At 50.5% G+C, this 1,062,888-nt stretch overlaps 366 protein-coding genes and 7 non-coding genes across 373 annotated transcripts; 184 read left to right on the plus strand and 189 right to left on the minus strand.

The window, feature by feature from the left end:
• Window positions 1–5,504: 5,504 nt before the first annotated feature.
• PC9H_003938 (uncharacterized protein) lies at window positions 5,505–6,575 on the plus strand (the record flags this gene model as incomplete). Its single annotated transcript, XM_036773530.1, has 4 exons — window positions 5,505–5,634; window positions 5,687–5,817; window positions 5,871–6,238; window positions 6,299–6,575. The coding sequence occupies 4 exons, from the start codon at window positions 5,505–5,507 to the stop codon at window positions 6,573–6,575; spliced, it is 906 nt and encodes a 301-aa protein (XP_036635003.1).
• A 2,217-nt stretch (window positions 6,576–8,792) lies between these two features.
• Window positions 8,793–10,370, plus strand: BIO2 (biotin synthase; the record flags this gene model as incomplete). The annotated part of the gene is made up of 9 exons (XM_036773531.1): window positions 8,793–9,033; window positions 9,093–9,113; window positions 9,172–9,442; window positions 9,495–9,549; window positions 9,604–9,746; window positions 9,805–9,880; window positions 9,940–10,114; window positions 10,171–10,187; window positions 10,242–10,370. The coding sequence occupies 9 exons, from the start codon at window positions 8,793–8,795 to the stop codon at window positions 10,368–10,370; spliced, it is 1,128 nt and encodes a 375-aa protein (XP_036635004.1).
• A 680-nt stretch (window positions 10,371–11,050) lies between these two features.
• PC9H_003940 (uncharacterized protein) lies at window positions 11,051–12,083 on the plus strand (the record flags this gene model as incomplete). Its single annotated transcript, XM_036773532.1, has 7 exons — window positions 11,051–11,175; window positions 11,235–11,309; window positions 11,367–11,426; window positions 11,484–11,545; window positions 11,604–11,692; window positions 11,747–11,899; window positions 11,958–12,083. 7 exons carry the CDS (start codon window positions 11,051–11,053, stop codon window positions 12,081–12,083), a joined length of 690 nt encoding a protein of 229 aa, XP_036635005.1.
• Window positions 12,084–12,265: 182 nt separating this feature from the next.
• Window positions 12,266–13,340, plus strand: PC9H_003941 (uncharacterized protein; the record flags this gene model as incomplete). The annotated part of the gene is made up of 3 exons (XM_036773533.1): window positions 12,266–12,357; window positions 12,418–12,598; window positions 12,648–13,340. The coding sequence occupies 3 exons, from the start codon at window positions 12,266–12,268 to the stop codon at window positions 13,338–13,340; spliced, it is 966 nt and encodes a 321-aa protein (XP_036635006.1).
• A 386-nt stretch (window positions 13,341–13,726) lies between these two features.
• PC9H_003942 (uncharacterized protein) lies at window positions 13,727–22,536 on the plus strand (the record flags this gene model as incomplete). The annotated part of the gene is made up of 49 exons (XM_036773534.1): window positions 13,727–14,061; window positions 14,112–14,354; window positions 14,409–14,526; window positions 14,579–14,936; window positions 14,994–15,095; window positions 15,174–15,451; window positions 15,509–15,551; window positions 15,602–15,642; window positions 15,695–15,895; window positions 15,948–16,079; window positions 16,133–16,150; window positions 16,197–16,409; window positions 16,455–16,569; window positions 16,621–16,923; window positions 16,977–17,007; window positions 17,058–17,070; window positions 17,132–17,306; window positions 17,356–17,414; window positions 17,471–17,576; window positions 17,629–17,668; window positions 17,718–17,825; window positions 17,881–18,070; window positions 18,125–18,174; window positions 18,226–18,327; window positions 18,376–18,495; window positions 18,545–18,578; window positions 18,631–18,763; window positions 18,816–18,874; window positions 18,923–18,962; window positions 19,020–19,204; window positions 19,251–19,412; window positions 19,466–19,471; window positions 19,523–19,722; window positions 19,777–20,021; window positions 20,078–20,197; window positions 20,244–20,368; window positions 20,420–20,641; window positions 20,693–20,740; window positions 20,787–20,980; window positions 21,028–21,115; window positions 21,169–21,197; window positions 21,257–21,380; window positions 21,434–21,473; window positions 21,532–21,590; window positions 21,641–21,696; window positions 21,755–21,809; window positions 22,075–22,266; window positions 22,341–22,479; window positions 22,529–22,536. 49 exons carry the CDS (start codon window positions 13,727–13,729, stop codon window positions 22,534–22,536), a joined length of 6,057 nt encoding a protein of 2,018 aa, XP_036635007.1.
• A 457-nt stretch (window positions 22,537–22,993) lies between these two features.
• Window positions 22,994–24,068, minus strand: PC9H_003943 (uncharacterized protein; the record flags this gene model as incomplete). Its single annotated transcript, XM_036773535.1, has 4 exons — window positions 22,994–23,243; window positions 23,298–23,728; window positions 23,783–23,810; window positions 23,866–24,068. The coding sequence occupies 4 exons, from the start codon at window positions 24,066–24,068 to the stop codon at window positions 22,994–22,996; spliced, it is 912 nt and encodes a 303-aa protein (XP_036635008.1).
• A 155-nt stretch (window positions 24,069–24,223) lies between these two features.
• Window positions 24,224–25,191, plus strand: PC9H_003944 (uncharacterized protein; the record flags this gene model as incomplete). The annotated part of the gene is made up of 4 exons (XM_036773536.1): window positions 24,224–24,304; window positions 24,378–24,701; window positions 24,768–24,999; window positions 25,058–25,191. 4 exons carry the CDS (start codon window positions 24,224–24,226, stop codon window positions 25,189–25,191), a joined length of 771 nt encoding a protein of 256 aa, XP_036635009.1.
• Window positions 25,192–25,422: 231 nt separating this feature from the next.
• PC9H_003945 (uncharacterized protein) lies at window positions 25,423–27,616 on the minus strand (the record flags this gene model as incomplete). Its single annotated transcript, XM_036773537.1, has 3 exons — window positions 25,423–26,863; window positions 26,919–27,250; window positions 27,281–27,616. 3 exons carry the CDS (start codon window positions 27,614–27,616, stop codon window positions 25,423–25,425), a joined length of 2,109 nt encoding a protein of 702 aa, XP_036635010.1.
• A 177-nt stretch (window positions 27,617–27,793) lies between these two features.
• Window positions 27,794–28,182, minus strand: PC9H_003946 (uncharacterized protein; the record flags this gene model as incomplete). Its single annotated transcript, XM_036773538.1, has 2 exons — window positions 27,794–28,001; window positions 28,061–28,182. 2 exons carry the CDS (start codon window positions 28,180–28,182, stop codon window positions 27,794–27,796), a joined length of 330 nt encoding a protein of 109 aa, XP_036635011.1.
• A 328-nt stretch (window positions 28,183–28,510) lies between these two features.
• PC9H_003947 (uncharacterized protein) lies at window positions 28,511–29,284 on the minus strand (the record flags this gene model as incomplete). Its single annotated transcript, XM_036773539.1, has 4 exons — window positions 28,511–28,743; window positions 28,795–28,833; window positions 28,896–28,958; window positions 29,011–29,284. 4 exons carry the CDS (start codon window positions 29,282–29,284, stop codon window positions 28,511–28,513), a joined length of 609 nt encoding a protein of 202 aa, XP_036635012.1.
• A 1,338-nt stretch (window positions 29,285–30,622) lies between these two features.
• Window positions 30,623–31,494, minus strand: PC9H_003948 (uncharacterized protein; the record flags this gene model as incomplete). The annotated part of the gene is made up of 3 exons (XM_036773540.1): window positions 30,623–31,180; window positions 31,237–31,344; window positions 31,405–31,494. 3 exons carry the CDS (start codon window positions 31,492–31,494, stop codon window positions 30,623–30,625), a joined length of 756 nt encoding a protein of 251 aa, XP_036635013.1.
• A 908-nt stretch (window positions 31,495–32,402) lies between these two features.
• PC9H_003949 (uncharacterized protein) lies at window positions 32,403–34,028 on the plus strand (the record flags this gene model as incomplete). Its single annotated transcript, XM_036773541.1, has 5 exons — window positions 32,403–32,745; window positions 32,820–32,888; window positions 32,942–33,163; window positions 33,228–33,632; window positions 33,682–34,028. 5 exons carry the CDS (start codon window positions 32,403–32,405, stop codon window positions 34,026–34,028), a joined length of 1,386 nt encoding a protein of 461 aa, XP_036635014.1.
• Window positions 34,029–34,817: 789 nt separating this feature from the next.
• CHT1_1 (Chitinase 1) lies at window positions 34,818–36,685 on the minus strand (the record flags this gene model as incomplete). The annotated part of the gene is made up of 13 exons (XM_036773542.1): window positions 34,818–35,089; window positions 35,152–35,339; window positions 35,402–35,421; window positions 35,479–35,510; window positions 35,563–35,594; window positions 35,647–35,712; window positions 35,774–35,863; window positions 35,920–35,959; window positions 36,007–36,217; window positions 36,271–36,373; window positions 36,429–36,464; window positions 36,526–36,533; window positions 36,590–36,685. 13 exons carry the CDS (start codon window positions 36,683–36,685, stop codon window positions 34,818–34,820), a joined length of 1,194 nt encoding a protein of 397 aa, XP_036635015.1.
• Window positions 36,686–37,242: 557 nt separating this feature from the next.
• On the minus strand, window positions 37,243–39,476 carry CHT1_2 (Chitinase 1; the record flags this gene model as incomplete). The annotated part of the gene is made up of 15 exons (XM_036773543.1): window positions 37,243–37,346; window positions 37,393–37,442; window positions 37,496–37,649; window positions 37,697–37,754; window positions 37,879–38,021; window positions 38,078–38,265; window positions 38,315–38,334; window positions 38,385–38,434; window positions 38,486–38,574; window positions 38,628–38,717; window positions 38,771–39,015; window positions 39,069–39,152; window positions 39,206–39,284; window positions 39,334–39,341; window positions 39,399–39,476. The coding sequence occupies 15 exons, from the start codon at window positions 39,474–39,476 to the stop codon at window positions 37,243–37,245; spliced, it is 1,440 nt and encodes a 479-aa protein (XP_036635016.1).
• Window positions 39,477–40,016: 540 nt separating this feature from the next.
• On the minus strand, window positions 40,017–41,435 carry CKA1_1 (Casein kinase II subunit alpha; the record flags this gene model as incomplete). Its single annotated transcript, XM_036773544.1, has 8 exons — window positions 40,017–40,081; window positions 40,131–40,279; window positions 40,331–40,479; window positions 40,541–40,705; window positions 40,759–40,842; window positions 40,891–41,160; window positions 41,215–41,291; window positions 41,354–41,435. The coding sequence occupies 8 exons, from the start codon at window positions 41,433–41,435 to the stop codon at window positions 40,017–40,019; spliced, it is 1,041 nt and encodes a 346-aa protein (XP_036635017.1).
• Window positions 41,436–41,496: 61 nt separating this feature from the next.
• On the plus strand, window positions 41,497–42,135 carry PC9H_003953 (uncharacterized protein; the record flags this gene model as incomplete). The annotated part of the gene is made up of 1 exon (XM_036773545.1): window positions 41,497–42,135. The coding sequence occupies one exon, from the start codon at window positions 41,497–41,499 to the stop codon at window positions 42,133–42,135; it is 639 nt and encodes a 212-aa protein (XP_036635018.1).
• A 724-nt stretch (window positions 42,136–42,859) lies between these two features.
• PC9H_003954 (uncharacterized protein) lies at window positions 42,860–44,746 on the plus strand (the record flags this gene model as incomplete). The annotated part of the gene is made up of 7 exons (XM_036773546.1): window positions 42,860–43,041; window positions 43,101–43,188; window positions 43,248–43,328; window positions 43,380–43,932; window positions 43,985–44,321; window positions 44,373–44,467; window positions 44,667–44,746. 7 exons carry the CDS (start codon window positions 42,860–42,862, stop codon window positions 44,744–44,746), a joined length of 1,416 nt encoding a protein of 471 aa, XP_036635019.1.
• A 689-nt stretch (window positions 44,747–45,435) lies between these two features.
• PC9H_003955 (uncharacterized protein) lies at window positions 45,436–47,977 on the plus strand (the record flags this gene model as incomplete). Its single annotated transcript, XM_036773547.1, has 14 exons — window positions 45,436–45,668; window positions 45,724–45,760; window positions 45,811–45,957; window positions 46,009–46,071; window positions 46,127–46,409; window positions 46,463–46,592; window positions 46,647–46,711; window positions 46,775–46,903; window positions 46,969–47,045; window positions 47,096–47,276; window positions 47,326–47,519; window positions 47,586–47,747; window positions 47,797–47,841; window positions 47,894–47,977. The coding sequence occupies 14 exons, from the start codon at window positions 45,436–45,438 to the stop codon at window positions 47,975–47,977; spliced, it is 1,830 nt and encodes a 609-aa protein (XP_036635020.1).
• Window positions 47,978–50,401: 2,424 nt separating this feature from the next.
• On the plus strand, window positions 50,402–51,950 carry PC9H_003956 (uncharacterized protein; the record flags this gene model as incomplete). Its single annotated transcript, XM_036773548.1, has 3 exons — window positions 50,402–50,586; window positions 50,734–51,463; window positions 51,522–51,950. The coding sequence occupies 3 exons, from the start codon at window positions 50,402–50,404 to the stop codon at window positions 51,948–51,950; spliced, it is 1,344 nt and encodes a 447-aa protein (XP_036635021.1).
• Window positions 51,951–52,526: 576 nt separating this feature from the next.
• PC9H_003957 (uncharacterized protein) lies at window positions 52,527–55,289 on the minus strand (the record flags this gene model as incomplete). Its single annotated transcript, XM_036773549.1, has 5 exons — window positions 52,527–52,805; window positions 52,863–53,363; window positions 53,422–53,442; window positions 53,503–55,062; window positions 55,134–55,289. The coding sequence occupies 5 exons, from the start codon at window positions 55,287–55,289 to the stop codon at window positions 52,527–52,529; spliced, it is 2,517 nt and encodes an 838-aa protein (XP_036635022.1).
• A 949-nt stretch (window positions 55,290–56,238) lies between these two features.
• On the minus strand, window positions 56,239–59,392 carry PC9H_003958 (uncharacterized protein; the record flags this gene model as incomplete). Its single annotated transcript, XM_036773550.1, has 12 exons — window positions 56,239–56,768; window positions 56,816–57,050; window positions 57,141–57,360; window positions 57,418–57,456; window positions 57,522–57,836; window positions 57,891–58,073; window positions 58,120–58,166; window positions 58,217–58,396; window positions 58,447–58,588; window positions 58,640–58,878; window positions 58,939–59,026; window positions 59,079–59,392. The coding sequence occupies 12 exons, from the start codon at window positions 59,390–59,392 to the stop codon at window positions 56,239–56,241; spliced, it is 2,532 nt and encodes an 843-aa protein (XP_036635023.1).
• Window positions 59,393–59,540: 148 nt separating this feature from the next.
• VMA7 (H(+)-transporting V1 sector ATPase subunit F) lies at window positions 59,541–60,124 on the plus strand (the record flags this gene model as incomplete). The annotated part of the gene is made up of 5 exons (XM_036773551.1): window positions 59,541–59,591; window positions 59,647–59,728; window positions 59,788–59,870; window positions 59,922–60,009; window positions 60,072–60,124. The coding sequence occupies 5 exons, from the start codon at window positions 59,541–59,543 to the stop codon at window positions 60,122–60,124; spliced, it is 357 nt and encodes a 118-aa protein (XP_036635024.1).
• Window positions 60,125–60,275: 151 nt separating this feature from the next.
• PC9H_003960 (uncharacterized protein) lies at window positions 60,276–61,603 on the minus strand (the record flags this gene model as incomplete). The annotated part of the gene is made up of 5 exons (XM_036773552.1): window positions 60,276–60,364; window positions 60,415–60,463; window positions 60,524–61,060; window positions 61,117–61,277; window positions 61,336–61,603. The coding sequence occupies 5 exons, from the start codon at window positions 61,601–61,603 to the stop codon at window positions 60,276–60,278; spliced, it is 1,104 nt and encodes a 367-aa protein (XP_036635025.1).
• A 256-nt stretch (window positions 61,604–61,859) lies between these two features.
• On the minus strand, window positions 61,860–62,450 carry HHT1_2 (histone H3.1; the record flags this gene model as incomplete). The annotated part of the gene is made up of 4 exons (XM_036773553.1): window positions 61,860–62,030; window positions 62,092–62,241; window positions 62,297–62,352; window positions 62,411–62,450. The coding sequence occupies 4 exons, from the start codon at window positions 62,448–62,450 to the stop codon at window positions 61,860–61,862; spliced, it is 417 nt and encodes a 138-aa protein (XP_036635026.1).
• Window positions 62,451–62,744: 294 nt separating this feature from the next.
• On the minus strand, window positions 62,745–63,875 carry PC9H_003962 (uncharacterized protein; the record flags this gene model as incomplete). Its single annotated transcript, XM_036773554.1, has 4 exons — window positions 62,745–63,323; window positions 63,379–63,549; window positions 63,601–63,797; window positions 63,851–63,875. 4 exons carry the CDS (start codon window positions 63,873–63,875, stop codon window positions 62,745–62,747), a joined length of 972 nt encoding a protein of 323 aa, XP_036635027.1.
• Window positions 63,876–64,047: 172 nt separating this feature from the next.
• On the minus strand, window positions 64,048–65,107 carry PC9H_003963 (uncharacterized protein; the record flags this gene model as incomplete). The annotated part of the gene is made up of 4 exons (XM_036773555.1): window positions 64,048–64,092; window positions 64,152–64,471; window positions 64,528–64,600; window positions 64,655–65,107. 4 exons carry the CDS (start codon window positions 65,105–65,107, stop codon window positions 64,048–64,050), a joined length of 891 nt encoding a protein of 296 aa, XP_036635028.1.
• A 237-nt stretch (window positions 65,108–65,344) lies between these two features.
• On the plus strand, window positions 65,345–74,259 carry PC9H_003964 (uncharacterized protein; the record flags this gene model as incomplete). The annotated part of the gene is made up of 42 exons (XM_036773556.1): window positions 65,345–65,655; window positions 65,712–65,966; window positions 66,022–66,133; window positions 66,184–66,446; window positions 66,546–66,649; window positions 66,699–66,910; window positions 66,961–67,044; window positions 67,095–67,427; window positions 67,483–67,723; window positions 67,780–68,178; window positions 68,232–68,275; window positions 68,337–68,511; window positions 68,565–68,636; window positions 68,687–68,819; window positions 68,872–69,246; window positions 69,298–69,480; window positions 69,533–69,566; window positions 69,622–69,736; window positions 69,787–69,804; window positions 69,852–69,910; window positions 69,964–70,194; window positions 70,245–70,286; window positions 70,343–70,479; window positions 70,535–70,706; window positions 70,752–71,004; window positions 71,052–71,171; window positions 71,228–71,349; window positions 71,399–71,495; window positions 71,548–71,666; window positions 71,716–71,837; window positions 71,885–71,981; window positions 72,036–72,057; window positions 72,110–72,182; window positions 72,242–72,395; window positions 72,445–72,654; window positions 72,709–72,871; window positions 72,924–72,997; window positions 73,105–73,204; window positions 73,512–73,783; window positions 73,854–73,925; window positions 73,980–74,055; window positions 74,114–74,259. The coding sequence occupies 42 exons, from the start codon at window positions 65,345–65,347 to the stop codon at window positions 74,257–74,259; spliced, it is 6,396 nt and encodes a 2,131-aa protein (XP_036635029.1).
• A 357-nt stretch (window positions 74,260–74,616) lies between these two features.
• Window positions 74,617–75,729, minus strand: MED6 (Mediator of RNA polymerase II transcription subunit 6; the record flags this gene model as incomplete). The annotated part of the gene is made up of 5 exons (XM_036773557.1): window positions 74,617–75,111; window positions 75,165–75,247; window positions 75,305–75,396; window positions 75,464–75,606; window positions 75,658–75,729. 5 exons carry the CDS (start codon window positions 75,727–75,729, stop codon window positions 74,617–74,619), a joined length of 885 nt encoding a protein of 294 aa, XP_036635030.1.
• Window positions 75,730–75,973: 244 nt separating this feature from the next.
• Window positions 75,974–78,159, plus strand: PC9H_003966 (uncharacterized protein; the record flags this gene model as incomplete). The annotated part of the gene is made up of 8 exons (XM_036773558.1): window positions 75,974–76,095; window positions 76,156–76,255; window positions 76,313–76,349; window positions 76,406–76,698; window positions 76,753–77,225; window positions 77,297–77,397; window positions 77,461–77,573; window positions 77,656–78,159. 8 exons carry the CDS (start codon window positions 75,974–75,976, stop codon window positions 78,157–78,159), a joined length of 1,743 nt encoding a protein of 580 aa, XP_036635031.1.
• Window positions 78,160–78,709: 550 nt separating this feature from the next.
• On the minus strand, window positions 78,710–79,773 carry PC9H_003967 (uncharacterized protein; the record flags this gene model as incomplete). Its single annotated transcript, XM_036773559.1, has 2 exons — window positions 78,710–78,996; window positions 79,053–79,773. 2 exons carry the CDS (start codon window positions 79,771–79,773, stop codon window positions 78,710–78,712), a joined length of 1,008 nt encoding a protein of 335 aa, XP_036635032.1.
• Window positions 79,774–80,433: 660 nt separating this feature from the next.
• Window positions 80,434–80,525, plus strand: PC9H_003968. The gene has a single exon. It is a non-coding gene; the product is annotated as a tRNA-Lys (tRNA).
• A 611-nt stretch (window positions 80,526–81,136) lies between these two features.
• Window positions 81,137–81,232, minus strand: PC9H_003969. The gene has a single exon. It is a non-coding gene; the product is annotated as a tRNA-Lys (tRNA).
• A 213-nt stretch (window positions 81,233–81,445) lies between these two features.
• On the minus strand, window positions 81,446–84,285 carry MCM5 (minichromosome maintenance protein 5; the record flags this gene model as incomplete). Its single annotated transcript, XM_036773560.1, has 12 exons — window positions 81,446–81,475; window positions 81,536–81,875; window positions 81,945–82,073; window positions 82,128–82,243; window positions 82,304–82,387; window positions 82,439–82,675; window positions 82,729–82,812; window positions 82,865–83,010; window positions 83,066–83,273; window positions 83,329–83,910; window positions 83,958–84,084; window positions 84,140–84,285. The coding sequence occupies 12 exons, from the start codon at window positions 84,283–84,285 to the stop codon at window positions 81,446–81,448; spliced, it is 2,229 nt and encodes a 742-aa protein (XP_036635033.1).
• Window positions 84,286–84,468: 183 nt separating this feature from the next.
• Window positions 84,469–85,626, minus strand: PC9H_003971 (uncharacterized protein; the record flags this gene model as incomplete). Its single annotated transcript, XM_036773561.1, has 1 exon — window positions 84,469–85,626. One exon carries the CDS (start codon window positions 85,624–85,626, stop codon window positions 84,469–84,471), a length of 1,158 nt encoding a protein of 385 aa, XP_036635034.1.
• A 797-nt stretch (window positions 85,627–86,423) lies between these two features.
• Window positions 86,424–87,578, minus strand: PC9H_003972 (uncharacterized protein; the record flags this gene model as incomplete). Its single annotated transcript, XM_036773562.1, has 1 exon — window positions 86,424–87,578. The coding sequence occupies one exon, from the start codon at window positions 87,576–87,578 to the stop codon at window positions 86,424–86,426; it is 1,155 nt and encodes a 384-aa protein (XP_036635035.1).
• Window positions 87,579–88,684: 1,106 nt separating this feature from the next.
• PC9H_003973 (uncharacterized protein) lies at window positions 88,685–89,842 on the minus strand (the record flags this gene model as incomplete). Its single annotated transcript, XM_036773563.1, has 1 exon — window positions 88,685–89,842. The coding sequence occupies one exon, from the start codon at window positions 89,840–89,842 to the stop codon at window positions 88,685–88,687; it is 1,158 nt and encodes a 385-aa protein (XP_036635036.1).
• Window positions 89,843–91,027: 1,185 nt separating this feature from the next.
• On the minus strand, window positions 91,028–93,995 carry DSK1_2 (serine/threonine protein kinase, CMGC group; the record flags this gene model as incomplete). Its single annotated transcript, XM_036773564.1, has 6 exons — window positions 91,028–91,242; window positions 91,295–91,460; window positions 91,520–93,222; window positions 93,274–93,629; window positions 93,696–93,737; window positions 93,805–93,995. The coding sequence occupies 6 exons, from the start codon at window positions 93,993–93,995 to the stop codon at window positions 91,028–91,030; spliced, it is 2,673 nt and encodes an 890-aa protein (XP_036635037.1).
• Window positions 93,996–94,652: 657 nt separating this feature from the next.
• Window positions 94,653–96,935, plus strand: PC9H_003975 (uncharacterized protein; the record flags this gene model as incomplete). Its single annotated transcript, XM_036773565.1, has 6 exons — window positions 94,653–94,750; window positions 94,805–95,188; window positions 95,261–95,579; window positions 95,634–95,779; window positions 95,836–96,023; window positions 96,079–96,935. 6 exons carry the CDS (start codon window positions 94,653–94,655, stop codon window positions 96,933–96,935), a joined length of 1,992 nt encoding a protein of 663 aa, XP_036635038.1.
• A 326-nt stretch (window positions 96,936–97,261) lies between these two features.
• On the minus strand, window positions 97,262–98,704 carry PC9H_003976 (uncharacterized protein; the record flags this gene model as incomplete). The annotated part of the gene is made up of 9 exons (XM_036773566.1): window positions 97,262–97,378; window positions 97,436–97,504; window positions 97,570–97,670; window positions 97,717–97,809; window positions 97,869–98,103; window positions 98,166–98,254; window positions 98,316–98,441; window positions 98,494–98,570; window positions 98,628–98,704. The coding sequence occupies 9 exons, from the start codon at window positions 98,702–98,704 to the stop codon at window positions 97,262–97,264; spliced, it is 984 nt and encodes a 327-aa protein (XP_036635039.1).
• A 2,480-nt stretch (window positions 98,705–101,184) lies between these two features.
• PC9H_003977 (uncharacterized protein) lies at window positions 101,185–102,677 on the plus strand (the record flags this gene model as incomplete). Its single annotated transcript, XM_036773567.1, has 2 exons — window positions 101,185–101,992; window positions 102,049–102,677. The coding sequence occupies 2 exons, from the start codon at window positions 101,185–101,187 to the stop codon at window positions 102,675–102,677; spliced, it is 1,437 nt and encodes a 478-aa protein (XP_036635040.1).
• A 784-nt stretch (window positions 102,678–103,461) lies between these two features.
• Window positions 103,462–106,035, plus strand: PC9H_003978 (uncharacterized protein; the record flags this gene model as incomplete). Its single annotated transcript, XM_036773568.1, has 9 exons — window positions 103,462–103,620; window positions 103,674–103,781; window positions 104,064–104,194; window positions 104,247–104,458; window positions 104,511–104,740; window positions 104,792–104,927; window positions 104,989–105,197; window positions 105,351–105,525; window positions 105,593–106,035. 9 exons carry the CDS (start codon window positions 103,462–103,464, stop codon window positions 106,033–106,035), a joined length of 1,803 nt encoding a protein of 600 aa, XP_036635041.1.
• Window positions 106,036–106,680: 645 nt separating this feature from the next.
• Window positions 106,681–108,372, minus strand: CDA2_1 (chitin deacetylase; the record flags this gene model as incomplete). Its single annotated transcript, XM_036773569.1, has 5 exons — window positions 106,681–106,856; window positions 106,972–107,250; window positions 107,302–107,390; window positions 107,440–107,986; window positions 108,039–108,372. 5 exons carry the CDS (start codon window positions 108,370–108,372, stop codon window positions 106,681–106,683), a joined length of 1,425 nt encoding a protein of 474 aa, XP_036635042.1.
• A 1,076-nt stretch (window positions 108,373–109,448) lies between these two features.
• On the plus strand, window positions 109,449–111,065 carry PC9H_003980 (uncharacterized protein; the record flags this gene model as incomplete). The annotated part of the gene is made up of 10 exons (XM_036773570.1): window positions 109,449–109,547; window positions 109,610–109,665; window positions 109,716–109,767; window positions 109,820–109,888; window positions 109,941–110,046; window positions 110,106–110,314; window positions 110,369–110,407; window positions 110,467–110,507; window positions 110,566–110,818; window positions 110,892–111,065. The coding sequence occupies 10 exons, from the start codon at window positions 109,449–109,451 to the stop codon at window positions 111,063–111,065; spliced, it is 1,098 nt and encodes a 365-aa protein (XP_036635043.1).
• A 203-nt stretch (window positions 111,066–111,268) lies between these two features.
• Window positions 111,269–112,268, plus strand: PC9H_003981 (uncharacterized protein; the record flags this gene model as incomplete). Its single annotated transcript, XM_036773571.1, has 4 exons — window positions 111,269–111,491; window positions 111,551–112,034; window positions 112,093–112,156; window positions 112,206–112,268. The coding sequence occupies 4 exons, from the start codon at window positions 111,269–111,271 to the stop codon at window positions 112,266–112,268; spliced, it is 834 nt and encodes a 277-aa protein (XP_036635044.1).
• Window positions 112,269–112,477: 209 nt separating this feature from the next.
• On the plus strand, window positions 112,478–113,329 carry PC9H_003982 (uncharacterized protein; the record flags this gene model as incomplete). The annotated part of the gene is made up of 6 exons (XM_036773572.1): window positions 112,478–112,577; window positions 112,633–112,656; window positions 112,714–112,737; window positions 112,793–113,018; window positions 113,079–113,139; window positions 113,192–113,329. The coding sequence occupies 6 exons, from the start codon at window positions 112,478–112,480 to the stop codon at window positions 113,327–113,329; spliced, it is 573 nt and encodes a 190-aa protein (XP_036635045.1).
• Window positions 113,330–113,505: 176 nt separating this feature from the next.
• LEA1 (U2 snRNP complex subunit) lies at window positions 113,506–114,420 on the minus strand (the record flags this gene model as incomplete). Its single annotated transcript, XM_036773573.1, has 4 exons — window positions 113,506–113,793; window positions 113,862–114,197; window positions 114,249–114,292; window positions 114,342–114,420. 4 exons carry the CDS (start codon window positions 114,418–114,420, stop codon window positions 113,506–113,508), a joined length of 747 nt encoding a protein of 248 aa, XP_036635046.1.
• A 142-nt stretch (window positions 114,421–114,562) lies between these two features.
• Window positions 114,563–117,255, plus strand: PC9H_003984 (uncharacterized protein; the record flags this gene model as incomplete). The annotated part of the gene is made up of 14 exons (XM_036773574.1): window positions 114,563–114,591; window positions 114,644–114,744; window positions 114,800–114,883; window positions 114,942–115,216; window positions 115,265–115,290; window positions 115,340–115,385; window positions 115,437–115,470; window positions 115,524–115,834; window positions 115,898–116,026; window positions 116,079–116,197; window positions 116,248–116,453; window positions 116,506–116,771; window positions 116,835–116,901; window positions 116,969–117,255. The coding sequence occupies 14 exons, from the start codon at window positions 114,563–114,565 to the stop codon at window positions 117,253–117,255; spliced, it is 1,980 nt and encodes a 659-aa protein (XP_036635047.1).
• Window positions 117,256–117,759: 504 nt separating this feature from the next.
• PC9H_003985 (uncharacterized protein) lies at window positions 117,760–118,740 on the plus strand (the record flags this gene model as incomplete). The annotated part of the gene is made up of 4 exons (XM_036773575.1): window positions 117,760–117,898; window positions 117,953–118,164; window positions 118,218–118,370; window positions 118,441–118,740. The coding sequence occupies 4 exons, from the start codon at window positions 117,760–117,762 to the stop codon at window positions 118,738–118,740; spliced, it is 804 nt and encodes a 267-aa protein (XP_036635048.1).
• A 63-nt stretch (window positions 118,741–118,803) lies between these two features.
• On the plus strand, window positions 118,804–120,433 carry CDA2_2 (chitin deacetylase; the record flags this gene model as incomplete). The annotated part of the gene is made up of 5 exons (XM_036773576.1): window positions 118,804–119,131; window positions 119,197–119,743; window positions 119,797–119,885; window positions 119,942–120,232; window positions 120,285–120,433. 5 exons carry the CDS (start codon window positions 118,804–118,806, stop codon window positions 120,431–120,433), a joined length of 1,404 nt encoding a protein of 467 aa, XP_036635049.1.
• Window positions 120,434–120,681: 248 nt separating this feature from the next.
• Window positions 120,682–121,098, minus strand: COX19 (Cytochrome c oxidase assembly protein cox19; the record flags this gene model as incomplete). The annotated part of the gene is made up of 3 exons (XM_036773577.1): window positions 120,682–120,784; window positions 120,841–120,952; window positions 121,014–121,098. 3 exons carry the CDS (start codon window positions 121,096–121,098, stop codon window positions 120,682–120,684), a joined length of 300 nt encoding a protein of 99 aa, XP_036635050.1.
• An 864-nt stretch (window positions 121,099–121,962) lies between these two features.
• PC9H_003988 (uncharacterized protein) lies at window positions 121,963–123,170 on the plus strand (the record flags this gene model as incomplete). The annotated part of the gene is made up of 4 exons (XM_036773578.1): window positions 121,963–122,190; window positions 122,242–122,395; window positions 122,666–122,734; window positions 122,788–123,170. The coding sequence occupies 4 exons, from the start codon at window positions 121,963–121,965 to the stop codon at window positions 123,168–123,170; spliced, it is 834 nt and encodes a 277-aa protein (XP_036635051.1).
• A 598-nt stretch (window positions 123,171–123,768) lies between these two features.
• Window positions 123,769–126,065, plus strand: NPL4 (nuclear protein localization protein 4; the record flags this gene model as incomplete). The annotated part of the gene is made up of 7 exons (XM_036773579.1): window positions 123,769–123,771; window positions 123,821–123,901; window positions 123,957–124,075; window positions 124,133–125,339; window positions 125,395–125,637; window positions 125,688–125,814; window positions 125,869–126,065. The coding sequence occupies 7 exons, from the start codon at window positions 123,769–123,771 to the stop codon at window positions 126,063–126,065; spliced, it is 1,977 nt and encodes a 658-aa protein (XP_036635052.1).
• A 601-nt stretch (window positions 126,066–126,666) lies between these two features.
• Window positions 126,667–128,319, plus strand: PC9H_003990 (uncharacterized protein; the record flags this gene model as incomplete). The annotated part of the gene is made up of 5 exons (XM_036773580.1): window positions 126,667–126,688; window positions 126,745–126,834; window positions 126,892–127,197; window positions 127,259–128,135; window positions 128,187–128,319. The coding sequence occupies 5 exons, from the start codon at window positions 126,667–126,669 to the stop codon at window positions 128,317–128,319; spliced, it is 1,428 nt and encodes a 475-aa protein (XP_036635053.1).
• A 556-nt stretch (window positions 128,320–128,875) lies between these two features.
• PC9H_003991 (uncharacterized protein) lies at window positions 128,876–130,494 on the plus strand (the record flags this gene model as incomplete). The annotated part of the gene is made up of 3 exons (XM_036773581.1): window positions 128,876–129,268; window positions 129,324–129,558; window positions 129,623–130,494. 3 exons carry the CDS (start codon window positions 128,876–128,878, stop codon window positions 130,492–130,494), a joined length of 1,500 nt encoding a protein of 499 aa, XP_036635054.1.
• Window positions 130,495–131,455: 961 nt separating this feature from the next.
• Window positions 131,456–136,798, plus strand: PC9H_003992 (uncharacterized protein; the record flags this gene model as incomplete). Its single annotated transcript, XM_036773582.1, has 17 exons — window positions 131,456–131,663; window positions 131,743–132,074; window positions 132,130–132,819; window positions 132,875–133,140; window positions 133,201–133,466; window positions 133,524–134,020; window positions 134,071–134,137; window positions 134,190–134,228; window positions 134,280–134,296; window positions 134,353–134,899; window positions 134,949–135,220; window positions 135,281–135,398; window positions 135,448–135,510; window positions 135,563–135,675; window positions 135,731–136,347; window positions 136,398–136,509; window positions 136,565–136,798. 17 exons carry the CDS (start codon window positions 131,456–131,458, stop codon window positions 136,796–136,798), a joined length of 4,458 nt encoding a protein of 1,485 aa, XP_036635055.1.
• Window positions 136,799–136,952: 154 nt separating this feature from the next.
• On the minus strand, window positions 136,953–137,905 carry MTQ2 (S-adenosylmethionine-dependent methyltransferase; the record flags this gene model as incomplete). Its single annotated transcript, XM_036773583.1, has 6 exons — window positions 136,953–137,138; window positions 137,191–137,400; window positions 137,454–137,521; window positions 137,576–137,634; window positions 137,696–137,780; window positions 137,839–137,905. 6 exons carry the CDS (start codon window positions 137,903–137,905, stop codon window positions 136,953–136,955), a joined length of 675 nt encoding a protein of 224 aa, XP_036635056.1.
• A 167-nt stretch (window positions 137,906–138,072) lies between these two features.
• PC9H_003994 (uncharacterized protein) lies at window positions 138,073–140,330 on the plus strand (the record flags this gene model as incomplete). The annotated part of the gene is made up of 15 exons (XM_036773584.1): window positions 138,073–138,126; window positions 138,188–138,222; window positions 138,273–138,321; window positions 138,376–138,474; window positions 138,525–138,599; window positions 138,651–138,739; window positions 138,792–138,809; window positions 138,862–138,906; window positions 138,961–139,080; window positions 139,139–139,518; window positions 139,574–139,635; window positions 139,694–139,779; window positions 139,854–140,070; window positions 140,127–140,166; window positions 140,221–140,330. The coding sequence occupies 15 exons, from the start codon at window positions 138,073–138,075 to the stop codon at window positions 140,328–140,330; spliced, it is 1,479 nt and encodes a 492-aa protein (XP_036635057.1).
• A 128-nt stretch (window positions 140,331–140,458) lies between these two features.
• On the minus strand, window positions 140,459–141,863 carry PC9H_003995 (uncharacterized protein; the record flags this gene model as incomplete). The annotated part of the gene is made up of 3 exons (XM_036773585.1): window positions 140,459–140,891; window positions 140,951–141,575; window positions 141,632–141,863. The coding sequence occupies 3 exons, from the start codon at window positions 141,861–141,863 to the stop codon at window positions 140,459–140,461; spliced, it is 1,290 nt and encodes a 429-aa protein (XP_036635058.1).
• A 174-nt stretch (window positions 141,864–142,037) lies between these two features.
• On the minus strand, window positions 142,038–142,628 carry PC9H_003996 (uncharacterized protein; the record flags this gene model as incomplete). The annotated part of the gene is made up of 2 exons (XM_036773586.1): window positions 142,038–142,495; window positions 142,553–142,628. 2 exons carry the CDS (start codon window positions 142,626–142,628, stop codon window positions 142,038–142,040), a joined length of 534 nt encoding a protein of 177 aa, XP_036635059.1.
• Window positions 142,629–143,161: 533 nt separating this feature from the next.
• PC9H_003997 (uncharacterized protein) lies at window positions 143,162–147,469 on the minus strand (the record flags this gene model as incomplete). Its single annotated transcript, XM_036773587.1, has 9 exons — window positions 143,162–143,273; window positions 143,328–143,593; window positions 143,675–143,928; window positions 143,979–144,160; window positions 144,209–144,384; window positions 144,435–144,560; window positions 144,619–144,939; window positions 145,001–147,262; window positions 147,314–147,469. 9 exons carry the CDS (start codon window positions 147,467–147,469, stop codon window positions 143,162–143,164), a joined length of 3,855 nt encoding a protein of 1,284 aa, XP_036635060.1.
• Window positions 147,470–147,682: 213 nt separating this feature from the next.
• Window positions 147,683–150,927, plus strand: PC9H_003998 (uncharacterized protein; the record flags this gene model as incomplete). The annotated part of the gene is made up of 7 exons (XM_036773588.1): window positions 147,683–147,961; window positions 148,013–148,414; window positions 148,463–149,719; window positions 149,777–149,899; window positions 149,955–150,018; window positions 150,083–150,761; window positions 150,813–150,927. 7 exons carry the CDS (start codon window positions 147,683–147,685, stop codon window positions 150,925–150,927), a joined length of 2,919 nt encoding a protein of 972 aa, XP_036635061.1.
• Window positions 150,928–151,146: 219 nt separating this feature from the next.
• Window positions 151,147–151,931, minus strand: PC9H_003999 (uncharacterized protein; the record flags this gene model as incomplete). The annotated part of the gene is made up of 4 exons (XM_036773589.1): window positions 151,147–151,230; window positions 151,285–151,422; window positions 151,479–151,669; window positions 151,730–151,931. The coding sequence occupies 4 exons, from the start codon at window positions 151,929–151,931 to the stop codon at window positions 151,147–151,149; spliced, it is 615 nt and encodes a 204-aa protein (XP_036635062.1).
• Window positions 151,932–152,385: 454 nt separating this feature from the next.
• On the minus strand, window positions 152,386–154,458 carry PC9H_004000 (uncharacterized protein; the record flags this gene model as incomplete). Its single annotated transcript, XM_036773590.1, has 1 exon — window positions 152,386–154,458. One exon carries the CDS (start codon window positions 154,456–154,458, stop codon window positions 152,386–152,388), a length of 2,073 nt encoding a protein of 690 aa, XP_036635063.1.
• Window positions 154,459–154,678: 220 nt separating this feature from the next.
• On the minus strand, window positions 154,679–156,457 carry ALG10 (glucosyltransferase; the record flags this gene model as incomplete). The annotated part of the gene is made up of 9 exons (XM_036773591.1): window positions 154,679–154,923; window positions 154,982–155,124; window positions 155,174–155,233; window positions 155,297–155,438; window positions 155,486–155,614; window positions 155,675–155,825; window positions 155,873–156,176; window positions 156,235–156,323; window positions 156,374–156,457. The coding sequence occupies 9 exons, from the start codon at window positions 156,455–156,457 to the stop codon at window positions 154,679–154,681; spliced, it is 1,347 nt and encodes a 448-aa protein (XP_036635064.1).
• A 140-nt stretch (window positions 156,458–156,597) lies between these two features.
• PC9H_004002 (uncharacterized protein) lies at window positions 156,598–158,241 on the plus strand (the record flags this gene model as incomplete). The annotated part of the gene is made up of 9 exons (XM_036773592.1): window positions 156,598–156,642; window positions 156,743–156,764; window positions 156,827–157,131; window positions 157,185–157,279; window positions 157,336–157,398; window positions 157,454–157,854; window positions 157,908–157,991; window positions 158,048–158,076; window positions 158,131–158,241. 9 exons carry the CDS (start codon window positions 156,598–156,600, stop codon window positions 158,239–158,241), a joined length of 1,155 nt encoding a protein of 384 aa, XP_036635065.1.
• Window positions 158,242–158,983: 742 nt separating this feature from the next.
• PC9H_004003 (uncharacterized protein) lies at window positions 158,984–161,799 on the plus strand (the record flags this gene model as incomplete). The annotated part of the gene is made up of 6 exons (XM_036773593.1): window positions 158,984–159,031; window positions 159,113–159,441; window positions 159,493–159,635; window positions 159,688–160,334; window positions 160,393–161,309; window positions 161,364–161,799. The coding sequence occupies 6 exons, from the start codon at window positions 158,984–158,986 to the stop codon at window positions 161,797–161,799; spliced, it is 2,520 nt and encodes an 839-aa protein (XP_036635066.1).
• Window positions 161,800–162,574: 775 nt separating this feature from the next.
• On the minus strand, window positions 162,575–164,197 carry PC9H_004004 (uncharacterized protein; the record flags this gene model as incomplete). The annotated part of the gene is made up of 3 exons (XM_036773594.1): window positions 162,575–163,712; window positions 163,761–163,977; window positions 164,029–164,197. The coding sequence occupies 3 exons, from the start codon at window positions 164,195–164,197 to the stop codon at window positions 162,575–162,577; spliced, it is 1,524 nt and encodes a 507-aa protein (XP_036635067.1).
• A 154-nt stretch (window positions 164,198–164,351) lies between these two features.
• PC9H_004005 (uncharacterized protein) lies at window positions 164,352–165,350 on the plus strand (the record flags this gene model as incomplete). Its single annotated transcript, XM_036773595.1, has 3 exons — window positions 164,352–164,461; window positions 164,523–164,927; window positions 164,987–165,350. The coding sequence occupies 3 exons, from the start codon at window positions 164,352–164,354 to the stop codon at window positions 165,348–165,350; spliced, it is 879 nt and encodes a 292-aa protein (XP_036635068.1).
• Window positions 165,351–165,970: 620 nt separating this feature from the next.
• On the minus strand, window positions 165,971–168,227 carry PC9H_004006 (uncharacterized protein; the record flags this gene model as incomplete). The annotated part of the gene is made up of 7 exons (XM_036773596.1): window positions 165,971–166,090; window positions 166,141–166,416; window positions 166,464–166,641; window positions 166,690–167,279; window positions 167,343–167,667; window positions 167,722–168,026; window positions 168,084–168,227. The coding sequence occupies 7 exons, from the start codon at window positions 168,225–168,227 to the stop codon at window positions 165,971–165,973; spliced, it is 1,938 nt and encodes a 645-aa protein (XP_036635069.1).
• A 151-nt stretch (window positions 168,228–168,378) lies between these two features.
• On the plus strand, window positions 168,379–170,468 carry PC9H_004007 (uncharacterized protein; the record flags this gene model as incomplete). The annotated part of the gene is made up of 7 exons (XM_036773597.1): window positions 168,379–168,540; window positions 168,604–169,398; window positions 169,454–169,717; window positions 169,774–169,984; window positions 170,033–170,301; window positions 170,358–170,402; window positions 170,463–170,468. 7 exons carry the CDS (start codon window positions 168,379–168,381, stop codon window positions 170,466–170,468), a joined length of 1,752 nt encoding a protein of 583 aa, XP_036635070.1.
• Window positions 170,469–173,197: 2,729 nt separating this feature from the next.
• MCM3 (MCM DNA helicase complex subunit) lies at window positions 173,198–175,933 on the plus strand (the record flags this gene model as incomplete). Its single annotated transcript, XM_036773598.1, has 5 exons — window positions 173,198–173,973; window positions 174,023–174,635; window positions 174,690–175,175; window positions 175,226–175,668; window positions 175,732–175,933. The coding sequence occupies 5 exons, from the start codon at window positions 173,198–173,200 to the stop codon at window positions 175,931–175,933; spliced, it is 2,520 nt and encodes an 839-aa protein (XP_036635071.1).
• Window positions 175,934–176,066: 133 nt separating this feature from the next.
• On the minus strand, window positions 176,067–179,081 carry PC9H_004009 (uncharacterized protein; the record flags this gene model as incomplete). Its single annotated transcript, XM_036773599.1, has 10 exons — window positions 176,067–176,556; window positions 176,610–176,848; window positions 176,910–177,412; window positions 177,460–177,724; window positions 177,772–177,885; window positions 177,939–178,071; window positions 178,127–178,249; window positions 178,306–178,524; window positions 178,578–178,852; window positions 178,905–179,081. 10 exons carry the CDS (start codon window positions 179,079–179,081, stop codon window positions 176,067–176,069), a joined length of 2,538 nt encoding a protein of 845 aa, XP_036635072.1.
• A 418-nt stretch (window positions 179,082–179,499) lies between these two features.
• On the minus strand, window positions 179,500–181,711 carry PC9H_004010 (uncharacterized protein; the record flags this gene model as incomplete). The annotated part of the gene is made up of 14 exons (XM_036773600.1): window positions 179,500–179,715; window positions 179,768–179,820; window positions 179,870–179,904; window positions 179,957–180,051; window positions 180,112–180,133; window positions 180,198–180,348; window positions 180,401–180,411; window positions 180,463–180,871; window positions 180,923–181,046; window positions 181,103–181,129; window positions 181,188–181,268; window positions 181,323–181,386; window positions 181,441–181,561; window positions 181,615–181,711. The coding sequence occupies 14 exons, from the start codon at window positions 181,709–181,711 to the stop codon at window positions 179,500–179,502; spliced, it is 1,506 nt and encodes a 501-aa protein (XP_036635073.1).
• A 952-nt stretch (window positions 181,712–182,663) lies between these two features.
• PC9H_004011 (uncharacterized protein) lies at window positions 182,664–183,586 on the plus strand (the record flags this gene model as incomplete). The annotated part of the gene is made up of 6 exons (XM_036773601.1): window positions 182,664–182,855; window positions 182,909–182,975; window positions 183,024–183,048; window positions 183,102–183,167; window positions 183,216–183,519; window positions 183,569–183,586. 6 exons carry the CDS (start codon window positions 182,664–182,666, stop codon window positions 183,584–183,586), a joined length of 672 nt encoding a protein of 223 aa, XP_036635074.1.
• A 199-nt stretch (window positions 183,587–183,785) lies between these two features.
• Window positions 183,786–184,532, plus strand: PC9H_004012 (uncharacterized protein; the record flags this gene model as incomplete). Its single annotated transcript, XM_036773602.1, has 5 exons — window positions 183,786–183,885; window positions 183,943–183,967; window positions 184,026–184,091; window positions 184,151–184,451; window positions 184,515–184,532. 5 exons carry the CDS (start codon window positions 183,786–183,788, stop codon window positions 184,530–184,532), a joined length of 510 nt encoding a protein of 169 aa, XP_036635075.1.
• A 179-nt stretch (window positions 184,533–184,711) lies between these two features.
• PC9H_004013 (uncharacterized protein) lies at window positions 184,712–185,863 on the plus strand (the record flags this gene model as incomplete). Its single annotated transcript, XM_036773603.1, has 6 exons — window positions 184,712–184,919; window positions 184,969–185,016; window positions 185,072–185,088; window positions 185,149–185,356; window positions 185,408–185,496; window positions 185,555–185,863. The coding sequence occupies 6 exons, from the start codon at window positions 184,712–184,714 to the stop codon at window positions 185,861–185,863; spliced, it is 879 nt and encodes a 292-aa protein (XP_036635076.1).
• A 206-nt stretch (window positions 185,864–186,069) lies between these two features.
• On the plus strand, window positions 186,070–189,057 carry PC9H_004014 (uncharacterized protein; the record flags this gene model as incomplete). The annotated part of the gene is made up of 16 exons (XM_036773604.1): window positions 186,070–186,321; window positions 186,380–186,531; window positions 186,586–186,806; window positions 186,859–186,892; window positions 186,949–187,118; window positions 187,176–187,432; window positions 187,483–187,558; window positions 187,616–187,654; window positions 187,705–187,863; window positions 187,920–188,038; window positions 188,092–188,119; window positions 188,169–188,345; window positions 188,396–188,562; window positions 188,621–188,790; window positions 188,855–188,929; window positions 188,988–189,057. The coding sequence occupies 16 exons, from the start codon at window positions 186,070–186,072 to the stop codon at window positions 189,055–189,057; spliced, it is 2,166 nt and encodes a 721-aa protein (XP_036635077.1).
• A 438-nt stretch (window positions 189,058–189,495) lies between these two features.
• On the plus strand, window positions 189,496–190,143 carry PC9H_004015 (uncharacterized protein; the record flags this gene model as incomplete). Its single annotated transcript, XM_036773605.1, has 3 exons — window positions 189,496–189,527; window positions 189,590–189,761; window positions 189,814–190,143. 3 exons carry the CDS (start codon window positions 189,496–189,498, stop codon window positions 190,141–190,143), a joined length of 534 nt encoding a protein of 177 aa, XP_036635078.1.
• A 424-nt stretch (window positions 190,144–190,567) lies between these two features.
• On the plus strand, window positions 190,568–197,754 carry PC9H_004016 (uncharacterized protein; the record flags this gene model as incomplete). Its single annotated transcript, XM_036773606.1, has 17 exons — window positions 190,568–190,622; window positions 190,739–191,118; window positions 191,169–191,323; window positions 191,372–191,684; window positions 191,739–191,958; window positions 192,014–192,105; window positions 192,160–193,410; window positions 193,458–195,495; window positions 195,547–195,919; window positions 195,967–196,213; window positions 196,264–196,445; window positions 196,496–196,661; window positions 196,722–196,794; window positions 196,848–197,036; window positions 197,094–197,161; window positions 197,222–197,503; window positions 197,557–197,754. The coding sequence occupies 17 exons, from the start codon at window positions 190,568–190,570 to the stop codon at window positions 197,752–197,754; spliced, it is 6,282 nt and encodes a 2,093-aa protein (XP_036635079.1).
• A 665-nt stretch (window positions 197,755–198,419) lies between these two features.
• PC9H_004017 (uncharacterized protein) lies at window positions 198,420–200,962 on the plus strand (the record flags this gene model as incomplete). Its single annotated transcript, XM_036773607.1, has 10 exons — window positions 198,420–198,476; window positions 198,533–199,096; window positions 199,154–199,326; window positions 199,382–199,457; window positions 199,508–199,533; window positions 199,583–199,814; window positions 199,864–200,079; window positions 200,132–200,155; window positions 200,207–200,441; window positions 200,493–200,962. The coding sequence occupies 10 exons, from the start codon at window positions 198,420–198,422 to the stop codon at window positions 200,960–200,962; spliced, it is 2,073 nt and encodes a 690-aa protein (XP_036635080.1).
• Window positions 200,963–202,611: 1,649 nt separating this feature from the next.
• Window positions 202,612–203,014, plus strand: PC9H_004018 (uncharacterized protein; the record flags this gene model as incomplete). Its single annotated transcript, XM_036773608.1, has 2 exons — window positions 202,612–202,854; window positions 202,922–203,014. 2 exons carry the CDS (start codon window positions 202,612–202,614, stop codon window positions 203,012–203,014), a joined length of 336 nt encoding a protein of 111 aa, XP_036635081.1.
• A 481-nt stretch (window positions 203,015–203,495) lies between these two features.
• PC9H_004019 (uncharacterized protein) lies at window positions 203,496–207,482 on the minus strand (the record flags this gene model as incomplete). The annotated part of the gene is made up of 18 exons (XM_036773609.1): window positions 203,496–203,774; window positions 203,824–204,165; window positions 204,216–204,310; window positions 204,361–204,598; window positions 204,657–204,742; window positions 204,792–205,056; window positions 205,116–205,349; window positions 205,411–205,527; window positions 205,584–205,648; window positions 205,695–205,749; window positions 205,806–205,842; window positions 205,896–206,126; window positions 206,194–206,408; window positions 206,469–206,620; window positions 206,671–206,861; window positions 206,914–207,056; window positions 207,152–207,268; window positions 207,330–207,482. The coding sequence occupies 18 exons, from the start codon at window positions 207,480–207,482 to the stop codon at window positions 203,496–203,498; spliced, it is 3,015 nt and encodes a 1,004-aa protein (XP_036635082.1).
• A 352-nt stretch (window positions 207,483–207,834) lies between these two features.
• Window positions 207,835–208,657, minus strand: PC9H_004020 (uncharacterized protein; the record flags this gene model as incomplete). Its single annotated transcript, XM_036773610.1, has 4 exons — window positions 207,835–208,038; window positions 208,089–208,197; window positions 208,254–208,571; window positions 208,626–208,657. 4 exons carry the CDS (start codon window positions 208,655–208,657, stop codon window positions 207,835–207,837), a joined length of 663 nt encoding a protein of 220 aa, XP_036635083.1.
• Window positions 208,658–208,905: 248 nt separating this feature from the next.
• PC9H_004021 (uncharacterized protein) lies at window positions 208,906–210,401 on the minus strand (the record flags this gene model as incomplete). The annotated part of the gene is made up of 6 exons (XM_036773611.1): window positions 208,906–209,540; window positions 209,592–209,676; window positions 209,729–209,853; window positions 209,921–209,947; window positions 210,011–210,123; window positions 210,181–210,401. The coding sequence occupies 6 exons, from the start codon at window positions 210,399–210,401 to the stop codon at window positions 208,906–208,908; spliced, it is 1,206 nt and encodes a 401-aa protein (XP_036635084.1).
• Window positions 210,402–211,375: 974 nt separating this feature from the next.
• On the minus strand, window positions 211,376–215,837 carry SSK2 (Suppressor of Sensor Kinase (SLN1); the record flags this gene model as incomplete). The annotated part of the gene is made up of 5 exons (XM_036773612.1): window positions 211,376–211,724; window positions 211,778–212,090; window positions 212,150–213,879; window positions 213,931–214,155; window positions 214,216–215,837. The coding sequence occupies 5 exons, from the start codon at window positions 215,835–215,837 to the stop codon at window positions 211,376–211,378; spliced, it is 4,239 nt and encodes a 1,412-aa protein (XP_036635085.1).
• A 136-nt stretch (window positions 215,838–215,973) lies between these two features.
• On the plus strand, window positions 215,974–217,903 carry DRG2 (Developmentally-regulated GTP-binding protein 2; the record flags this gene model as incomplete). The annotated part of the gene is made up of 13 exons (XM_036773613.1): window positions 215,974–215,991; window positions 216,106–216,144; window positions 216,243–216,404; window positions 216,460–216,528; window positions 216,594–216,705; window positions 216,763–216,914; window positions 217,031–217,094; window positions 217,150–217,187; window positions 217,246–217,306; window positions 217,356–217,452; window positions 217,505–217,628; window positions 217,685–217,823; window positions 217,890–217,903. 13 exons carry the CDS (start codon window positions 215,974–215,976, stop codon window positions 217,901–217,903), a joined length of 1,089 nt encoding a protein of 362 aa, XP_036635086.1.
• A 354-nt stretch (window positions 217,904–218,257) lies between these two features.
• On the plus strand, window positions 218,258–219,831 carry PC9H_004024 (uncharacterized protein; the record flags this gene model as incomplete). Its single annotated transcript, XM_036773614.1, has 9 exons — window positions 218,258–218,405; window positions 218,457–218,622; window positions 218,691–218,712; window positions 218,776–218,797; window positions 218,855–218,956; window positions 219,013–219,073; window positions 219,129–219,178; window positions 219,234–219,418; window positions 219,472–219,831. 9 exons carry the CDS (start codon window positions 218,258–218,260, stop codon window positions 219,829–219,831), a joined length of 1,116 nt encoding a protein of 371 aa, XP_036635087.1.
• An 88-nt stretch (window positions 219,832–219,919) lies between these two features.
• Window positions 219,920–225,273, minus strand: ATG26 (Sterol 3-beta-glucosyltransferase; the record flags this gene model as incomplete). The annotated part of the gene is made up of 19 exons (XM_036773615.1): window positions 219,920–220,312; window positions 220,366–220,556; window positions 220,607–220,984; window positions 221,035–221,227; window positions 221,280–221,303; window positions 221,362–221,398; window positions 221,450–221,610; window positions 221,663–221,770; window positions 221,819–222,331; window positions 222,382–222,488; window positions 222,537–223,458; window positions 223,505–223,702; window positions 223,756–223,869; window positions 223,921–223,988; window positions 224,040–224,069; window positions 224,122–224,508; window positions 224,568–224,703; window positions 224,754–224,947; window positions 225,003–225,273. 19 exons carry the CDS (start codon window positions 225,271–225,273, stop codon window positions 219,920–219,922), a joined length of 4,425 nt encoding a protein of 1,474 aa, XP_036635088.1.
• A 357-nt stretch (window positions 225,274–225,630) lies between these two features.
• On the plus strand, window positions 225,631–226,718 carry PC9H_004026 (uncharacterized protein; the record flags this gene model as incomplete). The annotated part of the gene is made up of 7 exons (XM_036773616.1): window positions 225,631–225,671; window positions 225,720–225,753; window positions 225,804–225,848; window positions 225,897–225,922; window positions 225,977–226,345; window positions 226,396–226,641; window positions 226,697–226,718. 7 exons carry the CDS (start codon window positions 225,631–225,633, stop codon window positions 226,716–226,718), a joined length of 783 nt encoding a protein of 260 aa, XP_036635089.1.
• A 578-nt stretch (window positions 226,719–227,296) lies between these two features.
• On the plus strand, window positions 227,297–229,136 carry PC9H_004027 (uncharacterized protein; the record flags this gene model as incomplete). Its single annotated transcript, XM_036773617.1, has 7 exons — window positions 227,297–227,324; window positions 227,369–227,396; window positions 227,482–227,552; window positions 227,609–228,025; window positions 228,079–228,492; window positions 228,548–228,864; window positions 228,927–229,136. The coding sequence occupies 7 exons, from the start codon at window positions 227,297–227,299 to the stop codon at window positions 229,134–229,136; spliced, it is 1,485 nt and encodes a 494-aa protein (XP_036635090.1).
• A 274-nt stretch (window positions 229,137–229,410) lies between these two features.
• On the minus strand, window positions 229,411–231,357 carry PC9H_004028 (uncharacterized protein; the record flags this gene model as incomplete). Its single annotated transcript, XM_036773618.1, has 8 exons — window positions 229,411–229,606; window positions 229,660–229,748; window positions 229,805–230,239; window positions 230,291–230,428; window positions 230,486–230,687; window positions 230,739–230,815; window positions 230,864–231,048; window positions 231,099–231,357. 8 exons carry the CDS (start codon window positions 231,355–231,357, stop codon window positions 229,411–229,413), a joined length of 1,581 nt encoding a protein of 526 aa, XP_036635091.1.
• Window positions 231,358–231,533: 176 nt separating this feature from the next.
• PC9H_004029 (uncharacterized protein) lies at window positions 231,534–233,371 on the plus strand (the record flags this gene model as incomplete). The annotated part of the gene is made up of 9 exons (XM_036773619.1): window positions 231,534–232,362; window positions 232,420–232,456; window positions 232,522–232,532; window positions 232,583–232,590; window positions 232,652–232,957; window positions 233,022–233,053; window positions 233,116–233,195; window positions 233,253–233,264; window positions 233,313–233,371. The coding sequence occupies 9 exons, from the start codon at window positions 231,534–231,536 to the stop codon at window positions 233,369–233,371; spliced, it is 1,374 nt and encodes a 457-aa protein (XP_036635092.1).
• A 40-nt stretch (window positions 233,372–233,411) lies between these two features.
• Window positions 233,412–234,561, minus strand: PC9H_004030 (uncharacterized protein; the record flags this gene model as incomplete). Its single annotated transcript, XM_036773620.1, has 7 exons — window positions 233,412–233,481; window positions 233,534–233,590; window positions 233,641–233,714; window positions 233,764–233,842; window positions 233,894–233,963; window positions 234,016–234,278; window positions 234,332–234,561. The coding sequence occupies 7 exons, from the start codon at window positions 234,559–234,561 to the stop codon at window positions 233,412–233,414; spliced, it is 843 nt and encodes a 280-aa protein (XP_036635093.1).
• Window positions 234,562–235,274: 713 nt separating this feature from the next.
• Window positions 235,275–236,893, plus strand: PC9H_004031 (uncharacterized protein; the record flags this gene model as incomplete). Its single annotated transcript, XM_036773621.1, has 11 exons — window positions 235,275–235,341; window positions 235,392–235,444; window positions 235,497–235,513; window positions 235,567–235,632; window positions 235,714–235,850; window positions 235,903–236,068; window positions 236,172–236,314; window positions 236,399–236,465; window positions 236,548–236,575; window positions 236,631–236,763; window positions 236,817–236,893. The coding sequence occupies 11 exons, from the start codon at window positions 235,275–235,277 to the stop codon at window positions 236,891–236,893; spliced, it is 954 nt and encodes a 317-aa protein (XP_036635094.1).
• Window positions 236,894–237,152: 259 nt separating this feature from the next.
• PC9H_004032 (uncharacterized protein) lies at window positions 237,153–238,121 on the minus strand (the record flags this gene model as incomplete). Its single annotated transcript, XM_036773622.1, has 4 exons — window positions 237,153–237,404; window positions 237,466–237,724; window positions 237,777–237,918; window positions 237,980–238,121. 4 exons carry the CDS (start codon window positions 238,119–238,121, stop codon window positions 237,153–237,155), a joined length of 795 nt encoding a protein of 264 aa, XP_036635095.1.
• A 265-nt stretch (window positions 238,122–238,386) lies between these two features.
• LAS1 (rRNA-processing protein las1) lies at window positions 238,387–240,085 on the plus strand (the record flags this gene model as incomplete). Its single annotated transcript, XM_036773623.1, has 6 exons — window positions 238,387–238,497; window positions 238,547–238,858; window positions 238,905–239,260; window positions 239,316–239,636; window positions 239,691–239,784; window positions 239,858–240,085. 6 exons carry the CDS (start codon window positions 238,387–238,389, stop codon window positions 240,083–240,085), a joined length of 1,422 nt encoding a protein of 473 aa, XP_036635096.1.
• A 299-nt stretch (window positions 240,086–240,384) lies between these two features.
• PC9H_004034 (uncharacterized protein) lies at window positions 240,385–241,734 on the plus strand (the record flags this gene model as incomplete). The annotated part of the gene is made up of 5 exons (XM_036773624.1): window positions 240,385–240,676; window positions 240,732–240,927; window positions 240,985–241,171; window positions 241,226–241,488; window positions 241,548–241,734. 5 exons carry the CDS (start codon window positions 240,385–240,387, stop codon window positions 241,732–241,734), a joined length of 1,125 nt encoding a protein of 374 aa, XP_036635097.1.
• Window positions 241,735–242,107: 373 nt separating this feature from the next.
• PC9H_004035 (uncharacterized protein) lies at window positions 242,108–245,983 on the minus strand (the record flags this gene model as incomplete). Its single annotated transcript, XM_036773625.1, has 7 exons — window positions 242,108–242,409; window positions 242,462–242,759; window positions 242,817–243,884; window positions 244,119–244,795; window positions 244,848–245,339; window positions 245,398–245,581; window positions 245,642–245,983. 7 exons carry the CDS (start codon window positions 245,981–245,983, stop codon window positions 242,108–242,110), a joined length of 3,363 nt encoding a protein of 1,120 aa, XP_036635098.1.
• Window positions 245,984–246,225: 242 nt separating this feature from the next.
• On the minus strand, window positions 246,226–248,683 carry PC9H_004036 (uncharacterized protein; the record flags this gene model as incomplete). Its single annotated transcript, XM_036773626.1, has 14 exons — window positions 246,226–246,263; window positions 246,316–246,477; window positions 246,534–246,599; window positions 246,657–246,714; window positions 246,781–246,856; window positions 246,910–247,246; window positions 247,294–247,372; window positions 247,425–247,527; window positions 247,576–247,702; window positions 247,758–247,772; window positions 247,833–247,899; window positions 247,955–248,242; window positions 248,301–248,320; window positions 248,380–248,683. The coding sequence occupies 14 exons, from the start codon at window positions 248,681–248,683 to the stop codon at window positions 246,226–246,228; spliced, it is 1,740 nt and encodes a 579-aa protein (XP_036635099.1).
• Window positions 248,684–249,758: 1,075 nt separating this feature from the next.
• On the plus strand, window positions 249,759–251,789 carry PC9H_004037 (uncharacterized protein; the record flags this gene model as incomplete). The annotated part of the gene is made up of 10 exons (XM_036773627.1): window positions 249,759–250,007; window positions 250,060–250,195; window positions 250,247–250,295; window positions 250,351–250,488; window positions 250,548–250,834; window positions 250,890–250,990; window positions 251,049–251,222; window positions 251,280–251,503; window positions 251,555–251,600; window positions 251,652–251,789. 10 exons carry the CDS (start codon window positions 249,759–249,761, stop codon window positions 251,787–251,789), a joined length of 1,542 nt encoding a protein of 513 aa, XP_036635100.1.
• An 87-nt stretch (window positions 251,790–251,876) lies between these two features.
• On the plus strand, window positions 251,877–253,671 carry PC9H_004038 (uncharacterized protein; the record flags this gene model as incomplete). The annotated part of the gene is made up of 6 exons (XM_036773628.1): window positions 251,877–252,073; window positions 252,128–252,162; window positions 252,224–252,317; window positions 252,367–252,518; window positions 252,579–253,374; window positions 253,437–253,671. The coding sequence occupies 6 exons, from the start codon at window positions 251,877–251,879 to the stop codon at window positions 253,669–253,671; spliced, it is 1,509 nt and encodes a 502-aa protein (XP_036635101.1).
• Window positions 253,672–253,839: 168 nt separating this feature from the next.
• On the minus strand, window positions 253,840–255,658 carry ERG5 (RNA polymerase C-22 sterol desaturase; the record flags this gene model as incomplete). The annotated part of the gene is made up of 6 exons (XM_036773629.1): window positions 253,840–253,900; window positions 253,952–254,271; window positions 254,321–254,984; window positions 255,039–255,113; window positions 255,164–255,277; window positions 255,330–255,658. The coding sequence occupies 6 exons, from the start codon at window positions 255,656–255,658 to the stop codon at window positions 253,840–253,842; spliced, it is 1,563 nt and encodes a 520-aa protein (XP_036635102.1).
• Window positions 255,659–256,597: 939 nt separating this feature from the next.
• Window positions 256,598–257,529, minus strand: PC9H_004040 (uncharacterized protein; the record flags this gene model as incomplete). Its single annotated transcript, XM_036773630.1, has 3 exons — window positions 256,598–256,793; window positions 256,841–257,415; window positions 257,464–257,529. 3 exons carry the CDS (start codon window positions 257,527–257,529, stop codon window positions 256,598–256,600), a joined length of 837 nt encoding a protein of 278 aa, XP_036635103.1.
• Window positions 257,530–257,782: 253 nt separating this feature from the next.
• Window positions 257,783–258,676, plus strand: PC9H_004041 (uncharacterized protein; the record flags this gene model as incomplete). Its single annotated transcript, XM_036773631.1, has 5 exons — window positions 257,783–257,920; window positions 257,972–258,053; window positions 258,101–258,171; window positions 258,222–258,266; window positions 258,593–258,676. The coding sequence occupies 5 exons, from the start codon at window positions 257,783–257,785 to the stop codon at window positions 258,674–258,676; spliced, it is 420 nt and encodes a 139-aa protein (XP_036635104.1).
• A 208-nt stretch (window positions 258,677–258,884) lies between these two features.
• On the plus strand, window positions 258,885–260,064 carry PC9H_004042 (uncharacterized protein; the record flags this gene model as incomplete). The annotated part of the gene is made up of 3 exons (XM_036773632.1): window positions 258,885–259,170; window positions 259,235–259,487; window positions 259,539–260,064. 3 exons carry the CDS (start codon window positions 258,885–258,887, stop codon window positions 260,062–260,064), a joined length of 1,065 nt encoding a protein of 354 aa, XP_036635105.1.
• A 225-nt stretch (window positions 260,065–260,289) lies between these two features.
• On the minus strand, window positions 260,290–261,360 carry PC9H_004043 (uncharacterized protein; the record flags this gene model as incomplete). Its single annotated transcript, XM_036773633.1, has 1 exon — window positions 260,290–261,360. The coding sequence occupies one exon, from the start codon at window positions 261,358–261,360 to the stop codon at window positions 260,290–260,292; it is 1,071 nt and encodes a 356-aa protein (XP_036635106.1).
• A 180-nt stretch (window positions 261,361–261,540) lies between these two features.
• On the plus strand, window positions 261,541–262,873 carry PC9H_004044 (uncharacterized protein; the record flags this gene model as incomplete). The annotated part of the gene is made up of 7 exons (XM_036773634.1): window positions 261,541–261,574; window positions 261,633–261,672; window positions 261,720–262,184; window positions 262,241–262,361; window positions 262,422–262,530; window positions 262,589–262,647; window positions 262,706–262,873. The coding sequence occupies 7 exons, from the start codon at window positions 261,541–261,543 to the stop codon at window positions 262,871–262,873; spliced, it is 996 nt and encodes a 331-aa protein (XP_036635107.1).
• Window positions 262,874–263,076: 203 nt separating this feature from the next.
• On the minus strand, window positions 263,077–265,153 carry ROK1 (RNA-dependent ATPase rok1; the record flags this gene model as incomplete). The annotated part of the gene is made up of 9 exons (XM_036773635.1): window positions 263,077–263,146; window positions 263,205–263,366; window positions 263,419–263,494; window positions 263,552–263,919; window positions 263,970–264,164; window positions 264,215–264,281; window positions 264,339–264,603; window positions 264,654–265,019; window positions 265,073–265,153. The coding sequence occupies 9 exons, from the start codon at window positions 265,151–265,153 to the stop codon at window positions 263,077–263,079; spliced, it is 1,650 nt and encodes a 549-aa protein (XP_036635108.1).
• Window positions 265,154–265,252: 99 nt separating this feature from the next.
• On the plus strand, window positions 265,253–267,345 carry CCA1 (CCA tRNA nucleotidyltransferase, mitochondrial; the record flags this gene model as incomplete). Its single annotated transcript, XM_036773636.1, has 9 exons — window positions 265,253–265,429; window positions 265,489–265,740; window positions 265,798–265,914; window positions 265,949–266,113; window positions 266,166–266,229; window positions 266,286–266,747; window positions 266,806–266,931; window positions 266,983–267,083; window positions 267,139–267,345. The coding sequence occupies 9 exons, from the start codon at window positions 265,253–265,255 to the stop codon at window positions 267,343–267,345; spliced, it is 1,671 nt and encodes a 556-aa protein (XP_036635109.1).
• A 285-nt stretch (window positions 267,346–267,630) lies between these two features.
• On the minus strand, window positions 267,631–269,101 carry PC9H_004047 (uncharacterized protein; the record flags this gene model as incomplete). The annotated part of the gene is made up of 3 exons (XM_036773637.1): window positions 267,631–268,167; window positions 268,221–268,966; window positions 269,029–269,101. 3 exons carry the CDS (start codon window positions 269,099–269,101, stop codon window positions 267,631–267,633), a joined length of 1,356 nt encoding a protein of 451 aa, XP_036635110.1.
• A 729-nt stretch (window positions 269,102–269,830) lies between these two features.
• PC9H_004048 (uncharacterized protein) lies at window positions 269,831–270,660 on the minus strand (the record flags this gene model as incomplete). Its single annotated transcript, XM_036773638.1, has 4 exons — window positions 269,831–270,052; window positions 270,106–270,394; window positions 270,449–270,540; window positions 270,589–270,660. 4 exons carry the CDS (start codon window positions 270,658–270,660, stop codon window positions 269,831–269,833), a joined length of 675 nt encoding a protein of 224 aa, XP_036635111.1.
• Window positions 270,661–271,429: 769 nt separating this feature from the next.
• VAC8 (Vacuolar protein 8) lies at window positions 271,430–273,784 on the plus strand (the record flags this gene model as incomplete). Its single annotated transcript, XM_036773639.1, has 10 exons — window positions 271,430–271,463; window positions 271,511–271,597; window positions 271,654–271,890; window positions 271,960–272,082; window positions 272,140–272,262; window positions 272,324–272,446; window positions 272,505–273,008; window positions 273,061–273,183; window positions 273,232–273,390; window positions 273,444–273,784. The coding sequence occupies 10 exons, from the start codon at window positions 271,430–271,432 to the stop codon at window positions 273,782–273,784; spliced, it is 1,854 nt and encodes a 617-aa protein (XP_036635112.1).
• A 1,613-nt stretch (window positions 273,785–275,397) lies between these two features.
• Window positions 275,398–277,035, plus strand: PC9H_004050 (uncharacterized protein; the record flags this gene model as incomplete). Its single annotated transcript, XM_036773640.1, has 7 exons — window positions 275,398–275,869; window positions 275,922–275,953; window positions 276,006–276,181; window positions 276,238–276,254; window positions 276,311–276,571; window positions 276,628–276,942; window positions 276,992–277,035. 7 exons carry the CDS (start codon window positions 275,398–275,400, stop codon window positions 277,033–277,035), a joined length of 1,317 nt encoding a protein of 438 aa, XP_036635113.1.
• A 3,260-nt stretch (window positions 277,036–280,295) lies between these two features.
• On the minus strand, window positions 280,296–281,198 carry PC9H_004051 (uncharacterized protein; the record flags this gene model as incomplete). Its single annotated transcript, XM_036773641.1, has 1 exon — window positions 280,296–281,198. The coding sequence occupies one exon, from the start codon at window positions 281,196–281,198 to the stop codon at window positions 280,296–280,298; it is 903 nt and encodes a 300-aa protein (XP_036635114.1).
• A 457-nt stretch (window positions 281,199–281,655) lies between these two features.
• On the plus strand, window positions 281,656–292,032 carry PC9H_004052 (uncharacterized protein; the record flags this gene model as incomplete). Its single annotated transcript, XM_036773642.1, has 43 exons — window positions 281,656–281,690; window positions 281,755–282,045; window positions 282,148–282,220; window positions 282,271–282,765; window positions 282,822–282,988; window positions 283,036–283,150; window positions 283,204–283,428; window positions 283,579–283,784; window positions 283,841–283,968; window positions 284,024–284,159; window positions 284,213–284,237; window positions 284,381–284,539; window positions 284,590–284,911; window positions 284,965–285,074; window positions 285,127–285,263; window positions 285,326–285,338; window positions 285,389–285,465; window positions 285,515–285,590; window positions 285,640–285,907; window positions 285,962–286,130; window positions 286,182–286,198; window positions 286,252–286,378; window positions 286,430–286,491; window positions 286,559–286,772; window positions 286,832–286,857; window positions 286,907–287,009; window positions 287,059–287,177; window positions 287,227–287,290; window positions 287,356–287,572; window positions 287,620–287,745; window positions 287,799–288,045; window positions 288,103–288,227; window positions 288,280–288,350; window positions 288,697–288,837; window positions 288,890–288,910; window positions 288,967–289,411; window positions 289,484–289,720; window positions 289,814–290,001; window positions 290,048–290,189; window positions 290,239–290,427; window positions 290,481–290,649; window positions 290,703–291,001; window positions 291,049–292,032. The coding sequence occupies 43 exons, from the start codon at window positions 281,656–281,658 to the stop codon at window positions 292,030–292,032; spliced, it is 7,560 nt and encodes a 2,519-aa protein (XP_036635115.1).
• A 197-nt stretch (window positions 292,033–292,229) lies between these two features.
• Window positions 292,230–296,369, minus strand: PC9H_004053 (uncharacterized protein; the record flags this gene model as incomplete). Its single annotated transcript, XM_036773643.1, has 17 exons — window positions 292,230–292,364; window positions 292,417–292,509; window positions 292,571–292,665; window positions 292,733–292,807; window positions 292,867–292,907; window positions 292,960–293,184; window positions 293,239–293,502; window positions 293,566–293,799; window positions 293,851–294,030; window positions 294,081–294,268; window positions 294,302–294,517; window positions 294,571–294,931; window positions 294,985–295,200; window positions 295,259–295,371; window positions 295,429–295,879; window positions 295,931–296,279; window positions 296,342–296,369. 17 exons carry the CDS (start codon window positions 296,367–296,369, stop codon window positions 292,230–292,232), a joined length of 3,264 nt encoding a protein of 1,087 aa, XP_036635116.1.
• Window positions 296,370–297,342: 973 nt separating this feature from the next.
• On the plus strand, window positions 297,343–298,008 carry PC9H_004054 (uncharacterized protein; the record flags this gene model as incomplete). Its single annotated transcript, XM_036773644.1, has 1 exon — window positions 297,343–298,008. One exon carries the CDS (start codon window positions 297,343–297,345, stop codon window positions 298,006–298,008), a length of 666 nt encoding a protein of 221 aa, XP_036635117.1.
• A 112-nt stretch (window positions 298,009–298,120) lies between these two features.
• On the minus strand, window positions 298,121–299,304 carry PC9H_004055 (uncharacterized protein; the record flags this gene model as incomplete). The annotated part of the gene is made up of 3 exons (XM_036773645.1): window positions 298,121–298,837; window positions 298,897–299,104; window positions 299,183–299,304. 3 exons carry the CDS (start codon window positions 299,302–299,304, stop codon window positions 298,121–298,123), a joined length of 1,047 nt encoding a protein of 348 aa, XP_036635118.1.
• A 304-nt stretch (window positions 299,305–299,608) lies between these two features.
• PC9H_004056 (uncharacterized protein) lies at window positions 299,609–303,046 on the minus strand (the record flags this gene model as incomplete). Its single annotated transcript, XM_036773646.1, has 7 exons — window positions 299,609–300,424; window positions 300,476–300,601; window positions 300,658–301,317; window positions 301,369–301,427; window positions 301,477–301,677; window positions 301,733–302,907; window positions 302,961–303,046. The coding sequence occupies 7 exons, from the start codon at window positions 303,044–303,046 to the stop codon at window positions 299,609–299,611; spliced, it is 3,123 nt and encodes a 1,040-aa protein (XP_036635119.1).
• A 1,141-nt stretch (window positions 303,047–304,187) lies between these two features.
• On the plus strand, window positions 304,188–305,457 carry DIC1_2 (Mitochondrial dicarboxylate transporter; the record flags this gene model as incomplete). The annotated part of the gene is made up of 9 exons (XM_036773647.1): window positions 304,188–304,212; window positions 304,264–304,303; window positions 304,359–304,627; window positions 304,678–304,841; window positions 304,895–304,911; window positions 304,965–305,083; window positions 305,136–305,182; window positions 305,236–305,370; window positions 305,425–305,457. 9 exons carry the CDS (start codon window positions 304,188–304,190, stop codon window positions 305,455–305,457), a joined length of 849 nt encoding a protein of 282 aa, XP_036635120.1.
• Window positions 305,458–305,722: 265 nt separating this feature from the next.
• Window positions 305,723–307,785, minus strand: PC9H_004058 (uncharacterized protein; the record flags this gene model as incomplete). The annotated part of the gene is made up of 13 exons (XM_036773648.1): window positions 305,723–305,769; window positions 305,829–305,939; window positions 306,000–306,019; window positions 306,070–306,100; window positions 306,155–306,232; window positions 306,285–306,401; window positions 306,459–306,690; window positions 306,742–306,962; window positions 307,076–307,194; window positions 307,248–307,288; window positions 307,347–307,363; window positions 307,415–307,511; window positions 307,567–307,785. The coding sequence occupies 13 exons, from the start codon at window positions 307,783–307,785 to the stop codon at window positions 305,723–305,725; spliced, it is 1,350 nt and encodes a 449-aa protein (XP_036635121.1).
• Window positions 307,786–308,896: 1,111 nt separating this feature from the next.
• PC9H_004059 (uncharacterized protein) lies at window positions 308,897–311,802 on the plus strand (the record flags this gene model as incomplete). Its single annotated transcript, XM_036773649.1, has 6 exons — window positions 308,897–308,999; window positions 309,055–309,294; window positions 309,351–309,409; window positions 309,462–310,100; window positions 310,162–310,287; window positions 310,339–311,802. 6 exons carry the CDS (start codon window positions 308,897–308,899, stop codon window positions 311,800–311,802), a joined length of 2,631 nt encoding a protein of 876 aa, XP_036635122.1.
• Window positions 311,803–312,061: 259 nt separating this feature from the next.
• SUB2 (Suppressor of the cold-sensitive snRNP biogenesis mutant brr1-1) lies at window positions 312,062–314,139 on the plus strand (the record flags this gene model as incomplete). Its single annotated transcript, XM_036773650.1, has 9 exons — window positions 312,062–312,222; window positions 312,277–312,344; window positions 312,397–312,807; window positions 313,217–313,335; window positions 313,386–313,517; window positions 313,567–313,676; window positions 313,735–313,884; window positions 313,937–314,079; window positions 314,129–314,139. 9 exons carry the CDS (start codon window positions 312,062–312,064, stop codon window positions 314,137–314,139), a joined length of 1,305 nt encoding a protein of 434 aa, XP_036635123.1.
• Window positions 314,140–314,396: 257 nt separating this feature from the next.
• On the plus strand, window positions 314,397–324,333 carry PC9H_004061 (uncharacterized protein; the record flags this gene model as incomplete). Its single annotated transcript, XM_036773651.1, has 60 exons — window positions 314,397–314,480; window positions 314,536–314,672; window positions 314,728–315,024; window positions 315,076–315,140; window positions 315,193–315,581; window positions 315,636–315,755; window positions 315,807–315,848; window positions 315,899–315,922; window positions 315,973–316,012; window positions 316,063–316,411; window positions 316,461–316,507; window positions 316,561–316,622; window positions 316,683–316,990; window positions 317,045–317,090; window positions 317,139–317,170; window positions 317,219–317,441; window positions 317,493–317,524; window positions 317,577–317,720; window positions 317,770–318,070; window positions 318,121–318,185; window positions 318,238–318,334; window positions 318,386–318,486; window positions 318,535–318,872; window positions 318,926–318,984; window positions 319,036–319,055; window positions 319,106–319,155; window positions 319,203–319,299; window positions 319,353–319,466; window positions 319,516–319,577; window positions 319,629–319,657; window positions 319,715–319,772; window positions 319,826–319,970; window positions 320,021–320,036; window positions 320,087–320,172; window positions 320,224–320,358; window positions 320,411–320,459; window positions 320,532–320,596; window positions 320,654–320,705; window positions 320,752–320,852; window positions 320,905–321,149; window positions 321,197–321,226; window positions 321,279–321,381; window positions 321,431–321,489; window positions 321,541–321,887; window positions 321,938–321,990; window positions 322,040–322,104; window positions 322,157–322,194; window positions 322,246–322,288; window positions 322,338–322,372; window positions 322,425–322,436; window positions 322,486–322,564; window positions 322,616–322,648; window positions 322,698–322,821; window positions 322,879–323,113; window positions 323,163–323,682; window positions 323,732–323,824; window positions 323,884–323,934; window positions 323,985–324,068; window positions 324,121–324,213; window positions 324,272–324,333. The coding sequence occupies 60 exons, from the start codon at window positions 314,397–314,399 to the stop codon at window positions 324,331–324,333; spliced, it is 6,885 nt and encodes a 2,294-aa protein (XP_036635124.1).
• Window positions 324,334–324,877: 544 nt separating this feature from the next.
• On the plus strand, window positions 324,878–327,523 carry PC9H_004062 (uncharacterized protein; the record flags this gene model as incomplete). Its single annotated transcript, XM_036773652.1, has 1 exon — window positions 324,878–327,523. The coding sequence occupies one exon, from the start codon at window positions 324,878–324,880 to the stop codon at window positions 327,521–327,523; it is 2,646 nt and encodes an 881-aa protein (XP_036635125.1).
• Window positions 327,524–328,115: 592 nt separating this feature from the next.
• PC9H_004063 (uncharacterized protein) lies at window positions 328,116–329,931 on the plus strand (the record flags this gene model as incomplete). Its single annotated transcript, XM_036773653.1, has 6 exons — window positions 328,116–328,179; window positions 328,235–328,399; window positions 328,454–328,554; window positions 328,667–328,788; window positions 328,847–329,791; window positions 329,868–329,931. The coding sequence occupies 6 exons, from the start codon at window positions 328,116–328,118 to the stop codon at window positions 329,929–329,931; spliced, it is 1,461 nt and encodes a 486-aa protein (XP_036635126.1).
• Window positions 329,932–330,887: 956 nt separating this feature from the next.
• On the minus strand, window positions 330,888–331,484 carry PC9H_004064 (uncharacterized protein; the record flags this gene model as incomplete). Its single annotated transcript, XM_036773654.1, has 5 exons — window positions 330,888–330,923; window positions 330,981–331,240; window positions 331,294–331,314; window positions 331,375–331,387; window positions 331,452–331,484. 5 exons carry the CDS (start codon window positions 331,482–331,484, stop codon window positions 330,888–330,890), a joined length of 363 nt encoding a protein of 120 aa, XP_036635127.1.
• A 1,096-nt stretch (window positions 331,485–332,580) lies between these two features.
• Window positions 332,581–334,482, minus strand: GAS1 (1,3-beta-glucanosyltransferase gas1; the record flags this gene model as incomplete). The annotated part of the gene is made up of 5 exons (XM_036773655.1): window positions 332,581–332,942; window positions 333,003–333,754; window positions 333,807–334,019; window positions 334,071–334,272; window positions 334,323–334,482. 5 exons carry the CDS (start codon window positions 334,480–334,482, stop codon window positions 332,581–332,583), a joined length of 1,689 nt encoding a protein of 562 aa, XP_036635128.1.
• A 198-nt stretch (window positions 334,483–334,680) lies between these two features.
• On the plus strand, window positions 334,681–334,768 carry PC9H_004066. The gene has a single exon. It is a non-coding gene; the product is annotated as a tRNA-Lys (tRNA).
• Window positions 334,769–334,812: 44 nt separating this feature from the next.
• PC9H_004067 (uncharacterized protein) lies at window positions 334,813–335,598 on the plus strand (the record flags this gene model as incomplete). The annotated part of the gene is made up of 1 exon (XM_036773656.1): window positions 334,813–335,598. One exon carries the CDS (start codon window positions 334,813–334,815, stop codon window positions 335,596–335,598), a length of 786 nt encoding a protein of 261 aa, XP_036635129.1.
• A 183-nt stretch (window positions 335,599–335,781) lies between these two features.
• Window positions 335,782–337,844, plus strand: PC9H_004068 (uncharacterized protein; the record flags this gene model as incomplete). Its single annotated transcript, XM_036773657.1, has 7 exons — window positions 335,782–336,072; window positions 336,400–336,500; window positions 336,552–336,570; window positions 336,629–336,795; window positions 336,848–336,871; window positions 336,925–337,452; window positions 337,505–337,844. 7 exons carry the CDS (start codon window positions 335,782–335,784, stop codon window positions 337,842–337,844), a joined length of 1,470 nt encoding a protein of 489 aa, XP_036635130.1.
• A 438-nt stretch (window positions 337,845–338,282) lies between these two features.
• On the minus strand, window positions 338,283–339,866 carry PHO85 (negative regulator of the PHO system; the record flags this gene model as incomplete). Its single annotated transcript, XM_036773658.1, has 7 exons — window positions 338,283–338,734; window positions 338,784–338,862; window positions 338,914–339,129; window positions 339,196–339,621; window positions 339,676–339,704; window positions 339,763–339,775; window positions 339,831–339,866. The coding sequence occupies 7 exons, from the start codon at window positions 339,864–339,866 to the stop codon at window positions 338,283–338,285; spliced, it is 1,251 nt and encodes a 416-aa protein (XP_036635131.1).
• Window positions 339,867–341,042: 1,176 nt separating this feature from the next.
• Window positions 341,043–341,612, plus strand: PC9H_004070 (uncharacterized protein; the record flags this gene model as incomplete). Its single annotated transcript, XM_036773659.1, has 1 exon — window positions 341,043–341,612. The coding sequence occupies one exon, from the start codon at window positions 341,043–341,045 to the stop codon at window positions 341,610–341,612; it is 570 nt and encodes a 189-aa protein (XP_036635132.1).
• A 69-nt stretch (window positions 341,613–341,681) lies between these two features.
• On the minus strand, window positions 341,682–342,340 carry PC9H_004071 (uncharacterized protein; the record flags this gene model as incomplete). The annotated part of the gene is made up of 2 exons (XM_036773660.1): window positions 341,682–341,877; window positions 341,958–342,340. The coding sequence occupies 2 exons, from the start codon at window positions 342,338–342,340 to the stop codon at window positions 341,682–341,684; spliced, it is 579 nt and encodes a 192-aa protein (XP_036635133.1).
• Window positions 342,341–342,920: 580 nt separating this feature from the next.
• Window positions 342,921–343,343, minus strand: PC9H_004072 (uncharacterized protein; the record flags this gene model as incomplete). The annotated part of the gene is made up of 3 exons (XM_036773661.1): window positions 342,921–343,062; window positions 343,120–343,178; window positions 343,245–343,343. 3 exons carry the CDS (start codon window positions 343,341–343,343, stop codon window positions 342,921–342,923), a joined length of 300 nt encoding a protein of 99 aa, XP_036635134.1.
• Window positions 343,344–345,350: 2,007 nt separating this feature from the next.
• PC9H_004073 (uncharacterized protein) lies at window positions 345,351–346,868 on the plus strand (the record flags this gene model as incomplete). Its single annotated transcript, XM_036773662.1, has 9 exons — window positions 345,351–345,366; window positions 345,416–345,528; window positions 345,585–345,630; window positions 345,687–345,841; window positions 345,901–346,156; window positions 346,212–346,381; window positions 346,436–346,471; window positions 346,532–346,726; window positions 346,776–346,868. 9 exons carry the CDS (start codon window positions 345,351–345,353, stop codon window positions 346,866–346,868), a joined length of 1,080 nt encoding a protein of 359 aa, XP_036635135.1.
• Window positions 346,869–347,021: 153 nt separating this feature from the next.
• Window positions 347,022–348,181, minus strand: UTP5 (Small subunit (SSU) processome component; the record flags this gene model as incomplete). The annotated part of the gene is made up of 3 exons (XM_036773663.1): window positions 347,022–347,486; window positions 347,535–348,092; window positions 348,143–348,181. The coding sequence occupies 3 exons, from the start codon at window positions 348,179–348,181 to the stop codon at window positions 347,022–347,024; spliced, it is 1,062 nt and encodes a 353-aa protein (XP_036635136.1).
• Window positions 348,182–348,803: 622 nt separating this feature from the next.
• On the plus strand, window positions 348,804–351,093 carry MDV1 (Mitochondrial fission protein; the record flags this gene model as incomplete). The annotated part of the gene is made up of 8 exons (XM_036773664.1): window positions 348,804–349,298; window positions 349,354–349,477; window positions 349,532–349,692; window positions 349,745–350,230; window positions 350,284–350,572; window positions 350,626–350,735; window positions 350,788–350,904; window positions 350,956–351,093. The coding sequence occupies 8 exons, from the start codon at window positions 348,804–348,806 to the stop codon at window positions 351,091–351,093; spliced, it is 1,920 nt and encodes a 639-aa protein (XP_036635137.1).
• A 298-nt stretch (window positions 351,094–351,391) lies between these two features.
• Window positions 351,392–352,564, plus strand: PC9H_004076 (uncharacterized protein; the record flags this gene model as incomplete). Its single annotated transcript, XM_036773665.1, has 3 exons — window positions 351,392–352,120; window positions 352,170–352,289; window positions 352,343–352,564. The coding sequence occupies 3 exons, from the start codon at window positions 351,392–351,394 to the stop codon at window positions 352,562–352,564; spliced, it is 1,071 nt and encodes a 356-aa protein (XP_036635138.1).
• Window positions 352,565–352,796: 232 nt separating this feature from the next.
• On the minus strand, window positions 352,797–364,027 carry PC9H_004077 (uncharacterized protein; the record flags this gene model as incomplete). Its single annotated transcript, XM_036773666.1, has 18 exons — window positions 352,797–353,047; window positions 353,098–353,379; window positions 353,432–353,624; window positions 353,678–353,838; window positions 353,891–354,946; window positions 355,001–357,399; window positions 357,447–358,153; window positions 358,202–360,092; window positions 360,144–360,599; window positions 360,648–361,001; window positions 361,050–361,125; window positions 361,176–361,463; window positions 361,518–362,770; window positions 362,820–362,914; window positions 362,962–363,046; window positions 363,096–363,660; window positions 363,718–363,964; window positions 364,022–364,027. The coding sequence occupies 18 exons, from the start codon at window positions 364,025–364,027 to the stop codon at window positions 352,797–352,799; spliced, it is 10,365 nt and encodes a 3,454-aa protein (XP_036635139.1).
• A 166-nt stretch (window positions 364,028–364,193) lies between these two features.
• Window positions 364,194–364,782, plus strand: SME1 (mRNA splicing protein sme1; the record flags this gene model as incomplete). The annotated part of the gene is made up of 5 exons (XM_036773667.1): window positions 364,194–364,232; window positions 364,284–364,310; window positions 364,369–364,431; window positions 364,597–364,678; window positions 364,730–364,782. The coding sequence occupies 5 exons, from the start codon at window positions 364,194–364,196 to the stop codon at window positions 364,780–364,782; spliced, it is 264 nt and encodes an 87-aa protein (XP_036635140.1).
• A 255-nt stretch (window positions 364,783–365,037) lies between these two features.
• On the minus strand, window positions 365,038–365,446 carry MGR2 (subunit of TIM23 translocase complex; the record flags this gene model as incomplete). Its single annotated transcript, XM_036773668.1, has 3 exons — window positions 365,038–365,181; window positions 365,232–365,325; window positions 365,376–365,446. 3 exons carry the CDS (start codon window positions 365,444–365,446, stop codon window positions 365,038–365,040), a joined length of 309 nt encoding a protein of 102 aa, XP_036635141.1.
• A 312-nt stretch (window positions 365,447–365,758) lies between these two features.
• Window positions 365,759–366,970, plus strand: PEX10 (peroxisome biogenesis factor 10; the record flags this gene model as incomplete). Its single annotated transcript, XM_036773669.1, has 6 exons — window positions 365,759–365,810; window positions 365,862–365,939; window positions 365,992–366,072; window positions 366,120–366,406; window positions 366,457–366,858; window positions 366,905–366,970. The coding sequence occupies 6 exons, from the start codon at window positions 365,759–365,761 to the stop codon at window positions 366,968–366,970; spliced, it is 966 nt and encodes a 321-aa protein (XP_036635142.1).
• Window positions 366,971–367,081: 111 nt separating this feature from the next.
• PC9H_004081 (uncharacterized protein) lies at window positions 367,082–367,588 on the minus strand (the record flags this gene model as incomplete). The annotated part of the gene is made up of 2 exons (XM_036773670.1): window positions 367,082–367,269; window positions 367,327–367,588. 2 exons carry the CDS (start codon window positions 367,586–367,588, stop codon window positions 367,082–367,084), a joined length of 450 nt encoding a protein of 149 aa, XP_036635143.1.
• Window positions 367,589–367,893: 305 nt separating this feature from the next.
• Window positions 367,894–370,445, plus strand: PC9H_004082 (uncharacterized protein; the record flags this gene model as incomplete). The annotated part of the gene is made up of 4 exons (XM_036773671.1): window positions 367,894–368,231; window positions 368,287–368,419; window positions 368,469–369,420; window positions 369,472–370,445. The coding sequence occupies 4 exons, from the start codon at window positions 367,894–367,896 to the stop codon at window positions 370,443–370,445; spliced, it is 2,397 nt and encodes a 798-aa protein (XP_036635144.1).
• A 981-nt stretch (window positions 370,446–371,426) lies between these two features.
• Window positions 371,427–373,001, plus strand: PC9H_004083 (uncharacterized protein; the record flags this gene model as incomplete). Its single annotated transcript, XM_036773672.1, has 5 exons — window positions 371,427–371,432; window positions 371,482–371,571; window positions 371,629–371,682; window positions 371,732–371,809; window positions 371,862–373,001. The coding sequence occupies 5 exons, from the start codon at window positions 371,427–371,429 to the stop codon at window positions 372,999–373,001; spliced, it is 1,368 nt and encodes a 455-aa protein (XP_036635145.1).
• A 939-nt stretch (window positions 373,002–373,940) lies between these two features.
• PC9H_004084 (uncharacterized protein) lies at window positions 373,941–376,330 on the plus strand (the record flags this gene model as incomplete). Its single annotated transcript, XM_036773673.1, has 16 exons — window positions 373,941–374,083; window positions 374,138–374,175; window positions 374,231–374,240; window positions 374,293–374,346; window positions 374,402–374,428; window positions 374,478–374,486; window positions 374,543–374,632; window positions 374,685–374,866; window positions 374,950–374,967; window positions 375,024–375,096; window positions 375,151–375,201; window positions 375,261–375,339; window positions 375,394–375,437; window positions 375,488–375,816; window positions 375,876–376,032; window positions 376,087–376,330. 16 exons carry the CDS (start codon window positions 373,941–373,943, stop codon window positions 376,328–376,330), a joined length of 1,548 nt encoding a protein of 515 aa, XP_036635146.1.
• A 278-nt stretch (window positions 376,331–376,608) lies between these two features.
• Window positions 376,609–378,502, minus strand: PC9H_004085 (uncharacterized protein; the record flags this gene model as incomplete). The annotated part of the gene is made up of 3 exons (XM_036773674.1): window positions 376,609–377,027; window positions 377,083–377,261; window positions 377,316–378,502. 3 exons carry the CDS (start codon window positions 378,500–378,502, stop codon window positions 376,609–376,611), a joined length of 1,785 nt encoding a protein of 594 aa, XP_036635147.1.
• Window positions 378,503–378,852: 350 nt separating this feature from the next.
• Window positions 378,853–380,963, minus strand: PC9H_004086 (uncharacterized protein; the record flags this gene model as incomplete). The annotated part of the gene is made up of 12 exons (XM_036773675.1): window positions 378,853–379,064; window positions 379,120–379,170; window positions 379,230–379,307; window positions 379,358–379,501; window positions 379,556–379,671; window positions 379,735–380,142; window positions 380,201–380,237; window positions 380,300–380,331; window positions 380,385–380,574; window positions 380,640–380,658; window positions 380,720–380,835; window positions 380,897–380,963. The coding sequence occupies 12 exons, from the start codon at window positions 380,961–380,963 to the stop codon at window positions 378,853–378,855; spliced, it is 1,470 nt and encodes a 489-aa protein (XP_036635148.1).
• Window positions 380,964–382,629: 1,666 nt separating this feature from the next.
• Window positions 382,630–383,845, minus strand: PC9H_004087 (uncharacterized protein; the record flags this gene model as incomplete). Its single annotated transcript, XM_036773676.1, has 3 exons — window positions 382,630–383,319; window positions 383,376–383,512; window positions 383,569–383,845. The coding sequence occupies 3 exons, from the start codon at window positions 383,843–383,845 to the stop codon at window positions 382,630–382,632; spliced, it is 1,104 nt and encodes a 367-aa protein (XP_036635149.1).
• A 310-nt stretch (window positions 383,846–384,155) lies between these two features.
• On the minus strand, window positions 384,156–384,917 carry PC9H_004088 (uncharacterized protein; the record flags this gene model as incomplete). Its single annotated transcript, XM_036773677.1, has 2 exons — window positions 384,156–384,849; window positions 384,901–384,917. 2 exons carry the CDS (start codon window positions 384,915–384,917, stop codon window positions 384,156–384,158), a joined length of 711 nt encoding a protein of 236 aa, XP_036635150.1.
• Window positions 384,918–385,264: 347 nt separating this feature from the next.
• PC9H_004089 (uncharacterized protein) lies at window positions 385,265–386,171 on the plus strand (the record flags this gene model as incomplete). Its single annotated transcript, XM_036773678.1, has 5 exons — window positions 385,265–385,324; window positions 385,398–385,498; window positions 385,553–385,622; window positions 385,678–385,986; window positions 386,034–386,171. The coding sequence occupies 5 exons, from the start codon at window positions 385,265–385,267 to the stop codon at window positions 386,169–386,171; spliced, it is 678 nt and encodes a 225-aa protein (XP_036635151.1).
• Window positions 386,172–386,307: 136 nt separating this feature from the next.
• PC9H_004090 (uncharacterized protein) lies at window positions 386,308–387,534 on the minus strand (the record flags this gene model as incomplete). The annotated part of the gene is made up of 8 exons (XM_036773679.1): window positions 386,308–386,368; window positions 386,428–386,572; window positions 386,634–386,786; window positions 386,841–386,889; window positions 386,946–387,026; window positions 387,137–387,299; window positions 387,433–387,452; window positions 387,502–387,534. The coding sequence occupies 8 exons, from the start codon at window positions 387,532–387,534 to the stop codon at window positions 386,308–386,310; spliced, it is 705 nt and encodes a 234-aa protein (XP_036635152.1).
• Window positions 387,535–388,098: 564 nt separating this feature from the next.
• On the plus strand, window positions 388,099–389,570 carry PC9H_004091 (uncharacterized protein; the record flags this gene model as incomplete). The annotated part of the gene is made up of 6 exons (XM_036773680.1): window positions 388,099–388,223; window positions 388,283–388,408; window positions 388,465–388,564; window positions 388,620–388,731; window positions 388,798–389,351; window positions 389,406–389,570. 6 exons carry the CDS (start codon window positions 388,099–388,101, stop codon window positions 389,568–389,570), a joined length of 1,182 nt encoding a protein of 393 aa, XP_036635153.1.
• A 2,254-nt stretch (window positions 389,571–391,824) lies between these two features.
• On the plus strand, window positions 391,825–393,309 carry PC9H_004092 (uncharacterized protein; the record flags this gene model as incomplete). Its single annotated transcript, XM_036773681.1, has 4 exons — window positions 391,825–391,983; window positions 392,036–392,240; window positions 392,294–392,847; window positions 392,905–393,309. 4 exons carry the CDS (start codon window positions 391,825–391,827, stop codon window positions 393,307–393,309), a joined length of 1,323 nt encoding a protein of 440 aa, XP_036635154.1.
• Window positions 393,310–394,421: 1,112 nt separating this feature from the next.
• PC9H_004093 (uncharacterized protein) lies at window positions 394,422–395,474 on the minus strand (the record flags this gene model as incomplete). Its single annotated transcript, XM_036773682.1, has 2 exons — window positions 394,422–395,327; window positions 395,385–395,474. The coding sequence occupies 2 exons, from the start codon at window positions 395,472–395,474 to the stop codon at window positions 394,422–394,424; spliced, it is 996 nt and encodes a 331-aa protein (XP_036635155.1).
• Window positions 395,475–396,827: 1,353 nt separating this feature from the next.
• Window positions 396,828–399,582, minus strand: PC9H_004094 (uncharacterized protein; the record flags this gene model as incomplete). Its single annotated transcript, XM_036773683.1, has 12 exons — window positions 396,828–396,939; window positions 396,995–397,091; window positions 397,141–397,238; window positions 397,302–397,585; window positions 397,652–397,831; window positions 397,883–397,964; window positions 398,023–398,285; window positions 398,339–398,472; window positions 398,525–398,647; window positions 398,698–399,145; window positions 399,201–399,225; window positions 399,278–399,582. The coding sequence occupies 12 exons, from the start codon at window positions 399,580–399,582 to the stop codon at window positions 396,828–396,830; spliced, it is 2,151 nt and encodes a 716-aa protein (XP_036635156.1).
• Window positions 399,583–400,073: 491 nt separating this feature from the next.
• Window positions 400,074–401,482, minus strand: PC9H_004095 (uncharacterized protein; the record flags this gene model as incomplete). Its single annotated transcript, XM_036773684.1, has 6 exons — window positions 400,074–400,337; window positions 400,389–400,447; window positions 400,533–400,839; window positions 400,983–401,063; window positions 401,277–401,398; window positions 401,446–401,482. 6 exons carry the CDS (start codon window positions 401,480–401,482, stop codon window positions 400,074–400,076), a joined length of 870 nt encoding a protein of 289 aa, XP_036635157.1.
• Window positions 401,483–401,670: 188 nt separating this feature from the next.
• PRP16 (DEAH-box RNA helicase prp16) lies at window positions 401,671–408,921 on the minus strand (the record flags this gene model as incomplete). Its single annotated transcript, XM_036773685.1, has 25 exons — window positions 401,671–401,730; window positions 401,783–401,908; window positions 401,960–402,043; window positions 402,096–403,642; window positions 403,964–404,017; window positions 404,174–404,250; window positions 404,310–404,439; window positions 404,497–404,586; window positions 404,637–404,761; window positions 404,815–404,958; window positions 405,007–405,320; window positions 405,372–405,534; window positions 405,591–405,738; window positions 405,789–406,155; window positions 406,207–406,268; window positions 406,321–406,452; window positions 406,509–406,581; window positions 406,630–406,787; window positions 406,842–407,045; window positions 407,137–407,524; window positions 407,576–408,081; window positions 408,133–408,267; window positions 408,322–408,490; window positions 408,539–408,723; window positions 408,777–408,921. The coding sequence occupies 25 exons, from the start codon at window positions 408,919–408,921 to the stop codon at window positions 401,671–401,673; spliced, it is 5,586 nt and encodes a 1,861-aa protein (XP_036635158.1).
• A 1,322-nt stretch (window positions 408,922–410,243) lies between these two features.
• On the minus strand, window positions 410,244–410,444 carry PC9H_004097 (uncharacterized protein; the record flags this gene model as incomplete). The annotated part of the gene is made up of 1 exon (XM_036773686.1): window positions 410,244–410,444. The coding sequence occupies one exon, from the start codon at window positions 410,442–410,444 to the stop codon at window positions 410,244–410,246; it is 201 nt and encodes a 66-aa protein (XP_036635159.1).
• Window positions 410,445–410,920: 476 nt separating this feature from the next.
• On the minus strand, window positions 410,921–412,547 carry PC9H_004098 (uncharacterized protein; the record flags this gene model as incomplete). The annotated part of the gene is made up of 7 exons (XM_036773687.1): window positions 410,921–411,000; window positions 411,093–411,397; window positions 411,454–411,505; window positions 411,554–411,632; window positions 411,714–411,875; window positions 411,927–412,000; window positions 412,058–412,547. 7 exons carry the CDS (start codon window positions 412,545–412,547, stop codon window positions 410,921–410,923), a joined length of 1,242 nt encoding a protein of 413 aa, XP_036635160.1.
• Window positions 412,548–414,417: 1,870 nt separating this feature from the next.
• PC9H_004099 (uncharacterized protein) lies at window positions 414,418–414,842 on the plus strand (the record flags this gene model as incomplete). The annotated part of the gene is made up of 2 exons (XM_036773688.1): window positions 414,418–414,663; window positions 414,699–414,842. 2 exons carry the CDS (start codon window positions 414,418–414,420, stop codon window positions 414,840–414,842), a joined length of 390 nt encoding a protein of 129 aa, XP_036635161.1.
• A 14,182-nt stretch (window positions 414,843–429,024) lies between these two features.
• On the plus strand, window positions 429,025–430,307 carry PC9H_004100 (uncharacterized protein; the record flags this gene model as incomplete). The annotated part of the gene is made up of 2 exons (XM_036773689.1): window positions 429,025–429,369; window positions 429,429–430,307. 2 exons carry the CDS (start codon window positions 429,025–429,027, stop codon window positions 430,305–430,307), a joined length of 1,224 nt encoding a protein of 407 aa, XP_036635162.1.
• A 4,087-nt stretch (window positions 430,308–434,394) lies between these two features.
• On the minus strand, window positions 434,395–434,942 carry PC9H_004101 (uncharacterized protein; the record flags this gene model as incomplete). The annotated part of the gene is made up of 3 exons (XM_036773690.1): window positions 434,395–434,560; window positions 434,713–434,812; window positions 434,858–434,942. 3 exons carry the CDS (start codon window positions 434,940–434,942, stop codon window positions 434,395–434,397), a joined length of 351 nt encoding a protein of 116 aa, XP_036635163.1.
• A 1,169-nt stretch (window positions 434,943–436,111) lies between these two features.
• PC9H_004102 (uncharacterized protein) lies at window positions 436,112–438,991 on the minus strand (the record flags this gene model as incomplete). Its single annotated transcript, XM_036773691.1, has 7 exons — window positions 436,112–436,157; window positions 436,211–436,502; window positions 436,567–438,312; window positions 438,376–438,525; window positions 438,587–438,745; window positions 438,800–438,845; window positions 438,938–438,991. The coding sequence occupies 7 exons, from the start codon at window positions 438,989–438,991 to the stop codon at window positions 436,112–436,114; spliced, it is 2,493 nt and encodes an 830-aa protein (XP_036635164.1).
• Window positions 438,992–441,126: 2,135 nt separating this feature from the next.
• On the minus strand, window positions 441,127–444,293 carry PC9H_004103 (uncharacterized protein; the record flags this gene model as incomplete). Its single annotated transcript, XM_036773692.1, has 8 exons — window positions 441,127–442,788; window positions 442,839–443,472; window positions 443,527–443,586; window positions 443,638–443,700; window positions 443,751–443,813; window positions 443,866–443,931; window positions 443,992–444,066; window positions 444,133–444,293. 8 exons carry the CDS (start codon window positions 444,291–444,293, stop codon window positions 441,127–441,129), a joined length of 2,784 nt encoding a protein of 927 aa, XP_036635165.1.
• Window positions 444,294–446,061: 1,768 nt separating this feature from the next.
• On the plus strand, window positions 446,062–447,989 carry PC9H_004104 (uncharacterized protein; the record flags this gene model as incomplete). Its single annotated transcript, XM_036773693.1, has 11 exons — window positions 446,062–446,118; window positions 446,168–446,194; window positions 446,247–446,286; window positions 446,343–446,410; window positions 446,465–446,807; window positions 446,867–446,997; window positions 447,054–447,317; window positions 447,370–447,444; window positions 447,503–447,614; window positions 447,674–447,830; window positions 447,881–447,989. 11 exons carry the CDS (start codon window positions 446,062–446,064, stop codon window positions 447,987–447,989), a joined length of 1,383 nt encoding a protein of 460 aa, XP_036635166.1.
• Window positions 447,990–448,292: 303 nt separating this feature from the next.
• Window positions 448,293–451,312, plus strand: PC9H_004105 (uncharacterized protein; the record flags this gene model as incomplete). Its single annotated transcript, XM_036773694.1, has 22 exons — window positions 448,293–448,616; window positions 448,668–448,722; window positions 448,785–448,872; window positions 448,928–449,030; window positions 449,085–449,187; window positions 449,235–449,252; window positions 449,310–449,413; window positions 449,468–449,552; window positions 449,602–449,648; window positions 449,702–449,799; window positions 449,849–449,915; window positions 449,964–449,988; window positions 450,039–450,273; window positions 450,332–450,432; window positions 450,486–450,524; window positions 450,580–450,626; window positions 450,686–450,697; window positions 450,751–450,773; window positions 450,823–450,895; window positions 450,953–450,993; window positions 451,054–451,201; window positions 451,253–451,312. 22 exons carry the CDS (start codon window positions 448,293–448,295, stop codon window positions 451,310–451,312), a joined length of 1,896 nt encoding a protein of 631 aa, XP_036635167.1.
• A 215-nt stretch (window positions 451,313–451,527) lies between these two features.
• PC9H_004106 (uncharacterized protein) lies at window positions 451,528–453,364 on the minus strand (the record flags this gene model as incomplete). The annotated part of the gene is made up of 2 exons (XM_036773695.1): window positions 451,528–453,229; window positions 453,279–453,364. The coding sequence occupies 2 exons, from the start codon at window positions 453,362–453,364 to the stop codon at window positions 451,528–451,530; spliced, it is 1,788 nt and encodes a 595-aa protein (XP_036635168.1).
• A 614-nt stretch (window positions 453,365–453,978) lies between these two features.
• Window positions 453,979–455,159, plus strand: PC9H_004107 (uncharacterized protein; the record flags this gene model as incomplete). Its single annotated transcript, XM_036773696.1, has 2 exons — window positions 453,979–454,229; window positions 454,292–455,159. 2 exons carry the CDS (start codon window positions 453,979–453,981, stop codon window positions 455,157–455,159), a joined length of 1,119 nt encoding a protein of 372 aa, XP_036635169.1.
• A 167-nt stretch (window positions 455,160–455,326) lies between these two features.
• On the minus strand, window positions 455,327–457,680 carry PC9H_004108 (uncharacterized protein; the record flags this gene model as incomplete). Its single annotated transcript, XM_036773697.1, has 10 exons — window positions 455,327–455,679; window positions 455,734–455,857; window positions 455,909–456,483; window positions 456,544–456,768; window positions 456,822–456,844; window positions 456,895–456,981; window positions 457,034–457,085; window positions 457,136–457,160; window positions 457,211–457,238; window positions 457,289–457,680. The coding sequence occupies 10 exons, from the start codon at window positions 457,678–457,680 to the stop codon at window positions 455,327–455,329; spliced, it is 1,884 nt and encodes a 627-aa protein (XP_036635170.1).
• A 223-nt stretch (window positions 457,681–457,903) lies between these two features.
• Window positions 457,904–458,756, minus strand: PC9H_004109 (uncharacterized protein; the record flags this gene model as incomplete). Its single annotated transcript, XM_036773698.1, has 7 exons — window positions 457,904–457,987; window positions 458,034–458,105; window positions 458,154–458,321; window positions 458,378–458,463; window positions 458,524–458,530; window positions 458,593–458,694; window positions 458,742–458,756. The coding sequence occupies 7 exons, from the start codon at window positions 458,754–458,756 to the stop codon at window positions 457,904–457,906; spliced, it is 534 nt and encodes a 177-aa protein (XP_036635171.1).
• Window positions 458,757–460,097: 1,341 nt separating this feature from the next.
• On the minus strand, window positions 460,098–461,640 carry PC9H_004110 (uncharacterized protein; the record flags this gene model as incomplete). The annotated part of the gene is made up of 4 exons (XM_036773699.1): window positions 460,098–461,153; window positions 461,206–461,311; window positions 461,369–461,424; window positions 461,476–461,640. The coding sequence occupies 4 exons, from the start codon at window positions 461,638–461,640 to the stop codon at window positions 460,098–460,100; spliced, it is 1,383 nt and encodes a 460-aa protein (XP_036635172.1).
• Window positions 461,641–462,231: 591 nt separating this feature from the next.
• PHY1_1 (Light-sensor Protein kinase) lies at window positions 462,232–465,151 on the minus strand (the record flags this gene model as incomplete). Its single annotated transcript, XM_036773700.1, has 14 exons — window positions 462,232–462,556; window positions 462,609–462,748; window positions 462,800–463,263; window positions 463,314–463,514; window positions 463,561–463,771; window positions 463,823–463,852; window positions 463,905–463,983; window positions 464,039–464,066; window positions 464,120–464,204; window positions 464,260–464,513; window positions 464,570–464,628; window positions 464,685–464,836; window positions 464,893–464,925; window positions 464,987–465,151. 14 exons carry the CDS (start codon window positions 465,149–465,151, stop codon window positions 462,232–462,234), a joined length of 2,226 nt encoding a protein of 741 aa, XP_036635173.1.
• A 380-nt stretch (window positions 465,152–465,531) lies between these two features.
• On the minus strand, window positions 465,532–468,271 carry PHY1_2 (Light-sensor Protein kinase; the record flags this gene model as incomplete). Its single annotated transcript, XM_036773701.1, has 5 exons — window positions 465,532–466,536; window positions 466,696–466,788; window positions 466,891–467,213; window positions 467,268–468,009; window positions 468,062–468,271. The coding sequence occupies 5 exons, from the start codon at window positions 468,269–468,271 to the stop codon at window positions 465,532–465,534; spliced, it is 2,373 nt and encodes a 790-aa protein (XP_036635174.1).
• Window positions 468,272–469,023: 752 nt separating this feature from the next.
• PC9H_004113 (uncharacterized protein) lies at window positions 469,024–469,950 on the plus strand (the record flags this gene model as incomplete). The annotated part of the gene is made up of 5 exons (XM_036773702.1): window positions 469,024–469,122; window positions 469,150–469,244; window positions 469,294–469,341; window positions 469,394–469,646; window positions 469,699–469,950. The coding sequence occupies 5 exons, from the start codon at window positions 469,024–469,026 to the stop codon at window positions 469,948–469,950; spliced, it is 747 nt and encodes a 248-aa protein (XP_036635175.1).
• Window positions 469,951–470,187: 237 nt separating this feature from the next.
• Window positions 470,188–470,569, minus strand: PC9H_004114 (uncharacterized protein; the record flags this gene model as incomplete). Its single annotated transcript, XM_036773703.1, has 3 exons — window positions 470,188–470,218; window positions 470,275–470,372; window positions 470,426–470,569. The coding sequence occupies 3 exons, from the start codon at window positions 470,567–470,569 to the stop codon at window positions 470,188–470,190; spliced, it is 273 nt and encodes a 90-aa protein (XP_036635176.1).
• A 278-nt stretch (window positions 470,570–470,847) lies between these two features.
• Window positions 470,848–474,346, plus strand: PC9H_004115 (uncharacterized protein; the record flags this gene model as incomplete). The annotated part of the gene is made up of 10 exons (XM_036773704.1): window positions 470,848–470,865; window positions 470,915–472,063; window positions 472,113–472,414; window positions 472,466–472,568; window positions 472,685–472,766; window positions 472,829–472,958; window positions 473,015–473,365; window positions 473,426–473,504; window positions 473,553–473,656; window positions 473,713–474,346. The coding sequence occupies 10 exons, from the start codon at window positions 470,848–470,850 to the stop codon at window positions 474,344–474,346; spliced, it is 2,952 nt and encodes a 983-aa protein (XP_036635177.1).
• Window positions 474,347–475,832: 1,486 nt separating this feature from the next.
• PC9H_004116 (uncharacterized protein) lies at window positions 475,833–479,461 on the plus strand (the record flags this gene model as incomplete). Its single annotated transcript, XM_036773705.1, has 11 exons — window positions 475,833–475,937; window positions 476,073–476,691; window positions 476,754–476,815; window positions 476,871–477,440; window positions 477,496–477,709; window positions 477,763–477,933; window positions 477,999–478,090; window positions 478,218–478,355; window positions 478,436–478,606; window positions 478,660–478,890; window positions 478,943–479,461. The coding sequence occupies 11 exons, from the start codon at window positions 475,833–475,835 to the stop codon at window positions 479,459–479,461; spliced, it is 2,892 nt and encodes a 963-aa protein (XP_036635178.1).
• A 994-nt stretch (window positions 479,462–480,455) lies between these two features.
• RPS29 (40S ribosomal protein S29) lies at window positions 480,456–480,744 on the minus strand (the record flags this gene model as incomplete). The annotated part of the gene is made up of 3 exons (XM_036773706.1): window positions 480,456–480,464; window positions 480,524–480,623; window positions 480,683–480,744. The coding sequence occupies 3 exons, from the start codon at window positions 480,742–480,744 to the stop codon at window positions 480,456–480,458; spliced, it is 171 nt and encodes a 56-aa protein (XP_036635179.1).
• A 280-nt stretch (window positions 480,745–481,024) lies between these two features.
• On the plus strand, window positions 481,025–481,107 carry PC9H_004118. Its single transcript has one exon. It is a non-coding gene; the product is annotated as a tRNA-Lys (tRNA).
• A 449-nt stretch (window positions 481,108–481,556) lies between these two features.
• Window positions 481,557–483,671, plus strand: PC9H_004119 (uncharacterized protein; the record flags this gene model as incomplete). Its single annotated transcript, XM_036773707.1, has 6 exons — window positions 481,557–481,759; window positions 481,823–481,901; window positions 481,958–482,072; window positions 482,128–482,546; window positions 482,599–482,746; window positions 482,800–483,671. 6 exons carry the CDS (start codon window positions 481,557–481,559, stop codon window positions 483,669–483,671), a joined length of 1,836 nt encoding a protein of 611 aa, XP_036635180.1.
• Window positions 483,672–484,118: 447 nt separating this feature from the next.
• PC9H_004120 (uncharacterized protein) lies at window positions 484,119–486,300 on the minus strand (the record flags this gene model as incomplete). Its single annotated transcript, XM_036773708.1, has 10 exons — window positions 484,119–484,504; window positions 484,584–484,624; window positions 484,683–484,704; window positions 484,772–484,811; window positions 484,873–484,915; window positions 484,969–485,068; window positions 485,130–485,191; window positions 485,249–485,662; window positions 485,712–485,987; window positions 486,155–486,300. 10 exons carry the CDS (start codon window positions 486,298–486,300, stop codon window positions 484,119–484,121), a joined length of 1,530 nt encoding a protein of 509 aa, XP_036635181.1.
• A 241-nt stretch (window positions 486,301–486,541) lies between these two features.
• Window positions 486,542–487,313, plus strand: PC9H_004121 (uncharacterized protein; the record flags this gene model as incomplete). Its single annotated transcript, XM_036773709.1, has 3 exons — window positions 486,542–486,700; window positions 486,755–486,857; window positions 486,913–487,313. The coding sequence occupies 3 exons, from the start codon at window positions 486,542–486,544 to the stop codon at window positions 487,311–487,313; spliced, it is 663 nt and encodes a 220-aa protein (XP_036635182.1).
• Window positions 487,314–487,696: 383 nt separating this feature from the next.
• On the plus strand, window positions 487,697–488,748 carry PC9H_004122 (uncharacterized protein; the record flags this gene model as incomplete). Its single annotated transcript, XM_036773710.1, has 3 exons — window positions 487,697–487,895; window positions 487,967–488,234; window positions 488,295–488,748. The coding sequence occupies 3 exons, from the start codon at window positions 487,697–487,699 to the stop codon at window positions 488,746–488,748; spliced, it is 921 nt and encodes a 306-aa protein (XP_036635183.1).
• A 1,962-nt stretch (window positions 488,749–490,710) lies between these two features.
• Window positions 490,711–492,639, plus strand: PC9H_004123 (uncharacterized protein; the record flags this gene model as incomplete). Its single annotated transcript, XM_036773711.1, has 1 exon — window positions 490,711–492,639. The coding sequence occupies one exon, from the start codon at window positions 490,711–490,713 to the stop codon at window positions 492,637–492,639; it is 1,929 nt and encodes a 642-aa protein (XP_036635184.1).
• Window positions 492,640–492,895: 256 nt separating this feature from the next.
• Window positions 492,896–501,535, minus strand: PC9H_004124 (uncharacterized protein; the record flags this gene model as incomplete). Its single annotated transcript, XM_036773712.1, has 35 exons — window positions 492,896–493,310; window positions 493,364–494,236; window positions 494,287–494,386; window positions 494,441–494,464; window positions 494,520–494,561; window positions 494,613–494,872; window positions 494,923–495,327; window positions 495,384–496,075; window positions 496,125–497,105; window positions 497,159–497,242; window positions 497,291–497,416; window positions 497,472–497,508; window positions 497,560–497,629; window positions 497,678–497,709; window positions 497,762–498,012; window positions 498,086–498,207; window positions 498,259–498,302; window positions 498,356–498,418; window positions 498,474–498,657; window positions 498,714–498,743; window positions 498,797–498,929; window positions 498,982–499,303; window positions 499,357–499,422; window positions 499,478–499,520; window positions 499,571–499,583; window positions 499,634–499,661; window positions 499,721–499,737; window positions 499,802–500,037; window positions 500,096–500,108; window positions 500,165–500,200; window positions 500,256–500,364; window positions 500,418–500,549; window positions 500,603–500,781; window positions 500,836–501,269; window positions 501,331–501,535. The coding sequence occupies 35 exons, from the start codon at window positions 501,533–501,535 to the stop codon at window positions 492,896–492,898; spliced, it is 6,801 nt and encodes a 2,266-aa protein (XP_036635185.1).
• A 408-nt stretch (window positions 501,536–501,943) lies between these two features.
• Window positions 501,944–502,857, minus strand: SEC4 (GTP-binding protein; the record flags this gene model as incomplete). The annotated part of the gene is made up of 6 exons (XM_036773713.1): window positions 501,944–502,064; window positions 502,116–502,323; window positions 502,376–502,484; window positions 502,559–502,678; window positions 502,733–502,765; window positions 502,825–502,857. The coding sequence occupies 6 exons, from the start codon at window positions 502,855–502,857 to the stop codon at window positions 501,944–501,946; spliced, it is 624 nt and encodes a 207-aa protein (XP_036635186.1).
• A 277-nt stretch (window positions 502,858–503,134) lies between these two features.
• On the minus strand, window positions 503,135–506,090 carry ARP5 (Nuclear actin-protein involved in chromatin remodeling; the record flags this gene model as incomplete). The annotated part of the gene is made up of 14 exons (XM_036773714.1): window positions 503,135–503,410; window positions 503,472–503,626; window positions 503,679–503,859; window positions 503,913–503,962; window positions 504,021–504,168; window positions 504,220–504,408; window positions 504,465–504,506; window positions 504,558–504,674; window positions 504,723–504,803; window positions 504,857–505,081; window positions 505,132–505,231; window positions 505,284–505,473; window positions 505,529–505,637; window positions 505,713–506,090. The coding sequence occupies 14 exons, from the start codon at window positions 506,088–506,090 to the stop codon at window positions 503,135–503,137; spliced, it is 2,241 nt and encodes a 746-aa protein (XP_036635187.1).
• A 202-nt stretch (window positions 506,091–506,292) lies between these two features.
• PC9H_004127 (uncharacterized protein) lies at window positions 506,293–506,794 on the minus strand (the record flags this gene model as incomplete). Its single annotated transcript, XM_036773715.1, has 2 exons — window positions 506,293–506,702; window positions 506,758–506,794. The coding sequence occupies 2 exons, from the start codon at window positions 506,792–506,794 to the stop codon at window positions 506,293–506,295; spliced, it is 447 nt and encodes a 148-aa protein (XP_036635188.1).
• Window positions 506,795–507,039: 245 nt separating this feature from the next.
• PC9H_004128 (uncharacterized protein) lies at window positions 507,040–508,165 on the minus strand (the record flags this gene model as incomplete). Its single annotated transcript, XM_036773716.1, has 4 exons — window positions 507,040–507,298; window positions 507,351–507,502; window positions 507,559–508,047; window positions 508,109–508,165. 4 exons carry the CDS (start codon window positions 508,163–508,165, stop codon window positions 507,040–507,042), a joined length of 957 nt encoding a protein of 318 aa, XP_036635189.1.
• Window positions 508,166–513,594: 5,429 nt separating this feature from the next.
• PC9H_004129 (uncharacterized protein) lies at window positions 513,595–514,773 on the minus strand (the record flags this gene model as incomplete). Its single annotated transcript, XM_036773717.1, has 6 exons — window positions 513,595–513,894; window positions 513,947–514,010; window positions 514,060–514,272; window positions 514,325–514,379; window positions 514,432–514,509; window positions 514,566–514,773. The coding sequence occupies 6 exons, from the start codon at window positions 514,771–514,773 to the stop codon at window positions 513,595–513,597; spliced, it is 918 nt and encodes a 305-aa protein (XP_036635190.1).
• A 1,303-nt stretch (window positions 514,774–516,076) lies between these two features.
• DOT1 (Nucleosomal histone H3-Lys79 methylase) lies at window positions 516,077–518,127 on the minus strand (the record flags this gene model as incomplete). The annotated part of the gene is made up of 6 exons (XM_036773718.1): window positions 516,077–516,256; window positions 516,314–516,417; window positions 516,474–517,265; window positions 517,316–517,398; window positions 517,447–517,549; window positions 517,602–518,127. The coding sequence occupies 6 exons, from the start codon at window positions 518,125–518,127 to the stop codon at window positions 516,077–516,079; spliced, it is 1,788 nt and encodes a 595-aa protein (XP_036635191.1).
• Window positions 518,128–520,153: 2,026 nt separating this feature from the next.
• Window positions 520,154–526,319, plus strand: PC9H_004131 (uncharacterized protein; the record flags this gene model as incomplete). Its single annotated transcript, XM_036773719.1, has 6 exons — window positions 520,154–520,885; window positions 520,938–521,057; window positions 521,125–522,042; window positions 522,096–525,236; window positions 525,287–525,793; window positions 525,843–526,319. 6 exons carry the CDS (start codon window positions 520,154–520,156, stop codon window positions 526,317–526,319), a joined length of 5,895 nt encoding a protein of 1,964 aa, XP_036635192.1.
• Window positions 526,320–526,779: 460 nt separating this feature from the next.
• Window positions 526,780–528,815, minus strand: PC9H_004132 (uncharacterized protein; the record flags this gene model as incomplete). The annotated part of the gene is made up of 9 exons (XM_036773720.1): window positions 526,780–526,852; window positions 526,917–527,191; window positions 527,280–527,393; window positions 527,522–527,655; window positions 527,744–527,991; window positions 528,093–528,188; window positions 528,406–528,513; window positions 528,561–528,608; window positions 528,706–528,815. 9 exons carry the CDS (start codon window positions 528,813–528,815, stop codon window positions 526,780–526,782), a joined length of 1,206 nt encoding a protein of 401 aa, XP_036635193.1.
• Window positions 528,816–528,983: 168 nt separating this feature from the next.
• Window positions 528,984–529,895, plus strand: PC9H_004133 (uncharacterized protein; the record flags this gene model as incomplete). Its single annotated transcript, XM_036773721.1, has 5 exons — window positions 528,984–529,040; window positions 529,093–529,187; window positions 529,245–529,292; window positions 529,340–529,592; window positions 529,644–529,895. The coding sequence occupies 5 exons, from the start codon at window positions 528,984–528,986 to the stop codon at window positions 529,893–529,895; spliced, it is 705 nt and encodes a 234-aa protein (XP_036635194.1).
• Window positions 529,896–529,988: 93 nt separating this feature from the next.
• Window positions 529,989–530,072, plus strand: PC9H_004134. Its single transcript has one exon. It is a non-coding gene; the product is annotated as a tRNA-Thr (tRNA).
• A 1,316-nt stretch (window positions 530,073–531,388) lies between these two features.
• On the plus strand, window positions 531,389–532,870 carry PC9H_004135 (uncharacterized protein; the record flags this gene model as incomplete). The annotated part of the gene is made up of 11 exons (XM_036773722.1): window positions 531,389–531,454; window positions 531,507–531,527; window positions 531,590–531,608; window positions 531,662–531,878; window positions 531,943–531,964; window positions 532,014–532,089; window positions 532,137–532,217; window positions 532,269–532,356; window positions 532,413–532,533; window positions 532,582–532,614; window positions 532,673–532,870. 11 exons carry the CDS (start codon window positions 531,389–531,391, stop codon window positions 532,868–532,870), a joined length of 942 nt encoding a protein of 313 aa, XP_036635195.1.
• Window positions 532,871–533,446: 576 nt separating this feature from the next.
• On the plus strand, window positions 533,447–534,661 carry PC9H_004136 (uncharacterized protein; the record flags this gene model as incomplete). The annotated part of the gene is made up of 5 exons (XM_036773723.1): window positions 533,447–533,636; window positions 533,687–533,761; window positions 533,814–533,868; window positions 533,924–534,127; window positions 534,187–534,661. 5 exons carry the CDS (start codon window positions 533,447–533,449, stop codon window positions 534,659–534,661), a joined length of 999 nt encoding a protein of 332 aa, XP_036635196.1.
• A 1,201-nt stretch (window positions 534,662–535,862) lies between these two features.
• Window positions 535,863–537,295, plus strand: PC9H_004137 (uncharacterized protein; the record flags this gene model as incomplete). The annotated part of the gene is made up of 5 exons (XM_036773724.1): window positions 535,863–536,183; window positions 536,239–536,322; window positions 536,385–536,690; window positions 536,743–536,930; window positions 536,983–537,295. The coding sequence occupies 5 exons, from the start codon at window positions 535,863–535,865 to the stop codon at window positions 537,293–537,295; spliced, it is 1,212 nt and encodes a 403-aa protein (XP_036635197.1).
• Window positions 537,296–537,575: 280 nt separating this feature from the next.
• Window positions 537,576–540,600, plus strand: KU80 (ATP-dependent DNA helicase II subunit 2; the record flags this gene model as incomplete). Its single annotated transcript, XM_036773725.1, has 11 exons — window positions 537,576–537,752; window positions 537,807–537,861; window positions 537,913–538,044; window positions 538,097–538,268; window positions 538,319–538,919; window positions 538,969–539,363; window positions 539,427–539,647; window positions 539,706–540,232; window positions 540,299–540,324; window positions 540,378–540,537; window positions 540,589–540,600. The coding sequence occupies 11 exons, from the start codon at window positions 537,576–537,578 to the stop codon at window positions 540,598–540,600; spliced, it is 2,478 nt and encodes an 825-aa protein (XP_036635198.1).
• Window positions 540,601–540,926: 326 nt separating this feature from the next.
• On the plus strand, window positions 540,927–545,852 carry PC9H_004139 (uncharacterized protein; the record flags this gene model as incomplete). The annotated part of the gene is made up of 12 exons (XM_036773726.1): window positions 540,927–541,037; window positions 541,093–541,183; window positions 541,232–542,811; window positions 542,863–543,599; window positions 543,648–543,840; window positions 543,892–544,115; window positions 544,183–544,197; window positions 544,249–544,456; window positions 544,516–544,857; window positions 544,915–545,184; window positions 545,237–545,389; window positions 545,445–545,852. The coding sequence occupies 12 exons, from the start codon at window positions 540,927–540,929 to the stop codon at window positions 545,850–545,852; spliced, it is 4,332 nt and encodes a 1,443-aa protein (XP_036635199.1).
• Window positions 545,853–546,034: 182 nt separating this feature from the next.
• On the minus strand, window positions 546,035–548,195 carry PC9H_004140 (uncharacterized protein; the record flags this gene model as incomplete). Its single annotated transcript, XM_036773727.1, has 6 exons — window positions 546,035–546,575; window positions 546,637–546,968; window positions 547,023–547,836; window positions 547,886–548,002; window positions 548,057–548,123; window positions 548,174–548,195. The coding sequence occupies 6 exons, from the start codon at window positions 548,193–548,195 to the stop codon at window positions 546,035–546,037; spliced, it is 1,893 nt and encodes a 630-aa protein (XP_036635200.1).
• A 223-nt stretch (window positions 548,196–548,418) lies between these two features.
• On the plus strand, window positions 548,419–549,861 carry GET3 (Golgi to ER traffic- protein; the record flags this gene model as incomplete). The annotated part of the gene is made up of 9 exons (XM_036773728.1): window positions 548,419–548,488; window positions 548,539–548,556; window positions 548,616–548,683; window positions 548,745–548,883; window positions 548,948–549,041; window positions 549,095–549,245; window positions 549,301–549,408; window positions 549,465–549,603; window positions 549,671–549,861. The coding sequence occupies 9 exons, from the start codon at window positions 548,419–548,421 to the stop codon at window positions 549,859–549,861; spliced, it is 978 nt and encodes a 325-aa protein (XP_036635201.1).
• Window positions 549,862–551,862: 2,001 nt separating this feature from the next.
• PC9H_004142 (uncharacterized protein) lies at window positions 551,863–553,740 on the minus strand (the record flags this gene model as incomplete). The annotated part of the gene is made up of 5 exons (XM_036773729.1): window positions 551,863–551,988; window positions 552,038–553,084; window positions 553,136–553,228; window positions 553,295–553,353; window positions 553,407–553,740. The coding sequence occupies 5 exons, from the start codon at window positions 553,738–553,740 to the stop codon at window positions 551,863–551,865; spliced, it is 1,659 nt and encodes a 552-aa protein (XP_036635202.1).
• A 2,504-nt stretch (window positions 553,741–556,244) lies between these two features.
• Window positions 556,245–557,883, minus strand: PC9H_004143 (uncharacterized protein; the record flags this gene model as incomplete). Its single annotated transcript, XM_036773730.1, has 5 exons — window positions 556,245–556,301; window positions 556,361–556,462; window positions 556,527–556,676; window positions 556,730–556,919; window positions 556,970–557,883. 5 exons carry the CDS (start codon window positions 557,881–557,883, stop codon window positions 556,245–556,247), a joined length of 1,413 nt encoding a protein of 470 aa, XP_036635203.1.
• Window positions 557,884–558,340: 457 nt separating this feature from the next.
• On the minus strand, window positions 558,341–562,324 carry PC9H_004144 (uncharacterized protein; the record flags this gene model as incomplete). Its single annotated transcript, XM_036773731.1, has 7 exons — window positions 558,341–560,865; window positions 560,922–561,078; window positions 561,138–561,316; window positions 561,372–561,557; window positions 561,619–561,685; window positions 561,817–561,953; window positions 562,021–562,324. The coding sequence occupies 7 exons, from the start codon at window positions 562,322–562,324 to the stop codon at window positions 558,341–558,343; spliced, it is 3,555 nt and encodes a 1,184-aa protein (XP_036635204.1).
• A 5,257-nt stretch (window positions 562,325–567,581) lies between these two features.
• On the plus strand, window positions 567,582–567,959 carry PC9H_004145 (uncharacterized protein; the record flags this gene model as incomplete). Its single annotated transcript, XM_036773732.1, has 4 exons — window positions 567,582–567,588; window positions 567,643–567,742; window positions 567,827–567,857; window positions 567,915–567,959. The coding sequence occupies 4 exons, from the start codon at window positions 567,582–567,584 to the stop codon at window positions 567,957–567,959; spliced, it is 183 nt and encodes a 60-aa protein (XP_036635205.1).
• A 1,477-nt stretch (window positions 567,960–569,436) lies between these two features.
• PC9H_004146 (uncharacterized protein) lies at window positions 569,437–570,902 on the minus strand (the record flags this gene model as incomplete). The annotated part of the gene is made up of 5 exons (XM_036773733.1): window positions 569,437–569,715; window positions 569,825–570,030; window positions 570,092–570,207; window positions 570,268–570,733; window positions 570,785–570,902. The coding sequence occupies 5 exons, from the start codon at window positions 570,900–570,902 to the stop codon at window positions 569,437–569,439; spliced, it is 1,185 nt and encodes a 394-aa protein (XP_036635206.1).
• A 353-nt stretch (window positions 570,903–571,255) lies between these two features.
• On the plus strand, window positions 571,256–572,596 carry PC9H_004147 (uncharacterized protein; the record flags this gene model as incomplete). Its single annotated transcript, XM_036773734.1, has 8 exons — window positions 571,256–571,273; window positions 571,330–571,401; window positions 571,466–571,609; window positions 571,714–571,786; window positions 571,840–571,890; window positions 572,228–572,374; window positions 572,436–572,468; window positions 572,520–572,596. The coding sequence occupies 8 exons, from the start codon at window positions 571,256–571,258 to the stop codon at window positions 572,594–572,596; spliced, it is 615 nt and encodes a 204-aa protein (XP_036635207.1).
• Window positions 572,597–573,311: 715 nt separating this feature from the next.
• Window positions 573,312–575,258, plus strand: PC9H_004148 (uncharacterized protein; the record flags this gene model as incomplete). The annotated part of the gene is made up of 6 exons (XM_036773735.1): window positions 573,312–573,464; window positions 573,525–573,625; window positions 573,688–573,839; window positions 573,891–574,310; window positions 574,366–574,609; window positions 574,661–575,258. 6 exons carry the CDS (start codon window positions 573,312–573,314, stop codon window positions 575,256–575,258), a joined length of 1,668 nt encoding a protein of 555 aa, XP_036635208.1.
• Window positions 575,259–575,632: 374 nt separating this feature from the next.
• Window positions 575,633–579,084, minus strand: PC9H_004149 (uncharacterized protein; the record flags this gene model as incomplete). The annotated part of the gene is made up of 14 exons (XM_036773736.1): window positions 575,633–575,756; window positions 575,818–576,031; window positions 576,105–576,195; window positions 576,252–576,463; window positions 576,514–576,927; window positions 576,981–577,119; window positions 577,176–577,181; window positions 577,238–577,358; window positions 577,417–577,602; window positions 577,661–577,713; window positions 577,771–577,881; window positions 577,951–578,002; window positions 578,051–578,927; window positions 579,015–579,084. 14 exons carry the CDS (start codon window positions 579,082–579,084, stop codon window positions 575,633–575,635), a joined length of 2,670 nt encoding a protein of 889 aa, XP_036635209.1.
• Window positions 579,085–580,196: 1,112 nt separating this feature from the next.
• On the plus strand, window positions 580,197–582,593 carry PC9H_004150 (uncharacterized protein; the record flags this gene model as incomplete). Its single annotated transcript, XM_036773737.1, has 10 exons — window positions 580,197–580,385; window positions 580,437–581,145; window positions 581,198–581,274; window positions 581,348–581,478; window positions 581,514–581,632; window positions 581,727–581,776; window positions 581,832–582,026; window positions 582,090–582,337; window positions 582,396–582,493; window positions 582,547–582,593. 10 exons carry the CDS (start codon window positions 580,197–580,199, stop codon window positions 582,591–582,593), a joined length of 1,863 nt encoding a protein of 620 aa, XP_036635210.1.
• Window positions 582,594–582,846: 253 nt separating this feature from the next.
• TOP2 (DNA topoisomerase 2) lies at window positions 582,847–588,391 on the minus strand (the record flags this gene model as incomplete). The annotated part of the gene is made up of 17 exons (XM_036773738.1): window positions 582,847–583,231; window positions 583,289–583,899; window positions 583,953–584,069; window positions 584,123–584,434; window positions 584,488–584,724; window positions 584,784–585,064; window positions 585,114–585,459; window positions 585,506–585,691; window positions 585,747–585,911; window positions 585,961–586,065; window positions 586,113–586,226; window positions 586,284–586,599; window positions 586,649–586,742; window positions 586,792–587,731; window positions 587,783–587,965; window positions 588,015–588,254; window positions 588,308–588,391. 17 exons carry the CDS (start codon window positions 588,389–588,391, stop codon window positions 582,847–582,849), a joined length of 4,716 nt encoding a protein of 1,571 aa, XP_036635211.1.
• Window positions 588,392–589,055: 664 nt separating this feature from the next.
• PC9H_004152 (uncharacterized protein) lies at window positions 589,056–592,395 on the plus strand (the record flags this gene model as incomplete). Its single annotated transcript, XM_036773739.1, has 23 exons — window positions 589,056–589,408; window positions 589,475–589,526; window positions 589,579–589,650; window positions 589,703–589,729; window positions 589,779–589,870; window positions 589,919–590,066; window positions 590,115–590,355; window positions 590,406–590,466; window positions 590,523–590,559; window positions 590,611–590,647; window positions 590,698–590,764; window positions 590,815–590,835; window positions 590,884–590,943; window positions 590,995–591,125; window positions 591,177–591,214; window positions 591,267–591,313; window positions 591,363–591,524; window positions 591,577–591,645; window positions 591,698–591,838; window positions 591,926–592,022; window positions 592,072–592,191; window positions 592,245–592,304; window positions 592,360–592,395. The coding sequence occupies 23 exons, from the start codon at window positions 589,056–589,058 to the stop codon at window positions 592,393–592,395; spliced, it is 2,169 nt and encodes a 722-aa protein (XP_036635212.1).
• An 849-nt stretch (window positions 592,396–593,244) lies between these two features.
• On the plus strand, window positions 593,245–594,732 carry PC9H_004153 (uncharacterized protein; the record flags this gene model as incomplete). Its single annotated transcript, XM_036773740.1, has 6 exons — window positions 593,245–593,300; window positions 593,360–593,502; window positions 593,569–593,643; window positions 593,696–593,750; window positions 593,802–593,999; window positions 594,048–594,732. The coding sequence occupies 6 exons, from the start codon at window positions 593,245–593,247 to the stop codon at window positions 594,730–594,732; spliced, it is 1,212 nt and encodes a 403-aa protein (XP_036635213.1).
• Window positions 594,733–595,001: 269 nt separating this feature from the next.
• PC9H_004154 (uncharacterized protein) lies at window positions 595,002–595,802 on the minus strand (the record flags this gene model as incomplete). The annotated part of the gene is made up of 6 exons (XM_036773741.1): window positions 595,002–595,071; window positions 595,136–595,246; window positions 595,298–595,305; window positions 595,365–595,489; window positions 595,541–595,684; window positions 595,742–595,802. 6 exons carry the CDS (start codon window positions 595,800–595,802, stop codon window positions 595,002–595,004), a joined length of 519 nt encoding a protein of 172 aa, XP_036635214.1.
• A 223-nt stretch (window positions 595,803–596,025) lies between these two features.
• PC9H_004155 (uncharacterized protein) lies at window positions 596,026–598,023 on the plus strand (the record flags this gene model as incomplete). Its single annotated transcript, XM_036773742.1, has 11 exons — window positions 596,026–596,341; window positions 596,399–596,599; window positions 596,655–596,724; window positions 596,781–596,871; window positions 596,925–596,981; window positions 597,047–597,242; window positions 597,295–597,412; window positions 597,466–597,545; window positions 597,596–597,650; window positions 597,707–597,854; window positions 597,904–598,023. 11 exons carry the CDS (start codon window positions 596,026–596,028, stop codon window positions 598,021–598,023), a joined length of 1,452 nt encoding a protein of 483 aa, XP_036635215.1.
• A 793-nt stretch (window positions 598,024–598,816) lies between these two features.
• Window positions 598,817–599,960, plus strand: PC9H_004156 (uncharacterized protein; the record flags this gene model as incomplete). Its single annotated transcript, XM_036773743.1, has 3 exons — window positions 598,817–598,946; window positions 599,004–599,839; window positions 599,892–599,960. 3 exons carry the CDS (start codon window positions 598,817–598,819, stop codon window positions 599,958–599,960), a joined length of 1,035 nt encoding a protein of 344 aa, XP_036635216.1.
• A 209-nt stretch (window positions 599,961–600,169) lies between these two features.
• PC9H_004157 (uncharacterized protein) lies at window positions 600,170–601,742 on the minus strand (the record flags this gene model as incomplete). The annotated part of the gene is made up of 6 exons (XM_036773744.1): window positions 600,170–600,440; window positions 600,499–600,806; window positions 600,891–601,162; window positions 601,229–601,451; window positions 601,520–601,597; window positions 601,653–601,742. 6 exons carry the CDS (start codon window positions 601,740–601,742, stop codon window positions 600,170–600,172), a joined length of 1,242 nt encoding a protein of 413 aa, XP_036635217.1.
• A 413-nt stretch (window positions 601,743–602,155) lies between these two features.
• Window positions 602,156–602,891, plus strand: PC9H_004158 (uncharacterized protein; the record flags this gene model as incomplete). Its single annotated transcript, XM_036773745.1, has 2 exons — window positions 602,156–602,410; window positions 602,469–602,891. The coding sequence occupies 2 exons, from the start codon at window positions 602,156–602,158 to the stop codon at window positions 602,889–602,891; spliced, it is 678 nt and encodes a 225-aa protein (XP_036635218.1).
• Window positions 602,892–603,737: 846 nt separating this feature from the next.
• Window positions 603,738–605,026, minus strand: PC9H_004159 (uncharacterized protein; the record flags this gene model as incomplete). The annotated part of the gene is made up of 2 exons (XM_036773746.1): window positions 603,738–604,186; window positions 604,240–605,026. The coding sequence occupies 2 exons, from the start codon at window positions 605,024–605,026 to the stop codon at window positions 603,738–603,740; spliced, it is 1,236 nt and encodes a 411-aa protein (XP_036635219.1).
• A 4,020-nt stretch (window positions 605,027–609,046) lies between these two features.
• PC9H_004160 (uncharacterized protein) lies at window positions 609,047–610,436 on the minus strand (the record flags this gene model as incomplete). The annotated part of the gene is made up of 9 exons (XM_036773747.1): window positions 609,047–609,094; window positions 609,144–609,236; window positions 609,287–609,339; window positions 609,397–609,468; window positions 609,584–609,649; window positions 609,707–609,733; window positions 609,794–609,910; window positions 609,970–610,018; window positions 610,077–610,436. The coding sequence occupies 9 exons, from the start codon at window positions 610,434–610,436 to the stop codon at window positions 609,047–609,049; spliced, it is 885 nt and encodes a 294-aa protein (XP_036635220.1).
• A 951-nt stretch (window positions 610,437–611,387) lies between these two features.
• Window positions 611,388–612,114, minus strand: ISA1 (Iron-sulfur assembly protein 1; the record flags this gene model as incomplete). Its single annotated transcript, XM_036773748.1, has 3 exons — window positions 611,388–611,463; window positions 611,516–611,751; window positions 611,809–612,114. The coding sequence occupies 3 exons, from the start codon at window positions 612,112–612,114 to the stop codon at window positions 611,388–611,390; spliced, it is 618 nt and encodes a 205-aa protein (XP_036635221.1).
• Window positions 612,115–612,430: 316 nt separating this feature from the next.
• Window positions 612,431–614,172, minus strand: PC9H_004162 (uncharacterized protein; the record flags this gene model as incomplete). Its single annotated transcript, XM_036773749.1, has 4 exons — window positions 612,431–613,290; window positions 613,342–613,848; window positions 613,897–613,996; window positions 614,050–614,172. The coding sequence occupies 4 exons, from the start codon at window positions 614,170–614,172 to the stop codon at window positions 612,431–612,433; spliced, it is 1,590 nt and encodes a 529-aa protein (XP_036635222.1).
• Window positions 614,173–614,498: 326 nt separating this feature from the next.
• PC9H_004163 (uncharacterized protein) lies at window positions 614,499–616,447 on the minus strand (the record flags this gene model as incomplete). The annotated part of the gene is made up of 6 exons (XM_036773750.1): window positions 614,499–615,505; window positions 615,559–615,633; window positions 615,690–615,820; window positions 615,870–615,884; window positions 615,940–616,057; window positions 616,117–616,447. 6 exons carry the CDS (start codon window positions 616,445–616,447, stop codon window positions 614,499–614,501), a joined length of 1,677 nt encoding a protein of 558 aa, XP_036635223.1.
• A 190-nt stretch (window positions 616,448–616,637) lies between these two features.
• PC9H_004164 (uncharacterized protein) lies at window positions 616,638–617,877 on the plus strand (the record flags this gene model as incomplete). The annotated part of the gene is made up of 6 exons (XM_036773751.1): window positions 616,638–616,697; window positions 616,837–616,866; window positions 617,304–617,462; window positions 617,513–617,614; window positions 617,668–617,764; window positions 617,816–617,877. The coding sequence occupies 6 exons, from the start codon at window positions 616,638–616,640 to the stop codon at window positions 617,875–617,877; spliced, it is 510 nt and encodes a 169-aa protein (XP_036635224.1).
• Window positions 617,878–618,675: 798 nt separating this feature from the next.
• Window positions 618,676–626,039, plus strand: VPS35 (Vacuolar protein sorting-associated protein 35; the record flags this gene model as incomplete). Its single annotated transcript, XM_036773752.1, has 16 exons — window positions 618,676–618,765; window positions 618,819–618,915; window positions 618,963–619,269; window positions 619,327–619,618; window positions 619,670–620,167; window positions 620,225–620,370; window positions 620,427–620,715; window positions 620,755–620,838; window positions 620,890–621,009; window positions 621,059–621,541; window positions 621,591–621,740; window positions 621,792–622,049; window positions 622,971–623,020; window positions 623,077–625,310; window positions 625,364–625,967; window positions 626,021–626,039. 16 exons carry the CDS (start codon window positions 618,676–618,678, stop codon window positions 626,037–626,039), a joined length of 5,721 nt encoding a protein of 1,906 aa, XP_036635225.1.
• An 819-nt stretch (window positions 626,040–626,858) lies between these two features.
• On the minus strand, window positions 626,859–628,938 carry PC9H_004166 (uncharacterized protein; the record flags this gene model as incomplete). Its single annotated transcript, XM_036773753.1, has 4 exons — window positions 626,859–627,960; window positions 628,017–628,132; window positions 628,181–628,490; window positions 628,541–628,938. The coding sequence occupies 4 exons, from the start codon at window positions 628,936–628,938 to the stop codon at window positions 626,859–626,861; spliced, it is 1,926 nt and encodes a 641-aa protein (XP_036635226.1).
• A 348-nt stretch (window positions 628,939–629,286) lies between these two features.
• PC9H_004167 (uncharacterized protein) lies at window positions 629,287–631,522 on the minus strand (the record flags this gene model as incomplete). Its single annotated transcript, XM_036773754.1, has 10 exons — window positions 629,287–629,705; window positions 629,767–629,911; window positions 629,993–630,300; window positions 630,352–630,543; window positions 630,606–630,776; window positions 630,825–630,926; window positions 630,981–631,233; window positions 631,285–631,317; window positions 631,371–631,421; window positions 631,496–631,522. The coding sequence occupies 10 exons, from the start codon at window positions 631,520–631,522 to the stop codon at window positions 629,287–629,289; spliced, it is 1,701 nt and encodes a 566-aa protein (XP_036635227.1).
• Window positions 631,523–632,065: 543 nt separating this feature from the next.
• Window positions 632,066–633,727, minus strand: PC9H_004168 (uncharacterized protein; the record flags this gene model as incomplete). The annotated part of the gene is made up of 9 exons (XM_036773755.1): window positions 632,066–632,118; window positions 632,226–632,507; window positions 632,558–632,749; window positions 632,804–632,974; window positions 633,037–633,138; window positions 633,190–633,442; window positions 633,496–633,528; window positions 633,588–633,638; window positions 633,677–633,727. 9 exons carry the CDS (start codon window positions 633,725–633,727, stop codon window positions 632,066–632,068), a joined length of 1,188 nt encoding a protein of 395 aa, XP_036635228.1.
• A 1,509-nt stretch (window positions 633,728–635,236) lies between these two features.
• PC9H_004169 (uncharacterized protein) lies at window positions 635,237–636,498 on the plus strand (the record flags this gene model as incomplete). Its single annotated transcript, XM_036773756.1, has 4 exons — window positions 635,237–635,754; window positions 635,841–636,156; window positions 636,203–636,223; window positions 636,475–636,498. The coding sequence occupies 4 exons, from the start codon at window positions 635,237–635,239 to the stop codon at window positions 636,496–636,498; spliced, it is 879 nt and encodes a 292-aa protein (XP_036635229.1).
• Window positions 636,499–636,605: 107 nt separating this feature from the next.
• Window positions 636,606–637,347, minus strand: PC9H_004170 (uncharacterized protein; the record flags this gene model as incomplete). The annotated part of the gene is made up of 2 exons (XM_036773757.1): window positions 636,606–637,090; window positions 637,158–637,347. 2 exons carry the CDS (start codon window positions 637,345–637,347, stop codon window positions 636,606–636,608), a joined length of 675 nt encoding a protein of 224 aa, XP_036635230.1.
• A 1,653-nt stretch (window positions 637,348–639,000) lies between these two features.
• On the minus strand, window positions 639,001–639,999 carry PC9H_004171 (uncharacterized protein; the record flags this gene model as incomplete). Its single annotated transcript, XM_036773758.1, has 4 exons — window positions 639,001–639,582; window positions 639,633–639,767; window positions 639,824–639,886; window positions 639,940–639,999. 4 exons carry the CDS (start codon window positions 639,997–639,999, stop codon window positions 639,001–639,003), a joined length of 840 nt encoding a protein of 279 aa, XP_036635231.1.
• Window positions 640,000–640,189: 190 nt separating this feature from the next.
• PC9H_004172 (uncharacterized protein) lies at window positions 640,190–641,963 on the plus strand (the record flags this gene model as incomplete). Its single annotated transcript, XM_036773759.1, has 6 exons — window positions 640,190–640,270; window positions 640,323–640,705; window positions 640,758–641,040; window positions 641,092–641,334; window positions 641,382–641,766; window positions 641,815–641,963. 6 exons carry the CDS (start codon window positions 640,190–640,192, stop codon window positions 641,961–641,963), a joined length of 1,524 nt encoding a protein of 507 aa, XP_036635232.1.
• Window positions 641,964–643,103: 1,140 nt separating this feature from the next.
• Window positions 643,104–645,768, minus strand: GUT2 (mitochondrial glycerol-3-phosphate dehydrogenase; the record flags this gene model as incomplete). Its single annotated transcript, XM_036773760.1, has 7 exons — window positions 643,104–643,205; window positions 643,262–643,860; window positions 643,914–644,049; window positions 644,105–644,892; window positions 644,954–645,117; window positions 645,171–645,351; window positions 645,423–645,768. The coding sequence occupies 7 exons, from the start codon at window positions 645,766–645,768 to the stop codon at window positions 643,104–643,106; spliced, it is 2,316 nt and encodes a 771-aa protein (XP_036635233.1).
• Window positions 645,769–646,342: 574 nt separating this feature from the next.
• On the minus strand, window positions 646,343–647,948 carry PC9H_004174 (uncharacterized protein; the record flags this gene model as incomplete). Its single annotated transcript, XM_036773761.1, has 3 exons — window positions 646,343–647,340; window positions 647,419–647,888; window positions 647,941–647,948. The coding sequence occupies 3 exons, from the start codon at window positions 647,946–647,948 to the stop codon at window positions 646,343–646,345; spliced, it is 1,476 nt and encodes a 491-aa protein (XP_036635234.1).
• Window positions 647,949–648,029: 81 nt separating this feature from the next.
• PC9H_004175 (uncharacterized protein) lies at window positions 648,030–648,990 on the plus strand (the record flags this gene model as incomplete). Its single annotated transcript, XM_036773762.1, has 4 exons — window positions 648,030–648,332; window positions 648,387–648,442; window positions 648,525–648,834; window positions 648,892–648,990. The coding sequence occupies 4 exons, from the start codon at window positions 648,030–648,032 to the stop codon at window positions 648,988–648,990; spliced, it is 768 nt and encodes a 255-aa protein (XP_036635235.1).
• Window positions 648,991–649,090: 100 nt separating this feature from the next.
• On the minus strand, window positions 649,091–652,282 carry PC9H_004176 (uncharacterized protein; the record flags this gene model as incomplete). The annotated part of the gene is made up of 12 exons (XM_036773763.1): window positions 649,091–649,213; window positions 649,273–649,467; window positions 649,535–649,909; window positions 649,974–650,236; window positions 650,291–650,414; window positions 650,475–650,621; window positions 650,674–650,857; window positions 650,916–651,079; window positions 651,132–651,494; window positions 651,542–651,697; window positions 651,750–652,065; window positions 652,119–652,282. 12 exons carry the CDS (start codon window positions 652,280–652,282, stop codon window positions 649,091–649,093), a joined length of 2,574 nt encoding a protein of 857 aa, XP_036635236.1.
• A 409-nt stretch (window positions 652,283–652,691) lies between these two features.
• Window positions 652,692–654,261, plus strand: PC9H_004177 (uncharacterized protein; the record flags this gene model as incomplete). Its single annotated transcript, XM_036773764.1, has 4 exons — window positions 652,692–652,835; window positions 652,931–653,647; window positions 653,701–653,905; window positions 654,041–654,261. The coding sequence occupies 4 exons, from the start codon at window positions 652,692–652,694 to the stop codon at window positions 654,259–654,261; spliced, it is 1,287 nt and encodes a 428-aa protein (XP_036635237.1).
• A 228-nt stretch (window positions 654,262–654,489) lies between these two features.
• On the minus strand, window positions 654,490–655,571 carry URA1 (dihydroorotate dehydrogenase; the record flags this gene model as incomplete). Its single annotated transcript, XM_036773765.1, has 2 exons — window positions 654,490–655,344; window positions 655,404–655,571. 2 exons carry the CDS (start codon window positions 655,569–655,571, stop codon window positions 654,490–654,492), a joined length of 1,023 nt encoding a protein of 340 aa, XP_036635238.1.
• Window positions 655,572–655,755: 184 nt separating this feature from the next.
• URK1 (Uridine kinase) lies at window positions 655,756–658,101 on the plus strand (the record flags this gene model as incomplete). The annotated part of the gene is made up of 15 exons (XM_036773766.1): window positions 655,756–655,877; window positions 655,934–655,986; window positions 656,048–656,067; window positions 656,133–656,198; window positions 656,257–656,361; window positions 656,426–656,537; window positions 656,588–656,643; window positions 656,706–656,800; window positions 656,855–656,921; window positions 656,971–657,159; window positions 657,223–657,396; window positions 657,445–657,473; window positions 657,529–657,706; window positions 657,760–658,027; window positions 658,082–658,101. 15 exons carry the CDS (start codon window positions 655,756–655,758, stop codon window positions 658,099–658,101), a joined length of 1,554 nt encoding a protein of 517 aa, XP_036635239.1.
• A 120-nt stretch (window positions 658,102–658,221) lies between these two features.
• TRS31 (TRAPP subunit trs31) lies at window positions 658,222–659,112 on the minus strand (the record flags this gene model as incomplete). The annotated part of the gene is made up of 4 exons (XM_036773767.1): window positions 658,222–658,332; window positions 658,388–658,512; window positions 658,566–658,762; window positions 658,811–659,112. 4 exons carry the CDS (start codon window positions 659,110–659,112, stop codon window positions 658,222–658,224), a joined length of 735 nt encoding a protein of 244 aa, XP_036635240.1.
• Window positions 659,113–659,209: 97 nt separating this feature from the next.
• Window positions 659,210–662,187, plus strand: PC9H_004181 (uncharacterized protein; the record flags this gene model as incomplete). Its single annotated transcript, XM_036773768.1, has 5 exons — window positions 659,210–659,344; window positions 659,411–659,531; window positions 659,592–659,598; window positions 659,650–660,703; window positions 660,757–662,187. 5 exons carry the CDS (start codon window positions 659,210–659,212, stop codon window positions 662,185–662,187), a joined length of 2,748 nt encoding a protein of 915 aa, XP_036635241.1.
• Window positions 662,188–664,442: 2,255 nt separating this feature from the next.
• PC9H_004182 (uncharacterized protein) lies at window positions 664,443–665,444 on the plus strand (the record flags this gene model as incomplete). The annotated part of the gene is made up of 4 exons (XM_036773769.1): window positions 664,443–664,463; window positions 664,563–664,673; window positions 664,723–665,247; window positions 665,403–665,444. The coding sequence occupies 4 exons, from the start codon at window positions 664,443–664,445 to the stop codon at window positions 665,442–665,444; spliced, it is 699 nt and encodes a 232-aa protein (XP_036635242.1).
• An 850-nt stretch (window positions 665,445–666,294) lies between these two features.
• Window positions 666,295–667,715, minus strand: NUAK2 (NUAK SNF1-like kinase 2; the record flags this gene model as incomplete). Its single annotated transcript, XM_036773770.1, has 4 exons — window positions 666,295–666,622; window positions 666,672–667,012; window positions 667,070–667,513; window positions 667,566–667,715. 4 exons carry the CDS (start codon window positions 667,713–667,715, stop codon window positions 666,295–666,297), a joined length of 1,263 nt encoding a protein of 420 aa, XP_036635243.1.
• A 481-nt stretch (window positions 667,716–668,196) lies between these two features.
• On the plus strand, window positions 668,197–670,078 carry PC9H_004184 (uncharacterized protein; the record flags this gene model as incomplete). Its single annotated transcript, XM_036773771.1, has 7 exons — window positions 668,197–668,533; window positions 668,592–668,650; window positions 668,701–668,771; window positions 668,827–668,972; window positions 669,022–669,305; window positions 669,365–669,617; window positions 669,672–670,078. 7 exons carry the CDS (start codon window positions 668,197–668,199, stop codon window positions 670,076–670,078), a joined length of 1,557 nt encoding a protein of 518 aa, XP_036635244.1.
• A 259-nt stretch (window positions 670,079–670,337) lies between these two features.
• Window positions 670,338–671,260, plus strand: PC9H_004185 (uncharacterized protein; the record flags this gene model as incomplete). The annotated part of the gene is made up of 4 exons (XM_036773772.1): window positions 670,338–670,457; window positions 670,526–670,769; window positions 670,818–670,906; window positions 670,958–671,260. The coding sequence occupies 4 exons, from the start codon at window positions 670,338–670,340 to the stop codon at window positions 671,258–671,260; spliced, it is 756 nt and encodes a 251-aa protein (XP_036635245.1).
• An 845-nt stretch (window positions 671,261–672,105) lies between these two features.
• Window positions 672,106–674,558, plus strand: PC9H_004186 (uncharacterized protein; the record flags this gene model as incomplete). The annotated part of the gene is made up of 14 exons (XM_036773773.1): window positions 672,106–672,237; window positions 672,299–672,317; window positions 672,373–672,395; window positions 672,448–672,565; window positions 672,620–672,655; window positions 672,716–673,036; window positions 673,100–673,387; window positions 673,449–673,530; window positions 673,586–673,806; window positions 673,864–673,934; window positions 673,994–674,091; window positions 674,137–674,294; window positions 674,374–674,403; window positions 674,458–674,558. The coding sequence occupies 14 exons, from the start codon at window positions 672,106–672,108 to the stop codon at window positions 674,556–674,558; spliced, it is 1,698 nt and encodes a 565-aa protein (XP_036635246.1).
• Window positions 674,559–674,740: 182 nt separating this feature from the next.
• On the minus strand, window positions 674,741–676,504 carry PC9H_004187 (uncharacterized protein; the record flags this gene model as incomplete). The annotated part of the gene is made up of 9 exons (XM_036773774.1): window positions 674,741–674,763; window positions 674,810–674,924; window positions 674,981–675,306; window positions 675,371–675,677; window positions 675,733–675,822; window positions 675,877–676,142; window positions 676,198–676,305; window positions 676,380–676,420; window positions 676,476–676,504. The coding sequence occupies 9 exons, from the start codon at window positions 676,502–676,504 to the stop codon at window positions 674,741–674,743; spliced, it is 1,305 nt and encodes a 434-aa protein (XP_036635247.1).
• Window positions 676,505–677,318: 814 nt separating this feature from the next.
• Window positions 677,319–678,673, plus strand: PC9H_004188 (uncharacterized protein; the record flags this gene model as incomplete). Its single annotated transcript, XM_036773775.1, has 4 exons — window positions 677,319–677,366; window positions 677,418–677,855; window positions 677,907–678,250; window positions 678,304–678,673. 4 exons carry the CDS (start codon window positions 677,319–677,321, stop codon window positions 678,671–678,673), a joined length of 1,200 nt encoding a protein of 399 aa, XP_036635248.1.
• A 1,373-nt stretch (window positions 678,674–680,046) lies between these two features.
• On the minus strand, window positions 680,047–681,027 carry PC9H_004189 (uncharacterized protein; the record flags this gene model as incomplete). The annotated part of the gene is made up of 5 exons (XM_036773776.1): window positions 680,047–680,103; window positions 680,169–680,687; window positions 680,742–680,846; window positions 680,918–680,938; window positions 680,995–681,027. 5 exons carry the CDS (start codon window positions 681,025–681,027, stop codon window positions 680,047–680,049), a joined length of 735 nt encoding a protein of 244 aa, XP_036635249.1.
• A 726-nt stretch (window positions 681,028–681,753) lies between these two features.
• On the minus strand, window positions 681,754–682,726 carry PC9H_004190 (uncharacterized protein; the record flags this gene model as incomplete). The annotated part of the gene is made up of 5 exons (XM_036773777.1): window positions 681,754–681,810; window positions 681,870–682,388; window positions 682,445–682,549; window positions 682,610–682,630; window positions 682,691–682,726. 5 exons carry the CDS (start codon window positions 682,724–682,726, stop codon window positions 681,754–681,756), a joined length of 738 nt encoding a protein of 245 aa, XP_036635250.1.
• A 2,616-nt stretch (window positions 682,727–685,342) lies between these two features.
• On the plus strand, window positions 685,343–686,385 carry PC9H_004191 (uncharacterized protein; the record flags this gene model as incomplete). Its single annotated transcript, XM_036773778.1, has 6 exons — window positions 685,343–685,374; window positions 685,426–685,477; window positions 685,526–685,569; window positions 685,626–685,956; window positions 686,016–686,189; window positions 686,248–686,385. 6 exons carry the CDS (start codon window positions 685,343–685,345, stop codon window positions 686,383–686,385), a joined length of 771 nt encoding a protein of 256 aa, XP_036635251.1.
• Window positions 686,386–686,514: 129 nt separating this feature from the next.
• On the minus strand, window positions 686,515–688,568 carry ALG1 (mannosyltransferase; the record flags this gene model as incomplete). The annotated part of the gene is made up of 8 exons (XM_036773779.1): window positions 686,515–686,730; window positions 686,788–686,863; window positions 686,916–687,030; window positions 687,084–687,564; window positions 687,625–687,787; window positions 687,858–688,006; window positions 688,060–688,250; window positions 688,307–688,568. The coding sequence occupies 8 exons, from the start codon at window positions 688,566–688,568 to the stop codon at window positions 686,515–686,517; spliced, it is 1,653 nt and encodes a 550-aa protein (XP_036635252.1).
• Window positions 688,569–688,700: 132 nt separating this feature from the next.
• HEM3 (porphobilinogen deaminase) lies at window positions 688,701–691,270 on the plus strand (the record flags this gene model as incomplete). Its single annotated transcript, XM_036773780.1, has 5 exons — window positions 688,701–688,908; window positions 688,964–689,538; window positions 689,595–689,677; window positions 690,070–690,633; window positions 690,688–691,270. 5 exons carry the CDS (start codon window positions 688,701–688,703, stop codon window positions 691,268–691,270), a joined length of 2,013 nt encoding a protein of 670 aa, XP_036635253.1.
• A 414-nt stretch (window positions 691,271–691,684) lies between these two features.
• On the plus strand, window positions 691,685–692,633 carry PC9H_004194 (uncharacterized protein; the record flags this gene model as incomplete). The annotated part of the gene is made up of 8 exons (XM_036773781.1): window positions 691,685–691,754; window positions 691,820–691,896; window positions 691,969–692,073; window positions 692,150–692,170; window positions 692,229–692,321; window positions 692,388–692,398; window positions 692,453–692,504; window positions 692,565–692,633. 8 exons carry the CDS (start codon window positions 691,685–691,687, stop codon window positions 692,631–692,633), a joined length of 498 nt encoding a protein of 165 aa, XP_036635254.1.
• A 488-nt stretch (window positions 692,634–693,121) lies between these two features.
• Window positions 693,122–694,821, minus strand: PSD1 (phosphatidylserine decarboxylase 1; the record flags this gene model as incomplete). Its single annotated transcript, XM_036773782.1, has 6 exons — window positions 693,122–693,388; window positions 693,448–693,608; window positions 693,666–693,952; window positions 694,031–694,512; window positions 694,566–694,738; window positions 694,797–694,821. 6 exons carry the CDS (start codon window positions 694,819–694,821, stop codon window positions 693,122–693,124), a joined length of 1,395 nt encoding a protein of 464 aa, XP_036635255.1.
• A 990-nt stretch (window positions 694,822–695,811) lies between these two features.
• On the plus strand, window positions 695,812–699,783 carry PC9H_004196 (uncharacterized protein; the record flags this gene model as incomplete). Its single annotated transcript, XM_036773783.1, has 7 exons — window positions 695,812–697,210; window positions 697,265–697,446; window positions 697,503–698,452; window positions 698,508–698,580; window positions 698,634–698,753; window positions 698,808–699,398; window positions 699,454–699,783. The coding sequence occupies 7 exons, from the start codon at window positions 695,812–695,814 to the stop codon at window positions 699,781–699,783; spliced, it is 3,645 nt and encodes a 1,214-aa protein (XP_036635256.1).
• Window positions 699,784–700,007: 224 nt separating this feature from the next.
• On the minus strand, window positions 700,008–701,501 carry PC9H_004197 (uncharacterized protein; the record flags this gene model as incomplete). The annotated part of the gene is made up of 5 exons (XM_036773784.1): window positions 700,008–700,939; window positions 700,993–701,094; window positions 701,147–701,355; window positions 701,420–701,448; window positions 701,499–701,501. 5 exons carry the CDS (start codon window positions 701,499–701,501, stop codon window positions 700,008–700,010), a joined length of 1,275 nt encoding a protein of 424 aa, XP_036635257.1.
• A 1,147-nt stretch (window positions 701,502–702,648) lies between these two features.
• On the minus strand, window positions 702,649–708,401 carry PC9H_004198 (uncharacterized protein; the record flags this gene model as incomplete). Its single annotated transcript, XM_036773785.1, has 6 exons — window positions 702,649–704,021; window positions 704,105–704,243; window positions 704,292–706,050; window positions 706,104–706,278; window positions 706,632–706,651; window positions 706,858–708,401. 6 exons carry the CDS (start codon window positions 708,399–708,401, stop codon window positions 702,649–702,651), a joined length of 5,010 nt encoding a protein of 1,669 aa, XP_036635258.1.
• A 4,429-nt stretch (window positions 708,402–712,830) lies between these two features.
• Window positions 712,831–713,112, minus strand: PC9H_004199 (uncharacterized protein; the record flags this gene model as incomplete). The annotated part of the gene is made up of 2 exons (XM_036773786.1): window positions 712,831–712,995; window positions 713,056–713,112. 2 exons carry the CDS (start codon window positions 713,110–713,112, stop codon window positions 712,831–712,833), a joined length of 222 nt encoding a protein of 73 aa, XP_036635259.1.
• Window positions 713,113–729,866: 16,754 nt separating this feature from the next.
• Window positions 729,867–734,151, minus strand: PC9H_004200 (uncharacterized protein; the record flags this gene model as incomplete). Its single annotated transcript, XM_036773787.1, has 9 exons — window positions 729,867–731,091; window positions 731,194–731,825; window positions 731,873–731,997; window positions 732,048–732,215; window positions 732,264–732,934; window positions 732,989–733,054; window positions 733,104–733,160; window positions 733,294–733,353; window positions 734,093–734,151. 9 exons carry the CDS (start codon window positions 734,149–734,151, stop codon window positions 729,867–729,869), a joined length of 3,063 nt encoding a protein of 1,020 aa, XP_036635260.1.
• Window positions 734,152–750,765: 16,614 nt separating this feature from the next.
• On the minus strand, window positions 750,766–754,629 carry MSH4 (MutS protein msh4; the record flags this gene model as incomplete). Its single annotated transcript, XM_036773788.1, has 26 exons — window positions 750,766–750,876; window positions 750,935–751,083; window positions 751,139–751,176; window positions 751,230–751,270; window positions 751,317–751,335; window positions 751,386–751,436; window positions 751,493–751,512; window positions 751,564–751,676; window positions 751,730–751,830; window positions 751,886–751,973; window positions 752,031–752,038; window positions 752,093–752,234; window positions 752,290–752,301; window positions 752,355–752,400; window positions 752,448–752,514; window positions 752,560–752,618; window positions 752,669–752,905; window positions 752,954–752,995; window positions 753,086–753,280; window positions 753,330–753,418; window positions 753,470–753,508; window positions 753,561–753,631; window positions 753,682–753,876; window positions 753,931–754,003; window positions 754,056–754,266; window positions 754,330–754,629. 26 exons carry the CDS (start codon window positions 754,627–754,629, stop codon window positions 750,766–750,768), a joined length of 2,517 nt encoding a protein of 838 aa, XP_036635261.1.
• An 86-nt stretch (window positions 754,630–754,715) lies between these two features.
• On the plus strand, window positions 754,716–755,336 carry PC9H_004202 (uncharacterized protein; the record flags this gene model as incomplete). Its single annotated transcript, XM_036773789.1, has 1 exon — window positions 754,716–755,336. The coding sequence occupies one exon, from the start codon at window positions 754,716–754,718 to the stop codon at window positions 755,334–755,336; it is 621 nt and encodes a 206-aa protein (XP_036635262.1).
• A 90-nt stretch (window positions 755,337–755,426) lies between these two features.
• Window positions 755,427–757,178, minus strand: PC9H_004203 (uncharacterized protein; the record flags this gene model as incomplete). The annotated part of the gene is made up of 6 exons (XM_036773790.1): window positions 755,427–755,671; window positions 755,724–756,393; window positions 756,454–756,744; window positions 756,795–756,907; window positions 756,970–757,052; window positions 757,111–757,178. The coding sequence occupies 6 exons, from the start codon at window positions 757,176–757,178 to the stop codon at window positions 755,427–755,429; spliced, it is 1,470 nt and encodes a 489-aa protein (XP_036635263.1).
• A 128-nt stretch (window positions 757,179–757,306) lies between these two features.
• PC9H_004204 (uncharacterized protein) lies at window positions 757,307–758,000 on the plus strand (the record flags this gene model as incomplete). The annotated part of the gene is made up of 3 exons (XM_036773791.1): window positions 757,307–757,452; window positions 757,510–757,631; window positions 757,690–758,000. The coding sequence occupies 3 exons, from the start codon at window positions 757,307–757,309 to the stop codon at window positions 757,998–758,000; spliced, it is 579 nt and encodes a 192-aa protein (XP_036635264.1).
• A 119-nt stretch (window positions 758,001–758,119) lies between these two features.
• On the minus strand, window positions 758,120–759,192 carry PC9H_004205 (uncharacterized protein; the record flags this gene model as incomplete). The annotated part of the gene is made up of 4 exons (XM_036773792.1): window positions 758,120–758,302; window positions 758,360–758,425; window positions 758,483–759,021; window positions 759,072–759,192. The coding sequence occupies 4 exons, from the start codon at window positions 759,190–759,192 to the stop codon at window positions 758,120–758,122; spliced, it is 909 nt and encodes a 302-aa protein (XP_036635265.1).
• A 158-nt stretch (window positions 759,193–759,350) lies between these two features.
• On the plus strand, window positions 759,351–759,896 carry PC9H_004206 (uncharacterized protein; the record flags this gene model as incomplete). Its single annotated transcript, XM_036773793.1, has 4 exons — window positions 759,351–759,453; window positions 759,512–759,536; window positions 759,593–759,701; window positions 759,756–759,896. 4 exons carry the CDS (start codon window positions 759,351–759,353, stop codon window positions 759,894–759,896), a joined length of 378 nt encoding a protein of 125 aa, XP_036635266.1.
• A 49-nt stretch (window positions 759,897–759,945) lies between these two features.
• Window positions 759,946–760,767, plus strand: PC9H_004207 (uncharacterized protein; the record flags this gene model as incomplete). Its single annotated transcript, XM_036773794.1, has 1 exon — window positions 759,946–760,767. One exon carries the CDS (start codon window positions 759,946–759,948, stop codon window positions 760,765–760,767), a length of 822 nt encoding a protein of 273 aa, XP_036635267.1.
• A 102-nt stretch (window positions 760,768–760,869) lies between these two features.
• Window positions 760,870–763,607, minus strand: PC9H_004208 (uncharacterized protein; the record flags this gene model as incomplete). Its single annotated transcript, XM_036773795.1, has 15 exons — window positions 760,870–760,887; window positions 760,940–761,289; window positions 761,366–761,540; window positions 761,592–761,761; window positions 761,810–762,072; window positions 762,134–762,212; window positions 762,261–762,291; window positions 762,345–762,438; window positions 762,492–762,649; window positions 762,707–762,850; window positions 762,922–762,941; window positions 762,993–763,072; window positions 763,129–763,274; window positions 763,339–763,396; window positions 763,459–763,607. 15 exons carry the CDS (start codon window positions 763,605–763,607, stop codon window positions 760,870–760,872), a joined length of 1,935 nt encoding a protein of 644 aa, XP_036635268.1.
• Window positions 763,608–764,010: 403 nt separating this feature from the next.
• Window positions 764,011–764,761, minus strand: PC9H_004209 (uncharacterized protein; the record flags this gene model as incomplete). Its single annotated transcript, XM_036773796.1, has 3 exons — window positions 764,011–764,028; window positions 764,084–764,158; window positions 764,213–764,761. The coding sequence occupies 3 exons, from the start codon at window positions 764,759–764,761 to the stop codon at window positions 764,011–764,013; spliced, it is 642 nt and encodes a 213-aa protein (XP_036635269.1).
• Window positions 764,762–767,648: 2,887 nt separating this feature from the next.
• PC9H_004210 (uncharacterized protein) lies at window positions 767,649–770,125 on the minus strand (the record flags this gene model as incomplete). Its single annotated transcript, XM_036773797.1, has 7 exons — window positions 767,649–767,835; window positions 767,910–768,091; window positions 768,149–768,628; window positions 768,683–768,721; window positions 768,771–768,928; window positions 768,982–769,505; window positions 769,908–770,125. 7 exons carry the CDS (start codon window positions 770,123–770,125, stop codon window positions 767,649–767,651), a joined length of 1,788 nt encoding a protein of 595 aa, XP_036635270.1.
• A 451-nt stretch (window positions 770,126–770,576) lies between these two features.
• On the plus strand, window positions 770,577–772,415 carry 6PGD (6-phosphogluconate dehydrogenase, decarboxylating; the record flags this gene model as incomplete). The annotated part of the gene is made up of 9 exons (XM_036773798.1): window positions 770,577–770,658; window positions 770,710–771,126; window positions 771,184–771,450; window positions 771,506–771,717; window positions 771,772–771,834; window positions 771,886–771,970; window positions 772,025–772,170; window positions 772,227–772,305; window positions 772,360–772,415. 9 exons carry the CDS (start codon window positions 770,577–770,579, stop codon window positions 772,413–772,415), a joined length of 1,407 nt encoding a protein of 468 aa, XP_036635271.1.
• Window positions 772,416–772,615: 200 nt separating this feature from the next.
• On the plus strand, window positions 772,616–774,669 carry PC9H_004212 (uncharacterized protein; the record flags this gene model as incomplete). Its single annotated transcript, XM_036773799.1, has 7 exons — window positions 772,616–772,874; window positions 772,950–773,263; window positions 773,329–773,586; window positions 773,662–773,760; window positions 773,831–773,956; window positions 774,025–774,254; window positions 774,309–774,669. 7 exons carry the CDS (start codon window positions 772,616–772,618, stop codon window positions 774,667–774,669), a joined length of 1,647 nt encoding a protein of 548 aa, XP_036635272.1.
• Window positions 774,670–775,184: 515 nt separating this feature from the next.
• On the plus strand, window positions 775,185–776,241 carry PC9H_004213 (uncharacterized protein; the record flags this gene model as incomplete). Its single annotated transcript, XM_036773800.1, has 5 exons — window positions 775,185–775,217; window positions 775,294–775,314; window positions 775,409–775,513; window positions 775,563–776,096; window positions 776,188–776,241. 5 exons carry the CDS (start codon window positions 775,185–775,187, stop codon window positions 776,239–776,241), a joined length of 747 nt encoding a protein of 248 aa, XP_036635273.1.
• A 1,304-nt stretch (window positions 776,242–777,545) lies between these two features.
• YOP1 (ER membrane protein DP1/Yop1) lies at window positions 777,546–778,230 on the minus strand (the record flags this gene model as incomplete). Its single annotated transcript, XM_036773801.1, has 3 exons — window positions 777,546–777,680; window positions 777,732–778,076; window positions 778,141–778,230. 3 exons carry the CDS (start codon window positions 778,228–778,230, stop codon window positions 777,546–777,548), a joined length of 570 nt encoding a protein of 189 aa, XP_036635274.1.
• Window positions 778,231–778,515: 285 nt separating this feature from the next.
• PC9H_004215 (uncharacterized protein) lies at window positions 778,516–778,846 on the plus strand (the record flags this gene model as incomplete). The annotated part of the gene is made up of 3 exons (XM_036773802.1): window positions 778,516–778,527; window positions 778,574–778,686; window positions 778,735–778,846. The coding sequence occupies 3 exons, from the start codon at window positions 778,516–778,518 to the stop codon at window positions 778,844–778,846; spliced, it is 237 nt and encodes a 78-aa protein (XP_036635275.1).
• Window positions 778,847–779,151: 305 nt separating this feature from the next.
• TRR1 (thioredoxin-disulfide reductase) lies at window positions 779,152–780,486 on the plus strand (the record flags this gene model as incomplete). The annotated part of the gene is made up of 6 exons (XM_036773803.1): window positions 779,152–779,214; window positions 779,268–779,403; window positions 779,476–779,779; window positions 779,832–779,887; window positions 779,943–780,043; window positions 780,127–780,486. 6 exons carry the CDS (start codon window positions 779,152–779,154, stop codon window positions 780,484–780,486), a joined length of 1,020 nt encoding a protein of 339 aa, XP_036635276.1.
• A 584-nt stretch (window positions 780,487–781,070) lies between these two features.
• Window positions 781,071–788,038, minus strand: PC9H_004217 (uncharacterized protein; the record flags this gene model as incomplete). The annotated part of the gene is made up of 7 exons (XM_036773804.1): window positions 781,071–781,158; window positions 781,217–782,279; window positions 782,327–782,597; window positions 782,652–785,569; window positions 785,621–787,126; window positions 787,183–787,281; window positions 787,330–788,038. The coding sequence occupies 7 exons, from the start codon at window positions 788,036–788,038 to the stop codon at window positions 781,071–781,073; spliced, it is 6,654 nt and encodes a 2,217-aa protein (XP_036635277.1).
• Window positions 788,039–789,987: 1,949 nt separating this feature from the next.
• PC9H_004218 (uncharacterized protein) lies at window positions 789,988–792,563 on the plus strand (the record flags this gene model as incomplete). The annotated part of the gene is made up of 14 exons (XM_036773805.1): window positions 789,988–790,116; window positions 790,166–790,184; window positions 790,240–790,262; window positions 790,314–790,431; window positions 790,488–790,523; window positions 790,576–790,896; window positions 790,947–791,267; window positions 791,317–791,398; window positions 791,461–791,597; window positions 791,664–791,747; window positions 791,808–791,857; window positions 792,124–792,268; window positions 792,386–792,415; window positions 792,469–792,563. 14 exons carry the CDS (start codon window positions 789,988–789,990, stop codon window positions 792,561–792,563), a joined length of 1,590 nt encoding a protein of 529 aa, XP_036635278.1.
• A 259-nt stretch (window positions 792,564–792,822) lies between these two features.
• Window positions 792,823–793,297, plus strand: PC9H_004219 (uncharacterized protein; the record flags this gene model as incomplete). Its single annotated transcript, XM_036773806.1, has 2 exons — window positions 792,823–793,075; window positions 793,140–793,297. The coding sequence occupies 2 exons, from the start codon at window positions 792,823–792,825 to the stop codon at window positions 793,295–793,297; spliced, it is 411 nt and encodes a 136-aa protein (XP_036635279.1).
• Window positions 793,298–794,410: 1,113 nt separating this feature from the next.
• On the plus strand, window positions 794,411–796,212 carry PC9H_004220 (uncharacterized protein; the record flags this gene model as incomplete). Its single annotated transcript, XM_036773807.1, has 6 exons — window positions 794,411–794,888; window positions 794,948–795,105; window positions 795,155–795,193; window positions 795,247–795,726; window positions 795,783–795,964; window positions 796,026–796,212. 6 exons carry the CDS (start codon window positions 794,411–794,413, stop codon window positions 796,210–796,212), a joined length of 1,524 nt encoding a protein of 507 aa, XP_036635280.1.
• A 317-nt stretch (window positions 796,213–796,529) lies between these two features.
• Window positions 796,530–797,495, minus strand: PC9H_004221 (uncharacterized protein; the record flags this gene model as incomplete). The annotated part of the gene is made up of 4 exons (XM_036773808.1): window positions 796,530–796,790; window positions 796,846–796,906; window positions 796,967–797,200; window positions 797,263–797,495. 4 exons carry the CDS (start codon window positions 797,493–797,495, stop codon window positions 796,530–796,532), a joined length of 789 nt encoding a protein of 262 aa, XP_036635281.1.
• Window positions 797,496–798,155: 660 nt separating this feature from the next.
• Window positions 798,156–799,691, plus strand: PC9H_004222 (uncharacterized protein; the record flags this gene model as incomplete). The annotated part of the gene is made up of 1 exon (XM_036773809.1): window positions 798,156–799,691. The coding sequence occupies one exon, from the start codon at window positions 798,156–798,158 to the stop codon at window positions 799,689–799,691; it is 1,536 nt and encodes a 511-aa protein (XP_036635282.1).
• Window positions 799,692–800,119: 428 nt separating this feature from the next.
• On the minus strand, window positions 800,120–801,699 carry PC9H_004223 (uncharacterized protein; the record flags this gene model as incomplete). Its single annotated transcript, XM_036773810.1, has 4 exons — window positions 800,120–800,155; window positions 800,214–800,469; window positions 800,529–800,620; window positions 800,668–801,699. 4 exons carry the CDS (start codon window positions 801,697–801,699, stop codon window positions 800,120–800,122), a joined length of 1,416 nt encoding a protein of 471 aa, XP_036635283.1.
• Window positions 801,700–802,371: 672 nt separating this feature from the next.
• Window positions 802,372–804,203, minus strand: MCA5 (Metacaspase; the record flags this gene model as incomplete). The annotated part of the gene is made up of 10 exons (XM_036773811.1): window positions 802,372–802,488; window positions 802,548–802,625; window positions 802,903–803,010; window positions 803,064–803,110; window positions 803,165–803,227; window positions 803,280–803,426; window positions 803,499–803,580; window positions 803,631–804,033; window positions 804,100–804,117; window positions 804,169–804,203. 10 exons carry the CDS (start codon window positions 804,201–804,203, stop codon window positions 802,372–802,374), a joined length of 1,098 nt encoding a protein of 365 aa, XP_036635284.1.
• A 2,687-nt stretch (window positions 804,204–806,890) lies between these two features.
• On the plus strand, window positions 806,891–809,223 carry PC9H_004225 (uncharacterized protein; the record flags this gene model as incomplete). Its single annotated transcript, XM_036773812.1, has 12 exons — window positions 806,891–807,090; window positions 807,148–807,240; window positions 807,291–807,324; window positions 807,370–807,499; window positions 807,548–807,702; window positions 807,756–807,859; window positions 807,910–807,959; window positions 808,020–808,269; window positions 808,322–808,543; window positions 808,625–808,700; window positions 808,750–808,911; window positions 808,966–809,223. 12 exons carry the CDS (start codon window positions 806,891–806,893, stop codon window positions 809,221–809,223), a joined length of 1,734 nt encoding a protein of 577 aa, XP_036635285.1.
• Window positions 809,224–809,331: 108 nt separating this feature from the next.
• On the plus strand, window positions 809,332–809,964 carry PC9H_004226 (uncharacterized protein; the record flags this gene model as incomplete). Its single annotated transcript, XM_036773813.1, has 3 exons — window positions 809,332–809,428; window positions 809,461–809,606; window positions 809,728–809,964. 3 exons carry the CDS (start codon window positions 809,332–809,334, stop codon window positions 809,962–809,964), a joined length of 480 nt encoding a protein of 159 aa, XP_036635286.1.
• Window positions 809,965–810,182: 218 nt separating this feature from the next.
• On the minus strand, window positions 810,183–811,835 carry PC9H_004227 (uncharacterized protein; the record flags this gene model as incomplete). The annotated part of the gene is made up of 4 exons (XM_036773814.1): window positions 810,183–810,936; window positions 810,986–811,008; window positions 811,058–811,631; window positions 811,681–811,835. 4 exons carry the CDS (start codon window positions 811,833–811,835, stop codon window positions 810,183–810,185), a joined length of 1,506 nt encoding a protein of 501 aa, XP_036635287.1.
• A 635-nt stretch (window positions 811,836–812,470) lies between these two features.
• On the plus strand, window positions 812,471–814,378 carry PC9H_004228 (uncharacterized protein; the record flags this gene model as incomplete). The annotated part of the gene is made up of 6 exons (XM_036773815.1): window positions 812,471–812,812; window positions 812,860–812,996; window positions 813,055–813,193; window positions 813,240–813,839; window positions 814,066–814,248; window positions 814,298–814,378. The coding sequence occupies 6 exons, from the start codon at window positions 812,471–812,473 to the stop codon at window positions 814,376–814,378; spliced, it is 1,482 nt and encodes a 493-aa protein (XP_036635288.1).
• A 29-nt stretch (window positions 814,379–814,407) lies between these two features.
• PC9H_004229 (uncharacterized protein) lies at window positions 814,408–815,452 on the plus strand (the record flags this gene model as incomplete). The annotated part of the gene is made up of 3 exons (XM_036773816.1): window positions 814,408–814,747; window positions 814,833–814,987; window positions 815,036–815,452. 3 exons carry the CDS (start codon window positions 814,408–814,410, stop codon window positions 815,450–815,452), a joined length of 912 nt encoding a protein of 303 aa, XP_036635289.1.
• A 626-nt stretch (window positions 815,453–816,078) lies between these two features.
• Window positions 816,079–816,523, plus strand: PC9H_004230 (uncharacterized protein; the record flags this gene model as incomplete). The annotated part of the gene is made up of 3 exons (XM_036773817.1): window positions 816,079–816,323; window positions 816,380–816,417; window positions 816,477–816,523. The coding sequence occupies 3 exons, from the start codon at window positions 816,079–816,081 to the stop codon at window positions 816,521–816,523; spliced, it is 330 nt and encodes a 109-aa protein (XP_036635290.1).
• Window positions 816,524–816,799: 276 nt separating this feature from the next.
• On the minus strand, window positions 816,800–822,671 carry PC9H_004231 (uncharacterized protein; the record flags this gene model as incomplete). Its single annotated transcript, XM_036773818.1, has 15 exons — window positions 816,800–817,775; window positions 817,824–817,997; window positions 818,052–818,254; window positions 818,618–819,037; window positions 819,087–819,184; window positions 819,235–819,364; window positions 819,411–819,629; window positions 819,680–819,799; window positions 819,859–819,986; window positions 820,039–820,627; window positions 820,680–820,757; window positions 820,809–820,975; window positions 821,034–821,594; window positions 821,641–822,366; window positions 822,413–822,671. The coding sequence occupies 15 exons, from the start codon at window positions 822,669–822,671 to the stop codon at window positions 816,800–816,802; spliced, it is 4,848 nt and encodes a 1,615-aa protein (XP_036635291.1).
• Window positions 822,672–823,616: 945 nt separating this feature from the next.
• On the plus strand, window positions 823,617–825,442 carry TRM2 (tRNA(m5U54)methyltransferase; the record flags this gene model as incomplete). The annotated part of the gene is made up of 5 exons (XM_036773819.1): window positions 823,617–823,938; window positions 824,010–824,297; window positions 824,351–824,550; window positions 824,599–824,663; window positions 824,713–825,442. 5 exons carry the CDS (start codon window positions 823,617–823,619, stop codon window positions 825,440–825,442), a joined length of 1,605 nt encoding a protein of 534 aa, XP_036635292.1.
• Window positions 825,443–825,583: 141 nt separating this feature from the next.
• PC9H_004233 (uncharacterized protein) lies at window positions 825,584–827,789 on the plus strand (the record flags this gene model as incomplete). The annotated part of the gene is made up of 15 exons (XM_036773820.1): window positions 825,584–825,762; window positions 825,819–825,913; window positions 825,971–826,011; window positions 826,076–826,096; window positions 826,151–826,189; window positions 826,243–826,322; window positions 826,481–826,569; window positions 826,620–826,825; window positions 826,877–826,932; window positions 826,986–827,067; window positions 827,121–827,227; window positions 827,284–827,366; window positions 827,432–827,442; window positions 827,489–827,589; window positions 827,639–827,789. The coding sequence occupies 15 exons, from the start codon at window positions 825,584–825,586 to the stop codon at window positions 827,787–827,789; spliced, it is 1,341 nt and encodes a 446-aa protein (XP_036635293.1).
• Window positions 827,790–827,888: 99 nt separating this feature from the next.
• Window positions 827,889–829,188, minus strand: PC9H_004234 (uncharacterized protein; the record flags this gene model as incomplete). Its single annotated transcript, XM_036773821.1, has 13 exons — window positions 827,889–827,933; window positions 827,981–828,058; window positions 828,118–828,188; window positions 828,242–828,275; window positions 828,326–828,331; window positions 828,403–828,474; window positions 828,526–828,539; window positions 828,597–828,650; window positions 828,716–828,746; window positions 828,813–828,872; window positions 828,937–829,007; window positions 829,058–829,082; window positions 829,144–829,188. The coding sequence occupies 13 exons, from the start codon at window positions 829,186–829,188 to the stop codon at window positions 827,889–827,891; spliced, it is 606 nt and encodes a 201-aa protein (XP_036635294.1).
• Window positions 829,189–829,843: 655 nt separating this feature from the next.
• PC9H_004235 (uncharacterized protein) lies at window positions 829,844–831,381 on the plus strand (the record flags this gene model as incomplete). Its single annotated transcript, XM_036773822.1, has 6 exons — window positions 829,844–829,909; window positions 829,995–830,069; window positions 830,156–830,299; window positions 830,355–830,571; window positions 830,634–830,933; window positions 830,993–831,381. The coding sequence occupies 6 exons, from the start codon at window positions 829,844–829,846 to the stop codon at window positions 831,379–831,381; spliced, it is 1,191 nt and encodes a 396-aa protein (XP_036635295.1).
• Window positions 831,382–831,624: 243 nt separating this feature from the next.
• Window positions 831,625–832,656, plus strand: PC9H_004236 (uncharacterized protein; the record flags this gene model as incomplete). The annotated part of the gene is made up of 3 exons (XM_036773823.1): window positions 831,625–831,979; window positions 832,036–832,309; window positions 832,362–832,656. The coding sequence occupies 3 exons, from the start codon at window positions 831,625–831,627 to the stop codon at window positions 832,654–832,656; spliced, it is 924 nt and encodes a 307-aa protein (XP_036635296.1).
• Window positions 832,657–832,878: 222 nt separating this feature from the next.
• Window positions 832,879–836,757, minus strand: PC9H_004237 (uncharacterized protein; the record flags this gene model as incomplete). Its single annotated transcript, XM_036773824.1, has 20 exons — window positions 832,879–833,386; window positions 833,448–833,486; window positions 833,538–833,694; window positions 833,751–833,798; window positions 833,846–833,897; window positions 833,953–834,102; window positions 834,156–834,282; window positions 834,340–834,401; window positions 834,454–834,552; window positions 834,591–834,644; window positions 834,675–834,852; window positions 834,911–835,137; window positions 835,198–835,372; window positions 835,431–835,543; window positions 835,608–835,762; window positions 835,816–835,924; window positions 835,985–836,155; window positions 836,202–836,338; window positions 836,494–836,584; window positions 836,716–836,757. The coding sequence occupies 20 exons, from the start codon at window positions 836,755–836,757 to the stop codon at window positions 832,879–832,881; spliced, it is 2,694 nt and encodes an 897-aa protein (XP_036635297.1).
• Window positions 836,758–837,796: 1,039 nt separating this feature from the next.
• PC9H_004238 (uncharacterized protein) lies at window positions 837,797–838,460 on the minus strand (the record flags this gene model as incomplete). Its single annotated transcript, XM_036773825.1, has 5 exons — window positions 837,797–837,885; window positions 837,937–838,012; window positions 838,063–838,160; window positions 838,220–838,349; window positions 838,401–838,460. The coding sequence occupies 5 exons, from the start codon at window positions 838,458–838,460 to the stop codon at window positions 837,797–837,799; spliced, it is 453 nt and encodes a 150-aa protein (XP_036635298.1).
• A 1,652-nt stretch (window positions 838,461–840,112) lies between these two features.
• On the plus strand, window positions 840,113–841,541 carry CHS7 (Chitin synthase, class 7; the record flags this gene model as incomplete). Its single annotated transcript, XM_036773826.1, has 6 exons — window positions 840,113–840,257; window positions 840,393–840,473; window positions 840,525–840,628; window positions 840,681–840,791; window positions 840,848–841,222; window positions 841,299–841,541. The coding sequence occupies 6 exons, from the start codon at window positions 840,113–840,115 to the stop codon at window positions 841,539–841,541; spliced, it is 1,059 nt and encodes a 352-aa protein (XP_036635299.1).
• A 4,544-nt stretch (window positions 841,542–846,085) lies between these two features.
• On the minus strand, window positions 846,086–848,357 carry PC9H_004240 (uncharacterized protein; the record flags this gene model as incomplete). The annotated part of the gene is made up of 4 exons (XM_036773827.1): window positions 846,086–846,676; window positions 846,736–847,492; window positions 847,544–848,072; window positions 848,126–848,357. 4 exons carry the CDS (start codon window positions 848,355–848,357, stop codon window positions 846,086–846,088), a joined length of 2,109 nt encoding a protein of 702 aa, XP_036635300.1.
• A 4,140-nt stretch (window positions 848,358–852,497) lies between these two features.
• On the plus strand, window positions 852,498–857,038 carry PC9H_004241 (uncharacterized protein; the record flags this gene model as incomplete). The annotated part of the gene is made up of 28 exons (XM_036773828.1): window positions 852,498–852,552; window positions 852,612–852,776; window positions 852,841–852,924; window positions 852,987–853,046; window positions 853,106–853,156; window positions 853,219–853,268; window positions 853,339–853,437; window positions 853,489–853,543; window positions 853,616–853,656; window positions 853,716–853,898; window positions 853,955–853,976; window positions 854,028–854,131; window positions 854,202–854,286; window positions 854,361–854,514; window positions 854,568–854,731; window positions 854,789–854,844; window positions 854,907–855,156; window positions 855,314–855,541; window positions 855,597–855,650; window positions 855,711–855,874; window positions 855,930–856,026; window positions 856,079–856,126; window positions 856,162–856,364; window positions 856,427–856,486; window positions 856,539–856,566; window positions 856,626–856,645; window positions 856,700–856,876; window positions 856,940–857,038. 28 exons carry the CDS (start codon window positions 852,498–852,500, stop codon window positions 857,036–857,038), a joined length of 2,856 nt encoding a protein of 951 aa, XP_036635301.1.
• A 1,127-nt stretch (window positions 857,039–858,165) lies between these two features.
• On the plus strand, window positions 858,166–860,351 carry PC9H_004242 (uncharacterized protein; the record flags this gene model as incomplete). Its single annotated transcript, XM_036773829.1, has 6 exons — window positions 858,166–858,414; window positions 858,462–859,136; window positions 859,207–859,621; window positions 859,699–859,882; window positions 859,946–860,141; window positions 860,190–860,351. The coding sequence occupies 6 exons, from the start codon at window positions 858,166–858,168 to the stop codon at window positions 860,349–860,351; spliced, it is 1,881 nt and encodes a 626-aa protein (XP_036635302.1).
• A 795-nt stretch (window positions 860,352–861,146) lies between these two features.
• Window positions 861,147–862,762, plus strand: PC9H_004243 (uncharacterized protein; the record flags this gene model as incomplete). Its single annotated transcript, XM_036773830.1, has 9 exons — window positions 861,147–861,239; window positions 861,329–861,358; window positions 861,412–861,459; window positions 861,528–861,835; window positions 861,919–862,201; window positions 862,250–862,321; window positions 862,373–862,444; window positions 862,499–862,605; window positions 862,666–862,762. 9 exons carry the CDS (start codon window positions 861,147–861,149, stop codon window positions 862,760–862,762), a joined length of 1,110 nt encoding a protein of 369 aa, XP_036635303.1.
• Window positions 862,763–864,799: 2,037 nt separating this feature from the next.
• PC9H_004244 (uncharacterized protein) lies at window positions 864,800–865,417 on the plus strand (the record flags this gene model as incomplete). Its single annotated transcript, XM_036773831.1, has 1 exon — window positions 864,800–865,417. One exon carries the CDS (start codon window positions 864,800–864,802, stop codon window positions 865,415–865,417), a length of 618 nt encoding a protein of 205 aa, XP_036635304.1.
• Window positions 865,418–868,485: 3,068 nt separating this feature from the next.
• Window positions 868,486–870,020, plus strand: PC9H_004245 (uncharacterized protein; the record flags this gene model as incomplete). Its single annotated transcript, XM_036773832.1, has 9 exons — window positions 868,486–868,572; window positions 868,625–868,654; window positions 868,710–868,757; window positions 868,815–869,110; window positions 869,165–869,432; window positions 869,493–869,564; window positions 869,625–869,696; window positions 869,746–869,858; window positions 869,927–870,020. 9 exons carry the CDS (start codon window positions 868,486–868,488, stop codon window positions 870,018–870,020), a joined length of 1,080 nt encoding a protein of 359 aa, XP_036635305.1.
• A 1,864-nt stretch (window positions 870,021–871,884) lies between these two features.
• Window positions 871,885–874,992, minus strand: PC9H_004246 (uncharacterized protein; the record flags this gene model as incomplete). Its single annotated transcript, XM_036773833.1, has 11 exons — window positions 871,885–872,139; window positions 872,195–872,367; window positions 872,456–872,675; window positions 872,795–872,982; window positions 873,042–873,522; window positions 873,577–873,692; window positions 873,775–874,079; window positions 874,134–874,241; window positions 874,294–874,367; window positions 874,425–874,717; window positions 874,776–874,992. The coding sequence occupies 11 exons, from the start codon at window positions 874,990–874,992 to the stop codon at window positions 871,885–871,887; spliced, it is 2,430 nt and encodes an 809-aa protein (XP_036635306.1).
• Window positions 874,993–875,941: 949 nt separating this feature from the next.
• PC9H_004247 (uncharacterized protein) lies at window positions 875,942–877,023 on the plus strand (the record flags this gene model as incomplete). The annotated part of the gene is made up of 6 exons (XM_036773834.1): window positions 875,942–876,073; window positions 876,130–876,169; window positions 876,234–876,380; window positions 876,431–876,680; window positions 876,746–876,857; window positions 876,922–877,023. The coding sequence occupies 6 exons, from the start codon at window positions 875,942–875,944 to the stop codon at window positions 877,021–877,023; spliced, it is 783 nt and encodes a 260-aa protein (XP_036635307.1).
• Window positions 877,024–877,323: 300 nt separating this feature from the next.
• On the minus strand, window positions 877,324–878,051 carry PC9H_004248 (uncharacterized protein; the record flags this gene model as incomplete). The annotated part of the gene is made up of 4 exons (XM_036773835.1): window positions 877,324–877,564; window positions 877,617–877,676; window positions 877,729–877,941; window positions 878,002–878,051. 4 exons carry the CDS (start codon window positions 878,049–878,051, stop codon window positions 877,324–877,326), a joined length of 564 nt encoding a protein of 187 aa, XP_036635308.1.
• A 490-nt stretch (window positions 878,052–878,541) lies between these two features.
• PC9H_004249 (uncharacterized protein) lies at window positions 878,542–879,243 on the plus strand (the record flags this gene model as incomplete). Its single annotated transcript, XM_036773836.1, has 1 exon — window positions 878,542–879,243. The coding sequence occupies one exon, from the start codon at window positions 878,542–878,544 to the stop codon at window positions 879,241–879,243; it is 702 nt and encodes a 233-aa protein (XP_036635309.1).
• A 213-nt stretch (window positions 879,244–879,456) lies between these two features.
• Window positions 879,457–881,471, minus strand: PC9H_004250 (uncharacterized protein; the record flags this gene model as incomplete). Its single annotated transcript, XM_036773837.1, has 10 exons — window positions 879,457–879,525; window positions 879,583–879,961; window positions 880,026–880,098; window positions 880,147–880,264; window positions 880,314–880,338; window positions 880,389–880,479; window positions 880,533–880,632; window positions 880,682–880,792; window positions 880,847–881,126; window positions 881,188–881,471. 10 exons carry the CDS (start codon window positions 881,469–881,471, stop codon window positions 879,457–879,459), a joined length of 1,530 nt encoding a protein of 509 aa, XP_036635310.1.
• Window positions 881,472–881,847: 376 nt separating this feature from the next.
• On the minus strand, window positions 881,848–882,892 carry PC9H_004251 (uncharacterized protein; the record flags this gene model as incomplete). The annotated part of the gene is made up of 6 exons (XM_036773838.1): window positions 881,848–881,937; window positions 881,991–882,102; window positions 882,166–882,415; window positions 882,466–882,706; window positions 882,762–882,803; window positions 882,854–882,892. 6 exons carry the CDS (start codon window positions 882,890–882,892, stop codon window positions 881,848–881,850), a joined length of 774 nt encoding a protein of 257 aa, XP_036635311.1.
• A 1,253-nt stretch (window positions 882,893–884,145) lies between these two features.
• PC9H_004252 (uncharacterized protein) lies at window positions 884,146–885,384 on the minus strand (the record flags this gene model as incomplete). Its single annotated transcript, XM_036773839.1, has 1 exon — window positions 884,146–885,384. One exon carries the CDS (start codon window positions 885,382–885,384, stop codon window positions 884,146–884,148), a length of 1,239 nt encoding a protein of 412 aa, XP_036635312.1.
• A 543-nt stretch (window positions 885,385–885,927) lies between these two features.
• PC9H_004253 (uncharacterized protein) lies at window positions 885,928–886,415 on the minus strand (the record flags this gene model as incomplete). The annotated part of the gene is made up of 3 exons (XM_036773840.1): window positions 885,928–886,041; window positions 886,106–886,310; window positions 886,363–886,415. The coding sequence occupies 3 exons, from the start codon at window positions 886,413–886,415 to the stop codon at window positions 885,928–885,930; spliced, it is 372 nt and encodes a 123-aa protein (XP_036635313.1).
• A 1,124-nt stretch (window positions 886,416–887,539) lies between these two features.
• On the minus strand, window positions 887,540–889,401 carry PC9H_004254 (uncharacterized protein; the record flags this gene model as incomplete). The annotated part of the gene is made up of 2 exons (XM_036773841.1): window positions 887,540–889,016; window positions 889,085–889,401. The coding sequence occupies 2 exons, from the start codon at window positions 889,399–889,401 to the stop codon at window positions 887,540–887,542; spliced, it is 1,794 nt and encodes a 597-aa protein (XP_036635314.1).
• Window positions 889,402–891,166: 1,765 nt separating this feature from the next.
• On the plus strand, window positions 891,167–891,689 carry PC9H_004255 (uncharacterized protein; the record flags this gene model as incomplete). The annotated part of the gene is made up of 2 exons (XM_036773842.1): window positions 891,167–891,350; window positions 891,397–891,689. 2 exons carry the CDS (start codon window positions 891,167–891,169, stop codon window positions 891,687–891,689), a joined length of 477 nt encoding a protein of 158 aa, XP_036635315.1.
• A 737-nt stretch (window positions 891,690–892,426) lies between these two features.
• Window positions 892,427–893,782, minus strand: PC9H_004256 (uncharacterized protein; the record flags this gene model as incomplete). Its single annotated transcript, XM_036773843.1, has 1 exon — window positions 892,427–893,782. The coding sequence occupies one exon, from the start codon at window positions 893,780–893,782 to the stop codon at window positions 892,427–892,429; it is 1,356 nt and encodes a 451-aa protein (XP_036635316.1).
• Window positions 893,783–894,634: 852 nt separating this feature from the next.
• PC9H_004257 (uncharacterized protein) lies at window positions 894,635–896,050 on the minus strand (the record flags this gene model as incomplete). The annotated part of the gene is made up of 7 exons (XM_036773844.1): window positions 894,635–894,802; window positions 894,849–895,127; window positions 895,183–895,323; window positions 895,374–895,464; window positions 895,517–895,573; window positions 895,626–895,873; window positions 895,928–896,050. 7 exons carry the CDS (start codon window positions 896,048–896,050, stop codon window positions 894,635–894,637), a joined length of 1,107 nt encoding a protein of 368 aa, XP_036635317.1.
• A 1,645-nt stretch (window positions 896,051–897,695) lies between these two features.
• Window positions 897,696–898,438, plus strand: PC9H_004258 (uncharacterized protein; the record flags this gene model as incomplete). Its single annotated transcript, XM_036773845.1, has 2 exons — window positions 897,696–898,054; window positions 898,111–898,438. 2 exons carry the CDS (start codon window positions 897,696–897,698, stop codon window positions 898,436–898,438), a joined length of 687 nt encoding a protein of 228 aa, XP_036635318.1.
• A 417-nt stretch (window positions 898,439–898,855) lies between these two features.
• On the minus strand, window positions 898,856–900,009 carry PC9H_004259 (uncharacterized protein; the record flags this gene model as incomplete). The annotated part of the gene is made up of 2 exons (XM_036773846.1): window positions 898,856–899,116; window positions 899,401–900,009. 2 exons carry the CDS (start codon window positions 900,007–900,009, stop codon window positions 898,856–898,858), a joined length of 870 nt encoding a protein of 289 aa, XP_036635319.1.
• Window positions 900,010–900,410: 401 nt separating this feature from the next.
• Window positions 900,411–901,626, minus strand: PC9H_004260 (uncharacterized protein; the record flags this gene model as incomplete). Its single annotated transcript, XM_036773847.1, has 4 exons — window positions 900,411–900,554; window positions 900,605–900,832; window positions 900,886–900,966; window positions 901,024–901,626. The coding sequence occupies 4 exons, from the start codon at window positions 901,624–901,626 to the stop codon at window positions 900,411–900,413; spliced, it is 1,056 nt and encodes a 351-aa protein (XP_036635320.1).
• Window positions 901,627–901,790: 164 nt separating this feature from the next.
• Window positions 901,791–902,791, minus strand: PC9H_004261 (uncharacterized protein; the record flags this gene model as incomplete). Its single annotated transcript, XM_036773848.1, has 6 exons — window positions 901,791–901,856; window positions 901,907–901,947; window positions 902,004–902,085; window positions 902,139–902,302; window positions 902,357–902,670; window positions 902,727–902,791. 6 exons carry the CDS (start codon window positions 902,789–902,791, stop codon window positions 901,791–901,793), a joined length of 732 nt encoding a protein of 243 aa, XP_036635321.1.
• Window positions 902,792–903,740: 949 nt separating this feature from the next.
• PC9H_004262 (uncharacterized protein) lies at window positions 903,741–907,350 on the minus strand (the record flags this gene model as incomplete). Its single annotated transcript, XM_036773849.1, has 29 exons — window positions 903,741–903,827; window positions 903,877–903,948; window positions 904,005–904,201; window positions 904,261–904,342; window positions 904,397–904,405; window positions 904,467–904,497; window positions 904,545–904,553; window positions 904,609–904,639; window positions 904,876–904,918; window positions 904,975–905,002; window positions 905,052–905,068; window positions 905,130–905,163; window positions 905,220–905,286; window positions 905,339–905,416; window positions 905,470–905,543; window positions 905,602–905,610; window positions 905,672–905,732; window positions 905,780–905,894; window positions 905,948–905,977; window positions 906,030–906,299; window positions 906,358–906,540; window positions 906,600–906,667; window positions 906,721–906,755; window positions 906,808–906,821; window positions 906,883–906,951; window positions 907,009–907,076; window positions 907,126–907,144; window positions 907,199–907,226; window positions 907,289–907,350. 29 exons carry the CDS (start codon window positions 907,348–907,350, stop codon window positions 903,741–903,743), a joined length of 1,890 nt encoding a protein of 629 aa, XP_036635322.1.
• Window positions 907,351–908,449: 1,099 nt separating this feature from the next.
• PC9H_004263 (uncharacterized protein) lies at window positions 908,450–909,659 on the plus strand (the record flags this gene model as incomplete). Its single annotated transcript, XM_036773850.1, has 5 exons — window positions 908,450–908,622; window positions 908,676–908,853; window positions 908,905–909,110; window positions 909,158–909,287; window positions 909,342–909,659. The coding sequence occupies 5 exons, from the start codon at window positions 908,450–908,452 to the stop codon at window positions 909,657–909,659; spliced, it is 1,005 nt and encodes a 334-aa protein (XP_036635323.1).
• A 98-nt stretch (window positions 909,660–909,757) lies between these two features.
• On the minus strand, window positions 909,758–911,091 carry PC9H_004264 (uncharacterized protein; the record flags this gene model as incomplete). Its single annotated transcript, XM_036773851.1, has 3 exons — window positions 909,758–910,120; window positions 910,193–910,963; window positions 911,017–911,091. The coding sequence occupies 3 exons, from the start codon at window positions 911,089–911,091 to the stop codon at window positions 909,758–909,760; spliced, it is 1,209 nt and encodes a 402-aa protein (XP_036635324.1).
• Window positions 911,092–911,237: 146 nt separating this feature from the next.
• PC9H_004265 (uncharacterized protein) lies at window positions 911,238–911,777 on the minus strand (the record flags this gene model as incomplete). Its single annotated transcript, XM_036773852.1, has 1 exon — window positions 911,238–911,777. The coding sequence occupies one exon, from the start codon at window positions 911,775–911,777 to the stop codon at window positions 911,238–911,240; it is 540 nt and encodes a 179-aa protein (XP_036635325.1).
• Window positions 911,778–912,455: 678 nt separating this feature from the next.
• Window positions 912,456–914,932, minus strand: PC9H_004266 (uncharacterized protein; the record flags this gene model as incomplete). The annotated part of the gene is made up of 4 exons (XM_036773853.1): window positions 912,456–913,139; window positions 913,192–913,741; window positions 913,808–914,613; window positions 914,675–914,932. 4 exons carry the CDS (start codon window positions 914,930–914,932, stop codon window positions 912,456–912,458), a joined length of 2,298 nt encoding a protein of 765 aa, XP_036635326.1.
• Window positions 914,933–915,455: 523 nt separating this feature from the next.
• On the minus strand, window positions 915,456–916,523 carry PC9H_004267 (uncharacterized protein; the record flags this gene model as incomplete). Its single annotated transcript, XM_036773854.1, has 4 exons — window positions 915,456–915,665; window positions 915,719–915,966; window positions 916,020–916,095; window positions 916,146–916,523. 4 exons carry the CDS (start codon window positions 916,521–916,523, stop codon window positions 915,456–915,458), a joined length of 912 nt encoding a protein of 303 aa, XP_036635327.1.
• A 516-nt stretch (window positions 916,524–917,039) lies between these two features.
• PC9H_004268 (uncharacterized protein) lies at window positions 917,040–917,549 on the plus strand (the record flags this gene model as incomplete). Its single annotated transcript, XM_036773855.1, has 1 exon — window positions 917,040–917,549. The coding sequence occupies one exon, from the start codon at window positions 917,040–917,042 to the stop codon at window positions 917,547–917,549; it is 510 nt and encodes a 169-aa protein (XP_036635328.1).
• Window positions 917,550–917,694: 145 nt separating this feature from the next.
• Window positions 917,695–918,984, minus strand: PC9H_004269 (uncharacterized protein; the record flags this gene model as incomplete). The annotated part of the gene is made up of 9 exons (XM_036773856.1): window positions 917,695–917,764; window positions 917,813–917,974; window positions 918,036–918,226; window positions 918,280–918,404; window positions 918,452–918,486; window positions 918,540–918,665; window positions 918,716–918,777; window positions 918,833–918,845; window positions 918,899–918,984. The coding sequence occupies 9 exons, from the start codon at window positions 918,982–918,984 to the stop codon at window positions 917,695–917,697; spliced, it is 870 nt and encodes a 289-aa protein (XP_036635329.1).
• A 692-nt stretch (window positions 918,985–919,676) lies between these two features.
• PC9H_004270 (uncharacterized protein) lies at window positions 919,677–921,500 on the plus strand (the record flags this gene model as incomplete). Its single annotated transcript, XM_036773857.1, has 7 exons — window positions 919,677–919,829; window positions 919,883–920,019; window positions 920,077–920,215; window positions 920,268–920,905; window positions 920,958–921,130; window positions 921,190–921,379; window positions 921,437–921,500. The coding sequence occupies 7 exons, from the start codon at window positions 919,677–919,679 to the stop codon at window positions 921,498–921,500; spliced, it is 1,494 nt and encodes a 497-aa protein (XP_036635330.1).
• A 286-nt stretch (window positions 921,501–921,786) lies between these two features.
• PC9H_004271 (uncharacterized protein) lies at window positions 921,787–923,158 on the plus strand (the record flags this gene model as incomplete). The annotated part of the gene is made up of 5 exons (XM_036773858.1): window positions 921,787–921,941; window positions 921,996–922,172; window positions 922,221–922,429; window positions 922,482–922,869; window positions 922,918–923,158. 5 exons carry the CDS (start codon window positions 921,787–921,789, stop codon window positions 923,156–923,158), a joined length of 1,170 nt encoding a protein of 389 aa, XP_036635331.1.
• Window positions 923,159–923,244: 86 nt separating this feature from the next.
• Window positions 923,245–926,235, plus strand: PC9H_004272 (uncharacterized protein; the record flags this gene model as incomplete). Its single annotated transcript, XM_036773859.1, has 17 exons — window positions 923,245–923,456; window positions 923,513–923,874; window positions 923,925–924,136; window positions 924,209–924,238; window positions 924,303–924,351; window positions 924,406–924,476; window positions 924,544–924,637; window positions 924,697–924,778; window positions 924,835–924,865; window positions 924,932–925,177; window positions 925,241–925,299; window positions 925,353–925,397; window positions 925,454–925,538; window positions 925,588–925,611; window positions 925,663–925,932; window positions 925,998–926,054; window positions 926,107–926,235. The coding sequence occupies 17 exons, from the start codon at window positions 923,245–923,247 to the stop codon at window positions 926,233–926,235; spliced, it is 2,058 nt and encodes a 685-aa protein (XP_036635332.1).
• Window positions 926,236–926,699: 464 nt separating this feature from the next.
• PC9H_004273 (uncharacterized protein) lies at window positions 926,700–931,097 on the minus strand (the record flags this gene model as incomplete). Its single annotated transcript, XM_036773860.1, has 23 exons — window positions 926,700–926,819; window positions 926,880–926,936; window positions 926,989–927,135; window positions 927,208–927,267; window positions 927,324–927,347; window positions 927,398–927,482; window positions 927,531–927,575; window positions 927,626–927,684; window positions 927,755–928,000; window positions 928,069–928,099; window positions 928,161–928,242; window positions 928,311–928,404; window positions 928,472–928,542; window positions 928,599–928,647; window positions 928,694–928,723; window positions 928,788–928,999; window positions 929,054–929,379; window positions 929,435–929,562; window positions 929,740–929,956; window positions 930,005–930,398; window positions 930,452–930,660; window positions 930,714–930,890; window positions 930,943–931,097. 23 exons carry the CDS (start codon window positions 931,095–931,097, stop codon window positions 926,700–926,702), a joined length of 3,018 nt encoding a protein of 1,005 aa, XP_036635333.1.
• Window positions 931,098–932,423: 1,326 nt separating this feature from the next.
• Window positions 932,424–932,978, plus strand: PC9H_004274 (uncharacterized protein; the record flags this gene model as incomplete). The annotated part of the gene is made up of 1 exon (XM_036773861.1): window positions 932,424–932,978. One exon carries the CDS (start codon window positions 932,424–932,426, stop codon window positions 932,976–932,978), a length of 555 nt encoding a protein of 184 aa, XP_036635334.1.
• A 603-nt stretch (window positions 932,979–933,581) lies between these two features.
• Window positions 933,582–934,724, plus strand: PC9H_004275 (uncharacterized protein; the record flags this gene model as incomplete). Its single annotated transcript, XM_036773862.1, has 1 exon — window positions 933,582–934,724. The coding sequence occupies one exon, from the start codon at window positions 933,582–933,584 to the stop codon at window positions 934,722–934,724; it is 1,143 nt and encodes a 380-aa protein (XP_036635335.1).
• Window positions 934,725–934,932: 208 nt separating this feature from the next.
• PC9H_004276 (uncharacterized protein) lies at window positions 934,933–936,976 on the minus strand (the record flags this gene model as incomplete). The annotated part of the gene is made up of 8 exons (XM_036773863.1): window positions 934,933–935,987; window positions 936,038–936,097; window positions 936,153–936,217; window positions 936,273–936,317; window positions 936,375–936,443; window positions 936,508–936,583; window positions 936,636–936,864; window positions 936,917–936,976. The coding sequence occupies 8 exons, from the start codon at window positions 936,974–936,976 to the stop codon at window positions 934,933–934,935; spliced, it is 1,659 nt and encodes a 552-aa protein (XP_036635336.1).
• A 231-nt stretch (window positions 936,977–937,207) lies between these two features.
• On the minus strand, window positions 937,208–938,965 carry PC9H_004277 (uncharacterized protein; the record flags this gene model as incomplete). The annotated part of the gene is made up of 7 exons (XM_036773864.1): window positions 937,208–938,148; window positions 938,197–938,256; window positions 938,311–938,375; window positions 938,431–938,475; window positions 938,530–938,598; window positions 938,647–938,722; window positions 938,776–938,965. The coding sequence occupies 7 exons, from the start codon at window positions 938,963–938,965 to the stop codon at window positions 937,208–937,210; spliced, it is 1,446 nt and encodes a 481-aa protein (XP_036635337.1).
• Window positions 938,966–939,638: 673 nt separating this feature from the next.
• On the minus strand, window positions 939,639–942,484 carry PC9H_004278 (uncharacterized protein; the record flags this gene model as incomplete). Its single annotated transcript, XM_036773865.1, has 12 exons — window positions 939,639–939,883; window positions 939,946–940,557; window positions 940,618–940,669; window positions 940,720–940,774; window positions 940,828–941,114; window positions 941,170–941,298; window positions 941,351–941,377; window positions 941,432–941,501; window positions 941,554–941,603; window positions 941,666–942,073; window positions 942,122–942,286; window positions 942,338–942,484. The coding sequence occupies 12 exons, from the start codon at window positions 942,482–942,484 to the stop codon at window positions 939,639–939,641; spliced, it is 2,247 nt and encodes a 748-aa protein (XP_036635338.1).
• A 425-nt stretch (window positions 942,485–942,909) lies between these two features.
• Window positions 942,910–944,397, minus strand: PC9H_004279 (uncharacterized protein; the record flags this gene model as incomplete). Its single annotated transcript, XM_036773866.1, has 4 exons — window positions 942,910–943,430; window positions 943,489–943,516; window positions 943,573–943,592; window positions 943,647–944,397. 4 exons carry the CDS (start codon window positions 944,395–944,397, stop codon window positions 942,910–942,912), a joined length of 1,320 nt encoding a protein of 439 aa, XP_036635339.1.
• Window positions 944,398–945,366: 969 nt separating this feature from the next.
• On the minus strand, window positions 945,367–949,050 carry PC9H_004280 (uncharacterized protein; the record flags this gene model as incomplete). Its single annotated transcript, XM_036773867.1, has 12 exons — window positions 945,367–945,401; window positions 945,472–945,612; window positions 945,673–945,888; window positions 945,912–947,416; window positions 947,469–947,585; window positions 947,635–947,765; window positions 947,830–948,182; window positions 948,233–948,372; window positions 948,428–948,779; window positions 948,825–948,862; window positions 948,914–948,964; window positions 949,016–949,050. The coding sequence occupies 12 exons, from the start codon at window positions 949,048–949,050 to the stop codon at window positions 945,367–945,369; spliced, it is 3,114 nt and encodes a 1,037-aa protein (XP_036635340.1).
• A 144-nt stretch (window positions 949,051–949,194) lies between these two features.
• On the plus strand, window positions 949,195–950,034 carry PC9H_004281 (uncharacterized protein; the record flags this gene model as incomplete). Its single annotated transcript, XM_036773868.1, has 3 exons — window positions 949,195–949,271; window positions 949,326–949,906; window positions 949,955–950,034. 3 exons carry the CDS (start codon window positions 949,195–949,197, stop codon window positions 950,032–950,034), a joined length of 738 nt encoding a protein of 245 aa, XP_036635341.1.
• A 1,865-nt stretch (window positions 950,035–951,899) lies between these two features.
• PC9H_004282 (uncharacterized protein) lies at window positions 951,900–954,020 on the minus strand (the record flags this gene model as incomplete). The annotated part of the gene is made up of 10 exons (XM_036773869.1): window positions 951,900–952,061; window positions 952,118–952,351; window positions 952,423–952,534; window positions 952,585–952,633; window positions 952,685–952,745; window positions 952,799–953,004; window positions 953,055–953,094; window positions 953,149–953,626; window positions 953,674–953,876; window positions 953,928–954,020. 10 exons carry the CDS (start codon window positions 954,018–954,020, stop codon window positions 951,900–951,902), a joined length of 1,638 nt encoding a protein of 545 aa, XP_036635342.1.
• A 2,276-nt stretch (window positions 954,021–956,296) lies between these two features.
• PC9H_004283 (uncharacterized protein) lies at window positions 956,297–958,347 on the minus strand (the record flags this gene model as incomplete). Its single annotated transcript, XM_036773870.1, has 9 exons — window positions 956,297–956,321; window positions 956,380–956,566; window positions 956,617–956,822; window positions 957,256–957,300; window positions 957,354–957,602; window positions 957,656–957,858; window positions 957,914–958,002; window positions 958,059–958,137; window positions 958,189–958,347. 9 exons carry the CDS (start codon window positions 958,345–958,347, stop codon window positions 956,297–956,299), a joined length of 1,242 nt encoding a protein of 413 aa, XP_036635343.1.
• A 371-nt stretch (window positions 958,348–958,718) lies between these two features.
• On the plus strand, window positions 958,719–960,898 carry MSE1 (Glutamate--tRNA ligase mitochondrial; the record flags this gene model as incomplete). Its single annotated transcript, XM_036773871.1, has 13 exons — window positions 958,719–958,853; window positions 958,909–958,981; window positions 959,032–959,069; window positions 959,122–959,169; window positions 959,224–959,394; window positions 959,445–959,624; window positions 959,674–959,823; window positions 959,874–960,047; window positions 960,104–960,264; window positions 960,319–960,367; window positions 960,418–960,535; window positions 960,586–960,740; window positions 960,797–960,898. The coding sequence occupies 13 exons, from the start codon at window positions 958,719–958,721 to the stop codon at window positions 960,896–960,898; spliced, it is 1,554 nt and encodes a 517-aa protein (XP_036635344.1).
• Window positions 960,899–961,226: 328 nt separating this feature from the next.
• PC9H_004285 (uncharacterized protein) lies at window positions 961,227–963,411 on the minus strand (the record flags this gene model as incomplete). The annotated part of the gene is made up of 10 exons (XM_036773872.1): window positions 961,227–961,454; window positions 961,510–961,602; window positions 961,658–961,901; window positions 961,952–962,036; window positions 962,092–962,246; window positions 962,313–962,449; window positions 962,515–962,588; window positions 962,645–962,673; window positions 962,723–962,840; window positions 963,261–963,411. The coding sequence occupies 10 exons, from the start codon at window positions 963,409–963,411 to the stop codon at window positions 961,227–961,229; spliced, it is 1,314 nt and encodes a 437-aa protein (XP_036635345.1).
• A 155-nt stretch (window positions 963,412–963,566) lies between these two features.
• Window positions 963,567–969,902, minus strand: PC9H_004286 (uncharacterized protein; the record flags this gene model as incomplete). The annotated part of the gene is made up of 8 exons (XM_036773873.1): window positions 963,567–963,702; window positions 963,752–963,880; window positions 963,932–966,929; window positions 966,985–967,986; window positions 968,040–968,155; window positions 968,318–968,832; window positions 969,061–969,457; window positions 969,514–969,902. 8 exons carry the CDS (start codon window positions 969,900–969,902, stop codon window positions 963,567–963,569), a joined length of 5,682 nt encoding a protein of 1,893 aa, XP_036635346.1.
• Window positions 969,903–970,304: 402 nt separating this feature from the next.
• TRS33 (Trafficking protein particle complex subunit 33) lies at window positions 970,305–971,165 on the plus strand (the record flags this gene model as incomplete). The annotated part of the gene is made up of 4 exons (XM_036773874.1): window positions 970,305–970,675; window positions 970,721–970,838; window positions 970,890–971,076; window positions 971,131–971,165. 4 exons carry the CDS (start codon window positions 970,305–970,307, stop codon window positions 971,163–971,165), a joined length of 711 nt encoding a protein of 236 aa, XP_036635347.1.
• A 1,029-nt stretch (window positions 971,166–972,194) lies between these two features.
• PC9H_004288 (uncharacterized protein) lies at window positions 972,195–972,708 on the plus strand (the record flags this gene model as incomplete). Its single annotated transcript, XM_036773875.1, has 3 exons — window positions 972,195–972,322; window positions 972,392–972,522; window positions 972,575–972,708. The coding sequence occupies 3 exons, from the start codon at window positions 972,195–972,197 to the stop codon at window positions 972,706–972,708; spliced, it is 393 nt and encodes a 130-aa protein (XP_036635348.1).
• A 2,560-nt stretch (window positions 972,709–975,268) lies between these two features.
• On the plus strand, window positions 975,269–976,113 carry PC9H_004289 (uncharacterized protein; the record flags this gene model as incomplete). The annotated part of the gene is made up of 6 exons (XM_036773876.1): window positions 975,269–975,363; window positions 975,423–975,509; window positions 975,563–975,623; window positions 975,679–975,840; window positions 975,891–975,992; window positions 976,051–976,113. The coding sequence occupies 6 exons, from the start codon at window positions 975,269–975,271 to the stop codon at window positions 976,111–976,113; spliced, it is 570 nt and encodes a 189-aa protein (XP_036635349.1).
• Window positions 976,114–977,115: 1,002 nt separating this feature from the next.
• Window positions 977,116–979,603, minus strand: PC9H_004290 (uncharacterized protein; the record flags this gene model as incomplete). The annotated part of the gene is made up of 5 exons (XM_036773877.1): window positions 977,116–977,212; window positions 977,273–977,754; window positions 977,804–977,903; window positions 977,955–978,063; window positions 978,118–979,603. 5 exons carry the CDS (start codon window positions 979,601–979,603, stop codon window positions 977,116–977,118), a joined length of 2,274 nt encoding a protein of 757 aa, XP_036635350.1.
• Window positions 979,604–979,840: 237 nt separating this feature from the next.
• Window positions 979,841–982,333, minus strand: PC9H_004291 (uncharacterized protein; the record flags this gene model as incomplete). Its single annotated transcript, XM_036773878.1, has 4 exons — window positions 979,841–980,326; window positions 980,377–980,476; window positions 980,524–980,632; window positions 980,692–982,333. 4 exons carry the CDS (start codon window positions 982,331–982,333, stop codon window positions 979,841–979,843), a joined length of 2,337 nt encoding a protein of 778 aa, XP_036635351.1.
• Window positions 982,334–982,534: 201 nt separating this feature from the next.
• On the plus strand, window positions 982,535–982,966 carry PC9H_004292 (uncharacterized protein; the record flags this gene model as incomplete). Its single annotated transcript, XM_036773879.1, has 3 exons — window positions 982,535–982,700; window positions 982,768–982,869; window positions 982,920–982,966. 3 exons carry the CDS (start codon window positions 982,535–982,537, stop codon window positions 982,964–982,966), a joined length of 315 nt encoding a protein of 104 aa, XP_036635352.1.
• A 499-nt stretch (window positions 982,967–983,465) lies between these two features.
• Window positions 983,466–985,817, minus strand: PC9H_004293 (uncharacterized protein; the record flags this gene model as incomplete). The annotated part of the gene is made up of 4 exons (XM_036773880.1): window positions 983,466–983,526; window positions 983,580–983,657; window positions 983,712–983,819; window positions 983,869–985,817. 4 exons carry the CDS (start codon window positions 985,815–985,817, stop codon window positions 983,466–983,468), a joined length of 2,196 nt encoding a protein of 731 aa, XP_036635353.1.
• A 1,998-nt stretch (window positions 985,818–987,815) lies between these two features.
• Window positions 987,816–990,815, minus strand: PC9H_004294 (uncharacterized protein; the record flags this gene model as incomplete). The annotated part of the gene is made up of 7 exons (XM_036773881.1): window positions 987,816–988,547; window positions 988,601–988,734; window positions 988,787–988,993; window positions 989,048–989,179; window positions 989,232–989,411; window positions 989,467–990,357; window positions 990,410–990,815. 7 exons carry the CDS (start codon window positions 990,813–990,815, stop codon window positions 987,816–987,818), a joined length of 2,682 nt encoding a protein of 893 aa, XP_036635354.1.
• A 1,219-nt stretch (window positions 990,816–992,034) lies between these two features.
• On the plus strand, window positions 992,035–992,769 carry PC9H_004295 (uncharacterized protein; the record flags this gene model as incomplete). The annotated part of the gene is made up of 3 exons (XM_036773882.1): window positions 992,035–992,375; window positions 992,433–992,499; window positions 992,551–992,769. The coding sequence occupies 3 exons, from the start codon at window positions 992,035–992,037 to the stop codon at window positions 992,767–992,769; spliced, it is 627 nt and encodes a 208-aa protein (XP_036635355.1).
• Window positions 992,770–995,066: 2,297 nt separating this feature from the next.
• PC9H_004296 (uncharacterized protein) lies at window positions 995,067–997,804 on the plus strand (the record flags this gene model as incomplete). The annotated part of the gene is made up of 3 exons (XM_036773883.1): window positions 995,067–995,771; window positions 995,822–996,988; window positions 997,049–997,804. 3 exons carry the CDS (start codon window positions 995,067–995,069, stop codon window positions 997,802–997,804), a joined length of 2,628 nt encoding a protein of 875 aa, XP_036635356.1.
• Window positions 997,805–1,017,924: 20,120 nt separating this feature from the next.
• PC9H_004297 (uncharacterized protein) lies at window positions 1,017,925–1,018,540 on the minus strand (the record flags this gene model as incomplete). Its single annotated transcript, XM_036773884.1, has 4 exons — window positions 1,017,925–1,018,090; window positions 1,018,136–1,018,250; window positions 1,018,302–1,018,356; window positions 1,018,412–1,018,540. 4 exons carry the CDS (start codon window positions 1,018,538–1,018,540, stop codon window positions 1,017,925–1,017,927), a joined length of 465 nt encoding a protein of 154 aa, XP_036635357.1.
• Window positions 1,018,541–1,022,234: 3,694 nt separating this feature from the next.
• Window positions 1,022,235–1,022,838, minus strand: PC9H_004298 (uncharacterized protein; the record flags this gene model as incomplete). Its single annotated transcript, XM_036773885.1, has 7 exons — window positions 1,022,235–1,022,240; window positions 1,022,291–1,022,301; window positions 1,022,356–1,022,415; window positions 1,022,468–1,022,597; window positions 1,022,658–1,022,677; window positions 1,022,727–1,022,736; window positions 1,022,791–1,022,838. 7 exons carry the CDS (start codon window positions 1,022,836–1,022,838, stop codon window positions 1,022,235–1,022,237), a joined length of 285 nt encoding a protein of 94 aa, XP_036635358.1.
• A 3,215-nt stretch (window positions 1,022,839–1,026,053) lies between these two features.
• Window positions 1,026,054–1,026,163, plus strand: PC9H_004299. Its single transcript has one exon. It is a non-coding gene; the product is annotated as a tRNA-Leu (tRNA).
• A 437-nt stretch (window positions 1,026,164–1,026,600) lies between these two features.
• Window positions 1,026,601–1,027,209, minus strand: PC9H_004300 (uncharacterized protein; the record flags this gene model as incomplete). The annotated part of the gene is made up of 2 exons (XM_036773886.1): window positions 1,026,601–1,026,828; window positions 1,026,877–1,027,209. 2 exons carry the CDS (start codon window positions 1,027,207–1,027,209, stop codon window positions 1,026,601–1,026,603), a joined length of 561 nt encoding a protein of 186 aa, XP_036635359.1.
• A 587-nt stretch (window positions 1,027,210–1,027,796) lies between these two features.
• Window positions 1,027,797–1,028,856, minus strand: PC9H_004301 (uncharacterized protein; the record flags this gene model as incomplete). Its single annotated transcript, XM_036773887.1, has 5 exons — window positions 1,027,797–1,027,844; window positions 1,027,904–1,027,941; window positions 1,027,992–1,028,457; window positions 1,028,535–1,028,783; window positions 1,028,845–1,028,856. 5 exons carry the CDS (start codon window positions 1,028,854–1,028,856, stop codon window positions 1,027,797–1,027,799), a joined length of 813 nt encoding a protein of 270 aa, XP_036635360.1.
• A 1,127-nt stretch (window positions 1,028,857–1,029,983) lies between these two features.
• On the plus strand, window positions 1,029,984–1,031,864 carry PC9H_004302 (uncharacterized protein; the record flags this gene model as incomplete). The annotated part of the gene is made up of 2 exons (XM_036773888.1): window positions 1,029,984–1,030,910; window positions 1,030,965–1,031,864. The coding sequence occupies 2 exons, from the start codon at window positions 1,029,984–1,029,986 to the stop codon at window positions 1,031,862–1,031,864; spliced, it is 1,827 nt and encodes a 608-aa protein (XP_036635361.1).
• Window positions 1,031,865–1,032,257: 393 nt separating this feature from the next.
• On the plus strand, window positions 1,032,258–1,033,091 carry PC9H_004303 (uncharacterized protein; the record flags this gene model as incomplete). Its single annotated transcript, XM_036773889.1, has 5 exons — window positions 1,032,258–1,032,385; window positions 1,032,436–1,032,570; window positions 1,032,625–1,032,745; window positions 1,032,798–1,032,926; window positions 1,032,984–1,033,091. 5 exons carry the CDS (start codon window positions 1,032,258–1,032,260, stop codon window positions 1,033,089–1,033,091), a joined length of 621 nt encoding a protein of 206 aa, XP_036635362.1.
• Window positions 1,033,092–1,043,476: 10,385 nt separating this feature from the next.
• On the minus strand, window positions 1,043,477–1,044,223 carry PC9H_004304 (uncharacterized protein; the record flags this gene model as incomplete). Its single annotated transcript, XM_036773890.1, has 2 exons — window positions 1,043,477–1,043,981; window positions 1,044,030–1,044,223. The coding sequence occupies 2 exons, from the start codon at window positions 1,044,221–1,044,223 to the stop codon at window positions 1,043,477–1,043,479; spliced, it is 699 nt and encodes a 232-aa protein (XP_036635363.1).
• A 4,768-nt stretch (window positions 1,044,224–1,048,991) lies between these two features.
• On the plus strand, window positions 1,048,992–1,049,946 carry PC9H_004305 (uncharacterized protein; the record flags this gene model as incomplete). The annotated part of the gene is made up of 5 exons (XM_036773891.1): window positions 1,048,992–1,049,327; window positions 1,049,376–1,049,567; window positions 1,049,621–1,049,717; window positions 1,049,772–1,049,891; window positions 1,049,939–1,049,946. The coding sequence occupies 5 exons, from the start codon at window positions 1,048,992–1,048,994 to the stop codon at window positions 1,049,944–1,049,946; spliced, it is 753 nt and encodes a 250-aa protein (XP_036635364.1).
• An 88-nt stretch (window positions 1,049,947–1,050,034) lies between these two features.
• Window positions 1,050,035–1,050,143, minus strand: PC9H_004306. The gene has a single exon. It is a non-coding gene; the product is annotated as a tRNA-Leu (tRNA).
• Window positions 1,050,144–1,056,553: 6,410 nt separating this feature from the next.
• PC9H_004307 (uncharacterized protein) lies at window positions 1,056,554–1,058,091 on the minus strand (the record flags this gene model as incomplete). Its single annotated transcript, XM_036773892.1, has 8 exons — window positions 1,056,554–1,056,589; window positions 1,056,639–1,056,974; window positions 1,057,034–1,057,099; window positions 1,057,164–1,057,427; window positions 1,057,484–1,057,618; window positions 1,057,669–1,057,731; window positions 1,057,782–1,058,026; window positions 1,058,079–1,058,091. The coding sequence occupies 8 exons, from the start codon at window positions 1,058,089–1,058,091 to the stop codon at window positions 1,056,554–1,056,556; spliced, it is 1,158 nt and encodes a 385-aa protein (XP_036635365.1).
• Window positions 1,058,092–1,058,181: 90 nt separating this feature from the next.
• Window positions 1,058,182–1,059,066, minus strand: PC9H_004308 (uncharacterized protein; the record flags this gene model as incomplete). The annotated part of the gene is made up of 4 exons (XM_036773893.1): window positions 1,058,182–1,058,390; window positions 1,058,443–1,058,539; window positions 1,058,592–1,058,820; window positions 1,058,876–1,059,066. 4 exons carry the CDS (start codon window positions 1,059,064–1,059,066, stop codon window positions 1,058,182–1,058,184), a joined length of 726 nt encoding a protein of 241 aa, XP_036635366.1.
• Window positions 1,059,067–1,059,818: 752 nt separating this feature from the next.
• PC9H_004309 (uncharacterized protein) lies at window positions 1,059,819–1,060,975 on the plus strand (the record flags this gene model as incomplete). Its single annotated transcript, XM_036773894.1, has 2 exons — window positions 1,059,819–1,060,551; window positions 1,060,611–1,060,975. 2 exons carry the CDS (start codon window positions 1,059,819–1,059,821, stop codon window positions 1,060,973–1,060,975), a joined length of 1,098 nt encoding a protein of 365 aa, XP_036635367.1.
• A 646-nt stretch (window positions 1,060,976–1,061,621) lies between these two features.
• PC9H_004310 (uncharacterized protein) lies at window positions 1,061,622–1,062,390 on the plus strand (the record flags this gene model as incomplete). Its single annotated transcript, XM_036773895.1, has 3 exons — window positions 1,061,622–1,061,962; window positions 1,062,034–1,062,100; window positions 1,062,151–1,062,390. 3 exons carry the CDS (start codon window positions 1,061,622–1,061,624, stop codon window positions 1,062,388–1,062,390), a joined length of 648 nt encoding a protein of 215 aa, XP_036635368.1.
• Between the last annotated feature and the right edge of the window lie 498 nt (window positions 1,062,391–1,062,888).

Below are 1,062,888 nucleotides of genomic sequence, written 5' to 3' on the forward strand. Positions count from 1 at the left end.
AAGCTGAGATGTGGCCGGGGTGTTTGTTGTCAGAGTAGGAGACTAGGAAGGATTTTTCAGGCCATGCGTTTTAAGGGGCGAGAAAGCGGCGTATCTGGACTGTGACCACATTCTGAGCTTGACGACTTCCAAAACCAACTTTAGGTAACGCTGGAAGCCCGTTCATGGGATCACATCTCGACTTTATCTCTCTCCACGCACAGAATATGTGAATCCCCTGCCGAAGATTCCTCCTGCTAGCTCCACGGTTCAGTACGCTCGGAAGGCACAATCGTGACTGAACGCCGCGACTCCAATAGAACATAGACGTGGCCAATTGCTAGATCCAATCCTCCGGATAGCCTCGAGATCGGCCACGAATTGCAGAAGATCTCGATGACTGAGGTAAAGGAACATCTACCGGAAGTATTCACCCCGATGGCAGTCTGGCTCCCAAGTGTTGGAAAGAGTGACCATCTTCGCAAAAAAGGCCAATGAACTACGCCGCCTGATGAGGCAGTAGCGACTCCCAACGCTGCTGTAAATCTTGTTGAAGTCTAGCCCTCAACAACGCCACGATGCCTGGGATGCCTTACAAGTGCAATCGTCCGTGCCCTCTAGCAGCGACAGCCACTGAGCCCCAACGCGTGTCACCCGACGTAAGTCCCCAACATAGACTGCCTCCGTCCACGTGACCCAGGCGCGTCACAAACGAAAAGATCGAGTCAGCGTGAGTTCGACGTTCCTTTTCCACCACCACCAACATGATGATTGGATATTGTGACAGATCGTGTGCTTCAATCCGTCAAGATCATCAAGTATTGTGCGGCTTCCATTTCGAGGCAGGAGATCAAGAATTCGTAATTGTTACTTCCAAGTTTGAAGGCATCCAAACGCAGCAAGCTATATTGTAGAAGTCAGCAACTCGGACCGCAGGATCAATTGCAATACCCTTGCTTACGACGAGTGATAATGGCCAAATCTGCCGATTCAGCAGAGCCGAGTTTATGGGTTTTGCAAGGATATGTGTCGACGCACCCCATGAAACGCCCCACGCATGCATAACTGCTTTGGAGCGGGGGTTCCATCTGGCTAACGACTGGACATGCCACCCTTAGAGATCCCGATTTATGTTGCCGAGTCACTGTCGCAGCTGGACGCCCGGAATCCTGCTCTCTCCAGACGACTCCCTTGGTCGTTCTTGTCGATCTCGGCCCCTAAGGAATGGATTGGCTTGAAGAACTTCAAAACCCTGTGCACCTCGTAGACTCGGTGTCCAAAGGCAGAAATCCCAGACCTTGGACGTTTGCTTGATATAGGACCCAGCCCGCGGGAGTTTATCCAGGTTTATGGTTCGTGAGCGCAAGAATGCCGTTGCGGTATGAGAGATCAAGTTTGCATATTGCACGGTGGGCTATGAGTGTGCATGAACGACCTGAAACCCAACACCCCAGTCCCCTCGATCCCCAAGCTTCGAGTGCTAGGAGAAGCGACCAGGTTCGGCGAACACCAGGATTTGGAACAGAGGTAACTCGGCAAGCAAGAAGGCTAGTCGAGGCCGCCAACCGCCAGTCTCGGAGAAGGAGGTCAGGACATTTGTGCTGGTTTCCTTAGTCCAGTGAAATTGGGCGATTGTCGCATAGTTGTAGGTGGAAGATGGTGGTTGTGGTCACAGTCACTGAATTTCCAATTTGGCGACGTCCACCCGTGGCGAACCGTTGAAACCAAACCCCGCCAACGTTTGACCACCCTTTCCACACATCCGCCATGGATCAGTCCTCGGGCGGCACTTCTCTAATATCTCACATTGGCCGACTTCGCAGCTTACAAGCGGTGAATCAGTCAATGAAAAGATGCAATGGATAACTCGCTTCTTCCTTCCGAGCACCCGCACATTTTTACACCGTTCAAAATCGTGTCAACGACACACTCGCAAACTACATCAAAACGGGATCAGCTGCAGAACAAACTGGTGCGCAGGGGCACGATCAAAACTGTATGTGACTTCTGAACTCTCCTTCAGACTACTCGATAATCAGTCGCCTCACTCAGCTAAGATTGAATACGCTTCTGCTTTCCCCGGTGGGGTCACTACCATTATCGTAAGCAGACGTTTAGACCTCCGAATACATCCAGATTTCTCCTTGCGCCTTCTTATATCTCAGATATTGGACATAGCGGCATTCAAGTCTCAAGATCTGGACTTCACGGAACGGAGATGAACATTAAAATCAACACTATGATACTATATATCGACGCCATTCTATTGACACCTCTTTCTCGAGATTCTCGAGTATTAATCAGTGCCGCTGCGTCGTACGCCCGCCGAATCAAGGATGCGCGAGCCTCGCTCCGTGCTTTAATATTACAGGTGAAGGGTTTCAGCGCGAACTCCATTCCAGGCGGCAGAGCAGGGAGGGGGCAAGCAAGAGAATGGAAATACGCGCAAGGTAGTTCTCTAAATCCATCGTACAGGTCCCGGACATGTACTGGCTGAAGTTGGACGTCCAGAGGAGGTTGATGGTGTCCATAGCCTAGGCATGAGGATCAGCGCTCAGCGCCCAACATAGGGTAGTCTTCTCACTATGTTTCTTGACGCTATCTCCGCCCCAGGGCAGATATGCTAGGCATAGATCCTATGTAAATAAATGCTTACCCTACCAGCACCGAATGGCAGGCTATCTCGCAAGCCTTCAGTACTCGCCCTGGGCTTCGTCCCGAATTCGGAAAGAAGACATCGTTCAGGTTTGAAGGCTTCCGGATTGTCGAATATCTCTGCGCCCATGCCCCATCAGCCTCTAGGTGAGACAAAAACTATACCGACTCACGTATACACCCCCGGAAGTGACCTCATTTCAAAGGTCGATGTAGTAACCACTTGAAGGACGACTCACATATGTTCATGAAGATAATCGAGCCTCGAGGGATCACGAATCCATTGTACTGTTTGATATAGAGGGGACAGTTAGAATCGTTTGGCGCAGAAGCAAAAATATGTGTGTGACGTACTTGAGTATCTCGCGAGGCTACACGGTATCCCGGACGGAGCGATAGGTCTGAATCGATGGAGCTGCAGCAGGCAAACTTCTCAAAAATTGTATGTACGAGGGAAATAGAATTGGGATACCTCTTTGATGAGTGTAGATACGGAAGATTGCCGTTATCTTCCAAGACAGGGAGTTGATCGTCCCGGAGAACTTGGTAGATTTCCGCTTGCGCCTTCGCCTGGACATCCGGGTAGCAAGCCATCACCATGACGAATGAAGGAACGAAGCAGATGTTTTGGTGCCAGCGTCTAGCAGAACTCGGCCTATCGCTCTGTCAAAATGGCCAATCAACCGGTAAGTATTCGACTCGAGGATTAAGCGTCACGAAGGTACCTCCAGATAAGGGTATAAAATAGCACACGCCTGACCTCCTCACGAATCAAGCCGAACTCATCCCGCGCCTCGATGACACTCTCCAGATAGCACCCCACCTCTCACCGCCTCCTCACACTGCAGGAACAAATCCCCATCCACCTTGTTCCTAATCCCCCTCGTCTCCTTGCTCAGTGTTTTCCACGGGGCCCATCGTTCTGGGAAGGATTGTATACGGCCGGAAACGATCTCCTGTCGAGAGGCCGTTCTTGTCTAGAACCTCCTTGATTGCACGTCCGCTGCTCAGGACCACTGTAGTTTGGTCAAGGACTTTGAGCTGTCAGACGGGTGTACGCATTCATCAACAACCAATGATTATACATCCGAATTCACTCAACTGAGCAGACGTCTCCATATTCAGCCGCCCATTGGCTGGATCTACATAAAATCTGCTCAGTAAAGATACCCCATCACCACGAACACGCTGTGGTTATGAGCTTACTGGAGGAATGGAAACGACCTAGGGGATTGCGGGATGTTTCCTGGGATTGGGGTTGTTGGCGGTCCGGGGGAGGCTGCCCTCGCGACGGCCGTATTTCCGGAACTGAAAGGCATAAACAATGAATGCGCCCGCCATCAGTGCGAGTGCACCAATGAATGCTGATACGCTGGGCACTGGCATTTGGATGTCTGGGTCGTAGACGAGCGGGTTGAGGTGGTGCAACTGCAACTGCGACAGGAGACGGCGCCAATGCTAATGATAATGCAAAAGATTCCTCTAGTCGAGTCACAAAGCTTGGGGGGAGAGTCCTGGGCCCGGGCCATGATACGCATCGCATCGACAAGTGAAGTCTGGGTCTGCCAATAGTGTTCGCTAACCTACCAGGAACGAGCAAAGGGATCTCTTGCATTTGTCTTGCATGCTCAAAATCCGCAGTGGCGTTTGAATGTTTAGGTTTGCGAAAGGAGATCATCCCCATTGTACGCCTCGATAATCAGCGTGTAAGTTGAAGCGGCATGTCGTCGTGATGATCGTATGATGCAGCCAAGATGCAGTCTTATCTCGTAGCAGCCTCGCGCCGGGCCAATCCAGTCGTTTCGAGGAAGACGATTGAACACAGTAACCATTATACATGGCGTCTCTATCAAGATGCGCGTCTGGACTCTGGAGCGCCGGAGACGGTCCTGACACCCTTCAAACAGGCCCAGAACATGATTGTATGTCGACCCGGCGATGGAACCATGAGTGGAGCCACCGTGACAAGGGTAGGAACGACTTTTCCGGGGAACTTGGAAGTAGCAAGTATTGCTTGAGTCACTGCAATGAGTCCGTAAGTCTGAGTTTGAATTGTCAGGAAGGCCACCTTCGCTACCTTCCCATCATGAGGTGGATGGACTGTGGTGTGTCCGCTGAAGCTAAGTAGCCTGCATGTCACGCTGAGACCAATGATATGCTCGCCATCTAGCATTGTAACGAACAGCCTTTACACCATGGCATGCGCTCGGAGTCCTGCAGTACTTCCTCGGCGGATACTAAGTGTCATACATGGGGTTATCAGAAACCGTTAGTTTCCACTGCTCTGCAGGTTTCTCGCAGAAGACAAGGGACATAGGCGCGTGTTCATTGAATTACTGGGATACATCTACAACTCGAGGCGCTTAGATAACATCCTATGGGAATCGATTCAATGCCCACTCGAAGTATTCAATGACATGAGAGAAATTCGATCATTTCGAGAGGTTACCGTGTGCTAATCAAAGGATCGTGGTTTAAAGGGCTCGCAAGGGTGCTCGCCTGCGCCCTACTCCTCATAATACAACCACGACCTTCCATGATGACCGGTACATTAGTTGGTACATTCGTGTTAATGACCGTGTTCCTTGCTTTTAGGCTTCGGAATTATGGTCACCGAGAACCTGGCCTTCCCCCTGGGCCACCAACAGCTCCCATCCTAGGAAATGTTCTGCAGTTTCCTAGATTATTTCCTTTCCTCCAGTGAGTTTTAGCATGTTGTGATCATATCTTATTGAACAGAAATTAGATTCAGCCAGTGGGCAGCTAAATATGGTGACATTTACTCGGTAGGGAGACTCGCGAGCTCCAAATCATCGACGTTGATCGTGTTCTTCCTTGGTTCCTCCTAGCTGAAAGTTCTTAATCAGACCATGGTGGTTCTGAGCAGCGGTCGGGCTATCAAGGACGTCTTGGATAAAAACGGCCTCGCAACCAGTGATCGTTTCCAGCCGTATACCCTTCTTCATGCAGAGGGGATATACCAAATATTTGACCCCGCTAGTAAGTGTATCAGTCTTGAGATGCTACATGCTGAGAGCGTAGTGTGCAAAAGGTTCACATCGGTGGAAAGCAATGCGTAAAGCAACACACACGCTCCTAGCACCTGAGGCACTGCGAAGCTATTGGGGTTCCCAACAAACTGAGTATTTACGATTACTCCACGATGTCCTTGAATCGCCTGAGGTACGTTTTCGCTGAAGATGTATATATCCATGACATACCCACACCCATGCCAGGACATCTTTACCCACATCAAGCGCACCACCGCATCCATAATGACAACCCTGATCTACGGCAAATCCATTCCCCATTACGCAGGCAGTAAAGCGGAATTATTCTTCGAAGGAACAAAATGCATCAATGAATTGCTTGCGCCTTTTGACCATCCACCTCTTGATTTCTTCCCCATCTTGAGGCACGTTCCGGAGCGTTGGGCCCCATGGAAGATGCTAAGCAAGAAGACAAAGCGAATCCGTGATGCATTTGACCAAGACATATTCCTCCAATGTGAAGAGGCCGTCCAAGCGGGCAAGCGGGCAGGGTGTTTTGTGGAGAATGTACTAGAAACGAAAGTTGAGCTTGGAGTGAATCGTGATGAGGTCAGGTGCGTATGATACCGCTTGCCTTTGGGATGATCTGGTCAGGAAATTGAGCATTTGGACAGAGCAATGGGCCGAGTTCTGCTGGATGCTGGCACCGAGACTTCTGCCTCGTTTCTTCATTCATTCGTTATGGCGATGGCATGCTATCCGGAAGTTCAGTCTAAGGCACAAGCTGAAATAGATCAAGTGCTCCGCAATGATCAGCTTCCTTTATTAGAAGATTACGACGACCTTCCATATCTTCAAGCGCTTATCAAAGAGGCGAGTAACTTCCATCGGTCTAGTCACCGCTCCTACATGGTTTCCAATTACCGCAGCTCCATCGATTCAGACCTATAACTCCCACAGGGATACCACATGCAGCATCACAGGATACTCAAGTATGCTTCTTTTGTTTCTGAATAGATATGATTCAGATTTCTGATGTTCCAACAGTATAATGGTTTTTTGATTCCCGAAGGCTCAATTATCTTCATGAATACATGTGAGTGACCGCTTAGAGTGGTAGGCTTCAATGTCAACGCAATCACCGTAAATAGGGGGTGTCTTCCATGATCCTGGCAAGTCCCGCTCATGGATAACCAGTGTGCTGTACTGATGGTACATTCAGAACTATTTGACGACCCGGAATCTTTCAATCCTGAAAGATATCTACTTTCTGAGTTCGGGACGAAGGCCGGAGCAAACACTGAAGGTTTCCGTGATAGTTTGCCCTTTGGCGCTGGCAGGGTGAGTAGCGGTCATGCATCGTAACTTTTGTAACTTCTTACGTTCTACTACACAGCGTATCTGTCCAGGAATGGACATGGCTTCAAGAAACATTGTGAGTAATCTGCCCTATAGTGGATGCCAAGTGCTGATTTCATCTACCAAAGGCAATGAATGCAATCAACCTTCTATGGGCGTTCAGATTCAGCAAAGACACGTCAGGATTATGTAGTATGGACTTGAAGAACTACCTTGTGCGAGTTTCCCTTCTAGTTCATTACCTATGTCTGATGTACTGTATTATATGTTAGCCTGGACTGGAATTTGCGCTGAAGCCTTTCACCTGTAATATAGAAGTACGGGGTAAGGCTCGGGCGTCCCTAATCAGGCAGGCTTATGAGGCCGCTGCAATGTGAATGTCACGGGCGCGCCGCGCAGGCTTGCCACAATGTCAACGTTTGAGCTCCGATTATGGCCCGACACTATTTCAGGCTCAGCGGCATGCCACTTCTTTCGTAGTTGCGCCTACTCCCCGACGTCATGATTGGCTGACGAAGGAGTAAGAATCGTGGGGCGGGGTCCCCCTATCGAGTTTATAATAAGTCAGCCAGAGGTAAAAATCATATATAATAGCCTGGGCGAAGTTCCTCAACCCCCCTCCCCCCCGAAAAATATACTTTCGACCCACCCATATCAAACATACCGGAACGAAGTTGCCCTTCCAACCTGATCTCTCAGTCAACTAGTTAGGAAAGATAGACCACTGCGGACGCCATGACAAGCACTACGACGGAACAAAAACGGATTTCGTATTCACGGGATATGGCGGCGCACACCAAAAAGCAGTGGCTCAATGCGAAGGTGTCCATGGAAAAGAAACAGCCTCGGAACGAATCTGCCCCCGCAGGAGAGGTGGGACATACCGGCGCTCCTACGACAAGTGGTGAGAGAGGATCCCAAAGGAAACTGTATGTGAGCTCATCACGATGCTCAAGGTATCCAGGTAATCGACTACGCTCAATCGTCGCCCAAGCGAGTAGGTGGATATCGTAAGCACAGAGCGTCACCCATGAGCTGAACGGAATCTCGATGTGAGTTATTTGTGTATACGTGCTACCATTAGTCTCACAGTTCATCGGAACAGGTACAATAACCAACTAAGCGTGACTGTCGAATATGGACCAAACCGACCCGGATATTTTTTCGCTTCCTTCAGCCAGTGTAGCGTCTATCGTACTTGTGAGATTGTATTAGTGCTGTATCATAATCATACCTCGTTGGCGACCGGATTATTCCCAATCCTAGGCTTGTAACTCCATTAGCCCATCCTCTAGGGCCCGGCCCTGGCCCCTGGGCAACGATGGACTGAGGTCATCGATCTCCAGCTAATGTACTCATGTTGGCTGTTAAAGCGTGGATATGGTCAACTGTCCGCGAGGCGATCACGTCAATAACAGTATCTTAACGCCGTTCTGCAGCCTCAAGGACGCTACTACTTAGTAACTTCTAAGTCCTCTTGCAGGGGAAAAGGGGAAGAGATAATGGTCGTGCAAACGAACCGAATTTGAGGGGAAATGTCCGTCAGCGTTCTTGAAAGTAAACAGTGGCGGCGCAGAGTCTGGACTCTGGATCAGCAGACACTTTTTGGGGAACCGATGAATCAAGAGGCGTTCAATTGTAATAACCGCCGGCAATAGCATATGCGCCAAGCCCGAAATCCCGCACTTCGTCCCCCTGAGTCCTTTACATTTTGCCCTTAACTCCACCCCCTCGTTCTTTTATCTGTTTTCTTTCGATCCAACCCGTCGACGTCTCACCGAGCACACTTTCCGCCTGCCGCCTTCCAAAATGTTGCAATCTCTTCGCGGTAGCACTCGATCATTGAAGCTGGCTCGGCAGCTCGCGACGCATGCGTCGCCACCTCAGCCTCCGAAGGCGAGCTCGGGACTTAGACACGATTGGTCGCGTCGCGAGATCCAGGAGATCTATGATACTCCGCTACTGGACCTGGTGTATAGGGCTGCTTCGGTGCACAGGAAGCACAATGATGGCCAGAAAATCCAGCTATGTACTCTGATGAATATTAAGAGTGAGTGTTTCGTCCGCTCTATTACCCGGCTCGTGCCAACTGATGGATGGCCTAACCAGCTGGTGGTTGTACCGAGGATTGTAAGTACTGTTGCTGATGCTTGATCGCTGGCGTTTCACCCGAGTTTCTCGGTTTAAGGTTCCTACTGTTCTCAATCGTCCCGCTACTCTACGCCGACGGAAGCCGGTCGGCTTGTCGATATTAAGCCCGTCCTAGAAGCAGCAAGAAAGGCAAAGGAAAATGGCAGCACGAGGTTCTGTATGGGTGCTGCTTGGAGAGATCTTGCCGGTCGTAAAAGAGGCTTCGAGAGGATCCTCGAGATGGTTACCGAGGTTCGTGGCATGGGAATGGAGGTGTGCACCACACTCGGCATGCTTTCCCCAGAACAGGCCAAGAGACTCAAAGAGGCGTAAGTAACCCCGATGTTGCCATCAACACGAGTCTCACAAAGTATTGTACAGTGGCTTGACGGCTTACAACCATAACCTTGATACATCTCGGGAATTTTACCCTCAGGTATGTGATCCTTTAGCTTGAACCTCCTCAATTGATTCACCAAGCGTGATCTAGGTAATTACGACGAGGTCCTACGACGAGCGGTTAGACACCATCACCGCTGTGCGCGATGCAGGCATCAGCGTATGCTCCGGCGGGATACTCGGTTTGGGTGAATCAGACGGGGACCGAGTTGGCTTGATATGGGAAGTTTCAAAGTAAGTACAATCTCCGCAACATTATGGTCGGGGGTTGTCATTTATCTTCGACGTAAAGTATGCCTGAGCATCCCGAGTCGTTCCCGGTCAACGCTTTGGTACCAATCCCTGGGACACCATTAGAGGGCAACGATGTAAGTCGTGCAATAACCATCACTTTAGATGTTCAATTAATCGACTTGCGACTCATTAGCCTGTTCCCCATCAAACACTTGTCCGAACCATCGCCACTGCTCGCATCGCGATGCCAAACACCATAATTCGGTTGGCAGCTGGGCGAAACAAACTTGATGAATCCCAACAAGTCCTATGCTTTATGGCAGGCGCCAATGCTGTCTTTACGGGTGATCACATGCTGACCACTCCGTGTAAGTCAATCAACATGTCCAAATGAGCACAAGGCTAACTGACGTTCTGTCATCAGGCGCACCCTGGGACGAGGTATATATCCATAGGTGCTTCCATGACATTGCTGTACACTGACTCTCTTTATAGGACAAGGCCATGATGAGTCGGTGGGGATTAGAGGGCATGCGTAGCTTCGAGCAACCGAATGTCGCTCGTAAGGAAGGTCCTAGACTAGAAACTGAACCCCAACCTCAAGAAGCTGGCATTCAGCTATAACAGACAACAAAATCTACTTACCCCACATGTGAGTGGACATGCTACTTCTTTTGTCGCTAACGAGCTGACTTGGAAGTGTCAAGATGATGTTGGAGACATTTTCTTAGGAGTCGGCATACCAAGTGTAGAAAATACGTGTACGCTTTGAATATAGATGAATTTAACCGTCCTCGCTGTGCCTGTTGAGCTGATCAGCCGGCGTGTTGCCTTTTTCATTGCTGGGTCAGAGTGTTCGCGGGAGCGGTCGGCAATATCAATCTTATCCGGTGCTTCTCGCCGGCAACTTGCTTGATTTACTGCAAGGACTGCTGTATCGGACGGTCTTCTACGCGATACGCCAAACCTCTAATTGACACGTCTCTGCATGGGGGCAAAGGCCCCATATCCCAGCTTACGGACGTCACTGCGGATGGGAATCGGAGGATTTTTCCCTATAGAAGCCAGCCAAACAGATAACATATGTACGTTTTTACGTCCAACGCAGGACCTGAATCTTACCCAGCAAAAATAGGTTTGGCGGACAGTTAATATTGTAGTTCAGACGCCGTCATGGTGAAGAATTTGACTGTCTTCCAAGTGACTTTCGAAGGAAGTCGCCTGATGATTATATGTGGCGCAGAGGCGTCGTCGCTTGAACGTCCCTCAGATGCACATCTGCTAGTACACGGTCGCGGCACAGCATGTACGACAAGGACGATGTCCATCACAATTCCGTTGGTTATTACACTACCGCTGGCAACGGGCTGCACCCCCCCTCGCCGTTGCATTTCCTACCTTCTCCACCGAACGGACTTTCCCCATCAAGGTGTGTTTTGTGACTAGTGCTCCCAAGCCTTCCACTCATGATGACAATCGACACAATAGATATGTCTCGGTCGCGGCGCAGGTTGTATATATTGGTGTCCATGCAGAAACACACAAACCAATACCCATGGTGGCGTACGTGTTTTCTTTCCCAATACGTCTCCATCGTCGCCAAGCTCATCATGACCACAGGCGCGTCTCGATGACCGATTATCGAGGAAATATTCTCTTGGATACCTATGTCCGACCCACGTATGTCGCACCCATTATCTTTCATGTGTATCGCTGAGCGTGGCCGGCTGAACCCAGCCATGTCGTCACTGAGTATAGGTCGTCGGCAACTGGATTACAATGCGAGCACCTAGCAACAGGTTTGTTCCTTGCCTCTTTCAGTAATATTGTGTCTCATGGCGATTCCAATTTCGGTAGCTCCTGCATTCGAGGATGTTCAGCGGCGGGTCTATGGTCTCATAAAGAACAAGGTGCTAGTCGGACATTCCCTATGGGTGTTCCTATCGGTGGGCATTTCTACTATCAAAAGGAGGGGAGATAATTGAGCAGACATTTTACAGGTGCTAGGACTCAAGCATCCAACCATACATACCCGCGATTTGGCCTTGTTCCTCCCTCTGCGACGAAGACTAAAGACTTCGAAGGCCGTGGATTTATCCATACTCGTCCATCATTTCATGGGGCGTAACGTTGGACTAGATTACGAAGACCCGGTAAGTGAACTGTGTGTTTATAAGTGACTGCTTGCTGACATTTGAGGCTTCATTACAGCTTGAAATGGCCCGCGCAGCTATTGACCTCTTCCGGTCCTGTGAAGAAGTCTTCGAGGACGTGATCAGAACAGGTGCATGGCCCTGCGACCTCCCCCCTGTCTCTTACGCAGAGTATTTTACTTAGAAACCTATGTTAACTTATTCATATCATATCGCTAACACTCTGTAACTTTATGTACTCGAGAAGTACCTTGTAATGTCGGACGCGCCCCTGAAATCACACATTGACTGCGGGAAATGCCGAATTGACTGGTTTCCTAAAACGACAATGCAAAGACTGACTTCATTTCTAACCTTGCAGCCAACATGGCCACGGACTTTATGGTTCCGGGACAACCCTCGACAAGCACCCAACGGTACTCATCGTTTGGACCTCCATTGCCATACGATGACGGGCTGTAAGCCAAGCTGTTTTCTTGCTTCTTGACGTCCTTGATGACATACCCCTGGACGTGTAGTTCATTGCCCTTGAGCGACCAAAACTCGTGGTACTATCCTTCGCACGGATATCAGTCAGACGACGAAGAGGTTCAAGCTGGATGGCGTCAAGGAAATTGGGGAAAGAAGGCATCGAGAGGCGCCAGATGGGTGCGCAGAGGCAAGATTGTGAATTGGGGGCCTGCCATGGACGAATGGGAGGTGAGTACACGCGTTATTGGCGTATACTATCCATTTTGAAGCTGTGTAGACCGAAGACCGAGCACGAAAGCGTCTGAAAGCGCTAATGCCGCAAGACAAGAGATCCCCTTCCCCGCCCGCTCTTCCACACCTCCGATCACCGTCGCCTCCCATAGGGCCCCCATACCCCGGTCCGACGGTCCAGCACCTCAGTTACACTGGATTCGTTCTTGACAAAGCTGTTATCCATACATTTCGTTCGAATCTACTGGACGAGCTCGAGCAATCGACGAACAGCCTTATCGAAGGCGAAACGACCATGCGCCGCGCCTTGGGAAGACTCTGGCAGGTCATCAATGAAGACTCAGAAGACAAGGCAAATCATGAGCCCCTGGTGCCGAAGCGCGAGGACGGCGACGAGAACGCAGATGAGCAAGACGATCACGCTCGAAGGTTAGCCCGAGCGCCTGACCTCACTCCTGCTGCCCACAAAATCTTTATTGCTCCATCTCATCCCAACGGAGTACCCCCATTGCACGAGCCGTCTCATTTTTCATCACCCGAATCTCAGCTAGAGAGCCTGGAAAAATCCCTGGCAACTTTACGCGACCTTCAAGACGACGGCAGGGAGTATGTTGAACGCCTGCAAGAAATCCGAGAAGGCCTTGGTGATGTCCGTGCAGACAGGAATGTAATTTGGGATATGGTCCGCGAGCGCGCCATTCGAGAGCTACAGGAGGTTGCCTCGAGCACAGCTACATAATTGTTCGGTGCGACGCCACCGTCCAGCCTATTTATGCTTTCTTAATTGCTTGTTCTCGGCGTGTGTGTGTCGATATTGTAATGAACCCTGTACGTAACACGCCAGCGCTGTTGTTGAAAATTGTGTATCCTTGATTCGTTCAGCTTTGTGGCCACCTTGAGGGGACTGTCCGCCCAGGGTACAAAAGAGCACCCTCCTAGTCGCCTCCTAGTAACACCACTTGAACTCCACCGCGCCACATTGTCATAGGCGCTTTTAAACAAACGTTCTCCAATCAGGGCCGTACTTCAAACGCTGTTCCCCCCGACCTCATCATTGACGCCTCCAATACCCATCAACCTATATCCAATTCATTACAAGATCACATTGCCGATTTACTTCCATTCATGTCTTATCCTGATATCTCCAAACTCAGGATACAGGATCATGCTTATCCAAATGACGACAATAAGACCAACGGTCTACTGAAGGAACATACTCGTACGCCCACCCTAAACGGCGCGAACGGACACGACCCGCCCCCTCCGAACGGCGTAAATGGAAATGAAGAAGACCCCTACATGCGGAAATTGAAGCTCTACGCACAGTCGCTTCCGTACGACATAGAGCCATACTCTACAGCCTTAGAAATCTTTGACATCATGCTGTTGCGCCTAACGGAATGCGTCGAGGCCAAGGACTATGATGTGGGCTTGCTTCAATGGGAGAGCATGATAGGCTAGTGAGTTACTGCACGCGAGCACCCCGAACTACCCCTAACCAGGTTCGCAGCTGGACGATGTTGAAGTATCCTATACCGAAGGAAAGAAGGATCAAGCTAGCGAAGATATTCTTCCATTTGAGCGTTACCCCCGGGATGCCCACGCAAATAGTTGCTGTCTGCGCGGACGCTTTCAAGACCTTTACGCGATCAAAGAACAAGCTGAGTATTGAAGACATGAGGCTGCCGTGGATGCCTATATACACTCTCCTCAAGGAGGACCTCTTCTTAAGCAGGAGGCAATTTGAGTATACGTACGTGTTCTCCTTGTCTCACTTCACCATCGTCTTCATATTGTTCCCATCCAGGCAACTATCCTGGTGTCTAGGTTACATAGCAGAGAATTCTCGGCGGTTCTTTCATCCTGCTGCCATTGAAGAGATGCTGTCGACCTTCGTTCCCCTCATAAATGGGACAGACCTTGACGTAAGGTCACACCACATTCGGTACGGTCGCCCGCTAAACCTTGACCATACAGAGCGTTTTGTCCGCGCAATATTATCTTCTTACCTTCTTGCCCGTCTCCCACCCACAGTCATACCTACCCATGCTTTCTCGCCTTTGGGAATCAGTGAATTCCTACAAGTATGACAACAGAATGCTGCAATTCCTCTCCACTCTGGCGGAGCTACATGTAGACCCTTCTATCAGTGACCCTCGCCGAATCTTAGAGATCCCAGACGATTCACGATCAGAGGGAGAGGGACGTCCGAAATGGAGTGGCAACAATGAAGAGCCCAGCAAGGAAGCACACTGGCCAGGGATCTACAAAGACGTCGGAATATTCAGTGAATACGAGTGGAGCCTTCTCATGTGTAAATGTTTATCGTCCATGGGTGAGCTCTCAGTTCAGGCCTAAGGTTGGGTACCCATTAATGCATATGCATTTGAAGAGTTACCGCTAGCTGACGGTGGCTCCCTGACCACCGGCCCTTCTGCTGATGCACAAGTTGGATTTGAAATTGGTCGCTTGCCAAAGCCAAGTTGGAGAATATGTATGTTGGGATAGCCGTCTGATCGCAAACTCCTCTGATCATTGATATCATCTTCCCACATATCATCTTCCCACATAGCTTCTCTGGCTCGCATTATCGTGTACTCAATGGCCACTGATGGTGTACCGACACCCGCATCAAATATGCCTACACCGTTTTATACGCCCTCAGCCTCAGGTTCAAGCACGCCTCAAATCCAGACGAGTACATTGGGAGAATTTCTCGCTGCACCACTCGGGAAGAAGTCCAGCAAGTCTTACTTGGCTGGCTCCAAGGCTCTGGACTCTTTAGTTAGAATGATTGCTTCGACAGAAAGTTTCTTTCACCCATCAAACTCAGGTGCTTGGACGGCAGATGTGCGTTTATTCAAACTTTTGACTAGTTCTTGCCCGGAGATTTGACGGATCATGTAGCTCTGCGCGTTTATCAAGTGTATTGTATTCGATTTCAATAAGCGTAAGCCTGTCCAATGTTGGAATCGTTGACCGTCTCAATCCTTTGTGTAGGGTGGCACGAAGAAGAGAAGGCTGACTGCAAAACGCCGATGGTAAGGGCAATTATCAGACATGTCTATTCGTTGACAACTTCGTCACTTGCAGAATCGGCGCTTGACACGATCAATGCGAAGAGAGCTCGTGAAGTCTCTCCGGACGGTAGCGCTCCTTGCTATATTTTCTCAAGATCCTGACACCGTGTCCAACATACAAAGTTGTATGAAATCTATGAGTCTCATGGAGCCTGATTTGATCCTGCTGCCAATATTGGAGAGGGCCGTGCCCTCGTTGGAAGCGTTAGTAGAGGTATGGTCTAGCCTTTCCAGAGGCACCCAATGCCCGCTAAAAGCCTTCCTAGACTCAGCGCACGATGGCCATAATCAAGGCTCTAGGGGCAGTCGTTCCCTCACTTGCATCCCGGCAAGTGTATTATGGTGGGGCGAAGCATCTCGTCAACATCATGCACCTACTAGTCCCCGGCATTGACTTAGTGAGTGCCCGTTCGTTCGCTTGCTCGCGCAGCTCAATACCTAAATGTCGCAGAACGATCCAACGAAAACAGTATGTGACTGGATCCATTTCCCTGCCTTCTCTAACGGCATCGTAGTTATGTACAACGGCCTTCCTAGCGGAAGTATCGCAATACATTTGCTTCGGTGACCTGACTGCTGGCGAATATCCAAGCAAACTCCTCGATACAGAGCCCACCCTCCCCCAAGATAGTTCTCCTTCTCCCCCGAGCCTGGACCTTTCTGACCTGGAGGGACTCGATTCGGAAGAACCGAGACTATCTATGGCAGAGGAGGATGCATTGCTTAAGGTATGTTTGAATGGCCCGAATGTCCATTAGCCTAACTCCCGATAGACAACCACTGGTGAATTTGCCGAATGGATTACTAACTTTGTTCGCCGGGTCATACAATTGCTTGAAAATCTTCCCGAAGAGGGAATGAATGGTTCAAGCGGTGGCGTGTCCGAAGGTTACAATTCAGTCTCTAACATTGTATGCTACGCACTGACAAGATTTACAGTCCAAGTAGTAGACGCGGTAGCTGGCGCTTGCCGCCAAATTTGTGTTCATCTCTCAGAACCACTTTATGACCTTGTCTTAAACATGGTGTTTAACTATGCGAGTACAACAGTCCGGTCGAACGCCGTCCGAGCGATCCACCAACTTGTGGAGTGTGTTGCGAATGCTGATCCCGAGAAGACCCTCGCCAAGTTCTTCGACATGTGTTACAACAATATTCAAGTCGAGCTAGAGCATGGAGCCAGTTCGTTAAGAACGACCGCTGCCTCGTCCCCTCTCCCCTCCGATGCCACTTTGCATTGGAGTAAGTCGTCTTTCCTCAGACCATTAGTAACGTCCCTGATTGGTGTAAATCAGACTTGGCCATCATGCGTGGCACAGTTTACAAGTGAGAATCTATTGGTTGCATTCATGTCCATTGAACTCATAAACTTCTAGCGACGGCCGTGCTGTACGTTTCCCTTCATCGCAAATATATATCCTCTGTCAGTTCAGTAACGTTGTTACTTCAGGTATTGAAATATCAAGACAAGTTCATGACGTTATTGCGTTTACTGCGCGACAAAACTTTCTCCAAGCGGGGATATTCATGGAGTGGTAAATTGCTCTGTAGCATGTTGCTCACATTGTCGCATACATACCCTCTGGAAAACAGATTCGTCAATCCTGATGAATGGACAAGTGAAGGTGCGGGGTTTACTGTCTCTGATCCTGCTGTGCTGAGACGCAGCATCAGACTTTCGTCGCAATCATCATAAATACTGGGGCAAGCTTTACACAATGGATGAAGTCAAGGCAAGTCTCAGATCGTCGGTTTGCACCAAGTAACGAAATCAATTGGTGCAATACAGTTCTCCTGGCATGTTCCGTCGAAAGAAGAGATCGATTTTATTCTTAGACTATTTCGAGAGTTGATAGAACCTACACTAGCCCGTTTGGAAGGACTTCTGGCTCCAGGTACGTTCTTGAATACAAATCCAGACTCCCACTTAAGGAACGCCATCGTTAGGCATACCAAGAGATGCAGTTTGGAGGAATGACTTCTGTCGGTGAGTGACGCATCGTATATCGTTCAGCATAATATAGACTTTTCTCCAGGCTTTTGTGCTTTGTGCGGAACGCATTTGCTGGTATCCCTACGCTTGCGAGGGAGGAACCCCTCACCACTGGAGACATACGCAGTAAAGCAGCCGAGAGTGATATACTGTGAGCCTTGCCGCCTCTATTGTTGGCATTGTTACATATCTTATTCCTCACCTAGCGACGAGATACCAGAGATGATAGCGCTTGTGGACCCGGTCAACGCTGGCTTCGCATTAGCAGATACTTCGGACTCTCGTCATAGGTACATCACCACCTTAAGGCGCCGCTTCGGTTGGTTCCTACACAACGCTTCGCTCTCTCTGCTCAAGCAAGGGGAAGAGAACACCGTAGATGCCGTTAATGCACTTGTGAGTAGGACGGCTCGCCCTCCTATCGTCCCCTCACATAACCATGTTATCAAGGTACGGTCGATCAGGGTATACATGCTTGAATATGGCGATAGCCGAGACAGGTTCGTATGCTCGGTATCATCCCTTTTGGTTCGTACTCACATGTTTTGCAGCTACTATATAAATCACGACCAGTACACCAGCGAGATGAACGTTGCCCGCCAGTACGGCGGACAGAAGATATGGCCCCGAGCCATCTGGGTTCGCAGAGCGCGGTTGGTACATCTTCTGACAATTCGTATTGATTATTGAACGTCCTTTAGGTATTACAACTCTTCAAGGTTGCGTTGGAACTCCATTGAACGTGCCCGAGGTGCATTGGAGGACAAGCTTATCGACGATGTGGTTGAATGGTGCATGTGGCATTATGCAACAATTCGACAGTTAGTGATGATCACATTACGATGTGCACATCTGTTGACCGTTGGATAGATCTAGTCAGTCCCTCTTAGACGCATTGTGCACAGTAAGCGGGTTGCTTCATCGACAAAGCGCAGTTACTGAAGGATTGTTAACAGTATTACGACGGCGTCCGACGTCGCACATTGCCTCGCTTGTATAAATCTTTGGACCCGGGGACAGATGATGATCGTATGAAGGGTGCCCTTTGGACCCTCCATTACTCGTCCTTCGGTAAATATGCCGTCTCCGGTAAGCCGACACACCGAAGGTTTTTGTCTCCATCTACTAAATGATTCTCCAGAGCCAACGCTTTGTCCAGAGTTGTTCAAGAAGCTGTTCGCCTCGCAACATAACGAAAAGGTGCGTCAAGGATGTGCGACAGACGTGCACGCAACTTACAGCCTGTAGCCTTCCATCCAAGATGCTGTCTCCTCCGTGGCAGATAACTGTGCGATACCTCCATTCAAGGAAGAATTGTTATTGTATTAATGCAGACGCTCTATAGGCATCGGAAGCTTTTCAGAACCATCCTATCTGGTGTATGACATACCGAATCCGGGGTTGGACAAGGCAGTCGCAGAGATGCGAGACCTGTTGCCACACGATCCTTCGTCAAAAGCCATTGTCAACCGTTGCAGAGTTCAGCGCATAAAGCGGATCTCGATGGCGAATGAAGCCGCCAGACAAACTGTTCGTCGCTATTCCGTACGCGACTATCAATTCTTACCCTTTGCAGATCTCCATTATCCAAGAGGTGGGTGAGTCAGAAGACACGCATTGGAAGTACGCGATCGCAGCGGTCAGATGTCTGCGTACGCTTAGTCGACGTGATGTACCTCTCAACCATTCGCTCCTGAAATTCTTCCTGGAAAACACGTACGACGAGCATCCCAGCGTTGTGAGTCAATAGGCCTTATCCGTCATTGTTAAAGCTAATACACGTCCGTCCAGCGCTATGTAGGCCACACTTTCCGTTGGATACGTTCTACCTTCTGATCACCCCCTCAGTACGCCCAGCGTGCGGTCATGAAAACACTGAGAAACCTCAAGTTGCGAACTTTCTGTTCGGATCCAGTCGACCTGGTGCTAGCGCGCAATCACAACCCATTGAAGCGAACAGTTACAGTCCAACCATCTCACCAGTTGACCTCCAAATACCTAGAGGCTTACAAGGAGCCCGTGAGTCTGGACCGCTCGTCACAAGAAGGGTCAGCATCCCATAGCTTGCTGTGGACGTACAATTGCTGAACCTAGCCAAATAGTATTTTCTACGAACACGATCCACCCGGATGGTTAGCCTGGCCTTCCAAGTTTAGCCTGCTAGCATTACCGCATCAGACGAAGTCAACTTTTCAGCCTTGGGATCGAACCAGCGAAGCTGCTGTTGCTACTCTGCGAACGGTGGCGATGGACCCCGAATTCTGGGAGAATCTGATTACTTACTACGCAGAAGAGACCGACGAGGTCTCCCTCACTCAAGATAATGTCTCCATTGTGAAATCTATATGTGAGTTCCCGCAGTTAGTGTGCTCGTAACATGTTGATGACATACTTTCTTGCCAGTCCAAGTTCTAGAGGATGAGCCATTGGAGACGCTGAAACCGCAGTTAGTCGCCCTCATTCAGGACAAAGACCAGAACAAACAGAGGGCAGCTGCGGAGCTCCTGGCTGGCGTACTCAATGGTAAGAGTAGCCGATCCACGTTTCGTATTATATTTACCGTCTTCAGGATCCAAGCATTGGCCGACAAGTAAACAAGAACAATTATGGAAGTGGTTCACTCCGTACATCACGAAGATCTTCAGACAAAACATACTCTCAGATACCTTGACAGTTTGGGTATCTTTCCTTGAGGTTCGATCGGACCATTCTTTTCGCTTTATCTGATACTGATATCACCATCAGTATATGTTCTACAATAAGGACCCACGCCGCGTGCAACCTTTGGTAGATTTCTTAATTAGTGAAGTCAAATCTCAGGATTACAATGGAGAGTCATCCTTTGACGCTATCAAAATCCTTTCGCCCTTCCGAGCGTTCTATTCGGAGTTGAACTGGAAGTTCTCTGCTTGGGCGGACGAGATCATGGATCGCTTTTGGAAAGAAATCAGTAGTGAACATGATGATGTGCGTCCGTTGGATTTACCTATCCGCGAACCTCTGATAAACACCAATTAGGTTCGTGCATATGTGGGCGAGATGTTGGCATTTTCGGCGAAGATCAAGGCACGTTATCTCCTATTCATGAATACTCAAACTGACGGCCTTCCAGTGGAGTCCAAAACCAACCATACCGAATGTAGAGACCTTCGTGAAGGAATGCCGTATTCTTCCAATCGAATTCGACATGATGGGAATGCGAGGGTATTATCACAAACACAGAGTAGCTGATTTGGTGGAGAAATTCGCCGTGTGGCGCGGGCAACGACTCTCGGGTGCTCGTGCATTTCAGTCGACTTACGATCGGTAAGCCTTCGTTTGTAAGATTATCATAATCGTCTAATCCGGCACAGCGTTGGGATCACAGTCTGCAAGTGGCTCTATCAATCACTTCATGATACGCATGCCATCTCTGTCTTCGATTACATACTTCCTTTATTGGTAAGTCAGCCGTTTTGATTTGTCTTGGCCCAATTCTGATAGGTACATTTCAGCCAGAGACCTTCCGATTCGCAGAAGGCGAGTGACAGTTGAATAGTTTTCTTGCACACTCCAAGCTCATCATACTAAACGTGCAGTCAGCGACAACGATGAACTGGCTTCGCGAGCTGGGATGTTACTGGTCAGGATGTGCGGTGTAACCCCACCTCGGCCACTGATCAATCCCATCCTGGATGCTATGTTCGACGCGATCCAAACATCACCAGTATGTGTCACACGCCTGTTGAAGTATGTCGTATGCTTATGCCCTTATTCAAGTCATGGAGGGTGCGACTTAAGGCTCTGCCTTTGGTTCAAGGTACGTCCACGTTGGTTCTGGACCAGATAACGACCTTACCGATCAATCGTATATTTAGTTTTCTACTTCCGTCAAGTCCCATTGATTAGCGAAATCAAAGTAGTGGAGATCTTGGAGGTTGGTAGTGGGCCTACATGACACACATCTGCCGCTGACTCCGCTCAAAGGTGCTCTGCCGTTGTTTGGACGATGAGATCGTTGAAGTGAGGGAAATGGCCGCCACGTACGCCCTCTTTCATTCACCCGCTGCGTTAAATTGACATTGATTGGTGTTCCTCTAGCACATTGTCTGGAATCCTTCGATTGTCCCCCAGACGCAGTGTGATCACATTGAAGGTAAGCCTTGCATCACAGTCGATGTGTTACGCATCTTCTATCTGCTTATCGTCGGCTGCATCATGAATCTTCTCATGCCGCGGCCTTCCCGAACCTGTCATTGGCTTCATAAACCTTCCTTCCTTCTCCATTGCGCCTCATCATGCGGACGGACCGTGCTGCCACCTCGTGGCACTTCATGGCAGCACACACAGTTCCCCGCTCATTGAACCACTTACGCGATGCTCAACTGAACCGACTTGCTAACCCGTATTCACGTTCGTAGGACCGCTTCGTCCGTCTAGCCAAAAACAGCCATATTCCCGAACGCCAGTCACCAGACTACAACAAAGCTTTGCGTCAGCGTCATGCGGCGATTCTAGGAATCTGTGCATTAGTGGACAGCTACCCCTACACGGTGGAGAAGTGGATGCCCGATCTTCTGGCCAATGTTCTCGCGGAACATACCTATGACCCAGTAAGCTTCTTACCCCCAGTTTATCGTTATGTTACTGCCTTCTATCTCATCACGTCCCCTTCTTCCAACTCCAGATCCCAATTTCCACGACGGTTCGAAAGTGTGCTAGTAATTTCAAGAAGACCCATCAAGATACGTGGCATGAAGATTCGAAGAAGTTCAATGAAGACCAGCTCATAGCGCTGTCAACATTACTCACCGGATCATCATATTGTCAGTTCGCTCAAAAACCTATTGGTGCCCACTCTCACTGATGTGATAGATGCTTAATGGCCGCGCATGAGGCCCAAGGACCACAGAGTGCAACAGACTGACCCTGGACATGGACCGAATAGTACTGCAATTCTCTGGAACGTACTGTATTCATTCTGATAATGTAGAGGTAGGGTTGGAATGTCGTGTATATCCAACGTAATGCCTATAGATTGTGCCGAGTAAGAAAGCACCCCCCGAGCAGAATTTAATTATATCGGATTGAGTTTTATGCATTGTATTATGAACAATGAAAGGTATTTCCTGCCTTAGCTGAGCTGACTACAACGATGGCCAACGAGGACAAATGAGTGAATGTTTATGGTATAGTGCAAACGCCTAGTGCCAGCAAGGCGCAAAGTCCTCATTATGAGTATCACCCCGCGGTGAAAACAGAGTCGATTCAGCAAATGAACTACTCTCGTCCTCCGCCCCACTCAATCCTAGGTCGCTGCTTGGAGGTGCCCGGATGATGTTATACTGTCAAACTTGGTATACGGTTCTGAGGTTCAAGCGTGCTCGGGGTGATAGGCCTCCTCATAATCGCCGGGGCAGGTGTACTTTCTCCTTCTTCGAGGTAAGCGTCGGGTAAGGCGAGACCAGGCTCCGAGGTTTCAGTGCCATCGGCGGTGCCACACCGTGCACCCGCCCCAGGAACCATGTCGATCGGTGCCATTCCACGGTTCTCGTACCCTGATTTGATACGATTATTTGACACCGATTCTCTGTCCACGAGGGAGTGTCAGGTTTGCAGAACAAAGACACAAAGGGGCACTCACCGTATTTCAGCAATCAAATCGTCGATGTCGTACCAAGCAATTGAAGAGTAAGCGACCCCACGCCACCAGCCCATCAGGTCGCCTGGTCCGATGTAGGCGTGGGCGTGGAGGTGGTCTGTGACTGGTATCTTCGTGTCCTTGAAAGGCGGAGTGATGAAGCCGATATGGAAGTCTGGATGAGAGTGAAGGGGGGTCTGTGGGGGTACAGCTGGTGAATTGAGTGTTTCATGTGACCTGCGTGCATAGGACGACGTAGGCGTCAGAAAAGCGGCTGCCGAAGGTGATGGCATCGAGGCGTTCGGGGGTGATGCCTCTGGGTATTGCTCGCTGGATCGAGGGTTCGTCGTAGGCGAACTGGGGGGTAAAAACGAAGTCAGGAGGCGAGTTGCGAGGTTTCTGACATTGACGAGGAGAGGTAGGTCTGTCGAGGACTGGGAAAAACATTAGCCCTTCCGTAAGAGAAGCCCGAAGAATCTCTGACGCACCAGCGTGTATATTGATGGTACATGCAAACTGTCGCACAAAGTCAATCAGCAGTCCATGAGCGGTGCGAAGACGGAAAACTGACTTGAATGCGATGATAATGTGGCCCTTGCTCGACACAGGGTTCGCCTTCTCTCTGTATGCCGTGAAGTTGTCGTCCCGCCAGAGGACTTCTGGTTGGGTGGATCCCACTGGAAACGACGGCGAGCGGGGTGAGTTTGAGGGCGCGTGGAGGGCGGTCGTCACGATGCCGCACATTGGGCATCCAGGCCTGGGCGCGAATGCCATCGTTGAGGGCGAGATGAGGTTTGAGGAAGAGGAACGAGTGACAGAAGCTTCCCGACGAACAACTGACAACAGTAACTCACGCACGTGACCCCTGCCGCCAATCCTAGTCCCTTGATATGACTGCGCAAGTCCGTCGAGTCGGGAGTCGGCCTCCAATGATATCGATATCGTCTGCCTTCAACGCTTTTAGAGAAGAACTAGATGTCCATCACGACAGGAGAGAGCGTCTCATCAAGGTCGTATCTTCCCCTGGATACGCCGCTATCACCGTCCTGAGATCATTTTGCAAATCCTACTGTATTTCTTCAGGCCAGCAGAGACATAACGAATCTCTCCAAAAAGACAATCTTCCTGCTGCATCGCCTGGCACTCGAATCGCTCGCTGACGCCGACGACGGCCGGCGCACATCTGCAGCCGCGAAGGGGTACGCCAACCTTTGCGAAGTCCAGTCACTCTACGCTAGCTTGCGAAACGAACTTGCTGGCGATCGGTTTTGGCGATATCACCAACAAGTGTCTCCTGGCTTGCAGGAATACATCGAGGCCCTGAGCTTCACCCATTTCCTGGAACACCGCTCGCTCATTCCCTTCGAAACGGTGCAGCGCTCGTTAAGCGATGCAGATCGTGTTCCAGTAAGTAAACTACCCCTGTTTCAATCACATTTGGTGCACGAACTAACTGTCGATCCTCCCAAGTAGTATCTCCCTCTGACGACCTCAGACTACCTGCTAGGCCTGTCCGACCTCACAGGCGAGCTCATGCGCCTCGCAATTTCCGGGATCGCCCAGCGCGGCGGGCGCAAGCAAGCAATGGAAATATGCACCTTCGTTCGGAACTGCAAAGCCGACTTCGAGGGATTTACGCCCCATGTCCGAGAGCTCTCGAAGAAGCAAGCCGTAACGTCCAGCTCCTTGGAGAAGATAGAAGATGGTTAGCACCGAGTCTTCTATTGCCGACAACATGATTTGCTCACAACTTGATGGGGTAGCTGCCTATGCCATCGTTCTTCGCGGTTCCGAGTACGACTTACCTCCTGAAATGCTCGACGATATCGTTGCTAGTACCATCGCTCAGAAGCGGCATGACTTCGGCCTGGATCACGGCGAGGAGATCGCCGTATAAAGCTATCAGACAAATAAATGTCACCCAAATTGTAATGGTATTCAACGAGCATTCGGTAATAAACTCGGTCCACGAGTCGTACAACAAGAAAGATACAACAACTATGTACAGTTACAAATGCGGCATACATCAACAAAACAACTACTACGGTGCTACAAACTACAACACACACACGCCAGATGTAAATGACGCTCGAACGATCTACCACATACCACAGAAGCTAACTTGAAATCAGCAGTTCATATACACCTTGACGCGAGCACTCCTCTCCAGCTCGAACGTCATGATTTTCAAGTCCCCTGCACTCGCACTATCATCGAGGGTCGCCTCGACGTTGGGAACCGCCGTCTTCCCGTCAACCAAGATAGAAACATCCTTCCATAATTGCAGAGCAAGAGATTTGTCCTGAATCAGGAGAGTCGCTTTGCCGGCGGGTAGATCGAAAGTATACTCGAACCTGCTCCGCGCGGTAGAGACCGTCTTGGTCGATGTATTGCCGACGATGTGTTCTTCGACAGCTGGTGGTTCAGAAACCACAGGTTTCTCCTTTTCCATACGCAGGGTCACCGGTGACGGCGTGCCAGTTTCTTTGGGAAGTAGCGCAGTCCTTTCATCAGCTTTCTCTGTGAGTTTCGATCTCCCATTTCCCATCTTTTGCGTCTTCCCCGCCCTCGCTCCCGCCCCAGACCCAAACAACAAATAAAACACCCTACAAAATATACTCCCAATGAACACCTTCGCCATATGCACGAACAGGCCCATGCACGCAATCACCATGCCCCGATTTCTCCTCATCCCCAACTGCGGAATCAACGCTCTCTCCGAATTCGAACTTGAATTCGAGCGGGGGATAGTAGATCCCGAGGATGCCGTAGTACAGGAAACATCTGATGAATTCGATATTGACGTCGTCAAGTCGGAAAACTGCGTAGATCCCGAGGTCGACGGCGTCAAGGGATCCACGGGATCTGATGTATTCACTGCGCGGTGCGGGGGCGATGGAGGGGGCGTGGGGAGTACGTCTGCGCCGTCTTCGCTGGGAGCACTGAAGGCGAGCGAGTGTGCCGTTAAGAACGAAACCAGCAACGATGGATCGTGTGGTGTTTCGGCTGGGCCGAGTAAATCATAGGAGGGTGATAGAACCAACTCAGCACCCTCTGGGCCCGTGGAAACCACGACTGTATGGATACCACCGCTAGCGGCAGAATATATGCCGGCGGTTCGCGCTTCGACAGAGACGATGGCAAATTGCTGCGTGTCTTTGGGCAGAAGTGAAGTCAACGTCTGGACGGGTATGGCGACGTCTTCCGGTACGCCAGAACGAGGAATGGTGGCAACTTGAGCAGGAGTGGTGGATTCCCCAGACGCCAATATCAACGAGGTCACACGGTCACTTTCTGGGCTCAAGATTCGAGCACTCGAGGAACCCCATGCGATAGCGTCTTGTATAGCTTGGTTGATGGAGGCATTGGGGCAATGGGTGTCGATGAAAGCGAGGCGGATAGTCCCTGAACCAGAGGCTGAGACGATATTGTCGGCACTTATCATAGAGAGATGGGCATCCGTAGATGCAGCTAGCAGGAGGGTCGGGGTTACAAGAATTTCGGGCGCCGGGTGAGGGATAGCTAACAATATAGCGGCATCCTCGATGTTTCTCGCAGAGTTTAGCGACCTAGACGTCTCATTATTAGCCGCTAGCTTTGCCAAATCAACATGAATGACCGCACCCATTCTTTGAGATGCCCAAGAGTGAGTACGTCGACGCCTTACCCAGCCTCAAAACTTCTAGGTCATTGTGCTGTTCACCTGTACCAATATCGCGGGCGAACGTTCGAGAGCTCGCCGAGTCGTCTGTGCCATCCAAAGCACTCCAACTTCCCGACACTTGCAGCAGCGTACCGTCTGACTGTGCCGCAAGCCTTGGATTCGAGCTGAGGACAAGCACACCATCCTGACCGTACCCTCCCAGCCAAGTCACCTCACCTGAAGAACTCGCCAGGCGATATGTGAATGAATACTGCCAGGTCCCCGCAACGTCCAGCGTAGAAGCGCCAGATAGCTAAATGGTGGTGTTCAGTGATAATGTCACCGTTTTGTTGTTGCTCGTCTCGCCCGCCGTAGAAGTACCGGAAGATTTCGCGTTGAAACGAACGACGCCCTCCGAACCCTCCACCGTTCCTGTTGGCACTCCTTCCTCCCGCTGGAAACTGATCTCGCCCCATTGACCAGCAGGCCGCCCAGCGCCCAGCGCCGGAATATCAGACCAGAGTTGAAGTTGTGCATTCTGCCGTTCAAGTTCGCGATACTCTTCAGGGTCTACAGTGACCGTGAATCGAAGGTGCACGACGCCGCCGTTATTGACAGGCACGAGCACTGAAGTCTTTCGTCCAAGGGCGGGGAAGAAGCTGGGGGACGTGAGCGCCATGGTCACAGTCGTTGTTGAGAACAGCGGGTTGTCGTGCAGGCAGGCAGCAGCGTGCCAAGTTGCAACGGGCTAGACGCTTCAAGCGAGCGCCCCTATACTCATTCATGATGTCATTCAACTTGGGTAATTTTACACGCGACAAGCAATACAATATACTGTTACAACAATTATACTCCTCTAAATTAGACGCCGTCTACTATGCCTACTATTCTGTGCGGGGACAGCAGGCAGGAGATCCGCCACTGCGGCGAAGAAACGTTCTGCATCTTCGTCGACCTCGTAGTCGCCCTCGTTGTCATCGACGTCGAGATAGATAATGCTATTGGCCTTCCTGATTTGCTCCATCTTCTGCTTCATGCAGATAGCACCGCCTTTCTTCCACCGTCTGGGAGATGGTGCTCAGCATGGACTAGCTATAAACGGTGGGACAAGGAGACGACGCACTCTTTACGGGCGTGCCAATCGGCATGCCTTACACCCCCTGGTTTCCAGTCGTCGTATCCGTTCGTCTGGAGCGCTTCGATGTGCTTTTGTACATTATTGTCGACGGTAATATTTGGCAGCATGGGTACATCCAATGAGAGGACCGTCCGACATACTGGACACGATGGTGCGTTGTTCTGAAAACAAGCACACACGGATGTCAGGAGACCGGCTCGACGTTTACGCGTACAAAGTTTTACGGAAGTTGCACTCACGCCGCATCGTTCTATCCACTGCCAGCCGCACTCCCCGCAAAAGGAATGCCCACACGGATTCCCTACATGGCTAGCAGCACTGTATGCCGGTGATTAGCTTCGTTGATTGGGCCTTCCACCCTATATATGCGTGACCACTCACAAGATGTCGCAACATCTATGACAACGTAAAGGCACACCAAACCGCATAGTTAGTTTACACCCCATTCACAGCCTGCTGAATATAGAAAGCGTGCACGCACATTGGACAGGTCAGTTCCTCCTGGAACGACGCGAGATATGCATCCATGCGCTCCCGCACTTGCGTCTCTGTGCTGGAATCCTCGAAAGTTTCTTGATGCTTGCCCTTCTTCCGCGGCGAGCCGTACATAAGAGGCGATCCAGATCGCTTCGCGCGTTTCTCGGGCTTGCAGGAGTTGGGTTGTAGATCTATCGCCGCTGATTAGGGTCTGAGCGTCGTAATGAAGTGACATAACGAACGACCGCTAATTATTGGTGCAGGAACTATGGGCGGCGGCGCTATGTATGTCGCAATGAGCATTATAGCTATCTCGATCTATGTCATGGAAGTCTCTACCGACCTGCAGTCACAGAGTGTCCGGTGGTCGCGGCAGGTTGCTGCTGCAACGACGTGGACGCTACAGCTACTAAGCTGTTCACCATGGGACGAATATAGAACCACACACATACACTCACCATTTCCTTGCATACCACGTTCTTCCAACGCATCCAGCAAGCCCAACACCGTCTCATCAAACCGAATCTCATCGCAAGAGTATTGCGACGAGTCCGGAGACCCAACCTCTTGATTCAGCCCTTCTAATCCCACTGCAGCCTCGGCCTGGACATCTGGTATACCTTGGGATGGTTGGGCAGCGATGGCATCGGAGAGTTCTGGAATGGTGTTCCAGTCGATATTATCGAATAAGTCAGGAAGTCCTCCGAACTCGTCGAACTCGTCGTCGGACATGGTAGAACGACGAGGATAACGTTATGTTGTGGTTCAATTGAAGTTGCTCCTGTCGCGACTGTCAATCACTTACATGCCAAATTAGGCTAATGAGTCACGTGGTTCCAGCGTTGCCACACTGAGCTTAAGCGCTTGAGCTCCTGTCTTCTCCTGTCCACTCCTGTCTCGTGCTGTCCTCCGTGTCGCTTTCTCGCCGATGACAGGACCCAACCTCGTCGGACAACACTGTGCATTATGTCAATGTATATTCTTCCGAATGCATATCCGGATTCCATACCGGCTCTTTCCATCGAAGCCCGGGATTAGTCTCACCCTAACGGTGACATTCAAGGTTCCAGAGTTCCAGGCTGCTTCTATAGCCTATAGCCACTAGATATGTTTAGTATGCACCAGTCTCCAGCCGGCAGCAATCGTTCTAAATACACTCCTTCCGAAGCCACTCCAGCCTGCATCCTCCCGTTATGGAGCTAACTCAAAATGCAGCCATGATGCATCCGTCCAGCATCCAGGCCCAGGATCAGTGATGCGTATGATCATGATGTATATAGCGAGCATCACGATGGAGGCATGTCAGAATGGATATTTGCATCAGCAACAAGTCTATGTGATGCTAAATTCGTTCGAGCGAAGGTGCCCGGGCCCCGAGAAGAGAGGAGAGAGGACACAGAATTAAGAAATGATCATGTCAGGCTTTTCTTAGACGAGTTACCATCATGGACGCTGGTCCCACCGGCGCGGGTCCCGCCTGACTGATTAATTTGCATATTCTTGGGATATACGGGATGTCGTTCGCTGCCTGACCCACACCGACAGTACTTCGACCGGGCGTGTACACCCAGGGGCCTGTTCAGGGGAGCAGGAAGAGGCATATCCCGAAAAATCCGAGAAGGCGTGAGAAGGTTATCGCGTTGCGTGGGAATCGTCTAAAAATAGGTGTGGCGAAGTGTCTTGGCAAAGGCGCTTATTGGACGGCTTACCTCTTGATAACGGCAAATACGTATGGCACAGCTGTCACCCAGAAAACCTCCAGACCAGGAATAAATTCAACCTGGAAGTTTTACATGACTACATACAAGGGAAGCAGTGAAAATTGTCAAATAAATATACGCAAAGGAGCGGTCATGCGGTTAGGCACTATGGAGGGGTGGAGGAAGGTCTTGGACCCAATGCACAAGCACCAAGAATAAGCTTGGTGACAGCGCATGGAAGAGCAAGATTAGCTTGCTGGCGGATGAGTGGTGGAGGTAAGTACAAGTACAACATACACGTAAATACATGCGATGATTAGACGTGGTTTAGTAAGATGCCTAGGCCTTTGAGAAGAGAGAGCCAGCGACGCTATACAGAGATGGCTGCCGGAATCGCTTGGTTTTGATGGCTCATCTCGGAATTTGAAGAGTGTCCATTTACCGAGGGATCGTCGCCGGCGTGTTCCCCGCGAGGCCCACTAGAAGATAATAAGGAGCCGATGGCCATAGAGGCACGTGAGCGGGGGGAGTACTCTGCAGAGTCGCTGCGAGAGGAGGAGTAGGGTGATGGCGGCAGGCGGTCCTGGGGTTGCGGATGATGGGATGGTTGAGATAGTAGCTGCGGATCATAAGGCGAAGGGTGCGTATGGTGGTTGGGAGGTGGGCTGGGTGATGACAGTCGATGGCGTTTCCGGGGAGACGAATGCGAGTTGTGATTAGGCAGGTCACGAATAGAATGCCGGGACGGGGGATAGGGCGAGCGGCTTCGTTGTGAAGGTGACAAGTATGGTTTCTCGTCATGGAGAGGGGGGGAATTCGTGAAATTTGGGGTAGGGTAAAAGTTGTGAGGAGGGGGAAGCTGTTCGGAGGCAGCGGTCGAGCAAACTTCGAGCATGGTCCGGTGGAGGGAGGCAACAGAAGCTAGCCGCTGCAGAAATTCAGAAGTTCAGTACACGGAACTACTGCCAAGTCACAGAAACTGACCTGGTCTTCGGCGGTCTTTGCGTTGAGCATCGCCAGAAGCATGTCGCGGTCGCCATCACCGCGAGAATTGTAGGCCCCGAGTATTTCTCGGAGAGTTGGCGGCGGGGGCTAGATGTATGGCACATTGAGCGGGCTGTGGTCCGGTCTAGGTCTCAGAGAAGGCATTACCTGGTTGAGCACGGTCGACGCGGAAGAGACCAAGTGTTTTACTTGGGACTTGTCGTCGGTATCGAGGATGTGGGATGAGAGAGGTGCCATTTAGCGGGGACCAGATTGGGGTAGAGTAGGGAAGGACTCATTCCTCCGGGATTTCTTAAAGGTGAGGTGAAGGCCAAGAAATCCTAATTTGATCTTTGGCTTGGCATTTTGGTCCAGGAATAACTCGCCTTCGATGATTATTCCCATTGAATGCAATGGAACGCGGCGATGGCGTCTAAAGAGGATTCCTGGCGCATTGCTGGCGGATGCTGGTACGGGCGGGCAAACGACTGGCGACCCCCGTAGTCCACCCAGCGTCGGCGCACTTGGGAGGACGGAAAAGGACTTGGTATGGGCTTGGATTTGTGTTCCCGTGGCTGACTGGCGGAACCGTGGACCCAAATAGCATCCAATCACGTTCAAAAGCGCACAAACGACCTGCCACTCTCTCCGTCGTTCTCAGCTCGGGAATTACCACAAAATACAAAAATAAAATAAAACATACGGCCGTCTTCTCTTCTCTGCTCTCTACTCCAGGAAATGTTTGAGTTATAGCTGGTGCTGGCGGCGGTCCTCCTATTTGTCATGAGGCAACGTTAATGCTTGGCTCTGCTAAAAATAGACTCTATCTGATACAGCAATCAGTGATTTTCCGTGCGACTCGTTCAAAAATAGCGTCCCCCTTGCGACTGGAGTCACCACCTGCAACCAGCGTGGCGTTGGCAGTAATAATACAGCTCGCAGCAGCTATTGCAGTTCCACGCCCCCTCCTCGTCGTACCCCGAAGCCTCTTAAAAGGGCTCAGAGGGGACCCCCGCAGCGTGCCCCTTCGTTCTCGGACGTCGACTGTTACATCGCTGCTAGGCACCTGTAGCCACAAACCCATTCAGATCCCACTGATCCCCCTGCAACACCCGCGGTCGCAGACCCGACGCCGACTTGCCTACTACTCGACCGCTCGCCTGACTATGTCGGATTCATTTTCGGAAGCTCAAACCGTTACCGAACTTGCTTCTGAAGCTGGGGCCAGCGCCGTGACCGAGTCCCCGAACCCAGACGCCCCACCCCCGCGTCCAAAGCCGACGAAGCTGTATTCCTGGCGTGCTAGAAACCCAGACGCAAAATTACTGTACATCCGCGACGTTGACATTGCTAATCTCGAGCTTGACCGCATGTCCACTCTCCCAGCTATAGGTTTCGATCAGGAATGGAAACCTACTTTCATCAAAGGCCTGCCAGAGAATCCTGTATCCCTCATACAGCTCGCCTCCGATGAGCTCGTTCTGTTGATACAAGTCAGTGCGATGAACGGTGCGGATTCAAACGCCTATTTCTAATTCGCTCGCAATAAATAAGTCATCTCTCACCCGCGTGGATGCATGTAGAAATACCTGAGAAACTTATTCAAATTCTTGAGAACCCGGATATTGTCAAAGCCGGCGTTGGTATACAGGGTCAGAGCATCTCTGCTTCATGGTTGGATGCTGCTAAAGTGTTTTCACTCCAGGAGACGTCCATAAACTATACAAAGATCACAAGGTCGACGTAAAGAATTGCGTAGATCTCTCCTTACTGGCCCGGTCGGCAGATAACCCTCGATGGAAAGGCAAATACAGCTCATCGATCGGACTATCCCGCCTCATCGAGGAATACGAGGACGAAACGCTGCAAAAGGGTAGAATTACCCGAAGTAACTGGGAAGCTGTCCTTAGCCCAGCGCAACAAATCTGTCAGTGATATATTCACGCCATCGTTTCGTGCTGCATCATAATCATGATTTATGTTTTACTCAGACGCAGCGAATGATGCGCACGCAGGGCTGACTCTTTATAACCGCCTCGGGGCTATGGCTCGAGGCATTGATACCCTAAAGCCGGTCTATTACACTTTCGATTGCGTTAGAGGCCGACTATGTGAACCATCTGGCGCACAATGGTACGCGTGGAACCCAAACTACGATCCCGGACCACCACCTCCCCCAAGACCGCCCAAGCCTCCGAAAATAAAGGAATTCCCTCTTGCCACAAATACCACAACAATCACATCTCCATCACCTTTGACATTATCATCATCATCATCACCAAGCTCCGCCCACCCTATTTCTGGTCCATCTTCCACGAATACGACCATCGTGAGCACAAACACAAATAGCCACACGCCTGCTAACGTGAATAACTTTACGAAGGCGAGTAGATCGGGTGGATACGGAACCCACCATTACAGTGATAGAGCTCAAAATAGCTTCAGGTCTCACCAAAATTCAAGTTCTGGTAACAGCAATGCTCCATACCTGCCGCGACGCCAAAGACTTGGTCCAGCGGCACCACAGGGCGAAGCTATGCCCATTCCTGTCCAACATAATCTGTGGTCTAATCGCTCCGATGATCGTGGGCATGCACCCTACTCCCCTACTCCTAGGCGATTCGAGGAACGAGGAAGGCGTGGCAGAGGAAGAGGAAGAGGCCAAGCGCGAACCCAAGTTCCCCATTCCCAACCAGATGCGTAGCCGGCTACCGGGGGCCGATGCAGGCAGACCCGCCCCAGGTGCACAAGACTTATGCCATGCATGTACCCAGTATATATCTATAGTGTAGACCTAGAGTTGGGTATCCTTACGACGGTTCTTCCTTCTACCACGCGCCCCAAACGCTCATCGTATACAATGCATGGTACTTACACACCGCACCCACAGGGCTAAAGCCCCCCTCACCGGGCTTCTCTCCCATCTATTTCTCCGAGTTCTCTTGGTATGTTACCACCACTGCTAAACATAGCGCACGCCAGCATGTGGACCATAACCCAGTATGCACGTTCCTCACGTCGCCATTCACTTGTCCTTCTTCTCTCGGCAACAGCGAGGTTTGCCCGCGTACATATGATATGATAGCTATCGGTCAGCGAGGGAATCAAAGATAGATTTAATTGGCGACGTGGTACGCGGAAGTTTCAAGTTGCCTACATGGAAGCTGGGGTTATTTTGGGAGCGGGTACCCATCTATGCCCATGCCCAGCTTAAGCGTGTTTGACAGGTATTGTTGCCGGTCTAGGCAGAGGTCGGGTGGCCATTTGTTAGTTCTCCTGCCGGTTTCTCAACGTTCTAGCTTTGTCCTACTGAAAGCTTGATCATATCCGGACGATCAATTGCGTTAGATGGACAGATAAACGCGATAAACGCCTCGAATCAATCGAACGGCGACCACTCTTGTACACTTTACATACATAGATATCACAAGTTACACGAAGAGAACCAATGAGGATTAAACAAAATACATACGAAAAAGCACAACTTCAGTCGGGAAACTGAAGTACATCTATGGCGAATAAGGTATTGAAGCATGTGTCGTCTCCGCCGGGTGAGAAGTTGATGTCGTCTTTTTGAGTTATCATAATCGGAAGAAGCGGGAGTTTAGGTTGGGGTGGATGACCGTCTGAGGCATTACCCTACCGCGCTGGGGACGAAGGATTTCCGGTTCGGCAAACGATGTGGTCGTAGGGGAAGGAGCGGGGGCAGGTGCAAGGGTTGTGGCAGGTGCACGGGTCGTAGCTGGCTCCCTCGTAGTTCCGGGTTGACGCGAAGGTACGGTGGTAGTGGGAGGCCGAGACGGTTGGTCCTGCACCAGTGCCTGCTTAATAGCTCTGTCGTAACGATTATTGGCTAGAAGAACAAAACGCCAGTTAGACAAAAGCGGCATAGGTGAATGAATTTGTTATGCTGACATCGTGCCTCCGAGGCATCCCAAAGCATGACGCCACCAAATGAAGGGTAACGTTTCTGGGCGTCTTTCGCTAAATTGATGAGCGTGTTGATGTTCACGTAACCATCGCCGGCAGCACTGGGTGCCCCAGGTGCGCCCAAATACACTTTAACATTTTTGTTAGGCGATTGCTTGCGTGCCCAGTTGTCCCTGCCGGGAGAAGTGAGGAGTAAGCATCTTCATTAAATCACCACGGAACACGTCTTTCATACCACGTATCAAAATTGAAATCCTGCCATCGATGGTGAGTCAGACCGATACACGAGGCGCGAAGTCACTGATAACACACCTTCGGTCTAGATGATTCACAGAAATTGTTGTCTAGCATTGGAGTGAGTTAATTCCGGCGGTAGTAAAATGAGTCGATACTCACAAAACTGGACGTAAACTGCGTCAAAGGATGCTCTGTCAAAAGTAGATTAATATCCAGTAGTGCTATAGTGCGGGGAGTGCGAACCCATTAAGAGCAGCACCAATGGCTTGGTCAGGGAACGGGCACTGAGGGGCTGCTGTAATGTAGTAGCTGGCGTTGAATGTTAACTTCGTTACTATCGCCGCATTGTAATGATCGTGAACGAACGAACCGCTTCCCACTACCATTCATGAAACTTCGTAACTCGTTCACAAATGCAGCATAATGGGCTGATGAGCCTGATTCGATATCTAGGTCGATCCTGATCAAGCATCAGAATCAAGAAGAGGCGACAGAACACCAATGAATGATCATTACCCATCCAAAACTGCACTTCCAAACGGACGCGTGTTGCTGTCTAGGATCACATCGTAAGCACGAAGAACAGATCACGGATACTGAGACAAGGAACGGACCACCGCCACAAATCCCAAATATCCCTAGCAAAACCCCTAGCCTGTGAATCACTATTGAAACCAACTTTCCCAGTGGCACCCCCAAGGCTCAAAGTAACAATTTTGCCTTTAGCCTGACAAGTCCGGATGTCCGAAGCGAGGAAGGAGCAGTCCGCGAGGTTGGTGCCCTTGAACGAACCACTGCCAGATTGGCTGCATATCTGTTCGTATGAGGTTTGATACCATCATGTGTCACCACTTAGCTTGGGCTCACATTCGAAAGATCCAACATGGGTTTACCCCCCTTGCCGAAGAACACGTAAAGGAACGCAAGGGGGAAGGCATCTATCGTATCGTCGTCACAGTAGAAGGATAGGCTAGCAGAGTGTTTCTTCAGATAACTCACATAGCCGGAACTAGAAATGAACATACCGCTGTTGGTTACCTCCGGAGTCCTGGCCCCAGTAACTACATAGCAAGAGTTCATTACTTCATTTTACCAAGGCAGTTGACCGGATCCACCACTCACACGGCAAGCTATGAATGGCGTTTTGTTAAACCAGCAGTTTAATGAGTTCAACGCTGTTACTTACGTTATCCGACCTGTCATTAGAAAACGCAGATACCGTGGCCAAGACACATACAAAGCTAAGCAGCGCAAACCACCTTGCAGCTGTCATCAAAGCCATGACCGGGGGAGCGCCAGAAGGAGGGCTGAACCAGCGTGCTCATATCGCCGAGTGGCTTTATAACGTTAAACCTCGGAGATGCACTGAGAACTAACTGCGGCGATGGACACGTAGCAGCCAATGTCCGGAAAGTCTAGTGTCAGCGCGCATAGAATTCTGACGGTACCGGGATCACCTGAGGCGCAAACGTTAACGGCAGACATAGGTACCCACACTCAGTGGAGTAAATTTGGACTCGCGAGAAATGGGTCACCTGTAGGCGCCGGTTACTTCTTAGTATGCGCTGGTAAGTGTCCCCTATTCGAAGCGATCCCTGCTTCCCCATCAACTCTCCCATGTGTTGCTGTGACGGCAGGTGTTCACGGCAGCCATATGCTCCACGTACAGATGGCTCGACTCGGCCGACCCACGCAGTCATCCACTATAATCAATAGCGCAATCTTCGCTTCTTGTTATTCATGGAACTCATACGTGTCAACAATACATCGATGATCAGCTAGGGTTCACATGTCTCATCGAAGTACCTGTACAACTGCATGGCGAAAGGGAGGAGTGGTCTAACGAGGCGAGAAGACCCGAGAGCTCTTGGTAGGAGCTGTTGGCTGAGACTCCCGCCTCGAGCCACTACAAAGACCGTTGTCAGTCCAGACATCAGCTGAACCTGTAAAATGTGTTAGCGGGGAGTAAATAAAGGATTATATACGAACCACCAGGGGTATCTCCTTGCGTCCACCATTTAGCGGTCCAAAGATGACCACTGAAATATACTCAGATGCATTTCCAGGGCAAGGGCAAGCTCCTGTAACGTACCCGAAAGAGACTTGTAGGCCACCAGTGTAGACTAAGGTGCTAGACCAAGCTTGAACACCACCACAACTTCCGCCAGGGGATGTCGGAGTAGAAGTAGGAGAAGTACCGATTGTCGTCGATGGTGGCGTGCTACCTGTACCTGAACACGCACTGACTAGATTGAAATGAGAATGAGAAGTCAATATACCACAGAGTACTCACTTGCACTCCAATCGCCGTTCGGATTGTTTGCCGGTTGGGAAGAAGCAAACCACTTCGCCTACACATACCATCACCGTAAAATCGATACTAGATGAGATAGATGGGTATGTACCTGCCAAATGTAGCTGCAGCGGAGGCAATAGTGATTTAGTAGTATAGAGGTGATAGTTGAACTTGCACACACACCCTCCGAAAGATACTTTCGATCCACCAGGATAGTTTGTCCCTGAGGCGAAGGTAGGGGCCGAACAAGACGGGAACTGGAAACCAGTGCCACCTGCGCCAACAAGCGCTGACTTTACGGCTTTGTCGTATCGATTATTCGCTATAAGAGAAAGGTAGTCAGAACAGACCGCCGCATTTCCATTGTGAGTGTAGTACCGTAGGCCTGAGAAGCATCCCAAAGCATGATACCTCCGAAAGAGGGAAAGCTCTTGCGCATTTGTACTGCAATAGAGCTGATTCTGTCGGGGCTTTGGTAGCCAGACCCAGCCGCCGAAGTGGAGGCCGGGGCGCCAATATAGATTTTGACATTCTTATTCGGACTGACAGTTCGTGCCCAGTTGTCCCTAACACGGAAATGAGTAGGACTAACGAAAAAAGTGCGCGCAGGCTCACCAAATGCCGAAATTCCAATTCTAACGTACGGTCAGAGTAGTCGGGAAATGAAAAATAAGTAGTAGCTTACTGATGCAGAGTCAAAGGCTTGCAAACCACACGGATTGTTGTAGAATTGAACTAGATAGATGGTTAGCTGAGATGAATTGAGATCAAAGCAATGATAGCTACCGTAGACAGCATCGAAGCTGGCACTGTTCAGTACCCCTCCTAATGCAGCATCTGGGAAGACGCATTGTGGTGCAGCGGTAATATAGTACCTATCAGATAATCCTCCAGCATCGTGCATCCCTATGATCGACTCGACACCTACTTCTTGCTAGAGCCACTAGACAGGGAACGGATTTTGTTGATAAAGGCCGCATAACCGGCCGAATTGCCACCCTCGATGTCAAGATCAATTCTGGTCGATCATGATTGTCATCTCCAGTTGTGATGTGATAGAGAACTGCATACCCGTCTAACACCGCACTACCGAATGGCCGTGTAGCGGAGTTTCCTCCTAAAAACATATCCCAGATCGTTTGCGCGAAGGTGGTGGCCTGTGAGTCGGTTTGGAAACCAACGGAGCCCGTCGCTCCGCCTAGACTGAGAGTGATGATCTTCCCCTTGGATTGACAAGTTGCGATATCTACGGCAAGGGACGCGCAATTTGGCAGCGAGGTCCCAGGGAATGTAGCATTATCAACGTTGTTGCAGGTCTGGCGGTACAATGATAATTAAAGATAAAACTAGAGCACCTGCCGGAACATACGTTCGCGAGATTGATCGAGGGTGCGCCACCAGTACCGAAGAACACGTTCAAGAACGAGATAGGAAATACATCGATGGAATCGTCCTAGAGCTCCAGAATCGTCTCATGAACAGCGAGCAAGAAGAAAGATAACGAGCCTGGCAGTAGAAGGATATTGGTTTCTGGAAGTTCGCGACATCGGAATGAGTAGCTCCATAGGAATTCTGACCCCAATAACTGTGTCGTTCTTAGAAGTATTGGAGTAATACATGCTACACAAACTCACACTGCCACCTTATGAACGGAAATCAGTCAAGTTCAGCCCTATTGAGTGCGAGCAATTTGGCTTACATTGTCAAATCGGCTGTTATCAAAGGCCGTAGATTTCAATGCTGAAAGGCAGAGAAAAAGGAGTAAGGACAAAACCATCGCGAACTGGTGAGCACAACGCAAGCCGTCCCGCTTTTGTAGGAGACCTAATTTCCCCTTCGATGTGCCCCGTCATGATGAAGGATAAAAGAACCATAGGTGCCATGAGGAATTGAGTGTAGGATCTTCGCGAGTACACGTATCCAAGGGTACCATATTGGTCGGTCTCATATCGCAGAGACGTTGACGGAACGGCTGTTCCAACGTGCACGAGGGTCTTACGGAGAAAAGTTCTCGTCAAAAAGAGACAAGGCTAATATAGCTAAAACAAGCGGGGTAAGTCTTCCTATCGTCGCCATGGTCTGTGATAGAAGATAAAGCACACGCGCGTGGAATAAAGATCATCACGTGAACTATGTCGAAGCAATGAACTACGTACGATGTGCCCGAAATTAGATGTTCTTGCATCTCAGACAGGAGTTGCGCCTAATGCTGGCAGAGCAGTGAAAGTAATTAAACATCATCTATATGTGTAATCCATATACAAGGTGAGCAAGTCGAGCCCGCGAGAAGTAGAAATAATGGATAGACATTGACAAATCATGCAGATGATGCGGAATCGCTTTCTCCATTAGCGACATTCACGCTGGTCGTGCGCACAGGATCTGGGAAGAGATTAGTAGATGATCTTGAGCGGGCAAATGCTGAACTAACCAAAGTACGGTTGTGCCTGTGCCTCGCGCGCAGTCAAACGAGCCTGGTGATCGTATTTGAGGAGCTTGTCTAGGAGGTCAATGGCTTCATTGGATATGTATCGTTGGTTTTCCGAGGTGATGAAACGCGTCCATGGCTTGCGGGGAAATCTAGGAAGAGATGTCAACACGAGGACTGCAACGATAGCGAGTATCATTAACCTGGTGATTAGTTCGCTATAGTGGGGGTCAAGACGAATGGTATATTTCTCAATATACAGGTATAGATCGTCCGTGCCAAGGACTTTCGCAATTTTGACCAATTGGTCGTAGTTGTCGTGGCCGTGGAAGAAGGGCTCCTTGCGGAATATCTAAAGGGTTTGACCCCGATTATGAGAATATTTCAGGAAATTTGCTTGGTAGGCCACATACCATAGATGCAAACATGCAGCCGAAACTCCACATATCAAGGCTGTAGTCATATTCTTGGAAGTCAACAAGGAGTTCAGGACCCTTGAAGTAACGAGAAGCAACGCGAACGTTGTACTCCGTTTTCGGGTGGTAGAATTCAGCAAGACCCCAATCGATAAGTCGGAGCTGGATAAACCTCAGGAAACGACAAACAGGAGCACAGAGATTAAGGAACGTACCTTGCGATGTTCATGATCTATCATAACGTTGTGGGGCTTGACATCTCTGTGCATGATCCCCTTTGAGTGGCAGAAGTCCAGAGCCTTGCTGAAACGTTAGCGGTATGCAAAGCCACCGAAAATGGACATTACCTTCAATAGCTCGAACATGTAAAAACGGACGTCTAGATCACTGAACCTTGGGTAGAGGACTTTGAAGTCGACATTGTGAACGTATTCAGTGATAAGACTTGGGATCTTTGACGCCGGATCGCGAACTACGTCTAGTAGTGCGACAATATTGGGTCCACCGGCGAGATTTTGCAGGATCTTAATCTCTCGCTTGATTTTCTTTTTCTTGACGGGCTTGAGGACCTTGATTATACACTTTTCTTCGGTCACGATGTTCACCCCTTCGAAAACCTACAAAGGTTTCACGGTCAACGCGACAAATGTTGGTTAACGTTCTAAACGTACCTCCGAGTACTTTCCACGGCCGACTTTGCGAACGATCTCATAATGATCCTGCGATCCCCACTGAACCTGCAGATTGTCTGAAGCACAGCACACACGTTAACGCCCTCAATTCACGCTTACCAGAAATAGGACGACGAACCATATTCATACCAGGAAGGACCAAGTCTCGAGTTAACATCGCAGTACACACGGGCCACCGATTTTGTTGAGGACCGGCCCATTAGAGAATTAGAGCGCAAAGGTGGAAGTGACTAGGAGAGGCGATGAAAGGACGTGATCCTCATGGCCTTGGTGCTTTTCCCACGCATTGCCCTCTGTATCAATCAGGACATCACAACTGTTGCTCAGCGCAGTAACATACCTGACGACCAGATGACTTCAAAGCCCCGCCACTGGCCAGAGAATGTCCAGTTTATTGACAAATACCACTATCACAAGTCCGTACCCCAAACTGTGCGTAGTTTCGTCCAAGGAGACCGTACTCGCCAAACAAATGCTTCTCGACCACCGGTGGTCATCCGAGCCATTGCATCCCCTTCGCACCCTGCAAACGGGCAGTTTGGCTTGTTTGCAGCCAAAAAAATCCCCCCTGACACTCATATCATGGATTACATCGGAGAAATACATTGCGACGATCGCCCCAACTCTAACTACGACCTGTCTCTCTATCGATATCCGGACGGCCTGAGTGTCGGCATAGATGCAAGTGTGGTAGGCAACGAGGCTCGATTCATCAACGATTTTCGCGGAGTCCAGCCCAGGCCAAACGCCGTCTTCACAGAGAAGAGGAATGGGGATGGAGAATTACGCATGAGCATATGGAGTTCAAAGGATGTAATAAAACGGGGGGATGAGGTTCTCGTGTCGTACGGCAAAGCGTGGTGGAGGGCACGATCTGATAATGCGAATAATATGGAGTAACATTCTTGATTCCGAGTGCTATCTTGTCTTGCTAATGAACGGATTGTCAAAGCAGGGACCAACCTTCGGATATGGAAGACTAAAAGGCTGCTCACCGCGCGCGACCCGGCACAAAGCTTCCGTCGACCCAACGAACATGCCCTAACTCAGGCAGCTGGCGGCTGAGGCACGTCATATTCTGAAATTCAATTTCGCTAGCACAGATCCTGGTAACATGACGTCGATAAGGGCCTAAGAAATATTGCACTGTCCCGTTAGGCACCGTTCATCCTCAGGGTGGAATTTTTAGTGAGTTTGGAGAAAAGAAAGAGCGAAAAAAGTTACCAAAACCCTTTCATATTTCGGCGACTTGAAACGCTGTCGAACCAGCTAGGTGGCGGCCGACCAGCGCGACCGGGCCCATGTTCGGATCGAGTGCTCTAATATAAGATCGGTTTGAAGCTAGAAGACGCGTCTGGAACGGCGTGTATGGATACATCGAGGAAGGGATAGTGTTCAATAGCGGAAAAGTCGCGTCCACAGCTGATAAGAGGCGTCCATTTCGTAAGGTTGAGATTAGGTATGGTCAGATTGGCGAACCAGGACAAGGGTCAGCGTCGTTGAACTTGAAAGGGGCGAGGTGCTGCAACCACGTGAGCGCATGCCGTCCAAACACAGCCAAATAGTCTGCAAGATTTCGACAGTCCCGAATCGAAAAGCTAAGACTCGACATTTGCCTTTGTTCATGCTGCCTCGTGTGCCTCCTCAGGGTTTCTCATATCTTGCTTTCAACTCCTGCCTTCGCTCGCGGCCAACGAACTCACTCAGGTTCTTTTCTCATTGGCCGAGGTGTACCCAGCATGAAGAAGGCACAAGGCGCCACAAAATACCGCTCGTGAAGCGTATTGGAGACAAGGTCGCTACTTTGTTTTAATCAGGTCACCTTTGTACTGATGCGCACCTCAGCGTTCATTACATTCTACAAGTCCCCTCGGGGCCGCAAAGGATCCATACCAAGTCCTGGGAGTGAAAAAGGATGCAAGTCAGGCGGAAATCAAGAAGACCTACTTCTCAGTGCGTTCTTCTACCACTATTCACGGAAACCTTGCCTAAATGTTGGTTCCACCATCAAGCTGGCTCGGAAATATCACCCCGACACCAACCCAGACAAAAGTGCTCAGGCGAAATTTCTCGAAATACAAGAAGCTTATGACGTTAGCCTGTACTTGACTTTCCCTAGCGGAGATCTGATTAGACATGTATAGATCCTGAAAGATGAGCAGAAACGAGCAAGCTACGATAAATACGGCGCAGCTTCGCAGCAACCAGGCTTCGATCCAAATGCGTTCAGTGGCTTTGGGGGACGCGCAGGGGGATTCCAGGACTTCGGCGCTGCGTTTGGAGGCGGAGGCGGTGGGGCGTCAGACTTGTTCAGCCAGCTATTTGGCGCGTTTGGGAACGCAGGACCTGGTTTCGGCGAGGCGTCAACGCGCGGAGCTGACCTGGAGGCTACTATCGGGATAAGTTTCCTCGAGGCTTGCAAGGGAACTGTGCGGAAGGTTAACGTGTCCCCCGTTGTCAATTGCAATACGTGCACGGGTACTGGCCTGAAGAAGGGTGCCAAACGGACAACATGTCGTACTTGTAACGGCACGGGAACTCGCACTTTCGTCATAGATAGCGGCTTCAGGATGGCCAGTACATGTCCAGAGTGTAGTGGGGCTGGGAGCAGCGTTCCTCTTGGTGGAGAATGTACCGTCTGCCACGGTGTTGGTAAGTTGCGGATGAAAAAATCCGTGCAAGTCGATATCCCCGCAGGTACGTTGCTAGACATTCTCTTTACTACGTTTGGTTAAACACTCTAGTACAGGTGTTGAAGACGGCATGACGATACGGATTCCAAAAGCGGGTGATGCCTCAATACGGGGTAGCGGCACCGGCGATCTATTGGTTCGCGTCAATGTCGCGCCTTCAAAAGTCTTCGTCAGGCAAGGGGCGAACCTATATCACAAAGCCAAAATTCCCTTGCACACAGCCCTGCTCGGAGGCCGAGTTCGCGTTCCAACTATAGACGGGGACGTGGATGTCCGCGTTCCGGGGGGCACTCAACAGGGCGAAGAAATGGTGCTCAAAGAACGCGGGGTTGCTTCTGTGTATGGTGGCGATAAAGGGGATCTCTTTATTGCCTTTTCGGTCCAACTTCCCAGGTAGGAGACGGCTGCCAACCTGTGCTGAGTTGATGGCTAACTGCAGTAAAGGTCACTCACTCCGCGACAGCGGGAACTATTACAAGCGTATGCTGACGATGTAGAGGGTCGTGTTCCGCGCAAGGAGACTGTGGTAGACCCTCCCAGTTCGTCTTCCAAGGATCCGGTTGATCATGATAACGGTACGACTTCTTTTACCCACTCGTCACCCTCATCTGGGGGATGGACGACTCGCGCATGGCAAAAGTTCAGAAGGCTCATTGGGATTTAATTTTTTATTGGCTTCATCCACTTTGACGGTACATTCGCATTCTCACCATGATCGAACCACGTCGACAATTCTAGATAAGGGACCCATCCATGAAGACGAAGACCCGTCAGCAGACCAGTCGGAAGAGGAGAGGGGGAAGCGCGCAACCGCATAATATATGTTATGACTTTGATAAATAGAAGCCTTTTTAATGCCACAAAAAATGACAAACGGAATAACACATAAGCGCCGAGCTTTGCAGTGGTACGCCAGCAACGGTGAGTAGTTCGATCGGTAAATTTGATATGATATTGTGTTGGTCCCTTCTCAACCCTTCTTTTTGTGAGGCTCGCGGCGATCTAATTCGAAGAGATCTATCAGTCGAACCGGTGGACTGAACTGCAACGAGGCGTTCTCAAACAGTCCTTTTCATGAACAATCCAGAGGCAGCTGCACCAGCTCGAGTCGATGCTTCTGGCCTGACTGTTCCTACTCTCACCTGGGGCTTTCGGGGGCATTCACGCTCGAAAGGCACTCTCTTTGCCTTGGCCCTTTCATCGACCCAACTTCCAATCCTGCCACAAAGACCAATCGCAAATCTCAAAATATATCTAAAGCCTAAAATCGGAGGATTGGATCTCACTGCACTCCGATATTGCACATTTACATGGGGCTTTTGAGGCCGAGGACTTCTTGGTCGAGCACTAAATATTATTTTTTTACCTGAGTCGCCTTGCCTCTTTCTCTCTATCCTATAAATGCCCGGCGTCACCATGACCTTCGAGTTCGACAACGGACCGCCTGCGGTCATCCCCCGGACGCACTACCAGTAGAACGCGACCCCTTCATCCCCCACCTCCTACCATGTCCAAAGGCGTACCCTTTATTTCACCGGAGTGGGCTCCTCCGCCCCCGACACTATCCTCCCATGACCCAAGCCCCCCTTCCCCATCGACTACGATCGCGACGAACCCATTGTCTAGTACCAAATCACATCGTTCATCTGTACATACCCTCGAGTCCACTACATCTACCATCCTCGAAGACTCTCAGCTTCCGTCTTTGACCACGTTCAGGCTTCTCGCTGCACACATTGGGTTCGTCACTTTTTCTAATCACCGGTCGCGTTCATTGATAGCAGATGCTCGGCAGGGCCGCGTTGACTCTCTTTCTTGCAACGACAGACGCGGTAAGCTCGTCGTCTACCCCAGTCAACGCTATGTCCTCAATCCTCGCTAGACCATCGTGTCAACATGTCTTCCTACTATTGCAAGCGACCTCAAGGCAACACAAACTGAATACACTTGGGTCGGCGTCGCGTATATGTTGACACAAACAGCATGTCAGCCCTTTTATGGACGTCTATCCGATATCGTTGGACGAAAGGTAACTTCTTTTATTAGTCTACAGCACGGCGCGCTCAAGGCGTATTAATAGGCTATACTTTTCTCGAGCATGTTCGTTTTTGCTCTTGGTTCTTTACTTTGCGGGGCTGCACAAGTGAGTTCGCGCGTGACTTTCGTTCCGACGCGTCTTACTCATTGCCTACCGACAGAACATTCTATGGCTCATTGTCGCAAGAGGAATAGCTGGTATCGGTGGCGGAGGCATCGTAGCTTCCGTCTGGGTTATTACATCCGAAATAGTCGAGGTCCGCAATCGTGCCAAGTGGTCTCAAGCGCTAAGCGTGACCTGGAGCTGTTCAGCGGTTGCAGGACCTATCTTGGGCGGGGTGTTTAGCTGTAAGTCCAGCCAATTCGATCACTTCGATTATATTTACGCGTTCGCAAAATTAGCCGGCGGTGATGCTACGAACCCACTTAGCTGGAGATGGGCTTGTGAGTTGCATAATCGTCATACAGCACGCCATCCAGCTTATCAGTACTGCTAGTCTATCTAAACCTGCCAGTCTGCTTATTTGGGGCCGTTATCTTATTTCTGTCCTTGCACGGTGTCAAGCTACAGTCGCCGTCGCACGCCTCCTTCGGTCAATTCTTGCGAAAGTTCGACTTTATAGGGTTGTGAGTAACGAAGATAATCTTCTGCGCCCATTTTTGTGACGATTGGAATCCCAGAGTAACCCTGGTCGCTGGTACCAGTTGTATCATCGTTGGATTTAGTTTTGGGACTGACAACGGATGTAAGTTGAATATGGGCGTCTGTCGCGTCGATTCCATTACTAATTGGCTTTGATAATTGGCAGGGACGTCACCATCCACGTTACTTCTCATTATCCTGGGATTGGCCATACTGGTCATTGGTGGAGTATACGAGGTTTTCACTACACGCGAAGCCCTTTTCCCAAAGCAAGTGTTTTGCAATAGCACTGCCAGTGGGTCCAAACTTGAAGCTTGTCTAGCCCTAACGTAAAGCTGATTCATTTCAACCTCCCTTTAGTCATCGTTTTCATCCTATCGTTCCTGCACAACGTCGCATTCAATGCAGGTACCTTCTACTTGGCTCTATATTTCCAAGTTAGTGTCAACCTCTTCATTATATGCCCTTTCTTATCACAAGGTCATAGGCAGTTACGGGGGCCTCACCATTAGAAGCTGGCTGGAAACTTCTCCCGTATTCCCTTGGGTCCTCGTTAGCTTCCATGCCTGCGGCGTGGTTTATCGGTTACTGGCAACTTAAGTCCAAGACCACCAGTGGCCAGAACATGGTGATTTCTCTTGGCCTCATCATTGCCACGGTTGGATTCGGTACGTCTAGACCTTGTCGGCGCCGTAGGCATCCCTTAAGTGTTTATAGGCCTGATGACCTTGTTGGACGAGCATTCGAAACTGTCCACCTATGTGACGTTTCCTTTACTCGCAGGAATCGGTCTTGGGATGCTATTCCACGCTCCATATCAAGTGTTTACGAGAGCTCTCAAACCTTCTGAACTGGCTTCTGCTACAAGTGCTTTCTTTTTAGTTCGGTTCACAGGAGCTACCGTTGGCTTGGTGGGCATCATATATTCGGTTATTCGACCGCTGGCTGACCCTTATCGCGCGCGTGCGCGGGTGTAGGCCGTCGCGGGTGCCGTTTTCCAGGACCGAACAACCAGTCGCTTTCCAGCAGAAATCTCACTCCATGGCTTAGGGTCTACAATAGACTTCAGCAGCTTGAATTCAATACAGCCAATGGAATTGAGAAACCAGGTGCTAAGTATAGTAGCATCTTCAATACAGGTACGTTACACGGTCCGTTCGAAGCCGTCGGATGCCTGACGTGCTGTAGACTATCTGGACAGTGTGTACACCATCGCTAGGAACGGCTGCACTGGTGGGTCTTTTCTTGCATTCTTTCTCACCATGCGGCTGATGGCCTTGTGAAGATATCGTTACTCCTGCCGAAACTACCCATCGACCTAGGTGAGGACGTTGTAACAGAGGAAAAGACCAATAGAACGGCCCATTAAAGATTCAAACCAAGATGTAAAATATTCGCATGGGTCACGACACTAACGATTTATATACCTATACTGAACACATTCGATACATAGAGATGTTACCTATTATTGACAGATTAATTGATATGTAACATGTACCATTTTGCTGCGCACTCCCAAGCGCACCAAAGACATCCCTGGTTGGCGAGAACGTATGTGCTTGCCTTGTTCTTTCCATCAGGGTTTACAGTCGGATATATCATATAACCAACGTGCACTCCGACTACGGATCTTCCACTTGGTCGTGTAATTGGGCTGGCTTCGCTTCGCAGGAGAATGAGGAACCGGTGCTTGAGAGGATAGTGGGAAGTCGAACAAGAAACGTCGGCCTTCGGTACATCATTCAAGGGCTGAAGCCCCAGGCTTGCACGAGAGAAGGAGACCCCTACGCCACATCCTCAGTGTGAATCCGAGTGTTGTCTTCTCCATATTTACCTTTCCAGAAAACTCCGCGTTCCCATACCCCACGAAGGGTCTGCATTCCTCCTTAATGAAGGCTGACCAGGATTACCAAAGTGCCCACAGAGATCGACAACCTAAGATGGATATTGCGTACTAGAATATCAATCTGAAATACGATGAGATTAAATTGGTGCCACCTACTTCACCATTAATGAAGGGCTGTTTGAGTGCGGTCAGTGGGTCAAGGCGGCCCTCTACCTCCGGACTATCTCATGACCAGCACGCTGCGCCGAGTACAGGCCAAAGAAGACGGTACCGGAGATAGCAAATCGACCAGGACTCAGCTGTGCATGGTCAAAGTTGCCATATTTCTGCAGTCTCTGCAGGCTTTAACTCCGAGTTTTCATCAAACCTGAGCGGCAGAACAGGCCTTGCCATTTAGGTCTTTACAGTCCCTCGCTACAGGCCAAGACGACGAGATAGCACATAGTGTTTGGACAGATATCTTACCCGACAACGCCATATGACCTAGTGTAGAATAGTCGATGGAATTAGATAGACTTCCACGGAGGAAAATACGGCTGCACCTATCGAAATCTACGTCTTGTGACAGACTCGAGGCAATGGCAAGTGATTGCGGCATGCTGAGCGGCTAGCATCAGGAACAAAACGGACAGTCGATTTACGTACGCGTTAACGATCATCGCTGGGAGATGAGGCGCATTGAAGATATCGGCCTGCGAGACTTTGATCAGCACAATGCAGAATGTGGTTAGTCTGGATTGTTCCTGATGTATGTCTTCTATGATCAGCCAGGTGTGATTGCTTTCGCAACAGCTGATTAGGCGCTATTCCGGGGTGCGTCACCTGTAAATACGCACCCACTTGAGAGCAAGATATAAACTTAACCTTGAATGTGGTAGGGTCCACTACGTCGAAGAACCACTATTGCATCCGATCTCTCGGCATCTTTCACTTACAGTGTGTTTTATGTCATAACGTCCTCGTATTTTGTGCCAGCATACCCAGGAGAACGTCGCAACTTGTTGCATGGGCCTTCAAGAAATGGGATTAGATCCCGTCGCAAGATCGTGAGCATTGTTCCCTCTGCTGGCCTTGCCTGGTTGTTTGCCTGCTGAGGGCCTTTACGGCTGTTCCAAAACAGGATAGCATAAGAATGGAGAGGTTGACTGAGCGTCAGCAAAGCCTCATACATACAGCTGCAGGGACAAAACCGTACCTAGGGGACGGCTGCGAGCAGCCTGAGATGGCCTCCGGGGTGATTGTAGCTCCTTGGAATTGCACCGTAAGTCCGTTCGACAATGGGGCAGGTTCGTGATCTATCATCTGAGAGTTAGTAGTCGAACAAAAGCCGTGCGTCTAGAAGCAGTGACGGCAGGGGGGTTCCACATCCGACTCAAGCTAGCCCCCATGGTTCATCACCCGACCCCTCATGCGAACTTGACGGTAGAAACTCGAGTTCTTCTGGCAAGTTGAACGACGAAGTGAATGATTTACTTCGTGTTATCGCTAACATTTGCAGTTGTTTATATCTAAGGGTCTTGCAGGGAACCGTCCCACCCAGATGAAATGCCCATCACTGTCCTTCAGAATGGCGCAGGCGGTTATCAGCCTCAATGGAATAATATTTATCGTTATCGTTGTGCTCTGCGGCGCGCTGCCTGATGAAATTTGGCCCCTATGAGGACTTTGGCTTGGTATGACCCAGTTGGAACCTGGAGCGATGCACAGCCAAAGCGGCACACGACCAGAGTGTCGAGCGCATTTTGCTCCTTCCACACTGACCACCATCATCTCTTGGCCGCGTTATCGGTCCTCTCTCATATGATAAGCAAGCTCCGAACAGAATATAAAGTTCTTCGTTCAGCGCACCGTTTCGTTTCCCAGTCCTTTATCTCAACCACCCCAGCAAATTCGAACCTTTTGAGCAAAATGGTTGAAACGTCGCCCGTCATTTCCCCAAGCATCTCCATGGCCTCCAGCAGGAGTCCCTCGCTGAATATGCTTGAAAGACGCCTTTCGACGAGCTCGATATCAAGTTTGACCGAGATGATAACGAATGTTGCATCTTCGTCGTCAATTTTATTGTCGGAGGAGCCGGCAGAAGTTGTTAAGGAAGAGGAATTGCGTCACGTCCCCATGAAGCTTGATGCCAGGTGAGCCATTGTTTCTCGTCTCAAATTCAAATACTGCCAATGGCAAAACCCCCGCAAACTGACTTGCCTACAGACGATTCTGAGCATGGTCTGGGTTTATCCATACCTAAGCTTCCCGTCACTGATTGCGTTATTCGTTAATATTAGACGCTACAAGGCACCAGCCTTTGCCGAAGAGCTGCTACAACTATTTCGTTCGCTCCAAGCTCCATCATGGACGAACCCAGATATCACAGCAGACAAAGTGCAGATCCGGAAAGTCTCAGGTTCCTTGACGAACGCAGTCTTCTTCGTATCATGTCCTACAGTAGCCCACATCCGAATAATGCTGCTACGAATTTATGGTGCATCTTCAGGTGCCCTGATTTCGCGACCCAAGGAGCTCCAGACGCTCCACATCCTCTCCTCCCGCTATCACTTTGGGCCTCGTGTGTATGGGACGTTTGAGAATGGGCGCCTGGAAGAATATTTTGACTCCACCACCCTCACTGCGGACGAAATGAAGGATCCCACTGTAAGTGGGTGGATAGCAGCTCGCATGGCTGAACTTCATTCAGTCGATATCGAGCTCCTTGAAGGCACCTCGCCCAAGAACCGAGGTGAAGGCAAAGGATGGGAGATAGGCGTGAAGCGAAACGTCCAAAAGTGGGTGGGCCCAGCTAGAAACGTCCTCGCACTCCCCAACATGCCCGAAGATGTTCGCACTGAGCTAGACATAGAGCGATTCTGTGTAGAATGGCAGCGATACATGCACTGGCTCTCCGCCGTAGAGGACCTTAACGGTGGTAGTAGACGAGTATTCGCTCATAATGACGCGCAATACGGCAATCTACTCAGGTTAGCAAAGCCCAAAGAAGGACTCCCGGGGCATCGTCAGGTACGTTTCTACCCTCGTTCCCTCCTTACCATGGCTAACCAATTGTCCAATCGCTTAGATTATTGTCGTCGACTTTGAGTACGCTTCTCCAAACCCTGCAGCCTTCGATATTGCGAACCACTTCCACGAGTGGACAGCCAATTACCATTCCTCGACACCACATATCCTCGATCCTTCGAAGTACCCTACCCCAGAAGAACGTCGGAACTTCTACGCTTCCTATCTGCAGCACTCGACATTCGCTGGGCACCCCCTGATCACCCCACCCGGGGCTGCGAACGAGATAGCTAAGGTCGAGAACCAGGTTCGAGCTTGGAGTCCAGCTTCCCATGGCATGTGGGCGGTATGGGGCATAGTCCAGGCGGAAGAGGATCTTCGCAACAACGTGACAGAGCCCGAGTTCGATTATCTGGGCTATGCGATATGTCGGATGGGTAGCTTCCGCAAGGAACTACAGGACCTTGGAATTGGACATTCTCTCGAGTGATATTGTCCTCTTTTCTTTCTCTCTTTCTACCTGTCGTGTACGTACTCTAGTGTTTATGGATAATATAATGCCTCACTGAGATCCTTTACTTCATCAGCGAATGAACTACAGATTGATTATCGGACATCCGGTGTATAGAGACAATCAGTGGGGGTAGATATGCAATGTACAAGAACTATATTGAGTGAGATCAATAAAAACATATGCGGGTGATGTTCGTAAATGCAATGCAGACGAAGGACCTAATGTCGGAGAGTGCGCATCGTGAGTGGAGACAGTAATTGTGAGAAGAGATGGGGGAAACATAGAGCTCCGAGTACTAGATTTTGGTACGCAAGACAGAGCGGGGGCGATCAATCACAGGATGATATGCTTGGGAGTAAGACAGCAAGGGAATGCGAGGACAGGCTTGTAGCAAATGGACTGGCCAAGAAAATGCAGAAAGTGAATAAATTCGTTAATGCAAGGTAATAAGAAAAGGGGAAAGCAAAAGAACATGGATTGCAGGAAGGTCGAGAATGTAGTGAATGAAAGGAAGTATCCGCTTGTGCAACTCCGTTGTTGGATTAGAAATGATCATGCCCATGCCTTTTCGTTGAGTCTAGAGGAGCCCACAGCGAGGTCGGAGGATGACCAAACCCCCCAGTTTCCGGCGCTGCCAGCGCGGACGTGACCGCCGATGCGAGAAGGGTGGCTGCTGCCGGTCGATGGCTCGACGGCGGAGGCAAGCCCGAAAGAGGACTGTCCGCCTGAGATGGGAGGGGAAGGACTGAAACTGCCATCGACATCGCTGCCACCCAGCGAGCGTCGTACGCTTGAACTGTTCGACACAGCTTTGATGCCCCCGCGCAACTGCTACAGACGCTGTCAGTAACATAATTCCATTTGATTGAATTGAAACCAGGAACTTACATGAGGGTAGCCCACAATCTCAAGCCTCGAGGCGAGGTTATGGCGTCCCAGATCAGGTCCTGCAGTCACGGGCGCAGGGCTCTTGTTACCGGAGTGGTCACCAGCGGGCATGAGAATCCCGTTGCTCGTGAATGTCGGATAAGCGGATTTGTTCTGCTTCGACAGCGACGGACCGTCGAGCTGCGTCGTGTCCACACGCAGGCTACCTGTTGGGGGACGAGAGTACTGGAGGTTGCTGGGCGGGTTCATTTCTACTGGAGTAGAAGGATTGTTGTTCTCTTGGCTGCGCTTCGCAGTGAGACGGGCAAGAAGTGACACCGATCCATCGTTGGGATCGCTGTTAGTACTGGCCGAACGTTCCCGGCCGTCTGGACGAGAGGGCTGCTGTCCAGAATCGGCGGTGGGAGTGCCGCCCGCGGCACCGGTCTGGTTGTTTGGAACTTCCGTGTGTATGAAGCAGCAACGCTTGCCATATGGACAAGAGCCAGATACCCAGAACGTCTAAGTATCGTAAGTCAGTATGGGCAGACATTGTCAGGCCAATTGAATGAAGGCTTACTCGACAAATTTCAGTCTTGTACTATGAGAAGAGGTTAAACTCAGCGTTATAGATGCAGTAAATCTCAATAAAATCACCAACCTTCGGGTGTCTGGATACGAGACGAATCTCGTCTTCGCCGTGCGCAAACTGGCACTTTGTGCCATACCTACAAGAACCCTTTTCTTCCCAGCTACGGCAAAGCTCCGTCTTGTACAATCCCAATTTCCTGTTGTTGGCGCTCGGTCCACCTGATGCATTGCTCGGAGAGGCGGGGCTCGATAAAGCCGGCTCTACGGCGGGAGGTAGGACTGAATAAGGACCAGTATATTGAGACTGAAGCCTGGCAGCAACCAGAGCCTGGGCCGTTGCGAGATCGTTGCGTTGGTAAGCATCTTGAGCTCCGTAATATTGGTTCGGATACATCCCCATTGTAGCTGGAGGTGCCATACCAGCGGGGAAGGGGAACCCTTGCATGTTGCCTCCCAAAGCAGCCAAAACGGCGGCATCTCTGATAGCAGATGGGTCCGACGCTGAGTGATGATGAGTAGCACGGAAGACGTTGTGCTGCTGTTGGACGCGCGCCACTGCAGGATCGTGAGGGGGGATCATCATGTCGTAAAGCTGTTGCGTATTCCCTAATGAAAGGTGTGTTGTGTGCGTAGGGAACGATGGGCTGGGCATCAGTCCGGGTTGGTTGAAGCCGCGGTGAGTCTGGCGATAAGGAAGCGATTGCAGATTTGCTGGGCGAGGAGGTGCATAAGCAGCAGCATGACCGCCCAACACAGACGGTTGGATCGGATTGTAGTTTCTTTGTTGCAAAGCGTAATCAATCTGAAGGTCGTCACGGTTGTGAACTGAGGCAAAGTTGTCCTGCGATTGGGCTAATTGGTAATCGAAAGGTGGCTGGAGTGGCTGAGGGCGATTTATTGCGCTGGGATGAACCAGCGTAGGATACGGTAGCTGTTCGTACTGTCTGTCGTTGACCGCTCCGCTGTCGCGGTAAGCAGCTCCCGGCCATTGTTGCTGCTGCGAGAAATGGTCGTCAACTTCACCCGCTTGCTGAAGGCGGCGAAGGTCTGCAGCCGATAGGCCGCCACTAAATGAGTGGGGACGTTCCTTTGTGTCTGCCCCGGACTTTGCAGAGACATGAGCGGGCGCCAGAAGCGTATTGCCTACTCCCGACATAGTCGACTCGTGGGAACTCGAAACGGTCGAGTCTGTTGATGAACCACGGGAGTGGGAGATGCTGATTTGATGATCGGAGGGATGAGGAGAAGAGTCGATGCTTGGATTGGAAGACGTTTCGAGCGGACTAGTTTCACTTAGCGGGACTACAGCTGATGACCCTATCGTCGATTTGGGTGGTGTTGACATCTGCCCGTGAACGTGGTCATCGGCACCACTGACGTCTCCGATGTTCAACTTGACGAGACTGTCGGAGAGGTCCCAGTTCGTCGCATCCGAGTCAACAAATTGTCCATTGCCATTGGACAGCCAACGGTTGTTCGAAGCGGGGGCAGATTTGTCCATCTGAATGGATGCCTCAGAGTCGGGGCGGGTGGGGTAGCTGCGCTTTTGGAGACCTCCTGCTGGTGTTGGCCTGCGCGGTGCAGACGATTGGATAGGCGTGTGGTCGTTTGGGAGCCTCATTTGCCAATTCTGCAGTAATAAGAGTAATAAGAGAGATGTCGACAACTCGCATATGGGTCTGACAGACAGGCGGAACGTACCTCTAGTACTTCTGTATTAATGTTAGGTAGTTCCTGGGGCTGAGACCAACGAGGGTCCGTATTCTTCCGCTGCTTTGTGAGGGTTGGGGTCGATTCGTCGGACGATGGGTGCAAGTTGCTGGTCGTTGTTAAAGATTTCGTGACAATGTCGTGCATTTAAACCTAGCGCCGCATGTTCGTCGGATGAATTGCAACGAGGAGAAGCTGCGGCAACATCACTCACCAAGAAGGCAATTATCTGTCGGTTCCGTTGCTAGATACAGGCTTGACGATTTCAATGAGGAGCCCAGAGAAGTTGGGGGCGTCCGAGAGCCGTTCAAGCAGCCAGATGGGTAAGTATAAAAAGACGTGAGGAGGTCGTGAGGATTATGGTTGAGCTGACAGAAATGGGGTCCTAAAGATGATGTTAGAAAGAAGGAAGGAGGCGAGGCGAAGGGGAGGCACACTTCAAGGTTTTTGATCTCCAGACAACGTGCCCTTCTCGCGGCCTTTTCCAAATAATTAATTCCTGGGCGTCTATGGCAATCCAGATGCCTGCGCTCGCAGGTCGTAACTGAGACTTGTAAGGTGCTGGTCGTGCTCGACGTTGGCGACGACGACCAACTGCAATTAAGATGAGAAGGGAGGTCAAGGTGGTTGGATGCGAACAAGCTCAACCCCAGCCTAAAGTGCGAAACGCCAGAATTGTCCCTTGCCTTTTTTGGACGTTACAATCAAGGGCGAAATCAAAACAACTGACTTTGCGCACAAATCGTACAGCCTCGCTCTGCCATACGGCTCCGCCGTGATGTTTTGACGGGAAATCTTTGCCAACAATGCCACTTCCTGTACAACATTTTCTAGTGTTTCTGCGCCAGGTATTGAAGCTTATGTGTGATGGAAACCCCTGAACATTTTGCTTCCGTTCCACCACTCCCCTAGTCACTCCCCTAGTCACATCTCAACAACTCTTATGCCTCATGTCTTCTGGACAACATGCTGATGGAAGACATGAGGCACCTGTTCCATCGATAGATGTTGATTATACTCATGCGCTTCTGACGATGGCCACTGACACTTGTTTAGATTGGGAATATATTGTACTCATTACAATGGAATAAATTTACTATGTCTCGTCCCTGGGCAGCCACCCATGCTGTAGTCGCCCCGCGAGATTCCCCACAGGGCCCGAGAGCCCCGCCTGACTCTTGAAGCTCTCCAAGAAATTCTTGATTAAATTGTAGTCCATGCCACCGTCGCCTTCAGAGTCACCATCTCCCTCGCCATCACCCTCTTTTTCTAGGGCAGCCTTGAGTTCCGCTTCCATCGCCTTCTCGATGTCTTCATTCTCATACTCGCTTTCGGCGCCTTCCATTATTTTATCAAGCCCAGACGCTGGCGAGAATTCAGTACGCTCCTTTCCTTTCCCCTTTTCAGCTGCTGTGTGCTGTCTAGGAGGCAATGCGGTTGATTTATTGCCGGAGCGAGAAAGTTCTACGTCGAGCGCCTGCATTACAGCGTCGAAGGAGTCGAGCTTCGAGTTTGGGCGCTGTTCCGAGGTTGACGTCCTTCCATTCCCCTCCTTCACAGTCCGGGGGGTCGTCTGACTCGATTTATTAACGGTCGGTAAATCTCTCGCGCTGGTGGGAACGAAGGCTAGAACTATATCAGAGCGAGGCTGTCTGAGGATGGAAATGGCTTACCGCCCCGATCAGTCCTATCCTTAATTATACTCTCCCATTGTTCATCGTTGATTCCTAGGGTTTGTCTAGCGAATTCGAGGAACTCCTCTTCCTCCTCGTCCATGTCGACTTCGATGTCGCCCACCAGCTGCGGCTGATCCTCTTCATCTTCCTCTTCTTCCTCTTCGTCGGTTTCATCATCCGAATCTACGACCCCATCGTACTGGTCGCGAGGTATGATAGGTTGTCGTATGGGCTTCTCGCTAGAAGACACGGAAGCTTGGCCGGTAGCACCCTTGTCCATACGCGAATCCGCATCAAGCTTGTCGATGTTATCGTCGCCTACCGTCTGCCTGCCTTCCGGCGTCCGTCCTGCAGCACCCCGTGGGTCCGTATCTCCCTCTGTATCTCCATCATGCGATGCCCGCGCGACCCTCTGTGAGTTGCTATGAAAGGACGCTGGCATTTTTCCGTATTCCGAAGGAAGGATCCCAGGTACCAGATTATCCATCGCAGCCTGCCTGTGTGCAGCATCTTCACGATTATCCGTATCTCTGACTTTATCGCTGCGATCATTAACGTTAATATCGGATTCATCGTCAGAATCACCCGAGTCAGTTGACGGCATTCCATCGCTGAATTCTTCGTCATCGGATGCCTCGCTGTAACCGAGCGGATGGAGAGGTTATTGTTAGTGGATGGTCAAGGGAGCAAATCGACAACATACTCTGCAAAGCGAGCTCCCTCGAGGTCGCCTTGGCCCTCGACAAATTCCTCCACCCTCGTGGCTAGACTACGTAATTTCGCCGCTTGTTCGTTTGCTAGTTGATCTTCGGCGGTAATGCCACCTGAATCGACATCCATAGCGGTGTCATCCTTGGCCTTGTTGCCACTCATGGAACGCTCAAGTATCTGATCAAAGCTATCCGAGTCGATAATCAGCCAGTCATCTAGATCTTCGCCTGATTGTACAGCTGGCACCGTGTCCGATGACTGCGATAGGGCTTTTGTCAAAGAAGAAGCGAAGGTCGGCCTGGAGGGCCTGTTGGTAGTCAGGATTTATGTATGGACACGTTTCAAGGAAACGTGGACGTACTCTAATCGGAATGTCAGGACGTAGACATCGGCAGCCTTCTTCTCAAGTTCTTTCCACAGCGCCGAGCCTTTTGCTTCGCCTCTGAAGTACGAGCTATTCTTGAGGTTGTCGATGTACTTCATGTAGGCCGGGTTGCCATCCAACGTTGACTTATACGCTTCGACCTGACGCAAACCTTGAGTACTTCGTTCTCTGGGTTCTGCGAGATCTTACCGAAGAATCATCAAACGGAAGAATTTTCTTAGTCTCCTGGTAGAGCATTTCGAAACCGCAGGCCTAACGCAAAATGAGGAATGTAGATCCACCTGAGCAGTCGAAAACCTTACCAGTTTCATGCCGACCTCGCGCCACCTTCGTTCCGGTGTCCCTTCCTTCTCGTTCCACCGACCGAATATTTTCGGTGGATAGAATTTTTGTCCCACTAGCTGGGCATATGCCGTTCGAGTCATTTTCACCAAAGTGAGCACCGAGGATTCTGGAGGGAAGCGGCTCATTTTGTGTGCAGCCTGTAGGGCAGGTTATTAGGGAGACTACGAGGAAAACAATCAATGCTTACACGCAACTGCGTAGCGTCTCTGGTATAGAAAGCTTCTACCGCCTTCTGAACGAGGGACGCATCAACAGAAAGAGCTCTAGCAATGTCTACAGGTATCCACGCCTTTGTCGTATGCATATGGTTCTTGGCTGCGGCTGGATAACTGCGTTGCATTAGATTCTTCTTACTGAACGGTAGAGCAGAGGGAACTCACCTTGATATCCTTTTCCAGACAAGTCTCTCAACCTCTGGAGGTGCTAGGGTATTGACGTTACGGTCAAAGATCAACTTGAGCGCATCTTCGACGGCGATCCACCCTTCATCATCGCTTCCAGCAATGCCTGCGGTCCCCTCGTCGTCCCTGTCGTGCGAACGTCTGCGCTTGCGCGGTCTAAAAGGCGGGGAGATGTGTGAGAGAGGAATAAGATGAAGGCGTGAGCCGTAGATCCAGACCTGTATAGTCATACGCGTAAATCCATTATGCATCTTACCATCGAAAGAGAGGGGGCGCACCCTGTTTTCTGAGTTGCCTGGGGTTACCCATTTCGGCAGGCCTTCAGCTGCTTCAATTAGCAGGAATTCACCATCAGAATCAAAGACGCTATGAGACCCTCCATCAGACAGTGAAATACATTGTGGGGAAAATGACTGACCTAATTGCTAGATCCCACTTCGCACTGATCTCTTTGAATAGCCAAACTACACACCACTCATCGTCAACGCAGTCTCCGACGCGCATCCTGCCCTTCAGACGCCATCGGTTCGCGACGTCAGGATCGGGGACTGCCCTGAGTTCGAATGAATCCTTGTGCCAGATAAAACTGGGCGGAAGCAGAGTTTCTACGAAGGATGGGATGCATGCTGCAAAAGAGGTCACAGAAACATGGTCCGCAAGCTCGGCGGGAGGGTAGAGCGTGTACTGCAAAGTATCGTCCGAGATCGTTGGGGGGCGATTAAAAATATCCATCGTATACTTTCTCTCTGTCGTGTAGAGGGCAGAACTTTGCGAGTGCACAAATGTGGAGAAGCCTGCAAAGTTCCAACCCCTGACTAGACTTGGATCAGAGCTAGCATCCTGAGATTGCCTTTTTTGTTTCTCTCCTCCGTCACCGCTCATGGCGACAAGTGCGAAGGAACGGAATCTGATAGCGGTCATCGGAGACGAGGTGAGAGTCTCTACGGGATGCCTTGTTGGGTTTCCTTGAATGAATTGCTGCCCAGGACTCCATCACGGGCCTACTGCTAGCGGGCGTTGGCCACATAAACGAGCAGCAGAAGAAGAATTTCTTGATCGTGGACGCTAGTACGTTGTTCAGAATCACTCGCAGATGACCGATCCAAATGTAGCCTGGTTGTTATCAGAAACTCAAGTGTCCACGATTGAAGCTGCGTTCCAGGAGTTCACCGAACGGAAAGACATCGCCATCCTCCTGATCAACCAACATGTCTGTTGGATCCATTTGAGACCTCTTTCCACCGCTGACCTTGATTAACAGGTCGCTGAGAAGATACGACCTACTGTAGACAAATACCAGCAAGCATTCCCAGCATTATTGGAGATTCCTTCAAAGGACCATCCTTACGGTGAGCTGTGGCAGGGACTCCCAAAATCATTGTATCCGAGCAATCACGACGTGCATTTCCAGATCCTTCGAAGGACTCCGTACTCAAACGCGTTCAGAAACTGTTTGGCGATTAACCTGGCATACTACAAATTCAATCCAATTCACCTCTACGTCCAGCACTTTCCATACCCTACAAATAATGTAATTGGCGCGGCAGATCTCGTCAGTTAACAAATCATGATACATTACACTAAGTGTGAAGGGGATGATGATGATGATAATGTCCTATGAATTCCATCGTATGACCGGCTCGTCTATCCTCACAGTCGGGGCGCGCTCAACGAAAACGCGTACCGAGTCCCTGGACCGCGAACCTGATTCGTCATAAGTTTCATGGCTCTGACGGATGTACATGTAAACTCACTCGGGATGTCGATCAACAGATAGCGGAACACGAAGTAACCATCGTTATTCTGGTGATGATGTCAATAGCTATCAGTGGGATGCTGTTTGCCTCAGATGAAGATGCATACCTTGATCAAATCAGCGTGTACTTCGCCCTCGGTCCATATTCTGCCGTCTGGTTCGGATGTAGCGGCCTCAGAATATGCTGATTTCGTGCCTTTCAGAGAGGAGAACATCCCCGTTAGACTCCATACCCCGCTATCCTGCCTTCTGGACATATCCTTTCCCTCGGGTGACAGTGATGGAGTAGGTAACGGCGGTGGAGGCATAGGCGAGCCGCTCAGATATTTGAAAAGTCTCTTAGCTCGTTCCGATATGTCCGCAGCTGTGTCTTTCACCCAAACGATACCATCATCTGTTGTCATCTTTGAGAATGACTCAAGAGTCTCCTTGCTCCAAGTTGACATCGAGTCAAAGTATGATTCGTCAGATGTATGCTGTGAACCCGGTGGCTTGCCCTGTATGTAAAAGTTCATGATCATGTGTTCTCGGCCTGTTGAGTCAACCATAATTTGGGACGAGACATGTCGATTGCGGTGCCGAGGACGGATAGCCGAGGGCGGGTTATTGTGGAAGGTGAATGGACCGTTCATATATTTTGCGACCTGTGCAACATTCAATTTTACAACATTCGATCGTGATGGGAAAAGGGAAGTCAAACCTGAGGAGAAGCCGTGATTCGTTTGCAAGCATCACCGTACAGCACCGTTGGTGAGTTCTTCGAAAAGAGCTCAGTAGTTAAGGAGTAGACCAGCAAGGCCGAGAACCCGGCTCCGAGCAAAATCACGGTCAGATTCGTCGTGCGAGCACCTGTGCGTATGACTAAAACGGTGTTAGGCTGTGAAGAATGATTCAAGAACGAAAACTCGAGGGGACGCACCTTTGCCTCCGGCACTGAGCTCAGACCATTTCTTGGCGGGCTGTCCACGATTTGGCGAGACTCCGAGTTGAAACGGGCCCGCAGACTCGAGTCGAGATGTACTCCGTCGTCCTGTGTCGAGCGACTGGGAAAGCGGTGAAGAAGCAATTGTAGGATCACGGTGGGTCGCGTAATGTCTGCTAGCGAAAGCACCCGACAACCATTTCGTGGCTCGAATGCCGCTTGACCTCGCAAAATGAGGACAGGTATGGAGGAAGGATATGTTCATGGTACTGGGTGAGATTGGCTTACCCCATATTCCAAATGAAGCGAGCTGAAAACCCAAACAAGCGACAACAACACGGTATTGTGCCACAACGCGATGCGCGTTATACTGCTCCACTTATACAGACAGTGAGTCCGAGTACGGAATCATGTTCATTTCCCCTAAACATTACTGCATGACACATAGGTAATTGTACAGACATAAATAATACTGGCACAGTGATCAACCAAACATGAAGGCAGGAGCCATATAAACGGACTCAAGACCTCTCGCCTCTAAGGCGTCGGGCCAAAGCAAGATCCTTGGGTTGAATGGTTACACGCTTAGCGTGGATGGCGGCAAGGTTGGTGTCTTCAAACAGCGACACAAGATACGCCTCGGCAGCTTCTTGGAGGGCCATGACGGCGGATGATTGGAAACGAAGATCAGTCTACAAAATAGGCAAGGGTGGATCAGTATGACGCCAATGTCGGTCCGGAGGCTTCACGAACCTTGAAATCCTGAGCAATTTCACGGACGAGGCGCTGGAAGGGCAGCTTGCGGATGAGGAGCTCAGTGGACTTCTGGTACCGCCTGATTTCACGAAGGGCTACTGTTCCTGGTCTGAAGCGATGGGGCTTCTTGACACCACCAGTGGCATTCTATTAAATGAGAGTAAGCAAAAGCCGCCGTCGCTGGGGATGCAGGGGGACGTACAGCGGTGGCGGTCTTGCGGGCTGACTTCGCAGCTAGTTGCTTACGGGGCGCTTTGCCTAGAGACAGGATACTTTAGAATTCATGAAGAAGATACTTGCTCGAGAACGGATGTACCTCCAGTAGATTTGCGGGCGGTTTGCTTGGTGCGGGCCATTGGTAGTCTGATATGCTTAGGCGATTTGCTTGAATGTACTTGTGAGGTGGTGGTCAGAAAGCAAGAGGATGCAAATTCAGTGGAACGCGAGTCCACCCCTTTTATACAATTTCTAATCTCCGAAATACGCGTCTTTGTTGATCACATTTGCAATCATGTGATCGGTCGCGTTTAGCAGGGTCGATTGAGGCAGCGTGATCTAAGCCCCTAACCGGTTGTCAGCGGTAGTCCCCGTAGTTCTTCTACAGGAAGTCTCAATTTAGCTCGGAAATACAGCCGTTTGAAAAAATATAGCTAGTGCTGCATAGGAGTTGCCGCTAACCGTCTTTTCTCTTCTTCAAGCATCTTGTTCTGGTCGAGGACTCGCTTCGGCACGATCCTCCTTCTCTCTGTTGTTGGCTTGAACTCGAGTCGCTCTACGCCGAGGGCCTTGAGAGTCTTCCTCTCTACAAGGCTGTATTCGTTAGGACTTTCCCGAGCAAAGTTGAACGGCTCCTTGAGAGAGACGGGAGGGTTAGTGATGACTCTTGGGATTCGCAGGTAGTTCTTCGACGCGGAGTGCATCATCAACGGGTGAAGTAACACAACATCTCCAATCTCTCCTGTCATCTCGATGAACTTGTTACACGTTTTGATTTCCTTCAGGTGCGACCAATAGTGGGGATCTTGGTCGTATTCTCCGGTGCTGTATTTCGTCGTGGATGGGGTGAACGATAAGCCAGTGGGCAGAACACCCTCTGGGTGCTCGGACAAGTACTTGGCTATCTTGTCCAAACCATCTGTGCAGATGAAAGTCCCGCCGCCGCGAGGTTGTATGTCAGAGAAAATCGGAATTACAAGGAGACCTTGCTCGGGAGAGTCAAGGAAATGAACCTGGTAGAAGTTAAAACGATTATCGATGATGGCAGATACCACTGGCTATACTAACGAAGAAATCGCCATCGACATGCCAGTTATCAAGATCGGTTGGACGCTTGTCTTCTTTCGCTTGTTCTAAGGCATCGGTACCGAGGTTGACGATAAAGCTATCGCCCCAGGCGCTACTTTCTTCGTCGATTCTGTCTTCGCCACCTAATAGATCAACGATGGCACCCCAGGCCTGGATAATTGGGTGATGGCTGGAGACGCCTCAGATAACAATGTCCCATACCTTAGGCGCAAACTTGGCCACTTGCTCTCTTTTGTGCCAAGGCATGTGGATTCTTTCCTTGTACCACGTAGTCTTATCGTCAGGATCGATGCCTAGGCGAGTCCACATAGATTTAGTCCATTCAGCGGCTTTCTCCTTCGTAAAAGCATTCTTGATCACAATGTACCCGTCCTCAAGAAACTTATCCACTTGCTCGGCTGTTGCGGGCTATAATAAGTAGACGAGCCACTGTTAATAAGAACAGACGAACGGCTAAGATATTTGTACTCGGCCATGGTGAGTAGTGAGAAGGGGGTCCTTACAATCAATCAAGCGTGAGTGTGGGGACTCGATATAGCCGGGGATATATCGGTGGGGCCTTTGCGACAAATGTTCAAGCGACCATGATTTGAAAGCAGTGTATATTTCCAGCAGAGTCAAGCCGCGATTCTATCCTATAAATACATGTCATTTTTCTAGGGAACTCAGGCGTTCCAGCACTGCCTTCTTGAGCTGATAGGGACAATTAGTCGTGATATAATCTCGTTAATAAATTAAGACGGAGGACATACCGGAGGGCTGGGTCCTTCCCCTGTAAAGTAGTGGAGTACCAGCTCCGTGGCTACCCAGTCGTTCTCTATAGCACCCATATCGCGGAATACGAGTGCGCGGGGACGACCAGGGGTAGGTGCCGAAAGGAAGACGTCCAGCGGCGTGTTCTTGGTTAACGCTGAATTTGGGAAGAGGGACTTCAACTTTCGCAGGGGGGAGCCCGCGGCCACTTCTACTTCCTCCGATATGCTTCCGTTCTGACGTCCAGTGACCATTCTGGCTTGTAGTGACCTCATGAAGGCGTCCCGAAGATGTGTGTAGTTAGTGTTTCTGGTAGGAACTGAATGGAATATAAGTTACTTTTGCTGAGCAAGTAATGTGATACAATGCCATTACCAATTCGTACTACGCATGCCGTATTTCGGACGATGTGCTCTGCTTTCTGCTCTGGATCAAGGTCCTTAGGGATCTATGGATGTGTTGGTTGATTTGTCTCCTGAGTAATACCAAGAAAGACATTGACCTTGAGATCTGGGTTTTCTAAGTCTGCGTAAAATCCAACAGAGTATACTTTGATTCCAAGAAATGAGACTGTTCTAACTCCTACTCCTAGGAGAGTGAGTTCTGGTAGCTTGATTTTAGAAGGCACTTGAAGGGAGTTAGGGAACTGAATCCCGGTCGCGGGGTCGGCTAGAAACGGGTGGTAAGTGTAAGGGTCTCCAGCAACATAAATTAGAGACCTACTTGTAGTTTCCACTGTCTTCGGAGGCTCTGGCACCTGGCTTTCAGTATCTAAATGGACCTTGGGCTGCAACGCAAACGCAGTGGCGAAGAGGCCCGCTCCGCAGAGAAGGGGCCTAATTCGCGTTGCCCGAGCGAAATTCGTTGGGGCATTCCGCGCTGACGATGTGAAGAAGGTGCGCCGTTTGCAGCCTGCAGCTTGTCGAACGAAGGGCCTCAGGAAATTGAACGACATATTGCAAGTAACGAAGGTTTCCTAAAGCGGGGTGATATGCCGATGTTGGCACGTGGCGTTTAGATCTATACCGTTCACTACCGTGACGCGTCCTTTCTTCAAGATCACTGATCCACTGCGCAGAATATCAAACGGATTATTCACAAAGTGAGTATCGTGACTCAGGTCAAGGACGCGTCATCTCTGGAAAGTAGCTTATATAGCTGCATCTTCATCAGTAGGCCTTCATCACACATAATGGACTTCGAATCACTACTGAAAGCCGCCTCAGAGGCGCTTGGCATAGATCTTTCCTTCGCGCAGGTTGGCCCTTCGTACCCCACCATGGAGGACGACGACTTCCCTACCTCACTGGACGATCAGGCCGGGTTGTCAGATATGGACAAACAACGTGCGACGCTCCAGACATACTTGAATGCGCTGCCGTACGAATGCGAATCGGTCGAATATATGCAGACGCGTCTGGAAGAGATCGTGGGCAAGATATTTGTCTCTGCCAAAGCTCAAAATTGGCTCGTCTTGACGACTTGGGATGGCATGTTGCAATGGTACGTCGTTGTTGCTTTGTTTGCCATGTAATCGGTTCGTCATGCATCTTGTATAGCTGGCTTTTGATGCGTTATCCCCTGCCCAAGTCGACAAGGGCAAAGCTCGTGCGATTGTATTACGAACTATGTATATTACCCGGGATTGAAAGCCGTGTCATTCGAAGCTGGGCGGATATGCTTTCTCGGCTACTGGCGAATAAATCAGGGGTGACGCGCAAATTGGAGTCCACTGACCTTGAGCTGCCGTGGAAGCCTCTATGGGATGCCCTTCAGAAGGAGCTTTGGCCAAAGAAACGCATTCAAGAACCCACGTGAGCTCACCATCCCTGCGTACTCTTATCTATGGCACTTACGCCCAATAATTAGTCGAAACGTGGTCAATATTCTTCTATATGTTGCTGAGCAATGTAAGGGATACTACCCTGTCACCGAAATACCAGAGATGCTCTCCACATTTGTACCAAGGATTACCAAAGAGGTATGTATTTTTGGCCTCGACGCTGGGAAAATCCTAATGATTCTTCTCAGTCGATAATGACTATGGTCCCTGTAATGACATCTTTTTTACCGCCTGGTCGTGTGGACCTCTACCTTCCAACAATCTTCGTTCTCTGGGAGGCCTTTAATTCGTTCACGGTAGACGATAGGCTCATTGAATTGGCGGGAGACCTTTCGGAGGAGCACATCGCAGGCACGGCGAAGAAAGATGGTGCTGAGTGGAGGGATGTTGGGATCTGGTCAGAGAGTGAATGGACTACCCTGATAGGCAAAGGTTTAGGATCAATGAGTTTGTCCATCCTCCTTACTCGTCGAACAGGTCTAACCAGTATACCCAAGATGTTCCCGTCGGTGCCATTGGAGTAACTTTACCTTTTATGAAGATAAACCAGATCACCTATTAATATGCTCACACAGGGATCTAACACAAGCGCTATGGCAGATATACACGGTGACATGCAGTCATTACGCATCAAGAAGTCTGTGAATCGACAAAGTACGGCCAATCATTTCTCTTTGTGCTTCAAATCTGAACATTTATGCAGGCGCTCTTGCGAAGATCATCGTCTACTCTATGTCAGTGGATGGGCCTGAACGTACTACCGCCTCTGCGACCCCCGCTGGCGACAGTCGATCATTGCCTTCTCATGCAATCGGGTATTTAGCAGGATCCAAGGCCCTAGACTCCTTGGAGAAGTTGATTACGTGCACCGAGTCCTTTTTCCATCCCTCCAACTCTGGGGCTTGGTCACTCTCAGTAGGTTGGGTTCATTTTTAATGGATCCTGAGGCTTATGTACCTTGTTAGTTAACAACTTTCCTGCATCGTTTGACTGCCGAATTCATACGAAGGGTAAAGGAGGAAGAACAGCCGTCTTGCATCATACCACGGGTAGGCGTGTGTATTTCTGTTCTCGCGTTTGTAGCTAATACTCCCTTGAGGCACAACGTTTGACGCCTGCCATCCGAAGGAACTTCGTCAGAATTCTCCGCACGCCAGCACTCATCGCCATGTTCTCGAAGGACCCCGTCGCTGCGTCATATGCGCAAGGCTCGTTGCGCACAATGGCTTTGCTCGATCCAGATTTAATCATGCCTGAGTTACTCGAGCGCGCCTATGGCGGCCTCGAAGTGGTCAACGAGACTCATAGGACGACAGCTGTTCTAGGGATGCTTTCTGGGATTTGCGTCCCTCTTACAAAGGAGCGCGTTTGGTTGGGCGGTCAGAAGCACCTCGTACCCCTTCTCGAACTATGCATTCCAGGCATTGACTTGGTCGGTCAACTAGCCACCGTGACAGTTCGCGCATATTGATGCTCATTTTCTTCAGAACGACCCAGTCAAGACAGTGTGTGCTACTATGTTCATCATTTCAGCCGTTCAGCATGTCAGGATTGGAGAACTTTCCTATCACTCTGGCCTACCTGTAGACAGTGAGGATCCGGCAGATGCGATGGAGATCGATGCGGATGCCCCTCCGCTCCCAGATGGGGTCGACATAGGCGAGGTGCAGAAGTTGAGCAGAAGCGAGGAAAGGTCTTTGACTATCGATAGCACCGCTGGCTTTGCCGGTATGTCGCCGTTTCACTACTCAACCGCGACCACGTTGCTTACGGCCTTTTGACAGACTGGGTCGCATCCCTCTTCCGCCGCGTCTTTGCTCTCTTCGAAAACCTCCCCGAAGAAGGTGGTAGAAGGAATACCACTGGCGGCAAGCAAGAAGAAAGCGTCCTGAAATCCATCAAGAGCATGCTCGACGTCGTGTGCCTCCACCTCTCCGACAAGCTGTTCGATCTCGTCTTGAATCTCGTTTATAACTACGCGACCACCAACGCGAAGTCCAATGCTGTAAGGGCGTTCGGTCAACTCGTTGCCTGTTTAGCACGGGTAAAACCGAAGGAGACAATAGCCAAATTCTTTTCGCATTGTAATATGCAGATTGAAGAAGAGTTGAAGCATGGCGCCTCGAGTGTTCGCACGACTTCAAGTCACACCGCGGTACCATCCGATACTACTTTCCATTGGAGTGAGCGAATATTCGACCGTGCAGCACACCTTATATATTGATCTCACTCTCAGACTTGACAATCCTCCGTGGCTGTCTCGGGTACGGAGGACCAGAGGTTAGTAAGGTCGTCTGCATAACAATTAGAAGTTACTAACCTTCATCCTCCTGTCTTTTAGTTGTTACGCTATAAGCCTCGAATCCTCCAGCTCTTCGCGCTTCTCGTCGACAAGACCAAAGGCGAAAGGGGCTACAGTGGAGTTGGACGTCTTATAATGCGTTCTTTGCATACTTTAGTTGGCACCTATCCTCTGAACAGCCGATTCATCAATACAGACGAGTGGGAAGACCAAAGTACGTTCATTGCCATTACTGAAGCTATCACTTCCCTCTAAACTCTGACGCAGACTTTGACACGGAACATTACAAGAGTTGGGGCAAACTATACGAAGCTAACGAAGTGCGCATAGAATGGCATGGTATGTTAAAGGTCCGCGTCATTCTTGTCTGTAGCTTCATGTCCGTCTAGTCCCTTCTCCCGAGGAGATCGCCTTCGCCATTGAAATTTTGGATACGGTCCTCTCCCCCGCTATGGACAAAGTCGAAGTGCTTATCGACAGCGCACCACGTTGGGATAGCATCGAGCGCAATGACTTCTGCCGGTATGGGAATTTACGCATCTTTCGCACTGATCCTAACGCCAACTGTATACAGGTACCTCCATGCATGCAAAGCTATGTGGAACGGCCTACCTACACTCCTCGAGGAGGGCCAGAAAGAGGTTGCAAACTCTGGCTTATACGATGAGGTCGAATCAATGGAACTTTCCATGACGCCTCTATCCTTGAACGCAGGGTTTGTCCTAACGGATCCTAAGGATCCTCGATATCGACATGTCTCTGCGCTTAGAGGGCGCTTCGCCACCATTATTAAGAAAGCCTCATCTGCTTTGCGTCAGAGAACAGAAGGCGAAGATCATACGGATGCAGTCATCGGCGTCGTCAAAGCTATCGATTCTTACCTGCTTGATTATGGCCTAACCAGAGGTACCTACGAATCCCTTTCTACAAGTTACTCCCAGGCAAGAGAGTAAGTGCCCATTACGTCATCTATCACTACATGTTCTAAATCTATGTCCAGCCTTCACCGCACTTGGCCGAAGCAGAAAGAAAATTCCAGGCTTGTCTTCGTGAAGCGAGCACAAGTTTACCATAGTGGCCGAGTATACATGCACTCGCTCTATCGGAAACGGTCGTCTGTAGACAATGGTCTTATTGAAGAGCTTGTCGAACTTTCTCTATCACCGTATACCAGAATCCGCCGGTGCGTCTAGTCGCACAAGAATATTCTTCGTTTGACCTGATTGACTTCTCAGCCAAGCACAGTCCGTGCTTCATAATGTCTGCGGCGTAGGTTAACGGATCTGCAACACGAAATGCTGCGACTGACATCTACTCGTATTAGTACTACGTTCGTTCTACAAGAATGATTCTACCCCATCTATTCAACGCACTCGCTAAGGGCAATGATCCTGACCGCATGAAAGGAGCCCTCTACGTTCTTGGTAACAAAGGCATTGGTATGATGACTCCACCTTTTGATGGCGAACTCACTGACGTACATTGCCAGCTGCCTACTCTCTGGCTGGTTAGTGTCGTAATCCTCCTATAGGCCCTCACACTCATTTCACGCAGACTACAAGTATCGCCAAAAGCATCTGCTAACCTTGCTTGAATGCCAACACGAGGAGAAGGTGTTGTGCACCCTTTGTCATACGGCTAAATATTAACTCAACATGAATCATAGCCCTCCGTGCAGAAGCTAGTTAGTAGCCTGTCTCAGGAATTATTAGCACACCTTTCCGAAGAGGCATTTCACACCGAGGCATACACGCTCAATACTCCACGCCTGAATGACGTGCTCCTCGAGTTAGCTGCTGAGTTTTCTGCTTCTTTTGTGAATCAACAACTTCTATCGGAAGCGACGGCTAAATCCTCCATCCGGGTTGCTAAACGAGCGGTGTTGTATCAAAGCACCGTAGGTTGCATTAGCTTCGGGTGTTTTCATTCATTTGACGGTGTTTTCAGGTCACTTCGATCCTCAATGTGGTGTTGAGCCCTCAAACGCATGTAAGTGTCGTGGTGTGGCACCGTGTGTGGTATCCACTGACACTTTGGATCTCAAGTGGAGATACGTGCAAATGGCTCTTAGATTTCTAGTTGGTCTTGTGCGTCGAGATGTTCCCACCTCGGCCGACCTGGCCAAAGTTTTCATGGAGCTCTGCACGAACCCTCAGCCATCCATTAGGGCCACCGCCCAGAGGTACGGCATGTTGTTTTAGATCATAACATAACCTTAAACCTAACATGCTCCGTAGGGCGGTCAACAAGATGTTGGCAATGGTGAAGATCCGAACTTATTCTAAGTCTAATGAAGAATTGTGGACAGACAACTGGTCGAGTCCCTTACGGAGAACGGTGCTCATCAAAGACCCGCAAGCATTCCTTGCCGGCTTAGACCAACCTTTGCGAGGCCAAGGAAGGCGAGACGTTTCACCCCTTGCAATCGGTCCGACCTAACTGTCGTTTAGTGAGATCCTTGTCGACAGAGTCCCCACCGGCTTTGTCTCGTGGACGCCCAGTGTAAAGGGATATGCTATCACCACAGGGAACTCGTCCCCCCTTTTGTGGAGCGCCGACTGCCAGCCGTGCCTTGATGCGACGAGGGCCGTGGTGGTGGAGGGTAAATTCTTCGTTAATCTAGCAACGCTTTGGGGTCAGGAGTCGGGCAGGACAAGCGGTATTACAGAGTTGCGTATAGAAAATGTGACGCTCATCAAAGCTTTGGGTACGGTGTCGCGCTGTCCCCTCTCGCCCATGCTCACCTCCAGGTAGCCATAATGTTGGAACGTGAATGCCTCGATGGTCTCCTGGATGTCATTGAACCACTGATCTTCGACCCGGATCGCTTCAAACAGCGAGCGGGAGTGGAATTCCTTGCCGGCCTCTTGCGAGGTACGTGTTTCCTACCCATCTGAACGTTCAAGCAAAGGTCCTCATGTCTTTACCAGGATCTAAACACTGGCTCCCTTCATCCAGTGATCGCCTTTGGACCTGGTTCATGTCTCGCTTAGATAGAATTTACGCTCAGATCAAACCAGATACGTTGGTCCTCTGGGAGTCCCTTTTTAGCGTATGTTGACGAGACATACTGTCGCGCTGGTGCTTAAGTGTCTCTTTAGTACCAATTACAGGACCGAGATCCCCGACGAAGTACGCCGTTGATAAAATGGGTCCTCGATCAACCTTTGGATTTCAGTCGCGAATCAGCATTTGAGAGTGGGTGTCCTCCTGTTTCGACGAAATACTACCTAACATTGAAATGACCCAGTGACGAAACAAATAACGCTCTTCTCAGCAATTGTTGATTGTTTGGGTTCCCGTTTCAACTCGTTGTCAGATAAATACATTACTCTATTCATGGACAATCTAGACATCGGATATGCTGAGGTATGCTGATTGCCTTCATGCCGTGTTCTTTACTAACAGAGCATTGCAGATCAGAGCATACATTGCGGAGCAGCTACACATGATGAATCGCAATTTATGGGAGCCTTGCTACCCTTCGACTCAGGCATTCTTGCAGGCTTGTCAGACCTCAAAGGATCCATTGCAAATCCGGTAAGTTGACCAAGTTTCGTTCTTAGTGCTAGCTAAATAAAGCATAGACAACCCACTTACGCAGTAGCCTTTAATGCCATCGTGGACAAAATGCCTCAATGGCGGACAGAACGCTTCCCTCCGCCGCGTGTGAGCCAATCACAAGTAAGTCGCCCAAACGTCTGCAGTAAACAATCAATTCTGATACTTTTCGCGCAGTACGACAAAGTTGGATTGACTCGTAAGCTTCTTATCAGTGATAGCAGAGAGCATCACATCAACGAGTCATATAGTTCTTCAGTGGATATGGACCTCTGCGCATGGTGCTCAGGCATCCTTGATCTTCCCATACGCCATTCGCTTATTGTGAGTCATACCCTCGAATCTACGTCACAGAAGGCTCACATATATCAACATTCTCAAAGGCCTGAGATACTGCGCATGGCTGAGCTCAGTGATAGTCCTGATCTACAACGCTATAGTACTGCTGTGCTTTATGTGATATCGGCGATTACGCCCCCGTCCGAGTATGTGGAAGTTATACTGAACTACTTCGTTGATGCTATCAAGTCATCCGCAGTGAGTGTACGCACCCTCGAACAGCTTTTGGGACTGACATCTTGCGCAGTCGTGGCGAATCCGCCTCCATGCCCTTCCCGCAATGGTCGTATTCTTCTACCGGAATCTATTGTCGATTTCCTTCGAGAATGTCTCGAAGATCATGGATTGTTTGCTTGCATGTCTGGCAGATGAAAACGTAGAAGTCCGAGGCATGGCATCAAAGGCTCTATCAGGAATAGTGCGCTGTTCTCAACGGCAGAGTATTGTGCCGCTCAAGGTTCGTCTTCGCTCACGGTGTGGTCATTGCACAAATGAACACTGGTACTTGCAGAATCGCTTCATTCGGCAAATCAGGAAGATCAAGCTACCTGATAGACAGAGCCCTGAATTTGCAGATTCTCTTCGAACTCTCCACTCAGCTATCCTTGGAGTATGTGCCCTAATTGAGAGTTTCCCATACTCGGTGGAGTCTTGGATGCCTCCCTTGGCAGAAGGTCATTCATAATTGCTTTCCTATTCTTTCTTCACTTCATGCCGTCCCCATAGTACTGGCTCCACATTCTACCGACCCTCCTCCTATCTCAACTACAATTCGACAGTGCGCGTCAGAATTCAAGAAGGTCAGTCTAATATTACCCTTTATCCATCGTGTGACCGCTGACTTCCTCATGTTTCGTCCACAGACTCACCAGGTAATTCTCATCGTGATTGTTACTTCTGATCATAGACTAACTTCCTTACTCAGGATACTTGGCATAAAGATCAGTTAGCGTTTGACGAAGATCAACTCCAGAGCTTGTCGTCAATGCTTGTTGGTACATCGTACTGTGAGTGTCCCACTTTGATTGTCACTACCCAGAGCTTAACCTTCCTCAGATGCGTGAATATTCAATATATGTACTCAGGAAATGAGATACCAGTGCATTGTCTACAGTCTGTATGTTAGATTTGTTATTAGAATTTACGTGGTCCCAATTGGGCCACGTGCTGGATACCGCTTCGCACTAGTCAAAGTTTCCAATGAACATTAGACGTTAAGCTGCAAAATGATCCATGGCGTGCTCATCTGTAAGCTGTACATCTCAGTAGACTTGGTGCCATTGCTAATAGCCGAATTGCTGCCCATCCATTTAGTCAATACTTCGGGAGTTGCCCGACTGACCAAGTTCTATACACCTCTGCATCAATCACCACAAACACTCGTCCAGAAGATATTCTCGCTGGTCAGCTCTCGCCCGCCAGGACTATGCAACTTCCTTGATGCGCCCGAACTTGAAGCGTTCTTGGGACCCAAGAAGAAAGACGACGAGAGATGGCGCGTGGTATACCGCAGCTACGCAACTCTGCACTTCGTATTTGTAGTCGATGGGGCGGAAAGTGAGCTTGGGATCTTGGACTTGATTCAGGTGAGGATTCATCCAATATACCACTCTGGTAAGCTTCTTGAAATTGACTAAACCAGCGGTGAACTTCTAGGTGTTTGTGGAGTCCCTTGACCGGACGTTCGAAAACGTCTGCGAGTTGGATCTTGTGTTCCACTTCGACGAGGTTCGCGAGTCTCTCATAACGCGTTGGATGTGACCGCTCACGGCCACGATTAAGGCCCACCACATCTTAGCTGAAATAATACAAGGTGGTCTCGTATTGGAAACAAATATCGAGGAGATTGACGCGTCAGGTACGTTCGGTCAAGTAGTCGTACCGTGATGTTCGTATGTTAATCTTACAATACCTAGTACATCAAGCTACCAAGGCAAGAAAGGACTCTTTTGCCTCGGCAAATCCCCTTGCACTCGGTGTTGGAGGCTTAGGTGTCCGTGGTGTCAACCAGACGCCTCTCGGATGGCTCACAGGAAAGCTAACCGGCGTCGGGGCGAGATGATACAGCGGGGTCTATTAGTATCTTATCAGAGCTGTATAATCCTATCTGTCAATGTCGAGAATGGCACCGTGCACATGTTTTATCATACTGATTCATACGACAAGCCTTCCGGCTATTGGCCAACTTAAAATGGGTACTGAATCAGCGCACCATAAATATGGGACCAAGGCGAAACTTTCCCAGCCGGCGTGGGGCGCACGTATGACCTTGAGAATGCCTAACTATTGTTATCATTACTGAGGCGGTCCTCCTCGAGCCAGTATAAAGGATAGCACCAGGAATCAGGGTTGGGGTTGTGAGTTCAATGTTCCTAACGAAGATGAAATGAGTGCTGCCTGGTAAGAATTTGCGGTGTGCTCACTCACTCTTTCTCTTCTTTTTCCCGGCGCCAGGAATACCTTTAGGCTGCTCCGCCAATCCTGAGTCTTTCTGGGGGACGCTCGGTATCGTGTCCGAGGCAGGGGTGACAGGGGTGGCGGGTGCGCGAAATCCGGGGAATGGCGCGGGTGTACCCATCTCCACGTTTTCGGCTGCAGCTGGGACCGACGGAGGGGTGACCTTGGAGTGCGCTGCTGTCGTTCGCATGGCGTTGAAGAGTAGCATCGTGTTCTGTTGTTTTTTTGGTCCAGCAGAGACTTCCGTGAGTGCTTTTTTCCCTGTGACCTTCTGGGAGTCTGACTCCGCTGTGCCCATTTCTTGGTCTCCGTCCGCATCAACGGTAGGTTTTGGATTAGAGTCATCTGGGATCGAGGGGTCCGCGATAGGCCATATAAATCCCGTCCTTGGCGTGTAATCAGGCCGGTGTCTGCGCAAGATGTTGAGAGAATTTTGAAGAGAATGAAGTGTCGCGAGCTGTGTAGTAGAATATGGGCAGAATTATCTCATCGAAGCATTCCTCGACCTACCAATCGGTTCGACAGTACTGTATAGATGTCAGGGGCCTGGTATATCCGGTTATTCGCGATAAAATATGCGGCTAGCGGTCGAACTGGGACAGTGTTACTATATTAGCCGTCAAGTGCAAATTCTGATTCAGAAAGCTCACCTTCGTCCGGAGAGAGCCGCTCGCGTTTGTGAATTATGAATAGCGAAGGAGGCTCGGCATGGACCAACGCAAATTCCACGCCGGTGAATCGTCTGGACGAGGAACGGGTGAGCCACTGCACCGTTCACGCGTTCACGCGGGGTTCCAAGTTGCACTCACCTCAGTTCCTCAGCTTCGTTCAACAGGGGCATCCCAGTGTGCATCGTTTGCATTCGAAGCACCTGGTTGTTGCTCTGCTTATCGTAGAACATGCTTGAGGTGAAGTAGTCGAACGCATTCTCTGCGGTCAACGGGCCATACGCCTGTGATGCGCATCAGTCGGGAGCAATTATCGAAGGTGAGTATAGAATTACTTGTAGCCATTCATGCCATATAAAGAATCGGTGACCATGGTCATCTTGCGGGTGTAGGTCATTGATGTCCATGGCGACAGTCACGGCAGTTCCAGAGAAAGAAGGGGATAGGGACTGGGAACATAACGGACGGACATCAAACCACCAGAACGGTGGGTAAATATGTGGCTTCTTGTGGCAGGTGCCCTCAAGACCTCTACCAATCTACTGTTTCCATTCCGCTACGCTGGTTTCGGGATTTCCTACTTTATTCTGAGGAAATGGCCCTCTACCATCAACTGCCACCTCTCCTTCATCGCCCCCCGAGCAGCAGGTCATGTCTGTGGCCCTCAAACGAACGCTGCGGTCAAGCAGCTCCTCAGCCGTACGCCGAGTCCTCCACCATGTCAAGAACCACATAGGTGTCGGTATCGTATGCGCTGTCGCATATTTTGACCCGTAAGTTATAGGATGTGGTTAACGATTGTCTATACTGCATGCTGACCAGCAGGGTCACAGGGGTAACTGGAGCGTAGACCTGCAAGCAGGCTCTGACTTCCACTATCGACCTATGCTTTTTGTCATACTCATGACGGGGCTAGGCGCAATAGTATTGCAGGTAAATGAAATGCTGCCCCAATAAACCATTGACAAACGGAGGAATCTCGTGGATTAGACTCTATCGTGCAAATTGGGGTGTGTTACCGGGATCGGTTAGTCTATTTACACACGGATCGTGTACGCGAAACTAAACAACTTGTTCCACCAGACCTGGCTTCTCACTGCCGGTTACTCCTGCACGATCGCCCGAAGCATACCCGGCTGATTCGCTACGGCGTTCTCTATCCTCTTTACGTGCTCTCGGAAATAGCGATCATATCGACAGACCTAGCTGAATTGCTAGGTTCAGCCATTGGACTAGTGATTATAATCCCTAACCTACCACTATGGGGAGCCGTCGCCCTGACCGCCGCAGATGTTCTCGTATTTCTCGCCATCAGCAACCCATCCACGGCACAGGGAAGACCGGCGAAAGCATTTGAATACACCATCATTCTATTAGTTGAGTCCATTATTTCCACCGATTGGCAGCGGGCGTCTTATCTTTGATCCAAGGTACTCGCCGTCCTGGCCTGCTTCATCGTCTTGATGGTGAAATCGCGCCCTGACTGGCCCGCTGTCTTTATGGGATACATTCCCTCGAAGGACCTTTTCAAGTCTGAGCCAAACGCGATATACACGGCCGTCGGGATACTGGGTGCCACCATCATGCCTCACGCGCTATTCTTGGGTTCGTCACTTGCGACTCAGGATCGCGTGGCTCTGGCTCCACCCCCGCCGCTACATCCCCCAGTTCTTCCGTCTTCGCAGCCCATTACTCATCGCACACTCAAGTCCCGTGTCAAGGACTTCGTCGTCCCCCTGTTCGCTGTTTCCCGCGCAGAACGTGCGGCAGCAGCACGGGACTACAGGACAAAATATGGCGAAAGAGAGAATAACTCTCTCGCGTTCATTCGCCAACACCTCCCACATGGTGTCATAGATATCATAACAAGCCTCCTTGGCATCGCCGTGCCCATAAATTCAGCGTGAGTGTATTTATTGTATTCATTCTGTTTCCAAGACCACCGAGAGGTTAACCTTTGTACCACTGATTTAGAATTCTAATTCTCGCTGCCACGGTATTCTACCAATCTAGGGATGGAGGCCCAGCGGGGCTTTTCGACGCCCATGATCTAATTAAGCAGTTTATTGGCAATGGTCAATCACATTTTCGTAATAACGTTTCTATACAAGAGCTCATAGTTGTTTGTTCTGCTCCAGGTGCTGCCATTGTCTTTGCGTTGGCGCTCATTTGTGCCGGCCAAGCGGCTAGTATCACTGCAACACTAGCCGGGCAGGTTGTCTCCGAGGGCTTCATAGAATGGCGCATATCGGTAAGCTCCATTCACCCCACCTCCGTGGAAACCATGTCAAAACGCTAATTCACATACCCCATCATGATTCGTTGTATCACAGCCGTTCTTTCGTCGTTTGATTACCCGTCTCATCAGCTTGATTCCATCTGTGATAGTCGCCGTTTCAGCCGGCCGAGAAGGCATCAACACACTCCTCGTTGCCTCGCAAGTCGCGCTCTCCGTCGTCCTTCCGTTCATCGTATTCCCATTGATATATTTGACATCATCCAAGGTGGTGATGCGCGTGCGGAAACCCGTACCCCCGTCCCCACCCTCGGAGAGTGATGATCAATCGGTTTCATCTGTTGGGATTGGGGCGTACACCGCGAGCCAGCTCCAGGTGATTGAATCTAGCTCAATCATCGTTAGTGACCGCGACAAGGTGGGTACGGAGAAGGAGAGTGTTGTGGAGTATCATGAGAAGACGGAGGAGTCTATTCAGATTCCCGAGTACGTAGACTATAGTAACGGATGGCCATTGATGCTAGTATCATACGGGATATGGTTCATAGTGTTATTGGCTAACACCTACGCCATCGTTGAGTTGGCGCTGGGTAGAACGTAACGCAGATTATTCGTTATTCATGTACCATTACCTCCATAGACTTCAAACATTGTTTCCAAACGTTGTATTTGAGCTATTGCAATATTGATTTTATTTATATATTTTTGAAACGATAACACATTCACCGCACTAACTGCGAAGCTGTGTGTACAAGACAAAAACAAAAACAGAAAGAAAGAGAAAAAACATGAAAGAGAGGAAGATAACAACGATAGATTAGTCCACGACGAGAGGAGAATATATTCAAGGAAATACGGGAGGTAGATAGAACGGGGAATGAGCGGCAACGATGATGATAGGGACAATTCATAGGTCACGTTCGTCTCGGGGCCAAGTATACGAGGCGGTACGATACGTGACACATATGTAGAGGCCCGACGCGAAGTCCAATATGTCGAGAAAACATAGCATACGAGACAGACGACGCTAGGGCCAAGACAACAAGCATGTAGCCTGCGAGGGAAGTAAGAAAAAGTCTACGACGACAGGGACAAGATGAACTTACAAAGAGCCAAATACGTTAACATCGAACAAAGGCGTCATCCAAGTTTCACTTCCCGCTGTGGCATCCGCAGGATGCCTCTTTGTCAAAGTAACTCTTTCCGCATGTCTCGCACCAAGCTCTCGCAGTCCTCGTCACTCCGACTGCCTTTTTAGTGGCGGAGGGATGAGAAGGGAGTACGGAGGCATCTCGGTGGATACTGATGAGGTGACGCCCTAAATCATGCTTCCTGCTGAATGACCGACCGCAAGACCGATGAGAGCAGGTGTATGGCTTAGACCTGTTCGGGTCATGAGTAGACATGTGGGTCTTCAAGTTAAAGGCTCGGGCGAAAGCTAGATAGAAACCTGTGTCAGCGACGAGAGCATTCAATGGCGTAGCAGAGACATACCACGAGAGCAAACATTGCATTTGTATTTGCGGCGGGGGTCATCTCCCTTGCCCGCTTCCTCAGCCTTGTCGGGAAGAGTGGGCAGCTGGGCAGAGATATGGGTCGGTGACACCGTCGACTGGGTACGGTAGGGCGAAGGGTAGAAATCTGCCGCATCACGGGTGCTTGGTGTGTAGTCTGAAAAACTACGGGGGATGTATTTCTCGTATGTTGCCTTAGTCACCCGACCCGGCGCTGGAGGACTGGTGGGCGGCGTCAAGGGCAGAGTCCCAAACGAAGTGGGATCCACAGTCGCTGGGCTGGGGGCGAAGTCGTAGGCGTTGAGATTGATTCGCTGCATGTCAACTTCGTTGAAGTCAGCTAGGGAATATGCTGAGCCACAGTAATTGGATCCAGCGTAGTTATTGTAGTACGGATCCGAGTAGGTCGAGTGCGGCGAGTCATACGCCGATTCGCTGGATACGGTGATAGTGGAGGGAGGACCGCACGTGGGGTTTTCGGACCTCAAGATACTGAAGGCGTCGCTGGAATTGACGGTGAAGAAAGGGATCTGGGAATCGTCTAAGCCCTCGAGGTTTGAATCGAGTTCGGTCTCAAACAGATCAGGGGAGGGGGCGACAATGTCCAATGGAGAGGTGAATGAAAGGAAGTCAAGGGCAGTATGTTTCGAATACTCGTGGCTGTTGAAAGCCTCGTAGTTGGGGGATTGCTGTTGGGACATTGCGATTGAATTTGACTGCGGTTGGATGCTCAAATACTGCTGTTGTAGGGAGTCAGAGGAGATGGTGATGGTACGGAAGAAAGAACAGTTGTCCCCTGTTTGTATTATGACTGCGCATTTCGCCTTACGTAATACCCCGGCTTTGCCTCGCCTTGTGCCTTGGGCGCGCCTTCTCGGTTTATCTCCCGCGCTGATTTGCTATAGGAACCATGTAGGAACAGCCGGCGGTGCCCATCGACAAGCTCTTGGACTAGGAAATGGAGTTCTTGGGCCGAATCAATTCATCAGCTCTCACGTCCCAGTTCTTTTTGCACAGCTTTCACGCTACTGCGGACGGTACAGCGGAGGTCGGACACGCACGACACGTAGTCTCTGGCCAGGACACGCAAGTTCGGCACACGGAAGCCTTGTGACATCCTGGCTTTGACTCAAATCTGGACCTAATCTGAGCCAAATCTGACTCAGGTGTCTTACTGCATGCTGTAGACTGACCCGATATAGTTTATGTGGTATGAGTGGGTCTTCCATTGGACTTGGTCGCCGCGAAAGCTAATATTAAAGCAGTGCAACCTCCATGATGGAATCACATTCGAATCACGAAGCATGCTTTGTCCAGCAGGCGTCTCGAACTTGGTAGTATCGGTCATACTGTTTCCATCAGCCCGCCTAGCTCAATCGGATAGAGCGTCAGACTCTTACTTAAGTCTGCTTAGGCGATCTGAAGGCTGCGAGTTCGACCCTCGCGGTGGGCTAATAAGCACCTTTTTGCTCGATTCGCGTACGTACCCAGAATAAAGCTCTAAAGATTCAACTTGACGACCAGACAGATATACTAAGACTCTCACAAGATGGTTATCCGAGATGGGCGGTGTACCGTCCGCAAAAACCATGACCCATTTCACATTGACGATAGTGGGTCTCGTTGTGCCTGTGTGGGTCATATCACTCACCTCTTCGAAAGCGGTGCAAGGCGTCACTGGAATCAACGTAACGCCTGGGGGCATCCATGATGTACGATGCCCCAAAAACCCGATGTACCTCTATATGTGATGAATGTTTGATATCTAACGCTCAGTGTAGGTGCGAAGTATCATGGACCCCTATATATTCAACGCTGAAACAGACAACAATGCAGCATGCATCTCCAACAATCACAACCAGAGATGCAAGGGATCTAGAACACTCAGAAGTTTGTTGTTAGAAAACGGGGTAAGCCCATGTGTCAGGCCTTAGGGTAATATACAACTTGATGTCGGTGGGCAAACCGGGTAAAGAAAAGTGGACCTGCGACGTCGTGATGTACTCCGAGCGTTTGCTTTGAGTGTTTGCATCCCTGCAGGAAGGATGCAAAAAGAGATCCTTTAGCCCACCGCGAGGGTCGAACTCGCAGCCTTCAGATCGCCTAGCCAATTGACTGACCGTAAAAGTCTGACGCTCTATCCGATTGAGCTAGGCGGGCGGATGTTTATTACTTCCGTTGAGGTACTATGACATCAAAATCTGCATATATCCTGACCATCAGTTATGGGGACCGTTTCTAAGGACTACAACCAAGGGATAATGTAGTGTACAACAACAGTGAGATTCAAACGGGTATAAGCAAAGCAATGGTGGAGACGACAATTTGTGTAAGACAAAAAGGAAGAAAAGAAGAAGGAAGATAGCAACCGTGCTAGACACCGACTCTGTGTACCACTTTTTTCTATAGAACGGGATGTTAGTCAGAATACTCGTCCGTCACAGATTATGCAAAACCACGTACCTGTCCGGAGAACCGTATAACTTCCCTCTTCTCCAATACGAACAACGTTCTCTCCAAGGCATGGCTCGAGTACCCCTGCTGGGTCACAAACTCCTTAACCAAACTCTGATAGCTCGTGCTCCATCCAACCGGCAGCCTCCTCCTCAGCTCCCGCTCAATCCTTGTCATCTCCTCATTTACCTCCCCGCGCGACAACCCATCCGCAGCCCCAGCAGAAACTGCATCCATGGTAGAGAACTTGAACAGCCGTATCGCCTCCTCGACGTGATGATTTTGAACAACGGGGGACAGCGTCATCTTTGCGAGAGACTCGGATATCCGGATGATCGCTTCCAGTTGACTGTGATCGTAGTAGGAATGGTGCATATGAGCTCACGTTTCGAAGGGGCATATCATAGAATAGACCTACCGAACGGTAATCGGAATGGAACTCCGTTCGTCATTATCCCGTTCAACTTTCTGCACTTCTTGTCGCAGATTGACGAAATGACTGCTCAGCATTTCCTGGGCATCGGGGGATAGACGAGGCGCGCATTTGCTATTAATTCGTGATATGAGTTGCAGTTTCAGCATGAAATAAGATCCCAAGTACCCTTTGCAATACGCGATGTACCGCTTCATCTTGTCCAAATCAATTTCTCCTTCCGCTTGCCCATCTTCAGCATTCTGCCGGTTCATGTGGATGTTCATAACGTGCTTCGCGATCATCTGTGTTTCGAAAGGTTACCATCAGAAATATTCAATGAAACGGTAAGGTACTGAACTCACTCTATCGCGTTGCTCGTTGTGTTCATCCTTCACGATGAAGATCATATCGAAACGCGAGAGAATAGTCGTTTGGAAGTCGATGTTCTAACACACAGGTTAGCACCGACCTGACGGTGGCCTGGGGCGGGATCTTACCTCGCCTGGACTACGGCCCTCATCATATCGACCAAAGACGGGATTGGCTGCGGCGAGAACGCTCGTCCGGGAGTTGAGAACGGTGGTGATTCCTGCCTTCGCGATGGATATCGTTTGCTGTTCCATAGCTTCGTGGATAGCAACGCGATCTTCGTCCCGCATCTTGTCGAACTCATCGATGCAAACAACACCTGTGTCTGCTAACACCATTGCGCCACCTTCCAAATAGAACTCCCTCTGTTTGATCCATAAGTACTACTGGTAGAAAATGCTCCAAGGTTCGTACGCACTGATATCGAGTCCCGTTGGACGGAGGCGGTAAGACCTGCAGCGCTAGATCCCTTACCCGACGTATACACAGCGATTGGCGCGACCTAGACAACGCGCGTCAGTTCAAGTCCAGTCGTAGCTCGATTATGGCGTTACCTTCTCTACGAACTTGAGAAGCTGACTCTTGGCAGTACCCGGATCACCCAAAAGCAAGACATTGATGTCCCCCCGAAGTCTCATGCCGTCCGGAAGCACCTTTCGCGAGCCGCCGAACAGAAGACACGCAATGGCCTTCTTAATGTCTGATGCCATACATTGTTATGACGAGGTACCAAGACGATCGCGACGCGTGCTTACCGAGGCTACCAAATATACTGGGGGCGACGCTCTTAGCGAATCTCTCGTAAAAGCCTTCGCTTCGAGCCATCTCGCCGAATTCCTCTTCCTCTTCCGCTGTGAACTGAACGCCGAATGGATTTGATCCCCCTCCCGCGGCCTGTGATGAAAGCTCCAAATGGACTACTCGAATATAAGGTTGCCGCGTCGCCGCGGGGCCAGAGCCTTTCTGATAAAATGTTCAGAGGTCAACAGGACGTGAAAGTGGTTGCGATCAATCTCACAGTTTTAGCTGATTGAAAGGTGGAGTAGATTCCAGTGGCGATCACACGCGACCCGGGAACAACTTTTCCTGTCAAATAACGATCGGCAGATAGCAGTAGATGACGAGGAAGCTCTCCAACAGGGACCATATCTGGGGCCTCCTGGAGTTTGAGTGTTTGCTGGTCGGCGAATGTTGATTTGGAGTGGATAATGAGGTATGGATCAAGTGGGCAGTCTTTCTTCTGCCCGTCAACTTCTGGCGCGTCGCAGATTCTGGGGAGTCCTCTATCGGAGCCCGAGCCCACACCACCCATGCCGCCCGAGGGGTATATCATTCGCACTGAATGACATGCTCGACATTGAAGGTGCAGCTTGGTAGCGCGTGACGATAATACCGAAGCGGAGATGACGATGCCTGGGACACGTACGAGTTTGTTCATGAGATTGGCGGTAAGATCGCGGAATGGCAGCAAGTTCAGCCCAGAACGCAATGTTATCTGGACCTTTGGTATTGTTTCAGCCGCTCTCTCCGTTCGCTCCTCCGATGTACCAGCCAAAGGAAAGAGTATTGTACGCGCCGCTCTGGCAGCAGCATTTTCGAACTGAGCTAGAGGTCAAGATAGTCCAGGTTACCGTATAGAACACGCACCAGTGGCAGTATATCCGCTGGACGGTCTTGTATGGCGTGGGCAAGCTCATCATTGAACAAGCTGATGTGTCGTAGATCCACTTCAAGGACATATTGCTTGAGGAGCAAGTTCGCCCTTAGCTTATCGCTATGTTTCGCCAAAAATGAGAATCATTCGCGACGAGTAAAAGGTAGTCACCGACCGATAAATGAACTCCCCTCCGACACGGTATTGAACAAGGAACTCAAGGAGTAGTTTCTCGGTTTCAGCGGGTGAATCGGGGGAGGATGCCGCTGGTAAGTCATGTACCGAGACTGTATAGACGTTATTCGCGTCGAAGCCAGACATAGTGAGATCTGAGAGACTGAAACGCGTGCCACGAGATTGGCAGCTAATTGGGTTTGATTTAGGGCAGGTCGTCACGCGTATAGAGGGAATACAGGGGCAATCGCACATAAATTCACAATAGTGGACACAAGGGCAGCTACCAAACCTCACGCAGAGTACATATACGTAGCGTAAGTAGTACATTCACTCTGCCTCTTTTTCCAACCTCTCCATTTCCTTTGCTTCGAGATGAGCCTGATAAATACCTCCCAGAATTGGTAGACCTCTAGCCTGCTCCGTCGAAGACGCTGGTTTGCACAGTGACGGAATGCTTGGCGTCTCGAGGAGCACGCCGTATGCCGATATATGTTCCTGTAAAGCAGTTTGAAGGAAGGCCTTCAAAGTCTTGGGAGTAGTGGGGGTGGCTGCAGAGAATGTCTGTCCCTGAAGCGAGACATACCCTAGCCCTGACGATTTGGCCTTATCAATGGCACCGTTTACAATGGTCCTGACGAGAACGGCTGGAACGAATGGCAATTTCCCGTAGAGTGTTGGGATCTCGTTCAAGGTATCAATACCCCACGCATGAGGGACGATGTCGTATGTGTTTGTGAGGTTTCCATTCCACACCTGGTATGGTGCGGGTCCTGAGGTGGTCAGAGGAAATTCCCCTGAGAAAAGGGCAGCAAATGGTCCATTTCCTGGGGACGGACCCGCAGTTGGGTATGTGAAGACGTTCCCCGGCGCGTTCTTTAGGAGCCCGGCCTTCAATAGAGCCAACGCGACGGATGGTGATAAGGCACCCCCGAGACTGTGCCCAGTAAATACGAGTCGGGACGTAGAGGGAATGGTGGACAGAAACTCGATGATGGTCTGCCCAGCGGGGCTCGCCACAGTCAAGAGAGTGGATATCCCGGTAGCTGTTCCATATGCAATGTACGGCTTTGCCTGATCTACCGAGGTTGCTTGCTCAGGAGCAGTGGTAATCCCGGTTTGCACCCAGCTATTGAAATCGACAACTTTGTTCACATACGCATCGATGACCAGGTTCTCGAATGAACTATCTGCAGTTCCAGCGACGGCCAAAACGTAGGTATCGTGAGCCCCGTCTCCAAAATTTGCAGATGGATTGTGTGCGATGTACCAGACACGGTCGGGTCCTGAGTTGGCATTGCTGGGGTTGAACTTCCATACTTTGGGTCCCCAGACGACGCTCCAATCGCCGATTTTGACGTTTGTAATGGTAGATTGCAGAGCCGCATCTATCTTGCCCTGTAGATCGGCCTGCGTACCCTTGCACGCCGACAGCAGATTGGACGCATTTGAGAGGACGAATACTTGCTGATGAATATTGTAAGACATGCTTTCAGTGCTTCAATTTCTAATCAGTAATTAATATTTCAATCCACGCAGATGGAAGTACCTTGACTCACAGAAGGGGGGATGCGTGGGCTTGTACTAGTACATCCCTTTACAGAGGCTTTTATGCCCAAGAATTGCACCGTCTTACCATAGATCGGGCCATGGAGCAATAATCACTTACGCAAAGCACACGAGTGACAGCACCAGTAGCGCTACATTGAGTAGAAGCTTCCATACAACTTCCATTGAGCGCGAGAGGCCTTCAGGATTGACGTTTACCTCTATATATCAATCGGAGTAAGATCAGCCCGGACATTTATGCTGCGGAGAGAGCCCATCGATGGCTTGTGTCAAACGGTGCCTTCAGATATAGCGACCGGCGTTGCCTCAACACCGGAAAGTTGTGTGGTGAGAGACCGTCATCAACCAGGGCAGTCCTTGGAGTTACTAGATGTCCCCAGGTCTAGATCGACAACTCGGCCTTAACAGGACACGAACACACGCACCTTGAAGGCGAATGTCGGCGGAAGGCACAGCGCGATAGTGTCCCTTTCAACCCCCTTGTCGATCCTAGATTATCGCTGGCGGCATTACATTATAATAGGAAAGGAACAAGGAGATGGAATATTGCTACCAGCACAAGTAGAACACTTACGCCATGAGTGAATAGAGTTGGGGGTAGGTGGACACGCGTAGCCAGGGGTACAGGGGAAGTAAGTCATAGATTCAAGAAATAACATGGCGACATGAGGACAGTTGCAAAACACTGTTCGCTGTGGATGGAAATGAAAAGATTTCTATGCCCCCTCCTTTTCCAACTTTCCCCTTCCGTTCCCTTCGAGATGTGCTTGGTAAAGTTCTCCGAAAATTGGCAGACCTCGAGCCTGCGCCATCGCTGAAGCTATTTCGTGAAGAGGCGTGATACTTGGTGACACGATGAGCAATTCGTAAGCTGCTATATGCTCTTGCGTGATTATTTGGAGGAGCTCATCCTTAGTCTGAGGTGTATCTGGAGCAGCTGTAGAGAATTTCTGCCCCTGGAGCGGGACGTACACCAAACCCGAGGCGTTGGCCTGGTCAATGGCATCGTTGACAAGACCCACGACCTTATCATTGAGTTCGGGTGGTAGTGTGCCATAGAGCGTTGGGATCGCTCTCAACGAGTCGATGTTCCATGAATACGGAACAACGTCGTGTGTATTCGCGAGATTTCCATTCCACATCTGATAGGCAGCAGGGCCATTGGAAATCAGAGGGAAATTCTCTGCAAACATAGTAGCAAACGGTCCGTTTCCTGGCGAGGGACCCGCGGTTGGGTATGTGAAGACATTCGCTGGCGCGTTCCTCAGGAGCCCACCTCTCAGCAGCGCCAACGCGACAATTGGCGACAAAACACCCCCAAGGCTGTGTCCTGTGAATACGAGTCGAGATGTAGGAGGGATGGTGGCCAGGAACTCGATGATGGTCTGCCCACCAGGGCTAGGGACGGTCACAAGGGTAGACATTCCGAGCGCTGCTCCGTACGAAAGGTACGGCTTCGCCTGATCGACTCCTATAGCTTCCAGAGGAACAGTGGTTATCCCGGCCTGCACCCATTGGTTAAAATCGACAACTTTGTTCACCATGGTGGCAATGGTGTAGTTCTCCTCCGAATCTGGTGCAGCCCCAGCGATAGCCAGAACGTAGGTATCGTAGGACCTGTCGCCAAAATTTGCAGATGGATTGTGCGCGATGTACCAAACACGATCGGGCGGAGTGCCTGCATCAGTGGGCTTGGACTTCCATACTCTGGGCCCCCATACGACTTCCCAATTCCCGATTATATCAGTAAGGGGTTGCAACTTCGAGTCTAACTTTTTCTGCAATTCGGCCTCCGTTCCCTTGTCCGCCGTTAACAAGTTGGAGGCGAGCGAGAGGCCGAAGACTTGTTGGTGGATGTTGAAAGAAGACATGGTTCTGGTGTTTCGATTTCTATTCAGCAATTAGCTCTGGGAGCATAGAGATATAAGGAGCTCTACCCACCTGCGGTGAAGCTTTGAAGGTCAGTTGTGACTGCCTTGAACGTCCTTTGGCAGAGGTCTTTTATACTCACCCATTACTACGCTGCTCGGCGGTTCTTACATTGCCAAGTATCGGAACTAGCGACGACGATACAGCACTAGGTCATGCAGCATCGTCGTACGGCACGATCATACAGCACAACCATACAGCACTGTCAATACAGCACTATCAACGAGTTACCAGTCTAGTTCTTCGAAGTCTAAGAAGGCGCGCAATGTGGCCTTGGTCGTGAAGCTTGAGTTTTTATATATACCCTATATGTTGAACGGCTCACGAGTCTTTGGCTCGAGTGAGATGATGCTTCTAAGTATAGCGATAGGCGTGTAATCAAGCCAGGCAGCTGGGGCATGAGCGCAAGCGATGGCGTCGGTAGGGTGGTGAACTTAACGTTACTAGTCTAGCCTCCAGGAGGAAGGTACTCGCAACTCGCGGTGTTCCATTTCATGTCAATTAGTCCAGTAATCGCTGGTGACATTTAATAGGATATAAGGAGTTGGAGGAGGAAGGATAAGACTGTGTGTCGGCGCAAGGCCTTGTGAGCCTAAGTGGAGTATCGTAAGCGGTAAATTCCATAAGTTCTATCATGATGAAGTTAGAAAGGGGCTCAGGGGGTGACAACGCCAGAAACTCCGGGTAGGTATTCGGTGTTCAACGAACCGTGAAAGAGGGTTCAATGCAGTAAATGAGTGGGTATCGTACGTCCAGTGGTATGGCATGTTTTAATGCCAATCAATATGTGCACTCTTACAGTCTATGTCGGCGGGATTGTACAGAGCGACGATATACCTCTCGAGTTCCTGTCAATCCGTTCAGATTCTAAATGGGCGGACAAATTATCGTACAAGAAGGAATAATGATAACTTGGAAACAGGCTCATTCTCGCCCGTGACGTAGTGAGGGGTAGTCGGACACTATGGATCCATGCATTCAAAGTACATCGTAGCGACATGAGGACAGTTGCAAAACACTACTTGGTGCGCACTGAGATAATGCGAATTTATTTTCCCTCTTTTTCCAACCTTTCCATTTCCTTCGCCTCACGATGTGCTTGATAAATTCCTCCTAGAATGGGCAGACCTCTAGCCTGCTCCGTCGATGAAGCCGGTTCGTGCGAAGGCAGGATGCTTGGAGCCGCAATGAATGATTCGTAAGCTCCCATGTGTTCTTGTAACGCCGTTTCGAGGAATGACTGTAGAGTCTGAGGCGTATCAAGAGCAGGTGTAGGGAATGTCTGTCCCTGAAGCGGGACGTACACCAAGCCCGACGCGTTGGCTAGGTCAATGGCGCCATTGACTATGGCCACGACTATCACATTAAGAAGAAATGGTAAGGTGCCGTAGAGTGTCGGGATAGCTTTCAAAGACTCAATATTCCATGCATGGGGAACGATGTCTTTCGTATTTGCGAGATTTCCATTCCACATCTGATAGGCCGCAGGACCATCAGTAATCAGAGGGAAGTTCTGCGCGAACAGGGCAGCGAACGGTCCATTCCCTGGCGATGGACCGGCGGTGGGGTAAGCAAAGACATTTCCTGGTGCGTTCTTCAGGAGCCCCGCTCTCAACAGTGCCAGCGCGACTGTTGGCGACAGAGCACCTCCGAGGCTGTGTCCTGTGAATACGAGTCGAGATGTAGGAGGGATGGTGGCCAGAAACTCGATGATGGTCTGCCCAGCAGGGCTGGGTACGGTCAAGAGGGTGGAGATACCGGATGCTGTTCCATAGGCAATGTACGGCTTCGCCTGGTCAACAGTTGCAGCTTGCTCGGGAGGATTGGTTATCCCAGTCTGCACCCAGTCATTGAAGTCGACGACTTCGTTCACGTAGGCGTCGATTACCAGGTTCTCCGTCGAATTATTCGCGGTCCCAGCGACGGCCAGGACGTAAGCATCGTAGATACCATCCACGAAACTCGCAGATGGGTTGTGCGCAATGTACCAGACGCGGTCGGGTCCCGAGTTTGGGTCACTGGGAGCGGTCTTCCACACTCTAGGTCCCCAAACGACGTTCCAATTGCCGATGTTATTTGCAATGATGGGTTGCAAAGTCGAGTCCAACTCGCTCTGCAATTCGGCCTCCGTTCCCTTGCTCACCGTCAGTAAGTTGGAGGCGAGCGAGAGGCCGAAAACTTGCTGGTGGATGTTGAGAGAAGACATGGTTTCGGTGTTTCTACGCCGTAATCGTAATCAGCTCTGAGAACAGGTAAGTCGAGCCATTTCTACTCACCTGAGGTAAGTAAAGCTTTGAAGGTCAGTTGCGACTGATTACTTTCGCGGCTCCAGCAGAGGTCTTTTATACTCACCCGCCATACACCGTCTTCTAAGCTTACCAGACTCTTACGCTGCCGAGTATCGGTCCTAGGCATGATGAGACAGCGGTAGAGATGCAGCACCGTCGTACCGCACCATCATACAGCACTGTCAGCGAGTTACCGGTTTAGTGCTTAGAAGTCGAGGAAGGCGTGCAATGCGGCCCCGAGTCTGAGCTCGAGACTTGTCATTTACCCTCATATGTTGAGTCTGTTGGCTTGAGTGGGATGGTGCTGCTAAGTATAACAATTAGCGCGAAATCAAGCCAGATAGCTGGCGCGTGCGCGTGCGCGTCGGCCCCGGTATGGTCTTATCGTTACCAGTTACTAGTAAGCTCTCAGGTGACGGTCGGTAAAAGGTACTTACTACGCACCGATGTTCCATTCTCCTATCACTTCACATGGATTGATCGTTGGCGGCATTTAGCGGGACATGAGAAGATGGACAAGGAAGGATGAATTGTGTGTCGCGAGGTCTAATAGGCTGTACAAGCGTAAGTAGAGTATCATGAACAGTAAGTTTGGTATGAACGTTGAAAGAGAGGGTGGGCAAGGGCAGGAGGGCAAGGGGTGGTACACCGGAAACTGGGGGTAGGTATTCAATAAACTAAGAACGGGTAATGCAACACATGAAAGGAAATGGGGTGTCGTAACATCTAGGGGGTATGACTGATGCAAGCACGAGTTTATACACCGAGGAAATGGAACAGGCGAGAGAAATTCGAGATGGAAAAGTGAGAAGATGAAGACTGAAGTCCATGTACAGAAAAAGAAATACAGTGTGAAGAATGTAGACATGGTGATGACAAGGAGGAGATAGATACCCAATAACATCAGTGTTCCCGAGTGGAAAAATGGGGGGAGGGGATTATACCCTTTCTAGAGAGTCTAGTGTATCGCCAATTGCCCGAAGTGCCTGTCGTAGTGTCGGGAGAGTGCAGTCGTGTCTATCGCTGTGTGGGAGGGGAGCCCAAAAAAGGGAAGAGCTGTGTTGGGGACCGTTGACGTGTACAGCAGTAGCACGGTAAGGTGTCTACCACTGATCCACCGGCTCATCTTCTGCGCAAGCTCGCATCCAAGTGTGATCGAGCATATCTTTAGCATCCTTGCGATCTTTCATATCGGGAGCAAGCATCGGTTCCAAAAAGTCGCACAGCCCTGTGGCATCGGCGTCGGTGTAGAGGTACTTCTCCATCATCACCCGCTTTAATGGCCAGGGCTTGAGTGTACGGATATACCGTAGAGCGCCTGCTTAACGTGTAAGCATATGGTAGCAGGGAGCCAACAACACAGAACTCACCGGTGGCATCGAACAATTCCCTGCTGTATTTACCGCCCATCTTGGCATCGACAGAGAAGTCACCCATGAGTTCGATGATCTGTGCCATATGATCATCATCCTTGGTAAACATCTCCCCCTGTCCTTGAGGATCAAAAAGGTATTCAGCCGTCAGAAGCTCGAAGATCTAACAGAAGGATGTTAACATAAACAGTTTGGCCAGTTTCGAGCGTAAGGAAAGCTTACCACGCATGCCACACTCCAGATATCCACTCGTGTGCCCCAGTCTTTTCGCCCAAGGATAGCCTCTGGCGCCCGGTACTGCCGTGTCTGGATGTCCTCTGTGAAGTGTTTCTGAGATGGTGTGGCGTTTCCTAGATCAGCGATCTTGATCCACACCGGGTGTACGGGGGGAAGCGACGTGACGTTCGTATCTATTGGCGGTAAAGGCGCAGAAAGGGGTGATGTCGCAGGTAAATCAAGAGAGGAGGCAGCGGGAGTGGGAGGCGGGGCTTGTAGTGCAGGTGTCATGGGAGTGGGGGTAAGAGATGCGGGTGACATCGAGCCAAACGATTGAGGATTGGGACATATTACACTATTAGCGCAACTATTATGATTGGGACTAGGTTTATCGAGCAGGTGGGCGGATAGATGTGAGAAATGATGGTTCGGGGATGGTCGTGTATATGGTTTATGTCGAAGGGCAAGTGGAACAGACACTGGAGCCGTTGAACGGGGAGCCGTCTGCGTAAGGAGGGAAGCCGGTTGGTTCGGGGTTTGTGAACTCGATTCACCATTCAGCTTGGGTGACTGGACTTTGTGATACTGAGCGCCTTCCGGTGGGTATGGCGTACCGCTCGGAGAGGGCCTAGCACCAGTCACAGTCGCCGATGAGCTAGTGGATACTACATGTGTCCCGCTTGTATACGGTCGTTCGCTACTTCCTGTAGTCGAAGAAGCGCTGGTCATGTGGAAGAAGTTTCCAGCCTCTTCGCCGTCTGCGCGCACTGACGCTGAAACAACAAGAGCAGGCGCTAGCGCAGCTGTGCCAGGATCCTTCCATGCACTAGCGACTGATAGACCCGAAGACGCATGACGCAAATCTTCCAGATGGGAGCGTCCGTTCTTGACTTTGCTACCACTCGGGGATATATTGGACGCAGACTTCGGCGAAGATGACAATGAAATCGGCAACCTGTCTCTCCATGATAGGGATGTACCTAGGCTGGAGGCAAGTCTGTCTTTCCATGAAGAGGACAATCCTGACTCGCTTTCGTGTTTGTTGATCCGTTGACGGACCCCCGCTGACCCCGCTTTCTCTCGAGTCACATTCGGTGAACCTTCTGACAGGCTAGAGAGCCTCTCCTTACTTGACAAAGGTTTGCCGATCGAGGCAAAGGAGATAAGAGCACTGCCGAGCGACTGTGGCAATGATGTAGCCGGCGTGCTAGCGACGCTGCTAAGACCAGGTGCCGTCGATACAAGTGTAGAGGAAATGGAGGAGGAAGAAGAGGACGTCGAGGGAGAAGAGGGATTGGCGTCACCACTCACAGGGGGCTTTGGTCTCGAGGAATTAGACATGGCGCCTAAACCCTTCGGTGCACTGGAACTAAGACTCGCTACTGTCCCACTAGCGAAGCCTATAACACCGCTGGAACCGAGGCGCGATATCTGCATCTGGGCCACGTAGCTGCCACTCACGCTATTGACGCCACTGCCTCCGTTGCTCAAGCTTCCATTCCCACTCTTACCAGCGCTGCGAACGGGGCTCGCTAGAGGTTGAGAATTGAATATCTGCACCTGACGTCTGGGGCGTTGTTGGTTCTGCGGAATCGAAACGCCGTGTCGGAATTTAGTGGGGAGGGGTACGCCGACCCTACGAGAAGTAGGTAGAGGCGATTGTGAGAGTTCATGATGAATGTGAGACTCGACGTCGGGAATAGAAATTACTATATTTCAAAGTCAAGTATCAGTTGAAGCATATGAAATTTGGCACGCACATATATTCTCCGGCTTTATATCAGTGTGGACAAGGTCGCATTCATCATGGAGATATTGAAGACCAAGAAGAACTTGCTTTGCAATTACCCTGACCAAAGCACGCGGAACGCCTTTTTTCTTGTGTCGCTCAATCAAAGCAAGTAAGTTCTCTCCGAGAGGCTCGAAGACAATGCAAATGTGCGATGCCTCCGGGGTAGTATGTGTGAATGAGTCGAGAAAAGAGACGACATGGGGGCGTCCTGGGTGATCAGGCGAAAATGACTCTACTCGTGATAGAAGTTTAATCTCGTCTCGGGCTGTCTCGGCGTATCGACCAGCTGACTTGACGACTTTGAGAGCAGAATGTCGTTCAGACCTACAAAGATGGGAGAGATTGCATTTTAGGGATCTGAATTGGCGCCAGCATAAAGTGCACACGTACTCAGCGTCTTTGACCAGCCAAACAGTCGAGAAATGACCCCATCTATGGATGGCGACATCATTACGTGCGGTGAGCAATGGCATATAAAGCGCAAAGGGTCAGAACGCACCCAAGCTTCCTCACGACCCGATATCGACCTTGTTTAAAGGAGTCGTTTACTTTAACGGGAAGATATCCCCCCGCGTTGTAATCTGCCGGGCTCTCCTCGTCCTTGCACGCTGGTTCATCGACAGGGAGGATTTTTGGGCCTGCGGTGGTCACGACGTATTGGTATTTTGCGCACGGAGGCTTCGGGGCCATAAGCTGGTTGCTGGCGAAATAGCAGGCCTTGGTCGAGTCACTGACGGAGGAGGGAAGAGATAGGAAGAGCGATGAACAGAGCCCTATCGCTGCTTTCGGCACCCGTCACGCTGTCACATACATCTTATCGCCAGGCTCCTAGCCAATCATCGTCCGACGATAACACTCGTGCTGACAAACGCCCATTCCCGCTGCTTGAGAGGCGGCTTGGACTCGATGCCGGCGAAACTACTGGTAGCAGAGGGCATTATTAGGCGTATACGAGTACCTTTCAAGCTATATATGATGTTCCGCAGTTAATCCCAACAAGTATGGTACTTTGGTGGTCTCGTGCCACGTGCCGGAACAGCAACATATCGAAAAGGCAATCTCTGCATGATCAATCTCGCAGTAATGCTTACGTAAGGTGGCTGTGCAATCGGATCGGGGATGACCTAAGTTGGCGAGACTCGACTCTAAGCCGTCTCTTGAACGCGACCATGTCAGCCAAGCTGACCTTCTGCCTCAGCCCATCATAATATTCTCACCTGGACTGCGACAACCTGTAGCTCACTTCTCTAAATTTTTGAATTTTTGTAGTTTCGTCTGCGCCAGGGGTCACTTCATACACCGCAATTCGGGTTTCAACCTTTCACGACACCTTGCACCACAACTAGCATGCCCCCCAGTACTATCAGACCGACAAGCAGCGCCGGATTGCAGAGCATATCTAGGGCATTTATTGGAGCCGTTGAAGATGAATGGCAGCTTTATAGGCATGTGCTATTTGTCTAATAGGGTTAGAACCTTCTGACGAATTGAATTCACAGTGATCGCTCTGAAGACTATACTTTGGGTTCCACGATAGGATTCGGAGCCTCCTCGATAGTGTACACAGCGCTCTTCCACCCCCCGGCGGACCCGTCTTCACCCAAGCCCGAACCCATTCCATGTGCACTCAAAGTGCTCGACCTCGACTCCCTTGCGCCACATCCGCTGTCCCTTCTGCAACGAGAAACCACATTAATGTCTCTATCCAAACATCCTAACGTCATCCGAGTTCGTGGAACCTGGACGGAAGGACACAAACTTTACATTGCCATGCGTCTCATGAACAAGGGTAGCGCTGCAGATGTCATGCGTTACGGCTGGCCCGGAGGCATGGAGGAAGAGGTCGTCAAATGCATCCTTCGACAGGCACTACAAGGCCTCAAGTGAGCCCGCCCGAGTCCGACCCACACCTTTATTGAGTGCGCTGACGTTCATCAACATTAATCAATCTCTAGCTACTTGCACGTAAATGGATTCATCCATCGCGATATTAAAGCAGCCAATCTATTAATAGACGATGATGGCACCGTGCTGCTCGGTGATCTGGGGGTCGCAGCTGACCTCTCCGAGGATTCTTCGTTCTCACATTTGCCCAGCGGCGCGGGTTCCAAGCGCAGGAACATTACGACGGCCTCGGCAGCGCTGGCAGGCGACAGTCGAGCCTCGAGTCTCATCAATGACCAACAGCATGTTGCCGGCAAACGTGTCGTACTTGTCGACTCACATGTCCCACAGCGGCCTAAGATGGGCAAACGGAAGTCGTTTGTCGGTACTGTACGTGGCGGAACCATACTTCTCCGGTTTTAGCATATCTGATACATAACGTAGCCGTGTTGGATGGCACCTGAGCTTATACAAGGGCGGCAATATGATGCTTCCGCTGATATCTGGAGCTTCGGAATAACAGCTCTAGAACTCACGCAAGGAAGACCACCCAGAGCGCGTGAGCCCTCCCAGAAAGTGCTTCTAAACATGTGAGCAAATCAGCATCGTCACACTTACCCACGGAGCTAAGTCATACCCTCCAAAGCATTCAGGAGGATCCCCCGACGCTAGATCGGGATGGGGGCACGTTCAAGTATTCGCGAGCGTTTAAGGAAGTAATCGATAGCTGCCTGATCAAAGACCCGTCGAAGCGGCCCACGGCCGAGCAGCTTCTTCAAACCCCGTTCTTCAAATCGGCGAAGAAACCTTCCTATCTTGTCGCGGCGATCCTGAGTGCGTTCTTCGTCACCTTACGATACGTACTTTTGCTTATTTACAAGCGTTTTAGAGGCATTACCTCCCCTTACCCAGCGCCAAGAGCGTCAAGCCATAGCCTCAGCCCAAACCCATCGTACAGTCGAGTCCTGGGACTTCGCGACGACAATCCACACGCCCACCACATCTGTGTACCGACGGCGCCTCCAAGATGACTCCGATCACTCGCACCACCTGGGCTCGGACGAGGACGTCAGCCTGATCGACATGGATCAGCACAGAAGCCATAGCAGTCTGTCATCCCGTGCGCACAACAAAGGGGTTTCGTGGCATGACGACACTGAGGTAGTCGAGGAAGATCCAGAGGAAGATGTCGATTCGGCGCCAGGCACGTCGCCTTCTGGTGAATCGACATCTGAACGAGTGTTCACGGAGGAAGAGGCGCCTTCGACTTCCTCGTCTGTGGATTCGCTCGATGCGAAGCACGTACCCCATGCTACCAACGAACCGGACGATGCAGAGAAGGTAATGCCATCCACAGCGCCCATGCCCATACCCATACCGGTCAGTTCCATAACGAGTAGATCAAATCTTCGATCATCCTCTTTACGAGAAGAATCGCTGCCTTCGTCGTCAAGTAGCTCTCAATTATCAGGCCCCCGTGACGAGAAGCAGCCATCGTCGCTGGCACCAGCTGTAGCACTTCCGAGCACTCAACCGACAGGACTCTGGGGTAAGCTGAAAGGCGTTCGGCGGCCATCATCCCGGGGTGGCTCAGAGAACTTGTCTGAGAAGAAGGGGAAGGAAGCTGTTGGCCCGGATGCGCCGAAGGAGAAGAAGTTGGGGAGCCGGTTTGTGAGGAAGGCAAGTGCTGGGAAGAGTGCCTTAGCGGGAGCAACGGCGCGAACCGCCCAGGCAGTTGGTGAGTAAATTAAACTGCTCAGTACCGCCTCTTCTCAATATCAGCTAATCTACTCTTTATTCAGGCCTGATGAAGTAGTGGAACCATCTTAATCTATTGCACCAATACGTGTGCACCTTGTATATGTTGTTACTTGCATCATCTAATACCTACACGTGTAGTAATTGTGTAGTTCATGCCATGTATGTAACCCTTGGTGTACATTTGTGCATTCTAGTATTTAGTATCTATTTATTTAATATGGACCATGTAGTACCGACATCTTTCTGGCATAATGCATCTTTATGTGTATTGTGTACAGTGCAAGCATCGACATCGACATTCTATGTAGTATTCAATGCATTCGATCCCAGTCTCCCATGGGCCCTGCGCGACCTGTACCCCGTCGTCGGGGTCCACCGAATCCTCGTTCATCTCTGCCAGATGTGAGCACAGTGTGTTTATCGACCAACTGCCAAGAATACGGATCAGCAGCAGGCAGACAAAGTAAATAGAGCGAAATGCGTACGTCGTTCAGGGAATTCAGCCCCTTCGTCATCGTAGACAAGAAAGCAGTCAACTGAACATCTTCGTATTCCTTAAAATACACAGGATCAGTTTCTTTGTACGAATGCATATTGGTAAGGAAATTGGATAACGTACAGTATCAAACTCCTCCCGGAAGTTCTTGTTTTCCGTTGCTGGCAATGAAGCGATCAGCGCCGAGAGCGAGCGGAGTGTCGTGTGATCCTTTGGTGCTTGCCCTACGAAGGTATTAACGACATTATGTTCCCGAAACGGATGCCGTACCTGAAAGAACGTTCTGCACATAATCTACGAGAACACCTATTCGATCGTGCAACATCTTGACTGCCGCGCGCTGTGTAGTGAGATGCGATTCCACTGCGCAAGTTGATCAAGTATCAACACCACGCTGCATGTGAAAGCAATTGAAAACTCACGACTTGTGCCACCTCCGCCTCCGCGCGCTGTCCAATCTACAGCGATACGCTCCGCCTCGCCCGTCTCGACATTGTACGCAGCCTCGATAAATACCGAACGCGACTTGCGGTCTTTGATCTCTATCGACGGCTCGTACGCCTTGAAAGGCAGCGTCTGCGCGTTGACATCCGAGGAAACATATGCCAACGTGGGTTGGAGGATTAGGAGCAGTGGGGTTGAGCAGTAGGTCATAAACTACAAATATCCACTGGAGATCAATACTCAATAGATAGGTGATGATACGGAGGAGAGCTAACTTGTTCATGTAGTGTGATGTGCTTTGCGGTAGGGAAGGCCGCGACGGTGTACCAGCCAATGAATTCGAGTGAGGGAAACACTTGCTTGTCTACAAGCACATGAGATTAGATTCCGCGTCTCGTAGTGAGCTAGATTTGGTGAATGCTTACATTGATCCCTTCTCGACACCAGGAATTCATGATCGACCTGCAGCGTTTCTTGATCCACCGCCAATTCGAAGGTATTCACAATCTCGACTTCGCGACCACTTTGCGTGCCAAGGAGCGCCCCAAGAACTGGACACGCAGTTAGCCTTCTGTATCGCGGTTGACTTCGATCCACACAGACCAAATGGTGAATTGGAGTTGGTTTGAAGCTTCCGCCGAGTCAAATGTTCAGAGATATTGAGGATGGGAAGTGGATGTCTGGGCGTTGATGAACTTCAGGCCGTAGTCTCGAACAGCGCGACAGACGATACTCACAGTGATAAAGAGAGGCCAGAAGTAGTTGTCGAAGGGAGAACTACAGATTCCTCGTCGGTTTCCATCATAGTGCTCATCGTCGGTGACGGTCACAGTGAGTACAGTGTTTCTATACAAGCGCCCAATAATCTACTCGAAATAGGATACCGATTATCCTTGCTCTCCTATTTCGAGTCACTAAGACACACCTGCTACTAATTCCTCTCGCCGACCCCCATTCTATACGACGTGTTACTCCTTCTCGCGCCCAAACCTCCGCTCAAATCGTCCGCCACAGTGAATACTTCGATACTCATCGTCTCGAAATCTACAAGCGAGCAAGAATTCTGGGGGAGAAAATAGAATAGATGCAAGTGATGAAAGACGACAAATAGGTCAAATGATGAGGGGCAACGAGAGGAAGACACTCTCAGACATCAAATAGCTGCGGTCAGGCCGGACGCGATGCAAACACTAACAGCAATCTTAACGGGCCCACGTCGTCGTTTCAAGTAAGGATGAAGCCAAAGGGTGTGGTGGTGGAGAGACAAGTAGAAAGAGGCATTCATACGGAACGAAAACTCACTCGCCCACATCAACGCTAATACGTACCACCAGCACTGGACATCGACATCGACATACCAGCTTCTCGTTCTTTTCGCGACGCGTTTCGTCTCATTTCCCTTCGTCCTACGCTTCGCATCCTCCATTTAGACACCAATAAAACTCACACAGAGCGACGACGACGACGACGAGCGTGGTATGTGAGCCTCGTTATCACCGGCGAAGTGCATGATTCGTGGTAGAGTTCAATCCGGAGCTATGGATAACACGACGAATGGCTGAGTAGCTTCGTTCCTCCCGTCACTCGGTTACTCATTCGTTCAGCTGGTCCCGCGGAATGGGATCGAGTTCAAATCGAGGGGCACGACACACGACTAGCACTCAACACCATTACGATGGACCGATCATGCAACGTGTTCGTAGCCCTACTCAACGCAGACTCTATGAAGGAGGCGATAAGAATACCGTTAGCACGTCCCACGCGGTCGTCACAAACGTGTCAAGTTTCAGTTCAAGCGTCAATATCATGGCTCGGCCACTTGGATTCGGTGATCATCAGTCAGACTTTGGATTCGGTTGACCTAGGTGGATGGGAATCGGGATACCGCTTAGGATGGAGTCTACCTCAATATGAGTTATTGTGACGAATCTGAACAAAAGTACCATGGAGGAAACCTGGAAGATGCCATATTTTTAGTGAGTGGAATTACCCGATGAATGGATATCGATCTAGGAAGTAACTCGCAAACGCTGGTGTTGAGAACCGGGATAAGCTACTAATGCTAGTGCCAGCTCGCTTTCTTGCCACTTGAGCTTGTGGCCCTCGATTTTATGAATTCAAAGACTGCTGCGACAGGCGACAGCTGGGATCAACACGATCTGTCAACGGCCACTTTTCGTACGTCCATATCAGAGGATGCACTTGCAAAGACCCACGCCATCCCCGACCCGATCCTCTTCAGCACCGTTTCTTATGCCATCGCGCACGACGTTCGTCTTCGTCTTCTGGCTGCACTCGAGGGACTGTCCGAAATCCTCCCCCTCTGTCCGCATATCGTCAGCTCTAACATCTTCCATTTGCTGGGGGTATTACCATCCGTGTCCTTGATTGGTAGGTTATGAAACCGAGGCGCCTCAATTACCCAACATCAAACCATCGGGAATGATGCCTGCCTTTGTCGTATACCGAGTTCCTCCCTAATACACCATGTGTCTAGTCTCAATTAACGTTGACCTCGGTCTTCTTCACCTGAGCAGGAGGCCCGCTCCGTCATGCTGTTTTTGGTGCACGGACATCCCCGATCTGGGGTACAGCCGCTCCAATGGGTGGCATTCATCTCTAGTAAGTACCAACCCTCCAGTGGGTCGAACAGTGCTTCGAGCCGAACTATAACAAAAATACCTGTTTTTGGCGATATCACGATCGTGTACTATGCTTGGTTGGACGATTGGCATGAGTGGTGGGGTTGGGTTGAGTACCGTGCCTTCAACAAGTCTACAAGTTGCATCGCGAACGCGCCCGCAAACCCCGAGTTTTTTCAAGATGGTATGGTGATTGGTGGTTTGGTGGTTGGCCGGTGCTGCGAGAATTCAACTCAGATTATCGCCGACGTACCCCAACTCAACGAAACTACGATAGATGTCTCTCTTGTTCTGTTAAGCGACCTGTCAGTTCTATATTTATAAAGCATAATTTTAGAGACGACCAATCTTAGGAGATAACTTATGAGATGGCCATCCTTGATTCGTTGGGATTTAGTCTACTGGATCATGTATGGAAGTTGTCTCCATCAAGCTGCACAGGCGCTGCGCAGTTGCGACCACCGCCGAACCAGCCACCCTTAAGGCTAGTTCAGTTTCAGCTCGCGTATCCAACAAATCAATCACACGAATCAGTATCACGGCGCTCGCGACGACTCGGACGACGTTAAGAGGCCCCTCGTCGTCGTAGAGGCTTACTGTGACGAAAGGTTTATCGACTACTGGAAAACTCCCACAATTACTTCGCGACCGCATGCCCCCGACAATCCGCCGGTTCGCCATTGCCTGGATTTTGATTTTCTGCTCTGTCACCGTATTCTTCACTCTCATCTTCTTTTACCACCATCACGAATGGCGGACGCTGGGCCTCACAGGGATCAGCGACGACGCCCAGAATTACGTACAGTCATCCGACGTTGACACCCATCATGCGCAGTCATCACATCCTGCAAAAGTCCTCATAGTTTCTGCGTTCTACCCACTCTCAAAATCCAAGCATCCAATTGAAAACTACAAGGCATGGCTCAACCGCTTTCTGCAAAACATCGAAAGCCCGGTGTACTTCTTCACCACCCCAGCAATGGAAGGCCTTATTCGCGGTTGTCGGGCAAACCACCCCATATACATCAACACGACGTTCGAAAGAGCCTTTGATGTGCCGCCGCTACATGGATTGGAGGGCGAATACGAGAAGATGCAGGCGAAGGATAGAGAGGGATTCCGACACTCGCCCGAGCTGTATTCTGTTTGGAACGCAAAGCCGTATTTCCTCGACGAGGCAGTGAGGAACGTGAACTCTCTTGATCCTTTTGCTCAGAATGCCCCTTCTCTGCCCACGTACAACTATGGGTTCTGGGTGGACGCAGGATCGTTCCGACAAGAGCACTTCTATCAGCGCTGGCCTGATGCCCAACGCGTCCAAGAAGTGTTCGAAGAGGGCAGCCAACTCACGGGGACGCCACAAGACGAACTGATTTTTTTCCCAATATGCACGATACCCGAGAGAGGATGGAAACGGTGGCGAGAAAGCGACGGGCCCGTCGATTTTGACTTTAGTGAAGGTACGTACCTTAACCATTATTCATTCTCTCTGAGCCCACCGACACTTGTATTCTAGGATCGTTTTTTGGCGGGTCACCGAAGGCGATATCGTGGTACGCGCAGACGTTCTACGCACAGCACGATAAATATCTCGCGAATGGGATCTTCGTAGGAAAAGACCAAACGGTAATCAATGCGATCATGTTCCTACACGCTAATAAGTTCGTTTCGGTTTGGGTTGGGCAACCTCCCTATCTCCTCGATCCGCACCCTTCGCTACCCCCGCCGAGTTCACCCTCACCACCGTTGGCGTCGGATTCTGACACCTCCACAGCTATGACTCCCCTCCAACGCCCGCGAATCTACCCACCACTCTCGCGTATCTTTTTACCTCTACTGTCGGTGCCGCAGACGTACTGTGGCCCTGAATGGTACCACTACGAATTCTTCCTTGCCTCCCCATCCGAACGGAGCTCTATGCTGGCACTTTGGGGGAATATAAGGGATAGCAGGATGAGGGGGGCATGGTGGGGGCGCAGGGGGTGGAACATCGCTAGCCTTCCTTCGTCGATGCGGATGGAACCAACGCGCAAGGATAGCGGCGGAGGCGATGAAAGCGTATGCCCGATGAAAGAGCTTATGAGCATCGAGAGTCTTCTAAAGACGCAGTTCGGCGAACGGTGGGTGCCCATCCGAATGGAATGATGGGCACACCTACCTCTCACGGCCACCCCAACGTTCGGAATCTAATGCCAATGAAGATGGCAAATCATCATCACTAATGTCCTCGGTAACTTATCAGCTTGTACTTTTAATAAATACTTTGTAGACACATAGATGATACCCTCAATCAATTATTGCTATTGACAAATTTAGGAAGAGAATTATAGACGTTCGCAACATTAGAGGCGTCGGCCTTCTTTCCCACGGTATCGAAACAGCTCATATGAGTCTCAAAGTAAAGGTTGTTCAACTTGAACATTGCTTCTACCCTTCGAGGGAGTCTACACAATCCAGGATTCCATTACGCATTGATATCTCACGCGGCGGGGATATCAGAATTGTAAATGTCCCATGTCGTTCAGGAACATTCTTCGAGACACAGCTGCGCTGGCAAAGGTTTCTCAAATCTAGCCTGCACTCAATTTATCGAAACGACAAGATATCGCTTGCAAGTGTTGATTCGAACTAGGGCCTGAAACTACTGGTGATCCCTTCCAACAGAACGACTCACAACATCCGGGACTGTATCGAACAGGCTCCCGATGGACTCCACCGGCCAATGCAGGACAGCAGTCGGGCAACCGCCCCTTTGCAACCGCTAGTGGCACTTCTAGCGCGGGACCCGCCTCGGACTAAGAACCTAACTGTATCCTGCCGAACTAATCTGTGCCGGCCTCGGGACCTTCGCATGTTGCTCGACACGTCGATATAATATGGACCATGAATGACCTAGTGATTCCTCGGTTTCCTTCTTCACTGACTCCCCATGTCAGAGAGGCATCCATCTGTGCGCTCGGTAGCTTCTGACGCCGTTGTGGAGGTTTTCAACGTCCGTGTAGAAGTGCCAAAGAGGGATGCAAACGGGAGGAGTAGATGGTCGGCCATATGTCTGGTCATGACATGTACCGCCGCCATGGTCATCAACGTGAGTGGTAGCCACTATAGCCGCCGCGTTTCTTTCCTAAGATCATTCCGTAGTCTGCCAACCTCGCGTATGTATCTATTGCGCTACCCGCTATTTCCAAAGACCTTTCTGTACCACTGGATGAACTGCAATGGGTGATGACCGCCTATGCTCTCACATCAGTGAGTCAACTCAGTGTCTCATATCCCCCCTAGTGCTGACTTCACCGAAGGGATGTTTCTTACTGATGATCGGGCGAATAGCAGATCTATATGGAAGAAAGCGTGTCTTTATGGCGGGCTCCGCATTCTCCATCATATTCACCATAGCCTGTGGGTTGGTCCAAACGAAGGAAAGCATGTTCGTCCTTCGAGCCTTTCAAGGCATCGGTGCTGCGGCGACGATCCCTGCAGCGGCAAGTTACTTCATATTCTGGCGGCCTTGGCACTCAAGCGTTTCGCTAGCTGGGGATCTTGGCCCATTCATTCCCTCCATCAAAGGCTCGCGCTCTCGCATTTACGACCTTCTCGACAGGGAACCCTCTTGGCGGTGGTTTGGGTATGACTCTAGGCGGTGTTCTGACGGAGTTCTCCCCGTAAGCCACGCCGTTCTTCGCTCTATCGACTTGCCGTAACGACGACCATCAGTGCCGGGTGGAGATCTAGCTTCTTCGTATTCGCTGGCATCTCATGTATTTGCATTGTCGGGGGGTATTTCTTCATCGACGCGGACAAGCCGACGACCGAAAAGAATGGACGGGTGGATTGGATTGGAGCTTTCCTTGTTACCTCCGGCCTGACCCTCTTAACGGTTGTACTCAGCCAAGGCGAGGCAGCTCCCAAACAATGGGCAACTCCGTGTGCGCCGCCCCTTCGCCGCCCCCTCCCCCGCTACTTACACCTCACTCATAGATATAATTGTCCTCATGATATTCGGGGTAATTTTCATGGTAACCTTCTTCATGTGGCAAGCACGGTTGGAGAGAATACAGAATGATCTTAACTACCCACGATCGTGGCTTACGCCGCCGCCTCTCATGAAGGTGTCCTTCTGGACGCGAGCCAAAGGACGGCTGGCAGCTGTCCTGTGGATAGCGGCGTTGACATTCTGCGTCTTCCGCTCGTGGCAATACTGGGTTCAGGTACGTATCCCTGTTGTCCGCCTCTTGAAACGAACCTCAAGTTTGCGATAGCTCTATTACCAGAATTATGAAAGGCTGTCACCCGTCGAAACCATGGTCCGCGTACTGCCCATGTTCATCATGGGTATTCTGTGCAACTTCTTCATGGCCCAAGTCATCAGCCGCGTACCTATTGTCTATATCGTCGGTAAATTCGCTGCCTATATCCTCCCCGTCTCCTTGTTTTACTTACCATGGAAACATCTCAGCTGCGGGGGCCGCTATCACCAGCACGGCAGCTCTCCTTTTTGCAATGATTGATCCCACTGCACCGTACTGGGCCTTCGGGTTTCCCGCGACCATCTTCTCAGTCTGGGGCGCCGACTTCGTGTTTTCCTCGGGCACATTGTTCGTCGCGAAAACAGTCGCTCAGCACGAGCAGAGTCTAGCTGGCGGGGTGATGCAGACGATGACTCAGGTGAGTAGACACCATTTCCTTTGCTCAGCCCCGGGCGGGCCGGCGCTAGTATGGTGTTCTCGATCGGACTACCTAACGAGATGACGTCCCTATACTAGCTTGAAACGCTGTGACTAAAGGCTATAGTGGAACAAGCTAACTGATGCGTTCTAGTTGGGCACCACACTTGGGGTACCAATTACAACTATTGTCTACAATCGCGTCGTCCAACAGCGATCGAGGGAGATGCGATGGAGGCTAAACCCAATGGCTAGCAACGCACCTCGCCCGGCCATGCTAGCAGGATACCGTGCCGCCCAGTGGTGCGCCTTTGCTTTTGGTTGTCTAGGTCAGTCGCTCTTCATACACATACGCACGCCCAAATATTGATGTTCGCCGCCTCTATGTGATCGCAGCAATCATTCTTGCGCTTATCTTCCTTCCTGGTGTCGGCATCGTTGGGCACAGAGGACCGCCAGGCCCCGCTCAGGAGGCCACCGACAAGGGCCCCTTCAAACCCACGCCAGCAGAAGACGAGAAAAAGCAGGACATCGAGTCCGGCAGCGCCAATCTGAGGGACGACGTGCCTTTCAGAGGTCAAGCCCAACATGACCGTTCCGACAGCTACAGCACCACGGGTGTCAGCACGGTGACCCATGTCTCGGATGCCGATTCCCTGTTTCCGTACTCCTACGGCGAGCCTATGCCGACTGTTCGTCATGGTGTAGACTTCTCGTTGATTGGGGTGAACGAGGAGATCGTGTTGAAGTTGGGGGATGGGATGAGCGTGAAGGACGAGACGAAGACTCTGGTAGAGGAAGATCCCCTGAATGATACCGCAAGTAAAGGACGAATGTAGAATGTCGGACTGATATCATCGATGGACATCTATTTGTGTATTTATTTAGTAGCATCGCTATCGTTATTGAAACATTGTACACAGCTGCGAGAGAGTCATTCGTTCTCATCGCCGTGTCAAGGGAGCAGGTTTTCGTGCGTTGACACTAACAAATCAACGCCTTGGCACGCGAACGTCGATGTGAGTCAGTACTCGGATGTAGCAACGAAATTTGTTGATTAGGGCGGTTTAGAGGGTACATTACGCATAACAGTGGTAAGTATATCTAAGATGCATATACTTGCGAACCAACTTGTGCAGAGAGTACGGCCGTATGCACCAGTCACCGGCTATACCCTCTCGTATGTGATGACCACGCATTCAACCTGTCTAGTGAGCGTAACAAAGAAAGAATGACGAAGGTGAAGGTATATATAGTAGTAATTTAATAAGAAAACGGCCAGGCATATGACAAAACGAGTGGGGGCATGGGATACATGGAAGCCTTGTACAAAGGCGGGGGTCCTTGATGTTATGTTGCTGTGTGAGAATTGTCTGCCGACTGCCGACGTGGACAAAGATGTGATGGAACATTGTAACGTGTGGTATGAACGGCCGCGAAAGAAGTTCTCCCGTGGGAAAGAACGAAGCATCGGGAGGGGTGAGTTACAGAGCGACTTGAACGAAGAAACCAGTTACTGCAGTGATGGCAGCAATAACACCCAAGGGGGTAAAGACACCAGTGGCAGAATTCGTGCCACTGGAACCTTTCACCGTATCCGCCGCGCCAGTGACTTGAGCTGAGCCGGGAGCGCCGGACGATAAGGTCGCTACGGCACCTCCTATAGAAGTACAAATATATCAGATTCTGGAACTTCAATTCTCAAGAAGTGGAGCAGAAATAGACGGCCAGGTATATAATGCCAGCAGAGACACGGCTTGAATGGAAAAACTCACCAGAAGCAACCGGCGGATTCGTCTTGTTGTCGTTCGTCTCCACATACGCGTCTCTCAGTGGCTTGTTCAAGCAAGTGATGACAGGCTCAATCTTGAACGGCGGTTGGTGCGCAATGGCATCAGGGAGGATGTAGCCTGTGGCAGCCTCGACAGCTTGGGGGAATAGGTCGTGCTCAAGGACGATGAAACCAGTATTCATCGTGGTAGCGTTTCCAAGAATGTTCTTCCAGTTGACCAAGACTTGTTGCACAGTGGTAATTCCTCCATTGATGTTGAAGTCTAGTGACACTCATGAGCTTAGGTCTACGGAGGAAACCCGGGAATTCTAACCATCAGTATCAAACGTTGCGTAAGGACCGATGCGCGTCCAGAGGACAGGAACCATTCCCATGGCCTTGGCGATAGCGCGGACACGGTCGCTGCAGAAGGTCAGTGAACGCGTGGAGCCATACAAGAAGGGATACTGACTCGATGTCGCCATAAGGTGGCCTGAACGTATTGGGAGTCACGCCTAACACATCCTTGATGGCCTTTCTTGACCAACCGAGCTCGGCAATGATCTCGTCGTTGGTCAACGTCGTCAGCGGGGGATGGGCCCACGTGTGTGCTGAAATTTGGTGACCTTCGATATGCATAGCTTGAAGTGTTGCGGGGGCCGATATTACGCGGGAGCCAACGGTGAAGAACGTCGATTTGATCTTTTGTTCAGCGAGGTATTGGAGTAGGTTTGGGGTGTAGAATGCGGGTCCATCATCGTAGGTCAGTCCCCAAGTCATCTTGTCAGGGCAACTGGTAATGTCATCATCCCGCGTGCAACCTCCACAGGTCCACCAGCAGTTGGTGGCATTCGAAGCCGCCTGAGCGTTCGCACCGCATCCACCAGGGAGGGTAGGCAGGATATTGGGAATTTGGATGCCAGATGCAGCTACTTCTGCGATCCATGCCTTGACCTCAGGACTGTCAGTAGGTGGAAGCTTGTCGAGCGGGGGGTAGTTGGAGGGAACGATTGAAGAGACTGATAGGCCGGTCAATGCCAGATCCACCAAATATCAATTATGATCACTTACGACTGGGTAGGCCAGGCGCCTCAGGCAAGCCGGAGGGTACAGTGCCTGCAGTATAAGTCGTGGCAAGTGGGACGGTAGCGGGTGACGGTTGTCCCGAGACGATCTGCGTAAGTGGTACGGCTGTTGGGTTCGTCGACAAGAGCGACACCGCGGGTGGAGGGGGTGCTACTACCGGCGGGGTTGTGGTCGCTGGTGGGCTCGGCGGCGGGGCAGATGCAGGGGTGGGTGCTTGGCGAGCAATCTTGGCGTGGCGGGCCAAGCGCAGATCCTCGTGGGCACTGTGGGCAGCAACGAGCAAAGGGGCAAAAAGGAGTGTGGTTGTTGCGAATTTCATGGCGGGTATCGTCTGAAAAGAAAAATGTCGAAAAAACACGGTTCGTGTTGGCCGTTTGAAAGAAACGTGAGGAACGCCCGACCATCTATTTATGCCTGCGTCTATTTATAGGCTGCATGCAAGAACAAACCTCAACAAAGTTCCATCTGGCGGACGATGCAGGTGGCTCTTTTGCTGATTGTTGCTACGTTTTGTATCATCATTGTCGTTAGTTCTCTCCGAGTGCACTCTTTAGTCCATCGTTGCGCAGATTGTTCTTCAGTATATGTGAGAGAGCGGTGCATCTTCGGCAGTTGCGACAGGTAGGAGGCTCCTGTCGTCTCACAGGAGTCAATTCAACTCCGAGTCTGTTGGTCGGATTCCTCGTCGTGCATATGTCTTCTTCAAGATTGTGGATGGTTCCCCATTGTGAGGGGCCTGAGGTGTATCGTTACTGGGGGTCTGAGGGTGGTGCCAAAGCTCCCAGTAGTCGAGGTAGTTGAGTGGTTGATAGGACCGGTAGTTGGTGGTAAATGCAGTATTTCTGGAGGGACGCTAGGCGATGTTACTTTGGGCGACATGAAGGGATAGCTGGCAAGTAATGGACAGGAGGCTCCTATCGTTCCCCTGAAGGTGAATTTAACTCGTGTGACTGCCGAGTCCGTTGATTGAATTCCTCGGCGTGCACGTTCGTCCCGTAGCGCGTGCACCATTGGCGTTGATGTGGGTATGGTCATAGATAGTCGGCCTCTCGAATCTCGATATCCATTTCTCAGTGCTCGTACTTGGGTTCATGTTATCCAAGATTAAATGCAGCCTTTGCAGCAGCGCTACGCTTCAACTGGGGTCTCGTAGGTATAGCTGCAAGCCGGGGTCGCTAACATCAACTTAAGGATATCGCCGCCACATGGTTCGTTCTTCATGGGAGTTCGCTTGACTATTTCGGATTTCATCCTCCACGCTTCGATCACACCACCACGGTTCTGAAAGGAACGGTGGCCGTCGTCGGGCTATAATTCGCTGTACAGTACGAGTATAAAAGCCCTCGATGTCCAAATCAACTTCTTTGCTCCCTCGAGTACCCTCGTTCCAAGATCATGATCTGGTCAACTCTTCTGGGGTTCATCGTTGCGTTCGCATCTTCGCAGTGGGTCTCCGCCGCCCCCTCCACCCACCACAGACATGTTGACATACAAGTAAGGACGATGTACACTTTCAGCCATCACAGAATGATCATTAACTTCGTGATTTTCCGAAGGGGCATCGCGGTGGGAGAGGAAACACTGTTGAGAACACCCTACCAAGTTTCGCCTGGTATGTCCGACGGCTAGGGAACAAACCAATGATGATCTGAACGCGTGCAGGGGACTCATCAACGGTGCTGAGACCTTGGAGCTCGACAACGGGGTCACCAAGGTAAATGTTGATTACTTCCAGATTGACAGTTGGCTGATAGATAATGTCATAGGATGGTGTTGTTGTCGTGTGGCACGACGAGGATATCGAGCCAGCCAAGTGTGTTGATACCAAGCCTGCGGTATGCAGGACGATTTCAGTTTGATTGTGTCGACGTTAACGCAGTTGGCTAGTTTCCTGGGGACCCCTTATTCCCTTATGTCGGGAAGTTCATCGCCAACCTTACGCTCGCGCAAGTCAAGACACTCGATTGTGGTTCAGAGCGCCTCGTCGACTTCCGTATGTCACACCATCAATTACAAACAGCTTATTATTAGATTGACTCTTTATTTATCCAGCTTTCCAATTAACCTACCCGAAGACACGTATTTCCACCCTCAAGGAGACGTTTGACTTCGTGGAATGCGCTGACCCTCAGCACAAGATTCTGTGGAACATAGAGTCGAAGATTGATGCGCAGTTCCCGAATCTGACGCGAGGCGTTCAGGACTTTGTGCAAAGGCAGCACGCTTTGTTCGTCGCCAGCCCGTACCGTCGCTCCATTACGGTAAGATAACGGACCCGAGTGTATTGGTGGGTGCATTGCTGATGCAGGATTCAGTTCCAAAGCTTCGACTGGAGATCTCTAATTGCAATGAAGGTAATCATTGGCTCGCAGCATTTGTAACGATTTGTCTGATGTCTGAAAATCCTGAACAGAAACTCGACCCAAGCTTCGTGACCTCGGCCTTGATCCAGGAGTGCGTCCATTTCCTTTAGCTACCAGCGAACGCGTCGAACTGACGGTTATTTCTCCAGCACCACCGCATTCGGGCCTAACAACACGACTTCACCGTGGTTAGCCGGTCTCAGACTGGACTCCTTCCCCGGTCCTTCTGTCGGCGCCCAAGTATCCCAAGCAGCGCACTCAATCGGTGCCGGCATCGTCTCGTCTTCCGCGACGGCAGCAGGCAGCCCCGGGGACCCTGCCCGACCCGGCTTTGTCGCCTTCACCGACCAAACCATGATAGACGAAGCACATAAGCTCGGGCTGACTATCAAGCCTTGGACGGTGCGTTGATTGCAGCAACTCAGCTGCAGTAATTGGTGGCCAGTGGACTGAGAAGGGGCTTATGTCTCTATAGGTCGATTCCTTGAACCTTGTGGAGCGGTTGGTGAAGATGGGTGTCGATGGGATCATCACGGACTTCCCTGATGGCGTTCGACGGTGGGCACAACAACAGGGTCTCAAAGTTGCACCCAAATTCTCACAAGAGAAGGTGCTTGCCTGCCTGGCGGCGCACACGAAGAATTGGTAGTACGAAATGCTCTATGATATGATCTTGAGTTCTGTACAAATACATTTTTTGATTGTCGAAACTTACTGAGGCTTGAGGAAGTAAGCTAAACCCTAACCCGAAAATAAGGGGCGGGACGGGAAAGACCGGATATAGCACGGCGCCGTCCGCCAGTCAGAGGGACTGGATTTACACCAACACCACTTTACCTTCGCACTAATACTATGGCCTCCGTTCGCGCCGTGAAAAAGGCGGTCACCATTGCGCCCACCGTCCGCACCCTTTCTTCAGGAGTCCCAGTGGCTCCTCTGCTCAACCTTGCGGCGCGCGACCTCAGTGCGGAGCACGGCCATGGCTCTGCAGCTCGTTCGGACGCACCCGCACGCTTCGCCAGTGGGGTCTCCCGCAATTCGCCCATAGGCATTGTTTCCAAAACCTTTGCCAATGGTATGTACAGAATCGTAGTCGAGTTTGGAACGGAGGAGGTGACAATTTTCGCCGTATAGCGCCGACCACCACCCACTACACCCCTCGTCTCATCCACACCTCCGCCGTTGTCAAAGACGCTTCGGATGTGCCCGATTTCTCTCCGTACCGCGCAGACAACACGTCGAACAACCGTGCATTCTCGTATTTCATGGTCGGCTCGTTAGGCCTCCTCTCCGCTTCCGTTGCAAAGTCCACCGTCACGGAGTTCCTCAAGACCATGTCGGCCTCTGCTGATGTTCTTGCCTTGGCTAAAGTCGAGGTGGAGCTGGGCAACATCCCTGAGGGGAAGAACGTCATCATCAAATGGCGCGGCAAGCCCGTGTTCATCCGACACAGGACTCAAGCAGAGGTTGAAGAGGCCCGCACATCGGAATGGAAGGCCTTCAGAGACCCGCAGAGTGACGAAGAGCGAACGAAGAAGCCCGAGTGGCTGGTCATGCTGGGTGTCTGCACCCATCTTGGTTGTGTACCCATTGGCGAGGCAGGTGACTATGGAGGATGGTGAGTTCTTGGAAACCTATTTCGTGTATTCGATACTAAAAACGCTATGCTACCGAAGGTTCTGCCCTTGCCACGGTTCTCACTACGATATTTCGGGACGTATCCGTAAGGGCCCCGCTCCTGTAAGTTACCTGCTGGGTATTCCGCTCTACATCTCACGCTGTTTCGTAGTTGAACTTGGAAGTTCCTGCCTACGAATTCAACGAGTTGGAAGGAAAGCTTGTCATTGGATAGGGTGTTGGTTAATTAGCATAGACTTGGGCTGTATAATCCACCGATACTCCGTAGACTTATCGCGGCCTTTTCTCAAGCACCTTTGCGTGACCCAGACCCCCAGTGGCATTCCGTGGATTTGATGACACGAAGCGGTAGTAGTCAGCGCTCCGCAACCCACGGTCGAGTTCCAACTCCTCGAGTCTCTTGACGATTTACCACCACCATCCATGGCTAAGATTGAGATATTGACACTATCGTCGTTGGCTAGTCTTGCTATTTCTCCGAATAGCTTGTATGTGGTTGCATATGGCTGGCTCTTCGGAACGTGTGAGTCGCTGAGCTCCGCTCTCCTTCCGTCCTGTCTAATGATGTTCCCCGGCAGCGGTCTGGGTCACTTTCTTTGGAGGTGCGTTGCTCGACGGATGATTAGCTGGGCCGTACTGAATGCGCGTATCGATAACAGGAGTTATTGCCTTCAAAGCCCTTCGTGCGTATCAGCTACTTTGTGCTTGCTGAACTCTTCGTATTCATCGCTCTTGTAGCTCGACAGTATTTCGGTGCTCTCCAGCACAAGACCTTCCCGATCTACTTCCTCCAGTCGATTGCCCTGTCCTCGTTCTTGCTCACCCGATGGGTATCTACGCACCCGGACGTCCTGACATACATCTCCCGACCAAACGTCGCTGATGTCGCCCAAGCCTACGCTTTGGGCTCAGTGATCCTCTTCCAGAGTGCCAACAAGTTTGTCATTGGCCCTTTGACGAGCAAGTGAGTCCTGGATCGCTCTTACCACGCCTCCATGAGCTACAACTACACCTCTTCCCTTAGGACCATGTTCCAGAGACAGAGGTTGGAGAAGGAGGAAGGCAAGGTCTACAGTGACGCTGGGGTGCGTAATGAGCTCTCATTCACAAAATGTTGGTGCTGATTGGAAACTATAGGTTTCTCCTGCGATGAAGGCGCTGAACCGGCGTTTCGGAATCCTGCATGGCGTGAGCTCATTGCTCAATCTTTCCGCCGTCATCGCGCTGGGCTTCCACGGATTGTGGATCGGCAACGCCGGTGTCAAAGGATACTAGACGTAGTGCGATGCAATGCAGCGCTCTTTCTAGAGATGATGTTCTAACAGCTTTCATGAAATATATCGTTGTGAATGAACTTTTGTGGTGTCAATCTAGACATAGTATCATCAACACTAAACCCGAGAGGCTGAGACGCGTTACACAGTTTGTTACATTTACAGTGTTCGCAAAGCCTATGCCCCTACAGACTCCATCTCCGGCATGTAGCCTTCCCGCAGACTTCGCTCCAGCTTCCGTATTTCTTCGACGGATGTGGCCTTTGCTATAGCTGCCTTGACCTTCTCTGCATCCTCTTTCGACATGAGTCGGCCAGCTTTGCCGGTTTGCATTGCAGCTTTCGGTTCGTCGATCGTAAGCGTGGTCTTTGAGGAATGCGTCGAGACGGTGGTGGATAACGTCGTCGCCAACGCCGTTGGTAAGTTATCGGCCGTCAGGAAGAGTGTCTTTGCAGTTTTACGTTCCTGCGCGTGCCAAACATGTTTTCAGCTCTCCAGACCAGACCGAGGCGCGCATCGAAGGAGGGACGCACCTTGTCCCGGATTCTCTGGAAATCCAAAACTCTTAGTCCAGGTATTCTCCACACAAGCCACTCGCGATACCATTTTTTCTCCCTGACGGGATTGCCCAGCAGGGACAGATACTGAAGATTCCTGGTATCCTTCAGCGGTTCGAGGTCTCCTAGTTCAGTGATGTTGTTGTTGGTGAGAACGAGAGTGGTGAGGTTTGGGACAGAAAGATGGAGTGAAGGTGAGATTGCTGCTATTCGGTTGTTGGCGAGCAGCAGAGTTTGAAGTCGCTTGAGCAATGGGAGATTGCCCAAAACATTAATGGCATTATCCGTGAGATCTATAGCATCGTGTTGATCCTAGGCCACTCCGTCAGGTTCAGCACTGCAAATGGCGCGACGTGCACGTACTCTGGTGACACCAAGATTTTCGATGGTGGGTATTTTGTAACCTGCTCTCAGGTTGATGAGTGCGATTGGGCGGCGAACTGGGGGTGTGCTCACCTCGCAGGTCGAGCTGCCGTTCCTTGATTGGGTTGAGAGCCGACTGGGCCTGTGCCAGGAGCTCGGGCGTAAGCTTCATCGTCGGAGACCACCAATTGTGGCCGTAACAGTAACAGTAAAGATCGTGCACGAACTCAAGGCAAGGCGCTGGCGCTTATTTTTCGTGTCAAACTCTTCACGTCCGTCCGTCGCGTTGCCTCCCCTTGCATTGGACGTCCACCATGAAGCCCATCCACCAAAGCCTGAATCTGTACGACCGTGGCCGGCGAATACAGCTATTTTTTACTGACTCCGTCTCTCAGGTATATAGATGGCGACGAAGCCTACACGTTCATTCCAACCGGGTCAGCGGGTGCCCATTCGCTGACAATTCAACGAGCCACGGGCGAGATTTATCTGGACCGTATGTAACTGCCACTTACTGAACGCAATGCCATTTACTAAATGAAGAAATGCAGAACCCAATACCACTATACCCTCCTCTGCTCAAAGGTACCATAAAACAATATACGGAATCATCGGCATAATATCATTATCGCTATGTGCGTCTGACGTTCCATGCTCTAGAACTCGTCTGAATTTTCCTTTGCACCAATTTAGCGGACTATGTCGTTGTTGCAACTGGCCGTGAGCTGCGCGGCCACCTCATGGGCCACGAAGTATACCGCGCGACGGACTTCGATGTTCTACCTCTGAATCCCAACATTTCCGTCATCAACCCGCCTCATCCCGTCGAAAGTCACTTGATAGCCCTTGTGCGCTCGCATTGGCACGGCGGACATTTCCTCTTCAGCTACGAATGGGATATCACGCGGAGGCTGCAAGCGCAATGGTTTGCTCAAGAGGAAGATGCAACAAAGGCAATTTGGGAAACTGTACGTCTTGTATGTCCCTTGGGACACCACAGAGCTGACTGGATGCAGGCCGACAACCGTTTCTTCTGGAATCGGTGGGTCGTGTGTCGCACGTTCGTAGTTCGTTTCTTATCATGGTTCCAGGTACATGCAAACACGACTTATTGATGCGTCAACGGCGAAACAAGATGTGAGCACTTCTCCTGCACCTACCTCTATCCATGCTAAGAGATGATTATAGCTGAGCCCTTTCATCCTGCCTGTCATGTATGGCAGTAAGTCGCAGTTCTTCCTTAGAGCCAACTACTTTCATCTCATATCCAACAAGCATTCGACATTCGCTCCGTCTTCCTCAACGGGCGTCACTTCCAAATTTGCCTTATCTCAAGACGCTCGAGATTCCGCGCAGGGACGCGCTACTTCCGCCGTGGAATTGACCAGGACGGCCATGTCGCCAACTTCAACGAGACTGAGCAGCTTCTTCTCGTTGAAGGTCCGCCCTCGGCAACGCGCACTCCTGACGAATACGCGTATAAAATGAGCTTCGTGCAGATTCGTGGAAGTATTCCGATGTACTGGGCCGAGGTCAACACCCTGAGGTATAAACCAGACCTGCAGATCATGGACCTTCATGATACTGTGAGCTTAACCTCTCCTACTGTTGGCTCAATAGTTTGCTCAATGAGTCACTTGTCATATTAGCTTGATGTTATGCGGCTGCACCTCCAGGAGCAAGTCGCGTTATATGGGGAACAGGCGCTGGTTAACCTCATCAACCAGAAAGGTCACGAAAAGCCCGTCAAGGAAGCCTACGAGCGCTACCTTTCAGAGGTTTGTCATTCGTTACCGTATGCATGTCGCCGCCTGTTGACTCTTCCTTTAGTTGAATCTCCCGAAGGTGAAGTATGAGTACTTCGACTTCCACACGGAGTGCAAGCACATGCGTTGGGATCGCATAAGTGTATTGATTGAAAGGTTGCAAGAGGACCTCGATCGACAAGGGTGCGTCACAGTATTATCCAGAGGGATATATTCTGACGCTAGTTACGAAGGTATTTCTATTTGGCAGATTCGAAACCTATCAAAGTCCAAGAAGGCATCGTCCGCACGAACTGCATGGACAATCTGGATCGCACCAATGTAGTCCAGGCCACTTTAGCCAAGCGGGTCCTGGCCCAGCAGCTTCGCACTTTAGGGATAATCCAGGAGTCCGAGGGCGTCGATGACTACGAGACACTGAGCAAAGAATTTAGAGAAAGTGCGTCCAGTCACCCGTGGCTTATAATTCATATAGCTCAACGAATTTGCAGTGTGGGCCGATCACGCAGACTTGATTTCCAAAGCGTATGGCGGATCGGGAGCTTTGAAGTCTGATTTCACCCGAACCAACAAACGTACAAAGAAGGGTTTGCTGGAAGACGGTGTCAAGTCGGTTCTCCGATACCTGAAGAACAACATGTTCGATGGGCCGCGACAAGACGGCTTTGACCTAGTCACGGGTGCATGGATACCACGGAAGAACCCCTCCCTCGCATTGCACCTCATCACGGATTCCAGGCCGCTGGTAACGCGATCGGTGAGACTATTCGCTTTATTCACCTATGCATCACCATTCAGGTGCTCATGTTCTGGTTCTCAGATGCCCGTGGTAGCCTACTTTGCGTTGTTCATGATCTGTGCTGGCCTGACACTGCCTAGAACCTCAGGTCCGTGATACGTCAACTCTGTCCGATATCTCAAAATATCTCTAATCTAATCTAACACTCCCCACAGACTACAATCTAGCCTACTACTTCATCATCTGGATCTCCGTTCTATCTGCCGCGCTCATCTTCATTGTCCTTTACGGCATCGACTACGTTTCGTGGCCCCGCCTGCTTCCGCCCACCGATGTCATCTGGTACAATGGCCCAGGCTATCGATCTGCCGACAACGGCAAGGGCATCAAAGGGTGGCCCATCCGCGTCAAGAATGGCGACAAGATTCCTACGAGGGGAAGGGGCGGCTTGAATGGAGGCGAAGAGATTGAGATGGGAACGATGAGGAAGCGCGTAGACTGAGTTTAAGTGGCCCATTTGGGTCCCCAGCTTGGGCAAAGCGTAATAGAGCGTACCCGGACTTCGATTATTCGAAGTCCGGGTGCGCTTCGCCTGCGCTGGGAGTCCGCATATCGTTTCTTCTTAATTATATGGGTACCATCTCTGTTTCATATTGCATTAATGAGCGTAATTATGACCTTGACTTGTTGTAGAGGAGTGTATACGGTTTGCCACTAGTGTCAGGTCAGTTTGCTTGCGGGCAGGTCCTTCAGGCCTACAGACTATTGGACGCCTTAGTAGCATGTTGGCTTTGCAGTCACTGGCTGAGGAATACAACGCCGCGCCTTGGGTGGCACGGTCACGATCATTTGTTTACGTAATCTGAATTTTTCGCAAGCTGTCTAGCGCTGCGACTGGGGCCACTGCACTTCCATTTCGTCTTCCCATAGCCTCTTATCATATCTATTCCACTGTACCAGTGTACTACCACCGACCAGCAAACTCAAAACTTCGCCCATAGACGGCATGGCTGGTATCAAGCGCGATTCTTCCGGCGCCGACGAGGAGAAGGGTGGCCCTCTACAGGACGTTGAGCTCAGCGATGAGGATGCCAAAAAATTGACTGTCATGCAGAAATCCCTCGCCAGGACTGAACTGGCCCTTGGTGAGCAGTTTCAACGCGTCCTTAGTAGGGTGAATTTGACAACGCGTAATTTAGAGCGCGTGGCTCAGCAAAAACTTAGCGCGGCTTACGCCAAGCGTCGCGAAATCGTCAAGTCCATCCCCAAATTTTGGCCGGTCGCGCTCATGAACAACGAAATGGTTGCTGTCCACATCCAACACAGCGCCGATCAGCTCGCATTGAGCTACTTGGAGGATCTGTGGGTTGAGAGAGACAAGGCTGAGCCTCGTTGTTACACCATTGAGTTTGTAGGTTATTTATTGCTGCCTGTTGACTACGATCATGCTGAACCATTATCCAGTATTTCAAGGAAAATCCTTATTTCAGTGACTCTGTGCTGAAGAAGGAATACAAATATGTGCCACCACCCGCGGCGGCGGACGAAACGCCTGATGAAGATGGCATCACCGAGTCTAGCCTGGACTTCTCATGGCAGCGTGATGTCTCCATTTCTGTGCGTTCACCATGCTGCAGGAACGTTGTTCGTGACATTGATCCTAGAATGCTCCACTCTTCCCACACAGGCCATTAAGATCAACTGGAAGGATGATTCCAAAAATTTGACCAAGTTATATCCTCGTGAGAAAGACGAAGATGATGATATCCCAGCCGACCCCGGCAGCTTCTTCAACTACTTCGAGCACGAAGAGGACTCCTTTGAGACTGGGATGGTCATAGCGAATGAGATATTCCCAGAAGCGATCGAGTATTTCTTGGGCACAGCAGAGGGTCAGGAGGATGACAGCGAGGATGAGGACAGCGAGGACGACGATGCCGAAGAGATTGATTTGGAGAAGCCGAGAACGAAGAAGAGAAAAGTATAGAAGCGTTGCAACACGGCTGCTCTAAATATAGGTCTTTGGATTTGTTTCTTCTTCACCACCAACATGTTCTACCTTGTCCTTGCCCTTGCCTATGTCAATCTTTTGACCGTACGAGCCCAATCCTCTCCGCCATCGTCTGCTCCGTCTGCACAGTCGTCTGTTGGTTCTGCTGTCGGTTCTGCTGCGCCAACGAGTTCAGGAGCGGTAACTTCCGCCCTCCCACCCCCAGCCACTACCTTCTCGTTCTCGCTGCAGTCTACTAACCCCACGGCGGCCCCGCTTTCTGAAATCGTGTCGGGTGCTCCCCTCTCAGCGACTCAACCACTGGCCTCCACAGCATCTCCTGGTGCTACACCCTCGTCCATTCCCAATGCACCCCCTTTGCCAGATCGTATGTTATTTATAGCTGATCTCAATTTTCTGATGACCCGAATTACATTTATCATTTATTTCTAGCTGCGACGCTGAACCCTGCCGCCTACCCTCCTCTTGATCGGCCGCCTCCAGTTGATAGTCCCGAAGTGCAGCAATGGAAACAGGAGGTAGCGAATTCGGGCATAACCATCCCCGGCTTTGAGCCAACCGTCGCGGGTGGTTGTCCTGCCAATCCGGGGCCCGTGGCCGATGCTTCACGGTGCTGGTGGACATGCGGTGGTTGCACGAGGGAGTCAGATGTGACTAACTGCCCGGATCAAATGACTTGGGGATTGACGTATGACGATGGCCCCGCGAACTACACGTCCAACCTCCTCCAATACTTGGATCAGGCGAACCTCAAGTCCACTTTCTTCGTCGTCGGCAGTCGAGTCATCTCGTTCCCCCGGACTCTCCAACTGCAGTACTTGACCGGCCATCAGATTGCTGTTCACACTTGGAGCCACCCGCCTCTGACAACACTGTCCAACGACGAAATTATCGCAGAGCTCGGCTGGTCAAGGAAGGCCATCAAGGATGTTTTGGGCGTGACTCCAAACATGATGCGGCCGCCGTTCGGAGACATCGAGTGAGTGGGATTTCGACCGTGAGGTGCGCCTCTGACGTAGCTTGTTGACCCAGTGATCGCGTCCGCGCTATCTCCGTCGCGATGGGCCTGACCCCCGTGCTATGGACCCGTATCTCCCCGCTCGCTACCTTCGACACAGATGGTAAAGCCTCACTTCCCTTATACCCGGAGTCGCGTTAATTAATACATTTTCAACAGACTTCAATATTGCAGGAGGAATAGCTTCCGTACAACAAGTGCTCCATAATTGGGAGGACATCGTGGGTAACGCAACTACCATGAACTCCGGTTTCATCGTTCTGGAGCATGACCTCTTCCAACAATCGGTCGAAGTTGCAACTGGCTACATCTTGCCTGATGCTTTGGCGCATCAACCTGCCTTCAGAATCGAGCCTGTCATCTCTTGCTTGAACAAACCTCTCGGGGACGCATACGTCGAGACAAACGATAACGCAACAAATCCCCCTATTGGTGGTGGCGCAGGTCATAGTAAGTTATTTGCAATTGTGCACGTCCATGCCGGCTGAGCCTGTCACTCTAGCTACTGCGGTTGTGACACTAGCCTCTGGTGCACCGGGCTCAGCTTCTGCCACGGGTGCAGCCTCTAATACAAACTCTGGGGTCAGCTTTGCGCCTTCGCCATTGGCATTCGTAGCAGCCGCCGGACTCCTGTTGGTTGCGTTCGCCTGATAACCTCCCCTTCATAAGGACAAACGATTTATGGACCGTCTCAGAATTTACCTTCAAAATATTTTGTATATAGCTTCTTTCATTTACCCTACTGTCGTTCCTCGTGTGCGTTGACACAGGACATTTATCTACATACTACCTAGTCTTTGCTTGACGCCATGCTAACTACTGGGACCTCACGAGCATACCCAATTGATTTTTGCGTTTATTCGATGGGTGGCCATAGCACGGCGTGAAACGGAATAATATTATGAAGGTTTCGCAATTGGACCTGGCTTGTCCTTGGATGTCGATGTGTTGGGAAGATTTGCGAAACCAAGGTTGTTCCACTCGTCACGCTCCATGAGACCCCTTCGAGGCGTATTCATCAGCCCGACCCTAGCGCGGGCACATATTATCAAGCTTACTTGTTCATCCGACAGTCTAGATACGTCTTGCCCAGCTCCCGGCAAGCCGTTGAAGTGCTATCGTTTGCCTTCAGACACTTCATGTATTGGACCATCTGGTTCTTGCATTCGCCTGAAAGAGTGCCAGGAAGAGGAAGGTCAGATGAGAAGAAAAGTTACCTGGAAAGACAGACCATAGTGGTCGAGTGGGAATGAACCACGATCCGGGGGGTTGGGCGTGAAACCGACGTTTATGGATGGGGGTCGACCGAAAGACATGTTGGTGGCTTTGCAGCTAAGACTCTCAGTGACTTGCAAAGGCCGGAGGTGGTGGCAGTGAACGAGGAAAGTCTCGATTAACGACCGAGAGATCACGTGGTAGTTTTCAGGGGGACTTTAGGAGCCCGAACTGTAGACCATATTTTCTTGTTTATGAATCAGAAGAAAAGACGTAGCAACTAAACTCAGCGACGAATTCTATGCCACGGATGCCATCCTCGTTATGCGATACTGCCTGATACTGCACGGTAGCGAACATGCTTGAGCGTGAGAAATCGAGCGCTTAACACGGTAACGCCCGGGGCCATTAACTTGAATCGGATCCACTCATTTCGAACGTTGATGACAGATTATGACTCCTAGCTTCCCCTCTGCTCAATCCTCGCCAAATCATGTCCTCGTCAATTGTCGACATTCAGATGTGATATGGCCAATGGCAGTGCGGTCCAATTCACGCTTCCTCGCTGGGCACGAACTGAGGTATAAATATGTTCTGAGCTGCCGCCGGTTCGGTGTTTAGAAAGCCAAGAACTCAGTCAGTAATTCGGAATTCCTGTCATCATGGGGTGCACCATCCCTCAGGGCCACGGAAGTTGTTGGCGAAGTACTTCCAGAATCGAACGTCCCGATTCTCTTTTTTTCGCGGTGGTCGGCGTCGACGACGCCAGGAAACAGCTCGATGTTATCCTTCGCGGCGTTCTAATACTCGGCAACTTACGTTCGATCGAAGATGGTGAAATACCACACTGGGGCTGTCGCAATCTCGTGCGGCTATGGCGAATATACTATCAATCACTATGTCAGGCCTTTCTACGCGCATTGCCTACTGGTTTATGGGCCTGCACACTCCTCGTGTACAACTCGATGCTTTCGTTCAAAAGTGAATCAAGCGCAGACTCTGAATCATCCCTCGGAAGCATACCTGGGACACTCCAGCCAGAGTTAGACTACTGGGAACGCCTAATATTTTCTTTTGATATGGACAGAGATGATCCTAATAAGGCTTCGCGTTCAGCGCGTCGTGGGCGAAGCCGCGGGCGATCACGCTCGCGATCTTCGACGCGCGGATTACCAGTACCAGGATCCAATGTAGTGAGTGTTTCTTTGTTCACCTCGGTTTCAACCGTTGAATTATTTGTTCAGCCAGATATTAGTGATGCCGCATTACTTGCGCAGTTTGCTTCTGCAGCAGCGCATCAAGCCAGTGGCAGCCAGGAGAACCCGTACGATAACTTTCTGCAAGCTCTTCAAGTATCTCAAGGAAATCCATACGCGGCATACCTCCATTCGTCGACTGGTATGCCTGGACAATACTATCCACCCGGTGGCACAAGTAGTATACCCTATCTGCCACCCCAAGGCGTCGCCTGGAGCCAATTACCATTCCAACCACCATTACCACCCCCTTATAATCTTCCACACAACCAAAGCCTTCCAAATTTTCCGCCATCTTTCTCCTCAAACTATCCCGTTACCCCCTTTCCCCACTCACAACCCCAATCGGACGCCGCGCAGGGGCCGGCCCCCTCTTCTTCGCATAGTCCACTTAATTCGTCCCCGTCCCCAGCCTCCCCTGCTAATGACGACGCAGCGGCGGGGGCGGAAGACAAGCGTCGGAGAAATACCATGGCCTCAGGTAAGGATACTACTTGCTTCATACCTCCTGACGGTCCGCTTACACCTAATTAGCGCGGTTCAGGATCAAGAAGAAGCAACGCACACTTAACCTCCAGCGGTCGGTATCCGATCTCACTGGTAGGGCGGAGGAGCTGGAGAAGGAGGCCGCCGACCTTCGCAGGGAGAATACCTGGCTGAAAGAGATCGTCATGTTGAAGGGCACTCGTGTGGCACAGATGAACGCCGCCCGTCGAGCATTAGCACAGGCGCCACCTGGCCAGTCAGACCCCTCAGGCTCGACTCCGTTACCATCAGCAAGCAGCAAACCTCAAGCCGCAGAGGCGGGGGGCCAGGACAAAGACGATGAATCAGATAGCGATGAATCAGATATGGGCGATGATAATGACACCGCAGCGCAGTCTAGCAAGGGCAAGGGCAAGGCTAAAGAATCATAATGGACTCTGCGGCATAGACCTTAATGACGTTCAACAAGGGGTCTGGACTATACATTTGGGTAACCTGGCGAGGCGCTTGTGTGTAGATTTTAATGTGAACAATTACAGTAGTGATCACTTTGCAAACATCTATCCCTTAGTTTCCTGATGTCGCCATTCCGGCATCCAGCTGCTCACTCAATATCCTCCATTTCGCCCGCGCGAAAATGAGGATACATGTACACCGTGCCTTCGTCGGAAGTATAAATTCTTCGTCAGTCCTCTCACAGACCATTCAAACCCTTCGTTAACCCCTCAGGCGAATAGTCTCGAAGACTAGGCCATCGTAGCTCAATGATCGTCACGGAAGATATTAGCAGCGTAGAGATTCCCCTTCCCTCTTAGCAACGAGAGAGGTTGAAAGTTACGTTGGGCGCGATGGTGTCATTCTGCTGAGTTGATGGCCAGATGAGAGACCATTAGGCGGTCACTATAGGAGGGCCTCCTGTCCAAAAAGTGTGATCGTGAAGCAGGCTGACTCAGCTGACGCGTCCAACGCGCGTTTAGATCTCGACGCAATCTCAGTCAAAGCACTCAAACTCACCTTCCACACACAACAATGGTAAGTGCTATGTTTTCTGTTCGAAGTTATATTGAACTATTTTCAAAAGCTAGTACGAGTACGATCCAAGGATGGCAACTTCAGGTTTGATCTCCAGCCGTCTGCCGATATATCAGAGCTGGTGTCCAAAGTACGAGTTATGCTGCGATCGTGAAAGCTGAAAGCTCATCGCGACCAATGTATAGATACTAGAGACTGCTCCAAATGCAGATCCTTCGACACTGACAATGTCGAATCAACCCCGAGGGGGCGAGCAGAATGTCTCTAATATCCGCGGTAGAACGTTACAGAGTCTTGGTCTGAAGTATGTTCATTTCCTCGAGGGATTATAGATGAACAGACATCTAACTTCTTTCCACAGACATGGGGATCTGATCTTTGTCTCGTACAAAGAGAAATCGTCGTCAACTCCATCCACGGCCGAGCCATCTACATCCACTGCTCAGCCTCCCGCCACCACCACGGTTGCTCAAGGAAGTAGGATATGGGAAACAGTGCAGGAGGATCCCGTAGACACATACTGGCGCTCCAAAGATGGGATGATCCCCCGAGGACGTGATGCCACGTTCTGTAAGCACGGTGCAAAGGGTATGTGTGACTACTGCATGCCTCTGGAACCGTATGACGCGGCCTATCATAAGGCCGAAGCCATAAAGCACCTTTCATATCACGCCTACCTCCGCAAGCGCACACCAAAGGGCAATCCCACCTCTGCCTCGATGGCCCTCCCACCTCTAAATCCGCTTGATTATCGCGTCAAAGTGCCATGTCCAAGTGGCGGGCATCTCCCGTGGCCAGCTGGTATCTGTACCGGTTGCCAACCCTCGGCGATCACATTACAGTCCCAGCCATTCCGTATGGTCGATCATCTGGAAATTGCCTCAATGGATATTGTGGACAGATTCCTCCAAGCTTGGCGCAAAACAGGTTTACAGCGATTTGGATGGTTGATTGGCAGGTACGAGCCGTACGATAAAGTCCCTATGGGTGTGAAAGCCGTCGTCGAAGCGATCCACGAGCCCCCACAGCAAGGCGAACTAGACGGGCTTACGCTGGGCTTGCCTTGGGAGGATGAGCCACGTATACTCGACCTTGCCAAATCAGCTTCACCACCGTTAACCATCGTAGGTTATATCTTCACCGATCTGGACCCCACTCCAGAAGATCGCACAAAGAACGTCTACAAACGACACGCTAACTCCTTCTATCTCTCCTCCTTGGAGGCTATCTTCGCCGCAACTCTGCAGAGACAGCACCCAACTCTTTCGCGTTCTTCACCGACCGGGAAGTTTGAATCCAGACTAGTTACGGCGGTATTGACTGCGACGGAAGACGGACAGGTGGACGTGGCTGCGTATCAAGTATCAGAGCAAGCTTGTGCGATGGTGGAGGCCGATATGATCGAGGCCAGCGTGGATCCAGGTATCGTTCGCGTAAAAGAAGAAGACAGGACGCAGGGATCTGCGAGATACGTTCCAGACGTGTTCTTCACTTACAAAAATGAATATGGTCTCGAGGTCAAGAAGAGTGCAAAACCGTGTTTCCCCGTCGAATATCTACTGGTCAACGTGAGTTCATGCGTCGATTGTCATATACAAAGTATTGCTCACTTTCTTTCATCAGGTCACTCATGGTTTCCCGCAAAGCCCATCGCCATCATTCAGGTCCACAAAATTCAGCATCGAGAATCGACACGGGATTGAAGAGCAACAAGTCGAGCAAGTCATGCAAACCCTCAGAGATCTCGGCGCTCTGAATATGCAACCAGGATCAAGTAATGACTTGCACAAGCGCGTTGAGTTGGCGAAGTGGCTGAGCGATTGGCATCTTGTTGCGTTCCTGGGAACTACCCAACTGTTCTCTGCGGTATGGTACTTCATTATTTCGCGACTTCGCGATCGCTCAAGGATCTACAGGAGGACATGAAGATCTTAGTGCAGGTAACATCGTCGCCAAGGCTTTTAGAGGAACCCCAGTCGTTGGATGCACTATTCGCCACTGAAGGCTGGCAAACATTCATGACGATTGTCCGTGAAAGTGCTCGTAGGTCTACCTCTCATACCCCCAGCGTGCATTTCTCATGCGATCTTTGTACAGCGTCGCGCCCTCCGCAGCCTACGGTGACTTCCGGCAACGATGACATCCCTCAGGATGTATTGGATCAAATTGCTGCTGAGGAAGCTGCTTCCCATCCCTCGGGATCGGGTTCCAGCGGCCTACGAATCTGCCCTCACTGTACCTTTGAAAACGAACACAGCGGCAGAGATTGTGAGGTCTGCGGATTGCCTTTGTAAGCTGGGGGGAACGATTACGAAATAAATGAAGACAGATAGTGTAGACGTACGAACTTTATATGACATGGATTGTGCATTCGGATACGCGGGTACACGCCACCTGTCGCTTCAATTCCGTCCACAATTCCCAAGCAATTCCAAAATCAAAGCGCCAGTGCCTGCCCTATTGGCCCTAGTGCGATGTAAGCGCGACGATAGGCCTCAAAGTGCGGGCTACCTGAAATCCAACTTCAAATACCCTGACTTGTGCCGTCTCCGCTTAGTTTCCGATTTGCAATACCCCAGGACCCCGCATCCCGGCCTCAGTCTCTGTTACTTTGCCCTGCAAATTACTGCAGGTTATTCTGCGCTTTGTACACCGTTTTGCCCAGGCACATGGGCCAGACTGGTATCCATGATGACAGAAACCCATCATGTCCGAATCATCCTGCCCTCGAACCCCCGGCATCCGTAAATTAGCCTTGTGGCGGGACATCCGATTGGCTGGATTAGGCGCCTAAGTGGAGACAGTCGGCACGCGACGTCCCATGGCTGAAAATAGCCCGACACAACTTGTTGGGGAGAAAACAGCCAGGGTCTCTCCTCCCCATTACGAACCCTCATGTCCTCCTCGTCGCCCCAAGGTGAGTTTGATGCCAGAGATCTAGCTGGACCGAGTATTGATCCTTCGCTGTGACAGAGAAACCCACGTCTATCATTCCGCTGGTATCGCGGGCTTTGCACCGAATCCGTTCGACGCCTCCACGAATAATTGCATCTCCACCAACTCGTATGCATCATTTACGCTGAAATATGTATGGAAACTGATTATATCTCGCGCATATAGAGCCCCGACGCGCAGCAGTTGCTATCATAATCCGTGTGGTCCCTTCGCCCGATGCTTCTTTCCCTGCTCCGCAGCCGGGCTCGTCGACTGCACCAACGACACTCTCCGAGTTTTTTGATCTTGAATGGGTCAATGACCCCAAAGCCTCTCCCGAAATCCTGTTTCTAGAGAGGGAGAACACGGCTGTGAATGAGTCAACAAACGAGAGAGTTAGGAGCTCCAGGAAGGTCAAGACTAGTGTTGAGAAACATGTAGCGTTTCCCGGAGGGCGGACAGAGGAAGGGGACGAAGGTGGACTCTACACAGGTGCGTTCATATATGCGTCAATCCTCTGCTCAGTGCTGAACCCCTCCACCTTGGTCTCCAGCTATGCGGCAAACCTGGGAAGAGATAGGCATTGACCTCGCGGAGAAACACTACGCTTGTGTAGGACAGCTCGACGACCGCGAAATCACGACGTCGCTTGGGAAACGACTCCTCATGATCCTTTCTCCCCATGTCTTCTTGCAACTGTCACCTTCCCTCCCGCCATCTCATCCCGCGTCATCGTTATCCCCTCCGCCACCCGACCCTGCACCAAACACCACTTTGCATTGGACACCACTAGAGTCATTAGTATCCAAAGAGGACCCACCGAGATGGAGCACTGTGACTGTAGATGCAGCTTCGAGGCTGGCGAGCAAGCATTCTAGCATGCTGAGGATCTTGATGAGATGCTTGGTGGGAAGCATGGAATTCCCCTCGGTCATCATTGAACCCGGCGAATCCATCTCTTCGACTCCTTCCAGCAATGGAAACATGCATGAAAATGGAAATGGTAAATCCCCGTCGCAAGATGTGGTGGAGAAGGGGATGATGAGACATCGCAACCCACGACCCCAGCTTAAACTCTGGGGATTGTCCCTCGGCATGGTTCTCGATCTCATGTCCTACATGATCCTCCCCTACCCGACACCTTCTGTTTCTCCTTCCTACAACGACAACTCCCTGTCCAACGGTCGCATAACGGTTGGGAAGAAGGCTGCCTTCTTTTCACAGACCATTCCCCTCCCACATCCTTATTCGTATGAGACTGGGGTTGATGGCATACGCGTAGAGATGGTTGCTCCCAGCTTGGCCAGCGTGTTCCCTAGGTTCTCGTACCCGGATGTCAACTTTTGGATCTGGGTCTTTGGAAGGAGGTACAGAGAAGTCGTAAGAGGATGGGAAGAGAGCGTGAGGTCGGGTGGGACAAACGATCGCAGGTATGGGTTTCTCCATGTTCGTGAATCTATTTGATGCTGAGTGATGCACAGGATCAACTGGTCCGGGTCCGCCTTGAGTACGTACTACGCGGCGATACGCAAAGCCCTGGTGGTCGTCATTGCTGCGAGGGCGCTGGGGATCTTGGCAGCTCTCCTGTTCACACTGTGGTGGGTATTTATGTAGATGCCACCCAGGCCACGGGGAGCGTCCATTCGCATCCCAAACTCCTAGACCGTTCGGCTATTATACGAACTGGATTATCGACCCGGACGATGAGCAAACAGAACAGAACTAGAACTTCTCGAGATGTAGCATTTGCGCATAATGTGCATACCTTCCTCCAAAGCTCCGCAACTTTTACTTATCACCTTTCTATCGCTGTTTATTCCTTGTCCTTCATACAACCACTGTTATTTTGCTACGCGAGGATATGTCACTTTCTTTAGGATCTTTTTCTCTGCCTTGGGGTTGAGATCGGGATGTTGTTACGATTATGAATATCAATGTGCATGATCGCTGTTGCTTACAACGCCCTGGGCTCTTCACGAGCAGTTCGAAGGTGATGAGGATGAAGGAACCGAGTAACATATTTCGGCATACTTTCGAAGTGCATGCATAACAATCGTTTAGCCGAGATTTAGCGCCCTTTAGCGCCCTTCAAACAATCCTCAGCATACGGCTCACGTTCCACTGCAAGCTACAGTGCTCAATATTGGAAAGATTTGACCAACCCTAACGCATGGCGTCGTTGCGGGGCTCCTACAACGACCCAACCTCCAACTCTGGCTGGACGTTTGTCCCCGCACCAGGCTCTCCAGAGTCAAATCTCAATGCCACCACACTAGACGTACCAGCAGTATCAGGTTCCGCGTACCAATGGTCCACTCGGCCGTCACATAACTCCATTTTCGATCTTTCACCTTCGCTCTCGCCGTCTTCGGATGACTTTGTCGCCATCGACGCTACGCTGGTGTTCCGATCACTCGTAGCGTCTGCGCTGCTGCAGTATGCGAGCTCGGCGATGGCCATGCCATGGGAGGTTGGGAAGATGTTGCTGCAGGTTCAGTGGGTTCCGCGGAACGTAGACGAGCCTGAGGAAGAAGTAGACCCAGCGGTGGAGGACGATGACAATGTGAGACTCCCTTCTTTTCCATGTACCTGAGGCCAGGCATGCTCATTCCTCAAAGTTCAGCGACTCTTCGCACGACGATGAGGCATATTTTGCGGACCCGTCCCATCCGTCGTCCCGTCGTGCACCTCCGCGTCCAGCAGACGAACAGGGGTACATCATCCGGCATTCGATCCTCGAGGAAGCGACGCGGCCAGAATACATCATACCCGTTGGCAGCGCCAATGGCGTCTGGGAAATGATCAAATGTCTCGGGAGATTCAGAGCAGAAGGGTGGTTCGCTCTCTGGAAGGGTAAGTCCCTCGAATGCACTCATTTTTCTTTCTAACTTAATTGATGACCATTGAATAAATACAGGACTGTTGACATCGTGTATCTCGGATGTTATCTCGACAACGATGCAGCCCGTTATCCACAATGTCCTGCTCTCAGTGTTTCATTCTTCACTGAGGTCTTCCTCCTTCGATCAACCACCTCTCCTCCTCCCGCTTGCCTCGCATGTCATCACCGGATTCATCCTTTCCCCTCTCGACTTGATACGCACGCGTCTGATCGTGCAGTCGTTCCTGCCACGATACAGGTCATACTCTGGTCCCCTTGATGCACTTTCGCAAATTCTACGCGACGAAGGTGGTTTGTCAGGTATCTACCTCCACCCGCACCTCCTCATCCCCGCCCTCCTCGACAACACCCTGCGTCCGCTCGTCTCTACCATCTTGCCTCAACTCATTCTCTCTTCGACCACCTCACGCCTTATCTCCCCCTCATCCAACCCGATAGCCTTCAACGCCCTCGAAATGGCCGCAGGCTGCGCGGGCCTCCTTATCACCCTCCCTTTCGAAACGGTAAGACGCAGACTGCAAGTACAGTCAAGGGGAAACGCAAACCCTATCAAAGGATGTGTGGAGCTGAGGCCCGTGCCGTACAACGGGGTCGTCGACACGTTTTGGCATATTCTGACTGAGGAGCGGTCGGATTTGCCTGTTCGGCGCACGAGCAGGCGCAGAGAAGGGAAAGGGAAGGCTCGAGCGGAGTCAGGTCCCTCGGCCACCGACAAGGATGGTGAAATCAACGCCAACCAAGAGGATGAGGGTGGGTGGCTGAGGCACACTGGTATCGGTCAGTTGTATCGTGGCTTCGGGATGAGGTTGGGTGCGAGTGCGATTGTCTTCGTGTTAGCATTCTTCACCGGTGGCGAGGATGTGGACGGTGGTTGGGCTGAACTTTAAATACTCACATTATTTGCTAGGCATAGTAAAACATTATTATCATAACGCAAGACTCTCATCTCACCTCCGCGCTCCGGCGTATACGTACTGCCGCCCACATCCTGGGTAGACCTGATCCGAAGTTCGGCGCGAACACTATGTCGCAGAATATAGAATGCACAGTTTGCGCGTTAATCATGATCATACAGTCGAAGCCCTCGATGAAGATACCATCAATACTTTGACTCAATCCAATCAACGGATTGATCAAGCTTCAAGCTTAAGAAGTAGCGAGGTCTCCGCAGAGATCGCGCCCGTAGAATTCGTCGTTCCATTTTTTACACAAACGTCGATAAGCACAGCAGTGCGCAGCCACCTGCACATCGGCACGAATGTATTGAACTTTTTGTGAGAAATATCACGATACTGCGCAAGTTCGCCGCGCTGTGCTATTGCCATCCACAATCCCACCATTGTGGTAGAGTCGACGAAGACGCGTCTTGCCTCATCCCTTATTGTACTCGAAGTCTCGAACCACAAGATTCGCGAACTAGAAGTACTTCCCATTGCAAAGTTAAACTCCAAGTATAGATCAGAGACTCGAGTAAATTGGGCACTATCGTTGTCGACGCTGCGGTCTGCATCGCCAACGCCATCGCCTCCAGTTGTACTCTGTGCACGGAACTCTCCAGAGTCTCCACTGACGTTTTGTGGCACCTGCCGGACACTTGCAGGCGTCTAGAAGTTGCCTCGTAAGGGACAACTTTCCTTCTTGGAGGCGTGTGACAGGGCCGTATTGCAAATAGGGGGACAGAGTGACATCAGGACCAAGCCATTACTCGCCTCGCCATTCACCTGCCGTTCCTTCTCCTTCTCTGACCTCGACCTCCACTCCTTCCCTTCCCTCCCCGACTCCCGACTCCAACCATTCTAACTCATTTGTAGCATAGCAGCCAGCTCATCGTGCACCCCGTCCTCCTCGATGTCGTCGAACGGCGCAGTGCCAGCGAACGGCAATGCCAACCAACAGGCTGCGGTGAACGGCCTTCTCGAACGTGATTCGAACAACGGACGCGTTGCGGTTCACCAGTTTGACCCAGATGCGACCCCGGCTGAGAAGGCCGCCTCCGCAGGCAAGTCTCGCGACAAGCTCAAGAGTGCCAACGACCAACCAGGGGCAGGCGAACAAGGTATGTTCGGGAGTCGGTCTCGCCTGCCTTCGTGCTGCCATGCCTCTGCGGCCACCTTCTAATAAACTCTAATTCTCAGAGGTTCACATTGATTCCGGAGAATCCAATGTCATACCAACGATTACAATCGAAGATCACGACACGGAGACACCAAAAATCACAGCCAAGGACGTTTCGCCAGCAACCGTAGCAGATGTAGCAAAGGACGAGAGCAGCAAAGTACCTGGGGCTCTGCCAGAAGGACGTGCACCGGAAATTCCGGACTGGTATAAGGTTGGTTGGAGGGCAACCTCGGGGATAGATAACCTACCTTTGGAAGAGGGCGAAGAGAAAGATAAAGGTGTTCTGGCTATGTTCCTTTCAGAGCAGTATTATGGCGACTGGTACCACAACGCTGCCATCATCTTCTTTGTAAGGATATCTTTTTCTGTCATTTATCCAACTCGTACTCATGGTTTTTCTCAAGGCTGTCTTCGCATCACATTTCATGACACGTTTTAACTTTGGCTGGGGATGGTTGCTTATCACGTTGGCTATATGCAACACCTACTACAGCACCTCTCTGGAACGTGTTCGGCGACGTGCACGCGACGACATCCAGCGCGAACTCGTTAAGACGCGACTTGCATCCGAACATGAATCCGCGGACTGGATAAACAACTTCCTCGACCGTTTCTGGCTTATTTACGAACCTGTCTTATCTGCTACGGTTGTCTCATCCGTTGACCAGGTCCTCAGTTCGAACACCCCGCCATTCCTCGACTCTCTGCGCCTGTCAACCTTTACGCTGGGAACCAAGGCCCCCAGAATAGACAAAGTGCGCACATTCCCAAAGACCCCAGATGATATCATCATGATGGACTGGGGCATCTCGTTCACACCCAACGACACGTCCGATATGACAAAACGCCAAGCGGAAGCAAAAGTGAACCCCAAAATTGTCCTTTCCGTGCGCGTTGGAAAAGGTATTGCGACCGCTGCCATGCCTATTCTGTTGGAGGATATAGCTTTCTCTGGTTTGATGCGCATCAGGTTGAAGTTGATGTCCAATTTCCCGCATGTCCAAATCGTGGACTTCTGCTTTTTGGAAAAGCCAGTAATCGACTATGTGCTTAAACCTATTGGCGGCGAGACTTTCGGTTTCGATATCGCCAATGTACGTGTTTCCTTCACGCGGGGGAGCACAGCACTTACACATGGTTTATTCTTAGATTCCGGGGTTGTCATCGTTTATCCGCGAAATGACCCATGCGACGCTGGGACCTATGATGTACGACCCGAATGTCTTTACCTTGAATCTCGAGCAGTTGCTGTCGGGTACCCCTCTGGATACTTCTATCGGTGTCCTCCAGGTCACTGTTAACTCCGCACGCGGTCTCAAGGGAAGCAAGATCGGTGGAGGAACGCCGGATCCTTACGTTTCTCTTAGCATTAACGCCCGCGAGGAGCTCGCCCATACCAAGTACAAGCACAACACGTGCGTAGAAATTCGTATGCTCGTCTGGACCCACAAGTGCTAATTATCAATGGGTCTCAGGTACAACCCGAGCTGGAACGAGACCAAGTTCCTGCTGATTCGGTCGCTCGGCGAGACTCTGTGCTTCAATGTCTACGACTATAACGATCATAGACGTGATACACTCTTGGGTGTCGCGAACTTTGATTTGTCGAAGTTGATCGAGGATGCCACTCAGGAGGGTATCGTTGCTCCCATTCTGAAGGATGGGAAGGACAGGGGAGACCTCCGGTTTGATGTATCCTTCTTCCCCGCGTTGAAGCAAGACGAGGAGACTGCGGAATCGAGTGAGTTGGCCAGTAATCGGAACCAGGAGATTTACTAACTTCGTTTGGCCATGGTAGCTGTTGGCATTGTTCGGTTGGTCCTGCATCAAGCGAAAGAACTCGACGCCACGAAGTCGCTATCGGGCGATTTGAACCCTCTGGCCAAGGTGTACGTGGGAGGCAACGCCACAGCTGTGCACACCACTGCTCGCTTCAAACATACCGTCAACCCGATTTGGGAGTCGGCGCACGAGTACCTCTGCTCCGACAAGTCCAACGCTACGATCACAGTGAAGGTCATCGATGACAGGGACTTCTTGAAGGATCCTATTGTCGGGTACTTGTCTATCAGGCTGCAAGATTTGTTGGACATGAAGGGCGAGGCGGGGAGGGATTGGTTCCCGCTTAGTGGGTGCAAGTCTGGGAAGCTGAGGATGAGTGCGGAGTGGAAGCCGTTGAATATGGCTGGAAGTCTGCATGGTGCGGATCAATACACGCCGCCGATTGGTGTTGTGAGGCTGTTCCTGCACAAGGCGACGGATGTGAAGAATGTTGAGGCAGCTTTGGGTGGCAAGGTTCGTTGTATTTGCTATTTTAGAATTTCGCGGATTAACTTTATGATCAGAGCGACCCGTACACACGCGTTTTGGTGAAAGGCGTCGTCAAGGGCCGCACTGAGGTCATCAACAATAGTAGGTGCCGTATGTTTGGTGGCGAGTAGGTTGACCCACAATGACCTCACAGACTTGAATCCCGTCTGGGAGCAGTTCGTGTACATACCAGGTGAGTGATCCCAGAAACTTGCGCGCAGCACATTGCTTATGTTTTTATTAGTACACTCACTCAGAGAAGTAAGTCAATACCGTGGCCGATTCATTCAGAGCGACATATTTACTTCAACGCGCAGAACTTGCTCCTGGAGTGCATGGACTACCAACACGTAACTCGGGATCGTTCACTCGGTTGGTGCGAGTTGAAGGTAGCTGACCTTGCCAAAGCATCAGAAGATCCCCGCTACCCCTACGAGTCCGTTGGCGTCGTCGAAAGGCAGGATCCTCTTCATTTGGACAAGAACATCTTCAAGGGCCATCTCCACTACGTTGCACAGTTCGTCCCTGCTTTGGCGCTGAAGGGTGTCAAGTTCGATACGAAGACCGACGAACGGTCTCGTGTCACTCAGGCTACTGATGATGACGAGGATGGAGGCTCTATTGACGATGGGTCGTCTGTGTCCTCATCTGACGAGGAGATGCAGGCAGTGCCTGAGGGTATTACGATCAAAAAGGAGACGCTCTCTCGCCACAAGCAGAAGAAGTCGGTCGACTCCGTTGGTACAACCGGGACCACTGGCACTGGAGGTACCGCCAATACAGACACAGCTGTAACAACACCCGAAGTCCAAGACCCATCGACCGACGTTGTTGAGCTGTCGAAGGAAGATCTCCTGAAAGAGCGTGGGTGCACTTTACATGTCTTTGCTTCTTGTCGTTGACCGCCTTGCAGAGTCTGGCATCATCATCTTCAACGTGATATCTGGGCAGCTGGCGAAGAAGGGTCGTTTGGAGGTTCTTCTCGACGATGGCTATTGGCCTGCCTTCAGCACCGTCAGAGCGAGGAGCACGCACACTGCCTGGGAGTATGTTGGGGAAGGCTTTGTAAAGGAGCTCGACTTCGGGCAGGTGTTGTTCCGCTTGAATGAAGCTGACGAAGGAGAAAAGGACGATATTGTGGCTGAATGGAAGGGCAAGGCAAAAGACTTCTTGGATTCAACACTTGTAAGCGCACAGCAGAACCGTGATTCAAGACTAGAATTTCTAACACGAATGATGGAATAGGTTGGCCCTACGAAGTTCACTCTCGCGGATGAGAATGGCCGCAATACCTCCACGGTTGAGGTCGAAGCTCGCTACGTGCCTGTTCCCGTCAAACTAGATCCTCGCGAGAGCATAAACAGTGCGTGTTCGAGTTCTTATGGGTTGGTGATGGTACTGATTTTGCTTAGACCAAGGTAACCTTCGCGTCGAGCTCCTGAGTGGGCACGACATCGTGGCTGCCGATCGTGGAGGTCAGTACAGTGTCTCGTATTCATCGTCTCCTACTCACATAGTGCTTTACAGGCAAATCCGACCCCTATGCTGTGTTCACTCTCAATGGCCAGCGAGTTCACAAGTCTCAGACGAAAAAGAAGACGCTTGCTCCGGAATGGAATGAGAACTTTGTCGTTGGAGTGGTAAGTTAGACTTTACCTCTTTCTCCAACTCTGTGTTGCTAAACCATTTTGCCAGCCTTCACGAGTGGCCGCCGACTTCACAGTGGAAATATTCGACTGGAACCAAATCGAGCAGGCGAAATCCTTGGGTATTGCCAAGATCGACCTTGCGGATATAGAACCTTTCACCGCCATCGAACGAACGCTCAACTTGACGTCCAACAAGCATGGCGAGAAGGGGCAGATCCGCATACGGCTAATGTTCCAACCAGAAATTATCGCCAAGTCTCGGAAGAACACATCCACATTCTCTACCGCTGGGCGCGCGATGACACAGATTGGTTCAATACCTCTTGGTGCCGGCAAAGGCGTGTTCCACGGTGTTACCGGTGTCTTCAAACGAAACAAGGATGATGACTCGGAGCCAGAGAATGACGCACCTTCGGGGCAAGCATCTCAACCAATCCCAACCGGCAACGGAGAGAATGGGAATGGCAACTTCACGGCATTCCCGACATCGGATTCCGGGGCTTCGATTGACAACGGCGGCGGTGGCGAACCTGGCACGTTGAGGGTGACCGTCCTCGACGCGAAGGATTTGCCATCGAACGATTACAAGCCGTACGCGATCATTCGTATCGGGGACAAGGAAGTGAAAACAAAGCATACTGGAAAAACGGCCACGCCTGAATGGTACGTTGATGCCTTCAGAGTTCTGGTTCCTTCGTTGATGTCTCTTCCAGGAATGAATCCTTTATTTTCACGGCGGGACAATTTACCCCCAAGTTATTCGCTTGGATTCATGATCACAAAACGATTGGCAAGGACAAACTGCTAGGTGATGGCGAGGTCGACGTAAGTGCTATCATTGATATGTATTTTCATCGTCCTGAAATTCTCCTTCCAACAGATCTGGCGACATATCCAGCCCAATGCCTTGTCTGCTGCCGATGTACTATTAGAGCTACGCGAGGGCCAAGGTCTACTCCGCTTGCGCCTGGAATTCGACCCAAATACCAACCCTCTCAGCAGTAGTGCTTCTGTACATTCTGGTGATAACCTCATGTCACGGACAATGTCTATTGCTTCTCCGTCGAGGTTTAGCCTTCGAGGTAGAAGGCCTGGCGCTGATAGCGATGATTAGCCCGCTCCTCTTTCATTTACCCAATATATCACCAACGTCTCGCACCTTCCTTCTCATCCCTTATGTTACTCATCATTAATCCCTTTCATTATTAGCGGGATAATGGACTTGTTCGCAATTACTGTACAACTAGTACCGTGCTTTCCGACAATGATCATGTTTGCACTTGCGAGCCTTGTTTCTCAAATCGTAAAATGTGTAAGTGCTCGCGGCCTGCTCGCCGTTGGAGAACAACCTTGCCTGCTAGGTCGTGCTCATTCAGCATGGCAGCCAGTATTCTTGGAATGTTGTTCTCTTTGACCGCGACCAGATAAAATCGTCCTTGTGGAGCGAGTAGTTCCTAGTATACATTGTTCAACACGACCCTTGGATATCTCCTCCAATGAACCTACAGGTGCAAGCTTCAGGAAGGTGTTCGTGAGCTCCATGCCATTGATCCCTCCTGCCCAAGCGCTTGCGATCGCTGGTGAGGATTGTGCAGATTCTGCTTCCACAGAATCAGTGGGTACATATGGCGGATTGAAGATTAGGAGGTCGACGCGATGCTTCAAACGTGTGTGCAGCGAACGATCCAAGTATGTGCCAACGGACTCCAGACAAACCTGCACGGAAAAGCCTCAGTGGCTAAGTCAAAAGCCCCTATGGCGCGACCTACTTTATTTTGTCGTCCTGTTGCAACAGTGCACTGGCACGCATGTGTGTTAATATCGGTACAGAGATACACTAGATCAAAGATCAATATCTGTACCATGTGTGCGACACCGGGGAGAAACGTACGTGCCGACGACGGTCCCAGTATGGTCCCAATAAAAGCCGAGACACAACCTGATCCCGAACTGCGTTGAGAAACGATGATTCGCGACACCGTTGCAGTGGATGCAAACTCCTTATTCCTACCCGATTTCCAAGCATATCAAGGGCCGTGAACTCTTGAGGTCCTCTGCATCGTTCTCCAATGCATCGAGCAGTAGAAATGTATCCTCTACAAATTCTCGCGTCAATCATAGTTTATAGAACGTTTGTGGATGGAATATGATTACCAGCTGGCTCGTACACACGTTCGAAGTCCTTCGCGGTGAGATGGGAGAGGTTTGGCGTTGGGATCATGGATGGCGCTTATTTGTCGGGCTTTTCGAGGTAAATCGATAATCTTATGATGGTCGCGCCGAGTCACTGACATGGACACTCAAAACTTTCGTGTTCTCCGCCACATTGAAATCCCATCTCTCCGGAAACCCCCATAGCGCAAAATTTTGCTGTCGGTTCTCTCTAGGATGGCTGATTCAACCTGGTCACCTTCTTCTTGGACATCTAAGCCAGTTGCGCAGGTATGGTTTATTGATCATGCATGGCCTGACGCCACACTGAGATTGATGGTGCTGGCATTAGGGCGTCGAGTACCCAGATGAACAGAAGCTCCAGAGGTACGTTTGACGTGGATCGTTAGTACTACGCGAAGTGACACCTGCATTAGGGTCCTGAGTAAGATCAACACCCTGCCGCCTCTGGTCACACCTTCTGAGGTATTGTGGCAATCCACTCCGCTCGGTGGGGTCAGCACTGACTTTCACCATAAGATCGAACGCTTGCGATACCAGTTGGGTCGCGTACAGAACAACGAAGCCTTCCTTCTTCACGCTGGGGATTGCGCCGAGAGTTTCGATGCCTGCACTCATGTATGTCATCTGCGCCTTGGTGAAGCTAAACTCTAATATGACCCATGAAGGAAAACATATCCTCGAAGATCGGTCTGATTCTCTCGTTTTCGTTGATTGTTGTCTGGGGCGCACGCTTGCCTGTCGTAAGTCGACAATATACAGTCTTCAGCTAGCTATTCAATTCCGAGGCTTAGGTACGTATCGGTCGAATTGCTGGACAATATGCGAAACCGCGAAGTAGTAGTACCGAGACCATCAACGGCAAAACTGTAACGAGTTTCCGGTACGTTGGCTTCCGTTCCGTTTGCATGCTCCATCGACTAAACGAGTCGCAGAGGCGACAATGTCAACGGGTATGTGCGTCTAGGCTACGAGCATCGTATCCTCTGGTTAAGCCACGTAAAGTCTTGATCCAGATGACCGTACCCCGGATCCTGACCGTCTGCTTCGGTAAATTATCGTCACGCATTTTCCATTGTTACTGTCTGACCATAGCTGCTGTAGAGCTTACTTCCATTCTTCCACTACTCTCAATTACCTTCGAGGTCTGTTGTCTTCTGGTTTTGCTTCGCTGCATCACCCGAGAGATTGGTCCTTCAATCATGTCCGGTCTCCTTCCCTACGGTGAGCATATTGCTCCCCAAGTTTATACCCCACTAAATGCATCTATACATCCTATTAGCAAAGAATTCGAACACATCGTCGAAGGTCTCTCAGACGCTCTCGATTTCAGTCGAACCATCGGCATCGAATCCATGCCTCCCTACGAACAAGGCGGCGCACGAGAAGCCGTCGGGGAAGTCGATTTCTACACCAGCCACGAGGGGTTGATGCTAGATTACGAGCAAGCTCTGACTCGGGAGTTCCCTTTGCCACCCTCGCTAGCGACAAAGGATAAGAAGAAGGGTTACTATAACGCTGGAGCACACTTTCTGTGGATAGGCGATAGGACGAGGCAGCTTACTGGCGCACATGTGGAGTATTTCCGCGGGATCCGGAATCCTATTGGAATCAAGGTTGGGCCGTCCATGGTCAAGGATGAGTTGGTTCGGCTCCTGGATAGTACGCTCTCTGCCCCATCCCTTACGTCCTACTCCAGCTCAATTGCATCAACTAGTTGTCAACCCCGACAAAGAAAGTGGTAGAGTTACTCTGATTACTCGCTACGGCGCAACGAAGGTAGTGGGGCTCTTATAGACCGAGTGACCTTAGGATGATAATGCATCTTCTTTCGTAGATTGATGATCACCTCGCCGGTCATATACAAACCGTCCAAGATTCAGGTCATCCCGTAATCTGGATATGTGACCCCATGCACGGGAAGTACGCATTTCCCCTCTCCCCTCTCCCTCTTCTACCTTGCAATACTGATATCCTTCCTTTCCCTGTCTACAAAGTACCCTTACCTCCAGTACCGGCCTCAAAACCCGCAACTTCGGCACCATCATCAGCGAGCTGACATCGTGTCTTCGCATCCACGCCGAATGCAATTCCCGTTTGGGAGGCGTCAGCCTGGAGTTTACCGGGGAGTTGAATGACGAGGGATTCAGTGTGACGGAGTGCCTGGGCGGGAGTATGGAGTTGAGCGAGGAGCAGCTGGGGCTACGATATCAGGTATGCACGTAATCTGTAGGTAGTGGGGCATGGTTCGCTGATCTTCGATCTTGTAGTCATTCTGCGACCCTCGACTTAACTTCGAACAATCCTTGGGTAAGAATAAGATCGAGCGGATGGTCTCCGGTTACTAAATGATAGTATGTGCAGATGTGGCCTTCCTCATCTCGAATCACTTCAAGAATGAACGCGACGGACGCAAGCAAGAACAAAACAACCTCCTTTACTCCGAGTTAGGTGGTCGGGAGCGTAAACCCTAGAAAGCCAAAAGTACACCGATGCTAATCGAATATATGTACAAGTACTACAATGTCCCAATCCTGGAATGGCATCAAATAAAGGCGTGACTGATCGTGATAGGTTCGTTCATTATTGGGGAGGAGCAGGATTATCGTCTGGCCTTGGTCTTGGACTTCGCGTTGGCGGCTGGGGTAGTGGTAGGGGGTGGATCCGTGGGGGTTGGCTCGGAGGCAGGGGGATCGCTAGCTGGGGGGTCGGGTTCTGCTGAAGGTACATCCGATGCTCTCCAAGTCCCGGGTATAAGAGCGACTGGCAAAATCCAGGTAGCCGTGAGGATAACACCCAAACCTTCATCATAAGACTTGATGGTGCTCCAGCTCCAAGCAATAAATCCACCGATGTACCCAATGAACGGGACTATACGCTGAATGACTAGCAACGCGGGTTGCAAGGGTAGCGGAATCATAGCCGTAGGAATATTGTCGACGATCCACTTCAGTGCCGTTGTGATCATTGCTGCGCGCTTGGTGGCCTCAAGCTGCCTGTCGTTCAGTATGTCCAACACGGGAGGGGGAAGGTACCTTGATTCTGAATGAGTGCACCGTATTAGGACTCAACTGGGATATATATATATACTTACAACTTGTAACCCCACCACATCGTCTGCACAGAGAGTGAAGTAGTGGAGGGGACCCAGACTTTCTTCCCTTTCACCCGCACTTTCTTGCCGGGGGCTGGCTTCTTGGATGGTCCCCATGGCCACCAGCCTGCTGGCGGCGGGCCCCCGCCTTCTGTTGTTGCTGCGCCTTCAGGGAGCAATGTCGCAGTCGCCGCAACTTCCAATTTAGAGTCCTTGGTTGGTACAAGCGGGGCATACAACATCAACGACCGATCATCTTCCTCCTCGTCTTCATCCCCGCCCTCCCCTCCGTCGTCCCCCTTCGGTGGATGGGTACGATGATGAATTGTCTCCAGGACGGACCAGACCGAGCTCCTGCCCTCCTCTTCCCCGTTCATCACAGGAGGGGAAGACAGCAAAGCGATCAACTTGTTATCCTTGATCGGGGTCGAACCTGGGGGCGGTATACATCTCCCTTTGGAATCCCGGGTAGGAGGTATCGGTTTGGGGGGTTTCGAAATGCGTTTATCAGGCTTTGTGCCCGGAGTTGGCAAGGAGTCGACTAGAGCTTGGATTCGGAGTGCAATAGCTTCTGCCTCCGGGGCATCAGTTATTGGCTCAGGTGCCAGCTCTGCAGGGTGTTCATCTAACAGCGAAGTTATTAGTACACTATCTATCTCTTGTATAAGAAAGAGAACCTACATCCATCGGTCTTTTTACCCCACAACTTGAACTTATTCGCCCAGGCGCTGGATTTGCTGGGATCGCCATTTCCGGACATGTTGTCTGCGTCTGGCGAGGCGTTGTCGTCTTGTCTATTTGATGAACTGGGGCTCGGAGGGGCGTTGTATTTGACGTTATCTGCGAGGGTACGAACCAGGCGGTTGAGAACGTATGGGACACTGAGAGCCCGTGAATCCGAAGAAAACGACATTGTATTCGAGGTACGAAGAACGGAGACCAACGTGCCACTGGATGCCCCCCTGAGGTCGCCGTCTCGGGCATTGGCATCAATGATCGTTGCAGCCTGCAGGCACACACATATCCTTCGGTTCGCACGAGACAGGAGATTACAGGGGTAGGTACAAGTAAGTATTCGACCTCAAACTCATTTGTCTTTGTCTCTCTTAAACAGTGCTTTTACAGACTCCATCCCTTTTACTTCTCCAGACTCCCATAGTCTAGCACCGACCTCCTGAGATTTGGCCTTGACGGCCTCAGACGCAACCGACACTGAGCTTCTGACAGACTCCGCCGTTTTGGGATCCCTGAGTGTAGCACCCAGTTCCTCGGATTTCACTCTGACCACCTCTGCCATAGTAGACGCGGTACCCTTGACTGACTCGACCACCTCCGCCACGTCGGAAGCTTTGGCCTCCCTAATCGTATTGCCAAGTTCTCCGGACTTCGTCCTGACCACCTCTGATACGGCTGAAATCGAGTTTTTCACTTCGTCTGGGACTTTAACGTCCCTTACTCTCCCCAAGAGTGCCTCGGTTTTCGCTTTTACTGTGGCGAGTCCGGTGGACACTGAGGCTTTGAAGTTCTCGACTATCTGTAGGATGCCTATGGGAGAGATTCGTTCAGTTCACGTCCTCTACGCTTCAACAGTATATTACTTACTCAGATATTTCATATAGAGAGTGCCCAGCGTCACGATTCCAACACCGACGCCTAGAAACCGGAGGTAGGATCTCATTGAAAAGGACGACAACACCAAGCCGGCACGTGCGAGGGAGGATGGTGTACGCGATGACGAGGAGGACTTTGTGCGTAACGGTGGCCACCTGCCAGTGGTTGGCCGAAATCGTGTCCCATACTGTCTGAGCAACAAGGGCTGCCACCGCGACGTTGGTCTCAGCGTCGAACGAATGTTCGTTCTTCGAAGGGGGAGTGCAGCGGAGCACAGCAAAGCAGACGTACTCATTGTGGAGGGAGGGGGACCGAGGCTGGCAGTACACTGTCCGTAACGTAGAGGACTTTTAAGGCGTGAGATCACTCGAGTCTCAAGGAGTTGCTGCCGGCGCTCTACGTCAATGCGCGGCAACAACGATGTTCGAACCTATATACACAACGCAGCCCAAGTAATTGCAGTTTGTAGAATAGTGAGTATGTATAGAGTACATGGTTCGTAAATAGTAAATAACGGAGTGAATTGATCTGAGAAGTAAATGTGGCTGAAAAAACGGTAATACACAACGTACAAACAAAAACACCAACGACCCAAACAGATTAATGGTAGACATCCTGAGCACCTATGCAGGCATCTAATAAACAAGCGTGATTGTCTTCGGCGCTGGTCTCACTAAGTCTGGAGACGACGGCTTCGTAGATTTTCTCTCCCCTAAACACCGGTCAATTTCCTATCTTTGAGCGAGGGTGAACGAAATGGGCGTACTGAACAGCACCATACACGACCTCAACGTTGCACGGTAATTGTTTGATCGCCTTCGGCCACGAAGCAAATATTTCTGGGATAAACGTGAAAGAGACGAAAACCTTGGCCTTGAGGGAGGGGTAGAGGAGCTGCGCTTTGGCGGTGAAGCCAGCGCTGTCTGTGGACGTGGGTATCTCGACGGTCACAGGGTATTTAATGGAGAGTAGATCTAATTGGGAGCGAATCTGTGTGCATGATGACCAATAGTCCGAAAGATAATGAACGACCTAGTACGAGGACAACGTACGTCAGTTCAAGTTCACGAATCGTTGCTGTTTGTAGAAGACCGCATCACGAACCTTGCGAACGGTCCAGTCTTTCTGCGTCTGCAGCAGCATGTCCTTCGCTGTCCGGAGGAAGAAATCGCTTAGATGAGGGTATTTATCCTTGAATTTGAGTTTCGCAGTATTCAATTTCTTGAGCTCGATCTGTGATATTATCGGGAGATGGTTGTTGCAGGGGATAGAGATCTGGTATCGCGAGGCATAAACGTATTCAAAAAGGTTGTGTGAGACCTTCGTCGCGTGGAACATATGCAGATCTTCCATGGCTTCCAGTTCGTCTAAAGACGGATGAGCTAGGAAGAGTCGGTACCGAAGGAGGAATACGTGCCCTTCAACCTCATAATCTCTGAGAGCGTGCTGCTTTCCTGGACATGAAGCAGACGCTTGGCGGTAGAAATTGCAGACTCTGATTCTCGTTGTTCTTTCTGAGTCTCCGCATACCTCTCCTGAAGGCGAGCCAACTGCTGTTTGTTCTCGCTAAGCTCTGCACGGAGGGCATCGACTTCCACTCTACGATCTGCATTAGTCGCGACATAGATGGCTTGTCAGCAAACGTACTCTTGTTCGGCGATGGAAGCTTTCAACTCGTTTAGGTAACCTTGGTCACTCGCCAGGATTTCGTCAACCTCCGCTTGCTCCTGCTCCAGCTCAGCCATGATTTTCTCGTATTCCTGTTCCAGGGAAGGCAGCATTTCTTCTGCTCGCGACGTAATTTGCCCGAGAACTCTAGCATCCTGCATGACCTGATGAGTGCCATCCACTCTCTATTGCCGGACATACTCACCGCTTGCAAGTCCTCCAGACCACTGCTCGCGATCTCTTTGAGGCCCTCGATCCATTGCAGTTTCCAATTGTACCACTCTCCTTTGGCCATTTCCCTGACATTTGTTCGGATGAGGTTAAGTTGATGCTACACAACCGCGAGTGTCAACAGAGCAAAGCGGCTGTCATAAACCGCAATCACTCACCCTCAGTTGATCCTTGCCCTCTTCGTCAGCACTCAAATACTCAGCAAACAATTCGGGCACCACTTTTGCTGCTTCTTCCTCCGTCTCCTGCATAACTACCTTGCTCTTCTTCATCCATGCATCGAGATCGCTCGCCACGCGAGTGTAGAGCGACAGTTGTGGTAAGTCGACTGTGGTGGCAATCGCGTATTCCGCGAGGGGAATATCAGCAGTTTGGCGCTCTGGTCGACCTGGTTGTGACATCGAGCGGCGTGGCGCGGTTAGCTCCTCCATGAACTTGATACCCGTTAGTTGGAAGAATTCCGCGATCGATATAGACGGCTACAAAACAGGAGCTATACGTTAGTGTTATTGCGCAAATCCCGTTACTTGATGAACTAACCAAGTTGTCGTCCGGATGGCCGTCGCCTTGAACCCCTTCTGCCCACAACTCTGTCGCGGCCGTGCTAGCTCGCAGCCTTGCTTGATCATCAGGCTGGCGTACTGGAATTTCTTCGTCCAGTTCCATAGACTCCTCATAATCATCCTCCCCAAAACCGTCTGCAGTTGACAGTCCTTCTAGATCGTTTGGAGCGCCAGGGGTCGCTGGGGGTGGGTCTCTGACAGGCGACGCCGGAGGGAGCGCACTAATAGGAACTATGGTAACGGAGGTTGGGTCGTTCGCAGAATTTGGGTCTTGTTCTGGAGGATGTTCATCCCTCGGTCTCGTTGGCATTTCTGACGCCGCATTTCTGTCGAACCGCTTCCACGCATCTGCCGCTGCCGCCGAACCCAAGCTCGCTCTGGCTTTACCCTTCCCGGAGCTTTTTGGTGAAGGTGGACGGGGACCTTGTGTGGTTTGGTCTGGACGGCTAATCGCTTCGTTGGCTCCTCCCTGCAAGGCTGCACCTACACTTTGCCGCCGAGCAAAGTAACCTGATGGCCGCCGTATTGCTGATCCGAGATGGGGTTTAGCAGAGGCACGAGATGTTGGAAGGGGTGCAGGCTTGGGTTTGTCATTGGAGTCCAACGCTACACGACGCGTAGATGGCCCCTCCTCATGGTCCTCTTCCGGCGTCTCATCGAGAGCTCGTTTCGCAGGGGCACGAGCGTTTGTACTGCTTCCAACAATTGCGTTGGTAGCTGGCGGCTGATGCTTCTTAGGAGACGGGCGCCCAGCCGGTGGTGCAAATGCCGCAGTAAATGTCGGCTTTGGCTTTACTGGTGAAGTAGGTTTGGGTTTGAACTTGGATGCTGACGCCGGGACCTTGGGTGGCGGCGCAAAGACGGGAGCTGGAGCGGCGTGGATGCTTTCCGGCTGTCCAGATGGTGGGTCGATGGGGAGTGTGGCGGGAACGCTTGGTGGTTGGAAGACCGGCAATCTCGCTATTTCTTGCGCTGGCGCTGGCTGAGGGGGGATGCGACCGTGTGTTGGCGTCGATTCGACCGGCAAGCCATTGATAGCCTGTATATGGCCATACCCAGAAGTAATCTCCATAGTTGAGTCGTACGCAAGACTAGGACGAGCACTAAAGCCAGCAAGACTCCCTCTCCCGATGATTTTGCTTAGATTGATCGTTTCCTCCCCTCGAAACCCATCTGCAACCATGAAGCTTCCTTCAGAGCTAGTGAACGAGTCCTCGTTCTGTGTACCTGGCGGAATAGACTGGGCCATTGGAAGCGAGTCTCTGGCTCTCATTAAACGTTGCATGGCGTCGTCGAGATTCATGTCATCTCCAGGGGCATGCGCAGCTAGGGGGGTAGCGTCCTCGTCTTCGCTCATTGGCGGAGGGTCGTACGGCACATCTCCCGAATGAGTAACGGCTCGAAGGGCGAGCCACGCTGGATCTTGGTGTGCTGGCTGACGAAGACCTTGGGTGATAGGCACTGTGAATTCCATTGGGATGGACTGTGTATCGTCGCCACCTGACACATTGGAATCATCTCGAGACATATCTTGGGACATATCGACGGAGCCGACTGATAGCTCATTATTGTTGCTAGCCGCGACGCTGTGAGCAAGCTCGGCCAATGGCGGCCGGTTTGCTTGAGCATTGACGCCTCCCATAGAAAGTGTCCGTCGCCGAATGATGTTAGCATCCAGCGCTCGGGTGATATCCATAGCGTCGCCGTCCTCATCCATCATGTGGCTGTCGTCGTCGGTATTGAAGTCGAAGTTATCCTCCTCGAAGTTCAATTCGTCGCTAACGATATGAGGGCCAATTTGAGTTAGGTCCATGTCCTCACTACCCGCCATTGAGTATCTCCCCGAACTTCGACGCCGATTCCTCGCATCTGCGCCAGGATAGGCGTTCTCGTTGGACAGCGTCGGGGGCTGGTTCACATATTGTTCCTCGTTCGGCTGCTGCTGAGGTGACGACTGTGGTGATGATTGTGGCGATCCAGAAGCATTCGTACTGCTTGTATGGTCTCCCTGGATCTCAAACAGCCGAACTTTGGCCGTTCGCGCAAAGCTCACTCTTCGTCCTAGCGATTTCCGTGACGTATTGTCGTGAATATTGGTGGTAAATTCCCGAGTCAGATCCATGGATTGCGTAGCATCCCCGCCCAACGTTGAATTCGACTGGCTAGGAAGTATGGATGACTGCTCGGCGTTTTGTGACGGTAAATTTATCGCAGTCTTGAGGATACTCTTTCGTGGGACCTACACTGAGTTATAGATCAAGATGACAGAGGTACTACTCTGTTGACGCACAAGTAGTCGTCTGGCCTTTGCAAGCGGACTGAGCTCGCCAGGAGCAACACTATGTGCTCTTCGTTTGTTGCGCTGAATGAAGGCGGGCTTGTTCTGATCGTTGATGACTGCTATTGATTTTCGTCTGTTACTCGGCGAGCGTTTTGAGGATACCATTGTGCCAGAAGCCACGCGAATGTGGCGGGTAGATGAAGGACGGAGTTCAACTCAGACATTTGCTCAACGCGATCGTTGACATAAACACGACCACGTGAGCGAGTGGCACAGAGTCATGTGATCGGGATGCGCGGTCACGCGAATGTACAATTAGCAGCTAGGCGTCTTCCTTTGATCTCAACCTTCATCAAACATCAGAACCGACCTCAAGCAATGCCTCCAAAAACAGCGACAAGGGCTTCGACACGCACGAAAGCCACTGGAATACCAACAACGACCAGAACGACTAGAGCTGCAGCGAAGGCAGGCTCTAGTACTCCTGAACCTCCAGCTGCGACCGCTGTGCCTAAGAAGGCTACATCACGGAAGCCCCTTGTGAATAAGAACGACGAAGATGTCGCTAAACCCCCGGCACGCGCGAAACCCACCTCGAAGACGAAGACCGTCAGCAAAATCACTCAGGAGGATAAACACGAGCGAGAACCTATTACGGTGCGATCTGAACATTGCTGTATCACAATGACCTTACTTACGTTTGAGTAGGCATTCCTTCGCATTCGGCCCAATCTGAACAACGATGATTCAGCCTCCCAGCCTTATCTCACCCATCTAAATGATACGTCTGTAAGGATGTCAGATCCAAACGCAACTGGACAAGCCGGCAGTCGTTTTCGTATATCGACCGTTCCCCCGTCCTCGGTTTACACGTTCTCTCACATATTTCCCCCTGACGTAACTCAGTCTGATTTCTTCAACAAGACGACACTCCCAATGGTGCATGATGTATTAAGTGGCCAGAACGGACTCTTGTTTACATACGGTGTTACCAACTCTGGGAAGACCTTCACGATACAAGGAGGTAATACCGAAGGGAGTGCTGGTATTCTCCCGCGAACTCTCGACGTGATGTTCAACAGTATCGATGGCTTGCATGCCGACGGGAAGGTAAGCCTATATATTCATCCTTGGTATCCTTTATTCATCAACAGGTAGTTTCGACCTGTTCGTCTGCATGGCATCGAGTCTGCGGACGCCAGCGATTCTAAACCACCGAAGACAGCACCAGCTCCGGCAGTTACTCAAGTACTAGGGCAAAACTTCGATGATGGGCTTTCTTCCGTTGACGCCGACAGAGACCCCACAGTCCTCAAGCTCGACCGAAATTACGAATATTCTATTTGGCTTTCGTATGCAGAAGTATACAACGAGAAGATCTATGATCTTCTTGATGCTGTATCAAACGAAACCACCCCAGCTTCTAACATTCCCCGTTCAAACAGCAACTCATCCCTCCTGCTGACGCGCACAGCACTCAATCTTCGACCATCTCCGTCAGATGACACAGGTTCCGATACACCTGGCAAATACATTTCGGGACTGAAGCAATTTCGCGTACATAATGCCACGGAGGCGAAGGCATTAGTCAAGATGGGCCAATTGCACCGACGCGTCTTTGGCACCTTAGCCAATCGCGAAAGTAGTCGAAGCCATGGTATCGTCATTCTGAAAGTAGTCAGAGGCCACAGAGGCGAGAGAGACGACCCTACGGCCCTTCAGATATCCCGGCTTACCCTTGTGGACCTTGCTGGTTCAGAGCGTACGAAGCACACCCACACAACGGGCGATCGACTCAAGGAAGCGGGAAATATCAACAAATCCCTTATGGTTCTCGGCCAATGCATGGAGGTCATGCGGTCGAACCAGCGGCGTTTGGCCGCAAGTCTAGCTCACGAAGGCTTCGGCAGCGACGCGCGGATGGACACCAGAGATGTGAAGAAGGGACTGGCCTTGGTACCATTTAGACACAGCAAGCTGACAGAGCTGTTAATGGATTACTTCGTTGGAGATGGACGGGTAGTCATGATAGTCAATGTCAACCCGTACGACACGGGCTACGACGAGAACTCCCATGTTATGAAGTTTTCAGCTTTGGCCAGGGAAGTCTATGTGACGCCAGGGCCCGCACCAATGCCGCGCGTCCCTCCCACTCCGTCGAAACTCCTTCCGAGGAAATCACAAACGACTAGGAAGGTTACCATCGAGACGAACGCGCCAGGAAGGAAGTCTAGTACTGCCGTACTCACGGTTTTGGAGGGTGAGTCCTATCAACATAACATCAAGATGAGGTACTCATCAAAGGTGACATTTTCAGAGGAAGAGCCAGATGAAGGCCAAGGTAACGACAGTGCCGAGTTCGCGAACCCTCTGGTCGACGCGTTGTTCGATGAGATAGAGGTTCTCCATGCGCAGGTGATAGTTGTTTTTGGGCCTTGCACATATTGGTTATTGACTACAGCCTACCCGAAGCTATTCGAATGCGAGCTGAAATGTGCGGTCATCGAGGCCGAGACGAGGGAAGAAGTCATGAAGGAGATGGAAGAGCGCATGCGCACTATGGAGAAGATGTACGCACGGAGGATCATGAACGAGGTATGTGTATCACCCTTTGTAGGGTTGATATGTCGATGACAAAGGCTGTATCCAGGTTGAACGGAATGAAACCAAGACGGACGCTAAGATTGAATTCCTACATCAGTCCGGACTCTTCAGTCCCGTTAAGCGCACCTTCGCTACAGTTGACGAGGACTCCGGTGAGGATGAGCAGCTGGTCAGTATCTCCCCTTCCAACCGAAGCTTTGCCTGAAATGATCACTGTGCAGAGCAACATTATCGAGGAAGTAGATGTGGAGATAGACCTTGTTGGCTCGGGCGAGGAGATAGTTGAGGAGAGCGAAGATTCAGACGTTGCCGATTCTAGATCCCCCTCGCCTTCAGTCCGGCCACAGCACAAGTCTGCGAACAACGCGCAAAGCAAGCCAGCGGCGAAGGTGAGGTATAGCATGGGTCGCAAAGAAGTCGTGCAAACACCTCCTGAAGGGCCAGCGGCGGTGAGATTACCTTCGGACGAGGAGGATGGTAACACGACGGGTACAGAAGGGAATACGGAGGACGGAGACGAGGGCGGGGAGGGCGAAAACGATGACGAGGAGGATGAGGAAGAAGGGGGTAGCGACGAAGAGGATGATGACGATAGCGACGATTGGCAGCCGGAGGAGGCCCAAAAAGCAAAGCCCAAGAATATCCGTTCGTCTCCACAGACGAAGCCTTCAGCATCAAAGGGGAAATCCGCCCAGGTCTCGGCCCTTCGAGAGAGCATTGACTCGCTTTCCATCGAGGATCCAGATGAACTAGTTGCTGCCCCAGCCGCCAAGAAATACAGACCACGCATCGAGAGCCTGGATGAAGGTCTTTCTGATGAAGAGGAGGACATTCCGAAGAAGAAGGGTAAACGGTATGTTATTCACCTGCTTCGAGTCTAAAAGTGCTTAGCCCACATGTGTAGAAAACTGGGAAAGAAGCCAGTACTGACAGAAGAGCAAATAGAAAGGGCTGCTGTGAAGGTCGACAGGCTTCAACCCAATGGTAACATTCGCAGGCTGACCGGGCGACTCGGATGAGCCCGTCTGTTGTCCCTTCAGTAATTGTACTTTCGATATCAATAGCCATGCCTATCCTTAATGCAAACCATACACTTGTTTCGTCTAATAGATATAACTCACTTCGTAACTCCACAAGAATTCCATGGCATTTCAGGGAGGAATGGATGTACATTGTAAACATATTCTTTACATTTTGCTTTCAATCTTGATTATCAGTCATATACAACGCCGAGTGGTTTACAGCTTGGAAGTGGAGGTGGCCTCAAGCAGGCGCTTCTCGGCTTCCTCAAAGTTGATGACGCTCCAGATGGCGTTGAGGTACTGTCAAATCATCAAGTCAACATTCAGCTCAGGAGGAAATAGGAGTTCACGTACATCAGCCTTTACGTTCTTGTACTGGAGGTAGAAAGCGTGCTCCCAGATATCAACGCCGATGATGGGGACATGGGTAAGGAGAGGATCCTGGTTAGCGGTGGTGACAACCTCGAGAAGCTTGGTGCTCGGGTTGTATCCCTGTATTCGTGATGGGATCAGCTCAGACGCCGAAGGAGGACGGTCGAAGAACGTACGAGCCATCCCCAGCCAGAACCTTGGATGCCGGCTGTGGTAGCATTGAACTCCTTCTTCAGGTTGTCCAGGGTGCCGAAAGCCTTGACGATAGCATCGCTGAGGGGGCCGGCAGCAAGAACGCCACCATTGCCTTTGCCCTCGCTCTTGGAAGGAGCAAGGTTAGTCCAGAAGAGCGAGTGGTTGATATGGCCTAGGGATCGGAGCGATTAATACATCGATAAGATCAAAGTACGGTGCCTTGGGAGCGTACCTCCTCCGTTAAACTTCAATGCAGCCTGGAGGGCGATTCTCTCCTTTGGAGTAGATGCCTTGGCGTAGGCGGCCTCAGCCGCGTTCAAGGAGTTGACATAGGTCTGATGATGCTTCGTATGGTGAAGCGTCATTATTTCCTTCGAGATGTACGGCTCGAGGGCATCGTAGGCGTAGGGCAGAGGTGGGAGTGTGTGGGCCATTGTTTTGAGATTCAAGAAGTAACTTACGATGAGGAGAGACCTTTCGAAGAGTGCCCAAGTTTATATCCCTGTCGGAAAGTTCCTGATCTGATAAGGCGGCCGGGTCCCTGTACTCCCGCTGAGTAACCGCACCAAATGTCACATGTGTATGTGAACGCAGTTGCGTCATTCGACATTCGTCAATTGCATTGCATCTTCGTACTCGGTACTAAGGCGACACTTTGCCAGTACGGTAGAAGGTCAGAGCGGGGATAACGAGGGTCATTAGCGATTACATTATCAAAGGAGGGTGGAACAAAACAGACATGAGGAGTTACATAGGTGATAAATCGTTGCGGGTATTGTACAGATCGAGGTATATACAGTAATGCAGAGACGGGAAGTCTACACACAAATCAACGTCAATACAAGGTCTTTAGCGATGTAACGCGTACTCACAAAACAAACAAGAAATTCATGCAGCAGCGTCTAGGAGATCGAGCTCAGCTTTAAGGATAGCAAGAACTTCCCGGTCCTGGTTTACATCTTCGAGAAGGATTTGAGCCTCATCTCTGATGGAAAACCATTTCGACGAAGCTTCTCGTGCAGAATATGCAGCCGTCCACTTGCAAGACTCGACTCGCAGCGCTCTTGCATGCGAACGTCTCAAAGCCTCTGCAGCTTTTGCCACTGCGTCGTCCACAGCCTCTGATTGAGCAGCATCGGTTTGCTGAAGGCGAAGTTCCAGAGATGCGATATAGACTTGACGCTCGCATTCAGTGCGTTCTCGCGCTTCCAACTGCTCTCGCATGTTTGTCTCCAAGCAATCGAGTTGTTGGGTTAAGTTCTCCTCGTCCTGTCGTCGTGTATTCTTTACGGTATGAATCTCCTTTTCCATAACCTGCATTTGGTACAAACGCTCTTTAGCGGTGTTCTCTGCGGCTGCAAGTTGTAGGCGTAGGAGGGTAACAAGTGACGCGTCGGCAGCACCATCTAGGTCTCTGTCGCGGGCTGGGGGTGAATAATGATGTACAGCGGGAGAAGGAGTCACGTCTGGGAGAAGGACCTGGGATATAGAACCGTACCCACTGGGGGAGTTGATAGAGCTAAGACACGGGCTCTCCGGGACGTCTGGCAGGAAGGAATTACTGGGAGCTGGAGAGATAAGACCAGGAGCAAATGGCGCAGGGATATCTGAGATCATACTCTCAACTTCTCCAGGTTCCAAAACCCTGGAGGCTTCCTCAGCGATTTGGTCCCAAGAGAGGATCGAACCACGGGCTGCTTTAGCGCTGCCCTGCTTTGGTGGACGAAGCGAAGGTGGACTATCATCAGAGGTGGGTGGAAGGGGTGACAAATAGGACATATTCGCCCTTGTCGGTAGGTTGTTAGTGTAGCCTCTTGTGGGGGTTTCAGGCTCTTCACGCTGTCGGCGAGTTTGGAGGCGGGGCATAGCAGGCGTAGGTGCTGCAAGGTGCGTTACGGGTGCAAGCAATAATTCGACATCGTCAGCGTCAAAGCTATCCTCACTGTCAACCTCAGAGATATGGGACATGTTGAGAACATCCTTAGCAGAGGAACGACTCTTAGTGGGGGTGATAGATGCTGAATGATGGCGCGAATGGCGAGCAAGCGGGGACTCTGAGGCGCTGGAGTAAGGTGATCCACGTTGAGAGCTATCGCTCTGCGAGACCACTTCTTTCACTGATCGACGCGAGCCTGATATGAGCTTCGAGCTGAGGGGTGTCTTGGGAGTACGGGGTGTATGCGAGCTAGTCGTTGAAGAGACAGATGGTGGTCTTATGGCGGAAACAGACGCAGATTTAGTGTGTTTAGCCAATCTTGACGGTGAAGACTTTGCCGATGACGATTTAGAGGACTTGGGGGTAGTAGGACGAGTGTCAATGGGTGTGGTTGCTGGAGAAAGATGAATGGCGTTACTGAGGTTGGCCTTTATGGCCGATTTGCGAGGGAGCGGACTGATACGTTGAACGTCCTTGTCGGTGGCGGCTAGCTTGTTGTCCACTTGCCTATCCTCGTCTGAGCTGTCGGGTCTCTTCTTGCCGCTCCTAGGAGGTGAAGGTATCTTGATTCCAGAATCATAAATGGCAGATTTAGGCCGATACTTCGGCAAAGCCGTCGACCCTCCCATTCGTGGGCGCAGTGACGACGAGCGCTTCACTCCCGCCTGCGGGGGAGAAGCCACATCAGAGGATGTCGCGCTGTCATCGAGTACGGCTTTCTGCATAGACATCCGGCGCCGAGTAATCGTTTTCGTCTCCGGAGAATCTTCTTTCTTGGAAAGAAACATGGGTTTAGAGTCACCCAACGAAGTACGTGGTGCCGACGGGGGTTGAAGGTGAATAGCACTCGAGCGGCGGGAATGAACCTCTTTTGTCTTCTTCGCAGCTTTCTCCCCGTCGCGAGCCTCCTTGTTAATTACATCTACCAGTGCCTTGCCCATAGACGCAAAGTTTAATGAGTGTCGAAGCGATGATCTTGTGGCTGGCTTCGAACGGGTGCCACTGCTTGAAGTGGGTTCAGGCATGTCGTCGACGCGGCAGGGGGGCTAGGATGTGGTGTGGTGGGAGGAACCACGAGTCGGAGTCGTCAATTTCGTGAAGAGTTCGTGTTAAATCGTTTCAGAGACGTCGCGTTCGATACAAAACGAGATTCACGAGACCAAGTTCAAACTCGGGTGGCACATGATCTGTTTGCATTTGTTTGGCATCAAGTTCTATTGCTTCCGAACATACCACTACGGTACACTACCACATAAAGCGACCTACTCCTTCGCGTTCCAAGTAAAGAAACACGTACATGGTCACGGCGTTGATCAAGGTATACCATGCCCCTTCAACGGCCAAGCCCCATGAAGGCGTGTCTACGATTTGGACCCTCAAAAGAATATACGGAATCAAGAAATACCGAGGCTCCAAAAGAGGGGTGGGCAGGAGAGTGGGCAAGACGCAGATCGGGAGTAACAATGTCTGTAAAATAGTCTGCTGCTTTCCTGAAAGGCCGTGTGGTTAAAGGGTCGATTGAAGCAGAAGTCAATGTGGCATACTCACCTACACGCAAAAACCACGCCCATGCACAAGCTAAGTAAACGGGGACTAAAAGATGCGGAATAGCAGGATGGAGCATGTAGATGCGACGCCAAACGTAGAAGGTATAATGGCGATTGTCAGACAGCAGGAAGGGGTGGTGAATTCTAAAAAGACATTCACATCATAGCGGGGAAAGGTAATGATCAAACCTACGTGAAATAATGAATTGTAACCGACATTGCGGCCATGATGAGTGTCGTTGAAACAATCCGTCTATAAACGAGGTGAAGTCGGCTGCGAGGCGAATGGACGGACACTCACTTTACGCTTCCGAACATGCGGTTCCATACTTCTGAAAGCAAACCTAAAATACCGCCTTCACCGCTTATGAGGACAGGCCAGCCAAAGGCCGTCGAAAACGCTACAAAGTAGTAGACTTGCGGTATATGCAATGAAGGTATATGATTTGACTTATCCCCTTGCAGGACGTCAACAGAGATCAGGGAGAGCTCACGAAAGACTTACCTAGCACGATCCCACCGTTCCATGCCACAAATGTTCCAAACGCTGCAAACACGCCTGCATATGGCAGGAAAGACGGTAGAATCTCTGGAAATACAGACGGGAAGCTCATAACAGTTTTGCTGAAGTCGCCTAAAAAGTAACGGACATGAGCTCGACATGCATGATCGGTCAACTCTATATTTCATATACCAAGGCTCGCATCCAAAGCCGGGGGATCGTGAAGAGAACTCCGTTTCTCGGAACCCTTCCGATATTTGAGCTCTGCTAATTGGCTGATACCGTATGCATAAAGTACCCAAACCACATTGGTTTGTCGGAACGTGCAGCTCACGAGCCCTAGCTAACATCCTTAGCCCCACAAGATCATGCGCGCAATACACGACGTACCAACGCAGCCAATGAATGTTTTCCTTGAGCCGCAAACACGATCATTGCGGTTACGGTCAAGACACTAGGCACCTCGGTGTAGTAGAGAAATCCGAAGAACCAAGCTACGGGGAAAGAGGAAAGCACGAGCGCTTCGATCGAGGGGGAGAGGAGAGAGGAGGGCGGTCTTTCCCTTTGATGAAAGCACAAAAGCTTGGTCAACATGATGGGAAGGGCCAGCAATGTGAAGGTTGTGGTGAGCCGCAGCATTGGCAATGTGCATTTGAACATGAATATACGCTTCAAGACCACGCTCATTAGATATCTGTTGGTAAGACCCCATTTGAATATATAGACTATACAGCGAATAGTCTGGTACTCACAGGCCAGGAGGCGTAGTTATCTTCGGATCCCAGGTCGCGAAGTCGCCCTCACAATACGCCTGCGCTTGTGGGACGTGGAACGGTTCATCCTGCAGAAACATTGAGAGAAAGTACATATATACATCACTTGAGTACATACCATGTAAGATTCGGTGACTACATGATTGAGTTCTTTGAGAACTGTAATACACAACCCACAGAATGCGATAAACGGAACGGACATGGAAGACGGTGACTTGGCCCGTTATAAGCGCCTAGGCCCGGAGTGAAACGTTAGTGCCCATCAATGGCGAAGCCCCTGTTCCCCTAGACGGAAGAAATTTGCCATTATCGTGCAAGGAGTCCCACCATCTCTTCGCCATTATGGCTGGGAGCTCTGGAGCGTGTGCATGGAGAGTGCTCCCGGCTGTGTGTATTCCCAAGGACGTGTTCTACACTTACCCAACGATTGCGCCTTCGCCCGTCCACATGACGAAGTATTGCTAAGGCCCTTATCCAATATTTATAGGCTTGCAATGCAAAACATACCAGTGAGTGAGTTTGCCCATCAATCACCCCATACTACTCATAAACAACGTAATGACTACCACAGAAACTGTGATCGTACCGTCCCAATCAGGGACTTTGAAACTTCAGCCAGCCCAAGAAGGGAAGCCCGCAGAGGAGCATTATCGCTACGCCCATCTCCTGCCCCACTTTTCTCAGGATCGATACCCGCCGCTTACACCTTATGAGCATGTCGATCCTGGCTTCCGGGCCCTGAAGCACCCCAACCCCCGGGCGTTCCTTGACAATGCGACAAGTGTTGTCGAATTGACGCCAAACCTTGGCACAGAGGTTCATGGCCTCAACCTAGCCGAGTTCAACAACGACCAGCGTGACGAGTTGGCCCTTGAGGTCGCCTAATTCCTTGCTGCCTTGTTATCGCAAGTCGCTGATGCAATGTATAGGTTGCGCGCCGAGGATTGATGGTCTTCCGGGACCAACAGGACTTCATTGATCGAGGACCAGAGTTCTATCGCGAGTGGGGAAGCTACTTTGGCCGGTAAAATATTTATACAGCCGTCAGATTTGTTCCCCCTCTCACCGTGACATTTCTAGCCTACATATCCATCCGACATCAGGGCACCCTCAGAACTACCCTGAGATTCACCTCGTCTATCGGTAAGAATTCCCTTCATCATATTACTCCGCCACTTACTAACAACAATACTTCTAGGGACGCCAATACGAGCTTCAATTTCGAGATCAACGACAGTATCACTTCGACTGTCTGGCACTCGGACGTCTCGTATGAATTGCAGCCACCGGGCCTCACCACTTTCTTCCTTCTGGCGCAGCCGACTACTGGTGGAGACACCCTCTTCACTTCGCAGGTATCGACGCTCAAGAAACTCTCCCCACAATTCGTTGCGTTTTTGCGAACCTTGAAAGCAGTTCATTCTGGCGTGGAGCAAGCCGACTTCTCTCGTTCTGGGAAACGGGGAGGGGTTGTACGCAGGGACCCGGTAGAAAATATCCACCCCGTCGTTCGAAGACACCCCGTCACAGGAGAGGAAGCACTCTACGTCAACAGGCAATTTACAAGACGTATCGTCGGCCTCAAGCGTGAAGAATCTGGTACTTTGTTTTTTTGTTCTCGTCTTGTTCTCGAGGCTTACAGCTATTACTAGAAACGCTCTTGACATTCCTATACAGCCACATCGACAAAGCTGGTGATTTGCAAGCTCGCGTTAAATGGACTCCGAATACAGTTGGTTGGTGTTCTCTCCCTCACATTCAATCCATATAGCACTGCTGACCATGTCTACAGTACTTTGGGACAACCGAGTCACAGCACATGTAAGTCGCTTTCTTGTTGCACATTGCGTCGCGCTCAACGAGTCCAACCACTAGTCTGCTATCGTTGATTATGGAGAATCTAAAGAACGCAGGCACGGTGCACGGATTACGCCTCAAGGTGAAAGGCCTATCCCGGCCTTGGATGGTCTTGACCTCAGCAATTAAATCTATGTATTACATATGTACTTTTCAAAAAGCTTGGAGTTCAAATGGTGGTAGCCCCTGTGCGCTTTAGTAGCTCCTGGAATTAAATTATCCCCAAACGGAGACAACGGGATCGTCGGACTCGTCCGTCACCTCCCTGTTTGCGGGCTATGGAGGGCCACTGGTCGGCTATGATGTCTAGATAATAGCTTTCCTCGCCATCGTGATGGAAGCTTCTGTTCGCTCGGTGTTGAGGGCGATGAGGGCGACACGAAGTGCCTGATAAGAAAGGGTCCGCTCCCAAAACGGATACACAGGTGAACATGCTTTTTGTTCTCGTGCCACCTGCATCGTTCCGAAGTCTCACAAGCTTTGGCTACACAATACGCGAAGACAATAAACCTGGGGACTCCTGCCATTTGGAATTAATCACCTTTCAAAATAGTTCCGTTACCTCCGCCAAAACCCTGATATTCAGGATTTGTATTGAACGAGAGCGCTGAATGGAATGTAAGTGGTCGTCGGTTTTCGTTGACTTTGAGCTCATTGCGAAGGCAGACCAGGTAGATTATCTTCTGTACCCAGTGTACTTGCTTATCTTGCCGGAAATCAAGACAATTGATGTAGATCTCGGCCACCCGAGTCAGAGACGACCGCTTTTTGTCTCTAGTATGACCGCGGGTACCTTCCGACCTATTGTCTAATTGTCTTGCATACTATTGAACCCCCTACCGCATTCGAAGACGAGCCAACCACTTTTGAAATGGCCACGCTATCCTATGCTACCCTTATTCTGAATCGTCCTCAAATAGTGCCCCGTCTCGTCGTATTTCCCTTCACCTATTCTTCACCCCCGATCCCCCTTCCCGCTTTGTCCATACCTCTGCTTTAGTCAGTGGTAGATATGAAGGAGACAGTCGCCTACTCTTCCTCGACGGAGCATGTCTCCGCGACGCTCCCCACGTTCCGTCCCCGTCATGTTCCCGACGTTCCCGAAGACGTCGACTTCTACATGGAACATTTGAACGATCCCAATTTCGACCTTTCCAAACGCCCACAGTCAACCGGTGGTATCAGCTCGCACACATTTGAGCTTGACCAGAAGAAGCGCATCTCGAGCTCTGACATCGACGCAGAGTCTCAATACGACTCAGAACGCTTCTCGGATCGTTATACGGAGAGAGCCGAGTCTCGTAACTCTACCGCTATTGACTTTGATGAGTGAGTACTCCGACATCGTCTCGACTGAATCGGACCTTACCTCATCTTCAGTGAGTCGCCTTACCCCGAAGTTCGGGCTGCCGTAGCAAGCATCGATGACCCAACCATGCCCGTGAATACATTCCGAATGTGGTTCTTGGGACTATTCTTCACAATCGCCGTGTCTGGCATGAACCAGGTCTTCTCTACACGATGTACGTGATGTTTCCAATTTCCCCACCTGCGCGTGGCTAAAGGACTGTTCAGATCCCTCCGTATACATTACTGGCATCGTTGCTCAGCTTATCGCTTTGCCTTTCGGCAAGGGTCTCGAGCGTATCCTCCCTACCACCCGATTCAAGACTTTCGGCTACTCATGGTCGTTGAATCCCGGACCCTTCAACATCAAGGAGCACGTCTGCATCACCGTCATGGCTAACGTTGTCGTTGCAGGCGCATATGCCACAGACGTTATTGCTACGCAGAAGATCTTCTACAACCACCAAGTATCGTATGCGTACGAAATCCTCCTTGTCCTTTCCACTCAGTGCTTCGGTTTCTGCCTTGGTGGTATCCTTCGCCAATTCGTCGTGTGGCCCTCAAGCATGATTTGGCCAGGTGCATTGGTCAACTCTGCCTTGTTCAACACACTCCACAAGAACTACGGCAAGAGCGACCGTGGACACGTTTCCAGGGAGCGATTCTTCTGCTACGTCCTCATCGGTAGCTTCGTCTGGTATTGGGTTCCGGGCTACCTGTTCACCGGCCTAAGCATGTTCAACTGGGTATGCTGGATTGCCCCAGAGAACGGTGTTGTCAACACGCTCTTCGGCGCTGCTTCAGGGCTTGGAATGGGATTGTTTACTTTCGACTGGTCTATGATTTCATATATTGGTAGTCCCCTCGTCACACCCGTGAGTCTTGATCGGCTTGGGCTATTCTGGCTTCCGCTAACTCAGCATTTCCATCCAGTGGTGGTCGGAGATGAACACTGCTGCCTCCCTTGTTCTCTGTTTCTGGGTTCTCGTCCCCATACTCTACTTCACGAATACTTGGTACTCTAAGTTCATGCCCATTTCCTCTTACCTCTCCTTCGACCGCACCGGCATGCCCTACGATCCCACTGCTATCGTCACCAATGGAGAATTCGACGCAGAGAAGTATCTCAGCTATTCCCCGCTTTACATGTCTACCACTCTTGCGATTGCCTATGGTGTTGCATTCGCATCCTTCGCATCCATCTGCGTCCATACATTCCTCTGGTTCCGTCGCGACATTGCCCGCCGCCTTCGCAGCAGCCTCAAGGATGAGCGCGATGTTCACTCTCGTCTGATGCAGGCTTACCCAGAGGTCCCCCATTGGTGGTACTTGATCATTGGAGTCCTCTCATTCACTTTCCTGTGCATCGCCGTCGAGATCTTCCCCACTCAACTTCCCATCTGGGGTGTTGTCCTCGGCTTCGTGCTCGCTGCCGTTCTCGCGTTACCAGTTGCGATGATCCAGGCTATCACCAATCAGCACGTTGCCCTCCAGGTCATGCATGAGCTCATCATTGGATACCTCCTCCCCGGAAAGCCCGTCGCCAACATCATCTTCAAGACGATCACATACATTGGCACGAACCAGGCTGTCGGATTCGCAGGAGATCTTAAATTAGGCCACTACATGAAGATCCCTCCTCGCACGATGTTCATGATTCAAGTCGTTGCTGCCGTCGTCAGCTGCTTCGTCGTCACCGGTGTTCAAGACTGGATGTTTGCTAATGTCGTCGACATTTGCACCCCGCAACAAACCAACGGCTTCATTTGCCCCTCGACCAACTCCTTTGCCACCGCTTCCCTCATCTGGGGTGGTATTGGACCAGCTCGTCTCTTCAGCGTTGGCAAACCGTGAGTGGCGTACCAGCTTATTTCTAGTTCATCATATTGACTCTTCCGTTACAGATATTCTGGCCTCCTATGGTTCTTCCTCGTCGGAGCTCTCGCCCCCATCCCCTTCTACTTCCTTGCACGCCGCTATCCTCTTTCTTTCTGGCGTTACATCAACGTACCCGTCTTCTTCGCGGGTGTCGGTGCCATGCCCCCTGCTACCGGAATCAACTACGCGTCATGGGCTCTCACCGGCTTCATCTTCAATTACTGGGTTCGAAGATACCACTTCCGCTGGTGGATGCGCTTCAATTACATCCTATCTGCGGGGTTGGATGCCGGTGTCGCGCTGTCGATGGTGGTCATCTTCTTCTGCTTATACTACCCGAAGGGTGGCATAAATCTCAACTGGTGGGGCAACACAGTATGGATGAACACGAAAGATGCCATGGGAGCACCCTTCTACATCCTAAATCCTGGCGAAACATTCGGACCAGAAACATGGTCATAACCGTTTCATTTCGCCTCCCCTCCCTCTATTCCACCCTCCCTGGTTCCCTCTGTTCCCCTCCAACAGAGCATGATAAGCATGCCTTCACGTACAACACATATAAGCGACACCTTCGACATTCTCATGACTGATGACTCTCACTTATACCATCAAATATATCGTGTATCATTCGGGCTTTGGATTTCCCTCTTCAACCTTTGTATTCGCACCATTCCTTCAACTTTCTTTCTGTTGCATTATATTATTCCCTACATTTCTGCCCATCGATATGGGCCGCATGCTTCTTTACATTCCTGTACACGATGTACCAAAATGACTGCAATGACATTTCGTTCGAGACGCATACTACCTGTACATGTATCTTAGTCTAGTGAGAGTCTTACATGTCCTCTGCGGACAACTCATAAGATAATGACAAGGTATACTCGACTCTGAAGAGTGATTGGATTTGACTTAGATCAGTTGGATCTACGTCAAATTCCAACTGAACTCGACTCAATTCCGTCCACGTTGCTGGGTAGTTCCTTCGCTCAGTCAGAGGGAGTACTTGCTAAATTCTCAATATGCCCGTCGCACCCTGTATCAAAACTTACGAGCACGCCTGTAATCAAGCATACAGATGCACCAACCGTTCAACCTGCATATGCCGTTATGGAAACGTGAGGACCCAAGATATATGATGGAGAAGTATGTCACAGCAGCCTGCAAAGCAGGATAGCAGGGATACATATAAGCGTAAGTAGTATTAACGTAGCGTACACAGAGTAATCGTAATTTACTCAGACGGCACCCCCCAAATCCGCACTTCACGGCCGCTGATACCCCAGACCTCCTTGCCATTTTCACCAAATGCCAAGTCCGCGACATCACCCGCTTCCTCGAACTTCGCCAACTCTTCCCAAGTCTTGTGGGCCAAGATCCTCAAGCCCTCGGAGCCAGCGATACCAAAGAATTGGGCACTTGGGTCATAACGAATTCGGTTGATTTTAAAGCCGTCACCGAGGGGAATCGAGGCAGTAGCCTTCTGCTTTCTTAAATCCCAAATAGCGGCAGATGAGAGCGAATCAGGGGCACAGAGATGGTAGCCGTTCTCAGAGAAAGAAAGGGTATTGACGGTGAAGGGTGAGCTCTCTGTTGGGGTCAGCGTAGCTGCTATTGAACCATCCCTGATATCGTAGATCTGGATGGTTGACGTAGGAGTGCCAAGAGCAACAAGCATGCCGTCTGGGTGGATAGCGAGCGAAGTGAATGCCTCGTCCGAAGGGGCCGACCGGAACACTTGTGCGAAATTGGTGAGGTCATGGAGCGAATAGGTCTTGTCAAGAGATGATAGACCAATGAGTGTGCTCGTTGGATGCACAACGAGACCAGTGAGATCGCCCTTGTGAGTGCGAATGGTGGACTTGGGTATGTATCCACCCGAAGCAGAGTCGTGCGACCAGATTTTAGCAATCTTGTCAGCACCCGCAGAAATCAACAATGAGGGCAGACCATCGCGTTCACGGAATGCGACGTGGTTGACCTTCTTCGTGTGTCCCTTCAGTGTCTCGAGAACCTTGTCCGTGTCTCTATCGTAGAGTTGCACAATTTTGTCGTTCCCTCCAGTTAAGAATTGGGATGGGTGAGACTGCGATACAGCAATACAAGTGATGCCAGCTGGGGAGGAAGAGTGTAGGGAAGGGATGGTATGTTTGGCGGTGAAGGTTTTCACGTCAGCGGGTGTCGAATAACCAACTGGCGGCTTGCGCTTCTTGCGGGCAGCGGACAGAGCTTGGTGTGTCTCGTCTATTTGTGCCATTACTTCTTTGGGCAGCGATTCAGCTGGTTGGCTTTCGCCCTCAGCCATCTCAACGTCTTCCGCCGCCGGCGCCGTGGGCGCAATCCCCATGGTTGCTTGCACATTTGCGAGAGCCCTAAAACGGGATTAGAGAGACTGAAGCTGACTTCACGATGGCACTTACTCTCGAGCCTGATCACGTTCTCGAATGAGTCGCGCCACGACGCGTGTAGCGGCATCCTGTTGATACAGAGCGTAGCTAAGCTCCTGGCGCAACGAGTTATATTGTTGCTTCAGAACAAAAGTCTCGAGAACAATCGCGTCGTACTCGTTTTGGAGAGACTGCAGCATAGCCGGGATGGAGGTGTGTGTTGGGGGGCGAGGTGCAGCAGTCTCGGGGCCTAGCAACTCGGTCAATTCCATATCCCCCATGAAAAGTAGATCATACATACTAGCTTTAATTACAATGAGGTCGGATTCCTCTAATTTGTCCCCCGAGATTGGGTCAGTACCATTTTCGTTTATGTACTTGAGGATCAACCGTTTTTCGTAAACCTTGCCCGACTTGGCCACGACGACGGGCTCTTGAGGGGGCTCCCCGGATATTGCGCAGAAAAACATGGCGGCGACGGCAAACGGATGGAGTCAACGTCGAGGGAGACAACAAAAGTTGACTTGCAAGTTTGTGTGCCCGTATTTGTTTCTCTGCCTGAGGCCTTGCGCACGAAACAAAGCACGCCGGCGCCCCTGAATCGGGACACTCTTCTCCTCAATCATGTCGAATAAACAAAAGCTCGCCCTCGCGATTATCGACTTTCTCAACCAAGCCAAGACGGATGGCTCTGTGTCCGAAGATGCGGCGGAAAGCTTAGATGTTGCAGGCATGTTCCATCGCGCTTCATCTCACTGCCACTAATTACTTCCGTGTACTAGTCCAATGCATCAGCGATTCCTTTCAAGTAGATCCATCGGACGCGAGCCAAGTGCAGAAACTCTCTGTGAAGCCAGCAACACTTCAATCTATATTCAATGTCTTCCTGCAGACCAAAGACAAAGTTGGCTCTGGTTCTGGAGAGGCTGCAGCGCCGACCTCTAAGACACCATCTGCCGCCGATAAGACGCAAGCCGAGAAATTTAAGCAAGAAGGAAACTCACTGATGTCTAGCAAGAAGTACGATGAAGCTATAGACTTGTACACGAAGGCAGTTAACCTGGACCCGACAAATCCGGTGTATTACTCCAATCGCGCTGCAGCCCATTCAAGCAAAGGTGATCACCTTTCAGCCGTCGGGGATGCGGAGAAAGCGATAGAAGTCGATCCAAAATTCACGAAGGCCTATCACAGACTAGGGTGAGTCTACAACGGCGTGCGCCTTCGAGGTCATCTACCTCTGATGTGCATTGTCACAGGCATGCTCAGTATTCCTTGGCTGACTACAAAGCTGCTGCATCAGCCTTCGAGCGTGGACTGGAGCTCGACCCTGCCAATGCCAGCTTCAAATCCGGCTTGTCCAATGCTAAAGCTCGGATTGTTCCTGATGATGACGATGCTCCTGCCGACACCGCTCCCGCTTCCGGTGGCCTTGGAAATATGTCTGGCATGGCCGACATGCTTCGGGGAATGGGTGGTGGTGCGGGCGGAGGTGGAGGTGGCATGCCTGACCTCGCCAGCCTCATGAATAACCCTCAAATGATGGCGATGGCCCAGCAGATGATGGCAAACGGGGGCCTTGCGGGTCTGATGCAGAATCCTGCTGTCGCTGATATGGTATAGTCGAACCCTCGTCTCCCGAACCATGAATAACCCCCCTCCCCCTTCTCGCAGATGAACAGAGTGCAAAGTGGAAATATGCCCAGCATGGAAGAAATCATGGCAAACCCTGCCTTACGCAACATGTAAGACCACAATTTCGTTCTTTTCCCTGGGCTTAAATTCCTTGCTTAGTGCAAGCCAATTTGGAGGAGCCGGGGGTCCTCCTGGACAATGATCAATGAACATGCCACGGCGCGAACATACTTGTTATGAGAAAGGAACTCAAGGTCACCTGGAGCGAGTTATCCACTTAATGAATGCATCGTTATAGGATCATCACGGTTCGAGCATTACTGAGGGCACGCAACTACTGCACATTGCAGATATAGGCCGCAATTCGATTACGATTAATGGAGGCATTATACCACTAGAGGTTGCCGGGTATTTCTGCAAGTGGATGGTATATACTCCTTCGGAGGTGCGTTTCGCACCACGTTCCTCGCCATCGACCTGGTGAGGGAGGGACTACGATTCTGCGGCTAACTGCCTGCCTGTACGCATGGCAGTCGCGGAGGGCCCAGTGTGCAGCAAGCTACTGAGGAACTAGATTATGCTTGTCCACAAGAACAACAACGAAGCCTCTACTTCGCTGATTGTGCTGGAGGATCCTTGCGCCTCATTTTCTTGGTCTTTTCGGGAAGCTGAGCCACTATGGAGGGTGGTACAACTTCTAGTTGTGCTGGCATGTCTTGAGGGTGGCCCTACGACAACTAGTGTCATACAGTCACCGAACAGATGAAAAAGGACATACATGTTTACGATGATAGCGTAGACCGCTGAGTTGACGGTAAGCTTTGAAGCAGCCAGGATGCTTGCATATAAACTTCCTGGCTGACTTGCCAGCGTCTTCGCCCTCTGCGGGTTCTGGGTCCGTCACATCGCTACTACTGGCTATAGAAGTAGAGAATCTCGTTGATAATGCTTGACGAAAATGTGCCGTAGATCTAAAGTCTGAAGTGAATAAGCCATCAGGCTCGCTATAAAAGGCGACTTGCATCTGAAGGTGGTACTGAAGCCCGTTGATACTCTGCAGGAGTAGGTTAGCTCTACTTCACTGGCTGATCAATTACTAACCTTCCAAGATTTCCCGCAGCCCGATAATCCACATCTAAAAGGTCGATCGCTCTCTTCGTTTTCATGATTCTTAACATGTTCAGACAGATCCTTTGACATAGCGAAGCAGGAGCTGCTACTACTTGAGTCAGTAGGCCAACAACAATCATATCCGCAAGCATAAGGTAGCACAGATGAACTGCAACACGTAAGCATGCAAGTTAATTCAAAATCAACTGCGGCTTACTCTAGAGTAAGCCGCAGTCTGGACGATAGACGATGCGGTTTCGTGTCTTCCATGATTCTTCTCATCTGTATGGGCGATTTTCTTTTCCTTGGTTGCGAGGACTCGGGTGGCGTAACTTGAAAGCTAGGCGTAGAAAATAAGAGCGATCCAGCAGGAGCAGTCGTAGATATAGGGGATGATGAGGGCAGCTCCGTAGTGGCGGTAAGACTCGGACTCGGCGTTTGGGATGGTAGGCCTAGAGGCGTTATCCCGCCTGGGGAAGATACATTACCAGGGCTCCCGTCGGGGAGAAATGCATCGTTTGGACCCATAGGCAATGCAATACGTAGCAATTCGACTTCAGAAGAATACGGGGACTGCTGAGAGAGCTCTGAGGATTGCACTAAGGCGCTGGCTTGGGGAGGCTCGTGGCTATACACATCGGGGCTGCTGTGGCTTCCATCGTTGTCCACCTCGTCAGGGTACGAAAGTGTTTGGGTGGCATCATTAGGGTGGGGCGAGAGCTGGCTTTCACTCATGAATGGTGTAGGTGTGTACTCGGAATGATCGACCAGCGTCATTTGACTGTCCATTAGTCCAACTATGCTTGGCTGGGGTGAGATTGTTGTAGGGGTTAGCAATTCCGAGTCGATCCCGAGTGTGTTGTCAGTCACGTTTGGCAATGGCCGAGGCGGAGGTGGTGGGTCGGAAAGTGCATTGCTGAGACTTGAGAAGGAGGATATTGTCATCGGTGTCAAGTGAATTAGACTACACTGGAGGGAATTATGTGGTTCAGCGTTCATGGAGGAGTAGGGATCCTGCGAATAACAAACTGAGTCCCATGGTGTACTCGCTTCTGCGTCCACCGGACTCGGAACAGGTACTGAAAAGTCCGGGTCTTGGTACCAAGAGGGTTCCGATGCAAAAGCTTGACTGTACGGGATATGGTCCCTCTGCTTCGCCGACATAGCTAACTTCTTTCTTTCAAGAAGTCGCCACCTAACAAAAGAGTCGTCAGTTACTGAAAACACGCGGCGGCATGAGTGAAGCCACCTGTTCCGGCAGGCGAGGCCACTCCGATTGAGTTCTTGCCCAACCTGACCCCATTTCCCCCCTATTTGAGCATAGGCTTGGACCAATTGTTTGTCCTCCTCAGGTGTCCATTCGTCCTTCCTCAAATTTGGATTCAAGGCCTCCCTATATCGCTTCGAGCACGCATCGTCGGTTCTACCCGGGATCTGTCTGGCAATGGCGCTCCAGCGCGGGCCCAGTGAGTTGTAGCAGTCCAGGAGTTTCTGATCCTCCGCTTGGGTCCACGCGCTTTTCTTGACTGTCGGAGAAAGCGAATGTAACCATCGCTGACGATTCAAGGTGAGTTAGCGAGCGACGATTGTTGAGCACTCTGTCTTCAGCACCTTTCGGCAAGCCTTGTTGCTTCGGCCTGGAACTGCCTGAGCGATGATCTTCCAGTTGTCGTTTTCACCATGGGCGTCGACAGCAGCCTTCAATAGAGAATCCTCTTCGGCGCTCCATGGTCGACCGACATTCCTTTCAGTCATTGAGCAGCAACAAGCATTGAGGATGATGACAATCTCAATTGGGCATTGTGGGTGGAAAGGCGGCGAGTGATGGCGTGACAGAAGAAGTCACGCAATTGGCGCCTACGCGTGACTCAAGACATTCGACTCCAGACAGTGGACACCGACGATAATGTCTCTCATTCAGGGCTATTCGTCCGACGAGGACGACGCTAAACTCCAAGGAAACGATGTGTTTGGACTCTCCGCTGTCCCATCGACGAAGAAAGTGCGTTTGGACGAACCTGTTCAACCCAAAATCACTGCCAACGCTGCCCCAGATGTCCTCGCCGAGGTAACGATTTGGAACGCTCTCATCTATGTGTGGGTAGCTTATGCGGCTTCGCATGCAATATAGGATCCTTTGAACCAAACATCTCTCGTTACACGACCTACGGACACTCAAATGAATGTCAATATCCCCTACAATGACATGATGTTACCACTTCAGGGCCCAGAAAACCCCTTCGGCGACCGCAATCGATTCTTGAACCAAAATGCGTTGGCTGGGCATGTCGAAGAACAGTCCATGACAGAGCACGCCTTTCGGGCGCAGCACCTAACGCATTCCATTCTCGGCTATTCCTCAAATCCTTCAATGGATCCTAACGCCCCCACGATACTAGGCTCAGTGGATAGCGCACAGCAGAATGGCTTTGCAACAATTGACACGTTACGAGCTTCCAGGACACAAAAGAAGGAGCTCAAGCGAAAACGGAAAAACAAGGGCGATTTAGACGTCGTTGATGGAGAGGGATCGTACGTCGGTCCATGGGCGGCATGGGAAGGCGACGAACCCCAGAGAGACTTCTTGGCGGGTGTTACTGCGGAAGATGAGGAAGACGAAGACGAGGAAGACGAACCAGAGCAGGCGGTCGTCCTCAAAAAGGCGAAACCAAAGCGGGGTGCCCCTGGTCAAGAGCATTCGGTGTTCCATGGGAAGTCTATGACCGACTATCAGGGGAGAACGTACATGTCCCCACCTGTTGCGGAGGCCCCCAGTATCCTTCGAGAGGCTGGATCGCAAGATTGCTTCATCCCCAAAGTTTGTATACACACATGGACAGGGCACACCCAAGGTGTCTCCGTCATTCGTCTATTCCCCGAGTCTGGCCATCTCCTTCTCAGTGGTTCGATGGACACAAAGATCAAGGTACGTCCGTGGATTGCCCGATCGTTCAGCTAAAACATATTTAATATTTGGCTAGTTGTGGGATGTGTATACGCATGGGAACTGCTTGCGCACTTTCCATGGCCATGTCAAAGCCGTGAAGGATGTTTCATTCTCCAACGACGGTCGCAAATTCCTCTCGTGCGGTTATGATAGGCAGATGAAGCTCTGGGACACGGAAACGGGGCAGTGCCTTCAGCGGTTTAGCAACGGCAAAATCCCGTATGTCATCCGTTTCCACCCAGACGAGGACAAGCAGAACATCTTCCTTGCTGGCATGTCGGATAAGAAAATTATACAGGTCTGCGTTATCTCCAACTCCATCCTACGGATCAACTTCTTACATGTGACTTTCAGTACGATATGAATTCGGGCGAGATTACCCAGGAGTATGATCAACATCTGGGTCCTGTGAACACCATTACCTTTGTAGATGAGAACCGCCGATTTGTTACCACCTCTGATGACAAGACGATCCGTGCATGGGACTTCGACATCCCAGTGGTCATCAAATATATCGCTGAGCCGCACATGCACTCGATGCCAGCTGTAACCCTACATCCATCTAGTGCGTCACTTGTGATGGTTTATGCTTGCTTGCTAACAGCACCTACAGAGAAATATTTTGCCGCACAATCGCTTGACAATCAAATCCTCATTTACAGTGCCGACAACTTCCGTCAGAACCGCAAAAAGAGATTTGCAGGACATTCGGTAGCAGGCTATGCATGCCAGGTTGGATTTTCGCCAGACGGAAAATGGATAAGTAGCGGGGATGGTGAAGGGAATGTTGTATTCTGGGATTGGAAAACGGGGCGAATAAAGTCGAGGTTGAAGGCCCATTCGAAAGTCGTTATCGCACACGAATGGCTGCCACACGAAACGGTACGGTGTGACCCGTCTTCACCCTGAACTTCCTACTGACGACCTACCTGTTTCAGTCGAAAGTTGTAACAGCTTCCTGGGATGGTCTTATCAAGTTATGGGTACGTACCCTACCATATGCCCACAGGTGATATGCAGACTAACGGCATATGCCTTCACAGGATTGATACCGACACTTTCCCTCAGAGCTTGGTTCGCATGTTCGGCCGCTACTTTGATCAAGCTCCTCCTTTGCGGTCTTGGGTTGTGGTCTACTCCTTCGACGCAGTACTGCTTGGCATTTTGACACACACCTCTATCAACCTCCTTTGCGGGTCTACCTTATCACCCTTGCATAACTCCTTCGCGACATGCGTATGCTCTACCAAGTATAGGTAGTATATGTTGATGTCATGGGTTTGTGCATTCTAGTCTGCCCCCAGTGGAAGATTCTTCTCAGAATAGATCTACTACCCCATGCGTTCATCGAATGACAACACCTGTGCTGAAGTTCTACCTGGTTCTATGGCCAGCCAGGCGTCTCTCGCCATCAGAACCACACATGTACTTCTCTTTCCTGAAACGGCCGACACGTACCTCATGATCAACCACCACCATACCCTTCCCCCCTCCATCATTGAGCCCTTTCCTGGCAATTACACGCTGTGGCTCCTGGACCAAGAATTGGAACCGTCCGTTCCAACAATAGTCCGTCGTAAGTATGCAGCGGCTGTCACTTCATGATCCCCCATCGACAGCCCATGCTGTCCTAGCGGTTTCTTGGAAACATGCCAGTAACCAACATGTGATGCAGAGGTAAAAGCGGGCAACGCCAGGTACGTCTCAATCGGCGACGCGAAGTCGATACGCAATGGATCGCAGTAGTCGTTACCTCCGCCCTCGGGGTTTGCTTCCCTCACCGATTGCTCACATCCGGCTTTGCTTCATCGGGCAAGGTTTGCATAGTGGGTCACCATAATAATAATCAACGTCGGAAAGGTACGCTTAAGCAGGATCTCATTGCTGCTCCAAACCCTAGGCACACCGAAGATAGTCGGTCGACAGGCACAGGTATGTAGTGGGAAGCGCATGCGTGGTGATCGAGTTCAAGTTAGGTTCCAGATAGCTGGATCGACACAACCCCACTGTCGACGCAAAAATACCCTCGCCCATGGGAGTATGATATCCGATCAGCAGCTTCTTGACCCGTAGAGTTATCCGTGCTGATGGGTTGTTAACAGGGGAACTGTCACCAACAGGGGATGAGCTACGGAATATCATCCATTATTTGTCGGGGAAACGGGCGGACGAACGGGTGCAGTCCTATTCCTTTGGAATGGCGTGCTGTCGGAATGCTCCAACTCACGTGAGACAAGTCCAGTACCGTGGGACGGGGTCTCGGAACGAGATTATGTTAGTCCACATGTAGATTCGGCTCCCTTAACTTGATACTGATCTCCCACCTCCTCCGCAATACTTAAAAAGCTACCTGTCGGTTGCTGCTCACCCTCATTCAATCGCTGCCTTGAATTTCGCTTGCTCTTCGAAAAAATGCTTTCCAAATACTCTGCAATCTTTGCCACTGTGCTCCTCGCAGCATCAACTTTTGCCGCACCTGTGAGTTTGCCCTCACCTAACGTTTCGCCCCATTGCTAAATACATATCATAGATCGACGCTGCTTCACTAGAGGCGCGGATACCACGTCCCCCATCCTGGAAACGTGGTAGTCCGGATTGGAGACGCGGTTCGCCTGACTGGCGTCGTGGTTCCCCAGATTGGCGTCGTGGAGGCACTCAACCCGACTGGTAGTTGACCACTCGTCTGTACTTGCAGTCGTGAGTCCCCTCACTCCCTTTGTTATCCCGCCTCTGATGATAATCCTTTAAGCTCGTCTACCTACCGCTGAAAACAAGTCGCGTTATTCTACATGTCATGATGATGCGCTGTCGCGTCAACAGCAAATATTTTTATACATACATTTGTGTTCCCCCTTGATCCGACAATCCTTGCTGACTTTACAAGTGCCCCACTTCCTCTGTATTACTTACTATCTATTACCACGAGTGTATTACTCTCCCCCAGCCCCCTGCCCTCCCAGCATCGTATAACCGTCACTTTTAATCCTAATTTTACCCACAAACAATACGTAGCATTCATCCTGCATCATGTCATTTGGCGCGAAGCTTTCAAAAAGTGCACTAGTGGAGTATTGTGCTGTATATCCTACACACTAATCCCAATAAACCCTTTGAAGTCGCACGTCACTACATATCTCCTCAAGCGTGATTGGCTAGTGATCAGGCGCGCTAGGGTCGGCCTCGGACATAGTAAAGACCATTTAGTTGACATAGACGAGCATAGGCCGGCAGTGAGCTCATAGAAAGCTGGAAATCCGCATGGGTGTTCGGGGATAAAAACCCTAAGACTTCGCTCAATTGGCGGTAACGTCTGCGGCCAAGTTGCGGAGTCCCTTGGCGAGCTGCACCATATTCGGGTCTCCTTTTGTCGCTTCCCAACGTTCCACGCACAAGCCCCGTTGAATAGAGTAGAATATAACAATAAGCAAAGCTTGCATGAGAAGCAACCAACATCAGAATTGCATGCAGTCAGGTCCCGTCGCCTGGGCCGCCTAATGGAAATACCGGATACAAACTTGAGGGGGCCAGCCGTTGCAGAGTAAGCGCGTTGCACGTACATATGGTTTCAACCTATTTATGAGTAATAATATAGTATTAGCCACTGCGTCGATGGTGCCTGTCCCCGGTAGAAACTGCGGGTGTTGACCGAGGCGACTCCTGTTGCGTTGCAAGGGGCTAAAGACGTGATCGTGTGAGGTTTCTTAAGTTTAGGGCAGGTCTTCTGGCGTTTAATGGACGCGTCTGTGTATCGCCTCCTCATCTCTGCTCCCCCTTCAACATGTCGTTCCCAGACTTCCCCGTGCTCTCTGATGATCTACTTCGTGACAGAAGCCGGCTTTTCGAAGAATTCTTAGACTCTGATTCACCAGTTTACAACTACAAGGATGAAATCCACCGCATGCTACGAACAGACAAATCGCGTCTCATAGTCAACCTCGACGACCTGCGCGACTATAATCGAGAATTTACAGATGGTCTACTCAAGCAGCCCGTCGACTACATTCAGGCCTGCGACGAGGCGCTACTTAATATTGTGCAACGAGTGTATGACCCAGAGAAACACGAAATAGAATCCAGGAGCTATCGCGTCGGTTTCAGTGGTTCATTCGGTGATCACCATGCCAGCCCAAGAACGCTCAATGCTTCAATGCTAGGGAAGATGATCTCACTCGAAGGCATCATCACACGTTGCTCGCTGGTACGACCGAAAATGCTCAAGTCTGTTCACTTCTGCCCCGAAACACGACTCTTCCATTCACGCGAATACCGTGACGCTACTTCGACTACCTCAAACCTACCCCCCACGAGCTCAATCGTACCACAAACTGACGACGAAGGACATCAGCTACAAACCGAATTCGGTCACTGTGTATTCAGAGATCATCAAAGAATCAGTATCCAGGAAATGCCCGAGCGTGCACCTGCAGGGCAATTACCTCGGAGCACAGATATCATCCTAGATGACGATTTGGTGGATAAATGTAAACCTGGCGACCGGATTCAGCTTGTGGGTATATATCGCAATGTCGGTGGTGGGTCAGGCGGTACGTTCAAGTGAGTTATCTCAACCATACCGCATGTTTCTGTGCCTGACATTATGAAGATCGTTAATTTTGGCGAACAACATCAATCTATTATCGACCAAGATTGGTGGAGGAATCGCTCAAACTCCCCTCACGGATTCGGATATCCGCACGATAAACCAACTAGCGAAACGCAAGAACATCTTTCATTTACTCTCCGAGTCTCTAGCGCCCTCCATATACGGACATGAATATATCAAGAAGGCCATTCTGCTTCTACTCCTAGGAGGCGCAGAGAAGAATCTACCGAATGGAACGCACATCCGTGGGGATATCAATCTCCTCATGGTCGGTGACCCCTCAACCGCTAAATCACAGCTCCTGCGGTTTGTTCTGGGGACGGCCCCCCTGGCAATTGCTACCACAGGTCGGGGTAGTTCTGGAGTGGGTCTGACAGCTGCTGTCACGACGGACCGTGAAACGGGCGAACGAAGACTCGAAGCTGGTGCCATGGTGCTTGCTGACCGTGGCGTCGTGTGTATCGATGAGTTCGACAAAATGTCGGATATCGATCGGGTCGCCATCCACGAAGTGATGGAACAGCAGACGGTCACAATTGCTAAAGCTGGCATCCATACAAGTTTGAATGCCCGCTGCAGTGTTGTCGCTGCCGCAAATCCGATATACGGTCAAGTGAGCATGCTTCTGTGATGGAGGTTCCTGGCTGATCATTAAACCTTTTGCCAGTATGACATACACAAAGACCCACATAAAAACATTGCTTTACCCGACTCGCTGCTCTCACGTTTTGACTTGTTGTTCATTGTCACTGACGATGTGGAAGCTACCCGGGATCGAATGATAGCTGACCATGTCCTTCGAATGCATCGATATCTTCCACCTGGCGTCGAGGAAGGTACACCTGTAAATGACAATCTCTCACAACCTTTGTCAATTGACGGCCCTGCGGCAAGTGCCACTGAGGCCGAAAATGCTGATACCAGCCCTTTCGAGAAGTTCGACCCTCTTCTGCACATTGGTGTTGGGGGCACCGGGAGGGCCACCCGTAGCAAGACGAAGAAGCACGAAATTCTTAGCATTGCTTTCGTCAAGAAATACATTCAATACGCCAAGAGCAAGGTCGCGCCGGTCCTATCCAGCGGAGCTGCGAACCACATCGTAGAGGTCTATGCTAACTTCCGCAACCAAGGAATGGAGGAGAACCAGAAAAATGTACGTCAGCGAGTCAGTCATGTTCTCCAATCGCCTCATAAATACTATAGACCTCCCCGCTCACAGCGCGAACGCTGGAAACTCTCATTCGACTAGCCACTGCCCACGCAAAGGCTCGACTATCCACTAAAGTGGAACTGAGTGATGCCCAGGCCGCTGAAACGATAATGCGGTTCGCCCTTTTCAAAGAAGTTCCCAAACGCCAGCGTAGAAAGCGCAGAAAACTAAACAGCGGTAATGCCAACAAGGGTCAGGGCGACGATGGATCTCAAGAAAGCGGCGACGAAACCGAAGACGAGGACGAAGATGGCGACCTTAACCCAATACCGGAGCGTATGTCGATGCCCCCTGGCCAGAAGCCAGTGGCTGCGCCAGCGAAGCAAGGTACACAAGATCCCATTTGGGGCGACGAGAGTCAAGATGTGCAAATGGAGATTGAACCATCTGCATCAACTAAACAACCTGAAGTGCCTAGGAATATCGATCCGGAACGGTATGTACTTCTCATGACAGTCTGTCACTCTACCGAGACTTACTCCGTGCCGTTGTCCCGTAGATTAAAACTATTCAGAACCCGATTCGCTGCCGTCAATGCAGCCAGAGAGGAGGAACAATACTTCGTAGCAGACTTGATTCAGTACATCAACGAGGGCCTTCCTAACGATCAACTTTTCGGGACCACGGAAGCTACAGAAGCAGCCTTGGCCATGCAGGATGAGGAGGATATCATGGTCAGCGACGGCATAATTTATATGTAGGGGCTTTTGCTATAGGTTTTGCTTCGTTCTTTGTCGTATGTGCCTTCTTGTTTTGCTTTCGAATGCATCTGTACCAATAGACATGTAGGATTCCGAATAGAATAATATGTTCACTGTACTGTGTGATAGACGACTACTGTGGACATTCCTGCCGGCAGCGCAGAATTCGCTGAACTTCCTCTCGCCCAAGTTGGTTTACACCGACAACTTTGGACGTTGTCGCACTCCATGCATCTCCCGCCTCGAATACCGTGTTTGTTAACTCCTCCCAGACACTACCCTCCGTGCTGACTATCCTAGCCGCTTGAAGCAAGCCAAGCCATGGGGCCTCTACGCGACTGCGGCTCATTGTCCCTCGTACGCCGGCATGACAAGTCTCTACCCAGAGTTCACATTCGGCCGAAATAGCTTTTGCAGCGCTCAGGTCGAAACGGCCACGGTAGAGTATACCTCGGCTCAGAATGTGTTCTGCGAGGTGTGTAGCTATATTCCGATATATAGTCGTGAGCATCGCCTCCGAAAGCAACGAACGCAAATATGTCAGATACGAGGACAACAATGCAACGGGGCCTAGGAGTGTTTGAGAAAGAGCTATTTCGTCGGCTCGCTCCTCGGGGTTCCGTCTACAACGGATGGGCTAAGGCGGAACCAAAGTCATGGAGCGATTGGGACGTACGAGGTAATCACGACAAAATGGGCCTTCAATCCATGATCGATCTCTGCACAGACTTGCTGAACAATCATGGCTTGGGCACGGTCGGCTACCTTCTTGTATCGAAGAACTAGCTCCTCAAATATCGTATCTTGCGGGGCCTCCCATTCATTTGCATGTGGGTCAGGAAGATTAGGATTCTCGGTTGCGCGGGCTCTGAGAGAAGCCCGACGGTTGATCTCGGTCCATAACTCCAGGAAGAACTGAAACAAAAGTTAACAAAGAATTTCGTGTCTGTTGAGTATTACTGAGCATTATGCTTACCAACTCCTCGCCCCAAGCTTCCATAGCGGATTCAATATATTTAGCACTGAGAAGTGCTTTGCAAAGTCGCTGAGCGCCTTCAACGCCGCTCGTTAGGCTATTTGTATCCATCTTAACGCCACCGTCGCCGGTACCCAACGCCACACCCAGAGCACCAGGTACTGCCCGGGAGAACACAGACGAGTAACTTTCGAAAGCGTCCAGAGAAGAAGCTATCCGGCCGAGGTAATGCTCAAGTAGAGGCAGTTGAACGGAAATCAAGAAACGCGTTCGCTGGGCAAAATCGGGCAGAGGCGAATACCGATCTGCGAAGGGATGGGTTAGAAATCTGAGGAGTGGAAGGGAACAATTCATACCGGTAACTTGCTCGACTAGGGCCTTTAACTGCCGTGCAGAATTTGTCGTTTTCAAGTCGTAATGACGGGACTTGTCGTCCTCGCCGTCGTCCGCAATTTGCCAGGCATCAGAAGATGATATGATTTCGTTGTATTGTTGCTCCGTAACTGGGCGGAAGTCAAAATGCTGGCATCCTTCTGAGGAGAACTCGTACATTTGTTTTCCCCGTCCACCCAAGCTTCGAACCAATCCTTCTGACCTAGGATGACTTCACTAATCCCTTCCCACCTATCTTCGTCTAGCTCGTGCTTCGCTGACGTGGTCAAAGATATTTGGAACCCTTCGTCTCTCAAGGCAGCGTCAAACGCAAGTGCTTGGTATATAGTGTGGGCTAGGAGGGAAGGGTGGGGCAGTAGAACGGGTACCGTGCGGCGAAGTTTCTTCGTAAGAATTGGGAGCAATAACGAGGTGAACTCATCCTGAAATAACATGAGTGACGGAATGGGAAGTAATCTGTAAATATTACCCATGCGTTGATACCTTGTATCTTTTCGGATGCCAAAAGGGTTTGAACGATAGTATCCATGAACGAGCGATGTTCGTGTGCAACATTCAAGACGTGCGTAAAGTACCATTCCGGCTAATTAATGCCAATAAGCCAACGGATATAAGTGAAGAAGGCGAGAGACAGACCTTGTCAAGTTTATTGGTGTCCCGAGAACCCTCGAAATGGTATTTGAAGCGCAGAGAGATTGGACGGACTAGGGATTGAATTGGATACAAACCTTCGCGAACAGAGCCGTCCAGGGAGACCACCTTACGAGCCCTTGGATACAAATGATCGAAATCAACGGGTTACATCAGAATAAGTCTTGACTTACAAGTCCTGTAGTCTTAGAAGGTTGACGAAAGCGTGTTCAAACGCCTGCCTGTGCTCTAGGGAGGCTGCATGGTACTCAACAGGACGAGGCCACTGTAGCGTCTCCGCCGCCGAGAGAAGACGTCTGCAATGTGAACATTGGATGATGCAAAATATACACAATGAACTGTGTAAACGTACTCCGCTAGAATGTCTTTTATGTTCTGCCACGTCCTGTCGCGCAAAGTCCGTAGAAATGAAATGAGGTGAAGCGTCTTAGTACCAGTAGAATCAGCGGCTGTTGAGCATTGCTCTGCAACTTGCTCAACAAAGTCATGTAAGGCACGGTATTGAGATATGGACGAAATAGAGATCGGCTGCGTCAGCGGTAAGTCGCGCGTCTGTTGCGCCGAGGCGTCGCTAGAACATGCAGTTCAAGTTTGACCTCGAACGTCCAAGACAAGTGTACTGACCTCAGCTTTACAGCGCGTTCTATTACCAAAACATACTCTTTCAAGTTACTGAGCTCGTCCAAGTCTCGGTGCAACGATTGTATATCTTCTAATAGAGTTGACGTCCGTTCGCCGTCGTCTGAGAAATGAGGCAGAAGATCTTCGGTTATATCTGCTAACTCATCGGCAAGTGAGTGTCGAACGAGGGAGAGCTCCTGTGCAGTATGCAAGTGAGCTGCCGCCAAGGCCCTGGTCCCAGTTATCGTGGAATCGACATTGACTTGCGAATTTGCAAGCTGAGCTATCAATGGTCATGAGATGGGCGCTTCACTGGTTATCAAGACGCACTTTCGACTCGAGAGTGTCGTGGTGTTGTTGAGCTTCGTTCAAAACGACCTCCAAGTCGCGTAAATCATCAATGATTTTGAGCCGACCATCCAAGAGCTCTAATGTCGCTTTGACTGATATTTCATCATCTGGCGCAGCGAGCAGAACCTTGATTTGGTCAGAGGTGGTGAGGTTCATGAGGAAGCCGTCTAGTGCAACTGCAAGGTCTGAATACTGAATTGTGACAAGTGCTAGAAGTGCTTCCCACGGCCAACCATTTCAGGGCTTCCTCAGGGCTTTCTTTACATCAAGTTGAAGTTGCAAATTACGATGTTCGACGGTTGGCGAGACGCAATCATAATAGCATTATAGAAATGAGAACAAGAAGCGTAGTTGTTTTAAAACGAGACACCGAATGAGGTGACTCTATGTACCCAAATCCTACCGTACTTACATACTTTCCAACGTAACCTAGGGCAAAACGAGTAGTAGGAAAACATAATGGCAGATATTGTGAGTCGTATACATAAGATGAAGAAATAAGCATGGATTCAAGTAGATGAGACTGCAGAGCTCCGACACCTCGCTAGTGCACAGACCAGCATCGGAAAAGGCTTCACGAATGCCGAGTGACACGATCAACGGTCCGCCAGCTGTTCAACAGTGTACGCCTGATGCTTGCCGACCCGGGTTGTACATACACATCGCGACCAGGAACCATGTACTCATGAGGAAGAATTCCGCGCAAAGTCTCGGCGGTACGTTCATCAGTAGGTGCGAATGGCTTATTCCAAGCACTGAACACGAAGATATCAGGGGTGGGGCAGTGGTGCTAGTAAGATGGTTTACATTAGCATGCAGAATTCCAGGGAGTGAGAACGTACTGCAGTTATTTCATGGATCTCCCGCTGGATGCGCAAGCAGAAACCGTCCAGATCTATAGTACAATCCAGCTTCAGTAGGTTGGCGAGGGGGTAATAGCTTACCGAGATCATTGGCATCGTATCCGAAAGGATCCTCACTGCAAGGCATGTTGAGTCAGACACTTTCAGTTCGAGAGAGAGCGACTCTACATTTCTTGGCCGATTTCCAAGAACCCGAGAAGCAGGAACGAAGAGAACGCCGTGGCCGGAATCACCAGGTTGCCAAACTTTGGAAGTATTTGGAACTAAAATCAATGGTGTAAGATTAAAACATGCCATCAACACATTCATTTATAAACGCGTACCGGCAGGAAGAAGAGGTAAAGCCTTGAACGTATCCAGTCAGTCGGGAACATATGTTGTGGTGTTATCATGTGCACAGATGACTGACCATAGTGACATTCGAAGATGCACCTGATATGCAAAAGGCAACGGAGTATTCCTGATACGGTCCAAGTTGGACATGGCCTCTTGGAGAGAAGATAAATTGTTGGTGAGAGCCGAATCGACTGGTGGTTTAATCAAATTTTGCCTCATGAGATCTTAGATTCAAGACCGTCAGGAATATTGGAACAAAGCTAAACCAGTTCTCACATGCAAAGTAACTGGGAGACGGAAATGAATCGCTGGGGGTTTGTGTATAACACAGAGCTCACCTCGAGAGATATAGACAGATTTCCATAGGAACGTTGCTTTCCATTGAGCCCATTTTCCTTTTCCTTCCAAGAGCATCCCTACCCATCTTCTGACGTTCGTCCGTCATCCGAGTGAGAGACGCGGTGCGGCGGAAGATGATCAAAGCGAGCCATTTGAGGAAACGGAAGAGAGGGATGTAATCGTAGATAGATGTCTCTGGGGGATTGCGCCCGGGCTTCAATGGTTGCTCGCTTTTGACTGTTGGTAGTACTTTCTCTGGATCGAATGTATCAAGTCCCTGCTTGCGCGGCGACCTTCTACTCAGTGTTTGGTACCAGGAGGCGTTGGTGGACTTGTCATCATCCATGATGTCGTGGTCATCCTTGGGTTCAGGAAGGGAAGTCGTATGCTGTGGCTCGCGGCCCCGACCTGCATCGCTGACATCCACATAAGGCATTTTACCCGAACCATGAAGTTCACGGAAGAGAGGGAGAATATCGTTTTCAACCTGCCGCGGAGCCTTCGTGTCCGCATACCGTGGCAAATGGCAGATGAGAGGGTAAAGATCCTCGTAATATATCCCAGATTCACCACGCAGTAGATGCTGTGATATTGTGATTAGATCCAAGTAACCTTCGAAACGTCTGCGCTAAGACTGACCTTGACAGCTACGGAGAATGCTTGTACCTTCGAAGTCGTACTCACGCATCAACGTAGGAGATAATATTTTTCATGAGCAGCATACCAAGTTGACCATGGTCTTCTTCTCAATGATAGCTTTCAATTCGTTGCGTTGTCTTCCCTCAGTGGGGACGTAGATCCAGATCTATGATCAAGAGTAATTGTACGCTTGATTCCATCCTAAGTGAAGAGCGCTTACAAATTGCGCCAAGTTTCTTGATGCTATGTTGATGTTAGTCCACATCTCCCTCCCGCCTTGATATCTACAAGCGCCTAATGGGAATAGATCTCAACGATTGTCACTGGATGGGGCCCACCTTTCGTACGCCGTCGATGTTCGGAAGGATACGACCACACCGAGGACCACACCCAATACTGTCAACAAGCTGCTGTCTATGCTTAGGTCGGTCGAAGTCATCGTCGACACTAAGTAGACCACTGTGCGTCGTTCCGGTGAGCCAACATTCTGAGGAGTCTAGAAGCCAACCTACTTGTGGCAATCGCAGAGAAGAATAGAACCTCCGGCCAGATGTCATTGGCGACGGTCGCGTTGAACTTCTTGAAGGACGAGGAGTTGTGGGCATCCATGCTCGACTGAAGAGAAGTGGAAGAGGGCTTGTAAGTCGTCAGCTCCCTCGTGGTCAGCGTTTAAGTACCGGATAGCACCGTGCGTGAGATGGGAAGATCACCTCGAATCCTATTGCACGAGGTAAGCCGTATCCATCAGATCATACAGCTAACGCCATTGGCGTCTTTTATACCTTCCTTCGCGAAGATTAGACACGCCTGACGCCCTGTTGCAGATGGGATAGCCAAATCTCGGCCCTGCTAGGAGGGGCAGCTTATAATTGCGGACAGTGGGGGTGCCACTTGAGCCAGACTAGAAGCATCTTGGGCATTGCTATGAAATTCACCGTGAGTAGTATAGAAGGGGAGGATGGGATCGTCCACACATATAGTAATACCTCGCTCGCGCGTCTCAGAACTGACGGGCATAATTGTCAGAATGCATCACCATGAGAGCGATTTGTCGGCACCAAGTTCAAGGTGGTCCAGGCAAGGAAAAGATGCACACGACACGTATCAGAATCTTAGGCATTTAGTAGCGCGAATCGTATTCGCTCTAGCGAGGTATTAATATAACGTGTGCGACTCAGTATGTTAGAGACATTACCTCCCACTTTATACAAAAGGAATCTAGAATCTAACTTGATGGATATAGATCCATGCAAGGTGGTACGCTCGCTGAGTTGAAGTTCTAGTCATAATGTCGATGTGAGACCTTATAAAATCAGATATATCACCCTCTGCGCTCAGTGATGTGAAACGCAAATTCAAGATGCTAGACGAGTTGGTGGAGAGTAGATGATGATGATAGTCACCGTGCAAGTATGCAAGTCACGCGTCACACGTCCGTTACCCTTCCCACGGACGGCGTCTATTCCCTACCGAACCTGAACTTCTTCGCCCTAACTCTCTTATCCGTGCAGCCCTCCACATTATTGGCAGCAGGTAGCTATATCCTTTGCCATTGACCACCATGCTCAGGCGGTATGTACACCTCAGGCATTTGATAGCAGGCCCTTTCCTTTCCCCTCCCTCCCCAATCGTATACCTGCAGCGCTGGTGTAGCGGATCCGTGGATTCAAGTCTAGACCCCAGCCGGCGACAAAATAAGCAATCTACCTCCAAGTTTGAAACATCACCAACTGGTAATCCCAACAAGTCATCAGTGAGTTCCGTTGCTTTCTCATCGTGAATGCAGTGCCGCTAATATCAATTAAGATGGTCAACGGTGACACAGGAAAAGAAGGTCCAATTGCTCTACCCCCAACAAAACGATTGGCGATAGGTAAGATTCTTCCCTCAACTGCCCCCAATGCCTTGACATCGTTTGCAGTGACTTGCATGGATGCACGAATCAAGTGAAACAACGATAACTTGATCGCAACATGCCTCCACTAACCGCTATCTTCAGCCCCTTCTCCCAGTTGGGCATAGACCTTGGCGAAGCTCACATTATTCGCAATGCAGGTGGTGTGGCGTACGTTCGTCATCTCTTCGTCACAGTTCAAAACTCAGTCAGTTTTAGTCGCGATGCCCTTCGCAGCCTCATTATTTCCCAGAGGCTGCTTGGTACCCGCGAAATTGCGGTATATCATCACACGGGTTGTGGACTAGTCACAATGACTACCCCAGGCCTTCAGAAGCTAGTCAAAGATGCTGATCCTACAAATGCAGAAGCAGGCAAGCAGATTGATAATATAGACTTCCTTGAATATGGACCAGATCTGGAGAAGTCTGTCAGAGACGATGTACAGTTTCTACAAAACTCGCCTTTGATCCTAAAGGGCACGAAAATTACGGGTTGGATTTGGGATGTTGAAACCGAGAAAGTAAGCTAAGAGGACCTACTTTGGTTGACCCAACTCACATGGTCCGCAGGCATCTCAAGTCGTTTAGACTCATTCTTGGCAGGAGATCACGTATCTATCTATAGTATAACCGAAAACGAATGTCTTATGCGTAATCATCATGTCCTACAATTGCGCCATCATTCACCTTGAATATTTCTCACAACATCGGGTGCTTTGAAATAGATAGAGATCCAAGATATAAAGACGTTACCTCATTCATTATCTCTCCCCCACATATTCTCAAGATGTCTCACTCCATCGACTTCGCTGCGAACAATGCACAGTATGCGTCAACCTTCACACAGGGTCATCTACCACTTCCTCCTTCCAAGAAGATTATTGTCGGTGAGCTTATCTTATCTACTACACTATTCTCAATGACTTAAAAATGAACTCTGATAGTGACGTGCATGGATGCTAGAGTCGAGTATGCAATACTCGTATCCTCATAAATTTAGCTCCACTAAATTAGCTGCTCCTTGCAGACCTGCAGGACAACTTGGTATCGGACTGGGTGAAGCACACGTTATCCGCAACGCTGGTGGCCTTGCGTAAGTCGTCAAGATTGCCGGTGCTCTTTCCAGTTGCTGACGAGCATCCATTAATGAAGCAAGGACGCTTTACGAAGCGTAGTCATCTCCCAGCGCCTTCTGGGCACGCGCGAAATTGCGGTCTTCCATCACACCGGGTGTGGGATGCTGACCTTTACGTCACCGGAAATCAAGCAGCTCGTGAAGGATGCGCAACCCGGTAACGCTGATGTCGCGGCGGCCGTGGATGCTATTGATTTCGGGCCGTTTTCTGAGCTGGAGAACAGCGTGAAGAGTGATGTTGAATTTCTCAAGGGGAACCCATTGCTCCTCGAGGGAACCAAAATCTCCGGATGGACGTACGATGTCACCAGTGGGAAGGTGAGATGTATAGTGAGCTGCTCTATGGGAACGCAACGCTGATACACACATTCTCTTTCTCAGATTCAGCAAGTCGTGTAATTTAGCTAGCTAAATACTTAACGAGCACGCGTGCAATGTACATTATTCTTCTCATCCTCTCATAGTCTCTTATGTCAATCTCTGTCCTCGCTCCCCTGTAAACCCCCTGTAAGCCCCTTAACACGTGGATCCAAGCTTTGCGATGGCGCGGCTGCCAACTTGGCGTGAACGTTCAAGCTATGTCTGATTCCAAACCAACAATAGTACCACAGCCAAATCCGCACGGCCTGGATATATCTGAGTATCAGGACGATGCACCCATAAGCCCAGCGGAAGAAGCTTCCCTGGCGAAGCTAAGCACTATATCACCTCCTGGATCATCAGGTCCAGTCATCGCGGTAGATCTAGACGATGTGCTCAGCCAAACGAATCATGTATTGGCAGAATGTAAGGCAGTTATTATACTCATCCAAGTGCAATGCTAAAACCATCCAAGTCCATAATGAAAACTACGGAACCAATATGGATATCTCCCATTTCTACTGTAAGTAGATCGTTAGGGTTTGCCGCAGTGAGAGTTGAACTGATTGTCGATATAGATTATTATTACTGGAAGGTGTGTAAGTGATCTTCATTCGCTATCATGGTTGTTTAATGTTGAAATCTTGGTCTTTAGAACCCGTTTTGGGGAACACCAGCCGAAACATATGAGAAGGTCAAAAGGTTCTACGCGACGGACCGTATATACCAGGCTGCACCAGTCCCCGGTGCTCGTGAAGGGGTGCAGTCATTGAGAGATATGGGTTTCAGACTGGTCATAGTGACGGCGAGGACACAAGACGTTGCCGAGCCGTCGTGGAAATGGGTGGATAAGCACTTCCCCGGTATTGTGGATATAGTTCCATCATAATCCCTTCTCTGATGCCTTCTTGTAGGGATATTCGACACGTTGATCTGCACCAATCAATTCAAGGATGCTGACAAGGTTGGGCATGAAATCGTGACGAAGCTTAGCAAAGGCCAGGTAACTCGCAGCCTACGTCCACCACGATCGTCCATAACTGACATTCACATTATCACAGGTCTGTAACGACTTGGGAGCTTGTCTTCTCATTGATGATTCGTCGGAGAACGCGATACAATGTTCCACTCACGATCCACCAACTCGTGTATTACTCTTCGGCGATTACCAATGGAACAGCAGGATTTCTGGGCCGCAAGATCATAGAGATGAGATGACCTTTGATATACGACTGAAGGCCGCTGGTGGTAAGGAATTTTGGAAGGAAGAAACGCTAGAGGTTCCTGAAGGCGCTCCGCTGCATCGAGTAAAGGACTGGGCTGAGGTTGTGCGTTGGATACGAAACCGTAGAGAAGAGGGTCATTTATAAGCTTTCTGTATGAATACAACTTGAATGCTCTTTGCACCTGGAGGCTATCTTGCGTGATAATTATCGGAACCCTGGGCGCCTAGAGGATCGCAATCACATGAAACAACTCTTATGATCGCGCCACACAACCAGGATCTCCACGCGCCAGTTGTACTACATGTTCAATCCTCCCCGCGACTCTGTTCGATAACTTTTCTCTATCGTAAATGGCCGCGCATTCGACACTCCGTCCGAGCAATCTTTCTGAGCATGTTGCGCTCCTGTCGAAGACCTACGTCAAGCACCGGCCGGTGGTACAGAAGCTGCTTACCCTTGGATTTGTAGTTTATGTGCTTGGTTCCACATATACGAGTCTATCTGGGAAGCCATCGTACTCTAAGAAAGGCAAGGAGAAGGCAAAGGAGGCCGCCGAAACCGCGGAGAAGGATCGTAGTTCGGGCAAGCCACCTCGGGTAGCAGTGAGCTCCCATTGTATTGTTACACACCAAGGGGGAACTGACCATCGGGTCTCGATAGGTTGATGCGTTATTCTACCAACGCTTGTCTACTATCCTACGCATCGTAATCCCCGGAATACGCTCGAAAGAAGCTATGCTACTTGTGATGCACTCCAGCCTTCTGATCTTCAGGACGGCGATATCCCTCTACGTCGCCGCATTGGATGGGAGGTTGGTTTGAGTCCTTCCTGGCAGTTTATTGCGTGGTCTAATATTTCTTAACAGAATTGTAGCTAGTCTAGTTCGAGCCCAACCATTGCAGTTCTTCCTCAATATCCTCAAATGGCTGATTGTTGCCATCCCCGCGACATGGACCAATAGCTGGCTCACCTATGTACAGAGCAAGCTAGCCATTGCTTACCGTACCCGCCTGACGCAAGAGGTCATGGGTCAATACTTCGGTGACAGGAAGGAAGGCCCCGACGGCAAGGTGTATTACAAGCTATGTAAGATATCGCATTCTCATCCCGTAAATAAATATGTCTAACCACCCCGAAGCGAACCTTGATGACCGCATAAAAAATCCCGACCAGTAAATACAATCTCTCGTCTCTGTTTCAATGATGCTAATGATTTTCTCCATAATAGGATGATCACCAACGATATACAACGATTTTCCACGCATCTGGCCGCCATCTATTCTAATCTTGCGAAACCAATACTTGACGTGATCCTCTATAATTACCAACTATCTCAGAATGTCGGTGCCGAAGGCCTGGTTGTTTTGACCCTCTTGGTACAGAGCACAGCTGCCCTACGTATGTGTGATTGCTATTCATCCCGTCATCACCTACTAAAATATGAGCTGGACCCAGTTCGATACATTACTCCTCCATTCGGGATGTATACGGCGCTTTCCGCTCAACTCTCTGGGAACCTCCGTCACAGTCACTCTCGACTGGCAGAGTTCGCCGAAGAAATTGCGTTCTTTGGCGGCGAACAGACAGAGAAGATGCTCATTGAGCGTGATTTCGCGACGGTGATAAAGCACGAAAACAGAGTGTTACAACGGAGATGGTGGTTTGGGTGCCTTGAGGAAGGGGTAATCAAGTGGCTGTGGGGAAGCTTTGGGGTATGGCTTCTACGTTCAGAGCTCTGTTTTTGCTTAAGAGCTGGTTGTAGCTTGTGCTGTGTGCTATACCAGTATTCTTCAAGGTACCCGGTGTGTCAAGCATCGACTTGGGCAGTCGCACAGAAGGTTGGTGCCATCTCTAGCATTCTCCCTCGTGCAGTGCTAAGCCCGCTGTTAAATTAGGCTTTGTCACCAACAGACGACTATTGCTCTCCGCTTCAGGTAAGTGCGTCTTATCTGCTCGTAACGGTCCAATAACCGAGATGCATTAGATGCATTCGGACGCGTGATGTATTCATACAAGGATTTGTCTGAGCTTGCGGGCTACACGGCTCGTGTATCGCAACTGCTGGACACAATGAAGGACGTCAAACAAGGCAAATTTGACAAAAGTCTTGTGAGCACGGCAACGACTGGAGAAAATGCAGAAAGTAGGTTGTTCTAATTTCCTCCTCGTCCTAAGGGCGTTTCTGATGGTTCTGGATAGTCCTCCGTGGGCGTGGTCAAGTCATTGAGTCAGAGGACATACAATTCGAGAATGTTCCTATCGTTACGCCGAACGGAGACGTGTTAGTGCGGCACTTGAGCTTCCACATCAAACATGGCGTACGCCTTTCATTCCCTTCTAGACTCCCCCTGCTCATTGAATTTGCCATTAGCAACACCTACTGATCGTTGGTCCGAACGGTAAGTTTTTGAAGAAGATATGAAAGGTTCGTTCTAACCTTTGGCCCAGGTTGTGGGAAGTCCTCACTTTTCCGTATCTTGGGTGGGCTGTGGCCAGTATATGGCGGTATCGTCAGAAAGCCACGGGCATCAGAATTCATTCTAATCCCTCAACGGCCGTACTTGTCCCTCGGAACTCTAAGGGACCAAGTCATCTACCCGCATTCTCAGGCTGAGATGGAATCCAGTGAGTGTCCATCCATATGGCTAGAAGTTTCCGTGCTCATACATTGACAGGGGGCATCACAGATGCTGACTTACTCCGTATACTCTCTGTAGTGCAAATGGATCATATCGTTGAGCGGGAAGGGGGATGGGATGCTGCTAAAGAATGGAGAGATGCGTTGAGTGGTGGGGATAAGCAGAAGATCGCGTGGGCGAGGCTATTTTATCACCATCCAAAGGTTAGTCTTACCTCCTTGTTGGACGAGCCTTGCGCCGACAACGTATCGTCGTTTATAGTATGCCGTTCTGGACGAAGCGACGTCTCTTGTACCGCCCGACGTGGAAGGAATGATGATGGACCATGCAACCGCGCTTGGGATCACATTGCTGACCGTCTCCCATCGACCTTCCCTTTGGAAGTACCATGCTATGATTCTGCACTATGATGGCCAAGGAGGTTATGTTTTGTACGTCATTGCCCTATTCCGGTGTTTCCCATATCGATTGGCTGGTTCCTAACAACCTCGGCAGTACCAAATTAGATGCGGAGAAACGCCTGGCTCTCCAAGAAGAGAAACAAGCTCTGGAGGCGAAATTACTTGAAGTGTAAGACTTTGCTACACACGCAGCCGGACACATCAGTTGACCTGAACCTATTTCTTAGGCCCAAGATGAAGGCACGATTGGAAGAGCTCCGCGCATTGGCGGAAGACCGTGATTCTCATCGTTGGTAAAGCTGGACGTAGGCGTTATAGCGGATCTTGGTAATTAATGAGCCCTCGAGGTCTCTTCGTGCATATGTATCATCATATCATCGTGTTGTCCATTGCGCCTAATTAGCTACTTGTACACTTTCATCCGCAAGCTATGGTGCACAGAGAACGTAGCCTATGGCTGACGTGCAGATAACAAAACGGAAGTCCGCACTCGGCAGCAGAGATGGCCGGAGACGTCCGCGCCGAGAGGATGATGTCAGTCGGGCCAATCAGGAGCGTCGGAAATGTTACAAATTTCCACTTAGTCTTGTACTGCCCCACCCTGGCTCTCTTTGCTCCCGTCGCCATCTCACACGACAAAACTCTGCTGCCCGCGCAGATTACGCCCTAGACTTTATAGACTTCCTTTTGGCTCAACTCAATTGTACATCCAAGCACTCTATCTATTATTCCAAAATGCACTTCTTCTCCCAGCTTTTCAACTACGAGTGAGTAATCTACATCTTCGCAATACTACTCGGTTGCTGATGTGCGTTTTGCGGCGCCTTAGGCACCCATGGTCTCATGTTGTCATCGGAATGTGGCACAAATACCCAAATCCACATTGCTCGCACGTCGTTACAGTCGATACGCTGTCGCGGACGATAGATCCAAAAACGGGGATCGTGAGGACGGAGAGAGTACTGGGCTGTAAGCAGAAAGCACCAACTTGGATAGTGAAGGTGAGCACAAAGTCTTTTTTACGTGGTCTTTTGCCAACACGATTCCCCGTAGCTCTTCGGCGGTTCAGAAGACGCTTTTGTCCGGGAAATATCATTCATAGACCCCGCTACTCAAAGAGCCACTATAACCTCCGTCAACCTCTCCCTATCCCAATTTGCGACATGTCTAGAGCAAGTACAATACTTCCCCTCATCACCACATCGCACGGCATTCTCGCAGACGGCAGAAGTCCAGGCTCGGCTGGCCTTATGGCGGATGGCGGCAGATGGCTTAGAAAAATGGCTTGTCCAGCGGTTTGAGCAGAACGCGCAGCTTGGGAAGGTCGCTCTATCTGATGTCCTCAGGACATTATGGGAAGAGCGGCATGCTGCGCATGTATAGATGTCCCCGGTAGTCAGTTTTCGTTGTTCTTTGTTTTGTGGTAGTCACCCTAGATATTTGCCTGAGTACGAAAAGAGCCGTTTGTGCCATAATATTAGGACGAATATTATATCCTGTAGTTTTTCTTATACCAATGCTCGATAGTTCGTTGACTAGGAGTTCTTGACACACAGATAAGCGCCCATGATCTCTTTTGTTTCTCAGTTATCTTGCCCGTCCGCAGTGACCTCTCCGACGTTTCTTGGATTCCCAACTCCACTATTTTCGATGTTTTTCTAGTGTGTTTGTGCAACAGTCAGTGTTTCTATATGTTACGGAAGGTACGCTGCTTTACACGTCGCCCTTTATGAGCGCAGCGATCTAGCATGGATTCACAGACGATACAGAATAACCTGTACTAACCAACTAAACCCTTGTACATACTATGGACGAACTTGTGCGGCACTGTATTCGTGAAATATCGTTTGATGGAGATTTGGGTGAGTCTACGATCTCCCTGTCCTCTCTCTCCGAGGAGGCGAGTTCGATTCCCTCCGTGGTAGACCTCGTCTACCTCGAGATTTTACCTCCGAAATTTGCTAATAGTTTATAACAGGTAGCGAACCTTCACGGCTTGACGTCTTCATCAAGGACTTCTATGAAAAACACCCTGGATACACCCAAAATATCGATCATAACTTCAATGCTTTCGTATGGTCCCTGGTCGTCCAGCAACCAACTATCAGAGTTGGGATCATCCCAAATGGACTGACTACGGAAGTATTCGTTGCCCCTCAGCCGAGTGCGATCAAGAAGGCCAAAGCCCAAGGCAAAGCTAAAAATGAAGTCACTGAGGAGGACCGACCGCGTCTCGAAGTCATTGCGGATGCAGCAACACGAAGCTTTAATGACCTCAAGGCAGAGTTTGGACAAGCCCTCCGAATAGCTGTTGATCCAGAAGAAATCTTTGCTGCCATAACTGGCTCACATGTCAAGGTAGAACCCTATCACAACCTTGGGGGAAGCCCATATTGAATTTCTTTCAGCCTCAGAAAATGACTCCTATGGTGTACACTGCCTTGCAGTTCATTACGCGGGGAAGAGAGACAGGTATTACCGTCGTTGAGCTAGGTCGAAATACGAAATATGATCAGAAGAGTTGCTTCTATCTTGTCAAACAACTGATTGAACTGAATCTCATGTACGTCTCAATGCACGCTGTGACTACTGTTTTCTGACGAGCTCAAAGAGTCAAAGTACGTCGTGGCGGCGTAGGGACGCATCTGTGTCTCCACAAACATTTCTACGACACCAGCCCGCGATGGAGAGAGGTTCGCGAAGAAGAGTCGAAAGCACAGCAACTCTTTCACGGAGCTCCAGAACCAGACGACGCAGGGGACATGGCCGAAGAAGCTGCGCCTCAGACGTTGTCAAACCTTGGGTTCACGCCAATTGACGCTAGGCACTTGTCTAGCCTACCACTCATACAGGCACGGGTAATGAAACTACTTAAAGCTTCGCATAACCACATACACGCGGCGAACAATATGTTGCTCAAAATCGTACGTGCCAATTTCGCAATTGATAGCAAATAGCAATTCTCAAGCCTTAAATAGGGCTTCGCTCATCCTACCAAGACCGACCGACGATTCTTCAACACGAGGATACGCGAACTCATTCAACTTGGGTTGATTGAAGTGATCCTTGTTCCAAGTCTTCGAAAGGGCTCAGAAGGGAAGATGATAAAGTGCTTCCGCCTGGTCACTCCAGGTTCGGCGCCCACTCCCAGTGGCGCAGTAGCTGCATCTATCGATGACGAGGAGGAAGACGAATTTGGTAAGTTTGTTCGGGATTCGAGACCAGCAGGTATTCCGCTCACTGCGGTAATTAGGTCGTGTCTACCGTCTTCGTACAAACACCACTCTTCACAAACAGGTGGTAGATCTTATCGAAGAGGCCGGGACAGGCGGAATTACCATGAATGTAGGCACGGTTGAATTTGTTATGCTTCTGCGTCTCATCAGGGCAACTACATAGGAATTGAGCGAGCGGCTTGGTCACTTTGACAAACGGACGATTGATCTTTTGCTCACCCGTGCAGAGAGGCAGACCCCTCCCACACACTTGGCCGACCTCGGGGTCGCAATCATCATGGAGAACTATGGACGTGAGCGCCGAAACAGATACTTCACTGTTGCTTCGTATCGTCAACTGCTCGAGAACGAAAACCTCGACCCCGCGAATGCTGGTTATGGGGATCTTGACCTATCGAACACGGGGGATTTTACGCCAGTTACCTCTGATCAATTTTACCTAGACGAAAAGCAACTAACTCAATATCACGATGCCTTCCTAGAGACTCATACTGACGAGAAGGTGGAGGATAAGAGGAAGAAAAAGAAGAAATCCAAGAAAGCAGCTACTGCAGACGTGGATGGAGAAGGGTCCACTCCGCCTAAGCCGAAGAAAGTCGTCAAGCCGCGCAAAGAGAAGCCCGTTGCAGTTGGCGATGCCGACGGAACTGAGGACTCGGGTCCTCCGAAAAGAGGTCGAAAGCGCCAGCAAGATAACGAAGGAGACGACTCTCGACCAAAGAAGAAGAGTAAACCTTCGGCGGCGTTGCAGGAGAGCATACAAGATCAGCCACAGTCGATCACGGAGCCGGATGCTCTAGCAGCAGTAGCAATGGACGTAGACGCGGTGGACCCTTTGCCCACCAGCGTACCCACAAGTTCTCAGCCACGGAAACGAGGAAGACCCCGCAAGTCTCAGGCCAACACTCAGGAACCCAGCGACCCACCAGCAATCACTGATCTCTCCCAAGGCAAGGATGAGAAGACCGTTTCGCTTCGTAAACGACGCCGTGGCGAAGACAGTATTGCCGCTGGTGGAGGAGACGCAACGTCGCCCGATGCTCGACCCAAGAGACAACGCACCAGAACAGCAAAAGCATTGGCCTCTCAAGAAAATGCTACGTCGATCTCCACTAATCAATCTAGTCGTGCCGCACCCACCGTTGACACCACCGTTGATGTTGCCAGCATGAAATCTACGCATCGTCCCAATGATTCAGAGACAGTTCCCGTTTCAGTAGCTACGACCCCGTTTGGAGGGCCTCTTTCGCCTATAACTCCTGACGTCGCTCAGCCAGAAAAGGAACCGCTTGTTGACACCCCGCATGTGCCCATCGAGGATACACCAAGCCCCCGTGCCGGTGGTTCAGGCAAGGCGTTTCACAACATCCCAATCGATCCTCTGCTTCTGGACTCTCAATCTCCAGTTGTCGTTGTACGTCGCTTTTGTTTATTTTAGTTCACCTTACTCAATGACCACAGGTTTCAGAACCGGCGTTGAAAACAGCGGCGTCGTCTCGCGTCCCAAAAGCCAATGTGTCACATATGCGTCGGGAAAACGAGTTCTATCAGGTTCTTGTCAGCTGTGGTGGAATCCTCAACATAAACTCCAAGGAGTTTACGGACGCTCACTCGGCTTTGGTTGATGTACTCTCCCAGTCTGGAGAACCCACTAGCGCTCCCCCTGGGACGCGGGTGGACAAGAGGACCGTGCTTGCGACTCTTGACAGTATGGAGTCCAAAGGGAGAATCAAGATGATCAAAACACAAATCATGACTCGCACTGGCGTTCCACGGCCCACGACCGTTGCCCGCCTTTCTGATGTTGATCCCGCCAAGGCGATTGAATATTTGAGCAACCTTTCTGACGTAGCTCCAATTGTCCCGGCGGCGCACATAAAGCGAATCGAGGAGCCAATAGAATATGGAGCCATCGAAAGGCACGAGCGAAGGGGTGTTCTCCCTCTTCAGCTTCTCCAAGAGAGAGAACCTGGCGACGCACAAGAACGCTGGAGCAAAAATGAACACAGAGCTGATCAACTCTGGCAATACGACGACGCTACAATCCACGAAGTCCTCTTAACGGAGCGCACCACTGTAGGACAATTCTACGGTTTTGTGGTTGGGAAGGTTGCAAGGTTACGCAAAATGCATCTAGCGACCTTATCCGCCCTCGAAAGCCCTGAGAGTGGTCCCAGTGTTGTGTCCCGCCATGATCGCATTGTTCACCTAGCGTTCTACAACCATGATCTCCCTCTTGGACTTTACCTGTCACTGTGCGCAGTGCTGTCTTACAATGAAGATCTGACCAAATTTTATCGAAGTGAGGGTGGGCCTGAGACAGCAGTCAAGGACCTGCCCCCGCCTTTGCATAGCATACTTCAGATCGGAAGATCAAGAGCTCGATCGCGGTTCCTGGACCTCATGGGATTGTTGATGTCCCTCCGGCTAGTAATACCTCTACAAGTCACCGACTCTCCTAGCCCTCAGATTCAATGCGCTGCGAACGGCGAGCATCCCACGGCGTTCGATGCGGCTCCTCTCGAGGGCTGGACTCCGAATACTCCAAGCCTCGCACCGTCTTATTGGCAGTTCACGGACACGGCACCAGTATTCGCTTGGTCGCGGTCTGATCCCTCTCCCATATTCCTGAAGACGGTCTCCGTGTCCTCGAGCAACGGCGCCGTGGAGTATTGGTCGCAACTGCGTGAGGCATGTTTGCAGAAAGGAAAGATGGTTGAAGATGATGTATTCCGCCCGACGCTGTCTCATCCCCTCAACGATACTTTGACGAAGTCCCTGCGCAGGCCTTCGTCATGGGCCGATGAATACTTCCTCACATGGCACCAAAGACAGTACCTATCTCGGGCTCTACAAGGCGGGACAAGGATCGAAGAAGTCGGTGACACTCCCCTGGACGTCGACGAAGAAAAGCTAGCATGGATCGTATCTGCTCCTGCCAACGTTGTGAAAAACTTCCTCTTCGATACTCGTAGTCAATACGCTAAGATTATCGCCAAAGCTCGCCTCAAGCGAGAACGTCTTGAAGCGGAGAAGGAGGCATCGGAAGCAGACAAAGTACTGCTGGCAGATATGGCAGCTGAAGCAAGAGCTCAAAGAGAATCTGAATGGGCTGACATGGTGGCAAGAGTGTACCCAGAGCCACTGAAAGGCTCTGCAGAAATTCGACTGCGACCCGTTCGGAAGAAGTTCTTGCAGGCTGTGTCAGTGAAAGACATGGGGTCATGGGAGGCTGAGATCCAAAAGACCTTACGAGAAGCGGCTTTAGCAGCGTCGAAAATCCTTTCAAAACACGCGAAGAGGCTTACTCAAACTTTACCTAGTGTTCCAGCTACATCTTCAGGACCGTCCAAGGGAACAAGCTTCTTATCCCCGCCCGTTGTTCACAACCTAATTGAGAAATCCGTGGCAGAATTGATAGCACAACAAGGTCCCGCCATTCCGGAGTCGAAGCGAACTCGCCAGAGAAAGAAGCCCAAGAAAGAGAAAGCTGACGGAGGTAGATATATTATATGCGTAACGTGGTTATATTTATCTAATTGTTCAACAGAGGACGACGAACCGCCGGGCACCAAGTATCGACGGCATCGCTTTCAATGGGATAATGACTACGAAGAGCTTGCCCGGGATGCTTCTGTCATCATCAAAGTCAGATGTCGCGACTTGCCCCGCCTAGAGCTCACTGCCTTGGATCAAGTCTTTCCGTCTGTTCCTCGCAACACCGTGCGCCAGCGGTTGGTCCATATCAGAGACACCCCTGGCAACGAAGCTTACCTTAAGCGGCTGGAGGAAAAGTGGTCCGACCTTTGGAGTAGGTACCGAGGTACCGACATACTACCAGATGATGATCCTCAAAGCGCCTCCAACTTCGATCTACCCAAACACATCGAGTTTCTCCGCAGCCATATCGACAAGAATGCATTGTACGTCCTCCTTACCGAACAAGATGGTAAATACTCATGGAGAATAGGCGTGTTGGTTTCACTAATACGACAAACTCGATAATAATACCCCAATCTGTGGATGAACTCCTGGATGGATGGGATGTTGTAGGACCTCCAGTAACTTCCACCACCTACGACTTCATGTGGAAGGGCGACGCTGAGGAAGGTCGAGAGAAAGCATTGTATCAGCAGGCTTTCTGCAAAGGAAGCATACTTCCGTCAACGCCGGAGGAGAGATCAGAAGCTACCTTTGTCGCAGAGGCAGCGCTCAAGGTACGTATATAGCGAACAGACGATCTAAGTTAATAATACGCGTCCAACAGATGGTATTCGGCACGCCCAACGAACGCTACAAACCTGACATGGCTGCGAACCTGCTTCGGGATATAGGTCAAGACGCCGTCTCATCTGCTACCAAGAGACTTCTCGAGCGAGGCATCCTGTCTAAACACATTCGAGATCCGAAAAGGGAGAAACCTGGACGACGTCTCAAAATATCTGATGCGTATGTTCTGTCTCGATCTCGCTCTAGAATAGTCATTAACCGTGCTCTAGAAATCAAAATGCACTGGGCGGTCCCATTCCATTTGACACTTTTCAGGACGCCGTAGCGCTAGACGAGGATGTATATCTGCAACAGGAGTCCTTCTGGCGGACGTGGCCACTATTGGGGACTGATGGTGACTTGATGTCGCTGTTACAGCAAGTATCCGATAATAAGGTAGCAGGGAAATTCATTCGTCTGTTGGAATGTAATTCTGATTATCAACTCTCCGTTTAGGTCGATTTTAGGATTGATAGCTCCGCTGCTCGGACTGCCAGGGCTGAGGTGGAATGGAACAGCAAAAAAGCTGGTATGTGGCTGAGTCGACGAATGATACACCCGCTGATCAGCCTTTGCTGCTAGATGATGATGACATTGAGACTGCTATCGAAGTTCGCTTTTTGGGTATGGACGTGGAAACCAATGCATCGCCATCCCCTTCGGCCCCTATGCTAAATGTCAACAACGAAACCGATCGTGCAAGTCATCACGGAATTTCATACGATGGCAGCATTGCTTCCTGTGGAAGAGTTAATCCTGGTCTGACGGACTGTCAGTCATGTTTGGCAGAAGCGACAGACATATTTAGCTCCACCTTGTCTGAGGCAGACGCTAGTGTTGTCCATCAATTATTGACTGCTCTCCAAGAAGCTGGGGAAAGGGGGCTTGCGCGTCCGGTATGTCCGGGGATAATGTGATGTCGTGATTACCTGGTCGCTGACTTCATCGTTGTCTAGGGCCAACTTGATGATTCCCATTCCTCAGAATATATATTGGAGCTTGTCGGGGGAATGACAGATGCGTTGGTCCCCCTAGCCTTTTGGGCAGGTTACGTGAAACCAGTGCTCGTGTCGCCCCGTCACCTGAAGGCCTGGTCGGTGCTCGTCTCGGAGAATCCAGTTAAGAGGGTATTGCCCAGACGATGGCGCGACATGTCGGGGCACAAAGTTACAGATGGGTGGGATGCAGCGCTGCGAGCTGTGATAAGTGCGATCCACTTTAGACCGGGCTTGTCAGTGGTACGTGGGGGTCTTGTACACTTCTCCTCGAGGTACTTACTTGATTCACATAGGCTGAATTGAAGTGGCGGCTACGACCGGTATATGACGGCCAAGAGATCAATGATGTCTTCCGGGCCCTACAAACAGATGGTTTTGTCAATGTCCTTGGCGTCGATCATCCGATGTCGTCGATCTGCAGTTTAGACGACACCGAGGCGGCTTCGACATACTGTTTCATTAATAGCTCAAAACATTGGTATATGGTATAAGATCTGTATGTTGATTTGGGGGAGTGTGGGGGTATCTATTTTGTATTTATCTAGTCTACGCACGCGAGCTTGTACACGGCCTGCCGTTGAGCCAGAATCGCATCAGTTTGATTGGTGGCCTTCACCGGGTAGCTCCTGGCATTATGTTTTTCATGGAGAAACCGATGATCCCATCAACAAGATGTAGGCTGATGTAGGCGACGCGGGCAGTGTCCAGGACAAAGGGTATTCGCATATGATACAAACAATGTGTGCTAATGTGTGGTAGCTACGGTGTTGGAGAGCGGTTTGATGTGTCTGGTTGGTCGAGGCTGGCCACCGCCATGACAACATGAGACGGAAATGGAGGACTGACCGTGGGAATGTCGAGATTAGTGGCAAGGACCTTTAATCTGTTCGAAGGCCACAACGTCCAATCTTGATCCCATTCCTCCCCTTCCCCCTTCCTCCTCCTTTCATTTCAAGGCTGGTCCATTCCCTCCGCCAACGAACGAATTTCGGTGGACGACCTTCCCGCGCCCTAGTGGCACTTTCACTCGCTTGCCATTCTTCTCATCGTCGAAACGGAGGGTATTATAATCTGTTTTTTGTTGGAAACATGTGAGTAACCGAGCCATTCGTGTACCCGATAATTCTCATCCTCTGTAGCTCTGTAACCTTATACAATGCGTGTCAAACAAATCTGGGAGTATGTTCCAATCCCCGCCAAGTTGAAGCTAGTGGTGAGCACAGATCGGTGGTGCTTTCACCGCAGAAATAGCTCAGCTAGCTTTCGCAGTCGGACAGAATCACTTCCACCCGGCTCACGCTGGGATATTTCCTCTTCTCATTCGCTCATTTCGTCGTTCAAGTTGCCATCCAAGCGAAAGCATTCACTATCAATGCCACTGCTGCATCATTCCTTTGGGACATAGTCACACAAGCGAAGACCACCAGCAACGCTTTCCCTGTCTTCCGTGGCTCCGAATTCCATCTTTGTGACTCCGTTCCTACCTCGATAGACACCAAGGACTGCCAATTGCTTTGGAAGGCGCAAGCGGGAAATTCAAGTACTCCGGCTGCAACCAGTTTAGCTTTTGAGAATGCCGTACCGACATCTTCTACCCCCATCACATCCCCAGTCTCGCTTCCCGCTGCTCTTGCTACGGGTGTACCCAGCACCAGCCCTACCCGTGTACCCTTGTCATCCGTTACCGCTGCCTTATCTACCACGCCCTCGTTTGCAAGTGCTACCACCACCACCGTCACACGCTCTGCCCCTGCTACTGCCCCCACTTCGTCAGCAGTCAAGAGCGATGAGTCTTCAGACGATTCTGGCAGTGAGTCTGAGGATGACAAGCCGGTAACAGTCAGTCACTCTTGTGTTCTCTGAGAGCGTTAGCTAAATAGATGGAATTAGGTTGCTACTCCCGCCGTTCGCCTCAATCCACGCGACGGACACAAACCGAAGATTTTGGCTCTAGTCGATGCTGATGGCATGGTATCGGTGACCCTTAGTGGCATGGGGTATAATGGTAGACAAGTGGTCCTCGATAAGACTTGTCTGTGGGCACTGAACTACCCTGTTTCCATGTATGTCACGCGCGTCGTTGTTCTTCCGCTTGCTCACATATACGCGCACATATAGCCTCAACAACACAAAGAGGGAAGATATCGTGTTCATTGCTTTCCAGTTTTGGGTATTAGGCATGTCCCTCGTCGCAGTAAGTGCCGAATAGATCTCATGTGTTATGTCAACTGAAGTCCTTGCTAGATTCTCAATGAATCTATTCCTCATATGTGGGTCGCACTTGGCTCGTTGTGCGACAACCTTCTCACTGCTCCCTAGTATTGCATCGCTCCTTACTCACGTTCTGGCCACTGGCTGGGCCGCGTTCCAGATATCCCATACGGCCGGTTTCCAGTCGAGCTTCAATCAGCTCATCACCAAAGGCGCCTGCTCTGGTGTACAACTGCTACCCAACTATTGGCAAGATCGCCATAATTCCGAAGTCCCAAGCTTAGTCCTTAACATCGTCGCTCTTTTGATCTCTGTTTTCCTCACGTGGCGACTCATCAAGGTAAGCACCCATGTCTTCTGTCAACATCTTTGCTCAAGAACTTGTTTAGCTCTTCGGCTGGCAAACTTTCAAGCGAGTCGGTGCATCATTGACCATCAACCGTGTCTACAAGATTGTGCTGTCCCTGTCGATCGCCATCCAAATATCCCTGTTTTTCATAGCTGTCACTGTTGGCCTCTGGATTGATCAGCTCTTCAATGGTGCCATTGGACAACTCGCTGCTCACAAGAAACTCTACGAGATTTTGTTCATCATCACCCTGATCGTGAGTCCTATGATCCTGATGTTTTTACCATTTGATGCCGACCGATTTATAGCTCATCCTCCCATGGCTAATTCTAGTGAGACCCCATTTTCACTCCCGATACCGCCATGATTGATCGTTGTTATAGGGCTGGTTCTCCGTTCGCCGAGAACTCCGCGTGCCGATGCTCGTCTTTCTGGGCTTGACCGTCATGTACATGGTTGGTTGGGGTGTGATGTTTATGTCAAACTCTTTCCGGTGGACCTTCGTTACTTGGCGCTTCTTCAGTATGATGGCGGTTGCTTCTGTTGCCCTCACCCTCGCCACTTTCATATTGGGCGTTGTATGCCGTTGCAACTTTGGCAAAGGCTTACCCCGTTACTGTATGTTCTCAGGCCTTCTGATCCTGGATCTTCATTGATCTCGCTTTCCAGTGAATTACCAAGAGCCACTGCCCGGCGATGACTTTGTCCCCATTCGCCCCGGCTTCGCAGGAGGTGATCCCGAGAAGGTCGAGTTTCCGTCTAATGAGAAACCCATCCCGACATGGTCAGTCACTTTCGGTCAAGGCAATGAGGTTCCTGTACCCCGCCAGATGTTCCCGCCTCCATATGCTGGAAACGGCACCCGCATGGGACCACGCTTCTCGAACGCCTCTTCCGAACCATTCGAGACCGCATCATCCATGTCATCTGTCAGGTATCCAACAGTAGCGCATACCCGGGACGATTCTCGCTCCACGTTTGGCAGTGATAGCGACCATGGGATGAACAGAGCTGTAAGAGAGAACGGAACTATCCTTTCCAGCCCAACCACTCTCCAATACTACTCCCTCGAGCGATCGCTTAGCCAGGCTAGCACAACAACCTCTGAGAGTGGTCGCAAGCGGTGGATCATAGAGTAATGTAATTTCTTCTTCGGACGGTACCGACTATTGGGCATTCTGTTCTACTTCTCACAACCCTTGTTTGATACACTTACTTTGCCCTGTGTTGTTGACAACATGGGTCTGCTTTATATATCAACATGTAGCTTATATTTCCTAGTGAACGCTTAGCACGATAACCTGATATCTGAATGGATAACGCAACTGACACCCCTTTTCGGCCCGCCAGGGCTGCCAGTCAAGCAGATCGAGTTGTTCACTACTACCACCATATCGCCAATGTTCCAGAGTCTATATTCTTCTTACGACCCCATCAACAAACCTGGGTAAGTGTGAACGCAATTCAGCGCGTAAACTATCATATTCACCGTGACGATCATTCATGTGCCTTTTCGTGAGTAGAATCATTCACTGCCTCGCTCCGCACTGAATGATCTGTATATGCGGACCAGATACGAGACAGTGGTAAAACGATGGCCGGTAATCATCACAGGCACCATTGATAAACTCTGTCCAGTAAACCTTGACTGTAGGCCTGCTTGATATTCAAGCCAACATCACGGAAAGCAAAGGTATTATCGAGCAGATCAGTAAACTGAAATGCCATATGGGCAGGGACACCCCTTGGAGTGAGTGAACGGTAATGAGGGACGCCATTCATATCTTTGACCAATCCTAGACCGCTGGTAGAGGATACAGACCCTATGATCGAGACGTATAGCGATGAATCAGACCTTCTGGCTGAGCAAGGCAAAAACACTTGGTTTGCTTTGGTTGCATGCGTAGTATGTCTTTGTTACGCGTGAGCATTACACACCAAGCTAATATATGCGTATAGATGCTACATGTAAGTGCTTGTTCTCATACTCGTATGCGTGTCGCAGGTACCTAACGTAGACCAGATACCACTTGCTTCGCAGTCCATTTGGCAAGACTCAACACTGGCGGGAAATCATCCATTCTTTAATCAAAAGATGGGTATGTTCAAGCAAAGCCAAGTGGCAATCCTTCGTATGTCCAAAGAGTCCTGTGCATCAGGTTGATGATCACTAAACCCGTCGGGTTGAGGCAGATCATGATACGATCCAGTTAGATCTATAAAACTTGACGTCCTGTTCAAAGGAACGATCTGGATGTGTCTGTGGTAAGCTCAGTTCACCGCCTTTGATGAATGATGTGAACGAACTCCCGAGTTGATAATACACAGGGGGCACGCAACCGTCAGTCAAACAACTGATCTTGCATATGTATATGCGTCGAGTGAAGCTTGTTTCTTAGGCTTCGTCACTGTTCACATTCGGGTATCGAGCAGTGAGCGTCTACAAACCGTAGGAAAGGGTGCTCAAGAAATTCATTATCCGAGATGACGAAGAAGCGGTATGGTTACATCTCGAGACTCTACATAACAGCCAATAGATTTTGCCTCAGACAACGGGACACAGAGTCCCTGGACGCTGTATTTGATAGGCTGGCCGGAAGCTTTCCTGTAGCCGGATTCGAGGTGAGGCAGCGTCCAACGGACAACCACGCAATGCACATAACCACTATCTTCGCGCACACAGCTCTTCACAGATTTCATGTTCGCTGACTTCTTGGTTACACGCACGCCTTTCGTTTCGTCAGTCGTCTTTCAGTATGTTCAATCTTTTCGACCCGCATACAGCAATATGTCTAATGGTAACTACCCCGGCCCCAACTTAATCCCATGGTTTGTCTCGGACGTCACGCCTCCCGACTTTTCGGTAACTATATCCTCATTACTGGATCCTTCTTTCTTCCCACCTCCCGCTACCGCCGACGAGACCGTCGATCCGTCGCTCCCCAGCGACCTCTTCCGCATGGTCTCTCGATGGCGGAAATACGTAGATGACGGAATGAAGCTTTCTATCCTCCTGGACACCTCTCTCGGGGTGTCTTGATTTGATAACACCGACTCTTTATTGGCTGATTTTTGGACCTCGCCGTACCCATACTTAGATATGGAGGATCTACTGCTCGACTGATCTAAACGATGTCCCTGTCAACGCCTACCGCAACGTCTACCCTGTTGGTCCCCAGACTGAGGCATGAGCGGCGGAAATGACCCAGCAAGGGAGCTAACGGCTTGATTGAACGGCGTCCAAGCAGGCCACCGTCAAGAGGTCATATATGAAACGGCGGCTTGATGGTAAGGTACGAGGATGAACCTACTCCATGGCCAGTACGCGGTTACTGAGTTACTACGCTGATCAAATATCACGGTTACTTGAGGTCACCCTTCAGTGATCAGCCTTGTAATAAACGACGACACATGGAAAGTGAATGGACGGCGCGTTTTCATTCGCCGAAGGAAGATGATACTGCTCCGCCAACAGACATTTCGTTCTTACTGGGGTCGTGATCTTATTTAACCAACGGCAAACCCCAAGGGCAAGAAAGTATAGATATATTGACGATGATATACACATTAACTATTGTAGGTATATACACAGGTAAGAACAGAAAGCTAAACCGAGTAAACAGACAGCCGAATAAACAGACAGTGAGTCGCGACCATAGTACCAATTTATGATTAATGAAGCCCCCCGTTTGCTGTCGGACGCGCCTCTCCAGAACCGTTCGTAACTTTGATGATATCGGCTTCCGATAGCGCATTTCGCAGCGCGTTCCCCGTCTCATCGATGGAGTGCAAGAAACGTAATAGTTCCCTGCAAAGTTGCCAGTCTTCTCCTTCGATCGCACGCTGCAAGAGTCGGACAGCATCGCTGTTGTCTTCGTCTAATTGCTCAAGGTTATGAAGCACCAGGAGATAGGACCCAGCGGTCTTCAGGCGTTGCGATTCTAGGCAAGTCTAAAGAAGCCCTGTGAGCTCAAGAACGTCCGACAAGGTTGAGTTATACCTCAAATAGTGCCTTAGGTTTCCCAACAAAATGGAAGAGTCGCTTCCAGCGAGTCACCTCGGTCTTACGCGCACATCCTACTACAACCTCTAAGGCATCGTCGAAGTGGTCCAAGAATTCCACGGCTAACGGAAGAACAGCACTCGAAGAAGACTCCCCAGAGTCCGTATCGTCTTCATCATCGTCCACAGAGGCTTCTGCTTCGACCACGGTGTGTAGAAGGATTTCCAAGGCGTGTGCAAAAAATACCAGGTGCTGGTATTGTGAAGCAAATGAAACGGCTTCCTTGAGCCGTCGAGCTTCTAGGAAGTACAGTAGGATATGGTGAAGGAAGAGATGAGACTACGAAAACGAGAGTAAGAACTGTGTCGCGTGCCGGTAATTGTACTCACGCTAGTTGCATGTCGGAACATGGCGAAGGGCAAGTTAGAACGAGTAGCGACTTCGATCTCGGCCCCTATCAGGATACCCTTATCCATGAGAACAGCTGTAAGGATTAAGTATGCTATATGACGAGCTAAGGGCAAGTGGACTCACACAAGGGGTAGAAGTCCAAAGGAATATTTACGCTTTCCTTCACGCTTGCTGGCGCGGTACTGGGGCTATCTGTGACACGAGACTCGATAGCTAAAGCATTTAGCCACACCCTCATCCCTTGACCATCATAGCCCCATAGCGAGTTTTCAAGAGCGCCTATACCTCGAAGATGTGTCCAGCAGAATTCAATGCGATCGGCGAATATTTGCATATCGTATTTCACTTCATGATCTGCAGTCTAAGGTTTGGCGTCGGTTAGTAGGCTATACGAGAGATTTGAGGCGCGAGAGATTTACTTTTCGCGGGCGTAGCAGAACAAGTTGGCCACCAACCATCATGAGGACGGTAGCCACCGACAGGTCGAAAACAGGATCCCCTAGTTCTACGGAAATGTGAATAAACGGCGATCTGATTGTGGCGAAAGCACACACGCTTCTGGGCTGTTGGAATCATCCAACTCAGCATACGTACTGCACTAGGGACCGCAATGATGCCGTTGAAAGTGATGCTCCCACAAAGGTGGAGTTTAATGGTGTCCGCGGTTGGGACAATTAGGTAGTGCAAGAGAGTATTATCGGCGCAATACACCAGCAGGGAATTGTCCACTAGCGACAGAATCACAACGTGGGCAGGAAGGGTTTCACGGTAGAGGATGTTCTGGCTGCTCAACTCGAGATCTCGGGAGTATAGGCGGATCTACGTAATCATTGGCGGATTAGCAAGGTCAGCGGGCGGGCACATGATGAGCGAAGTACCTGATGAGATGAGGCGATTTCAACAGCGGCGATTAAGACGTGGTGGAACCACAGTAGTCCTCCTCTGACAATGAATGCTTGTTCTTGAAGCTCATCGGCATAGGTCTTCCACCGACCCGAGGTCGAGCTGTAGTGGATCAAGCCTCGGCGTCCGGCAATCGCAATGAGTCTACCATCACTGCTTAGCGCAGAGTATCGTATAGGCCAATTCGTCGACAAGTAGCTCTGCGGTATCTGGGTAGGCCATATGTATAAGGACGTGTGCGTTAATTGCAACAAGACCGCTGATGATTACCTTGATATGTTGCCAAACGTCCGACTCTGGATTTATCACACTCAAGTCGGGTTGGTCGGCCCCTCGGTAGACCAAGGCACGGTCCTCCATCTGCAAAAAGGCATATCGTGTGTTATCCTATAATAATCTAGGGGATATGTCAGCAAGCCAATGAGAGGGACGAACGACCATACAGGCGACTGTTGTCCGGTAGTCGCACTCTTTGCGAATGGGATCACGAATAGTTGACCGTCGATCTCTTTATCCGGTCAGGATATACGGAAACGGGAGGCATGCCAACTTACTTTTGGGCGACGGGCGAGCCATCAACATCAATTCGAAGTTACCTGGCGCCCAGAACTGATGGTCCGCAAGTCAGAAACTATGTTACACAGTTCTCGGTCGATAGGACCTACCAGATTAAATACACCATTCATAAAAGTGTCTTGGAATCTTGTAGATAGTCAGGATAGAACGTTAGTAAACGAAACCGGCTCAGTACGCACTTATTTTCATCCACTAGATCATCCACGCCAAACCCACAGGCCAGACACCGTCCACCAACACTGAATATTCCCCAGCCATGGTCCCAACCAACAGCGAGCACATATCCATCCGAACTCCACTCCATCGCGCGTACAGCACCCGTCTGCTTGCCATAGTTCGGTACAGATATACTTTCCGACTCAAAAGGAACCCCATCTTGAGATTGGAAGTTCGTGAATAATAAAGCGCCACTACAACAAAGACAAAGGTCGATAAATCATATCACTCGGACGGCATGTATGTGCATAAAACACTCACCCTTGGGTCCCAACCGCTATTAGAGAGAATGTGCTATTCACCGCGATTGCTGTGGCACGCTTTGGGTTCTCGTACGTGGTCTCGTTTAATTCGCCCTCCTCATCAGGATCAAGCTGTCGACGCTTCTGCAGCCACCTGGGCATCTCGAAGTCGTATGTACAAGTTCCTTGCCATCCAACAGTCCCCTCGAGGGAGGAGCGCGAGACTGACCTGCCCTGACTCTGATGCGTAAATTAATGCGAATCACAGTACCCTTGTAGGAAAAGAGTTCTGACCTCACTCTCCTCGCCACCGGCGAGTCCAGATGGAACGGGATCATCCAGCTGTATTTGTCTCTCGTTCAGACGAACGAGGTATGCTCTTCCATCAGATGTTATCCATGCATCAATGCCACTCGCCCGCGAGTAAGCCATCTTAACAACAGACACTAAACAATGGTGAGGGGGAGCGTATATGCTGCAAAGTGGGAGGTCGTACCGTCAGGGTCTACAAGCCACGGCAACTCGTGGTCGTCAATGACCCATGTGTCGTGCTGCGTAAAGCGTTTCGGCGTCGGATTCTCTGCATCAACCTCTTCGTCCTCTTCGTCATAATTTGGCCAAGGTATACGCTGAACGGCAGGCGGGCTTTTGGTTGAGAACACGATGTAGTGCTTTCGTGGCGAGACACTGGGAACATCTACGATAAATAATCGATACGGGGTGTGCTCATATTACGTACCTGAGGAGACCACCATTAATATGAATAACTCCCTCGAACTGCAGCGATATAGATTGAAGAGGTAGACTCTCGCCGGGCCCGTCTAGGAACGTCCGTTGTGCGCTCTGCATCAACGATGCCGACTGGTAGCTAAGCTCATGGGGCTTATATTCCACTGAGATTAGGACGAGATGGGACTCTGTCGTCTATGATATGTCGGTCCCATCAGTATTAGTAGGACATGCGCATATATGCGCACAATACACACCTGTATGACGATTCGTCTGCCATCTGGTGACCAGTGGGCTGACAGGTTCTCTCCATGATCAATGATTGACGAAGGGGTCCTCGAGAGGAACGCAAGGACTGCAGAGGGCTGTGTCGAGTCTAAGGTCAGCCCTTCCGATGTCAAATAACGCCTATATTAATCCACATACACGGACGCGCCAAACCGATATACCATTCCTCGTCAATGTCGCGAACAAAGCTTTCCTGGGGCTCGGGGCCAGGCAAATGAGAGCCTCGGGTGGGATGTTGGGGAGAGCGGGAACGGTGGAGAGTTGCCTGGCTGCTGATGTGGGAAAGTACATGGTCCTGTCCAAGACACTCGAAAGCTACCTTGTAAGCCAGACACCCGAGTGAGCGCAATGCCACGACCTACTTATACTTTCAGCGACGTGGGCGGCCGGATGGTGACATATGGGAAGAGTCCTAAATTACCACAAGATCGCGACGTTGTCTCTCACGCAAAAGTTCGCAAAAAGCATGTCCTGATATTGGTTACTCAAATGCCAACTAATGATACAAATACAAGTTGCACACAATAAACGAAATAGCAAGGTCAGTAGCCAAAGGAAGCGGTACCAGATTACGAACTGAGTGGCGGGGAATCGGGGAAATAGTGGATCAAAAGATGTGCGGAGAGAAGCACGCGTGTACGAACTAAGGTCTGAGCCATTGTTTTAGACGCGACCACGTCCCCACGGGAGGAAGGTTCTGTTCTGCGCTGGCTTGTCGTTGATGAGCGTTAGCTGCATCAGTGTGGGCTTGGGGCAAAGGAGTCGGAACATCCGCTTCACCCAGGGCCATCGGCTGTAGACGGGACTGTCGCAGGAGGTTCAGTATGAGAGAAACTCCCTCTCGCGACTGAAATTTGTGTGAGCAAGATGAGATGAGAGGAAGATGAAAATACAGACCCTTTGCACATTTGCTTTAAACCGTGTCAGGCCGTGATTCTCAATCCGTTTGGTCAAGCCCCACCCGAACCCGGAAACTATCCTTGCCTCTGTGGTCTGGAGCGTGTTTCTAGATGCGGGAACCATTGAGCTGCAGGATCTAATGTGCGTGAAGCTGTAACTGACCCTTCGGGGGTCTGACAGAAGTGAACGTGCTCCTCGACCTGCATCACCTTGACATGGTCAAGATTTTTCGTTTTGCACTTGACCACCTGCCCGAAAGGGTCAACCTCGCTCTCCTCAATCACCCACGACTCCGCACGCGAAATTATGCCTTGAGGTGCCCACCGAGGCAAACTACCCCTCTTCAAAATGAGACGTGTTGTGACTAGCGTTCCCGAAGGTGTAAAGTCCCTTGAAATTACATCACAAGACGTTACGTGGGCAGCATATGGGTTGGGGTATCGCAGGAAAAAGGCAAGCGAAACGATGGACCAAGGATCGCTGAATTCGTGTTCAGTGGCTGCCTTGGAACGTCCGGGTCTCATTTGCACTCACTCGTACAGGAAGGACTGCGTAAAGATCTTCATGGCCAACGACCCCGGTTTTTGGGCACTGAGAGCGTTCTGAAGGGAATTTTGCGAATTAGAGTAATATTATCTGTGCGATTCGATACAAGAGAGGGTTTGTGAGTGGGAATGAAGAATGCGGGGTAAAAGAGACGGAAAGACTTTGAAGTGCTTATATCATCGCTCGTGGCTATGAAAGGAAATTGTCAGCTCCAGGCTAGGCTCGATCTGGTCGCATGACTAAAGTACCCCTGTCTACAAAGACTATCCTAAAAATAGCTTGTATCGACCACACTTCCAGTTCCAGCAACGACCACCTTCAGACCATCATGGGCGGGCCTCACCCAGATTCCATGCGGTCCTCCTTGGACCAACTGAATTCCCTCCTTCTCAACATCGCTAAGCGGTCGCTTGCTCGCTGTTTCTCCCATACCCACATATTCTGTGATGGTCACGTATTCTTCATGGGAGACTTCGTGCCCAAACCCTGTCAAATACGTCCTGGAAGCTCCAATCTTTCTAGCAGCCGCGATCGACTCTGCGAGCCCCATGTGCGACGTATGCGCCTGTAGCCGCAGGCAATCGAGCACGCAGACCGGCACAGGGGCACCCCCTTTGCCTTTTTGGATGATAGGGAAAACCTCCTCCGGAATGTGTGATACATCCGAAAGATATACTAGCGCATCCTGTATCTTGAATCCAAAACAGAGGTAGGGATGAATTTTGCTAGATGAAGCCTTCGAAGGCTCGGCCTCTGATGATCGTTGCGAGGTTAGAGGAAGCGACCTCGAGAGCGCCGTCGGGGTCGATGGAACGGTCGAGAATGGGCTGGACGGCACGGTTGAGTTGGGTGTTGGAAGATATGAAGGTGGGGGACTGGAAGAGAAATGGCGGCCGTGATGTACTGCAATACACGCGTCAGATACGGTAAATTAGGCACAAGCAAGCGGTTTACCTGAAAACGGCGTAACACTTATTCCCGTTTCTTGTATTTCGAAGGGAACTTTGTCGTGGATGATGTGCCATTTAAACTCGGGAACCTAGAAGCACCTGTCAGTGTCCCCATACTGTACCAAATACATCCCTACATACATCACCTCCGCCAGAAGCGAATTCCTTCATCACCAGATACGGAAACGATCGGTGGATTTCCGTGAACGTTGCCTCCGAAACATATACGTCAATGTGCGGTTGTATATGACAATTTAAAGTCCAGCCTGGGAGTTACAATAGAGTGACTGTCTTAGCTGCTGGTTATCTGGGAGTAGAAGATGATAGAAATACCTCGAAGGTCATCTAGTCCATTCATTGCTATCCCATGCCAGAAGAGAAGTTCAGCAAAGCTAGGACGAAGCAGGAAATTGTATAAGCTACCATCTGCGTGTGCATGCGTGATTAATACAGCATCTATCTTGCGCAGCCCGTGCTTGGGGAACCACTCTAAGGCAGCTGCCTGAAAGTTTTTCCCGACATCTATAACGATAGTCCTGCAAAAGTGGTGTGAGCGAAAGGGGCCTTAAGAAAGCATGTCGGTCAAAGCGTACACGATATTACCATCCTTGCCCCTGACTCGAACTACACCGCTCGTATTTCTGCGAGTGTTCTTCTTCCCCTCCGGAGTCAGGGTAGACAAACACGTTCGACAAGGTTTCTCTCCTGGCAACGCAGTCAAGCATTCGATATGGGGCAAGCTCGAGGATGTCCCAGTGCCCAGGAAGATAAAGTCCAATCCATCGTCTGCTTGTTTCAAGGTGGGGGATGACATCACAGCAATTATACAGTCAGATTGTCAACGGGGGATTCGATATGCGTGGTACCGGCGGTGCGAGAGGGTTGCGAAGAAGTGCGCGTGCGAAGGTCCAATAGCAAGGGAGCTATTATAGAGTTCGGCGCGAACGGGCTTTTTTCGTGTGGAGAAGGCCGCTTAACCAGTCGCTTTTATATCCCACACAACCTGAGCTAATTTCGTGCAATTCCCAAGGTTCGGCACAGATAAACGGACACGAATTACGAAATGGGGAATTTAACGACCTAGACAGGAATCTTGAAACTCCTAGATCGAACCTGCAGCTTTGCTCAAGGTTAAATGAGCCTCTCGTGACGATGGAACAGAAGGACTGCACCAAGTACAATTAAAAAAGTCAATACTCGAAACGGGTTGGTAGGAAGGCGAAAAAAGCAACCTTCTCTAGCCTGACACGCCTCGCCACTGCTTGCCATCATGTCGACATGCAAGCATAGCCATCGAACGCAAGGGAACACGTGCAAGCCGTGATGCAATTTTTTGCGAGATAGCGGCTTGATGGTGGCATTATTGTTGGGAGCATCGTCACGGTCTCGTAAAGGCGGCGGTATAGTTCACGATTTAAAACCGGTCAAAATGTTGGATCGCGCTGGCCAAGTGGTGAGCTTCATTGGTGGCACCGGCAAACAACTAATTGCACCCGTGGTAGGTCCAGCGCGGCGAAACAATTTGATTCCGTCCTAGGTAACAATTGAACGTGCGGAATGTAGGTATAATATCGTGAAAAATCGTCAAGGAAAATGGCTAGGCTACAAACTTGATGTATTGTAAGTAACACGGTGGCAGTATCGTACAACGTAAGGGTAAAAAGTCTATGTTTCACAAAGATGTCGTCAGGAACGTCCCGAAACCCCGTTCGCGGGAATCAGATCCAAAATAAGCATAGAAAAAGGTGGAGGTTGAACTAGCTGTCGGTGTTATGGCAGTGGTATTTCTCATTCGTCTGGAGAGGTGGAGGGTGATTCTCGAGTGATCTCGTCTACTTCCATGTCGTGTAGGTGCGCGGCTTGGCGCGCCACAGAGGCATTGTCGTACCCCATATCAGGCATGCTCTCGGTGCTAACGCTGCCTCCATTGCTTGCGAGGGTATCTTCTTCGTAGTACCGCAGCGCTTCACGGAACGCAAGCATCCAGGGATGTTCCATCAGCTCTGGGGCACTAGGCCGCCGCACTGGATCAATGGTCAGGCATTGTTTGATGAAGTCTATCCCGAGATAGCTCAGCTGGCCTGGTTCAGGCAACGGCGGGTGCTGAGTGGCAACTCCTATATGGAACATAATAGCCCTGCAAACATTGTTATGAGTTAGGCATGGTTAGAACGAAAGGATGCGAACTACCATTCGTTATCGAGATTACTCCAGGGCTTCTTGCCGGTAGCAAACTCAAGCACAACGCATCCCAGAGACCATATATCCATTGCCCCATGCCGACCCCGCTTATCGTTCTTGATGACCTCAGGCGACATATACATCGGCGTTCCTGTCAAACTATTCATGCCCAGGCCGCCCAAGTTCGCCACAACAGGCGCCGCAGAGGCACCGTCGTACGTGGATCGCCTGGACCGTTGAATGGACCGTTGGTTCTTTGCCAGAATTTTGGCAGCCCCGAAGTCAACGAGTTTGATGACCCCCATATGGTCTAGAAGGATGTCTGTCGACGGAGACGCCAGTTAGCCGGGTGGCTGCTCAGACAAGCATAATGCAACTTACTATCGGGTTTGATGTCTCGATGTACGATATTTTGAGAGTGTAGATATGTAAGGCCCTCCAGCATTTGCATCGTGTATACCTGAATGATGCCCTCATCCTCGATTCTCCCATGCACCAACAACGCCGCTAAACTACCTCCTTGGCAATATTCCTCAAATATGTACACCTTGTCACGATGCACCTCGATCCCATAGTACTCGACGACGTTCGGATGATGGAGCATTTCCATGACATTGAGTTCGTCCACGATCTGCTGGTAGAGATTAGGCAGGCCAGAGAGCTCCTGGAACTTGATTTCTTTGACAGCCATCAGTGAACCAGAATCTAAGTTGACTGCCAAATAGACGGATCCAAATGCACCAGCCCCGATGAACCGGCCTTGTTGCCAACGAATGGGGATATTTGACGTTGAGTTCGCCAGGAACACCAGCGAGCGGTCTTCCGGTTTCTCGTCATCAAGGACGCGCCCGAGTAAGCGATGCTGGGAAACGATGCTCTCTCTTTCCATCTCCAACTCTCCCAACGTGCCAGCGAGCTTATCCCAGTATGCGCGCACACTTCGGTCCTCGTAGGCGTAGATAGCGTCGTTGTCCAAGGGGTTACACTTCACGTCTACGTCTTCTGGTGTGGCCTCCGCAGATGTGGACCCCGGCTGGACGGTTCCCGCCTCTTGGAGATTGTCTTCCTCTTGCCGCTCCTTATTCTTCTTTGCTTCGAGAGCTTGCCGGGCGCCAAGAACATCAAAGTGGCCTACGAGCAAGCCCATACAAGTTGCGACCTTGACACGCAGCGTCTGGAACTGCTCGTCAGGTATAGCTAGAATATGATGACGCTTGGTACGTTGATGGGTGAACTCTAAGGCCATGACAGCCCATCTGAAAGTCCTACGATCTGATGAATCACAATCATCACAGATAAACGAAACCCAAGATATCGCGAGCTTAATCAAAAGACGTTGGAACTTCTGCAGCGCGGTCCGCTCCATGTATTTTTGGGCCTGCTGTCCGTGGTCTGAGGCAAATGTATACCAGTTCTCCATAAGTTCTTGACAACCAGCCGTCTCCTTTAACGAGTTGCGGACATGATGCACGGAGTCCACGATGGATTCTGCCAACCGATTGGTGACGCGACTGATTTTCCGTAGTTCACGATTCACAGTGGGCAAGTGAGCTTGCTGCTCAATGACACAGATAGGAGGGTCTATTTCGATCTCTTGGGGAGGAGATTCGCCGTCCATTTCGGTGTCGCCGTCCTCGTATGGGTAGAACAGGTCAGTGAATGTCTGCTTCGCCAAAGCTAACCTAGCTCTTGGGCCATCTGCTATCAGTCTGACTCGGTTGTCCTTGAGTTCTAGGTCAAACTTGGGCAGCGGCATAACGTGGACATGGCCCGTCCAAACGAAGTGTGAGCAAGGGGAAAGGAGGAGTACGTAGAGGCTCTCTTCGGGCTCGGTCTCGTCGTCGTCCGAAATATGTTCCACGTTATTGAATATCCGGTAACCATCGTCTGAGGATTCTTCGTCGACGTGGAACACTTTGATGAGCATTCTTCGAATGTCGTCAGGTCGTTCCCGCAGCGCCCGAGGGACAACGATGTATATGCCGTCCTCTTCGTAGACCGTGGTAAGTACAAGAACATGGTCTGTAGCAACAAGGGTAGCAATGAACTGATTGAGCGTAGCCTCTTCTAGACTGTATTCAGCAGAGTTGCTGAACCGCTGGGTAAGCATCCTTCGAATTCGTTCAGTACGAGCGACGAGTACGAGGAGCGATCTGTACTACCTAGCAAAGCGTTGGAGCTTCCTATACCGCAGTCGTACGCCGTCCAGGATTTTACCGTACCAACTAGCCATTTGTTCCTGGGTCATCTTCCTGCCGGCTGATTGAATGGGGTTGGACGAAGATGTCCCATTAATGACAGCTTTGCCCTTTGAATGCGATGATGGCACTCTAACTTGCGTCTCAAAGTAGTTTGTAACGCGAACCATCAACTTATTGGTGAGGGCACTAGGAACAGTTGAGTACTTGTAAGTAAAGTAGACCATACAAGTGCTCGGGAAGGCATACCATAGTTGCTCTGCGACGAGACGCGATCCATCCGCAGTAGTCATGCTCACATCATTGAACGTTGCCCATTGTGATTCCAGCACATCTGTTTCCTTGAAATATATCGCCTTGGTCCCGGATTTGAGCTTCCAGTGTATGAGCTTGAAGAACCACGCTAACGCCTCCAAAATGGTGTCTTCGTAGTCTTCACTTATGCATTGCGGTAGCTTCCACCTGCCAAGTGGGTCAGGGGCAAGGAAAGCCTCGTATTGTCGTTTCATTGTACATGCGACGCCAATGCCGAGCTTTAAGTCTTCAATCATCTGGTCAATGATGAGGACTTCTGGATCTTTGACCTTCTGCATATACTCCAAGCGGACGCGAAGCGCAGCCTGAGCTAACTTCGTGGGGAACGAGATGAGGGGAACGAGTTCATCCTCGAACGTTGGGAGATTCATATCTTCGAACAGTTCTGCTAGGTTCACCTGAGCATCACGGGCTGCTCCAATGAAGCCATGAATGGTGGTCAAGAAACCCTTCTCGAAATTTCGTTGTGTCAATTCTTCTTTCAAGACGCGTTCGACGAAACTCGTTCCGTCCGCAATATCCGTGGGACCATGCTTTCCAATAGGGATCTCGTGGTTCGTGTTGGGCTGCGAAACGTCCAAAACATCACTCCCTGTCCAACGACGGAGGAGGTCGATATGTCGGCGTAATGTGATGACGACTGTGGACCACGTATTCAGAGTATCGCAACGAGCATGGAAGTTTGGCGTATCGGCTTCAGGAAAATTGGTGTGGAAGGCCTTCTGGGTGGGATATAGCGAGTGTGCAACCTCGAGTCGGTGTAAAATAGCAGAAACTTGTTGGATTGCCGCGGCAGCCGGTATATCTCCTTCTCGAAGCTCGACGCGGAAAGAAAGTATGTCTTCCACGAGGACACTACAAACACGCAGACGGCGCTCTTTGAGATATTTGCGTTCGTCCTCGACGGTACGATCGTGGAGTTTTGCACGAATACCAAGCCAGATATTCAACCTGTCGTTCTGTTCATCTGTGGATCTTTCAAGGGCGACGGCAATGCGCGTTTTCTCGGATCTTAGAACATCACCTTCGAGTACTGAGGCTAACATGACCTGCCACTCTAAACGTTCGCGTTCTATGCCTGAAGAGTTGGTCGATCCCTCCATCGTAAGACCGACCACTGCAGGATCAGCCGCCAGAGGATTCTCCTCGTCGTCGCTATTGTCTCCTGTATCTACCAGCTGGCCGAGGCCACGCTGGTAGTAATGCATGTCCGGGTCATCTCGTGGATCATCTTCTATACCGAGCTCTGACGAACGATACCGTCGAACAAATTGCGAGTAAATATCAGGGAATTCGGGAGTTGATGAAGAGGCATGAGCTGCAGACGCATCCCTCAGTGATGGCTGATGACCACCGTTCGTACTGGGTGAAAGTGCCGTAGTAGCAGATTTGGTGCGAGATTTGTGTGAGCGATAGGAGGAAGATGCGGGGACAGCCAGGCGCGTCGAGGACTGGTGATCCCACGCAGCATCGTCTCCGTCGCTGTGGTCTTGTTCTGGGTGTGGGTAGAGCGTTGGCGTATGCCGTCGCATCTCGAATCCGCCGCGAGACGGCATAGCGATTCTGAACAGAGAGAGACGCGCCGGGCCGCCAAATCCGGCCGACAGTCGAGAAGAAGCGCCCAATCTTAAAGTTAACTTCATCTACACCGTAGCACCAAATTGTACTGAGCCTTCGGGAAACAAAGCAGCGATGGGTATTGTCGAGAAGGTAAGGTAACTATATACAGCACTCTGAACTTGTCCTGACGGTGGTGCGCTCAGATCAAAGAGATTGAGGGTACGCTATATTGCTTGCACTCTCCGTAAATGAGTTTACGTGAAGTTTCTAGAGGAGATGGCGAGGAGTGAGCACTCAAGATCAGTCACATATAGGCCATGTACTGACATCGACGGTAGCGCAGAAGAATAAGGTACATCCAGCAATTGGCTTGCGGCCTCTAAGCTTCTCATATCCTTCAGGCGACAGAATACCATCTTGGCTTACTTAAAGCCAAGCTGGCAAGATATCGAGCGCAACTACTCGAGCCTGCATCTAAATCCGGACCCGCAGGAACAGGTTTTGACGTGCAGAAATCAGGGGACGCGCGGGTGGCCTTAATTGGCTTTCCGTCTGTCGGCAAGGTATACCTCACCATTATCTGTAGATTCGACACTCATGCAGGGATAAATTTCTTAGTCAACGCTGTTAAGCAAAGTAACTCACACCCAGTCGGAAACGGCTGCCTACGAGTTTACCACATTGACTGTACGTAGGTGCACATTCCATGGTCATCTTAACTTGTACTTAGATCCACTCCGCAACGGTGGTAGGCTATCCCTGGTGTCATAGAATATAAAGGTGCTCGCATCCAGCTACTGGATTTGCCAGGAATTGTTGAAGGGGCTAGTCAGGGAAGAGGGAGAGGGCGCCAAGTAGTCTCAAGTTCGCTTCATCTACTTGCGTCCTATGACATTCAAACTGATCTTATTTATATTCTAGCCGCCAAAACGGCCGATCTCATCTTGATTATGATGGATGCTACTAAATCTGACGAACACCGACGGTTGCTTGAGGTAGAACTGGATGCCGTTGGGATCAGGCTTAACAAGTCGAAACCCGACGTTGTCTTCAAGCGACGAACGACAGGAGGAGTAAGTGCACCGCGTGGAATTAGTGTGAATTGACCTTGATCCCAACTTTTTGCCTTTAGATAACAGTGTGTATCCAATCCTAATAGCCACCCTCTGTCACTGATTAGCCTTTCTAGTTTAATACCACTGTCAAACTCACTAAAACAGACGAACGGACAATAAGGTTGATCTTGGCGAGTTGTACGTTTCCTCTGGACACGATTTCCGGTGATGCGTGCTCACGATAACCCGGAAGACAAGCTCCACAATTGCGATATTATGATCAGGGAGGATGTGCGTAAACATAGGTTTCTACATGGCTATCTTTCTCAGCTAAGGAATGGCCTTATAGATCACCACCGATGAATTTATAGACGTTCTGATTGGTACAAGAAAATACATGCCGTGTCTTTGTATGTCTCCTTCCAGACTACCATTCATTCTGACTCTAACACACCCTAGATGTATACAACAAAGTGGATGCAATTTCGCTGGAACAGCTGGACAAGATCTCTCGCGAACCTCATTCAGTAGTGATCAGCTGTGAGATGGACCTGAAGTTAGTATCTATCTCCCTGGTTAGCGCTCTAATTCACGCCCCACATGTATAGCATTGACTACCTCATCGATCGCATCTGGGACGAACTCGCGTTGGTGAAGATATACACGAAGAAGCGGGGTGCTCATCCTGATCTATCCGACCCAATCTGCCTCCGTAAGGGGGCCACCATTGAAGTAGATATTTCTCTTGTACGTGAGACGCAGACTGCAGATGCTGACTGGGTTGAAAGAACGTGTGTAACGGAATCCATCGGTCCTTGGCGGCGAACTTCCGTTATGCTCTGGTCTGGGGGAAATCAAGTAAGTTCTCGCCACACGCACAGAAGGTCAGCCTCTCGCATCAAGTGCAGGACGAAGATGTCGTTTCAAGTTGAGTTTCCTCCCACAGCTCCTGCAGTATCAGCAGCTTACTCTCAACTTACGATTCAATTGTAGTCTTCACAAAATAGAATAGATCCGAGTAGTTCAGCTGCATCTACGAATATGTACCATCAGATTATGAACATTATGAAGTAACTACGAGTACAGGTTTGATTTAGCACTGATGGACGTTATTCAGAAGACATTGGCACCTAGTTACGTATTCCCGATAGACTTGATTGTATGATTATGGGGCAGGTGGATGGAGCATACCCTAGACTGTACAAAGTTTGTTTCTCGGGTCGAACAACCATGTGGAGGCCCATCCCCATGTGCTCCAGGGCAATTCATTAGCATGATATGGGAAGGTGTGGGGCAGTTCTCTCTCTTCCCCACAGCCCACAACCATTGGACCGCCGCGAATTCGTGAAGAATTGAACGCTATGGCGAGGCACCTCTCTCGAAGCGCGATTAATTACGCTACTCATGTCGCCCCACGTCCTCAGTCGATCTCGTACACGAAGGAGGGAGCAGTCACCGTTTCGTATCCCACGCTGGCGTCTGAGCCTCTATCGTTGGGTGCTTCGATAGGTGGGGTTTGGTTATTGATGATCTTCGATGTTTTCTGAAAGTGTATTGTAGAAGAAGCATTCGGCTCTCACCCTAAATCTCTCGGTATCATCATCGTTCGCGACCTACCACCTCAATACCAGACGTACAGGGAGAGGCTGCTCAAGCTCGCGCATAGTTTTGCAACGCTCCCAGAGCCTACCAGAGAAAAGTATGCTGATCCAACCTCAAAATACAGGTAAGCACCAATACTCAGATGCTGAATTTAAAGAAATCTGATGAACGTTGGGCATTGCCTCATGGAAGTTTCGGGTGGTCTCATGGCAAGGTGAGCACCCGTTCCAAACTCGTAGGAATGGAATGGAAGTTTTGAATCCATTGAGGGTTTCAGGAAATCATGAACGGGAAGCCCGGTAAGCGGATACTTCAGTCTACAGTTTGTTCCTTCTCTCATGCCGATACGCTTGAAGATCTACTGAAAGGCTCGTATTATGCCAACCCAGTTGCGGACAGGCCTACAGTGTCATCAACCTTACGGGCCATGTACCCAGAGTACTACGGCAACAACATTTGTAAATTTCGAGTCTACGCATCATCTAAGGATGTCTGTCCTCAACATGCAATTTAGGGCCAGAGAAAGGGGAGAAAGGAATAGAAGGTTTCGAGGAAGCCTTCAAAGACCTTGGAGGGTGACGCAGTTCTGAAGTTCGATCATCGGTAGATGTACTGACTTCAGTGACATAGATTTGTACTCAAAGTGGGCTATGCATTGGCTGCCGCTTGTCAACCTTTCGGTAAAGAGACTGCATCTAACTATGTCGTAGTGTTGTCATTAACGCTCAAACCCAGCGTTGTCACATCTCCGCGACACGTCCGTATCATTGCCAGATATCATCGCCAACTCACAGACGACCAAGGCTCGCCTCCTTCACTATTTCCCTCCTGCCCCAGGTACGACTCCGAAGGAAGATGAACCTGTCGACAGTTGGTGTGGCTTCCATCTCGATCATTCTATCCTCACAGGGCTTTGTTCGGTAATTCTTTCCCTTCCATGTTTAGATGACGGAGACTAACCATGTTATCTCAGGCCATGTTCCTAGAACAAGGCGCGAATGGTGCAGTCAAAATAGTGGCTTCGCCGTCTCCTTCGTCAGGACTGTACATCCGTACAAGGGGCGGCGATCTAACCAAAGTCACCATCCCTCCAGATTGCTTGGCGTTCCAAACTGGAGAGGCGCTCCAGCTTGCCACTGGTGGAAAATTACGCGCAACACCTCACTGCGTCCGGGTAGGAGGCAGCGCGAATGCTGAGTCGATTTCTCGCGAGACATTCGCCCTCTTCATGCAACCAGAAGTCAACCAACAGCTTTCCCCATCACAAACTTTCGGAGAATTTAGCAAGCGTGTTTTCGATGAACATTACAACGAAGACTCTATGTCTAAATAAACATGCAGATGTACTCTACAATGTAATGGAGTAGAGGTGCAATAGTCGAAATATACAATACTACACGATAGATACAACGTGATCGCCATTAAGAGCGGGAATTAATAGATAGAGAACGACGGCGTGGAGAACCTGGATTGAGGGAGTCTGGTAAAACAGACAACACGGCTGCAGCGAGGCTATTACGCTTATTATGACATCGGTCTGATTTGCATTCACTATGCCGAGAGCTGTCGGAAGAGCGACGATCGTGGTCCTCTGTATCAGATATAACACTCCAATCCTCACTCGGGGCTCCTCGAGCTGAGTTAGAGGAGCTATAGCCGGAGGGTGGCTCGATACCGGACGAATGAGCCTGGTCCCGAATGGTGGACTCCTCAAGGTCATCGGTCGCGTCGTTGGCGGCCTGCTTCTTGATCAGAGACCTCGAATACTCCAAGTCTCTGTAAATGGCTTCAATGGCTGTGGCAACGCCGTTTTCCTGCACAAGGGTCATTAGCATACCATTAAACCGAAAGGGGTCAATAAACGTACCCCACGAATCTTTTCTCCCAATACCTTCGCGCGACTGATTTGCTTAACATCCGTAGTAGCCGTGACTAACGCTTCAGTCAAAGTCTCGACAGTGAGCTTCTGAACACCAGAGCCAACACCCAAGGCTTCGACCCTATCAGCCCAGAAATACTGGTCACCGAAGAAGGGTTTTATAATTGTCGGTATTCCAGCTATATTGAAAGGTAAGTCGACGCTTGGATAGATAGAACAAAAGACTAACCTCGCAAACTAGCCCCAGTGGTTCCCGCCCCGCCGTGGTGACAGGCAGCATCAATCCGCTTGAACAGCCAATCGTGCGGGATTGAAGAGATAGCGTATATGGAGCTGGGGAGAGGTTCTTCTGGTTCTGATGCATCTGATGTTTTGACATGGAGCCGATCCGACCATCCTTTCGATAACACAGCGCAGACCCCGCTTTGAACAACGGCATCGATTACACACTGCGTCATGACTTTCGGATCGGACACGACGATACTGCCGAAGCCAATGTACACCACTTTCTTGCCCTGTTGATGTGCCGAATCGATGAATTTCACCAGATCTGGCGGCGGCGTCCATTTCTTCGCGCTAACATCGGCGTCATCGAGGAACCAATACCCTGCAAATAACTCAGCCACGGCGACCGAAAAGCGGGGGATAATCAATTACCAGTAACGCGAATCCATTCGGGCCAATCTAGCGGAGGGGGCACAACGTGGGGGCTAAAATTGTAAAGGAAAGGTATTTTGTGCGGTTCCATCCTATCTAGACTGGTGCTCCCGAGGTGTAGAAGGTTGCGTCGCCATCGGTTTATCTGCCCAGCTGTGGCGCGCCAGAAGACTTGGTCGAAAATCACATAGGACTGAGGTAACCGTCAATCTATAGGGTAAAGGTAGATGCATGGTGGGACTCACCATGTAGTTGTAGCTGCCGCCCATCTTGATGCACAACAATATCAGCATATGCAGATACGGTTAGAATGATGAATGAACAAACCTTTCGCTCTGGTACGGCAAAAGCATGGGGATATGCCCTAAAAATAAAGTTACAGTAAACACATCGAATATTAATAGCAGATGCGCACCTAGTGCGACTCCATGTCATGGTAAAGGCCCGGAAATATGGAATTCCTAGCGCTTCGGCGATGTGATAACCACCCATAGCGCTTGGGCTCTCGATAAGCACATCAGTTCCTTGCGCCGCTTCCCACGAGGTTTTTAGAAGATCATCCAACCACCCCCGGAACTGCGTTATCTGTAAGATATAGAATGGGGTAAAAACAAGCATATGATCACACCTTCTGCATGGCCTCCTTCATGAACGAAAGTGTAAACATCCCATTCTCCACGCAAATACGCATTAACTCTGCAGGATCACCCCCCACGTAGCCAAATTCAAGCCCATACTGTGGATATCTTAGTTTCGGCTTCAACAGAGAGTGCATGTTACCTACAGATTCCACCCATTCCTTGAACTCGCCGTGAGTGGCGATGCGCACGCGGTGTCCATCGGCCATGAGTCCTTTACCAAGTGCTATATAAGGTTGTACATCACCCCGTGACCCAATGGTTAGGAAGGTAAAGTGCAAAGACTCCTTGGGTTTAAATGTTAGGAAGGTTGAGGATGCTGAGGTAAACATGACTGCGGGCAACGAATCAGTCATGTTCTCTGGGGGAGGTCTTGGATCAGGATCACTACTAGGAGATGGACGAGCGTCGAATTCCTCCAATATAAGGGCGTCGCGTTCCCCTTGAGTTGGCAACGGGGCATCACCAGACGCCAATCTCCTCTGGCAATCCTCGATCTGTCGATCAAGGAGAGCCATGAATGCATCCCGTTTGTCCTCTGCCCCGAACTCGAAAAACAACTCTTCGTGACCCTTAACGATGACTATGAGGCCGTGATGACCGAAGCGCGTGGCCTTCGATGTTTCTGTGGAAAGAACATCACGGATAGGAAGCGCCATCTGAGAATCTGAGTGAGAATATGAAATGAATATATATGGACATAACGTACCCGAGTTCTGACCGCCAAAGGCCCACTAGACTTGAAGCAGAAGTAGTTTGTGGAAACGTAGAGTCGTCCATACACTGGCAATAAACGAAAGATGTAGCCAGGGAAGTCTAGCAAAAATATTAGGGCAAGCCCAACGGACAGCAAGGTGTACATACACCCCAACAGGGTCTCCTTCTCATCGTAAGCAAACGCAGTCCTGAACTTCTCCTGAACCTCAGGATCGATGCCTGTATCTGGAGTTTGCAGTATACTGTACGCCATGTTCTCAACGCCGAATCGACTACCAGAAGATGCCATGCTTGATGAATACACCTCCCTCACGCCGGGCATAGTTTGCGCCGAATCCAAAGCCGAAGAGGGCATGGAGTTTGAGATGCCACTAAATACCTTGCGTGGGGTTCTGAACCACGATGGAACACCAACGCTCCAAGCACTCGAGGTAGTTGACGGTGGCTCTCTGCTCAATTCAGGATTGTTAGGAAATGTGCGCGAAGATGAAGTAGAAGGTGGGTACGTATGTTCGCCGCTCGGCGTGGTAGCAGCGGGACTTGACGATGTTGAGATAGATGGCTCTGGAAGAGGAAGGTGCAAATCAGGAGACGTCTTTGAATTGCGCTGCAGAGGCCCGGAAATTGGAACGAAAGAATTAGGCCTCCGGGAAACGTGAGTGAACTCGTTATCGTCTGAAATTTCTGGTGAGGTCGTAGCACGGGTGAGAGAAAGCGAGTCTTGGAATGGTCGTAGTAGTGACGTTAATCTAAATCGTGAAGAGGAAGATTGCGGTAGCTGAGCATCGGAAGGGGGGAAGCTGTTGACGTGAGGGGCAGGGGCAGGACGGATAGCGGTGGTATCTATGACGGCCTTGGGCGAGCCCGTTCCATGAGGATATACGCGAGCAGTCCGTACGGCTGTGCGAATTTGGTCCAGAGCACCAGGAAGGTCATTAAAATAGGCAAAGAAATAAGAGTCAAAGGAATATTGTCCCTCTTGATCGAAGACCTTGATCTCTATGGTCTCACTGAAGTCCATGGCCGAGGACTTCTCCACGTCGAGAATTGCTGCATAAGGTATAGCAATCTAGAACAGTTTCAGCAAGGATCGTCTTAACAAAGGTAACTAGTACCTTAACACTATCTCCCATGTTTTGGGCCTTGAAAATAACCTTCTTAATGGCCTTCACCCATTCGTCTCGACTTGGGATGGAATCGGCAGACAGCATGATAGTCTTCTGATTGGTCCTTAGCTTGATCTCCTTCTCGTTTACCGGTTCACACGAGATGGCATAGCGAAGGTCAGCAATGCCATGCGGGAAGTAAGGATCCTGATCGAGAATCACATTACATCATGGCCTGGAATGGGACAACGGGGGCTTACCGAAGAGGATTGATACCACGACAATGCATCGTTCTTCAAGACAAACCAATGCTTAATCCAGCGCTTGGTTCGCTGAGCTTTCTTGGTCAATGAGCCTGATTTCAGAATTTGGTCCTGTGGGTGTTGATCAGTACCTTAAAACTTACTATATAAGGGATAACGAACCTCTCGTGCAGGCATGTGCGCGAAGAAACAAAGGTAGGAGTTCGTGAGATACATGTAGCCTTGTAGGACTGCACGACTTTGTCAGGATGTACCTTACAAAATAAACTTTTATAACTTACGAACTGAGCGGAGTAGCCAACAAGGCATTTCTACGAGGATCTATCAGTTGATGACTCGATACTTCGTTATGAGTGCACTTACCAGCTAGAACTTCCTCTATACCATCTAGTTCAAAGACTTCCCTCAACTTCTCCGCGAGTAGCGAACGTCTCTGGAGTCGGACCGTAGCCATGCTACCAGTTCGTATTGGCACGATCCTTGACGGCCCGGGTGACGAGGTTGCCCCAGCTTGAGCCAAAGCCAAAGCTCGGGGCATGGGGGCGCCTACGAGCTGTGGAGTAGTCTGCTCGAAATCCTCTTGTTCCTCTGTTTCCTCCGAGTCCGAAGGACTTTCCGGTCCAGAATTTGACTCTTCGCTAATGCGCGAACTGCTGCGATGAAGCTTCCTCGTCGAAGCTCCAATATCACCTCGTCGAGAGCGAGCAAGCGGTCTGTATATTGCATGAATCGAGGATGCCATGGGTTCGGCTGTAGATGTTAGGCATGCTTGATGAGGAGCGTGTCAAGAACGTAAGCGTAAACGGCACCTTGCTTGCTATCTTCGTCGCTCTCGGAATCCAAGGCAGGTAAGTTGTGCTCCATTATGTCATCGTCATTGTCGGGATCGTCCGTCCAGGGGATGGCCTGAAGGGCCTGAATGAGGGTTTGTGTCCCGGCGCGCATCTGTGCATATGTCAGCATGCTGACTGACTTACGATCGACTTCAGACTCACAGAACCGTCTCCTCGGAAGGAAGACAAGGACGGCCTAGTCGGTACCAACAGAGGCGACGGTGGGGTGATGAAGGGGGAATCGTCTGCATGTTTCTTCGGCACCACGGTAGAAGAGGAACGTTTGGGTGAAGTAGGGCGCGAAGCGCTGGGAGTCGACGATGGAGAACGCGTAACCTCACCGGCGACGTAGGTAGCTACTCGACACGAAAATTCAGTGTAGTTTAGAAAGAAACAACGCGCATGGCTCACCATTAGGGACATCATCAGGCCTCTGCTTTCCCTTGGCCTTTCGGCTTAGGCTAAATATACGTCTGGGTCCTGATGCTGTAGGGCTTGTACCTGGAGAACTTGGAGTCGATGGTTTCCCGCTGACACTCTTGGAAAGTTTGTCAAATCTATCGACGGTCCTCTCTACCGCACGTTTCACAAGCCCTGTCGACGCTGATAAGTTCTCTCTTGGCTGCTCCTGTGCGGAGTCGTCGACAGCTTGAGGCGAAGTGTCGCCCGGTGCAACGGGCATGCTGGGGGCGGGCTGTGATGGTGATTTGGACATTGGACCGTGTCCGTAGCACTAATATCTGAATCCGCAGCGTCCCAATTGCAGCAGTCCTGTAAATGTGGTCCTGTGGAAGATCGCTAGCGCTTGTTACTCGAAAGACAGAGGATAAGCCCGATTAGGTCATCAAAAGGCGGCGATGCCGTTGGAACCCAATAGGCACAAACAACGGCCTCAATGCAGTCACGCAGCTCGGCACGCTTCTCGGACTTGGCGCTGCATTGGCGTAAAGGACACGAGTTGTGTATGAGGCTGGTTCTTTGCGATCCTCCAACATCTTTGACCTGAACGTCCTTTTACGAACATCTGCAGCACTCGAATATGCGAGGGGAAGTATGCATCGGCTCAGCTTCGTTTCTCTCGTAAGTAAATGACATGGTTCGACTGCAATTGACTAATATTCGAACCAGACTGGCCTCACTTATTCTGCTGATCTTCGTACATGTACGGTTCTTCACCACAACCGTCGCTTTGCGATCTAATCACCGTTCAAGATCGGTCAAATTAATACTTCGTCCGTAGGGAAGGGAGTTTCCATGGTAGGTCCGCTTCTAGTATGGATTGAACTGCTAATTGAACAAGCGCAGGTAAAAGTGAATACTTCGGGCTACGAGTACGTTCTTCGTCTTTCCACCCCCGGTCAGACCTTTGGCTAACATATTGCTAGTGATGCTTTAACAATCATCACCCTGGACCCCATCGTTGGTGTCCATGCTACCAACGCATCTGCCCCCCTCCAAGCCCGAACCGGCCTACGAGAATTATATCTGTTCGGACTCTACTCTTTCTGCGGTTATACAAACGAGACCGCCGGAGCCTGCTCGAATAGGACTGTGGGCATGCAGTTCAGACCGTATCCCATCCTTACATCCGACATGGCCGTTAATTATTCTGTTCTCACCGACGGCCTGTTCGACACGGCCTTCCAATCTCAGCAACCCACCTTCCGCGACTCTTCGTACCTCGGCGGTTCGACGAGGGCTGCGTACTACATGATCCTCTTGGGCACAATATGCACTGGCCTCGCCTTCCTTACGTGAGTGTGCGTGTTTTCGGTGATAATCCCGAGACTTACGATATTTATAGAGGCCTCATACGGCATGGCATGACTTTCTTCATTTCCACAGCGTTCGCATTAATAGGTAGCTTGTTGCTGTTGATCGGTGCAGCTATCTGGACCGTTGTAATCAACAAATCGGACGCTATAAACGATGTCATGGTTGGCAGTACACCGGCACCGTTGGGTATTATCGTTTCCATTGGTCCTGCACTTTACATGCTCTGGGCAGCCTTTGCTGTCTTGCTAGTCTCAGTCGTGCCATACATGCTTGTGTACGTCCATCTTTATTGCAGCCCGCTGGCATGCTCACGCGCCGTCTTGTTCTAGATGCTGCACATACCGAGGATAGTTGCTTGATGCAATGTCCAAAATAAAATTTGCGTTCTCATGCCACCTAGAATGTATTCATCTAGATGTTTATTTACGCTGCTGCGGACGTCTGCGCTTACGATATCTATAACGTACCTTACGATTGGATGACCTACTTACTTTCGGAAACCTCCAAAGAGTTGCCTTGTTTTTATAATGCTGTCATGTCGTTTCTGCTTTATGCCTTTTGGTTGTATGTGTGAGGTCCCGAATCATGGGTAAGACACCAAGGGGTACTCCATAACCACCGTCAAGGTGACACCCATGGGCTTGAACTGCTTGTGATAATAATGTTCGGAATATGCCTTCTTATCTTCGTCGCATTGTTGGTTTCTACTACTCTTATCTCTGTGGAATTCATGAGGCCGCCGTTCTGCACATCGAACCTAGTATAAATTGGAAGAACTGTGATTGGACGGCTAGCGCTGGATGGGCGGCCCAGTTGAAATATAAAGCCACGCCCCAGACAAATGCGATCCCACTTCTCCCATCAGCCATCAGGCTGCCGCTCGTTGCTCGTCCGCCACACGCTTCCCTCGCCCTCAACGAGCAAGGTTCATGGACCCGAAGACAGGGGTGCTGGCCAGTACGTTGCATCTGCTAAAGTGTCCGCAAACTGATAAGATAAAGCTTCTTCTCTCCCAGGAGACGCCAGCCAGTGAGTTTCATTTGATCCCCAATCACCTCTTATCTCTGGATACGGGCCTATAATTGACACTGACTCTTCTGTGCTGGATTTGTAGATTCGACAGGGGCGATGTAGCGTTCATCATCATTGCAGGCGCGATGGTATCTTTCATGATCCCCGGCCTTGGTCAGTGATATCTCCGTTGTCAACGCGCATTACTTCCTCGTTCTCATTTCTACCAGCCTTTCTGTACTCGGGACTGGCCAGACGAAAGTCCGCGCTCACGCTCGTGTGGGCGGTCGCAGCAAGCAATGCAGTCACCATCTTTCAATGGTACTTCTGGGGCTACTCCCTTGCGCTCTCTCGGTCAGCGACAAACGGCTATATAGGAAACCTGCGCCATTTTGGCCTTCGCAAAGTACTCGCGGAGCCTTCTCCTGGTTCCCCCCTCATCCCGGAGTTGCTGTACTCGTTTTATCAGATGGAGTTTGCTTGCGTAACTGTGGCGATCCTAATGGGCGGGATAGCGGAGCGTGGTCGGGTTTTCCCTGCGATGGTTTTCACGTTCGTGTGGATGACACTCGTGTATTGCCCGCTTGCTTGCTGGGCTTGGGGAGCCAATGGATGGGCATTTAAGTGGGGAGTGATGGACTATGCAGGTACGCATCAACGTATCCTGGTTATTCCTCTAATCTCGAACTCGCATCACTAGGCGGAGGGCCTGTTGAGATCGGTAGCGGAATCGGCGGTCTAGCGTATGCTTGGGCCCTCGGCCGACGGACCGAAAAAGAACTAATCAACTTCCGCCCACACAACGTCACTAATGTCGGTCTCGGTACTTTCATCCTCTGGTTCGGCTGGATCGCATTCAATGGTGGCAGCGCGTTCGGCGCAAATCTGCGTGCTGTCATGGCTACTTGGAATTCCATGGTCGCCGCTGCCTTTGGCGGGATGACTTGGTGTTTGCTTGATTACCGCATTGGCAGGAGATGGACTATGGTTGGATTTTGTTCCGGCACTATTGCCGGTCTGGTTGCCGCAACACCATCTTCTGGGTTCATCCACCCATGGGCTTCGTTAATTCTAGGTGTTGTTGCTGGCGCAATATGTAACTTCGCCACAAAAAGTGAGTTCCCATAGCATCTATACCACCGGTAAACAGTCGATTGACAGCTATGCAGTTAAGTTCTTGGTCGGGATCGACGACGCGCTGGATCTTTTCGCTGAGCACGCCGTTGGAGGGATCCTTGGTCTCTTGTTTAACGCACTGTTCGCCGATACGGAAGTCATTGCCCTCGACGGCGTCAATCTTGAAGTAGCAGGCGGCTGGATCGACCATAATTGGAAGCAACTATACATCCAAGTCGCTTACATCTGTGCGACTTGCGCGTATACGTTTGTCATGACGGCCCTCCTCGCAAAGGGAATCGACATCATCCCTGGGTTGAAGCTCAGGAACGACGCAAAGGGCGAGGAACTTGGCATGGACGAGGTTGAGGTGCGTAAATTGCTTAGGCTTCTGCGTTATCACAGAGTTATGACGCATTGCTTGGTATGTAGATAGGAGAGTTTGCGACTGATTATGTCGAGGCTCGCCGCGACTACTTGTCCTGGTACACACCTCAACCTTCAACGGACACTAAAGAGGAAGTGGATCAACATGTTCAACATGTCACAGCAGGGGATCGTCACGGTCGTCCTGACCTTGATGGAGTGTTCACCAACGGAAACGGTCGTCTATCATCGATAGCTGAAAAAGAGGCAGCATGAAAATTGGCTGAGGTGTCTCCTAGAGAGACATGCTTTCTTTCTTATGGGCGGGTAGCATAGAGAGTGGAGTCTATATAATCGTTATCATTCATTTGTTCGTTTTCATGCTGCAATGCAGTAGCAGCAGTATCACTAGGTTGGAAAAATCGTGTATTCAAAATAAGACATGGTCACAGTAGTACTGCGACATCAAGATATACGAGTCATCAACGAGTTAGATAAATACAAAAGATATACACCGCACAGCAAGAACACGAAAGCACGATGAAGTTGTTCAGCAATCCCAACCATAGACGAAGTCTGTATCGGTGTTCGAAGATGAAAGCGGTGCTTGAGCAGAAGTCCCTGAGTCCTCCTCGGCATGAGCTGATAGTCGGCGTCCGCAGATGCTCGAGCCAAATCGCTCGTTGAGCAATAAATCGACAATGTTACGTGCTGAGATTGTTTCGGTTTCCATAGTTGACATTAACCTGTCAAATTCAAGTTTGTTAATGCGAGGTAGAACGAGAAGGGAAATACGCACGGTTCGAAAGCATTGACGTAGTAGAAACCAGTGTCGAGTTTTACAGGCGGGAATGAGTCCGTGGGTGGGAGTTCGGGGTAAGCATCCCACTTGATCGTATCGTTAAGCGGTCATCGACATCGAGAGAAAAGGGCAGGCAGCTCACCTCTTTTCTAAACACCCAGGTCACCGAACCTGGGAATATTCTCTCCAACCATTCGTCCGACACCCTCTCTTTGGAGAATATCTTCACCGCCCACTCGTTCTCGCCGGCTTTACCATGATATGAAATCGAGTTGAACTCGGGGCCCCTACCACCCTGCCGTCTATTTTCATCGGTCGTGAGCATCATCCCCGGGACTTTGGAAGACAGCGGCAAGTTAAAGTACGTTGGGTTGAATGTAGAAGAGTTGGTAGTAAGGAGGGTAACGTGTAGGTGGACATATGGCTGGGGTTTGATTTGGGAGGCGAGCGTAGAAGGGAGTTGTATTTTCGAGGAATGGTAGGGTGCTGCGAGAATTACGCCTCTATAGCGTTTGGTGCCAGACGTGGTCTCAACCGTCCAGTCGTGGGATGAATCGTGGTGGGTAATGCTCAGGACCTGCATAAACAGCAAGTCAGCACTCCAACTACATTGCCCTATCGTACTCACAGTCGTATTCAAGTGCCCATTGGCGCCTGACCTTTTCAAAAACTGCTCAAAGACCAAGAAATTCCCTCCTTTGATTCCCACAGCACCAGTAGCGGCAAGACCGACAGCACCTCCGAGCATATGGATGAAGTCAGCATTCTAACAGAAGGTCATTAGTTGTCAACTAAAACCTAGTTCGAAAGCTTAATATCTCACTTGGCCATAGTTCACACGTGTTGTAGCCTCAACAAACTCATGCGCGTATTTCCTTGTTATTCCCTTGCTTTGCAAGTACTCGCTCGCAGTCTGCGCGACTAGCTCATCCCAGCCAAACGAGCTCGCTATATCTTGAATGTTGTCCCAATTCAGCGTCTTGTCCGAATACAGGCGTTGAAATTGGGCAACCATGCGATCAACACTAGACCAGGGTCAGGACGGTGGCAGGCAGATACATCATTGGAATACCCACATAGTTTGGGCGCGTTTAGGAGAGAGCACGCCGTATCGCCACATGAGCTTGAGCGTGTCCCACCATCCACCAGCAAACTACAAGAGTTTAGTTGTTTTCGCGCTACGGTAGTGACACGTACTCACAGAGAGCAGTATGTTCTCGCCATCCCAAACTCCTAGGTCGTTGTCCTCCGCGCTGAAGTCGTCGCGTGTAAGGTTGAACTCCTCCGACGCTCTCCACATGTTTTTGTTCGCGTTTACGAAGATAGAAGCACCAAGCTCGATGTGTGGTAGACTTGTGTCGTCGTGAGGGTAGACAACGGTGCTGCCTGGAACGTCGGGAAGCACGATGAAGAGATGAGGTAAGCGGCGCACTCACGACCGCCAATATACGACGATTGCTCATACACGTCAACCTCCACGTCCAAGCCAAACCGTTCCTTTGCTTTCGATATCCAGAATGCAGCCGACGATCCCCCTGCTCCTGCCCCGATGATAGCAATTCGTGGGGTCACATTTAACGGAGGAGAATCAACTTGGACGGACGGGACTTTTGCGGAGAAGAATGGGATGGCAAATGGGAACTCGAAGGCATTCGAGGCCCCAATGAGCAGACAAAGATGGGTCAATACCTTCATATTGAAGGGAAACGGGGTCGGCAACACGCAACTTTTGTCGCGCGCGCGCTGCTACTGAGGTTGCTGACAAAGCCCCCTGAATCAATGATATGTCTTAGAGAGCAGCGGCCGGTATTGCCGTATAGCATGACAGATCCACGAAATTCCCTGTTCCCACTTCTGTCTTACGTGCTTCCATGGCCTCGACGAGCCTCAGCATCCTCGCCATTATTCCCCCTGAAATTGCAGAGCATGCGCTCTCCATGTGTCGGGTGAAGGATGTTGTATCGTTCTCGGAGACATGCTGGGGAGCTTATCGAATTGTGCACGACCCCCCGCCGCCGCAACTTTGGCGCAGACTTTTCTTGACGAAGTTCGATGACCCGTGGAAGGCCTTTCGGATCGGTGACAAAGCTGACACAAGCGCCGTCTACAATTGGCGAGGGGTCCTCATTCGACGCTATCAAGCTGCACAAGTAGCCCATGGCAAAGATGTGCCACAGCTCAGCCGCAAAGACGTTCTGGAGGCATTCTTATCTGTCGTTTGGGACATCCCCCCGTTGATTGATCCCAAAGAAGACGATACATCTCGGAACGCCGTCTGGCTTTCGCTCACACTCCGAAATTCCAAGATCATCACGACACATCAGCACTGGTCCGACGAGTACCAACTAGAGGCACAACTGCGGGCGTACGTAGCTTTGGGAATCGATTCAGCCACGCACGGCCCGAAGCTGCGGTCGGTCTACTCCCGCCTGGAAGCCAGACGTACTGGCAGCAGGACGTATACGTATAATTTAGAGCACTATAAGGAACGCAACCATTACGGCCCGTATCTGTATTCGCCGAAGCGGAGGGTCAATTGGGTGCATGTTGAGGCGCTGATGAACGTAGTCCAATCCAATATACGTGAGATCCCCCATCAGTGGGCGCAAGAAGTCGCCCCGCCCGTGAATCTCGAGTTCCTTCGAGCGAATTCATCATCTACGGAGACTCATAATCCCGTTGATTGGGCAGGAGTCGAGGGTGGGTAACTCCCTAATTGCACACCTGTAGGATAGACTAATCAATCACATATTGTAGGTTCATGGGCGAGATATGTCTGTTTCATGGATTACAGGTGAGTGAGTTGGGAGGTTATCCAAACGGTCGGCGATTAATAGTATATGTCTCCTCCGCCACAAGGGAGCTATTTGGTGTGTACGTTTGTTCATTTGATCTACCCCCCTTCTCACCGTATTCCTAGCATTCAACGTTAGTGCCGCCGCCCCATTCCTATTGATGTCTTCGAGTCCAACCCCCCTTCTTCATGTAGTTCACGTCAATGTACGGCGGTCCCCGCAACCCAGCCTACTTCAACGACCCGTCTTTTCGCGAAGCTACTCGCCTCATCCGCCTCGACTTAAAACTAACCTCCCCGGACAAGCTCAAATTTCGAGGGTCGATGGATGCGGGGTACGACATCGCGGAGGAGCAGGGTGGGGAATCGGTTTCGTCGACCAGCGACCCACGCTACCCCACATTGTACTTCACCGGATCTTCTAGAGGCTCCATAGGAAACGAGGCCACTATCGAAGGCAATGTCAGACTCGGTGTCGACAAGGTGCCGCTTTGGAGATTTGTCAGTCGCCATGTTGATTACCCTTATGCCCTTGGTACTAATTAATTTGACCTGAACTCTTAAGGTTTCTATCTACGATGGACATGCGCAGTGGAGGTTTGTGTTTGTATCCCTCGTTCCCAACGATTTCGCAGGGTGGACTGACTTTGTTTCTGTAGCTCGGAAGGTGTGCAGATCGGGCATGTGAACAGTGCTATGGGCGTTGTCGGCGTATGGACGTCCGATACCCATGACGAAGGTTTGTCGATGTTTGTGCGTTGAACTTACAGACGCTGACTACTCGCCATCTATCCAGGTGATCCAGCTGGTGAGCAATTTCCGGAAGGCGTTCGTCAGTTACTGATATCTCGCACAGGTCCGTTCTGGTTCTGGAAACCTACACGACCGCTCGACGAAGCTAACGACTTTATGTAACACACTTGATGTATGTAACAATTAACTATGTAATATCGCCCTAGAGCATGGACTTGGCTCCCAGCGTGTTCTGGAAGTAATTGACGAGTTTGCCATATACTTCTTCGTATCTGTGGGGCAAAGTTAGGGCTCGCGTAGCAACGGCAAGTTGTGATGGCATACGCTTTGCGATTATCTTCGTTCTTCAAGTTACCGCGTGCTGCGGCCCACCCGTGAAACCTGAGTAGACGTCATCATGACGGTGAGAGCATAGGTGATGCTGGACATACATATAATCGTAGTTTTTGGAGTCGCATTGAGCTGAGAACGGCTTTTTGCTTAGAATGTCTACGATTTTGGTGTACTGGAAGAACAATTATTTCCCAACTGCAAGACATCAACTCGGGACTAACCTCATCAACGGGCTCGTCTTGAGAGATATAGATGGCCAAGGGGACCGTTAATTTGGAAGCGTCGTCGGCAGACAACATTCTGAAGATACTCCTGTGGGAATGGGGCTAAATGGAGTGTGAGGCGACCTACGCTGGATGGACGATAGACGAGGCATCAAACGGTGTGCCTTCGCCAGAGCTAATGACGACAACCTTTCCACCTGTGGAACCAGTCTTGACAGCCATACGTTAGGAAGTACGACACGCACATACCCCAGCAGAAGCCATACACGCCAAGTCGTTTAGCACCGTCGTTCTTGAGCAACTTACCGAAAGCTTCAAGTTTCTCCTTTGTTCTCTGAGGGTTGGCGGGGCCACCAAAGAAGTCTTGCAGGGCTTGCTTGTCTGCGTCAGACTTTGGTGGGAACCCGTCGATCGGAAACGCGCTATCGGGCTCGAAGAAATCGGGCATGTAGACCTTGGTCTTCAGTGCCGTTGCGATGATATCCGCGCCCTGCTGGGTCTGCGGGAAGAATCTAAGTTACGTTCGTTAGCATTGGAGTATATTAGCACGGTATATAATACTCACCCGAAGATATCAAAGACGCAGACAATGGCGTTATCACTCTCATCAGGACCGGTCACGTAGACTTTCTGAAAGTCTCCGTGCGAGGTGAACTTCCCTTTGGGCGTGTAGTCGTGGTCGATCACCGGGGGGATCGAGCAGCAAGCCTTGTTCGTGTTGTGCACGGTGGTTGATGCAGTGGTCATCTTGGCTTTGTTGAGTTGGTGAGCTAACAGACGGAGGCGTGATAACATGGATCGTCAACCAGTGGAACCGGAGGTCCGGCATTTTGTGACCCTGCCCCCTATAGACCTATAGAAGGCGGTTTACCGATCGTCACTGCATCCCATAGCGTAACCCATGTGACATCGTGAGAGTGCCTGACGTAATCAATGGACATCTTCGCGTCGCTCGGTCATTCTGACCTCTTACACCCCGACCACCACTACGCCAGCGCAAACGCTTCGACGTGGTAACTCAGTTTGATTCCAGACGACATGGGTATACCTGGAGGGGAAGACAAACTCGTAGCTCAATTAAGCCGGAGCGCCTCCCAGCTTTGTTTTTCGGCTTCCAGGGTTTCGACGGTGGAGTGGGAGGTGCTTGACTATGCGGCTAGTACATTCTTTGTTGTTTGTTTCCTCTCTCCTAATATATATACACAATGCTCGTCCACCGCTTTGCAATGCAGCTAATGTGTGCAATGTGGTTCACAGGCGGTTGTTCGGATGCCGTACAATGTTTCGCTCTAAGATCACTGCCTAATTGCATCGCCCCATTTCAAAGCACGGTAGGGCTGATGAACAAACGCCGATAGGGGGGCCGGGGATCTTCGTAAATTTTTCCAAAGCCAGGGTTCGAGCATGGAATTGATCGGACACAGTCTTGGAACTGAGATATAAAGCCTATTGACGTTTTGAGCGATTGTCTGCGATATCCATGGTTGCCCTGTAGTCGTGCTTAGCAGATGGTGTTTGCTGCAATAGTGCAGGATGACCAACTGCGGGGGCTGCAGTCCTGCAATTACAGCGCAAGTGAGTCGAAGTCCTTTTCCTAGTCTCGTTCTTATCATGGTCTCTTTCAGTGGCAGCACTTGCATTCACGGTCTGGGACATAGTCGTGTCCTTCGAGGACGAGGTGAGGCGCAAACTACTCGGTTAGTCTGCGTGGTACACTAACGTTCATTCAGGTGGAACAAATCTGGCTGTGAGTGTCTTTCGCTGTCGCACACCCTTTTGCACTCAGCTCCCCGTCATCAGGAGCGCATGGACGAGGTTAAAGTTCTTGTACATCTTCCTCAGATACTTTTCTCTCATAGCCCAAGTGTATGTGGGCGACCTTGTTCCTTGTTTCCATGCTAATCTTGCCCTACTTATCTCCTCCTCGGTGCTTGTTAATTATGACAGGATTGCCACGATCCTCACATTAGGATTAGCTGCGCCACTGTATCCAGGTCGTTCTGTTTGCCTACTCTTGCTATCTTTCCAAGCCATCTCCAGTCAAGCCTTGATGATGGGTGTACAGGTCTTACTTGTTCTGAGAGGTACGTGATTTCCAACGTCCGAAGACCATCTACCATCATTTGCTCTTCGCAGTCATCGCCCTATACAATCGTGTTCGTTGGCTTCGCACCTTTCTCAGCGTACTCTTCCTCGCCGAAGTCGTTTTGATGACCGTTTTCTTCGGTATCTCGTTGAGCAGCATGGATTACGGAGTACATTGCGTGATCACTGGGTTTCCGATCACGGCCACCGGGTTTCTGTGCGTGTTCCTCTTCGAGTCTTGCTCGCGCAGTTCCCAAATCCCTTTCCCCGCGAACTCAACCGCCTGCGTCCGCTTCGAACGAACTCTTACATTCTCACAGAATCCCCCCTATTTTGTATGAAAGCCTTCTGTTTGTCCTTACAATGGTCAAGTTCTATCAAGCCCTCCGTGATGGATGGGGCAGGCAGCCTGTAATCTCCCGGTTCATGAGTCACGGCATATGGGCGTTTGGTGCCCCCTTTGGTAAGTGGCCGTACCTATTAACCCTTTCATTTCGCCTCTTAGCCTTGCTTGCTCGGCGTTGTACTAATGGAACTCAATTCATAGTCATCTTGACCGTCAACACGCTTTGCATGGCCCTACTCAAAGGAGCTATTGCAAGCGTTGCATACTCGTAAGTACCATACGCTCATCTCAAGGCTTCCATGATCGTGAGGAGAATGCCGAACTGATCGCTGTTGATTGGGTTAACTTAGATGGATCATCGCTATTCCTCCATTCGCTGTGCGTGTTTCATCTTGTTCGAAAAGTACACCACTGACCAGGCATCCTTATCCAGGGTGCTCGTCTCATTTTAAGCATGAGCCATCTCTTCAGCCGCCAGCCTTCGATGCGGCGGACGACATCGCATGATCAGGTTCTATTGGATACAACCATTATGCAGATGACATACCCATCTCATACTGCAACCGGTTGGTGCTCACTGGCCTGGTGCCTTGAAGTTGCTGACCTTACGTTGTGATAGATGCCGGTTACGGCTCATCCTCATTTTCCTGGCAGCATGGCCAAGACCCGAATGCTATCTTGGTTGTGGACCGTTGACCATTTTGTTGTGTCTGAATTCTCGCGTTCCCAGCATTGTACTCCACCATCATGTAATTTCATATTTACATTCTGATCCTAGTCCCTCGCTTGCACAGCCATGTCTGTATCTGTATCATCCATAATATACCCCTCTCTACTAGATAACAGCTATCATCGTTTTGAAATTTGCATTCTTCATGAAAGATTTCGCGTCATAATTTACTACGGATTCTACCTACAAGTACATGGTCCCCACGCGGATACAGTGTGAGTATCATTAAAATTTTCCGTACCACCGCCTTGGGATGATTGTACTCGCCAGAAGACAGATCACAACTAACCCATACTCCATTATCAGGTCCATCACTAGCCATGGAATCCAGTCGCCGGTTGCAGTGTTAAACCGTCGTAGAGTAGGATTTGATGACGGTCGAAGCCCGAGCTCGTCGTCGGCTGACCATGCGTTGAGGATGCTGTACGCAGCACGCGTGCCAAGGAACAGAAGCGCCAACGTGATCCCTCGGAGCAGCTTTTAGGAAGGAGAACAATATCAATATCAATGGATCAGAAGTGCGGAACATCCTACGCACCGGTCTGCGCTCTGGCCGAAGGGTATAGCGATACGAGTAGCAAACGAGATGCGTGAAGAATAGGATAACCCATAACGCAGCGTATATGATAGCCCCCACTTCGCGTAAGATCTTTCCAATATTTTGAGCGCTTTCGCTGCTGGGGTCGTTCGATTGAACAGCTCCAGCTACGGATATAGCTAGTGCGGCGAGTGCGAGTATGGCAATGACTCTGAAGGATCGTATAGTTCGATTGCTCTCGCTGAAAGAGTGCTGACCGCTGGGGGGGCCGTGAAGATCGTGAACCAAGGACGAAGTGGAGGACGACGTACACGAGGCCAAGGAAGCCTATGATGGCTAGGGAGAGAAATGCAGGTGCCGCAACATCCAATGCATACGCTGCCCTGAATAGAGTGATCATTGTAGGTTCCACCAGTTGGCCTGCCAATAGTAACGCTCCATTGGCAATCCGAACTACCCGACGAATAGGTCAGTTCATGCTGCCCAGAAAAATAAAGATATGATTTGTGCATACCTAGGGAATGCAGAAACAGGAATAACCAGCCTGCATCGCGTCGTAACGCGTAGCGGCCCATCAGAACAATAGTGATCGCGGCAATGGGCACATAGAACCCAATTTCTGCCGCCGCAATCTGGCCGCGCTCGTCAAGAGGCATTCTGTTAGATTATAGTCCGATATTGGTATCTCGTAAATTCAAGTGTTTGGGTCGTTTTCTCGTAGATTTTGGGTCGTTAAGTGGCGTAAATGGGACGGGGTGTCGCGGGAGGTAAATGGAAGGGTTCAAGTTGAACTTGGTTGAAAAGTTGAACTTGCATCACACATGGCGCATAATTTTATCTAATCTAATCTCGAACGCTTCAGGCTCAGATAAGCGCCTCAGTGGTTTTCACACCGGATGAAGTTTGTTCGATTCAAAGACGATGAGGCTTCCACGGAGAGTACCCTGGGGTTCGCTGGACGACCTTAATCAGGTTTGCATCTGGATTTACTACGACGACTCTGAGGAATCGAAAATCTTGGCCATTCAAACGGTGCGTATTGGTATTTTCAGTCATTTGCGTTGTTAACAACGGCTTGCAGCTGTCAGCATGGAAGGCCACGACCGCCCTACCGCACGCATTGGACTCGACATTAGCCCTGCTGGCCGTGACACAGCAAGATAACTCACAAACGAACTCATCTTCGTATCTGTCCTTGCGCCAGAGCTACGCAGCAGCTTTGATTAGACTTGTGAATGGACTTGTGGATCCCCTACAACTCGGAGTGTACGCCAGGTCTATAGCTGCAATAGCTGCGCAGCTGGGCTTGCCCGCATGGTTAGTAGAGCTGAGGCATGCTGCAACGCATGAAGATCTACCAAGTCTTGAGCTCTTACGACAGGCTTCCAGAGAAGTTAGTACCATATCGTGTGTCAGGCGTGTATTTACTCGAATAATAGTCTTTGACATGGCTGCTCAACAACTACTTCCTCCCGATACTGAACCACTCGACATCTGCGGAACCTCAACCAAAAACTCTTCCTCCCCTTCTACCACTACTTAAACGCTACAAAACACTCGTAAAAGCAACGTTGCGCGATGCGTCGCTGCGCACTCGGTATAAGGCGAATTTATCGACCGTCCTGAAAGAAATTGAAGGGTGGATAGCGGATGCAAAGGTTGCAGCGAATATCGCGATCGGAGGAATTGACTGGAGCGAGACTGCAGAGGATGAAGACCCTCGGGAGAAATGGGCACTGGATAGGCTGAGCGACGTACTTCTGCTCAAAAGCGTGCTCGTTCCACTTTCGAAGAAGTAATCTCGATCTTCTAAAACTTTCGAAGTACAGCCTGACGAACCTTGTGTATAGGAAAAGAGTCTTCCCAGAGGATACATTTTACCCGCCCGTGTCTTCCATCTCCCTATGGACACCATTATTGGCACATCTATTCCAGTACCATGCTGATCTGCCCCGTGTATTGTGCGAAAGGACCGCATCATTTCTCGTCTCAGGCGACACAAGATCAAGCACTTCACATAGCCTGTGTCTCGCCCGCTGGGCGGCTTGGATCGTGGATAATAATAATGGAACTTCCGATGGCCGTCAGGATTCCGGTTTGCGAAGAGACATTATAGCTATTTTGCTTCAGGCCATAATGCCTGGCGCAGGGACCGACAGGGCGACGAAACCGTGAGTGCTGTGGCAATTATCCTGTTCTTCGCTGTTCTCAAAGTATGGAACCAGCATTTTCGCACTTCTCCAAACTCTGTGTGAAGGTGATCAAGATCTGGTAGACACGTACTCTGCACTCAGTGAGCGCGCCCGCCTACCTCCGAATGTATTTACGGTAAAGCAATTCAAAACACACGGATTCATGCGAACTTCAACCTAATTTCTGCCCATGTTCGTAGGAGTGGCGTCCTGATGATCTCGAGGTCATGGCGCATCGTCTTGACACCCTGACCTCGGTCGACGACACATACGATGGCAGTGCTTCTTCCTTGCGCGCCGGTGCACAGACGGCTGCACCGGTGAAAGAAGGGACGACTTCGGCGAACGCGGCAGCGGGTTGGAGGATTCTAGATGAGCGCAGTAAATGGAAGCCCACTCCAATCGGTGTATACTGCCCCCCATCGTGATGCTCCAGCATCTCCGTGTGGAAGCACATGGAGCAAAAAAAACCTGAATGTATTCGATGTTGTATGGAATACGAAACAGCGCAAAACAGCCTACATCATGGTCAGTTGTGAACCCTTCGATTCCGGATAGAAGAACCGTGGTTGTTATTCGATGTTGGTCAGCAGGTAATCTGTTTCTCTGAGTGCAACTTCCATTCTGGTAACGCTCCTGGAAGCAAACCGTTTCTCCATCACGCATCGTTATCTTATCTGCTTTCTACGCTCCCACATTGTGTCTACTCGTATTATCGCCCACGACGATGACCGTGACACCTATCAACACCTGCGTCCTCGGGGTCGGTTTAGGCGGCTTGACTTTCCATATACCTTTCATTCTCGCACTCCGAGACCTCTTCACCCTTCACTCTGTACTTGAGCGCAACCCAAGCACTCTTGGCGGTAAAGTTCACGAACGGTTCGGTGTAACCGCCAAAATACACCGATCCTTGGACGACGTATTGGCCGACCCTGAGATCGAACTAGTGATCGTCGCGACTCCGAGCCACACCCATTATGAATTTGCACAACGAATCCTGGAAAGCGGCAAGCACGGTGAGCAAAGGCTTGCGCGACATTGTGTTTAGCACGTTACACAGTGCGCTATCAGTCCTTGTAGACAAGCCCGTAACTGCGACAGCAGAGCAAGCTCGTGAGCTAGGACACCTAGCCAAGTCACAGAATCTGGTCATCTATCCGTACCAGAACGCCCGGTGGAATTCAGACTTCCTTGCTCTCAAGAAACTACTCGAGCTCCCAAGTTCTGATCCTAGGTCATTAGGGACAATAGTCGAGTTTGAGGCCCAGTAGGTGGTCCTTTACTTTTGTGCCGGATTAATGTCAATCCAACAAATTTGCAAAAGTTACGACCGGTATCGAAGGGTGTTAAAGGGAACCTGGAAAGATCACCCCCTTCCAGCCAATGGCCAACTGTATGACCTAGGGACCCACATCATTGATCAAGCTCTCACCCTTTTCGGCCGCCCGCTGAGGCTGACAGCATTCGTCCAAAATGCAAGAGGTATAGGACACCCGGATGTAGACGATACAGTGCGTCCCAACGCGTGGATATTGCACTTGCACACATTTGCTTCCTGTTTGTAGTTCTCCGTGTATATGCATTATCCCGCGGTGACTGCTATTCTTCGCGCTCAGATCCTCTCCGTCCGTTCAACGCAGCTACGCTTTCTCGTCCGTGGGACAAAGGGTTCGTACACCAAATACGGAGGGGACGTCCAGGAAAGCCAACTGAAGACGTTAAACGACCCATACACTGAGATCCACGCAGAAGGGTTTGGCAAGGAACCCGAATCTCTTTGGGGTTTAGTAGAAACCATCGGAGACGATGACCAGATCACTACAGATATGTGCGTGCATGTACACTCCTGCCCACAAGATTGTTTTATGCTAATCCCTTGATACGCAGCTGGCCATCCACTGATCCGGGAGCGTATATCGATCTGTTTAAGAACCTTGCGGCCGTTATTAGAGATGGTGCGGCTCCTAAGATCAAATGGGAAGACGCAACGAATGTGATAGAGATGGTAGAGCTTGCCCATCAAAGCTCCAGAGAAGGTCGTACTCTCGATGTTCCGAGCCATGAAATCCAGTAGTTATGAACATGCAGCGTTTCGAATACAAGGATAGACGTTGTATTCGAATTTTGACCGGATCGGAAGTTATCCAGATCTCAACGACCAGTCGACAACAACGACGGCACTAAGCTACACCACAAATAGTACTCTGCAACCGAGATATGTGAGAGTTGATAATGGTAGGCAATTAACTAAAGTAAATACGTCTTGCCGACTCTTGCGATAAAACACAGCGACCTTCGCAAACTTTACAAACTTCATGAAGGTATTACCACCGAGTTCTTGTAAGGATAAGGGTGTACTTGTACAAGATATGACTTTCATTACGCTATGGATAGATAATGTGTAGTTTGTGGATGCGCGTCGAGTCGCACAAGGAACTATACATGAATTATGCTCGTCCACCTTTCTTCTTCTTGTTGACGACCTTGAAGCCTCCCCACTCGGGCTGGGTCGGCTTCGGTTGGGCCTTTACGACGTCTGCAATCGATACCGGCTTACTCATGGCGTTGCCATTGACGTTGGTCTTCGGACGGGAAGCCACGTCAGCTTTGCGCTTACTTATGAACTCGGCTGAAAAGCGTCTGCCGTCAAGAGTGGTGCTATGGGCGTAGATGAGGTCGGAGATGATCTCGGTCGTCGAGGGATCTGGATCAAGGGGGAACGACAAGAGCATTTGCATGATTTCTTCGACTGGGGAATACGTCAATTAAAAAGCAGTGTTAAAGGATTACTGTGACCGTACCATTGACGGTGCTGCTGAGGCCTTTCAGCGAATCGCTCAGCCATTTCAAGAAGTCGTGTGATGGGTTCACAGGGTAGTCATCAATCTTGGAGGCAGCTTTAGCAACTGAAGCCGCGCTAGGTCTGGTAGTAGTTATGCCATTGGGTCGAGGAGTAGGCGCAGGTGCGGCGGGGGCATGAGAAGCCGCGGGAGTGATCGGAGGACGGGCAGGAGCAGCACCTGGAACGGCCTTTCCACTTGGCCCTACAACAGACCATGCGTTGCTCGCTTGGGCTGGCGGTTGAGCAGGACTTGTGGCCTATCAACACCAGTTGCATCAGCAGCGAAAGACGGGCAAACTACGGGAGGATCAAACCTTAGTGGTGCTTTCAGCATACCCTCTTTTCAAGGCTGCCGCGGCCGTCTCTTTGACAGCGAGCTTCTTACGACGCTCTTCTTCGTCCTGGATTTCCTTCATCGTCTTCTTGGTCGAAGGAGGCTTCACTGCAGTGGTCCAAACGGGAGGCGTAGTTGGCGCTGAGCTGCTGGCGGCGGCTCCAGCTAACACTTCTTTGCCCAAAAGATTACTACGAGAACCAGTTTGAGACGTGGGCAAACCCCAAGAGGCTGAAAATGGTTGAGCCTCGTCAACTACCGCAATAGCTCTTGCAGCCCGTTCCTTCTCGCGTTCAGCAGCCTTGCGAGCTTCTGCCTTCTTAGCTTCTGCCTCTTGAATTTCCCTCAAGCTCAAAGATACACTCGATGGCTTGCTTTTCTTCGAATCCTCTTCCGTTGCCCAAGCAGGTTGCTTCGCTCCTGCGGATAGCGTGGATGGCGGCGGCGACGGACTCTTGGTTGGTAAAGAGGGTACTGGAGCAGCTGGAGCAGCAGCGGGTTTCTGAGCCTGTTGAGAGGTACTCTTTCTCCGAGATTTCGCATTACCGATGGGAGCCACCGCAGCGGCGGGTGCAGCTGGAGTTTCGGCGGGCATGGACGGTTTGGGTGTGGCGACGGGTGGTTGCGCCGTCTGGGTGACAGAAGGAGTGTTGTTTTCGGCCGCTAGCTGCTGCTGCTGATTATTATGTTGTACGATATTACTAAAGGTAAGGCTGTTCGGCCCAGTGGGTTCTTTCCAAGCATCATCTTCAGCAACATGCGATGCCGCAAACCACGGCGAAGGATCATTGACATGCGAATTTGACTGGTTGGATTGGGAAGGGGGTGGATTGCGCTTCCATGCGGAGGGCTGAGAAACGGGGACGGGTGCAGCGGGGGCGGTATTCGTAGCTTTTGGATGAAGCGCGTCAAATGGACTCGGGCGAGGTGTAGAGTCTGCGGGTTTTTTCCAAGGAGCTGGCGCAACAGCGGACTCGTTGCTCGGTTCAGTGGGTTGCACCGGAACGGGGATGTTATCGGTGGCGGAAGGTGGCGTAGATATGGGGATCTGCGAAGGTATGGGTGGTAAGTGGCCTGTATATGACACGCCGTTGGAATCGACCGGGGGTACCGCGGGTGAAGCAAAGTTGGTATTTCCAAAAGGGACATTGGGGTTCATGTTGTTGAAGCCGTTTTCTTGTGGTGGCGGATGCATGTGCATCATTGAAGGCTGGCTCGAACCCGGTATACCGCCAGGAGCAGAGTAACTGGCTGGCAAAGACATTTCTGGCCCCGCACGCACTCCATATACTTCATAGCCGTTTGCAATGGATGGATCGGTTATCGAGGTCGACCATTGATTCGGTTGGTATCCCCCGTTGAAACCGTACATGTCTGCGGGCCGTCCAGGCGCGGTATTGCCATAAGGTTGTTGAGATCTCACACCATAGGTGGGATCTATATCATATAGTTCTCGACGAACGGGCGGATACGTAACTGAAGACTCTGGGACGGTAGCATAACCTACAGGCCGCACGCCCACCGAGGGGTCACCCATAGTATACGATCCCCTACTAGATGTTCTACCACCAATGGCATCAGGGGAATTGTTGCCAAATCGGCCAGCGCTGAAAGCAGACGAAGGAGATTCTGCGAAGCCCGCACCGTTGGTCAGGAATGAGTCAAGAGTTGAGGTACGAAGGTTCGCTAAAGGAGCTGGTTGGAATGGTTGACTAAAGGAATTGTTCGCTAACGGTATGCCAATACTATTGGGGGGCGCGCCCGCGTGTCGCATGAGGCCAGGGGGAGGCGGTGGTGGCGACTCCGGCGGTGACAAGAATGGTTTGCCCCCTCGCGCCTTGATTACCAGCTCATCGACACGTATCCAGTTTGCATCGGACTGGGTTCGCTTCGTAGGAAGGTCGGGCGTGAAATAGCCATCGTCGTACCATTTTTGCATTGTATCAGCCCGGAAGGGACCTGTTAAACATCTTGAATACGAAACTAACAGCAAGAGGGACTGGAAACTTACCTTGAACTTGACCTTGAGGATCTAAATATGACCACTCTACGCTGGCAAGATCTACCGAATCTTGCGCAGAGGTACTAGATGAGCCCCCCTCGACTGCACTAATAGCGCTAGTACCATTAGTCTCTTCCAGCGACAAGTCGCGTACGCCGTTGCTCAGGCCATGATCCTCGGCTTGAGTCATCTGGGAGGTATCACTTATTGATGAACCGTGTTCTGTTGTTGACGATGAATGATTTCCGTTTGGTTTGAGGCCTCCCTCGTCGGTACGTGCTGTCGAGTCTTCTGCCCCAGAGGGTTTCTTTTCAGCAGATGCGTCGCCAGGATCCAGTTGCTTGCTCTCTGATGCCTTGCGACGTGCTAACCAACCTTCTCCAGAGCCACTTAACACACCGTCGAATCCAGAGCGAGAACGAGGGGACACGAGGCCTCCATCACGGGGCGACGGCAGAGCTCCCGACACCTTCCGTCCCGGTATCGTCAAAGATGGTGCATCTAAGGAATTCGCAAGCGTCAAAGAGCACGTTTTTGGAGAAAGTCTCTACGTGAATACCTGAGTCCCTTCTCCGCCCCATTAACACCCCGAATCTGTCTCTGTGAGGGCTTGCTGCAGCTGTTGTATTAGAGTGGCCTAACCGAGGACGCTCCAGCCCTGTAGTTGTTGTGGACAAGAAGGTCGGGTGATCAGTAGTTGACTGGCGTCTACGAATTTCAGAGTTAAGAGGGGCTGCAAAAAGCTACAGAAGGAAACTTGTATGATGAATGGGAGGGGGACAAGTCAAAGGGGATTTTCTAACCTTCTTCTCTGCTTCATCCATTTCTTTGCATGCCACCGGGTCTGTTGCAATATCCCTCACGACTCCCTCCCACCTCTCCACTTCAATACCCAAGACGCCTCTACCTTGACATTCTTTATAGATCCTAAGCATTTCCTCCCTGGAATATCGAAATGGGTGTGTTTCATCTGGTTGGTCGGGCTGTGGCGGGGCCGCAGGAGATACCAGGGCAGAGTATGTCGACGCGCCGGTTGCAATGGGAAGATTATTGGGCGTCGGAGAAGGCGGACGCTGTGGTCTCGCTGCTGGCTGGTGCTTTGTGCGCATCCATTCGGGGCCAAAGTGCATGGTAGTGCTAGACATATCTGCTGTGCGACGACTTGGTGGTTTCAAGAAGTATGTGGAGTTGCTGGTAGCTAATGAGCTTTGTGCTTGGAAAATTCTGCTGTTTGCGGTACAAACGCTTTGGCGCCAAGTTCACACGTGCAATTATATTCAATGAGTTCCTCCTGACCTTAGGGCAGGTTTGATAGACAGCAACTGCTCATCTACGGCAATGTAGGCCATTACAAGAAAACAAAGCACACAACGCGAGTCCCAAGTATCTACTGCATTTTGATTCGCCATTTCGAAGTCGGAAGTGCTGTAGGGCCAATATCAGTATCCTGTGTGTTTTTCTGCTGTAAACAGCGCACCTTGGAGCTTCCGAGCTGTTGGAATGATGTAGGCGAGCAAGAAGGTGATACCGAACACCATACAAATTGCGGATACTATGTAGTATCCATCGCGCTGGATAACACACTCGCCACTAAGCTGTTTGCAAGTTGTTTTGCCAGTTTCGGTAACACACTCTAGAACTATTAAAGACTGGCGTTACACCAACATAGAGACGAAGGCGTATGGAAGGACTGACCTTTTGATTTTAATTCAAGGTTACTTCCAGGAAGTTTACATTCCGCGATGGTGAAAGTGTCGATTCCTGACAACAAACGCAGGTTTGAATGTTTATCCACAACTGCAGTATGAATATCCCCACCTTTAAGGACGAACCACTTCGGCCAGGTACCACCCATATTGGTGAACGTGTTGAGGAGCTACCAAAGCATGATTAGTACAATTACAACTAAGATTAGGCTGTCGATGATGTGATATTGTCGTACCGTCATATAGGTGCCCCCGATTAACGGGTCAGAAACCCTCGTGTGGAAGGCTGAGATTCCCACAAATTGTACAGTACTTTTCAAACATGATATCAGCGGCAGGAGGTGTGCCAAGGAAAAGACACCTACGAAGCGAAAGACGAGAGGACGGTGTGAAGGATCAGGAACATGAAAAAGCCCATGGAAATCGGCGGCGCAGGGAACCAGTTGATGAGCACGGTGGCTACGAGAGCTAAGCCGATGCGGGGCCAAAACGCGTATATCCATGGACGGAGTGGTCGGTCACCGCGAGACCATTTGGCCGCAAGCCAACCGCCAGCGATTTGGAAGGGGAAATCGATTAGGACGGCTATCGCTAGATCCTCCCGCTTGAAGCCTTTCTCAACCATCTTCAGAGAAGTTGAAGCCTCGTGTGCGGCAAAAGCGACTTTGGCAAAGAGATGGACAACGATAAGGGATTGCACATCTACGCAAGCGTCAGGGATGATAGAAACCCGAGTAAGCTCCACTAACGTTTTAACTTGCAGATAGCCCAGATTTGCTTGTACACGCCCGAGATACTCATGTCTGCTTCAGTCACAACCTCCTTGTCCTTCCCAGTTGTCCAGAATGAGTAAATACGGTTAAGAGCCATATCGACTGACCTCTCTCTTGAAAAGAATGAGCCATAGCGTCACTGCGTAGCACATCAAGCTCCAGAATTTGAGGTATCCGCTCAAAGTGAGGTGTGGTACGCCCCATTTCTTGCTAATGGCAAATGAACACTAGTGGGTAGTTTGGTAGAGGGTGACTTACGCGAACTCTTCACTATTAAAGGCCAAGAAAACCGTGAATGAGGCAAAGAATCCAGTATTCAAACCAATAGTTTGGCAAGTGGACGCGTAGGACAAGCAGTCAGGGGAAAGGAGGGTAAGTGCCCAACCTGGATGAGAAATATTAAATCGGCGACTTGACTACAACGATGAAGGAAGGCTCACCGTCAACGGCGATATCTGGGCACCGATATAACATGTTGAGCGGCGTACACTCGGTGATAAGATGGGTACGCTCACCTTGCGTAGCCGAGAAGAAGACGAGGGAGGTGAATACGACTGTCAGCTCGGTGACATAGTTGCCGGGCTATCGGGGCCCCCAGTTAGACTTATGCTACTTGATGGAATTACTATGTTCTTACGTCGTCCAAAAGTTTCTGCACATTGAGGGAAATATACATCATGAGGGTACCGACGATGAGCTGCATAGGAATGATCCATGATTTTCGGCGGCCAATGGACGTTGAGAACACGGAATCAACTATTGGTGACCAGAGCAATTTGAGCGAATAAGGGTAGCTTGACAAGGCAAAGGTGCCAAGCTGGGAATACGATAAGTGCTCCTTGAGCAGAAACGGGACAGATCCTAAGTAACAGTTAGATGAATGCACAAGGTCGTTACCTAGAAACGTACCGAGAGCCAGCCCCAGCTAATAAATGGTGTTTCTTTAGCCCTCGTAAATACGATAGTTCTGACCAAGAACTTACCGGAACTCCCTGAATAAGGTCTATTGGCGTTCCCGTCTCAGTTTCAGCGGTTCACAATCACTAAACATAGTACACTGACATAGAACACACAGGAGGACCATTCCTTGCTTGTCCCGCACGGATATTGCACGTTTGGTTTCTGACTCATGGCTTCTCGCCGAGCCATTGAAACCAGGCGCTGCCCGACGTCTCTCTTCGTCACCCAGAAGGTTCATCTCCAACTCGTCGTCGCCATCCTGATCCATCCTCGGTGTTCTTGGTGATATATGTATTTCATCTAATGAGGTAGTCATGACCCTTGGATCCAACATGTCCCCAGAGGAATCCGAAAGTGCCGTTTTGGACAGCTTCGCGCCCGATGCTCCTTTGCGACGCGCTGACATGCAATGAAAGGAAGGTGGAGAGAATTATCCGGACACCAGACCCGCCCGCGTCAGATTATATGTGATGGAGAAGTCGTTCGAGCTGCGCTGGCAAGTTATGGACGAGGTGAATGAAGTTCGGATCGTTTCAGCAGTCAATTGTACACGTGGTCATTTTGATCGTGTAGTCAAAATCCAAGTCCACAAGCGCCCATAACCAATCTTGAACTCAACTTCGACAGCGTCACTGCGCCGTTGCCACAATCGATCTACGCATCGTGCAAATTACGGCGCCGCTACTTGTTGGTCGCGTCCTGCTTCTTTTGCGATAGTCAAGAATCACACTACAGGTCTACGAAGTCACGCACGGCCCCGGTTTCTTCTGGGCGTCCGACCGGTATCACTGATGGGGCAGTCTTCCTGTGCAATTTCTCTCACCAATAATCGTTATCTCTGAACAAGAACTGGTTGCATCGCCACCCGACGGATATATCGCCTAAATGCGTAATGTCAAGGTTTCAGAGGTAATGCTTGCACGGAACTTTGTCAATTGCAAGTGGAAAACCCGTCAGGAATATGTAAGATAAACTCAACATATCCGTTCCATCTACCGCGATAGGAATTTGCCAGGCTACTCCACTAGACAGGACGGAAGCCAAGGTTGGCGATTTCCGCGGGGCGACACGCGATGCTGCTGGCTTGTACATCATCTCCTTGCTTTGTTGAACGCCGACTTTTGATGTATCCCCCATGCATCCCTTGCCTTAGCATTTTCAGATCGAAGTCACGCCGCTTTCGATCCAGATTTTCTTCTCCGTTACCTTCTTTGACTCAAGGAAGGTAATGACCACGTCGGCCTACTGTGTCGCCTTGACTTGTTAGCTGCCGACGATGTACGCCTCACCCAGTAGTCCGTTTCTGACAAAGCCCCGAATGGATATGCCTGGAACGTGTGTTGGTCCTGAAATCTCATCATTGGACTCCAGATAGTACGAATCTGTCTTTAACAGCTTGCACAGGAATATGGCCAAGTCCGTGACTCATTTTCTTTCTATAAAACCCAGCAGAACTCAAGAGATTATTGCCTAACAACAACATGTTCGCCATAATCCCCCCCTCCTACTGTATTCTCTTCGGTATCTTCTGTCTCATTGCCTACCCGCTGTTGAGGCACATCTGTCATGTCTTCGCCACCCGGCTCGCACTACGCCACGTACCTGGACCAACTTCGCCCTCAGCGATCTGGGGGGTGGAGTGGCTCCTCTATCACGATAGTCCAGGTGTCCATTATGTCGACTGGCACGCACGCTACGGCAAGATCGTGAAACTTATTGGTGCATTTGGGGTATGGCTGTTTTTCTCGAATCAATCAACAGATGTTGACATGTTGAAAATAGCACCCCGTCCTATCCATCACCGACCGTCGGGCTATATCATTTATCCTTGGCGAGGCCGCCTACAATTTCCCCAAACCTCATGGCGTACGTGCTTGGTTCAAGGCGCTCGTAGGAGAAGGCATATTGTGGATTGAAGGTGCTTAGGCCATTGAAGATTATTGATTAGTTATTGACCAATATCCTTCAGGCAAAGACCACCATGAAATACATCGTAGACATATTGCCCCGGCATTGAGGTGGGTCGAACTGTGACCCCGGCTGTGTGACTCGATCGCTCATTCCGTTCTATAGCCAGCAATCTGTTCGCAATTTTCTTCCAGTTTTTTACGAGACCTCTGCCATCGTAGCTTCCTATTGGTCGAAGACTTTAGATCAAACAACCTTCGATTACGCAGAGATCGAGGTAACCGACTGGGCTGGTCGCTTCGCGTAAGTTCACAAAACAATATCACTAAAGCACTGTTTAACTCATACATCATACCATCTAGCCTTGACACCATTGGGCGTGCCGCATTCTCGTTCGACTTTAAGGCACTCTCCGATGGTCCCAATGGCTTAGCTGAGGCGTTAGATGGTCTGACCAACAACGAAAATAGGCTCTCATCATTCTACATGCGGGCGCTATTCTGGGTGTTCCCGAGTATTCTCAAGATCGGAAAGAAAGGCAACATGATCAGGCAGACGAAGCGCGAGCTAGGGGAGATTTCCTCGCAGCTCTTGGCAGACACGCGCGCCGCTGACGACCCTGCCAGCAACACTCTGCTTGCTATGATGCGTAAGTAGAGTTATACTTACTTCCTTGGCTTCTATCTGCTGACTTCGAGCCACAGTTCGCTCTCCAACCGGACCTGACATGACAGAAGAATACGTAGTAGCTCAGATGCGCACGATCATATCTGCAGCGTACGAAACAGTCTCTGCTGTCATTGCAGTGCGTAGCGTGTCCCTTGGTCGTGCGGTTCCTTAACTAACATACTCATATCCTCTAGTGGGTGCTGTACGAGCTTGCTGTGCATCCTGACGTACAACAACAGTTGCGGGATGAAGTGTCTTTCCCGGGTGATCCATCATATGAACAATTGATGAACAAGTTCCCCCTTTTGGATGCTATTCTGCTGGAGACGCTGCGCTTGCATCCTGCTATCCTGGAAAACCATCATGTGGTAAGCATGTTCACTCCGGTGCTCTTCTTGACGCTTACACAATCTCCGTTGCCACAGGCCGCCGAGACAATTAGCGTATCCCTCAGCGAACCGCTGCCAGGAGCCGATGTGCCTCAGCTTGTCATACCCAAGGGAACTATCATTTCAATTCCAGTGAACGTTCTTCACACAGACAAACATATATGGGGACCTGACGCCAATATGTTCCGACCTGAGCGGTGGGGTGAGCCTTCACAGGAAAAAACATCGTTGCGAAGAGAACTCTTGGCCTTCAGCGAAGGGTAAGCTTATATTTATCAGACTCCGCGCGCTGACGCTGATGCAAACCGTAGCCCGCGCAGTTGCATTGGCAAGACGTTTGCCATGGTTGAAATCAAGGTACGTGCCCCCGACGAACTTCCCGCGGCTCCGTGCTGACGATGATCGCAGGCTCTGATCATCACTCTTACTCGCCAGTTTTCCTTTGCTAGTCCTTATGATATCGAGGCCTTCCAGAGTTTTGTTATCAGACCCCGTATCAAAGGACATGGATCGAGTTCATTGCCGCTTCTCGTCCGTAGAGTATAAATAATAGCATAGCAACCTACCGCTCTAAATCACGTTTCCTCCTCCCTCGTATTATCTACTGTATTTCGAATTTATCCATAGCATCGAATGGTACCAAATGTAACACGGAATTTGACGATTGAACTGATGTTTCCTAGTTGTAGTGGCTGTGGCGCGCGCGTAACGCCACCGATCACTCTGGTCATTCCGTTCACCACGGTCCCCCAACTCGATCACATACAGAAACCCCATTTAAATCATTACGGACATACGATGCTGTTCGGCGGCAAGAAAGGTGATCTCTGGTGAATACAGCTACGTTGTTATGACAATAACCACTCCATCCAAGCCTGTTTTAGCCCTTCTGTGCGCCTTAATATTCGCAAGGCCTGGAGTGCGTAATCATATTGGTTGTTGACCGCATGCTGTGGCTAATCGAATCGGGACACATCTAGTTCGTGACGGGGGAGCGATAGTGCGGACCCACGAGGAGTTCTACGAAGCAGATTTCTTCATTTGCAGCGCCCTTGATGATCCATGGGTGCAAAAGTGAGCACTTCACCCGCGATAGCAAGTATATGCGTGCTGACTTGGGAAGGTTAATGCGACAATCTAAAGTGGTGAGTTTATTGAGTTACTGCTTTGTTATCGCCCTAGAAGACGAGAAATATGAGGTGTTACATGCGGAGTGGGTACTACAATCCGTCGACGCAGATTTATTGGTGGGCGTGGCGCCGTACGTTCTGGATGGTAAGTTTCATACACGCCGAAGAAGTATCTCAGGTGCATATATCCGTACCCTACTCGTAGATTTCTTCTGCGAGCGCAACATGCCGCGTCAAGCAACTCACTATCCGAACCCTGAACGGGACATACCCCCTGAAGTTACGACTGTCGAGCTCGAGGCGGTAGAGGAGCCCAGCCATAGCAGGAAGCGCGGACATGACATAGCTGATCTATCCGCCATCGATATTACCATGCACCCTTCCAAGAGACCTCGAATACAAGTTGACGAACCCATAGTCAAGTTGGCTCAGGATCCCAAGATGGATGATAATGCAGCATCCCTACATAAAGCCGACACCACAGAGAATGTTATAACACGCCCTCGGAAGCCACTCCCCGTCCTTAATTGTCACGACCAATATCTCATATACGACAGGGACGTCGACTCGCGGAATACGATGGCGAAGAAGGGCGTTAACGAAAAGACTATGAAAGCTGTTCAAGGTGTCAAGACTGTGACCACCCACCATACACCCGGCGGCAGTGAACAATCTCAATCCACTACTCATGTCAACCTCAAGCTACCCCTCAGCTTGAAGAAGTCAGAGCCGTCAAGGGCTCATAAATTGGATCGGACGTTCAAAGACTCCCAAAAATCTTCAATTCAAACCGATAACGATGCTTCCAACGTCAGGTCCACAAGGCCCAGCACAAATATGACGACGTCCACCGTCTCCAGCCGTGCCACCGCAAACGACGAACAAGCGCCTGCGTTCAGCATTAATTCCAAGTTGCTCGAGAACAATCCCCTGCCTTTTATTACCTTCAAACGCAAAAGCAAATTCCCTGTGCTTCGATTTATTCCCCACCCATGCGCATGGTACCGCCTCGCATACGCTCTCCTACATCCATGCTATAGCTTGCTAACCAACACTCCCTTAGTTGTGACCGATCGCAGACGCCCCCAGGCTCTCAAGAAGAAACGGCTCGCAAATCAACAAAGGATGATTCTCCACCCTCGACATTCCGCCACAAGCTTCAGGAAGAGATCGAGAATCAACCCAAGGGGACTCCCCGATTCTCTGTCAAAGCGCTGTGCAGATCCTATCCCAGGGTGGACTCCGCAATCTTCAGACCTGGGACAGAACACGAAGGCAAGAAGTTTCGTGTCAAATAGGAAAGATTTGCAGGGATAGTATGAATTCATTCCAAGCATCCGGATATGGGCAGTCGTCTACTAAATATGTAACACTAACACGATCACGTGTGCCACAAGTACAGGGGCGAATTAAATAGAAGTCTAATAAGTATTGTGCTTTTGCAGAAACTCTATCGTTTACTTCGGTCATGGGCGGGGAGTAAGTTTGAGAAGACACCCGTCCTTAGGGAAGAGCGTGGCGATGATTCTGGGGAAAGGATTAGCTCTAAGAATCGTGTAGATGGCGACGATAACTCACTCTACTTTATCACTCTTCTCCGTAACGTGATGCTCGAAGTCGAACGACATGCAAGCAACGGCGAGCACAAGAGCGATGTTCATCGTGGCGTACTCCACACCGATACAGCGATGTGGGCCAGCACCCCAAACCATGTAGTTCTTCGGGTTGGCGTTGGCGCTGCTATTGGGGTCGAGCCAGCGATCGGGATTCAGGACGTCAGGCTCGGGGAACACCTCAGGATCATGGAGGGAATTGTAGAACGACGGGATGAGCATGCTTCCGTTTGGAACAACGTAGTCATCGGAGATGGGGAAGGCCTTAGTGGTTTTGTAGGGAACCTACCGGCATATGAGTATCTTCATATATACAGTGTAAATGGAAACAGACCATGGTGACAGGAGGCTTAACTCTCAGACTTTCCTTGACGAAAGCCTGCAGGTATGGCATCTGGTCGAGTTGCTCAAGGGTTATTGGGTTGTCGTAGTGTCCTTGTCTGACGCGCTCCTGCTCTTCCCTAACCTTGGCTAAGATGTCCGGGTGGTCAGCAAGATGCTGGAATCCATAGATCAAGCCGCTGCTCATGGCATCCTGCGAGGCGAAGAGGAAGGAGAAGACGACCATGGCGATCTCGCGGTCGCTCAAATCCTTACGGCCTTTGTACGATGGTTCGGATATAGTGGACATCCAGTGGTCGATCAAACATTCGGGCTCGGCACCGTTGGCGATAGCGATCTTGCTGTTGCGGGCGGCGAGTTCGAGCCAGTTCATCGCAATCTTCCGTGCTTGGATGGCCTTGTAGACCTTGGTGCCAGGGATGGCGAGTGGGAAATTGACGAGTTCAAGGGCTTGGGTAATGGCCCAGTACTTTTCACTGATTTCAATGGAGGCTTGATCAGGGATGTGATTACCGCAGAATACACGAAGGGAAGTGTCCATGTTCAAATGGCGCGAGATCATCATGATGGGCTGGGGATTGGGGTCCTTGGCCGCCGCGGCAAGCCATTCAGTGAAATGCTTGCGAGTGATGGCGTCCTGAATGTTGACGTAGATGCTGAGATAGAATTATGAGTTCCAGCGTACAGCGACGATGCATATTCAGACAAACCCTAGTGCTTTACGCGTGAAGAGCGTGTTAAGGACGCGGCGGAATTCAACGTGCTCCTTGCCCGTGAGGAAAACCCTAGATACGAATATAGCTTTAACAACGTGAGAGTAACCAGGGTAACTCACCAGTTATCAGGCTGCAAGATGGCTTTGGCGGAATGGACCAAGCATGGCTCAGCATACATTGGAGAGTTCAAGATTTTGCGCGAGTATTCGTTGGATGAGGCCATGACGATGAAACTTTTTGGAATCCGTCAAAAAAATAAATGGAGACCGTAGAATTATCACCAACATGTTGAAGACGCTGATGGCACTTAGAGCACCAGAGTTCCATTGCTTCATGTAGCCCTCCATGGTGGGCTTCATAGAGTCGGCGAACTTGCCGATGATAGGTATCGTCCATTTATCGCCAGGTAAATGCCGCTTCTTGTATCGGTAGACGGACTGCTCCAGCACGAGGAGCGACAAGACGATGGCAACAGTGGTATACATCCATGTTGCCGACCCATTGGAAGTAAACGAGAACAGGGTAACGGGGGAGAAATTGTGGAATTGCTGGGCCGACGTCGACGAGGGCATCGACGCGGCGGAGGAGTGGTCCTTGACGGCGTAAGAGGCCATCGTGGTGGTGGTGGTGGTGAGGAGAGAAGATGCACAACCGTGAAATAACGAGCTTGGAATTGAGTATACATAAAATGGTGCGATTAATGGTCAGCCAATCAGAACGCGCCGTGCCCAAAAATATCGTGTGCCGGGCGGCTCTGCCGACGGACTTACGCTAAATTCTGTTGTCAGCACTTGGTCTACACCGCGAACGATGACAGTCTGCCCATTGCTGAAGATTTTTCTTGAATCGCAGAGTATGTGGCGGAACCGGTCAGACTAGCCAGGTTTGGACGACCCGCTGACATCAAGCTTACAATCTATCTCGGCGCTCAGCGCTCAGAATGGAGTAGGAAGGGCTTCCGATTAATACAGCGGCGTAAGAGTTCCTCAGCACAAAGGGTCACTAAGCTGACCGGTTGGTTGCTACACAGAGACTTTCGAGGAGGGGTTTTCGCTTCAATTAGAGCGCGACGGTACTCCCTGCTGCTCCAGCCACCTTCGGGCACAGCGCCGAGCATATCTGGCGTTAGACGTACGCGACGTAGATTTCAAGGCCTGGACGTGCCGCCCATCGGTCTAGCATGCACTAGTGGTGCAACAATGTATTTGAAAGGATGAAATTTCTTCCCCCTGTAAGCAATAACGTATTTCAACAATTCCCGCTTCAATCGCCGTCTTGCTATATATTTCCGTTCGGATAGAGCACGAAGTTCACCGCCGTGTGGCATTGAAGAGGTAGGTATCTCCTTCTTGCTGAGAATGGCCGTGATACATGGTTTAACTTTTAGCGTTGACGATCGTGACTTCGGCGGGTCTGTCTCTTTGTTCGCCGATTCGAATTGAAACCGGGCTCTCGGCCATTCCTTCCAAGTTCATGCGATGACAAATTTGCTTTGCTTCGAAGTCAAATTTTGACTGATCGCTTTATACCAGGGCGACCAAGAGCTCCTAGCCTCACATAGAAGCACTAAAGGAATAATAATTTTGGAGCACGTCGTTGTAACACTTGCTTCGCTGAGGAGGCTTGTAGCGTAAACGGTGGTCTCGCGAGATATTCACCACCGGTACGCCCCACTGCGACATGATGCCATTGATATATATATAGAGCAATTTCACAGGGAAATACATATGTGCAAGGGAACGAACAAAACTACAAAGAAATACAGCATACATAGAGAATTTCAAAACAAGCCCCACCATCTTTTTATGACGGCTGTCGGTATCAACCCGTCATCCTCGTTACCAGTGCCATTAATTCGTTGTGGGAGGATCAAAGGCTTGAGGCTGACAGCGCTGCGTCTACGCGAAGCCTTGGTGCGTTTCCTCAGACAGGCGAGGATGTGCCACAGGAATCCGAAAAGACGCGTTAGCCATGTCGTTGGAATGATATGTGTATCCGTCATGCCGTTATATTTATTGGCGAGTAATAGCGGTTTGGGGACTAGCGGCGTCGATTCAGTAACCGTTGCAGCCGAACGGCGGGAATCACTGTATTCGGATCTCAGCATATAAGCTTGAAGAGAGTTCCGCTTCGACTGTGGTGTGGGCGACAGTGGCTCTGCCGTGGTTAGCGTCGGCGAAGACATGGGCGACGATGACTGCGAGCGATGTGAATAGACGGATTCCGGAGAAGCGGGGTCGAAGTCTGGGACAATAGCGTGCTCCTTGTCGTAATCGCCGTTGAGCGCGATAGTGCCGTACCCTAAGAAGAGATGCGAACGACGCTTGGATGACTCGCCGAGGCTCTCAGGTTTGGGCATGATCCTGGATCTCTGGTGACCGTCAGGCAAGATCCACAGAGGTGCGTACACCGCGCTCACCTGGAGCTTCCTGGGAGAAACGAGGCCATCGTCGTGGACGGAGGCCGTGGATTTTGTTTCTGCCATGGTGGTCGTCCTGATGCCCAGATGGTGACCGCACGGAGGATAGAGGCAATGTGATAAAATGTCCGAGTCCCCTGTGGCATAGGGGCTGGTTATATATGGGAAGCCGTGGGACTCGATCACGTGGTCCCCGCCGCGTCTCCAAACTGGAATTCCTTCCTCGACGTCATTCACGTCATCCCTACTATGGTGCGGTATATAAAGGTTTGGTGGATGCGGAATCCCAGAAACAATTCTTTCTTCCAACCCACCCAAGATGCTCTCACAAATCACCACGTCTGCCCGCCTTTCCACCCGCGCGTTCGGCGCCAGTGCACGCAATGCGCGACTCTTCCATTCATCGTTCCCGGCTTCCAAAACGATGGTTGAGAAAGTATCAGAAGTAGCAAGCACAGTGAGTTTACTGTATCTTCATACACCTGCACGATATTGATATACCTGATAGGTGAACAAGAAAGTTGGTGAAACGCTCGCCAGTACCATTGAGACGGGCGAACAAGCAACACAGGCCACGAAGGAAGCAATTGGTCGGTGTTGTTCTGGGGTATATGGTCGTGTATTAACGCACCGACAGGCTCGAACGCAAAAGCCGCGAAGGAGCAAGTGGATAAAGCATCAAACATGGCTGGTCAAAAAACAAACCAGGTTTGTACATCTTCCGTGTATCAGCTGGTTTTCGCTTCACACAAAGCCAGGCTGCCGCTGGAGCTCGTGAAGCCAAGAAAGACTTCGAGAAGGAGGTTCGCAAGTAATGTTGCAGTGTCGTGCACCAGGACAATCATACCATATGAGATAAATCTGTATTGTTAGGCATGTCGCTCATTATACAAATAATTTACAACGTCAACTGTTTTGTCTGTTCTCAATTATCATTCAACACGCAGTGCTATTGGGTCCTTGATCCAAGTAATCGAATCCGTTTGCCAACGATCATGATGCATGATGCAGGACTGAAAATGAACTCCGCGAATGTCGATCACTTTGAGTTCACTTTCTAAAGACACCCTGACAAAAGAGAAAGTCCGATAATGCGGGCGCTGGCGCTCATTCGCTCTCTTCTCTTTAGCTTCCCGAACGCCCCGAACGCCCCGCACTGGGCGACAGACCGTCGAAAGTCGTTTGGCCAACGTTTGGCTCTATCTTCTTCTAGTCACCCTTTTTATATCAAGCCACAACTGCGCAACTTATCGGTCTTCCTCCCCCGGCGGGTAAGCGGAGTCTCAGGTATCTACCAATAATTATGGATAATCAGTCTTGCATGTCACTAACGCTGGGACACGGTTGCTAGTCTGCATCGCAACTTACTTGTGACCAACACTCGTTCAACTCTCTAGAATCAACCACTTATTGCCATTCCCATGCGGTTACCGACGCTCATCCAGTGGTTTTCTGGTGCAAGCATAGTCTTAGCGGACTTTGTCAACACGACGATTGACGACAAATACGGCGATCCCGACACCGGGGCTCTCGTGACTTACTCTCCGGCACTCAGTTGGAACGATGGTTCGACATGCAAGGCGTGCACGGCGCGTTTCGACAAGAGTAAAACCTACATGGGAACATGGCACGATGGGACTTTCGCCTTGACGAATGCTACGAACCCCACGCCGGGTGCAATACTTACAGCCTCAGTACCATTTACTGGTGCGTGTTTCGCCCATGACATTTCCATCGCGTTAATTGTGTCGCCCGAACGACTCGTTATCAGGTAGCGCGGTGTACGTCTACTGTATCCTCGGCCACAGCTTTGAGGGCCCAAATACTAACACCGATATGACGTTCTTGCTCGATGGTCAACAAGTTGGGACCTTCAAGCAGAAGCCGAACGGAAGTTCCACCTGGGACTACGATGTCCCCGTCTACGTCAATGCCTCCATTCCCTACGGCGCCCATACACTGTCCATAGAGAACGGCCACGCTGGGGAAAAATCGTTGGTCATCCTCGACTACGTCGTTTACACGTTCGTCGCCGCCTCGTTTTGATTTTACCAAAGCTAACCGGCGTCTCGCAGACACGAGGCAGCGCCCGAGAAGTCAAGCAGCAAAACGGCGATTATTGCCGGCGCGGCAGCCGCCATCGTCGTCGTGGTGCTGATAATATTTGCCGCCGTATACTTCACCAAGCGCCGAATGCGGGGGAAGCATACACGGCAACTCCCCCTCGACCTGACGGAGCAGTTCAGGCCACCACGGGAGGATGATCCGTCGTGGCGACCAACGCCCCTTGACTTCACGCCCCCGCCCTCGCGGCATCCCTCCGCGCAAAATCTCCTGATGCACAGCCCATCCTCGGAATATGAGAACACAGAGACTGGGTCCGTTATGACGTGGCCAAGACGACCGGTGTCTGCGGGGTCGTCGGTGGTCCCAAAGTTGCCTGCAGAGGGATACCTGGCTCAGGGTTCTCCCAACCCACCGCTCTCAGAGAAGGCTCAGTTGGCGAAGCTGCGGTTGCAGAACCCGTCTGAGGATCAAGAGCTCCCTCCTCCAGCGTACAGCCCAGGACCATCAGATAGCTATAGCGCATATAGACAGTAACCATTATTAGGACTGTGGTCTACTGTCGCAGAATCTGTCACTCAGTCTGAGCTCACACTCGCTTGCCCATCCACTCTTTCGCATTTATCATATTCATGGCCTATTTATCTGGTGTAATGGTTACTTTCACGTTGTGTATCTATCGAGAATTGGTATATATAGCTATTATCTACGATCGAAAGCTGAGTTCTGTCAAGCGAGGATGATTCATTGCAAAGGCGGGGATTAAGCCAAGAAAAGTGCGGAGAACAAGACACCGAAGATAGACGTGATGGCGGAAAAGACTACATAGGTTGCGTCGTTGCTTTCACCGTCTTTTTGCGACTGCGAGCCGCCGCTTTTGCTTGTGCTGGAAGGCGACGCTGTGGAGGATGCCGATGTAACGGCTAATGAAACGGGCATGACACTGCTAGGTGTATATGTGTATAGGGCGCTGCTCGAGAATTGCTTGCAATTGCTGCTGGCGGGGACACGGGGTTGATAAGGGACGGAAGTGATAGGGCCAAGAGCTTCCGGTGGTTGTGTGTAAGTCAGAGTCCGTCCGTCCTGCGTGTACACGCCCGGAAAGTCCTGGTTCTCGCCTTCGCACGATTCGAACACGCCTTCCTTCGCGTTGTTGGGCGCGTTATAGGCACACCCGATGCGGTCGTATATGTGCTGGCAGTAATTGGCTGCATGGGGGCCTGACGGGTCGCACACCTTGAAGCAAAAGGCGTTGCCGCCCATGAAGTTGTGCCATTCGATGACTTGCTCGTACATGTCTGGGTTCTTCGACCATGCGTTGGAGTACACCAAGCCGCCTAGAGGATTTCCACGGAGGTCCGCGCCATGGGGGTCCAGCTCGCCGCCCGAATCGCCCGCAGCAATGTCGATAGCCGTTTGGTCGATGAATCCTACGACTTGGACATAGTCGGGTGTGCGCATGAATTGGACGCCTTTCAGCGCGCCAGGGGGGATACGCCGCGTTCCTCGTCCGGGTTGAGAGCACCAAGCGACTTCCTCGCCTTCGGTGTCCGCGATCAGGGAGTCTGCTTTGGAGGGTGCCCAGAGGCAGAAGTCATCGACGGCGTTGAGGAATGATGTTTGACAGAGAGATTCTTGAGATTCAGTGGAGGAGTTGCACAAATTGTAGCCGAATTGGGTGCCTCTGAGAAGGTTCTCGGAGTCGGCCTGGTAGGGTAAGCCAGTTGGGTACGAGAAGCGCTTTGAAACCAGTGGTGTCTGAGGAAATCGCTCTTGCGCGGCCACAGCGAGAGTACTAGAGATAACAAGGACGCTGATAAGGTGTATCGCCATTTCGTTATGTGAGAAGAGGGAAGAAGGGACTAAGAAACTGTTGCACTCAATGATACTTATATACTGGACCCGGATATCACGTGCCTTACCATAGCAGTACCGGTGATACTCAAATTTATACCGCTTGTTCCATGTACTCATTCATTCTTCCTCCCCGATAGTCCACTCTTTTGACGATCCATGTATCACGCTAACTCTATTAGAATCCTGACTGGTGCGCATATTCTTTCTTTTCTTTTGCGGTACGCTCACCGAGCTTCGTCCCCTTGCAGGCAACAGTCACCCCGAGCTCGCCCAATCTGTGGCTGAGCGGTGAGCGAGACGCCTTTCGTATGGGCTCTGAAGTTCATTTCACCTAGACTCGGTGTCCCCCTTGTGTCCACCACAGTCAGGAACTTCTCCAACGGGGAGGTCGATGTCAAAATCACCGAATCAGTTCGAGATGAAGACGTCTTCATCATCCAGTCCGGGTGCAAGGACGTCAACGACAACCTCATGGAGCTCCTCATCCTCATATCAGCGTGTAGAACAGCTTCTGCTCGCCGCATCACTGCTGTCATTCCGTGCTACCCGTACGCAAGAATGGACAAGAAGGATAAATCTCGGGCACCAATCACGGCGAAGCTAGTGGCAAATATGCTTGTCGTAGCCGGATGCGACCACGTTATTACCATGGACCTACATGCCAGCCAGATCCAGGGATTTTTCGACATCCCTGTTGATAACCTGTGGTCGGAGCCCCTGATGCTCTCATATATCAGACATCGCATACCTGGCTGGCAGGATGGCATCATCGTCAGTCCGGACGCTGGCGGTGCAAAACGGTGAGCTATACTCGTCCCCAATGATGCTACATAATCTCAGCCTCTTCTCGTCTCAGAGTCACCGCCATCGCGGACAAGCTGAATGTAGAATTCGCCTTAATCCACCGGAAGCGGGACGGGAAGTCAGAAGATGCTCCGGAGCGCATGGAACTTCTTGTTGGGGATGTCAAGGATAAGGTAAAGTTGCCCGAGCGTCCCGTCATTCTCCTAAAGTTTCTCATGACATGTCGGAATCAGGTCGCCATCTTGGTTGATGATATGATTGATACTGGGAAGACTCTTATCCTTGCTGTCCGGACTCTAAAAGAAAAAGGTGCCAAGGCCGTTTATGCCGTTGTTTCTCATGGTGCGATTTCATTCGTCAGGGTGTAAGCTGTTCTTGACCCACTGATCCACGGCATTAGGTCTTTTCTCTGAAGCAAACATGAGCGTGTTAGAGGAACTACCTATCGAGCAACTCGTGGTATGCCCAACAGTCTTCGGTATGATTTTGCCCCCTCCCCTGACGACCACCCCTATAGGTCACCAACACCATTCCTCAAACTCAACACCAAAATGCCTGCTCAAAATTATTGACCATAGATATCAGCCCGACTTTGGCCGAGTCAATTCGCAGGACCCACAACGGGGAAAGTATTAGCTTATTATTCGGAGAATGGGCAGAGCAGGGAAACATCACTGTACTATAGATCGCACCACAAAAGTTGTATGTAGCAAGACCTAGATTATTTGATTTGCTATTTGAGAATGCATGTTCACTAGAATGGTTCAACAACCGCAGTGACCTCCGATCCAAAGTAGGAGACCCAATCGCGCAGCTGACCAGATGCTGATAACATGCATGTGTCACGTAACTTGTTACTGTTATTTAGGACCATACAAGCAGACAAAACTAGTCTGCTTTTGACTCATCCTTTGCAGCGGGTTTCTTTGCTCGCCTTTTGGAACCGGCAACCATATCCCTGCCGAAGGTCCATAATCAACGGGCGAGCACAACGAAGTCGACTTATAGTTGCTCACCTCTTCTTGATTGCATCGTTCCGTCCTATTTTTCTGGCAGAGTTCACTACCTCGGCTCGTTTGACTTTCCCCATGGACTTCCTCTTCATTTTCGAGGGCTTTGGTAACTTGAGCATCCATTCAGGCACTGTTGAACCCGATTGTAGCAGTACGTTGGCAATGCTAAAGACGGCACAGGTTAAATTTGGGTTGAGTATGGCATCGTGCAACTTACGTTTTCAGGTGCGGTGCATCGTCGTCTGTGAAATATGTGACGGCCTTTCCTTCGCGGCCAGCTCGCCCAGTACGACCTGAGAAACACACAAGTTAGTCGTTGCGGAGAAATCAAAGAGTGGTGCGTGTCTAACCTATTCGGTGGACGTAACTTTGCACACTAGTAGGGAAATCATAGTTGATAACCTCTCGCACGCCCTTGAAATCCATGCCACGAGCCATAACTTCTGTACTGATCATCACCCAGCTCTCCCCCTTCCGCATACGAGACATGGCGTCCTCTCGTTCCTTCTTCGTCATGCCCGCGTGGAGGCAGTCCACGTTCGGAATGTTATTCAATACGAGTTCCTCTGCTAATGACGATGCTCGAGGCTGAGTGGAGGTAAAGACGAGCAGCGGGGGGTTGTATGGCTGCGCTAGGTATTGGAGGAGACTGGGGAGCTTGGAATGGTCGTCTCGAACATATGTAAGTGTTTGTGTAATCAAGGGCAATGGCGTATCTCTGCAGGAGCACAGTGAGATTTGATCGAGTAAGGAGAAAAGGAAGCTGACTTGAGACCGACGACCACTCGTATAGGGTTATGGAGCATCTCCATCGCAATTTTTTCCGCGCCCGCAGGTAAGGTAGCACTGAAAACGGCCTTTTGGATATCCGTACGAGAACATGCGGCGACGATCTCCTGTGTTTGCGACAAGAATTCGGCGTCAAGCAGGCGATCGGCTTCGTCGAGGACAAGATGTCGAACACTATGTATAGATGTTAGAGGAGTATAGCGAAATGCGCCGAAGTGACGTACTTTTTGAGATCGAGGGTCCCAGCTTGCAGCGACACTACAAGACGCAGTGGGGTGCTGATGATGATGTCTAAGGAGGACAACGGATCTGAATAGACGTGCATTAAGGTTTGCTTATAATACTCACCGATTTTATCCCTCACGCTTTTGTCAGCCAATGTGCTGGCCGTGGCTTTGCTGAACAAAACAATCCTCCATTTACGACCCTCAGCGAGCTTTAGACACTCGTTATGGATTTGATGCGCAAGTTCTCGTGTAGGGGCGACAATCACAGCACGAACACCACTTCCATCTGCTTTCCCGTTAGGAGTTTTCAAAGCTCCTAATATTGGGAGCAAGTAGGCGATGGTTTTTCCGGTACCAGTTGGTGATATGGCAGCAAGGTCTCGAGACTACTGGATTATGTTGTTGATTACTGGGAGGTGCATACTCTAGTACTCACATTAAGCAAAATAGGTACCCCATGGGATTGAATACCAGTCGGTGTTGAGAACCCATTCTTTGATAAATTGGAGAGGAGTTGATTGGATAGGCCGTATCGTTCGCCTAGTTCCTCAAATGTTTCAACAGCTTGAGGAACCTCTGAACCCTTCGCTGTGACGCGCTGCTTGGCTACCAAAGATTGGGCTGCCGCTTCGTCAGGTCCTGGCGAGAGCTTGCGTTTCTTGCTTTGAGCTGTCTCCTTGCTGGGTGCTTTTCTTTTACTAGTGCTGCCACCTTGGGCATACTTAAAGAAGTCTAGTTCCGCCGGTAGTTCAGATCCATCAGTTTCTTGGGTATCTTTGTCGACTGAGATAGAGGCAGAGCCCTACGAGGGAATGTTAGCAATAGTATTGACGACTTCTATGCAAGGATGCGCACCTGGAATAGTCTCACGTCGTTCTTGAATCTCTTTTTATCAAAATTGAGCCCCCCTCGAGAAAGTAATTGAAAAGCTTCCATGGTCAGTGAAAGAAATGCTTCTTCCATGGGCGCTTGCTTTGGCTACGGCGAATGTTCCCTTGGCGAAGACTTGCAACTCGACTTAGAATACAGAGGCCAATGTCGCTTCTTTCTCGCAATTCCTACCCAGTAAAACCTCCAGAACATTTGCAAGTCATTTTGACTGACATCGAAGAGCAAATCTGCGTATTAGTAGACGGATGCACGAAACATCTCAAGACCGAGGAGGGGATTGAGACGACGTGTAGAATCGCGGGAGGCTGGGTTCGCGATAAGGTCTGTATCTGTCACCCACCTGTAAATCCTTGCTGAAGTGAAGCCATTTGTTGACGCAGTTATTGGGCGCGGAGAGCAATGACATAGACATCGCGCTCTCCGACATGATGGGGGAGCCGTTTGCTGAGCATCTAGTCAATTTTGCTCGGACCCAAGGCGTCGTAGCCTCAGAGGTCGCCAAAATCGAGAAGAACCCCGACCAGTCGAAGCATTTGGAGACGGCGACGTTCCGCATCTTAGATAGATCCATCGACGTTGTCAATCTCCGGAGTGAAGAATACACTGGGGACAGTCGCATACCGAACCAAGTTGTGAGTACGTCTGACCCTCGCCCAAGGTATACATTTGCGTTCAACTCCTGCCTTTAGACATTCGGCACACCGTTGCAGGATGCACTGAGGAGAGACATCACTATCAATGCGCTCTTCTATAATATCCACACGCGGTTAGTAGAGGACTTTACTGAAAAGGCCCGTCCATATTGGGTTCATCTCGTTGAAGTGAGCTGAACTCCCGTAGGGGATACATGATCTGAAGAATGGCATTGTTCGAACGCCATTACCGCCGAGGGAGACATTCCTCGACGATCCCCTACGCGTCATTCGATGTGTAAGGTTCGCCAGTAGGTTTGATTTCGCCATGGAACCCGAACTGGAAACTGCTGTGAAGGATCCACTCATTCAGGTGACTTGATGCCTCAGACGATTTTTCCTCTCAGTGCCTGACATATCTACAGGCCGCTTTACGCACGAAAGTTAGTCGGGAACGTGTCGGAGAGGAACTAACAAAGATGGTGAAAGGTGAGCCATTCGCGTCCGACATCAAAATATTCGCCAGCTATAAGTAATCTCTCAAGGTCGTAATCCGCGACATGCCATACAACTTCTGCACGATCTATCGCTATTTGCCTCCGTATTCTCAGTACTTCCCAACGAGATTTCTTCCGCGTTATCTAGCCCCGTACAAGATAACGCCAGTGGACTGAAGGCTGCCGTTCTCCTTGATACCCTCCTCCACCCTTCCCCCAGCAAACTACCCTCCGTTCACCCGACTATGCTCTCGACTTCAGAAGACGCTTCTTGCACAGCTAGACTATTCCTTGCCGCAGCGCTCACGCCTTACAAGGGCATCACCTACTCAGATAGGAAGAAAAAGCCCCATCCAGCAGTCGAAGCAGCCATCCGGGAGTCGCTGAAGCTTGGAACACAAAATCACTTCTTGGATGGAATCCCTGCTTTGTTCGCCGCAGCAGAGATACTGCGGCTCCCAAGACTAGATGACGATAGATTTACCTTGCCTTCTGATCGCGTGGCAATCGGTACTAAATATGACTGCAAAACTAACATTTAAATTACTGACTTCCTCCTCTTATGTAGGGCTACGCTTACGGGACAAAGTCGTGCACAACCCTAATACTGGTAGTCATTGGACGTCGTCGTTACTGTTCTCACTCGTCCAGGACCTGTTACCACATTACGATCTTGAGAATGATATTTTGGACGGTACGTACAACGATCTGTAACTTGCTTCCACGAGTTGATGGCCTGTGGAAGTTAATCGCGCATCCGAAATTATCGCGATATATAACTGCTTTGTTGACCGTGTGCTTGAGCTCAAACTCCAAGATGCAGTAGACGCTAGGCCAATCCTTGACGTATGTTCAACCTACCATTCTCCGTTGCTTTGTGCTCAACAGTTGCTGCGTGCAGGGTCGCGAAGTTAGTGCGGCACTTGGAGCGCAACGTGCTGGTCCCTGGCTAGGACAGGTTCTCACCCAAGTGGTCGAGTGGCAACTCGGGCACCCACATCAAACAAAGGATGACTGCGTCGCGTGGCTACGTACGCAGAAAGCTGAAGGCAGAGTTCAGATCAATCAACCTTCCGAGCCAGTCACAAAGAAGTTAAGGACTAAATAGCGAGATTCTGGGCGATTGTGATTGTCAAAACGCTGTCAGATGGCGATGGAGCTTGTTAACCGGCTTGTTACGTGTTACATACAGTCACTAGAGTACAGAATGCAGTCTAATAGATACAGGAACAGAAGTACAGACATTGGGATGCGGGATAGACGAGAGGTAAAGCGGATGAGGTATGAGTCACTTGTAAGTACGATAGATATTACAATAGAAAACATGTGGAGGATGTGAAAGGACGTGAAGTAGTACGGGTATGAGTATGGATATGAATTGATGTTACATGGCTTAAGGGTTTGTTACATCCTCGACGAACCAGTCGTTGTAGTTGACTGGCGCCTCGTTGGAGGAGAAGAAGTCGGCAAAGTTATAACCGTTGTCGAACAGGGCGCCCAGGTCTTCAATCTTCTCTCCAAAAGACGCGACTGGGGATGTGATAGGGCTGTATGAAACGGGGGAAGGAGTAAGTGCCCTGGGCGCGCTGGAGTCACCGCTCCCAAGCTGGTTATGCTCGGGGGCAGGTGTCTCCTGTTTGTATTTGGCAGGCTCGGGGGATGGTGCGCGTGCACGGAGGGCGGTGTGCGACCAGTCGCCACCGAAGGCCGCTGCGGGCTCCGGGGTAGCAGCGGGGGTATCATAGTTGTAGAAAGTTGTGACGGGCTGGAAGGCTTCAGAGAATGGATTGCTCAAATGGAGAGGGATGTCGAAGCCCGAGCCCTGAGAACCGCCATTGCTGAGGGGATATGGGAGGGGCTTGAAGCCGGGAAAGGCCTCGGCGGTATAGAATTCCACTGGGAACAAAGTGTCAAGTTCCTCGAATGTAAGCTACCGTGTGCAAGTCAGTAAATGGATACTGAATAGAAGGTGATGAAACTAACCTGCGCCATACTTTCATTCAAGTCGAGGGGAGGGATATTCTCGGTGGGAACATAATCGTCAGTTGATTGACAAAGGTCGGGTAGCTCGACGACCGGAGACTCCTTCTTAATGGGCTCTGGTGACATCTGAATGAGGGGAGGGAGTTGGGCGGGGCTATCAACAGGACCATCTCGATCGGGCTCGTCGGTGGTCACCATCGCACTGGCCAACTCGTTACCAACGATGCCTTGCCTGACGAGACTAGCAACCTTGATGCAACGATCTTCTTCATCTTTTCGCTTGGAAGGCCTCCTCTTAGGCGGGGCCGCCTTCTTGAAGTTTGGGGCGTACTTATAGTCGGGATAGCGACTGGCGTGGAGCATCTTCTCGGCATAAGCGAGACGATGGAAGTCGGACTTCTCAACATCAGACATGCTACGCCATACCTCGCCTGCCTGTTTGCTGATGATGGCGTGATTGTTCTCCGGGGAGCTCTCGTTCTTGATCTTCACGCAGTAGTGAGAGCGGAACATCATGAACGCATTCGGAGGGCGGGGGATGTGGTCCGGCGCGCGCTTTCGGGAGTGGGATCCTCGCCGAATGGGAAGCTGGGTTGGTCGCGGAAGGGTGGTCCTTACGGAGGTATCGTCGGGCTCTGAGATCAGAGGTGATACGGGTGAGAGTGAAGGGTAGCGGAGGACCATATCGGGTGAGACGCAACCCGGTTGGGGCGAGTCAGGAAAAGCAAATTGTTCCCAGCCATCTTCTAAGTTGAAAAAATATCAATTAGTTTGACGGTCGAAAAGGAGTAATATTTGATATAATCACCGTTGTAGCTAGGGGGAGATTGCTTGGACAAGCGTCGAGAGCGACGAGCAGGGATGTTTCTGGTGGCTGGCATGATTGTTGGGGGGGGAGCTGACGATGCAAGTAACTGTGTAGTTGAGTAGAGTCTCGCATCGTCAGCTCCCTCCTTTTTGACCTTGCTCACCACGACGAAGCTCAAGCAGCAGAAAACAAGACCCCCGCTTTAATATCACCTCAAGGCAGCCTCATGGCGAGCGCTCTCCCAGGCAGCGCGTCAACTCCTGATATGGTATACCTCGAGGGATTTGCCCTGATCGACGGAGGCATTTCATGAGATGGATCGGAGTTTGAATGGGCCCACCACTTCACAAATTCACGTCCACGTTTACTGATAATCTTCAATCATGAAATAATATCTTGTCCATCGCCTCACTATCGCTTCATATATTCCCAGTGATCCCCTCAATCGAGCAGCGGGGCTCTCTGAGACTGTTCTATTCCCCCAATCTATCTATTGTGGTTCGGGACTCTGGCTTCTAGTTCAGGACTATTAAGTGTCATTCGCATTGCCTCATGGGCGGGCCGTCACGCTCCAGTAGCTGGCCCTCGTACTCGGTCACGATCACCTCAGGGCAATGTCATCACCATCTCCTACGTCCGACGGTTTGAGCGCTACCAGTGTAGCGCCAGCTCTTCAAGGAACTGCGTCATAGTCGAGACTTCGAGATAGTTTTCGTATTGACTAAATAAAAATGTACTAGGCACAGAATAAATAAACACGCAGACATGCTTGGATAGCTATTAGGGAGCAGATGAGTTTGTGTCATTGCAGAATATAGTTCAACCATATCCCGAAGTCCTTGAGTTCGTCGTCACATAGTTTGTGCTTGAGGGAATCATAAACTCTAAAGGTTACTAAGGCAGACGACATCTTAAAGTCTGTGCACAGCGCATTGAGTCCGTCAGAAGCCATGGACAACGGAATCTCCTTATCAGCTCCTCCGTGACACCATAGGATCGGTGTAGTCGGTGCGGAGTGCAGCATCTGTAAAAGTAGAGTAAGCGACACAGGTGACTGCGACACTATATTTCACTTACCCTTAAAGCCTTGGTAGGAAGCCAGCCAGATAGACTTGCTACCCCGGCGAGATCATGCAGCGACGTAAGGGCAGCTAGCATACTGGTTGCTGCCCCTTGCGAGAAGCCAGCTAGTACAATCCTCTTGGGATCTATCCCGCAATGGACTTGCCACAAGATAAAACGCTCGACGAGTGCTATCGAGTGTTCGACTGCCGACTCGTCAAATTCGTCGTTCCCTGGTGGAAGCTGATGCACATCGAACCACGCGGGGTGCTCGGAACGGTACATAGAAACATATCTAGTAGGTCTTTGATAAACAAAGTTAGTATGCGGGCTATCTTCGGGTTGTGGTGCGACTTACGCTTGTGGAAAGATCCACATTGTATGCGGTAGCTGGCTTGCTAACGCCTTGTGCATAGCAGCATGCCATGTAGCGTTGGAATGCCCGAGCCCCTGTAGAAGCCGTCAGTAACCATTCAACCTCGCGTCGCGAAAACGTACATGCAGAAATATTATGGATGAACTGTGGCTCGCTTGAGGTTCAATGACTTTAAATGGGGGTAGGCCTTCCATGGTAGGGCTAGGTAGACGGGTCGAGTTTGTTGGCTACATCTTCTTCAGAGCCGCTCATACTTATGCAAGGGTAGACCTTCCGAAGAGATCGTTGGGCGCGACTCCCGCAGCCGATGTATCCTGTAGGCTATGTGGGTTGTGCACGTCAATTCGGTGGTTGGATACTGCGGAGGTGCTGCGATACGAATGACTCAAATCACGACGTTTCGAGATCTGAACGCTATGTAATGTAATCTTCGTGAAATGGCTGTCAAGGCAGTGCAGTGTTGTTCACCTCCGCAGCAATTTTAGCTTGACTACAATCCTTGAGCTTTCTTCCTTATATTATCCAGCGAGCGGTATTGAATAGACCAGAGGAAGCATACGTACCAAGAAAAGGAAGTTCCTCCATACTGGAAAGTCATCGCCGCGGATGGCTTCAGTCAATTGCAACCAGCCAGGATGGGCATAATGGGTGATAATATGCTCATCCAAATGGCCATACTTTATTTCAGTGTATACATAACATATCAGACTGTCTGGCATTGTTGGTTGACGAATGGATACCATCGTGTACTGAGACTCAGAGAAGAACTTAAAGAAAGTTCAGGAAACTGTGCACGTGATACTGGCACGTGGTTACCGGCAGTTTCCACCAATCCATACGCTTGTCGACGGCGTTGAACGACTTGAATTTAGCAGTCCTCCTCGCCCCCACTGTAATTCGTGACCTCGCTCCTCTTGCCTTTGATCCATCTACCTTCCTTTTTCAACTAACTACTCTGGTATCATGGGTAATGTCAGCAGTTGCTGCGAGTCTTGCTGTAAGGCCTTTGGTTGCTTGCCCTTCACTTGGCTGAGTTCGGTTTAGTTCATTCTCGCAAGTCCCAGTCGTACGAACCGTTACTGCTCGAGAACGAAAGAGAGGCCGTAGCGGACCTGTTGCAGTTCCTTGAGAGTGCGTTGCACCCCAATCTTCCTGGTTCAAGGTGCTCACGCTCAACGTGCTTGCAGATCGCACAACCACCAACTTCTTCGAGGGACCGCCTCTGGACGCCCTCACCACTCTCTCATTCTCCGACAATGTCGACCTGCAGCGCAGCGCCGCTCTTGCCTTCGCCGAAATAACGGAGAAGGAGGTTCGCCTTGTCGGTCGTGACACCCTCGACCCGATATTATTCTTATTGGGCAGCCATGACACGGAAGTACAACGAGCTGCAAGTGCAGCGTTAGGCAATCTCGCAGTAAACGGTGAGGCAAACATGGGCCTGATATCGGAAATAGGCTTTTCGCACCATCCTAACTTTGCCCGCGTTCTAGTTGAGAACAAGCTTCTCATCGTCAAATTGGGTGGCCTCGAGCCTCTAATCCGACAAATGCTCAGCCCGAACGTCGAAGTCCAGTGCAATGCAGTGGGCTGCGTAACGAATCTCGCAACACATGGTAAGCGTCTATTTGATTCTCCATGAGTTTTGGTGATAAATTTCCGTCCCTTATGAGATGATAACAAGACGAAGATCGCGAAATCTGGGGCCTTGGTTCCGCTTACCCGCTTGGCTCGTTCCAAGGATATGCGTGTTCAGCGAAACGCAACCGGTGCCCTGTTGAATATGACGCATTCAGGTAGGTCTGCACGCATGGTAGTCACCTTCTCCGTTGCCGGCGTGTCTTATTATCTTCTTAGACGAGAACAGGCAACAGCTCGTGAACGCAGGAGCTATTCCGGTTCTCGTCAGCCTTCTTAATTCTCCTGACACCGATGTCCAATACTACTGCACGACTGCGCTTAGCAACATTGCTGTAGATGGTATGCAGGCCTTCGCCCACACTTCTTAGTCCGCGGATAGGAACTCACATCGTAATAGGTGCAAATCGGAAGAAGCTCGCCCAAAGTGAACCCAAACTAGTGGCAAGCTTGGTCGCTCTTATGGATAGTCCGAGTCTCAAGGTTCAGTGCCAAGCGGCGTTAGCTCTCCGTAACCTCGCCAGCGATGAGAAGTACCAGTTAGAAATCGTGAAGGCAGATGGTTTACAGTCTCTTCTTCGATTACTTCAATCAAGCTACCTTCCCCTTATCCTCTCCGCGGCCGCCTGCGTCCGAAACGTGTCCATACATCCCCAGAACGAGTCGCCTATCATCGAGTCTGGATTCCTTCAACCTCTCATCAACCTCCTGTCCTTCAAGGACAACGAAGAAGTCCAATGTCACGCGATCTCTACTCTTCGTAACTTAGCGGCTAGTTCGGAGAAGAACAAGACTGCGATTGTGAAAGCAGGGGCTGTACAGTCCATCAAAGATCTCGTCTTGGAAGTCCCGATGAACGTACAGAGTGAAATGACTGCGTGTGTGGCGGTGTTGGCGCTCAGTGGTAAGTTCAGGCCGTCCTTGCCACGCAACAGCCATGTTAATATGTTTTCCAGATGAATTGAAGCAGCAGTTGCTAGAGATGGGCATCTGTGAAGTGCTCATCCCTCTGACAAATTCACCAAGCTCGGAAGTTCAGGGCAACAGCGCAGCAGCATTGGGCAACCTCTCTTCGAAAGGTGTGTCCTCTAGTTCTTTTTATGCGAGTTATATCTCACTGCTGGTAGATGGTCGTATTACGAATGACGACTACTCCGCCTTCAACGACGTCTGGGAAAAGCCAGACGGCGGCATGCATAGATATTTGTATAGATTCCTAACGAGTCATGACGTGACGTTCCAGCACATCGCTGTGTGGACAATAGTGCAACTATTGGAATCCGGCGGTATGGTTTTGCCTGATCTATTTGTTTGATCGGCTCTTACTTTTTACCGGCAGACCCTCAACTTATCAGCAACATCCGCAGTTCCAGCCTCCTCATCCCGAATATACGTAACCTCGCGCGCACTCCTTCCCAGTCGTCCTCCCCCGACGGCACGCCCGGCTCACATCATTCCCGTGCTGCGTCGTTCCAAGAGACGGAGACGGGTGATGGGCAGAGCGAGATATTGCTCCTTGGAAGACGGATAATCGAGATCATTGAGGGAGATGCGGATCCTATGATTCCATCAAGTGCCTCGCACTCTCATATGCAGCCCGGGTCGTCCATCGCGAGCTCGGCACACGAAGAACTCAGGAAGAGTGTACGAGAGGCATTCTCTAGCGGTTCACATAGATGATCTTGCTAGGTAACTCCTCTTTTTCCCGTCATATCACATTATGTTCTGTTTATTATCCCTTCCTCTCCTCCTTCTATTCGTTCTTCTCTTGCCGTGGCTTCTGAGTCGTCTCTTGTGGGATCGGACACGTACTCTTGTATAATTCGGCTTGTGTCTGGCGATTTTTGTGTTGATTTATAGTCGGACAATGCCCGCCTTGAAGGCGGTAGGTTTGGTGGGGCATTGGAGACTGTTTACGTCTGCATATATATGTCCTATTACCCGTTACTACGGTTTTGCAATCATCTTATATGTATACGATTCTCGCCATGCCCTCCATCGCACATGCAAGGTGCAAAGCGGGTATCTGCGAAGACCCATCGAAGGCAAGCCCTTTTTTTGGCATGACCTTTGTTAAGAGTGCTCGGCTTGATGCTTCAGTCTTCAATTCCCGTCAAGTCAGCCAAAGCGACAAGACACGTTCGGACTATACAAGACACCGATGGCTAGATACATATAACAATAAATCGCCGCCGTTACATCAAGACCACGGTGAGCATATGTTGTCCTCAGTGCTGACAGGATTTACTACTTTGACTGAAATATCGGGACACTGGCTGCCATCCGGATTCTTTGCTCTATCCCCTTTGTGTCTGTACGATCAATAATGTTGACCCTATGTTGCTGAAAGGGGTGTTTGATGAAAGCTGCTTTGACTTGGTTTCATATCCTCGTGCATTAGACGCGATAATTATGGAGAACACGAGTTCATGATGCTTGGCCAAGTAGAAAAAGGCTGAGCAAATGAAGGAATGTGTACCGCATCGTACTCAAGAGTGCTGTGAGCTGGTGGTTTCCACGAGTTGGAGATGAAGCCAAGTTCTTGACTTCGGACACCGCTAACAATCCGTTCTCGCTGACAAGAGCAAGGACGATAGTCAAGACGACAGTGTAGCAACATACTTCGAATTTATGCAAGTCAGCCAGCAGCACTGCACAATGCCTCGTGTCATGGCCAAGATAAGCACGGCGGCTCTGCCCAAGCTTTGGCCTGAAAGTGAAAGAGTGAGACTGCGACTCACATTGCAGAAGGAAGAGATATAACACATTTTCCGTGTACCGCCTACACTTGTGACGAAGTTTCCTAGAAGAAGGAATAATGATATTTTGTGGTATAATACGACAACGCATTTCCGTTACCTTATTTTGGACAAGCTGCTTGCGGAGTTTGGAAATCGCTCGCGGCTGCCGAGAACAATGGTATCCACTGCCAGTGGTCTCCGGAATCCTTCAAAATCGCTGCTGGCGAGGCCTGCTAGGACATTTCTTCCCCCCTTCGCTCTTGTTTCGAATTCTCTTAGATTTGTTCCGTTTACACGCGCCTCGTGGGCCACTTATTTCTTCCACGACCTCCGCATCACCCAATCCGAGGCCTCACCTCCTGCAGCTGGCCGGAACGACTTTGCCTGAGTTCTATAGATACCTCCCTTATAACCGGAAACCCATCTCTTTTCTCCCTTTTATAAGGTCACTCCCCCTCTCGGACCTTGAGTTCGTCTTTGGTTGAGCCAAGACCTACCGCCGCCCATCTGCTATCATCTTCATAGACGACCTTCAGCTTCGCCACTTACGACATGCACATCACATCGCTGCCACTGTATTTACTTCTTCTCATTGCACAGGCGTCCTTGACGCTCGCCGGACCTCGTGCCGTCCTGGAACGCGCTCATCGCTTCGCCCTTCGTCGCAGCCATGGTCTCGCAAGCGATCTTCGCCTGGCATTCGGAGCTGTGCCACCCCAGAAGCGTCAAGGGAGGGTGTTGATGAAACGGGGTGTTTATTGCATAGCTGGACCTGGCAATTCAGGATTGAGTCACGGCCCCACTTCCAGTGGTACGGGGAGCACGGGAGACAGTGGAGGGAACGTAGGAAACGGAAATAGTACGTCTGTGTCCTCCGGTAACCCAAGAGGCTCCTCTACGAGACCTGCATCTACTGCTCGCCCCACGAATGTCGCCCCCTCGCCATGGAAGCTGGCCGAGTCACACGAGGGATCAGATTTCTTCCGCGGCTGGGACTTCTTCACCTCCGCAGACCCCACGAATGGTCCGCGACCCTCTCTCATCTTCATTCCCATTGACTTATTGATATACTTTAGGCATCGTTGACTATATCAACGAAGCCGATGGCGTAAGTTCATCTCCAATCCGTTGAGATATTCATTCATAACCGTACTGTTCAGCGAAGCGCTGGTATCCTCTCGGTGAACAATAACGGTAACGCCGTCATGCGCGTCGAAACTACTCCCACTGTCGCCGCGAACAGAAAGAGTATTCGCATCACCACGCAGAGCACTTGGAATGGAGGCCTGTTCATCATGGATGCCGTCCACATGCCCACCGGGTGTGGAACCTGGCCGTGAGTCATCCCCTCTTCCCTCGAGGGCCGAAGCTAACAAAAGCTTGTCGGATCAGTGCATTCTGGAGTAACGGTAAGCAACTCCCAAATTTTAAACTTTTGATGAATTAATGGACCGTTGATTGATAGGACCGGACTGGCCAAGGGGAGGTGAGATCGACATCGTTGAAGGCGTGCACGATTACACGAACAACCAAGCGACGCTCCACACATCGCCCGGCTGCCGTCTCCCATCGAGCGACACTTCGAATCTGAAGATCTCGGGGTCTCTGATTGCCGGCCAGGACTGTGCTGCTGCCAGCACGAACAACGAAGGGTGTGGGATCCGCGCGCCGAATAGCAATTCTTTCGGGGCTGGATTCAACTCGAACGGCGGCGGCGTCTATGTTAGTGCGTACAATACCAAATATCTGATCCTGTCTTTGTTGCTGATGATGATCATGTAGTGCAATGGGATAGCGATGGTGTGGCCATATATTTTTTCCCTAGAGGCTCGGTGCCCGCCGATATCACCGCCGGGGCACCTCAACCGACGCTGTGGGGGCTGCCTCAAGCGCGGTTCCCTGCGTCTGGCTGCAACCCGTCGCAGTTCTTCAACAACCATCACCTGATCTTCGACACGACATTGTGTGGTGACTGGGCGGGGGGAGTATGGAATGCTGCTGGGATTCCCGGACAAGAGCAGAGCTGTGCGCAGCGTACGGGGTTCTCGACGTGTGAAGCGTTCGTACGAGCGAACGGTGCATCATTTAGTCAAGCGTGTAAGTGCGATCCCTGGAATCGATGTGTGGCGTTACTGATTGCGTGCAGTCTGGGAAGTGCAGAGCGTCAAGATTTACCAGCGACAGAATTAGACTAACACTTACGACTTATTATTATCGATATCTTCGACTTACGATCTGGCGACAATGCGCCGATGTTCTTTCCCCTTCGTTGTACAACCCCGTCGTTTACATACGCACACTTGTATTATTCGGCGCAATCATACAATCACTCATTGGATCACTAACTATACTTACCTGTACTGTCTTTGTAGCTATATACTTACTTACCTTATCTATATCTTCTGTCTTTTATTTGGGCGAGCCACTGGCGAGGCTGGCTAGCATTCAGATGTTACCAGTTCTGGCTTATGTGTAGATCTGTATCAATGGTATCTTTATGACAACAGAGGGGACATGGATAGGCTGGCCGAAACCAGCCTCTCTTCGAGAGTATGACAATCGATTATCTTAAAAGAGAGGACTGAATCGAGATACCACTGTGCCACGTGCAACTACCGCGACTTGTCACATTTCAGTCACATTTAATGCTAACATACATCTTGCAGCCGCTTGCGCTTCCGAGTGCGTTCTTAATATTCAAGGTTCCAAAGCTTTATCATTCAATAGCCCTCTGCTACTACGAGAAACGACGCTGAATCTCTATGCCAAAGGTAAAGTTCTATGCTGTCAAAGTTGGAAGGGAAGGCCCGAAGATCTACGATTCTTGGAATGATGTGCGTTCCTCTGCCGGATATTTCAAACTATGTCGGGTCCTTATTGTTTCAACGTCAGTGCAAAGCTAATGTAGGTTACTCGAGGTTGAGCGCGCGAATGAGAGGATGCTGATTGGTGTCCCCAGACAGCTGGATTTCCGGGAAGCACACACAAAAGCTTTCCCTCAAGACGAGAGGCGGAGGACTGGCTAAAGGTTCCAGTACCGTGTAAGTTGCCCTCGCCCCCTGTACTCCATGAAATTGAATACCTTCAGATAGATGCGCAAGCTGCTCCGAAGACTCTTTCGGGTACACAGCGATTCCACCCAATTACAGCTGGCCGAAGGCACTTGGGTTCCATACCACCCAGGGCTACGCCCTCTACGGCACCTGACGAGGGTGAAAGCGTTGATTTTGATGCTGACGTGATCCCATTGGAACCTCAGACACCGGATGTGAAGCTGTCCCCTGAGCAAGCAGCAGTGCTGAACAAGGTCAAGAGCGGAAAGAGCATCTTCTTCACTGGTTCTGCTGGTAATTTCGCCCGTCATCATCACTGCGATGTGTACTTTGAATTTACGACACCTTTCGCAGGTACGGGAAAGTCGGTCCTCCTGCGCGAGATTATTCGCACTCTGGGCGGGAACAATTCACGTTCATTGGCCATAACAGCGTCAACTGGGATAGCTGCTGTCAATATCGGTGGCACAACTCTGCACTCGTGGGCTGGCATAGGGCTTGGTCTCGAGCCAGCGAAGAATCTGGCAGGAAAGTTCCTCGGACAGGGGAAGTTTAGGCCGGTACTTGATCGATGGCGCGCGGTGAAGTATCTCATTATCGACGAAGGTGCCGTACATATTTGCTTTGATTGCACACGATTTTGGTCGCTGAGGTGATGAAGTATCGATGCTGGATGGCGCCTTATTTGATACACTGGTATGCCAGGTCCCAATTTATTTACAGGAGTCTGGATTCTGATTGTATACATGCAGGAGACTATAGCCCGCCTCGTGAGGAGGAACGACGAACCGTTTGGCGGTATACAAGTCTCAACCACTCCTCATACTAGACGATCCTCCGCTGATACCACGATCATCAGCTAATCCTATCCGGCGATTTCTGCCAACTCCCTCCCGTGCCGAACGCAGGGAAGGATGGACAGAAGCTGCCCGTCGCGTTCGCGTTCGAAGCGGAGTCTTGGGACAGATGCGTCGGCCGCCCGATCACGTTAACCAAGGTTTTCAGGCAGAAAGACCAGCAATTCGCGAATATGCTGAATGCGATGCGGTTTGGGAACCTCAAACCGGAGATCGTTGAAGTCTTTCAGGGACTTTCGCGACCTGTTGAATATGACGATGGGATAATGCCTACTGAACTGTTAGTAACGCAAAGCTATTGCTGGTTGTCACAGGGGTGCGGTATGCTGATGTTCATGCAGGTTTCCTACTAGGGCGGAGGTGTCAAACGCGAATCGGACACGTCTGGACGCGCTGCCCGGTCGACCGCTGCTATACCCTGCGTGTGACATACCGGGAACGAACTCGAATGGACAGCCGGTCCACTTTGACGCAATGGCGCGCTTGCTTGAACGACTTGTCGTACCAAAGGAAGTGATTCTCAAGGTAGGTCGGTCTTTCTATATGTTGCGGATGACTAGACCTTAGCCCACTCTCTACAAGGTTGACGCACAAGTAATGTTGGTTAAGGTATTCAACCTCTTTATTTATCACTCATCCATCGAGAATCCATCACCCTGATCGTAATCATCCTAGAACATGCTGCAAGGCGAACTGGTGAACGGCTCGGTGGGCAGAGTTACGCGGTTCGCGTCGGTGAAGGACACCGCGAAGACGAACCTCGGTGCGATCCTCAATCCCGAGGATAAAACTGCGAAGGCGGAGATACAGACTGAAAGTGAGCGTCTGTGGCCCATGGTGCGGTTCACGAATGGCCGGGAGATGCTCTGTGTCCCGGCAGAGTTTACTGTGAACAACGCGCAAGGGGGGATGGAGGCTAGTCGAGTGCAGGTACGCAGATATTATGTTAGTCATTGAGGAGGGATGGTTGATGGATTAATTTATGGCTCGTGGAAGGTTCCCCTTATCCACGCCTGGGCTCTGAGCGTGCACAAGTCGCAAGGCCAGACCTTGGATAGAGTCAAGGTTGACCTACGGCGTACCTTCGAAAAAGGGCAAGGTGAGGTCTTGAGCCGTGCTATAAATATCTGCCTTGACTCATGCTATCATCTTACGCCTTTGTAGCGTATGTCGCGCTATCGCGTGCCACGAACATGGATCATTTGCAAGTGCTGAACTTCGACGCGTCCAAGTGAGGTTTGAGTGTTGACATGGAAGTAACTCACTGATTGTTGTAACTTGTAGGGTTGTCGCGCACCCGCGGGTTATCAGTTGGTATCAGGACCTAGAGCTCAAACATGAAGCGTTTCATGTGGATGAGTTCGACGAGGACGAGATGGACGACGAGGAAGCTATTGCGGCATATCATTCCTTTTAATGGCACACTGCTCGACATTCTTCAATGCACTGCCATGCATAACCCACCACCGGATTCTTGGATGTATTTATACATGATTTACAATAAAGATTACCACAGACAACGTATATATTAAAGACCGCATTATAAATTACCCTCCGACTTCGGTTCTACTTTGACATTCCTATCTCTCAGGTAAGCCTTGAGGATACACCCCCCCTGTTGCCCATCTTTGCTTGCATTGCACCCCTTGCAAGCTCTCCCATGTCGTATCATTAAAACGTGTAGCCCATACTTGAGTTCGTCGGGAATTTTCAGGTCTAGGTGCGCTTGAGCAAGCACTCGGTTGGCCTTTGGGGGCACCCATCCCAACAACTTGCTCAAACGATACACGTGAGTGTCCACGGCGAACGAGTCCCGACCGAGGCAGAAAAGCAGGACGCAAGACGCAGTTTTGGGGCCGACACCATCGAAGGAGACGAGGTCGCGCATCACTTCCGGGTCGGAGTACCTGGGTTTCCCGTCTACCATTTCCGCTAGGTATTGGAGCGAGTATTCGCCCCTCTTCGCTTTGATATCCTGCAGAAGCTTTTGTATAGTCGCAGCTTTCTTGTTCGCCATTCCACCCATCCTGATGGCTTCCACCACATCTGACTTGGGCGCGTCGGCGATCGCAGCAAAGTTATTACGCCCGAAGGTGGTGTCTAGGCTCCGTTTCGCGGTCGAGGAGTTCTTGCCACTGGTGTTCTGAGAAAGGATGGTGCCAATTAGCGCGTCGATGACATTGTGGGAGTGACCGCAGGATTTGGCGGAGTTGCTCGAAGCGGTGGGAGAGGGGGCTTTGCGTATGAGATCACGTCCGTTGTGCGCGTCCGCAAGGACGTCAAAGACCTGCCGGGCCTCAGACGGTGTGGGGTGCGCAAAGTCTGGAAAGGGCGAAGTGCTCGAGTACGCGTCGAGTTCTTTGAGCTTCTTGGATTTACGCGGGGATTCTGGAGGCTCCAAAGTGTCCGTGAGTTCAGGAGATGGTGAATGGGGACGTTTCATGTTCTTGTGGCGTCAATGCGGGAATGTCTGTGTGACTGCTGGGGAAATCAGGGAATCCCAGCGCCGTGCATGTGGTCGTCAAACGTCTGGAGTTGAACTCCACAATGTGTGATAGTTTGAAGCCTCTTTTTCTATCACGTGAGGCCCTCTAAACATATTGAAACTCGCCGAACAACCCTTCGTCGTTCCTGGTCGTTCCAAGTGTTGTATTCTTGTCTCTGGAAATCTCACTGTTTGTCAATGGCAGTGGTGTTTCTCATGTTGTCGTATGGATGTGTTCTCGCGGCGGTCATGTGATGCCGTATTCATGTGGAATCGTGACTCGAAAACTCCGCGACGCTCGGGAATCGCGCCTTCTCGTATCAAACTTGTTATCGCGACGGTTCCGAGCAAGGTTGGTTCCATATAACGTAGAACCTCCCACTGTCAGGTCGCCCATTACAGGAACGCCCAGATAATGCTCAAGGACTTTCTACTCAAGCCCAAGCATCCGTGCGTAACCTTTTCGAGTTATTTATTTTCCTCGGCTCAACTTGGCCTGACAAATTTCGATCAGAATATACGAAGATACACTTCTCATCCCAGCGTACTTCGCAGCTTTCTCTGCGTCACTCTTGCTAATTCACACATGCTATCTGGTGGTGTCGCAACTACTGCGTTCGTCGCGCCCCGACGATGATGCTCAGAATGAGATCGGCGAACAGCAAATATCCTCCGGATTTGCTGCAGAGGTCAAGGCCCATGTAGCTTCGCACGGAGGCTTGAACATCTTTGCGTATAAGGTCGCCCGACTCGTAGGGTGCCTGTCGTTGCTCGGTCTTTCCATTGCGACGTTAATCATGGACGAGTACGAGATGGAAGACAAACAGCAGCTAGACTATGGATATGGTGACCAGGTACCCCTCGGGTGGTTGGGAACGCTAGCGAAGTGGGGAGGGAAGAAGCGCAGGCATCGAAGGAGAAAGGAAGTCGAACAGCTCACATATAACGAATGGCTTCAGTTTGCCATGTGCATGGCATATGTGAGTTATATTTCGAAATATAAAGTGGCACAGACCCTTATGTCGACTAGCTATACGCATCTCTGCTGGCTTTATTGTGCTTAACTACGAAACCATTCCAAAGAGTCAAGTCCGGTTTAACCCCCCTCATTTCGTGGCTTCCTACCAACCTCATCCTCTTACTCCTGGTCACTTTCGGGGTCTACACATACCGTGATTTATATCCCCTATGCACCTACACACTCTCCCCAGTCGACTTGCCTGCGGGTTTTATCAAAGAGAACGCGGTCCTCGTTAACCTACTGTGGGCCAAGATCGCTGTTCTTTTCGTGACCGCCATAGTGATTCCGTTAATCATGCCCCGGACGTATATTCCTGTGGACCCGAAGAATCCAAGCACGAATCCTTCACCAGAGCAAACATGCTCGCCGCTATCCTTCATTCTGTTCGGTTTCTTGGATGAGGTTATCTTCCTTGGATACAAGATGCCCCATCTCCCCGTCGAGAAATTACCCCCATTAGCGGACTATGACGCGTCTAGTTACCTTAGGATCAGGAGCTTTAAGGTATGTATAGCACTATACACACTAGCCGCTTCAACGATCGCTAATCTAACGTATAGAATATCGATCCCTTCTCCCCTCAAGCTGACAAGAAGCTCAGGAAGCGCCATCTCTTCTGGAAGCTGATGAAGACTCTTCGCAAGGAGTATGCGTTGCTTTCAAGCTTGCTCCTTTTATACGCCCTTGCTGGGTTTGCGGCTCCGATCGGTGTGAACAGACTGCTTCAGTACGGGTTATACTTCTCTCCGCTCGCTGATCTAACACCTCGCGTAGCTACATGGAAAAGAGGGGAGAGGACGCCTTCGTTCGACCATGGACATGGTTACTTTGGTTATTCCTCGGTCCCATGATACAGTCTGTCTCTTGGCAGGCTTATATCTTCGTCGCGGTATGAATAAAATCACCTTTCTTGAAGGTGTGCGTCTGATTTATGGGACCTAGACGCGTAACCTTGTTCGAGTAGAGGCCATGCTCACGCAACTACTTTTCGAACACGCTCTACGAATCAGAGTCAAGGCCGAAACGAGCTCAAGCAGCTCCGAGGGGTCCGTGAAGGATGCTTCAGTCGCCTCGTCATCGAGCAACTCAGGCTCTTCTACACCTGCTGCGTCAACACCCGCCCTACCTGCACAAGAGTGGACGGAGCCCGGGCATGAGGAACGTGACGTTTCGGTCACAAGTACTTTGATCGCTTCCAATGAAGACGGATCTCCTACACCGAGCACGAGGGATAGCGTCGGTGCGAAGACTCTAGTCGGAAGCATCAAATCCAAACTTCGTTCCCGCTTCTCAAAAGACAAGAATGGAAAGAAGGAGCCTAGCAAAACCGCTGCAAAGGCACCAGAAGCCGCCACTGATTCGAGCGAAAGCGGCGATGGGAATCTAGTTGGAAAGCTCAACAATTTGGTCTCCACCGATCTGAGCAATATCACCGATGCTCGAGACTTCATCTTCCTCCTCATCTACGTCCCCATCCAGGTGGTTCTTGGTATAACCTTCTTGTATGTGATTCTAGGGTGGAGGTAAGTGTCATTCAGACGGCGAGTTAGCAAGGTCTATTTGACTGACGAGGATCCAGTGCATTCGTCGGTCTCGCTGTCATGCTTCTTCTTTTCCCGGCCCCGGGATATGTTGCCCAAATCATGCAGAAATATCAGCAACAGAGAATGAAACGCACTGATGCGCGAGTTCAGAACGTTACTGAGAGTAAGCTGTTTCGTGTCACCTTCTACTCCGAACATCTATAACCCTGGTTGATTAGCAATGAACGTAATCCGCATGATAAAACTCTTTGGCTGGGAGCGCAAAGTGAACGAGAAGATCGCCGAGTTCCGTGAGGCGGAACTCACCTGGATCTGGAAGAAGCAGATCCTTGAACTGCTGAACAATAGCATCAAGTAGGTTCTCGTCCCGCTATATGTATCTACGAGTTTCTAAGAAAGTGCGTTAGCAATGCTATCCCGGTCGCCATCATGGTCGCCACCTACGGAACCTAGTGAGTGGTTTGTCGCGTACAACGGCATCGCTCCTTGCTAATTCATATACTGCCCACCCCCTTCAGTGTGGGTGTCTTCACCTTATGATCGTTAGCACTCAATGAGACTTAACTTTCATTTAGACGGTCATAATGAAAGAAATCCTCACCGCTTCCGTCGTATTCAGTTCCATGGTAGTCTTCGACATTTTGCGAGAACAGTTGCACATGTCGATCTGGACCTTGTCTACGGCTGTACAAGGCAAAGTCTCTCTGGACCGAATCAATGACTTCTTGCAGAATGTGCGTCCTTATATCGACAGTCAGACGTCAAAATGACAACTTCCTTGCAGACCGAGCTTCTTGACGAGTTCGCTGAAGAATCCTCAGGTGATGATGGTACTTCGTCTACGAACAACGCGATGGCGATCGGCAATTCGGATGTTTCGTACCTCTCGCGACCCCCCGCAGAACGTTCTCAGGATATCGGTTTCAGTGACGCTATGTTCGCTTGGTCTGTGGACGACAAGAGGATCAATGACGGAGCTGCGACTCCCTCGAGGCGTAAGTTTGTCCTAAGGGTTGACGGAGAGTTGATCTTCAAGCGGAACGCGATCAACATCATCATTGGGCCAACTGGCTCTGGTAAAACCTCCATGTTGATGGCCTTGCTCAGTGCGTTTTTCTCCTTACCCCCTGTATACCCCTGTATCTCATGTGGGCGATAGGCGAGATGCACTTCATGCCGTCTGGTCCGAGTTCGTGGTACAACCTTCCTAGAGATGGAGGTGTGTCCTACGCTGCGCAAGAATCCTGGGTCCAGAATGAAACAATTCGAGTTGAGTCGCCCCTTTACATGCCTGTAGACATATGTTGACTGCGTTGCGCAGGACAATATTCTGTTCGGCGCGCCATTGGACGAAGAAAGATACAAAAAGGTTCTATATCAATGTTGCCTAGAGCGGGATCTCCAACTCTTCGATGCTGGCGATCAAACTGAAGTAGGCGAGAAGGGTCTTACGCTGAGGTGCGTTCGTCCTTCCCTATTCTACAGAGACCAAGCGTCTTGACCTCGATACCGTCGATCAGTGGTGGGCAGAAGGTGAGGCGATCGGTAAGGTATAAACACCAGTGTGCTAATGAGTTGCGAAGGCTCGCATCACTTTGGCCCGGGCTATCTACTCGCACGCGGAGATCATCTTGTTGGACGATGTCCTGGCAGCTCTGGAGTCCGTGACTTGTTTTCGTCCCTTTCCGCCTGACTTAACCCTCCTCTAGCGTCCACACGTCTAAATGGATTGTTGATAAATGCTTCCGGGGTGACCTCATCAACAATCGCACCGTCATCCTTGTCGTTCGTACCTCGTCCGCTCCTCTTGTACGTCGTGTCTGATAGATTCTAGACACACAACGTGGCATTGGCAACCCCCGTGGCTGGATTTGTTGTCTCTCTTGGGTCTGATGGACGAATCGTCAGCAAAGGTGGTGTGGCCGAAGTACTGGCCGACAGCGACGCTCTCAAGCAAGAGGTCGCTGTAGAGCAAGCGGCTTTGGCAAAGGCTGAAGAAACTATCGATGACGCGCAAGTAGATCCGGAAGATGCAAAAATCGCTGGAGGCAAGTTAATCGCCGCCGAAGAGGTCGAGCTTGGACATGTCGGGTGGCCTGCGAGTATGTGGGACAATCTATGCTCCCTGCGCCTGAATTGACATCGCTATCACTTAGTCAAAATGTACTTGGTTGGTCTGGGCGGTAACCATCCATTCATTTTCTTTGTTACAGTTCTCGGCGGCTTGCTCATGACGGAGGGCACGTTCTCGTTTTTGACGTGGTTCTTGGGTCACTGGGCGACCCAATACGAAACGCACGACCCCTCTGAAGTCTCGACAAGCTAGTGAGTGGCTCGTGGCCTACTGTTCCTCCAAAATCTGATATTTGCTCGAAGCTATCTTGGTGTATATGGTTCGTCCTTTGCTCCTTCCGAAAACAGCGGTCTCATCACTTTTCCTGATCAGGCTGCATCACCCTCGTCTCAATGACCTTTTACACCTTAACAATCCTTGCATACATTTATGGTACCTTGAGGGCTTCGCGAACCATCCACAAGCAACTTATAGAATCGGTCCTCGGAACTACGCTCAGGTAGGTTCTGAGATTCTTGTTTTGTGGACACACCTTGAATTCGAGACCCAGGTGGCTCGATATAACTCCAACATCCCGTATCGTGACTAGATGCACTCAAGACATACGAGCTGGTAAGCGCGTCCCACAAAGTCCCACGTCCCCCCGGGCTCATGTTTCCGATGATTTCACTTCTCCCAGTCGATGATCGTATCTCCCAGAATTTGGACTGGTTAACCGAGCTAACCGTTGGGATGCTTATCAAGTTTGGCGCCGTGCTCCTGTTCACTCCTATTTTCATTGGACCTGGCATTCTCGTCGCCGTTCTAGGCGGTTGGCTGGGACAAGTGTATATTGCGTCTCAACTGTCGGTCAAGCGAGGGATGTCCAATGCCAAGGCCCCCGTAATAGGACAGTGCGTACTCTGATCTCCTGATCATTCAGAGCCACCTGACTGAATTTTCCCCTCGCAAGCTTCGGAGCAGCCATGGCGGGCATAAGTATGTTTCGTTTTGTTTTTAGCGAGATTATGTCTTACATTCACCAAAGCATCCATTCGTGCCTACGGGGTGCAAGAGGCCTTCAAGGCCGAATCCCTAGTCCGTATCGACAAGTACACCCGTGCGTCCAGGACGTTCTATAATCTCAATCGGTGAGTATATCAGTATCATAATCATATCCCTGTGCCCAACGAACGATAGTTGGATATGTATCCGCATCGACGCTTTCGGCAATTTGTTCGCTGTGGCCCTGGCTGCCTACCTACTTTACGGCGTTCGTCAAGGGGCAAGCAATACGGGCTTCTCGCTCAATATGGCTGGTAGGTCGTTCGTGCCCATCACTCTACTCCAGGCTTAGGCTCTCTTCAGTGGGATTCAGTAGCATGATCTTGTACTGGGTACGCGTGTACAACGAGTTCGAAGTCCAAGGCACGTACATTAAGCAATTGCTAGCTATGCACAGAATCTCATTAACGCTCAAATATATTTAGGAAATAGTTTGGAGCGGATCCAAGGGTACACCAACATCGACCAGGAACCCAAGCCAACGCAGAACGGCACACCTCCAGCGTATTGGCCTGCTAGTGGAGATCTACGGGTTGAAAAACTATCGGCGAAGTACTCGGCAGATGGTCCCGAAGTCCTGCACGATGTATCTTTCCACATCAAGTCAGGAGAGAGAGTCGGGGTAGTCGGAAGAACGGGCTCCGGAAAGGTAGGGACTCATCACCTTTCTGCCCTCGGAACTGACTAGTCTTTCAGAGCTCCTTGACATTGTCTCTTCTCCGTTGTATACCCACCAATGGGGAGGTGTACTTAGATGGAATGCCAACGGGTTCCATAAACCTTGATGCTTTGCGTACCAACATAACAATCATCCCTCAAGTTGTAAGTTATATATCTCGACTTCAGGATCTGTTGGCTCATTTTGATACGCACAGCCCGAACTTTTGAGCGGCACCCTGCGACAGAATCTCGATCCCTTCTCGCAATTTGATGATGCAACATTGAACAGCGCCCTCCGCGCCGCTGGACTCTTCTCTCTCCAGACTGATGATGACGAAGGTCGCATCACATTGGACAGCCCGATCGCCAGTGGAGGCAGTAATTTGTCTGTTGGTCAACGCCAGATATTGGCACTCGCTCGGGCTATCGTCCGTGGTAGTAAGCTTCTTATCCTTGATGAAGGTGAGAGAGAGCCTCAGATGTTGCCCATACAAGACTTACCTAAGTGCGATTCTCTAGCTACATCCGCCATCGACTATAAGACCGACTCAGTTATCCAATCATCCCTTCGCCACGAGCTTGGCAACATCACATTAATCACCATTGCTCATCGTCTCCAGACTATCATGGATGCCGACAAAATTGTAAGCCACAGCTCGCGTCCTCAGTGGTGGAGACTACTCAACGTGAAACTAGATGGTCCTCGACGCTGGAAGGGTTGTTGAATTTGATTCACCTCAAGAGCTTTTGAAAAATCCGAGTGGCAAGTTGCGGGCTTTGGTAGATGAGTCAGGGGATAGGGAAACCTTGATCGCCATGGCGGAAGGGAAATCAACCATTTGAGGACGTGATATAGATCTTTAACCGTATATACTAATACTTCGCTTTATACTTCTTGTGCCTACCAGCTTCGAATCATGAGAGGAGTTCAGATATCGTCGAGCATCCCCTGTCAGTAAGTTGGTCACGTGACCTTCAACAGGACACGAACTTCAACGACAGTGCACATTGGTGCAACTTATACTTTATCGTCGGTGTAACCTGAAAGGTATGCCACACAAATCGCGTCCTGGATGATTTGCGCATTAACTATCACGAAGTCCAGGACTTAAGGTTCACCATGGATAACATCCCAGCGTCAAGGCCCTCTTCTGATTCGCATGCCCCATTAACAAATAATCAAGGACCAATACCGCTCTTCGATCTGCACTTGAAATTTCTTGCAGATTCATATGTCGCTTTCTTCCTAGAACGGTGTGTCTCTATTGAACTTATCAAAATGCCGGCGTTGATCTCAGCTATGAAGCAAACGTATCGAAGAAGCTTAGTGGGTGCTACACGCAACGCTGCGATTGTGCGCAAGCTGGCTAACTCGTGGTTTAGCGTCGACTCTCTTATGAGACTGCATAGGAAGGCGAAATCACTTGATGCGTTCCTCGATGATCGGTCCCCCAACTCTCCTGTGTCCCCACAGTCTCATTCAGTATATCACGACCAGTTGACCACGGCGCGTTCAGCATGGTCGGAGGCTCGAGATAGTGTCGAGCGCGAAGCGCAAACTCGACATGCCTTTCTGAATACCTTGAACATAGACTGTCTCAATCCACTTGTCTCTCTGAGGGAATCTCAAGAGCGAACACGAAAGCGGATTAAAGAAGATCTCAAGGACTCGTCGATCAAGTACCAAGAATACGCGGAGAATGTTTTACCGAAGCTCAGAGGACGATACGTGAAGCGATTCGCAGAAGTTGAAGAAATTCGAGGGGACGGTCGGAAACCTGGGAATCTGAACGGGCAAGGTTTGTCGAATCCCTATGCAAATCTGAGCGTCGTTCCTCCAACAACCGCCCCTGCGTATACTGGTTCCTTCCCTGTGTCCCCCACTACATCACTACCTCAGCAATCCTTCGCAGCCAACGGCGGTCGTCCGACAGTCACCTCACCCCAGCCCCTCCGTGCTCTAGATAGACGCCCCTCGGGTTCCACACGACCAAGCGCGGGCGGGCCTCGCAATAGATCTCCAAGTACGTCTACTCCCTTTGCAGATCTCGCCCAACAAGGCAAAAAACAGCTTGGGCACTTCATCACATTTCTCGATCGCGATAAATCGATGAAAGGCTCCAACAAAGGCGAAGAAGTCAATTTCAAGGACCAGTTTAAAGACACACTCAAAGACGGACTAACCGCTGTCCGCTCCATGAATGTCTCTTCTGAAGCAGGGGCTTTGAAGTTAGTCAAAGCGAAGCGCGAAGCCGAAGAGGCTGATAGAGAATATCGCAAGGGCGTCCATTGGCTCGAAACGCTGAGGCTACGAAAGCAAAAGACGATGGAAGCAGGATACCAGAGCCTGATCACTTTTGTGGAAGAAGAAGCGCAGATCGTGAAGAACGTACTTGGCCGCTACGCGGACAATGTCATGTAAGGCATCTACAATTGTCTCGCGCCGTCAACTCACTTCTTCCAGCGCCACAACTACCACTCAGACTCAGTTGTACACCCATTTGCGAATGGTTGTCGACAAGGTGTCCCCAGAGACAGATGTCAAACGAATAGCTACAAGGATTCCTCCCATCGAAGACATCGTGCCCGAACCGATTCTCTACGAGGTATTTCCTTACACCATCACGGTGTACATTTGATGGAACTCTATTCTAGCATGGTCAAGTCGGTGAATGCAAGGACCTTCTGTTTGGCTTCAGCCTTTCGGATTACGCGACGGCTAAGGGCTTACGTGATGGCGAAGTGCCCAAGATTGTTCGGATGTGTATTGAAGAGGTGGATCAACGTGGATTGGAAATGGAGGGTATATACCGCGTTAGCGGGCGAGTAGCAGTGATAAAGGACGTGAGTGTCGAGACCATTCATGTGTATTTGTCATTCTGACACACTCCGCGAAGCTTCAACATACCATCGAGAAGGATGAAGCTTCCTTTGACTTCGCCAAGAGGAATCCGCGTGACGATATCTACGCGGTTGCTTCGCTACTCAAACTCTACCTGAGAGAGCTGCCTGAACCTCTTTTCAAATTCCCTCTGCAAGACCGCATTCAACATACTGAGTCCCTTGGTTCGTACCCGACCAACCTCACGCTACTTATTCTTCATTCTTTCCCCCTTCAGCCGCGCATAAATCAAACAACTTCCCCCTTCTGAGATCAAAACTGAGGCGACTTCCTCCTGTGCACCAGGCTACACTGAAGGCCCTCTTGGAACATCTCGCTCGGGTTGCGGCGAGGCAAGAGAAGAATAAGATGGGCCCAAAGAATCTCGCCATCGTATTCGGTGCAGTGGTCTTTGGTGAGGACGAGAACATGGGGGTTGGAGATGGGTCCAAGGACGACGGACCTGGGGGAGGACCTACCGTACCGATGGACAGCAAAGCCATGGGACAAATGCTGCTAGACATGTCTTCCTGGAAGGTAGGCTATTCATCCTGCCTCGAGGCTCAATATTGACCCGTTCGCAGGATACACTCATGGAAGACATGATCACCCATGCGCATATATTATGCTCAGATGAACACAGTCAACCGCGCACACCGAGGATGGAGCCAGCGAATCTCATGCCGCCTCTCCCAGCTGCGGTTACCCAAGATCCATATGATTCATTACCAAATCCCTACCCTTCTACTTCTACTCCATCTTCACAACCCTCGCCGAATACAGTGAACGATGCACCCCTCCCTCCTACCCCCCTTGGTGATCCAGAACCTATCGCGTACGGGTCAAAGACAACGAGAGTCCTTTCACAACTGGCCCCTTCGACTCCACAGAAATCTCACCGAAAGACAGCGAGTACAAGCACAGCGCGTGTTGAAGAACCTCTCTCGACACCTCAGAAAGCCAATACGAATACATCGGGTTCGGAGGATTTTACACCAAAGGTACCTAATAGACCCGCTGGTAGCATACATCCTTCCGCTCGCAGTGGGCGCGGAGAGAACGGTGGTAGTAATGCCGATGTGCCGCCTGCCTTGCCTGCTAGGCCGCCTCGTACACACTCAAGGAATCCTTCAACGCAGTCACAGTCGCAGGTCACGCCAACACCTTCATTATTGACGACGGCACCGCCTGCAGGTATTTCGGCTCCCTTGGGCATTGACTCCGCCGTATCCACATCTTCCACCGCTACCCAAGGTTCTATTGCGTTCCCCAGGACAGTTGACGCCCCTCCATCCCCTACTCCGCACCGAGTATCTATTCAGCGTCGAAGTTTGCAGGATACCGCCCCCGCCATCGAGCATGTTGGTGATACCAACAGGACTCCTCCCGAAACACACCCAATGGGGGCACGGCCTCCTTCGGCGGTGACGCCTAGGACAGATTACAACCCCGAACTGCCACCAGAGCGGTCTCCCTCAGCGGATTCGGACGGCTCGTGGATATCGGCTGTTGACAACACTGGTGACATGGATGATGTGTATGAAAGTTGGCCTTCACAGCACCATTGATTCAATATTCGTGTTTCTCTTTGGTGGTTGTAATTCTTCATTAGTGTGTTGGGAGTATCATTGTAGCATTTTATATAATTTGCGAGTGAAGCAAGGAGTCTTGTACAAGTTATAAACTTATTGAACTGTTTCCACTTTTTTATATACCACATACAAGTTTGCTGTTGTGTATAGTATTATGGCTTTCTAAGACACTGCTAGGGAGAGTCAAGGGATACTATGATGGCATTTCGTCTATCCGCAAGCCATTTGTTATACAGTGCCTTGCCCAACTCCTGCCCTAATGCTCTTGATAGTGGCCACGGAACAGCATTGCCAATTTGTCGGTGCATCTACATTGGAGATATCAGTATTTGTGAGTCAAAATATCATGTTATAGCTAACAGTGATGATGTTATTGCCAATGGCCTGGAATTCAAAGTCATCAGGAAATCCTTGGGATCTTGCGAGCTCCCGGACAGTGACCATCCGCTTACACTAGTGTATTTACAGAGGAGTCAATATCTGCAAACAAGTAGGAGTTAAATAAGCTCCTCACATAGGGATTTAGCACTTTGCTTTGTTTTGCTGTGGGATTGATGTTTGTTATGGTTGTGGAAAACCATCTGTCTTGATCTAAACGGCCATATAAGCCTAGAGTAAGATTAATATAGTGCCTTGAACTATAGGATTGCAGGCAAGGCTGAATTGAATTAAGTACCTGCTTTATAGCCACTCTTTGCAATGGCTGATACTGGATTTGAGGTTTGCCATTCATGCATATCCACAGGCAAATCTACAAGGGTATACCAGCCAGAATGCAGCACAGAAAGCCAGAGTAAAAGGCATGCTTACCTCGGTAATCAGCTTTGGCCCATAATGGTATACTTATCACTCTAAGTGGCATTAGAAATGAGAGAGGTGAAACCTTGACCATGATGAACGTACCGTGCAACAGTAGCTGGAATGAATACCTTTGTATACTGCTGAAGGTTTGACGGTTCATTGAGGCGACACTGAACTTGGAATGTGGTCCTTGCAGGATGAAAGTAGGCAGCTTCATGTCCAGTTGGTCCACACCATGGCTCTGTTTTCCAGCATGGTAAGGCAGGAATACCTAACCGCCTTCGTTCATGATCTTCAGCAGTAATCTTGTCAGGATCAGGGTGTTTCCTATATTCCTTGTCTAAGAAGCTCTTTAGAAGAGAAAGAGAAATGAAGACATACCAGTCAAAGCGTGGTAGATCAGAGATTGCATCACCAACAGTGACGAATGGATGTACATATGAGCCTACAGTTTGTATAATTGGAGATATCTTGATTCCAATTGGACAATTGATGGTGAGAGAGTCGTTGGAAGGGAAATAATGAGAAGGTTGAGGAAAGCCTGGTAAAGGATTACCCATTTGAGCAGCAATGATGAAGAAGCGGACTCGTTGCTGTGGTGTTCCATAATGAGCTGCTTGAAGTAAAGCAAAATGATATTGGTATCTTTATGACAATTTGAAAATTAAGCATTGGATTCCATCAAAAATAACTGAATGAATTGCTCACCCAAGTTCATCCAATGCTCTAAGCAAAAACTTGAGCCCACCCATGTCAATGCCACCTGCTACAGCGTGCTTGCCTGCCTGCTCTGCTTTGATGTTGAACTGGAGAAACCCCCGAACATTTTCAAAGTAACAGTATTTTGGCCGCAGAAAGTCAATATAAGACAATGCAGTCAAAATCAAATTACTTCGGGGGTCATTCACTTTCTTGAACTTGTTAAGCCCAGAATGTGACTGACTGTAGGAACTATCAATACACACTGTAATTGAAGAAATATGACCAACATACCAGGGAAACCCAATGGTCATCATGTCAATATCTTCGGGCTTGAGAGGAGCAGGAACTGGTGTTTTGCCATCAAAAAGCTGGGTTGGTGTCTCCAACCCATGCCCCTCACTGTCTTTGATGAAGTAGTGTAAGATGAGATTGGCGCAATTGTTGTACATCTTCACTTCAGAGGAATGTCCCCTAGTAAGAAATGAGATGAGATAGTACCATATCACATAAAATAAACTTACATGAATGTTTGGGCTGCACTTGGAGAAATCTCTACTGCATGTGTCACTTCAATGAAGGCGGCCCCCTGGGTCATGCCAGCACTGAATGCACCACATCCTCCAAAAAGATCCAAGGTTCGTAATTGAGTTTGAAGTTGTGCATCCACAAAATTGGAGTACAAGTCACTTCGCACAGCTCCTCCCTCAAGCTGTACCAGATCATTTGGGCATTGTGGACATACCCGACGTTCCCACCAGTTATCTATCTGGCCCTCTGTCCATGACGCAGGATGAAGGGATGAGAAGCAGTAGCGGACATAAAAGCGATGAGGGGAATTGCTGATGAAGTCGTGCCACTTGAGTATGGCAAACCCTTCATGTGGCGGAAGGACAATACATGGCTGAATGAAGGATGTTACAGAGACATCCTTTTTCTCATCACTGGCAAAAAGTTCCTTCTAACTCAAATCAGTTTGTCAAAGTTAAGATAGAAAATTATGGATTGACTTACCTCATCCTTGACATAGTTCGGTGGAAAATCTTGAATGTGAACAAGGCTGGAAATACGCCCAAAGCAGCGTATACATGCAAAAACTTGATTGCTTTTCTCGAAAAAGCTGACAACTTGCCCAATATCACAGAGGCCAGATGGACCTTCTGAAAGAACTTCAACGAAGTCACCTTCATGATATGTATGCCCCAAGTATGCAACACCAGGTGGTGTTTCAAGGCGTCGAATCTCCTTCCCATCTTCCTTCTCTCTTGCCATCATGCACACAAAACAGTTTTCAGGTGGTAGTTGTGCAGCTGCAGTGTCTTCAGCCAAGTTATCAACAGCAATAACTGTTGCTGTCTCATGTTGGTATTTTGAACTATGAAGAAAACAGTGAGAACAGCATACAAAAAGAATTAGAATCAGTATGACCTATAGAAATAATCCTGTGGTGGTATTCGGCTGGAAGGCTGGTAGTGAACATTGACAGTCTCAATCAGACAGTTAATGTCAACTGAGCTGCACAAATCATTGAGGTACAATTGCTGGGGGTTTGCAAATTCCTCCATGACTGTATAGGAACCATGTTCAAACCACCGAAGATGTGCAAGGTCATCTTCGGCACTAAGGGAGATGATTCGTGCAAACCTAAACAGTGATTGCTTAGCATAGAGTTAGAAACAATGAATCATTACTGAAAACATACCAGAAATAGGTTGCAATAGTTGCGTCGAGTGGTACATCCTGGACATCCAGTGGTAATGGAAGTGTTTTCACCTCTTTTCCTTCACCTGGTACTACAAGAACAATATCGCCAACCTTGTTGAAAGGGATGTCAGTGATTTGATCTGTCTCCAATTATTGATTGGCACTTACCTTGAATGAATCACCGTCAAGATCAATAGCACTCAACCAGCTATTGTCCTTGTCCATCCGGTACATGCTTTTCTTACGCCGTCGCTCATCAATCTGATGTGCCTTTCTTATCAGAGACCTGACCTTAGCCAATTCCTTCCTTTGGCGCCAGTCTTCTTCTTCCTTTGACGGGGGCGGGAGCCGAGGACCGATTACGACAAGGCCGTCACCAAAACTAGTTCCGGCTAGTTGTGCGATGAGAGGGGTAACATGAGTGGGGGTTTGATTCTCTGATAGCAGTACGAAAGAATCAATATTGAGAGCTCGAGCTTTCGCGGAACGAGAGGGGGGTGGAGACGATCCTGCTGGCTGAGCGGCCGTATAGTGGCGGAAATGCTGAAAAAAAGGGCCATATCCAGGTGAAGGTTCCTGGAGAATATACCATGCCTGCGCCGTCTCTAGCCAAACAGCGCTGAGATATTTGTTAGTGGGGGTTATAGTGTTGAAACTCCGGACTACTTACTCGTTTTCGGCATCAAGATAATACCTGAAGAGGGACCCCAGCCTCACGAATGGCATTCCCGCCTCCTTCTCTTCGTCCTCTCCTTCATCTTCATCATCCCCCTCCACGAAGGCGCTAACGAATCCAGTAGCGACGAAATCCCGGTCTTTTGTCGCGTCTACTTCCTCCAATTCCGCGATCGACACCATTTCGGAATGGTGTCTTGGATCGAAGACCGAGAAGTAGGTGAGAAAGCGGACTGGTTTATCAGTCGCACCGGGTTCAGGTGGTTCTTCTCCGCTGATAACCAGGTCCTGATCGTACTCGTCGATTTCCGGTCTACCGGCATCAGACGAATAAAATGCTGGTTCTAGAGGCAATGTCAGTATCACATCGTTCTGAAATAAACGGGGCAAGGGACATAATAAATACCTGGGTGACTCTTCTGATTGGGGGCCATTTTGATTTGGGCCAGATCCGGTGAGGGTCGATGGAACGTTCAACGAGCTATAGAAGACTTTGACATCAATTACAATGGACCGAACTGCGATCAAAGTGATACTTACATGACGGGCGCTGTTCAAGTTTGATGTTACCAAGTATACCGCTGGAGTGAGATCGTGAGGAGACAGGCGGCCGTCAGAAGCCAGAGGAATTTCGAAGATCAAGAGGGATAGTAGGGGTTAAACGGGGTCGATATGTCTATGTTGCGTAGAGCGGTCGAGTTGGATTTGGTAATGTAGAATTGTTGGAATTTTCAATCTTGAATTTGACGGGGATACGCGTTCGTCAATGTTCAAAATTGGTTCAAATTCCAAGTGAGAGTCCGAAGTTGTGTGCCCTTGTCAGTTGTGAGTAATTGAATCCACGCAGTCGGTGCAAGCTGATGTACCGTGGCAGTTGTCGCTGTATCCGTGAATTGTTACACTGACTGACAAGCGTTGGAGGTTAGGCGCCAGCACAGCCACAACGTCCGAGACATCCTATACTTAAGAGTTCTATTGGAGTCACTCTCTGCTCTGTAAATTGACGTTCAAGAAGGTGTATGGCTCCAACAGAAGCGAGTAAATACTACAGACCACCACCGTCCCAGCACATGGCGTATACCCCGCGAGGGTTCATGTAGTCAAACTGATAGTGTGCCAGCGACGCCACCCGAACGTCAGACGCCATTCAGTCTTCCTACCTGTTCATCGACACTCTGACCCTCAGACAGAACATGGGCAATGGCTGATAGTTGACATAGTGTTCATTAGTATATCAACCCTGTTCTGCAGTGGTGTCCCACTAATAATCGTGCATTGCGCAAGCGCGCTGATGTGATCCGTCGAGCTTCTGACTAAAGAGGATCAACTCACCATTATCTCGTATATAGGCTGGGTTTCGAGCTTATTTCTGTCCAATCTCAAGTCCCAACTCGGATCATCACAGTCATGCGGATTCTTGTTTTCGGAGCCACCGGAGCGTCGGGCATCCTCATTGTTCGCGAGCTCCTCGCCAAACTGCAGTCACCAACCGTTGTCATCTACGCACGCTCGCCCGAAAAGCTTCCTGAAGACATAGCTACCAACCCTCAGGTTATAGTCATCAAAGGCGAATTGGATGATGAAGATGGACTAGACAAAGCGCTCGAAGGCAGCGACGTGGTCGTCTCAGTATTGGGACCAATCGTGACCAAAGGCCCCTTCCATCCTTCGGGAACGCCCTTAGCTAAGGCGTACGAACGAATCATTGGTATGATGAAGAAGAAATCCATCAAGCGACTTCTCGCTCTTGGGACTGCGTCGAACGCAGACCCCGCCGATAAATTCAGCCTCAAGTTCTCCACTCTCGTGGCAGGCGTCGCCACCTTTGCAAGAAACGCCTACAAGGATGTGGTTGCATGGGGGGAATTGATTCGCAAAGAGGATGACTTGGAGTGGACGCTAATGAGGGTCGCTATCTTGACGTCGGGGGAATCGAAGGAATATGCTGCGGGTTACATTGGGGCCTCAAACATTGGAACTTTCTTGTCTCGAGCTGCGTACGCTGCATTTGTCGTTGACGAGATTGAGAGGAGGGAATGGGTCAGAAAGGCTCCTATGATAGCCTCGGTATGAATGGTACGTTTCGCAGTTCACCCATTAGTAGTTGTACAACGTGTAGATTCGGCCCTCAGAACGCATATGATCATTGCAGATGAATTATATTAAGAATGAGATACTGAGCAGATTAATGCGAGCCTGGCATCCAATCAACCGTTTTCAATAGATCCTCCCATTTGAACTGTTCTGGGTTTTCATGAAACAGTTTGAGCAAGCGTTGGGGTTCGCTCTCCCGAGAGCCACTCGCACCTCCCCATAGGTAGAAGCGCTGCAATGCCATTAGCAGCAGATGCGCATCTTCCTGTGAGATCATGAAGTTCCCCGAGCCAGAGCCAGCTGGCGTGACTTCACCCCGAAGGAGTACAGTCCCGTGGGATCCAGCCAGGTCCGTATAATTCGTGGCAATCAAGTACGGAGTGGCAAACGACTGGCGAAGCTTGTATTCTTGCAACGGCGTGAAGAGGACCGTTGAAATTGGGGGGTTTGCAGGCGGCGTGGCATCTGAGAGTTTCCCGGCAAATGGGTCGATGGCCACGGCAGGATGGGGAGGAGCGTCGTGGAAAGCCCATTGGAGGTAGTAGAACTCGTACGCGCTTTGGTCCTCAGCTCCCGGTTCTGTGGTTGTTCCAGTGCTAGGGCGGCGTATTGGCACAACGAACGAAGGGTATCTAGAACCTACGTCGGCCATTTTCTGGTACAGATCCAATGGTACCGACGCACAGACATAGCCACGGCCGGTACCCCCCGACCGTGATGCATGGTACGCAGTCCATAGAGAGGCTATTTGCTCGGGTTTATGAGGAGACGAAAGTAGCTTCTCCAAATTCAGGAATGAATTCAGTGGCTGGATGATCCCCTATGTCAGCTTCGTCGTTCGTTTCCCTATAACCAAGGATATCGTACCTTGATCGGAGATTTATCCTTTCGTTCCGAGCTGCCGGGCTTAGTCGCCCCCAAGGTCTTTGAGGAACTCGCAGAAGCGGTCGACCCCGACCCCTGCGCCGATTTTTGGGCAGCGCGTTCTTCTTCTAGCTTTTTCCTGAGCTGCAGTCGCTCCGCTTCCTGCTTCTCCTTCGCCTTGAGCTTTAGTTCAGATACACTCAGACCGCGTCTATCCTCCAGCGCATAGTGAAAGATAGCAAGGCGAACATCAGCTTCCCGCCAGCTTGAATTATGATTCATTACTCACTCCGACGCGCGCTGGCGTAATTTCTCTGCATATTTAGATTCGAATGCAGTTGTGTCAACGTGTATACGCCGTCGCGAGTAGTGGGTAAGAGGTCGGGAACAAAGACGGAGTGACCGGAACATCGTGGACAGCTCAATGAAGTGGACAGAAATGAGCGCCTAAGTCCAGCTCCCCTTTATCGCCCCTCTTCTACTCCTAGACCCTCCGTTCAAGAGCGAGTTAATGGAGCTAGAAGGCTTATTTGGTGCGAGCATTGTATATGCAGTTACAAGATGAATGGGCGTATGTGGTAATTATGAATTATATTCCTACTTTGCAAAATTGAACCCATGGGAACATGTCAAGAAAATGGTTTGCCTGGGTACGTCCGACGGTTCCTCGCGTATATAAGGCTCCAGAATGAGTGAGGTTCGGTGCTACAGTAATTCACGCCTCAGGAGGAAGCTCAACTAGTCCAAACCAAGGTGAGCGCGTGTCTGGGAATGCGGTGTCGGCGGTTTCATAGCTTCCAACGCTGGATCGAGAGCACCGAAGTGCGACCTCCTCCGTATCCTTGTTGACCATGTTCAATTTAGCTGTTGGGACGAAGGAAGTGTGCCGGCTTTCAATGGTGTACATCCCCCCTAACTGTGTAATGCTATCTTTGTTACGCATTGGCTGCTCGTCGTACTCGCGAATCAATTCCCGCGCGGCCAATGTGTGTATGGGTGGGGTTCCTGGGTCCGTATCTTCCAGGCCCGAAATATGAACGGGGACTACGACTTCGAAGTGTTCGCCGTGTTCGCCTAGCTGTCCTGTGATGGTGACTCCTTGCGGGATGGAGATTTCCTTGACGGAGACGATGGCATATACACAGAACCTCGAGCCAGCATGCAGATCGCATATCAACGAAGGCGATTGCTGAAGAGCGCTTCCCGCAATATCCTGTCGAACGCTTGCCATGCTACATGCTAGGGACTTGGATTGTAGGTTCTCGAGGGGGATTCCCCAGTTGATAGTTACGCCTGTTATAATTGGAGCTCTACCGGCGTGGAAGAGGCGGGTGCATTGAGTCCATATACCATCCGCGTGGGGCGCCAATAGGCAGACGCCGTTACCAGTCTTCGCTATGGCCATGCACAAGTCCTTGGCTACAGTGACACCTATCCCAAGGGTGAAGACACGTATTGGGGCTGACGTAGGCGCTGCCTGCATTGCAATTCGCACATCTTCGAGTGTCGCTTCCCTGTCCGCAACCTTAGCCTGTAGGACTTAGTGACATTGAGATCAACGCATGGACACATCATAGCATACCTCCCCATCCGTAAGGAGAAATATTGACGTTGGCATAGCTCTGTTTGCGCGTCTGAACGCAGCTTGAAGCGCGCCTCGGATGTTCGTACCACTCTGATAGGTGGTCAAACCTCGCACATACGTGAGCTGCCGGTTTCCAGTAGTTATAAAAGGTACCAGTAACAGCGCAATCGGATGCTTACTGCGTTAGACAATGCCTGTGGCTTAAAGACAACGCTCTGCGGGCGATGCTGATCAACGTGTTGGGCGAAGGAGAGTACGTTGAACTTTGTCCCTTCGGTCGGAAGAGACCGCAATAACTTGCACAAAGTCTCTTTTGCTGTCTCAATGCGAGATCCACGCATGCTGGTGCTACGGTCGATGACAAACAAGTATTCTTGCGACGGCAGGCGCGGGATAACAGATTTCGGCACCACAGTTAGGCAAAACGCGACCGTGTCCATACCACGGTGGGAGTGCTCGTCTCTGACCAAGGGTTCTGCAAAGCAGCGCGGCGCATCCAGCCCTTCGGCTTGAATGTCCAATACAAAATCCTTGCTGAGGGATTTTGTGGACTCAAATACGATTCTTGTCCTTTGACGGCAGAAAGTGTTATCTTGATCGCTGGCGGTATATGGTTGTTCGCTTGTCTCCAATCTGTGGCTGGGGCTGATAACTTGAATGAGGTGGCCGGCCGTTTGAATGTCAACGCGAATGCGGAGAATAGGCCTTCCTTCAGCTTGCCTTCCTTCAGCTTGGGTGGAATGCCTATGAGAGCTAGAAGGTTTTCCAACATGCTCAGGGATGATGAATCGAATATCATCGAGATTCGCAATGTTATCACTAAAGAGAGACTCGACATACTGGATGCACTGAGTAGCGATAGGGTTGGAACCAATGGAATATCAACGTACGTTTAATTTGACTTCGATGGTTCCGTTAGAAGGTATTGATCCAACAGGCATGATAAATGCTGGACAAAACTGATTAATATACGTGGAGAAAGGACGCTAAAAACTAACTATTTTGGCCTTCAATTCTGTGTTCGTGGGGACCCTCTTCCGAGGCCTGGGATTTCCAAGTGGTAACTTCGCCATTGCTTTTTCGTGTTTCGAAGGCACATATAGTCGCATTTTGCGGAACCGAGAACATAAACTTTGCTGGACCCGTACCTGATGAAGTCTCGTTGCAGTAGCTTTGAGTGATAGATACTCGTGAGGAAACTACAAAAGGCAAACGTCGATCACCTCGCACAGCTAGTTCAGAATGGCACCTTACCGTCTAAAACCATAGCATTTATCTGGGCGTCGATCAGAGGGAGCCACGCGAATGAGTTGGTTTGAAGATCTTCACTAAACACAACCTGGCTGACGGGGAGGCGACTATGTGTGGATCGTGGCCATACGACAGCTTGTGGGGGAGAGGTTTTGGGTGGGACATGGAGTCTGCGGGGAATATCTTGAGCCACCAAACTTCTGGCTGTTGGCCGACCATGGATGTCGGCAACGTGATTGGGCAAGTGGGCCGTAGCTGAAGGTCGTGGCTCTCTTACCCTACTACCCAATATGCTCGTCTCGGGTGGGTTGGGCGACGTCGACATCGCAGGAGTAATCCGGGGAATTTTCTTGGCGTAGTTGAGGGGTCGCGTTGTGGCAATAGGCTGCGGAGAGGAGATAGAGGCATGTCTAGTAGGAGGATAACTATCTGAGAAGACCCCGGCAATCATGGGTGTAGGTCCTGGGCCTACAGCATTGAGAGGCGTCATATCACTTTGATAGGGAGTTCGTGACACGGGTACGCCAGAGTGGGATACCGATCTTGGGCGTCTCCCCAGTGGTGCACTGACGCCTGAGTCGACCTCCGGATGAACGTCGGCTCGCGGCACTGAAGCAGGAGATTGATCAGAGGTTATTCTCGGCAACGATATAGAGGCACGTCTAGGGGGCGGACGTCCATCTGAGAGCAACCCCGTTCTATACGCAGGACCAACACTATTTGGAGTTGTCTGATCATTTAGAAAGTCTGTGCTCATTATAAGTATGCCGGATCGAGATATTGATGGAGAATGTTTCGGCAATGGCGGACTGAGGGGTAATGTAGCAACAGTAGTGTCAGCGGCCGGATGAGCGGCGGTGTGGTTCGAGCTAGTGGCGAGAAACGGCGTGCAAGGGGATGATGTCTGGAACAAGCTGTGTCCTGTTATTGGGATTGGGATATTCCGTTGCCACGTCGTTTTGTCGCGGCTGACCCTAGGTCCTGCGACGAGATGGCGGCGGCGATAGTAGCGCCAGAGGAACATAGTGATAGCTAGCAAAAGCAGAGCACCAACACCTCCTAGAACGCCTCCTACTATTGTTGGAGTTCTGCTGGGAGGCGTTGGCGTTGTACTAGGTGGTATCACGTTAGGTGGTGTTAGTCCAGGTGGACCCGCGATGGGTTGTCCAATATCTTGTCTAAAGAAGGCAGTGAATACACGCGGACGAAGTATGAGCAACCATGAGCCCACGTATATAAGACCGCGTCCAGTAAAACTAGAGAGCGAGTGCCATTGACGTGCCCATTTTGTATGGTAAGGTTGTGTGCGCCGGGCATTAGGTTTGTTTGAGAAAATACAGTTACGTTGTATTCATAGCCCGCAGGCCCTGAAGAAGCACGAGAAAAAAAACCGGAAACTTGTCCATCGAGAAGGAACGTCATGTTGGAATTCGTAGTATGACTCCAGCCGAGCTGGGCGATTGCACACAAGACGTACACCGCCGTCCCTTCGTAGGTACTAAGTAAGATGAGGGATGGGAAGATCGAACCAGATACGAACCATTGAAAACGACCGAGGCGGACGGTATGATTGTAGCATCATCACCACAATCAGCCAATGGGTCAAAGAGAGACTCAGTCCAAGATCTCTAACTCGTAGTCAGTTTCGAAGCTCTAGTGCGATCGATTACACGATTGAAACTCACGTTGTATACATTACTTGCCTCTAGATGTGCGGTGCAATTTCTACACTTCACTCCGTCTCTCCAAGCACCCTTAGGAAAGTATGTGATGTTTCGGTTGGTCGTCGGATCCCCGTACGTGTCGTCGATTGTGAAATTCATGAGGGAAGCAGCAGTGCACCTGCAAGACAGTAGAATAGAGAACCAGATCAACCGTATTTTGGGGTTCACTCACCTTCACATCTGATGCTCTGGGCTGTTTTTATGAGAAGGGGCCTACATCGTAGCTGTACAAGGCGCCGAGGCGCTGAACAGGCCTCATGGGAAGCCTCAAGGCCAGCCGTGGCATCTGCAGAAGACTAAGTTAGAACCAGACTCGGAATCACGTATTTGACTTGAATTTCAATATTCCGCAGTCGCGTCGAACTGGAAAGTACATGCCTGCGATGTGTGGAGCATGTCCACGGATTTATGGTGCCGATGGTTCCGCGACCCTTCCGGTCCGCAAATTGCCGCCAGTCACTGGCATTTGTCGCTCACCAACGTGCCGAATACTTACGCGCATCGCAGAGGCTGGCCAACCTGCTCACGACTCCCATCTACCCCCATAACATAGCTCTGCCAGACTCCAATCGTGCTCCTGCGCGTAGTCGAAGGCAATGGGTGGCAATGTTCCTTTCTGGTGAGTGACAAATTTTCTCTGCAGTGTTCTTCTCCTCATGGTTGTCCTTATGTAGGTTTGGAGGTTAGCACGCGCTCAATATTACGGGAAAAGAACCTGACCTAACCCGACTACCATGCTACTAGGCGTGGCGGCTTCAAGTATGCACACTATGTCCGTTGCCTAAAGAGGATGCTCATTTACCGCGATAGTGGCTGCCAGTTGCACACACCCACTGGATCTGACTAAAGTGTAGGTTCTTCGTACTCTGTGACCACTTCTCCACCTTAAATCCTGCCTGATCTAGTCGAATGCAGACTCTGGATTCTACAGGAACCAAACATCCCTCCGCACTCGTGGTGCTTCGGACATCTATTAAGAAATCCGGTATCCGAAGCCTCTACACCGGTCTGTCGGCTTCTCTCTTGAGACAGATGACCTACTCTCTCGTTCGTCTTGGGAGCTATGAGGAAATGAAACGTCGCATCTCCCAACGCGGCAAGCCTTCGACACCACAGCTTCTCGCCGCGGGGTGTTTAGCGGGTGCACTCGGAGGCATCGCAGGGAACCCAGCCGGTACGTTGGTATTGCTTGCTGATCGACGCTTCTTATTCCACCCCATCCAGACATAGTATTAGTCCGAATGACGAGCGACTCCGTCAGACCGCCTGAGCAACGGTATGGCTATTCAAACGCACTCACGGGTCTAGTGACACTTGTAAAAGAAGAGGGTATCAAGGGTTTGGGAAGAGGTCTCGGTACCAATGTGGCAAGAGCTACATTGATGACTGTAAGTCAGATGATTATCTTGTCCCAGCCTACCCCTGAACAACATATAACCAGGCATCCCAAGTTGGATCGTAAGCAGACTCAGCATTCTATTTTACTGGTATGCCACCCAGAGCATTTTCAGGTATGATTATTTCAAGAGCACGTTGTTGAGTCGACCTATCCCGATGCTCGACTACCAGTTTCACGATGGACTGCTTTTGCATTCCGTAGCCAGCTGCCTTGCTGGTACGGTAGCGACCAGTGAGCCTTCTATTAAACTATGATTGAGGAAGTTGACACGAGTCGACTGCAGCCGTCTGCTCGCCTGCGGACGTACTTCGGTCACGACTTATGGCTGCTGTTCGTCTACCGATATTGGAGATGCTCTTACCAAGCTAACACCTATTTATCAGTCCGGCAATGCGACTTTCTTAGAGGTTCTGAAGACATCCCTTCATGAAGAAGGACCACGGTTTTTGTTCAAGGGCTGGACTCCAGCGTTTATCCGATTAGGCCCGAACACTGTCCTCCTATTCGTCTTCTTCGAGGTCAGCATTATCACCTCAGCGCCCATTCTCTGGTCAATGACAGATGTCTTTTAGCAACTGAAAGCGGGCTGGAAGAAAATGTTATAACTCGACCGCCTTTTGTCTCCTGTTGTCTTGCTTTACATAACTTTATAGATTTCGATCTCTAGATTTCGCAGAGTATATCCATACCTACATACCACGCACACTTTGTTCACTCATCAGCCCAATCTGTAGTGGCTTAGATATCACATCGTATTAATATTACAATGTACATGGAAAGAAATGATTGATCATCGATCAGCCTTCCAACCGTGCTGGCCATATCCAGATAGATCCCTTTTATAACACTTTCGTGGTCTGGGCGGATCGTTCACGTCTGAGTGTAGACAATGATCTTGTCCAAGTCAGCAGCGTAGTCTGCGTATCACGAAATCGATGGGTCAATCGTAGAGAACGAGCCACGGTTTGATACTTACTGCTTTGTCCGGCGCTGAACGTAATCGAATTCGCACCGCTGCGAAGGTTAAGCTTGACGGGGACAGACAAGATGACGTTACCACCACCCGTGTTTGGCTGGTCAACCGATACTGCAGATTTCAACGTATCAGTAGGCGGCCAGCACTCCGGAATTAGATGACTCCACGTACCTGCAGCGCCTCCGTTGACGCTGGCAAGTCATGTTAGTACAGCGAAAGGCACACTACACAATTTATTCACCTCACGGTGGTGTTGCGCCAGCTAGAGTCACCTGGTTGGACAGCCGAGTAAGGATTGTGTCCTGTGGGGGAAAGAGTGCACTTACCATTTGCGTAGTAAAGTGCAACCCATTGGTTCGCACCAATGCCCTGAACATTGTTGATGGTGATAGACCCTCCGTTCCCTTTCGTTCTAAGTGTCAGATATCACAATATATCATCGAGCTAGAAATTTACCTAGCCATCCGACTGCACGTCCGCCGGAGAACGAGCTGCTTGAAAGAATACTCGCGGAACCGCTGATGGCCCCGTTCTCAGCCTCGTAAGAGGTTCCAGAGGCAACTGAATATGTCCCTAGGTTATTACTTATCAGTAAGGTAAGACCAACATGTCGTTGAAACGTATACTTACCCGCATTCAAGTCCAAACTCCAGACGTCTGCTTGCACGAGCTGAGGCTTCCCACTCGCCCAAGTGAGTGGTAGCCAGATGTATCGACTGCTGCCAAGCAAAGAAGGGCGCCAGCGATCGCCCATGTATATACCATTTTGACCCAGTGGTAGATCAAATGTATTCTGGGAGAAGTATGTGCGAACGGCTTGCGGGCCGATATCCGCTTGAGAGGACCACGTTCCAGAAAGTGACTAACCTAGGTGTTAGCTGATTCGTGCGTTGATAGGGATTTCGTAGCTGACATTAGCGGTGAAGAACTTGTTAGGATTGGGATCCCATCCAGACGTGTGAGAGGCGAACAGATAATATACACCGTTGCGTTTGATAATACCAGGTGCCTCGAGAGTGGATCCTGGAATGGTGTTCACCTGAGCGGCGATGTTGTAATAATCCGCGTCCAACCTAGAGATCTTGAAGTTCTGGTTGTTGTCTGATGCGTACAAAAGATATGCTGTACGAGCGCCTGATGTCCATAGAATAAGATCATGAAGTATAGGTGCGGATTCCACACCCACTATCATCTATTAACAAGTTGGATAAGTAGCGAAAGAATGGAACTGATGATAAAGAACGTACCGTCTTGGAATAACCCCATGTCTCGGGATTCAGCTCCGAGAGGCTTGAAACTGGAACGAAAAGTGAACGGGCCGCAGGGCGACTTTGCTGTCGCTACACCGACTTGTGCGGCTCCATAGCTAGAGATAAGGGATTAAGCGGTGGTCAACCGTCATGGAAGAATGTTGATCACTTGGAAGAATCCGAATGAAACCACATTACATATTCATTGTTCTGGTGGTAACTCAGTCTCGGTCAACTCGTTAAAAATGTTCAGCTACATGGTCCAAACCTTCTGATTGAAAATAACTTCCAAGTACTTGTCAGAAAGTTCCACGCCTCACAAAGGGTTGTCTTTACCTTTGGGACGTTCCACGATGTTGGAGGTGGATATCATGGTCCCGCTGACGGGTGTGAGAGCGTCATTTTGTCTGGACCAGTTGACGAGATCGCTGGACTGTTGACAATCAGTGAGGTTTGATCTAAAGCCGGGTTAGTAGGGAGTATGGTACCGTGTAGCACGAAACAGCTCTGAATAGAGCACTGTTGTGGGCCTTGTCTTCCCCGTGCCAGTACCAGGTTGAGCCAACCTTAAGGAATCCGCCTCCGTGGGCTTGAATAACGTTGCCACTGGTATCCGTCCAAGTAGCACCAGGAACGATGACAGCCGAGTGCGCCAACGGTAAGAGAGATGCGACAGCTAACAGCACATAAGAGGAGAGAACCATCATGTAGCTGAGGGACGTACAAGGTCAGACTTAAGCACATACTTTATATGCGTGCGCGGGGTCGGTAGAAGTGTCTGGTGCCACCGGAACGAAGATGGAAGGACTCCGGTTGATACCAGCGACGAGCTTGGCGGGGGTGGTGAATAAGAGTCACGAGGGTCTCTAACCAGCAGCGATATCCAATTCAAATGTAGCGTTGAGAAGCACAATATCTGTGCGGACCGGGAAAAGCGCGTGGAATTCTGTTCAGTTTTTGCAAATCACATCCCATCGGTGATATCATGGATCATGAGAGAAGTCATATTCCCGCGCGACATGTGTCGCCACACGCTTATCTGTTTTCCCCACCGCGCGGAGCGACGACGCGGTCTGTTGCGGGTGATGTTATGACCACGTAGACGGTCCGTTGGATAATACATGTTCCTTGAGAAGGATAGAAAAACATATATACGGTACAACTGAAGGTCAGAACATATCTTAGGTCAGAGTCTTGGGACAACGTACGAGGAGTCCGAATAGCAACTGAAGCTGTGGCATCTACCGTCACGAACGGTTCTGGGGATGAAGACAGCGATCGGCATAAAGTAACAGCCAATAGGTATACGAGATGGTCATATTTCCATAATGTATTCAGGATGACTACGTCTCAGCCCATAGACGGCGCCAACTCGGCAGTTCAAGAAGAAGAATGTGGACTACGCTTTCGTTGGTGTGATCGGTTGATTAGGCACTACTATCAGATAAGATCAATAATGCTTGTCGGGCCGCTGAACTTCGCTTGTCCTAGGACTACGTACAACAAGGTCGTTGTAACAGGCCAGCATTGTATATCGTGGACCCACGCCGCATTGATTCCTGGGGTGATTCACTGCTCGAGGCAAGAAGGCGACTCCTTCTGCTGCGGCGATGCGCAAAGTATCTGTATTTGGTCGCTGGTGATGTTCTTTAGCTTAATTCTGATATTCTTGTCATTCTTGACCTACAGCATCCCAAGTATGGCGTCCTTTGATACCTCAAGCTCAAGTACCTCACCTGGCAGTGCAATGCTGTTTTTCTACACGAGGCATGCATATAAAGAGATGCCTCCCCGCGACCAAACCATTCGATTCCCGACATGGATCGCTACAGTGGTATCGTGCATAATGCTGGCCGTACAGACGGAACTAAGGTTTACCTCCCCCTCGAAGAAGTCCGTGTTCACGCCCTTCTCCTCGACGGTGAGCTTGAAAGAACTCTCGCTCAACGTTATCACTAACTTCCATGATGGAACAGTTTCCGCGAAGGTCACAATTGACCAAGTCTATTCGAACCCATCCGACACCGCTACGAGTCGAGCGAAATATCTGTTCCCTGTCCCAGCAAGCGCAGCTATATGTGCGTTCGAAGCGCGTAAATCAGATGGCACAGTTATCGTTAGTAAATGCATGGACAAAGACCTAGCGGCGGAGAGACATGAGCGTGCTATCCGTGATGGGAAGTTTACGGGCCTACTCGAAACAGTGACTGATGATGGTCAGTTTCTCCTTTGGAATATCTCGCAATGTCGCACTTACCCGACGCCTCACCAGTCTTCACCATCTCCGTGGGGTCTATCCCTGCCCAAGAACGTATAGAAGTCAAGGTCGTCGTAAGTGACCTTGAGGCGGCTCAAAGTATCATAAATACTCACTTAGGAACAGTATGTGATGACCCTGCTGAATGATGACAATGTCGATGAAATCCGCTTCCAACTTCCTCAACATGTCGGCGACCGTTATGGGACGCCACCCGCCGCCCTTAACGATGCGGCTGGAACTTCCACATCTACCCGCATTCGCATCAGCATTGACATCCAAACGTCAGGTCGCCTCCACAGCGTTATTAGCCCTAGTCACGGACATGATATCAAAGAAAAAAGATACCCGACACATCGAAACCGCACATCCCGACGCAGAACGACTGTGACATACAGATCCAAGATGTATCTCAGCAAGGACTTTCTACTCATTATTCACGCAGAAGGACTTGGCGCTCCCCGCTGTTTCGTAGAGGTGGCTAGGAAAACGTCCAGGCTGGGCTCAGATACGATCGCTTTCCATCTCACAATGGTACCAAAGTCCATGTTACCTCCGTTGCCTTGCCAAGAGTACCTATTCTTGATTGATCGAAGTGGGAGCATGACTGGTAACCGCGTGGAGACAGCGAAAGAGACACTTGTCACGCTTTTAAAACTCCTCCCTGCTCAGGGCACGCAGTTCAACCTGTATAGCTTTGGGAGTACAGTGCGTAGATCTTATCCTCAGAGTTTGACATATGATCAAGCAACGATGACCACGGCAGTGAGCACCCACTTCACACATTTCAAGATCGATTGTCACTTGACGTTCGTTGGCTTGTCAGGTCACCGAAGTACGTGGCATGGATGCGTCCTTTGGGGGCACGGAAATTCGTTCGGCTCTCAAAGAAGTGTTCCAGACCCGTAACCGGACAATGCCTACCGCAGTCTTCGTGCTCACTGATGGAGAGGTAAGTTTCAACGTCGTTCATTTTCACTGCTTGCCCTAATTCTACCATTAGGTCCACAATACGCAGATAGTGATTCAAGACGTCGGAGACGCAGTGCATGCAGCAACGACTCAAGCTCCCCTGCGCGTATTTACGCTGGGCATAGGCGATGGTGTATCTAGTGCTCTTTGTGAAGGAATTGCCCGTGCAGGCAACGGGGTTTGCTTATTCGCGACACATAACGAAGACATCTATGGGAGGTGTGCACGCCTCTTTCAGGCCGGACGAACCCAGTTTATTGAAGATGTCACGGTCGATTGGGGCATTCCTCCCGAAGGTCTACGCTCGCCTACTGTCAAATTTGCATCCGACGACCTCAAGGGAATGGTCCAACTCCGTGCCCCTCCGACATTGCAACAATCGCCTCCAACCATCGAGAATTTGCACGCTGGTACGAGGATCAGCATAACCGCTATCCTCACTGTAGAAAGTATCTCCATCCCGGATACGGTCCGGATCGAGGGTCGACTCAGTGACACGGGGGAACCGTTCGAGATGGTTGTCCCCGTACGCGTTGCGCAGATTGCAGATGCTGACCCAGGTCAGCCACCAATTCATACCCTCGCTGCTCGCAAGTTAGTGCAGGATCACATCGAAGGACGTGCACCACTTCCTTTATCAGAGACTCCTGGTGTACCTCACGATGCTTTACGAAAGGCGGCTATAATCAGGCTAGGCGAGAAGTATCACATTGCGAGCCGCTATACGTCCTTCGTCGCAGTCCAAGACGGGGATGTGGACAAGTTCGAGCAACCAATACGAACGAAGGGGTTCCCCCAGACAAGCCATAGACACAATACGACGGTGAACGCAGCTGCTCATATCCCGACAGGAGATTTGCAGCCCAAGAGGACCATCACATCGATTTTCAGTGATATGTTCAGAAGATGGTCTTTTATTCCCCTATCCCTTCTATCCGCTGGACAGGGGATCTCTCCGGATCAGCCGCCTCAACACCAGAACGAGGATGGACATGGAGACCACGACGATGGCTACGAGTCTTACCAGACTTTCTCAACCATGAGTTCATTGGAGTCGCGCTCCGATTGGATCTCGAGCGACTGGAGCGAAAGTCGACCTTCTACACCCCCTCCTTTATCTGAGGCAGATAAACGCATGCAACGTAGTCCTTCTCCGGCATTCGACGCTTCTACACAGGTTCAGCCCCCTCCGGCCTCAGCCCCGGTTCCACCAACGTCACAACTCAAGACCGAAGTCGTAAACTTGATTCACGTACAATCCTTTGATGGCTCTTTCTCGAGCGAGCAGCTCCGCCAAATCGTGGGAGAAGAGGCAGTGAATGACGCTAGAGGACAAGGTGTTGAGCCCGTAGTATGGGCCACTGCGCTCGCTGCAGCATTCTTGAAGAAACATGCCTTCGGCCATACGGAATTGTGGACCAAGCCTTTAGAATTTTTACGCAGGTATTCGGGATCAGAGCACATTCTCGCTAGAGCGATTGAGGCATTGGGATAGATTAGAAACAGTGTCTATTAGCATATATCAGCCTGCATATGTATTGATGAATGCTCCTAGCTCTGGCCGTTGTGGATTTCAAGTTCAAAGGTAGGTGATCTAGCTCGCACGATCACGTAACTGGTCCGTGCGCCCGTCGCGGTCGCCAATTTGAACCACGCCACAGGCTCAGCGCTTTTTGACTCGTGCCTCCACAACCTTCACTCTTTCTTCTTTTCTGTGTCCCGTTCAACTCATCCACTCCCCACTTCTTTGCAAAATGAGCGCCAACGACAACGAGGATCTAATTGACTACGAGGATGAGCACGATATCGTCACCAACGGTGCTGGTTCTGGTTCCGCCACAAACGGGGCTGGAGCAACAGATGGCGAGGGTAAAGAGAAGAAGAATTTCTCTGGGATCCATTCAACGGGGTTCAGGTACTCTCATCTTTTTGAGTTGGTGTAAAACGCGTATATATCGTTTGTTCAAAGGGACTTCCTCCTGAAACCTGAGCTTCTCCGCGCTATCAGTGACCTTGGTTTTGAACATCCCTCTGAAGGTTTGTCGCAACCTATCTTGATCAGAACGATGATTTAAACGCGTTTACTTAGTCCAGCAAGAATGTATCCCTCAAGCTGTCCTCGGAATGGACGTCTTGTGCCAGGCCAAATCTGGACATGGAAAGACGGCTGTTTTCGTCTTGGCCACGCTCCAGCAACTCGAACCAGTCAACGGCGAAGTTTCCGTTCTCGTCCTCTGTCATACTCGTGAACTGGCCTTCCAGATTAAGAATGAGTACACTCGCTTCGCCAAGTACATGCCAGATGTTCGTGTCAGCACCTTCTTTGGCGGCACACCGGTTTCAAAGGATGCCGATCTCCTCCGCGACAAGACAAAATGTCCTCACATCGTCGTCGCCACCCCTGGTCGTCTCAATGCCCTCGCCAGAGACAAAGTTTTGGACGCCAAAAACGTGAAGCACTTCGTCCTGGACGAGTGTGACAAAATGCTGGAACAGCTTGGTTAGTCATGCGATTTCGACCCTGTCCAATACCCTCCACCATTTAAGTTCATGGCTCTTCGTCCGACGACATGATTGCTCGATTGTTACGCCTGTTTGAGCGACCACTGGCTGCGGATCTCTTTGGTTGGACACCAGTCTGCACGGGAGAGGGGTGTGTTCTGATTGGGGTTGGGAGTCCATTCCGACAAACTTCAACAACGAGGCTGTTTTGGCGGGACCTGGAGACCACCGAAGCAAGTCTGCGTATCGGAAAACAACCGAGGAAGACCGCGACCGAATTCGCTCAGGGATTCGACTTTTACGTTCCGTTTTCCACGATTATCCCACCTGTCGTTTTGCTTGTTTTATTTTCTGCTTGCCCCAATCCGTGTCGAAGCAAATATCTGATAACGACCACCTCCCAATAGACATGCGCCGCGACGTCCAAGAAATCTTCCGGATGACCCCTCACCACAAACAAGTCATGATGTTCAGCGCCACTCTCGCGAAAGACATCCGTGTAACATGCAAGAAATTCATGGCCAATGTAAGTGATCAACAACATTATTTGCGTTCCTGAAATAATGAAGTATGTAGCCTCTAGAGATCTTTGTAGACGACGAAACGAAGCTCACGCTGCACGGTCTGCAACAGCATTACGTGAAGTTGGATGAGAGTGGGAAAAACAGGAAGTTAAACGACCTATTGGATAACTTGGAATTCAATCAGGTATGTTGCCATGAAGTGAGGTAGCTCGAAACGTCTAACATTCATCAAGGTTGTCATTTTCGTCAAGTCTGTTGCTCGTGCCATTGAGCTGGACAAATTGCTTGTTTCTTGCAACTTCCCTAGTATCGCTATTCATTCAGGTCTGCAGCAAGACGAACGGTAGGCAACTTTTAGGTGCTCATTCATTATCCAGCATTGAACTATTTTTCTACTTTAGTATCAGTCGGTACACTGCGTTCAAGGCGTTCGAGAAGCGTATACTAGTTGCCACTGATATCTTCGGCCGTGGTATCGATGTTGAGCGTGTCAATATCGTGATCAACTATGACTGTCCTCCTGATGCTGACAGTTACTTGCATCGTGTTGGGTGAGGCTTTTGAACCCTGCTCTCCTCATGGGGTCGCTGACACCTTTCACAGCCGTGCTGGCCGGTTCGGAACAAAGGGTCTTGCAATTACATTTGTGACTTCCGATAGTGATCAACAAGTCATGGCTGCGATCCAATCGCGATTCACAGTCGCTGTACCAGAACTGCCGGATCACATCGATCCTGCGAGCTACAGTATGTGTTTTCTTATTTCTGTCATGGCATTGGCTGATTCCTGGTGTAGTGACGTCTTGAGGAGACTGATATCCGTGTTTCTATATTGCTATTGCTGATTTGTGTACTCGTACATCGATTGTTAACCTTTGAAAATTTTACACTTGGGCATTCCTGATCATGAGTTGATGCTTGACAATGAGACAATGACGGCGGTTGTTTGCCACGGTACACAAGGTCAAATAGCTTTGAAAGTTACTTACAGTGTGCATATCGTTCCGCCGCTTTGCTTTACTTCCTAGGTTCCCTCTTACCCCTCTGGCTCTGGCTCGGGATCCATGAAGAGGAAGTTCGCAACCACTCTTCCTACGCTTTACTTTCGTGACAATGTCCTTTCAATTCCTGGCTACACTTTCGAGAAGGTCTGGGATCTAAACTCCTCACTTACGGAACGCACGCAGTTTACAGCTCATTCAGGCTACGCCATGGGAGGACACAGGAAGCATGACGCTCCTCGCTGAGGGAAGCAGTCTCAAGGATGGATCAAGTATCATTGCGAAGATATCACCGGCCCACTCGAATGGTTCCATGTGTCTGGAGCGGGAAGCCCATATGTGCGTTTCTTGAGCTTTGCCCCATTGTTAGACCTCATTAAACGGCATGAAACAGATTGTCCAAGGTTGCGGCGTCGCCAGACGGGCATGCTGTCACTCTGCGTATGATAGACTACCTCAAGATACCGCCCAGTGGCGGAGATCACGTTGTACTCCTCCTTGCACACCCCGGTCTCAACGTCCTTGGACGCTATTTACCGCCCCCTAAAGTTAACGACCTCCTCCTCGCTGACGTGGACAGAATACGTCCAACTTCATCTCATGCCGACGTGTATATGATGGGCGTAGAAGAGCCAGATGTATTCGAAGAAATTGAGGCATTCGATATCATGGATTTGGCTACATTCCTCGAGTGCGTCGGTCACCCTCTGCTCACTAACATCTAATTGTCGTTTGTCAACAGGTTTGCGATACAGGCTACTCACTGTCTTGAGACCATGCACAAAGTCGGTATCACACATAGGGAAGGTGAGCTGTGGCGGTACCTTTATTGAATTTGTTGTTTTACGTTGCTTTACAGTGCGCGCCAATGCTTTCCATCTCAATTCACATTCCGGTCTTGTGCGTTTCGTGCACTTTGGCAATCGCGCGATTTCCTTGGAGAATTTCGGTTCCCCTTCATCACTAGTCCTTCGCGCCTTCGATGAACGAGAGAAGCTTAAGGTCAAGGAAGCTCTTTGTTATCTGGCGCCCGAACAAACTGGCAGTATCGAGACTATGACACAGGACCATAGGACGGATTTATATTCTTTAGGTATAATGTTCTGGACGTTGCTTGTGGGCCGAGGTCAGATGCCTTTTGAGGGTGGCCCCCTCGAGTTGCTGCATGCTATAGTTCAGAAGCGAGCCATGCCGGTGCACGAAGTAAGAAGAGACGTTCCTGAAGTGCTGGCTTCCATTGTAGACAAGGTCAGTGTCAGAGACGTCTGACACCCCCGACAAGATGTCTAAATTTCAAGATAGCTATTGGCCAAAAACCCAGATAATCGATATCAAAGCGCATACGGGCTCAAGGTAGACCTTCTCGAATGCCAAAGAAGGCTACTCGCTACAGTCTCAATGGCTTCGGAAGAGGCTTCGGAAGTAAGCTTTGGTCCATCTCTCTGCGGCGTTTTTCCGACCCAGTGGTTTCAGCTCATTCCCTCGTTCGACATTGCTATCAGTGACCGATTCATGGTACGTACTTGCAGCAATCACAAGTGGATACACTCTGAACGAGTCCGTAGGATTTCACGATGCCGATCACACTGGTGGGGAAATCCTCTGCAATAATCACTTTTCCCTGACTCAACGTTCACAGTTCGGAAGAGACAAAGATCTTGAAACGATCAGGAACGTCAGTGAGTAACATCGTTGACTTTCGACTTCGCTCTAGTTCATAAGCCTCTAGTCCGCAATGCCTCGACGAGCTTTTCTAGATATCATGCAGCTTCAAGAGGTCTAATACAGATTTCTTCCACTGGTAGCTTAGATACAGGGACTGGCCTAGGGACTGGACTGGGGACTGGTGTCGATAGCAACGAATCCGTGTCATCAAGTGAGTCGTCGACGCAACGTCCTGCTGATGGCAGGCCCCAGACAGCCAACTTAGATGGGTCCGCAGCACACGACAGTTCACTGTCGACAAGCTTGAGTCCCAGCTTGGGGCCCAGCGACGGATCTGGCTTACGGCGGGTCGGGATATCGACTAAACACCGTGTCCCCAGGGTTCAGACGGTCGTGATCGTGGGGCCCCCAGGGTAGGGTTTCAGGGTTCACGCATGTTGTCATGCTCACTGTGTCATCCAGGATTGGAAAGAGCTCCATGATTCTGGCCAACCAAGCAAAGTGGAGAGGTACGCGGGGGTATACGTCCTTTGATTTTCATCCGCTCAATAGCCACTTGTAGCCCACGGCCTCTGGGGTCAAGCGAAATTCCAAAGTGCTGAGTCGGCCCCTTTCGCAGCGCTGGTCAGTGAATGGCCCATGCTTTTGTTATATCTGCTCACCTATATTTTTCTGTCATGATAGCTTAGCTGTTTATCATCAGTGTTGCGACAGCTGATGGTTTTCCATACCGATTTACATCGCTTCGTTTCTTCGCTCAAAGAGCGCTTAGGTCCCCAGCTGCAGAATATTCCCCTCTTATACCATGGAGTCCCAGAGCTGCATGATTTGCTTGCCCAGTACGACATATCGATTGAGACGCCGAACGAGTCCCTCTTGACGGCTGAGCTGCGGGCACGGTTTCAATCCCTCGTAGAGAACGTTTTCAGCGTGATTGCCGAGACACGATTATTTGCTCTCTTTCTGGACGATCTTCATGAGGCTGATGATTCGTATGTCCTCATAGGTTTCACTTCATTTCCCGGCGCACTGATGCGTACATATAGGACATTGGACCTCATCTCGACGCTAGTCAATTCAAGGAGCAGGATGGTAAGTGAAGACTCTAATGTCGCATAGCCTCGTCTGATGTCATCCTAGCTGGTGCTTGCAACATTACGATCAGATAAAGAGTAAGCCAGATCATACCTTTGCTACCGTGTCCTTATACGTTAGTTCAGCGACATCGTGGCCAAAGTGAAGTCGATGTTTCATAGTCGTGCTAAACCGACATGGATTCACCTCGAACCACTGAATTACTCTTCAGTCCTCTCCTTGGTCTCCAAAACATTGCACCGAGAAAAGGATGATTGTGCGCCATTGGCCACTTTCGTATACTCGGCTTCATCTGGTAATGCATTCTCTGCGCGAAGCATCCTTACAACATTACAGCGGCAACATCGTGTGGGTCACTTTCGGCTTAGACCATTTCTCATTCTGACGCAATCGTTGTAGATTGAGTTTGACTGGGAGCACAACTATTGGAAGTATGTTGTCGGCTACGGTCATTGATGTCTTGAAACTAAGTCCTTATCCTAGATACGACATGGAATCTATTGAAGCCAGTCTCGCCGATCAGAAGATATCTGATCCTACCGATTTGACTTTCCTTACCTCACAATTCCAAGAACTACCGGAAGAGGCGAAGAAGTATCTACACTGGGCGGCCTTCTTCGGCGAAACGTTCGTTTGGTTGTCTTCTTTGTCTGGAGTTTCGTTGACGGAATAGCAGTTTCAAAGTCACCGAGGTCGCTCTCATGATGGATTGGGAGGATTCTAGTGGGAGCAGTGGCAGTGACTCCGAGGCTGAACATAAGTGGAACCCTCACAAGGCTGTATCCAAAGTTCGTGATAAAGGATTGAACGATGGCCTGAGAGGGTCCATGAAGGGTCTGAACCTTGCTCTCACGGAAGGTTGGCTAATACAGCGAGCTAGAGATATGTGCAGCTTTGCACATGATCGATACAGACAGGCTACGCAGGCAGAGGTGGAAAAGTTAGATCCTCACACCGTAGCTATGATGTCATTACGGGTGGGCGCCAGCTTGCCTTTGGTTATGGTGCGATACTCATTCTGTTTTAGATCATCCTCATGATGCTCCATGAAAGTCCCATAGACGTCTATCGTATAGCGGAGCACGCAAAACGGTATGTAGCGGTCCACCCACTTGATTGTGTATGTATGTTAACCTCGATTCAGTTGTTTACCCCTCCTCCATGAAAACCCTAAGCGGGACGAACTTCTGGATGTCTTGATCGATGCAGCCGAATCAGCGTGGGCACGCGGCGCACATGAGGTATGTTACCCACGATGGAAGAATTCTTTTCCTCACCTCGCCCACTGTTAGCTTGCCTACCACTCGTTCACCAACGCACGGTCATTGTTGAGGCCCAACTCATGGGAGGACAATTATCAGCGGACGTTTTTACTACTCATACGAATAGCCGCGTGCGTGCGTACCCGACGATGCTCACCTCCACACTGATAATCCGATAGGCTTTCGACATGGAAAGGGGACTACGAGGCATCTACGAAGATTATAGAAGAATGCCTCGGCCGTTGCCAGAGCAATGAAGACAAAGCGAACGTATTACGAATACGATCTCGCAACAGTTTCCTAGGAAGTCGGTTCGCGGACGCGCTAACTGATACCCTGCAAGCCCTAAAGCTGCTTGGAGTGGAAGTTAATCCAACTCCTACTAAAAGAGAAGCAGACACCATGTTTGAGAAGGTAAAAAACGAGATACTCGCGGTTGGATTTGATGAGATCTTGAACATACCTCGTGCCACGGATGCTAAAACCGAGCTAGCTATTGCGCTCTTGAATGACGCTGGTATGTCTTGCACTGTGACATCGTTGACTCATTTCTCAATACTAGGCTTGCAGGGATCAACGCCTATTGGCATCCGTCCCAGCATGCATTCATGGATATAATCGGCCTGACGGTATGTTGAATTATGCTTAGGCTGCTATCAGAAGTTGATGATCAGCAACAGACCATTCAATTGGCGCTTAGGTAGCCTCGTCCTTCGGCATTCATTACTGTTTTCTCTGAATTATGCTCAGGTTTGGTATGTCCCCCGGCACGGCACTCGGATTCTTCTGGGCCTTGGGAGGTAAGGTCGTTGCATATCTCTTCTTCGGGTGTACTCAATTTGTTCAGCTGCAGCTGAACAGCGCGAATTATATCGATTTTCGTCCGATATGGCTAAATTAGCCCTACGAATTGCGGACCGCCACGGAACCAGCGGCGAACGGTGGTGAGTGGTTATCAATTTGTGGGCCAGATTTGGAGGTCATGTATATGTGCTAGCCGAGCGCAAGTGCTTTATTGCTCCATGGTGTCGGGCTTCGATAGCTGCCATATCCGAGCAAATGTCGCCGTTATGGACGAAGCTATCCGTTTAGGCAATAGCGCTGGCGATAGGTACGTCTCAACAATTCACCATATCCGTTTCGCAGCTTACGTCAAATAGGGTGTATACGGGATTTGCCACTATTCACTCTATCTTAACTCGCCTGTATATTTGCGAACAGCGTACGCCTTGCATTTCCATGCAGATGTTGGTTATACTGATATTGTTCCTAGTATCCGAGCTTGTTATAGCTGCTGAAGAGGTAGGCGCCTCGTCTAGTTTCGAGAACTGGTGTCTGACGTGGTTCCTTTTACGTCAGTGTGTCACCGATGTCAAATTATTGACTCCCGGCAGCGACCAGAATATCTTAGCCAAGGGTAGGTCGAACCATCTCCACCTTCTATTCAATGATAACGTCTTATATGCGTAGGCATTCTGAACTGTATTCGCGTCCTTGGGGGTTACACATACTCTCAATCCATAGATACTGTCTTCGATACTGAGAATTTCAAAGAAAGCGAGTATGCTGCCTCCATCTCTACGACTTCTGGCAACGTTGCCATTTCTTTGTCCTGGTTAGTCCTTATCTTCTATTTTTTTTCCTGCCGTTGACGGGCGCATGTAGGTATAACGCCTTCAAGGTATATTCAAACTCATTCCTTCTCCTGTGAAACACTAACACCGGCATCAGGTAGTCGCTTTCTACTGTGTAGGCTTTATTAGAGAAAGTGCCGCCTTGGGATTCGAAGTTTACCGTACCCGTGACAAGCACCCAAAGTAGGCGCAAACATCTCATCTCCTTTACATCGCGCTAAAAGTTAGCCAAAGTCACCGCCACGTGCGATACTCCCTCTTCTTTCACAGCTTGGCCATGATTGCTTGCATTAGAGGCGGCCAGTTAGATCAGGACGATCGCGCCACTTACTTCAAGCAAGTAGAGCTCAATCAGCAATATATTCGAAAGTTCGTTACAAGCGTGTGTATCGTTCCAAGTTTGACTCAACCAGATGCACAGGTGGCTGTCGCCAAGTCCGGTCAACACTAGTACCTGGGTCGCAATAGTAGTACGTTCCCGAACCCCCCGAGCCTGACATCATTCACTACTATTCACTACTGAAATGTATATTTATCGTCAGGATGCAGAGATGGCCGCCATTCGTGGATACGCGGACGCGTTCAAGCTTTACGACATTGCAGTGAAGTTAGTCTTCTGATACTTAGATCTACACAGCACACTGACTCTTTCGGCTTGAATCAGACTAGCTGTCAGCAATGAATGGTTGCACGAAGAAGGATGGGCATTGTACTTGGTTAGTCCATCATATCTTCTTGAACCTTCTCTCACGTTTCCTTTAGCAAGGTTGCCACTTTGTCAGGTGTGGTGTAGAAGGACTGGGGAGCGAATTGCAACGCCGCGGCATATCACGCCAAGCTCAATGGGGAGCTCAGGGTATTGTGTTGGTATTTTTATCATAGATTGGGCTCTGGGACCTTATCTTTGGCTGAAAGGAACTACCTGAACTCCGTTGTCGGCGCTCGCTCGCAGTACCCACTGAAGCGGCCGATATTCTCGTCGGAGGTTGCTGTCCAAACTGAAAACATCGCGGCCGGGATCATAAATCAACCATTGGTTATCTATGGCAACCCGAAGCCCGACTACGGCGACGAGCAAGAACCAACCCTCAGCGAGGCTGATCTTTCGTCCATTCTCAAGTGGAGTCAGGATATTTCTAGAGACATTCAGCTTTCCTCCGGTTAGCTCTTTTCTAAATTTGCAAACGCTTGTCTGATTTTTTCGCAGCTCTACAGCGGCTCACCGAGATAGCAACAGGCATGTACACTATTTACGAATATGTCAGCGCTAACTAACAGGCGATCGGTAGAGGCCTCCGTTTCTCAGAATACTTGTGTTGTTATGGCGAGGGAGGCTGGGGACTACACGGTGGCCACGAGCATGTCACCCCCTCAACCTTGCCAAGTTCATGAGTGAGTCTGATAGAACAGGATACATCATTAGACAACTCACAATCAGCAGAAACGCTCGACCCCTCAGAACTATCGCTGATCCACTCCAACGAGCTATCATTCAGCACAGTGAGTCCGCTGTTGAAGTCGCTACACGACAATCTTATTCAATCACCATAGCGCTCAATACTAAGGATCAAATATATTTGGAGGACGCCTCTACAGATCCCCGTTTCTCTGCGGAGGCCAGTCAAACGCCGCAACGTTCTGTCATCTGCATTCCTATCTTCGGAAATCGTGGGCAGACGTTCGGTGTTATCTACTTCTCCTCAAAATATCCATTCTCCAAGAACACCCTGACTATACTGACGCTGCTCTGTCAGCAAGCGAGCGTTAGTATCTCCAACGCCTTGCTATTCAAGTCGGTGCAAGCGGGCACAAGGGAGAACCTCAAGATGATCGCGGCGCAGCGAGACGCTCTTGAAGCCGCGCGGCGGAGCAGAGAAGATGCTTTGAAGGCGACAAAGGTGAGGAATCCCAGCGCGGACCCGCAAATACCGAGCTTATCTCTTGCTAGATCAAGAGCAACTTTTTGGCTTCGATGAGCCATGAACTTAGGACGCCTTTCAGGTGCGTGTCCGCATCACTGTCGAAGTAGTTTACTTAAAAATATGTACAGTTCGTTCTACGGCCTCTTGGATCTGCTGAGCGGTACGGAGTTGAACCCAGGGCAAGGAGAAATCGGTATGTGTATACTTGTCGGGCAATCGTTCCCTTGCTCTAATTATATACACAGTTCAAACGGCGAAACAGTCTTGTGAACTTCTCCTCAAGGTGAGTAGCAACAACTTTGCGTACGACATGTCTGAAGCGATCTCAATGTAGATAATCGACTCCATTCTGGATTATAGCAAACTGGAAGCGTCTGGTAAGGATCGACGTCCTCTCATAATTCAATTCTACTAAACCACACAAAGCGTTGAAACTGGAGCCCAGTGGATTCATGGTTGAGGTATGCGAAACACGACTGTGACGTCACAACTAATAACTAAACCTTCCCCTAGAATATTATTGCAGTAAGCGATTTCTCTGTCTTCTGCGCCTTTGTATATTTAATCGTCTCAGGACTGTATGGAGCTTCTCCTTCCTATGGCGGCCAGGAAACTAGACCTCTCATTCAATATCGAGCTCGATGTCCCAACCTGTATGATCTTTTCCCTGGCTCATGAACTCGGACTTACTCCTATTCATGTAGGGGTGTACGCTGACTATGCTCGTATCAGACAAGGTGGGTACACGCTGCAATCACTGGCGCACAACATCTCACATGTCTGTAGTCTTGATGAACCTGATTGGAAACGCTGTCAAGTTCACCTCGGGAGGATCAGTGAAGGTCATATGCTCGGTTGATCACACGCATCCGTCGACAACAGAAGAGGCTCATTTGAGATTTTCTATTCAGTCCGTCCATCTTTCTGTAACTTTCTTTCGTCCATCCATCTCACGGTTACACCTCAGGGATACTGGCATTGGCTTGTCATCAAGTGACGTAGAATTACTCTTCGTGCCTTTCCAGCAAGCGGATAATTCTTCCACCCGTCGCTTCGGAGGCACCGGGTTGGGCCTGTCTATATCAAGACAATTGGTGAAGCTCATGGGTGGCGCTATTGGCGTGCAATCCGAACTCAATGTTGGCTCGACGTTTTGGTTTACTATTCCGGTTAAAATATATAATGCTGACGAATCGCGTATGGTAAGCATTCATCAATCCCACCTCCAGCTACTTGGCTGATGCGTGGCAGGCGAATCTCGAGCTCGAGGAATTGCGCGCGTCATTAGTGAAGCCACAGCCACCTCGCATTCTACTCTCATCGGCTTCGGAAGCCACACTGTCATTTTTCAAGAATATTTTCCAAGGTTTCAACATCATCTCCGCTAACTCAGTACATGAATCCGAGGCACAGATACGCAATATTGATAATTTTGATTTTCCGCCTTTGGATTTCGTTATCCTAGACGACCAATCGGAGACCCGCGTGGACGAATTCGTTCGATTACTCCACTCAATAAAAAGTAGGACCTTGCAGAATACGAAGGTCATCCATATGTATACCCCGACCACAAGTCAACCTGGAGAGTCGATATTCAGCAGCAATACTCCAGGTGTCCATAAAATGACGAAGCCACCCCGGAAGGCGCGGTTGTATCAGATCCTCGCGAGTTTGAAAGAAGGGGGAAGCCCTGTACAACCGAACCCCAAGCCTGTGCCCGAACTTGCTAGTGCTCCGCGGACGTTGTATGGCAATGTACTGGTTGCGGAAGGTTCGTCTACTTCTGATCTTGACATAGCATCGACGCTGACAAAAAGTAGATAATCCAATTGCGCAAAATCTGATTGTCAAACAACTTCAACGATACGATCTGATCGTTTACCCGACGAGCAACGGCGAGGAAGCCTTGAATGGTAGATATCGATATCTGCGCACGTCGTAGTATATTCACACTTCTGACGTTCCTATCTAGAATGGCAGGCGCACCCGCCTGGTTTCTTTAGCGTCGCTCTATTTGACCACCGTTCGTCTGTTTGGTCAGCTTGTCGATTGCGCACTCATCTCTGTTTCTAGACATGCCCGTTTGTGATGGTGTAGAAGCAGCGAAACGACTGCGCTTCCTGGAAAATAAACGGGACGTACCGACGATGTTGCCCAGTAAGTTACGAACCTGACTTGATAGACCCTCGTATCTAACTCTGTTCACTAGTCGTAGCACTCAGCGCAGATTGCCAGGAATCGACGAAGCAGCTGTGCCTGAGTGCCGGTATGAACGCCTTCTTTAGCAAACCTCTACGCAAAAGTCAGAAATTCCGCACGCTATTCTACCACGCTTGGAGTGCTGATTTATACTTTTTCAGACGATCTGCTTTCCCTGCTTTCTATGTTCCCGTCACCAGGTCCCGTCGCTGGCCCAAGCTAACCCGCAGACAAACCATCTTACGCTTTATACACGACGCGATACAATCCTCCATGCCGCGCACATACACGGACTATGTTTCCCTGTGACAATATGTATACAACAGCATCTTGTAGAATCTCCACTTTGTCTAGGCTCGCTATCTCAGTACTCTGTCCTTGCATTGCTATCCATCTCTAAACTATTTTTTCATTTATCGTCCTCCCATTCTCTCATCCAGGAAGTAAGTTGACAGTCGACATGACTAATCTAGTTTGGTCAGCACAAGGCGGGGAAAGCGGAGAAAGCGCTGGAACGTGCTAGAACATACGCGCATCCCGACGCGTCAGCTAGAACATTATGGGCTGTGCGCCGCGCGTCCAAGCCAATCCGTCAGCTGCTCAGCTTCTCGAACGTCCTGGTCGCGATTGCGTGGTCAAATAATACGCGCGTCCCGTCCCCCCATGACTCATCCCACAGCAGCGGATATGTATAAAAGGCTTCCTTCCGAGGGCGAGGGGCAGAACACTACTTTTAACAAACCAATCAACTCAACTCCTAAACAATAATGTTTCACCAATACCCATACCACCCCTCTCCTTATGCCTCCTACCGGCACCCTCAGGTCGACTTCTTCGGCAGCACTCGTCGCACCGACCCATCAACATTACGGGATCGCTACCTGGCGGCGGCGGCGGAGGCCAAGTTGGCCGAAGCCCAGTATCTGGCAGCAGAGGCCGCTTCGCAGCGCCTTCACGGTCCATATGAGCCAACTGCTCACGCTGCTCCTTATCCTGACCATCCTCGAGTGGCCTATCTCGGCTATGAAGAAGAGTCTGCCAGGCTTCAGGCAGCGTTAGATGCTCAATTGGCTCAAGCTGCCCGAGCGAGGGCTCAAGAGCAAGAGCTCCTCCGACAGAAAGAGGAACTACTTGCTGCACTTGCTCTCAAGCAAAGACTCGACAAAGAAGCCGAAGAACATCGACTTGCTGCCCTTCATGACGAAGAACGTAGGCGAGCCTTAGCTGAACTTACCCCTCAAAGGCTGGCGAAGGTACGCATAATGAATCACATCTGCAAGGCACACCACTTACACCCACTTCAGAATCACTCAACTTGCGTTTGCGCCGGACATCATGAGTTCAAGCGACATCCTCATCTCCGGTATCACCACCAGGTGCATCATGCGCCGGTCCCACGCCAGTGCGGATATCGACTAGCACTGCCATCCGACGAATGTGGGTCCCTTGCGAGACCATCCCTCCAGTCGAGTGGCGGAAGCTTTGATCTCCATTCACTCCTTACCGCTCTGCTCGACGCTCAGGCCCCGGACGCTTCTCGTCGCCTGGTTCCCGCCGCTCCCACCACTGCCCCATGCGCTACTGGCAGTGACCAGCCCGAAGTTCCAACCGCGGCCGCATCCACTGGAGTCCCTTTCGTGGACCTACTCACGCAACTTATCGACAATGCTACTAAGAGTAGCGCTTCGGAGCCTCCCAAGTCCGCGTTCACGCCCCTTGCTATGCCTGTCGAACGTCCTGCACCCGAAGCTCAGCATCGTGAGGTCCAGAGCTTGCCAGATCTCTTGAACATCCTCTTTCAAAAGCCGGCCGCGTCAACCACTCAGGCCAAGCCTTCCTCAGAGCCCAAAGTCGATGACAAGCAACGTCCCCAGGTTCAGAGCCTCCCCGAGCTTCTGAATCACCTTTTCCAACCGGCTCAGCCATCCGCGCAGGCTCAGTTCTATGCCGCTGCCCCCTCGGCGTCCTCAAAGGGCGCCCAGCACGAGACGTCCAACCTTCCGGCAGAACATCCAGCAAACAAGCCTGCTGTCGAACCCAAGGCTGACAGTAACGAGCGCACTCGGGTCGAGAGCCTCCCCGACCTATTCAACCTCCTATTCCAGAAGCCAGTTCAGCCCTCCGCGCAGGCGCAGTTTTACGCTGCTGGCCCCTCCGAGCCTCCTACGAAGCCCGAACAGGTAAGCATCAGCGATGTCATTTCGTTGTCGGATACTTACATCGCGATTCTCCAGACCAAGGAGCAACCTCGGACGCACACCCCAGTGCAAGATGCGACTCCCAAGCCTACAACGCAGTCGCTGAAGGAACAACTTGAAGCCCGTTTGAACAACGAATACGCCACCGAAGTGAAAGACACCATTCAAGCGCTTCTTGCTTCTCTTTCCGACACTGGGCCTCGCCATGGCAAGGGAAAAGGAAAGGAAGTGGCTAGCGAGGCAACACCAGACCCAACCGTGTCTGATGTTGCAAAGTCCATTCAAACCGTTCACAGCATCGAGACCGCTTTCTCTACCCTCGAGAACGAATTCGTCTTCCCCGCTCAGTTGGACTTCACCCCTCCCTCCTCGCCATCCACCCTGGTTTCCCCTCTCCCTGGCACAGAGAGCACCACTGTTAGCGATTCTGCGATCCATCATCTTGCTTTTACTGCTCGCAACCAACCTTTGCGTTTTTATGAGCATGCTCTCGGCGAACTCCTGTCGCAGCTCGATCGCATCGACAGCTTCGGCAACGAAGAATTGAGGGCAAGGCGCAAGGAGGTTGTGGGCAGGGTGGAGAGGGCGCTGGAAGAACTTGAGAGAGAGGTCGACGCCCGATGGCAGATCAGACAGAAGAAGCTAGCGAAGGAACAAGAACAAGCATCAGAGGATGCTAGTGCTCCTAATAAGGCGGAACCTCCGGTAGACGTTGTCGAGGCAACTACCGCGACAACTGAAGACTCACAGACCGAAACGCCACCTTCTCTCGTCGTAGTACCTCCCTCCTCTCCTTCGACTCAGCCTTTCAACACCCCAGACGACAACTCGCTGCTGCCACCTGTGGAATTAGACGTGAAGCAAGTCGCTGACGTCTCTGCAGAGGATATTATCCCCTCTATCCTTTCCCAGGTCGACGAACGTGTTGCCGAGTCGCAGGAACTTCCTGCGCCTTCGCCTTCGGAGGCTCCCCTTTCGCCTGAACCAGCCCCTGTAATCGAGACCGAAACTAGTGAAGACATTGCGCCTCCATCTGCAACACCTACCGCCGACTCTTCTACCGCTACTATCAAGCCCGCCCATGATCAAGAGGAGAAGGCAGCGCCCATTGATACATTTCTACTCCCTGCTCAGCCTGCATCACCGGCCACAAGCAAAGCAGACAGTGTAGTTGACGTTGAATCTGCAAGCGAATGGTCGGAAGTAGAGGCGTAGACTCAAAACCACGGACCTTCTCATCTATTTCTCATTTACTTCTTTCTCATCACCCCATCATGTATAGATATGATTCCTCATTATATTGTGTATAATATATTTAATATATTAATAGCATTCCAAAACCACATTGCCTCAAGCGACGGTCTGCCACCACAATTCATACAGTCGGATTGTGCACCCCCTTGCCATACATTCCGTTGACGTTCTCGTGCTTATGCTACGCCTGCGCCGCTTGTGAGGAGTATGACGAATGTATGATTACTGAGCCCTTCCTCCCCGTCGGCCTTGGCGGGTTGATAGGAAGTTCACGGCTGACGCGACGCGTATGTTTGCGCAGCTAAATAATCAACTGAAATTCCAGTGAAATATTTCACCATTGCATTTTGAGCCCATACAAGTTCAGTACACAAGGAGCAAAGCGTGGGTTAGGAGGTGACTCGGAGGAAGCTTGATCACGGAGAAACGGGGCCGACTCCGGAGGCGGAATCGGATGGGAAGATCATTGTACTGCCTCGTCTTGTCCGGATGGTCCAATACATAAGCCTGCCGAGTTCGCAGCAGCACCCCCTCCCGTTGCTCATTTGCATTCATGAAGCTGAACAGTCCTTTACCACAACCACTTCCGAAGGAATGCGAGAAGGCCGCGAAGATATGTGAGTCGCATCAGGTCGGCTCGCAGCTATTGCGACTAACGACTCAACGATCCAGTTAAATCCTTTGTCGATAGCGGCAATAACGGGCTGGATGGAGTTATACCTCGACACATCCTCGAGAATGCGAAGGGCTTTGCGATATTCACGATATTCAAAGCGGGGTTCCTGTTCTCTGCGCGAGCAGGGAGTGGGATAGTGATTGCAAAGCTAGATGATGGAAGTGCGTAGCCCGTTGGTCTGCGTGCAGCTGGAGCGTACTGAATCCCAACTTTAGCGTGGTCGGCACCAAGTGCCATCGGTACTGCGGGTGTAGGTGTAGGGGGTCAAGCAGGGGCAGAAGTCACCGACTTTCTGGTGGTGTTGAATTCACGTTCGGTGAGTCACTAGCAGCACTATCACTAGCAGCACAAGCTAATCACTCGTGGCATCAAGGCTATAGTATGTTCGATCGTTCGTTGCAAGTGCACGGCACTGATAACACTGATAGGCTTCGTTCATGGCCGCTGGCTCGCTAACATTAGGTGGCAATATGAGCATAGCACTGGGGCCCCTAGGCCGCAACGGTGAAGCCTCAGGATCCCTAAACACAAAGGGGAAAGTCGCCGCCATGTATGTCCCACCCGCCTACTACATGTTCCCGCAACGTGCGTACTCACCCCTCCCCCAGGTACAGCTACTCCAAAACCCGAGGCCTGTTTGGGGGCGTCTCGGTCGAAGGGTCCGTCATCGTCGAGCGGCAGGACGCGAACGCCCAGGCGTACGGGTCGTCCGTCACGGCGAAGCAGCTTCTGTCGGGGTCCGTCGACCCCCCGCACTGGGCGAACAACCTGGTAAAGACGCTGGAATCGTGCACGGGGCTGCCTGGGAACAGAAAGTGGGTCGAGGAGGGCAACACGCCGCGCGGCGACAGTGGCTACGCATTCGGCTCGATGGGCAGTCCTTCTATCGGTTCGAGGAGCCCATCCATCTTGTCGAAAAAGAAACCCACGAAGCCGGCGTTCCCGCCTGCCGCATGGGGCTCATCGAAAGACGAGGGGTCCTATTTCTCGTCTGAATTCGAACATACTTCGCCGACCTCTCAGCAGCGGAAAGCAACAGACCCCTTCGCAGAGTCGCCAGTGACGAACCCTACCGCACGCTTCGAAACGCGCTTCGACTCGGATTACACAGTCGAGTCGCCGCCAATGAAACACCCAAGACTCTCATTCTCCTCTAGTAACGCTTACGACTTCGGACAGGGTATGCCTACCCCTAACCTCGGCCACAATCGATCAACTAGCGTCAAGAACCCCATCTCCTCTCCGTCTTTTAGCCCGACATCCAAATCCCACTCGAGGAGCTTCTCCCATGTCCCCCCTTCCTCGGGTCCTTTCTTCCCCTCCAGCGACTCGGGCGACGATTACGGCGAGAATGAACAAGACATTTTCAGCACTACGTCCCCGAAGCCGTACATTCAACCAAAGCCAGAGCTGATGAGGCCTTTGCTACCAGGGGAAGGCGTAGCGAGGGCCATTGCACTGTATGATTTCAACGCGGTGGAGGCAGGGGATTTGTCATTTGCTAAAGGAGATATTATAACGGTGATCAAAAAGAGCGATAGCAGCGATGATTGGTACGTCGCCTCTTGCCTTTCTTTCTGTTTTCTTTTCGTCATGGGGGCGATATTGATACTTCGATATTGCGTCTAGGTGGACGGGGAAGGCTGGCGGGAAACAGGGCATATTCCCTGCCAATTTCGTCGAACTCGCCTGAGTGCTGTAATCTGTTTTTATCTGTTCGTCATGCTCAATGTATCACCCGCACGCCTGTGTATTTTTGAATTCGCAGAATAGCTGTATATCTTGCTTGTGGAACATGTTCTCTGCTTGTTGACTAGACCCAATGTGTGCGCTTTTGTGATACGGGGCGTCTAGATTCTAAGCCTACACCTTCATATCCGATAACTAACAAGCAAATCTCTAGCAAACTATGACTGGGGCTGAAGTAGAAGGTGCGTAGATTGATTTTTTCAGTAGCCAACATTGAATGAATGTATCGCCGTCTCAAGGCTGAATATTTCAGAACTAGATGATTGCATTTGGTATTACAATCGCCCAGATAACAGGTGATTGCGAGAATATAAGAGGCGATACACATGGTACATGGCAGCAAGCAACATGCGAAGAAATAGGACGGTCTTCGGTCTGTAGAGAGAAGAGTACAAAATTCCTACATGAACGCATCCTCCGAACACTGCACTTGCACTGACTGCTACGGACCGGATGAAACACTCCCCAGGACGAGCAAGGTCAAACAATCGTGTAGTTAGCATACGGTCTGGATTATCACGAATGAGCGACGTACCGGGGACAACGGTCCCCCGAGCATTCTCTCCAACTTCTCCCCCCGCGGCGGTCGCGCTTGGTCTTGACGTCTGGGAATCGAGGCTCGAGGTCCTGTGGAGGTCGACACGAAGAGCACATCCCTGCTTGTCGTCAGCATCCCGCAGCATCCAGGAAGAATCACGACTCACCCGTCCTCCCGACATATCCTACAAACGCTACCCCCGCGCAAACTCACACTGACTGCTACTGACACGCCGAATGAACCTCCCCAACGCAAGGCAAGGCCAAACAGTGATGCACGGTAGGCCAAAATGTACCCGAAGGCCACGCCCGCTGCTGGTACGTGCCGGTACATGGGAGCCACCTCGCATCCTCAGGACACGATCAGCGAAGCGCGAAGGCGGTGACAACGTCGCCCTCCTGAAGGCGGAACACTAGTCAGCATGGAATCTGGATAACAGCGGTTGGGCGACTTACTGCGTACGAAGCCACCCGAGCTACGACCTCCCGCGCACCCTCCCCAACCGTTGACAATCCACGCCGGGGAACGCACCACATAGTGGACGAACCGAAGCGCAGACGACAAAGGCGGGAGGTGGTTGCTTGGCCCCATCCCCAGGCAGTACCCAAAGGCGGGATGGTGGAATAGAACCGCAACCCTCTCCACACGACGTGCTCAATCCGCGGCCGCCTCCACCCTAGAGAAATGTCAGTTGTCTTCTCATCCTCCCGCCGAGCTATGGACAAGACGTAAGCTATGGCGAGGACGATGAGACAGGCGTGTACTCACCGATGAGCGAGACTGGGCGAGCTAGAGGGAAAAGGAAAGGCGTCAGTGCTTGGGTGGAAAGGAAGGGATGGTGGGGGTTACCTGCAAAGAGCTGCTGAGGAAGGATGGTGAAGCAGCGAGGTATTTATATGTTGTCGCTGGCGGGAATCAAAACAAACCATCACAATGGCTCGCCATGCCAGCCTCCCCATGGTTGGACGGAAGGAAATCATTCGACGTCATTGATCCCAGCCACCGGTAGTTTACCGCCGCACCTCGAAGTTTGTAGCGTCCTGGCTATTGGAAAAATCTTCATGTATCTTCCAGTTTGTCCCCGCCTTGTAGAGAATTGCGGCGTGTGGCATCTATAATTTTAAATTGGTCCCGCCTTTCCAGACATTTGCTCTGCAATGGTTTACTTCCTGGAAGATCGACAGGAGTTAGGGGAGCCATACATTATCACCGAAAGGGAATTTTTGAGACTCTCTAGAACATCGCATTTTGGAATAATTGAATGTTGCCTTTAAGTTGTGTTCCACGCACTCTCAGCGTGCCTCTTCTCCGCGACCTCTTGTTGCCTTCGATGTTCTGTGATTTCCCGGCACCTGTAGCCTTATTAGGGGTCTAGGGGGACCCTCGACGCGTCGCCACTGAGCGGTTTAGATAATGTACGGTTTGTTTCATGTCCGGCATCTTGCGTCTAATCCGACGCCTTCCCTCGAGTCTAGCGTCGCTTCGACTATACCCAGGTAGGCCTTTCTGTCATAGTACCCTAATATTCAATGGCTGTTTGCGTCCACTCTAATCGATGCCCAAGTGAGAGAGATACTATCTGCCGGCTCGGATAAGTGCAAACGGGCTCTACTACAACAACTTTCAGGCTGTCTACACTGTGGATGATGCTCATCACCTAGATCTTTACAATCACACACCGAAGGTTGATGTGTACATGAACACTTTAAATAATGAGCGTTATCGTAAATGAACCTTTCCTAACCTAAACAAGATACGTAGTATCATCATCAGAAATGGTACTGCATGCAATATATAGGAGCGTGGATAAGATTGAAATGAATAGGATGGTGGTATATATATTTAACGTAGATAGTCTGATTCTCGAGCTCCATACTCCCCACGTAACAACGAAAAGAAATAGCTGCACTAAGTAGTGTCCGATTTCATTCGCTGCGAACAAAGCCACTCCACTTCCTTCGTACATACATAGATGAGTCCAATTTTATGCAATAGCCCGGAGTTAGCAAGAGCGATAGATATAGCGCGTAGTGTGCTCGGATGTCGGTGGAGGCATTAGACCAAGACCCAGAAGGCACTGGCGAAACCAACGGCAGCCATAGATCCCAGGCCCAGAAGCGCACGGGCATCGGTGATCAAAGGAACAGCGCCATTGGAGTTATTATTGCCGCCGCTCGAGCCACCGTTGCTGCTGCCTCCTCCCCCGGAGCTTCCACCAGAGCCTCCTGTTGTGGCGGGGGCACTGGGCGTGAATGTAGCCGAAGGGTTGGAGATACACGAGGAAGCAGCGGCGTTGGCAGCGGACGCTGACGACGGAGCAGCGCTGTTGACAGTCGCGTTGCCGCTGAAACTACATGACTGTGGGTTGCGGTTGTTGATTTCATAGTATTGGCTCATCACGAAGGAGAGTTTGACGGCTGATTGAATAAAAAATCAGTAACGGGCAATGGTGAGCGGAAAGGGGTTGGTGGTCTTACTAGGGTCGCAACCGGAGAGACGGCCGTAAGTGCCCGTGGTGCCATTTCCACCAATGTCGTTGCAGTTACCTCCTTGTTGACCAAGGAGACTGCAGGCCGTGCCAATGAGTTCACCAGCGATGGCGCTGTAGTTGGATGTTTGAGGAGTGAAACGGCAGCTAAGAGTACTTTGCAAGCAACCGCAAGCAGCTTCATTTGGGGTTGGCGGAATCGTGGTTGAAGCGGCGAAAGTATCGCTCTCGGCGGGGCAAGAGCCGAAAGTCGTGGCGGCACTGCTGCGAGCCGGGGAGTTGGGCCCGCTGGCTTGATTGTATTGAGTCCTCAAGCGGTCGAAATCATCGCTCGTGGTAACGGTATTGCCGTCGACCGTGACCATGCCGAATTGCCCTTGAACACTGGAAGCCGGGAAGTATGAGAAAGCGACACCACCGGACCAAACGTCCGACATCTGGGAACTGAAGATGGCCTGGGTTTCTGTCCAGAGACGTGGGGGCGAGGTGATGCAACCGAACTCGCTGAAGTAAGCAGCGACATTGAAGTTGGCAAAGTTCCTAGTTGTACCGGCGTATGAGCTTTCGAAAGAAGAGTCCCCACACCATTCGTAGTCGTTCAAGCCATAAAGATCGATAGCCGTAGCATCAGAGTTGCCACCGGAGGCATCACAAGTGAGATAACTGGCTAACGCATCGCGCCATGTAGACGCGCCATTAATAGCTGCATAGCCAACAAGTGCCGAGGAAGACTTGGACGAGCTGCGGATGACATAAGTCTGGAGGCAATGCTACCACGATGCACTTTACTTACAGGTAAGCCCTGATGTCACGAGCAGCGGCTTTGACGTAGGGGGAGACACCGGTTGCTTCTTGGACAACGACCTCGTTTCCGACGTTGAAAGCCAGGACGTTGTCGTACTTGGAAAACGTATCAATCGTCCTGATATACTGATCGAGAATATTTGTTGACCATGAAGGAGACACGCGGTCGATGGAGCCATTGAGAGGGAGTGCCAAGTCGATGCTAAAAGTCGAGCATGAGTTGGCAGACATCGTCAGAGGAAAAGCAACGTACATGGTGTAGATGCCAGCGGCGCTGAAGGTCTGCATGCAATCGTCATGATTGAGCGACGAGTTTACACTGTAGACCCGGACTGTGTTGACCCCAAGCTGTTGTAAGAAGGGCAAGTCACGCCTACAGGCATCCGGCAGGGCCAATGGGTCGATGAAGGTCGACGGCTCTCCGAATGCGTTGTCAGCGCTCTCGACAACAGCACCTGCGCCCATGAATTTAGCGGCCACAACTCAACCGGAAAACAAGGCATACCCTGCTCCTGATAGGCAATGCCCTTGATGTAGAATCTTGTTCCGTCGTCCTGGTAGAGGTACCTGCCTGAGCGGGAGATTTTTGCTATCGCATCGACGCGAGAGACAAGGATAGATGCGACTGTGGCGAGGGCAGTAAAAGCCCGGAAAGAACCCAGCATGATGGGTGCTGAATTAGAGGAAGAAGAGGATTAAAGTGAAAGGAGTGGGAGATAGTTGAGAGTTAGGAAAGAAAGAAATAGGGCATCGCCGCCCAGCCATCGCCCAGGTCGGCCGTGAGAAAAAAGGGGTAACCAGGCCGCACTAATTTAGCGCTCGCAAAAAACATTCACAATGTCTGAAGTATTGATTGCCTGCAAGCCCGCCTAGCTCAATCGGATAGAGCGTCAGACTCTTACATTAGGCGGGATCATCTGAAGGCTGCGAGTTCGACCCTCGCGGTGGGCTACTAGGAACCTTTTTTACCGTCTTCAGCGTTCAAATTGGCGACCATGTCTCTTCCTCCCATTTTCTACCACCACTTTCGCAAACCCCTGCCGTACGCCCAGACACTCGCATTGCAGGAGCGCCTCCACGCCATCCAGCTTCGAAATCGCAAAAACTCACCTCCGTCGCATAAAGACCTCCTGCTCCTTCTGGAACATCGTCCAGTATACACTGGCGGCCGACGGCAGACATCCGAGCAGACAGCATCTGACCGAGCTCGCCTCACCCAGCTTGGGGCTGATTTCCAGTTGATCCAGCGCGGAGGGGAGACGACGTACCATGGACCAGGCCAAATAGTGGGATATCCCCTTCTCGATCTCTCGCGTTACTCGCCAGCGATGGGCATTCGCGACTATATCTGCCGCATGCAAAAAACAATGGAAGGTCACTTCCTAGAGAGCCACGGCGTACAACATGTCCCATCAGACCACACGGGTGTGTTTCTCGACGCACACACCAAGATCGCAAGTATTGGCGTGCAAGTCCGGCATCGATTGACGAATCATGGGTTCGCGTTCAATGTGACCAATGAGCCTTTGGCATGGTTCAACCAAGTCGTGGCGTGCGGGCTCACGGACGTGAAGGCTGGAAGCATTGAAAGTGCAAAAGGGCAGGAAGTAACGGTGGCAGGCGAAATACCTGCGTTGGTGAAGTTGTTTGGAACAGTGTACCAGCGGGACATGTTGCCATTGGATGTAAGCCAGGATGAAGAGATCATTCGGGAGATCGCCAACCTGGAAGCAGAGGCCAACGCAGCAGGACCATGGCATCGTGCGCCACACAGTGTATAGTCGTTGTAATGTCAACAAACAGATAGATATATTGATGGTAGAACAAGATAATCGGAAGCACCTCTCCCAGCACGGTACGCCGCTCGGTCAGTGAAATTCAGTCGGAGCTGCATGCTGCAAATTTCCGCTTGCACCTACCCCTGTTGGAAACTTCATATCCTCTGCTCGAACCCTCACTACACCATGGCTGCTTCTCCAACGCTCGCTATTCGGGCGCCAGGATCGCCTCCATCTATCAAGCAGGAACCTTTGACTGTTGACGCAACCCCAAACTTCAAGATCTCTGCCGACTCTGCGTTGAATGGGTCTAGTGCTGATGCTCGGGCTGCTGACAACGAACGCCCACCCACTACTGCATCTCCTTCTCCGACTGTCCAGGAGCCAGAGTCCAAAGAGTCCAATGCTCGAGGCGGTAGTGTTGCTGACTCCAGTGGTGCCGGCAAAGGCGACTCTTTTCGCGACAGACAGGCCAAGGTGCTTACTCGGTCTCTTCTTATTGTTTCCTATTCTTGTTCTTGTCTCGTCCAAGTCGCTGTGCCTACATGGAGTCGTCTATATAGTTCTATGCGTCGAGCCGGGGTGCCCTCGCTGCCAGCGCAAGCAGAAAAGCGCGTTCTCAACCAAGATCTGAAGTTCGCGCAGCTTTTGCTTGAAAGGGGTCTTGCGAAGTTTTCTTCGATCTTTTCCCATCACCCATGCTGGTCTGGACGGCGATCTCTCCAGCTGATTTAACGGCTTGACACTTCGCTACTATTTTATGACTGTCCGAAGTTTTCGGGGTGTTCATCGTTTCGCCTACAGCCCAACAAGGTCTACATTGGTGGCCTACCTACGAATACCCGAATCGAGGATCTGCGTTCTTGCTTTGGCAAAATAGGGACAATAGTTCAAATTGAACTGAAGTAAGTTACTAGATTTCTCATTAAATTTTGCAGCTTATATATTGATAATAGGATTGGTTATGGCTTCGTTGTGAGTGTCCATGCTTAACATGATACATTAGTCCCCTTGCTAACATAGATTGATGTAGGAATTCGATAGCACCGAAGCCGCAGAAGAAAGCGTTGCGAAGTACAACGAAGGCTACTTCATGGGTAACAAAATTCGTGTTGAAATATCCCATGGCGGCAGGGCCACACGTTCAACCGCTGAAGCCGGAACGTGCTTCCGCTGCGGTGACAATGGCCATTGGGCAAGGTAACATGTTCGTTTATACGATTTTCATCCCGATCTGACCGTTCAGTCACAGGGAGTGTCCCAATGCCCCGCCTCCGTGAGTAGCCGATATCGATCCCTATGTTCCTTATCCTTATGCATGGCATCTAGCGACGCAAGAGAATCTCATAGCCGTCGCTCTGAGCCTCCTCTTATTGACCGGATTCAAAGGGACTATCCGCCTCCTAGAGACCATCCCTCATATCGTGATGACTATGGACCATCTGGACGACTTCCACCTCCTCCAAGGGACTCTAGGTACTATGACTATCCTCCTCCTCCTTCGAGGGACTACCGTAGGCCAGTGTCACCTGCAAGGGACTATCGAGACTATCCACCGCCTCCCCCGTCTAGCCGCGGTAGGGACTACGACGACTATCGACGTGCTCCTCCTGTACATGATCGTGATAGATATCCTCCCCCTCCCCCTTCTGACTATCGTGGCAGCCGATATCCTCCTCCGCCTGACAGTTACCGTGGCTATGCTGCTCCTCCAGCATCCTACCCTTATGACCGATATGAGAGAAGATCTGTGGATCGCTATGTAGGGCCTCCTGCTCCTCCTCTTACTCCAGTAGGACGCCCGCGTACTCCCCCTCGCCATGCTCGGGACGATTATGACCGACCCCCTCCTCCAAGGTATGTACATTTGCTTCTGGCGAAGGCTCTTTTAGTTACACGAAACTTTTAGGGACTACCCTGAGTATCGTGGTCGACCAATCACTCCTCCACCTCCGCGTTACCCTCCTGACTATGCAAGGACTGGTAGCGTGGAGGTTAGTACTCGGTATAGGTATGATGGCGCCAATTCTTCTCTGATGATAGGCTCTGACGCTCTTGTTGTAGACGCCGCTCGGAGAGTCCCCCTCCTCGTGGAGCGTACGAACCTCCGTATCCAACTGGCCCTCCTCGGGATCCATATGCTGCCGGCTATGGGGCTCCTCCGCGCGCTGGCTCGCGAGACTACCCACCTTCTCGAGGCCGCGAAGTTGATTATCGACGACCTTGATCTCCTCGATCTGATTCGATGACGCAAAAGTACATTCACTATCTTGACTATCTATCTTTTCTTGCTTCGATACTTCGAAGAACTGGAGCTGCAACTGCTGTATATCGGAGGTGGCTGGTCTTTGGTCTTGTTGTGTTTCTTGTTTTTCGTCTGCGCACTTAGCGATGTCAGATCTAATAGTTTTAGCTTTTACATATAGTTATAGCCTTCTGAATGTCCACTCTTGATCGTTTGAAACGCCGAAGTTCACCCTCGCACGACTGCTAACCACAACAAATTTGGTACCGAATGCAGTAGTGGACCGTAGCCTGTAGTAAGATTACACGAAGTACATTCACAAAAGAGAGTGCTGCTGGCTTCGTTCTCTGGAAGAAAATACACTATAAAACTGGCAAATAATATGTACTATTCCCTGAACAAAAGAGTCCTTTATCCGACAATCTCCATGCATGACAGCACACTACCGACCGGGGTGAGCATATTGTGGTGGGTAGGCTTGGTAGGCTTGTTGTTGCTGCGCCTGAGCCTGAGCCTGCATCTGTTGCGCATGGGCTAGCGCGGCTTGCTGCTGAGTTGCTTGCGCATTTTGCATCTGGGCCTGCATCTGGGCCTGTTGGGGGTATATCGTAGCCACTGGGATTGCCGCTGCTCGTTGTTGTTGGTGCTGAGGAATCTGCTGGGGGATTTGTTGTGGTTGCTGGTGTATGTGCTGCTGCTGCTGTTGCTGTTGCTGCTGCTGTGGATGGGGATGGACGTAGTTGAAGCTGGGAGGCGCCATGGCTCCTGGGGCGGTGTTAAGGCTGTAAGGTATTTGACTGGTAGTAGAGGTGAAGTAGGGATGAGAAAGGGCCTCCGAAGCGCTAATACGCTCAGCAGGGTCGAATTTGAGCAGACGCTCCAGGAGATCGATAGCTAGCATTACCTATCAGACCTATTCAAAGTATGAGGTGATTCAAAGTACCTTGTGGTGACGCCTTGGGAAGGATTTGTTGGAAAGGCATCTTAGGGTATCGAGGGAATTGCTTCAACGTAACCTCAGGCTTTGGGCATGATTAACTACTGTCAGAACGAGGCGAACGATGTAGGCTTACTGAGTCCTGCGCGATCTTGCGTAGGGTTGCTTCGCTTGGGGTGCCAATGACCCTCATGATATGGAGAAGCTGGTCTTGGTTGTCTCTGCCTCGGAAGAGAGGCGTCCCAGAGATCATCTCGGCGAAAATGCAACCACAGGACCATACATCGATCGAAGTGCTATAGGTACGGGAACCAAGCAGTACGTCTGGAGCACGGTACCAAAGGGTGACGACCTAGTGCATGAGCGGTGAATAAAACAGCGGCGAACCGCGGTAGATGAACAGCATCGGTTTACTCACTTCGTTGGAGAAAGTATTGACAGGTACACCGAAAGCCCTCGCCAAACCGAAATCGCCCAACTTCAGCTCTCCTTTTCGGTTGATGAGCAGATTCTGCGGCTTCAGATCTCGATGCAGAACTTGGTTTTCGTGACAGAATGCTGTTCCTTTGAGTAATTGAAACATAAAGCTGCGAACAGTGTTCGGGTCGAGCGCGCCGCGGTCGCCGTGCTGGTCCATGTATTTCTTCAAGTCCTGGTCGGCGTATTCGAAGATGAGAGTGAGTTTGGTTTCTGTGTGTATGACGTCGTATAGGCGGACGATGTTGACGTGCTTGAGTTCCTTCATCAGCGAGATTTCGCGGATGGCGGTGGATGGTGTGCCCTCTTCTGCATCGAGGTGAATCTCCTTGAGGGCGACGATCTCGTTCGTCGTCCGCGACCTCCCCTACGCCAGGGTCAGCGATGCGACTTGGGCGATCTCGGCATAGCAGATACGCACCTTGTAGACGGTTGCATAGGTGCCCTCGCCTAAAGCAACGAGAAGTCAGTCCTCCGAGACGGCGCCCTACGATGTGCAAGCACGTACCGAGTTTCTCTAGCTGTGGAACAATATCAGCGCCCCGCACGGAGCACGGAGATTGTGAAGAGACGCACTTGTATATAATTCATTCTTTCTTCACGCTGGGCCATGATAAGAAGGGGTAAGATAAAGAGTTTGGAAGGCGGGTTGAAGCAACGCTGTTATATACCTCTGCGTTGCGATTGTCTTGCTGGAGAAGAATAACGGAAGGCGACTACGCCCACTAACTGAACGACACAATTATATATAAACTTCCGTATTAGGCAATATACTCAAGAATTCTGATTTGTCGAAAATTCACCATTCCGCCAGTCTCAATCGTGGAGCTCCATGTAAAACTAAGTGATTATTGACGTTTTGATGCACCGATGTCTCAAGCGGAACCGCAGTCGAGTATGCAGGCAAGTCAACGAGAGTCATAGCCAACGGCGGGCACATCGGATTCCAACTACAGAGGCGGCGATCTTGGAATCTGTGGGTTAATATCGATGTCTAAACCACCGAAACAGAAAACTTTGGCGTGAGATGTCCATGACAAAAGGATCAAGCAATCTGTCACTAAGCATACTTTAGGTACGCAGGTTCATATGGCACGCACGAACGCCCCAAGAAAAGATATATCGTAGCGCCAAATAAAACAAAAAGGTCGCGCCTCACGGAGTCGAATTATGCTAGCAACTGTGATCCACACTGCATACTACGGTTGTTACCAAACGGAGACAAGTGTTGTGCTGGTCGAACCGTCGAACGCCTCACTTTGCCACACCGTAGCCAACAAACAAAGGAGGCCCTTGCAGAATCAGTCATTTACATGCCAATTTCCTGGCAAGGCAGAGGTCTAATGCTGTATTGCTATTGAGGGTGTATGCTGGAGAGATAGAAGGGTAGGGTACACGAGCTGCATAACATTTGAGTAGCGTGCCGAGGACGTGACACGCACCAAAACCTAACTGAAGTCCGTATTGTTGAACCTTAAAGAAAGTAGAAAGTCTGACGAAATATTGTTTGAGGCGCTTCAGCGGTATTGTTTGCCCCTGTTTGTCCAGAGCCAACTAGCGCGGAGAATGAACTCCGTACTTGTTCACAAGTCAAGCTAAAGATCGTTCGGTACACAACGACGAGATCGTTGAGTCGCTTTCTTACGGCCGCAACGTCAACGCTGACCCGACCTTGACTTCTCGCATCCCCTCTGTGACTGGAGCTGAAACTGACTTTGTGACTTGAAACTGGGAATTCCGAATGAATCAACACCCTGCGCCGCTGGTATTCACTGTATACTGATTGCAATGGGCAAACGGCAAACTTCCACAGCCTCTTCAGATGCTGTTTCCCTTGTCCTATCCCCATCTCTCTATCTCGGCCCGTGTTCAGCAGCTTCGTCAAAGCCCTTCCTCACATCCAACGCCATCACACACGTCCTGAGCATCGGTACCACCCCCGCAGCCACAGTCGAATCTGTCGCATACCATCGCCTCTCCTTAACCGACTCGGCGACGTCTTCAATAGAGAAGATAGTCGACTCTGCCTGCGACATCATTGACTCTGCATTGGCCTCCAAGAATCCGAATGGGGGCCCGGGAAAGATCCTTGTACATTGTTCAGCGGGCATCTCACGCTCCCCCACCGTAGTTGCTGCGTACTTGATGAAGAGACAAGGCATGTCTTTGAAGGAGGCACTCGGGCGCATTGTTCGCGTTCGACCGCAGATTTCGCCTAATGCTGGGTTTCTCAGGCAGCTGAAAGAGATGGAGGTGGAGCTGTTCAATACAGCATCGTTGGGGGTTGAGGAGCTACCAAAGCAGAAGAAGGATCGGATAGCATTATTCGCGGACGTCGATATCTCCTTAGCAAAGTAATGCATCGCAAGTTCGGTTGTTGTTGTAATTAAGTAGACGATCTCATATCATTACATGTTCGGGCGAATGTCAAGGACTAGTACCCCAGTTTGTAATGTCACTGACCATATCGGCCGCCTGCCGGCTGGAGCCGTATTTCTGGGTTTGGGGATTCCACGATGTATGGACATCAATGAATATGAGGGGTTCCCCTGCTCCCTGCTTCACGAACCCCTGACAGTCCTGCAAGCCGATATTCTCTGCACTCTGGCATCCACCCTTTACTCTGTGCATAGACATATACACATCAGCGCGCCACGCCAATATTCATCAGCAACAGAGAAAGAAGAAAGATAAGTTACGCACCTGGTATAATCCCTGTCGGATTTGCTATGGGGGATATTTTGTGTCTCAAGTGCCTTCCTGAAGGGTCTTGGTGGTTGATGGAAATCGAACGGAGAGCCATCCACCCAATCGACGATGAGTGCAAAGCCCTCAGTGGCCCTCCCGGTGCCCTGCTGGACAGTCCCTTGAGTGAAACGCGGCTTGCCCATGGGCAAGCCCTTCACGTCCGCCCTCTGATAGTCATCCTTCAACTTCTGGAGCTGGCTGGTGGTGGAGTAGACCTTCCACGCATAAATCCCAACATGCCAGATTCCCAGGCCCTCGTTGCTCTTGATCCTGTCCTTCGCGAGCAGTATCTGAGTCTTTGGGCCACCCGAATTGTATCTGAAGGTGACATCCGACATAACTAGATGCATGAGAGAGAACGCGTTACTGCCAGTCAAAGCGAGGTGAGTTGCGAGGTGCTCTCACCGATGATGCCTTGAGGTGCAAAGGAGTACCGGCAGTTTCGTGACGTTGTCTTCTCTTCCTTGGAGTTATATAAGGGTTGGAGAATGGAAGATAGAAATTGATGGAAGGTAGAATTTACCAGAAGTTGATTCCACCGCGGCGGAACTTGGACAAAGGGGTAACGGAATGCTGTATTCCCATCCAGAAGCACACCTCCAGTATCAAGTCAAGTCCCCAGTCTAGATGTCTCGTCAGATACCCACATGGGCACTGTAGTTACTAATAATTCTCGACGCTTTGGGCACATACATAGAAACAACTTCGCTGCGTATTGACGTTCTTCGGGTCAGGGTGACGCACGGACACACACTCCTCCGTGCGTATGATCCTCGATGCGTAGGTTAGCCACTTCCTTTGGCTGATACGCTCCAGCTTCGCCGTCTGGCAGGATAAATGTTCGCACGTTTGACGTTTATGCAACATACACCACATAATGACCTTGTAATCGCATCGACAGACATGTGTAACAGCCGATCAGAAGAGTCCAGATAGGCCGCTAGCTTCAAAGTTCTCTGAGGGTACAGACATCAGTACCCACTTGAGGCCGTCGTGCTCATACATGGGGTGAATAGTGCCGTGGCACCCGTCCTTCATAATGAATTCCTGAAACTCCATCCTTTTATCCGGTAGTTAGAAAATACGCAGAGCAAGGAGAGGACACATAATGCCTTACAGTTTGGAGAACTCTTCCTCATCTCCGGGGCTCAAAGACTTTCTGAAGAAACGAGTCTGCTGGGTCGACCGTTAGATCCTCGAATAATGGTGAAACAATATAGGGATTGAAGGGGATAAGCTCACGGTCAAGTTGTTATCTTTGGGAGCGAGCTCCTCGACGCCGCCGAATTTATCGACCGTGCTCACGACGTCGAAATCTTGGTGCTGGTACTCGTTGAACATGGTTGTAATGATTGAGCGTGTCTTGCGAGTTCATTATGTAGTGATGATTGAAACTCCGATCCGATCCATCAGTCATTCGAGCCCCTTAAGGGAGCTACTGGTACTTGGTGGGAGAGGCAAAATTGTAGAGTGCGACAAAGGGGAGGAGCACCAGTACCGTATCAATATGTCTGAGAAACCGGATCTAATTGAGGCACTGATGAATTGTGAGGGTTTGAGCATTCAATTATTCACCCCCTGTCCTCCTAACAGAACTCCTGTCAATAAAGGAATTCCGGGAAGTAAACATTGCGTTCGTCAGGAAAATCGAGAACAGCGTACAAAAGGCGGAATCATTTGACGTTGTAGTTGATACATGCAGCAAGTCTTCTGCAAGGCGGGACAAGCATTTCACACTTATACAGCCCGCCTGAGTAGCTAGATGCCATAGACGAGGAGACCTTGGGAGTTGGTCAGCCTCGGATTACCGATGGCTACTCGGGGACGACTTAATGACGTCGAATGATTTCCTTCCGTCCAACCATGGGGAGGCTGGCATGGCGAGCCATTGTGATGGTCTGTTTTGATTCCCGCCAGCGACAACATATAAATACCTCGCTGCTTCACCATCCTTCCTCAGCAGGTCTTTGCAGGTAACCCCCACCATCCATTCCTTTCCACCCAAGCACTGACGCCTTTCCCCTTCCCTCTAGCTCGCCCACTCTCGCTCATCGGTGAGTACACGCCTGTCTCATCGTCCTCGCCATAGCTTACGTCTTGTCCATAGCTCGGCGGGAGGATGAGAAGACAACTGAAATTTCTCTAGGGTGGAGGCGGCCGCGAATTGAGCACGTCGTGTGGAGAGGGTTGCGGTTCTATTCCACCACCCCGCCTTTGGGTACTGCCTGGGGATGGGGCCAAGCAACCACCTCCCGCCTTTGTCGTCTGCGCTTCGGTTCGTCCACTATGTGGTGCGTTCCCCGGCGTGGATTGTCAACGGTTTCGGAGGGTGCGCGGGTGGTCGTAGCTCGGGTGGCTTCGTACGCAGTAAGTCGTCCAACCGCTGTTATCCAGATTCCATGCTGACTAGTGTTCCGCCTTCAGGAGGGCGACGTTGTCACCGCCTTCGCGCTTCGCTGATCGTATCCTGAGGATGCGAGGTGGCTCCCATGTACCGGCACGTACCAGCAGCGGGCGTGGCCTTCGGGTACATTTTGGCCTACCGTGCATCACTGTTTGGCCTTGCCTTGCGTTGGGGAGGTTCATTCGGCGTGTCAGTAGCAGTCAGTGTGAGTTTGCGCGGGGGTAGCGTTTGTAGGATATGTCGGGAGGACGGGTGAGTCGTGATTGTTCCTGGATGCTGCGGGATGCTGACGACGAGCAGGGATGTGCTCTTCGTGTCGACCTCCACAGGGCCTCGAGCCTCGATTCCAAGACGTCAAGACTAAGCGCGACCGCGGCGGGGGGAGAAGTTGGGGAGAATGCTCGGGGGACCGTTGTCCCCGGTACGTCGCTCATTCGTGATAATCCAGACCGTATGCTAACTACACGGCTGTTTGGCCCTTCCTCTCCACGAGGAGAGTTTCAATCGACGTTCCTGTAGCAGACAATGTGAGTCTGCGTAGGCGAAGGGTGACCGGTGAGTACCCGAGTCGTCATGATTATCTGTACGGCCTATGGGCTGCGAAATGCTGACAACGAGCAGAAGTTCATGCCGTTCGCGTTGACCTCCGCGTGACATCAGGCTCGGGAATAACATCGCAACTTTTAAGAAGTTAGCGACTTTCTTCCAATGTTGCTACCCGCCATGTATAATGCCATGTATAACGTCAAATATCTTCCTGTCCTCCATGTCCTCGTAAGAAATGATGAAATTACTGGGCGATAAGACAATTGCAATTATCTCTTGAGAAGAATTTACTTACGGTTCTGTGTCCGAGTAGTCTGAGTTAACCACGTATCACGTGATCTGCCGTCGCCAAGTTCTGACCATTGCTCAACTTTCTTGGATACTTGGATACTTGTTTAATGCCAGAACTCCCAGGTAAGACAACAATGAGCGGCGTTTCTCAGGGCTTACTGACCATTAGTAGAAGTTGAACGGGCTGCTGCTCTCATACGCGAAATTGGCACAGGAAAGCGCATAGACCGCGTTGAGACCGTTCAGGACGACATCGTCTTCTCCGGTATAAGCCACAACGAATTTGTAAGGAACATGAAGCTTCCTCTATATACGCAAAATCTTTAATGGAAAGATCTTAGGCTCATGAAATCACTGGCCGAACCATTCAAGATGCAAGGCGCTACGGTAAAGCTACCCCTGAATTAACTATCAGGTTCTAACTTCGGACTGTACTCCTATAGGGAAAGTGTTCTACGTTCAACTCGATGGCGAGGGCAGACTACCTGTTCTCCACTTTGGAATGACGGGAATGCTTCAAGTCAAAGGTCAATTAGCGACATATTATAAGGAAACACCACGTTCAGCTTCAACACAATGGCCGCCACGATTCATGAAAGTGAGATGGCAGTCCTACTACTTTCACGAATCCACTTAAATGGGAATCCTTTTGCGTAGTTCATCTTACATCTACACGACCCCGTCTCTGGAGAGACAACCCATCTGGCGTTCTTAGATGCTCGCCGACTTGGTCGCATCCGTCTCTGTGCTTCGCCTCTGGAGGAACCTCCAATATGTGACCTTGGATACGATCCCATAATATCGATGCCTCCTCTCGCCGAGTTTCAAGCCAAATTGTTGAAGCGCACGTGTCCGATAAAGGCGTTGTTGCTTGACCAATCGTTCACCGCTGGTGTTGGGAATTGGGTTGCTGGTCGGTGGATTGCTGTGTATTTCATAGTTGGCGAAAATTCATGACGGACCTACAGATGAAATTCTTTATCACGCTCGCGTACACCCCGAGCAAAGGTGTAACACGTTACTCGAAGAACATATAGCTGCCATTCATCACCACACCGCTGAAGTCTGCAAACTAGCCGTCGCGGTCAATGCAGACGACACCAAGTTTCCCGAGGATTGGCTTATGAAACATAGATGGGTACGTTTGAATATATTTCAGTATTATTGGCGTTCACCCTCTTGCATCCATTAGGGCAAAGGCAAAAAGAAAGCTCACACTCTCAACTTGGTACGCCCAGCATCGATCTGGTTTATAGAGTTATCAATTTATTCCTTCGCGGCTATTTAGCCTTCAGGAGGTCTGGCTACCATCAAATGGGTGACAGTTGGAGGGAGGACTTCAGCATTTGTTGAGGAGCTTCAGCCGCTCAGAAAACCAGGTATAAGTGTAAAGGATGCTGAAGAGGGTAGTGAGAGTGATTTACCAGACTTAACCGATTCGGACATGGAAGACCCTCAATCTGTACAACAGGCAAAGCGCAAGGTAAATTATATATTCCCTCTAGATCGTTCACCCTCACTAGGAAGGATAGCGACAGCCACCTCGTCGTACGTCTCGGCATTTCAAGAACCAGGAGACCTCCAAGCCAAATCCTGGGTCAAAGAAGCGTGCTAGACAGTCGTAATATTTCATTACTGAATATACAGTTTATGCAAATCACAATATCTAAGTACCGATATGCACGTTTATAATTTATGTAGATCAACGCAAGTGGAGGGAATATGATGCCAGATGAACAAAGCAAGATAAAGCATCTTCCTCATTTTTGTGACGACGTTTAGTCGCTCTCGTCGTCCTCGTCGTCCTCTTCAGCCTCGTCATCAATGAAACCATTTAATGTCGGTCCCTCCTCATCCTCATCGTCGTCTTCTTCACTTCCATCGTCCTCGTCCTCTTCCTCTTCTGACGTTTCCTCATCTTCCTCGTCGCTGCCACCACCCAACTCCACATCTTCTATACTTCCACCTTCGTCGCCGCTGTCGGCATCCACCTCAACATCCATTTGTACACCTTCCTCCTCACTCTCGCCCTCCACGTATTGTCTCGCCTTCCTCGCCCTCTGTTTCGTGGCCTTTTTCTCTCGTGGGATGCTAAGAGGTGTAGGAGCAACTGATGAACGCATTTCGATTTGTGTCAACACCATGTCCAGTCGCCCGTTTAATGATAGAAGGCTTTCTTGTAGTGCAAGCCGCCGTGTCAAGGTCGCGTGGAGGCCAGAGAGTCGAGCAATCAAGTTTGGCATCTACAAAAATTGGATCATCTATCTTTTCGAGGAAAGGAAAGGACCAACAGTCATGAGATGGCCACTGTGGATGATCAAAACCGTTCTTATCCAAGTTATGAGTGCCGCGCCACGTTGAGAGCTTGCACCACCCCCACGTCCTTTCACATTTGCCCCTCTAGCTCCTCTGCCCAGCCGTTCGACACACGCGTCGATAAGTGACACAGCTAATTGAGGGGGCAATCGTCGAACGGTATTGTTGATGAGAATTGGATCGGAGTGAGATAGACAGGTCTCGGTTAGTTTAGCGTCTGAGGAGTGCAGTGCTTGAATGAGTGTGCGTGTCAGCGAATTCGCGGGCACTAGCGGTTCCGCCTTTGCTTTCGCATCGCGACCCGACTTGGGGGCTTTTTGGCCGCCATCGCTGTCCTCGTCTTCAGATGAAGTGGTTGGCTTTCCACCTGAGAGTGCTGTCAGTCGCTGACCAAGGCTTAGCTCGGCAACGTCAACATCTAGATCCCCTTCGACAGTTTGCGACAGATCGTTGTCGGCTTGTTCGTCGTGACCGACTTCTGCACCGAACCCAACAGAAGCCGTGCCTTCTGCATATCTCCTGATTTTAGTGGCCTAAATAGGCTTTATAGTTGTGCAAAGTGACTAGAATGTAATTGGCTTACCGGGGAGTTTTTAGTCACACCATTGGCTGTGATCTCCATCAGTGTCTGCTCTTGGGCGAAGTCGCCAGAAATTAGAATTACCTTCAAGGCTCTTGATGGTCTTTTTCCTTTTTGGTTATGACCCATATAGGATTGAAGTCATGTGATCAAGGTGACAATGTTCGTGGGAGGATATTGCTGTGTTTGGCCGGTCAAGTTCCCTGCCATGTCCGAGTTTAGTTGAACGCCGGTGGTCGCTGTTGCCTACCCGTCTGTGTCAAAGCGTTCTCGTCTCGGTTTTCTTCTTCACCACCACGACGTTGGAATCGCCGCATGGCATCCGACTCGCGTAGTCGTCCATCGTCCGAAGATGCTAAACCACGACCCGAACGTCTTCCATTGGAAACCTCGAACAATTCGGAGTCAAGTACAAGCAAGTTGAGCCTTGTACAAAAGGTCTTTATGGCTCCTTTCAGTCATAGGAAGCACGATTCCACGCGAATATTATCAGACCGTGCGTGATTCTATTTGTTATTACCTAGAAACCCCACTTGACATCGTCATATTCTCTCTGTGGAATGTCGTACTTGCAGTAGCACCTATAATCATGACACCGCGTATGATGAGTACGGTATCGTCTTCTAATCGACCGCGTGCTTCGGTGGGATCCTCGACTTCACGTATGGATTTCGCGACACTGGGCCGTGCTCCACTTCGACTTGGAATTGGGACGCGGCGCATAACTTCGCGTGACCTTCAAATTGTTGAAGCAACGGATGAGCTTTTGGAAACCGAAATTCCTGAGCCTGACGGTCTGGCAACTAGTGTTAGTTTATTGCGTGGTTTCAAGGCGACGATACCCAGTGCGGAGCAAGGACGTTCGCGGCGACGGCAAATGCGGAACGTGGACACACCGAAGCTTGGATTACGCAAGATGGGCATGAGTGCCAGAGGCCTCTTGAGAGAGGGGGATGAAGATGATGGGGACCATGCTGATCACGAGGGCCAGAGTGTTGCTAGCGAGGAGGATATTGTCGTCATTGGGAAGGCTGGCAAAGGGAAGAGGCGCAAGAGGGGGAGGGAAAGCTTGAGTACGGCTAAGACGCTTGGGAGGGATGAACTCAGCAGGCAGAAGAAAGAGATCATGAAAGACAAAGAAAACATACATGTCAAAAGGGTGCGTAGCCTCTACTGTTGGTTCAGGTGGTGCTAATGCCAGTTATGTTATGAAGAGCTTGATCAACAACGAAATTGATGAAATCACTCGCAAAATCCAAGCTTTGGATTCAATACGAGTCAAACTCGAGCAAGACCTGCTTAAGCTGCAGGAAGAAGACTTGGAGCTTGATGATGAATGTAAGTCTTTGGATGTCTAGAATTAGGACACGCGTCTCTAAGCGTTTGCCATAGTAGAAGGAGTTGGGGAGAGACTCGAGTTCGAAGAGTCATCACATAAACCCCAGAAAGCGTCTGCTCAGCCGCTGCAGCTCCCACAGAGTTCGCGGCGTCGCAAAGGACCTGCATTCCTCCCCTCTGAACACGATGAACTACCCCCAGGCGTAGCTTTCATGGTACGTCTCGTCTACTATCTCTGCTATTCAAAAATCCAACTGTCCTATAAAGACTCTGGAAAGCCACACCACTCCCATCACATCCCTTGACTTCTCGGAACCCTATGGTACACTAGTGAGCGCCTCGCAAGATGACCCGCAACCACGCGTTTGGGACCTCTTCTCCGGTACTGAGATAGGGCGGCTGCGGGGTCACGTTGGGACGGTGAAGTGCGTTCAAGTGGAAGATCATGTGTGCCTAACTGGAGGAGAAGACGGCTGCGTACGATTGTGGGATCTGCGGAGGGTTGATGAGGATGAAGAAGGTTGGGGTGGTGAAGGGGAGATGGTTAGTCTGAGCGACGTGGCGGAAGAGGAGGAGGAAGGCGATATCAACGAGTTTGGGGTCATCGAAAACTCCAGCGAGGGCGAGAGTAGGTCAAGTGGCATCAGAAACGGAAAAGTGGGTGCTACTCCGAAGGACAACGACCCTTGTGTCCGAGTCCTAGAAGGTCACAGCAAGGCCGTCACTTCGTTGTATTTTGAAGACAACTGCCTGGTAATTCTTTGTTGCTTTCGTTTTGCTATGTAGCTGAGCCGTTGCGCTTCTAGGTGACCGGTGCGTCGGACAAGACACTTCGTCAATGGGATCTTCAAACCGGACAGTGTGTGATGACAATGGACATCCTTTGGGCTATCTCACATCCACCGCCAACATTCCCGGGCAGCTCCAATCCCCTCTTTTCTGGCGCAGCAGCAGCAGCCGGAACATTCGCGGTCCCCACTCCTCCCTACGCCGACGGAAGTTGGGATATGTACCAGGACTTCGTTGGAGGAGTTCAGTTCTGGGGCTACGGTTTAGTGAGCGGAAGTGGAGATGGTGCTGTCAGGATGTGGGATAGTAAGTTTATGGACTATCATAATCTCTGTCCTTATTTCTAACCGATCATTTAGTGCGAACCGGACAGTCACATCGCACGCTGGTCGGACATACTGGGCCTGTAACTTGCTTGCAGTTCGACGAGTTACACATTGCTAGCGGTAGTCTTGATAAGACTCTCAAGGTCCGTTCATCAACCTTTGTACGTCACTCACACTCTGATCCTGTCTAAATAGATCTGGGACTTGCGAACGGGAGGCATATTCGAGACGCTTAAATACGATCACGCTGTCACGGCCCTTCAGTTCGACAGTAGGAAGGTCGTTGCGGCCACTGGGGAAAATGGCGTGAAGGTGAGTTACGCGCTGCTTTCGCTGAACCTAAGACTGAGCCAGAACCTGTAGATTTACAATCGGACTAGCATGCAGCACTCGATGCTGTCCACTAATGGACACACCAGGCCTGTCGAGCGCCTTCGATACATGGACCGGTACCTTGTATCTGGGGGCAAAGACTCTACCGTAAAGGTCTGGTCGCTGTAACGATTGCCCCTCTCTTTAATTAAGAGCTTTCGATTTGCTATAAAGAATACCTAGCACAGCTATCCATAAACACAATCCCAGATGTACCATATTATTCACTTATTCACTTACATTTATGGTTTTCGACATCATATACGTAGCGATAGAACAATATATTTATCTTCTAGAGTTGACATCTTTGGATCCAAACAACGCCATGTGCTGGCAGATCGGAGTCTAGCAGCTTGTGTTCGATCACCTTCATAAATGTGAGTGTCGCAAATTACCTGGCCGCAAGAATTGTATAGATGACAAGCAGATGCCTCCAGGTAGCTCACGTCAATTTACTATTCGCGTGCCTGCTACTTCTGCAAACATTGGACCTGGGTTTGACGTTGTCGGCCTCTCGCTATCACTTTACCTGACGCTTTCTGTAACCGTCGCACCCCCTGACGAACAACCGTACACACTCCCAACGATAACTCATTCTGGAGAAGGTGCTGACGAAGTACCCTTGGACGCTTACAAGAACCTCACCACCCGCGTGGCCCTCTATGTGCTACGGTGCCATAATATCCGATCATTCCCATCTGGCCTGAAAATACACTGCAATAACGAAATTCCATTTGGACGGGGTCTTGGGTCATCTGGTGCTGCTGTTATAGCTGGGGTCCTTCTTGGAAGCGAGCTGGGGCAGTTAAGCCTCAGCACCGAACGCCTGCTCGATTTCGCATTGATGGTCGAACGACATCCGGACAATGTTACCGCCGCACTAGTTGGCGGATTTGTCGGCTCCTACCTAAAGGAACTCGACAGGGAAGCAACAGAGGCGGCGAGTGTGCCCCTGAGTGAAGTTCTCCCTGAATATCCACCAGACGCTGGCGAAGAGTGGGGTTTGCACCCTCCTCAACCGCCGCTTGGGATCGGTCATTATATCCGGTTTGGCTGGGCAGAGGAGATTAAAGCTGTCGCGATTATCCCCCAATTTGAGTTGAGCACTGCAAAGGCTAGACAAGTTTTGCCTGAGCAGTACTCCCGCAAAGACTTGGTATGACCTCAAGTCCGCCCTAAGGCCAAACCAGCTAATACCGTCTTAGGTTTTTAATCTACAACGTCTGGCGGTGTTGACGACGGCTTTGGGGCAATCACCTCCTGACCCGGGATTGATATACGAAGCTATGAAGGATCGCGTCCACCAACCATATCGCAAAGCATTAGTATGTTCCCAAGTCGCTGGCTTCATGTCATTGATGCGTTAACGGCGTATTAGATACCTGGTTTACCAGAGGTCACATCATCCATCACTCCGTCTACCCATCCAGGTCTATTGGGAATATGCTTGTCTGGTGCAGGACCAACGATATTGGCCTTGGCTACCAGTGGCTTTGAATCCATTGCCGAGGATGCTCGTGCTATTTTCAAGGAGAAATCGGTCGAGATCGAATGGAAGCTACTAGAGGTGGTTGGAGGTAGCTCTGTATCTCAAGCATAAAGCAACATTTTGTGTATCTTTAGGTCGTAGATATAAGCACGCTCACACCATCGCGGGTAAATTTCGGACAGCAAAGCGGTGGGTGCATTATCCGTTTCGTATGTATCGTTAAACCGTAAACCGTAACATATCATGAGTAAGTCATTAGATAGGTATCGTGATATGGGTATGCAAGTGTAAAGGAAAGATCTAGTAGTGGGCGTGCGTCCGTATTGATAATCGTTGATACAAATTAACCGCCAGCAGTCAAGCAAACTGCGCGAGTGGAAACCAAAGCGCCAGCACTAAGGTCGAATGGCAAGTCTATGGTGAACAAGACGTCGCTCCTATCTGCGTTCAGATAGACCGGGAGATTGACAAGATTCTCGTTGGATGAGGGGTCGACCTGAACCCAACGGATCTGCGAGGCATTCAGTCTGACGGCAGCTCCATCATTGAGCTCAAGCCTATCCGACACCCAAGCAGCCCCTTCCAATGCCAACCCTATAAAATATTGAGAATACGGTGAAGAACGATAGCCCGCGAATACATACCATCAATGATGAATGCTTCAGGGTCGTTAACGCGTTCGATATCAAGTCGCATATGCAATGTTTCGAGACTCCATCTCTTTCGATGAGCCACAGCTTGTCGAGTCGCCGTGATGTAGGCTTCCGGGAAGAAGAGACCTCCGAGCCAGACCTCTACGTTGTCAAGATTTTCAAGGCCAGAGATGGTGTCCAACTGTGAAAGTCTGCGAGCAAAGTCCGAGACCCATCCTGATACAGTCATCGCCTTGTTGACCTTATAACGACGCCAATGGTCGGGGATTGTACCTAAACAATGTTAGTTCATTCGGCTGTCCGTGCCTCGGTATAGAGAACTTGCCTTTGGTAAGGGTACTCATCAATGTTCGCAAGTGATTCGTCTGCTTGAGGTCCCCTTGACAAACTTTGGTGACGTCACTGAGGTCTTTCTGCACTTGGTCGAGAAGTTTACGTCCAATGAAACCTTCTCTAGCAAACAAGCGGTAGAGAGGATCTTGACTTTCAGCGTTCTGACTGGTGAGAGTGTTGAATTTCTAGAGGCACTAGTCAGTCTAACATCCAGGCTAACGCAAGATGAAATACTCACCGTTGGCAGCACTCCAAGCCATTCACGGCAACGCTCATATAATGTTCTCATCCAAGCAGGTTGTTGTGATGATTCCGCCTTTGAAGGCCCACTGACTGTGGCCCCATCATCATCGTCAGTCAACATCCGCATTTTACGAAGTTTCCCCAGGAGCTCGTTGCCTTGGAAGAAGAGAGATTAGAACGCTCTTTTCTGCAACAAAAGTGAGTTCACCTTGAGCGATGGCTATAACTCGTTCGGCCGTCGGAGGTAAGCTAAGCCAGGACGGTGGCTCGCGATCCGGTAAACCGTGAACCCAAGTAAGGAAGTGCTCCATTTTGGTGCCATCGGGAATGCCCAATACTTCGTCTCTACCCAGGCTTGGTACCAAAGCGAAATCAACATCGTATGCTGATGCGGTGAATAACCCGTCAACGAAGGCATCCAGGATTCGCTGATCGAATTCACTATCTACTCGGCCTCCGTAGACGGACTGCTTGATAAGAGACCGAAGAGCATCCCACGGTATTGTGGCTGGATTGATGTTTGCTCTACCCTTTGACACAGAAGCGAGCCAAGTGTCGATCATGCCAAAAGCAGCCGACATATCGGAATCGTTGAAGTCATAGATCTTGCTCCAACCTAAGGGCGCATAGCGGAGTCGTTCTTGTATAACGGCATGGAACCAAGCGAGGAGGAAGTACAGGCGAACTTTCTCAGCAGGTCCTTGAGATAATCGCGCAGAAGGAATGGAGCGCAACGAGTCAACCAAGTTCGCTTTGATCCCAGGAGGAGGTTCGTTCATGATTAAACGGGATTGACGGAGAATGTTGACCGGAATTGAAGGGTTGGCTTCCATGGTAATGAATAGACGGAAGTTGCGATTAGGGTTAAGCGTCTGAAGCTTCTTCTCAAGTTGACCTAGCCACGAAGGCGCGAGGTGGACGTTCTTCAGTAAGACCCAAGTTCCTTGTCGAGATGCAGTAGCAATAGCCTGGTCAGCAAGCGTGAACCCTTCTTGAGAGCCCATGGCCACAGAAGCAGAGCGGCTTCCTGTGTTTTTGATGAGATTCTCGACTTTATAACTTGCATCATAGCCTGTGACAGAGACCAGCGCTATTGGCGATGTAGGGGGGACCTCATCCGTGACCATACTACCCAAGTCGAAGCTGGCTTCAGCTGAAAGGTCGAGGTCGAACGCTACTCGAACGAAATTTGCTGTAGCTTGCAGCAAGCGATCGGGCCTAAAGCATTTGATGATCAGTAACGCGCGTATGGCCTCCATGACGGCTGGTTTGGGTGTTAGTGTCAACGTAGATCGTGAATGATGAACTGACTACGTACGAGTTCCAGGCGACCACGGCGTTGGCACACAACTCTCTGGTACGGCGGAAGATAAGAAAGGGAGCCAAGCATCTTCGTTTTCAATGAGGTGTGATTGTACGGGCTTGAAGATTGAGTGTTTCGCGTAGTTATCAAGTCGGTGGATTTGTTCAGTGGTAAGGACGTTGCTTTGAGTAGAGGAGTTTGAGGTAGTCGCGACGCCTTCCCCACTCTCCAAAAGGAATTCAAGTTCGTCACCAATCTCTTCGATGCCGCGAAGTTTCACTTGTGCCAGCAGTACTGCCAACATCACCTGGTCGCGGTGGAGAAGCGCTCTTGAGGTACGCCTGTATAAGACCAAGAAGAGGTCGTTGAGCAAGATATCCCGGCGCTGACCATAGTCCGAGACGTTCTTGAGATTTGGGTTGTGGTGGAGGACGTAGTCGAAGATGTCGAGGAAGAAATGCAACGAGAACTGATAGAAGTGGTTCACGAGGTTCAGCTGTTCCAAGACAAAGAACACCGAACTGCAGGCTTGGGCCAATGGAAGATACTCCGCCGTAACTTGCTCTACTTCTTTCATGACAACTTCTGTTTCCTCTACTTTGGCGGTGATATCCGCTGCTTCTCGTTTGAGGGTTTCCAAGGTGTCGATGACTTTGTCGTCATCAAGGATGTTCCCCGACGATTCGTTGAGGGCTTGCAAAAGCAATTTCTCGAGAGTCCGAAGACGTAGTTTGAATTCACCTTGAACCTTCATGAGATCTGTTCGTTTGCGCTCCGTGTCTGGCCGCTCAACCTTGAGTACCTGATCCAAGGACTGACTCTGGAGGCTGCTACGCGTCATGGTGAAATTGACAAACGTCACACGACTGCAGATATCTGGGGAGAACTCTACCGATGGGTCCCTAGTGGAGAGGAACATTGTGAATGATGGGGAGAAATCGATGTCCTGGTTTCCTAGTCGAATAAGGACACGACCGCCGGTGCGTCGGATCTCTTTGTTTAGAACGGCATTGAGGATAGGGTCAAGGTGCTCGACGTCTTGAATCAAGAGAGGACTACCGAAACGAAGAGCACTCTCTAAAACCTTGAGGAACGCGTCGTCCAAGAAGCTGGTGACAGTGATTTTGCGCTCCTTGTATTCATTAAGCAAGAATTTCGTCGCTTGGCCTGTAGGATCGATGATGAGAGGGTATCGGTTGAAACGTTTGAGCATGATGGCATTTTCGGTAGTGAGGTTATCAGAGGGTAGCGACTTGGATTGCCAACTTAAACGATCGTCCGCAGTGGATAGATATTCCGTGAAGGAGAGTTCAGGTTTGAACTTGACGTTCGCCTCGACCAAGTGGTTAGACCATTCCTGCCACATGACCTCGCGATAATGCTGGTCGAAGAAGCCGCCGTACGCAAGGAAAGCAGCAGAGAGAAGGACGTCTCCGACGATAGTACTCATCTCAGCATCGAAGGTACGGCTTCCGGATTCCCATCGGCCACGCTCGGAAGACAAACTCTCTAGAAGTTTCATGCTGCGGTCTACTTTGCTCTGTACCCTCTCCATTTCCGACTTGATAGCTTGCGTTTCGCTGATGAGAAGCGCGTATTCCTCTTTGTATGTCTTGATCTTCGCCTCTAGCTCAGCTATCATCTGGATAATGGCAGCAGCCTGTTTCTTGGTCGTCTCTGCCTGGGTTTCCAATGATTGCACCTCGTTGCGCAGTGGCTCCACCTTATCCAAGATTTCGGAGAACCGAACCTGGGCGATTACCCATTTGACAAGAGGCCCACATGCTCTACTTGCGCGCTGGACTGTCTCGAAGTTGAACGATGGCCTACTGAGGAAATCCTTTTTCATCATCTCGCGAACTTGCCTGGTCATCTGGTTTGTCGTATCGAAATTGACAATCCGCTGAATGAAGTCGTCTCGACGAATAATTCCTTGCACGGTTCGCCAACTATCGATTTTATGGCCGAGGACGGTGCAGACAGATTCCATGGCAAGCTTGACAGCTTCTGGGGGATTAGCCATAGCACGAACCTCTTGAAGGTGCTGGCGCTTGATGTTGCCGACGGCTGATTGAGCATCCAGCACTGCAGGCTCCGCATCGGCCAAGTCTGCCATAACCACGGCCCGTCGTTGTTCGATATGGCGATCTTGCTCTACCAAGGCTGCTTGGATTTGAATGGAGGCAGATTTCTTTTGCTCAGCTTCCTGTTGGTCGGCTACCATGCGTTTCAGCTTCTCATTAGCTTCAGCATCCTTGGCCTGGAGTTGGGAGCGTTTCAAAGCAAGACTCTTCCGCAGCTCTTCGACCTGAGTCACAGTATCGCGGAGCTTATCCAAACCAACGTGTAGATGGCGTTGTTGCTCTTCTAGCTCGTCGCGCTTCTCATTGTACAGTCGTACGTAGTGATTGATGCTATTGGCGGGTTCAGTTACTCGAATTTCAGATAGTGCGAGACTCACAAATCAAGGTAGTGCCGAGGTGTAACATAGTTGTACCGGCCTTGACGTCGACTGAGTCGTTGATTAATGGCGTGCAGCGAGGCATGTACGTGTACGAGAGCATTGACCACGGCGGTACGGTGGGTGGGTGGAATTTGTAAGCCCCTGTAGGCAATAGGAAAGTTGACAGGGGGGTTGTAGGATGGTAAATCCATATCAAGAGTGTGGGTGAACTCCATCCCGACTTGATAGAACGCCTGGTCGGACCAATCTCCGAACCAATCAAGAACACAGCGATTGAACAGAGCTGGCGAGGTTGCGGCTCTGGAAGCTAAGCCATTGGCAGGAGGGTTCATCGTGAACACGACGTGCAGATTTTTGGCGACCTGCTGCGTGAACCAACGATACAACTCTTCGTGCGAGTCTAGCATCAAGCCGTCACGTTGTGATCCCTCTTTGCACGCTGTCATGAGCGCCGCATGTTCATCCCCTTCGAATAGACCTGGAACTTCTGCGTTCGCCAATAACGTGTTCATGCGTTCTAGGAAACCAGAGTCGAGCACGTTGGACTCGTCCATGATGAAGCAAATTTTCTCGCTTTTGCATCCTGCACGTCTAAGAACCGTCCGAAGATCTTCGTCAAAGTCATCACCGGTATACTTGTTCGAAACCTTGATTTGGAATATGCTCAAGCCGTTCATCCAGGCTACGAAACGGGAGAGCGTTGTCTAAAGAAATCGTCACTATCAATGATGGTGTGACATAAAGTTGCTTACCTTGCCACTTCCACTGACACCGATTAGCAGAAGATGTCCTTGTATTTGTCGGAACACACGATCAATCCGCAGGACATGATCCAGTACGTCATTGAAGAGGACCAAAGGTACGTCCAATTCCTCTTCATAGAACACTCTGAGGCGGGCTTTCGTATATTCTCGAAGCGTCTCCCTGTCGACTGGGATGTAGTGTTTGGATGTCCAGTTGGAGAACAGAATTGGTCGTCCCAGCGCTTCCTCACGGTTGATAGTGGGGAAATGTTCTGTCGCAACTGAATCAATGTTTTCATCGGTCCATTGTTTCTCATCCTCGGTCACAAGTCGATCTTGGAAAAGACGTAGAGCCTCATGAGCCCAAATTCGGACCAAACCCTCGACCGAGAGTGTTTCAAGGGGTTTGATCGCCTCATATATACCTCGCACCCACCGTGTCAGCTCACGAGGACTGTACACATAATGGGCTTGTACGTCCGTGGTAAACCTCTTCTGAGATGCAAGGTAGAACGTCACCATGGCGTCTGTAAGGGGTTCCGCGTACGCCCTCAGAGAAGGTAGAACTTTAAGGGCAGCACGATTATACGTTCCATAGATCTGTTTGAGAGAGATTTCGCCAGGATAGTCCACCATGACAAGAGGGGCGTGACGGAGGAATCGATGCGTAAGGGGCACTCGACCGGGGTCTGTAGGAGGGTTGCAGGCACCGACAAACTGGATTCGTTCGAGTTTCACCCATGCCATGTCGCTAGAGCGCCAAAAGCCGCCACATTCTACGAGCTGGCGAATGAAAGAGATAACGCGTTGGGTACCGTACTTGTCTGGAGCTGGAAGATTGATTTCATCGCAGAACACGACAAGCCATCTTCCAATTTGAACAGGAGAAAGGAGGACGCCGTTCGGAGTCTTCCGATACTCGCAATATTGCTCGAATGTCTTCAAAATCAACTCCGGAGTAGTTGCACTGGAGAAATTCAGGCCAACCACCTCCATGTCTGGCAGCTTTCTGAGAGCACTGAACAACGTCATGGTCTTCCCGGAACCCGGTGGCCCACACAACATGAGGGGCTTATGTTCAGATAGCCACGAGTATAGCACTTCCTCATGTCTGACCGTGTCGATCGTAGGTACGACGACGTCTGAGGCAGTAACTGCATGGGAGTCGATTTCGATGCTGGGTACTCGAGACTGCCAACCGGCCCATTCTCCAGTGTTAACTTGAACGTCGAAATCGATGAGAGAACTGCCTGAGGCCATTGGAGGCAAATCAATGCCAGTCCGAGTGCGTAGAAACTCGCCCATTTCCGCGCGAAGGTCCAACTTCGCATCCCCAGAAAAGGCCCAAATGATGCTGATCAAAAGCCTCTTGGTAACGTATTGTTCAACACGCTCAGGGGCCAGAGGGAAATCGGAGTGTTGGATGTTGTACTCGATGACATTGCGGACTGTCTTATTGATCAGCGAAAAGAGAGTGTTCAGGGCGCGTGTCACGGTGAAGTCCATAATATGTTCGATTGATTCTGCGAATTCGAGAGCCGAGCTAACGAGATCGCCAGGTTCGAAGTAACGCTCCAAGATAGTCGCGATGAGTTTCTGCGTGTTGAGGTGCGGGGATGACGCGGCATCGGTGGCGCTTGGCTCAGTACGACGGCGGAGAGTGTCGGCAGCGTCTTCATCGTCTGCATCAAGAGGGTTCGTGGACAATGTGGCCAGGTAATTTTGATAGACCATCGACGGCGTGACCACGTCGTCGCTAAACCAAATCATCCCGCAACGACTGACGGTGGCGAGGGTTGCATATCTGAGATGCTCGACCTCGAACATGATCCGTACATTAGGAGGAAGATTCAGACGTTCTCCGTTGGGTAACGTCAGGAGCTTGTTGTCGTCCAGAACACTATGATGAACGAGTTAACTTCCAGCTTTTAACCCCAAACCAATCACGTACCTGTTCAAATTCTCGACCCATTCTGGATCAACGTCACCGTCAAAGATAATCCAATGACGTTTGCTGCTCTCGCCACGGACATCATCGACGATCTTACGTAGGATATGCGTGAAAAGACCATCATTCCATTCTCGCGTAGTTGGATCCAATGTGCCGTAGAGCGCATCCTTGTGCATGGCCTTGGGATCAATAACATATGACACGCCCTCTGTTCCATCTAGTCGGGCCAATGCCGCAAGCAAAACCTGCCAAGCTTGGGTCTTCCCGCTTCCAGACGGGCCAACCATCATCAGTCCATGTTGGATCTTCTGGATCTGATATAGCTGCAGAATCTTCGCAATCCAACGATCTCCTGTCTCCAAACGGCGGTCAGCGCAGACCTTAAGAATTTCTTGCCTGAGGGCATCTAAATCCACGGGCTCGTAGTCAACGCCCGGGAACACGTCTGCTAAGAGACTGGGAGGGGATTAAACATAGAAAAAACACTTGTTATAGAAGTAGTACCTTGTTAGAAGAGGAACATCGTCAGCGACCAGCTTCGGAACGATTGTCTCAGTGACACTCTGAATGAGGATAATTTGCTCTGAAATGATGTCGGAGAGGCCCCCGAAATTGGGATCTTCGGACTCGGCAGCCTTGTCACTTATCAGGCGTTCACGTTTAAGGATACCAGCGCTGGACAAGACGGCTTTCAACGCCCGCAAACCGAAGTCGTAATGGGGCTGAGGAGAGAGTTGTTCGTCGCAAAGGTTGAAGAACGGGACGATCTTCGACGCGAGAGATTCGGCGGTACGGAAACCTTGAGAGAACAACATGACCTGGGCGATTAATTCTCGATCGGGTCGTGTCATGGCCATTCTGAAGTGGGATTTAGAGGCTTCGCTGACAATTCGAAGTATGACTTACGGTCTGAAGAGCTTCGTAAGATTTGGAGGGAGTTGAGAACGACCGGCATAATTAGGGTTAGTCGTGATGAATATACCTGGTAAAATATAAGCACTGTGTCCATGGCTAAAATGAACTTGCCCTTACCCATATTCTTGTTGAGTTTCAAACTCTTGCCAACAAGTTCGATCTCCGTATTGGGATTCTTCGCTACCAAAGAAAGACCTTGTTGGATAGTCTGAACTTGCTGCGAAACGGCACTAAGAATGCGCTCTTCCAGTCGATTGAACTCGTCAAAACATCCCCAGGCACCGACTTGACACAACCCAATGAAGATTCGACCCATAGCCTGGAAATCGAAGGTTTCGTCACAGCAGAACACCAGCACAAACCGACCAAGTTGAACTCCGAGAGCCTTGACGGACTCGGTCTTGCCTATTGTGGTATATGTTGGACAATACAACAGACAGAAATATATTAGAAACACACCAGTTCCAGCGGGTCCGAAGGGCGCGCCTCCGAGTTGAGTATCTAGTGCTTGCGTCAGCGTCAAGTAAACACGGTCCGTCAATGGGGTTTGGACGAGTCGGTCGGGGACACCAAGATACTCCCAGCCGTAAGGGAACGAAGCATCAGCGACTTTGATCGCGAGTCTTTCCAGGGGGTTCTCATCGGACTTGTTCAGGTAGAAGCGCATTTGGTACAACCAAGTGAAGTTCTTCGAGTCAAGGACACGTTGTTGGATAAGCAATCGAATGACATCACGCTGATGGACGAGTTCGGTAATGAGATGTTCGCACTTGCGACGGGTGACGGCGCTCAGCTCTCGGAGGACGATATCAGCCAGGAGGTCGAGTGCTTGATGCGTAGTGTCGAGAGCTTCCTCCGGGGGTTGGGAAGCCTCTAGTGATGCCTCGACAGAGGTTGTCCAAGCAATTTGGATCGCCAACGTGACAAGTTGAGCGGGATACTTCTCCATCCACTCGATCAATGGTTCCATTTGTAGCTTCGACCCGTTGCCAAAGAATGTTTCCAGCTCGGTGACGGCGTCAGTCAACAGGTTAGCGAGTGAAACCTGCATCATAGACTCAATCTTGGCTAGCCAGTCGTTGATCTTCGGGTAATCCTTGAGTAAGATGGGCTCCGTGAATTGCACTTCTTCACCTTCCCTCGACGACATGCTTTGAATCTGGGTGAGGTCCTCGTCGAGCCTAACATTGGAGATACCCGCGAACATCTTCTTCAGATGCTTCATGATGCGTAGGATGTCTTTGCTGTTACCGATGATTTCGAGAAGATCTTCGTCACCAACAAAATAGAAGCGGGGGAAGGAAGAACGCTCCCGCTCTAGGTATTCTCCAAGAGCCTTCTGGATTTTGTTGAGCTGGTCAGCCAAACGTTCGAGACTCTTCTGTATGCCTTGGATGTTCATGACATCGAGGATGAAGGGGGACTTGTAAACCTTCTTCATCACGGTGAGGAATTCGGTGTTGATGTTCTGGAAACGAGCGCTCTCGACGGGAAGGAGATGCTTAATATCGGCGCTGCCGGAGAAGATGCCTTCGAGGTAAACCCACTGGCGCTGCACGTCAATCCAAACGTCGAAGAGGACGTGGATCCTGTTGAGCTTCTCTTCCCATGAACTCGCCTCTTCTTCGAACACCTTGTAATAGGGCGAAAGCTTCATCGCCGTCAAGGAATTCAAGTTCTCGCCGCACTTGGTGAATAAATCATCCCATCCGCTAAGAATAATGTTAGGTACTTGTATTGAAGTACGACAGATTGGCCTACCGAATCAAACGGCACTTGTTCTGGTAGTTGACCAGGTCAAGAGTGTAGTTCGTCCAAACTTCCTTGACTTGTTTGATGTACTCTTCGAGGGCCATCTAAACAGAGTCAGTAAGGAGGTTGACCCCAGTGACAGACGACGCACCTCTCCCTGAGCTTGGATGATCACTTCTTTGATCAAAGCTTCATTCCTCTTCAAATCCAAGTCATAAACGTTGCCTAACACCATTCTAGTTCGCCTTTCAGTAACACTCAAAGTAATCCGGGAGAGTGACGCACAAGGTCAGACTGATCTGAGCAGGCAGCTTCAACACCTTGAAGAGCTGCTTCCAATGCCTATCCTTCAACGCCTCACTCTTCAGCTCCGAAATCAATGAATTCGACTTCAATAAACCCCTCAACACATCTTGCACGTATTCGAAAGCGGCATACTGCCTCATCCGTGTTGGCATTTCCTTCGTCGACGAGAGCAGGCCATCAATTTGCTGACGTAGCTTCCTCGGCTGCACCGTCGCCCACGCAAGTTCCCTCAACTCCCCAATCTGGTTCCATACACCCGATAGCGCTGTCCAGACGGCCTTCAAGTCGCGTAATTCCTCGAAGACAGGCTCCAAGCGGGTATGACGCGTTAATTCGAGATCAAGGGCCTCTTTCGCTCGGCAGACGAGGTCGTACTCTTCCGCAACGCGAGTGATCTTTCCCTCGAGTACGTTGATAGTATTCATAGCCGTATCCGCGCGCAAACTGCCTTGCACGGGCCGACTCTGCTCCCACTCGACAATGACATCGTTAATCTTGTTCTCGACTATCTTGTCTTCAGCAACAATCTTCAGTTGTAACCCAGCTATGTTTTGGAAGAGGTTTCATGTTATGTAGTTGTTCATATCTGAATGAAACACACCAAGTTGTTCTTGAATGGAGTCGTTCTTCCGTTTCAATATCTCGTTGTATGCACTCCATTCGCCTCGAAGCTGGTCGCTATACAGCCAGTCGTCCGGAAATTGGTATCTGAAACGTTCTAACGTTTTCTCTCCGCTGGCGCATAGTTCTATCATTGGACCCCATGCTTTCGTTTTCTTCTTGAGGTCTTGAACAAATGTGATGAATGTCACGGCGGCTGCCGTCGACGAGCTGTTTGAGGCGAAGGCCTATGAAGCAAGGTATCAGCGCGTCTATGACCGAGAAGCTTGCAACGAGCTACTCACCTCCATGTTTACTGCACGCGGACGCGTCTGGCAGAAGGATGAGAGGGTGTGTTAGCAACGCGCCTACAAAAGTGGCATATTTGTGTTACGTAAGACGTTCCTCAACCTATGCAAGCAACTTGCCCTTTCGACTCATCACTTTCGTCCTCGTCCCGTTCAACATAATCCAGCCATGTCGGGACGTCAACAACGCGTGATGGTTCAGCCCATCGTATGTTTTTCGTAGCCTTTATGATACATGATTGGCTAACCTTTGCTTTAGAACGTCATCTTCAAAAATCTGCAACAAGTACGTCCGACGAATCTTTACCCCAAACGCGAGACTGACCATCGATCATTGTCTGTAGAGAACCAAAGTTGTCATATGGCTGTACGATAACATCGAGATGCGTATCGAGGGGACCATTATTGTGCGTCTAATCTCTTCGCATCTGGCACACCACCAATGGTGTTGAATTGGTTTATTGAAGGCGATGCCCTGTTGACACCATTGTCCCATACATATGCCAGCGGCATTTCCCCTTTTCTGCGTCGGGACAAGGAAGGACCAGTGCTAACGGTCTTGGTTCATCTAGGGATTTGACGAATTCATGAACCTAGTGATAGATGATGCCGCCGAGGTATTCGTCAAGGACGCGAAGCCCAGACGGGACTTGGGTCTGTTTTTACCTACTCTTGAGTAGACGACGATCACTCACAATTATCCAGGACGTATTCTACTCAAGGGAGACAATATCACGCTAATACAGCAGATTGTGTAATTTCCTGTACCCTTAGCATGAATCTGTTCCATTCACCCGTAAAATGCTGTAACAAACTACGTTATTCCCTTGCAAAATGACCCCCGGTACGGAACTGTCTGAATTTTGCTCATGTTCACGCGCAAGTGAGAAGCGGACATAAAGATTAAGTATTAGGGCACAGACGGACGTTACTTTCAAGCGTGAAAGCCGCGAAAGGTTTTGTTGGTGTGAATGACCGTGTTGCAGTAGTTGCAGCATCCGCGTCGCCTTCCTTCAAGCTTCGCGCTTCCTTTCTGCCTCCCATCTTTCGCGCACTAGCCTCGCGCCGTCTATTCTCGACCTCAGGACCATTGCAGGCGTTAACTGCATCTGGACGGCTTGAAGGTGGGGTGGAATTAATGTGTCCGTGCGAATGACCTATTCAACATAAACCGACCGGCTCCACTGAACGCAAGAACTGGACCTACCGAGCCAATAGCCAGGAAGAAAGAAAACGTAGCAGCACTGCTAAGCATGTATTGCGACAGTGTCGAGAGTGCTCCTCGTGGACCTGCTCCCCCTCTACCATGATATTAATAGAGGTTCTTTTGAGAAAACTTGCATGCACTCACCTCAGGATGCTATATGAACCAAAGATGAAGCCTATGGTCAATCCGACACCACTTCCCATCAATGCACCCATCCTGTGACGGTACAGTGAGCAAAATAGGGTCTGCACGACCAAGAGCAAGTACTACCAACTTTACTATAAATAAAAGTCAGGTCGCGATTTTCTTGGGATGATTGGGTTTATTGTACATACGTTTTTGCCATACTGACGGTTCGTTTGAGTGGGGAACCATTGATGGAGGCATACTGAAGGAGGTAGAATTTGCTGGAGGTGCTGTAGTTGGTAAGTGAACTGAGAGACTTGGGAAAACGCCGCAACTTTGTTTCACGCGCGCTCCGGCTCAGTTCGGCCAAGTGCATGATTTCCTTCCACCATACCCACTAAATGTCCCAAAGCGCACCCTCCTCGTTTCCTACGGCGCAACAAGCTCAGATTAGTGCGTGAGCCATGTCATAGAGACATATTCCGATGCTGAAACCGTGTTTAGTTCGTGCCAACCAGAGGGACCTGATTCATGTATCGTCATTCAAGAATCAGACAGATAATGTCCTGCGTTCATGGCTAGGCAGGAGCTTCCAAGGACCACGACTATTGTGAAGACTGACGGGGGAATATAGGCAGTCGATGGCTCACACGTTGGGACAAGGAGGTTGATCTACTTGTCAATTTAGCATATTATGGATTGACCACCGGGCGAGGTGAGCACCGGCACCATATCATCGTGTCCAACTTCACAATACGTTAGCCACGCAGACTCTGGGCGAGGAGTATACGGATATCTGGCAACATTCAGCATTCACCGAACGAGCACCAACCGCACGGGCACGCGCCGCTCTTATCCTCTTGTCGACACTCCCTTCATACATCATCGCCCGCTTCGGTTCACGGCTGGATTCACTGCCACATAAACTTTCCAGCATGCTGAGAGCCCTTCCAATATACATCGAAGTTGCCACAGACCTCAACCTGTCCATCTTCTATCTGAAGGGGTCTTACCATGACCTGATCAAGCGGGTGTTGGGCATACGACATGTACGTATACCGTTCATGGTACTGAACTCTAAAAACTGATTCCAGGGTAGTTATCATCTATTCCCGAGAACCCTCACGTCCGACCGCCCTCTTATTCCCTACTTGGAGTCCTTATCCTCGTCCGCCTGTGTTACAGGCTCCTGACTTACATTCGCTCCGCTCGTGCTCAACCGCAAACAAAGGGGAAAACCCAGGCGTCATACAGGGATAACGAACTGTACATCGACGATCAACCCGTATCATCTCTCCTGGAATTTATCGATCCAGAAGCTGAGCCGGCACGACCCGCGGAGGAAGACGAACGTACAATGCTTGACATACGCGCAATTCCAGCCGAGCTACGGGCATCGCGGAACTGCACACTTTGCTTGGAGGAGCGGACGGATAGCTGCGCGACGGAGTGTGGACATCTGTTTTGTTGGAGTTGCATTGTCGGATGGGGACGAGAAAAGGTGAGTTGAACATGTCTCTGGATATTGTTTATTGACCTCGTTACAGCCTGAATGCCCACTGTGCAGGCAGTCACTGAATTTGACGCGTTTGTTACCTATCTATAATTTGTAGCCGTTGTGGTTGTATTGATCGAGAGTTCGACTGCAGTCTGAGGTAGTTGCCATCGTCCTGCGTGAGCAGGTGCACTGCGAGGATCAAGTCCGTAAGATATGAAGGGGTGAATTACAACTGCGGTCTGTCTGCGTGAAGCCCGCTCCATATTCCCCTCGCTGCCTCCGTTGTACTTTCCACAGTTGAACGCTTCAGTGATTTTATCTTCGCGCCAGACGAGTCGAGTAGAAGCTGGACCTTCTTTTGAATGCCCGTGACCTCGAACTCGTTGAGGGGGATGACTTTATCTCGACCGTTGACTAGAAAGTAGACATTTGGATAAACCGGAGCGCGTAGAGAATATGCCCATTACTTACGATAGAATCCACGGACAATAGGTTCATTTTGATTTCGCTGCTTAACCACTACTTCCACGTGCGGATTTTCGCGTGCAAGGTCCTCGAGGTGGTTGAGGAGGTAGGTGCGGGTGTTGGCAGAGGAGGGCCACTTGTCACAGAACTCGAAGACAAGCTTCCGGACTTGTGGGATGAATATCGAGTGTCCATTCGCCTGCCGAGAGCGCAACTGGGCTCTGAAGATGGGTACGGCTGGGGCGACTTTCCTCGCTGCTGAAGCCATGTTGTGAAGACGAAAGCCCAAAGAGACTAATGCCAAAATCACTAGTAATCGGAGTTTCAATACTTGTAGTGTCCCATTAGAAATTTACAATCTCCGCTTGTGAAGTGACCTGATGTGTGGCCGTTTGCGGTCATCTGCCTGCCAGACCGTCGAGTCCAATAGCGTCACTCGCAAGCACGGCGTTTATACTCATCTCTGCAGACGCGTCTCGGGGATCGACCAAATAACGCGTCGAGGCCACTTCGACTTGCTCTCTCATTATTCCTCACATCGGCTCATATTTTGGGCGATAATTTCGCATAAGGATGGCTCGTGCAACCCGGTCGACTACCCAAAACCAGGAAAAGGAATCTTCTTCCACAACCACCATCACACCTGCGACTAACACATCACCTCCTCGCCCAAAAACGGGCTCAAAGAAACGCAAACGTCCCAACCAGCCGGATTCCGATGAACCTGTTTCGAAGCAGCACAAAACTGACTCCGCAGCGATAAAGGAGGAGAATGACATTACAGAACCTCATCCAGACGAAGAGCACCCTGAAGCTCGGCCTCAAACAAGCCAACGACCTGTGCTTCCACTTGCTGGAGACATACCGATTACGCCAGAAGATGCACAGAAAATAACAGACATATTGGAGACGTGAGTGCTCAAATTTGTCATGAATTGTCAGCTGTTCTGACTGGCATAACACCAGGATTGATTCGCAGGGGCTGCTCGACCGGGTCTTTCCTTCTCCAAGTGAAGATGGAGCATCACCACCACAGTACCGTTCACTGCGTTGGCTGCTGAAGGAAGATTCGCCACGTCCTAAATTATCCACCTTACGGGTACGTCGCCAAAGCTCGAATGATTGACCTACTCTCACGCCTTTTCTAGTCTGCTATTCAACACCTGGTTCCAATATCATCGCAGTCGCGTTCCAAACCTTCCAAACCCGCCATACAGCAACGCCGTTTCTGCGACGTCGCGCTTTCTCTTTTTGAAGAAGCCTCATTCCATAATGTTACCATACCGTCAGATATGGTCTCCCTCCTACCGGAGACTCAGTCGGACGAGGAAGATATCTCCTCGTCACCACCGCGTCAACAAAAGAGATACGCACTGAAGCAGCGCCTCCCCACAGGGGAGTGGTGGACGTCATTAGCCAACAACTCTTCGGACCCTCAATCCCTCAAGGCCCTGTCGACTGGACTTTCTGAACTTGTCGTCAGTTTACCAACACCGTCTGCCCCTACTGCAATATCAGTCGCACCCTCTTCCGCTTCGTCCTCCAAGCCATCAACCTCCTCCACCGCATCAGTTGTTCCAAGCCTTGGCTCGTATACCTATCTCAAAGCACCCCCATTGAAGGCCAAGCCATGGCCCGTTCGTCGAGTGAAAACGACAGGCTCATTTCTGGACTACGGTCCATGTGCTAGTTTCGCTCCGACGTTCAGTCAAGATGGAGCTGAGGTGGGCCGACAACAGCTCGGTGAGTTTTTATGGAGAAAGGAACAACGGAGGAGAGAGCGCCAGGCCAATATCCTAGAAGATATGGAGAGCAGGGCTACGGCTATAGAAGTTGACGACGACGATAATATTGACCCCGAATTACGCAAAGCAGGCCAGTCGAAGGACTCGGAACTAGAGGAAGCTTTGACAGAGTTGTTGCCCCCAGAAGAGGTCGATGTTATCAAGTCAGCTTTGGATAGTCTCGAACTTGAGGCTGCCGTGCAAGAGTTACTAGATCGAAATGCTCGTGCCCTGGTACGATTGCAAAAGCTGCAAAGAAAGCGTCTGTTGAATAGGGAGTACGTTGTAGCCGAGGGATCAGAGGAACTCGATACAGGTGAGTCCAATGATTCGCAGTTGTGACCACAGGAGCTCAATCGCTGCACAGCGAAAGCTATAATGGATTCGTTAGAATTATTAGCCTCATTAAGACCCAGGTCGTCCAAATCGGAGTCAGCACCTTTGATTCCACCACCCGCCCTACTCCGAGTGTTGTATAAAACCATCCCAATTTCCGCTTCACCCGGTTGGTATGGTACTCTTCCAGCACAGAAGACGATGGCATTGCATGACAATACTACCGTGAAAGTCAAAGTCGGGGCAGGTACCACAAGCGCTACAACTGTGAACCCAACGATAGCCACTCCTGCCGCACCATCCACTCCCACCCCTGCATACTATCAATATGGTGCTTATGGCGCCGCAGCTCAACAGTATCGACCTCCTCAAGCCGCAACATCGTATACCTTCAAGCCTCATGCATCGAGCGCCGCTTACTATCCGAGCGCGTACGCCAACCAGCAGCAGCCGGGTACTCAGCAACCTCAAGCATATGCTCCCCAGAATTACCCCTATGCTGCGACAGGACAAATGTCTTACGGCTCCTGGTATAGCTATGCCCCTCAATATACGACAGGCGTGGCGGGTGGATCGAACTCTGGACGGGGTACACCTACACAAACGCCTCAGATACCGACAGCGAATTCTTACGGCAGCTTTTTTGCATCAACATCGGCAGCACCGGTTCAACCTGTGAGAACCCCTGCTGTTGCGAATACCGTCACGAACAAAGGCTATCAAACCCAGCAGCAGGGCGGCCAGCCTCTCTGGCCTTCCACCGCTAATGGGTATTCAGCACAGAAGCCTCCGGTTGCTGGACAAACTGTCGTTCAGCCCACGTTGCCCGCGCACCTTAGGAGTTCCGCCGCCCAAGGCGTCCAACCCTCTTCCACGCCTGGCACACCTGCTCCTGGGACACCTACACCTGGGACGCCCGCCCCTTTATTACCTGGGGCTTATCAGCAACAAACACCATATTACAACGTGTACCAGCAATCCGCGGCGACCCCAGCACCACGATAGCCCTCGGTTCCTTCCTTTCTTTCTGTCGGTACTTTCCTCGCTTGGCACTCATTTCACCTTCCTTCGTTATCATCACTTCTGCCCCGTTTGCTGCTTGTACATTACGAGGCGGCGATCCCCCAACGTTTTGATGGCATAGACGTGTTACATTATGATACAAATCACAGAACTATTTGTGTACTTATTATCCTTTGATTCATGTCATTATACAGTTTAATAGTAACTTCTGTTGTTTCGTAGTAAGGACTTGGCGTGTCCTTTGTGAGTCATTAGTTTCTGGGTGAGTGTGCTATGCAGGTTTCATTTCGGGACGTTACTCACATTCGTCACCCTTTCAACAGTGGAATCGAGGGAGGCGACCGCAAACAGGTCGCCTAACCTCTCACGGACCGGGTGCAATCAATAAAGATCTAAATACTGGCCTCCGTTATCGATTGATGACTTATCGACATCACTTGAAGATCGTTCCTGCCGCCATTTACATACACCCGTTAATCAAGTGAGTTTTTCGGTTTTCTTCCGTTCTCACATATGCCGGAATCTAAAGCACCTCTCTCAGGTGTCCAACATAGGCTTACCCAGGAATACTGACGCTTCTTCACACCTGTCGGGCAACCTTGGACTCACCTCCATTCACCGCCCATCACGTGTAAGGCAAGGCTTCACACTGAAGGGGGGCGTGTAAGGGCGTGTATGCCATGATGCACAGAAATGACTCAAACCCTGTGGACCTTACCAGCCTGGACTCCCGCGACCGTGACACCAGCCGGGGGTATTGCATGAGTGAACCTTTGAACCTTTATATCACCCTACACGTGTGGAACGCGAGGTCTCACCAGCCGGTTACAAGTTCTTGGGGGTAAGAAAACTAATACCTCCTCCCCCTTTGCCCTACCCTCTATAGCTACTTCACCTACGTATACGACTTCGACCTCCGAACCATTTATTCCTCTTGTCGTGTGCGCTCTGCAATTCAAAGATATGACGGTATGCTCTCACCTTCCTACTCTCAACATTGGTACTCACGACTTTGAAGGACGTAGACCCTCTTGTTATCCAAGAAATTAGCTGGCTGAACCTCGGAATCGATGCTGACATTCCAGTGCCCATCACACCCGTCTCAGATGTTAGTCCTTACATTCGTCTCAGTCAGTCTCTCTCTCTAACGCTTCGTGTGCCAAAGGACTGGGATCGGCCGTCGTCTTCCAGGTCGCCCCCCATAAATATTCCCTCATCGGTGAGATTTATCTTCTTTCTTCCCCTGGTGTGGTCTAAAGTCAGTTAAGTCCGCACCAAGACCATTCCCCACCCAGAGCTCCATCGAGGACGCCAGTTACATACGGACAGAACTGACACACGTCACGGTGAGTACATAAACGACTGTATAACTTGGTCGGACCTTGATTGGAGTCTCAGTCATCAAATTCGATTCCTGTACCTACATCCCCATCAAGGCCTCGACGGTCACGCCGTCCCACTCCTCCGTCCCAAACTTTCCCTGTTTCGCAATCTCTTCCAAACGACATATATATACCGCCCCCACCACCCTCTTCTCTCCCTCTTCCCAAACCCGCATATCCTTCTGAATGGCTATATCGTCGTCCGAATTATCCCCGCTCGAAACCAGTAATACCATCTCCCCCATTGCCCCCGTTACCAATCCCTCCCACAGCCCACCACATCGAACACCACCAGACCTCCATGCAACTACATTCTGACGAACAACAGGATTTGTGGAGTGCAGGGATCCGCCCACGGTCTAAACTTGAAAGATCCATTCCTATGCTCGAAACTCGACTTCTTCCGAAGCCCCGCTCCTCCTCGGTATCCTCCATTTCTTCGTCATTAACAACAGCTGCGTCGTCCTCGAGACCCGCTACGCCAGTATCACCAGGATCTCGGGGTAGACATAGGCATACAGGTCCTTCGCGATCGATTCTGACCCGCACGTCGTCCAACGCCACCAAGAGTTCTTCTATGTCAGCTTCCTGCAATAAATCCGTAAAATTCGTGGAAATGCCGACAATACACCATGCAAGCGACAGTTACTGGGACATGGACGAGGACGACGTGGATAGCACGGATATTTGCACCCAAGAAGATGTGATGATAGATGAGGAAATAAACACTCCATCGGTGGTCAGAAGGTCCTCGCTGACGAAGAAGAATAAAACCGGCGGCATAGGCAAGCTCCTACAACGAAGATCGTCTCCGATATCCTCCCGCCCATTCATATCGGGGCCTTTCGCTCTTGGCAGCATGAAGCCCCAATCAAAACCCGAACAGCTCCCTCCCCTCCCCTTCGCTAGCGACTCATCAAGCCTTAGATCTGTTTCTTCGTTGGCTTCCGTTTCACGAACATCTTCGATATCCTCCTCGGTTCCCCTACGCATGGCACCTTCTTTGGAAAGCTTCAGGAGCGTGAGGAGCACAGGGGGACGCAGCACGAGGAGTTTGGGAAGTGTGCGAAGTACTGGAAGCACCGGGAAATTCAGATCATGGTTATCCCGTATGGGATTGAACTTTGGCACCGAGATGGGCTGCGCCGTCGCATGACTCATATCATTGGCTTGTTTCTTGTGTGTAGCAGCGACAGAAGTTGAACTTCTAGCCTACCTATTCCGCGGACCATTTTCTCAGTACGACTCCTTCGGTCTCATAACATTTTTATCTCTCTGATTACATAGACCTTTGACTTCAAGTAGATACAAGCACGATTTGCACGCAATCTGTTGTTTATTCACTCATTTATGTGTAACAATGCAAACAACTACTACAGACCACCAAAAATTTCTATGTGTGCGATGTCGTCTAGGTCCTAATGCCGAGTAACATGGATTTCGCGCGTAGAACTGACATCCAACATCAACAATCGATCTCACACGCAAAACCACCTCTTTAGATCCTAGAGCGCCCTACCATGATGGTCGGTACCCTACTAAAGAGGAAAGCTTCGAACGAAACGCCTTGAATACCCTGATTGGAGATAGAGAATAGCAAGACTGAACGAAAAGCGTGTGTAGGAAGGAAGGGAAAATCCTAGAGATCCGTTTATACGACCAAGATTATTTGGCTGACGGTGGGTTACCAAACAACCACCTTGCACTACTAACTTCCTACTTCGATCAGACCATTTGACCAAGTAGTTCTAACTTCTTCCTCTCCATGAATGACCATTACCTCGTTGCTACATTGCCCTCGAACCAATCATACCGAGGGTCGCGGAGGATGTTCTTGGCGTGGATTTGGCCGCTTGCGCCATCAAAGCGCTGTCCCCCCTCTGGGACCTTTTGTATCGGGTGACCATTCGGCAAATCCGCTTCTTTACCCATAAGACCAGTATTATTCCACGCCATCACTGATAAGCCAGGAAGCGGATTTGGAGAGGCCTAGGAGCATACGGTCTTCGGAGAGCCTATAGGCTATTTTCAGCTATCTTATAAGACCAATGCGAAGTACCTGAACGTAGGATTTGACTCGCTCCAGTCGTCCACCATGGGTTCCTCTGAGTTTGACTATCCGGATGAAAAGAAGCACGCCAATTTCTTTTCTGTTTCGACGCGCGAGGTTGATACCGGAGCGGCACTGGTGTCTGCTGGAGACGCCGAGCTTGACCCTGCGGAGGCTTTGAGGATAAGGTAGGTATCATCTGGTTGAGAAAGTAACATGGCCACAGACTAACTTACATCCAGGAAGAAAATTGATCGAAATATCCTACCGTTAATGTGCAGTGAGTACGTTCACCAATACCCAGAACTGTGGCTGAACCGCTGGTGGATATGTAGTACTTTACTGGTAAGCTCCCTGCTTTGCTTTACGCGCTGTCAACCATTTCAACGCGGACTAGGATCCAGTTCATGGACAAAACCACTTTGGGTAGTTCCGCAATACTTGGCATTCGGTTTGTTCAAAAAGACTTCGAGTTTTGGCACTGTCGATCTTACCACTGAACACAGAGAAGCAACGCATTTGACTACCAATCAGTACGTACATGTTCAACATTATACACAGTCACTCAATATCTTCCCTCAGATACAACTGGTTTGTGCTACCGTCTCATGGGACTTTGTTACAAGTGTTGATCTCAAAGCAACTAGGCTTGGGACAATATTTTATCTGAGCTATCTTGCCTTCGAGTACCCCCAGAACCTCGCCTTGCAGCGTTTCCCAGTAGGCAAATGGATGAGGTCAGTTCTGAATGCTTTCACCGTCTTATATCCGTTCTGATACGCTATGTAGTTTGAACATTTCTATATGGGCAGTCGCATTATGCGCTCATGCAGCCTGCAAGAATTTCGGTGGGCTGTTTGCCGTCCGATTTGTGCTTGGCGTATGTGAAGGATCCATCACGGCCGGATTCATGATTGTAAGCTCCATGTTCTACACAAGAACGGAACAGACATTACGGGTTGGATACTGGTGTAGGTCCTTTTCTTATCTTATTCCTCTGGATGATAATAATCTTGTCTCATTCCCGTGGATGGTAATAATCTTGGCTGTACAGTTTTGATGAACGGAACCGGTATGTCGATCAAGCGTGTGTAGTCGAGGTCATGTCGCTTAACCGAAGTTCTACAGCACAAATCATCTCCGGATTTATCAGCTTCGGTACCCTCCACATCAAAACTGGAGGGTTTGCCCCCTGGCAGTGGTAAGAACCATGCTTCTCATCATCCTTACCATGATACTGACTAACATTTTCTAGGCTTATGATCATCACGGGAATTCTAACCCTATTTACAGCGGTAGCGTTCTGGTTCGTAAATCGCATTCAGTACAACGAGACGGGTGTAGTTTAACATCTTTATTTCACAGGCTGTTTTTCCCAGATTCGCCAACCAATGCCTGGTTCTTGACTCCGGACGAACGGATTAAAGCTGTTCAACGTATCAAGGTATCACATCGAAGCATCTCGAGTTGGACGTCGGCTAACCGCAAATCCCAATAGGAAAATCAAACCGGAGTAGAGAACAAACATTTCAAGAAGGAACAGTGAGTCTGGCCCCTTATCTCGTTGCGTCTCACTCAGCAGGATCACGTAGGATGATCGAAGCCCTGTTGGATCCCAAGACATGGCTTTTCGCGCTGTTCTCAGCTCTGGACAACATCCCAAACTCTCTGACTAACCAGCGCCAAATCATCGTCTCTTCCTTTGGTTTCTCGCCTCTACAGACCACTTTGCTGGGGTGCGTAGATGGTGTGGTCGAAATCGTCACCATCTACACCGGTGTCAATATCGCTGCTCGTATTCCAAATAGCCGTGCATACGTTGCCGTCATATATATGGTACCTAACCTCCTGGGTGTCTTCTTAATTAACTTCCTGCCTTGGGAGAATAAAGTTGGCCTCCTCTTCAGCGTCTGGCTTACGGGTTCGCCTTCAAGTCCATCACACTGTGTCGACTAAGTTACTGATTGCCTACTACTCTAGGCGTCGGTACCACCGGATTTGTCCTGTCGCTTTCCTGGTTGTCCAGCGTTACTTCTGGCCATACAAAACGAGTCACGACCAACGCCATAATGCTCTCCGCATACTGCATTGGCAACTCGGCTGGCCCCTTCATGTGGCAAGCCAAATATAAACCTCGGTAAGTATATCTCTTAGTGGCATCCTATTTGCGCTTACCTTCTTTCTCAAACAGCAATCATGTCCCGTGGATAATAATCGGCATCTGCTATGCTTGCTGCATGGCTCTCATGCTGATCATCCGCCACCTTTTGGTAGCAGAGAACAAGCGTCGAGACGAAGAACCGCGCGACGACACATACGACGAGGTGTACGTCGAAAGCGTCACGAAAGAGGGCGAGAGCGTCAAGATTAAGGTCGACAAAGAGTTCCTTGATCTTACAGACATCCAGAACAGAGACTTTAGATACGTGTTATGATGTATATATCCTAGGTAACATCTCTGTATTTTACGACCCAATGCATCTCTCCTGTTCGAATAAGACATTGAATGGTTACAAAATGAATACATATGTTCCAACCAAGTTCTATGGTCAAAGGATAGAGGAAATATAATTTAGACGAATGAAGGACCACTACACCATAAAGGAAAGCATATCCGCCAACTTCTTGAACGGTTTTTGGCTAATATTTTTGAGCGCGCCGAAAGAAAATAAAAGAATGGACAACGTCACAACAGGAACATGACAACGATCATTCATCTATCATCGAGCGTTTGGTTCTTTTTGAGGACAAACATCCGCCTTCCGGTCTGTGCTGTTGCTCTCGTAGACACCATCTTGACAAGTGGCATTGGCAACGGGGAAGGTTTGAAGGGTTCATAGCCGACTTCACCGATGTCTACCAACGGGACATCATTTCCACGAGACTTGGGCTCTGAGTTATACCGGCTGCCAACAAGGCGACCCATCCTGTCGTACGCGCGCTGTATGTGGATAGACGAAGTGTCTTCTGCGTCGCTGGAACCTGTCCGTCGTTCGCCCGACATAGCCACTTGCTCAGCCAATTGGGTCAAGCGAGCGACGTTGTTTGCTCGAACACGTTGCTCAGAGCGCAAACGTTCCAATTCCTCCTCTTCGTCAGAGGGTATCTCGTTACCGTCTGCGTCCAAACGGGCTACCAAAGACGTGACGTCAGTAAGAGCACCTATGTCATCTGTGAGAAGACATACCCCAGCCTCTTCTACGTGTCCGGCTATGCGTGGAAGCAGCACCGCCGCTGGATTGCCGAAGCTCTTGAGTGGTATCTGTGGGGGAAAACGAACTGAAGTCTGCTGTGGCACCCATGGTAGGGGAGATTAATCGAGGGAGGACATAATGTGAAAGGTCCTGCTGAAGCGTCCGACCATGACTACCATGTCGACCATCAGTGCCTTCATTGCCATAAGAAAACCAATGGACGTACTCGCGAGCCTCAACTGTCGACTGCCTTCGCATGATGGCCCTTCTTGCCAGTGTATCAAAGCGGTCTTGCAATGCTGCCTGGGATGGGAACAACTCGCCGGGCTCGTAGCTCATCGGCTCGTCAAATAGTAGGGGACGGTCACGGTTGACAGCGCTGGAGGGTGTCGACATATTGTTGATCGAAAAGTTAGACAACATCGAGAGACGAGTTGCGTCCGAGCGAGAAGAAGAAGGCGATTGAATCGAGCCTTGTCTAATATCCGCACGACTGAGCCGGGGCCACCTGCGACCGTTGGAGGTTAAGCGGGGTGGCATAAGTGACGAGTTAGTCTGTGAAGATTGGACAGTTTGATTGGTAGCTTGTAGGACGTTGGCATCCAAGCTTCGACGAGAGAGGATTTCAGCGGGTGTTGGTCTCGGATACTCGAGGATTGGTTCCATTGAAGACAGCTCTTGCAAAGGTGGAAGCTCTGGCATGGAACCTAAGCGCCGTTGGTACTCGTTACTTATCCTCTCCAGTTCGCGAACCGTCTGTTGGGCCTCGCGGAGATACTGTTGCTGAGCTACGATATCGGCAGGAAGTGAGTTCTGGGAGGGTGAGGATTGATTAGATTGCCGAGCGGCAACCTGTCTTCCGAGGGAGGTAGACGGATCATCGGATTCTCTGCGCTGAGAAGGATTTGCATCGAGCAGGGAGCGGCGTGAAGGTAAGCTGCGATGAGGGCTGACTGGGGAGTTAAGGCTAACAGATGAGGCAACACTGTTACGAGTAGCGAGTGGATCTGTTGGTGCAGTAGTGAATGAGTCAGGAAAATAAGTATCCCATCGCGCGGGCGCATTTGAGCTAGTAGAGGTTTCGAAGTCGATTTCATATTGAGAAAGTTGGCCTGCGGGTGACTGAGGTTCTTCAGAGGTGCTATCTCCAGTGAGGACGATCGCGTCGTGGTTAGGCCCAATAACTTGATCTGGGAACCTTGATGCGAAACTATTGTAGCTTTCTTGTAATTGAATGAGGCTCAGTCGAACTTGTCGAATGCGATCATATGCAGCCTCCAAAGAAGCAGAGGCTTGAGCAAGACTCCTTTGCGTTGCGGAAGGATCCCTTGGTGGCGCACCGCTCCCCGAGTGCTCGCGGACACGGGGAGAAGGTCTCACAGAGACGGGCGATGGATATGAACTGTTGCTCATGATCACTGCGAGCCGGCAGATTCGCCGGTGAGTAACTAGACGGTTTCTGCCAGCACACGCACCGAGAAGAGACTCCCTAAGTTCCACGCACTGTCGCAAACGATATTGGAGAAGTGGATGTCGGGGAGAAGAGAGAGGCAGTAAAGAGAGCACTTGACGCTTCGGGACAATGCCACTATATACTTACGTAACCTCGGTCCCAGGTCCTTCAATCATGTGATGCCCTTATGATGAACAGATTTGATCGTACTGTCATCCGTTTCCAGGTTATAGGTCTAAGAAGATCATTTGCAGAACAGGAATTTGTAGATAGAGTGGTGGTGGTGGTTATAGCATCAGTTTCGGACATTTTAATGCGCTACTTGTGGTGTAGAGGAAGGCTGTGGCCGTGGCCCCGGGTACGCTAGTTTATTCCTCAATCTTCTCCAAAGTGGTAAATCGCCACTCCACCAAAGGACGAGAGGGAGGCCCACTACTAACATGCCTGCAATGAATATGCAGATGATGGTCCATCCATAATTCTTGACATGATCATAAAGTTGACCGCCGACGATGGGTCCGACTTTACGGAAGTAGAAGTAAGAAGCAAAATTTGAGTGATAGATTAAATAGCTTACGGGCAGAGCCGACACCGTACGCCACGTTGAAAGCGCCGTATACGTGGGCGACTACAATGAGGCGGTCACTTAAGCAATAATCTTTGGAACAAACTTCAATGCTTGCTTACATCCGATACCTTTGATGTGTCTTGAAACAGTGGCAAGCTCTGCCGTGACGGGTGATATCACCGCAGAGACCGAAAAGCCTATCAATCTTGTCAGAAGGGGGATAAGCCATGAGAGAACCAGGGCGTACTTGCAAAGACGAAGAAGGCTATAAACATGCCAAGTTCTTTGCGAATGATCAAAAGTAGCCACCATGGTATGGAGAGCAGTAATGCAAAGGGCAGTACCCATTCGGGTCCCATTTTGTCGGACAAATATCCCGCAATAGGCGCCGCTGTTTGTGTGGTGATTAGTCTTGCTAATGGAGTCTTCAGTGGGTAAGACAAACATAATAACGAAGGTGCAAGGCCAGCGATGAAAACTATTCCAACGCGAGTAGAATCCAGGTGCCATACATCCTGGAGACGCAGTGGAAGCGCAGGCTCTATAGTTGCATACACAAGCCTGACCGTCAAAGATAACATATCAGTATCCCTGCAGTACGGAAAACGAATCGCCGCAACATACCCGTTGGTAAGTGTTACAAACAGCGCAGACAAAGCGCGGGGTGACTTGGCTAGCTGGACCAAAACTTGCCACAGCGATAAATGGGCTTTCTCTTGGCTTTCCGAGTCGACGTCGGTGGGCTGACTCGCCCTTGACGATGTGCGTGGCGTCATGGGAATAGAGGTCGCACCTGTGTGGTCGTTGGCATCCTTAGTGTTCGGGAAAACGATTGTGTCTGATATGGGTATCGGTGGTGTAATTGTCGGGGCAGGGGCAGGGGCAGGAGACTCAAGAAGGCCAAGTTTGGATTCAATGATGAGCAGGCGACCGACGAGGTCGACAAAAGCTGAGACTATCCCGAAAACGAAAGGCCCGCGAAAACCGAAGCGATCGTAAAGCAAGCCACCGAGTGGGGGACCCAATATAACCCTACATCGTATAGCGTAAGTCACCGCAGGTCAACCAACAATGGCGCGTAAAGCATCACCCTACGGAAAGGCCTGTCATCGCAATCCCAAGTTGACCTATTTATTGGCAACATAATGAGCGTCTTGGGTAACGCCCTTCCATAACCTAGAACACTTACGACCAATGACTTCTTTCGGAGTGCAGTCGCATCTATGATAACAACTATTAGCCGAAGTAATCGGTAGCAGGAGAGAGCCACTTACAACAGTGCCAGGCCGACTACCCAGACCATGGACGAGCTCAATCCTTGCAATATACGAGCAACGACCATTACAGGGTAATTAGGAGCCTCCATAAGCATAACCTGCGAGCCAATAAGGAAGAGCAACCCCCAAAGCAGGGGAGCCTTTCTGGAATTATAACGCTCGGACAGCATGGCTGTTGGGATCGTCGCTGTATCACATTGTATCATGGATCAGTAGATACGACGGAGCAAGATAATGGGAAAATGCACCCACCGACCACTAAGCCTCCAGACTGACGTAGAAGAAGAAAGCATCAGAATCATTGCCAACAGTCGTAGATCGCGGATTCCTACATATCCGAACAAAAGCCATCCAGTTAACGAGGCAACATTGGTATATCCCAAGCTTTCTAGATGGAACGGCATAACCGGGAGTACTATAGAGTATACCAGAAGGTCGGTGACGATTCCTGGAATGATTAGGGGATGATTAGCCTTTGGCTGTAAGACTAAGTAGGAAGCACTACGGACCTAAGCCTACCACGGCCGTAACGAACCAGTAGGAGGATCTCCACTTCGTGCCCCACGATGCTAACATATCGATCTATGAGGTCTGGCCAGACCACCGATGCATCAATTGCAATGTTCGGCCTTGATAGTGAATCTAAATCTAAAAGAGACACGGGAGGTATAAGCTTTCAACCCGTTGGGGAGTCTGACAAAAAGGGGATGTCGACTTTTCAAACGCCTGAAGCTGAAACTTATATATGGCTCGGCGCCTGGGAGTCATATTGCGGCATACGAGCCCACGCCAAGGTGGTCTGACGCAGCCCGATGTCTTCTTATACCATGAGGCCGATGGGAATAGTTACCGTATAAAACATCGTCCGGAGCGAACGTTCGTGTACCAGCCACAAAAGGAAGGCAGAATAGTACGCCGACGCTCCTTTTACGGGCATGATAATAGGATTGGCTGCAGGGCAGGCGAAATTTACAAGCTTTCTTCGGGGTGCTGTCAATGAGGTTCTGTAAGACCAAAATAAAAGCCTGACATTGTATACAGATGGTTACATATACCACCAGTAAAATATTCTACTTATGCTGAGGAAAGTTATGACATTGGCCCCAGCACGCTAGTTGATTCTTCATTCTTTTGCACAGTGGTAGATCACCGCTCTATAGAAAAACAAGAAACGGAGCAACAAATAACATGCACAGATGATCGCCCATCCATAGTTTTTGACGTGATCATATACTTGACCACCAATTATGGGTCCGACTGCACATAGGTAGACATGAGACACCACAATCAGTCACGGGTGATACCACCGCGGATACAAAGAATTCTATCAGACTAGTTAGCAACCATCTAAGGCGATGGCGTACTTGCGAAGACATAGAAGGTGATAAAAATGCCAAGTTCTTTGCCTATGATCATGAGTAGCCACCATGGTATGGCTGACGACAGCGCAAGTGGGAGTACCCATTCCGGTCCTATTTTGTCCGGTAAATATCCTGCAACAGGCGACGTTATTTGTCGGGATGGTTACTGTCTCGCGGCGTGTATCAATGCATGGCGAGGTAGCAGTGAGAATGCCGAAGCGCACGTACAAATTACGATGCCTGCAGACTGAGGGGGAGGGGTCAGCTCTATCGTTGACGTTTGGAGAAGAACATCTACTTACATACGCGAACAGAAGCCATCCAGTCAATGAAGAAGCGCTACTATAACCCAAGCGTTCCAGGTGAAATGACATGACTGAGATTACTATGGAGTATACCAAAAGGTCGGTTAGAATTCCTGTGGAAAATGGGGGATGCTGAGTATCCCTTTGTTATGTTATGGACCAAAGTAGGGCTGCTAACCTAAGCCAACGACAGCCGTGATGAACCAGTAGGATGACCTCCAATTCGCAGTCCACGATGTCCACATATTGAGGGATGAAACTAAGCGAACACAACCGCAGCCCCCGGTGTGGACCTGGTAGAGAGCTGAGTACTAATTCAATTCGCTGGGGAGTTTGGCTTTGGCCGCGAAGCATCAGAAGGTTGCTTGAACGTAACTTCGCCAGAAGCCCAAGGCCGCCCACAGGGGTGAATTGCTTACGGTGCTAGTGATGCGGCCTCAATCCCACGAGTAAGTGCTGCACGATCCTCGACATGACTTGAAATTCCATTCCCCAAAGCGGTGATCTTTGGCGTGCATACAGTATTGAAGTGAATTGTCTGATGGAGGAACGTGACCCGACATCAAAAGCGCGAGTTTACCATGTCCGTCCTACGAACATCACCCATCCGTCAATGTTCGGGTTGGGCTCGAGGCCTCGAAACATGATATTATCCCCAAGGTAATCCACGCGTTGTATCCCTTCTACGAAACCAGAGTTATGATTTGACCGGGAGGACAGTCTTGCTCTGTACGCTTTGGTGACTTGAATCTGGCGAACCTGCGGCCAATCGTAGTATTCCGATTGAGAGACGTATTGCTGAAAATTCTCGTATACTGCGTTGTATATATCTTCGCATTTGATTCCTTCAGGATTGCGGACCATGAAAGGCCAGAGGAAAGGTTGGATGGGGTCGTCGCCGATAGCGTTGATGAACATGTGAGTGAGAAATGGGTATGTCGCTGGTTGAATCCTGTCCGCCCGTGAGATGGGTATCATAGTTTCGACGGTGCCGTAGCAAAGCATAGAAGGATCTTGACCTATGTCGAACCACAAGGATGTAGGACCAAATAGCTGGTGTTCGAGAAAAGGATTTAATTGGCATTCCCATGGAAAGGGAAGCGGTTCGTGTGGTTTCGGCACCTTCCATCTTGTCGGACGAGGAGGCAGCGCAGTATGCTGTGTCCCCGAAATCCACCGCTCTGGATGGTCGCCGTCAACACTGCGTAAAGAGTCAAACATCCCTTGAATATCGACATCAGGGGGCACCGGCCAAGGGGCTGCTCCCTATAGACCTAAGTCAGAACTTGGTGCACACGGGAGACGACACACAAGTTCATTACCGTGACACCGTCAACGTTCGGACAAGCATAGTAACCGTATGCTTTCCATTCAGCAAGAGGGACTCGGTCATTCACCACCGACTCAGTGGCTGGAACCGACGACGTCGACGACCCCGACGCATTCCGTTTAGACGATCCTAGGCAATCATTAACGATTGATTGGCACCTTTGGGACGAGCGCTGGCTTGCTTACCTCGAAAACGTTCCAAGAGCCCCCATCCTTTACGACGCTTATTCGTTCCAGGGTTACTTCCACCGCTATCTATCGCTGGCTGTGCGATAGGGATCCTCGAAAACGATGAACCGGCACGATGTTCGACAGGTAGCGCGGATTTGGTTGGTGGCAGAGTCTGCGGCGTGGTGACAACTGGTGAAGCGACCCACGGTTGACTGAGGTCATTGATTGGGCGGTATAAACCACCAAATTGCATCCATGGCTCTCGTTGGTCGCCGCCAGGAGCGATGGGCATCGACGAGGACCACTATACGATTCGATTCGAAGATGGAGGTTGCCTCTTTAACGGTCAACACGAGGCCTGCATGTCGTTGGAGGTTACATTGTAGATCCGCCGAATTATGTTACAGATCGCGGTGCAATACATAGTAGCATTGTTACCGTCCTACAGATTGGTCAGGAGCAGGCAGGAGCAACCCTCAGCCGCAACGAGGTGTGGAGTGGCGCGAAGTGATTGTCTTCTAAAATATGAGTACAATAGTAGGGGGAATACATTGTCGGAAGTGGTATATTGCATTATGAGTGTGCTACATGCATAAGTTAGGTCATGGAACAGCACGCGACCACCCAAAGTCTATCGTAATATTTAGTCCGTACGGTCGGAGATCGTACTCTTTTCGGAGCAGTGGCAAGGATTTTGGAGACTCTGTTTCGGGGGGGAAAGTCGCAGCAGAAGCTTCCGAGGGATCTGGTTGGGGAACAAATCCATGGGGGAGATGTACGGGAACTCCGAACTCCGGCTTCGGTACCAAGGGCCATAGCAGAACCCAAAGGACCTGCCGAAGGAAAGTAGGTCTATTTGAGTACTGGGTAGGCGTTTGCGAGGCGGGATTGGGGGCGGCGGTACGGGGCATGTCCACATGTGATGTAGTCAGCGAGGCAGCCGGCGACGCAAGTTCACCATCTTGGTCTTTCTCCGCAAACTCCAACATCAGCGTCGCAGCGGCCTGCTTCTCTAGATCTGTCTTGAGTTTGTCTACACTGTTCCATTCCCATTGCGTGACATTGTATGGCTCGAAGAAGCCGTTGGTGGAGAAGTCACACCAGCAGCGATCGATTACGCGGATAGTTGATGGGAGGGTGATATTCTGCAAGTCTTTGGAGAGGGTAGCGTTGAGGGCTGCGCCGAAGGTAGTGATATTCTCCGACCAAGGAATTGCAAGAGGTGTGTCGAGGGTAAACGGTTGCCAGTAACACGAGGAGATGAATAGGGTGGTCAAGAGGATTATACAGTAAAAACTAGAATTCTGGTTCCAGTCAGCTCTTCAGTATATTTCAAGGCGAACATACCACGGCTTTGCATGCATTGTCAAGGACAGTATAAACAAAACCAAGAAGTAAGGTGATGCTGTTGGGATTGGGAGGAACAGCAATGGCAGAAACCACCTTGTGCACCTGTGAGCATAAAGAATTCAGGAAAGGCCCGGGCAAGACATGAATTCACGTACCACATGTTGCGCAACAGTGCTTGTCGTCGTAGAGCACTTCGGAGAAGTTTTGCGGCGGATACCACGCGGCGACGGAAACGTGACCGGGGAAACTCCACTGGCGAAGCGCCCTCAGGTGAAGCGCGTGAAGATTCTGGAGAATTCCAAGGTCTTCCCCTCAAAAACCCATCCGAGCAACATCGTCTGTCCCTCTGTTACTAGACATTATGCCTTCCCATCCTGAGGTTTTGTGGGCACAAAGAAGCTCAGCAAGTGACGAGACTAAGGTCGGTTCACTTTCTATCTGGTCGCGATCATTCACTGATTGCGAACGCGTCGCGATTTTTGCTGCCTGAACAGAATGTCATCTACCTCACCGTGAATCTAACAGAGATCAAAGAATCTACGTTGGTTTGCGAGCTAGAGCCTACCAAACTCACGTTCAAGGCGACGGCTGGAGCGTATGTGTTCACATTTACCCTTTTGGACGGCGATTTACGTTCACTACCCCGTAGATCGACCAAAGGCATCGAAGAAAAGGAGTATGAATTTGCTCTCGATCTTTTCGAAGAGATCGATCCTGAAGTGAGAAACTAGTCAACTAGCGATCGCATAGAATACTGAGAAGCTTTTTTTGTAGAAATCAAGTAAGCGCTTGACTACGCGTTCCCTGGTTCTCGTCCTCCGCAAAAAGGAGGCGAAAGAAGCGTATTGGCCTCGTCTCACTAAGGAAAAGATCAAGCATCCTTTCATCAAGACTGACTTCAGCCGATGGGTAGATGAAGATGAGCAGGACGGCGCCGAGGCTGTGGACGAAGATCTGATGGAGGGCATGGGTGGCATGGGTGGCGGCATGGGTGGCATGCCAGGAATGGAAGGCCTGGGTGGCATGGGAGGTATGCCGGGTATGGGTGGTATGGGTGGTATGGGTGGCATGGACTTTGAGAAGGTACGTTCGTCGGGTTCTCCATCTGTTCTCCATTAAGACCTTCGTAGATGATGGCTTCGATGGGCGGCATGGGTGGCGCCCCCGCCTCCGGGGGAGATGAGGATTCCGGTCCCAGCGTGGAGGATTCCGACGATGACGATGACGGCCCTCCACCACTTGAACAGGCCGAGCCCACCAAGCCATGATTAGGCTGTCGAAAATTCGAGCCATGGAGAGTTGTGCAGAAGGAATGTAAACGCTGTAATTATGGACGCTTCGGTAGACCCTTAATGGATAAGCTAAGACTCTATCTGCACAAGCCAGTGAGCCATTCGTGACCGTTCATATCATGGCTTCGTCTATGGTAACTTCCAATTGCCCTTCCACTGCTTTAACTGATACTCTAGAGATAGTCGTCGAGGTCAGTGACCGGTACCATGGAAGGCGCATTACAAGGCGCACCTTGTTAAGTCCCTAACACAATAATCAAAGCCAACCTTGGAGTCAACAATCGCCTCACAGCCGATACCTGTGCCAACCGCGAGAACCTTTGAACCGCAGGCCCGACCCGCTGCTAACCCAGAAGGAGCATCCTCTACAACAAGGCCTGAGCGTGGCCGCGGTCAGCAGACGTGCCTGCGCGCGCAAGATCGTTGGACTGAGCTCACATCTCGTCGCGTCAATACCACACTTCTGTGCCCCGGCAAGATAGGGATCGGGGTTCGGCTTCCCTTTGGATACATCATTCGACGTGATATAGTCGCAGAGGGGTAGGGGAACGCCGCATCGTTCAAGGGCACGCGGAGCATACTTGTTCGTTGCTAGTCACGGAGGAGGTCGGAAATTAGAGTCATCCAAACTCAAACAGATCGTACCAGAGGTGACTATTGTCCATTTCGAAGCGGACCGTGGTTCACTGAGCAGCTAGTATAGGTATTCAAGTTTATAGGCGCCTGTATCTTCAATAGATATCAATCTACCTGCGTAAGGAGGTTATGGACGCCGGGAAGCTGTATTGGTCCGCCTTGAATGACTAGGTCTTCAAACCGATCAATCTCGTTCTACGCGACCCGGTCAGATGTAACAGAAATGTTGTACCACGGGGAATACAATCGAGCGCAATCGTTGCCAAGAGACGGCATGATGGTAGACACTGGTATGAGAATCCTACCTGGAGAGTCTCTTCGTCGCTGATGTGACACAGCTCCTTCAGAGTGTCGTACAATCGCCTGCCGTGGGTGGCATGGGACACCTCGACATAGTTGCCGAGGTTGTAGTCCTCGCAGAATCGCTCCCATGCCTTTAGCACACCGGGCGTCGAATCGATCAGTGTCCTACAACGTTTCCCCGAAGCAACCGAGCATCCAAGCAAAACAACGTTGGGGAAACGATTTTGATGTCGCGAATGGGGGCATACCAGTACGTCGGTGAGTTCGCCGATACGCGAGTTGATGAAAACCCACAGACCCATCCATATCAAACAATATCTATTTCGCATGAGGCATTCAACTATGAACTATGGGGTCCAAGACTAACCGCATCAACGTAGAGCTTCTTGATGTCAGACATAACGCATATACTGGCGAGCGAGCAAAACAATCAGATAAGGTACTCCTCGAAGAGTCGAAATGCAATAGGATGGGAAGCCGGATCGCCGGCCCTGCGGGGTTACCTCTGCCCATGCGGGTCGGAGGCGGAACAAGATACCACGTGGATTGGTATGTACCATCTTCGTTCATCATCATCGCATTTGCTGATTGCCCCTGTTGTCTCCCAACACATCAGAGAATCGGAGAGAGCTGATGAAACACGACTATCGCGTCGAGTGGCGAAGCGCAATGTTGATGCCGAATGGCCCAACTGCAGAAGCCGTTCGTTGGCCACCTTCGGCAAGCCGATGCGCACACTATAAAACAAAGGGTGGAATGGCCTTTGTGTCTTAGGGCTTTTTCTTCTTTCGTTCTCTTTAATACTTCCCCGCTTCCTTTTCGTTCTTCTCCACTTCTTTCACCAAGGGCTAGGCTCCCTTGATTTGTTTAACTTTATCCCTTCTTTACTCGCTCGACCCGGAGTCCCGCCACTCGCTATATTCATTCCCTGATTTACTCGAATCCTTAATCAAACCTCGTAGCCATGAAGTTCAACGCTTTAATCGCCATCTCGGTACTTAGTGCAGCCGCCTCTGCACGCCCTTCCTTCGATCGCATCCGTCGCGCCGCATTCGACTTGAAGAATGGCCAAGATGCCATTGCCTTGAAGTGAGTACATCTCGATCACGTTTAAATAGAATGGTGCTAATGATGCACTGCCGCAATAGCAATCAGTTCAAGACCACCAAGGAAGGATCACCTTGTCAACAAGGCGAACTCAAATGCGTAGGCGACAGGTTCGCACAATGTGTGAATGGCAAGTTGCTCTCGCAAGCTTGTGCTCCAGGAACGAGGTAGGTTGAACACGCTTCGCTCTGTGTGGACGCGCCCACTTACGCGACCGCCGCAGCTGCGCCGCCATTCCTCTTGATAACAAGCCTGGAACATTGGTTCAATGTACTACGGCTGACGATTTGGCTACTCGATTGGCTGCCACGGGTGCCGTCGACGTGAGTTCATCCACCTCGATTTTGATAGTTAATCTCTGAAACGTCTTGTTCGTAGGCAAACGCAGGAGGCAACAATGCGAACAACGACCCGCAGACATCATTGACTCTGGATCCCAAGGTGATTGCGAATGGCTTCGCGAATGACGGTCAAGATGTTCCGGCTGCCGGTACGATAAACATACTCTACCATCAGTGATCCATCTCACTTCCCGTCGATTGATTTTTGGTTCCAGGTCAAGTCGCATCCCTTACATCTACGAACAACTTCATCAATTTCTGTTTGACCGTTCCTGATCTCCCCATCACCAACGGCCAACAAATTACGAGTGGATCATGCAACCCAGCTCCCATTGGTGTCATCCCCAGTGTTGACCTCATGCCCTCGTCGAAATTCACGTTCCCGCCCAACTTGGGCACCGTCCCCGCCAACAAGGCCTTCACCATCTCCATGGCCGTCAAGAATCTCGAGACAGGCAACTTCGTCAATGCTCAAGCGAACTACTTCGCTGCGCCACAGCAGTTGAACGGACAAGGCGTGATCAAAGGACACTCACACGTCGTGGTCGAGAAAATTGATTCATTGACTTCGACTCAAGTTACCAACCCGAAGCAATTCGCGTTCTTCAAGGGTTTGAATGCAGCGGCGCAAGGTGGTATTCTGACTGCAGACGTCGCAAATGGGTTGCCAGCAGGCGTATACAGGCTCTCCTCTATCAACAGTGCGGCGAATCACCAACCGGCTATCGCCCCAGTCGCTCAGCACGGATCTTTGGATGATATCATCTATGTAAGGCTTACCCCCAATAGTATTCGAATTTTCACTGATTTTCTTGTGGTATAGTTCACTGTGACTGACGGCGCACAAGCCGCTGGGGCGAACGCCCAGGCTGCTGGTGCCAACGCTGCAGGCAACGGCAATGCAGCCAAGGCCAATGTTCAGGCTGCCACTGCTAAGGCTGCTGGCAACGGGAAAGCAGCTGGGAAAGCAAAGGCTGCCGGGAAGTAATCATCTGAAAGACCATCATATATTGTTCAAGTGATATACCCGGTGCCTTCATGACGCAAGATGATCCCTATTCACGATTATTTATTGCCGTCGCTATATCAGCACGCACTACTGTATCCATACTGCTCCAGCACCCTGTTCTGCAATCAGTATACCCTTTGCTAGATGCCAACTTTCACCCGACCGTTAGGCATGGAATGCACGTCGCGTAAATCAAGTGTTGTCTAAATATGGAAGCGCGGTGTACAGAAGGGGGCGAGTGCCTTCTGATCTTATTCATTTAGGGGTAGGGTGCTGTGGTAGAGTAAGTAGCAAGTAATTTTGCCACGTCAACCACCCTGATCCGAGCGTTCGAGCTTGCTAATTTTGAGTTTGCTGATTTCGAGGGTCAATGTACACTAGGTGTACGCCAGGCAATTCATATTTGCTGAGTTTCCAACGAGACCGGACGCGTGTTGAGCTTCGACTACGTCCTAAGTCACACACTTAAAAAATAAATGAGCTATACTTATAGCTTTGGGGTTAGAATTAAGTCATTCGCTACCAACCGCGATGAGGTAACGACTGTCGAGTACACAGACTACAAGAAGCGGCTGGCCTAGCCCCTATATGGTTGTCCTGTGGTTATTTGTAGCACACAAGGCGAGTTGGAGGTGAGGGAGTGTTTGGTTGAGGCGTAGTGACGAGATGAAATCGACTTGTGTAGGTTTCGTACCGAGGTTATTCCTACTCACAGGTAGCGTGGGGCCTGCGTGCCAAGACCCGTCGCTGCGCATAGATGATGCCCTCGATGCACAACTACGGCGTTGATGAACCCCCTTGAAGAGGTGGGCTTGATATTCCCCTATCATGGGACTGATCCCGGCGTAGCATTAAACTTGAAGCAACCTTTGTGCTGGTTTTCGCCTTTAAGTGAGGGTGTTCACGTTAGCGTGGGCTTGGAGAGTAGTTGATCACAACGGGTTCTTGATCTCCAACCAATATTCTGGTAAAGGATTGCATTGGCTGGTGGCGTGAAACAACGCAGACAGCAAGGAGAGCGCATCATTCGTGCCAATGGAGGGCGCTATGCGCCGGCTCGACAAGGATCATGACACGCGGGCGGAGTGATATGCCGTATGATGTCCTTCGTTCATCCTATAGTATTTCCATGTCAGCATCATCAGGCCGTGTGCACAAATGTGGTGATAATCTGTCACCGGCGAGATTGAACAAACTGAAACGTACGGTGGTAAAAATAGCGACACTTTTCATAGTGCCGACGGCCTAAGAGTGATATGTAGATGTTCCGAGCAAGCACGTATGTTGCGCAGATGGTGCCTTGAGTACTAAAAAAAGCTGGGCGCCCCAAACTGTATGTTGAGCGCAAATCTGGATGCCCTCACAGCATAGAGTCGCCGGTAGTGTCCTACTTACTGCTTGGTTGAACTTGAATGAGGGGTTCAAACGCGCAGCCTATTGGCAAGGCAAGGGAGGCTATATCCCCTCATCATTGATGGAAGAGAATCCATGCAACCGCTCCACCCTTCTGGAGGCGACTTCACCGAGCAGGCGGTAGAAATTGGTGTTTATTTTAGAGCCATCAGTTGCAGGCGTTCATCATCACAACCACTGATTTCCCAGAATTCTGGGACGTGCCTTCAACGTGCTGCCACTGTACTGGGTTCCTTTCCGCAAGAGAATCGATGGTCGTGAAGGGAATCTCGGCCGTTGATAGGAAACGAAATTTTGTGCAAGGCTTGATGGTCCTGGGTGGAGTGCCCCTCTGAGCGCTCGTCTCTGATTGGCAGATGGGCAGAGTCTTCCCACGCTCTTCACTGCTCCCATTCATGAAATGAGAAAGAAAAATACAGATAATATTGCTGAACGCACTAATCGATGAGGGGACACGAATGGTATACACCAAAAAATAGCAGGAGAAAACTCGCCTCCTGCGAGGTGAGAAAGAGTGCGATTGGACACTGTGGCCGAAATAGCTCTTCTGTAAGTGACGGTTGCCACGGCTGGATTGATCAGTCGGCAACAAACAAGAGCCAAGGTCCCTATATAAGCTCTTTGTATCATGCACCTTTCTTTCTTTCCACACCTCCACCCCTTCGTCCTTTCCTCACTTTACTTTTCGGAATCGCTCATTCCTCCGTGCGATCAGTGATCGTAGTACCGGCTAGTCCATTCACACTCAACGACCTGACCTGGTGTCCCCACTCTCGTTACAACTTTCAAACTTTCATTCTTAACGTCGAAACTCTTTAAAATGCAATACCTTTCGCTCTTCGTTACGCTCGCGATCGCTTTGGCTGCTTCGGCTGTGCCCCAGAACCAAATCAACGGTTTCCGAGGAGGACAGGGTGGCTTTGGCCAGAACAGGGGCAACCAACAGCAGAATGTTAACCAGGGCCAGAACAACAACAATGTAGGCGACTCGTATTTGATCCTTTGCCTTTCAACTTAACCCAAAACTTTAGGGCGGAAACAATAACAACAACAACGCTGGGAACAACGCTGGTAATGCCGGGAACAACGCTGGTAACGCCGGTGCCGGTGCCGGAAACAACGCTGGAGCCGGTGCTGGTGGTGCAGCAGGTGGCGATCCCCAAACCTCGTTGACGCTGGACCCCAAGGTTATTGCTGGTGGATTTGCTAACGACGGACAGGATGTTCCCGCTGATGGTTTGTACCTTAACCAATCATCAGGTTTTGCTGCTAAATAAGCCGAATTTCAGGCCAAGTTGCTTCGTTGACCTCCACGAATAACTTCATCAACTTCTGTCTTACTGTTCCCAACCTCCCCATCACCGACGGTAAACAGGTCCAGGGAGGCTCTTGCAATCCCGCACCTATGGGTGTTCTCCCCTCGACTGACAACATGCCCTCGTCGAAGTTCGTCAACCCCAAGAACGGCGATACCATCCAGGCCGACAAAGCATTCACCATCCAAATGGCTATCCGTGGAATGCAGACCGGTTTCTTCGTCAACGCAAACAACAACTACTTCTCCGCGCCCCAACAGCTTAATGGTGGGGGCCAGATCCAAGGCCACTCGCACGTCGTTGTTGAGCAGCTCCAAGCCCTCGACCAAACCACTCCCACCAACCCCAAGGTCTTCGCCTTTTTCAAGGGTCTCAACGCTGCCGCTCAGAATGGTATCCTTACTGCTGATGTCACGGAGGGTCTCCCAGCCGGCGTTTACAAGGTTTCCTCAATCAACTCCGCCGCTAACCATCAGCCTGTCCTCGTCCCGATTGCTCAACACGGTTCTCTCGATGACGCTGTCTACGTGAGTATCTAATCTAGCGTCTTTCCAGTAAATATGTCCTGACGATTCTGTCATTAGTTCACTGTGACGGCTGACGGTCAAGCGGCCGCTGGCGCCGGTGCTGCTGCTGGAGGTGCCGCTGCAGGCAACGCCGCCGCTGGAGGTGCTGCTGCTGGAGGTGCTGCCGCAGGCAACGCCGCTGCTGGAGGTGCCGCCGCCGGAGGGGCTGCTGGTGGAAACGCAGGTGCTGCCGGTAACGCTGGTGCCGCAGGACAGACCGGTCGTAACGGCCAGAACGGACAAGCAGGTCGCAACGGACAGGCTGGTCAAAACGGACAGGCTGGCCGCAACGGACAAGCAGGTCAGAACGGACAAGCTGGGCAGGCTGCTCAAGGCCAGAACCGTGGCCAACAACAACAGAACAACAACAACCGTAACGGAGGCAGGGGCCGCCGCATGCTCTTCACCCGCAGGCAGCTGTAAAGCGCTTTCTGTCACTTGAAAGCCTTTCCCCCTTCTTCATTGTTCCCGTTCTGTAGCATCTGCGTTAGTATTTATATGTCCGCCCATTGGCATACCCATTGTTGTCTTGCATTTTAGAGCCCCCATTTTCGAGTTATTGTACTATAGTTCATGACGCGCTTCCTACCACACTACCTCTGGAAGTTAGGTAATTCTTCTTTGTCCGTCATTGACGTTGACTGTTGCGACGTTTGGGTAGTCATTTCTACACATGGCGCGTAGTGTAGACGTTGAGTAAAATGACAATTCGGATGTTTGAGCGACCAGAAACTTATTTTGAGATGACTCTTTCCACGTGGCAATATTTGGTAACGACTTGCTATACAAACATGAACGACTTACTTCCTCGAATCCGAGCAGCCAACGCCGAAATTAGCAACCTTGTTTGACTAAGACTCGTGTTCATCGCATTGTTACCACGTCGGAAAGTCATCGAGAATTTTGGGGAATTGAGGAGTTCAAAATGTTCATCATTTGCACCCCCGGCGTACTCGGGGTCGTTGCTTGTCAACGGGCTTGAATGGATTTGCAATGATGGTTCTGATGCATCATTGAACCGGCACTACCTCAATGCATCTACTCCATTCGCTGATATGCACGATACCAACGCGGCGATGGAGTAAGCTAATAATACCCACGTCTCGTTGTCGAATGATTAATGGCAAGGAAATATGGTGCGCGCGATAGGGTTTCCTGTGGAATATTCAAGCGAAGAATGTGAAGGATGCACAAGAAACGGGGGTCGAAAATGCTCACGCGACCTCAAGCTTATGTACACCGCTGTTGTACAATGCCATATATGTTATAAACCGGTAGCCTAGCAAAGCACACGAAGTGTATATATACCAATGTAAGCAAGCCGCTTGTACAGTAAGGAGGTAAAAATAGAGGTCCAATATAATCCAGAGCGTCGTCCAATCGCTGAGCAAAGTAGTAAAAGGATATGAAGGTATTCAATATGGTCGTGAAAGTATGCGGGTATCTTGTCTCAGTCATCTATTTAGGGCGTCAGAATGTTGGGGGATACTCGAGGAGATCGTGTACTCGCCTAGTCAGTCTCCGGGTTTGGGCCTCTACTGAAGGATAAAACCAGCAACGCCTTCTCTTTCGTACCCAAGTGCGACAGCAGCGTTGTTTGCTTCTGGCTCGGAGGTGGTGTAGAAATGGTTCTTGGCACTGGGGTTGTACAACCTGTGCAGCGGGACACTTCCACAGATCTGAGTCTTGAAAATATGCCCAGTGACCCCCTCGCTCTGATAACCAAGCTTCTGAACGGCGTTATCGCGCTCCTGTTCCGACGTGGTATAGAAATGATCCTTTGCGTGCCCGCTGAACATACGGAAGAGTGGCGTCGTATTCTTCGCAGCGGTGGGGTACACCTTGCCAGCGTGAGCTTCCTTCGCGTACCCGTGGGCTTTGCTCATTTCGTTGGCATCAGTGGTGTAGAAGTGATCTCCCGCAAGACCGTCGAATCCACGAAGAAGGGGGACAGAATTGGATGCAGCTGGGCAATCATCGATGGGCGGCGTTGGAGTCTGAGTGGATGCTGGGGGAGGAGCGACCGCTGAGCTCGAAGGGACAGGAGGCTGCGTAGAAACTAGAGCCTCAGAGCTCGCAGGTGGGGCGGAAGGTGAGATAGATGTCGAGGCGGGCGGAGCCACAGACGCAGAGCTCGCTGTGAGAGTTGACGAGTCAGAGATCGCGGGGGTGGGGGCCTGCGAGACCGGGGCATCGGAGGTGGCAGAGGGATTAGGCTGCGTGGATGCAGATGAAGCGGATTGTACGTCACTGCTTGCCGCAGACGAAGTGTCCGTGGATGCAGGATACGGTTGTGTGACTGCTGACGAAGCTGGAGGTACCTCGCTGCTCGCAGGGGGCGGAGCGTCCGTAGATGCAGGAAGGGGAGCGTAAGTGGTAACGGAAGCAGAAGCGGTCGATTCCACTAGCGTGGTTGAAGCTTGCACTGGTGCAGGGTGCTTCTAACATAAATTGTACACATTAGCTTGCAGCTTCAGCTAACAACGAATTGTATTTACCTGATAACCCCGAGCTTCGTATCCGGCAGGAAGCGCAAGGATTTCCGAGGCACACAGCACAGCTGCAACAAGAGCGATTGTGAACTTCATAATAATTTTTTCTTAAAAAAAGTTGAAGGAAAGTAAATGAAGATGCACAAAATGGGAAAGAGGATAGAATAAAGGGAACGAAGTCGAAGTGGTAAAGGACTGGGAAGTGAAGAAGCGAATGAAGATTTGGGAGTAGGTATACCCGCCTTTATACCCGTCCTGAGGCTTGAAGGCTTCGTCGGACCTCAGGGAAGCTTCAGCCAAACGTCGGGAACGATGTCATGTTGATGTTGGATAAAGGCCTGCCACTCCGCTAGCAACTGACCAATGTCGACACTTGTCAGGTTGCAGACGTCACAATGTAAGCAAGCCTGTACATTGTAGCGCCCACGGTATATGTGCTTTCAAAAGCAACAAGACCGCGCCCCAGTGATGCGGCGCATTTTCCCGATCCTAACACAAACAAAATGAGAAGAGAGGTAAGTATGAATGCACGGGCGACAGCAAAGCACCATACCACTGTTGATATAATGATAACGGAAGCTGAAAGGTCTAGTCACATCTTCCAGAGCATCCGCAGGCAACCCCCAGGAGAGGATTTCCGTCAAAGTACGTTTTGAACAGTCGCTGTCGACTAGCTGAACCACAGTCGCCTTGTTCTAGAGACGCGATGAGTACAGGTGCCACAAGCCCTGTAGACTTGCAGCCAGCGTGAAACGACAGGTTCTTGACAAGCAGGAATATCGCAACACATCGACATCATCACTGCCATTGGTTTCCCTGACTTGGTCGTTAGACGTTCTATGACAAGTCTCGCAGGCGCTCCACGAATGTATTGACTTAATAAGTTCCCACAATCAGTTGAAGAGTTCTCACAGTAAGACAAAAGGTACAGTATAAGTCTCTTTGAGATATAGCATAGGGTTAGGGTTAGAGCAGCGGAAGATCAAAAAATAATGGCCTGCCCAGCCAGAGTGGCCGATGCAGGACAGGAAAATATAGAGACGGTGCATGAGCCGAAGCCCATACAAGCCGAAGGCATCCCCTGTATGGACAGGGTCGCCGTGCTATGGAGGATCCCCACGGCCCGTAAACCCAGGTAGTTGAAGGGATCTACGCCATCAAGGTAAGTATGAGTTGCTCAGAAGCCAGCGAAGGGGTTTTATACTTTCCTAGCGCGCACGGACCATTTGCATTTATTTTGATCAAGTGTATTTGAACCGTTGTATGCCATTTGGAACCTGGGACTCGCCAGTCTCGTCGAAGTTCGACGACAGACGTAGGAAGTGAATCAGTATGCATCATTATCATTATGCATTAACAGGGCAAGTTTCTAGATACTATATACTTCTAGATAGCATTGCAGAGATGGTAAGACAAGATATAAACACAAATTGGTTCGTGGATTTGATGTTATGGGAGAAAAGCTTGTGCTTGTAACATCCAGATACGCGCGTACTCTCCATTCTTCTTGATGAGCCCATCGTGGGTGCCTTCTTCCACAACAACGGAGTCGTTCATATACCTAGACCATCCATGAGTCAATAATACTTCGGGCAAGGGTGTGCAGAAGAGCTCACAATATTAGGTCGGCATGCCGAGTGAGATTCCCAAATCGGTGTGAGGAGAAGATCATCGTTTTATTTCCACGCAATTGGCGCAATCGTTCAAAGAGATCTGCAGGAATGTCTAGTCGAAGGTTTTAGCCGGAATATGAAGTACTTGCCATGTTCTGCCGTTGGATCGAGTGATGCACTGGGTTCGTCGAATAGGAGCAACCCCACCTTGGACTCTGAAGCAAGTGAGCGCATGAATGTCCGGGACCTGTGATTGTTTTGTTGCATTATTAGGTACCTCTCCTGCAAGCTTACTACGAGGACGACTCACAAAGCAATACGTTGCATTTGGCCGCCCGACAAACCGATGGACCCGCTCGAACTTATGTTACCGAACGTCCTTACTGAGCTATAATCCACCGGCCTCCCGAACAGCGTCTTCGTGCCTTCGGGAAGGCCGCTGTAATAATCCCTAACAGGGCGCTCGAGATATGTATTGAATCCCTCGGGCAGCTTGTCGATGAACTCCTTCGCACCACCGAGGGTAGCAGCTCGCATGATCATGTCTTCATCGTTGGCGTTATCTGGGTCACCCAGACCGATATTATCCTTGATCTATATACAAAAATAATGTTAAGTGAGTGCTTTGAGAAGCACTGAACGTATAGGATCGGGACTTACGGATAAGGGGAAATGAGTGTAGTCTTGGAATAAAACAGACGTAGCACGTCTTAAGTCCGCAAGCTTGAGCGTCCGTATATCCCGGTCATCAATAAGGATCTCGCCCTCGCAGGGGTCATACAAACGAGCAATTAATTTGAGGATAGTACTTTTCCCAGAACCATTAGAACCAACGATAACCTACGCCGTGTTAATTCGAGAAATTACAGCGAAATCATTATTCAAACCCACACATAGTTGCCCTCGTTCAATCTTGAAGGATACGTTGTGGAGGGCATACCCTTCGCTTCCTGGGTATTTGAACGAGACGTTCCTGTTTGTTATCCGAGCCATTTTAGACATATTCCAGGGGTGCCACGGCAGTTGCGTACCTGAACTCGATGGCCATGCCCATTGTGAGGGTTTGCTGATTCTCCGGGTATGGCTCTTTGCCATCAGCGATTTTGTTGGGTATATTTCCGACTTCGTAGATATTCCGTATCCGAGAGAGCTGGTCCGCAACAGAACGGGTTTCGTCTAATAGACTAAAAAGCCCGTAGATAAATGTCTGCGTGGTGTTCATGACTAAATGGAGGGACGTTATTGAAACGGGTATCGATGCAGGGTATTGCACGGCGCGCAAGGTGAATAGAATCTGCAGAGGAATACTCCATCAGGAACAGCAGACTTTGAGGAATGTTGACCTACGTGAGGGGCTTCCTTCAGAGGTTCGTGGAGGAAAGATGAGATACTGAGACGATCGCTAGTGCGGAAGTGGTGCAGTGCGTCATAAAAGTCCATGGCAGCTGAGTCACCAAGTTTCTCCAGGCAAGAATGATACACTGGAAGGGATCGTTTAGTTGCGAACGAGGGATCATAGCAAGAAATACCCACAAGAAACACAGTACTCCCAAAGACCACCGGCAACGATTTCCTTGCGGTGTTCGGGTGCTGTGACTAGCTGCTTCAGACCTTGCATTTTGATATAATCGTCATTCTTCGTCGTGGCCGCCCAGACTATTGTTTCATCGATAACTTGTACATAGCTGAACACGAAGACAACATACCGCCCCCTGGGTGCATCGTCTTCCTGACAGACATCCATGCAGCCGCGGATTGCGCGAAACACAATGCAGCCATTAACAACCCATCCCGCTGCTCGTGGAGAACAGTTACAAGCACGGTCACCTCGGAGAAGAGACGGAGGAAAGTACTCGATATACGGGCGGCCAGAACGACCGTGTCCCAAGCGATGCTGGATCGAGAATTCTGGGGAGAAGTTTCCTCCAACTGGCGCTGAACTGCCCCGTCATCGAAAGTCGGGACATCCAAGCGTACATTCGCGCGAAATACGTGCTGCGAGTAGAACAGCTTGATTCGCGTGTTCAATGGAGTCATGATGCGGAACTTCACGAAGAGCACCAATCGGGTGACCACTGCACATCCAAATCGACCGAGAGCGACTTGAGACAGTAGTCGTGTATCTACCGTTCTCTTGTCCACGGCTGTTTGCACCTCCACGCGCACAACCATCAGGAATTGCCTCCCGTGAATGGTCTAATCGACTCACTATTATCAACATTTGGCTCGAGTACCTTATAACTTGAGTTAGCCAAACGTTAGACCTCCTGTGTTTTAGACACGCACCACAGAGAAACCGCTGGCACCAAAGCTACAGCAAACTCGAGTATCAAGTACGACACCAGCAAGGGCAAGCACGACGGGATTGTCACAATATCCTTGAGCATCCTCCAGACGTATGGGAGGTTGTTCGCCATCTCCATATACTTCTCCAAGCTTGAGGAACCTGGAACGCTCGCGAGCTCCGGCGCGACTTCATCGTAGAGATCCCATACGCCCAGACGCGTGTGCTTGATGTTGGTGGGGTGTTCGGGATCGAATGTCCCCTTCCGTTTGGTACGTTTGTTCGCTTTCTGTCGGAAACGTCGCATGGTGGTGGTAGCGGTCGAAGTGGGAGTGAAACGTAGCGCTGTGCGGAAGATCGCAGCCACCTATATATGATTCTTCAACGAAGATATCGGAGAAGGTTATAGCGGGAAGAACCGAGACAAAGCAATTATTAGACTGTCCTGGACGTCATTGAGATATGATGGGAGGCGGAGAAGTGGTTGCATTGTATCACGCGTCCGCCGTCAGCGCGTCTTCCGCCACCGAAAGGCGACCCTGAGTTTCTGGAATAGTAAGTTCGGGCTTTGCGAAGTTTCAAGTAACGGCCTTGAAATGGGTTTCGTATTTGATTGGGGAGATGAGACGCTTGGAATAATGCTACAGAGAGACAAGAGCCCGAGGTTTCTAATATATTATAGCACGGCATACATATTGGATAGCTCGACTGGCAATGAAATATATAAAGGCCCCGAGATTCTGCCTTATGGACTTGAATAAAGCAAGGTCTCTGGGCACGGACAGCGTTAATGATAGGTCATGCCCATTCAGCGTACAAGAAGTTTATCAGCTCGGTAACGACAAAAACATTGACACTATTGCCAATAAGTCGATACTTGGTCTTCGCAGACAAACCTTCTGGCCATATAAAATCATCTTGAGAGGCAGGTCGCAAGAAGTAGAACAGGCGGAGGAGCTCTGTCGGTGAGAAATAGCGCAATCCAAGGGGGCGAAGGATGTCCATAGCGCTGGGGTTATTGTTAGCTTGAGCTTCGAGGAATTCATCGAAGATGCATGTAGTCTGGTTCATATGTTATAAATTTGTGTTCAATGTAGGGAGCCCGAAACTTACGTCCAAGTGCTCGTTCGTTTGTAGGATAGAGCCTGCGCGTTCAACTAGCTGAGTGTAGCCTGGCATACCGAGAAGCCGTAAGGAACGCCCGTGTAGAAATTGACACGAAGGATTTACCTCTTGTAAAGCAACACGTTCGTGTACTTGAGGGTAGGACGATGTCGAAAAGTCGGCCCCATTTAGAGAGTACGCGGTCTGGAATTACGTGTATTGGGGCACCATCCTGGTCAAGGAATTGCCTCAGCTTGGCGACTGATGACTGGCTTCCAGCTGAGGAAATGGGGCTAGGCGGCGACGCAGAGTCTCTAGGATCTACCCAATCGGAGTCATCGCAGCCAGGAATATGCCTCCAGATCCACCCATCGCTTGGGCTTGTCGTCGGGGTAGGAAAGCCAAGAGGTGCCATCTTGGCGAGGAGATAGTATCGCAGTCGCGAATTAGGTATCCCAAACTGTAACGGCGTAAGGAGAAACTCCATTGTATTGTACCCCAGCGAACGAAGCGTGGTTAACAGAGCTTGACGCGTAGTGGATGTCTTGAACCAGGATTATCGATTATTCTCCAACGATGACTTGATCCAAGAAACAGATGCACCTCAAATCCGGCGACATTCTCTATCAGGAGTCGTGTGGGATGGACACCAGTACCCAGTTTGACCAACTCAGGAAGAATGGTCTGCATCAGGTGGAGAAATGATCGCGCTCGAGGATCTAAAGCACCCTTTGCTTCTGGATTTAGGACTGTGTACGGTTGGCATGATGGAGATAGTAGCCAGAGATTGGCGGGAGTAGCACTAGAGGCCAGTACCGAAGAGGTCAAGGATGATATATCGACCTGCATACAAGTCCACTATGAGTACAAATCTCATGGATAGGATTGGAAATAGACCTTTTGCACAACATTTGGCCCGTGGTTTGCGCTGTAGACTTTACAGGCCGTCTGGTCCCAATCGAAGGCGCGAACGACGTTACCGTCGATCGTGCTTCTTTGGAGTGCTAGGTGGAGGCCTCCTGGACAATTGTTAGCGTAGTCTGCGACATACGTACAAAGATCTTACCTATGCCACTGTAGAACTCCCAAGCGACGATGGCCATACTAAGTAGTTTACTGTGCAAGTGAAATGGGAGACAGTGCGCTAGCGCCCACGGGGTCCGAATATAATCATGGATAAGCATGCTGCATTCGAGATACTTTATAGTAGACTACGTATGATTGGAGAGAATAATGGAAATCCTGGGTATAATAAGTTACAATACATACAAAGAAAGACAAGAGTTCCATGTCATTGATATTTCTCTTTGAAAATCCATGCTAGACCAACGTCGCTGATACCTTGTGCAACCTATAAATGCTATGTCAGAATCTGGAGATGTAGTCATTGCAGGCACACGTACTGCAGCTCTATACCACTTTGCTGCCTCTTTCTTGTCTTTCTTACACCCTTTGCCATTGGCAAGGCAAAAGCCCAAGTCTTGCTGTGCATCGGGATCGCCCAGCCGCGCTGCAACTCTGTAATAGCTCTGGAGCAGACATGAGCACTACCAAAGCGTTAGATGACCATAGACACTCACCACAGCCATCTTCTGATCTTTCGGCACACCCCATCCTTGGAAGAAGCACTGCCCAACTTCGTAGATTGCTAGCACAAGTTCACTCTGCCAAGCAACTCTGTCAGAAGGATGCTGAATGGAAACGAGGATCGCTCACCTGAACTGCGCCAACATCCATCATCTTGCTCGCTCTTGCGCTTTCCAAGTCTTCCACCGCGCTCTCCGCAGCCCTCCGCAGCCACTTGAAGCCCACTTTCTCATTCTTCTCGCATCCCCATCCGTGCCGCAACGACAATCCATACATCAGCATACCAACCCCACATCCCCCTTGCAACTTGGCAGCTTGCTCGAAATGATCGAAAGAGTCGCGTAATTTGTTGGCTTCGTGAGCCTGTATCCCCAGCTGCAAGTAATCTTGCGGAGTTTGAGGGTTGTCGAGATTGGGAGGCCCAGGAGGTGCAGGTGCATGACTCTGATAACTTGGTGACGGTGTGACAGTTATGGTCGGAGGGGGAGCAGGCTGCGGAGAACGCGCTCTTGATGCATTGCCCTGAGAGAGTTGGAGTTGGGGTTGTGGTAGCTCATTTGACGGAGTGGGGGGAAGTTGATAGAAAGAATAGCCAGAGTATACACTAGTAGGAGAGCCCGACCTTCCGTCAGGGGCCCCTCGAGAAAGAGGTGCAGACTGTGGTGGCCTCGAAGGTCCTGCCATTGGGTTTAGGTTTGGGGAAGATGCGACGGATCGAAGACTAGCAGGGGCTTGCGGGTTGATATACGCATTCGGTGAGGGCGGTCGATATGAATGAGAGCTGATTGAGCGGTCTGTGAGATACGGCGGTGCGCCGTAATCTTGCGCCTGTGCTGATGAACTAGGATGACTACCCATGGATGATGTCGATGATCCTCTGGGGAGTGGTGGCAATTGTTGAAGAGTACTGAATTGGTTTGGCTGAGGTGAGGGATTCGAGGGGGACCGGGCACGCGCCGCATTTCTTTCCAACACAAGCCTCTTTTGTTCTTCGGCGTTGACAGGGGGTAAAGTGGGTGGCCGCACAGGTCTTGAGAAATTAGCCGTAAGCTGTGCACTCGCAGCTATCGGCGCGCGCCCACCTTTCGAAACAGGTCGAGCCGTCTGGCCACCGCCTGGAGACGAAACGACCACTACGGGCATAGTTTCATTGGGCGATGGGGAACGAGGAGGAGCTCTTGCCCCAGGTATCTCATTTATCGTAGTATTGCCAGTCTGTGTCAGCCTGGCGGTTGTTGTAGATTGCCAAGACTCCCTCAAGGCCGGGGCGTCAGAATACACACTGGCATCATCGTCGTATTGGTATGGCGGATACACGCCGTCGGTTGCAGCAGAGCCCATCGACGACCGGTCGATGTAATATGAATTATCGCCATTGGACGATGAGGTCGCGGTCGAATGCCGAGCAAAGTGGCTATGTAGCAGCGGTGAGGTCGCCAACTGCTGCGAACCATTTCTCTCCGGAGTCGAGGGTTCGGGTGGATTATAGTCATAAGCTGCGGACTCATCGTACTGCTCATTATAGCCTCCATAACCCTGGCCGCCTTGTTGATCGACATATCCTACAGCTGTCCGTTGCTTGAACCGTTTTGACGAAGTCCTACGAACCAGTGTATCCAGAGGGGAATGCTGGTTCCACAGGCTTGCGTCGTTGGACGTTGCTTCTGCCATCTTAGCTGTGTATTTTCCTCGCGATGGAGTCGTGGAAGAAGAAGAGCATGTTGTCCTCGGCGAAGGCGCGAACTCGGTCGTTGAGCTTGGCTTAGCTCACATTTATATCACTAAATCCTTCCTTGACTAAATCAAATCAATTACTGTAGATATTACCGCAGTGGCAACCTTTCAGTTCGTCTTTACTGGGTACCGGGTCTACGTTATAACGACTTGCAGCATCGGAAAGTACAAACATCCTAAGCTTAGGTGTTTGAATTCACGTCTCTAGGCAGTACCAAATAAATGAAATAGTAGCATTACATTGCGAAATTATAATGACGAACTGTTCCTAAAATGCGAATGTTCGTCGATGACCCCGGAGTCGGGTTCCTCTAAATCTAACACAGCAAATACAAGGCCTGAGAGGGTACAAAATCAACAAAGATAGAAACCCTTCCCAAGCGAGGGTGTAAGGTTTTACTATATACCCGCTCGTCTGCGAGGTGTCTGAGTAACCCTCGCGCCCGCTCCAATCCCCGTGTGCCGAGGCGTACCGGGCACAATGATCTTTGCACTGCTCCCGCTAGCCGCCTTCTTAGCAAGCGCCTCCTCTTCAGCTTTCTTGGCCGTCCTATTCAACCCATTCATTCGTTAGCACACTCACTAGGACACGCAAAATATCAAACTCACTCCTCTCGCTGTCTAGCCATCTCGGTCTCTAGCTCAGCTCGCTTTGAGAACTCGCGATCAGCTTGTTTACGTATCCCCCGTCCATCAAAGTTCTTCTCCTTGACCGAATAGAATACAGATCCCAGCTCGGCTGAATAGCATTTACATTGATATTGGAACACACAAGGGAAGCGAGTGTGCGACTTACCAAGCCAGTAAGCATCGACAGCTGTGACCTGAGTCATGTACTCTTTCGACGTAAGTATGAGCTCATGGTAGACGACGTAGGTCGGGGTGTCTGTAAATCGTCATGAGATCAGAAACAAGGGTAGGGAAGGAGGAACGTACATCCAAGCCCGTACAGCGCGCTGGTGGGGTGAAGGTGGGTCGGAAGCCCGGATCTAATGTTGACGAACTCGCCAATGCCCTTGACACGGGCCGCTTGGTGGAAATACCCAGCGGTGATCGCTTTTCTGGAAGCCTTGTTAGTCAGTGGGCACATCATGCGACCAGCGTTCTCACTTACCTCAGAACATCGAAGTCCGTCCCAGCAGAAATGATCTCCATCTTCTGGAATTTCATGATATCCTCCAGCTGGACGCGCACTTCCCGGGCCTTACGTAGGAGCTTGGGGTGCAAGAAATGCCGTATAGCCCAATCATCTCGGAATCTGTGCTACTGGTCAGCAAGTTGCGTGGCAGAATAGCGGAATACAGACCCGTGGCTCTTCCACTGGTTGAACACGTTCAGCAGGGTCAAATGGTCACTTTCGGGTACGTTGAACTTTTCCCTCGCAGCATCGGCTTCTTCCATCCTTTCCTTGGGTCGATAGAACACGCTGGGCACTGACAGCATGGAGACGATAGTCAACATTTCCGAAGAACACTGGTAGTCCACCGACACAATCAACATTTTGGCCATCGAAGGCTCCATCGGGAATTCTGACATCTTACGACCAACAGGTGTAAGATCTCCGACATTGTCCAATGCCCCTAGTACCCACAGTTGATACATGGAGTTCAGCATGTTTGCCTTTCGAGCACTGCGTTAGTCGACTTAAAAGAGATGGCATAGTGTGCTTACTTGGGGAGGAGGGTCCATAAAGTCAAACTCTAAGAGGTTCTTCACACCGAGGGATTTTAGTAGAAGCACCGTATTGGCGAGATTGGTACGCTGGATTTCGGGGATGTTGTTCTCGAACATTTCATTGCGGTACGCCATCTCGGTATAGAGCCGGTAGCAGAAGCTGTCAACCTTCCGTTGAGCATTATACACGATACGTAGTAAAGCAGGAATACATACCCATTTCCCGTGCGGCCGGCACGACCAGTCCGTTGGTTGGCGTTGGCTTGACTGATCGGCGTGATTTGCAGTGCATCCATACCAACCTTCGGGTTGTAGACCTTAAGCTTGGAGTACCCAGAATCGACCACGTAGAGGATACCATCGACTACACTTATTAGTCCACGACAGGAGCTGCAGATCCACAGGTCAACTCACCAGTCAATGACGTTTCGGCTATGTTCGTGGCGACGATAACTTTTCGTCGACCGTCGCTAGTGGCTTCGAAGATTTTGGCTTGAAGATCAGCGGGCATTTGCGAGTATATGGGAAGGACCGCCAGGGGTGCTGGTTCATCAAGCTGATCAAGGCGCTCCTGGACCACTTGACATGTTATTTCGATGTCTTCCTGTCCTGTCATGAAGACGAGGATATCGCCAGGAGGGAGAGATAGATGTATCTGTAGAACCTGCTTTACAGCGCTGTCGACATAGTCTTCACATGGTGATTTGGAATGGAACATCTCGACGGGGAACGTGCGACCAGGGATAGTATAGCACTGTGCATTGCCGTAGAATTTGGAGAACTAGTGTGCAAGGTTTAGGGAGGAAATGCATGGTCAAAGGATGACATTTACCTTCTCAGCATTCATAGTAGCAGAGGTGACAATCAACCTCAAATCGCGTCGGCGAGACAGGACTGCATTCGATAAGTAAGTTGAGTAGAACGGTACATGGGAGAAGATACATACTCTTCCTCAACAAGCCCATAAGCACGTCCGTACTCAACGAACGCTCGTGAGCTTCATCCAAGATGATGACGCTGTACCGATCCAGATCTCCCTCGTTCAAAGATTCACGAAGGAGGACACCGTCTGTCATATCTAGCGGGAAACGGGAATTTAATACAAAGGGAGTCCCCAGTCAGCGATGTACTTACATTTGATCTTGGTTTCTGAAGATGTGCAATCTTCGAAACGGATAGCATAACCCACAGTCGAACCAAGTTTGCACTATTCACACAAGTTAGAGAGGTGAGTAGCCATAGGAATCACACTGACCTCCATCTCTTCGCTCACTCGTTTTGCCACAGACATAGCGGCCACACGTCGAGGCTGAGTACATCCGATCAGTCCATGTTGACAATAACCATCTTCGTAGAGGAACTGCGTCAGTTGCGTAGTTTTCCCGGACCCGGTTTCACCAACAACAACGACGACTAGAATAAACCAGTATGAATTAATTGCATGACGATTGTAGAGTAAATCCATACCTTGATTGTCTCGAATAATCTTCATCAATTCTTCCCGGCATGCGAAAGCAGGCAAATACTCTCTTTGCTCCTTTAGCGTACGAGTTCTGGCGAAGTTGCTGACTCCGGCGGAAGTTTTCAGATGAGAGGCAAATTTAGAGTCGCCTTTGTAATCCTCCTTCTCGCCACTCTTCTCCTTCTCTTTGGCCTGCTTTTCAGCTTCGGCTGTTAAAATAAAACGAAATAAAACCTTCGTGAATGTCCAACCCACGTATCCACGAAAACCCATAAGACAGGCCGTAGGAATTGTACTTACCCTCGGCTTCCGCCTCTTCATCCTTAACACCCATAATGTTTCCGAGCGCAGTACCGCTCAAGGCTGCTAGTTTCGCGGCAGCCTTGGCTCGCTCAGCCTGCTCGCGCTTCTCCTTGACTAAAGCACTCCCTTTCTTCGAAAAGATGGCCATATCACTTGTTGGATCTCGTATGGGGTTGATAGGTTCCAGCTGCTTTGTGAAGACAGTGCGCCCGTCTAAGAACGGTGGCTTCAAGTCGTGTACCATCACATGTACTGTTGACTCGGATTCATCTTCGAAGTCAAGATCCACGCCTTTTCGTGTAGCTACACCGGATGTGACCATACGATTGGCTTCCCATAGGTCGTTATCGGCATTATACTGAGCCTGCCGAGCAGATATTTTTCTCTGTAGGGAATTAGCGACGCACTCATAAGAAAGTCGGTAGATGATACTCACAACTTGCTTCGTAGCAATCTCTGCTTCCTTCAAGGCACTCAGGTCTTCGTACTGTGCCAAGGGATTGTGTTCTTCATCTCCCGCAACGACACCTTCTTCTGCACCAGTATACCAATCCCTATCCAACCTCACTTGCTCTTCTTCCCACTCTCGCGCGTCCAAACCAAACGCACCTTCACTGTCGTCTGGACTGCCGCCTCTTGCAACGCGGGGCGTGGGTGCATCCCAGCGACGACCTCGTGCCCCGCCCCACCCACTATCCGCATCATCACCTCCCTTCGACATCCTGGGCGTAGAGTCCCACCCAGCATTGGGAATACGGACACTCGGTGCATCCCGAACACCTCTTACTGATTGAGGGGTAGAGTCCCAAGACTGGCCGCGCTTGTTGTCGTGATCACGTTTGCCGCCCCATCCACGATCACGGTCACGGTTGAGACGACGCTGGAAGTCGCCGAGACCTTTAGGTGCATCGGGCCTCGGTTCTTGCCTAGCTACTATACCCTCTATATACAGCGCGTTAACGTATGATGCCAATATAACAGTAGTAGGCACACCTCTTTGCTTTTCCCTGTTTCGTCGGTGCTCCTCCAATCGCTGGCGCCCCGTTTCAGAAAGACCTCCCGGATGTGATGGTGTTTCTTCGCCGCGTTGACGCATTGTATTTGAGCGAGATGCAGGAAGATTAGGGACTGTGTTGTTGCATTAGGTTTATGTTGATAAGGCAGCAGTTTAGGCCCACATACCTTTGAACATTGGGCCTTCATCATCGTCTAGACGTCTTCTCTTCCGATTGTCAGCATCACCATTTGCTGCTTCCAGTCTCTTTTCTTTAGCGAGACGATCCAGTCCAAGTACGGAAGTGCGCGGAGTCGGGGGTTCCAAGGGTTTGGCTGGTTGTCGGAAGGTATGCCTCTGGTGTAATAAATACGAGAGTACATGCAGTCAACAGAATACACTTACGGCATCGTTACGCATCAATCCACCTTGCCTAACGGGATCCGGCTCCAAGACTTCGCTATCGTGAACAATTATACCTTCAACCGGTTTTGGAACATGTCCGCTGGCTTCCTGTTGTGCATGCGACAATATTTCGGCATGCAGCTCAGCAAGAAAGGAGTCTTGAAACTTGCCGAATGCCCTCGCAGCTAATACGTCCATTAGTGATTTAAACACCAGCGGAATACAATACTCAACAGACCTTTCATGAATCCTTCTACCGAGTTGGTGTTCGCGATATCCACCACTCGTTGCGCAAGGAGGTCATTGGGGTTTATGATGTTCAGTGCGCGGGATAATTTGATGGCTATTTGGTGGAGAAAGCTATTCGGCTGATCTTCAGACATTCGGAGCGCCTCGAGTAAGTAGTGGTACAACTAAAGTTATGACTTGTATCAGTGAACGACGCAGAACTCGGGCGCTAAGCCATTTCTCACGCTTATGTAACCTCTGATTGAGCGCTTTAGTTACCTCCCAGTTTGAGCTCACAGTAGCTACTGCAACTTCAGCGTCTTGACCCCCTCGACAAATTTAGTAGTGTACCTTCGATATACAGGCCGAAGTCATACCATATAGTAATTTTATACCGTTCTCTTGTAGCATTCTATACTTGCTTCCGCTACAGGCCTACATACCTTGAGAGCCATACCTTGTACGGGCATTGAGTTGGCTCACACAAACGGGGTCTTATATGGCAATACAGAAATTGCTCTAAGGTAGAATTTGTGACCTCATCCTTCTTAATAGATTCACCATCAGCCCAACTTCTGCCTCCGTCCACGCCTTCGGCCAACTATTCATATCCTACCAACTCCACCGGTCACCTACTTTGTGAACGTTGGAACCTCTTGCTTCACTGTATCCACCGATGTTTATCCCGCATCGAATTGCCACCCTTTCGCAAATTCAAGCGCAAATTTATACCGTAGTTTTACCGTCCTCGATGTACCTGATCTGCATACGTATGTATGCCTTGTCGATATGATCAAAGGTACGAAGTCCACCGAGAGTCCGAGACTTCTAGAGTGTAGCAAAACGAGGCTGGGGTGTATTGTATCCGTCATATACATCCCGGCCAACGCATCCATACAGCATGCGAACCTGTAAGTTGTCGAGAAATTTCATACTATGTCAACAGAAAGAAAAGATTCCGCACCAAGTAATCGATGTAGAGGTACATACCGGCATCATATTTATTGAACGGCGATCATCCGACATTCAGCCTTCGACATAGAACATGGTGGGGTGATTGATTGTCAAGAAACCGTCCGTCTTCGCGTATATAATACCCAAGTCAGGTGAGACTGCCAGAAACTGCAACCGGCCTTGCAAAAGCGCCTGAGGGCGACAGACATCAGAGAGGATGAGTTGGAAGTTTCCCCGCTAACCACCATCGAGATCTGCGCTGATCTTTGGCATGGCAAAGGTGCGCCACCAGGTAGACGTTAAACACGGAAAATTAAACGAAAACTCCTTCAGAAACTCCTAAACCACCGCATACCCGGTTTCTCAGAAGAAAGCGGCGGCAACACCGAAGATGTTGCGGGCATCGCAGGAAGTAGCACAAACAAACGCACGTTCCATACGAACGTCGGGTCCTGAGCCTTGGGGACCTGAAGGGATGGGCCCGACGAAGCTCAATGCGACTCGGCGCATGCGAAGATGGGTCCTATAGAGCGAGAATGGTAAGTACAAGCGTTGAGACTTTCCACAGCAGGATGATCGGCCGAGGCTTCGTCGTAAGGTACTTGGCCGGCTCCCACGAATCATCGGCCTCCGCCTGAGAGAACTGATCTCCCCGAGCAACAATGCGGACTTGGTGCGGAGGGACGTAAGCGGGTTTGATGAGTATTGCAAGGCGGCCGCTCATGGTAGGAAAGTCCTTGCGAGTATTTTGAGTCACCGGAACATGGATCACTGCGCCGAAGTAGAGGCTCGGAGAAGCTGTCTGTCATGCTGTGTTGTTCTCTTACCCCAGACTACCCCAGATGTTCCAAAACTCTCAAGGGTGACGAAGTCCAAAAAAGACGGACGAATGAAAACATCAGAATCCATCACCAGCTGAAGAACATCGTATGCGCTTTTCATGGCTGTGGCGCCGGTGGATAGAGGCCGTGGCAGCTTGCCCGAAGTTATAGCGCGATCACTGTAAACAAGCGGGGTAGTATTTCCGGGGAGAGAGAAACATACGACATATATGGAACATGACGCCTCAGGTGTGCGCATGGAGCACAACGGAACGGTGGTTGTAATTGCATCACATATGCTTCCCACAGATAGATACCGAAAGCAAAACATACGTGTCCGGGTGATCGTCGACGAGAGGTAGGGTCAAGGTAGTAAATATTAAACGTACTTCTTGACCTTTTTGACATCTGCATACCGATCGAACTTGGGTGGTCTTCCAAACTTGGGTTCCACAGCACCTGTAACCGATGCCAATCAGAAAACAAGACAGAAACAGTCAAATACATCCGAGTAAATGAATGTGCATGGAAGGAAGAAGACAGGTACGCACGAAGTACTCGAGAATAAATCTTTGATACATCCGTATCCCAAACTTCACGGAACATGTGCGCCCCTCCACCTTTCGCGCCGTCCAGTCCCCATTGCTGCAAAAAGGAGCGAGTGTCGAAGCCCAAGCGATCGGAGTCGGCGACAATTGGTATTTCCAGTGGCTTTGTTGGATCTGACTGGGGGAGTAAAAGAAGCACATAGCGATGGTAAGGTGTTCCACGTTGGGGGTGGGGAGGGATATACGGAGTATGGGTATTGAGGTCCATTAGCCGTGACTGCGTAGTAGCAGAAAGGGGAATATTAGGCCTAATGACAAGTCGTAAGCCTTCGAAGGGCTGGGCAAGGTGCTAGGAATTACTCACTGTAGCCAGTGGAGATAGGTGGTAAATGTCTGAGTCTCCACATGGGGAACATCTGTAAATCGGTAAGTAAAATGCCTTTATGACTCTGTAAGGTCCTTACCTGGATCCACCATTAAAAGAGTATACAGCTTAGTTTCCGGATGGAATACGGTGGTGAAGACATTGGGGCGCTTTGTGGTCTATTCTCCACAAGGTTCGGGGAAGAGAATTTGGTGCAGACGTCAACGTCAAAAGTCTGAAGTAGATAAGAGGAGACCAACCTGACGTGGGAACACAAAGGCGCCTGGCTCCACTGGGGCATGCACTTTCTGTCCCTCTCGGAGTTGTTTCAGAGTCGACGGAACGGTAAGGCGCACATCAATGGAAGGGTGGAGGTCGGGGAGCACGTCGGGCACCACATTCATCTGATGAATACGCTCCATCTGTCACGGAAGCTCAATGACAATCACAACCCACGGCAACAAACCACAAACCAGCAAATCGAGGTCACCATCCTTCCGCCACCGTTGTTCTGCAAGGTGACGATAAACAGGCTGGGACATGTCGCCTATATATGCATAGTAGTTAGTTCATGAGATACCAGTACGAGTTGCAGAATAAGCACCCATGGCATTGACAAACTTCCACCTAATCTCGGGGAGATTCGCTCGACTTTGCACCTCCAAGATGTTCAACCTCTTCCTCATTTTTTCCAACTCTTCATCATTCCGGACCACTTCTGTCTCTGCCTTCTGGATGTCCGCCCGCAGCTCTTCGGCCTCCGCCATGAGCAACTCACTATCCTTCTGGATAACCTTCAACGCCTCATCGTACGCAGGAATAACACCCTTTGCTACCGGTCGATTCCATTCCTTGGGTTTCTCCAGAGAGATGTTAGGCCTTTGTCTTCTTCTGCGTACGTTCCTCCCCCCTGTCTTCGGTGCAGCCTCTCCCTCTGCTTGTGCCGCAGCCTTCGGTGCTCCTTCAACGGCGGGTGGTGGCGGAGGGGCGGCGGCTGAAGGCCTGGTGGCTTCCGTGGCCGCTTGGACCGTCGCATTGCCCCGTCTAGCGGTATAAGTGAGTGGCTTCGCACATACCCTCCGGAGCGCGAACATGATTTCCTGAAAAAGTCACAAAACTTTTGCCGCGATTTGCGACGCGTTCGTTGGTGTTGTTGTGCCTTGTTGATTTCAAGGGCTCAACGCCCTGAAGCGCCCGGCAGAAAGGCCAATCAGCGCGCTTCTCGATATCGACCTCGACGTCGTTGACTCGTTGCATCGTCACCGTATGGTTCAGGATATGTGCAGGGTAAACTCATTTGCGACCAACCTGTATTGGCCAAATTACCACTGGAGGTCTCCTTCAAGCTGTATCTTATCGCACAACCTGGATTGCCAATCAACAAAGTACTAGCGCCATAACGCCCATCAAGTTTCGAATAGGTACACCTCCTGGATGCTTCCGAATATGATATACTGCCATCTCGTCGCGGAGGTATATCAGATATCAGGGCAACCATAAACTAGTGACACTCGACGTCAAAATCACTCCACCCAGGGGTTGGCCGCCATCACCAGCGACAGGTATCGTGCTCGATCACTCGCAAACATTCAAAAAATCAAACATTCAAACGATCACTGTGACATGTTAGCAACATATTTCTGGAGGTGGGCCCTTGGTGCGGTGCAGTGTGGTGCAGTGATGAAGTATGGTGGCTCACGACACACGCTAATATAGGTGCTTCTCCTGTTCCCAACATACCATACCGTATGTTTGCATCATGCGTCGTTTCATATCTCCCATTTTTAGGTGTCTCGGAGCGATCTGAACATTCGGTATTATCCACCGCAGCCCGCGTCGGGCATCGTGCATCATACCAAGAAAGCCTCATGTTCAACTCCTTTCTCCATGTCGCCCGTGTGGTCCTGATTCTCCAAGTAGGTTGTCCTGTTGATAACCTACAATAGTTTTGATATTGCTGTGCACTACCTGGCGCACATCCCCCCTTGCAACAGTCTTGGTGGCGCCGAGTCTGTTCATCTCATCCGTTTACACGTGGCTGGTTCCGTCTTCATGTCCTAAGCAGGCTCGACATGTGAGTCCCCGGATGGTTTCATGGAGACTGCTCTTATATTTCCTACACGATGCAAACAGAGCAACGGTGACGCCGCATAAGCACATTGTCTTGTTTTCGAAACTCGTGTTCTAATGATCGAAGACGTGGCCCCCTCCTCAGCAGAGGACTTAGTCTACCTAGGCCAGCTGATATCTCATCGTGTCCGGGCTGCACTATCAAGCACAGGGCGGCCCCATACCGGCCCATATGTTTCCCCGCGCACCAAGATACTACAGCAAGCATCACCTCGTGTATGCTGGAGATATCGCCACATAGGAGTCGACTTTATTGTCACCGAAATGCAGAACGCTTTCGGTCTCACTACCCCGGCCAAACAATCTCATTCTCCCTATGTATATTTAGACTGGCTGTAACTCAACCGGATCTCTAAACAATTGCCTTGAGGCTAGCCACCTCGCGCCAACTGCTGCCGGTTCGGGTTTATCGATTGATCGTCAGTCAGCCTGCCAAACTTATGACACACCTTCAGTATGTTTTATCTCTGATCTCACTGGATGGCGCAAAGTCGTTGCCTCGAGGGCCCGTAGCTTAACCTTGCTTGGCCGCCAATGTTGTATCAAGCGCTTTACAACCCGCGCCGAACCGATGGAGTTTGAACTTTGCAGATGTAACCTTCGTGTCGTCACTTTACTTCTCGATTCAACTAGCAAGACTAGTACTTACTCCACTCTCTTTCTCTTCAGAATACATCGCTTAGCGATGTTCTACCGCATTCTAGACATTCCAGTGTGCACACGCCTCGTATACCTTCTTCTGGTTGCAAACTGATTGTTCTTCGTGATTCTGATCAGTAACCAACAAAATGACCACGGCCCTCCACACCGGCCTCGGGACGGACAACATCCTCAATGATCGATGATCCCACTGGCAGATGGTCAACCAACAAAGTAGCACTGTGGTCCCTGGGACGATACGCGACTCGGCGCGTGACCTCGGTAACTCCTGCCTTCTCGAGGTTCTCGACATCCATATCTTCCCATACCAGTGCCTCCAACTACCTCCGCGGCTGGCGTCGCGTCGATTCTTTCTCGTTGATCATTCATTTCGGAAGCCCTCGTGCCCTCCTCGAAGGCCTCCGAAGACCTTCGAATTTGGTATGTCAGAAAACCAACTCAGACAGAAACGATAGCACAAGGTCCTCGACATCTCAGACATGTCAGACAAGGCATGCGGCTGGACAGAAGCTGCTTCGAGGACTGTTTGTGCTTCTTCAACAGGCAACATGTACTTCCAGAAAACCTCGGTAGACGGAACTGCGCTAGGTACCTTGTAGCCGTCCAGTTCGGCTCCACTCTCGCAGCTAGATCTGACAAACTGGTGCCTTCTGTCGGTCCATAGTACACACATCCGATCCAATTTATCACCCAGACATCCGCTCTCCCTACCTCTTCCCAAAATAACATAGACTCTCGGAGCACGTCAATGTCAGCCCCGGGAATCACTAATCGTCGCCCTTGCTTCTCCCTCGACGCTCGTTCGCGTACTATCTGTCAAATATCCTCCCGCGGCGCGACACCGAAACTCCCAAATATCATTTCTGGCAACACTCGGTCCGAAAACGCGTCTAATCCGTCCTGAGATGCAGCGCGTCCGTCTCTCATCTTGTACGTGTGCTCAACGAACCGGTAAGCGTAGATACCGAAGATCGATTACTTGCTTATCCGTCGTCGTTCCGGTTCTGATCACTGATCACTGATCATCCATAATGGACACCCATCACCCGTCACCCATCATTAATCAACGTATATCGTGCAGAATCACTCATTGGGTTCATCGCTGTATATATCTGGTATTATACCACCCATTTGGTTCTTGAAACTTGACGCGCACACCCGAGGCGACGCGCAGCGATTCGGTTAGTCTCTCCGTCGCTGAGATAGAAAGAGGACTATCCCATGGGGGCTTAATTGTGCACCCACACCGCTGAGGGGGAAGCCTCCCGAGTTTCCGAAGGCGCTTACACTTTGACCCTCGAATTTCGCCTGAGTTTCTCTTGGAGATCCAGACCACTACCACCAACGTCCACAATGACATGCATAACACCTCACTCATTCCCTCGCCCCCTCATTGGACGTTTCATCAAGAACGGGAACACGAAGAATAAACACAATTGAAGGATGAGTAAAACATCGGTCTTCTCTTCATTTCGGTCGTTGAATCCTAATTTCCATACAAAACATAAGCTATACTTCCGCTTCTACCTCCCCACTCCCCACCCTTCACTCCGAACATTCTATGATCATGATCAATATCAATCTTAACGTTCGCCTCGCCCTGCAGTCTCTAGCTCTCAGAAGTCTGAGCCAGGAACCCAGAAATTCCCAAATTCAAGGACAATGGTTACACGCTACACGCTACACGCCCTAATTCTGCAACTCCACCCCAACCCCCACGTTCAACCCCAAATTCCACTATCACTCATTCGCTCCTTCCTTCGCCTTCTCAGTCAGCAATCAGCAATCGGAACTCAAGCTCTTGGTTCGATCGGTGATCGATATCAGTATACTGCTCGTGCCAGTGACTAACTACATCTAATCGCCTCATCGTACCTCAACATAAACGCCCATCGACGTCTTGTGGCCTTGTACTCATGTGGCCCTGTGCCTTCGTGGCGTTAAAGCCTCTTGAAGCCTATTAGATACCTTGCTACATCATCCACTATCTGGTATTCTAGTCGTTAACACGCTCATCTTACTCCAGAAGCCTACACAGTGTCATTCCGGTGGCTCGTGGGCGTGTGGGCGTACTTCTTCAGGGATGGTAGGTGCAAGTGCAATCTCCACCGTTCGATCCGTTGGAGATGGGTAGAGATTAGTGATTGATGATAATCGTGTTTCTCGAAAACACAAACGAACGAAGCCGAACGTAGATTACGACGCCTCAAAGCCTCAGCTCCGCAGGACACCTCGTACCTCGTTAGCATTATATGATATGGTTTGTCAATTTCGATCTAATGTGTATGAGTGCACATAAATGAAACGCAGTGGCACAGGGATTGTGTGTATTATCTGCGCCGATCTCCAGCTGCAAGCTCTTCAGGTCACACCGTCTCACACTAAACTAGTAACAATGGATGTCCATGCATGAATGAATGAAGGTGAATGCCGAGAACAAGGAAAGGCAAAAGGACGATATTACTAGCGTAAATCATGCGCTGTATAGCGAGTTCGCGATTTCATTTCCCTTCATTCCGCTTCATTTGCATGCGCGGTAATTGGGGTTGTATTACAGCAAGGTACATAATTACTGATATGGGTATTAATATGCGACTGTGCATCTAGCGACTGTGCATCCAACGTTCATCCTTATCTACGCGAAATAGTGGTCAGATAGTGGGAGGCATCATTGCTGGGGTAATCGTGAATAATGAATAGTAAACGTAAAGCCACACCTTGTCGGCTACACCATCCCAAAACCTAGTAGTATCACTCACATGAGAGATCGCAGTAACTAGACCAACAGATCCCCTAGCATCCTCCCCCGGCGTTGAGGCAAGAGGTGAGGCGGTAGCCCCTTATATTAGCGCCTCGCCCCTTATCCCCTCTCCACCCTCCCTGCTCCTCCTGTCGCCCCTGCCTCCCCTGTCATCCTAGCTACAGCCCAGATGCCCAGATATTGGTGTTACGGTTGGGGGTGGTCCATTGTCATCGGACACGATACGAAGATGTGTGTGGTGGTACACGAGGCTGATATCTCCAATCTGTAATCTCGCTGGATAGTGAGGCGATCGTAGCCGTTACCGGTGCAATGTGACAATGTGAGGCGTGCTGCGGTGCTCGAGTAGCGCTGCGGTATCGTGGGTAGCATAGAGGTAGTGTAGCGTGCACCGGGACCTCGACAAAAGCGTATGTCACGCATCGACGATGATATGACTCAAGAACACGAGGCGGTGACCGGTCTATCTACTCGTCCCTACGAGCGTCAAGGGCTGCAATGTGTCTCTCATGGCGACGTAAAAGGGTGTGCACCATTGTCACATAGCCGACTCCGACTCGAGTGTGTTTCCTTACCAGCACGCCTCTCTCGGTGTCCTACCTTCAAGCCTGGATCATGGGGAGGACAAACATTACGCGTGCACGAGTCATTGGAGAATTAGAGTCGAGGTCGATTCGCGGCTTAGATAGTCGATAGTTGAGAGATAACTAATCGCTATGGGCACTCGAAGGACACTATGATTCATGATGATGTATGGTGTCCAAATGACTGAATGGGTCTCTTTTCGTGCTTCATTTCGGTGGTTATAGTCCTTCAGTCCCAGTCCCACATTGGCCTCGTATTAGCCTTATCACCATTAATATATATATAGGATATAGGTTCTACTTACCTGAATTATCCAGAGATTAGAAGGGCTGTATTAATTACTCGAGTACGTCTGGACGTAGGGGGTCTAGCGGTGGGAAGCGACGCTTCGTTGGCGCCAACTCTGTTACCCTTTTACCCTTTGATGCTTTTCTGGTGCTTTTAGACAGAGTGCGAAAGGAGGATAGGGGTAGGAAGCATGGGCAAGCCGTAATCGAGTTGTTTGGCAAACATCTGCGTCGTGTGCTCGTTGACTGATACCGCTACTAGATGTAAACTAGACTAGAGGTGATTAGTGATCGTTTCGAGATTCGTATTTATATACTGATTTATATACTGAATGATTACTGATGCTCAATTGTCGGATTCCGGAGTCGAGAGAGACGCGCGATGCGATCATACTTTGTCAAAGTCTGTCCTTCTTCCTATACCCCTCTTCCATTCCTCAGAAAACAGATGGCATAAAAACCACACTACAGAGTACGCAAATACAGAACACAAAAGGCAGAGTATACATAGAATACAAAGGATTGAACAGTGGGTGATAGTACGGTCGTCGTCGCAGGCACTGAGTAGCGGTGACATAACTCTTTCTCGTCCTCCTTCGATATAATCCTTCTAATCGCGACCCTCGTACCTTCCGCCGGGTGTACAGATTCTGCAAGGTTCACGATCAGCAGCCCCCTGGCGTACTCGGTCGTGTGCCCTGCCCTACATTCTGCATTGAACGTTCTGCAATTCTGCGGTTCTGCGGTTCTGATCAGATCGTCTTGAGGAACTCGAAAACAGGGGAATAGAAACACGGGAGAGGGCTCTGGTGAGAATATTTGGAGAGCACGGGAGCACGAGAACATGGGAGAGAACACGGAGGAGTCTCGTAGAACGTCACGCGACCGGACCCGCGGCGTACGGTCTACCACACCGTACCCACATCAACTCACACCACATCAACTCATACACGCATTATACATCGACCCATACATACACGCATCAGAAATCAATAGATACCCCAACTCAACCCCACCACCCCAATTCTAAGAGTTCGGGTTCGAATGAGAGTTCTGGAGACCATCTATCGGACGCTCCCTCACCCCACCTGCTCGCGTGACCCTCAATACACTCACTCGGCGATGTATTAACATTGCGGCATGGTTTCAGACATCTTCCTTCTCTCGAATTCCGTTATTCCCTCCGGGTCCGCGTCTCTGCCGCCGCTATTTGCGTCGTTCTCAAGCGTTCTTTTCGTTCTAGTCCAGCAGTGGTCATGGGGCGTCCACGGCGGAGTTGCGATCGCTGCGACCCCTCGGTTAGAGTGGGTCTGTCTCTCTCGACGTCCTTCCTCGACCCGTGACCATCTCATTCAATCGTACGCCTTGTTCACAACGATCACTGATAATGATAATCTGAGCAGAAGTACATTGTAATTGAATTGAATTGAATCGTTCTCACCAGACATATCAGACATGTGCATACGCGGTCCACCCCATCAAGTTGCACCATAATTCAATACAAATATTGCCCGTGCTATGGTACGCCTCACGATGCGCCTCGAGGACCGTCCCCGTCGTACACCATCCTCCGTCAATCGGCCTAAGCGTGCGGCCTTGAGGTCCGCAGGAGCCAAGCCAAACGTCGTGCCCTCGCATGCCCGTATGTCCGCACGCGCCACGCGCGCATGCGGGACTTGTTGGACGATGTGGGTGCCCATTTATTCACATTTACCTTGCTTTACTCGTGAATTACGCGTTAATCCCAAGGTTATTCGAGAGCCATGTGCGAATGTGCAGTGTGCGATGTGCATTTGATGTGCGTGCGCCTTTACATAGTGCGTTGTGTAACAAAGGAGTAACATACGCTTGCGAATTCGCTATGTCATGGTATTATCCTTACCACTGTGATATCATGATATTCTACACCACACGTGCAGGCACAGTATGCATTACATTACACCAAAACACGTAGCCCGCCTCAAAATACAAATTATCATACGAATCCAAGGACTGCTACTGGTCAGCCCATGTTTATACACATACGCCATTCGTCCTCAAGATATGATATGATGATGATCCGCCCTCTGTTACACTCTATTCCCCTTTCGATCGCCCGTCCCCGGGTCCCCGCCGATCGTCTATTTCAATATATACCGATCGAACTTACGGAGACTTACGGTCGGGCGTGCAACTGCCCCGCGCACTGCTAGAGCTACTAGGCACCGGAGCGTAACATGCAATGCAGTAATGCTCGGGATTCTACTGGGTGTACTCAGCCTATAGTTAGTCTGCGATCACCATTCCCCTCTCCCTCTGGCCCCCGAAGACGTCGATCGCCCGTCCCCGTCCCTACCTCCTCGATCACTCGGCCATGCGCTGTACCGACATAATTCGTCCTCTGTATGTATATGATCAGTCGTCGTGTGGACCCTCTCAGGAGCCTCGTCGATCCCTCGTCGATCACACACGGCCACGCACTGTACCGCTGTACCGACGTATACGATTCGTCTTGCAATGTATATTCGTCCTGTATTGATTCGTTCCGTATGAGTACCATTTACAATTACCTCCTCCTCATCCTCCTCCCTCTCTCCCGGAGGCCTCGTCGATCGCCCGTCCCGGTCGATCACACATTGCACATTGAAGAGTTGTAGAGTGTTATAGAGGCGGCGCACACGATCTACCGTGTTCACAGTAATGTACCGTCACAATTCGTCCTAGAATTATGTATATGATTGATTGATTGCCTGTCTCCTCCTCTTGCCTCGCACCAACTCGATAGATAGGAGGTCCCCTGTTCGCACTTCATCTCTTCCCCTCTCGAATCCCTAAGGCTAAAAGTATGCCAGCGCTAACCATTCGGATACTCCTCTCCTCTCCTCGTTGCCTAATCCACTGATCCCTAAATCCCTTTCCCTAACTCAATACTCCCTAACTCAGATAGAAACCCTGTGTCCCTTACCCTGTATCCATAGCACCTTTCCAAGTACAGACCAGTGACAGAAACACCCTGCGCAGTACCACAAATGCACAAAATAAGGCAACACACACGACAGAGCTCCACTCCTCCAGACCCCCGACGTAACCACCTTCTACTCATCAATCTAAACTCTCCCACTCCTCTCATAGCTCCCTCCCCACTCCGAGGAACCAACACTCGATATCGATAAATGGATGCGTCTAGGCTCCCCCCTCGAATTCGGTGCAATATTTGGATTTGGATTTGGATTTGGAGTGCCCTGCTCCGGTCGGCGGTGTGGCTCTAGAGCTTCAAGGACGGTATATCATCCGAAATTACACCCGCCGCCGCTGTTCCATTAGTCGATTATTCGATTAGCGAAAGGCGCTCGAGAAGGAGTGTTCGTGGTTCGATCCGCGTGGGTGAGTCGGGTTGGGGGTTGGATATGGTTGGATGGTTGGAGCGGTTAAATAAAGGCTAGGCTCTTGGATTCGATGCGGAATACACGTGAGGTGGGTGGAAAGAAGGATGGGTGGGAAGGAAGGAAGAATTGACGGGAGGGAGGAGAAGAGGTTAGTAGACTGCGTCGTAAGTCGTATGGTATGTCTTCCAAAAGTTAGCCATGTCCTCCGGCTAGTCTTCCTATTCTGTTCTGATACGTCGGCCAGCCTCCCAACACCCATTCCCAACGTCTTATTCATTCCTACAGAGATTCCAGCCAAGTACCTACATCTGCATCAGTCAACTAACCGCGCAAGGCTGGGCGGTAGAACTCCTTTCTTCCATTTCCTCGCGCCCCATCCACTTCCTCCCATCCCGCGCCACCCAACGTGCTGCATGTACTGATATTTCTTATAATAACCGCAGAGCGCCCGCCACCCCCGGATTCCCTTCCGCCCGTCTGCCCATCTGCCCATCCGTCCGCTCGTCGGGCGCGTCCCACGCTCATATACGGGATCAGATACTTACGACAGAACCATATCTATACCATGCCATCTCGTGCTTACCATACATCGGCATACCAATACCATTCAGCAGAAGATGGGCACCAACATGCAACGTTAGAGCGCCAAGGGTATTATTGGCATTGTCATTCCTCCATCCGTCGTGACAGGTACGCCGAGGAGCAGCAAGGAACGGTGTTTAAGGCAAGGTGGGTGGTTAATCGTTCAAGCTGGAGGATGCAGGATGCAGGATTCGGCGCGCGGCCCTCCAAGCAAGCCTTAGCAAGTATTCACGTTGTGTGTATGGTAAGAACGCCGGCGTGTTCCTATGGTCTGTCTTTCCTCCCCCTCCTGTAAGTGGACAGTACGTGATTCCAGGGAGTATAACATATAATCTAGACTTTATAATTGGCATCCGCAATTTCATATAGCGATAGCAATAGGCATTGCGTCAGTGCAGCCATTGTATTCAATGCTCATTGTATTGAGATTGAGGAGGGGTGATACAACGGAGAATGGTTGATCGCCGAGCAGATACTCTTTAGTCTCCCTCTCCCTCTAATTCAAACACTTCCTCATCACTTCCTCATCCGTCTTTCTCCTTCCTCCTCCTCCTCCTCCTCCTCCTTCTTTACCGATGATAGGACTCGAGCGTCCGATTACTTACCCACCATCACATACCGCCCACCAAACTCAATCTCCACTGCCCAATCACAGCCCAATTTGACCACCTCTTACTTACATCTTCCATCTTCCATCCTCCATCCTCCATCCTACGTCCTACGTCCTAAATCCCCAAATACAGCCTATTCTAACCATCTCCCGCCCGTCTAATTTCGAACGAAACAGGCTTCAAAACCACATTCACTGCCATCAGCATCAGCATCACGAACTCATATCAAGTATCAAGGCTCCTTGATCGCTCCTATGTGCCCCTTACTCCTATACCCGCTACTCGACTCGACTCCCCGAATGGGTGCAAGGTTGATCGCCGAACAGTGTCTTTCCAAGGACCTTGGAGCGTTCCGTTGAGTACTTGAGCATCATCAGTCTCTGCGTGCGATATCCATATCGATGTTGTGCTATGTTGCTCTCTAAATTCATATCCACATCACATCGCAGCGGTTACGTGGTTGTGTATCTCAGCCATCATTTCATCGCAAGACAAAGAGCCCGGGCGCACTCGCGCGCAGTCTACCACTGGGAGGCCCGTAGTGGGAAATGGGTTCGCGAGCGCTCCTCGCATGTCGGCCAAGTCCCGACATTCCTGCTCGACACTCTTCTTTACTCGACAACCGACAAACAGTAACACGATATTAATAGACCATCCCAACACTCAATATTTCGATACTCAATGATGCATCAGTCAATCAAGGAGACCTCTTCCCCGTTCTTCCATCCCATCCCATCCCATCCCATCCCATCCCACACAACCCACACAACCCGTATTGTATCATATCATCTACGGTGCGCCACCCCCAGCCGCCGACATGATTGTCCCATCATATCCCCCATGGATGAGACCTGATAATATTAATCAACGCATCATGTATATTGTACAGCACATTTCAACACATACCCCGTCAATGCATCACGCACTGAGCTCTGAAGCGTCGCCAGACCGTTTCGCGCGATTACATCTACCTCACAAACTCATAGAGGAACGACCTGGCGGCGCTGGCCCGCAGAGACGTTGGTATGCTGCGTAGTTCGGCGCTCGACGCTTGGTATGGGCCGCCGTTTTCGTTTTCGTTTTCCTGTGTGCGGTCGAGGGTGAATGGGACATAGGAAATAGGAAATTGGAGTCTGAGGAGAAGCATAGGGGATCGTGAATATTTAGTGGTTTAGCGAGATGATCAGCGGGGAGCGCCTTCGGTGTCTTCACCATCTATCCCTATATTACCATTCACGACCCACCAGAATGTCAATGATCCCAGCCCCCGCTCCGCCTGCAATCTCCACCTCCACATCAGAGAATATCGCGCCAATTCTTAGATCTGCCCCCACCTCCCACCTCCCTTTCCCTCCTAGTCTCCTACGGTCTCCTACTTACACTCCGTAGTTCGATGCGCGGATCCACCATCCCACCATCCCACCATAACGACCACCATTCCACATAACGACCACCAAACCCTCCCCCGAATCGCGAATCGCGAATTCCCTATCCCGAAGCCCAATGCCCCCGAGCCCAAAGTAAACTACGCACTAAAGTCTACTAAAGGACTAACCTCGAATACGCCCGAAGTCCAGTGCTCCGCGGACACCCACGCGCCGCCACCACTCACCCACGGGGGTGTTGCTGAAGGCGACTCGGCGGCGGTAATTTGGAATTTGGGATTTGGAATATGGGGGAGGTGTCAATGTCAGAAAAGCTAAACGAAGAAAATGTATTTAGTGATACCGCCGGTCACGTACTACTAGTACATACTCCATACTCCATACTACATACATACTACATATATACTCTAGACAGCACACCCACACTACGCGGGACGCACTACACACTCCCAGGGATCTTGCACGGATTTTGGTTCCGGGGGTCGATCGGGAGGCGATCAGCGGTCGCGGCACGATCGGGCGCGGTGGAGGCGCGGTGGTGTGCACTGAAAACTAGCAAGAGAAAGAGAAAAGAGGATACCCGGGGGCGCCGAGGAGGCGTCGGGGTGGGGAAAGGTTGATGCGGAAAGGCTGATATGATGTAAAGTGACCGCACGGATAGAAAATAAGGGGAAGAGGGAAACGAGTAGGGGAGACGGGGAGTGGACTCGGTGGAGAGCGCCTTCCTGCTTTGGGTCCTTTGGGGGTAGGGAGGAGGGCGCAGATCACGATAAACACTGATATCCACTGATATATTCTAGAGTGGAGGCCGGATATTGTATATTGAACCCGGAGGAGGAGCAGGAGGAGGAGCAGGAGGAGGAGGAGGGGGAGGAGTGGAGTTGGTGGAGACGCCGATTCGGAAAGCGGTGATCACTACGGACTGTTAGATGATTGATGATTGCTGGACAGAGGAACGGAAGCAGGTGGGAGATGGGAGATCGTATGTACCGTACCTTGGTACCTTGGGATCTTGCATGCAAGCCTGTACGTACGTACGTATAGTATACTATATCATTCATCATTTATCGTTATAATACGTACGTACGTCCTACCTAAGGCCTAAGGCCGTAGGTACGCCCGCGGTACATGCTCACCATCTCACCATCTCACTATCTTAACTTAACCCTGATGCACGACGGTTCGAATAGACTCGATAGACGGATCCACCACCACCACCACCACCACCACTATGGCACTGTGCAACTACCATCGAAGTCTGAATATTGCATATTGCATATTGAGTATTGAGTATTGAATATTGATTATCGAATGGTGATTATTGAATGGGGAATATTGAATATTGAGTAATGAGTAGTGAATGGTGAATATTGAGTTCTGAGTATTGGAGTCGGTGCTGTGGGGCCGCGGACGAGCTGGGTGTACGGGACTCGGCGACTGGTGAGTACAATATATAATATGATGTATATAAATACGCTTACGGAGTCATCAGTGCGATAGATCCGGCAGTCAATTTGACGGAACAAGGACTCGGATGGTGCGCGCGAATTGGGCGGAATTGGGAGGGCGGGCTAGGGCGGGAGACTCGGTCACTCGGGCACTCGGTGGTCGTGATCGTGATCGTGATCGTGCTGACCCAACTCGGTGTCGGTGTCGGTGTCGGTGGACATGGAGGCATATGCATATGCATATGCATATGCACGCGTACTATCGGTTTCGGTTTCGGTGTTGGCATTCTGTGCACGCGTAGGCGTACAACGTACTTTACATCTTCACATAAATATATAAGTAAATATATCGGTGTCGGTGTCGGGGATCATTAACATTAACAGTATTGATGGGGTAGCCTCGGTGGTCTAGGTCTCGACACACGGCTCACGGTGCTCCTGCAATCGTATGTACGCCGAGCACGCGTAGGTGCCGGCCTCACTGGCAGTACACAGCACGCAGACTATATATATATAATGTAATATGTAAAGGCATGGATAGGCGGTGCCCGTGGTCGTGCTCCTTGTGTGCAAGTGTACGCGTTATTCTTGAATCCTAGTGGATCCTGTTGACTACATCCGTCCGAGTGTTACGGCGCTACGGTGCTACGGCACTACGGTGATCGTACATACTCTCGGACTCCGGAGTAGACGCGTACTTGAACCAGCGCGTTCTAGCCGCGGTGTATACGTACGACGTACGGCGTATGCTCGAGAATATACTTTCGCCGTACTTCGGACTCGAGCTTGATACATCAATGCATCATCCGTCATCGAATCCGTCACACTCATTCGGATCCACCATCTCCTCCCCTACGCCGAACTATAACTATACGGTCGCCATGGCCACTACGCGACTGTGTGACTATGCGGCTCTGCGACTGTGCGGCTCGCGTGCGAGGGGGGTATGGAGTACAGTCGACTCTCTTATAACCCATACCTGTCGGTGGACACAAAAAAGTATGGGTTATTAGAGAGTATGGGTTGCTTGAGAGTGCTTATTGGGCGTCTATGCCAAATATACAACGAAAAAATTAAGGACATTATGTACGCTATTCTACAGCCTATTAAGATGTATCTACAATTAATGTATGGTAGCAAAAAGCATCCACAATCAAGTATATGAGAGCAAGAAATGATACAAGATTGCTTGGAAAACATTATAAAAGTGTAACGGATTACAAAAGGGTTGCAACGTATCGGTTGCGGAGCTCAGGGGTGCAACTTGGGCAGTGGTTTAACTTTTCAATGCATAGCTTAAAGTTTTACCGTAAATATCAGTACAAATATGTATTATGGCCTTCTAAAAGAGGTATGAATTTCGGTATATTCGAGAGTTTATGGGTTTTGGTACCTCCAAAAAGGTATGGATTATGGAGTATGGGGGATTTTGCTAATTTCCCTGGTAACCAAGCCGGTGGACGCCAAAATGTATGGGTTATGGGGGATTATGGGTTACGAGGGCCATGGGTTATAAGAGAGTCGACTGTATGGAGTATGGAGTGTAAAGTATGAAGTATAAAGTATATCAAGGTTATTTGAATTCCGACGGTATTCGTTATTCGTTGTTCGTTATTCGTTGTTCGTTAGTCCGACTTTATTCGACGCGTACACTCCGTCTTTCCGCCCATTCACAATCCCAATCCCAAACCCGATCCCAGTCTCATTCCACCGACGCGTCTCCCAGAGTATCCAATCACATCCATTCATACACATGATGCGCACTGCGCAATGCACGCCTGTTCATTGGCTCGGCGCTGGAAGGAGTGCATGCAGATGTAACTAGGAGCATAGGAGCGTAGGAGCGTAGAATCGCAGAATCAGGTGGCAGGGCACATGCCTTTGAAAATTGGTCGGCGTACCAATAATGCGTAAACTTGAATATTGAATGCTCGGGAGCGAAGGGGCGAAGCACGCGCCTCCCGCCGTTCCACTTAGTATTACTTACCTCCTTTTCTCCGTGCTATGCTTGCGGTACCTTTTCCTTTTCCGCAGCTCCGGATTTTGCTCTTTGCTCTTTTCTCGCACATCCGTGTCCGTACCCGTGCCCAACACACGTACGTATGGATAGATGTACATATGTACATCACTCAGGCGGGCGGGTATGGGTATGCGGATGCGGAATCAACGTTACTTTCACTTTCACTTTCACTTTCACTTTCACTTGGACTTGGACTTGGAGGCGCACGGTGCCACACGTGCATGTGCACGTATGTCGGACGTGCGATGTCGGACGTGCCTTGACGACGCGCATATCCATGTGCGCGCGACGACGACGACGACCCACGACGACCCACGACCACGGGCTACACATCTACAACCAACATTCGCATAGCGTTAATGTTTACTGTTCAATGTTTAACGCTTTAATCACCGTCCGGGTGTTTATACGACGACGACGACGACGACAACCAGAATCCACGAGGCCGGTACTCACTAGTTACTAGTTACTACTCACGGGTGCACGCGACGACGGCGACGACAACGACGGCGACGACGGGTGCTTTCACTTTCACATTTAGCCTTTGCATCAACGTCGTCGTCGGAACTCACTGTCGGCAAGCGGGGACACTTGGTCGCGTAATCGGAGTGCGACCAGCCACGCATGCCATGATGCACAAGGGTACGACGAGGACTCTTCACGTTTTTAGGGTTTGCATTAGCGTTGCCCGCCGCCGTTGCCATTCCCGAATTCCTGAATGAGCGCGAGCATTAGGCGGTCGCTGTGCACACGACAACCGCTCCCATGTATGGGAGCACGCGAGCAGCACTTCACATTCAGCGTTCGCTGTTCGCTGTTCACACTTAGAGTTCGCGCACTTGCTACCGTCGGCAAGCGCGAACCGCGGCATGCACCACAACGTTAACGTTAACGTCAGCGTCCACGGCAACGGCGTAAAGTTAAAGAGATGCATAATTCATAATTCAAAATCAAATTCGGATTCGGATTCAAATCCAAATGCACAGGGTGACCCGAGAAGGGGGGCGGTGAGGTAAAGGGAGCAGAGGCTATTACATGTGCACACGTACAGACGTACAGGACATGCGTGGGCGTAGAGAGGTGTACGTACTCGGTGGAAGGCTGGGAGAGGGAGCCAGCCAATAGCGTGCGCCGAATATGCTGTGTCGGTGAATCGGTGATGGGTTGCATCGGATTCGCTGGAGAAGGTGGAAACGGTAAGCGGGATGGGTGGATTGGGTGGGGGTAGGCGGTGGGGACGGTGGGCAGCGTCGAAGGGGTGATGGAGGGGGGGTCGTAGTGTGCGGTGTGCAGACCGGACCGTATGCAGCTGGGTGTGGGAATGGGAGTGAGGAGAGGCGAGGCGAGGAAGCGCCGGGGAGAGGCCTGTCAGGAGAAAAGGAGAGGGGAGAAAAGAGGCCGACACGTGGAAAGCACGGAAGTAATCCCAAAACAAAACGGCGACACCAAACACGGGCCATCGCCAAAGCCATCGATTCTTCCGAAGAAAAATCGAAAAAACGACCCTCGCTCAGTGCGCAAACAAGCGGCTACATGTGCAAACAAGGAGCCCGATGGGATCTGGGTGGGAGGGCAGATCTGAGATGGGAGATGTGTTGGGTGGATGGATTGGGATATGGATTGTGACGCGCGGAGGGACGTCGCATTCATAAGGCCACTCGTCCCATTGATCACCCCTCCGTTCGCCCGTCCCCCTCCCTTCCACTGATAATCAACCAACATCACGGGACCATCACCATGTCTGCTCTAACCGTGTCCCTCGCCGCATACGACGCCCAGCATCCCCCGTCCCCGCCCTCCGCGGTGCTCCCCACTCTACCCGTGCTCGACGACATCGACGCCGACGCCGCATCGCCCCCGCCCTCGTCATCGCCCTCGTCGTCGCAGCTGTCCACCCTCACAGCCTCCACCTCCTCGTCCTCCGCGGACTCCTCCACCTCCAGCTCCAGCTCGATGGACCTGCGCGCAAACGAGCACCTCGCAGTCCTCCTCCCGAAACACCTGTGGAAAGAAGACGCCCTCGCATCCGCGTGCGACAACTTCTACTGCCGCGTCCGCTTTTCCATCTTCGAGCGCAGACACGTGAGTACCCCATCTCCTGCTCTTTCTCTCCCCTTCTCACCTCGCGTTTCTCTATGCAGCACTGCCGCAAGTGCGGCTCCGTCTTCTGCGCCGCCTGCACGTCCCACACCACCGCCCTCCTCGACACCTCCTCCCCCTTCCTCCCCTTCACCCACCCCCCGCACCGCACCCCCATCGCCGTCTACGCCTCCAAGGACAGCCCCGTCGTCGAGAACGCCCGCGTGTGCACCGCCTGCTTCGACCAGATACACGGCATCCCGCAGCGCCAGCGCACCCCCGAGCTCGTCAAGTCCGTCAAGGGCAAGCCCTCCATCTCCTCGCTCACGTCGTCCTCCTCCCGCTCCAGCGCCTCCTCATCCGCCTCCGCGGACGCCCCCGCAACACCGACGTCGCCATCGCTCTCCCCCTCCCCCTCGCTCGCCCCCTCCCCTCCCACTCCGCATACACGCACGCGCACGCGGAGCAAGCGCCGCATCTCGCTCCTCACATCCACGCAGCCCACCCTCCCCGCGGACGTCCTCGCGGCCCTCTCCTCGCTCTCGCAGCACCCCCACCACACCGTCCGCGCCCTCAATACCCCCAACACCGGGCGCGGGAGCGGGGCCGTGTCCCCGGCGTCCGAGGACCCGCTCTCCGTGTACCCGCTCACGCGCCACTCGGCGGTGTGCAAGGCCATGGGCGGCGGGCGCTGGACGCCCACGCCGTCCTCGCCCTCGCATACCTCCCCGCTCTCGCCCCTCCACTCTCCTTCTCCGCTGCACACCTCGCCGCTGCATTCGCCGCTGGGCCATCCCGCGTGGAGCGAGAAGGCGGAGAGGAGGGGCTATTTTGATCTGGGCGAGATCGTGAGCGACGAGGCGGGGTTTAGGTACCGGCGCGTGCTGCATGTGCAAATGCGGGAGGAGGTGGAGGCAGAGGAGGGGGTCCGGCCTTTCTGAAGCACCAACCCTCTCTTCCGGCTTTTTCTCCTGCTCTTGCTTGCTGTTATTCGCTGCGATATCCCTCCTGACTTGATACTCTCTCTGTACTCGAGGAGGACAGTGCCACTCGAACACTCGACTCCTTGCCTCGACCGCGCCACCCCGTCTATACTTTTCATACGTTCTATACGTCTATATTACTTATTCTTATTGCTGTACACCACTCCCCCCCCCCATCTCCCCTTCCCCCCCATTTCCTCCCATTCCCCTTCCTCTCTCATTTCCTCTGTCATTACACCCATGCTCTCTTACACTCATGCTCTCTTACACTCACACACATGCGCGCCGTCATTTGTCATTTGTATTATCTGTAATTCGTGCCTAGGGGTTAGGTGAGGTTGGGTAGGTTGGGTGATGTGTATATACCTGGTTTTGTTGTTACCCTCCGTACTCTAGTAGTAGACGTTGAATCCGTTCGAACGAGTAGTCCTGTGGGAGTGAATGAGTGACTGAATGATTACGCGGTACGCGGTACGATTCAGATATGTTCAAAGTTGCGCACGGATATGACTATTGAATATTGAATCCCGGATATAGAGTAATTGCAACAACGCTCGTAGGATATCGTATATATCGTATTGTGCATACTTAGTTGGTGTTGGTGGTTGGTGGTTGGTGGGTATTGTCACGGTGAGAGTGCGAGCTCGGCGTGTTCGATAGTTTCGCTGAGTGTACATGTGGTATCGTGGCTCGGTATACTTATTACTTATTACTTATCACTGAACATTGAGTACTTGAGTATTGAATATTGAATGTTCATTTAAATGTTTATCGATTGTGGTTTATCGTTTGTGGTTTGTGGTTTGTGGTTTATCGTCTAGATGCGTCTCCCTGCGCGCATGAATTGTGGTGTTGTGGCCATCCAGATATCCAACGTTCAAACGGTCATCGAATTCGGTGTTTACCCATCTAATAATAAATATATGACATCCGTGACATCTTCATTCAAGTGCATGTTCAAGTTCAAGTGCGTGTTATCTTATCCACGGTACCCGTCCGACTGACATGCACGACCGTGACGATTACGGCAGTTATGGCAGTTATGCAGTTATGCAGTTATGACATATTGCATTCAAGCTGCCCATGTCGCCCTCCGAGCTTTAGAGCTTGGAAGACCCTGTGTGAGACGAACCAAAACCAAAACCAAAACATATCAAGAGACCAACAACATATCGACCGAGTCTCGAGCGACGCCCCCGCGCGTCCAAACGCCAAACGCCAAACGCCAAACGCCAAACGCTCTACGCATACGCATCCTTCCACCCGTTCATCTAACCACCCCACCTCCATCCATCCATCCTTCCACCTCCCATTCGTCTACCCCACCTCCCTGCTACCACCTCCACAGACCTCCACTCAGCGTGCTGTAACTGTAAGTACCCCAAAGCACGGACTTTATCTATCTTCATCTTCATCTTTATCTTCATCTTTATATTTATATTTATCTTCATCTTCATCTTTATCTTTATTTTTATTTTTCTTCCGTCGTAATCCCAAGCCAACCACTCGAGCGCCGACTCGAATCCTGAATATGGAGCAGAATCGATACTCCTCGTACAGTACTAAGTACTAGTTCAGGTGTTCGAGTTCGAATTCAAGTTGAGGTATCACAGAGCCTGTGATGGGTTTGTATCAGAGGGAGAGGGAGAGGGAGACGAAAGAGTATCTGCCCGGCGATCACCCATTCTCCATTGTATCACCCTCCTCGATCTCAATACAATGAGCATTGAATATTGAATAAATACAATGGCTGTACCGACGCAATGCCTATTGCCTATTGCCTATTGCTATCGCTATCCCCACATGAAATTGCGGATGCCAACTATAAAGTCTAGATAGATTATACGTTATGCTCTTATACTCCCTGGAATCATACATATAGCGTCCACTTACAGCCTGAGGAGGGGAGGAAAGACAGAATATAGGAACATAGGAATATGGGAACACGCCGGCGTTCTTACCACACACGCGAGGCGGATACTTCCCTTCCTAAGGCCTGCTCGGAGGGCTGCAGCTCGAGCGATTCACCACCCACCCACCCGCCTTATGATTACCTTGAACACCGAGATTGGTATTGGTATTGGTATTGGTATTGGTATTCCGTTGTATGGTAGGTACGGATGGCATGCTATTGCTATGTTCTCGTAAGTATCTGATTCTGATCGCGTATATGAGCGTGGGACGCGCCCCACGGACGGGCGGAAGGGATCCGGGGGGCGGGCGGGCGCTCTACGGCTATTAAGAATACCAGCACATACGGCACGCTGGGTGGCGCGGGATGGGGCGCGAGGGAATGGAAGAAAGGAGTTCGACCGCCCAGCCTTCCGGGATGGCTGATTGACTGATGCAGATGCAGGTGCAGATGCAGGTACTGTACGGTACTAGACTGGTATCTCTGAGGAATAGGAATATTGGGCGTTGGGAATGGGTGTTGGGAATGGGCGTTGGGAATATTGGGTGTTGGGAATATTGGGTGTTGAACGTTGGGTGTTGGGAGGCTGGCCGACGTACGAGGAGCGCTCGAGAACCGTGGAGTACGCCGGTTCGTTGATCGTTGATCGTTGATTTTTGATTTTTGAGAAGATTGTTCGAAAGAGAGGCAGAGGGCCGGACGTAACCACCCCGGATCCCAGCATCACACATCACATCACGTAGCTTCCGAAGTTATCTTATCAGCGGCAGCTAGTGCTAGCCTAGGTACAGCTTCTTGAATCTTCGACTTGCCGTTGGGCTGGACACAGGCAACAGGACCTCCGGCGGCGCGCAAACGATCTAACGTCCGATTCAGATGCACCCGAGTACTGAAGATAGCCGCAGACCACTGCTTATTGAACAGGATGGCGAAAGCATCGGGACGAGGTGCTGGTAAGTAGGTGCCAGTACGAAGCCTGAGGCCTGAGTCCTCCAAACCCGTACTAGAGCTCGAATCGCACAAACAACAGCCTCGCAGCATGCGCAATGATCCACCCACGATTCATGAAGCTTGATCGATTGTTCGCAGCGCAACGACAGCTTCGCGCCGAGTAGGCAGCAACCTGATAATAACCTCAACACGTTTCGTTATCAATATATCGCCAGCGGAAGGAGCAGCAGTGGGAGCAGGGGAGCCAGGGGAACAGGGATGGGGATAGGGGACGTAAAGGGTTTTAACGTTAGAGGGACGTAACACTCACCAGCACTGCTCTCCATAGGAGGAAAGGGAAGAAGCCGATGATGACGCTTCATGCTTCATACATTAACATCAATGGCACCGGATGGGAGGATCGAGCACGGAAGGAGTATGAGAGGATCGAGCTATACGAGGCCTCCTCAGCCAACACGCCGTGCGCCACACCGCACCAACTTATAAAACATAGCTGCGAACTTACTTCCCTCGGCTGATCACATCACAGCATCACCCGAACTCTATTCACTCAAAAAACGTGTTTTGATGTCTGATCGGTCGCCGCGTGGGCCATGTCGCTTTGCGTACTATGTGCGCTCGGTGCTTTGCGTGTATTTCCGTAGTGCCGTTGTGCGTGGGTGGACTTGGCTATGTGGGCATGCGTATGTGCTAGCGTGGTTGCTCCGCGGATACGGTATTAGCAGCGCGTAGAGAGTTATAGTTATATCAGCGGTGGCGGAGTGGCGCTACATCATAACTGCCAGTTGGAGGTGGGATCTTGGGAGGGAAGCTGAAGGGCGCACCGGAGCTCGTTGGTGGGAAGTAGGTAGTATGGCATACGGCATATGTTCCTTACGACGTCCCTACGACGCTCGTGCGTTCATGCGCCATGTGGTGGAAACGGGAAATTAAAGAGTATGGTGCGGCGTGTTCGTCGACACCGACGGATGGGGAATGAGGCCTGAGGCTTTGATGTTTATTCAAGTGGTAGTCCATAGCCGCAAGTAAGTTTCCACGATGGTGATTGTGCCGCGATGGGGAGTTGCTGGTTACTAATTACTACTTGGTTGCCAGCTGGGAGTTTTGGATTTGGATTTGGGTAGGAGCATTTGGGTGCCTACAGCTTGGGCGAGTACCATGGGGATCGCTGCGATGCGCGTATCATGGATGAAGCGGATTTGCTGGGTTTCGTTTCTGATCTTGATGCACTGATGTGTTGACGCGAGGATGGAGTATGGGGTCTACATTCTGAGCGATTTGCTGGACGGAGACGGAGCCGCCAAAGAAGGAAGGTGTGCGGCCATATCGAGTCGAGCCTGCCGAGTGTCTGGAGAAGGAGGTATACGTATATATGATTGGGTGATTGGCCTACAAGCAGGAGCAATAAAGGCGGTTAGCTGATTCGAGGACTTCGGAAACATCGCGACAGGCTACGAGGCCCCGGCGGTCTGAGAACAGTCTAATTATCAGTGAGCTCACCCTTCTTTTCTTTCTTTGTGCTTCTTTGCCATCTGGGACTCGGGATATCGATGTCGTACATAGACTGGGTGCTGGGCCGCGGGGCCTAGGCTGCGAGAGGCTGGGAAACTGGAACCCAGTATGTCTAAGTAGAGACGGAACGTACCGAAGGTGTACGTTAGAATAGTGGACATTAGACGCCTTGGCAAGTCGGGAATTTGCTCGTTCCTTGGGGTTTGGTAGAGTAACATATGGAGGATGAGAGATGATTGTATGATATATATAGGAATGCGATTCTTGATGCAAATATGATAATTATAGGGACGAGTAAGAAGGCAGACAGGAAAATCTGTGGAGGATGGGGAACGGGGCACAGGGAACGGGGGAACGGGGCTGGAGAAGGATAATTGGAAGGAGCAGTGGGAGCGTGGGGCGGGCCTGGGAGGAGAAGGTTACAGGGACATGGATAGATGGAGAGTACGAGCGGGAAACATTCGTTGTCTTTGACCGGTCTTTGGAAGTAATCATTCTCCAAGTCTTCGATTCGCAAGTACCACTTCAAGTTATTCGGAGATGAGTGTTAACGTCTGGATAGAGATCGACCTATGAACGACTCAGGTAGGTAAATTCGGGCTTGGAGTGGGCGGGAAGCAATTCATTGTCTTTGGAAGCAGTCATTCGCCGAGACGGGCATCATTCAACGGCAGGCGACCTGCAACCCAGATAGGTAAGGTCAAGCTTTTCGCCAAATCCGACTCTTACCTCTTTCCTAAGCAAGTTCAATGCAAGCGCTCAAGATGTCAACACTCCATACGTTCCTACTTGTAAAGTTGAGTCTTCCATACACCAACACTAACTCCTGGATGCATTGATGACTGATCGTAGCTACTATTGGCAAACCATTGGCTGGGCCATCGGTAACCTTCATCAAGAATCATATTGTGATCACCCTTCGCGTCCGCTTGATGCGCATTTTAGATCCCGGAGGACGAGTCCCGGATTCGTTATGGAGTTACGGGTTGTGGGGAGTGTGGGTTATGTGTTATGGAACACCAAGTTTGAGCCTGTCATACCCACGACGGTTACGAACACATCACAAAATCTTCAGTGACATACAAAGAAAGAAGGTTATACTTGGAAGTTGGCTGGAAGTTGGTGTTTTCTAACGCCATGAAGCATATGCATCGGAGAGGCCGTGACGATATCGCGTTCTAATTAGGGTATATGTATGGCATCGCAGTATGATGGACGCCGGACCAATGACAGGACTACAGCTTCGAACGAGCAAATTCAATGCGTGAGTGTCTTTCATTATGAACATGGGTATCCTAACACAGCGAGAAATCACTCACAGGATGCGAGCAAACTTTGTTTCTCTGTGACAGACATGTCATGAACATTCCGTCAATCTGTTGTAGTATTAGATGTCCATATCCAGTATCTCTCCAGCACCACGAGCAACATCCCTTGCGCGACTTTATCACCATCCTCCCTCCGCCTCGACCGTATTTGCGGCAACACACCTGACGGCCTCAATCCGCCAAATCCGGTTCCGTTGTTGCCATTACCACACTGCCCTCGCCCAAGACCATCATCGCCGTTATCAGTGGTACGTATACCGAAGTCCCTTCTTGATGACAAGTCGCCACCATCGCTGCCGCCCTTATTGTGGAAGTTTTTGACTTGTCCAATAGAGTTGTTGGAAGTAACGTTATGTATATGGTTCCTCATCTGAATCGGCGAATGCATCCGCATTCTCTCGTCATCCGCGGTGCTATCTCCCGCTTTCAAGCCACTGCCCAATCCCAGTCCTAAAATCAAGCCAATCACCATCGTATTCCGCACAACCAACGACGGCTTCACTCCCACACTTACCTTTAACATCATCCGCATTACCCCTTCTTCCCGCACCTCCCTGCGCCTGTTCCTCACCACACTGTATCCCTATACATGTCCCTCCAGCGCCTCCGATAGATTCAACTCTATCGGTATCACCACCAACTAAGTCTTTAGCGTTGCCGCTATGACTTCCCGCCGGCTTTCGTCCCTTTACCGCACCATCACCCAGTCCGTCGGCATCTCGCGTGAGGCTCGGGAGCTGAAGGTGGTTGTTATAGGATAGGTGGGAGGATTGAGGAGAAGGTTCGTGTGCTTTGGTGAGTAGTGGTACCTGTACTGATGATGATATTGATGGTGGCGGCGGCGGTTGCGGTTGCGGTAGTAGAGGAGAGGGAGATAATCCTTGTGCACCCAAACTAGGAGGAGAACCACCAACTTGCCTGACAAGGTCGCATAGACCAGTCAAAATCCGCTTTCGTATTCTCGTCTCTGCGTCACACCATCTATCTCTTCCTCGTGGCACCTTCGCCAGCGCTCCGTTACTACTATTACTATCAGTACCATTTGTTTTAGCAGAGCCTTCTCTGTCAATATGATTGTTCGCCGTGTTTTTAGCATGAGTTTCGGGAGCCGAATAAGTTGTTGAAGATGACGACGGAACCTTCTTTTTTTCGACCTTGTGCGCCTCCGTTTCCAAGGGTGGCTCGAAAACGATGTGGAGAAGCGCGCATAGGAACCAGAGAGCATCTTTCTTCGCAAGTCGGGCGACCCTGAGTTTCCTGGAGTCGGGATTGGGACTAGCAGCGTCGGCAAACTTGAGGATGCCGTATAATTGTTCCTCGGTCCGACTTTTGTTTGTACGTCCACCACCCTGGGAGATGGAAGTGGGGACGTTGGCATTGGCACTGCCGCTGGAAAATTTGTTTGGCGCGTAGCCCTGGAGTAGATTGCCATCCACATCGCCGCCCGCATTCGTCGTAGTATCTTGATGGAGACTGAGACTGAGCTCCGGATTCGGTTGGCATAAATTTGTACCGTCATTATTATCGGCACGCCTGTCATTGGTGGCTGAACACTTCTGAAAACCGCCAGGTTTGTGAAGATCGTAGAGTTCCTGGAGTTCGTTGATAGCTTCTAACGCAAGTAAATTACACAGCCAGGAGAAGCAAGAGGGTTCCCCGTTATTGAAGATGTTGACGAGATGTTTCGAGCATAGGCGACCGATGGAAAGCAACACAACACGTACGAGGCTTAGCAGCTCTTGGCGGACGTCAGATTTCGGACCGACGACAACATTTGTATTGGTGGACGTTAGGCATAAATGGAGGAAATCATAGGAGAGCGGGGCGAACGACTGGCAGATGGGCTTCAAGATAATCCGCATCAGATTGTTGATTACGATGTCGATGGGATTCGGTTGGTCCTCGACGTGAGCCTGAGAGGCATGATGATCCAGGTGATCATGCGACCGGGAAAGCAGGGGTAAGGCCGTTTCGATTAGATGCGAGAGGAGGACAGCTAGCGTTTGGAGTACATCCGAGGGTCGTTGATGTTGGCGCTTGGTCCCTTTTGTCAATGGCGCGGACTCTGTATCCAGTGTGAGGAACGGGAGGAGTGTGGTTCCGACAGCTTCGAGAGCCCGATCCGTAGTTGCAAGCAGAAGTCGGAAGTCATCCGCTGCCAGAGGTACAGGGCCAGTATTAAGAATGGAGGTAAGTTGGGTAAGGTCAGTAAAAGTTGACAGCAGAAAGGAAAGGGGACGGGAAGCAGACGGAACGTCCACTAATGAGGATGAAGATAATAATCAATGCCTGGTATCGAGAATATTGAGCGACAGGTGTGTACCTAGACGTTCAAGTACCGAGTCGAGCTCGGAACGCGTGTTTTGTTCGGGAATTTGCTTCTTCTTTCCCTTTTTCTTCGAAGATGACGGCGGCGGAGGCGTCGGGGTGGCGCTCTGGCTTGTCGAGGTCTTTGTTGTAAGCTCTAGGACCTCTTCGAAGCAGACCCATTGAGAGAATTGAACGATATGACAACAATTAGGAAAATCACCCACTAGTACGTTCGCTATCATACTTAGCCTGAAGCTCGGATACATTCTTCTCCAAAGTAAGAGCGCGTTTGCGCCAGGGACTCTCTGATCTCTTCTCAGCGGGGTAATCATCAGTACCGCGTTGTGGTGATCGGAAAAGAGACCTCAAGTCAAGCGTATAGGCTATGCGATTAATTAGCTTCTGTTTCCGCCTTCGAGAACGACCACAAGGCGCACCATCGTAAGATTGCTCAGATGGCTTGTATCTCAACGCGACTAGGGCCTAAATTGATTCAAGCATGGTCATGACCCCGAAACGCGTCGCGAGAACCGGCCAGATGGCTGGCCTTATGGTAAATCTGCAGGATCACTAACAATTGCAACGCGTATACGGTCTCCATCCCGGATTTCTTCGTTTAGCATCGACATCGTCGTGCAGCCATCTACGTCTGGAAATGAAGTCCAAACTCTAGAAAGTTGACTTCTTCCGTGCTTCACTAGTAATCGTAATCGCAGCTATCCAATTGGTGAGAACTTAAAATGTAAAAAGGCTCCGCGGTACCTCTAGTCCGACGTCGGTTTGCTACGCGATTGATTTTTTTGATTTTTTTTTCTGTGGAGAAGTTCTGGTCGTAAAGCTGGCTAAGCGATCATGAAGGGAGGGACAGAAGGGTTGGAATATAGGAGGGCGCAGACCTGAATTAGGCACTGCACCGTTGGAAATTCAGTCACATTCATGTCGGGTCACGCACGTCCGTTGTCACATGTCGCAGTCGGGCATCGGTCAAGTGCTCACCGGCGCCCGGTCAATTGACTGTCGTCAGTCATGTCTTCATTCTGACCCCTCCCCCCCCCTCCTTGAGAACCTTTCGCGTGAGACTGTGGGCCGTAAACGAACGCGATCGACCTTTCATTACGCGTTGTGGCCGTGCCCGCACGCGACTTGGGGGTCGCCATAAAGCAGTGGATTCGGTCAAGCCTCAACTGGTAACATACTGGGTACGTTACCAGCACGTATCCAGCGCCGTCGTCAGTGCATCTCAGTGCATGTACTACTTATTGAATATGGTATTTTCTTTGCGCCAATTTTGATGACTACGTCTTGACTTAAAGAGTAAATATCAAGGTTTCGTGACTGAATTTGAGGTTAAACCTGTATGATCCAAACGATGGATAATCCCGCAATTAGATTATCGCGGCTGGCGCCATGACCATACCTTGCTTGGTTTCATCGTCTGGCTGCAATTCAACAACAATCGGCACGAACTACCCACCTGGGATTTTGCTTCCCCCCGTAAGTCTATGCAGTATTCCCTGGCGGATTTTCCTGTGGCCGAAGTCGGCCTCTAGCCATCTCGGGCTGCTGGCGAGGCGAGGGTGGCAACGATTCTGCGGATGCACCGCGACCGCCACTGACATCCGCCACTCATCATCAAGACGCACGATCCTCGCATACCCCATAGCCCATCGCCGCGAATTGTCTTGTTCAGTCTGTGGACCGCCGCTCCAAAACCCAGGCGTCCCCAACGCGAATAGCCCTCTCCTGCAATTTGTGAAGCGCAATGAAATCGAGGTAGCAGTTCAAGGACGACGGGTGTTCGTTCACACCGCTGAGATTGCTAGTCCTGTCTAGATGTCGCGAAGGAGCGTTAGCGGACAAGGAACGGTGATTTCACGACGGCTAGACTTCTACTTTGAAATAGGGAGCTGCTACCAACTGTTAGTCGTAGGAGCTCCGTATATGTCTATGTTTTTGTCTCTAGCGTCGGTTGCATGAACCGCTGCTGCCAGGCGCGGCCCTGCACAAGCCATCCCGCAACGCACATCGCGCACCTGCATGTTTGGGTGAGAATTCGAGGTTCAGCGCGAAACTTGCGCGAAACAGACACGCTCACATCGATTGCGAAGCCTAGCTCCTTTTCCAACTCGTACGCCGTGTACGAGTATATGACTGAGATTCGACAATTATACCAAACACACGCGCCCTAACCCGTACCCGCTGCCTTCGTTGCTCGCAACCACCCACCCACGAGCACACTGGACTTTGCCTTTCTTCGGCGACGTCTTTCGCATCTGACCCGGTCTTAGCCTGTCGTCGCGTTCATACACTCTTTGACCACATAGTATTCTCTCCGAACAAGCAGACTGCCCCACCTGCGACATTCATACAGCTGGTGTATCTAGATTGCCTGACGCAGCACGACTGCATTGTACCTCTCTGTTATCTTCACTCTGTATGTTCGCGACGGTCTCCCCTCTCAGCTCCCAAGGTAATAGGCAGAAATATTTTAATATATAAGCAGCAAAGGTAGTGTTTCTTTTGTCTCGATACAGCGACTATCGCAGTACAGACTAAGACGGTCGTCATAAACATGAAGCAGCTATGTACCATAACATCCAATCAAAGCGCAATGAAAGAGTGCCCACTTGGTACATGGAGCATGGGGCGAGGATAATGAGACAATAGGTGACGCGCGGATAGAGGTAGGGGGGTGACAATAAAACAATAACACAGTTCGTAAGTTAACCTATAAGGAGGGTTGCGAAATTCATCTCGGTTGCATTTACATGTTCTGAGCGAACATACTTGGTGGTAAGAAATCGCGACGCAGCCCATTGATCACGTCCCTGCCCTTGAGGATCGGCGACTCCGCCAGCGGCGGCAGGACCCGTGGCTCCATTATGCGCCGCCCGTAGCTTTGGCGGGAGGGCTTCTCGAGCGTCCGCATAGTCGGTGATTCCTCGTAAGAGAAGGTGGGCCGGGCTGGGCTGGCGTTGTGGACGGTCTCGTAGGGATCAGAAGAACGGTTCAGGTGCTGCGAGGGATCTCGCCCGCCGAAACCCCGATTAGACCACGGGTTGTTCTTCGGGGTGGCAAAGGATGCCCCGAACTTGATGCCCCGAGATGGCGTCGATGTGGGATCGAAAGGCGACTCGTCGTAGCCATAAGGAAGTGCCTGGTGCGGCGAGGAGTCGTGAGCCGAGCGGCGCGGGGTCGAAGGACCTGGGCGTGAAGACTCCGGCCACGTAGACGAGCTGGTCATCGAAGCCAAGGACATCCCCGAGCCGAATTCGCTAGGATCTACTGTTGTGCGTGTAGGCGTCTTCGGGGCCCGCGACCACGAAGGAACGGGCGAGTCATCAAGCGCGGGCTCGTGAAAAAAAGGTGAGGTGCGGCTGAAGTGCTGGGCGTCGCGCGGTTCGTCCTCGGAGGGCGCGAAGGTCGGTTCCGACATTAGCACATCCGCCATGTTGATATCATCCGATCCCGTCGAAGCATGCTCGGCCTCGCAAACCTCGCAGTACCACGGGTCCTCTTCACGTCCTAGCTCTGCGATGTTCTTGATGCCTATGCACTGGAGATGATACCAGGTCAGGCAGCCGTCACATTGCACTAGCTCTCGACCATCGTCATGGCCGCGACAGACACAAAGGACCTCCTCGCCGTCCAGATCTCGCTCTATCCTCTGACGCTTCTGCTGGCGGTACGATAACATGCGGATGCTCTTCTTGGCTAGCAGCGCTGCGCGAGCGTCTGCTGGATCGGTCGGAAAGAAGGTGCGCCTGCGAGTCTGCATGTTCTCCGACGAGTTGGTCTGTAGTGGTACCCACTTCCCCCGCCCTCGCCTCAAAATCTCTGCGGTATCCTCAGATTCCTCAACCTTCAGCGGCTCCTCTACTGCTATCGTGATAGGCGGGGACCCGTCCTCCTCCTCTTCATCCGAGTCACGATCTAAAAACCTCTCTATCCACTTCAACCGCTCTTCCTCCTCCAGATGCTTCATCTGAGACCGCTCATCCGTGCGCAACTTCCAAGGGAACTCTGTATCGGGCCAGTTTGGACCCTCAGCCGCACGGCCCTCATGGGACTTACCGAGCACCGTTGCTAATTCTACCTTTACAGCGAGGTCTTGGTCAGCAGCGCCCTTCTTCTTCCGTCGGGCGTTGCTCCGTTTCTTGGAAGGAGTGGGCTCTGGTGGAGGGGGGATAGATTCCTCCGTTGAAGCCTCCACTATTATCCTGCCCTTGCCCTCTACTTCCACAGTGAGTAGCTTCGCTTTAGGTACAGCGGGACGTTCTCCACGGAAGGCATCCAGACGGCGTCTCTTTTGCAACTCTTTCTGGGTGGGCTCAGCTTCTTGCTCAAGTAGTGGCACGACATTCGACGGTCCAGCAAGTTGAGGCGAGGGAAGAGGTTGTGGCTGCCGAACCCATTCTGCGGTCCTCTACTCTACGGTCAGCACAAGTAGAACGTCGGAAACGGCTGGTGACGCACATATCTCCCATATCCACCGGCCATCAAGCTCTCCTCAAAGCTCTCCTCTGACGTCTCTTGAAACAACTTCAATCGTCGTCCTTTGAGCGGGCTTTCGGTTATCCCAATTCCCACCCCCGCGTGCCGCTCTTCGTCAAGCTCGGGTGCATCGACTTCCGAAATAGATCGCTTCACTCGCTTGAGGTATTCAGGCCTCCGAGTTTCCGCTTCTTGGGCTTGCGCGCGCATGGCTTGATGAATCCTGTCAATCTCGCCACCGGCTGGGGGCAGCGGTGGGGAAACTGGGGGCGTGTGTGCTGAAGAGTACCGGGATGCGGAGAAGAGGTCACTTGGTTGAACTGCTTGGGAGGAGGGTGGCGGTGGTGAGTGCACAGGGCCTTGGCGCGGGGTCCTTGCATTGGAGTGTCGGTCAGCAACACCAATGCGACTCATAAATGGAGAAGAAAGAGTGCTGCGAGTGGAGATATCTACTGAGACAGAAGGAGTCGCATCGCGCGATGGAAGGATGTCCGGCGCGGGCGCCAAGCTGATAGGTGCTTGGAGGCTGGCCGGGGAATTGTAGCGGTTAGATGGTGCTACTGACCTAGGGTACGGGGGAGTATGAGGGATATAGCTCGACGATCTCGGGGTAGAACTACAAAGGGACGTTGTCAATCAGAATAAACGTTTAGCTGAGGGAGCGACGAACATTCCAATATCCAGGTTTAACTCAGATATCCGCGGGAGGGTATTGCGTTGGATGACGGGACTACAGCCTTGATCAACCAACTATACAGATAAAGTTATACGAGCGGCGCACCTCGACTCAGGAGTGATGAAACCATGCGCGCTGTGATTCGTCGCTATATCTTCTTGTTCCTTACTGCAACAAACCGTCAGGAATCTCCCAATTATCCAAGCTTGGTCGCTCACTTGTGTACCATCATTGTCCTTTGACCGCTGAGAGAGGTACTCGAGAGTGGCATCGGAAGCGAACTTGATGAATGGTCAGCCAGTCGAGCCACAAAGATCATAAATGTGGCCATACCCATGATTGAGAGGGGAATCTGGCTGGTACAGGGCTCGGGGAGCATACTGAGCGAGGTTGTTCGGGCTGAACAATAGTGTTTCAACATAATCACTTTTGCAGTATGCCCACTGAGACATCGCTCACCTTTGCGGGGTCGGAAGATGGGAGTATTGTCTAGGAGGCTGAGGGGGCAGGATTTGCCGGTAGCTTGGTTCTCCTCTGACGATTCGAAAGGGAGTCAAAGAGTTAATTAGCGATCGCATGTCTCAATGGGGAGAAGCGCACCTCATATCCGTATCCTCGTGTGCTGAAGAACGTCTCTGGTGTCTGTCTCTAGCTGGTCTATTGCCCCGGGAAGTTGTAGGCGACGAAGGTCGTGGAACAGAAGGATCTAAAGGCAAATCGTTTGAACTTGGGTCGGTAATCTGACCCTGGGATGCGGACATTATGAGAGGCGTCTTGATGCCTCGGTTGACAAGGCCCTTTCACAGCGACAAGAGACCGATTTTGAAGGGGAGTCTTTGAGCAGCCTGTTGTGGTCGTAAGGTAACGCAGAGAAGAGCACTGAGGAGGTTGGGATGGCTGCGAAAAGGAGGAAAACGTGACGCAAAATCGAACCCATATCAGTGCGGAAAGCGGCGATAAACAAACCAACACACAACTTTATTGACCCTGACCGACCTCTCGCAAAAAAGAGTAGGCGCCTGGCGGCGTTCTTCGTATTGGCGCTATCCTCCTTGTACCTTACCGCAGAGTCCAGGCTATGGTCGCTTGGGAATTTTGTAGCTGCATAGGTGAAGTGCTTTTGCTTGTAGTCTCTCGGATCCTTACCTCCAACGATTAAGCGCTACTAAGACATTGAACGCTGACAGCGCAAATCATGGACTGAACGTAGCAGCGAGCATAAGAGTCTGCAGTTCAACTGCAGTCGGTCCTTGACGCAGGATTTGCGCTCACATTTTGGCCTTGTTCAGGTCAACATATCGTCCTTAACCTCTCCAAAGTATCTGGCTTCCGGCGCTGGGTCGATCTCTGGCTATTGTCCCCATCAGTCCCCCATCATGCCAAACTTTTTTTGGTGTTGAAAATGGATCTAAGAGCCCGATCATTTTGATATCCCACCCAAAACCGTCCTTCCTGCACGAATCAACCTGTCGGGCGACAATCCTGGCTCGAGACACCCACTACGCCACAAGCCTTGTTAACCACCCTTCGGTCACTGGAATGCCACACGATAAAAGTTATCCTCACCTCGTTACTATTTAGCATGCCGATATCGAGACCGCGATACTATTTTCTGTGAGGAAGGTGTCACCTTTTATCTCTTCCTCCGGCAGCAAACGCGGGCGACGGACGGATCTGAAGGCATACCCCAGGTCACGATGATTCAGATTGGTGGATGCTGGAGCCTTCGTTACTCAGTCCCGTTTCCCAACATAGATGATAACCGCCAATGTCTCCGCTCACTGGAATTTCTTGGTCATGATGACGCGGCGGTACATAGGATTTCAGGTCGAGTATTCTCCAAAAATTGAGCAGACTTCGATATAGTCGTAAAGGAAAGCCCACGGCACACTGCTTTACAAGGGAGAAATCACTCGTCTTGGTTCTCGCACTGCCTTTTGGGGACAACTTCGCGAACCGCTAGGCCAATGGAACGCGCAGGATGCAGGCGACCGGGCACTTGGACGTAAGCTTTGGGCTCTTCACATTGAACACGAACTTAAACTTATATTTATCCGCATGAATCAGCCATGGATTCCTCGAAGCTCAGGCCATCAGCGGCCCCACTGCAATGGGCATTCTTCGTGCTCTGAACTGCGCTATTTCTCACTCACGGAGCTCCTTCGCCTATTTCACTTCTTACGTTCTACTGATGACCTGAAGGTTTATCTACAAAATCCAATTCTCGACTTATTGGCAATAGCGTCAATATCTTGATATTCACAACTGATACATCTCCTGTATGTCGAATAGACATGGTCTGCCATTCGTCCTGTCGATTTCCGGCCATATACAACCCCGTGAACCAGTGTGGATAGTCTGATATTCCTCATAGTCTGATACAGTCGATCAGGTGCACAGTCTTGGCCGGGTCCGGGCAAAAATAACTCCGGCATATTTATAACCCCAGTTTCCCCAGTTTCAACACTAGCGACCCACCCCCATATCTTCATTACTTACGCCCACATCTGCAATCAAGTCTACACCGTCATGGCACCCGGAAAACGTTCATTCATTGTAGGATGCGGTTGCACCGCGTTTATCAAGGTAAGCCCCGCCCCGATGCCGACCCTAATCCGGAAACTTACCCCAATAGCCCCGCGCGACGAGGACCACTGAAGACGTAAGCAGTGCATAGATTATGGGGGGAACATGCCCTGACTTGAATACCATAGATGGGCCTTGAGGCCGCCACGAAAGCCTTGCTCGACGCAGGTTTGTCCTCTGATTTGTCGCGTGTTAATTCCCACTGAAGCGTACTTCTATAACAGGCATCACGTACGACGAAGTTGAGACAGCCTTCGTCGGATACTGTTATGGTGATTCAACCAGCGGTCAGGTATGTAGTGGTGCTTTTCACGAGCATTGTGAGTTCACTAAAGTGTGATATCAGCGCGCCCTCTATAACTTGGGCATGACCGGTATCCCTATCACCAATGTGAACAACAATTGTTCGACTGGTTCCACTGCCTTGTACCAAGCCAGCAATGCTGTGAAAGGTGGTCTGGTCGAATGCGCTTTGGCTCTGGGCTTCGAGCGCATGAAGCCTGGCAGCCTTGGGACGAACTTCCCTGACCGCCCTTCGCCTACACTGCTCTTCAACGAACGCGTCGTTGATGCCGAGAAGAAAGCTGATGCTATTAACCACGGTCCCGGCGCACCCAGGATGTTCGGAACCGCAGGCTCCGAATATCTGAGAAAATACGGCGGCGGCGTCGAACATTTGGCCAAGATTGGTATGCACAAACGGCCGATGTGATCCTTCGTTTACTCACTACTTGGCTGGGATTTTTAGCTTCCAAGAACCACAGACACTCAGTGAACAACCCCTATTCGCAGTTCCGTGATGGTTGGTCGGTCGAGGAAGTCCTCAAGGCCCCCAAGATTACCAACGAACTCACCAAGTTCATGTGCAGCCCCACTTCGGTTAGTCACCCTATACGTCGAGGAGTTTGCAATTTACTGATATTTTCTCTGTATAGGATGGTGGTGCTTGCGCCATCATCGCCTCTGAGGACTTTGTCCACAAACATGGTCTTGAGAACCAGGCCATTGAGATCGTCGCGCAGTCTTTGGGCACTGACTATCCTTCGACCTTCGAAACCACCAGTGCTATGGATGTCGTTGGCTATGACATGGCTAAACGATGCGCCGACGACGTCTTCTCAAAGGCCGGCTTCCGCCCTGGTGAGGGCCGTGACCAAGTTGGTGTTGTTGAGCTCCACGATTGCTTCGCCGCCAACGAGGTAGGGATTTTCGCCGTCTTGAGATTTTTAGAGTCTAACGTCGATTGTATAGCTGATTACCTATGCTGCATTGGGACTTTGCAAGGAGGAAGATGCCTGTAGGATGGTGGACGCCGGTGATAACACTGTAGGCACCCGGATATACATACATTCTCAATTTGAGGCTGACCCTTGACGTTCTGTAGTATGGTGGAAAATACGTCATCAACCCCAGTGGTGGTCTCGAAGCCAAAGGGCACCCCCTTGGTGCTACCGGTATTGGCATGCACTTCTACATCGCCATGCAACTCCGTGAATGTAAGTCCTTCTAACTCTATTCCAAGCCCATTCATAACGAACTTCACAATGCACATCAGGGGCCGGTCCTATGCAAGCTGGCCATCTCTTCGACACCGCCGACAGTCGTGGCAAGTATGGACTCGTCCACAACCTCGGTCTTGGTGGTGCCGTAGTCATCTCTCTCCTCCGTCGTCCCGAATTCTACAAACCTGGTGGTCGTGATGGACGCGACAGGTGAGTGTGTTCTACCTATCTAAGCCAGTCACCAACATTTGTAACCCCAGGTTGGGATACAACCACGCCCATGAGTACCGACCTATCACCATGCACGATGTTGATAAGGTCAAGGCGAAGAAGTATTCTCCTTACGTCTTGCAACACGCTAAACTCTAAAATACTTCGAAAGAGCGGTTCATCTAAAAGGTTGGAATATCGATGTTGCCTCTGTGTGTACGATTAGTCAGGTCTTCGAAACTTTTATTTGCAATGCATTTTTTACTCGGTATCCTACCATGTGAGAAGAACGACTCAATGTGAGTCACCGCCCAGAACACGAGGCGCGTCGGGAGTCGGGAAACCCGCCGACTTTCCTACTATGGTAATAGCGGAAGCGCCACCATCAAATAACGCGACCCCATATAAGTTGAGTCTGCAGGGGTTTGTCTTCTCACAAATCCTTGCAACAATCCCCTCAAGATGCCTCCTCGCAAGAAAGCTGCCGCCGCCGACGCCAGTGGGTCTTCCGCTGATCCTCCCAAGGCTACCAGGTCTAGCACTCGAACCAAAAAGACAGCTCAACCACCGGCGGCCGCTGCCCCTGCAGCGAAACCCAAGGCCAAGCGCGGAAGAGCAGCTGCGGCTGACGATGCAGAAGACGACGAACCCAAGCCCAGTCGAAAGAAGAGCAAGAAAAACACGGACGACGCGGAGGATGACGCGCCAAAAGTGAAAGATGCCCCCGACGCGGATGAAGATGAAGAAGCGCAAGACGACGCGCCGGCAGACGTGCCACAGAAGATGGTACTGTCATTTACGATGCTGCTTGATCCTTGACACTAATGCTACTCGTAGGTCACTGTGATTAAGCGAGGGGCCGCTCCAGTGGACCCCATGTCCGGCAAAGTTGGTAGGTGGATAGGAGTTGCTACTACGAGTACAAGTCATAAATTACTCACACTGAAAATGCAGATACCCATCAGGTCCTGGCCAATGATGAAGGTGTTTGGGATGCTATGCTGAACCAGACCGATGTCAGTGGAGGAAGCAATAAGAACAAGTTTGTCACAGCTTCTTCCTCGCTACGTATGTCTTAATAACGCGTTTCTTCTAAGGTTCTATGTCATTCAGCTGTTGCATCCTATCAGCAACAACAATACATGTGTGCTGTTCACTCGCTGGGGGCGTGTTGGTGAGAATGGTCAAACGCAGGTCAAGGTATAGTTGGAACGCCAAATTACAAGCAAGATATCCGTAACTTACACGAAGTAGGGACCTTGGGACGCTGCTAGCGCTGTCCGTCAGTTCAAGAGTCAGTTCAGAGCGAAAGCGGGGGTGGCATGGGAAGACAGAGTTGGTATGGTCGCAAAGAAAGGTGATACCTATGATCTCTTGTTACCAACAACTACTAACGTAGAGAAGGGAAATATATGTGGTTAGGTACGTCTCGTGCATACTGCCTATTGACCGTGTCGTGACATTTTTGATTCGCGTTAGAGCGCGACTTCGACGACAAAGAGGACGAAGAGGATGCTCAAGCAGGCCCCAGCAAGAAAAAGGATGAACCCATCCCCGACTCAAAGCTGGCCCCCGAGATTCAGGTCAGTTCTCCAATCGCTTGTCCTGTTTTCAACCACCACTGACTGCTCCTGTAGGATCTCTGTAATTTGATGTTTTCAACGTCGTTGATAGATGCCCATCTTTCGTCTATGAACTATGACGCTAAGAAGCTCCCTTTGGGTATTCCCGCTTCAAGCTGTTTCCCGTTTCTATCTAACGCGATTTCAAGGCAAATTGGCCAAAACCACTATTTTAAAGGGCTTCGAGGCATTGAAGGTGAGCTACCGGTACTTGCAAGCATAGACAGAATCCCAACGGCCTTTCGCCAGAATCTCTCTGAGGTTATCGACAAACCGAACAGCGAACTCGCGAACCAATATGGTTCAGTTCAAGCAGCCTGCGAGCATCTTACTAGTGCTTACTACTCGTTGGTTATACACTACCCCCTCACTGTGCCCTCTCTCATCTTGTGACAGGATCATTCCCCATGACTTTGGGCGAACGAGGCCGACAGTCATCTCTACTGCAGTCGCCTTGAAGAAGGTAAACGATATATACTCTAATGAGATTGTATCCTTATGTCAAGTCTAGGAACTTGACCTTGTCGACGCGCTTGGTGATATGGCGAGTCATATTTCCTTCCATTTATATTCTTCTGTCTAACAGGTGCTTCACAGGAAATTGCTTCGAAACTCATCCAAAGTACCACTTTGGTTGATGACGATGGCAAACCCCTCAACCCCATCGACTCGCATTTCCGTTCTCTTGCCCTTTCGAAAATGGAACATGTCGACAGAAGCACCTCAGAATTCCTCTGCTTGCAGAAGTATGTCCACGACACCCATGGACACACTCACCAAAACTTGAAAGTCAATGTGCAGAATATTTACCGAGTGGAGCGGTACGAGGCAGGTTTTCTTGTGAGGCAGCAGTTATATCTAATGCTGCCTTCACCGCAGCGATTCCGAAGCAGAAGCCTGGAATAATGCTGGGTTTAATTCGCTTGGAGATGGCGAGCGGTTCCTTTTGTGGCATGGCTCTCGAACGACGAACTTTGCTGGTACGGGAAGACCTATGGTTGCCAGTTGCACGAATTCGATCTCCTGTTTCTAGGTATCCTAAAGCAAGGCCTCCGAATTGCTCCTCCAGAAGGTATGTTTTGCTGAATTCGTAGCGTAGACAACCTATAAAACCCTACCCCGTCTAGCACCTGTCACTGGTTACATGTTTGGAAAGGGTGTCTATTTCGCTGACGTATGTTTGTTGCACTCTGCGTTTGACGTCTAGCTAACCTCTCTTTTAACTTTGCCCAGATGATGTCCAAGGTCTGTTACACCAACAAATATCAATTGGAATAACATTTTACATTGTCTTGCAGTCTGCCAATTACTGCTATTCTTAGTGCGTTACATTTTCTGTTTTCTTCGCTCACCCTAACTCTCGTTTGAAGCCTGAGCAATAACGTTGGTCTGCTGCTCCTGTGCGAGGTTGCAGTGAAGCCGTTCTACGAGCGAACCGATGCGGTACGTCTTCAACCCGTCATCATGTACTCACTCAATTCAACAATCCAAATCCGATAGCAATATGACGCCGATATTCACTGCAAATCTGCCAATGCTCGGTAGGTCTCATCCACTCTGTCTTTTAGTCCCCAGCCAACGCGCTTTGTCACATAACCCAGCGCCACCAAAGGTATCGGCAAAACTCAGCCACTTCAGTGGAAGGATGCCGGCGAAGCCCTCGATAACGAAGAGTTGAAGGGTTGCCATATGCCAGATAGCCCGGGCCAAAGTGTGGATATTCCAGGTGTATACTTGCAGTACAATGAAGTAAGCGTTCGCCTCGAAATACTGCCTCACCTACTAATACTCTTACGTTAGTACATTGTATATGACCCCTCGCAAATTCGGTTGAGGTACTTGTTGATGGTACAGATGTAGATTGACTGGTGACACTAATTAGTCGTTTTGTATCTTTCGCTGTCGTACATATTTCGCTGGCGTAAAAATTCTATGGTCGTCTTTTCCCCGTCAAGTGTTCCTTTAATCCGACGTTTGGCTAGGAAGGCACTGCTAGAGGCTGCAACTGTCTCAGTGGCCGTGAAAGATAGGCTAAATGTAAATGTATTCTCATGATATACTTTCAATGGACTAATTTACTCCTCCTTCTCAATGGTTATCTTGATCTTCACCGTTCTCGTTGGCGTTGGCGTTGGTATCGTTGAGTCCAAAGTTGTGAAGGTGGCAGCAGCAGGAACAGTCGAGGTAGCACTGAAACTAATTGACGACGTTCGTATGTTGATTATCGCCGGAGCCCCGCCATTCCTGCCAGGGCGAACCGGTGGTAGACTGGGGTCAAATGGCTCGGGAAGCTCAGGATCTTCAGGCCCGTCAGCATTGTCATCCGTGTCATCCTCGGGTTGACGACTTCCGTCATCTTCGTCGTCGCCTCCATTGCTGTTACCAGCCGCCTCCGAGGGTGGGGGCGGCCGTCTATCAACGGGCAGCGGGGGGTTCCCGCCAGTATCGAAGCCACTGCTTGGATCAGGGCGACGAGTGGGCGCATTGTTGTCATCACTATCACCGAATGGGTTGGTGACAGCGAATGGCGGTCGATTATCGGAGCCATCGTCATCATCATTCTGCGTCTCCTCAGTAAGATCTGCTGAAGTCGTTGAGGTGGGGAAGAACGGAGTGAACGTTGGTCCTGGCGCGTCCGTGAGCTGCTGGGGTTGTGCAAGTTGACCCAGCAGTGAAGGTAGTGGGCGGAATTGTGTCGGCATAGGAGGTTGACCCGGCAAAGTCACCGCTGTTGTGGGCGTGGTGTCATCATCGGGATCGCTATCATCTTCTACGTCTGAGTCCACATCAGCTCCTACTCCGGGAGAAGTTGGTGCGATGTTTGTGGTAGCGGTAGGCTTTGCGGGAGTGTCCGTCGATGTCTCTGGAGCCCCGAGCAACTTGTTGATGATTTCGTTAAGGTCTTTGTCGCCGATTGCATCGCTCAAGCTTTGTCCAGGAGCAGGCGTGGGTACCCCAGACGGAAGGCCGAGCGTCGCAGTGTTACCGTAAGTGAGGATGATTGTCGTGCCTTTCAAATCATCGGTGGTCGTGGTGGAGGCTGTGGATACTGTGGGGCCCGTAGAAGACGATCGAGTGCTTGAGGAGGAAGAGGCTATAGAAGAGGTGGGGGAAGTGATGGAGGAAGAAGAGATGGTTGACGAAGATACGGAGGAAGAGGTCTTCGAGGACGAAGAAGTAGCCGTAGAGAGTGTAGAGGAAGAGGAAGCAAACGTCGACGTAGACACAGAAGCAGAGGTAGACGAACTTGACGTTACTGACGACGCCGACGTGCTGGTAGATGACAAGGATGAAGTGACCAACGCGGGCGTGATGGTCTCGTCGTCGTCTTCATCATCTTCTTCTCCTTCATCGTTATTTGTAGGAGATGGGTTGGCTGATGTAGATGACGTAGATGCAGACGATGTAGACGCAGTAGTCTCCTCATCTTCAGCCTCATCGTCTTCATCTGTAGCCAAAGGATCGGTCGGCGCAGCTGTGGGCGACGAGGATGAAGTTGTCGATGTGGATGAAGTTGTCTCCTCGACTTCATCGTCGTCCTCACCACTCTCATCCGCTTCAGTTGGGGGCGGGCTGCCGAATTTAGCGCCACCAGGTGGAAGCTGCGTAGATTCAGGCAGTCCAGTGTGTATGGGAGCGGTTACATTGCTCCCGGTGTCGTCGTCACCGTCGTCCTCGTCCGACAGGAAGTCTTGCACGTCCTGCGGTTTGCGCACCAACACTCGGTTGCTATCGAGATGCTGTGAACGAACACTGATACTAGCTGCCCCAGGGTAGCTAGCACGGGGATGAACAACGGGAGGAAAGAGGGACTCTCAAAACTCACAATATTGGAGCCGCCATCGCATGCAGTGCAGCATTCGCCACCGCTAGAACAAAAAGCAGGATGAAGCGAGTAGGAATGATAGACATATCGAAGGAAAGGAGATATAGAGTCTATAGATGTAAGCGTAGCCTATGTTAGTAGAGCTTAACAGACCAGCTGGTGCAGCGAAGGGTTCCAAGCAAACCAGTAGCTTGGGGGTGAGTGAGCGCAGCTGGGTTGCCCGAATGCGAGGTACCCCTCTTATATACTGATACATGTGTAACAAGTACACTGAAGCGTCGTTCCACAATCAGTGAAGCTGCGCCGGTGACCATGGGGATTGTTTTGAGTGCAAACGGTTCAAGTAGTGTAACGTCCCCCAAACTTGGCCGATACGCAGCGACAGGTATTGTAGCCAGCATAGTCGTGGGGGATAATCTTTTCCTGCTGGAGTAGCTTTGGAAGGAGCTCTAGGAAGAACTTGGCATATGGCATGGTTGGATTTTTGGATTCGGGCAGTGGCCAAGTGCCGCAAGTGGTGGTTTCAGAAATGGTGAAACCTGGTTGATCGTGTTGCGATCGAGGGCTGATCGAGGGCGTCTAAGACAAATACGGCCAAACAAGATAACATTGGCGACAGTGACTACCACTCGTTCAACTCTGTCTTACCACCATTTCGCCACTCCGAAGCCACAGTTCCCAATTTCCCGGATTCGCAGCGATGTCCAAGTCCAAGTCCAAGGGAAAGGGAAAGCTGTCGCCCACCACTCTCTCTGGAAACCGACCAGCAGTCCCGCCGCTCCCAAATCCTGCCACTGGAAGTGCAAACCCTGCTGCATCGTTTCCTTCACTATGGTCTTACATGCGACCTGCCCTCGACCACATAGTCTGCTCGCCTACAAACGAGACACTCAAGGCCCCCGCCATCGATGTTAATTTTTACTCGGGCATTCACACTGCGTGTTACAATTAGTAAATTTATCTCCTAAATCTAAGTTAATTCATTGTTGACAACAGCGAACGCATGATTACAGTTTCACGGCACAAAATGAACTCGCAAGTGCCACTGCGGACCCACGTGCAAATGATGCTGTTCTTGCCAGCGGTGCAGAACTTTACGAACATCTCGATCGCTATTTCTCCGAGGTCGTGCGCGAGCTTTTCCTCTCTGCGCCTCAAGATGACACAACTCTCATACACTACGTGATCCCGTCGTTTACTCGCTACTCTGCCGGGGTCCACTCTGTGAACCGCCTGCTCAATTACTTTAACCGACATTACGTCAAACGCGCTGTGGACGAGGACATGGGCTGGCTTCGTCTTCGCGATGTCCTTGATCCTAATTCGACCCACACCGAAAGTATTGCACTATCTCCTGCCAACAGCAAGGCACAGAGCATTGCAACTCTGATGAAGGGAATGGACGCGATCCCAGAGAAGATAGCTCTCAAAATGAAGGAGAGACGAACAGAGGAATTAAAGAAATGGGGTTACCTTGATGGTGGATCGCCTGAAGCGTTAGCCGAAGCGGAGGCGTGCGCCGAAACTGCAAGCTCGCTAGACCGTGTGGTTCCCATTATCTCTCTCGCGCACCGGCGCTTTAGGACCGATTTCTTTGAGCCGCTTCTCATCACTCCCAAAATCGGCTCGGGTGCCAAGTCAAAGGTAAAGCATAAAATTCCGAAAGCTCCAACGACGAAACCACCCAACGGTGTGGCACCCTTCATGGGCCCTAAAGGACGTCTTGCTCGATCCGTGGAACAATTCCTATCTTCTAAAGACCATACTCCGGAGGACAAAACACAAGTGGCCACGGCGCTTTCGAAGGCGCTCAAGGTTACTGGTGTGAAGCCTAGTCATCCTCTGAGAAGGAGGCTGGAAAAATACCTTACGGCTACATGAGCCTCTATTTGACCACTCCAATCGACCTCTACCAAACTGTTGGTTTTGTGATGATACGGGAAGTTCTAGCGACTAGTCATCTTAGCCGTAAGTTGTGCTTCCGGTTCAAATGCTTCATTCCTTAGGCAACAGTATGTTACAACCCCGTCTAACTTATTCTTTCATTGTTATCTTCTGCCTCTTGCGACCATGCGTCTGAAGCCAGGTCCTCCGCCAGGTCCGAATATCTGACTCCTCGGTACGGGTGGATTCGCATCTTTCAACGTCCCCCACACCTCGTCCTTAACCCAACCATCATTCATCGCTGCCACGTCCCTGAAGTATGTCTCCCCCCTCCCATCACTGTATGCGAACAACTGCGTCGTCTCCCCCGTGCCGTTAATTGCATGTCTCAGCCCAGGCCAATCATCCATCCCTATTTGACCTTTGGCGTGCTGAACCGAATGTATACTTCTCTGGAAGCCAAATGGGGGCTGCAAAGCCCTAGTGTGGTTTTGATGAATGTCAGAGCCATAACCGCCTACGAATGGGGTAGTTGAGTATCGACACAATGGCAGACACAAGTCTTACTGACCGAGTTCCTGAGTGAATAGCGAATAATTCGAAAATACGGCCAATGGGTACGAAAACGCATCTCGAAGAACCAGTCGTACACCGTGCCGGGCCTCTGTCGTTCCTATGGTCGACTGTGCTCCTCGCTGGTCGCGTTGAGTTAGCCGTAGCTTTTCAGACACGTTAAAACAACATACTTGAATCCACCCTTCGTCCTCGTAATCTGCCTCGTTGGTGTACTCCAAGTCCTGCGTGAAAGTGACCGTTTGTCTCCCGTGGGAGGTCTTCAATTCTGCCTCCACCACAAGTTTCCTCTTTGCAGTGACCCTGGTGTGCAGCGTCTTGTTGCCAGCTGTCGCTCCGCCAGTCGTCTTGATTTCCAGCGGACCAACTTCATGTTTCGTCAGCTTACCCGTGACCTTCCCCTTTCCCTTCCGGATGTGTACACTACCTGAAACAAACCAGTTGGAATTGATTGATGGGTTGGATCCTTGGCCTTGGACTCGTAACGTAATGGTATGGGATCGGTTTGCTGTTAAGAGTTGTGGGATGAAGGGTGTGATTGATATCCAGTAGGTGGGTTGGTCGTACGCCCCGAATGAGGTCAACGGCCGCCAGTTCGACGGTGTTATACCACCCGTATAGATGACTGCATGGGGCCAAACAACGCCTGCCAACTGTCTGTCGACCAGGACCTGGACTTCGCGAAAAGGTCCTTTGCCTATGAGTCCTGCATCGGGAGGGAAAGTATCGATGAACTCGTCTGGCGTATCTGATGAAAATGTTAGGATATTCACGCGATGCATGCAATATGACTTTGCCATGAACTTACTGAGATACCAAAATTCTTCTGCCGAGTTTCCGGAGCAGATTATTTCCACGTACGCCTCCTCGGCTGTGTCTGGTATGTCTATTACCGTTGTAGCTCCTGCGTCGTTGTCGACTGTGAAGAAGTTAGGGAGCGTCGGTGACAAGTTGGACAGGGGAATAATGAGATCAGGGGCGTCAGGGGTTGGGAAGGCTTTCGTAGGAGCATAGAACGTTGCCGTGATTGTTACTGCGCGGAGACGTGAGGCGAGGTACAGAGAATATGGCCAGACTATGGCTTACCGTCAAACGCAGCATCTAGAAGCCTGAGCGATACTAGTCAGTGGAAAGCCATAGGTGGATGCTATCCACATACAGGCTCGTGTCGACGATGTTACCAAAATCCATCATCAAGTCGCCTGGTTTGGCAAACAAAGGGGTATACTTGGTCATATCCTTGATGCTATGTATCCTTAGCTTCTGTACGGATAAGAGTATGTTGGTGGTCATCGTACGTAGTCCATATCGTTCCCGTCTTCGTAGGCTCAGCACTCGACGTGCGCCAAACTAATTGATAAATTAGCTTGGGGTCTGAGTGTATCACATTTGGTACGCACTCTCCGTATGAGACAAGTAGATAGCCTATACTCAGTGAATATCTCAATGGGGACTGATATCAATTTGCGACGTACACCAAGTCGATCATACTGTGTCCCTATCCTACGTGACAGCGTCATGTTTTTATCCCTTCAACGCAAGAATGTACCCACGAGAACACAGAAAGGTTTAGGCTTATAGCTGCCCATTCCCCGACCTTCCCGCACTGTGGCGACACCGGCGGGAGGTAAGACACTATAGCTGGTTTGTTGAACGAATCCACGCCGAATGAATGTTCAAGCAGTTTGACCGTGCAACTTGTCCCGCCTTTCGGTACAACGGGTGGCGCAAAGACTTGAAGGTCGATGAGAGGGGCAACCGTAGGGTCATCAGTCATCAAGGGAACTCTCTTCTGCAGATCCGTGGCAGTCCCACTAGCCTCCTGAGTGGGTCTGTCAAAGAGACCAGCGAGTAACGGAGCAAGTTCCTCGGGACTTGGCTGTCCGTTCACGAGCAAAAATGCGGCCCATATCAAGGCCAGGATGCCTGCTTTGATGACTATCATGGTGCCAGCGGTCGAAGCAATGAACACTACATAGCAGACATTTCAACCCTCGTTGATAAGAGAGAAGCTTTATTCTTCCACGATACATGTGCTCGCTCTTATACCAGGGTGGGAATATTACGAGCCGAGATCAAGTCTACGAAGCAGGGAGTGCATATCCGAACGATACAATACATCTGGTAAGGTATGTACATGTGGTGCTGTGGAGTGAATGGTTGGGTTTTCATGGGAGATTTGTTGCTCCGTCAAATAACACATTGAGCCAAGCGGCTAAGCGGAATGCTTGCTTCGCTATCTGCAACTCAATCTAGTGATATTTTAGTATAGTCGGCAACGGACTTGGTAGGTCTTACCACGGGGACGGCGTTTGTAAAGTAACTCCCAGTGCATAGATCTTCGCCAGTGGAAAAGGTGAAAACAGTCGACTAACAACAAATAAGTTCTATGAGTTTGACTCTGAGTGATGGACTTACGCAAACGAATTTATTCGATTCACCGCCCCAAACCAGGGGGCATTCAAGTGGGGTTACAGCTCGTGTACTGAGGAACTCGTTAATCTGGACGTCCAAATCTCGTCGCAAAGGCTGCGTCACAGAACTGCAGCTCAACCAGCTGCTTGTGAGGGATTTAAACGAGCCCGTCTGGATGATTAGCTACACAGTCAGACATGGGCTTGTAGTAAGAAGTACTTGCTGACCTTGATGCGAGCAACGAGATTGTCAACCCAGTTTGCAACTGAGTTCCCATGGCTTTGTTGAAGCAATCTGTTAATTATCCCAGAGTCTGCAGGAAAGAAAATAGTCAGCGGAAACTACGGACGCTTTGAGGGGGAAGTGTACTGACCCCACACCTGTACGTTGTCGTATACATAAGTACAGTATACGAGTAACAAATACTTTCCATGGTACTTACAGAGTGAAGATTTGTACTGGCACCATTGCATCTGGCAGAGATTCGATTCCCGCCTAGGGCGTCCGCCTCGACGTGCAGAGGCTGCCCAATGTCGCCGATAAACTATGTATACTTTAGCTTAAATTGTAGAGACCTTTGGAAATGCCTACGTGATCTAGGGACATTGAGTCAAATCGATACACCCGAATGGTAGACACATACCGAGGAACTTCAAAGCTTCCTGGCGCTGCTCGGCGTCAAGACGCGTGTCAACCACTCTCGTCGTGTAGTTCGCTATGGCAGTCACTGTTCGAATTGCATTTCAACGGGTTGTGTTTCGACCCGTTGCCATGAGATGCCACCTACGGACACAGAAATCATTTGCACAATCTCTAGTTTCATTGAGATTGCAGGAGGAAGGCGGGTTATCTATAAATCAACTTAAGGTGGACAACCCGCGTTATCCCCTACAGATTGGATCCTGCCTTCAGCGTCGACGAAGTGTAGATCGGCAGACCTGTCTCAGGAGTTATTCAGGGGCATGCTTTGCAATCAAGCGAGAAACTCGCCATGCAAAGTCTGGCATAGATCGCACTTCGTCTGCCCACTTGAACGGCGGGTTATGGTTGCGAGCTTCGTGAGTTTGTGTCGACTTACAGTCGCAGCTGGTCCGAGAGACCTATTGTACATATCGCCGAGGGAATTTTGAACGAAAGAAAGGGCTCTGGGAGATAGGAACTAGTGTCCATTGTTACTAAATTTGACTTGTGTGTCATGAGAACTAGCACAAACCTCCATTGCAATGAAGCTAGAGTAGAAGAACATCATGAAAGTAAGCTACGAATTCGTCACAAATATACAATGTACGGGCACATACCCTACGGCTTGGTGCCCAGAAGCACCCCACGCGTGTGCGCCTGCGGTGGAAAGGGCGATTACGGCCAGAAAAGAGGAAATAACCATGTCAGTCAGTGCCAATGCGAGGGAATTAGTCCTCTCGAGCTACCCCCTCCGCAACATTCTTTATACACAGGCCCAGGACAAGGAGGATAAAAATACAAACCGATGCCACATCTATCTATAATCCACACTTGACCATGCGTGTTGATCATTATCAAGCGCAAATTGGGTCGTAGAACGCGACCACATGTTACTGACAAGGGCATACGACGTGGACCATTCATATGGGAGAATGTCTCCACGGTCGAGGGAAAGTGTGATTTATTACTGGAGCACTATATCGGCTGCTTCGCGTACCGTTGAGCCTCTTTGTTCCTAGGTGTCCTTGAAATTGAGGAACGAGTACTATATTTGCATTGTCTCAGAATACCAGCAGGAACGTGGACTGTACCAGAAGATTAGGGAAGGCCGTCAACGATTTGCACTCGCGCGGATTTGACTGGGGCAGCAAGTGGGGATGAACGTGCGTTGTTAATGTTCAATGTCGATCGAGAATTCCAGGAACTCGATGTACATTACAGAGGTGCGGATACACACTATATCCCAACACGAACCGCATCGTACTTTCAATGCTTGGCTTCGTCTGTCTGCGTATGTGTCCCACCGTCTTGTTCGCCCATGGTGCTGAATAGGTCGTCAAGGTCGGGATCCTGCGTGCTGGCAAAGAACTCGGGATTCAAGAAGTCGAATCCCCCATCAGGTATATTCTGAGCGCCTGGGAGAGTAGGTTGGTCGAGACCGTCCAGATTGGCTGCTGCTGCTTCAAAGCTCCGAAGCATGCTCCCAGGGGACTCACCAGCTTGATTATCCAAGTTAGTGGGGGCGTTGGAACCGTCGCTCATCACCGTATTTGTGTTCTCTTGCGAGAGGTCCCCAAAGATGTTGTCGTGATCATGGGGCGCAGTGGCGGTAAGGGCGTCCAGAATGTCAGCGTCGATATTTTCTTCAGCTTTTACACCCTTGCTAGAATCGTCTTCCACCTGCATACCGTCTGCAGAAGAAAAGGGGTTATCGCTGACAGTGGTATCGCGGCCTTGACCAAATAGCATATTCTCCATCTCGATATCCATAGATTCCAGATCAAGTTCGATAGGTTTGTCGGCTGAATTGCCGATGTTGGCCAGTTCCTGACCTCCAACTACCATATTGTCGGAGTCAGCGAGGGTTAGGTCGATATCAACTCGCCCGTCAGGTGCCGACGATGCAAAGGCAGACAATAGCTCAGGGTTGAACTCAGGCGGTGGACCAGTACTCATCAACGGCCTTTGCCCAAGGACAATAGGCGAGGCCAATCCCCCTGAGAATAACGCTACATCTTCTGGCGATGTCCGTAAAGAGGGCGAAGATAGATCCAACTTGAGTGGGAACGGAGCGCGATGGAGGGAGGAGATAGAGATACTAGACGGCCGCCTGTTCAACGGATTCGCTGCATTGCTCCCGGGCGAAGGCCTTGTAGGTGTCTTCGGTTGACTTGACTCTCCGTCGGCTGAATCTGCCGTGGTGATGGAAGTGAGCAATGGCTTGTCGTTCGCTGCCTTGATCGCAGCCGCAGCCGCCTCTTCCTCCTCTACGCGACGTTCCTCCCGGGCTAGATCTCTCTGCAGAACTGAAACTGCGCGAAGCTTGAAGGGCCATACTTAGATACGAGTACGTGGTCACGACTGCAGCACTCACTAATTGTGTCTCGATAGCATCGCACAGCTGATCATACTTCTCAATCTCACGTCCCAGTGAGGCAGTGAGAGACGACGGTGGACCAGGCGTGTATTGTTGAACGCCACTACAACCAGGACCGTCGCGTCTGAGATCATGTCAAACATCATTGAGAGTGACGCACAGTTTGTGTGTATCCGCGTAGAACTTGTATATTTGGGCAGTCTTGACAGCAGCATTCTGTACCAGCCATGACAATCGTATATCAAGCATTGACGAGATGAAATTTACCTGTAGGCAGGAGGACAATGCCTTCATCTCAGGCTCTAATATCCTTGGTGGCTTCGGTGGGTCGGGGGGAGGAGGCATGGCTTTGGCTGCTTCTTCCTCCTTCAAACGTGAGGAGGGTATAGTTGCAGAGTTCTGCTTGAGGATGGGTCGTGGTTTGGGAGGCATATTTGCGGGAAGTTATGGTCAAGTTATGGTCCTGGATGAGGAGAGAGGCAATCACAATTTCAACAATTGCCAGTAGCGAAGAGTCACGTGATGATCGCAGCAGAACGATCGCGGGGTTCGGAAACTTACAATATATATTGCGCACTCCGAGCGACGAAGAATAATCCCACTAATGTTGGGAATCATCTACAAGGATCTTCATCGCCATAGTCCTTGGAGTATGGATGTATTCATCGCTTAGGATGTCGGTGTCACTCCCACCATTGAGCTATGTTCAAGAAGTATGCACTTGCAGTAAGTGCCCTCCAGGTCGCACCGCATCCAGGCGACCCACCCCACTTTAAGAACGAGAGTGTGTATATCTGCGTATCTCTCGGGTTCGGCTTCTACTCTACATGCTGGCTAGCATACGATACACATGATAAAATTACATAACAGTGTCGCAAATGTTCAATCTATCGTCCACCCTCTGTCAAGGGCAGATATTATGTCGGTGATAGGCCGGGCGACGAAACCCATAAAACCCATAAAAAGTAAGAACGAAAGCACTGTGCAGAGGTCTAGTTGGATGTTGCGCAATATTGCAATGTTCTATGCCGATGCTCGACGGAGCCAGCCGCCTGCTTCCCAGCTGCGTCCCAGCTCGTATAAATCCGACCGCCGCTGACGAAGGTCCGTCAAGCCTTTCATAATCGTCCTGAGCCGCTTAAAGTCGATGGGCTTCAGAATCCACCCGTCTACGCCGTAATTAACGAGTTCGTCGTGTTGGTGCTCGGTGAGCGTCGCAGAGACAACAAATATCGGCAGTCGACCGTTAAGTTGGTGGGAAACGCGCATGGGGCGTCTCATACCCATATCTTCCGTCTCAAGCGCTCGGATGCTCTGCGTAGCTTCGAAGCCGTTGAGTATGGGCATTCTAGTATAGACACAATTAGAATTACTGAATAGGCGAAAGGATAGGTACGGACTGGATATCCATTAGAATGAGATCGAACTCGCGGTCAGCCTCCACTTGATCAAGGCCTTCGCGGCCGTTTGTAGCATCCACCACGGCGTGGCCATCGTTTCGCAGACGCTTCGAAAGGATGACGCGATTTATATCGTTATCCTATTCCAAAGCGGGTGAGAATCCGTCCACAAAATTGGTAGGATGGCAAACCTCTACGACTAGAATTCTGAGTTGCTCTGGCGCCTGAGATGGGGTGTGATGCTCCTTGGAGGGAATCAGCAGTGGTACGGGCAACGATTTAGAATTGGCATGTTCCACAGGAAGCGTGACGACGTCCATCTGTCCATCGTCGATCTTCACTGGTCGAGGCAGGGAGGAATCTGGTACAGAGCTGCGTGGAGACAACGATTGTGGGTGCATGTGATGCGTGGATATGGCTTCGACAAGACGTTCTAGTTCGCTGCCCTTCGAGCTACGGCTTCTGTTTCGCGACCTAGGGCAGGACGACTGAAGAGATGACCTTGAAGAACCAGAGGAACTGGTGTGTTGGTCGTCGCCAGCGAATGTAGATGGCATCAAGAAGGAGAATCGACTTCCTTCGTCCACCTTGGAATTCACTCGCAGCTGGCCGCCTAGCTGCTCTACTATTCTCGCGACTACCGCCAACCCGAGCCCTTCAATTCATGTGAGTGGAGTAGACATACGTAGCGCGGCAAGCACTCACCAAGACCAGCGCTAGACTTTGGTTGTTCAATTTCAACTTGCTCAAACTCCCGTAGCATGGACTCGAGTTTTTCCGGAGCGATGCCGCACCCTGTATCAGACACAACAATATTGACGGCCATCTGGCCCGCACTCCGAAGACCCTCTGGTTCCATATATCTTGCGCAAGAAACCTCGATGCTTCCCTTCTCAGTGAATTTCACTATGAACTGATTAACGGACGGTCTAGAATAAATCGATAGGCTCACAAGCATTGGCAGTTAGATTCTGGATGACAGTCTTAACTTTCTTTGCATCTCCAATGACAAATGTCGGGCATTCGGAGACGTCAACGGCAAAAGCGATGCCACGACGTTCCGCTTCCTTGCTGTATAGGTAGGCGGCGTCCCGCACAACTTCAGACAAGTTGAAGACTTCGTGAAAAGAGGTCTCGTTGCCACTCTCCAGCCGCGTCAGATCCTACAGAATCTTCGATCCCAGCTTATGATATATCACAGTCGATTCACTCACGAGAAGGTCGTTGATGGTAAAGAGCAGACTCTGTTGAAAGCTTAATGATTAACCCCGCCGATTTATCACAATGTTATTTCACCTTTGAAGCAGCATGCGAGCGACTTAGATTATCCCTGGTCTCCCCATCTAGCTGGCCATTCATCGCCATCTCTAGGTAACTGATAGCAATGATGAGACAAAACGTTCATAGAGTACAGGAACAGAGAGACCTACTTTATGATATGGTTCAACGAAGTACGGGCTGTTGAACAGAATCCGTCAGTAAGTGGTCGCTAAACTGAAACACTTATTGACATTCATGACTAGCATTCGACAGCAGTATGTTGGTTAACCTCGTCGCGTGGAGAGCCTCTTGTTTCTGCCTCCATACTTCGATGAACTATTTGACAGATGCGGTCACCTCAAAAAGGTAATTTCTTAAGGAAGACACTTACTTTTCCGTAAACTAGTGCCAAGACGCCAGCCGTTTCTAATTGTTCATCGGTCCAAGCTCTGCACTTTCCAGCGACCGTTTCCGACCATATTTTGAACGAGCTCCTAGGCTCAAGGGTCGGGGTTGGGTCGTCCTTCGTCCGGGGCTTGCCTGCCCAGCGTACGGAGCGAAGCTGGCCCTTGCGCAAGAAGGCGATAAAATCGTGGCCACTGGTAGATAGAGGGACGTAGAGAAGCCCTGCTATGATCTCTAGACCTGGAGTAGACGGAAGTCAGCAACGCATCGGGACTATGACTCCGCATACTAGGCACCTGTGGAAAGGTTCAAGTCTGAGAAATCGCTGTGAACAGATTGAGAGGCTTGAATCGCACTGTGCATCATGTTAGTACCGAGCTTAACGGGGAGGCCAAAACAACATGCTCGAACTGCTTCAAGCGCAAATACTCGGCCACAATGAGTATGTCTTGCCCGTGTTGGTTAGGACCCAGAACTTTAGCGCCATCTCCGACGACCAAAACCCCATAATCGGCGTCAAATAACCTCAATAGGTCGTCTGCGTCACTGACAAGGTAGCCAGTCTAAAATGAAGGGTGTTTCGATGTAGTCCGGAAAGAAGGATAGTAACTGATCTCACACTGGGATGACCGGGAGAGGAAAGAGTATTGATCTATATGATAGTGTAGAATCAATGCACTGGTTCCTAACGGATGTAACTCGCCAGGACATACCAATTTTCTTGCCTGGAACCGTTGGGCGTAACTCAGGCGCTCGATATTGCGAGATATCGACTGGCTAAGAAGGCGGAGTATCTGGCGCACGGGGAAAGACACGCGCATGCCGTGACTACCGAAGGAGTGACAAGCTACCAAACCCCAAAGTGTGCCAAAGGCCATGATTGACTGCCCTCATGGTGAGCGTACAAACAATGAGCAAGAATCAGGACTAGCTTACGATAGACATTGATGCTCTGACTCCCATATTGGCGAGGTCTTATATGGGACGCGCTCATCGGTACCAAGAAATGGTCGCACAACAAGTGACTTACACTTTATATGAATGGGGCTCATCGCACGCAAATAACAATGGGTCATGTCCTGATAAATAATGACACCGATTCGAGAAGAGATAAAGTTGTGGTGTAACTCACGAGAGGTTCAAGTAAATCATCGGAGCTCCGTACAATGATCCTAGCGGTGGTTTGTGCACGATCATACAACAAACGAACCTTATCTGTGCAAATTCAGCTATGCTTTTGATAAAACAGGTGTCAACCTTACTGGTTGCGTAGAGGGTCCTCGCCTTCAAGATATCTATCACCATTCAGATAGAAGAGAAAGGAGAGACGTACTTGCGCAGGTATGTCAGACGCCGGGAAATGAAGCCCACGGTACAGTTGTTGCACCTTGGACCAGTCCATGAGTTCCGCAACTACAACCCCGTTCCAAGATTCATCGAATTGGTATGTCATTACCCGATGGAACTGGGTCAAGTCCTTGATCACTCCTACCAGAACATTCAAGAACGTCAGCAGATCGCCGGCAGCTCCTAATTGTTCGTTTATCTGTGAGACGACAGCAAACACGTCCATCATGCCTACAGAACCTCTGCCAGGACTGTCTGTATGTCCACGTTTCCCTTGACGACGCGAGCGACTAGTTTCAGCAAGTGGTTTAGTCTGTGCCATTCGTCGTAGACGCTCCAAGGCTGGAATAGGCTTCGAGTAGGTTGTAGTACTCGCAACGATGTCATCGGCGCATGTTGTGTTTGTCGGGTCGTCGACATCGTCGGAGGGGTTATGTTCGTCCGACGCAGGCTCCAACGATATGCTAAAGCTGCTATAAGAACTTTCTGAAGTGGGACCACCCATGTGCGACGATGAGGTAAGATTCCAACCATAATCGCCTGCCGAATTATTTGATGTCGACTCCATCGGCGAAATTAGGTCGGGATCACCAGGCGGATAAAGCGGGTTAAGAGTGTCCTTCTCGAGTTCGAATTCCATTACGATAAATCTCTTGAGTGTCGTCTCTGAAGCCTTGGGACGATGTATTGCACACCAACACGTCCAGGATCGCCTAGTGCCCTCCTCGGAATCGGGGGCACCGAAGCCACTAAGCAGGAATACATGAGGCGAATCGTCTTCGTCGGATTGAACGCCTCCGTGAAGAAATTGGATGTTATCCCAAAGGAGGCTAGCTTGCGAATCGGGTAAGGTATCGGTAAAGCATTCTAAGGAGAACAGATATTTGGCAGGCAGTCCCAGAAGTTCATCTGAGTTCTAAAAAGCCGTCAGTCTAACAAATTGAAAACGCGCGAAAAAAGGCATTGGGAAAGACGAGGTCGGATCGGGCGTATATAGAATTTATATGGTCCGCAGCAATTTAGAAGAGTAAAGGATCCAGTATGTGGCATATGGATTCACTGGTAATGCACTGACCTCGGAAAGCTGTCGTACTACCAACGCGTCTTCTGTTTCTTCAACAACAATGAGAACACCAAATCCTTGAACTGCACCGGGAGTTCGGATCGGCTTAGTATACATAAGACAACGGAACAAGAAAACGTTGGTCAGTTCGTCGTAGAGGATTCCGTGAGCAAACGACTCTATCGCAGGTGTAAGGAAAGAACACACCTCGTCCTCGCACTTGTATAGAGTACCTTCTCTGCCTATAATAACGTGGTGGCCATCTTCATCTTTCTCGTGTTTGTATCGAAAAGTTGTATGGTGATGATGAGGCGTATTGGAAGGGATTTCCTTATCCTCAGAAGGGGGGTCAACATCATGATTGGCTTTTGTAGCAAGCACTGATAATTCTATAACAGGCGTTGGATCGCAATCGGATTTTGTATCGGGGACGGCAAGGGACAAAGGGGACGACTCGGCGGTGGACAAGGCTTGTTGCGGGGGGTCAGACTCTGTCGGCGAAGGCGCTAGACTAGGGACCGCGGACGAATCTAGGAGAGATGAGTTAGGCTAGTTGTTGTTGGCTATTACAGAGGGGATGTTACCTTGACTGTAAGTGGAGGATGAAAGGTGTAGATGGGAAGCCGCTCTATCTAGGGTTTCTGAAACAAGAAGCAAGCCTTTCGGTACATGCTCGATGAGTGCCGGAGATGCGTGACCAGAGCCCGTCTGATGTGTGTTTGCACTATAGTATGTGGATGGTTTTGAATCCGACGAAAAAACGGAACCAGGACCGGGATACGAGTGTGACGAGTTGCGGGAATAGCTACTTTGCACGGTAGAGAGTGGACCCAGATGAACTAGTCCGTATTGCGACGGGTTAAAAGGTAAAGTCGATGTGGAAGCAGTCGGGCTTGAAACCTTGACCTTTTCGCTTGATAACAGGAAGGCGTCCGGAGCAGCTTCCGGGACGATATTGCCTGTCTCGGGGGCATCTGTTTCGGCTAGGGAAGGCGACATGAGCTCGGTACTCTGACTCATGACGCTCGACAAGGTCTCCATAGTGAGGGTATCCCGCGATATATACCTGTCCTGTTCGATGAAAGAACTAGTGGTGGCAAACGTACGAGGAAAGTCGGTGTTATCTTCAGCAGGGTAGTGTCGATAGTTTGGGGAAGGTGTGCGTTTTCGATGACCAAGACTGCTGGAGTTTCCCGTAATAGCGTCGAGACTGTTCGAAGAATGGCGCCGTTCAAGTACAGGGGCAATCCAATCGCGGTCTGATGTTGTTGGAGCAGTCATTGTCGCATCATGCCAGGAGTTGCGCGACATATAGCCATTTTCAGCCTGTTTGTAAGACGGTCAGAGATGCGTAGAGCTCAGTAGCTGATACGCATACAAAATGGTCGGGCCTCTCGTCCAGTACACCGTGAATATTGTCTTCCGAGCGAGAGCGCGACAACTCCGTAAGGCCACTGCTTTGGCGAGTACTCTGGAATTTGCCGGTCAGCAAGGACTTGATGGGATAGACAATGCTTGAAGTTGGTGAGGTCGATACTGGTGATATTGGCGGGGACTCGGAGGCTGCCCGCTGATCCAGCGACGACATGGAGGACGAGTCCAAGTCCCAATGCCGCTCAGGGAGCCATGCCACGGAGTTTGATATGAGAGACCCGACGGCACGTGCGCGTGGGATGTAAATGAAGCATTGCGCCATTTACTTCAAGCTAAAGCTTTACTTTGCTCGACATGATGGGTTTAATACAGTGCCATAGACGATCACCAAGTCAGTACTAATTAAAAATTCTGTTTGACGTGATCGTGGCTACGCTGCGCCGAAAGGGGCGGGGGCGGGGGCGGGTATTGTGGGTCCAAGGAAATGACTATGGCGGGCTTGGTGGCGCTCGATCAGTGGCCCTTATTTTTACGTCCAAGTCGACTGTAGTATTTGCGTAATTCCAGAATTGTAGTTTCCAGCGTCCTATAATGAGTGCTTCGGCTAAAGCATAAAGCCATGACATGCTTATTGTAGATAATGAGCCGTATATTACAATTCAAGATGCTAGAAAGGAAGTTTCATCTCGAACTCCACAGCGGTCTGCGGTGTAGAATTGTATGTATAAGTCAAAGAGTGCTGACAATTGCTTCGATCTCCTCGGATAGTTGCCCACATACTTGCAGAGGAGTCATTAATCCCGATAACACCCACGCAGAATCATATAAGTAGATAGCAAGTGTTTATGTCGTAGACTGGGAAGTATGTCACTTGGCGCTCGACGTAATCTAATCTGATCTAATCTCTACTATACGGCGTCTAAATCCCATATTGGGCTGACTCTCGAAGCTCAATTAAATGCAACCATGTCTTCCATAGCTTTGAAATTCTTATCTGTCCCAGCCGTGGCAAAGCATACTGCTACTATCATATTTGTCCATGCAAGGACTCAACCTCCGTCAGAAGTGCACCAAGCTCATCATCTCTTATAGGGCCTTGGAGACACTGGCTATGGCTGGGAACCTGTTGCAGACGACGCAAGCAGTGATTCCGCTCTCCAGCATATAAAGTGGATTCTTCCACATGCGTAAGTAAGACATCTTCATCATTCTTATCATCCCCGACAATGTACCTAGCCCGATTAAACCTGTTACGGCGAACATGGGTATGGCAATGCCAAGCTGGTGCGTATCTTCCTGTTTCTATTCTATGACTGCACAGTGATCTCTTACTTAGGTTCGACATCAAGGCCTTCGGTGCAGGTTTTAGCCATGGTGAAGACGAGAAGGGGATGTTAGAGACTGTCGGGTTGCTTCAAGGCCTCATTGATGCGGAAGTGGCTGCTGGTATCGACCCCAGTCGAATCATCTTGGGTGGTTTCAGCCAAGGCGCGGCGATGACCTTGCTAACTGGGTTAACCACCCCTACCAAGTTGGGTGGCTTGGTCGTTCTGAGCGGCTGGCTTCCGCTGAAGGAGAAGATAAAATCGGTAAGTTTATATGATCTTTCTTTCATTTACCTCGTTGATTGACGAGATGTAGATGATATCCCCTCACGCAACCTCGTTGCCTATATTTTGGGGGCACGGAGAAGCGGACCCTTTGGTCAAATTCGAATGGGGCACCTTATCCCGAGACTTCCTATCCACGGAAGTTGGCATTGCTTTAGCATCGTCGAAAGCAGATGCTAAGGGTCTCAACTTCAATGGATATCGTGGTTTAGTCCACTCGGCTAGTCCTGAGGAAATAAACGATGTCAAGGCGTGGTTGAAGAAGGTTATACCTGGTAATTAAAGTGTATCTTCCTAGATGCCGAGGGTTGCGGGATTAATACCGACTTGAGTTTAGCTGCGTACATATGCTTTACATTCGCTGTATTATTTTGGAACCTCATGGAGGTTTGTGGACATGAAGAACGGTGTAGATGATGTTGAACCGTCATATTCCTGAGGGCTCGTATATATATAAGTCGTGAACTTTCTGTGAAGAGGTTATATACAGAGGATGTTCCAAACGAATCAAGATGCGGTGTCAAGATTTCCCCACTTTCCCGCCCTTATCACTGAAGAAATTGGGTAAGATCGTCTCGAGCTCGAGGAAAGCGCGTCGATCACTCACGGCTCCGGTGCAGTGTGCTTCATTATTGTCAGTTTGCCTGCAGAAGCAGCTGAGACCATTTGCTGCTCTATTGACTTGTTGATCTTGGCGCTGAGAGCCTGTACAAGTAGCTTCAGCTAAGTAGGGCACTATCGGCATTGATTGCACGAACTTTATGCATGGCGGCTTGCTTCACAAGGATCGCTTTTTTCGGAGCGACATATTTTTTCCCTTTCTTTGTGTTTGCGGCGGCTTTTGCAGCATGTCTAGATGAAGATGCTTTGGCTTGAAGCCCTTTGGTCTTTCCTTGAACCATCTCGATTCCTAGGGTGCAATCCGTAGATGTAGGTTATCGTTCTGGGTGGCGAGCGCTTGAGCGCTTAACCCAATAGATCACACTTCGACACAGCCACCGCCTCAATCCAAGTTGTTTCCACAAACCTCAGTCTGTCACGAAATTTCCCATATTCGCGTTGCAACCTCGGAACGCAGTGCCCACTGGCGAAAGTGTCGGTTGCCCAGAAAGCCACTCGAGCAGTGGCCCTGACTTGAAGTACCGTCACTGGGCAGTTGGTTTGTTTGCCGACCAACACAATGTCAGGAGGATTGCAAGTGAGTGCAACGCCTGAGTCTCAAAGTGCCTTATTGATGTATTTTGTAGCCACGGATTCGCCATGTATCCTCCATTCAAGTCCGCAACTTTTCCCCGTTCCCCACAAGAGACACGGTTGCTTCAGCACTTACGCAACCCGCTGAACGATCACAGTTCACTCTTCATGGTCATCTTTCAGATGACTCTGACCTTACTTTGAATAGAAGGCGAAGCAGGAAGATATCGTTGAGCTCGATTAACTCTGCGCATACCATAAGGTCAGACATCGGAGATGCGACTGTGGCGAATGGTTCACCAAGCGAAACAAGAGGCCGGAAAGGAAAGGGTGTAAAGGTCGGTTCCCCGGCAGGTCCATCCTCAATTCCAGCTACCCTTGAGCAGATCTCACCCTCTCGGTCTGGCCGTACTTCTGGATCGGCACCTACTATCAGACCACGGCGTCCCCGCACAACATCTATCATGTCTACCTCGTCCGCTGGCAATGTAATGGGTGCGCTTTATCCGCCCGCCGTAATTCCCTCCTCAGCGGCCTCAGGTTCTAAGTCGCTCTCCGCGATGTTGCCGGACAACTCACAAGTTAGCCTCGAGAAGGTTATAAATTCCCGACTAGTGGAGACATTCATTACTGTTACTATTCCACCGGCCATCCCAGCTCTAGGTGCGGAACACACCCTCGCTGCGTCCAATTCGCGTCCGTCGACTCCGCTTGCTTCTCCTTCTCCGAAAGACAAGGCCCGAGTTACCCCCAGGCAGGCGAAAGTACCGAACGGTGCTGGCACGAGAAAAGACCCGAAGTCTATCCTGCCGAATACGCGCATGTTGGCCCACCCTGTGGTCAAACCCAACGGCAAAGCGTCTACCTCATCACACAAAGTTTCGTCATTATCCATAGATTCGCATTCCGGCTGTACTTCTCCTGCACCATCCGCTTCCACCCCCAATTACTTCTCTGATATCCACCGGCCCTCAACGAATCCTGTTTTTCAAACAGAACAATTCGCGGAGTGGACTAACTTAAGCGGGACGAAGCTTAATATCCAAATGTGGGCTAAGTCTGCCAAGGTCTCCCCACGGAGTACATTCGTGGAGGGCAAAGGCAAAGCGAAACAGCAAGACGAGCCATTGACGAACTCGGAATGGAAAATCTTCCATGAGTGGGAAATTAATCTCAACGATCTACTTCCCCTTCCATCGGAGGTAGGGTGTCCTCTTGGTCACTTGAACCCTTCACTAATAATTTCTCCAGGTCAAAGATAACACTGAACTACTACCTCCAAATACGCTCGTATTCTTGCTCTCGCCCCCTGGTGACTATTACTACATCCCCCCTCCGGCGACACCACGCGAACGATCATCGTCTCCTTCCGCGGGTTACAATTCCGATCCTGAATTTGAAGTTCGCCAAACTCAACAAAACAGTGCTGGCTCGCCGCCTCTGTCAGCTCATCCGTCCGAAAGTACCGCCCCATCTCGACGACGGCACCGCAAACAAACAGACGATGCATACGAAGACTTCGCGAAGACATCGAAATGGCAGGATCTGTTCAAGTGTGTCCTATCGCTTGCTCGTTTCATTAGCACCTCTAATACAACATGTAGACTAGTCTCTCTCCAGTCTTGCATCGTTGATACGGAAGCGTCACTAAATGAAATTGTATCAAACCTTGAGGCATCGATAGACTCGGACGTCCTCTCCAAACTGGTAAGTCGGCATCTTCGTTCCACTCCACTTCAATCCACAACGCGGGTCCCTGTGCCACGCTTTCATTTCTTTCAAATTCCGTCCCTTGGTGCTACATGAACTCAATAACTGAAAAGAAGCGCGAAGTGTCGGAGCGAGAAGCCTGGGTGGATGATCTAAGATCCAGTTGCGGCTCGTTGAGAAGACAATCCGACGAATGTGAGTGATGCCATTCCATGGCCGGGCGAACATAACATATGCTTTTAATTTGGCTCTAATAGTACGATATCAACTTCGCGCACGGCATAAAGTGCTAGAAGATCGTCGCAATATCCTAAGTGCCGCGAAAGAACAGCTCAAGGACGATATCATATCGTACAGCGACGCTGCAATGCAGGTCACAGAAGAGGAGTTAGTACATATCTTTCTTTTTTTCCGTAGCTTACGGACTGGACTTACTGCAACAGGCACCGTCTACAGTCTCTCCGGTCTCGGTTTGAACCTACTCGGACATTCCTCATATCCACTCTGGGGTCAATTTTCCCTATCGAGCTTTCCTCTCCTCCCGATCTTCTGTATACGATACTTGACGTGCCACTCCCTATTCCTATGGGAAACAACGACCCTGCCCCTCCGCTCTTCCTGCCCAACCATAAGGATATCAACGAGGATGTCGTGGCCACTTCCCTCGGATATGCAGCGCAGGTGGTGCAGCTGCTGGCTGCCTATCTCGGTAAAGGTCTTGTTTATCCCATAACTTGTATAGGCAGCAGGAGCTTGGTGCGCGACGGAATTTCTGCTATGGTAGGCCCGCGGATGTAAGCGGCTGAGCTCCTGGTTGTGTATTTGTGGTGCACGCACTGATAACGACATTGTAGGTTCCCTCTTTTTTCGAAAGGCGTCGATACGTATCGCTTTGAATACGGGGTGTTTTTACTCAATAAAAACATCGAAATGGTAAGTAAAGGACATCTGGGTGTCTTCTCTTGCTGATAGTTTAACTAGCTCATGGTGGATCGTGACCTACGCCCAGTCGATATGCGACATACACTCCCGAATCTGAAGAACTTGTTACTTACACTAACGTCGGGCGACGAAACACCACTTCGGTAACATTTTTTATCCCTCGCAACGTTTGCAGCCGCTTATCCCAATCTGTTTCAAGATTCAGGAACATCCATCGGCCGCCTTCCTCAGTAATATCGATATCGAGTTTAGAGTCCCCTCCGCCCGAGTCTCCATCTACTCCGGATGGAGACGCTACAGTCGGGGGCACGACTCCAAAAGCTTCTACCCTCATAGAACTGCCCGTCGAAAATACTACGCCGCCTGCAAGTGGCGCGAGCACGCCGACGGTACCAGCGTCCCTGAACGGTACTGAGAAAAAGACTCGGTCATCATATCTGAGCCTTGCACCCTTGTCGAGTTTCCTTAGGTTGCACCTACCATCAACAAGTGTCAACAAGCCCACAGCGAAAGAAATCTTTGAATCCGGTGTCTCGACGCAGGATGGCGACGGCCTTTCCGCGCATCCGACCACAGAAGTGGCTGGGGAGCAGTCGGATTCGAGTGAGGATCGCGAGGACGTCGAAGCGGATGATACGCAGGATGAAGAGGATCGCAGGACTATACGCGGAGCCCCTGTAGGTTTAGGCATCGAAGTAAATGGAGCAGAGAGTAAGGAGCCAGAGGGCTTAGGGAGGGGCATCGTAGCGACTAGAGCAAGCGAGAAGATGGAGAAAGTTGTTCCGACCACACCTTCATCGACGACGCAACCTGCGCAGTCGGCTTATTATTGACGTGTATTGCTGGTCCCTAAGCTAGGTTAACCGTATATCCTTTCGGTCCCCGTCGGGCCCGCCCAGTCGTTTCGTTTCGTTCTATTCTCACATATACCAATCCTACATGCATCTACACTTTTGTACGGGAAGGTCCATCATTGATCAATATCACCACGATCGAAGTGCCGTCCAGGATGGATCACTGCGAATGATTGCTCATGATGCGCATTGCATGTGTAAAAGTTCAACGTCTGAGTAAGTCAGCCCCTTCCGTGTTTGATGTCTCCGAGAGCACATGGTGGTCTTTACAGTTGACGGTGACCGATGGGATCATTCGACGTTTGATCGTCCATGTTATCTGGGCAGAGCTTGCAACGGCCGATGTGTATACACCGTACACGAGCATCTATATTCATGAGCTATCAGCACAATGGAACAATCTATCTAATAGACAGCTATCCTCAAGGCCTCATCACATAAAATTCGCTACGCCGAAATCGTTGTGTATCATTCCTTGAACGCCTAATATTTTCCAAGGCCAAGTAAATCGGGGCCTGATCAACGTCGTGCGCCAGTGATTAGTCCTGAATCTCTGCCGACCAAAAGCGCGAGTCGCGACCAACATATAGTAATTGTCGTGCTTAGATCCTTCTCAGAAGGTTCCGTTGTCAAAATTATGCCAGCTACTAACTCGATATGGTGAGTTGATCGAGTCGGTACCAGGAACAGTGCAACCAAAAAGCACCAGTGGAGGCAAAAAATTAACAAACCTAAGTGACCAGGGTAGCGCTTCTGTTACTTCCTTCGCTAATGTGTATCTGAGCTCGCCGTCTGTGATGGTCGTGGCATAGCAACATGGGGAAGAGTGGTACAATACTAGAACCTCACGTAACTAAATTATTATATTATTATATTATTATAACAAATGATAATGGTGGTCCCAGTTGCGAACGAAAATACAGTACACAACCTTGCAGCATATGTACGATAGCCTTCATTGTTCGCCTCTGAATTTGACCAGCGTACATAAGTGAAATATGTGAAGTGGGGGGAGGGTTTATTGATGCGTTCAAGGGTGGACGGAGTTGTAAAAAGAAAGGGATTTCTGCCGTGGGAGTTTCGTTATTCAGGGACCAGAAGGCCAGGCTACGCACCCAGTGACCGCCCCCATATAATACTCTTCCATACGCTGAATCTCCCAATTCTTCAGTTAGCCTCATTCTGAAGTCTTTAAAAGGGTCTGTCGCTCAGCCTTCCCTTCTCGCTCTGCTTTCACCCATTGCTTTCCCTGCTCAGCCTATATCTGCCGCATTGTACCAACAGTCCTTAATAGAACGGGCTCAAAACTTGGTCAGTTCCTTCGATGTTCGATGGCAACGACGACGCTAACAGTGCAGCCACTATAGTATCCTTGTTTCAGGCGTTATCTTACTCATTCGCTTTCTGTTCTGTCATTCCTCGTTCTGGAAGAAAACCGCCTCTTTCGGATATATAATCACTCAGAATGAACGCCTCGTCTTTGGAAAATGGGATTGCGTCCTCTGATAATCGTTCTGCTTCCGACGATAGGAAGCAAAGCCCCCCTGCATTCTTAGATCTGGCAGACTCGGTACGTGTAGTCTTTACTTGGTGAAAGCGCCCTATTCCCCATCACATTGCGCGAGTGGCAGTTCTTTAGTTTACTTTTTTTTCGGTCGTTCGGGATGATGATTGTAGCGTTGATGCTAATGCTATCGATTTGTAGCGGGTTGAACTCAAGCGTCTCGAGCATGAGAGGCAGCGCCTTCTCCAACGCAAGTTCTTCGAGGATCAAATGCGCGCCTTAGAGGTGCAGCAGGCGCAGGAATTGCTGAGCATCCCTTACGACCCATCCGTCAATGGTAACAACTTCGCTGTCTCTGCCCCCACAACGCCCCCCCGCGTCAACGCAGTTCTCAACGGCGACGCTAGCCATGGATATCGTTTGGGTCGGCAACTGCCTTTGGACGCTGAGAGCCTCTCGCAAGCCGTGGGCAGTGCAGTTGCTGATAAGCGCAAGTCGGTCACTTACGCACCCTCGGTCAACCTCTCGCCCGACCTTGCGACCACGACCAACGGGTTCACACGGAATCCCGGTGCTAAAAGCATGCCTGCTAGTCGCCGAACGTCCGCTAGTAGTCACGATGAAGAATTAGCTAGTCAATTGCAGGGACTTTCTTTCGGTGGCGATCGCTCCAACAGAGCTTCCCCTGTTCCAGGATCTATCTCCACATCCATCCTAGCCAAGGGAAGTAGCCGGTTCATACACGATGAAGGTGCTCGCTACGCTAGTACTTATAATGCTGGCATGATGTTGGATGAGCAGCTTGACCAAGAGATGCACAGTACGTCGCGCCACCGCCAAACCCTTGCTTGATTTTTCGTGACACTAATCCTTGTTTGGTAGATGCGATGAGACACCTCCCTACTTCTGATGAGGATAAGTTTGGCAACTCGTATCCCCAGAAGGTAGATTTGAATGCAATGTGTGATGACTTTCACTAATTTTGATCCCTCTGCGTAGACATCATCAGCTGCTCTTGACCTCGCTCACATCTCGCAGGCAACGTCTCCTCAGGCTTCATACTCTTCTCGGTCAGCGGAGCCACGTGAGAAATCATCTGAATGGCCACCTTTCCCAAGCAACCCTCGTGCGCCAGAAGGCCTTTCATCTCGCAACGAACGTCGGAATGTCACTAGTCCTAACGTTCCATTACACGACATGAAACTTGCTGGCGTGGTTTCTGCATCGGCAACACCCCTTCTGCAGCAACATTCGCAGTCGTCTCTTCTACCATCGTCTCGTCGTGGATCTCCACCTTCTTTCTTGGATACACTTGCCTCTACTCGATCCGTCCCTGCAACACCGTTAGGTATCCCTAGCGCGGTGCCTCACATTCTCAAGACCCCGGGAACCCCACGCACTCCTGATACAGGAGTGTTGAGTGCTCGCATTACTTCACATGGCTCTTCCTTTGGTGACCATAGCCCCATCAGTGCAAGCGACCTAGGTGCTTCGTTGTCCCGCCTTCCGTCTGGCCAGTTTGATGGTAGCTATAGTCCTAATGGCTCAGCCCTTGATGACTCCATGCAGGTATGTCAAATTTCAGAGGCTTTTGTCTATTCCAAGAGCTAATCGCGCCACGTAGTATGGCGTTGATTCTATGTATGGTATGAACGGCGGTGCGTACGGGCGTGCCACATCTGCGAACAGCACGAAGAGTGGTTCAACAGCGTTGTATCACCACAATGGCTCGCGGTATGGTCTTAGTGCTCCAGCCAGGCCTAGTGTCGGTGGCCCAGATAGCAAGATGGGTGGGCTTCACGGCCCTAAACACAAGCGCGGAGACATCGACAGGGAATGTAAGTTCTTCCGTCGCTTATTCCCAGCACAATTAATTAACCCGGACCCCCAGTCAACCGCTTTGCAGGCACTCGATTGGAAGATCTCCAAGGGGAAATAGCGACTATGTGCAAGGATCAACACGGCTGCCGTTTCCTACAGAAAAAATTAGAAGAAGGCGTACCAGAGCATCGGGATATGATCTTCCGTGAGACTTTCAACCATTTCCCAGAGCTAATGACTGGTAAGCATATCTATGACAAACCGTTCGCATCCATTTTGGAGGCTAATTTTCTTTTACTATCTTAGATCCCTTCGGTAACTACCTCTGCCAGAAGCTCTTGGAGTATTCTACGGATGAACAACGCAACTTGATTTGCGAGTCCGTTGCACAAGATCTGGTCAATATCTCACTCAACATGCATGGAACGCGCGCCGTTCAGAAGATGATCGACTTCCTCTCTACTCGACGCCAGGCAAGTCTCGTAATAGTTGTATCTCACCTATCCCACTTACAGGACTGCGCAGACTGATCACCGATACAATGCTCAGATCCATTCTATCATTCTTGCGCTAAGCTTGCATGTCGTTGTCCTGATCAAGGATTTGAACGGGAACCACGTTATCCAGAAATGCTTGAACAAATTGGCACCAGAAGACAATCAGGTGCGTCCATTTCTAGGGCAGCAATCGCCGTGTTTGCGTCATGTTTCGACTGCTGATTGTACCTTTCCTGCTCTTTGTAGTTCATTTACAATGCTGTCGCGGCAAATTGCGTCGAGGTTGCTACTCATCGTCATGGGTGCTGCGTTCTTCAGCGCTGCATCGATCATGCGTCTGAGAGCCAGCGGATTCAGCTCGTCAACGAGATCACCTTCAACGCCTTGACACTCGTCCAAGACCCTTACGGCAACTATGTACGTCGACGTCTTCTTTTCGCGTGGATGACATCGGCTTATTCCGCTATCAGGTTGTCCAGTATATCTTGGACCTCAACGACAGTCGTTTCAGTGACGCTGTCATCCGTCAGTTCCAAGGCAATGTTTGTGCCCTGTCTGTTCAGAAGTTCAGCTCGAACGTTATCGAGAAATGCGTCCGTGTTGCAGAGCATAGCACGCGCAAGATGTTAATCGAAGAGTTCCTGAATCGTTCGCGTTTGGAGAAGCTTCTCCGCGACTCGTATGGTAACTACTGCGTACAGGTTAGTAGTTCGTGTGTTTCACGTACTGTGTCATCGTGCTGATTAGCTGCAGACTGCTCTCGACTACGCTGAACCGAACCAACGCGCACTCCTCGTCGAAGGTATCCGACCTGTCCTTCCCCTGATTCGCAATACGCCGTACGGCAAGCGCATTCAGAACAAACTGCAACGTGAGCAGATGGATCAATTACAAGGTTTCAATCAACAGGCGCTCACCATGGCACTGGGCACTTCAGGTATTGGTGGACACGGCGCAGCGCGCCATGTTCCCCAGGCGATGCACCCTTCGGCGGAGCTCTATGCTACACAAAATGGCATGTACCAGATGCAGCAAGGCGCCGCGTCGTATAGCCCCGTCCATCTGACGCCGCAAATGCACTCGCTCCAAGCGCAGGGCATCGATGGATATGTCCTTCAAGGCGGGTCCCCGCATGCCTCTGGGCTTCCCGCGCCTGCCCACCTCGGGGGATTCTCGAACTCCTTTGCAGGCGTAAGCCCCTTCGCTGGTGTTGGCCTTGCTGGCCCTATCGCTGATCCGTACCAGAGGTCCTCCTTTGGCTACGGGATGTAAAGTGATCATGCTTGACACCACCCGGCTCGCGGCTACAAAAACGGCATGGAAGCACGCACATGGCCGTACTCGCTCTGTACATCCCTCTTCGTCGATCGTTAATCAATAATCGCCGATTATACCACTCGTTCATATCGACCCTACCTTACTCGCCGCAGTCATTGCTTGATATTCCGCCGTTTCCTCAAGGTTCTGGTCCCCTCGTACTTTGACTCCCGTTTTATTGCTCTCTCGCTCGATCTCTCTCTATTCGTTCGGACGGTCCCAAATGTATCCGAACAGTTGACTTCAGCCATACCATACCCCACACCATGCATTGTATTCTTCGCAAGCATTAACTCTCGTCATCGAAACCCTCTGCCTCTATCTACCTTTACACCGCTTTTATAACCTCCTTCCCATCCCGGACACATGTGATGTTTGCCACCTACGCTTTTATGCTTCAACTTGTGTTTTTATTCGCCTCATTCAAATTGTTTGTTATATAAAAATCTTCTTGGCCATTTGTACAGGTTACTTTCATTCAACTCACAAAACCATACATATACACCTATGACGCCCGCCTCCCCATCCCCCCCTTATACTCGCACACAGTCTGTCTGTCTAATACTAGCATCTCCATATCCTTGCCGCATTTGCACTATTGCACGCCGTCATTTTGTAGTTATTGTCCCCCTCCAAACTACCTTGTATAAAGTGGCTTTATTTAGATTCGTAGCCAAATTGGATTTGCTGTGTCGTTGGATTCATTCGTTGGAGTATACGTACAACTGAGTGCGCAGTGTAAGCCTAGTAATCAAGGAATTTTTTCGACTACTCGCGACTCTATTCGTGCTTGATGAAGCGAATGAATGTGGTAGATCGACGGATGTGGGATTTGGAGACTCGCGCATAGCATTTTATTTCATAGTGATGGATGCATACAGGAAGTCATTCTTGGGCCAATGATAATGTAGAGAAAGACAGCTGAGGAAGCGAGCGCATGGACATATATTTATCGGTTCTGAACGCACAAAGGTTTGAGTTGAGAGACGCGGGGCTGATGGGATATAATGAACATACCTTGGAGAAGCCAATAGCAGCAGACTTCTCGCGGAAGCACTGACGGCAGAGGTCAATACCGTACTTGCGGATGAGACCAGCTTGATGGGCGCAGAGGCGGCTGGAAGCCATGTAATTCAGTGAGCGTGACGATCCGCATTTATTGGCACGCATGCGTACCATTGGCGGGCACCCTTTCCGTATTTGCGGGGACGAGAGAACCAGACGGCGTCGTGTGTCATTTTGAGGTTTGAGGGATGCGGTGGTCTGGGAGACGTGGGTAGGCGAGGGTACGGGGAGGATAGGAGATGTAAGGTGATTAGTTGATATAGCGGCAAAGCGAGGGAGCGTGGACTCACTGTTGGCCGGATATACGCCTTCACTGTTTGTGACGATGATCTCGAGACGTAGTGGAAAATATTGGCTGAGTGATTACATAAACAACTGTACAGTTGACTTGAGTCTTTCGAAGTCCGATGAGTACCAGTGGCTGGAAACTCTACTAGGAAAATTGTTATTATCGCCCGCCTAGCTCAATCGGATAGAGCGTCAGACTCTTAGGCGGGATGATCTGAAGGCTGCGAGTTCGACCCTCGCGGTGGGCTATGAAATCTCCTTTTTCTTTTGCTTCCGCGCTGGTAAATACGGACTACATCAGAGTACCCTTGTACTTGAGGTTGCAAAATGGATTCTTATAGTACACAAGGGATCTGGGCAACCTTGACTACCCATTCTAATGTACTTTGTAGCCTTGTGTCCATGACCTTGTCGCCAGTAGTCCTTGAGCCTCCTTGTGCTCATCCGTGGCAACTCTAAACTCATTTCAAACCCGAATCTGGGGAAGGGAGACGCCGATCAATCAGACTTACCATATATGGATGTCCGTTAGTACTTCGACGCAGGGTCCTTCTCTCCCTTCTTGACCATACAAGATGAAGCACGGAACAGCCAGCTTGCCCCCACAGTCCTTCTAGTGTCCCCCATCTCAGGCGGGACTCGCTTTTACTGACCATCCATCTCTTTTTCTTTCTAGGTACTCTGCTGCTGAACCGCGATGGCAGTTCTCAGTGCTAGCACACTCCTGCTGCTTCTGCAAGATGCAGTCAGAGTCGGTACCCTAGTCGCCCTGCTTTTGCTAGCTAGAGGCGTACTATGGCTCGCCCATATGATGGTCATTGCGCCACCATTCGATCCATTGAGGAAGCTCCCTGGACCTGATGCACCTGCGCTCCAAAATCACTTTCGGGAAGTCATGGAGTGAGTCTTTCTGCTCGCGGTACTGCTTGTAGTAGTATATTTGTTGATTAATTTGTCTGGCAGCCCGAACATCAGCCCCGATACTCATCATGACTGGGTCGGACGGTACGGCAAGATGTTTCGCTTCCATGGTTTTGGCAGAGTGAGTCTTTTCTTTCCAATGACCCCGTTTTGCTTGAAATTTACCTCGACGTGCAGCACGACTACAGATTGATGGCATTCGACTTTCGTGCCCTGTCCCACATCCTCAACTCGCCGATCTACGAAAAACCGTGGCAAACGCGTACTTTCATTGCCCGTCTGCTCGGAAGAGGTACGTTTCTGCTCATCAACGTGAATGGGATCCTTACGCATTTGCTCCTTCGCAGGCGTGTTCTCTATGGAAGGCGAGGAACACAAGATCCAAAGGCGTGTCATCGCTCCAGCGTTTTCAACCTCTTCCGTAAAAGCAATGGCACCCATCTTCTTTCAGAAGGCCGAAGAGCTCAGGGACCGATGGCTCGCCCTCATTCACACCTCCTCAACATCACCAACCGCCGTCCAGCAACAGCAACCCATTCCTTCAACAAACAAGGCCGGTCAATCCGTGATTGATATATCCCACTGGGTTGCCCGCGCAACATTTGACGTTATCGGCCTTGCGGGATTCGACTACCACTTCCACGCCCTCCAGGATGAATCCGAGGACGTGTACTTGGCATATCGCAAGATGTTTAATGTGCAGGATAAAGGGCCGGGTCTCAAGGCCATTGTGTCGCTGTTCTTCCCGATCATCAACACGCTCTTCGTACGTATATCACATTTGATACTTCTTTTAGCTGATTTACGTGGTTGTTTAGCCCGACGATGGATTGCGTACAACGAAAGAAAGTCTGCGCACTATCAACGAGGCTGGCAAGCGACTCGTAGCGAATAAGAAAGCCGCGATCTTGGCAGAAAAGGCCAGCGCGCAAGATATAGACGACAAAGACATCCTGAGTCTCCTCAGTACGTCACCTCCCCCAACATGTCGACGGACACCAACTGACTTTGCACTCTAGTTAAACAGAACCTCTCTGAAGAATCCTCTAAGCGGCTCTCTGATGTTGAACTACTAGACCAACTCTCCACATTCCTTTTTGCCGGCTCCGACTCGACCGCTCTATCCATCTCATGGTGCCTGCACCTCCTCTCCCTCAACCCAGAAATGCAAACACGCCTCAGGGAAGAAATCGCCTCTCTTTCCATCGCCTCACCAACTGGAGCTTCTCCTACGGGTGGCGCGCTGAAGGCGGATTGCATACCGGATTCCGGGTTTGCGGAAACGTTCTCCCCTCTTCCCGCTCCGCCTACGCACCCATCCTCGACCATCCCGAGTGATTCATCTGCGGCTCACTGCGACGCCATAGACGCGCTCCCCTTCCTCGACGCCGTCGTGCGCGAGACCCTGCGGCTGTGCCCGCCCGTGCACGGCATCATCCGCGTCGCAACGCAGGACGACCTCATCCCCGTCTCGAGCACCGTGCACATGCGCGACGGCCGTGTCCTCTCCCAGGACGAGCACATCAAGATCAAGAAGGGGAGCTACATCCACGTCCCCATCGAGGGCCTCAACTTCTCTGAGGACGTGTGGGGGAAGGACGCGCGCGCGTTCAACCCCGAGCGCTGGACGGCGCTCCCGGCGTCGGCGCGCCACCCCGGGCTCGCGGGCGTGATGACGTTCTCGTTCGGCCCCCATTCGTGCCCCGGGTGGAAGTTCACAATTCTGGAGATGAAGATCTTCATTGCGAGTATACTGCCGCACTTTGTGTTCTCGCCGGCGGAGGGCGTGGAGATCAGGAAGTTCAACGCTATTCTGACGAGGCCGTACGTCAAGGATCATTGGGACGAAGGAACCAAGCTGCCGATCACCGTCACCCCATATTGCGGATGAAGACGAGATCGTCACTTTTCTGTCAGCTTAGTATAATTAATATCTCGGGATTCTTATGTGGCCCAAGATGATGGTTTCTTTTATCGTATATAGTATATTCATCATGATACCATCTCCTTCATTGACACTACTTATCGTATTCTTACTGTGTAGCTGTATCGTCCAAGTGTTGTTACCTTGTATATGTAAGTAGGAACCGTATAGAGCCCATCTTGAGCCCTATGATTGACGCATCTTTTGATCGACACGGACCGATCAAACACGAACTCATTCGCGAGTGTGGTGCGTAGATTTAGGTAGATGTGATGACATTAATACTATGAGCAAGATCAGGATGCCTGATACGTGATGCGGAAGGAGAGTGCATGGGTAGATATAATGATCTCCAAACGTAAATTCCATGACTCGTCATAGGACGTTCGTTGCAAGAAATTGGGCTCCCTCCCTCTAGTCTCGTGTCAGCGACACCGACTCCAAGATCGTCGCCAGAATTCCGATTTCATCCTCCTCTCCCTCTCCCTCTGAATCAGATCCATGTTGGCACAATATCTGTTGCTCCTTAACAGGGCTCCCTAAGGCTTCTCCGTCGCCATATGATTCAGTGAGATCGATGAACAACGAAGATGTAGATAGCTTCAAGTTGGAGCGAGGTAGTGACCTTGGGGAATCTGCGGGCGAAGGATTAAGAACTGAGTACTGAGGGATAGTGAGGGTTGGGGTTTGCTTACCTTGGGGTTTGGCAGCCGCCATACGAGCAACCTTCGGCGTCCTCGGGGCCCTTTGGTTAGTCTTGAAAAGCGGACGCAGCCTTCCGACTTTACATGCGCCGCATACTGGGAAGGGAAGTCAGTTCGGTCGATTGGTTAGATTCCGTGTTTGTAGACTATGGAGGATGGGGGTTAATTTACTCACCACACTCGTCGGGACGGATGGATTTACTGAACCGACCGTAGCTGAAGTGGTTGGTTGCATTGTGGTTAGTCAATGTTAGGAAGGGGTCGGGGCACGTACATCTTGGCGCATTTTTCGCATTCTGCATGGAAATCGTTAGACTCAGATTGATGGATTCTGAGCTCTCGAAACTTGAAATACACACGTACCCCATTGATATGGATAAGAGATCTCGTAGTCATGTCTCGTCTGTCGGGTGCCGAGGACCATTAAGAAAGCCCAATGCCCCTAGTCGGAGTCTGCAGCTCACCGATATATGAATGTCAGGACAACGCAGCATCACCTTCGCGGACCTCGAGTACATACTTCTTAGCCTACAGCACCTACAATGGTAAATCGTACATACCACGCTTTGAACAGCTGACCGTGCCCTTCTTTGGGACAACCGTCAATGACCCAGCATGCCAAATGACACATTTCATGTGAGAGCGTGTTGCGGATGCGTTCTTTATAATATGTCAAGAACGACGATCCCTTGAGGTGTGTTGAATACATCAGGAGGCGCACCTTCGCAATCCAAGATCTTCTCCGCAAGTTCTATTTCCGTCGTATGTACCCCAGCAGAAGACCTATAGCCAGTCGTCAATCTCAGGGGGTCAGTTTCGTTATCGTCGTGGGTGACTCACTTGTGCCATTTCGCCCTCCCGGCCGTGGTCGTTAAACGCTTGCTCCATTTCAATTGCGTACTAGACGGTAATTTCCGATCGAACACCAACGAGTTCAGCTCTTCGAATAGATCCTCCGCGTAGAGTTTGCGCTTCGTCAATTCTGCGGCGGCCTGCGCCTTCTTCGTTACCCGGGTTGCCTGCAAGCCCGTTCGTGTGACGGATGCGGATGATGGCGTCGAGACAGAGCTAGAGGCGGGCTTAACAGAGGGATCGGTGCGTGGACAGGGCGTTTCGACTAATGTAGCATCCTGCCGGGTAGCTGATACACCCTTGTGCTTCTTGGGGCTGCTAGGTGGGGTATCGGCAATATTGAGCGTGTTGAACTTTATGAGGGGAAGCTTCAATGGCTTCCGCGCTGACGGGGGTTCGTCGCTGGTGCAAACATAAACGGCGAGTTGATTACCGGACATAATCCACTCACAAAGTCATGATGGCACCATCATCATCGCTACTTCCCTCACTGTCGTCAATAAAGAGCGAAAGTTTGTCCCCCTTGCTGGGACTTCCTTGGGGCTTCCTCCGGATGCGAGGTGGTGCTTCAGGAGAGCTATCAGATAGTTCTATTACCTCTGGTATAACCCGACTTATGTCTTGTCCCTTCGCGCTACTTTGGACTCGCCCGGAAGGTCCTTTACGTGGACTCGCCCGCAAGAAGACATCCTCCTCTGGAGCCGTGCTTGGCGCAGAGCTGGACGAACTGAGATAGCTGAAGTTAGTTGAGGATCAAGTCAGATTGGGTTTCGCAACTCGCTCTTCTTCATCCGAGGACACTATCTCGATTATCTGGCGAACGCGGCCGAGTGGGTTGTTCCTGCTCGTACGAGAAGTCTGTCAGTGACGGGCTCGCTAATCAAGCCAATTTACAACGCTATCGCACCAACATACCCTTGAGTTCCTCCCTGGGTCAGTTTGTATGACAGTGAACCGGTGTTTGCTAGCTCGCTGGTCCGCTGCTTGAAATCGCTTGCAGTCGGTTGGAAAGAAGCCGTTCTAACTTGTGGATTTGACATAACTTTGCTGAAACTGGTGTAACTAGTGGATTTTCAGTCCCAGTGCGCAACGAGTGGCAAAGGATGATGGTGGTAAGGCACGAAGCTTATGATTTTACTCCCGTTCGAGTCGAACATGTTCTAAAGTTAGACTGTCACTCTTTCCCCGCATAATACCACGTGATATGTGACACAGCGTGTTTCATTTGCCCCGATCATTAGGTTTCATACCGTGACATCTGCTTCCGGCTCCGTGCAGAGAATGCCTTCTGCGAGTTCACTCAGCGGCTACAAGCACGTCGATGCATTTGGAGACGAAGAGGAATACGAGGAATACAACGAAGAAGTTTCCTACATTACCTTGGACCTTGGAGTTATCGAGCCAACTCTTGTGCCAAGCTCAGCGGAATACAGATTGATTGTGAGCTAGTTGCCTTTGCAGTGTATTTCAATCAAGATCATCTGCGTATAATAGGGTCTCGATACACCAACACCATTCCTGCAGTTATCTGGTACAATATTTAAGGGCCAACATGACTTGCTACTCGGGACGGAACTGTTGTTCATGGAAGAGAAAGGTTTGTGCCGTCGCTCCCCACACCCGGCGTATGCTGACTGCCCCTTTGAGTGAAGACGCGTCCGGGCGAGCTCTTCATCATGTCGGATCGACAGAGCAGCGCATCCGCTTCAAAGAAGTTCAACTGCAGCGTAAAAGCACGGTAGATGATGCACAGCCTGAACAGACCCAAGATAAAGGCAAAGGCAAAGAAAAGGCTTCGACGAGCACTCTGCCTTCCTTTCTGAGTGGTTCTGATAATGTGGATCTGGTGGACCGGATCGCGGGAAGTGACGTTCGTCTTGGAGACGAATCTTTTGAAGCTGCCGATCCTGACGATGGTCCAAAAAGGGCTCGGAGAAAAGGAAAGAAGAAAGACTCTGAATCCGAACAAGTTGGTAGGAGAAGATCTACGAGAAAGAAACCCGGCGAAGACCAGCCAGCCATGGATGGCAACGAGGAGATGGATGTTAGTTGATCTTCCCAACCCCAGTTGACTTTAGAGTCCAAAGGCTCGATCCAGGCGATAAACATCACTATTCTCTGGAAACAGACATCTTCGCCCCCCAGCTAATTGATGCAACCGTCAATGGAGTCAAGGCAGGCAGTGGTTGTTTGGGACATTGGAGGAGCCCAGATCCCCAGATCAATCTAGTCTTATATCTACTTCGTCGCGACTCTGAGCCGTCGAGGGAGCGACATAATCATGTCTCCAAAAAGAGACTCCTTCAAAGTAACAAATACAAACTAGTCCTTTTCGAATTTCTGAATTGATGTCGAGCCCCTATCTGCCCCGAACCAGCGCCTAGTGGAGAGCACCGTGCAAAGCGGCTTGCTCGCGAGTCGCCCTCCGTGTGGAGCATGTTAGAGTTTCTGAAGAACAATTCCCCCCTCCTCTTCGCGCTTCTCCTTAGTGGTCATGGACTTCGAAAGCGCTCCCTGTCACCTTCGGGCGCATTCGCCGCTTTCATCGTTGGATGGGCAATGATGAACGTGAAAGTCCGCGCTGTGGGCGTGAGCTTGATAGTATTTTACTTGACGGGGAGTCGTGCTACTAAATGTACGTACTACGTGTGGCCTGTCGCGCGGGTCCTTGAAACGTGGAGCCGATTGACTTGATGGTTTGCGCAGACGGCAAGCAAAAGAAGAAACTGCTTGAGGACGGGTACGAGGAAGCTGGGTACCGAAGCGGCTCGCAAGTGCTGTGCAACTCGGTGTGGGCTTTGATTGCCAGTATCGCCTGGACGGTATCATTTATGCCCGACTCCTTCGAGTCTGTCCTGGTGAAATCCTTCGGAATCAATAGCGCGTCGAATACCGTGTACGACGGTGCATGGTGTCCGCTGGACAAAGCCATCGAGGTGGGCTGGAGTAGAGCCCTACTCATGGGTGTTCTCGGGTGAGCAACACCGAGATATCTTGTGACCGTAAAGGCCATTGTCTTATTGCTTACTTGCAGGCATTTCGCTTGCTGTTTGGGTGACACCCTCGCCTCAGAACTTGGGATACTTTCTCAATCAAAACCTGTGCTTATCACGACGTTGAAGCCCGTACCACCAGGGACCAACGGTGGGATCTCCTTCGGGGGAACGCTTGCCTCGATTATCGGTGGCGCTATCATGGGCATTACTATGGCTGCCAGTGTCATTCTCCAGAACTCCACTTGCGCGGCGGATTGGTTTACCCTAACCGCTGAATGTATATTTTGGGGCGTCGTGGGTGGTGGGGGAGGAAGCATGGTTGACTCGTTCCTTGGGGCTACAATACAGCGGACAGTCTACTCGGAAGAGAAGAAGAGGATCACTGAACATGGTCAAGGAAAGATCATTAGTGGGCTGAACTTGTTGAGCAACAATCAGGTTAATCTACTTGCGTCACTGCTGACTAGCATTTGTATCGCGTATCTAGCATGATCGATATAGACCTCTCTTTGTCTCCCTTCCCCGCTGCTCAGTCACACAGGCAAGATCATGATTTTCTCTGTTATCCTTCCTCATTGGGAACTTCAGGATGATGTTGGAGAAATGCGTTATTAGGGCGCTTCATCAAATTGTCCTGCTCTTCTCTGCTGCTGGATACCACGGACACAAGGATGCGCGTTTGCCTTGTGATGGTTAATGATATCCCACAGATTCTAGCGTTTCCGACCATCGGGGGCTTCTGGTCGAATATCTCAACGGTTGATAAATTATAGCTTGCGTGTCCCAGACCACGCCCAGACTTCTGTGCACCATGTACAACTCCCGGTCCTCGAGTTCGCTGCTTCTGCCCGACGGACCGAGCTCGCATCTCGTCGTAAACGGCAAAAAGATGGTACGTGGTATATCTTCGGATTGCGACATATAAGCTAAACCATTCTTGACCATCTTCGTCGACCGCGTGGGTCAAACACCTACTGTGCCCGTGTCCGGCACACTGTATTGGACCAACTCATCGACCGGATATCGGTTGCTGATGGTGGGCGTGGGTGCCAGTTCAACTGAGAGCCACACCCACACGGAAGGCTCGCCACTCACGCGAAACGGGGATTTTCCCTTACATCTGCTTTACTTTCTTGCCTTTATCATACATCTTCCAGTATGTGCTCATCTGCGCCACTTGTCGGCACTCGTGATTTATTCATTCCTAGGTATCGAACAAGTTCATTGCGGCGATACGTCTGGAATAATACTGAGCAGTTTTTTCTTCCATCGTCCGGGCGATGCGGCGGTGACTGATGCATTACTGATGGTACAAGCAGAATTTGATGGAATACGAATCTTGTGATTTTCTCGCGGTCAATCGCAGACTACCTTGATTACAACTGCACGTCGACCTGCAGCTTTCATCCCGACCTACACCTGCCAGGGAAGATAGTAGAAGTTGGGACTGAAGAGGTACCCCTGTATCAGGGAGGCGTTGCAACGGGAACGTCATGCTCTCATTCCGAGGCGGAACCGCAAACTCGATCTCGTTGCATTGAGTGCTCCAAGGTCCCGACGTCGCGACAACCGACAAAAATAATGCGGTTGCGACGCCTTTCATAGCGTTGGTACCTGTGCCTACCTCTGACCTCAACGTCAACATGAAGGAGCATGAAGCATGAAGGGCGACACAGCCACCGGCATAGTTAAATCTGACGAAGTAGGTAATTCATCATACCATAGACGCTGGTACTTACGCCGACGGTGGAATTACTCCAGGTCTCCCGCATCAATCGGCTGATTGGCACGACAAGGAAGTCCTAGGGCTCCATGAACATATGCATACACGACCAGACACGACCACGTATGTGAGAGAAGACCACTTTTATTCGTATATATTGAACAGAGAAATACGAGAAGTCATGACAGCCCAGCGACAGCGGCGTAAGAGTGGAAAATTGATGCGCCTTGTTACTTTAGTACGGTGCGTCCCGTAATAATGCTCAGGACTGTTTACCGGCTAGCAGGTCTTGGCAAGCTACGCCAGAAGCACCAACCACTACAACGCAGGTATCTCGGAGTGGGACAAGGCATCCACACGCAGTTCCAGATGATGGACCAGATGGATGGTTGCTACACGCTGGTGAACTGTATCAAACTCTTATGAGATCAAACGAGTTGTGGAGTGGGAAGAGATAATGATTGGTCGGGTATTCAATTGTGTCAACGCCCAACTAGGCGCGTGGTCGGTGAGAGGGTAATTATTTCGATCACACACAAAGCTGGATCCTATGATAGAACAAGGATTTATTGATTAGCAACGGATATTCTCTTTTCTTCTCCCTCCATGCCCTTCGGGTGAATACCATATCCTCCCTATACCTCTCCCCTCGTCCTGTAAATACGCAGACCCACACTCCTTTGTACAATCAACACTCGTTTCGTGACCGTAATATTCCTAGCATCACCATCATGCGCGCCGTACGCGAACCTAGAAGCCATGCCCAAGCCATGCGATCCCTCCGAGGCGGTGGAGGGGATCTCGACGCTCGAGAGCCAGCTTTAATCAACTTACCAATACCACTACCATTGCCTTCGATACCCTTATTGGCGCCGATCTTGACAAATGTAATTGCGGGGAAGCCAACGACATCGAGCACACCAGCATCAACACCAACACCGACTCCCACCAGCAGTACAGGGGGGAACCAAAATGGAGGGGGCACCGGAGGAAGCACCGGAGGAAGCAATGGGGGTAGCACTGGAGGCAGCAGTGGGGGTAGCACCGGAGGAAGTAGTGGAGGAAATAGTGGGAGTGACGGAGGAAGTGAGGGAAATGGTACTGGCAGTGGAAGTGGTGGTAGCAATGGCAGCAGTGAGACTGATACGGGCGCGGCCAGCGGTGGTGACGGAGGGGGCGATAACAAAGGCGGCGGAAATCAAGGGGATACTGGTGGGATAGGCCAGCCGTCAAATGCCAGTAGCACAGGAGGGAGCCCAAGCCAGAGCAGCAACGGGGAGAGCGCACAGGGGGGTAGCACAGGAGTTGCGGGCAGCAGGGGTTCTGATGCTGGAAGAGGAGGCGGCGCGCCGACTTCGTCCAATGGCGCAGGTGGACAGTCAGGCAGTTCCTCGGATGAGGCAGGTCCCCCGGGCGTTGTCAATGTATCCACAGGCTCCTCAGATGGCAGCGGCGGCAGCTCTCCGGAAAATGGCTCCAACTCGGACTCTGGAACAAACACCAGCGGCCCGCACGCTGGAAGCGCTTCATCCTCCTCGACAACTGGTTCAAGAGGATCGAGTACCACGGTGAATGGCAACGGGAGCACAGGAGAAAATGACCCTCCTTTTGCTTCCGGTAGCATTGCTGGATCTTCTGGGTCCAGTGGGCTATCCCCAGGCGCGATTGCTGGCATTATAGCATCACTGGTGATCGTGCTCCTTTGTTTGTTGGTGTTCTTGCTTCGCCGTCGCTCTATCGCCCGCCGAAGTCAGCGGAGAGATCGTTGGTGGCAACACAGACAAGTTGATTCCCCGGAATCGACGCAAGCCACAGCTGGGGTTGGGAGCGGAACGGCTTCGGCTCGCAGCAGCTTCGCGACAACTTTCGACCATGGTTTGTCGCCCCATCTCACACTAGATTTCGATGCATCGTTGATACCCGAGCTACCACCTATGGCCGAAATACGCAACTCACCTAACAACAGCAGTCCGCTTACTGCACGAGGGCCAGTATCACTTCGTCCACTACTCATCAATGTTGAAACCGAGCGCAGAGCATCGGTCTATAGCGCCCATAGCGACAGCAGCGAGCAAGACGGCCAATGGCTTGTCATCCATCCTACCAATGTTCCTGCGAAGCCGAGGACCGATTTACTAGCACCAGATACAGCAACGCCAACTGATATGCCCACGCCTATGTCCGTTCGGCCCTTCTCTCCTTCAGAGTCTTTCTCGTTCCCCAAACCACCTATCAAGCGTTCAAGCAAATGGTCGGAAAGCCAGAAAGATTTCACTAGCCGACCGACCAGTATGAAGTCAACTCGGTACAGCACTGTGACACGCAAGCCGGTACCGACAGTCGAGAATCCGTTCGCCGATCCATCGGGAGAAAAGAAGGTAGCTGGAATTGAGCAGGGCGAGTTCGCTGAAGTCGAAGTCATTCAGAGACCCTTCTTCCCCACGCTCGGTGACGAACTTGGAGTCGGCCCAGGCGATAAGGTCCGAGTTGTCCAGTCATTCGACGATGGCTGGGCGTTTGTCGAGAAGCTTGTCGATGATGGACAGACACATTCCGGTCTAATCCCAATCGACTGCATGCGAGCAGAACACCAAGACCTTCCTACCTTCCTTGCCACGAAAAGGGTTAGCAGTTACTCTAATACTTTTGTAGCGTTATAAAAGGTGACTGGGTTGTTCGTTAGATTTTTTTCCCTAAAGGTATTCTGTTGTTTTATATGTTTACGGGTAAGATAGTGCCCTGCTCATTTATACCACCGTATGTCTGTTTCGTAGTGTATCTTTTTCGTCTTTCTTGAGCCTTAATTCTGTTGTACTGGACATTATTGTCTGACAAATCTGATTATACTAGTAATACAGGGTTTTCCATCGAACACAAAATGAAACAGAAGATACGTAACTGAAAAGAGGTGTCTCGCTACACATCCCCTGATACCTCCCCTGATAATAGCTCCTCTGAGATCCCAGAGCTCCCCTGAGACGAGCGCGACGAAGGAGTCTGACTATCCGAGGTGTAGCCGCCCTCGGCTTCGGATTCCGAGTCCGTGGCAGAAAATCCATCGTCATAGTAAATATCGTCGTCCATGACTAGGCCTGGCTTGACCTTCTTGTGCTTTCGCTTCTTGGGGGGAGCGACCTTCAAGATTCCTTTGATACCGATGTCCAGATCCTCTTTCACCCTCGAAGGGACGTTCAAGGTTGCAGCAATTTTCTGAACAATGGTTTCACATTCTGTCACCGTCGCCTTGATGCCTTCGATGCTTGCATCTTCTTGCAACACATTTTTAGGATCCAAGACCTTCTGTAAACGCTGAACTGCTCGGAAGGTAGTGCTGCGGTAATTGCCTCGTTTGTAAGCGTTCAAACGTACTGATTATTCACTCACTTGATCAAGGTTAGGCGAGGCCCTAAGTTATCTAGCTCTTCGTGTTGCGCAATGTGCAGGCGGAGTTTGGTCTTCTCTTTATGAGAGCGAAGGTGCGTGTGCAGACCTTCAAGGCAGAGGCGGGTGTGAACAAGCGGTCCGAGGAACATCTTTCGATGTAGAGCACTAGTCCACTCTTTCTTCTGTGCGACTTCCAAACTGGCCCGGTAGAAATGTCGTAAGGCCGCATTAGACCCGTCGTCTCTAGTCACCTTGCGCCGACGATTGAACCAGTTGCGACAGGCGGCCTGAATGATCTTCGCAGCCTTCGTTTCTTCTGACGTATTGACTACATATTGCTCCTCTGGCATCTCCTCCAAAGGGACATTGTCTGGTTCTTCCATGGCCTCATCATCATCGACATCAGAACCATCCTGGTCCTGGGGCGCGGGCGGCTGAGGGTTGGAATCTGGGGTAGAGAGGTTGCTGATCTGAATTGTTTGGTCCGCCTCTATTGGGGCTGGCGCGGGGCGGTCATCAGTGGGGGGGTCGATTGCAGTTACAAGATCCTTCGGGGTTTCTAACACGGTGGCATGTGGGGGGATCGGGCCCGCTTTTCGGGCGGGGAGGTTCGCTACGATTGACTTGTATGGAATGAATGGTGCGGCGGCGGCCGACAAAGCGGAAGTTGGGTAGAGGCGAGTATGTTCAAGGAGCTTCCAGAGTTCGTCCTCGTTATCATAACGAACGTTTCGAACGTTTCGAATGGTTGAGGAGACGTATCCAGGATTTTCTTTTGCGTGCACTAGCTTGACCATTTCGTCCATAGGCGAGGCACTGATGGATTGCCTGAAAGCTCGGGCCAGCCCATCCCATGAGGTAGCGTTGACATAGCTTCGGCGGTCTGATCAGACATGTTTAGTGAGGAAGGATAGTGGGCGTACTGAGCATATAGCCAGGGGAATCGTCTACCGTCCTTGCGCAGGGCAGTGATCCCCCGGAGGATTTGTTGTCGCAAGCGATCCACACGTACATTGTAACCAACTGGAAGGGTAGTTATCAGCGTCGTTGATGCGGGCGAACACGATGGTCGCAGACTAACACAAACACAAAGATCTGCATCTGTTAAGGATTCGTCAGACAGAACACCCTCTCAAAAATAGACATACTTACATACGAGCGATGAAGATATTACGGCTACCAGGATGATGCCAAATGTCTAGTGGGATATTAATTATCTAGAACGAGCATCAGAAAGACATTTGCTAACCGCGGTTGGCGCCAGCAAACAGAGGTTCCAAAAGGGATATCACGGAATCCGTGTATATGCTGAAGGGTACATGCCGCTTTGATTCTTGTTCCCAGATTCTGACTTGCAGTGTTTTTGCAATCAAGCTGCGAGGGAGTACAACACCGTGCAACGTTCGTCGATATTCATACGCGTTGTGGATGACAAGGGCCGCACAGAGTGATTCAATGAAGTCGCATAGTACCGTCAAATTGATATAGAGCCGCCTCTCGATAATAGTCCTGAGGGGTATGTTAATGAATACACCGAACGTAGATGTAAATGTACCCACTTCAAGAAGACGGACCCTGCAAACAAGGACCATGGTTTCCGCCCATACTTGTATTCTAGAAAATCACCCACGATCGGCTTCCTTTGGTTTGGACCGGCCATACGAACGAAATCGCGTGGAAGCCGTTCAATTGGATCCATCAAACACGGTGTTCGAAAGATATAGGAGTCGGTCTGATACCTGTCTAAAGTACATGCCAGGTCGACGTTGCGCATCAAATTCGAAATGAATGGCGGATCTGGGGGGTCACGGTGGCGCAGAGAGTAGACCAGGAAGCGAACCCAAACCCTGGCTACGGCAAATAACTTGTCAACATTGGGGATGCGGGTTCTGTCGATTGCGCAAATAGTGCCCAAGAGTTGATAGGGGGGATTGAAAGCTTCATATAGCCGGTTAGTCCAGAAGCTGCAAAGGGTGAGTCGTCAAGACACACAGTAATATTTATATAGGGGACCTCATACCTTTTCAAAGCCGTAAGGTTTCGCTTGGGATTTTCCACATCATCCAAAAAGTGACATATGTATATTTGGAGGAGGTGGATCCGTAATCGTTGGTTGTAACTCTCCTTCGTGAACATATCGGCTGATCGATGTTCATCCGTACAGTTGGGACGGCGGCACTCATTGGAAATGGCAAAGGAAAGGCACGGAGAAAACACAGCAAGTCCCCGACACCGCGCTTCTTCTTCTCGTATTCTGGAGGCAAGTCTTTGGCAGAGCGCCTCCCGAAAAGCGGTTGAAAGGATGGAATTGCTGATTAAATAGCCATCTTCGGTGGGCTGGAGAACCCTGATGCGTTTGTCAAGGACGAGTGACCCGAGATAGGTGTCCCGGGGGATGTGGAGTACATTCTCGTTGGATAATTTGATGCCAAATAGTGTCCGAACGGAATTCGACCTGCATGGGTCACGATTGAGCGCTACATCGCAGAGTGCTTCTGAATATCGGATGAAATGAGAGAGAATCTCAGCGACTCCTGCAGCGTTCAGACCGTCGAAGGTAAACGAGCCCTGTGCAAAGTAATGGTCGAGGCATAGAAGTGTTGCCGCTGGACGTTTGTCGACTGAGAGCTTCAAGCTCAAATCCAGTAATTCCTTTGAAGCTGTGATGGATCTTGTCGTAGCCCAGCGGGAAATTGTTTGGAACATAGAAATCTGTATGCCTGGTGAGGTTCCAATACGTAGCGAACAAAGGTCAACTAACCTCGAGTTTCTCACCGAGGACAAGAGCCGAGGCGTCGATGCTAGCAGCGAAACCTAAGAGTGTGTCCCGCTCCTCATTGGGTTCACTCGCCGACACTCCGAACGACATTTGTCGCCACAGGCCTTCCAGGAGTGACTTGGAAGCCCGGCGCATGGCGGTATCGCTTCGTTCATCTTGAAGGAAGAGCCGGATAGCGTCCAGACTCCGCCCTTCCGCTAGATGGATTTCAGCGGCCTCGGATAATTTACCGGGAATTGAAGCCATTAGGGTCGCTCTGGCCACATCCAAGTCTCGATCTTCTAGGTACTCCAAGCCCTCCTCCGCAGATGAAAACAGATCTCTGGCTTTCCCGAAATGTTCGCAATGTTCGTCAGAATCGCCTTGTCTGCAGGAACGGTGACCCAGCACACAGTTCAGGTCATGTTTGGTGAAATAGAACAAACGAGCAACGTCCATGATACTTTCAGCAACGTCCGTGTCCATCTGTCCCTTGTGAGAATTGATGATATCGACGGCCTGGACAAATTTGCCTGCTTTGCGATATAACCTACAAGACTTCGTGAACTCTTCTACGTGTTCGTAGCATTCAGCGGCGCGGAAGTAGTCGCCACCTATTTCAAAACAGTCCGCAGCGTTGACGAAGTACTGCCTACGGTTCCTCGGGTTTGGCGGATCGAGGGCGCACCCCTGGAACCGCTCAGCTGCAAGACGGTAGGCGGATTCAAAGGCCAGTATCTCAGATTTAATTGTCGAACGGGATCTAACCTTCCGAGCCTGGTCCCGCAGAAAATATGCATCTGCGACTGCTGCTTCGCGAGGCATTTCGGCACGAGTGTAGCAGTGTTTTGCCTGGTAATATCTGCGATTATCGAAGAGGGATCTGCCTTGGTTGGCCCATTCAGTCTTTGTGGACTTAACTGCTAGATGGGGGACATCCTCTGGAGTGCAATTCTGGATCAAGTTGTTACTCGTCCAATAAACCTAGACTCTTGTAAATTTGGAGAAGCCGTCCTGGACAAACAGGCATCACATACCCTCATTGGCTCACCCTTATCAGAACAATCCGCGATCCAGACATTCTTCCGTGCGCGAGTAACTGACACGTATAGGCTTTTCAGCTGTACCCAAGTTAGGCATCATGAAACGCGGAAGAGTCGAAGACTGACCTCTGCACAGACACTGACATGCCTAGCTTCAACGTCCGGGGCAGATTGACCTTCCAAGGCATTCAGGACAACCCGCCAGCGCGATAGCTCCACAGTGGAATCCTCAAAGAAATCATACAGAAGCACCTTGTGCGGACGTCTCAAAACTCAGTAGTAGCTTGTCGAGAGGGTGTGCACGTACGTCATTGAATTCCAGACCTTTGCTTTCGTAGACCGTCCTATAGCAGCAATCATCACCAGGTTAAAGGTGTTGGCTGCTTTCGACCTACATTATGATACCAATGTCGCCGACTTGCTCCCTTAGTCGTAGTTTGGAATTTTCGTCGCGAACGAGGATACCTGGAGCAATGATAAATACGTGAACGGGCTCGGGGTGCTAGGACTCACATTGCTCCGCGCCGAATTCGATGGATTGACCCCTAGCGTGTCGGATCAGTAGATGTGGCACTTCACCAATAGCCTGGGACCTACGATGCGCCAAAAAGGAATTGTTCGTAACGCATCGTATCTCTATCCCATCCGTTGAAAAATACGGGCTTTGGACCATCAATAACACCATGTTCAGGTTGCAAAGCATCGATTGCGTCGGGCCAGAAACGCATGATGAGTTGGACCACAGAATGAGCACAGTTGACGATGCCGCCGTGAGAACGGTAGTTGACAGCTAGTTGAAATGATGCGGGCTTGTCGGGTTCCAAACGGCTGTCCTTGACGCGCTTTTTCTATTGGAAGCATAAAACGAGAGGATTATCTAAACGTCGAAGACAGATATACACGTAAGACAGATACACGTACCTCTATTCGATATAAGAGTGCTTTCAACTCGTTGAATTTGAACGAACTTCCAACCGAGATTGTCTGCGCAGTGTCCCCTGCCCAGAACAGACCATTTGGATTTGAACAGATTGAGCGGAGCACTTGGGCGAGATTAATTCAAGATCAGCATGGGTGTATCACAGTTGACATACCTAGGGCATCAATAAGGAGATTGTCTTGAACTTCATCGACATATCTAGCATTCTCATGTTGTTAGCTTTACTTTGAGTACCAAGACGCCAACTCAACAGATAGTCAATCGTGCTCCCGGGTACGTCGTGGTTCCGAATAGCCTGCAGGATGTCATGAGACCTAGATACAGAATATGAGACAAAGCTACTGTCATGATTTGATCCATCGGACGGACCTGTCTGCGGCATCATAATCGCCATTCGCGCGTTTCTGTTTAGTGTACGCAAGAAAAATTTCATAGACCGTGGCTCGGTTATCTGCAAATGTTGAGAACGCGCGATGACCTAGACCCATGTAAGCGGAATGATCAAGGAACCACTCTGGGGATGTCAATGTCTTCTCAGAGCCCTTGATTATCCCTGTCATAGCCAATCAGATCAACAACGAACACAAGACTAAATGACAGGTCACTAACCCATGATTTCACTGTAAACTAACGCCGGATCTACATGCACGCGTTGGCTTGGTGAAAGAGGTGATAGCCCTGTGCAGACTCACCTAGCCGCTTGGTCAATGTTTGTGGGAAATGTGCCCAGTATTCCTTGAGGAAGCGATCATATGTTACGAGAGTGCCAGAGCGTTTCGTGAAGAACCCTTTGTCAGTATAGTCGGCCCCCAACATAGCACACAACTGGTAAGGTCGATTTAGGAGGCAATGCAGCATGGGGGCGATAGTAGCGTACCTGGGTATACGTAATGAACAACGGGAAATGTTGTTCCTTGAGTTGGCTGAACAAAGGGGGCAAGTCCACCTCCGCAGCTTCTTCCTCCGTATCGATCATGCCAATATCTTGGTGAACAGCATCCTTGTGCAGCTTCAACTCTTGAAGCGACCGAGAGGCGAGATTCAGCGATGATGTGAGCTTGGAGAAATATTCTGCAACTTTGGTGGCTAGAACACGTGAGTGAGTAACAAAAAGTTGGCGAGGTTTCCGAGTTGTCGCCTTCATAACATCGTAGCTTGCCTCCACGCATACCATTTTGAACAACATCGTCGTCGTCTTCCTGTATTAAAGGAGTCAGACGAATTAGCGATGTGTTTTAGCGATGGCACTAACCCAGTACCGCTTCGGCCAAGTACGTAGCAGGATGCTGGGCACTCAATAATTTTCATCTCGCGAGGTCTAACACGAATGATTAGATATCTTCAACCGTCCCCATCGGTTAAATGTAACATACGACAGATCAAAAGGGAACGTCGTATCGAGATCCGCGATAATACCTGCCGAGTTCGCTAAGAATGATCAATAGGCAAGTAGGTAGCAGACTCACTGTTCCACACGGGCTACCATGGACGATCAGCACAAGCTACTCGGGACGAAGTAAATTGCTTACACGAGAGAATGTGATGAATTTCCCTAAACTGTACAGCAACCATTCTGTGAGCCTGATAGCACGCACGTAAAAAAAAGAAACACCAACATCATTAAGGAATGCAGCTGTGCAAATAACACAACTCACCATCAGGGGTAGGACAAAGCTTGAGACTACGGAAAGACATACCTCGTCAAGATCTTCCTTTGGCAAGTCCAAAGGATCGTAAGTAATGACATCCGTCTCCTCACGAGGAGGAAATGATGCCGGGTCGTACACTCTGTCCCGTTTAGAAGCTTGAGGCAATCGGTACACGCATCGGTCTCGATACTCCTTGCCTTTCTTGCCGATGTGACGCGCGAGGGAGTCCCAAAATCGGGAGTGGGCTATTTGTGCGTGGGTGTATATACCAAACACACGGATGACTATAGGGTGCGAGGTAAGTACTGCGCTAGGACTAGCGGCTAGCCACGAAGTATATACCTTGTATTTCGGCCTTGACGAGGATATATAGTTGAGTGGATGCATAACCAGCTGATGAGCAGGACTTACGTCGTGATCAATATCACTGATACAGTCGATTTGGTACTAGGGTTGTCATAAGCCGTAGGATCCTAGGATATGAACCTCAACTTGGACGTACCACCAATCTCGAATCGCGTGTCATCTTCGCTTCAAATATAGGCACTTCAGGGCCGGCGCCTGTCAAGCGTTTCTGGTTGTCCTCCGAGAAGTGTCCGCGCGAGAGCTCCCTACAAAACAGGGATAATAATTTCCTTTCGAAGGAAAGTCGAATTGTGCGCACCTAATCTTCTTCATGATGATGCGGAACGACTCTCGATCCTTCTTCCTGGCTTCTCTTAAGTCGCCGTCTGCGCGCCCTGATATGAGGACCCGCCAATTGCCGAAGCCTTCCACGTTCTCAAATTGCAACGCGCTGTAGCATCGAGCCATGAGAAGCGATGGCCTCAGCAGAGCGACGGAACTTACGACTTCAACGGCTGCACCTCTGAAATCGCTACGGGAAGTTCACCAGCTTGAACATTTATCTGCCCTTCATTGATAGTAGGAGGTGAGGTATTGCGTGCAGGAGAGGGGGGTTTGGCGGGAAAGATAATTGGCCTCAACGCCAGTTGAAAGGTGGGCATCGCACAAATATGTAGATAATCCTAGTTAAAACCATTCGGTTAGGTTGATTTATCAGGAGAGATACGAAGACCAACCGCCCAAATTTCCTTCAGTTCTTCGAGAATTATGTTTGCGGAGTCCTCAGCATCCATCTTGGACTTGGGCACTGGCAAACCCCAATCCTCGAAGACTTTTGTGTCCACGACGACCGTCCCCTTGACTTTCTTCTTGGCTTGTTTTCTTTGCCTTTGAGTGAGCTTGATGCCAAACTCTGGTTCTAGGGTTTGAAGATCGCCGTCCCCTTTGGCGTCCGGAACTTCGAGAGACAAGAGTGTCGCAAATTGTTCGGGCGCATTCTTAATCATGCGGCGTGTCTCAACCATATCCTTTCTGTCGGCATTGTCAAAGTCGTTGAAACATAGTAAGTCCCCAATCTGGGACAGAAGAACTGGGAATATTGACGAGCAATAAAGGTGGGGTTTGGCGGGAAAGAGGTCCAAGAGCCAAGTACTGTGGTGGGTCTCTACAGCTTTAGATACGATATGATCGTGAGCATCAATAGGCACGTCCACATCAGATGAAGGACCTACACGATAGAAATAATGCGATAGCTTGAACGCCACAAACCAAGAGTCCCTCGATGACTTCCTTGATATTGTTTTTCGTCGCAATTATTTTCAACTCTGCTATGCAGTCCTCCGCTGCCTCGAGCGTACAGAAAGACGACGGGCTGGAAAATTTGGGGTCGAGATGTTTGCGAACTGGGGCCATGCTTGGTCGGACAGGGTCCATCATGGTAGGAAAGGCTCTGTATATGATGCCAGAGGGTGAGAAGTCCTTTGTCCTGCTGCGGAGGTCGACACGGGGCTATAAGGCTATACGCATGATAAGGAGCTCGAAAGATAGAGAAAGGAAAGCTAGTGTGGCGCAGGCCTCTGGGAATAGAAGTCGAGCAAGCGCCAAGTGGCCAGATCGCGATCGCCCGGCAACCTTATTGACGCGTTTGGATCAACCTACCATTCATCCAGAGACAAGGTCCATTGAAGGTGTATTACAAGTAAAATACATACGGCAAGCAACAAGGATAGAGGGAACAGACCGTCGCGCCAGAAGAAAGAAGTATGCATGTTGATGGAGTATATTATAAATCCACAAAAGTGAAGGCGGCAAGGATACAAATATACCTCCGATGATGCTGTAGGTTTATGAGCAGCAGCCCTGAGATTGGGCAGTGGGAGCACCAGGTTTAACACTCCCGTCGTTTCCGGACGCAGCTTGAGGACTCGAGTCGCCTTGAGAATCGATGAGACGGGCCTTGATATCCCTACGGTGTAACATTAGGACCTAGTGTGAATGTCGAAGTGTCAGTGCTTACCTGGCCAAAGTGAAGAACGCCTCTTCCACTCCCTCGTTTATCTTGGCAGAAGTCTCCATGAACTTGATACCCAGCTCGCTTGCCAGCTCTCGCCCTTGCTCTTCGGTCACGGCTCGCTTGTCTGTCCAGTCTGACTTATTCCCAATCAGAATCTTGTTGACGCCCTCAGAAGCGTGTTGTTCAATATTGGCATGCCAGGTGCGGATATCTGCACATGTGTCAGTACAGCGTGGAGTGTCAGAAGGGCTGTATCTACGCACTATTGAATGAACGCTCATCTGTAACGTCATATACGAGTAGAATACCCATGGCACCCCTGTAATATGCCGTGGTGATCGTTCTGAATCGTTCCTGACCAGCGGTGTCCCACTGCGAGGATACAAGCAAGAAGCGACGCCATACGGAGTCAGTGATTGGTATTGGAAGAATGGTAGACTCCGCACGATTTGTAGCTTAATCCTCTTTCCGTCGAGCTCTATCGTACGAATCTTGAAGTCGATACCAATTGTTGTGATAAAGGAAGGCGTCCATGCATCATCGCAGAACCGTAAAAGGAGGCAAGACTTCCCAACACCTAAAAATCACAGTTATCGCAACCCGTTCAAGAGTCTAAGAACCACGGTCGTGCCAGAATCGCCAATCAACAACAACTAAGAGAATACAAGTTAAGCGTTGCTGCGCAAAGAAGTCATGAAGGATATAGACAGACCTTGATGAGGAAATCATAGTGTGGAGGAGGCATTGTGGATGCGCAAGGTGTTCGGGAAAAGATAAGCTGGTCGACGAGAATTCCTTGCAAAAGCTGTAGGCCTTTGCACGACGAGGTGAAGGATGGAAGAAGGTGACCGACGAAGTGCAACAGTATTGACAGTGAAATGCCTGGCGGCGCGGAACACGTGGGTCATAGCCCTAGTCCATGGACCGGCGCCGCCCTGACCGTACATCTCAAACCTTGGTTACGAACACGCTGCATTCTCAGATTAAAATACACCATACAAACGGACTGCGTAAAAGCATGATCATGGAACAAAGCTTGAAGACCAATTACCACCCCACCATTTCTTCACTCGTTCACCTCCCCATTCTTCGTACTCTTCTCTCGTCACCGCAAAGTTGCTGTTTTTGAAATCGTCCGTTTTGCCAAAATCAGCCATGCCTCGCCATGCATCTAATCCTGGATCTCCTGCTTGTTTAATATTGATGGTCATTTCGGGTGCCATGATAGGTCGCAGAGTTGCGTGTAACCTTGGCACCAGCCCTGGTAACCGAGAGGGATTCCCAGTAATAAATACGTTCTAGGAACCGAGTGCATACGTCAGGCAAGAACGAAATATCTCACAAACGGGTTCTACGCACATTCACTAGACGTGCCTTCTCAGCCTCAGAGAATGGAGCGAGAACATTCTGCACCACTTCACCGAGGCCAGCAGAGTCCACACCTGCCATTCCGGGAGAAAACCATGCTTCGCAGACACGCCATCTCTCGGTGTTAAGATGTATTCGAGTATTACCTATTGAAGATCAGTCTGAGCTAGTGGTGGACATGGATAGATCGGTCCATACCTTCGATGTCGCCCTCTTCATAAACGGGGCGAAATGCCAACAGGAGGGCTGAACGCTGGGACGCCAAGGAGGCGTGGGTGTGTTCGTTTGTGAAATTAGGATCGTGTTCAAGGAGCTTAGCCTCGACGGCATGTAGTTGGTTCATGTCTTCTTCCTCATCAGATGACGCAGCTGCGGCATTCTGATACAGATTAATTTATTGAAATAGCAGTTGTGCAAATAGAAGGTTCTTACTATTTTGCGGTAGATGGCCCAGTCGGCATCATCAGCGCCGAACATATCCTCTGGTGAAATCGTCTCTCATTCAGCAAAGTCATTGCCGAACGGGCGGACTGAACTCACCCCCTCCAGCCTTTCGCTTCTTCTTAGGCACACGATCATCAGCAGCAAGGTTTGCTATACTCTTCATCCTCGCCTGCGCCGCAGCACTCTTTCTATCACTAAGAGCCGCTCGCCTCCGTGCGCGGTCCTTGATCCGCGTCATCAAAGTCTGCAGAATAACTGTCAACGGGGGAGATAACAACACATGCCTTGAACCAACCTCATGTTCGTGTCTCTTTTGTCTCGCCCATGCTGACGGATCATTCAACCTCTCTTCCTCGTCCTTCCTGCCTTCTCTTTCTTTCTCCTCTCTTTCTCTCTCTTTCTCTTTCCTAGCTCGTGCACGCGCTTCGAAGCCAGCCTTCAGGAGCTTTTGCTTCTTCTTCTCCTTGATCTGTTCTTCGTCTAACTAAACACATACCGTCAGACGACCGAGGACCACTGAAGCAGAAGCAGGGAACATACCTCAGCATCAGGAACATCAACAAGAGGGAACGATGGCTCTTCCTAGGGATCCATATGAATAGCAACAGTAAATGCATGCCTTCATGGACATACCGCTGGGTCATCTCCTTCAACGTCTTTCTTCCTCGCTTTTCTGAGATCGGTCTCGAGTTTCTTTATAGTCTCGTCTAGACTAGCCTCATCCTCGAAGCCCTCTCCCTGGAGCTTGTTCTGGAGCTACAGTTTAGTCGAAGCCCTTGTAGTATCAAAGATACGCACCATCCACTCTCGTTTGTTCCTTTCTGTTCGGCTATCTTTGAGATTGGTAAGATACTGCAAGTCAGATTCTTTTTGTACCAGCTAAAGATGTTCATCGTAAGCTGACCCCAAAAGAAGGCAAGCGTCTCAATTACCTTTTCCATTCGCTTCGTTGCAGCCATTTCCTGCAGTTTCCTTCCTAGTTCCTTCCTTTTCTCAGCGATACGTACAAGCTCCTCTTCTGTCTTCTCTTCGGTTACTGGTTGTACAAAAGGGAATTGGATGATCTGCCCAGCGGAACGCATGTTCAGGGGATCCTTGAGTTTGCGCAACAGCGCTGTATAATCGGTTGCGAACTCGCAGAAGTTTTGCAGCATCCACTGGGGATTATTCACCATCAAGATCCTGTGTGGAGGGGGATGGGACGTACATTGGACTGAAGCGTAGTTACTCGAGTGGGAAAGTTGGGATACTTTAATTGTATAAGTTTGAGGAGGTACTCCGATGCTTGAGACGCTCCCCAAGGAATGCTTCGCTCAAAAGGATGAGAACAGTTAATGGGTGTAGTAAGGGGTAGCTCACCGCTTGGCATGGCTCATGATACCCTTGCCGTCGAGAATTGGGATGACAGAGGTTGAAGCGGTGTTGAAGGAGATTGTAAGCCCATCAGAGGTAGTCGAAGGCAGATTGTTATGGTAGAAGGACATGACCGCGTCCACACAGTAGGTCAGCGAGGGCACAGAGTATTGTTCGAACATTAGTTCGGACGTCACTAGAGTCGCATCGTGTCAACGCGTGCGTTTGTCGTTTATAGGTTAACCACGTACAGCCCCTGGAGTGTAGTGGCGAACATAGTCTCTCGGTCATCAATACTGGATGGTCTACGGTCGGCGTGTCTATCCCGAGCTGGATGAACGCGTAATCCAAAGAATTTTCCTAGATCTCGAGTTTCAGCAGAGTAAGCATCCACAGCCATATGCCAGTTAGTGGGAGCTGGCCCCAGAGACACACCAAGGCATCAAAGTTCAGCAAAACATCTCCTTCCCATGGCATCTTAGCCTGACTCCGTGCGCCGCTTTCCGCATCTATCCCCTCTCCGAACAAGAGCAGTGGCTTGTTGGATTTGCGTTCCTTGTACTTAGCGACTACGTTGAGGCCTGTTCGCGGAGTGGACGACGTCGCAAAGCCATACCGCAAGTACGTTGACCCATTGTCAATGATCAACGGTGTCTGTTGGTCGCGATGTTCGTCGTAGGAGTAAGGAAACGAAACTGAAGGGGGCACTGGGGTTGGGAGGCGTATTATTCTCTGTAGCGAGTCCTCTGAAGCCAGTGTGACAGGGTCGTCGACATCCATCATGGCCTCGAGATAATGAATACCAACCGACATCCTTCCTTCGATGGCCTGTAGGCTGTGACACCGTCACTGTGACAGCAATCCAACTTTAGCAGGAGACCTTCCTTATTCGTTTCCCTCCAAGTGAGTGCGATACTTACACGGGTTCAGAGAATACATGTCATGCAATAAATCGAACAGAGTGTGATGTATATTGATACATTGTATGATAGGGCACGTGCAAAGCGATATTGCTTCAGCCAGCCTTGGCCACGAGCTCCTTGACAATTTCTACTGCACGCGCAAATTTGGCCTTCTCCTCATCACTAGGCTGAACCTCACTTGAGCCTCCTCCACAGCCTTGAGGCCCACCATTGCACCACATCAGATCCTCACTGCCCCAAGCAATGCTAGTATCCAGCCCGTAGATATCTTCGCTGCCAGGAGGCTGTTCAGTGGGGATAGATTTGAGGATCCCATGAAGCTCTCCAACCAGCGCATCAACGGAGTCATCGTGTGCGAGATTCTTTGGGAGAGCATCCTCAAGATGGGGGGTGCCGTCAGGGCGCACCGCAGAGGTGATTTGTAGCGATGTCTGGTTGCTATTGGCTCTCGTGACAGTGTGAACGGCATTCGGGGTCGGGGGAGCGAATCCGCCTTGAATACCTATGATGAGAAGGTTGGGAGATGAGGCCTCCTCTAATTAAGCAAGGAAGCGAACCATGCTGGAGCCTCAATGAGAATTCTGACGGTGCCATTGTGATAGTCGATTTAGAAGAGTCAGTGGCTGCATTGATCAGATAAGAATAAGAACAGAAGTTACATAAGCGTGTGCCTGAGCGATCAAACACTACTTACCTTAAATGGTACCATTTTGCTTCAAAGCCACATCGTTCGAAAAGGGTGAGGAGAAGCGTATAATTATCTCCTGTAGTATACTAGCTGTATACTACACTCTAAGAGCGCGTAACTCTTATTTGAAAACAACTCTAGTACGCCTCCCTCAGCAGAAAAGGTCGTTTAGCTTGTATCTCGGGGTTGAAGTATGGAAACCAATATAACCGCGGGCAAAGTTTCCATATGCCTCCAGAGACGCTGGGTGTAGAGCTAATATGCCCAGCACCCGATGATGGCATGCTGACGCGTCCGCCACTAGGCGGAGAAGGATGTCATGTTTGGAAGCTTCCTCGCAGGTCGCTAGAATGGACACTCGGTTCGACGTTTCTCCGGCAAATTCTTCCCCGTAGAATGATAGGACATCACTGGAGGCCAATAATGAGTGGATTGGAAGGTATGTCGGGAACTTTTACTGACTTTCCGTTGTTAATATATGTCATCATGTCCGGGAGGGCTTGTACGAACGAGTTCAATGGGAGCTCGGGTGGGAATGTGAACAACGCGTAGCATTCAGAGGCACCCGACATGACACGGGAGAATGTGGAAAATGAGCCCGCGGAGGGGGATATCTAGCCAATTTCTGTTAGCCGTATGATATCATGGGATTCTCAGTGGAATAAATCACCGTCATTGATGGCACCTCGTGCTCCAAGGACAACGCAGTGACAAAGTTCAACGACGATGAAACCATGATGTTGGCCGAGACACTACCAAAGTGGTGTGGCAATTCGCGCAAAATCTGAGCGAATGCGTCGAGACTGGCGTGTCCTTGGAGTTCCTTCCGAATGAATCTCAAATTGAAGCTGGCGACTAGTTCTATGGCCTCCGGAAACGAGTCGTCGAGGAAAATCAAGAAGGCGGTGTACAATGCTATGAGTATCCTAGTGGCTTGGTTATCCAAGTGGGCGAAAGCGGTCATAGCCATCACCACGCCCCCAGGGATACAGTGCTGCATGCCGAATTCACCGTCCATGACACAACCCCGCCTGATAGCATCTTGGATGCATAACGCATGGAGGTCATAAGAGTAGGGTACGGTGAAGTACTGCGTGCCACACTCCGTGAGGAACTTGTGGACAATTTCTTTGACTGCGACATCCTGAGTTTGTAGCTCCTGGAGCACATGTAGAACGCTCGATGAGGGTCATAAAGGGTGAGTGATGCAATGGGCTTACTGGTTTTATCGGTAGTCCTCCTAGTGGGTCGGGCGATGTATTGAGGAGTACCTTCATTATCGAGGTTTGGGTCAGATTCGGAGGCAATGAGAGCAATGCTCCGAATGACTGCCAGCCTTTTATCCAATTGACTGTGTATGGAACCTAGACCATTTTCGCTGGGAACTTAGGCTCCGGTATGAGACCTTCTTTACATTCAAAGTTTGTTCGAGGTACGTGAAGCACGATTAAAATTAGAAGGAGATTCATTTTGTTATCCCTTTGATTTGATTAGATGAGGTGGTGAGTGGAGATGCCTTTCCGTGGCTCGGTGTAGCGTATATTCTGTGATAGATGCGTACCGGTAGGCGTTTGCTGTGAGTGGATGGCAAAAATCGTGTCGATACATATCAGGTTTTTGCTATGTCCTGGAGCAGCCAAACGATGGGTAGTACCGTGTTGTTCTCGTCTCAGGTACGCCAGATGGATGACGGGAGTTGCTGTACAGGCAACGTGTAGCGACTATGTTTGGGTTCATCCGACAGTCTTCTACTGTGGCAGTGTTTCACTGCTCCTACAAATTCCGTCATCCATACAATCTGTCATGATGCCAAGATCTATCGATGTATTCACTACTCATAACAATTCAGAATCACTTCAAAGTACGTACTACTAAGTTCCTTCTCCAGCTACTGTCGTAGTAGTCCGTGGCATACTATGGTCCCCAATTCTGCAATTGATTACAGATACAGCGGTATGTATCCATTCCAAAGGATATCCCACACCGATGGGGGGGCACCGTGGCGTCTTCACAGGTGTCGCACCTCGCCGATCAGTGTGGAGGATCAGGCATGTGCGTTCTTTACAGCAAGTTCCATATAACGACAGGCATACCCGTGTTTCCATTTTTCCATTGTTTATCGTCCGCCATTTACCGGTGTTTACGCCGGCATCTGAATATTGGCGAGGCTGAGTGACGATGGCTAGTCGCATAGAGGACGGCAAGTGGCGGCGGCAGCCCGGCAGCCCTAAATGGTTGACCCAGTACCGTTATGGAACTTGCTGTATCTCGAGCAGGCATAGATAACAGTGTTTCGTAAGTAGGATATCTCCAGAGATATCATCGATGACATACGACTCACTGAAGTTGCATAACTGGCCATCCCTTCGGCGGCCCTAATGGCATCATCGGGGTGGATTACAACAACCTATGATTCATCAGCCAGGACACGATGAGTGTACTTATGGTGAAGCTGCCCCGTCACGTCGATATATGCGCGCCAGTCCGAGGTCGTCGACATGAATCAAACTGCAGAACTTGCGTATATTCACGCATTATGTATCGGCCCCTCGGGTCTTAAGTGTATGTCGGACAATGGATCGATGAGAGTTCTAATCTAGACGCGTGTATTTTTAACGTTGAGCGCATCGTATTTCGTGACTGACTGGAGACGAATGGATACGAAGCAAGGGCAACCGAGTTCAGTCTTTCAAACCGAAGCTGAAGTGATAACGGAGTTCATCGGTACTCACAAAAATAAGTCGTGTGTCACTTCCACGCGTTTATTCAATATTCAACTCCGACTATTTATCTTCTACTAAGACCACATTCTTCCCAGTCATGATGGTCCAACCTCCTTACTGTGACCCTACGGATGTGGACAACTGAGACCCCTCTCAGTGACTCGCTTAGTGACTCAGAGTGTATGGGCGTACAGGGACGCAGCAAGCAATTCTATCACTCTGAACTGGGAGACTGAACTAGGAAGGAAGTAGCGAACGAAACCAAACAGGACGAAACACAGTCGGTCGACCACCCCCGCCGACGATGCTGACATACCACTCACAACTCAGTCTCATTGGACGAGGCAGCATTCCCCGACCACCCCGGTGGCAAACAATGGGTCGTTATCTAAGGGCGGGTCCTTGGTATGCACTCCTTTGTTCTTCCCCACCATCCTCGTAAGTAATCATCGCGCGCCTTGGCGTCATATCACCCGCTCACTCTCTCCTTCAATAGGGCGGCCGACAAGAAGGAGGATCAAAAGGCGCAGTTTACAGCGCGTTATGGGAGGCAGTGCAAGACCGTGGCCTTGTCTCCACGCGCTGTAGCCACAACAAACTAGGATCGTCCCAGGCCTCTGGCAAACCTCGCCTTGGATGATCGTGCCCACTGGTTGCATTCCGCCAGCTCCCGCGTGTAATCGCCAACGGGTGTAGGACCTGGTTTCCTACGCTCCTGCAGCAGGTGAAGGCGGCTGGCGCATCTTCTCAGTCGGGCGCGGTGTCGACCAGGGCGAAACGCTAAGCGCTAAGTAGTGGGACCTAGTTGAGTGCGCTGCGTCGCTGGCCACGCTCCGTCGGCCACTGAGTAGAAGGGAAACCTCGCAGTTGGTCACGCGGTGCCATAAGTCTTGACACACGCGCGTACTACGTACTGATCTCTGAATTTCTCGTAGATTGGCAACAGCGGCTCTTAAGACGTGGGTGACTGTCTCGGCGGCGGCCCCGCTGGTGAGTACATATCCTCCTTTGACGAGTAGAGACTTGCTAATACTGACTTTGTCCACATGTCGGCGGTGTCCCCAAGGATGTGAGGGCGAAGAACACTGACGCGGCTACGCCTCCGATGGTGGATCGCGAGACCGCTCGTGTGTGACGAGCTAGCAAGTGTCTCATCCATGGTATACTATGTAGTTAGTAATCCAAGAACACCGTGTACCTAGAAACCACAAAGCATATAGTACTCCCCATATCTTGCAGCGCTCGCGGTCCCGAGCTCAGATCCTCATCGACTGCCTGTCTAGTTCTTTTATAACTGGCACCATTGACTCCGACGAGTGCCTGGGGGTTTCTGGCGGTAAAGTTTATTTATATTAACGACGTCACCCGCACAAGCGCCAGCCCCTATCCCTATATGAATTAGCCAGCCGCTCACCCAGTGCATCACCACGCCTCCGTCCGCACCCACAACCATCCACACATCACAAATTCACAACAAGCATGCCATCCTCGCAATCAATGATGCCAGCCTACCCACCTGCTGCACATGCATCAATGAAAGACACCGACTCTGCCAGAGTAGTTGCTGCGCAGCCTGGTGCCGGTCCTACCATGAAAGCGGCCCAGCCTGAAGATGGCCAGTCAGAGGGGGCGAAGAGACTCCGAGGGGGTTGCATTCCGTGCCCAGTGAGTAGAATCTAGCGTCGATGACAGATAGCGATGGAGTACTTACAAGGTGCGGAAATAGGGAGGAGGAGTGTGCTACATCATCCCTATACCATGCTGCTTCTAGAGCGTGTCGCTGCATGCATCATATCACCGAATGGTCGCCTGCTAATGGACACACAAGACTCCTGCGTGGCATGTATGTTATAGACGGACTTTTGATGCTGTATTTTTGTATCCTTTCTTTATCTCGATGTAATGTGTATGCTCTTCCTGGACGCCCCGATTACTTTACCACGAGTCAACTCTGTATTCCCTATTTCTTGTCGATGCCAGATTTCTGAAGGACTCTGCTTTGCGCACAAGTCAACGAAGCCTTGTAGCTCGCTTCAGTTGACTTTGGGACTGGGGTAAGACAAACATAGGGGTGGTCCAGAACTTAGGGGTCCATTGATGGTGATCAGTACGCTCCAGAGCTCTTTTCTACACTGAGCATGAAGAAGTCTGACTCGCAAATAGGTTACTGTGACAGGTTACGCGCCAATTGGTAAGGAAGATCAATAGCGATCTTTGCGTACAGGCTGTGATGGCCCAGGATGATGTACGTAGTAGCAGGCGATGAGGCAATGAGCGTAGGATTACATTTACAATGGAAAATTAAACATAACCGAGTCCGTAGGCCAATCGTATTGCTGTCCATGCATCATTGAGCACGCTCAAACCGCTGGAGATTTGTTTCGGGATGCATACATGAGTCCCAGATGCAACACTGTGTACTATTTGTGAGACCACTCCTGAAAAGTCACATCAACCACTAGTTTACTGGCTTCTAACGGCGGACCAAATACCTCCTTCAACTCAGAACTATCGTATGGGGGTGGTTGAATAGAATAGAATAGGAAGTTAAATGTGACATTTGTACGGTCTAGCGCATGAAAACGCCGGAGAGCTCGGTGCAATAATTCGTAGTGCGCACGAGTAGGGTAATTGAAGGTATGTGGGAACGCTAGAAGGTTGAAGACCTGAATATGCGAACTATGAAGGCCACGGGGGAACGGCAGACAGTTGAGACAACTCTCAATCCATGAGAAGATGGGGAGGTATCGTGACTCTTCGTGGTACGACAGGCGAAACACGATCGTCAAGCAGGAGGGGCGGATGGACTCGCCGAGGCGAGGACAATCAGAAAAATCCCTGACTGAAAGGAACGAAGGTCAGGAGCCGGGTAGAATCTCATTCCACGTCCAACAAACAAGAGAACAGGCCTTCAGAGTAGACAAGACGCCCTTTTGGTATTCCGTCTTGTTGTTGTCGCCGTCGATGAGGGATGCGATGATCTGGTCGGCGATTTCGACAGGAATTAGGCGTGTATTGATTGGGCCCCGAGAATAGTAACGCTCGAGGTCGGGGTCTCCGTTCCCAATCAGCATGAACTGCGTGCTGAACTAGTAGCGGTGTGGAGAACTGTAACGTCGTTCCTGACGAAGAACATCAAGCTAGCCTTTTAATGTGACACAGGTTAAACTTGGAAAGCGTATGGGAACGTTGCCTTACGGAGTCAACCAACACGATATCAGTTTACTTGGGCTTGAGGGCCGATGCTAGGAGCACGGCATGTACGAGACCGTTGAAGACTGGTGCATACTCAACACTTGGGCCACATTTATCTGGGTCATGTTCAGAATCCCCAATTGCAACTATCTGCTTCATACCTTGTTTTGTTGCATCTTGCACTGCATAAGGGATGTTGGCAACTATTGTAGGCCATTCCCACACTAATTACTCTCTCTCAAGCTGTTCTAAGTGCTGCTTTGCAGGTTGGGCCTCATCGCCCAACCTACGGTTGGCCTCATTTGGCCCCTGGTTAGTTTTGGGTGCCCTCTTTATGCCCTATCAGGGGGTATCAAGGGGGCTCACATGACCACTTACTTGCAGCGAAGTCTGGCGCTCACTCCAGCCAATCAGAAGAGAAAGAGCTTTTTTTGGAGCAAATAAAGACAAACATCCAGACAGCCAATAGCGGGCTGAGAAATCCTGGCCGAACCAATGAGATCGCTGTTCCTAGCTCCTTGTTGGACCCTGTCCCAAAGTTTCAGAGCACTTCATACTAACGAGCCTCCATTCCATTACGGTCTCGTAACAAAGGCGGCGACCTTCTTGCAGTTTACCACCAGGAACGCCAAGTCACGCCTGGCGCAACTGATTACAAAAGATTGAACGAGTACCAACTACCTACAATTTGTAGCCTCAAAGAAAGTACAATATAATGTCTGTATCTGGGATGACGCATCATAAAAGAGGAACCGCAGATTTGATGGATATGATGAGATATGAGGCCTTTAGGATACGGTGGACGACCGTGAGTGGTACGACGGAGGGACGCTGCTGAGGACGGAATGAGTGTCGTCGTCGGCATGGCGAGATTGCGGCGAAGGGGTTCGAAGCGACGTTAGGCTGCTCGATGCCTTTGAATATGGAGTTACAGTCCTTGATGTTGATAGATGCCGGAAGATGGCAGGAAGCAGGGGCTTGTGCTGCGTGCGACGGAGGCAAAACCAAAACGAGAGAACAATAATCCCGACTCCCGCCAGACTACTCATCACAGCAGCTAAGATGATGTGCGTTTTCTGTTTCCGCCGCTAACAAGGTGTAAGATTTTCGTGACGAAGAAGATAGAATAGGGATTTATACCTGTTCTTGGTAGAAATTATCGAAGCTATTGGACGCTAGGGAAGGAGTGGAAGTTTCTTCGGTCCTACGAGTGCTGGTTTGATTGATGATTTATGCGTCTTGAACGTACTTACGTGTAGGTGATGGAATCCAACGCTAGCACTGATACGTTGTGGGTTTGTTTCCCGTCCTCTGCTCCGTTCTGTATGCGGAGCGTATGGGATCCCTTCGGAAGCGATTCATACGTCAAAACAGTAGCGAGTGATATATTACCGGATGTCGGTGATTGACGAGCGAATCGACCAGTGACGGCCCCGTCCAACATGAAGAGCATGTCTGAATTGGCACTAGGAAGGAGCAATTGTCAATACGCGCACTGTGACAAGGTGTCGTACTCACTCAATGCCCAACATGTCGTGCGGAATTAATACACAGGTGACGTACACAGCCGTTCCTGCGCAAAAAATTAGCAGCGGGACGAGGGCAAACATGGATCCAATGCTTACCGTAGAAGCGAAACATCACCGATGGGGGTTGGTCATCTAATCGAGAGTTTTGTACATAGATAGACGATGACCAGGTCCCTTGGATTGGTTGCTTAGAATTGGCGACGATAGAGTTGTAAGAGCTTGGGACGCACCATTCCTTGTTCGAGAAAGTGGGTCAGTGCACTGATCTGTGCCATTGCAAGGCGCAACCTGTTGATGAGACCATGGGCCAAGGTACGATATCACGGCGGAGTCGAGGCTCTCATCCTGGGAATCGTCGTGAGTCACGTTGATAATGGCGGCAGCGGCGACGACATCCAGGAGAGAAAGACATAGGATGAGGCAGTGAAGGATGACCATTGCTTAATGGGGGGTCAAGGGGGACCACGGACGGCGGGACTTTAAGATATAAAACCAGTGTGGCAACGAACAATGTCTTCCTGGTTCTCGGTATCGTCGGCGGATCAATCAAGTAGTGATACTCGATGGTCGCTGGAGTTCGAGCTCATCACAGGCAGTGTAAAGTTGTTCGGATATGTAACCGTGCTCCATGTAATGCATTAAGCAGAATCATCGATGGAAAGGAGGTTGCCTAGTGATATTCAACAACTGCAGGCTGCCGATGCCAGTCCCTGACTTCAAGAATCTCCAGCCTAGGGCTGGGGCTGGCCGGACCCGCCAGTAGGATAAGAAGCGAACTTAAGCACAGAAAGGCATGCCGCTGTCTCAAATGAGGGGGGTGTTGTTCGGATTGATTACTATGAGAGGGGGTGATGTCAGGAGCGCCAAAGAGACACACCAATATCAAAATACCGAAGCGCGTAGGGCGAGAGCGTTTGTTCGAGTCCACGGCTTCGTAATGGATGTTGAAATTGCAGGACTGCCGGGGTTGTAATTTCCTATGGTGTTCGAGGGTGAGAAATATCGGATGGGATCGCGAATTTCGTCAGTAGAAACATGTTAATAATATCATCCTTCCTGTGTGCACACGTCCTGTCCAACATTCAGTGATGGCCAGTGCAGGAGAAACGAGGGACGTACTGCATCAGGATCAATCGGCAAGTCGAACACCGAGGACGATAAAGGCCGGCAGACATAATGGCAATGTAAAACGGCCGCGACTGAACAGAGGCAGGAGAAAGCCAAGAGTCAAACAATTTGTATCGCAAAGGGGATGTTTGTATAAGGACAGTAAGTAGTAAGTACAATCGCTTCGGAAGAGGATTTAATAGAAAAGGTGTTGCCAAGGTAAACCGATAAGTCAAGAATATCCAAAGTTGATAAATACGTGGGTGCTGAGAGCAATAATCGGCTGAATAATTTTAGCGGGCACCGCCTTGAATGATCAGTTGATGACCAGTGTGCATTGCGTGTGGAATGATTGAATGGTTGAGCGTCGTAGGGAAAGGTGGCAGCAAAGTGAGACAATGCAAGTGCAAAATCCTTTGTAGCACGAGCCGCTTGTATCTTGTTAACGATGCAGGTTGGTTGTTTTGGGTGTCCATCCTCCTCCTCGTCTTGCAATTAATTGATTTATCTCTCCCCGGGGATGTTTCTTGATAAAGCTAGCGCGAAAGCGAATAATGATGTTGCAGTGTTGTTGGTATACAGGTGTTAAGCGTTAATACGTCCCGACGCAAATTGGATTGTTGAATAATTGAGTCTAGCATCTCCTCCGCGATCCTCTGACTGTTCTTGAATTCTCGAAGCGCTCTTTGACCTTAGCGTACCCGGCGCGGTCGACGCGGTGGATGTAGTACACGCCGCCGCTAGGGCCCCACGAGACGCTGCCGGAGTGGTACGGCCGTTCAGTCACTTCGAAGATACCTGTCATGTCGTCGACCTGGACAAATGAATATAAGCACAGGTGCGTGGCTGAGACGCCGAGAGAACAACGCACGTTACGCTCGGTGACTCGGGCATTGACGGGGGAGAACGGCTTCAGCGAAACCACGATAGCGCCATCTTTGAGATCGAGGAACATCGGGCGCAGTTTCTCGTTCACTGGTCCATTCTAATCAGTCTCATCCAAAGGAAACCAAAACAACGCGACGGCTTACAGGCTTCATCAAACACCTTATTATCAACCAATACGACGTCGGCCTTCGGTAAATATTCCACGAGTTTCTTGCTCTTTAGCATATCTTCTTTCTCCAGTTCGACATCGCCAGCCCGCAAGCCCCACATCCTGCACCGGATCTTAAACTGCTCCCACTGTCTCTCCGCGATCTTCGCAGGTGCGGGCATTAATTCCACGCCGAAGCTCTTGCATCCTGCCTGCAAGCTTGCTTGGACCACGACGTTGCCGACTCCGCTGCCCATGTCGACGAAGATCGAGTCCTCCGTCAGACCGGTAGACTGAACGATGTCGTAAATGAGCGAAGGCATCAATTCGCCGTACACGGTGCTGGAGAAGGCTTCATAGTTCTTCAGGCTCTGCACGTGCGGGCCCACGCTGCGCTGGTAGTTCTCTTCAATGAGGCGCATGAGGACCTTCTTGGGCAGTTTGGTCCATCCGTGTGCGTTCGCCATCATGGCATTCTGAGGAGCGGCAGGGAGGGGATCCGAAGGGGGCTCAGGGTATTTGAGTTTGCGCAGGAGGTCATTGATGGAAGAGAGGGTTTGAAGGAAAAGGGGTCCGTCTCGAAGGTGGATGGCGCGGTGCAGAGTGCGCAGGAGGTTGGTGCGCTTTGGGGGTGGGGTACTGGCATAGGTATCTGATTCTGACGGCAGTGGGAGTGATGGGTTGCTCGGGGGCGAAGAAGCTGGTGAAGAGGGCGGAGATGTTGATTCGATGAGGACGTCATTAGGTATTGTACCGAAAAGCGTCTGCTGAGCTGGAGTGAGGTAGCCTGCTGTACGGTTAGATAAGCTCATATCGTATCTGTAATGGATAACGCACATTCAATTATCGTAGTAAGCGTTCGTTCAAGACATAATATAGGATTATAATGATCCTTGTCTTTAGGCTGAAGCAGGATGTATCTGGCAGGCGATGAGGGTCGCGTGACGAACGGTAGATATGAAGCAAACCTTTCTACTGCGCCACTATTAGGGTATTCTAGCTCTGCGTATGGGTAATCTGTGGGATGGGGCTCAAAGGAACGGTCGTTGGAGTCTTGTGGGTTCCGGAAGTCTACATCCGGGATAAGAAAATTGCAGCGGCGAGAACGGTGGATGCAGCTCACAAGAAACATATGTCCGCATCAAGCGCTTTACAACAGCTTCTGAGCTCCAGAAAGTCGGGCCTGGTGTCCCCTCCTCCGCGGTGACCCACTGTCTCGCTGAGGCAAGCTCCTCGTCGTGGGGGAAAGTGGACGTCGAACGCGAGCGGCTGCTCCTGTAGATCGGCTCCGGGGACGGTGGCAGGGTGTTCTGCCGACTTGAAGCGCGTGAAGAGGCTTTCGAGGACGACGAGGCGCGTTTTCGGGGCTGTTCTTCGGTCTTTAGGCGTTTGACACCGAGACTGGAGGGCCCGTCTAGCGTCTTGGCGGCCGAGGGGGCTTTGCGCTTCTTCATGTTGCTCGAGAGGATCGGGGTGGGTATTTCGGCGACACGAGCGGGAGGTTGGGTGGCAAGTATTGGCGTCCGTGTGGCGAGCCTTCGACGCGTGGTGACAACGACGGAGGGCGTGACGGGCTTTGAAGATTTGGCCTTTGAGGATGAGAAAAAGGCCAGGTCAGAGCCAGACGGCCTGGCGGAGGAGGAAATCATGGCTTTGGTGGAGAAAGAGAACAAGGAGCTTGTTACACTCACTGCTCTGGCAGTGTCAAAAGCGGCGGTGACCAATTTAATCACACACACGTGATTCAGGGGAGCCCCCACTGGGTATTGAGTACTCTGTCACTATTCTGTGCAGACTTGTACAAGCTCGACATGCGTGCACTTGATATATCTTTCACCCCATGCTCAGTTACTTCCCACCATATGCTCCATAAGACCCGCTAGCCCAGCAATCCTTTTATATCACCAAAATCCTCCTCAGATACTGTCATCCCACGGTGATGGAAATCCTCGTATGCAAGTCGATCATAGATAGGTCCAAGGGCATAAAATGAGCAAGCAAGGTCTACTTCCTGACAATCAAGCTGAATCTCCATGAGTAATCTTTACTGCATCCAGGCTATAAGCGGAGAACCTAGTGGAGGCATGGGAGACTATCGGGGGTTCTGGGAGAAGCACGGTAGCAGTCCCTGAAGTCACTCAAACTAACCAATGCTAATTTCGTCAGAGCTACTCGTTGAATACAGCGGATATGCCGTTTTCGCAAAAGTCAATGACCCTCTCGCGGTGGCGAGTCCCCAGGACATCAACACTCCGCTGCAGCCACCTCCAGAAAATATAGAGTCTGCCTGCTAGTTCTCTGGGCACAAGGGAAATCATGGATGTGGTTAACTACTACGTCGTCATGATCAATTCACTACTTCGTCCTTCGTCCTGTTTGGGTTCATCCTCCGCCACTTCCTTCTCAGTTCGATTCAGGCTCCGTGCGCCCCTATCACTGTGGACTTGCGCGAGTTACACACCACACATGGGCACTGCGCCCATAGCGCTGGCGACTGGGAAGAACGTACTAGAGCATAATCGGTCCGAGTCGAATCGCCGCGTCGAAGATCGTGATTTATTTCTTATAGTAGATTCACTAGAGTACAAGTTGCTTGATCGCTTCGAATACTGGGCGATAGTGCTTGTTCTGGGTGTCGTAATACTGAGTGAGCGAAGGTGGTAAGGGCGCGTTTGCCTCTCGACGGATGCAAAACCAGAACGGGAGCGAAATAATCCCCATTCCCGCGAGACCGCTCGTCACAGCCGCTTCTGAAATGCGCGTGAAAAGTTGAAGCTGAAAGTCGCGATTTAGGACGGGCGACACCCCTAATGCTTTCAGCGCGGCGTCCAATGTCTCTCTGGCCCCAGAACAAGTACGTATATATCCTCATATGACAAGCACAGGATTCTTACACCAGCTTTTAGCAGGCAAGAGGCGCTTCTTGAGCGTACATGTGGATGATGGAATCTAACGTCTGTGCTGATACCTTGGGAGTATTATTCCCATCATCGACCCCGTTTTGTAGGACCACGTTGAAGATGACGCACGACGACTCTGTCCAGGATGAAGAGTATGTCAGACACTGAGCTCTAAGAAAGCAAGAGCAAGACTCTATGATCGTGTAGTGAAAGCACACCACTGGGGGGAATTGCAGGAATAAACTTAAACAATAAGAAGGCATGTGTACCGATCAGTTCCATTGATATTCCCTGGATCTGGCATGAAGCAGTGACACTCTTCGATGGTCGTTGGAGTTGAGAGTTCATCACGAAGAGTGTGGGGTTGTTCGAACTATTCACTCGAGAATCAGAGAGGTTACTATCGCTGTCTATCAGCAATTGAGTGGTTGCCGACTTGTACCAGCTCTGGACGACGGCTCTTGTTGATGAATTTAATGAATCTCCTATAAGTATTACCTAAGCGCCGACAATGAAGAAGGGCACGTGGGCGTAAGCGGTCCCTTGGCCAAAATCTGTTTCTGGTTTTCGACTCGAACACTTCCCTCCAAGCTCACCAGGCTTTCGCCGTCGTTGGAGGCCCTGCAAGGCTTTCTGGCCCGTTTTCGCTTCTTGAAGCTCTCCTGGCCACCAAACTCACGGTCGAGCTTTCTGGACCGTTACCATCACGTCCCACTGCCCAAATCAAAATCTTCCGACACCTCATTCGCAGCCCACCGTCGACATTTTTGCCAGCATGGCTCGACCACACGATCACTTGCCCCGGCTGAATATACCTGCGCCCTTGAACCTCCAACAGCCTTTTGCGTTTGATAGGATGCAGCCAAACGCCATGTATTCACCGGCTCTCCCCACGTCCATTCAGGCCGGGTTTCACCCACCGTTTCCCATGAATAATAGTATGCAAACACCTATGCAAGCATTCTTCAATCCACAACCTCCGAACGCACCTGGACGTCCTACACATAGACAAGGACAAGCAAGTGTCGCCCAGCTTGCTGCAGCTGGTATTCACCCACCAGGTGGATTCGCGATGACACCTCTTGGAGGCCATTTCCCTCGTCATTCAATGGCCATGGGTCCCGGTCAGCTCTTTCCCGGTCACCCAGGACAGCCTTTCCAAGGCAAACATCGCAAGCAGATGAGCGTCGGTGGACCTCCCAAGGCAACGCTGGGAGGGCCTGGGCGGAATCATAGTCCGTTGCCTGTGCCCGTAGCTGCTGCCGCCGCGGCCACTCCCCAGCCAAAGGCGAAGAAGGTAGTCTTGAATCTTCCCAAAGAGACTGTTACGGGAGAGAACGGCGAAGTACAAGAACGCCCAACATGGGCACGTTATCCTATACCCATGTCTGAAGTAGACATACCTGACGACGTCCTCCCTGTTGAGATGGTCAGCGCAGAAATATATCCCCCAGATTTTCAAAGGGATCATCTTCCAGATACAATAGAAGTCTTCCTTCCTGGCAAGGTACGTTGTAAATACGTCCTCTTATTTCTTGCTCTCACCGTCCGTCCATTAGCGTGCTTGGGATGAACTCAAACAGAAGGCGATAGAGGAGAAATTAGAGAGATTGGGTGTTGAAAGGGGTTCTGGTAGCAACGTTCCTCATATATTCGCGCCCCACGCACGAGCTGCCTCGGTCAGTCTTCTTAAGTTTTCTGGTTTCGTCCGTACGCTTAACCCGTGGTCGGCTCGAACACATGCAGATATCATCTCCCGCAGATCCTGCTCTACTAATGTTCAAGCTAAATAAGCTTCACCAGCAGCAATCGACCTCCGCTACTAATTCCCTCTCGTCTTCTCCGCAGCCACCCCCGTTCGGCCTTTCGCCCTCTCCCCATCAAGCTGCCCCTCGGTTTGTCTCTAATAGACATGGTCACAGCCTTTCGCTTGCCCAGCCACCTTCGCAACAATGGCCGATGTTCGCCGACAACTCAAATCCCTTTGGACCAACTGCGTTGCTTGGATCTGATCACACACCTTACTCTCAGCCTTCGCCGGGGATACCGGGTTTAGATATTTCAGGCGACTCATTCGACCTCCATGCACCGCAAGGCCGTGTACCGATCACACCAGCGTCGTTGGTGCCCCCGTTATCAGCCGTTCAGCCGCCTAGTAGGCCAGATTTCATCCGTGGCTTCGGTTTGGATATTCCCGAAGAGGAGGAAGAACCAGAGGAGGAACCTGATCGTGTAGTTGAAGAAGTCCACGAGGCTGAGCATAACCTTGAGGCGGATCAGGATGATCATTATAAGGACGATGATACAGAGTCACTCGAGGACATGAGCTTCGTGACCAACGACGCTGACATCAGCCATAACGGCGACGACAATATGCCAACTGAGGACAATACGGATGAAATGGGGATATTCAGACAAAGGGATGGAGTATCAACAGTGGCACAAAGCCGGCTTCACTCCAGACACGTGTCTAGGTTATCTGGTGCACTCACTCTGGTCTCTGTTGGTGGGTTGGCTGAAGACGAGGAGCTGGAGCGCGCACAGATTGAGAGCGCCAGGCGACCACTTGATCAAGATTTAGACATGGACGAAGATGCTGCCATTGAAGAATGGACGGGATCGGAGGATCTGCAGATGGACAACGAGAGTTCGGATGATGATGAGGTGCGTGTGTATTCCCCTTTGCCGTCATGATACCCAGGCTGATTGCCTTACAGAGTATCGGTGAATGGTCCAATCCTTCTGATGAAGAGCGCGCGCGTCAGCGACGGCTTGAGCGTCGTACACGCAAGCGCTCCCTACACCACGAGATTCAAACACCGAGACGCTTGCCGAACTTCCCCCGGCCACCCGAGAATACCATTGCCCTCGCATTCCGCAGAGATTCGGACGACATCATCTCTAATCCCAGCGAAGAGGAGCGTATCCGTGAGCAGGCAACTGAATTCCTTCGCGTCGATGGGACGGAATATTACCAATATCAGCCTCAACCTTCCGGTTCTGGATCTCGTTCACCGCGTCCTCTTCCTCCCCTTCCTCATTCTCGTGCTACATCAGTGGCTCAGCTCTCCACTCATGACCCAGCGTATGCTCATTCTCGTGGAGGGTCGGAACAATCAACATACCCCCCTGCACAATCCCATCAATCCCAACCCTCGTACTCCTCTCGCCGCGATTCGCTCAATCCTTTTGCGAAGCCCTTCGTCTTCGGCGCACCCCGAGGGTCTGGTTCCTGGACACCGCAGTCTGTCGACAGTTCATCTGTGCCACCCCAGCAGTCTACGTCTACTGTATTTGGTCATACGCGGATTCCCTCGTTTGGAAAGCCACTGAACGTGGCTGCTCCCGAGTTCAAGCCTGGTTCGTTCAGCTTTCGACTGCCTCCTGGCCTGGTCAAGATACCACTCCCAGCTCCTGAACAACCGAGACCTTTACCTGAAATCCCTGCCAACACCATCTCTGGGGCCAGTAGGCAAGGTAGAGAGAAGCGACAACGCGTCGACGAAGCGGCATCACCCATTGAGGAAGGAGATAGCATGCAATCGTTCAAGTTCCCCCCTTCGGAGGGTACTAGCAGTATGCGCCGCGCGTCTACCCCGAAAGACGAGAAGCAATCAACGATGCTCAACCCGAGTGCTGAACCCTTTACATTTGGTGGTATACCATTCATTCCCCAACAAGCGCAGCCTCAGGAAGAACCATTGGCGACCATTGAGAGCGAGAGCAATGTCGACGAATCTCTCCATGACGATAGCACGGCAAGGGCAGCCAACGGTGCGCCGGAAGTTGAGGATTATGTGCTCCCCTCTGCATCGAAGCCGAAACGCGCGCCCATACCGTTGGACTTCAAGCATCCTGTTTCCAGCAACACGGTCCCTGCTGGTCTCTTCAAGGCTCTCAACACCGAAGAGCGCACCCGACGCACAGTTCGATCACGCCTTGGCTCCCGGGAAATTGATTTGGCGCGCAGACCTTCCCTCGATGACATGCAGATGCCTACTATTTCACGGAAAATCTCCCGAAGTCTTCTTGTCAATGGCCCTGGCGGTGTGGATGATCGATCGTCAGTGGATGCAGAAGACCTTGAAGATGATGTCTTCGGTTCAAACATCGCTCAGCATAAACGTCGTCGGTCATCTTTGCCGCTCCCTTTGAACAGCGCAGGGTCAATGACATCTGGCGGAATATCAATACCTGCTATGGATGGATCTGGACGTCTCGAAATCCACGAATTGGAACACCGGCTTGAGATGTTGCTCGACGACAAGTTTGCCAGCCTGACCAATGAACTGGCAAACAAATTGACGGATGATCGCGGCCGCCCACTCGATTCATCGGCTGGCGAGCAAATTTCGGAGGCAATTGCTTTACTCCGAGCTCAACTGAAGGAAACTGCTATTCGTGGAATGGATGACAGCCGCTTGGACGCCAGGGGAGAATTAGACTTCGATTTGATCAGAAATACCATTCAACAGGCCCAGAACGAGTCGCTCTCGTTGATTCAGAGGGAGCTTCGCTCTATTGCGAGCAACACGTCTTCTGGAATGGCATCGCAAGAGATATTCCCTCTTATCGAGTCGTTCAGCATGCGTACAGTAAACGCTGTCGTCGAAGCTATCTCAGAGCTTTCTGCAAGGCTTGAGACAGTCGAACGTGGAGCACCCGCGAGGGAGCATGATTCCCTTGTCGACAAGATCATGACGGGACTCATTCCATTGCTATCGTCCCTGCGCACAGACCCAGTGGACTACGAGCTCCTCACTCACCAACTCAGTCAAGCTGTGAAGCCGCACATCTCGCAACTCATCGATCTTGCTTCCGACAAACGTGAAACTGCAGGACTGATTGTGGACCGGATTGTCCCCCTTCTCCCTGGTAGCCAAGCCATCGACACCGACGCTATCACACTCCAATTAACAACCGAGATCCGCCGTGCCATTGCCCCTATCGACGCTTTCGAAATTAAAGAACAAGTAGCGGATCTGGTGGTTGAACGACTGGACTCTCGCCTCGCCGTTCGGGACAAGGCTCTGAGCATCGACGCATTTGGTGCAAAGGTGACGGAAAGCGTCTCAGGTTTACTCGAACCATTGAACGACTTAGCCACGAAATTGGCTAAGCTCGACGATGAACAAAACTCAATGACCAATGGGCAGACCGAGCTGACCGCCTGGAGCAAGACGATTACCGAACGATTGACTTCTCTGGCTAATCAACTGAGGGCGACGGTTGAGGTATTCAATGGAGTAGAAAAGGCTCGCGCCGAGCTCATTGACACGGACAATAACCACGTTAATGAAGCCATGAAGATCATCAAGTCATCCCTCGATGCCGTCCAAACTGACATGGGTATGAGCGAGGCGAGAGATCGCTTGTCGCTGGCATCACTTAATGAGACCAAGGATATCACGGAAGCTCTTTCTACTTTCATCCGTGTCGGCCACGAAGACCTAATGAAGCATCTCACTCGCGTCGAAGAGAAAGTTGAGCGTGGTGATGATGTCGACGAATTAAAGCAGGAGAATACGGAGCTTCAGATACAGCTTGCTAAGGCTCGCAGCTCGCATGGCCAAGTACGAGTGGAGAAAGACCTGCTCAGCGAGAAACTCAAACAGCAGGAGGTCGAATACCAGCGCCTGCAGGCGAAGCTTGCGGAAGTTGAAGAGAAGGCTGCTGCTGCAACCGCCGAAGTGTCTCCAGTGCAAGCGAGGAATAAAGAGCTCGAAGAAGCCTTAGAGCAAGCCTTGTCTCGCTTACAGGCATCCGACGTCGCCTCGCAAGCGTACCAACAACACATCGCCCAACTGGAGAAAGATAACAAGGACTTAGAATCAGAGAAACAATCACTGAAGACAAAGGTAATGCTCGCTGTAATATGGGTGGATACAGTTTGCTCATGAACCATTAGAGCGAATCCTTGGACGTTCAACTTACACTCTCCAAACGCGATAAAGATGCTGTCGAGCACTCCTTACTTATCATCCAGCAGCAGAACGACTACTTGACCTCTCAGCAAGACCACTGGGACGCGCTGAAAGCTACTTCCGCGCAACTCGACGTACTCACCAAGCTCGTTAGTCAAGGCGACCAAGAAGAACTCAAAGAGTTGCGACAAGTTCGCGAACGTAGCAAGATTCTGGAATCTGAACACGGCTCGCTTCTCAAGCGCTTCAGGGATCAAGAGAGTAAAGCGATAAACACGGAGAAAGCTAACAACCAGCTCCGCCAAAGCCTTGCACAGAATCAGCAACGAGCTCTTGAATGGGAAAGGCGCGCCAAAGAATACGAAGGGCAACTAGAACTGACTCGCACCCAATTGGACCAGTCTGAGCAAACCCATTCGCAACTTGAGGCTGACTACTCACTTGCGAAACTTCAACTTGACGAGCGTGAGGCTGACGATCGTCTAGCTAAGGTACGTCGCCAAGTCTATATATGTCTCTCCAAATCTTATCAATATGCAGGATCGGGAGAACAAGCTGAACGAGCACATCGCTGCTCTTGAGTCTAAGGTAGCTAGGCTTCAGGGTGAACTCGACAAAGCGAAACGATTAGCAATCCCGCCATCAACTCCACTGCGCAAACTGACGAACGGCACTCACGTGCCGCCTCGCCCTGATTCCCGCTCCAGTACCGTGTATGGGGAGAACCGGGCTGTCACACCCAACCTACGAAGTGCCTCCCAAGCCCGAAGCAACGACAGCGATACGCCTCCTAACCAAAAAAGTGTCTGGGATTCGATGCACGCTCCCGCGACATATAACGGCTACAACAGCAGCGTCTACTCACCCGTCCCCAGCCGCTATCCTGCTATCGGAAATGGGGTTCCAAGAAGCCGACCAAACCAAACCAGCCAGCTGTCCCGGGCGTCGATGGCTTCGCCGACGCCCAGTATCGTTTCGCAAGCCCCCACGCTGGGTGAAGACGGATGGTACAGTTAATCAAATTAATCAAAAGGCGCCCGCCCTTGACACGCTCCTTCTGCCTCGTAATACATACTCATCTATATGCACCATCAGTTCCTTACGGTATATATCTCTAGTTGTTGCATCCTACGCTACCACATGCATGCTTATTTACTCCACTCGTCCGCCTTCCAATTTGTTCGTTTATATACACACATTGCTGTCTTTTCGTACACATATACCCCGTCCATCCGCACCTTCAAACTCGCACGTCGCGTGCCATCGCTGTCTTACCATCTGTACACGCATATTTCTGTCCACCATTATTCATTACTCAGGGAGGTTTCGGATTTCGGATTACTGCAATTACCATAATTCTACAATTAGTCGGGCCGGTGTAAGGAAATGAGAGGTGGGGGAGGATGTAAGCAATATCGGCTACGGAGGTGATACATGGGATGGCGAATAGATGACGCGCGCCCGCGAGTAGGACTGCTCATGTCTTTGGCGCCGATGCTGGCCATATCCATTCTTGTATCTTCGCAGCGTCCTGCGAATCCGAGGGGAGACTGCAGACCGATCGGTAAACACCACGAAAGCACTGATCAGCCACACACGGAAAGGGCAACTCACTCAGGCATCCACCTCCCGTCGAGCAGCTTGAAGAACCGCGGGACGTGCTTGACGCCCTTCTCCTCCCTCTGCCGCCGCTCCTCCCTCTGTGCGTCCTCCACAGCCGACTTGGCCGCCGTCGCCGCCTCCATGTCCTTCAGCGCGATCGCCGTCGTGAGGTCGCGCCACAGCCGGCGCGATTCGTTGGGCTCTTGCTCCTCTTCGGGCGCCACCCACTTCGGACATATGTGCTGCCCGTCCTTGACCGCGTCGAACAAGACGCGTTTCTGCCCCGTCTGTGTGGAAGTATAGAAAAAGTGTGGCGATTGGTAGATCGGACGCGATGAGGTTGGGTAGAGGGAGGGGCGAAGCGGTCGTACGTACCTTCGCGTCTTTGAAATCCATTATATGGCTCCATCGCCCAGATATCTCACCGACCTCGCTTGACTTGCGTCTAATGCGACCCGATATAGCATTATATGTCCCCGAGAAAAATCCCTATTTGGATCGCGACCGCACGTTGACATGATATGGTAAGAGGGAGCGTTGATAGCCGGCACAAGCATAGACCGTCAGTCAGTGACCTTGCACTCGGGCACGCGGCCCAAAGATATACAAGAACGCACCTTGGTCTTGAACTCTAGATCGCAGTACATTCCATGCTTCTCGTTCTTGGCGATGCAAGTGTCCCCCAGCTCCAAGACCATTTTGCCAAACAGAATCCCGCGTGCGTACATGTTTGGCATCGTGATTATGTACTCTATATGGGGCGAGTGTCGTGGGGGAGGGGGGCGATAGCGAGTGAGCTCAGACCGGGACGCACGGTGCAGCGGACTGGAGCGACGTACCGCCATCATCCTTCGCACCCAGCAGCGTCACCCTATTCTCGCCCTCCATCGTCGTCGATACGCTGTTCCCCAAGAACTTCGACTTGGGCTTGAGCTCGCCGATGATCGTCACTCCGTTCGCAGGCGATGTATAGAAGAACGCCGAGATCGGCGGATGATGGGAGACCTGCTCCGCTATGTAGAACCCCTGCGTCCCGTCTTCGTAATCGTATCTACATCTAAAGAACTCGCCCAGGATGGGGTTATATCTGCGCACCGAGGTTAGTCATGGTCCCGGACGCCCGGTGGAATCCCAGGTAACTGCGCCGCCAGCGCAAACGGGTATGTATCGTGACGCGAGCTGACTCACGGTTTCTTTACGCCCTTGGGCTTGATGTGCCATCCGGCGAGGTAGTACTGCAGCACACGGATGAAGCGCTCCTCAGGGTCGTTGCAGTGTTCCGCTCTGCGAAGCCGGAGGTGGTGCGTAAGCATTCGCGTCAAATGGCGTCGAAACAAGCCCGGGAAGCCGGGTAAGGAAACGCGCGCCGATGAGAGCGTAGGGGTCGGTGCCGCAAGTGAGCAGTGCGTGTTCGTCGTGGCCAGTGGTGGAAACGAGAGGGGGAGAGAATTTTGGTAACATATCGGTCACTTGTCAGGGGGCAGGCCGAAGAGCGACGCACCCAAATATGAGATCAGGGTGCGACATGAAGTCTGTGATGCGCTCGAGCATGCTGCGGGGCTCCAAGACGAACGTCGGGAACGTCACCCGCGAAAGATCCATCCCTACACTGAACCAGCGTCAGAATGCAGCACGCAGCGCTGGGCGGACACTCACCGTAGCTGCGAGATCAACGAGGTGATGATGGAGCCCTCATTTTCGTCTCTGTTGTAGCCGTCGTCGTCAGAGTCGCAGGAGTAGGACCACATGTTTGGGCGTCGTTCAGCAAGGGATTGGGCAGAGAAAGACAGGAGAAACGAACAGGATGGAGGTGTCGTCTGGCTCTGTATCAACTGGTGCCGAGTCGTCCTCGGTGTATCCGCGTGCCTTGGCTCGGATATGAGAACCGGCCTGGCTGAAAAGACCCATCATTGCAGGAAAGGGCGTGAAGCAAATCGATGGATGTGGTTGCTGGAGAAGGAACACAGGGGCAGCGCCAACGGATATTGACTGCACCTAGCTTCGCGCCATGAGTGAACCAGCAGGAACACAGCCCCAATCACTCAACAGCATCACAGGGGCATCACAGGGGCAATACCGATGTCCTTCACCATTCCTGCCGTGGCGAAACATACTGCGACGATCATATTCATCCATGTAAGCGCACCCTCTTTGCCATCCCAAGAACCACCCTCCGAACCTCATCAAGGGCCTCGGTGACACTGGCTTTGGCTGGGAGGGATTTGCCAACAACTCAAACACAGATCCGGCTCTTCAGCACATAAAATGGATTCTGCCACACGCGTAAGTACAATGCCGCCCTCCACCGTGGCGACGTTCTTGTCAAATCAAACGACCTAGTCCACCAAGACCTGTCACGGCGAACAAGGGCGCAGTCATGCCTAGTTGGTATGTACTATCGTTGGACCGCGAGACGACCTTCTTGATCCAACCAGGTTCGATATCAAAGCCTTCCGGGCTGGATTTAGCCAGGATGAAGACGAGAAGGGGATGTTGGAGACCGTTGGGTTGATCCAAGGCCTCATTCAAGCGGAAGTCGATGCTGGCCTCGATCCCGGTAGAATCGTCCTCGGCGGCTTCAGCCAAGGCGCGGCGATGACCTTGCTCACTGGGTTGACCTCGCCAACGAAGCTAGCTGGCCTGGTCGTTCTGAGCGGTCGGCTTCCGCTGAAGGATAAGATCAAATCGGTGAGTACATGCCATTGACCGTGGCTCCTCTCCAAAGTTGACGCAGGGTAGATGATATCTCCTCACGCGACGTCTGTGCCGATTTTCTGGGGGCATGGTGAGGCGGATCCGCTGGTTGCTTTCGAATGGGGCTCCGCGTCTAGGGATTTCCTCATTGCGGAGGTCGGTATCCCTGCGGCAGCGTCGAAAGAAGACCCTACAGGTCTCAACTTCAATAGCTATCCTCGTCTAGTGCATTCGGCCAGTACGGAGGAGCTGAATGATGTCAGGGCATGGCTCAAGAAGATTATTCCTAGTAATTGAAGCGTATCGCTTCGTTGTGCTTCTGCCGACGTTCGCGTTGAACTTGTGACACGATCGTCCGTCACAATCACCTGTAAGCGAAGTCGTCTACCAGCCTTCTTGGCCAAGCGGTAAGGCGTTGCACTTGTATAACACAAGGTTATGCAAAGATCACTCGTTCGAATCGGGTAGGAGGCATGATGACACCGTTTTTGTCTTTTTGGCCCCATCGGACCCTTGGCGCAGGCGTACTGATCCATGGCACTCGTTTGGACTCCATCGTTAAACGTTGACGTTGATTAGCCGCTTACAGTATGACCCGCGCAGACCAATCTCATATCTCTTGCATGCGAGCCGACATGACTGGGACACCATTGTACAGCTGCATCTTCCACTCAGCGCTTACATCCTGAAACACGAAGTGCTAGCAAGTCGGAGACAGCTTCTGCCGGCGAGGTCCAACCAGCGCGAAAGTCGACAATCCTTACCACCATACCGCCAGCCGCAAATGTCATTATATTGCATTCGTCTTGGGATAATCCAACCAAGGACCGGGCACATACTGCGGAGCCATGGATACACGTTGGTCGTGCAAATTCGGGAACAACTGGCCATATGATCAGCACACTGGCAGCAAGTTTTGCATCATGATGTCGAGTGCTCGAAAAGTCAAAACAACACTCACGCTGCTTTTGCCAGATTCCGTGTATATTATATACTACGATCAGCTTCCTCGTTGACAGCGGGAGAGGCCTGGGAGCCGCATCTTTCCCCGTGGCTCTTCTGCTATGAATGATTTTCTTGAAACATCAATTTACGATTTACGAGCACCCGGCTGGCACGTCGGGGGTTGGAGAACCACATGGCACATTCTTGGGTAGGTACCTGCAGGACGGGTCGAAATTGTCGAATGCGAAGTCGCGAAGTCACTGCTCGCTCGGGTCGAACGTCGCAGCACCCCGCATTGGCAAAGAGTCCGATTCGAAGCTCAATCGAATGGCCAGCATTCTTCTCATGTCAGCAATCAAGGTACCCCCGATGGCTAAGTATACGGTAACTATCAACAGGATGTGGCGTTCAGATATGTTGCCTCCGCCAGCCCGCAATACTGGGTAGGTGGTGTCTGGGCTGTTGGAAATCATTAATGCTTCGCTGCCCGTCCGTATACCCTTCGCCCGTCCTCTACTAACGTGTTGGTACCTCATCTCGACATCGGATCACGGCCTTGAATGAGAATGATCCCATGGAAAATCTTACCGCATAACGAGATTCTAGTACACGTTCACAGAAGGATGGGAAACGCACACTCTTTTCGTCCCACTCTATCATTTAAGCGTCAACGATTCAATTTCATCCTCGGCATCCCCATCAATACACCCACTCCACGACAATAATTAGCATTCATCACTGATTACACCCTCAGTATTGACACCTCGACGTCGATTGTACGGGCCATCATATTTGTTTCAAACTCTTAAATACATCGAGTCGCGCTGTCGGTCAGTAACTCAGTTATGGCTCAGCTCGCAGACTTTGCCGTTGCCTTTGATGACCGACAGCCGCTCTTTATCTTGCGAAAAGTATGTTGTTTGATGCCCATTGTGGTTCTACGCTGACCGTATCGTTGTTCAGTCGTCACTCGTAGGACTCTGGGTGCGGCAAAGTACTTATACACCTACTGGCACCGCTGACCTGCCCTTATGTACGAAATCCAGCTTGCTACGTTCCTATATGGTAAGCATGTAGGCATATGTTGAGCACCCTAACTGATCGCGAATACATCTTAGGTGTCTACGTCATCCTCTTTGGGATATCCGTTTACATTTTCTGGACGGCTGGGAAGGCGCGAAACCTCCTGCTGCAGCTCTCCGCCGTCTTTATGTTCAGCTTGTCGACGGCTCATATGATCTTGGATATTATCACCACCTTGGGGATGGACCTCGAAACAGGGAGATATATTCAGTCAACGGCAATCGCGGCTGTATACTTGCATTTGACGAATAGGTGGGATCAATGAACTGAACGTCTCCTCGCATATTAATCAACTCGTATATCGTATATCGGGCAGTGCCATCGCAGACAGCGTCATTGTTCGTGTTCGTTTGGGTCCCATTTTCATCGTCTGACCGTGGTTCGCAGATATACAGGTGTTATATTGTGTGGGGATTCAATAAGTATTTCATTCTGCCTATTATTTTGGTTATCACTACGACCGGTAAAGTGTCTTCATCTTTGGTTACCGAACCCGCTAACTATCTTCAGTGTACGGGTATACCATGGGCCTCAGCGTGGGGACAATATCTATTTCTCTTGCCACAAACATCATTGTTACAGGGCTCACAGGTGGGCAACCCTCACTGACTCAGTGGAGTATCAGGCTCAACTGCTTCTTAGCCGGACGACTCTGGTGGGGCGGGAGGCAAACCGCTGCCATCCTTGGTCCGCATCATCTGGATAAATATGCTAGGGCTACATCAATCGTGTAATCGCCATGCCTCGCTCTTTAAGAGACTGAAACTCACTCTTCTGCGTTTCTAGGCTCGAGTCCGGTGCAATCTATTCGTTGTCGTTACTGGTATTCTTGATTATGTCGAGAATAGAGCTTGGGACGAGGCGGACTGTCCCTGCGGACGCCTATGGTTGCGAACTCCCGCGTAGTGTACGTCCCACAGCATACGCCTTCGTGTTCACGCTAACCGCCCGGCAGTACGTTATTTATCTCGCTGTGTCACAGCTTGTGGTACATGCCGTCCTTCGGTGTACTCTCAATTATTTGCTTACGCACGCATGCCGAACAGGGAATTATTCCGACGTTGATCATTGTTCGCGTCGGCCTCAACCTCCGCCCGGTCCACGAGACGATGTCAGGCCTCCACTTCCATTCGAGGGCCGTGTCACCGGGCAGACCACTGAACATTGCCCTCACGACTGAAGTGACTAGTGATCGGGTGTCCGAGGTGGGAGGGGAGAAAGTTCCATCTAATAGCGGACCATAAGTAGGTCCAGATGGCTCAAATATCTCTTACTGTGCATGTGGACCGGGGATAGTTGGTCCATGCACCATGCCTATCAATTAGTATTGAATAGAAATATACAAGAGTCCGTTGCCCGTTGTCGCCTGCCTCCGACAGTTCTCTGTTGTGTATATGTTGACTTCGTCCGTGACTTTTCGTTAGCATTGAGTGAGTCTGATTGCCACTGGCAGCTCTGGGCGCCGCGTCGGTCACTACTACGTTGTGTGAGAACCTCTTCACGTGGCACACTTCCAAGAATGTCGACGCCGAAGTTACCTTCGAAATCTCCCCCAAGCCTGCAACGCAGCAATCAGACAGTCCTTTGCGGGTTTCACGGAATTGCCACCCCGTCTAGGACAATAGCCCCCCCGCGCTTGATTCAATGATTGTATCTCGTCCCGCCGTGCTCGGATGTATCAATGGCGAAGTGTGATTTCGTGGGAGCGCATGGATTCTCACTCGCCTGATCACAAGGACCCGGGCCTAATGTGATAAGGCTTGGAGTAAGTACTGGTATGAATCCGCTCTTTCCCCCGAATCGCTGCGCATTCCGTGACTATGCCCTTCCTTCTCGTACTTTTAGGATTGGCCGCGATCGCCGCCGCCACACCTCTCAATGTGACGGTCGACGACACGTTCGGGGCGTATCCTCGCGTCGGGGCCAACATCACGTACAGCGATGGGTGGTTCTCGGAGGGTTTCAGCAATTGCCCCCAATGTCGTCCGCCGTTCAGACAGGCAATGAATGGTGCGTCCTGGGTTTGCGTTTTTGTGGTCGCCCGCTTATGCGGCGATCAGCGTCGTGGACGGTGTCCTCTTACTTCCGCGAACAGCAAGGTGACCAGCCGAAGACCGCAACGCTGAAATTTAACGGTGCGCCCGCTTCTGGCTGCGTCTCCATCGCTTCGCTAGACATATTTTCTAGGTACTGCGGTGTATGTGAACTGTATAGTGGGGCCTAGTACTGTCACGGGCGTAATGTGAGTCTTGTCTTCGTAACTGAAATAAAGCCCTCATGGTTGCCGCTGCTATCAGAGGCAATGTCGACATCACATTCTCAATCGATGGCCTAGTTGGCCTTAATTATGCGGAACCTGCACCACAGCAATACATCTATCGGGCTAACGTTTTCGCGAAGACGGACCTTTCCCCGGGAGAGCACACGCTGGTCGTCCAAAATGGCAGGGGAAACGGGGCATACGATCAAGTCATGATGTTTCTTGATTCCATCATATATACGTACGTCATGCTTCCACCGGGTCTGACTCTTTGTTTCATGATGTGTGTTTCATCTATAGGACGGACGATTCAGTGTTATCTCAGCCTCCCTCAAATTCCCCGCCGCCGCCCGACCAACCAGGCCAGCCGCAGCCAGCGGGGACCTCTAACGGAGTAGCGCAGCATGTGGTCATCATCGCTGCTATCTGCGCTGCTCTGGGTGGCTTTGTTCTTGGAGGCCTTGCACTTCACTTCTTCAAGCGAGTTCGACGTGCACGAGCTTCTGTGACCTCCCCAAGGCCTTTTGATGCGTTCAAACCAAGCCCCTGGCAAGACATGCCGTCGCCGACCCCCGCTTCGATATCTACTACCCCCGCTGTTACTGCCTGTTCAGCTGCTACAGTCAGCCCGCCGTCGTCGTCAGCGGCTCAGAGGAGCGCGAATACTGACGTCGAACAAGTTGCGAGACAAACGAGTTCGCGCAGAAGCTCGACAGATTTCTCGGGTCAGAGCGTGTTGATTGTTGGCCCCGCACCCCCGGCGTATTCTAGTTGATGATGGAGTTTTGGTTTATTTTTATCTACTTATTTATGTCATCCCGTATTGCTATTGATCTCTATTTGAATTTGATGTTGTTCTCAATTTGCCCATCTTCAGCACATCTTACTTGAGGCGCCCTGTCCACCTCGCCTAAACGCTGTGTCCCCTTCGTGGAGCTCGGCCAGATGCTCTGTAGGTGGGTCATCATGACCGAGCTCGACGTTGTCACCGTTGCTTTTCACTCAGACTTTGTCATAAGTTGTATGTAGCCTCCAACTGTCATTCTCCTTCACATCACGGATAAAACTTATAGATCGCGTCTTGTTCATGCATTACGAGCCCCGCCGCGAGTTGTGTGTTGCACACTCGTGCACTCTCCTGTCGTTTTCCAGCTCGTTTTGTCGATTGCAATTCCCACAATACACGCCTGTGCACACTGTCTCCAACTTGAATGTGGCCTCAATTACTTCGTCGTTCTGTATACAGCAATGGCCACATGCCTGCACGCCATATAAAGCCCTGTTCTCGACAATCAGCCGTCTCACCTACAGTGCTGGCGTTGAGTCGCCTCCTCGGCTCCCGACCGATGCTCCACCACAGTGAGTCTGAATGAGAAAAATCTTGCAGCACGCGCTTCACAATACAAACCATGGCGCCCCAATCGACCCAGCATCCTGGCTACTCCGAGAAGGTTGGGTCGTAATGGTACTAGTTCCGGGGAACCCGATTCAAACTGCACACACCATGGAACGCCGTCTTCTGGACAGACAGCAGTGAGCAAGACGACGCTTGTCTTTCAGTAAAACTGCGATGGTTTCAACCGCCGAATGGCGGTATCGTGCCCTCTGGCACCTTCTGTCTCAGCCGGGCTCTAGCTCTTCTAACTTGACAAGCTCTGCTGTATCGCACTTTGAGTCGACAAATTGCGGGCTCCTCCGATCTCTGAGTTCTGCGTTACCTATGTCGCCTTTGGTGATTCCCTCTTCTCTGGCCTCCCTACTCTATGAGTAGCTTGTGGTTCTTCCGAGTCAAAAAGCAATAAGTACTAGACTCTGGCGACGTACAGGGTTTTCGATGGACGGTCTAAATTTAGCTGGCGATCGCGGCTGCTAGCCATTCATAAATGGACGCTCTGAATAGCTCATATCCTACCTCATTTCTTCTCCTTACCCTACCTTACACTCTTTATCTACTCTCTCCCCACAGACTACCCGAAATGTCTTCTGAAGGATCTTTGGACGACTCGCTAATTGATTCATGGTACTGGAACGCCATTGTCCCGCCACCAGTATATTTCGAGGATTACACCGTTCTCAAACGTCTCCACCAAACGCCAAATAGCAAAGTCTTCCTCGTCACCGAAACGGAGACTGATGATCGCTATATTTTGAAAGTTGTTGACAAGGCGGCTTGCTCAGAAACTCAATTATCTCGGGCACTCGACGAACAATGGGTCCTTGGGAGGGTGTGCACCAATGTTCAATTCACAAGTTTGGTTCGCAGCTGGCATGACAGGAAACACTTCTATTTCGTACTAGTGAGTGGGTCGCCTGCTGTGCTCAGCTTTGACCTGATTTTTATCGGCGGCATAGGTATACTATCCCAGAACCCTTGCTGACACGCTTTGTGGACCCGCCTTTGACGTTTGTCGCCCTCGTGTTTACGCTATTGGAATAGTAAGCAGTCATCTCATACAGACCTCCTGAGCCACTTGTTAAGCTATGTTGCCCTTTGCTAGTTTTCCGCTCTCCAAGTCCTTCACGAGCATCATGTTATACATCGCGATCTGACTTCATTCAATGTGTTTCTACGTGAAGACGGCCAAGTCGTCCTTGGTGGTCTAGCACGCTGCAAGATCTTCAGCAAGGATTCCAAGGGAGACGAGCCGGTCGAAGGGTCCTTTTTGACGATGGACGAGGAACCTCTCTCTGCCTCTGACATGGTGGAATACATGTCCCCCGAGCGACTTGCTGGAGAGGCTTACTCTTTTGAATCTGATCTATGGAGTGTCGGCGTGATTCTATACAGGATGGTGGTAGGACAGGTGAGTGATTTCGATGATGTTCATCAGCAGGAAACTAAACTGCTTATGTTAGCTCCCGTTTAGAGGCAATACGATCGACGAAGTGAGAAAGAGCATCTCGGAAGACGAGCTTGTCTTCCCCGAAGAAAAAGACATCGACCGAGCTACAGAGGATTTTATCCGCCGTCTCCTCTGCCCTGACATTTCGCAACGCATGACAGAGATTGACACGATCAAATGGCACCCATATTTTAGGTTCACGTATGTTAATTGGGCTTCCTGTGTGACTTATTGCTAAATCTGAGTCCGTTAGAGATTGGGACTCCATCGCGAAACGAAAAACAATCAGTCCATGGAGGCCGTGGGTGTCATCATACCCTGTCCTACGCCACCCTCAATCCTTTATTGAGATCACCCCCGGCGATTCATACGACGAGGGCGAGGACCCATATCCTGACTTTACTTGTGACAATACCGGCCCACTTCATCCAAGCACCGAGTCGTTATACCCGGAGGTTTATCGCAACATGCCATCGACCTTCTATGGACCTCTATGCGCTTCTCCTCGCAGTATCTCTAGCGCCGGTTTTAGTGCCTTTACTTCTCAGCAAATGGTAGAGTGTTAATAGGGACCTTCGACTTCGCTCAGAGGCCGTACTCTGCACCATCGTACACACGTTTTCTATTTTCAACCGATCTTTACTACAACTGTCATTTATACACACAATCATTTTTATCCTTTGAACTCTGATCCAAGTTCTTGTCTTATATGTAATACAGTTCAAGTTGCGTCATATGGGAGTGACACTGACCAGTGACACGTAGTCACATGACCGTGTTCATTGCAAAGCGCGCCGCCGTTTGACTCGTTCCACCTTTCATTCTAACCTCTTGCCAATTGCCAACATGCCCGCTGAACGAGCGGGATACACTGTAACAATGTTCCTGGTCGATTTGTCTCCTTCAATGGGGACCACAAGGAATGTCGAACTTCCCCCAGACGCCAATGGAGACCAGCACACGGCCGAAATCACGAACCTTGAATACGGACTCCAGTTCGTCAAGCTGAAGATTCAAGAAATGGTGAGTGAAGCCGCTTGGGAAGTAAGCTATACATGGGCTGAACTGCGAGATAAGATATACAATGGTCGAAAGACAGACCAATGTGGGGTCATCGTATTTGGGTCAGAAGGTATGCATACCCGCCTGGTCTGTCATGGACAGCTTTTCATACCATTATCAGAGACCGACAATATTGTTAACGAGAAGAATGGAGGGTATGAACATGTCTCCGAATACATACCGATCGGGCAGCCTAATGCCAGTACGCTTGCCAAACTTGATGCGCTTGAGCCATCGTCAGTCGCTGGAGACCGTGAGCGTTGCCCGTCTGAGAAGCCGAACGTCCCATTGAGGAATATCTCTAGCTATTGACGCGCTTGTTGTGGCCGTGGAGACTCAGAATACGTACCTCGCATCCAAGAAGACATGGACCAGGAAAGTGGTTCTCGTTACCGACGGCGAAAGTCCTATGGAGACGGAGGACTGGGAGGCTATCGTTCAGAAAATGGACACTCTGGATGTCTGGCTCACTGTTGTGTATGTACATTGTGTTTCTGGCCGCTGCTCTGTTTCACACCTCCTATCAGGGGTGTCGACTTCGACGATGACGAGCTGCCGTTCTACGAAGAGAATAAATCCAGCATCAAGAAAGCCAATGAGGAATTCCTGACCCAATTTGCGTCTTCCTTGCGAACAGGGATTATTGGGACATGTGCACTTGCCCTGCGAGAAACTACGAAGCCCGATATCAAGCAAACTAAATCTACGTTGATGGGCACTGTCCTCCGCTTAGGTGATACTGATACTCGACCCGAGGAAGCTTTCGAGATCAACGTGAAGAATAGCAAATGCACAGCCATAGCGCGTGCGAAGAGCTGGAAGAAATTCGCGATGCGGCCAATGGATGAGGAGGACGGCATGGATGAAGAAGACAGGCAAGCTATCTACGCGGAACTGAAAATGAGGTCAGAGTATCACCTGGATCCAAATATTGGGGAAGACGAGGACGGTGTAAAGATGGAGGTTGACGAAGAGGACAAGACGAAGGCTTTGGAAGTCGTAGAGAAAGAGCAATTGATCCGAGGCTTCAAGTACGGTTCGACTTACGCCCCATGTCCTGACGGTCAATTCCCGAAACTACCCACCAGGAAGGGGATAGATATCTGTGGATTCTTCAAAGCGAAGAACGTGAGTGGTGCTCTCTCTGAGTATGTTTCTTGCTAAGAGAATTTGATAGTTCCGTCGTGAACTCTCCATGGGCGAAATACAATATATCTGGGCTGACCCAGGCCAGCCACAACAACAAGTAGCCTTGTCCTCGATTGTCCAAGCGATGATTCAGAAAGGTTACATGGCTATCGCCCGATGGGTCACCAAAGACGGTATGGACCCGAAGATGGGTGTACTTTCACCGGTTATGTTCGATAAAGTGGAGTGTTTCTTGTGGGCCCAGATGCCCTTCGCCGACGACATCCGGAAGTATACGTTCGCCTCTTTGGATAGGTTGATAAATAAGAGAGGCGAGCTGATTACGGAGCATCCGTATATACCGACGAAAGAGCAGCAAGCGGCTATGGATAAATTTGTGGACGCGATGGACTTGATGGAGGCTGGCGACAAGGACGAAGACGGGTAATGCTCATCTGAACGTTTTACATCTGTGTTTACTCATCCGTTGTGTTTTCTCTTTTACAGAAACAGACAGCCATGGTTTGACACACGATTGTCTTATAACCCGGCAGTGCATCGTGTTAAACAAGCCATGTTTCACTGTGCAGTAGTCACCGACATCGCCACCAATCCCCTTCCCCCGCCTCATCCAGAGTTGCTCAAATATTTCGATCCGCCGAAGAGGGTATTGAAATATGCGAAAGACGCGATAGAAGAATGCCAGGCGACGTTTAAGGTCAGACAAGGTGCGAGAATAACATCCCAATACGCGTAGCACATATTGACACACCTCTCTATGGTCAGTTCCTAAGCGTGTCGCGAAGCAGCGGAAGGACGGACACGTTCACGCCAGATACGACGACGACGAGATGCTCCTCCTCGACAAGAAACCAACTACGAAAACCCAAGGGGCTACGCAATCCCCCACGCAGACTCGAAGTGCTCAATCATCGCCCAAGGGTAAGGCGAAGGAGACAAAGCCACCAGACAGTGAAACGGAAGACGACGAGTCAGATGGCGAAATGCTGCTCGACCGCGCCGCTCCATTCAAAGCCGAGCACCCTGCTGCCAAGAAGCCGCCATCCAATCACCCATTGCCCACTCCTGCACGCTCGATGTCCCCTGACCCCGGTCGGGCTCCAGGTCGCATTATCGGTGCTGCATTCCCGTTAAAGGATTTTCGGCAGAATTTGGAGAGCGGGGATCTCGTTACCAAAGCCGTCGAAGACTTGGGTGAAGTGATTAAGGAGATCGTTGTCAAGCCGTTTGCTATGCGGAGGAAGGCAGAGCTTTTGGAATGCATGGAGGCTCTAAGGGAGACGTGCTTGAAGGTCAGCCACATTCCGTATTGATGACCAAAACATAGCATGTTAAAACATGGTACTTGGTAAATATAGGAAGATGAGATCGACGCTTGGAATAGGTAGGTCGTGGCTCTGCTATGTTACTTGGTCTGGGCTCATCTTCGTTGTTCAGTTTCCTGAAGGGCCTCAAAACAGTCTGCGCATCCTCGCCTGGAAATTCTGCCTTCTGGTCGGCAGTACAAACACACAACGAGACGCTCAGCCTCATCACTAAAGCAGAAGCGAAGGAGCATGGTGGCCTTTCACTGATATTAGCGTCTGAAGCTGAGGAGGTCCGTCATCTCTTTCACCGCCTCGTAGCTACGAATTGACTTTCTTTTCAGTTTTTCTCGTAATCTACAAGTGATTAAGTAGCTACGTACATCTAATAGATTAATGGATGTAGACTGGATACATACTGCGCATCGCTGGGATTACCTCCGCTTCACATTTCCAATAGGCTTGTGGCTCTGAGTCCCGAGGGGCTGAAAAGGGGGTACATGTGACTTTGTACATATTTGCTTGCCACAGCGCTGACCAACATTTGTTTGTTTGTGGGCGAGAAATTCCCACCCTCATCGCCTTGCGCACCAGTCAGTGAATCTGAAGTGTGACTTTTTATTATCGGAAAGCACAAGTCCCGCCTCGCGTCCCGACCAGGGCAGCATTTGCCCGTGATCCAATGCTCGCGAACAATCCTCCTCAGAATGGCGCTCTCAACATGAACATGGCCGGGCAGCCGCAGCGGCCCTTGCAACAGCCAATGAACGCTGACCTGCAGTCCCTAATGATTGTATGTTTTGCTCTAATGTCACCGCAATACTGCTCTCATCCCGAACTCATTTCAGCGCGCCAACTTCTTGCGTAAGAATCCTACGGAACAGAAGAATCCCAATGAATTGGAGAATCTTATGAAGTATATCCAGGCCCTAAGCCAAAGTGCGTCTCAGTCTTATCGTTTCGGTCCATATTCACAATGAGTTACAGGTCGGCAGCACCAGCAAATGGTCAATGGTCAACAAATGTCGAATGGGCATGCGACTCCTCTTCTCAATGGCAACGCAGCTTCGAATCCCCCTTCGCTCACTTCAGGCCCAATTCCCAATTCGCCGCTGCCACCTACCTCTCAAACACCAATATCCTTCACGAACGACCAAATCACTGCACTACGGGCCCAAATCCACGCTTTCAAGCTCATTTCTAGAGGACTTCCTGTCCCAGACAACGTTCAGCAAGCTATACGCGTTCCGAATACAGCGGTGCCAGAACTGGAGAAACTGCTTCAAGGGCCCGATGTGTCGTCGCGGATTGTGGACAACGCGGTCAAGACTGCGAAGGGAGAGCCTGCACCCGAGCTGGCGATAGCAATCAAAGCTGAAGAGCAGGACCCTTCGATTAACCCGGCGGACTTGCCAAAAGGGCCCTTCCTTGAGGACGACGTCAACTCTGGGATCTACCCTTACAATGCCTACCGGCACCCTCTCACGCACCTCAAGCGTCCTGCTGAGAGCGATCCCAAGCTCTTCAATACTCGTCTCCAGCGACTTCTTATCCCGACGTTAATGCCCCCAGGTCTGGATGCCCACCAAATCATCGACGAACGGGAACGTTTCATAGAAGCCCGCATCCAGCAGCGAATCAAAGAGCTTGAAGTCCTGCCCTCTACCATTGGGGACGCAGGCTTTGAGGGTGTCGAAGGCATGGATGGACTCAAATCCGAAAAGGAAAATGAGGACAACGAGGGCTTCGCTCTTATGCCCTATAACACTCACGGAAAGTTACGTGCTGTCATTGAACTCAAGTCCCTCCGACTCCTCGAGAAGCAGCGCGCACTCAGACAGTCAGTTGCTGAACGTCTTGCTCATGGCTCCAACCTTCCAATCAATCGCACGGACTACCGACGTGCCCGTAAACCTACCCTTCGTGATGCTCGTATGACGGAGCAACTTGAACGCAGGCAACGGACTGAGCGCGAGAAGCGGGCGAAGCACAAGCACGTCGAGCAGTTGATGGTCATCTGCAACCACGGACGCGAAGTTATTCAAGTCAATCGTGCTGCCCAGGATCGCGTCGTGAGGCTTGGAAAGGCCGTTCTAAGCTTCCATATACATACAGAGAAGGAAGAGCAGAAACGTATCGAGCGTATATCCAAGGAGCGTTTGAAGGCCCTTAAGGCTGACGATGAAGAAGCTTACATGAAGCTCATCGACACAGCTAAGGATACTCGTATCACACACCTGCTTAGGCAAACGGACACTTTCCTCGACTCCCTTGCTCAGGCCGTCGTAGCCCAACAGGACGAGGGTGGCCCAAGTCTCCCAATTTATGGGGAGATGGAAGACGGACCTACTTCGGAGGCTACTTTTGGTGCACAGGCTTTCGCCGAGACCCAAGACGAGAAGGGCAAGGTTGACTACTATGCCGTTTCGCACAGAATCTCGGAGAAGATATCGAGGCAACCATCGATATTGGTTGGTGGGACGTTGAAGGAATACCAGTTGAAGGGTTTGCAATGGATGGTCAGTTTGTACAACAATCGTTTGAACGGTATCCTCGCCGACGAGATGGTAAGTCTTTGTTTCTCGCTCGTTACTGCGTGTCGCTCACTTGATACGTAGGGTCTCGGTAAAACCATTCAAACCATCTCACTGATCACCTTCCTCATCGAGACAAAACGACAACGCGGGCCGTACCTAGTCATTGTTCCTCTCTCTACGATGACCAATTGGTCTGGAGAATTCGCGAAGTGGGCCCCAGCAGTGCGGATGATTGCCTACAAGGGCAACCCTGCCCAGCGTCGGGCGTTGCAAGGGGACATTCGCATGGGACAGTTCCAGGTTTTGCTGACGACGTATGAGTATATTATCAAGGATCGCCCAATTCTCGCAAAGATCAAATGGGTTCATATGATCATCGACGAAGGTCATCGTCTGAAGAACACGCAGAGTAAACTAGTGCAGACACTCACAACATTCTACCACTCACGCTATCGGCTCATCCTCACGGGTACCCCGCTCCAAAACAACCTCCCGGAGCTGTGGTCCCTCCTCAACTTCGTACTCCCAAAAATCTTCAACTCCGTGAAATCGTTCGATGAATGGTTCAATACGCCCTTCGCCAACTCGGGTACGGGCGACAAGATCGAGCTGAACGAAGAAGAGGCGCTACTCATTATTCGGCGTCTGCATAAGGTGCTGCGGCCGTTCTTGCTGCGTCGTTTGAAGAAGGATGTGGAGAGCGAGCTGCCGGATAAGGTGGAGAAGGTGATCAAGATTAGAATGAGTGCCCTACAGAGCCAGCTGTACAAGCAGATGAAGAAGTTCAAGGTGATTGCGGATGGCAAGGATGGCAAAGGGTGTGTTGTGTTCTATGTTGCGTGAAGTTGAAACTGACATTCTTGTAGGAAAGGAGGTGTGAAAGGTTTGAGTAACGAGCTGATGCAGCTCCGAAAGATCTGTCAGCATCCGTTCTTGTTCGAGAGCGTTGAAGACAAGATCAGCCCTAGTGGTCTCATCGACGAGAAGATTGTACGAACTTCTGGAAAAGTTGAACTCCTTCACCGTATCCTACCCAAGTTCTTCGCAACTGGCCACAGAGTTCGTCTTTTCACTTCTTCGAAATAGAACAACATACTGACGATATTACAGGTCCTCATCTTCTTCCAAATGACGAAGGTCATGGACATCATGGAAGATTTCTTGAAGATGATGGGCTGGAAATACCTTCGTCTTGATGGTGGTACGAAAACCGAAGAGCGTGCCTCATACGTGCAGCTCTTCAATGCCAAGGAGTCGGAAATCAAGGTCTTCATTCTGTCCACTCGTGCTGGTGGCCTCGGTCTAAATTTGCAAACGGCCGACACCGTCATCATGTAAGCTTACATGCTCTGCTTCTCTACTTCCGTGTTCTTGCGCTTACTTCTTCTTCCCTCTACCCAGCTTCGACAGTGATTGGTACGTAGCTACGATGATGCGTTGATATTAGCCAGCTGATAACCTTTGCAGGAATCCCCATGCCGATCTCCAAGCACAAGATCGTGCCCATCGTATTGGTCAAACAAAAGCCGTCCTAATTTTGCGGTTCATCACGGAGAAGAGTGTCGAGGAAGCCATGTACTCTCGCGCAAGATATAAGCTCGATATTGATGATAAGGTCATTCAAGCCGGTCGTTTCGACAACAAATCTACTCAGGAGGAGCAAGAGGAATTTCTGGTGCGACCCCTGTCAGTCTTCTCACTGAATGAGCTATTGAACCGAGTTGTGCTGTTTAGCGCTCTATTCTCGAAGCCGATCAAGAAGAAGAGAACGAAGAAGCCGGTGATATGAACGACGATGAACTGAATCTGATAATCTCTCGTAGCGATGAAGAAGCACAACTGTACCGCGAAATGGACAACCAACGCGAACGTGAGGCTCTGGAGAATTGGCGCGCCCAGGGTAACAGAGGCAAACCACCCCCTCCACTCATCCAACTCGAGGAATTGCCGGAGTGCTACCAGACGGAAGAACCCTTCGAAGTCAAGGAGATCGAGGAGCTCGCTGAAGGTAGAGGTCAGCGGCGTCGTAATGTGGTCAGCTATAATGATGGGTTGGACGACGATACTTGGGCAATGGTGAGTATTTCCACCCAAAACCGATCCAGGACTCTTATTTAAGATTACGATCGCAAGGCTCTCGAGGACGGGGAGGACCTTCAGGAACTGTCTGAGAGAACCAGGGAGAAACGCAGCAACAAACTACTGCGCGATCCTGACACCTCTGCTCGCGGAACTCCAGCATCGGACATTGACTCCCGCGGGAAAAGAGGCCGGAAGGGCAAAACAAAGGCCGTCCAAAACGACTACGAGCTTCCTGCTGGTGGCAAGCGCAAGCGTGGTCCTGGAAAAGCAATGTCTGTCACGCCTTCCGTGCAGGACGAGGATGAAGACGATCGTGATCAGGTGTGTGCTTAAATGTCACTGACCATGGGCTGACTGACCGCCGTGTTCTCAGAAACGCCGCAAAACGAAGGCTCCTGATGTACCTGCCGCTGTCCGTGACAAGATGAAGAAGGCATTTAACGAATGTCTCAAAGCTGTCATCAATTGCGAAGATGATACCGGTCGTCGGCGCTGCGAACTCTTCAAAGACCTGCCTGACAAACGCGTAAGCATCCATATTGAGATTTCCTTTGGACTTGGATTCACCCACGCTTTCATAGGACTACCCCGACTACTACCAGCTCATTCATCGACCCATCGCCATTGCACAGCTCCGCAAAAAAATCAATTCAGGCCAGTATAAGACGGTACAGATGTTCAAGGACGATTGGCAACTCATGTTCAACAATGCTCGAACCTACAATCAGGAAGGCTCGTGGGTGTATGTTGATGCTGAGGAGATGGAGAAGGTCTTCAAAGCTTCATTTGACCGGGTCATGGTTGGTTCTGGCTTCCCTGGTGCGCCGGAAGCTGGAAGCGGCAGTAATGGTTTGGCTGACATGTACGAGGCTGCGCTGACGCCGATGGACGATGATGATCGGCCCCCACCACCCACGAGAGGCCGCAGCGCTGGGCGAAAGCAGATCGTCAGTGAAGACGAGTATCTTACTCCGAGTGACGATGAATAGATACATTTTTCTTCCGAGGGTAGTTCTTGCATGTTCGAGCTTGCTGTCTGTACTCTGTATAACCTATGTAGCTGTAATATTAGAGCGATGTTTTAATTTCCTTGTCATATGTTATTCTTTGGAAATATTCTCTAAATTCGAATACATGATGTTCTTTCCTTGTGCTGTGATCGCGTTCTGAATTAGCTTCGCCCCCACCAACCTCCCAGGAGATTGCTAAGTCCGCCGCGTGCCGGCTGTTGGGTAGGCTCAGGAGTAGCAGGACGGGCTTCCTCAACGACCTTGGCTGCTTGCGATTTCTTCCCTATTGGTTCAGTGGCTTTGGCAGACACCGGCAGAGGCGCGGCAATTGGTACGGGTGGTCGAGGGGCTTTGCCTGCCCTCTCTTGGAGCTTATCCATATCCAGCTCAACATAGTTGAGGGCAATATCGAAGAACAACGGCTTCTTGAACCCGGCGTTGCTAGCCTTTACAGAGCCGCCGTTGTAAGCGAACCATTCCTTCTTGAAGCGTAATGCATCGGCAGCGAGGTCTGCTTCGAGTTTGCCACATTCGTCGTTGGTTAGCGGATAGAATGCTGGGGACCCGGTATTGATAGGGTCTGTCCCGATGATGGATAATGTAGAGCGAGCTTCACGTAGATGGATATTGGCTTTTTGGGAGAGCACGAGGGCCTCGGCGTATTTTTTGACTGGGATGTAGCATTTGGCCAGGTAGAAGCATCTACATATTGCGACAGTAATTAGCCACAAGTCAAACGGCGACACTGTCGGGAAAGACAGACCTTTGGCCCTTTGTAAAGGATATACGGGCCTCGACAGCTGATGAGAGGTCGGGATTGTCGTCTACTATACTTAGTGTTCTCATTTGACCGAGACTCTGTAAGACGGTGTCGTAGAGCTTGATAACTGCTGGGTACAGCCTGCCATCAACCTGCTCCGATGTCCTCAAGGTAGTCAGAGGGGGCTTTCGTGAGGTTGTGTGCGACGCAAGCAGACTCGATGTCAACAGGAGATCGCGTTGGATACGGCGGGAAAGCAGCTGGTAAACGATGTATGCTTGGACGAAGTGCGTATCTCTGGAGGTGCCAACGGTGCTGGATGATGTCCCGCTCGACTAGGTTACTGTAAGTAACAATCACATTGGATGTAAGTGCATGTGACAACATACCTGCTGGGCTTCTACTAATTTCCGAGCAACTTCCTCTGCGTCGCTTAAAGCATGAAGAATCGCATCGTAGGCGGCCACCCCCTTCTTGGAGCTGCTGGCTTTGCTTTCCTTCCGTTTCCCCTTCTCATCGGTACCTTCTGATGTCGCTGGTTCACCCTCTAATCTCGCCTGAGCATCCTGTACCTTCAACAAGACATCGACCAATTCCGGATTGCGGATGGGGACCGGTGTGCCTTCCCAGAAGAGCGGTTTCAACTTCCTGCTCGTTTCATGCACACCCGCAGATGATGCTTCTTCCTTCAACCGTTCGAGTAATTTGTCACAATCCTCGACTAGTTCATTCTTGTGCTTTGGAGCAAACTCGCTTACGATGCCCTCAATATCGTACGCTTTTGCGCGACCCAGTTCGTGGGCACAGTAGCGGATCTCTGGGCTGATTTCATCCGCGAACAGGACGGCTAGAGCTTGATCTCTGCTAGTCGGCGCGGTGGCCGCAAGTTCATCTAGTAGACTCTTCGCGACGCTGAGTTGAATGAGTGCATCGTCCAGTTCGTATCTTTGACGCAGCCAACGGCCATTAAGGATTAATACGTAGATGTGAACTTCGAGGAAGCTTTCAGCCGAAAGTGCTCCTGATGCGTAGAGTGTTTGGCAGCGAGACAACAGTTGCGTTGCCCAATTCACCGCACGGCGGAATCGCCCCTTGGCAGTTTGCTTCAACCCCCGTGCGGCATCCGGTTTTTTGGGGACCAAGGCAAGTAATTCTTGAGAGTACGACCATGCCCGTTCCGCTTCAAATAGAAGCAACTCCAAACTGCACGAGCGATCAATTTCTGACCATCGCAAGTTCTTCACATACTCACTGCCCAGCCTTTAGGTTCTCCGTAGGCACCTCTGGGAGTTTCTTGAACTCGCGACCTTTCCCGTGGGTCATCTTCAGAGACGATCTCAACCGATGCGTTCGATTGGCGCAATGTTTTCTGCAATCCGTTTCGGTCTGTCGCTTCGATATGAATGAATAGCTTTCTACATACCTGTACCTTTCATAGTCATTGTAGCGAAGCCCATACGCTGATCTCTGCTCGTTCGCTAATTGAAGCACTGTACTGACATGAAACCCTGAGATCATATGAATTTCACGTACTACACACCTCGTAGCTTGATGTTAGCCATGGCCCTGCAGTATTTTATTTTACACAATTCCACTAAAATTGAGTTTGAAGTCGCGTATGCCAGGGATTTCCAGAGGCTCGTGGATGGTGGTGGAATGATGGAGAGTTTACCGTGACACGTTTGACTGCCAGGCCCGAATATAACAAGGCCCGCACCAATTCAACTTCATCACTCTTCGTCCACGTTCACGTTCCACTACTGCATACGACACGACACGACAATAATGGCCTCAGACCTACCGCCTACTCTTCAGAACATCTTAGATCAGAATTCATTGAAGTGGATATTCTGCGGTGCGCTTCATTCATCATATACGCGTCACGTCGCTCACAGTACGCCGCAGGTGGCAAGGGGGGTGTCGGTAAGACATCAATTCTACGAGGGAATCGTCAGGTCGCCTAAGTTTCATTCGCCTTCCAGGAAAGACGACCACATCTTGCTCGCTTGCGATACAACTGGCCAAGTGCCGCAAGTCTGTTCTCTTGATCGTGCGTGATATTACCAGCGTGCACGACGCACTGATCATATACCAGGGACGTGGTCATATAGTCTACCGATCCAGCACACAATTTATCGGATGCATTTGGCCAGAAGTTCTCAAAAGATGCCACGAAAGTGAACGGGTTCGATAACCTCTTCGCGATGGAGATCGACCCAACGAGCGCTATACAGGAGATGGTTGACCAATGTGCGTATCATATCCTTGGCCCTGCCCGTTTGCTGCCTGTTATTCATATACGCTTCGCAAACAGCCGACTCGAATGGGATGATGGGTACCATGATGCAAGATCTTGCGTTCGCCATACCTGGCGTTGACGAAGCTATGAGCTTCGCGGAGATCATGAAGTGAGCCTCGTTCATACTGTTCGTCATTCGTTCCATCCTCATTGAACGTCTAGGTATGTCAAGTCCATGGAATATTCTGTGATAGTCTTTGATACGGCTCCAACGGGCCACACCTTGCGCTTCCTCTCCTTCCCAACCGTGCTGGAGAAGGCGTTGGGGAAGCTCAGCACCCTTGGGTCGAGGTTCGGCCCCATGATTAGCCAGGTCCGGTGCTCTTCCCTTGCAATCTCCGTGAGACTGTGCATTTATCGTCATGTAGATGTCAAGCATGATGGGAGGCGAGCAAACGTCACAAGAAGACATGTTCGCTAAGCTCGAGTCAATGAGATCTGTGATTAGCGAAGTCAACGCCCAGTTCAAAGATCCCGTAAGCACGCGTCCATGCAGTAAACGTCTGGACATGCTGAATCTTAATCGTCACAGGAAAAAACCACTTTCATTTGCGTTTGCATCTCCGAGTTTCTGTCGCTGTACGAGACCGAACGGCTGGTTCAGGAACTCACAGCATACGAGATCGATACCCACAACATCGTCGTGAACCAGTTACTCTTCCCTAAGAAATGTCTGTGGCAACCCCGATCTTCATTTAGATATACGAGCAATAATCTCACTGTTTCTTTCCTTCACAGCGTCCAACTGCGAACACTGTCGCGTGCGTCACAACATGCAGCAAAAGTACTTGAACGAGGCACATGAGCTGTACGACGAGTTCTTCCATATCATCAAGCTCCCACTCCTGACGGAGGAAGTGCGTGGTCCGGAGAAGCTACAAGAGTTTAGCAAAATGCTGGTAGAACCTTACGCTCCCAACCTAGATTAATGTAGCACTTGTAGTACATAGTATGGGTCCCGGACAGTTTCTTCGGCTACCACCTTACCTCCATGCACATAGCGGCATCTTTCATAAGATCAATTCGAACAGCGTAAGTTCAGACTCGAGAGCAAGCACCAACAATGATCAAGCGCGTGTCTAGGCGATTTGGACATAACTACTACTTTTTCTACTTACTTGAGTAAATTGGACTGTCGCTGCCACTTACTGTGTGATAATTAATTTCCAAATTTCCAAGAAAATGTAGGGTCGAGTCACGTGCATCTGACATAGTAGTATACTATATAAGGAAGGCATGACATAATGTCGATTATGCTAATGCCAAGTAAGATCGAGATCTACCCATTTACTTCCTGCCCTGGGAGCAGGGAGCAGCCTGGAGCCCCCTGTTGAGTGCGGACCGAAGGAGACACGGCCGCCTCCTCAGTGGAACCACTTGAACAGCCGTTTATCGTGCCAACTGAATCACGGTCTAAATAAGATCAATCCCAGTGGCGTCGATTCCCTGCGCAATAACCTCACCACAAGCGTGAGCGGTGATGAGACCAAGAATAACATCTAATCTACCAATCGTGGATGATTCCTGCTGCTAAGGGTACGTCGAACGGGCGATAGAACAAGGCAAATACCGCAAGCAAGGATCGCCGTAATATTCAGGCTCAGCGCTGCTTTCCGTGCGGGATGAATGCACGGAACATTCAATGAAGCGTTGGCTAGCCCGCCCAATTTCGCCTATCAACTGCCGCTGAAGCTTTGTGTCGTCCTCGGAAGTAAGGAACATAGCCATATAGCCCGTTAACGATGACGCACATTCATGAATTGAAATGACTTCCTGATTATCTAGACCCACGACAGGCAGTGGGACACCAGCCGCTTTGGGGACTGAAATTTGCACATAACAGGCTCAAGGGCTGGAAAAGTACACAGAACAATACAGACGATTGATGATCAGTCTATTGAGACATGTTGAGACCCAGAGAGAAGGATGGTGGCGGCCAGCCAATGGGCGATGTTTCCCGTAGCTCATTGGAACACGGGTGGGTTCTTGACGTACAAGGTCCTCCAAGAAGAGGGTTCGCGAACATTCAATGCCCGCGATTTCAGTTACCTTCTTTCCACGACCGTCCATGCGGGGCTGCGAGGCTATAAGGTGCACATCAATAACGAAATGGTGAACGGGGAGCATACTTGCTGCTTCAGGGATGGCTCGTCGCTTCGAGGAGGGACAAAGAAACCCTGGCGGAGGTATTGCTTCAAGCGGGGACACAAGGTAGTAGAACTTTCGAATTTTAGCCGCTAGAAGCAGCATAAAGAAAGATCATCATGTGGGCAAGGCTGCCTGACCGTTAACCCCCCCTCGCTCCCATGCACCTGCACTTGCGGCCTGAGAAGGCCAGAACGGGGAACTACGTTGCGCCAGGTTTGGTATCAACCTGGCGAAAGAAGGCAATTATAACCGCAAGACCGGCCACGGCGTGTCATTCGCGAAGCATTGAACCGGCAGATTGTGACATAGACTATGAGAAGGAGAGACTGAACTCCAATTGCATCACTGCGATTTAACATAGACGTGTGTTGCTTAGATCTCACCTTGGCCGAGGGCTTCACACTAGCGCGGCAATGGAGCAAAGCTGGCGATACATTCCTAGTACACATTGCTTCGTTTATCAGTGATATACCAGTTCGAGCAAGAGCTTCGAAGATAAGGTATGGAACAAGGCACAAATACAATCTGGATAAAGACTTTGAATAAGAGTAGTGTAACAAACCAAAGCAAGAGAAATTCGAATAACCGTGATGCGATGATTGTGGCAAAAACCAATCTGGTGGTCCCAATCTACAAAGCGCGATGACCGCCTGCCGCTCTCCACTCCACTTGCTGTTTGGCGGTATACCCCTCCGACGTGGTTGTGCGTGCGAAGCGCGTGGTTCATGCTGGTGGCAATAGCGCGATATATGCGAGGTAACGGTCCATGAGCGATTTGGCCACTACAGCGCCTTGGACTTCAACGACTCAATGATAGTATGCACACCTTGAGGTTCCAGAACTACCTTTGTACCGTCGCAACGCGCTTTACTCGCAAACTGGGAACATAGATCATTGATATCAGCGTCCTAAAAGACAAATTAGTAACCGCGATAAATGGAAATAACTGCCACTAACTTGAAATTGGGGATGTGATCTTATTGTCTTCCAAGCGCTCAGGACTTCGATGTTGTCAGCGCTCTTGTCAACTTTAGGGAAGGATGAGCCTTGGCATGCGACCATTGGATTATGTGCGGCGTCAGAGCTCTTCCGCACAGTGGACAACGATGAGGGAGCAAACGGCGAGACATCCCGTATAGCGTCGGTTGTCAATGACGATGGGGCAAACGGTGATTCTCCATGCTTCTTGATGACTTGGGCTAGGTCTGCCTTCGTCTTGGGGCATCCTTCACCATGTTTCTCTGTTTGAGCAGTGTTGCCATCCGATGGTGAATCCTTATTTGATGGAGGAGAGTCCCCCGTAGAGCGCCCACTGACGCTGGTGTGGTGCGAGATAGGGCTTAATGACGGTGAATGGCTCAGCAAGACGTTGAAATCCAGCGTCGAAGGCGGCGAGCTGAGCATGCCTCCAAACAGATCATCGAGAGAGTTGGTGTCATTCGTCGGTGGTGGAGGACTCCAAGTCGACATTACACTTGACATGTCGTATGTGAATGAGGAAGTCTCAGTAGTGGCAGAAGTGGGCGTGCTGTCGAACATGGAAGCATAGGACATGAACGTTGGGTTGCTAGCAATGGTAGTGTAAGGCGTATTGCAGGCGCTGGAACTGTCACCGAAGTTGAAAATTGAACTATCGGAGCTCATAGATTGCGGGGCTTCATCAGGGACAGTGAGCATAGACGGATCGAATGTAGTCAATGCGTTCCAATCGATTGTTGAAGGGAAACTGGGCTTAGGTGAAGCACTGGATGACGAAGCGGCTGGTGATACAGCGGCCGATGGTCCATTGGAAGAAGAACTGTACATGGGCATATGGGCGTCTGTCGTAGATGTTTGATTGAAAGGAGTGCCTTCGATAGCAGCCTTTGGCATCGTAAATGTGAAAGTCGACGACCGAAGCAGAACATTCTCGGATTGGAGGCGGGAGAGAAGATCCTTCAAATTCTCATTCTCTGATTGCGTTTGCTCGTTCTTTGCTTCCAAAGCGGCCACCTTATCTTCGAGCTACACCTTGGAGTCAATGCCTGAGATAATGTCTAGAACATGATGGCTTACATCCTTGACATGTTTCTCTTTGCGCTCACGGAACGCTCTCTGTGCTGCCCGATTCTGTTCCTTACGCTTCATCAACCTTGATTCATCCTTGGGCTAAACAAATCAGCGTCAAAGCGTTAGTTTTGAGCCATCAGAAACTTCTGGAAACGCAGGACTAACCGGCGCTGACCCCGACGACTTGCGCCGTGTGGTTGTCGCGGCGCCCTTTTTGTTGGAAACTGCACCGCATAAACTAAGGATCGCAACCAACAATGATACGGAAAGCACTGACGTGTATGCTGGTTCTTTTGGCTTGGCCCCTCTTCAAGATCCTCATCACTGGCCTTGCGTTTCAGAGCCTGATCTGCCCCCTCGTCGTCTGCTTGCGTCGGGCTATTCGAATCGTTGTTCGTGCTCGGTGGACTTGGACTGCTGTCCTCTGAAGGCGGTGTGAGCGTCGGCAGCGGATAGTTGAGGATATTCTGTGGGTTTATACTACTGAAATCATACGAGCCATTGGGAAACTCTTTCTGCAGCAACGCCAAAAAGTCTTCGTCGGGCAACTGGGAGAAGGAGGACGCTTGCGAGAAATTGACCATAGGAGACATGTTGTGCAGAGTTTCCATGTACGAGCTCTTGGGTATTAAGATATGAACTAGTCGACCGGAGAGCTCAGTTGTCGTCGCCGTCGAAAACAGTGTCGGGGGTAGATGTACAAGCTGCTCACTTGTGCTGAAGCAGTGGAGATCGTGGTAGGGAGCCAGGAAACGGACAGAGCGCGGTCTGTGTGGGTGCGAGAGGGAGTCTTACAAAGCCATCAATATCTCCCCTATATATTGGAATTATGTAATTCATCCTATTCGCGGTTGCCAAACCTGCGTGCGTGCGAATCGAACGATGACGCGGCCACGGGCCGCGTAGACGAACCAATCACGCCGAGCTGTGCCGCCTCCTGATGAGGCCCAGGAGTCAAATCCTTAGGATAAGACCACTCCGCAGATCCGTAAATAATTCTTCTCCACCTAATAATTACTGCTGAAAGGCGTCTCCGTCGTCCTATTTTACAATCGCACGATGACTCTAAGCCAGATCTATGTTCCGGGAAATCCGACTTCACCCTGCCTCTACAAGTCTAGGGTTCAACTTGATGTCGATGAACGTTGGTGTACTGCGATCACGGTTCCATTGGTTCTCCGCGATAGCATGGCAGCCTAAGAAGTAGAAGGAAATTCTTGGGTTGTATTGGCAAGCGCGCTCGTGGTGGATGGCCAAGGACGACATATATTTAACATTATCGTGGAAGCTGTCGTCGACCGCAGTGCCGCCGACGCTCAAACCCGCCCGCTCAAACGTCGGCTGCAATCTGAAGGGCGCATGAATTTGAAATCGGTGGCGTGCAGCCACTTATCGGCCTAGTTATTTTCTCTATCACAAATTTAAATGGTACACAGTTAGAGTAGCCAAGGAGGAAGACTGTCACCACGGAAACCCACGGTGCATGAGTGCGGGCGAGTGTTCCTATTATCCCCTCGAGATAATACAACGGGAGCGATAGGAGCCATCCCAGTGGTGCTGGTGTAGCAAGTGGCCTTATGACGGTCATCCTGGAAAGAGCAACATATTTTTAGTGGTTGAATTCAGGCAGTCGGCACAACTTTGAGCGACTCGAACTCACTAGACATTCAATCCGGCACTCCCGGGAGGACCCCGATTGCCAGAAGTGAGCAGAAGTAATGTTGGCCGGAACCCTCCTAGTAGCCGGCAGATCCAGAATCCCACATTAGGGCTTCTCACCGAGAACTCACATGGACCAAAGTACGTGACAACACGGGGAGATTTACATACGGTCGTCGTCGTCTGATGGCCTGGAATTTAGAAACACCGATTACCTCGAGAAGGACATCCGGGGCCGATGGTGGGGTCATCCTTGTACATTATTGTGCTCGACTGACCATGGAAGGTCAACATTTCCTCGGCGAGCGGTGTTCAACCGAGGTCAGGGAGTTGCTGCAGTTCTTTCTCAATAGCTCCTAGAAAACTGCGCTTGAGTAATCACCCTCTCGAGAGCAGTGTTGGCTCGAACAACGCCACAGAGACACCCGTTGTACCGAACATGAGTCACTTTCGACAAGCTCCAGGGGTAAAGGGATGATTTCTCCGAAGTTATCGCAATGGCTGCTTCGGGGGACCCTGGGGGAGCCAACCAACTAGTTAGCGCCGCCGGCGATCGCGAAAGTTGACTCGTTGGGAAGGCACATGTACGATCGACACCTAGCTTGAAAAACACGATCAAGAAATTCGATCGATATGCATGCCGAGTGTCTAGGTGTGTCCGCCTCCGCTACGATTGTGCGCGAAGAGCGCATTCAAGTGTTCATCTTCGTGGCTTCGTGTTGTTCCCCTCGACACTGCCTGAGAGAATTTGAATAATCGGGGTTAGCACTTAGGCAGATAAGACTTTCTTCGTGCGAGCCGATAGTCCGGAGTACAAGGATTCGGTAGACCTGCAGGACGCAGATATGGACATGGGAACGAGGAAGCAGCTTCATGCTCACATGCATGTAGGTTGTTCACAGTTCTGAGGTCCTAAACTCACTTGCCTGTTGCAGCTAACCCACCGTATTCATTTAAGACCCTGAGATGCGCTTTCGTCGAGCATCTTTTGTTGCGGGACAAAGAAAACCAGGAAAAGCACGGAAGTATGAAGGAGACCTTGTAGTGCGTGGGGATAGTTGTCGAGGTGCGAGCATGGAAGCATAGCCTTAACGTGTCGTAGGTTGGGCGCTGATATCATCAAGTGCCTTGGTAAGATGAACTTGAGTCATTTCTTCTGAATGGGTGTGTTGAGCTGCACCAATGTATATTCCGAGCTTGACGGCAAACTTGAGGGTGGCTCTTTGGAGCAAAATTCTGGAGCCAATCCTATAAAGTGATTAACCTACGAGAGGTAGGGAGTGTATAAGATGAGAGCCATCAACATGCGGTTATATACAGGCAACGCAACGGGAAGAATGGATGGATGGAGGGGTGTCCCAATTATACAATCCACGGCATACGAACGAATAGGACCAGGGGAGAAAATGCTGAACGAGTGAGGTGGTGAAGATCACTATATCACAAAAAGGAACGGTTAGCGAGGGCTGCTGAAACGAGGCTGTAGAACACGGACATAATATTCGATCTCGAGCTGTGAGAGAAGATGTAGTCAGTGTCACGAGCGCACGATCCAACAAGATAGATACAGACGTATAGGAAGGCAACTTTTCTAGGCCACAGAAGATTAAGGCCGACAGGATTGAACAGGCGAGCGTTCAGATCGTCAAACAGTTGTTGTAGCCGTTGCATTTCCTAGGAAATGAAAAGCGTTATGATCGATAGCGCGAATTGTCGGAAATATGCGAGGTCTACTGACCTTCTCATAATGCGAAGTAGTAACAATTCTTGAAAGCTGTAGAGTGAGTACAGCCAGGACATTGTCGAAAAAGGAATGTCGGAGGCTGTGTGCTGAAATTAGAAGCTCATTCATGGCATTGATGGATTCTAGAAACTGCGTTGGGGTTATCTAGGGATTCCATTGAGCATGCAGTTGGGGGAACAACACGGCAAAGGACACACCCGGCCTTCGAGTTCTAACGGATATATCGGCGCAAATTGGATGAGTTCGCCGCCAGTATAGTCACGTTCGATGCGTAAGATCTCCCGCGGGTGGTGCAGCCCTATCTGCCCTATTGGTGCAGTGCCATACGCCGAATCAGGAGCTGGTGGGCCAAAGTAATAAGAAGATTTGGGAACAAGCGATCGATGCCTGAGCGCGCATGAGATTTCTTCCCCAAAAGTGAATCGCATGCGACTCACCGACTCTGCAATGAATGGAACCGTGATTCGAGTTCATGTTCAGGCTTTGTCTGGTGACCATTACTGTCAGGTGGGTCGACCAATTCCCAAGGCTGTGGGGAAGAAGCTTTGAGATTCAGACGAAGATGTGACGCTCGTCTTGGTGAGTTCACCGCCGACAGTTTCTCGTCCACTTCCTCGTCAACAGAATACATGAGTCGCCCACGTGAATCCACAACATCCCCTTCTTCGACGACCATAGTCATGTCTTGACCACTGTGAACCGCTTCTTCATCGTCTTCTACTCCTTTCTCTTGCTTGGGAGGTACGTGCGGCGATAGAGGATGCCAAGAGTCGTCACGAATAGTGGTTTCGTTCTCTTCCTCCACCTCGTACCCGGAATCGTTTCCGCTCGTCGTCGTACCTTGTAACGCCGGAGAAGTAGAGGTCACGAATTGCGGATCCGTGCGTGAAGCTATACCGTCTGCCGCTGGTTCAGGTACGTTCGAAGAGTTCGTGTTCCCATCCACCTCCGCCTCTTGGTCACTCTCTCGTCGCGCCCCCCTGATATCACCCTTCGGTGCATATTCGTCCTCCCCATCCGCCTCTAAATCCGGCTCCGGCGTCCGCGCCAGCTCCAAAAACGAACCCTTTGTCTCTTCTACGGTCAACATGCGAGACGAAGCAGCAGCAGCAACACCCTCCGAATTATTCGAATTATCTACCAAGCTCGGTCCAGGTCCAGGTCCCAGTTCCGCTCCAGAAGTCGAAGCGCTATCAGCCGTTGAGTCAATTAAAGCACGAGTTGCGGTTGAAGCAGCGATAGTGGAAGCAGGATTGTGGGTGTTGTCGTCGTGGGGCAAAGGCGTGTCGACAAGTCCTGCTGCACGCGGCTCTGGTTCAGAAGACGGCAGGTCATGATGAGCTTCGGTCATGACATGCTAATTAAACTTCTAGAGTTCCGGCCCAATGTAAGAACGATCAGTTGGTGGTCAAGAGCAAGTTTTCAGCGCGAGAGGCACAGTATGCGTTTGAACAGGTTTGTTTTCCCTTTTTGGGAACTTGCAAAATTGATCTCACGGATATTGATTTCGAGGCAGTATTAGCAAAAGCGCACGGCGACTAAGTCGATAGATTCGTATTGGCGAAAAGTAACAAGATACAAAGAAATGTAGAGTGTCAAGGACTACATATATTTATGTGTTGCAGTAGAAACATACAATGAGAAATGACTTGGGTTTATAAGTGATAGAAATCATGAAAAGAGTCTAATCATAGCGATCATAATGGGCATGCAAAAGATGGTAACAAAAAGTGTGGTATCAAATCGTCCAATGGAGAGCACAGCATCAAAGCGCAGCAAGATGTAACAAGAGACAAGGCAGCAATCGATCAAGGCGTCGGTGCGGCCTTTGAGCCGGGAGAGCCTTTGGGTGATCGCGTCGTCTCGCCCATCTTACCGCGGGCAGCAGCAGGAGATATAGATCGGCTATCGCTGTCTACCTGCATGCGATCATCCCTGTCTCGTTCAGAAGGTGCAGGAGGCGATGCAGCTGTGGAGGCAGGTGACAGTGTTGCGATCGGTGGTAAGGCCATCTGCTGGCTTGCTGAATGGGAAGTCGAGTGTCCCGAGCCGATTGGTCGAGGGTGAGGTGGCAAAACGGCGGGCAACGAGGGGCTCGGAGGATAGGGCTCAACAACTTGCCTTGCTTCTGACGGAGAGTGAGTCGCGGGCTGCGTGCGGAAAGGGATGGGTGAAGGTCGCGTAGATTGTGTAGGCGTTCGTCTACCATTCGAAGGTGACGACGCTCTTCGCTTGACTGCATCCACTCGCGACCGCTTAGAGTCGCTGACCTCATCGGAACCCGGGCTGAGAGGGCGTTTCAAATTCGCTGGTGGAATCGGCGGCGAAGCGTGGCTCCTCGTTGATGAAATCGAATCCCTGTGGTGACGAGGTCTAGGCGAGGGGTCATGTCGGCTGCCGGTGGAAACTGATGGTGAATGTGCTGAGCTATCTGTAGGTTTTGCCGCCTCCGGGCGGAATGAGGCTAAACCGATTAACGTCTCGGCTACCCCTTCGTCGTAATCCTCGTCGAGGTCCCGGGAAGGTCTCGCGTGAGCAGACGTTGGCGAAGGTTGTACGGACCTAGAAGATCCCGATCCGTTCGAGCTCGTCGGTTCAGGCGATCCTACTCCCTTATACCCTTGCCCCATCTTGTAACCTCGTTCGCCAACAGGCTTCGGAGTCTCGTCTCGCGAATCATCCTTCGTCCTCTTCGCTCTGCTGCGTCTCTTCGTCTCCTTCTTGCCGGCTTCGGGAACTCCGACGACAGCCATGGGGGAGTCAGCTTCTTTCTCCTTCGCAGATCGTCGCTTTCTCTTCTCTGAGCCCTCAGGAGCCGAAGAGCCGTTACGTGGACTCTCGGAACCACTCAGTGTGGGCTGGGGCGGTCCAGGTGGGTGACGCAGGGTCTCCGGAGGGCCAGCGTATCGCGCTTCGCCGCGGGGTTCGTGCTGACTGGGCTCTCGGTCTCGATCGTACTCGCGCTGATCCCTAGCATCGAAACGAGGATCATAACGACGGGAAGATGGCGTAGATTCGTGATGCTGAGGAGGGGGAGGTGGCGGTGGAGAGGGACGATAGGGTTGGGCTGGGGCGGTAGACGGAGATGGCTTGGGATCCCAATATGCACGAGAGGGATGAGCGGAGTGAGTGGATCGTGGAGAGGGCTCGGGCGAATGCACGCGTGGAGCACTGCTGGTTGCAGGGGAGCGAGGAGGGTAGAAGGAAGCTTGTGACGGGTGCGGAGGGTAGTCTCCACTTTGTCGTGAGTGATGGCGATGTTCCCATTCTCGACCCTCAGCAGGAGGTGGACGGCGACCCCATCCTCCATCCTGTTCCACTGGACGGGGGGCTGGATCATTGTGAGGATAGACTCGAGGGGATCGCTGAGCAGGAGCAGCGCTTGGCTGAGCCGGGCCGACTTGTTGACGCCCCGGGGGAGGATAAGGCTGGAATGGTGAACGTCTAGCTTGCTGCGGTGGCGTCGGGGACCTCGAAGGTACACGGGGACGCTGGAAGTACGAATCCCCATGTTGACTGGTATGTGCTCCGTTACGCATTTCCTCAGCAGCGATCTGATGCTGAGGGACGGGATGCTGTAGTAGCAACGTGTGCCCCACTGGACCCCGGCTTGGCAGGTCGCGAGACGATGGCGGAGGGTAATCGCGAGCATGCATAGGACGGTCTACGTCCATGGGAGCCAAAGGTGTATGAGTGGAGACGTGCCGAGACTCGTCAAGAACGACAGGCGGAGGCGGACCTCCACGGAAAGGCGGTGAAGAGGGTCCAGCTCCGACTTGGGAGGGAGGTGGTAAAGAGATTTCATTAGGAGGGCCCCTCGAATCGGTCCTGAATGGCGGTGGACGCTGCGAAGTCGGTTGGAGAAGGAGAGGGGGTCCAGTAAGTCCGGGAGGCGGGATAACAGCACTGGCGTAGGCGGTAGGATGTACATCTTGTGGACCCGGCGCAGCAGGCAACTGACCGCCGGTAGCTTGCGCAGTCTTGAGTAACTGCAGGCGTTGGGAGATAACGTGGTTGCCGGGATCAAGCTCACTGGCTCTCGCATAGGCGTCGATGGCGTCAGATATCTGGTTGTTGCAGCTCTCGTACAAGCTGCCGAGATCGAACCAAACTTCGGAGATATATGGGTTGATACGAATTGCCCGCGAGTATGCGTCGAGTGCGTCGCGGAACTGGTTGATTTGGAAGTACAGAACACCGATTGAACACCAGAACGTCGGATTGCGACCGTCCCGGTACACAGCCTGCTGGTATGCCTCATATGCTTTGTTGTACTTTTGGCCAGCCATGTAGGCACGACCCAAGAGGTACCAACTTTGAGCGTCAGAAGAATCTGCAGATGCTAGGTTAACTTTAAACGAAGGTCCGAGAGAGGGGAAATCTACTGACCAGCTTCCAAGCTCTTCGTGAGGTATTGGATGGCCAATTCCTGGTTCTGGAACGATGAACCATCTTGATGGTAGAGCCAACCTAACTGCTGAAGCACCTTGGCGTGGCTAGGGTTATCCGCCACCACCCGCTCGTAGGCATCTTTGGCTCGGACATGCTGTATGAAGCAAGACGACAGTGAGAAGGTGAGCTAAACATTGACTCCGAGATACTTACGTCTTTCTGTTGCTCGTAGACGTGGCCAATTTGGAACCAGATGTCTGCATGGGCCAAAGGGCTAGGCGGGTTTCGGAGTATTCGATCGAAGCAAGCGAGCGATTCTTCGTATTTGCCTTGCTGCTTGTAAATTATACCTAGGCGAAATAGTATCTCGTTTGCCTTGTCAAAGTCAAGATCTAGAACAAATACGGTTAGCGTTTGGGAAATAGCTGATGGGTCAAGGAAGCTCACCCTTGTCCATCCGAAGGACAGATGAAAAAGCTTCTTCGGCATGGTCGAGGGAACCATAGCGATCATAGAGTATGCCGATGCCATACCAGAGCTTGGGATCCTCCTTTGGGTTTGGCAGGAGGTACAGAGCCTGCTGGTAAGCGGAGTACGCCTTCTGGAGGTCATCCTGCATAAGGTAGCAGTGACCTGTGACAATGTCACAGGTGTCAGTGACGGCGGCAATAAGAAGCGCTGAAGAATGGTGTACCTAAGGCGCTCCAGACTTCGCCGTTGTCTTCTTGCAATTGGAGTACACGCTGGAAGTAATCGATAGCCTGATATGGTAGAAACGTCATAGTGAGCACGTGGACGGATCTGAGATAATACAATGTCGGCGGAAGTGCAGCGCCGCGGACATCGAGAAGGCACGGCCGAAAGGAAAAATGATGAAAATGGACAAACTTACCTTGGGATAGTTCTCTTTGATCCGAGCAATGCCTGCAACCTGAGTGAGACCAGCCAGGGACACCGGGTTGTGCCGCAGTGCGTTTTCATACGCCGAAAGCGCATGGTCCAAGTCTGTCATCTGCTCAGCCACTCGGCCTGAGAAAGATGGAGAAGCGGCTTTAGTGTTGATGTATCCAAGCCGTCGGACGGATTGAGCACACACCTATCAATAGCCACGTTTGCTCATTGGCAACGGCTAATTTGTGGGCTATCGATGATGATGACCCCACGCCGTTTGAGACAGTGTTTGGGATAGCGGTCGGGGAAACGATGGCGCTCGAGTGGCTAGCGCCATTTGAAAGGGGTGTTGTCGGATGCGCCGCGTTCCCGTTGAGATGGGGATGGTGTTGTGGCGGAGGTGGAGGTGGGGGTTGGGAATGCGAGAAAAGCTGGGAATGAACTGGACCGGGCGTCGTCTCATGCATCCTAGTATCACGGTCTTGCTGACGAGGGAGTCTGTGCGACATCGTCGACGACGTCGAGGGGAGGGGGTAGGAGGGAAAGTTGTTGTGGGAGAAGGGGGGCGAGAAAAAGACTAAACTGGTTCGGAAGGTACGTGATATATATAATGCGATTTTGCAGGAAGGGAGATGTGGAATCAGGGCATGGTTGTTGGCGGGTGATCGTGCGATGGGATGGCGATCAGGTTGAAAGAGATGGAGGGCCAGATCGGATCTCATGCAGGGATGACATAAGTTATATACCTGTCTATCTAGATTGCTTGGTTACCACCCCACCGTATATGAACCAAATTGGCAGCGTTCTTTGTTAATAGCTTAAAATCAGCGCGAACGACGGAGTCCGAATCCATCCGTTATCCGGGATCCTGATCAGAATCTAATCGACGCTTCTATCCTATTTCCCAGCCAAATCCATACAAAATAATCTTCGGTTTAATCATTCCCGAATAACTCACACCTTGTTCCAGCCCCGTTTCCATCCTGTAGTATTATGTCAGCCAGATCTACTTTCTCCAGGCACATGATCGGTAATATTAATATGTAAATACTTCCTTCCCCAATTATTCCGGCTTATCAATCATCGATCATGCAGCCCCGCTGATTACTGGCTCCCACACTGACAGGTTCATTATACCGGTCTCTTCCGCAATCGGTACGCAGTCCAACAGCTGTCACTGCGTTGATTAGGGGCGCACCCTGAATGCCACAATGAGTTGCCGACCCCTTATGTTTGTTATTCTGCGCTTTCGAGATCAGCGGAGCCAACGACTCGAAATCCGAAACGCGGTTGCATCAATTCTGATCACCGGCGAGTTTGGACCATATTGGACAAACGCCATTCGTGCCACGGCCGTCTGATACACAACACAGCTGGTGCACTGCAAGCACAACAATCACACCCATTTCGCGCATGGCGGACACACCTTGTGGTGCTAACAGTGTTTACCCTTAGGTTGCTATTCCTATTTCGGGATCAAACCTTTCACGGGTCGACGGCGATTTCAGCTTTCGCTTCGCTCATGCTTGGGCGTATATAGAGGTTCCGAGCGTACAGTACGTATATATGCCAAGGCAACTACGGTTTGTACTTGGTGCTTATTCGGAGATTCAGTGCTGAAAGCGCTGAAAGAGGTCGTAGGGACCCTTGTACCCGGTTTGTCAAAGAAACTGCCGGCGGAAGAATGTGTTGATGTGCAATAGAACTTTAGAATGGAGGTTCGTGTACACAAGGATGGTTCTGTTCTATTGATCATATTTTATTGATGGTACATCCAGGTATGTAACCGCGGGTTGGTCCACAAGGCCTTTGTATCATCTGGATACAGACTCCGTGAAATGGAAGGAGGTGGACAACGTTCGCTTAGGCTATTTATCCAAAGCACCAGGTCAGCTGGTTGCATGATGGCATGCCCTGGCATTCCCCGAGCAAGAACAAACTAAGCAACACTGGGGTCGATGATCAATCGCTGAAAGGACGACACGAGCCGAGCGTGGACCTGCGCGGACACGATTTCGACGACTGGGGAATCGGCTATGCGGTCTCGCCACAGCAGGGCCCAGAAGGGTTTGACTGAATACTGATATAAGGGGGTCAAAAGGCTATTCCATCCGTGACATGCCAACATCTCGATGCGACGTATATGTATAACCTCGAACAGCCTCACCCCGGAGCGCTTGAGTTAATGTTTTATTTAATGATCAGATGTGGATCACCTACCCAGCAACTGATAGATACGGGGCAGAAATAGCGTGGTCACAGCATGCCGTGCATTGAACGAGTGTACAGCAAGTCAATCTTTCATCATTGACATTGCTAATATAGCAGGTACTAGGCTCCTGGACCACTGGGCAATGCCGCAAACATCGTGTAAGCGGAGTGCATGATGTAGATCATAGTATAGATCGAGGACAGTTATAGTGCGTTCCTGGTTGGAATTTGAAACATCTCTCAACTTTCTGTATCGCGGACCATGCACGAACCATTACCCATTGAGGTCCTCGTACCTACTTTCCCTTCCAAGTACCTCTAACTTTACATGCAGAAATGGTGTCTGCATTTGCCCCCTCAGCGCCACAATCATTTCCACACACCCACCGAATGGGACTTCTTATATCCCCCTTCCCCCCGTAGTGAGAAACTTATGGAGACGTACATAACTGCTAGAAGGCCTTCTAACAGCTGTGGGGTTATTACATCAGTCCAGACCTTGATCTCTTTAACATTTCGCTAAACTGGTAAGCGTTACTCGTGTGCCGTGCTCCCAGGACCAATTTTTGCTCGATCGGGCCGAAGGATCCTATGGAAGAAAGGGGTACGCAAGAGTGCCGGTGAAGCTTTGAAGGGTGCCGCACCTGTCTCGGTGTGTCCGTAACTAGGTTGGTCCTTGAGTAAGTGGGTAACGTCCGTATGTCATGGATATCAATCAACGTTTCGAGCAAATGAATCACCGTCCGAGGCCTGTCTCATGTATTTCGAATCAAGATGTCGATAGCAGTCAAACCGTGTTTGAGTTCGCAGCCGGAACATTTCAAGTGTGTAGTGATGGCGGTTGTACATAAGAAGCAAGTTTGACGCAACACGTTAACGTGGTATGTACATAGCTACGGGTAACCCCGCTTCTGCGGCACTTGATGTGCGCCGTTGCGTGGTGTATTACTATGTAGGTGCTTAATTATACATCGTTGACACCCTTATGGATATGGATGTGATTGAAGTTACCTCGAGACAAGAACGCGAACAGTGATACACCTGCTCCACAAATTGCTATTATATATAAAGGCACTGGCTTGTAATGAATTCAAATTAATTGAACGAGGCTCCATTTGCGCGGAATGATGAAACCGTAGTATATACTTTAGAGTCGCCTTTCCGGAAGGCCAAGGATCATGGTAATACAATTCTCGTTGGTGAACGTCAAGAGTGATAGGCCTGCCTAATAGCACACGGGCTGATCACCGAGGCAGCATCTCCTATACAAACCTTAATTACAGCCTTTCCCGCTAAGTATCCACCCCTACATAACCGATAGGGATCAGTTCTAATCGTGCCCATACATGGGAGGCTAGGGAGTCGTGGCCGTGGTCATTTGCTTCCGTGGACCCGATGGGGCAGATCGGACGCCATGGCAGGCTGGGGTGGACTGCTGCGGCAAGGGATTTGGCTATCGTAGTTAATCTGGAATTGCTGTGCAATGCATACATACGAAGCGCGGACTCACCGTTTGTCTCCGTAAAGACAGCCGAGTTGGGAAGAAGGAAGGATGTGACGCCTTGAGTGAATGGCGAGATGATTGAGGCGGTAGTCCGACGGGACGGAATGCAATACATGCAGCACATATGTAAGGAAGGCTAAGTCACACAACATTACGAATAGTTAACGATAAACGATATGGGAAGTTGATAAATGAAGTTACTAAATCCACCTACTCACGCGCACACTCAGGCTGTTTGGCAGCTATACAGACTACGCGGAAAAGGGTCCCTTTATATGGATACGTTACTTCGCCTGGGAACGGTTCTTCTGGATGCACGACTATAGAAGAAGTATCTCCTCCGTTCCCAGGGTCAGCATTCAACCACGCCGCCGTGCCGTGGCACATCAAGTCTTCTTGAGATCTTGAGCCTTCGGGCAAGCCGTGACGTCCGCTGGAATGTGTCCATTTTCGAATCGCTTGATATGTAGCCGGGGCGCGCATAATGAATCTGTCATGACCCCAGGTCGTCGCATCACGATTCCCACTGTTTATGCCGCCCATGGTCGCTTCGATGGCGGTGATACGTGTTATGCAAGCGTTCACAGATTCGAAGGTCTGGAAAGCAACGCACGCGCGGGGGTGTCGTAGAACCAATCGGAACCTCTAAATGTTCCTCCCATCTAGGCACATCACCACAGATCATCACCCTCAGCCGCCAGCGACATAAATAACATAGCCTGACAAACGAGGATGACATGTCAATCAGACTCCATGAGACCAATCACTCGGGTCGAAGCATTCAAAACATACCGTTAACGACTTATCGCCGTGTCGCACACCCCATTCGGCCTTCCATCAGGTCCCTTTCCCTGGTCCTGCATCCACATCAACAACTCACGTCGTCATTCGTGACCTTGATGGAGTATATATCATACATACCTCTTGTAAACCTCGGATAAAACCCTGACCGCCACCACCATCACAGCCGCTGATGTATCTCCTGTACTATCTATGTCCTTGTTTCGTGGAAAGGGCATGGGCCAGCATGGGCCATGCACCGAGCCCTTTCATTAAGGGAGATGGTTGTCCCCTAGTTTAGATAAGGGGAAAGGGGGACTAGCCGCAGCTAACCCCTCTCAGCGCGGTCCAACACATGGGCATCGTTCCACAATTCCACATCCGCATGCTTCTACGGTTGAAACGTGTCGGGTTAGTTGCTACACCCTGCGGACTCTTGTGCATCAAGAAGCACTTACCGCTATTGGCTGGCTTGTCTTTGCTTCCTCCCTTCGGCCAAGGCGTTCCAAACGACCCGCTTCCGTGGGCAGTGGTTCCCACCTTAACTTCCAAATGTTCTCTGCAAATCGGCAGTAGTGTGAAAAAATAAGGTAAGCTACGCACGGCATGTGCTTCGTTGCTCATGAGACTAGCTGGCGAACGTATATGACTTAACGTGAACCCAGGGATTAGGACTGCAATTTGGTGTCAACGAACACTGCTTACCGGATATGTGCACTATCTAGATGCGAGCCATGATGATGCACGCCATGCCAGAGATGCCCAATGCCAGATGTGACCTAATTGGTCCGATCAACTAGAACTTGGGCCTTGGGAAGGGTGCAACGTTCGCATTAACGTTGACGACCTTCTTTAGCAGCCAACGGGGAAGCTCGCAGGTCCGTCACGGTCTGACCGGGAGCACTGAGCTAACGGCGGAAGAACTACGAGCCAAGCGTCAGGGCGTAGCAAATAGGAGAGGTCTTTAATTTAGTTACCTTGGAATTCTAGCATGCTCCTGCGGTGCGGTATATCACATCGCCCTAATCTGATACCCTGAGGCTCTCGTGTCGAACATTCTAGGTGATCGATAGTTGGCGGAACTTGAATGACTCTATCTCCGCCTGAACTACCACACGTGGGGACGGTAACAACGCGATTGTACCTTGACATCGACATCGACAACGACAACGACCTCGCGATAACGAGCACTCTCGACCCACGACTTTCACCACCTTCACTTTCTGTATCACTCATATCCATTTGTCCTTGATTTCTCGGTTTCAGCAACTATGACCCGTAAGTATTGTAAATGTGCTTCGGCGACACGCTGCCTGACTCGACGATGGCCAGGTGGTAACCAGCGCGAGCAAGATCGATTACGAGCGGCGAAGAAGGCACCTGCCAAGAAGCCAAAAGAGAGTGCTACCAATCTCGCAAAGCGCAAGGAGGCGTGCGTATCCGTTTGCTTGCGCTGCACTTCCTTGCTTTCACAGAACTGCTGATGCCTTCACCCTTTGACCTTGTATGTTTCTAGTGATGCTGAGGCACTACGTGCGAAGCAGAAAGTAAGTTTCATATATGGGCATTGTGGCCTTGCAGTTAGCTCACAGTACACGTTGCAGAAAAAGGAAGAGGAAAAAGCCGCTGCTGGCTCCTCCGGCAAATAACAGCAATTCCCGTGGAAGGAATATTGTTCTTCCACGCTAGACCGCCCTATTTCCTCTAAATTGAGAGCGCCTCTTGGACCCAGTCAACCACTCTGGTGGGATTACTGTGGCTAGACTATCCCTCCTTCATTCTATCTACTTCTGTACCCATCCATGTCTGTGTTCAATTATTGGGGTTACGCCGGCTTTGATATTTTATGAACCGTGTGCCCTTGGCTTCTCCTAGCTCCTCGGGCGTTGAGGTGGTGCGACAATCCAGCCAAATGGGTGTTGTCGAAGCTTCTTCCACCCTGACATATAGATGGACGCTCAAGTTTACTTCCGCCATGATATATGCCGCAAACTTCCCTGTCTGTTAAAGAATTTTGGAGGCACCCAATGAAGAATCGGGCACAATCTCGGCGACCGAACCAGGTTCAAATGTGTGTGTCGCTGGACAAAGCTCATATAACCGCGAAAGGCCGATGCGATCCTGCACAAATGTCTGCATGGAAGGATCTTGTTCTGCGCCGCAGGGACCGAACACATGCACCTGTCATTTGCTTGCAGGCGGAGGCATACTGTCGTCACAAATAGCCTATCTATTTACTTTGCTGATCATCATCTCACGCTACGGCTTACTTCGTGGGACCCGATTTCAATGAAGCTGGAACTGATCGTTAACTCGTTCCCCGTTTCTGTCACTCTAGCATGCAAGCCCCACATGCACGCCAGGTAGGGTTTATACACACCGACGAACCCGGCAGGCGAGCGAACTGGGTTGACGGATTGGAAGGTTATGACTCTGTAAACGCCCAAACGAAGGAGGGAAGCGTCCCATTGATGTCCACCATCCGAGGTTATCTTCTCAGGCGTAGACCCCGCCCAACAAAATTCGTTCCTGGAACTACCGAGGGTTGAGCGGGAGAGAAGGTCAAACTTGGCATATAAATAAACGAGCCATATGCACGGCTGTGGGCATCCAGGAAGACAGGCCGAGAATAGACACAAGAATGCGATCTAGATGTGGGTTGATGGGGCGGTAGCCATCTTGGTAGCATCTGACCACACAAAGTTGCCGAAGGGGGGCCCTGGCAATGGCGGAGCCAGGAGGTGGGAGATGATGAGCCATTTGGGACAAGGCAGTTATTTAAAAAACCAAGTTAAGGCCACGAGTCTGTCACTTGTTCGGTGATGAATCGTTGACAGCCTTGGGCTTAACGTAGACAAGAAGCTTCTTCAGCCCCTAGGATCATTCTTCCCATACCAATTAATGGTGCTAGACAAGGCGGCGGGTTGCCGCTTTCCACCGTCATTTACCGCATGATAGTCATTCGAAGCACGGAGGTAAACGAAGAACATACTTTCTCTCGTCTTGCGAGAAAGATAAAGATCAAGAGGATATCGATTTGCCAACTTATGATTGATAGACCTTGAGCATTCTTGAATTCTGCGTAAGAGTAGCGAACCCGATCCAGTAATGAAATGTAGAGTTCAGCTAGTTAATCTTGACAGATCCCCCGCCTTCGATACGTCTTCGTCGAGTGGGACTTTGCATGTCGTCCACGTTTGGATCTGACCAGGACTTACCCCAAGCCGGGGTAGGAGTTGCCGGAGGCAGATAGTTTCCGAAGTGCTGGTACGGCGTGGGAGGGGGCATGGAATATGATGTGTGAAGTGGCGGTGCGGCAGTCCCGGGTTGGTGCCGTGAACGGTAGATGGAAAATAGCGTATTGATGAAAACCGTCAAGAAGGATAGCGAAGTCAACGTGAAGGTCTGAATGTGGCGCCGACACGATCATAACAATAATCAATCATCACAAAAAGAAGAATACGATGAGTTCGGAGGGAATGGGAACGAGTAAAAAGGGCAGAACAGCACTCACTAAAGTTTTCCAACTGATGGGCTCTACGAACCCATTCACTACTTCCGCGATCAGCTCGGCGCCGACTTTGGCACGTCCAACAATGCTTGGGTCACGGTTCATACACGATTCCCAAACTCCGCATTGGTGCGACATGGCAGGAACCGTATGGGTACCGCAATTGGTCTTGTACTGCGTCGCGCACATGGCAATCTCCTGTACGATATCTGATGCGAAGAATTTGTTCAGTGCTATTGGTTTCCCGATCGCGTAGAGGTGCCGACTTACCCATTGAGTACTCGGAGATCCTCTCTTGGACATCACGCTGGACTGTAATGATAAACTGAACCACGAGGTACAGGAACAGCAGGATCAACGCTAAGTTGAAGAAGAACTGCAAATACCTGATGAAAAGCAGTACCATTAGTCAGAAGCGCGCAGGAATAACAATAACCAGGACATACCCAGACAGAATATATGGAAGATCAGACTGCGGAGCAGGCGGTGAAGGCATATGCAGTGTATAGTGGTTCGAAGTGCTCTGTCTAATTGGAGCCACTCTCTTATTTTCGTCTTCATCTTCTGAGTCGCTCGCGTCCTCTTCTGTGACGCCTTGTGATCGTAGTTTTTCTGCTCGGGCTTTAGTCCGAGACTTGTAGACTCGTCGCAAAGCGCCCGCAGCAACAGAACGACCTCGCTTCTCCTCGGTTTGTGGGGGTGTTGCTTCGCTCATATCAACATCACGTACTTCAGGCTCGAATATGGGTTTAGTTGGCGAGAAATTGGGAGGGGGTGCCCATGGGTGCACGGGCGGTGCTGGCGTGGATGGTGTCGCATTGAAGATAAAGGGAACATTTCGATTGGCACCGAACATAGGCGATGAAGGGGGTTGTAGTGGAGGAGGTTGCCAGTTTGCATCGGTTAAAGGACCTGCTCATACGTTTTGAAACTGAAACCAATAGATAAATGAAGGATATTTACGTTTCTTGGGTGTCGCTGGGTCATCTTTCCTCGCCCAAACTGGTTCCACCGATTTCCGTGAAGTGTAATCCCAGTCCATTGGTGCCTCTGTGGAGCGTGCACTTCGCAGATGAGACATCGTGGTAGGATCAGATAAGGGTTGAGTTCGTAAGTTCCGTGGTGGTATGGAGGTATTATGCAAGAAATAGCGCAATTAGTACAGAAATGAAGAATGCGTTGTGGTCGTCGTCGTGGACGATGTAAGAAACTGTTTGTTCATGTTGACGCGTGTGCAGGTGATCACGCGACTCCGGCGACTTTGGGCGCTTAACGGAAACGCAAATGTTCCGCACTTTCCTCCGCACACCTGGAAATCGAGCTTTCCTTTCGGCTCCTGGACAATGCGTGGTTCCATGCTCCACAGCACGTCGTGGCTTTCACCAAATTGGTGGAACATCATGGTCGACGCCTCCATCTAGCAACTTGATCCCAATGGTCATTGAACAGACGGTGCGCAGACGTTCCCTGCCGAATCCCGATTCCTGCGTGTTCTTATCGACGCACAGGGAAGGGGGGAGCGTTCATATGATATATTCTCGCGGCTTCTGAGGGAACGCGTCATCATGCTCTATGGACCGGTCTGTCACTTCATCTCGTTCGCAAATAGGCAGCCATTCAAGTTATGTTATGCGTGCACCCTAGATTCGGGATACAGATTCCGCGTTGATCGTTGCTCAGCTACTGTTTCTCGAGGCGGAAGAAACATCCAAACCAATTCACCTTTACATTAATTCGCCAGGCGGCAGCGTGACGGCTGGCCTTGCAATCTACGACACGGTAAGCACCGTACCGTAGCCCCATGTTCATTCTCATGCTGACTACCATATATGTCGCAGATGCAGGTAAAATAACTCTGACTGTGCCGTTGCCACGCTCAATTAATTGTGTAGTATGTCTCGTCGCCCATACATACCTACTGCGTTGGCCAGGCTTGCTCGATGGGTTCACTCCTGCTTGCTGCAGGTAAGTCGTGTATGGTACAAGGTTGTTTGAACGACTAACAAGGTTATATGAAGGTGAAAAGGGGAAACGGCACTGCTTGCCCAATGCAAGCATCATGATTCACCGTTCGTGCACTTTCTTCTCTATCTTCCTATGCGTGTACACGGCGTGCGGCAAACGCTTCTTGTTTCAATATGTTCACCTTCGATGGGTGTTCTGAACAAGAGAAAGTGTGGGAGTGGAACAAGATGTTTCAACTGAGTTACCGCCGCCGTAGAACAGAAAGTTCGTGCAAGCACCTGATGCTTTACGGCGGGTATGACTTGAGTGGAATATCTTATTTCCTTCTCTTTCTCGCACTTCTACCCAAGGAGAACGCTCGAACATTACTCGGACGTCGTGGGCTGCTGCACACAGTGTCTATGTGATTATATAGCAAATCCAACACTCATCTTCTTTTAGAACCATCTGGCGGAGCTTCTGGACAAGCATCAGACATCGCCATCCACGCCAAGGAGATTCTACGTGTCAGGGAGCTACTTACCGGGATCTATCAACGGCACTGCAGCAAACCAGAGGAAGCGAAGGATGTTGGTATGCAGCGCTTCGGTAAGAGAGCTTTGCGCAGTAATGTGATGCTATTTTTTTGATTGACTGATTGTTGCTGTAGAACGGGCACTGGAGCGCGACTACTTCATGACGGGTAAGATTGTGTAATCCCCTTGACCAACGCTCATTCGTTTTTGTTTTACAGCCCAAGAGGCACTTGAGTTTGGGATTGTAGATGGTATCCTTGAGAAGCGACCGCGGTCTGATACGGATGCTTCTTAATGGTGTGGTGATGCTAGCTGGATGGAAACTATCTGCGTCGTTACCTCTTTGTTTCGCCGTTTCGTATCTTTTGCAAACATCTATAAGGGCCCCACTCAAGCACCCTTATCACTCTACAAGAGCTCAGCACACCACATCAGATGATCATCAGCACAAGGTCGATCTGTGCTCATGATGATATGTGTCTAAATTTATCTGCAGGAACTCTTCCAAGTGTTTGCACGTCATATTGTATTCGCCATCCCCCTCTCGCGCGAAACCTATGCAGCCCCCACTACGTATGCCTCGAGTGGTGAGTCGCATCGCCATGCTGGCCAAAGGTGCAAGAGGCCCGCCCGTTTCAGGTCGTTGCAATTGAGAACGGTGAAGGTACCATCGAACATATCAAGTCAAAATCGTGCTCAACATTGATATGTAGATAGCTACAGAGATGTTCGTAAGTTTTGTGACGCGTGGGTCCAGCTCCAGCGGGTGCGAAGATGCTGCGAAGTCATTGCGCAAGTGTATTCTCGCGGCATCTCGTCCGTGATACCCACCGATTGGCGACCACGGCCCTGGGCGCATAGCATGAGATCAGATGAAACGGGCAACTACAGCCATTTATGGACTTCTCTAAAACATTGGGACCCTTGGTCTCAGCCCCGCTGGATACTTTTATGTACGCTTGTAGGCGAAAACGTTTATTGGTTGTTGCTTTACCCCACTCACCAGCGCGATGAAGCCGGTCAACGTCCTCGTCTTCGCGCTTGCAGGCGTCCCCTGCGTACTCGGGGGGCTGGTGCAACGCGACGGGTTGATACCCATAGTCCGCTCCAATATTCCCTTAGTCAGGACGAGAGATGGGAGATACGGCGTTACGGTCAACATGGTAAGCAAACAATATTGCAATCTTGGGGCTTATCCACCGATAGGTATTTTCTTTGCATAGTCTTCGTCCAATCCGCAAACCCTCACTTTTGCGCTGTCTACCGGCACCGGGCTTGTATCTGTCCTGGGATCCTCATGTTCAAACTGCACGGGATCGGCAACGTGGGTTTCTCCCTCCAGCGTTGTTCAGGATTCGAGAATGACGGCCACGTTTCCATTCGCAGATATGATCCTGCCTTGTCGAGCAGCGCTAGACTTTTAGAAGGCACTCAGGGGGTGTCGGTCCTTGGACAGTCAACGCAAGGAAACCTGGTTAGAGAAGACTGCACATTACAGAAGGAAGATGGGACGGCGTGGGCTTATCCAAACCAAACTGGTGAGGGTAGTTGGCTGCACGATTGATGTTCGATAACGAGTACTATTTCAGTTGTCGTCGCTAACCAGTCGAGTCCCATCTTTGGAGGCGCTTCTGGTCTACTTGGTCTCGGAACCAACGCTCTTTCGGGCAACTTTAATGAAACATTATTTGCCGGGTGGCTGTCACGGAATCCAGGCAGGACTAATTTCTCATATGGGATGCAATTGCAGCCCTTGGGGGCAGATGGATCGACGGAGGGAGGCGTGTTGCATTGGGTAGTGCCCGACGATTCCGCGTTCCAAGGGACTATGTCGGTCAAGGACAAGCTCTCAGTTGGACCAAGCGACATGAACTTGGACTGGGTGGTGAACCTGGACTCCTTCTCTATCTCGGCAGGGGACCTCAAGATCTCGAAAACCAACGAAAGAGTCGCTATTGATCCATTCTTCCCGGGCATATTCCTGCCTCAAAGCGTCTCGCGTCCTCTATGTACGTTGAGGTCTGTCCCTAAGCTGTTTTTGTGCTTACTGTTAAATCATGACAGTTGCTGGGATCCCTGGATCTTCATCACAGCCATCATCTTCGAGTCCTGCCACGACTGCGTACACTGTTCCGTGCGATACGCAAGTGACACTCGACGTGCGTTTCGGAGAGTTCTCAGTCACACTAAGAGAAGACGTACTCGTATTCAAAAATGGAACGACGTGTACCAGTGCCTTCGAGGAATGGAATGACCAAGGCATGTCCGAGTTTCTGTTCGGCGCTACGTTCATTTCCGCAGTCTACTTGTAAATACCCTTTCCCAGCTTGCCACATCGCTGTCTGATCTCACGTTCTAGGGTCTTCACGATCTCTGGTTCCAATGATGGCAGCATCGGATTCGGCGCAAGGGCTGGGCAGGCGACTAAAATACACCCAGCAGCCATAGCTGGCATCGTCATCGGCTCTGTCGCCATTGTGGCGATCATTGTGTTTACCGCCGTCCTTGTTCTTAGGTCCCGTAGGAGACGCCGCGATGACAGCAAGCAGGAGAACAAGATCGAGCCCTTCGGGAACGTCACGACGCAAGTCGACGAACAAAGAGGCCTACTGATGCCCCAAACGCCCACGACCGCTGGTACACAAGGTGGATTCAATATTACTCCCGTGTCTTCGCCGAATCCGTCAGCGTATACGACCCCCTTCCCCTCGGCGAATACAAGACAGTCGTTCGTAACGCCGCTGAACGCCGCACCGGTCGCACCGTCTACCGCTAATGAGATCGATCTCCTCGCCCCGCCACCCCCGTATAGCGGGTCGTCGACATCGTCGCATACGACTGAAGTACAGACCATCCAACTACAATCTACTGTTGGCTCTTCCTCGAGGCCAACCTCAGCAAACTCAGCCAGCCAAGGGTATGGGTTCCAGCAAGAAAAACGACGGCGGTTATCATGAATGCGATTATGCCTACTCTATCTTTGTTGTAAGTTTGTATAAACCTATTGATTAACGACCAGTCTGTATCATTTACATGAACATTCCCATTCCTTCCCTCCTTCCTTCCTTCCCCCTTCCCTCCTTCCTGTATATTCTGCGAACACTTCTAGTGCGCCATTTACATACCATTTCGAGGTTCCTAATCATATACCTTGCTTTTCTCTCGGGGGCTTTATCTGTTATCTGTTAAAGGGGTGTGCGTTGGACATTCAACAGCGATAGACTATGATAGCGAATTGCATAAAAAGTACACGATCTCGACGAAGAAAACGATGCTATTTCAATAGATAGATAAAAACTGAATGTTCATTGGGATCTAAAAATTGCTATGGCTATGGCCGGGAACCATTGTACAACCTATCATCAACCCAGTTCGGGGGACCGTAATTGTTGTTGTAGGATGGTGCAGTGTAATCAGTGCTTCCGCCCTGGTACGGACTGCGTTGATGAGCGACCCTACGTAGATATACAAATTTAGCGATGGGGATGGATGAGTGGATCAACTTGAAACACGAACATCGAACCAGGTCTCAAGGCCGCTGGCACAGCGCCCGGCATGCCAGGCGGCGTCCTCATGGGTGGGCCGCTAGGTCTGCGAAGACCGGCTAAGGGATCGCTTCGGTCGACACTATCTAAGCGTTGATGGCGTATCCGGGCGAGCGCAGGATCCACGATCACAGGAGTCATCGTAGATGAGCGGCCGCGGCCTCCAACGCAGCACCGTTTCACAGCTGAAAATATCCATGACCATCATCAGCGCACTGAAACACTTCGTGATACCCGAGGGGGGATAGGAGGACGTACCCATGATCAGAGCCCAAAGGAGGAGCAGGGCGAGAATACCGGCGGCGACAGTTACTGGTATGGAGATTTGCAGGTTCTGGGTGTACCATGCCTACAAAATAGGGTATTTAGCGGGGACGCGAGGGATAAAGGGTGGGTGGTGCAAACCTTGGCTTTTTCGATGAAACTTCCAGCCTGGCAGCGCCCGGTCTGGCATGTGCCGCCGTACCCACAAGGCGAGCCATCTACAAGCATCGCTTGCAGCAGCACACACGAGTTGCTCTGGGAAGGATTCTTGCATGAAACACGACATGATTCGTCGCCTCTGTTCGGGCAAGCCTCCCGAAGGTTCATAGACGCCCCAATCGTTTGGCATTGCACTTCAACTTGAGTCAGCCAAAGTAGCGAGTTGGAAGGGAAGAGCACTCACGGGCGACAGACGTGCAAAGGCCGCTAGCACATCTCAGATCGTTAGAGCCACAGCTCTGACCGTTGGGCGCGAACTGATCTGCGGGACAGGACGACGAATTGCCTGTGCAGGTTTCCTGCGTATCACATCGCCCATCCTTCGCTGCGCGACATACTTGAGTTGTCGGCGCGAACGAGCATTGCTGGGTGCAACATGGGCTGCTGTCGGGATCACACACGGCACCTGATCTGAATTTGCAGGTCGCGGAGTCGCAGCATGGGGAGTTGATGCCTTGGCCAGGATCACAGTCTTCGCCGTTCTCGACGATGCCATTGCCACACATCTGCAGAGAGATTGTTGACCGTGTAGATTGGGAGGGATCGATCAGACACGATGTGTTCGTCCGGCCGCTGCCTGTGCCCGACATGAGGGAACCTGGTGATGTCGATGTATCAGCAGCAGCTCAGCGGTTGATGCGAATAACATACATATGTTCCCAAGACTGCAGGGAGAGAAATTGGTTTCCCCGGCTTGGGCAACAGGGCTCATGATAAATCTCGCGTCGGCATTACAAGAGCTTGCGCTGAGCGGGCAACAATTTTGCGTTCCGCTGCAGCCATCCGCGCACTAAAGAACACTGTTTGAGACCACGCCATTGACTACGGGCACACGGCTGCACTCACATCGTGCTAGATGACCGTTTCCATGAATTACTGATCGCTGCAAAGAAGACGGGACGACTTACAATCGCGCCGAAATTATGACCGATCTCATGTGCGATGACTTGCCACTCTGTTCGCCCCGATGTCGAAACTGCGGTGCCTGATACAACCGAAGGCGCTTGTCCCGAGGACGTTTGCTGACACCTGCATTCCTCACAAGTGTGAATGATCGGTATGTTCAGCGAATGGAAGGGACACGCACAATGTGGCTAACCAGGCGATTCCAACTTCCGTGCCTGTGGGGCAGCCGCTCATCAGATGCCAGAGGCCGACGCCGTCATCACCCTTCGCACCGCGCCATGCAGAGAAGAGGGACAGGCGGTCGTTAAGGGTGACGGTACTGCAGTCGACATTCCAAGGCATGGAAGCATCGGGGGTACTCGGGCATCTTTACGTTGTGTCAGGATGCAATTAACATGAGGCTGTGTGTGAGCTGATGGACATACGTCGAGTCCTGGATCTGTAACTCTATAATACCCAGGCTAACATTGAAAGATGACTGGACAACAACATATGTCAGTGGTCGGACAGCTGGCGAGGCTTATGATTACGCTACCTTGTACAGTGAGCTAGCAGTGTTCCAATCCGTCAGGATCCTGGTAGTAGCATTCTCTTTCGAGCCGTATTGCGCGGTGAACTTGCAATCAGATGCTACGCCCATGTACAGCTAGTTAGGGAAGACAATTTCAGTCCATCACGGGAGTTCCGTGTATCCTAGCTCTGGAAAATCGCTTACCAAGCGCTGGGACTTGGGGCAACTCGAAGTGTCGCCAATGGAGTTGACGAAGCTTGCCCAGGATATCAGGGGGAGTGTATGATAGATGGGGGATACTTACTTGGAATCCATGCCACTCCCAACAACGTCGTCTCGCCGCGCAAGGTCGTCGCCGAGGCCGAATCCCAGCGTCTCATACCACGAGGGGGAGGTGAGGGGCTTCTGACCGAAGGTACCCATCATGTCCGCATTGTAAGGCAGCGAATCGTGGGCGCAGCTCTGCGGCCTCGCCTGGCGGGAGCCATCGTCGAGCCCCAGCTTACCTGCGCTTAATTTGACTCCTGATGCGACTAGTTTCTCCTCTTGAGGCGTCATAGCGTCTGAGTCCCTCCAGATGACGAGCGATGAATCCACTTCATACCCATCAATTTCATGGACGATCTGTGGGTCCAGCTGGTGTTTCGTGCGCAGGTAGTTGTCCTTGGTCATAATGTGGTAGACATCGCCTTTGACAGAGAAGGCGCCCTCGAAGATGGGCGCGAGGCCCTTGACTACGTCGCCTTGATGGTGGACTACGATTCGCGCCCAGCCCAGAGTTGGAAGCGTTGAATGGGCAACGTTGGCAGCATCCTCCCGCATCCGTGCTGGTGACACGCTTGTATGGAGAACCTCACCCAAGTACGCCCTGACTGACTCCTTCGTCAGCGGGACAGTGTGCGAGAGAACTGATCGTCCATCAGAGGTCGTAGTGTAGTAGTGGATCCTAGCAGCAGGATGTATTAGATGTTCGTTTGGTCGAAGGTGTAGGTGGTAGGTTTCGTTGAAGGCTGAGACTGTGAGTCTGAACGAGTCGTCGTGTCGCAGGGTTGTTGATCTGGGAAGGGGGATAGCTCTGCGTATAAGTGTGTCTTGGATAACAGGGCGTCGGGGGAATATCTCGAGCGCCAGAGTCTCTGGATGAGCGAGTCGTTTCAGCGGCCTCGGTGGCGCGCTAGAGCCTGAAACCGTCGACAAACAGCATCGCAATCACCGTCCGCCGCGAGGTCAGTGTCTTTCGAATTTTATTGTCCGTTGATTCCACTCACCAAGAGCAGCATTGGGCCAAGATAGTAGAATCACGACAGCGAGCGTGAAAACATAGGAAAGCCTTGTCATTGAAGGAATGTAGACCGGCCTACAGACGGTGAAAGGAAGCAGGATTTATAAGAAACCATCGGAGCTGCCAGTGCATGGCGCTAAGCCCAGCTGCGGCCCAACGCCAAGCCCTGATGTGTAGAGTATTATTAGACATACCTGCGGCTCTTGCAAGGTTCAACTCGAAGATTGGGGAAGGGGGAATAAAGGGAATGGAATGGGGGGAGGGGGGCAAGGAAATCTACCACTCTGATCAAACGACGACCACTAACGAACTACGTGAAGAGTGAAACCAAGCAAGAAGATCGCACCGCCGCTGTTCTGGCACAATAAGGAGGTATTACGTAAGCCACATGTAACCAGCTCCCACTGTTTGGGATCAAAATCAGTTGCAACCAGCGCTGAATGAGAGCTTTGGTTTACTCGGGTGACATGTGGGCGACCCACTCTGTACCAAGCCTTGTTGGTGGCCTTTACAAGTAAATCTCAGCATTTCTGAACAGCCTCATCCGCTGGTTTGTAATTTTAATCGCCAAGGATGATGCAGTTACAACGATTATCTCCTTTTTTGACCTACTTATATAGCATTATATAGCCCAGAGCCTTCATCCCCAGAGCCCACACTGCGTACTCGCTAGCTGTTAGTGAAATCTCGATTTCATGGTCGGTACAGGGGTACAGGGGGTACAGGGGCTCATCCTAGACCTGAAAAGTGAAGGATGCACATCGCCGCTTTTGTGCTCGTCCCGACCAAAGGACCCACTGAACGAAGGATCCAGCGAACTCTTCTCGGGAAAGATCAGCACAAAGGGGGACTCTGCGTATACTAGGAGGTAAATATACCTGATCCCTGACTCCTCATGACCTTGCCGTCCAGCTATACCCCCTCTTTGGCACGACCTCTGTTTGGTCGGTGCGAATATCTCTTATATCTGTGGTAGACAGCGAGCCGACCAAGGTCTTACCTTTCTTTGCCTTTTGGAGCATTTTCATCTACGATACAAGCGCCTGAAGTATTTGTCTCCGTTACCCTGAAATCGAGTCCGTGAAGCCCTTTTGATGGGAGCGCGCAGCGATGAGCCTAATGTTGCCTACGAATGGGTACAACGCCTAACCCACACTCCACCAGTCCGATGTCCATTGAAGAGGAGTCTGGGGCCTCACTGCCTGCAGCATCGAAGACTAAGGCAGAGCACATCCACGAAATCGATGAGACATTCCTGCAGCTTGAGGCAGCCCTAAAGAGACAGAATGACCTGACGGGGGACATGATAGTGGCAAAGAATACGATCATCGGGAACTTAAGCTCTCTAATGACAGTGGTAAGTGGTTCCAAGCGCGTAGCGTCTGCAAGCTGACTAGACTTATTACAGTGTGCTTTCATCGGCGCCGTGCAGGCGCAAGTCATCGACTGGACACGAGAGGAGAACAACACCAGCCTCGAGATCTTCACGAACTTCGTCTCCTTCTTTGGCCTCACGCTGGACATCCTCGGCGTAGGCACGGGCGTCATCCGGCAGCTCATGCTGCAGCACTCCGTCAAACGCATGGAGACTCAAGCTACGCGTCTTCGCGACAACGCCGATAGGTTGCAACGGCAATTCCATCGCTTGCGAAGCGGCACCGCATTTCCAGACGATCTACAAGGGCCTAGGGGGCAGCGATTTCTTAAGAATGCGTACACGATCAAAGATCAGCTCGCGAAACAGATAGCACTCTTAGACGACATGCGAGAGATCCAGCGGTTTCGGTCCGATCTAATCTTCACAGACAGGGTGGACGATTCGGAGGATGCGGAGAAGCGCCATGGCGTTGAGGATTCGTCTTCGTCTCTGCTATCCTCGGCTGGACCCAGTTATGAAGCTCGAAGACGGAGTAGTATGGGCACTGCTATGCAGTTCGTCCGAGCGATGCCGCATCAGCTGCCCATGGTGTCAATGGGAGGGGGGATATTCTTTCTTTTATGTTCTGTGATTTGGCTGGCAACATCGACGCAACCCAAGTTGATATGGGTCCCGTGTCTAGTGGCCGCCGCAGTCACACTTGTGTGCACATTGGTGCCTAGTGCTTGGTTCTATGAGGGTGAGTAGGTTCATCAACACGAACGCCTTTGCATCAGTTGACGGCGATGTAGGAAATATGGAGCAACTACTCAACGAAGAGATTGAGGCATACGAAGAACATTTCCAGAAAGTGAATTCTCAAGGCGTGGTGGGAGCTTGAACCGCAAAAGCATCGCTTGGCTCAGTTATCCTTCTTCCATGTTGTTCAGACTTCAACTTAGACCTGTGTACCAGTGTGCCAGAGCCTGCGAAGGGAACCCAAACAATTGCTAACCTCTACACCATATCTTTTGAGGATCCTCTTGACGCAGCCTGGGCTCATTTTGCCCAAGCAATATTCATCCGTCAGCCGGTATGCCATGTGGGCCTCCCCTCACACAGTACCAGACGCAAACCAGGCGGCCCGTCTGACAATCCAGGCTTGATGACCTGCAAAACCTCGTCACCAGAGTCGCTTGAGGAGTCGTCATCAGGGGTACAGGAGTCCCTCCACTCCACTCCCATAGGTACGTCAACAGCACCGCCTCTGACTGACGGTAAAGGTATATAAATCAGGCTCACTATGTTCTCCTTTCATTCCAAATCATATAAACTTTACAGACCCTCCTATAATCGATGCCTCTCTTCGGAAAATCTCATCACGATGTGAGGTACCCTCATTCTTGTTTCGAGTGCTATTCCTAATAGGCCATGTTTACTCTACAGAAGACTGCGCCAGCTCGTCGCCATGACCAAGCGACAAATATGGCTGGTGCCACTGGCTTCGCTCCCAGTCATACAACGACTGGTACTGGTCCAGGTCCCGCTGCCGCAGGCTACATGGCGGCGCCGGGGACTGGTGCTGGCGCTGGACCCTTGGCGTCGGGTGTAAACCAAACCCCGTACAACCATAACAGCTCTGTACGTTTTCTCATCACAACCACCAAAGCTCCTCAAGCTGACCATTCCCCCAAACCTGTTCAGAATATTCAGCGACGAGATGGAGGTGTTGGTGCTAGCCAAGGCGTCAACGATCCTTACTCGTCCGTGACTGGCGCAGGCACAGGTGTCGGGTACGGTTCAGCAGATATACCCCCCGCAAGTACCTTGGGCCACGGCAATGAAAGACACCGAGATGGCTCTGGCAAGCGTTTCTCAGGCAAGGTCGAGCACGCTGTCGGATCCATGCTAGGCAGCAACGCGCTGAAGGCTAAAGGATTGCAGAAGCAGCAGTAAGTCTCATTCTATTCTCCAGAGCTGAGATGCTAATACTCATTGACCCGGTTGTAGCGAAGCAGACTCCATTAACCTTCAAAGTCAAGAACTGGCTGAAGCAGAGCGCCTGGAAGCTGAGGCTCTTAAACGAAGGGAAAGAGCGGTCGCTCACGGTGTGTTCCAACTCGCTTTAACAATTGTACAAGACACTAATCGATAAACGCAGGCGCGCACCCGGATAACCAAATTTTAGGAGGCGGGACAGGTTATTAAGCCAATCACAGAAAGAATATTTATTTCAATCACGCATTTGTACAGTAGTTATGGCGTTTTAGGACATTTTATGGTGTACCCAATATTCAGTCGTCAGGGGTAGATGCGAGGGGCTAAAGCACGCATCCGCAAAGCATTAAGAAGCGATACGGTGCAGGGCAGGACCACTTCAGCCGTGCACATTGCATGCTCAAGGAAGCGGGATGCATTAAGAATACACTAAAAAGTCACAACACTATCAATAAAGTTTACGCTAATCATCGTCAACGAAAAGAGAGTCGTCGCCAGCACCGTCATCTTCGTCAGAACCAATCTCAATGTACGCCGGTTTCGCTGCAGCCGCTCTAGCGCCTCGCGGGCCTCGTGCAGGGGGTTTCGGAATATCATCAAACTCTTTATCGTCATCATCATCGTCATCATCATCGACCACGCGGCGGGCTGCTGGCTTTGGCTTTGGCTTGGGAGGCGAGGCAGGTTTCATACTCTGAGATATCTTCCTCTTCTCCGGAACTTTCTTCGTCGCACCAGAAGGACCAGGCGGGCCGTTGAAGAAGTCTGCGACCGATTTCTGTTTAGGAGGAGTCAGTTTCTTCTTCTTTACGGGCTTCTCATCGTCGTTGCTTTCGTCGTCGTCGAGGCTGCAGAATTGCCCATCATCAGAATGGGTAATGTCTGTAAACATGGAAATTACTTGCCTTTTGCGCTTGGTTTTCGCTTTACCTTTACCCTTGCCTGTCCCGCTGTCGTCATCAGAAACTGGGAGGCTCTTAGCTGTTGGTTTGGGAGCTTCTCGCTCGATGATCTCGAAATCAGACTCGTCGTCAGACTCAACCTTGGTTGCCTTCTTGGACGAACTTGACGCCTTTCTGGCGGTTGTTTTTGGTACGGGTTCGTCTTCGTCTGATTCAGGAAGGCTAGCAACTTTGGCCGGTTTTCTGGCCGGGGCGCGCTTTGTTGGCTTCGCCATAGGAACGTCGCCATCGTCATCGCTAGCCTCGTCTTTGATGGCTTTCGATGCAGGTTTTCGCTTCGTCGGTTTCGTCGCGGCTGGTGGTAGATCGTCGTCGTCGTCGCTCTCGCTCTTCTTTACCACTTTCTTCTTGGCCTCCGGTTTCTTCGCCTCAGCGGCCGCTTTCTTCTTCGCAGCAGCTTTCGTAGGCTTGAAGTCGTCATCGTCGTCAGACTGCCCCTTGCGGCGGAAGAAACCAGTTATAGACTTTCGCGTCTCCAAAACGGCCTGCCGTTTCTTGATCGTCTTGCCGGACGCATCCTTTGTCGCCTGAGATAACCATTCATTGTAGGATGACTGAGGGAACGTTCAGCCATTGGTCATCACATAGGATGTTACCTTCGACTTACATGCCATTCTTCAAGGAAGCGATCCAAGTCCTCGTTCCACATCTCGCTCGGCTTCTTCTCTAGCAAGGCCATCAGCTCAAGCTCCTTCTCATTGGCTTGTTGCCGCAATTTCCCTATCTAGTACAACTCGTCATCTGCTGTCCTGTTGGACATTATTTGGGAGTACGAACCTTCTCTTTCGTGAGACTGTAGATGGCCATGCCAAGAAGGTAATCGAAGTCAGTGGCCGAGTCTCCAGAACCCATTTCTTCCTCTTCTTCCGCAGGTTCGTCGGCACCATCGACAACTTCCTCGAGCTCACCTGCAGCCTTAGCTTTGGAGATCTTGGGGAAAGGGCGAAATTGGTGCTTCCGTAGGTCCTGAATGATGTCCGCCTTCTTACGATTGGAAACAGATAGCTGTTTATCGACAATCATTTGAATGAAACGAGCCTGGTTGCTGAGACGTTCAAAGACAGTCTGGAGTTCGTTGGCCAGAAAGTCCTACGGCAGCAGATATGTCAAGTTCAGTAACCTTGTGCTCCGAAAGTTCGCACCTTTCGCTTCTGATAGTACGCCAGCCGCACGGGATAGAATTCTTCAAGAATCTCCTCTGGACTGTCATACTTCTTCATCTTCCCATCGAAATCAAAGCACATCATATTGCTCGTGTTGATCTTCGTGGTCAGCTTGAAGAACTCTATCAGTCCTTGTTGCTCGGCCTTCTCCAGTTCTTTAGCGGGCATGGTGACGACATAGTGTACATTGAGGTTATCGTGGTACTCTTTGTAGTCCTGAAGAACCGTCAGTAACTTGTCCAAAGCTTTATGAAGCCCCAAAAATCGTCTCTTACTTTCACAACACCATCTCCCTTTTCGCCGATCATACCCTCGAGCTCCGCTTTGAAGTTTTGCGTCCATTTGTATATGGGAAGCTCTGTGATCTCGACGGTCGTGTCGTTCAGCTTCTTGGCGATCCCGGTAACATCATATTTGTGTTTGGCGACCATTTTGACTTCACCCTTGAAACCGCGCCACCATGGAAGCATAGGGACGACTTCTTCACCATTCATCAACCGACGTATGTTTGCGACGATGTCCACCGGATTGTAGCAAGGGATGGTGGTACTCCAACCTAGTCTCATTTGAGCTCGATGTACCCCTTGTAATGGAAGTACGCTTACCAGTACCGATACCTTCAGCACCGTTGACCAGCACCATCGGAATGATGGGCAAGTACCACTCGGGCTCAACGAGCAAGTTGTCGTCCGTTTGCCGTTTGAGAAGGGGATCATCCGACGGGTGGCATAATAATCTAGTCAAAGGTGCAATTTCCGTGTAGATGTAACGAGGAGAAGCGTGATCTTTTCCGCCTTGATCACGGGTACCATATTGACCATTGGGGGACAAGAGATTGATGTTGTTGCTTCCCACGTAGTTCTGGGCAAGGTTAACGATCGTCGCAGACAAACTCATTTCACCGTGATGGTAGGCGGCATGCTCAGAGATATAACCGACGAGTTGGGCAACCTGGGGAGCATCAGTAAAGCAACACCCACCTATATAATACTCGTACCTTGATTTCCTTCTTGAGCTTGCGCTTGAAGCACCCCCAGATGACCTTTCGCTGACCAGGTTTCAAGCCATCCGCGACGGAAGGAATGGACCGAATATTATCCGCCATGGAGAATAAAATAAGCTCCTTGTTAATGAAGTCGGTGAAGGGGATTTCGTCGATGTTATGGTCTAGATACGTTCCGGGCTGCAAAGAGCAAGTTGAGCAGGTGTTTGGCTGAATTGGAAGCCAATCTTCGAACCTTGAACTGTCTTAGCCATTCCTTACGATCATCCGCCTTCTTCTTGCTGAAGGCGAGGTCGATAAGGGCGCGTTCCTCGTCCTCCATAGTGGCAAATGGTATCATATGTTTGCCCATCTGACTGAAGTACTCTCGAGCATCTGCGTCGCTGCTTGTCCCCAACCCCTAGAGGGAACCTTAGTTATATCGAGGTGTGTATATCAAGGCGACGTACCTTGTAATACTTCGCCGTCCATTTCTTTGAGTCGGGCGTTTCTTCCAACCACGTCTCATACTCAGGTATCGTAAAGAAGTTCTTGCGTTGATTACCTTTCGTAACCTAACGAAAGTTAGCGACATCAGTGACGACACTAACAAACTGCTCACCCGAACGATGGGCGTCACAAACTCGACGAGGAATTCAGGGACTTTCAGTAGTGATGGGTAGAAGTGATCTAGGAAGTTTATGAGAAGTCCTTTGATGTGAGAACCATCATGATCCTAGTAACGAGGGTCAATGTAGGCGTTGAATCGAACGACGCTCCCTTGTGACCGTACCTGATCCGTCATGATCATCAATCGACCGTATCTCAGGCTGGAGACGTTGGTGTACTCCTTGTTGTGTTGTAGACCCATGATCTTCTTGATATTTTGGATCTCCTCGTTCTTCATGATCTGGTCGTGCCTCGCCTCACGCACATTGAGTAGTTTACCTCGAAGAGGGAAGACGCCAAAGTTGTCGCGACCGACAACGGCCAAACCAGCGACTGCCAGGGATTTGGCGGAGTCACCTTCGGTGAGGATGAGAGTGCACTTCTCTGCATTCTTGGTGCCGGCGTTGTTGGCGTCGGAGAGCTTGGCCATACCAGTCAACCTGCGTAATGATTATTATCACTGAAAACGGTATATTCAGGAATGCAAACCTGTTGCGCTTCGAACCATCAGTCTTTTTGATCTGCTGGTCAGCCTTGAATTTGGCCCAGTTCAGGACCTGATCGATGATAGACGACTTTTGAACTAGTGCGTATCAGCATACGTCCAAGGGTATTGGGCAAAGATACTTTACCTTTCTTCATGAACTCTTCCGAAAGGGCAGGTCTGGAACCGAACTTCCCCGCAGGGAGGGTCAAGGTCTCTTTCGTCTGACTGTCGAACGTCGGATTCTCGATCAAGGCATTCACGAAAATCCACATATGATTCTTGACCTGGGCGGGCTTAACGGTCGCTGCCTTGTTCTTCTTGGCTATGTGGGCGATGATGCTCTTTGAAAGTTGGTCCGCAATGTAGTTGACATGCGTTCCGCCCTTTATAGTCGAAATCGAGTTGGCAAAGGAGACTTGTTGGAAAGTACCGTCGGACGTAGCGAAAGCGACTTCCCAGCGCGGGCTGATTTGCTCGTAGATGACGGTGGGCTTTGCCTGCGCGGCGCCCCCAGAGTTCTCCTTAGCACCGGCGGTTGCGGCTTCTATGTACATCTCGACGTATTGTTTGAAAGTCTTGATTTTCAGTCGTTCGTCGTTTAGATAAACTTTGACATCTTTGACGGTGCCGGCCATATCGTACACGCGCTTCCTCAGCAGCCCAGCAGTGTCGGGGTCAATGTGCGTCATTCCGAACCGAGTCAGTTCCGGCTTGAACGTCACTCTCGTATATTCCTCGTTGCGCGAGTTTTTCGTGATTTTCGCCTTCCCCACTTGCGTCATGTTCTTCGTCCAAGTCTGAGAGTACTTCTTCCCATTCACCTTGTCCGCCGTCTCGATTGTGAATTCGAGTGAGTAAATGTTAGCGAGCTTAGCACCGTAGCCATTTCTGCCACCGGTCAGTTTCTTCTCGTCGTCGTCATAATTTGACGAGGATAGGAGGTGGCCGAATATGAGTTCAGGGATGTACATCTTCTCCGTGGTGTGCATTTCCACAGGTATCCCCTTCCCATTGTTGTAAACCGAGATCGTACAATTCTCGATGTCGATCGTGACCTTGAGCGAGTCCATGGTCGGGTCATTGACCTATTTACACTATGAGACCATAGCAGTGATATTCATCGACGCGACACGCACCTTGTTATCTGCAGCATTCACCAGAATCTCGTCAACGATCTTGAAGAAGCCCGGCACATATTTGACCTCGCGGTGTACCATACGCTTCGCGTCGGCATCGAATATCCACATGGCCTGTGTAATCGTTTCGATGCTCCCAATGTAGGAATCCGGGCGTTTGAGAATGTGCTCTAGTTGCGATAGCTGCACGACTTAGCGACGCGTTGGAAGTCCAATGAAACGCGACACTTACCTTCTGGTACGTCTCGGACGCGGTCTTCTTCTTTAAAGGACCCTTGTTCTGGCCAGGCAACGGGGGTACGTCGTCCTCTGACTCTCCTAGTCCTGCATCCACGTCCATAGCACTGTCCTCCGCATTGTCATCGTGGTCGACGAGTACTTGCTTAGCCTTTCCCTTTGCAGACTTTGTCGCGGCGGGTTTGGCTTTAGTTGTTGTTGCCTTCGACCTGGGTGCTGACTTGGACTTGGTAGCCTGATGCAACTTGGAATGAGTCTTTCCAACGTGCCACTAACGCGATAACTGACTTTAGGAGCTGGCGCGTAGCCCTCGCTGTCCGATCCGTCGCTAATGTTGTCAAAATCGAAGTTCTCACCCTCTGAGGAACTCATCGAGGTTGCTAAGGAGGGTTGGTCGCAGTTGCAGAAAGAAACGAGGATGCAACTTGCACAGAGTCTTCAACGCGACGGGTTCGTCACGTGACAGTTCCGCCTCAAACCATCTCCATCTCGTGGTTTCCCACGATTGAGTTCTTGAGGCTCGTTGGCCACGCGCAGGCTTCTACATCCATTTTTGTACCACGACGACGAGGTTAGGCAGCACGGTCTCCTGCCAGAGGGTGTTCCTTCGTCAAGGAACTTAACCTGAGAATGTCCGTGCGTCCTGGAAGGACTACAAACTTTCTGTGTATGCGGCAATGCCCTTGTCTGATATGGCTATGCGGTTTCTATGTTTCCGATGGCCCAACACCATCATCATCATGCCCAACATCCTTGCTCGCGCGGGAACTACCCCAAACACGGTCCAACCCCAATTTGCCCAATTTCACCGTATCAACCGGGTACATGTTTGCATTAGCTCAGTCCTCTGGATAGGGACCCACACCGCGTCTTAGTAGCGTTAGCATACTTCTTGTAGTATACAACAGCAGATTTACACACATATATTCAGGGCCTGTCACGTGATAGGCCGCTTCAATTGAAGTCGATCAGACTTTTGACATCCCGCAGCCGGACAACGGTACTAGTTGAGCTCAACAATCTCCCTGGTATCAGTATGTCAGCGGAGGATATCGCTGAAGAAATTCGATCTAGTCTCCCTGGCACCGAAGAAATCATCATCCAATACCTTGCTGGTTACCTCGTCGACGATGCTGGAGAGGAGGAAGATGTCCTCCAAGTTGCACGCTCACTTCTCGATTCCCTGGCCGGCGACCAACCAGATGTCCTCCAAAAGCTGATGAATCGACTAGCAGATATACTTGAAGATCAGCTGAACGCTCGTATAAAGAAGGCGGCTGGTCCTAAATTAATGAAGTTGGACAAAGTAATGGATATGAGTAAATCAGCCATGTCCAACACTATTGCTCTGTCTGAGGGCGTCGACCTCGAATCTATCAACAAGGGAAAGTAAGCACAGTGTATAGTCCCGGCTCCAGAACATTCAAGTTGATCTGATATTTGATCTGCATGAAGAGCCTCTCGCGTGGACATGAAGAAATTGGAGAAGCAGGAGGCCAAGCTCAAGGTCGGATCTACCCTGTCGCAGATATATGTTAAGATGACTGACATCCCACCAGGCAAAAATAGAAAAGAGGTCTCGAAGGGATCTTTACGAAGGCTCTAAACTACTAGATGCTCACAAGAAGCAGGTGAGATATTACATGTAGCGTGTAATGACAGATGTGTCTGACCCCGCATTAGCAAACGTACGAGGAGCTGTTCATGAAGGTACTTTGATTTCATGCATTGAATTCGAAACATCACTTACGTGAGTCAGATCAATCCTCTAGAAGGTGCTTCGGCGAAGAACAAGAGCAAAGACATTCATCTCCCATCCATTGACGTCAATTTTGGTTCAAATCGTATTTTGTAAGCGCTCTTGACGTTCCTAACTACATTCTTCTAACGCCTCCCTAGGTCGGGTGCAACACTGACGCTGGCGCATGGCAGGAGATATGGGCTTATTGGTCGAAACGGTGTCGGAAAGTCGACCCTTTTGCGTCATATAGCCATGCGAGAGGTTCCTATACCATCTCATATAACTATCCTTTTTGTGGAGCAGGAGGTACATCACCCTTGACCGCCCTTGTCATTACTCATGCCGCCTCTATAGATCATTGGAGATGATACCATTGCCATTGACTCGGTTTTGAAGGCCGACGTTTGGCGAGATCACTTACTCAAGGAAGAGGCGAAGTTGAATGCCCAGCTTGCTGAGCTAGAGACTGAGGGTGATGAAAAACGCTTCGAGGACGCTCGAGAAGAAGCTGCTGCGAAATTGGCGGAGGTGCATGCTAGATTGTCTGAAATGGATGCAGAGAGCGGTCCAGCTAGAGCAGCAACATTATTAGCAGGTCCTGATGACTCGATTTCTGTCACTGTACTTACTAACTGGAAGTCCCAGGTCTTGGATTCGATGAAAATGCTCAAAAGCAGCCGACGAGGTCGTTTAGTGGTGGTTGGCGGTAAGTCCTACTCGTATGTGTGACACTGGTGCTAACTCTTGATCGTCGAAATGAAGTATGAGGTTGGCCCTGGCGCGGGCACTCTTTGTCAAGGTTCGATTTCTCATTTTCTTTGTTTACGTTCGAGGAACCATTTCCGCATAGCCCACACTATTGCTGCTTGACGAACCGTCTAATCACAGTCAGTGTTTTGTGACGTTGGCCTGTCGCTCGCTGAGCCCGCTTCTCCAGTCGATCTTAACGCACTTGCATGGCTCGAGGATTACCTTCAAACATGGGCAGGAACTCTCCTTGTAGTGTAAGCCTATGCACTGCGCTCCCTTTCAATGCACTGAGCTCCCCTTGTAGCTCTCATGACCGTGCTTTCTTGTAGGGAAAATGATTTATTTCAGTTTGGTGATAGCTGATATTCTGCAGAGATGCCGTGGCCACAGATATTGTGCATCAGCACTCCGGAAGATTGGACTATTACAAAGGGTATGTTCGCTCAATATTCGCCTATAGTTACAATGATTCATTCGTCCTCAGGAATTTTACTCAATTCTACGCTACCAAATCAGAACGAGACAAGAACCTGCGGAAGGAGTATGACGCCCAAGTGGAGTACCGTAAACATCTTCAAGCATTCATTGACCGGTGGCGATATAACGCAAATCGTGGTACGTGCCATACTACAATTCATAGGACCAGTTGGTAGACCGAATCATTAGCTGCTCAGGCACAATCTAAAATCAAGATATTGGAGAAGGTAACAACGGTATTCGTGGCATAATTCGTTGGCGCTAAGTCTTTGTACGAAGTTGCCCGACCTGCAACCTCCAGAAGAAGAAGAAACGGAGAGTTTCAAGTACGCGGATTCCTTGTCAACCTGTGCCGCTGAGGTTCACTCGTTGTAGATTCCCTGAGACCGAAAAGTTATCACCACCAGTCTTACAACTCAACGAAGTCACTTTTTCATACAAACCAGAAAGGGTTTTATTGAAGAACGTGAACTTCGACATTCAGCTAGACTCGCGGATAGCAATCGTTGGCGCCAACGGTGCTGGAAAGTCTACACTGTGGGTGCACGTTACAAATGTGCTTATTGTTGATATTGAATCTTTGCGGTAGCATCAAGTTGCTAACAGGGGAGCTGACCCCGAAGGCCGGGCATGTAAACCGAAACGGTCGTCTGAGAATGTGAGGACACAACTTCAATTACTTGCAGACAGCTTCATTCAATGCTCTGCAGAGGGTACTTTGCTCAGCACCACGTAGATACGTTGATCCCTTCTATGTCGCCTGTGGAGTTCCTCGCGTCCAGATACCCCGGTAAGGTCGATCAAGAATACCGTCAGCACTTAGGCAACTTCCAAATCAGTGGAATGACTGGGTGAGTCTTTCTGACGCCTTCATATGGGTGGATTACTCACACAGGCCCCGTGCCTTCATGCCTGCAATTATTACGACCGATGTTCAGCTTACAGCCCATTGGAACGCTAAGCGGTGGTCAGAAGTCTCGCGTTGCTTTCGCGCTATTGTCGTTGCAGCGCCCACACGTATTGCTGCTTGACGAGGTACATCCATTCACGACACGACCCAGCAGTAATGCTTATCAATGCCTAGCCTACCAATCACTTGGATATCGAAGGTCTCGACGCCTTGATGCTGGCTCTTCAAACATGGAATGGTGGCGTGATCATCATCTCACACGACGAGAGGTTCATCACTACTGTCGCCAAAGAGGTGGGCACTACCTTTGAGATAGTTTGATTTATATTTCTAATTCTTTTCGGTAGTTATGGGTATGTGGAGATGGAACAGTGTATAAGTTCATGGGTGACGTACAGAGTTACAAGGTGCGCTCTCTCATAGATCGGTCCACAATTCGCAGGGCTTAATATTTGTGTTCAGAGTCTCATTGTCAGCAATGTCAAAGCCAAGGCCTAATGAAGTGTAGCATGATAATCTTCATTTACCTTTGCCTTTCTACCCCAACCAGGTGGAATTGCACTGAATTTTAGGGATTCGATTCCCATAGTAGGCATCTGTTTCGGCGAACATTATCCAAGAATAGGCCACGGAGTTTAGGGGCGTTTCGACGGAGTAGATGGGAATTTGCTCTGACCCTGGTCACATACACCAATCCACGGTCTAACATTCTTTCAGCGTGCAGCATACTTCTGCAATACCTTGCCTATTCGTGGGGTTGCCCGGATGCCACATATGTTCCCTTATGTCTTCGATGAACGTGGAAAGGGAATTGTCAAACTCCATCTACTAGCGCCCGTGGGGTGTGCAGCTCTGGTCAGGTTGCAATTCGAGACTTGGCATACTGCCGCAACCGTTCGCGCATCGTATAGATATCTCATAGCTTTTGCAATGACAGCCTGAAGTCTCCAAGGTCATTGATTGGGCGCACTTTACCTCACGGCGCTTATTCGCAGACGAATGATCAGTTCCCGTAAGTCCAAAACCTGCCGCTAACATCTCCGAGTTACTTCATTCGCTCAAGAATTAAGAGTAGGTCCCTTAGGATATGCCTATAAATCCACTCCGACGTTGAAACATTGATGGACCGTAAATAAGAGCCATTCTCCACATGGATACTATGCTATATCAGGGGATGCCCAAGCATCAAACTCCCCTCGCGGCTGTGGGAGAGCAACAGAACAGTTCTGATGTTTTGCGAACCCGGTTGCGACAGTTGTTGAGATCTTCCTACCATCATCATTTCATCAACGTGTTGCCGCCCATCAGCCTCGCTCTTATAACTATGGGCGACTGTGCCCACGCGTTATGCTTCGGATCCCCCTTCCTTCGACTTCTTTTGGGCTCCCTAGTGGAGAATTATGGTTATTTCGTTGACAACACTCTTTTTATGTTTACTTCTTTCTTGCCTGGCCATTTGCAGTCCTTACAATGTCACTGTCGATGATCGTTACGGTGGCCCCGACGGTTCAGAGATCGCGTATGGCGAAGGATGGTTCGACAGTGGGTTGAGTGAGTGCGGCCCTGGGTGCCAGTCCGCAGCTAGCTTCGCAGGTGCCACTAACGGTGAGGCCATTCAACCCAAATTTGAGCCAAACTAACATTTTCTTCCATTCTAATGATGCTAATCAGGAACATGGAAAAGGTCCACCTATGATTCGACTGCTAACTTAGACAAGCCCAAGTCTGCCAGCTTTGCCTTCAATGGTATTTCTTTCTTGGCGCCACTATTGGTTGTCCTTGTTGAACCTTCATGCAGGCACTGCGGTATATGTCTATTGCATCCTTGCACCTGCCACCGCAGCAGGTATTCCGTGCGTTGCTTCAAGAAAACCATACTATTCAAGAGATTTATATTTCAATAGGGGGAACACCGACTTAACCTTCATTTTGGATGGCAACGTGGCTCAGATGCTGAAGGATCTGTCCCTGTCGCCCCAGCGCACAGTTGTCTTTCAGCAGGACAATTTGCCATTTGGCGAGCACGGACTTACCATCGTGAATGGCCATATGGGTAGCAAATACAAACAAGTCATGGTGTTCCTTGACTCGATTGTCTATACGTACGTACCTAGCAATGTTAGATTTTCTGCTTGCTTACCTGTTAACAGCGCAGATGACAGCCAAAGCGATAAAGGTAGTCGAGGCAAGGACAAGGCTGACAGGCCGCGGAAGGGAAGTAACGCGGATGGCGATAATTTCGCGTCAACTCAAGCGACTTCTGAAAACAAGAAACTGGTGATCATCGCTGCTATCTGCGGAGTGCTAGGAGGAATATTGCTCCTTGCGATTCTGATATGGCTCTATCACCGCTTCAGAGCGAAGAGGACGAGACAGCTTCCAGCTACACCCTTGCCAGGTATGTCGAGTTGGGACCAAGACGGATTCTCGCGGCCACCAACATCTGCTCCTTCATGGCACCCAAGCCTGTTCGTACGCCAATATCCCAGTGCCCCTCCGTCACGCAGGGCTCCGTCGGTTACCTCGAGTAGACGGCACATCCTATCTAGCAGCAGCGAAGACCCAAGTTGGAGAGACATGTCGGTACAAGACATAGTCTCAGAACCCGACACATCGAATGCATCAAAGAGCGTTCATCCAGGCAGCATGCGGCAGTATGAGGACCCCTACAGCCGTCGCGACCCATTTGTTGCTGTACAACAATGGCAACAAAGGCAATCGCGGGTATCGTCGATGGAATCGACACACTCTCCAAAACCGGCGGATGGCGGGCGAAACATTGGCCCCCTTCGTTCGCCGAGTATCCTAATCCAACCACCACCGCTATTACATTAACTCTCGCCATGCGAAGGACGATGAACCATCATTGAGAGACATTAAGTGACCAGGACACTTTTGCGCTGGTTCGCGTTTCATGGACTGCGGCGGACATTTACATTGCCAAGGTCCTACATACTTATGTTCACTAATTTCATAGCAAGGAACTTCGTATTACTGTAGCCCGAAGGGTACTTTTTAACATGTTCTATTGGGGGGCCGTCTGATAGGCTGGTCGTCGTACAAGTAGTGTACATACAACAATTGAACTTCGTGAAACTCGGCGCTCATGCTGACTTCAGCTTGCGGTGCCCATAATAATACCGCGTGCGACCAACTCCAAGGAACCAGGCAACCCTGTCGTGATCCATTCTACGCATGAGAAAGGTCAAACAAAAGATTTGATCATGATGGCCCGTACCGAGCGGCGCATAAGAATATCACGAATGTGATGTTTCCATGGGTAGTTGCATTCCATGACGCAGGATTTAGCCTCAAATCACCTGGCAGACAGATCATGGAAGCCGCAATACTTTCAACCGAGATGAATCAGTCAGCCTAATTCCGTATTATGGACTCTCACTGTGTGACCTAATGGAGATGGTTAGAAATGTTGGCACTCCCTCCCAAAGACAATGAATATTTCTCACATCCGCGATAGCCATTGCCAGAAAGCTGGCACCCAAAATCTGTTCTTGGGCAGCCGGGTTACCCTTGAGCGCTGCTCTTGCGGCACGAAATACCAAGCTTGAAAGTAAGCTCAGGAGAAAGTAGCCTGCGATTAAAGATGAACCATGGTTATTCCTTGCAGGTGTGATGTACGAACAATTTCCTAGCTGCCAAATGGCCATTTTTGTACGAGCATCAAATGGAGCAGATGCTTCCGAACCAAAGGGTGGAATGAGCTCATGGTGAAACCAAGAAGCCCCATGAGTGAGCCATATCATTACCGCTGGCAGAACGGTCGAAACTAGATGGCGAGTCCTGAATGAGCACTGTTTCCACGTTGGAAAATTGGAGGCATCACATGGCTCGATGTGCAAAAACAAGGTCTTGTAGAATCCAGGTAAAGCGGGAAATTCTTCCATTTTATAGCAGTGTCGATATGTGCCGACTGAGGAGTGAAGACTTAGAGCTTGTCTGATGTTTGTGGTGAGAGTTAGACGGCCCGCGAGCGTGATCGTCGCCACGGAATGTGGGATCGTGAGAAACTGCATGTTGCCGTGATTCGGGACGTAAGTTCTGCTTGGCCCGCTGTCACGGGCGTTCGAAATGTGACAAGTTGTAGGTCACTCTGCCGCTACTACGATCATGTCGACCAGTGGTTCGCCATGGACGAAAGGACACTTGGAAACCCTATCGATACAACCAGATAGTCCAGGATCATCTGTTTTTGACTTACCTACCCAGCCTTTGCAGCCACATCCAGACAGACCCATAAACTTCACCGCAGCGAACGACGTCTCTAATATCGACGGCAAAGACTTTTCTTTCGTGGTCATCTCTGGTGGAACTGGTGGCAACGCAATCTGCTCTGCCTTTGGAAATGCGTCCTATGTCCTACCAGTTTCTGATGATGGTGGCTCATCAAGTGAGATCATCAGAGTACTTGGTGGTCCTTCCATCGGTAATATACGAACTATACTTCGATCCCGATATAGCAAGCTGATATTCTGTGAGGTAGGTGATATACGATCAAGGTTAATTCGATTGATACCCTCAGCTCCTCCGAACTCGCCTCTTGATGCGATACGGAACCTCCTCTCCTACCGCCTCCCGGCCCATTGCACCGAAAGGGAAGCACGGGACCAATGGCGCGACATAGTTGAAGGCAGAAGTGCATTATGGGCCGGCATACCGAACGATAGGAAGGAAACCATCCGTGGTAGAGCGATGTCTTCGTTTGACTATTCCCAGGACACTTTTGACGATTCAATCAGGCTTTCTGGTATATTTCGAGAGCGAGCTTTTGAAGCGCGCCCACAAGAATTTCTCTTTTGTCAACGGCAGGTACCCACAGAGCATTCGGATTGCATCGTCTTTTGTATTGAACCTGTTGTTTGAAGCATTGGGAACTATTTTCTGGCGGCGGCACAAGGCTTCTTTAGGTCCCTCCCGTCGGCCATCTTTCTATTCTCGTCCATAACGAGTAGTCAGGTTCACACTTTAATCACCAAAAGAGCCCGCGATATTCATAGCCTTCTTACCAGGCCAACATTCTGCCCGTGATTATAACTAATCATACCGTCACCATCGCCGTTGAACTGGTATGTTCTCTTTCTAGCCTATGGAAGCTACTTTGACGTTGGTGATTGATCCTGGCTACAAATAGGAAAACGGAGGTCAGATCGTTGGGCAATGTGAAATTTCACATCCGGTGCAATCAGCTCCACCATCCATCAGTGTATCCCTTTCTGAGCCATGGTCACCAACGGATGGCATGGACGAACCTCGTTCCCGGAAGCAAAATGTAATGTTCGAGGCCAATGATAAAGATCACAACGAACCCTTACCAGCTAAGATCACAAGTCAGTGAAAACCCTTATTCCTTTCGTAGACCTCGAACTTAGCTTTGTGTAGGGCTTTACTATATCAATGCTTATGGCCACGAAGTACACCCCTCCCCTAACCCTGATTACATTGCCAGTTTGTCGAGAAGCAAAGTTCTAGTATACTCCTGTGGGTCGCTATGGACAAGGTACCCCGCATGCGAGGTTCTTCCATAACTCATGATGACGCGAGTACCCTCAGCATCATGCCGTGTCTCGCTCTTCGATGCGTTTCGACCGCGATCGCCCGTTCGCGTTCTCTCCGAATCAAAGTTCTTCTGTGTACGTGATCCCAATTTAATCATTGCGATACCTAGATTAAGCCTCGATAGTGAACGGAACCAACGATAGGGAGACAAGTGGATATACAGCGGTGGACTATATCCTGTAAGCACTTATTCGTTCCGATCCCAAGCTGTTCGGTGAAGATAACTTTGTATAAGCTCCATAGTCCGCACGCTAAACTCAAATCACCAAAGCAAGCCGTACGGTCTTGGAGGGGTCAACACGACATACCCAGTCTCTGCCTTTGTTACTGATCTCGTGTATTTGAAGGGATCTGCCGTACCTGTCGACGTAGCAAAGATCACGGTTTGTATCTCACCTTCCGGGTGCCGACTTTCTGTCTGACTTGTTCTAGACTATGGGCGTGAGATGTACCGAAGTGGAAGGCCAAGATCCCAGCAATACTACTTCGGTGAAATTCGATGCAGCATCAGTTCAAAGGGCATTGGGACAATTGCTGGTCCTGGATGTATGAACCTGTAGCTCGGCTCTTGACGAAGCTTTTCTTGCATGATGACCTCCAGTTGTTCGGCAGTTATTCAACCTCGGGCAAGCTCTGTTCGCCCCAGGAAGGGGCTGATATGTACGCCGCAAATGGGATGGTCATCAGAGGCAGTTGAATCACAGCTACATTGGGCTGTTTACGCGGCATTATCAAGACAAGCAGCTCGCCATCTTGAACTACCGTCAAAGTGCCACTATCACGAACCGCGATGAATCGCGAATCATGGTATGTGTAGTAACGCAACCAAACGCGGGCCCCAGAGTGTACAGGCAATCCTTGGCTACACAAATGTTTAAAGTCCATATAACATTGCTGCTGGGCATCTCAAGGCCAGGCCAGTTCCGTTTCTCCCGATAAGGAATGAGTCGGGCTCACTTTAGCTACCACGACCTTTGGGGCGACGGAGTAGAACGTGAGTATAAATCTCGTTGATTTCCCTTGAACTAAGGTTTCTAAAGTTATGTTCTAGCCATTCAATTCTTCGGAACTTGACTCCCCACAGCCCTTCGCTCAAATTATCTATGTGAGCCAAATGCCCATGTCAGTGAGCCGGTGATCCGACTTGGACGTCTTTGCCTCGATGCAGGCCATGAGACCGTGGAGAAGCGCCTCCTTTGCTCATAGTTACTGGATTTGATGATGATGGCCACATGAACTCCACTTCTCGTTCCTTATCATAGTTTTGGATAAAGATCTCTCACTGGTGTAATCGTAGCTAATTCGTTCTGTGAATACACGCCCCGCCCTCCTTCAATCCTAAAACATGGCCAGCGGCACTGACTGCAGAGATGTTAGCTTGAGTAGTGCATCTCCGCCTATGGTGTCTCTGCCCAATAGCCTTGCCACATCACGTAACGGCAGCCGGACAAAATTGCTCTTATATTGTGAGCTAGGTCAGCGCAACTTCCACCTCGTCTTCATTCAAGTGTGATGACCATTTCGCGATCCAGAGGATGACATGTCGGACGGCGTCTATGATTTTGGAAGGTTGCCAGCAGGCGAAGACTCGCGCCCAAGTTTTTGCCTCGTTCATGAACGATACCTCTGCCAACGAAGTCACACCCATCTTCCTTCACTACTAGTCGACTCAGACGAGACACATAACGAGATGACCGCTCTCGACAGCGAGCTCGCAAGGTCACCGACAGAGGAACCGGATTCGTCGGAGGAAACAGACGTTGCGCCCGCCGTGTCCGTTCCCACAGCACGACCAGGTGGTCGTGTGCGCTTTCGTTCTCGCGTACGCATTGGTTCTGGGCTCAGCCGACAGCGTACAGACTCTTTCAGATATAGCGGGGAATACGTTGGCACCGACAGCCAGCTCTTTGTGGGCGCAGCATCCCTGTCTAGCTCACCGTCCTCCTCGATATCCGCCCCCCTCCGCTCTGAGCCCACGAACGACGACGAGCGTAGACCAGAATGGGGGCCCCTTGGTCAACGCGTCAGGTTGTTTGCATGTCGAAGCAAGGCCCGGTCCGCAATGACACCGGCGCAGGAAATGGAAAAAAGAGATAGGCGGAGGCGAAAGCTCGGATTACCCCCACTCGATCCTTCATCTTACCCCGGAGATTCGAGATTCGCTTCTCCGAATGAAAACACGCCGCTGTTGGGTTCTCCATATCAGCGCCGGTCTATGGCATCCTGGTATGCAGAACACGAGGGCGTACAGCCGGGGGATACATATGATTCAGATGATGAGAGAGAGGCAGAGTCGGAGGCATCGAGACTATCGAGGGAGGTAGATCGGACATTTGGCCCTTTGCCAGGGAGGCTGCTCAGTCGCCGTGTAAGCGGTTCACATTTCCTTCGATGACCTGTACTCAAGAACCTTGTCTCAGTGGTGGTGGTGGCAAATCGAGCCTTTCGTGACGTGCAATTGCACCATCCATGAGGACAACGAGTATTGAAAGGTGTGCCTCGATGTCCTGTGTATACCTCTTTTGCTTTTATTTCCTTGCTATCGTGTCTGCTATTGTTTTCCATATTGGGTTGAACGGATATGTTATCGCTAATAGACTTGCTGTACGTTGTACGTTGTACTTGTAGTGTCACCAATGTTGCTTGTATCCCCTTACATTATGTGTATATGTAAAACATGACGATGATTCTTCTAAATTTACTTCGAGACTAACGTTTCTTTTGGTGGCATGACCATAGTAGGAGGTAAGGTGGTGATCGGAGGCAACAAACTCGCTGCCGTCTTCCGAGCATTTTGTATCAACAATTGGTCTAACACAACGATCGCGGCCATGGCCTCGACTATGGGAACTGCGCGGGGAACCACGCACGGATCGTGTCGTCCTCTGGCGGCGAGAACGCCTGGCGTTCCGTCGTATTGTACCGTCTCTTGAGGTTGTGAGATCGTCGCAGGTGATTTGAATCCTATCCTGTGATCCAAGTATAATTATCATCACGACGTCACTTCGTAAGAGAAATATGACCAACCGGAAGTAAATATCTTCTCCGTTCGTTATTCCGCCCTGCACACCTCCACTCCAGTTCGTCTTCGTCCCAAGCGATCCATTCGTTTTTTGAACGAATGGGTCGTTATGTTTGCTTCCAGGGACCTCCGTGCCTCGGAATCCGGACCCAATTTCGAACGATTTGGTTGCAGGGATGGAGAGCATGGCATGCGCGAGCGCAGCTTCGAACTTGTCGAATACGGGTTCACCAAGACCTGAAGGGACGTTGCGTATGACGCAGGTTACCGTTCCGCCGATGGAGTCTTGTTTGTCTTTGGCACGTATGATGCGCTGAAGAGATACGACGGAGATTAGCCCCTCTCGATTGATGACGATATGTTGGGATGACATGCCCACGTATGAAATGGAACGCACCAGGGTCATTCGTTCAGCTGTCTCATGATGCGGGCAACGTGTAGGATGTGCATCTACTTGCTCTCTCGTTATGGTGGACAAGAGGTTGCGGAATTCCTCTGAGAGAGCATCAGTCACGTCGTCGTTGTCTGCATCCTTGTCAGAGGCGAGGGAGGGTGGCGCCACATGGGAAGGGAGGTGAATCTTTCCGACTGATGACACGAACGCAACCACCTCAATCCCAAAGCCAAGCTTCAAGTATTTCTCGGCGATGGCCCCCGCTGCAACGCGACCTAAGTAACAAAACCACCGTTACGTAGATGAGTTCCCATCTCTCAACTACGATGTTAATCCCTCACCAATCGTTTCGCGAGCACTACTACGCCCACCACCACTGCTAGCTTTGACGCCGTACTTTTCGAGATAGGTATAGTCGGCATGACTCGGCCGAGGATACAAGTCAGTCTCGGAGTAATCATGGGGGCGCTGGTCTTCGTTCTTCACCAGCAGTCCGATGGGTGTACCCAGAGTTACACCGTGCTCGAGCCCGGACTGGAGTTGCACGAGATCCTTTTCGTTTCTCTTCACACCCGCGCACATCGCAGCCTTGTCAGCGCCAGATCAGACGTAGAAGGCCGGATGAAGCTCACCGGTGTAGTGAGGTTACTCTGGCCTGGCCTGCGGCGGCTTAACTGCACCTGCACATCTTCTGGTGCCAGAGGTAAACCCTGTTCTCCCGCGACTGAGCGTTATGTTGTTTTAAGATCTTAAATCCGCACGTACCGGGGGACACCCATCGATGATTGCACCGACAGAGGCGCAATGGCTCTCCCCATAGGTAGTCACGCGAAACAATTTTCCAAATGTCGACATTTTGAACGAGCGAAATACGTAGCAGCAGTGGGGATTTAGGGGAGTGGGCCTCGGATTGTATCTTGCTTTATATACCCCGGGTGGTCGTTGAATCCGGCTGTTATGGATCAAGTCCAGAAGAATGATCTCTCTAGCTAGCGGGATATCTCCGCGTCGTTCGCAATGCTGCTGCAGCCGATGGGTAGCCTGGGGAACACAGGCGAATCAGTAAATGACAGTCGATTACAAGAGTCGAGTGAAATCTTATCAAGTCACGGCAGATACACGTGATGCCCTACGCGTGATCAGCTTATTTTTAGATTCGCCGCACAAGACATTCGCGCCAGGCCTTGAATTCGTTTGAAGACGAACACTCACCCAAGACCCAATATTGGGTTCAGCATTCGCCAAATATCTCCAATACTACTTCACACATGTCTGGCTCTGGCACGGCTTCCACCGGTGGGCGCTCACGGACGCAGGCGAGGAGGAAGCATAATGACGAGGCTGGGTATTTCGGGCCCGGTGGAGGCAACTCGACAGCGGGCGTGAAGAGACACGCAGTAGACAAGGCTGATGGCGATGGCCGGGCAAAGAGGAAGCGCGTGGAACCGGGAAACGGGAACACTGGACTAGGCAGCAACGCCTCACGGAAGGATGGGGGAGAAACGGAGGCAAAGACATCGTTGGTGCGCACTCTGGATTTTCTGCGCGACATACACGGAGGCTCACTGCTAATGCTCACAGGTGGACTTCTCGACCATGCCGCTCTCGGTTCTGTATCGCTACATGACACAGTTTAACCTCGTCCCCGTCATTACGCCCTCACCACTATCCCCAGAGGACCCGGCGCCGCCGTCAACCCTTGCCCATCCGTTCAGACACAGCTCACGCCCACCGAGTCCCCCTACCCAAACCACACCCGCGAACAGACCCCGTAGAGACCCCCGGGAGCAGCAGCAACATAGGAGACGGAGCCTGCGTTTGGTAGACGAATACACGCCGAGGACACCAATATTGGTGGATCTAGAGGAACTGAATGGGGTAATAGCAACGATGGTGGAGAGACATTTCAGGGAAGAGATTGTGGTCAGTGGGCGGGAGGAGGTAGACACCCTTGCCGCGTTCATGTGCGCCGTAGAGAAATTCAAGGGTAGCAAAGCGAGGTGATGCTCAGGCCTGAGTACGCTATTTGTGGTTATGTTTATTATTGTCTTTGGGCTGAATATGTTTGTAAGTCGTGCAGGTAAATCACAATTGTACAACACCGTTGTCTATGTAGGGATATAATTACAAACTCTGCGCGGTTCATTAACGACGCAAGCCCTAGGTTGGTGACCTGCCCTGACTACTTTGACTCGGCGGAGCGATCGTCACTGACTGGGAATGACTAGAAGTAGACCACAGAATCCGGTCAAGTGGCACCAGGAGTTCTCCAGATGAACTGATCGGTATTCACCCGCGATGGTAAGGTTATGGTGTGTAAACTAATGGTCTGACGCCCCTTTTACGACAGGCCTGAACGGAGTAGAAAAGTAGAGAAAGACGTATTTACTTGCTGAGAACACGCCGTGTTGTCTCCTCAAGTTCTACACCACCCCTAAACCAACCTTCGTCGTCAGTACTCGCAGCATCTTGATGATAGGAGGATGGGTGAGCCAATTTGCAAGGCCTCCACTCGGTTGACGAGGTAGGAGTTCCTCAATCATCGAAGCTAGGCTAGGCCTCTCGCTTCATGATGAGATTGTATGGCCCCAGCAGAGAAATCATAGAAAGCTCGCTCACGCAAAGGAGTGACTAGACGGTGAGTATTTGATATTTTGTACCGAATTGTTACAGTGAATGAGTCTTACTGTGAACTGTGTTGTCACGATGTTATTTTCATAGAGTTGACAACCCTAGCCGGTATTAATATAGTCATCGATGTATTTCGATTACCATCTGATAACATTGCTGGGAGATACAGCTTGGAATGGTGCCTACCATTCGTGTCTACCGTCTGCCATTAGCCTCAGGCTACGGGTGGCTATAGTCGTTTAGCTTGTAATCGTTCACCGGCTCAACTTTTAGCACTCCCTTCATATCAAGTGAAAGGAGAGATGAACGAATATGACGGACGAGCGGATCTACGTCGTCGGTACCGCGCGCTGAAAGATTGAGGGCCAGCGTAACGCTTCGCAGGTGGCCCACATCCACAAGCGGACCGAGACTATCTGTCGCTTTCTCCCACGCGGATCCATCATCCCAATCTATCGAACGAACCGGCGAGTGGAAAGGTATCACGACCATAAGTTCTTCGAGATGCGAAAGCGAGTTCGGGGGTATAGACGCGAAGAATTGCTTCAAGACAAGAAGCGTGGAACGGTAGGCATCGTCGATACTGGTCGTCAACACGAGTGTGAGGCTTCGCATGGCAGAGTACTCCCAGAAATTGGGAAACTGAAGGATTCTGTTAGGGCCCATGTCTAGAGAATGCCTGTCAAATACAGCGAAGGATCTTTGAAGGAGGGACGCGCACAGAATACGGGGAGGCGCAATGTAACTGATATATTCAAGGGGCTATCGCATGGGATGCACGCATGAACGACATTCCTTGGTGCGCTGTCCCACCATGCAGAGGAGATATCCGTGACCTGAGCGTACTGCTGAAGATTAGGTATCTTGCATGGAAGATGGCCATCGGTGGAAGATCCAAAGACGTTCATCGCTGCGAGCTTCGGGAGATCAGCTACGAGCAACGTGTCTACTGCGGCAGTCCCGCCACTATGAACATCGTACGACACGTGAGTGAGCGATAGATATCGAAGGGAATTCGTGCAGCCACTGAGGAGGTGGGCCAGTTCTGCAGCTCCGGGCGTGAATCTCCAACGACTTAGATGGAGTCGCTCGAATAAGGGATTGCATACAATGAGTCGAAGGGAATTAACAAGATCCGGAGGTAGCGAGATCCAAGCGTCGGCGAATGCGCGTAAGACGAGGGTGCGTACATTTGGAAAGTAACTGAGAAGTTGGTGGAGAATGGGATCATGAACGAGGGGAGATGCTGTGTGTATGTGCAGCTCAATGCGTCGAAAGAGCTGAGACAGATGAGGCGAGTCCTTCAAGAGGCTGAGAAGCCTTGTGCATTGTTGAAAGCCGGGTAAATCGTCCACGGTGTAGTTCAAGGCGAATGTGCTGAACATTCGGCTCCGGGTTGGCGTGCACCATGATTTGCACACCAAAGAAAACGCCCCTAGTTCAGACTTGCCATCGTCAACATACGTTAGCACATTGTCCAAGATATCGATAGGGATGTCCGCTGCCATGGTGGTGGTTGGGGTGGAAGAGCGATCCACATGGAGCGCCGTGAGCAAATTTCATCTCCGCGGTGCCATTATTTACAACTAAGTTCGTAGTACCGTTCCGGACCCTGTATTGTGCTGCAGATGGTCTCCTGTCGGCGTGGCATTGGGAGTGACTGAGATCTTGTTTCTATATCAGAGCCTCTCGCATTGAATGGTCACGTATGGTCGGAAGGTAAGGGCGAATGTAAGCTTAGAAATTAGAATAGGACGAGTCCATAGACCCGTTGCATCAACGGCAGCCTTTGATTATTTGCTAAAGAGGAAAGCGGTTGTCTGGCATTCGCTTCGCGGGCAGGTGTAGTAGGGGTAAAAAGGAAATCGTCGTTATTTTTGAACGTATGCAGAAGGGATCCTGAAACCTTGTAGCGATACATTGGTGTAGCCAGTGAGTCGAGAGGCTTGTATTCAGAGTGCGTATATATCTTCATGACAGTGAGATCAAAGACTCACGAGACAGAGAAACAGCGTCATATCATTGCTTGATCTCGATGGTTCTGATTTGTTGGTCGGTAGGCTGATAACGAAGCTTAGCTGATGCTGAGAATTTGGTTATAATTCAGGTCCCTGATCAAGTTCACGTCTCGTCACTTCACAACCTTGATTTTTCTTGAATTTGCTGGGGGATCCGGGATGTCGATCGGAGAGGAGTTAATGTTGAACGTTTGAAGTAGATCAGATTTTGACAATATAATAACGTCTAGTATCTACGTTGCAGCAGTCCCACGTCAGCATTGAAATGAATAAAGGTCGTGAAGTAGAAGAAATAGACAGAACATGAGTAAGGGTGTCTCAGAGTCCAACCACTGGGGCCTCAGAGCTTAGAAAACACACACAGTTAATCACCGACTTTTGTATGATGGCGGTGTTGAAGTAAGCTGACGAGGGTCGCACGATATCCGAATAATCAAGTAGCGTATTCCGTTTGACTGGGACTCCAGCAAACGCATAAAGAAAAGAACACATGCGCGCGAAACGATACTACAGTAGTCACGTGTACCCCTATACCCCTGTACCGCCAGGATTGTACCGTGCTATCAATCGTGTCTGGTCGATGCCGCAAAGTAGGAGATATTGGGGGCAATTGAGCCTTGATTCTATATCACCTCCTCTCGCATCAAATGTTTCCGGCCGGCCTAGAGGTAGCACAGACTTGTATGCCAAAAAGTGAGTCACCCTGTAGGTTATTCGGAACAAATTGCGTCTCCGCTGCACCGCTGTTACGCGAGGGTGACTAGGAGGGAATATCACAATTAGATATCTAATCACAAGAGTAAATTGTGACAATCTGAAAGAATAGATAAACCGATGTTGTACCAGACATACTCTGTAAAGATATACTAAGAACATGACCTCCAACGTGTGCTGCACGATGCGATCAGGAGTCATTGGAGCATGTACTGTAATAGGCTATCACAACAACAGAAGTCGGGCTCAGAGCCTATGAGACACCGCCAGCAGACCGTCTACTCCTGTAGGATGGAGGTACTATGCTGACGATGGTCTCCGGTCGATGTAGCAAGGCTGTTAGGGGCGACCGAGTCCCCGTCTCTCTGCCGTCGAAGGTCTCCGGCTGGCCTGGTATAGGGGACTTGTAAGCTAGGAAGGGAGCGACACGCTGCATTGAGGATATCCTTGCTTCGAATGCCAGCGCGGAAATTGATTGTCGCGCTTTCACCTTGCGAGCTCTGACACGTAAGAACAACCAACAAGAAAGAAGGCCGAGGATAAGTCCGCCCACGCCTACCGAGACTCCGATGACTAGTCGTATATTTGGCCGGGAGGGTGCATTGTCCTTCGGTCGAGTTGGGCCTGCCAAAGGTAAAAATTCAGTCCTAAGGAGGAATCATGAGAATTCAAGACAGAAAAGAAGAACGGGGACAACAGCACGTGTAGATGATAGAATCCAAAAACATCATCACTTGTGCAAACGAACTATTCGGGTGCCCATTCACAATGGTGAGATTATGATATTTATCAACGAGGCCTGTTGCTGAGAAGACTGTTTGGGCAATCGGAAAACCTGGGGCTTTGCTGATAAAATATGATACTTGGTCGTCCAAAAGGAATGTCATATCAGAGTTGCCTCTGCCCATCAAACCCAAGTTTGCAAGTAAACCTAAACTGATACAAAGGTGAACTCACGGCACTCCTGCTCCTGTTTGCACATTTGTTATGGTATTAACGTAGACGGCCGTCCCTAGAGCAAAGATTGTATGTGTTAAGAGCATAGAACGGTAGAACATACCTTTGAAGGAGAATGTTGCAACCTTTGGCCTGTCTGTCGGGTCCTGTGACTGATATATCGAACGCTTCCAAGTTTCTTTCATATTTTGGTCAGCTAAGATGGACGAGGAGGGTGGGTGCCGTAGTTACGGTTGAAGGCTTGATGAAAAACCGCCTCGTGACATCCTGGGGAAGGGCAAAAATCGACACCGCTCTCAAACTATCCTTCACCGAAATGTATCGTGTTTCCAATTTGAGGGAAGGGCCCAAACTTGTCGTCAACCGTGACGTTGAAGGGATCCGCTAAGACAAAACTCGTACCAGCGATAAGTAGAAGGAGCATGGATAGAGATTTACCCATGGATGATGCTCGAATCCACCAGGGGTTCGGGAGAGACGGGGATGCATCAAAGATGGCTTGATAAAGTAGCTTATATTAATGTGCCATCGAGTGACAGGTGAGTTCGAAGACCAAGCACATCAGATATGCAGTACAGTGTTTTGATGGCTGAGCTGAGCTTTTGGTCTGGAGGCAGTGGTATGGTGCGCTGGGAATTCAATAGTCAGCGCTTCAGCGCTCACCTACCCATCAGAATCAGGAGTATAGCAAAAGTGATCGCATGCACAGTGAGGACCGTACGACTATGACGGTCACCAGCAAGCCCAACCAGAGTTTATCAAATCCTTGGAGCAATGGGAGTTTCCTTTGCATTTGGATTTGCGCGCGATTCAGACGTAAGTGCGGGCGGCTGATGGCTAAGGGGGTGTTCTTGACGACGACCGGCTATGTCGAGATGGCAGAAACGAGCAGACTGAGTACGCCATCATCCTAGAAGATCAAGCTATTGTATCTTTACCGGGAAGGACTGAACTGACGAACTACGTTAGACACCAACCGTAGGTAGTACTCCCTCGATTGAAGTTTCAAGTGCAAACCGTAGCTAGACTACCGTCTGAGCGTACCGTCATGTTCTGAGTTGATGACAGACTTACCTCCGAAAATTTGTCCCAGGACTGTTCTTGGGCCCAATGGAGGTTGGTGTGAGAACTTATAGAACCCCCACTCCTGCCATTGTTTGCTCCTGTATGGTGGTGATGCCGTGCTCACGGTCGACGGGCAGATGGGACGATGGGGGGCGATTGGGTTCTTCCAGCATCGAGAATGGAGGATTGGCGGAGGAGACTTCTAGGCTAGGAAAGGAGTATTCCGTTGCATTAGAAATGTCCGTGAATGGTATGATGATGATGAGGAAAATGACTCCCTGGCATCCGCCTTGCAGTATCCTCTGATAAAGATCTAGGGCAAAGCGTCTTCAACCTCGGAGCCACCGAGGCATGCGATTTCGAAACTTGGAATGAATAAATTTAGCGGGGAGGAATTGCTGGGCGATTGTGCCCACGCCGAGAATAGTTTACAACCAGGACTGTGAAGTCATGGTGGAGATATCATGAAACCCTGTTAAGCAGTGCATCGAAGGATGATGGTTCCCTGAGACACAGCAGGAGGTGGTGGTTTACGGAGCGTATGCCATTTTGTCAATTGCTACTAAGAGACCAGCTACGAATCACATCAGTATCTTCGCGCCGCAACAGGATTATGATCCTACTAATTGACCTTGAGTCACATCACCCTACGTAGATGTTCAAGTCGTCCGGGAAAAAGACAAGGTGGCCTCTGTTCGCAGAACACAAATTAAAAGTGAAACCATACAATGTTTATTCGCAGCTTCAACCATAGAAACATCGAGTTTGCATCGCTTATAGAGAAGGACTGATCGCTCCTCCGTCGACCGACATCACCTGGCCCTACGATGCGTCAATGATGATGTTAGTGGAAACGAGCGAGAGAACGCACGGTAACAAAAGATGCTTCAGGTTTGACTAGGTATGCAACGATGCTTGCCACTGGCTCGGGGCAAGTGACCTTCAGATTCGGCTGCCCATAGAACTGGAATGCCAACATCGATACGGTCACCGAAGAAAAGGAGAGGGACTGACCTTTCTAAAGACTCTGTACGGCACGAGGAGTCTCTCGTCGTATTTGGCCCTGGCTAGAGATCAAAGTTATTGCATTTGGGGGTCAGATACGGGAGTGGGCATCTACGTACCCGTCTCAGAGCCAATGGTTCCCGGTGCGTATGCATTCACGGTAATGCTATATCCGGAGAGCTCTGATGCTGCTGGACGAGAAGTATTCAGTGCGTTTAAGTGATGGGGGTCCCAGAGAGAAAAGTATACGATTAGCAAAGGATTTTTGTGAGACGTAGTGTTAGTGAGTCTTGGGGAATCACGTACCAAGGCTTTGGGTGATAGAGCGCACGGCGGATTTCGATGCGCAATATGCACCTTGATGAATGTTTCCTAACGGCATGGAAGTTATCAAAGGAGGGAGAATAGGGGGGCAGGACAAATGCTAACCTCCAAGTCCAACCATTGAACACGCGCCTAACCAAACGAAAATTCAACTAACGAGTCCACAGAAGGATCGAGTTGAATCTAGTTTACCTATAATACGTCCGTCTTGAATATTCTGTTTGACCATTTGGCGGGCAGCGTGTTTGTAACAGAGGAGGACTCCTCGCAAGTTTATGGAGAAGAGGGCGTCCCAATCATCGACAACGGCTAGTGGGAGGTATGTAAGCCAGGGGGAAGGGCCATAGAAAACGAAGCAAAACAGATACCATCCATAATAGTTGTGGTTGTACCCGCGATCCCAGCATTGGCGACCATCTGTCCGTGGATATCAGTCTCAGATCTTGTATGTACTCTGAGAAGAGAGGGTACACACAACATCCAAACGTCCGAAGACACGTACGGCTTCTTGAATCATGTTCTCTACATCTACCTCTTTCGAAACATCTCCGACAACAGGATGCGCGACGATATCATTGGCCGTGTATGGGACTCGATACGACGTGGTTGATCCAAGTATGTTCAGCTGTTTGACTACGGTATCTAATTGCGACGATCTGGAAGGGATGTCGTTGACGATGACGAGGAGGCCGTCAGTCACCAGGCGGACGGCGATCGCTTGGCCAATCCCTTGTGCGGCGCCAGTAACAATTGCGACGCGAGGAGGAGGGGTAGAAGGGATCTCGAGACTTGCGTCCCCGTGGATCGACATGGCTCGGAGGAACTTGGGAGGCATGGGGTAAACGAGAGTTCTGTCTGTCGTTGAGTCGATTAGCAGGATTTCGCGGCGTTTTATACGGTCTTTCGTAGGTCGATGTATGTAGGGGGCCTGAGAGGCGCGAGTAAGTTCATGGTTGGAGGGCTGTGTCTAGCTGTGTCGGGGAAAGAATCATCCATGGTATTCTATACGCTGGAAGGTAAACCGTGCGGCGTGCGCAGCGTAATGAGTGCTACTTAGAGGTTAAAATATCCTTCAGTGCGTAGCAGCACCACGTTCCCTGCAGCATGTTCTTGAATCTTCGCATGATTGAACGTGTCTCTTCGAAAGATTGGAAGATTAGAAGCGCGCAGCATAGAACACGAAGTGCGATGAGTGACTGCTTGAGGTACTTGACTGTGAGCTTTGAAGCTGTGATCCATCTACATATCACCCCGCAGTAGAGATAATCGATTGTGGCACTGTTGAGTGCCCTGTAGGGAATCAGAAGGGGCATGTTGATAAAGCTAAAAGTACCCACTGGACTGCGGTGCTCATCTTGAAGGCGAACAACAAGTATCGCAAGGGAGAAGCAAGGGAATGCTGTTACACATACACCGATAACCCGATCATCTCGAGATCTAGAAATTGCGCAAATTGTTGAGGCTTTTCTCAAATGCAATGCTGTGGTGAACCTGCCGTCTTCGCAAGGTGTGAAGAGTGTGCCAAAGGTAGACGTGATCTAGACCGAAGACGTCAAGTGCCAATGTCACCAACAACAAAATAATCGACTCACAATTCTGAAGAGTGAGTGGTCGACCGGTCAACAGTCGAAACGTTGTCACTTGAGAGCGCGATATTTTGACATTACAATGAGTATTGCGTAATATATTGGTGTCTTAGGCTTTCGCCCAATATGCAAATATATGGATACAACGATGGGGGGTTGGCGTCCGAAACATCTAAACGGGTACATATACATTATACTTATCATGAGCTAACGCTGAAGGACTCTCCGCAACCGCAAGCATCCTTGATATTGGGATTACGGAATGCGAACTTGGCGCTGAGCAGGGAAAGATGAGAATTGCATCATTAGAGCACTGAATAACGCGCACCTCAGGGCATCTTCCTTCCAGTCCATCTCGCTCCCGATGATCGAGAACAATGCCTTGCTGTCTATGAGGACTCGTACACCATCCTGCTCGACGATCTCATCGAACTTTCCTGGCTTGTCGACGTATTCAAGGTGGTACGACAAGCCAGCGCAACCCTTGTTGCGGACACCTATGCGGATGAGCTGGGGAGTCGGTCCCTTCAAAAGTGCTCTCAATCTCTCCACAGCGGTAGGTGTCTGTTACCAGGAATGTCTCTAAGTTCAGGCCGGTAATGAGATTCATATGGTGCTCACAATATCTAGTGCGGCTTTGGTGGACCTTAGCTTTGGTCTAGGCCGCTCGGCTTTCGGAGCAGGGGGTGGGGGAGCCGCCGTCTGGGGCGAAGAAGCGTTCGAGGACAGCGACGTCGCAGACGGTACGACGAGGGGAGGTGAATTCGCAAGCGATGGCTCGAGGCGGTCACTTCCACTTCGGAGTGCGGACATCAAGGCTCTCCGGGTACACAGTCCGGGTGTTGCGGGATTGAACGCGGAGAACAAGGGATGCGAGAGGCGGGCTGCGTGGCCGAGACGAGACATGCGGGTCGCCGACGCTGCCATCAACGATGGTGAAAATGGTGGTGATGATGGAAACTGTGGTCGCTGTTCAGAATTTGGACCAGTCATCATCGGGCTGTTGTCCTTTGTTTGTCAACAGCTTCGGCATCAGCCAATCAGATCGAGTGTATAACATCTGATAACGTGATCCTTTCCCTTTTCGAATTTCCATCCAAAAACTGCTAAACTGCTCGAAGTCGGCACATATTTGGAGTCTGGACTTTGATGTCTCGTTTGAAACTAGAGGAAACTGAGACCTCGATGCGACACACGTTTCATTTGCCATAGGGCGGAAATAAGCTAGATACTGCTAGTCCTTCTACCACTTGTCCTTGATCTTCACCCCTGCCCGCCTCTGAATTTCCTCAGCCACCAATCTCGCACTAACCACACATCCCTCCAGTAGTGGAATACCCTTACAAGCGTACGCACCGCAGAACCAAATGCGCGCCCCGCCGTTATGCTGTCCTATCCCCTGCAACCTGCCCAACCGCCCTGTGCCTTTATCGTCCTCGATGTACAGCCCCTTCAGCGCGTGCTTGGAGTCCATGGTAACCACTGCTCGTTCGAGTTTGGAGACGCTGAGGATGCTGTCGGTTCGCGGTGGAATTATGGGGTTCGTCGTTTGGTACACGGGCGTGGGGTACCCCGCCGGCCGCCTCAGAATGTGTGTCGTCATCGCATGGGCGTGCATGGGCGAAACACAGTATTGATGGTCTTCTGGCCGCGCTTTCGTAACAAAGGAGCCCGACTTGCAGCGCACCAAGTTCAGATCCCTTCTGTCCACGACGCTGTCCGGCAGCATCATGTCGTCCGTGTGGTTGATGACGATGCTCGTCCGGTACATGAATTTCTTCAAGCAATCCAGCTGCTGGCGCACCTCGGCCAGCCTATGCGATTCTTCTAATGGCAACGACAAAGCGAACGCTTCCAAAAGGGGGACAGCTCTGTTAGCCTGCGTAGCAAATACCACGTGCTCGAAGCCAGAGAGGGTTTTCTGCATGCCGCCTGTTACACAAGTAACCGCGATGAGATGAGGGTCGTGCGCATCCAGTTCGATTGATGATATGGGCGCCCCGAGGTGGATCTCCTTTATTCCAGTACTGAGCCGCCGGACGACGTCCCTGACGCCATTTTCCAGTACATAGTGGTGTGTGCCGAATGGAAACCAAATATAGTCTAGAAACTACCATTACAAGATGACATCTACCGGCAAGCCGCAGCGCTCACCAAGTATCTCCTCGATGGGATGCTCCATCATATCGTCTTCGGAAGTTGTGCACACGGCTAGAAACAGGGGAACCATAACTTCCGACACGAATTGTTTCCAAGCTACATCGAGGCTCAAGAATTTCGAAACCATTCCCTTCGGAGTGCTCCTGGAGGTCCATTCCTTGAAAGTCATGTTCTTGATGTCCTTTGACCGAAGGAACGGCATTGACATACACAGTAGGCGCAGGTAGCAAATCGCTAACGGCGGTATCATTGCTGCGTAAAGGCCCCAACAACATATCCACGTAATAGTGCGAAGGAGCCATGGTTCGTGCTTCAGAGACGAGTCGGGCCGCATTGCAGACGGCATGCTGAGACCCCGCTTGCCGGAGCTGCCGTTGTAGATCATAGTGGCTGAGATCTTCTGCGAATGGGATGATAGCTGGGAGAATGAATATGTGAAGTCATCTGCACGGAATGAGGCACCCAGGGATTTATAGAGCCTGATGAGTTGGGGGTAGGCACCTATAACATTACTGTAGTACTACTCTTCAGTAGTACTACCGAACATACCTCCAAGAAACGACCTCATTGGCACATCCACGCGCCAGTCGTCCTGTGTCCCAGGTATAGGCAGCGATATGGACGAAGCATCCATCCCAAACGTATTCATCTGCACCAAAGCTAAAAGAAAATTTCAAGATAGAACTCGGCAATCATACTCACCTTCTCAAATAAATGTACCTCGAACTCTACGTTTTCTTCGCGGTCGGTGTGCGACAGAAGGTACGCCGCCGTCAATCCAGCCAGTCCACTGCCTACCACGGCGACTTTGACGGTCTTCTTCATGGTCGCTCCTCGAGGTTTAAGAGCAAGAATTAATTATTCGCTGTCATGAAGGTAACCGAACCGAGCACGAGCCAGCGGAGGTGCTCGTGAGAGAGAGAGCTTGCGCCCGTCACCCACAGCATTGGCATCATCATCATGTATCGTATGATAATTGATTAGCGGAGTGAATCTGGTATCCCCGCTACCCGAGCGGTACAGGGCTTGTAACATAGAGTTGGCGGTATATATATAAATTACAGTACATCTACTACTACATCAAAGCACCGACTAATCTGCACAGCTGGCTATGGTCTGATAGCAACTCCCAAGAAGCGACATTACAGAGACTATTCCAGTAATTCCCTCTGCATATCAGCGAAAGCAGCCGAGCCAATACCCATGAGCCCGAGCTGAACGATGCATCCCGCTGTATGCCTGTAGACAGTCTCCAAAATCGGCCTTGACGGCTTTCCCTGCGATTTCAAGATAGCCTGGTTAACTTCAGTTGCCAGTTCCATACGCGCATCTTTGCCGACGACCTCGGAAGCACTACCCACAGCTTTACGTGGATCGTAGAACGCCAGGATCCCGAACGTGCGCTTGAGGACATCCTGAACTTCGGATCGCTCGTCGTCCTTGTACTCCCCGTGCAGACTCTGACCGTACGATATCGCGTCCGTGAGCGCCTTCTCGTATGCAGCGGCGGCGTGTCCATTGGTGATAGGTTTGTCTTCCTCGTCGTCAATATCCATCACCATGCCGTCCTCCTCACCCCCGTTGCTCATTTTATCCTTCATCTCCGTTGACTTCATCACAAGCTCCACGAACTTCCGGCACTTCAGCTTGAACAACACCAGCCCGTCCTCCATCTTTAAGACGTCTTGGTAGCACCGCTTCGCCTCTTGTATAGCACCGTCGATATCCCCTTCCATCACAGCATGGACGACCTTCGTCCGCTGCTCTATCTCGCTCTCTAGCTCGTCTTCGCCATTACCTTCCATCTCCACGTCCCCGTCGCCGACAATCCCCTCTCTTGCTCGTGCTATCTGAGTCTGGAACGCACGCGCCGTCCGAGCGTATCCATGGTGAGCGAGGTAGGACAAAATCAGGCGATTAATCCGGCCTTTCGACTGCTCCTCCGATACCTCGCCAGGTCGTCCTTCTACAATCGTCCCGCTGATCGGTGTTGTCAGTATTGAATTCCATACGGTACTGCGTTTCTGTTGTACGTGGTATTCGATATCATATTTGAAGGCTTCTTGTCCGAAGTTTACGCGGACGCTCTCTGAGTTGATTCGCATGCCAACTGACGGGTATAAGTCGCAATCTTTACCCACATTGTCGAACACGTCGTCTGCGAAGAGATTAATGAATACAACGAGCTACGTGTCAACTGACAGCACTCACTAATCCAAGACCCATTTCGAGTAAAGAACATCCTGCGGGTCGTAAAATCGATGCCACACCCAATAACATCACCGGCTAGATGGGTCGAGTCAGTCTGCCAGCCGGAGGTCTGGACCAAACTTTGTACACACTTTGGAATTGGACACCGTACGGCGAGCCTTCTCGTTCTGAAGCATAACAATATCCATCACTACCATGATAGCCCCACGAGCTACGCTCCGAGCCAGGAAGACGGGAGAGTCTGGCATCCGGCCCAGCGAATCTGATGACCAATCAGTATCACCCAGCACCTAGCAACATACGGGACAAACCCAATACTGGTGGAGCTTTGCAGGCGTGTAAATTCAATACATGCTGCGTGATTCAAGCAAATGCACTCACCAGCCTTTAGACGGCTTATTGAGAATCTCCACCTCGTAATAATAAATACCGCATGCAGCCGGTGCAGGATGAGTCGTCCGTGCTGAAGCAGCATCTTTGTCACCGCTAGAGGACTGACCTACAAGTCATCGTAGAAGAAGCATGAAGTTAGTTGCGGAAGCAATTGCACGTACGTACCATGGAAAGTCAACTCCCTTCCCTCAGCCGACACAGTAAGGCTCTGGTGCCTCGTTTCTTCGGACCATCTGCTTGGAAGCACAGTATAGGTCGACGCCGGAGGCGGTGGTCTGGAGGTTGCTCGTACATCCCTTGGAGGTGTCCCATCGCTTTCCTCGTCGCTCTCACTCAAGGCGGCGTAAGGCGATGGGCTAGCCCCACTCGGTACTATACTCTCCACTTTCCGTGCAGGAAGCCTCGGAGGTTCCTCGGTGTGCAACAAATGTCTCAGCGCCGAGAGCTCTAAATAGGCCGGACGCGCAAAGCTCGATGGGGCGGTGGGTACAGGCATGGAAGAAGGTCCGCTGGATGTGCTGACACCCTGTGGGATGGTTGAGATTCCGGATCCTCCACGAGTAGCACTCGGCGCTCTAACACCGGAAGCACTGGACCTGCGAGCCCTATTCGAAGGTACGGAAGTTGATGTGGATGGCAGGCACCCCGTGTCAGTCTGTGTGCGAGAAGAGCTGTCCCCCCTAACGATGCGGGGCTCGAACGTACTTGTCCTGAAAGATGGTCGCGGGGGCATCCCGGACGTTATTGTAAGCGAGCGTGACGTCGACCTGGTTGGAGAGAGGCTTGTTGTGGGTGCAGTTAAAGAGCTACTCCCAGAACGCATGATATGAGAAATACCAAGCCCCCTTTGGTCCTCTGGTGACGCTAAGCGATTCTGACTCGTAGATGCGGAGACAATTCGAGGACGAGGGGGAGGTAAGAATGGTATCGAGAGCACTGCCTCCAGGTTCCTCGACGGCGATGTCGAGGAGGCAGTCCTGGGGATGGGTATACTGGCCGACCTTGCTGGTCGATTGCTCATCACTATGAGCTGGGTTCCCCCTTCATCAGGAATATTCAGCGCACATCAAGGTAGCACAAGTACATGCTACTCACACAAACCTCGTCAACTGGTAGAAAATTGAGGTGTGCAGATGAGGGAACGGAGGCAAGTTGAACTTATTGAGGGAGAACTTCTGCCAGAGTTGCTGGAACGAATGCGGGGTTGCTGAGTCAGCACATAGTAGTGTGACCATTTCCATTTCCAGGAGTGACCACCGCGCGTCCCTCTTGACTTTATATACTGAAATCATGGCAAGTCCAACGGGATTCACTGGATGATGGAGTAAAGCAGTGGCTAATGTTGCAAACAGGACACTTCTCTTCGCCTCGTACCCACCGAAGGCTCCAAATCCGCGTCCGTGAAGGACACCGCGAACAGTCTTGGTCTGCACGATACACTGCAGTACGGTCCACGCAGCATTGCTGCTGAGGTGAAGACACAATCGCAGATCAAGAACCGCTTGGAAAAGGTCTGTTTGACCTCCTACTTGCCCTTGGATCCACGCTGACATTCATTCAGTGGGAGGAAACACAAGATAACACGAAGCTCAATCTCTTGCGGAACGTGCAGGGATTGCACGCACCGATGCGTCTGCTTATGGAGCGGCGCATCGTATCTCATGTAAGCTTGGACTTACGCGAGTGCTCAAGCTAGTCAATTCATCGCCGATCCAGAATCCTCACATGCCTGGTCTGTACGACGACACAAATCTGGCTCTGGACATCTTGATGGGTCGCGACGAAACAGTAGAACCTGCTGATATCTTCAGCAGTACGTCTCCTAATATACCTCCCATTAACATGTCTCTAACGCATCCTGTAGATGTTGATATCAAGCAACCGATGAATCTCCACACCGAGATGGAGAAGAAACGCCGAATCTAGGTCGTTCATTGTACCTCTAGTCTGAATACACTTCTTCAACCCATTACGAGCTTCCTTGAGGAGACGTCTCTCTTGAAGTGCTGGAGTGCTGTTCTGCTCATTGGACTGTCGCAGACGCGTTGAAATTTGTGTTCATCGCCGACTACTACTTGCTCGTTTCGGTTGTTCCACCTGTAGTCCTCGCCAATGCACCGCCTGACTAACAACGGTGTTCTTAAAGTGCATGTCCCTTATGTCTGTGGCATCGGATTAATGCCTCCTTGGCGTCAGCTTTCCTTTAGCTGCACGGGTGGTGATCATGATTTCCACCGCCAAGGACCTGTACTTGATGTACACTAACTCGAGTGATGGTATCTTTCAAGCAAGGGGACTTGTGGGGCGCGGCAAATCGCTACTTAGAAAAGGGTTCCAACTGCTCAGTGGTCGGAAGCCACGCTATAGCGTTGCGGGCGTCAACCCACTAATTAGAAGGACTTGCGAACGCAAGATAATCTCCCCATCCCTATCTCGAGAATGCATGGTCCCAGCTCACACAATTTAGCATCAATGACTGTACTTACCACACGTGCAAACGCGAGAGCAAGTTTGCCATGATATTTCTACGGTACTTCTTAGTCGACTGATGGGGTCGATGAGTATGAGCAGGAGGGAGTGTGGATTTCTCGGAACGGAAGATACGAGTCACGTGCATACGCGCTCCGAGCACTATGCTGAGTCAGCACCAGCGTCTATTGAGCTAGGGACTACGTCTCCGTTCGCCCGCAACTCAAGTCTCGTATATTTTGCGACATGGCTACCATGGCGCAACCGGTCGTGGAGGAGGGCAAGCTCCTCAGCGAGGCGCTCAACACCGTGAAGATTCAAGTTCAGCAGATGAAGCGGCATCTGGTTCGTATTGGACTTGTTCATTTACTGCGCGAACCTATTAATGCTCCCCAAAGGAACTGGATCAGCTCATGGATGCTCTGAAAAGCGCGAGTCTGATGCTGGCCGAACTAAGGACATCCTCGCTTTCCCCCAAACAGTACTACGAACTCTGTAAGCCTTCGGTCTCATATCCATCTCCCGCCGCTGACATTTCGCAGACATGGCTGTATTCGATGCACTGCGACACCTCACAAATTACCTCTACGATGCCCATACACAAGGAAAGCACCACCTTGCGGACCTATATGAGCTTGTCCAATACGCTGGCAATATCGTGCCGCGGTTATACCTCATGATCACCGTCGGTGCCGTCTATATGTCAATACCTGAAGCTCCCGTGAAGGAGATCATGAAGGATATGATGGAAATGTCGCGCGGTGTCTTGCACCCAATACGCGGACTATTCCTGAGGCACTATCTGAGCGGACAGACGAGGGACCACTTGCCTGTGGGGGTCGATCCTGGGTGAGTTCACACACGCCCTCCTTTGCAATACGAAATATGCTCAAGAGCCCGTATAAGTCCCACTGGATGCCTGCAAGATTCTACATCCTTCGTTCTCACCAATTTCATTGAAATGAACAAGCTCTGGGTACGGTTGCAACACCAGGGGCACTCTCGCGACCGCGAAAAGCGCGAAATGGAACGTAGGGAATTGAGGATACTGGTCGGCACAAATCTCGTCCGCTTGAGTCAGCTTGATGGCGTCGACTTGGACTTGTACCAGAAGATAATATTGCCCAGCGTGCTGGAGCAGATTGTCAGCTGCAAGGACGTCATAGCCCAAGAATATCTAATGGAGGTTGTTATCCAGGTGTGTTCCCTCTACGTTGAAACTTGGCTTTTTATATTTAGCAACGCGCAGGTATTCACGGATGAGTTCCATTTGCATACATTGGGGCCCTTCCTATCCGCCACGGCTCAACTCCACCCCAAAGTCAACATTAAGCAGATAGTGATAGCTCTGATCGACAGACTAGCGGCGTACGCAGCTCGCGAGGCCGAAAACGAGGATCCAGAGGAGACCAAGAGGCAAGAAGAAGCAGCGGCCAAGCGTTTGGCTGAGAAAGTTGAATTGCAGAAAGCCAACAGGCATCGTGAAAGTACGGATAGCCAGATAGCCTCGTCGACGATAACTACCGAATCTAGCCCTTGGGACGCAGTCTCACCTCCGCAGACTCCTTCCACCGCCGTTGAGCACGAGAAACCAGAGGCGAACGGAGCGAACGGTGTCGTGTCTACAGAGAAGGTGGAGGAGAAGGGTAAATCTGTTGAGGGTGTCCCTGTTCGCAAATTCAGGGGAATTCCGGAGGACGTTAGGCTATTCGAGGTCTTTTGGAAGCAAGTCGTTGAGTTGATCAAGGTGCGGTTGTCCATGGATTAGACAGCACGAGCTCACACTTTACGACCGAATCGACAGGCTCGGCCTGATCTATCCATCCAGGACATAACTGCCCTCCTCGTTTCGCTCACTAATCTATCCCTTAGTTGTTATCCAGACCGGCTGGAATACGTTGACCAGGTGCTAGGCTTTACGGCTGAAAAGATAAAGGAATTCAAAGAGAGGTTTGCATCTCCTTCAGTGTTAGGACACGGCACGTCTGACGTTGTCTCATCTTCAGCCCAGACTTGAACACCCAGCAGACCACCTCCAACCTCGCCGCCCTCCTCGTTGCCCCAATCAATTCCTATCAATCCATCCTCACCCTACTAGCCATCCCAAATTATGTCCCCCTACTGTCGCAGCAACTTTTCTTCACCCGCCGTTCTATCGCACACTCAGTTATCTCCTCTGTGTTGAAGAACGAGACTATCATTGAGACACCGGAAGACTGCGACGGTGTTCTTGAGCTGTGTCACGTTCTCATCAAAGATCAAACCGATTCAGCAAATCCCAATGCCCAAGCTAACGTTAAGGATATACGGCGTCAAGGGCCCTACTCAGTGGAGCGGGAAGAGATGGCTGAGGAGCAAGGATGGGTTGCTCGGATGGTGCATTTATTCCGTGCAGAGTCATTGGACGTACAATTCCAGGTATGCCTGGAGCTAAGCGATTCGCCGGTTGATTCTGACCTTACACGTCAGCTCTTGCAAGTTGCACGACGGCATTTCGAAGCCGGCGGCGAGAGGATGCGGTTTACCTTCCCCGCGCTTATAACATCTGCGATTAGGATCTGCCGACGCTACAAGCTCGTCCAACATGCAGTTGGTCTTTTATTCTGGGTAGTTAAATTTGAGCTCACTCATCATCCAGGAGGATGATTGGCGGACGAAAGTCGCCAATATTCTGAAATTCGTCCGCCAGCTTACGTCGATTCTGGCCACTCAGGTGGAAGCCCCTACCATCGCCCTGCGGCTGTTCCTTCTAGCCGCGCAAATATCTGATGAATGCGACTTCGAAGATCTGACGTATGATCTATACGTACAAGCCTTCAGCGTGTATGAAGACTGCATTTCGGAGTCCAGGGCACAACTGCAGGCGATCACCCTTATTATTGGTACCTTGGCAGGGGCGAAGGTCTTCGGTGTGGATAACTACGATACCCTGGTGACCAAAGCTGCTTTGCACGGCGCGAAGTTGTTGAAGAAGAGTCATCAAGCGACGGCGGTCGGCTTGGCCAGTCACCTTTGGTGGCAGGAGTCCGTGATTGTTGCCGACGGCGAGTCTGCTGGGGCGAAAGAGACGACAACAGAGAAGCCGGCCGTGGACGGTGATAGTGAAGATGCGCCCAAGGCTGTGAGTGCATGGGGTATGTATGTTGAACAATCTTTTAACCGTTTTGTAGTTCCCCCATCAGGACAGCAAACGCGTTCTAGAGTGCCTGCAGAAGTCGCTACGTATTGCCAATTCTGCGATTGAGGAGATCGTTACGGTGCAACTTTACTGCGACACACTGGATCAGTACCTCTACTATCTAGACCACGGTGCTCCTGCGGTAGGTGGATTTACCCCGTTCGTCGAACAAGACTCATTCGGCCGTTGCCAGGTCGCGCCGAAATTCGTCAACAGTTTGGTGGAGCTGATCACGTCTAGTGTTGATGCGATTTCGTCACCCGATGTTCACCCATCACAGAGAGCACCCCCGGGGTTACTTGAAGGCGTGCAGACGCCTGAGATGATTACACGTCATTTCAGAAATACGCTGTTGCACATCCAACGCCGGAAGAAGACTTCGAGTGAGGGTACTGCCGGCGGGCATTGGGCAGAGGTTGATGTCGTTGGAGCGTTGTTGAAGATGGGAATTGTGAGATGATCGTGTGCCGTAATGGGAGGCGTGTGCTTGTGTGCAGGGACTCAACCTTCTCAAGATGTGGTGTTTCTTCGTTGCACTGTTGTGCGGCTGCTTATCCTAGTGTTTAATATTTATGTTGGATTAGTTTGTTCCTCACGCATATGTTATGATAGTGTTTTTGGAGACCTTTATTACATCCCATTCTTCCACTCGCGTGTGAGCGACTTCCGAACTACAATTGCGCTTGGTGATGCATTCACACTGTTGGTTACGCGTGTATCGTATTCTATACTCTACTGCTAATGCTAATAGGTAGAAAGTATATATTAACTCTCCTTGTACATACTTAGGTCCTTTTTTCAAACTTACAACCCCGATGCGAGGCTCAATCCCAAACACGCCGGGCCAAAAGAACGCCCGATGGATGGCGGGTCGCTTATCCACTGACCTTTTTGACCATCTTTATTTGTTCGTGGGATGGACCCATGTCACAGTGGGGCGAGTTGAACGAGGATAGGGTAAACCCATGCAGTTGGTTCCTTGAAGTATCACAACATAATGCATGGGAAGTGTGGTACCACGCGCCCGCAATCTGAGCCGAATGATATCAATCTGACTTGTAGATTCACCATTTCTCGGATGTTCGTCATGCGTGAAACTGTCGGTACGACCGGGTGAAGCACAGAGAGGGACATAGCCTAAACGAGTTAAAAATGATGATCAGAGGAAAACTGGGGTTGGGGGAGTTTATCACCGAAAGTGTCTAAATTTGGGCAGTGTTCGGACAAAAGACAACTGTGTGTGAATATTGCGGCGATTGTACTGAAACTGTCCTTTAACAACCGACATTGCACTCGCTGCTGCGAACGCTGACGACCGCCCAAAATCGATATCGTCGTCGTCGGCCACAGTGACCACCACCGAACAGTCAAGCTACTCGACGAGCCTGGCTGCGAGGTCGTCTCTGCTTCTCCTCAAAACTGGTGAGTCCACGTATTTCTCCGGGCCCAATACAGCTCCATGACCGCGTATTCTGAAGCTGGCCATCGTTGCGCCCGTCCATGGCTGTTCTCGCCCCTCCAGATTGGACATACACAACTAGAGAGAGCAAAATGGATGTCCCAAGTCAGCCAAATCCTTCAGCTCAGCTCCCAAGGGCTTCGCCAAACGATCACGGCTCATCACCGAGCCCTTCGCAAGTCCATCAACAGCATCTAGGCCAGGCGCAGCAGCAGCAGCAATACCCATTCTCTGTTCAGCAGCAACCCCAGGGCAGCTGGACACCGTCGATAACAGCACCCCCCTTTTACCCATCTTTCTACCAAAATCACCAGCAGCAGCCGCAACAATTTGCTGCCCATGGTCAAGGACAAGTCCCCCAACAGACACCTTTCTTTGACCCCAACGCGAACGCACAGTTAGCTCAGTGGGCTTATCAGCAAATGATGTTTAACGCCCAGCAAGGCTTTCCCATGATACCTCCTCAGCAATTTCCGTCTCAGCAACGAATGAGCCCCGGCACCGGCCCCGTGAATGATTATTACGCCCAAAATCAGATCTCTGGATCATTCTCGCCCTACACTAGTGGTACACCTCCCCCGCATCGTAATCAGGGCGACCATCATCAACCGCAGCAGAATGTACCGCCGCAGCAAGTTGCCTTCCATCCGTATCGTCGGCCTAACCGACAAGCCTCGCACACCCCTGATAATGGCGAGTGGCGTCCAGGGGGGCCTTCTCATCCACCGTATATTCGCGCTGACGCGTCAGGGTCCACTACATCGGTGAATTCGTCCAATAGTCAACGTCAGAGGACGAATAGTATCCAGAGTGCGCAGAGTGGTCACAACTCGTCAGCATCGAATAGTGGTAGCGTTCGTAGTCGGAATGGATCCCCTGCTATCCCCTCAGGTTCCGCTCGTAGTTCTCCGGCTCCCACCTCACCCCAAAGTACATCGTCTGCTTCATCTTCTAGAATTCCTCCCCACAATCGCAAACTATCATCATCATCATCTACCTCCAATGCCGCATCTGTAAGATCAACCATTCATTCTCCCTCCCTTCCCACTGCATCCACTTCCTCGGTCACTATCAATTCGACATCGACACCGATGCCAAACCCACGGCCTGTTCGCCCCTCGCCATTGTCTCAGGGCAACTTCACTCTCGCAGAGAAGCGCATGTCAAGAGACGACAGTGATCTCAATCCCATGCCCACCCCTGCGATGATGAGAAGCGGCGGTCTCAAGGGCCGCTTGAAGCGTGTCCTATCGCTGAACGCCAGCGCAACATTACGAGAGGAAAAGGCGGAAAGCGAGGAACCTTCGACGTCCGGCCCCAGTACTCCCAAGGCATCGACTTCGACTGCAGCGACAGCAACGCCGAAAGGTCCCGATGACGATGCGGCATCCACTGCGACTGTTCAGACCAAGAAGAAAGGGCGCGCCGCTTCGTTGTTCAACTTGCGCAACGCCAGCACGGACAATATATCCCTTTCTTCGACAGTCAGCAGCGCCAGTGTCATGATTCGAAAGTTGGGATCCATGGGTAGGCTCGCTCGCCGCAACTCGCTTGCTGGTATCACCTCGCTATTCAAAGATAAGGACAAGGACAAGGATGGCGAAGGCAAGGACAAAAAGGGAAAGAAGAAGGACAAGAAGGCAGGTACGGCGAAGGGTGAGGCCAGCGAGGCCAGCGTTTCGCATGTCACTGCTGAACTGGACAGGATGGGCAACGATTGGAATGACGAATTCACAGGCCTTAGTCCCGCAGCCGAGTTAGCTCGGAGACACACTCTCAAGAGCAACCAAGAAGCTGCTGCGAAGCTCAAAGCCCAGCAAGAGGCGGCAGCAGCGGCGGCAGCAGCTGCTCAAGCTGCCGCTGATGATACCGTTAAAATCAACGGCGTCAACGGAAACGACGTAGGTGTCCCAACATGGGACAAGAATACCGCGACACGACAAGGCTCGCCATCGCCCATCAAAGCTCCAGGGATGCGCGTCAATGAAGATGGAACGAGAGTTCTTATTGAAGACGACGACGAAGATCAGAGTGAGGATGGTCACTTTGGGGTATCCCATACAGGTCCTACCTATAATGCTGATGGATGGGATGATGATGACGACTGGGGTGAGGAAGATGAGGACGTTACCATTAGGATGGACGTGAGTAGGTCGAGTAGAGAGGGTGAGGACGGTGATGTGGAACCATGGGCTGTAGACGTTCGTCGCAGCGTAGAGAGGAGCCGAAAACCAGCAAAGGGTATTCTGAAAGGTAATCAATCATCTTATGCTTCGTACTGAAACTATTTAGTAACAAATTCTTAGGTGCTAATAATTTCGATCAACACGCATACTTGACCGAACATCCTACTCCCAACCGACCTCGTTCCAACTCCTATAACTCTTCCCATACCGGACACGCGGAGTTGGGTCCCCTCGCTCGTATCCCTTCACCCGATCCTGATCATATCGATGGCCTTCATCGTCACAATTCTCACTCGTCTGCCCATGGACCAGCCGCCGGCGCCTCTATTCCAGCCCTGCCACCGCTCTCATTCGATGCGACATCGACGCTCGGTAGCTTGAGTTTAGAATCCCCCAAGGAGATCACGTCGAGTCCCTCCCCTACGAGTGCCGCACACACTCATAACAACATGTTCAGCCATCCCAATCTATCGGCTCCTACTCTATCAGTGATGCCTTCAGCTGCACCCACTTTGACGCATCGTTCGGCTACGACGCCTGGCAAGCGACTTGCTTTCGCAAGCAACCTCGCTGTCTACGACACCTTCTCTGCCACTGTTTACGATCGAAGAAGTGAGCCCGCTACTTGGAGCCGTCTTACCCCTGCGCTGGCGCAGAGGATCAAGGAGGAGCTCAACTCTTACAAGATGGAAGAGATGGAAGTACATGCTGCAAGCCGGATTCAGTATGTCCATATTCCCCTCTCTGCATGTCTGTTCTCACTGACAGCGCGTGCAGTACCCAGTTCTTTGTTTAATGCACGATGATTGCTACCGCATTTTCATTCTTTATACTCGGCTAATCTGCTCCGTTCGCACGTCACTATCTTTCATTTGCATCCATCGGATTTAACGCGATCCCACCGTCAATCATGTCTCTAACGTCACTCGGACTAAACAAAGCAAGATCTCACAATCGCACCAAAAAGAGCCCGCATTCACTCTTTAATATACCCTCCATGTGTAATCTCTCCTTGGCTCTCATCGGATGTCGAACTTGCTTGTGCCCGTTTCTCGTACCGGCATCAACCCTCTGTGCCCTCATTTACCATTCTTTATCCTACTTATAGCTTGCGCTCCAGCCGCATATCTTAACAACGCATTCCCCAAAAATTTACCCTTAAGCCTGATGGAAGGACGTTTGTTGCACGCCAGATATCAACCCCAATCACCCCTCCCCACCATTCAAACGGCACACCATCACAGATAACCCTTTCACTTCATGTCCAACCTTCTTTCACTTCATTTCTTCATTCTCAATCAAAAGTTAACACTGTGACTCTACGACCTCCCCTGCACAGCCATTTGGAGGTTCGCTAACAATATCGGCTTGACGCTGGGAAGGTTCGTTAGATTCATATTCAATTTTGTCTCTTGACTATTTTGTGGAGTACAGTCTACTGTGCTACGTGATATAGAGGTGTTGTTTGCTTGTCCTGCTATGTGTACATACAACTGTCGATATTCATGGGTGGTGTAAATTATTTATAACAAATTTCAACGTAATGGAAACATCCTCAACTGTGCGGTAGCTTCCACAAGATAGTGCTGCGTTGAGACGAGGTAATCCCATAAGCTTAACCCAAGAACGACTCCAGGAATTTATCCATGTTCGACTCTTTCAGCCGTTTTTCGGAAACAAGGTAAGGCTTTGGTAGCCAGTCCTCTCCATCGTTTGCGGGTCTCCCCAACGGGTTGTTCCTTTCGCGTTCGTCGTCCGCATTCAGAATCATGTAAGCGACGGCCTTCGCGCTCATCCATGCGTGAACCATGCCCTCGCCTGAGTATCCTGCTGCAATCCATTCTCCGGGCGAGGCCAAGTTTTGCGTCGACATGGCGGACGATGGAGCGACACGGCCCGATATCTTGTCTGGTATGCGTCCAACCCACGGCATTCCATCCGCAGACATCCCTAGTATCCCAGTCCATACCGACTTTACACGGCCGGGATCAACATCACTCTGCGGCGCGTCGGTGTCACGGCCTTCCTCGCCCCATCCGGAGAAATACAGCGGTAGCGCGCCTGACAGGTAGGAAGCCGTAGGGAGATGGAATGTGCGGTCGTCGGCGTTGCCTGCTGAGTCATAGAAGGCATCTTGTGACTGACCTAACCCGCCGCCAAACATTAGCTCGGCTGCGGGAGGTGGATAGTGGGGTTTTGCGGATGATGACAACGTATCGTCGCGTTCGTGTCCGTGAACCATGTCGCCATCCGAAGAACCGCATGCCGTATCGCTATCAGCGTCTGAATGCGACGAGTCACTGCGCATGGGGCTCAAGTCTTTAGTAGGCCGGCGAGCCTGTTGTGCTTTGAGTCCGGCAGAGGATGGAGGCATCTGTGTCAAGTAGTCCCAAACGTTCAAAGTAGGCCTTGGGTAAAAGACAAACGATCTATCACCCAGCCAATTTCTACTCCTCTTCTCGGGGTCGATTGTCGTAGAGCGTACTAGGTCAGATAGGGGAGCCCCTAGGCTAAGACCCGGGCGTTGTGCTGTCATGGTCGCTCTCAATGGTATTATTTTACCGCGCAGGGGTTCCAGAAGGTGTGATACCCAGCCATTGGTAGCGTGCACGACGTGAGGTGCGTGGAGTGTTCCTTTGGGGGTAGAGATGGTGTATAACGATCCGCCTTTGGGAGACGCAATACTTATGCAAGGGGTATGGGTGTAGAGGTAAAACCTATGGAACCGAGGCGTAAGGTTATGTGTTTAGAGAACGAAGATAAGCGGACTTGCTGGTCAGAATATTCGTTAAGGAGTCTCGACAAGATTCCCGTAATTAGACGGTAAGGATGTATGGCACCCGCGGTGGTTGTAATGCAGCCAGCAGCCCCTGGGGACAATTGGTATTCCTGTAAATGACGATCAGTATTATAACGATACAGGGTAGTTGTATATACCTCAACTAGATCCACGCCGTCTACGGGGTCCAACGCACTGTATACTTTCCCCTCGTTCGGCATGTCTCTTGAGTATTCTTCTAACTTGGCCTTTGCCTGCAAAAACGTCTCTCGATCGAAGAAGACATCAAAGGTCTGTACTCTTCTTGCTTGTGAATCGATGAGGAGGCCTTCCTCTTCTGCGACACGGAGGAACTCCTGGAGGTGGGCTAGGCGAAACCGAATGATACGCTGGGCAATGGCGGCGCCGAATTCCTTCTTCAAAGAGGAATAATCGTGGTAAAGTGGCGGCGTGATGTGCCCGCCGTTTCTGGACGCCGATGTCAGTGCCACAAGACCGTAAGTACCAAGTGAATTCACCTTGCGGTAGCACCAGAGCATGCGTCCCGTGCCTCAAGCATGATCACTCGAATCGGCGGGCCCCCGTGTTCCCGCACCCGCTGTGCATCCCAATCAAGGAGAGTACGAGCCACAGCCGCGCCCGTTACACCGCTCCCAATGATCACCACATCTGCATCGCTGCATCCCACATATGCCTCCGAACGTTCGGTAGCCTTTCCAGGCTGCAAAGGAGGAATCGGATCTTTGGCGCCGTGGCATGCAATAGGAGCAGGAGGGATAGCCCAGTATGGCGTGGACGTGTTTATAACCGGCAATCCTGGTGACTCTGCAACTTTCATGGCGACTTCGTCGTACTTTGCGGACAAGTCTTGTAGAACTCGAGCTGCTAAACGTACCCTAGATAGGATTGAGCCCATTTGGTAACTTTGGGCGCCGGAGCGAACTGTGATAAGGAATTGTCGCCTTGTGGGAGAAGCGAAGCAACAATTCCATATTTAATCGAGGAGGTTGAGGAGGTCTGGGACGATAACTGAATTCCGGGTCCGGGTGAGTTGAGAAGAAACATGTGATCGAGGCGATCGCCAGGAACCATTGTCCAAGTTCAACTTCTGCACTAGAAACTCAGTCCTGGAACTAAGCGAACCAAAAGGATTCTGGTTGGTACACAATTGAATGAACATATTTCGATGTAACTCAACAAAGGATATACAAGAGATGTGGCGACTATAAGCACCAAGATGTCCTTGGGAGGACGACTACTACTGTTATTCATCGGAGGGGAATCGGACTGCTTTGCCATCGACATTGCCACTAGCTTCTCCACCGATGATAGGTCCCTCTTGAACGTACGTTCCGACATCAGCCTTCAAAAAAGTCAGCGACTCGGAGATCACCCAGGAGAACAGGTGTACACATACTTCGCCATCAACAGAAACGCGGTTGACATTGTGTGAACTAAGTTGCGGATGAGTGGGGGTTGCCGTAGAACCAGCCTCGATGTCTGCAGCGGGACTTGTCCCAGTGTGGAGCGGTGTCGAACCCCTCTTGGCAATGTTATCTGAAGTTGGCGCCCTTCGCGCGGAAACAAGCCACTCAGGAACATTTCCAGAAGCTAAAGTCGCAGAGATCGACAGCGAGCGTGTAGCCTTGCGACTGAAAGAGAAGAACGGAATAGACAGCCCATCTGCAATTGCATATGTCGGCGTTAGAGGTTGAGCGCCGTTCGGCTACTAAGTGAGACGTACGAATAATGATGGAACAGAGGACTACAAACGACACAATGGGGTGCAGGACAGCCGCGAGTAGCTCGGCCTGGCTTTGAGGCGGGCTTTGTGGTTCGGGGAGTCGGGTCAGTGCTAAAGTTGATACGAAAATCGCGCCAACCCCCATCTGCTTCGAGGTTAGCAATGCACGCGAAGAAAAAAGTGTGGACCAACGGGACCTTGACACGATATATGAGAAAGTCCGGACACTCAAATGAATAAACTCAGGCCCACCAAAATGCCCACAGAACAAAGCCTCCTGCCAAGTCGTGATTTCTGGAACCCAGAAATGGAGGAGAAGTACGAAAGGGATTCTTCGTAGAAGCAGAATAGTGATCACCAGAACGACGAGCTGCCAAGGCGAGACAAATAAATGAGCAGAGTTGAATGTATGGAAGGGAATCCAAGCGCCGATGTAGATGAAGCAAGCACAGTTGAGGACGAGGTCGATCACTGAGGCAAATACTTCCCCTTCCACCTGATCGTTGAAATGACCGTCCCATGATATCGCGCTTCCTGCGTGGGTTGGTCTATCAGCAAGCGAATATCCCCAAGACAAGACCATACCGGCAGCGAAGGCAGCGAGGAGGTCATCGCTTCCAAGTGTGCGGACTATCCCAATTGTGAATATGGCGAGGGCCAGATACTGCGCCACGTAGGACTCTCTATCGATGTAACCTTTTTTATGGGTGTATTTCATGAGACGGGAGAAAGCTAAACCCAGGACAGCCCCGATTACTGTGCCCAAAATGACTTGGTCTGCAAACGGCAATCGTGAATTAGTGTGTTCAATTGCTGCAAGATAGTAGTAGATCTCTCACATAGCCAGCCCACCACGAACCACTTGCTGAATGCAGCACCGCGAGAAGCTTCAATAGTGAGATATATTGAGATGCTGAGGAAGGGATAGGCTAGTCCGTCATTTGCTGCTGACTCTGCGGCCAAGATACGGCGAAGGTTTACAGGGACGTGCTTCACAGCATACTTCCCTCCTAGAAATACATCAGTGATTTATTATGACCCTGTGAACACCTGCATACCGACGATTGTTGCACAGATAACTGGATCTGTGGGAGTGAGGCATGCTGCTATAACGAGACATGAAATGAAGTCAAGGTGCGGGAATAGAGCGTCCATTATGCCTATGCGTTGAACGACATGAGGGAGGGAACGCTATCATAGTTGTGTGTACTGACCTGCAACGACAAGCCATCCGAACGCCATTGTAGGAATAACCAAGACTAAGAGCCCCTTGGCGTGCTCCGCCAAGTAAGACTGGGGTAGCTCGATGCCAATAGCGAAAAGTCCGGTGGCCAAGACCACTCTCATTACTTCCAGAGTGATCACGTTCGAATCTGTTCCCCAGGATCGAGGGTCGAATATATTTGCGACAAGAGGGCCCATAAGTATTCCAAAGGCCGTCCCAAGTACGACTTCACTGATGTAAAGCTATAATATTGTAAACATTGCTGATATCCGGAAGATTGCCTCGGATCTCACCTTTTCCCTCACCAGGAGCGAGATCATGGAGAACTGCCGAAGTAACCTGTTCAATGCCAATGCGAATAATATACGCAGATACTCACCAAAACAACAAAACCTCCCAGGCAGATATACGCCAAACCGGTTGCTGATACCTATCAGAACGTCCAGTTGATTAACATTGTTATCAGCCATGGGTGCAATCAGTATGTAGTCGAAGTTCACGGACATCAAGCAAGTCGAGATTCCAAGCCATTTTTCGGGTTCTAGGAGATTTGGTCTTGGTGTCTTGGGAGTCGTTGCACCATTTTGGGCCTTTTCCGGGTCGTAGAATCACGTGAAGGCCCCTTTTTTAGCTGCATTTATATACCGTAACGAGTGTGCTGCGCTACTACGACGCGGTGGTTGTGGATCGGCGTCGATCATCGATACGCCGGATAATATTTAGTCGACGGTAAATCACTCATCATAAGCTATCATAGTGCACAAAAGCAATAGCTCAATATTCTGATAATGATGTTGTGCGCGCTGCTTTGCACCTTGAGGGTGCCTCTATAGAAATATCGTCCAGATGGTTTGAAACCAACGTCGGTGAAATTGAGAGAGAGAGCGAAGCTTTGCGACTAAGAGAGAAGAACGGTATAGACAGTCCATCTACGGTTGCATCATCTCAGCACTAAGGTCGGGGAGAGGGCAACGAGACATACGGATGATTATAGAACATAGGACTACAAAAGACACGATGGGGTGCAGGACAGCTGCGAGCAGTTCTGCCTGGTTTTGCGGTGGATTTTGAGGGTCAGGGAGCCGGGTCAGGGCCAAAGTTGATATGAAGATCGCCCCTACCCCCATCTACGTTCAAGGTCAGCAGCAGGACCACAGAGAACAAGAGTGTAAACTAACGGGTCCTAGATATAGTTTATTAGAAAGTCCGGAAGCTCAAACCAATTTAGGCTTACCGAAATGCCCACAGAACAAGGCTTCCTGCCAAGTCTCGATTTCCGGGACCCAGAAATGAAGAAGAAGGACGAAGGGGATCCTTCGCAGACATAAAATGACGATCACTAGCACGACGAGTTGCCAAGGCGAGACGAACAAATGGGCAGAATTGAATGCATGAAAGGGGATCCAAGCGCCGATGTAGATGAAGCAAGCGCAGTTGAGAACAAAGTCGAACACAGAAGAAAATACATCGTCTTTGACTTGTTTGTGGAAATGACCGTCCCATGACATGGCGCTCCCTATGTTGACCGGTTCATCAGAAATTCTCTATTACCGAGACAGGTCGTACCAGCAGCAAAGGCAGCAAGGAGGTCGTCGCTCCCAATGGTGCGGACGACCCCAATTGTGAATATCGCGAAGGCCAGATACTGCGCCACATACGACTGCCTGTCAACGTAGCCCTTCTTGTGTGTGTATTGTATGAGGCGGGAGAAACCCAACCCCATGGTAGCCCCTATCACCGTACCCAAGATGACTTGGTCTATAAGTAAGTAGATTAGGGGAATGTCCGCTGGGATGGTGGTGGATTTCTCACATAGCCAGCCCACTGCAAACCACTTTCCGAATGCAACTCCGCGAGAAACTTCAACGGTGAGGTATATAGAGATGCTGAGGAAAGGGTAGGCCAGCCCGTCATTTGCTGCAGATTCCGCGGCCAATATATGCCGAAGCTCTTTGGGGACGTGCTCCATAGCATATTTCCCTCCTGAAAGCGCATGGAGTGTGATTTGTTGTAGACACCCCCAGGTGTAGCAACAATCCACGTACCGACGATTGACGCACAAATGACAGGATCTGTGGGAGTAAGGCATGCCGCTATGACGAGACAAGAAATGAAGTCAAGGTGCGGGAATATAACATTCATTATGCCTAGAAACCGAATGATATGAGGGAGCGTCGACATATTTGTGAGAGACTGACCTGCAACGGCAAGCCATCCAAATGCCATAGTAGGGACGACCAAGACCGAGAGTCCGATAACGTGTTTGGCCAAGTAGGACTTGGGTAGTTCGATGCCAATAGCGAACAGCCCGATGGCCAAGACCACTCTCGTTACTTCCAGGGTGATCGTGTTCGAAGCGGTTCCCCAGGAGCGAGGGTCGAATATGTTCGCTACAAGGGGCCCCATGAGTATTCCAAACGCCGTCCCAAGTACCACTTCGTTGATGTAGAGCTATAAATGGACGCCGATTTGACGGAGTTCTGGGGGATTAGGGAGAATCACACCTTTTCCTTCAGCAGGAGCGATATCACAGAGAACTAGTAGCGGGGAAGTGTTCAGATGGATTAAATGATAGAAAGGTAATACGCGCACTCACCAAGACAATAAATCCTCCAAGGCAAATATACGCCAAACCGGGCGCTGATACCTAAGTTACAAAACATGGCGTCAATAATCATGCCATACAGTAAGCAGCAAAAATCGACGAGCATCTAATAAGTCGAGGTCCCAAGACATTGTTCAATCCGGTGTCAGTGCAAATAGTCTTCTCCCTCGTAACACAGGAAAAGAGGGTTGCGGTGTACGAGAGGGTAACAGGCCTCGAGCATCCCGTTGGCGTGAATGAGTATATACGAATCGTAAATTAAATGAACGTGCATGAAGGACGTCCAAGCCCGACCATTTGTTCTGGGATGTTATAACCATCACTGTGTGGTGTTACTGATCAAGTTCAATCATTGTCCGGAGATTAAACATGCATCTCAAACTCACTATGAAGTGGGCACGTTGGTTCAAGGAGCACGACATATCAACGTGCGTAGATAGAGATTGTCGTGAAATTTGGTCAGTACGGACAAGCCTCGCCTTGGGCTTATACTGGTCTGGCGTTGGGAGGCCATGCTTGGTACCACCCAACATATATATATACCAATTACAGAGGTCAACCCGCCATGTTCTGCTTCGGAGGGCGCACCGAGAGTCGCGAGTTAATTGTTCCGTGAGTTCTTGCCATCCTTCATCGACGATGCAAGACTCATTGTCACCTGGAAGATGAGGACTGAATGAAAGTCAACTGTGTGTGTTTGGCATTACAGCTTTGCTTCCCTCGAGTGACGAGTCCTTGCGGACGCTCCGGTGTTCCGTCTAGCGTAAAGCCACATTTACATCGCTGCATAGCTCCTTGTGTCCGTGGCGCACACATAACTATGAGCAGAGAAGAACTGATATTTAGAATTAGCACGTACACCTATTATAGCCAAGATGCAATAGTATGCTCACCAGACAGGTGCGACAAATGCAGCTTGTCACTTCATAAAGCCGTCTGGACACGGCGCACAAAGTTCTGCAGATTGATGAAGTCACGCATATGGGATAGTTTAGTAGGCTCTATCGGACGGTCCTGCAAGTCGATTTCATGCCCATGTGCTCCCGGAAGTCAGTTTTAGTATCGATTGACCAGTTTCCTTCACTGGAGAAGAAAGATGCTGGCAGGAAACCGGTGTCTAGGAAAGCTCTTGGATGTCGCGTGGTTCTTTCAAGGCCGCAGTTCCCCATGACCTCTGATATATCTGATATCGAAGGCCCGTCGAAGTAATCCCTATCTCGAGTGCCGCCATTGACAAAGTCATAGGTCTTCGGAATCTTGTAATATTTTGGGCCACGGAGTTCAGCAGTTGCATGAAGGCTAGGTCATAACGCAGGGGTGCATCTGTAGACCTTTACTCAATTCGTGGGTCGGGCAGCTAGAAAGCAGCAGCCGTGACGTCTTGGTCCTGCTTCAGGCCTGAAGCATTGAATATCCCCGCGTCGTTCATCGTAGTTTTGCGCAATCGGCAAGGATGTCCGAACTTCAAGGGTCTGTCACGTGATCATTTGTCGCCTTTCTTCTATTTCTCCACTTCGACAAAGAAGTTTGTTCTTAAACTTTTCTCGTGACGCTGGATGCTCACTTGACTCTCTTTCATTCTCACTATCGCATCTATCCATCAAAATACTGCCACTCGCTGGTCATATACGCCCCGCACGATGTCAACGGCCGCCCTCCGAGTAAAGTTCCCCACTACATGGCCCGGATGGCATATCCCAGAGTTCGTGCTGTACGAAGCCAATCCTTCATCTCCATCGGTTGCCTCGTCTAATGGGTCTTCGTGTGCGGACTCTGACGAATCAGACATCGGGGGCCAGCCGTTGATTATTGTGAGTGTTGATGAAGAGACCAGCACTGACTATGGTTCGGACTCGCCGGTTTTCAGTGCGACGATGAAAGGGAATTGGAGCAAGCCACGAGATGGGATAATCTCAAGCAGTGCCGAAAGAAGGATTGTGCTGAAGTTTGCGATGCGAGAGGACCTGGTGCCCGACCTCGTGGAAGAAGCTGCGATGTACGATGCGTCGCTGCGTTCGCTGCAGGGCAGGGTGATCCCGAAATGCTACGGTCTTTACGAAGGACAGGGCGAGGAGGGCCAGCTGATCGCGTGTCTGATACTCGAACGCTGGGGCGAATGCGTAGATCGCCCGTTTTGGATGTTGGCAGTTGATCTTAGGTGAGGCCTTGTTCCTTGAATGCTGGATCTCTATATTTACGGCGTATTTCCCACCCACGCACCATCTTGACATTCGGACATCGTAGGCTTCGTATTCTAGACCAGCTGCATGACATCCACCGATGTGGATACTGGCACAATGACTTTGCAGAGCGTAATGTTTTGCTCAGCAAACCTGTTGGGGACGATTGCGATACCAACGATGCGATATTGGACGTCAGGATAATCGATCTGAGCGAGATCATGCCGCATACCTGCGAGCTGGTCAAAGGAGTGCAGGGGTTTTCCGAGGGATGGTCACCAACTCCTACGTACTCCGATAACGATGGTAAAAAGGTAGATTGGAGAGTAGGAAAGCCCGCGCCGGACGTGGATGACTTTGGATGTGGGTTGCTTTGGAAGGTGTGCAAGGAGATGAGGATCTGGGATCCATGAATGAATCGTGCAGGTGTGGGACGAATGCGTCGTGGTATGCGTTTGATTGTACGGGATATGTATGAAGACTGAAGCGAAGTCCAGACTCCTCTATCCGTTATCTCGACCGAGCCTGCACTTCTCCGCCATACTATCCTATACATAATTCCCCGCGCTGCGTGTAGCCAGCCTGGCTGACGCACGTTGTATAACCTATCCCTTAATTCACATTACCGGATCGTGGACAAATTATTACCGCTATGCATCTCTTTCTGCTTGTGTAACATATATGGATGCTTTCGACAGATCTGCCGCGCACTTTCACCGTAGTGCAGTAATCACTGATAGATTCAATATGGGCCGGAGTCCTTGAGAAAAAGCTTACAGCAATGGCATTGTCAGGTACGAAGCCAGTGATGGATACCATTTGCTGCATGTCATCTACTCGGGAGAGAGGTGTTTCCGAATTTCACGCTGAGAACCCCCTTGCTGCATAATCGGTGCAGCCCGACCTCTATCCGTGATACAACCCTCACGAGATACTCATACACCCCGAGGTCCATCTCGCCAGCATTCGCTGGCGGACCTGTGGGCCCCGCGTAACCAGTGAGCTTCAGCACCAATGACACGCTCGTCAGTGACCCCACTTCCACAAGCGGCCCGAGATTCGCGGAACCCTTCTCCCAAACGGAGGCGTATTGCCAGTCCGACTCGTTAACGGAGGGACGCACAGGAAGCTCGATTGTAAAGGACTCCAGACGGGGCAGCGTGTTCGGCGGGATCGCGGCAAAGAACTGTTCTAGCGTCCGAAGCGCAGACAAGTGGAGTCCATCCACAGGAGTGGCCAGTATGAGGGTGAGCTGTCGCATTTCGGTGTACTCCCAGAAGTGCGGGAACTGAAGGATTTTATCAGGCTTCAGGACTAAGACAGTGGAGGCAGTGACATCAGTAGATAACTACAATGTTTGAGTGATGACGAAAAGACGCACAGAAAACGGGGAGTCGGATTGTTAGTGAGAGGTCGGACACGGAAGGAGGAATGCACGGTTGGACGATGGTGTAGACAGGCTGCCACCAAGCCGACGAGATATTTGTGTTCTGGTGATATCGCCGGAGATTCGGCATATCGCAAGCCATGGCGAGCAACGTTTGATTAGTGGAATTCCCGAATACTTTCATTTCTCGGAGATTCGTCAGCTGTGGTATTTTTTCTCGTGTGCAGTGGCTTGGAGCGTTGACCGTCCCATCATACGACACACCGACGAGTGTCAGATACCTAAGAGACCTCGCACAGTGGTTGAGAAACACAGCGAGCTCCGGCGCTCGGGGCGCGAATCTAACCCGATGAATCTCGAGCCGTTCAAACGAAGGGCTAGATATGATGCGATGGAGGGAAGAAACTAGGTCGATAGGAAGACGAGACCATTCGTCGGTGAATGTGCGAAAGATGAGGGTTTGCACGCTGGGAAACCTCCGAAGCACGGAATGGAGCGCGGGATCGTGCGCAAGCTGTGATGAAGCATAGATGAAGAGCTCGATGTGTCGGAAACAGCGGGCGAGATGAGGGGAGCGGTCCAAAACCCTGAGAAGGCCGTCACAGAGTTTGCGACCTGCAAGTGGTGAATTATCCAGGGCACAGTTGAGGGTGAAGGATCCAAAGAGATGTGGTCTTGTGGGTCTGTACCACGACCAGCAGACTAATGAGAAGGACGCGATGGAGGCTTTGTCTCCATCCAAGAATTGAATGATGTAGTCCAGGAGTTCGAAGGGTATGTAACAGGCATGAGACTGTTTGCTAGCATGCCGAGCGCCAATGAAACGACAACCAAGAGGCCATATCACTGTTTGTTAATCATCAGAAATGACCGTCGTGGGGGAAGAAGTCACTCACTAACGAGTAGCAGGGGCGCCTCGCGAGAATTGGGTGAAGTGTGGATGTTATATCAATCAGGCAATCATGTGGGGTACACGATCCCCGAGTAAAGGCAGGCAATGCACTCCGTGTGGGTCAGAGAGTGTTGGCGGGTCCGCCACTGATAGGATATTGCGCGACATCAAAGTGTTCTGCGACTCCGCCCGACTCAAACGCCTCTTGAGCTACTTTATAGCGCTCGAGGCCCCAATTTGCAACGGTTAATTAGCTTCGATGACCTGTCTCAAAGTTCGCCACCTATATAGATGACTATGTCGCGGATCGGACGAATAGGTGCTACCGTAGAAGAGCGGGTATTCTTGAGGGACGCAACCAGTCACTGGTTCATTTAGATGCAGAGTTCGTTCGACATATCCGAGTCAACATCGGTGTTAGGCCATCGAGAGAGATTGGCGTCGGACTCGGGTGCTTCCCAGCCCCACTCCTTCGTAACTGCTGAAGTACGACTAATAAGTGAAGTAGAAAATTGGTTACACCACGAATCAAAGAGGCACCTGTCATCGCCTTGCTTGATCTCAGCGCCGCTGCGAGAGCTGCACGATGATGCAGGACTTGAACACTGGCAAGCAGGGCGGGGATGTTAGGGGCTCCCAGTGGTGATGAGGATACATACCTGGGCTCGGAGAAAATCCTAGGGAGCCGGAAAGCCATGATTGGCTCAATAGACGAGTCAGGTTGGCAGGGCTGCGACGCCCCTGGACCATTTATGTGCAGACTGCGGTCAGCCATGGATTCCAAAAGGTAACCAGTAAACTGAATTGTACAAGCAAACCATAGATATGTAGACGAAAAGAGATCCTACCAATTAATACAGTAGACAAAGTGACTGAGTTACCGGTTTAAAAGAGAGAAATCACAACTTAAGCGTACTAAGAAACTGTTAGTGAGAGTTTAATGAGTTATCGCGAACAGCTCACTCTAGTGAAAGTGCCCATGGTCATGAATGTTTCCTTCTTCTTTGGCAGCCCGTCCCCGTACAGTGATTTGACAGCATCGCTCATCTCCGCCTTTCGTTTCGACTCTTCTTGCGCAAGGCTCTTGACGACCGCCCTACTTGCCGCTGCTATACTCGGGTTCAAGCTCGGGGCAGATGCCTTCTTCTTCTTGGGCCCTTCGCCCCCGTCAACCGCCGCTTCATCCTTCGCCTTCCGCTTCTTCGACTTCTTCACCGGTTCCGCCAACCGTTTCTCTTCCATCGCCACCCGCATGCGTTCTTCTTCTTCCGTCGACGGGTTGATCATTACCACGTCCTTCAATCTATCGAACTTATTGGCGCATTGCGGACACACATCCAGCGTGTCCGTATTCGACGTCGATGAAAGCGTTTTCAGGCCTGCTTGGCTGAAGACACACCCACATGCTGAGATGTAGACGAACGGCTGGCCACCGTTCATTTCTTTGTGCGAGAGAGGGCATATGAACTGCGGTCGCTCAGGCTCGTCGCGTGCTGGATTGGGGGTCAATGTCAATGTTTTGACATCCTGAGCAAGTCAGAGGGGTTACATGGGATGAAGCAAGCTGCGCCACATACCTTTAACGAACGGATGTGACCACATATCGTATCACCATCCCCGAACGCCGACCTATCAAGGAGGTATTCTAGGAGTGCGTCTTTGTTATACAGTTTACCAAGAGCACAGGATACGACTGGCTCTTGTAAGCGTCGCTGTACTATGCCGTCAGTGTTATCACCTCGAGTAAGATATGAGGCTCGACGCTCACCTTGGAAAGTGCGCAGAAGAACCACCGGGCTCGAGTCTGGTTCGCCTTGTCGGCTTGCTCAGCCTTCATAATAGCAGTGAGGGCTTGATCGTGGATGAGTGATATACGAAGCGCACCTTTGGCTTCGTTCTGACAAGGTCCCTGCGATCCGGAATACTTCCTCCATCATTTCCCATAGTTTCGTCGGTTTCGTGGTTATGGCAGAGAAATGAGTTCAATCTGGTGCAGCGGCAGCGCTCACGTCGTCGATCATGTGACTGCTTTATTACATAAGCAAGGCATTCCCCCTGAACGTAGCGACAACCGGGTCAACGACGAGAAGGATCATTTTGCATCGGAAACCGGTGCCATGTCGAGCGACAGACCATGCATTTCTCGAAAACTTACTCACAGATCCTACTCAGCTTGCCCGACGACCTGCGTCAAAACTCTATACAATATCGACAGGTGTGGCTTTCACCGCCCTTATTAAGATAGTTACGTTAACCGAGTTCCACAGCTGAAGAAGTTGATCAACCAAGTTGTACTTGAGCTCTCCTCCCATGGATTGAGCCCGAATATATTGCAGGAGCTCATCATCGACTCCAAGGGTGCTGGGGCCCATCATACGACCGACATCGAGGCAGATGACCTGCTCGGCGCTCTGTCGAAAGTGGTATATGAGATAGAAGGCGAACCTGATCACATAGTGCCCCGCCTTAGGCTCTTGATTGAACTGCCGGAATCGGGCTCGACTTCGCCGTCGGAACTTCGCGAGCACCTCGCAGTGCATCTTGGAGCAACTCTTTCCGAAGTTCAGATGCAGCCGCTCACTTCAGATGGAGCATCAATTACGGAAGATGGGGTGGGCGGGGATGGAGATGTAGTGGATGGATTACATACGTGAGCAACTATCTGCAACTATCTGCGCTCGATCTCAGTTGAAACCTTTCAGGACGAAGAAGGACAGCTACCCCTCTCCCCGCCATTATGAGCTGGTGATACCCCTGGTTGCAGATGGAGCCTTCTTCGAGCTTCTCTCGGACGCCTTGAGAGCTCTTAGTGAATACCTCACAGGAGTGCGATCCGACTTCTCTGTGACGTTACGAAACCTTGCTGCGACCATATCTTCTTCTGCCCGTCCAATGTCGGCAACATCCTCATTCCGGCCGTATTCTGTCGTTTCATCCGATCCGTCCGCCTCATTAAGCCCGCCCAACTTATTTCGCCATGCAAAGGTGAGTGGACTTCCGGTTCCAGTGTAGCGAGGACATTAACAGTGTTGTCAGACTGATTTATACACTTGGAGGTGTATATTTCAACTGTACATGGAAAGTGAAGTGTTCGAGAGCACGAAGGAGACCTCGAGAGGCCAACACACTGTCGAAGAAACCGAACGACGCCTCGAGTTATTTACTACCCAATTACGCCAGCGTGGCCTTACCGACCGTGCTCAATTAAAGTCTAAGGAGAGCCGGGATGCCCTCATGTCGTTTTTGCGTATGAACCACTTCATTCTAAACATCAAGAAGGTGGGTTGTGCCGATTATTTCACCACATATCGCTACATCTACTTTAGTTCCAACTCGCCAACGCCGAAGCCACACGCAAGATATTGAAGAAACACACCAAGCGAACGTGTTTACCCCTTCCCCCCCTGTCCGACTCAAGTCTTCCCAGCGCAGGGCCTGTAGAGCGCACTCCCGTTCCACTGTCGTTGTCGCTGCGACCACAGGACACGATACTGGCGCAGATACTAGTCCAGGCTATCAACGAAACGCTTCTGCCCGTTATCCCTCATATAGACGACTATTCGTGCTTGATATGCACTAGCATCGCATTCAAACCCATCAGGTTGTCGTGTGGGCACCTATTCTGTGTCCGATGTCTAGTCAAAATGCAAAAGCGAGGCAATGGAGATTGTCCGATGTGCAGGGCCCCAAGTGTCCTGGTCGCCGATAGATGTGAGTCGTCACAGAGTTCACTGAAATCATTTACTCACTTGCGCACAGCAAACGTGGATTGGGCCATGCTGAACTTCATGCAAGATTGGTTTCCGAAGGAAACGAAAGAAAAGATCAAACAGAATGAAACGGAGGTGGTTGAAGAACAGTTAGCAGAGCTTGGGCTAGATTCTCATCAAGGTTGCAATATAATGTAATTTGGGTTCTTACTAGGGTTTTACTTGGATGTCAGTTTATTTTAATCGTACGTATATTCTCCGATCATAATGAAAGTTGGTTCAATAATTGAATAATTGACTCCGACCCTGGTATATGTCGTATCACCAGGCTTTCATCTAGGTATGGGTCTCTGAGATCACTAAGCAGTGGGTGTTCGCTGTTCATTCCTCGACGTTGACTTGTGGCATTGTTGCTGCAACACATCAAGCTAAATCAGGGATCACCGGCACCCGTCGTTCTTACTTGATCTGTTTATTTACTACTTTCTCTGATCTAACTCTTGTCCAGCACCCATTAACTCTTTTAACCGGTGACTAACGTGCTTAGGAAACTATAGTAAGCGGAGACGATAGTTCTTTGAAGTTCTGATCGTCACCGTGAAGGCATCCCCCGATGCAGGATATCAGGTGCAAACGATATGAGACGTAGCACTCTAGGGGCTCCAGCACATGCGCACTCGTGGCCTTGTTCAAACGCAGAAAATGGAGCATGTTGTCAAGGGGTAAGCAGACCTCCAGAGTCTGTATACGGCCAACTTCTCTCATGATGCACTCTAAAACATCTTCGTGTAGTTCGGTAGATGGGGGGCGTTGAACAGATGATTTGCAAAGGCGCAGACTTGGACCGCGTGAGTAGTTCCAAAGCATATTCTGCTCGAGCAGCATCGATAGAGGTTCACATTCGAGGCAACGCGAGTGAAACATCCCGCCAATGTCGACACATCCCGGCAACGCGAGCTGCTTCGTTCTGGGACTCAGTACTCAGTAACCAAACAGGGCTGGACTCGGACGTGACGGACAGATGTGTGGGTGCTTAAATCCTCACTAGCACTCTTCATAGGATGTACATTGCAAGTTCAGACTAGCTCTGAAACAGCCACCGACGGGTTCAACAAACAATTCTGCATGATAGGTTACTCCTGGGTCTGCGCCGGCCTGGACTTTTAGTCTTCATTTTATGCCTTCTTTGTAGTTGGTTGCCGCAATCACAAATTCTTTCTTCGGGTTTCAAAATTCAAGAGGTTGCACTGTAGGAGCGGCAAGTTGAAGAAACTCCAGCAACAACCTTGATTATGCATGGATTATTGAATGCATGAAATGGAGGGGTAGGTAATACTGTTAAACTCCTCCACCACTCTTCTCAACAGGAATTCTTCTGCGTTGGTTCTTGGCTTCAGAAATCAAAGGCGCAAATGACACTTCTTTTAGGTTTGCACAGATCTAAGCGCCAACATATCAACACATAGCTGACAATGAAAGTCGACGGAGAAATTTACCTCCATGAACTCGTCAAAATCGACGACGGTCTGGAGCTTGAAACCAGCTTCTTCGAGGACGTAGGCGTACTCCTTCTTGGAAATATTTTCGTACCCAGGTACCTGCTTCAGCACTTCCATGATGTCGTCCGTTTCTACATTCTCCGCGCCGCTGTCTTGGACGACGTTCGCTTTCTTCTCGAAGGCGCTCCTTAGTGCTTCAACTTCGCCAGGTCCAAACAATGCGCGACTGTATACCGGTCCAACGCTCTGAAGTTTCGCCCCTAAGGCATTCGTGTCGCCATATCCAATAGTCTTCCAGAATTTGCTTTCGACTCTGCCCAGCCATCCTTGCGAAGCTTGTGCGCTTTGTAAAAGTACGTTGGCTTCGTCAGATGTAAGACCCATGGTCTCGAAGTTGCGTATAGCGCGTTCAATTTCAGCCGCTTTGCGTGAGGAAGACCAGTTGAGCTCCTCGGCCATGATGTCGACGACACGAGGAAGGGCGGTGATGGCTGCGCGGACGTTGAGGAAGGATAGACGGGTTCTTCGGCTGAGAACATCTATGGCGGTCTGCGCGTATTCGTTTCGGACAGCATAGCGAACCTCAGCTTCGATGACTGATGAATGCGAGGTGTGTTAGGCTAAACCGGACAGAAATAGGAATACTCACAAGGATATTGGGGGTGTATCCGTATTCCATGCAGAGGCCAGTTCGCCCCAGTGGGAGAGGCCAAAGAACAGACTGTCCATGCACGGTCGCCATAATTGTCCGACAAATGTTTGGCTACTTCTGTCTCTAAGCCATACTAAACGAGTCACAATTAGCAAACCGAACGAAGCTCAGGTATTGCAACCACTCACCCTCTGGATTAAACCGATGAACATATTTCTACTCCAGCCGTCACTTCCCACCAACCGCAATTGGTCGGTGACGCACTTGCCGGCTTTACTCTCTAGGGCAAACTCTTTGACGGCAACGTCGATCGTCTCTTCTGCCATAGCTCTGTACGTTGTCCATTTCCCTCCGGCAATCGTGACCAAGCCGTTCTCGCTAACGTGGATCATGTGGTTCCTGACCAAACCCTCCGTGCTGGATGCGCCGGGGTTCCTGACAAGGGGCCTCAAGCCGCTCCATGCGCTGAGTACATCGCCGCGACGAACTTTGATATCCGGGGCAAGGTAGTGTCGCACTTCGTCTAGAATCCATCGAATGTCCTCTTCTTGAGCGCGTGGTTCGCGGGTGACGGTTGCGGGAGAATCTGTAGTGCCAGCTATGGTGTTTCCTTGCCAAGGAAGGAAGAAAATAACGCGACCGTCGGAAGTAGCAGGATCCAACAGCCCCATTTTACGAGGGGAGTAGTAATTCGGGAGAGTGATGTGGACCCCTGACGAGGGTTGGACAATGGGTTTGTGCGAGGGGTTATCCAATGTCAGTAGAGTGTCGGCGAATGGACCAGTTGCGTTGATGATGCCCTTGGCGCGGATGTTCCATTCCTGACCAGTCAAGTTGTCCTTCAGCCGTGCGCCGTTTAACTTGCCTGTTTCGCCTTTGTGGAGATCAGTGACTTCACAATAGTTCGCAACGATGGCGCCGGCCTTGACAGCACTCATGATCAACGCCGTGTTCATTCTTGAGTCGTTGTGTTGCCCTTCAGGGTACATTGTTAGTCGATACCCAGATTAGGTCCTAGAAATAGCTATGTCGCTCACCGTCGTAATATACCAATGCCCCGACCAATCCTTCGCTTTTCAACATTGGAAATGTCTCAAGGGCTTTCCCCTTGCTCATGAGATATGATGACTCCATATTTTCCTTCCCTGCGAGGACGTCGTACATCTTGCAACCAGCCCAGTAATATGGGACTTGCCAATACCTCAAGGTATCTGTTGATCACCAGTGAAAACTTATGGTAGCCGGAACGCTTACTTGTATATTGGGAGCATTATTGGTAACATTGCCGATAGATAGGGTGCGGTTTGGAGGAAAATGCGCCGTTCATGCAGAGCTTCGCGAACAAGCTTGTATTGCTCATAGTCGAGCTCCATCACTGCTTTCTGAAGGTACCGAACACCTCCATGAACAAGCTTTGTCGACTTTGAAGAGGTTCCTACACGACTGAAGATCAGCGGCCATTATATGGAGCCTCCGAAGCGTTCGTGGGGGACGGACACCACTTACCAGCGCCGAAATCGTCCCTCTCAACGAGTGCTACCTTCAAGCCTCTGCTAGCAGCATCGACCGCACATCCCGCGCCCGTGGCTCCCCCTCCGACAATAAGGAGGTCGAATTCCTCCTCTTCGGGATCACTCCGAGCCTGCTTCGGCGCCGTTGCTTTTAGACGATTCAGCATTTCCTCCCTGGAAGGCGGCGTCCATGGCGGAGGTGGCCGACGTGTCTCCTTGCTCGAACTGGGGTAGGCTGGCCCAGAATTCAGATAGTAATAGCCCCCTCCCGCGCCAAGGAGGGTACTGCCAGTCACCGCGTAGAATGTGCGCCTGGAGAAGAGGGCTCGAAAGACGGCCATTTCAAGGCCGTTGTATTAGTTCCAGCCGTCGAGGTGGCGGTTGTAATCAAAGGAGGAGTCGGATAAATCTGTGGAATGCATTGAACTCAACCTTGGTGTCAATTGGAATCAAGCGGACCGGGACTTTCGAGCATAGGGGTATTGGATTAGGCGTCCAATCCCAAATATTTCCTTTGCGCACGTTCATGATCCCTGATGGTTCTCTTCTACACTACGACTTATTTTGGACCATCGAGTCGAGAAACTCAACAATCCCAACTACGATAGAAGACACATTTGATTTTCAGTGAATTCACAGTGCGGATATCAGGGACTCGGGCTGAGCGGTCCGGGCGGTCCGTCCCTCAATAGTGCAATGTATTGAGCCCAAGAGACGATCGCTGCAATGATGACCGCACAAGGTAGTACAAGTGTGGGACTTTGAAATGTACGACAAGACAACTTTCGAGGGTTTCGACGAACTTTCATGCATCATGGCTTGATTCTGTAAAGTCCATGGTAAACACAATCAAAGACCGACATCGTGACTTATGGTCACCTTAGGTATGGCAATAATTTCATCGGAAGAATCAGTTTACATGTCTGATCCATAGCTAGAGTCGGTCCAGTACGCTTCCTCAGGCGAGCCTCCATCGTCGTAGTCCCAATCAATATCCGCTAACTCCATGAGGTCATCAACGTCTTCTTTGAGAATGGTGCAGTCTTTGATTGAGACCTTCGTTATCGGAATGTCGAGGTGTTTGCGTTCCTCAAGGAGATTCTTGACAACGTGAAACTCTGATCTATCGTTGCTACCACGCCCGCTTGACAAATGGCAGAAAGAGAGATAAAGGGTGTGCAGTTTAGACAATGGGGGGTCCTCGGATGATGGTTTCATCAGAGCCATGAGGGCACCTATATTGATGTCAACCAGATGGAGAGTATGCACTCGTTCCCAGCTGCGGAACGCGTTTGCCCATTCCGTCTGTGTCATCTCTCCAAACCCTTCCATCATCAAGGTGGAGTTATGTTTGATTGGCAAGGCTGAGCACACCGCTAAGCCGAGCATAGGGTAATAGCGTTCTTCTACGCGTAATCTGAGGAGAATATATGTTCTGTCGCCACCCCGAACGTTCAATTGGAATCCGCCGTCAAGCGAGCCGTCGAGTAGAACGAAGTCAAGTGGGGGAGAGCCGGTTTTGGCGAGGCGACCACATATTGTGACCAAACCTGAAAGGTCAGGCTCCCCGTGGTGAGGGTCTGTATTTTCGAACGTGACCTTTGCATCAAGTGGACATTCTATGTGGGCTAGAATGGCAGAGACTCCCAGGGCATTGGCACCGATATATATATTTGAGAGGTTGGGAAGCTGAATCTGGGGCAACTTGGAGACATCTATGGTGCTATCTTGAAAAACACCGTGGACTTCAATCTCCTCCAGTTTTGGAGAAGAATGGAGCAAAGACAGTAGCGAGGTAGCCTCGATCCCAGATGTGAGGGGGATAATTTTCAGTGACTCCAGGTTGGGAAATGGGGAGAGTTCCGAGGAAATTCTGATATTGACAAGCTCGAGGCGCCGAAGGGAGGGCATATCTCAACAAAGTGTTTCAGGAGAGATCGAGAAGTCCGGCGAGTCAGAGATCAGTGTAATTTGCTCTAGTAATGGCGCACTTGCAGCTTCGTTCAGGCGTAGGAAAGGGAGTATGTTATGCGGAGACAAGCAGATGTTGAACTCTTGTATACGTCCAATTTCCATCATGACGGCCTCGGCAACTTGATTTGGTAGTGTCGCTGAAGGGCGTGGATGAAAGTAAATTTGCAGAGGTACAGCTTTCGACCGTTTGAGCCACTCTAAAGCTCGATCCGCCTGAGAGAGGTACGAGATAGAGCTCCACATGCGAGGCGATGCGAGTACGATTTCTCGCCATTGACGGCATACCTCGGCGACGAAGCCGACGGTAAGGTGAGATTCCATTTCTTTTAGTAGAAGAAATATTTGCGCAATGACTTCAGAGGGTAGCCTTGAGATGCAGCTATGTTTATTACGCTGGTGTTTTAATTCAATAATCGCGGCTTCATGAACAGCAATCTCTTCATCGATGCTATATTGAGCCTTGGACGCGTCTATATTGTGGGCAAACCTACATAAATTGTCAGTATCAGCCATAGGGATTTATACAAGAATGGCCTAACCGTGACATGAGAGTCGCAACAACCGGCCACTTGAAATCACTTTGAGTTTATTTCCACGGTCAGATCACCTCTTTCAAAGTAACGCTACAATGCGTCCAATTGTTTCTTACGACGATATTTCTTTACCATACCAGCCCCCAGACGAAGGACCCCAGACGACAACGAACTCATCACCGCTTCCTCGTCGGCCTAAAAAACGCAAAAACAATAATAGCCACAACAGCGGTGGCGTATATGACCAACAGGCTGCCCCGCGTCCCGACCCCACCGTTCAAGTAGACGAACAAGAAGTCTACGACGGAGATTTGGAGAGCCGCGACCTCACACACGACGAAATATGGGATGATTCAGCCTTGATAGAGGCTTGGAACGCTGCCGCGGAAGAGTACAAGGTCTGTGAAGCATGACCGAATCATTTGCCATACACTTGTCTGATGTCTCTCTAGACTTATCATGGTCCCGAGAAAGATTGGAAGAAGGAGCCAGTACACAAATCTCCTTTGTGAGTTGATCTCGTATACTTCACGTCCAATGTCATCACGTCTTATCTGCATCGTTCTTGCAAGAATCTGACCATCTCTCAGGTGGTATAATATTCCGCCTGATCCTCAAAAATTTAAACAGAAATCCGTGATCAATGGGGCAGCCAAATCTGCCCAACCCGACGCGTCTAGTGCTATCGATACTGAAAATTCAAAACCCATGGATTTCGACGCGTTTATTCCAACGCACGATCCGTCGTTGGGTCTTCCAAATGGGAATATGCCGTCCATGGATGACCCAATGAACCAGGGAATTATTGCTCCGTCTGGACCCCTTGTGAGCCCAGACGAAGCATTCTCAAAGGCTTTGGGTGCCATGTATTGGGCAGGATATTGGACGGCGGCATACCATGTAAGTACTGTCAGTACCTTCGGCATGCATCGGGTAACTGATGCTGGTTACGAACAGTATTCTCGCCAGCAAAGTACACAACAGAGCATGGTCGACGAAGTCGCAGTAGAGGAGGAAGAAGAGGCAGAAGGGGACTTCGTCTCTGCTCAGCGATAATACAGCCTAAAAGAATTACATCCCCACAGCGTTACTTCGCCGTAGTTCACAATATGTATATGACTTTTGGTTATGTACATAGTAATGAGAAAGAACAAACTCAAAGCGCGATCTCTACATCGAGACGTGCGAGGTACGAATACACGTCCGGGGACATGCGGTATTTCAATATACCCGCAAAGACCATAAGTGATCTTGATTTCTTCCTCAAAGCTGCGAGCGTCTGAGGAGCAAGGAACTTTCAGGAAGCTGAATGAGACCACGGACTCAGAGGGAACGTACCATCTGTCTTGTAGAATCCGCGATAATGGATGCTTTGACGCGCTGATGCACGCCTGCCAACGCATCCATTGTGAGCGGTAAGTACACTTGTAGATTTCTCTGTAGGGACTCGTGGAGATCTTTGAACTCTTCTGCTCGTCTTGTAGTCTTCGAGATGTCCCCATCAAGCGGTATCAAATCAGTCCCTTCCATAATCTTCAAACCCGCGAATCAGCAACAGACCAAAGGACACATTCGTGCTTTCGACAAAGCTAACACTCACCTCCAACGCCAGCTCGGGCCTTCCTGCAGCCTTCGCATCCAGAGCATCTCTAACCCTCAGTAACCGCACAACGGCATCCCTATCCTTCCCGGCAGCCCTATTCGTCCTCTGATAATGCCTCAGAATGTCGCCAGCCGTCTTCTCCACCGTGCGCGCCTTATCGTCGGGTGTCGGTTGCGAGATGCTGTTTCCGAGAGCCTGGGCCAGGCATGAGATCACGGTGGCGTAGTCCCCAGCTAGGTTGTACAGTTTGATGGCATCGGAGATGCGGTCGTTGTCTTCGAGTTCTTTAGCAGCACGAACGAGAAGCTGGTCGTTGAACTGTTTCGTGTTAGACAGTTGCAGCAATGCTGCTCCTTGCTCGATAATGCCATTCTTTAGGGGGGAAAGGATTATCAGGGGTATGAACACGACGGGAGAACCTAGCAAAAGGACGTACGAATCGTGATCCATCAGCACGGAAGCCACCTACGAGTTCCTCCCACCCAGGACCACTGTTGCCCAATACTATTATTCTCCGTACCAACTCCCAAGCACTCTCTACGTGCTCCTTTCCAATACCATCACCCTGGTCGGCTGCTAAGCACACGCAATAAACATACTGCAGAGCCTCTTTGGCATCCATCTTGACAAATTGGCGAACATATCGCCAGATGATCATCGAGAGGCTGAGTGCTGGCGGTGAGACGGGAGAAAGGGAGACTACACAAAAACACGTTAGTGAGAGGTACATAAAGAGGGAGTCTGATCACATACGAGGTGTCATATCGGAGGTCTCAGCTCGGGAGGGCACGCGTAGAAGGCCATGGTATGCTAGTGCGATAGCCAAATGGACGGCTTCGACCTCCGACTCCTGATGACTCCACAACGCAGCGACAGCCTAGACAATGGCAGTGAGACACCGAACCATACACAGCAAGAGCAGGATATCAAGACAGACCCGTTCGAACTGTCCACACATCAGAAGGACACCGGCCCACACTCCTCTCCTTGATCCCTGCTGACTGAGAGGCTCGAAATGATGTTCCCCGTAGCCAAGCAGAACCTCAGCTAGTCCTCTGAGGCCGCCGTGTTCTTCCTCGTCCACCTATGCCCACCGTAAGTCCCAGTCGATGGGCAGAAAAGCATTAATCACGTACCATTGACAGCTGGAACCACAGCCAATCCTCCGTCGTAGTCGTTACTTGCGGAACATTCCGCCTCGAAGGCTCGAGCCGCCCCATCAACTTGTATAGCGCGAGTTTGAAAGGATCCGCAGATGAAGAGTGTAGCATGTGTGCGTTATACACAGATTGTAGGTGGTCGCGGTGTGGTTTGGGTAATCTGCGGATGGGTTCAGAATGAGCATTATTGAGATGTGCATAGTCTGCGTATGACGCACCGTCTATCGGGTGACTCTATCCACGTTCTGAATTGATTCACGAAGCTGGCTTCACGGTGATCAATCGCTTGCTGGTATTGAGTAGCTTGGTCCAAGGCTTCTTGGGTGTGTCCGGTTCGTACAAGGTAGAACAGGCGAGCCCAGAGCGGTTGGCCAGCAACAAGCTGATGTAAAGTCTGTATCCAAGTATATTAGGAGCGCACGGTATACACTCACCTCGATTCTGTCTTCCCATTCGCCATTTTTGTAATACAACACTAACAGAAATGCGCGGACTTTGTTCGCAATGCTGGGGTCTCCGCCCAACTTCGCCTCCATAGGCCGCGCTTGGATTGTGCGCTCGATGATATCCCAATACTGCTCTTCCAGCGCCTCTCGTGCTCCCTTCGCTATTTGCTTCCTTAGAGCAGACGCCTCGCGCGATTCTGGATTTCCGAGGTACGTCCTCGCATACTTCCGTTCGAAGAGCGACTGGTTGAGGATGTGCGCTCCTGCGTGTTCGATCGGCGGGAGAGCAGGCGGTTCAGCGGTGATTTTGGCAAGTACATGGAAATTTTGTGTCATTTGCATTGATTTTGACTGGGCAAGTGTTCGTTAGAGGTTTGCATGGAGAATGATGTACCAACCTGGGATGATACCGACAACGAAGCGTTGATGAGGGAATGTATGATGGGGAAAGAGGTGCCCCGCAGTCTCGCAGCGTTCAATTCCGTGATGACACGATCGTATGCCATCATTTTGCTCTGCATCTGTAGCGAGAGACTGGGGGTCGTCGCGCTGACCTGCATCCAACATCAGTAAGCCGTCCGATACGCGATATGGTGCTACACGCACCGACTTTCCAAGTACACTCTTCTTCAAGTCCCCGCTCCGCGCCACGCCCCCCAGCTCCTCAAATACACGCCGCTTCTTCGCCTCCCAGTCCCTCTGGCTCCTGTCCTCAAGCAGCCGGTAAAAGTCTGCCTGCGTCTGCTTACGCCCTTCCTCAATCGTCGATATAAGATTTTGCTCGTGTGCGTGACGAAGATAACCTGCGACATCAGTGTCCTGCAGCGCCTGCAAAGGTGTAAAGGTTGTAGATGTGTTCAAATGCGCGATCGAATTCGACAGCGCCGACGCATCGACTTGCGCCTGTGCAAGTAGATAGTTCCTAGACTACGGTGTTAACCAGGACATATTTGTATGAGAGAGTATGCAACATACGCGCGGTCGGTGTCATTTGCAGCGGTCGAGTAGCGCGAAACGAGTCTGCGCGACTGTGCCTCGACCTGGTCGAGCGAAAGCTGCACGGAAGGCAGATCTGGCTTCGACAAATGGGCTGTCAGGGCCTTTGAGGACGTCAGCAAGGACGCAAGGTCGGTCGCCATGTTCTGCAGCCGGACTTGTACTTGGACTTGAAGGGGAGTGTGCAGACTGGAAGAAACCGAACGCCCGATCGAACTGCTCCCAAACGGGAGCGTGGGAGGTGACAACAAAGGAGGATGTGAAATCGCGGGGTGTGATGTGTGAAAGGGCTACTTTCGCTGTAATCACCTACGTCCCAGTAATCCTTTGTTACCTGCGCATCTCCTCCCCGGACAGCCGCGATTTCTAGGCTCTGGCTGCGGCTTACACCACCACGCCTCATGGGCTCCAAATTTCCAGCTTCTTGCCCATATTTTGCAAGTTTCCTTAAAAGGCAGAAACATGAGGTGATATTAAAGGGGGGCAACGATTTGCGCTCGTTTACTTTCTCGTCCATATTTGGGTCCCGCCCTCTGAATTGTGACGAAGAGAATGTCGAGCACCGGCGAAAGCGACATGGATCCTATACGCCAGGACTATAAAGCCAGGCCCCCCATGGCTCTTCAGCTATCTTTCCGTCTCACCAGAAATCCCCCCCCGTCCTCGACTCCAGCCGTCCTCGCAGTTTGTCCTCCGGTGAGGATCTTCGCGATCTCAGATAGATCTCAGTACTAATAGTGATGTCAGATATGCTTCCCAACAATCATACGGCTCAGAACACATACCCCCAGCCCTCCAGTGGCTCGCCGTGGTCTCCCCAGGATCAGTACCTTTGGACTCTGAGTCCCCAGTCCATCGCAGACTCCCCTTCTCCCTCATCCGCCTTGTCTACCGCGTCGAGCTTAGGTTCCCCTGAAAGAGAGGCCCGCCCTCTCAAGCCCAAAGGTGGTCGCAGCCGCTCTCCGGGGCACATCCCCCGTCCGCGCAACTCCTTCATGATCTACCGCTCGCATTGTCTCGCGCAGAAGAAGATCGATCTCGACGTCGAGCACGACCATCGCATCATCTCCCGCATCATTGCCAACCTCTGGAATACCATGCCCGCAGAAGAGAAAGCCGAGTGGATCGCGAAGGCACGCGCAGAGAAGGCCGCACACGCGCTCAAGTACCCCGACTACCGCTACAACCCCAAGTCGCGCAAGGGCAAGGACGCGCCGGTGAAGCGCAAGGTGAAGCGGAACGGGGAGAAGGACTTGTATCGCGCGACGAAGCTAGCGGAACTCATAACGGCTGGGAAGACGGGCAGCGAGCTGGCCGTTGCGGCGAAGCAGCTCGAGCTCATCGCTGCTTCCCCCAGCGAGGACGCCCCCGCTACAGAACAGCGCCAGGAAACCGAGGTACCTGCTTCTCCCTCTCTTCTTTTACATGCCAATACGCCATATGTATGGCACACGGAGTCACCTCCCTCCCCACCCAAACCCCTCCTACTTTCACAGGACGAGCCTTTGGTATGTGCCCCACCTTGAATTGCAACATCCATTAGCTGACCGTACTGATACAGTCTCATGGATTCCAAATTGAGCCATTCCCGACCTGTTCTTCTTTCGATTCGTACGGACGCTCGCTCGAATTCAGCGCACCGAGCGACTTCTACGGCACGGACACCGGGGTGTACCGCTTCGACCTCCCCACGTCGATGCAATCGGCACACCCAACACAAGACAATTCCTTGCTTGAGCTCTCGAATTTCCCGTCTCTCCATCTGGGTGCGCCGTCCGAGCGAGCATCCCCTCTACAATCTACATCTTCCACACCCTCCTCCACCACATCTTCCTCCCTCTCTCCTCCCTCTTATTCTCCCCTCCCGCCCCTCCCATACCCCTTCCTCCTCCCGCCCGCAGGGTATCCTGATATCCACCTCTCCCCTGTACACACCAGTACCAGTGCATTCATGACTCAACCCCTGCACATCTCCAACTTCCGCGGGTACCGCGGGTACGCATCGTGGTCCCTCGAGCAATGGATCCAGGTCTACCCCTCCCTTTTCGTGGAACACGAGGGTTGGACGTTCGTGGACTGGGTCGGGATGTACCCCGATCTGTTCGCGGGGCCGCTCTACTGAGGGCAGTATCATGGAATACTATAGGCGAACGAATACTACGGATACTTGCTTGGACATTTCGCTCTGTAGCTCTACCACGGCTATTGCCTTATATCTATATGTTTGGTTTGTCTTTTAATAATCTGTTTTACCTACTCCTACATATCTACCTTGTCTCTACTGTCTCTCTATCGAGATATGTACCAATATTGCATTTATACATCATGTATTTAACGAGATATTCAATCATCAAATGGATTCATCAATCAGCCTCTGGAACGCCTCGGGGCCATACTTTCCAAACAGAGATGCCGCGCCTACGACCTGTGCACCCGTTGCCCTCATTCTCTGAACCCCGCTGATATCAGTTACGCCCCCCACACCGATGATCACAATGTCTTTCAAATCTGAGAACGCTGCGGACTGCAGCAGTGTGGAAAACGTGTGCACGTTCCCCAGCGCTAGAGGGTGAAGGGGGTGCCCTGCTAGGCCACCCAGCGGTACGGGCAGCGCGTATTTCGAACCCGAAGAAGGAGTAGCTGTCTGCGAGGTAAATAGAAGAGTGTTGCCAAGCGTGTTGGTGCAAGTAAAGAACGCGATCGGATTGACAGTTGCACCGTCCACAACGAAGCTCAATCCCGCGATTACCTTGAGGATATCGTGAAACTGGCTTTGGTAGACATACGGCGGCAGCTTCAGCCCGATCGTCAGGCTCGTATCTTTCTTGAATTCCTCCTTAAGCACGGCGAGGAGATCGACGAGCGGGGGTGCGGAAGGGGTGTACGCTGGAGGGGGTGCGCCGGAGATGTTTGGACACGAGGTGTTGAGCTCGATGGCGATTCGGTGGGCCCAGGGCGAGGCGGTGTCATCCGGGGTGTACCGTAGGGTGCTTTGGATGGAGGCGACCATTTCGCGGAGCGTCGGCGCATCGGACGCGGTGATACTGATTATAAACGGCTTGGATGTGAGGCGTTCTGGGACCAAGGAGGTCTTCTCAGAGGAGAGTATGTCCGTAATCACCCCTAGATATGTCGATAGAGGGTGGGGCGAGTAACCATACGAGTTTATCGTGGTCAGATGCGCCTCATCATTCACGAACGCTACCTAATAACGTTTCTGGTTAAACTCCTGAATTATGCACTGTTAACATCGTCTTTCCTGACCTGGTGGGTATCATTCTCGTCGAAGCCCCCTATCGTCGCCGTGCGCGTAGTGACCGCGCCAGTGTAAGTACAGTCATACAGCGCCTGGAGCTGGTCTCTGTCGGACGACCACGCGCAAGACGAGTTGATGATTGCTGGTTCAACTTCGATTGAGCGTATTTTGACCATTTGATATCGAAGCCAAGAGGACCACAGTGTGCCCTCGCGGAAGTAGATGCCACATGCGCAAGTCTCAGGGTCTCCCCTGTCTTTCACACTGACGGCGCTGGACGAGACTTGGTGAACGCGGATTCAGGTGACCCGCTTGGGCACTGCTGTCTTCCTTCTACCATCGTCAACGGCGCGACTCGCAATGGATGTACTCGATAATATCACAGAAGGTCGACGACGAACTGAATCACCCCCGCTTCACTATGATCTGAACATCCAACCTAAGAAGAACACGATGCTTGTATCTCATGGCCTACCTCCTTGGTTGGTCTCATGGATTGTTGACTACGTGTGGAACCCCCAGGCTGACAGTTCTCGAGGTATGAGGAGGACGGGAATCGCATCACGGATGCATTCGTGGTGGCAGTGGCAGGTAAGTCGTGTGCGGCATCCGAGGTTTTTCGCTATTCATCTCAGTACTTGACTCGTATCAGGGGGGTCTGCAAGCGGGAAGGTATGAACACAACCTTCAAGTACTTCCTGATCTTCTGCACAGTCTTAGACGAGAGCTTTTCATAGACCCATGTAGCTCGCAGGATTGTACAGTCGCTGGGGTCTATACCAGCAGTCATCATACTGTCCCAGGTATGGCCATAATTTGCCTGAGACACTCACCATTAATCTAATGTGCATCCGTTCGCAGGACAGCTTCTACAGGCGCCACTCGCCTGAAGAGGTTGAACTCGCTCACCAGAACCTCATGGACTTCGATCACCCCGACGCCATAGATATGCCATTGTTTGCTTCGGTTCGCCCTTAGACTTTGCCCACGATGTCTGCTTCTTACCAGAAGGCACGCTGTTTTCTGGCAGTGCCTGGCTGATTTAAAGGCGCGTAAGCAGACGAACATACCCGTTTACTCGTTCGCCGAACATCAACGGCTTGAGGAAACGAAGTATCTATATGGCGCTTCAGTGATCATAAGTGAGTTCGTTAGACAACAACAATTCTTGCAACTCGCTGATCTTCTCAAGCGGAGGGCATATTGGCATTGCACGATCCTGCCTTGCGGCAGCTGTATGATCTGAAGGTATTGAATCTTCCGAGTTTATGTCGAACACCATCAAAAACTGACCTCTGCCGGCTCCCTAGGTCTTCGTTCAATGTGACTCCGATCTCATGTTGGCCCGGCGGATCCAGAGGGACACCAAAGAACGGGGCAGACATGTAGACGGCATATTAGACCAGTAAGCCTTTCATAGTGTCAATGACGTTGCTGATCCAATTACTTGATTCAATAGGTATCTCCGATATGTCAAGCCATCGTACGACAATTTCGTCAGGCCCTCTGCCTCACATGCGGATATCGTGAGTTTACAAATCTTCCTGTAGTTTAACGCGACTACATATTTTACAGATTGTACCAGGTTCGAACAACAACGTTGCTATCGACTTGATATGTACGCACATACGGCGCCAGCTAGTCGAACGTGCCACTCGTTTCAGACAGAAGATGGCCATTCCTCGTCTACACATGAGCACCCCTGGAGATACATCTCCGGAAGCCCTACGCATTGACGTGCTACCGTCGACCCCTCAACTGAAGGTTCGAACTCTCCAAGGAACATCTGCTCAGAGTGCTTACCTGTCAACGTGAACTTGTGAATAGGGAATATTCACCATCCTGAGATGCAAAGACACGTCGAGGCAGGACTTCGTGTTCTTCGTCGATCGGTTGTCTACTCTCGTGACCGAGTTTGCTCTCCAGCATTTACCGTACGTGCCAGCGACGGTGATCACGCCGACGGAAACGCCATATCACGGGAAGACGCTTGATGCACGGGTAGGGGTGATCAACTATAAATGTTCCAAGCTGAATGGGAACAAATAGGATATTTGTGGGGTGTTGATTCTTCGCTCGTGAGTGCTTAGTGCGACGTCGCCTTGCTCGTGCTTATATCTATGCGTGTTTTAGCGGCGGAGCCCTCACTCGCGGCGTCAGAAGAGTGATAAATGACATCCCCTTGGGATCGTTACTAGTCCAGTCTGACGCGAAGACCGGGGAACCTTTGTTATTCCAGGTTCTACTTCCTGTCTGTGTCCGTGAAAGGCACCGTGCAGAAAATGCCTGGGTATTCCTACTTGATGCACAGGTTAGTATACGTCCTATCCTAGCGTCCGTGATTTTTGCTAATCCACAGTGAAGATCGGGACTGGAGCAGCGGGTTTCATGGCCATTCGTGTCCTCCTCGATCACGGCGTTCGTCAAGACCACATCATCTTCGTTACCTTCCTCGTCGCCCGTGGGGGCGGTGTCTCCGTTATCCGTAAAGCTTTCCCAGATATCAAGATCGTCTGCGCAGCTGTGGATGACGAAATGCGGGAGGGATGGTTAGAGGGTTACAAAGGAGAAGGAAATCCTGATGGTGTTGGGCGAAAATGCTGGATCATGCAACCTGGAATGGGGCAAATCGGTGAGTCTCACGATCTAATAGTTCAAGCATAAGGTGATATATCTTCTGTTCAAGGCGATCGGTATTACCTCTAGGCTTCTACGTCCGTCATACATCGGATAGTCGCTCGGTGAGTAGAGCGAAGATAGTATTCTGTGAACTTCTAAACCTCGGGACATGGCATGCAATGGCATAAGGAGCTGAGTTGGGACAGTCTATTTCATGAGTTCTTCACGTTCTAGGACAATTTTGTCTAGCTTTATAAGGATTGTTGACCTTGTCGGATACTGAGTTGTTGGTGTATTGTGTGCCGTGACGCGAGCCGGCTAGAAATGAGTGGCTTGTCACGGACTGTTCGTAGGGAGGCCGATTGAAACGTACGAATCCCAGACCGTCTAGGACCGCTTCTACTATGCCAGCGGTGAAGGATGAGCAACTGAGCTGACTCATGTCCCTCGGGACAGAGATGTGGCGTTCAATAGGTGGGTCATTATCAATGATCATGTCTGACATAGGTTCGGTTAATAGACTGGGCGAACCAGAGCGAACTTATGCTCACATTCGTCTGCGTTCTCCACGCTCTTCTCGATGGCATCAGCTGCCTTGCCAAATACCGCTTTCCAGACTTGCGAATGTATGAGCATCAGCACAGGGAGGAGCCTAGTTTCGCGCTTCGGATTCTTCGAGGAGGATTCTTGGCGAAACATCATCATCTCCAGCACCCGGACCCCCACACGATACCCGAGAGTATTCAGCCTGCGCAGGTTAAGTGACTATTTATAGAGGAAACTGAGGTCCCCGTACCGTCTCTCCAGGTCGCCAATGCCACTAACACGCTTCTGTGTGTACTGCACCATTTCTGAGAAGAGAAACGCAAATGCTGAGCCTGATACTTCGGTGAAGCGAGTCTTATTGAGATTGCGATCATAGATGCTCGGCCTAGCACTCGTGGCCTTGGTCGAGCCCACTAAAGTGTTTGAGAGCGATGGCGCCGACGCCAGCGAGAATCTGGTCGAGCTGTTCGTCGGCGACGCATAATCTGCAGACGGCGGCAGGGACGAAGTTGAGAGGACCGAGAGTCGAGGATGGGGTTGGGTGTAGGCCATTGTATTACGTAATGGGATTGAAGGAAGCAATATATAGGACTGCTAAAAGGGTCAACAAGCCTCTTTCTGGTCCCCACTAATTTCCTGCCGTCGTTGAATGCTGTCGCCCGTCGACATCCAGCACCACCTGTATCTCTCCTTCCTCGATGGCCAAACTGCAGATATCGCGCTGAAAGTGAATGGGACTTGGCGTGCTGTCTACAAGCTGCACCGCGTCGTCCTTATCCAATCAGTATGTGTTATCTCTTGTGCAGGGATTGAGGGGGCACTGCTAACGGGGCTTGTGGCTTCTCGACAGGGTTATTTCAAATCCCTTTTCACCGCAGGCTTCGCAGAGTCATCCCCCAGGCTCAATGGGCATCACAGGGGCCCTGATGAACTCGAAATAGTCCTGGATGATCGCAACATCACGCGAGCAGGTATGTTGAGTTCTTGACAGTATGTTACGAAGTCTGAACAACCTCGATTTCGCGATACAGCGTTCGAGTGCGTTGCTTTCAAACTTGCTCACAGGGGGCAAAATTAACGGATATTTAGAGTATGCATAGCTCACCTGTACGGCGGTGGTCCACGACTAGAACTACCAACATTTTTGGTTCCGACAGCGACCAATCCTTTGAGCCCATCGTTCCCGGTAACGTCGAAACCCTCAATTCAAGCTTCAACGCCAGAAGGGAACCATCCGGTCACCCCTCGATTTTTGCTCTCGCTGCTTGCTACCTCACTATTCCTCTCCATCCCCAGCCTCGCTTCAGACGCATTGAACATGATACTCAACAGTGTAGGACCATGGACGGCAGTAGGATATCTACGATTCGCGACCGGCAAGGGTATTGGATGGAATGGTGAATGGGGCGAATGGCATAATGAGGATCAACAGGCCGCCGTTGGTCTCGAACGCGTCGCAACTATTCTGGAAGGTCAAGACGACAATGTGGGCGATAGTACTACCAAGCCCGATCTACTTGACGTCGAATCTGACCTCTCCAATCGGATGGCCGAGTCTCGCATCGGGGAAGGAGGGGGGAATCTTTCTCCATCCTCTTCGTCCTCGTCATTGGGGAGTTCGATTGGAAAGCACGGTATGCACGCTACGCCAGAGCCCTCTTTTTACTACGGCGCAGTCTCAGACAAGATTGGACAGGCTGTCGCTTGTTGGCTAGCTCGCTGGGGGTTTGATATGTTTGCTTATGAGATCAAGAAAGACTCGCCTTCAAGCTCGAAACACGCCGTCCTCTCTCCAGCAGATCGTCTCTTCACGCGGAGTATGGCCCATCTTAGGCAACGTGCTATGTCGATACCCGATACCCGACCTTCAACCTCGCTGGGCACTCCTGCTAGTCCATCGGCCCGGAGGTCAGAAAGGATCGAAGAACCGCTTGTACCGGCTGTTTGGGGATCGGGTGGTCTAGACGCCAGATGGGTTTCTGCTCTGCTCAGTGCTGACACGCTTTTCGTCAGAGGCGAACGTGAGCGGTACGATTTAGCAGCAGCAATTGTCGAACTGCGTCGCAGACAGCAGGGCATACTACCAGAAGAAGAATCTATATGGAGCGGATTATTTGAGAGGGGTATATATTATTCGAATATGGTTGGTACCGTCTAGTTCTCGTCTATTCAATCCACTGAAGCCTGCGATCTTAGAGTGTTGACGACATCACGCAAATTTCGCAAGATATATCACCGTTAACTAAGAAGCCCTATGTACCTCTTCGCATTCTCCAAGCGGCACATTGGGATCAGGCCATCCTAAGGCAGAAAATACTCTCTTCGTCCGGTCCGGCTTCGACATCCTTGAACGCAGGCACGCCCGTACCATCGACGACTTCCAAAGACAAGGATTTATGTGTCTCAGCAACTACGTCCGAGATACTCAGCAAGGCGGCGGAGCAGCAGGAAGATTTGATCGCTGACACTCGATACTACCCCGTCCACGCCGATTCCTCCATGCGCCTCGGAGATACAGGTGGTCTGTCGAAGGACACGAACACCGGGAAAGATGAACCAATAACCATGGAGCAGCTGTATGCATTTGCATCGGGAGAGACGAATACGATGATTGCATCACCTTCAGGCAATGGACATCGCAGCGTTCCATTGTCCCCCACACGCACGTCCGAATCCACGTTCTTTGGGCTGCACTCATATTCGCAGAAGGAGGCGCTCCAGCCATCTTCAAATTCATCATACCCTGTGCCATTTCCTCTGAATGCTTCCCAACTTACGCGGTTAGATACTACAGGGAACCTTCGCTGGACTCCATATCCTCCATATAGGTTCTCCGTTGAATTCTGGGACATCGACTGGCTAAAAGAGAAGAGCAGACTGCATTCACACACCATATGGTACTGTGGAAACCTCTTCAATGTTTATGTCCAAGTCGTATGGAAGAAGGGGGGTGGGTCGACTGTCGGCTCCGCCAGTTCCAATGGGACGATGCAGGTTGGCGTGTACCTGCATAGGCAAAGCAGCGTCGAGGCCATTCCTGGATGCAGTCGACCAAGCTCTGACTTCATTGTAGTCAAGCCTCTGGAAGAGCGAGAAGGTAGACACGTCCGAGGTCCATCCATGCCTGCGCTATCAACTTCATTAAGCCGAACTTCACATTACTCGCCATCCATCCATCCGCCTTCGCGCAGTGCCACCCCCGTATCCGTCAACCAAAGTGGGCCCTCGGCACCTTCTTCTCCCGTTCTCTCTGCGTCTCCCCACGGGTCATTTGGATTTACAGGGTCATCTTCTCAAATTGCTAGTCACTCTTACCCCAGCACGTCGGGACTCACCCTTCCTGCGACATTACAGCCCGCCGTCCCATCGCAGCCATACCGCGATCCTCGATCATCGGTGAAGGCGTACTTCACCATATGTTGTGCCAGTGGCACGGGAACCGCTCAGACGCGCTTCAGCAGCTCGCCAGATGACTTCGCTATTAGCCAGAGTTGGGGATGGAAGAGCAGTTCGCTTACACTGAGAGTGGGGGCCGGCTCACACGCAGACGGCCCGACCATCCCCAGCCCAAGTTTCGCAGGAGAAGAGGTTAGTTTAAGGGCAACGGTGGTTCTAGGAATTGTATAATCCCGGACCCTGCCTGTTACATATGTTTTCATGTCGGAATTGTAGCATTATAATGTACCCCGAGTTGCCTAGTTAATGAAACACGTATCTATGTAAAAGTGGACAACTCAGTTTGAGAAGGAATTTGTGACTAGGCGATAAAATCGAGAAACGAACTATGGGCCATAATGCATAAGCGCCTGAACGTCCATTCAAAGCTTACTGACAACTCTCATGTTGAGTATATAATGTTCTTTTCAACGATAATATTGACCTCATGATATAGGTCTCATAATCGAAACGCTGCTGCAGACGCCCGGTGTGTCATCGACAAAGATATTGCAACGCACGAAGCTGATCTGTGAATTAAATACTGAATTAAATACCGGCGCAACACTTACAGCAGCATCGCGAGGCTACCCCAAGAAATACTTACGAAAATCTTTCTTTCATTGAAGGCAACTGTGTCCCAGAACGAAGCGGCTCGCGTTGCCGGGGTGTGTCGACAATGGCGGGACGTTTCACTCGCGTCCCTCGAATGTGGACCTCTATCGACGGTGCTCGAGCAGAATACACTTTGGAACTACTCACGCGGTCCAAGTCTGCGCCCTTGCAAATCATCTGTGCAACGCCCCCATCTACCAAACTACACGAACATGTTTTAGAGGGCATCAGGAGAGAAGCTGGCCGTATACAAACGCTAGAGATCTGCCTACGCTATCATGGTTGAAATTGGTCGGACACAAGAGCTACCAGAGCAGTTGGGACTAGTTGTCTCCTCTGCGGAACCATTCGCACTACCTGCCGATGTCCTGTGTCGGGATATGCCCTCCCTTCGTCACCTTAAGCTCCACAACTTCAACATCACTTCCAACCTTCCTCCATTTCCGCATCTCGGGTACCCCCACATTTTCACTTCCGGTCATGGGATCCGTTCATCTCTGTTGTTACCTTCGCTCTGTCATTGTTCTTGAAGGATATCGAAGTTCGTGGTCTTGTTAATGACGTCTTTACGGATCCCTCGTGGCCGCTCATCCAGCTTCCCAAGCTCACGCGAACATGTATTGAAGCCGATTTCCTCGAAGCCGCCGCCATTTTTGTGCACTTACCATATCCCCAATGCAAGGGTCATATTTGGCAATACGAGGATACGTCAAGAAGAACCTGATCCGTCCGGACTGGTCGAAATATGCGGTCACTTCGCTAAACATATGCTCTCTCAATCAACAGGGTTTTACTCGACGGCTCCTATTACGATTTACTGTCTGGAGCCAGGACGACATATACCTTTCATGCCAGAAACAGAACAGGCCCACAATCCTATGCTCTGTACAGTGCTGTGCTCAGCATTGCCATTCGACCCCTACTCTATCTTGGAAATTGAAGGGATGACGCAGCCAGAATGGTCAAATCTATTCCTTCGCTGCTCGCAAATATGTGAAATCAACTTCACCGGTATCTCAGTCGACCACTGTATCACGGCTCTGATGAAGGGATCACTCGACACTCGACGAACCTCTATTGCCTCATCCGCAAACAATTCACTTCACTACGCGTGGCTTGACTGTGGTCAAAGGTGGCTAGAAATATACCTCGTTTGATGCCCTCAAGGATCTCCTTGTGGAGTGTAGGCACCTTGGCATACCAGTCGAAGGGGTCTCGATTGTGGGCTGCTCAATCACTGCTGGGGAAGTTCACTGGGATGGCGAGGATGGAGATGAGAAGTACGCTTCGTCACTGCAGAACTATTGATAGTTCTGTAGGAGTTGACGAGGCCTTTTTCCGAAGACATCTCGCAATCCAATCGGTGGATGAGTGCTAGCGGTCACTCCTTGGTAGCAGTAACTGAAGATTGAGGACAGAAGTTGCTGGAGAGCTCGAAACAAGCTCTGAAGTCATTACGGCATGATCAATGTATTTTGGCGTCCCTGCTGTAGTAAGACCAACCGGCCACACACATACTACACCGCAACGCTTACACACATGTGAGATTTATTTATCATCTTCCGACCCCCCGGCGACATGTTGCTGATTCACTCAACACACTTTTTCGTAGAGTGTCCGTTGCCTTGTTCGTCAGCAATGCGCTCATTCTTCGAGGGCTGGACATTGAGTTAACGGCATACGTGGAGTTCATTCCACAAGACACGTTTCAGCGCTGCCTTGTACTTAAGAGTTGGCAAAGAGGTGGTCAGCACATCCAGCAGGTTTTTTGCAAGCATACTAGATCGGAATGGCCCCTCAACTCACTCTATACAGTAACAAGGTGATCACTGATGTGTTTATCGTACGTCTATGTATGTCACGCTAACTGAACATTCTTGTGGTCAGGCTAGTCCGTATGGACACTATGTACGTTCTGTCATGTCATGAAACGGCGAATGTTTGCTTACCAGCATCAGGTCGAAATCGCCCTACAGGAAGCCAGGGCAGAATATAGCAGGTTCGAAGTCCAGATACCAAACAAGCCTTCGTGGTTCACCGAGAAGGTCAACCCTGCAGGCAAGGTAGATTACCTCTGCCATTGTCTTCAAATGGAACACTGATTTAACCAAGGTTCCTGCAATAACATACGGAGGTCCAACTACTCCTGCAGATGACCCGTCGCCCGCCTCCCACAAACTCGCAGAATCCCTTGTTATCCTCGAGTTCATCGCAGATATTTTCCCCGACTCGGGTCTCCTCCCGTCAGATCCCCTCCTTCGCGCCTCCGTGCGCTTCTTCATCAACCTCGTTCTTACCAAGCTCCACCCCGCGCATCTCAACGCGATGATCAACAGAGGCTCGCCGGACCATATTCTGAGCGCAATTGACCAATTACAGCCATATATGCCTGGGGGATCTCTAAACGATAGCAAAGGGCCGTTCATTGCTGGAAATACCTTCGGTAATGCGGATGCCGTAGCTGCAGCATACTTTATACGTCTTGATGGTTGTTTGAAGAGGGACATTGGCTCCTTCCCTGAGGGTGAAGGTGTCAAGGCATACAATGTCCTGCATACGTCCGAACAGTATGCACTGTACAGGGCATATCTGTCTGCGTTGGCGGGAAGGGAGTCGGTCAAAGAGACTTACCCCGAGGTATGTGTTTCCTGCAATCAGAATCATCACATTGAGTCTAATGCTCGAATCCGTGGATCAGGAGGAACTCATGTCTAAGCAACATGAGATCTTTTTGTCCAAGCGGGCCCCAGTCTCATAGATATATTCTACTGCTTAACATAGTTTTAAACCAGATGTTCTATGGCGCCGGAATGAGTGCGAGTTTGACTATTTGAATGTTCCTTCTGGTCGTGTCCTTATTTAATGTGTCGAAGATCACTCTCTTCGGATGGCAACGAGAGAAAGAATAGTGTTATTGTATCTCGAATAAATATAAAGAAGGGACGGATGGCAAAAGCCTCCTAGGTAGCAAGGAACAAAGAGTGGTAGGAAAAACTAATTAATGATATAGAATAGGCAGCAGAAGTTGTCCGTGAAAAAAATAATGAAGTCCGGAGACATGGAGTCCAGCCAATAATGAAAGACGGAAGATTGCGGATAAATTCACGAAGCAAGAATACGAGAGCGATCGAGCAGTAGTAGTAAGTGGTGCATCGGCTAAACCTGCCATCGAGAATTTGGGGTCTGCATGGGTGCAAGTTGCTTTGCGCAGAATGGATGCGAATGATCCGGCGTCCAAGGAACGTCAAGGATCATAGGTCCTTGTGGGCAGCAGATGTAGTACCCTCGAAATGATCCAAGGGAAAGGTGGTTCGCCACAACACTCCGTGTCTTCTTAGTGAGCACTAGTGCTCAATGCTGCGGATCCCAGCCTTCGTTCCCCGAGGCTCTTTTCGGGAGGCCGGGTGTGGGTCGAACGACCCATCCGAGAACATAATCTAAAAGCAGGACCAGAATGAAGTGCGTTGGCCAGACGCATTCATCCGTGGACCTCCTCCTCGATCGACGTTCTCGGACTGCTGTTGCAATGGCGGGGCATTTGAGGGTGATTGAAGTGGTTCGAGGGTGTTTTTTGAGAATATCCGTTTGACTTTGTGTGATTCGTTGTGATTTCTCCGTCGCTCGCCCCAAAATACTATCCACATCTCCTGCATCACACCCGCCACCTGTTCCACGTTCGTCTGCTCAAGCATCAAACACTGAACCTAGCACAACTACCTCCTGAGGTCCTGGAGAATGAACGAACTCAGGTGACTTTCTGTACCCAGGCGCACATCGCCAGACCACCTGCTCTACCTCCCATTGGGGGGTCGTGATAGGGGAACCTGGGTAAGAAAGACGCGACATAATAGAGGATAGCGAATCCATTGATGATGATTCAGTGAAGACGGAAACGAGTGCTTCTGGCTTCTCCACGTCGACAAGCTCCCAGTCGCGTTTGCCAGCGGGGAAGACACTCGCGGAGTCTGACTTCTGAATGTCGCCTGAGGGAGACACAATCTCTTCCCAGTCACTGGAACGGCATAAGCGAACGAAACAGTGAAGAAGTAGAAGCTACTCACATTCCATCAAAGTACGGGTGATACTTTAAACATTCCAGGTCGGTGATTTGGTTCGTCAGCAACTCGATAATGAGCAACTGAAGATCGGGATGGGCAAGATCTTCAATTTGCGAGGGCATAAAATTTCCCTCTTCATCGAAAGGCATTGTACCGGTCGCCATTTGATACATGCAAACCCCCAGGTCGCGGATATCCTTCAGCGCTCCTTCCATAGGGGACCCCGTACTGATTTTCGCCAGACCACCGAGCAGTGGTCGACCTGCGGGAGTAAGATACATATTCGACAACTTGACGTCGTTGTGCGCAGCCCGCATGTTGTGCAAGAGCAACAACGCCGAGGTCTATAGTGAGACGTGTCAGCCACCTGGAGTATAAGATGAGACGGACCGGAAACATACCATGTGTGCTGCATAACGTTGTGCTTCACGCTTACTGAGAGGCTGCTCGCTAAGATTGTCTTGTACCGTGGTCGGGTGGTAATCGGTAAGGATACAAGTTTCTCCCATGTCGCTCCAGTGAGACACGATATTCAGGAAGTGTCCGCTCGCTGATAGCAGAGTCATGATTTCGCGTTCGTTATGTACGAGATCGCGTTGTTCGTCGCTCATAAGGTGTAGCTGGTAGATGTGGAGGGTATAGAGTTGCCCAGTGTGCTTGTGGGAGACAAGCCATACGTCGTGGGCATGCTTGATGCTCAGGCACTTGACTATGATCAAATCCTTGCGCTCGATGGCTGGAGTGCCAACCAGAGTGCTGCACGACGATGTAGGACTTGAGCCTTGGGGATAAGGGTGGATGACAGGGGCTTCCAGAGATGCAGACGACGGCGACGAAGGCATAGGCTGGGCATCAAGAGTGAGCGCGACGTGATTATAGGATGACGAGGACACATACCTTGATGGCGCGAGCCTTCTTGGAGAAAATCTTACGGAGTTGGAAAGGCATAGCTGGTTCGATGAACGGGTTCGATATGCGAATTGGGAGGTGAGATGGTGGTGGTTGAGAAGAGAGATGCGAATGGGGACTACGAGTCTCCTGGACCATTTATGTGCAGACTGCGGTCAGCCATGGATTCCAGGAGGTAGCCCCTATGCGAAGCGAGCCCCTGTGGAGATTTGACCAAAGAAGACACTTCCGCCCGATAAGCGCCGGCGCAGTCACCGCCAGCGCGCGTTGGTGCAGGCCAGGATGAGTGGTGTATACGTGCAAATTCTCATCGCCGTACTCGAGGATTCGGCGAGATGAGCGGCCCTTACTTTATGGCGCTTGCCTCGTTGAATGTCCTGAGACAATAAGTAATGAGAACTCATAGAAAGCCGTGTGGAGATGAAGTTTTACTTGTCGAGAACTGGCCATCAATTCCACATTGTCGAGATGCGAGCTTGATGGAAGCATACCAGCAATGTAGAGACGCGGTTCAAAATGAGTGCAACTGTGTAGTGCAAGTTGCTGTAGCATGACTTGCGACCAATGGGGCGCCTGTTTACGGGTATTTGTATCTCCGGCCTGCACTTGCCACCATCATATGTCTTCCGCTGTCCGTAAACAGGCTCCCCGACCTGCCAAACCTATAGGCCGCTACTGGCAGGGCAAAGCCCCCAAAGGCGCATTAGAGGTCGAGTCCGATTCCGATGCAGGGGAGGAAGACAACGATAACCAGGAGTTAGAAGAGGGCGATGTGCCCATTGGAGGGGACCAGGATATTGTTGGCGACGATGAAGAACAGGAGGAAGAGATGCAGCTGAAGAAGGCTGCAAGACCACAGAAGATCATGAATGTCGCACTGAAGGATGTCAGTATATCGAATGAGGGGAAGGTTATTGTTGCTGGTCGGGAAGAGAGTGGACGGACGCAGCTGGAAGGTGAGTGCATGTTTCGTTCGCTGCGCCGTTCGTTGGAGGTGACGAACGAAATCTTAAGAGGAGGAAGAGGAGGAGGAGTCTGACGCGGAGGCGAAACAGGAAGAAAGTGAGGAAGATGTGTGTGCCATCTTCGCGACTATTGTGATCACTACTCTAATTCCGCGTAGTCCAGCGAAGAGGAGAGCGAATCCGAAGAAGAACAACCAAAAGTACAGTTCCGACCTGTATTTGTGCCCAAGTACGCACTCTCAGTACATATACTATCGTTTGATTGCTGAGCCTCATATTTACAGGCGGGGGAGAGTCACAATTGACGAACGTGAAACACTAATCAACGACACGGAGGAAGCCCGCAAACGAAAGGAACTGGAAGCTGAAGAGCGTCGGAAACAGAGCCACGATCTCGTCGCGGAGAGTATAAGACGTGAACTCGCGGAAAGTGAGTGCGTCTCTAGTTTGCTGGACTCGTATCTTACGGCAGTTCAAAGAACAAAAGGAAGACGAAATTCCCGATGTTGATGACACGGATGGACTGGACCCCGCTGCTGAGTTCGAGGCATGGCGGCTGCGCGAGTTGGGTCGCATTAAGAAGGAGAAGGAAGATGAGGTGCGCAGGGAGGAAGAACGCGAGGAGATTGAGAGGCGGCGCGCATTGCCAGAGGAACAGAGGTTGAAGGAAGATTTAGAACGGGCGAATAAAACTAGGGAGGAGAAACCCAAAGGCCAACAGAAATTCTTGCAGAAGTACTGGCACAAGGGTGCTTTCCATCAGGTGAGGTTTGATTCCCCTTTGCACGCCGCTCCTTTCGCTAAGTATTGTGTTTGCAATAGGACGCCGATATTCTTAAGCGTCACGATTACACGGAGGCTACTGAATCTACTGTCGACGTATCTGTGCTACCCCAGGTCATGCAGGTGAAGAACTTTGGCAAGCGTGGGCGTACGAAGTACACCCATTTGCTTGATCAAGATACCACTGCTGGAAATGGGGGCTTTGGCGGTGCTGCGCCAGTGAAAGCAGGTGGTACCTCGTTGAAAGACGGCGGGGGTTGCTTTCTGTGCGGTGGTCCTCATCTGAAGAAAGGTAAGCTATCCGGCAACCATCTTTGGAGACATCAAACTGATTTCCCTCTTACAGATTGTCCGCAAAATCAGAATTTACCTCCTGGACGCATACCTGCTGGGACTGGAGCTAACTCAGTAGCCACAGGGGCCCGGTCGTGGCGCGACCGAGATAAACATGATCAACCACCACGAGGCGGACCTCCCCCCGAGAACCGAGATAATAACCGACGGGATCGAGAAAGTGATCGAAGCGGGCGTTATGATGATCGAAAATACGACCGATACAACGACAGGGACCGCTCACGGTACGATGAGAGAGATCGATATTCACGTAGGCGGTCGCGCTCACGGTCGAGGACGAGATCACGGTCACCTCCACCGAGGAGAAGGGGTCGGGATGATGAGTACGATGCCCGGGAGCGTCCGTCGAGTAGACCATCGGACTCTGACTACAGAGACAAACGGCGGCGGGTCGAGTAGGATTGTATCTATCTGGGCGCTGGGCGCTGTTTTCTATTGTATCTGGCTTATGCAGTCTACTCGCGTTCCAGTTTGCTTCTGGATGCCCTGGTGCTGAGAAAGGTACGCTCTGCTATTGGCTAGGGGTGCTGCACACGTGCCTTGACGTCATGACTAAACTTCCTTTTTGGGCGAACGGGCCACCTATAAAGTCAGCTCGCCAGCTGTTCGCCTGCGTTTAACCTTGCCCTCTGCGATCACCACTACCATCACCACCACAATGAGTCTGCGCCAGGATGTTCTGCGCTCGCAGTCTATAGACTCATACGTTGTCCTCGACAACAATCCTGATAATAATCAACCAGAGCACGACTCTGACGATGAGTCATATGTCAATGTTGTACGTATTCAGTCGACATCAGAGATTATCGGATGGCTGAAGGGGGATTATTTTGCTTGGGATCTCAGATATCATTGCCTGGGACACCCGCACGAACACGGCCATCGTCGCCTACGGGGCGCAGTAGCGCCTCCTCAAGACCAGCCCCTGGGCCGTTGCACTTGAGATCGAAGAGCACCGCGACAACGGATCCGTTGAGGGCACTGCCCACTGAGATATCACAAAAGGTGTTTGGACGCCTGAGTATAACTGAGCTCGCCCGATGCGCCAGGGTATCGAAGAAATGGAACAGGAGCCAATCAATAAATTATGGTGAGTCGGCCAAACGTATGACTCGGTCTGGTGCTGATATAGATCTAGTGTGGTTCCAGCACTACAGGAAAGAGAACTTTCACGACGAGAGCTTGCCTCCTGGCAAGTGGACGAAACGCGAGTCCAAACAGAATTGGGTGCGTCCACTCTATTGCTTATCAGTCTACCTAATCTATATCTTATCTTAGCGTATCGTGTACATTCAATCTCAAGCCAGTAAAGAACCCTCGATGAATGCCACTACAAAAGCTATGAGAGGGTCAGGATACACTTCCCCCAGTGGTACTGCGTCTGGATATCAGACCCCACGCGAGATAAGGGAGGAGAAATGGAAGTTGGAAGCGGAAGCGTCGGTGAAGCCCGGCAAAGTCGAAATGCGGGAGATGTACAAGGACCTTGGAGGCCGCAAGTCGAAGACGAAATTCAAGATGGCCGCCGGGGGGATTAGGGATAAAGGAGGTTGGGACAACGGAGGCGATGATGGTTATTAGGCGTATTCGCCTGACGTAGGCTCATACACGACCTCCTTTCTAGAGTTAAAGGCCTAATGGACAATAGGCATATTCTAGATGTACTGCATAGGCCTGCATACATGCAATATATGATCTTGTTTCAACGATCTGAATTCGAGGCCGCTTTCATATTCGGCGAAAAGTTCACGCCAGATCGATCACTTCGGACTTGCCTACCGCATTCCTTTTACGCCTCATCAATATGTGTCAAGCCACCATCCTTATCACCATCCATCGACTGCTATTCCCAGCATTGTCGTATCATGTACGATCATGTGTACGGAAGAAGACCAAGTGGATTTGGGGAACTAGGCTTTCGAAGGTCCGGCTGAAATTCCAGAATTCAAAGAAGTTCGCGTAGCCACGCTTTGGATCGCATGCGAAGCAGTAATATCTCAGGTGCACACGCTTTGAATGGCGGCGAGAAACAGCGATTAAGAGAGCAGCAAGGCATCCACGAACGTTCGTCTAGCTTATTCACTACCTACTAGGAAACGCTTCTGAAAGCATTCTTTTTCGTGATTTCAAGTCGAGCCAAGGCCGGCTGCCAGGAGATACTGAGTGTGAATTCCGGTGGCCGCTGAGATTCAAGTCGCTGAGATTCGAAGCCCGACCCGGAGATCTTCTAAATCAAGTGGAGTTCAATGCGTGTATTTCATGGCACACGACCAGTTTTCGCATCTCCGTCGGCCCCCAGATTCCTCCCCTTCAACTCTTAGCTTCTTAGCTTTTGCCCAGTAAGTTGTTGGAGACGTCGAGCGCGACTTGGCTAACTTCCTGCTTGGAATTGTTCCAGAGACCCTCCGCTGGGCAGCTGAACTACGATGTCGACCTCTGATAACCCTGTATCACCCCGGCGACATAACTCGAATCTTGAGGAGTACGAGAGATCGAGCGATGGGCGGCCGGTTTTCTTCCTCACGTACAGTGAGCTGAAGTTGCTTGGAATTGCAGGGGTGAGTAGACTGTCCCTCCTTGAACTGGCGTTGGCGATGCTGAACGTAAATGCTTGGGTAGATTGGGTTCTTCCTTGATGGTAACTACCAACGATCTATTCTATAAGTGCTCAAGTTGACTGTCTCTGACTGTAGCCTACGATCTATTCATCATCAACGTAAGTCCTAGTAGTGGGAATGTACGCGCTAGTGCTGATGGTCGTTCTCTAGCCTGTGGCGACAATGCTTCAATATCGCCTCTATGGAGGAAATCACTTGCCAGCAAATCTTGAAGGGTTTGTCAAGGCTGGCGCAAATATTGGCAGTGTCATCGGTCAATTCGCATTCGGTAAGTCTCAATGACAGTCTTCATATTGTTAAATGTTAAGACAGACAATAACAGGTTATGCTGCTGATGCCCTTGGTCGCAAGGCTGTCTGTTAGTGATTTCTCTATTTCATCTCGAATAATGCCCATTCTCATGTCTTTCAATACGTAGATGGGAAGGAGCTCATGCTCATTATCGTTGCCACAATCCTTACATTGACCACTCCAACTGGCACACTCTCTCCGGATGGCTGCCTGATCTACCTCGGTGTATTCCGCATCCTCCTCGGGATCGGCGTAGGAGGGGACTACCCTATGTCGGCATCCATCACCTCAGACCGTGCTAATCTGCGGAAACGAGGCACGCTGCTAGCGTATATCTTCTCAAACCAGGGATGGGGAAGCTTCGTCGGCGGTTTGGCGACTATGGTCGTTCTGGCGTGCTACAAGCAGGTCATGGATACTGAGGGCAAGACCAGCAAGGTCGATGGAGGTGAGTTCTTCCGATCACTGCTATGTGTAATTTGAGTGGTAACTGAAATGATTGCTTTGATAGTTTGGCGTATCGTTGTTGGAATCTCGCTTGTTCCTGCATTTGGGACACTGTATCAACGATTGACCCTACCTGAAGCCACGCGTTACGAGGCGTCGAAAAGACTTCACGAAGAGGAAACCGCCCTTGACGATTTAAGCAAGGCTGCACAACAGGACGCCGACAAGCCGAAAGTCGGAGAAGTGACTAAAGACGGTGTAAAAGTAGAAGCGAAGAGCGATGAGAAATTATCGCCCGATTCAAGTGAAGAGGATATTACAGAGGTTGCCGTTAAGAAAGCGCATTTTAGTGGTATGCTCCTTCGCGTAATTCTGTGGGTGATGGCTGACGCCCTTTGTGCATCCTTTGTAAGAATTCATCAAGTACTTCTCTGAATGGAGGCATGCTAAACTGCTCGTCGGCACATGCATGTGTTGGTTCTTGCTCGATATCGCGTACGTCCATCTCTCCTATATCGCACCCCTGGCTCCTAATGCACATTCTATGTAGCTTCTACGGCATCAATCTCAACCAAAATGTCGTCCTACAGCAGATTGGGTTCGATGGTGCTGAAGGCACACCATGGGAGAAACTGTTCAAGATCGCAACAGGGAATATTATCATCACCGCCCTTGGTTTCGTCCCAGGCTACTATGCGTCCATCTTGACGATCGAGTATCTTGGCCGAAAGTGGATTCAGATTCAAGGGTTCCTGATGTCGGCGTTGTTCTGTGAGTGTGGAAGGTCGAGAAATAAGGGACGTATTTTGCTGACGGTGCTTGGTGTAGTGGCTATCCTTGCTGGGATGTTTGACAAACTCAGTACCGCGGCGTTCATCGTCAACTTCGCTTTGCTCCAAGTAAGTGGTTGTCGTTCTACCTACTGACACCGTAACTAACGCGCCGTATGTACCTGTAGTTCTTCTTTAACTTCGGTGCAAACACGTTAGTTTCTCGTTCACTCTTCATGTTTACTTGGCTTGCTAACCTTGAGCGTACAACCTTAGCACCACCTACGTGAGTGCTACCTAACGTATGGAGTGCCAACCTCTGACGCCCCAGCCTTACTACACAGTGTTACCCTGCAGAAGTCTTCCCCACACGATTCCGTGCGTTTGCACATGGAATCTCAGCGGCAGCGGGGAAAGCTGGGGCCATCATCTCGGCCTTGGCATTCAATAAGCTCAGCAAGGAAATCGGCACTCCTGCGGTATTGTGGAGTAAGTCCCGTTCCGTCTAGACAATGGACCTCTGGAGTCCGGATCTGTGGTGAAGTTTCATACTTACTTCGTTCTTCAGTATTCTTCGGATGCTGCATCGCTGGAGCGGGTGAGTTAACGTTGTCCGTATCAACTAGAACATGGAACTGATGAATGGTTCTAGTGTTTACGCTCTTGCTTCCCGAGGTGAAAGGTCGTGACCCGGATCTCATTCTCATCGAGGAGATGAGGGCGGAGAGGGCCGCGAGGGATGCTAGGTCTTAATGCGAAATATCTCATGGAGTATGACAGGTCGTTGTTCGTTTATGGACCCACGACACCAATGATTGTAAGATATGCTTAGCTTTCAGCGCGCCGTGTACAGAACACCAGTAAAATGATTCGCTGACGAAAGATAGTCAACATTTGCTGTTAGACAGGATAAATAGCAGATCCATTGGGTATCATTATGTATCTTGGACGTAATTGCCTACGATACTTAAATAAGTTGCCCGATACGAGAGCGAAGCACGTACCCGGGAATACGCCTTGTTGCCCATTGAGCTTTCCCGTCCACCAGTCCTCTGAGCTCGCAGTCCGTTGGACTAATTCGATGCGATCGCCGGTCCTAAATGACAGATCTCCGTCGGCCTATACATGGAATTAGTGCTTCATCTATACATGGTAGTCTGGGATTATCTTCTTACCTGAGCGACGAAATCATACAGAGCAACGACGTATTGTCTTGGAGGAGATGCCGGCTTGGGCTTGGGCTTCAAGGGAGGCGGTGGGGGTGGTCTCTTTGTGAGAGCAGACGCTGCTGCTGCTTGACCTCCTATTGATGGAGTATATGGCGGGGGCGCCGCTAAGGGAGGTCCCGGGGGAGGGGGAGGGGATTTCTTGAATGAAGATGACGAAGAGACACTACGCATGGGCGGCGGAGCGCGCAATGATGAGGATGTAGATGAGGTGGTGGCCGTGGATGGTGCGCGACCGAGGCCAGCACCCGCACGATTTGCTTGAACGAGTCGAGCTGCGGGGCGGAATCCAGTCAGCGAAACGTTCGACACTGAGGTGATTAGGGACAGACGACTGACAGACAGATATGATTCGTTTGATGATTTGGAGGTTCTCGACGGCAGCTATAATGTCACCACGTCGAGCTTCGTATTCCTCGGCGATCTGGCTGCCAGGCCTGTTTGCAATATCCATCTTAGCCTCCTCCCCAAATGAATTGGTCTTCTCCAGCAAGATGTAGAAAATATTGAGCTGCATGTAGAAGAAGGAATGGAATAGAGGATCGATGAACTGGGTTGCGAGCTGCATGAAACGGGGCATGTCTTGCTTCAACGCCGTATTGATGTAATCATATTCACTCGTGGCTACCTCGAAATCTTGCTCAAGCTGATAAAGTGGAGTTTCTGTTACCGTGTGCATTAGCATGATTGAAGAAGCGCACCTTGAATAAATTCTTCTCGTCACTCAGAGACTTGTCCTTCTTGTCGCGTAATTTTGTAAGCGAGTTGTTGAAGCGATCGTAGTCAACCAGCTAAATCCAAGTGTGAGTACGGTCGAGTCGGATGCAAAGCTAGATTTGACGAACCTTGTGTTCCCTTTTCGTAATCGTCTTCCGTATTTGTTTCATGATTACCTGAAGCTCCTTGGTCGGCCCAACTATCCTGCTCTCAATCAACTCCAATTCCGGGATGCATGCGGTTCGAAGATCGTCCATGGCGGCTTCGAACTTGTCTACATTCTTAATGGTGTGGCCAGCCTCTGGATGCTTTCCGATGAGGTCAAACTCGCCCCCGATAGGACGGAAGATGGTAGCGTAATGTGTGGCAAACCCCGTTCCGGCAGTGAACAAACCTAGCAATACGATACCATGAATGCAGCGGTGACTGTATTTGTCAATACTGCGCACCTGTGACTGCATCCATGAATGCCTTGGTATCCTTGAGCAGTTGCTCTGCCGCCTTTTCCATATCAGCGAAATGGCGTTGATAGTCGTCGAATTCAGGATCGGTGGTCTCTGGGAGTCACAGGGAGCATTAGAAACGTAGATGATCTGAACGCCCTCATCGATGGACGATAATTCGAACTAACTCTTGGACATGCCGACCTTGCTGGTCACCATGAACGGTGTTCTGGAGACATTAGACGATGAATAATGGTCATTATGAAGAGGACGTGCGCCGACACCTTTTCACCGCTTTGGCAAGGCCCTTCATGGCTGCAATTGTTACACGGTTTCAAATCTGAGGGTGTGGTTCTGGACAAGAACTGCGCGAGCGGAGGAGTCACTCCATCAAGCCAAAGCTTAGACGCCCATCAATCATATGTTCTTGGGCGAAGCGCCCAATCATTTGTGTTCCTTACTTCCACGATCACTTTGGATCAGACGCGTCGAGGTTCAACGTTTACGCGTTTCCCATGTGTCCTCGAAAGTTCATGTCCAGCATCACACTTTCACGTCGCTGGCTCACATTTGGTCCATTCGAGGTCTTCAAGTCTTCATTCTCTTTCTTCCGACAATCTTGACGATAGACTGATGCATTCATGGTGCATAGTTCCTGACCGAACAAGTCCTAGAGGACTCGTTCCATTAATGTCAAGAACAACCTCGCGCGCTCGAAGAAGCTCGCAAACCATTCATGGCCATACGAGATATGACAAAGTCTCGTGGGCCAAGAGGCCATGTATGCGCTCGAGGTGAGTTTCTTTAGCTCAGTCCTCATCCTAATCCACAATTTACGACCCTCCCCTGCATTTAGACTTTTTGGCTGCTACTAGTTGCTACCAGGTGTGCTAGAACCTGAACAGTGTCGATGACCGGCGCCTATTTAGGCGGGAATTGCCTTCTTTGGACTCCTGTTAGGAGCTTCAAGTTGTCATAGGGGTTACATCCTGGATAGATGGCTGACCGGTGGCTTGCACTCTGAGGAGGGACTTCGTTGCTTTATAGCTGGCACTAGATATCTCTTCCCCCATTTTCTATCTCTTCCTTCAACCCCCATCATCTCCACTTATCCCCTCGACTTCGCTATGCCTTTCAACCTCAAGAAGATCTTCTCTAAGAAGTCCCGCGCTCAGGTATGTATCCTTCTAATGCATAGCAATACCCAGCTTACACGTAGACTGTAGACGCTACCACTGCCTCCCATACTACGCAAGTCCCCCGTCGTGGGCTCGTCTTCTCGAGGCTCGAGTCCCGCATCTTCGTGCAGCACCCTCGTTGGTGCACCCTCCATTGAACACAAGCACCTTACCATAGTCCAAAGCATTCACACTGAACCTTCACATGACGTATGGCTCGTCGCTCACAATCACACCAAGCAGCACTTCACCCTCAGTGTCTACCGAACGCACCTTCTGACGGCCGAACAACGCAGTCGACTACGCGATGAGCGTATGATGATGCTCCTGCTCTCTGGATGCGACGAGTTCGTCAAGATTGTCAGCCACTGGGAGGAGGTGGGCGAGAAGTATATCCTTACGGACTACTACCCGTATACACTTGCGGACGCTTTGCGCGAGCAACCTTTCAACAAAGGACAAGCTCGACTTTATGCGGCTCATATCGTATGTCCCCCCTTCTTATGCTTGACTATCGGAGGCTGACAGTTGCTGCAGGTCTCCGCGCTCATCTTCTTACACCACTTGCAAACTATTCACAACGATGTCACACTGGCAAACGTACATCTTACGCCTACAGGCCGACCAGTGCTTGGTGGCTTGGGGAAAACGATCATTTCTATGCGAGGTTCCCCCAACTTCGTCGGCGACATCCGTAACCTTGGCGTCTGCATGTACCAAATGGCAACTAGCCGATTGCCATTCGACAAACGGGGTAACTTCATCCCTTTCCGACGCGTGGACCTTGTTCGCCCTGCCTTGCAACACTTGATTCTCTGTATGATAAGCAACCGTATATCCGACCTCCAACACGTGAAGGACCATCGATACTTTGCCGGCATGTAAGTCGTTCCTCTCATGTATCCATAATTTCGTTTGCTCATTCCAATTCTAGTGACTGGGCAAAGATCGCATCTCCGATGTACACTGGGACGTACAGCGCGGAACCAGTCGGCCGGAAGAAGGCTGACGACCCCTCCGTTACTGTATTCCCTGCTGGGATCGCAGAGATTCGTTGTGACTGGCAGGTTGCATACCTGAAGAAGCAAGACACGCGCAGCAAGTTACCTGAACACTCCTCGACGGAGTCTTTAGGATCTGGAAAGACATCCGGCGGGTCTAGCCTTGGTTCACCCGGTAAGATCCCTCTATGGGGAGTGGATGAAGTTATTTGTGGATATACACCAAGATATGGGCAATCGCCTAAGTACTTTGAGTCTGCAGCGCGCGAGGAGGAGGTGCTGGGATCAGCGTTCGAGGATTAGCGCGGAGTTGCGGGACGGGGAGAGGAACGTGCTGTTGGGGAGGGCGTAGATGGCGAGCGGGTGGGCGACATGAAACCAACGAATCATAACTTCAAATTCTTCCGCATCACTCTCGAAGCACCATGAAAAACATCTTCAATCTCGCTATCACATAGAATCTCATACCGCATTTACTCTGGCGACCACCTACAATCCGCCATCAATGATTCACATTGCACGATGATCGCGAAACTCGTTCGAGCATGTCAGTTGATGAGTAGGGTCCGGATGGATTGCGTCTGGCCAGCGCATTTCATTTTGGCCCTGCTTCGAGACTGCATGTTTTTGGATGGCTCGGAGATGGGCAATGTCGACAGTAATCCGAAATGCGACCTACTTTTGCCCCCAGCAGAAAGGGACTAAAGAGGATGTGCAACGCGACTACTTTGACAGGCCCCCACTACCCTTCGATCTCCGTGCGAGGGCGCTCCAGGCATGGTTGACGACCATGACTCTCCTCGCCTAGCCCTGTCCGAACCACCCTCCTCCTTTGGATGGCGAAACGAGTACCAGAAGAATCCAAAGCGGATCAATATATCATCGCTCCTTGGCGTGGTATAATATCATAATCAGCATACACACTTCTTAGATTGTCGCTGTCTGTTTCAGCCGAACGCACCTCCGGATGTTAGAACGGCAACACAGAGCCGACCAACTCGATGGCCCCACTCGTGACTATTGGTGTTCGCGCGTGTCAATATCGAGGATCGGGGAGAGAATGTCTGCGTCTGGCCAACGCTTTTCATCCTTCCTCGGGTTATCGCATGTTTGCTTTCCAAATCCGCGGCACCGTCCTTCTCGTTGAGACTTTCGGGCCTTGCTTTTCGCAGCTTCACAGCTTGTGTCCAACTGCTTTCAATTATCTACCTCACCATCGCAATATACGCCATATAATCACAGCTAATCGGCTTCTACTTTATTCCCTCAATATGGACCCTCACTTAATTCACTCGAGCTCATAGACTTCCTGTCCCTATGATTTCGCATTCATTCTTTCAAGTTACAAGCTACTACTGCTTTCCGTTACGCATATTTGTGATCTGGCTTTAGTCCAGCATCTACCCACTGTCCTTTCTGTTTGTTGTTACTTAGGAGGCACTTTGCCATCCGTCCATTCTTTAATTCCGGTGCTTCCATATATCCTACCTTATAATTTGATCATTTTATCGTTAACTTTTTGGTTGAAATTAAGGCGCGTGACTAGGAGGACTTGTCCACGGCATCCTTCAGTTTGTCCAAAGTGAGCTTTATGCTATATATCACACAGAGGGTTAATAATATTCTTATTAGTGCCCAGACACTGAGCAGATCCACGGATACGATTCATCGAGGACTTAGGCAAAGGCCCGATTGCCCACCCAGAAGTGCCCAAGTTGTGCAAGCACCTTTTCCTATATGCGGGAAAGGAATTTCAGTACCCTATATAGCCACGATGAATGTGCACATAAGAAAGTACTGATACCTCAGGAAAAGAGGCCTTCACCGACTCCCTCTTCGCAAGCGTGGCCAGATAAGCTCTGTACCGCGTAAAACGCTCGGATGTACGCAGAACATGGTACGCTTTGACGCCTTCACCCTCGGGGAACGACCCTATATCCCTCTCCAAACACCTGTCAAAGCGTAGAAGGTAAGCCGCTGCCACTGCGTCCACGCTCGTGAACGTGTCCCCAGTAACAAATCGGCCCGACCCAGGAGCGGGCATGTGGACCTGTAGTTTATCGATCGCGTCGAGGACCTCCTCAGGAGACCCTCGGAAAGCTGCTATGCTCATGCACGCAGTTCTCAGTGTTGTAGAAAATAGATTAAGCAAAAAACGTGTCGAGGCCCTGGCCACAGGGTCGATAGGGAGCAAGTTCGATTCTGGGAAGATGTCGATGATGAAATCGAGAATAACGAGGGATTCCGCGAGTTTGAAGGAGGAAGGAGAAGGAGCATCTGCCGGAGCAGGGGAGCCTCCATACGAGATTGCAGGGACCTTGAAGCTCAGGATAGGCTCTGATTAATTTGAAGAGGGTATAAAGAAGCTCACCTTTCCCGCCGGATTAACCTTGTCGGTGTACCAAGGTGGTTTGTTCACGAGATCTACTTCGTAGACGGAGTAATCCGCTCGGGCTTCGCGGAGGGCGATTTCAACCTAGTCGTGGTAGGCAACAACAACTCTATCAAACAGCATGACCTTAGATATTTTGAGAGAGATGGACATACATAGTGTCCAAAAGGACTGGACTATGTTCGAAAGAAGTGAGCGTACGTTACAAAGCACAAGCTGGGCCGTTAATCACCTTCGTCGTGTACAACGTGATCTGTGGAGTCATTTCGAGATGTAAGCTTCTGTGCGAAGCTAGCATATCAGTCTTGGCGAGATGCGTTAAATACACAGCGGTTGGAAGATCTTCAGCTCCATATATTAACGGCTTGATGCGTTGCTGACTGGTTCGCTGAGTGAGCAGCGAATGAGTCAGCAGTAGCTCCAGAGAAGTCGGAAAATGATAAATATCTTTATGGGTACAACATGGAATGCAGTACATACACGTTTGAGTACTCAACTGGCACGCCGCTGTGGCTTTAAGTTGGCTGTGGCTACTACGAGTGCTAGTACCACTTAACATCTGGAAATTATACTGTAGGTTAGCTGTACCCCCATGTTCGAGCGTACCATTATCTGAGCTATCCGGGTCGTTCTTCGATTTCGTAGCTTCGCTTCGACCCGGACATGTGTTGGAATTTGTCTTTTGCAAGGGGTCTTTCCTAGCGGTATCTACGGCTGTACACGTGATAGACCCTACCAAGACAGGAGATATACAGGCTACGAGTACTTAATGTCTCCATGTGCTGAAGGTCGGCTTATAACTTTGAGATCAACCACCTATACGGCAGCTCCTTTAAAAGTAGACAAAGTGATGCTTCATCCACTGCTCAGTCTTATTTTTATTGCTTTCTTTGGCCGCCGCGAATCGTTCAGGCGGTGAGTTATATTGAGCAGAAAAGTAATGCAATTCTCTCATAGTAGTAGACACGACAGGATACAACATTATCGTTCCTCAAACGGGAGCACGGAAAGGCAAGTAGACCGCACGTTGCACAGCAACTATTTGCTCCTGCAAGTACCAAAGGTCCAGTTCTCCGATCATCATCATTGAAAGTGATGTGAACATACCTGCGGGAAGGTCCCTGAGACTGACTCCCTTTGAAGAAGTGCTGAGAGGTATGCCCGATACCTCTCATAACGTTCGGATGTATGTAAGATATTGTATGCCTTGACACCTTCACCCTCGGGGAACGAACCTATATCCCTCTTCAAACATCCATCCAAGCGTAGTAGGAATCCTGCAGCAACAGCATCGATGCTCGTGAAAGTGCTTCCATTGACGTACGGTCCCTTGTTGTCACCTGGTGCGGGCATGTATTTTTGTAATTCATCGATCGCGGTGATGAACTCCTGGGTAGAGGCTCTGTTAACCAGTACATTGATATAGGCAGTTCGAAGTTTCTCAGCAAAAAGGTTGACGAGGAAACGTGCTGAGGCGCGTTCAACTGGGTCGCGGGGAAGAAGGTTTGCTTCTGGGAAGAGGTCTATGATAAACTCTAGAATGACGAGGGATTCTGCGAGTTTAAAAGACGCTGGAGATGGCTCGTTTGGCGGCACCACGGGGCCTCCGTACGTTATGGCAGGCACCTTGCAAGTTCACAATAAGCTGGTGTTTGAGTACGGGATAATACTCACATGCTTACCTTTCCTACTGGGTTAACCTTATCAACGAACCAAGATGGTTTGTTTTGTAGGTCCACTTCGTAAAAGGTGTATTCGACCTTGGCTTCCCGGAGGGCGATTTCCACCTAATAAAAGCGAAGCTAGTAAGTACAGCAGTAAAATGCACTCGGAAGAAATGACCATACATAGTGACCATACGGACTAGCCTATAATTATCAAAAAAATGAGCAGATTGTAACAGGTCTAAGAGCCGTGCCAATACTCGCCTGAGTATTGTATACTGTAATTTGAGGCTTCGACATCTAGTGCTGGTTGTATTCTAAGGTTACGATACTGGACCCTTTTACTATGGGGCGCGCACCTTAAATATTGCGCGAAGTGAGCGTGAGATCTTCGGTGGGCATTGAGCGCGAGGCTGCTCTAGCACCGCTTGGATACGCTGCTTACGAGTTTAACAACGAATGAATCAGCAAAGGCTTACCGAGCAGTGAGGAGATGATAAATCACTCACTTGGTAGAGTAGATCTGACACTTCGTGTGTAGGTTCGCGATTCAACGACGTAATGTCGACGTCTACAGATGGGCAAATTTGCGTGCTGCGTGCCAATGGTTATTAACTTCGCAGACTAGAAGCTTCGGCAAGTGTCTGAAATCGTCTAGACACTATGTTCTTTGTGCCCGACGTTCATTTCTGTTGGAATGCACGGTATATTGGTTTCTGGGACAATTTGAGGTTGTGTGTGGTGTGCACCGTGGCTATATATCACGATAAACAGGAAAGAGACAATGTGGCGGTGGACGATTATCTAATCGGCCAGAGCAGAGCAGAGCGATGGGGTTTTCAACGGGCAACACTTCCAATGTGTAATCCGGCCCCGTAGCTTGAAGTCCCTTGCGGGGTACAATACCGACACCGATGCAAAGTACGCAGCCGATTGACTTGACACGCTGTACCTAGTAGCCGTTCTGGACAACATATCAAATTAGCTATCTCCGGAATATTGAGGTAATGGCACATTTTCGGTACCTCGTTTGGAAGTACCACAATCTTGTGAAGTTGTGCTTGGGATTTAGTGCAATCAACTGGCTTTTGGCTCATCTTTCTTGGTGGTATCTACTATGCACGTGATGACGTCCATTTAGGAGGTTGTATAGTATGTCGTTGTCGGCTGCAGCCACCTGCACCTGAAGTCCAGGTGCTCCGTATTTACTGAAATTCAAATTTTATATAGCAGCCACTCTTGGCGTAGTGATTTTGTGAATTCATCACGCATCGGTCGATTCGTCGTCCTTTTCGCTTTCTCTAACCGCAAGTTATGCAGTTTTCAGTCGGCTGCGAATGGATGAGTCTCCACTGAGAAGTTAAAAAAGCCAAGCCTAGTAAAAAAGCCAAGCCTAGTAGTCATTTCTAATATGTTGATACAAAGTATATCTGTATCATTCCTCGGGGACGCGGAGAGGTAGTAGATGTTGCGAAGCGCAACAATGAAGGCACCAAAGTACCAATGGTCGGTATGAAAAATCGTTAATTGTGCGATCACAACACACCTCAGGAAAGGTTCCCAAGACTGACTCCCTTTGAAGTAGCGCCGAAAGATATGCCCGATACCTCTCATATCGTTCAGACGTACGCAGAACATCTTACGCCTTGATGCCTTCACCATCGGGAAACGACCCGACATCCCTCTTGAGACATCCATCCAAACGTATCAAGAAAGCAGTCGAAATGGCGTCGAGGCTCGTGGATGTGTTCCCATTGACATAAGGCCCCTTGTTGTCCCCTGGTACAGGCATATATTTCTGCAATTCCTCGATCACGGCAATGTCGTCCTGGGGTGAACCTCTTTTGACTAGCACATCGGATTGCACGGTTCTGAGCTTCTCGGCAAATAAGTTGACGAGGAAGCGTGCTGAAGCGCGGTCGACCGGGGCAGAAGGTTTGATTCAAGGAAGATATCGGCGATAAATTGGAGGATGACGAGAGATTCCGTCAGCTTGAAGGAAGCTGGCGATGGCTCGTCTCTTTGGCTCCGCGGAGGGCGATTTCCACCTGATAAAGAGAATCATCAATGAAACGGTAACGAGGGTACACTAAGAAAATGAACGAACGCAGCGTCCGTAAGGACTGGCCTATAATCATGAAAAGAAATGCACAATGAGCAAGATATCGCAAAGTTCAGTGTCAAACCGTTAATTACTTTGTGTTGGTATATAGCGTAATCTGAGGAGTAGACATCTTGCTCGGGTTATCTCAAAGTTTGAACGCTACCTAACCACCTCGAATAACGTGCGCTATGCTTCAACGTGTGATCGTCGCATCGGGCGACATGGCGATATTAGCAATGCTAGGATAGGTTGCTTACAACTTAGACAACGAATGAATCAGCATAAGCTTACTGAGCAGCGGGGGGATGATGAATCACTCACTTATTAGAATAGATCTGATAGATCAGCGATTCTACAACGTAAAGTCTGGACGGGCAAGTTGAGTATTGCCTACGAGTGGCAATTGGCCTCCCATGGAGATAAGCTTCGGAAAGTATCTCATTCCAACGTGCTATGTTCGTTGTCACCGATGCCCACTGCCATTCGTTATTTTATGACACTTATGTTGCTTTCAACATTCCGGTAAACTCGGAGCATTTTGAGTGCGTATTAACCTAAAAACAGCGCCAACGCAACCGGTCGCCGAAGGATGTTCACCAGCAGTATCGCTTGAAGGATCGACGGCCAACGTCGGAGGAAACGCGTTGAAGTATGGTATCCACTGGAGCCTCGGTCCCAGTGCTTGCTCGGAATGAAGTCGAACGGAAGCGGTACCGCTCGGCGCTACCGGCCCCTGAGCTGAGTCACGCAGTTCCACATAGGGACCTGCGTTTCGATCGATACTGTTTAGACCTACCACTTCCACTGCTGTGATGCCCATTCAACAACCCTCGAATCAGATAAAGTTGGTCCTCCAAGCATAGTTCAAGCTGACACAGGCTCACCTGAATTACAGATTAACCAATGTCTCCATCGTGAGGTTGAAGAAAGGTGGTAAGCGCTTCGAGGTGAGCCGAATTGATTCTTCGGCTGGAGTATCGCTGAACGGGCACCAGATTGCGTGCTACAAGAACAAAGTCCAAGAATTTAGGAACGGTGTGTACGTCTGCTCGCTTCACACTCCCGGTATCAGAGACGGTACGACGATGATTGCAGGGAAACCAATCTCGATGATGTCATGCAAATCACGAATGTCTTCGTGAACGTATCCAAGGGCGAGGTAGCGAAGGCCGGGGACCTCAAGAAAGCTTTCGGGACGAACGATATCGATACGATCATCCAAGAAATATTGAAGAAGGGGGAGGTGCAGGTCGGCGAGAAAGAGCGGGATCACGATTTGACGTCGTTGAGGAAGGAGATTGCGACACTTGTTTCAGAGAAGTGTGTGGATCCCAAAACGCAGACTCCGTACCCTGTGGGGATGATAGAGAAGGCGATGAATGAGGCGGGGTTCAGTGTCAAACAGAATAAGACGGCAAAGAGCCAGGTGCGCAGTCCTGTTGAGGGTGCCAGTCGCGGATTACTGATGAGCGTTGGATAACGTAGGTTTCTGAGTGCATTAAGCTCATACAGACAGCATCTACGCTACCCATTCAGCGTACGCGCATGCGCATCCGTGTGTCCATGCCTCCGGCGGAGGGTCAGAAGCTTCGAGAAAAAATACTAGAAGGGGCGGAGAAGGTAGAAGAAGACGAGACGACGGACATAGAATGGAAAGCAGTAAGCATCCTTGCAGCCTCTTATCCTGGGTGTATAGATTGATCAGTTTCACTGCTAGATTCTCCTGATCGATCCCAGCCAGTTCCGAATAATAAACGAGCTGCTTCAGAAGGAGTGCAAAGGGAAGGGCCGCATCGAGACAATGTCGTTCGCGGCCACGGCTACTACAACCGCAGCAGCAGCGAGCACTGGTTGAGCACTGAGCTAGATGATAGATATAGATAGAGGGGTGGCGATAATAATACAGACAGACTTGCACATGGCTTTATATGCTGTGATAGTTCGCACTCGATGTCCAGTGTCCGTGGTTTTGTATCAGAGGTGGTCACCACCATGCATCCTCTTTTGTTACATCGTTCAAGATAATGGGACGTACGACCTTGTTCCAGTTGTCATCCCAAGTGCCCCATTCCCAATGAACGTCTTCTTTGCCTCTTCGCCGTGGGGGTGGGGGAGTACCAGGAGGTGGGTGAGATGATTCGTGTAGTGATAAACGGAGGGCAGCCAAGGCTGGCGCGTTCGGGAAGGAAGATAGAAGCTCCTGCGTATATCACATTATATTTAGAGCCAATGGGCGAGGGCATTAAGCGCGACGCACCTCAAACCGATCGGCGAGTTGTTCTGCAGTTTGGAATGTGACCCCATTGATCCCCTCCTTGACTAGTTCATGAAGGCTGGAGAACTGCGTTCAAAAAGAGGTCTGAGTAATCGAAGAGTAAAGCTTACCAGGGGAAGTCCAAAGCGCATACAGGAAGCCCGCAGCCAAACATATCGACCACTTTCATAGGAAGATCAAGGGCAGAAGAACTCGAGTGAAGACATACACCTAAATCCGCAGAGCCTAGAATACTTCGCGTCGGATTCCGGGATACGGTAGTTGGGTGTCGGACGTACCCAATAGTATTGGATAGTCCTTCGCTTCTAGCCACATGCTAATGCACCGTACCCATTTCCAGCCTTCTCCCCCTTTACCTGTTTGGAGCTTGTGAAGCTTTTCCATATACATGGCTTTCTGAGGTCCTTTGCCCGTTATTATCACGACCAACTTGGGTAATTTCTTTCCCGATTTGGATGGGGTATTTGCCTTCCGTGCTTTCTTTTCATATGAGTCTAGTGCGCGGAGAAGGATGCTGAAGTCTTCGTCGGGGGTCCAGGATGTGCTGGAGACGATTAATGCAGGGCGATCGGAGCGCATTTCGGGCGGGGATACTTTGTCGTACGTTCCCGACGAGTCTGACTGCGCTGAAGACGTTGGTGGTTTAGAATGGGGAGCCGACGGGGTCGTAGTAAACGGTGTAGAGTACGGCAGGGAGAAGGGAGGGACGAAGCCAGCAAGGGGAGCTTGCGTGAAATGAGGCGCTAGCTCGCGGAATAGCTATATATAGAAGCGTAAACGGATGCGCGTGGGGGAGTGGTATATTCGAACACCACGTACACGGTGGACACTTTGGGCAGACATCCTGCGAAAGTGTTTTGGCGGTCTGTCGTGCAGGATTGCCTTGATACCAACAAGGTCCCACTCCTTCACCAGGAAATCATGCATAGCTTGGGTGACAAACAAATGCGCATAAGCAACTCTCCCGAAGACGGCCTCAAATCTGTAAAAAAATAATAATAAGCAGTAGTGAGATCTGAACACTCAGTTCGTTTATATGTGGTTGTCCTCACTTCTTTGCTAACCTCACGAACAAGTGCTTGTCGCCGAGCTTGAGCGCGAGGATAGTGTATCCGAGGTTGTGCCAGTCGATAATTACCTTGCTGCCTCGTATGCGACTGATGAGCCATACCATAGCCAAGGTGGGTATACTAGGTGGGTTCTTGCACAACAGGTCAGCTAGCTCCCCCAATGACGATTCGTATGATTTCTTACCTGCACGAGTATGAATTCCGGCGGGTTGATAACTTGGAATAACAGCGCATACAGAATGCTAGCAATCTGCAGGCCGATTTTGAATGGTGCGGAGATGACAAAAGGAATTTTCGAGAGGAAAGAGGGTGGTTCGGAAAGGTAGACGAAATGTACGTGAGGCACGCGCCTCAGCGATGGTATGGGCTCTGAACCTGGTTTGGTGGTATCTCAGATTCGACGGTGCCGGGCATTTGGGAAGCAAGCACACCTCCATATCCAATGAGATACGTTTCAAATGGGATTCGTGCAAAGCTCTCGGCGTGGTACATCATTCTAGGACTCCTGCCAATGTCGCCGAGCACGAGGATGACGACCGACCGGTAGCGAAATGACGGCGGTGGAGGATATTTGAGGAATCTCCATAGTTTCCAGGATAGCCATAGAAGGACGGCGGTTGTGAGCAGCGGCGGCAGCCAAGTCGTTGGCGCTGGTGTCGGCGTCGGCGCCGTGGACGACGTGGCGGGATCCATGATCGAGGATTGGTGCAGGCGCGTCGCTGCTGAATATAGGGATACCGCCGGCAAGTATATTCCCACGGTTTCGTCATAGAGTGCCTGCACGCTGACTCAGGATTCGTTGCAGATACTCTTTACTCCCGGACCATGTCGTCGCTAGCTTCATCAAGCACCGTCGGAAAGGCTATCAAAAGGGTATTCCCCCCACGTCGTGTCGCGCAACGACAAGCGAGCAGAGCATTCTCAAGCTCGCAATGCAGACCAGCGAACTCTCGACCAATAACATTGAGTTCGTTTCTCCCCTCGACGCGGGTGCCCCGTACTTCCCTGGATACATGGAAGAGACCACAATTGGGTACGTATCGACCACAACTCCCTCTTGCATTCGTACCGATTATCATCGGCCTTAGCTCGGTCCATGTTCATTCAGAGCGAGGCGACACCAAATGATGATTCACTAAAATTCATTCCCGGGGTACCCGTAATGGGGGAGGGCACGGCTGAGTTCCTGGACACTCGGTCTGCATTAAAATCCCCACTAGCTATACGTCTGATGGGCATCGAGGGCGTCAAGGCCGTATTCTACGGACCCGACTTCGTCACTGTCTCCAAGGATTCAGAAAACCCATGGGCCGTGCTCAAACCAGAGATATACTCGATTCTCATGGAGTTCTTCTCTTCGGGGCAGCCGCTGTTCAGGTCGGAAGAAGAGAAAGACGCCGCGGGCCCGCAGGATACAAAGATATTGGATACGGATTCGGAGACGGTGGCAATGATCAAGGAGCTGTTGGAGACGAGGGTGCGACCTGCGATCATGGAGGACGGGGGTGATATTGAGTATCGGGGGTTCGATGAGGAATCGGGAATAGTGTCGGTGAAATTGAAGGGCAGTTGCCGAGGGTGCGATTCGAGCACGGTAACGCTGAAGAGTGGAATAGAGCGGATGCTCATGCATTACATACCCGAGGTCAAGGCGGTCGAACAGGTGAGCCCTTCGGCTCTTACGCGTGTGGTTCCTCGTGCTCATAGATTTTTTTACAGGTCCTGGATCAGGAAGAGGAAATTGCGCTGAACGAATTCAGTAAGCTAGAGGAGCGCTTGTCTCACAAGACCAAAGAATCGAGGTGAGTTACAGTCAAGTTAAGGCTATATCAACGTGCTCATAGTAGTGTCCTACATAGTATGGCGCAATATATGTCTGTCTAATGGCTATGATAATACGTGGTCCTCTCTCTTCCATTAGAGTTACCTTACACATCTATTTTCGTATCCAAGCGATGTAAAATAATTTCCCTCCACTCACGCTTCATCGAACGTGTGGGACTCGGTTCCGCGGTAAAACAAGCTAAAGTAGTTACCGACGTGAGGTGCGAAGTCCGGCTTCCTCTGAGGATGAAGGTCGGCATGTGCCGGTATCACATTCATCTTTCTCATAACATGATCGCTGCATGTGCGCCCGTATCCCTTGCTTATAGATCGTTTCTCTCCTCGGGAGTCGACCTAACACCTCTTTCAGCGAACCGTCGTCATTAGTAATGAGTCCCGAGCCAAGGACCTTCACGCTCGCGTCGCGGGCCTCACAGCTTGCGCAGATCCAGACCAACATCGTCCTCGACACCCTTCAAACCGAATTCCCCACCTCCGATGCCGCAAATCCCAAATTCGCCACCTTATTCATGTCCACCGCCGGCGATAAGAATCAGTCCCAGGCCCTGTTTCTGATTGGGGGCAAATCGTTGTGGACGGGCGAGCTGGAGGTGGCGCTGAAGGAAAGGGTGGTAGATATGCTAGTGCATAGTTTCAAGGATGTGCCCACTGTGCTTCCAGAGGGGTTTGTGATCGGGGCGATCTTAAAGAGGGAGGATCCGGTGGATAGTCTAGTGGTGAAGAAGGGGGAGACGTGGAAGACTTTGGAAGATCTGCCTGATGGGAGTGTGGTTGGTACGAGCAGTGTCAGACGGGTAGCGCAACTACGGAGAAATTTCCCAAAGCTGAAATTTTTGGACGTGGTGAGCACGCCTCAAACCGTCTCTCATACCCAAGTCACTTATGTCGTTTCTTATATTCAGAGGGGAAACCTGTGAGTTGCATTTTATGAGCTACCACTATTGCGCTTGTCTAAAACGATATACAGAAATACGAGATTTGCAAAGTTAGATGCGCCTGATGGTCCTTATGCGGCCCTTATCCTAGCAAAAGCAGGTATCGTTCGACTGGGAATGGGCGATCGCATCTCGTCAGACATTACACCCCCCTCACTCTATCACGCCGTTAGTCAAGGTGCCCTCGCAGTAGAGATCCGGGCGGACGATGCAGAGGCTGTTAGATTATGCGAGGCGCTGACCCACTGGGAGACAGAATGGACATGCCTCGCTGAGCGTGCTTGCTTGCGCGTTCTAGAGGGCGGTTGCAGTGTACCTGTTGGAGTCGCTACATCTCTGAAGGCAGAAGGGGCGAGTAAAAGCGGGATATTGACGATTACTGGGTGTGTTACGGCTCTGGATGGCAGTATTCATGTGGAGGAGACGCTGGAAGGCCAAGTCGAGTCGAAGGAAGATGCGGAGGGGGTTGGGTCGAAGTTGGCGAGGATTCTTCTGGAGAATGGCGCAAAGGCTATTTTGGACGAAATCAACGTAGATCGCGACAGACGAGTGGGAGAGGCGAAAACGGCTGACGAGGCTGCGAAAATCGCGAGCGCAATGCAAGGTCAAGCATAACTGTAATTCATTCTTCAAATGTATGTGATGGAAAACATGAAATTTTCACGAAGGGATGTATCGAACCAGATCGCATGCAAAGGCGGTAAATGGCCACCAGCAGCAGAACGCGACGAGGATGGGAATTTAGTCTACCTCTCCACGAGCGCCTGCATATCCCTTCAGATATCAACACGGGATGACAAGTGACTCTAAGGCAGAGAGGCGAAATGACATTGGGAATAAAAATCCGTGATCGTGGTCCTTATATACTTTCAGTCTGTTTACGCATGTGTGGCTGCGGCTTCTCGCACTTAGAGCACAGGCGCTTAACTGAGAGTAGCTGTATCGTAGGTCCCTCTTGACCAACGATAACCCTTGACCCCATCACCGGCATCGCTCGCCACCTTCTCTCTCAACCACCACCATCTCTTCATGGCTTCTATCTCTTCCAGAAGACTTGCAAAGGAGCTCAACGAAATTCACGCACAGGGATGCCCAGTGGGTTCGTAGCTCGCCGACAACTTTGATTTGGGATCGCTCGTCTCAACGACACCCGCGTCGATTCAGGCATAGAACTCAAACAAGCTGATGACTTTGTAACCTGGAGGTTTAGTATAGAAGTCATGGGCGAATCGTTATACAAGGTCCGCAATCGACCCTACTACTTACTGCGACGAATGGCCATATATATATACTGAACAATTGCGCGCTCGCAGGGGGAGAAGCATCTACTACAGTTTCGCTTCGATCCTAGCTATCCCATCTCCTCTCCAGCGGTACAATTCGTGGTGGAGGATGGAAGGGAAGCACCTATACATCCAGTACGTGAACTAACTATTCGTATACGGCGTAAACAGCGAATACCAGGCTCATCGCATTGCTTATTTGCTCGTACAGCATGTTTACTCCAACGGTCATGTAGATATGCCCTGCTACTGTGTGTGTGCTGTCTGAGCTGAACCATAATGATTGCCAGATATGCGCGTCTATCCTGGGGAACGAATGGTCGCCCGTCTTGAGCGTAGTCGCTGTGTGCGTCACGCTTCAAAGCATGCTCGCTTCCTGCAAGGTATGCTGCGATATGCTTATGCTTCTCTCCGTGCCTGACGGGTTCGTGGATGTTATGCTTCTATAGAAGAAGGAACGGTAAGCCATGCTTGTAGATGATGCGGACGGGGTCCTGCTAACAATACCCCGCAGCCCGGTGGATAATGATAGATACGTGAAGAACGCCCCTGATAACCCTAAGAAGGTCTGTAGCCTTCTCCGGCGTCCCTGCCATTTCATATCTTCTGACAGACTATCTTAATAGACCCGCTTTCATTACGATGGTCCGTATCTTTTCCTTCGCTATCTACCCGCTACCGCAACTCGTGATTGAGCAACTGACGAACCGATTGTCCCTCTTAGATGATGAGTACGTCTTTCGCTATTGTTTCTTCTGTAGACTTGTCGATCTCACGGATTTGCAGCGTGTAGTAATTAATAATAAATCAATCCCAAGCTCGAGGAATAGTATACCCCGCTTGTGTATGTCTGTACTGAAGTGTGTTACTAGTGTTTGCTATCTATCATTTCAACATTGCTGTCATTCAATGAATACTGAAAACAAGTTGTCCATCTCCCGCAGGGCATAGCGTTTAAATATATTAAGCGTTAATATAAGAGATCGCATGATAATATTCGAGTGACTGGATTGATATTATTAGATAGGGCGTGCCATAGTACCCTAAAACTCAGTCGACTCTAACTCTAGTCGATAGCCCAGCAGATATTAAAAAAGACATGACCGGATATTATTTACCAAACATATATCCATCGAGGTTCCTGGCCATTCGGCGGTGTTCTCTCTCCGTGTCCCCCATCGATTCACTCTGTCTTGACCTTGGAACTATCGGCATCGACAACGTCACCAAGTCGCTGGCCAACTTTGACTTTTTGTCCTGGATGGACAGAGAATTCGAACGACTCGGGGGCTTCGAAGACGAGGACGATGGTGCTTCCCAGGCAGAAGCCACCCATCTCCTGCGCGGGGATAAGAGGTTGGCCGTTGAGGATGGGGGAGGCGGCTGAGTACACGGCTTCCGCGTAGGTACCGGGTGGAGGAGGTTTGCCACGAAGGTTGGTTCGGAGAGCCTGAGATGGTGTGTTAGTGAATGAGACCTATGGGTAGATGGAATGGAAGCGAATTATACCTGATCGAAGTTGACCTTGATGCTGCCAACGTTAGTGGCACCAACGGGGACCATGGAGAAGAACCCATATTTCCAGCGACCAAGTAAAGCTACCCGTTCATTAAGGACGAAGAGGTTCTCGAGACGTTTGGCCATGTATGGTGATACAGAGAAGAGTTCGCCTTATCAAGAGCAGCTGTGTTCAAATGGGTTATGTGGCATGAGGAGGAACGACTTACCAACAAAGTGTCTTCGTTTCTCGACTACCCAAGCCGTCGGGCTGTGGAAGCGATGATAATCACCAGGCGCAAGGTATATAACAGTGAAGAACAATTGATTCCCTGGCTTGACGGGTTTGCCTCCCATACTGCGTCTGCGATCCAACGCCGTCTTAACACCCATTTCCAGGGCCACAGACGCGTCGTGGGCGAGAGCATCCTTGAGGTCGCGGTCCGAATCAACCACAGACGCGTCAACTTGCTTCCCAAATTTCTTGGGCGGCGCATGCGGATCGCGAACCTCCTCGCTATCAGATTCCGAGCTGGGGGTTTGCGTACCCGAGTAGTCGGAGTTTCGTCTTGCCGGGCTTGAAGAAGGGGTCGACGATGTTGATGGTGAGGAGGTCCCGATGAGTTGGTCAAGGGTATATTCGATGCCATTGATGTCAGCGAATTCCTGGTCGTCTACTATCGACAAGTCGGGATCACGCATGGCTGGGACGTATACTGGGGGATGATCTTTGTCGATACCTAGAAGAGCGTCCAGCGAATATGTGATGCCTTTCACTTGTTCGACTTTATGGTCTGTTATGGCACCCAGGTGCAGTATGCGGCCATCAGCCGGGCTGACGAGGACAGCTGGATCCACGGGACGAGCACCGTCTTTGAGCTTCCTGTAGAAGAAGTCGCCTAGACTAACATATTGCGTCAAGTCATCAGAATGCTCGATTTCATCCAAGTCGCAGCCGAAAGCAAAGGAATAAAGGCGGAAACCAATGGGTCGGAACCAAACAGGAAGCTCTAGCGAGTTGACATATCCCCACACCCTTGACATATTTCTGAGGGGGAGGGCACCGAGGACGTGCACCTTTGCACTGTGGGTTAGCCATCACGCGCGACATGGAGTCGTGTGACACAGACCTGCCATGGGCCCTTGAGTTTGATGATCTCCATCCCATTTTCGTCGAGCTGTACCTCCTTTGATCGCCTTGACTTCCTCCGGTATTGCAAAGCGACCAAGAGCAATGCACCGACGGCGATGGGTAATGGATACCACTTCGTTGGCGTCTGTGTCCAGGCGTCCATTACTTTGCCTGATCGACGCACTTTCAGGGCGACCATCCAACGAATGCAACTGGTGAGCGGACGTACGGTATAGTGGCACGCCCTTAGCCATGGTACTCGTGTCAACGCCAGGACCATTCATGCTGCCGGGGTCACCCCCAGCGCTGCCCCTCGTACTCGAGTATGCACGTCGTATTTGCTTCCGGAAGCCATCCCCTCTGACCGTGCTGATCAAAGCTGAGGTCTTGTTCGTTCCATGAACCCAGCATCGCGCCAGTGTCGATGCCGTCGCTGTAGAGGCACTGAGAACTTTGGTGGCGGCGTGCAGTGGCTTTCTGCCATGGGTGAGTAGGCTTTTTCTAGAAATCAGCATAAGTTTCGTAATGGTCTATGAACTGTTCATGAAATGAGGGGAAATGGAGAGCAGGAGTATGGAGGAGCAGAGTAAAGTCGACTGTACGTACGACTCTCGGCGTGATAACTGTGCAGGACCCTGAAGGCGTGGGAATACTCCGAAATGTGTTCTCCGCACCATCATCTCTCAGCTGGTATATATTGATTGGTGGCGTCCACGAAAGTCGCTGCGGCGAGCGGTGAGGATACCCTAAATGGCGAGCTTGCGGCTCCCAGAGGAACATACAAGGGACATATGATGGGACACTCGAGCACGTGAGAAGGTGATCCAGTTCTCCTCAGCCTGGCTCCAAGCAGTCGCTTGCTGATGGATTTTGCAGTGAGCTATTTAAAAGGCTAGCATAGCAAACAGTCATGCCCAGAGGGCTGCACAGGACGAGCAGCATATCAGAAACGGAACAGAGCGCAACATGGGGAATAGGTCGATGCGTTCTCCATCGCCCAAGGCCGAAGTCGCGTACTGGCATCCTCCTCACAACCGCACCGACTGGGCGCAACTTCGATCGTTGAATCCGTATAGGCTTCTTTGGGGACGTCGTTTACTGCTCTTTGAACATTCTCTCAGAATATCGGGAGAAAGTCACATGACTCAGGGGTAATAGTGATCGGCGCCCACAGAAGAGCTTCTATCTCTATCTCTCTTTTGAGGGTGGGCACCGCAGCCCAAGCTCTACAGCCTACTCTCGTCATGCAGATATTCATGAGAAATGTCGCTTTCAAAGTGAAAGAAGACGATCTCAAACTCGCACTGGCCAACATCATCCACCGTCCACCATTCCCCCTCGAGACGAAGACCAATTTCCATGTCGAGTTATTTCGACAGCCAAGGAGCAACATTCACCGAGGCATAGGGCTGTTGACGCTTCCCAGTGCAGACATCGGCGAGCATTTTTTGGCTACGATGCATCGCCTCCCACTTTCCCTCCAGGGGAGGCAAATCCATTTCTGCAAGAGCACAAGAACACCTAATCAACCGCTCATCATCAAGGTAGCGACCTCTGAATGGGAAGATCCCATTCAGTTACAGCGGCAAAGGCAGCTGACCCGCGATAATTCTGCCCCGATCACCTTATCCGCCTTCTCGTTCGGTCGATTTTGCAGAGATGGCGTGTTTTCCCCAGAGGTCGATATGCAAGGGCGTGTATCTCAGGTCATATGTGATTTTGATACACGTCAACTGCAGTTGACAGTCCGCCATCCTGGGTTTACATGCATTGTGCACTACAACGCTTCGTCCGTCGCTGCGTTGGCCAATCCCCCAGGGACTCTAGGTGTGTTCATTGAAGCGGAAAACCCTCCCATCTTCAGTCGTCAAGCATTGTCGGAAGAGGAGCGGCCGCAACGACTCTCCTCCGTGAATGGGCTCCAAGAAATGCCGCCGGTCGCTAGAGCCATCCATCTATTATTTCGGTCTAATTACGAATTGCAAACGTTTAAAGGTCGATGTGTCATGCTTCATATAACTAGGCCCATCCCTCGATACATCCCGATTGAACCCCGCAATCTCTATGAAAGGCAGAAAAGGACGGCCCTTAACACATTACTCGGCCAGATCTCATTCCCCCTCGCTTTCGAAATAGAAAAGGCGATCTACAATGGGGCCTTAGACCCAACGGAAGTTATTGAAGGTTTGGGGGATGGGATCCTGGTGCTGAATGGCGAGCACAATACCGACGCTGGTCCAATTTTTAATTCCTTCGTCATGTCTTTAGGGAACCCCGGAATAGAAATGGTACCCATTGCGCGTCGCCCTCGCAGAAACCGACGGCAACGGGGAAAAAAGAAGCAAGTTGCCGGAGACCAAGAAGCAGTAAAAGAAACACTTGCCCAAAGATTAGCGGCAGAGACCGAGGCGTACATTGCCAGACAATACCAACCTCGTGGACGCTTGTCGGTCACTCCTGTGTCTGCAGGAATCTATCAATGCTACCACGTTATCATCACTCCCACTAGCAAGGTCCTTGAAGGCCCTCTACCCGATCAATCGAATAGCGTGCTTCGCCGGTTTGGAAACCACGAGTGCTTTCTACGAGTGTCTTTTCAGGATGAGATTCGTGCGAAGCCCAGGCGAGATCCCAGTCTATTGAGTACGTGAAGAATGCTATCTTCCGTCCAGCTCTTCTAATCTGTGCCTTCGCTAGTCGATGATCTGCTAGAGCTTCATTACAAACCATTCCTAGTAGAGGGAATCGAGGTCGCTGGCCAACACTATGAATTCCTAGGTTACTCTATGAGTGGGCTCAAAGAATACGGATTTTCGTTCGTCCGTAAATTCGAGTTTCAAGGAGCGCCCATGGATGCCCAGGAGATCAGAGAGGAACTGGTGAGTAGTAGAATATTCATTGCTATAACATGTGAACTTAGAGCCTTATTATTAAGGGTGACTTCTCACATATTCTGCATCGTCCTGCACTTCTGGGTGCTCGCTGGGCCCAGGCGTTCTCTTCCTCCGATCCATCGGTTGTTCTGGAGCCTGAAGAAATTCAACGCATTCCCGATCGTAAGTCGGCGACTGACTCTTTGTTTACGGATGGTTGCGGCACCATATCTCCTGCGCTCTGTCGCGCCGCTTGGAGGGAGTCGCAGAAGGGCAGACGGCGTTCGTCAAAACTGCGAAATATTCCCTCTGCCCTCCAATTTCGACTCGGTGGGGCCAAGGGGATTCTCGTACAAGACCCCAGGCTGACTGGTAGAGTTGTTTGCCTGCGCCCTTCGCAAATTAAGTTCGAGGGTTCGATGCGTTCTTTGGATATATCAACGACATCCGCGCGTCCGATAGCCGTTTATCTGAATAGAGCCATGATCGCCTTATTGGAGCACCACAAAGTTGATGTGGATTATATCTTCGAGCTACAGCAGACGGCCGTTGAAGAAGTTCAATCTATCAAGGATTCCCTCTCCTTCGCATCCGCCCTTTTCAATCAACATGGTTTGGGAGCGTCCTTCAAATTACCCTCTCTTTTCAGCAATATCTACAATATCCTCAATCTGGATATCCATCATGACCACGGCCTCAACCATCAGCTCATCATAACTTGCCTTCATTATGCTATCGTTCATCTTCTTCGGGATATCAAGCATCGAGCTCACATTCTCGTGCCGGGGTCGTACACCCTCATAGGAGTGTCTGATGAATGGGATTGCTTGGAGGAAGGGGAGATCTACGCTACCATTTACGATGAGCGTCGCGGCATAGAGGACCTGCCAATCGTTGGGAATGTTCTCATTACCAGGAGCCCCCAGATCCACCCTGGTGATCTACAAATGGTGACGGCAGTAAGGCGATCACGATTAGCACATCTGAGGAATGTCGTCGTCTTCTCATGCAAGTATGTGGTCTAGTCACAACCTATCGTGATGGTTATTGACCGCAGACGTAATCAGAGGCAACCGAAGCCTCCCATCTATGCTTGGAGGGGGCGACCTTGATGGTGACATTTATAATTTGATAGTAGACGTAGGTCAATCCTTGTGTCGGCAACACAGTATCTTGATGAACCCATCTCGCAGCCGAACCTACACCCCCCAAGTGGGCGGACTGCCACGGCCGGGGCTTATATTGGATTGGACAAGAAAGAAACTGACCACCCATGTACAGTAAGCGATGTCGCTGATTTCATTATCGATTTCGTGAGTGTTAAAAGTGATCTTGAGTTGAGATAATTATTGACGGGATGACCACAGATCAAGGCGGATGTGTTGGGCCAAATATCCATTCTTCACCTTCGCATTGCTGATATTGACGGCATCGACTGCGAAAAATGTCTCCTTCTGGCGGAGAAAGCATCCCACGCCGTAGACTTTCCGAAGACTGGGACTCCGGTTGATTTAAAATCACTGCCTCGACCTCCTGATGGTCTCAAGCCCGACTTTCTCTCTGGAGAGGGTGTCAATCCCGAGGCCAGAAATTACTACCTTAGCTCCAAGTTGCTAGGCCGGCTATACAGGAACGTACCAAAGGAACAGTACCATCCTAATAAGGATAAGATGCATGTTACAGACGGTGAAAGAATTGTGAATGCCATCAGGGGTTTGAGTCTTGTGGGGCTCGGTTTACAACCTATAGATGTCCTTCCGAACGAGGACGTTATCGGTGAAATGCAAGACATTCTGGAGGAATACTCAACGCAGCTTCATACAATCGCCAAGGCCCATTGTACGTCTAAACGGCCTTCCGATAGCCTTTCAGAAGCCGAGCTGGTCAGTGGAACGATTCAGGCTAAATGGGCGGATCATCGCCGACGACGCGAGGCTGTGGCAGCTATGAATCTACAAGTAAGTCGAGCTGCGAATAGCAATAGAAAGTGACTCAAATGATTTCATCTCGAAGACGCAAGACCTTACCACAGCTATCCGTCGTGAGCTCCGAGGGCCACCACCCCCGCGCCCTACTGACGGAAACACCGTGGCTGAAGACGATTCCGATGAAGAAGATTACGAGGACTGGACATTCCATGAAAACTTCGACGATCATGACGGTTTCTTCTACGATCAAGAATGGCATAGCCAGACGTTCACCAGAGCGCACGCAGCATTCATCGTCTCCCAAGAAGCGCTAGACGATGATCATTTTGCCTTTGGTCCATCTTCCTTCGGTCTGATAGCCCTTGGCGTCATGCTCGACATCGTAAAGGCCAGGCGGAAAGCCTTTATAACGTAGGCTACATTTCATCAGGTTTGATGGCGGATTTTGGGGTGATGATTGCACGAATACCAACCTGTGCGCGAGAAATGCAAATGATTGTTATTACAAATAGTCAAATGTACATCCTATGAGTATAATGAGAGACATAGTGAAAACCGTCGATAGCAGCCGGTATTCCAGTCAAAATTATCTACTGTACAATCATTGGGAAAAGTAGGACGACACATGTGTAAAGAGTCTCAGCGGCCGGCGCAGCAGCTACGTATGGGCTTGGCTGGTTCGGGAGTCTTCGCCGGAGCGTTGGAAGAAGCAACCTCGTCCCGAGGTATGGGTTGCGTATTGTCAGCAGCTAGGCTACTCTGATGTTCCCTACAGCTTCCGTTGCAGGCTTGGCCACAGCCGCATAGGCCGTTAGGGCACCCACAATTACCTCCGCAACACTCGAGCTTGGGAAGATTGACTAAGCCAAAAGCGACACCACGTTCGTCAGCCCCATGAGCCGTTGATGGATATACGGTAGTATTCATGGTGTCCAGCATGGCACTATTTCCGAACCTGCGACTAGACGGAGGTTGAGGTAATGATGCTGCACGGGCGAAGAATTGATCAATGATGCTCTTGCCGGAAGGACTGCTGCTGCCGGGGAGAGCAATCAGAGTGGGGTCGACGCAGTGGTTGCAGCTTTTGCCACAACAATCACCGGAAGCTTGCGGGCCAGGGTGTTCTTCACAGTCGGGGCAGGCACAAGTTAGGCCACACGTGCAGCCAGAGCCAGCCAATGAGGCTACCGCACTCAGTGGAGGCATGGTAGGGAACGAAGGTAGAGAAGTTGGGAAGGGGGTCGAAGGGAGCGGCGAGAAGATAGGAGGAAGTTCAAGTCTGGGTTGTATATCAGACACGACGTTCTTGACTCGTTTGTGGCCTAAAGCTGGCGGCGTAGATGGCCGAGACGCAATCCGTTTGGGTATCCCTTGACGCTTCCCTGATGTTGACGATGAACCGCCATCCGCAGTATCGCCGGGTCTACGCATAGCAGCGACGCGAGCAAGCGTGAGGAGGTTGGGTTCGAGGGGTTCAGTAGTGTCAGTAGTATCGTGCGTCCGTTCCCTTCCGCATTGGCACCCACGAGTACTCTTCGCCGAGCATTTACAGGGGTTTAGGAGATCCTCGACTGTTCATTCTGAGTCAGCGAAGCACCTTCCCAGTCATGGAGCTTTTGTGTACCTTTCTGGCGTATATCGGAGGGGGGTATTGCGCTCGACGCTTGAAAGATATCTTTCAGTCCATTGGGAAGAGCTGGTTCAATAGGAACAAAACGAGGCTTTGCTATTCACATCTGATCAGCTGGGGGATCGATCTGGTTATGGTTTAGACATACATTTGGTTCCTGATGAAGAGGCTTGGGCAGGCGCTCGTGACGGAGTAGCCTTGTCGTTGCAGGTGCACTTGGAGTGAACCCGGCGAGACTGGCGAAGCTCACGGCATTTCTCGCACTGGGAAACGGGCCTGCCCTTCTTCTTGACCTCAAATAATGGGCGATCTGGATGGGTGCATGATGAAGACCGGTGGCCTTTAATGCAGGATTCGCTTCATGGAGGAAACGAAGGAGTAAGCACTCCGCAGAGACTACAAACCTCGGAAGAATTGTTACCAGGCAAACTTCTTGTTATTGACGAAGACCTGTCAATACTGAGTTCAGTGAATACCATGGAGAGAAGGTAACAACGCACCATCAGCAACGACCACGATGCTCACGATGCTCAATGGGACTTGTGCAGCCAGAATTCGAGTTGGAGGAGAGAATATGAAGACAACCCTGAGGCAACATTTGTCGAATAAACGTGGGAATCCTGCAACAGCATTTTCCCATGTGCCTCGCCCATGATCTCACTTCGCCAGGTGGTCATTGGCTGAAGAAGGCTAGCAAGTTAACGAGAGGGTGCGGGAAATACGCGGGAGTACTGCATGGGTCGCAGCTGATGCATACCAGAGTGTGCGTGTGCAAAAAAGGTAAAGAAGCACCGAGCACCAGGGTTTCTCAGAAATCAGACTGGTGACATAAAACAAGTTGCAAACCTTATACTTATCGCAGACGCGAGGCTTTTCAATGGAGAGTAAGATGAATGACAATCCGGAGCATGAACACATCTTATCAGGCAAGGATCGCGCAGAACACAGGACCAAAAACAACAACAGGCGCCGAATACACACGCAGAGTCCGGACAATATGTGAATCCACGACGTACCTTGAACTTTCCCATGAATTTCTATAGACACAAATCAACTAAAGTAGGTAGGTGGTGAGGTGCTCACATATGTGACCGGGCACGGTCTAGTGCGATGGTGCTCTACAAGACTTGGGTTGTTAGCAATCACTTATGATGACAACACGTGGCGAGAGAGGGGTGTACGAGGGGGGAAATGTAACATGCAGCAGAGAGAGAGACGGAGAGGAAGAACAACAAGTACATGATGATTTTACATGGTCTACAGACATAGAAAATGCATGTTGCGGGGAATGATACAGGCAGGTATGACAAGGCAAAAAAACAAGTGTCCCGGGTTAGAAAACAACAGTGACGACCAATGGCCCAAATGAATAGGACAGAACAGAAAAATTAAGTGGTACAGCTAATTGAAATATGCGATTTAAGTGGGTTTATATCAAGCATCCAAAAATAGGGGAAACGGAAGAAGGTTCTAACCAAGGGATCACATACGAGGCGATGGAGGCAGCGACTCGTCGTTTCCGCCGGCACTCCATGTCTATTGATTGACTTTTCTGGTGTTTTCGACTTGACGTCTTCTCGCTAGCTATTTCTGTTGCGTTCAACTAAGTAGGGCATTCTATCAATATCTTGGATCAAGCTATGGACGTACTCACCTCGTATTCCCATCGGAGCCTGTCTGCTTGCGCTTGATGCTGGGCCGCTTTGACAACGATATTCCGCCTTTCTTATCTTCCTTGAGCAACTCCGTGGGGCTGGCACCGCGCTTCCCTGTCGATGGCGAAGATATCATGCTCGGGAGATGGGCCGTCGTTTGTCGCACTGGTGTCACCGGGACAGGAGGGAGTACGCTCATCGCCTTGCCGTTTCCACTTTCCTCATTCGGGCTGATACTACCACTGCCTGTGCCGCTTCCGCTGCCACTCCTGCTGCTTCGTTCAGCCATAATTCCTTTCGCCCGCTCCCTCTCCTCATCCACTATCATCAACGCGCCTTCAATGATTGCGGCGTGCACGAACACATACTGTCTCAAACTCTGACACAGACTCATCCTCTGCTCCCTCATATCTTGCACAACTTCGCAGATAGGATCCTCGAACGAGCTCAACGCCGCGGGCGAAAACTTGCCATGCAGCGGGCGTGGCTCTTTGTAGTCCACCGTAGTCGCACGCGCGGATGCCTTCCCAGCGCTTGCACTCAATGACGGAGGTGTCGATCTTGAACGAGATCCAGGCGGAGAAGTCGACTCGGGACGCGAATCCGAAACGCTGTCATCCTTCAGCCTAAAAGGCTGAATGGCCTTCATATCTGCACCTCTTTCACCAATCCTACCCCTCCGTTCATCACCCACCCACACGTTGTCCCCGCTAGCCACACTCGCACCCATTCCTCCGTACATGCTGTATACACTCGAGCCATCCACATCCAAGACTCTCCCCAGCCTGCTCGCGACGCTCCCGTATTGCGCATCGCTCGTCCCTGAGGCAGATGGGGATAGAGATAGGGAACGAGAAGGTGGTCGTTCTTCCTCTGACGATAGAACTGACGTCGCGCGTACACCACGGACTGTCATCAATGCCGGGTTACCACCAGAGAAGCCCGCATCAATCCCACCACTACGGATAGGATGTCCGAACTTGGGTGGCAGGGTCATCGCTGGCGCTGACCGACTTTCCTCGCTAGGCCATGGAACTGATTTTGGCCCATCCGCAGCTAAAAGGCCTCCTCTAATCCTGCTGCCAGGAACGTTCCTGCCGCTCTCGCCTTCGAGGGTACCTTTGCCTTTGCTACTGTGGGGGATTGCAACAGCGATGGCGGCAGGCGCCCCAAGCGGAGAAGGTCCAATCCCCGCCGCACTGTTGCCTGCTGGTTTCACACCACTCGCCCAAGCTCCACCAATAGCACCCATCGTATGTGAGTTCGAGGCCTGGCCCATCAACTTCGCCGTGTTCGCTCCGGATGCCGTGTTCGCAATCTCCTTCTTCGGAATCGGATCGGTGGTATCAGCAACACGCCCCCCTACACCTGCGAATTCTAAATGTGTGTGGTCACGATTAAAGAAACGATCGGTCAGTGCGAATTGAATGAGAAAAGAAAAAATGCCTCACGATCGCTCCCCGGTGAACTTGGTGATGCAGACGGTGCCAACTTGCTCGCTGCAAGTTCGCCGCTGCCTGGACTGCTGCTTCCGCCAATTCTAGTGCTCCTCTTGTCGGCGCCATGGTCTTTTCCAGGGGAGGACGAATGCTGCAAAGATCCAGTTCCTGCTGACGCGGGGCCAGAACCAGTACTAACAGAGGTAGCAAGTGACGTTGAGGTGCCACTGCCCACCTCCGATCCGTAACGATGGCTGCGAGAACTGCTCTGATGACGATGTCCTCGATGGCCGAATCCGAACGAGTCCTCTGAACTTGACGATCCAGAAGTGAAGACGCCAGCACCGAAACTTCTAGCTACGGCCCCTTCAGGACTTTCACCTCCAACCTTAAGCAACCTTACGTCGGCGGCGGCGATATTTGGCGGCGAGGCGCTTTGCGATAACGAGTTCGAGCCGTCATCCAGGACCATTGCATCGCCGGCGTCCATAGCGGCACTGGTCTCGTCCAATACGGTCTCTGCCCACTTTCTCGTACTGGCTTTTTGCTCTTCTCCACGGGAGGGATCATGCGAGGAAGATCGATCATGTCCGGACATACCCACCATCAAATCGTCGTCGTCAACGTCATCCTCGTCCACCTCCATGGACATCTGCATGGGCGTCTTCAGTAAATCTCTGTCTCCTCCAACAACGTACGGAACATGCACCACCAACCCTCTACCAGCTTCGACTAGATTGCCCTTCCCCCGGACCTTCTTCGCCTTCTTCAGTTCCCTGGCGCCCGGAGCATCGTGGCCGTAACTGGTTTCTCCAGAAATTTCGTCGTCGTCTCCAGCAGTCATGGTTATGGGAACTGTCCCACCCATCTTCATCCCAGATGCGTCGACATCAACAATCGCCTCGCTGCTATTGTTGTGGATTCCAGTGGCCTCGCTAGGACTTCCGTCAACATCCATCTTATCCTCATATCCGGCACTTCCGTCCGCAACGTTACCGCTTCCGCTACCACTTCTGCCACTCCTACTCCCGCTTCCTCCAGCGCTCGCACCTGTGCTAGCCCCTCGCTCCCCGCCAGCGCTTTCTGATTCGGGTGTTCCACGGGTCCTCCTACTCCCGCTCGCACTACCGCTCAAAGCACTCGCACTGGCATCCCCGCTACTAGTACCCATCACATTTCCAATAACCCCACTACTCAATGATCCATAGACCCGCTTTCGCATCTCCCGCCGAATCCCGTCGAGAATCGCGTCCACAGCGATAAACCCACCCGTGCGACCAACGCCAGCGGAGCAGTGCAGTAGCACCGGGACGCGTTCTCCCTTAGCATGCTTGACTATCCCGGTCCATTCGTCCACATCGTCGTCAGACGAAGACGAAGATAGGGTTCCTAGACTCTGCTGGTCGCTGCTAATGGACTTCGAAGCTCCGCCTCCACTCTTCAACTTAGCGATGACTTCCGCACGAGTGGCCTTCTTTTCGTGTCGCTTCTTCTCGAGGAGCTCTTCTTCGCGTTGGAGTCGATCACGCTTCGTCTCTTCCACTGCGTTCTCAACTTCCCAGATCAAACTCAGGACGTCTCGGGGGTCGTCCGGCACATTCATGTCAGGCCATTCCAGAAATTGCAGCTGGATGATGCGCCGAGTGCCAGCACGCGGATATTTGGTGTGTCGTAGCTCGAATTCTCTGCGAATGGTGGACTGTTTGGGAGACTTTGGACGATTCGTGCCTATGGGAGAGGACGAAGGTCCTGCAACGGAGGCAGCCGCTGCATCGAAAGGATTGCTTGGCGTAGAAGAAGGGTCTACTTCACCTCCTTCTTTCCCCGATTCGGATATTAGCTTTAGTCGCAATGGACCAAAGCGCTCCTCTGCCCAATACGCCCCACACTTTATCATCCCGCCCTCGATGCGCCTCGTAAGCATGACTATAACGTGCACATTTTGCTCCCATACAAGCCTGTAGGCGGGGGTCATTGAACACATCGACAACCGGGGAAATATGGAACTTACGTCCAGAAGTCCTTGTACGTTGCAGGAAGCGGGCCTTGCGTTGCTATGTATTGCTTGGTAGTGCCGAGAGGCTGGACGTACGAGGCATTGACATAGTCGTCGTACTCGGATTCGGCGTCTGCGTCTGATGAGGGAGCGGGAGAGACGACAGGAATATTTGGGGTGAATGGGATGCCTGGGGTAATATTGTTGATGGGGAAAGAAAATTGTGAAGGGAAACCTGTGAAACCACCGTATGCGTAAGGGGTTTGTGGAAGCGTGGAGTTCGAAGAGGAAGGGAAATGGAGGGATGAGACGAACGAGGCGATTTGTGAAGGGGGGCGAGGGGAACGCGGCGGTATTACGCTGGAGACTGCGCCGGCTAATGTGTTGCTGGCGTTATTACCGCTTGGCGGATGCAGGGGGCGGGGTGCGATGAGGAGATTATTCGTGGTGTGAAGAGGAAGAGAAACGGGAGGTCCATCCTGAGAAAGGCCACTGGTGGATTGGAAGAAAGGAGGGTATCTTCCGCCTGGAGTGCCGACGTACGGGGGAGAAGAAATGGCCCGCTTGCGGCGGTATCGTTGGTGCAAGCGAACGCGAGCGTGTTCGAAAGGCCATATGTGGCGATATCTGGGGTGGTGATGAGCGAGAGATAACAAGGTGTGAGAAGATAGAAGGGGATGGAACAAATGTCTATTCGAGAGAAGGAGAACGATGGAATGTGGGGGAAGATGGACCGCGTGGCAAAAGAAAACAAGGAAGTGGTACGTACCTATTCTTCGCGCCCTTTTCGACGCCTGCGGTGATACTGAACGGAAAATCTCCGTCTAGTTTAGGTTCATGAATCGAGGAGAGAGAATCATGGCCGAGAGTTACAGCTCGTTCTCTGAGGTTTTCGTCGACTTCGACTTCGTGGTGGATTTCCGAGCGTTTTCCTTTGTCCGCGTGTTCGCCGACAGTCGTTTCGCTTTCCTTGGAATGATGTTCCATCACTCCCATTAAGCGACGCTGTTCAGCTAGTTCGATGCGATAAAATTGCATCGCGAGGGCTTCTGTGCCTTCATCTACATCTGCAGGGTCGGGATCTGCTGCTGGAGAGAGTAGAGGTAGACGGGGCGAAGGAAATTCGACGTCCGAGTCCGAGCCACTGGATGGGAAGACGTCAGTGACTGTACGAGCAGATCTCGCGGAGAGTCCTGGTGGCGTGCGGGCTTCTGCCTTGCGAGCAATATCTTGGAGCCACCGAAAAGGCAGCTCATGGATGCGTTGGCGGATGCGACGTGGTAGACGAAGAGGAATGCGCTCTGTGATTCCGTGCGATAGTTCAACGTTCTGACGAATGGTGTCAAAGAAGGGGTTATACGCCGGCTGCGCTGGAAGGGTTGTCGGTGGATTTGAGATCGTAGCTGACGGCTGCGGCGTAGGGTTGTTGAAGGGGAATGAAAGGGAGAGCGAAGAATTAGGGTGTGCCCGAGCTGGCTGTGGTTGCGACAGAGACAGAGATGGAATACCCGAGGCCCGAAGACGAGCAGAGAGAGTCGATCGAGGCTGAGGACGCTGGGGCGACATTGCGGCTGTTGTCGATGCCGCAGAGAAGGCGGAAGCTGGGAGTCTGGCGCGTAACAGTGGCTGCTGCTGATCGTCCTCTTCGGCGTCGGTTTCTGGCGGAGGCGGGTTGTTATCGATTAGGTGAGGCTGTTCGCGCCATACTGCCTGAAACCCGCCCTGGACCCATGCGAGTTCACCAGTGAAATGCACGGGGTCGTTGCGGAATTTCCTGAGCAAGCCGTGGATGTTTGAATGGTCTGGGATGGCGGCGGAATCTGTGTCGTAGACGATGATACGGGCAGCGGTGTGCCAGCGAGTGAAGCGGGATCTGGCGGTCGATGCAGGCAGCATGGCCGCGAGCTTGTCGAGGGAGAACATGGGGCGCTTGAGCAGGGTGGACGGGACCGACAGCGACAAGGCTCGTGGCAACCTGGCATTTGCGTATGCAGCATGGGGACGGATGTCGACGACGAGGGTGGTGGGATTGTCGAGCCACTGAGAAAGGGATGAGGGACTCACTGGGGTAAATGTATGCGCCGAGGGGGCTGTGTGTGGCGACGAGGACGGGGGCATGGGGGATGTGGCGGACGACGAGGAAGGCAGGAGTCGGGCGGTAAGGAGGGAGGGAGGAAGCGATGCGGACGATGGGGCGGGGTTGTTGAATCGGTGGTTGATGGCGTCTGCGAACGTGCGAACATTGTCTCCGCCGCGCTGCTGGTTCGCGGACGGTTGATTCACTGCCGAAAAGAAATCGTCGACGTTGCTCATGGTGGTCCAGCTGCACAAAAACGCGGATTATTCTTTGCCATACTATTTCCTTCCCTCTGACGTCATCCTTCTAGACACGCCCATCATTCTACCACATTCCATCGTCCTCCCATTGGTCGATCTCTTTCCCCCGCCGACCCCTTTTGGAAATCTTCATCTCTCGCTTTCCATCGCAATTCCATGAACCGCAATCACTGGTTTGCTTCCGCCCGGTTCATCGGTAGGCCCATATAGGCATGCTATTGTAAGGTATGCCAAATATCATATATCTGCTAGCCTAAATGTCAGGGCCCCAGTTGATTATCCACAGCAATAATCACTTACATGCAACTGGTTTCAGGAGAAAGGGGTCAGTAAATACAATTGAGCACACTGACATCTCATTGATGAATAATTTGCCATCAAAGTCATTGTACTCATTGAATAGCACTCTACAATGAGCCTAGTAGACATCTTTTATTTTCAATGGACTCACGAAGCTTGCTACAAATATTTTCTCAGTGGATGTGCCAAAGGGGTAGTCACACAGAACCAGGTCACACAGTTACCTTGCTTGAAAAGCTAGGTCCCCTGTGTTGGAACCGACCCATATTTGGAACAAATGGCAGATTACTTGTGTCTGTTTGGCTACGCACGTGCTATTCAGCTCCTACGGTCTAGTTTGAGCGTTCGGCGGTGCTGCCCGCATCAGTTTAGGTCTTTCAGTCTCATCTGTGCCATCTGGAAGCGTGTCACACTACTCCGCTTCGTCCGCAGACGTGTTGAGGTTCTCAGTTCGTTTCTGTCCAAAAAAACTTTATACATTCGCTACTGTACAGTATATAGATCCTCGTCACGCTGCCTGCGCCTTTCTAGCTGTTGTTCAATGTATATATACCGATTTGGCATGGTATGCGCCTTCATAGCTGTCATGCAATATTGTTCAATTGTAAGTATGGTCGTACTTCTGTTATAGTCTGACGTTTTCCTTTCTTTTCATACAACGATCTTTCCTTATCTTATCAGGCACGTGATGTATTATACAAGCATGTCCACTTACGATACTCTACTTACATCACCCGGGCCATCTTACTAATAGTCTCAGTCAGTGCCTTGCCGCTGCTGTAAGGGCAACCTCAAGATGGCCGCACAGCGCAAGCCTAGCAGAGGGAGAATCCAAAGGTAATGAATAAGACTAACTACAATACATGAGAGAACTGCTCACCTAGCAGAGGGAGAATCCAAAGAGAACAGGATAAGGATTCTCCACGCTAGGAAGCGAAGTATATACTGTAGTAGCGTGGGAGGAATGAAGGGTAACTGTACAGTACACCAGCCACAGGTACGAACAAATATCACAAGGTACGAGGAAACATGTGATAATGAAGTGGAAGGGGAATGTACAGGAGTCGTGCCAGCGACCTGGGGAAGTAAGGGCGAAGAGTAATGAAGCGGGGAAGGAGGACAGAGGTAACCCAGATGAGCCCCAAAGTGTATAGACAAGTCCAAGCAAGTCCAAAGTGTCCAAAGTGTGGGAAGACTCCGGAGTCATTGGACATGGCTCGGATGCGTAAGGGGTGGGCGGAAAGGAAATGGGAAGGAAAGGGAACAAAAGGGAAAAAAAGGGAACAAAGGGGAACAAAGGGAATGTAGGTAAGAGTCCATGGGATGAAGGAAAGGAGAGAAAATAGGAGTGTCCCCTTACACTATGTGCCCATCTCCATTTCCCTTAGAATGCACAATACCCTGGCACCACTGAACCTGGAATCAATGCTAGACTGTGGAGCATCGGATTCATTCATAGACCAGGGGTTCGTCAAGAAAAACAACATAAAAACAAAAAAACTAGCAAACCTGGCAGTCATCAGGAATGCGGATGGCACATCCAACAACACAGGGAAAGTGACAGAGAAGGTAGAGATACAAATGCTGTTCAGAGGACACCTGGAAGTCATGGTGTTCTACGTGACCAGCCTAGGAAACATCAATGTAATCTTAGGGTTAACCTGGCTGAAGAAGCACAACCTGGAGATTTACTGGAAGACAGGAGAGGTAGTCATGTTGCGATGCCCGAGGCAGTGTCTAAACTACCAGGACAAGCTAGGACAGAATATGCGTGGAACAACCCCGAAGGGAAGAACACTCAGAGGACGATATGAATGGACAAAAGCGGTGGGATTGCGAGGGTGAACGTATAAGTAGTGAGACAAGCAGGAAGTGAGTATGTATGTGCAGGGTCGCAGCTATATATATGGCAAGTCACATTATGCACGAGAGTGAACAGGGGAAAAGGGGCTAGGAGAGTAGGTGGTAAGCCAATGCTTACAATGCGAGCAGAGCCGTATCCGGGAGAGGACGAGTCAGAGGAAGACGTGGAGGAGGCAGGAGAAGTACTGAAACCCAAGCTGGGCTTGAGGAACATATCAGTGGCGGGAGTAAGGCAGTGGAACCGCCTCAGAAGTGGATACCTGCATGAACTGGACGATCTGACTAATGCACTCTAATTGCCTTGGTAACAATCACTAATGATGTGTTGATGCAATCAATCAATAATATGTAATGATTTACGCTCTATTGACTCTTTGTGTCTATTACTCTAGACATGTATGGAAAATGACCATCCCAGGTTCCCACAGGTACTGTTCTGCGCGAGGCGTGAATATAGGTGTCCACTAAATCGCATCCGAATTTGATTAGCTCCGGAGCAGCTTGGGAACATGCCAGACATCATTCTAATGATGGCTCCATGTTTTATTTTTGCTGCTTTTGCTTCCCTGCTGAGACCGAGGCGTTCCGGTGCCTGTTCCGGCCGTCACAATAGAGGTCAATAGACGTACTAATGGGGCGCTGAAGGTGGGAACGTTGCATTGACCGTGGGAGTCGTGCGCTTGTAATATATGTACAGATTGCTAAACAGTGCTTGCGCACTTTTAGCAATGCTGTCAACACCAGTCATCCCATGATGACCTGGGTCGTCCCAATGGGTGTTGGCAGTGTCTATGGGTGGTCCCCAATGCATGGGAACCGGGCGCTTAGTATAGCTCAATTTTGTTATACATTTGTACAACAAGTGTGCACATCACTTCAACAGCGAGCTCTATTGATGGGTGCATTTGTAACTATTCGAAAGTGACTCATAGTATATGTAGTGTTTTGGAGTTGATTGAATGTGGCAAGTAGGGAACAGGCTCCCGAATGTAGATCCATATGATATTGCTAGCAACCACAGTAAGGTTAGTCCGGTATAGCTACGGACAGCCTCCGTACGTCAATGTCAGATAGTACTCTATGTGGAGAAACTTTAGCGTGGTTGATAGATGCAGACATAGAGTATATATACAGGCTAAATAACTGACCATTCACCAAAGGTGCCGAATAGCGAAATACTTCCTTGTATCTAGCTTTATCATTGGCATCACGAGGTTGTGTATCTCTCAGAGTTGACGAAGACATGTTGTATTTGTATACACTCGTCTTTCCATAAACTGTTCCGACGTCCGTGCCATCCAGTGGACACCACTGGAGCAGATGTGGTGTCGTACTCGACGGAAACCGATACAGTGTTGAGACATCTTTTGCTTGGACACTGTCTTGAGACCATCTGAGTCGACTGGAGCCATAGACTGGCGAGCTTTGTTACAACTAATCTTTTGTCGTATTTGCCTATTATGGTATGCTTATGTCATGTCACACGCTTCGGATTGGGTTCCCAGTGCTTAAGCAGGGTGATTTCACCCTGCTTAAGCGCCCAACAACAAGGTAAGGGGTTGGTTGGGTATGTCATGGCTGCAGGCACCAGACTTACCCTTGAATCGGGGCTCATTGATGCCGCAAAAACGAGAGAAATTGGGACCTCACTATTGTGGTGAACACTGAATGTTATCTTTACATAGAAGAAATGTAAATGGACTCGAAGGATTGAAACGACAAGGCGGACCTAGATAGCCCCCAATCTAGCGGATCCGTATTAACCACATGTCATCCAGTCTTCTCTCGCTGTCTTTGTGTGACCAGCTGGTCTGCTGGGCATCCTTGATAATGAGCAACTTCCTCAAGTCCACTGGTCCGCTTCCGATGATGTGTGGGTGCTCGGCTTCTACGGCCGGGGATACAACACCGTCAGAGCGAGTGTCACCAAGTTGCCTCGAAGGAATGATGCTGATTTTACAAGCTCGCGGCACGTAGAGGGAGATTGCAGCATTTGCAATACAGAAGCCGGTGCAGGTCTTGATTACTTGGAAGTGGGATGGACGTAAGTTGCTCCATCGTCGTTGTTTGGCATTTCCATAATGATGTCCGCTCTTGTTACTTGGCCCATTCCCATTGCCCTTGTAGTATCCAACCTTTGTGTTGCCTCGCTAACCAACCAACTCATCCATCGTCTTTGACAGGCCGCAGCCGCAGACACCCACTGGCGTTGTCCGCCCTTCCTGCACAGTAAGTGGAGAAGTCATCCACTCTTGTGCTTGCCTTTCATTGTATGTTGGTTTCGTTGCCACAGCGTGGCTGCTGGATGCGGTGGGGGAAGCAGTAGGGCTCCCTCACTATTGCGCCTCCAACTTTGCCGTTTGACGCTGGACGACACAGGAACATTTAGGGCGGTGAGGTTGGCGATCTAATGGATGTAGAGTAGATGGCCCTTCTTTGAAGCAAGCACGGAGATGACTACACTGACATGTCCTTCAGATGCGGGAGTTGTGGTAGACGAGGCGTGCTGTTGTTCGCCGGTCATGGGTACACGAGAGCTCGGGTGGCTTGCTGGTTCATTCGTATTGGTCGATTAACCTTTGGGGCCGGGTTTGCGTGTGAGTCGCGCTTGAATGTGCGTCAGTTTTCGTTAATGCGTGCGACGGGTTACTTACTGAGTCTCCTTCCCAATTTTCCTCGCCCTTGGGGTTATTCGTAGCGGGTAGGCTGTGCAAGAACGTTGAGTTGGCGACTTGAGAGCGGGGCGGGGAGGATGCCACGTTTCATGGACGACTGACGTCCTCCTGTTTGCTGGCCGTTTCGCGTATGTGCAAGGTGATATCTACGTTACTAGTAACAAGTATGTACAACAAAATGTAAAACTACATGTAAATATTGCTAGGCAGAGTGAGTAACGGATGTCACGAATGAAATAAGGGTCAACTCACAATAAAACGCAAGTCATTTTCGCTTTGATTGGGGCGCCGTGGTAGTAGAGACCGGTGCCTTCACGAACATATTGTTCGGTTACATAGATGTGTACTGTCACCACACCACGTTTTCGTCGGTATTCCCGGAGGGTGATGTGAGGAATTCGATCCGAGTTGCTTGAATGGCACTCGCGGCTATAGACAAGTAAGTGTTAAACTATAGGCTATTATAGTTTGATCAGAAGCTTGTAGAAGCGTCCTAATGCACTCTAATTGCCTTGGTAACAATCACTAATGATGTTGATGCAATCAATCAATAATATGTAATGATTTGCGCTCTATTGACTCTTTGTGTCTATTACTCTAGACATGTAAGGAAAATGACCATCCTAGGTTCCCACGGGTACTGTTCTGCGCGAGGCGTGAATATAGGTGTCCACTAAATCGCGTCGGAATTTGATTAGCTCCGGAGCAGCTTGGGAACATGCCAGACATCATTCTAATGATGGCTCCATGTTTCATTTTTGCTCCTTTTGCTTCCCTGCTGAGACCGAGGCGTTCCGGTGCCTGTTCCGGCCGTCACAATAGAGGTCAATAGACGTACTAATGGGGCGCTGAAGGTGGGAACGTTGCCTTGACCGTGGGAGTCGTGCGCTTGTAATGTATGTACAGATTGCTAAACAGTGCTTGCGCACTTTTAGCAATTCTGTCAACACCAGTCATCCCATGATGACCTGGGTCGTCCCAATGGGTGTTGGCAGTGTCTATGGGTGGTCCCCAATGCGTGGGAACCGGGCGCTTAGTATAGCGCAACTTTGTTATACATTTGTACAACAAGTGTGCACATCATTTCAACACAACCCCCTAATGCAACACTTGGTGAACCCACGTATTGGGGCACCCACAAACAACACCCTGGCCCAATACGTCCTCCTATCCCACCAATCCCATCATCTCCCTCAACTTTTCCACTTGTGGCTTGGCCAGTGCTTTGGTGAGCAGGTCCGCGGGCATTTCTTCTGTTTGAAGATAGACTGGCTGGATGCGCTTGCAATCACCCTGATCGCGTAACCAAAAGAAGCTCAAGTCCAGTTGCTTCATTCTGCCATGGTGTTTGGGGTTCTTTGACACTCTAATCGCTGACTGGTTGTCCATGTACAGCGTGGATGGTGAAGTTGGCTTGTAACCAATTTCGGAGAGGAGATTCTTCATCCAGCATATCTCTTTACCAGCAGCAACCCCAGCAACATACTCGGCTTCAGTGGTCGATAGAACAACCATCTGTTGCGCTTCACTGCTTCAGCAGACCGCTCCCAGCCCAATCTTAACCAAATAACCACTTGTAGACCGCCCTGTCCCTTTATCACCACCATAGTCTGCATCACTGTACGTGACGAAGATTTCATCTCCTATGGCAGGATCACGTCCATATACCAATTTCATATCCATCGTGCCCTTCACATAGCGTAGCAGGTGCTTTACAGCCTTCCAGTGGATCATGCTAACAGGTTATGGGCCCTGAGCTCTAACTTGACAACACTGATTGATTGTTCCTGCATTATTGAATTGCTGCCTATTGTTATACTGGGGGTTTATTGTGATTGATCTAGTGACTCATTGAGTACTGATCTCGCATTTTGGCCTATTGGAGCTTATTGAAAGTCACAACAAGACTATAACATTGTTATTGATAGTCACTACAGGACTCTAAGCTGTTATTGATAGTCATCACAGGACTCTAAGCTGTCATTCATAGTCATCACAGGACTATAAATTGTATTGTTGCACTATGTCTACTAGTTCTAGCTCAGATAATGGGGTCAAGGTGAAGCCACTGACCAACTCCAACTATCAGGAGTGGTGTGGTGAAGCCAAAGCCTATCTGATGCGACTGGGGCTGTGGAGACTAGTGTCTGGGAGGGAATCTAAACCTTCAGACAAGGCTGAGCTGACCAAATGGGAGGCACAAGCTGAAAAGGCTGCTGGGGAGATTTACCTGTTGGTGGAAGCAGACCAAAGGATTCATTTCCGAGGTCTAGAGGATGATCCAGTGGGAATGTGGGCTGCCATAGAGAAGGCACACCTATCCAAGAAGCCCGGCGCACGCTTCAATGCTTATGACGACCTGTTCTCAATCCACAAGGAGGACAACGAAGGTCTCATCGATTTGGGAGTCAGGATTAGCAAGGCAATGGCTAATATCCAAAATCTGCGTCCAACAGGCTTTACCATTGAGCAGTTAGACGAAGAGCTACAGTGCATGGCATTGATTCGGGCTTTGCCTGATGAATACAAGCACTTGTCAGCTTCTTTGTTGCTAATGGAAAAGCTGGACAAAGACACCATACTCCAAGCATTCCGAAGCGAAGAGCTTAATCGTCAGCGCCAGACTGAGCAAGCGAATAGAGCCAGTCACAAGGGTTATGGAAAGAAGGGTGGGGCATACAATGGAAAGGGCAGAGGTCACCCCACAGTTGATGCAGACACCTGCTCATTCTGCAAGGGCAAGGGTCATTGGAAGAAGGATTGCGAAGCATTGAAGAAGGTCATTGCTAGCAACAAAGACAGTGGATCAGGGGGGAGCAATGCCAAAGTGGCAGTGGCTGTTGAAGTGATGTGCACACTTGTTGTACAAATGTATAACAAAGTTGCGCTATACTAAGCGCCCGGTTCCCACGCATTGGGGACCACCCATAGACACTGCCAACACCCATGGGAACGACCCAGGTCATCATGGGATGACTGGTGTTGACAGGATTGCTAAAAGTGCGCAAGCACTGTTTAGCAATCTGTACATATATTACAAGCGCACGACTCCCACGGTCAATGCAACGTTCCCACGTTCAGCGCCCCATTAGTAGGTCTGTTGACCTCTATTGTGACCGCCGGAACAGGCACCGGAACGCCTCGGTCTCAGCAGGGAAGCAAAAGGAGCGAAAATGAAACATGGAGCCATCATTAGAATGATGTCTGGCATGTTCCCAAGCTGCTCCGGAGCTAATCAAATTCGGACGCGATTTAGTGGACACCAATCTTCACGCCTCGCGCAGAACAGTACCCGTGGGAACCTAGGATGGTCATTTTCCTTACATGTCTAGAGTAATAGACACAAAGAGTCAATAGAGCGCAAATCATTACATATTATTGATTGATTGCATCAACATCATTAGTGATTGTTACCAAGGCAATTAGAGTGCATTAGGACGCTTCTACAAGCTTCTAATCAGACTATAATAGCCTAAAGTTTAACAGTGGCAAAGGCAGATGCTGCGACGGAGTTTGCTGGTCAGGCAAGTGCTCGTTCTATGGATGAAGCTTGCGCTGCATTTTCTAATGAGACCCATTGGAATACAGATACAGGGGCCACTTCTCATATGACACCTCACAAAGAATGGATTCGCAATTATACCACATATAGAGTGCCAATCAGGCTAGCGGATCACACCATTGTATATAGTGAGGGCGTCGGAAATGTGCTCTTCAGACCTGTAGTTAATGGTAGACAAGTTAGAGATGTGGAGATCACTAGAGTACTCTATGTTCCTGCATTGTGCAATAATCTGCTTGCTGTTTTGTATTTGACTCGAAATAAAGGCTTTAATGTTCATATCACAAAGGATAAAATGGAGTTTGTTCGTAATGATGTTCTTTTGTTCTGTGCTACAATCAATGATGCTGGTATAGGCTATTTAGATGGTAGTACAATAGATACAAATGAATTTGTTCACGTTGCGTCCACTCTGCCTTTGGATCTGACTCTATGGCATAGACGGCTTGGCCACCAACACCATGACGGAATTAAGCAGATGATTAAGGATGAAATGGTGGTTGGACTGACACTGGACTTATGGGGATGTGTTGCTTATGTGCATGTCCAGAAGGACAAGAGGGAGCATTTGGGTTCGCATATGGAGAAGTGCATATTCATTGGGTATCCTGATGGGTACAAGGGTTGGAAGTTTTACAATCCAAAGACGAAGAAGGTCATCATCTGTGAACGCGCAGACTTTGATGAGCGCTACACATACAGTGGCCAACTTCTGAAGGGCATTGATGAGCACGACGTCTCAGAACCAGCTCCTCCGAAAACCAGTCAGCAGAGCGCACCAGAGGCACCATCCAAGGATAACAATGATGCTCAGCAAAGGGTTATAGACTTGCCTGCAGCTGATAATGACGATGAGGACAATAGCAGTGAGGATGACACTGATGATAATGTGAAAGAAGAAGAACAGGTGGAGGGTGAAGCGCAACAGGAGACACCAGAGCCAGAGGAGACTCCCCCACCTCGTCCTCGTCGCAGAAGAGCTGCACCTCGTGTGGATGATAGTGATGATGAAGCTGAAGTCGATGATAGACCTGTGGCTGTTAGAAGACCAAAACGCGACATCAGACCTCCAGGGGAATGGTGGAAGGTTCCTGCTGCACCTCCAAAGGCCAGGGAGGCAACTCCGGACGTCTGGGAAATGCGAGATCCAACTCCTGCTTTAGATGATGATGATTCGCAGTCTGAAGAAGAAGCTTTGGAGGCTGGTCCTGTGTGCAAGCTAGTAGAGCCAGAGACTTATGCTCAGGCAATGAGGTCGCCTCACGCTGCACAATGGCATGAGGCTGCACTAGCTGAATACAACATGCTGCTTGCTAATGGGACTTGGACACTGGAACCTTTGCCAGAAGGAAAAGTGGCAATTGGAGTCAGATGGGTCTTTCGGGTCAAGTATCATGCAGACGGAAGCATTGAACGGTTCAAGGGTCGGATTGTTGCTAAAGGATTTAGTCAACGACCCGGATTTGACTATAATGAGACCTTTGCTTCGCCATCTAGACATGCTACCATCAGGACTGTGCTCGCTCTAGTTGCTAGAGATGATCTACACTTGCGCTCAGTTGACATTTCGCAGGCATTTATAAACAGTGATATTGATGCTGAGGTGTATATGGAGCAGCCTGAGGGATTTAAGCAAGGTGTAACCAAGGGTCAAGGAAGGATAGTCTGCAAATTGAACAAGTCTCTGTATGGGTTGAAGCAGTCACCTCGGTTGTGGAGTGAGAAATTGGGGGAGGCCCTACATTCAATGGGCTTCAAGAAGATTTACTCTGACCCCTCGCTCTACATCTATGATGATGGCACTGTCAGAATCATAGTCCCAGTGTGGGTGGATGATATCACTCTTGCTTCGAAATCAAAGGAGGCTCTGGACAAGTTTGTGATTGAGCTGGAAAAGCATTTCAAGTTGCGGGACTTGGGGGAGACTTTGTATCTGCTGGGCATGGAAATAACACAAGACTGGGATAACCACAAACTCTACATCTCGCAGCGTCAGTACATTGTCAACAAGCTTGCACAGTTTAATATGTCTGATTACAAACCAGTGGGGACTCCCATGGCTCCGGGTATGAAGTTGACCACAGATGATTGTCCCAAAACATATGAAGAGGCAGAAGAGATGGTGGATATCCCCTACATGAGTGCTGTTGGCTCCTTATTGTACTTGGCTACAATGTCCCGGCCTGATATAGCCTTTGCTGCGAGCGCACTGGCTAGGTTCAACTCAAACCCAGGCATGATCCACTGGAAGGCTGTAAAGCACCTGCTACGCTATGTGAAGGGCACGATGGATATGAAATTGGTATATGGACCAGATCCCGCCGTAGGAGATGAAATCTTCGTCACGTACAGTGATGCAGACTATGGTGGTGATAAAGGGACAGGGCGGTCTACAAGTGGTTATTTGGTTAAGATTGGGCTGGGAGCGGTCTGCTGAAGCAGTGAAGCGCAACAGATGGTTGTTCTATCGACCACTGAAGCCGAGTATGTTGCTGGGGTTGCTGCTGGTAAAGAGATATGCTGGATGAAGCACCTCCTCTCGGAAATTGGTTACAAGCCAACTTCACCATCCACGCTCTACATGGACAACCAGTCGGCTACGAGCACGATATGCGATATACTCTTTATGATTGGCAAGAATATGTACAAATGTAATAGGTATCTGGCTCAATGACATGTAAATAGGACTCTGACATTGGGGAGTGAACAATACTTGAATACATATGACTAGAACATAATGATGAGTATAAGTCAAGCATTGATGGCTGTACTAGTGAAAACTTCGCGAGAGCTAGCCAAGGTTGAGAAACACTTACAAGCCGTGTAATTTCTATAGAAGTAGCTGAACACGTATAGTCCACCAAAGACTATTATAACATATGCGATGGGGACGAGTATCGAGGCCATGAGAGTTGAAGTCAAGTGCACCAGGATTAGAGTGGCAAAGAACCCCGAACACCATGGCAGAATGAAGCAACTGGACTTGAGCTTCTTTTGGTTACGCGATCAAGTTGATTGCAAGCGCATCCAGCCAGTCTATCTTCAAACAGAGGAAATGCCTGCAGACCTGCTCACCAAAGCACTGGCCAAACCACAAGTGGAAAAGTTGAGGGAGATGGTGGGATAGGAGGACGTATTGGGCCAGGGGGTTGTTTGTGGGTGCCCCAATACGTGGGTCCACCAAGTGTTGCATCAGGGGGTTGTGTTGAAATGATGTGCACACTTGTTGTACAAATGTATAACAAAGTTGCGCTACATAAGCGCCCGGTTCCCACGCATTGGGGACCACCCATAGACACTGCCAACACCCATTGGGACAACCCAGGTCATCATGGGATGACTGGTGTTGACAGAATTGCTAAAAGTGCGCAAGCACTGTTTAGCAATCTGTACATACATTACAAGCGCACGACTCCCACGGTCAATGCAACGTTCCCACGTTCAGCGCCCCATTAGTACGTCTGTTGACCTCTATTGTGACGGCCGGAACAGGCACCGGAACGCCTCGGTCTCAGCAGGGAAGCAAAAGGAGCAAAAATGAAACATGGAGCCATCATTAGAATGATGTCTGGCATGTTCCCAGGCTGCTCCGGAGCTAATCAAATTCGGACGCGATTTAGTGGACAGCTATATTCACGCCTCGCGCAGAACAGTACCCGTGGGAACCTGGGATGGTCATTTTCCTTACATGTCTAGAGTAATAGACACAAAGAGTCAATAGAGCGCAAATCATTACATATTATTGATTGATTGCATCAACATCATTAGTGATTGTTACCAAGGCAATTAGAGTGCATTAGGACGCTTCTACAAGCTTCTGATCAGACTATAATAGCCTATAGTTTAACACCTAATACACTCTAATGCCTTGGTAACAATCACTAATGATGTGTTGATGCAATCAATCAATAATATGTAATGATTTGCGCTCTATTGACTCTTTGTGTCTATTACTCTAGACATGTAAGGAAAATGACCATCCCAGGTTCCCACGGGTACTGTTCTGCGCGAGGCGTGAATATAGCTGTCCACTAAATCGCGTCCGAATTTGATTAGCTCCGGAGCAGCTTGGGAACATGCCAGACATCATTCTAATGATGGCTCCATGTTTTATTTTTGCTCCTTTTGCTTCCCTGCGGAGACCAAGGCGTTCCGGTGCCTGTTTCGTGAGGAAAGATGGGGAGCAGAAAAGATGCACGTCGGCTTCCTTTATGCAGCACGGGTACACACAGACCCTAAATGTGTCAAGACCATTGTGGTATATCTGGCAGTCCACCACATGTCCACGTGACGCCCACGTGGCACCATGTGGTCAAGTGATTGTCACTTTTTTGCCACATGGATACCATGTGGATACCACTTTTGCCACTCAATTCCACTTCTGTTCACTTTATTCCACTATCAGGGTAGACTAGACAGTACAACACCATTAAGCTCTTAGCCAGGTGGTGTTCAGGTGGTGCTCAGGTGGTAGTCAGGTGGTAGAAAGGTGACATAGTCAGATGGAGACCATGTGGTATAAAAGTGACTAGAGTACTACACATACCCTTACAGCCATAGAGTAGAAGCTCAGCTGGTACCAGGTGGTGACCAGGCGGTGTATATGTGGTATTAATGTGACTCGCAGATTTCTCAAAAAATATACAAGTCCAAACTGATACTCAGGTGACTACCATGTGGCATTCATGTGGTGTATATGTGGATGTTCTGTGGTAGTCACCTGGGTACCACCTGAACATCATGTAGGACTTATGTGGTAATGCAGTAGATGTTCTAGTAAAAGCAGTGAAATCCATCAAGTGTTCAGGTGGTTTTCATATGGTCACCACCTGGTGTTCAAGTGATGAAAATGTGATATTCAGATGATTGCCAGGTGATATCCAGGTGGCACATATGCGGGCATGGTGTGGTCATCCCTTGAATACCATCTGAATACCATGTGATACTCAAGTGGTAACAGAGTGATGTGTTGGCAAAAATATACACAAGTCCACACAGATAGTTAGCCTTTTTTCCTGCTCATGTGTCATATTTGTGGCATTCATGTGGTGTACATGTGGATATCAGGTGGGTGCCAGGAGGTAACCAGATGGGCTCCAAGTGATATATATGTGGTATTTATCTGGATATCAAGTGGTGCCCAGGTGGTAAAAAAGTGGTTGCTGGTATTTTATCACTGCACACTTATACATGGTGCTCAATGTCAGAGTCATGTCATCAGGTAGACACCAGGTGAATGCCACCTATACTACAGGTGAAGTCCATTTATCTAATACTCAATCATATCCTCATCATCACTTTCCTCACTCTCAACCACCTCTTCTATTCCTGCTGCCTTCTTAATGTTCCTCTCCTCCTGCCTGGCAATGACTCGCTGGGTATGCAAGAATAGCACACATGCATGGTGAAGTCAAAGTTGCTGACAGTCATCCGGTTGAGGACTGTCTGGAACCCACCCAGCCATGCATTGAGTTGTTCACAAGCCTAAGTACAACAAATTAGACAAGTACAAGTGGCTGACTAGTAGAATCACTTACCTGAGTGTTGAAGGCCCTCTTGTAGTACAGGTTGCCTTGTTTGTCTTTATCAACCACTACCAAGTTGGGGGCATCTCCATTGAGAGGTGCAGGATTGCACCAAGTTCGACAGAGGTGGTCAGTGACCCGGTGATTGATGTAGTGGTAAGAGTCGACAATGATTCAAGTGGTGGGTTCCCAAGCAGGCCAGTGCCCTTGCCTGACAATGTGCTTGAGCAAGGCACACCCCTTGTCAATGGCAATGTAGCTGGGGCGTGAGGCAGGATCAGGATAGACATCTTCAAGTAACTGAAGAATCTTGGCCACCCCTTCCGACTTGGCAAACTTGCGCCAGGCAATCACCACACCACATGGAGCACAGATGGTCTCCACACAGTAGAACCTAGGAGCAGAGAAGTAGTTGTTATACTTGCTGCCACTGACCTGTTCAACCTCCTGCTCTGCAAGGTCATCATGTTCTGGCGCCTCTGCTCTTCCACCAACAGGCAACCACTCCTGCCTCTCCTCCTGAGCCCTCCTCAACATCCTCTGAACTCCCAAGAGTGAGGAGTTGGCATAGCGTCCACGGAAGGTCCTCCACTGCTCCTGATGATCTTCACATGCCTGAGTGAGACCAACCTTATTCTTGTTGCAGTTCTTCATCCGGCAACAACCCTCCATCTCCTCCTCGTGCTCTTTGCAAAACACCCCAGTCTGAGCATTAAGCAGCCCAGCCTCACACCCAGCAATGGCACAGTGACGTGGCCCCATGACAATGCCATCAATGACAATCATGCGGACATCTGCATTTGTGTGAAGTGCAACACCTCCAGCAGGTTCAGGTGCATCATTGGCTGGGACATTGTCAACATCCATGGCCTCAGCATCTGCAACAGCTGCTGCCACAGCAGGTCCTGCATACTCAGGCAGATCACGATTTTCATCATGACCAGCAAGAGCAGCGGGATTGTCATCCTGGTTGGGAATGACGTCAGCCACATCTTTGAATGCATGACAGCACTCATCGCATGAATGGCCAACTGCGCTGTGGATGATTCTGTTAAACTATAGGCTATTATAGTCTGATTAGAAGCTTGTAGAAGCGTCCTAATACACTCTAATTGCCTTGGTAACAATCACTAATGATGTGTTGATGCAATCAATCAATAATATGTAATGATTTGCGCTCTATTGACTCTTTGTGTCTATTACTCTAGACATGTATGGAAAATGACCATCCCAGGTTCCCACGGGTACTGTTCTGCGCGAGGCGTGAATATAGCTGTCCACTAAATCGCGTCCGAATTTGATTAGCTCCGGAGCAGCCTGGGAACATGCCAGACATCATTCTAATGATGGCTCCATGTTTCATTTTGTTAAACTTTAGGCTATTATAGTCTGATCAGAAGCTTGTAGAAGCGTCCTAATACACTCTAATTGCCTTGGTAACAATCACTAATGATGTTGATGCAATCAATCAATAATATGTAATGATTTGCGCTCTATTGACTCTTTGTGTCTATTACTCTAGACATGTATGGAAAATGACCATCCCAGGTTCCCACGGGTACTGTTCTGCGCGAGGCGTGAATATAGCTGTCCACTAAATCGCGTCCGAATTTGATTAGCTCCGGAGCAGCTTGGGAACATGCCAGACATCATTCTAATGATGGCTCCATGTTTCATTTTCGCTCCTTTTGCTTCCCTGCTGAGACCGAGGCGTTCCGGTGCCTGTTCCGGCGGTCACAATAGAGGTCAATAGACCTACTAATGGGGCGCTGAACGTGGGAACGTTGCATTGACCGTGGGAGTCGTGCGCTTGTAAAGTATGTACAGATTGCTAAACAGTGCTTGCGCACTTTTAGCAATCCTGTCAACACCAGTCATCCCATGATGACCTGGGTCGTCCCATGGGTGTTGGCAGTGTCTATGGGTGGTCCCCAATGCGTGGGAACCGGGCGCTTGGTATAGCGCAACTTTGTTATACATTTGTACAACAAGTGTGCACATCACTTCAACACAACCCCCTGATGCAACACTTGGTGGACCCACGTATTGGGGCACCCACAAACAACCCCCTGGCCCAATATGTCCTCCTATCCCACCAATCCCATCATCTCCCTCAACTTTTCCACTTGTGGTTTGGCCAGTGCTTTGGTGAGCAGGTCTGCCGGCATTTCCTCTGTTTGAAGATAGACTGGCTGGATGCGCTTGCAATCAACCTGATCGCGTAACCAAAAGAAGCTCAAGTCCAGTTGCTTCATTCTGCCATGGTGTTCGGGGTTCTTTGCCACTCTAATCGCCGACTGGTTGTCCATGTAGAGTGTGGATGGTGCAGTTGGCTTGTAACCAATTTCTGAGAGGAGGTTCTTCATCCAGCATATCTCTTTACCAGCAGCAACCCCAGCAACATACTCTGCTTCAGTGGTTGATAGAACAACCATCTGTTGCGCTTTACTGCTCCAGCAGACCGCTCCCAGCCCAATCTTAACCAAGTAACCACTTGTAGACCGTCCTGTCCCTTTATCACCGCCATAGTCTGCATCACTGTATGTGACGAAGATTTCATCTCCTACGGCGGGATCTGGTCCATAAACCAACTTCATATCCATCGTGCCCTTCACATAGCGCAGCAAGTGCTTTACAGCCTTCCAGTGGATCATGCCTGGGTTCGAGTTGAACCTAGCCAATGCACTCGCAGCAAAGGCTATATCAGGCCGGGACATTGTAGCCAAGTACAATAAGGAGCCAACAGCACTCATGTAGGGGACATCCACCATCTCTTGTGCTTCTTCATACGTTTTGGGACAGTCATCTGTGGTCAACTTCATACCTGGAGCCATGGGAGTCCCCACTGGTTTGCAATCAGACATATTAAACTGCGCTAGCTTGTTGACAATGTACTGACGCTGTGAGATGTAGAGTTTGTGGTTGTCCCAGTCTCGTGTTATTTCCATGCCCAGCAGATACGAAGTCTCCCCCAAGTCCCGCAACTTGAAATGCTTTTCCAGCTCAATCACAAACTTGTCCAGAGCATCCTTTGATTTTGAAGCAAGAGTGATATCATCCACCCACACTGGGACTATGATTCTGACAGTGCCATCATCATAGATGTAGAGCGAGGGGTCAGAGTAAATCTTCTTGAATCCCATTGAATGTAGTGCTTCACCCAGCTTCTCACTCCACAACCGAGGTGACTGCTTCAACCCATACAGAGACTTGTTCAATTTACAGACTATCCTTCCTTGACCCTTGGTTACACCTTGCTTAAATCCCTCAGGCTGCTCCATATACACCTCAGCATCAATATCACTGTTTATGAATGCCTGTGAAATGTCAACTGAGCGCAAGTGCAGATCATCTCTAGCAGCTAGAGCGAGCACAGTCCTGATGGTAGCATGTCTAGATGGCGAAGCAAAGGTCTCATTATAGTCAAATCCGGGCCGTTGACTAAATCCTTTAGCAACAATCCGACCCTTGAACCGTTCAATGCTTCCGTCTGCATGATATTTGACCCGAAAGACCCATCTGACTCCAATTGCCACTTTTCCTTCTGGCAAAGGTTCCAGTGTCCAAGTCCCATTAGCAAGCAGCATATTGTATTCAGCTAGTGCAGCCTCATGCCATTGTGCAGCGTGAGGCGACCTCATTGCCTGAGCATAAGTCTCTGGCTCTACTAACTTGCCAACAGGACCAGCCTCCAAAGCTTCTTCTTCAGACTGAGAATCATCATCATCTAAAGCAGGAGTTGGATCTCGCATTTCCCAGACGTCCGGAGTTGCCTCCCTGGCCTTTGGAGGTGCAGCAGGAACCTTCCACCATTCCCCTGGAGGTCTGATGTCGCGTTTTGGTCTTCTTACAGCCACAGGTCTATCATCGACTTCAGCTTCATCATCACTGTCATCCACACGGGGTGCAGCTCTCCTGCGACGAGGACGAGGTGGGGGAGTCTCTTCTGGTTCTGGTGTCTTGTTATCATCCTGTTGCGCTTCACCCTCCACCTGTTCTTCTTCTTTCACATTATCATCAGTGTCATCCTCACTGCTATTGTCCTCATCGTCATTATCAACTGCAGGCAAGTCTATGACCCTTTGCTGAGCATTGTCTTTCGCCTTTGATGGTGCCTCTGGTGCGCTCTGCTGACTGGTTTTCGATGGAGATGGTTCTGAGAGGTCGTGCTCATCAATGCCCTTCAGAAGTTGGCCACTGTAGGTGTAGCGCTCATCAAAGTCTGCACGTTCACAGATGATGACCTTCTTCGTCTTTGGATTGTAGAATTTCCAACCCTTGTACCCATCAGGATACCCAATGAATATGCACTTCTCCATATGCGAACCCAAATGCTCCCTCTTGTCCTTCTGGACATGCACATAAGCAACACATCCCCATACCCGCAAATGCCCAACATCAGGTTTTCGTCTATGCCACACCTCATATGGCGTAGCATGAGCTACTGAAGATGTAATGCATCGGTTCAAGACATGAACAAGTGCAGCCAAACACTCAGCCCAAAAGGCCTTTGACAATCCAGCCTCATCCAGCATTGCAGTGATCCGTTCACTAAGCAGTCTGTTTGCACGCTCAGCCACTCCATTCTGCTGTGGTCTGTTTCGCACTGAGAACTGCCTTTCTATCCCATGCTCCTCCAAATACTTGTCAAACTCCTTGCTCATGAATTCACCACCCTGGTCACATCTGAAGACTTTGATGTGTTTGCCAGTCTGGTTCTCAGCCCAGCTCATCAGCTCTGTTGGCTGACGAAGGAAATGGATTTGCATGCATCTTCCCAGTCAGACAGGGAATACAAACAGGATCTGGCTTTGCAGAAGAGTCCAGTGTCAGTCCAACCACCATTTCATCCTTAATCATCTGCTTAATTCCGTCATGGTGTTGGTGGCCAAGCCGTCTATGCCATAGTGTCAGATCCAAAGGCAGAGTGGACGCAACATGAACAAATTCATTTGTATCTACTGTACTACCATCTAAATAGCCTATACCAGCATCATTGATTGTAGCACAGAACAAAAGAACATCATTACGAACAAACTCCATTTTATCCTTTGTGATATGAACATTAAAGCCTTTATTTCGAGTCAAATACAAAACAGCAAGCAGATTATTGCACAATGCAGGAACATAGAGTACTCTAGTGATCTCCACATCTCTAACTTGTCTACCATTAACTACAGGTCTAAAGAGCACATTTCCGACGCCCTCACTATATACAATGGTGTGATCCGCTAGCCTGATTGGCACTCTATATGTGGTATAATTGCGAATCCATTCTTTGTGAGGTGTCATATGAGAAGTGGCCCCTGTATCTGTATTCCAATGGGTATCATTAGAAAATGCAGCGCAAGCTTCATCCATAGAACGAGCACTTGCCTGACCAGCAAACTCCGTCGCAGCATCTGCCTTTGCCACTGCCACTTTGGCATTGCTCCCCCCTGATCCACTTTCTTTGTTGCTAGCAATGACCTTCTTCAATGCTTCGCAATCCCTCTTCCAATGACCCTTGCCCTTGCAGAATGAGCAGGTGTCTGCATCAACTGTGGGGTGACCTCTGCCCTTTCCATTGTATGCCCCACCCTTCTTTCCATAACCCTTGTGACTGGCTCTATTCGCTTGCTCAGTCTGGCGCTGACGATTAAGCTCTTCGCTTCGGAATGCTTGGAGTATAGTATCCTTGTCCAGCTTTTCCATTAGCAACAAAGAAGCTGACAAGTGCTTGTATTCATCAGGCAGAGCCCGAATCAATGCCATGCACTGCAGCTCTTCGTCTAACTGCTCAATGGTAAAGCCTGTTGGACGCAGATTTTGGATATTAGCCATTGCCTTGCTAATCCTGACTCCCAAATCGATGAGACCTTCGTTGTCCTCCTTGTGGATTGAGAACAGGTCATCATAAGCATTGAAGCGTGCGCCGGGCTTCTTGGATAGGTGTGCCTTCTCTATGGCAGCCCACATTCCCACTGGATCATCCTCTAGACCTCGGAAATGAATCCTTTGGTCTGCTTCCACCAACAGGTAAATCTCCCCAGCAGCCTTTTCAGCTTTTGCCTCCCATTTGGTCAGCTCAGCCTTGTCTGAAGGTTTAGATTCCCTTCCAGACACTAGTCTCCACAGCCCCAGTCGCATCAGATAGGCCTTGGCTTCACCACACCACTCCTGATAGTTGGAGTTGGTCAGTGGCTTCACCTTGACCCCATTATCTGAGCTTGAACTAGTAGACATAGTGCAACAATACAATTTATAGTCTTGTTTGACTGACAATTAACAGCTTAGAGTCCTGTGATGACTATGAATGACAGCTTAGAGTCCTGTGATGACTATCAATAACAGCTTAGAGTCCTGTAGTGACTATCAATAACAATGTTATAGTCTTGTTGTGACTTTCAATAAGCTCCAATAGGCCAAAATGCGAGATCAGTACTCAATGAGTCACTAGATCAATCACAATAAACCCCCAGTATAACAATAGGCAGCAATTCAATTATGCAGGAACAATCAATCAGTGTTGTCAAGTTAGAGCTCAGGGCCCATAACCTGTTAAACTTTAGGCTATTATAGTCTGATCAGAAGCTTGTAGAAGCGTCCTAATACACTCTAATTGCCTTGGTAACAATCACTAATGATGTTGATGCAATCAATCAATAATATGTAATGATTTGCGCTCTATTGACTCTTTGTGTCTATTACTCTAGACATGTATGGAAAATGACCATCCCAGGTTCCCACGGGTACTGTTCTGCGCGAGGCGTGAATATAGCTGTCCACTAAATCGCGTCCGAATTTGATTAGCTCCGGAGCAGCTTGGGAACATGCCAGACATCATTCTAATGATGGCTCCATGTTTCATTTTCGCTCCTTTTGCTTCCCTGCTGAGACCGAGGCGTTCCGGTGCCTGTTCCGGCGGTCACAATAGAGGTCAATAGACCTACTAATGGGGCGCTGAACGTGGGAACGTTGCATTGACCGTGGGAGTCGTGCGCTTGTAAAGTATGTACAGATTGCTAAACAGTGCTTGCGCACTTTTAGCAATCCTGTCAACACCAGTCATCCCATGATGACCTGGGTCGTCCCATGGGTGTTGGCAGTGTCTATGGGTGGTCCCCAATGCGTGGGAACCGGGCGCTTGGTATAGCGCAACTTTGTTATACATTTGTACAACAAGTGTGCACATCACTTCAACACATTTTTGCTCCTTTTGCTTCCCTGCTGAGACCGAGGCGTTCCGGTGCCTGTTCCGGCCGTCACAATAGAGGTCAACAGACGTACTAATGGGGCGCTGAACGTGGGAACGTTGCATTGACCGTGGGAGTCGTGCGCTTGTAATGTATGTACAGATTGCTAAACAGTGCTTGCGCACTTTTAGCAATTCTGTCAACACCAGTCATCCCATGATGACCTGGGTCGTTCCCATGGGTGTTGGCAGTGTCTATGGGTGGTCCCCAATGCGTGGGAACCGGGCGCTTAGTATAGCGCAACTTTGTTATACATTTGTACAACAAGTGTGCACATCATTTCAACAGATTCCCCCATCTCCAAGGTACAAGTAGGCAGCGGCCACAAGCTCACTGATCTTCAGATTGTCCATGAAGATCATGGTCGAGTTGCTGAAACCTGCAAGTAGGCGGATGGACTCCAAGACAAAGGCTTTCCAGACTTGTCTGTGAGTGAGGGTGAATGAAGCTCCACTGGGCTGGACAAATGAATAGTTCCAGAACTCCGTTATTGCTGCTGTCGAAGCATGGAAGCTGTAGTTGGCATTCATGACAGCCTTGGAGACAATGCGATCCACCCAGACCTGCTTGCCAACTTTGAGGTACTTGGCATTGGGAAGATAGAGTGCGAGTTGTCGATTGTCGTCAATGAAGCTCTCATGGTCTGCCCAGAACATGGTGGAGCACTTGGGACATCTACCAGCCAATACCGGAACCTTCTCAAAGCACTCACTTCCACGAAGCAAGGTGACTTTGGAGATATCACGTTCACGGAGGTATTGAGTGAGACCATGGCCATGACAGCCAGCAGTAGAGCAGCCCATGACAGGAGGGGTGATGATGATGATAGGCCGAATGGAGGAAGTGGAAATGGGAAGGAGTTTGCGACGTAGCTGGCGTTTATCGTTATGCGTGTAGAGATCCAGAGAGTGGCAGAGAGAGTCAATTTTTTTACCAAGTATGGTGGTCTGGCTCTTTGCAGAACACGATTTGTGGTTGTCGCTGGCCAGAAAGAGAGTATCAAAGACAGTCTCAGCATTTACAGAAGTGTCAGAGGAGCCAGAGCTAGAAGAGCCAGAGGAGTCCATGTCTTCATCAGATCCAGAGTTGGAATTATTGTCAGAGGCATCCATATTGTCCTCAGAGGACCCAGAGTCTGAATCGACATTGCCAGCACCAGCATCATCATCAGAGTCGCCAGGGACGTCAGAGACATCAACCTGAAGCTTGTCTTTAATGGCACGAACAAAGGCTGCCATCCAGCTAGTGACGACCTGGTTGTTACTACTCACAGCCCTCTGCTGGCCATGCAAGTTGAGAATGTCGGTGTTGGTGGTGATGCTGAAGAGGAGCATCAGGACTGTGGCCAGACTGATGTTCTCACCAAAGGTCAGCTTGATGACTTTTGCAAAGTCAGCAAACCGGATGTTGGGAAATGGGTCCTCCAGAGGAGCTGCAGCGGCACATGGAAGGAGTCCTAGCAAGAAAAGGACGGATAGCACCATCCAAAGACCCTGTAAACAGAAACTGGGCAAGTCAGTATTTGTTGAAATGCATTGAAGTTCAAACAAAAAAGAACAAGTGAAATGACTGTTGCATTTACACTAATACAAAGAGTAAGCTACCTACTTTGTAGCCTTCTTAGCTGCAGACTTCTTCTTTGCCTCTTTGGCCTTCTTGGCCTTCTCAGCGACGACTTTTGCCTCCTCTGCTGCAAGCTCTGCCTCCAACTCATCCAGAACCTTCCCCAGAGTCATCCTGCCAACTTCACGACCTCCCCAGACCTTCGTATGAGCCTCAGACGTAAAGTCGTAGTCGGGGTTCTGCAACATGTCCATGAGCATGGGGAACTTGAGACAGCGTTTGAAGAGGGCTCCATAGGTGCCGAAGTTTGTCCTCTTGATGAAAATGGAGCAAAGGACAGCCTCCTCAACAGGAGCTCCATCCCATGGAGTGGTGAGCCTGTTCCACTTGGCCATGGCGCCTACAGCAAGCTGATAGCGGGCATACATGTTGACCAGACCACCATTACCCTTGCCACTGTTGGTCATATGGAGTGGCACCTCCATACGAGTGGCAATTCGTAGAAGAAGAGGGTCGTTGGGGAAGGCGGTGATGAGGCTGTTGACGGGAGTGGTGGAGGTGCCAGCGACGGAGATGGAAGCGGAGGGGGCGATGGAGGAGACTGCTGAGGAAGCAGAAGTGGAGTTGATGGAGGGGGAGGGAGGCAGAAGGTAGGAGAGGTTGACCTCAGATGGTTGCTGAAATGGTGTCAGAATTTTTTCAAGTCAAGTCGGAATTTACGTACAATTCCAATTCTGAGTATATTCTCATCATCCCAAATGGCAGCCTCATTGTTGTCGACAGCAATGGCGTAGGGGCCCTTTACTTCCCACATGAGGGTCTTAGCATCCCAGAGAAGGATGTCAGAGCCTGTTGGCAACCAATAAGTCAAAAACGCGAAGTAGAAAGAAGAAACTTACTAATAAGGGCCACCATCTTCTTGGCAGCAGTGGTGAGGACAGGCCCCAGAGTGTTCTTGATGGGGACTTTCACCGCAAGAGGTGTGGGACCCTCCAGAGGCAATGCCCCATTCTTGAAGACGTGAACCATGCCCATGACAGGAGGGGCATCAGACTCCATGTTGGTGTCTGAATATCAAGTCAGAATTGAACTTGATAGCAAAAGAGAGAACTCACCAAAGTCAGCCATGTTGAGGGCAACACCCATGGCCTTGCCTCTAGCGACACCACCCATGGTGCGGGATGCACCTTGCAAATCCTCAAGGTCATCAGACGTGGGAGAGGGAGAAGCTCGACGGGAAGAAGCACTGGCATGGGTGATGCCCTTGCGCAAACCCTTACCCATCTGACGAGTGGTGGTGGGCGAAGTGCTGGCCCTGCGCTTGGAAGCGGTGGTGGGTTTGGCGGGAGTGGCAGGGCACTTGGGAGTGGTGGGGTCAACCTCCATGGTGTCGTCGTCGTTGTCTGACAAGTCAGCATGCATGGGCACCTCAGCGGAATCGTCCTCATCGTCGTCCTCATCGTCGTCAGTCTTCTTCGGCTCACCATCTTCATCGCCATTGCTACCAGCATCAGCATCTTTCTCCTTGTCGCCCTCTTCATCAGACTTCTCAGCCTCGTCGTCTTCTCCTTCATCTATCTCCTCTGTGTCTGATGAGCCCAAGTTAGTGAGGTCTCTACCTTTGCCTTTATCTTTGCTGGCGATCTGGGGTATGTCCTCTGGCTCTTCACGCCTGATGCGAGACGTGGTGATACTTGGAGTGATTGGAGCCAAGGTGACTCCAGTCCCAACTCGACGAGCAGGTGGTGCAAGCGGAGCACCACTCTCCTGAAGCGTCCTGGCAGTACTGGTGCGAAAAGATGAGTTGTACAATCACAAATAATGACAAGCAAAGACTTACGCAGTCAAATTCTCTACCATAGTCTCATTAGCTTCTTCATCAGCTGCATCACGGTCAGCAGAGGTGCTACGGACAATGAGCATAAGCAAACAGAGGGATACAGGCAGTAACTCACATATTCTTGTTCTTCTTAGCCTTGGTTTGTTTCTTCTTGGTTACAGGGATGTCCACACTATCAGAAAAGGTTTGTTAATTGATTGTTAATTTATTTGAGATTTAAAAGAATTTATTTATATTTATTCTATCTACTACTCATGATGTATGACTACTGACTACTGGTACACTACTGGCAATGACAAACTCACATGAGCTCCTGCTGCATGGCCTTGGTTGCAGACCTGGTGGACCTGGGCTTGGTAGAAGCCCTGTGGATGGGGGCCAAGGGGGGGATCAGGGGTACATGTTGATGACCAGGGGCCAGGGGTAGACAGGGGGTAGGGGTGAGGTGTAAGGGTGCGGGCGTGCGTCGTCATCGAGAACAGGGTGCAGGTGTGCATCGTCGTCGAGAACGGGGTGCGGGGATGCGTGGGGTGCGTCGTCGTCGAGAACAGGGTGCGGGTGTGCGTCGTCGTTGGCGACGTTGAGAACGGGGTGCGGGGGGTGCGTCGTCGACGAAAACGAGGGTGCGGGGGTGCGTGGGGGTGTGTCGTCGAAAACGAGGGTGCGGGGGTGCGTGGGGTCATCGACGACGAAAACGAGGGCGTGGGAATGTGTGGGAATGCGTGAGGTCGTCGACGACGAAAACAAGGATGCAGGGGGTGGCGTGGGGTCGTCGACGTCGAAAACGAGGGTGCGGGGGTGCGTGGGGTGCGTTGTTGTTGTTGTTGTTGAAAACGAGGGTGCGGGGGTGCATGGGGTCATTGACAACGAAAACGGAGGTGCGTCGTCGTCGTCGTCGAAAACAAGGGGTGCGGGGGTGTGTTGTCGTCGTCGTCGTCGAAAATGAGGGCGTGGGGATGTGTGGTGTTGGCGTCGAGCGCGCGGGCGAGGGCGAGGGTGTGGGTGTTGGAAATGGGAACATGGGGGATGTGGGCATAGGGCATGGGACATAAGTGGGGGCAGTGTCAGTGAAAAAAAAAAGAAAAAACTGGGGGACACACTCACATTGTGGTCCCCTCCTCCTCGTTCTTGCGCTGCGTTGAAGTGGGCTTGCGTGGGGGCATATTGCTGTGGTGGATTGTTGGGGGGAAGGCAGGGGGATTGGGGATGGTGGTGGTTGAAAAGAAGAGGCGTGCCAGCGTGGCACGGCAGTCACATGCGCGTGGCGTCGCGCTGATTGCCGAAAATAGGCGCCCGTCCACAAAAAGAAAAAGAAAAAGAAAAGAAAAAGAAAAAGAATATTAATAATCGTCAATAAGCGCCAAATAAGCGCCCGTCCGAGGAAAATGACTTATCATTAGGATAACTGTTGCTAACCCATTTCTGGCTGTCCCAAAGCGGAAATTACACCAGAAAATGCCAAAAAACCTCAAATAAATTGCCAGAAAATCATAGAAAATCATAGAAAATGCAATAAAATGAGATAAAATCATAACAACACTACAAAATAACATATTGTCCATGACATTGCCATATGATGTCCACATGAATGCCAGATGAACTCCACCTCAATACTAGCACTTTGTCTACCTGGTATATGGGTGGCATTCATGTGGTGTTCAGGTGGAAATTCAAGTGAATACCACATGGACATCACATGGATACCACTCATCCAGTATGGCTCACCTGGTGTCCACCTGGTAAAAAAGTGGCCAAAAGTGGTAAAAAAGTGGCATTTCTGGGCCATTACAGCCAAACCAAAATCCACCTTTTTGCCACTTGAATGCCAGGTGAGTCCAGGTGAACACCAGGTGAATGCCACCCACCCACCTGGTTCCACCTGGGGTCCAACCGAAGATGTGGTGGATTGTCAGGTGCTCAAAGAAGATCATAAAAAATAATAGGAGTATTTATATACTCCATAAAATCAGTTAAACTACTAAAATCCACATTTTGCCCATATGGCGACCACATTTATACCAGATGAATACCACTATTTGCCATATGTGGCACCCACATGGTATTAAAGTGGTATCCACATGGAAATTCATATAAGTACCACATGGCTACCACATGAATACCACTTGCCCACTTTTGTCCTCTGGTGTTCACGTGGTAAAATAGTGGCAAAAAGTGGTCAAAAAGTGGTATTTTCCAGCCATTTCTGCAAAAAAAAAGGAAATGGGGGAATATAACGGGCATTTATTCGCGAAATCTTACCATGACAAATCAAAGGGGCATCGAGTGATGTGCTCAAGTCTCTGATGGCCTCATCTAGTGTCTTGTGATTTGGATGAGGAACCCCCATGACCAAGATCACCTTGGATTTCAACTCGTCGCCCAGTTGACCCGAAGACTGCCATGTCTTGTAATTGTGATAGGAGACGGGTTTTATCAGTACGCCTTCTTTTCCGGTTGTGTATGGCGGAGCTGAATCCCCATACTGTAAGGGCAACCTCAAGATAGCCGCACAGTGCAAGCCTAGCAGAGGGAGAATCCAAAGAGATGAATAAGACTAACTGCAATACATGAGAGAGCTGCTCACCTAGCAGAGGGAGAATCCAAAGAGAACAGGATAAGGATTCTCCATGCTAGGAAGCGAAGTATATACTGTAGTAGCGTGGGAGGAATGAAGGGTAACTGTACAGTACACCAGCCACAGGTACGAACGAATATCACAAGGTACGAGGGGGCATGTGATAATGAAGTGGAAGGGGAATGTACAGGAGTTGTGCCAGCGACCTGGGGAAGTGGGGACAAGGAGTAATGAAGTGGGAAAGGAGGATAGAGGTAGCCCGGACGAGCCCCGAAGTGTATCTACGAGACCGAGGTGAGTCCGAAGTGCGGGAAGACTTCGGAGTCACCGGACGGGGCTCAGATGCGAAGGGAGTGAACGGAAGGGAAGCGGAAAGGTAAGGGGACAAAAGGAAAGGAAAGGGAATGAAGGAAAGGGGAAAGGAACGAGGAGGAAGGGGGCGGGACAGGGGGAATAGGAGAAAATAGGAGTGTCCCCTTACATCACCCCCCCTTCAAGGTTGCGGCGACCCGATGCGAAGATTCCTGCCTGCCGCGCCATGAATTCACCAACCCCGAAACTCCGGATTGCTGCGAGAAGATGTCGAAGTACGACTGCGCGGAGCCCGGAGCCTTCCGACTGCGCCAACGCTCCCAGGACTGGTCCAGTGCCGCAGGAGTCATCCGGAGAGGTAGAGCAGTCGTCGGATTCATCGGACTCGTCCGGAGTACGTGTACTGCGTCCGGGTGACAATCATGGAAGTCCTTGACCTTCCGGGCGGCATGCTGGAGGTTGCTCGCGGGCTCCCAGGAGTCGTGCTCGATACCATAGCCTCGCCAGCGCACCAGATACTTCAGGACCCGACCGAACCGTCTGCTATTTCGGACCTCTTCTACCTCATGCTCCTCTTCTCCGTCAACGAGCTGCGGAGGTGGCGGAGCGACAGGGCATCTACCCGGGATGGGGTCCGGAACGAAGGGAGAGAGTTTGACCACTGGGAAGACGGGATGGAGACGGGATAAGCCCGGAGGGAGCTGGAGCCGGTACGCTGCCTTGCCAACCTTCCGGACGACCTTGTAAGGACCAAGTCGTGCGTGTCCGAGTTTCCGGGAGGGTCGGGCAAGGTTGATGTCCGACGAGTCCAGCCAGACCTTGTCACCCGGTTGGTACTCCGGAGCGGGAGTCCGACGCTGATCGTAGTAGCGCTTCATGTCGTCCTGAGCCTTGACCAATGTGGACTGAGCCTCGTCGACTGCGGATTTCATCCGGTCTACGAACTCGTTTGCGGACTCCATCCGAGACGGTGGCTGATGAGGTTCGAACCCAAGACGAGGATGACGGCTGGTATCCAGGAGGAAGGGTGACTGCTGAGTGGACGCATGGACCCGGTTGTTGTACGCAAACTCCGCCATAGGTAGGAGGCGAGCCCAGTCGTCCTGACGCTCTCCAACGAAGATCCAGAGATAGGACTCGAGTTCCTGGTTGGTCCGTCCGGTCTGTCCATCGGACTGAGGGTGGTACGCAGTGGAGGCAGCCAGCTTGATTACGAGCATCCGGTAGACTTCCCGGGTGAACTCTGCAACGAACTGCGGACCCGGGTCGGACACAACAGACCAAGGGAGTCCATGCAGCTTCCAGACGTTCTGCAGGTACAAGTTTGCGGATCCGAGGGCAGACACTGTGGTGTGAGCCGGAATGAAGTGGGCGCGTTTGCTTACAGAGTCGACCACGTTCATGACAGCATCAAACCCATCGGACTCCGGAAGCTCGACAATGAAGTCAACACTCAGGCGATCCCAGCGTTCATCCGGAATGGGAAGCGGATGGAGTTCACCCATGGGTGGATGCCTTTGGGCCTTCGTCCGGAGACAGAGGTCGCAATGGCGGGTGTAGAATCCGACGTACCGGGACATGTTGGGCCACCAGTAGCTGCGCGAAACGAGTTCGAGGGTCTTCCATCTGCCGGCGTGTCCTGCGACCTTGGTGTCATGGTGCTGGGCTACAATGGTCCGACGCAAGTCCGGTGAGTCCGGAACGTAGATCTTACCCCAGAACATCAGGAGTCCATCCGATTGAGACCATTCCGCGCTCCGGACTGTCTTGCGACTGCCCTGGGTCTCCTTCAGCTCCTCCGCCGCCTTTGCCACTGCATCTTCAAACTTCGCATTCCGCACTCCAGTCCGGATAGCCGTGAGGATATCCTTCTCCTCCCCTTCAAGAGTGACACCCGTGGCACGGACGGCAAAGTAGGACGGCTTAAGTAAAACCACATCCTTGTTGTCATCCTTACCATCCGAGTGATCCGAGCGGCGCGAGAGAGCATCCGGCTTACCCATTGTCCGACCCGGACGGTGCTGGAGAGTGAAGTCGAAGCGGGAGAGGTATAGCGACCAGCAGGCTTGACAACGATTGAGTTTCTGGGCCTTGATGAAGTACTCCAGGTTCTTGTGGTCCGTCCAGATCTCGAACGGAGTCTCTGCGCCTTCCAAGTAGTGTCGCCATTCTTCGAGTGCTCGGATGATTGAAAGCATCTCCTTGTCGTGTATTTCGTAGTTCCGCTCCGCAGCCTGTAGACTTTTAGAGTAGAATGCGACAGGATGCCATTTACCATCATCCGGATCCAGCTGCGACAAGACCACACCCGTAGCGTAATCCGACGAGTCCGCTTCAACCCGGTATGGCCGATCCTCCTTCGGAAAGACCAGAACGGGCTCCGAAGTGATCAGCTCCTTGATCCAAAGAAATGCGGATTGAGCGGAGTCGTTCCACTGCCATTCCTTTGCGCAAGTGAGGTCGAAGAGAGGCTGGGCGATATGCGAGTAGTCCTTGATGAAGCGGCGGTAGAAGTTGACGAACCCGAGGAAGGATTGGAGTTCAGTCCGAGTCCGGGGGGTCGGCCAGTCCGCGACTCCGGAAACCTTCACGGGATCCATCTCGATCTTACCCTCAGAGATGACAACTCCGAGATACTCCACCTTGGTCTGCTCGAAGTCGCACTTGTCCGCTCGGAGGAAGAGCTTGTTCCGCTGGAGGATCTCTAGGACTCGCTTGAGAACCCGGCGATGCTCTTCGCGCGTCTTGGTGTAGATCAGAATGTCATCCAGATAGATAATGACCACACCTTCCGTAATGAGCTCCCGGAAGAGGTCGTTCATCATGGTCTGGAAGGTGGATGGGCTATTCGTTAGTCCGAAGAACATTACCAACGGTGCGAAGAGTCCGCGCGTAGTCCGGAACGCGGCCTTCCACTCGTCGCCCTCCTTGATCCGGACGTTGTTGAAACCCCACCGGACGTCGAGCTTGGAGAAGTAGCGAGCGTTCCGGAGTTTATCCACCAAGTCCGAGATGAGCGGAAGTGGGTACCGATTCTTGACCGTCATGCTGTTGAGCTTCCGGTAGTCCTGGACCAAGCGGAGCGATCCGTCCTTCTTCTTAACAAAGAACACCGGGGCAGCCATTGGCGACTTGCTGGGGCGGATCCGACCAGTCCGGAGATTTTCTTCCAGAAACTCGTCCAGCTGTTTCTGCTCCGCGGGGGACAGCGGGTAGCATTTGGTAGAGGTTGGTTCCGCTCCGTCCATTAGCTCAATGGCGTGATCCCACAGACGCGGCATGGGCAGTTCATCAAAGGACTCCTTGGCGAAGACGTCCTCGAATTCTCAGAGGAAGTCCGGGACTGCGCTGTTCCGAGGATCGTGGGGCTTGTTGCGCTGGAAAGCCAATGCGAGGCGCTGCGAGACCGTCTCCGAAGCGCGGACGTGTTCTTCCCGAAGACTCCGAAGGTACTCCGGAGTCGGAGGAGGGATGGCTGCGAAGATACGGTCGCCCTTCTCAAGTCCGGAGTCATCCGGAGTTGTGGCCTCATCGTCCTCGTCGTTGACCTCGCAGTCCTGAAGCTGCAGGAGATCGTCCGAGTGCAGTTCCTCGACCATTGGCATCGGACCCGTACGACACTCCCGGAGTCGTACGGACTCCTTGCGTCGGGTCAGCTTGTCATGGCGGAACTCCTTCCGACAGGTGTCGCATCCGGACGGACAGCGGCTCATGGTCACCTCCTTTGTCTGCCAGTCAATCTCGGGGTTGTGCTTCCGAAGCCAGGTGTATCCGAGGATGATGTCCTGGCGTCCGATGTTAGTGACCGCGAACAGCATCCGTTCCGTGTGATCCTTGAACCGGAGTACAAGGTCCACGACTTCGGAGATGGATCCGTTTTTGTTTGGTGATCCGTCGACATTGAAGACCGGGATCGGGGCGGATGTAAGGGGACACTCCTATTTTCTCCTATTCCCCTGTCCCTCTCCCTTCCTCCTTTGTTTCCTTTCTCCCTTCCTTCATCCCATGGACTATTATCTACATTCCCTTCATTCCCTTTCCTTCCCTCTCGCCCCCTTACCTTTCCGCTTCCCTTCCGTTCACTCCCTTCGCATCCGAGCCCCGTCCGGTGACTCCGAAGTCTTCCCGCGCTTCGGACTCACCTCGGACTCGCTCGGATGCCTCGGACTCGCTCGGACTCGCTCGGACGCCTCGGACTCGCTCGGACTCGTAGATACACTTCGGGGCTCGTCCGGGCTACCTCCATCCTCCTTTCCCACTTCATTACTCCTTGTCCCCACTTCCCCAGGTCGCTGGCACGACTCCTGTACATTCCCCTTCCACTTCATTATCACATGCCCCCTCGTACCTTGTGATATTTGTTCGTACCTGTGGCTGGTGTACTGTACAGTTACCCTTCATTCCTCCCACGCTACTACAGTATATACTTCGCTTCCTAGCATGGAGAATCCTTATCCTGTTCTCTTTGGATTCTCCCTCTGCTAGGTGAGCAGCTCTCTCATGTATTGCAGTTAGTCTTATTCATCTCTTTGGATTCTCCCTCTGCTAGGCTTGCACTGTGCAGCTATCTTGAGGTTGCCCTTACAGCGGACAGCTTGCGCCGGGTGAAACCATGGGCATCAGCGAAGCGCGGATGCATGAAGACTCCGGTGGCTCCACAGTCCACCAGGGCCTGCAGGGTGCATCTGTGTTGTGTATCCGTGCTCTGCACTTCAATGGGTATATCTAGCGAAAGCTTGCCGGGCAGCGCGGAGATCTTATAGCTACTGGGTAGCCGCCGTTCCCACTGCGGGCGAAACCTTCGGAGTGTGCGGATTGTAACCGGAGTCGTTTGCTTAGCGTCGGACGAATCATCAGAGTGATTGGAATCGTCTATTTCGTCTACGCTAAGACAAGCAATCGGTTATTTACCAACGAGGTCGCACTGATCACTCGTTGGTCCGGACAAAATCCGCTGTGTCCGATTCCTCAACCGGGGCCGTTCCCTCAGCATCTATTCCTTCCGAAGTCCCCGTACTTTCTACAACATCGGCTGCGGTCAAGAGATCTTCAATGGCGGACATCCGCTCCTCGGTGGTCATGAACCGGACGTCGTACCGAAGTGGGCACTTGCGGGACATGTGGCCGGGCTTGCCGCATCGGTAGCAGAGCTGTGAAGCGGCGGGCCGGGAGCGGGTGTGGTCGACGTCCATGGGGACGCCAGGTGAGAGAGCCTTCGGAGGAGGCGGAAGTTGGAAGCGGGGTTGCAGAGGCGGGAGCTGAGTCCGAGGCGCGGGGAGTACACCCGCAGGAGTCCGAGCGACTCCGGAGCTGGCTGCTGGTCGGACGAGGGATCCGGAGTGTCCGGAGTTTCCGGAGTGCACGCCAAAGTGGAAGGACTGGTTGGCAGCACGGTTGTCAGCAACCCGCTGCGCTGCCTTGTACCATCCTTCGAAGTCATCCTCGTCCGGACAGTCTGCGGACTCGGCAACGCGGCTCTGGATGATGGAGTCCAGTCCGCGACGGAACTTCATCGTGATGTTGGAGCCCTCAGAGTATCCGGACTGGTCTACAAGGTCTCGGAACTCGTCGAGGTACTCCTGGAAAGTCCGACGCCCTTGGTGGTACCGGGTGGACTCCAGCTTGAGCATGGCGGCTTCGCGTTCCCGATCCGGAAGGAAGCGAGTCCGGAATTCGGTCGCGAAGGCGGCCCAGGATTCGAAGTACGGATCCTTCGGACTCCAGAGCACCATGTCCGCGTACTCCTTGGCGTGATCCTTCTGGAAGAAGGAGAGACACCAGAGGATTTTGGCCTGCTCGGTCGGGAAGTGGTCCGGACAGAGCTGGAAGTAGATGGAGCACGCGTTGTAGAACGTGCGACCATCCTTGCGGTTTCCGTCAAAGATCGGGGGAGAGGCGGGCTTCAAACGGGAACGCGGGGTGATTTTGGATCGACTCGGGGTGTGCTGGGAGGCTTCAGTGCCCCTCAGCTCGGAGTCCGGAGTCGTTTTCGGAGTAGTCGGACGGGGTGTTAAGAGGAGTCCTTCAATTTGGGCGAGTGTATCCTGGATGGAGCTGATTTGGGTTTGGTGTCCGTACCTCTGAGCCCACAAGGTCTGCAAAGTCTCGGAGTCCGGTCCTGAAGCGACTGGCTCGGATGGCGGGATCTGGCTGGAGGCGCCCGGCATTTCGGAGTTGTCAGGGGAGCGAGAGTTGGAGTTCCTTGGGTCCTCAGAGGTGGGTGGGAGTAGCAGGAGAGCGTCCGGAATGTCCGCAAAACCGGAGAGACGTCGAGAACAAGTCCGGAGTGGTGCAGGACGTTTTCCGTAGGGCTCTGGTGCCAGGATGGGAGATCCTGTTCTGCTGTAAGGGCAACCTCAAGATGGCCGACAGCGCAGGCCTAGCAGAGGGAGAATCCAAAGGTAATGAATAAGACTAACTACAATACATGAGAGGGCTGCTCACCTAGCAGAGGGAGAATCCAAAGAGAACAGGATGGGGATTCTCCATGCTAGGAAGCGAAGTATATACTGTAGTAGCGTGGGAGGAATGAAGGGTAACTGTACAGTACACCAGCCACAGGTACGAACAAATATCACAAGGTACGAGGGGGCATGTGATAATGAAGTGGAAGGGGAATGTACAGGAGTTGTGCCAGCGACCTGGGGAAGTGGGGACAAGGAGTAATGAAGTGGGAAAGGAGGATGGAGGTAGCCCGGACGAGCCCCAAAGTGTATCTACGAGTCCGAGCGAGTCCGAGCGAGTCCGAGGCGTCCGAGCGAGTCCGAGGCGAGTTCGAAGCGCGGGAAGACTTCAGAGTCACCGGACGGGGCTCGGATGCGAAGGGAGTGAACGGAAGGGAAGCGGAAAGGTAAGGGGACAAAAGGAAAGGAAAGGGAATGAAGGAAAGGGGAAAGGAACGAGGAGGAAGGGTGTTAGGGCGACACTAGTCAAAGACTAACGTGGCTCCTACAAGAATACTAAAACCAAAAGAATAAATGAAGTAGCTTAGTTGACTTAGTTCTCACTATTACTAGTGGAAATCCCAAGAGAACGAGCTAGCGTTCTAGGGCCTGTTATTGGTACTTAAATACTAAAATACATGCGTAACCCTCATGTACTACTACATGCCTACTGCAGCCGTCTTTCCATGGAACGCGCACCAATTCCATGAGGATGCTTGGTAATGTACTGCGGACATGTGTTATGCGTGAGGATCTTACTAAGGTACCGTAATGTGAATTAGTAATAGGCGCATCCTGCGCGTTTAGATAAGATATCGAAAAGATAGTATTCGGAACAGACCGGACCATAACATCACCCCCCCTCTAGGATTCGTCAATTCCACTTGACGAAGTCACTATTTCTTGATGGCCCCCATCTCCTTTGACGACATCATCCCTCGGCTCCCCATTTGGGATCGTTTCTCCCCCGCTGAGCAAGCCGGCCTGATCGCCATGCTTGTCTTCGTGGCTGTCGGGTGTGTCGGGTGGATCAGCGCTCCCCTCGGGTTCGTCGATCTTGGTCGTTCTGCTGATGGTCGGGGTAGTGAATACGTATTTCGGTTTCCAGATCAGTTCCTCAAATACCGCGGCCGCAATCCGACGTGGAGCTGCAGAGTGTCGGGCGTGGAAGGCCTGAGTTTGCTCGGGTGCGTTTTCGAGGTTCTTCTCGGGTTCCCATGTGTTATGCTCATCGGTGTACCCTTTCCACTTGACCAAATATTCTAGCCGTCCTCGTCTGAGTCGGCTGTCTAGAATATTTTCGACTTCGTACTCATTCTCGCCCTGGATCCGTACCGGTGGGGGTGGTAGTGTTTTTTGCCCTGGTATAGTTGGCATGTTGGCCTTTTCCGTTCGGTGGGTGGAGATCGTAGGGTGAATAGATAATGTTTTTGGAATTTTAAGGGTTATTGCATTTTTTGTGGGTACCGCAACCACTTCGTACGGCCCGATCTTCTTTTGTTCCAACTTTCGCGAAGGTCGAGACGTATTTAAGTTATCGGTGAAGATGAACGCTTTATCCCCTACTTTGTACTCCGGCATCTCCCCTACTCGTCGGTCTGCGTACTTCTTCATCTCCTCCCCTGCTTTTACCAAGGCTGACCGTGCCTCCTCCCAGCTCCGGGCCATACGTTTGGCAAAGTCATCGGCGGCTTCCACTTTTGACTCTCTCCGTGGTTCAATCCCCATTCGTGGATGGCGTCCATAATTTAAGAAGAAAGGGCTCTGCCTGGAGCTCGTTTGAGTTTTATTGTTTAGGGAGAATTCACATATCGCCAGCCATTCCGCCCAGTCGTCTTGTCTATGGTTGATGAACATTCGTAGGTAAGTCTCGATTTCTCGATTTACTCGTTCCGTTTGTCCATCGGTCTGTGGGTGGAAGGCTGTGGACAGCCGTGTCTGAATTCCCAATAATTTATTCAGCTCCTGCATCATTTGTGACGCAAATTGGGGTCCTCGGTCTGATATGATAGTGGTGGGTAGACCAAAGTCCTTCCAGACGTGGTCCCGGTATAATTTAGCTAGGCCTAATGATGACAGCTCTTCGGTAGTTGGTACTAGGCGGACCATTTTGGTGAAGCGATCCACTACTACTAGGATTGCGTCGTAACCCTGTGACCTCGGCAGTTTGGTAATGAAGTCTGCTGAGATATCCGTCCATGGTTCTGACGGGATGGGGTTGGGTTGAAGCTTTCCCTGCGGTTGTCGTGAGTAGGCTTTGCTTCGTTGACACTGATCGCATCCCTTGACATACTCCGCTATGAACCTGTTCATTCCTGGCCACCAGTAGTTTCGTGAGACCAGCTCAATCGTCTTCCATCTTCCTGGGTGGCCTGCCACCGTTGAATCATGGTGCAGTTTTACGATCTCCCTTCGGACCTCCGTGTCTTTGGGTACGTATACCTTCCCATGATATAGCACCAGGTCTTGCTCTTCTGACCACTCCGCCTCTCTTAGCACCTTCGTCGGGGATCTTTTCAGCTCCGTTACCGCTTTTACCACCGATTCATCGTAATTTTTCGATTTTCTGATTTTCGACAAGATGGTAGATTCCAGTCCTTCGGTCAAGACGTGGCCTTGTTGCATGGCTTTGATTCGAAAGTACTCTGGTTTCAGTAGAACCATCGTGTTGTCCTCTTCCCCCCTATCAAGGTCTGGTCGTCTCGACAAGACATCTGCTTTCATATTCGACGCTCCTGGCTTGTGTTTTAATAAGAAGTTGAACCGTGATAAATACAGTGCCCATCGCGCCTGGCGTCTGTTGAGTTTTTTGGTGGTCATGAAATATTCCAAGTTTTTGTGATCCGTCCATATTGTAAATTGTCGACTATTTCCCTCTAGGTAATGTCGCCATGCCTCCAGGGCCCGAATTATGGCCAGCATCTCTTTGTCGTGGATGTCGTAGTTTCGTTCTGTTTCCGTGAACCCTTTAGACAGGAAGGCGCATGGTCTCCACTTGTTGTCGTCACATAGCATTGAGAGTACCGCTCCTGATGCGTAGTTCGACGAGTCTGCTTCGATCTTCATTTCCCTGTCCGTATCTGGTAGTACCAGGATTGGTTCCTCGGTAAACAGCTTCTTAAGCTTCTCAAAAGCTTCTTGTCTCCTTTCGTTCCATACAAATTCCTCATCTTTTTTGGTAAGCTCGTGCAACGGTTTAGCGACGGTGGCGAAGTCCTTTATGAACCGTCGGTAATAGTTGCTGAATCCTAAGAACTGTTGCACTTGTTGCACGTTCTTCGGAACCGGCCAGTTTTTTACTGCTTCTATTTTCGCCTCTTCCATCTGCACCTTTCCGTCCTTCACTACTACTCCTAGAAACTCGACTTCGTCTACTTCGAATGCACATTTTTCTGGTTTTATATATAAATCGTTGTCTTCAAGAATCTTCAGAGCCCGTCGTACTACTTCTCGGTGTTTTTGCACATCATTGTCCGTAAAGATAAGTAAATCGTCTAAATAAATAACTACAAGGCCTTCGTCAATTAGTTCTTTGAAAAGTTCGTTCATCATTGTTTGGAAAGTGGAGGGGGAATTGCTAAGTCCGAAGTACATGACCATTGGTTCAAACGCCCCTCGTGGCGTTTGGAACGCTGCCTTCCACTGGTCTCCTTCTTTTATTCGTACATTGTTATACCCCCAGCGGAGGTCCATTTTGGTAAATAAGCGAGCCTTAGATACTTTGTCTACTAGTTGCGAAATGAGAGGTAATGGATATGCGTTTTTTATGGTGTATTTGTTTAGGTATCGGTAGTCCTGTACCAATCGTTTTTTTCCATCCTTTTTTTGCACGAAGAATACTGGTGAGGTTTGCGGGGATTTGGAGGGTCTAATGTACCCTTTTCTTAGGTTGCCATCGAGGAAGTCGTTGAGTTCTTGTTGTTCGATTGGCGACAGTGGGTACACCTTTGAGGCCTTTGGCACAAAGTCCGGCGTAAGCTCGATCGCGTGGTCCCATGGTCTTGCCGCCGGCATCCTTTCTGAGTCCCGTTTTCGAAATACTTTCATGAAATCATGATAGTAGTTCGGTACCATTTCTTCTTCGGTTTTTTCCTTTTTGCTTTCTATTTTCTCCCGATCGTGCTCAATGACGTAGTCGTATTTTCCTACTGCTTTCAGATGCATTTCCTCCTCCTTGTCTTCCGTTTCCACCTGCATGTGTTTTTTCCACATTCGGTTAATGTACATCCGGGCTACCGACTCGTGATACTGGTTGGTTAAGTCGTCCAAGTCCCGTAAATAACCGCTTCTCAGCCTATTCCACTGTCTTACTCCTGCTACTGAAATGTTCCTCGGTTCCATTTTCCGCACTTCCTTCACCTCTTCCTCGTCTTCCTCAATTTCTACTTCCCCTGGGTACGGTTCGTCCTGCAAGTCTTCTGCCTCCTTGTTCATCCTTCTCTTGCACTCCCTTGGGCATCTGGTCATTACCACATCTCCTGTTTTCCAGTTTACTTCTGGGTTGTGTCGTCTGAGCCAGGTGAGACCTATGATGACGTCTACGTTTCCTAGGTTGGTTACGTAGAACGTGGCCCATTCCGCGTGTCCTTTGAAACCCATTCTTAGTTCTACCTTTTCCTCTACTCTTCCCGCGTTGTTGGGGGTGCCGTCTGCGTTTCTTATGATTGCTGGTCTAGTCAGTTTCTTGGTTTTCAGTCCGTGCTTTCTGACGTATTCGCGATCGATGAACGAATCTGAGGCACCACAGTCCAACATTGCTTTGGGGTCGAGAGTTTTCAGGGTATCTAGGGACGTAATGGTGATTTTTATGGGGACATAATTTTTCTCATTGCCCGTCCGGTACAAGTACTCTTCCTTGGTTTTGTTTTGCGTCTTAGTTTCCGTCTCGTTGGCTTTAGTAGTCGAATCCTCATTATAAATAGCTACTGGTACATCAGATTCTACTAGTGACGAGTCCGGCTCCTGGGTGAGTACGGAAAAAGAATTCTTGGAGCTCAGGTCGACGCTTCCTGAGTTCCTTCGGAAAAACCCTGACGGGTCAACTCCTCCCGCCAGTATTGCAACTGCTCATCGTAATTCATGGCCCTAATGTCCAATCTCCTTTGACAATTTCGGGCGATGTGTCCCAGTCCTCCGCACTTAAAGCACTTGACCGGGGTTCTCTGTGTTCTGTCTACGTCCATCGCGTTTGGATCCTTCGGACGTGGTTGTTGATTCTGTTGTGGGGCCGGCTGCTGCTGCCCTTGTCCCCTCCCTTGCCATTGGCCTTGCTTTTGGCCTTGCTGCTTCTGCTGGGACTGTCCCTGTTGTCGTCCCTGTCCATGCCCCTTGGCATAGGACTGCGCTTCGCGCCACTGCCTGTCAAACCGGATTGCTTCTTCGCTCCATGCCTGGTAGTCTGCGGGGAGCGGGTGGAGGCTGTAAAGCCGGTTCAACAGTCCGGGGTTCATTCCTCGTTTGAATAGTTCTACCAATGCTACGTCGTTGTAGCCGGTATCTGCTCGTAGCGCCTCGAATTTCATTACGTACTCTTCGGCTGGTTCGTTGCCCTGCCTGAGGGCGGATAGAGTGGAGATAGCCGTTTCCCTAGGGTTTGGGTCTCCGAACATTCTTTCCAGTTCGTCAGAGAACCTTCGGAAGTCAGAGACTACGGGATCGTATCCTCCCTGGTCCCGCCAGTTGAGTGCTCGGTTGATGACCTCGTTTTTCCAGTTATCGACTTTTCGTCCCTGGATGAACGAGAGGGCGTATAGGACTTTGGTATTCTCGTTGGTAAACTGCCACTGATTGACCGCGATGTACATTCGGATACTTCTGAGGAATGAGCGGCATTTGGCACGTTCGCCGTCGAATATCTCGGGTTTGGCCAGCTTAGGGCCTACTGGTCGTGCGGGTTCGGCGGGTTGGGGAATCGGAGCGGGAGCGGGAACGGGGGCTGGTGCTGGGGTTGTTGGTGGCGGACGGGTTCGTACGTATTGGGCTAGTTGTTCGTATCGGGCTTCCATCTGAGCCAGCCGGTCCATCATCATCATCATCATTTCTTGTGTCGATGGTTGTGGAGGTGGTGCGGGTTGATCTGAAGGGCCGGGCATGTTCTGGTCTCCGATGTTCTCGAAACTCGATCCGCTGGAGTGGGACATGGTGGATTTGTTGGTGGGGTACCCTGTCAATTGACGTTGAACTTCAAACTAGTGCACGCCGGCACCTGAGCGGACAACGTAAATGAGGAAGGAATTCTTCGGCTTGGCTAAATGCGAAGCTTCACACCGTCTTGCTGAACCGACGAGGTAGAGCCTTCTTTCTTACTCAGCACCTCGCGCGCTGACCCCTCTCCGAGGATTAGTGATCAGTCGGCGCCTTTAGATTCACTCGGGGGGTCGTCTAAACGTTACCCTACTGGAGTATTGAATCTGCGGTTCGAATTGGGTGGGAAGCTATAGGGGTGTGAAACAGACAATCAAAGCCTAACGGGCTTATCGGCGGAAATTGGAAAGAAGTTATGCGGTAGATAAAATGAGGAAGAGAAACGTATCCTGTCTTGAGGTCGAGAGGTCGGTCTTCGCAGTTAGACGCTGCAGAGTAGGATGGATGAGAATGTAGAGCGTAGGAGGGACGTTTGAAGGGATAGCTCGTTCTTCTGTTAGGGCGACACTAGTCAAAGACTAACGTGGCTCCTACAAGAATACTAAAACCAAAAGAATAAATGAAGTAGCTTAGTTGACTTAGTTCTCACTATTACTAGTGGAAATCCCAAGAGAACGAGCTAGCGTTCTAGGGCCTGTTATTGGTACTTAAATACTAAAATACATGCGTAACCCTCATGTACTACTACATGCCTACTGCAGCCGTCTTTCCATGGAACGCGCACCAATTCCATGAGGATGCTTGGTAATGTACTGCGGACATGTGTTATGCGTGAGGATCTTACTAAGGTACCGTAATGTGAATTAGTAATAGGCGCATCCTGCGCGTTTAGATAAGATATCGAAAAGATAGTATTCGGAACAGACCGGACCATAACAAAGGGGGCGGGACAGGGGGAATAGGAGAAAATAGGAGTGTCCCCTTACAAGGGTGGTTGGAATTACAAGTGGTTTGGTGAATTTGGTTTGTATCTGAAGAAGCTCGTGCCTTTTCAGTTGATGTTGATGCTGGTTGGTGACAATCAGCAGGCTCCCGCCATACAATTGTATCTTGGTTGTGTTGCGACAACGTGGGAGGAAGCAGAGAGGGAAGTAGAGAGGAGAGAGGCTGCATCAGCTGATGAGTCATGCAGCAGGGCTGTATTTTCAAACTCAGATGGCCTTGATCACGGCCTCAATCCTTCTGAAAAGGCTTGATATAAGGTTCTGGCATACCTCCACATCAATCCCATCCCATACCTCTGCAACCCTCTCCCATAATTCATGTACTCCCCTAGATGGTGTATTGTAGGTGTTGAGTTGGCGTTTGATGTGCTTCCAGAGGTGTTCAATGGGATTAATGTTAGGAGACTGGGCAGGCCAGTCCATGACCGCAATCTCTTGATCCTCAAACCACTTCTGTGCCAATTTTGAGGTGTGCTTGGGGTCATTATCCTGCTGAAAGATCACATCGTCTGCAGGAATATTACACTCTTCAATGGTGGGAAGAAGACCATCAGCTAGAATGTCCAAGAGGTGATATCGGTGCAAAGGGAGTTGGGAATGGACTTCATTGTTGTAGAGAAGATAAACAACTGACAGAGCTTATATATAGTGCTGGTTGTGCCTGGATGAGTAATATATGACATCATATGTGTCATCCTGATAATACTGAGACTTTATGATGAGTAATAGTCACACACATGTGGCATCATGCTGATTGCCCAATAGGCACATGTCTAAATGGAAAAAGTAAAATAAAATAAAATAAAAAGAATATTAATATTCATGAGTAAGCACTCAATAAGCATCCGTTCAGGGAAAAAATGACTTATCATCAGATAACTCTTGCTAACTCATTTTTGGATGTTCCAAAGTGGAAATTGCCTCAGAAAAGCTTCAATAAATTGTAGAAAATCCAAATAAATTCACAGAAATTGTCTAAAAATTGCAGAATATACATATGTATATACAGTTTTATTATTATCAATTGGTGTTCAAGTGACATTCACTTGGTGTCCAATTGGTGACCACTTGACATTCTACTGAATTTTCAGTTGGACACCAAATGAACACTGATTATTCACTTAGTTCACTTGGTGTTCAACTGGTGTCCAATTGAACTGAACTGAACTGAATTGGTGTTGAACTGAACTTTTGTAGCCATTCCTCAGCTAAATAAAAAAACTCAGAAATTAAGTTGAACACCAACTGAACACCAACTGGACACCAGTGGTGAACTGTCAGGTGCTCTGAGAATGTAATTTAATGATCACAGTCACACTCTTCTGTAAGGATTTCTTTATACCAGCCTGAGGCCCAGATTTACATTACAAAGAGCTTTGCTAAATGTACCTGAAACCTTCTCAAATACTCTACCAGCTCTTCTTGAGGAAGTGAAGAATGCTGAAATGCTTGCTTCAGCTGAATTTGCAGCTATAGGAGAACAAGTTAATCAAGAAACATCAAAGAATATAAAAGACAACCAACATACTCTCAGTAATGCTTGTCTTTGAGCTATAATCTTGCTACTGCTGCTATGATCTGAGCTCTGAGAGTATAACTCATCAAGGTTTTGAGCAACTTGAGATCCTTTGTCGATCAAATCTTTTGGGAAATCAGCTAGCATGGCTAATTGCAATCCTATTGGAAAGTTGATTTTAAGGAAAGAGTCTGTAATCATTTGAAAGTGACAGACCATAGTGCTCATGCTTTTCCAATGGTCCATCTGTTATTCTAAAACAAAGATTAGTATTAGACAAAGTGATCAAGCTCAAAGTTAACATTACCTATACATGAAGTTGAGTCCAAAACTTGATGATGGCTGCTTCTATATAATGTTTATCAGAGATCAACAAGAAGTAGGATAAATCTACCTGCACAGAAAGATGCAAACTGAAATCAAGTTCAGTTGATAGAATAATCATGATGAAACAATGCATTACTTGACCACACCAGGTGCTTTTGAAAGTGTTTGTGCAAGCTCACTGAAATGTCTAAATGAATTGAATTCAATCGCTTGAACAGACTCAATATGTCAAACCAGTCTCACGTGGTGAAAAATGTAAGGCACTATATCAATTAAGCTAGCTGTCACATGAAGTTAACAATGCATTTGCTTACTTTTTGCTTGATTAGTCCTTCTGCAATAGCATGAGCAATGCCAACACCTTCCTGTGGTGATGTTCCTCTTCCTAGTTCATCCACCAGAACAAGGGACTGAGATGTTGACATGCCTAAATAGTACAATAGTTTAAATGATAATAGGCTTCATCAATAACTTACATACCAAGAATCATAGTTGAAGTTGCCATCTCACTTCCAAAAGTGCTAAGACTTTTTTCCATGTCATCATTATTGGACAGCCTGCTTAACAAACAATCATGAACACTGTGATTTATAAGTCTGTTGTTGTTCATTCTCTTATAGATCAACTGATACTTACCGAAAGCTACCATACTCAGCAGGAATGAAGCATCCATTTAGTGCCACAATCACCAATAACCCAACTTGCTGCAAGTAGGTGCTTTTTCCTAGAAATATGCAAGCAATAAGTAGTCAACTTGCACTTTCATGTTCTTATCAATTACCTGACATGCTATCAAGTAAACTCGTTTTAGCAAGAAAATATAGACATGCCAACCTTACTTACTTAAGCCCCTGAATAATTTGAAAGTGAGAAGAATCATCACAATAAATATCATTTGCAACAAGGCTTCCAGCTGGCTGTACCAATTGCAAAATAGGATGGCGACCTGATTTCACAGCTAGAGTACCAGTAAACTCAGGCCGCACTAGGGTAAAAATGTTAATTGACAAGAAATATAAGATTAGTTTGCTAGTCCATACCACAGTTGTGAACTACTCAGAATAAAAAGTAAGTTAGCTTCTTCATTAAAGTGCAAAGGACATACTGATTGAGAAATGTGTGAATGACCACAGCATATCAATTAGAGCAATCTGCACAAGTGTTCAGTAAGTTTATATGATAAAATATGCAAGCTTACTGCTTCAGATGCTTTATAAAGAACCCCAACATCCTCCAAAATACCATCCAATAACTCTTGTATGATTCTAGACAAATATAAGACTAAGGGTCACAATTGCATTAAAGCTTACCTATCACTTAATAACAATGTTTCATCTAAAGCATCTTTCATTCTAGCATTCATTTTTTTCTAGGATGAAAATTATCTCTAATCCTCCTTAGAAGCACATATACACTTACCAACTCCATGCTTGAAAAATACCAGCTTCCTCTCTTTATTGATGCATTGATAAAGCCACTTGGAAGTTCACCCATCAAGTCATCCTTTTTGAGTGCAAAAACAAACCCTGTCTCCTGATAGACAAGTGACAATGATAATGAGTGCACCTCTGACAGTGACCGATTTAGCTGATATATATCTCCAACATTCTCCTTGTAGGTCTCCCGTGCAACATCTAAAAGATGATTCTTGTTTGCCTAACACATATTCACTAAAGGACAGGATACCACAACAGACGTACTCACTTTCAAGGCATAGACTCTTGCATTAACTGCAGCAATACCAGTCTAGTACATAGGGTAAGTATTGTATGCCAATAGTAGGTCGAAAGTACGTGCTTTTGACAAAGATGTGTCATCATTCAAGTGAGAACAAACCAAGCCCTCGATGTGAGCTAGCCGGTCATCAGTGAGCATGTGATGCATGATCTGCATGAGATGACAGTGTCCGCCCGAAAGCGCTTGCGCCAAGACAGGTATACTCTGGATTGCGGTGCGCAAGTCAAGCATGTGCGAGATACGCGCCGCGGCTGACTTTCCCGTACTGACAGGGCGAGCTTCAGACACGGCAAGCTGATCCCCACATCAGTGTTTGCCACGTCTGGGGACAGTCTATACTCACCGAAGCCACTAATTTGTCGAAATCCATCTTCTTGAACGCCTTCAAAGCATCGCGGATATCGGTGAACTTGTCCTCGCAACATATTAACTCTAGAGTGAGTTGTGTCAATAACGATAGGAAGCAAACACTGCCGTACATACCTTCAACGAAATCCAGTCGGGCGTTGATTGCATCTTGCACTGATTCGTCGCGCTTAAGACACGACAATGCCTGACGGTACGATCGGCTCACCAGTGACGGGTGATAGGATATTGGCTCGCAAGAGGCGGGCCGCCATTGCAGTATAAGTATGGTTGAGCACCCTTCGTTCGTAACTTCAGATGGAACATAATGAGAACATAAGAAGACGTACCCAAAGAGCGAATGAGTTGATTTCTTATGCGTCAAACTTGCTACCAGCTCCAGGTTCCGAACAGTATCTGGATCGATCATCAGCGTGCCCTCGATGGGGACGTAACGGATCCGTAAGGAGCGCGAAGCGAAGCGAGCATTCATCTTGATCTCGGCGTACTTGAATAGCGCACAAGTGGCCGATAAAGCATAATACCTGTCAATCCAAGCTCAGCGTGAGGAAGCCACGATCAGAGACACAGGTACGTACTTGGTCGAGACAGCGAGCATGGTCGCAGTTCGCTCGTCATCGTCGACACACAGTTGACCTATGAATTCGAGGCCTGCAACAAGGATATATGCACTTTAGACGATATCGAGGGGGAGTTAGCGTACCTCCAGCTTCGTTCCAAAATTTCCTTCCAATAGGCTCCAGTTGTACGTAGGGGAACTCCTCACGTATGTACTCGACGAGTAACGACGCACCTGGCGCAGGTTGCCCATGAGGCCCCGCGCCTGAGATAAACGTGTCAGGCAGTAAGATGGTGGAAGGGGTATGCAAATGCATTTGATGTAGCGTCTTGACGTAGGTCTGACAGTCAGCGAGCTGGATCGTTCGGGACATATTAGTTAGAGCAAGTATTATATGCCGTGGAGCGCAAGTGCTTACCTGAACCAGTACGACCTTTCCGGTATCCTTATCTAGGGCTGCCAAACCTACTTCCCTAGCTACCCCTCGCCCTTCGATCAGAGCGATCACGTAGCTTCCTTCGTGCCTAATGGAAACAGCCGTCTGAGGGCGACCTGTTTGAGGACGCCCTGTTTGCGGACGCCCTGTGAGGGGTCGACCTGTTTGAGGTCGGCTACTCTGCAGTCGAGTTGGATCACTCGTCGTTCCAAAGCGCTGCAGATGGTCAGTCGTGTAGGCAAAGCTGGAGAGCGACACGGTTGTTGGACGAGAGGCTTGCATGTTAAGAACAGGAGAAAGCGTGAATGCCGAAGTGCATTAGAAGTGACATCGGACGCGTTCCTCACGTGACCGTGACATTTCAGGACATGCCTGCCACCGGAGCCATGGCTATTCGTCATTCTATCCACCGACAACATACTAGTACGACGATGGTCGCCTATACCGATAGTCAGCTATTTCACTCGCCTTGCAACCAGAGCACCCCAGTCCCACATGAGAAACTCGTCGACGCCATGAAAGCGTTTCTTGCTATCGAGCCAGGAATTGAAGAAACGGTCGAGAACAAGAAGTTATTCAAGCTCATAAACAAGTATTTCAACCCCGCCGTTCATCTATCTGCACCAGATATCGGGTACCTTTACAAGCAACTCCACCAGCGACTTCAAGGTTCAGCAATCGGGACTCTGGCTGAAGAATATATCGACGACCTTGGCATCGCGCCGTTCAACAGATACGAGTCTTTCTCCCTCTCCGGGTGGCTGAGCACAGCGTCGACGGAGAAAGCAGGCCTGTGGGAAGACTTATTCTCCGTTGTCGACAAGTCCAGCCTCTTCGCCGACCTGTACAGCGGATCTTCAGATCCTCCAGCGAAAGCCATACAGTACATTGCCGCCGCCATGGCGGAATGCGGAATCACCCCTGGAGTAGGAGCCGATCGCATTAACGCTCTTATACGAGGCTCGAAGCTCGAGCTCGATGGCCCGTGATGAAGAGTCCAGTATGACAGCACGAGTACGGATCCTACATAAACGAGTACGATTGTTGTCAATATCAAGAGTAAACGCAGAGTTACTCGCCTACGAGATATCCATGCCTGTGACACGAATATTAGCATCTCGCTCATTCTCATTCGCCTTATACATCATATCGTCTGGAGACTCGTGCCCCACATAGCTCCCTACAGTGGGGTTCCACACATATTCGTGATTCAGTACGCGGGATAGCACTTGGTAGCCTTGTACGTCGGCGAACGGTACGCCGCTCCTTGGGTCGAGGTATTTAGCCGTCCGTCCGGTGATAGGGCATTTGTGTTTCTGTTTTCCTGTGATAGCCGGTCGTTGAAGACGAGAGCTACGGCAGAGCTAAAGACTCACCTAAAGGCCTATTCCTCCCAGAATACACTTTGAGGTCTTGCCAGCGTACATGATCCCCAAACATGGCTTCCATAGTATCTGCCCACCCAGGCTTGGCGGCACTGTTTCCTTGAGCTATCTCGTGGACGACGTAGCACTTTGTCACTTTCTCGACCTGTTCTACAGTCTGCGTAGTTTTCTCTGGTGCTGGCGGAGTAGGAGGTTGATATGAATACCAGGACGTAGACCCTGGGTAAGGCATGGTGGGAAATGAAGTAGCGTAATTCTGGGTTGACTGTGCCGTTGCTTGGCCATATGATACGTTCGCTGTGTAGGGGTATTGGCCGTAGGGAAACGTACTGGTGGGCTGGGGAGGCTGAGGCTGTCCAGCCGTCAAGGAAGGGTTGGAGTACGGAGCTGACGAGTAGCCGAGTCTCGACGTGGATGTGGATGGTGTCATTGACTGGACAGTCACCAAGACCTTCTCTTCTTCGACACGACTCGTCCATCGGAGTAAAGGTCCAGAAACAGCCGTTCTGACAACTCGAGCCCGCTTCCTCTTCTCATCCTCCAATTGAAGATAATTTCGATGCTCAATTATATTCCCCTCCTCGTTATCCAGGGCTCGTGCAATCAGCTCATCCTGTGTGTAGGATTTAGCTTCGACTTTGCTCTTCCTCGGCGCTGAGGCCTATGTGTATTAATTATTGTAAGTCAACTTGAGGTGAACGAACTTGAACACACTACGCACCCGTTTCTCCTCCTCAAGCTTGAGCCTCGAGACCGTAGCAGACGTATTCAATATCGTGTGTCGACGTTTACTCTTTCGCTCCCCTGCTATGGAAGATGCTGGGATTTCCTCTCCCTGGAGCAATTCGCCTGTCTCCGCATCTACCACGACCCCCAAAGAGACCCGTCTCAGTTTCGGCTTCGGTTTTAGCTTCTTGGATGTAGTAGCCTTGGTTGACTTGTCAGGTTCAAATGTCGCCTTCTGTCTTTCGTGCGCCGCCGCCGTGGCTTTCTCCAAACGAGATTTGACGAGCTTATGATATCATTTAATATAAGACGAATGGAGTAGGAGGGGGAGCCCACCTTCCTGGCTCTCTTTTCCTCCTCTTCTACAAGTTGTTCGCCTGCTTCGACTCCAGTCTGAGGTGCTTCCTCGTCTGTACTGTCGAAATCAGACTCGAATATATCCTCTTCGTCTGTGAAGAAATCGACCAAGGTTCAGACCACTGACGAGTGAGGCGAAAGAGTGTCTACTAACCCTTCTCTACATGAAAATCCCGGTCGTCATCTTGGTCCTTCGAGAAATCATCAATGCCCATTTCTGCTAATGCCATCTCCATTCTTTATCCACGCCTCGTTGTTATTTCGAGCTCTAGCAACAGTAATTATGATCGCATACCTGTTGCCTGCGGTCGACCGCTTGGAGCGACGCGTCGCGAGGAACTCTGTGGGCCCTTCATCGGCCATGGGAGGTATAGATTGAGTTGTATGGAACTTGTTCGGAGTCAAATGCGCCCCTAAGCACAAGCACAACAGTCGTCAACAACCAAACGCTGAATCTCTCAGTAGTGGGCATCCGAGTCTCCGACATTACCATGGCGCGTAAACCCAAGACAATACCCGGTCCTTCACGGCTCTCTAAAATACTCGCCAACCTCAATGCTTCGCCACGGCTAGAGTTGTCCAACCTACAAAGCATCAAGCTCACCTTAGCCTCAAAAAACGATCACTTCGGCGCGCGGTACGTTGTAGCATTCGTTCACTTCCAGTCACCCCAGCTCATCATGCTCTACACTAGTCATTTTCTGAAGGAAGAGCTCCCTCGTATTCGATGGGCGAACCCGACACTGGACATTGAAGTCGAAAAGGTTCCAAAGACTATCAAAGAAGCATGGAAACCTGAGCTCGAATTGCGCTTCAGTACGTTCTTCACCATTTACATATGTGCGAATACCCTGACCAACTCTACCTGTGGTAGCCAATGGACAGGCACAGACCCTTGACCTGCATGGCAAGTGGTCAACAACGATTGTCCGAGAGTTAATGGATACTGCTGGGGCGAGGTCATGGTTCGCGTGGAAGGAAGAGAGTGCGGCCACTGACTCTCCGCTTCTACGCGGAGAAGAGCGTGCACCCGAACCGGTGGAGGCTTCACCGAAACCTCTGCCTTCGCTAGCCGCATTCAGAGCGCGACAAGGACAGGATACATCCACGAAGGTCGAGGGTTCCGCACCAGCAACTCCCCAAGACCCACCACCAGCTACTGAATCTATATCTGCGAATGCTTAGCTTAGTCTTCATAACTCTACTGATATCCGCGCAACGCCAGAACCCACGCAACCGACCATGTCAAACGCAGAAGACTGTATTGAGTGATACAGGTAGGTACGCACAGTCGATGACATGCACTACTGCGTGAATAAATTCGAAAAGAAGATCAAAAACCCTATCCCTACTATCAGTCCAGCAATATCGTCCAAAAACAAAGATGCCATCTGCATGTACTTCATGCCGTTGACTACTACAGACGTAATGGTAGGAGGAAGATGAGGGAGCGCCAACGATAATAGCATTGGCGGCTGCACGGCATCCTATGAGAGCGAAAGGATTGTCAAGCTGAGAAGTCGACAGCAGTGGGCGTTACTCACGAAACCTGACAATATCCTCATCGAATGAAGCACTATCTGAATCGTGGTGAAGGCCCAGAAAAATGGCTACATAGACGTTAAGTTGAAACAGTTATAATAATAATGCAAAGCCGGAACACATACCACCAAGGTGATCCCCCAAGCGCCCGCAACACTGGGGGCGTGGATAAGCTCTGACCACCTGCTCTGTAGGCTAACAGCCTGCGTCAAGTGTGCCCTCTCCTGGAAGAGCTCGGGTTCCTTGTAGAGGACAAAGTAACCGAGAAGCAGCCACATTGCACCCAAGTGAACGAACGGCATAACTTTTTGCAAGCGCGAGGGGGGAGCATTTACCGCGGGTGCCTTTCCGGTGGCTTGAGCCTGTGGATGCGATTGCTGTTGCAGAGACGCCATCATGGTAGCGAAAGGGTCGTCTGGCGGTGTAGGCGGAATGTCTCCTTGAATCGGGGGTACCATCCCTGGGAATTGACCGGGCCCAGGCATCCCACCCATGAGGGCTTGCAGAAGCTGAGCCTGCTGCTCCTGTGACCATACGGAAGGATCGACGTTCGGCGCAACGAACGCGTCGGCAGGAAGGTGCGGAGAAGGGGATGTGCGAGCTGGAGGTGTAGGCATGATACTCTCATCTCCAACGAAAGCCCTGGAATTTGATGCAGGTGCATCTGCCTCTCATCAGTCAACGGCGAGGCTTGGACTGGAGAGAACGACGAACCGGTGTTCAGGTAACTTGACCCGTCTTCTCCTCTGGCAGAGGTAGTGAGCTTCGCCAAGCGGTCACCTCCTCTGCTGAGAATGGCCTTCCGTCGCGCTTCTGCTCGGGCTGCTGCAGACATGTTTTTTGGTGTGGAACGACGTGGATTGATCAACGTGGATGCGACTTGGACATGGTGGCTGTGCATAGTATTGATTCTTACAGCTTTTGCCAAATAGACACTGCATGCACGTAAATGGAACTGTCGCTCAAATTCTTGACCGTCACCTTCACTGCACCATGTCGAGGCAGGATAAAGCAACAACCGAGCGATTCACCAAGACCTTGAGAGAGCTCGTCAAGCAGCCCGAAAATAAAGTATGTGCCGACTGCAAGCGAAATGGTGCGTACACACCGCCTCCAACGACCCTCGTGTTGTTTTCTCAGCTGGTCGCGTTTAGATCCCCGTTGGGCCTCCTGGAATCTGTGAGGACATGCGGCAGAAGCATACTATGGCATCTTACTCAACAAACGTTGATCAGTGGCGTCTTCCTCTGTATCCGATGCTCAGGAATTCATCGCGGAATGGGCACCCATATCAGCAAAGTCAAGTCCGTCGATTTGGATGTATGGACGCCTGAACAGATGGAGGTTTGCTTTCTCCACTACTCACTGACAATCAACGCACTGAACTGTGTTACTCAGTCGATTCAGAAATGGGGCAATCACCGTGCTAACTTATACTGGGAAGCACACCTTAAGGCTGGACACATACCACCTGATCAGTATGTTGAACATACCCATTTCTGCGCCTTACCCTTACCTGTGTTTGACCTCACCTCTTAGCAAGATGGAGTCGTTCATTAGATCGAAGTATGAATCAAGGAGGTGGGCCATGGAAGGTCCGCCACCACGAGATCCCTCGACTCTAGACGGCGGTGCTCCAGCCCCCGCCGCTGCGCCACCACCTACCTTCCCCATACGGACTGCCAGCCCCAGCCATCGTACTTCAGCCAGTATCACTAATCGCCATGCCGTCGCTACCAACCCAACCATCACCCCGCGGCAGCCTGGAGGTCATCAACTATTGTCTGCGAGCCATATGAATCAGCCGGCCCGTTCCATAGCTCCCCCGCAAACGCATCCTGTTACACCTTCTGCACCCGCTCAGCCAGCCCCACCACCACAGCCCCAGAATGACCTCTTTACATTGGATTTCCACGCACCTTCCCCCACGGCTACCTCGTCAGGCCAGTCCGCGCAGCCTAAGAAAGACGTAAAATCCGATATCCTGTCGTTATTTTCTAGCCCCGCAGCGCCTGCCGCTACTCCTGCATTTAATCCACAAGCTACGTCGTCGTTCACTCCGTCACCTTGGGGGACTCCTCAACAGCAACAACAGCCAGTCGCACAACAACCAGGTTTCGTACAAACCACAAGCATGATGGGGTCGAACGGGGCCGGAATGTGGGGCGTGAACTCTGGATGGGCTGCCCCAGCTGCCCCATCTCAGAACAATCTCTGGGGAAATCCTGGCCCGGCACCCGCGCAAACAGGGTTCGCTGTGAATCCCCTCGCCAATACCAACAATGTCTGGGCTGGTTCTGCCGCTCCAAACCCCGGTGGAGATTTATTCAGTACCCCCTTCGCGTCGACCACGACGAATACCCAAAAGAAGGATGATGTATTTGGCGATCTCTGGGGTGGGTTCAAGTAACCTAGATTATCCTATGCATTAGAAGACCCTTCAAGCTGTGGTAGCCTCTATATTTCCCATCCAGTTTATAGAAATACATTTTAAGCGAAACTACTTTACTCCTTAAGCGATCCCGAGGTCCTGCATCGTATACATCAGTGATGTTGCCCCCATTGTGCGTTCTGAAACTGACCTTTTCAATCAGCTTCCTTGCAATCGGATGGAAGGCCGTCTTCGAGCCATCAAACGTTTTCACTGCAAGTTTCTTGTCCACTTTGGCCACAGCCTTGAACACGGGTCGGCAGAACTTCATGCGGCCTTTGATAACACCGGTACCGTCGTCCCCCACGACCCACTTCGCAGCCTCAGGAGCAAAGTGAGTCGCCGCAGAAGATTCGCCATCGCCATCAGACAGCACAACCTCGTAAAAGCGCAGTCGAATCTCCGCGTTGGTAGTTTCCGATAAGTCGTACAACACCGCAAGATGTTTCAGATGCGAGGCCGGTAGGGGAGGATATGACTGCAGCCGCTCCAGGAACACAACTTGACGTAATGACGAAGCGGCATTCATCAGTCAGTGTCAACGTCAATCGGTTGCACTCAAAAGACAAAGACTGACTTTTCTGATTCGAGTCGAAGTCTTTCAGGTCCGAGGCCTTGAAGTCGAGTTGGGCTATATCGGATGTTTCGCGGGCTTTGTCCCATCTTTCCGCAAGTACGTATGCCTTGTCCGCCAATGACATATCATATTGCATGTCGACCGGGAGTGTGGTACCTTCGCCGTGTAACCAAGCCTAGTATAATCTCGATCGATGAATGTTGGACAAATAATTAAGGCACAGTACCTCCCAGTCCACGCTCTCCAGAGCCTTGATCTTGTCCGGTCCGCCGTGCTTCTCGTAGTACCCGAAGAGGTGTGCCTTCCATTGTTCCGTCGTGATGCTTTTACCGAGAAACGTGCTAACATAATCCTTGACGTAGGGCAGGAATACATCTAAGCCTCCGACGGTACGTTCTGTAGAGCGACATTAGAGCAACAGAAGGGGTAGGACGATGCTCATACCAAGATGAAGTATCAGGTTGGCTCCTTTCTCGTAGGGGATGCTACTGTATGCATCATCGGGGTCCTCGCCACGTTCAAAGTCAATCATCAGCCGCTGGTATTTCGGGCGATCTTGATATCCTTTCAGAGCATCGGTCAATGCCTTTGAGCCGATCAAGAAGGAAAACCCTCGGTGGGCAGGGGAGTGCAACTTTTCCTGCAGCACGCGCTCAATGTACGTTGTCCATCCTTCATTCAGCCAGAAGTGGGAGGCATGTGCGTGCCTAATGGATGCCCCCGTGGAATCAGAAGTAGCATGAACAATGTAATAAACTTGAGACCCACGTTACTCCGTTCCCGAACCATGAGTGTGTGAGTTCATGAACAACAACGTCCACAAGGGTTCGATCGCCAGTAAGCAAAGCTAATAGCGGGATTAGCGACTATGTCAAAAAAAGACAGGTGTACTTACTAGGCGTTAGGAAGGTCAGGCAAGCATTTTCCTAGAAAAAGTGAGCTATGCGTACAACGCAAAATACACAGAACGGTGACACACCATGCCTCCATAGGGGAATGATGGCGGTAAGACAAGGAGGTCATAAACGCCGAACCTGTATGGCGTGACGATGGCTTCTTCCGCCGCTAGGAAACTGATTGAATGGTACGTCAGGCGATTGTCTCGGCTATGTATCGAATACTTCACTCGTTGGTATCAGCGCTGAATTCCCAATACGCAGCATCGATCATCGCAGGCTCTGCCCAGATACCGCTCTTCCACGTCTTGCCATCAGGCGGAGGGAAAGGCTTGTATCTTACATCCCCGCAAGCGATGGCAATTAGGTAGGAAGGTATGGGAACGGGCTAGAAAACAAAGCAAGGGGATCACTGTGAGTATTCAGGGTTCGAGACTGAGATGACTGCACGACTTGCTTGTTCGTATGTGTATGTGACAACATCTTTCCCTATTTCCTTGCCATCGTGAGCCGGTCCATCAGAAGGAGGAGATTGACGGATGGCCGAAAGGAGGACGGGGAGGACGCAAGATACACTGGCCGAATACGTCTACGTCCAATTCATTTTGATGCCGTTAGTCCAACGTCAGCCCCACAATCAACCTAAACTTTGCTTCTCACGATTTTTACGGATGGTGTATCTACGCTGCTTGATCAGCTGCTATAGATACAATCCAATTGTTATAGCCCACCTTGTATTGGTGCTAGAGCGCGGGCGTATATGGGTTGGCACTGGCTGAACAAATAAGGGAACGTCTTCCCTTGAGTTTGCCTGAGTGCAATCGTTGTAAATTCTTTCTTCGGCCACCCTGATCAAGCCAGACATACTCTTTGTCTAACCACTGCAGAGCAGTACAGGCCTCTGTCGTGGCATACGATACTTTGACTTTCACCGTCGCGCCAACCCTTAATCCTGCGGGCAGTGGGACGTGGAGGGCAGATCCCATAACCACATGCCTTGCTTTCAATTCGTACTGTCAAGTATCAACATGTCAACTAAGGTCCTGCGCCTTGAATCGGGGCTATTGGAGAACGTACGGCGGAATCATTCCCATCAACCTGAACTCCATGAAGATCAAGGTCTGCAGTGTCGAAGCTGCGTCGTTGCGCGAGTATTCAATCAAAGGAAAGAATAGGAACAAGGCGGAAACTACCCACCTCACTTCCTTTACGCCACTCTCCTTGATCTCTACAGTATGCGTCGCTGATCCGGAGATGATCTGTTTCCGGAAGTCTACCGTCCAATCGAAGGCGACATGAGTAGTTGCGGCCTGAAGATAATTGGTCTGTGTTGTTGGATCCGACATGCTTGATCGCCTGTAGATGATGCTGATGAAAGTGTTCCGTCGATAAGCAAGGAAGTACTCAATGAATCTCAGCGGCAATCATGTGATAACATTTAAAGACCACGAGGCTAGGTGATACAAAACGGGTAACGAGAAAGGGAACGAATGCCGGAAGTCCGTTGTTATCTTTGTGATGATGAAACACTAAACATATAGGTAATGGGGGCCCAAGAAACCGAGAGGACAAAAATACAGTCAAAGACATCCCACCACTTAGAACAAAAGGTATTAGACAATCAGGTGCATATGTTGGCGATTAAATATGGGAAGGAGTGTAGGAGAGTCCATAAACGATAGTCTGGCAGGCATCGACGGCGACATTATAGAACGTTAAGAAGTGGCGTATACACAGTTGTTATTTCGATCAAGGCTGGACCGCAAACTGATATGAGGTATGATAAGAATCAGAAACGATGATTTAGGCAGAAGCTCCTAACCTTGGTACGTTTGCCCGAGACATAAATCTCGGAGGACTTGCGCTTGATGCGGACGGTAGAGACCATCATGTTCTCCTGGGCATAGAAAGGTAAGCGACGAAGCTAGTAGAAGGCAACTGAAAAACGTACCGGCGTCACCGGGCCAATTGATTCATCAGAAGTGCTAGAGTAGACCGAGTTAGCGTCATCCTCCTCCTCAGTCGAAGCCTGAACGTCCATGGGGACGTCAGCCTCTCTCCGGCTGCGAATTTTTTCCAAAATGACCGAGTGATTGGGACCAGTGACAGGGGAAGGTGACCACCTCGAAGAGGTAGCCAGCACAGCTCCCCTACCGTTGCGCCTGTCCGAATTGTGAGCGGGGATGACAATCGTAGGGAGACGTCGATCGCCATTCGCCTCGAGCCCAGCGAACTTGGAGACGGGCAAAGGAGTAGATGAGAGTACGGGGAGGGGGACTTGAGACACATATTTCTGGTCCAATTGGAGTGCCGCCTTGATGTTGAGCTTGAGACCAAGGTCACGGGCACGAAGACGAGCGTGTTGAGTTGGGGTCATGGTCTGACGCATGTTATACGCGATTTGCTGGTAGCGGTAGTTTGCTTGTCGCAAAATGGTGATGAGGTTAGCCAAATGGCGGTCCTCGAGAGTGGAAGCGGAAGCGGTGCGGGATGAAGACATGATCGAAGTCGAAAGGCGTTAGAATGTGGGGATGAAAGGACGATTGACTTTGGTCTCTTTATAGAGATAGTTGTGATCTAGTCGTCTTCGCCTTTCTGTCGTATATCGTCTATAAATGGAATACGCGCTGCGTAGATCCAAAGAATAAAGGAAGGAAGTGAAAGGTACGAAGGGAAGAAAGGAAGAAAGCAGAGTGGAGAAGCATGATTGCCTAGCGTCTCGATCTAAATAGCACCCTGCGCCCACAATGGTCCTCAGTTGGAAAGTCACTCGAATACAAAAGAATAAGAGAAAGCTCTAACCTCGCAAGGCCCATGCTGGGAACTTGTTGTCATACAGGGAAGCCCTGAAGGTCCCTGACAAGAGCCAATTTAGTTTGACCCGAGGGCCGACGGAGGGCGTCTAGTTTGAACGGAACCGTGGCTTGACTACCGTCGAGAACAAAAGAACAAGGATAACGTCGGTGGAGTCGGATGGCGCATGTTTCCCGTTGAATTGAATTACGCAAGTGAAAGAAGTGAAAGGGACTCTCAGGCTTCCTCGTACGCGATGGATCCTGAAATCTATCGAGGGCAACGTAGTTAGTAGCCCACCGTGGCGTCGGTCAAAGGTCTGGAGATATTTCCTTTTCCGGAACTAGGTCTTTTGTTTTCTAGCAGGAAGAAGCCGACCGACTCCAAACGATCAAGCGCCCGGCCGCCTTGCCAAGAACGGGTTGACTAGAACTTTCACTGAGCTCAACTTTGAAGAATACCAAAGAAGATGCTGGCTCACAAGATTGGTTCGTTAGTTTCTCTTCTCTCAAAGGCGACGGACGTGGAGAATGAGCTTACGATCCAGGCTCCTTGCTCTTCTGCCCCACTTGTGGGACGCTGCTCGACTCACCAAAGGACAACGAAAATCATGTCACATGCGAGCAATGCACTCATGAAGAACCCTCAAGTTGTGGGTCCACATTTGTCTGATAGACGCTTGCTTCCGCTGATTTTAGGCCCGTCCTTATGCCCAAAATAATTCAGCATACGATGGCATAGAAGTGATAACTCGCTCACATCCAGACGCCTTCCCATCTGCACTTCGACAAAAGCGTAAAACTCAGACCAAACTCCACGAGGAAGGCGACAAGGGCACTTTGGTGGGTCCAACTGTCTCCCTACAACAAAGGACTCCTTCTATCGCATCGATAATCCGCATCTGATCCGCCCTCATCGCTCTTGCTGCCAGGTTTCAGAGAAATGCCCAGAATGCGGGCACATGGAGGCCTACTCGAAAGACAAACAGGTACATCAGTTTCTTACGAGCTAGAGTGATTTTATAATTATATGTCTGCTTTTTAGCTGCGAAGTGCTGACGAAGGCACGACGGTGTTTTATACCGTACGTCTTCCCTGTCGACCGTCAGCACTATTTCTTACTATCGATTCCTCCGAAGTGTGCCGCCTGCAATCACGGCTGGCGTGTTAACAACTAACCTCGCATATCGTTTCGACCAGCCTTCCCCCACGTAGAAACGTCCAACAAGGCACTCTCAGAATTATATTATTCCACCGGTTGGCATCTAATGAACATGGCTACGGTAGACACCCGTCTCAACGCAATGTTCGCCCATCGCCATTACCTCTTATTCCTACTAAACTATCCTTATACAAGCCTTGCCTTTTTGTTCTCGCGGCCTTGAATCGCTCGAAAGTCCGACGCAATCAATCGACTCCTAAGTGCACCCACAAACACCCAAATCGACCTGCTGTCAGATAGATCGTAATACGCGCGCTTCGTAACATCGCCTAACTGATTTTTTCACCGTCCAAAATCATCGTTTTTCCACCATCGTCTGCCCCATCCCAGACGACGCAGGATTTGCGCTCCTCACCGTTGCACGGCTTGACCCCTCCAAATCAGGGGTCTCAAAGGTCGCCATCGATTTTCCGTTATACCCACAGCCGGGTAGTACCGATAATGTGTGACCCTTGTTGTTTTCCTCTCTTCTCGTGCGCCCTTCATGGACAGGATCTCAGGAATTCCTTCATCCGCACTCGCATCCCATAGATACCACATCGCGCTTGTCCTTATGCTGTATCACACCTTGAATAGATGCATGCCAACCCCGCAAGGTATGACCCATTCTACATAAATACAATAACACTTTCTCAGCCGGTCAACTAGTCCTAAGCCAGCGACTGGGAGTGGGTCGACTGTGCACCTTCTGTGGGCAGTTCTAGCTGTATATCCAGTCATTGCAGCGCCTCGGTCCTCCGGTGCCAGAATGATAACAGTCACGCACGCTGTGCCCCACGGCGTCGAAATGAAATTCCTCGCCAAACCCTAGATTGCATACGTCGAAGAGAAGGAACCATCAGCGATTTAGTCGCCACAGATACAAGCTCTAACAATGCACTCAGACCTGATGTCCTCAAGACAGTAATCCCCATTACTCACAGCCTTCCGTCCAGTGGACGGGAACCAGTCTGGACTCCGTTAAGATTGATGTCGGGGGAATATATCAGCTAGACCCATGGTATTCCTGGTGTCTGATTTCTTCGTACCTCCAAACCCTCTCCAGTTTACTTACACCTCTGGGCGCTCTCCAAGTGCTATGTCACCCTGCGTGCGTTGTGTCGCGAGAAGGCCAATGGCCCTCGCTTGGTTCATTTCCCTTTGAAAACACCATTCTCAATGACGTTGCCTGGGGTTGAGCTGCCGATCTCCCCCGACCGCAGATATACGAGGTTTCGACGAATACAGCACAATTGACATCCATAGCTGTCAGATTGTCTTTATTGTGCCCATCACATCGTTAACATTGCTACATCGTAGAGCCTGACTTCGAATGAACTGTAAATATAACCTCTCCTTGGAAACCGATGCGAGAGTGCAACCTATCCGTGGTATCAAGCAGCAACAGCCTGAGGGTACCGGAATAGACTCGAAGGATTGTATTTCGAGTGGATGGACTGAAGGATGGGGTAGTGGTCCCCGTAGTATTGAGTTTGCCATTGTATGTCAGAGAGTGTTGGATCGGCGTAGCAGGGATAAGCACCAAAAGACCAGTTTGACGGCATGTTTGACGTTATGGAACTAAGGTCAACATCAGTGACTATCTGAGGCAACACGAACATTGTACGTAGAAGGAGAGGATAGCATATACGGACTTATACAAGTTGTTCAGGAAATCTATCCCGTCAATGGGGAATGGGGGTTGTAAATCCAGCGATGAGGCATACATCTGGAAGTTATAGAGGCCCTTACGGTGTGCGTATGCGGTGGAGTTGTGAGGTATGTCGCTGATTATGCTACCTTCGCCGCCGAAGAGATCGGCTAGTACAAACCATTTCTACGATGACGCGTATGAGTGCGAATTATGGACAGAAATTAAACGAATAATACACACGGTGTCAGTTGATACACCTTCAGCCGCAAGATAGTCAAATAGGGCACGGATGGCTGATGGCGTTAGAACAGCATCATGAGGCACCATCAAACTCTTCGCAAAGAATGTATCGCTTGCGTCCAAGCGAAGAGACGTGTCCAGCGTGCCGATTCCGCCTTTTCTCACAAGAGAGGGAATCCATTCAAATTGCGTTACATTCGTTGTTCGCGGCGATACAGGAACGGAAGAAATGAGGGGAGCAATGATTGTGTTGAATGTGGTGAGAGATCCCATGTAGATTCCGATGAGGGATAGGGTTATTATACCGGGCTGGCGAGAGGGAATTACAGAGAGTTGCAGTCCCAGTTCGGGGGGCGCAGAGTATTGGGAGAAGAATTGGAAGGAGGCCAATATTTCAGAGGCAACAGATGGGTCGACGGAGTAAGCGTAGCTGAATACAATGTTCGAAGGAGGTGCTGATTGGGTTCTAACTTTGTACTCCTAGGAGATCATATCCAATGTGAGACGCATTACATGTCAGCAGAGATAACAAACCGTGACTATGCCGAAGGAAGGGGATGCGCCGCGAAGAGCCTAAAGATCAGTTAGATGGTATAAAGAAAAGTGTTATTATTGAACTAACCCAGAATAAATCAGAGTTTATGGACTCAGATGCTCGCAGGACAGTGCCGTTCGCGATGACCACTTCTGCAGATTCGATTTGGTCGAGGACAAGACCCCATGCCCTAGACGCCAAACCAAAGCCACCACACCCCGCATGGCCTCCGATACCCACATACGCTAACAGGTCGAGCTTGAGCTAGCCATTTGTTACAGTCATTAGAACCACATACGACAAGTACCATGGGCCAATGCACGTTCCCCATTTGCAAACAATGCTAAAGCGACGTCGCCAAGTCTGTTGCCCGTCTGAATGTTCGCCGTATAGTCTTGGTTCACGGTGATATTCTTGAGATTGGAGAGATCGATGACCAGGGTTCCGTCTTGTCCACCCAGGCTAAATGCGCCGTAGCTATGTCCGCCCGATCGAGCAGAGACAGGGATAGTACCGTTTACTGATGAGGCGCATTTGACTGCAATCGCTACGTCTTGAGTAGAACGCGGGAATACGATGGCGGCAGGAGTGTACTCGAAGCGCCGGTTGAAAGCGAGCGAGTCCTGGGCAAAAGTTGAAGAGTTGGAGGTTACTGTGGAGATTCCTGAAGATTGCAAACAAGATAACAAGGCGTCCGATATGAGAGCTGCAGTAGCTAGGCGCGCCCAGATCACCACGAGAAGGAAGATTAGAGATAGCGGTCTAAGTGCTGGGGGAGTGATCAACGTTCGAGAAAGGACTACCATCGAGAAGAACGTAGATCTGTAAGTATTTCGTCCTGGTAAAATATTTATTCAGAAGTATCCACTAGACCGCGTGCTGATTCATTGACGGTGCATAGGATGAGACTGATTGTATCGTGAGGAGTGGCACATTGATGTGCGCGTGCTGATGTAGCCGGAAATTTTTGGTGCCTCACAGGGCTTGCATCCATATTTCAGAACCAAGTTTGGATGATAGTCGAACATCGTTTGCCAACATCGATACATGTATCTGATGGAACATGTAGAGAATCTGTGGAGTCTACTCACCAGAGTGAGTCAGTACCCAAATTAAATATACAGACCTTCAGATATACAGAGAACGACCATGCCAGCACGTACCTTCGAATCCCACCATTGACAGCGTTTGCGTTCTGCATCAATTGTGTTAGCCAATCGATACCTTACCGTTAGACCAGGAGCGTGGAACCATTGTTCGGCGTGTTGCGTCTTCTGGATTTCCGTGGAAAGATTACGCCCGTAATTGGTGAGTGCGACACTGAGGACACTACTAAGACACATCATCAATTTCTTGACAGGACTCGGATAGTCCGGTAGGTACTTGTGTTTGCAAATAATACGGACATAGTTCAAGTCCTGAGAGCAAATCTGATCAGTCATTCGACCGGGGGTAATGGAAAGTATTCTCCGTGCAGACGAGTCGTATCACTAGGGGGTTTGGGCAATATAAGTCGAGGCAGCACTGTGGACAGGAGCGGAGAAAGTTGTATCAGAGGGGGTTGTACCGTGCGAATACAACGCCATATCAGTATCATTCTAAGGGACGCGCCGAATCCGCTCACTAATCTCAGGAGCAACCAGTAGCCAAATCCTCTTTAACTCCTTGACTCTTTACCTTCATCTCAACCCCACCTTTGAGCATCCTTGACTCAGCAGCAATGGCAACGCACGTCCTATTGCCTAGAATTCTCATTGCAGCGCTCATGTATCCTTGATGATAGTGGTGATATTGGTTTGATCGGCCTAGCGGTCATGGTATGCATATCTACGCACTCGGGATTCTTCGTTGCGCTGAAGCACGGCGGTAAAGGGTCAAAACCTCATCCTCAACATGAATGACAAGGGCTTCACCGTTGTCGCCTACAATCGTACCACCTCAAAGGTCGATAACTTCCTCGCGAACGAAGCCAAAGGTACGTTGATCTTGAGATCGCGTTTACATTATACTGACGATCGCTCAATAGGAACTAAGGTCCAAGGCGCTTGGTCGATCCAGGAGCTTTGTGCCAAGCTCAAGACCCCACGCAAAATTATCCTCTTGGTAAAGGCCGGGCAGGCCGTTGACGACTTTATCGCCCAGCTCGAGCCATATCTCGAGCCAGGTGACATCGTTATTGACGGTGGTAACTCGCACTTCCCCGACTCTATCCGCCGCACCAAGGAGCTCGAGTCCAAGGGCTTCCTCTTCGTCGGTTCTGGTGTTTCTGGTGGTGAGGAAGGTGCCCGTCATGGCCCATCCCTCATGCCTGGTGGTTCAACCGCTGCCTGGCCTGCCATCAAAGAAATCTTCCAGAAGACTGCTGCTCAAGCGTACGGCGAGCCATGCTGTGACTGGGTGGGTGAGACCGGCTCTGGCCACTACGTGAAAATGGTCCATAATGGTATACACCGCCTGATGCACTGCCGATCTGCGCGTTATAACTCATCACCCGCATTAGGTATCGAATATGGTGACATGCAGTTGATCGCCGAAGCGTACGACATCTTGAAGCGTGGCCTTGGACTCCACGAAGATGAGATCGCCGACATTTTTCTGAAGTGGAATAAAGGTGTCCTCGACTCCTTCCTCATCGACATCACCGCCAACATCCTCAAGTTCAAGGACGACGATGGCGAACCCGTCGTGACTAAGATCCTCGACAAAGCCGGCCAGAAAGGTACCGGTAAATGGACTGCTATTGCGGCGCTTGATGCCGGTACTCCCGGTGAGTATCGTGTATATCTATTGCATTATCATGGTGAATAAATGTCTTGCTTTAGTCACTCTCATTGGTGAAGCCGTTTTCGCCCGTTGCTTGTCGGCTATCAAGGACGAGCGTGTGCGCGCTAGTAAAGTTATTGCTGGCCCACAGAAAGAGCCATTCCGTGGTGACAAACAATTGTTCATCGATGATCTCGAGCAAGCCCTCTACGCTTCCAAAATCATCTCTTATACCCAAGGGTTTATGCTAATGAGAGAAACAGCAAAGGAGGTTAGCCATTGGTATCATCTTAGACACCGGAATCATTGACCATTGCTTCCCCAGCTTGGTTGGAATTTGAACTACGCTGGCATCGCTAGTATGTGGCGAGGAGGCTGCATCATCAAGGCAAGCGCTTCGGGGTAGTTATTCCAAGGCATTACTGATAATCGTGCTCAGAGTGTCTTCTTGAGTGACATCACCGCTGCTTACAGAAAGGACACCAAATTGGAGTCTCTTCTTTTCGACGATTTCTTCAACAAAGGTATTCATCAGTAGTCATCTTAATATTCCGTATGTTGATGCATGCAATGATTAGCCGTACACACCGCTCAACCCGGCTGGAGACGTGTGATTGCTCAGGCCGTCTTGTGGGGTATCCCTACCCCAGCATTCAGCACTGCTCTGGCCTTCTTCGATGGATACCGGAGCGAGATCGTTCCCGCCAACCTTCTCCAGGGTCAGGTATGAGCTCATCCCTACTCAAAATGGCGGATGTCTTCCTAAAGACCTCGCCTTAGCGTGACTACTTCGGTGCCCACACCTTCCGCGTTCTTCCAGGGAAAGAGAACGAAAAGTTCAAGTCTGGCGAGGATATTCGTGAGTGTCATTCCAAGGACGTCTTCCGACCCCACTTATGATTCCCGCACCTAGATGTTAACTGGACTGGCCGTGGTGGAAACGTGTCTGCATCGACCTACATTGCTTAACCGATTGTAGGGTAGGCGTAAGGAAAGGAAAGGATTCAATGTTCAATAGATGTAATCCATATAAATAACCGTGAAGTGCTATGGGAGGACGTGATTGGCTATGAAGTGTGAACCAAATATCATGATGCCCCGATTTAGTAACTTCATCCTACGTACCATAGTGACTAGATCATCAGAACAGTAACGAAATCCCACCCACCATGAAAGAAGGCCTCCCATCGTTTGGCAAAGACATCCACATGGATACCGCCAAAGGACTCACCAACATGGGCGGATTCCCTGACGTGCGGATGGCCACCGCCAAGGGCATGATGACCTACGGACCAGGCGACATCACGATGGACACCGCTCGCGCTGGTACGACAATGAAGCAAGGCGGCGGCCACGCCTTCCAGCTCTGGGAACGCGAACTCCTCGATAGCCCCGAAGTCAAAAGAAAAGCCACCGTCGCCCAACTGTGTGAGCTCCCCAAGCAAGTTCTTGGGCTATAGTTCGCTTAATGCACCCTCGCGGATGTTGATTTCTCAAGTACAGATTTTCTCGATTACTACTTCCAGACACTAGGCTACCTCGCTGCACGCAAGGAGCGACGCGCCAAGTTCGACCAGGACACTTCGGCACGCGGACTGACGCAGCAGGAGTACGCGAAGGAGTTTAAGTCGTACTGTGGGCGGGAGCGTGTGGTGTTGCGGCGACGACGGACCAAGCTACAACTAGAGCAGTTCCACATCATCGCCCAGGTCGGACAAGGAGGATATGGCGAGGTCTTTCTGGCCAGGAAGCAAGAGACAGGTGAGGTGTGTGCTTTGAAGAGGATGAAGAAGCGGACGCTGTTCAAGATGGATGAGGTATGTCTTTTTGTTGTCGCCTTACCCATTGCTTATCATTTCTTCTTGATCGCTTCGATGCATAGGTCCGACACGTCCTCGTTGAGCGCGACATCCTTACAGCAACCAAAACGCCCTGGCTCGTGCGCCTTCTCTACGCCTTCCAAGACAAAGAACACGTCTACCTGGCCATGGAATATGTTCCCGGAGGGGATTTCCGCACTCTACTCAACAACTCGGGCGTCCTTAAGGAAGAACACGCGCGCTACTACATCTGCGAGATGTTTGCCGCCGTGACGGAGTTGCATAAACTTGGATATATTCACCGAGATTTGAAACCGGAGGTACATACACCCCATATCTTGACCGGCGAAGGGACAAAGAAAGATATCGGGAATACTGACTGTGGTTTATGACAGAACTTCCTGGTGGACAGTACGGGCCACGTTAAGCTGACAGATTTTGGTCTCGCCACTGGAGCTCTCAACCCCAAGAGGATCGAATCCCTCAAAGTCAAGGTCTGTCAATTCGGTCCTTGACCTCATACTTGACAAATCTTCCTTACTTCTTCATCTCGCGCGCCGGCAGCTCGACAAAGTCAAAGACAATCAAGTAGTCCATCGATCTACGATCGAACGACGCTCCATATACCGTTCGATCCGAAACGAAGATCCCAGGTACGCCGACTCAATCGTCGGGTCCCCCGATTATATGGTGGGCACTTTCCTACTGATCCATCTCATCCCACACCAACTCACAATCCACCGTTACCTGAATACTAGGCTCCTGAAGTCCTTCGCGGGAAGCCTTACACATATTCCGTCGACTACTGGTCCCTTGGTTGCATCCTCTTCGAATTCTTAGCAGGCTTCCCGCCTTTCAGCGGCTCCACGCCTGAAGAGACGTGGACGAATCTGAAGAACTGGTCCAAAGTTTTGCAGCGGCCGGTTTACGACCGACCCGAGGATTTGATTTTCAATTTAAGCGATATCGCTTGGGATGCTATTACTAGGTTCGACCTCTTGCGATCCTTTCCTGAGTAACCAACGCTCACCCTACGCCTCAGGCTAATCGCCCACTCAACAACGCGCTACTCGACGCTCGACCAAGTGACCGCGCACCCATTCTTTGAGCCCGCACCATGGGACGATCTTCGTGCTTCACGCGCACCATTCGTGCCTGCCTTGGATTCCGAGATCGACACAGGATATTACGACGATTTCACGTCGTTGGAGGACATGGCGAAATATGCCGAGGTGAAGGAGAAGCAGAAGAATGTGGAGGCAGTAAAGGAGAAAGATGGCGGGGCAGGTGGGAGAGGCGTGTGGGTTGGGTTTACGTTTGGGAAGAATGGGATGGGAGTGGGGGCGCGTGGATTGGGGGCTGGAGAAGGGGATGGGGAGGGCGTGTTGGCGACTATATTTTAATTAATCGAGAGGACGGTCGAGATTGAGCGTGTAGTGCGGGTTTCACCATGCTCATGTAGTATGTAATCAGTGTATACCAAGTTTATGGGTTTCCGGATGCTGTACGCAGTTCGTTAGTGTGGATGGAAGGTTCGCAAAGAAATAAATCATGTTCGATACTCATCTCATGCATCATGTGTGAGTCGACGGTCACTAGTCATATATTCCTGAGCATGTTTGAAATTTCGTCGTTGCTTCCGATTAGGTCGATGCCTGCGAAAACGCTCCTCTCCCAGTCTCGAAGTCAACTGCCAAAGATAGGAAGCCATAGGGATTTCATAGGGGGTCAACGCCCTGCCAGCACTATGCCCACAACATCCGTGTAACCGAATAACCGCTCAAGCCGGCCGTGCAACCATGGCCAGGGACACATTTACCTACAGAATATCAAGATCACCGTGCTAGAGAGCTGGTGGTGTTGTACATGGCGTCGTATATAAGGATCGTGAAGTTCAGCAACTTGAAGACAAGAACGGATGACGCCTCAGATCACGCTATACACGAGCAAGGTAAGCACTCGAGCCCATTCATTCGCTTTGCATCGTATACGATGAACGAGCAGGCTGATGGATGTGAATTGTCCAGACTAGTCCTTATGGACACTACGTACGTGCTCGACAAAGCCACGCCGCTCGCGTTGGCGTGTACCATGCTGATGTACTGACATACTTACTGATGACACACCCTCGACGATTATCAGGTCGAGATTGCCCTCCGCGAAGCCAAAGCAGAGTACACCAGGTTCGAGGTGGATCTGCTCAACAAGCCATCTTGGTTCACCGAGCACGTCAACCCCACAGGGCAGGTACGCAAGCCACCACCCTACCGCCGTCGCGAGCTTACCGCATGCCCAGATCCCCGCACTGACATACGGCGGACCCCCCACCGCGCCCGACGCGCCCTCCCCCGCCGCCCACAAACTCACAGAATCCCTCGTCCTCCTCGAATTCCTCGCCGACGTCTTCCCCGCCTCCGCCCTCCTCCCCGCCCCCACCGCCCCCCTCGCGCCGGTCCGCCGCGCCCAAGCGCGTCTCTTCATCACCCTCCTCTCCACCCGCCTCGCCCCCGCGTTCTCCGCCGCGCTGCTCCACCGCGGCACGCCGGGGGCCATCCTCGCCGCGCTCGACGCGCTGCAGCCCTCCATGCCCAGCGGCGCGCCCGGCGCCGGGCCGTTCCTTCTTGGCGCCGCGTTCTGCGCTGCGGACGCGGTGGCGGCGGCGTACCTCGTGCGCGTGGATGGGTGTTTGAAGCGGGATGTCGGCTCGTTCCCTGCGGGGGCGGGCACCGCGACGCACGAGATCCTGCGCACCTCCACGCAGTACGCACGGTATCGCGCGTATCTGTCTGCGTTGGCGGCGCGGGAGTCGGTCAGGGCCACCTTTCACGAGGTGCGTCACACACACACACCCTTTGCCTTGCTGATCGTGCAATTGCGCACGCCCAGCGGAGAGAGGAGCTAACATTGGCTGATTTTGTCAGGACTTACTGTTCGCACCGCACAACGTGCAGTATATCCTCTCAAAGCGGGCCTGAGGGGGAGTGCTAAATCGTTCAATGTTCAATGTTCAATGTTCAATGTTTAATGTGAGCTGCACGTCGCCATTGAAGTAAAACTTGTGGAATGTAGTATGGAGTACGGAGTATGGAGTATACATCCCCTGCCGGGCTTGAACGCACGGAATGCGAGAGTTAGCGGTTGCTGCTTGTGTCTTCGTAGCTCTAGATTAGAAGCGTCGTAACCATCCACACGGGTGATGTTGACAGGGCGGTACGTCGGTCATATCGCTGCCTCCTCCCCCTCCTCCTCGTACTGTGTCTCAGTACGCAAGGTAGACCACAGAAATGCCAGATACTGCTACCGTGACGTAAGCACACAGTGTACATGTCGAGAGCAGGCGCCGCGAGAGCGAGGAGATGGCCTCATCCCATCCATCCCAACCCGATGCACCCAGTCAGTTTATCCAAACTTTTCATCCACGGTCACGATTCAAATACTCAATATTCACGCGCACGAACCAACCACGTACTACACTACATACTACATACTCCACTACTTTCACTCTCTATCATTCTCTATTATTCTCTACTCTCTGTCATTCTTTATTCTCCATCATTCCCTATCACTCAATGGAAACAATGTCCGTAGTCAGCCCCAACGACCTCCAGCAAATACCAAACAACAGAGAGAGAATGTCGACATACTTACACCCTCAGGCCTCAGGCCTCAGCGCTCAGCAATCATCAACACACCAAAACCGCCACGCACGCCAAAAACCAACACGCCAAAAACCAACTAACACGCACGCCAAACCGCGCCAAATGACGACATCCCGACATCCCGGCCTTCCGTCCACATTCCAGTCTGCATTCCACATTCCACATTACAGTCTGAATATACCAAGCAGGTCAAAGAAGGTCAAGGAAGGCTAAGAAGGCTCAAAAGAAGCCCAAAGGAGGGTAAAGTTGCTTCAGACTTTAGCTTCGCTTCGTGTATCATATTGTAACGTGCGTGTGTGTAATGTGCTTTCAATGTGCGTGTAGGAGTGGTGTGTGTACACATGTGCACAAAAACGAAGCAATGATTCTCCAAGTTCATTCACCCATTTTACTCTTTCACAATCCTGCATAACCTTGAATGCTTCTCAAGCTTGAGTTCCAGCGAAAATAGGAGTCAAAAGTCTAGGCAAAGAAGTCGATTCACGTATCACAAATGGCGTTTGACTCGACATAACACCCCGCCAACAAGATATAGAATACCAGGCACTAACGATGAGAGTCAAAGTGAAGAGGGGGAGTGCGCAGGGAAGGGGAGGGAGAAAGGGACACAAAAAGAGAAATCACTCGGATGTGGCGGCCTGGGCGCGATCGCGGAGGTTGTCGGCGGTGGTGTCTGGGTGGGGCGCGACTACCTGAGCATTACCGAGGTTGGACACGATCGGCTTGAGGATGGTGTGATACATCGATTGTGCGCCCTACACATTGGTCAGTAACACGTAAATGAGCGGACACGCGCATACACGCACCCTAAACGCGGGGAGCTGCAGCCAGACAATGAAAACGGTCTTGAAGGCAAAATACCAGGGGACGTAGTAGAGGAGGGCGCGGAGGGCGAAGCTCTCAAGGAAATTGAAAAAGCCGAAGACGGTCCAGTAGGTGAGCCACTGGACGTCGTCCTGTGTCTGTGGGGACTCGATGGCCTTGAAGGAGAGGTAGGCGGGGAGGCCCCAGCCGATGAGGTTTGAGACGGGGGCTGCGAGGGGGTTGATGAGGTGAAGGGCTGCGAGGAGGGCAAAGGCGCCGAGGACGGTGTAGACCTTGGGAATGTCTGTGCGACGCTCGAGGGTGATGAGGACAGGGTACTTGTTGAGCTGCACAGCAAAGAGAGATAAGGTTAGTGGCAGGCGGAATGCAGGATATGGGTGGGAGACTCGCCTCTTTGTCGAGCTGGTTTACGTAGTAGGCGGCCTTGTTCTGGGCATCGACGATGACGGGGTGTTGCTGCACTTTCTGAGCTGCGGACATCTGGATAGTGCGTCAGCGCGCCACTCGACGGAAAAGCCAAAACGCGCAGCAGGCAGGACTGTTTGCACAGCGGCAACGACGACGATAAGGGCAGAAAAGAGACTCACAGTGATTTCGTGGAGCGGGTCGTTTGTCGTTCGTATGTGGGTGGAGGAAAGGAGCGTGTCGGGCGAGGGCCGCTTGATATAGGTTGCTGCTTGCACGTGTTTGGTCGCGGCGCCTTATTGGATGCTCCCACGGGCGGATAGCACACGTCACTCCCAACCACAGAGAAAGAGCAAGAGAATGTCGCTGCAGGTACGCGCATCGATGACGAGCAACGACAGTCACTGACACAACGCAGGCTCTCCACAGGTCGCTTCCGCCGTTTGCACCCGCCATCCCCGTCGCAGCTCTCCCCTTCCTCGCCCTCGTCCTCCTGTCCGCGACGTTTGCCCTCGCTTTCTACTTTACCACGTCCGTCGCCTTTCCTTGCACGCTCACACACACACTGACTCCCACCAGCCTCCCAAAACACACGCTGCCCCTCCGCGAGCTGGCTGTAGCCTCGACAGCCAGTCTGCTGGGCGGCTTTGGCGTCGTCGCCCTCTTCTGCACCGCCGGTGTATACGTATAGATGCACACCTTTGTTCGTTAGTCGTATATGCCTATCAATGGACTCCCATGCACGTCCAGAAGTAGAGTTTCAATTTCAAGTTTTGTAACCAGAGTAACTGTACACGCGAGTCAACTCCTAGCCCCTAGCAACTGCCCAAATCCCGTGAGCGCCTGTTCATGTCATCTACTTTGTCTCTCGTCCAGCAATCATTCGCCATCCTGGGCGGGTCACGCTTCTTCCACGGTTTCTTTACCAAGCGGCGTCCACCGTTCGCTTTTATAACCCTCTCCTCCTCCTCCCTCTCCTCCTCCAACTTCTCCACAATGCCCCCCGTCGCCCCCAACGGCGCCCCCGCGCCCCACAGCTCCAAGATGCACTCCCAAGTCGTGCGCCATCAGATACCGTCCTCACCACACCCCCATCTAACCCATGTCCGCAGGTGATCATCGGATCGGGCCCGGCAGGCCACACAGCAGCCATCTACCTCGCCCGCGCCAACCTCAACCCCGTCCTCTTTGAGGGATTCATGGCCAACGGCTTCGCAGCCGGCGGCCAATTGACCACCACAACCGATGGTCAGTCGATCGCCCCATCCACACACACACTCACCCTCTCTCTCTAACCACCCCCCCCCTCACCCCCCACAGTCGAAAACTTCCCCGGCTTCCCAAGCGGCATCCTCGGCCCCGAGCTCATGGACAAATTCCGCGCCCAGTCCGTGCGCTTCGGCACCCGCATCATCACCGAGACCGTCTCCAAAATCGACCTCTCCTCGCGCCCCTTCCGCTACTGGCGCGAGGGCGCAGAGGGCGGCGACCCCGAGACCGCAGACACCGTCATCATCGCCACCGGCGCCAGCGCGAAGCGCCTCGGCCTCGCGGGCGAGGAGCGCTACTGGCAGAGCGGCATCAGTGCCTGTGCGGTGTGCGACGGCGCCGTCCCCATCTTCAGGTCAGCCCCCCGGTCTTCGCCTCTTCGGGTTCACTGACCTTGGGATTTCCAGAAATAAGCCGTTGGCCGTTATTGGAGGCGGTGACTCGGCAGCAGAGGAGGCCACCTGTACGCCGCCCCCCCCACTCTCCCAAAGCACTCACCCAAACACACCTGACCACAGATCTCACGAAATACGGCTCGCACGTCTACGTGCTCGTGCGCCGCAGCGAGCTGCGTGCGTCGAAGATCATGGCCAAGCGCCTGCTCAACAACCCCAAAATCGTGCGTACCCGCTCCCCCCCACTCACCACTCACCCATCCCACTCACCCACTCACCCACTCACCCCCCCCCCCCCCCCCCACAGACCGTCCTCTGGAACACAGTCGCCATCGAGTGCCAGGGCGACGGCGACCTGCTCACCAACCTGCGCATCAAGAACGTCGTCACCGGCGAGGAAAAGGACCTCCCCGTCAACGGCCTCTTCTACGCCATCGGCCACGAGCCCGCCACCGCCCTCGTGCGCGCGCAGCTCCAGACCGACACCGACGGCTACATCATCACCGTCCCCGGCACGACCCAGACCTCCGTCAGGGGCGTCTTCGCCGCGGGCGACGTGCAGGACAAGCGCTTCAGGCAGGCGATCACGAGCGCCGGCAGTGGGTGCATGGCCGCGCTCGAGGTCGAGAAGCTCATCGCGGAGGAGGAGGAGGGCATGGAGGAGTAATTCAGATAGAGTGGGATATAGGTATCAATCATCATCAAGACACTTGTAACTCGGACCATGGTACTATGTATTCGTTCAACGACATAAACAGTACACACAACAATGCTACTTGGAAGAAAAGCGCGGGTTGACATTTCTATTCGTTACACAAGCCATTCATTCATTCATTCTGCAAGCAATCAGTCATCAAAGTACGTAAGTAAAAATATACACTGTGAAGGCGAAGCAGGGAGCCGGGACGCAGGCAGCAGCGAAGAGGGCCGGTCAACGTGTATACGACCAGCCCTCTCCCACCTCCACCAGCACCCCAACGCAAAAGCGAAAAACAAAAGCAGCAACAGCAGCACAACAAACGTGTAATCGAAACAAATAATCGTGAAGAATAACAAAAGAAATCTCGGATGTCGCGCGCAAGCGGGCGACTCGATGCGTGGGCGGGCGTGTGGGATACGTCAAGTCAGTGGGTCGTGAGGCGGGGGGAACATAGAGCCCGAGGGCGGGGCGGGGCATAGATCAAGAGATGGCAGCATAGGGTGAGTTCATTCATATGTAAGTCGGTCGATGGACAGCAAATGCGCCGTCGATTATACGCGGATTGGTTTCGGGCGCGTCGATGCTGGCGTAGCCCGTCCCCGTGGACGAGGGCGGTTGAGGCGCAGAGTCTCACCCGGCCTACACGATCATATAAATCAGACCGCTATACAGAGAGAGAAGCGACATATTTACTCACGTCATCATAACCATCGACCCTTGCCCGACATTCTCCTTCTGATCGGTCGATAATTTGGCGCTGCCGCTACGCTTTGCCCATCCCAAAGCACTCCGCCTGGCTGCCGACCCGACGCGAGGACGGGCGTTGGGGGCCAAGCCCCATGCATTCTCGCGGTTCTTCTCCGATGCGACGCTGCCTTTCTTCGGGGACCTGACCTTCTTGTCCGCCTGAGGAACTGGCAGAACGGAAAGATCAACAGTAGAGTTTACGTTGAGCTGTTGCAGCGGTGCGAAAGGCCGTGTCTCCTTGGTGAATGGACGCTGGTGTTCGAGTGGTTGCTGTTCCGGGGAGATTGTAACCTTAAATGTGCGACAGGGAGGGTACGGCGAGGCTCGAGACTGCGTGCGCGACCGGACACGGTGCGGTCGAAGCTCCGAAGGAAGGGGCCCGTAGTTCTGCACCGAGTGCTCAAGGAGGGCCTGCATTCCCGACGGATGGTTGGGAGGGTCGAAGGACTGTAGCGCAAAGATAGAAAAGGGCGTATCAATCCACTGTCTCTTGCTCTCTGTCACCGTAACTTCAGCTTCGTCGCGCAGCGCATAGTAGCGTCTGAGGGCAACCAAACCCTGGTCATCGTCCCAGATAGAACTGCGGGGGCTGGAATCGAGGATCGAGGCCATCTCAGGGTCCACGATGTAGACAGCCTGTTGGGCGACTGGTGTGGCTTTCTTATCTGCGCTGGTAGGGTGCGGAGGCGACGATGTGACGGACATCTCCTCCTCGATGGTTTCGTAGACAGAAGAACGGGACATTCTCGCTTGGGATATGCGACGGTGGTGGCCATGTCCGCGAGCTCTTGCTCTTGCATGAGCGCGGGCTCTGCCGATGTTCGACATTGGGTGAGTCGCATTCGACAACATGGTGTTGAGCTGGCTCAAATCGATGCTTGACTGCGAGCCGCCAGAGATTGAAGAACCATCTGAAGCAGAGAGGGGAGGTGTGTCGCCGCCAGAGCTCGAAGTGCAAGTGCTGGAGCGAGATCGGGATGCTGGACCGGGACGAGAGAAAACAGGTACAATGACTGGGAAATGTAAGTCGAAGTTCTAGGTACATAGGAAACTTGCTTACAAGATGCAGACAAGTCTTCTCCATCAGCAATGAGACATGTCTCTTCCAAGCTTTGTCTGGCTAGAAGACCTCGTTGCGCTTTGATCATACGCTCACCGCCGAATTGATAGGACGAGGTCGAAGCAATCGACGGCTTCTCCACAATGCGCGCCTGCCCAGGGGAATCGTAGACCGAATTCAAATCTTTCTTTTTCCTTCCCATGCGAACGCAAGGGGAGCCCTCGATGACAGAACTAATCGACTGTCGACGTACATGACCACCACCGATCATCTAGCAGCAAATCAGAAGAGAACGAGACAGCAAATTCAAATCACAATGACATACCGAAATCATGGTATCATCTTCGCGACTGGGTCCCCGGTCAGTACTGCACACGCTAAGCATAGATAATGGCCTGAATTGATGAGGAAGCAGCAGGTGGCCCGGAATAGGATTGGAGTCGTCGTTACCAAAGATCGATTCCGACGACAAGGAATTCCTGTACCCAGTCTTATCGAACAACGAATCGTCCATCGTGGATACAGGGTCGTTGTCCATGATTGAATCATACTCGTAAGAATCCCGAGTAGCAGAAAGGTTGGATCGACTAGCGACGGCACTGTCGGGGGGCGAGGCGGAAATGGCAGATAGAGGCATTCCTTGGTCGCCGCTTGTCTCGAACATCTTGTCGCCCAAGCCAGGTCGTCCTAATCGCATTGCCGAATATTCGCTCATCATTGAATCCATGGAAGCATCCTGGCGATGTCGAGCCCAGGTTGCCCTGCCTCCACCAACGCCATGCATGGCATAAGACTGAGCCACTGAGCTAGCGCTAGTTGTCGAAGAGTTGCGGCGATGGTGACGAGCTGCAAAGCTTCTGTTGTAAAGACTCACTGGCGGCGCAAGGGAGGCCACAGACATATTCGATTCTTGTCTCCCATGCCCTCTTGCATATGGCTGAATTTGCGAAATCATGGAGGTTCGGAAATAAAAGCTCGACGCATCACTATCAATGCGTCTGCGGCGAGGCTGACGACGAATGAAAGAAAAGGTATCATCCACAGTCATTGACATCGACATCGACATTGAATCAGAGCAGGACATGTCCTCTGATGATGGACGCTCCTGCAGGCTTGGTAGTGCGTAATCGAAGGGATCGGCGACGCCAGCGTTGATAACATGTCCGTAGGAGGAGATCGAAGCAAAGCTCATACCCGATTCTTGTCGTAGATGACTCCGGTTGCTGATCGCTGCCGGCGGGGGATAGAAAGCTGGGCGCGGTCCGCTGAACTCAAAGCCGCGTCGAACCTCGTCAAAGGACTCGAACCCGACGAAACTCATTCTCGCTGAATCTGCTGAGTGCGTACGACTATGTCCTCCAGCCATACAAGTCCCGGCCGTGTCTCGCGCACGCTGTTTGGAACTGCAGTCTGAGTCTAGCCGTTGACGAGGCAGAGGAGGTGCGATGGACACAGGGAGATCCGAAGCTTTCGCCAATATTGAGTGAAGCACTGAATCGTCTTCGGTTGAGAAAGACGAGTTTGAAAGCTTGCGCTGATGAGCAGGTGATGGAATGATGTCGGAGAGGGTCAGAAGCCTTGGTTCGGCAGGCTGAGGCGTAGGACGACCACCGAACTTGAAGTCGACGTTTAACTGACCGATCGATGGTCTAGAACCTGTTGACGAAGTAAACCTGCGAGGATGAGGTATATCCTCTTCTCCTTGGTCAGAGCCTCCGATGGAAGAAATCAAGCTATCTGTGTGTGCTAAGCTATCAGATCCCGGCAACATCATCGGTTCGACGTCCATGATGAACTCGCTTGCACTTTTAAGCATGGCGAGACTGTCCGAATTGACCTGACTTTCGCTTCCTGTGAATGTAGGTTCTCTCACGTCGACGATCTGGTCGGAAGGGTTCGAGTCGAAGCTGAAGAGGTCACTGCTGCTTTGAGAGGTCTCTTCCTGGCTGTGCATCAACTTCGGAAGCGCTGGGACCGGGGGTACGTCGACCTGCAGGAATGCCTCGCCAAATTTGAACTCGAGCTTGGCTGGAGTCTTGAAAGCGTTCTCAAGCTGTTCAACGAAGCTTCTGCGATCGGACGCGCCGCTTTCATTCAGTACTTTGAGCTCTCCTGTGAAGTCGAAGGACTTCTTCGTGTCGTCGTCATCAGAGGAAGATTGACCTGCGTCGATGTCCGTGTGGTTGTCCTCCTCGTCTACGAGATGAGCGCGGAAAGGAGGGTAGTCGCTTGCGGCGGATACATTCAAAACACCCCCGAGACTTGGGGGAGAAGCAGTAGTGATAGCACTTCTCGGGAATTCCATCGTATCTTCCAGGTCGGACTGGCCGGCGAGGAGAACTTGAAGCTCATCCGGGATGTCTGAATCGGGGTCAGATGCGTCCAGTTCAACGGCGTAACCTTCCGCGACTGACGCGCCCATTGTTCCCGTCATCCCAAGGACACGCTTAGCCTCAGGAGGTATGGGCATGCTGTCACTTTGATCGCCGTCATCGTGTGGGTTGAGACTAACTGAGTAAGAGAGCGAAGACTTCTTGCGAGAATGCGATTGCTTGAACACGGAACCCAGTGGACTCGGTTGAGCTTCGTCGAGGACGGAGCCAGACTTCGCCGACGACGACCTGGAATGGGAGCCAAAGGTGAGGCAAGATGGTGCGCGACTTGCTCTGAACTCCTTGGCAGGCTCGGACGGGCTTTGTTGTACGAATGCATCAGCCAGTCTGCCCCTCCCCTTTGCTGGTTTCAGAGGTTGGAAGACGGGCGAAGGTTCTGCAGGCGGAGGACCTGGACTAGGCAACATGGTCGCGCGTTTGTGCTTCAACCGTGATGGAGTGACGGTGGCAGTGGACTGGGTCTTCAGCTGTTCTTTAGGCGCCACGGACTTGAGCGTCGGCCATGGTGCAATCTCTACGCCAATATTGAACTGGTGGCACTGTTGAGACTGTATTGTAGGCTCGTTCGTTCGTCTCTCAAGATCTCGCGATTGGGCGTATGGACGTAACGACGTTATTGAAGCCATGCTTGCCCTCAGCCCTCTGAGTGGGCTCTCAGGGAGAAGGGACCTGGACTGGCCTTCGCGTGATGGGGAGTTGGTGTTCGACTGAGACGGTGTGTTGGTGGCTGACAAGGAAGGCGACGGACGTAGAGGAGTTAGGTCTGGCGTGTTGGGGGTCGCCTCCAGATCTAAATTATTGATGAGCTGTGCCAACTCGTTGGTGGCAGCGCTGAGGATAGACATTGTACCTACCCACCAGAATTAGTGGATCAAACGAGATGAGCGTGATGAAAACTGACCGTCAGTTCCATCGTCACTACCGAAGTAGCCGCCTTTCGGTCTCCCTCCTTGCATTGTGCCAAGGAGCTGCTCCGACATCGGCCGTCTCCTAACCTTCTTTATCGGCGTCTGTGTGTCACTGCTCATACGTTCGTCGTCGGTGACTCCACCGTGGCCGTCGTTCGTGGCCGTCTCTACTTGCACTTGCCAGACGGGCACTTCGACGTCCTCTTCCTCTTCCTCTAGTACTGGTGACTTACGCGCTTGTTCGTATTCCAGTATTGGGTTTTCCTTTGGCGGCGTGAGCGAAACGGCATCGGGGAACACCTCATTGATGGGTGTCCGTTTCCTACCCTCACTGGTCCTCCTACTCTCCCTGCCTTTCTTGCCTCCTTTCTCCTTCTTCTCCTTCTTTCCTTTCTCCTCCTGTTCCCGCTCTCTTTCCTCACCCCTTGTGGCCAAACTCCTCACAGCCTCTCGCTCGCGTTCCCTCTCTTTCCGCCTCTTCTGGAGAGCATCCTCGTCCCACCGGACGCTCGCACTCGCGCAACTTCCGTTGGATATCCTCGAAGTACCGGTTCTCTCGCTCGCGGTGGATGTTCTAGCGCTGTATCCGCTATTACTGGATATACCAGAACTCGTAGACATCGGCCGTAAAGAACTAGCACCGCTCTCCGAACGATCGCGGCCAGTAAGGAAGACTCGTCCGACGGATGCTGTTCCAGGTGCTAGGGTATTTGAGGGCGGATTGTTGCCATTCACCAAAATTGACGAAGCATTGCTACCTCCGCGAACACTCGGCAGACGCATCGTCATCGTCGAGGGCAACCCTAGCCCTAGCAGCGTGCTTCTCTTCTTGCCTAAACTCTTCGGCTCTTTGAGACTCCCGTCATGGGACACTGGAGGACGTAGCGACCTTGCGGGGCTCAGCGCGCCCACTTCGAAGCTGCTCGTCGATACGCGCAAGGTTTGTGACTTCTCCTTGGACTTCTTCTCCTTCTTCTTCTCCTTCTCGGATGCCTTATCCTTGCTCTTCTTCACCGTTCCTTTCTTGTCTTTCTTCTCCTTGTCGCGCTTCTCCTTCTTACCTTCTCCTTTGACGGACTCGCTATTTACAGCAGTCTCCTCGTCATCCCCATTCCTGAGCTGTGCCCAGCTCCCAATTCTAGCCAGGCTACGCACTGACCGCATCGCCCGCAAGGCTATCGAGCCCTGATTCACGTTCGCATTCCCGCTGCTGCCAGACTGCCCCGCCGTCGATGTTGTGGCGAGACCTGGCGGGGCAAGAAACCCACCGAACGTAGGGGTACCGGCTCGCGAATATGTTGGTTCGACAGGCTGTCGGTTCTCCAATTGCGTGGATCGCGATATGCTCAAGGGGACAGGTGACGGATTGGAGGTAGCGCGTAAGCTACCATTGTGGATAGGATTCGTTATAGGTTGAAGCTTAGAGGACGTCAGGAGCGTGGTTGAGTCTAGAGAATTGAATCGTGACCGCTCCGGAGCGGTAGTCGAAGGTTCTGGTGCTACAATGATCCACTTAACCATGTGGCCTAAATACAGCAGAATATGATTCACTTACTGAATGATCGCGGCAAAACCTTCGAGAAGGAATTGAACCGCGTCGTTGAAGTCGTTGTCGAGGCATTGGAGTTCTCGTCGAGAACTTGAGAGAGGGGGGCTGTGCCAACGTCAGCCAGCTGCGAATATCAGACAACGTGTGACTTACACTTGGCCTTGGTTTTCTGTGTTTTGTCCTTTGCCTCCTTCTTTCCCCGGCCGATCGTCCACCACTTCTCCTTCCCTCCCTCCTGCATCTTGCCCCCATTCTGCACGTTGGAATTCTTCTCCTTCAGCGGCCCATCTGCTCTCTCGGCGCCTTCGTCTCCCCACCTCACGCCATCTAGCCCAGCCCGACTCTTCTTCTTCCTAATCATGACTATCTCTCCGAACTCCGGGTCCTCGGTAGGATCCACGTATATCTCGAATCCCCCCTTCCCCTTGCTCGATCCTTCGTGGCCAACGCCCACGCGTCGCAGCACGTCGGAGAGATCTCGATCCTTCTCCGTCGTCTGTCCACCGTTCTGTGACCCATTTTGGCTACTGCTTCCTAGACCAAGCAGTGAAAGCTTCGACTTCTTGGGGACGAGCCGACCTTTATTCGCAGGGTTCAACGAGGAACTAGATGCCTTGGGCTTGAGGGATAAGGATGACGACTTTGCTAGTATTGTAGGTTTAGATGCGAACGTATCGTTGAGTTCGGAACTTGCAAACGAGGTGTTACTCCCTTCCGAAGAAGAGAGGCCAGCTGCTGATGGGGTAGCCGAGATAAGCCGGATTGTGGGGATGGCTTGGGAAGAGGACGCCGGCGCAAGTGGTGTAGCGGTTGAAGATGTTGAGCCAGCACGAACAGAAAGCGTCGCTAAAGTGCTGCGCATGTCGTATGGTAAATCGTTAAGCTTGCGTGAAATTTGAACAAGATGAAGTTGCAAATATGTAACAAATCGTGAAAATCGTTAGAAAATGTTGTTGGTTGTTATTGAAGTTTGAATTGATGTCGTTGGTGCGGTTATTGTCGGGAATATGTTGAAACGTTGAAGACGTGAACGTCGTCGTAGTCAGCGTCGTGGATGGGGGAATGTCGATTGCGTTAATTGAGTACTGTTTTTGATACGAAAGAGTTCTGTTCGACGACAAAGCAACAGTAAAGCTCCGTTAGAGAATGGTTCAAACCAAACGAAGGTAAGAACTCACCTAAATCAGGCTCACCTCTAGCTACGCAAACCCGCTCGTGAAGAGGGGCGCTGCAATTAACCTTCTACAACCGTTGGAACGAAGAAAACTGGTTGCGTCTGGTGGTCACCGCCGTTGAGGAGAACAAGGGACCCGAAGTCGAACTTCGCGCCCAAAACCAGTGTTGTTTGCGCGCATTTACATTTGTGGGCGTCGAGACCTTTACACGTGATCGTGTTTGCCTCATGTTCAAATCGATCAACTGGATCACTGTACCGCGTTGCGCCGTGCACGCGACATCGACGCGTCGTACAACGTACAAATAACTCGGCTCCAGTGTACTATTGTCACTCTGAACGACCTGCTCACGCATACCACTCTTCAATTGCGATGTATCTGTTTTGACATCCGTCGACTGTTTGGGATGAATTTTGACGCTCCTCCCTTCCATTTCCCTTGCGAAAGGAGTAGCTGGGCACCACAGAGTGACTTCGTCGAGTGCCAAGCCAAACCCTATCTCAGCACGCCACTACACACCACAATCCGAGGGCATCGTTGTATATAAACATCCAGTGGCATGCCGTATTTTAACATCATTTAACATCAAAAGGGAATTTCTGATTAGCTGTCTCAGGCCCACCGCTGACCAGTATATAGGTAATAATCTGCCGAACCTTGATCATCATGTCCTGCCAGATCCACACTAATGCTGCCATCATTCGTACGGCGAGGGGAGACGAACCAATCATCAATGCTGCCAATGGACCGCCGTAGGCGTAGCCCCACCACGAGCAGGCGGTCTCGCTACCGAAATGACACAGACATCGCGGCACTGAGGCTAGAGGGAAGACGTCTGGCGAGGGTGCGGATGACACGACGGACATCGGTAAATAGGGTAACAGCTGGGCCACGACAGTGAGCACGAAGAAGGCGTGTGTGAGGTGCGTTCATCGTACAATACAGGAGAGGTTGATCAAAGGTCATTTATTTGCGACATTCCTGCAGTTTTGTACCGCCGTGATGTCGCCAAATCTCTAGAAATACGTGATGACTAAGACTCTGCAACTCCACCTGGTACGGGCCTGTGGATAGTATGAAAACCACAAGGTCCTCGAAGCACACAACGCCAATTCACTGCACCGAGACTCGACGGCTTCGTCAGCACTTCAGACCCAAGCGTACAAGTCTATCTGCTAGATCCTATCCTTGCGCACGAACATACTTTGGCAAAAACAAGGATATTGTAGACCCAGAGTCTGACCCACCCTATGTCCGCATTATTCGCCATCATCACCCAAAATATTTTAGGAATTCCGGAGAATTTGTACCGCCGAGGAATTGCCTGCAGGTTTCAACGCTAACCACAACCTACATGGATCCCAAGTGAGTTTTTCTACCGTCGTTGGATCGCAGTATTGGCCAGCGCAGTTTGTGGAACGGTAGCAGTGACATCATATCATACTCAGCGCTGAGTTCGAAAATAGATCACATTTTGGAAGTAAACACCGCGTCGCTCGCACGCCCCTATCCCTCTTGTGGAGAACTGACCATATTTGCCTTAGCCGACACCAACAAACGTGCGTTGTGCTGGCCTTTTATAGCGTCTTGCCGCCCTGCGCGACCTCCCCAAGTCTCTTGGCCCACAGTCTCCATTATGCCTTCTGACCAAAACCCAGGAACAGAACCCCACAAGGCCAGCCTCGAGGAATTCGAGCGATCGAGCGACAGGAGACCCCCCTTTATCCTGACACGAACGGAAGTTAAATTACTGGGTATTGCAGGGGTACGCTACCTGTGTTCTTTATCGCGTGCAACCCTGATGCATTTCCCAGGTTGGATTTTTCCTCGATGGTATGTATGTCGCGTGACTAAGGCTGATACTCCTTTGACCTGGCCGGAATCGCAGCCTATGATCTTTTCATCATCAACGTAAGTATACAATTCTCTGCAAGCGCTCACTTAGCAAATCCTCGCTTCAAGCCAGTAGCAACCATGCTACAATATCGCCTATATGGCGGCCATTCCTTGCCACCAAACCTCGAAGGTCTGCTCAAAGCCAGCGCAAACATCGGCAGCGTCGTCGGGCAATTCGCATTCGGTACGGCTTCCCGCCGAAGCCTAAGACGCAAATGAGAGCTCACTCCCTTTATGCAGGCTATCTCGCTGATTCCCTTGGACGAAAAGCTGTCTGCAAGTCCACCCACTGACTTGCGTAACAATCAACTCACAAAATATTTCCCAGACGGCAAAGAGTTGATCCTCATAATTCTAGCCACCATCCTCACAATCACCACCCCCACAGGCTCCATCTCTCCAAATGGATCCCTGGTCTACCTCTCCATCTTTCGTATCCTCCTTGGTGTGGGTGTTGGCGGGGACTATCCCATGTCCGCATCCGTAGCATCAGACCGTGCAAACATCCGAAAACGCGGCACCCTTCTCGCTTATATATTCTCCAGCCAGGGATGGGGGAGCTTCGTCGGGAGTTTGGTCACCATCATTGTGCTGCTGTGCTACAAGCACGTAATGGACGTTGAGGGGAAGACTAGCAAGGTCGATGGAGGTTTGTTCTTTCTCATGTGACTCGATATAGTGTGTACTCACTCTTCGTAGCATGGCGTATCATCGTTGGGCTATCCCTTATCCCCGCGTTTGCAACCTTGTACCAACGTTTGACCCTCCCAGAATCTAGCCGGTATCTCGCCACCCAAAAATTGCAGACCGACGAAAATACGGTCGAGGAGTTGAAGAATTACGCTCGAGCTACAGAAGGCGACCATAACAGCAATAATATCGGTAATCAACCTACAGACGAAAAGCCCGGTGTTGGCCTTCAAAGCACCAGTGATGCGTCTTCCCACGAAGGGAAAGTCGAACACTCCGATAAAGGTCATGAAATCGCCGGAGTTGCCGCCAAGAAGGCGCATTTCCGGGGTATGTCAGTCAGAGTCCGTGATTTCCTTGAACTAACGACAGCTCCCAGAATTCTTGCACTACTTCTCAGAATGGAGGCACGCCAAACTGTTGATCGGGACATGCGCGTGCTGGTTCCTTCTTGATGTAGCGTAAGTACTCGTGTTCTCCTCCTCTTTCTTCTCCTTAGCCCCTGCCGGCCCCCGTCTCTTAGTTTCTACGGCATCAACCTAAACCAAAATGTTGTTCTTCAACAAATCGGCTTCGATGGTTCCTCTGGCTCTTCATGGCAACGCCTCTTCAAAATCGCCACGGGAAACATTATCATTACTGCTTTGGGCTTCGTACCTGGTAAATACTGGTCTCACTCAAGCCTTGCCAAGAACGAGCAAACATAATGACCTACATGATTCCAAGGGTATTACGCCGCGATATTGACGATCGAAATACTTGGCAGGAAATGGCTGCAAATCCAAGGATTTCTGATGGCTGCCCTGTTCTGTAAGTCTGCCCTCTGAGCCCGTCCCTTCATTCACTCAGCCACACATTTCGTCCGCGAAGTGGGCATACTTGCAGGGAAATTCCATACTCTGAGTACCGCGGCCTTCGTTGTCAATTTTGCGCTCCTTCAGGTATGTTTCACTTAGTCTTCAGGTTGCTCTGACTACTAATCCACCCTATCATGCATTTGCTAGTTCTTCTTCAATTTTGGTGCAAATACGTGAGTCATATACCAGTTTCGCATTAATTCATTGTGGAAATTCCTAATATATGATCACCGCCCGGCAGAACAACCTACGTGAGGCGCCCAAGTTAGTCAGGAGGTATCAAACTGAACCCACTTTCCCCCTTTCTCCTCCCTATTCCCCCTTGTCAGTGTTACCCTGCGGAAGTATTTCCAACACGTTTCCGCGCCTTCGCGCACGGTATATCAGCAGCTGCTGGGAAAGCAGGCGCTATCATATCCGCTCTCGTGTTCAACCAACTCAGCAAAGATATAGGCACACCAGCCGTTTTGTGGAGTGAGTTTACCTTCCTTCCCTCGTTCCCTCGTTCCTTCAACTACCCCTATTGCTGGACTAATCCATATTCCAACTCGCTGTGCTGACGATTGACGATGTTTGCTCCGGGCGTTGCAGTTTTCTTTGCGTGCTGTGTCGCTGGCGCATGTGAGTCCTGTATCATATCGTGGCTGCCCTGGTGTACTGAGTAGCTTTGTTAGTCTTCACATTGCTTCTTCCCGAAGTGAAAGGACGTGACCCAGATTTGATTCTGATCGAAGAGATGAAGGAGGGAAGGAAATCTATGTCGACGTGAAGGTATACAATCCTAGAATCTTTCACAATTTTGTTACACTCGTACTATAATATGTTCACACCAAGTTTGCGCCCGGATAAAGATTCAAAAGAGAGCGACCTTGTGGGTTGCCTTCAACTCACCCTATTCATTTAGGGCATCCAAGGCCCTTTGCACGAAATCTTGTTTCACTAGCAAATCGTAGAATCTAGATATGTCCGTTCAAACTCAGCTTCACCCATATGTAGTTTTGTTATTCTCACATACCTCTCGATTATCCATGGCCAACATTCACCAGGCCACATATGTATACAAGCTCGTCCACCCGACTACGCCTCCCCCAGATCCATTGCCAGCGAGTCTTCCACTTAGCGAGTTGGACGTTCAATCGGGGTTCATCCATCTCTCGACTGCGCGACAAGTCCCTGGTACGCTGAAGCTCTTTTTCACCGATGAGCCGCGTATGTACGTCCTCCGCATCCCAATCAAGGCGATCGAGAAGGACCTCAGATGGGAAGCTCCTTCGGTACCAGGTACGTTCCAAGATCTGAGCCCTGAGTGTCCCAGTCTGGAATGATCTCATATCTTCGTGCTTAGTGAGCGGAGATGGGGACGTAGAGAGTACGTTCCCGCATTTGTACAACAGGACATTAGGCAGTGCTGAGGTAGAGAGCGTGGCCCTCTGGGAGAAGGGCGAGGGGACGTGGGATAACGTGCTGGGGACAGAAGAGGTTACTTCATGGTTATTTGATTGACTCTGTAGATTCGTTCCATCGAATGGACGAGCGAGGCAGCGTTGTCTCTCCAATGACCGCAAGATTATTTTACCATTTCCTAGAACCTCCTGGAACCCTCTCTATGTTATGATTTGCGCCACCCCCGAGTCGGCGCCGTGGTCGCGGAAAATTCCGTGCTAATCTTGAAGTATACTGTATACCATGCCAGATTACGTCGGAGGAAGACCAGTGATTAGTTTCATAACCGTGTTTATTCGTGACCGCTCACCGTCGTGGCGCCTCTAGGTTAGTCCCGGTTGAACGGTTTCCGCGATAACCGTGAGCAGGCCATGTCGGCTTCTGTCCCAGCTCATTGTGCGAGAGGCGCGCTCCTAGAAGCACGATTAACCTTCCCGTGTGTTATGGGCAGCGAGAAGTTTTTATGCTACGCACAATGCTCGGCGTGGAGTTGGCCCAACTTTGTTGCATGAATCGGATTCGCTTATCCACTCTGGCATTCCTGGCTTTGTCTCCTCCTGGGTAATCGGAATGATGATCATAATTAGAAAAGGCTCGCCATGTATGTAAGTGTCAGATAGACGGCTTTGCAATCCCGCCCACTGCTTTGCAGACTCTATTTTTAGAGTTACGCCTCCATTACCAAAGGGGCCGCCATCCCCGATATGAAGTCCCTGTGAATAGGACACCGGGCACAGCATTGCGTTGTTCGCGGTCTACATTCAAGTGCACTGAAGGTCTCCTCTCGAATTCCAATGGTGGTTATTCATGCTCACGTTTGTTGTCTAACGCTGACCTGTCGACATTTGGCACACAGTTCTCTTAATCAATACACGCAGCAAATCTGTTGACAAATTCGCCGACGGGTCGACCTTAGAGTGGAGTGGAGCCGGATGTTATGCTCTGATGCGCCGCTGTTTGCTCATGCTCCGATCCTATGATACAGTCATTCGTGTTTCAGCTCAACCAGCACATGCTCGAGGGGCCAGCACGCTTTGGGTGCTCCTCATCCGCGCCGACGGTCAAGTCCGACCGTTCATCGAACCATTAGTAGTGGTTCAAATGGTATAAAGACCATCCTGCTTTAACGGAGAACTGCACGGATCCAAATCATCACCCAATTCTCGTGACAAGATGGGTTTCCTTCACTCCAGTATCCGCGCTCAGGTTCTATCATTCCTTGTGGTCGCCAATGCTGCCAGTACCTGGGGAGCATCTTCCCTCATCTCCTGCCTGCAATCCGCAGGAATCAACACGGTGTCCCCCAACACCTCCGGCTTCACCCAGGACGCGCTAGCGTTCAACCGACGCTTCGAGTACACTCCTGCCGCTATTGTATTTCCGCAATCAGCGCAGGATGTCGCCGCTGCAGTCAAGTGTGCTGCCGCGTCAAATGGTACCGTCCCCGTTGCCGCTCGTTCGGGAGGACACAGTTACGGCGCATTCGGCCTAGGTGGTCAAGACGGGGCCCTCGTCGTCGATCTCTCCCAAATGAAGAACATCGTTGTGAACTCGGACGAGACTGCCACCTTTCAAACGGGTAACAGGCTCGGTGATGTTGCCCTTGCGTTATTCAACAACGGTGGTCGCGCTCTGGCCCACGGGACCTGTCGTACGTCTTACCAATCCGTCCCCACCTGTTCTTTCATCTAAGCTCATGTATTTGTGCAGCATATGTCGGTAGTGGGGGCCACGCAGGCTGCGGAGGATTTGGCTTAGCATCTAGAATGTGGGGCCTCGTTCTTGATCAAGTCGAGTCTGCCGAAGTTGTGCTTGCGGATGGTTCCATTGTGCAAGCGTCTGCGTCTACTAACTCGGATCTATTTTGGGTAGGTGTGATATTCTATTCACCTCGAACACTACTCACCGTATAAACAGGCTATTCGTGGTGCCTCGCCTTCCTTCGGTATAGTAACGGTATGTCTACGCATCATTAACAGGGTCATAGTGGATATTCAGCGTTCTACTAGGAGTACAAAGTAAAGACCCACGCAGCCCCTGCCTCGAACATTATCTTCAGCTACTCATACTCTGTCAACCCTGCTACCGCCACAAAGATCTTCACTGCATTCCAGACGTTCTCCCAGTCTTCCGCTCCGCCTGAGCTCGGTCTGCAGGCATCCATTGGACAATCAGGGCAGAAGAATGTCATCTCCATCACCCTCACCGGTGTCTACTACGGTTCCACCTCCGCTTTTAACAAAGTCATCGCCCCCCTCCTCTCTGCCGTGGGGGTCTCCCCGCAAAGCAAGAGTGTGAAAACGTATGCTTGGGTTCCATCCTTAGTTGAACTGGGAGGGATCAACACTTTGAACACCTCCCTCAGCGGGGACAGTCACGATACCTTCTTCGCAAAGAGTTTGATGGTACATGAAGACGCCCTTCTTACGACAACGGCTATTCGAGGTTTCTTCGATTACATCGGCAATCAAGGTGCATCTACCGATACCGTGCGTATATTCACCGGTATTCTTTCTGTACGACTTACATGATATGTATTGTGCAGTCTTGGTTCGTTCTGGCCGACCTCTTCGGTGGAAAAGGAAGCAAAGTTCGCGCCGTCTCCAACGACGACACCGCGTACTCTCAACGCAAAGGATTGTATAACTTCCAGATGTACGCCTCATCATCCAATTCGCAGCCACCCTTCCCCGCAGATGGCTTGGACTTCGTGAACAACATGCTCACGTACGCCTCCCGCTCCTCTGTTTATTTCGAACTCTGCCGTTGCTCATCCACTAAATCATAGGTCTATCACGTCCAAGATGCCTTCAAACTGGTCATTCGGCGCGTACGCGTGCTATACCGACCCAACTCTAACGCCCGCTCAATGGAAATCCCAATACTACGGCGACAACTACTCCAGACTCGTATCCATCCACTCCAAGTACAACCCAAGCAGTCTATTCAGATACCCTCAATCTATCGGTAGTTAAATTCCTTTCTTTATAGTTGTTTATGCTATGCAGTTGCTGTATAATTCGGACATCTAGTGGACATTCGTACATAGTTTGCTTTCTTGCTTATTGATTAATGATACAATAATAACCACCTTGTTACTCATGTCGGATAACAATGACTCTTCGACGTTAGGCTTGGTTGAGCAACATATGTGTTGTTAGTCATTAGAATCCTGTGTGCGCCATTGCTCGCGACAGTCAAGCGTTAAGGAGACGAGTTACACTCTTCGTTTGGCAACAGTAAGACATCATCACTAATCACCGTGAAAAGCTAGCGACAATATATCTGATGTTTACGATATGGTGCATTTCCCTTCCTTTGGGTGAGGGCAGCCGTTAGGGTATTCAACGAAGTAGCTATAGTTGTCGGCATTGTGAACTGCATAATCTGCGTCCTTGGCGGCTAGGTCAAGGCAGGCCTTTGTGCCGTAGTGTTCCTTTTTCCATGGGTCTTCATTGTTGTTTCCCTTTATTTCGAGGAGTAGTCGATCCATGTCAGCGCCTCCCCACACTTTGTTGTCAAAATGAGATGCTTCGTGGATAAGGGTGGAGGCCTAAACGAGGTAGTATCAGAAATAGGGTACAGGGAAAGCTTGGCATAAGACGTACGCGCTCAACATCAGTTGTTGATGGACCCCAGAATTGGAGGCACAATGTTACCTTGCTGTATCTGTTATCAATGCCCAATTTCAGCGTCGTGTTACCCTTCTAAACCACAATGCATCCTCACCCTTTAGGATCGCAGAAAGCATACGTGGTAAACTGGTCGATGATTCCGCATTTACCGATGACGGGATTGCAATAATAGTCCCAGAGACTCAGGTCGTAGTGGAGACGGATAGCTTTGAACACCGTATAAACACGAGAGTATCGCTCTGGAGTATATTCCCCGAACCAGGTGGTGTACCTATGGAACTCGGGGTTGTGCGGGTCTGGGTGCTCCCCAAGTGTGACATTCAAGTAGCTAGTGGCGAGTGGAACAGAAGTCAAACAACGGTGTAACACTATTCAAGTTGCAGGACTTACTGGAATGCTTTCTCCGCCATCTCCTTAGCATCGTCGATAGCCTTCAGAATCGAAGGTACGCGATCTGGTTTGCAATCATGCAATCGCTCGGGTTTGACGACGGCATTTGGGGCGTCGGTTTTGGCGGAAACTGACGACACAGCTACAGCATCCTCATAGGCAACTGCAGGGCTACCAATAGATGTCCCAGCAAGTAGAGCAAACACGACGTAAGCAGTGCGAAGGAACAACATTGCGAGTATGTTGTATGGGGGCAGAAGACTTGTGTTTCCTGATCTGCGAACTCAGTGCTTGCCGCAGTATTTATACATTGTTCGAGCCATGGTAGAACACAAATTTGGGTTAGGACGAAAAAAAGTGAATGGGGCGTACAGTGAAGCACCTGCTAGCGTCGTTCGAGACCACGGGCTCATAACTCGGGACGCGGAAGAGGAGCGCGAGAGTTCTTCACGGCGAGGCAACACCGCACAAACTAACCACATAAGATTGCGCACTTCCACAACACTATCCGACGAATGCGTAGCGTAGTCAATTATGGAACTAAGGCTCCTTGACGGCGAGAATTCAGCGATAGACTGAATTGGAAGTTGTCGTGGTGCTTTTATACATGGAACCTTAGTCCACGCGGCCAATGGCCAGCAGCACGTACCCAAGACTGGACGTAACTGAACAGTTGAATTTGTCACGTAAGGCCAGCGGTTGATGAGGAAATGCACAACTTCTGCGAGCGCTTGAGTCACTACGTCACCGCCAATGCATCAGTTGAGCTTTTACAGGGGGTTCAGAACATTGTCTCAAACAATCACGGAGGGGTGAAGGTTCTCATTCCGTTCAATAACCGGAGAATTCTGTAGACTAATGGGTTTGTTGTGTCTCTCCAGGCTATTTGCGCTATGACTGGGTTCTCCACTACACGGCGAGTCACCACACACGACATGCCACCCGAGGTACTTTGTCACATCTTCGTTACGTTGGCTGCAATGTGTTTCGACGAGGACTCGGGGACACATTCGTTAGACTGGATCGCAGTCACACATGTCTGCAAGCTCTGGAACGAGGTTGCTCACGACAACGCCACGCTATGGAGTTGCATTGATTTTTCTCATCCGAGATGGGCTCAAGAGATGCTTGGACGCGCCAAACACGCCCCCCTGGACATACATTACAAACACCATGAAAGGTTACGGGATGGGGTGACAGGGGAAGAAGTCATGGCTCAGGCATTGAAGCGGCTGCCCCTCATCAGAAGGATGGGGGTCGACGCGCCAGTCGACGTGTTGAAGCGTTTCGTAGTCGAGATGGAAGGGTTTCCGGCTCCTAAACTCGAGCGGCTCCATATGCGCGGGACTCGCGATGAGCTAGTCGAGATTCAAGCGAATTTCCTCAATGAATTTGCACCCCGCCTGCGAGATGTAGCCCTTCTTGGCTGTAGCATCGACTTGAACACAATGCTCTTCCGCAACGTTGAATCCCTCGTCCTGGGTCCGATCAACTCGCCTATTCACATCGCCGACATGCTCACCTTCCTTTCAAATTTACCAAGAATCCAATCGTTGGTGACCGGGTTCAGTTTCCACTTCCCGCAAGGGCCCGAAGTCGTTCGCCTCTTGTCTAGAGAACCTGTGTTGATGTCAAACTTGACACGCATGCAACTAACCACGAGATGGTCCGACCCGTCTCAAGACCTTGCCAGCCCTACAATGTTCCTTCGGTGGCTCAAATTCGTACAGCCTCTTGACATCGAAGTTTACCTTGGCTGTGAGCAGAATGAAGACACCATTTTACCGCAATGCGAATCGCTCTTTGATCCTGTCCTCCAACATGCCACAACTAAAGCCATGGAGTTCAGCGAGTTCGGTATGACATACTCCTCAGATAGTAAAAAACACGGCGCGGAAGTCCACGAGCTGCGTTTATCCGCATCCGACGACAGTGCATCGGTATCGTTCACGTTCTGGTTCGTCCAACAATTACTCCCTGGAACGTGCCAGACGCTCGCATCCCGGTTTGCGACAGGTATATCTCGCAAAGACCTCCAAACGGTAAACATGGATGGCATCACCTTGGATGCGCAATTAATGGGCCAACATTTCGGCAACTTGGAGTATCTGGAAGAGATCTCTAGTCCCCTCAATGATGAGTTGTTCGAGGTCCTACATGATGTTGATGGGCAGGGACGTTGCCTGTTTCGCTCCCTATCCACGATGATGCTCTACTACGACGAAAATGATGAAGAGACATCGGATCCTGATACTTGGTACGCTCTTCCGAGCCTGCTGGAGTTCAGGGCTGCAAAGGGTTCACCGATTCGGGAAATAACTATTCTTCCAAAAGCGGGCTCAACAGTACCCAAAGAGTTTGCGGATCGTCTGGAGGGCATAGTGACCATCCAGCTCGGACGCAAAATCAATACCTTACTGTTTGTATAGACTAGTCTAAGGCCGATATGGATTGCAAGCCCCTCTCGGGACGTACTGCAGGCACGGGCGCCATTTACATTGATATCCATTCAGTCTATGGAAGTATCTCTAGTTGCATTCGTGCCGTCAAAATTCTTTGGTGAAGCATCCGCGGACCGCCATGCATCTTCGGTGGAACTCTATACGCCCTTCTATATCTAGTCTTCACGGTCTTGTGGCGCCGTGGAATGCTGCCTCCACCTTCCGCCTTGCCACCAATGAGCTACGTGCACGTATACTTCGTCTGGCGTAGGCCTCACGGAATTAGTTAGGGTGATCCTCGAGCACAATTGACAGGAATGCCCCCGGAAACACGTCGTCAATAATACTGAGAACAGAGGGAGTATGACAACATATTGAGAGAGCAAAGCAACGGAAAATGAGATCTCGGACGTCGTTCAGCTGCGATAGTCCCCATTAATTTGTACGTATTCCTAAACAGTGTCGCATATCATCAAAAAGACAATGCAGTGGGGTAACTGAATTACTTACGTAGCTGAAGTCGCAAGTCCAATACCTTGCGGTTTCGTTACCGCCAGTACCAAGATCGACAACAACCTCAAATTCTTCGTTGCTTAAAATCTCTTTCGCTCGGTCTTCGTCGACCTTTTCAGGTTCCCCGTCCACAAGGACAGGCAGGGGACTGCTCCCGTCGGCAGGAACGAAAGAGACACTGACTTTGGTGGGGTCTAAGACCGTTGCAGGTGACAAGGGCACCGAGCCGGTAGCAGACAATATCCGTCCCCAGCTACACAAAACGGCAAACGTTAATAAAAACGACTGCGGTGGGAACGTTTATGAACGCACTTAGCGTCTTCACCGTAAAGAGCCGTCTTTACTAACGCTGAAGTTGATATACGAGACGCGACTCGGTGAGCGTCGGTATAAGCATTGGCACCCTGCATCCGCGATGAGGGTGATTACACCTTGTTGGGGGGTGGCTTACCTTGACAGTAACAGTAACAAACTTCGTGGCACCCTCTCCATCCCTGACCACAAGTTTAGCCAAGTCTATAGCAAATTCTGTCAGCTCGTTTTTAAAGACTTCGTAGGCTTCTTTGTCGGTCTGCTCGTCGATCTCCTTTGCATCTGCAGCAGCGGCTCCATTGGCTAACACAATGATAGTATCGTTGGTAGACATTTCCCCATCGACACTGATGGAGTTGAAACTTCGGTCGACGGCATAGGTCAAGGCGCTTTGGAGACTCCTTGGCGAAACAGCAGCATCGGTGAGGATACACCCCAGGAGAGTTGCGTGAAGTTGAGTGGAAGCTGGTCCCATGTTGGGGTGGATCATTCCGGCGCCTTTGTCCATGCCAGCAATCCGAAACTCCTTCCCTTTCATCGTGAAGACACGCGAACGCAGTTTCGGGAATGTGTCAGTCGTCATGAACGCCTTCGCTGCTCGTTCCCAAGCTGAAAAGTCCGAGCCCAAAGACCGAGTACCCGCTGTGCTCAACTGCGAGCGGATACCGGCCACAATTTTCGAAATGGGAAGGGATTGACCTATGACACCGGTTGACATAACGAGAGTTTGGTTGTTCTGGTTGGCACCGGCTGGTAGCAAGGCGTCGGTTTCGCGCACCATCGTCCATGCGTCCTCCATACCCTGCTTCCCAGTTACTGCATTCGCGCACCCACTGTTGACCACGATTGCACTTGCCCTCCCAGCATTTTGTTTTAGAATATCATCGGAGACAATGACCGGGGCTGCTTTGAATGCGTTCCGAGTGAAACAAGCTGCAGCAGATGTCGGTTTCTCTGACGTTGAGATGATAATACCCAAGTCCATGACACTGGGGTTCTTTTTGATACCACAATGGACACCTGTGAGCAAATATCCTTTCGGGAACGATGACGAGGGTAGTTCCACATGGTGATGAGCTTTAGATGGCGTCGATTTCACGGTTATTGTGGTGGTCGGGGTTGGAGTCGAAAGGAAACGCTTGGTAAACGCGTGGATGGCGTTGCGCGACATGGGGGTTGTGCACGTTGTTGAGGAACTGGAAACTCGCAGGATTCTCTCACCTCTCCTGGTATTTATGCACTGGCAAAATAGACTCTTGCTACGTGCTCAGATCGCAGTGATTGGCTTGCATGAAATAGTTGTTGTTTTGCGCGACTCGGAGTCGGAACGGTTATGCACGTGCCCTACTTTCCCTAGCTTCCTAACTTAGGCCCCTGTCCTTGAAATACATGGTATTAAAATATTGTATGGAAAACAGTGCGTATGAGTTACAGAAAGCGATGGGCGAAAGAAAATCTACATCATGGATGCAAATTATATTATGAATTCTAAGCCGGTATCCTACGGAAGTTGGGCCAACCATTAGTACATCCATTAGTAGGATGGAAAGATGGGGCATACAATATGATGCGAGCTTCCTAGTTGCGGCGTCTGGCTATATTTATCCTTGAGAAATTCTCTTGTATGATTTAATATAGGTAATCCAGATATGACCATTTTCGAAGATGCTCACCTCACCGCAAGAAGTAGACCTTGATAAGTCTGGCGGGGATTCTTTCCTGAGTACAAACCAAGCAGTCAGTATCACTCAAGGTAGGGCCCTGTGCCAGTCTGAGAGCCAGCACGCACTTAAGACCGATATGAACGCCTGTACGAGACGCATCCAGCAATGTATAATTGAAATTAAGAACCTATCCACGTATGCAGGCTAGGACTCACATGACTCATAGCACCCACTGCGACGCCATTAGCGAACGTATCGGCACTCGTTTGGCCGTCCTTGCAACCAGAAAATGATATCTAGCGTAGGAGTAAATCCAGACGAAGCAGGGCGCCGAAATCAACGGCGAGCCACGCACCACGTCAGCGGGGGACGATTTTCGTTCGCGAGCTTGAGGAGTGATGTGTTGCCTTTTCACTCTACAGTTCGGGCGATACTAGTCACCGAGTAAAATGAGATACCTACGAATGAGAAAGGGAGAGGTTGCACGCACAATATATGGAAGATCTGGACGGTGACAAGTGAGATGATTGATAATAGACCATGGCTCGATTCTTACCTAGCGCAGTCCCTGAATGACAACACTGTAGCACAGATATGTTAACGGTTTATATATGTCGATCCCTTAACAACCTACGTCGAATAGTGCCTATGGGTGAACATCAATGTCGCGCTGCGGACCTTTCTGCAGATAGGACATACCGTTAGCCGACAATTGCGGGGTAATGGCTTGACCTTCGGTGGTAACAGGACATGATACATATATGAACAACCAAGCCTTGCGAGAGTGTCGATGAACTTGCCATTATATCATGCATCGTCTTCGGAGCCTCTGCTCGAATCAGTACGTTTCAGGTGAGGTCATCGAACTCACATCGTCAGTAACATGTCCCTTTTCCTTGTAATCCATCGGGAAAATAACTGAGTGGCCAAAAATTTCATAAAGGAGGGGAATCCATGACAAGGATGACCCACCTTCGTCGAATCCATCTATCTCGTCGCCATCCAGGTCAGGTGTCTGTCCTCCATGTCCAGAATCTGCGGTCGTTCGTCAGTACGAATAGGCGCGATTAAACGAGCTGAGCACTACAGTGAAAGAATAAGGAGTCATGCGGTCTGCCGGAACGCACAAGCCACTTCATAGCTCGAATTATGTTGCTCCTTGTAGGGAGCTTACCAGGATCGGGGCTATCGTCAGTCAGCATGACGATATCCGACTCTCTGAACCTGTGGTTGCCTAGACGCAGGACGAGTGGGTAAATTAACCACCGTATCAAAGCGAGCGAAGAAGTTTGCAGCAAATACGCACGAATTAGGAAATCACGGACACGCTTGGCATCGTTTACGCATCCTCTTAGTTCGTTCGGCTGCCCGAAGTAATTAATACCAATCTAGAGAGTAATGAGTTATTTATGCAGGGAGCGTGAGGGGGCGGACTCACGCAGAGTGCTTTTCGCCTACCAGTACATTTGGAATACGGAGACTGATCAGCGTCGAATGGTTGTCCGTCGGCCTGTTGGTAGTCTGGGGTAACATAGTTTGGTTGAACAAATTGAGGCTGGGAATAATGCGCCGTGCCCGATTGAGGTAAGTTGGGCTGTGAGTACGACTGAGGCTGAGCATAAGGAAGGGACAAGATGGGCGCCGTGGGATATGTCTGATTCAACTGAGGCGCAGCGGGGCTACTGTGCTGTATCAATATCGGTGGTCGCGATGTACTGCTATGATGATGCTTCGAATGATGATGTTTGTGATGGTGATGCTTGGACTTCTGGATGACGGTCACTACTTGAGCGCCCTGGGTGTATATTACTTGCTGCCGACCATATGTCCGTATTTGCCGTCTGTGAGACGCGTTATGATTATTCGTGTTGGTCGTCGATTCATGAACGGAGCTAGCAAATGCTTACTCGGTAGTCGACTGATGACTAAGCCTCGGATAAGCATCTGGGTTACAAGACTTTGTGCGATGAGCTTACTAGGCAGACATGCCGGCAGGCCCTTGGGTAGGCATCGTTGGCGGTGACAATGGGGGGATATATCCTCTCATGTCGGGTTGTGAATTATTGGGTTGCCTGATTAAACGTATGTTCTAAATTAGCTCCGCGATCGTTGTGGTGTACAGCACGCGGAAAGCACCCACGGAACGGGAAATCTAAACAGAAATGTGATCGTTTACTACGAGTTGGGCATTAGATGGAGAACGACATACGAAGGTATCGAACGATCTCTGTCTCTGTTGTGAGCCCTGCTACCGCTCAAATCCCACATCATCCTGCAAGGCCTTAGATCTCAAACGGAGTACAATGATGCGGGCTCTGAGGGGGGGGGGGTCTGATATTGGAAGATGGGAGGGGGCTAATGAAGGGGGCTCACACCTTATATACACCTGTCTCGGAATCACTGACCTTCTGAAGCGTCAAGAGCAAGTAACGCCGAGAAGGAAATTGTCTCACAGATTCGCCTCTGGGAAGCAAGACGCCCAAGTTCGACGTCCGATGCCACCTAATTTGGAAGGGCCCTGACTCAGAGGCGTCAGCTCAGGATACCGCTTGAGTGGCCGCATTTCTTACTGAGACGGCAAGGTGGAGTGATCAACTGGTACCTGGGACAACTCGGCGGCTATGGCTCTCCGTTGACATCGCGGCAGGAAAGGCATGTGCTCGCCGGGCCTACAGAAGTTGGAATTAGTGTTTGGCCCGATTGCTTGGACTTGCACGTTGAGCAGCGAAGGCAGGCAAAGCCAAGGCATACTCAGGATACAAACCAGAATATCAGAATTATCTTGTCATTCGTGTATCACCGCCGTTGTTGGGCGCCCACCATCACATTCGTTGAAGCGATCAGTGCGGAACTACCATCGGTCTCGGTGCCAGCATGTATTGCAGTATGCTAAGATGTTGTTTGCCTTTATAATAAACTAGAATAGCATGCAACCCGTGAATTACGCAGAGCGACGTATTAAACCTAAATAGAATATGGATCCGCGGGCCGCGCCGGCGGTAGCTCGCTTCGAAGTGCTAGGGCAAGGATTCAGTGTATATTCCTAGACTAGGTAGATGGCTAGCTATTACTTGCGTAGAATCTATGAGCGCTAGGAGGGCGCATATGAGTTCTCATCGATATGCACCCAGTGCGTACACCGTAAGCTCAGAGAATTAGGCGCGCGCCACGTCAGCAAGTCTCGTTGATGGAAGTTGAACCTCCTTCGCCAAATTACGGTCTTAAATCATCAAATCTCTACCAAAAGTGCCGCTTTCTTGGCGCAAACCAACTACGGCAAGCAAAATACACACTTCCCATGATTCAGAATTGTGGAAAAGAGGCCAGTTCAGCCAGAAAAAAACACGACCGAGCCTCCAAAGTACGCAGAATTTGTTTGGCCTTATTTGCACGGGCCTTGAACCCTTTAGAGCATGATTGCTCGCTACGCTCGCAATAAAAGAAAGCATCAGACGACCTATGCGGGCAGAAATATCATCACCAAAATTCACCATCGGGTAGGGAACGGTTCAAATTGTGTCGTTGTTAATGTCCATGTGTGATTTCGATGGTAAGTCCGATCCTTAAACACGGGGTGATTATTCGCCCAATTCCTGGGCACACGTGGGGATGGAGAAGGCACGAAGCATATACTGCTATTGCGAGGGTCCGTGGTAGATGTTTGCCATGAATATTAACATTTGAGATGCCATCTGTTGGGAGTGAGGCGTTTGTGGCTGATGGAAACGTGGTGTTTGTGGGGCAGCCCATACCAAGTTGTGGTTTGTCTTTGCTTGATGCTGCTGTTGACACCATGTATGCATTCTTTAATCACGGAAAAGTGTGAATGAGCAAAGCCCCTCACCCAAACATAAACGAACATACGATTCATCTTGGGGGAAGTGCGCCTATCAACGGTGACTTGATATGACGGCCCTCGATAGCGATCACCTACCGACGAATTACGATTAAATGCCCTCGTCCTGTGCCACCATAATTACGTAGATGTTTTCTGTTTAGCGTCTGCTAGCCGGGGGCGTTCGCGTTGTTCAGGGTGAGACAGAGTGCGTCTTGCCTGAAACGCGTCGCTTGCTCACGTCAAGCTAAGCCCCGTTAAACTGAGGGACCTTCTCGCCCTACGTTGAGAACCGACGGCGACGTTGATATATGTACCAAGCAGCCATTTGGCTGCCAAAATAAATCCATTTTGTGGACTTGGGTGCTATAACAATCTAGTCCGCGTGCTCCTCCGGCTCGTCTATGATCTATTCAAGATAGTGAAAAAGAAAGGAAATTAAAACTTCAAAACGTACACGTCAGGCTTCAATGAAGGTTATCTATTACTCAAGAGCTTGAGTGTTGACTTGAAGGTGCATTTTCTAGTAAGAGTGGAACGGTCACGTTACCTTGCCTAGTGCTGAGATCATTAGCATTATGAATCCCTTCTTTCCAACGCTCATGCATGTATGAATTCTTTGAACTTGCAACCCCCACCAACTTTATCCCATCTTCGGAAAGTCCCTGCGTGAGGTCCCAAAGATGAACGTTCACAGTTACGATGCCGGATGCAAGCCACCTTTGTGTTCGTTGCGTCACTGCCTTTGAAAACGGAAGGCCTTTCCCATCATCTTTTGCCTCGAGGCGTCGATTATCCACATATACTGGATCGTTTCTCAAGCTCAAGATTAGGAGACCTCAATCATTGCACGACATACCAAGATGATCCCAACTCGCGCGTGGTGGAAGGAGGCGGTCGTGTATCAAATCTACCCCATCTCCTTTGCAGATTCTAACGGAGATGGCCTCGGGGACCTCAACGGAATCTACTCCAAGCTCGACTATCTCAAGGACGTTGGTGTAGATGTAGTGTGGCTATCCCCCATCTACCCTTCTCCGCTCGCTGATATGGGCTATGATATGTATGTGTTCTGACTACTGGCGTGTCTTATGAGAGAACTCGCACATCGGGGTACTAGCTCAGACTATCGCGACATCGACAAGAGATATGGGACCTTGGATGACTGGGACAAGTTGGTCAAAGGATTACATGATCGAGAGATGAAACTTGTGTGCGTTCAATGACTCCATCAATGTCGCACTAGCTAATACTTATACTCAGGATGGACCTTGTAGTAAACCACTCATCAGATGAGGTCAACACATTGTAGCTTCGTCGAAACGCAGCTCATTCCGTACAGCATGAATGGTTCATCGAGTCGCGGTCAAGCAAGATAAACCCCAAGAGGGATTGGTATGTATGGCGTCCCCCAAAATACGACGAGGAGGGGAATCGTCATCCTCCGAATAACTGGAAGTCGATCTTTCAGGGTAGGTTTCCTTCATTCCCTAATCATAGCCGTAGATTAAACAACTTAGGTCCCGCGTGGGATTATGACGAGGCGACAGGAGAATACTACTTGCACCTTTATGTCTCAAAGCAGCCAGATTTGAATTGGGAGAACGAAGATGTTAGACACGCCGCCTGGGACGTGATGCGCTTTTGGCTTGAACGAGGCTGTGACGGATTCAGAGTAAGCTTGAACTTGTGCCTTGTCAAGATCCCGATATTCATTGACCTCCGCAGATGGATGTAATCAACAAGATCTCAAAGGTTAAGGGTCTTCCTGATGCCCCGATCACCATTCCGGATGAAGAATATCAACCCGCCGGGATGTACTATCTGAACGGGTGAAGGCAGACAGCCGTATCTACCTCATTCTCAGCTAAAGCGGATTTAGTCCCCGGGTGCACGAATTTATCAAAGAGTTGAACTCGAATGTTCTATCACGTATGTCCCCTACTCAGTGATTCTAGGTCGCACCCTGACGCTCAGCCTGTCCCTCGATAGACTACGATGTTATAACCGTCGGGGAGACACCGTCCACATATTTGGCAGATGAAGTCGCCAAATACGTTCTCCCACAAAACAAAGAATTGAACATGGTCTTCCAATTTGAGCTCATGGACATTGACGCTTTCGTCGATCCTCGGAGTGGCGATCACATCCCGATGATACCCTGCGACTGGACGTTGTCGGACTTGAAAAATATTGTGACAAAATGGCAGGTATTCAAGAGAGAGGAAGGTTTTTGGAATGCGTAGGGGCATTGTTATCTATTTCCACGAAATATTGACGGGGATTTGATTTAGGGTATTCATTGAGAACCACGATCAAGCGAGGTCTATATCCAGATTCGCGGACGATTCAGACGAATGGCGAGCACGGTCGGCCAAGTTGTTGGCTATGTTACAGATTACGCAGGGCGGGACATTATACGTCTACCAAGGCGAGGAGATCGGCATGAGGAACTTCCCAGTTGATTGGGGTCTAGAAGAATACAAAGATGTGGCAACGCAAAACTACTGGAACAAGTACGGTTACAGCTATGTGATCTATGCACTCGTTCTGACGATCTACAGGATTCTTAAACAACGACAAGAAGAAGCGCAAAGTGATACTGTCGACATGTCTGATGTGATCGATGGGCTCCAGCGGAAAGCCCGAGATCACGGCCGTACGCCAATGCAGGCAAGTGAATCAAATGCTCTGAGCGGAAATTGATTGAGTGAAATGCCAGTGGAACGACACCACTCACGCCGGGTTCACAACTGGGACACCGTGGATGCGAGTTAACGATGACTACAAAGCGTGCAATGCGGAAAGCCAGACCAGAGACGAAACCAGCGTGCTCTCCTTCTGGAAGCGCGCAATCCAAGTACGAAAAGCCCGAGATGTATTGGTGCGTACTACCCCGCGCGCTATTTCTCGCCCTGTTCCCGTCGTATTGATTCAGACCAAGATTTATGGAGACTTCGTGGAACTGGATCATCTCAACAAGGCAGTCTTTGCCTACACGAGGTCGCTAGGAAACTCAAGCGCGTTGGTCTTGCTCAATTTCAGCAAGTCGGAGGTCGAGTATCGGGTAGAAGGCATAATGACCGACGGGTTCAAGTGTGAATTATCCAACTATGCGTCGGAAGACTCGACAGAATACCTCGGTAGCGTTATTCTCAAGGGCTTCGAAGGGAGAGTCTACTTTCGGGACATGTAGAAAATAGGCAATACACAGGTCCTGTCGTAAGATTCAAACCATTCTTTCCATTTGTTCGTTTGTGATGATATTCGCTTCGAGGAGGGATTGTCCTGAGTTGTCCTGGCCATGGATAAGATTGTCACTGTATACCGCAAGAAGTTTGCTAACGCGGTAGGCCTGACACGTGACCAAGAACTCATTCTCTCCCCCGTTGGTTTTCTAGGTATGTTCCTTGTCAACTGATCCTGGTTCCAGCTGCCAGGAAACAAGACATGACTTGGTCGGACAGCGTCGTTGAACAATTCAGCCTCGTCGATCTCTTCACCACTGACGAGAGCGACTTCTATGGACCCTACAACACCCTCTTGTTCGAGCTCTTCCCTGCCAATGAGCACTATCAAGTGTCCCCTTAGTTCAAGCGCATCACTGGGTCAATGGACTTCACTTTTCTTTACCTTGTCAGTAAACGAAAGGTGCCGGTCTTCTTCATTGAAATCAAGACGTACCTTGCTCTCGATAAAGTCTCTTCGCGAACGGAGGCCGATGACCAGTGCCATGGGCACAAATTTCTCTATCTACGAGTTGACGACGGCCAATAACCAACTCCTGCCTGTGCGCATCATCCCCGATCCCCGATTCCTTATCGATACGGCACCCAAGGAGCAATGGAGCTATGATATCCTGGATCCCGCTGGAGAAGCAAAGATGAGAGAGATCGTGGAAGAGGTCAAGGCGATGTCAGTAGTTCCCAATCCCTGAGGCGAGATTGTAGATGCTAGTAGCTTTTTTTAGCCTATTGTTGGGTCTAGTTCACCAATACATGTTCAACACCTACCTATGTCAACACCTCGCTCTCGCGAAACCGACAGCACTTACGAACTCAAACAATGAGATAAGTCACAGCCTTCCCTCCGAAACCCCGGATATCAGGAAGCCTCATCTTGCTAGTTCCGACTATACAATGTACTTGCTCAGTTTCATACACTCCCCGCGATCATTCGTTCAGGTGACTCCACGTATGACCGCCAACATTCGACGAATGCGGCCAGCTCAGCGCCCTCGACGACTCTGTGGTCTGCGCTCCAACTAATACCGACTTTCAACCTTCGTTCTCCCTTGCCATCCCCCCGGTCAACGTCCCAAACCCACTTAGCACGACCAATAGCAACGATTGCAACTCCGCCACCAGGAACCAATACAGGAGAGGCGAAATCCCCCGCGCCGATTGCGCCGACATTGGACACTGTAATGGTTCCTCCGCGCTTGGGCATCTCTGCTGGCGTCAAGCCACAAGGAATTTGCCGCCCGAGGGACGAAAGGTGTTTGAGTTGTGAAGCAAGCGAGTATATCGAGTGTGTATCAGCTCGCTGGAGAGTGGGGGTGTACAACCCTGTTGGGGTTGAAAGCGCGACACTGATGTCTGCGTTCGGACGAATCGTCAGTGTTGGCTTGGAGCCTTCGGGGGTGTTGGGCGTGATCGACGACCGGAATATTGGCCACTCCGTCATGGCATTAGAAAGTGTTTTGAGGAGGATAGGAAGATAAGTTAGACGTGTATACTGCCCGGATGATGGCGCCTGGGGATGAACGGGTGCAGGGTATATTGAGGAAGGTGAGATTGACTGTGGTGGGGGCGGGCTCGACGGGGGAGGTAGGAAATGGGGTGGGATGTACGAATTAAGCGTTGGGAGCGCGTTGTGCAGCGCGGTCAAGTCCAGCGTAGTAGAGTACCTAAAATGCAACTTAGTCGCAGCAAAGCACATACACTGATGACACGTACCCAAAGTGTGGTATCTCGAGACTCTTTTGGCATGTCAGAGGATAGATAGAAGGAGCTGGGTTAAGTACGCACCTTGACCATAGCCTTCCACATGCCATATCGCGTGCGCCCCAACTCTACTACAACGTCTCCAGAGCCTGTCGTTGTGGCAGGAGCGCGTTGAGAAGCTCCAGAAAGGAATGCCTCTATATCGGATTTTTCTATTCTACCGCGCTTGCCGCTCCCGGGTGCCAGGTGAAGGAGATCGACGCCTTTCTGGCGAGCGAAATGGCGAACGGATGGGGTAGCAAGGACGTCGACATCAGAAGCACGCTTTTCAGGCGTATAGTCTGGGTCCATTGGGTGACGGCGCCGGGGTTCTGGCTCTGGGACCACAGGCTTGACCGCCTCTGTAGGTCGAGGTTCCGAAGGTGCCTGCGGAGGCGAGATGGCAGGTTCCAGCGTAGTAGCCTCATCGCTTGCAAGGACTTCCTCATCGACCTCAATGGTGCATAATGCAGAGCCGACCTTGGCTATCTCCCCCTCTTGAACTAAGATTTCGTGCACCACCCCATCAAATGGACTTGTGATTTCTACGCTCGCTTTGTCGCTCTGGACTTCGCATAGAGGATCGAACGACTTCACTGTGGCTTGGGGCTTGATACTCCTGAACTACACGGTTATTGCCTGGCTCGTCAGAAGATTGGCTTCCTTACCAACTGATAACTTCGCATTCTGTGATACCCTCGCCGATATCTGCAAGCTTGAATTTCTGGAGTACCTTCTTCGCCGCCCAGTAGTTCGGAGAGGTATGAAAATACGAGACGGCGAGAGGCCGACCAAGTAAACGTCGAATCGGTCGAAGCAACATGGTGGAAGGAAAATTACCACCAATTTCGCTCGCTACTCACTTGAACGAGATCCGGGTTGGATCCGGTGTCGTGGCTAAATATGCAAGCTTGTAAGTACCCGTCCGCTGCTGGTCCGTTGGCGTCGAGTCTGGTTCAATTCCTGACATCAGGCTTATTCCGCGAGGACTCACGACAGGAAACGTTTCTCTGAGTTCTCGGTATGGACGCGACCTGTGCTCGAGAGTCGACACCGGCATTAACGGGACTCAGTAATGGTCTGATGATCACTTGTGATCACGTGACGTACTGTCCCTAACCAACACTCCGAGAGGACCTGAGCAGATTCTCTCCAAGATCAACAGCCGCATAGTCAACTTAGGACGATTCTACTAGCAATAGGCTCAAGTATCATCTCGAACCTTGCGGTGGCTTTCAAATCGTTTCATGCGTCGGAGTTAGGAACGAGCGAAATCAAGAAGCCTCCCCGGCTTCCGTCACTGTTGGCCAATGCTTCCCATAGCAGTGCATAAGTATAGTAAAGACAGGCCGGTGTAGCACCGCAGGCACTGCTTTGCGTAGTCCTTATATTGAGCGCAGTCTCAAGCTGTTTCCCCCCCTCTTCATACTAACTATCCCTGTACTCATCAGCACGATAATGGGAACAGCTTCGAGTAGTGCGCGCTCATCTGTGGAAGTTGCGGAGGCTGGTGGAGGGGAAGCAGCTGTGATTAGCCCTCCTGTCGCCCAACAACCTTCTCTATATGGTGGTGGAGACGATGTCGAAAGTAGCAATGGTAGTGCTGCTGCTGCTGCTGGAGACACGCTTAGGACAGGGCGGATTGGCGGCGTCAGACCGACCCCACAGAGGAAAGGAGGACCAGTTCTTGACGTGTTGGACATATGGCTCAATGCCCTGAAGAATGCTGGCGCAATCACTCAACTCCCTTATATGAAGGAGGCCGCAGGTGTCCTGTTGCAAGTTGTCAATGCAATACAGGTGAGTAGTCCTAATAAAGAGAGACTGCGTAGTGATTAATTCATTAGGCTGTTCGAGACAATCAAGATGCTTTCATTCGTCTTGTAGATCACGCTGGCTGTATCATTTTGTCGGCAACCAGAACTATGCAGCCACCAAGGGAAATCACAGACGATATGAAGTCTGCTTTGAAAAAGATACACGAGTGAGTAGAATACCATCCATTCGATTTTCATGTACCCTAACGGACAGTCTCTACGTAGCGTTGTCCTCAAGATCAAGTCATTGTCCGACAACAGAACTAACCGGACTAGGCTCAGACGTTTTCTCCACGCTGGATCTGACAAAGTTGAGATCGGAAAGCTGAGGGAGGATTTGAATGCTGCCGTACAAATATTCGGGGTAAGCATCCTGCTGGTTAGATCCAATTAATCTCAATCCTTTCTAGGTGGACGCTGCTATGATACTCAACGCGGATATCAACATGCTAACTGAATACGTTCGTCAGTTAATGAACGAGGCTAGAGGTTCTTGCGCTGGAGACTGTGCAGTGGCCGATGGCCCCTCATATGGCCCTTCGTCCGTCATACCTCCACCCTTACCAGAAGTCTCCGATGTAAACATTCAGGACGGGGTTTTCACCCATATCTCGGCTGGCGTAGATGCCTCCAACGAAGGTGACGGCACGCAAAATATATGGGCGCCTAACATCTCTTCTGGGGTTGATGGCAATGTCCATATGAACTCTCCAGTGTCCCGGCCCCGCTCGAGGTCGAGGTCAAGAAGGTCTTCGCGCTCACCAAATCCTCCATTCACCCCCTCAACAGACGACCGACAACGAAACGTGAGGGTATCCCCATCTCCGCCTGTAGTTGTTCTTCCGGAGGAGGACGATCATATGCGCGAACCTCTACGAGGCTCTCCGCCGCCGCCGCCTAGTCCACGTCGGAGTTCTCCAGCACTCCCTCGTGCAAACTCTCTGTCTACATCGTTCTCCGGGGTCAAAATCGACAACGGCGCGTTCAACTATGTGAACTCACCATGTAAGGTGACAAACAAAGGCTCAGGCACCCAGACCTTTCACGGACATAACATCGCCACAAACGTATCGGGCGATGTAATGATGAACTGCGGCAATTATAAGAAGATAATCACATCCAATTCGAACAATGATTACTCAACACATCATTATCGTCATTCAAGAAGATCTGGTGAGCTCGAGTTTACTCTTTGGGCGGTGCGTGGAAAATACTAAACGTAACGGATGCAGGTAGGCCGAGGGGTCGTCAAGGGTTGTGACCTTCTTGGATGTCCGGATACATCGAGATACATTTGCGAAGGACGCTGGGCAAAGGCAGGGAAGCTTTTCTCTGCCTCTATTTAGGGTGACACATTCCAAATGCACTACTGCGGTTATATTCGAGAGCGCGACGACCTCAATTGAATATAACCAACAGGTGATAGAAGAGACGGACTCAATCTGTATGCATGCCATATATTTGATAGCTCTCTCGACTAGACTACAATGCCTCATTCACACGAAATTTGACCCCTGTTAAACGTTCTGAACAAACACATCACGTGTAATCGACCGCTGCCCCGTTTTGGCTTGAACTATGATACCACCACCAGCAACGATTGTGGCTGCTCTGTCATGTCTGGCCATCTCTACTGGCGTATATTACGCCGTGAGACCTCTGCCTCGACAAACACAGATACGCAAACGGGATGAAAGAGTACTCGTTATCGGTGCTTCGAGTGGGATAGGTCGGTCGATCGCACACGAATATGCCGCCAGAGGAGCAAATGTGTGCGTTGCGGGTCGGAGGGCCGAATTACTCAAGAAAGTATTGGAAGAATGCGATGCCTTGGGGGAGAAAGGGAAATCCACTCATATGGCTGCAGATTTCACGAATGTGGAGGACCTGGTGCGCTTGCGACAGTTCGTAGAGGCCGGTACGTTGTCTCCAAGGGTCCGTGTTATGAAGGAGATTTAATCTTATGGCAGAATGGGGTGGTATTGATACACTTATTGTCGCAGCTGGTGTATCTGCGCTGCAGCCGCTCATGAATGTTGCTGGTATTGATGACCCCAATGCCGATGCAACTTCAGAGGGTATCACGCACGCCGTTGAGACTGCAAAGAAAGCGATGAATGGCAACTATTTTGGTCCTCTCGGTGCTGCTGTAGCCTTTGTACGTCCGCCGTTAAACATTTCATACTATATACTCAAGTCCCTTCAGATTCCTCTGCTTACTCGAACGTCCCCCTCGCCTTCTATCCTCCTTGTATCGTCTCTAGCCGCGGTAATTCCAGCTCCTAGTCGCACACTTTACGCGTCTACCAAAGCTGCATCCCTCGTACTCTACCAAGCTCTCTCCATCGAGCATCCCAGTATTCGCTTTTCCGCTATATTGCCGTACACCGTTGAAGGTGACTTCCGCGCTTCTGCCGTCGATGCCGGACCAGTCCGCGAAGCTGATCCAAGTAAGCACGGATTGAAGCGCGAAGTCGTGGCGCGGCGATGTGTGCAAGCCGTCGATGCCGGTGAAAAAGCCGTATTCTTGCCCGCATTCTACAGAGCAGGGTTGTTTCTCTATTGGATATTCCCGGCCTTTGTCGAGTGGCGGGCAAGGAAGAAATACGGATTCACGACTTAAGCTGATATATGCCATGTCTGGATTTCATGACCATTGTACTACAACGTGCGAAGAGTTCGTCCATAGCATCCTTGTATGTTTGGCATCCGTCTGGTGCTACAATTGATGAAAAACTCGATTCCAGATCCAATCACTTGCCTTGTACGTCTTTACGAGGATCATGGCATGACACTACCGCTGCCTGGGCCTTCCTTCAACGCTTCTCAGTATGTTATCCGCGTCAGGAGCGCCTCCAATTAGTGCGCCTCGGTTTCACGGCCTCACTTCCCGTTATTGTGCTTCTATGATCGACGGAGAAAACGTCAAATTAGAGACGTTTTCTCGTTAGCCCCGTGATTTCTTCTCGGGTGCCCTGCATCTACCACCTTGAAGAACCCTCGCTTAATTTTGTGGGCGGTATTATTCAAGGGTTTCGAAGCTGGTCTCGACGGTCTAGCACGTCCTCAAGACATTATTTTCACGTACAAGGCGGACTTGAAATGGATCCAGTTTGAACACGTCTATGCTTTGGATTCGTATAAATACCCCACTGTTCACCTCTCCAAGTCTCCATTCGAATCCTCTCATTCGTTTTTTAGACTCGCCCTCATCAACACTACTAGTCCTTCACATTCACTCTTTTGACAATGTTCGCCCAATCTTTCATTATCACCGCTCTCGCTGCTCTCGCAGTAGCTAGTCCTCTCCAAGTTCGCACCAGCGACAAATGCAACACCGGGACAGTCCATTGCTGCAACTCTATGAAGAAGTCGGATTCAGCCGACATCAGCAAGATCGCCTCATTGCTTCAATTGGATGTCAAAGGGGTTGTAGGCGACGTTGGCCTCCAGTGCTCCCCGCTCGTCTCCCTCGTTGGAGGAGGATCTAAGTGGTATGTCTCGTAGGTTCGATCGGCCACGTTTTGTTATATGAATTCTTTGTTTTCAGCTCTGGGCAAACGGTTTGCTGCGATCAAACCAAATTCAGTAAGTTGTTTTGCGTGCCAATAATGAAGATGGTCAGACACTGATCATTCCTTTCTTAGATGGTCTTGTCAACATTGGCTGCTCGCCTATCAATGTAGGACTGTAGTGCGCCCGTTGAGGAATGTTTGGGACGAAGTGGTGGTTTATGACCAGACAATAATCTACTTGCGCATCGATTGATGGTGGTCCGCTTGAGAAAATAATAATAATCATAATAATGTATCGGAACCAATATTGTGATCCTCCCAGTTGTTTCTCATGAAGTGACAACAATGGCAAGATCCCGACTTGATTTACCCGCATGCTTTGTCAAACCTGACTACAGTAGAGACGACTTTACACTGCTGAATTCAGACACTTCCTGCGCTACAATTTGTCTATTTTACCATCTTGTGATATCGACCTCCGCCTCCCCGAAGACACTTGTTTTCTTGATCGCGAATCCTTCGACTTGTGCGTTAAGAGGTTCTCGACTCGAGTAAAGTTCGACAAATTCCTTCTTGAGGAACCGCAGGATATGACTATTAATCTGCTCGAACTCTAGCAGAAACCCGTCGTGACCATCTGGCGAAGGGATCAATACCAGCTCAGCGTCAGGAATGTGTGCCGCAATTTCGCGCTGTTCAATGGTGGTGAACAAGCCATCAGTTTGAATGCTGATTACCAAAGCTCTGGGCGGAAGAGTGGAGAGGACTTTAGCGAGAGCCAGAGATTCTTCTTCGTCAGTAGTTGGTTCCGGAGTAATTCTCCCGCGAGCAATGTCGTGCGTATCAAGCTTGCGGGTGATATGGATGTAGCAGTTGGCATCAAATCTAGCCGTGAATTTTTCTCCCTGATATCGCAAATACGATTGTGCCGAGAATATCTGCGGAGCCGATTCCCCTGGAGAACCTCCTCGAGGAGTGGCTGCACGCGATTTGGCGTTTCGAGAACCTTCATTGTGCGCGGCGATTGCCTCATTCGGTGATGGCGGAGTGTGTAGGGAAAATCTAGGAGGCGGGGATACTTGAGATGCACGGCTAATCTGCGGCTTTCGGCCGAATCGACTTTCAAACGAATCGCGAGAGCGATATGTCAACAGTGCGCTCATCCGCGCTGCTGCTAACCCGGAAGCAGGCTGTGTTGTGTAGTAGCCTTCTTCATACATCGGATCGCTGTAAATGCTTTGGCGCTGTGCTTCACCCCAGGATATGCACCAAGCAGAGTGCCGGGCCGATGTCGCGATTGGGATTATATGATGGACGTAGCCTGGTGGGGTGCACAGTGGCCACTCCAGAACCGCCATCCCGCCCATGGAACCACCTATGGCTACAGCAACGGCGGCGACGCCAAGATGATCGAGGACGAGCTTGTGGATTCTGGGTTGATTGAGTATGGTTATATTATACTACAGCTTAAGGACATACCGAACGTCGTCGCGGATTGTGGTCGCAGGAAACTCGGGACCATAGGTAGTCCCCGTCTCTGGATTTGTGGTGATGGGGGATGCCGAACCGTATGGAGATCCCAGAACGTTCGCGCAGAAAATGAAGTATACGCTAGGATCAAAAGCCTTCCCGATGCCTATTAGTGGTCCCCACCTAGAGAGACACGGGTAATCAGCATGTTTCGTGCTTGTGTCTATAGATGCCCACCAATCTTCGACATCAGCACTTCCAGTAAATGCATGGCAAATTACCATGACATTGTCTTTTCTTTCATTCAAGTTCCCCCATGTCTTGTAAGCGACAGGCGCATCCCTTAGCGTTCGCCCGCACTCGAGTGTGAACTCCGAGACAATGTGTATCGACTGCTCGATGAGATTTGCGAAAGCCGCCATGTCTAAGTCACTGATTATCTGATTGAAGACGGATTCCAGGAAGTAACTTAGCCAATCAGTCACAATCCCAGGGCCAAAACAACACCTAATAGTGGCTTAAGGTCAACCAGAGCCGCTTGATTCAATTTTGGGATGGTTTGAATATACTCACCCTCGGGGCGTTGGGATGGTCTAGCGGACTCTTTTTGAAGTGAAGTAAAATTATTTGCAAATCAATGATGTGATGATGGGATAAGATAACAATTAAGGAGTGCTATCGATATACAAGATGCATAGTAGGACAAAAAAGGAATGACGATATGCAATGGAAAACGAAGAAAATCCAGTAAAGAAACTAAGGGGATATAAGTATGCACATCGCAAGAACTAGAACCTTCGTACGCCACCGACCAGACCTTCTATTGAGTGATGCTCGAGATCATTCCTGGCTTTGAGTATGGAGGCATGCATCTCCTTCATCGCGTTGCCAAGCTTGACACCGAACCGACTAAGGATATCTCTTTGCCATGCATCATACTTCGCGTTAACTCTGGCCTGCACTTGTTCATAGTCGATCACGCAAACCCCGAAGGATTTCTGCGTTTCCGACGTGTCGAAGGTGGATCGCGCTTTCTTGATCTCCGTAAGGAGCTGCTGCCAGTGGGCGAGCGAGTCGCCAAGTCGGTTGAACACGTATTCGGCCTCGAGGTCCCATAAAGATTGGAACTGGAGCCATTTCGCAACATAGTCTTTCAACTGTTGTACTTTGGCTTCAATGAGGGCGAAGGGTCGTTGAAGGGTATTATCAGTCAGCAATGTTAGCTACACCTGTCGTCAGTCGGTGTTGATGAGGAGAGCGGAGTACACGGACGAGTGAAGTATATGTTGTCTCGACTGCCGCAAGACCTTGCATCTGAAGGCCGATCTCGTACCGTGAACTCTGGATTCGGCGCAGGCGGCAAACGATGCCTGACGAGGGTGTGAGTCCCCGAGTCCAACGTGAATCAGAATCAACATACCTAGCCATTCGTGCAACTGCTTGATCCATGTCGCGCGAGCATGTTCTATCGGAGGATCGAGGAAGATGACTTGATTCTGTATTCTGATTTCATGAACAATGGGGACCAGGGTCAAGTTTCCTTCCAAAACCTATGACGAGTAAGAAACCGCGTGCAAGTCATAGGACAAGACCCACTTTCTCCTCCTTGAGACGCTTGTCCCCTCTCCGTTTGATTGTCGCATCACGAGGGACAGTTTCTCGCCGAAAGCCCCCATCGTCGACTCGATCGAACTCTGTGCACCATGTTTGTATGATCTGTGTCAGTCGCTGGAGGAGGATGGTCTCAATCCGCTTGTCAAGATCAGCTACCCAGTGTTCCAGGTTAGCATATCCTTCCAAATTCAAGCGATCAATCTGCGTTGTAGAGTTGTAAAAAAGTTCTCAAAGAATACATATTTACGTACCGCGGCCTGAATCTTTGCAAGAAGCTCTGTGAAGGCCTCAGACGTGTACGAGCATGTTGCCAAGTCTTCCACGGAACGGAGTATATCTTTGTAGAGATCGATGACATTGTTCGTTTTGTCCTAGGAGAATACCCGGCCATCAGACTACACATACGCAATGCAATACGATAGAATCCAACCTGGAGAACGGATACAACACTGGCGAACTCGCGGACGAACTGTATATGTCGATTGTCTCGGCTGTCGGCGGTTGCAACATACCCCGCACTGAACTGATTGACGAAATGGTCCCAACGGATGCCCATACCTAAACTCAGTCATTATCATCGACGTACCCTCGTACAAGTAATGACGATCACCTTTTCCAATCATGTGCTGCGCTTCGTTTCGATACTCCGCCACTAACCATTCAATGCCCTTATTGTTCTCCACAAGGTCCAAAGTCTGACCGTACGTCCTGACTGTTTCCATCAAGCTTACAGCGTGAGGGTATACTCGTTTCGCATCCTTGGCCAAACTCGTCGTCGTGTGCGGCACTTGGAAGCCCAACCAAAGCAGATTCCGGACCTCTTTGAAAAGTGTGATAATCTGCGGGTCGAAATTCACTGCTAGCTGGTAGCCGCTGACGCCGCCTCCTGTTGCCCTGAGTCGAAGGATCTCAAATAACCGACCGTCGACACCCATGTTGCGTCGGTTGATATCGTGCAACCAAGCATCGAATACCGGCCGAGTATCGAGCTTCTTACGGAAAGCTGCTGAGTCACCTTGTAGTCTCTGTCCCTCGGCGTAGAGCTCCCATCCTTTCCCGAGCACGTCTTCAACACGCTTCATGTAAGTGAGAAGTTGACGATCGATTTGGCGAGCCCATATTATTGCACCGGCAATTGGTGGCAAGTCCCGCATTTGCGACATATGATATGCCTCTGAAAATCTGTATTGTGTTTTGAACTGAAAGCGAAATTCAAAAAATGTCAACAAGTATCAGAACGCCTCAACTTGCCTTGTCGTGGAGGTGCTTGATGTCTTCTTTGACCGAGTCAATGAGCTGAGTTTGATACTCTTGAATAGCGCCACGAATCTAGTACGGGTTGACATTGTCAAAATCGGGTGAGCATGCTATGTGGCCTACCTTTGGTCTAACAAAGAGGGCATTGAACTTGGAGAAGACACGGAACATCTCATTGGCATTGCGAGCTGTCCCGAGACGATCACGCAGACGAGCGATAATCTGGTTTTCCACCCGTGACACGCGCTCGTTGTACGCGTTCTCCGCAGCAACCCAGATTTCTGTTCCCTCTGAGAACCGTGACAGAGTAATTAGTGCGACAGAAATGACCCGAGTAGTATAACGTACCGACTGAGACATCCAAAACATCTATCCGCTTGACCACCTCATAAGCTTCCTTGACCTCTTCCTCCATGTCCATTCCCCCGTCGACACCGCCCAGACCCTTGGTCGGTCCGGTCATCACCGCGAGTTGTTCGTGCTGTTTCCGCCACTCTCGAAGGTACCGGCAGCGTTCTTGCAATTTGGCATGCGCCGGAATGATCTTGATGGGAATGAATCGTTCCAGGCGCTTACGCGTTACCTCTCGGGCCACATTGGTAAACTCCTTCATCTGATCATCCCACGTACGGAAAATGTTCATCGTCTGGTTGAGAAGCCGCTCGAAGGTATCATACGGGGTATAAGGCAGACGGTGCGAAGTTAGTATACGGAGGAGCTGGTCATTGAAGTCTCGGGAGATGGCTTCGACGAGGGGGAGGGCGCGGCGAATTGGGTATGGGGATAGCTTGAGTTTGCGGGTAAGATGAGAGAAAATAAGGGATAAAGACTCCTGTATTTTATCGAGGTCGGTCGCCGATAAAAGTTCGTTGAGAGGGAAGTCTTTCATGAGTTGATTGTACTTATGGACTAGGCGAGTTTAGCTGTAACGAAACACAAAAGATCGTTAACTCACCTAGATCCGTGGCATCCTTCAGCCCAGTGTCGGCGATGAAACTGACGGTGGCATGATATCGTCGAGCATTGCGAAGACAGTCCATGACCAGCTGGACTTCGTCACTTCGCAGTTGAGCTTCAATCCCTTCCAATGCCCGTTCCAAACTAAGCCAAAAGTTGATTTCTTGTGACGCGGTCCCCGAGGATACATCCCGCGAGAGCTTGGTAACCGATTGTATTGATTTGATCCACGTATTGACATGGCCGTGCAGCGAGTTGAGGAACGTGCTGTCGCTGAGCAATTTGGGGGGGATATACGATATGCTTGAACCGGACCCAGCTGCCCGCGCCTGCTCAACGGCACGCTGTATCGCTGGGTGTATAACCAGATGCGTTTCAGGGATTTCGACGTTTTGTTGCAGATGAAGGAGTGATAATTCAAGTTCCGCGAACTTCTTCTTTGTCATGGGTATGCCCATCTTCGCGTCCCCGTCTTTGCCTTGGCCACGAGCACCGACGAAAGCATCGAACCACGGCTTGACACCACGGCTCACAACAGCGTGCAGGCTTTCATACGGTGTGTCGTCGCTGCCGAAGAGATTCAGCAGATGCAGTTGCGTTGCGAGCGGGGTAGTCGAGTCAAGCGTTTGGCTACGTTTGATGAGGGCAACGGTCATGACATGTGAGGGTTGGTACGTTAGATGCGGTGTAAGTATGAAATGATAAGTCGGTGGAATAGACTCGTCTGTTCAAGTAAGTAAGCAGGAATCAGCACTCAGAGCATTACGCACCTTCTGACTCGTCCCTCACTTTGACGATATATATTGCCTCTGCGCCCTCTGCAGCGAACTTAACCACGCGCTCATCAAAGTCGTCGTCGAATAAGGAGTGCAGTTCATGAAGTGACGCTCCGATCACAGGTGGTAGCAGAGCTGTCAAATAGTCGCGGAATATGGTCGGATCGAATGTAGTTGTAGTCGTCGCAGGTTCCGCATGTTGGTCGTGATTTGTACCGTTAGTGGTCGTTATAGGCGTTAATGACGGTTCCATTTCCGTCCCTGAGTCTCGAGAAATCGTTTCGTTGCTTGGCAATGACTTCAAAGGCGCTCTGACGGATTTAGTTTTCCCCCAAAAGCTCAAAGACGTGAGTGTTGCCCCTTGCCGCCTCGGTTTGCGGTGAGAGGTAAAATACTGTTGGAAAGACGCCATTTACCAGCGGAGATTGGTGAAGGATAGGAAGATCATACCTTTTATCTACAAATGTCGAGCTGCGCGGCGTGAACGAGGTTTCCGCGCGCTGCGTGACGGGTGAATTGAAGAAACGAGAAATGCGTCGCGAATTTCTGGCAAAGCGAAATAAGGACCGTGGGAAGGAGACATTGACTGTGAGAATAAGGTCCACGTACGGCATTTTAGCCAACGAACCTGAATCTAGAAAATTAGAAGCCATGGCTCAATAATTCGGACGGCAGAATATGACGAGGCAAAGGCTTCCGTTAGCCAGCATGTTAGAATACCCCAGCAAAATCTAGCTTGCCGAACATAGACATTGACTGGGAAGAATGAACTTACCGTGGGAATATGGGCAGAGTGCTTGCTCTCCCTGCCTTCTCAATTTCAGGTCGCATTATCATCGCACTATCATAGGAGATGATCAACGGCTGAAACTTTGAAACTTTGCGAAAGCTCTATGTGGGTGTGGGCGATACAAAATGAGTGTATGGGTATCTATAGATCTAGGAACGAAGGTAAAACGGCTTGCAGTAGAGCTTAGGGCTGTGGGAAAAAATCCTTTCAATTCTGCGAGAACTGAGCTATCACTTGTGCTTTCTACGGTCAAACTCCCAGTAATTGTCTGTATCAGTTTGGGTGTCACGACTTTGAACTTAATATCTTATGAGATTTTCCAGCCGACTCACCCTTCGATTTTGCCGCCACTACGCCTCGCAACCAATCATTCGAGGCCCATTTGTTGGACTCAAATATCACCGCGAAATGGCAGACCCGGAATCTGCGACCACAGGTCAAGCTCGAGCGCACCCAAGTAAAGAACTAGACTTTGGTAGGAAGAAGCCGCGACTGGCTGATGTGGACACGCCCAAAAAGCAAGTGTCCAAGCACAAAAAGAGCAGAGCTGCTCGAAAGCGCGACCTAAACCCAGAACCGTACTCTCCTGATGACGTTCTCCACCGAGATATTCTACAAATGATCGGGAAAGAAGTCGTGGATAAAGCTTTGGTGGATGGCTCCGCAAAGAACTCGCCGCTGCAATTCCACGATGAAGTAGAGCTCGAGATCCTCAGCATTTCGTCTGGAGGTGAGTCCTGGACCTCGTTTAATGCAGGCGAGACATGTCTCAACTATAACGCTCAATATGTAGTATCTCAGGTGATGGTCTGGCGTTGGCCCCCGCTCCGCATCCCCCTTGGGTTGTTGTCGTTCCGTTCAGTTTGCCAGGGGAAAAAGTGCGCGCGAAAGTCTACCGAAGTGGATTGATGCATTCCCTCGCGGATCTGGTCGAGGTGGTCACACCGAACAACGAGCTTCGCGATCAAAGTCGCGTACAGTGTAAGTACTTCGGGACCTGCGCCGGTTGCCAGTACCAGATGCTCTCCTACGAGACTCAACTCGGTCTCAAGCGAGATGTCGTAGTCAAAGCCTTCAAGAATTTCTCTGGTGCGTTCATTCACTCGTTGCGCCGTTTGAACATCACTGAAGGGCGTTTCCAGATTTACCAGAATCGTCTCTCCCGGAGATAGGCTCGACGATAGGATCGCCGCTGCAATACGGCTATCGGACCAAAATAACGCCGCACTTCGAGGCGCCTCGGCAGAGCCAACGCCAACCATTGGATCTTGCTGAGCCAAAGCCCGAGTGGCTGAAAATTGGGTTCAATAAGGTCGGAACAAGAACGACCATGGATATAGAGGTCAATAGATTCACCTCTTCTCACTTCTCTTGCTCAGCTATCTCGTAGGACTGTCCTATTGCGACGCAAACTATTAGAGATGCTCTGACTCCAATGCGAGAAGGCATCATCAAGTGAGTCCCCGTTGCTCTGCATCCCTTCACTACCAACCTCGCTGCGCAGCAAAATCCATACGTACAAGCGTGGTGTATCTCTCCTCCTTCGCGATTCCCTCGACATGTCCGATCTGGCGTCATCACTGGACAAACACGTCTGCATCACCGACCAGAAAGCCATTGTTCGCGAGCAAGTAGGGGATATGAGCTTCGAGTATCAAGCTGGGTCGTTCTTCCAGAACAACAATTCGGTCCTCGAGCCGCTCACCACCTACGTCAAAAACGCCATCTTCGCACACACTACGGTCAAGCCAACACATTTGGTGGATGCTTACTGTGGGGCTGGTTTGTTCTCCATCATGCTCTCTCCGCATTTCGAAGTCGTCACTGGGATAGAGCTTTCCGCCGATTCGATCCGCTTCGCTACAAGGAACGCAGAGTTGAATAATATCCCAAAGGGCAAGTGCACGTTCCGTGCTGGCGACGCAGCCAATATTTTTGCGACGGTGAAATCGTTCCCTCCTGGAGAAACTGTGTTGATTATCGATCCGCCCAGAAAGGGATGCGATGATAATTTCATTCGGCAGCTGGTGGAGTTCAAGTGCAATATAGTGGTGTACGTTAGCTGCAACGTGCACACACAGGCCAGGGATATTGGAATGATCTTGAAGAAAATGGAGGGGCACGGAGACGGGAAGACATATGTAGTGGAAAGCTTGAGGGGATTTGATTTGTTTCCTCAGACAGCTCATGTCGAATCTGTCGCGATTTTACGGTTGGTATCTGCAGTAACTTAGACCCCTCAGCATAATAGAGAGATCTCATGGAAAGGGCGTGACCACGTGATTGTTTTGTGGGCGCTTGTCAATCAGCTTACACTTCGAAGTTCGGAACACTCCCACTGAGTTGGACTTCGTTTGGGATTCGTAGGTTTGGTGATGAAACACTTAGCTTTGACACTACTGGCCCGTCTGGTGCTCGCATATCCTTCTCAATATGCGCGAAATGCTTTGGCGTTTGCCCCGGAGGAACCTGAAGAACCAATAGGATCCCCCGAATTCTGGGAGAAGATCATCGTCAGCGGCATTCTGGTACTGGCGGGTGGTGTTTTTGCCGGGTAAGTGACTTCTGTGATCGTGTTGCTCTGTGAGGTCTCTAAAAGTACGCGTCTAGGTTAACGCTTGGCCTTATGGGTTTGGACGAACTGCACCTCCGTGTCTTAGCAACTTCCTCGGACGACCTCAAAGAGAAGAGAAATGCTCAGAAGGGTCAACTTTCCTGCTGTATAATGAGTATATAGCCTGTGTCTGATGACCATTCTTCAGTATTGCGACTAATGGGACGAGGGAGACATTGGGTTCTAGTGGTGAGTCCACAAGTTGCGCCACACTTTGGGGCCGAGCTCCTTGACAAGTCGATGATTTCTGCAGGTCCTTCTACTTGGCAACGTGGTACGTTGGTGCTCCTTATGAGCGTGGTCTACTTCTTACTACATCTTCCTCCAGATCATCAACGAGAGCTTGCCGATTTTCCTCGACAGCGCTGTGAGTGCTCGTGTTATACCCCCCTCTCATCAGTCTACTTATCTGGCCTCCAGATTGGAGGTGGCGTGGCCGCCGTTGTAATCTCTACGACCGCGATTGGTATGCCTGCTCTTCCCCGTCTATCATGTGTGACGTACTAAAGCTTGATATCAACAAGTTATTTTTGGGTAAGATGCTCGCGTGCTTCATCCCTTGCGGTCACTGACTTGGTGGACTGACTACCGCTGATTAGAGAGTAAGGCCATCCTTTCGTCTACTCTCATGAATATGTTGTTGAACGAACCTGGTCAGAATCATTCCCCAAGCCCTGAGTGTCAGATACGGTCTTGCCATTGGGGCTGCTTGTGCACCCGCCGTCCTCGCAATGATGTTCATATTCGGTGAGCACCATGGACTCGTAGTGCTCGGTCACGGCTTACGATAAAGTTAGCTCCAATTGCATGGCCAATCGCCAAGCTACTTGATTATGTATTGGGTGTTCATGCAACCCATACCTACAAAAAGGCAGAGCTCAAATCATTCCTCCAATTCCACCGAACCGGCGAAGAACCGCTCAGAGATGATGAAATTAGCATATTGAACGGCGTCCTCGAGCTAAATACGAAAAGCGTCGAGTCGATCATGACACCAATGAAGGTTTGACTCTGTGGTCTAAGCATATACGGACAAGACTGATAGAAATACCAGGATGTCATTACACTCAGTGCTGACACAATCCTCGACCACGCTGCCGTTGACAAACTGTAAGGTACCTTTACCTATGACTGTCGTGTCAAACTTGAACAGTGCCTGCTAGGTTACTGAGTGGTTACTCCCGCTTCCCAGTACACCAACCAGGACGGCCCACAGCTTTCATCGGATTTCTACTCATAAAGAAGGTTAGCGGAAGTATCTTATGTTTTGCAATTGTTTTACTGTTGTCTTCTGCTAGTTACTTGCCTACGATCCAAGCACAGCACTACCAATCTCTAGCTTCCCTCTTTCCGTCCTTCCAGAAGCTACTCCCAAAATCAACTGTTTCCAAGCACTTGACTATTTGTACGGTTTGCAACCTACTTGATGCTCGCCTTGTACTAATTCATGTATCTACTTAGCCAAACAGGTCGTTCTCACCTGCTTCTTATTAGCCGTACGCCTGGGCAAGAAGGTGGTGCGATTGGTGTTGTAACCCTTGAGGGTAGGTTGAAACGCCATCTTGCCCTAAGCCATGATCACGAATTAATCATATTTTGCCTACCCTAGATATCATTGAGGTATGGACGAAATGACCTTCATTCATGTGTTCTGACCCTCGGCCAGGAAATCATTACCGAGGAAATTGTAGACGAAACCGATCGTTACGAGGATAATCAGAGTAAACGTCGCGCTCGACGTATGACTACCTCTGCCATAATGCGAGGGTACGTGCGCGTCCCATCTCACTCTAGAGCCTGAACTGACCAGGCACAGAATTGTTGAACAACGAACTCGAGGAACATCTCTAGGCGTCTTGGCCGAGGAGAGCGAAAGAGCTTCGCTCCTAGGAAGTCCTCGTACTTTCAACGGTGATCTACCGCAATATGGCTCTGTGGGGCTGAGTGAATCTCCTCGAGACTCATAACCCGTTGCCAATGGGATATTTGTGCTTTCTGTCTCGCATAAGTTATATAGACCACGAATACCGCTCTGCCGTTTGGACATTACGGAGTTGATGAAGTAGCTATCCTTTGTTGTCGTTGTTCCCATCGAGTTCCTTCACCCGTTTCTAGATAATTCAATTCTAGGTGAGCCATACAACTGCGGGCTGCTCACCTCTAGTGCGTACAAGTGGGAGTCGTAGGAGTCGTTAGAAAGACCCCGCACCGCGTCCGCCAAGCGATACAAATATTCCTTTGCGAGTGAAGAACGGGTAAATATTGTGCTGGTAGTGTTTCGGCTGGGATGCCCACCTTGTTTGGCCCCGAAGGCCCCACCGACTTCCATATCGTCGTCGACAATAAGTCCAGTGGTTCAGAGCCAACTAGTGCCGTCGCTCAGTATGTTCTAACCTTTGAACAGGGCTTGAGGGCTTACTGAAGGATGGATTGTCATTTCTTCCAACGTAACACTGCGAACCATCAGCATTTCATGAACAGTGAGAAGCGATTGAGAACCTACGAATGCCTGTCGACGAGAGAATATAAGTGATCGCAGGCCACAGGTTGCATAAATTTCTGTGGATATTGGCAACTTACATTATGTATCGCAACCTTTTCTTGACCATTTTCAATAGCATAAACGTCTAAGGTCTCCATAGTGTACCCGTCCTAGGGACGGGAAGTCACGATCTATAGAGCTAGCACGAAAGCTGGTATCACCTTTTCTCTGTAGTCTGCCGTCGCGAAGGATGAAGAACATGCTAGGGAAGCGCATTGTGATTGCTATTTACCTAGGTAGTCCCGCACTTCTGCGACGTAAACGGGATCTATAGTGTAGGCGATACCTTGGTGGACAGCAGAGACAGTCAGACTCGGACACCATCAAACTGTACCGATGAATCACACTCACCCCATACCGTATCGTCGTTCGGGAAAGGATCCTAAATAAGATATATGATTGCTCTAGATGAGCTGTCAGATAATTCAGATCGACTTAGTAAACATACTGAACCGGAGAATAAGTCCCATTCTTCTTTGTGTATGAGTGTTACCACTCTTCCCGGATTCTAGGTTGCACAATCAGAGATGGTCCCGTATTTCGGATATTAATATACTGTCGCCTCGATTTACCTCTGGCGTACCACGATGATCGTGCGATTTCTGGGCAAACCTACGAACATACCCCTTGAGAAATCCGGGTGCTGGATGCCTTTAGGATCAACCATCCGCAATCTGGAAGGACAGAACTCACTTTGCGTAATAACATGGGGCGGTGGCTAGGAGATCATCCATCAAGACGCACATGATCCATACTGATCTCAGTAATATTGCACAAACCTTGAAGATCAGTGAGCCATATCCGAATACTGTGAATGTCTCCATCGTTCAACGCCCTCGGTCCGTGAAAGAATGGCAAGTGGTTGAAAGGCTCGTGACATCGTCCAAGGCAAAGTAAATGGATGACAAACCCTGACAAACCGCACCGAGTTTCATATGGTCGTTGTGGCAGAAGCCGCCGGAGCTGGTGCTGACAGTGCTCGGCAAGTGAACTCCGAAACCACTCGGTCGGCCGACGGGCCATCATATAGAATCGGCTTCGCAAGGGTGATCCGCGACGGCTAACAAGTACGAACTGCTGGATTTTATGATAGTAGTCTTTCACTAAGCCATTGCGAAAGCGACCAGCAGATATTTACTGTGTCAGTGTCCAGGGAATCTGCGATCTGCCCGTCGATCTCCACCGATCTCTTGCGATCCCGATCATTGTGGCTGTGCTGCCACAATGTGTTCGCCAGTCCAGTGTCCGTGGGAAAGCGATTCTGCGAATATATACGAACATGCTAAGTTTTTTGCGAAGTGACTCGAATCAACAGTCTTACGCTCTCCCTAGACACTGATCCCTGCCACCTATCTCTCCCAGAGAACTCTCATTGTTCCCTCCACTGTTGACGGACATCCAAGCCAAGTACAGTGAGTGAGGGACCAAAGGGGGTTTCATGGCACAAAGTACCGATATTAGTTGTGTGTATTAGGAAGAATGACTGGTGATCTCACCAACGGGATCAATGGGACTGGCTTGCACAAGCTACCGGCGGACCTTGATGTACGTCCAAACTCGGGTTCAGTCTCCTCTCAAGAAATATCCTCCCACACACGCAGCACTCATATTGCATCCTAATATATTGCAGGCATCCAAATTGATCATCCACCGCGCCGAATCTTTGAAGGCGGTACCCGTCTGGGAAACTTTACAGTTCGGAGAAGTAAGTTAAGCATTTATTGAAGCATAATCAATCGATGCGCCGACCTAAGCTCCAGACGATCTAACGACTCTATTACCTTGTTTCAGACGCCAACAGACCATATGTTGATATGTACATATGACCCAATCAACGGATGGTCGAATCCCGAAATCAAGCCATATGGACCGTTGTCATTGGACCCGATGAGTTCATGCTTGCAGTATGCCACAAATGTTTTTGAGGGGATGAAGGTTAGTCTCTTTCCATATTGTGTGTTGATCGCGTTTATCAACTTGATACCTCCAGGCCTACGTAGGACCTAATGGTAACCCGCGCCTTTTCCGCCCAAGCCGAAACATGAAACGACTCGAGACATCTGTTGCTCGCCTTGCTTTGCCGACATTCGATTCAGCGGAGCTACTCAAATTGATAAAACAGTTGGTCTTGCTAGAAAGTCGATGGATTCCTGATCTTCCTGGATATAGTTTGTATATTAGGCCAACTATTATCGGGACTAGGCCAAGTAAGTATTGCATCACAAAGAAAAACCGCAGCCACTTATGTCATGTTTTCTTTTGAACCCAGAACTGAGTGTCGCAGCATCCAATGAAGCAATGCTCTACGTGGTTCTCTCCCCAACAGGCCCGTACTTCCCAACAGGGCCGAAGCCGCTCTCCCTCATGGCGGTAAGCGAGACAGCCCGTACATGGCCGGGGGGCACTGGCGGCCATAAGCTAGGAATCAACTATGCGCCAGCGCTGTTACCTCAGCAAATTGCGGCGGAACAAGGTTACGATCAAGTCGTGTGGCTCCTTGGCGAGGACAATAGGATCACGGAAGTTGGCGCGATGAACGTTTTCGCCGTTGTTGGACGTAATGACGGAGGTATGTTGTTTCCGCCCCCTAATATTTCTGTCAATACTGAATTGCGGTGTCTCCTGTAGACTTGGACGTGATGACCCCCTCATTGGATGGTACAATTCTCCCTGGTGTAACCCGAGCGTCATGTCTCGAACTCCTCTCTGCTCACCCACAAAAATCCGTCCTCCCTAATATTCCTCCCAGCGCACACATCCACGTCCACGAACGCGCGATCACTATGGAAGAACTGACCTCCTGGTCCGCTAAGGGCCAGTTACACGAGTTGTTCGGAGTCGGAACAGCCGTCATTGTGGCGCCCATAGGGAAAATCGGGTTCCAAAACATGGATGTCGTCCCTTTAGTCCATCCTGAAGGCTTTGGCCCAGTTGCAGGTGCTCTTATGAGGAGACTATCTGACATACAGACGGGGAAGTCGCAATGGGAGGATTGGAGCGTCGAGCTATCTGCCTGAACATAATTTAGTGTCGCATCTAGACAGACATAATTGTATCGGGTCCATTTACTCCTGAGGCCTAGGGGTTGTATGACAGGGGTCACTTCCTTTATCGCCGCCCAGGCGAAGGATGCATGGACGGGCCGATGGCCTCGAATTCGAAGCTTTGAGCCAAGGTTGATAAGCTTCCCCCAACATCAAACGTCGACGACGCCCACTAATCCTCACGGGCCCTTCTTTTGAGCAACGCGTCGGGAAAGCATGTCGGCCTCACGCTTCTTTTCCCTCAGCCCTCTCCTCGTCGCCGTCTCTTGCTTGCTCTCCTTGTCCCCAGATGCTTATGTTGGCGCAATCAAGCTTCATCCTCGCCAAGATGAGACGTCCTCAGACACCCTCCGCAATATCACCATCAATCTGAACAGCGAAATGATCCTGAACGCTTCAACTTCTGTTGGAGGTTTGGGTATTGAGGATGGAGATAGTATGGGTTTGGCCTCGTTGTGGGGATACGTCAACTTCACGATGTCGGGGAACTGGTCAAACAATGGCTTGGGGTATAGTGGATCGTACTGGTGGACGAGGGATCCTAATGCGCGAGCAACATTGAAGTTTAGAGGTGCGCATCGAAGGGAGATCACTACCGTGACCGTGATGCTGATGCTGAACGCATAGGAGTCGCTGCTTATTATGCTGCCCCCCTCTCTTTTGGAACGACGACAAATCAGAATGTATCGACGTTGATCGAACTGGACACATTACCATCCCTTGTGAACTTCACGTCGCCCTATGAACTGGTCGTGGGCGGAAACACCAGCACTGTCACGGGGTTGGAGCAAAACGGTACTGTCAGAGCCTTGTGGGGTCAGACAGGGTTGGCGGACGAAGTGCATACCATGGTGATCTCAGTTGGCGAAAGGGACCAGTACGCAATTCTCGATACGTTGATGTGAGGCTCACGATTTCCAGTCCTGTCACTGTATAACTGACATCTAATTCAGATATACTGTTGTTATCAACTCTACTTCGGCATCATCTGCCGTCTCTGCAAGTTCATCGAAGGGCACCACTCTCCGGATTGCCCTGGCGACGTGTCTCAGTGTCGTGTGCGCCGCCCTGCTCGTGGCGCTGTTCTTGTGGTATAGACGACGGAGCGCACTCAGGCGCCGGGGATCAGGCGGAGTCAGCAAATGGGTTGGTACAAGATGGGTCGAAACTGATGCAACTCGCCCAGAGGGTTTGGACAGCAAGGCTGAAGCCCGCGCACTTGAGATGGATAAGATCGAGCGCGCCTAAGGTGGTACATGTTGTGACTGACCATAGATCCAAGTTTCATTGTGTTGTAGTTGTAAAGCGGTCTCCTCTGTACGTATGATCCCTTGTGTTCGAAACTGCTTGACGTCTTTTACGTTGTTGTTGTGCTTCAGCATTTTGTTCTCCTTAGTTTCCCCTCAATGTACTATTTATCCATGTATATATATTGCGCTGATTATGTCTTATGAGGCCTTAAGGGAGGAACTAATACTCTGGTGGAGGTTCGGCATACGCGTAATTGGTATGACCTCGCATCAACTCAACTTCCCTTCGTAAATCCTCTACTACGTCCCTCAACTGGTTGTTCGTGCTAGATGAATAGGCGGAAGCGGAGGTAGGTTCCGTGGAAATGGGTGGCGCCGAAGAAGAGGGAGTCGGTGACCTTTGCCCCCACTGCTCGTGGCGTTGTCGTTTGCTAGACGTATTCGACGGCGCAGTAGCAGCAATCTCCAGCTGTGGGGCTGTAAGGTATCCCCCTACTTGAGCGAATGGAGTGATTGCTGGTACTCCTTCTCCTCCTTCTGATTCTGATCTTGCTGAGCGATTCCGGATACGGCGCCACAGGAAGAACGCGAGAACGAGAGATACAGCCGCCGCCGCTACTGCACTGACGACGACACCTGCAATCGCACCACCAGAAAGACCACCGGTCGATCGGTTAGCGGGCGCCACTGGTCTCGTTGCTGGCATTGCGATAGTTTGTGATTGTAGCCTACATGAACCGTTAATTTCACATCAACCGATTTCAGTGTTTCACGATGCGGCGGGCTTACTGGAGGGATAATAAAGAATACGCAGCGCCTTGAGCAGGGCTAAGCAAATTATGTTTTGTATTAACATAGAGTGACAATATAACGGCACACCTTGCTACGCCACGGGTTACGTTGCCACTTGGAGCGTTGTACGTGGTTGGGAAAGCACCCAAGGTGCCGTTGTAATTCGCTCTGGCATGCACCATGGAGACGAGCGTATCTCTTATCGAGGCATCGTCGATAGTACTGGCCGTAAGGATGATCCAGTCTGGTTGGCACTACGTTACAGCAGGCCACAAGAAGGAGACAATGCCAACTACGCACCGGACCTGGCATCACTGCTACTTGAGCTTAGTGGCAACCCAAAGGGATCTTCGCACAATCAGCGGCTATCCGTACTAACAGAAGCACACACATACTCGTCGAATTGCCGGCCAATTGTTGGTAGAAAGCGGCTTGAGAGTCATATATCTATCATTTGAAGTAAACTGATCAATCTCTGTAAGGAGTCAAAGTTGGGGTGTACGTCTTGTCCGACGAGGTTGCTGCGTGTAAGTTTATCGGCGAAGGTGTTGTAGATGAGGCTCCACGATTGCGCATTGCCAGTATCCGATAGCAAGTGCCCGTTGTTCATTGCCCGACCCTTCCATTGAGCGATAAAGTCATTTGCCCGATCCTTCGCATGTAGAGTCAGCGTCCGCATATACACCGACGAGGAGACGCGCTCACATTATACGTTTTCGATGCTGGGCTGTCTCCAAATGCTTGACTGATTCCAGACATAGCCTGGATGCCAATGATCCCCTTTAACATGAGATTCACTGATGTTCCAGCTTGCCCGCCATCCGCCGTAAGCCTTGTACCAAACAAGCCATGTCAGCGGGATGCCGTCCTAGCCACCAAGCTATCTCACTGGTTGGTAGAATTCATCGTGTGATCAACCAAGTAATCCCCCCAGCTCTTTAACAATGGGTACTAAAACAAAGAGATGAAAACCTAGACATGCTAGGGTGGCGAGAATACGTACGTATCCGGCGATGAGCGACCCGTTTCCCGAGTATAGCCCGTGGGCGTATACCATGATCAGCATACTGCTTGTGTCTGGGTACGTGCGTAACCTCTGTGACTAGGCTGATGTAACGGAAAAGCGGTGCACATGCGTACCTTCGACTCCTCGGAGATCTTGACGAGACATTGGTTGGCTGACGGGAAATGGGCCTAAACCAACGTCATCCACATAGAACTCACGAGCATAAGGAGATATGGCACACCTAGATCAGGGGCGACATAAGATGTTCCATCCTGCGAACCACTGTGATATTTCAGATGTGGGAGAAGTATTGAGGAAGCCCAAGTCGAGTTGAGGTACAATAAGGCGGGGAAGGCGGCATAGATCCCTTCGACGGGGTTCATCCGGCTTGCTTGCCTTTGGTTGTTGTCAATAAATATTTTTTGGTCCTAGTTAACCGGTTTGCTGTACTTACCCGTTGGAACCGATATCTTTCATGAATATCTGGAGGTCCGAGGGGTCATATGAACCATCAAGCATTCTCGAAGTAGTGAATTCTAGCCCCCCGAGAGTTTGACGCGTTGCAAGAGAGACCAGGTCAGCATATTGATCAGAGACCTTTCTAGCCTCGCCCGTCAGCTTCTCATCTAATGCAACGGCTCGATCACGGGCATTGGGGAAGTCCAGTAAAAGAGCATCAATCTTCATATGAAATAAATGGCTCAGTTACTGACTGGGGGACTGATGACTGTGCACACGCACCGCACTCGACATATCCTGATATCTGGTCTTGAAATACGGATGTCGGTCTTCGTTGGATGCACCATTCCACGCCATGATTGAAGGATCACGAACCAAGCCAATACACCATACCACTGGCGAAGATGTAGAGGTGATTGTGCCCAGGTCAGCCGAAATAGCGAAAACAGGCCAATCCCTACCGCACTTCCAGTCAGCGCCCAGTCTCACAATCATATATCCATGTACTGGCGTACCTGCCATTGATAGCGCGGAACGTAGGATCTTGGGTATCAGCTAACTTTCCAGTGCTTGCAAAGCTGTCTCGTAACGTGTTGTCGGTGCCAGTTTGCCAAGTGAGACCCGAGCGCTAGCAAGGGTTGAGCTCTTGCGGACTATGCAGATTATGCAAGAAATGGAGCTGAAACACTAACTGACGCCATGCCCAAGTAGACCTGGCTATCCTCCGCTATATTGTTGGTTTCAGTCATAGGCTGTGGGGTAGAGCGAAGGACAGTGTGATATGTGGACGCCGTGGTTGTCGTCAAATTCCATTGAATAACGTTAGCATTGATCCCAGAGGCCCATTCTTGTATCACGGATTGAACGATTAGCGCACGAAGTCGAACAAATGGTACACACCGCCGCTGATGTCTGAGTAAACCTCGACTGCATGAGTGTTACCGTCCGTTGAGGAGGCTTCGAAAGTCATATAAGAAAACGGAAATGACTGCAGAACGGGGTCTGTGGGCTATGGTATACCAATTTATATCTCGAGAAACTCTTTTGATAGGGCTGCTCGAGGACTTACCTCTACCGGGCTCAAATACGTCACCTTAACCTCCATGGGACCCGCTTGAAAGGTGAATATTGATCGTGTAGGCGTAATCTCTACGCCCTCAAACGTCGAGGCGTTGCCGTGCATACCAAGCCACAGCCAAGTGGAACCGTCTACTCTGACATAATTCGCCCAACCAAGAATCTGAACAGAGTCACAAACACTCAAGTAGGACGCTAGGAAAACTTACTCGTCTACCGTCCCAAAACGAGGGCCACATGAAAGGTGGTCTGGTGCCAATGGTAGGGTTCATCCAACTGCTGAAGTAGGGCGAACGGACCGCGAGTGGGATCGCCGCTGGCCATAGCCGTTGGTCTTGCTCCAGCGCTGCAACCGAGCAAAGTAAGAAAAAGGTTGTAGCGGAGACGAGAGTCGAAAGGGGGACAAAGAACATGATAGGACGAGGGGTAGGTGGTCTTGCATGTATGCTGGGCTATATTGGAGTCAGCACATATCAAGCTTAAGGTTTGCTGTGCTCGAACCCGCAACTTCTTTGGAGCTGGCGTGGATTGTAGCGGCTTGTCGGAATGATCCCATCGTGATCCTGCCGAAACCATCAGCGCAAGTACAGCACTTTGCGATAAAACAATGTGGTTTAATACCGCACGATGTTGTTAGAACTCACAGTGTTGTATAGCAAAGTGTTAGGAACTAGAGGAACTAAAGGACGAGTTGAATACTAGCTATGCTTGTCTCACACTTACTAGGGCAGCCTCGTCCAGCAGAATTCCTGTGAGGTTTATCATCACGGAATTTGATCGGAGTCTCGAGCGATTCATTATCCCTGTGAAAGCAACTGTGGGTGTTGATGAGTGGCAATATCAATCATGATGGAAAACACTGTAAGACATACGACTTCGAAAGCTGAATGGAGAACTGGAGATATATGACGGCAGGTGTTTTGGGTGTGCTAATCTTGTCAAGGTATTCTCAAGGCTTAAGTGCAGCCATGGCGTCCTGAGGCCTTGAGGATGAACGCTCTAGTAAATTGGGCGACACACTCAGTCGGCGTTGATATGTTCTGGCCGGAAGCTTAGTAGTGAATATGGGCGGTCGCTTGAGCTGGCTTCGTCGAAGAAGAAGAAGAAGAAGAAAGGGAGTGCTTTATGCCACAAGCATGGCGTAGATAGAGGGAGGATAGGATCACATACCTATGGCGAAAGAGTGACTTGGGGCCAATACACCGAGCCGGCGTCCAGGCGCGCCCTCCCCTGTAAACGACCATCGGACGTATGGCTGCAAATGGATTTACCTCTCACTCATGGTTCAGAAACAAATAGTCTCGGTGTCGTTACGCAAACATGATGTATCTTTACCCGTCGTCGGCGGCTTACAGCCCTGGCTAGCGTACGCGCCACTGCTCGCTCCGCGTGTCCCTCTTCTCCCATTTCTCGCCGTGGTAGTACATCGGTTGTAGATTCCCAATCCGGTGTCTCGAATCGCATGTTCTCGGTAAGTTTGATTTCTATTGTAGATGATTTCTGGGTAACGCGGGGAATTGATGGAGGGTTGTGTTTTATTATAGTGCGGTGAGAATGGGAGATAGTACTAGAGAAGGTGATGTAGTGAGATATGCGTGTCTTCTGTGCCAGCCTGAATGGGCAGGATTGCTGATTCCTGAAGCTCTAGAGGGAAGGGTTCTAGGAGGTCACTTCCTCCAGTAACGCCTACACCTCTTTACAAGGGTCCGAGATGTCGAGAGATCTGAGGCGAAGACGGTCCACTGAATCCTCAAGGTAATAAAATACAATATACCTGCATTACAGATGCCCTGACGTTACAATGCTACACACTGGGCGCCGCGGGTCGAGCATCTGGAGGAGGCTCGCTCAACATTGTACGAAGGGTCTCGGAAACAAGTCGAAGCAACTCCCCTGGAAAAGTTAATGGTCACGGGGATACACGAACTCGAAAGTATCACTTACTAGCACGATGAACGGCCCGGACATACTCTGCATTCGCTGTCGACAACTCGTTCTCCAACTCCCTCAGCCTCCCGGCCTTGGTTGAAGGTTGACGTATATAGTATGAACATGCAGGTGTGTACTCACCTGCTCCTCCTCAGACTCGGGTTCAGGCAGAGAGTTGATAAGATACTCAATCTGTTTGGCCTTTACGATCAAGTCCGTGACCAGTTCCTTCTTGTTCGCTTCGTAAGAGAAGGAAGTTGAGGATGTGAGGCGAGTGATCCAGCGAAGAGTGCCTGACCGTCGAACACATCAGGAGGGTCTGCTTTCCCCGCAGCCCTCTGCTTCGTAACTGGCACCTCTGGGCTAATTTGCACAAAATCTGCCTTGGATGTTAGATATTGAATACTTCTTGACATGATGGTGAGTATCTGTGTCGACAATGAGAGTCTAGCGCGTCTGTAAGGTGGTAAAAGACAAACTTGCTGGATCTCATCTTGTAGCTGTGTAATGCGGTCCATAGACGATAGTTCCTGCAGCATTGCGCTGCGGTCGAGTTTAGAAACAATGCTGCGGGCCCGACGAAATTATGGGCGTTCTGGTTAGATATTGGCCGTGTGAATTTTATTCCACACCAGTGGTTTTTGGGCGCGCGGCGGCGTGGCTATATAGCCAAGTTCGCTAGTACCGTCATCTGAGAAGACCTACTGGGAACGCTGATAATTAGGGATCGATGAGAGCGTGCCATTACTTCTCTTCAACTTCGTATCTTCTCACGACAGCGGTGCTGGCAAGTTTGCTCAACGGCGAGACGGCCTCACGACGGTGACTCGCGGCGTAGCTCACCACGCTTGGCGATGTCCGGCCATTGACGTTGGTCGGCGTAGCGACAACAAGAAAAATGCTTGATATGCTGTTGGGTGCGATTAGGCGAAGTAGGATCACTGATTAACTGGCTAGGTATTTCGTGATTTAGCTATATATTAACACTGCGCTTCTACGCTGTAGGTTATATCCACCATATGCCTAGCTAGGTCCTTGCGCCAAAAAGACAGTTTACGCGTATCCTGGCACCGTTCGATTCCTACGCATTTGCTAATGCCCTTCTCTGGTAGTACCGCGTATTCATGCCAGCCAGGAAGGGTATTAACATCTAGACGACATGTCACCTACAATAAAATCGTGACCAGTTTCGAGCTTGGTATGTCCTGAGGCCCGTGTTCTCATCGTTGATGCAGACCACTCTGATATCATTTCCCACCGACTCCAGCTCAGCAGCTTGCAGATGCTTTGGTCGCCAAATTCCGTGCGTGGTCAGGATACAGGGCAGGTCACTCGCTTTGAATGTTTGGGCCAGGATGGCTAGCCTTCTCCTTCCACCGTGTAGTATAATGGCTCTCTGATTGTCAAATATGTATGTACTTCGGTCACCTTCATTGAACTTTCGCTACGACACTTCGTTCTAGTACCCGTTATTACGGCGTTGGGAGAGCACTTGGGCATCCATACTATGAATCCAGCCAATCAGTGAGCTCTTTCGCCAACCATGATGGAACCCAACTGAAGCGGTTTGCATGTGTCAAGCTGACGGCGGACGGTGCGCCAGCCAGAAAGTCAGGGAACCCTGTAAAGGCACCCAGTCATGGCCGGAATCAGGCAAGCTTTGGGGACAGAATCGCCTTTCAAACGTATAGTGATATATCCCCACCTGAATGACATTACCTTCAATAACAACCATCGGACGCACAATCGTAGCTGGCCTATAATGCTTTCGCTCTGCCATTTATCTCGCTCCTGATCTTTCATGCTTTCTTTGAAAGTCCAGGAGTAAATTACATTGACCAAGGTTTCTGGGAGTATTGCTCAGGTCGACGCGACCATTCACACCAAACTGGGCACAGGATTCATGTTCACCACTGCTGATCACAGCTCGGCTGCAACGCATACTCATATACACTTTGAGCATAAGGTCAAAACGTAGCAGGCTCTTGGTACCCCTGTGATGACCCGTATGACTGTGGGAAAATGGCCCCTCATGCGCTGGCTGTGCCCGCCGTCCTCCTCGACGTCCTCCACATTTTCTTCACGACAACGACGCGGCCTCCGGCCACCGAGCATCAACTGCAAATCATTCGTTTCACCTTTCTCACACCATCACAATACTTCTGAGGACCAGAGGACTATTCGTCTCGCTATGGGAGTAGAGTTTGGATCCTTCAACGGTATCTGCCAAACCGCCGCACTCGTCATCTGTCCGCTGGTTGGCTCGGAACAAGGAGTAGAGCCGACGTGCTACAGCAGGAATGTCGATATTGGCGGAACACTGATCTTCCAGCCTTGTGAGTTTTTGACTAGCCTTTGTGTCGCTCATCTCCAGCGGTCGATCCAAAGCCTACTGCAATGGCGGCCTCGGATGGGATGGCCAAGCCAAACCTGGTGAATAGCAAACGATGCTAATATTTCGTCAATTTCAGCAACATGTTTTGTGCACATTGTTGCGATAATTATGACTGCAATCATGATATACCACATTCGTAGTAAATATACAGCTGTCGGTGAGTTATTCGAGATTTCTCTACGTTGTATTACTCACCGCGATTTTCTAGGCCGTAAAGAGATCGTCACCTTTTTTTGGTTATACATGGTCATCGAACTTCTCGCCATCTTCTTGGACTCCGGCATAATACCAACCGCAAATGCAGCATACCCAGTGCGTTACCCAGCTTTTCTATTCTTAACAGTCAGCTAAAAGATGCGCTTAGTGGTTCGCCGCCGTGTACACGGGGCTGGTTGCAGCAGCTTATACTTGTCTTCTCATCAACGGGTTCGTTGGTTTCCAATTCGCTGAAGATGGCACCCCATTGTCGCTTTGGGTAATTATCGGCTCCTTCGACCTCCCCACCCTCCATTGATCTCCCTTTGACGATAGTTCCTTCGTATATCCTGCCTTGTCGTATTTGGTCTATCCCTCTTCATCGCAATAGCGACGTTCCAGAATATCGCTGGATTCGACTTCAAGAAGCCGATCGGACTCTGGATCATCTACATCCTTTGGCCGCTGATCTGTACAGTGATCTACATTGTATCGCAGCTGGTGCTTGTATTCCGAACCCTGGATGACCGGTGGCCCATTGGCGATATCGTATTTGGTACCGCCTTCTTCACTATCGCCCAGGTCCTGCTCTTCGCGTTCAGTGTCACCATATGTGATGCCATCAAGCACTATATCGATGGACTCTTCTTCTTTACGCTTTGCATGCTCCTGAGCGTGATGATGGTGTACAAATACTGGGACAGCATCACTGTAAGCACGACCCCACCTCCACGGAGATCCCCGCTTCGTTGCAAACCCTAAATGCTCATGCTCCTTTCTCAAACAGCGCGAAGACTTAGAATTTTCCGTTGGTTCGAAGGCTGCTGTCTGGGAAGTGAAGGATCCGCTTCTGGCAGGTGGAGGGGGGATGGATGAAGAAGACACGGCGAGCAATTACCACGGAGGTGCCCCTGCGAGTTTGGTTGGTGGAGTTAGTGGGCAGCAGTTGTATCAGAAGGGTGGCTATGGAGGTGGCGGCGGATATGGTGCGGGTGGGCGAGGATACCCCCCCTCGGCGGAACGTTACTGAAAGGGCAATCTCGGCGTTATAATGGACAATTGCAGTTGGATATTGTATAGTTCGTCTTTCTTTCTCACTCTGCCTTCGCTACGACTGTGCTGTGCTTACGACCTTTCGATGGCTAATTAATACATTATCAGAACCCAGTTAACTCGCAGGATAGTATCTCGGGCCGCGTGCGTCCCAATCGGTTGGGTCATTACTTGAAGACATTGTTACCTGTTTCCGCTATATGCTCTCCCCGTGTAGCCCTGCCCCTCTACTTTGTCTTCGTCGTTCGCTGCGGTCTTACAACAAGGACAAGGACAAGTCTCGAGTATCATTTGTTTCAGTCAACCCACGCAATCGCCGAACCGAGCCATCAACTGCTTGCGCCCAGTTGCAGTATGTCCTCTGAAGCGAGCGATCTCTCGAGACACCTCAATTCAGGCCTGAGTGGCAACCAGTGCAGCATACATCTTGTCTCGTTAGCTCCCGCCCATAAATGGCATAAACATAGTCGTTAGGTGTTTCAACCGCCAGTAAAGTACTAACACGATGAAGTTCACTGATGGTCACTCCAGCTGGAAAGAAGGCGTATTCGATGATCACTACTCGAGGTTAACCTGCGTGACAGACCTTTCCTTCCTCGACCCACGTTCACTCACTTACGCACCACCTTTCCTGGAGGCCCTTTTCCGCCGTGCATCAAGCAGACGTATCTGCATCAAGCCTGATATCGATGTGATCAAGAATCAGAGACTGGTCGAATCAATCCACAAACACCGACTCCTCTACTTGTCACTGTGTATACTTCTCGATGCTTCTGGAATCGGTGCATAAACAACGGAGCCCGGACAGTAAACAGCGGTGTGTGGGATACCAGCTACCGAACAGCCTCCGATACGGTCAGAACAAGATTGATCAGTTCCCTTGTGCTTGAGGAGTTACCCGTTTGATATTACTTACGACACTGGAAGGAATAGGATCCTGGTGAGTTTGAGCCATATCATTGGGATCTGGCTGAGCAATCAGATGTGGTTTGCTACTTATCGGCGTTCTACTTACTGCATGCAGTGTATATTTGGCGCCGAGTAATTGACAGGTCGCTTCATGTCTGTTTTGAAACTCTGGCCATATTAACCTTCGTTCCATGGGCGGTGTTCTCTACATCGGCATAGTTTTTTCACTCGTTCATTCTTCCTTGCCTGATCCAGTCAACTGAAGTCAATCAGATGAATTGTTACAGCCTGAGACTGACGTTCTAAACCTTGCCTCGTGACAAAGCAATGTTTTTCTCAGTGTCAAGTGTCGAAAGTCACTCATCTCCGCCTGTTGACGGCCAATGCATCATTATCGGTCGGATCACGATATGCTTGCTTCGAAGCAGAGCACCAAGGAAATCTGTGTTCATTTACGAACGAACCTTCAAGTGTGATTCTGAAAAATGCCAAACACTTGAGCGCTCTACGCTGCACGATAAGCGCTAAGTTCGCGAATATTTGATGTCTATGTACGCGTCGCGGCGCTCCAATCACTAGTTCTGTTGCCACCCGTGAACTAGCTGTAAAAGGATATCCTTTCGCCGAGCGTGCTTTGTAGTACTTACTGGTAGCCACAAAGTGTACTTGCTAAGCAAATTGAAATGAGGTCTCGTGTGTGGCGTAATACTTTTGACACATTTACTACCCTTGTTCCTCTGCTAAGTCACAATATTCTAATGATTAATTGATTGCCGAATACTATATCCCATACTTTCATTGGGGATCCCTGAAAATGCAGTGCGTGCTCCGGTAAATTATTGTATTCCCCTTTTCTAGTCGTTTCTGTCTCCACCATCTAGGGATGGTAGGGGATGTTTCGTTCTCTTTCTCTCTGCGACACCGAAGTTCCCTTGATTCAGGTGCCCCAACCGCAACGGCCACCAGCGATCATCAATGGATGTCTCGGATGCTACCCCATACGCCTACGACATACACGGCACTTGCTCTAATACGCCCGACAGCGTACGGTGCTTGATCAATTGAACCGGATTATGATGCTAAAAATCTACGCTCCTTGTGTTTGAAATCGCCGAACATTATTGCTGCCGACCTCGCCGTTACAACAACGTCAAGAACTGACGGTGACTCGTTTTTGTCTGCATGATAATTGCTTGTTCATTGGCATTGTCAGGAACACATGTTTTGAGCGGACCACGGTGAGCATTGCGGCCCGCCCTCCCGGCCCCGCCCTTTCCCCCAATATGGTATTCTCTACTCGGGGAAGCGCCGATCGCAAGATCTGCTTGCCTCTTGGAATGTCGGTCGATCAAACGATCAGCGTCGCGATTATTATGTAAATTGAAAATTATGCAATAATATGAGTACTTATAAGTTAATTCCAATTGTCACACTTGCCCAACACTTGCCGCCAACTCTCCATTGATGGCGAAAGTAACAGTGCTATTAAAATGTTGACGTCAATTCGGGCCATTGATTTCCCCACTGGAATTCCCTGGCTCGTTGCTAACCTAATAGCTCTAACTTTGCCTGGCTTTTCTTGATTCTTCCTTGAAGGTTGCACAGAGCGATACGTATCATGTACAGAAATGCTGTTGCTAGTAGACTATTAGATATTCTGATTGTAACTTATTTCTATTTGTATCCGAATTGACTCTCCGTGGGTTTCTAGGTCGGTAAAGGATGAGCGGAAATGATCAAAGGCGTAAAACGTTATGTGACCCTGGGAAACGAGTAAACCGGGCGCTTATGATAACAATCTTCTGATAATTATAAGGAGCTGACCATTTTTAGTCTGTCAGTACCGTTGAACGAATATCATATAATTATACGACATGATGGACTCATTAGGCCTTCAAGGTCCATATGGATTTGCAATGTACCTGCAGCCTTCAGGAGTTCATGGAAGGGATAGTGCCCAGAATTCGAAACTATCCGACAATACCTGCGTGCCATCTATTGAACCCATCGGCGGTGGGCCTGGATTTTTCCCATAGCTACAGCCTAAGACGTCCGGGTGGTCTCCGACAACCTAACCCTATCTCTGATCGAGTGGCTCCTGTTAAGCATCGTAAGGTACAGGTGCAAGATTAAAGATAAAAGAAAAGGCGAAGGCAAAGAGGGAGACAAATCAGACGAGCTCAAGATGCGCTCGAGGCTGTATGAAGGTAAGTCCCGCCCTGAGAGCTTTGTGCGAATACGTGTTGTATACGTGAGCAAGGAACCCCGTCCGAGGATTGTATGGACGTGTTAAATAAGTAGGATCACCGGTCACCAGAAACGCTTACACTCGGTAGGCGTAGCGATTGTGAATGGTCCATGGGGAGATGAAATTCCTTAGTTGCCGTGCGCTGCGTTAGGGGTGGAGTGTAGTCACAGGTAAAGCATACCGGCATGCTCGTGCATGCGCGTCTGCATGTGGTGAAACCGTCCATTGATATCGAATTCCGTGCACCATGTACCGGGAATGATGGTATATAGGTCAAACCGCTTAAAGGACTAGCAACGAGCGAGCCGCCTCATCCTCTAAGTTGTACGACACTCACTGTAGATCCGAAAATAATATGAATGATGCATCAGTGACTTATCGTGCGGCCCTTCGCATGCGTAGCGCCAGGAAAGACTTCGAATCATGCATAAGTATCAAGGGAGATATCTGACACCGAACACCGAACACCGAGCCTCCGGCTAGTAGCAGGAAACAGGAAGCAAGCTACCACAGGAAACCTGACGACGACACATCCAGCTAGTCTAAGGAGATTTAGCGAGACAAATCCAGCCATGCAGGAGCGGGGGGGATGGGAGCCCAGTGCTGCGCATCTACCACGCTGCTACCTATGGAATGAGCCCGATGTCAATCTACCAACTATTTCACGTCCCGAATGTTAACGTTTGCTGTCTGTCTGCTGTTTACCTGATTGATATCGCTTTGTCGCTGCTTCGTTTCCAATATTGTTGTTATCTCAATGCATACCCAGGGTAATGAATCAGTGCGTGTTGTTGGTATTGCTGTTGTGTTCTGCATGCTACGGGAGAATAATATACTTGTAATGCGTATGAATTTGATACAAAGGTGAGTATCACAGTCGTGATGATGATGATGATGATGATGATGATGATAATGTGCTGAGATGAGAGATGAGGAATGATGCATATGTTAAGTAGTTGTGCGTGTCAATAAAAAGATTGGCATGAATGTATAGTTCTGAGTTGAAGTGCAAGGGATGAGTGTGCCGAATGGGAGAATGTAAAAAAGGAACCGAAAATGCTGTCGTAAAAACTACAATCGAACAATGTCCAAGCGGGGTGAGTGAATGCGTGGGGTAAGGAGGTCGAGTGAGGGGGGTTGCGCTAAATAACGTGATAGTGATATGGATGAAGAACAAACCATGACCCGTGAACAATATCGTATCATATACCCGAGAAGAACCGAAAGACGAGCCCACGTAAACCGAACATTATTCGGGGAAACCTGTAGAACGAGAATGGCAACGATGCATAGATCATCATCATCATAAAAGAGTCCCTTAGAATGGATATGTAAATGAGGTTGGGACGGAAAGGGCCAATAAGCTAATATTGTCTTCCTCTCGTCCAGTTGGCCCCTTGTGGCACATAGTTCGGATTAACCCGTTGTTGCTGCTGCACGGGGGTCGGATAGAAATGAACGCCGGGGGGACCAGCGTTCGCAAAAGGAGCCGAGGGAATTGGACTCCTTTCGTCGTACTCTTCCGGCTGAGATCGCCTAGGTTGGAAAGGCGGATTTTGCTGGGGTTGATGGTGATGGTGATGGGGGTGATGGGGATGTTCATGGGGATGTTCATGGGGTTGAGGCTGTTGGTGGTGGAGGGCAGGCTCTTGCTCGTATGGGCGATGAGCTGGCGTTGCTGCAGGAGATATGTGGTGGTATCGCGGTGGTTGCCGTGTCCACGCGGTTTCGCTGAAGTGGGGGAGAGTGGTCATAGGCGGAGCAGAAGGCATGTGATGCTCGTGAGGACTCGCGGAAGCCGACTGAACATCAAGCGGCCTAACGGGTTGGGTAGGATAGTAATACGAGGTGGGTGCAGGCGGGGGTGGTTGATGGTAGCGTAAGCGAGCCTTGCGCCAGCGTGATTCCTCTTCCTCAGCAAGGGGCGAGCACGAAAGGGTGTAGAAGTAGAGACTCTGTAACCGCACACGCTCTATTAGCAAACGGGTGTTCAAAAGAAAACAAGGGGACATACCTGAGGTGCCGAAGACCGTCGAGACTCGTCTACGGCATAAGCCGCAGATAAGGTGGATGGCGAAGTACCCCTGGACGAGGTCGCCCCATCCCAAGAGGAATTATGGGCAGAGTCATTGGCAGCTCTGCGTGCGGTCGGCTGTGGGGCAAGAGGGGACGACGCAGAAGCGAGTGACATTTTCGCAAAGGACTGCAATCCTTCTAGTGGAGAATGACTTGGCGTGCTCACGACGCGGTGCTCAGGGATGCGCAAAGAAATGGGCCCCATCGGTCTCTTTGAGGGCAGCTGGGAGAAAGTTGCAGAGGTTGGGGAGAATGCGGCCGCCGCTGAACGTTTTGAACCCGATTTGGTAGGAGGTGAAGAGGCATCGGGGTTAGCCGAAGGATAATGGTACGAGGGCGCTTGCTGTGATGGGTAAGAGGAGTAGGGGACGTTCCGCGAAGGGGATGTCGAGCGCGCTCGATGAGCCGAACGATGCCGCGTCGAAGTGTACGTGCGGGTCGCTGGTCCAGTCGTCGAAGGTGGGTGTGCAGCTGCCCGATTAAGCCTTGCTGGTCCACGTGACTTGCGCCACTGGCGACTGTCCCTCTCTTTCGCCATAACCAAGCCCTTGAGCAGATTGAGCCACGAAGCGAAGGTTGACTTGTCGACGTATAGATTGAAGTCTACCCCAAGGAGGAACTCCCTCTCCATCTTGTTAATCTCTGCTAGATCAATACCAGATACTTCTGACCATGTCTTGTTCGTATAGGTATTACTATAAACGGAAGTCAGTTTGCCATTCGAGTTGAGACAAAATCTGACTCACTCGTCCAGGAACTTGTTTGCCATCATGAGTGCGGCGACAGCTATTCTGAACTCACTCCCAGCCTGTCCCGCGGTGAACTGATTACACTCTTTCAAGCGGTAGATGTAGTGTAGTGACAATACGATAACTGACTGCGACACTTGAGTCGTTTCGAGAAGCTTCTGCATGAAAGAAACGAACGTCCGGGTGGCGTTTAATTGCAAAGTAGACGTGACAGGATTAGGTCGAGCTATCAGCGGCGAATTGCTGGAATTCGGCGATGGATACGAAGAAGACGAAGAGGGGGAGGATTGCGTTGAGAACCAGAGGTAGCAGATCATTTCGCAAGTCTTCTCCGCGATGAAATGAGCAGGTCGCGTCCGCGCAACGTCCAGCCAGTCGACAAAGTACGGTGCGTCTGGCGGGGTGAACGCTTTCGAGCTGTGCGAGTAGTCAGGCTCTGGCGGTGTGTAATGGTGTATCGGAGGTAGTCTCGAAGACGAGTCGGAAGAAGATGATGAAGATGACATTTCCTCGTCCGGTGGAGTGACTTTTGGTGATGGTATAAGACCTAGAATTTATACACGGTAAAGGGAGACTCACGAGGCGGCAAATGTCTATCAAAGTGCGTAATTGGAGGTAGGGTTGTGGTCACTCTGACTTGTGGTTGGTGCATCTTGCGCTGCTCGAAAGTCGTGGTCATTGGCGGGGTAATGGGGGCCTGGAGTTTTGACGGCCGCCAGACGGACCAGGACGAGGAGGTGGGCATCTGCGAGTGGATGTAGGTGGAAGGAGGAGTTCTAGGTAGCGAAGGAGGAGGAGTATAAAAGGCCATGGCGATCAGGTTGCGGCCAAAGAGGCAGGGCGGGTGTAATGATATATAAAACGGAATGAGCTTGAATCATTATGGTCTCGGAGGAGCAGTAAATTTGCGGACGTGGCTGCATTTTCCGCTTAGAGACAAACAGGGGATACGGACGAAGACCCGCGATTGCAAGAAGGGTGGAATATCCTCTCCGCGCTTATTGTCACACTCAAATGTCACGGATCAAGATTCGCTCAAAATACAAATTATATCAAATAATATCTCGTTTAGGCCATACGGCATCCTCGGCACAGGGGATTCCCCAGGGATTCCCCATAGCCTTACCCTTATCTACCCCCTTATCCCGTCTCTTTTGGTCGTCTTACAATCCCACACTCTCCAGTAATAAATTGATTATATCACGCGCCTCTCGTTCCGTAAGCCATGTGGGAGGGTTCTTCTCAAATTCCTCTTCCCAACATCCAGATCTGAACTGCCTGAGCAGTCCTGGTCAGTGGCGTGGATGGATGGAGGAGGGGTCGAGAAAGCAGCGGCAGGGCCCCCTTTGTTTTGCTTGTTACATTTGGATTTGATTTTTTCTCTTCTTGCAACTGAACTGAGACCCATGTCAAGTCAGTCAATCAGATGTACCGATTCCCCCTAAAATCACCTATTCCCTGCACAGTAACACCAAGGAGCCGGATGGGAAGCGCGGGCCCGACGCGATCATCGACATCACGAGCGGCGTGACATAAAATCAATTGTGTCTGTGACAGTATCTCCACGTGTGCTTTTCCCTTTTTCTTTTATAACTCAAAATTGACTTAACAGAGGTATCAGTGATTCCCTGAGATATCTGGGAACGTAACAACGCAATAAGATGTTGTATGTAGATCAGCTCCTTTCACCGTTCACGGAACTTATAATACCACAGGTCTCTGTATAGCCAGAGTGTGCTTTTTTGCAGGGTGGGATCTCCCCAAACTCTAAACGCCACACCCACACACTCTTCTTCTCGCCTTTGCTTTTGAAACCATATTCGATACCCCCTCGCAAAACCGCAAACTCAAACGCATGGGGAATGGGAAAGGGAAGAACCTCAGAAAGTAGTAATAATATGATGGATGTGTAGCAGTAGTGGCTCCTAACTATCAAGTTACTCGGTGACGAATCACGATGACATTCACCGTACAAGGTACGCGCAGATCACAAACGTGATGGCTAGGTGCAGAGCCGCATTTCAGGAGTTCCAGTTCCGTGGCCAAGGGAGCTCGAGAACGGGTGGTCCACTGTCTCCGTGCGCTAATATTTTCGCAAAGTGGGCAACCGTTACCCAGCCGAGGTTGTCCCATAAGTGTCGTATACCGTATACGTACGTACTTGGTGCACGGTGCACACGGCTAATTAGGAGAGAAAAAGATGGTGGTGTTATCTATTCCTTTTTTAACATTGATGCGGATGTGAGCGAGCGCGAAAGAAAATGAAAGTCCGGATCCATTGTGCTAAAGTCAAGGGCCGCGCTGATGCGGGAGTTACATGGTCGTCGTTGTTGAGTCGTTTGTAGACTCGAGATCCCGCACGATATGCATCAAATGCTAACCACGCCAACGCGCGAACAGGGTAAGCAGATTGGTATGATCCTTGCCTTTCTCAGTAGATTAGATTCCGAGCCCTGGAGAAGGAGAAGGTGGTGCGAGAGGTGGGCAATTGCGACCACGTATATAGTATATGTACCCCTCGTTACGAGATGTACAGCTTGCGTACAGGAAGTATGTTGTATAGAACAGCCCGGCGGCGCTCGTCATGAAGAGCTAAAATAGTATATTCATAGGTGGAACTAAGCCAGTGAACAAATATTTGCCCTGAACACCACCGGCCTTTGTTCAAAAGGTTCTGCAACAAGCGTAGGAACTCGCGAGAATGATGAGGCCAGAAGGTCGCCGTCGCCGTCCACAGTAGTACAACATTGTACGTTGTTCGTACGTGTCTGCAAGCTTCACTTCCTCCGTCAGCCTAATTCCTGGTCGACAAGTTACTGGTTAGCCCCCTGCATCTTGCGTCCCGGGCTTCGGGAACAAGGCCTGTCATAGCCTGGCTAGGAATGCATCGATCATGCTCAGTTCATTCGCTGTTACGCGATACGCGGAATTCGAAAGTTGTAGGAGGTAAGCGGGAGTTGGATTCTGACTCAGTCACTCACGAGCTTGACTGGAAGTAGATTTGTATGGGCAATTAGAATCCAGATAGAACGACCTAGAAAGATCTTTGAACTATGTAGAGTACGTAAACGTGTACTTATGCTATCTGGAGACTCTGGAGTCAGCGGGTTCGGATTCTATGACATGGTACGATGCGTGGGATGGGAAGATATAACTATAAGTATGTTGTAACCAGGACTGTGGGTTGATTGTGATGATTCCATGCAAAGTCCAAAATGAACTCAAGCTTGGAGATGTTGGGGCGACGAAGTGTGATGCGGGTTCCCATTGCAAATCATATTGTGATCTAAATGCGAGCAATGTATATCGATATCGTACGTCGTGCGCATCGCACATCTAAGAGAACATCACTAGTGCCTTCGATTCGTCAACGATATCATTTCTTGTTCGCTTGAGCGGCCTCTATACTTGGTTACAAATGGTACTCCAGTTCTGGAGTTAGTAACCTACCTACTTCCATAGTTAGCGTACTTGTCAACAAACACGTCCGAGTACGGTACCTGCTGTACATATGTGCAAATGGAAAATGCATGGACCGAAGATTGATGAGATACTGGGTCCTTGGGTCCTTGGTGCCGATCAAATGGATAACAGCTGGTCGTAAACGAACGAGAAGTGTTCTGACAAAGAAGAACACGTGGATATGGCGTTGACGCGGCTGAGGGAGTGCTATATGGGAATGGACTTGAACCGCGGCCAGACGGCGATGCGGTAGTTGACAGCCATGGCGAGCGGTCAAATATAATTTTATTGGTTGAGATGCGTGCTCAAGTACGTTCGGGGAAGACGGTCAATCGGATCACGGAGCGGAGGTGAATCGGAGGGCGGTCTTATATAACAAGCAGCGAATAAATAAGAGTTTCCTGTCTCACAGGAGGCGGAGAAAATACTAACTGTTCTATCTGCGCGACATTGCGTTTCCGTCGGTGTGACAGACGGCGTCGGAATATAGACTAGCCTCGCGGCAGACTTGGCCTTAGCAAGAGAGACGTGCGCAGCTAGACAGGCAGTGTGATTGTTATAATTTCATATTGCGCTGCGGCAAAAGAGACCGGTTGAGGGTTGTATATTTGAATGGCGAAGTAGCGGAAGGCAATGCTGTCATATAGTAGTCATAACAGATGGAGCGAGGAACATTTTTGTAATTGACGGTGGGGACCACAAGGAAACCCAAGTATAACAGGGGAAGCGGGGTCGTATACAGACGCCGTGTGGAATTCAGGTGGCAGATAGATAGCGAGTTTGGCGCGAACCTCCTTGGTAGAATTCGATAAATCTAGAACCCCCTTCGCAAGGCTTGCCCCCAAAAGCCTTCGGCTATGCAGATTCGCCGGATTTGCCGTTTTGAGGAGACGATGGTGTGGTTTGCAGGGACTGATGGGCCCGCACCATGGCTGTTGCGGTGAATGCCTGGGTGAATAGGTAGCCGGCGAGAACTCCAGAAACTAAGGAATGAGTGCAACCGAAGCGTTTGTCGGCATACTGCAGCACTCGATGGATCTATAGGGCAATTTGCACACTTACGGACGCCACTCAGGAGGGTCTTGTTTCTGTTCAAGCCCAGCAGTCTTCCTCCTAATACAGCTGCGATGAAATAAAGATAAGGTCGGGTGAGCTATAAGCGATTCTTGCCTGATGCTAGCCCAGACGCCAATCCAGCGAAAAGACCCTCTTTTTTAGCTTCCTGGAGCAAAGCTATTAGGAATTACGGTGAAATTGCACCCGAGGGAATCCACTGACTTTGGTATAGTGTGCCACCACATCATCAGGTAGCGTGTGCGGCGCAGTTGGCGTATTCATCGCAAGAACAGGTTGAGTTTCAATACGCCAGTCATGAAATTCGGAAGGTTAACTGACCGTGGGAGTGTTCGCGTCCCGTCACACTCACGCGTGCATCGGTGTCGCGCGCATTCGTGCGCTCTTCGTCCTGTGTTCAGCACCGCGAGCACCGATGGCCCAACGCAAGCCTCTTCCTGCGTTGCAGAGCATATATGAATCAATAAAGGGTACAGCATTAATCACTTCACCCGCGCGCGACTATCGCATGCTCAGTTCTTCCAAACAGATCTTCTCAGCGCGATCAAACCAAAGCTTGATAAAGTCAAGGGTGCGCAGAGCGCGGTGGTCAAGGATCTCCATCAGGTGGCTTCTTTGGCTCAGTCGTTTACGGAACGGCGCGCAAAGTCGAGCAAGCAACGGGTTGAGTGGGCAGACAACCTCGATCAGGAAGGTTAGTTGTTTCCCTGACATGTTTGACTTATCAGATTTCAAAACCAGTCTCATAATCCCTCAAGGCGTGTATCTGTGGAATATATCTGGTCTCGTTCGCAAAAGTCCGGACGAGCATGATATCGATACCTTAGCGTTGGTGGCAGGTTGTGAGTATTCTTTTTACCTGTTGATGTTCCTTGCTTTCGAATGTCATCATCCTTGAATCAAGTGAGATTGGCTGGTTTCCGTCTGGTGGAGGCTGGATTAGAACCGAACCCGGAAATAGCAAGTAAGATGTCGCTGTGTCCCCGTGGCCCAAACGAAACCGCTAAAGACTCGCGTTCCCAGCACTGGTTCACGTTCTCCAGTTAGCAAGCAAGGCAGGAGCTTCATTATCAGGTTCGATCATTACGCCCACGCACTTTTTCGAGATATGATTATCATTCTGTTCTCTCGCCCAGAACATGGAAGCAAAGATGCAGCGGCCACGGTTCTATCTAGTGCTGCGAAGGTTGGTGATGAGTCGCCGCTCCATCTTCCGCAGTGCCTGGCTGATTAAGCGCAAATGCGGTGGTGGGCAGTACGAAGACATGCTCAAGGGCTCAGACGATCCGACCGGCGCACATCGGCAGAGTAAGGCCTGCGCGACTGTGGTGTTTCTGTCCACAAGAATGGAAGCTGTATGCTTGCCCTCCCGTCTCTCCTTCGTATCTTCTCACGTTCACCTACAGGCATGGAAAGAAGGGAATCACAGCATGGCCGAATACATGGCACAAAGGATCACAGGTACCATTATAACATCTCATTCTATTGGTATGCTAGCTAGTGCGGAGATACTGATTCACGTGATGCTATCAGACGACGACGAGCAGCGGCTCACCCTACTACCTCCCCACCAGGTATGTCCGAGGTTAGGTTGGATTTCGCAGGTCATGACTAATGCGGGCGTTTTATGGAGCGTGAACTTCTTGCTATCAAACTTCATAACATCGGCAAGTCGATGCTCAAGGGTGACTCTCGTCAGAATGGTTCGGTGACAGATGGAACCAAAGCTCAGGACGCCGTTAAATGGTTGCAAAAGTCATACACTATCGTTGAACAGCTGGAAGGGCCGGATACCCCCGGAATTGCGGAGCTAAAGGTCAGCGCTGCTTTAACCGAGTGTTCACAGCCTTATGATGTTTGTGTGGCGAACAGATAGCTATCCTCCGAAGCCTTGGTATGCATTCGAGCCTTATGGATCAGCTCGATCGCTGACGACGCTGGTCAGCTAGGGCATATTTCCTTTCATCGGCAAGCAACCCCGAAAATCTCTCGCGCGCAGAGGCCACTCTACAGGAGCTTATACCCACAATAGATGCATCCAAACAACACGTAAGGCATCCCGACCCTGCAGTCCCCCCTCCCCTAAATCATCTAACATTTGTTCTTCCGTATATGAAAGGCAAGTTCCGAGTATCTAGAGTTACGGTGGCAGAGATTGGCCATTCTGAAGCGTCGCAAGGCCGGGGATCCGGCCATTATTGATGGTAAGTATCTATTGTCCACGGACAACTATTCCTGTGAACGCGGCCTTTGAACTCAACCCACCTTCGATGTCAAGCATTTCGGTCTATTATTGACAACATGAGCTTTTCCGAAACTAGTGTCACAGAGTTCGTATTCCGTCTTTTGGGCGATGTGATGCCAGAACACACCGTCTTCTTGCTCACGCCTAGCAGTGTTCTGCAGGAGCTAAGGACATTGAATCATCGCCAGTGAGTCTATTTCCATGTTCATCGGAGTTTGTGTTCTAAGGGACTTCTCCCAGCGCACTTGCCACCACTGTCAATCAATATTGTCTTGAACGAGCCGTAGAGTGCCATAAATCTGGATCAAATTATGTTGATCGCCTGCTTTTGTCGTTGATTTTCCATTGCTCCAAGGACGATGATCACGCAAGGGCGATGAGCGACTTGGAAACAGCGTTCAATCGTGCGTGGGTTATACCTCCCCATTCGGACTTCTTACCTGATTGAGTAAACTTTCCAGACCTTCACCAAGCCGATCACGTTCTTCCATCTGTTCCCACTACAGCCTGTCTCACAGTAGGTCCCCCAAACCGTGGATATTCGGATTTGTGGTATGATGAAGGGCCTTTTTTCATCAGCTCATATGGCAATACGGAGATCGCGACTACCGTGCTAAGAAATGGACAAACGCAGCAGACTGGTACATTGCCGGGAGCCACCAGGTGTTTCGAAGCACTAGACCCGAGAGTAGCTCAAAATGTCTACGCAAGGCCGCCTTGTGTTACATGGAACAACGCGAATTCGCTAAAGCAACCTCAGTAATCCGCCGTTGTCCCACCAATGAAGCTACAACACACTATATTGTTCTCCTGATTGCTGTCCATCAAGGTGCGTATATCATTATCCGCCCTTCTGATCGGTCATGCCGTCGATGTATGATTCCTGGGTTTATAACGGTCTATAACCGCTATTGTAGGGTTAGATGATGAGGGTACGTGATATAGATGCACCAGACGGGCCTCGGTGATTCATGTGACTGAGTTAGCTATCCGAGCTGTCCAAGATATGGTCAAGGCGCCGGATTTCGACCGTAGGATGCTTTTATTGGCCACGCAACTATCCCACGATGTGGATATGAAGACGTTGCTCCTTTCTGTTCTCCAATCACTTCTAAGAACCCTGAAGTTTGCGGACGGTGGTGAAACGGCGGTCGAAGCCATGACACTCTTGCGATGTATCATCAGGCTAATATTGAAGCTCTTGGTCGAACCCGGTGCCAACAGGCAAGCTATACACATCCCTATCTTCCGTGGAACGTTGATTATAAGGGATCGTTCGAAGGGCTGTTCTGACTGACGCCTTGGTTGAGCATTTCCAAACTGGTACGTGCTATTCGGTTTGATGGGAATGGGAACTTCTTACCGAATACGGTCATCATATAGCGAAGACATTGACGGAGGCCGCATGCACACAGAAAGCCTTCTCCATCATCAATAAGGATGTCTCATGGCTATGGCGAACTGCGTACAACGCTGCTATTCAGGCGTGCACCGAGTGGGAAGATGCGAACGAGAAAATTTCGGACCTTTTTGAGATAGCCAGAGATGTAGGTGTTCGGGATTCCAGAGATCCCAAATACTGCGATTGAAATGCGGTCCCAGCTACTTCGGGTTTGTTGTGAAGAATCGACCATAGATGTTGATGGGGACCTTCATCTCTATCTTTTGAACGCTTCCTTCTCCGCCCTCTGTGGACGGGGTAAGTGCGGGTCCACGTCTTTCCCATGGCACAGGACTAACGGTTTCTACAGTGTTCGCGACGCGTGCAAAAGCTGCGTCAGAGGGTGCAGCCGATGTGAGTCGGATATCATCCGTGGGCAACGGTAACTGACAGCTGCACACCATCAGGACTTCCGCACCGTTGCCTCGGATATCAACATATGCAAAACCACAATCAATTCCGTCATGAATAAGAAAAAAATAGTAGCAGTAGACGACGTCCGTCGGGTCAAGTATTTTCTGCATATCCTACGAATCTTCCAAAGCGAAAGCTTGGCTAATCTGAAGGAGTGGGACGAATTGCTTGAAGTTATAGCCGTAACGCTGCTTTGTTGTCCTATGTGTTCAGTCGAAGCGCTGACGCTGAAGATCTATTATAGGAGATCACCGAGTCGGATGAACTCGCTGTTGAGACTTATGAAGCTATTGCAGATATTTTAGTACGTTCTGCACATTTGAAAGCAAACTTGGGTGCTCACTCGCACGACATAGTGGACCGATAAGGATTGCCCCGTGAATGGTACTGTCTCCATTGACTTTCTATTTTCTTCTAAGCTTCAACCCCATTCTATAATCAAGTTCTCTATGCTGCGCTGGAGGTACTTCCGTGGTGACTCGTGTGGAACCGTCTATTGAAAGAGTATGTCATGCAGGCCATCTTACACGCAAGTTTGAACCACGGTTCGCTGTCGGTGGAGAAGTTCGCGCGGTGGCTGCGTGCCATCTGCACTATTATACTTTCAAGGAACACCATCGCTGACCGAGCAAAGGCCATCGGATATGTCGAACAAGCGGCAACTGTAATGGAAGAACACCAAGCAGGCGAAGATGTAAGCCTAGCGCATGCTTGCGCCGCATGTCGGAGGGACACCCATTGATCCCCTTTTGAATAGCCTTATCCCATGGACGAACGCCAGTGGTTGCTCAGCACATCATACAATACTGGAATCGAATGCCTTCAGTTTGTGTCTATGTCCAACAACCCATTCTGACGTTTCCGCTACTGATGGTTATCCTTTATGTCAGTGCTTCATCGCTTGATGAAGCCAAGCGATGGTTCGAATCAGCCACCGTGGTATGCCGGTTTGTTCCTGATGGTAGGAGCCTTGCAAACAAGGCGAGTCGATTACACGAGCGCAACGTTGGCAGTCATGCGTGCCCAACTAACGGTTAGCATGCGATCAGATTTCCGAGACATACGCCCACCTCCTGGCTCGATATTCAGAAACTTCGAAAGCGAAAGACTAGACCCCTCAATGCACCTTCGACTTCGTTACTACGTAGGGTGGTTAGCCGGCTGGATCCGTTCTTATTTGCGTGCTGGACGTCTCGTTGACTCGATTTTCTCGCTATTCGGGTCTTCTTTCCGTCGCCCTATTGCCTCACCTGGAATCCGATCTGGACGTTTGCGCTGCGTTAGTACTCCAAGAGCCGGTACCCCTCTCCGCTTTGGCGTTCGACTCCATTCTGTATCCAGTATAGCTCTCTCACCCCATCACGCATAGGCATGTAACATTTGTACTTTAACCAGTGTAATGGACGCCACTTGCGCCCAGGCACTTAATGGAACCGCAAAGGCACTGTGCGAGGGCATATTGAAATCGAACAGCGGTCCTTACAGGACAATTTCGCCCCACCATCAGCCTTCATCGACATCGCTGATTATTTCGCTATTTCACCGTGACTGGAAGTTGCCCGAGGCACCGAGTACTCCCTGTAGATAGAACCCCACCATCTCTCGATCTTAGTCCCCAAATCAATTCCAACTATCGTTCTCACCCTTGTTCCTCACTCTGCTGATCAAGATCGGACATGGCCGTACCTCGTCGATTGCTAAACTGCTGGGTTTCTCTCGTGGTCGATGGTCGATGGTCGTCTATATCGATCAACCTCTGGTTCTCCTGCTGTGGCCGGAACAAGTAAGAGCAGACCGCTAATCTGATACCTTCGTATTTATGGGTTTACCTTCAACGCGTTCATGTCCTTATAAATAAATTATTATAATAACCGTTTTCAAATTCCATAAGACAGTTCATTAGCGCCCATATTCCTTTTTCGGAATTTCAGAGGCGCACCAATCAAATTTTTGAGTGAACTGCTGCACGTACATATTCAAGAAATGATCAAACATTCACGGAAACGCCAAAAACTCGACGATAGACAGCCTCTCGGGTCATCTAATAGAACGGCAGCTGCCAGCGAGAAAGATGACGAAGAAAGGCGGCTAGAAGAACTCATATTCGGCGTACCCTTCGTACCATCCGCTGTAAATGCTGCAAAGAGTCGAACCGAGCTAGTCGACGATGATGATGAGGGAGAAGGAATCCATAGTACTGGAAAGGAAATGGATGGGCTGCTAGACTCTGATGTGCGCTTTCTTTCCTTTCCTTTTTGTCATTACTCACCTATACGTAGATATTCTTTGTCGATGACGGCGGCCCGCCTCCGCCCCCATCCGCCAGTCAAAGCACGCGTGATGAAGATGACACGAATAACCTCGAGAGAGGAAGCGATGACAATGGCAGCGACGATGAACCACCGAGTCACCCTCCTCCGCTGGATCAATCTACTTCCCGCAAAGCTGCGTGGTCAGACCCTGCCGATGCACCTCTGGCTATATCTGTTGCTCCTTCAGATCCATCAACCTCTAAAAGGGCCCTGAAACTACGCGACTCCCAAAATGAAACTGTACTCTCTGGCCGCGAATACGAACGACGGCTTCGCAGGCAGTTCACAAAAATAAATCCCGAACCTATATGGGCTCTTAAAGCTCGGGATAAGATTCATGGACAAGTCAAGAGAAGACGGTCCAGTCAAAGCGGGAGCGAGGTTGAGCAGGATGACTCTGAAGAAAACGAAGACTCAAATATAGATCATCTACTCACGTCCACCTCAGGAGTTCTCCGGAAGGGGAGGTCATCTAAATTCTTGCTACCACCGACCACTTTGAACATCAATCGCCTCCGAGACGCTAACCAATCTGTACAATCCAATGCGTGTGGCGACATCAAGTCTTTGGCATTTCATCCCAACCCTCACGTCCCCCTCCTGTGTGTTGCAAGCAAGGACAATCGATATCGACTGTTCCAGGTAGGGTCTTCAGCTTTCCCGACGCCGCTATACTTATTGAGATACTTCATATATTCACTCGATACCATAGGTTGACGGTCATACCTCCCCTCTCCTTCAGACTCTCCTTATTCCTTCGCTTCCCCCCACTTCTACGTCCACCACCTTTCACCCTTCGGGCGGCCACCTTCTTCTGACGGGTGCCAGACCATATTATTTCACGTACGATCTACAAGCACAAAGAATGACCCAGAGCGCCCGTGGACTCTGGGGAACAACATTCAGCGGCGCCAACGATTCATCCATTAGAGCTGATCGGGGAAAGCGAGGTCGCGGCAAAGATGGCGGCGAGCCCATCCAACATCATGCTTTCCATCCGTCCGACGGTTCCCTACTAGCAGTCGCCGGTCGAGGTGGATACGTGCATCTCGTTGATTGGGGGAGTGGTTCAGGTCAGGTCATTGATAGCCTGAAAATGTCGTCGGCGGTTAAGGGCCTATGGTGGGGTTCTTTGCCCATGGGTTTCTCGGATGGTATGGATCTTCGTGCATTAATCCTGAAAGTATTCAAACGCACCCATTAGACGACGGTCAAAGCGTCGGCGGAGGCGACTACTTGGTTTCACTTTCCAACGATTCAGAAGTCTACATATGGGATGTAGGTTCGCGACGCTGTGTACGCCGGTGGCGTGATGAAGGTGGATTCCGTGGCGCTGGCTTGATGTTGGCTGGTTCAGCCCACGGCGGCCAAGCCTCCCTTGCCATCGGGTAAGTACCTCCAATTGTCCTTTGTACCTCCTGTGTGTTCTCCGCTTACCATCGATTTGATAGGTCCAACACTGGATTGGTGAATGTTTATGGATCCGACGCCCTTGCACCATCACCAAATCGCGCAGCCACTTCTTCCAACCCTAAGCCGCACAAGACACTCGGTCAACTTGTTACATCTGTAACGTCTCTACGTTTCAACCGCGACGGACAAATTCTTGCGATGGCGAGCCGTGAAAAGAAAGATGCCTTGCGTTTGGTAACACCTGTCCTATGATAATTGTCAATTTACTCATTTGTTTCTTAGGTACACGCGCACAGCTTGACGGCTTTCGCCAATTGGCCAACGGCAAGCACACCTCTTGGTCACGTTACGAGCATCGACTTTTCAGCTGGCAACGACCATATGGCTGTTGGTAATTCCAGAGGGAAAGTTCTGTTATATCAACTACGGGATTACGGGGTGTAATGTAGGAAAACTTGCCATACATCGGAGGCTTTGCTTTCAGTCTTTGCAGCCTCCTGGCGCCCAGTACCTTTCCCAGCCTGTACAGCCACCGACTCACTAATCTACCGCCGGTGCTATTTCCTTTTTCAAAGCATCCTTTCGGCTTTGCCTTTGTCGACCGTGGTGGTGCACGTTGGCTGCCAGGGTCAACCTGGTCAGCAATGCTGATAGCACTTCGCGGATAGATCCGAATATTCGAACTGCTTGGTGCCTGATGCCACTAATGTGCATGTAAGGAAACTTGCAACGATTATAGCGCTGCAGGGATCGTTACACAAGGCATCGTGAGGAAGCTGGGGGGAATCTATCGAAATTTGTTGTCCGTCTGATGAGTTTTGCTCACATTTACTCTTGTCGGCAGCTGACATATCCATGTCGGGCTAGTCTAGTTTACAGAAGGCCAACGATGAAGTCTCCATTGACGTTGTCATCGGCTGGGACTCAGCATTCCAATCAACTTCGATTCTGTCTTCTTCCCCTCGGTCCGTAACCTCTGAGTTCCACCTCTGTCAAACCCGAGTACAGCTGGTGTACACATCCCCTCCGCGACCATCAATCCAACGTCACGTCTTACTGAATAAGATATACGTGCTGCTAGCACCTGAATCTTCAGGGGATCCACGGGCTCGGACGAAACGTTATTGATCACATCTTTATCAAGGCCCCCTGATCCTGACATTACTTTTATTACTTACGTTCCGAACAATTACAACACTGGCGAAGTCGACAGGACCTCGTTTGCGCACCTCTTGGAACATGGGCGGATGTTTGTCGACGACTGGATATACCCTAGTGGTCACAGAGGCTGATGTGGCTTTGCATAAGGAGGCGGAGAAGCTCCTCAAGGAGGTGAGTGTTTTGTTGAGTGGGGGATCCAGTTCTACCTGCCCCGACGACTGACTGATGGGGTGCTCACTTCCCGCATTGCTTCGCTGCAGACGAAGGCAAGACTTGCTTCACAAACGAAGGTACGCTGCATGATGCTCGGCCGCATCTATACATGGATCTGACCATTGTGCAGGTGCTATTACTGGGTTCCGGTGACTCCGGAAAGTCGACCGTGCTCAAGGTAAGATTCCACTTCGGTTCGCCTCACCATACCGAATTCTTGACCGACACGTCACAATGCTCCGCTAGCAAATGCGCCTGATCCATAGCGTGCCATTCACACCGCAAGAGATTGAGACATACCGCCAGCTCATATTCATGAACTTGACAAATGGCATGGGAGCGGTCTTGGAGGCTATGATAGACATGCATTTGACGGTGTCTGAGGACAATCTGCCGCATTCTGAGTTGATACTCAAAGCGATGGATGAGGGGACGGATATTAGAGAGGGGCAACCCTATCCGCAGGAGTACCTTCACCCGCTGGAGGACCTGTGGAAAGATGAGATGGTGCAGCACGCGGTAGCTCGAGGAAACGAAGCGGCAATACCAGAGAAGTGCGTCTGTTCTCACCATTCGACTCGTCGCAATTTGACTACAACTCCTCTTCCCCGCCTCCCCCTCCCTGTTCCCTCTAAAGTCTGTCGTATTTCTTTCCGTCGTTGCAGCGTCTGTTTGCAGCGGACTACAAGCCGACGGAGCAAGACATTATATATTGTCGCGCGCGTACGACGGGGATATTGGAGACGGTGTTTAAGGTGAAGGATCAGAGGGGCTCGGAGACAGAATTGTTGATGGTAGACGTGGGCGGGCAGAAGAGCGAGCGGAGGAAATGGATACATTGCTTCCAGGATGTGACGTGTATATTGTTCTTGGTGAACTTGAGCGGGTACGATCAGTGCATAGTGGAAGATAAGACTGCCGTGAGTAATACTCTCTTTCGATTCCCTGAGATGCTGAATGCCGTATAGAACCAAATGCAAGACTCAATGACAATATGGGACTCAATATGTAATTCTCAATGGTTCAAACGCACGTCTATCGTGAGTATAGACTTCGTATTGAGTGCTCGTCTAGTCATATCTCCTTCACAGGTACTTTTCTTGAACAAGAACGATTTGTTTGAGAAGAAGATACATAATTCTGACATACGGAAACATTTCGCTGTGAGTACTGCCACTGTCTATCATGACACCGCGCAGTTGTTCATCTGCGTCCAGGAATACTCAGGGGAGACGGATCCCGCAGTAGGGCGGAAATTCTTCCAGAAACGATTCTGGGATCTTGCACATCGGAGTGGGACAAAGGATCGGGAGGTATTTGTGCAGTGAGTTCATCACGACGAAGTCGGTCGTGGCAGCGATCATTTATCCCAACATCCACGCAGTGTAACGACAGCTACGAACACGAGGGCGATAAAAATTGTGATGAGAGCCGTAGAAGGTAAGTTTGACCACATGTCTCGCCTGCTCCACGATGGCTAATCAGTGCTCTTTTTGTGTAGAGTAAGTCCTCTCTTTGATCGTTCTTTTCGGTCTTCTATCTTCGGTTCAATTCATCCCTGCTTGCCATCGCTTACTGACTTTTTCTATTTCTATCGCCACAACAGCTCTATCTTGAATCGTAATGTAAGTCGCCGCCCTCGTTGCATGGGCTAGCGCTAACTGTCAATCAATCGACTGCCATTAGATTGAGACGGCTTTGCTTTGATGCATTGGATCTTATTGGCGGTGGTAATTGCTGCCCAATCATGCCGCGCTGGCGTGGATGCTGGCCTATGCAGGCTAGGGCAATATGGTGTGACGGCGTTAAGGGGATGTCCTTATTACACGAGGAACTTAATGGGCGATTCTTTTCGGGGTGGTACGCGGACCCTTTGGCATCTACGGACAGGCATGTTATGTATTGTACTGATGGGCTGCGTGTATATGGAGCATTGGCCATCATGTCTTCCATGATGCATAAGAAGAAGATAAACACTCCTTCATGATATGCCGTTATATTGATACGAGTCTTCTCGCCTCTTTGTGCGTCCGACGCCGAGTATCGGTTTGGTGCTGTATACTGTGTACGAAGCACGAAGAAAGAGATCTCCCAGCAAGCGTGTTCTTAATGGCACAACGGAAGTGCCAGGATGTACATACAAGCGACTCGGGGAAATGCTATGGAAGGCTATATTTGTGAATTTGTGACGAGGCTCCTCTAGCTTTGCTCGCGATAGAATGGCGTACGGAGAGGGTCATTCAACGATTGGAAAGTGAACCTCACTGTCTCCTTTGAGTAGGTTTGCTGCAGCATAGCGGAGATCTCGTTATATGGAGGGCATAGATCGCAGCAGGCCACCTTGCAGGACGTAGAATATACCCGACGGTCATCACGGTTTTCATTCTTGTATCATTTACGCGAGATACACTACAACCATAACGCCTGAACACTACCCTGCCTGTCAATGGTCACTGTGAGCGACCAGGAAGATACAAATGGCGTCAAAGCGGATTACGAACCTTATGCACAGTGAAAGGTATGTCGTAGAGGCTCAAAACATTGAAGGGATGAACAGGAGCTAGCAGTCATAGGTAGGAGTGATTTTACCTATCTCGCTGCAACTCTGCCACTAGCAGCATGCTTGTAATAGTAACTTGAATACACGACGCCTCCTCGCTCTTCCGAAGAATGAGATAGAGACGCGAAGTGTTCCAATATTGTCTAAATAAATGCAATAACGGAACTTTCTGTCGTCCTTGCGGGTATACTTACCTTCGTTGAGATTGAGGTATACGCGCATCATGATTATGAGGAAAAGGGTTTGATTCAATCGGTTTGGACCTTTGACTATTCCAACGAAGCGCTACTTGTTTCACGACAACGGTGGCAAGTGGATGTCGATAAGGCTGCACTCTTGGTCTTGACATAGAAGTAAGGTGGCGCCGCCTGAGTCTATAGCTGTTCAAATTGTGTGGTTTCAACAAGGCTTGAGGATGGTAAATTGACAAGTGGTCGTGGCATCTTTGTGTTGTATATGGCACATGTACATGTAACGTGTCTAGGTCATGTTCTCCATGATGTTCGAGGCTGTTGATTTCTCGGCCGGTGAAATCATGATAGGCTGTTGCGCGATTCCGTCTAGGCCTTCCGGAATCGTATCTTCAGTGGTAATTCGACGGTCAAAAATATGTATATACAATGGATTCTCAGTGGTCTAGTCTAGAAACAAAGATGCACCACAGGGTGACCGCCAAGAATCGAGAACAGCCTCCAAGGCCATAATTACAAGTCCAAATTCCCACGCGTTCTGGTTGCCTTGTGGTTTCCACCCTTTATGCTCCTGTACCACTACCATCACCTCTTTTAGTTCCGTGTCCGCCACCCGGCCTCCTATCGTCGCAAAACACTCCTTGCCTCCACGCCTTCACCGCATTCTCAAAATCTATAAAAGTAGACACGTTCTTTCATTCATGGATTGCCAGAAAACAACCCCCTCAGAATCTCCTTCACGCAAATCTAGCATGCATCCTAACGACATGTTCATTGAGAACTTTTCGCCTACCTCGCCTACGAAGCGAGCATGGCCTCTTACTGCTGTCTATCCCCGCCCCATTCCCAACTCCTACTGGGCGACACCCCTGTTGCTCGCGTGCGAATACCCATGGACACCGAAAGTACTCATTCCCTGTCGCCAGAAGCTCGACGCTGTGCTCAAAGCTGGCGTACGCACATTCATTGATCTTACAGAGTGCGGGGAACTTTCCCCCTACGCAGACCATCTATCTCGTCGCGCAGCTGCACTCGGAATCGATACCTCCACTCTCGAATACCACCGCTTTCCCATCCGAGACCGATCACTCCCGGAGTCGGTGGACCACATGTATCGCATTTTCGATGTGCTTCGAGACAACGAGAAGCGCGGGCGAATCAGCGCGGTTCATTGCCGGGGTGGAATCGGCAGAACTGGGTTGGTAGTTGGCTGTTGGCTGGTCCAAAGTGGCGTTGCAAAGGATGGTCCAGAGGCATTGAGCATCATCGCGAGGGAATGGAGGACGGTAGAGAAATGCAAGAGGTTCCCACATAGCCCGGAAACAGGCCCACAATTCGAATTCGTACGTGATTTTCAACGTTCATCTGGTAATGCTTCGGCATAATGGTACGTGGGCACCGTTAGATAGATCTTCTTCCGGGGGCTGATCGCTCGTTCAGGCGCGAATTAACCGCTATCTCAGCACGCTATATCAAGCGTAGCTGTCGTGCTGCTCGATCCTATCCATATTTCCCAGAGTCCACCGCGACACCTGACACTCACGCATCATACGTCGGTAAGGCGTATCCATTCAGCATTTACATAGACTTCTGCTTTTGCTTCGGCTCTGGACTCGAACACGTAGAGTACGTTGTTAATTATTTCCTTCTGGGTTTCCTTCATCACATCGCTGTATTATTTTATCTGTAGCATGGTCGTGGTCGTAGATAGTTTACCTCGTTATCTTATTTAGTGTCAGTGGTTGCCGCTGCAGTAGCATGTCGTTGCAGGTAATGTGGCCTTCCTTTCAACGTGCATTCCGATCATGCACGTTGAAACGGGCGTCCGCATTTCTCGCGACGGGCAGTTTTATTAATCCATTCATGCTGATTGGACCATACAGAGTTAGCATGCACTTACCACGAACGGTACGTTGTGCCCCTCTTCCGCCATTTCTCGCCAATTCAACAGAAGGAACTCCATTGCCAAGCTCAACGCAACTGCCGGTGCTCCTGAACGTCTATAAATGATCACGCTTGTTTCTTGAGGCTACTGATTTCAGCACTTCATTCACTCCTTTCCGGCGAGCTCGGGCTCATCCAATAGCAACGCAAGCGCACAAATTCAACGAGCTAGCACTTATCTATATCGACCGTTATCGAGCCTCAAGGCACCAAGCTGCTAGCTGGCATAGATAAGAGGTCGCCTCGACGCCAGACCGCAGAATGTCAAATTGACGTACATATATTTGATTGAACGATAGATGTAGGCCTCCTTCCGAGTCGTGGCGTCGACTGTTTATCTTGGTCCCTTCCGATTTTCTATGTAGACGATCTTGGACTTCGACGGTCCGGCCTGCAATCTGGATGCTCGTGCGGCGTCGAGGCGTCGAGAAGCATCAAGATCGTGCCCGACACGTTGCCTCCCCCCTCATTCCTCAGGCCTTGCTGCCCATCGACAGGGAAATGAAATACGTCAAACTGATTGAGAATAGGAGATCCATAGGAGGCTGGCCTTCCCGTTCGTGCCTTCGAAATACCTAACTGGTTTGAGCACCTCAGGATTTATGATGTTGTCTGATTCGCTGTGGGGGGGGGGGGGATTTGGCCTAGCAGCGTTCGCCCTATATGCAGTCAGCTCAACGTATTGAGTACTGGATATTCTCACCAGCACCTCGTGGGGGTGGTCTCATCGATCCCGGCTACAACCACCTATCTGGTTGTGTTATTAAGGTAGCGTTGTGTTGGATAGGCGCCAACGGCTTATTTTGGGGAGGTTGCATACGGTACAACACGAATAGCCTTTCGTTCGTCAAAAATTAATTGTTCGCGCATACGTACCCTTGAAGCGACTGTAGGAGCTAGCTTGAAATGGAGGTCGACCATGAGTCGCTAGAGTTGCTTGGGTTAATGTTCCGCGTGCGTTCATCTTCATACCCTGAGAATAACATGAGAACTGCCTGGCCCAGAATCGTTGCTAGCAACGACTCGCGTGGTCGGTGGTGGTATTGTACCTTGGTAGCAGAGACTAGAGCAGCCTCAGAAGATTCAGTTAGATGCCACCCGAGGATTTATTACCGTTTGATATGGAGACCTTTAAAATGGAAGATTCTAAGCGTGAACTTTGGTAAAGCTTGAATCCTTGAAATGCTATTTTGCGATCATGATGTCCTTATGTACCAGGGCGGTATGTTTGGATTGACATGGCTGATGTATCGTTCCAATAACAAAGGCTTAGCTTACTACATCATCGGTATGCTTGTGGTCGTCAGCCAGAGCCTGACGGAGCTCACTGGTCGGAAACACAGCGTGCCTGACATCGCCAGGCGGTCTGGAGGCCTGGAAATATCCTTCATTAAAGATGTCAACCGCGACATACATGCAAAGTACATACCACGTCTTCGAGAAAGGTACCTGTCCATTCGAGGACGTGATATGTTCTTGAACATATTGATCCGAGAGCAAGCGATGGGAAGCGGAAGTTATGATGGAGCCGACCGCTTTCAGCTATGGCTGGCAATCACTTGCTTTATTGTTCCTGTCATGGTGCATCCTAGTCCATCCCCAGGAGCTTCATCATTATGCACGGTGATACATAGCGCGGTTGCCGGCCATAACGACCGTGCTCTGGGCCGATGCAAGTACGCGCAGGAAGGCGCAGGAAGGCGATCGCGACCAAGCCTAGTTCATCAACGCTTCGGCTGGGAAGAACACATATAAATTTCCCCAGTTGAAGCTGTTCCGAGATTTCCACACGGCGTGGAGACACTTTGTGATGCTTGGGCTGGGGACAGGCAGATGGAGGCTTCGAGCTGAGCGGAATTTTCCATGGTTTGATTGCGAGGGGAACGCCAGTGATGGACATCAAATGTTTCTAAAGGCGTGACAGCGTCCATATGTCAGGGCTCCAGTACACATCAGAACAGGACCAGCTGGCCGTGGCCGGCACGCTTGTACTGACTCTACTAGTCTCCTACCCTGTAAGAATTGTGAAAGGGATGAAAATTGAAATATTCACCGTTCAATAAGAATCAATTCAGCCTGAGAACGGCCATAATGGCGTTAATAAACGAGCACTGTACTGGGACCGGGCGATCGTTATTGACCGTGGGAAATTCGCATGAGGACAGCCCTGGAGTTTCGCATCAAATCCAGAATTGTCCTCTCTCACCGCGACTCTACTCTCGATTGACTCTCCCGCCCTTTCTTTCCTTTTTATTTCTTGCTAGTTTCTTGTCTGCCCGCAACAACCGCTCTTCGGTTCACCTTCTTTCACCGCCCGCCCGCCCGATAACCGGACATACTTGTATCTGAGACTACCGGCGACCTGGAAAGCTTAAAGTGCATCAGTGGCAAATTTCCCGACGCAATCGCCCCCAGAGCTTTTTAGCGGCGGATTCCACCTCAACCTTCCCCACCACTGGCCCACTCGTTAAATATTTGAATTCTGTAAACGTATCGCCAGCCATTCACCATGGGCGGTTGCATGTCGGCACCAGGTGTTCCTGTGACGGAGCAAGAGAAGGCGATGAACCGAGAAGCTGAAAAGCAACTCAGAGAGGTTAGTCCTATGATTCTCAGAGCTTCGAGACTCAGGCTTACAACCCATATAGGCGAAGGCCAAGCTCGAAAAGCAAGTGAAGGTGAGTACTCACAACTACCTCAGCGTTCATAACTGGAACCGACCTGGGCGGCAAGGTGCTGCTGTTGGGTTCTGGTGACTCTGGGAAGTCGACAATATTGAAGGTTAGCTTCATCATAGCCCACTCGTCCGCCATGCGTTATCTGAGACCGTTCGATTAGCAAATGCGTGTCATCCATCATGTGCCATTCTCTGCACAGGAAATCGAGATATTCCGGCAGCTTGTATTCAGTAACTTGACTGTTGGGCTCAAATACGTGCTCGATGCGATGCAGGACATGGATCTCAAGGTCTCAGAAGAGAACGTTCCGCATGTGGAGTTGATCGAAGAACCTGTAGACATCCGAGACGGCGACCCTTTCCCTCTGAACTATCTGGAGCCTCTGAAATCACTCTGGTCGGATCCAAACGTTCAGCGAGCTTGGGAACGTGGAAATGAGGCCGCCTTGCCGGAAAAGTATGTTCCTTGTCTGCAAACGTTTGTTTGCGGGTTACTAATTTCCGCTATCAGTTTGTTGTATTTCTTTGACTCGCTCGACCGCCTTTTCGACCCGGAATATCAACCCACTGAGTCCGACATCATACAATGCCGCGCTCGCACTACAGGAATCACGGAAACTACGTTCCAATTAAAGGATCACGAAATGTTGATGGTGGATGTCGGCGGACAGAAGAGCGAGAGACGGAAATGGATACATTGCTTTCAGGACGTCACCAGCATATTATTCTTGGTCAGCTTAAGTGGTTATGATCAATGTCTTGTGGAGGACAAGGATGCGGTAAGTCGTTCGACCTTCATGGCAGTTACTGGTGTTGATGTCTATTCTTATTTTGATCAGAATCAGATGCAAGACGCAATGACGATATGGGATTCAATATGTCACTCGCAGTGGTTTAAGCAAACATCAATAGTATGCCCATTATGAATCGTCTCCGACTCGAGGACGTCTTTCTCACTTAATGTTTTACAGATACTCTTCCTCAATAAAAACGATCTTTTCCAACGGAAAATACCCACTTCCGATATCAAGAATTTTTTCCCAGTGAGTGTCGTTGATATGTATCACATCAGAAGCCTGATGCTCCCATCAGGATTACGAAGGTGAACCGGGCGATGTACGAGCGGGCCGCGATTATTTCAAGAAAAGGTTTGCACGGTTGGCGCAGAAGGCTGGACGTTCGAAGGAGCGTGAGATCTACATACAGTGCGTAGCGCCCCTCACTGTCTTCGTTCCCCTCCCCCATTCTCCCGTGGTTGCTAATACTTGCTCAGTATAACGACCGCCACGGATACAGCTATGTTGCGGGTGGTCATGGCTGCAGTAGAAGGTTCGCATTTCGTCTCTCTCAAAGTTGATCCTGACTAATCGTATCTTTACAGAGTGAGTGTTCCTTTTTGATTGCCCCCACCCCGTCATGCGCTTTATATCTTCCACACTGTACGCTTAACAATGGTTTCCCCCTTTCATTTACCACCGCCTGCTTTAGCATCGTTCTACGCTCAAATCTCGAAGTTGCGGCTCTCATATGATATTGTTCTATCTTTATTCTCTATATGATCACATCTTCCCCATCTTAAATGGATTCCATACGACGACCTACCCCATCGCAATTTCTCTCGCTCTCATGCAATGGATCCATATATCTCTAATCATAATCGGCCGCCCCACCTGTACCTTTTCATGATCATACTTTTTCCCTTCCTTCGTTTCCTTTGCATCGTCGCTCCTGTTTACTTTTTGCTGATGATTCACTTCTTTCCTCCCCCATTGATCGCATCGCTTCCTACGCATGTCTCTTCTTTCCGATTCTCCGGATTACCTTGCTGTCGTATCCCCTGGCGTCCCACCTGGAATGTACATCGCTGTCATCCTTCCGCCGACTATTTATAGTGCTGTCGTAAGCAAAAATGTGAGTGGTTGTTACAAGCCATCAAACTTCAGGCGGTGATTGTCTCACAAAACAAATGCTAATGCTTCGTTGTTTGATCTCCGATCTAGATCCGGACGATAATGTTGTAGGCCGTTTGAACTCGCTGTGGCGCCTCGATCGAGCGGACAAGACATTGGAGCGGATTGACATGGTCCCTCCGACGGCTTTCGTGCTTTCTGGATTTGCCAAGGATACACCGACCCCCATGCCTATGCCCCTTTCATGATTGGAAACGTTTCTGTTGTTTTTCTCTGGATGGAGGATACAGGTCTTTTCGAAGCTGTTACGAATTTCGTAGCTGCTCCCTTTCCCTGTGTGCAAGCAACACTTTCGCTGTCTGTATAATACTATGCATTCACCCCAAGACATTTCTGCTTCGGGGCTTATTTTATCAGCCTCATTTTTTTATTTCGTTATTCCGCTTTCATCTACTCTACTCTACTCTCTCGTTGCTTTCCAAGTTCAATTTCTCCTTCGCATTTCGCAATTGCTTCGACGCTATTCCCCATACTTCATCACCGTCTGTATGATAACTCACTCCATCATTTTATACGCACATCCGACCTAAAGTTAGGGTATTATGATAGATAAATGTGCAGCACAGCTCTGCACAGGTATGCTAGAGAAAACTTTGCAGGATATGAGACTCAGGCCCCGTGAATTCGTCACAATTAGAGGGATGCGGCAACTAAAATTAGCGCTGGTAGGCTAGTGCCTGATGCCTCCGGGCCCTTGCGTTCCTTGCGGCGTCAACTAAGCTGTAAATGGCTGGCGGAAACGAGCAGGGCCGCAAGCCGATTCATGAAATGAATAAATTTTGCATCCGTTTTCACCATATTGGATCGCCCTCAGCCTCCCGATTAATCCTTGCGAGTCTAGAATTCGACTCTCGGAACCTTTTGCCGACGTTGATTTTATCGAAAAGCGTTTGACCGTGAATTGGTTAGCGCGGTGTTCCAAGACAATCCACGACTCGCCGCCGCCTGTTTTCCTTCCTCATTATCTACCTGCCCCGGTCGTGGGTGTGATACGCAAACATCGGGGGCCGGCACTGTCCAGCGACAAGCATCTTGGGAAAATCTCACCCCTTAACTCTGTTCTAATTTTTGACGATATTTGTGATCATCAATTATTCGACCATGCGCACCCGTACCCGGACGTTGAAAAGCTCCGTACATGGCGGTGAGCAACCATAGGTACAGTCAACCATCAGTAATTGTACAACCATCAGTAATTGTATATGTTGGAAATTCAAATTCGAAATACTCGACAAAGTCACAAGCTTCCAAGCTCAAGCGCTCAAGCAAGATACCTGAATAGCTTCTTGTCTTTCAAATCCCTGGCCAGGTACTCCATCTCCACTAACGCCTCAATACGTTGCTTGATCACCTGGACATCGGGCACGAAGTGGCTCTTTACAGAGTTGATCGTTTCGGCAGTGAGTTCCTCGATCTTCATCTCTTTCCGGCCCTTCATGATGCGCACGACAGCAGCGTCGAGGTAGTGCTTCCTGTCGCCTTCAATGGACGCGTTCGTCCGTTTGGATTCTTCGGGCTACGAAAGGGGGTAGAGTGAGTGCTAACCAAAGCATCGGGGACGGGCGACTTACAGATACCTTCGCCTGAATGGAGTTGATGTGTACTTTTGGACGGGGATCGCTGAAGTCAGCGTTGAACCGAAATACGTCTGTGTCGGCCACATCTCGGCCTGGCGGGACCTTCTTTAGAACTCTCAGCTTCCCGCACGCCAGGCTCTGCAACGTCCGCCTCAGCTCCGCGTCCTCTGCGTAAATGATACAGTCAGACACGTTGACGAATGTTTAATAGTTTGATATGTACGAGGACATGTGAAACGGTAGCAGAAGACTGACCTAATAGTATTTGCTCCTTTATATCCACGAAGGATATCTCGTCGACATCGTTGAACATCAGCAATATGATGGCCTGATATAAACTGACGGACAGCTCCTTGGGACCGGGGTCGAAGCGCCCTTTCAATGTCGCAGTGCCTAACGCGTGGTCCCAGTTCAAGATACGACCTTGGTGTTTCTTCTTGTAATAATCGGTGAATGTCTGCAGGTCCTCTTGCATCTGCACGCGAAACACACATTGTCATGAAGATGCAGTTGTGACATGTAACATATTGCAAACAGTAAGAACGGTATAGCAAGTGAGTAGATGAGAGAACGGGAGAGGGCTGCGCTGCGAACCTGAGGGAGGAGATCGATAGTGGTTTTCGGGACGGCGAACGGCCATGCGCTACGCTGGAGGACCATCGCGGTCAAGGACCTCCCAGCGCTCTCGGCGCTGAGTGAATCATGGAAATCACGCATCATGTCCCGCGACAGCGACAGATCCTTGAACATATCCTCCGCCATCCCAAATTCGGCGTCGTATTCTATGGCGGGACCCAGGTTCAGCCAACGCGCAATGCAGATAAGGGAGATCCAAACATACGATCTTTAAGCTTCTTGAGCATGTCTTTCTCGATATCATCTGACGCGCTCTTCTCCAGGAGCAGCCGCTTCGCAAGCGCGCGGTGATAGAACGTCCTGAAGACATCCTTGTCGTCAGTGTACCTGTACAGCCCTAACACCGACTCCAACAGCCTTGTGTACTCCGCGTCGCTGCTGGCCCCTTGCCCCTTGCGCATGAGCTTATCGAGATGTTTGGCAATGAGCTCAGCAGGCTTGTTTCGTCTGGCTTTGAAGCCCGCGCGGAATCCTTCGTCAGAAGCTTGGAAGAACTCCTTGTTTGGTATGGGGGTAGACGAAGAGGTAGACGTGGCGGCGAGCCCGGGTTGAGATGTGGGTGGGGTTGAGACTTGATCCACGAATGACGTGGTGACCGCTCTGTCCATATCCTTCTTCAGCTCTAGGAGCCTCATGACCATGTTATCTTCCATCTGCGTGTCGGTCACGATTTGTTTCGCTTTGTCCTACGCGTCGGTGAGACGAGGTATCGAAGTGGAACGAGGTAGCAGAGCACGTACGGACACGTATTTGCGGAAGGATAGCTTCAACAAATGTTGTACGCCTACTTTGGTGAAGAGCTTGTACATCTTGCCTAGTGTCGCAGTGTCCATCTCGGCCAAGGAGCTTCTCAAGGCTGATATACGGTAAGGATGATGAAGAATGAAAGGGTAGATGAATAAGCAAGTTCTATGGCTCGTTAACATACACAGTCGTACCTTCGTTCGCCAACCATTCCCCTCTTCCCTCCATGAGCGCCCTCTCCGTCGTCTCACGCACGACGCTCCAGCTGCTAACACACAGTACCTCCTTACACAGAGCAACCTCGTAGTCGATCCTCCTATCTACTTGCTTAAAGAACTCTTTGGCGTTCTTGATGCTTGCGGCCTGCTCCCGCGACTCATTCAAGTAGAATTCTTTCGTAAACTCCAAATAGTGTATCTCCAGGCTCGCGTACTCATGGTGAGTCGTTAGGTGAGAGACGACGTTACTAATGAGCGTACGGTTCGTTTCGTTCGTCATCCTACATGTGTGTGTCAGTGCGAGGGCAAAGGCAAGGGCAAGGGCAAGTGCGTACCATAGACCGCGTTCTGCGTTTATGACATCCTTTACGCCGCTATGAAGTTTCAAGACAATCACTCGATCGCTTAGGATCCGATCGCCGAATTTAGTGAACGCAAGCTCGCTGGTTGCGTGTCAACCGAGTTGCAATGAAATGTAAATGAGTGAGAAATCACCGTATGGATTGTAGGCTGGGGTTGGGTTTGACATGGACTTGGTCCAAGTACGTGAACAACGAGGATAAAAGTGCCTAAAGCACACTGCGATCAGCACCTGGCTACAATCGTCATGCCTGACAGGGACGCACAATCTGCTTCTCAAACCATGCACAGCACTCGACGAAGTTACTCAGCCACTGGATGTGCTCCTGTTCCGCATCGAGCTGTGTGAGCAAGGCGCCAAAGCACTTTTCGACTTCCAATATGACATCTTCGTATAATCCGTCGCCCAATTCGGCGTCACACACCATTGCGCGGCACATGTCGTAAATTCCGACAAAGCTCAGCGGGAGCTCCGGATATTCCGTGGGGTTCTTGCTCAGCAGGACTCGGAGGCAGCGTTTGAGCAGAACGAAGGAGTCCCTCGCCAGTGGCTGCTCGACTAAGTCACGCACAGGCTTTCAATAGAGCCAACAAGCGGTGGGCTGGGATGGGCGTACCATTATACCCCACGAGCTTGATTTGAAAGGGACCCGTGGAAGCAGAGGGTGCTCCTTTGGAGGTTCTTGAGGCCGAAGCAGAGTCGAGATCGGACTCCAGGCGAGGGGCCTTTCTGGCGGTCAATTCGTCGTCGTTGTTGCCTGTTACGCTGGATTTGAACGATGTCAGGCCATTGGATGTTTGAGGCAAGGTAAGCAAGGTGTATACATTCGCCATCGTCGTTGTCTGCTATCCTTGGCGTTAGCGGGGAGCAGGGACGGGCGATAGTCACGTGTCCGACGATCAATTTCCACGGTTAGACTCTTTCACTGAACGAAATTGAGAAGACGACTTAGAGTTACAGAGAGTAGAAGAGACATTTGGCGTTCACTGACATCGCTCAACCTCATTGTCATATCGGTCAACATGTACGCGCCCCTTACGGCTATGGTGTGATTCAACTCAGTAATGGGTGACGAGAATAATCTCATTTCTAGTAAGTACTGGCTCCTGGATAAATCGAACTCGTCGCTGAGTTTTTTTGTGCTGCTTCCCATTCAGATTTAAGATACAGCCCATGTCTATGCTGAGACAACGCAGCTGGTCAGCTGGTGCACTTCTCACCGCGAGCGATGGAGAAACTCAACGTTCCTTGTCAGTACTTGCTATACATACGTGACAGTAAGATGTCACTTTCGTGATGACACCAGACTTCACTCCCAATTGCTCAGGTTGATTCGAATACCTTTCGTACGCGTGAGAGGTCACGTATAGGAATCTGCGTCCTTCACGGGCAATGCCCTTCGAAGGAATAGTTGCACCAAGGCGGCAGTGCTCACAACATGGCGTAGGCATCTGTTCGCTTGACTGACCATGCTTCTGAAGTTCCAAACCCTTCATGCCGACATTTCCTGCCCTGGAGCACTGGTTCTACCCGCATGTTGAACGAAGGCGACTCAATGTATGTCGCAGAAGACGACATCTGCCGTAACACTTGGGTCACTCAAAAACCGACTTTCAGTTGCTCCAATGACCCCGTGCTGTAGTGTGCTGTGATCGCCGCTTGTTTGAACCGAATTATGTTTCTGTCAGAAGCAATGGGACACGGAGGATCACAACCCCCGTCCACAGGACTCGTATATATGGTGATCCTACCGCTCTCCTCGAAACTCATTCACCACCTACGATGTTTAAGCTGCAAACGGTCCTCAACTTGGCGCTCCTTGTTTGCGGTGCCGCTGCACTGTCCGTATCCTCGAATGAGAGGATGGCAAGGATGCTGCCCAGTGACGGTCAAGTAGCTTTCAACCCTAAGCTAGTGAGTTTGCCTCCTCTCTATGCTGAATTGGTTCGGCTGATGGCTGGCCTTCGTAGAACCAACAAGTATTCGGCACAGGATGCCTTGTTTTTGCTGGTAAATTTGGCATGGGAACTAGGCTGGGTACTTGCGTGACTGATTAAATCCATATTGCTGTTAGATGCCACCCTTACGTTGAACGGTATCACCCGCAATCTCACAAGGGTATCTGAACAAGGCAATACTGCCATCACGTACTCAGTAAATGAAGGGTGGCCACCGCCAGGTTCAACTACGAATGCTATAGCTTATGCTAAGTCCGGAAGAAGTCAGTGTTTCTCTGCGCGCGCCGCGACTCGCTCTAAAGCACTATCACAGCATCCGGGCAAACGTTCACAGATGAGATCAAGTGGCTAGGAAGGATCAACCAACTCTATGCCCAGGGTAGATTCAACAACCTTAACTGGATCGTCTTCCAAGGGGTCGCAAATAAGATGCACATCGCCTCCACCGCCTACTTTGCCAATGTCTTGCTCCCTTTGCTCCGCGTCGGAAATGTGGAAGCTTGTAAGACCCAGTTTAGAAACAACAAGATCCCGCTCATTGTCGCCCAAGCGAAATATTACGTGTGCGTAAACTTGGATCCTTGAGTTGTCCTTTTGCGAGCTGATGGTGACATGTGTGTCGTTATAGCGATAATTTCCAAGTCCTGCATTCTGACCTTCACCCCGGGAATGTCCTCTGGGACGATCAAGCTACATCCCCCACTCTGATCGACTGGGGAACTGCGAAGGATACCCCGTCCGTACGTCTATCCCATGTCCGACCCGGCCATTCCGCCAACAGCGCTCATGTCTGCGTTCTCTTAGTGGACCACAGCTGTGGCAACTCAGGTCACCAATCAAGTCGAATTTTCTCATCTGACGGGCTCTGAGGCCATCTGCGTGGACCTCTCTGAGCCAGCTCCTTGACGCGTATCGCTTCCTGTACCATTCCTATCGATGTAGGTTTCTTCATCAAGACATTGTACTTGCATCAACCCAAATCTTCGATGTGTATTGCCATTGTACATCGTATGCCCCACGGCAGGAAGAATGAGTCGCGATATTACGCAATGCTCTTCACCTCCTGGCTGCCGACTCAGAAGTTCGAAGCAGAATTCTCGCCAAGTATATATCTTGAATCTGAGTTTCGGGCTACCAACTCACTTGAGTAATCAAGCTCAAGTCTCAAAAGCCAACCGGGTATCAGCTGATTTGACAACGCACGTCCTACTCCCGCTTGCGTGTGCGCCACTGGGGGTGGAGGAGCTGCAACAAGCGGCTATGGCTAGGGCAACTCGGTTCCCCTAGGTGTGGCCCGTCTTGCCTACCCAATTTGTGCTGCGGTCTTGCCGGAGGCTTCGGTCGCGGGCGTTCTCTCTCATTCCCTTTGTCTCGATACTCAACGGGGCCGCCAACGCGCCATTGCAAGACGCCTCTGTCTTCTTCTACCATTCTTTCTAATTTTGTCCTGTCGAAACAACCGACTCAGCTCCCACATTTCCATAAAGCCCCAGACTCACCGTGTATCTATTGTGTCGTCGTTCATTATGCTAAGTAGGGCTGCGGATGGCTTCGCCCCTCTGCGCAGTGATCAGATGGGGTAGACTTGTGAAGGATAAGTATATGACTGACGAGTCAATTCTTTCCGAGTTGATGACTGTGGATGTCGAAGCATTCAGGTCGGCATGCCTCAACTTCTTATCGCATCTGTCGTTCATCTCCTCGAGAATACCGGCATCCAGTACAGGGGGCACCCCTAATTTACTGTCGATCCTGTCCTCCTCATCCCCGCCCACTGCAGCTTTTGCATTCGACAGGTAGTAATCTCCGTTCATATCTCCCTCGCTAGAGAATCCACAACCCTTCAAACCCAATCCCAAACACAGAGATAATGCGATAACTCACTCGGTAACAGCTTCTGTATTTTCTTCGTGCTTGTCCTCTTTCACTATCATCGTTTTTGACGTTTGTGGTATCAATGATTGAGATACTCTTGACGGGGCTTCTTATAAGGATATCAGGTCGAGGCAGTGAAGGACCGATTTACTGCATTGCTATTATTAGTAGTAGCTGTTATCTCTGTATTGCACTTCCAGTCAAGCTGCGGTGCTGCCTTCCGGTCTGGGCGATGGCACTTCTCGAAACATCCATGGATGATTCCACTTACGTCTGTGTGTACAAACATACAAGTACGATCAACCAGTAAGTTACATTGACCTGATTGCAATGTTGCACGGGGATAGACACCGACCGAGTGGAAGTGGCAAGCAATGGCACTGCGTCTCCAATTTCGTCTCGACTCATCAACAAGGCGGTGTGGGCGCACATAATCTTGTTGCTGGAGCTCCTCAAGATTCACTAGATAAACGTAGGATAACTGATGTTGGGTTATTCACATCCATCCCTGGCCAAGACGTAAACTAGCCACTTACCTTTCATCAGAACATGGCCACCTACTCTGCATTTCTATCCAGTTTGGCCACCGCTCCTCGGCCACCGCTCCTCGGCCACCGCTCCTCGGCCACCGCTGGCCACCAGCGAGGTGTATATAAACCCTACCTCTCACTCTCTGTTTGCCTACAACGACCCTCCAAGCGACAATCATCTCCCTACGAACAACATCTAAGAATGAATCCCTCCTCATACTCTTCTTCTTTCGGAAAACCCTGTACCAGGACTGGGCCCATCGAGTTGCGCGATGACCGACGCATGGAGCAAGAATCCCTCGTCTGGATCAGTATAATTGTCATCCCGCCGCAGCGATCCCGTAACAGCCAATTCATCACGGCCCACGACCCTCACTGGTGCCTATCTTGGGACCTTTCCCTCCAACACGTTCGCGCTGGGAAACCGAGCCCTCAACGTCGCTTGCACAATGCCGAAGACGCAATTTACAGCCCGAGGATTGAGTGCTCAAAGATCGACGAGGCCATACAGCACGCTCACTCGATGCAGATGGTCTATCCGATCAAGGAGCTGAGCCTCAAGCAAAGAGCCCATCTAGAAAACATTGCGGCGGCCACTGGGTCCAATGGGAGTTGCCGGGAGTGGTGTTTACGAGTTTTGCGACAGGCGATGCTTGCAGGATTATTCACCGAGCAGGAGATTAGCCAGGCAAAGTATATGGCTGAGGCGGCCCACGTTTAATGATGTCCAACGCCATCATGGATCCAGAAGGCCGCACGTACATTTCAAAGCTCGAAAGCTCCAATATTTATAGAATTTCGGATTGTCAACTCATGCAGATATCTGTGACTCCTCTCCTCCCATACTCCTCTTGTGTGGTGTTCCGTCGCTTTAAATAAATTCAGATTGCAAACCTAGATACGCTAACTTAGTTTCCCGGGAACTTCCACTTCCCTACAAAGGATTTCCAGCCAGCCAGCGTTGAACCATCTCCAAAGACTCCTTCGGTTTATCGTACGGTACCTTATAAAAGTCTCGGTCAACAGGACCAAAGGAAAATTGGAAACAAGATGCCCTCACCATGTGCCCGGCTGCTTCGACGGTGGCGAACGTCAGGCCCTTGGCGCTCCGAGTCTTACCAGCACTCTTTCCATCAACTACCCAATCCCTCAACGATTGCTTATTGAACTCTTCCTTTCCACTCCAATCCATGGCCAATGTCCACCTCTCATTCCCTACCCAGTTACAGATCCAATCATACGACCCGACGTAAATGAGCACGCGGACGTTTCGTTCTAGAAGTGCTGCGACATAGTCGACTGTCGGATGGAGCGAGTCAAGAGCTACGCCAAACGCAGTGGCGACAGAATTGTTGCAGGACGAGAAATTGGCCGTTACCGAGGGATCGACGCCGAGGACGTCTCGAACCTCGGGTTGATCGAGGTAATGACCAATGTGTCTTGAGACTGGCATAAGAAATGGACCACACAATGCATACTGACGGAGGGAATATTCAAGCTCACCGGGTGATGGGGTAGCAAAGCGTCTCTTCTATCTTGCCCTCACAATCCTTGCTAATGTCGTAGGGGTTCTTGCCTTATCGGATTGAACTATCATGTCCGAAGATACAGATGACACACTAACCAGAAGCAAAGAACGGCGTTTCAATGGCAGTCGTGCAGAGTATGGTCGCTGCATTGCAATCAATTGCGTCGAAATGGTCTATGCATGCACTCTGGAACCATTTGGTGCAGCGTGGTACCTGATAGGCCGTCAACACTCAGCGCTTTGAGGCCGTCGACCTTACTCACCATCTGCTTCATAGCCACACATGAACTATATAACAATGTGAGTGGATGTATTCATCATCCTACGACGCGACTGACCTGATGTCGTTGATAGGCGCGACCGACGCATGGGAGCACTGAAAATCAACATAAGACGTTGTCATGCTGAAGGCGTCCGTGAATCCATTTCCTTCAAGACGATCAGCAGCAGCTCCTAACAAATCGGTGAATCGTCAAAGTCACCTATCATGACGGAAGTAAGGTTAATTGGTGTCAAGCCCTGCCCCAGGAGCTTTGCGTTTTGGTCATACACAGCCGCTGCGAAAACGGGGAGGTATCGGCCCTAATGATGACATCAAGTAGTTGATTCCACAGAAGTTCGGGAGCCTTACACCATACGATTCACCGGCCATGTGGAAGCCCCTGCCCTTGAACTTGGTGAAATTCTCAAAGAAGATAGCAACGAAGGCGGCGATATCCTTTGCCGCTTCCTCAGTCGTGCTCTAACATTCATATGAGATGAAGTAGCAGATGATTACATTCGCGAACAGGCTTACAACTGTCTCGCCGTAGTCTGCATACGAGAAGCCCACACCGATTGGTTGGTCAATGAAGAATATATTTGCGTTAGAGTTCCAGGCTTCGGGGTGGAATTTGGCTCCGTCCTCGTCAAGCACACGACAAGGTCCAAGCTCCATGAATAATCCGAGAGACGAAGAGCATCCAGGGCCGCCGTTTGTCCAGAATATGACATCGTCCTTGGTCGGATCGTTTCTACTCTCGAAGAAATAGAAGAACAAATGTCGGGCTTCGATGTCGATATAACCTGTGTACGACCTATTTTCAAAACCAGTCACAATCAACGTACATAGCACAGAACCACGTATACTCACTTCACTGTTTTGTCGCACCATTTATGCTCTTGGCTCGAACACTGTACTTTGGGAAAGCTGGATGAGCCAAGATCGTGAACTCATCTTCTGACAGAACATCTAGCGTCTCCAACGGGGTAAACAATCCATTGTCGTAGTTTTTATGATACTGCGGAACTGCAGAGCCGTCTCGGGCCGCCCATCTGGCGGGTGACTCTAGTGGTTGCTGCATAGCGGAGGCACCATCCAACCCCGCTCCTAAGATCGCCGCCCCCACAAACAGTAGCGTCTTGGTTGATAGCCTGAGCATCGTCGAGCCCAAACGTCGAAGTGGTTCAGAGATAACCGTGGACAGTGGGAAGTTCAAACTTTCAACGTCCCATGTGCTTCTCTGGCGCTGTGTGAAAACCCTCTATTGCGTCGTGCGGGGCGCACGTTAAAAATCTTGGGTGTTGAGTATGATGTTACACAAGAACTTGAAATCGAGTTGATCGTCACAGTGGGTGGTGAGTGGTGCATGTCTCAAACCTGGAGTCCGTGACGATGCTTCTACCTTTGCTTAGGCTACGAATATATGTAGGACCAGGAGGAACATGTCTGTTACGAGAGAATTTGGGTCGATTCAACAAGTCCGCCGCATCAAGAAAATGGGACTACAAAGGTACATGTAGCAAGTTCGTTATAAGTTAGGCGAGGCTAACGCAAATCCTCTCAGAGCCTGTTAAATGAGAAAATTCGACTTGGGCTGTTACTTCAGCTGCCACAGCTATGGTCCACTAAGGGGAGAGTTCTTCAGTGGGGTAGTAGGTCATCAAGGCTGAAAACACACCGTCAAGACTTCTTTGGCAGAACCCCAGTCAATGAGAGTAGGCGCCGTCGCTTGCATGTCCCACAGAATGTTACCAGGCTGTAGGTCAGTATGGAGGACTTGAAAGGTATCGCTATGATAAATGTATGGCATGGTCAGCTCGCAGGGATGCGGAACCGGAATTAACTGAACATACACATAGTACTTCGCTTGTGCAACAATCAACGGAATCTTGTTGTTTTTAAACTGGGTCTTGCATGCGTCGACATTCCCTTGGAGGAGGTACGGGAGTAAAACAGTCGCAAAGTAGGTGGTGGCGGTGATGTGGACTTTGTTTGCAACCCCTTGGAAGACTATCCAGTTGCGATTATTGAAGCTCCCGTTGGCAAATAGCTGGTGGATCTTTCCTAGCCACTTGATCTCATCCGTGAATGTTTGCCCAGGTGCTTGGGTGGGTCAGAACGAGTTACAGCGATGCGAACAGTAAACCACCGACTTTTTCCTGACTTCGCATATGCTATCTCATTGGTGGTTGAACCTGGGGGTGGCCAGCCTCCGTCTACCGAGTATGTGATGGCAGTATTCCCTTGATCTGACACTAACGTGAGATTGCGAGTTATACCGTTCAATGTAAGGACAGCATCTAGGCCACATGGGGGTTCAGAGTAGTCACGCAAGCGGTCTAGCTTCATACCAGCAAAGGCGAAACGTCCTGTGCTCCCTAACACGAATTGGTTCTACGAGGGCTACTATTAGCAAAAATCGCGTAATATCCCAAGGGCGGACACTCACCGGCTTAGGGTCGAAAGTTACTTGGTCTTCGTTTACAACGCTCTTGCGGTCGGATCATTGGCAGATACGGCTAGCGCTGCAGCGCCGCAAACAAGGAACAGCGAGCTAAGGATCAGTCGCAGACTCGACATTGTGGGTGAATGAGTTGAGGGAAAAGAGATGGATATATATATGCAACCTCGGGACAGTGCCTTGTTCTTTCGTATCCTGACACTTCTGGGCAAGTTGCTTCTGGGAAGAATAAATAGAAGAACGGAGATTACGACCTACGCTGAACGATTCGAAGTTGGTCCTCGAGGTAACCCAAGTGCGACGACGACGTCTTGCTGGCTTCGCTCAGGGCGCGAGTAGAACCAGCCTACATAAAGGGCCGGAGCTCGCTCAAGCTAATAGATGCATACGGCTTCGTAAGGTTGCAATGTGCACTGCTGCCTATGTGACCGTTTGGTACATTCGCCCGAGAGGCATAGGCTTGTTTGTGTACGAGATATGCCGCCTACCCCTTACGCGCACGGAGAATATTCAAGGAACCTTGAAGTATCAGGTCAGATTGATGTCGTTATTCGGAAAACGCTACTGTCCAGTACCTATTGTCGTCGGATACGCTTGCTGCGATTGCCTTGCCTGTACTTACCCCGCGTGCCGCGGAGCTGAAAAGTGCACCTGCCGCGTCATTTCACTCTAGCGGGTGCCATAAGGTCCCATCTTCAATTTTGGTGTGAATGGAAGCAGTGCGAAGGGGCCTACGATATTGCTGCGGGTTCTGAAGTGAAACCAAAGCAGGTCGGTGACCGTCCTGTGTATAGAGTTTCTCTCCAAAAGGGATGTCGGTGGAAGAGCTTGGACGTTGGAAAGATGATCATAGACGTACGAGAAGTTTCATAATTCCAACTTCGTGCTCATCTGTTCACGGCTAATACGGCGGCGGAAAATCCGTCCATATCTCTGCAATCGCGTCGTCTGCCGCGTTTACTAAGTATATGAGCGCTGTGAATGACACCCAAGCTTGAATGTTGATGTGACACGGGCACAAGAATTTCTGTATGCATATACACAATCAGAACATCATTGGGTGCTCATCCTAATCATCTGAGTCATCTGTCATCCAGAAGGTCTGACCGTCCCAGCTGATACAATCCATCTAGCCTTCTGACGGTACCTCCCGCGATTTTGCATTCACGAATCTTCAAGACCTCGATGGGTATGTGGAGATCCACGCGTTCTTGAAGGAGCATTTCCACCGATAATGCGAAATCTTCGCGGCTATCGAAGTCGCAATTTAGGAGAGTCAGCTGTTTGAGCTGCGGGAAAGGGGGTTGGTCTTCGTCGGATGATTTCAACAGAGCTGTTAGGGCGACCACCCCAAACCTCACGGTCAAATCTTTCACTTGTTCAAATCGTCTGAAAACCCTGGCCCAATTGTCTCGTTGATTGACGCGAAGTTGTTGATGCGGAAGGTTCGGACTTTGGAAGCCGGGAGCATTTCGCAGAGGTTGAATAATGGCAATGTATCACGTTCCGAAATTGGGCAATGTATATCGAGCGCTGGGACATTGCTAATCCACGCTGTTAAGCGCAGCCCAGGACCACCTTCGTTCAGCAAACTTATGCTGTTGATATTCGCAGCAACGTCACTGCTTGCGAAGCGGGAGACTATACCCGAAACGTTGTTGATATCTGCAAGTTGCACTGGGGCCCTCTTGGATTTAAATCGGACCAACGAAGATGGTGGATAGCGAATGCATTGCAACAGGGAGAAATACTCGAACCTGTTTGTCCTGAAGGATATAGCCTTGAGTTTGGGGAGTTGGACCGGTCCATAATGGATCATCTCTTCGGCAGAGGCGTCGAACGTACATCCAACATCGAGATCCTCCAAGCAAGGAGTATTTTGCAGAGACGACAGGAGCGTGGCCATTGACTCAGAGCCGAAAGAATTCTGATCGTAGTAGAATCGGCGTAGGAGAGGCATAGGTGGGATCGTGGGTAGACGGATGCCATATAGCTGGAGGTCCAGTATCAAAGGCATCTGTACAGCCGCAAAAACTCGGTGCATTGATTCTGATGCAAGCGGTGATATGTTGCATAGTACCAAAGACTGTAACCTAGTCGGGACGTCAGGTGTGGCATGGGCTATTGCGATTTCCATGACTTCCCAAAGGCGGGAGTTGTCGGCACAAATCAGCAAGTCTTGAGTTCTGGAGATCTGCGACATAACAAGTTTGACGGTATCGGGTTCATATCTGAGGGGAAAGAAATGAATAGAGAGAGGCGCGTCTTTCGAGCGTGTTAGCATTGTTTTGGCCCAGTCAAGGTGCATCCCCATAAGTTCGAAGGTATTCCACATGCGGGCTTCATTGACAGCGATATCCCGCCAATTCCGACACACGCATGCCACATTCAACCAGCTCCCTTGACGTGTGTTTGTATGAGACGCGAGCTTCGCCAGAACAAAGATCTCGCTAAGGAGTTCTGTTGGCAGCTTGGAGATGGGACTATGGATATTTCTTTGGGTTCGTAGCTCTCGGATGGCTGCTTCGGTAATTTTCTCATCGATTATTGCTTGGGCGTCCCTGGCAGAGACTGATTCGCCGCTCAGTCGAGCGATCTGCGGTATAGGCATTCAGTGAGTACACGGACGGCACGATGGGACTTGTTACCTGGGCCATTTATGGAAGATGGTAGACGATCGTCTAGTAGCTTTGAGGACGGTGAACAGGTTTGCCAAGTCTCGTGATTGACCTACATAGGGGTCGAGATAGAGGTGTCGAGGTGTGCTAATACTACATATGAGGTCTCTTGGCTCTCAGGACTATCCAGAACTCTGTACTAACGATCTGTCTTGGGGTGGGATCAAGTGTGATGAAAGAGGGAGCTAGAGCCTGAGATATATAAACCTCGCCTTGTGCGGATGTTTCACAACGGCCTTCCAGCTAACCAACGTTGAACCGTCTCTAACGACTCCCTAGGTTTGTCTTATGGGACCTAGTTATATAATAAGCAACGTCAGAGAAAATTCGAGGGAAACAGCACGTCAACCCTTTCGCACTCCTGGTCCTCCCAGCCACTTTCCAACCAATCACCCAGTCCCTCAGCGGCTGCTCATTGAAAGTCCACCATTCATTCCCAATCCAATGAGCGAGCCAATCATACAATCCCACATAGATTAGAACATGTACGTCGCGTTCCAAAAGTTGCGCGACGTATTCAACGGAGGAGTGCAGTCTGCCGTTGTCAAGGTAGAAGGAGAGTTCAACGGCCGGGCTACTGGATCCATTGCCTATACCGGGGTAGCTAGGGCAGAGGCAGTCAGTCCCTACTCCCAAGGGTTGTACGGAACTTACAATCCGTTTCATCTTAACACAAGTGCTGAAGTAAATGGAGCACTGGACGTCAGGCCAAGTCAGCAGTATGCTGAGCATATCCATCCAGCCACAGAGTCGTTTCGACAGCACTCGCCTATCATCACCGAAACTAGATTGAGGGGTGCTGTACGAGCTTTGCGTTCTGATCATAACCCGCGGACGCGTAAACGGGAAGATAACGTCCCTAGCACGGAAAGTCAGTCCTTTCAGGCTTTGCTACGGCTTAGCGTACGTACCGCGTAGGATTCCCCGGCCATATGGAAGGCCCGTCCTTTGAACTCCGTGACATGTTCGAAGAACATAGGAACGAACGCCGCCATATCCCTAGCGGCGTCCTCGGTTGTCGACTCCATTGGACAGAACGACGTCAGATATTGCCAGCTCAGAGCACAGTATTCCTACTGACAACGGTCTCCCCAAACTCAGCATACGAAGAGCCTGTGCCAATAGGTTGGTTGATAAAGAAGACGTTGGCATTCGAGGTCCACGACTCTGGATGAAACGTCGTTCCGTTGTGATCGCCACCAACTCAAAGCAACATATTGGTGCTTGACGATTGGACCTTCTCTGCACATCGCTCGCAACCAACCAGGGGAACTGACGGAGCTCACTGCGCAGCCTTCCATCATGCGCCGGAGCGCGGGACGCAGATAAAGAAAATTATGAACATTCTGATATACAATACAATAAGAAATACCAATAGAGGGTTCCACGGACAGACCAAAGAGAGACGCGGGAGTTGGTGATGGCTGCGACATGCGCGCAACCCTGTGGAGGCGAAGTCGGCAGCGAGAAGTGAGCTTATATACGTAAGGGTGGGGTGGGGTGGGGTATTTGGACCAGGAAGAGGGTCGGCGCATATACCCTTGTCAAGAAGGCGCGAATTCATTGACAATTATCGTGAGTAGGTGTCATTAGGATGTCGTAGTCATAGTCGTAAGGGTATAGAGTAGTCTGGAGTGGACCGCGACTGCATGTTGAAACGCACGGCCTGGGGGGTCGTCATCCGCGCAGCCGAGGGTAGATGACGTGGCCTTGCCGGTGACTCGTATTCAATAATACGGAGGGTCGCGGGCTGTCAAAATATAGTACATATACAGATCCTTTTGCCGTTGGCGAGAAAACAGAGAATGATCCTTTCCCGGGTTGCGGCTGGGGATTAGATTTCAGTAGGGCGGTGGCGCGCGAGCTTGACGGTAAGTGGTTTTGATTCGAACGTTGTTGTTTCAGTGCATCGTCCCTACGGTGAGCAAGATGATACCAAGGGGTTGAGGACTAGGGCACATGGGCGGTGGCGGGGAAGCAAGATGTGAAAGCTAGCGTGATGGTCGGCCAACGGAGATGAGGTGGGTACCCCTTCGTGTTTATCAAGCATCTCCTCACCTCACTCCCCATCCATAACCTGCATGTCGACTAGCGACTTGTCCCAGTCATGCCCATACCCATCGAACTCACGCCTTTCAGCATGTCCGTGAGGATGCCGGCCGGGCTAGGGAGCGAAAAAGAAGGCCTGCGACGTTGTCCACCTTGCGTGCTCAGACTTCGCGAACGCTTGGTGCTGCCAGAAGACTTGCTGCGTGACGGACTGCGGGGTGCCGGGTCATTTTCTTGGAATCTCGTAGCGGGTGAGCGGGAGCGAAGGAGGGATGGTGGCGGGGCGGATGAGGGGAATACGGGTAGGGCATCATCGGTGTTCACTTTGGAAGGGGTTGCGATGGCGGGGGTTGTTTGTGTGCGCTGTTTCGGAGGATTAGGGACGCCGAGGATGGGGGTGGTAGGCGCATATACGAGTGCGTCCTCTCGATCTATCGACTCTCTGGATCTCCCCCTTTCTACAGGATCGCGAGGCGAAAGGAATCCCTTTTCACATCTATGCTTCTGGCCGCTTTTACGTGCTCCTTTACCTCTTCCATTCGACAAAGACTCGCTAGAGCCGGATTTCGAGCTACGCAGGCTGTCCCGTGAACAGGATCCACTTTTGTTGAGACAAGAAGATGAACCATTGGGTGACGGCGGGATGCTATTCGCCGGAGAGGGAGGTGCACTATTCACCGATCGAATGCTAGGTGTTCGTGAGCCAGATACCGATCCAGAACGATGGGAGCCAGGAACAGGGGATGCGTTAGGCGAACGACGGGGAGAAGGAAGGGGGAACAGCTGATCTTCGTCGTCTTCATCCATTTCTCTGATTGGAGAGGACGAGGGTTTTCGTTCAGCGATATCTGAGAACAGGTCGCCATTCAGACTGGGAACCGACGAATCGGAGTCGATAGATGAATACGAGGCCTCCCGGACGCGAGTAGGGGCAAAAGGCGGAGCGTGTACATCAGAAAAGCGCTTTCGCTTGTCTACTTCGTCCACGGTGATAGCGCATGCCCCTGTGCCTGTGAACCGAGAGGCTACAACCGCCGTGGCGTTCTTCGCAGGACAGGCGACAGCAGCAAATCCCCCATTTGATGTGCCCCGTCCACTAAGTAAGTGGACATCAACGATATTCGTGCAGGCTGAAGTCGGTGGATGCACGGAGTGCGCACACGGATCACTTCCGACCGAATCTAAACTCGCGCTTCGGCGCCTTCTGGCCCCACGGGTGAACTTCTCCTTCCAGTGGTCCCCTTCCTTCATGCACTCCTCAGTGATATGGAAGCAGTCTGGGCAGCATGCCCTGAGAGGTATGGTTGCAGGAGTGGGTGATGAAGGGCCAACCAATATTTGCTTGTGAATCGTTGGCAGAGGCAGAGAAGGGCTCCGCGTTGGAGTCCGCGGCCTACGACTTCGAATCGGCGAAGGGGGCGCCGCTAAGAATCTCCCTGACGGCGTATGCCTTATACATGGCGAAAGAGGCTTGATGGTGGGTGAACGCGTCGGGGATTGTGGTTTCGCCATAAAACTGTAGTTCCGTTGTTTTTTGCTGAGCATTCACCGAACTTCTACGAATGACTAAATATATGCGCATACCTTGGGATAGGAAGCTTCAGGACGATATGCCTGTCTTCTGGCGAAGAAGATAAACCCGCAGGCGAAGTCGGATCGTCGGTCGCAGATGTATCACTGTGAAATCCATTGCTGGGTCTGCGCTTCCATAACGGCATCGAATAGGTTCTTGTGGCCATCAGGTGTCGCCTGGAACGATGCTGAGCCTCCGGAATGAGTACGCATTCGCTTTCGAAGCGAACGATCCTCGAGGAGCTGCCTGGTAGGCTCGAGCTCGCCGTGATGGGGCCCGTCGGTGTCGCAGAAGAGAGAAGAGTGGTGGAGGTCATTGTCGCTGCCATTGTGGAGAACGGTACTAGACGTTCAGGCCACGAAGCAGCAGCAAGAATTGAGGAGGTGGTGGTATGAAGGAAGCTAAGGCTGAAATGGTGCGATTAGCTTCAAGCTCCAGCCAGGGCGCCAGGGCCGGTGCACGCCAAAAACGGCAATTGCCGACCCTTGAAATCTACGCCCACTGGTGTTCCACCGATTTCAGTCTGAACGTCTCAACTTGTTCTCAAGAGAAATAGCGAACACGCTCGCTACGTAACGCACACACAGGGCTAGCCGCCACGACTCACGACTCAGAAAACCACATATTTCCATGTACAGGTTATACAATCCTGGTCTTGCGCGTGCAAATGGCAGGCAGACGCTGGAGAGCATATGAAAAACTGAGAAAATGGAAGCGTACGATTTCTGCGAGCACGGCGAGATAGGATCAACATGATGCGCAAAGGTTGCGCATCGGAGGTACACCTTGGAATAGCAAGTCTTAACCGAGTACCACCATCAAGGCTAGATCCTTGGCGATATATCATTCGGTGCCTCTTGTGATCCATTGATGTTGCAGGGCTATCAATATGTCGTCCGTTGCGGTTCTGCGGAGACTCTGCAAAGAGGGTTTAGTGCAGCAGACTGCAAGGATTATTCCTTTTTCGCTATCATGGCGAGCAACTACTAACGAACTACAGAGTGGATTTACGTAGTATCATGTCGGAGTGGAAGTACCTGTTCCGACGACACTGACATGTAGAAGCAAGTGAGTAGTAATGGGTAGCTATGGACGATGGCGGCACATCATGACCGTTGGCATGTGTGTACAACGGTGAGACTAGCTGCTGCAAAGCTTAAGCTTAACCACCGTCTGCCGTCCGAGGATAACTGACTGACTATGAAAAGGGGGCGCTTCAAGCTCAAAGGATAATACATACATCGATTGCGGGAGTGACGTCCCAGGAGTCGGCAGTGAGTTTTGAGGCCTTGAATATATACGATCGGGACCACTGGCTGGAAGAGGAGTCCAGGGAGGGCTCGAGGGTGCGTCGGGGCGGAAACTACGAGGCCTCCGTGCAGAACTCATCGGTGCCGAATCACTGGGCAGCGAAGGAGGCTCCCTGACGAAGACAACACAAGACACCTCTTTCGCTGTCGCTCAATCATGGTCAACTCTCGAAGGCCCAGTGCATTCAGCGACGACTCGGATGCTATCCAAGCCATGTCGTTCAACGCACCCACCGACCGGCTGAGAAATTATTCAATGACCTATAGAAAGAAGATGAGTCGAGGATCAGCGCAAGATTCTCGCTTTCCTCCATTCTACGTTGATGTTGAGACCACTTCAAACCCGCTTCAGACCGACTCTGCCAAGCATTCTGGTGAAGATCGGTGTAGGTGTACCAAATCCCGGCACCAAGGACAGTCATTGAGTGGCTGTAGCACATTGTTTCCTGTTGAAATAAGCTGACGAGGGTCGCGCGATATCCGAATAATCAAGTAGCGTATGGCGTTTGACTGGGACTCCAGCAAACGCATGAATCAGAAGAAAAGAATACATGCATGCGCGCGAAACGATACTACAGTAGTCACGTGTACCCCTATGTACCGCCTAGAGCTGGCTGCACCCTTTTACTGAAGCTCAAAAAACAGGTGGTCGAGTCCTGCATTGGCTATCATTGTTGCTACACAAGTACTACTCCAATGTTACCGGCGGCTGACCTCATGAAGTACAGCAACCTAAATGATGTCTGATACATCAGATGAGTTAAGCATGCTTGTATCCTCCGAATGTTACCCTCGCCCAAACTCCCGCAGACTGGGACAGACACGCCGGATCAAACCCTTCCACAGCCCCAGGACGAGTCCGAGCCAAACGCCATTAACATGCGAGTTGGATTAAAACGAATGAAAGACGTACCGGGGACGGCGCCCCCGGTGCCACCCTCCCCACTGCTCCCCTGCAGCGGTCGCAGTTCGTCTTGAGATCTGAGACCTTGAAGGCGAGGCTTGAGGTCCAGTGAAGGTCGACGCGGCGAGCAACACCCCTAGCCTTTGTCAGCATCCAGCCGTCTACTGGGATGATCAGCACTCACCCATCCACAGACAAATCCTCCCAACGCCACCCCCGCGCAAACTCACACTGGCTGCTACTGACTTCCCGGATGAACCTCCCCAAGGCAAGGCAAGGCCAAACAGCAAAGCACCCGTAGGCCAAATGCGACCGGAAGACACGCCCGCTGCTGGTACGTGCCGGCGCATGGGAGCCGTCTCACATCCTGGGGATACGATCGACGAAGTGCGAAGGCGGTGACATCGTCGCCCCCCTACAAGATGAAGTCGTTATCGGCATATGGTATAGGTAACAGCGAGTGGGCGACTTACTGCGTACGAGGCCACCCGAGCTACGACCACCCCGCGCACCCTCCCCAACTGTTGACAATCCACGCCGGGGAACGCACTACAGAGTAGACGAACCGAAGCGCAGATGACAACAGCGGAAGGTGGCTGCTTGATGCCCCGTCCCCAGGCCGATACCCAAAGGCGGGATGGTGAAATGGATCCGCAACCCTCTCTATTGCTCAATCCCCGTTCACCTCCACCCTAGATAAATGTCAGTTGTCTTCTCATCCTCCCACCGAGCTATGGACGGCATGTCAGCCATAGCGAGGACGATGGTGAGTATGTACTCACCGATGAGCGAGACGGAGCAAGCTACAGAGAAAAGGCCAAGGCGGGTTAGTAGCTGGGGAAAGGAAAGGATGGTTGAAGTTACCTGCAAAACGCTGCTGAGGAGAGAATGTGATGGAGCAAGGTATTTATACGATGTCGCTGGCGGGAATCAAAACAAACCATCACAATCAGCCTCCCAATGGCGGGCGTCATTGGTAATTCCTCTGGTATTGTACGTCTATCCACGTACGCCTACCAGCTAAGATGTCCAGCTACGACAGGCTCGCTCCCGCCTTGTATCAGAATGGCGGCTTGTTGAAGCTATGATATTGCTGTTTCGGCATTTACTTCCTAGAAGACTGACAGGAGCTAGGGGTCTCAATCACTCATCCAGCCATCCTCATCACTGTCATCCTCATCATCCTCATCATCTTCATCTTCATCTTCATCTTCTCCGAAAGGGTCGCTCTCAAAACTCTCGCCACCGTCCCATTCAACCTTGGCATATGACTTCAGTTGACTGATAATACCCACCGCTACTCTGCAATCCCAAATCTCCAATGTGACATCAACGTCTCCTTCGAGAGTGCTATGCTCCTCAAGGATCCGCTCGATCACCGCGGCATTTTCGTTGATGTCGCAATGCCTCAGGAGGAGGTGTCCGAGGCACGTAAAAGGGGGTGGTTCGTTTTCAGATGGCTTCAACAGAGCGCGAAAGAAGTTTGAATCCACTCCCGCCGCAGTTAAGTTCCGTATGCGCTCGTGTCGGTTGAAGAAGCTCGCCCAGTAGGCTACCTGTACTGAAGAAAAGCCGGTAATATGGAGGGTGTGTGCAGCGGAGCATGGCAGCATGATGGAGAGCCTGAACAAAGGGAGCACATCTCCTCTCAAGGGCAAGAACACCTCCAGCATTGGGCCATCACGATCAGACACCCGCATTTCAAAGTAATTCCTATACATGCCTGCCAAAGATACCGCCTCCATGCTTGCAGCCATGTCACTGCTTGCCACACGAGTGAAAACGGACGCCAGTTCGGTAGCGCACGCAGCGGGGTCGGTAGGATGGGTGCGTGATACGAATTTCACTCTCGAAGATGGGGGGTAGTGGAGGAATCGAAACAAACAGGCGTGTTCAGATCGAACGGTGGAGTAAGATAAAACCGAGAGTTTGGGGAGTTCGACTGTTGTGCATTCCTCGCCGCCGTCATCAGATGTTTCGAACGAGCCCTCAATCTCGAGGCGCTCCAGAGAAGGAGTGTTGCGCAAGAACAACAGCATTTGTGACACTGTTGTAGACGGGTTGCTGTACATTGGAGACACGTAGTGGAGGTGGCGAAGCTGGGGGAACATGGAGGTAGTAGGCGGCAGTACAAAGAACCTGACGTCCAGCGTCTGCAGATGGGGGAGCTGTACTTCAGCAAGGAATCTGTCAATCCCCCCGTTATCGCCATTGTCTATGGAGTCTGAGCGAATCATGGTCAAGGACTGTAGCGCGCAAAGTGTGTTGGGAACGTCGATGATTTCCTGGATCTTGGTACGTATAGACGTGTTCAAGTAAACTTCCAGGTCTTGGATCCTGGCCATATGAGACAAGACGAAGTCGAGAACGGCGCGAGGGGTTTCGCGGTCCGGATACGTGCAACTGACATAGAGGGGAATACCCTTGGAACGTGCTATGACTGTTGCTGCCCAGTCGAGAGAGTTCAGCTTCGATGTATCTAGTGTATCCCACATGCGAGGCGCGTTGAGTGCAATCTCGCGCCATTTACGGCAGACTCCTGCCACATTCAACCAGCCTCGATTTTCACGCGTCTCTCGGTATATGTTGCCGTACGGTAGCTTTGCCAACAGAAAGATATCGCTGAGAACTTCTATCGGGAGCTTTGAGATGCCAGCGTGGGTATTTCTGAGCGTTCGTAGGTCTCGTTAGCAGATTTGTGGGCTGCAATTTCCTTGTCGATAAGTTCCTGGGCCTCGTGGAAGTCCATCTGTGTGGTTATTAGCGTTACGGATTGTCACAACCGTGGCTGAGCGCTGAACTTCTGTTTGGCTCTATTTATGTCATTCGAGCACTGTCGCGTCGCGTCCGATAGTTGAAGCACGACCGCGAACGCCAGAAATATCTCTAGTAACGCGTTTAGGAATTTCTCAATACTCGTAGCTAACAACCTCACAGATGGACTGCCGCGATGTTGGATTCTGACAATGTAGGCGGTACAGGGGTTATAGGGGTACACGTGACTACTGTAGTATCGTTTCGCGCGCATGCATTATTTCTTCATGCGTTTGCTGGAGTCCCAGTCAAACGCAATACACTACTTGATTACTCGGATATCGCACGACCCTCATCAACTTATCTCAGCACGCGATGCCCAGGAGCTTATCGACAAAGAAATAGCGGGACACGAATCCGCCATACGAGACCTACGCACGCTGCGGAACACTGGGATGATTGCTCGGTAACATTGTCGGACCTTATAGCCGGGTAGGAACTATGCCATATTATGGATGTGGGCGTTCAACTAAGTCATGATTCCATACTTATACATGTTCCATATATCATATCAATCGTCCCCTCATGCAGACTCACTTCGGCAACGGCGTATCGACGTAGGCGAATCCAGCCCAACCAGGCATAAACCTATCTCCCTCGATCCCCTTCTCTGCATCTTCGGCAATCTTCCTGATTTCCTGAACCTCGGCTGGCGAGAGCGAGATGTACGACGCGAGGATGTTCTCGTTCAAATACTTATCCTTGAATTAGCATCAACGGAAGGGGCGATATGAGTGGTAAACATACCCTGATCTTCTTCGTGCCAGGAATGACGAAGAAGTCGTCACCTTGAGCCAAGATCCACGCGAGGGCGACTTGCCCAGCAGATGCTGGGCGTTCTCCATCCTCTAACGCAGGCATTGTGTTGTTCAAAGGCTGTATTGTCGCGGGAGTTCTGGGGACAATGTGTTTCTCGGCGATCGCCTTGATGGAATCCACAACAGCGAGGATTTTGGGGAAGTTCGCGGCAGAGAATTTGGAGATGCTTGTGCGGCAATCGGATGCTTCAAATTGGTCCGGAGAGGTCTGCACGACGTGAGTTGAGTCTGAATACGAATGCGATCGAAGGAGAATTACGCACCACTTGGCCAGTGATCAAACCCCTTGCAAGGGGGCTGTAGGCAACAATCTTCACGCCGAGCTCACGTGCGGTTTTGAGAAGATCGCCCGCGGGGTTGGGTGGGGATGACTCGATGTCGAGAACTAAGGGGGAGTATTCAACCTATCGAGATGAGATGAGTTCCATGCTCTATCAGGATGTGTACCACGCACTTGGATGGCGGCGATTGGGTGGACGGCATGTGCTCTCCTTAGTGTGGAGGCGGAGACCTCGGAAAGTCCGAGATACTTCACCTTGCCTTCCCTAGGAGGGGGATTAACGGACCGAAAAGCGGTAGACGTTCGAAAGAACTTACTTCACCAACTCCGCCATCGCGGTAACCGTTTCCTCGATTGGAGTATTGGGGTCCGTTCTATCATGACATGAGAATGTTCTGAAAGGGGGATAAGGAGGAGATGAAGTACCTGTGTTGATAATACAAATCAACGTAGTCAACGCCGAGTTTCTTCAGACTGCTCTCCAGCTGCTGTCTTATGTACGCTGGCGTGCCTATCATTCCAGAAGCGGTGATACCAAATTTTGTAGCGATGAACAGAGTGTTGCGAGGGATATCCGACTGCTTGAGCCACTTCCCAATAAGCTCTTCAGAGTCGCCATACACGTCAGCCGTGTCCCAGTGGTTGCAGCCTGCTTCGTATGCAGCATCGAGTACCTAAGGTGGCGACTGATGAGCGACGAGCAACCGATGGATAAATTTGCAACCCACCTTGAATCGCTCTTCATCGGACTCGATCTTTCCGTACGCTGCTTCAAGGGCGATGCCCATGAGGCCGAAGCCTACAGGACTGACGAAGGAGTCACCGATTTTGCGGAGTGGTAGAGCAGGCATACTGTTGTATGGTGGATATGTGGGAGGCAAATATCAAAAGCCTGGGGGTATATATGCTGAATCCGGCCCAGTGAACGCGTACCCTTCCGGGTCATCTACGCATCGTCATGGATTGACTATCACCGTAAATCTCCACCAACCCTACCCAAACGTTTACTCGGCGTAATCCACCTTATGCGCTAGCTATATTGAGCTGAAATGTGGGTAATCCTCCTTAAGGCACGTGGGAGGTGAGGGTAGCAGGTAGTGTAAATCCACCACAACCTCTAGCTTCAGGCCTCAGACTCACTATTGGGAGCCTAGATTATGATCTCGGCGACTGGACGAGCACACTGCACGAAGTAGCTTACCATGGTCCAGTTTCTAGACAAAGACTAAAGTCATTTCATGCGTCGCGACCACCGCGATTGATGAGTAGAGAATTCGAAGTTTATATGCCGAATCACTCGGGAGACGGGTAGAGCGGCTGAATAAGGCCTTCGTGAAGGCCAGGTGTGCGCCCTCATCAGGCATTCCTCGTTGTGCCATGGTCTTGCGGGTCGTAGCAGGCGCGTACCCATTGCGTAGGCGTTCTGGGGGAAAAGAAAGCGAAAGAGAACATCTCTAGCAGCTCCTTCGTTATATAACTGAATAGATGATCGGTGGCTGTGCAAAAGGCGCTTAGGAGCGCTTAATGACAATACATTGTGTGCTGTCTGTCAATAGCACCTTCGTGAGTCGCTACGTTCCATGGGTCCCCAGATGAACGAAGAAAGCTTGGGTTCGGAACCACTATCCCTTCAGAATATGAACGGGGGCATCGCTTCTGCCACCCTACTACGAGAGGTCTTTACAGGAATTGTTCGAACGCGGCCTGGGGGAATGAAAACAAAAGAAGTTCATGCCCGAAATCAGTGCTTTGGAACACCTCAAACACCCGGATATCTGGGAACTCGAAGTATATATCCGGCCGATTATTCTCGCTTCCTTTCCTCTGTAGTTGTAACACAAGTTGCATCAATCGCTCGCATGCCATAGCCGTTGGAAATTCCAGGCCGCTGCAGCTTGCGTGAAGGAAGGTGGAACCTGAGGTTCTAACTCTTTTTACCATTATCCTCGTCCCTAGTCTAGCATCCTTTGCGACGGGGCTGAGTTACGGGATCAAAACAATATCTGCTCGAATATTTGTGCGTTGTCTCAACCTCCGAATTACAACAGCTCATTCGCTCATTGGCATCTTATCAGACGCCGCGGCCCTCCATCGTTCACGTTGTACACCTTCCATACTGCGTACCACGCGGCTGAGTTCTGCACAAAGGCACTCGCCTCTGACAGTTAAAGTTGAGAGGGAACGGTCGTCCCATATACTGCTGGGAACACATCCTGCGCCTTCGAAGTTGGCCCTGCTCCCCGGCAGCAACTTCGCGGATGGGTCATAATTCCCTGGGATGGCGTGCACTCCAAGCTCCAACAATCTGAAACTCGTTTGTAAGCATACTCTTAGCCCTCCACGGCTATCATATTCACCATGCGACCAACATTTCCGAAACAAGATGTAAGTTCGGTAACGCGGGTATGTCACGTAGCATGGTCGTGTCGTGATCGTGTCACTTACTTCTTACTTCAGTATATAATGTTTCTGTGTTTAACGATATCAATATCCGACATGACAACTACGACCACCATCTACCAAGGCTTCGATTCCGATAGTTTTCGTCTTAGCCCTCCTGCTACGTCGATCCATACCACGCCTAGCACAGTGACTATCCAGGCACTACCGAAGTCCGATTACTGGAGGAACCCCGCGAGCCCAGGAGAAAAAGCCGACAATAGACACACAGGGGCATTCTACGCTGTCCCCGTCGATGGAGACAAGTCGTTCGAGGCAGGAGTCTGGATCCAGGGGAAATGGGCTGCACAGTACGACCAGGGATGCTTGATGGTCGTTGCAGACGACAGCGATGGGAAGGACTCCTCGTGGATCAAAACAGGGGTAGAGGTGGACGACGGGAAAGAATGGATTGGGTATCGTCAATTTCTTCATGCGCACCGAGCTACACGCTGACCACAAGGACTAACAGGGGCGTCGTCGCATCCCATTGGTCTGATTGGTCGATTGCGCCTGCGCCCAAGAATACGTCTCAACTCTCCGAGGATCCCTACTGGCTTTTCATCCGCATCGTACGGCGTGGTCCAACGGTGCAGGTCTTCCGTTTGTATTCCCGCGAACCATTCAAAGTCGAGGACACGTCGCCGGACCTCGTCATGATTAGGGAGGTGAAAGGGTTTGATCACCATGCTGCGGCTTCGTCTCACGACCAGTGGCGAGTTGGGGTGATGGTTTGCGGTCCAAAGAGTGAGGTTGGGACTGAGGCTACGTTCAAGGATATCTACGTCAAGTATTTGTAAGGCGGCGGAAGCCACAGGAAATTCAGTACGTGCACTTGGTAGCGAGTTTACCGGTCAAACGCTAATGCTGGCCTTCATAGGTGATAGAAATAGTGAGTGGGGAAGAGAGAAACTTCGATATCGTGTTTGGACAGGGCATGATTGTAACGTAAAGCATCGCAGGGTTTATTCAACGGTTGGTGAGGTCAATGTGGAAGTCCAGTCAGATAAGTGAGGCCCTACTTTCCCGGCAGCCAGTAGAGACGCGTTTGATTGGCTGAAGGCCCGATACAAGGCATTCCGATGCTAAACAGCGGTTGAGTAACCATGGGAGGTACAATTGGAAGTCAGAATGGACACCGGTGAATGTTATTGGATCTTTGACTCTACTTCAACCTGAACTAAGTACAAAGGGTCTCTGGCGAAATTAAGGACTTCTCAAAGACGCAGCGTCGTCGAGGGGGAGTCGTCCCTCCTAGACGATGAACTGCCGCCCGTAGACTGAGGTTGCGAGCGGGGATCGACTGGGATTGTGATGAGGAGGTAATTGATTCTGATGATTCCGATGACTCTGATGATTTCGACTAGTTCGAGTTCGAAAACGAAGACAAAGGAGATTCCAGCTATTCCATAGCACATCGCTAGCAAGGATTCTAGCTGCAGCATCCCGTACTCTGTGTCGTCGGCATTATCGTCCTCCTGAACACACAGGGGTATCCTTCCTTCATAGGGGCCCTGGATTGAGACAGGCGACATTACCACGACCAGGCAAAGGTATGGAGGGGGCTGATAGAATTCAGGAAATTTGGCGATCGGCTCAGTAATATACAGTCATGAGTAACGAAGAGAGAAGTGTACAAAAAAAGTCATAAATACAGGATGATACAAAATAGTACAAGGATAATAAGAGTCCGCAACACAGTACAGTGTCAATGGCGGGCAATGGGTGAAACGCAATTGGCCAGATATATCGCCCTGCGAACCTCCTGCTTGGTGAAGATTCCTTGCTTCTGTGCTTCCTCCAAAACAGCAATGCACCAATCCTGGCAGCGACAAGCCGAGCCTTGTAAAGGAACGGCCTCCGCGATATCCTTTAAGACCTCTCGGTCTTTGCGCGACATCTCCTTGATTCCGTGAACCACTTGGGTGATAGGACCACGGCGTATATCTTCGTCAATTTTCGAACACCCGATCTCAGAGTTAAACAAGGCGTCTTCGGCGTTGTGCAATCGACGCTGCGGGCGTGCCTTCCTACTATAAGAATATCCATGTTCGTGGGGAAGTTCCCAAGAGAGACACCAGTGTGCGTCGCGTTTAGTCGTGAACGGAGTGCTTCCGGTTTGGTTGGCTGGTATGACGATTAAATCGATCCAGACGGGGGAGTCGCTCTCCAGGAAGGGATCGTCGCACAGGTTGACGGGGCCAGCTCTAGTATAACCTTTGCCAAAAGACGAAGAGTAAGACGAAGGGTACGACGATGGCATGGCGCGGGTGCTAGTCTTGCTCGCAGTGGGTAGGAAGTGTAGAAGCATAGAGTGCTCGTCGTCGAGTTCTTGGGAGCGTTGAGTAGTGTAGTAAACGGAAGGCGACATGAGATTTATATACATCTTGCGGGTGGCCAGTCAATCGAGGTGGAACTGGGGCCAAAGCGTTTAGGTGGCATCTTGCCACAACAGCGGGGAATATATAGAAAGCAGGGCAGTGGCAAAGCGTTGCGAGAGGACAAAGGACAAACATATCACCTGCGGATCTCATATCGATGAACATAGGAGTGCAGGATCCTCTTTGTGATTCCGGGGTAATAGGGACTGTGCTGTGCCACGCGAAAAGTATCCATGTTCGTGAACATTTGGCAGAGTGGCGTGTAGCTGCGGATCATGCCTCTGCAGATAACCAAAGCGTCTAGGGACTCTTGGGCACGCAAAGGAGCTTTGGCATTTGCAGACTATCGACACGGTGGAGCATGGAAGGAACAGATGGACATACATATGGTCTAATGCCCAAACCTCGACCGCAAACTCATTTCAGCAATTCTCGTGACCTGAGCCTCCTTCAATCCCAGGCCAAACGGTGGTGCCGCCATGAGAAGAGCGTACTCTCCAAACAAGGAGTTTCGAAACGGTAAAATATCGTCGGTCTGGGTAACAATGGTCAGGGCGGGGAGACATGCTGAAGATATAAACGCACACATATAGCAACTGGGTGGTTTCTGTCTAAATAATAGCCGATATGATGGTCCTCAAGTGAAGGAACGGTTTTGCAAAGTAAATTCGAGCTCAGGCAAATTTCAATGCACATGTCCGAGGACCCGAGCACGATTTCCTTAGCCTCATCGTCAAGAAATGTCGCATGTCCGAGCCGATGAGGCTCATAGGAAAGAAGTTTAAGTGTCTCAGCGGGAGGATTGTCTTTAGTCTGCGAATCGTGTCAGCGTTCTGTCAATAGATGGTGCATAGATCCAGGAGTACCTCTGCAATGTGAAGTGTCACGCCCAGACCAGCTGCTTTAGCTTTGACGATATGGGGCTCGAGGTGGTTCATGTCACCGTTCTGTGGCACACGACATCCATGACTCGGCGAGAAGCTAGTGAGCGGGCGGGAACGCACCAAAGGATTACCACAAACGTCTACGCCCACTACCCTCCGCCCTTCCTCTTTCAGCGAAACCGCCAGGTCTACCACCTCCCCCATCTCAGTCGTGTTCATCTTCCTATCCACGCTGATGATCAATGCAGCCTGTTCGGCAGGATATTTCTCAATCTCGTCTAGAACTACCCGAGTATACTCGCCTCGCGACATCAATCCAGTGGATTTCGGGATGGTCCTTAGTTCGATGTAAGTGCACTGGGGCCCTCCGATGGAATCATCGATTTCAAGGAATTCCCGGAGGACACCACGAGTGGCGCGTCGCAATGCCTCAGGAGTTGCTGTCAAAGCATATATTGCAGGGAATAGTCTGAAGAAATCATGGATTTCCTCTAATCCAACACCGTCGGGGTGTTGTAACTTCTCTAATCCGACTTTGACTTGATCAGATTGATCGTCGCCCACAGGGAAATCGCGAGCTATCTCTTGGAGAGTTGCTATCGGAATCGAGCCGTTTAAGTGCGCGTGTAACTCTGCTTTGGGTAGATTGGCAATGAACGCGATTTGAGTTGGCGAGAGGGATTTGAGGGCCAAGGCCGCAAACCCTGCGACTTGGGAAGGCATGAAAGAAGGGAATACTTAGGGGTGGAGAGGGGCGCCAAATATTCATGGGCAGTTCTCATGTAAACCCAGTATGTATCACCCCAAGGCGGGGCCAGTATTAGCATCAGAGCCACAAATGCGGGTACATTCTAAGTCGACGGATGATGTGCCTGCTCGAATATTCTCTAAGCAGTAAATTTAAAGTCGACGGACACGTCCGTGCTCGCATTGCCAACATATCGTTCGTATCCCTGTAGGTCGCTTCAGACGTAGGGAGGAGCCATCAGACACTGTTACTTACCGGCCTGACTCCGAAACGTTCATAGACCCATGCCTCGAATTCTGTTGCACGAAAGTGGTAAGTCGACTCGCCAGGCCTCGTGAAAGATCTAACAGACTCATGGTCACAGGGAATATGGTGGGATCTTGAGTCTTGAATAACGTCAGTCCGTTGATGGGCCAGCTTCCACCTAGGCCAAGCTTTTAGTCGGTCAGTATCTCGCTTTGTTGAAGGACAGCGTCGGGAAGCGTACTGTTTTATGATATTCCCAAGAGAATTCAACCCCCGTTGGGGTCACGGTCCCCTCCTGCTCTACAAGGATCCGTGTGAAGTTCCGTTGATACTCTGCTTGGAAATTAAATGGTGAATTGCCTCCATTGTTGAACATAGGCATATTCTGCTTGAACGAAATCGAGTCTATTCCACGTTGGCGTATCAGCGGATCAACCGCTCGGGTGACGGATTACTTACAGTCCCAGTTTGCCCCATCGGGTGTCCCAGAGCCAGTAGCGGGATAATGCAAAACAGTGTTTAGGGTAGAAGGCACCGTGACCCGATACCCGTATTGGTTCAGTCTTGCATTATCTTGGTTGTTCGCGATGCCACCGTGGACCATGACGATATAGATCATACCGCCGTTCTGGCGAAAGTTTGGGTCTGAGGGCTTGGCTCCTGTAACATACTTGTACAGGTCTACATTCCATGTCAGTTGCTCAGTTTTCCAAAGGCCCCTGGGGTTTTCCCAGAACGAAAGAATCTTGTTTTCGAATACATTGATGGTCTCTCTGCAATATTGGAGAATTCGTGAAGAGTCATGGGGCGTATGAACTGAGCTACTTACTGTTCATCGTAACTCGTCCCAACCGGCGGCGAAAGGTTGTTGACGTAGCTGTTGTCCCCAGACATTGCTGATGTTCTCCTTCATCCCTTCGTCTGTGTATTTATATCTCTGCCTGTCGTGTAATGCATGCTTCGTCAGCTTGAGGTGGTTCCTGAGGGGGGCTCAATCGCCGAGAAGTTCCTGGTGACTCAATTTGTTGTACAGCTTTCGTATTCTGAGCACCTCGCGTCGGAATGCTGAAAGTTTCGATGCGATAGGAAGAAGACGGTACAATGGGTCAACCTTGCAGGCTTCGCGTTCCAAGAATGGCGCCCCATGACCTGAAGCTTGAGGCTGTTAATCAAAGGTGTGGACAATGGAGGGGACGAAGGGCCTCTCAACACCGTCTCCACCCGTGCGCGGTCCGACAGCATAAGGGAATAGTGAAGACGAACGTAGACGTAGCATCTGAGAGTATAGATTCATACATCGTTATTTCAAGTATTCATACAAATTTAGCCCGTCTATTGAGCGTCCTGATTACTTAGAGGTTACTGCCATTTCTTAGTGAAGTATTAAGACTACCTGCCTGAGTTCTTCACTTCATTCTTCCCAACGTTCTAGACAGATTATAAGCTGCCGATATCAAAGTAACGTGTCTTGCGGATGGACATCAGCCACGCCACACGAAAGGTCTTGCGAGGATACATACGTGAATCCTTGTACGGCATTCCCAAGGCTACAAAAAGTACAGGTTAGCTGAATTCGTCGTGGCAATTGGTATGATATTACCCTTCGCCCGCTTCTGAAATCTCCTCCGTGCACAAACCAAGGTGATTCAAATAAAGTAGGAATTCCTGGGGAGAGATGGTTAAGCGGATATGAAAGATCGAGAAAGTAACTTGCCTCAAACATGGCTACGGCACGGGGAAGCATTGACCTGTCATATTCTCCGGCGCGAGTCAGCGCTTCTACGCACCTTCGGAGTGTAAAGCATAAGTATAACGTGACTCCGAGGGGGAGTAAATAATGCCATTACCAAAGGGTGCATAAACAGAAGGTTCCTTCTTCGCCCCCAACACCGTCATCTGACTTCGATACGTCGTAGCGGTAGACCAAATTCTGTCAGGACGGTAAATTTTGGCATCAGCTGTATCATTCAGCGACGCACGTTTGAAGTCAAGCCTCCTCGTTCAGGCGTCTTCAGTATCTGCTTGAGTGTGTTGACGAATCGGGGGTCCGACTAGCGGAGAAATCAGTTGCCACGCTTGTATCGTGGATAAGAACTAAGGTGCTTACCGCTTGCATGAAGAATACGAGAGGCATGATTAACACAGCGGAGTCTAGGACGTCTTTATCTTCGTAACTCTGTCCGAAATACTTCCCTTCGTTGTTCCATGCTTTGTGCATGATATCTTCGTATATGGTATCTCTTGCGGTAAGCCATCGACTACGATTGGGGCAGGGCAAGGAGCGTTTGTCCGCAAGGCGAAGGCCTGGGATTCAATAGGCAATGCTTAACAAGCAGCCACCGAGACGAATACGGTTTACGTACCTCTGTCGATTGCGACCCTTGGATGATAGCTGTTAACACTCAGGGCATGGGGACGAGGGTTGTGAACGTACCAAAGCATAATCTACTCCATGGTCCTGAGAGTTAACAGATGATGATAAAACAAGGGATGGCAAACCTTGGAATACTACAAGTACGATGGGAGATCAGACTTCAATTCACAACCTATCATCGCGAATGTGACACACCGTGAAGTGCCTTTTCTTATTTCGAACCTCCCTTGAAACATTTCAGAGATCAAGCCCAAGCAATCGGGGGGCACTCACCAGATAGATCTAAGCCGAGATGATCAATGTTTGTAGATTGAATAAGGCAAGGAGTATAACGCACAAGTCTGGGTCTTGATAATGTTCAACCACGACTAAGCCCCGGATTCAGCACTGAGCGTAAACGATAGGAGGTTTGATACACACAGTCCACGCTAGGTAGAGGGTACAGTCATCTATCGATATTCAAGCCTGGGAGGTAGAACAGATACACTCACAGTTCACGAACGAGGACCCTGGGTTTTATTCGTCAGCCTCTTTCACTCTCGTAAAGGAAGAAACCCTACCAGTCGTCGTAAGACTTGTAAAAGCAAATCGTATGAGTGTCGACAGAAGCGCTGCAGAGGGACGGTGCGTACCAGTGGCTTCCCAAACTACAGAGTGTCCATGAATTGAAGATTAACGACTAACCAAGGAACCGATTGCTCACCTTTTGGCCCAGATATATACAATCCATACTACCAGAAAATTAGTTCTCGACATCTGCCCGGCATAGGGCAGGCTCACAGCTCTCCGTAAATGTCCTAGATCGGGACCAGACGTTAATGGGCCGCGAAGTATACCATATCACGCCTTGTATCTTACCAGTTGAATATGGTCTGCTGCGCCGTTCCCAATTCTATTTCGACGAGTTGTGAGCACGATACCACTACGCCATTGACATACGCCATGTACCGAACAGGTTTGGATCCCTTGTGACCGTCAAGGTGTGTTAACTCGATCTCCTCTAGCTCCTTTCCACCTGTAGATCGGCGTCCTGAGTATCGAAGGAATTAAACACCAGGTGAACGAACCGTGTATGGTGTACATGATCTGCAAACTTCCGTCAGGGTTCTTATTCCGCAAGCGCTCGAATATGAAATCCATGTACGCTAATTAGCAGGATAATCAGGCGATTAGTCGTCAGGAGCATATTACAACTCACAGTTCGCTTCGTGAGTGTATCCAAGACGGAGTAGGGCATACAGAGTGAAGGACGAATCCCGGATCCAAGATGCGCTAGTGGATTGAAAAGTAGCCTTCAGGTCGAGGGTTGCATATGTAGCAAACGACGTACCGATAGTCCCTATAGTTGGGATCATAGTAAGTAACAGATACAGATTGATTGGACTGATAAAGTGGCGCACCAATTCCTTGTTCCTCCAATGTACTCTGGTAAACTGAAAGTTGGGCTCGCGACAACGGCACCTTTGACGCTGATTAGAATGCGAGGGGGGAGAAGACAAGACACGTACCGGTTGGCTCAAATATGAGAAGTTTCAATGCAAGAGCACTGCGATGCACGGATTCTTTCCACGAGCCTTGGTACGTGGAACGTCGGATCCATGCTTGCCAATATTTGACGGTGGTCTACAAATAAATAAGGACCCACAAGTTTCATGCAGTCCAAAGCGTTTACACACATTTAAGAGACTGCGCACAAGATCCTGGGGCTGTGGTCAGCCATTGAATCATAGAGGCGAAGGCAACACAAGAGATACGGACTGCGGTCAATAGAGGATCTTCAACAGCTCGAGTCTTGATTCCAAGAGTAGTAACCTCCACCTGACTGGAGACGATTCCCGCCCCAGCGTGTTGACCAACTACAGCGTCGGGTCCGTAGGAATTGCCGGTAGTTGAAGGAGGGGTCCGAAGAACAAAAGCAATGCATTGCCCCTCGGTGAGGTTTAGGTCACAGGTTACAGCAAGTCCAAGATGTCCTTTGGCGGACAAATCTAACGGGGAGAGATCAACTACCGGTGCCGCTACATTGTCCTGATTGGAAGATATTGAGAATAGCGCCGATCATGGTATCATATGGGACCCTACTCACCACTGTACTTTCTACTACGTATCTAAGGTCTAAGGCGAGATCCCTAGAATGGAATGTCGCTCTTTGTCGAGGGTGATGGTTCGGTGCAGAAGTATCTTCTTCAATGTTCAATTCATGCTTGTCGCGAGCGTAATTGAACGCGGGTGCACATTCCATTCGCAGAGGAATTTCGCCACGAATCACCTGAAACGGGATCCAATAAAGTTATGGAAACTGAGAATGTTTTAATGGTAGGGGCGCACTTCAACGCGTCGGATTAACCATGGAAGCAACGGTTCATTTGTTCCCGACAGGGGACGGGGGAGGAAATCTGATGAAGATGAGTAACTGGGGGTTAGATGCCACCGCGGATATATCACCAACCAGTCACGCTGACGACTCCTTTCTCGTTTAGAAATCTAGTAGATAAGAATCAGAAATGCGTCAAGTCAGGGCGGAGATAAAGCGCACTTCGTTTGGAGGACCTAAAGTCAATGAACCGGATAGTTATTCGAAAATACAATGAAATGGAGGGCTAAGCCATACATTTGAACTCGGAAGATAGTTCTGTTTCGTCGTAAAGGGTACAATAGGTGTGATGGAGAAATGGCCTCCCTGGATAAATTCTAATTCAGAATTCAGCTGAAATACGCCTGAAAGGTGGTAGATTACCTTGTTCTTGTCAAGGATACGAGCAAAGATGGATGGAGAGTCGAAATTTGGGACGCAGTAACTCTCAACTTGACAGACCCTGTCAGGTTTGAGATTCTGCAGAGATAAGGCACGCACTTGATCCATCGAGGCTAACCTACACCACACGGCTGATAAGAATTATTTTATTCTAGTGAACGGATTAATTTACCATTGCAGCTGTTCTTAGGTTCCCAATCCTATGTCGGCACCGGTTAATCATTTGGCCTGCCCAAAGCCTTACTCCTATGCCAGCACTCACAATCCATGATCAGAGATCGCGATATAATCTCTATCTGTCTTTGGCTCGAGAACGTTCGACATTTTGGTCAACTTGAATTTCAGCCAACTGTGCGGAGAGAGTGAGGATGATGGACTGCGCAAGCCCGTTATTTATGCGGATCGATGGCATTAGCGCCCAGTGAAGAATAGTTCAGGGATTGGCCGTCGATGTCCGTCCGGCATGGGCAGATGGTGTTCATGACTCACCATATCTTCGGTCGTGACCCGCTGACATGCAATAAGCGTTCGTGATGCTCATCTCCAAGCGCCAGTTCGGGATCTCATGGGCATACAAGGAGAAAGCAACCTGCTGAGCGTTATGTGAGCACTTGGGGAAGTGTGAGCATCTATTCCTGGAACTATCCACGCCGACTTAGCGACTATCACTCGGTAAAACCTTTGCGTCGAAGACCCGGGGACGCGTTTTCACAATGTTTTCATCCAGGGTCTATATGAAGGGTTAAATTTTCAGGAGGAGTCATCCATCGTCTTTGGGGGAGCCGGAATCCACAGAGGAGAAAGATATCGACGCGACGTAGATTGGACTTGAGGCAACAGTGAAGCTGACCAGTGGCCACCGCGTCCCCGAACGCGACCAGTCTGAACGCGCGCATCACATGACTGCATACTCCTAGTACGTACCCCTGAACAGGCTCTTGATTTGATGCCTATCTTCAATGTACACTTGCTTATAGTCGTCTCAAGGGTTTGTGCATATGGCGTGGTTTATGTTCGAATTTCGCATTTCGACTTGCTTATGAAGACTTGCCGATTCTGCTGCGGAAACTACTCGAGCGTACGGCAACGAACTTCCGCCTGTCTCTTGTGAAAAAGAAATCTAGGTACAATATTGATGCATCAGAATGAATCTACTTGCGCTGCTCCGCAGTCTTGCGACAGAGCTACCTGTAGAACGTGCTAGTGCTGCGGCAAGAAATGTTGTTCAAGTGAACGGCTTGCCACCAGCACGATGGACCTTCCGTGTGTTCTCATGCACGAAAATATTTCATAATTTTCTCCCGTAATTTCAGTTCGTAGCATCTTACTGCTGCGGTTTGGCAGTCTCCTTCGCTTAAGAATGCATACTCTTGAAGCATCGAGCCACAACCCACTTCATTCCCTACTAGTACGAACGCCTTAAATGACCTTTCCATCGCCCACCGGAGGGGCTTCAATACTCCACGAAGACTTCGTACCCTCGATCATTTTTGCGGTTCTATATGGATGCATGGTTCCACTCATTTTCTACCGCCTGGCCCACCGACGTTCCCGTACACTGGTCATTGCTGGATGCGCAAGCTTGTCCATCGAAAGGTACTCTCGGCCTTGTCTTGGCCAATACTTATGTCGACTAATCAATGTTACAGAATCGTCGTGCTTTCTCTCAGAGCGAATGCGTCACAAACGGAATCCACCGGCCCAATTAAATACATGCAGACTTCCATTGGGGTTGGATTCTTGTCCATATGCCTATCGTACAAGGACCTTGTCCAGTGCTTCCTCATCAACGCGACATACGGAACGGACACTTATTATCAGGCCCCTGTGTGCTCAGGCGCAAGGAATGCTTCCAAGACGCAAACACAGTTCCAAGAGATTCTGGCTTCGCAGCCTATCCTCCGAGTAATATATTCAACACAACGTGTGGCAGACATGCCTAGGGCCCGCTCTACCGCTCGTAGGATCGGAGGACTCTGCTTCTTGGCCTTCCTAGGGGCGATCGTGACGGGCATTCTTGCCGCCGTTAAGTACTCTTCTCTGATCAATAACAATAGTGAAGCGGGGAATATGATGATGCTACGGTAGGTATTTCGTACAAGGAGGATACGTTGCTGACATTCGGGCACAGATACGTCAGCGCCGGTCTAGCATTAGGTACCCTTCTCATCGTAGGCTGCGGCATGGCTCTGGGTTATCTATACTTGCCTCGCGCAAACTCAGCCGCGTTCAAGTTGCTTGTGGCTGTATGGCTCCTCTTGGTGAGTCGCGAACACTGCCCTTCCCAATATTTTAACCAATCGAAAGTATGGCAGTGCACCGTTGCAATATATCGAGCCGCCGTCCTTCATAACACCACTTCTTCTTTCACCTCTACCGAGCCCGGATCACTGAACTCGCCCGCGGACAAAGCATTTTTCTATATCTTCCAGATATTACCAGAATGGTTGTCCATCCTCGCCTTGTTTTCAGTCAATGCTCGCGAGATCGTAGGCTCGGGTCCTTGGGGAGACTGGAGAGGGAAAGATGAGTCACAGGCAGCAAAAGTGAAACGGGAGAGGAAGGCCGCAGAAGTGTTGATAATGAAGCCAATGAATGGACCGCCAGTCGCAAGCGACGGCGAACCACCATAGTTCAACATACATCCCCCTTCACATTTATATACCGGTGGACAATGCTCCTTTGACTACATCACTAGAAATTCTTGTTGCTTCACCGTCGCTAAGCCAGTTCAATCTCTGCCCTCTACTACATCATAGTCCATCTCCCAGTCCTCCCACCATTGCGACGACGGTGAATATTCACGGCGGAAGCGAAGTCTCACCGATGGAACCGAACCAAAGAAGAAATCATACGATGGGGGGAGACGCTTCGCTTCAACCCCCCCTACGGCGGCGTCCCATTCAATCCCCGCGCCGAAGCTAACACAAGAAAGGCTCCGCATGACACTGAAAGCTTTCATGACCCCGTCGTGGTAGTGGGAACTGGGCGTGTCGAGCTTTTTCAAGGGCAATGTAGCGTCGAAACGTATGTGACGAAGCTTCGGTGCGTTGAGTGTAGTGATTCTTGACAGTAGTGCTTGCCTCGACGTAGGCTAATTCACACCGCTATATCAGCAACACATTTTTATCCGTGTCGTATGGCGAAATTCATGTAGAAGACTCACAGGAGGAGACAGTTGCAAGCGCTCCAAGTTAGGCATGCGTGAAACCAGATTTTCCAAGCGATCGAACTGGATAGTCTTCACAACGAAGACCACCACGCTGCGGAGCGCGTCGCAATCCAGGGCTGACCAATGGAGACTATCATCGTCGTCGTGCCACCTCGTTTCGATCCTCAGATGCGTGACGTTTCTTCCAATTATGATGTTTGGTGCAGTCTGGAGAGAGACATGGAGCACACGTAGGTTCTGCAAGCTTCCGGGGCGGATCTGTAGAGGTCCGTCGAACCAGGAAGTGAGGCCCAAGTACTCGATTAAGGGCTGAGACTCGATGAATCGAGCGAGGCTGGCAGATTCTACACCAGGTGTGCCAAAGACAAGGCACGAGAAGTGTGTTAAAGAGAAGAACCCTCCGAGCTCGTGGAGACATGCAATCGACTCGACCCCAAGCCCAACAATGTGCAGTCGTTCTAGCAACGGAAGCCTTTGAAGCATAGGCTTGTAGATGTCCCGATATCTATCTTCACAAAAAGCGGAGATACCCAGAGTTATCTGCCGCACTTGACTTCCGCACTTATTACCGGGGGATTCAGTTATTGTCCGTAGAAAGCGTTCGGAGGTTCTGATAAGGCCAGAAACGAAGTGAATTTCGGCATAGAGGAATGGGCCAGCGATCAGATATAACTGATGGGACACAAATAGCAGGGTGTGCAGCGTCTGACGGTCGACGAGCGCGACTATGAAATGGATGAGCTCTGCGGGTAACTGAGTCATTTTCTGGTTGATGTTATCGGTGCAGCAGTGAGCGCTGAGGCCCGATCGAGTTTGACACCGCCACTGGGCGCTTGTTCCCCTATCAGTCCCCTTTTTGACTTCAAATCATATTCAGTTCCGTCACAGCCCATGAAAGGCGGATGGGCTCTAGTCAATAAAATCAATTGAATATGTGGTCTAATGGAGATTGTAATGAATTTCTGTACTGCGGAAGATGTTGCGAGCGAGAATGAGGAGAACAAAGCGATATGTAGTCATATATGTCAAAGACGAGCAATTAAAGAGGGAGATAGAGCCAGCTGAGCAACGCGGCGAAGTTCTTCATCTTCCAAGATTCCCCGCTTTGAACCTCTGCTAATACCTCTAGGCACCAGTCTTGCCCGTTCCACCCATTTCCCGGACGTCGGACAGGCATCCCATCGGCAATTTCTCCTAGGACCTGGCGTTGAGAGAACGTCATCTTGTCCTTGATAGAGATGTATATCCTTTCGGGATGGTCCTCCGGATTGTCCGCCACTATGAGGCCGCCCCAATTGGTGAGATGATCTTCGCCGGTGGGTAGTTCCTCTGGAATGATTTGGAAGCGTCGCTGGGCTACGTTGCCGCTGCCAGTAAATCCAATATCCCATGCGAGCATCCAATGAGCGCTCCTGTTTAACTGGGTATTGAGTGGACGAGTATGGCCGTCGGTGTGAGGCGGGCAGATAATCAACTTGACGAGAAGAGGATGGGTCGGCTCCTTATAAGATAGAAGGCCCACGGGGCCAGTGCGACCAGATGGACGACCGAACTTGTCAACACAAACACGGATTGCCATCCTTTCTTCTTACGTTCCGGACGTTGAATTTGGAGGATGATTCTGGTGCTTCGTGATCGCGTCGGGCTGAAAGTTACTACCCAGGTCAGGCAAGTCACGAAGAAGTCCGTTTGAGCGCCTGACTTACCTTTTAGCTGGGAGACGGCTAGCAATGTTCCGTGCTCGTGGGTGTTTGAGTTAAGCACGATGAAGTGCCTTTATATTGCAGTGCGAGTAGAAGTGGCCACATCCACATAAGAACAATGACGGATGTGAGCCAAACAAACTGTATAACTATACTCGGTAGATAGAGTGGCCACGGACAGGTTATGGGAGTGGTTATATACCATGATCAAGTCCTATAGTGACAGGGAAAGCGTTGCTCAACTTGGAGTAGACAAGTTTCGCTATACGTGATTTCCCGCTTTCTCTTAAGGCGTAGCGATATCGATGCAGCACCTCTATGGCAGAAGTCTATGGCAGAGCAGATTAGAACAGCGAATATCACAAATGGTGTGAATGCCACAACGCCGACATAGAATAGCTCCTTATGCCAAGGGACTTGTTCCTCCATCTTGCCTATGACACGCCGGTGACGGAGAGTTTCACGAATAGTCATTGATGGACTTTAGCGAACCCACAGATACAATAAGCAGCCAAGAGGTAACAAGCATTTACAGTAGCAAGATTCAAGATGCATCACTTCGCACTCGTGTTTTGTGGGAAACGGCTGAGCTGGATTGGGTTGCCTTCAAGCCGGAAATGGCTGGATATTGTTCCCGGCGTATCGACCGTCAAGACGTAGTCGCCAGGGAAGAGCCATGTATTGCCCTCTGTGTCCGCCCGGGCCAGAGAACCCAAAGTTACTTTGAGCTCTGCCCGACTAGAAGACCGAGTGTTGATCCCATGCAACCTTGTATAAGACACCAGCCTTTTGTTAGGCCTCGGAGCAGGGCCAGCGTTCCCACTGGCGAACAGAAGGGCGACAAAGTCGGACTTCCTTGATCCAGTATTGCGAACAGTGACTCGGAACGTGTCGAATGTGATCAAGTCTGGTGTTTGTGAACGGCGGATGGCCGATGCGAAGTCGGAGGTACTGTATCGCGCCTTCGGAGCTTTCTGCCACGACAAAGCAAATGTCGTGAAGTGAAGTCCGTGGCCGAATTCAAAGACGGGCGTCCCTGAGTACCACTGGTACGTGCGACCTGGATTTGCACTTGTTGGACGAAGAGTCATATCAGTCATGGGGACTTGATCGACATATCCGGCTTCATATTGTGTGGTGGGGAGGCGCCCAGCGGGGGAAACCTTCCCTGTCAAGATATCGAATACGGCCGTTCCACCGCTTTGGCCAGGATAGCCGCCCCAGACGATGGCATTCACCTACATGCGATGGGATAAACACCGAACGGTTGGACTGATATGGAACACGAACCTTGCGACTGTTTTTCAAGGAGGTGTCATCCACTTGGCCGCCACCGAACTGAAGTACAACAATTGGCTTGCCCACCGCCTGCAGCTCGGAGAGGAGGTCGAGTTGATTTCCAGGCCAAGTGATAGCAGTACGGTCACGACCCTCCCTCTCAACCGTAACTTCGTCTATTCCCCCAGCGAAGATGACCAAGTCGGCGCCTCGAGCGGCAGATAAGGCTTCTGCGAAGCCATCGGTGGTAGTACCCGTCATAGATGTACCAAAAGCAAAGGTAGCCTTGAACCCAGCGTCCACGGCGCCCTGGAAAGGACTAACGAGGAAAGGCGCCACACCGTGATAATTGCCTTGCATTTGTGTTGTCGCGTTCGCCCATGGACCAATAACAGCGACGCTCCTGAATTTCTTGCTTAACGGAAGAATGCCGTCATTTTTTAAAACTACGATGCCTTCTACGGCTGCCTGGTGAGCGAGAGCCTGAGCGCTCGGGACGTTGACATCAGCCCAATCGATTTGACGGAATGCCTGGCTCTCCGGAGGGTCGAAGTAGCCTAGTCTATCAAGCAAATTCGCATGGTAAGCCTTCTGTAGTCGTGGTATTGACGTAGAGAAGGGAACGTACCGAACTAGAGATGTGTATAGCCTGACCATACCTTTCTCTAGGTCCGCCCTCGTGACCAGGGATTGGCTCAATGCATCGGGTAGATGAAGGGCGTAAGCGGAACCACAGTCCACATCAGTCCCTGCCTTCAATGCGTCAGCAGCTGCTTGAGCGGCCGTGGACGTAAAGTTGTGGGTGCTAAAGATGTTATCGACGGCATCGCAGTCCGACGTGACCCATCGATCTTCGTCGAATCCCCACAAATCTCTCAAAATATCCTGCAGCAAAAACGAATTCGCGCAGGACGGGACTCCGTTCACTTCGTTGTAGCTGCACATGACCGAAGCGACTTTGGCATCCCTGACACACGTTTGGAATGGTGGAAGGTAGAACTCGCTGAGATCCTGGGGAGTGACGGTAGCATCGAAGTGGAAACGGTCGATGCCTTGCCAGAGTTCGAGGTCATAAGCGGCAAAGTGCTTGCAGTCCGCGGCCACCTTGAAGGTCTTCGGGTCGATTCCGCCTTGAAGGCCGTCAATGAGCTGAAGCACATATTGAGAGATGTGAAATGGATCCTCTCCAGGGGTCTCTTGACCACGTCCCCATCGGGGATCCTTGAACGGGTTGATATTGGGAGTGAAGTAATCCAGGCCTGAGCGGCCAAAGTTATTGAACGCCCGAGCCTCCGTGCTGATCACAGTTGCAACGGATTTGATGAGGGCGTCGTCGAAAGCAGCCCCTAGGAGGATAGGTTGAGGGAATGACGTAGCAGAGCTGAAATTCCCGGAGGGAGCGAATGTAACACCAGGACTAGAAGCAACCCCGTGCTAGAACGCCCATCGTGTGATTAGCCCTCGGTGAGAACAAACGCCAGGAGAGCGTGCTTACAAGGGCTTCTGACCACCAATTATAGCTTGGAAGTCCCAGCCTCGGCACCCCGGGCGATTCGTTCACCATGTTTGACATGAGCTCGTCATCGGTAAACAAGCTAATTACAGCTTGAGCTCGTTCTCTGGCGCTCTTGCTGGTGTCGCAGACCGTGTTGTTCTTGAGGGGTCCATTGGCACAATCAGGGAATCCAGCAGCCAGGATGAAATGCGGGCATAGACATGCCACCAAGACGATGGGTAACAGATGCCTGGTCATGATAATCTAGCTGAGACTTGGAGTGGTAATAGCATCTTATATACTTCTCGGCCCCAAATGCGGACCTTCGTCGCACCGTCGAATGCCACTAAGCGTATGCTTCGCGATCATGGGGCTCGTTGGTGGTGTAGATTGGCCCACGTCGGACCGTGTAAGGCAGCAGCGCCGCGAAGCAAACGCATCCGATTGAGAGAAGTCAAGCCAGGGGGATGAGCGTAGAGCGAGGCATATGCATAAGTACCGGGTCATTCGTTCATCCTTGAGCTTCCAACACGCGCAAGCGTATGAGATCACAATGGTGAACTTCGTCGGAAGAATTCTTTGAAATGGTTCTATCAAGTATGTCAACCTTGTGACTGCCATTGGGTGAGAGATACGACAAATAAGATGACTGAAAAGCACCTGGCTCGCACTCTTAGTGAGCATTCCGTTGTAGCGGCTGGGTTCTAGGCTCGATGAAAATGACAAAGTCGCCGTAGATGCTAGCGACGAGGACGGAGGAGATAATGGACATAAATACTGATTACAAGAAGCCACCTTTTGATCCAGATCCAAACCTGTCTCCGAGGCTCTTCGCATCCTTGAGCATCTTTGCCCGAGTAGAATCGTCCATAAGTCTTCCTCCGAGAGACATATCTCTGCCATGTTCCCATATAGCGCTCGCTTTTGGGTCATCATCCTGCTTCGATGATTTGGCATGGCGGTCTACGAGGGCTGAGCCTCGTATGTTGCGCTACGGTGCTGAAGTAAACACGATAGCCTAAGCATATTAAGGAGTGCACGCACCGTATGCTCCTCGACCCCCTTCCGTATTGCTTCATCCACCCTTCTCTTCTTACGCATCTCTAGCTCTTCTTCGACTGATAGCGCGGGTTCAGCATTAGCAGCTCTGCGTTTCTTCCCTGCGACTTCATCAGCAATTCGTTGTTGACGTTCTGCGGGCGTCTCTGTCCATAGTGAGTTGTCAACTTCACGAGCAGGCGCTGCAGAACGGGAGAATTGGCGGGGTTTGTTAAGTTTTGTAGGATCCAAATCTGCGCAGGCCTGTTATGCAATATGATAGATGAAACTTTCACAAGAAACTCACTGCCTAACAAATCAGAGGATGATGGCGGCACCAACATCCATTCGTCTCGCTTCAGGGTTTTTGGTTTCGCTGCTTCCTACACTGTCTCGACCTTCATACATCAAGATGCAGCATCTAACGGCTCACCTCCGCGTTCTTCCTTCTGGCCTCTTCCTTTTCTATGAACTGCGCAACGGCATCCTGCTCCCTGTACTTGATGCCTGCGGGCAAGGGCTTCGGCCCAACCTCGTCATCATCAGAGTCGTCGAAAGTTACGCTGCTTCCTGGAGCAGGCGGGAAAGATGGTCCTAATATAGGCCTTGCGGGACGTACTTTATCACTTGATCTTGATGCGACTAAGTCTGGGGGTAGAGGGGTGTAGTCGTCGTCGTCGTCATCGTCGTCGGGAGCAGTAGTAAGTGCATGCGGAATTTTCGGGCCTATGGAGGGTTCCCCTTGCTGCTCGTCTCCTGGGGTGGTATTTCTCAATAGATGAGCGGGAATCTCTGGTCCAATGCTGGGCATTACAAAGTGGCGGTGATCATTGTTGAAGGGAACGGCAAGGTTTCCACAATATAAATTCCCACGGTCAGTAATACGTTTCCACGATCAACGTTTCTTAGCTATCCCTGACATCGTGGCAGAATCCCAGCAGCCACTGGTATCGGAGAGAGACAAAGCCACCCAATGACCAGGATATTGTTCCTGAAGTGAGGCTCGTCGAAACTGGATTAGCCACCCCCACAATCGGCCTGAGTCTTACACATCCATACCCGGAAGTAGAACAGAAATTGCCTTTTATAGTCATTTTAGATTAGCGCCGCAAGCCAATTATGGCCATGGAGGGGAGGCATTGTCTGCGAAGTGGCCAGCATAGCCCTCATGGACATGCAAAGTAGCCACTACATTAAGTGGCAATATACCGAGTATATTAAAAGGCGGCTAGACAGGGTTGGAACGAATTGAAACCAAACTACCACTTACTAGTACGTCGCCCATTTACTCTTTAAGGGTTCACTGAGCAATTCGTAGCCTCAAGGAATGTCATATTTCCCTACAATCAATCACCCGTACTACAACCGCCGCGTCGGTGTTTTCAGCATCGAGGATCCCAACAAGCCTCTGCAAGTCTACCTTGTAGTGAACCCCCGTTATCAACAAGGGTACCCTGCGGCGAAGGACGTTCAGTGGCTATTCGCCTGGGATATGGGCGTGAACAAGGACGGAGACCTCATACAGCGACGTTTGGAACTCGACTCTGGCTTCGACAGTCTCAGCAACAATGGCCCAATCACCTGGACTGTCAGCAAGGCGGAGAAGGCTTCTAGCATCAGTGTTGCTATCCCACTCAAAGTTATGAGTCTGGCACAAAGAAAATCCTTGGAGACTATCGCAGTAGCCGCAAAGGTGAAGACACCTGGCGCGGCTTGTAACTCCCAGAATTGGTGCGAAGAAGTCATGGATCAGGCGCAGAAGAAGGGATTGCTCACCTCGCAAGAAATAAAGACTGCCTCTGATGCCGCAAGGCGCGTTGCAGTCCCGAAGAAATGATCCTCGTTGCTCATCTGTACTTGAATGTAACTTCCGTCGTTTCTACCTACTTGCTACCAAATGTCTCAGTTCCGAATAATATTATGATCATACATGTAACTTTGGTGAACAGAATTCTGATTTTGTGGAGCAAACGTTAGTGAAGCTAGATACCTCCACCACCCGTGACCTCCAATGTGTGGCCGGAAACGTACGAAGCGAGAGGAGACGACAGGCTGCAACGACGTCAGATAAGAAGTGGTAAACGAAATTCAGGGGCTTACAAGAGGACGGCACCAGCAGCTTCGTCAGGAGAGGCGCCACGTCTCAAAGGGATCGAGGGAAGATCCTCCTCATCCGATGGGCCCTTGGCACCGGGTACACCAAGAGCGACCTTCTTTCCGTCAATCTCAATAGCGGCACCCTTTTCTTTGGCTGCAGTGAGTCTACACAAAACGTTATGGTAAGCGATTAAACATACTATCAGGTGTTTAGTATATTGCTTACCGAGTGTGAACAAGTCCAAAGGCAATGGTGTTAGCCCGCACACCGAAGGGGCCCCATTCTTTCGCGGTCGTCTTTCCCAAACCAATGACAGCAGCCTTAGCAGCTGCGTAATTCGCCTGTCCAACATTGCCGTGTAGGCCACTGGTTGAGGAAACGTAAGTTATCGACCTATTCTCCCGTTGATCGGCGTGCTACATCACAAAGAAGTGTTAATGGAAAACAGGAAAAGGGAGCGTCAGCTAACCTTAAGGCGGTAGTAAGGAGCGGCCTGTCGCACGAGTCTGAACGGCGCACGAACGTGAATTTTCATGATGATGTCGAAGGCATCATCTGGGGTCGTATGAAGCATTCTGTCGTAGGTGAAGCCGGCTAGACTTGGGTCAGAGAAGAAATGGCACGGAAGACATACCACCCACCATTATTGACAATGTGGTTGATCTTTCCGTATTTCCTATAGACGGGTTTCATATTCGACCTGTCGCGTCAAAAATAGAGTATACGCACGCTATCGTGGCGTCGACAATCTTCTTGGGGAAGTCGTCTGCGCCAACATCACCAGCGACACCAATAGCATCTCCACCGGCGGCTTTGATTTCTGCTACAACGGCATCCAGCCTCCCTGCGTCGATGCTTCGGGGTGGTTAGGGTAGATCCGGACATTACAAACATTGGCGACTCACTCGCTCGCTACAACTTTAGCTCCCTCCTTCGCGAACAGGAGGGCAGTGCTACGACCTATTCCCTATGGATCCCCAAGGTCAGTTAATACAGGGGCTGGTTGCACGAATGCTATATACCTGGCCAGCTCCGCTAGAACAGCAATGAGCTAACCGCCGCATTACACAGACTACATTCACACTCACGTTATGATGGCGACTTCGCCGGCGAGCAAGCCACGCCCGTAGGTATTCGTCAAATGTCCTGAAACTTGGGATAGACGGTCGGCCATTGCTTTGTGATCTCTGAAAGGTTATGTCGTGGGTAAACCCGGTGTCATTGACTTTATAAAGTGGGGTCCCGGCAATGTCGACGTCCGGTGTGAATGGAATGAGGTTTGTCACGCCCCTGCCCCCCTGAACCGGAACGCTTATCATTCCACCCGGGGTTGAGAGGAGGGCCGAGGGCCGGCGCCCGCAGGCCAAGTTTCCGGACATTGGCAAGAGACAAGCAACAAAAGCTTTCGACCGTAGCTCGTTGAGATACTGACCTCAATCTCTTCATTCCCCGGCGTTGAGGCAACGCTATCGTGGATATGTGTGGTCGGCATTAAAAGACATGTGCGCCCCTTGCATGTGTTCGTCAGGTCCTTACTTCAGACCACGTTGCGCGATTGTTTAGGTGTGGCTCCCGTTCGCGTGATATGGTTTTGCTTCGACGCCATCGACCGTCGACGGTCGTGACTTCGAATGCTCACGAGCGCCGAAGGATCCCGCCCCCGTTGTTATAGGTAGTACCAAGGTACCAAGCGCGCGGCCAGTATACAGACAATCGAGAAGCCGGAGATTCCACTTCGAGCAGGTCAACAAGTCGCTCTCACGAAGTTGTGATTGCGCTGTGATGCCTGATCTGTCCGCATCGACAGGCTGTTCAAATGGTTAGCGCAACAATGGCGCCCGCTCAACAGCCTTCGTCTTCCCCAGCATGCCCCCGATGATAACCAAGAAACAGCGCGACACCGCGTTGACCGTCGCCATCACCGTGTCTTCCGTTGGCAAAGATGTCGCCGACATGCTTGGTGTTCCGTTTGTCAAAGGCGCTGCATCTATACTGCTCAATATTCTGAACACGATTCAGGTGGGCCTCGTACTTTGTTTGGACTGCCGCCTGCAATACTAAAGGTTAGCTAGAAAATGGAAGGAGACAAACAAGGCTGTTTGGAGCTTGCTACACGAGCCGTGGTCATGCTCCAAGAGCGTAGGAAGCAACTTGGAGACAAATGGGACGCGGCCCCTGGGCTCGTAGTGTACCTGACGGCATTTGAGACGTACGAAACAGTGTCAAGCGTCACCCACACCTCTACTCACAATGCACATGTGCTTAGAACTCTACAAGAGATCTCAACTTTCATGGAACGTCTTGCGGCTACAAATTTCATCAAGCGTCTGGTCTACAGCAACGACATCCGTGCTGATCTCCAAAAGTTCGGCACAATGTTGTCTGATGCAAATGAAAGACTCAAGGTGGGACTTGAGGTTATCCCGTGGGGTAGGAATGGTTCTAACGCACTTCAAGACCGCTATTATCACCGAAGTATACCTAGTTGTTATGAAGCTTCAGAGTGCCGCCGAGGCCCCCGTCACCCCTCTTGCAGACCCAGCTCCAGACGATGAAAACACGCCTGATGGCCCGAGTACCCAAATTGTCGAAGCTTCAGACCCTCAACCAGGGTGCCTTGAGCCGGCTGCGACGACTACGCTCGCTCCTACTCCCACGCGACCAGCGGTAGAGACACAGTATACTTCCCTGAGCCTTTTGATAGGTCCCTTGCCAATGTTCGATGCTATCCCTCCGCCTCTGGACACCCATATGCTTCGGCTTATTGATCCCTCCTACCTCGTGCTGCGACGCCTTGAAATTCCAGGCTCTGTCGACTCAATACATCACCTCTTGATGAACGAGCGTGTCCTCCCTTCCCTTACTCTCGCGGACGGCGTGAAAGTGCAGGTCGGTGATCTGGGATACCTTCCGTCCTCACCGTATACGGCAGACGGCTTCGCAACTGATTTTAGGAAGCTGTGCAACGTGTTTGAGGACGGGCTGGCGAGCTATGCTGTTGAAAGGAGCGCAAGTGGGAGTGCCTGGGCTACTGGGGGTCGTGGGACCGTCAGGGAGCCTTTGGATGGGATAGAAATGTTCGACGGTGGTGTTAGGTATGCAATCGTATTGCGGCAGTTTTTGTAGCATGCTTAACGGTATCTGAAGGTGGACAGTAGCTGCACCGCCAGGACAGGGTATGCGTGCGCGAGTTATCCTATCCCGAGCGATAGCTTCGACAGCCAACACCCCAGACTTCCTTCGTACGTACGGAGAACTCATCGCGAACGAGTTCAACAAGCGGGATGGTTTATCAATAGAAGCGAAAAACCTTGCGCTCAGTAGGCCTCGCTTGCTCCTTTTCTGACAAATGGTAGCTGAATTTGTGTACTTCTTTCAGTCACACAAACGGGTCACGATCAAGACATCGTCCTGAAGAAACGAGGCAAACACCCAAGCGTGGCTCCACCGACATATGTACATTGGATGACATCCTATAGTCCCGTATTTGAGGCATACCTTACTCTGAACCCAAATCCGGTACGAAGCAGTGGCATGGATAATTTCCCTGGGCACCATGAACTTTTACTGTAAGTTGCCCGTTCCTTTAAGTCGAGGTACATGATAGACTGACAACTGTACTGAAGGCCTAATCAGTTTGTAAAGTTTATCCAGATATGGGGTGATAGTGTTGAGACCGATGTCATCTAGGGAGTCCACATACATGTGGTTACCTTTATGACAATATGTTTTTTCGTCGGCTACGCAACAAGGCAGAACGGTGCAGAATATATGCTAAACTTACTTTGAGCCTGAAGGGAGATTACTTCTTATTGATCACGTGGCTAGAAAACCCACGCGCACCGTGTGCTCGCCGGCGGTTCTTCTATTCGGTCCAAATTCAAGTTTGTTTTAACTCCGGCGAGGTGCCCATGATTTAACAACCGTTGTTACGTTGTGCTTAAATACAGCCTCGGATCCCCATTTCCTTGAGACCATGTTTTCTTTGCCCCCGTGGCTTCTGTTGGCTCTCCGTTCGCGAAGAAAGTGGAAGACTTTCATTCGATGCACCCTTGTCCTCCTCGCCACGCTTGTGTTGCTCGTGGATAATGTGACGCTGCAGAACATGGGACAGGCGGGATTCTTTGCTGCGTACGTATAGCTTCTCTCGAAAGGGCGCGAGGGGATCCCCTAACATCATTGCAGGATTTTGGCAATAATGCTTCCGCCTTCGATGCCATTGACCCTGTTCATCCTCGCGGGGTTGACCTTGGGCATCGGTATGCTCCTGGGATGGGCGTGGGGCGCCGCTGCCATGGCCGCTGCTCTCAAGGCCCGGAGCCAGACTCTCCTGAACAGCCAGCTGCAACTTGCGCAGGCATCGTAAGTCCGTTGCCTCGCTCCAACCGCTGAAACCGACTTTCGTCTTAGCTTGGATCCAAACGTGCCGGTGCAGCTGCAATTCCAACAGTTCATATTTCAAGGTCGATTCCTCGACGCGCGCTCGTCGGCTGTCTATGGCGCATTCATCTTCATCGGCGCATTCTTTCTCGGAGCGTTGAGGGGCTTCGTGCCCAATCTCGCCCTGGTGTCTATCTTCGGCTTGATCGTTCTCGATGTAATGTGCTCATATGGACCTCGTGCGTGCCTCTCTGTGTATCTGTGCCAGCTGGCTAACACAGACACGGGCAGTGTTCTACGCTTCGCAATATACGATAGCGAAGCAGTTCCTACTTCCCACGTCCTATTACCTTGCTATCGCCCTTGCTTCGCTTGTCCTGATATTCCCCGAGACGCTGAACCATGCGTGGCTGTCTCTCCTCTCCGACTCCGTGTTCAGCCCGACAAAACAAACTCTCGGGGTGCTTTCGCAAGCTCTGTCGAGCCGACCGTCTGACCGTGCGACATGGGAATCTTTCACGCAAAAGGGCGGAAACCTCCGCCGTGCGGTGATCGCTGGAACACAAGGTTTACTAGGGCAAACTGGCCTTCTCGACGTCGAGTTCTCGTTGGGGCGGTTGGGGCCTGGCGACTTGAAAAGGATCAGCGGGGAGATGAAGTCGCTGATGTTCAGAACGAGGTACGTGTGTAATTAGCTTGTTTTGATTGTGTTTTACGGTGAGCCCAGCGGGTTGCTTTCGTTCCTCAATTTCGTGCAGGAGGGGAACAAAATGGACGAGAAGGAGGAGGAGGAGGAGTTTGGGCGGCCAGCGTCTTCCACACCGAGTACGAAAGGCGAGAAGCAGGATGGGCGGCTACGCCGGATCGGTTTACTTTGCTTAGGCGGCGGATGCGCGAGCACGAGCAGCGACATGGCCACGACCTCGATTCTCTGGTCCCAATTTTGGAACACGCATCCGTCGGACTGAGGAGTGCGTGCGATGATGTCTTGCGAGAGATAATTGCGTGGTTTGATATTTGCAACTCGAGGCGCTGGCGATCGTTGTTTTTTGATATGATCGGGCGCGGGCAGACAGACGAGGACATTCGGAAGAAGCATGAGGACTTGGTTGCACTGCTTGAGAGGCTTACGGCAGAAATAGGCTCCTTCCAAAATGAGGGCAGGGGGAAGCTTATAGAGCCGTATAAGCAGTTCTTCGATGTTGAGACGGGGAAATTGAAGGAAACAGCGAAGCACATTCCTACGTCAGAGAAATTTACGTCGAGGTTTGTCCCTTTGCTAAGGACTCGTCACCACTTATTGACCTTGCTTTTCTGCATAGGTCTCTATTCCTATGCTTTGTTTTCTGCGATACGCTCGTCGTGTTTTCCGAGCGTCTCGCGAGAGTCATGAGCCTCATTATCGATCTTGACCGGAAACGACCGAAGGTGAGACTGTGGGCACCAAGCGGTTTTGGAAAAATCGGGAGGAAGTTGATGAAGACCAGAGCTTATGAAGGTGAGGATATCAAAAGTGTGGTCCCTCTGTCAATGGGCACCGCAGCGGACCCATCGGAATACATCGATAGCGAGAACAGCACGATGAGGGGTGAGGACGATGTAGACGATGATGAGGATAGCACGAGGGAACGTTCGCCCCCTCCCAATAAGAAAGCTCAAGCGGACCTTGATGATCGATGCGAACGTTAGTGGCTGTTGCCTCTTAACTCCTATCAACTCATAATCTCGCTGCAGGCCGCAACCCCGACGCTTTACCTCCAAGAACTGGCATGGGCCGATTTGCCGTTCGTTTGGGTTCGTTCTTCCGCTGGTTCAAATCTGCCGAAGGGATCTTTGCTCTACGGACGGCTGTTGTGACGCTGGCGCTGTGGATCCCTGCGGTTGCACCATCGAGTGCGGGATTCAACTACCAGCACAAGGGGCTGTGGGCGTTGATTATGGCGCAGGTGCTTGGCACTACTTTCCCTTTTTTTACATGTGTAGAGGCTAATTCATCTGGCTGCCTTGCGTATGTGTAGACCTCGCTAGGTGTTTACGCCGGAGACCAGGTTCGTGCTTTTCCAGTGTTTTTATCATATCTTTGGTGATTCTGATGTTGGTGGTGTCGGTTAGATTGCGGGCATTACGGTCAGAATGATAGGAACGGTGCTTGGGTTATTGGGTACGATTCTCCCCATCCAGTTTACCATACAGGACATTAACTATCGTAATTTAGTGGGAATGGCTGTGTGGTATATCGGAGCAGGATCAGGTTCTGGCAATCCGTACGGAATCGTTGTCGCCACGGTGCGTGTTGCTCACTCACGGCGTAGCTACGTTACTGACTGGCTGTTTTTGCCTGTTCCATCGAAAGACTGTCTTCATTGCGCCATTCCTATACATGCGCGTTGTGGCGCCCCTCCAAGACGCGATGATATGGATCCTCGCTGGTGTTACAATCATTTTCGGTGCGTAATGCCTATTTACATGTGGCGCGCGGAGATAGGAACTTATATGGAACGTACAGTCGTTGGATACAGTTGGATAGATACCCATCTGTTGATTTTTTCAAACTCTGGGGTTGGAGTGGAATTAGGATGGCGTCGAGCGTAGGTGCCCGAAACGGCAAGATATTCACGAATACTGATGTTTTGGCCTCCAACAGCCTTTTGGTCGTCATTGGGTTCACTGCTGCTGTGCGTTGAATCTCAGTCCGGTAGTTGTCTTGCTTACTGAATCATCTCGTCTGCCTTGCTTTCTAGTTCATTGTCATGCTCTTCCCGCGACCTACGTCCGCGCGGACCCTCGTTAGGAGAACGGTTGCTGCATCGCTGGAACACCTCGGCCGCGTATATGCATCTGAGGTTGACGCCATCCTCGCGGAAGAAGCCAAGGGACGCAAAGGCATATTAGAAAAGCCGAACATGGATGAGCACATCGAGGGTGTAGAGGTGTCACCGAAGGAAAAGAGGATCCGGAAGCTAGCGGAGAAGTTGCTGGCTGTTGCGGTGCGTGTTCTCGTCATGAATTGCGTGCGAGATGGGAGCTGACCATCATGAACGGTGTGATAGACACGGCTGCAAGCCCTCACGCCATCTCTGACCACTGGCAAGTGGGAGCCACAGTTACAGTGAGTGACTTAGGGGTTAAATTCATTTTCCTCTCGTTGACCAGGTGTTCTAGAGGCTCGTGGCCTCAGCAACACTATCAGGCATTGCACACACTTGAGTATGATCTCGTCACAACGATTGTGAAGCCCTTTCTGATAGGCGTTTGCTCCGTAGGACTCGGTTAATCTCGTGCCTTGCGCTGTTGGCTGGTTCGTTTGTCAGGCTTGACACCAACTGGTGTTACATCTTAGTTCATAAAGTGAGCCGACTATCCCCCATTTCTCACCTTGATTAAATTTGGGCCGCAGACCCCTTTCCTCAACCCCTATCTGGTAAGTACAATGACACTTTCTGTCCGATCAATAATCCGACTACGCGTACAGCTCGCGGACGTCTTTTCGACCATTTCTGTCCTTTCACATGCCTTATCAGCAGGACACCCAGTACCCGCTTCGCTTCCCCGCCTTCGCGACCGACTCATCTATCATGACAGACATATGTTCGCACACGAGCAGTCAGTCCCTCTCAGTTTGAAAGATGACAACGAAAAGGCGGAGCCGGGCCATGCATCCACCAAGGCACTCGACCCAAGCCCGAATAAAGTAGACGGGGTGACTATTGGGTTTGAGGAGTTGACTTTGGATGTGTTGATGGTGCGTGGTGGACCGATCCCGCGTTAGTGGGTCAGGTGCATGGATAGCTCACTTTGAGTCTACAGGATGATCAATTGCCGGCTCATTCGACTGCCGTTCTGGCGATATCCTCGGTGCTGGGTGTAAGATCCTCCAACCGCATATGGCTACAAACGTACTCACGCAGGACAATAGATCGTCGATGAGATCGCAGATATAATACGCATTCTGTGCGGCGAGACGTCCTTTGAAGGAATCAGTGCTTTACATCAAGAATACCTCAGCAGGGAAGAGGCTATGTTATACCACCCAAGAGGGCCGTGAATAAGTTCTTGAGGAAAATCAAAATTATATGTCGCCTACCCAAGGCTCTAATCGGTAGTACCATATTTACATAATACCGACTTCCCTCTTAGTCTTCTGGATAAAGCACAATATGGTGCACGTTTGAACTCACAAGTACTACCCTGCAATATGAATTGGACGAGTCACTAGGCAATGGGTAACAGCAAAATATTACGAGAGAAAGCAAGAGCTACTCTCGCGACAATCTATTACCAAGTTTCTGAAGAGCAAAAAAAGAATGGAGTGTATAACGAGAGGACTAAGCGACAAAAAAGACAGTGGTAGTGATTAGTGGCAAATGATATAACAGAATTATGGCCCCCCTGCCAGGATACCAGCGGTTCAACAGAGAATCTGTGGCAGGGGTAAGTATATTTAACCCTGTGATGAAAATATTCAACTGACCCATACGAATATGCGAAATAGAAAACTACGTATGATCCTCATGCATGGTATAACATGGCTTCCTCTCCATTCAAATATTCTTGGTGAAGAGCACCTATTCCTTCAAAAGAGGTCTCGCCGCACAGGATACGAATTATATCAGCGATCTCGTCGATGATCTATAAGGCATCTAAGTGAGTATACTCGTCGGCGTACAATTTGTAATGAAAGCATCTTACCGCCAGAATTGAGGAAATTGCCAGGACAGCAGTTGAGTGTGCGGGTAGCTGGTCATCCTGTGGAACTGGGGTTAGTTATACCGGATCTGCAATACAGTCTATCACACACAATCAATACATCCAAAGTCAACTCTTCAAATCCAATAGTCACACCGTCAACTTTATTTGGGCTCGGGTCGAGTTCGGTTGTCGATGAATAACCATTGTCAAGTAGTCCCTTCTTTTCGCTACACTTCTGCGGTTTGAGAAACGACGACTGACCATGAGCGAACATGTGTCGATCATGATATATGAGTCGGTCACGGAGTCGAGGCAACGATGCCGGTACTGGATATCCCGCCGATAAGGCGTGTGAAAGGACAGAGATAGTCGAAAATATATCAGCAAGCTACAAGCAATAATCTGCGTTATTGCCTCTGCGTCGAAAAAACAAAAGCGCCTCACAAGGTGCGGGTTCAGGAAAGGAGTCTAACGCGAGTCTCAGCTAGGATGAAAAAGAAAGATGAGGAAAGACTGACTTTATGAACTAGGATGTAACACCAATTGGTGTCCAGTCTAACGAATGAACCAGCCAGAAGTCCGAGACAAGAGAGTAACCGGGTCCTACAGTCCTGGTCAGCGACGAATGACGTAACTTCGATTTGGACTGACTCGAGTGTATGCAAGGCCTGGTAATGATGCTGGGGCCACGACCCTCTAGAAACTCCAAGTCAGCAAGTAGAGGAGGAGGTGAATGGATGACTCACTGCAACTGAGGCTCCCATTTGCCAGTGTCCAGGGATGGCGTGAGTGTTTGCAGCCGCGTCTATACAAACGAACATTGTAGTCAGCCACGCCGCAAACGGCATGCTAACCCCTCAAGGTAGCGTACGTACCGCGATGGTCAACATCCTCTCTGCCAATATCCTCACCCTCTTCTCCTTTGGCGATACTTCTACGCCCTCCAGCTGATCACCCATATCTGGCCTTTCCACTATCCCTTTGCGCCCTTTGGCTTCCTCAGCGAGAATTGCGTCGACTTCGGATGCAAAAACACGACCGAGCTGCTCCAGCGATGAGGCGACCGTTTTCCGAACAAGTGTCCGCGCAGATGTAGGTTGAGGGAACAACATGACAACGAACTGGAAAGGCGGAGGTGAGTAATTTGGGACGCCAAATGACCACCAAAGAAAAAAGATGTTCCACTTACGGCAGCTACGAACCCGATAATAACCAGGAGTCTGGTAAATGAGGGAGCGTAAGTGTTCGCCAATAGATACCTTGTTACAATCGAGCACTCACGCTCTACGCCAACCTACTTCCACGCCTACCCCAGAGCTCGTGAGCATCTCAAGATGCGAGTCTATCCAGCTATATCCGACCACTACATAGATTGAATTAATACTTGATATACTGTTTTCAAAGGGTGCCAGCCAAACGGGGGTTACTCACCAAAAATAATTGTAACGCCAGCGAGGATCCATAACATCGCATCTTGCATTGGCCCTACAACGCGTATGTAAAGGAACGGTGCAACGAAGACCGTCTTGAGACCGAATATAAAGTCCCGGATCGTCAGTAAAGTATTTACTATCATTACGGGTAAAACACACCGTGGAGATAACGACACCGTAAGGATTACCGAGCCCCGATCCTGCCCCGATATACCACACTGCCATTCCCACTGGACCGTAGTAATTAGTGATCTACCTTTATCACAATCACTTGAGGCCAACGCACATAATAGCCCAAGCACCGTGCCCACCGTTCTAAGCGCAATGCCTGCAATCTATATAACATGAGGGGGGTTACAGAAACCACAACGAGATGCGCACCTGCTCGCCTGCGTATACTGCCAACGACATCTACTCCCAAAGGAAATATACCAAGTTAGTTATGGCGTGGCATGAAGGAAACGCCAACAAGCACCTGCGCCATGACCAACGCCCACAGTCCCTTGTGCTCGTAGTTGAACCCAGCGCTGGATGGTACAACTGCCGGAATCCACAAGGCCAAAGTCACAATTGCCGTCCTCAAAGCGAAAACCCCCTCGGCAGATTTGAACCAGCGGAGGAATGCACCCAAACGAACAGCGAATCGACCCATCCCAGTTCTTGGAGGTAGGGCATCCGGATTTCGGCCTGCATACGGAAATCAGAGGACGGCGGAGAGCGTAAGAGGCTGTGACGACTTACGATGATGATCAACACCCCTATGGCTCTCCTCATGCTTGGACCGTGTGGCTTCCTCGTCTCCATCCCCATCCCTCATAGTACTGTTCTCACTGTCCACGTATTCCGACGGATCCGCTGCGCTGCCCATGGCTAGGGGTACTACACCCTTCACATCATCACCTTTGGATCTCATTAACTTCCTCCCAATCTTCCCAAACCCGCTCGGTGCCCACATCCTCACCTTCGACCGTTTCTGATCTAGATCAACGACCAGGCGCATGACTCGAGAGAGACGATCAGAGAATACGAGGAGGGTATCGCAGAAAACAAAGCACAGAAATAGTGACCTATCCCAGTCTATAGTAAGTGGCAAACAACTAGGAAAATAGTATGGAAACTCACCTCGATGTGAACTTCTCTGTAGTAGGTAGATGCTTTGTCGTCTCCTTTAGTTTGCCAGTCTCTACGTCGAAGAATTGTTTATATGGCTCTATGAGTTTCACTCTGCCTTCCTGAAATACCTTGATTTCCTGCTCGAGCCTGCTGAGCAACATGACCAGTTCCTTGTGCCTACGCTGAAAATCCTCCACGGTTTGACCTCGCCCCAATAGATCGAAAAAGAGCGATCGCCAGCGTCTCGAATTGCAAACGTCGAACCACCCAATCAGTTCCCGTAGCACATCATCGCATGCGCTCCTAAGACCTACTGACACGCTTTCTAAGATCGGGACCAGAGAATCGAGGCTGTGCCCGTGCCGTGTTTCATGTTCGCGTATCTCTCGTCGGAGCCAAGTCAACCTATCAGGCGTAGCCATACCATCCCGCTTATCCTTTTGAGAAGAAGCGGAGCGTCCCAAATCCGCCTCTTCCTTCTCGTCCATTTTGTTCCCTTCCTGAACAAAAGTGAGGAATGAAAGCAACCCGCTGAACACGCGGTTAAATAAAACGAATCGCCATCAATGGAACACATACTTGGTTTGGAATATCAATGATTTGACCTCCCCACTGACCTTTTTTAGGTCACCAGGCCCCAGTTTACCCAAGGAAAACTCGACGTCGAGGAGTGCAGTCTGTCCCAGTAGGCCCTGTGCGCCCTCCGTGACTACTTGACGAAGGTTGGTGCCCGTATGTGTGAAAGACTCCCATGTCGCGCGATCCGATGGACGGCTGGAGAGAGCTTGCGAGAGGAGGTCAAGGGTTTCTTTGATTGGTGCGAACACAGAGTCAGCGAGGAGAAGGAGAGACAACCAAACATGATTCAGTGTCTCAGGGAAGACCAGGACAAGTGAAGCGATTGCAATAGCAAGGTAATACCCGGTGGGTATAAGGAACTGCTTGGCTATAGTGTACTGAGCAGAGTAGAATACTGTTTATTTCCGCGTCAATGCAACAATGATTGATGCAGAGAAGAGCACTTACGAGGACCATAAGAGCACATCACGTCGAGAACGATCAAAGCAAATATGGACAGCAGCGACAAACTAGGAGAGAGGCCTCTGATTGCCGCAAGAAAGAAGGAACCGACGAAGATGAAAGCGCCATAGACGACCGATGAACGTGTGTCGAGAAAGTGGCCGTTGAACATTAAACGCTCAAACTGCAGCGCAGCTGGCATGTTTGGATCCAACCTAGCACGTAAATTTTAATTCGATGCACATGGGGGAGCGAGCAATGATCTTACAACGCCTGTGCCGATTGTAGCTGTGCGATAAGTAGAGTCTGACTTCGTGCTTTGAGAGCAGCTGCCATAGCAGCTGCGCCGCACGCCCACCCCAATAGCATACCAATGACTAACGTCATGTTTGCCAGAATGAAGAGTGTCAGCGGCATCGAAGGCGGAAGCATTATTGCGAGAATCCTAGAAGCGTAACGATCAGATATGACGGTGCTGAAAATATGACTCTACAAACGCAGCGAAGAACCCTGCCTGACCCATACTCTGCAGCGTCGCATCATCCACTAGCAATACGAGAGTGGCGACGAGCACAAGGGTGCATCGGATAAACGTCTTCCACTTTCTTCGTGATTTGAGGGCAACCAAGAGCCAAGAGGGTAAAGAGAACATGCTTCTCCAGAAGGAGAATGCTCATGTCTTTTTGTTGTTCTCTCGGTCGCCGCTGAAATCATATCACTTGGTCATTGCGCCCGAGTCCGAAGTCAAAATACGACACGTGCCGTCGCCAAGAATTATTGTCTGCAGAAAAACTCTGCATATTTGAAACCGCGTGCCACTAATGAAACGATTGGAACAGGTAAATGGTAGTGAATGAGAATAAGGGTGATAAGGTTCACCATGGAGGCATGATGACGAGAGTCATCTGGCGGTGTTTGGCAGGTTCCTCTGCTTCTCAGGATCTTACCTATGCCATTAGTATTATTCATACTTATCCCAACGCAATTCGTTGTAGTTCGCAGGTTGGGCTGCGGTTAGGTCTGGGTTGGGTCTGGGTTGGGTCCGGGTTGGATACAACCAAGCTGCATTGAACTATGTGAGGTCCGTGTTTCGTTTCACCATGTTTGCAAAAGTTAGACATGTCGAGCTACTTGGTAGGGCGATTAGAGTGGTGACCGTGATAGTGTGCGCAGAGGCGCAATGATGCCAGTCGTTGACCCGGGCGGTCCGGGTGGACCGCCCCGCCTCCTCAACGCTCCTGTTATGCATATGGGAATAACAACAAAGCGGAATCAAATTCCAGTAAGTAGCCGGCTACCCAATGAGAACGTATCACCGGCGAACTAGCCATCGCGCCTACGCCAATATTCCTAAGTTACACTCGGCTGTAGGAGCAACACATTTGAATCGCAGATGAGCTGAACATGAAAAGAAAAACCTCTGGGAAGGGAGTAGACGTGGATAGGGCTCTACGAGGCTATGAGCTGCCATGCCATGGAACGACGCCGTATATACATTTCGCTTGGTTCATTCTTACCCTCTCCTCAGTCAAATAACATTTTGATCTGGTACAATCGCTGCCACAGGAAACTTATCATCCGCGAAATCCATTAAGCGCCCCCTTTGCCTATTGCAAGCTTTTGCTTTCACTAGGTCTTGACCATGGTATATAACCACTCCCATAACCTGTCCGTGGCCACTCTATCTACCGAGTATAGTTATACAGTTTGTTTGGCTCACATCCGTCATTGTTCTTATGTGGATGTGGCCACTTCTACTTGCACTGCTGCGCAAATCATATAAAGGCACTTCATCGTGCTTAACTCAAACACCCACGAGCACGAAACATTGCTAGCCGTCTCCCAGCTGAAAGGTAAGTCAGTCTTCAAACGGGCCCTTATGTGATTTGTCTGACCTAGTGGTAGTTTCCAGCCCGACGCGATCACAAAGCACCAGAATCATCCTCCAAATTCAACGTCCGGAACGTAAGACGGAAGGATGGCAATCCGTGTTTGTGTTGACAAGTTCGGTCGTCCATCTGGTCGCACTGGCCCCGTGGGCCTTCTATCTTACAAGGAGCCGACCCATCCTCTTCCCGTCAAGTTGATTATCTGCCCGCCTCACACCGGCGGTCATACTAGCCCACTCAATACCCAGTTAAACAGGAGCGCTCATTGGATGCTCGCATGGGATATTGGATTTACTGGCAGCGGCAACGTAGCCCAGCGACGCTTCCAAATCATTCCAGAGGAACTACCCACCGGCGAAGATCATCTCACCAATTGGGGCGGCCTCATAGTGGCGGACAATCCGGAGGACCATCCCGAAAGGATATACATCTCTATCAAGGACAAGATGACGTTCTCTCAGCGCCAAGTCCTAGGAGAAATTGCCGATGGAATGCCTGTCCGACGTCCAGGAAGTGGGTGGAATGGGCAAGACTGGTGCTTAGAGGTATTAGCAGAGGCTTCCAAGCGGGGAATCATGGAAGATGCAGAACTTCGCCGCGTTGCTCAGCTGGCTCTATCTCCCTCTTTAATTGCTCGTCTTTGAGATCTACTTGCATACCACTTTGTTCTCTTTATTCTCGTTCACAAGATTTCATACACCGCAGCACTTCGTCATAGTCTCAATCGGACCATCTATTCAATCGATTTCATTGACTCAAGCCCGTTGGCCTTCCATGAGTTAGAACAGCAATGACGGGGCTGAGGATAGGTATGAAAATTTAAGTCAAAAAGGGGGTAATAGGGGGATCCTCAAATAAGCGGACGTGTTGCAGGGTTTGCGTCCTCAAATCCCTGCCACCAAATTGATCAATGGCAGACCTGAGGTATACGCACAGCTTTAAATGGCTGGACTTCGATAGTAATCCTCCAAGAGTTGGCTCGCGATCTCCACGTAGGCGACAATCAATCACAACACCCCATCTGTGTTGGATTGGAGGAACCAGAATTTCTACAAGCTGGTTCTTGAGTAAGTATGAGAGCTTATTTACGGCAACCGCTGGGGCCTGAGGCTCGAGGCATTTCCCATAGACGGTTGAGGTGTCAGCACTTTCGACTTGAGAGCACCTGCCTCCTAAGCACCTCTTCAGCTCACGTGAGATAGGGTAGTTTAGGGCCTCAGCACAAAACATACCTACTACTCGCCGCCATGCTGAAGAAGTCTCCAAGTATCGCCTTTTTGTGCGCCCTCTCGATTTTGCTTTTTCTGCTTTCGCTGTGCTGGTGCATCTTTCTTGGCTCGCTCTCACTCAATTTCTCTACCCCGCTGTCCTGGAAAGCTTTAATTCCAGGGCGTATCAGAGTCATATCATCTAAAACCAACATCGTAGACGGACATGAGAGCACGCTTAGGATTGCTGCCCAGCTCTTTGTGATATCTCTACTTCGACGGACGGATCGTCGGGAACAAATGGACTTCCTTCGAGGTTCGCTGGGGCTCCACTGGACATATATCGACGCCTTGGATGCGGAGGACCCGCTGGTTGACTCACTGCTGGATCGCGTCCGGCGTTCTCGTTTAATCAACGGTAATTCGTCGATACTACAATGGCCGGAATCATTACATGAACCACTATCCGAAGCCGACGTAACCAACTCGAGTGACTCGGATTCATCGCCCTTAACTTGCGCCTTGGAGGATAACATCATTCCCCCATACTCGGCGGACACTCCTCAACATCTGCTTCTCACCCGTTCGAGAATCGCTTGCTGGCATTCCCACCTCACAGCCATCCGTCAAATTGCCATGAGTACTTCGCAGTACCCCTCCGTAATTCTGGAAGATGATATCGACATGGAACGAGACATACGAGACCGTCTGCACTCAATTTGGCACTTGCTTCCCGAAGATTGGGATATTGTGTTCCTCGGTGGGTTATCCTTCTATATTACAAAGCGTATATCTAAGTTGTATAAAGGACACTGCTGGTCGGATGAGTCCCATTATCCGCCCTTAGAGCACCCTCGGTGGCAAGTATTTCCTTCGCACTCGCCGCTCAATCAAACACGCGTCCATCCTTCCAACGCACCAAAATGTACTCACGCTTACGCGTTATCGAAGAAGGGGGCCCGGCGACTGTGGTCACACCTCTCGTATTCTCCCTTCGCGTACTCTCGGGCTATTGATCAAGCGTTCGCGTGGTTAATCGTCAGTGGAAGACTCCAGAGCTACTCTATCGTTCCAAGTCTCGTGGTTCAGCGAAAGATCGAGAGAAGTGATATCGTCACCGGAACGAAAGGCAGCCGCTGGAAAGACTCGCTATATAACGGCGTTTTCAACGACACATCATAGAACGGTATCACCCGACCAGAATACATTTCTTCCGAAACCTCATCCGGTGCATTCAGCAGGCGAATCCCATAAAAATACACTGCTCGTACAACGACAGCGTAGCGAATCGCGTGTATAAAGTAACATCAAGTCATAAATAAAGCATTGTCCACCGTAATATAATCACCAAATCGAACGCATGCTATGTACTTCCAGAAATACAACGCCATCAGTTACGCCCTTTGCGTGAGGGAGTAGAATACACAAAGTCGCTGGCTCCTGTCGCTACTGTTTGCCCACCTGGCGTAGTCGGCGAGTCGCGATCGGCGTACTGGGATCCAATAGCGCCGTGGACGACAGAGTCATCGGGTTCCTCGGCGTAAATGCCGCTGCCCGTAACGACCGTCGGACTTGGTGACATGACGGATGGATCATACTCGCGTTGCGACCGTGAGATTGAACCCTGTACACGTCGCCCTTTGCCATCTATCATCGGACTCGCCGTAGTCCACGCACTCGGCCCTTCGCTTGGTCCTGATTGCGTACCGATAGGGGCTGCTTGCGCTAACATCTGGGGTGAGGCCGGCTGCGGCGGAGAGTAAGCAGGCGGATTCATCCGACGTCGTCCAGGGCTGGTATTCGTGTTCACTGCTTCCGTCAGATCAATAGGCGGAATGCCAGGCGGCGACGAAGGATTGTCGTAGATAGGGTAACCCCCCTCCATTCCACCTTTCTCGTTTGTGCGGGATTCGGTTCTGCCGTGGGAGTTGACTGAGGAAACAAGACGATATGGCTCAATGATGTGTTCATGACCTATGCCACCAGAGTTGTTGGTTGGCAAAGGAGGCGGCGAAGGAGAGGAGTAGATAGAAGGAGGGTGAACTAGGCCGAATTCCGTGAAGCCGCTCTCCGAGTTGGCGTATTGCGTGCTGGGTGCAGAGACGTGTGTCATTATCACGCTCGGGGAAGTCGGAGACGAGGGGGAGAATGTCGACATGTATGTGGTGCTGCCGAGGGTCTTTTGGGACATATCGGATAGGTTCCGGAGATGAAGGGGCGGTGCAAGCGTATTGCCCGTGGTGTGGAATGGGGTAGGCGTTGGATCAAATTGTGGGCCTTGCTGGGCGGCCTTCTCGCGTTGTCGGCGGCGGCGAGTAAGCCACACCACCACCACAATTGCTATCACGACAATGGCAAGCCCACCCACCACACCGCCAACAATAGGTCCGATCGGCGTGCTTGAGGAAGATTGAGTCTCCTCATTCGGGGACAGATCTCCGTTGTCTACGACGGTCAGTGGGAAGCGGGATAGAAATAGCGGGGGGTTAACGTACTCTCAGCCGCTATCGCCTTCGCCTGAACAGGATCAAACTGGTGATTAGGCCATGATTCAGCTATTGAAGAGATGTCTTGATAAGCTGCAGCTAAAAGTAGAATGAAGGCGCTCACGATTTGTACCCGCGTAGAAAGGAATTGAGGTGCCTGATGCTAAGGTAATGTCGGCGGGGAAATATCTGTGCAAAGAAGCATGGTCAGATCATCAGCTGGCATGATGTTGTACCAACTTACGAGTTGCTGAGATAACTCGAACACTGATATACCCAAGCATCCCATCTAATTGATGCGTGCAGTTCGTGAGATGGAGTCGCAGTAAGGCATGTGCACACTCACGTTGGAATCGACTGGGCCATGTTTTGACAAGCCGTGCATGCGCTCAGCAGGTTGTAAGAAGCCCAAGAGCTAGCAATTGCATCAAAGATCCATAGTTCAGGTTGATGATTATCACAAAGGGAAGCTGGCATACCAGCTACATGGATTCGCATTCGTTGCGTTCGGTGCATTGTAGCGATTGCCATCAGTAAGCTTCGTGACCTTGTAGGCTAGAGAGTTGTAAGCAGACGATGCAGACTAAGTGAACCGAATAATACGCACTATTCGTCCCGCAAGCTCCATTGACGTACGCAGCGACAATGCAAGGAGTTTGCTGCTTCGAATTAGATGCCCATACGTAGGAGGTATCACAGACAGCATCAGTCTGAAATTGTCGCTTCTCCATGTCACGCCAAGAGGTCGCCGCACCAGCCGCACTACCAACCACGAAGGATAGCAAGGTGAGAAGATGCTCGGGAGATTTGAGCTGCATCTTCTGCGAAAGCCAATCCTATCAGGAAGGTGAAAAGGAAAGAAATGGACACAAGCCTCCGCAAGAATACCTGCGACAGCGCTAAAACATAAAACCCCCGAAATCCTTCATCTAACCACATGTGGCACATGTCAGGGCATGCTACACTGCACCGATTCAACGGAGACTTTGATTCAAGTGTTCGGCACCCACCGTACACGCTGTGCTGCGGACCCTGGAAGGCTGATTTGAAGTGGATATCATTATTTTTGGTCAAACCGCATTCCTACTACGAGTAAACGATACAAACAGCAAAAGAATGCTGCTACGATGGCTACACGAATTATTAACAATACATAGAAGACTAGGAAGTATGGTAGAGTTATATAGCTGGTCGGTAGTTGGGTGTCGGGGACTGGATGTGACCGCTATTTCCTGTTTCGAGACCGCTCCGAGTTGCTGTACCTTCCTCGTCAGCGTTGAATGTGCGTCCGAGTATGTTTCGCATCTCGGTTAGACTTCCGATGCTGCTAGGTGCGTCGCTTGCTGCACGCAGATGCTCTACTCTCGTCGCGCGAGCGGGCCCCGCCCCGCCGATTGATTCATCCGAACCCTTTTCGCGTCGGCGCCGTGGGGCTGATGCTTCGCTATAGGCGGGAATGGTATCGGCCTGCTCTAATTCCACCGACCGGGCGAGTGGCGAAGTCGGGGCAGAAGGGGTATAGGCGGGAGGATTCCTAGTTCGGGCCGGTGTTGATGGTCGAGAGGGGTATGCATTTGGTTGGTCATACACCATTACTCGTCCAGTCTTCTCGCTCCTGGCATCAACATTACTCGGCTGTCTCTGATAGAAGGGCTCAACCATGGCCTCGAGAGGAAGTTGAGCGTGTATCGGGCCCGGAGAAGGAGTAGTGTACTGCGATGGGGATATCGGTGGAGAATGCAGGCTCTCTGAATGTCCAGCCTGCGTTGGATTCGTACCACTCATGTGAGTCATCACGGTTCCAGGTGAGGTTGGGTATGGGTATGATGTTCCCTCGGTGTAATATCCGGTGGTGAGCGATTTCATCGAGCCGTTTGAACCGTTTGAGCCCTTTCGGCTGTGGATGGGCACTGAAGGTAGTTTATGATCGCGCACATCATCACCGTCGATGTTGGGAAGAGGACGAGTCCCCGCAGGCTTCCTTCGGCGGCGAAGTCTCAAATATGCAAAAATAGCAGCTGCAATGCCGATGACGCCAATGCCGCCAACCACGCCCCCAACAATGGGGCCCACTGGTGTTGATTTGCCATGAGGGGGCTCTGGTACGAGATCTCCTTGGTCTTCAGATCATCAGCCACTGTCCTGTATCGAGTGCATTTACGACGTACTTTGGTTAGCTGTATCCTTCGCCATGTTGACATTGAACTGTTCGTTCGTCCATTCATGTGCTGATCATCGCAAGGTTCTCAATCGTCTGCCTGAAGGTAGTATCTGATACTTACGATCAGTTGCCGCCCAGGCTGGAATCGCTGTCCCAGCCGCCAGAGTAATGTCTTGAGGAAAGTAGCTATCATTCTCCGTCAGTAACGTGGGCAGCAGGTACTCTTTCTGGAATCACGCACTCATTTTCTAAGAGGCCATTGCAACCAAAAGTCCAAGCCCCCCATCTAACATTGCCAGCAGTGTCAGAGCTGCGTATTTCAGGGATAGTTAACACCTACGTAAGGATCGACTCTGGCTGACCTTGACAAGCAGTGCAAGCACTGAGCAAGTTATACGAAGCCCACGAGCTTATTTCTTAATGAGCAGCATCTATGAGGCGTCTCTAGGCAACTCACCAAGAGCAAGGGTTCGCCTTAGAGCCTTGGGGTGGATCGTAGTGGCTGCTATTATTCAATTTTCTGACTGTGTATGCTGCAAGAAGGAATCAGCACTTGGTCACCACTGTAGTAGATGTGCTGACGCACAGTTTGACCCGCATGCCCCATTCACGTATGCTGCGACTAAACATGGTGACTGCTGCAAGTGGTTCTGTGCCCATGAGAAGGACGAATCGCAAACTGCGTCAGTCTGAAATTGACGCTTGACTAAAGACGAAGCCTGGGAGCCAGTGACGAAGCCCAACGCGAGTAGCTGAAGCCAAAGGAATCGAGCCATCTGCAGGTTGACAGTCGAAGGGGACGAGGAACGATGGCTGGGGCCGAGTATGTCTCAAGCAAACGGTTCCCACCTCTATCTTATGTCTATAAGTACCCCAAAACGCAAGGGCTTCGGAAGCACGTCGAATCCGGAGAGATGAGAAAATGCTGTGAGCGAAAATAAATGAGCAATGGCCATCGGCGGTTCATCAATGATTCTAGCCTAGACGTTCGCATGTGCCGGCACCTTCGAGGGCCAAGGGCGCAGGAGGATGTGCCATCGTGAAGTTGATGTCAAGTAGAATAGAATTGGAATGCTGTGCACATGGTCATGTCATGGGAGAACATAAGAACTTCGAGAAGGTCGCACATTTGTCAGACGGAAAATGAAATGATACCATTAGCCTCTACCGAGACGCCAGTACTCCACTGGTCACTTCGTGTAAAGCAATTAAGACCTAATGGGCGTTTTGGACGAGGAACACTTCAGATACTTAATCCAAAATTGTCTTGATAGCATTCAGCCCATTGATGCATTCATCTCTATGTCGGTGCTTGGGAATAAGGAGGCTGATAGTGAGATCGGATATTATAAGTCGGCTGTTGCCCGATTAGCAAGAGATAGCAGTCAAAAATAGTCAATGCTGATGAAGACACTGGACAAAGAACGTACGAACACCCAAGCTCCGTTACTACGAATGCATAACATCCATATAGACCTCCCGCATAGTCTCAGTCACCGTCGGTGGGACAGTCTTGGTGCGCTTCGCCTTTGAAGGGGTTGCCGAGTTCTCATCGGCTAGTGCCTTCTTTCGCTTAGCCAGGAAATGCAGATATTCCATACTATGCTTCGGTGCGGGCGGTATTGCTATGTCTAGTGGCGGAGCAGCAAACCACAGCACTTCATTCGTCTCGGGGTCACGATCGAAGTAGCGCGCTGAAAGGAATCATTAACCCTCATCATAGCAAATCATGTAGGAATGGAAGTCAAGTCTTTACCTGTTTCAGGAGGAAGTTCTTCGCTTTGCACCTGATGGCCCGCAATGGATCCAATCGCCGACGTGATAGTACGGTCAGGCCGCTTGACGACTGGGATTAAATGGTGGGAAAGCTGTGATGTCTGATACTCATATCCAGGAACCACCGAGGATGAGGGACCAGTGGCGGGGTCATACGCAGGAAGTGCGGGCGAAGCGCGTTGAGTTGGTGTTCCTATCTCTTGACCTCCTCTCCTTGTCCTTTTCCGGCCGAGCGTCGAGACATCAGCCTCTACCGTGTTGTTACCGTCAATAATCCCACCAGGGCCTTTCACGGCACCTTTGCCGCTTTTAACCACGAAGGGGCTCGATATCCGAGGTGGATACACTACACGCTCGAGTTCATAAATAGGCATGTAATCTGCATTCTTCCGTAGGATCTCCGGGATGCACGAGTTCCAATTCTTGATCCTTACGAATGTTCGTTCTTGATCATGATAGCGAGAGTCGCAGACGTATAATGGCCAACCCGGATACCAGTGAGGAGAGCGGGGTCGGCCGCGGATATGACGAGCTGTAAACTGTACACCAATTCTTTCAATGATATCTTCCAAAGGATGGTCTCCAAAATGGCCTTAACGAGAATGCCGTGAGTTCGCGAACTGCCATACACATCAAGTGTCAAACAACTTACTGCTTTTGAACACTTCGTTCTCAAAGAACGTGCGACTAGCTGGGTGGAAAGTCTGATTGGACTCTTTCAATGCTGAAGGACCCACATCGAGAAAGTACTTACTTGTTCAGGGCGGAAATACCACGCGACAGTTATGCCTGGCTCGCCGAGTCGGGCTCTAGAAGAATGATACCATGGGAAATCAAGGATTGTAGAGATGTGAGAACTAACGGGTCTGTAGAAGTCCAGCACTTGAATACTTGTCCGGGGATGGGACGGGCCGGGTCATCTGGATTGCTGATATGAACCCAGTCCCCTAGCTTGACGGACCATCCTTTGTAATGGAGTTCGTCAACAGCAGTCTTGGCTTTAGCGAGCATGCGGAGCGACGAAAAGTTGGCCCCCTCGCCGCCAGACTTCGAAGAACTCGGACCAGCTGCCATAAAGGCAAAGTTACTCGTGGAAGAATAGGGCGGTCCAGGCGGCGGTTTTGCAGACGTTAAGGCGTGATAGAGACGCTAATAGAACTCGTGACAAGACCACTCTTAGTTTCATCTCGTAACTTTGACTTACCTGAAGTAGGAGGGTACGCCCATAAGGTTCTGAGGTGGGCTCATGCCATCTTCGCGCCTTTTCAAAAAGCTTGGTCATGTCCATATCAAACTCCTTTGAAGAAGCATAGTTCTTGTGACGAGCACGCGACTGGAGGCTGGGGTGTAAGGGCGAATAATATCCAACAAGCTGTGCCACGAACCTCAATCAACTTTAAGGAAAGAGGTGCCTGCACCGCTCAAGGGTAAATATATGATGAACGGTCAATAAGTAAATGGCAAACCGTGTAAGATAGATTTTCCACGGCAGCATCGTCGGGTATATTCTCCAGTGCAAGAGCAAGTCGATTACCACTATGCCTCGCATCAGCTAAACAAAGTTATACACACAGGAGCTCGTACCCACATGACATCTTTGTAGGTCTTGATAGCGTGTACAACCTCGGAGTACCTGTCCTGTACCCAGGAGGAGGTGAGCTAGTCATCAGTACGCGAGCTAGAACACCCACAGGAGATACTTCATGCATCCACCCTTTGTCGGAGGCTCCAGGCCATTTTGGTAGCCCTTTCTCTAGCTGGCGTATAATCTCATCATCGCCCGGATTCCGACCGGTATCTGGACCAGCCTCGGAGTCACCACCTTGTACGTCCATGTCGTCCTGCATCCCTTCGACGTCAACTTCCATCTCCGATGAGTCTAAACCTTCGATTGCAGCGGGAGTAGGTGGTGCAGGGGGTGATTTGTGGGTCTCTGAAGCTACTGCTTTCCGAGTTGCCTCCGCTCGAGTTGGCGCTGGTGGCGCTGGATTCGAAGGGGGTGAGTCTACCGCCATTTTGTGGACCTTTTGCGCGGACGAGGGAGGTGGAGAAAATGAGCGGGGCAAGGGCAGTACAGGCCGTTTCTTCCACTCGGACTCCAGCGTAGCCTTGAAAGATCAAAGAAGACGTGTATAAGAACCAACAGGCTAACGAACCTTCAAGGTTGCAGCATCTTTGGCGATAGTGCTATCCGGTTCATTGTAGAAGAGCGCGTTCCAGAAGACAAGCGACAGATCCGTGTAAACGTCCAACGCATCCTTGTATCGGTTCTTCTCCACGCCCGAGCGGATATGATTCAAGCATCGAGGCTCAGGAATAATCTACAGGAATCCTCGTCAGTTCGGGCTCTATAGCTTCGCGCGTCAGTTTACCTCGTAGTATTCACTCCAATCCTTCCTGTCCACCAATTCCAAGAACATTCCAGCGAGTTGGTACTTTCTCCTCTCAGATGAGTGCATTGAGGTGATCCGAGTGATCACCTCTTCGATGGCAGCCTTTTGGGCCGATGTAATAGGCATAGCGCAGACAGTCGCTGGAGAAGCGTAAGAAACTCGGCGCGCTGTAAGTGACAAGGAGAGCCGTTTCAGTAGAAGATATGCAAAGTGGTGCACATGTATGCTCACGTAGGCTAACCGAAGCTTTCGTCGGCGTCGTCGCGTACGGTGACCGAAGGCAAGATATCGTGTGGAAATGCCGCGCCGGCAACCTTCCAGATTCGGAAATATTAGGGGGTACAGTAGGGGCTCAAAAGCTCAAATATGGTCACATTCGACTGCAATCATATCTTCGTACACGGCATAATAGTATTTGTAGTAGATACTTGCACTCCAACGACGTAAATAAGTATTCAGACCTTGCTCCCGACCCTCCTCGCACTGGTGTTAGTTCCCAAAGTAAAGCAAGCCAAGAACGACTATAGATGATGGCTACGTTCATTGAACGGTCAAAAGACTGAAACTCGGCCAAGCATGATTCCCCCGTTCCCGGCCAAGTCTATGTTCCTTAGGTCTCGGGCTAGCCCCAGCCCCATGCCTAGCCCCGGACCTGGCAACTTGTGCTTCCACCCACGGGGATGATACGGCGATGCGTCTACATTCTCGTCCCATGAGTTTCGCTCCTCCGTTTTCGAAGGGACCACAGGAGGTAGGGGCACTGGAACCGATTTCTTGAAGTCTTCGGGTTTTAAGTTGAATCCCAAAAGCGATGGAGGTATCCAATTCGACGGTGAAGGTGCACGGCGGTGGCGCTTGGGCTTCGTTTGCTTTCCTGATTGTTGTTGTTCATTGCTTTCGGCCGACGTAGTGGTTCTGCCGCGCCTAGTAGCAGAGGCGCTGATCGTAGATGGTGGAGAGTCGGAATCTCCTCTGGCAATCATGTTGACGGGCTTCAAGATACACTTGCGAACGTGGCGATTCAGGTTCGACGCGACACCGAATCGACGGCCACACGTATCGCATTTAAACGCTGGGTGATCCATTAATCAACCGCTGTCCTCGGGTTCAATGTAGCAACAGTGACATACCTTTCTCGCCTGTGTGAACGAGGAGGTGCTGGTGACGTTGAGCAAGGTAAGAATCAATTTATTCATTGGGTTCGAATAGTATACCTTTCTGAGTGTGCTTGGACCTGCTTGGGGGGTCAGCGAACTAGCGACGGTGCCGTGAATGCCCAAATACGTACGATCGAAACTCTTGTGGCACATCCAGCATCCGTGCCTCTTTTCTCGAACTGGAGGCTCAGGCGCCGATCGTGAGACCGAGTCGCTGTCCCCCGGGCTACTACCAGCAGCGGCATCAGGAGCAGCTTGATACGAGTCTCCCTCATCCAAATTGCTGTCCTCGAGGGGGGTATATTGAGGAGGGGGAGGGTGCCCCTCCGAGGTCGAATGTCGCGAAGTAGTATTCAGCAAGATGGCCATAGCAGCAGGGGTCGGTAGCTGGGCTGTCGGTGTTCGCACAAACGGGGCGTTCTCTTCTGGCTCTTTATTGTAGGCAGACCCTCCATCTCCGCGCGGTGCTGGTACATGTACTGCACCTTGCTCTGAATATGGCGTTTCAGATCCCCATTGCCAGACTTCCTGCGGGCCTGAAAAGCAGTTACCGCGGAAAACGTTGCCACCAAGCTGGCTTGACGAAGGCGGTTGCCCTTGTGACGAGGATGGGCCGGCGATTGGCATACCGGCATGCTCATAAAGGTAGGCATGTGCGCTCGTAGACGGGACTGGCCCAGTCGTTTGAGCTCCGTATGGTGAAAAATACCGATGGTAGGCTTGATCATCGTGATGAGAGGGAGATCTCTCTGAGAAGCCCCTGAAACTCAAGGAATGGAGTGGTGCAGTGGCGGCGTAGTCAACGTAGTCATAGTGCAGGGACTCCGGTACTCTGATGCTTGGGGCGGGATAGTAAGGAGGGGACACGCCAGTATTCTCCATGAGCGGCGATGTTCGAAGAGACGTTCACGCTCCTGAGACGGCTGTATTTTATATCGCGAGAGAGCTTCATTGTTTGTGGTGTTCTTTACGTGACTATGCAAGATCTGGAAGAACGCGAGGCAGTAGCGAAGCCCTGAGGCAAAGTTTATTCGAAAAGCTTTTTGGGCCAGCTTTGCACATCGTACTTCCTTGAAAATACAGCTAAATGGAATCAGATACGTACATTGAGCAGGAATTTCTTGAAGCACCAACTGTGCTTAGAAGCTGAGAACCGTGCTAGGAGCCTGTGCAGTTGGGACATTGAGTTCCCGATAAAGCCAGGAAGCTTAAGCGGTTTCTCAAGCTTGTCCTCATGGTCACCGGCAATTAGAGGATCAATCGTTATGCGACCTGACCTGACCTGTTAGCTTTACAGGGTAGGCCAAGTTCGGGCTTGCCCTGCAATCACCGAAAATTCCAGGATACAACTAAGGTCATTAGTGGGATAATCATAGGGGCACTCACGAAAGGAAAGAATGTGCGCGAGTATCATGACCATGACCATTGCCATTGCACAAGCCAGAAGAAAAGGAATCACACTGGGCCATGGCTACAGCCTATGTACGATGCATAAATTCGTTGCTTCGCGTTGTCTTCCGGTTGCCTGATCTAAGCTGGATCTATTAGCTCCTTGCGTCTCCCGCGTCTTCCGCGCCTGCGATCCTTCGATGACCTATTGAAACTATGGCTGCATATTACATGAATACAACTCGGCGAGCGGACGAAATTCTGGTCTTCCAGTCTTCCTTCGTAGCTTTCAGTTCCCACATTCTACCTGTGGTTCACTTCATTTCCGTCTACAGACTCCGCCTACCACTGAAAAGACAGAATCTGTTAAGTATTAGCGTATGTATTTACTATGTATGTGTAGCAACATGTACGAGATCGCCCATCGCTCATCGATTATAGCTTGTAGTTCTGTCCAGGCCCTCAGCGCGTTATCTTTTTGAAGAGTTTGGTACCAGCTGAGCAACATGAGGCGATAAAATCAGTGAGCAACGGCGATAAATCGTGGAATGTCCCCTGAAGACTTACAGTTGGCCAGATTTTCCAACTGTTCTCTTCGTTCTCGGCCTGCCACGCGATCTACTGCGCTCAGAGCAAAGCCGAAGGCACCAGTAGACGGTGTAGGGAAAAGTGTACCAGTACCAGAGCCCGAGCCCGATGTCGACGGACCTACCGCGTGAGGGTGACGTTGGTAAGTACACTATACAGATCTTGTCGGAAGCTACTTACGAGGAGGGGGTCTCGGCGGTGGCACAGGAGAGGATCCTGCATAAAAGCCGCCAGGGCCGCTGGGAGACACAGGTGCATCGCCATAGGCTGGCCCACCAGGATAGTGCGACTGCGCTTGCCCATAAGGCGAGGATTGTTGCGGAGCGGGTGCACTAGAATACCCAGCATCGCCGACCTTCGGGGCCTCGGGAAAGAAAAGACCGCCACCATACCTGGCTGGGCATAAGAAGATTGCCGACCAGAGTCGTGTGACGAGGGAACCCCTATTACTGGAGGACTCGCAGGTGGGTACGCAGCTTGCCCGGGATAGGTGGAAATTGGCGGACCCCCAAATCCAGAGGACTGGCCAGGAGGCGAGCCATATGTTGACGGCATCCCAGGAAACATCGGCGCGCCCGCCGGAGGAGGGTTGTATGACGAAGAGCCTGCTTGCGAGTAGTTATATGTCGACTGCCCTGGATATGTCGATGTACTTGGCCCAGGATATGGTACAGATGGTGGCGTAGCATTTGGTTGTGGGTACGCTGCCGGTAAACTCTGCTGTGGTTGATTGTGCGAGGGACCTTGCGAACTACCGGGGCGTATGGTCCCTGGTCCGATCGATGTATGTGGGCGAAGAGGGGTTTGGTGGTGGTGTCCATGCCCCGCGGTGTACGAGTTGGGCCGAGATAGATTCGCACCTGGAATACTCGGCGTAGCATTGTTCGCATACCCATGATTGGGATATGAAGTCGTGTCAATGTATGATGAATGGGGTTGCTGTGATGACTGAGGGCCCAATTGAGGATAGGGCTGTTGGTGCTGAGGAGCAGCCTGGTTCGGTCGATTAACTTGCCAGTCTGGAGGGGGCCATTGGCCTTGTGACCACGGACCAGAAGCGTTGTCACCCTGATTGAATGTTGCCGCTCCGGGGCGAGGGGAAGTTGGATTGGATGTCGGCGGTGACGCTGTTGAAGGGCGACTCGGCCGCGCCGATGGCCTTTGTTGGAGGGGCAATGGCGGGGGTTGAGTGTTGGACGGATGACTGGGATGTGTCGGAGGGCGGGAATTTGGCAAGTTCATCATTGAGCCGCCTGGTCCAATGGGCGGCGGGGAAATTGTGTGACGATTGAACTCGCTCGTCAGAGATGCCATCGGGTCGGTATTAGCCTGACTTTGTCCAGAAGCTGGGTACGTAGAATGATTTGTAGCAGGCGGAGCCGGATGCCCTTGATACGGCGCCTGGGAAGATGTATCGTTTGTAAGATGTGTTGCGGTCTGGGGTGCCCCCGCAGTCGGCGAAGGAGGAAGATTAGGAGGAAGATTAGATGGGTGCGAGATTGATGGCGACTGAGTGGGATGAGGTGTCGGAGAAACACGATGACCTGGTAAAGATGCGGTCGCATGCTGGGTGGCTGCAGGTGGTTGAATGATAGGGGCTGCTTGTTGTGACTGATTTTGCGTCGGAGGCGCGGTTGCTTGTTCTTCTTCTGCTTCGAGCGTGTATGGTGGTGGTGGTGGCCCGTCTTCCTTCTCCTTCTGTGCTTCAAGCCAATCCTGATAGGATTGACCCTCGCCACTGCCTGACCCACCTGACCCACCGCCGCTCCCTGCCCCGGAAACGAAGTCGCCGCTTTTAACATCGAGGTCTTCATACTTGGGCCGAGTAGCCCAATAGTCCTGCAATTCCTTCGATGGGAACGAGTCGTGTATCCGGCGTTCGCTTCGGAGGCCTTCGGCTGCGAAGCCACAGATGCGCATGTACCTAGGAGATTACCATGAGTCACCTACAATGAGATGATGAGAATTCCTTGTACCAATCTGAAGGGATATCAAACCCATCTTCATCTAGCGCCAAGAATGGGAACTTGTCGCTCTGGGGAAGCAGCCTCTTCTTTTCAATCACTGGCATAAGTGCTGTGCCTTCATCATATCTACGGGGGCCGTCAATTTAGGACGGGAATAATATCACGGCGAACTCACTCGTCCCACATTGCACCGTACATGATACGGACGCCTTGCCTCCGAGCGTTGGAAATCTGCTTCCACAGGAACTTGCCCCCGTTTCGCTTAATTCCGTTGAAGGTCCATTTCCCCTCCGTCATGTTAAAACCCTACGGCCGCGTGCAATGTTAGCCGGTTCAGGAGTACAGGACAAACCACAGGAAGGCAATTCACCGAACCACCTGGAAACACCACTGGGATATAATCAATCTTCTTCTCACCAGTCATCTCTGCACTGTCATTCTTCTTCTTAAGGAACTCAATATCACCCTTCATCACCTGTTCCGCGAAGTGGTCCGCTTCCTCTTCATCTTTGTACCTTCCTATTGTCCAGGGAGAGATAGCGTCGAAGTGATTGGTATAAATGTCGACGAACTCTGGATTACGATCGGCGTCACGAGAATGACTGCGCCAATGAGCGGCAACTCCCCCTACAATGTACACCCCACCAGGAGTGTGATATCTGAGGAAATTGCATACCTCCCGAATGATCGCAGGCGTGTGCCCTGCATTCTCGAATCCGAATCCTAACGGCATGTAAGCTCCAAGACGTTCACACGAAAACAAACAAACATACCCCATAGCGCAACGACTGGCTTCCGCTTCTCTCGAAGATAATTCGGACTATCCAGGAGCCCCTGATTCCGTATTAGATGCACCCAATCGCGTTGTATAACAGGTACAATGCGCTCTGCCGGAAGCCCCGTCACGTCATACCTGCATAACAATCAGTACAACATCAAGATCAGGGTCTGGAGCGGCATTTGTATACATTACTGCGAATACTCGTCCCTCTTTCTCTGCTGCCTCTCTCACACGATCACCTACTTCATCGCGTATGCGTCTGATGCCATGCCGGCCTGCGTCGATGTCAACTTCTGTCGCAAACCGCTGCAGGAACGCGCCGTCGACGCCATGCTTCGCCATCCAATGGAAATGTCTCTGCACAGTTTTAGGATGGCGCGACGAGAATAGAAACGCTTGTTCTCCGGATTTGTATTTCAAGCCTGGGGCGGCGAAGAGTTCTGAAGGGGAGTATTCTGACACGTCTGGCCAAAGATCAATGTTGGGGTGGCCGCCGTCTGGCACTGGATAGTTGAACCAGTGTAGCCAGCCATGGTGGCCTTGATCGATGTTAGAGACGCTAGAGTTAACTGGAGGAGATGTACCTGGACCAACTGGTTCACCGTCCCCGCCACATGTAAACCTACGCCTCCAATTAACCTTGCGAAATGAAACTATGTGCGCTCCGACGCACCAGCCTTGATATCCAACCAGGAACTTATCTTGAATCGTCGAGGGGTCAGCTCTGCAGATCGCTTAGACTTGGCAACCCCCATTCAGGTACAAAGGTTCTCACCTTTTCAGAATTCTGCCTTTCGAGCCCTCCTGCATTGCAATCACGAACGTCTGTGCAAAATAAGTGGATGAGTGAAAGCAGGAACAGAGGCTCTTCCGCCGCAATGGACTCGAGTCGTTTAGCGCTCTGTTCAGGGGTAACTGTAGAACTGTAACTGATGCGCCCACGGCAAATGTCAAATGTCTTTGCTGATAGATAGCGACATGGACGATGAAGCCATCAAGCTAGCCCAGTTTCTAGTGGAACGCCTAAGAAAGTGTGTCGTTTGATGTAGTACCGGGGATTTCTCATGCTGATCTATAGTTCTCAGCGCGCCGCCTGACTCTCGACTCCTAGTCGGGATCACAGGCATTGCGGCGTCAGGCAAGTCTACGTTTGCCGCTAGAATCGTTGAAAGAACTCGGGCCATCCTGCACGATCTCCCGGGCGACAACGCGCTCGCCGGGTCCACTGCAGTTCTTGTCGGCTTAGATGGTTGGCATCTCACACGTGCCCAGCTCGACCAAATGCCCGATCCTAAACTCGCGCACGAGCGACGGGGGATCCATTGGACGTTCGACGCCGCTGCCTACGTTTCCTTCATACAATCCCTACGTTTACCGAACCCTAGGGATGCCCTTTCGTTCCCCTCCTTTGATCACGCAGTAAAGGACCCAATCCCGGATTCTCTACGCATCGAGCCGTCGGACAGGATTATCCTGGTAGAAGGGCTGTACACGTTACTGGATATCGAGCCCTGGGTGCACGCCAGTAGGCTCCTCGACGAACGCTGGTTAATTGACGTAGACTCTGAGGAAGCACGGCGGCGTTTAGTGGAAAGACATGTTGTGAGCGGGGTTGCAAAGAATCGCGAAGAAGCTGTGTGGCGGGCGGAGAATAACGACGCACCCAGTGAGTACGCGGTTTTATCCTCCGTTTTAGGCTAAATTGCGTGCACAGACGGTAGGTTCGTAATCGCCAATAGTCTCGAGCCCACAAGAGTCATACAGAGCATCAACGATCCCACTATCCGGAAGTAACGCTCCAGTAATACTTGCCTGCACTCCCGTGATACATTGCTTCGCCTTGGTATCTTCTCCTTCCAAATACCTGCAGAGTTCTTCAGCAGACCAAACTCGACAATAAGTTAATATCATTGCACGATTCTCCCGCTTACGTCCTTCAACTAAGCCTACATCTGTTGACTCATACGTGTTGGAATTGGCGGCATTCTTCCGTCATGTAACCTCGTTGGCGAAGCCCTGGGCCGCTTGAGCCTGACACTACCGCCCGACCGTCTCAGCTTCTGGAGTCGAATCTGGGCCACGTTCCAAAGGAGGGCTGCAACACCCGATGGTGCCTAGCATGAAGGCGTAGGATGAGTACTAGCTCAGTGATAGCGCGGGCACCCACCAGACACGATATCATAATGATGAGTGATCTACCCGCTTGTTTGGCGAATACACGCCAGCTTCATCCCCCATATATGCGGCTCGCACACGTTATTCACAGGCTCCAGCAGTGCTAGGTCGTATGGATTGGTATTCGTTTAAAGGGACCAATGGAGAACGTACCACCTTCGGAGTAGTTCCGTGTTGTTGCCTCCCATCACTGCACGGAGCTGATGGCTTTTCCCTTGTTCTCGTTTCAATTCAATTCCGTCCTCCCGCCGTCCTCCGCTCTAACGAAAATAGAAACAAGCAATTTGACTCACGGGGATGGCTTAGCACAGCATCTACTGCGAGTACTTGAATGGGCGAAGGTTTGGACTATATCATGATCCCTCGTCTACGTTGGATGCGAGGTTTCCCCGAGGTGGTCCTACGCTCAGCGATTTTCACTTCGGTTCGTGACAAGTCACGACGGACTGTTCTACGACGTACGAGGCCATCGGGAGGTGTCATGCCCTTGTACCGCAAAAAGCATTGATGCCCCATACATCTTGATTTGAGATCCACCAGGGAACTAGCTCTCAAATATTTATCTGGTCAAGGGCTGTAGGAGGCGACTATCTTTACCCATGGCTCCCCGTCCTGCTACCGCTGGTGCGTCGATACTGCCAAATCATGCTCGAGGCTCAACAGTATACTACCTCCACCCAAACGACGTGAAGGAATGCACAATTACCAAGTCGGAGATAGACGGCAGTCAAGCCTGCTATCGCATCACAAGCAGTAAGGCCCGCTCTCGAACGTCAATGTATAAAGCAAACGAACCGTCACCGTTTGCCACTGTCCAGCGGAGCTTCTGGTCCGAGAAGGTAACCCTCAGAGGGAAGCAACCGATGAAACTTGGTCAGTGGCTAAGGCAGCCGTCATTCGGCGTATAGTACGAGGCGCCTTTTCCAGCCGTACGACCGATATAACTATATGTAGGTTGTATTAGCCCAGCGACGTTTGAGGAGCAAGGGCGCACCTACGTTTGGAAAGCTGACGGAAGAGGTCTCTCTGTGCGTGTGAACCAATCGAATGATGACCAAGCGACTTACCGCTGCTCCCGTTGTAGTTGTATAGCTTTGAAGACCAACGTACTCCGATTGCTTGCTTTCGACAAGTCACCAGCAAGATGGTGAATGGCTTTCCCAGCATCATTCCGGCCTCCTTGATTCTTCGGCCGGACGCATCCGCTATACAGGACGTAGTCGTTGCTTCCTTCTTAATCCTTGAGCATAGACACAGGACAAACCAGAGGACCGCGGAGTCGCAGCAGGGGAGGGTGCCATTGCACATAAGTGGTTTCTTGTCCCCTTCATATTAAACTGGTCAAAACAGGGGGAGGACCACTTGTATTAACCAACGCTTATCCTAGTTATTGACCAACCTATAATACATATTCATCTGAATCTGAATTGCATGGGGAAAGCGACTTGAAAGGACAGCGAATCAAACTAGAATCTGCCCGAGGATTAAATCTGAGCGAGGATTATAAGCATAGAAAGGGCCAGGTAGAGGAAGGGAGATCCAGAGATCTGAACTGAACCGTTGGTGTCGATAGCATTGGAGATCTCGGGACAGAGGCGTCTATCGTCACTCTTCTGTGTGTCAAGAACCGCAGAAGAAACCAGAACCTAGGGAGGGTCGATGGGTTAATGAATGATTACGGGGAACCAGAGAGTATCATTACCAGTGGCATTCCCATTGTTGAGGTGAATACGAGTGTATCTCCAGAGCCTTTCCTTGCTACGGTTTCTCTACAGGTCAGAACATCAACGATACGCTCCTTATTGTCGAAAGTCTTCTTGGGAACTGTCCAAGTCACGGTCGCAGCACTGCCTGCGTTTGTGAGCAGGGCCATGAGCGGTGGTTTGGAGACGGCCAGGGTCGTGGAGTTGTGTTCGGATTGAGGGACAAATGTCATCTAGTAGCACTTACGTGAGCAAGTGCTGGGCACGACAATCCAGTTCCAAAGACTGTAGCCGAAAGACATACTGGGTTCGTCAAGAAATTCATCTTGGCTGAAATAGCAAGTTTGCGAGCGAGATTCAAAGAGGTGATATGTCTGAGCATTGGGGACTCCGTTGAGTATTCGGTTGGCCAGAGACTAGGCAAAGATCAGAACATGCGTATCCAGATGTACCCTCGGTCGCCTACGCTTCTCGGTTATCGGGGTCTTCACCTCCTGACAACCCTTGCTCCTGACCTAACAATGTTAGAGGTTTGACCCAAGGAAGTTGAGAGGGTCGTTACTGACCATAGTAGATAATCGGTATGCCGTCATGAATAAAGGGCCACGCCATTGCATTAAGTATCAACTTAGTCAATAGTTATGAGCAAGATCGGTTGGCTAGGCGAGAGAGCAACTCACAGATAAGTCTTTGGTTTTAGAGAGTAATCTGGGTTGATCTTGATTCTCAAGGAATGAACCAACAGACGAAGCTCCGTGCTGGTATGCTTTCTGGGAAGCGGTGACTGTAGATTCGATGGCAGATATGTTGCCTTGTCCTGGTCCTGCGGTGAATGCCGAGTAAACCGTAAAGTACGTAGGATAATCGAGAACACTATCCAGGACACCTGTAAAAACAATAAATTAATACTCATAGATCCAACGCGAATAAACTCACGCGTATAGTTGGCAACATAATCGACATCGCCGTGCAAAACCTAATGTATGCGGCATAGGTAATGAGCGCTGGTAATAAATAGGACGAAACCTACCTCTCCAATGGTAAACACCCCCGCCGCAGATTTGAAGTCAGGCCAAAAGTCTTGCCTGATATGTTTGGCCGTGTCGACCCTCAACCCATCGATACTATAATTCGACACCAAACCTTTTACCCAGTCATTCAGGGTTCGGACAACCTCCGTGTTCTCCGTGTTCAAGTCTGGTAAGGGAGCCACCGAGTCGCCTAACCAGCCTTGTTCGACATCTGTCTGGTTGCTTGTAGTAGGATCGTACGAAGCCGGAGAAACAAAGTGAAACGGGTGGTATGAAGACTCTTGCGGAAAGGTTTTGTAACCAGAGAAGGAGTCTTGAGAAGAGAACGACGTAGTGGTTGTGTTCGGACCCATGTGGTTGACGACAATGTCCACCATGAGGTACATTCCTCGATCATGCAAGGCCCTAGACAAGTTCTTCAAGTCTTCTACAGACCCGAAGTGTGAGTTCAAGGCATAGAAGTCGTTTGGCCAGTAGCTGAAATTGCATTTAGTTACGACCCATTACGGCACTCGTTCACGCACCCGTGGTAAGCTTCCCCATGTGCAGTTTCCCCCTCGACATTAGAAATGACAGGCGAGATCCAGACCGCGTCAAACCCCATCCTTTGTATGTAATCAAGCCGCTCGCTGAGAGCCTTCCATGTTCCTCCACAGTACTTGCGAGCGCCTGTGTCGCAAGGCGGCTTTCCACCGCTACTTTCGGTGGCAAACCGATCTGTCACAACCTTGCTTTGCAGATTAATACCCTAAATGAAAGTGATGAGGCCAGTACACACCTGGTATATGGACCTCGACCTCCAATCGTCTAGATTTGCCGCATATATGAGGCTCGGAACGAGTGCAAGGAGTGCAAGGAGCGAAATGTGCATCTTCAAGATGTAAGTAGCGTGATAAAAAAAGAGAGGGGCTAAATTCAGGCGAATCGAGGCTTTCAGCGGCGCGACTGGCACAATACAGAACTGTCAATGCTGTCAATGCGAGCTCTGATGATTGACTGATCCAGCGCGGGACGTGGTGCGAAGTTGATGGTCAAGATGAAGGAGACAACAGGCGCCGATGTACGCATAAATTTTCAATTTTGGCAACTTTTACCATGTCAAGTTCCAAAAAAGAACGAAAATATACCATATTAGGACAAGAGGCGCTTCCACGGAATATATTTGATCCTCTGTTTTCGTTAATGGAGGTAGGCGCAAGGGCTCCCCACCCGCTTCATCGTCGACCAAGGTCGCTTCGGACAACAAGACTACCCACGAAGTGGAGGTGACTGGTGCAACAACAACAAGGCAAATGGTCGCACCCGACCGAATACAAGATCGACTCACGTCCAAGATGTTTGAAAGGAAGAGAACAGAGACTGGGAGTTTTCCACAACCAGATTGACGGCAGTTGGAGTGGCCGAATGCGAGTTACTATGCATATGCGGTAGTTACCCATCAACACTGGAGGTGAATAGACTCGGCCGTAAAATTGTTTCCATCGTTGGCGCGAAGCTCCTACACAGACCTTGTTGTCCACGTCGTGACCAAGCTATTGCTGTAATAGTACTTGTATACGGGGATGTACCGATTCTGCTGGTCAACAACGGTCCACTACATCAACTGCACGACCGCGGTACTACATACAACAACAATCAATATATGGTACCGGTACCTCGTAACACAACTAGGTATCAGTAGCCACTGCCGTATTTATGGACACTCAGTATTTGATCATGATATATTGATAGCTCGAACGTCGATAGGAAACGTCCCAGGTTGAGTCAAATTACCTGAGGAGTAGTATCGAGTCGATATGACGATGACTGCCACAAGACTATGGTCGAGAACTTCAAACTAGCAATTACTTCGCTCCGGTGATAAACCATACATGACTCACCTGTAGGATGGAAGGAGCATGCCGGGGGACCATCACGAAAGCGACATGATTGGCACGCCATATCATGCCATGGTGCATGGGGTGCATCTAAAGGAATCGTGACGGAATCGTGATGGAATGCCATCGCATTCCAGAACACCGCAGACAGTGAGGTCCCGTTACTTGTATAATAATACGCACCTCCATACATATGTCCATGTGCCAAGAAAGGCACATATTGATGAAACCGCGCGTTAGACCGGCGCATCTTCGCTTCCTTTGGCAGGAATGTACGTGGAGGAGATCTCGGAATGCCTTGATCGAACGTTTATATCCGTCCTTGACGCGTTACTAGCGCCGAGGGTGCTAGGAAAGGGTCTGGGTCCGTGTCATTAACAGTGCTGGGTATATCCACATCTGTCCCGGAGACAAGGCTTCCATGAAGATGCAATGGAAGAATATAGGCTGTGTATGAGGTCGAGGTCACTTAGGCTTTCGTCAATGTAAAGATCGATAATCAGGCTGCAGTGGGAGGTACACACGTACACCGGCGCTGAACCCCTGTCCTCGCTGACGAGTACACGGTGTACATGAAGGTGACAAAAATGCCTCGTGCGCGTAGAGCCATGGCTATGGCACATCTGGCGGCTTTAGTGGAGGACTTTGAGGGCACGATCACATGGATCGGCATGCAAGCAGTGCAATATGCAGGTTCGAAGCATGATGCGCCGGCGAGGCGATAAGGCGCCACCGTGTGTAGTGAAACCTCCCTGTTAATAGCCTCCATCAAAGAACGCCTCGTTTGTATGACTTCTCGCGTACCTCTCAATACAGTGCTGAGCATTCGACGTCAGCAGCTCAGCCTCAGTCAACGTTGTTGGCCGGTACCTGGACCTAGAATCGATTATTGCAAGTTAGCGATGTGTCATGTCAGGCTAGGGATGTCGTGAGAGGACACACCATTCCACCAATGATGCGTGTCAACTCTATCATATCTCGGACGCTTGAAGTTATTTATATGTCATCGGCGATTTCTCGAGAGAGCGTTGATACTAATGATTCTGAGGGTGCGATAACTACGATAAGTGTCCATGAGCACTGACAACTATATGCAAGGATGGAGGATGTACAAAAATGCAAGGAAAGATGGAAAACTCTATGTAGTATGAAGTAACGTGAGGGAAAAGTGGCCTGGTTTCAATACGACCTCAAGGCAGGTCTACGAGGAGGGCAATAGAAATGGCTGCTATCCATTAGAGGCATGGTTGGCGAGGGTCGGGCATAATACTCACCTGAGCTTAATGACAATGGTCCTACAGGCCGCCTCTGTCTGAGCGGAACAATACAAGGAAGGTCAGGAAGAATACTCACCTCAGTCCTCTCGATATCTTGAGGGATTTCAGGCGGGTTTTATCCACCTTCATTATCGATCGGCTGTGGGATGTCTCTGTCTCTACATGCGCGCCCTTCTCGTCCAGCGTACACGTGACAGTTGTCTGCAGCGGTTCATCCGAATCGGAATCATCACTGTTAACCTCGAGTTCTTGTTCTGATCGGCCTGCAGGAGGTTACCCTCTGGGTTTATCACGGACAGCCTAATGGACGTACCCATGAGTTGCCCGTTTTCATCCCAAGCCGTTAGGATGGCGGACACGCGAAGTGGCGAAGACGACACATTTCTCTTATGTGTCGGCGGTAGGTGAACTTCTGACCGCGTCCTGCTCGACGACCGCCTCCTCGGCCGTTCTTCGAACAAGTGGGGCGCTATGCCACCTAAAACTTCCCTCGGCGTGGGCTTGAAGTTGACGACGGAACTGGGCACCGAAGGTGAGTATGACCTCAAAGTAGCCATATGGTTCGTTCTCGGGGACGCAGCAAGATGCTGGAAAGCTGGGAAGGTGGTGGTTGGAACGAAGAACGCACGCCAGCAAGTGGCCTTGTACTAGAAGTTGGTTATCAAGGAACAGCCCAAATGGTATTATATAAGAATCGCAATCGTAACTTACTTGGCACAGCCCGGAATCAAGCGCGGGAGCAGCGTGGAAAGGCAGCATGCTTCACGTTCGGCCGTATCCTGGTCTAAAATGTTATCGAGAGTTAACCAATTGTGCCCTTGGGTTCTTGGACCTCCGGAAGCCCTACACGCAGGTCATTTAATGTGAAGATAAACGGTGGTATTGTTACAATCATACTAAACAACGGGAATCAAACTCGACGCTACACATGTATCTTCACTCGGACTAGAACCTGTTTCGCTTTCTTTGTTGCTTTGATAATGCTTCTTGAGGCGCTCTGCAGGGCCTCACGTCAAGGGAGAAGGGAGCAATAGTGTGATCGCCACGCACCTCCGACTCTTGCCTTTGACATTCTCGGGCTCGTCGATGTCCATACTATCGTGAGTCCCCCGTCGTCCCAACTGACCCCCCATCCCACTGGCCATGTTTTTGTCCTTTTGCTTCTCCACAATCTCCTTCAGGATACCGTTCAGCTCTTTATCGTAGCCCTCTCGTTCAGCCTTCGCAGCTGCGGCGGCGGACGAAATGGATACCAGCTTCTCGTCGAGTGTAGTCAAAACTGCGGCTGTCGTTGAATGCCTGATAGCGATAGTAAACATACAAGGAAGAATCAGATGGCGATCCGCCTTTACCAATCCTTCAGCGCCTCGAGGACAGTTTCTAGCTTCCCGAGCTCTAGATCTCTTCCCATGGTGTACTCCACTTCGAGCTGTTCTTCCTTCTGATCCAACTTGCCACGGAGTATGTCGAGGTAGATGGCGTCGATGATCAAGTCCTCGAGTTCGCGAATTGACGGCATATCGAGCGCCTTTAAAAGCGTACTATAGGGCAATATCTGTGATTCCCCTGCGTCAACAATGTTGAGAGGCAAGTGTCTCCAAGATGCGTACCCTTCGTTCCGATGCCAGCGTCACTATCGATAGGTACTTCAATTTGACCGTCTGCGCTTGATTCAGCGGCGGTAGCGAGTCCTTGCGCTCTGATAATCATGAGATGAGATATACAGAGCCAATAGGGCAGGCCAACACACTCAACGAAGGTAGTCCGCATACGTCTTGTAGGAGAACACTTGCAACAGGGCATGGTGAGATGCGTATTGTTCATGAGAAGCGAGCTGTAACCTGTGATGAAGATCCAGGAGTATCGATAACTTGAACGCGCGTACCTCCTGAATGTTTGGAAGTTCGAGCAACTCAGAAAAGACAAAGACTCCGGGTGCAGAAGTAGCATCCAAAATGAGTTTGGCAGCGGCGGCTCCTTTCATCGACTTTCCAACCAAGAGAAATGGCTCTAGCTTAGCATGAAAGTTGGATCCTAAATCCATGTCGTAAGCTCTAATGGGTGGTCGTCGGACGAGAGAATCACTGGCAGTGGCGAGATCAGCGGCACGTGTATCCATCTATCAAGCGCCTACCCCCGAGGCCCCTTTAAGCCTGAACGAGGCTTGGCCTAAGCTTCAGCCGTACGAGCAACAATGTAAAAAAGCCGTCACAATGAGACTAACATGGGCGCACCACGAGGGACAAGCGTCTGTCATCGCCAGCGACCGCCGACGGCCGCCCTCATTTCCATATTCAGGCAAAGAGGCGCGCTGAGCTAAGCCGGCTATTGCCGGTTTCCAATCCTTGCCGCCCCGCATATGTATACTTCTTCTCCCGCTCTTACACATACCATCCTCTCAGTTCGGTTTGACATATGATACTGCTGAGATTCGCTCCAAGTCCTACTGGAGCTCTTCATCTCGGCGGTCTTCGAACTGCCTTGTATAACTACCTTTACGCGAAGAAACATGGAGGAAAATGGATCATGAGGATTGAGGATACGGATGCAGTGCGTGTACTGCGCTCACTTTTGATTCTCGTCACAAAGACACTCATTGCTAAAGACACGGTATGTTCCCGGTTCGGTGGACAACATCCGTAAGGCATTGGATTGGGCTGGTTTAGAGTACGACTACGGTAAGCACAGCTCCCTTCTGCTAATGTAGCTCACTAGATATCTCGGACAGGTCCTGGGAAAGACGGCCCTCATGCTCCATACTTTCAAGTGAGTGCGACACGTTCTACTTCATGTACAGTCTCGACTGAGCGTAGGACAGTCAGAACGTCTCGATTTATATCGCTCGTATACGAACAAGCTTCTGGATGTGCGTCGAATCTGACTTGTGCTGCACCTGTGCCATCACCGAACGAGGAAATAGTCGGGACACGCATACCGCTGCTTCTGCTCTCCAGACCGCCTCACGGCGACCCGCGAAAAGCTAGCGCGATCAGGCTCGAACGAGACGTACGACAAGCATTGTTTATACTTGTCGGATGAAGAAGTGGCTCGGAAAGTTCGTGCTGGGGAGAAGTCGGTAGTTCGGTTGAACGTATGCTGTCAATGATTTCGCGCCTATGTCTTGAATTGACGCGTTTTCAGGACGACAAACTTCCTGCTAGGCCGCCTTCTGTTGACATTGTCTTCGGAAAACTCAGGGACTCGCATTTATCACTTCCAACCGATCCCATCTTGCTCAAATCAGATCTCTTCCCTACCTACCATCTTGCATCCGTAGTAGATGACCACGAAATGGGCATAACTCACGTTTTACGGGGAGAGGTAAATTTCACTCAATTCACAGCGCCCGTATGCCTGCTGACACGCGCAGGAATGGCTACCATCTCTCGATCTACATCTTGATATATATGCATGTCTTAACATATCCAGTCCGCAGTTTGCCCACATCCCGATCCTCGTCAACGCCGACGGCTCGAAAATGTCAAAACGCAACGGAGACGTACAAGTTGCTGATTACATAGTAAGGTCTACTGTCATCTACCACCAAGTTGGCTGAATGAACGATTGCAGCGACGGGGATGGGAGCCAGCAGCTATTCTCAACTGGCTTGCTCTTGCTGGATGGGGTGCTCAAAGAGAGGTTACAGAAGTCACCGGTGGACCTTTGGACTCTCCTCGTAGCGTCCAATCTTCTCCAGCACCAGACAGCACCACTGTCATGACCATGCCCGAAATGATCGAACAGGTTCGCCAAACTATATGCGTGTCGCGTAGCTGTTCTAACTCTACCTCTACACTTAGTTCGACTTGCCTGCGCTTACTCATCGTAGCACGAGCCTCGATCCGACGAAGCTAGAATATTTGAACAAACACCATCTCATGCGAGTGTGGTCAACGCCCGACGGCCTCGACTCATTGGCGCGTCGTCTCCATATTTTAGTCAAGGAGGCATTCCCCGCCAGGTAAGGACCCTCAATCCTGCGCAGTAGACCCTGTTCATAACAACAGGTTTGAAGCCCGTTCACCACCGTTGACTATATCAAGAAAATCATTATGATATTGCAGGTATTTTAACCAACACCCAACTATTGTTATTTGTCTGAAATGCTGCGTAGGGACGTCTTACCAATGTTCAAGACATAGGGCTGCACACGCCATACCTCTTCATCGAACCCGATTATAGCTCAGAGGAAGCTCAAATTATGATCAAGAATATTCCAGAGGAATCACGCCGTCCGTATGATCCCCTTCTCATTGTCTATTAATGCACTCAAAGAGAGTAGAGCGTACGCTTCATGCTGTTCGCGACCGCCTGAATGATTCAACACAATGGGACAATATCGACATTGCGGGGATCCTTCATGAAGAGAATGATTCACTTGGACTGTCACATAAAATATTTATGACAACGTTGCGGCACACCCTCAGTGCCATGAAGGCTAGTTCTATTCACGGCTTCAACCTTGGCTTTGAAGCCTAATGATTTGTTCTCAGAATGGTCCAAGTGTCCCCGAAATCATGCAGGTCCTGGGTCGTGAAAGGACGCTAGCAAGGCTACAAAACCATATTACTATTACGGTCGACAAAACGGACTGAGGCTGCCAACATCTTTCCTCTAATGACGCTGTGAGAGTCTCAACTGATCTCGCTTCAAGAATAAACATTCCCACTTTCACCGCATCGTGCCACGTTCTCCATGGCATTGACAAAAAGCTTAGGAACCTTCCGTCCATTGTGCTACGGTGCTCCTCAAGAGTCTATGAACAGTGAATTGCAAGTGAGTGCTAAAAATATGTATAATAAATATTGCAGAAAAGTATGCACGGAAGGAGTGTGGTCTCCAATACCGACGACAGCACTGCGCACTGCAAGAGCCCCGTTACCGAGGGCGGAACGAATGATTTGAACGAATGGCTGCTGGCCCTCAGAAAGGAGGGTTCGCGTTTTCAAGAAGTTGTTCAAAGTACTCTTGGAACCATGCGCCAGCTTCTGGTGCGGGTTTCAGAGACGTCTCACTGCCACAAGCTTCATCAAATCTCTCAGCTGTCTCATCGCTGGTCCCATCACCCTGCCCACCAGGCTTAACCCAAACAATGGCATCGATCAGCGGGTCGGGCGTGATGCTTGACGGGCGGGGTCCAAAGCCTGCTTGCTACAAATGGGTTGCCAAGATCAGTTACCAGGACGGGCGCTGGGGTGGAGTGTACCTTGTTGTTGCACCAGTCACCTCCACTTCGTGGGTAGTCTTGTTGTCCTGAACGACCTTGGTCGACGATGAAATGGGCGGGGAGCCCTCGCGCCTACGAGGGCTTCCGTTAAGAAAAACAGAATATCACATCTGTCCTGCAGACTCACCGTAAGAAGGGGTGCCAAGTTACGGACATAGTCGAGCTCGTCGTAACCGTAGTTGGTGGATGTTCCAAGGCCGTTGTAGTTGGAGACGTTAGTCGCAACACCTCGTACTGCCGCGGCTGGGTTAATTACTTTAGCCCGGTTGACGATTTCAGCTAGGATGTCGACGGTGGGGCCCAAGTTATCGGGCCAGCCAAGCCAAGCGGCGTGGGCTCCATCCAAGTAGATTGACACGTTCGCATATTGGCTAAGTGTTCCATTAGTACATTGCTGCGTCGATTCTATGGTGTGGTTTACCTGAGCCATGCAACGGCGAAGGCTGATCCATTAATGTGAGCTTCGGCAGCATTGGCACATTTGGGGACGCTTTGGTTGCTCACGACTGTTCGCAACAGAATCAGCAAGGTGCAATAAATAAACTTTTATATATCACGTACGATTCCCAACGGAGTCAGTCTCAAGACCGATGACGATTGTCACGTCCGGATAGCTTTCTATCTGACTTCCAATAGCTTTGATATAGGCTTCGTATCTTGCCAAACCGGCCTGGCTGATATCAAGCTCTCCTGATGAAGCTTTGGCTGAGCAATCACTTAACCACGACACCATTATAGATCAGTTTCAATACCCATAGTGACTCTTTGGCTAAAACGCCCACCGGTCAGGAAGATTGTACACCTCGATGTTCACTACTTGTTTCCGGGCTGTCTGGGCTTGTTTGGTACGTGCGTCTTGCAAGTACCCGCCAATTGACGTTACGGCGGCAATTCTGTCTATCCAGAGGAACGTGGGGACCTGCAGAGAAAATACGACACCAATGATCAGAGGGCAAGCTCAGGCCTGCCGTGGACGGGATATACCTCGGCAACCAAGAGAGCTTTGTCGGCCAAAGCATTATCTCCATTTGCTCTGATGGTCGCAGTAGCAGCTACAACTAAGGACGGGGTTGCGAGTCGTACAAATGTCTGAATAGACATGGCGACTCCTTACCTTGGTCAGCGTAGACGGGGCTCACGTATCTGTGCAGAAACATGAGCATGAGTAATTCGGGGATGGATAGACACTGACTGGTCAGCGTCAAGGTACGGGTTCACTGTCTGTGGCCCACGAGCAGAGAGAGGTGTAGCATTCGAGCCAAGGATAGAAGCAAGCAAAGACACGAAGGCCGTGGATAGAGGAATAGAGCCTTTCATTTTGAGATCAGTAGTCAGGACGGAGAAGTCAGCGGCAGTAAACGTCAAATCCCACGTCTGACTTTATACCAATGATTCCTCATGGGTTGCACGGTAGTATCGGTCGGTAAAAGTGCTGGCTTGATATCACGCCTTGAGGTACGAGTGCTACATGTCCAAATCGCACACCTTGGCACGGAAAATAACTCTAGATGTTCCAAGGGCCCCATAGTGAAGCACAGTGCCGAAGCGACTTCGGCATATCATCGGACAACGTTTCGGCGGATTGAGCTCGCAGCAATCGCTCGGCCAAGCTTTGATTGCAACGTCGACATCCTAGCCCTGCCGGTACCTTTGATACCGAGAACCAAATGACGTTACCTGATGCAAGTCGATGCACTTCTGTAAACCAAGAATCTCTATGAACGACGCACAAGCACTCCCTTGGCCAAACCCAATGTTCACTTTCGCCGCTTCGTCCATCTCGGCGCCCTCCTGCACTCTTTCACAGATGACTGTCGGCGTTAGGTCGTTGACTTCATCGGGCGCAAATGCAAACTTGGCGAAATGCGCCATTTCAGCCATGCTTGTGATCACCGCACTCAAGAGTCATGGTGTAAGCCAACAAGGATGTGACAAAGCTCGATTGCAGTTACGGGTACATGATGCAGGATGCTGAAAATATGATACAAGTGCATTATCTGAAGGTTGGTGAAAGCGTCGTAGTACGTACGGATCGATTACAATGTTTCCCATCCGCCGCTGTCTAACGTACTTTCTAGCTTGCGAGCAACTGATGTTGGTATTCCATGGTTTAGCCAGGTCTTGCGTATGTCTTCCCATCTCGCATGATGTAGATATTGTCGACGCCCGCGCCTAATGAACATGTTGAGCCCATGAGGGCCTAATTAAGCGATGAACATACCTCATCGAAATGTCAATTTCTCCATGGGCATCAAGGTAAGGTGATTGTACAAACGTTCCGTTATTCGCGTAGAGGTAAAGGAGGGAGCAACGTTTGACAAGAAAGTATATACCAATGACGCCGCCGCAGCTAGGTAGAACATTAGTGCCCATGAAATATTTACGGTAGTTCGAAGCTCACTCTCGGGTATGCATGTTACATTCTCCTCTGTCGTTGTATTCGTAGTCTGTACAACAGTGGCTCTGCATGCAGCATGTCACCCCACAAAGCAGGCAAATAGCAGCATCCAGAGGTACAGTGTTACACCGCGGGCAGGTGAGAGCCTTCTCTTGGTCGGTGAAAAGGTTGTCGAGGACAAGAGGTAAACGAGCGAGGCGGTATACATCCGGATAGTCCAGAACCACCCCACAGTTGAGCTGAGATGCAGCATGGGAATGACCATAATGGGCACACCACCCAGATAATGCGTTCTGTAAGGTGTCTTGGTTCGGAAGATCCGAGAGTGGGGGAATACCAAGCATTGTCAACAGGCGCTTATACTCGAGGGGCTCGTTGTCACTGTAGGCCGGCGTCGCGAAAGCGCCAGGGAGCACAGACCGACAAAGGATAGCAGCGCGTCGGAGGAAGGGAAGGGTGAACGCATACATCAATTTCTCGATACGACCCTCGCCAAAGGTTTCGAAGACAAGGGTAGCAGTATGTTCGAAGACTGGGGAATGGCGAACGACGCACATGAAGAACATGCGAATGTCGCCAAATATGTCTTCGTGAGCGCGACGGTTGATTTGCGTTGTTGAGTAGCTTCTAGTTTTGTTCAGGACATAGACCAAGCCAATCACCGTCCGAGCTAAACAGGCATAGTAGGTCAAGATTAGAACATGTCTGAGCATCTCCGGCGCGATTGCAGCAGTCTCGATTAACACTGTCAATGGATCTCGCAAAAGAAGTGGATACGAGAAGGGAGTAAGGGAGGTCCGACTCCATTCCGGGAGAAGTCGTTTTATGATTGCTTGCCGGATTGCCTCGCGGCCCTCATCTGGTCTAAGTTTGAAGTGAAGTGAAGCAAGCTTGGTGAGACATGTGAGAAGGCTACGAATCATCCTAGTCTGTGCTTCGGATATCTTGTCGGCCAAAATGCCGCTACCCGTCGAGTCGGAACCTCGTTGAGCGATTTCGAAAGAAGCAAGTGTGTAGCCAATGAGTTCTTCAGGAAGATATATCCCAGCTCCGCGTTCGCCAGGGTCTGGTTCTGGGCGATCTCTCAGGTGGCGAGTTTGTTGAGAAATGCTTTTCGCAGTCACCATGACCGTATCCACCATCTTAGTGCTCTCGCCACTGGTGCCCCGGTCAGCACGTAGGGCACTAGCGTATCCTATATCCTGTGCACTCCAAAACACAAATTCACCGGTCCCGTTGCGAAATTGGAGTGACTCCATCTGCGGGTCAGGTTTTGATTTGAGGATCCCAATACCTGCTGCTCGTATCCAGTCTGGGAAGGGGACGGTGTTGAGAGAACTAGTCGAAGGGCTGGATACGGGGAGGATAACATTCCCCAAGCTTTTGCACAATGGACATATGTACTCTTTCCTAGGGATGCTCTCGGGATGATTTCGAGTTGCCTGAGCCCGATGCCGTTGGCGAATTGACACGTTGTAATCTTGGAAGCAATCTACGTGCATCAGGTGCGAACAAACGGAGGCGTGGAGGCCGAATCGCGTGAACTGAGATGGGAATCCTTCGAAATTTGGGGATGCTCGTGCTTTAAGGTCGAGGGCATCCGCCCGCGGAGGGGGGAATATGGCGGCTAGACCATTAGACGCTGGACGATCGAGGGATGTAGGCATCTGCAGGACTTCGTTAAGATAGCCATTGTGGCTATCCGGATGGCGACGAATGAAACGACTTGGTTGGATCAAACCGAGCATGCCAAAGGCCTTTGTAGCGTTGAGGTCCTCCTGACAAACAATACAGGTGCCGTAAGAGACTTCGTCCTCAGCTTCGTCATCCATGTCTTCGTCATCTAAATCGTCAAAATTCATTGCAACTTTAACTTGTTGCGCCTTCATCTTGCGCATGATATCTGCTTGCCTAGCCTTTGCTGCCCGCTTGCGTGCATCCTCTGAGTCGCTTTTCGGTGCTGAATCATCAGAGATATGTCGTCGGCTCTTTACTTCGGCAGGAGCGTAGTCAGATAATCTGTTCAGAATCCATTGCGAACGGGCTTGGTACGGCTTGTATTTGTCGTGATGCTCCAACGAACAGAGTACATCAATAAGGGATTTGTGCTCTTCAAACGCAAGGGTTGATGCGATGTGGCTAAACGCGTCCGGTCGTTCAACGAGAGCGAGCATAATGAGATGGAGCGTCTGATCGAGGTTGGCTTCCGCTGATGGAGGGGGCGATTCAGTTTCCTCGGTTGCGGCTAAAATATTATACAAGCCATAGAAGAGGATTTGGAGGAAGACTTGCGACTCGAAGGCATTTGCAAGGACGACAAAGGGTCCGCTTATGATCCCCAGAGGCTTTGGGACGATGACAGAATCCGGTCCATCCGTTGGCATGCCCTTCTTCTTCAGCCTGGCCTTCAAGACATTTTCCACTTCTTCACGTTTATTCCTGGTATAATGATAGAAGAACGGGTTGACTTCATCGTACCATTCGTCTTTTAATTCATAAACACCCGTGTCGCTGACTCCTTCAGGAGGTCGGAAATTGGCCACCTCCCTGAGGACACGTTCAAAGCAGACATGATCGGTGAGTCGCTCCGAGACACGTTTGACCAGATCCGTGAACGAACAAGGTCCCATGGCAAGGGCATGGATGACTTCGCGCCTGGCCGCCATTTCGACGCTCATTCCCGAGGCATTTGCGTTCTCGCTGAGTACGGTGATCATGACGTATAGCAGTTCTTCCACCATGCATCCTAATTGAGAAGGGTCATACGTTGAGTGATACGTGGCTCCGGAGAAGAAGTGCAGGAGCCCGAAACGGTCCAAAATGGTGACGAGGACTAATGACGGGTCCGCTATGAGCGCAAAGGCAACCTGAAGAATGTAGAGGTCTTGGTCGTAGCACAGTTCGCGGAGCATGAAATCTCGATAATGGAGAAGTTGGCCGCGGATGGCAAACCCATTCCGTACCCACAGTCCCGTCCGAATTTGAGCAACCATTGTGATCACTGTAAGGCAAGGGGAAAATGAGTATCAGCAAGAAATGCAGGAAAGTAGAGTTACCTCTAAGGGGAAAGTCGATAACGGTCAGAATTGCTTGTTCACTTGCATGGATATCCAAGGCTTTCCGAATAGTCCCATCTCCCAGAAGTAACAGATTATCTTGCGAGAGTACCGCCACATGCTTGAATAGTTCCGCCAGAAGCCAATGGAGTGGGTGGTGGAAACTAACCCAACCTTCTAGAACGTCGAACTTGACAATCCGCCATCGTTGCCCGAGATCGAGGGGGCTGCGCGGCTCGCCTATGATTTGGCCCGTCCCAAACGCTACTTCATGAAATTCTACGTTATGAAATTTCGTCCTATCGAGACGTTCCTCGACGTCCATCAACGTGCAGACGAGTAGAATTCTATGCATGACCGCGTTGATTGCCGCGATGAGCCCGGAAGCAGGGGCACGTCCCCCTCCGAAAGCTTCGCCATATACTCTGATCACGCGGGACAAGCTCAACGCAACATTGAACACACTAATCCACGCGTCTGTCTCGTATTCGACATGACCCTGCTCCGCTCCCAACCTGCGATTCGGGTTCAAGCACATGAACATTTGACAGGTGTTGATGAAGGAGGATAGCATCGGTTGTGTGCAGTAGCCTGGGGGGACGGCGGGGTATGAGGCAATCAATGCCTGGAGTGGTGGAGTGTGGGCTAGATACCGGAGGTCGCTGAAGATGGGCATGAATCGCTTCGACCTAAAGGGCGCGGAGTCAACCTCCAACGGTCCGCTTGTAGACGGAAGAGCGGGCATGTTCTCGTTCGACCCGTTGTTGACTTGGAGAGGAGAAAAACTAGTAATGATTTTCTTCGCGCGTATCTGACCCAGGAAGAAGGCTTCTATGATGGCCAGCAACTTTTCTATAAGCCGATGTTGCGTTGCGACGTGGAGGGCGACTGAAGGGACGGTGAAAAGCTGCAGAGCAAAGTATTTGATGGATGTTTCTGCTTCACGATCGGTTAGGAGATACGCGTCGATAATCGGAGGATAAGTCTGAGCGAACTGGGATGCTAAGAAATATATCGTCAAATATTGACTGACACGATAAAAGGAGAGAGCCTACCCATCGCGATTTTATGTGTCCGACCCAAACTGATAATCGAAGCGTAAATCTCCTTTAGACTTAATCTCGGCTTCTTCCACAGTCTGGTGTGATACAGGAACAGCCACTGTAGCCGACTTGCACTGTCGCCTAGGTCGAGGCCTTCATCGTACCCGCTAACCCCACCACTGCCAAAACCACTTCCATAGCTACTGCTACTGAAGGCCCCGCCACCGAAATTAGGGGAGTAGGAACTGCCTGGAATGCCAGGGAACCCATACCCGTGAGATCCTCCAAACCCGTAGCTCCCAAATTCTGAGCTGCCGCTGGTTCCTGCGCTTTCTCCCCGACGGGGACTGAGAAGTTCCTCTGCAATGATCTCTCGAAGGCAAGTTGCACCCTTTGTCGGATCTATCTGAGCGGTGTCTCCGTCCTCGCCGAAGTTGACGATCCGCACCCGACTCAGATCTACGAGCCATTCCATAATGACGCTCACAACTTGCTCCCTGAAAGTATCGTATGCGCGTCGAACGGTGACACCAAGGTCAATCTGGGCCATGCCTTGTGCTATATCGAGCAATCTAACAACGTTAGAACTCAATTCAATGGTCGCGCGACCAGTGGTGTCAATTTCCTGCGTAAGAGCTAGCGCTTCTTCGTACGAGCGTCCCCTAGAAGGAAGCGATGAGGTACTGAGGTGCGCTGGGGCTGCGGAATCCGTCAGGAGATTGACGACCTCGGTAAAAGAGTGCTTATCGTCGTTCCAAACGACGAGGGCGTAAAGATCCTCCTTCATCATAGGGTCTGCAGTGGGCTGTAAGCGAATGGCGGTTTCTGATGGTACAAGGGCCGGCGCGGATGGTGCGTTGGCTGTTGCTGCGGAGGTGGGCGCATGGATATGAAGGTGGGGTTGAACTTGTGTTTGCGTTGTAGGAGATTGAATTTGGGGGTTTGGAGACTGTACGAAAGTACCTGGTATGTTGTGGAGGTGGATGTGCCCGGAGTGCGGCCGCGAGTGCGCGTTGGCAGGCGCAGATGCAACAGGGAGAGTGGGCAATGATGGTTCGGGAGGCGAATATGAGAGGGTATTAAGCGTGAACGAGAGAGCATATGCTATGGTAAGGTGCATTGTGTGGATTAACTGCGGCGGAATTTCTGCATATACTGGGGCTGGTTCGGGTTCGGGAGGTGGTTCCATTGGTTCTAGAGGCCTCGGAACGGCTTTGGGTGTCTCAAAGGAAAGTGGATCCGTGCACACAGTCGCGCCCGCTGGTGGATGGAAGGGACAGTTGATGCAGCTGCGCCACGCTTCTTCATCCCCACAGTCGCAGCAGCCACCCGATTGCTGGGCGATGAAGAAGCTCACATTATGATCCGTGTGGTCTGTGGCGTGAAAACATCGCGCACATAGAACGCAGCTATCGTCTTGGGCGCAATCTCTGTGGTAGACCGTCACTGTCAAGATATCCTCACAGAATCACGATGTGTTACTTACTTGCATCTGAAGCAGCTTTCCCCCTTCCTGAATATCCTTCCGCATGCCTTTCCCGGGATGATCGGGTCTTCCTTCCCATTGATGCCCAAGCTCGCTTGAGTCTCGCTGAGCAGTGTGCGCATCGGTCCACTTGAGGGCTTCGGAGGGAGGAACATGTGCGCATACTGGCCCCAGAAGGCGTCGTATAGTGCAGCCAGAACGTCACCCCTGGTAGCGGGTGTGAACACGTACTTTCGGGAGCCAGGCATAGTTTCCAGCGCGAATCGGAGCTGAGAGAGTGGATCTGGTGTGCTACCACTTGTTGGCGAGCTCCGGCGTATGCCAGAGGAGGGTCCCGGAGACATCGATGGCAAGAACCTGGATGGAAGGAATGAAGAAAAGCTTGACATACTACCTCTGATGGAACAAGTTAGCTGCTGAGATGAGGATTCCGCTTCTTTAAGTGGGCAGTAGGAAAAGGCAATATGCTCAGATTCGTCGGGAATTCAAGCTCGGACTGCCCGCAGGTATGACGCGCCGATATCGAATACTGGCGGGGTTCACGAGCTATCGATCCTCCTAGTAGGGCTGTAGAGGTACGATGATGAGGTCGAGGCGAGGAAGGTGGGCATGCATATGGCAACTCCTTCTCGCGGTCAGTGTACAATATTTCCACAGTCTACTATATATTCCCACAGTCAGTAAATCGTCCCAGCTATACGCTGATCTGTTTTGTATCTTGATCATTTCAATCATTTCCTCAGAACGACAAGCTTACTGGAACGGCCCGCCAGACTGCCCAGTTCGCTGCCATGACAAGTCGTTCGTCCTTCAATGTCGTTTCTGCGCCGCTTTCAGAGCTGGCAGACCCCCCAACGCGACTCATGGATGCCGTTGCCATGGACTATTTCATGATCGAACTCATTCCAACATTACGGCGGTCTGCAGCAATCGCGACTGAACGGCGCAAGAAACTCGAGAAGGAAATGGTGGATGCGGGGCTCATACCGCCACCCGCCCCGCCTCCAAAGGTCGACAAACCTAGAGAGAGCCAAGGACCGCATGATTCAGTCACCAGCTTGACGTCCAAGATCTCAAAACCACCCATAGATGATGAGGAAGAGGCCGTGCGGGTACGATTGGAGACAATCGGTATGCACGTCGGGGCCAACTTCTCGGAGAGGTGTGCATTCCTGACCAACGAAAGTGCGGCGTCTGACCTGATTAGGCTATGTCTGAACAAACCACTCTTCACCGAAACCCTCGACGCAATCAAGTTTATATGCAAGGATATTTGGGTTGCTTGCTGGGACAAACAGGTTGATAACCTGAGGACGAATCACCGGGTGAGTGTTAGGTTGGGGTTTGCGTGTCGTGCGTTAAGTCCGAACCACCAGGGGGTATATGTATTGCAAGATAATCTATTCAAACCCATAGCGCGTCTGTCTTCGTGGCAGGGACGAGCGGATGCGCTGCGGAAATCGAAGATATACGTCGCGCTTCCCGCCGGGATCATAAAGGGCGCTCTGTCCCGTCTCGGCATTCAGGCTACGATAACGCCTGAAATCAACTCCTTGCCACAATGTAGGTGTTTCACCTAGATAATATGATGTTTACTTCGCCCATGACATTCCTTAGGCACGTTCCAGGTGAAACTGCCGAAGGGGAGCTGAAAGTGTAGGTTAGTCGGTATTTCTTGCTATGTTCACTGTATCTCCACGACATCCCTTCTCAGCCGCTGTAAATCAGAAGTGCTCTGATTCTCGGATAATCTCTTGTTGCGTCGAGAGGCTGATAGACCGTCAATGGCACGTAACCTTCATTGCATGACGGCTTGGGGCGTGATGGACAGCACACGAAGGCTATTTGTTGCCGATTTCTGGATTTGTGCAATGGTCCCGACGCCGATGGTTCCTTGAATCACCAACAACAGTATTATCTCCAGTTCGGCCACTCAATTCAACTGCCTGTCGTTGACGTTCAAAACCCTCTGTTCAATTCACCTGAAATGTTTCAGCGGTACAGTCAAGTCATAGATTGGCTATTCCTCCCTCTCAGTGCGAATGATTGGTATACAACCTCTAAGCTCTACCCCCTGTGCCTTACCCTAACCTACTCAGGCTCGATGCATTCAGTCGACCCTTGACCTCGAAATAATATAAAGCTTCAGGACCATCTTCAATCGGACTACATTACAAGTGTACGAGTCCCGACGATGTGGTCCATCTCTTTTTGGGCACCATTGCTAAGCACCCTACTCGCCTTCGTGAAGGTGTGTCCACTGCTCTTTCCCAATCTTCATCACATCCGAACGAGCGCCGTTCTCAGCAAGCTCAAGCTCAAGGATGGCCATATCAAGGGTGCTATACGTGAGTTGATATAAACGTCACCTGTGTATCAGTACTGACGGGATACATTTTCACAGGGACAATATTTTATCGCGAACGCTCCGAGGCGAACATTTCACCGATGCCTCGAGCATGAGTCGCAGCCTATGCACGCTCACGTGCGCGCACCGCGATTTCTCTTACGCAGGCCTGGAATTCGGCAAAGAATGCTGTGAGCTCCCCCCTGCATCGCGCCCGTCGTTCACTTGAACACGCTGATTAAACATGTGTATCTATGTTCCTCTGTTTTTCGCGACAGATTGCGGATACTTGCTCAATCCCGCCGCCACGCTGACGAGTGATGCTGAATGCAACATGCCTTGCGCAGGCAACCCCGAGGAAGACTGCGGTGCTGCCGACCGGATTAGCGTCTACTACAATGGCAATCCTTTGCCCACCGTCCAACCTACCGCAGGAACGTTCTCTTACACGGGGTGTTACACGTGAGTACATTCCTCTCTTTCCTCTCACCTCTTCGACTTGAAAAGCTGATGCATGAATGTCAACAATAGGGATTCTGTATCGAACCGTGTATTGCCGTTCAAGGCGGATTTTCCGTTTGGCACTGATCCCGATAGGTGCACTGCAGCTTGCAAGACCTCGGGATATCAGTACGCGGGTCTCGAGTTCGGGTCTGAGTGCTGTAAGTTGGGGTTTCTTCCAATCATCGCTTAGTATGTTCATCGATTGTCTAGGGTGTGGAGACTCCGTCGCTCTGGGAATACGGCAGTCAGACGACGAATGCTATATGAGGTGCCAAGGGAGTGCTCTACACATTTGTGGTGCTCCTGACAGGTTGACTCTGTACGAAGACAACGATGTACAATAGGATCACCGCGGGTGGTGAGACTGCAATGGCAATGGACACACGTGGAAGTCTTGCTGTATCCGGGCAATAGGGCACTGACGCTCTCAGAGAAACCGAAGATAAAATTCCAACGCAGACATCGTTACCGTGACCGCTGTCTGCTTAACTCAAACTCTGGTCAGAAACCCATTGCCGTCTAAGCACTCGCGTACGGTATACTTCGGCATGCTTACCTATCTCGATCCTTGAAATGGTGTACACGGCGTTGATGGGCATATATCGTCTGACATCAGTACTTGTTGGATTCACTTACGCAGAAGATATATAGTGTTTCCCTGACTAGTACCACTACTCACTGTTTCTCAACGCGTTCACACAGGACAATAGAGACTACCTGCAAGACTTGGTGATCCATGCTTTGTACGCGATGATAATTTCTCCCGCTGGATATATGACTGATATACGCACAGAGGTTTCTATGTCTGAACACTCTACTGGTTATCTGTGCAATAATCACTCACTTTGTGGTGCGTTGTTTACACCTGGGAAGTCAAAAGAGGATCCACCAAACAAGACGCAACCGAGTCTTGACCACGATGGCTTCTCTTGCTTTCAAGGAAGAGAAGATCGGCTTGCGATCAAGGCCAGGATGGGGCACATCGGAGATGGTGGGTTATGTTTGACATGAAGAGAGCACCGACTGAGGATTTTGAGCTCCCGTAACCCAGTTGACGGCAGATGGAATGTGTGACTCTGGGTAACCACTCGGCGATGTTCTACCATGCATGTACTGTGGTCAACAATCATGGCAGTATATAGGAGGACGGGGAGAAACGACTTACGATACGAGAGAACTCTGCCGACTCTCTTGACTGTATCCCGAATGTTGGCTCGCTCCAGCAGCTTGGCGATCGCTGATGAGGTTCCTGGAAGTGGAATTCGATTTGAACAATATTTGGTAGTTGAACAACAAGGAGGCCAGCCGTCCGTAAATAGGATATAGAAGCCAAGAAAAAGACCATGATACATCGCTCGCCTTGTAGTGAGAGGGGAGCATTTAACAGTCATTGCAATATGCTGCACATATATTGACGTCGTTGACCAAGATTTTGAGTTGTAGCGCTGTTCAACATCGAAATCGTAGAAATACCCGGCGGTTAGTCCAGAGACGGGCAGTGTCAGAAGCGACACTCATAAATCAGTAATGTACAAAGAAAGCTCCCATAGATCAGGGCTGGAAAGTTTAGTGACATGGTAGATGGGTCATTCGCAGTGTTGTACGGTCGGTGACCAGAAGTGACTAGTCAAGGTCAGAAGTACGGTCAAAGGTCGGGAAAAGTCAGTTTCTGACCTGACCTTAGATGAGTGTGGGAATCGGAGTTAGTGCCAAATATGGTAGTATTCTGAACCGCGAGCTTTCCCCTTTTCCCCCTGATACGGCACCTCTCCCAACGATTATACCACTACTGTAAGTCATCGAGCCGATATTGTAGGGTTGTAGGACTAATAGAAGCACCATATATACTGCTCATCATCCCCCAGATATAAATAAATAAGGTACAATAATTCATGGTAAGAATTATAATTGATAGTTCCAACTATCAGTCCATCCATGCCTCCCAATCATTCCTGGTAGCGAGATCTCTTCATCGACCATCCTCAAGCGAAGTTGAAGCACGCTGATACATTTCAGGGTGATAAACCCAAGGCAATAGTCCTCCAAACATTGGATATCTAGCTATCAGCGCAGCTCTTCCCGCAGCTTTGATGAGGAGCTCGAGTTGTATGACATGCTCAATTCGGATGCAGATGGCGAGTTCAACAACTAGGTACTTGATACTACGTTAGATTCAACTTTATTATCATGATAATTACTGTTTAAACTACCCCCCTGAAATCCCTGACCTCCCTGATCCCCTAACTAAGCTGCCTCCGACCGTGGAAAAGGTCAGGTCAAGGTTAGGTCGTAAAGTCACTGACCTTTCCGACCTTGCGACTTTTCCTGACTTTACCCTGACCTGCACACGTTGAGTCGTTGAGAAGTATGTGTTCCGGTGGGTCCGTCTTACTTGACGCATGGGTGATACCACTCAGTCTGCCGGTGACTGGCCCGGCCAAAACAATTCAGCCTACAAAAGGATGATGCACCTGCGATACAATCCTCGACGACGCTGCGTGGCTCAAAGTGTGCCTCGTGTAAGTAACCGATCACCTCGTCGTAGTCCGCTGTCTCCGTCTCCTGTGCTACTAGATACAACTGTCGTCAGCGTCTCAGGGATATTCACTTACGGAGGAGGGGGGAAATTGTCTTTCCGTTCGATCCTTGCACATAGTTCGCTCCTTTAGAAAGGTGATCCGCAACGAGACTACAGGGATCAGATGCCCTAGGCTTCTGACACTCAAGTGTTGTCCTCGCTGTCGAATTGAATATTCAATCCGGTCTTCGGTGACTGATTCAGTTGAGACTCAGCGAACAGGCCACGTAGTCACGTGACACGGTCCCTCCCAGTAGTATTAAGTATAGGTGCTGCTTCGAGGCTTCTTCAGCAACGCCCACCAGCACGACGACTTCTACACGAATATGCCCTCAAAGTTCAAGATCCAACAAACACCGCTAGAAAAGCACACTGCCTTCTTTGATACAGACGGAGACGGTATCATTTGGCCCCTGGACACGTACGTTCAACCGTCTCGCTGCGAGTCAGTGGGGTCATAACTGGGTGCTGTCATGGTAGCTTCGCCGGCTGTCGTGCCATTGGCTTCAACCTCTTAACTGCTGCACTATCTGCAATAATCATTCATTCTGGGCTGTCGTACGTCGTGTCGAAATTCATTTGAGAAGTGCGAGGTTTAATGAATTGGTATATTGGCACAGGTGGGCCACCATGCGGTTCCCTGACCCATTGTTCAGGCTCCGTGTCGACAAGATGGAAAAGGTAAGGGATTCGTCGTCTAATTGATACTTAGGACGGGAGCTAACGACGCCCCTAGGCTATGCACGGCTCCGACTCCACGAGCTACACCGCCCAAGGCGACTTCGACGAAACCCGTTTCGACCACACCTTCGAATTGTACACCCAGCCGCCGCACACCAGCATGTCGTTTGGCGAGGTCATTACCATGTTAAACGGCCAGCGAAATGCTTATGATTTCGTAAGTGAATACGTGCATATATATGCGTACTGACCTTGGTCTTGGTGTAGTTCGGGTCGTTCGCGGCGCTGTTTGAGTGGCTCGCGATGTATCTGCTCCTGTGGCCTGCTGATGGGCTCATGAAGAAAGAAGACATCCGCGCTATCTACGATGTTCGTCGTCTTTTCTGTGAATGAACAGGGTGAATACTGATCATCCGCATCGACGCAGGGGTCCCTGTTCTACACCCTTGCCCAGTCACAGAATGGCTCCAAGAGCAAGAACAATGAATAGAATCTTTGGCCCAGGAACTTTCGCTCAGGACAAATCAACACTCTCGAACCAAACGCATATGCATAAGGACATTCTCTCCCTTCGCTGCTTGCCTGTAATATTCCGATTCTAACAGGCTTCACATACACACACACGCACGCTTTCTCTCTCTCTCTCTCTCTCTCGCTTGCAATTTGACATTCAGCCGCATAAACACAACTGTGATTGTAGATACAAGGATTCGTGTATGTACACGACGGACGACGGACTTTTATGCTCTTGTGTAGATTAATGAACGGTGTACAGTTGCACCCATTCTGGTGGACATCCGGTCAAACTGACTTTCTGTCGGATTAGCTCGTGGCCAGGGTCTTCTGAGTGATTCTTGAAGTTGAACGTTATTGGATGTTGTTGAACTGGCTGAACTCCGTGGTTCGTGGTATGTCTTGCTGGAATGCATATCCTGCCTGTATGCGCGTACATCGCGTCTCCTCTTCGACATCGTCTCGCCCGAACCTCTCATCATTTATGCAACATATGCTACAAGTTTGAGCGTGTATGGTGCCGAATACTAGGCTTGACTGATTGATTCCTGAAGGCAAGGTTGGGGGAGGTTGGCCGTGGGCGAGTCCATCGGACGTTCTATACAGAATGATATTGTAGTTCTCCATTTCAAAATGCACACTAGTTTCGCGCACGAAATCGAGTCTCTAGCAATAGCACAAGGACACGCGGCTACAAACATGCCACAAACACATAGATATAGATTACCATCACAGCTATAGTCGCTGGAAAGAGGTTGAACTCAATCGCACAGTAACACCATGGCGGCGTCTGAGCTTGATCAGCTATCATGACACTATTACTTAGCTGCACCACCCTGTTGGTGTCAAGGAAGGCTGCGTGCTTGCTTGCGGCGTTCACTGCATTTTGGATTTCGGAGGCATGTGTGATCCCGCACTCTGTTTATACTGAGGGAGGTGATATCAAAGGGGTGAACTGATGAACTAGATGTCGTGAAACTTAAAAATGCAAGTCTGTATCGTCCTCAGACTGGCCGAGAATTTCCTGAGCGTATGAAAGTTTGATCACAGTGGTTTGTGGCAGGAGGTACAATAGGCTACCTGCAACAGCGACATAATCAACAAATACGAGGTATAGTCCAAACGTCGAGGCCTACTTTTCATATACAGACTTGATAGGAATATCGGGAAGCGCGGCACATTTATCCAGGCCAACAGAAGTGAAAGCTTTATACGCATCATGGTACAGTTGGGTGAACTCGTTTTCGTCGCACTGCTTGCGAAGGAATTGTCTGTGGGCTGCAGCGAATCTGCTGGACTGGAGGAACCACGCGTGAAGTAAAGGCTGAAATATAGCAAGGATTCCGGAGAGATCGTCCTCGATGTCTGCCATCCGCGATCCCCAATCGATCTCTAGAAGCCTCACTTTGAAATCCGCGAGTGAACCCAGATCTTCGCCGTTTATATTTTTCCACCAATCATCTTCGTCCACTGTCCTTTCGCTCGCAGGTGTCCATGCAAGGGCGTCGTACAAGAGAACCCAAGCGAATGACTCTAGGTCATCGATTGGAGTATGTACAACTGCTTTGTTCTTCGTCCAGGAGTCTACCAGGTTCGCCGATGTGAACGGCAGGGTCCCCTGTGATGCAAGGATAAACCATGGCCTGTGGAAGATTCTGAAAACTCACAGGTCGATCTGAAGCCTGCGGAGGAGTGCCCCACTTCTTGGCGACATCCCCATCGATGAGGACCGCGCTGCATTCATTGCTCGTAACTATTCCGTGTAAGCTGGGGACAATTGAGCACGTCAGACGCGCTTAGAAAACGGAAGGTACCCACATAGGCGGAATTTTCCAATCAGACCGAGAGATCTCATCGAGGAAAAGTATGTTTCCGATACTGATGTCACGATGGAGGTACCCCCCTTCCGTGAATAGCGCACAATGTCCTAAGAGCAATGTCAGAATGGGTGAAGTTGCAAGCGAGTTGGCACCCACCTCACCTATCATTGCATGGAGCAGCGCACATCCAACTTGCTGGAAGGTCATCTCCGGAGTAAGACGTGCACCAACAGACCCCATAACGATGTGTTTGTGGACCCGAGACTCGTACGGCAGCATATCATCCTTCGTGTCAATGAGCACCCTCCATGGCGCGGGCATTTTGTCGGCGGGGATTGTAAAACACAGGGCATCATATTCTGCGATGATATAGGGGATACCAATGAATCCTTGCACGGCGCTGAACACTTCAAGCTCCGTTATCCGGCCAAGAGGTTGGTGGGAACATTTGACAATGAAGCATTCGGGGAGTGGCTCAGCCAGGATGAGCTCTTGTGTGGACACTACATCTTCCTGACTTCCACCTTCCCTCATTCCGCCTTCCTCGTCGCCTTCTTGGTACACTTGAATATCATCAGGTTGCCGATCATCATAATCGAACGGATTCAGGCATCTCCACTCTAGACCGCCGCAATCTTCTTGAGGCACCACAAAGTACCGGGTTATGTCCTCAGCGGGCTCCTCGCACTCCACATAATACACTGTGGTCACTCGCCCACGAATAGCCTGACGACGGCAGCAGATGTAGTGGATGAAATACTTGATATTGTTGAAGGAGAGGTAGGCGGGCAACTGCGTAGGCACATATCCAGCCTGTGAGGGCTCTCGCCAGAGCCACATCCCGACGATGGTGGAGACGAAGTCTTTGAAGCCGGACACTGTCTGGAGTTGCATAGCATGCGTGGCGAGCACTCCGCTACGATGATAGAATAACAGGCGGAACGTAGAAGTTGAGTGATCCAGAGCCAAGATAGGAATGAAGATGCGATGATCTGACGCTGCGAATAGGCAGCGCGCATACGCTCCAGCCTGCAGGACGAGCCTCTTCCAACAAGAATTGACTTCTCCTGCGAATACGGTGGAATACCAGGACGCTCTTCCCTTGTTCAGAAGCAGCTTTGTGAGAGCGATAATACTCGGCCTCAATGCACATTCGCCTGTCTCCTGCATTGTTTTTGCATAATGTTTGAATCTAACGTCTCTGAGATATGATCGTTTGAACTCCTTTGGATAGCATGCTGCGAACGCCTCGACAGTCTTATTGAGAAGGGTAGTAAACGGTCCGCAAGAAGCAGTTGCAGCTGAGGTTTCGCCAGGCCAGTCCTGCATGTCGCTGATATTCAGAGTCTCTGGGGTCGAACACTTCCAGATATCTGCCTTCCCTAAATGCTCAATTACTTGTTCGACCGTCTCTGCGTGAGCAGGACAGAAGTGGTCGGCAACCCAGTCGCCTTCGTAGGTGACATGTTGCAGTTCATGAGATAGAATATTGCCGACTGCTTCCTGGGCGTTACGCTTTTGTATCACTTGGCTGGTGGTCATGGTTTGCGTATGGGGGGAGCGCACGTTGGATCTGAGATTGTACGGTGTATGTTGCATGGAAATGAAGCGGCGGCCAGCATTGAGACGCTTCTGTGAGGTGGCCATGAGAGCGAGAGTAGGAAGGGATGTTGAACAGAATTCGACCAAAACGCGATCACGGGACACACTCGCTTAAAAATTTGGATTCATTGCGAAAGTAGGCCTCCGAGGCTCAGCTCGGCTGGCCATTGGGCTAGGCTGTCATGAAGTGCACGTCGGACAAGAATCTTACCGTCGAGGGTAGAACACAGAAAAATTTGCTTTTGCTGGTGGGACCGACAGAGCTGGTAACTACAGTTTGGTCTACTGTTTGTGTACAGATTTGATAGGAATATCGGGAAGCGCGGCGCATTTCTCCAGGCCAACAGAAGTGAAAGCTTTATACGCATCATCGTACAGTTGGGTGAACTTGTTTTCGTCGCTCTGCTCGCGAAGCAATTGTCTGTGGGCTGCGGCGAATCTGGTGGACTGGAGGAACCACGCGTGAAGTAAAGGCTGAAATAGAGCGAGGATTCCGGAGAGATCGTCCTCGATGTCTGCCATCCGCGATCCCCAGTCGACTTCTAAGAGAAGCCTTTTAAAATCCGCGAGGGAGCTCAAAGTGTCCTGGTTAATCTTTCCCCACCAATCATTCTCGGTTGTCGTCCTTTCGTTCGCAGGGGTCCATGCAAGGCTGTCGTAGAGGAGTACCCAGACAAACGACTCTAGGTCATCGATTGGTGTCTGAACAATTGCTCGTCTTTTTGCCCAGGCGTCCGTTAGCCCCGCCGATATGAATGGCAGAGTCCCCTGGGATTTCGGAATAAATCCATAGCCCACGGCGTATTCTAGGAACTCACAGATCGGTCCGAAGCTTGCGCAGGGCTACCCCACTTCTTGGCGACATCCCCATCAATGAGGACCGCGCTGCATTCATTGCTCGTAACTAATCCGTGTAAGCTGGAAACAATTGAGCACGTCGTGCTTAGAAAACGGAAGATACTCACATAGGCGGAATTTTCCAATCAGACCGAGAAGACTCAACGAGGCGAACTATGTTTCCGTTACTGATGTCACGATGGAGGTATCCCCCTTCGGTGAATAGCGCACAATGCCCTAATCGCAACGAGAATGAATATAGGGGAATTCAGCAAGCGAGTAGACAGCTGCCTCACCGATCATCGCATGGAGCAATGCATAGCCAACTTGCCTGAAAGTCAGATCCGCAGTGAGACGTTGACCAATGGACGCGATAAGGGTGTGTTTATGAACCCGAGACTCGTATGGGAGGATGTCACTCTCCGTGTCAGTAAGAACGCTCCATGGCGAGGGCGTTTTGTCCGCGGGAATCACAAAGCATAGTGCATCGTATTCGGCTATGACATCGGGGATGCCGATGAATCCTTGCACGGCGCTGAACACTTCGAGCTCCGTTGTCCGACCAGGAAGCTGATGAGAGCATTTGACAATAAAGGATTCAGGGATGCCGCCATGAAGAAGCAGCTCTTGCGTAGTCACCACACCATCGTCATCCTGACTTTCAGCCCCCCCGCCCTCTTTGTCGCTCTCCTCTTTGTCGCTCTCCTCTTTGTCACTGTCCTCTTTGTCGCTCTCCTCTTTGTCACTGTCCTCTTCGTCGCTGTCCTCTTCGTCACTGTCCTCTTCGTCACTGTCCTCTTCGTCACTGCCTTCATCGAACTCGAGGGCCTCGTGTTGCTCGTCATGATAGTCGAACGGATTCAGGCATTTCCACTCTCGACCACCACATTCCGCTTGAGCCACCGCAAGGTACCGGGTCGCACCCGGGGGCGGTTCCTCACGGTCCACAACATACACAGTAGTCACCCTCCCACGAATAGCCTGACGACGACAGACGACATTGTGAATGAAGTATTTGATATTGTTGAATGAGAGGTAGGTGGGCAGCTGCGTGGGTACATATCCAACCTGAGAGGGCTCTCGCCAAAGCCACATCCCGACGATAGTGGAGACGAAGTCTTTGAAGCCGGACGCCGTGCGGAGGGCCATATCGTGCGTGGCGAGCACTCCGCTACGATGATAGAATAACAGGCGGAATGTAGAAGTTGAGTGATCCAGAGCCAGGATAGGAATGAAGATGCGATGATCCGAGGCCGCGAACAGGCAGCGCGCATAAGTTCCAGCCTGAGGGACGAGTTCCTTCCAAGAAGATTTGACTTCGCCCGCCAAAACGGTTGAATACCATGACGCTCTTCCCTTGTTGAGAAGCCACTTTGTGACGCCAACGATGTCCGGCTTCAACACAAATTCTCCTGAGACCGACTCCTGCATAGTTTTTGCGTATCCTTTGAATCTCACATATCTGAGATACGAATGTTTATACTCGCTTGGATAGCACGCCGCCAATGACTCGACGATCTTGTTGAGAAGGGTAGTGAACGGTTCGTAGAATTTGGTTTCACCAGAGCGTTTGCGAGGCCAGGTCTTCATACGAGCGACATTCAGGACATCTTTAGTTGAAGGTTTCCAAAGATCCACCTTCCCCAGATGTGCAATTACCTGTTCGACCATCTGCGCAGGAGCAGGACAGAAGTGATTGGAAACCCAGGTGCCTTCGTACGTAACATATTGTAGTTCTTGCAAAAGGATGTTCTCGAGTTCTTTCTGAGTGCGTTGCTTTTGAAGCACTTGGTTTGTGGACATGCTTTGCGTGTGTGGCGAGTGCACGTTGGACTTTAGATTGTACGGTGTGTGTTGCTCGACAAAGAACTGACGAGCACGCTTGGGCGGCGTCGACGGAGGGGTATCAGGATTGCGACGCTTCTTTGAGCCGGTCATGAGGACGACCTTCGAAAATGATACTCTTGATTGAAGTAGTCGAAAGTAGTGGTCTTAGTTGAAGTCGTCGAAAGTGGTGGTCTTAGTTGAAGCGACGAACCTGAAACAACCGCGTGACTTGCGCCACAAACGCGTCGAAACGCGGCGTCTAAGAGTTCCCTCTCTCTCATCCCCGTCGAAGGTCGTCACCAACATCTTGCCATGAAAGTGAAGATCAAGCAATGGAATGCAGTGGCGCAATGGCGATGGGACACTGGGAACAAGGATGCTGCAGACGACGAAGAAGGGGACGTCTGTGGCATCTGCCGCGTCCCCTTCGAAGGCTGCTGCCCCTCGTGCAGGGTGCCTGGCGACGATTGTCCGCTCAGTTGAGTGTCCCATCTACGAGAGCGCCGGCGCCCAGCGGCAACTGACACGAGAAGCGATGTTTGTAGTATGGGGAGAGTGTAGTCATGTCTTCCATATGCACTGCTTATTGAAGTGGATCGGGACCGCAGCATCGAAGCAGCAATGTCCGATGGACAGAAGACCGTGGGGTGCGTTCTTCATACTCTGATGATGCTTGACTTCTTACAATAGGTATTAGCTACGGCAGAACGAAGGGTTGACAACGCTCCTCCTCCGACTACATAACACCCATGAACGCCAACGGAATGTGAATCAATTTTACAGTAGTAATACATTGTACGTTACGCAACCTGTAGCCTGGGGATTTTAGATATCGTACGCAACATCAGATCTTGTCATGATATTAGGACCACGAATAACACAACAGAACACGAGCATGAATGGGTTGAAAGAAGTTAAACGGGGCGAGGAGGGCTTCTGTTGGTACAAGAATTCGAGTGAGCGAAGGGGTGATTAGGATGTCAACGAGGGCATGAAAGTTCGAGAAGAAGGTACACGTGGATAGATAGCAAAGAGTAGGGTGGGCACATATAAGGTTTGTAAACAGAGACGGCGACGCCAGCCACTAGGGGACGAAGGGGTGCCGACGTTGGTATAAGTTCCGATAGGTAAGCAAATCTAGACAGGATATATCAGTCCAAGATATGTATACATCATTAGGAATCTCGGGGGATCTTGACGGTGAGCAACATCAGGTTTCTTTTAGGTTGTAAATCGATCACGTTTATTGCTCGACACTGGGGCCGCCTTGGAGAGAGGCCATCCATATCCTCGTCTTGTATAATCTGAGCACGACAGGTTAGGAGTTGCTGGGAGGGGACGTCGTGCCTGGACACACCTGAAAAGTTCCCTGACAAGCTCTCTGAAATCGATTCTTTTCTCGGCAACAAAGTAGAAAGTCAGCTTGCGCCGATCCCTGAGTCCATGATCAGGAAAGCATTCGCGATGAAGCACTAGCCATGTCACGCACCACTGATATTCAGCATCTACCACTTCCATAGGCAATTTCTTGGCGCGGACCTTGCTCTGACAGAGCTGTAGCGCTTTCATTTCATCTTGGAGTTTCGTGACGAGCAGACTAGTAACGAGTTAGCTTGAGCTGGCATTTACGCGATCGTGCGACTCACTGAGCGTCCTGTTGTTGTGCCTTCGCATAGATCATCTTTGGATTAATCTCTTTCTTCCCTACAGGCTGGCCGCCGCCAGGGCTAGTCGGCTGTCCATCTGAGAAACTCATCGCCATCTGCTGCTTCTGGAACGCCTCCACCTCCGCCAGCGTGATACTATCATTGATAACCTTACCCAAATCCTTTCCACGATCAGCTTCGACGATGACCAGGTCCCCAACGCGGACGTCCAGGGAAAGGTCGGTCAAGTAGTATAGATCCGTTCTGCCAGCTTTGAACTCCACGATGTAGAGCGGCCAGGAGGCGGGGACGGCATGCAGAGGAAGACCCTTCCCGAGTTCGTTGAGAGGAGATTGTGCGTCCGAGGGACGACGCTGGATCGGCTGAGGGTAGAATCCACTTTGGTGTTGAGCATGCATGGCGCGCGCACTTGAAGGAGACACGGGGGAGGTGACTGAACCGGTGTACGACGGAGCGCGTTCACGGGTATACACGCCACCATTATGTTGTCCGACGTTATGGTTCTGCATGGCGATAGTGTGCTGCGGGAGATACTGGATCCCCTGCCCTGGGATATAGCGAGCCGTCAACTCTGATTGTTGAGTAGGAGTCTGCCCCTGCTGTTGTGTGGACCTGGAACCGGAAAGGAACTGGTTCTCAGCTAACTGCTGGTCGAATTGCGTCCGCGGTGGGCTGCCTCCGCCGGTTCCGCCGTCAGACGGGGTGTGCATCTGTTGGCGAGAATAAGAGGCGCTCGTCTGGATGCTAAGCTGGTTCATCGGGAGATACGAGGCCAGACGATCGGCTGAGGGAGGGCTGCGAGACAGCGGGGCATAGATGGGGAGCGAGGACGGCTGGCTGGTAGGCTGCTGTGACGACGGAGATCGAGGCTCTGGGTTGATGTTGAGCAGGCCCAAGTCGCTAGCTAATTCATCGTCGGATATCATGAGACCCCCGCGTCCGAACCCAGCCTGCGTGAAAGCGGGACGGCTGGGCTCGTCGTTACCTTCAGCGCCTGGCGCGTTGAAGCCGACTACATTGCCTCTCCTGGGCTGAACGACACTGACGCTGTGCCTGCGACTCGTCGTCCCGCTACCCCCTCCGCCGTTTTCATCGCGAGGGGGGTTCATCCCCGACCACAACTCTCGGAAGGGGCTGTCGTCGACGAGGATCTGCCCGACATCCCGAACGAACGGAGACATGTTTGAAGGATCAATGGTTTGTCTGTGTGAGTAGCCGTTACCGACGACGGAGCCGCCAGTGACGGGGGAAGAAGGTACGTGAATATTGGTAGGGGATCTACCCAATGTTCCAAGGGAACCGTACCGGCTTGTGCCTGGTGGTTTGATCTCCCCGTAGCGCGACCCCGGGATGTTCAGAGGGTGCGAGAAGCTTGATTCGTTCCAGCTGGCCATGGCAGAGGAATTGAGATACGGACTACCTACCGCCCCTGCCCTAGTATTAGCGAGTGACTGGGAACGACTTCGAGTGATGTCCTGTGTGTACGTCCGCCCCCGTCCGACATTGAGAGAAGATGGGAAGAATCGCTCATCGTAGGTGTCCGATATTTCCGACTCGTCGTCCTCGAACGTGGATGGAAATGCCCTGTCGCGCATCGCCGAAGAGAATTGGGATTGTGGGTGGGCAGAAAACGACGAGCTCCGCATCGGAATGGGCTGGGGCAGGCCGCCTGAACCTCCTCGCGTGGGGCTCAACAACCGCTGACCAGACCACGGCGAAGTCCCCCCACTACCAAAGCTCGAGGGCGTCACATTCGGCTGGGACGGCGAGGACTGGATGTTTTGCTCTGACCTCCGAGGGGGCTGGCTGGCCGCACGCTCCCTCAAAGTCGCGGTTCCGTTCTCAGCTAAACTTGAGCCCAGAAAACGATTCTGTCGATCCTCCTCGTCTTCATCCAAAGCCGGCTGTGGGCTGCGATTCTGCTGCATCGTGCCCAATCAACAGAATGTGCTCGTGAGCAAGGGAAAACGCGGGGTAAGAAGACAGCGTCTGGAGATGAAAATCGAATTTCCAATTGAAAACTGGGGAATTGGAATTCGACCAACTACAGAACTCCTATGTCTCAGACCCTCAAAATTGAAGTTTTCAATACGTCGGCAACGCACCACGGCCCACTTCGTGAACTGAAATTATCCCTCCCTTTCTCCGTTGAGCCTCGTGCAGTACTGTCGGATCTAGGAGACGAAATGTATGAGTTTTGAAGCCGGGAGGTTCGTCAACGTAAATTCTAGGTAAAAATGTGGAAAAGAGAAGGAGAAAAGAGACGAGTATGGAATGTCTATGAAGAGAGCAGCAAGGAACGGCTGAGGACCTTTCTACGTTGTGGTGAAGTCCTGGGAGCGCTCTATGTCCAGCTGATCCCTTACACCCTTTGGGCCTTATAGGGGTCACATGAACCCGCAAACTTGAAGTGCCGCCTAACTCGAGAGGGCTAAACTGAATTGACACGTTGATTCGTATTCCGTTTGAATGGACGTCCACATCCCATGGGTACACTGCCCGGCGTCCTGGGTGGAGAATGCATCTATTGCGGAGCATCTTCCCGACAACTGTCGCCCATGAGAGAATAGTATTGTATACAGAGAGCACTTGTGCCCAGCTTGAATCGGCAGAAGTGTGCCAGTATCCTCAAATTCACAGCGCGCAGAATGGAATAATGTAGCATGCACAAGTGAACTGAGCTACCTTGATCATTAACGAAAGAATGAGTAGGCAATATTCTCACGGTCAATTTGTGAATCCTTGTCCTCGAAATATTTGATCCGGTAATCGTGTTGGTGAATATACGAAGAATGCTATTTTATTAGTATCGAATATTCCAAAACGATGTGCTGAACAAAATATGTTCTTGGATATCGAGAAAGAATTAGTTGGTGTTTGTGGATAAGCTCTAAGCCCCTGTCAGGGGCTCTTAGGAGCACGATCACTAGAACATACGTTCCGTAGCACTCAGATTTTTTTTCACCGGACATTGTACCTATTTGTATATACTGTACTTGGTATAACTGAAGGACTTCTCAGATCTCAGTGCTCAAGTTCAAGGGCTTAACAGGGCATGATAGAGTGTGGAAGGTCATCCACACTCCCATACTTGTTGCATCCTGCTCAAGTCGTGTAGAAGTTCACAGACCCCAGGTTTCTGTTGTAATCTACAAGCGACAGCAGTCTTATATGACAGAGTTCCTCATAGGGCAGGCCCAAAATGACCGACCGTTCCCCACTCCTAAGGATCCCCTATTCCTTTGTTCAAAGCGTTAGAAACTCCTCGCAATACGGCTCCCCCGATTATGGTTTCCCATATACATATATACATTGGCGACTATACTATAGCTATAAGCCCAATATTCAGTTGGGAAATCACTGGCTACTCACTGCCAAGCCGCTATTTCATCTTTTTTCTGGTGTAGCTTTTGTCGTTTGCGACGGCCCTTGGTTTGCAACGTTGCTTGCCGTGCATCCACCTAGTTTCATCTATGGGACCGTTCGTGATATTATTCTTCACTTTATCTCGTATTAGCCTAAAGTTGAATAAGGTCTGCATCGATGCTCGCTACTGAATAGGCAATGCGGGATATCCTGAACAACCTTGATACGTAGTCAATATCTCAATCACACCATTATGGGTCCAATGGTCTCAGGATGAGGATTACTTCCTGTCTGCCATTGAGTCTGAGACTGTTGCTTACTTACAAACCCAGTGTACAACGCACAACTTCTTCAAGGGATGGTTCACACGCAGTACTGGCATATTTACACACTACATATCCCATGATCATCCTGCACGTTGGGATCGGAGCCCTCGTCAGCAACTGTCAGCCGAGGGTCGCAAGCGAATGTACACGTGCTGAGTGCAAAGTGAGTGCAGGAGCCCCCGTGAGGGCGGCGCAACTGGTGACGAGGCCGAGAACGAGAGAAGCAGCACGCGACTAAACGTCGAATACTACGTCCACGGCCTTGAACGCTGTATTTCCCGGCCACACGCTAATCGGCACTTCGCACTCAACCATCTCGATGGCCACGTCCTGCCACCCTTCCTCCCCGCCATCATACACAACACCAACACCAACACCACCCTCTTTATCGGCCCTAACGCCGTCATATTCCCCATTATCTTCCTCGTCCTCCCCACCCTCATCCCCGTCATGATATTCCCGCTCACCTGAGCCCAGAAGCGACGCGACGATAGAAGCAGCCCACGATCGCGAGACTCTGTTGCTGGCAGCCGCGGATTTATTCCCACCGGATCGATGCTGCGACTGAGCAGCAAGCTTCAGAAGGTCAGGTTTCTCCATGGGTGCCAAGCTCGCAGGGGCTCGCCAGGACGATCCCCATACCCCCCGGGGTCCATCACGAACTAGAGCCTTCGTCCGCACGCCCTCAGTGCCCGGTCGTGACGTCTCAGAGGCAATAGCAACAAGGAGACACAGCCGGACTTTCCACTCAAGCCCACCCAGCTTCTGCTGTGAGGAATCTGGACCTAGGCATACTTGGAACGCAGGGCTAGCATCAGACGGGATGTCCAGTGCGAATGTCGTCCTGAGAGTCGAAGCAACAAACGCCGAATATTGCTCGGCTTGAACTCGGCGAAGATGTCGCGAAGTCGACGGCGGTGATATGGAGGAAGGAAGAGACTCTCGTGCCTCAAGGATAGCGCTTAACTGTAGATCACTTGGTCAGTAGGGCAGAAACTGCAACATGCGTTGCTTCGAACCTTCAAGACACGGGATCTACCCGTCCTGTCATTAAGTTCTACCACACCAAATACGGTCTCGCCCAGTCGGTACGACGATTTGGGGAACGTCAAAACGGCGACCTTTACACCGTCCTTGCCCACGTCATAACAAACTACAGCGTTTCGTGAGTAAAGACTATATATGGCGAGCGAAATTCACATTGCCTTTCTTTGGATTTCGAGTCAAGATCTCCACAGCCTCTCTACAGCCAGACAAACCAGTGTCATTCTCTGTAGAAAGGCCCCTTCTTACGTCGTCCTCCGGGCTGCTAGTGATACGCCGTACGGAATCAGGATTGGAGCTTTTATAATGAAAAGATTGAAGCAGCGACCGGGAATACCGCTGGAGATCTTCAAATGTTCCCATCTCACCTGAGCATAATCCACATAATTAACCTACCGTTATATCGGGCGGTATAAGCGTACCTGTATGGGAAAGGGGGAGTTTCTGCTTGTGCCTCCCCGTCTCCTCCACAACCTTCGCATTTGCTTCAGCAGGCGACTTTATCCGTCTGGCAACAGGCCACAACAAATCATAATGCCGAGGAAGCCGACCAACTACAAAACCGTATAAGTCAGTAAGAAAGTGCAATGAACACGCATGGCAAACCTGCAACGTGGTTGTATATTCGTATTGGAACCTTCATTACCCTGCTAATGCTACCCGGGCCAGAAGATTTCGCAGACCCCCCTGCACGACATGTTCCAATCACTAGCTCATATGAGAACCTCAACGTCCGACCCTTAAACGTCGGAGGAAGGTTATCTGGTAAAGCAATTTTGTACGTGTCTATAGAGACGATTTTAGTAAAAGGATGGGCGCTAGGTCAGGAAGGCAAGCTTACAACTTCTGGACTCTCCGGGTAACAGAGCCAAATCCACGGCTAGCATAGTCGGCTGTTCCTCGAACATAGGCACAGGGGCTTCGGGATCAATTTCCTCTTCCGAAGTATCCCCAACACCGATACCCAGACCAACAGCTTGGGGAAACGCAGTCGTCTCAGGCGGGGCAGAGCCAGGAATACCTGTCACAGAAAGAGTCCGCCCTTTATGTGTTGGCGCAAAAGGGGACTTTATGCTAGGTGATGATGCAGATGGTGAAAACAGTGACATGATTCCGGACGATATGGAGGCCGACCGACTATGTGTCCGTCGATTTGGGGGACGCGAACTTGGTGTGGGATAGCGAAGCGATGAAGTGATATCCATACTCCCACCGCCTACGACTGTCCGCTTAGACAAAGCCGAGCGCATGTACTTTAGCGCATGGGCCTGGTCTGGGGTTGGGGTCGTGCCTGGGAGAGGTGTAGCGTGGAGAGTGCCAGAGAGCTGGGCATATGAATAGAGAATAAGTTCGGTGTTGGTTTGAGGGAATGAAGACGAAGTGGTAGTGCGCGGCGGCACTTGAAGGTCGTGTCTCGGCGGTTTCCCTAGACCTATTTGTGGAGGCCGTCGAGGTGGGTAAGAATGTGTACCTGAGGCCGCCGGGTTTGTGAATGGGAAGTTGAGCGATGCACTTGGAACTAATGGGGAAGCTGCCAGCGGCGTCTGTGCTAATGGCGAAGGTGAAGTGGATTCGGATATTGGATCAAGAGAGAGGGAGAAGGTGGAGGCAGCAGCGCTGGGTGATAGAGGAGTGGCAATTTTTTGACCATCAAACACGGATTGTTTACGAGCATGGGGATGGTTTGGTCCCAGCGGAAGTGATGATGATCTAGCCAGAGCGTGCGGAGTCGCTACTCCGATGCAATCAGGTTGCCACTTCTCACAATATAGAGCAGTACTCACAGGCGGTGCGCTTTAGCTGCTCCTCTAGTTCATATGGAGCTATGGCTACAGACAATGATCGCGACTGACCCTTTGAAACGCTATCCTTCTCGCCCGATGTCGACTTTCCGATTAAATTTCGCCTCGAAGGTGGGCCGTCACCCATGCCCATTTGAGACGGTATGGATGGAATCATGGCTCGCGGCGTGCCTGGTGATGTTGGCGGTCTTGCCAGCGGTGCAGAGCTAATGGAATGTGCTGCCCGCTTGTGCGTATGCGATGAGGCAGTTCGGGGAGGCGGGGCGTCTGGTGATCGTGTATTCGTGAATGTAATCCGCACAGTGAACGGTTCGCCAGCAAAGTAACATGACTGCGAGGGTGTCACCACCACTTGTATGGCGGCGTCCGTGGCCGTTGTAGATGCCATTGCTGCTAGCGCGACGCACTGTTATCTGATATGCTCAGTCGTGTCCATTCCTTGTATTTAGCCCACCCAGGTTGCCGAATCTCTCACCGTTGTCCTTCGAGCTCAGTCGGAGCCGCTTGAGTGCCTGGGAAGTGGGGACGTGGAGGGGGCGGGGATATTGAAACCGCAAGCCGGTTGGGGTCGGGAAGCAAAGTATTTTCTATGTGCCGGGCCTACGTGAGTTCAACGAGTTTCAAATGCTTCAAATCATGATGAATGAGGGACGAGAAGAAGTACCTTCAACAAGTTCTATTAGTAACTCATCGGTGTAAGAACCATCTTGCTGACTGTGGGAGGGCGCAGTACTTTACTCACAATTGGCTCTGATTGTGGGAACAATGGCTGGGGTTAAGTCATCCCGACGAGCTGACAGAATTCATATTTTCTTTTCCGCTCACTTCGGGCCCACAGCAACTCAATTGATGATCTGGCGGAGGCCTCTGGACCTCTGGTGATTCTTTGCCTTAAACAATCTGATCGAATACCCTCTACTGCGCTACTGCGCAAGTAAAGGCAAAGTGAAGGTGTTACGATCAGAATATAGGCGCTTAGATCAGGTTCGTGGTCTACTTGATAAAGTCAGTTTCTTCCTCCTCTTTCGCCGAAGGCCGAGCTGCATGGATCTCGCAGGAGGTCGTAGCGTGAAAGGAATGAGAGAAGATATTAGATTTGGATTGGATAGCTCAGGTTAGTGTCCCATTCCAACCTAAATCATGTACGAATTTTCGCTTGATTGATATCTCTTAACAGCTTTATATCCTCCTGATAGTAACACACGGCACATAGGTCCTAAATGGGATGCTCAGTGATGTGTTATCTGTATCCGCAGCGCTCCCTGTCCCAGTACATAATGTACTGGGAGATGGCCATGGTCACCTCCAGCCGATTGTCAAAACACCCCCAATTTGTATCGTTGAAACCTGACGACCACGGGCACCACTGTATCACTTCGTCAGTGACTCGTTGCTATTTCCCGCGCTGCTGCATCACAGGCGGCGCGTGCTCGATCGAGTTAGTACCGTCTTGAGTGGTCTGGGACTCCTTGCTGCAACGTCCGCTTCACTTCCGAGGCTGTGGTATGGACGGGAGCAGCTCATTGGAATATAAAATGTGAGGTCCTTATCTACTCACAGTAACCATTGTCTCACCCAGAAACCCTTCAGTCACCCCATCGTTAAGTATGAACACCCCCCGACTCCGAGCGTTCGTGGATTACCACCGTTACTTCACATCCATCGAACCCCGAGCTATCCATACCGCGAGCCCTTCCAAGTTGCTGTACTTCTCTGCCGACTCCGTCCTGAACTCTACGTTGAGCTACAGGACGGATGTCAGCTACGTAGTCGAAAGTCATTCCGACGCGACTCACGTCACCACCACTGAGATTCAAAAGGGGATGGATACAGCGCCCTACGTCGTTGTAACCACCGGAAGCCTTTTCTCCGACAAAGTGTCCATTAACGGGGAAACCGCTGTACGAATCAACAAATGGTTGTCACCGTTGAAAACTTTTGCCATGTTGTACGTCAACTCCACTCCATCGCCGCGCAACTCCAATATTGACCCATATAATCGTAGTCCCGTTAAATTTGAACAAGATGGAGGTGTGTACATTTGGAGGTGTCAAGGAGATGGTCAACTCATAGTGAGTTCTCCTGTATTGTGCGACGTCAGAATCTCATTCTGATTTCCTTAGTTGTACGAAGGTGTCGACTCCCATACGCCCATTGCATGGTTTCAACGCAGTCGTCGACGATTAGTGAATAATTTGCCGACCGTCCATCCTGCGTCTCTCGCACTCCAACCCGCCGCCGTGAAGATTCAAGACATAGTGGTGGCGTCCTTCTTGATTCTAGAACACAAGCGAAGAACGACACTCCAAAAGCGTTCAAACTCCAAAATTCTGCCTCGGTGAAGAGATTACCTTCATAAACTTGATGTGAAGTAGGTGCCAAACCCTGCACAGGTTTTCGTCAGGTTGCTAAATGTTGTTCAGGTAGATATCTGATCGTGATCGTGACATTGAGGATTACATCCGTCTATTGTGGACTATGTCCCCTGGATTTTCGGACTTTCAAGCTCGTTCAATCAATTACAATTGCACCTGCTGCACCACAGACACTGTAGCTTCCCGGAGAAGACTGAAAAAGTAGTCAAACCCGTAGACTTACGTTTATCTACGTAGATATATAGATGGCGAGGCGATAGTTCTGATTTCTGTGTAGTCAATCAGTTGATTGACCAGAATGTAGATGGTACATTGATAGCGCATTCACCTTCCCACCGGAAGACTGCTCATACAGCATTGTCTCTGTATTTTAGCGTGGACGCGTCGCTCCCTTGACTGCGTCAAGTCTGCGTGTCAAGCGGATTCGTACCCCAATAGTTGTACGATATTGCTCCAACTAGCTAAATTACTAAGTGGCACTACCATTTGAATGACAAAGTACGTAGATACTCCGCTGCTATGTAAGTACATCCTGCAGTAATTACTAGCACTTCGTAGCGAGCCGCCGCCGGCGCGTCCCGGCGCGGATCCATATTTAATCTTGCTTCAAGTTCCACACCTCAAGTGGCAAGGCAGCACCATGCCAGCAGGGCGGGAGGTCTTACTCGCGGGACACGCCCCAGTATATATGACTCTCTCAACTCCCTCCTGTGGGTGAAATTGGCATCCATTCAGGCGACCCATAGTCACCAATTCTCCATTACGATTATCACCAACGGGAGTTCATTCGGAAGTAAATTCGCAAAGCACGAAGGACACCTCGCGCAGCGCGTCAGTACTAACGCCATTCATCCCCTCGGCTCACGTAGAGGTGGGCGGGTTGGTGCAATGTCTACGTTATCGTAATTCTCTGCCCGCGACAAGTGGTGGAATCTTGTGGAATCTCAATATAGCTCGGGGCACGAGTCGATATTTACAGCAGACGGCACACACACGCTTCGTGGATATTGATATTGAGTACGCGCCAATGTACAACGTCTGCTGTTGATACAATCCGCGCAGACAGCAGAGATCTGGTAATACACCAATCCACGAACTGGAGTTACTGGACTACGTACCCCAGAACGACCCGTCCACCATTCCAGAATTCATCGATCAACCTCACATTTTTTGGCAGAAATCGGAAGCCAGAGTCAGCGAGAGTCCGAAAGATCTATCACACTGTAGATAAACCAGAGAAAATCGAGGGAAAGAAACATTCGGACGGCCCAAGTTTCGCTTATTGCTTGTTCGTGTTTGCACGGGCGTGGCCACCCTTTTAGAGCAAGATGCTACGCTCGCAACAACATCTTAAATTCAAACTTCACCTCGCCGGCGATTCCGAGGGCAAGACTATACAAAAACATATATCCCCAGGCGTCTGGCGTCTCTGCATATGATATGAAATCGAATTCATGCCCTTAGGCACTCAAACATTCTTAATATTCACACTGCACTTGACCAGTACCTAGTACGGTTACGTCCAGGGTGAATGGGAATCCTCGCCCGATGGCAGTTGCCTGCGAAATATCTGGCACCGTATCATGCTTATCTTTTTGTGATAAACCGAAAGACTCACCTCGAATATCTCGTTCCTTTGCCTCCCTCCTCTTGTGGCCCTATCTCACCCCTCGCCGCTTATCGCCCATCTACTCGCGACGGTAAAGACCTTCAAGTCTTCTCCACGAACAGGTGACTGATGTGTAATGAACTTATTAGCACTTCAAAGCGAACTACCCCCAGCACGTCCCGGATCCATATTTAATCCGGGGTCCTGCTTCCAGCACACCTCAACCTAAACGCCCTCGCGGCATACACGTGTCCGAGTCCTCGAACTTTCCTTTGCAATACGGCCATTCGCACTTATTCTGTTGCTGTTGAAAGCTTCAATGACATCCCGTCGTGCTAGGACTCTTTCGAAGATATGGTGGAGTAACTTCGGATGGATTCGGAAGAATCTCCAAAGTCATTGTGTCTGTGGCACATCAACGAACGGACAGCGTGGTCTCTGAGACTTCCAAATAACAACTTCCAGCTCTCACACAGCCCTTCGCATCGCCTCAAGGCGTGCGTGCTATTAACGAAAGGCTCACACACCGTTTTGACTTGACCCCAACTTGACCCCACTCGTCGTTCACTTCACCGCAACTTATGACCCACCAAGGTGAGCAAACTTGTTTTTATTGTCTATACAACACCCCGTACTCACGTCGAATCATATAGAAATGGCATCTAATCTTGGTGGCACTGTCACTGATGGCATAAAGGATGTATCTGCCCTTCTTCCACTTCTGGGCACCGAACAGTGCGAGGAACACGTAGGCTCGGCTCTCGTTGGTGGCTTCCTCTATGCCGCCGTCGCTCCACTCTCCCTCTTTGGTAGCCTGGGGATCGCCCGCGCCGGGGGGAAGGCCCTCATGGCTTGCATCCGCATCAGGACGTTCATGGGTGCAAAATTGCTGCGAGACGCGGGGTTTGCGCCGGTTGGGAAGGCACTGTCACAGATTATGTGGGATGGCGAGCGCCATGTTGCTGAGAAACAGCTGACCGAAATGCTCGAGAAGCTGCACATCACCGACATGGAGAAGCTGTCCGTGGAGGAAAACAGAAGGAATTGGAATCTGCGGTTGCTGTGTTGTTTACTTCCCGTGGCCGTTGCAAGTACAATGCCTTACATCTACTTCATCAGGAACGACCATACCGACGCGAAGTACGCGCGATGGTTATACCCGCTTGTGAGGTCCATTGGTGGTTGCCTCACAGCCACTATGGTCCAACTCATCATACAGACGCGTCTTTTGGAGATCATCAAAAATCGACTTGTTTTTCTCAGGCTTGATGCTATCGTCAAACGCGACAACATTAATCCGCCCGATTGGTGGGACGCTAAAAATTCGTCAGAGGTCACCCTATATCAGCTCTTTGCGAAGGTCAGTACAAGTTATCTTTGCCGCACCGAAAGGCAGGCTAATTCTAGTAGAAATATCGCGGCGTCCCAGGCTCAGAGGCCGAGAAACTGTGGAAGGCGTTAGAGCACAGTCTGACGAAGGCAGACAAAACCCTGAAGGCCCAGCCCAATGTTTCTCAACAGAACCAGGACCCAGAGGCGGGCACACCGGCGCTACCGAACCACCCAGTTGTCCAAGAAAAATACAGGCCCTTCACAACCCCAAGCTATTTCCACTGTATGTACATATTCCTCGTCATCTGTGGCATAGGGCTCTCGATTGTGGGATACATCGGATCCTTCACCATTGTCTCGAACGACGGCAAGACCAACACGAATTCGAAAGGGCCCCTAATCTGGCTCGGGGCTGAGATTGCACTCTCCCTTTTGCGCATGTTGATATGGTCCTTGAACCCGCCGTTCGACGAGAATACCGGCCTCACCTTCAAACTCAAACTCCAAAAAAATAACCCCTTGCCAACATGTAATAAATTCAGTGAAGAACTAGAGGCGAATGGTGTTATCCCGCTGGCTCGATCAGCCGAATTCCTTGGTCAGATCACATCATTCGTGGGCTTGCTAGAGCTGTTCGAAAGCGTTGATGATGGGGTCGCTCTGTACTACACGATGTCAGCCCAACGAGAGCCGATGCCAACCGAGCAAGAGCCGGCGCCAACCGAACATCAGCGGGTTCTTTATATCACAATTTACGAATACACGGAAAATATTACGCACTCATTCACACTCGTCTACTTGCCTTCCTCTAACCAGGCAAAGACTTGTTACAATTCCACAATAGAGGTGCAAGACAGCGGCGACAACGTCAAAAGCAATAGTGAAGACAATGTTGGCCGGTTATGCGCACGGTTGCGCGGGAAGGTGTCGATGGCAAGCAACCACATAACCAATAATAAGGCATTCGTCAAGAAGCTCGACGACCACTGCGCCTCCATCTTCAGTCAGCTGCAAAACAGGGCGGGACGTGACACCCCGGAGACTCAGATCACAATGACATGGGCGCTGACGGAACCACCTAAAGGCGGGGTCAAGTCTGATACTCGCGGTGGGAGTCCACCGTCGGTGGATGAACTGGCGTATCTTCGCGTGGGTGAGCTCGAGCGGTCTAAACGGAACTTCTGCTCAAGCAGGAGGACGTGGATGGATGCGCGCATTGCTTTCTTAAAAAAGCAAAAATACACAGTGAGATCAAGGATCTTTTGCCCAAATTTTGCCTGACTAGCTATTAATTTGTTCCTTTAGCACCCAATGGGCACGCCAGAACACGCGGCTGCAAAGTACCTTATGTTGTACGAGTGGCAATTCCTAGAGCAGATGCTCGTATACGAAAGCAGGGAACTCGAAATCATACTGCTGTCAAGCAGCAAGACGATGATCTTACGGCTGCAACAACGTCCAGAAGGTCGAAACCTAGATGCAGTGGCAAAGGAACAGATATCCGAGGCTATGCGCAGGGTTAAAGACGAACAGGCGCACGCGAATGAAAGGCTCAAACAGCTTGACGGGGAGATGGGAAGCTGGATTACCGACTATTGGGGCCTCACGGATGATTCGCTGGAAGCATGTATGCCGATGTTCTCAAACCCCATCCGGCGACTATGGAAGCAGTTCATTGACGATATGGAGGGTCACAAAGAAAATGCTCTAGAAGAAAATAGCCCTCCGGCCCTCCCTGAATCTGAATACAACCCTTTCCTGACAAAGACCTTGGCTGCACTTTTCGGCGTCTTCGCATCGTCGAACTCGCCGACTGAAAAATGGGACGCGAAACAGAGTAAGTTCGGGAGCGCTGAACAGGCCAATGCGGCCCAACGGGACACTATGATCGGACAGCTGGGCGTGGACGTTCAAACGATGGAGGAATGGCTGGAGCTGTTCATCCCGGCTGTGCATGTTGCTCTTGAACACCGCGACCTCCTCTGCGCGTATGATGATGTTCTCCGTGGATGCACTAATTTAGGGTCTGGCACTCAGCAGGTACGTCAAACCTCCTCCTAATTCAGTAGTGGAAGTTCACGACTACGTTGGAAGGGCAAAAGTTGAGCAACGTGCAAGTATATCTTGTAGTTGCGTTATGGGGGAAAACTTCGGAGGGTGTTGTCTGACACATCCAAGTCTAATGCCGGGCTCAGTTTCTGCAAAATAATCCTTGATCGCGCGGCCGCATTCAACATTCAAGTTGTTGACTTGGGTTGTCCGCGACTGTAATATTATTAACTATTGTAGTAGTAAATATATGTAGTGATCTGTAAGTAGATCAACCTATGTGCAATGCGAGGGTCCGCCTCCGGCAGGACAAGTCTGTGTGACACCTAAGTGGTATACATGTGAATGTGTGAATCCAGTACAAGAAATGTGTGATGTGCTGTCGGAATGACTCCGGAACGCTCGGGCTCAATGTGCTCGCTTCGGAACGACGAGGAAGGCAGGAGAATGATAAGGACGGCAGGAGAAATACAACAGCATAGTTCAACTTGATCTCGGAATGCGGAAAGCTCTGATAACGGAGGGAAGACGACTTCGGACGGACTTGGGCTTCAGGCTGCAAGTGGGGGAAATCAAATCTGGTTCTTCTAGCTACGAGTACATGAGTATTTTGTAGGTAAAAGATAATCATATGTAATGAAGTTCCAAAACGCAAATCGATGAAAGTAGGGATAATGGGGATATGGAAATCAGAGTATTAGAGTATGAAACAAAAGCAATGAAGAGATATGTCATTCCGAATGCGGCGGTCGTAAACACGTGCTTCCGCCATGTGCAATCGAGTCCGAGGGGACGGAAAGGGGTGGATAGGGGATAGGAGTGCTTCGGCATACACAAACCGGAAGGGTGCAACCCTTACACTATACACGTCGTAATAAGATCAAAAATATACTATCCACACAATCTCCAAGCCGGACAAGTAGGTGTGTGTCACGAATGAGCCAGGTATAGACACGGCAGAATGCGGAAATAGCAGGTTACGGGTACCACATACGCATCTATGCATCCGACTCAATCGCAAATGAAGTTGTTACAGCTGATGTCAAAATCGTAGATACTGCCCGAAAAATCAGACGTCCGCCACCTGCCATTTTGGGCCATTTGGCATGGAGTGCCGAGCCTCCGATCGTCAAGCTGCCGCCTTGGCCTTTGGCTCGAGAGTGTCGTAGAAATTCTAGGAAATTCACAGAAAATTAACGATGAGCTTCTTCTGCTCGGGGTGAATGAAGCGATAATTCCCCGTGACAGCAAGAGAATGTTGTTGCACATTGTGCAGCGCGTTGTGCTTGGACGTGTTCAATCGGAGTTCAAGTTTGCTTATGTCATTTGCCCAAGATGGCAAGTGGCTGAATGTCCGGTTTTCTGGGCAGTGTCTACGATTTTGACATCAGCTGTAACAACTTCATTTGCGATTGAGTCGGATGCATAGATGCGTATGTGGTACCCGTAACCTGCTATTTCCGCATTCCGCCGTGTCTATACCTGGCTCATTCGTGACACACACCTACTTGTCCGGCTTGGAGATTGTGTGGATAGTATATTTTTGATCTCATTACGACATGTATAGTGTAAGGGTTGCACCCTTCCGGTTTGGCCAAATATAAAGATAGGTGAATCCCCCTTGGGATAGTGATGATTTAGCTGAGTCGATAACGGCGGAGCAGGAGGCAAAGATGTCTGAGTTAGGCAATTAGGAGCAGAGAAGGATGTATACCCAGCTATTCTACTTGTGTAGCTCGTATACTCATGGGGTGGGTGGGTCCTAGATGCAATGAACACATATGTGTGTATGGATGCCATCATTGGGCCGTTTGTAGCAAGCACGCACATTGGGAACACTTGTACACGAACGGTAACACATACATGTGTAACAGAACGGTCTGGTATACCAATACTTCCCACTACCTAATGCCTAGCACCTATAGCTTATCCACTGAAACACGGTCTATTTCTATTTAGCTTATATCTAATCCATGCTATTTAGTACAGCTAGCATGCTCACATAGTATATAAAGCCTTGTATTTCTCTCTATTTCTCTAGTATCTCTGAATAGACAGTTTACCCCTGTCTGTTCGTGTGATCTCCATCTTTCCGTGTGCCGTGACAATTTCCTTTTAGGATTGACACACGTCACAACATGGAACAAAGTATGAACAGTGCTGGTGTCCATGGGACGAGGGGGGGGAGATGGGGGACGAAATTGAGACGAAACGAGGGGAGTGGCAGACGAGTAAGCATTTAATGGGAACACGACCACACACCAGGAGCAAAAAGTAGAGCGGGAGCCTAGGGTAGTCTGGGGCCGCTCTCAGCATAATTTATAGGTGGCGAATTTGAGAAATTCAGGAGTAAGGTGTCTGAAACTAGACCCGTTTGTGCTTGCGCTCCGTAAGCTGAACCTCTATGATTTCAATAGGATGGTGCGTTCAACGAGGTGAAGGAAGGGGGGGGCCTTGAGGTGAAGTAATAAGAGGGCAGGCGTCACATCTCAAGGTTAGTTCATGCGGGCACGCAAGGGGGGCGTAGTGACATCGGTTCTTGGGGATGGAAGATGGAAAGGAAATCTGCGACTCCGACTTGGGCCCGCCTGACGACCACCGTCCACCGTTTGTTGCAATTGGGTCGACAGTGACATTTCTAAGCCCTTCCTCCCCTCGACACTTTGCCTGTACCAAAACCTACAGCCAGAGCCCACACACCGAGTCCTAGGATCTCCATTCCTTGTCCTTCCTCCCTCCTCTCTCATTTTCCCTTCGTCCGCTTGCCTTCTACGTGTAGCTTCGGGGGAGGCCAGAATGTCAAAGAGCTCTAGCAAGCTTTCAGAATTCACCGCTGGCACTACTACTCATCGGACCTTTTAATGCAGAGTGTCCTGAAGCTGAGTCCTACGCACACGTTGTGAGGGATTGGCTTTCAAACCTTCAAAGGCAACTCGATATCTGCGCCGAATACCGTTAATGCGGAATATCTATCTCTAATCGATATGGATATAATAATATCGAGCTCGCCGGGAGTTGAAGCAGCTATTATCGTGGGTCCTTGAAGCAGTTTGAAGCTGAAGCTTGAGCTTCACGTGAGCGGCAGCCCGGCACGCAAGTTGCCGAGGCTCCATCAATCCATCGATGATCCCTTGATCCCTTGTTGCATTGGCACCGTTGCATCCAAGAACAACCTGCATAACGTAAAGCAACGCGTCGGGCAGGGCGACACGATCACTCTTTTGCAGTGGGCACCGTGCTGCGTCGAGTTTGCCGACACAAGGTCAGTCGAGGCAGATCTTGGCAAATTCAAATTCACTCTTTTGTTACGCCGCCAGTAACTTGGCTTGCGTTGGATAGCGAGCTGATGGCAAAGACGAGATCTTAAATAAACCCAAATCGGTATCAGCGCCGACATAGATGAGGTCGCCGAGAGGCAAGTTATACTCCAAGCACACCGAAAATTTGATGTCCCAAGTTGGTAAGCCTTCCGTGAAGCGTCCTCTGCGACGATGCGGTTTGTACTTTCCACAATCATCTTCTTCCTGTTGCTTGGCATCATGAAGCATCCTCTTCACCACCATTTTTCGATGTTTCAACGATGAATTCCATCTCCATCTCCATTTCCCGCGCTGCGTACGTATCCAATCGCGCCGACCTTGAATCGAGTCTGCACTATATCTGAGGCTCGTCACTCTAAGTTGGTACCCGTGCAAACCATACGCGAACCGTAGACTCCGAGGATTCGATTCGAGGGCTGGAGCAGTTCCCGATAGTGCAGTCCAAGTGCATTCTTGTGATAATCCGACGAAACGCCGCCCCTACAGCTTCTATGGCTACAATGGTACTACGATTCACAGCGAATTAGCGGCTTGGGCGACCACTCCGAACGGCTGGCGGGATGGAAGATCTTGTGGGTGCTCGCAATGTTAGTGACTGTCAGTGAGGCTCATTATCAAATACCCTGCACCATCCGCTAGCCCTCACCTCGGACAGTGGTCCACCTGCATCCCCTATCGATCATCCCTCGATCCCAGGGGGATGGCTGCAATCGCACGTCCACCACGTCAACGCGTAGAGGGCGGGCATCCCCTGCGAACGGGCAGAGGAGAACGAGTTCGTGCGTCAGAGGGAGGGGAGGAAGAGGATGCGAGCGCCAGCATAAAATGACAAAACGGGTGGGCGCCGCACTCACCGCAGCTCCGCATGCACACGCTCCAGCGCAGATGCATACGCAGACGCCACCGCCCCTCTCTTCGTTCGCAGAGGGGGATGGGATCTGCGGACGGCTTGGAAGTGTGTTGGGCGGTGGTAAGTACAATGTCACGATAGGATGTGGATGTACGAGGGCTCACCTGTGCTACAGACGAGCGGCGGGCTATGAGCTAGGCTCGATGTGCACGCCCACGGCTCCGGAATTCAGCTTAGGTGACGAAACGGGATCAGGTATGAATTTGACAAAAGAAAGAAGAAAATGAAGGCACAGAGGCAAAGAGTAAAGGATCCATTACCTGATAAAGTTTCAGCTCATTCCTAAGGTAAAGTAGCAAACAAGTACCTCTTCCTGCGAACAAAGAATACTCTTTGATGTGCACGGTTCCCAGAATGCGCGCGAGCACGATTACGAATGACAGTCCGCCGATCAAACGAGCTCTCGTCAACAAATAGCGTCGGGTCGGGGGTATACCTGATGCCATGTTCGCATCTGAATGCCGTGCGCTTGGGCTCATTTCTTTCAGCAGCAACCTTTCTTAGCGGATGAAGCTGGTAAGTGTACAATATAGCTGCTTGCAGAGGATAATGTGCGGCTTTTTCATAGTGAAGCCCAACATGGCGCGCCAAAATGTCATATTGGAAAAGGAAGGACCACAGTGTTCTTCCAGGCCACGGAGTGCATCGAGATCGAGGTCGTCTTTGCGTTTCATTGGGCCTTCAAGAAACGATCTCGCGATAAGCTTCATTACTAACCAAGACATTCTCCATTCCTAAACGGCGTCGTGGCTCTACGGGACGGTAGCTTTAGCCCGTTCAGCACCCAGCTGATCATGGCAATAAGCGCGTATTTGGTGTTATATGTATGCAGCGCTCGAAAGATGATCGATAATAGATAACAAGGGGCATGCAGATCCTCATCCACCAACGCCTCAGTATCACAATGGCCTCTAGAAAACTATTCCCTGCCCCACCTCAGGCGACGTTCAAGGAGGGCGAAATTGTGAGTTGTAGGACCATCATGTTGTTGTTACTGACGAGTCACTGGCTATGGCTGTGTCTCAGGAAGTGCGTCATCCCCCCTCTTCATTGCGCGGTGTTTCCTGAAATCACCATCCCAGGATGTGCGTAGTCCTTGCAAATAATCATGCATCATGTTCAGTCGCCCATCTGGCTCGGCGCGCTCTTAGTTGGTACGCCCATGCGGTTGGATATTGTTGCCGATGTCCTAATCTCCTCGCATCCGCTTGCGAAAGATCGTGCGTCGTCTCGCACCTCCAGCCTGCTCCGCTCACCCACCGTCTTCGGTTCTTCCCTCTCATAGCGAGTGCGTAGTCTTGCACCTCCAGCCTGCTCCGCTCACCCACCGTCTTCGGTTCTTCCCTTTCACAGATTGTGTGTAGTCCCGCATTTCCAGCTTGCTCCGCCCACTCACCGTTTTCGGTTCTTCCCTCTCACAGGAAGTGCGTAGTCCCGTCTCTCCAGCTCGCTCCCCCACTCACTGTCTTTGGTTCTTCCCTCTCACAGGAAGTGCGTAGTCCCGTCTCTCCAGCTCGCTCCCCCACTCACCGTCTTCGGTTCTTCCCTCTCATAGCGAGTGCGTAGTCCCGCACCTCCACCTTGCTCTGTTCACTCACCGTCTTCGGTTCTTCCCTCTCACAGCTTGTGTGTCATCCCGCATTTCCAGCTTGCTCCGCCCACTCACCGTCTTTGGTTCTTCCCTCTCACAGGAAGTGCGTAGTCCCGTCTCTCCAGCTCGCTCCCCCACTCACTGTCTTCGGTTCTTCCCTCTCATAGCGAGTGCGTAGTCTTGCACCTCCATCCTGCCCCGCCCACTCACCGTCTTCGGTTCTTCCCTCTCACAGATTGTGTGTAGTCCCGCATTTCCAGCTTGCTCCGCCCACTCACTGTCTTTGGTTCTTCCCTCTCATAGCGAGTGCGTAGTCCCGCACCTCCACCTTGCTCTGTTCACTCACCGTCTTCGGTTCTTCCCTCTCACAGCTTGTGTGTCATCCCGCATTTCCACCTTGCTCCGCCCACTCACCGTCTTTGGTTCTTCCCTCTCACAGGAAGTGCGTAGTCCCGTCTCTCCAGCTCGCTCCCCCACTCACTGTCTTCGGTTCTTCCCTCTCACAGATTGTGTGTAGTCCCGCATTTCCAGCTTGCTCCGCCCACTCACTGTCTTCGGTTCTTCCCTCTCATAGCGAGTGCGTAGTCCCGCATTTCCAGCTTGCTCTGTTCACTCACCGTCTTTGGTTCTTCCCTCTCACAGCTTGTGCGTAGTCCCGCACCTCCATCCTGCCCCGCCCACTCACCGTCTTCTGTTCTTCCCTCTCACAGCTTGTGTGTCATCCCGCATTTCCACCTTGCTCTGTTCACTCACCGTCTTTGGTTCTTCCCTCTCACAGGAAGTGCGTAGTCCCGTCTCTCCAGCTCGCTCCCCCACTCACTGTCTTCGGTTCTTCCCTCTCATAGCGAGTGCGTAGTCCCGCACCTCCACCTTGCTCTGTTCACTCACCGTCTTCGGTTCTTCCCTCTCACAGCTTGTGTGTCATCCCGCATTTCCACCTTGCTCCGCCCACTCACCGTCTTTGGTTCTTCCCTCTCACAGGAAGTGCGTAGTCCCGTCTCTCCAGCTCGCTCCCCCACTCACTGTCTTCGGTTCTTCCCTCTCACAGATTGTGTGTCATCCCGCATTTCCACCTTGCTCTGTTCACTCACCGTCTTTGGTTCTTCCCTCTCACAGGAAGTGCGTAGTCCCTTCTCTCCAGCTCGCTCCGTCCACTCACTGTCTTCGGTCCTTCCCGCTCATAGCCAGTGCGTAGTCTCGCACCTCCAGCCTGCTCCGCTCACCCACCGTCTTCGGTTCTTCCCTTTCACAGATTGTGTGTAGTCCCGCATTTCCAGCTTGCTCCGCCCACTCACCGTTTTCGGTTCTTCCCTCTCACAGGAAGTGCGTAGTCCCGTCTCTCCAGCTCGCTCCATCCACTCACTGTCTTCGGTCCTTCCCTCTCACAGCTTGTGTGTCATCCCGCATTTCCACCTTGCTCTGTTCACTCACCGTCTTTGGTTCTTCCCTCTCATAGCGAGTGCGTAGTCCCGCACCTCCACCTTGCTCTGTTCACTCACCGTCTTCGGTTCTTCCCTCTCACAGCTTGTGTGTCATCCCGCATTTCCACCTTGCTCCGCCCACTCACCGTCTTTGGTTCTTCCCTCTCACAGGAAGTGCGTAGTCCCGTCTCTCCAGCTCGCTCCCCCACTCACTGTCTTCGGTTCTTCCCTCTCACAGGAAGTGCGTAGTCCTGCACCTCCATCCTGCCCCGCCCACTCACCGTCTTCTGTTCTTCCCTCTCACAGGCAGTGCGTCGTCCCGCACCTCCATCCTGCTCCATCCACTCACCGTTTTCGGTTCTTCCCTCTCACAGCTTGTGCGTAGTCTCGCACCTCCAGCCTGCTCCGCTCACCCACCGTCTTCGGTTCTTCCCTTTCACAGATTGTGTGTAGTCCCGCATTTCCAGCTTGCTCCGCCCACTCACCGTTTTCGGTTCTTCCCTCTCACAGGAAGTGCGTAGTCCCGTCTCTCCAGCTCGCTCCCCCACTCACTGTCTTCGGTTCTTCCCTCTCATAGCGAGTGCGTAGTCTTGCACCTCCACCTTGCTTTGTCCACTCATTCTCTTGGGTTCATCCCTCTCACAGCTTGTGTGTCGTCCCCCACCTCCATCCTGCTCCGTCCACTCACTGTCTTCGGTTCTTCCCTCTTGTAGGGAGTGCGTAGTCTCGCACCTCCAGCCTGCTCCGCTCACCCACCGTCTTCGGTTCTTCCCTCTCACAGCTTGTGTGTCGTCCCACATTTCCAGCTTGCTCTGCTCACTCACCGTCCCTGGTTATTTTCTCTTATAGAATGTACTTTGGCCTACTCCTTGACTGTCTTCCAACTTTTGACCTTCCCCACTTGTTTGTTCCTCAGAATGTGTGTTTTACCATCCTCCTCATATTCCATTTCTAAACTCCTTTGATGATTTTCTCTCTCAGAATGTGTGTGGTTGAATCTTTTGGTTATTCCCTCCTTTCTGATCTAAGCCATCTCCGCCCTCAGAGAGTTTGTTCTCTTAATTGTCACTCTTTTCTTTGGCTCAAACTTGCTTCTTTCCTTCTTGCTCACTTCCTTAGAATGTGTGTGGTCTATTTTCTGCTGTTGCATGTTCTCTAACCCCTGTTGCCCATTTGTTCTCTTAGCCTGTGGGTTGTTCCACACTTGTCTGTTTCCCACTAACTTAGGCCTTTTTAGAGGGTGATTTGGATGTAAACATCAGATATTCATGTGTCCTGACTTTGCCCTATCTGTTCCTATTTTAGGAGGTGTGTTGTTGTTGTTGACATCTGTTTCCTAATCGTACATTCTTATTCACAATTTTAGATTGTATGTCACTTCATTTTGCATCCCTGGTCTATTTAATGACCTTGCTTGTTTTCCCCTCTCAGAAGGTCTGTTATTTTACCTCATGATGTTTTTTTAACTTTTTGACAGTGCCTTGGCCTGCCTTTCAGGATGTGTGTCCTCTCATATCTTGCTCTTTATTCAAGTGATGGTCTTATTACCTTGATTGCTTGCTGTCAGTTGGTGTGTTATTCTTCCATTTTGACTGTAGTTACTCTCTGATTATGTGATATTATTCACTCTCTCAGGTGGTGTGTCATTCCATCTCCTGAATATTGGCAATTACTGAACTTGTTTGATGCCTGTTAGGAAGTATGTTTTATTTCTTGTTCATTGTTTGGTATTAGTACAACTTCTTGACATCATTTACTCATTGGCTGTTTCAGAAAGTGTGTTGTATAAATACACTCTAAAAGTCTTCTATTTGCTGACCCTCATTCAATTATGCTATCAGGCAGTAGGTTGTTTGATCTTTAAACTGCTGGCTGTTTTCTGACCTGATCAAACTCATTTGTGCTTAGGAAGTGTGTCATCACACCTCTTATTAATCTGTCTTGTTACATTGCTGCTCATCTGCCCTCACAGGAAGTGTGTCTTCTTGCTTTTTAGAAAGATTCAATTTCTTGACCTCTCTTTCATCTTTGCCTTCTTAGGAAGTCTGTTGTGCAACTCCTTGCAGATTTCTGTATGCTGACCTCACCCACTTGATTCCCCTTCTCAGAGAGTATGTTGCCATTTCTTCACCGTTAATCATCATCTTATTTTTCCTCTATTTTAGAAAGTTTGTTGCTCTTTCCCTGTATTGGCTGTTTTCTGACTTTTCTTGCTTGATTCCTCTCAGAGAGTTTGTTGTTTTATTTTTTGAAATCTCTTTTTTGATCTCAGTTGCTCTTTTAGTTGGTGCACCATGTCAACTTTTGACCATTGGCTGTTTCCTGACCTAGGCCAACTTTTGCCCTTTTAGATGGTGTGTTGCTCTTATCTAAACATTGTTTATTTCTGAACTTGCTCCATTGATTGCCTTTTCAGAAGGTCAGTTATCTCATGTTTTGGCTGCTTTCTTATGTTTCAACATTGCTTACTTTTTTGCTTTTTCAGAGAGTGTGTTGTTCATCTCATCCCATGACAACTTGCTGACTATTGGCTGAACTCATTCATTCTCAATCTCAGAGGGTGCGTAGTTTGTCTCACTGCCTGATCATAATCTCTTGCTTGCTTACTTCCTTACTCAAAACTTAGCAAAAACATGTATCAGCTAAGCCAGCTGGACCAAGCAAGCAACCTGCAGTTGCACGTCAAATTGAAGAATTGGAGAAAGCTAGTGATAGCAAGTCCTTGTCTTCCACCTAGTTTCAAGGTCAGTTTTCATCATGATCTTTTCTGCACATATCAATTACTTATTAGCATTATGATGCTTTAGCTGTCACTCATGTGAAATGTGTAAAGTTAATATACACATCTCTTGTTTACCATAAAACTTACAGTGGCCTTGTGTTGTAGAGCAAGATTTTTTTACTGTTCAGTGTTTTGTTACAAACATGTGCTCCAATATCCTGTAGTTCTCAATGTCACACTGTGTTTCATGCTGAATCAACAAGGTTCATCTGATAACTTCTTAAAACAAGCACTCTTAAATGGTAATTTACTGATTGGCTACATCTCCAGCCAAACCTGATGGTCATTATCAATGGTTTCCTCTCAAGCAACAAGTAGTGCAGATTTATTGAAACATCAGCAAAGTTGTGAACACCAGACAAGGCTGACATACCTGTTAAGGACCGTGTCAAGGGGCCTCCTGACTCGTCCGCACAGAGGTGCGGAACACGTGGGGAGCGCGGGAGCCCAGACGTGCGGACGAGCGGAGCACACAGGACTTGGCTTCAGCTTTGATGCTGCGCCCTCCTAGCCCTGCGGTGTCCCGATTTCGGAGAGAGCAAGGTGAGAGGCGGGCTCCACGGAGGAGCCCGCAGCGAAGACTTAGAAGGCAAGATGGCGAAATAGGAACTAAGATTCAGAGTAGAGAATACATGTGTACTAGTGCTACTATAAATACTAACTAACACATGTATGTAGTGAGGCTTAGTATGTAAGTACACATGTACATGAAACATGTAACAAAGTAATCCTAGTACTGCGCACCATGCATAAGCCTTGAGGGCGGAACCCAAGGGATTCCGAAGGTCCGAGGATCCGAAAGGGGCGTAGGGGGGACCCCTACGCCTCTCAGTGTAAGCTCACACTTACCATTGATGCCCCTGTTCCCCTATATCACGTGTTGCAACATATATATACACGACCCTGAACGATTCATACTTACCGCTTGCTTAACCTTGTACCAACACCTTACCCCAATCAATCCCCATGTTTGATCCTCTTAACATTGTTTCCCTTTCCCTTGAGTGTTGCGAGAAATCCACAAAAGTACGGGGTCCTTGTTGAAGTCGTAGGACGTCCATGCACGCAGAGTGTTCCCAATCACTGGGCAAGAAAAGGCCACACATATGTTCCTTGTACTCGTCCCAAGCCATCGCTTCAAGGAGTGGGGCATTTGCAGACAACCAGCGCACGGCGTGAACACCAGTCATACCCCAAGCAATTGTCACCACCTTGGACTTGGTGGGGATGGTTTTATGGCGGAAGAAACTTTCGCACTGGTTGATCCAATCCCAGAGAACTGAGGCGTCGACATCACCTTTGCCCAAGGTAGGGGGACATGTGGGATTTGACTGCTCTATTTTTGCCTTGATGCCCATTGTAAGGAGTGGTTGGAATGGTGTGGTGAAAGGGAACGGAGCGGGGTGTGCAGTCAGACAGGAAGAGGTGGATGTATGCATGAGAAATTGTGTTGAGAGGCCTGGGGAAGGTGGACGCTCAAGCGGTGTGAGCGGAGAGCTGGAGTCTGTAAGGGGACACTCCTGGTTTCTCTCCTTTCCTTCATCCCATGGACTCTTACCTACATTCCCTTCGTTCCCCTTCGTTCCTTTTTGCTCCCTTTCCTTTCCACTTCCTTTCCGCCCACTCCTTTTGCATCCGAGCCGTGTCCAGTGACTCCGGAGTCTTCCTGCACTTCGGACACTTCGGACTCGCTTGGACTTGTCTATACTCTTCGGGGCTTGTCCGGGTTACCTCTATCCTCTTTCCCCACTTCATTACTCTTCGCCCTTACTTCCCCAAGTCGCTGGCACGACTCCTGTGCATTTACCCTTCACTTCATTATCACATGTTTCCTCATACCTTGTGATATTTGTTCGGACTTGTGGCTGGTGTACTGTACAGTTATCCTGCATTCCTCTCACGCTACTACAGTATATACTTTGCTTCCTAGCATGGAGAATCCTTATCCTGTTTTCTTTGGATTCTCCCTCTGCTAGGCTTGCACTGTGCGGCCATCTGACTCGTTCCCGACGACTCTCCGGTTTTGTGGACATTCCGGACGCTCTCCTGCTACTCCCACCCACCTCTGAGGACCCAAGGAACTCCATCCCTGGCTCCCCTAACGACTCCAAAATGACAGGCGCTTCCAGCCAGATCCTGCCATCCGAGCCAGTCACTTCAGGACCGGACTCCGAGACTTTGCAGACCTTGTGGGCTCAGATGTACGAACACCAAGCCCAAATCAGTTCTATCCATGATACACTCACCCAAATTGAAGAACTCCTCTTAACACCCCATCCAATTACTCCGAAAACGACTCCAGACTCCGAGCTGAGGGGCACCGAAGCCTCCCAGCACGCCCCGAGCCGATCCAAAAACATTCCGTGTTCCCGTCTGAAGCCTGCCTCTCCCCCAATCTTCGACGGAAACCACAAGGATGGCCACACATTCTACAACACGTGCTCCATCTACTTCCAGCTCTGTCTGGACCACTTTCTGACAGAGCAAGCCAAAATCCTCTGGTGTCTCTCCTTCTTGCAGAAGGATCGAGCTAAGGAGTACACGGACATCCGTACTTTGAGTCCTGGGCCACCTTCGCAACCGAGTTCCGGACTTGCTTCCTTCCGGATCGGGAACACGAAGCCGCCATGCTAAAACTGGAGTCCACCCAGTACCACCAAGGCCGTCGGACTTTCCAGGAGTACCTCAACGAGTTCCGGGACCTTGTAGACCAGTCCGGATACACCGAGGGCTCCAACATCACCACAAAGTTCCGCCGCAGATTGGACTCCATCATCCAGAGCTGCGTTGCCAAGTCTGCAGACTGTCCGGACGAGGATGACTTCGAGGAATGGTACAGGGCAGCACAGCGGGTTGCTGACAACCGTGCTGCTAACCAATCCTTCCGCTTTGGCGTGCACTCCGGATCCCTCGTCCGACCAGCAGCCAACTCCGAAGTTCCTTGGACTCCTGCGGGTGTACTTCCCGCGCCTCGGACTCAGCTCCCGCCTCTGCAACCCCGTTTCCAACCTCCGCCTCCTCCGAAGGCTCTCTCACCCGGTGTCCCAATGGATGTCGGCCACCTCCCGACCCGCCACCTCGCAGCTCTGCTACCGATGCCGCAAGCCCAGTCACATGTCCCGCGAGTGCCCACTCCGGTACGATGTCCGGTTCATGACCACCGAGGAGCGGATGTCCGCCATTGAAGATCTCTTGACCGTGGCCGATGTTGTAGAAAGTACAGGGACTTCGGAAGGAATAGATGCTGAGGAAACGGCCCCGGTTGAGGAATCGGACACGGCGGATTTTGTCCGGACCAACGAGTGATCAGTGCAACCTCGTCGGTGAATAACCGATTTGCTTGTCTTAGCGTAGATGAAATAGATGATTCCAATCACTCCGATGATTCATCCGACGTCAAGCAAGCAACTCCGGTTACAATCCGCACACTCCAAAGGTTTCGCCCGCAGTGGGAACAGCGGCTACCCAGTACATAGCTATAAGATCTCTGCGCTGCCCGGCAAGCTTTCGCTAGATATACCCATTGAAGTGCAGAGCACGGATACACAACACCGGTGCACCCTGCAGGCACTGGTGGACTGTGGAGCCACTGGAGTCTTCATGCATCCGCGCTTCGCTGATGCCCATGGTTTCACCCGACGCAAGCTGTCCGCTCTGATTCCGGTCTTCAACGTCGACGGATCACCAAACAAAAACGGATCCATCTCCGAAGTCGTGGACCTTGTACTCCAGTTCAAGGATCACACGGAACAGATGCTTTTCGCAGTCACTAGCATCGGACGGCAGGATATCATCCTCGGATACACCTGGCTTCGGAAGCACAACCCCGAGATTGACTGGCAGACAAAGGAGGTGACCATGAGCCGCTGTCTGTCCAGATGCGACACCTGTCAGAAGGAGTTCCGCCATGACAAGCTGACCCGACGCAAGGAGTCTGTGTGACTCTGGGAGTGTTGTACGGGTCCGATGCCAAGGGTTGAGGAACTGCACTCGGACGATCTCCCAGAGCTTCAGGACTGTGAGGATGAGGATGAGGATGACAATGCTACAACTCCGGACAACTCCAGACTTGAGAAGGGTGACCGTATCTTCGTGGCTATTCCTCCTCTGACTCCGGAGTACCTTTGGAGTCTCCAGGAAGAACACATCCGGGCTTCAGAGACAGTCTCGCAGCGCCTCGCATTGGCCTTTCAGCGCAACAAACCCCACGATCCTCGGAACAGTGCAGTCCCAGACTTCCTTCAGGAATTCAAGGATGTCTTTGCAAAGGAGTCCTTTGATGAACTGCCCATGCCGCGTCTGTGGGACCATGCCATTGAGCTACTGAACAGAGCGGAGCCAATCTCTACCAAGTGCTATCCGCTGTCCCCGGCGGAGCAGAAAGAGCTGGATGAGTTTCTGGAAGAAAATCTCCGGACTGGCCAGATCCACCCCAGCAAGTCGCCCATGGCTGCCCCAGTGTTCTTTGTCAAGAAAAAGGACGAACCACTTCACTTGGTCCAGGACTACCGGAAGCTCAACAACATGACAGTCAAGAATCAGTACCCACTTCCGCTCATCTCGGACTTGGTGGACAAACTCCGGAACACTCGCTACTTCTCCAAGCTTGACGTCCGGTGGGGTTTCAACAATGTCCGGTGTCATACTCCAAATTGGGATTTGTAGTAAGTGACATGAATATTAGTGTTTTATACCTTCCTTCATACACTGCTATAATCCATAGACATCACCTTGCAAGTTGAATCAAGTCCTATGGATCTTGTGTTATGGTCACAGACTTATTTTACCTTACATTACCCTTTTCCAAAGCCCCTTTAATTCCCTTTACTCCTATCCTTCACTCCTACATCAGGATCATTCAACCAATTACTACACATCACTCAGACAAGCTGAAGAGGATTATAGGAGACTGTAGGACAATACAGTAACCTGTAGAACTTGGAAGAATATTCTGGAATGTAGAAGAATTTGATTTCTTCCTTACTAAGCAATTATAAAGCAAGTACTTGGTTTTAGGCTCGGCACTGATGAAACAGGTTTTAAGCACTGCCTCAGGCTCCTAGAACCAGCCGCTCGTACGAGAGTAATTTTCAAGCACGTGATGCCTCCTAAGGCGCGATGTAAACAAGTACATCGTCAAGCAAGCTTGAAACTCTCGATAGAGCGGCTGGCAAAATATGTTGCCGAGATCACCGATTTTGTTCCCATGCTCTTTGCCGAGCTCGCGGCAGGCTGTCGATGTCACTGTGACAGTTATGTACCGGCAGACTCCGGTGCGTAGCTTAGGTACTAATTGGGATATAACCCCATAGTACCGCCCAATCTAATCATACTCCCTCTGGATCCCCTTCTCTTTGACTTCCCTCGACGCCGCCAATCTGCTTGCAATGAGGTGGCGTTGAATATACTGCAAATGTGAGTACATTGTTATTCCAGGAAGCAGTGTTATCAACTGATGGGAGCCTTGTATCCATATTTGCAGAAGGCACTGGCAGGTTCTTGCAGGACAATGCACACGAACGGAATGGAAAGTGTAAAAGAGATTATGAACGGGAACCAAATGAAGACAGATCATGTAAGTATGACCACAGTTCCCCCCCATTTCGTCTCTGATTAAACGATATGAGAAAATGGTTGCGACTGCGAGTCTGCGACGAAGAACTTGAACATTTGGACGTCTACACTCACACAAGCTTGCAAGAAACTGACAGTGCCCATCTACTGGGATCCCTTGGTTCTGCACAACACCCTCTGAGAGCTGACTGTCCTGCTATTTCAATACCTCCCGCCCTTCCTCTTCTATCCCGCTCAATATGACCTCGCCGGTGTCTTGTGCACTGCTATCCATAGTTTTCTTGTTAATTACTATTCATTTACCATACATATTTGGTTCTATATTACATGGGAATAGAAATTATCTAAACTATTGCGTGACAGCCTGCCGCGAGCTCGGCGAAGAGCATGGGAACAAAATTGGTGATCTCGGCGACATATTTTGCCAGCCGCTCTATCGAGAGTTTCAAGCTCGCTTGACGATGTACTTGTTTACATCGCGCCTTAGGAGGCGTCACGTGCCTGAAAAATTACTCTCGTACGAGTGGCTGGTTCTAGGAGCCTGGCACTGCCTTAGCATAGCTTTAGCACAGCCTTGCACAGCCTACTACTCTTGATCCTTGCACAGCCTTAGGATTCGTAGAGTATAAATACCCCCCAAATTGTAGTAGATACATAGACATCATCAAATGCAATGCAATGCGAAGTGAAGTTCAATTTATTAGTTTTCTTTGATCTAGCTGTGCCCTGAGAATGAATTCCTTCAGCATAGTAGGATAAAGTTTGTCCTTATCCTAGCTTCTATATAGAACTTCTGTATAGTCTCATTGTATTAGTAGTCTTGATTATATTGATAATTGAGTACTCAGATCAGTGAAAGCATTCTTTACTAGAGAACAGAGTAATTTGGTAGCCTGTGTCTACATTATTCTGGATACCTGTGTATTGATTCCACCGCATATTGTTTTGTCGTAACCTGGACATTTAGACTGTAGAACGATTCTGCAGGGTGTCTTATTGTGATTTCAGTTTTGGAAGTGATCTAGCAGAAACGTCTGATCTAGAGCTTCATAGTTTTGTCTCATTGCGGAGTCATACAACGTATCCTAGGGAAAGAATATTTCCTCATCATAGTCTTATTGTCATACTTCATTTCAACTTATCTTTAGTACTGTATAGTATTCTATCCTTGTACCTCATCCTCGTGAAGCCATTATTGACTTCTAGCCTACACTCTTTTCCATTCCTATCCCCTATTCCCCTTTCTACTACCTTGTAGAATCCCAGTGAATATTCTTTCAATAACACACATCAGCCTGCAGCAACTTGGGTGACTGTCCGATCTATCTAGACTGATCCGACTACATCCAAAACATTTCAGTGAAACCCCACTGAGTGTGACACCGGATCAAGGAGGGTGATGAGTGGAAGGCTGCATTTCGGACTACGCGCAGACTCTTCGAACCCTTGGTGATGTTCTTTGGACTGACCAACATCCCGTCTACCTTCCAGACCATGATGAACGACTTGTTCCGGGAGCTCATTACGGAAGGTGTGGTTATTATCTATCTGGATGACATCCTGATCTACACCAAGACGCACGAAGAGCATCGCCGGGTTCTCAAGCGTGTCCTAGAGATCCTCCAGCGGAACAAGTTCTTCCTCCAAGAGGACAAGTGCGATTTCGAGCAGACCAAGGTGGAGTATCTCGGAGTTGTCATCTCTGAGGGTAAGATCAAGATGGACCCCGTGAAGGTCTACGGAGTTGCGGACTGGCCGACCCCTCGGACTCGGACTGAACTCCAATCCTTCCTTGGGTTCGTCAACTTCTACCGCCGCTTCATCAAGGACTACTGGCATATTGCCCGGCCTCTCTTTGACCTCACCTGCACAAAGGAATGGCAGTGGAACAACTACGCTCAATCTGCATTTCTTCGGATCAAAGAGCTGATCACTTCGGAACCTGTTCTGGTCTTTCCGAAGGAGGATTGGCCGTATCGGGTTGAAGCGGACTTGTCAGACTATGCTACGGGTGCAGTCTTGTCACAGCTGGATCTGGATGATGGTAAATGGCATCCTGTCGCATTCTACTCTAACAGTCTACAGGCTGCGGAGCGGAACTACGAAATACACAACAAGGAGATGCTTTCAATCATCCGGGCACTCGAAGAATGGTGGCACTACCTTGAAGGCGCGGAGACTCCGTTCAAGAGCTGGATGGACCACAAGAACCTGGAGTACTTCATCAAGGCCCAGAAGCTCAACCGTTGTCAGGCCCGCTGGTCCCTATACCTCTCCCGCTTTGACTTCACTCTCCAGCATCGTCCGGGTCGGACTATGGGTAAACCAGATGCTCTCTTGTGACACTCGGATCACTCGGATGGTAAGGACAACAACAAGGATGTGGTGATGCTTGTAAGGGCAACCTCAAGATAGCCAACAGCGCAGGCCTAGCAGAGGGAGAATCCAAAGAGATGAATAAGACTAACTACAATACATGAGAGGGCTGCTCACCTAGCAGAGGGAGAATCCAAAGAAAACAGGATAAGGATTCTCCATGCTAGGAAGCAAAGTATATACTGTAGTAGCGTGAGAGGAATGCAGGATAACTGTACAGTACACCAGCCACAAGTCCGAACGAATATCACAAGGTATGAGGAAACATGTGATAATGAAGTGAAGGGTAAATGCACAGGAGTCGTGCCAGCGACTTGGGGAAGTAAGGGCGAAGAGTAATGAAGTGGGGAAAGAGGATAGAGGTAACCCGGACAAGCCCCGAAGAGTATAGACAAGTCCAAGCGAGTCCGAAGTGTCCGAAGTGCAGGAAGACTCCGGAGTCACTGGACACGGCTCGGATGCAAAAGGAGTGGGCGGAAAGGAAGTGGAAAGGAAAGGGAGCAAAAAGGAACGAAGGGGAACGAAGGGAATGTAGGTAAGAGTCCATGGGATGAAGGAAAGGAGAGAAACCAGGAGTGTCCCCTTACATAACAAGGAAAACCTGGTGGGTGGACGTCCTAAGAAGCTTGCTACGGCTGATGAGAGGGCAATCATCAGCCAAACCAACTCTGGAAAAGCTGAGAATGCTGTTCAGGTCACCAAAAACTTGAGCAAAGTCCTCAGTGATGTCTCCACACAAACTCTGTGCAATGTCCTCAAGAAAAATGATATGAAGGCTGTGGTGAAGAAGAAAAAACCCTTTCTATTAGTCAAACATCAGAAAGCACGTCTTGCTTGGGCTTTGAAGTACAGGAATTGGACAGTGGAGGACTTCAAGAGGGTATTGTGGTCAGATGAAACTAAAATCAACAGATTTGGGTCAGATGGTAGGAAATGGGTGTGGAAACAGAAGGGGGCGCCTTTGCAGGATCGGGAGGTTGAAGGAACTGTCAAGCATGGGGGTGGAAATATTATGGTCTGGGGGATGATGGGATGGAATGGGGTGGGGAGAATGGTTGAGGTTGAGGGGAGGATGGATGCCCAGCAATATGTGGACATTCTAGCTGATGGTCTCCTTCCCACCATTGAGGAGTGCAATATCCCTGCAGAGGATGTGATCTTTCAGCAGGATAACGACCCCAAGCACACCTCAAAATTGGCACAGAAGTGGTTTGAGGATCAAGAGATTGTGGTCATGGACTGGCCTGCCCACTCTCCTGATATTAATCCCATTGAACACCTCTGGGAGCACATCAAATGCCAACTCAACACCTACAATACACCATCTAGAGGAGTACATGAATTATGGGAGAGGGTTGCAGAGGTATGGGATGGGATTGATGTGGAGGTATGCCAGAACCTTATATCAAGCCTTCCCAGGAGGATTGAGGCCGTTATCAAGGCCAAAGGGGGGAATACCAAGTATTAGATAGTACACTCAAAAAACCCTTTCAATGCAACCCTTGATTAGAAATTCTGTAGAGTATCCTAGACTTATCCGATTGACTTGAATCAAGATTTGTCACTTAGCTGAAAAGGGGCACTACAAATGCTACACTGACCCTGAGCCACCATTTTCAGTAATTCCTCCGTTATTCAGTGTTTTGTGCAAAAGTGACCAACATAGAAAGGGTTTTTTGAGTCACTGTACTTAGCATTACTTATCACATTTTGGAACTCCAATAATTAATTCTTCTTGTTCAAACCACACTATGCGCATACGCGACCTCGCCAGTCCCCCAAGTGGGTAACACTCCCCACAGCCTGGGTTACAGGCAATCCCCCTTCCCTGGGCCACGGGACCCTCACGCTAGGGACACAAGCATTCTCCCTACCCCTCGAGCCCCGACATTCCACACAGTCGTTACAGGTACGTTCATGCTGATGATACTTCCATGGATTGTGTATGCATTCTCATTGGCTACTAGCCTCATGAACAAATCATTGCCTCCGCTATATACTATTATCAAGCTGATCCCGAGATCAAGGATCAAGGCCTCAGCTTCCAGCGCCGAAAAGATAACAACTCGGATTTCCCCAGCAACAAACTATATGCACACCACATTTGTCTACTAGGTCTAGCCTTGATTACTGGGAATCATATTGATAGTTTGTACCCTCATCGCAGGACTTCGATATTGATTTTGTGGAAGATGGCACCAAAGTTGGTGATGGAGAAGAAGAAGAGGATGATGAAGACAAGGAAGATGAAGACAAGGAAGATGAAGACAAGGATGCCGATGGTCCTGAACCAGAGCACAATTATCCCAGTGACTGGGAGTACACTGAGCATAATGGAGCACAACAACCACATTCAACGTTGGACCTACCTATTTTCACCAGGCTCGGAACCGTGCCTGCCACCGGGGCCCATGGATTGCTCAGTGTTCGCCCTGATGTAGTACATGTATTCTTGAACCGTTTCAAGGCCGTAATCATCCACGACTATGTCACAATAGGTTAGTGTCTGCCGATGGCATGTGGTGGAAAACGTACTAGCACCGCGGTAGTCACCAAGTCCAATCAACCCACAGGGAGGATAATCACCTTCCTGAATTGGATACAAGTGAGTCTAGGACATAATATATTGGCATACTCTCACTCACAAGGTTGCGTATGATGTTTACATGTTTACTAGCACAAAGTTGGTGGGATATCACATTCTCTCTCTCCGATTCTGCTGCACCGCCAGCAACTAGGAGAATTGTGAGTCCACATGTCAATAGTTTGACCATGCTCAGTGACAACGTGGACAATCCGTCCAGCTCTGCTTTTTCTTGGTAGATGAAAATCAGATGGACCCAGATGACAATGACACTGCCTTTTACCACAGCTATACCACTTCAGGTTTGGTGGGGATGAGCATCTTATTGTCCTTGGATGTTCCATGGCAAGCATGGCTGTGCAATATTGCCACTTTGCACCTGTTGATTTCAATTGCCTGGAAGTGCCTTGTAGAGGTGTCTATACGGGTCATATTTAATCCTAGCTAAAAAATATTGAGGTTTGCAAATCACTAGCTCTCAATTATCCTCTTGGTCGCATGCGGTTAGAAATCACTTGACAGCACCGCAAAGAAAGCCCCAATAAACACTGACATGGTCTGTGTAAGGGCAACCTTAAGATGGCCGACAGCACAGGCCTAGCAGAGGGAGAATCCAAAGATATGAATAGGACTAGCTACAATACATGAGAGAGCTGCTCACCTAGCAGAGGGAGAATCCAAAGAGAACAGGATAAGGATTCTCCATGCTAGTGTAAGGGGACACTCCCATTTTCTCCTATTCCCCTGTCCCCCTCCCTTCCTCCTCATTCCTTTCTCCCTTCCTTCATCCCACGGACTCTTACATACATCCCCTTTGTCCCCTTTCCTTTCCACTTCCTTTCCACTCACTCCTTTCGCATCTGAGCTTCGTCCGGTGACTCCGAAGTCTTCCCGCACTTCGGACTCGCCTCGGACTCGCTCGGACTCGTAGATACACTTTGGGGCTCATCCTGGCTACCTCCGTCCTCCTCTCCCACTTCGTTATTCCTTGTTCCCACTTCCCCAGGTCGCCGGCACGACTCCTGTACATTCCCCTTCCACTTCATTATCACATGCCCCCTTGTACCTTGTGATATTTGTTCGGACCTGTGGCTGGTGTACTGTACAGTTACCCTTCATTCCTCCCACACTACTACAGTATATACTCCGCTTCCTAGCATGGAGAATCCTTATCCTGTTCTCTTTGGATTCTCCCTCTGCTAGGTGAGCAGCTCTCTCATGTATTGTAGTTAGTCTTATTCATTACTTTGGATTCTCCCTCTGCTAGGCTCGCGCTGTGCGGCCATCTTGAGGTTGCTCTTACAGCTAGGAAGCGAAGTATATACTGTAGTAGCATGAGAGGAATGAAGGGTAACTGTACAGTACACCAGCCACAGGTCCGAGCGAATATCACAAGGTACAAGGGGGCATGTGATAATGAAGTGGAAGGGGAATGTACAGGAGTCGTGCCAGCGACTTGGGGAAGTAAGGGCGAAGAGTAATAAAGCAGGAAAAGAGGATAGAGGTAATCTGGACGAGCCCCAAAGTGTACAGACAAGTCCGAGCGAGTCCGAGCTGTCCGAGCGAGTCTGAGCGTGTCCGAGCGAGTCTGAGCGTGTCCGAAGTGTCCGAAGTGCGGGAAGACTCCGGAGTCATCAGACGTGGCTTGGATGCGTAAGGGGTGGGTGGAAAGGAAGTGGGACAGAAAGGGAACAAAGGGGAACAAAGGGGAACATAGGTAAGAGTCCATGGGATGAAGGAAAGGAGAGAAAATAGGAGTGTCCCCTTACAGTCTGACTGATGCACACAATGATATCGATTCAGGTGACATAGTTTTGAATCCCGAGTTACTAGTATATGTGCCAGCACAGTATGTCATCCTGCAACGGTGAGTAATAATCAAAATCCTATCAGACCCAACATGCCCACAAACTACAAGTATCTTTGCCCTACACTCTATTGCCTAAGGACCTCTCCAGACCACAGCTCAATGGTAACCACCGCCGATAATACACCCATTCCTATAAATTCTCCAAAGATTCTCTCCAATTTGACAGTTTCTGCAGCATTAGGTGGTGGTAGGTTGACACCTCGCATTACTAAAGTACAATGGTGAGACCAAGATGCTTGAGAGTTCTGTGCACAAGAAATGTGTTTAATCTCTCATAGTCAGTAAGAGTAGGGCTGTGTGCGGCATCCCAGGTCCATAAATCACGAGTGATCTAGTGATATGTTGCCAAAATAACACATGTCATGTTGTCAGTTCGGAGCAAAAGATAACTCGTATGTAGAGTGTCAGGAATTTCTTTCAATGACACCGCGCAATGAGCACCGCAGTCTGTTGTCAATATTCTCAGAATATATATCAAGTAAAATCTGTAGAATGTATGAGCTAGTAATAGACCTCAGTCGTACCAGGTAGTGGTTTGAAGCTCAGATATATTGTAGGGAATATATCTACCTGTAGAACGTACAAGTTAAGGCATGCATATCACTAGGTTACAACTGGGCGTAACTAGAAAATACATACCTCATACCAGGTAGTACATAGTGATTTGAAGCTGAGACATAAGGATAGGAGATGATGCCTAAATAGTACGTGCCAATACTAATGCGGAAAGGGGAAGTACATAAAAAGAAAGAAGTGGATGAGAGAATCCTCAAAACAAAGTTGCGTCCATTCTTTACAAAATCCATTTGAAAGATCATCGATCATGGCCTTCCGAAGGACACCTCCCCCACAATAATGCCTATGTACATGTGGCTGGATTGGCGCAATGGCTGGATACAGTGTAATGCCACGCTCAGGCTCCTTCCCCATACCTGTAACATCCGGCTTCTCAATATTGTTAGTGGTGATCCTCATTGTTCCTCTGTTGAACCATACAGTACCTTAGACGCTCAAAGTTCCACTCGCAGCAGAGTCATGAGCGAACACAAGGGACGGCATCGCCGCGCCGCCCGACTGCACCTCATACGGCAATGATTCTCCTACATTTGAGACAAAGGTGGTCGATGCAGTTCAACGTATATGAATGAATATGCGGCATGCCAGCACTGAATGCAAGGATCGCTGGAACCTGTACAACCAGGTTAGTAACCTGGTTAGAGCCCCTGCTGTCACAAACCCTAAACATGCTTTATACTCACGCGGTCATATCGTAGAGCCAACGAGACTGAGCATTGAACAAAAAATGTAGAAATTCAGACTTACCGCTTGTGAATCTCCATGTAACATAACAATATTGATGGTCGAAGCAGCTTCAAGCGTATTACATGGTCACCCAAGGCGAATTGCACCTGTGGAAAGCCACACACCAAAAAGGCCGACAAAATAGATAAGGCCTGCGATACTAATTGAATTTACGGCTGTAAGATAAGCATTATTTCTTACCGTCTTGAATGAACAAATCGAACAGCGATGATGGGTTTATCAGCTGAAAACCATGTAGTCGTGCTTTCAACAGCCGAACCCCAAGCTCAGATAGACACAGTTCAGTGAGAGAAACACTCACAGTGCCTGAGGCATTTGACCAGAGTCAGCATTAAGACGGCTATGATTCCGTGGATAAATGACGGGGTATCCATACCATCCAGTTACGAACCTGCCTCTAAACCCATCAAACCAGTGAACACGATGAATATTGGTCCATTGGATCCCGAACGGTAACACCTAGTCAGGTGGGGTGTAATGTTCTGCGCAGGAGCAGCTAACAATTGGCTTAATTAACAACCATACAATTGTCGAGGAATAAGATACTTGCATGCCAAAGGCTCTCCGATCGCTGTGGCCGCTACGGCAACACATGTCAGCGCAAGAATAAACAAGACGATGGTAATAAGCCGTGTCCTTCCCCACAAAGACCATACTCGTATTACCATTATTGCTTACGGAGCGAGTTAGTTCAAACCTACCAGGTAATCGTGATAGTAGCTGACCTTCCGCCATGCAAATACCGACCATAAACGAGTCTTGCACAACGGGGTCAGTACCAGAGAATGAGGACCTGTAAACAAGTCACGCACATCCCATGGCCTTGTCAAATATCATGCATTGCTGATGTGACAAACCCGGGGTGATAATATCTGTGAAGTCAAGTACATGAGCCGCAGGGCCAAATATGTTGCCATAGCTCACGGTAGAAGCTTAACGAGAGGTTGATGAACGCCGGGTATCGGGTTGACAAATACAACACGGTACCCATTCCTTTTGGCCTCCTCCAGACAAAGGTGACCTCGTCCTCGAGGGTAGTAAAATAGTCATAAACCTGATAGGATAGATGCGTTATTCAGTCTTCAGTTGAACTTGGGACAAGTGGTCGGCCTACAAGCAACGCGACCGCTGATGCTACCTGGGCATTAGTGACAATTTTTGGTGTTGTAGAATAAGCCCTCACCTTCAAGGTACTGCTTTCGTAAAGTGGTCAGCTACACGCCTGATACCGTGAACCTAGGGCGTACCTGTTGTTCCCGACGTTGGAAAAGCCCTTGCAGAATTAGTTTATCCATGTGGATTCCGAATTCCTTGGGGGGTGAGGGTACTATTTCATCTGGACCTCACCTTACGCCTACTCGCAATCTTATGGGTTGTCTTGTTAAGCTCGTGACAGCCAACTTATGCTGCAATCACTTAAACTTGACTAGATCATTACATCCTGTCGTCGTTTGTATGGATCGCCAAGTCTTGACAAATACGGTTCAACGCCACCGATGGAAAGCGCCTCAAAATCTGGATCCTCGATGAAATCCCGATGGTCTCAAAGCTTGGAGACTTGTTTTTCATACTGCTACTTGAGGTAGAGGACGTCTGTGGTGGGGACTTGTATCAACGAGTGACATGTCACCGCGAAAATCATTGTAATGGATTACACCACTCAACCCCTCCTTCACAGTGAGTGTGCTGACTGGTATCGACAGTCCCAGAACATGCAGTATGGGGAGCAAACGAGAGCGTCCTGAGTTCCACTTGGTCTGAGTGCATCTCGTCAGACAGCGTCATACTACTAGGCATGAAGGTTGTATATGTTGATCGGCGTAGGTGGATGAATATACGGGACGCTAGCACTGAATGTAGACACCGTTGGATACTGCAAAAGTCCGGGATGGGGATGAACAGACGACAAGCCAGGGTACCGGTTATACGGCGTCGATCGTCCTAATGAACTACAAGACTTACGCGATCACATCCTAAATTTCATGGTAAGCAGGGTGTAATTACGAGCAAAACAAATGAATCACTAGTTGTGAGTTCCCCATAAGCATAATAACGTTGATGAGCGATATAGCTGTTCGGCGTCCAGCCAAGCAATAAGACTAGGGAATCCAAGAGATAGAAGGCAACAACCGGATGCATCAAAGAGGCCAATGAAATATATAACACCTAGGGGTTGCCGTCAGTCACCATCTGTTCATGTCAAAGACTTGAAGGAGTTTACCATCTCGAATGAATAAATCGATGAGCGAGGATGGGTTGATGAGATGGGAACCTTGTAAACGCGCTTTATGAAAGAGTGTTTAGATGCATAGCGACTGCGACGAGAGACTGCTTACAGTGTCGGATACATCTAATAAGGGTTAGTGTCAAAGTGACTATAATCAAAGTGAATGTGCTGGGGTAGGGACTCAAACAGCTGATGCCACTTACTTGCCTTGAACCCCATCAATATGGCATAGTCTACGGACATTGCACCGTTCGATCCCAAAGGGTAACATCCTGACATATTGGGTGCTATATCACGCATCAAAACAACTGTTGGTGAAGCAACAATTGAGCATCAGAACCGCTTGTTTGGAGGAGGTACTTACACGTTAAGGACTTTTGAGATAGCCCGAGAACCGTAACACCCGGTATCGAGGTTGCTATTGTCAATATACTCAAGAATACTGTCATAAATCATGTTCTTCCCCATAACGACCATACTCGCATGATCATGATTACTATCAGTGTGTTAGGACATACGCTTGCCAGGTGATAGGCTCATCAACTGACTTTCGGCTACGGCGATGCCAATTAAGAACATCCCTATAGAACCAATGATCAGACAAGGGGGTGAGGATAGTTGTACTGCAGACTGACATCCCATGGCATGGTCAAGGGCTATACATTGATCAACCGGTAGTCTGGGTGTAATCCTAACTAGTACGTCGAGGGCGTCAATAAAGAGAACCAAGATTGCGAGATACTCACTGTACAAGCTTAGCACTAGATCAACAAACACAGGGTAGCGGGCCAGAAAATACAGAATGGTTCCAAGACTTTTTGGCTTCGTCCAAATGAAGGTGACTTCGTCCCCAAATGTTACGAGATAGTCATAAACCTAGGGCAAGTTAATCGGAGAGCACCAAGTTTGGATGATAGTCTTACAAATAATGCAAGCGGGGAGACTACCAAAACTCATCATCATAACAAGTTCCTGATTTCTTTTATACGATTCTTACCTCGAAGGTACTAAGTTTTCATAGCGGTAAGAATTTATTCCGTAGATACCAGGGCTCTGTGTGTACCTCTTCTTGCCGAAGTTGGAAAAGGCCTTGGAGGGTTGGCCTCTCCATGTAGACGTGGGGGATCAGTGGCAAGCGCAGCCCAGCCTTTGCTCGCTATCTTATACAATAAGGGAAGCCATTAAGCTTCTGCCACACGGAGCATTGACGCTGCCTTCGTTGGATTGATTAAGCTTAAATAGGAAATACTGGTACCACTGCCAGAGGAGGCATGCGTTAACGAGCATCGTTTCAGCAGTCAACACTGATAGGTTGACCGCCGGTGATTAGGAGCCAAGAACACTGGTATGGTACCAAGCTTCGCTTGCTAGTGGAGGGTCATTAACTCAACTCAGGTGGGCGCTTCGATACTTTGAATTGCGATGAGCAGCAGCTTCTAATAGAAGACTGGAGAAGTATTCTTTTGCCGAGTTTAAACTTGTTACCTGCAGGGTGGTGAGGGGTATAAACCAGAAACGAGGCACATAGAACGTACTTCCAGCAACCACAAACCGTAAAGTTTATGTTCACGGAGAAAGCGAGCACATGTGGTTGAATCCCGAATAGCAGAACTCACATATGACCCGTTCACCGAATAGTTAGCTCACTGAGCCTGAGTGACACAACGGGGAGTTACTGAGCCTGCTATTATGGAAGCCTACTTGCAAGCACCTTACATGAAAGTTAAGAAATTCGGAAATATGTCAGTAACAGGGGGAGGGCTAACAACAGAATTAACTCACTGCACGGGGAGAGTCGCGTACCCCTTCCTATGTGGTATCTTCACTCAGTATATAAGTCGTCTTTGCCAGTCCAAACGGCGCATATAGATACTTCTTGAGTCGAAGGCATTGTCAACCTCTCATTTGAAGCCTGCAGATAGCAAGACGGTCTGCCCTGATGACAATCTTCTCGTACTCTTCGTATATACTGACCCTTATTAGTGCATAGCCTCGGTTATCTGCAAGTTGAATTGTGCAGCACTGGTCACAACGACTTTCAAGGTGGACTCTGATCGATGTCGCAGCAGTAGGGGCATGACCTGAGCACAAATCGCCAGAGTAATCCAGGGCATATACTGATGAATGAGTATTCTGTCGAGGTGGACAAAGAAAGAGTTACGATTCCATGTGGTGGACGACGCAAAAGAGAGGATGACATGTGACGGCGTGTGACATACCGCGTTAGGACCGACATCGGATAGATCTAGCGCTCGTATACGCACAAGGCACGACGGAATTCAAGGCAAGATGGCCGAGCGGTCTATGGCGTGTGACTCAAGCGAGTAGCTTGCCTGCACAAGCAGGTTTCTCATCATCGAAAGATGGCGGGGGTTCGAATCCCCCTCTTGTCAGACTTTTTGCTCGTCGAGGGAACGAAATAGCATAAACAACATACAGTCACAACATACAGTCACAGTGATAGAATGTCCTTATGTCCAATGTAACTACAACAACTATGGTAAAACAGATGGTTCCGCGCTATGAAGGGAGTCTCGAGCCCGTAAAAGAGGAAGCTGAGTCCACGCAAAGACAAAAAGAAGGCATATAGGCAACATCAAGAGTATTATGCTCCCAATATTCATCACAAGATCGTTAGATTGGAGCGAGGCAACGACGAATCCTGAGAAAAGCGTAAGCGTAGGTATATATCCCGGGGATCCTGAATTATGCAAACCTAACGCAGCCAGGGCTGTAGCGATGCCTACCGTAACAAACGGATACGCGATCAACACAAATGTACAGAGAACCTTTGATCGAGTCGCCATGAGTGTCTAAAATAACAGATCAACTACGCAGGGCAGATCAACCGAGCGACGACACCTACGCTGCAGAACCAAACAGGATCACACTTCAGAGTGATGAAGATCATGCTCGAACCGACAATCAGCGAGCCGAGCGTGATACTGAAGGACAAGAGGAGGAGCAAATACGGTCCACGTCGCGTGTAGTTCAGTAACTCCTCCACCGGCGGAGTGGTTGTTATAAACGCGGCCGTCGCACCAACCAGGAGGCCGGCCTACTTGTCCTCAGTGAGCACACACTCGAGAGGATACGAAGAACTCACGACGACGGTAGTGGTAGTGGTACGTTGGGCGAGACGGTCTTTGTCATGTGCCCACTTTTCTTCCGAATGGCAGATCTCCCAGACACTGTCAAGGTTGTCGTGTCCAAAGCTTATCAAGACTGCCATTCGGAATGCGAGAGTCGCAACCCTGTCCCACGGCTTGGAGTAGCCAAATTCACATTTCCAATGGTCAGGCAATGGCGGCAGTGGTGGTGGGTGCTTGACGGCGCAGCACGGAGGGTTGTCCAGGGAGACGAAAGTTTGACTTGTATTTCGCCTGCGAGGACACGGAGGTGGAGGTCTATGCAAGACGATGTCAGAGTGGTTGTACATGTTGGGGTCTGGGGATGTCAATGACATACAGTCGGGTATTAAGTACGAGAGGATGGTCAAGGACGGTCACTGGTCATCCAAGAGAATGTGATCCTAGTAACCAGTTGCTGCACGCAAGCCATACTGTACTGATATTGCCAATACGACCTGATGGTATGTAAATCAATGGAAGTGGACGAGCGCACTACGTGCGACGCGCCAACATTCAGAAAGCATTGTTCCCAGAGAGGCCGTTTCAAATTTGTTCACATACCTTTTCATTAGATGCGGTCCCAGGCTATGGTCATCGCCGGTCAATCGATGAATTGATCGGTCTCCACGTTGGTAACATGGAAGTGTTGTTCATTGTCGTTTCTGAACTCCAGTGACGTCTGGGGTAGATGACCCGAAGGAAGTTAACAAACATATTGATCCCAATGCCAGCCGTCAGAATCGGGCGAGATCGCGTTGAATGGTCTACGGACCATACTTCGACGCAAGCAAAGATCGACTTCGCATCATAGTGTATGGCTTGGCTGCTGTTGGTTCGATGAACCTTGCATGACATTGACATCATGATCTGCATTATTCCGGCGACATAAAGTCTATTACAAATGTTCGTGGCTTTTTTCGAGCCCACAGATTGATTTGTGGTACTGTCGAGCGAAATTCAGTCACGGATTATGAAAGATCAGGCTATTTTTCAGATGCTTACCTTCCAATCTTCCACCTGGCACTGCTTGCTGCAGTAACCTATCAATATATCAGTGGTTGTACTTGAGTGCATGATCAGCGACACGCACGGATGACTTGGCATTTACTACACCTCAATGTACCTTCCACTACTCCGCATCCTCCGCGGCATCTTAACTGATAGCGTTTCAGCCACCTCCTGAACTCTTCGCGATCACTGAGGGTCTCCCTAACATCGCCGTCCTCTTGCAATTCTTTCCACTTCTTGATCTTCTCGTCGTGTTTCCTCTTGCGTTCCTCGTTCCACTTCTTGAGGTCATCCTCGAAAGACGAGGGCATACCAGAAAACGAAACAGAGATAGGATTTTCCTCGTGCATGTGAAACACAATGGACTTCGCGATGGATTCCCCATGAGCACGAATCCAAAAGTCGCTGCCGCCCCAGGCTGAACCAAGATCAGACATCGAGAGCGGGATCCACTTTCCGAAGCGATAGGGAGACTCCTCAGGTTCCTCGATGATGAGAAACCGCACACCATGCCAGGCTTCTTCGCCGTTCGGGCCAATGAAACCGGTCTAAAGCTCGTTACGAAACTTAGATAGCACACGTGAAAAGGCAAGCATACCTCAAGAAAGCGCCGTCTCCTCCTTACATAGATATCCTGGATTAAGCTCGATCCCGTGTGTACGCGCATGTCAAAGTCCTGGACTGCCTTGGTGTCCAGCATCTTCTCGAGGATATCCATGCGGTCCATGCGGTAAAGAAGAGTAGCTAGGCCACATTGCGCCTCAATGGGAGGGGATTCGGGATGTTGGCCTTCCTCATCGACGCCGGACTTTATGACTTTGGGGTAATTGTTCGGAGCAGAGGCAGGAAGAAGTTCGGTGTCAAGAAATCTGACCTAGAAATAGGGGCTCAGTCAGCGCTCAGTTAATTAGCAGAGTCTGAGGAGGTAGACTTACGACGCCATACATTCTGGCGGCTAGAATTGACGCGGTGTGATACCTCGACTTCCGGGGCGCAAGTTTGGAATTCTTCTGAAGGTATATATCGCAAAAAATGTGAAATGATTGTGAAGGGATACTCGGGAAGCTTCCCTAAGAGCTCACTCCAAGTCACTCGGAGTCGCGCGCTATTCCAGAGGAACTCGCTGGATCATTTCAGGTTACCCTTCGTTCCGCCGAACTGGCAACTGCATTCTAGCAACGTAGCAATACATTTATAGCTAAGAGCAGCAGCTGCCCAAAGCCTGTTAGAAGCTTTGACTAATGGACTCTTCAGGCGCCTTAACATAAGGGCGTCTATTTTGACCGAACTCCGCCACCCCATCGTTGTTCATTCACTACGGTGCAGGGGATCTTGGCAAAGCCCAGCACATCTACATCTGCTCGTGAACGAAAATAGGATCACATTCGACACACTTTTATGACAGGCCACAATGTGTCCAGCACTAACTGTTTGCAATGATGTTTCCATGAACTCCACCCTCACGATTCCAACCCAAAAGCACAGACGTACGGAACCTGAATGAGAAGTAACTCAGGTAGCCCCAGTATGCTCGTATGTACGGAATGACTCAACAGGATTAGTTCCATTGGCTCTGTAGATCACTCTTATCGAGTCTGAGTAGCATTGCCTCAGCTGCTACGCCGCAACGACAGACGTACGACAGATGCAAGGCAGAACCTAACAGATCCCTGCTTCAGCATTCCGAACATGTCGTGTGCGCGACAGAAAACTTGAACGGAAGACAGAACACGAAGGTATTCCGTATCGTACATGCCACCTGTCGCCAGTCTGCTCCACAACTGGTTGTCCAGCCACCTAGGGTTGTTGATGAGACCCTTGGCCTTTCGGAGACTGCGTCCGTTAAAGCCTGTTCTATCCTCAAACAGAACTCTTATCACTATTCAGCCCGTCACATGGAGTTGATGGGATTCGACACTTGCATGGTTTGGCACAGGCATAAAATGCATCCAAATCCGCCTCATAATCCAGTCGACTAGCTTCGAGTCCCTCCAACACTCCGGCGTACGTTCAAAGTAAGATTACTACCTTCATCAATTTCACTACTTTCACTCATGCTTCAGTCCCTACCAAGATGCCCTACCACGCTACCTCTTCACGCCGCCCCCACACATCTCCCTCATCCTCTTCGCCCACAAAGTTCATGAAAGTATTTTCTTCGATCAAGAAAAAGGCCGTAGCGCTGGTGTCGCCATCTCCCTCACCCTCTTTTCCTATCGCACCACCCGTTTCCCATCGCTATAATTTGGATCACGCATCGAAGGGCTACCGTCCGGGCTCTTCTCTTCATCGCAAACGCTCTCCTCCTTACATTCCCCCTAATGCGGAATCAATGAGGAAACACGGATTGGCTAATTTCCCTAGGCCTCCTCGCTTCCCCCCAGCTCTCGGACACACGCCATCTTCTTCGACATCCTCCGCATCTTCCTTCGCCACAGCATCGTCAAGCATCTCGCCGTCGCCTTCCACTTCTACGACACTAGTTTCGTCGAAGCGTAGATACAGGAAACAGCCACCTGGGCTAGATGTGGACTTGTGTCTAGTGTCAGACATCCACCGTCCCTTGTCTCCGGAGCAGCAGCAAATAGCCCATCTTCAGGATCAAATAACTGCGCTCCAGCGAGCGTTATCTCCTCCCCCTCACCATACGATCGCTGCCATACCTGAAGAGCAATCTGGCACGGATTCGGATTCGATGTGCTCGGCAGACTACACCCTTCTGCCTACTCATCGGCGCTCCACGCAGTCAGCATACATCAAGGGGCTTGTCGAGCCGGCTAGACGTTCTTCAGTAATTTTAGCCTTGAATTCGTCGAGTCGGCCATCGTCCTCGGATTCCAACAAGAGTTCGCGTTCTCGAGGCAAATCGACGATACTCGGCGAGAAGAGAAGCGACCCGGTTATGGAGGAGCGCGAAGTATATGACCCATTTGCGAAGGATACGGTAGAGATCGTCCACGCCCTTCCTACCTTCTGCACCAGTGTTTCTGCCAGAGGCAATGTGCGTTCCATTCTACCTCTCCTCGAACGAATGCTGACCATCATTGTATTGCAGCGTTCCCGCCCTTCATCAGGCGCTTTCACGATATCCAACGTCTCGAACACCGCTCGTGATCTCTTACTCTCGCCCATCACTGAGATATCCGTCATTCCTCTTCCCGACGGCGATTCGTCGTCGTCGTCCTCTTCCTCCCCTATTTCTTTACCCTCGTCGAAGTCAACCAAGCGCAACAGCGTCGTCAGCTTAGGACAATCCACCATCCCACCCCCTTCGTTCCCTCTTCCCATGCTTCCATCCATGGCGCCGACTTCATCGCCATTGATGTCGTCCTATTCTACTTTCTTACCGCCAAATGATGATGAGCCTGTCGTACATGACGAGAGCAAAGGAGATGAATGGACGCTCGACCTCGGTGCTCTGAATCGGCCTGTAAATATGCATGGCTCTCCCAAAGACAAGGAGGCTAAGTCAGTTGTAGAAGGAGCGGAAGAAGCAGTGGACTGGACTTTGCACATCCCTACGCCTACGTACTCGTACTCTCCACCCACACACAGAAGGAAGGAGTCGTATTTGGATATGACCGACCCAGAGCAGTGGCCTTCGCCCCCCGCGTCGCCACCGCCGTCGATTCGAGCCCCCAGCGTTCGAAGCGTTCGTAGCCGAAGCAAAAGCAGGACCAGGGTCAACGGTGATGGTTGGTCGTATGACAGCCCGCGAGCGGCAGCTCCCCCTCTACCGTCACTCTCACCTTCCTTTGTGTCCCTACCACGCTCCACCCCACCCCCTTCTTCCTTCTCCACGAAGTCGACTCTGACTCGCTCTGGGTCTCGTAGCAGTCGCACATCTTCTCAATCGATCACTTCGGCTCCTCCCGCCGTTGGAAAACGTGCCAGCCGAATTCTCAGTATATACACGCGCAAGAATAACGACGCCAATGAGAGCGGATGGTTTTGATGTTTCTCCGCTCGCAGAGTACTCTGCTTATATCTTCGTTCCTTTATATCCCCGAGACGTTCCTTGACAGACTTCTTTCTTCCTTTAGGATGACTCGCTCTCCTCTTTTATCCCTTGTACTCCCAATTTACCGCTGTATCTGACTGTATTATACCTGTAGTATATATGTTGTAATTTTAGTGTAGAGTTCCCTGTAAAATATCACCATTGGAGCGAACAACGTTAGCTAACCGTCGATCTCATTTCATGCACTAATACCCTCAGGCTATCAGGGAGGTCACATGACACAGAACTCTTTTTGCCACTCCGAGTTCTAGTCCAAATCTTCGAAACGTTCGACTCTTACCCTATCGACTCTGACGCGATTTTTATAGCTTTTTTGGAACATGGAACATGGAAAATAAATACATCGCAACTGGGTCGGGTACTCCCATATCGATATCAGACGAACTAAACCAACAATTAGGCGTCCTATGCGAGGTCGCCCAGATATTGAATATTGACGATATCTCATTTGCAAGGTACGTGCATCCCAGTTATACGCGATTGGCGGCACTTCAATGAGCTGTAGTTACTCTGAGGCCATCTTGTATCTCTCCACGGAACGAGCAAATGCGAAACAGACTCTTGTCAGGTTACAACTGGCTGAAAGAGGGTTACGTATGTCCCTAGCCGGGACACGACACGAAGAACAGTTGTTGGAGAAGTAGGTACCTATCGATTGAGATGCTTTCACTGGAAGGATTCTGACAGTGTTTAGATGGCAAGGCACGCTCCAAGATGAACAGCAAACAAATAATCCTATCGTATCGCTTGAAAAGCGCCGTGACGCGACTATAAAGAAAGCCAAGGAGTATCGCAAAGCTCTGGATGACTTAATGGTGGGCAAACTTGTTAAATCGCGAGTCTGGTCTATATTCACGTGCAATACAGGAGCACGTTGTTGAGGCGCCAGAGATTACTGTAACAGATCTCGTCAAGCAGAAAGAGAAGAACCGCTTGAGAGAGCAGACCCTCAAGGACAAGAGGGCGAAGTTGGCCGCATTTCAAGGATTACCACCGGTATGAGAACCCTCTATCATACATTCGAGATGAACTTACAATACTATGATCACGAAGAACCTTGATATCGCCCGCCACGAGCTCCAAAAGGCCCAGGATGAATATATAAAGCTGATGCAACTTCGGGAACGCCTGTTGGGCAAGATGGCCGATGGCTTGAACTAATTTCAGCATTACTGCCATGGCGGATAATTCCGACAGTATTTGTGCTGCTGTCAACAGCATCGTCGACCAGTATTTCCTGACCCTGGTACTCTGAAGCACGACCGTGGCCTGGCCACAGCGTGGAATGCAATCCAGAAACTGTGTTAGAGGTCTACCAGCAAATATGTGTGTTTGAAGCCTGCGCGTAAGACATGTCGTGGATTATACGTGGAGGTTAATGAGGTAGGATAAAGGGCCAGTCGTCGTTCCAACTTCCAAGGAAATATCGTAAAGAAGCATGACAGATATATCAATAAGCGCTCACAAGACTAAGTCGAGCCTCGCGCCTTCAGGCCTCCACGATCATCGAAAGGTCCCAATGTTATACGCCAGCAACCATGATTGATGCACTTCGACGCCAAAGATCCGTCGAAACTCACGCAACTTACAGTCCTTCGTATATTCATCCGCTAACGCCGGTCAACCTATACAACATTCGCACCTAGTAGCACGGCACTGTCTCGCGAGAGGCACTTAGAGCAAGCTTTCGTCTGCCCCTCATACTGCGTGTTCTCGGACTGTCGAAACTGATACAATTGAAACACTCCGCGACTCACGGTTGTCGAGGTATTCTACCCGCAGATCCTCTGTCTCGACTCAGTCCACGTCTGAGTACAATACTCGGAGGTCATTGGGATTTACCAAGGTAGAAAGTTGAATCTCGATGGCTCTTGCTTAGAGCTCAAGATTGCCCGCAGAACCATGTTCCTCGAGACCCATAAGTCCTGCACCCGGCCCTCGCAAACTTCAACGGGGTTAAAATGGTCTTCTCGAGGTTAAGTGATCTATCACAAGATGGACGCCGTGATGGCGAAAAGCTAAATGAGATTGCATATAAGAACGGTAATGTGTATACGGACCAATTAATCACATCATCCATTTACGGTGCCACCTGATGTCGGGCACCAAGATGTACAGACCCAGTCTTGAAGGGCTCTTCGAACTTCGGCAACAGCAGGTACGTCCGGCACTGCTCATATCATCAGTTGCAGAGCTGACCCTTCACGAACACAGTATCTCGAAGGTGCGGGTTCCTCGCTATCGCAGTAGCCAAGATATTCCCTCATGGCTCGCTAATGGCCGTTAGCATCGGCCGTTGCGTTGTTGGTAGGCGACCTCTGCTTCGTCGTAGGTATGACTCGACACTGATGGAATGCTCGAGTAGATTTATGACTATCTCACTACCTTTGGGGACGAGGTAACCTATGTCTGGAGGAGGCCAAAAGGGATGGGCACCGTGTTATACGTGTTGAACCGGTACCCAGCGTTCATCGATCTCACATCAAGCCTGTACCGTGAGTGAGGTGGCGAACCGCCGGGGCTGCGGCTGACGTACTGGGCTTCGCAGACACTGTCACGCCGGGGCGATCGCAGCAACAGTGCACGTTCTTTGACAAGGCCGAGGGATGTGCGTGATGGATTTACAGCTTCCTATTCTCTCCTGCTGATCCCGTTCACACAAGATTCGTTCATGGCTGGCATCTGTATCGCAGAGGGTGGGTCACTCAATGATATTCCGTGAGCTTTGGCCTCACACATTCCATCAGTGATGATGACAATGCGAGTATGGTCGTTGTGGGGAAGCACCCGATTTATGGCGATTACCTTGAGTGCGCTATGGGTAGCCTCCGTCGTCGCAGTCTCCACAACGGCCAGAGATATTTCGACATGCAAGTAATTTACTACTCAACTCATTTCGTATGATCGCTAATTGGACTCACCTCTAGTTGCTCCTGCGGAGGACATCACATTCCATATGTCGGGGTGTTATCGTTTGGGACCCACCAACGAATTCGTTTCCTTCGCTGTCTTGATGGGCTTCGAAGCCGGTTCGTCCACTTGATACATAATAATAAGTCCACATCATTTACCACTTGATTGTAGTCATATTGACACTGACTCTAGTCAAATGTCTCAAACACTGTGAGTCTTCTTTTCTTTCAATTTCATATGTCTGACGACTATGAAGCACAATTACGCAGTTCCCAGCTCATATACCCATCCTCACTATTCGACTTGTTCGTCAGAGACGGTAAAACTTGATGTTTGATCCAAAGCACTGCAAAATTAAACGCTGTTCTAACTTTGTAGGCATTATATACTTTGTTGGTGTTCTCGGTGCGTGGCTTTCTGCAATCTTCCCCGGTCTCAGGTGGCTGTGAATTGCTACGTAGTTGCATCGTCCATCAACGTTGTTCTCCTTCACGGAGGTTCACAAGCAGTATGTCATGGATTTTGGCTGTCCTGCTTCGCTGCTCACGTTCGCATCCATTGGCTTTAGGAGATGACCGGGTGAGCACAGAAAATACCTGGTAGTGATGAGGAAACGCACCACCTCAACAAGGCTCCCACAGGTTCCAACGCTCCCTGCATTCCGTGCTGGCGTGTCGCATATTCATTCACATACGTCGAACTGCGTCGACGACCTTTGTACCCGACACTGGAGGATCGCCGTACGAGGTACGGTCGGGGGATACAGCAATGGTATCTCTGGCGTTTGCCCCCCATTCTGCGGCGAGCGCAAGTTTGAGTGTCTAAGGCATCATGTGGCCTAACAGAGGAAACAGTGCAGACCACAGGTAGCTGCCATGTTGTAGTGATCCCCAGAGCTTAGGCTCCCTGCCATATCTCCTACATCTTTCTAATTTACATCTGTTTGGTACTTGTAGTATTTAAGAGCTTGTATCTTACGGACATACAGTAGAGTTCAGAAGGTTTACCCCTGTCTATTGAGGTGTGACCTGACCCCTTTCCATGTTTGTCTCTGTGCTAGTGCTTGCAGACAATACAGCATTGTCGGCATAGCCAAACAGTGAATCCAAAAGCTTGGACCTTTACCAATACTGGTGTTCTATTTGGCGGTTCCACAAGGAGCCGCTCTTTCAATGCCACAATCACTTATGGTTATAAGTAATACTACCATGCTCCTTTAGAGTGTCCGTCCCTTATTCTCACTGTGGGAAGTCTGGGCATTATCATGCAGCACTGCCGGAGTTTATAGCCAAAATAGTAGTGTCATTGGTAACAATACTTCTATTTGGCAGGTCATTGAGTGAAGACAATAACACGCTGGATATTGGGAGATTCAGTAGCTCCGATGTTCCTCATGTAGACAACATTTGTGGCAGTCTGTTCTTACACGTTCACAACATTGAACCAATATCTGTAAGGGGCAGCCGATGTTGTAGAAAGTACGGGGACTTCGGAAGGAATAGATGCTGAGGGAACGGCTCCGGTTGAGGAATCGGACACGGCGGATTTTGTCCGGACCAACGAGTGATCAGTGCGACCTTGTTGGTGAATAACCGATTTGCTTGTCTTAGCGTAGACGAAATAGACGATTCCAATCACTCCGATGATTCGTCCGACGTTAAGCAAACGACTCCGGTTACAATCCGCACACTCCGAAGGTTTCGCCCGCAGTGGGAATGGCGGCTACCCAGTAGCTATAAGATCTCCGCGCTGCCCGGCAAGCTTTCACTAGATATACCTGTTGAAGTGCAGAGCACGGATACACAACACAGATGCACCCTGCAGGCCCTGGTGGACTGTGGAGCCACCGGAGTCTTCATGCATCCGCGCTTCGCTGATGCCCATGGTTTCACCCGGCGCAAGCTGTCCGCCCCGATCCCGGTCTTCAATGTCGACGGATCACCAAACGAAAACGGATCCATCTCCGAAGTCGTGGATCTTGTACTCCAGTTCAAGGATCACACGGAACAGATGCTTTTTGCAGTCACTAGCATCGGACGGCAGGACATCATCCTCGGATACACCTGGCTTCGGAAGCACAACCCCGAGATCGACTGGCAGACAAAGGAGGTGACCATGAGCCGCTGTCCGTCCAGATGCGATACCTGTCGGAAGGAGTTCCGCCATGACAAGCTGACCCGACGCAAGGAGTCCGTACGACTCCGGGAGTGTCGTACGGGTCCGATGCCAATGGTCGAGGAACTGCACTCGGACGATCTCCCGCAGCTTCAGGACTGCGAGGTCGACGACGAGGACGATGAGGCCACAACTCCGGATGACTCCGGACTTGAGAAGGGCGACCGTATCTTCGCAGCCATTCCTCCTCCGACTCCAGAGTACCTTCGGAGTCTTCGGGAAGAACACGTCCGAGCTTCGGAGACGGTCTCGCAGCGCCTCGCATTGGCTTTCCAGCGCAACAAGCCCCACGATCCTCGGAACAGCGCAGTCCCGGACTTCCTCCGAGAATTCGAGGACGTCTTCGCCAAGGAGTCCTTTGATGAACTGCCCATGCCGCGTCCGTGGGATCACGCCATTGAGCTAATGGACGGAGCGGAACCGACCTCTACCAAATGCTACCCGCTGTCCCCCGCGGAGCAGAAACAGCTGGACGAGTTTCTGGAAGAAAATCTCCGGACTGGTCAGATCCGCCCCAGCAAGTCGCCCATGGCTGCCCCGGTGTTCTTTGTTAAGAAGAAGGACGGATCGCTCCGCTTGGTCCAGGACTACCGGAAGCTCAACAGCATGACGGTCAAGAATCGGTACCCACTTCCGCTCATCTCGGACTTGGTGGATAAACTCTGGAACGCTCACTACTTCTCCAAGCTCGACGTCCGGTGGGGTTTCAACAACGTCCGGATCAAGGAGGGTGACGAGTGGAAGGCCGTGTTCCGGACTACGCGCGGACTCTTTGAACCGTTGGTAATGTTCTTCGGACTAACAAATAGCCCATCCACCTTCCAGACCATGATGAACGACCTCTTCCGGGAGCTCATTACGGAAGGTGTGGTCATTATCTATCTGGATGACATTCTGATCTACACCAAGACGCGCGAAGAGCATCGCCGGGTTCTCAAGCGAGTCCTAGAGATCCTCCAGCGGAACAAGCTCTTCCTCCGAGCGGACAAGTGCGACTTCGAGCAGACCAAGGTGGAGTATCTCGGAGTTGTCATCTCTGAGGGTAAGATCGAGATGGATCCCGTGAAGGTTTCCGGAGTCGTGGACTGGTCGACCCCCCGGACTCGGACTGAACTCCAATCCTTCCTCGGGTTCGTCAACTTCTACCGCCGCTTCATCAAGGACTACTCGCATATCGCCCGGCCTCTCTTGGACCTCACTTGCGCAAAGGAATGGCAGTGGAACGACTCCGCTCGATCCGCATTTCTTCGGATCAAGGAGCTGATCACTTCGGAGCCCGTTCTGGTCTTTCCAAAGGAGGATCGGCCTTACCGGGTTGAAGCGGACTCGTCGGATTACGCTACGGGTGCGGTCTTGTCGCAGCTGGATCCGGATGATGGTAAATGGCATCCTGTCGCATTCTACTCTAAAAGTCTACAGGCTGCGGAGCGGAACTACGAAATACACAACAAGGAGATGCTTTCAATCATCCGGGCACTCGAAGAATGGCGACACTACTTGGAAGGCGCAGAGACTCTGTTTGAGATCTGGACGGACCACAAGAACCTGGAGTACTTCATCAAGGCCCAGAAACTCAATCGTCGTCAAGCCCGCTGGTCGCTATACCTCTCCCGCTTCGACTTCACTCTCCAGCACCGTCCGGGTCGGACAATGGGTAAGCCGGATGCTCTCTTGCGCCGCTCGGATCACTCGGATGGTAAGGATGACAACAAGGATGTAGTGATGCTCAAGCCATCCTACTTCGCTGTCCGTGCCACGGGTGTCACTCTTGAAGGGGAGGAGAAGGATATCCTCACGGCTATCCGGACTGGAGTGCGGAATGCGAAGTTTGAAGATGCAGTGGCAAAGGCGGCGGAGGAGCTGAAGAAGACCCAGGGCAGTCGCAAGACAGTCCGGAGCGCGGAATGGTCTCAATCGGACGGACTCCTGATGTTCCGGGGTAAGATCTACGTTCCGGACTCACCGGACTTGCGTCGGACCATTGTAGCCCAGCACCATGACACCACAGTGTCTGCCCTCGGATCCGCAAACTTGTACCTGCAGAACGTCTGGAAGCTGCATGGACTCCCTCGGTCCGTTGTGTCCGACCGGGGTCCACAATTCGTCGCAGAGTTCACCCGAGAAGTCTACCAGATGCTCGGAATCAAGCTGGCTGCCTCCACTGCGTACCACCCTCAGTCCGACGGACAGACGGAACGGACCAACCAGGAACTCGAGTCCTATCTCCGGATCTTCGTCGGAGAGCGTCAGGACGACTGGGCTCGCCTCCTACCTATGGCGGAGTTTGCGTACAACAACCGGGTCCATGCGTCCACTCAGCAGTCACCCTTCCTCCTGGATACCGGCCGTCATCCTCGTCTCGGGTTCGAACCTCATCAGCCACCATCTCGGATGGAGTCCGCAAACGAGTTCGTAGACCGGATGAAATCCACAGTCGACGAGGCTCAGTCCGCATTGGTCAAGGCTCAGGACGACATGAAGCGCTACTACGATCAGCGTCGGACTCCCGCTCCGGAGTACCAACCGGGTGACAAGGTCTGGCTGGACTCGTCGGACATCAACCTTGCCCGACCCTCCCGGAAACTCGGACACGCACGACTTGGTCCTTACAAGGTCGTCCGGAAGGTTGGCAAGGCAGCGTACCGGCTCCAGCTCCCTCCGGGCTTATCCCGTCTCCATCCCGTCTTCCCCGTGGTCAAACTCTCTCCCTTCGTTCCGGACCCCATCCCGGGTAGACGCCCTGTCGCTCCGCCACCTCCGCAGCTCGTTGACGGAGAAGAGGAGCATGAGGTAGAAGAGGTCCGAAATAGCAGACGGTTCGGTCAGGTCCTGAAGTATCTGGTGCGCTGGCAAGGCTATGGTATTGAGCACGACTCCTGGGAGCCCGCGAGCAACCTCCAGCATGCCGCCCGGAAGGTCAAGGACTTCCATGATCGTCACCCGGACGCAGTACGCGTACTCCGGACGAGTCCGATGAATCCGACGACTGCTCTACCTCTCCAGATGACTCCTACAGCACTGGACCAGTCCTGGGAGCGTTGGCGCAGTCGGAAGGCTCCGGGCTCCGCGCAGTCGTACTTCGACATCTTCTCGCAGCAATCCGGAGTTTCGGGGTTGGTGAATTCATGGCGCGGCAGGCAGGAATCTTCGTGTTGGGTCGCCGCAACCTTGAAGGGGGGGTGATGTAAGGGGACACTCCTATTTTCTCCTACTCCCCCTGTCCTGCCCCCTTCCTCCTCGTTCCTTTCCCCTTTCCTTCATTCCCTTTCCTTTCCTTTTGTCCCCTTACCTTTCCGCTTCCCTTCCGTTCACTCCCTTCGCATCCAAGCCCCGTCCGGTGACTCCGAAGTCTTCCCGCACTTCGGACTCGCCTCGGACTCGCTCGGACGCTTCGGACTCGCTCGGACTCGTAGATACACTTCGGGGCTCATCCGGGCTACCTCTATCCTCCTTTCCCACTTCATTACTCCTTGTCCCCACTTCCCCAGGTCGCTGGCACGACTCCTGTACATTCCCCTTCCACTTCATTATCACATGCCCCCTCGTACCTTGTGATATTCGTTCGTACCTGTGGCTGGTGTACTGTACAGTTACCCTTCATTCCTCCCACGCTACTACAGTATATACTTCGCTTCCTAGCATGGAGAATCCCCATCCTGTTCTCTTTGGATTCTCCCTCTGCTAGGCCTGCACTGTCGGCCATCTTGAGGTTGCCCTTACAGTAACAACAAATTCGAAATAGCTGAAATTGTAGACTCCAAAATTGACCGTTGACGGAAAGTAAAACTCCAATACTACGTGCAATGGCTCGGCTACGAGCACACTGATGAAGAATTCTCGTGGCTCTCCGCGGACGAACTCAGGAATGCGCAAGAACTCGTCGCAGAATTCCACTTGCGCTATCCTGACAAGCCCGGACCTGCGTAGCGGTCCTTCATCTCATTTCTCTATTTCTCTTTTTTTCCATGTTACCGCACACCTCACCTATCACTCCTTTCTCCCCGCGCGCACCGCGCTTGTACGAATTGTAGATTGCTCCCGCTGCGCATCCGTGCATCACTCTCCTTTCCTCCACTTCCCCGCGCATTCCATGCACTTCCTCCACCGGCTCCACCTACATTCCTACAAGCTGTGTGCATCCGCGCTCCATCATAAACAAAATGCTTTCACCTGCGCGCATCCGCGCACCCACACCAATCGTCAGATCCCTCTGCGTGCATCTGTGTTTCCATCACCCCACTCGCTCTGTGCCTGTGCGCACCTCACTGACACATCCAATTTCCACCCTCGCACCTGCTGTCATACTCCATACTCCAAATTGGGATTTGTACTAAGTGACATGAATATTAGAGTTTTGTAGCTCTTTCATATGCTACTATAAAACCAAGGCATATGCTTGCAAATTGAGTCAAGTCGAATGGACCTCATATAACGGTCATAGACATTATTTCCTACTTTCCCCTGTTTACTCCTGGGACCCCTAATTAATATCCCAACATCCTATTAAGTCAACAAGTCTTAAATCACTATGTTACATGATAAGTAAAGATTGTGGACTTGACAAGAACTGTACGGAAAGTTGAAGCACTTTATGGAACCTTCTAGTATTTTGCAAATACTTATCAAAGTGACATTAGATCTTGTTCATGAAAACTCAAATAACATGAAAGACATACAAGAACATAGTAGAATGTCTGAGAAGTTTATAGAACTTTCCAGGATGTAATGGAAAACTGTACTTACTAAGCAGCAAGCCTTAACTTACTAAGCTTTGGCTTGGCCATTACAAATCATTGGCTTACTCCTGCTGAAATATGAGTCATTCAGAGATTCAGCACAGCCTTGAAATGCTTGGCATTGCACTGCCTCCTTTTCTCTGTAGTCTATATAAACCCCAAATTGTAGTAGATAGAAGAATAGAATTTTACCTTCTTTCTTTCTCCTGCCCTCATTTCTCATCCTCTTCCCTTCTTTTCTTTTGCAGTACCTACTTCTTATTAAGTAGAGTATTACTGTAGGTTACATAGTAAAGAATAAACTTGATTAGTTGATAATTGAGTGCTTCGACCTGTGAAACCCCTGCTAGAGAAATAAGATTACGTGTCTTGTGTACACCTAAGTCTTTATACTTTAGTGATTGCTCCCCAGTCGTATTGATTTCGTATAGACCGTTACTGGCTAAGCATTAGACTATAGAACAATTCTATAGGTGTTTAGTAATAATATCAGAAGTGATCTAGCAGAAACATCTGATCTAGAGCTTCATATTTCAGTTGAATTGTTGTATCGCAGTTTTGTATTATTGGAGCATTGCTAGTATACTTAGTCAGGAATATTCCTTCGTCTCAGTGCTACTTGTCTCAGTCAGTTACTATTTGCTTGTGTTTACCTATGTATTATTCACTTGTTGAGTAGTTCGTATTAACGTGTTGTGAAGTTTTTACCCTACACTTCTTTCTTTTCTTCCGACCCCTTCTACCCCTTTCCACTCCTATTTCCCCTATCTGTGCTACTCGGTAGTATAGTTTCCAAAGCCATTATTATCAATAACACACCTCTCAGCCTGCACAACTTGGGTGACTGTTTGATCTATCTTGACTGATCCAACTACATCCAAAGCATTTAGTGAAAACCCCACTGAGTGTGAGACCGCGCCCCAGCATTGGTTCTCCTTACCCTCCGTTCGCCCTCGCCTGCGCGCATACCACGCTCTGCCCCCCCTATCCCTCTCGCATTACTTGTGTGTTTTCCTTTCTTTCTTTTATGTTCTCTACGGTATTTTTGTTAAGAGCCACACTCGCAGGGGGGCTCAGGATACGCGGACCCGCGGGTGCGCGGTTCCACATAGACACGCGGGGGAAACGAGGGGAGCAAGGACGTACAGGCTTGGCTTCAGCTACTGGCTGCGCCTCCCACACTCTTGCGTGCCCTGTATTTCCGGGAGAAGTCCTACGCGGGTACCGAGGGTACGGGCAGAGGCGAAGGGATGCGACGGAGGGAAACCTCAATAGAGAGGCGAGGGTGTGAGTGCGGAAAGGAACTAATATTCGAACTAAGGTAACTGTAAGTACAGTACAGGAATATATACTGGGGAACACACGGCGTCCGCGCATTCACGAAACAGCAATGAGTCCGGTCGTAATAACTACAGTGTGCTCGAATATGTACTTAGTCCGTAATCCAAGAAGTCCGCGTGGCCGCATGTACCCATAGTCGGGAATGCACGTGGATGCGCCCTTAGTAGCCCCTAAGGGGTTCCTTGGATGCGCCTATAACAATTTTTTTGTTTTTTTTTCTTTTGTCACTTCTTAGTCTATGATTTTCACACTTGCACTACAAGTTGGACATTTTAGATCATTATACAAAAAAAATAAAAAGAAAAAAACAAAAGACAAAAATAGAGGATACCATAGCTACAAGTAAATATTTTTTTCTGCGGCTTGACGCAGCCCCCACGCTCACTCCTCCTTGCTGCTCTCCTCCCCCTCGCTTCCCTCCTCGTCGCTGCTCTCCTCCCTCATTTTCCCTTTTCCCTTCCCAACCACTGGTTCTTCCTCCTCCGCGTCCGTCGTATCCGCCCTTGTGTCACCTGTGGACGGAGCCTTCGCTCCATCAACCTCCATCCCGCCCTCGGTGTTGTCCTCACTCGTCGAAGCCGCTGCCTCCAACGGCCTTGCCCAATCCACCTTCGACGCGCGCTCCCCCACAGTCAACTCTTCCACGATCCATGCTGCCTGATGCGTCAGCATATCAAGTTTCGCCTCAAGGCGGACCAACGCCTCCGACCCGGAGAGACTACTGACCGACAAGTCAAAGACCTGTGCGGCCAGTTCTCCAAGCGCGGTCGCCACTGAAGGCTCTGTGCTTGCCGGCAGCGCCGCGCGCGCCGCGCCTCCACCAACACCAGTCCCGCAGTGGACATGTTGCTGCTTGCACTCCCAGCACGTCTGGGCCCCTTTAACACTAAATGGATGGGATTAGTAGGGTAGATAGGGAGAAATCACCACTTACAGCTGTGCACAGCACTCAAGGTTGCGCTGCACGCACCCCAGACAGGGCACCTCGCACAGCGGCCCCTTGGGCTCCAGCTCCTTCTCTGTCGCTCTCTCCTGGGCACCCTCCTTCGTGCCAGGACCTGTGCTGCTGCCTGCGACCACAGTTTCCTCAGCAACGCCGCCTCGGTTTCTGTTGCCCCGCTCCCACATCGCAATGTAAAGTGCAATGGCTGCCCGTGCCCACGTGTCCTCTGTGGCCTTCTGCACCCGCACCTTCTCTTGCCGCTGCCGTCAAGCCTCCTTTTCCAAACAAGCATCCCCCGCCGCAACGTCCTCGTCTTCCCGCCGCCGTTTTTCCTCGTGTCGCCGTTGCTACTCGTGGTGGTTGTTGTAACCGGAACCCCGGGTGCGCTTGTTGAAGTGAGCCATTGTTGCCTCGCTCCTCCGCGCTTCTGCTCTTTTATACTCCTAACACACCTCGCCTCCGCGCTTCTTTCGCTCACGTGCACACAGAGGCTGACTCACCACGGACCCTCATGATGCCCACACCGCATCATCACCACCTCTTCCGCGCGTCAAGCGCCTAGGCCTCTAAGGGTCTTGGCCTTAAAGGGGAGGTACTGTTATAGGCGCATCCAGGAGGCCCCTTAGGGGCTACTGACAGGTGTTCCAGCTACGGACTCGGGCCACGCATATATGCGGCTACACGGACTTGTCACGGGTTTTTGGACTTGTACATATTCGAGCATACTATACATATTCCTACCGAACTCATTGCTATTTTGTAAATGCGCGGACGCCACGTGTTCCCCAGTATATATTCCTGTACCGTACATACAGTTACCTTAGTTCGAATATTAGTTCCATTTCCGTCATCTTGTCTTCTAAGCCTTCACTGCGGGCTCCTCCATGAAGCCCGCCTCTCACCTTGCTCTCTCCGAAATCAGGACACCACAGGGCTAGGAGGGCGCAGCATCAAAGCTGAAGCCAAGTCCCATGTGCTCCGCTCATCCGCGCGTCCGCGCTCCTGCATTTCCGCCCCCCTGTACGGACGAGTCAGGAGGCCCCTTGACACGGTCCTTAACACTTGGCTTCAGCTACTGGCTGCGCCTCCCACACTCTTACGTGCCCTGTATTTTGAGAGGGTGTTATGGACCATGTCAAGGGGTCTCCTGACTCATCTGTACAGGGGCGCGGGAATGCACGGGAGCGCGGACGAGCGGATGAGCAGAGCATATGGGACTTGGCTTCAGCTTTGATGCTACACCCTCCTAGCCCTGTGATGCCCCGATTTTGGAGAGAGCAAGGTGAGAGGCAGGCTCTGCAGAGGAGCCCACAGCAAAGGCTTAGAAGACAAGAGGTGATGGAAAGGAACTAAGATTCAGAATGAAGAATACATGTGTACTGGTGCTACTATAAATACTGACTAACACATGTATGTAGTGAGGCTAGTATGTAAGTGTTGGATTTGTGGTTACATGTTTCAAGTGTTCTTCAAATTGCATCATGTGTTTAGATAATCACAATGTACTGATATGTAGATACATTTGATTGTTCACACATAGATAAATAGGTAGTTTAAATTATGTAGTCCCTCGCATGTTTGCAAGGGTCAACTGCTATTCTATACAAGTAACCACGAAGAAATGGTTATTTCTACAGTAAGTACATGTACATGAAACATGTAACAGAGTAATCCTAGTACTGCACACCATGCATAAGCCTTGAGGGTGGAGCCCGAGGGATTCCAAAGGTCCGAGTATCTGAAAGGGGTGTAGGGGGGGACCCCTAAGGGGGCGTGAGGACTGGTCTATGACAGAGGGGAACCTACACAGGTACTGAGGGTACAGGTGGAGCCGAGGGAAGTGAGATAGAGACCTCAGTGAAGAGGTGAGTGTGTGAGTGTGGAGAAGGAACTAATATTCAAACTAAGGTAACTGTATGTACAGTACAAGACTATATAATAAGGAACACACGGTATCTGTGTGTCTATGAAACAGTCAAGGAGTCTGGTGGTAATAACTACAGCGTGCTTGAATATGTACAAGTTCATAGTCTGTGAAAGTCTGAGTAGTCGCGTGTATGCACGGCCCGAGTCCATAGCCGGAATGCACATGAATATGCCCCATAACACACAGCATCTGCAGCTGCAGCGGTGGGTTTCCTCAATCATGAGATTCAGCAACTTGGGTGCTGGTGCAGCAATGCCTACCACTTATATATTGACACTCCAAAGGATCACATTCTCAACCTCTTGTCATGTCTCCACATGGCTGATCCTCATGCTTCTGCTTTCAAGCCTCCATCTCTATGCTTCGCACCTTCCCTGGCTTGATTTCAGCCCCCCTTACAGGGGTTTCTCCTTTTCTCAAGAGTTTGGCTGTGTTCCACATCCAGGTTCCATTTGCTCCTGGTCCATGAGCCAGCCCTGGATGAGAGAGCTCATGGCGACAATGAATACAAATTTGTTATCCCAAACGAGATGGATGGACTTATTCATTTTCAGCATCAGACCAATCATAGGTGCAGTTTGGCAACACTGGAGCTGGATCCCCGGTACCCCCTGTGATGCCAGTGTCCCTCCAATGGCATTCAGAAAACTGTGATCTTGCTGATGCCCACAAAGCCCAAATTCTTGCAGTTGCCTAGGCACCACAAACAATGAATGATATCTCTGGCCTACAAGGTGGTAATTGGATGGTACTCAATAGTACATGTTTGTGATTTCATAACATGTTATCATATGGTTCATAGGAACCCCGAGGCCGGCGCAAGTAACATTGGGTGAAAGCGAAAAGAGGAATCAGTAATGCTGGCAACACAAGCAGGATCACACTACCAGCCTGCAGAAGCTGGTCGCCAGAAAGTATTGCAGAAATGATCAGAGCTATAGGGCAAAATACTGTTCATAAAAATGTAGCGCGAAGGACAAGGGACTTACATATGGCTAGTAAGGCTGTTGAGACCCCTATCGAGATGAAAGGGTATGCGAGTATGATGATCGTACAGATAATGCGAAAGCGAGAGCCCATGAGTGTCTAGACAACATAATACAGTTCAACATTATGTGAACAGATATCTTTTATGCTTACATCTCAAAACCATGGTGCTTCGCACTTCGCCATAACGAAAACCATAGCGGACCCGACGATCAGGCCACCCAGTGTGACTCCGAATGACAGGAGTAGTAAAAGGTATGGTCCTCGTTGATTATAATTCAGTAAACCGCCAACTGGAGGCTCAGTTGTAATAAATGCGGCCGTGGAGCTTATCATCAAGCCAGCCTTCAACGACAAAAGGGTCAATTAGGCTGAATGATTGGTGGCTTAAGTCACGGGAATACTTACGACGACAGTGACGTTGGTGATCCTGTCCGAGAGTCGGTCTTTGTGCTCTGTCCACTCCTTTTTGCTGGTGTGGCAAATCTTCCAAACTGGCTCTAGGGAGGGGTGCCCCAAACTTATCAAGAGTGCCGATACAAATAGGAATCCGGCGAGCGTGAGAAGGGGTTCCGGAAGTGCAAAGTCATCTTTCCAGTGAGAGGGTATGTCAGGCACGGGATTATTGTTTGTATTCGTAGCAGTGCTCTCGGCAGCCATGGAGTCTTGTTCGTGACCTACTCTCGTTGCGATCAGTCGATGAGACCTCCAGGGAGACATGTAAGTGAGAAATCAGGAGAACAGATGGGGGGGGCTACGTTATATGTCGAAGAACATGAGCAAAACTCATGTCTGCTCTTTGCTTGTCACCTAGTGAGAAGTGAAGAGCCTCAGCTGATAGCACCAAGAAGGATTATGGGCGTTACCCGACTGCGGGAAGTAAGTGCGCCATTCAAACGGCGGCGACTGCAATTGTTTAACAGTTTTGGTGGCCTTCGAAGCAGGGGCAGAATGAGACGTCCTGGTGTCCTTTGAGACTTGAGCTTGAGGAGGTGCCATCGGGCAACAACCCGACAACTCCAGCCAGGATGCTTGGGTTTGACCGGAAGAGAAGTGACTCGTGCTTTGACCGTGCTTTCATGAATCAATGATGATCAAGCCGACATGGTCACGAACCTGAATGGTGGTGAGCCATGAATCGGAGCTACTTGACCCGCGCGGAAACATCGCGGACATGCTGTATTGTGGTTGTGTGGATGGGAGATCGTGGGAATACCTGAAGTCAAGTACAACTTTTCTGTTGAATATTGCCCTGCGGCGTCAACGAAGATCGTAAATCTCCTTTCATTGAGTCGGCCTATCCACTCCGCTTGACCGTATGGACCGCCTGGATATCCTCAATTATTTCCCCTCGTTTCCTCTTGTGTTCGAGTCGTTTCGGTGCACTTCTTGAGGTCATCCGAGTCCTCGAAAGATGAGGGCATGTCAGAAAATGAAAAAGAGATACTATGGCGTTTATGCCTGTGAAAGCGCGATGGACTTCGCGATGGACGCTGCTCGGGCAAGAATTCATTCATGACGCCGGCCCTGGCCAAGATCAGAGATTGAGAGCGAGACCCCCTTTCCAAAACAATCTCGCCCAATTCCGATATCTGACACATTGCCTTGTTAAATTCCATCTATCTTCATTCATGGGGTCCACTACACAGTGTCTGAACGAAAATACGCAAGATTTTCATGGTATTAACGATCAATTCATCAACCGACCGGTGATGATCGATGTCCAGTTGACCGTGGCCAGCGACGCATCTAAACTACCACCGCCGACACCAAATCAATGCCAAGGCACTCACAAAAAATGACTTTCTGGGAACGATGCTTTCTGAATGTTGGTGGGTCGCTCGTAACACGCTTGTTGACTCCATTGACTTACCTATGGCCCATCAGGTTGTATTGACAATATCAGTACAGTATGATTGAACGCAGCAACGGGGTTACTAAGCTTGTATTATTATAAGTAGGTGACTGGTGGCCATCCTCAACCATCCTCCCATACGTATTTAAGACGTAGAACGAATGTCCATTTCCAGACCCCCAACATGTACAACCACTCCGACATCCTCTTCCATAGACCTCCACCTCTGTGTCCTCCTCGCAGGCGAAATACAAGTCAAACCTTCGTCTCCCTGGATGACCCTCCGTTCTGCGCCGTCAAGCACCCACCGCCATTGCCGCCATTGCCTGACCATTGGGAATGTGAATTTGGCTACCCCAAGCCGTGGGACAGGGCTGCAACTCTCGCATTCCGAATGGCAGTCTTGATAAGCTTTGGACACGACAACCTTGACAGTGTCTGGGAGATCTGCCATTCGGAAGAAAAGTGGGCACATGACAAAGACCGCCTCGCCCAACGTACCACTACCACTACCGTCGTCGTGAGTTCTTCGTATCCTCTCGAGTGTGTGCTCACTGAGGACAAGTAGGCCGGCCTCCTGGTTGGTGCGACGGCCGCGTTGATTAGAACCACTCCGCCGGTGGAGGAGTTACTGAACTACACGCGACGTGGACCGTATTTGCTCCTCCTCTTGTCCTTCGGTATCACGCTCGGCTCGCTGATTGTCGGTTCGGGCATGATCTTCATCACTCTGAAGTGTGATCCTGTTTGGTTCTGCAGCGTAGGTGTCGTCGCTTGGTTGATCTGCCCTGCGTAATTGATCTGTTATTTTAGACACTCATGGCGACTCGATCAAAGGTTCTCTGTACATTTGTGTTGATCGCGTATCCATTTGTTACGGTAGGCATCGCTACAGCCCTGGCTGCGTTAGGTTTGCATAATTCAGGATCCCCGGGATATATACTTATGCTTACGCTTTTCTCAGGATTCGTCGTTGCCTCGCTCCAATCTAACGATCTTGTGATGAATATTGGGAGCATAATACTCTTGATGTTGCCTATATGCCTTCTTTTTGTCTTTGCGTGGACTCAGCTTCCTCTTTTATGTGCTCGAGACTCCCTTCATAGCGCGGAACCATCTGTTTTACCATAGCTTTGTAGCTACATTGGACACCAGGCCATTCTACCACTGTAAGTCTGTAGCTGTATGCTGTATATGCTATTTCGTTGCTTCGACTAGCAAAAACTCTGACAAGAGGGGGATTCGAACCCCGCCATCTTTCGATGATGAGAAACCTGCTTGTGCAGGCAAGCTACTCGCTTGAGTCACACGCCATAGACCGCTCGGCCATCTTGCCTTGAATTCTGTCGCGCCTTGTGCATACGCGAGCGCTAGATCTATCCAATGTCGGTCACGCCGCGTCTTTCTTTCGCATCGTCCACCGGTGTCTACCACATGGATCAATTCTTTCTTTGTCCACCTCGACAGACTACTCATGCGTCAGTATATGCCCTGGAATACTCTGGAGATCTGTGCTCAGGTCATGCCCCTACTGCTGCGACATCGATCAGAGTCCAGTTTGGACGTCGTTGCGACTAGTGCCGCACAACTCAACTTGCAAATAATGGTCAGTATGTACAAAGAGTCCGAGAAGGTTGTCATCGGGACGGGCCGTCTTGCTATTTACAGGCTTCAAATGAGAGGTTGTCGACGCCCTCGACTCAAGAAGTATCGCACAATAGCTATATGCGGCGTTTGGACTGGCAAAGACGACGTATATACGATAGGCGATGATATCACATAGGGAGGGATATGCGACTCTTCCCGTGCAGTGAGTTAATTCTGTTGTTAGCTCTACCCTTGTTGCTGACATATTTCCGAATTTCTTGACTTTCACGTAAGGTGTGTTGGGGTAGCAAACAGAGGGTGAGCTCCTCGCAAACCAAAAGGGTCGGGTATCCGTATGCGGATGCTGGCCAACCAAAATAGGTAATGCAAGTTCGCGCCACGCGCAACTTGTTTACCGTCTCATTTCACTTCTTTATCACGGCCGCTCGTACTTACATCTGATTGTGTATTCATGCGCACGACTCGCGCTTATATATGCGTTGTTTCGTTTCCGAGCACCTCAGTTATTGCCCCGCAATATACTGAGGTGAGCTTATTCCTATTCTAACTTTGCTTATCCATTCTTACATACGTCGTAGTTTACTGTTTCTACAAGGTGCTTGCAAGTAGGCTTCCATAATAGCAGGCTCGGTAACTCCCCGTTGTGTCACTCAGGCTCAGTGAGCTAACTATTCGGTGAACGGGTCATATGTGAGTTCTGCTATTCGGGATTCAACCACATGTGCTCGCTTTCTCCGTGAACATAAACTTTACGGTTTGTGGTTGCTGGAAGTACGTCCTATGTGCCTCGTTTCTGGTTTATACCCCTCACCACCCTGCAGGTAACAAGTTTAAACTCGGCGAAAGAATACTTCTCCAGTCTTCTATTAGAAGCTGCTGCTCATCGCAATTCAAAGTGCCAAAGCGCCCACCCGAGTTGAGTTAACGACCCTCCACTAGCAAGCGAAGCTTTGTACCATACCAGCGTTCTTGGCTCCTAATCACTGGCGGTCAACCTATCAGTGTTGATTGTTGAAACGATGCTCGTTAACGCATGCCTCCTCTGGCAGTGGTACCAGTATTTCCTATTTAAGCTTAATCAATCCAACGAAGGCAGCGTCAATGCTCCGTGCGGCGGAAGCATAATGGCTTCCCTTATCGTATAAGATAGCGAGCAAAGGCTGGGCTGCGCTTGCCACTGATCCCCCACGTCTACATGGAGAGGCCAACCCTCCAAGGCCTTTTCCAACTTCGGCAAGAAGAGGTACGCACAGAGTCCTGGTATCTACGGAATAAATTCTTACCGCTATGAAAACTTAGTACCTTCGAGGTAAGAATCGTATAAAAGAAATCAGGAACTTGTTATGATGATGAGTTTTGGTAGTCTCCCCGCTTGCATTATTTGTAAGACTATCATCTAAACTTGGTGCTCTCCGATTAACTTGCCCTAGGTTTATGACTATCTCGTAACATTCGGGGACGAAGTCACCTTCATTTGGACGAAGCCAAAAAGTCTTGGAACCATTCTGTATTTTCTGGCCTGCTACCCTGTGTTTGTTGATCTAGTGCTAAGCTTGTACGGTGAGTATCTCGCAATCTTGGTTCTCTTTATTGACGCCCTCGACGTACTAGTTAGGATTACACCCAGACTACCGGTTGATCAATGTATAGCCCTTGACCATGCCATGGGATGTCAGTCTGCGGTACAACTATCCTCACCCCCTTGTCTGATCATTGGTTCTATAGGGATGTTCTTAATTGGCATCGCCGTAGCCGAAAGTCAGTCAATGAGCCTATCGCCTGGCGAGCGTACATCCTAACACACTGATAGTAATCATGATCATGCGAGTATGGTCGTTATGGGGAAGAACATGATTTATGACAGTATTCTTATGTATATTGACAATAGCAACCTTGATAGTGGGTGTTACGGTTCTCGGGCTATCTCGAAAGTCCTTAACGTGTAAGTACCTCCTCCAAACAAGCGGTTCTGATGCTCAATTGGTGCTTCACCGATAGTCATTTCCATGCGTGGTATAGCACCCAATATGTCAGGATGTTACCCTTTGGGATTGAACGGTGCAATGTCCGTAGACTATGCCATATTGATAGGGTTCGAGGCAAGTAAGTAGCATCGGCTGTTCAAGTCCCTGCCCCAGCGCGTTCACCTTGATTACAGTCACCTTGACACTAACCCTTGTTAGATGTATCCGACACTGTAAGCAGTCTCTCGTCGCAGTTGCTATGCATCTAAACACTCTTTCATAAAGCGTGTTTACGAGGTTCCCATCTCATCAACACATCCTCGCTTCCTCGCTCATCGATTTATTCATTCGAGATGGTAAACTCCTTCAAGTCTTTGACATGAACAGATAGTGACTGACGGCAACCCCTAGGTGTTATATATTTCATTGGCCTCTTTGGTGTGTCCGGTTGTTGCCTTCTATCTCTTGGATTCCCTAGTCTTATTGCTTGGCTGGACGCCAAACAGCTATATTGCTCATCAACGTTATTATGCTTATGGGGAACTCACAACTAGTGATTCATTCGTTTTGCTCGTAATTACACCCTGCTTACCATGAAATTTAGGATGTGATCGCGTAAGTCTTGTAGTTCATTAGGACGATCGACGCCGTATAACCGATACCCTGGCTCGTCGTCCGTTCATCCCCATCCCGGACTTTTGCAGTATCCAATGGTGTCTACATTCAGTGCTAGTGTCCCGTATATTCATCCACCTACGCCAATCGACATATACAACCTTCGTGCCTAGTAGCATGACACTGTCTGACGAGATGCACTCAGACCAAGTGGAACTCAGGACGCTCTTGTTTGCTCCTCATACTGCATGTTCTGGGACTGTCAATACCAGTCAGCACACTCACTGTGAAGGAGGGGTTGAGTGGTGTAATCCATTACAATGATTTTCGCGGCACTCGTTGATACAAGTCCCCACCACGGACGTCCTCTACCTCAAGTAGCAGTATGAAAAACAAGTCTCCAAGCTTTGAGACCATCGGGATTTCATCGAGGATCCGGATTTTGAGGCGCTTTCCATCGGTGGCACTGAACCGTATTTGTCAAGACTTGGCGATCCATACGAACGACGACGGGATGTAATGATCTAGTCGAGTTTAAGTGATTGCAGCATAAGTTGGCTGTCACGAGCTTAATGAGACAACCCATAAGATTGCGAGTAGGCGTAAGGTGAGGTCCAGATGAAATAGTACCCTCACCCCCCAAGGAATTCGGAATCCACATGGATAAACTAATTCTGCGAGGGCTTTTCCAACGTCGGGAACAACAGGTACGCCCTAGGTTCACGGTATCAGGTGTGTATCTGACCACTTTACGAGAGCAGTATCTTGAAGGTGAGGGCTTATTCTACAACACCGAAAATTGTCACTAATGCCCAGGTAGCATCAGCGGTCGCGTTGCTTGTAGGCCGACCACTTGTCCCAAGTTCAACAGAACACTGAATAATGCATCTATCCTATCAGGTTTATGACTATTTTACTACCCTTGAGGACGAGGTCACCTTTGTCTGGAGGAGGCCAAAAGGAATGGGTACTGTGTTGTATTTGTCAACCCGATACCCGGCGTTCATCGACCTCTCATTAAGCTTCTACCGTGAGCTATGGCAACATAGTTGGCCCTGCGGCTCATGTACTTGACTTCACAGATATTATCACGCTGGGTTTGTCACATCAGCAATGCATGATATTTGACAAGGCCATGGGAGGTGCGTGACTCGTTTACAGGTCCTCATTCTCTGGTACTGACCCCGTTGTGCAAGACTCGTTTATGGTCGGTATTTGCATGGTGGAAGGTCAGCTACTATCACAATTACCTGGAAGGTTTGAACTAACTCGCTCCGTAAGCAATAATGGTAATACGAGTATGGTCTTTGTGGGGAAGGACATGGCTTATTACTATTGTCTTGTTTATTCTTGCGCTGACATGTGTCGCCGTAGCGGCCACAGCGATCGGAGAGCCTTTGGCATGCAAGTATCTTATTCCTCGACAATTGTATGGTTGTTAATTAAGCCGATTGTTAGCTGCTCCTGCGCAGGACATTACACCCCACCTGACTAGGTGTTACCGTTCGGGATCCAATGGACCAATATTCATCGCGTTCACTGGTTTGATGGGTTTAGAGGCAGGTTCGTAACTGGATGGTATGGATACCCCGTCATTTATCCACGGAATCATAGCCATCTTAACGCTGACTCTGGTCAAATGCCTCAGGCACTGTGAGTGTTTCTCTCCCTGAACTGTGTCTATCTGAGCTTGGGGTTTGGCGGTCGAAAGCATGACTACATGGTTTTCAGCTGATAAACCCATCATCGCTGTTTGATTTGTTAATTCAAGACGGTAAGAAATAATGCTTATCTTACAGCCGTAAATTCAATTAGTATCGCAGGCCTTATCTATTTTGTCGGCCTTTTTGGTGTGTGGCTTTCCACAGGTGCAATTCGCCTTGGGTGACCATGTAATACGCTTGAAGCTGCTTCGACCATCAATATTGTTATGTTACATGGAGATTCACAAGCGGTAAGTCTGAATTTCTACATTTTTTGTTCAATGCTCAGTCTCGTTGGCTCTACGATATGACCACATGAGTATAAAGCATGTTTAGGGTTTGTGACAGCAGGGGCTCTAACCAGGTTACTAACCTGGTTGTACAGGTTCCAGTGATCCTTGCATTCAGTGCTGGCATGCCGCGTATTCATTCATATACGTCAAACTGCATTGACCACCTTTGTCCCAAATGTAGGAGAATCATTGCCGTATGAGGTGCGGTTGGGCGGCGCGGCGATGCCGTCCCTTGCGTTCGCTCACGACTCTGCTGCGAGCGGAACTTTGAGTGTCTAAGGTACTGTATGGTTCAACAGAGGAACGATAAGGATCACCACTAACAATATTGAGAAGCCAGATGTTACAGGTCTGGGGAAGGAGCCTGAGCGTGGCATTACGCTGTAACCAGCCATCGCGCCAATCCAGCCACATGTACATAGGCATTACTGTGGGATTGTGGGGGAGGTGTCCTTCGGAAGGCCATGATCGATGATCTTTCGAATGGATTTTGTAAAGAATGGACGCGACTTCGTTTTGAGAGTTCTCTCATTCACTTCTTTCCTTTTATGTACTTCCCCTTTCCGCATTAGTATCAGTGCGTACTATTTAGGCTTCATCCCCTATCCTTATGTCTCAGCTTCAACTTACCGGTACGACTGAGGTATGTATTTCCTTGTTATGCCCGGTTATAACGTACGACTGAGAACTATTACTAGCTCGTGCATTCTACAGATTTTACTTGATATATATTCCGAGAATATTGACAACAGACTGTGGTGCTCATTGCACGGTGTCATTGAAAGAAATTCCCAACACCCTACATACGAGTTATCTTTCGCTCCGAACTGACAACATGACCTGCGTTATTTTGGAAACATATTACTAGATCACTCGTGATTTACGGACCTGGGATGCTGCACACAGCCCTACTCTTACCGACTATGAGAGATTAAACACACTTCTTGTGCACGGAACTCTCAAGCATCTTGGTCTCACCATCGTACTTTTAGTAATGCGAGGTGTCGACCTACCACCGCCTGATGCTGCAGAAAGTGTCAAATTGGAGAGAACCTTTGGAGAATTTATAGGAACGGATGTATTATCGGCGGTGGTTACCATCTAGCTGTGGTCTGGAGAGGTCCTTAGGCGATGGAGTGTAGGGCAAAAGATACTTGTAGTTCGTGGGGATGTTGGGATCACATACTGTGCCGGCACATATACTAGTAACTCGGGATTCAAAACTATGTCATCTGAATCGATATCATTGTGTGCATTACTCGGACCATGTCAGTGTTTATTGAGGCTTTCTTCGCGGTGCTGTCAAGCGATTTCCAACCGCATGCGACCAAGAGGATAATTGAGAGCCAGCGATTTGCGAATCTCGATATTTATTAGCTAGGATTAAATATGACCCGTATAAACACCTTGACTTCGGACACCCGACTTCGGATATTTGAGCTCAAGGTCTGTGGAATGTTTACCGTGATATGGGGTGATTGTGTTGTACCATGATATAGATTCCGTGGAATTAAGTACGTAGTATGCAGTTGAAACCATCCGTGAGATGCACATGCAAAGTAGCTAATGCTCGCAAAGAGAATATGAACCATCCCAAAACTATTCGATGTCAGAAAGCAGTCACCATAAACCAATACATACGACTCACTCTAGTTTCCCTAAAATCTGTGGCCTTGATCTTCCTATCTATCATCAACTCCCGTCTCCATCTCTCTGCCTCTTCTCGAGTAATGGTCCCCTCGATTGCGGCGGTGACTATATAACTGCGTAGTTCCGCCGGGATCTCTTTGCCTACAAGGCACTTCCAGGCACCTGAAAGCAACAGGTGCAAAGTGGCAATGTTGCACGGCCGTGCTTGCCACGGGACATCCAAGGACGATAAGACGTTCATCTCCGCCAAACCTGAAGTGGTATAGCTGTGGTAAAAGGCGGTGTCATTGTCATCGGGGTCCGTCTGGTTTTCATCTACCAAGAAAAAGCAGAGCTGGACGGATCGTCCGCGTTGTCACTGAGCGTGGTCAAACTATTGACACGTGGACTCACAATTCTCCTAGTTGCAGGCGGTGCAGCAGGATCGGAGACAGAATGAGATATCCCGCCAACCTTGTGCTAGTAAACATCATACGCGACCTTGTGAGTGAGAGCATGACGAGATAGCATGGCCTATACTCACTTGTATCCAATTTGGGAAGGTGATTATCCTCCCCGTGGGGTGATTGGACTTGGTAACTACCCCGGTGGCGGGCACGGTGCCGAGCTCGGTGAAAATTGGCAGCTCGGACGTTGAACGCGGTTGTCGTTCTCCATTATACTCCGTATACTCCCAGTCACTAGGATAATCATGCTCTGGTTCAGGATCATCGGCGTCCTCGTCCTCGTCCTCATCTTCTTCGTCGCTCCCTTTGTCGCCCTCTTCAGTGAAATCAATGTTGAAATCCTATGATCAGAATGAAAACCATTAGTATATTCCTCGACTATGAAGCTGGGACGGACATCGTGGGTGTAGAGTTCATTGCTAGGAAAATCTGCATCGACATCTCTTCGGCGCCGGAAGCTGAGCCCTTGGTCGTGGATCTCGGGATCAGCTTGATAATAGTATATAGCCGAGGCCGCAATTTGTTCGTGGGGCTTGGGGCGAATAAGAACACGGGATAGATCGACATGGAAGAGCAACGCACCATCCCCTCCATGTGCCAGGTTCCTACATATTCCTGGCCTGGCTTTAGTATGTAGTTCGCGGCCTGACACGACGCAGTTAGTGGACCGGAAGCAAAGGAGTCACCAGGCTTACTTTTACTATGACCTTCAAGTCTTTGCCTCGATACTTCTCGGGCACCGCAGCTGCGGAACAATCCAGCAAGTGAAACTCAGAAATCCGGCCGAGTTCGCGCGCCTGCTGCTCAGCGAAATCTGCGCCACGTTTCGCTTCCGCTTCTTCTTGTGCCTCCTTTTCTGTGTGTTGTGCGTCAAGTAACTTGAGCCAGTTTTCGCGGGTGGTGCCCCCGCGTGCATCCGTACGATCCACCCAACGCGCCTCTATAATGAATGATGATATCACGTTTGCTAGAATGAAGAAATGTATGATTACCAGCAGGGGTCATTTCGTATTCGTACTTCCATTCTCTCGTGCGTTCCAGTTGTGGGAGCACAACGAGGAACACCTTCTCGATAAGTCGATACAGATCGGGATGTCACTCTCGAGGTCCCAAACCGTTGATATATGATTTGACTGAAATATCCAGCCCGTCCTCGGATATGTGGAAGACGGAGGGAACCCAGGCGTAGCGTGACTCGAAGGTGTAATCGGTGAAGGTACTCTGTTTCGTTTTGAACACTCCGTTGTCCAAGCGAGGGAGGGTGACGCCTGGGTGGACCGGTGAGATGGCTCCTTTGTACGGATCTGTGATATAATCATCTAGGGCGACGTGAATGAGGCGATAAAAAGGCCGTACACAGAGACGGATGGATCAAATCCTGGACCTTTCCTCCGCTTCCAGGATGCATGTCTTTGGGTTCCTTCTGGGCTAGAACGCCAAGCGACCGCAATAACTACAGCCTTACGTCGATAAGATAGCCATCCCGCACTGGTACTTTTACAGACCTCGGATTGCAACGATGCCGGGACCAGGTCGTCCGTCACGAACACCCCGACCTTCTCCTTGAGCTGTGGTTGGGCGATGTAGTACTTCGATTCCCTCGCGAACTTGAGCGCATTTGTGACATCGTGGTCGATCTTGTCGAACGAAACACCTTCCTGCAGCGGCTCCTGCACCTCGAACCGCAGTTCGTAATCCAGCGTTATAATTCGTCTGGCTTCGGCCTTGAGATCACTTCAGTCGCTATGCTCAATAGCATAATCAGATTTACGGTTGAAGAACAACGTACTGGATTGCTTGGACGACGGGAAGGCCGTCGTCTTTCATTTCGTCCTCGCTGGCTAGCAGCTGTGCCTCCATTGCCCATTTTATCGCGAGTTCTTTGGATTCATCGAGTACCTTGAACGGCCAGCTGGGTTTCTCCCTGATCTTCTCGCAGAACTGGGAAATCTGCTGGTCAATCGATTGGTAGTAGTCCATTTCTGCAGTGCGTAGTTTGTGGCAATGGAACACGGTCTGACACGATGTGGATGCGAAGCAAGAGTCAGGAGTCCCCACGCACGAGACCTTTTGTAGGACGTTGATGTTGACTCTAGAAGGAGCTCGAAATTGTAGACGTACATTCATCTGGGCTCAGTTCCTCTGGGCAGGATTCCAGGAACATCTTTATATATTGTAAGAGCCGATACATGCGGATTAAATTGAAAGAGCTTGGAAAAGCCCGCTCGCTCGACAAGGCTTGAAAAATGAGGACTTGCGTGGTGGAAGATTCGGGCTGTTCCCGCGTCGTGAAGCTTGAAGACCACGAAACGCTTGGAATTAAGGAAGCGAAGGTTGGACGGAACAAGCTTCCACGTGGCTCACCCGTTCGCAGTCAGATGGGGTTAGCAATGAGTGAATTGCTTGAACACGCGAGGAATTTCAGAATCTAGGATTGGTTTCACTGCCCCGAGTATCCTATGTGACCCCGGCGCTCTCGACTGTGCCGGCGTACAGTTTCTTGAGCTTGTAGCCCCTAGTACGCGGTTGACGACGGGTAGGCGCAGGCTGTAGATGTTCCACTCTCGCCGATCCTTCGAACTTAAAGTTACTGGGCTCACGTCCCTTGTACGTGGTTAACCCCGCATCGTCTTCAATCGCATCATAACCAAAGTACCGAACCCCAGTCCTGACTAGTAAGGACTTAGATTTGCCTCAGCTTCTAGCCACCCGCTGACCCAGGCTGCGCACAGATGGATCCATCGACGAGCAAACTACCGCCCGAACTTCTATCATTGGTTTTCAATGAACTAGAAGGAGACAAAGCCTCACTCAGGAGCTGCGTGCTTACGTGCAAGTCCTGGCACGACCTTTGTCTGGCCCATGTCTACCGCAATCTTGTCGTGTCCAATGCTTTGACATATCTACGTCTCTACCGCCGGCTGATGATTGATGCGCCTCATCTGTGCTGTCACGTTCGGCGGATCGACATGTCTGGATTCGGGGCACCGGGGACGCTCGATTCGTTTTCACTGGAGTGGTGCGATGATGATCACATACAATCGTTCCTCCAAGCGTTTCCTAGGTTGAATGCCTTGAAATGTTCTTCTCACCTTTACAACGTCGTTTCACACATGCTGCAACAATCGCCAATCACTACTCTTCACATCGATTCCAGTCTCTCCTACGACGTAAAGTGGTTCTTCCATATTCTCCGCGCAGGGGCCGCAACCCTAAAAAATCTAAAACTTGAAGACGTAGATTTCCGGGTCAGGTTGTCTCCTAGAGCTACGCCTAACGACGGAAAAATCTCGATGCTTGCACTCGAAGAGCTTACTGTTGTCGAATGTTGCAACCTCCCCTTTCATATAACTACTGTGGAAATGCCGAACTTGAAGGTGCTCGTGTGTCAAGTTTACGATTGCACCGATTATCTCCACATCCTCCGAACCTCTCTGATGACGTTGGTAATCGAGCCTACTATAGGTACGTATTCTCTACTTTGTTTCCCTTAGTACAGCCCTCTCAGCTGACAGCTCGATTAGAAGAACCCCTCGACCAGAATCAGATCATCGTTGATAATCTGTGTATCTTATGGTTCCCCCAACACGAAGTGGGAAACGTCAAAGCTACGATAACCTCCGTCTGTGTACCTACGAGACTTGCCCATCTCGAGGTTTTCCTACCCAGTATATTGCTCGCACACCCTTTCACTACTTCCTCGGACGACTTAGAAGCCTTCGTTCTACGTCTCCACCTGGATGGGTCGCTCGGACGGGTCACCGTTACAGTCGAAGATCCGTCACAACCGGATATACTGGACGGTGTGTTCAAAGAGTTGAACAGTCTAGGCATATTGGAGATCCGAGTAGGAAAGCCTCCGTTATTACACCCTTCTGCTCTTCTTTAGGCCTAGTATGTCGCATGAATTGACAGCATGCCGTTAGCGTTTTCCTTTGGCTACTCAACTCTTTCGTCAGCTGTGATAACAAGTCGAAACTTTCTCCGACAAATTCAGTCTTCCTTGACAACCTTCTCGTGGGGCGACTCCACTCTGTTGTACCGGGATGCGTACCGAAAATGTATTGTGCTTTTGGCTAAAGCGGCATGAGGAAGTTGATCCTGTTCATGTGTAACCAGGTCGATCCTGCACCTGCGAGTTGATTACTTTGTGATCGATTGATCATGAACTACTGCGCTTACTGCGCCTGTCGCTATCCTTCCACTTCAATGATTGCCAAGGATGTCGAAATCTGCACTCACGAGGTGAAACCACCTTCGCAGAAACCTCGGAAGAACATAACAGCATTAGACATAAGTCTCCCGGACGCTCACTCAGCACTCAGGCATCGGGCGTCGGGTATCCGACCTCAGGAGCTGTTGAGGAGTCGAATCAGATGACATTTCAGCCTGGCCTCGCCTTTTTCCCAACCAAGTGCGCACCGTAACCGAGTCCAGTGGTTGAAGCGCAGCAAAAGTGCCCAGCCTACGATCGAATATAAATTGATTTTCTATCATATGTCAATATCATAGTTCGTCGCTCTACAGTTGAACTCATGCAATCGCAACTCACACTCGTAGAACCACTACCAGGTATCTTCGTAGAACCTGGCGTTCTACAGCCTACGTCGGCATCGAAGATTCTCTACCTCACGCCCGACAATGTCAAGAAATGCACCATTACACTCGATCTGAAGGATCCCGAGCAGACGCAATATATTGTTGACAGCAACTTGGAGTTAACATATATGCATGTCCGAAGACCTTATGATCCGCCCGACCAGCCTCTTGCTACCCTTCAACGAAGGGAAGTATTGCCCGACAAAATCTCCTTCCGTGGCGGTGAGAAAATCAAGGTGAAGAGTTGGTTGAGACCTCTGAAGGCATTCAGTACATTGTACGTGTTTTGACGTCGAGACTTCGATGCATCTTTGATACTAAGAACCTCTATCCTCGTGTAATCTCTAGTCCTGCCGCTTTCGAAGAGAACGGCACCACATATGTCTGGGACGCCAGTATAGTAGGGCAACTTTCGGTGCGCCTTCTATACACCTTTTTGGGCGTCCTGGCTAATTTTTTCTTCAGATGTACAAGGCTTCGGAGCCCGATACCCCAATCGCTTGGTTCCAGAGTTCTCGCAAACTTGTGATGGATGGGGTTCCAACGGTGTTGCCAGCATTCCTGGTCCTTCAACCCGATGCCGCTGATATTCAAGATTTGACGGTCGTTTCATTCCTCATCCTTGAACAAAAGGCAAGAATGTCTAACAAACGGACCGAGCTTCTTAGCGGGAGGGCTGTACATGGCGTATCAGCCATTGATTAGTGGTTTATGAACTCTATAACTCAATTTATTTCCTTCGGCGGCGGCTGTAATATATGTAGACGAATGAAGTTTTCTGTCGTGTCCCATCATCCAAGGCCCCTAAAAGCTAATTAGTAGGCGCCGTAGCTTGTCTTTACCAGGTAAAGTTTACCTGGCGCCGGTGACCGGTCAACAAGTCGCCCGCCTTCACTCTCTCATAGTAGATTCTGTTTTCACAGGAGTTCGTATGCCCATTCCTACTAGCTGGTCTCTTTGACGTTGCACAGCGGCCGTTCTGTATCCTTCGTGCAGAGCAAAAACTTCGATCATCGAACACCTAGATTTCAATTTTCGACGGACAACCCAACCATGCCGAACGGAGGGAAAGTCTTGTCGCTGTGACTTCTCCTTTGGCCTGAATAAGAAAATATGCGCGTGTGCAGAGTCCCCACCCTCCCGACCTTGAGACAACGTTGATGGTCCAGTCCCCTCCGGCCTCCGCGGCGCCACTTGACTCTT

Source organism: Pleurotus ostreatus, assembly GCF_014466165.1.
Source record: "Pleurotus ostreatus strain PC9 chromosome Unknown scaffold_2, whole genome shotgun sequence".
In the NCBI taxonomy this organism is placed as follows: domain Eukaryota; kingdom Fungi; phylum Basidiomycota; class Agaricomycetes; order Agaricales; family Pleurotaceae; genus Pleurotus; species Pleurotus ostreatus.